General features: G+C 45.7%; 29 protein-coding genes, 2 long non-coding RNA genes, 1 other non-coding gene and 4 pseudogenes across 68 annotated transcripts; 5 read left to right on the top strand and 31 right to left on the bottom strand.

Moving 5' to 3' along the window:
- The first annotated feature begins 25,676 nt into the window (after positions 1-25,676).
- Positions 25,677-123,721, top strand: ARK2N (arkadia (RNF111) N-terminal like PKA signaling regulator 2N). Of its 3 annotated transcripts, none has more exons than XM_011772263.3 (5): positions 25,677-25,868; positions 71,715-72,499; positions 96,244-96,426; positions 110,187-110,313; positions 119,730-123,721. In XM_011772263.3, exons 2-5 carry the CDS (start codon positions 71,785-71,787, stop codon positions 119,917-119,919), a joined length of 1,215 nt encoding a protein of 404 aa, XP_011770565.1. In that variant the 5' UTR covers positions 25,677-25,868; positions 71,715-71,784; the 3' UTR covers positions 119,920-123,721. The 3 variants fall into 3 exon arrangements, with proteins under 3 accessions (XP_011770565.1, XP_011770554.1, XP_011770584.1); XM_011772252.2 differs by lacking the exon at positions 25,677-25,868 and adding an exon at positions 26,194-26,485; XM_011772282.3 differs by lacking the exons at positions 25,677-25,868; positions 96,244-96,426 and adding an exon at positions 26,199-26,485.
- A 69,441-nt stretch (positions 123,722-193,162) lies between these two features.
- LOC105499614 (uncharacterized) lies at positions 193,163-202,783 on the bottom strand. The gene is made up of 3 exons (XR_011616896.1): positions 202,708-202,783; positions 197,908-197,960; positions 193,163-193,356 (listed from the first exon to the last, which is right to left on the bottom strand). It is a non-coding gene; the product is annotated as an uncharacterized lncRNA (long non-coding RNA).
- ARK2C (arkadia (RNF111) C-terminal like ring finger ubiquitin ligase 2C) lies at positions 201,398-329,813 on the top strand. Of its 3 annotated transcripts, none has more exons than XM_011772296.2 (8): positions 201,398-201,551; positions 300,364-300,679; positions 302,430-302,537; positions 314,114-314,243; positions 316,753-316,857; positions 317,163-317,258; positions 322,677-322,783; positions 323,222-329,813. In XM_011772296.2, the coding sequence occupies exons 1-8, from the start codon at positions 201,491-201,493 to the stop codon at positions 323,337-323,339; spliced, it is 1,041 nt and encodes a 346-aa protein (XP_011770598.1). In that variant the 5' UTR covers positions 201,398-201,490; the 3' UTR covers positions 323,340-329,813. The 3 variants fall into 3 exon arrangements, with proteins under 3 accessions (XP_011770598.1, XP_011770607.1, XP_011770616.1); XM_011772305.3 differs by lacking the exon at positions 201,398-201,551 and adding an exon at positions 243,087-243,244; XM_011772314.3 differs by lacking the exon at positions 201,398-201,551 and adding an exon at positions 299,298-299,397.
- Positions 329,814-342,373: 12,560 nt separating this feature from the next.
- On the bottom strand, positions 342,374-526,154 carry LOC105499623 (lipoxygenase homology PLAT domains 1). 13 transcript variants are annotated; one of them, XM_011772341.3, is made up of 41 exons: positions 525,840-526,153; positions 517,746-517,860; positions 510,593-510,673; positions 508,264-508,448; positions 486,520-486,618; positions 479,254-479,402; positions 474,410-474,533; positions 471,511-471,761; positions 462,612-462,747; positions 461,880-462,040; positions 460,775-460,861; positions 460,210-460,345; positions 447,405-447,559; positions 445,460-445,620; positions 440,178-440,254; positions 438,310-438,506; positions 435,124-435,316; positions 431,561-431,721; positions 428,564-429,038; positions 427,931-428,085; positions 425,843-425,976; positions 415,938-416,101; positions 414,515-414,619; positions 411,925-412,053; positions 410,986-411,150; positions 407,373-407,554; positions 403,582-403,698; positions 402,406-402,568; positions 398,444-398,598; positions 393,982-394,191; positions 393,740-393,875; positions 391,396-391,604; positions 390,394-390,579; positions 387,432-387,559; positions 378,741-378,858; positions 376,627-376,801; positions 374,917-375,102; positions 357,321-357,491; positions 351,604-351,736; positions 350,214-350,372; positions 342,400-344,350 (listed from the first exon to the last, which is right to left on the bottom strand). In XM_011772341.3, exons 1-41 carry the CDS (start codon positions 525,967-525,969, stop codon positions 343,870-343,872), a joined length of 6,834 nt encoding a protein of 2,277 aa, XP_011770643.2. In that variant the 5' UTR covers positions 525,970-526,153; the 3' UTR covers positions 342,400-343,869. The 13 variants fall into 13 exon arrangements, with proteins under 13 accessions (XP_011770692.2, XP_011770688.2, XP_011770685.2 ...); XM_011772351.3 differs by lacking the exons at positions 427,931-428,085; positions 428,564-429,038 and having other exon boundaries at positions 342,396-344,350; positions 525,840-526,154; XM_071085420.1 differs by lacking the exons at positions 411,925-412,053; positions 474,410-474,533; positions 479,254-479,402; ... (3 more) ...; positions 517,746-517,860; positions 525,840-526,153 and having other exon boundaries at positions 342,384-344,350; positions 471,511-471,795.
- Positions 425,942-426,553, top strand: LOC139360024 (uncharacterized). Its single transcript, XR_011616895.1, has 3 exons — positions 425,942-426,080; positions 426,176-426,344; positions 426,460-426,553. It is a non-coding gene; the product is annotated as an uncharacterized lncRNA (long non-coding RNA).
- Positions 526,155-545,156: 19,002 nt separating the features above from the next.
- Positions 545,157-641,322, bottom strand: LOC105499667 (ST8 alpha-N-acetyl-neuraminide alpha-2,8-sialyltransferase 5). 3 transcript variants are annotated; one of them, XM_011772401.2, is made up of 8 exons: positions 640,897-641,322; positions 599,849-599,956; positions 577,107-577,199; positions 565,115-565,201; positions 561,782-561,926; positions 559,191-559,303; positions 548,863-548,955; positions 545,157-547,012 (listed from the first exon to the last, which is right to left on the bottom strand). In XM_011772401.2, exons 1-8 carry the CDS (start codon positions 641,025-641,027, stop codon positions 546,544-546,546), a joined length of 1,239 nt encoding a protein of 412 aa, XP_011770703.1. In that variant the 5' UTR covers positions 641,028-641,322; the 3' UTR covers positions 545,157-546,543. The 3 variants fall into 3 exon arrangements, with proteins under 3 accessions (XP_011770703.1, XP_011770708.1, XP_011770719.1); XM_011772406.2 differs by lacking the exon at positions 599,849-599,956 and having other exon boundaries at positions 640,897-641,319; XM_011772417.2 differs by lacking the exons at positions 577,107-577,199; positions 599,849-599,956.
- Positions 641,323-654,937: 13,615 nt separating this feature from the next.
- LOC105499676 (protein inhibitor of activated STAT 2) lies at positions 654,938-820,209 on the bottom strand. 14 transcript variants are annotated; one of them, XM_024786845.2, is made up of 16 exons: positions 820,040-820,176; positions 808,546-808,634; positions 805,841-805,949; positions 792,540-793,014; positions 767,528-767,612; positions 759,499-759,549; positions 759,278-759,368; positions 750,603-750,737; positions 748,636-748,741; positions 747,963-748,036; positions 740,393-740,553; positions 733,972-734,105; positions 732,204-732,375; positions 724,899-725,038; positions 719,243-719,280; positions 712,484-716,664 (listed from the first exon to the last, which is right to left on the bottom strand). In XM_024786845.2, exons 4-16 carry the CDS (start codon positions 793,009-793,011, stop codon positions 716,482-716,484), a joined length of 1,842 nt encoding a protein of 613 aa, XP_024642613.1. In that variant the 5' UTR covers positions 793,012-793,014; positions 805,841-805,949; positions 808,546-808,634; positions 820,040-820,176; the 3' UTR covers positions 712,484-716,481. The 14 variants fall into 14 exon arrangements, 13 of the variants coding, with proteins under 13 accessions (XP_070941513.1, XP_070941514.1, XP_024642613.1 ...); XM_024786866.2 differs by lacking the exon at positions 808,546-808,634 and having other exon boundaries at positions 820,040-820,177; XM_011772491.3 differs by lacking the exons at positions 805,841-805,949; positions 808,546-808,634 and adding an exon at positions 793,592-793,664.
- A 280-nt stretch (positions 820,210-820,489) lies between these two features.
- LOC105489360 (katanin catalytic subunit A1 like 2) lies at positions 820,490-1,097,511 on the top strand. 6 transcript variants are annotated; one of them, XM_071085415.1, is made up of 17 exons: positions 820,490-820,627; positions 843,697-844,513; positions 1,037,370-1,037,440; positions 1,046,047-1,046,213; positions 1,047,562-1,047,604; positions 1,051,401-1,051,518; positions 1,052,717-1,052,815; positions 1,056,114-1,056,212; positions 1,056,426-1,056,503; positions 1,060,023-1,060,121; positions 1,062,210-1,062,273; positions 1,062,475-1,062,593; positions 1,068,919-1,069,010; positions 1,071,013-1,071,123; positions 1,094,523-1,094,685; positions 1,095,538-1,095,640; positions 1,096,152-1,097,511. In XM_071085415.1, the coding sequence occupies exons 2-17, from the start codon at positions 844,463-844,465 to the stop codon at positions 1,096,289-1,096,291; spliced, it is 1,617 nt and encodes a 538-aa protein (XP_070941516.1). In that variant the 5' UTR covers positions 820,490-820,627; positions 843,697-844,462; the 3' UTR covers positions 1,096,292-1,097,511. The 6 variants fall into 6 exon arrangements, with proteins under 6 accessions (XP_070941516.1, XP_070941517.1, XP_070941518.1 ...); XM_071085416.1 differs by having other exon boundaries at positions 1,047,565-1,047,604; positions 1,096,152-1,096,664; XM_071085417.1 differs by lacking the exon at positions 1,037,370-1,037,440.
- On the bottom strand, positions 860,875-862,936 carry LOC105499774 (elongin-A3-like; annotated as a pseudogene).
- LOC139360152 (elongin-A3-like) lies at positions 864,091-865,977 on the bottom strand. Its single transcript, XM_071085868.1, has 2 exons — positions 864,451-865,977; positions 864,091-864,273 (listed from the first exon to the last, which is right to left on the bottom strand). The coding sequence occupies exons 1-2, from the start codon at positions 865,975-865,977 to the stop codon at positions 864,136-864,138; spliced, it is 1,665 nt and encodes a 554-aa protein (XP_070941969.1). The 3' UTR covers positions 864,091-864,135.
- On the bottom strand, positions 870,495-872,366 carry LOC139360151 (elongin-A3-like). Its single transcript, XM_071085867.1, has 2 exons — positions 870,827-872,366; positions 870,495-870,658 (listed from the first exon to the last, which is right to left on the bottom strand). Exons 1-2 carry the CDS (start codon positions 872,364-872,366, stop codon positions 870,540-870,542), a joined length of 1,659 nt encoding a protein of 552 aa, XP_070941968.1. The 3' UTR covers positions 870,495-870,539.
- LOC139360150 (elongin-A3-like) lies at positions 876,886-878,748 on the bottom strand. Its single transcript, XM_071085866.1, has 2 exons — positions 877,209-878,748; positions 876,886-877,049 (listed from the first exon to the last, which is right to left on the bottom strand). Exons 1-2 carry the CDS (start codon positions 878,746-878,748, stop codon positions 876,931-876,933), a joined length of 1,659 nt encoding a protein of 552 aa, XP_070941967.1. The 3' UTR covers positions 876,886-876,930.
- LOC139360149 (elongin-A3-like) lies at positions 883,261-885,132 on the bottom strand. The gene is made up of 2 exons (XM_071085865.1): positions 883,593-885,132; positions 883,261-883,424 (listed from the first exon to the last, which is right to left on the bottom strand). Exons 1-2 carry the CDS (start codon positions 885,130-885,132, stop codon positions 883,306-883,308), a joined length of 1,659 nt encoding a protein of 552 aa, XP_070941966.1. The 3' UTR covers positions 883,261-883,305.
- Positions 889,648-891,534, bottom strand: LOC139360148 (elongin-A3-like). Its single transcript, XM_071085864.1, has 2 exons — positions 890,008-891,534; positions 889,648-889,830 (listed from the first exon to the last, which is right to left on the bottom strand). Exons 1-2 carry the CDS (start codon positions 891,532-891,534, stop codon positions 889,693-889,695), a joined length of 1,665 nt encoding a protein of 554 aa, XP_070941965.1. The 3' UTR covers positions 889,648-889,692.
- On the bottom strand, positions 896,040-897,911 carry LOC139360147 (elongin-A3-like). Its single transcript, XM_071085863.1, has 2 exons — positions 896,372-897,911; positions 896,040-896,203 (listed from the first exon to the last, which is right to left on the bottom strand). Exons 1-2 carry the CDS (start codon positions 897,909-897,911, stop codon positions 896,085-896,087), a joined length of 1,659 nt encoding a protein of 552 aa, XP_070941964.1. The 3' UTR covers positions 896,040-896,084.
- On the bottom strand, positions 902,417-904,303 carry LOC139360146 (elongin-A3-like). Its single transcript, XM_071085862.1, has 2 exons — positions 902,777-904,303; positions 902,417-902,599 (listed from the first exon to the last, which is right to left on the bottom strand). Exons 1-2 carry the CDS (start codon positions 904,301-904,303, stop codon positions 902,462-902,464), a joined length of 1,665 nt encoding a protein of 554 aa, XP_070941963.1. The 3' UTR covers positions 902,417-902,461.
- LOC139360145 (elongin-A3-like) lies at positions 908,807-910,678 on the bottom strand. Its single transcript, XM_071085861.1, has 2 exons — positions 909,139-910,678; positions 908,807-908,970 (listed from the first exon to the last, which is right to left on the bottom strand). The coding sequence occupies exons 1-2, from the start codon at positions 910,676-910,678 to the stop codon at positions 908,852-908,854; spliced, it is 1,659 nt and encodes a 552-aa protein (XP_070941962.1). The 3' UTR covers positions 908,807-908,851.
- On the bottom strand, positions 915,194-917,080 carry LOC139360144 (elongin-A3-like). Its single transcript, XM_071085860.1, has 2 exons — positions 915,554-917,080; positions 915,194-915,376 (listed from the first exon to the last, which is right to left on the bottom strand). The coding sequence occupies exons 1-2, from the start codon at positions 917,078-917,080 to the stop codon at positions 915,239-915,241; spliced, it is 1,665 nt and encodes a 554-aa protein (XP_070941961.1). The 3' UTR covers positions 915,194-915,238.
- On the bottom strand, positions 921,590-923,476 carry LOC139360143 (elongin-A3-like). The gene is made up of 2 exons (XM_071085859.1): positions 921,950-923,476; positions 921,590-921,772 (listed from the first exon to the last, which is right to left on the bottom strand). Exons 1-2 carry the CDS (start codon positions 923,474-923,476, stop codon positions 921,635-921,637), a joined length of 1,665 nt encoding a protein of 554 aa, XP_070941960.1. The 3' UTR covers positions 921,590-921,634.
- LOC139360142 (elongin-A3-like) lies at positions 927,976-929,844 on the bottom strand. Its single transcript, XM_071085858.1, has 2 exons — positions 928,318-929,844; positions 927,976-928,158 (listed from the first exon to the last, which is right to left on the bottom strand). The coding sequence occupies exons 1-2, from the start codon at positions 929,842-929,844 to the stop codon at positions 928,021-928,023; spliced, it is 1,665 nt and encodes a 554-aa protein (XP_070941959.1). The 3' UTR covers positions 927,976-928,020.
- On the bottom strand, positions 934,357-936,228 carry LOC139360141 (elongin-A3-like). The gene is made up of 2 exons (XM_071085857.1): positions 934,689-936,228; positions 934,357-934,520 (listed from the first exon to the last, which is right to left on the bottom strand). The coding sequence occupies exons 1-2, from the start codon at positions 936,226-936,228 to the stop codon at positions 934,402-934,404; spliced, it is 1,659 nt and encodes a 552-aa protein (XP_070941958.1). The 3' UTR covers positions 934,357-934,401.
- Positions 940,737-942,605, bottom strand: LOC139360140 (elongin-A3-like). The gene is made up of 2 exons (XM_071085856.1): positions 941,079-942,605; positions 940,737-940,919 (listed from the first exon to the last, which is right to left on the bottom strand). Exons 1-2 carry the CDS (start codon positions 942,603-942,605, stop codon positions 940,782-940,784), a joined length of 1,665 nt encoding a protein of 554 aa, XP_070941957.1. The 3' UTR covers positions 940,737-940,781.
- Positions 947,113-948,984, bottom strand: LOC139360139 (elongin-A3-like). Its single transcript, XM_071085855.1, has 2 exons — positions 947,445-948,984; positions 947,113-947,276 (listed from the first exon to the last, which is right to left on the bottom strand). The coding sequence occupies exons 1-2, from the start codon at positions 948,982-948,984 to the stop codon at positions 947,158-947,160; spliced, it is 1,659 nt and encodes a 552-aa protein (XP_070941956.1). The 3' UTR covers positions 947,113-947,157.
- On the bottom strand, positions 953,494-955,362 carry LOC139360138 (elongin-A3-like). The gene is made up of 2 exons (XM_071085854.1): positions 953,836-955,362; positions 953,494-953,676 (listed from the first exon to the last, which is right to left on the bottom strand). Exons 1-2 carry the CDS (start codon positions 955,360-955,362, stop codon positions 953,539-953,541), a joined length of 1,665 nt encoding a protein of 554 aa, XP_070941955.1. The 3' UTR covers positions 953,494-953,538.
- On the bottom strand, positions 959,876-961,747 carry LOC139360137 (elongin-A3-like). Its single transcript, XM_071085853.1, has 2 exons — positions 960,208-961,747; positions 959,876-960,039 (listed from the first exon to the last, which is right to left on the bottom strand). Exons 1-2 carry the CDS (start codon positions 961,745-961,747, stop codon positions 959,921-959,923), a joined length of 1,659 nt encoding a protein of 552 aa, XP_070941954.1. The 3' UTR covers positions 959,876-959,920.
- LOC139360136 (elongin-A3-like) lies at positions 966,261-968,131 on the bottom strand (annotated as a pseudogene).
- LOC139360135 (elongin-A3-like) lies at positions 972,645-974,516 on the bottom strand. Its single transcript, XM_071085852.1, has 2 exons — positions 972,990-974,516; positions 972,645-972,827 (listed from the first exon to the last, which is right to left on the bottom strand). The coding sequence occupies exons 1-2, from the start codon at positions 974,514-974,516 to the stop codon at positions 972,690-972,692; spliced, it is 1,665 nt and encodes a 554-aa protein (XP_070941953.1). The 3' UTR covers positions 972,645-972,689.
- On the bottom strand, positions 979,036-980,907 carry LOC139360134 (elongin-A3-like). Its single transcript, XM_071085851.1, has 2 exons — positions 979,381-980,907; positions 979,036-979,218 (listed from the first exon to the last, which is right to left on the bottom strand). The coding sequence occupies exons 1-2, from the start codon at positions 980,905-980,907 to the stop codon at positions 979,081-979,083; spliced, it is 1,665 nt and encodes a 554-aa protein (XP_070941952.1). The 3' UTR covers positions 979,036-979,080.
- LOC139360133 (elongin-A3-like) lies at positions 985,421-987,286 on the bottom strand (annotated as a pseudogene).
- LOC139360132 (elongin-A3-like) lies at positions 991,801-993,672 on the bottom strand. The gene is made up of 2 exons (XM_071085850.1): positions 992,146-993,672; positions 991,801-991,983 (listed from the first exon to the last, which is right to left on the bottom strand). The coding sequence occupies exons 1-2, from the start codon at positions 993,670-993,672 to the stop codon at positions 991,846-991,848; spliced, it is 1,665 nt and encodes a 554-aa protein (XP_070941951.1). The 3' UTR covers positions 991,801-991,845.
- Positions 998,189-1,000,054, bottom strand: LOC139360131 (elongin-A3-like; annotated as a pseudogene).
- LOC139360130 (elongin-A3-like) lies at positions 1,004,558-1,006,429 on the bottom strand. Its single transcript, XM_071085849.1, has 2 exons — positions 1,004,903-1,006,429; positions 1,004,558-1,004,740 (listed from the first exon to the last, which is right to left on the bottom strand). Exons 1-2 carry the CDS (start codon positions 1,006,427-1,006,429, stop codon positions 1,004,603-1,004,605), a joined length of 1,665 nt encoding a protein of 554 aa, XP_070941950.1. The 3' UTR covers positions 1,004,558-1,004,602.
- Positions 1,010,940-1,012,811, bottom strand: LOC105499780 (elongin-A3-like). The gene is made up of 2 exons (XM_071085848.1): positions 1,011,285-1,012,811; positions 1,010,940-1,011,122 (listed from the first exon to the last, which is right to left on the bottom strand). Exons 1-2 carry the CDS (start codon positions 1,012,809-1,012,811, stop codon positions 1,010,985-1,010,987), a joined length of 1,665 nt encoding a protein of 554 aa, XP_070941949.1. The 3' UTR covers positions 1,010,940-1,010,984.
- ELOA2 (elongin A2) lies at positions 1,022,199-1,025,112 on the bottom strand. Its single transcript, XM_071085410.1, has one exon. It carries the CDS (start codon positions 1,024,683-1,024,685, stop codon positions 1,022,418-1,022,420), a length of 2,268 nt encoding a protein of 755 aa, XP_070941511.1. The 5' UTR covers positions 1,024,686-1,025,112; the 3' UTR covers positions 1,022,199-1,022,417.
- A 5,120-nt stretch (positions 1,097,512-1,102,631) lies between the features above and the next one.
- LOC105489366 (haloacid dehalogenase like hydrolase domain containing 2) lies at positions 1,102,632-1,130,372 on the bottom strand. Its single transcript, XM_011754114.3, has 6 exons — positions 1,130,266-1,130,372; positions 1,128,717-1,128,925; positions 1,125,271-1,125,355; positions 1,110,366-1,110,582; positions 1,108,214-1,108,277; positions 1,102,632-1,104,015 (listed from the first exon to the last, which is right to left on the bottom strand). The coding sequence occupies exons 1-6, from the start codon at positions 1,130,364-1,130,366 to the stop codon at positions 1,103,912-1,103,914; spliced, it is 780 nt and encodes a 259-aa protein (XP_011752416.1). The 5' UTR covers positions 1,130,367-1,130,372; the 3' UTR covers positions 1,102,632-1,103,911.
- Positions 1,130,373-1,140,789: 10,417 nt separating this feature from the next.
- LOC112427976 (small nucleolar RNA SNORA44) lies at positions 1,140,790-1,140,921 on the top strand. The gene has a single exon (XR_003019768.1). It is a non-coding gene; the product is annotated as a small nucleolar RNA SNORA44 (small nucleolar RNA).
- Positions 1,140,922-1,148,602: the final 7,681 nt, after the last annotated feature.

Raw genomic sequence — 1,148,602 nt, 5'->3', positions numbered from 1 at the left:
GGCCCCCTGTCTCCCAGTCGCTGTGGAAGGGCAGAATCCCTAACTCACATAATTGCCAGCTAGCAGACACAGCTGGCCTAATTGCATTTATACTGACCAACCCTTTGCAGTTTTTCCCCTCGCTGACTTTACTGGGACCTCACTTGTCTCCTCTGTCATTCTGTCTTTCGAAGACCCAGTCAACTCAGCACAAATCAGAAAGGAGCTTGGGCTTCTCGGCCTTTGAGATCACGTGCAGAATGCAGTTTGGCTCTTTCTTCTGTCAGCAGTTGCCGAATAAAACCCGAGTTTTGTGTTTTTGTTTTTCTTGTAGAGACAGGGGTCTCACTGTGTTGCCCAGGTTGGTCTCAAACTCCTGGCCTCAAGCACTCCTCCTGTCTCAGCCTCCCAAGGTGCCAGGATTACAGGCATGAGCCAAGGCCCTTGGCCAATAAAATCTGTTTTCACCACTTTCACTACTGTGCAGCTGTGTTTGTCTTTAACAGGTAATACCAGTGCGGTGATGGTGGTGATAAGTGTTTTAGTCATTACTGCTGTATAACAAGCTACTTGAAAACTGGAATAAAACAATCACACCTTCGTGGGTGAGAAGTTTTGACAGAGTATAGTGGACATGGCTTATCTTTGCTCCTTACTATCTGGGGCCTCAAGTTAGCAATATTTAAAGAATCATCCATTCCATAGCTGAGGAGTAGAATCACCTGGAGATGTCTTCGCTCATGTCTGTATGCTGGCCGAGATCTCAGCCTCTGGCTGAAACACTTATACATGACCTCTCTGAGTGATGTATGTGATGGCTAGTTTGAGTTTCTTTTTGACATTATTGCTGGTTTTTAAGGGTAGATGTCTCAACAAAGTATATGGCACTTTTATGACCTAACCTTGGGAGTCACAAAGGATTACTTCCACCATGCAATATCAATCAAGGCAGTCACAGTAGTCCACCCAGAGTCAAAGGATTACTTCCGCCATACATATCAATCAAGGCAGTCATAGTAGTCCACCCAGAGTCTAAGGATTATTTCCACCATATATATCAATCAAGGCAGTCATCATAGTCCACCCAGAGTCAAGGGAAGGGGACACAGACTCCCCACAATGGGGGGAGTGTTAGGATTACATCATGAGAAAAGCACAAAACCACCTTCGGAAAACAGTCTGCCAGAAAGAACAACCTTGTTGTGCTCCTGAGTTGAATGGAAATTCTTCTACTAAAGGGGTTTTGCCTTTAAGCTTGGGTTCAGATTTATTTATTTATCATGTCAAGGAAATTCTTTTAGTACAATTTTATTTGGTTTTTATTATTATTTTTAATCTATATATTTTTATTTTAAGCTGCACCGCCCTTGGCCCCAGGACCCAGGGAGGCTGGTTTTTTTTTTGAGACAGGGTCTCACTCTGTTATCCAGGCTGGAGTGCAGTGGCGTCATCTCTGCTCATTGCAGCCTTGACCCCCAGGGGTCAAGGGATCAGACTCCTGAGTAGCCTCAGACTCCTGAGTAGCTGGGACCACAGGCGTGCACCACCATGCCCAGCTAATTTTGTTTTTACTTTTTGTAGAGACGAAATCTCATTATGTTGCCCAGGCAGGTCTCGAACTCCTGGGCTCAAGTGATCTGTCTACCTTGGCTTCCCAAAGTGCTAGGATCACAGGTGTGAACCACTGCACCTGGCCTTGTTGGTTTTTTTTTTTTTTTTTAACAGGTAGTGAATTTTTTCAAATGCCTTTGTATCATCGATGAAAAGGCAGCAAAGTGAGGTAATAATGAATGAGGTTGTGGTTGCTCCCTTTGAGGGAGCAGTTTCTTCATTCAATAAGCATTTTTGAGCAGGTATGGTGTGCCCAGCGCTCTGCTAGGCACTAGATAAAACATTGAACCAAACTGAAGTAGTTCCCTGCCCTCAAGAACTTTACACCCAAAATGACCCAGATCCTGTAAACTACCAGAAGTCTGGCATTTATGCCAGTAAACACAGAGAGAAGTGTTATGGCCTGCTCTCTCACCTCTGATACCAAACAAAACCAATAACCTAACCCTGCAGCTCTCTCCTTCCTAGGACACGGAATCACTTGTTTGAAGGGCAAGGGGGGGGCCGTTGACATATATAATTTTAGCCACCAGAGGGCAGTCACATCTTTAAGATACTTTCAAAGTTAAGGAAAAAAGGACAAACCCAGTCCTTGAAAGGCTATTGGGTGGTCCTGGGGCGAAAGTCAAATCACATGGTAAGATTCGTTCCCAAAACGACAAGCCCAGCGCTCAAACCACTCTCCTACTTCGGGCCTGGGGATTGCACCCATTTAGCATGAGGCTCTGGTTCCTTGAGGGGAGGATGATGCATGAAATCTGACAGAGGGTCACCGGGTGCAGTGGCTCACACCTGTAATCCCAGCACTTTGGGAGGCCAAGGTGGGCGGATCACCTGAGGTCAGGAGTTCGAGACCAGCCAGCAGTCTCTACTAAAAATACAAAATTAGCCAGGCGTGGTGGTGGATGCCTGTAATCCCAGCTATTTCGGAGGCTGAGGCAGGGAGAATTGCTTGAACCTGGGAGGCAGAGCTTGCAGTGAGCCGAGATAGCACCTTTGCACTCCACCCTGGGCGACAGAGCGAGACTCCATCTCAAAAAAACAAACAAACAAAAACAAAACAAAAAACACACAAACAGAGGGTCTCCTAACCAAAGCAAATACTTCAGAGGATGTTAACTACATAGGAAGTCCTAGATGGAGGGGCCTAGGGACCCACAGTACTCACTGAAGAGAGTCCCTCAATGAGCATATTTTATTTTATTTTATTTTATGAGACAAGGTCTCACTCTTTTGTCCAGGCTAGAGTGTGTGAGTGTGTGACCATGGCTCACTGCAGCCCAGGCTCAAGCGATCCTCCCACCTCAGCCTCTTGAGTAGCTGGGATTATAGGTTATTGCCACCGTGCCCCACTACTTTTTGTACTTTTTGCAGAAATGGGGTTTCGCCGTGTTCCCCAGGCTGGTCTCAAATTCCTGGGCTCAAGCGATCCACCCACCTCGGCCTCCCACGGCACCCAGCCCTAAAGGAGCATTTATTGAGCAATATCTATTCAACAATAAGTTCTGTACTTGGGCTAGAGAGAAATAGACTTGCTCTGGCGCAAAGAGAAGACTCACTTACACAACATTATGAGAAAGAAAATCAAAGACAATCCTGAGCCAAGCAGTGTCTAGCCAGGATGTCCCTTCCCTCCATTCCCGGGGAAGCACACGGAGAAGCACCCGGGATGCCAGTTGTTTAGACACAGCATGCAGCCTTCACCCTGGGAGTACTGCCAGCTTGGGAATGCTGCCAGAAGGCCCCAGCCCATCCCCTTCCTCTACCTAGCCTGGTGTGAGGGATCTATTTCCAGTCTTTGGTGTTTGCTTTGTGTTTCTTACTTATTTATGTATTTATTTTCTTGTCGGAAGTGTTTTATCAAAGGCCCACATTTCCTCCCCAATCTGAGGCTTGAGCAGCTTTGTCAAAATATAAGCAAGACAGACTTTCAGGCTCTACCCAGCCTCCTCCCACCTCCACATCAACGAATGCAGAGCCCACATGAAAGAGAAGAAGGGAAGGGAAGGAGATCTAGGAAGGAAAATGGTTTAAAAATCACAAAAATGGCCAGGCACGGTGGCTCATGCCTGTAATCCCAGCACTTTGGGAGGCCAAGGCAGGCAGATCACGAGGTCAAGGGTTCAAGACAGCCTGACCCATATGGTGAAACCCTGTCTGTACTAAAAATACAAAAATTAGCCAAGCGTGGTGGTACAAGCCTCTAGTCCCAGCTACTCGGGAGGTTGAGGCAAGAGAATTGCTTGAACCCAGGAGGCAGAGGTTGCAGTGAGCTGAGATCACGCCATTGCACTCCAGCCTGGATTACAGAGCAAGACTCCATCTCAAAAATAAAATAAAATAAAAAATCTCGAAAACCTGCTTCTCCCACAGGGCTGTGAGAATGCATATCCTTAGCCCAAATCTGGCATATGGTCAGAACTCAATGAGTGTCAATTACGGGCTCACAATCCCTTACTGGAATTTCCAAAGCCCCCAAAGCTCTAAAACTCAAAGGTTTTTCATAATTCATTTGGCAAAACCTGATCTGACCTGAATTCATTTGGCAGCAGAACCTCGCCTGAACCCCCATTTTGGTCAACTGCAGAACTCTAAGGCCTGTGACTCCTGGGTGCTCCTTCAGGCGCTACTGGGGGAATTATGTTTATGGTATAAGCATCTGATTACCTATCTGAAATCTGGAACATTCTGAATTCTGAAATGTAACTGGCCCCAGGGACCTGTTTCTATAGGAAACCTAGGTTCTAGATCTTGTTTCTGCTGTTACCTAGCTGTGTGACATTAGATGTGGTAGACAGACAGACCCTAGAGTGGCCCTAAAATTTCCCATCTGCTGCTGTTCACTTTATTTATCTACTTACTTATTTCTGATATGGAGTCTAGCTCTGTTGCCCAGGCTGGAGTGCAGTAGCGTGATTTTGGCTCACTGCCACCTCTGCCTCCCAAGTTCAAGCAATTCTCCTGTCTCAGCCTCCCGAGTAGCTGGGATTACAGGCATGTGCCGCCACACTCAGCTAATTTTTGTATTTTTAGTAGAGACGGGGTTTCACTGTGTTGGCCAGGCTGGTCTCGAACTCCTGACCTCGTGATCCACCCACCTCAGCTTCCCAAAGTGCATGAGCCACCACGCCTGGCCTATTTATTTATTTTTCAAGACAGAGCCTTGCTCTGTCGCCCAGGCCAGAGTGCAGTGGCGCGATCTCAGCTCACTGCAACCTCCACCTCCTGGGTTCAAGAATCTTCCTGCCTCAGTCTCCCAAGTAGCTGGGATGTGATCCCCTCCCTTTGAATGTGGGTGGGACACATTCAAACTTTGTGTGACTTGATTCTCACAAACAGAATATGGCAAAGGTAAAGAAATCTGGAAGATGTAATTAGGGTCTCAAATCTGTTGATTTTATTTCATCAAAAGGGAGATCATCTGGGTGGGCCTGACTCAATCAGTTAAAAGCCTTAAAAGGCTTTTAAGGACTGGCCCCTCTCTGAGGTTGGAGACTCTCTCTCGGTTATTGGCTTTGAAGAAATTGACCTGGTATGAGAAGACCTATGGAGAGAGCCACTTGGCAGGGAAGAGTGGGCAGCATTTAGTTGCGAGAGCATTCGGCTGACCACCAGCAAGAAAATGGGTACTTTGGTCCTACAGCTGCAAGAAGATGGATTCTGCTAACAGCCTGAGGGAGCCTGGAAGCAGGTCTTTCCCTACTTGAGCCTCTGATGAGACTCCAGCCCCAGCTGACACCTTGATTTCAGCCTGGGGAAACGCTGGAGCAGAGGAGGCAGCTAAGCTGAGCTCAGGCTCCTGACCCATAGAAATGATGCTAAGTATGTGTTATTTTAATCTGCTATATGACAATCATTTTTAGGTGATTTGTGGGCAACACAGAAAGCCAGTACATTAGGGAAGTCTCTTAACCTCCCTGGGTCCCAGTTGCGCATCTGTGAATTAGGGAAATGGTTGAAGCGGGTCACACCTAGGAGTCTCTCAGGCTCTAGCTTTTGGAGACTCTGTATGGGCAGATGCTGAGTGCTGCACCGTTGTGAGAAGGAAGAATTGTTCTCTAATGGGTGAGCAGGCTAGTGCTCTAATGTGGGGGGCTGTGGGTGCCAAGGAGGTGTGTTGTTGAGGTGGCTGCTGCAAAATGCAGACAGCTGAGGACTCACCCTGAGTCCTCGATGACCCATCTGCCAGGCTGGACACTGACCACAGCTGGCACCACGCCTGGCTGCAGAGGCGATCAGCTTTCAAGAGCAGGAAAAACAAACATCCTCTTTCCCCTGCTCTGTAAGGGAAGCACAACCATGCTGGGCATCCATCCCCACCTCTGTTAATTTAGTAGCGGGGCAAAGGGTCCACTCTGCAGTCTTCCTCCCATGACACCTAAAACTCTTGGGCTGTGACCTCTAGGACTGCCCTGAGGAGCTCTTGGGAAGCTGAGTCAGGAAGGGCATCAGGTTTCCTGTTAGCTCTTGGCACACTTCTGAAGTAGGTGAGCTTGTGCTTCTGTGCTGTCCCACCCAGCCGGTCTGCCAGGTCTCTCTGCTTCCCACACCCACTGCCGCCTGTCCCGGGGCCCAGACCACCAACACACGCCAGAGGTGGGGCACCCACTGTCTGCCTTCCCTCCCCCAATACTCCCTCACACACAGCTGACACGCTCATCTGACTGGCTAAAGGGATTGTCCCTTATTAAATTCCTTGGGGGATGATCTCATTAAGCCTTGTTATGGGTCACTGCTATTTCAGGGAGAATAAATTTGCTGCAATCTATGGGCAGCTAGCTAATTGAAACCTGAGGAAGGGGCTGGGGGAGGGGAGGGTACGGGTGAGGGAGTGGAGGGAGCCTGAAAGTGTGGGGAGTCCCTGGCCTGGTGAGAGCTGGGAGCTGGCTGGGAGGAGGCTGAAGGTGCACATGAGAGTAGCCGATAAGGAGGAAACCACAGGCTGTGGAGGGGGAGGGGAGACAAAAGCAGGTGTCAGCTGCCTCCTGATGCAGGGAGATAGCCTCCTAACTGCCTCCCAGGCCTCTGCGCTCAGCCCGGCCCCAACACATGAGTCCAGGCCAGCACAAAGTGATAAGCACCTAGGCCAGGATGTGGCAACAGAGATGGAAAAGAAGGAGATATGAGAGAACTTGGAAACAAATTCGATACAGGGATGAAGGAGAGGAAAAAACCCAAGATGACCTTTAAAGATGCCTGGAGAATGGGGAGAGGCGCCAGCCGGAGCACAAGCCCAGCAGAGGCCCCCGAGCAACGCCAAGTTCACTGCTCTGCTGTTTCAAGAATCCTTCTTCACCCATTTCCGAAAAAACGTTTCCTAGCTCCAGTTTTCTGCCCCTTCAGCCTTTCATTTATTCATGCAAGCATTCATTCGGTTCGTCGGAATGGAGACCTTTCACAGCACTCTATCAGCCCCTCTGCTGAATACCGGCAATGCAAATATAAACAAATACATTTTATAGGCCAAGCGTCTTGGGTCCACCCAGAGCAGTAGCTGCTCCCAGGAGCTCTTTTCCTTCCATTCCCTCTTTTCCAACACTTGTGTTGATTTTCAGGATAGCTGCTGCAGAGAAGAGAATGCAAAGATGGAGGAAGGTTTTGTGTTGGGGATCTAAAGACAAAGGAACTTGTGACTTTTGGTCATGCTGGGAGACAGGTGACCACTAATTGTGTGGCCCTTGGCTGGTCTCTGTTTTTTTGAGACTGAGTTTTGCTCTTGTTGCCCAGGCTGCGGTGCAGTGGCACGATCTCAGCTGCAAGCTCTGCCTCCCAGTTTCAAGCGATTCTCCTGCCTCAGCCTCCCGAGTAGCTGGGATTACAGGCATCCATCGCCATATTGACCAAGCTGGTCTCGAGTTCCTGACCTCAGGTGATCCACTTTGGCTGGTCTCTTAATGCTCACAGCCTGAATTTTATCACCTGTAAAAGGAGAAATAGGCTTAGGTGATTTTAGAAACCTCTTCTACTTTCTTTCTATGCTCTTGTTTTATGAATGCGAAAGTACTCTGAAAAGTTTGATTTCTACACAGATGTAAGGTAGTTCTTTATTTCAGAAAGCGATAATAATGCGAGTGCCCACAGGGTGGATGTGGGTTGTGAAATGGAAACTCCATCCCCCACTTCTTCCTTCCCTGCGGAGGGGTCGCCATTGGAGCCACATTCCTGGAGTCTCTCTCGTCTGACTCTCCCGGCAAGAAGAATGGTTCCCATGCAGTAATATTTTCTCCATCCAATATTTTGTCTGAAATGTCATCAGGAAACATTAATCCCCATGGATCACATGTCAGCTGCACTCCTTTATATTTCAAGACCATTGTGGGAGGTAGAGCATGAAACCAATTCACCGTCTGGTGTGAAGGTTTCAAGGGAGAAGTTGAGCCTGCGAAGCCTCACCAGGTGCTCTCTTTAGGACCTGCCTGAGGGTAGATTCTGAGCTGCTCAGACAGGGCTGAGCTTATCCAGCACTCCTGTGACTGGTTGAACAGTCTGTCTACATTCACTGTGACAGGAATGTGATAGGAAGTCCATGGGGGCTGCTCATTTGCACTATGTCCTCCAATCCAGCTTTGATCTGCCACAAAGTTGACATTTAAGTGTTCACGTGTTTCCTGCATCTTATTTTTTAGTTGGTTCCAAACTTGAGGAGACAAAGAGAGAGAGCGTTGTTTATTACACAGGCCCCAACCCTAGCAAGAGAAAACAGAACAAAAAACCATCACAGTACACATTATAAGTCTTCCTTGGGGATTTTGTTCTTTTTTTCTTTTTTTGAGACAGGGTCTCACTCTGTCATCCACACTGGAGTGCAGCTACATGATCTGAGCTCACTGCAGCCTCCACCTCCCAGGTTCAAGCAATTCTCCTGCCTCAGCCTCCCGAGTATCTGGGATTACAGGTGCCCACCACCATGCCCAGCTAATTTTCGTATTTTTAGTACAGATGGGGTTTTGCAGTGTTGACCAGGTTGGTCTCAAACTCCTGACCTCAAGTGATCCACCTGCCTTGATCTCCCAAAATGCTGGGATTACAGGAGTGCGCCACCACACCCGGCTAATTTTTGTATCTTTAGTAGAGACAGGGTTTCACCATGTTGGCCAGACTGGTCTCAAAGGAGATTTTGTTCTTTTTTCTAAACTTCTCTCTTACCCTTGCCTTCCCCACACCAAAATGAGTATCAGCCTCCGGGCACTCATTCCCAGAATGACCCGGTCCTTTCATTCCACTGTGACATCTTTCCAGAATGCTTTTCTTCTTCTCTACGAGGCAAAATTCTTGTCGTTCTTAAAGTCATGGCTCAGAGTTCTCCTCCTCGGTGAGTCAATCCTTCTCAAGGAGCTCAGGCTGAGTCTGCAGCTTCCTTGTCTCAGTTCCTAGGACTCTATTCTATTATGCTATCACTAGTCCTAATGGGAGGAGACCTCATGTCTGTCTTGCCCAATAGAGCAGACTAGGTTGAGTGCTACACCTGGAAGGACTTCCTCTGGCCACATCTGTGTCTTCTTAGAACTATTGTGTCTGGAGTTTCCTGGGTGGGGAAGGGAAATGAAACCTCAGCAATGACTGGCATGAATTCTCCTGCCAGGTGGGGGCCTTAAAGTAGAAATCGAATTGATTTCTAGGAAATGAAGAAAGTGATGTTTCTTGCATACTTGAGTTGGAGGGCTAGAGTATTATTTACTATAAATAAATTCTGACCTTGTTTATTCCTGAAATGTTGCTCTCCTCATTCTTCCATCCTAGAAATTTTGTCAAGGCTTGAATCAGTCCAGAATTTACTCTCTTGTTCCCTTACCTGTTGCTTGGAATGTGACCGTTTGGGGAGTGTGTTTTGTTTTGTTTTGCTTTGTTTTGTTTTGCGACAGAGTCTTTCTCTGTTGCTCAGGCTGCAGTGCAGTGGTGCGATCTTGGCTCACTGCAACTCTGCTTCCTGGGTTCAAGCGATTTCCTGCTTACTTTGTTTTTTTGTATTTTTAGTAGAAATAGCATTTCACCATATTGGCCAGGCTGGTCCCGAACTCCTGACCTCAAGTGATCTGGCTGGCCTTGGCCTCCCAAAGTGCTAGGATTACAGGCATGAGCCACCACACCTGGCATGGGGAGTGTTTTACCATTCCTGAGACTAGATGGTGACAGGTCCTTCCAACAGCCTGAGCCAAGCCTGACACAGATGGGAACCCCTTCAGTGGATGAGTCCTTCCTGCCACAGACTAGATGTAAATAAAGTCCTTCTACTGTGTCTTCAGTGAGGACAGGAGAACAGAGGGCTGCTCAAGGTCAAGTTGTACACTCAGAGGCTGGAGAAGAAGCCCCACCCAGAGAAAGCCCAGGTGAGCTGTTCAGGACAGGAAGGATCCTCCGAGACCTGCAGATCATGCCACCAACCAGCATCAGGCCTACCTCCAAGGAGCACAGGGTATCCAGGAAGAACATCAGGCCGCACTCACTTTCGGGCTAGACCAGTCCCCTCTATTCCAAAGAAGACTTTTTAGGACTGGAAGCATCCCTCTCGCCTCCTTAGCCCCTCTCTTGTCCTTGCTGCCCTCCTTGACCTTGGTTCCCTTTGTTTCCAGTGAGCCAAGTGGAGGTATACTCTCCCACCTCGTCACGTGCAGCCTGCCTGGGAACACAGTGTCTCCGAGGCTGACTGAGGAGAACAGACCTTGAGGAGAAAAACAGCAGCACAGAGAAGGAAAAACAGAGGGAGGCCTGGGGAGAAAGGAGAGCTGTCAGCTGGGGTTTCCCACAGAAGCAGAGTCTGAGACAAGAGCTGGCACACAGGTCATTTATTTTGGGAATTACCCCAGAACAGGAGTGAGGAACTGGGGAGAGTGACCTGAGGAAGGAGGGAGAGCCATTCCAGTGTGTGCTGCCTTATCAAGCTTGTCTCCGAGGAGGCCGCCTGGGCTTGGTCCACCTGTTTGCCCCTAAAGGGAACCAAAGAACGAGCTTCAAAATTGTTCATCTGAGGGAAATAATAGAGAACGTTTATCCACCAGTTCTGGCTCCCTCGGGACAAGGTTGCCCCATAGGATGTTAACTCCTTCTCTCGTCTAGGTTTGTCCATATGCAATCCAGAGTGTCCCAGGAGGGAAACCCTGGGGCAGGTGACACCCACAGGCAACTACAACAGTGACTGGAGGGTAAATGTGAACCAAGGTGTGAGCTGGGGCACCATACAAAAGAGAAGAGTGAGGCCGGGCGCGGTGGCTCAAGCCTGTAATCCCAGCACTTTGAGAGGCCGAGATGGGCGGATCACGAGGTCAGGAGATCGAGACCATCCTGGCTAACACGGTGAAACCCCGTCTCTACTAAGAAATACAAAAAATAGCCGGGCGAGGTGGCAGCTCGCCTGTAGTCCCAGCTACTCGGGAGGCTGAGGCCGGAGAATGGCGTGAACCCGGGAGGCGGAGCTTGCAGTGAGCTGAGATCCGGCCACTGCCCTCCAGCCTGGGCGACAGAGCGAGACTCCGTCTCAAAAAAAAAAAAAAAAAAGAGAAGAGTGAGGACGAAGCTGCAGCACAAAATGGAGATTAGAAGGAAAAGCGAGGGCAGTGGAGCCATCGTTGTCTGCTTGCCTGATGCACACAGCAAGTCAATATGCCGAGACACCGGGCTGCCCAGTGAAAGAGGTTTAACTGTAGGGTCACTGAATGAGGAGATGGGAGAAAACCTCCTCTCTATCTCTCCAGGGAATTTGGGGTTAGGGTTCTCAAGGGTTTTGGAGTGGGCAGAAGTGCGGAGATCGTTGATTGGTGGAAGAGTGCAGGCTGAAGTCCTGGGTCAGGGAGAGGAAAAATCAGTATTCTCACATGGATCCTGTTCCTCTGTGGGGGTCTTCAGACTGGGTGCTGGAATTGGGGGGTCTGAAAAACCTTTTAGGTCGGGCGCAGTGGTGCACACCTGTAATCCCAGCACTTTGAGGGCCGAGGCACGTGGATCACTTGAGGTCAGGAGTTGGAAACCAGCTTAGCCATCATGGTGAAAACCTGTCTCTACTAAAAATACAAAAAATTAGCCGGGTGTGGTGGCGCATGCCTGTAATGCCAGCTACTCAGGAGGCTGAGGCAGGAGAATCGCTTGAACCCAGGAGGCGGAGGTTGCAGTGAGCTGAGATAGGGTAGTGCCACTGCGCTCCAGCCAGGAACCATGGGGATGCAAATCAATTATTAGTCTTATGACCCTAATGTCAGAGATCCTACCTGTAGGCAAAAAGGCAGTGCAAATGGTCAGGAACTAGTGACTTTTAGCAACAAGAAAGTGGGCAGAGTGCAGCCTTATTAATTAGTGTTTAATTACAGCTCTATTTCTGTCCAGAACCCAGCATACAATTCTTGTCAGCCCTCTGGGGGCAGTCCCAGGAGGACAACTGAGGAGAAGACAAAGCAACAACAAACAGTCCTTGTTTCAGGGAGAGATGTGAGCAGGGCAGAGGCAGCCTTTCAGCAGCCGGGGCCTCTGCCGAGCTCCTAGAACTGGTTGGGGTGAGCCATGAGTGGTACAGAGTTCTTGCTGCTACAAAACTCTGGCAGGCCCACTGGCAGGGATGAGTGGCCTTGGCAGTGACTGTATATTCCCACCCCCTTGTAGCCAGGGGCAATCTCTTTTGGGCCTTGCATGATAATAAGCTGTGTCCTGAGCGTTCCTGACTCTTCCAGTTCAACAATACCAATTTAGAGTTTTTAGCTGAGAACACACCTCTCTCAAAGGACAGGCTGAAGGAACAGGATTATAAAAGGATCATGACCTGCTAGAATGGAAACAAGTTTCCTACAGTTCTTGTGGCAGTGCCCCCCCCCCACCCCCAGTTAGGGTTATGGTCACTCCCTGCCATCAGTATAACCCCAAAGGTTGGATGGATTTGAGGAGATAGATTCTAGAAGCTTCTGAAATTAAGTGGAAATCTTTGGAAAAGTAAGAAAAGAGTTCCAGGGGAACCTTTTCACTACCCTTTGGAAAGGCCTGGAACATTCCATACTTGTATTCTATCTACACTTTAGACTCAGTCTATCCCACAATAGTGTGGGACTCTTTCCATACTATGAGTCCATTGTGGACTCATTTCCACAATGACATTTTCCCTCTGTGAATTAATATAGCTCTAACAATATCAATAGCACAGATTTAGCTTTAGCTCTCAACGGTCCTTTTTTTAAAAATTTTAATTTTTTTTATGTTTATGTTTTCGAGATGATGTCTTGCTCTGTCATCCAGAACTAGAGTGCAGTGGAGCAATCATAGCTCACTGTAGCCTCAAACTCCTGGCCTCACATGATCCTCCTGCCTCAGCCTCCAGAGTAGCTAAGATAATAGGTGTGGACCACTGTACCCAGCTCAATTGTCTTCTTATTGTTCTTTTCCTTTGAGTTATTCTTGTCTTTTTGTATTATAAATTCTAGAGTTAAATTAGCTGGGTGTGGGAGTGTATGTCTATAGTTCCAGCTCCTCATGAGGCTGAGGTAGGAGAATCATTTGTATCCAGGAAGCGGAGGTTGCAGTGAGCTGAGATTGCGCCACTGCATTCCAGCCTGGGTGACAGAGTAAGACTCAAACATTTTTTAAAAATTAAAAAATAATAATAATAAATAAATAAATTATAGAGCTTTGTATTTTCCTGGTTCCTGGTACACCAGGACTAGAAAATAGTTGGATTTGTGAATCAGTAAGAATCCACAAGCGTGGGTGTGTTAGACTGGCCTTCTTAGGCCACCAGAATGTTATGATTTGAGGATTCTATAAAACCTGGCTTGGATGCCGGGTGCGGTGGCTGACACCTGTAATCCCAGCACTTTGGGAGGCCAAGGTGGGTGGGTCATCAGAGGTCAGGAGTTTGAGACCAGCCTGACCTATATGGTGAAACCCTGTCTTTACTAAAAATACAAAAGTTAGTCGGACATGATGGTGTGTGCCTGTAGTCCCAGCTACTAGGGAGGCTGAGACAGGAGAATTCTTTGAGCGTGGGAGGCAGAGGTTGCAGTGAGGAAAAAACAAAACAAAAAACCTGGTTTGGGAAGTCGAGACTGAGGTGAGCTGTGATCGCCACTGCACTCCAGCCTGGGCAACAGAGTGAGACCTTCTTCAAAAATAAAACCCAAACCAAAACAAAACAAAACAAAAAACGTGACTCAACAAAAAGATCTCCCTCTCCCGAGCTGACCTGCCTTACTCTTTGAAATTCCTACCCTGTGTGTCACTCCTTGACTGCTTCTAGAGAAGTGTTTGTTTTAGATGGACAGAAGTGTTTTGTCACCTGGGAAGGGCAATATTAGTCAGCTACCACTCTAGTAAGAATTAGTTTCTGTAATTAATTGTTGTTAAGACATGGGGTATGGAAGCCTTAGAGATTGAATCCTAGGCCAGGAAGGTGTGGTTATTGGAAGTCAGGAGCGGCAAAGAGGGCTGAGGTCCTGGGGCCTTGAATGATGAGAGAAGGCACTGGCTGGGTTTAAGAGGTCATGAGCATAGCAGGGAAGGACACACCGAAGGTAAACTTTGGGTTCATATTTTTGCCTTAGGTAAGGCTTCCTGTAGTGAAGGCAACTCATTCAGGAACTGCTCTGTTTGCTTCTTTTTTCGTTTTTTTGAAACAGGGTCTTACTGTGTTACTCAGGCTTAGTGCAATGGTGAGATCATGGCTCACTGCAGCCCCGACCTTCCAGGCCCAAGTGATCCTCACATCTCAGCCTCCAGAGTAGCTGGGACTACAGGCACATGTCACCACGCCCAGCTGATTTTTTTTTTTTTTTTTTTGGTAGAGACGACAGTGTCTCCCTATGTTGCCCAGACTGGTCTTGAACTCCTGGGCTCAAGCAATCCTTCCACCTCAGCCTCCCAAAGTGCTAGGATTACAGGTGTGAGCCACCTTGCTTGGCCTCTGATTATTTCACTAACAGGTCTTGTTACCGGAAAGGGGTCCCAATCCAGACCCGAAGAGAGGGTTCTTGGATCTTGCGCAAGAAAGAACTCCAGGTGAATCCATACAGTAAAGTGAAAGCAAGTTTATTAAGAAAGTAAAGGAACAGGCCGGGCGCAGTGGCTCACGCCTGTAATCTCAGCACTTTGGGAGGCTGAGGTTGGTGGATCACCCGAGGCTAGGAGTTCAAGACCAGCCTGGCCAACATGGTGAAACCCTGTCTCTACTAAAAATACAAAAAACTAGCCAGGTGTGGTGGTGGGCACCTGTAGTCCCAGCTACTTGGGAGGCTGAGGCAGGAGAATCACTTGAACCTGGGAGGTGGAGGTTGCAGCGAGCTGAGATTGTACCATTGTACTCCAGCCTGGGCAACAAGAGTGAAGCTTTATCTCAAAAAAAAAAAAAAAAAAAGAAAGAAAAGAAAGGAATAAAACAATGGCTGCTCTATAGGCAGAGCAGCCTTGAGGGCTGCTGGTTGGCTATTTTATGGTTATTTCTTGATGGTATGCTAAACAAGGGATGGATTATTCATGAGTTTTCCTAGAAAAGGATGGGTAATTACCCTGGAACTGAGGGTTCCTCCCCTTTTAGACCATATAGAGTAACTTCCTGATGTTGCCATGGCATTCGTAAACTGTCATGGCCCTGCTGGGAGTGTCTCTTAGCATGCTAATGTATTATAATTAGCTTATAATGAGCAGTGAGGACAACCAGAGGTCAATTCCGTCACCATCTTGGTTTTGGTAGGATTTGGTCAGCTTCTTTACTGCGTGCTGTTTTATCAGTAAGATCTTTGTGACCTGTGTCTGTGGCGACCTCCTATCTTATCCTGTGACTTAGAATGCCTAACTTCCTGGGAATGGAGCCAGTAGCTCTCACCCTTATTTTACTCTGCCCTTATTCAAGATGGAGTCGCTCTGGTTCAAACACCTCTGACAGTCTTAGTTGTCTGCAGGCAGAGACTGGCCGTATGTACCTTATATACCCCCCAGTCTGACCCAAAGTGCATGTGTGTGTGTGCTCTCTCAGATTAAAGGGATGGGGCCAGATTTGCAGCTCACCCTCCAGCTTTGCAGGCATCCTGGACTTGTGGTGGGCCTGGCTTCACTCAGTCAGGCCTCCCTGATATCCCAGGGACAGATTTAGGTATGCCTCCCTGCAGAGCTGGCCTTCTGCCCTTCTGATGACTCGAAGAACTAATGAAAGAAATCACCAGCAGAATTAAAAAGCTAGAACAGTTGTACTATGCACTTTAAGGACACATTTCTTCAAAAAGTGAAGTTAGTACAGAGATGCCATTATGTTGGGACTCTTTATTTTTTTTACTTTATTGATTTATTTTGAGACGGAGTCTTGGTCTGTCACCCAGGCTGGAGTGCAGTGGTACGATCACGGCTCACTACAAGCTCCCCCTCCCGGGTTCACGCCATTCTCCTGCCTCAGCCTCTGGCGTAGCTGGGATTACAGGCGACTGCCACCACGCCCAGCTAATTTTTTGTATTTTTAGTAGAGATGGCATTTCACTGTGTTAGCCAGGATGGTCTCGATCTCCTGACCTTGTGATCTGCCTGCCTCAGCCTCCTGAAGTGCTAGGATTACAGGCGTGAGCCACTACGCCCAGCCCGGAGTGTTTAAAATATGGTAGTGATCTCTGAGGTCCCTTCTAGGCTGGTGCTTACTCGTGTTTACCAGTAAATTACAGCTACTCATGAATTGTGGAGGCTTTTGAAAACTACCCAGAGGTCTGTGGTCCTGGGGGTTTGTCGCCTGGCTGGTGGGGGCCCTCCTAGTCTGCTGTCCCCAGCCCCCAACCAGGTTCTGTAAATCTCTGCTTTGTCTTTCTCCTAGGGAGTCCCAGTCTATTTCCCCAAGGCCTGGTGCCTTTGCACCAGACTCCTCAAGAGAAGACTCACATGAGATACTCTGCTTCATTTAATTTTAGGTTATTGTTGCTGCTGTCAGTCTATTGAAGTATTTCAATGAATGCTTGTATTGTTCTCCTGCCCAGAGTTTTTTCAGATGATCAGCACATTATAAAACACAATAATGAGTCTAATTCCCCACCCCCAATACACACACACAATGGCACTGCTAAGTCCCACAGATATGTACAGTAGTGAAAAGAGTTTGGGATTTGAAGGCAGCAGAATGACGTTTAGTCCCTATTTTCCCATTTAGTGCTGGTGGCCTTGGGCAACTCATTCATTCATTCATTCATTCATTCAATAGGCATTTATTTGAAATCTTTTGGTGTCAGTTGTATAAGCGCTGCAAAATGGTAGCAGTATCCACCTACCCTAACTACCTTTCAGGGCTGTTTAGAGGAGCTAATGAAATCCTACTTATACGACGGTTCAAGTTAAGCTCTATACAAATGTACATTCTTGGCATGAATAAGCAAAAAGACAAAAACGAAATTGGAGGGGAGGGGGATAAGGGCCCAAACCATAACCCTTAAATATCATTTGTATGAAAGACACACCTGTTTTGGAGTCTGGCTGTGCCCTGCACTTTCCTGATGCCAGCCTTCCCTTATGCCAGACTTTGCCCGGGATACCTTTCTCTTCATCTCCATCCGTGGAAGCTTTGCTCTTTCTCCAAGGCCCTAGTCAAAAGCTGCCTCTTCCAAGAAGTCCTTGGTGCTCTTGGGAATTAATTTCTCCCTGCGACATGTCCCTATACTGCATCAACCCCCTCTGCTATTGCGATGTGTTTCTAGGTTGAGCCCTGTTCTTAGACAGACAGCAGTCATCTTGAGGGAGGTGACCACGTTCTCTTCCAGGAATCCTGATTCCCTCCCTGCCCTTTAGCCCATGTGACTTGCTTAGGTGAACTGTCTTCTCTGAGCCTCAGTTTCCTTCTCTGTAAAACCTACCTGTCCTGCTCATTGTCATGAGGATTATATGAAAAGAGCCTAACAATGTGCCTTGTGTGGTTAGTGGGCAGGCTTCCAATGAATACCTTTAGAGTAAAATCGAACAACATGCATCATTTGGCTTAATACTCACCTAGAGAAGACGGGCGTGTAATCACGTGTGCACACAAGGAATGTTGGGATGGTCCTCACCTGGTAATATTTTCCCCACCCACTAATCTACCTGAAATTTCACCAGGAAAGATGAATTCCCATGGATTCCACCTCAGAGGCACTCCTTTATAATTCAAGACCCCTGGGAGAGGCAGAGCATGAAACCAACTCACCTTCTGGTGTCTGGGGGAATGACCGCTTTGACTGCCACCTAAATAAAAGGTAGAGAGGGTCACATGGAAGGAAGGCAAGGAATCCTCTCGAGTTTTGGCCTAGGACTGGTCTTGCTTAATATAACATATTTAGTTCAAACCAAATATAACATATTTATTTAAAGTCAGGCCAGCCACAGTGGCTAATGCCTATAATCCCAGCTCTTTGGGAGGCCATGGCAGGAGGATCGTTTGAGGCCAGGAGCTCCAGACCAGCCTGGACAACAGAGTGAGACCTGTCTCTAAAAAAAAAAAGAAAAATTTAGCTGGCCATGGTGATATGTGCCTCTAGTCCTAGCTACTTAGGAGGCTGAGGTGGGAGGATTGCTTATGCCCAGGAGTCCAAAGTTACAGTGAGCTATGATCATGCCATGGTACTCCAGCCTGGGTAATATAGAGAGACCCTGTCTCTAAAAACAATTTAAAAATAAAAATAAATAGGCCAGGCACAGCGGCTCACACCTGTAATCCCAACACTTTGGGAGGCCAAGGCAGGCAGACCACCTGAGGTCAGGAGTTCAAGATAAGCCTGGCCAACATGGTGACACCCCATCTGTACTAAAAATACAAAAATTAGTCGGGCATGGGGGCACGTGCCTGTAGTCCCAGCTACTCGGGAGGCTGAGGCAGGAGAATCACTTGAACCCAAGAGGCAGAGGTTGCAGTGAGCCAAGATGGCGCCACTGCACTCCAGCCTGGGTGACACAGTGAGACTCCGTCTCAAAAAAATAAAATAAAGTAAATATAATAAAATAAATAGGCCAGGCACGGTGGCTCACACCTGTAATCCTAACACTTTGGGAGGCTTAGGCAGGTGGATCACCTGAGGTTGGGAGTTCGAGACCAGCCCGACCAACATGGAGAAACCCCGTCTCTACTAAAAATACAAAAAATTAGCCGGGCATGGTGGTACATGCCTGTAAATTCCAGCTACTCGGGAGGCTGAGGTAGGAGAATCACTTGAATCCGGGAGGCAGAGGCTGCGGTGAGCCGAGATTGCGCCATTATACTCCAGCCTGGGCAACAAGAGTGAAACTCTGTCTCAAAAAAAATAAAAATAAAAATAAAAAATAAATAAAAATGAAGTCAAAGTTTTAGAATCCTGTATTTTTTATTTTTATTTTTTTGTCTGGTACTAGTTTTCTAATTCTCTGACAGCAAGTGAGTATCCAAACAATTCAATGCAATTCTGACACTAACCACCGAGAGTTATTTCAAACCCCACAGGATAAGGGCCCAGTACCACAAGGCTGCCCCCACTTCAGATGCTAGCCAGAACTGAGGTGCCTGGGCTACCCACATTTACATCTAGCAGATTGTGAATTTGGGGGTTCCCATGACCTCTCCCCCCTTAAATTCAATAATTCACTAGCAGGGCTCACAGAACTGTGGAAAGCACTTTCCTTACTAATACCAGCTTATTATAAAGGATTCAACTCAGGAATCTAAATGGGAGGTCCCGAGTTGGATCCTTTATAATATCCTTCCTTACCTTAGGCAAGGAAGAAAGGCAGATTATAGCTTTGAGCTTCCATGCCCTCTCCAGTGGGCCATCCTCCCAGCACCAACTGGAAACTCTCTGATACGTGGTTTTGGGGATTTTACTGAAGTTTCCTTAGACTTTGGTGATTGAACTCAATCTCCAACCCCTCTTCCATCCTGGGAGGTTGTGGGTGGGGAGGGGGCTGAATGTTCCAACCCTCTCTCTAATCATATGATTGGTTCCTGTGGTGACCAGCCCTCATCCAGAAGCTATCTAGGGACTCTCCAAGAGCCACACTCAGGTGTGGCTGAAAGGGGCTCATCCTGAATAACAAAGGACATTCCTACCATTCAGGAGATCCTGAGGCACTTAAGAGCTTTGTGCCAGGAACTGGGGCAAAGACCAAATGTGTATTTTTTATTCTACCACATAGAATAATTTTGTCTTTACTTAAATACTGTAGTTTTTGGGAGCTGGGGAGAGGAAGATGAAGACAGTCTCCATAAAGCTGATGTTACAAGGGCTTTGAAGTTTTACCAAGCCCTTTCTTCCAAAGCAGCCTGTCAGCCAGTCGCAGTGACGCATGCCTGTGATCCCAACACTTTGGGAGGACAACGAGGGCGATCACCTGAAGTCAGGAGTTTAAGACCAGCCTGGCCAACATGGTGAAACCTGTCTCTGCTAAAAATACAAAAATTAGCTGGGCGTGCTGGCAGGCACCTGTAGTTTCAGCTACTTGAGAGGCTTAAGGGAGGCGAATCACTTGAACCAAGGAGGCGGAGGTTTCAGCGAGCCGAGATTGTGCCACTGCACTACTCTGGTCCAGGCGACCAAGTGAAACTCTGTCTCAAAATAAAATAAAATTAAACACAATTAAAAATAAAAATAAAGAATAAATCCCAGGCTTCTTACACTCTCATTCAGTCCCCCAACTTCCCTTGAAGTCTTCTCTCTCCTCACTCCTCTGCTGTCCAGCCGCAGGCATCTGGCCCTTGGGTAGTTGTCCTCCAAATATCCCAGGGGCTTTTCTACCTCTTACCCACCCCTCCCACAAAGTCAGTTTCTCTGCACACTTGTCCTTTCAATCACACAAACTCTTTTTGGCTGTCCCATCTGCCAGGCTCTATACTGGACACCAAGGGGGCAGTGAAGAAGGATGACCTGGCTCTGCTCTCAAGGCACTGAGTCTTCCTCCTTTGTTTTTTTTTTTTTGTTTTGAGATGGAGTTTCGCTCTTGTTGCTCAAGCTGGAGTGCAATGGCATGATCTTGGCTCACTACAACCTCCGCCTCCCGGGTTCAAGTGATTCTTCTGCCTCAGCCTCCAGAGTAACCGGGATTACAGGCATGCGCCACCACGCCCGGCTAATTTTTGCATTTTTAGTAGAGACGGGGTTTCACCGTGTTAGCCAGGATGGTCTGGATCTCCTGACCTCGTGATCCACCCGTCTCGGCCTCCCAAAGTGCTGGGGAGTCTTCCTCCTTTTTAACCACCTGTAGGCAGGTTTCAGACCCTCCCTGAGGCATTCCCCTGTTGCCTTGTCTGCAGGGGTCTCTCCTTCCTCCTGACTTCTCACCCACTTGGCACCTGGCACCACTTCCTTGTTTTGACATCCTTGTAGGTTTTGGAATCTTAGGTCTACTTCCTCCATTCACTACACTTGCACTGAGTGTGTCTGGGGTCTCTGCATGAGGCTCTGAGCATGGTCAGACAGCAAGGACCCTACCCCCTGGCCGCTCTTCTCTCTGGTGTGTCCGATGGAAGTGAAAAAGAGCATGCAAAGCAGGAACACATGAGGGCATGTGTTAAGAAGAAGACGGGTGCAGTCACGGGGAGTGCAGGTGCTAGTTCAGATGGGGTGTCAGAAGAGCCTCTGCCCCACCCAGGAGGTCCCCCAAGGTCAGGCACCATGTCATACAGGATAATTCCTTTTCATTAAAAAATAAGAGGCTTATACATACTTGTTAAATCCCAACACTGGGAGGACGAGGCAGGAAGATGTCTTGAGTCCAGGAGTTCAAGACCAGCCTGGGCAACATAGTGAGACCCTGTTTCTACGAACATTTTTATTTTATTATTATTACTATTTTTAGAGGGAGTTCCACTCTTGTTGCCCAAGCTGGAGTGCAATGGCGCGATCTCGGCTCATCATAACCTCTGCCTCCTGGGTTCAAGCGATTCTCCTGCCTCAGCCTCCTGAGTAGCTGGGATTATAAGGATGCACCACCACACCCAGCTAATTTTTTTTTTTTTTTTTGAGACGGAGTCTCGCTCTGTCGCCCAGGCTGGAGTGCAGTGGCGCGATCTCGGCTCACTGCAAGCTCCGCCTCCTGGGTTTACGCCATTCTCCTGCCTCAGCCTCCTGAGTAGCTGGGACTACAGGCGCCCGCCACCGCGCCCGGCTAATTTTTTGTATTTTTAGTAGAGACGGGGTTTCACCGTGGTCTCGATCTCCTGACCTTGTGATCCGCCCGCCTCGGCCTCCCAAAGTGCTGGGATTACAGGCGTGAGCCACCGCGCCCGGCTAATTTTGTATTTTTAGTAGAGACGGGGTTTCTCCACGTTGGTCAGGCTGGTCTTGAACTCCCAACCTCAGGTGATCTGCCCGCCTTGGCCTCCCAAAGTGCTGGGATTACAGGCGTGAGCCACCGTGCCCGACTACAAAATTTTAAAAAATTGCTTGTGGTCCCAGGTACTTGGGAGGCTCAAGTGGGAGGATTGCTTGAGTCCGGGAAGTTGAGGCTGCAGTGAGCTGTGATTGTGCCATTGCATTCCAGCCTGGGAGACAGAGTGAGACTCGGTCTCAAAAAAACAAACAAACAAAACAAACAAACAAAAAACCAACAACAAAAAAACAATGAAACAAAAAAATGAAACTGTCCTTTGCATTTATTTTCACTTTTTTTTTTTTTTCCTTTTTCAGAACTTACAGACTTTCTAAATAGATGGAGTTTCTGGGGGATCACCTGGTTGGAAAGAGAGATTTGGAGCTGGGTTTCAGAGTACTTTATCCAAGACAGATGAGTCTTAATTGACCAGCCCAGAGAACCAGGGTGGGGAGCTGGAAGTTTGTGGGGGAAAGGGGCCCCCCTCCCAGTCACCCTTGGCTCCATTTTCATGGTATCCTTCTGCACTGTTCCATTCTGGTTCCACGTGAACCTGCTGCTCTGGAAAAATGAGTCTGTTGAGATGGAAATTTCACTTGTATTTGACCACTGAGAGTCTGTGGCCTAGAAGGTGCTGGCCTGGAGTGCTGCCATCAGAGCGGCAGCCTCGTTCTAGAGCATTCTGCCTGAGCCCAGCATGGAGCAGAGAGCTGAAATCATGAGTCATTCTACTGTCACTCCTCCAGAGCCTGCAAGGGAGTACTGGGGGGTCATCCATGTCTGACAGGCGAGGACAATGGGGCTCAGTGAGGTTACATAACTGCCTGAGGGTCACTCTGCTAGAGAGAGGCAGAACTCGGTCCAACATCAGGTCTGTCAAACCCCAGAGCCCCCGGTCCTGACAACTGTCTGATCTTCCACTACTTAGAGTCCTTAGAATGCTTCTGGATGTCCTTGTGTTGGAGGAAGCCATTTAATCCCATGGAATGACGCTGTGAGGCAGAGCGCGTCATGTTAACCCTGGAAGCGGTGACTTGTCTGAGGTTCTGTGGCTACTATTGTGCAGAAGGTCAGCATTTCCCCGGAGGCCACTGGCAATCCTAGTGGCTGCTGGCTATGGTAGGGGTGGGTGGTTATGTTGAGGGAGGCCAGGTTGCCCCCCTTTTTTTTTTTTGAGTCAGAGTCTCGCTGGAGTGCAGTGGCACAATCTCAGCTCACTGCAACCTCTGCCTCCCAGGTTCAAGCAATTCTCCTGCCTCAGCCTCCCAAGTAGCTGGGACTATAGGAGAGTGCCACTACAGGAGTGTGCCACCACACCTGGCTTTTTTTTTTTTTTGAGACAGATCTCACTCTGTCACCCAGGCTGGAGTGCAGTGGCATAGTCTTGGCTCACTGCAACCTCCATCTCCAGGATTCAAGTGATTCTCCTGTCTCAGCCTCCAGAGTAGCTGGGACTACAGGTGTGTGCCACCACGCCTGGTTAATTTTTTGTATTTTTAGTAGAGACGGGGTTTCACCATGTTGGCCAGGCTGGTCTTGAACTCCCGACCTAAAGTGATCTGCCTGCCTTGGCCTCCCAGAGTGCTAGGATTACAGGCCTGAGCCACCACGCCTGGCCTTAGGTTGCCCAATTCTTAGTACTCTGAGATGGAAGGGAGGGGGCAGCCCAGAGCCCAAAAATGAGGGTTCCTCCCCTCGTCTCCCCTACTTTCATCATCTGTAGGGTGGTTCTCAAAATCATGTCCATTTTACAGGGCAAATGGTAGAAGTAACCTGCTCAGTCAGGATAGATCAGATTACAGTCAGAGCCAGACCAGCCACACCCTGATGCTACTGTCCAGGCCACTACGGCTGGCAGGTACCTGCTGCAGGCTTAGCCCCAGGCTAGGTGGTATATCAGGTGCAAAAAATGATGGTGAAGAGTGATTCTGACAGGCTTGGCTCTGGACTCTAGGGCTATGACAGAAATTGAGAGGATGACAAATATGACTTAGTAGTAACCCTACAGATAGGCCAAGGGCAGACATGTTTGTAGGAGCGTGTGTGTGAGCAGGGCAGTCTTGACCCACAGCCGGAGGCCGGGATAGAGTGGGTAGTGAGGGTAGTGGTGATGGGGGTTGTGTCTGGGCTGAGCTGGTTTTGTGGGGGAGATGGCATTTCAGGAGCTTGTAGAGCTAAGTATTGGATACACAGAAGACTTTGAGGCAGAAGTAGGGTCCCTTCTGCTCCTACAGAAGAAGAGGAAGAAGCAAGTAACTGTCCCATTTAATAATGGAAATACAGTAGTAATAAAAATATTAGTAATTAGGATATCAAATACCCTAGCCTCCAAAAATATGCAAAGGCCATTCGCTGCAGGAAACTGACTTATTGGTATTAAACAGGAGAAGGGGCTGGGTGTGGTGGCTTACACTTGTAATCCTAGCACTTTGGGAGGCTGAGGCGGGTGGAGAACCTGAGGTCAGGAGTTCGAGACTAGCCTGGCCAACATGGTGAAACCCTGTCTCTACTAAAAAATATTAAAAATTAGCCGGGCGTGGTGGCATGCGCCTGTAATCCCAGCTACTCGGGAGGCTGAGGCAGGAGAATCGCTTGAACTGGGGGGGGCAGAGGTTGCAGTGAGCCAAGATGGCGCCACTACACTCCAGTCTGGGTGACAGAGCAAGACTCTGTCTCAAGAAAAAAACAAAACAAAACAGAACAAAAAACAAAGAAACAACAATAACAACAAAAAACAGGAGAAGGATCCAAGATGGTATCTCAGTAGTCAGGGCCCTACTTCAGTATTCCCACAGCATTGGTTAGATCAGACTGTCATGGAATCTTTTAAAAACTCAGTGTATTAGTCCACATTCACTCATTCATTTTCGGACAGTTGTGATCTTAGTAGTGATTTTTTCTTTTCTTTTCTTTTTTTCCTGCAAGAGGCTGGGCTCTTGTCACTACCCCACAACCTTTCAAATCCCTTGAGGACTCAGGTAGCAGAAAGTAAATACATGAATGAACGAGTGAAATAACATATACAGATAAACTACTTAGCTAGCACACACTACGTTCTCAGTGATTCTCAATGAGGCAGTGGTGGCTGTGGTTAAGAAGTAAGCTCTGCCTGTGTTGTAATCCAACACTGCCACTTACTTGGATGTGTCATCTTGGGCAGGTCACTCTGTGCCTCAGTTTCCACCTTTGCAACTTGGGGCTAGTAATGCCATCCAACTCATAGGGTTGTTATGAGTTGTAAAGAGGATTCAATGAATTTAACCCATTTAAATGCAAAGTGCCTGGTATGTAATAGGCATTCAATAAAAGTTATTTTCTTTTCATAATTATTCTTGTAGTTAGGGATGAAAAACTCGCACTCCTGTAGGCAGTCAGAAAAAATGAGTGAAGTGGGGGAACTAATGGGCCTGGTCTGAAGGGGGATACTGATGTTTAGGGGAGTACGGACTCAGTAGTGTAAGATTTTCAGAATCTCCTCTTGACGGGTCTCATCCGAGGTTCCAGCACAGCTCTGTAAAGGTGAAAGCTTTATTATCATTATTTTTCTTCTCAAAACACTGCAGTGCTTTGGGTGAGCGCGGGTCCTTGGCCAGATCTTGAGTCGTGAGATGCGTCTTCAGCATCTCCTGCTTCTCCTTGGGAAGCCCTCTACCCGCCAGTTGGCCCGCGCCTCCTCCCCTTTCTCGGGGTTCGATCCACCTCCTTTCCCCTACCCTCCTAAGGGCTGACTGCAAATCGGAGGGCGACTGCAGAGGCGGAATTCGGGGCAGAGCGGCGTCTCCCCTGCGGGCCCCGTCCCACCAGCAGGTGGCGGTCGATCTGCAAGGCCTGCAAGGTGCCCCGGCAGAAACTTGAGCAGATGTTGGTGCCGCTGCCCAAGAAGACCTCAGCCTAGTCTCCCCGAGCCCGGCTGAGTCTCCGCGAGCCCAGCTGTCCGCATTCGCGAAAAAGCGGGGAGAGAAGGGCGCGGGCCCTCCGGAGGCTGGAGCGACTCAAAGATTCAGACACCGCGAGCTGCTTCGGAAGGGCTTCAGGAGGGGGTGAGTACTGAGCAGCGCACAGAAAAGGGAGCGCTGTCCTTTGTTGAAGGCATTGTCCTTGTCTTGCATTGAGTGGCTTTCACACACCCCGGGAAAGACATTTCTGGAAGGAGACAGTCTCCACAGAAGGAGGGAGCGCGGGAAAGAAGCCCGGGGAGCTGGCGCCTTCACGCCCCGCGGTCTGCAGCGGGAGGAGCGCGGGTTCCATCGCGCCAGATGGCGCTGTCTGGCTTTTCTCGGGCCTCGGGCGCCAGTCTCCAGAGGTCCCCGGCGCAGCAGCCTCTCTAGCCGGCCGACGCAGGCTCTGTGTTTCCGGGCGGAAGTGAGGCGCCGAGCGGAACGGCCTCTGGTGACATTTTCTTGGGGGCGGCGCGGACGACTGAAGGGACTTGGTGGTAGAGGCTGCGGAGGCGGCGAGGTTCACTTTGGTCCCGGCAGGGGCTCTGACCGCGACCCTCTGCTCGCCGCCGGCGCTTGTTCCGAGGAGGAGAAGGCGGCGGTGGCCGTCGCGTCCTGAGTCACCGCAGCGGGGAGAGTCCCAGCCGGGGGGTCGGTGCGTGCCCCGACGGGGCGCGCGCGGAGCGAGCGAGGAGGCACGGAGTCGCAGCGGAGCGCAGGTGAGGCGGGAAGGGGCGCAGGGCCGCGGCCTGGCTACTGGTTGAGTTGCGGAGCCCGGGCTGCGTCCCAGGGATGGGTCGGGGCGAGTCGGAGGGCTGCGGGCCGCGGTGAGGGCTCTGCGGCGTCCGGACGCTGGGATCCTGGCGGGCCCGGCTGGTGGGCGCCGGGAACTCGCAGCCTGGACTGGCGTCTGACGCGGGGGCATCGCACCGCTCCAACCTCCTTGCTCGTCAGCCGCTGGTGACCCTAGCGTCCTCCCGGCCCGGCGGAGTTGGCTACGGCACCCCAAGCCCCCAGACGCTGGGGCCGGGTCGAGGCAAGTCCTTTTCCGTGGGTTACTAAGGAGAGGCTGGAGGTGCCGCAGTCCCCGGGCTGCGGGGGGAAGCGGCTTCACGGCCTTGGAGTTGTCTTCACGCAACTTTCTGGCTCCTAGGCCCGCCTGGGAAACAGTGGCGGCAACTCCGCCAGCTCCGCGAGCCGGGGGTCTGGCGCCGATACCTGCCCCTGCAGTGGAGAGCTCCAGGGCTGCGCCCGCAGTGGCCTTGGAGGAGGGAGAAAAGGCTTTCTTAGGCTTGGCGCCGCCTGCCTCTCGGCGTTTCCACTACCTTCGGTCGGCAGGCACCTCCGGTCAATGGGAGAGATGTGTCAGTCTCCAAAATTGACCGCTTCTGGGGAGTTCGTCAACTTTATTTCAAAACCGGCGAGGATGTACACTGACGAACCCGGCTTAAAGACTACCGCCTTTAGGCAAGCCATTCATTCTCACTTTTAAATTGTCCGCCTACCCCCCGCCCCACTCCGTCCCCGGCAGCCCCCATCACAAAATTGATGTTCGAAGGTTGAAGTAGAGAACATCGGTAGGAGCCCTCCCAGATAGATCCTTGAGCAGTTTCGGCTTGGATGGGTTTTTCGTTTTTTGCCTGACCTTTTGCTTTTTGAATCCTCCCACCCAGTAAAATTAAAATCCCACTGATAATACTTCGTCAAGGTTGGACTTCTTAATTACAAATACATCTGCCAATTTTGCTTAGGCTATTATTGTGTAGTATTGGGTACATGCTAACAGTTTGAATCACTCCCTTTCTTCTCTTGGGATATTTTAAGGATGGAAGCTATTAACTTTCTAATGTAGTTTTGCTGATCCTGGCAATCTAGATTCCTCCAGTAATCAGAGCATTGCCTTTTGGTTTAACAAGCATTTTTAGAGGCCTGCAATTGATAGTTACTACCTGATGTCCTGAGGAGTCACATCGCTATTTTATTTATTTATTTATTTATTTATTTATTTATTTGAGACGGAGTCTGCTCTGTAGCCCAGGCTGGAGTTCAGTGGTGTGATCTCTGCTCACTGCAACCTCCGCCTCCCGGGTCCTGGTTCAAGCAATTATCCTGCCTCAGCCTCCTGAGTAGCTGGGATTACGGACACGAGCCACGCCCAGCTAATTTTTGTATTTTTAGTAGAGACGGGGTTTCACCATGTTGGCCAGGCTGCTCTTGAACTCCTGACCTCGTGATCCGCCCTCCTCAGCTTCCCAAAGTGCTGGAATTACAGGCGTGAGCCACCGCGCCCGGCCTGAATCAGATTTCTTAATGGGAAAAATTTTTTTTCTGACACATTTTTGGGAAATTTTTTTTTTCTGACACCTTTTTGTGAAAAATGAGATGGACTGGACATTGGAGCTGGAAACTTTCCCCATTGTTAGAATAAGTTCACAGTGTAGTTGTTACTTACTCACTTTATATTACTTTAACATGCATCTATTTGAGAGTAGCTGTCATAATCTTTGTTTTATGGTTATCATGATTAATTCAAAACCCATATAGTAAAGATAAATTCAGCTTTAGGTTCTAATTTAATGCAGTTCCTTTAGAACTGAGGGCTAATGCGTGTCCTTCAAAGGTTTCTTGCTCCTAATGTTAATAGTGACATTGGTACTTTCAGTCTTTTTATTGTATGACTAGTAAATTCTGTGCGCTTGTGTAGTTACTCATTATACAAGAAGTTGTTTTGTTGGGATTCCCAGTCTTACGGCTTTTGTTGACACGTGCATGAACAGACTTGATAGATAGGCAGTTTCAGTATTCTTTTTAAAGTTTGGAATTCGTGTACACTAGAGACCCAAACCTTACTTTGGTAAATCATCTTAGATCTTCCTTATTTTCCTGCACGTAACTGAGGATGTGGCAATAACATGTATTCATGTTTACTGAATTGACAGTTCTTGAGAAAAACCTGTAAAAGGTGAAAAATGTTGTGTGTGTGTGCTTTTTTTTTTTTTTAAAAGACACTCTTACTCTGTCACCCAGGCTGGAGTGCAGTGGCATGATCACAGCTCACTGCAGCCTCAACCTCCCAAGCTCAAGCAATCCTCCCACCTCAGCCTCCCAAGTAGCTGGGACCACAGGCTCATGCCATCACACTCAGCTCATTTTTTAATTTTTTTTTTTTTTTTTTTTTTTTGAGACAGAGTTTCACTCTTGTTGCCCAGTCTGGAGTGCAATGGCATGATCACGGCTCACTGCAATCTCCGCCTCCCGGGTTCAAGTGATTCTCCTGCCTCAGCCTACCAATTAGCTGGGATTACAGGCATGTGCCACCACGCCTGGCTAATTTTGTATTTTTAGTAGAGATGGGGTTTCTCCATGTTGGTCAGGCTGGTCTTGAACTCCTGACCTTCGGCGATCTGCCCGCCTCAGCCTCCCAAAGTGCTGGGATTACAGGCATGAGCCACCATGCTTGGCTAATTTTTAAATTTTTTGTAGAGATGGAGTCTCCCTATGTTGCCCAGACTTGTCTTGAACTCTTGGGCTCAGGCAGTCCTCCTGCCTTGGCCTCCCAAAGTGTTGGGATTACAGTTGTGAGCAACTGCACCCAGCCTAAATGTTGTATTTTCAATGTGTTCCTTTAAGGAATACTGATTTCGGTATCTTTTGTTATTTTAGGAAAGAGTTTGGGACCAAATAAAGTTTCTTGGGTTACTGTAATTCTGTAGGCAAAATGAAATACACGTGATAATTTGAATAAAAAGTTGTGAGACTATAAAAGGGGAGAGCTATATAGAAGGGGGATAGAAAAGAGTGGATAAAATATTTGTGAGGGGCTGGGTGCAGTGGCTCACACCTCTAATCCCAGCATTTTGGGTGGCTGAGACAGGAGGATCAATTGAGCTCAGGAGTTTGAGACTAGCCTGGGCAACACAGTGAGAGCCTCTTTCTCTCTCTTTCTTTCCTTTTTTTTTTTTTTTTTTTTTTTTTTGATGGAGTCTTGCTCTGTCGCCCAGGCTGGAGTGCAGTGGCGCAATCTTGGCTCACTGCAACCTCTGCCTCCTGGGTTCAAAGGATTCTCCCACCTCAGGCTCGCTAGTAGTTAAAACAGGCGACTGCCACCAGGCCCGACTAATTTTTGTTTTTTCAGTAGAGATGGGGTTTCACCATGTTGGCCAGGTTGGTCTCAAACTCTTGACCTCAAGTGATCTCCTGCCTCTGCCTCCCAAAGTGCTGGAATTACAGGTGTGAGCTACCACGCCCGGCTTTGAGAGCCCATTTCTATAAAAAATAAAAAAACTTAGCTGGGTGGGGTGGTGTGCATCTTTAGTCCCTGCTACTTGTGGGGCTGAGGTGGAAGGATCGCCCAGGAGGTTGAGGCTGCAGTGAGCTGTGACTGTGCCACTGCACTCCAGCCTGGGCAACAAAGTGAGACCTTGTCTCAAAATAATAATAATAATTCAGTTATGATAATAATAAAAACCTCTTTATTCTCACAACACTAATTTATTGAGTGTTTACTGTGTGCCAGCAGTGCTGTAGTTGCAGGAACTGTAGTGGTGAATAAGACCAACAAGGCCTCCTGGTGCTTAAGGAGCTTAGACATTTAAACCTGAGGTTTGAGTTGGATTTCCAGGTGAGCATGCCAGGCTAGGGCAGCCTAACCAAAGTCATGATTGTCAGTGCACTTGAATGGTTAAGTGGGGCCAGTGCCTTGAGTTTTCTTTTTTTTTTTTTTTTTTGAGACGGAGTCTCACACTGTTGCCCAGGCTGGAGTGCAGTGGCGCGATCTCGGCTCACTGCAAGCTCCGCCTCCCGGGTTCCCCATTCTCCTGCCTCAGCCTCCTGAGTAGCTGGGACTACAGGCGCCCGCCACCGCGCCCGGCTAATTTTTTGTATTTTTAGTAGAGACAGGGTTTCACTGTGGTCTCGATCTCCTGACCTTGTGATCCGCCCGCCTCGGCCTCCCAAAGTGCTGGGATTACAGGCTTGAGCCACCGCGCCCGGCCAAGGAATGGGTAGGGCAGATGGAGATAGGGCCAAGTTGCAAAGGTACCTTATTAGTCCGCTAATGGGTTGGGAATTTTCTTCTTTTTGGAGGAAAGAATTCCAGGTAGAATATGAAGAATGTGATAGGCATTCCTTTTATTTTTATTTTTATTTATTTGTTTATTTTGAGACAGAGTCTCACTGCAGTGCCCAGGCTGGAGTGCAGTGGCACAATCTCTGCTCACTGCAACCTCTACCTCCTGGGTTCAGACGATTTTCCTGCCTCAGCCTCTTGAGTAGTTGGGATTACAGGCATGTGCCATCATGCCCGGTTAATTTTTGTATTTTAGTAGAGATAGGGTTTCACTATGTTGGCCAGGCTGGTCTCAAACTCCTGACCTCGGGTGATCCGCCTGCTTTGGCCTCCCAAAGTGCTGAGATTACAGGCGGGAGCCACCATGCCTGGCCCCGACATTCCTTTTTAAAGATTTTTCTGGGGCTGGGTGCAGTGGCTCATGCCTGTAATCCCAGCATGCTGGGAGGCCGAGGCTGGTGGATTGCTTGAGCCCAGGAGACTAGCCTGGGCAACATGGCAAAACCCTGTCTCTACAGAAAAATTAAAAGATTATCTGGGTGTGGTGGCATGCACCCGTAGTCTCAGCTACTCAGGAGGCTGAAATGGGAGCAGCAATTGAGCCCAGGAGTTGGTGGCTGCAGCGAGTGGTGATCACGCCACTGCGTGAGACTCTTTCTCAAAAAAAAGAACAAAAATATATATTTTTATTATCCTTATGTTGAGTGAATATAAATTTTTTTTTGAGATGGCATCTTGCTCTTTCACCCAGGCTGAAGTGCAGTGTCAGGATCTCGGCTTGCCACAACCTCCACCTCCTGGGTTCAAGTGATTCTCCTGACTCAGCCTCCTGAGTAGCTGGGATTACAGGCACGTGCCACCACACCCAGCTAATTTTTTATATTTTTGGTAGAGACGAAGTTTCACCCTGTTGGTCAGGCTGGTCTTGAACTCCTGACCTCAAGTGTTCCGCTCACCTTGGCCTCCCAAAGTGCTAGGATTACAGGGGTGAGCCACTGTGCCTGGCCTAGTGAATATAAATTTTATTGGTTTTATTTATTTTGGTTTGGTTTATTTATTTTGATTTCTTGGTCATGAGATTAAAGAAATCTGATATTTTTCTTTAGTTGTCAAATTCCGGTCTTGGTTTTGAGTTTGACTGTTGTCATGATACTTTTCTAAATCCTTTTAGCCTTTATCTTTGCTTGTACCTCCTTTCCTTACTTTTTCAGGACTCTTATGATTCCACTTAAAGAAGCAGTGTTTTCTGCTTCTGTGTGGGCAGCTTCTCTCAGCAGAAGTGGGATTGATGTTCAGTCAGTCAGTTTTCACACTCAGCCTACAGGGCCTTGTAAAAGTAAGGAGCAGGGTGAAACTAAAAAGTATCTTGCTTTTTTAAAGTTACCTTTTTTTTTTTTTTTGAGACAGAGTTTCTCTGTTGTTGCCTATGCTGGAGTGCAATGGCGCAATCTCCGCTCACTGCAACCTCCGCCTCCCGGGTTCAAGTGATTCTCCTGCCTCAGCCTCCCAAGTAGCTGGGATTACAGGCATGGGCCACCACACCCGGCTAATTTTGTATTTTTAGTAGAGACGGGGTTTCTCCATGTTGGTGGGGCTGATCTCAAACTCCCGACCTCAGGTGATCCACCTGCCTCGGCCTCCCAAAGTGCTGGGATTACTGGCGTCAGCCACCGCGCCTGGCCTATAGTTCTTTTCTATATTCCTGAACTGCTAGGAGAGGAAACTGTGTGATCTATGTATTATACAGATTTATCAGAACATATTTGTAGCAGCTGATAATAGTAAATGTGATTTTAAAATACTTTAAAGTAGCCAGTATAATTGAGATTTGATAAGTTGTTTGCTTAGTAGTTAGGATTTTTGGCTTTAATATACAGTGTTTTAAGTTTTGTTTCTGTTCTCTTTCATGTCTATTCAAAATAAGGGACCTCATTCCTCTTTGCTCAGACTCTGCCACTTAATAGGTAAATGGTATAAATTCCTAAATTATTAACTTTAAGTAATTTTAAAACCTACCTACATGAGTATTTTCTAGTTAAGTGACAATTTAAAGTGGAAATCTATCAGCAGGGACTTAATGCATATGTGGTATTTATACCTGGTTAAATTAAAAACCCATTTACTGAACATTTACGTGCCAGGTGGTAATGGGCACATGAAATAAGCAGTTTGGGGCGGGGCACAGTGGCTCACGCCTGTAATCTCAGCACTTGGGGAGGCCGAGGTGGGCGGATCACCTGAAGTTGGGAGTTCGAGACCAGCCTGACCAACTTGGAGAAACCCCATCTCTACTAAAAATAAAAAATTAGCTGGGCATGGTGATGCATGCCTGTAATCCCAGCTACTCGGGAGGCTGAGGCAGGAGAATCTCTTGAACCTGGGAGACGGTTGCGGTGAGCCAACATTGTGCCATTGCACTCCACCCTGGCCAACAAGAGGGAAACTGTCTCAAAAAGAAAAAAAAAAAAAAAAGCAATCTCTGCCCAGGGAACTCAACTAGTGAACCAGATGATTTCTAAGTTTCCTTCCTGCTCTAAAATATGAAGGGAGGCCGGGCGCGGTGGCTCACGCCTGTAATCCCAGCACTTTGGGAGGCCGAGGCGGGCGGATCACAAGGTCAGGAGATCGAGACCACGGTGAAACCCCGTCTCTACTAAAAATACAAAAAATTAGCCGGGCGCGGTGGCGGGCGCCTGTAGTCCCAGCTACTCAGGAGGCTGAGGCAGGAGAATGGCGTAAACCCAGGAGGCGGAGCTTGCAGTGAGCCGAGATCGCGCCACTGCACTCCAGCCTGGGCGACAGAGCGAGACTCCGTCTCAAAAAAAAACAAAAAAACAAAAACAAAAAAAAATAAAAATAAAATATGAAGAAGGGAAAGTAGATTGTAAGGGAAAAAAGTACTGCATAACAAAACAACTGTAGTATGGAACTGGTGTTTTCTTTTATAAATTCATTTTAAATAAGGTATTAGAAAATAGCATTTTTCTTAGTATCTCTAAGCTTGAAAGGCTGGAAACTTAAATGCCATTTTTTGGGCTGGGCATGGTGACTCATGCCTGTAATCCTAGCGCTTTGGGAAGCCAAGGCAGATGGATCATGAGGTCAGAAGTTTGAGACCAGCCTGGCCAACATGATAAAACCCTGTCTCTACTAAAAGTACAAAAATTAACTGGGTGTAGTGGTGCACGCCTGTAATCCCACCTGCTTGGGAGGCTGAGGCAGGAAAATTGCTTGAACCTGCGAGGCAGAGGTTGCAGTGAGCCGGGATCATGCTATTGTACTCCAGATCTGGGCAACAGAGCAAGATCGGGAGGTGTCGTTTTTTTGTAATGCCTGTTCGTTTGTAAAATACATTTTTTCTGTGCTTGTAATTCAAGTCCATGTATTCTGATTGTTGTTCAAAGAGAAACAACATTAAATTGTTAAAACTTACTTAGAGCAGCCATTCCTAAGAATGTATATAAACTAGAATTGTGCTTAGGTAGTCTAGAAATTAAGTTTATTTTTACTGATTGATTGATTGATTGATTGAGATGGGGTCTTACTGTGCTGGCCAGGCTGGTCTCCAACTCCTGGGCTCAAGTAATCCTCCCATTTCGACCTTTCATAGTGCTAAGATTATAGATGTGAGCCACTGTGCCTGGCTGAAGGTAAGTTTTTATTAGCATAGTTAGCATTAGAGAAACAAAATACTGACCAAAGTGACCAGTAGAAGTTATTTTTTCACTGAGTTGACTGGTTTAAAAAAATGACCTTTACGATGATGTCTGGAGTCTGCATTTTGTTAGGTGCCTTATAATTAGCGAAAGGTATTGTCGGGGATAGGAAAGTTGGGTGTGGACTAAAACTTAAGGAAAACAGGATTGTTTTTCTTTCTGTATTAAGAACAAAAACTTCATGTGGTTAAAATTTTAAGCAGTATTCTGTCTGCTTTAGTTTTAACCTAGCGTAGAAACATAGCTTGTAGCTTATTCTTAAATCAACAATTTATTATCAAAGGTTTCTTACTATTTTTCTCACTGAAATCAACTAAGCACTTTGCAGTGAGCCTGCGGGTGTGTATAGTGGAGAGAGTTTCGGCAGCTTTTATCTTGGGACCTCGGTTCCTGGCATGTAGTGATCCATCTTTATGTGAATTGTCTTCTGAAGGACATAGAAAATGACTAGGGCAGAAATCTTGGAGAAAATTTAGAATCTTTGTTTTAGGGCCAGGCATGGTAGCTCACATCTGTAATCTCAGCACTTTGGGAGGCAGAGGTGGGAGGACAGCTTGAGCCCAGGAGTCTTAGACCAGCTGGGGCAACAAACTGAGACCCCGTCTCTATTAAAAAATTATTTTTACAAATTAAAAGAACCTCTGTTTTAAATTATTCTTGATTTACACTGATGGTGCTTTTGAGTACTTTAGAAAATCTCTCATTAGCCACAGTGGTTTTTTTTTTTTTTTGCATTTGGTAACTTCCTTGGCTTCTTACTTGATGCTAGTTTATTCACAGCCCTGGTGCAGGTCCAGGTACATGCCAGAAGTAGTAATATCTGCAATATGAAGTGATTTGAGCAGCCATTATCACTCTTGGCCTATTTATAGAGCTTATATCAGTGGAGAAAAGGTTGGCTGGCAAGCAAGCAAAGCTGATCTCTGGTGGTTGCAATCTCACAATTTATATTTAAGTTCTGGATAGGCCAAATTCAGCACATTATGGACAGATCCATTCAGCTGTATTAATATTAGTGTTCCCTTTCTCTACTCTAACTTTTTAGAACTCCAGTTTCCCAGTCAGCTTCACTGTTAAAGGAAAGAAAACCGAAAAACTTACCACACTAAAAAGGAATAATTCCTTAATGTCATATGATAGTGTTCAGATTTTTCTGTTATCTCATAAATGTGTCAGATCAAGAGCCAGATAAGTTCCCTGCATTGTTTTGTAATCTGTAGGTTCGCCCTCCATTTCTTTTCCCTAGCAAATTATTAGTTACAAAAGAAGTTTTCCCAGTCTGGATTTAGCAGTTACATTCCTCTGGATTCCTGTGGTGGTGGTGGTAAATGTTTTTCTCTGACCCCTGGGTTTCTTGTTAATTGGTATTAGATTTAGAAGCTTGATCAGATTGTTTCTATAATATGTATTCTCTCTCTTGCTTCTTTTGCAGGGGATGAAGGGGAATACTTTATAGATGGTACTTGCATCTGTAGATGCATAATACTTGGTTCCCTGTGATGTTAGTAGCTTTTGGTGATCATTGCCCAGTTCTGTTAATTAATTGCTCGTAATTCCTCACTCTGAATGGGGCATCCTCTCATCATACCCAGCTTGAGTCTTTTATGCTTGTTTATAGCTTCTTCAAACTTTTCTTTCTTTTGAGGAGTAAGGGAAGGGATAAGTTGCTGTGGAGAAAAGGGCTCTTTCTACTATATTGTATTTCTGTAAGTGTTTTTTATTTTAGTCCTAATCTTTGGTTCTTGCACTGTCTACATTGTCTATGCTGCACCTTCTTGGTGGGAAAACTGACTCGAAATCCCAGCAAATAATTGAAAGAAGTCCTTCAAAACCAAATTTAAAAAAATTTTTTTTCTGAGACGGAGTCTTGCTCTGTCGCCCAGGCTAGAGTGCAGTGGCACGATCTCAGCTGACTGCAACTTCTGCCTCCCGGGTTCAAGCGATTCTCCTGCCTCAGCCTCCTGAGTTGCTAGAATTACAGATGTGTGCCACCACGCCTGGTTAATTTTTGTATTTTATTTTTGAGACGGAGCCTCGCACTGTCACCCGGGATGCTGTGCATTGGCATGATCTCAGCTACTTGCAACCTCTGCCTCCTGGGTTCAAGCGATTATTCTGCCTCAGCCTCCTGAGTAGCTAGGATTACAGGTGCCCACCACCATGCCCAGCTAATGTTTTTTGTATTTTTAGTAGAGACGGAGTTTCACTATGTTGGCCAGGCTGGTCTTGAACTTCTGACCTCGTGATCTGCCTGCTTTGGCCTCTCAAAGTCCTGAGATTACAGGCGTAAGCCACTGCGTCCAGCAATTTTTGTATTTTTAATAGAGACGGGGTTTCAGCATATTGGCCAGGCTGGTCTCGAATTCCTGACCTTGTGATCTGCCTGCCTCGGCCTCCCAAAGTGCTGGGATGACAGGCATGAGCTACCGTGCCCGGCCTCAAAAACCAAAATTTATGGCCAGTGGTTGTGGCTCACACCTGTCATCTTAGCGCTTTGGGAGGCCAAGGTGGGCAGATGGCTTAAACACAGGAGTTCGAGACCAGCCTGGGCAACATGGTGAAACTCCATCTCTCCTAAGAATACACAAATTAACTGGGCGTGGTGGCATGCGGCTGTAGTCCCAGCTACTCAGGAGGCTGAGGTGGGAGAATCACCTGAGCCTAGGAAGGTAAGGCTGCAGTGATCTGTGATTGTGCCACTACACTCCAGCCTGAGTGATGGAAGTGAGACCCTGTCATAACAACAACAATAACAACAACAACAACAACAAAAGATTTAGGAAGATTAGTATTATGAATGCAATGGAGTCTCTTCCTAGAATTAAATGTGTGAGGCAAGGGGCCTTCATTTGAATTTTAGTAAGATATTGCTTTCTACCTCATTTTGTGGTTATGTAGCTAAAGATAATTAGTTTCATAGTGCCTCATTCTTGCATATTTATGTATAGACACACAATCACTTTATATACAGTATTCTAAATGTAAGGAAACAGCTTTTTTAGGCTGTTAGCAGTTGAGTCAGTTTTCGTCTTAGGTTTTATGTAGAAAGAGAAAAGGGAAGTTACTCTGTGAGAAATGATTCTATGTAATGGAATATATTTTCATGTACAAATGAATAGTACTTTTAAGCAAACAAGTTGTTTTCATTAGTGGTCTTGGTTTAAAAGATTGAGTTCATCAATTCAACAAATATTTATCAGATATTGATTATGTGTTAGGAACTGTGAGTGAACTGATGCTGAGCACGATCCCTGTTTTCATGGGAGATTGCAGCATAGAGGGCTGAGGGGGTAAGTAAAAATATTTACGCATGTAATTTGTTTCTTTTCAATTGTGTTTCTCATAGTGTGCTGTTTATTATTCTCCTCCCTCATGTATAAAGTTAACTCTTAATTTCTTGGGCTTATATTTCCTCTGATTGCTCCATGTGCGCGCGTGTGCCACAGTCGGAAAAATCAGGTAATAATTGTTAGGTGTTAATTTTCTTGGATGATTACTAGTATTGTGATTGTCTTCCACCATTGTCACAGCACTCTACTGTGCTAGCCAACTTGTCTAACTGAAATAACTTTTAAGTCTTTTTGTGACAATTGCTAAAGCCAGCAGGAAATAGGCACACAATACTGTTTGAAAGCCCTGCTTCATTCTAGTTTTATCTTCATGCATTGCTGTTTGTGTCTTGTTGTCCAGTCTGCATATTCCCTATCCTCAATTCTTGTTTTTATTTAAAAAACCAGGCAAGGCCGGGTGTGGTGCCTCATGCCTGTAATCCCAGTACTTTGTGAGGCCTAGGCGGGCAGATCACTTGAGGTCGGGAGTTGGAGACCAGCCTGGCCAACATGATGAAACCCCGACTCTACTAAAAATACAAAAATTAGCTGGGCGTGCTGGCATACGCTGGTAATCTCAACTCCCCAGGAGCCTGAGGAAGGAGAATCGCTTGAACCCAGGAGGGGAAGGTTGCTGTGAGCTGAGATCGTGCCACTGCACTGCATGCAGCCTGGGCGGCCAAGTGAGACCCTATCTCAAAGAATAGAAATAAAAAAACAGGCAAAACTTCGAAAATACCAAAAGTTGGGCATTTTGGACAGGGAGGGGGGCATTTTTAAGTGTTTAGGTGTAGAGTAGGTAAACTTTCACAAAGAGCTAAGAGAGTGTTTTTATTTTATTATTTTTATTGATTTTAATTTTTTTTTTTCTTTTTTGAGACGGAGTCTTGCTTTGTTGCCCAAGCTGGAGTGTAGTGGCACAATCTTGGCTCACTGCAACCTCCACCTCCCGGGTTCAAGCAGTTCTCCTGCCTTAGCCTCCTGAGTAGCTGAGATTACAGGTACATGCCACCACACCTGGATAATTTTTGTATTTTTAGTAGACACGGGGTTTCACCATGCTGGTCAGGCTGGTCTCGAACTCCTGATCTCAGGTGATTCGCCCACCTTGGCCTCCCAAAGTGCTGGGATTATAGGTGTGAGCCACTGCCCCTGGCCAGTAACTGCCTTAAAGGCAGAAATTTCTATTTTCTTGGAGTTATCTATGTTCTTGTTGGTGGTCTCTTGACTTCGGTTTATTTAAAGTTTCATTCATATGAGAAGTGCCCAATTTCCTTGATTTTTGGTGCCAGGATGGTACATAATTTTTGAATAATAGATTCAGTAATAAACATACATGGTTTAATATTTAAACTATAAGCCAGCTGACAGTTTTTGGATTTTCAAGCTAAGCCTATTAAAAAATAACTTAAAAAATTTGTTTAGACTAAACTGCTGTGAGGCTAAACTGTAACTCCCTTGCTAAGTAACTCCCTCCCTCGCTTAATAACTCCCTCTCCCCTCCCTGTATGGCATAGTTTTTCTTTTATTGATTAACCATTTGGCATGCATTGAGCATAATTTTAAGTAAGCACAGTATGGAAATACACTATGTGTTTTTCTTGAGATATAATACTGAAGATAATAAAGGAATAGTGGTTGTGTGGTTTCTGTAAAATAACACAGTGGATGTTTTGTTTTTAGGGAAAGTTATCAAATCAACAGCACTTAAATTTTATATGAAGTAGCTTAGTATTTGTGATGGAAACAGTAGTTTATACTAATTAAGCTATAGATCTGAGCAAGGATATAATATACTGATTGCATTTCATGTGCATGTGCGTGTGGTTTTTTTTTTTTTGAGACAGAGTCTCACTCTGTTGCTTAGACTGGAGTGCAGTGGCGCAATCTTGGCTCACTGCAACCTTTGCCTCCCAGGTTCAAGCGATTCTTCTGCCTCAGCCTCCTGAATAGCTGGGACTACAGGCATGTGCCACCATGCCCAGCTAATTTTTGTATTTGTAGTAGAGATGGGGTTTCACTATATTGGCCAGGCTGGTCTTAAACTCCTGACCTCGTGATCTAGCTGCCTTGGCCTCCCAAAGTGCTGGGATTACAGGTGTGAGCCACTGTGCCCAGGTATGGGCCTGCTTTTTTGAAAAAATAATTCATTTGTAAGCCTAGTATTATTATGTCTATTCGAAGGGCACATATTATTTTTATGATGCCTTGGCAGGTAACGTCAGGCAGAAGTAACTGAGGTAAAGAGTAACTGTCCACTTGTGCAGATTTTGTCCTTTAAAATCATATATATTTGAGATGGAGTTTCGTTCTTTTTGCCCAGGTTGGAGTGCAATGATGCGATCTTGGCTTACTGCGACCTCTGCCTCCCCGGTTCAAGTGATTCTCCTGTCTCAGCCTCCTGAGCAGCCGGGATTACAAGTGCCTGCCACTACGCCCGGCCAAGTTTTGTTTTTTAAATAGAGACGAGGCTTCACTGTGTTGGCCAGGTTGGTCTCGGAACTCCTGCCCTCAGGTGATCCACCTGCATCGGCCTCCCAAAGTGCTAGGATTACAGGCGTGAGCCCCCGCGCCCGGCCACAATCATATATATATATATATATGTATGTATAGTTTTTTTGAGACAGAGTCTCGCTCTGTCACCGGGGCTGGAGTGCACTGGTGTCATCTCAGCTCAGTGTAACCTCCTCCTCCCAGGTTTGAGTGATTCTCCTGCCTCAGCCTCTTGAGTAGCTGGGGCTACAGGCGCCTGCCAACCATGCCCAGCTCATTTTTTGTAGTTTTAATAGAGACGGGGTTTCAACACGTTAGCCAGAATGGTCTTGATCTCCTGACCTCATGATCTGCCCGCCTTGGCCTCCCAAAGTGTTGGGATTACAGGCATGAGCCACCATACCCCAGCCCCTAAAATCTTTTTTTTTTTTGAGACGAAGTCTCACTCTCGTTGCCTACGCTGGAGCTCAGTGGCGTGATCTTGGCTCACTGCAACCTCCTCTTCCTGGGTTCAAGTGATTCTCCTGCCTCAGGCTCCTGAGTAGTTGAGATTACAGGTGTGCGCCACCACGCCTGGCTAACTTTTGTATTTGTAGTAGAGACTGGGTTTCACCATGCTGGCCAGGCTGGTCTCGAACTCCTGACCTTAGGTGATCCCCTGGCCTCAGCCTCCCAACGTGCTGGGATTACAGGCATGAGCCACCGTGCCCAGCCTAAAATCATATTTTTTAAATAAAAAAAAATACATATTTTGAGACAGGATCTCACTCTGTTGCCCAGGCTTGGGTGCGGTGGTGTAATCATGGCTCCGTGCAGCAGCGACCTCCCTGGCTCAGGTGATCCTCCTGTCTCAGCCTTCTGAGTAGCTGAGACTACAGGTATTGCACCATGAGGCCCAGCTTGTTTTTCTTTTTTCTTTTTTTTTTGGAGACGGAGTCTCACCCTATCGCCCAGGCTTGAGTACAGTGGCACCATCTCGGCTCACTGCAACCTCTGCCTGCCAGGTTCAAGTGATTCTCCTGTCTCAGCCTCCCAAGTAGCTGGGACTACAGGCGCACACCATCACGCCTGGCTAGTTTATTGTATTTTTAGTTGAGATGGGGTTTCACCATGTTGGCTGCCTGATCTCGAACTCCTGACCTCATGATCCTCCTGCCTCGGCCTTCCAAAGTGCTGGGATTACAGGTGTGAGCCACCATGCTTGGCGGCCCAGCTTATTTTTCTTATTTTTAGTAGGGACGAGGTCTCACTATGTTGCCTAGGCTGGTCTCGAACACCTGAGCTCAAGCAGTCCTCCTACCTTGACCTCCCAAAGTGCTGGAGATTACAGGTGTGAGCCACCATGCCTGGCAAAAATTTTAAATGTTTGGGGAATTATTAACGTAGAAATACAAGATTTTGAAATGTCAACTTAACCTTTTAAGAAATCAAAATGGTAGCTGGGCGCAGTGGTTCATGCCTGTAGTTCTAGCACTTTGGGAGGCTGAGGCAGGGGGATCACTTGAGCCCAGGAATTCAAGATCCTGAGTCAGAAAAGATCTTGGTATGTTGAAAGATCTGGAGCCTAATGAGGGCAAATGATGCTTATGATGATATTTGAGTGACACGTATCTGGGATTTAAAAAAAAATCAAAGTTGACCGGGTACGGGGTGGCTCATGCCTGTAATCCCAGCACTTTGGGAGGCCGAGGCGGGTAGATCACCTGAGGTCAGGAGTTCGAGACCATCCTGGACTAAATGGTGAAGCCCCGTCACTATTAAAAATATAAAAATTAGCCAGGCGTGGTGGCTGGTGCCTCTAATCCCAGCTACTCAGGAAGCTGAGGCAGGAGAATCACCGCAACCTGGGAGGCGGAGGTTGCCGTGAGCCAAGATCACGCCACTGCACTCCAGCCTGGGTGACAGAGCAAGACTCTGTCTCAAAAAAAAAAAAAAAAAAAAAAAAAATCAAAGTTTATTCTAATTGGAAGGAAACATGTAGGGAAAGTATAGGTCAAGGCAAGGAGCTGTCTTGTTCTCCTTCTTTTTTTTTTTTTTTTTTTTTTGAGACGGAGTCTCGCGCTGTCACCCAGGCTGGAGTGCAGTGGCCGGATCTCAGCTCACTGCAAGCTCCGCCTCCCGGGTTCACGCCATTCTCCTGCCTCCGCCTCCCGAGTAGCTGGGACTACAGGCGTCCGCCACCTCGGCCGGCTATTTTTTTGTATTTTTTTTTAGTAGAGACGGGGTTTCACCATGTTAACCAGGATGGTCTTGATATCCTGACCTCGTGATCCGCCCGTCTTGGCCTCCCAAAGTGCTGGGATTACAGGCTTGAGCCACCGCGCCCGGCCTTGTTCTCCTTCTTAAGTGTGAAATGTAGATGTGCTTTTATTTACACAAAAGGTGTATTCTTGTATATTTGTGGGTAACCAAATTCTAAATAGCAACCTTCAAATACATTGAGAAAACTTACTTTAAAGGAGTCTGTATTAAAACATTTTTTTAAAAAAATTTATTTAAAGAGATGGGGTCTCATTATGTTACCCAGGCTGGCCTTAAATTTCTTGGGCTCAAGTGATCCTCTGCCTTAAGCTCCGGAAAAGTTCGTACTGCAGACACATGCTGTGGTGCCCAGATAAAACCTTATCTTTGACCAGGTGTGGTGGCTCATGTCTGTAATCCCTGCAGTTTACAAGACCAGGGTGGGTAGATTGCTTGAGTCCAGGAGTTTGATACCAGCCTGGGCAACATAGTGAAATCCCTATTTCTATAAAAAATTAGTGGGGCTTGGTGGCGTGTGCCTGTAGTCCCAGCTACTTGGGACACTAAGGTGGGCGAATCACTTGAGTCTTAGGATTTGACGGAGCAGTGAGTGATGATCATGCCCCTGCCCTCTAGCCTGCGTGACACAGTGAGATACTGTCTCAAAAAAAAAAAAAAAAAGAAAAGAAAACCTTATATTTTAAATGTGTATAACCTAATTTATCTTTTGTAATGATATAGACATTCAGAACTTTCATGTTTGGTTGAAGAAGGCTACTTGTGTAGCAGGATCTAGTTTTATCGTAAGAGGCAGGCTGGAAATTCAGAAACTCTTCTAAATATATCTATCTAAAGATATCTTGGCCATTGACCTACATATTCTTTTCTTAGGAATCAGGATTATGCATTTTAGGTTAGCTATGAGCAATAATTAATGAAAATAATTAAAATGTTCTGAAAACCTAAATAGAATTTTTTAGAGATAGTTGTCAATATGGAAAGGCCATTTATCCTGTGTAGTGTTTTTAAATTACAGCTTTTCAGGCTGGGCGCGGTGGCTCACACTTGTAATCCCACACTTTGGGAGGCCGAGGAGGGTGGATCACCTGAGGTTGGGGGGTTCAAGACCAGCCTGACCAACATGGAGAAATGCCGTCTCTACTAAAAACACAAAAATTAGCTGGGCATGGTGGCTCATGCCCGTTAGTCCCAGCTACTCTGGAGGCTGAGGCAGGAGAATCGCTTGAACCCGGGAGGCAGAGGTTGCGGTGAGCTGAGATCGCACCATTGCACTCCAGCCTGGGCAACAAGAGCGAAACTATCTCAAAAAACAAACAAACAAACAAAAAAATTACAGCTTTTCAAAAAACCTACAAATATGCAGTAAAACATTCACCATTTTAAAAAACTCATTAGTGTCTAGAGCATTCTTTGGATGGGTTTTTGAAATGAAATTACGTCTTTTAAAAAAAATTCTTGAAACTTTGAAAACATTGAGATCTCAGCTAATTCATGGTAAGATTATGCTGTGTCTTAAATTTACCAGCAGCCCCAGTGACACCCTTGTAGTGCAGCATGGAGGCACTAGTTTTAATGCTAAGAAGCAAAGGCCAAGGTAGTACAGATTGCTCCCATATTGCCTTTTCCAAGTCTGTGTGTAGACCCATTAACTGCACTGGTTTTCTGTATGCTATGACCCTAGCTCCTATGAAAGATGTTTTTGCAGAAGATGGCTATAATGTGTGTTTATGCATCATCTGTGTTTTTTTTTAAAGCAAAAATGAGATTTAATAGATTCATTTAACTCTGATAAATCCAGTGTGCAACTGGTCTCTGGCCCAGTTGGATCCAGGGCTCATTTGATATTATCTCGGCACTGTTTTTCTCTCTTTGTGTACTGGCTCTGTGTACTACTTTTGGTCTTTATTTTCAGCCAGGCTTTCCTCTCATGAGGGCAGAGTTGGCCCCCAGTAGCTCTCAACTAACTCATTTCCTCAGTATTGAGAAAAAAAAATTAATAGACTTTATTTTTTAGGTCAGTTTTAGGTTTGCAGAAAAATTTAACAAAAAGTACAGAGGGTCCTCAACCCATTTTGTCCTGTTATTAACATATTGCATTAGTCTGGTATATTTGTTACAACTGACAAGCTAATATTGATACATTATTATTTGTCATTTATTTAATTTAATTTTTTTTTTTTTTTTGTAGAGATGGAGTCTCTACAAAACTTCATCTTGCGTTGCCCAAAACTTCATCTTGCCACCATGCCTGGCCTGATACATTATTAAAGTTCATAGTTTACATTAGGGTTCACTCTTTTTGTATTGATTAACACAGGGATTCTATGTTGAATAAAACTAAGTAACAGTTCCAGTCTCGCCAACATGGTGAAACTGGGCATGGTGGCACGTTCCTGTAGTCCCAGCTACTTGGGAGGCTGTGGCAGGAGAATTGCTTGAACTTGGGCAGTGGAAGTTGCAAGTGAGCTGAGATTGTGCCACTGCACTCTAGCCTGGGTAACAAAGTGAGACTGTCTCAAAAAAAAAAAAAAAAAAAAAAAAAAAAAGTCAGAATGTGGACTCTGGAATGACTTTATTTAAAATCCTGACTCTACAGTACTGCCTACAGTATTGGCAGTATAGGTTCTGTGAATTCATGCACATTCCCTTTTTTTTTTTTTTGAGAGATGGAGTTTCGCTCTTGTTGCCCAGGCTGTAGTGCAATGGTGTGATCTCGGCTCACTGCAACCTCTGCTTCCAGGGTTCAAGTGATTCACTTGCCTCAGCCTCCCAAGTAGCTGGGATTACAGGTGTGTGCCACCATGCTCAGCTAATTTTGTATTTTTAGTAGAGACAGGGTTTCACCATGTTGGTCAGGCTGGTCTTGAACTCCTGACCTCAAGTGATCCACCCACCTCGGCCTCCCAAAGTGCTGGAATTACAGGTGTGAACCATTGCGCCCAGTCGGTTTTGTTTTGTTTTTTGTTTTGTTTTGTTTTTGTTTTTTAATGACAAAGTCTCACTCTGTTGCTGGGTTCAAGCTGTTCTTGTGTCTCAGTCTCCTGAGTAGCTGGGATTACAAGTGCACGCCAACACACCTGGCCGATTTTGATATTTTTTGTAGAAATGGGGTTTCACCATTTTGGCCAGGCTGGTCTTGAACTCCTGGCCTCAGGTGATCTGCCCACCTTGGTCTCCCAAAGTGCTGGGATTACATGCGTGAACCACTGTGCCGGGCCCCTAACCTTACATTGTAGTGGATGTTTACACACCTTTAAGTTAGCTCAAATGTAACTTTGAAATCTCTTCTTGGGTTTTAAGTTCAGTGCCCCTAACTTTTCTTGTTTTTTTCCTAAAAGACAGTGTTGCTCAGTTGCCCAGGCCAGAGTGAAAGGCTCACTGCCACATCCAACTCCTGGGCTCAAGTAGTCCTTCTACATGCCTGGCTAATTTTTAAATTTTTTGTATAGATGGGGTCTGGCTATGTTTCCCAGGCTGGTCCCAAACTCCTTGCCTTAAGCAGTCCTCTTGTGTTGGCCTCCCAAAGTGCTGGGATTACAGGTGTTCACCACCATGTCTGCCCTCTGGTTTGTTTTTATTTTTCCCTATGTCTGTCTTATTATGAAGGGGAGGTTTAAGATTCTGTAACAGGCTGGGTGCGGAATCTCATGCCTGTAATCCCAGCACTTTGGGAGGTGGAGGCGGGCGGACCATGAGGTCAGGAGTTGAAGACCAGCCTGACCAACATGGTGGAACCCCGTCTCTGCTAAAAGGGGCTACTACAGAATTTTTTTTTGTTTTTTGAGACGGAGTCTCAGTTTGTCGTGCAGGCTGGAGTGCAATGGCGTGGTCTCGGCTCACTGCAACCTCCACCTCCCGGGTTCAAGCGATTCTCCCACCTCAGCCTCCCGAGTAACTGGGACTATAGGCGTGTGCCACCATGCCTGGCTAATTTTTTTGTATTTTTAGTAGAGATGGGGTTCCACCATGTTGACCAGGCTGGTCTCGTACTCCTGACCTTGTGATCCGCCCGCCTTGGCCTCCCAAAGTGCTGGGATTACAGGCGTGAGCCACCGTGCCTGGCCTCTTGTTTTAATTTAAATTTAAATTTAATTAATTAATTTTTTTTTTTTTTTGAGATGGAGTCTCATTCTGTGGTCCAGGCTGTAGTACAGTGGTGTGGTCTTGACTCACTGCAACCTCTGCCTCCCGTGTTCAAGCGATTCTGCCTCAGCCACCCGAGTACCTGGGACTACAGGTGTGTGCTCCCACGCCTGGCTAATTTTTTGTATTTTTAGTAGTGACTGGTTTTCGTCATGTTGGCTAGGCTGGTCTCGAACTCCTGACCTCAAGTGATTGAAGTGCCTTGGCCTCCCAAAGTACTGTATTTACAGGCATGAGCCACCATGCCTGGCCTTAAATATATTTTCAAAGACTTTAAAATATACACAGAGATGTGTAATAATGATTCCCCGTGTACCTACTTATTACACAGTTTCAATGATTATCCACATTTTGCCATTTGTTTTTAGTTATGCTTTCTGCTTTCATTAATTTTTTCCTAAAGTTTTTTATTTAACCTTTTTTTTTTTTTTTTTTTGAGATAGAACCTCACTCAGTTGCCCAGGCTGGAGTGCAGTGTTTTGATTGTAGTTTGCTACAGCCTGGAATTTCTGGGATCAAGCAATTCTCCTTCCTCGGTCTCCCAAGTAGCAAGGACCATAGGTGTGCACTGTCATTCCCATTGTAGAGATGGGGCCTCATGATGTTACCCAGACTGGTCTCAAACTCCTGGGCTTAAGCAATCTTCCTGCCTTGGCCTCCCAAAGTGCTGGAATTACAGCTTGAGCCACTATGCCTGGCATCTCACATAAACTTTTTTTTTTGAGGGGGAGTCTTGCTCTGTCACCCACGCTGGAGTGTAATGGCACGATCTCAACTCACTGCAGCCTGTGCCTCCTGGGTTCAAGCAGTCCTCCTCCTTAGCCTTCAGAGTAGCTGGGATTACAAGTGTGTGCCACCACACCTGACTAATTTTTGTATTTTTAGTAGAGACAGGGTTTCGCCATGTTGGCCAAGCTGGTCTCGAACTCCTGACCTCAAGTGATCTACCTGCTTCAGCCTCCCAAAGTGCTGGTATTACAGGCATGAGCCACTGTGCCTGGCCCAGATAAACTTTTGAAGAAACCCAACCATTATACCATTGTCATCTGTAACAATTAATAATAATATAAAATAATTTACTGTCTGATCTGTGTTTACTTTTTCTTGATTGCCTCAAAAATGTCATTTTTAAGTTGGTTTGTATGATACTGATCTTTCTTTTTTTTTTTTTTGAGATGGAGTCTCACTCTGTCGCCCAGTCTAGAGCGCAGTGGCGTGATCTCGGCTCACCGCAAGCTCTGCCTCTCGGGTTCACATCCTTGTCCTGCCTCAGCCTTCTGAGTAGCTGGGACTACAGGCGCCCACCACCACGTCCGGCTAATTTTTTGCATTTTTAGTAGAGACGGGGTTTCACCGTGTTAGCCAGGGTGGTCTCTATCTCCTGACCTTGTGATCCACCCGCCTTGGCCTCCCAAAGTTCTGGGATTACAGGCATGAGCCACTGCACCTGGCCCAAAACTGATCTTTCTAACTAATATTTTTATTAAATTGCAGTGAGATATATATGTTACTCTTTATGGTGGTCTTATCCAAACCCTTTTTGGGTACAGTTTGAGCATTTTTATTCCAAAATGTTTGGGAGCAGAAGTGTTTCGAGTTCTGGATTTTTTAAAAAAAATATGCATTATACTTACAAGTTGAGCATTCCTGATCTGAAAAATTCAGAATTTGAAATGCTCTAATGAACATTTCTTTTGAGTGTCATGTCGGCCGTCAGAAAGTTTTTGATTTTGGAGTATTTTGGATTTGGGGATTTTTAGATTAGGGATATTATGTGTATTATATCTAAAAATTTTATGAACTCAGTATATTGTTACAGTCACTACTTCATACAATCTTATGCCTCATAAAGAAGCTAGGAGAAGGTCAGCGTGGTGGCTCACACCTGTAATCCCAGTGCTTTGGGAGGCTGAGGCGGGCGGATCATGAGGTCAGGAGTTTGATACCAGCCTGGCCAACATGGTAAAACCCCATCTCTACTAAAAATAGAAAAAATTTGCCGGGTGTGGTGGCAGGCTTCTGTAATCCCAGCTACTCAGGAGGCTGAGGCAGGAGAATCGTTTGAACCGGGGAGGCAGAGGTTGCAGTGAGCTGAGACCGCACCACAGCACTCCAGCCTGGGAAACAGTGAGACTCCGTCTCAAAAAATGGAACAAAACAAGGCTAGGCACATTGGCTCATGCCTGTAATCCCAGCACTTTGGGAGGCCAAGACGGGTGGATCACGAGGTCAGGAGATCGAGACCATCCTGGCTAACACAGTGAAACCCTGTCTTTACTAAAAATACAAAAAAATTAGCTGGGTGTAGTGGCGGGCACCTGTAGTCCCAGCTACTCGGGAGGCTGAGGCAGGAGAATGGCGTGAACCTGGGAGGCGGAGCTTGCAGTGAGCCAAGATCACGCCACTGCACTCCAGCCTGCGCGACTGAATGAGATTCCGTTTCCAAAACCAAAACAAAACATAAAGAAGCTAGGAGAAGAGTAGAGACTGAATATAGTTATAGTTTTTATTATATTAATCAGCTGTATTTGTCATTTCTGGTTTTTTTCATTTGCTCCTGTGAATTCAGGATACCATCTGCAGTCAATTTTTTTTTTTTTGAAATGGAGTCTTGCTTTGTCACCCAGGCTGGAGTGCATTGTCGTGATATCAGCTCACTGCAAGCCCTACCTCCCGGGTTTAAGCGATTATGCCACCTCAGCCTCCTGAGTAGCTGGGATTACAGGTGCGCATCACTACGCCCAGCTAATTTTTGTATTTTTAGTAGACAAGGAGTTTCACTATGTTGGTCAGGCTGGTCTCAAACTCCTGACCTCATGATCCGCCTGCCTCGGCCTCCCAAAGTGCTGGGATTACAGGCATGAGCCACCATGCCTGGCCTACTGTCATTTTCTTAGCCCAATACAGCTTTGCTTTCACTTACCTCCTTTGTGCTTTTTTTTTTTTTTTTTTTTTTTTTGAGACAGAGTCTCGCTCTTTGCCCAGGCTGGAATGCAATTGCACAGTCTCGGCTCACTTCAACCTCTGCCTCCTGAGTTCAAGTGATTCTCCTGCCTCAGCCTCCCAAGTAGCTGGGATTACAGGTGCTCATCACCACACCCAGCTATATTTTTTTTGTATTTTTAGTAGAGACGGGGTTTCACCATGTTGGCCAGGTTGGTCTTGAACTCCTGACCTCAGGTGATCCACCTGCCTCAGTTTCCCAAAGTGCTGGGATTACAGGTGTGAACCAATGTGCCCGGCCTCCTTTACACTTTTATTGGCAAATATATATTACATTTTTATATCTTGTAGGCCTAACAATACATTTACATACATACTGCTTTATATAGCAGTTGCCTTTTAAGTCAGTTAAGAGGGGGAAAAAAAAACAGAAATAGGCATTTGTATTCTCCTTTTTGGGGGACAGGGTCTTGCTCTGTTGCCCAGGCTGGAGTGCAGTGGTACAGTCTCAGCTCACTATAGCCTCGACCTCCTGGGCTTAATCCATCCTCCTACCTCAGCCTCTCAAGTAGCTAGGAACCATAGGTATGAGCCACTATGCCCAGCTAATTTTTGTATTTTTTATAGAGATGGGTTTCGCCATGTTTCCCAGGCTGGTCTCAAACTCCTGAGCTCAAGTGATCTGCCCACCTCAGCCTCCCAGAATGGTTTGATTACAGGCTTGAGCCACTATGCCTGGCCCATTTGTAGTGTTCTGAAAAATAATTGCATAATTACTTTTATGCAGTTATTTAATGTTTTTTGTTTATTTGTATGACTTTTGATTACTATCTAGGGTCACTTGCTTTTAGTCTGAAGAGATTTTTTTAGTATTTCTTGTAAGCTGGATTCACTGGCAACAAATTCTCTGTGTCTCGGAAGGTTTATTTCACCTTCATTTTTAGAAGGTAGCTTTGTTGGATATAGGATTTTTGAAAAACGTTTTTTCTTCCCTTGAGCACTTTGAATATGCTATCCACTGCCTTCGGGCTTTCATTGTTTCTATTGGAAACTCAGCTGTTAATGTTGAGTTTTCCTTGTGAGTAATAAGTCATTTTGCCCTTTCAAGATTTTTTTTTTTTTTTGGGTTTTAGCATTTTTATTGTGATGTGTCTCATTGTGGCTCTCTTTGCATTTATCCTACTTGGAGTTTATTGAGCTTCCTTAATGTGTAGATTCATGTTTTAAAAATAAATATGGGAAATGGTGCCAGGACATGGGTGATCATAGACACACTCTTTTCACTGTTGCTGTGCCCAACGTGGAGCCTCTGTTCTCCCAAGTGGGGGATGTTAAGAAGGAAGTCCATTCCTCTGGCAGTACTTGCCAGAACTTAGGCTCAGCGACAGGTAGCTGGGGGCAGGATGAGAAATGTTGTCCTGCTTCTCATTGGAAGGTAGCCCAGGAGTTTAACACCACAACCCTGGCAACATGGCAAGACCCTGTCTCTACAAAGAAAAAAACATTTTTTAAATTAATGAGGTATGGTGACACATGCCTGTGGTCTCAGTTACTTGGGAGGCTGAAGCAGAAAGATCACTTGAGCCCAGGACCTTAAGGCTGCTCTGAGCCATGTTTATGCCACTGTACGCTAGCCTGGGTAATAGAGTAAGGTGGTCTCCAAAAAAAAGTGGTTAAAAAAATGTAAACTTACCATCATTACATACATCGTTTTAAGTATGCAGTACAATAGTGTTAACTATATGCATATTGTTGCGCAACAGCTCTCTACATCTCTTTCCATCTCACAGGATTGCTCTGCATTCTTTTTAGTTTTTATTTGTTGAGACAAGGCTTCACTCCGTTGCCTAGGCTGGAGCGCAGTGATGCTGTCATAGTTCACTGAGTGTTGCTTTTTAAGTTTCATTTTCTAATTGGTAATATATGGAATTATGGTTTATGTATATATATACACACATATATATATATATGCTTTTTTTTTTTTCCCTGAGATGGAGTCTTGCTGTGTTCCTCAGGCTGGAGTGCAGTGGCACAATCTCTGCTCACTGCAACCTCTGCCTCCTGGGTTCAAGTGATGTGATTTTTCTGCCTCAGCCTCCCAAGTACTCAGTCCCTCCTGGGACTACAGGCGTGCGCCACCACGCCTGACTAATTTTTGTATTTTTAGTAGAGACAGAGTTTCACCATATTGGCCAGGCTGGTCTTGAGCTCCTGACCTTGTGATCTGCCTGCCTCGGCCTCCCAAAGTATAGGGATTACAGGCCTGTATGTTTTCTTAATATGGAGAATTACAGTGATTGAGGTTTAAATTTTTTTTTTTTTTTGAGACGGAGTTTCGCTCGTGTCACCCAGGCTGGAGTGCAATAGTACAGTCTTGGCTCACTACTACCTCTGCCTCCCAGGTTCAAGTGATTCTCCTGCTACAGCATCCTGAGAAGCTGGGATTACAGGCGTGTGCCACCATGCCCGGCCAATTTTTGTATTTTTAGTAGAGATGGGGTTTCACTGTGTTCACCAGGCTGGTCTTGAATTCCTGACCTTGTGATCCGCCCACCTCAGCCTCCGGAAGTGCTGGGATTACAGACGTGAGCCACCTCGCCTGGCCGAGTTGTAAATGTTAAGCCTATTTTGCCTTTGTAAGATAATACCACTTGTATTTTTGTACCTATTGTTGCATAAAAATTGTCCCAAAATTTAGTGGGGTGATATTAGCAATAAACATTTATCATTTCAGCATCTGAGAGTCAGATATTTAGGAGCAACTAACTAGTTGGTCAGTTTTGACTATGAGATTGCAGTCAGGTTGTCAGCTTGAGGCTTCGGTTATTTGTAGGCCTGATGGGCTGGAGTATCAGTTTGCAAAGTGACTCTCTCACATGGCTGGCAAGATAGTGTTGGCTTTTAGTGGAAACCTCAGATTCTTTCCATTTGTACCTCTCCAAAAGTGCCCTCATGGAATGGTGGCTGGGGTCTCCTAGAGGAAGCAATCCTAGGGAGAGAAGTGAGAATAAAGAGAGCAAAGCATGCCAGGTGGTAACTGTCTTCTTTATAACCTCATCTTGGAAATCATAGAACATTACTTCTACCATCTTCTGTTATTAGAAGCAAGCCACCAAGTCCAGCCTGCATTCAAGGGAGGAGAATTAAGGTCACCCTTTTGAAGGGAGGAACATCAAAGAATTTGTGAACATATAAAAAAAAGACTTTAATTCCTGTTTTGTGGCCATGAGTTATTTACAGTTTTCCACATGCCGGATATACTTACCTTCCAAGATTGCCCAAAAGTCATATCCCTTTCTTTTTCTTTTCTTTTTTTTTTTTTTTTGAGGCAGAGTCTCGCTCTATTGCCCAGGCTGGAGTGCAGTGGTGCAATCATGGCTCACTGCAACCTCTGCCTTCTGGGTTCAAGTGATTCTCCTGCCTTAGCCTCCCTAGTAGCTGGGATTACAGGCGCCCACCACTACGCCAGCTAATTTTTGTATTTTTAGTAGAGACGTGGTTTCACTGTGTTGGCCAGGTTGGTCTCTAATTCCTGACCTCAAGTGATCCGCCCACCTTGGCCTCCCAAAGTGCTGAGATTGCAGGCGTGAGCCACTGCGTCTGGCCAAAGTCTTATCTTTTTACAGCATTTAATTAAGTCCAACTTTGGCTGAAGCTTCTCCAGTGAGGTTCCTTGAATGTAGTTCCTTGAATACAGTTTCATTTGATCTGAAAACTTATGAACTAAAGAGAGAACTTACCTGTTCCTGTACATATACCCAACATATAATAGCGGGTTAGTCATTGGATAACATCTGTAGACTCTCTTTTCAAAAAGGGGGAAACAGGAAGTACACTGGGGTCACTGATCTGTAGCATTTCTGAAATCCAGGAGGACATGTGTTGGTAGTTCCTTGATTAGGACTTAAAGCCTACTTATGATTCTGCATGATATACTTTCCATTTCATTTTTTTGTATGCCATTGTGGGTATTTTCTTCAAATCTGTCTTTTAGTTTGCTAGTTTTCTCTTTAGCTGTGTGTATTCTGTTACTTAACCTGCCCAGTTTTTCCTATGATATTTCCATTTTTGAAAATTCTGGGCCAGATGTGGTGGCTCATGCCTGTAATCCCAGCACTGTGGGAGGCTGAGGTGGGTGGATCACTTGAGGTCAGGAGTTCAAAACCAGCCTGACCAACATGGTGAAACACCGTCTCTACTAAAAATACAAAAGTTAGCCAGGTGTGGTGGCAGAGCCTGTAGTCCCAGTTACTTGGGACGCTGAGGTACGAGAATCACTTGAACCCAGGAGGTGGAGGTTGTAGTGAGCCGAAGTTGCGCTACTGCACTCCAGAATGAACGAGACTGCATCTCAAAAAAAAAAAAGAATGGTTTGGTTCTTTTTTAAATTTAATTTTTTTTTTTTTTTTTTTTTTTTTTTTGAGACGGAGTCTCGCTCTGTCGCCCAGGCTGGAGTGCAGTGGCCGGGTCTCAGCTCACTGCAAGCTCCGCCTCCCGGGTTCACGCCATTCTCCTGCCTCAGCCTCCGGAGTAGCTGGGACTACAGGCGCCCGCCACCTCGCCCGGCTAGTTTTTTGTATTTTTAGTAGAGACGGGGTTTCACCATGTTAGCCAGGATGGTCTCGATCTCCTGACCTTGTGATCCGCCCGTCTCGGCCTCCCAAAGTGCTGGGATTACAGGCTTGAGCCACCGCGCCCGGCTAAATTTAATTTTTAATAGTTACATTGTAATGCAGTTTTGAAAGATTAATTTTTACATTGGTCCATAAAATGAAGAACTATGAGATAATATAATAAAAAGTTGATTCTCCCATTTTGATTCTCTGTCTACCTTTCACCTTCCTACTTTTCACAAGTAACAATTACTAATTTCCTGTTTCCTTATGGATTTTTAAAGTATACAAATGTAGGTAGATTTTCTTCTCTCATGTTTTATACAAATACCATATTGTACACACTCATCTTTTTTTTGAGATGGAGTTTTGGTCTGTTGCCACCTCCTGGGTTCAAGCAATTCTTCTGCCTCAGCCTCCTGAGTAGCAGGGACTACAGGCGTGCGCCACCATGCCCTGCTAATATTTGTATTTTTAGTAGAGATGGGGTTTCACCATTTTGGCCAGGCTGGTCTCGAACTCCTGACCTTGTGATTTGCCTGCCTTGGCCTCCCAAAGTGCTGTGATTAAAGGTGTGAGCCACCGTGCCCAGCCTTTGTCTCTCTTAGAAATGGACCTTAGAGATCCTTTCTAATATAGAAAAGAGTTCTTCATTTGTAGTCGTTTTGTAGCTTAGTTTTCTCATATAATCATAAACTTAATCTGTAGTCCAGCTAGAATTGGAAGATGAAATGGGAAATATGGAACCCATAGAATTGCAGTAAATGAGCACACAAAGATTATGGATTTGAAAGCAGTCTGGGAGTAAATGAGATAAAAGAAAATTAAATTTGAGAGTTGCCCTCAGTCAATATTTAAGACCTTCTTGCTTGTTTTGCACCTCTAGACCCTAAACCTTTCTTTGCTTTCACAGTATTCTTGCCATCTTTTACCTTTCTATGGTGGGCTTACATGTCATCCCAGTTAGGCTGAACTGCATTTCCTGGAAACCCCTTTCCTGTATCTTTCTTTTTAAATTTTTAAAATTATTATTATTCTTTTGAGATGGAATCTCTCTCTCTGTTGCCCATGCTGGAGTGCAGTGGCGTAATCTTGGCTCACTGCAACCTCCGCCTTCTGGGTTCAAGCGATTCTCTTGACTCAGCCTCCTCAGTAGCTAGGATTACAAGCACGCACCACCACGCCTGGCTAATTTTTGTATTTTTAGTAGAGATGAGGTTTCACTGTGTTGGTCAGGCTGGTCTCGGACTCCTGACCTTGTGATCCGCCCGCCTCAGCCTCCCAAAGTGCTGAGATTACAGGTGTGAGCCACCGCACCTGGCCAGGATGGGATTTTTATGGTTGGGCTTTGGCACAGCTAGGGCAGTTGAAGTCTGGCTGTAGGTAGCAGTATACATGAAGTGGCTTCTTCTTCATTACTACAGCTGCAAAGCATTGCATTGGACCTCTGAATATTTTTTAGCATCTGTTGTCATTGTCCCTGCTTATTTTGATTACATCATTTTTTTTTTTTGAGACAGTGACACTGATGCAGCAGTTATTTGAGAATATCTTATTTCATCCTTAACTAAAGTGCCTAGCTCGTGCTAGCTACACACAAATAAATGCCTTTTCTATGTTGAATGCCTTTTGTATGCTACAAGTACATGGGTGCCAGTAGAGCACTACTACTATTTTGATTACATCATTTTCTTTTTTTGTTTTTTTTGGAGACAGGGTCTTGCTTTGTCACCCAGGCTGGAGTGCAGTGGTGTGATCACAGCTCACTGCATCCTCAACCTCCTGGGTTCAAGCGATCCTCCCACCTCAGCCTCCCGAATAGCTGGGACCACAGGTGCATGCCGCCGTCTTGCTAATTTTCAAATTTTTTTTTGTAGAGGTAGGATCTCCTTATATTGCCCAAGCTGGTCTTGAACTCTTGAGCTCAAGAGATCTTTCCTTACCTTGGCCTCCCAAAGTGCTAGGATTGCAAATGTGATCTACTATGCCTGACCTTGTTTTTTTAATTTATTTTTGTTTTATTTTTTTAAATTTTGAAATACTTTTCATATAGACTTTCAAAAAATATGTGTAGGATGATTCCTTGTGGGTTTGAATATGTGTTTGTAGTTTCAACAGACTCTGTGAAGTAGACTTGTTTTTTGGTCCATTTTGGACTTTTTTTGTCCTATAAACTCTATTTGGTTAAATTTATGTGATGGGGATTCTGAGATCCTAGGGTGACAATGCTTTCCTTCATTGCGGATTTCTTTGCTTTTTCAGGGTTTCTTGACCACGTGGACAATGTAAATTTGAATTCTAGATCCCAGTAATAATAAGGAAGTGGTATCAAATTCTCCGAGTTCTGATCTCCCAGCATTGGCCTTGTAAGCCAATTTCTTGTAAGCCCTCTGTTGGCAGGTGTTTTTTTTCCCCCTAGATCTCCTTTTCACTAGTGGTATAAGCTCCTGTGAGGGTCCCAACTCATGGCAGGAATATCAGATCTAGTTTTCTTCTTTTTTTGAGACCGAGTCTCACTCTGTTACCCAGGCTGGAGTGCAGTGGAGTGATCTTGGCTCACTGCAACCTCTGCCTCCTGGGTTCAAGTGATTCTCCTCCTTCAGCCCCCTGAGTAGCTGGGATTACAGGCGCACGCCACTACGCCTGGCTAATTTTTGTATTTTTAGTAGAGACGGGGTTTCGCCATGTTGGCCAAGATGGTCTCGAACTTCTGACCTCAGGTGATCCACCTTCCTCAGCCTCCAAGAGTGCTGGGATTACAGGTGTGAGCCACAGTGCCTGGCCTAGATCTAGTTTTCTTAACTTTGCCCTGGACTAAAGCTTAATCTCTGTTCTCAAACTAGTATGGTATTTGCTCCCAGGACAACTCTAGTATTTCCAGGTTGTTTTATGTCCAGTTTTTAGCTCACTGTTGTGTCTGTGTTGGGAGGCACACTTTGAAGTTTTTCTTACTTTGTTGATAGTTCGCAAAATATTAAAAATGTTGTAATTTCCTCAGGATCTAGTTGCCCTTTTTGGGTAGCATGCACGCTAGCTGATAAGTGCCCTACTAGCACCCGTGTACTTGTAGTATAGAAAAGGCATTCAACATAGAAAAGGCATTTATTTGTGTGTAGTTAGCATGAACTCAGCACTTTAGTTAAGGATGAAATAAGATATTCTCAAATAACTGCTGCATTAATGTCATTGGAGGGATTATAGAGAAGGAAGAGACTATATTTGTTTGGAGAGATTGTGTGGACTATATTTGTGTGGAGAGGCTGAGGAAGTTGGATCACCTGAGGTCAGGAGTTTTGAGACCAGCCTGACCAACATGGCGAAACCCCGTATCTACTAAAAATACAAAAATTAGCTGGGCGTAGTGGCGGGTGCCTATAATCTCGGCTACTCAGAAGGTTAAAGGAGGAGAATTGCTTGAACCTGGGAGGCAGAGGTTGCAGTGAACCGAGATCGCTCCACTGAATTCCAGCCTGGGCAACAGAGTGAGACTTGGTCTCAAAAAATAAAACTAGATCTGATATTCCTGCCATTTTCGTTACTGTTGGAGAATGAAATAGAAATATGTAGATCATGTGTCTTCTAGATATGAAGGACTTGGAGGGAATACTGTTTTACTTCCACCAGAATGACTAAAATAAATGCCTGAAACAAACAAAAAACCAACAATGCTAGTGCTGGTAAAGTGTGAAAAAAACAGAGACTCTCAGACATTGTTGGCAGGAGGACAAATTGATGGAAGCATTTGGGAAAACCTTCTAGTAAAGCTGAACATAAGCATATTCTATGACTTAATTTAGGAGTTGTATTAACTCCTGGGTATATATACAACAGAAACATGTGCAAACGTGCACCAGAAGACATGTATGAAACTTTTCATGAATGCATTGCTCATGATGTCCCAAACCGGAAAAAATCACAAATGTCTATCAAGAGTAGAATGGATAGATAAATTGTGATATAGTTATACAGTGGAATACTTTGCAGTAATGAAAATAAGCTGCTGTTGCATACTGTTGCATGGATAAGCTTCAGAGACATTGTTGAACTAAAGAAACTTGACACAAAAATAAAAGAGCAGGCAAAATGATTTGTGATAAATGTCAAATAGTGGTTACTTTTTAGGGTGGATAGTGACTAGAGGGGACACGAGGGATGCTTCTGGGGTGTTGGGAATGTTCTGTATGTGGTCATTATATAGATAAGTTCATTTTATATGAATGTGTCAAGATGCACACTTAATGATGTGCATTTCTTTTTTTTTTTTGAGACGGAGTCTCGCTCTGTCGCCCAGGCTGGAGTGCAGTGGCCGGATCTCAGCTCACTGCAAGCTCTGCCTTCCGGGTTTACGCTATTCTCCTGCCGCAGCCTCCCGAGTAGCTGGGACTACAGGCGCCCACCAACATGCCTGGCTAGTTTTTTGTATTTTTTAGCAGAGATGGGGTTTCACCATGTTAGCCAGGATGGTCTCGATCTCCTGACCTCGTGATCTGCCCGTCTCGGCCTCGCAAAGTGCTGGGACTACAGGCTTGAGCCACGGCGCCCAGCCACGATGTGCATTTCTTTGTGGTAATATTACAATAAAATTTTTCTTAAGGTTTTTTTTGTTGTTTTTTTTGAGACAGTCTCACTCTGTCGTCCAGGCTGGAGTGCAAGGACACAATCTCAGCCTCCACCTCCGCCTCCCAGGTTCAAGTGATTCTTGTGCCTCAGCTTCCTGAGTAGCTGGGATTATAGGCATGCACTACCATGCCCAACTAATTTTTGTATTTTCAGTAGAGATGGGGTTTTGCCATGTTGCCCAGGCTGGTCTTGAACTCCTGGGCTCAAGTGATCCACCTGCCTCGGCCTCCCAAAGTACTGGGATTACAGGTGGGAGCCACCACACCCCCAAAAATGTTTAAGGAGTCTGATTTGATTTAAAGAGCAGAGAACTCAGCCCCTAGTTTGTTTTTGAGTGGGCTCATATTCCTTTTGAGAATTTGTGGGCATAGATTGAGTTTTTACGGGAAGAGAAGTGGGTAGGAATTTAAATATTGAAGGTAAGAATAGACCTGCATGGAAAGTTGATCTGTAGTATGTGTCTTACAGACTTGTTTTTATGTTCTTTTTTTTTTTTTTTGGTCACAGTTACAGAATTTTAATATCAGTTTTATATAAACTGAAAGACTGCAGTAATCTTAGAAAAAATTGTGGTAAATTCTATTCAGAATACCTTGTTCTCTCATTCTCTCAAGGGAGATTGGTATACACCCTATCCACTTGATGTTGAAGCTAAATTAGATAAGCAGCAGAAGGTGTCCTGCTAGGCCCAGTCCTAGATTGCAAATGAATCAACAGGATCGATCACCTGTTAGGCTTTCTTTTTCTTTTTTTGTAAGCCTGAATTTCTGTGACAGGAAAAGTACTATAGCCTCTTGTATGCAAAGGCTTTGTTTTGTTAGCAAAACATTGACTTTCTTTAAAGTTGCCTTTCTTTTTTGGTCTAAGTAGAAAGCATTATTTAGTTCAGAGTATTGTTTTGTAAAATAAACATCAAATTCATGAATTACCTAATATTAATACTTTTGCATGTGGAGCAGCAATATAAGTTAACTGGTTTATGTAGACCATGTTTGAGGTATTAGCTGCTTGTGTTTCTTACAGTTCTAGGTTGGTAATGTAAAATAAATAGATGCAAGAATGCTAGCAATTAGAATACCCTATTTTACATGAGTGTAGAGGAAAATCTTACTTAGAAACTATCATTTAACGGGCTATGCTTTTGTCAGTTTATGGTGTCAACTTGTGGTTTCAACTGAAAAGGAAAAGGGCCTGTGGCAACAATAAACTTGTAACAGCAGATGACTTTTTGCGTTCCTTACATTAGGAAGGAGGATACAGTTTTAGTTTATTCGTTTTTTTCCCCCTTCTTTTTTTTTTTCTGGAGATGAGTCTCACTCTGTCGCCCAGGCTGGAGTGCAGTGGTACGATCTTGGCTCACTGAAACTTCTGCCTCCTGGGTTCAAGTTACTCTCCTGCCTCAGGCTGCTGAGTAGCTGGGACTACAGGAGCCCACTACCATGCCTGGCTAATTTTTTGTATTTTAGTAGAGATGGGGTTTCACCATGTTGCCCAGTCTGGTCTCGAACTCCTGAGCTCAAGCAATCTGCCCGCCTTGGCCTCCCAGAGTGCTAGGATTGTAGGAGTGAGTCACCATACCTGGCCTATTTGTTTGTTTTAATGGGAGCATTATGTCATTTTAGTGATGTTAAAGGATGGTTAATGATGGTTGTTCACAGGTAATATGGAAAGGGGTAAAAAACAAGTCTTAGCTTATTGAGTGCTTAATGATTTTATACAATGCTGTGTCTAAATCTTCAGGAGGATTTCTGGTAGTGCTTGATCTTTGGTAAGATTCCATTAATCGTGGTCCTTTCTTACAATCTAAGTCTACAGGAAGTTGTTAACAATCTAAGAGGAGCATTTCGAGAAGGAATGTTTTCTCTGTGTTTTATGGGTGTGTCTTATTTCCCTCCAAAAATAATTCCTTGCCTGTCAGTTTATATATGAAAACAATTGATTCACATCTTTTGAACTTTAATTTATGTTAAAGTCTCTTCTGTGTTCACTGTGGTTTTTCCCTGGATGAAATGATGTATTTAGCCATCACCTGTCCTTATATCAATGATGTCAAAATCTGTATTTCTATATTTTTGAGACCTGTGGATTGTTTTGTTTTGTATTTTCAAGACAGGGTCTCACTCTGTTGCCCAGGTGGGCATTATTTAATTCAGTGCTGCAGTCCCAGCTCACTGCAGCCTTGACCTCGTGGGCTTACACCATCCTCCCACCTTAGCCTCCCTAGTAGCTGGTACTACAGGTGCGTGCTACCGTGCTCGGCTAATTTTTTAATATTTTTTTCTATAGGTGGGTTTTTTTTTTGTTTTGTTTTTTTGAGATAGAGTCTCGCTCTGTCGCCCAGTCTGGAGTGCAGTGGCGTAATCTCAGCTCGCTGCAAGCTCCGCCTCTCAGGTTCACGCCATTCTCCTGCCTCAGCCTCCTGAGTAGCTGGGACTACAGGCGTCCGCCACCACGTCTGGCTAATTTTTTGTATTTTTAGTAGAAACAGGGTTTCACTGTGTTAGCCCGGATGGTCTCGATCTCCCTACCTCGTGATTGACCCGCCTCGGCCTCCCAAAGTTCTGGGATTACAGGTGTGAGCCACCGCGCCCGGCTGTAGGTGGGGTTTTGCCATGTTTCCCAGGCTGGTTTTTAACTCCTGGACTGAAGCGATCCTCCCATCTCTGCCTCCCAAAGTGCTGGGATTACAGGCATGAGCCACTGCCCCCAGTAGAGACCTGTGTTATGAGGATTATCCAGTCCAAATCCAGGTTGATTATTTCTCTACCACCAAGCTTTTTTTTTTTTCTTTGCTCTGTCTCCTAGGCTGGAGTGCAGTGCCATGATCATGGCTCACTGTAGCTTCAATCTCCAAGGCTCAAGTGATCCTCCCACCTCAGCTCCCTGAGTAGCTGAGACTACAAGCATGCACCATTACACACGGCTAATTTTTTAATTTTTTGTAGATACGGAGTCTCACTGTGTTGCCCAGGCTGGTCTGGAACTCCTGGCCTTAAGAGATCCTCCCACCCCTGCCTCCCAAAGTGCCGGGATTATAGGGCTGAGCCACTGCTTGGCCTCTACCACCAAACTTTTTACTTTTCCTGTAGTCTACCTGTAGTCACCCAAAGAGTGGTCTTCAGCCCCATTTTTTCTCTTTTAGAGAACTTCCCTGATCTGTGATGAAACCTTGTCTCCTCTCTCTTTAAAATATCTTCTCTCAAATCTGACTTTACTGATACTGTTAGATCTCATTTATGGATAATTTAAATAATATTTTCATTTCAGACATTAAACACTATCTCTTTGAGAATCACTCAGCTGAGTTATTGGGGATACTTAAAACACAGTCCTTGTTTTGTTTTCTCTGCCCTGCTATCAAACATTGAATTTATTCCTTTTATCTTAATGTATGTTTGTACCTTTTAACCCACTTCTCTTCATTCTCCTCCTCTCTCTGCCATAGCCCTTTTTTTATTTTTATTTTTTTTTTTGAGACAGGGCCTCACTCTGTCACCCAGGCTGGAGTGCAGTGGCATAATCACAGCTCACTGCAGCCTTGACCTCCCAGGCTCAAGCCATCTTCCCACCTCAGCCTCCCAAGTAGCTGGGCTACAGGCATGCACCACTATGCCCAACTAATTTTTAAATTTTTAATAGAGACAGGGTCTCACTGTGTTGCTCAGGCTGGTCTTGAACTCTTGGGTTCAAGCGATCCTCCCACTTTGATTTCCCAAAGTGCTGGGATTACAGTTGTGAGCCACTGCACCTGGTCAGTTCTTACTGATTTCAGTGTACACATAAGTGATCCTTCTGACACTACTCAGTAAGTTCTGTGAGGAACTCTCTTGTAAGATTTTGTCTACCACCTTACCTCAGTCACCTACTTCCATGGTTGTACCCTAACTAGGGCTTCTTGAACTATCCATTGTGAAGGACCAGCATATTTTTATTTCTAGTCCACTGTGGATTGATTATTTTGTAACATATGATAAAAATCGATTACTAGGAAGTTGAAATACTGATTTCGATTGTCGTAACAATATAAAGTTGTTACAAGTTTCTCAGTAATTACTCAGTTTCTATACTTTTTGTTTTTCTTTTTGAGATGGAATCTCGCTCTGTCACCCAGGCTGGAGTGCAGTGGTGTGGTCTCGGCTCACTGCAACTTCTGCCTCCCGGGTTCAAGCCATTCTCCTGCCTCAGCCTCCCGAGTAGCTGGGGTTACAGGCGCATGCCACCGTGCCCGGCTAATTTTTGTATTTTCCGTGGAGACGGTTTCACCATGTTGGCTAGGCTGGTCTTGAACTCCTGACTTCATGATCCACCAGCCTTGGCCTCCCAAAATGCTGGGATTACAGGTGTGAGTCACGGCGCCCTGCCTTCTATATTTCTTTCACTGCAGGTGTACATTGATTTACAGACAACACTTTTAGTAGCATTGTTTTAGATCCTGTCAGTTATCAATAACTGTAACCCTTCCATAATCTGTTTCATTCACAGCACTCTTGGATTCTATCTTTCCAGCTCATTCTTTATAGTACCCTGATTTCAATATTTTTTGGCTCTGTTGGGATGTCCATTCCATCGGCCTATCCCATTTTTAGTGCTCTGTACCTTCTTGATGTGATCATTAGAATGATTTCCTTGCATACCCTCTTGCTTCTTTCTTGCTTCGTTCTACTTGTTGGGCAAAACTAAAATTCTGGTTAAATCCAAGATTTACCTTGTTGCACTTGGATTTATGCAGCTGAACTTGAATGGAGAAAAACATATACATATATACCAGTCTTTAAGTTCATGGCTACAGTCCTTAGAGTGGGCCCTTACTATTGCCTGGAAATTATATTATAGTATATTGTACTTCCCTGGTTCCTTCACTTTCCTAGTAGTGTTTCACACCTAGTCCTCTGATCAACTTCAGCACTACCTCATTCATCCTCACCTTAACTGATGACCTTGCTTTATACCTTAAGAAATTTGCAATCCAAAGAAAACATACACAGATTCTTATAATGTTTATCATTAGTCCATGCAAAATTAGAATGATGCCTTTTTTCTTGATAATACCTTTTGTGTTAAGGTCTGTTTTGCTTATTGCAGATAAAGATGAATCAGCTGGGATGGTAGTTGATTATATGATTTTCTGTTCTTAAATCTTTTTTTTTCTTTTCTTTTTTCTTTTTTTTTTTTTTGGAGATGAAGTCTCGCTCTGTCGCCAGGCCAGAGTGTAGCAGCTTGATCTCAGCTCACTGCAGCCTCTGCCTCCCAGGTTCAAGCGGTTCTCTTGCTTCAGCCCAACAGTAGCTGGAATTACAGGCATGTGCCACCATGCCCAGCTAATTTTTGTATTTTTAGTAGAGACGAGGTTTCACCATGTTGGCCAGGATGGTCTCGATCTCTTGATCTTGTGATCCACCCAACTCGGCCTTCCAAATGCTGGGATTACAGGTGTGAGCCACCGTGCCTGGCTCTGTTCTTAAATTTTTTATGTGTCCTTATATATGTGAAGTAGACATCAGCCAGTTACAGTATACAGTTACTTAACTACAATTGTGCAAAGTACTGTGAAGGAGGATAATGTGGGTAATATGCATTTCCTAGGGGTAATATTAGTATGTAATTTTATCAAAGGCTAAAAATATTAGCCTGTATTATTACCAAAGGATTATTCTGATTTCTGAAGGGTAGCCAGCAAGAGGATAGGCACAAAATGAAAATGACTGTGAAAGGCCAGAGATCTGGAAAAAACTCTTTTTATGTGACATTCTTGGTAGTTGGAGGGAGCTAGAGTGTGAGTGGCCCAAGATGAAAACTAGAAAGGTGGGCAGGGGTTTTGAGCAGGGGAAAGCAATCACATTTTTCCTCTTAAGTTTGTGTTAATGGTCCCATAATTTGGAAATTGAGCATTGTGAATTGTTCTGACTGTATGAACTATTGTACTCAGCAGTTTTAATCTCTGTCAGATTCTCCGTAGCAGATGTTATAACACTTCTTCATTTTTTTTTTTTTTTTTAACAAACCCCCAAGCCTGCCTTCTTTTTCACTTTGTATTAAGCTTTGCTGACCAAGAAGGAGGTCTGATAAGAACTTCCTCAACTTTTCTCTTCCAGATTTTCACAAGTAGCCTTATTCAGCTTTATACTTTACACTCCCTGTCTCCTGTTTGAGCACTGTATACTGCTTAAATTCCATGGTTTAACTCTGAACTGTACGCATCTTTTGTTGTCTTAGTTTCTTAAAGAGTACAAGGACTAAAAAGTGAATTCATTTTCATTGTCCATAATTAACAACCTTTTTTTTTTTTTTTTTTTTTTTTTGAGACGGAGTCTTGCTCTGTGCCCCAGGCTAGAGTGCAGTGGCGCGATCTCGGCTCACTGCAAGCTCCGCCCCCCCTGGGTTCACGCCATTCTCCTGCCTCAGCCTCCAGAGTAGCTGGGACTACAGGCGCCCGCCACCTCGCCCGGCTAATTTTCTTGTATTTTTAGTAGAGACGGGGTTTCACCGTATTCTCCAGGATGGTCTCGATCTCCTGACCTCGTGATCCGCCCGTCTCGGCCTCCCAAAGTGCTGGGATTACAGGCTTGAGCCACCGCGCCCGGCCTTTTTTTTTTTTTTTTTTTTTTAAAAGATGGAGTCTCGCTCTGTCACTCAGGCTGGAGCGTAATGGCCTGGTCTTGACTCACTGCAACCTCCGCCTCCTGGGTTCAAGCGATTCTCCCGCCTCAGCCTCCCGAATAGCTTGGACTACAGGCGTCCGCCACCACACCTGGCTAATTTTTGTATTTTTAGTAGAGATGGGGTTTCACTATGTTGGCCAGGCTGTTCTCGAACCCCTGACCTTGTGATCCATCTGCCTGGGCCTCCCAAAGTGCTGGGATTACAGGCGTGAGCCATCATGCCTGGCCAACAACGTGTTTTTTCAGATTGTTGCATATAATCTATTTTCCTCCACGTTCACCACTGATCAGAAAGCAATATATAATCCCTTTTTAAAGGGAGAGAAAAACATCAGATAAATCTCAACTTGCCTTTACCTATCCTCCTCTACCCTATCTTCTAGAACTTTAAAAATTACTTTCTCTCATAAAGATAACATATTTACCTTGTAGAAATATTGCTCTGCCTACTGTATGGAAAACAGGTTGGTGCATAGGAGAAAGACTGAGTCTGAAGAGAGACAGTGATGGTAGTCAGTACTGTTGAAAATAAATGATGGAGGTTGTGTCTAGAGTGGTGACAGCGGAGATAGAGAATAGTGGACAGACTAGAAAACTGTTAAGGAGGTGGGATTGATAGGAGTTAGTGAATGATGGAAGTGGTGAATGATGGGATGCAGTGAGTAAAGAACAAGGCATCGTCAAAGATAACTCAGGTTTTTGACATGAGCAACTGAGATAATAGCAATAATGCTATATACTGAGCTAGAGAAAGCCAGAGAAGGAGCAGAGTGGGGTAGATCAGAGATGATCTGGATTTGGATATGATGTGATTATGGTACCTTTCCAAAATCTAAAGATCTCAACTGGGTATTTGGGTGGACTGGTATAGAGTTCAGAGATCTGAGCTGGAGAAATAAAATTACTAGTCTAGGGATGGTGTTGGAAAATATGGGTTTAGAAGAGCTCACTTTGGGCCAGGCATGGTGGCTCACCTGTAATCCTAGCACTTTGGGAGGCCGAGGTGGGTCGATCACTTGAACTCAGGAGTCTGTAACCAGCGTGGGCAACATGGTGAAACCCCGTCTCTACAAAAAATATAAAAATTAGCCAGGCATGGTGGCTTGCACCTGTAGTCTCAGCTACTTCAGGGGGCTGAGGCAGGAGCGGGGGTGGGAATAATTGGGCCAAGGAGACAGAGGTTACAGTGAGCCAAGATGGCGCCCCTGCACTCCAGCTGGGGTGACAGAGTGAGACCCTGTCTTTAAAAAAAAAAAAAAAAGAAGAAGAGCTCATGTTGGTGGATGGGCAAAACACCTAGACCTAGGACTAAATCCTGAGATTTGGTAGAGGAAGTTAAGCCTACAGAGTAGACTGGGAAGGACCAGCCAGAAGAATAGAGAAACCTTGAAGCCAAAGAAAAGCATTAATTGGTTTAAAGAACAGAGTAGTCAGGCATAAAATGCTGCTTAAATATTAAGTAAGATTAGGGCCAAAATATGTTGGATTTAGAGATAGGGAGGTCATTAATGACCCTGGTAATAACTGTTCCACTGGTTTTTTTGTTTTTATTTTTTGAGACAGGGTCTTGCTCTGTCACCCAGCCTGGAGCGTACTGGTGCAAACACGGCTCATGGCAGCCCTGACTCCCTGGGCTCAAGGCATCCTCCTTGCTCAGTCTCCCCAGTAGCTGGAACCACAGCATGTGCCACATGCCCAGCTAATTTTTTTTTTTTTTTTTTTTTTTGAGATGGAGTCTTGCTCTGTCGCCCAGGCTGGGGTGCAGTGGCCGGATCTCAGCTCACTGCAAGCTCCGCCTCCCGGGTTCACACCATTCTCCTGCCTCAGCCTCCCGAGTAGCTGGGACTACAGGTGCCCGCCACCTCGCCCGGCTAGTTTTCTGTATTTTTTAGTAGAGACGGGGTTTCACCGTGTTAGCCAGGATGGTCTCAATCTCCTGACCTCGTGATCCGCCCGTCTCGGCCTCCCAAAGTGCTGGGATTACAGGCTTGAGCCACCGCGCCCAGCACCCAGCTAATTTTTAAATATTTTGTAGAGATGGGGTCTTGCCATGTTTGCCTAGGCTTGTTCCTCTGGTTTGATAGGAGGAGGTGTCAGGTTGGATTGGGTTGCAGAAGGGAGTGTGAGAGTTAAGGAAATAGAAGTTTATACAGCTGTCATAATAAGATCGACTGTGAAAGAAGAGCATGATACCTAGAGAAGGAGATGTGAGATTGAAGGTGATAGGTCGAAGGAGGATTTCAAAAATGAATGAATGAATGTTCCAGTTGGATGTGACAGGTGGACGAGAGCCAAGGAATAATCAATAATGTAAGGTTCTAGGGAGATGAGAGGGGGATGAGCTCTAGTACTCATGTAGAGGAGGTTGCGTTTAGATTGGAGGGAAGAACAGCATGGGGGAAAGTGCTGTTCTAATAGGAAAAATGTTGTATATTTATTACGTCACTGAATGTAAATTTACTGTCAACGTTAACCCAGAGGGTTGATAACCTTTTATGCCATTTATGTGATGCAATTCCTATTTGACAATTATATCATTTTATACTGCTAGCTACTTGACTGTTCCTACCAGAAAAACCTATTTTTTTTCCCTTGACCAAAAACAATATATGCAGTAAATAATCTGGTCATTTGGAAATATTACTCTTTATGTATGATATCATTTCCCCCTGTGGTTAGCACACTTTGTTTTTATTCCACTGCAGGGAGTTTACTCAGAGCTTATGTTTTCACTTTCTGTGACTTTTTTCTCTTGTATTTAATTAATTATAGCAAAATTCCACTATAGGGAGAAAGCATAGTAGAATTTATTGACTAAACTTGACCTAAGAAAAAGTCTCCTTTTTCTTCAGAAGACTTTCATGTCAGAGTGGATTTTTGAATAGATAATGCTTGTATACGTTACAAATTCAAGAGATACAAAACTGCATACTGCACTGTCTTCTCTTGTTCCCTTATTCACCTGCTTTCCTTCCCAGTTGGTATTACTATTTTCTTAAGTGTCTTTCCAAAGTCTGTGCATCTACAGGTAAACTCATGTAAATATAGTTTTGTTATTTATTTACATAAATGCTATAATGTATCTTTTTTCATTAAAATTGCTTGAGAGCTGTTTCTTATCTCTCTGTATAAAATGCTTTTTCTTTTTTAATGGCCACATTGTATGAACATACCATGATGAGCTAACTTGTGTCCTATTTATGGTCACTACTAGTCTTTTGTGATTGATTTGAGCATATTTAAGTGGTTTTATCTGCAATACCAGTTACTAATTTAGGTAGTAGAAATTAAATCTCAGTTAACACTCAAATTTAAGGAACTTGAAAGATAATCATTAAATTGAATGATGTGCCATATTGTCATTTTTTTTTTAACAGGGAAAACAATCTAGATTTGCTTGTGTTATCCACACAACTTATTTCTTGAAGAAACAAGAGTTGTATGGTCATTTCAACAAATTTACTTTTCAGTCTGATGCTTTATTATGTACTTTGAAAATATCCAGTGCTGCCTTCTTTCACAAATTGAGACTTTGATGCTTGTCCTATATAGCTGACATTAATTTCATCTGAGTATATTTTCTCAGATATTTTAACCTTAAGAAGAATTTTTTTTGTTTTTTTTTTTTTTGAGACAGAGTCTCACTTTGTCGCCCAGGCTGGAGTGCAGTGGCGCGACCTCGGCTCACTGCAAGCTCCGCCTCCTGGGTTCAAGTGATTCTCCTGCTTCAGCCTCCTAAGTAGCTGAGATTACAGGTCCCTGCCACCATGCCCAGCTAATTTTTGTAGTTTTAGTAGAGATGGGGTTTCACTATCTTGGCCAGGCTGGTCTTGAGCTCCTGATCTTGTGATCCACCCGCCTCGGCCTCCCAAAGTGCTGGGAATACAAGTGTGAGTCACCGTGCCCGACCTTGAGAAGAATCTTTATTCCAGAATATACAACTTGAATCTCCATAATATAATTAACTCTCATTTTTATTCAGTTAGAAAATCTTGGTCCCCTCCACTGCTAAATTTGGCTTAAAAAAAAGAACTTGGATTTATTCCTCATACCTGGGGGTATTTTGTATCTATGAATATTTTATTTCATGTTTGTATTGACAGCATGCTTTATTTATAACGGTCTCCATTGGTTTAACTGTTACTCCCTCTGTTGGCTTTCAGAGGTGTTACATTTTTTTGTGATGGTGTCAGAAAAAATATTTATGCTGATTTTCACTTAGCTCCAACATTAGTACTATAATTGATACAAATATGTGAAGTAGGCTGCACACAATATTGTTTTATTTATTTTTGATTTATTTTATTTGTTTTTGAGATGGAGTCTTGCTCTGTCACCCAGGCTGGAGGGCAGTGGCGTTATCTTGGCTCACTGCAACCTCCGCCTCCCAGGTTCAAGCGGTTCTTTTGCCTCAGCCTCCCGAGTAACGGACTACAGGTGCTCACCACCGTGCCTGGCCAGTTTTTGTGTTTTTAGTAGAGACGGGGTTTCACCATGTTGGCCAGACTGGTCTCGAACTCCCGACCTCAGGTGATCCACCTGCCTCTGCCTCCCAAAGTGCTGGGATATAACAGGTGTGAGCCACCACTCCTGGCCTAGGATTGTTTTAAATTAACAAATGTTTCAGTGGCCATGAATGTTCTGGTTTCCATGAATGTGTTAAGGAAACTTAATCAGAATGCCTGTTTTATCAACAGCTGAGAACAGGGCTATGAAAAACAAAACAGGTATACAGAATGTTTGTATTAAGCAAAAAGTGGACTTGGCCTGTTAGATCTGTTTTAAAGGATTTTTCAAGTATTTCCTAGTTTTTGTCTACTATAGATTGAACTATCAAGTTAACTTGATGGAGTGAGATGCTGGAGATGCCATATTGCACCTAACTAGCATACCATATAGATTAATGGTTGTGTGTGTCTGTGACCTATGGACATGATAGTTGCTTTCTGTAATGTAACACTTACAGGGCAAGTTATTTACTTGCTTTCTATATTTAGCATCCTCTTTAAAAACCACCAGATTTTCAATAGGTTCTTGGAAACCACAACTTTAAATGGAACAAGATACTGCTGGTCTTTGAATGATGTCCTTTAGTTATAACGTTAATGAAAAAATTGGTTTTGTTAAACGTCATTTCACTTAAAGTCTCAGTTTCCAAGAACCTATTGACGATGTTAAGTAAGGACTTAACTGTATAGGTCATAAGCTTTTGAGGTTAAATATTATGTCCTGTACGGTTAATTGGAGTTAACCGTACAGGTTAAATATTATGTCCTGTATGGTTAATTGGAGTTGTATCACTCACAGTGGTGGTAGAGTGTTAGGTTTTAAATTTAGCATCCAAAGTGTAAAATGGGTGTAGAGTATTTTCTCTTAAATCCTTAATTCATTCATAGAATATACTAGGCTTTCTGGGTTCTGTATTTAGTGACCATTGTTGATAAAACATGTCACTAAACTAAAACTAGTTTAAACACTAGCCTCACATTCAGCATGATGAGGTACATGGGAGCTAGGTAGGATTGAGGAAGCATCAAATTCTGGCCTTTCATCTTAATGCTTCACTAGAGCAACTCCTATTAAGGGGACTGCAGACAAGTTTGATGCATAGTATTTGGTTGCTCATTTGCCAAATGCATGTAATTGGATTGTGCATGTGTTTTTGTTTTTTTTTAAACATAAGTGTAGGGGCCAGGTGAGGTGGCTTACTCCTATAATCTCAGCAGTTTGGGAGGCCACAGTGGGTGGATCACTTGAGCTCAGGAGTTCGAGACCAGCCTGGTTATATCAGAGTTTTGAAGATTTCTTTCTAGAACACTTTAAATAAAATTGTAAACTGGAAAATGTTCGTTACATGTTGGCCTTGCAAGTTCAGTAATAGTGATTAATATTATGGCATTTTTAGTAGCTCAGTATGCTTAGATTTTGATGGTATTAGTCCTTTGAATTTGACTTTTGATCAGAGAAGCAGATAATAATATGTATATATTTTAAAGGCCTGTGTAATGGTAAGTTTTGCCCCACCGACTTATAAAGGTAGGCATGTTGTGTTGACCAAATAATCTGGCATTCTGTTTATTGACTTTGTGTGTTTTTGTACAGGTTGCTTTCCTGTTGCATCTTTGATATCATTTCCTAGACTCTACTCCATGATTTAACTTGAAATTCTGAAATGAAGATGGAGGAGGCAGTGGGAAAAGTCGAAGAACTCATTGAGTCCGAAGCCCCACCAAAAGCATCTGAACAAGAGACAGCCAAGGAGGAAGATGGATCTGTAGAACTGGAATCTCAAGTTCAGAAAGATGGTGTAGCGGATTCTACAGTGATTTCTTCAATGCCCTGCTTGTTGATGGAACTGAGAAGGGACTCTTCTGAGTCTCAGTTAGCATCCACGGAGAGTGACAAGCCTACAACTGGCCGAGTTTATGAGAGTGACTCCTCTAATCACTGCATGCTTTCCCCTTCCTCTAGTGGTCACCTGGCTGATTCAGATACATTGTCTTCCGTAGAAGAAAATGAACCCTCTCAGGCAGAAACAGCGGTAGAAGGAGACCCTTCAGGAGTGTCTGGTGCCACAGTTGGGCGCAAGTCTAGGCGGTCCCGATCAGAAAGTGAAACATCCACTATGGCTGCCAAGAAAAACCGGCAATCCAGTGATAAACAGAATGGCCGAGTCGCCAAGGTTAAAGGTCATCGGAGCCAAAAGCACAAGGAGAGGATCAGGCTACTGAGGCAGAAACGGGAGGCTGCTGCAAGGAAGAAATACAACCTGCTGCAGGACAGTAGTACCAGTGATAGTGACCTGACTTGTGACTCAAGCACGAGCTCATCGGATGATGATGAAGAGGTTTCAGGGAGCAGCAAGACAATCACTGCAGAGATACCAGGTAGAGGATGTTTTTTAAACTGACTGTAAAGTACCTGATGGCATTCTCAGCTGTCAGGCTCAGTTAGATGAGTGACACTTGAAAAAATCCAGGAGACCTGCAGCTCTGTGTAAATTTGAAGACTGCAGTCTATTACAAGACATGGCCAATTTATAAAACCTGTTCTGAGGTTTCCAGTGCACTTTAGCACATCAGGAAAAAAAAAATTAAATGGTTAATGATAGGGACAAGATTATTTTTAAGTAATGGAATTTCTCACAAGTCTCTCTGTAACACATTACCTGAACTCCCATCGTTGCCTTTTTAGCACTGCTTAGGTTTAATACTCACTGTTCAGCATCATTACTGAGTACATTCTCCTCAGGAATAGGCACCTTGCTTTATTATATAGCCACTGCACTCGAGCTTATAGTGTTTGAAATAACACATTCTATCTTTTGTTAAAGTTTTCTAATAATTTTTCCTCCAAAAACAGTAGTTTTATGTGTTTTACCCCATATTCAGTGCATGATAAGCTAATTATCCTTGTTACAAATCTTTCTATCTTAAGTTGTCACTCACATTGAAAAGAATGTCTTTCTGAAAAATTTTCCATTAGTTTCCCAAGCTTTAAAAAAGTTTGTTAGAAATCTGCTTGTTCTAGCTCTCATTGGTATAAGGGTCTGTAATTTATTACATATTTGGTAAATCTGCTTTCCCCATATTATTCCATCTGGTACTGTGTACTATAATACAAAGGCAGTCTTGAGATTTCATAGTGGAAGAAAGATGTATCTGAATGGCTCTTAAGTAGTGAATTCTTATTATCCAAGAGATCCTTACAATATGATCGGGAACATTTTGTAAACTATATGACGTTGAATAGGTCATGGCAGTATTGTTTATTGCCACATTGAAGAGGGGCAAGTTCTGATTTTCTAAAGTTTTACGAGTGACTATGTTTTTTTTTTCTCTCTGGTTTTCTGAAAGCTTTCTGTATCTACATGTGAAGACAGCATATTGCTGATATACAAAGAATATTTGAAGAAAAATCATATTGGTTAATGAAATCTATAGCTTCCCAAAGTTATATAAATTCAGTAACAAGAATGATTGGTTTTAAAGCACTTTATAGATGTTGAAGTTCTGATAATAAGTCTCGTTCATATAATATAAATATGAATCTCAAACAATCTTTAGAAATGCTTTTTACTGTTTTAATATCTCTGTTGAATTCCTTTGCTATCGTTCCTTGTAATAAAACTACCGGGAAGGGGATTTCAATGGAGCTCATCAGTTAAATGCATGAGAGAAACAGACTTTGGGGTTGTTCTAAGGCAGGTTTTAGGTATGTATTTTAGTTTTACATGTAATAATATTTTTAAGAGAACCTTATTAATACCTGTAAAATTGTGCATTCCTATATCTTGTTCTAACCTCCTAATCAAGACCTTGATGGATCTCTTAATACAATACTTAATCCAACTTACTAAACAGGATCTTAGGTAACTACCCCAATACTTTGCCTTTTTATGGAAAGGAAGAAGGTGGGTAAACAAAAATCTCTCTGAAGACAGAACCCCATTGTAAGGTGGCTTGAGAAATGTCTTCATAGGCACTTTCCCTGTTTTGCTTAAATAGGTTAGCTGTGCTTTGTTCATATTTTCCTAATCTTCTTTCTAATTGAGTATCTTGATTACTGCTTAAAACTTAAAACACCAGTGGTCTATTTCTTGTCTCTTCTGAATTGTGTACTAACTGAACACCAAAGTAAATTAATTTAAATCTATAGTTTGGTTTCTCTTATTCACACCATTTAGTAAGCTTGTGGCTTTTGAAATATAGTTTTCTAAGGTAATCCTGGAGAATCAAATGGTAGATTGAGGTATAGGACCACTGTATATGACTGCCTGGGTGTGTGCTGGCAGTTTTGGGAGGTGCTATTCCCATAAGACAGGTATGAATGATCTTTACTGGAATTAGGCAAAGCAGCAAAGACGGAACAACCTAGAATTCAAATATTAGGAATTTCATTTCAATTGTCCATATTGTTGTCTCTTGAAAAATTGTGACATTGTGAATTTTTAATGTAACAGTGATGTATCTTTCAGTTTCCTGAGTCACCTTATGACTTTGGGGAAGAGAGGAGGCACACTCAACCTTATAGTAAGAGCAGTTGTCGAAAAGTTGCATAAATTGTAAAGGTAGGATAAATTATGAACTGACTTGAGTTCAACAACATGGACATTCAGGTGAACTTAAGCTGGATGGGCCTAACAGAATCTCTTGGATGTCGGAACGTTAATTCAGCTGTTTACACAGAATGGAAACCAAGTGGAAAAGTAAAAACCAATTATTGCCATCCTCTTTCATTAAGGTGCAACCCATTTGGTAATTCAGAAAATACTCTATAAGCTTTTGTTTGGGCTCAGCTTAGAAGTTGAAGGCGTTATCTTAAATAATTCCTATTAGGATATCCTAATACCTTAATCCTAAATGTTATGTCAAAGAATTGTAACTGTTAATGCATTTTCTCTTTTAGAGAGTGCAAGTAATTAATAATGCAGACCAGTATAGTGCACGATCATACTTTGAGTTTGATATCTGGGCAACAGATGTTTATGATGATTTTTAAAGTCAGCAGTTAATTAACTGACAGGCAGCTTAGTGTCGGCGCTAGATCATCTATCCTTAAAGGTTTTGGAAGTATATTGATGTTTTAAGGATCTGTTTGGAGGTATCATATCAAAATAATGCTGGCAGTATTTTCATTTGGGAGACTTAGAGATGAGTAAAGGGCATTTTATAGTAAATTTGTAATATTTTATGGTGAATTCATGTAAAAGTACTATGTGATGGTTATCTTGAATATCAAGACTTTTATCAAGTGATTTCTTTCTTTTTTTTTGAGACCGAGTCTTGCTCTGTCGCCGGGCTGGAGTGCAGTGGTGCGATCTCTGCTCACTGCAACCTCCGCCTCCCAGGTTCAAATGATTCTCCTGCCTCAGCCTCCCTAGTAGCTGGAACTACAGGCGTGTGCCACCATGCCCAGCTAATTTTTGTGTATTTTTAGTAGAGATGGGGTTTCACCATGTTGGCCAGGATGGTCTTGATCTCCTGACCTCATGATCCGCTTGCCTTGGCCTCCCAAAGTGCTGTGATTACAGGCGTGAGCCACTGCGCCCAGCCATTATCAAGTGGTTTCTTTATGCATTATCTTTTTGTGCTTTGATCGTTCTCTGCAATTTTATGATTAGAGCATTACTTTTGATGGGGGGGCAGTTTCTCTGTAAAATCAGTTTTGAGACTAGCTCTATAAAATCTGTAGTTGGAGGGATTTTGATTTTAATGTAAATGATGGACATTAGCCCTCATTCAGTTTGAAAAATTTAATTTTCTGAACATACTAACATACATGCATGGGTATACATGGTCAGTGGGGAAAAGTTTTTCCAGTAACTGTTTTTCATAAATATTTAGCAGAGTGGACCTCCATACAGGGTACCTTTATCTTGTCTTTAATGACCTGCTTTGTGGTTAAATGCCTATTCACATTGAGGTTCCAAAAATAATACACCCCATGGTAGGTAAGAGTGAGTTGTCTTGGTTGGTTTGCCTTTGAAAATCTGATTTCTTTTGGAGAATGTCGTTGAGGGTACTGAGGACAGCTGTCTAAGTTTACTTGAATTCTCAATCCATGCAGCCAGGCTAGACCAGCTCAGCCCCACTTTAAGACAGGATCTCAGCACTCATTACTCACCATACATATTTAATGCAGTGAGCTGCATCATGACAAGCTGTCATCTTAACTCATAGTTTTTCTCTGGTAGAGATAATTATACTTATTATACTTGATCAGTTAACTCTTGCTTAAAAATTAAAAAAATATTTTTAAGTGACAAATTATTTGTAGAAATTTTTGAAAATAAAAAAATGTGAAGTAGAAAATTAAAATCACCCATAATTCTGCTTTTGTTAACATTTGAATATGTTGTCTTCCATGATATATAACAAAATTTGTCTGGATATTGTGTATGTCATCCTTTCCTTCTTAGCATTGCGTTTTGAGTGTTTAACTAGAGCACTAAATATTCTCCCTAGAACATACGGATTTTGAATAATTTAGCTAATCATAAAAATAACTTCCCTAATGTTGGTCCTTTGGGCTCTTTTAAGTTTTTGCTGTTATGAGTTAAGGGTATGAACACTTAAGGCTCTTGACCACATACTGCCATACTGCTTTTAAAAAATAATTAAGTTGAGTGCGATGGCTCACGCCTATAATCCCAGCACTCTGGGAGGCTGAGACAGGTGGTTCACTTGAGGCAAGGAATTCGAGACCAGCCTGGTGAATATAGTGAAACCCCATCTCTACTAGAAATAACAAAAGTTAGCTGGGCATAGCAGCACGTGCCTGTAGTCCCAGCTGCTCCAGAGGCTGATGTGGGACGATTGCTTGAGCCCAGGAGGCAGAGGCTGTAGTGAACTGTGATTGAGCCTCTGCACTCCAGCCTGGGTGACAGATCAAGACTCTGTCTCAAAAAAATCCAAATAAAAACAAAAATAAGTTTATTTCACCCAGGAGCTTGAGTGTTCATGCATTGTATTCTTGCTATGGAATATTAATTTTTTTAGAAAGCTTGCTGATTTGATAGAAGAGTGATATCTTGCCGATGTGGTGTCTCACGCCTGTAATCCCAGCACTTTGGGAGGCTGAGGCAGATGAATTACCTGAGGTCAGGAGTTTGAGACCAGCCTGGTCAACATGGTGAAACCCCATCTCTATAGGGAGAAAAAAAAAAAAAAAAAAAAAAAAAAAATTGGCCAGGTGTGGTGGCGTGTGTCTGTAATCCCAGCTACTCGGGAGACTGAGACAGGAGAATTGATTGAACCTGGGAGGTAGATGTTGCGGTGAGCTGAGGTCACGCCACTGCACTCCAGCCTGGGTGACAGCAAGACTCTATTAAAAAAAAAAATGGTATTTTGATGTTAATTTGCATTTCTTTGATCACTACTGAAGTTGAAAAATGTTTAGCAATTTGTATTCGTTTGGTAAAGTCTGTTCATATTCTTTGCACATTTTTCTTCTGACGTGTTTTTTCTTACTAATTTTTGAGGCCTTTTAACCTTTTGGGGATTTAATTGCTTGGCAAATTTTAAATATAAGGCAGTGAGGAGGATTCATGGTTGAAAATCCCAAACCCACATAGTGAATCCATGAAGCACAGTAATTGATCTTTTTCCTAGATTGAATATCAAATGATTTCAGTGGCTAAAAGCCCCATGTCCCTATTTTAAGCCTTTTGTAATCTGGTTGTAGTTTGGTAGCTATTTAAGAGACTCACAAAATACATTGATAACAAAACACTGACACGAAATAATCAGGTAAAAACTGTCTATTTTCAGCTTGGTAAATGCAAATCAGGTGGGTAAAATACATAGGGTTTTCAATCTGGCTATGTATTAGAATCAGCTGGGTGGCATTTACAACGTCTGATGCCCAGACCCCATTTTAGCCCCATTCAATCAGAGTCTTTGGAGTCTGACCCCAGGCATCAGCTTTAAAACTGATGACATTTATACGATCAGCCTTAGGTGATGACACTGAGTAGCCAGGGCTCAGAACCGCTCAGTTAAGCAATGATATGTTAAGTCTCCTATATCTGAAAATCACTGTGAAACTGGTAGTCTGATTCAATTAAGTTCTCTTACTGCTAATGGTTATCAAGTTCTAAACAGTGGAGTCTGGTTTTTTTGAAATTACATTAGTTATAAATTACAGCACAGTTCTATATTAACAAGCATTAAGTGCCCTCTTTTACTTCATTTAAGCGATTATTTGAAAAGCATGCAATGTCTAAATGTGGTTTTCTATATGCTACAAGGTCTGGATGATGTTAACTTAATTAAAAAGCTTTAAAGTCTTACTGGTGGGTATCCTTTGGCAATTTCTCGTGTTAAAGCACCAAGATACTATTTTTGGCCTGCTTTTCTTATTTCCTAAAGTGAGTGCCTATATTAACTTTGTAAAAGGAAAAGCATAAAGTCTTTTTCTCAAAATAAGGTATATCTTAGTGTTAATAAAAGCATGTGTGTGTTTAAGGTGAGAATGTGGTCCCTTTTTTTTGTCATTGTTTTTTAATAGATTTTGCTTTTAGAGCAGTTTTAAGTTCACAGCAAAATCGAGCAGAGGAGACAGAGAGTTCCCATGTACCCCCTTCTCCCATATAGCCATGGCCTCCCCTACTATCAACATCCTGCACTAGAATGGACATTTGTTACAACGATGAACCTATATTGACACATCATTATCACCCAACGTCTGTAGTTTACTGTTAGGGTTCACTCTTGGTGGTGTTAAGTTTTGTGGGCTTTGATAAATGCATCATTGGTCCCTGTTTTTAAGGCCTCAGAATGTCTTGCTTATCAGTGATTATTGCTTGTAAGAATCTTTATGAGGCTACAACTTACCTCACTGCCCCCAGCATAAATGTTCTTATATCATTTTCAGCTTTTAAATACTCATTTTTAGTATTCATTGAGAAATAAATAATGCGAGAATCTAAAGCAGATCAAAGGAGGCATCTGATTTCCTGTCCTGTGCTTCAGTTTGCCCAGCACTTATAATGGGGCTTAAAGGAAGTTAAGCTTTAAATTTCATTTAGTCTTTTTTCCCATAAGCTAAACATACTAACCTTTGGGGAAAGTCATGTCCTTCTTGAGGGAGTTTTCATATAAACAAAACTTTTTTAAAAAGTGAGGACAGCATAGGGCATGGAGTAATCAGAGGAAAAGGAATAATATGAAATTAGAGGTTGGTGACCGATTTCATGAGGTTTTTATTTGCTAGGTAGAACTGGGCTAAATGTTTGTCTCACAGCCTTTTAGGCATTGAAAATAGGTGGCCTGACTGAATTAAAAATTCTTTTTTATCTAGGAGAAGCATAGTTGTATTTGATAGTGAGACATGGGAAACTTCTCTTTGCATCTTCATAAAAGGTCACTTTGTGATAAAGCAAACCATGTTTTCACAAATTAGTTTAACAAACGCTCAGTAGAGCATTCCATAAGAGCATTATTTATAAGACTCTCGATGTAGGTTGATGGTATAAGGCCAAGATTGATTGATTCCATCAATCATTCTTTTATTCAGCAAGTATCTGAGCACCTAGTCCATGGCTTTGGGGATACTACAGTGAGAGAAGTCTCTGTTGTCATGGAACTTAATCTTTCATGAGGAGACAATAAATGAATTCATCATATGCTATCAGGTAGGGATATGTGATGTGAATAATAAGCAGGATATAAGAGATAAAGATTGACTAGGAATGGGGTAGAAAAGCTATTTTAGTTAGTGTAGTCAAGAATGATCTGAGGAAGTAACATTTTTATTAGATCCCTTAGAATGAAGAGTTCAGTATAGTTTTATTAGAGACCTAAACTATAGGGGACCCAAACCAAAGATGATCTAGCCTAGTTCAAGGATGAAATTATATATGTATGGGACCATATCCTAAACTGGACCACTGTGCTACTGGGTATTAATAGTTGTACACATGTTCAGATGTTTGGAAAGTGCTGGATTATGTGTTAACAGATGTCATTTGTTTTAAACCTCAGGGCGCTTCAGCCATTAATGAAGGTGCTCTCCAGTGGGAAGGATGTGATTTGTAGTATATCCCAAACTTAACTACATTTTGTTTTGTGTGTGCATTTTAACACTTTACACAGACCAGTTTGTAAAAGCTGACCCAGAGGTACTCTGTATCATCTCCTTCATGTGGTTTTCCATAAGAATTAAAAAAAAAAATTAAAACAGATCTTTTGTGTGGTAAGAATCATCACCTGAGAGTGATTGTATAATGATTGAGTATGGGCCAGCTGACAAAACAACTTTTTAGAATTTTAAAGTGAAAGGAGTTAAAATACTCAAGAATGCAGTAGTTCTCAACTAAGGATGTACATTAAAATCACCTGGGGAGCTTAAACCGAAACAAATCTTAGGTGCCTTGGAGCCACCCTAGGTTTTGGTATTTAAGCCTCTCCAGTTCTTATTGTTCAGCAAAGGTTGGAAACTACTGTTACAGATTCAGTCAGTTGTATTCAGCCTGTGTAGTAACAGAATACATGCTGCCAGGTAGATATATTAAAGATATGAAAAATAATATTATTTCGTTATTTTTTTGGAATTAGTGGCTTTGATTAATGAATTTAATCACTACCTATGAATGCTAGATCTATCAGGCTCTCCTTAGCAATGCTTATGTCATTTTCCTGAGTAAGTGTGTCTTAATAAAAATACAATTTCTGAAGCAATAATGTTTTATGAAATGGCCTCAGTGTCTTTAAAGGTGCCTTCGGTCATGCTGGGGGATCTGAAGGAGCGCCCAGGGAAGTTACAGGATTACTTGACAGGGGTGCTGTGTGATAGGAACTGCACAGGCAGTGTCCTAGAAGAGGCCAGGAGCTGTTTTTCCAAGATGCAGAGGCAGACAGAGAAGTTCCACATGTGGATGGAAAAGGTAACTTACCCTGACACTGGCAAAGAGAACAAGCAGCTACTCGAACCCAGGGGACCTAAATGCAACTAGTTGGCCAAAGAATTTTCCCTGTCACCCATCAAGTGCTTACATGGCAGATGCCTGATTTCCAAGTACTGCCACAGCAGCCCTTTGGTTCTTACATGACTTGTCCAAATATTGACAGTATGTCAGAGTTCCCAAAGATGTATAATTGCAATTTTCTAGTTAACGTTGCTGGAAATGGGAATATTACCTAACAGCCTTTGAATCTATCACAAAATGAATTGTATTGACAATCTGCATTTTGGATTGTGTGAGAAATAATATGCTTTTGCCCATTGTAAGTTTCTTTTGATGATGTTGCTGGGTTTTTTTTGAGACAGAGTCTCGCTTTGTTGCACAGGCTGGAGTGTAATGGCGCGATCTCGGCCCACTGGCCCACTGCCACCTCCGCCTCCTGGGTTTAAGCGATTCGCCTGTCTCAGCCTCCCGAGTATCTGGGATTACAGGAGCCCGCCACCATGCCTGGCTAATTTTCTTTGTATTTTTAGTAGAGACAGGGTTTCACTATGTTGGCCAGGCTGACCTCGTGATCTTGAACTCCTGAGCTCGTGATCAGCCCACCTTGGCCTCCCAAAGTGCTGGAATTACAGGCGTGAGCCACCAAGCCCAGCCCTGATGATGTTTTAAAAGCTGCAGTAAAAAACAGCTTCCTTTTTAAAAATTAGGTATTTGCGACAGAAAGCCCCAGAATTGGATACATTTTAGCTTGAGTTTTGTTATGTATGGTTGGAACATAGAACCATATTTATACAATAGTAGGAGCCATCCTCTTCCTTGCTTTTTACCAAAAATAGAAATAAAACAAAAACCTGGAAATTTTAGTGAACCTAAATAGGTAGATGGTTAATTCCTTGAGAATCTCTTAGCACTTACTCTGTACAGACGCTGTTGACTTCTGCTTCTAATTGGGGGACCTCATAGTTAACTGTGAGGATCGTAGTTAACTGTGAATGTACTCCATGAACATTTTTATGTAATTATTCCACATGTCATTTAATAATCTAATTTGTTGCTAGTTTTTCATGAATTATATTCAGTATCACTTGTATGCAGAAGAACACAATACGGTTTTGAGCAAATATTTGCTATGTACCTACTATTCAAGATAATGTAGGGAAAACAGATTAGACTGCAGCTTGATTTCATGCATGAGAAAAATAGTATTTTTCATTGACATGGAGATGGATTTTTATTTTGAGCTTTAATTTAAAGCTCAGTGCCCAGGGTGGTAATCTGGTAGGCATCAGCCAGTGGAATTTCTGGTACCCTGATGTAAAGGGTACCTGTAGAGGATAAAGATAAAATGGTCACTATATCAAGGGTATGTATTGGGTGGGGTTTTAAATTGCTAGTGACTAAGTTTATTAGTGAATGTACTACCAGTTTAATTTTGTTTTCAGTCCTCGAATTAAAAATAAATGGACCTTAGTTATGTTAAATAACTCATAGAGCGTGTCAAAAGATAGGAAATATCACAGGATTGAAGGTCTTGCAACATGATAGATGTTTTTATGTGCAGCCTGGGATTGGTAAATGCTGGCATTTTATCTTTTAAAGATTTCTAGTAATAATGTGAGACACAGCTAAATTAGGATGACGGTCTTCAATAGGAATATGTAAGTTTGCTGATACTAAGTGGTTTTTTAAAATTGGGTTTTCCACTGGATTTACTTTTTTTTTTTTTTTTTCCTGAGATGGAGTTTCGCTCTTGTTGCCCAGGCTGGAGTGCAATGGTGTGGTCTTGGCCCACTGCAGCCTTTGCCTCCTGGGTTCAAGCAGTTCTCCTGCCTCAGCCCCCCAAGTAGCTGGGATTACAGGCACCCACCACCATGCCCAGCTAATTTTTGTATTTTAAGTAGAGACAGGGGTTTCACCATGTTGACCAGGCTGATCTCAACCTCCTGACTTCAGGTGATCCACCTGCCTCCGCCTCCCAAAGTGTTGGGATTACAGGCATGAGCCACTGCGCCTGGCCTGGATTTATTTTTGAGAGGAAATTAGTCTTTCACATTTATAATAACATCAATATGAAAAAGGTTCATTTTATTTAATGAAGTTGCCACTTAGGAAAAAAAACCGAATTCTGCTTGTGGTTTTTTTTTTTTTTTGAGACGGAGTCTCGCTCTGTCGCCCAGGCTGGAGTGCAGTGGCCGGATCTCAGCTCACTGCAAGCTCCGCCTCCCGGGTTCATGCCATTCTCTTGCCTCAGCCTCCCGAGTAGCTGGGACTACAGGCGTCCGCCACATCGCCCGGCTAGTTTTTTGTATTTTTTAGTAGAGACGGGGTTTCACCATGTTAGCCAGGATAGTCTCGATCTCCTGACCTCGTGATCCACCCGTCTCGGCCTCCCAAAGTGCTGGGTTACAGGCTTGAGCCACCGCGCCCGGCCGTCTGCTTGTGTTTTTTAAGAGGAAATATAGGTGGTATATTTAGAGTCTCATATAAACAATCAAGATCTTCGATATGTCTCTCAATATTTGTTAGTAACGTTACTCAGAAAATATGTCACCACTTTGTTTTGATTCAGTTCTATATCCACATATTTGTAACTTGTAAATTACCAGTAATAGACTGAACCAGGTTTTTTCCTTTTCTGGTTTTGAATTGAAAAATTGAAAATTGCTGCTTTATTTGTTTTTTTCATTTTAGAACTGGTTTTATGAGAATTGGAAGTTAACTTTGGGGATGACTTATTTCTGTGTTCAGTTTTTGTTTAAGGATATATACATCCTTGTACAAAGATGTATATAGTATATATGACTAGCAGTCTCTCCCTTTTTTTTTTTTTTTCATTTTTTGAGATGAAGTTTCGCTCTCATTGCCCAGGCTGGAATGCAATGGCGTGAACCCAGCTCACCGCAACCTCCGCCTCCTGGGTTCAAGTGATTCTCCTGCCTCAGCCTCCTGAGTAGTTGGGATTACAGGCATGCGCCACCATGCCTGGCTAATTTTTGTGTTTGTAGTAGAGATGGGGTTTTTCCATATTGGTCAGGCTGGTCTTGAACTCCCAACCTCAGGTGAACCGCCTGCCTCGGCCTCCCAAAGTGCTAGGATTATAGGCATGAGCCACTGTGCCTGGTCGATCTCTTCTTTTTTTGTGTAATGATTTTTAGATTTTCTGAACTTAATATTTGACCAGTAGAGGTAAGGTTTGAACACCGGGAGCAACTTACAATAAATAATGTTAGTATGATTTTTCACTGTAAAATATATAAGAGTTTGTTATAACTGATGGGTTTCTCTCTGAAATGATAGTGCAACATTGGTTAACTATTTCCCCAAACAGATTTTTTTAAAATTAAGTTTTACATCAATAGGAAGAACATACTGGTTTTGGATGACTGAATGAATTTTAATGAATCTACAGTCTTTACTTGAAGTTTAGGTATTTTCAGGGAAGTTCTGTTTTCACCTTCTTCCTGGAATCCCAGATTTTTATTAGACATAGATTTTTAGATGTAAGAAAATATTAATTTAATTTCATCATGTTAAAGACTACTTTTCTATGCATGTGTAAACTGCTTCAAGCACTTAACAGGCTTCTTTTTTGTTTTATGATATAATACTTAATATATTAAGCATGCTTTGAAATGCATTTTAAGATAGAAAAGGTTAATTTTTTAAAGAATAACATAGACAACTTATTGCTAGTGTTGTATTGACTGGATCCATTCTAATTTTTATTGTTATTGGATAATCAGGCAAGAGCTCTGTAGATTTTTTTTGCCTTTAAGAAAAAAATTGCAGTGGAATGGAATTAACAAACATAGGTAGGTTTTTTTTTTTGGGGGGGTTGGGGAGATAGGGTCTCACTCTGTCATCTAGGCTGGAGTGCAGAAAGGTGCCGTCTTGTCTCACTGTAACCTCTGCCTCCCAGGCTCAAGCAATCCTCCCACCTCAGCCTCCCAAATAGCTAGGACTACCGCCTGGCTAATTTTTGTATATTTTGTAGAGACAGTGTTCTGATACATTGTTCAGGCTGGCCTCAGACTCCTGGGCTTAAGTGATCTGCACACCTTGGCCTCTCAAAGTGCTGGGATTCTGTGGGATTCGCATCTGGCCTAAAACATAGGTATTAATAGTTGATATTCAAGGTAAGAATAATATTTTGAATATTTGAAAACTAATAATTTTGGAAAGCCTTTTCTACAAAATTTTGAGTAAAGGAAGAAAAAGAGGTTTTGGCAGAAAGATAAGGAATGCCAGAATACACTGATTTAATTCTTAGAACCTATACCAAAATATTAAAAATTTATCCTAAAGTAAAATTTAACATCCCGTGGTTTGGAGAGTTTAGGAATAATTTATAACAGAAACATATATAGGAAAATTTTTATCTTGATTTTCAGTTTTTGCAGAGTGCTTTGAAGGTAATACATCTCTGTCTTAAGGAGTGTTGTTTTGAAAAACAATAGATTTTGCTTTATAATGGTTACACCTTTTCCAGGTAGAGCGATTAAAAAATTCCCCTTTCAACATACTTTGTTTTTATATTACAGACATTTAAAGAAGTGTCAATATGGGAAGTACTTGTTGTTTTTCGAGACGAAGTCTCGCTGTGTCGCCCAGGCTGGAGTGCAATGGCGCTATCTCAGCTCACTGCAAGTTCCACCTCCCAGGTTCACACCATTCTCCTGCCTCAGCCTCCTGAGTAGCTGGGACTATAGGCGCCTGCCACCACGCCAGGCTAATTTTTTGGTATTTTTAGTTGAGATGGGGTTTCACTGTAGCCAGGATGGTCTCGATCTCCTGACCTCATGATCCGCCTACCTTGGCCTCCCAAAGTGCTGGGGTTGTTTTTCATTTTTTCCAGATGGGGCGTCGCTCTGTTGCCCAGGCTGGAGTGCAGTGGCACGGTCAAGGCTCACTGCAGCCTCAACCTCCCAGGCTCAAGTGATCTTCCCAAGTAGCTGGGACCACAAGTGTGTGCCACCATGTCTGGCTAATTTTCTTATTTTTTGCAAAGGTGGGGTCTTGCTGTGTTGACCAGGCTGGTCTTAAACTCCTAAGCTCAAGGGATCCCCCAGCCTCGGCCTCCCAAAGTGCTGGGATTACAGGTACGAGCCACCACGCCTTGCCTTATGAAGTAGGGTTTTTTTTTTGTTTTTTTGTTTTTTTTTTTTGAGTTGGAGTCTCGCTTTGTCGCCCAGGCTATAGTGCAATGGCGCGATCTTGACTCACTGCAACCACCACTTCTTGGGTTCAAGCGATTCTCTTGCCTCAGCCTACTGAGTAGCTGGGATTACAGGTGCCTACCACTGGCCCAGCTAATTTTTGTGTTTTTAGTAGAGATGGGGTTTCACCATGTTGGCCAGACTGGTTTCAAACTCCTGACCTCAGTTGATCTGCCTGCCTTGGCCTCCCAAAGTGCTGAGATTACAGGCATGAGGCACTGTGCCTGGCCTGTGAAGTAGTTTTAATATATATATATTTTTACTTGACTAGTGTAGGTTATTGCATTCTCTTTTCCTGAGGCAGCGTGTATTCTCAAGATTACATGTATAGTACTCATAATACTAGTAAGTAGGAATTACTTTTGGATTATGTGACATCATTTTTATGTAGCTATTGTTTAAGTCCCTAGTGGTCCTCTCTTCATTTCCTCTGAATTCCCTTAATTTTCCTAGCATTTTAAGAAGGTTAAGGACTGTGTCCTGTTTGTATTTATTTGTAGTCTATAAAAGGTTAATGCTGGAAAGAAATCTCTTTCAGCCTACAACACTAATCCAGAAATGGTTGAAATGCTTTTTTATTTAAGAATAAAATCCCATGTCTGGACTGTTGCATCTCTCTAATATGTGCATATGGAATTTTCCCTTTGTCTAATCCATCAGATAATTTTTTTTCTCTTGTTTTCATGGGAGAGAATTAAAAGGAATAAGCTGCAGACTTTTAAAAAATGTTTCATTTAAAAAATCACCAAACATTGTAAAAAAAAGTAACGAGAAATGTTAGGAAACAAATTATAGTTTTAACTACCACAATTATAATTTTCTTACTGGTTGTTACATGTTGATACTTCCTTTTAGTATTTCTCTTTAGTTGGCATTTAAGAGGCCATTATCCTCTCACTAAAGGTAAATGTGGTTTTTGATAATCTAGCTACAGCCTGCTTTCTGCCTAGTTTGTGCTAGCTCAGTCCTAGGACATTAGATACCTAATCATCTTAAGAGAATTTAACCAGCAGATTAGAGTGATCTGGTTATTTGAGCCACTTATTAGACAATAGTAACTCTCTTAATCATATTGATCTGTACTTTTTGTGCATTATTAAAATCGAGCATAGTTTTTAAAGCCCACATACAATTTTAATTTCGAGCACAACAAGGTCAAGTTAAAATCTTAAGGCTTAATATTTTACATGAAGTTTTACTTTTTTTAAAATTAGAAGTAGCATAGAGATTGTTATTTGGAAAGCTCCAAGGGAAAGCATTATCAGTTTTTTGTTTGTTTGGATTTTTACTAAGAGAAATGAGTCTAGTTTCAGGGATGTGTGTATGCATGTTTGTACCCATCTTCAGAATTCTGAAATAACTGAATTTCATTAATGTTAGACTTGTCAAGTGGCTGGAGGCAGATAACTGTACAGTTGCTACAGTGATTTCTAATGGATTCAGATTATTAATATAATACCTGTTTATTGCTTCCTAACAGTATGTAAGAAAATAAAAGTTGCCTACATATAAACCTAGTTATGGTAATTAAGCTTGATAAAAAATGTCTTTTTAAGATTAAAGGTTTGGGGCTTTTATTTTTGTTTTTTGAATCTCACTAGTAGACCGAGTAAAAGAATATACAGTAACTAATTTATTTTGAGTATTGCTTTTGTCATTCCCTGCTGTTACTAAGATTTAACAGCAAGAGTCCCTGGGTCTAGGTATATCTCAGTTTACATAAGATTTCTTTCTTTTTTTTTGTTTTTTGTTTTTTTTGTTTTTTGAGACAGAGTTTCACTCTCGTTGCCCAGGCTGGATGGAGTGCAATGGCGCGATCTCGGCTCACTGCAACCTCCACCTCCCAGGTTCAAGCGATTCTCCTGCCTCAGCTCCCCAAGTAGCTGGGATTACAGGCGCCTGCCACCATGCCCAGCTAATTTTCTGTATTTTTAGTAAAGACAGGGTTTCACCATGTTGGCCAGGCTGGTCTCGAGCTCCTGACCTCAGGTAGTCCACCTGCCTCAGCCCCTGAAAGTGCTGGGATTACAGGCGTGAGCCACAGTGCTCAGTCTGATTTATTTCTTAAAAGTTGTATGCAGAATGATTTAAAGTGTATTAAGTCTGTTTGTTAATGAAAGAAACAATATAGTGAATTCTTTTTTAAGCAAAGTACCGTAAATTGATATTACTGGTAATTTTTATTTTTAACATATAGCTGACTTTGCATAAAGATATACAGTTACATGAATGTTATAAGAAAGATGGCAAACAGGCTTTGTGTTATCATTTGTTTAAAATAGCAAATTATGGGCAAGTTATCTTACACAAAGGTAGCCTTTTAAATTAATTGTATCTTTTATATTTTATTTAGCTTATATTGATTTTCATCTCCCCTTTAAAAACATTATTTAAATAGTACAGTGAGGGTACAATGAAAAAAATTTCATGGAATGCCACGTCAGAAAATACAGTGTCAAAACAATTTCAGTAAATTTTTTTCTCAAAATCCTCTTCAGAAATAACATATGCCCTTAATCCTAGTACAGATAAAAAACATGTCATTTTAATTTGTTTAGAAGTTACGAGATTGTGAATTGTAAGTAACATGGAATAACTTCCAAGTTTCTATACTCATTTTTTCCCCCCTGGTTTCTATTTTTATTTCCTCTGAAGTTTATGAAAGTTAGTAGAAATTGCAACCAAACTGTTAGTTTGCTAGTATTGAGTAGATATTCTCATGTTATGTTAGATTACCATAGTGTAAAATAGAAGACATCATAAAAAGTGAAGGAATAATCCAGAAAGAAGTGTATTCTTTGGCTATTAAGTCTTATTCATAATATAACTTTAAGATTTGGGAAGAATGTTATGAAATTACTGTTTTTATTTTATTGCATTTTCTTAATATCCTTTACCTCACTGTGCATTTGACATGTAACCTAGATGAATAAAAATTTTGAAAAAGAAATGTTTCCTGTTACTCTGTTGAGGATGGTGTTATGTGGTTCCCTACCAGTTAATTCATATTAGGTGTTTCTGAATCAAGAAACTTGCTTTTCTGTAATGAAATAAATGATATTAGTTTCTAGTTAATATAACAATAGATTTTATGTATTTGGGGGATTATTTTTAGGTTTTTTGGTAGTTGAGAAAAGAATACCACTGTGAACATAAAAAGTCAAGATTTTTTTTCTTTAAACTGTATGTCCTACTAAACTATCCTATTAAAAATTGATGAATATTTGAAAAAATAGCAAAATTTAGACTGATTCAAGGAGAAATCAAAAGGCTAGAATGTGGAATGAATGACTCTTTAGCAGGGTACGTAGACATAGGGATGTGGCTAATATATCTAAATTTTGTGCTCTTTCTCGCTGTATGTAGTACAGATATTTTAGTTTTTTTTCTCTACGGATCTAAATCCTCAAAGCAGTAGGTCATGGATTTGTCCCTGAAACAGATAAATTGAAAGATGGTGACCTCTTCAGGTGCCTTACTTCTGTATTTATAGCTTTTCTTAAATATCCAGATGAATTACCTGAGTTATCTTTCGAATAATCCCACTTGAATCAGAGACTTCACAACTTTATAGTTAGTGGTGACACATTAAGTTGTTTTTTCTTTTGATCAGCTTTTCCATTACTCTGATAATCTTGGATCTTTGCTTTTACCTCTTTTGATCATTTCAAAATGGTAAACCCTTCATCAATATCATAAATAACTTTCCTGGGTGGACAAAATGATGCAACGTTTATCAGTATAAGGACAAATTTAATCCTTAAAATCTTATTTTCATCTTGGAAACTTTATAACAAAAAGTTTAAATTTTTAATAATTGAGTATAATGGAAAAAGTACAAAATACGTTCATTTGGTTTTATTTTAAAAATGACTTAACTCCTAAACATAAAGTTTCAGTGCATATTGCTGCATTTCATTTCCATGTAGCCCTATCTTAGACATTTTTCCTTTTACTAAAATAATTTTCTGATATTATTCTGAAGAAAATAATACATATATAGTTTTTGGTATTTAAGGCTTTTTTCTGGACATGGCCCTTTATAGATTTTTATCTTTTGTTGATGAAATTCTTCTTTTCTAAGAGATGTTTTGAAAATGACTGCTCTCTTTTCAAATTATTCTGCATGTATTTTCTATTTTTTGATTGATATTTTTACACTTGATCTTAGTCAAAAGGCCAAGAAGCGATGATTGGCATTTTTATTACTGTTTTTTCTCTTTCTTTTTTGAGATGGAGTCTCACTCTGTTGCCCAGGTTGGAGTGCAGTGGCGTGATCTTGGCTTACTGCCACGTCTGTCTCCCAGGTTCAAGTGATTCTCCTGCCTCAGCCTCCCGAGTAGCTGGGACTACAGGCGTGTGCTACTCTGCTGGGCTAATTTCGGTATTTTTAGTAGAGATGGGGGTTTCACTATGTTGCCCAGGCTGGTCTCAAACTCCAGACCTGAAGTGATCCACCCACCTCAGTCTCCCAAAGTGCTGGATTACAGGCGTGAACCACTGTGCCTAGCCTCATTTGTAAATATACATTTTCATCTTGGTAAATATTCTAATGTGTAATGAAACTGCTTTTTTTTTTTTTCTTGAGTAGGTTCTATTAAAATGCAAATTTCCTTCTGTAGCTCTTGAGGTTTGCCTCTTTCCCTCAGTCCCTCATGCCCACACCTTATTCCCAGTATTTAGATTCCTTGGCTAGATAAGGTGTAAGATTTTTTGCTTTTCACTATCTGGATTGAGGCTAAGTATGATGTTTACCCCCTCCTTTCTCTTGGTGTTGTGTGGAAAACAGAACCGGGCCTAGGCCATCAAAAGGCCTAGGGTCCTTTGATGGCATAGGGTCCTTTGACAGCAACAAGACAGATTTTTTTTCTTCTTTTAGTGAGGAGATTGGAGAGATTGGGTATGGCAAAGAGGAAGAAGGGAATTTCTTCTCGGCTTTATTGTATATTACTATGGCTGCATAGACATTGAAATGGGGGTCAAAGGGGCCAACCATGTGTTTGTCCATTGCCCCACCTTTCCTTGTGCCTTAGACTTAGCAATAGAAAGGGAAGGGGGAATGATATTCCCATGTGTATCTGGGTTACAAGAATTATTCATGTTTCCTAGATTTAGTTAGCGTTCATAATGAGAGAGTGACAACACTTGTGTTAGTGGAGGTGCTCTTGTAGGCAAGATGATGCTAAATGTAGATTAATCCTGAGCAATTTCCATTTGGCTTTGAAACATTTTTCTATGAATACATGTAAGCTGACATTTCACTTCAAACAAAAATACGAAAGTCATGTTTGTGATGACCTTATTCAACTATGAATCCTAGCCAAAGCATTTACTTACCGAGTTGGGTTCATCTATGACCAACATCAGGCACTGGCATAGGCACTGATGTTCCTCAGAGCTTCTTGCATGCCGGTGGTATACACAGAGTATACATGCAAAGGTAAGCAAACAAACAACAAAATAGGGCAGGTGCTAAGTATAATGGAAAGGCAGGGCAGTGGACCAATATTTAAATTCCTTTTGTGTTTTTTTGTTAACGTTGTCTTTAACCCTCACCATAACTCCGTGAAGACACTGATTAGTGAAATAGTTTACCAGGGTCATGTAGCTAAGAGGAAGTAGGCAGGGCTTTAACTTGTGTCTGCTGCCAAAAATCTATAGTTCCTGTGCTGGGAGCACCAGTCTCATCCTGTATATTCTTCTTTCCTTCAGCAGTGAGAACAATTATAGTCTATTGTGGTTTCACCTAATTAGGATTCAAATTTTCATCTGTAAAATGAGAGTAGTGTTTGTTTAGTTTTAAAATCCTGTGCTTCTGATTATCAAACCTGGAAAGGGGAATTTGTCATGGGATGAACATAGTAAAGGAAAAGTTAGGTTTTCTTTTGATTTGTTTTTGTGATTCAGATTTTCTAATGAGATTTAGAACATACTTGAAAAGGAAACTAATTCATAAAATTAAACATTTGATGGCAACAGTGCAGAAGGCTTTAAGGTCATCAGGGGGTAGACCTCACTGTATCAGGAATATGTGACAACACAGATATATCTATATTTTGGTATTTGAAAAGTTAGAACCTATTTAGTGTAGGATAGAAGCTTAGTGAGACAGTACAAACCCATTTCTAGCATAAAATGGATGAGTTAATGTTTTTAAATAAAAAGTAGTTGGTAGATTTTTTAAAAATTCTAAAATATTATTATAATTTTTAAATAATAGAGATGGAGTCTTGCTATGTTGCCCAGGCTAGTCTCGAACTCCTGGGCTCAAGTAGTCCTCCTGCCTTGTCCTCCCACCTCGTCCTCCCAAAGTGCTGGGATTATAGACATGAGGCACTGTGCCCAGCCGTTGGTGGGTTTTTGACCTTTAACTTTCCCTGTGTTGTCATTATAACAGCAAACATTTCAAAATAATTTGATCAGGAGGAGAAATAGCACCTGAGTTACCCACAGATTGAATGGTTATTAATTAACACAGATGTGTTACATTTACCTCTATAGAAAGATGCTTTTAATGATTATAGAAAAACCAGTAAGTTCAATATTAGAAATTTATGTTTTAAGATTGTGACAGACATCAGAGCTGGCAGATGGGAGAATGTGCAGCTTGGATAACTTAAATGTTGTAAGCATGGAATGTGCCTATGTTAATGACTGAATCTTAAATTGGAAATGTTTTCATGTATAACTTTACTTAAAGTAATTACTTTTATATTTTTGAAAATCAAAACAGTCTCTTTGTAGCAATGCAGTTGTTTTAGTAGCATAGAGGAATAATCATGTGAGAGCAAGGGCAGTATCCCCATGTTTATTCTATCCTATAATGAACTGATAGAGTCAAATAGATAGCAGCTTCTGTTTTTTTTTTTTTTTTTTGAGATGGAATCTTGCTCTGTTGCCCAAACTGGAGTGTAGTGGTGTGATCTCAGCTCACTGCAACCTCTGTCTCCTGGGTTCAAGCGATTCTCCTGCCTCACTTAGCCTCCCAAGTAGCTGGGATTACAGGCATGAACCACACACCCGGCTAATTTTTGTAATTTTAGTAGAGACGGGTTTTCACCGTGTTGGCCAGGCTGGTCTCAAACTCCTGACCTCAAGTGGTTTGCCTGCATCAGCCTCCCAAAGTGCTGGGGTTACAGGTGTCAGCCACCATGTCCGGTCAGCTTCTGTTATTAATGTGCTGAATTTTCCTAGCTCCTCCCCAGCGATTTTTTTTCCCCTTCAAGAGATATTTCTTTTTAAAAGCAGATAAAATAACTGCAGAATCTTACAATCTTACCTGTCATTTACTTCTGTATAGCAAGAATCACATTTTAAAAGAATGTCACGAATTGTTACCATAAGTTAGCTAATATTTGTATAGTAACTCAGAGTACAAATCCTGACGCCTAGTGCTTTTTTTTTTGAGACAGAGCCTTGCTCTGTTCCCCAGGCTGCAGTTTAGTGGCATGATCTCGGCTCACTGCAACCTCTGCCTCCCAGGTTCAAGCGATTCTTGTGCCTCAGCCTCCCGAGTAGCTGGAATTATAGGCGTGCACGCCACCACACTCAGCTAATTTTTTGTATTTTTAGTAGAGACGGGGTTTCACTATGATGGCCAGGCTGGTCTCAAACTCCAGATCTCAAGTGATCCACCTGCCTTGGCCTCTTAAGTACTTGGATTACAGGCGTGAGCCACCACACCTGGCCCCAAGTGCTTTAAACAAATCTTATTTAAGTTTGATTTCCTAATGATAGTGTAAAATGACCTTGGAACACAAGATCCTTAATTGTGGTTTCTTGTTAGAAGACAAAGTTGGAAAGACAACCATTTCATTATTTTATTGAAGTTTATATAGTATTGACTTGTCATTGTTTGAATATATTGGAAATGAAAAATGACAGTGATCATAATTTATTTTCAATTTTAAGTGTAATATATGAAAATATTGCTGTCTCTGTTTATGATGAATACTAAATTTAAGCTAAGTTATAAGGTATGCTGTTTGGAAATATGGAAGATACAAGAATGAAGCCAGATAACAAGTTTATGCTTGTATTTCCTACTGATGAAGACTTTCAGACGAGTTATTTTCATGGGTAGGTGATGTCACTCTGCATGTATACACTTATACTTTTTTGCATGATTATACATGTAGGAGTGGTACAATTTTGACTTGACTATTGACCTGTTGCCTCAATTTGGGGATGGGGTGGAGAATATGAGGGCAAGATGCTCTGAATGGTATTAGTCATATAAATTTTAAAATAACTCACTAAAATAACTTACTACAAACACCTAAAAAAAAAGCCCTTAAAAAATAGAACATATGGTCAAATAGTCAATATTGTACTTGGCCCTCATATCTTCTGCACCCAAGTATTTGGACATCACACAGTATCTTGATTCCATAATAATCATTTTGAACTCTGACGAGAACGCCATAGAATATTGCAACTTTCTTTTCTTTTTTTTAGAAAAGAAAAACCTCAAACACGAATCAGTTTCTTGATATTTAAACTAAAATCAATTACCAACTGATACCAAGGCCACACTGTTGAATTTTTTGGTCATTGAACTTGATTTACCCCTTAAGGGGATCTGGAAATTATTTTTAAGTGGTCAACTACAGTTGTCCTGATCGTCAGAATTTCATATTGTGACATGTCTGTTCTTTATACAGTGGCACCTAACAACTCATTTGCTTTTATGTTTGGTCATTTTGTATTTAAAAAATATTACTACATAAACTTGTGGTTTGGTAGTTTAGTTTTAAGGGGTCACTACCCAAAGTGTGTTTTTGTTCAGTGACAGTTGACACAATGGATATTTGTATTAAAATAGTAATACTTCATTGTGTTACATTTTTATGATTCATTGACATATATGCATTCCTTCATAGAGTTTCATAAAATAGGTGTGTTTAATATTCATTTGTTGGATGATATTTTAAAAACCTTAATGGAAATAAATAGTTTGCTTGCGCTTCATAAATAGCCTTTGGGGGAGAAAACAACATTCCTTTATTTCTGCTTTATATTAAAATAGGGGTAGTAGAGGAATTTCTTACTTGAAGGGAAACTTTATGTTTGCTTTTTGCTGTTAATGTTTTTCTTAAAAAAGGGGTAGAATTAGCATTTTAAAGCATGTATCTATTCTACAAGCATGAATTTTGACTTATTTTAGCATGAATTGCTGCAGTGTAATAAATTTACTTTGAAACTCAGCTGCCTTTTTCAGCCAGTTAGGGGGATTTGAGGGTGGAAGGGACCTCTTCCAGTAAGAACTTTAATATCTTCTTGTAAAATCACCCCATAAGATTGCATATCATTTAGTTGTAGTATGAGCTGGTTGTCTTTCTTAGGGAAAAGGAAATAGAAATATCCCTCATAAGATATCCAAAGCAAAATCCTGAAAATGGATTTTGTTGTGTTGTCTTTTAATAGAACGTCATAAAGTATATAACATCCCTGTTATTATAAAAGGACTTTACTGGAAATAGATGCATTAGTCAAAGAGCTCTAGTGTTAACTTTATTTCTTTAGGACATAGCAAAATATATTTGATTTTCTTTTCTGAATCTACTAGAGACTTTTTATATTACCCAGTAAGAGAGAGAACTAGATTCATTCTTTTAAAAAATATAAATTGGGTTTTAATAATTTGCATCAGTTTTTTCCTTTAAGAAATCAGTTCCCCTTTCTCTGTGGAGTCATCCTTTTTTTCTTAATCTTGCTCTTTAAAAGTATGACAGGAATTCAGTGTAACATTGTTGAGTATAGTCTTGTCTTCTGTTCTTCATAGTAACACTCCTTTTCCTCCTTCCAAAATGTGTCCATCATCTTTGTAAGCTTGGATTATCTTTTTCACTTTCACATTTTGTACAAAATACTAGATCTATAAAGTGCAGCTTTTCTGATCAAATAGAATAACGAAGGCAACTGACATTAGAGGGCTCTTACTAGTTTCAGAAGTATTTTTCACCCCGCACGTTAGATACAAGTATACATTTTCTTTCCTCCCTAGATGGACCTCCAGTTGTAGCTCATTATGATATGTCTGACACCAACTCTGAGCCAGAAGTGGTAAATGTGGACAATTTATTGGCGGCTGCAGTAGTTCAAGAGCACAATAATTCTGTAGGCGGCCAGGACACAGGAGCTACCTGGAGGACCACCGGGCTTCTAGAGGAGCTGAATGCAGAGGCAGGTTGGTCTTCCCCATTCCCCTTCTCTAATGGTGTAATATGCATGTGTCCTGGCAGCTGTTTTCCTTGTAGTGGACCCTGATGAGGAGAACAGGTCATACCAGAGACATCTGGCACTGAATGATTGATTGTGACTATCCAGGCTGCCATTTATACCCGAAACAATTTGGATAGCTTGTCATTCATCTTTCCTACTCAGAAGGAATACAAATAAGAGCATTTAAGACATTAATTGTAGGTATTGGTAGGTTTCAGTAGGCATATTTCTTGGATTAAAAATGCCCAATATATGCAAAAATGACCCAGATATGCTCATATTCTTTGGCCAGTTCTTTCTCTCACTTTAATTCTGGGTAGTGACCTTGCAGCTTGGATAGGGAATCGTTGAATCTCTCTCCCTGTGGGGCTGGCTGTTCATACACAGCGCTGCCACTGTTTCTTGTGCTTCTTGCTGTGGAGTGAGCCTGTTAATTGCTCTTCAGTAAGTTCTCATTTGTCTTTTCTAACCCCTTTCTTTTAGTTTCTGTCTCTGTTAGCTCAGGAAAAAAAATCTCTGTCCCTGTCTTACATTTTTTTAGTTTTGTGATTATTCTTTAAAGTGGTATTTATTCACTAAAAAATCCACTGCTATTACCTTTGAAAAACTTTCACGATACCTCCAAGTCTCCTTCAGTATTTTCCTCAACACTTTCAGCATTCTAATTTAAACCTTTTTGTTGTTGTTGTTGTGAAAGTACTAGCACTGAACATTTAAGAAGAGAAGAAGGGGATTGAGAGACTGCTTATGTAGTGTATAATTTCTTTAGTGTTGCTGAAAGATTATAGTTTTCTAGTTAATTTATAAATGCATTGGTTTTATGAGTTATCTAATAGTTTAATCACTACCTAAAGTTACTTTTATGAAAAATGAGTTTTATAAAAAATTGAGTTATGGTTTAGAACTTTTTATATTGAGACAGAACTCCACTGATTGTTGTTGTCTTTTTTTTTTTTTTTTGAGATGGAGCCTTGCTCTGTCGCCCAGGCTGGAGTGCAGTGGCACGATCTCGGCTCACTGCAAACTCCGCCTCCCGGGTTCACGCCATTCTCCTGCCTCAGCCTCCCGAGTACCTGGGACTACAGGCGCCTGCCACCATGCCTGGCTAATTTTTTGTATTTTCGGTAGAGACGGGGTTTCACCGTGTTAGCCAGGATGGTCTCCATCTCCTGACCTTGTGATCCGCCCGCCTTGGCCTCCCAAAGTGCTGGGATTACAGGCGTGAGCCACCACGCCCGGACTGTTGTTGTCTTAAATGATTCCTTTCATAATCTTCGATTGGAACTACAGAAAAATCACTTGTTTGTTGATCTGATTGATTTACTGTAGCTAATTTTGGAACAGAACCTGGATTTAGTTTTGATTTTTTTTTTTTTTTTTTTTGACTGGTAACTGCCTGTTTGTCCTTGGACCAGTTGTTTCTCCTCTGGACTTCAGTTTTTATATATATAAATACTTGTTTTGCCCAACAAGTGTCTTTTAAGGATTTATTAATACATATTAATACAAATACTTTGCAAAGAAGTAATAATGCTTCTGGGCACAGTGGCTCACGCCTGTAATCCCAGCACTTTGGGAGGCTGAGGTAGGAGGATCACTTGAGGTCAGGAGTTCAAGACCAGCCTGACCAACATGGTGAAACTCCATCTCTACTAAAAATACAAAAATTAGCTGGTCGTGTTGGGTGTGGTGGTGGACGCAGTGGTGGGCGTGGTGGTGGGCGCCTGTAATCTCAGCTGTAGAATTGCTTGAACCTGGGAGGCAGAGGTTGCAGTGAACTGAGATTGTGCCACTGCACTGCAGCCTGGGTGACAAAACTAGACTGGGTCTCAAAAAAAAAAAAGGAAGTAATAATGCTTTATATCAGTAGAAAGTAGTTTGGCCACATTTTGTACAGTGTGTGTTTCTAAATTACTTTATTTATTTATTTATTTGAGATGGCGTTTTGCTCTTGTTGCCCAAGCCAGAGTGCAATGGTGCGATCTTGGCTCACTGCAACCTCGGCCTCCTGGGTTCAAGTGATTCTCTGGCCTCCGACTCCTGAGTAGCTGGGATCACAGGTGCGCACCACTGCGCCCGGCTAATTTTTTGTAGAAATGATGTTTCACCATGTTAGCCAGGCTGCTCTCGAACTCCTGACCTCAGATCATCTGCCCACCTTGGCCTCCCAAAGTGCTGGGATTACAGGTGTGAGCCATCACACCCAGTCTTGTAATTTGTATATTAGATGGTTTATCTTTGTTTTTCATCCTTTGACAATTAAGTCATCCATTCCACTTCAGTTTTATTTCCCTGTTTTCTTAGTCTTGCTATTAAATACAGACCATTTTATAGTAAAGTTTTGGATTAAAAAATGAATGATTACCAACGTTTTGCTCTTCATATGCAGAATTCTTAATATTAGGTTGAACCATATGGAATTGTTAATATTTGATTTTTTGACCTGCCACAAATCCAGCCATTTCATATGACTTAACTGAATAGTGCAAAGTTCGAGGTTTTAAAATATCATTAAAGTTTAGCTTTTGGGATAGCATTCACATTTTCAGATTCAAGTAATTGTTAACCTGATTATTTAAAAAGCACTCTTAGGAAACTCCTACCATTCTTTTTAAGAAAGAAAGCATGGTAAAAGTATGTGAGGAGGAAAACAACTGTGGCTTCAGATGTTTTCCTTCCGTTTGCCCTTCCCATGCCAAAACTATCCTAAATTTGATATTTAATGTGTGGTATTCCTATGTATTTCTTTATATATTTGTACTATATTTGTTATGTATCTAAATAAGCATGTTTTTAAAACTAATTGGTATCACATTGAAGGTAATCATTTGAAATGTGCTTTTTTAGTTAAACATTTTATGAGTTTTGTTGTTGTTATGTATGGCTCTAGTTCATTCATTTTCCACTGCTATTTAGTATTCCACTATATGAATATGTCACAATTTACCCATTCTCTTGTTGGACATTTTGGATGCTATCTTAAGTGATACTGCTCTTAACATTTCTTTATGTGTTTTTTGGTAGAGCATTTGTGCATATTGGACTATAAATTTTGTGTAGGTTTCTGTATATCATAGGATGCAGTCACCACTGCTCGGCAGATCCCCATGACATTTTGTTATGAAGCTTATTGGCTCTTTCAAAGGCATTTTTTTTTCTCAAGTCAGACAATACTGGTATGTGGGTAATAAATAAAAATAATACTATAGTCTTGATGTGATTATCATAGTGGAACCCATCTTGTGAAGATACCTGAATGTGCTTATGGTGTCTCAATAAAATATTAATAGAATTTATGCTTAGGAGCCAGTTAATAGTTTTGAGACTTGGACTATTAGTCAGATGGTCATTCTTATGGTGTGAGTGTAAGTTAAAATTTTAATAGTTAATTTGGGATCTCTCTTTCCCCTTTACAACAAAATAAAAGCCTAGTTATTGAACAGAGTATTCAGGGGTTCACTTTAATCAACAGCAGCATCTCAACGCAGGTCCACAGCCTCATGGATCGCATCGGTACGCACTAAAGATAGAGTAGTTTGCCTACTTCCAAGCAATTAGATGATTATCTTGCGTCCAAAATATATATTTAGTTTTAGTTTTAACCTAGGCAAAATACTTGAATCACATGCAGGCGTTAAAAAGTAGGTTGAAATTAGAGAAGCTGCTGATCAACAAAAGACCTAAATTTTCAATTTCAGCTCCTGCCATGTGTTTGCTTTTTTTAAATTGATGATGGAATTGAACACTGTAGTGGGTGGTTTTGAACCAGTAGCCACTTAGAAACCACATGCCCTCAGGTAAATTATATAAAGCCCCAGTTTTCCCTATGTACAAAACTGGGACACAGCCAGTTATAGTATCTACTCCAAAAGGTTATTGTTACCACTAAGTGAAATACAATGTGTTTACTATGGAGGACAGCACATAGTAGGCCCTCAGAAATGCTAACCAGCATTATGTTAATATGCTGAAGTAGACTGAATAAGGAAGTGATTAATGTATCAATCACTGAATTTCTAATTACTCTCTTGTGTTGCAGCGAGTTGCTCTTGCTATAAGTACTTCTTAAATTTTGCCAGAGCGTAGAAATTACTCAGTGTGCTTATAAATATTCACACTCCTAGGTTTCTCCCGGATGATTCTGTCAATAAATCTGAAATGGTTTCTGGGAATCTCTTTTTAATAATAACCTCAGGTAACTCTTGTATCCAGCACGTTTAGAAAACTGTATTAATGTATCTGAAAATGGCTTCATTTTTATTGCTAGTAAGGGCTCACTGCAAATATAAATGTAGCTGGGGCAAAAAGAAGCAGAAGCCTTGGTGAGGAAGGCTTATAAATGTGGTAAACTGAACTTATTTAGGATTTTTTCCCTGGGAAGTTAAAACTTTAAATACCTTATCTTTTCCATCAGCCTTCTTGTCTAGAAGGTAGGCTCTGAGCATTTTCCCCATGTTTACAATAGGGATGGTAATCTTGATTTGTCCCTAACATGGTGGCAGTACAGAGAAATGAATCCTGGGTGTCCTGTTCCTAGTGTAGGGTTTTTAATAATCAGACCAGAATGGCCATGTTTCTGAATCAGTATTGTGAAGGAGATGAAGTATGGTCATGTTCTTCACGTTTATCTGCATCAAATTGATGGTAAGATTTTATATATATATATATATTTTGAGGGAGTCTCCAGTCACCCAGGCTGGAGTATAGTGGCACATTCTGGGCTCACTGCAACCTCTGCCTCCTGGATTCAAGTAATTCTCCTGCCTCAGCCTCCCAAGTAGCTGGAATTACAGGTGTGTGCCACCGCGCCCGGCTAATTTTTGTATTTTTAGTAGAGACAGGGTTTTACCGTGTTGGCCAGACTGGTCCCGAACTCCTGACCTCCAGTGATCCGCCTGTCTTGGCCTCCCAAAGTGCTAAGATTACAGGGATGAGCCACCATGCCCAGCCAGATTTTAGATTTTTGACCTCTTCCTTCACTTTTTTTTTTTTTGTGGGGGGACAGATTCTAACTCTGTTGCTCAGGCTGGATGCCGTGGCAATCTCGGCTCATTGCAGCCTACGCCTCCTTGTTCAAGTGATTCTCCTGCCTCACCCTATCCAGTAGCTGGGATTACAGATACCCTTCACCACGCCCAGTTAATTTTTTTGTATTTTTAGTAGAGACCGGGTTTCACCATGATGGCCAGGCTGGTCTCGCCCTCCTGATCTCAAGTGATCCACCCGCCTCTGCATCTCAAAGTACTGGAATTTCAGGTGTGAGTTACTGTGCCTGGCCCTCTTCCTTCACTTTTTTTTTTTTTTTTTTTTTTTTTTTTTTTTGAGACAGAGTCTCGCTTAGTCGCCCAGGCTGGAGTGCAATGGCGCGATCTCGGCTCACTGCAAGCTCCGCCTCCCAGGTTCACGCCATTCTCCTGCCTCAGCCTCCCGAGTAGCTGGGACTACAGGCGCCCGCCGCCTCGCCCGGCTAATTTTTTGCATTTTTAGTAGAGACGGGGTTTCACCGTGTTAGCCAGGATGGTCTCGATCTCCTGACCTCGTGATCCGCCCGCCTCGGCCTCCCAAAGTGCTGGGATTACAGGCGTGAGCCACCGCGCCCGGCCTCTTCCTTCACTTTTTAAGGTTGTCTTTAACATTCTCTTTAAAGAGCTAAAAGTAGGCCGGGTACTGTGGCTCATACCTATAATCCTGGCATTTTGGGAGGCTGAGGCGGGTAGATCACAAGGTCAGGAGTTGGAGACCAGCCTGTCCAATATGGTGAAACCCTGTCTGTACTAAAAAAAAAATACAAAAATTAGCTAGGCATGGTGGTGTGGGTTCCTGTAATCCCAGCTACTCGGGAGGCCGAGGCAGGAGAATTGCTTGATCCCGGCAGGTGGAGGTTGCAGTGAGCCGAGATTGCGCCACTGCGCTCCAGCCTGGGTGACAGAATGAGACTCCGTCTCAATTAAAAAAAAAAAAAAAAAAAAAAAAAAAACCTAAAACTAGTAATTTGCTTGTTTTTAAAGCTAGATGAGTAGTGACTTAAGATGTTATTATTATTTTTTTTTAAATGCCTAGTATGCGACTGTCATACAGTGTGTAATATTACTTTCTCTTCAGTTTGCTGCAAAGCTCAGGCCTAGTTCTGACCCAGTGGATTTACAGTTTAAAAGGTAGCTGGATTATTTCCTTTAAAGACAGAAAGAAACTGTTTTCCATGATAATTTAGTTACTACTTTTTCTATGCTTCTTTTTCTTACCCTTTCTTGGTAACTACCTTATCCTGGTAACTTTTTCTTACTCTATCTTGTTGAAAAGGTCTGCAGTGGGAGGACAAAATTCAGAATTTTCTCATATAGTGAAAGAAGTTATCTTTCCAAAGACCTACACAGGCAGAGACCTACACAGAGACAGCCAGCTGTCACAATAGCTAAATATAAGTGCTCTGCTTTATTTTCAGTTTAATATATGGTAATTGTGGTATTTACATTTTTCTCTACAGGGCTTGTTCTTGTCTTAGAACTGGAAAAGATTACTACCACTGACAGTATTTGAAGAACCTCATAGCATCTTTGGCTCACTTTTGTGTATGCTTTAGGCACTGTTCTGCCATTGGAATCCTGTGAGGTCCTCCTTGGGGGGTGGGGCGGGTTGGGGAGGGGCAGAACAGAAAAGGCCCAAAGGCCAGAGAATGTCAGGTTCTGTACTGGAGCTCCCAAAGGGAATGTGTGGCATGCTGAAGAGGGTTACAGTGACAGAAAAGGACTAATGGTCCTGGCTCTGAAATAGAAGAAGGAAGAGGCAGAGGCATCCCAGAATGCCTTTGGTGTCCCCATCTCATTGTCCTAGCTGATTTGTTTTCTCCGTGGCACAATTTATCTAAGGCTCTGACAGGAAATTTGGCAAATGTCTCACACTATTAGTCTAGGAGTTCTTAACATTTACCAGGCAGTCTATATTTAGCACCCCCATCACTTTCTCATGCCTCTTATTTTATCTTGTACTAGTATTTTGACCAAGCAATACAGATAAGAGCAGACCCCCGGCCACAGTCTATAAGAGCAGACCCTAAGCCAGGCGTGGAGGCTCACGCCTGTAATCCCAACACTTTAGGAGGCCAAGGCGGGTGGATTACCTGAGGTCAGAAGTTCGAGACCAGCCTTACCAACATGGCCAAAACCCATCTGTACTAAAATACAAAATTAGCCTGGTGTGGTGGTGCATGCCTGTAATCCCAACTACTCAGGAGGCTGAGGTGGGAGAATCGCTTGAACCTGGGAGGTGGAGGTTGCAGTGAGCTGAGATCACGTTGTTGCACTCCAGCCTGGGCAACAAGATCAAAACTCCATCTCAAAAAAAAAAAAAAAAAAAAAGCAGACCCCAATTTAAAGTGACCAGTTTTAGCATATTGTTTGGGTTTTATAACCATGTTAAATACCAGCAGGTTTGGATTGCAATTTTTACGGCAGAAATTGCACTGCCAGAATTGTTTGGATTATCTAACAGTGTGGAAGGAATATTACTAGTTTTTAGATCCATAATGAATGAATAAAGTTAGAAGAATCTGAAATGTTGGTGATGGTACCTTGTTTTGTTTTTTTAAGACAGTACAAAATTAACAAAAGTAACATAGTAACTTTTCATTTCATAAAAAATAAAGTGATGATATTTCTAGCTCTGGAGTAAGGCTATTGGAGGTGGTAAGGTGAGGTTGGCGGGGTCCTAGTCAGTGAAGAGTGGTTATTCAGAAATATTGATGATGGATGTTTCACAAAACATTCCTACTAGAGACGGTAGAATTATAAATTAAAACTCTGGTTATGGGAACTGGGCAAAGAGATACTAAGAATTAACTAATTATGTCATATTCTTGTTGTATTTTCTTAATTACCGTTGTTTAAAAGCATTGAGTGATCAAGGAAGAAGAGTTTGGTTATGGTGACCCTGCCTGTCCACAGTCTGCCTTTTTAATTTGGTTTAATTCATTTCATTTATTTATTTTTAGGATCCCAACAGGCTGAACCCCTTACTGTGAGTCTATCACAAGTGGCTTTTAGTACCTCTTGGAGCTCAGCCCATTGCTTGCTTGCTTATTGATTGATTAAGACGGCTTCTCGCTCGGTCATCCAGGCTGGAGTGCAGTGGTATAATTCAGCTCACTGCAATCTCTGCCTCTTGGGTTCAAGCAATTCTTCTGCCTCAGCTTTCTGAGTAGCTGGGACTACAGGGGCATACCACCATACCTACCTGATTTTTGTATTTTTAATAGAGACAGTTTTGCTATGTTGGCCAGGCTTGGTCTCAAACACCTGACCTCAAGTGATCTGCCTGCCTTGGCCTCCCAAAGTGCTGGGATTACAGGTGTGAGCCATGTAGCCCAGCCCAGCTTCTTACTTCTTAGTGAGTAGGCACAGACAGTTTTGAGGTGGTTTTTTCACATAAATAATTAGTATTCATGATAGCAGGACTTGTAAGTAGAGAGAGACTAAGACACGTGCCAGGACTGTTTCATGAATGAGTAACTGTCCTGGAGTCAGTACATGGCAGTGAAATGGTAACCTCCTGGAAGGCACTGCCTGCTGGTGTTGGTACAAGAGGATGGAGATGAGTAATTTATAAGTGGTCTGCATCCCAGCATTGGGGGTTAAGAGCAGCTTCCTCTTCAGAAGACTTCAGGGGAGACAACGTCTTCAGGAAGGTCAGTCAGGTTTCCACAAGGAGGTGGAGAGAAAGTTCAGTGTATTTTACCATGAAGTTGGCGTTCCAGAAAGCAGTGGTAAAGTTGTAGGAGGGTGAGCAGTGGGTGACTGGAGCAAAGGAAAACAACAGAGTTTGGGATAAGATGGCAAAAAATGGATGATCCCTGGTGCTTGTATTCTGTGGGTAGCTAAGAGGGAGAAAGTATAGTGTTTTACTTCTTGTAATCGCTGGTTTTCCTTCTACCCTTCGTTACTGCTTTTTCCTTTTCTACTCTGTAGGCTTTTCTACACTCTTTTTTTTTTGGAGACAGAGTCTTGCTCTGTCGCTGGGCTGGAGTGCAGTGGCGCGATCTTGGCTCATTACTGAAACCTCCGCTTTCTGGATTCAAGCAATTCTCCTGCCTCAGCCTCCTGAGTAGCTGGGACTACAGACGCACACCACTACACCCAGCTAATTTTTGTATTTTTAGTAGAGATGGGGTTTTACCATGTTGGCTAGGATGGTCTCCATCTCTTGACCTCGTGATCTGCCTGCCTTGGCCTCCCAAAGTGGTGGGATTACAGGTGTGAGCCACTGCACCTGGCCTCTATTCTCTTATGTAGCTACTTCTACCACACTACTTTTCTACGTCGTTGGACCAATCACCCATCCCTTTATCAGTCCTCTCCCAGCTTCATGTCCTTCCCTATCAAGCCTATATAGGCCCAGCTGTCCTTTGCCAAATGTCACTTGGCAGTCTGATCACTGGATGCACACTTTGAGCCTTTATCTACCTGCTAAGCATAGCTGGAGAAAATCACTTTGTTACAGAGTTAAAGCTTGCCTTAATTTCCTAGTCTGTGGCCTCATTCAGGCTCTCAGTGCTTCCCATAAATCCCGCCTTTTCCTTACGCAGGATTCTTTCTTCATAGTGGCTACTTGGCTTTTCTGCATCTGCCCACACCTACACTCTGCAGATGGCCTTGCCACATTCTTCAAAATCCAGATTACCTCAGCTTTCTGCTGTCAAACCTATTCTCTGCCCTTTTGGAATATGAACAGGTCTCTCTCATTGTTAAAAACTACACATACATACATACGTACATACATACATGCATACACCCCTCCCTCAAGCCCATATTCCTTACTCAGTATCATCCTATCTCCTTTTCTTCTATAGCCAAACTTCTTAAATTGTGTTTACTCTTCCTTCCCTTTCATTATTCTTCAGATTGCTTTGCTATATTGGCTTTCTCCCAGGCTGGAGTGCAGTGATGCAATCATGGCACACTGCAGCCTTAACCCCCTGGGCTCAAGCAATCCTGTCGCAGTTTCCCGAGTTGCTGAGTCTATAGTTACATACCACCAAGCCTAATTCCCCGCCCCACCGCACCACCCTGTCTCTTAATTATTTATGTTCATCAATACTTGGGTTGTGTTCTATAGACCACTTTTACTTTTCTGGATGATCTGTATTCTCTCACTTATTGCAGAGGATTTAACAAGTCTGTATTTCCTCTTTAGATCTCTGACCTGAGCTTTAGAACAGTACCGATTGTACCATTGACTGTCATCTACTGACTTTATGATAGTTTCACTCATTTTTGAAACATTCCTGGCACCTGTCTTAGTCTGTCTCTGCTTGCAAGTCCTGCTATTATGAACACTCACTATTTATGTGAAAACTTAAGTTATGTGAACTGCTTATTGTATATATTAAAGGCACATTATCATCATGCCCTAAGCAACCACCCTCAGCTTTTATTAGTGCACTGAATGGCCCTGTAACTCTATCCCTTTACCTAAGTCGGAAACCTAAGCATCATTTTTGACTTTCTGTGTTTTTTCATTTGCCTAATTCCCAACGTCACTAACTCCATTCGTACACACACACGGAGTATTTTCCGTTGTTTTTTTTCCTAGTTCAGTCGCAGTCATTTCTCACCCAGGAAGCTGCAGCAGTCTAACTGATTTTGTTGCCTCCAGTATTTCCTGTCCTGCTTGCTATCAGTTTCATTTCTATACTCTGAAAAGAAATTCTTTAAAATGCAAAACCAGATGACGTCACTCCTCTGCTTAAATCGTTAAGTGGCTTCCTACTTCTCGAAGTTAAATCCAGACAGCTTATCATGATCTGACCTGCTGACTTTGGTAGCCTTGTTTCTTATTACTCTTTTGACTGTTACCCCAAAATCTCACCAAACTTTTATACCTTAAAGGACAACAGAATGTTCCGTATGCCACTTCCCCTCACCTGTGCCTACTCTTCCTTTAGAACTCAGCTACCCTGATTGCCCTCAAGTCTGGTGAATGTTCCCTATCAGAGCAGTTTTCAAGCGATGGTGCAATAGACTGCTTTTTATTATCTCTGCATATATTGCAGGTTCATTGAGGGTAGAGACTATGCCTGCCTTGTTCCCCATAGTATTTCTAGCACTTAGCACAGTGCATAGCATGTCACAAGTATTTATTGCAGGTACAAACAAATAAACAGTAAAGACTGTTTGAATTATTGAGAGAGTCTGTGATTTTGTATTCTTCCCTAGCGGTACAGTTGGAACAGTGTGCATGAGGATAGCCATGACTAAAACATTGAAGTAGAAATTGGATGAAGACTTGGCCACAACAAGGTATTAGGGATCAGAACAAGAATCTAGGTTTACCAAAGCAAGGCTTAACCAATTCTATTTAAGCAGCCTCCCTAGATTTAATAAAACAGGGTTTTATCTGGTGAATGCCACCTTTTGTGTACTTACAGGGTCCAGATATGTGCCCACTGCCAGTGCTACATGATCTGGATTACAAACCCATGCAGACTGTGATATATAATCTCAATCACTTGTTTAGCTAGGAGCCATTCTAAGCATTAAAAATTTTTCACATATATGCATCCTTTTCAGTCGAAGGATAAAAGATAAAAATAGTACTAAAGAATTATGAAAAAGACCCACAATCATATTCAAACTTGATTATTTTTCACAGCTTTACCCAGAATCTACATATTTTTATAGTGGTATATGTAATACTTTATATGTTAGTATACATTTTTCCAAGTTGCTACATAGCACCGTAATGAATATCTTTGGATATAACATTTTGCTTATTTAAAGGCTAAAGAGTAAATTATTAGGGATGGGTTTACAGGGTCAGAAGGTATAAAAATTGTAAGCCTTGCTTTGTGACTGTCTGTAGCTTTCCAAAAGGTTTACACTCAAGGGTGACAGGAGTATGAAAATTCAAGATTTGGCCAGGTGCAGTGGCTCACACTTGTAATCCCTGCACTTTGGGGAGGCCAAGGTGGGCGGATCACCTGGGGCCAGGAGTTTGAGACCAGCCTGACCAACATGGCGAAACCCCATCTCTACTAACATTACAAAAAATTAGCTGGATGTGGTAGCGGGCGCTTGTAATCCCAGCTACTTGGGAGGCTGAGGCAGGAGAATTGCTTGAACCCGGGAGGCAGAGGTTGCAGTGAGCCGAGATTGCACCATTGTACTCTAGCCTGGGTAACAGAGCGAGACTCCATCTCAAAAAAAAAAAAAAAAAAGTACAAGATTTCTCAATAACCTTGAAGCATTGGGTTGAGTGAAGGGAGAAGAGAGTTGTATGTAAAATTTTCTGTGCTTTCCTTTTTTTTTTTTTAAGACGGAATCTCCCTCTGTTGCCTGGCTGGAGTGCAGTGGCGCGATCTCGGCTCACTGAAACCTCCGCTTCCTGGGTTCAAGCAATTCTCTATCCTCAGCCTCCTGAGTAGCTGGGACTACAGGCATGCGCCACCATGCCCAGCTAATTTTTGTATTTTTAGTAGAGACAGGGATTCAACCATGTTGGCCAGGATGGTCTCGATCTCTTGACCTTGTGATCCGCCCGCCTTGGCCTCCCAAAGTGCTGGGATTACAGGCGTAAGCCAAAATTTTATTTTCTTTACATTGGTTTAGTTTAGGTTAGGTGTCATGTAGACTTTTTTTTTTTTAAATATGGGAAATAATTTTGTATCAGATCATAATATATTTAAATAAAAATACCCTTTAGAGAGTAAATGGGAATTTGTACTCATTGCAACTCTGTTTATTCTGTGTTAACTCCTAGGTATTCTAAAATTCACCCTTTTAAATCAGAATATTTAAGAGCTGGTACACATAGGCCAATTTATTTTAGCTGTTGCTAGAATTGTTTTTAGAGCCACGTACTTTGATGCCATGCCATTAGCCATTATTGAGAGTTCTGTGAAGCTCGTGTTTTCTGTGATGTTGGAGAATGTGTTTTATTGCATCATATAATACATGCTTTGGGAAGACTCTTACAGAAGAAGTCCTTACATGCCCCAGTGCCACAAACTGTTATGTTTTTCCAGAGTTTGTGGTTTGTTTCTAAGGAGAACTCTCAGCAATGTGCAAGTTACATTTCAGTTGCTCAGAGCCAAAATTGTGATTTACCTCCAGTCTTTCTTTTTAGATGTAGTTTTGGGTCAGATTTTGTCAAATCTATGTTTCTTTAGAGAGAACATATGCTAAATCTTTCACAAAGCATCCCAGTATAAATATGGTATTAGAGATTACTTCTGTTATTGTTCCATATGTGCCTTTGGGCTTTTCCGGTTTAGAGTTTGGCTCTATTAAAATGATAAGCAGTAGAGATCCCCACTGCCTTCTAGGTGGTTATGCAGGTCGTTTAAAAACTGACTGGAGTTGAATGCAGAAAGCATTACAGCATAAAATATATAGAGTTTATTATGGTTTAGGTAGACAGATATAGGTATTTACCAAAGCATTTAAATTATTTATCCTAAGGAGGTAGCGAGTGAGAGACTTTGAGTTCATACTTTTATGTACTGCCATGTTGTTTGAATATACATCATGAGCATGTATTCTGTTTATTTTTTTAAAACCAATGTTTGAACAAAGAACACTGCCCCAGCTTATTTGACAGTTTTGCTGTGGCAAGCTCTCACAGGGTGATTCTGTTTCCGTGACTAAACCTAGATGACAAATCTGTCAATGAGTTGTTTCCACTGTTTATGAGAAATAAAATTATAGTGCTTTTTTCTCTCCCCTTCTCTCTCAGGTCATTTGGATCCAGGATTCCTAGCAAGTGACAAAACATCTGCTGGCAATGCACCACTCAATGAAGAAATTAACATTGCCTCTTCAGATAGTGAAGTAGAGATTGTGGGAGTTCAGGAACATGCAAGGTAGGATACTAATTGGAGTAGTCTGATATTTTAAGTTATAAATTCTATTTTAACCAGAAAACAAGTTAAAAGAAAATGGTAGTAGACTTTATGGCATTGCCGGCATGAATGAATGATGGGAGCTCTCGCTTTTGTTTGGCTTAAGAAATACTTTTTCTTTAGACATGATATGAGCCTTAGAGTGTGTTATATATTGTCTCATATCAAGAACATTTCAACCATACATGTCTGTGAACTAGAGCTGATGGTTTTTTCTTTTAAGCAAATGTTTAGTTAGCTTGACAGACTTCTCATTTAAGGCAGAAGTATCACTACTTTTTTCTCTCACGTTCGTACTTTCTTGCCTTTCACTTTACCTTGAAATATACTGGGAGCAAACAGTTGGGAAACATGCATCTGACATCATGCCTCTTTGACTGGTTTCCTAGAGCACCTCTCCTTGTCTCTCATTAAAAGCAAACTTTTAAGTTATTTTGGTCTGTTTTTACAGAGTATATTTCTAGTAATGTTCATATAACTAAGGGAGTCTTGTTTCTTGGGATTAAAAAAAACCCCACAAGACATCAAGTTGGTATGTAGCATTATAAACATAATTTTATGAAGTTTGGCATTCGTTAAGGTAGGGGTCAGCAAACTGTGGCCCATAGGCTAGTTCTGGCCTGCTGCCTGTTTTTGTCTGGGCTGTGAGCTAAGAATGATTTTTACCTTTTTAGATGGCTGGTGGAAAAAAAAAAAATCAAATGAAGAATGATACTTTGTGACATGTGAAAATTACAGGAATTAAAATTTTAGTCTATAAATAAAGTTTTATTTTAACAACCGTGCTTGTTCATTTTGTATGTAATCATCTATGTCTGTTTATGCACTCCATTGGCAAAGTTGAATCATTTCAACAGAGATTATATGTCCTCCCCAAAGCCTAAGATATGTACTGTCTGAAAAGTCAATACCTTTGCAGAATACATTTGCTGACTCCTGCTTTAAGGTATGTTCATAATGATCGGTTCCAGCCCTTTCAGCGATATTCTTCTGAAACATTCTGGAACATCCTCTTCTCCCCACCTCCCCCACCGCACGTGCACACACCCACCCACCCCCCAAACTTCAGACTTTAGAGCTTGTGTGTTTTGTATAAAGCAAACAACTTTTCTCCCATGCCACAAGAGTGAAGTTGTGATTTTCTGATAAATAGGTATATAACATAGTGTATTTATTACTTGGCTCTTTGATCTGATTTTACTCTGGTTACCCAGGTAATAAAGCACATTTGCCAGCATTTCTTCTGTCTTTTATATAAAAGACGAACTTAGAAGTGTAGAGTGGAGATGAAATACAGATGCATGTATGTTAAGGGTACCTTTTCTAGTGAGATCTAAGTATACTTTGAGAGCATTTTTCAGTCAAATAATTGGAACCTTAAGGATGTAGAGTTAATTTGTAGTTTAACGTGCCATCTCCTCAAAAATGGCCAATTCTGACTTTTTGAGAACTAGTCTTGTCCTAGAACTTCATCTTCTATTCTGTATTTATGCCTTCTGTATTTATTGTGTTTTATTCTGTAAGTATGTCTGTAAGGCTGCTTCATTTTTTCTTTTTCTTTTTTTTTTGAGATGGAGTTTCACTCTTGTTGCCCAGGCTGGAGTGCAATGACACAATCTAGGCTCACTGCAATCTCCACCTCCTGGGTTCAAGCGATTCTCCTGCCTCAGGCTCCCGAGTAGCTGGGATTACAGGCATGCGCCACCACGCTTGGCTAATTTTGTATTTTTAGTAGAGACGGGGTTTCTCCATGTTGGTCAGGCTGGTCTCAAACTCCTGACCTCAGGTGATCCGCCCACCTTGGCCTCCCAAAGTGCTGGGATTACAGGCATGAACTACCGTGCCCTGCCTCTTTTTCTTTCTTTCTTTCTTTTTTTAATGATTATTTTCCTTATTCTGGTGGGAAAGAATTTTTATTTTTCAGTCTTTCCTCTTTTTTTTCTGCCTTAATTACAAATTTTTTCCTATTAAATTCTCTTCCATTTTTCTGTTTAGGCCGACTTACCCACCAGATGAGAAAGCTAGAACTACTGATTTCTTCCTTTACATCAGCAAATTTTTGCCTTTGGTTTATTTCACCATTGTTTCTTATGATATAAGTTATCCTTTTAAGCCATGTGTCAGGATCTTTCTAGACTATTGTATTTTTAAATTTTAGGGTTCCTACTATGATACCCTGCCCACTGACAGGTTGATGTGTGTGAATTATCTTCAGATGTGCCAGGGACATATTATTCATTCACCAACTTCCTTTTGAGTTACATTTCAAATGTTAATTCATTGGACTTACGGGTTCCAACTTAAATAGGGAAGGAATAGGTAGAAACCTGTATTGTTTATCTAGTCTCTTACTCTGTGCTAAGACATATCACTTGGTCAGGTTCTCTATTAATTTCTAACTCGTCTCCCTTTTTATTGTTTCCTTATGCCTAGAAATGTTACAGCATGAACCACACTTATTTTTAGCTTCTTTGTTCAATGTTTCTTCATCATTAAATGTTTATCTTCTTTTTTTAAAAAAAACAACATTTTTATATCTGGAGTTACAATTATCATTATCTTTCTATTAAAACCTGGAAATTTAAATTCTCAGTTCTCCCCACCCCAACACACAATCCCTATTCTACACTTGAACAAAGTGACTTTGTCTACATTTTAAATAACATTACATTATTTTCAAGGATTTTTTCTTACAGGCTCTGAAGCATAAAGCTGTGTTTTATTCTTATTCATTGGTTGAATCCTGGGAAATCATATCTTGTAGGTGACATCCATTTTAAAACCTCACTGGTGGTTAAAATTGTCCATATAATGGAATGTAGAGTTTACAGGTTCTTTGGAGTATTTTTAACTGACTCCTTTGTTATTTTGTGAGGGTGTCTTTTATATTGATCTTGGGTCTAGGACTGAGTCTTTCCAACATTTTTTTCCCCCAGCAGCTTCTGTATCAGTAGCCTGATAATCTTTCAGACATTGAGATTAAAAAGCTGAGAAGCAAGTAGGAGAAGAGGCGTTCTTGTTGGTTGCTTCAGAGTTGCCCCTTGGCTGCCTGTATCTCATCTGGAATTTATTTCTTTTACAGGTATAGGGTTGCAGTTATGAAGTATTGATGTGTTTCTGGCAGGGTTATCACTTGGAAAAAGGTTTTAGGTTTTGATCCACATCTTTTTGTTCTCATTTGATTTACATGTATAGAGTAGATGTTTTGTTTGGATTTAGTTGTCCTGTTCTTTTTTTTTCTTTTCATATTCTACATTGTTGTTGGATTTTTAAGAGTTTTTAAGAACTCAGATTTGGTCCTTGAGTTGTTCTCTGGAATTGTGGCTGCCCTGACTTGTTTTGGGTGCCATTTTTCCATATTGGAAGCATTTTGTTTGGCCTTTGCACTGAGTAATTCTAGTTGTGATATGCCTCCCCGCCCCCACCTTTTTTGATAGTTATTTTTCTTTTCTTGAATGCTAATATCTTCCCCTATTCTTTTATTTTAGAGTTTGATGTATTCGTTTCTCTTTTGTGTATCCCCTAGTCCTAGACTAGAAAACATGCTTTCTGAACTAATGGTTGAACGCATATTTTATGATTGCCTTGTATTGCTGTGTTGAACTCTTGGTGTTACCTAAATGTTATTTCCAGATGTTAATTTTTGGACAGTCCAGTTTCACAGATGCTCTTTTCTAGTGAGATGGAGACTTTCCCAGCATCTCTAGTTCTTCTGTGCCCACTTAATTTTGCCAAAACTCTTAATTTACGAACTTCAGGCCAGTAAGTTTTTTTCTCCTTGGTCCTGTTATTGTTTCCTTCTACCGACCTCATTGATAATTGCTCTAGGAAGATGAATACATATAGCCCAGATCTGTATGTTTTGGAACTGTGTTGAAACAGTTCTTTTGATACCTGTTCTGAGGACCTCATTCTAGTCTGTTAATCCTGTGATCATTGGTGTTAATATTGGGTTGTTCCTCAGCAAAATAATTGGTGTAGGAAGCTGTATTTGAGACTCATTGCTTCATAGGACCAGTTGCTAACTTTTTTTTTTTTTTTTGAGATGGAGTCTCACTCTATTGGGTCATTCCTCAGCAAAATAATTGGTGTAGGAAGCTGTATTTGAGACTCATTGCTTCATAGGACCAGTTGCTAACTTTTTTTTTTTTTTTTTTGAGATGGAGTCTCACTCTGTTGTCCAGGCTGGAGTACAGTGGTGTGATCTTGGCTCACAGAAAGCTCCACCTCCCGAGTTCAAGCAGTTCTCCTGCCTTAGCCTCCTGGGTAGCTGGGACTACAGGAGCATGCCGCCATGCCCGGCTAATTTTTTGTATTTTAGTAGAGACAGCGTTTCACCATGTTGCCCAGGCTGGTCGCGAACTCCTGAGCTCAGGCAGTCTGCCCGCCTCGGCCTCCCAAAGTGCTGGGATTACAGACTTGAGCCACCGTGCCCGGCCCTGTTGCTAACATTAACTCCAAAAAAACTAGGGAGACAAATGAGTGTTTCCCTACAATCACAAGGATTCATTTCCTCTTCAGTTAGGAAAAAGAAGTAGAAATGTTATCTAAGAGGTCACCTTCAGGCTGTCTATAAATGAGAGTAAAAATGATTAATTTTTAATGTTGTTTTCCTGGAATAGTAAGCTAACTATATCAAAAGTTGATCATCAGAGCCTTCTCTGTGTGTGTGTGTGTGTGCACGCGCACACTTCATTTCCACTGTGCAGCCTTTCTATTGATATTAGTGTATGAAGAACAGGAAATTATTCTGTCAAACCATATTGTTTATAATGTATTTTCCCCAACATTTTGGGAAGCGAGACCCAAGCATTTTCTTGGTTATAAAATGCAAAATATGGCTCTAGGTTGTGTTTCATACCTGTCACCAATTGTATGCAGATTAAACACTTTGTGAGAACAAAGCCTATATCTGCACTAATACAGATTAGTAATACAATTGATTGGACTAATTGAAAATCAGTTGAGTATGTTCCTACCTCATATCTTTCATGATACAGAAAAAGCATATGTGATAATACATGAAACTCTTTATTTTTTATGTTGTCTCACAAAATTTAGAGCCTCTTAACATCTGTTATAGGACCACTCCAGAGGCTTAACAACCATTGTGCTCCCTCTTTCTCCTGGAATTTTTTCCCTATCTGGTATATATTTTTGTGTAATGTATACTGTCTTATAAAATAGTTGAAATATTTCTCTAGCACCCTTCTGTTTACTAGATGGACTGTTTTTTCCCTCTGTGGTTTAAAAAAAATGTGTTAAAAGCCTTGTTCTGTCCTCATCCATCTCCTAACTCCCATTTTATTCAGTGTGTTTGAGATCATTAAAGTAAATGATTTTTGTGAATATTTTATTGGCTAATAACACGTATAGGTAACTAATAATGTATCTTTAATTTTTGCAAACTCCTTATACCCAAGTAACAAGCACTCAGATCAAAACACAGAAGTCATGCTGTGCTTTCTTTTTTGAGACGGAGTCTCCTTCTGTCACCCAGGCTGGAGTACAGTGGCGCGATCTCAGCTCCCTGCAGCCTCCGCCTCCTGGGTTCAAGCGATTCTCCTGCCTTAACCTCCGGAGTAGCTGGGACTACAGGTGCATGCCACCACGCCTGGCTCATTTTTTGTATTTTTAGTGGAGACAGGGTTTCACCATGTTAGCCAGACTGGTCTTGATCTCCTGACCTTGTGAATCCACCTGCCTTGGCCTCCCAAAGTGCTGAGATTACAGGCGTGAGCCACCACGCTCAGCCACTCTGCACTACTTTCTAATTACAACCTCCCCCTTCTCTTTTCCCCTGTGACTACTATCTTGACTTTTTCTTTTTTTTTTTTGAGACAAAGCTCAGCCACCCAGGCTGGAGTGCAGTGGCATGATTTCTGTTCACGGCAGCTTTGACCGCCAAGGCTCAAGCCATCCTCCCACCTCAGCCTTCCGAGTAGCTGGGAGTACGGGTGCCTACTACCACACCCAGCTAATTTTGTGTTTGTGTGTGTGTGTGTGTGTGTGTGTGTTTGATAGAGATGGGGTTTCACCATGGTGCCCATGCTGGTCTCGAACTTGTGAGCTCAGGCGATCCTCCCATCTCACCCTCTCAAAGTACTGGGATTAGAGTCACGAGCCACCGTGCCAGCCTATTCTGACTTTTAATGATTGTTTTGCCTGTTTTTGAACAAATGTTAAAGTCACTGTTGACCTTGGAGGGCATCTTAAAATCTTCCTTAACATTCCTGACAGATGCCTCAGCAATTACTTGAGTGCTTAAAAGGCAATTCATTCTATTTGTTAGTGGCTTTGTTCTATAGCAATGATTATCTGAAACTTGCCTTCTAAAAACTGATTCACGGTTCTTAGCATGCTCTCAGTAGTTTTACCTTGAGCATGAAATAGTACCTTTCATGGTGGCTTCCGCCTCACAGTGATTCTCCCGTCTTTGGGAATTCCATGTACAACTATTAATAATTAGAGTTAGGAAAGCTTTTGACCAAAGGTAGTATCATCACATTCTCCAGATAATCTAAAATTTTGAAGTAGGAGAAATAGAGAGGGTTAGGGGTTGTTCCGTCATCTTAGGCTCTTTGAGGTGCCCAGTGTCCTTCTAATAAATTCTCTTTATTATTTAAAGTAGCCTAAGCTGGTTTTTGGTAACTGGAACCATTTGTAACATAACTACAGAAGTGATCTATTTTTAGATAGTTGAAGTGCCCTGTCTCCTATTCTGTCTCCTTCAGCCATTCCTCAGTAGGAGATATGGTCTCTAAACCTCTTACTCTCCCAGTTCTTTTCCTATGCCAGACACTTTCTAGACTCTTCTTTGCTGCTTATTGAATGGCCCTGGGAACCAGGCAGTGCTTCTCTCAGTCAAACATGCTATAGTAACTTCAGGTGTAGCCTGAAGAAGGCATTCTTATTCAGTGGAAAATAAACCATTGAGTGGAGACCTGATTTTATTCCAGTTCTATACTTAACTTGTTTAAGAGCCTAGGTGGTTGTCTTTTGGCCTAGGTTTTTTCTTCTGTATAATAAACAGATTAGATCAGATTTTTTAAAAAGCCATTGCCTGATGTTACATTGTATGATTACTTAGTGAGCAGTACAGATAAACAATTGGGACAATACAGTTCTTTTACTTCGAAGATATTTTTAGAAATTCTGCCAAAGATTACATTGACTCTCTCTGCCACTCATTCATTGCCTGAATTCTTACCAGGTTTCTAGCCAGCTTGACTTCAATTAGTGCTTGTACAGGTGAGCTTTTGAATTGTCAAGTAACTTTATACTTCTAAATTGTTTGGGCCTATCTTTGTATTCTGATGGTTTTAGCTGTGTTTTGCCACACCCAATTTGATACACATATCTGTAAAGCAGCAACATGATATGGAAAGCATTGGACCCAAAATCCGACCTGTCTTCCTTGGCCTATCACTTTCAAGCATTGTGAGTCTGAGCAAATCATGTAACCTGTTTAAGCCTCAGTTTCCCTCTCTGTAGAGTGAGGATAGTAAATTCCATGCTTACCTCATAGGTCTGTCGGAATTGTCCAATGAGATAATATATGTGAAACCGCTTAGTAAACGTAGTGTTTCATTGGCCTTCAGTCCTCAAAACCATTTCTATAAATGTTGAATGGACTCCTTTGGCTGACATTTTTCCATGACTACATGGTCATTTAATATGAATTTATTTATTTATTTATTTATTTATTTATTTATTTATTTAGAGACGGAGTCTCGCTCTGTCGCCCAGGCTGGAGTGCAGTGGCGCGATCTCGGCTCACTGCAAGCTCCGCCTCCCGGGTTCACGCCATTCTCCTGCCTCAGCCTCCCGAGTAGCTGGGACTACAGGCGCCCACAACCGCGCCCGGCTAATTTTTTGTATTTTTTTTAGTAGAGACGGGGTTTCACCGTGGTCTCGATCTCCTGACCTTGTGATCCGCCCGCCTCGGCCTCCCAAAGTGCTGGGATTACAGGCGTGAGCCACCGCGCCCGGCCTAATATGAATTTATATAATGGGTTGAACAGATATGAATTAGACATTGGGCTTTATGTCCCTTATTTTAATGTTCCTATTTATTTCGCTAGCTAATCTTTGAAAAGGTAGTAGCCTCTGGGTTAGTAACTACTTAGCCCATCTCTGGACAGATGACGGGCTTCTGGTACTGTAACAAATTTGCATTCTGCCCTCTGCTCTGGCCCTGAGAGTTCTGTTCTTAGGAACTTTTCTTAGTAAGGGAGAAGTTACCAGGTTAAGCCTTTGTAGGAGTAGGGCATGTTTGCAGGAGCTTAAGGGTCCTTGGGGTAGTTTTGCAACTGAATCTTGTCCATTATTACCTGAATGTTCTTTTGAACCTGGGAGTTTAGGTAGCATTAAATCAAAGCCGAAATTCTCAAGTGGCCCAGCATTATTTGTTGCTTACAGATTGTCAGACAGCTGCTCAGGAGCCACTGTGGTAATTTAGTGACTGGACTCATGCCACTTGTTACTTCTCACGTACGCTACCTAAGGTCTGCTCAGGAAGTTTAGATGAGAGGACATAGCATTGGTCTCATGAGTTGCCTGCCTTCCTCTCATTTGAGTCAGAACTTAGTGTTTTGGCCTGGAGGTTCACAATTCTATCATTTGACTGGAATGTGGAATTCAAACTGTCAGTGTTTCTGAAACAATTTTATTTCAGTGAACTCTTGGTATGACTTGCTAACAAGGCAGTTCTGTCCCTCTGATAGAACCCTTTTAGTGGATCTAAACTGAAGATTCAGCTGTGTTACTTTCACGGAACCAAATTGTAAGCGATTCTGTTGAATGAACCAAGTGCTTCTGTTGTGACCTTCAGGACAAGGGAAATTGATCCTTTATTCATGATCTGTTACTGACAGACTTTTAGAAATTTAATCTATAAAAGGGTATTACTGTCACTGTCTTTGAAGGCATTATTACCAATTATAAAGCTTATTTTAAGAACAAGTTTTAACTATTTTTCTTACTGTTTGGTTTGTTCAGACTAAGATTGTTTGGGCCTCTTTGTTCTGGATTTATGTGTTGCCCTGTCATGAAAATCCCAGAGGTGTAAATGAGTCCAGAGAAACATCCTCTCACCCATGGTCAGTGACTAATTTAGACACAGCTCAGGAGTTTCCGGCTGAGATAAGACCCTTGGCCTTTCTAAGGCTAAATTGAGAGAGGGACCAAGTGGAGTGTCGTGGGGTGGGGAGAGAGGGAGACAGAAATGGAGGGAAGGATATTGATTGTGGGTTTTATGAACTTGCATACTAGGTTTATCTTAGTAAAAATGTTGATCAGTACAACTGAGGTCATATCGTCTTCTGTTTTTCCTGTGGTGGAATTAACCATGCTTTTGTTCTTCATCTCGATTGCAGGTGTGTTCATCCTCGAGGTGGTGTGATTCAGAGTGTTTCTTCATGGAAGCATGGCTCGGGCACACAGTATGTTAGCACCAGGCAAACACAGTCATGGACTGCTGTGACTCCCCAGCAGACTTGGGCTTCACCAGCAGAAGTTGTTGACCTTACCTTGGATGAGGATAGCAGGCGTAAATACCTACTGTAATACAATGTCACTGTGTTTCCTCTGCACTGTTCCCTTCCACTTCCTCATCCTTTGTGACATGGAAGTTCATTGTCATAGCTTCAGCTTCAGAAGCTGTTTGTGGCATTTGTAGGATTCAAACTCATGGAAAATTCCCTCCTCTTCCCCTTTTTTTAATTAAAAGAAGTCACTTAGGAAAATAACTTATCATAGAGAAAAGAATTTCTTCCTTCACTCAGTAGGAATATGAGAATGATGAATTTTATTAGACAGCTTTATTTTACTTGGTGACTTTTAATCTTAGGAAACTCTGCCTTCCTTTTAGAATAATATTTTAATTGCCAGGCAAAATGGGTTTCAGTTTTTGAATCTTGTATTTATTTTTCTGTATAATGAAATTAATATCTAGACTTGACCACTATCTGCCCACCCCATTGGCACTTCCATCTTAGGGCATTCGCACACATATCAGTCAGGTCCTTATTGGCACCTAGTAGGGCATGTGCATTTAAAAACCTGTCCTTAAAAATAGAAGACAGAAGTATTAAAAGTATTTTTTCTTTATTTTAAGTAAGTCTTCTGCCTTCTTTCCTGAGTTTGCTCCTGTTGACTTCCCACAGCACAGATAATTGACATGTCCCTTTGTGTTTATCAGTACTACTAAGGTGACTTAGTTGGTCTCCTTGTTGCAATAATTAATAACTCTTTGCAAAATGTCTCCTTGGAGACAGAGGCATTTCAGATAGATACCCACCATGAGGTTTTCTGGGCATCTGAAAGTATTAAGAGTTCAGTGGGAAAAATCTCTCTCCCTCGGCTTTTTTTTCTGGTTTAGTCAAATAATGGGTGAACATAGAAACCTGTTGGGAAGAATATGAAAAGTTACGTGGCCTCTGAGGCTACAGGCACTTGCAAATCTGAGAGGAAAGTGCTGTCTTTTATAGCTGGTCTCTATATAAAGAGGATGTAGCAACAACTGTTTAACATTCGAGATGAAGTGGACCTGATGTTGTATTTGGGTATTTTTCTCCTCTATCTTCTAAGAAAAAAAAATACCATAAGAAGAATCAGAATGTACCATAAGAAGTCAGATGCAAAGCACGTTAATTGGTAAGTTTTACAGTATCTAAAAGGATTAGCAAAGGGTAGTAGGAGCTTCAGGGAATTCAGGAAATGCCAGCATTGGAATTTTGTGGCATTAGTTACTACCTTCTTTCTTATAATATGTTGTAGTTACTAGTGAATTCTTTTAAAAGCAATACCTAGAGTTAGAACACTATTCTGCACAGGGGGAGTGAAGTAATATTGGTTTAGAAGACTTCACTTTTTGTTTTTCATGGTTTTTGTTTGCTTTTTTTGTGTGTGTTTGTTTCCATTGTTACCATTACTATGGCCCTTTGCCTCTCTCTCCAAATCCCCTGGTGGCTCTTCTTATCATAAGAGTATGAGAACTACCATTTTCAGTTTTCATTCAGCAAACAAATTTACCAAGTGCCTGCTCTGCATAAGGCACTGTGAGGGGTGGGTGCTCTGGGGGCTGCTGAGATGAATGACACACACCCCACATAAGCACGCATCAGAGTCTGCCTGCCTCCACCTGCCTGGCCTGTTCTTCTTCTTCTTTTTTTTTGTTTTGTAAAGACAAATTTATTCCTTTACCCTTCTTGTTGCATTAGTTCTCCTATATATTCCTTCTTCTTTGATCTTCTCTGATAACATCTCATTTGATCTGGCCTCTGTCCTTCATCGTTTTGTTTTTTTTTTTTTTTTTTCTGCTTTTATTAGATCAGGCTTTTAAGATCATGAACCTCCAATTTTAGCAAATCAATCTCTCACATGGCCACAATTCTAGACAAAAACCAAAGACCCAGAGGCCAGAGCAAAGTAGGACCGTCTGAAGATTCACTACTGGTGTATCTTTGGACCTTCACATTTTACTTTAGGATTAATTTATTGAATTTTACTGTTACACATAGTTTTTGACTTGAATTAAAATACTAGACAAAGCAGAAATGTACAATTTCTGGTCTGTGTTTTCCAGGAAAATCATAGAGAAGAGAGTAGAGTGGATTATGTGACTTGAAGTTTTTGCAGCTTATTTTTTTCCCCCACTATCAGGGCAGAGGCCCATTTTAATGAATGTTTTTGCATGACCTGTTCTTATGTTAACCACATATTTTTTTTCCCGAATTCCACACAGCAGGTGATTTCCCGTGACATATTTTCTTCATAGTCCCTAATAGTCATCCTCTACAGAGTTGGTGTGCTGTGTGCGCTGTGGATAAGGAACAGAGTGGAGCTGTAACCAGTCTCTTCTCTGGCCCTTTGCGTTTATGTCAGCTTGCACTTTTCCCTCACTTATTCCTAGTCCAGCTCCCAACTGCCTGACTTAATGGACCAGAACAGAGATTTGGATATTAAGATGAAGAGGGGAGGGGAAGGGATGGTGGAGATAGACAGCTCTCCCCTACTAGGTCGGGACATTTCCCTAATAACTGTAGAGAGACTGTTTCAACTCTCTTTTCATTGCTGTTTTCAGAAGAGTGGAGAGTGTGGTTTCAGGCAAGGTATTAATGATACAATTCCGTGGTATACAACTCCTGTGACATTTGAAGTTTATTTTAAAGGGATTTTTCTTAATCAGAGTTTTACGTTTGGTAGCATAAGTAGTTCTTTATGCTTCATAGGACATTGTCTTCAGAGTAATCTCTCTGCTAAAATGGTACACATGGGTCACAGATTGGTTTATGCCACTGACTTGGGAAAGTTTCCATTCCCTCCGATTTGTGAAAAACAGAGCAGTGACCTAGCTGTTTTATCATCATGACTGCCATGTAACCTATAATTGCTGCTCTCCAGTAATTGTCTTTTCATTTTGATGGTAGGGGCCAGACTGAATGAATAATGCATTCTTTTTTATTCAGTTTATTTCATTCAGTTTATTTTTGGCAAACATCCCATAAACTTTGCTTTTATTATCAATTATCAATATGAATCGTCTGGTTTACTAATTTAGTAATTTGTTCATCTTTACTTTTAGTAGATTAGCACCATAACTAACTTAAGATAAGTTTGTTACCTGCTTTTCATACTGTCACAAAGGTTTTTGAAAAAGCTGGGGACACTATTTTGTCTTTTAAACTTTTTTTTTTAAGGCAAAGCAAGCACCCCAATCCCTGTTCTCCAATATGTGTATGATGTGACTTCCATGTAGATATAAAAATGATTGTGCCCTAACCAAACTTCCTCAGATTGTGCACTGTTTGTTTAAAATAATCACGTATTTTAGTCTGATGCTGTTGTATTTTTTCATTTTATTTAAAACACTACTTACTTCTTATTCTCTTAACAAATTTTAAAAGGTAGTGATCTTACAAAAAAATCACTGGATAACTAGGAAATATTTTTGTTGTTGTTTTGTTTTTTAAAGAGTACAGAGGCCATTGAAGCCTTTTGCTCCTCTTACCGTGAAAATGAAATGTTAGCCATTGTATGGCTAGGAACCAATGCACTTGGCAGTTAATGGATCTGCTGTTGCTGGAGTGTGAGTGTGGACTTGATGCAGTGACGACAAATCATTGCTTAGAATTAATGTTTTCAAATGTGCAACTCTAGTTTTTAAAACAAAAATTGGTTCTTTACATTCATTATTTAGGTTTTGTTTCCCTTTAGTATTTAATGGTCTTTGGAGAAAAAATAATAAAACAGAGTGTTATATATATATTTTTTGGTGCAAGATAAGATTTTCTGTTTTTTGAAATAAGTCTGTAGCATAAAGGTTAAACTATTTTAAGACAAAATAAAATAGAGTGTATTTAAACAATGATATCTTCTGAGGTTTTTTAATTTTTTTTATTTTTTATTTTTTTCCTATCTGCTTCAGTTAACTAAGTGGTACCTGGAGCAGTTTCCAGGTTACCTTTTGAATGTGAAAGATTCTATTTTGTTAACAGGTCTTATCTTTATAAGATGTCTGAGTTTCAAAGCAAGAGCTGTATCCTTGCAAGGTTACTTGCAAAACTACTCCCAAGAAGTAGTTTTCCTCAAGAATTTTTAGTTCTGCTTGTACTGGAAAATGATCTATTAACAATTAGGAAACACAATATTAACAAGTAGGAAATATCTTTAGATTTTTGAAATGGTTCTTTTATACCACCCTGTATCTAAGACGTAGACATATTCATACCTATAAGAAACTCTGGCTGGGTGCGGTGGCTCACACACCTGTAATCCCAGCACTTTGGGAGGCCAAGGTGGGCGGATCACCTGAGGTCAGGAGTTTGACACCAGCCTGGCCAACATGGCAAAACCCCGTCTCTTCTAAAAATACAAAAATTAGCTGGGTGTGGTGGTGGGGGCCTGTAATCTCAGCTACTCAGGAGGCTGAAGCAGGAGAATCGCTTGAACCCGAGAGGCAGAGGTTGCAGCGAGCCAAGATCGTGCCACTGCACTCTAGCCTGGGCAACAAGAGCAAGACTCTGTCTCAAAAAAAAAAAAAAAAAAAAAAAAAAGGAAAACTCTTCTTTGACTCTAGAAGGAAATAGTTTACCTAGGATCTCACGTTTGAACCCTTTTGCCCTTGGATGCTGCTTTTTGAAGAAGAAACTAGGCACAAGTAAGTAATATAATCTGTAGCTAGTGCTTTATCTCATTTGGACTGCTTCTTTCTGTTCTTTTGCAGGCATTTGGCCTTTCCTTCCCTTATTGGTTTGTTTTTTCAGAGTAGATGCCAGCTATTTATAATTATAGTCTAATCAGAAAAATTACAGATAAAGAGTCTTTACCAAATATATATATATCTCTTCAGCTCCATTTTTGCAGCCAAAGTAAAGTGAATTTCTTCTAGGTTTTGTTTTAACCGCACTTGGAACCAAGTGCTCTATGAAAGAGCGATCCTCCTAGGTCATTGGTAGGTACTATTTTATTTTATTATTTTTTTAATGATTCCATGATTGAAAGCACTGATTCATAGAATTAAAGAAGTTCTGGGCTACAGTGGAACTTTAGCTGGGAGAATCTGCCTGGAGCAGAAGAAAGCAACAGTAAGTAGTGGTAGGAGCAGTGAGCTCAGAAAAAGATGCAAGTAATGATCATGAGTGTCAGAAATTGGGAAAGAGCACCCATTCACTTGATACTCTCTGTTGGTTTAATCCATGTACTGCTCCACACGTGACATGCCTTCTAGGTGGAAATGGCTTTAGGCAGGGATCCCTCTGTGTGATGAAGATTCCCTGCCAAGCCTTGAGGACCCATTTGGTAGAGTAGGGTGAATGATGGGAGTGCGTGCTGGCAGCAAAGTCAGCCCTCAGAAAGGAAGTGTGGCAGCAGCAGGTGGTATAATCTGTTCATAGACCCTGGCCTGCTGTTGGGAACACACCTTGGTTGTAAATTATATCTGTCTAACTTCTTACTCTTTAGTGAAGGAAGCTATTTGGTGCCAGCTTTTTCTTTTTTATTAAATTTTTTTTTCCCCATTGGCCTTGCTGAAGCTTTTAGAAGACACCAGCTTTTTCTTTTGTGCTTTGGTAATTGACATATCAGAGTCACATCTGTTCCTCTTTCATGATTGCTCCATACTGAGAGTGGAAAGGTAAAGTGTAGTGGACTGTTCAGCCCGCACTTTTGTGACTGATCCTAAAGCGAGCAAATCTGACTTGAGGCTGGATCTTGAATTCTGCAGCATGAGAGGGTTAGACCAGAGGCCAGGTGAGTGACTTTAGGCCTGACCCAGGGAACAGGAGATCCCAGAAAGGCCAAGTGACTGCTAAAGGATTTGGTTTCTGCACCTGTAAAATGAAGAATGTCTCAGGTTTATTTTTTGAAAGTAAAAGGCTGTGCGATTTTAGGGGATGATTCATTGTTCTGCAGAGCCATCAGGCTTTTCAAACAGTAACTCAAGAGAGCTGCTTACTCCAAAAAACTGCTCAAAGGACTATAGTTCTATCATCTCACTTAAACCTTGGGAAGGCATTGGATGACTAACACCCACAGAACCTTGAATTTCTACAAGCTATTTTCAAAGTTTTAAAAGAATGTTTATTTCAAAAATTACACATGGGGTAAGAAGTACAGATTATCCTAATTTTACAGATGGGAAAACTGATAGAAGAATAACTGTGTATTTGGATTTACATAGGTAGACTTTGGGAGAGTAGATTTTTCAAAAAAAATGGTTCAAATTAGAACCTTTTAACTGTTCAGAAAAACAAAACCTCCATTTTCTGGTTTTCCTGCCCATTTTCTCTGCTTCACTTAGGGCAGAGAAAAAGCAAGTTGCAGAATGTGCACTACATGCTATTTGTTTGAAATTTAAAAAGACAGTATAATACTGCATACTGATAAAGGATACATATGTAGTAAGAGTATAAACATGCATGAGAATAATAAACACCAAATTCAGGGTAATAGTTGCCTCTGGAAGGGGGGAACGGAGGGGTCACAGAGGACTTCAGCTTTATCGGTAAAATTTCATAAGTTGGGTAGCAAAGACACAAATGTATGTTATTCATTGTACCTGTTTGTATATCTTAAATATTTCTTAATCAAATTAATTTTTTTCCTGAGAATGAAAACTCTTTTGTGGCTTTCCCAGTGTTAGTGGAAACAAGATCTGAAGCTGATTCCTTTTAGAAGCTCTCAACACTTCTTAGCTATGTCACCAAATGCATGAGCAACAACAAAAAACAAATTTGATAAATTAGACTTATCAAAAAAAGCTTTTGTACCTCAAAGGACGCCATCAAGAAAGTAAAAAGACAACCCACAGAATGGGAGAAAATATTTGGAAATACTAAATCTGATAAGAGACTTGTATCTGGAATATATAAAAAACTCTTACAACTCAATACTAAAAAAAAAAAAAAAAGAAGAAAAAATCCAATTAAAAAATCAGCAAAGGATCTAAATAGACTCTTCTCCAAGGAAAATATACAGTGGTCAATAAGCACATGAAAAGATGCTTAACATTTCCATCAGAGAGCTGCCAAGATAAACCACAATGAGATACGACTTCACACCCACTGGGATAACTAGAATAAGAAAGATAGGTATTGGTGAGGAAGTGGAGAAATCAGAACCATCGTACATTGCTGGTGGGAATATAAAACGGTGAGTCACTTTTGAGTTTGGCTGTCCTTCAAAGGTTAAACCTAAGAGTTGCCATGAATGTTTATAGCAGCATTATTCATAATAGCCAAAATGAGAAAGAACCCAAATGTCTATCAACCAATGAGTGGATAAACAAAATACGATGTAGCCTTGTAAATGAATGTTATCCGGCTGTAAGTAGGAATGAAATGCCAATACATTCTACAACATTGATAATCCTTGAAATCACAATGTTAGCCGGGCACGGTGGCTCAAGCCTGTAATCCCAGCACTTTGGGAGGCCGAGATGGGCGGATCATGAGGTCAGGAGATTGAGACCATCCTGGCTAACACGTTGAAACCCCGTCTCTACTTAAAAAAATACAAAAAGCTAGCCGGGTGAGGTGGTGGGCGCCTGTAGTCCCAGCTACTCGGGAGGCTGAGGCAGGAGAATGGCATAAACCCGGGAGGCAGAGCTTGCAGTGAGCTGAGATCCGGCCACTGCACTCCAGCCTGGGCGACAGAGCGAGACTCTGTCTCAAAAAAAAAAAAAAAAATCACAATGTTAAATGAAAGGAACCAGGTACCAAAGACCACATATTATTCCATTTACAGGAAATATCCAGAATAGATAAATCTATAGAAGTAAAGTAGATTAGTGGTTGCCAGAGGCTGAAGGAGGTAGAAATAGGGAGTGACTGCTCATAGGTAAGGGGATTCTTTTTGGGGTCTTGAAAATACTCTAAAATTAGAGTGGTAGTAGTTGCACCTCTGAACATTCAGTAGCCCACCCTTATCCATGGTTTTGCTTTCTGTGGTTTCAGTAACCTGTCTATTGCAGTCTGAAAATATTAAATGGAAAATTTCAGAAATAAACAATTCATAAGTTTTAAGTTTCACACTCTTCTGAGTAGCATGATGAAATCTTGCACCGTACCTCTCTGTCCCACCTGGGTCATGAATTATCCGTTTGTCGAGCGCATCCATACTGTATATACTGTCTGCTCATGCAGATACTTAGTAGCTGTCTTGTTTATAAGATTGATCACAAGAAGGGTGAGTGTAGTACAGTCAGATTTGAGAGAGACAACATTCATATAACTTATTACTGTATATTAAAATTCTGTTTTGTTGGTACGTTGCCTCATTTATAAATTAAAGTTTAGGTATATATGAATAGGAAAAAACACTGTATTAATAGGGTTCAGTACTATTCATGGTTTCAGGCATCCACTAAGGGTCTTGGAATCTATCTCTGGCAAATAAGGGGACTGTTGTTCTAATCAGCCTTGAATTATACACTTTAAAAGGGTGAATTTTATGGTATGCGAATTATATCTCAATAAAGCTGTTATATGAAAATACACATAACCTTTGGAATTGAGAGTGTAGTGCCTTAAGCTGTTAATACCATGTTATGAATAGGTACCACACTTCAGAAAGTGAGTTGAGATAGTGAAGGTAGGAAGGATAGTAGGCAGGTACAGCTCAGCTACAGGGGACCCCAAAGACCAAGATGGCAGTCACTGAAGGTGAGCATGACCAACTTTCTCCCTGGCTGCAGGCTTCCCTGACCCCGAGATGTGCCTTTAGTAGGAGACCTATCCCCTGTGAAGAGAAATGTGGCTTGCTGAGGTTTCTGTGACATCCAAACCTGCCACCGAAGGATAAAGATTATTCAGAAAGAAACTAACCTTTATTCCCTGCTGAAATTTGAGTGCTTATCAACTGCCAGGGAGCATTCCACAGACAGGCTTTTGGGAGGTGGGGTAAAGGGTGTGTTATGCCCAGACTGTTTGTTCCCCAAAGAAGACCACCAGAGTCCAGAGTCAAAGCCAAGCGGCAAGGATCTTTACTACAAGTTCGAACTTGGTCCCTCCTTTACACAGTATACAAGAGGGCCCCGAACAATGCGAGCGTTTGCTTTTTATAGCCCGAAAGTTGTAGGGGAACAAAGAAATTCCTGCGCTTTCAGTAACCTTGAACGGCTGTCTCCTTATCGGAGACTTTCCAGGTGGTGTTTGTACTGAGCTCAGGGAGTTTGAGAGATATATGGTGGTGGGATGGGAGGATGGGATGTGTTTGTGCTAGGCTCAGGGAGTTTTGAGCCCGGGGCTGAGGAATGTGCCCAGCTCCTTTCATTCCCCCCTTCTTTTCAGGCATCTCTAGAGCCAATCTTGGGTCTTATAAGTCTGATTCTGTTTCAGCGTTTACAGGTTGGTATTGGGCTCTGAGGACCATGAGTTGTACGGTGTCAAATCTCTCCCTAATAAATTGTAAAATTCTGTTAACAACACAAGGTCCTACGGTAAGCAGAAATAGTAGACTTAGCAGGGGTCCAAGGAAGGGGGCTAACAGAGAAAACATAGAGGAATTCCACCATTGGTCTGCAGCTGAAGCAAACTGCCGTGTTTTTACTTCAGTGCTTAACTTGCGTAACTGTTGGACCCGGTCCTCTACAAGTCCTGATTCATTTATGTAGAAACAACAGTCTTCTTTTAGAAATATACATGTACCACCTTTTTCTGCAGTGAGTAGGTCTAGGGCCCTCCAGTTTTGCAAGGTTACCTGAGCTAGGGACGTGAGCTGCCGCTGAAGGGAGGCAAGGGACTCAGCCGACTCCTCCATAGCAACGGCAAATTGTTGGTATAACCTGTTACTTTCTATGAGGGTGTGACCTAGGGCTCCCCCCGCCAGTCCGGCCGCAATGAAGGATGCGGTGAGGGAGATTCCTGCAATGAGGGGGAGAAATATGGCTCGTGCAGGTCTTGGTCTAGGGTCTGGGTGAATAACAGCACTAGTCCAGTTACCGGTATACCCTAAGAACTCGCCAGCAGTTAGTAGAGTCAACCGGGGAACTAATGTGACAGGGAGACATAGTAGGTTATTAACAGAAGGACTAGGTAGGTTCTTAGATAAGGTTCCATTACACCAGAAGAATATGCCTGATGGAGCTCTTAAGGTAATATTAGGGGGCGTTGCAGTGATGCTGCAGAGGCTGGAATTGGTTCCTGAGAAACAGTAGGGAAACTTCTCCTGACTGGGGTTTAGGTATAGGGGCACGTTCAGGATAGGAGCATACGAGTGGTTTCGGAGGTTGTTAGCTTGGGCAAAGGTAGAGGGTCCCCATGGCAGAGGGACAGCTGTTAGCGGTGGACGCCCTAGAGTGGCGCACAGGAAGCAGCCAGACAGGCTATGAAGTCCTGTAAGGTTAGCAAGTTCTAGTCCTTCTTGTAATAACTTTAACCAGGAGAAAGGACGTAAGTCTTGTGTTAGTCTGTTTTCCTGTCGTTGGATATTCCCGTGGACCAGGGGCAGTACTTGCACTAGGCCTCGCCACAGATAGAGGTGACTGCTAGGCCATGTGGAGGAGGGGGAGTAGTATACAGCCCCATGTTGAGGTGTGGTCCAGCGGGAGTTCCAGGGGTCTCTAACTATCCATGTATATGGAAAGTCTTTATCCCGTCTACGATAGAAGGGCCATTTAGGGTCTAACTGTTTTCTCTCTCCCCAATAACGGGGCCTGTGGATGTTACAATAGTTATAAGGACAGCCAGCATTTTGGTGCCACCAATAGTGTTTACAATTGTATTTAGTCTGATCAAACTCAAAGCATATTATTGGTGTCATAGGTTTGGCTATTTGAAAACCGGTAAAATTTAGTAGAATTGGGCTGTTGCACCCTGAGGAAGGGCAATCAGCACTGGCCAATAATTTTCCGGGCTTATGAGGTTGCCCAGGGTGGGTTCGGTTTTCATAAAGCCAGAATCTCCAGACAAAGGGATTATGAGCTGGTTTTGTGATTTCTCCAGCGGCCACTAGGGCGACTAACATTAGGGTTAGACTATCTAACTGCATGTTTGCAGTGAGCTATGTTGTCGGCGCAGGGTGAGTTTTAAGGGGTTGTTCTTAGCTCTGTCCACAGTCCACGTGTCCGGTGCTTCAGCCGCCGCCGTGATTGGTCCCAGAAGATCAGAGGTTGGGTCCACTGGCTTGACGTGGGTGTAGTGGATCCACGATGCGATGCCTTCTACCTTCAGGGCGGTGGGTATGGTTAGGAGTACCTGGAGTGGTCCTTTCCACCTGGGTTCTAGGGTCTCTTGTCGGTGTCGCTTGACCAGGACCCAGTCTCCCGGCTGGTACGGATGGGGTGTCGGCGGGGGACCGGTCTCATATAGTTCTTTCAGCTTGGGCCAGATTTCTTGATGAATTTTCTGCAAGGCTTGTAGGGAAAACAAGAGTTCAGAGACATTTTCTGTTTCGGACTTGAGCAGATCATCTTTTAGGCCGGGAACTAAGGGTGGGGGTCTGCCATACATAATTTCATAAGGAGTAAGGCCTAGTCTGTAAGGGGTGTTACGGGCCCGGAACAGAGCGTAGGGGAGAAGGACCACCCAATTAGCGCCAGTCTCCATAGTCAATTTAGTTAAGGTCTCTTTTAAGGTCCGATTCATTCTCTCTACCTGTCCTGAACTCTGGGGCCTGTAAGCGCAATGTAGTTTCCAATTTGCCCCAAGGATGGAAGCCAAATCCTGACTTACCTTAGCGACGAAGGCCGGCCCATTATCTGACCCTATCTGGACGGGGAAGCCATACCTGGGGAGGATATCTTCCAGGATTTTCTTTGCTACAACCTGAGCAGTCTCTTTCTTGGTGGGGAATGCTTCAGTCCACCCTGAAAAAGTGTCTACAAAGACAAGTAAGTACCGATACCCGTATTTTCCTGGCTTTATCTCAGTAAAATCTACTTCCCAGTAGATACCGGGCCTGGTTCCCCTGAGCCTTGTTCCCGTTGCAGCCTGGGATTGGGGGTAGGCGTTGTTAAGCTGGCAGACTTTGCAACTTGTCACGATGTTGCTGGCCATCTCGGCTGTATGTCTGAATTTGAGCTTAGAGCGTCTGATCAGGTCTATCATCCGCCGAGCACCCAGGTGGGTGGTTCGGTGGATGTGTTCTAACACTTGTTGTCCTAATTTTTCTGGTAGGATGGTTTGGTCATTAGTATCAGTCCACCACCCATTCTGGATCTGTTTCAGGGGAAGCTTGTCAATCCACTGGAGATCTTGTTCTGAATAATCAGGGAAATATGGCAAGTCCCGGGGGCCCGGGTCAGGGAGCTGGAGTGCAAGGAGTTGGCTGGGAGCCTTCGCCACCTTTCTTGCAGTTTGGTCCGCTAGAAAGTTGCCTTGAGCAGTTGGAGTAGTTAGTTTCTGATGCCCTGGGCAATGCACAATGGCTAACTTTTCTGGCCTCCATAGGGCTGTTAGCAGGGCTAGGATTTCTTGCTTGTTTTTTATTTCTTTTCCTTCAGCCGTTAGTAACCCCCGCTCCCTGTAAATGGCCCCATGTATATGCGCTGTTGCAAAAGCATATCGGCTGTCTGTATATACCGTCAGCTTTTTCCCCGCCCCTAAGGTAAGAGCTTGGGTGAGCGCTATTAATTCGGCCTTCTGGGCCGATGTCCCCGGGGGCAGGGGTTCCGCCCAGATTACCTTAGTCTCTGAAGTCACTGCCGCTCCAGCGTACCTCTGGCCCTGATGCATGAAGCTGCTCCCATCAGTGAACCAGACGAGGTCGGCGTCAGGAAGTGGGCGATCCTGCAGGTCTTCTCGAACTCCGTGCACCTGAGCTAGTATCTCGGTGCAGTCATGGAGTGGGGCGTCCAGGTCCGGGTTGGGCAGCAGCGAGGCAGGGTTTAAGGTCGTTGGGGGCAGGAAAGTTATCCTGAGAGGATTTAGTAGTAATCCTTGGTAGTGGGTGAGTCGGGCGTTACTCATCCATCGATTGGGTGGCTGTTTGAGTACACCTTCGATGGCATGTGGGGTAACGACCCGCAATTCTTGCCCCATGACAAGCTTATCAGCATCCTGCACCATCAGAGCCGTGGCTGCAATCATTCGGAGACAAGGGGGCCACCCGGCAGCCACTGGGTCTAACTTCTTTGACAGGTAGGCAACTGGCCTCCGCCAGGGGCCTAAGTTTTGAGTTATTACTGCCTTAGCGATACCTTTATTTTCATCTATGTATAAGTGGAAGGGCTTGGTAACATCAGGTAGTCCCAGTGCAGGCGCGGAGAGTAGGGCAGTTTTAATCTGTTGGAAAGCCGACTCGGCTTCGTCTGTCCACTTAAATGGCTGCTGCCCCCGTGTTGCCTGATATAGGGGTTTAGCCAGTTCTGCGAACCCAAGTATCCATAGTCTGCAAAACCCCGCTGACCCCAGGAATTCCCTCACTTGTCGGGTGGATTGCGGCCTGGGGATCTGCAGAACAGTTTGTTTTCGGGCGTCTGTTAACCAGCGCTGCCCTTCTTTAAGCAGGTATCCTAGGTATGTTACCTCTGATTTACAGATTTGAGCTTTCTTTGCTGAGGCTCGGTATCCTAGATTTCCCAGAGCTTGTAAGAGACCTTTGGTCCCTTGGATGCAAGCTTCTTGGGTCTCAGCAGCAATCAGGAGGTCATCAACATACTGTAGTAAGGTTATTTCAGAGTGTTTGCGTCGGTACTCACCCAGGTCTTCATGGAGGGCCTCATCGAACAGGGTAGGAGAGTTTTTGAATCCTTGCGGCAGTCTGGTCCATGTCAGTTGGCCACTTATGCCTCTATCAGGGTCATTCCACTCGAAGGCGAAGAGCTTTTGGCTCTGAGGGGCTAAAGGCAAACTGAAGAAAGCATCTTTTAAATCTAAAACAGTGTACCATTGATGTTTAGGGTTTAGGGTGCTTAGGAGGGTATATGGGTTAGGCACAGTTGGGTGTATGTCCACAACTCTCTTATTGATTTCTCTTAAGTCTTGTACAGGTCTGTATTCTCCACTATTAGGTTTTCGTACCGGCAACAATGGAGTATTCCAGGGTGAGTGACATGAGCAGAGGATTCCTTGGTCAAGGAGCCGGCGGATATGCGGGGCAATTCCTTTCTTGGCCTCTAGGGGCATCGGGTATTGGCGTACCCGCACGGGGTCTGCCCCAGGTTTAAGTTCAACAAATAAAGCAGGACGGTGTTTTGCTAGTCCTAAGCCCCCCGTTTCCGCCCAAGCTTCTGGATATTGCTGGAGCCAGGTTGCTATGTCCTGGTCAGGGGCCGGTTGCTCCTGGTGGAGCCGGTACTCATCTTCTAGGGTTATAGTTAGGACGGACACGGGTTGATTGTGGGAGTTGGTCACGATGGGCCCCTCAGGGAGGAAGTGGATCTGTGCTCCCATTTTAGTTAGCAGGTCTCTCCCTAATAGGGGACAGGGGCTCTCAGGGATAACCAGGAAAGAATGGGTTACATTCTTGGCTCCGAGGTTTACTGTTCTTTGTGTTGTCCATGGGTATTTCTTAACTCCTGTGGCCCCTTGTACCCACGAGGACTTGGAGGATAATTTTCCATTAGTTTTAACTAAGACTGAGTGCTGTGCTCCCGTATCGACCAAGAACTGGACTGGGGACCCCTCCACTTGCAAAGTTACCCTAGGTTCGGGGAGGGGATCCGAACCCCGTCTTCCCTAGTCTTCATTTTGAGTGACTAGTACGGGTGTAGACCTAGGGGGTCCCTGTCCTCGTTGTTTCTTTTTGGGGCAGTCTCTTACCCAGTGGCCAGCCTCCTTGCAGTAGGCACATTGGTCTTTTTTCAGATTATCATGCCTGGGGGGCCGCCTGGGTTGGGTGTACTCTGGCTGTAGATGCTCTTTCTGTACTACTGCTGCCAGGACCTTGGTCATTTTTTCAGTGGCCTTAAATTGCCTTTCTTCTGGAGTATCTCTGTTATTGTAAACCCGCTGGGCTATCTGAAGGAGGTCCTGAATCCGCTTTCCTTCCAAGTCTTCTAATTTCTGGAGTTTTCTTTTAATATCTGGGGCTGCCTGATTTACGAATGACATTACAATAGCTGCCTGACTTCCTGGAGCCTCTGGATCTATGGGGGTGTACTGTCTAAAAGCTTCCATTAATCTTTCTAAGTAGGTGGCTGGGCTCTCTGTCTTTTCTTGCAGAATAGAATATACTTTAGCCAAATTAGTGGGCTTGCGAGCAGCTGCCCGGAGACCTGCCATTAGAGTCTGGCGATAAAGGCGTAGCCGTCCCCTACCTTCTGCCGTATTGTAGTCCCATGCCGGCCTGGTCAGAGGAAAGGTCGCGTTTATGAGGTCGGGGTTGGCAGTCGGTTGACCGTCGTCCCCCGGGACCAGCTTTCTAGCTTCTACCTGTATTCTCTCTCGCTCTTCCGTGGTAAACAAGATTCGGAGGAGCTGCTGACAATCGTCCCAAGTGGGCTGGTGGGTGAACATGACACTATCCAGTAAAGACAGTAAATCTTTGGGGTTGTCTGAAAACCGAGCACTCTGAGTCTTCCAGTTATACAGATCACTGGTGGAGAATGGCCAGTACTGGAGCCTGGGGTTTCCTGTGTCATCTGGGGGTCCTATTTCCCGGAGGGGTAAAGCCACCGTGGAGTCAGGCGGCTGGGGGGGGCTAGTCCGCAAAGTGCGCCCTCGCGTCTGCCCCGCCGGCCCCTCGAAGTTACTTTCTCTTTCAGCAGGCCCGTGAGTGGCGGCCGCCTCCTCTCCGCCTGCTCTCTCCCGCGACTCAGCCCGAGGGGCCGGAACCTGGGGCCCGGAGGGGTACGGAGGGGGTTCTGTGAACAGTGGGTCCCCGCTATCAGGTAGAACAGGATGGGAGGGGGCAGTTGGTTGCTTGGTTTTTAGTGGTCGAGCAACCAGTGCCTTAGAGGGTTCAGAGGCTAATTGGAAAGGGGACAGCCAAGGAGGCGGGTTTTCAACAAGGTCCTGCCATATGAGGATGTATGGGATTTGGTCTAAGTGGCCCGCATGTCCAGGTAGGAAAATCTTGGATTTTACCCTAGTGATGACAGCAAGTCGGAAGGTCCCTTCGGGTGGCCACCCCACATCAAAGGCAGGCCACTCGGAGCGACACAGAGTAATTAGCTTTCCTTTCCTGATTTCCATACCAAGATCATGGCCCCTTGCTCTAACTTCTTTGAAATTATTTGTAAGGAGAGATAGAGGAGTACTCTGGGTATTGCCCATCCTGTAACGATTTGTAGTCCTTTCCTGTAAAGGAATGTGGGTTAGAATCCCAATAGAGGAAATCTGATCTGACTTATTACTGATAGCTAGCCGGGAGTGCGGCGCCGGAAGCCGGGAGCCGGGGGACCGGGGCCGGAAGTGTGGCGCCGGAAGCCGGGGAGCCCCGGGACCGGGGCCGGAAGTGTGGCACCGGAAGCCGGGAGCCCGGGGACCGGGGCCGGAAGTGTGGCGCCGGAAGCCGGGAGCCCGGGGACCGGGGCCGGAAGTGTGGCGCCGGAAGCCGGGAGCCCGGGGACCGGGCCGGAAGTGTGGCGCCGGAAGCCGGGAGCCCGGGGACCGGGCCGGGAGCGCGCCGGAAGCCGGGAACCTGGGGACCGGGGCGCGAGCGCGCGCCGGAAGCCGGGAGCCCGGGGACCGGGGCCGCGAGCGCGCGCCGGAAGCCGGGAGCCCGGGGACCGGGGCCGCGAGCGTGCGCCGGAAGCCGGGAGCCCGGGGACCGGGGCAATTCAGACAGCAGGCGCGCACCCGGGGACCGGGGCAATTCAGACAGCAGGCGCGCACCCGGGGACCGGGGCAATTCAGACAGCAGGCGCGCACCCGGGGACCGGGGCAATTCAGACAGCAGGCGCGCACCCGGGGACCGGGGCAATTCAGACAGCAGGCGCGCACCCGGGGACCGGGGCAATTCAGACAGCAGGCGCGCACCCGGGGACCGGGGCAATTCAGACAGCAGGCGCGCACCCGGGGACCGGGGCAATTCAGACTGTTGCCCGGATCGCGAACCCGCTCCGGCAACTCAGATCGCAATTTAAATCAGAAGAGAGCCAGGGGACGTCTCCCACCGGTCTCCACTGGCTGTCCTATAGCGCGTCCGCCAGGACTGTGCCAGCCTCAGTTTCAGACCTCGCGAGTCAGAGATTCAGATTCAGAACAGACACACAGACACAGACAGACAAACGGAGACGAGCCAGCTCACCTATCAGTAGATCGATCCTAGCAGATCCGTTGACCAGGGGTCTGGTGGGCTTGGGGAATCCCGGACGAGCCCCCAGATGTTATGCCCAGACTGTTTGTTCCCCAAAGAAGACCACCAGAGTCCAGAGTCAAAGCCAAGCGGCAAGGATCTTTACTACAAGTTCGAACTTGGTCCCTCCTTTACACAGTATACAAGAGGGCCCCGAACAATGCGAGCGTTTGCTTTTTATAGCCCGAAAGTTGTAGGGGAACAAAGAAATTCCTGCGCTTTCAGTAACCTTGAACGGCTGTCTCCTTATTGGAGACTTTCCAGGTGGTGTTTGTACTGAGCTCAGGGAGTTTGAGAGGTATATGGTGGTGGGATGGGAGGATGGGATGTGTTTGTGCTAGGCTCAGGGAGTTTTGAGCCCGGGGCTGAGGAATGTGCCCAGCTCCTTTCAGGTGCAGGCATTTTTCCCCTCTGGGCAAGAACATCACCATAGCTTGTGAGCTCCTGGGCCTGCCCCTGGCTTTTGCCCAGAAAGTTTTGCAGTCACTCTGACATCCTACCAGAGAGGCTGTAACTCCATCCTTTGGGCACTGAGGTGGGGATGGGGATGCTTTCTCGTTATACATGCCCTTTCCTTCTGAGATGCTGCTTCCATGATTCCCATTCCCTCTCTTGGTTGCAAGCCCTGAGAGTCACTGCTGTAACTGCTGAAATTTCATGGCATTCCTTAGGGGTGTGAAGGCAGAAAACATGTTGGGACCTTGACTTTAGTCAGTGCTGGGCACATCTCTTTGGTTCATTTAATGGTCTACATCTCCTCAAGTCTTGGCTAAATTCTTGCTGATTAGTTTGGGCTCTTGGTAGAGTGGATTATTTGCCATTACGTTAAAAGTGGCTATCTTAAGAATGCAAACCTTTTATTCAGGTGAAATATTCAAAAAATTTTCAGCATCCTTTCAGGCACCAACCAGTTAGAATTAACACTGGAGGTGTGGCTGCCACAAGTTCCTGGAACTGCAGTCTGTGGCAGATATGGAATTAACCCTAACACTGCTAGACTGTGTGAATCCTCGGGCGCTGCCAGGGTGGGGAAGAAGGCACTCAAGCAGTTCAGGGCAGGGGCCCTTTACCGGCTGGAACTGAAGTATGTCATTGTTTTAATAGCCAATAGAACCAAAGAATGCATTTGCTTAACCTCTCCGGACCTCAGCCTCTTCACTCATAAAATGGGGATAATAGTTCCTACCTTACAGGATTGTCATAAAGAGTTAATGAGTGGAGGTCTAGTTCGCTCCATCCATCTTGTCAGCCCTACACTGATCCTTATTTGGCTAGCTCAGCTGAGAAGTGTGTATAACAAAATCTGTCTGTAGGCCTGCTGACTATTTCACAGGAACACCGTTAAAGCATTACGTGCATCCTTGAGACATAAACGAAGTACTTTAGAGAAAGGAGCAAGCAACAGTTGGGTATATGATAACTGGCATGGGGTGGCAAAAAATCACAAGTCCCAAGATCTAGGTTTGGGTCATGTCTTCATTGCTAACAAGCTGTGTGACCTATGAGGCCAGCTACCTCTGGTTCTTACCTTCTTCATCTCTAAAAGGGAGGATAGTTGTATGCCTACCACCATCCCTAGATTTGCTGTGAGGGATCAAATAAGACAACAGGACAGCAGTTTGGAATTTGCAGATTCAGATGACTATAGAAGCAACGCTGTTAATGGAAATAATTCGTTGGTCCAGATAAAAGTCAAATGGGGAGTGTGGCAAACTGGATAGAATATATGCTAATATAAAGTAGGAAGTTGCAACTGTTATGAGAGTAAATGTTCAATGTTGCCATATCTATGGATTTTTCAAGAGAAAATGGAAATCTGGATTTTAAAAATGTAGATGTGGAGTTTCTGATTTGTAAATGTTCGTGTGTGGCCATGGTCAGGTCTGCTGAATATATAGTTTGAAAAGACCTGTTGGTTCAGGAAGGAAGAAAAATTGGGTGGGCTGTCACCGATGTGCCACCTTCCCCACTCCACACTGTGAGCCTCCCTGGCCTGGGATAAAAAACAGTGAGCCTAGGGTGGTTCTGGTGCTCTGAACCCCATTTTTGTGCAGACTACTGAGACCTGGAGTTACAATTGAGGTACTGCTGTAAGGGACTGAGTGCACCCAGGGAGCTGTGGTCACTTGCGTCCTTGGTCTGATGTTTCCTGTGTACCTCTCTGGCTGGCTAGACAGGTAACCAAAGAGAATGGAGGTCAGCTCTGGGTCATCAGTCTTGAAAGTCTTAACCTGGATCAATCCTGTTTGTCCTCTCAGCCAGGAACTGTGTGGGCCAAACAATACTTGTCTAGAGGACTGGTTTAGCTTGAGGGCTGGGGGTTTACTCCTTCTGGAATATGCACATTTCACTGATTGAGCCAGCGCTTAGTATTTGCTATGTGCTAGGCACTCGGCCAGACCCTGGGGCCAATCCTCACCCTCAAGTAGCTGGCTCTGTCTGGTATAACAAACTATTGTCACAAAACCTGACAAATGCTGCTAAGATTAGCACTCAATGCAGGGTGCTTTGGGAACAAAAAGACTCCCTAAACTAGCTGGTGGGATGGAATGAATGAATGATGGAGGAGCTCTTGCAGAAGGCAATAGTTCAGCTGAGTTTGAAGGATGAGTAGGAATTAATGAAATCCAGGGAGGTAAAGAGTGGAGGGTGTGGGTAGGAGTCATTCAGATACAAAGCTCAGGCATGGCATGGAGGTGAGAGAGAGCACGTCTCAGTAGAGGGACTGGTAGTTGGGAGAAAGCAGGAGTGATAGGGAGCAAGCTGGAGACGTAAGAGCTATATGGCAATGGACCTTGAATGCCTCACTAACATTCCACAGACATGCCACCTCTGGAAACCAATAGAACATGTTTATTACCTACAAAAAGCCTACTGTTGGAGGTAGAAAGCGGGCATCTGGATACATAAATGCAACAAAGATGTACCTCCGAAATGATGGGGAACAATGTAAGTATTGTATAGAAGGGAGGAATAAGAGCCACTCTCCCTGGAACTAGAGTGAGTTAGAGGAGAATTGATATTGGAAGTAGGGAATTTTATTAGGAAGCTTCTGCAGGAATCGAAACAGATAAATGATGAAGGCTGAATCAAGGCAGTGGGAGGGGAAATGGAAAAGAGAGGTCAGAATGAAGAAAGTTTGAATCTGTGGGACTTGTTGATGCAGTGTTGGCGGGGGTGAGGGATGAGGTGAAGAGCCCATGGGTGAGGAAGAAAGGCTGCCAGATGTTGCATTCGCTAAGTAGGAAATACAGACAAGGCATCAGGTTTGGAGAGTGCAGCAGGTGCTTTTGGGTCACGTGTGCCCTCTGAGGTGAGGATAAGTTAATTGCCTTTTGTATGCTCTACCACAGTGGTCCCCAACCTTTTTGGCAGCAGGGACCCATTTTGTGGAAGAAAGTTTTACTGGGGACTGAGGGGGGAAATGGTTTCAGGATGAAACTGCTCCACCTCAGATCATCAGGCATTAGTTAGATTCTCATAAGGAGCATGCAGCCTAGATCTCTCACATTTGCAGTTCACAGTAGCATTTGTGCCCCTATGAGAATCTAATGCCACAGCTGATCTGACAGGAGGCGGAGCTCAGGTGGTAATGCTTGCTCACCAGCTGCTCACCTCCTGCTGTGCGGCCCAGTTACTAACAGCCACAGACGGGTACTGGTCTGTGACCAGGGGGTTGGGGACCCCTGCTCTGGCATTACGAAGAACACATGGTGCTCTTTGGCTTTGGAACGCAACACATACCATATTTAGAAATACTGCTCCAACCCATTCATTGCATGACTTGAAGCAAGGAAAGGCTCTGCAGCACAAGCCAGGCTACAGTGCTAGCTGCCCTGTCACTTGGACCATATGACCCAGCAAATCCACGATGCCAGAAGTATTCCCAGTAGAACATGAAGTGTGGAGTCTCTGGCAAGCTGCAGTAGGAGAGGTGTATTATAGATTCCTAAGGATTTTGGAGCAAGGCTATGCCTTCTGCAGCAGAGAACTATAAACATTTTGAAAGTCAGATCCCAATGTATGTTGGGTCCTGGTAGAGACAGAGCATCTGACCACTGGACATAATTAATCAAGACATCAGAGATGTTTATCATGAGCTGGGTTTTGTGCCACTCAGGTCATAAATTCAAGCAGGCAAACAGCAATTCATTCTAAGATGGAAGGTGTACATCTCAGGGATCAGGCATGAACAGGGCCAGAGGGTAAAAGTAAGCAGCACATGCCTCTTCCTCAGGCCCCCAAGGCCGGCACCCTGTTGCGTTAATGACTCCTTCACTTCACACCAAGGGTTTTCTTGTGACTAGTCTAGAATAATCCTAGGCCTAGTTCATTGTGTTCGTGTTAGCCAAAATGGACTGCTGTTTCTATTTAAAGCTCCAGTTAAGGTAACCCTGAAAGACAGTGGGTAGGGGAAATTCTTGCAGTGGGCAGAGCTTCAAGCCTCTTCATGTACACCTGCTCACCAACTTAGAAAAGAGGGAAAGGTGGTATGCAGGTTCACACAGAACTGTCTGTCACAGTTGCAGCTGAAATCAGAGGTTGAAGAAGGGAATGTGATGAAATTTCTGATTTGTAAATGTTCGTTTGTGGCCATGGCCAGTCCTGCTGAATATGCAGCTTGAAAAGACCTATTGGTGCAGGAAGAAATAAAAATAGGGTGGACTGGAAGTGCCACCTTCCCCACTGCACACTCTCTGAGCCTCCCTGGCATGGGATAAATCTACCACTCCAAGCCACTTATGCCCCACATTAAGACTGTCTTGTCACTGAGTCTTCAAGGTGGCAGCCAGTCATCTAGTAAAAATACTTTGTACAGGAAAGTAGAACAGGCTACAGCCTTGCTCACTGTTGCAGCAGATCTGGAGGCTGAAATTGCTGTTCATTATCTTCCTTCTTTCTATTCTAGATTGTCCTCATTGCAGTACATAGGAGTGTATGTATTTCTGTTGCTTGAACTGTATGACTTAGGATTCCATAAGAATACATATGGAATCTTGGGCAGCAAGCGGCTTGGCTGATTGGTCAGTCACGGGCCTCAAAGGAAAAGGATGAGAAGGGAGACAAGGAGGCCTGTGGATGATCCCATGGGAGTGGGCACAAATGCTTCCCAGAGAGCATCCACCATGGGAAGGGTGCTGAACAGCAAGGTGGATGACGTGACTCACCCTGTAGAGGCCAGCTTCGTCCCCAGGGCTTGCACAGTAAGCCTGTGAATGGAGTAGCCATGGTGACCAGGATGGAGGCGAGGCGTGGGCCCACGGAGATAGCTACTGCCACTGCTGACTGGTGATCTGTCAGTGCAGAGACAGGCCCTGAGCCTTTGGTCAGCCAGCCACTTGAGGCATCTTGACTACATCAGGCCCCTTCCACCTTGGAAAGGGCAGCAAATCCTTTTTCCTGGGGTTGCTACCTCTGGTGTTAAGCTGAGGGTTTCTGGAGTGCCTGATTTATCTACATATGATGCCTCATCACATCACTGTAGATTAAGGGGCCCATGTTACGGCAAATTAAGTGCAATAAGGGTTGCATGACCGGGGGTTCACTGATCTGGTATATACCACAACTAGAGGAGGCCATGGACCTAATAGAATGATGGGATTGCTCATTAAAAACTCAGTTTCCCAGAGTCAAACCATAAAGGTAAAAGATATATGTATATTAAAAGACTCAGTTAAGGTTCCCAACTCAAGGATGATACACTGGGGTTGGCTATTGTCATCCAGGATATAGCTGATATGTGGTACTGTGTCTCCAGTTGCTAGAACACACAGATTCAGGAATCAGGGGTAGATACAGGATTGGTCCCTCTCACCATCACTCTCAGTGATCCACTAGCACCAAGGTGAAAGAATGTCTAGCATTCAAAAAATATACTCAAGAATAGATCTGAAATCCAGGAGAATGTCTCTTGGTGCCATGGGCCCTTGTAGCAAGCATGGCCTGAAAAGGCCAAGTCACCTGAGGGCTCAGACCCCCAGGGATGTCAGTAACTGTCAACCCATCAGGCAAGCAACCTAGACCAGCTCAAGTGCTGACAATGAGGGCAATCCTGAATAGAGGCTGGAGAAGGAAGACAATGAACAGCAACGTCAGCCCCTGGATTTACGGCAGCAGGGAGCGGGGTTGTAGCTCCTCCTGTTAACTTTCTTGTATGAAATATTTTTGCTAGTTGCCTGGCTACCACCTTGAAGACCCAGTAACAGAATGGACTTAATGAATGTGGGGCATGAGTGGATCAGAGTGGTGCAAGCCGGGAGTAGACCACTTTCCATGTCCTGCATCACATCCCCTTTCTTGGCCTCTGACCAGCTGCAGCTGTGGTAGGCAGTTCTGTGTGAGCTTGGACTCATGCTGACAGCACCCCAATTCCATCACACGGAGTGCATCATTCTGATTTCTATTTCAGCTCCTACTCCAAAGTCTCAGGAGTCTGTTTGGCTTGTGTGACTCAAGCAGAGCCCAGAAATTAGGGGAGTTAATGGCCCTGGGACAACCCTCACCAATGGAGGATGGGAGCCGGTAGACAAATGCCCCAGCCTCTTTGAGTTGGATAGTTCTGGGAAGCATTCTGTATGCTTTTCAGGAGATCCCAGCACAATTGAGCCCCCGTTGCTCATGGCAGTGACTTTGATGATGGACTTTATATTGGCTTTTCCTCCTCACTCTCACTTTTTCACTCTCCTCAATTCCTCACTCCTATGTCCTGAGATCAACTCCCAGTTAAACCACCTGCATCTAAATCCTTGTCTCAATCTCTGCTCCTAGGAGAATTCAAACTAAGACAGGAAGGAAAAGGTCAAGTTCACTCTGAGCTTGAGGTGCTGAAGAGACATCCAGTGGAAATGTGCAGCAAGGCAGCGGCCACGTGACTTTTGGAGATGCTGATTTATGTATCAGCATGTGGTGACAGATAAAAGCACAGGCTAGAGAAAATGCATTCCTAAGAGGCCAGTGCTGAAGCATCCTTCCAAGGCAGGGGTTCTCAACCAGGAGCCATTTTACCCGCTAGCAAACATTTGGCAATGCCCGAGGACATTTTTGGTTGTCACAACAGGAACAGGAACCTGCTACTGGCATCTAATGAGTAGAGGTGAGGGATGCTGCTGAACATCCTACAGTGCACAGGCCAGAACCCCATCATAAAGAATGATCCAGCCCAAAATGTCACTAGTGCTGAGGTGGAGAAACCTGTTCTAAGGGCATTGCATAGCTGCTGCGAGAGTGATGCTGTGAAAGCTGGAGTTTCACGTAGCCAGAGGGGCCAGCAGGCAGTGCTGCAGGGGCCATGGGAAGTAAGAACCAATTATTGCCCATTGAGTTCAGCAACTGCCAAAACAATTTTATCAGCACCATGGGGCAGAAGCCAGTGCCTTGAAGGCAGTTAATGAAGATGAGTACAGATTCTTTCCATGAGCTTTGAGGGGAAGGAAAAGAACAAGTGTTTGGGCTTAGCCAGAAGGAGCTGTAGAGTCAAGGAAGAGTTCTAAAAGATACTGGAATGATAAACATCCTGTATATGCTGATGACAGAGCACCAGTGGGGACACCAGAAAGGGATGATTGATGGAAGAGAGAGAGCCCAGGGACATAATGTGGTACTCAAAGACAGATGAACTAACTTGGATCAGGTAAGGAAAACCTTCCCTGGAAGTTGGAAGGAGGCAAGGGTGGGCATAGTTATACCTACAGTTGTCAGGGAGGAAGGGTAGACTGTTGAGAGAGTTAATCTATAAGCCTTTTTTTTCTTTGCTTGTTTTGCAGGCTGTAAGTACAGAAGTGATAAGGTAAGAGGCCTGGTATTAATACCTACTTGTTGATTCATTACATATGGCGGTTTACTGCAGTTTGCATTGCTCTGCTTTCCCGAGGGTCTCCTTGGGAAGTTTGTCCTTCTTGCCTGGTGTGTTTCAGAGGTAAACACAGGGCAATCCCAGAAACTCGGGTTTTTCTTGAGATGCCAGCTGAGACTCCCTTTCTCTGTGGAATGCCCTGTGGAAACTCAAAGTTCACTCCAAGATGTTTGTGGACTTGGGGTGTAGGTTCTTGGTGTTACCTCTGCCTCTTGGTTCCTGTGTCTGCACGTGCTCCCTCTATTCTGCCATGGACTTAAAACTTGGACATGAAACCCTTCTGTTACTCCACAGAACTGCCCAGGCCCAAGCATTTGGGTGTGGGCTGGGTCTGCTTTAGATCTTGTAGTACCCTCGTGCCATTTTGTGAGCATGTTGGCGATCCTCGTTTCTTCACTGCTCCTCATCTGTTACCCTGCAAATTCCCCCCATCTTCAAATCTCTCTTCTACTATTTACCCAACTGTCCTGAGCTCCCCACCCCGAAACAGGCTTAGCTCAAATTATCATGGTGCACAGTAGACAAGAAAGCCTCCTCTTAGTCCGATTCATCCTCCAATAGAAGGCTGTTATCATGAAAAATAGTGAAAATGTGCTTTCTGTCTGTAAGGCCACAAATTCAGTAGTTAGGGTTTGGGAACCTCAAAGAGGTCTAAACTAGGAAGGCCCCACTCTTCAAAGACCATAGTCTCATCTGTAAGGGATTAGCTTTGCCAGGGACCTTGTAGGGAGAAGTTGAAAGGCACAGCAAAGCTAGAGGCAAATGAAAGGCCCAGGTGGGAAGAGGGTCCTGGCCAACCCTGCCCCCCTCTGCTTGTCTCCAGAGGACTGGCCTGGAGGTCCAGAGGCCTGGCTTCTGGAACTTGCTACTCTACTCATCAGTCTATAATCTTAGGCCTTGGTACTCTCATCTGTAAAGTGAGCATAGTAAGGTGGGAACAAAGATTTGGTGATGTAGGATATATGCTTACCTGCCTCAGTAGCTACTTAATATGTTTTATTTTCTTTTTTTGAGATAGGGTCTCGTCGCCGCCACCCAGGCTGGAGTGCAGTGGTGCCATCATGGCTCACTGCAACCTCTCCCTCTGGTCTCAAGCGATCCCCACCACCTCAGCATCCTGAATAGCGGGTGCAAACTACCACACTCAGCTATTTAAAACAACTTTTTGGTAGGGGGTCCAGTGGTCGGGGAGAGCTTTGGGGGGGTCACTTGATAAAGGGCCTTCCAGCACAATGGTTACTCCACCCCTTTGTGTTCAGGTTTCCTCGAGGGTCTTTGAAACGGAATGGTAGTAGCACCTACTTGTAGAGTGCTTATGCTTGTGAGTGCTTGCACAGGCTGGTCTCAAACTCCTGGCCACAAGTGATCCTCCTGCTTTGACCTCCCAAAGTGCTGGGATTACAGGTGTGAGCCACTGTGACCGGTCAGCTACTTAATATATTTTACACACTATATCCCCTCTTTGATTTTGCAGCAAGAGAAAGGCCCAGGCCTTAATATTTCTTGCTTGGATATTCAGAATCATAAACTAAATGGTTCTACATAATGAGCTAAATGATTCAACAGCTTCCTTCTTTCATGCTGGCCAGTCAGCCAGCCACAGTGGTCTGGAGACACAAATGTCTCCAGTGGAGACACAAATCCCTGGTGCCCCTCCGGAGCCTCTGCTCTACCTGAGAAGATGAAATGATTACAGACAAAGCCATCAACCACAGCGGAGACACTGTGGGACTGATGGCCAGGGAAGAATTTATTTTGGAAATAAAAATGAATTAATATTTTATTTTATTTATTTGATTATTATTATTATTTTGTATTTCGAAATTGGAACTCCCTCTGCACAGCTGCACAGTCAGAGCAGAGCCCTCCCGCCTAGCCGCACTTTACCAGGCTCCTGATGCAGTCCCGGCAGCGCCCAGCAGAGGCCGACCTAGCTCTTCCCTAGCTCCGGCTCTGGCAGAACGAGGGGGGTGAGTGGGTGCGGGGGGTGGGGACGCGCTTGGAGATTTGGAGGCTGTTTCTCTAAGCCAATGTTTTGAAAACTTTGTTGACTATGATTCACAGTCAAACATAGATTTTATATCACGAGCCAGTATAGGCTTACGCACATGGATGTTTTGCTGAACAATACTTACTGTCACTACCTGAGTGCATTCTTGTCTATTTCTGTTCAGGTCTGCCAGATTGGGTCATTTAAAAGATGCTGCTTACACCCACTGGCTGATCTCACAACCCACCAATAGATGGAGACTTGTACTCAGAAACCTACTGGGAGTCTAGACTGGGTGTGGGGGTCCAGTGGTTGGGGAGAGCTTTGGGGTCACTTGATAAAGGGCCTTGCAGCACAATGGTTACTCCACCCCTTTGTGTTCAGGTTTCCTCGAGGGTCTTTGAAACGGAATGGTAGTAGCACCTACTTGTAGAGTGCTCGTGAGGCGCTTAGGACAGTGCTTGCCCCCAGGAGGCGCTCAGAAAAAGCAACTCTTTTTCCAGTTAGAAACAAGGATTGCTGTGGAGTGCGCAGCCTGCCTGGGTGTCTTGTGGATTCATTGACCCAACCTCTGTTGACACTGGTTACCAAAGATAAACAGTAGATGTGACAAGGGCTTAGGTGGCGATGACCACCGGGTGCTCTGGGAGCATATGGGCACCTGGAGGACTCCTTAGCTCAGTGGCTCTCCCAGTGTGGTTTCTGGACCCACAGCAGTAGCAGTCTCACCTGGGAACTTGCTAGAAATGCACATTTTCAGACCTAAACCCAGATGTATAGAATCAAAGTCTGGGGCCGTGCCCAGCAATCTGTTTTCATCAGCCTTCCTGGTGATTCTGATGCCTGCTCCAATTTTAGAATGACTGTCCATCGTTACCAGACTCACTACAAGTTACAGTCATCTGCAGGGCTTTTGTCTAGGGTGCACCCTGTACTGGTTTAATTGCAATGTCTAGGAGTGGGAGTCAGGTAGCAGGATTTTTACGAAGATTCCCAGGTGATTCCAGTGTGCATCAAAGTAGGGGAACTGCTACCCTAACCCAAACCTGGGCAGTGGGGCACCAGAGAAAGCTTCCTGGAGGGGTGTTAGATAAGCAGAAACCTTAAATGCAGTTGGGGCTTGATAGTGAACATGTGTTGGAGGGGAATGTGGAGGGGCTAGGAGGCCACTGGTGTCCATAGACATTTCTGAAGACACTATAATCTAGCGTTAAGAAGCTGGGGTACACGAGTTCAGTGTTCCAATGAGCTATGATCATGCCCCTGTACTCTGGGCTGGGTGACAGAGCAAGGCCTTGTGTCTAAAAATAAAGAAGCTGGGCTATGGGGATAAGCCGCCTGGGTGCGAATCCTGCTCCGCCCTTACCAGCTGTGTGACCATAGAAAGTCACTTAACCTCTCTGTTCCTCTTCCACACGGGGTTCCCATTCAGCACATATAGAAGGTGCTGGTGGGATGGGCATTATAATCATAAATTGAGCGAAAGGCCCAGAACTAAACCAGAATGTTTTGGGGAGCTTTGAGTGGCAAGAGATGGCACCAGCCAGATGAGAGGACAAAGCCACAAAAGGCTCTGGACCTAAAGGCACTAGGAAGCCATGGAAAGTGGCATGCATGGGGGAGCCACATGGAGATATGTGTGGATGTGCCAGAGAGCAACAAGGTGGAGGAGAGCAATCAGGGAGGGGCTTGTCCCCAAGAGACAGGGGAGATGTGGTGGTGCCTGCCTGCCAGAGAGATGACTGAAGAGCTGAGATGGTGAAATAGGCAGGACTTGGAGACAAATTAGATTAGGTGGGAGTGGGAGAGGAGATGAAGAAATGTCCCTATTTCTGGGCTGGATGAATGAGGTGGTTGTGTCCTGATTTGGGGCACCCCTGCACACCCAGTCCCAGCACCAGGCTCTCTCTGTTCTGTAGACCGAGTCTGGGCCATAGGCATAGTGAGAGGAGCCTGCTGACTCACACTTCCCCCCACCTGACTTCCCAGGAACAATTTGAATGTTTTGGAGTCATTCGTCATCCCTCGGTTGAAGACAGTGAAGGCCCATCCAGGCAGACTGACTTCTTGTTACTGAATGTGTCATGCATGTTCCCACCTCCAGGCCTTTGCCCACACCTCCACCTTTCCTCCCTGTCTACCAGAACCCAGCTGTCCATCATCCTCTCCTTCACAACACACCGCTCCTTTAAGGCTCACCACTTTGAGCCCTCCTGACCTCAGCGATTGTCCTGGAAGTGGGTAGCAGTCGTGGATTGCTGCTCAATCGTATGTCAGTCTGTGCACCTGTGGCAACTGAAATATAAGCTCCTGGAGGCTGAAAAGGGCCTCCCAGGTCTCTGCCCCTCCCAAGATGCCTGGCTTAGTGTTTTGTCAAACAGATGTAGGATGAGGGCCCTGATTAGACTGGGAAGAAAACACAATTCAATTACCAGCCCGGAAGGACTTGTTGAGAATTGGATTATCAGCCTCTGGGGGCTCAGTGGGAGAGAACAAAGGGTGGGAACTTCTCACAGGATTGCCCTCCCTGGGTCTCCGGAATTGGGTATATCAGTTTCTGTAATGTGGTGCCTCTCCCATCCGGCAAGAGAGGTGGAGACAGCTGGGCTGAGCCCTCTTTGGCCTGTGCCAACTCCCTTCCAATCCGCTTCTCCCGGTGCCTGGAGGTGGAGGTGAAAGATGCCACCAGCACGCGCAAGAGGCAGGACCACGGCCAGTGTTCTAGAAAAACCACTTGGCCCCTAAGGACTCCCTTACTGTGTGCCTATGGCCATGTTAGGTGCTGCACAGGACGTGCCAGAACTACTCAGACAGAAGCCTCAGAAATAACAGCCCCAGAAACAATGCCAGGGTAGAGGAAGTGAGAACTTGGACTTTGGACCCAGATAAACCCAGGTTTGGACCTGCAATTGTTCACAGTCTAAGGGTCAGTGCAGGAGCCTGAACCTTTCTGAATCAGTTTCTTCATCTGCTAAATGGTCATAATAGCAACTGTTATTCAAGTTATTAAAACTTTACACACACAGACATATATATATTCAAAAGTATGATACAGTGCTAAGTGATACACACGATGAAGTATTGTGGTCTTTGGCATGGTGTCTGGCATAGAGCAAGCTCCCAGTATGTGGCAGCTGTTGCTCCTGCTGTTGTTTCATTCTGGTTCTGAATAATTACCGGATTTGCAGGAAGGGAGAGTCCACCGAGAATGGTCCTGAATGGCCGGAGAAGGAGACAGGACTTTTAGGATGAGTTCGGAAAGAGAGGAAGGACCAACCAGCCAGTAGGAGCAAAATGTCCCGATTTCCAAAAAGTGAAGAATATGATTCCTGGGATGTAAGCTTAATGACACTCAGTAGCATTCTAGAATTATTGAACAGGTGGTCTGGGAGTGTTTTGCAAAGAACCATGCCTATCCTGGAATTAACTCATTAAAATCGTGTCAAATCAAACTCCCAGGGACTTGTGTTATCAAATAATTTTTTTTCTTTTTCTTTTCTTTTCTTCCTTTGTTTTTTTTTTTCTTTTCTTTTTTGAGATAGGGTCTCACTCTGTCACATAGACTGGAGTGCAGTGGCACAATCATGGCTTACTGCAGCCTTGCCTTCTTGAGCTCAAGCAGTCCAGGCTGGTCTCAAACTCCTGGGCTCAAGTGACCCACTTGTCTTGTCCTCTCAGTGTGTTGGGATTACAGGCATGAGCCACCGTGCTCAGCCAAGAATTTTTTTTCATTCATGTCACATATTTATTGTCAGCATCATAGGAAATGCCAGGGGCATTTTGGCAAGGCACTGAACGAAGTCTCCCATGCTCTCTGTGTGGTCATGAGAAAGCGATGTGTGAAGAGGAGGTGAAGTCCGTGACAGTGGAAGCTATGGGGCTCTAGTCCAGTCACTGGAGGGTCAGAGGAGCACCCTGACCCTCTCTCTGATGGGGAGGGATGGCACATTAGAGAACGTGAGTGGCTCTGGAGGCGCCTGCCATTTAAGCGTGAAAAGCAATAGCAGGACAACAGAGAAGTAACATTATACATGAAATTATTCTTTGTAGTAATGGCAGTAATATACATTCATGGTACAAAATTGGGAAAATACAGAAGATCATAAAGAAGTAACTAAAAGACACCTGCGAGTCTACCTGAATGGCACGATTTAATAACATGGCTGACAAGAATTACTGGGAGAGTGGAATTTAGGTAATACAGAAGATGGCAAGGGGTTCAGGATTGTTGAGCCAAGAAAAGGGGTCATGCTGTCAGTTTTTGAGGAGTTGACAGGCTGTCAGGAAGAATCTATAGGCTATCGGGTACCATTCGAGAGGGCAGGAGTAGATCACAGAGGCTCAGAGAGGCCAGTTTCAGCTCATGGACAACAGGAAGAGCGTTGCAGGCAGGAATTCTCCCCCAAGGGGTCAGGCTGCCTTGGGAGGGAGGGGGGTGCGCATTCCTGGGAGTATTCAGTGGAAGCTGGTTCTTTGTCACTTTCTCTGAATGTTACCAAAGATTTCCTGCCCTTCTCTGGCTCCTTTCAATGCTAAGATTGTGTATCTATAGGTGAAGACATGGAGGCAGAAAGAAATGTGTTTAGTTATCGCTCAGGGAAATCAACATGATGCAAAACAGTGTGCTCTCAGTTTTATTGGAAGAATATAGTTAAATATATATTCATTGAAAAGACATGGCAAGGAAGTGAATATTAATGCTTGGACTGTGGGAGATGTTTTCACCTTTGGACTGTTTTGATTTTTCCAATTTTTCTACAGTTGACTTATTTTAAAACCCAGTAATGTATCTGCTACATGTGTGAGGATACTTTCTCTACTGAAACAATAGATTAGGGCAGGGGCAGGAGGGAGCTTTTTTCTAGGTATGTACATAGGGTGGGATGGATTGCAGAGGGCCTCAAAAATCAGGCAGGACTGTTTAGATTTGAAGGTCACTATAGTGGCAATGAAAATGACTTTATTTGCTGAACCAAACTCAGGACTGATAATCTAACAAACAATAGCATGCTAATGGGGATAAGAGGACAGAATACAGTATTCGAAATTGCAAAAGTCTCTGAAAAAATCATGTCTTAGCTTGGGCTGCCATAGCAGAATACCATAGATCGGGTAGCTTAAATAAAAGAAATTAATTTTCTCGCAGTTCTGGAGGCTGGAAAGTCAAGATCAAAGTCCATCAGAGTTCAGGTTCTGGTGAGAGCTCTCTTCCTGGGCTGCAGACGACTACCTTTCCATTGTGTCCCGACTGGCAAAGAGAGGGAACACCGTACTCTCTTCCTTTCTTATAAGGACACCAGTTTCATCATAGGGTCCCCACCCTCATGACCCCGTCTAAACCTAATTGCCTCTGAAAGTCCCCGTCTCTAAATACTATCACCTTGGGGGTTAGGGCTTCAACATATGAATTTCAGGAAGACACAGACATTCTGTCCATAATGATCAGTATTACAATTGGGAGCCTTGTGGGATTCTTAAGATAGTGACATTCATTTGCTTATTCATTCATTTAGCTTAGTAACATTTATGAAGCCCTAGCTATGTGCTAGACACTGATGTGCATATGATGTAATTAGGTCTTGTGGGAGCTGAGATGGGACACACTGGAAGATGAAAGTTAAATTCATCAGGTCAGTTAGCAGATCCCTGAAAATCTAGGTGAGGGATTCTAAGTCTCAGGAATAGGAGTGGTGAGGATAGGAATTCTGGTGATATTTAAAGAAAGCCTTTGCTTGCTTCACAGTTGCGCTAAGGGTTCTTTTCATTACCCTGAATGGGGTAGAGTAAACAGTAGGCACTCAACGTACATTAGGTAAGTAATGGGAATGTTTCTGTGGGTAGAAGGGCTTGAACTGAACCTCAAATGAAGAATAATTATTAATCAACACTTTGTTGCAATATACTTACCCTGAATTCTTACCGCGTGCCAGCTATATTGCTTATTGCTAAAGCTACAAGGAAGAGACGTAGCCATCACCCCAAAGGCATCCACCAAATGACAGTCTGAGAGGAGAGACACAAATGTAAGCAATGAAAAGCACTTATAACAGACTAATGTAATGTGAACTAAGGTGAGCCCAGATAGAGGTACAAATATTCTAATCTGTAGGGGTCAAGGAAGACACCAGAGAGAAGGTGACATCTGAGTTGGGCACACGGAGTTCTCTGGGATGGTCCATGGGTGGGATGAGCGGTGGAAGTCATTCCCAGTAGATGGAAAAATAAGGTATACGGTATGGTGGGGGAATGATGGCGTGGTCCCTCTCAGTCTGCTTTGTGTGTGCATTTATTTCCAGCATTCCTTAAAAGCTGGCTGCGGGCTGGGTACCTGTAATCCCAGCTCCTTGGGAGGCTAAGGCAGGAGGATTGCTTGAGCCCAGGAGTTTGAGACCATTCTTGGCAACACAGGGAGACCTCATTTTTACAAAAAATAAAAAATTAGCCAGGGCATATACTTGTGGCACATACTTGTGTTCCCAGCTACTCAGGAGGTTGAGGTGGGAGGATGGCTTGAGCCTGGAAGGTTAAGGCTGCAGTGAGCCGTGATCATGCCACTGCACTCCAGCCTTGGCGACAGAGCGAGACTCCATCTCAAAAAAATCCAACCAAATGAACAAACAAAAAATGCTGGTTGCACATCTGTAGGGCTGTCAGCCCAACCAACCTTTATCCTTTCTGAAAACTGCTCCATCCCATTCTACATAATTACAGCAAGAAGAGTTATGAGGATATACGTGTCTGTCAGACCAGAGTTGATTGGTCCGGGGATGGAATCCTGACCAAACTGGGATGTTCAGAGTCCTTCCAGGGAATTTGGAACTGGGACACTAGATCCTAGCATCAGCCTCAGTGATCTCTTGCAGTTACTGTAAATTTGAGAGCTGTGTGTCTAATATCCTATCTTGCGAATTGGGTATCAAAGAGGGCCAGGTCCTGGTGAGGTAGAAATGATATAGGTACGCCAAGAAGGACCAAGATGAGACATACTTGGGAGAGGACTGTCTGCATGTCCTCCAGTGGTCTAGCCCCTGGCTGCAGCCCACTTCTGAAGTCCTGTTGTGGGGTCCGTGGGAGATGGACCAAGCAAAAGTGAGGTGAAGGGTAACACGCATTCTCACATCCTGGAGGGGCCGGCAGTCCCTTCTCTGTGGTGGTACAGACATCGCTGAAACTGTGGCTCTTTTCAGACTCAGGCTATGTACCCACCCGGAGTTAGGGAATTTAACAGTGAAAGAGCACTATGTTTTACATCAGTGTATTTCAGAGAAATACACTATATGAGCGTATTTCTAATGGGTGTAGGTGTTAAAAGGTGTAGATAAAAACTTTAACCCACGGCAGAAAGTAGATAGAGAATAATAAATATTCCATGATGTAATGAATCCTTTCTGCTGAAAACCACTGATCTGAGATGGCTGAAGGATCAGAAATCCATTTGCCTTGATCAATTACAGAAGCAAAATTCTGACACAGCCCATTTCTCTCTGTCTCTTTTTTTTTTCTTTAAGGGGTGGGATCTTGCTCTGTTGCCCTGGCTGGAGTGCAGTGGTGCGATCATAGCTCAGTGCAGCCTTGTAATCCTGGGCCCAGGAGATCTTCTTGCCTCAGCCTCCCCAGGAAACACGACAACAGATGCTTACTACTGTGCCTGGCTAATTTTTTTTTTAATTTTTAATTCAGATGGGGATCTCACTGTGTTGCCCAGGCTGGTCTCAAACTCTTGGCCTCAAGCAATCCTCCTGCCTCAGCTTCTCAAAGTGCTGGGATGAGCCACTATGCCTGGCCTCGTTTCTAAATCTGATTTTAGTTTGTGGGTTATGACTCCTGGTTGACTGGAATGGGGATATCAGGGAAGAGTGAGAGGTATCGGGAAAACAGATCTCTAGAGCCCTCCCAAATATTTCTTGCTATGCAGCCGCTGTCTTTGCTATCGCCAGGAAAGGTTGTGATGCCTCTCAAGGCACAGCCAGATAACTGGAAGAGAGTCCTGGCATAGGGTTCCTACTCCCCTCCCCACAGCCTAAGAGTTCTGTCTACATACTCCTAGAGCACGGTCCTTTCTGGGTCATGGAGTTTATTTCACTGTGGTGTCAATTTACTTGTCTGTTCCCTTCACACACTCTGGCCAGAGCTGTACCCAGTGAAAAATGTAGTGCCCAGTACATAACAGGACTTGGTAAGTATTTGTCAGATGAATGAATGCACAGCAGATTAGTGGGGAGAGAGCGTGGAGTCAAGACAGTCAAGTGAGAAGGCAGATGTAGTAATCTTAGAGATCATAGGAGTGTTTAGTGGGTGGGGACAGAATGGAAGGAGCACACTTCTACTGCGTAGGTGGCCCTTGAGGCTGCCTGAGTAGGGGCTCACACACCACTCAGTGCCACTGACCACTGAGGAACAGCAGGAAGCAAGTGGCCCAGACACTGACCTGACACCTTCCCCAGCTGCCTGACCTGTAGACCAGGACAGACACTTTGGGACATTTTTCATTCCTTCTGATCAGAAGACTTCTTGAGAGTCATTTAGCAAGAACAGGCCACCCCTGGCTCCCATTGTACCCACTGGCTGATTTGCAGTGTTGCTTTTCTCAGGGAGTCACTCCCCACATCTCCAGGACCCCTCTTTGCTGGGGGCATTCAGAACCTGCCTCTCCGGCTGGGTGCAATGGTTCATGCCTGTAATCCCAACACTTTGGAAGGCTGAGGTGGGAGGACTGCTTGAGGCCAAGAGTTCAAGACCAGCATGGGTGACATAGTGAGACCTTCTCTCTACAAAAAATAAAAAATAAAAAGATGGGTGTGATGGCACATGCCTGTAGTCCTAGCTACTTGGGAGGCTGAGGCAGGAGGATCCCTTGAGCCCAGGAGTTCAAGTTTACATTGGGCTATGATTGCACCTTTGCACTCCAGCCTGGGCAATAGAGCCAGATCCCATCTCTATGAAAAAGCAAAAGAACCTGCCTCTCTTCTCCCAGTCTCCCTCAGAGGCAGCCAGCGGGGGGCCTGCACTGGCACACAGAGTCTTCTGCCCGGAGTACCCTCTCCTGGCTGCTCTGAGCCACACCCACCGACTCTTCTCACCGTTGGTGCCTGCACAGGGATCTGCAGCTCACAGTGTGCTTTCCCAGCCGCTCTCAGAAAAGGTCTCCTCCATGCTCATTTCGTAGCACAGCACACGGGTCCGGGGAGGTTATGTGGCAGAGCTGGACCAGAACCCAGGACTCCTGAAGCCAACTTCTTTGAACTTTCCACCCTTAGCACCTTGCTGGACACACTCATCCCCTCCACTAAGTAAGAAACACCTAACGGTGGAGCCTGGGTATTAGTTTCTTAGTCCTTCCTCCACACCACACCCAGGGTGATATTTTGTGCCAGGTGGGTCAGGTGGTCAGAATGTTTGCTGAATTGAAGGTGGGAGGCAGAGGTTAAACCCACCTTGGACTGAAGGCTTCACTACCTGGAAAGGTTGCACCGGGAGAGGCCCTAGCACGCACGGTGTGTACATGGCCATCTGGTTTTGTAAATTTGACTAAAGTAAGATAGTTTTAAATGGCACTGGTTAAGTCCATTGTCCCTTTCCTCTGCTGCCCCCTGTCACACTTCCTCTCCTGACAGATGGTGTTGGGGTGGCTCTGGGCATTTGGGGATCTAGCTAAGGGGAAGTTGAGTTGGAGGAACATTGAGTTAGGGTTAAGTGGGGTTCACTTACATGGCTCACAGCCACTTCCATGTATATATTGCTTCTTGCTAGTCATCCTAGTGTAGAAATGGCTTCTGGGGTGACTCCTGCAGCTCACTACTGACTCTTCCAATGCCATGACATGAAGGCTTAGGGCCAGCAGCTGTTGGCAATATGAGTGTGTCTGGTGAGGCTGGACTGTGGTATATGTGGGTAGTGTTGGAGAAGTAAGGTTTGAAATGAAAGAGCCAGAAACTGGTCTGGGGAACATTCTTCTGACCATCGAATGCATAACATCAGAAGCTTGGGCTCATCTCAATGGCAGTACAATCCTATAATGCATACTATACTTTTTTTTGAGAGAGAGAGAAAGAGTTTCACTCTTGTTGCCCAGGTTGGAGTGCAGTGGCACGATCTTGGCTCAGTGCAACCTCCGCCTCCCAGATTCAAGTGATTCTCTTGCCTCAGCCTCCCAAGTAGATGGGATTATAGGCACCTGCTACCACACTTGGCTAATTTTTAATATTTAGTACAGACAAGTACTGGCTGGTCTCGAACTCCTGACCTCAGGTGATTCACCCACCTCAACCTCCCAAAGTGCTAGGATTACAGGCGTGAGCCACCTTGCCTGGTCACAATACTTTTTTTTTTAAGTGGGAATCATGTGTAATAGAATGTATTTCTATTCTGTAATAGAATCAGATTTTTTGGTGTGCAAATTTCTGACTGATTTGAACAAGGAAACTTGAAATGCCCTGAAATCTTATAGCTCATGTCCAAAAACTGATAGGGGTTTCCCCAACTTTAGCAACAACCCTCAACAGTTACATGACAATACCAATAATAATTTGTGAATGTGAATTTTCTCAGCTGTCCATAATCAAAACCAAATTTGGATTAACTATGTTAGAGAAAACACTGAAATATCTTTCTATTTTCTCCATGGAGAAAAACATTACAAAATTGTCCCAAGAAAAGCTAATCAAAAAGTATGCAGCCCCCCAAATAATATACAGGAAAATTTTAATAGAGGCAGATTGGGCTGTTAACTAATAAAAATGTTGTGTTATTTTTCTGTGTTTTGTGATTTTGTGGTAGTTCTCCACTTTTTAACACTTGTAATTTGTTATGCTTTCTTTTCTCGTTCTACATAATTGTCATGTTTGTGCTAATTTTGTATTTGTTATTTGGTGTTATTTTTCTTTTCTTTTCTTTTCTTTTTGAGACGGAGTTTCCCTCTTGTTGCCCAGGCTGGAGTGCAATGGTGCGATCTCAGCTCACTGCAACCTCCATCTCCCAGGTTCAAGCGATTCTCCTGCCTCAGCCTCCCAAGTAGCTGGGATTATGCTCATGTGCCACCATGCCCGGCTAATTTTTTGTATTTTTAGCAGAGACGGGGTTTTTCAATGTTGGTCAGGCTGGTCTCGAACTCCTGACCTCAGATGATCCGCCTGCCTCGGTCTCCCAAAGTGCTGGGATTATAGGCGTGAGTCACCGTGCCCGGCCTTGGTGTTATTTTTCTTACCTAACCTCCCCCGCCACCCCCAGTAAACTGCAGACCCATGACTCGGTCACTCTCTTTGGGCCTTGTGTCCTTCCATCTAGGCAGGGATGGGGCCCTGACCTTGCCTCGAACCCTCTTCCAGAGAGAATTAAGAGATGATCCTGTTAATTGTTCAGTCATCCCTCACACGTGCAGAGGCAAAAGCACATGACTTTATTTGATCCTTACTGCAAACCATTAGGGAAAAACTCCATGTTTTCATTGTGGCAGTGTTTGAATGTACGCAAAAGGAGGTGAACACGCGCGATGCATGGTGCAGGATGGGCTTGGTGACGTTCCCTGACACTGGGTTCTGGAATGGCAGGGCCAGACGCATGATCTCTGCAGTTTGACTCCTCTCTCCATGCTGCTCCCACACTTTATGGCACATGACATATGTAATTATGTGGTCACATCTGCATCCTTCCACCTGGCTTGGAAACAGGCAGCACCTCTGATCCTCAGGGTGGGGGCAGGAATCCAGTGGCAGCTGGGGGGCTGTCTACAGCTGAGCTAACGGGATACTTCTGAGCATGGAGAGGACTGAGTCTGTGTCTCCCTGGGGTCTGATGGGCACAGATCTCTGGACAGCATATCTCTGGGCAAGGGAACAGCATCAGAATCATTTGGAGAGCTTTTCTTATATATGTGTTGTGTGCCTTATCCCAACCTATTCTAATACCAGCAGGGATAGGGAGAAGACAGGTGCATTTTGGAAAATTTCCCAGGCAAATCTTATACCCATCCATTCTCAGAGTGAGAACCATGGCCCAAGGGGCTCATGGGAGTAAGAAGTCCATGGGGACCCAGATCTACTCACGGCTGAATGTAGCCACCTGCTCCTAGGGGAGCGTGGAGTCAGGGCTGTGTATACAGCCGGAGCTGGGAAGTCAGACTTGCCTGGTCCACCTCCTCAGGAGCTATTTGACCTTGGGCAAGTCACTTGACCCTGAAGTCCTCTGCCTGCTTATCTACAAAATGGAAATCATCGAAGCCCTTACCTCAGGTGAGATAACGCTCTTAGCACAGAATCTGACACACCACACTCAAGAATGTTAGCCACTCTGTTATTTCCAATGGTGACATCAGACAAGGGTGAAGGGGAAGGAATGTTCTCTGTTCTGGGGCCCAAGTGAGCTGCAGACTCTTCTCCCTCCTTCACAGGCAAGATGCCAATGGCTAGAGGCTCCTCCGGAAATCCAGCCCAGCCAGATCTCCTTTCAGGCTGGAGCTGGGACCACCCTCCTTTGTCTGGAGCTGGGGAAACTGGTTTGGGGAACTGGAGAGTTTCTGGTGTCACCCGCACCCTTTCTCTTCTGGGTGCTGTTCTCAGCAAGGGGAGAGCCATGCAGACAGGCGTTCCTTTTCAGCATGAACAGGTGGGAAGCCTGGAACCAGAGAAGGATGCTGGGAGGCTGGGGGTGGGCAAGGAGTGCTGGCGCCGGCGGGGAGGCTTTGACAGGGCTGTGAAGGAGGTACATTCACAGACTCCCCAGAATCCCCTCTTCCCTCTTTTTTGGCAGCCCTGATCCCCAAGGTGTCACACTACCAAAGCACCCTCCATGCAGGGGAAGGGGGCTCAGTCAACTAACACCCATTAAGTGTCGTATTTAAGATGGGGCAATACCTTGTAGTGATTTTGCAACTGGCACCAGAGCCCTTTCTTCAAATGTTCCTTACTCAAGTGCTCAGACTGGAGAGAGACTGGGGGCTTGGCATCGTCCCTGCCACACACACAGCAGTCCCAGGGGTACCCCTTGGGTCCCTGGGGCTGGGGAAGCATGACCAAACAGCAAAGGAGAGATGATTGCCAGGGAGTCTCAGCCACGAGAGCCTCTGAGGCCCATCCACTCCCTGTCCCCTTCCCCTGTGAGCTGCCCACTCCTGCCCCGGCCCCCCCCCCCCCCCCCCGCCACTCCTGGAGCCAGGAAGGGCAGAGTCAGCACTTGAACTCAGAACCCTGTAGTCAGATTCCTGCTCGGCCCTTGGTGGTGGGGACTGACGGGGAGCCTTCTCATCTGCCCATCCTGCCAGACTGGCTCCAGGCCTGCAGGACCCACTCCGATATTTGGGCATGGACCCTGTGCCAGACCCTTCCTGCCCGAAACCTGAGGTCTCCAGCCCTTGTCTGAGGGTTTTCTGTTTCCTGGTCCTGGGAGCTTGCAGGGAGGGGACAAAAATGAAGATCTAACCCCACTTATTGCCAACACTCTTGCCTCCCTGTGCCAGGGATTAGGGATGAGAGTGCTTTTGAGGCAGGGTCCCCACAGCCCAGGTGGGCTGATGAGATGAGCTGTCACCCCATATTATCCCTCCTGTCCCTACCATCACTCCCTCCTGTACCCTGAAATGCCACTGGAGGGAGGTCCCACACTTTCTGCTGTGTGTGCCCAGCTGCCACCCCCAACAAACAAATTCCTCTGAAATTGATCCAGCCAGGCTACTGGGCAGCTCCTGGCTGGACACATGAGAACGACAGCATGCATTTTATAAATGTGACCAAGGAGGGAGGCCCTGCTGGAGCAGGACAGAAGGGGCTCTAGTGTTGAAGGCGTACTGGTGCTGCCCTTTGAGTTAACTCATCCCCCTAGGTCTTCACACATCCCGTGTCCTGGACACCAGCCTCCCTCTTCTATCCTCGGATCCATCTGATGCCAAAGCCAGTGTTCCTTCCTCCCCACACACAGCAGTCAGAAGTAACAGATTTGATGCATACACGGCCAAATGGAGGAGCTTAAAACAGAGCCGAGAGAAGAAAGTCAGAGCGTGAGATGCACAACACAACCCATTTACATTAATTAAAATAGATGTGCCCCAAACGAAGATGTGCATGTATAAAAACATGAAGTCTGTTAGCAAGGTGCCCCATGGAGCAGACAGGAAGAGAGTAGGGAGTGGGGTCAACAAGAAATCAGAGAACAAAGAGAGAGAGAGTGAGAGAGAGAGGGAGAGGAAAAAGGAAGAAAAATGAAGCAAGCAAACTCTTTAAGCCACTTCTGAATGTTTCTTCTGGGAATAAAATTTGGATTTATTTAACATATATATTTTTTCACATAAAATAAAGCCTGTACAATTTTCAAAAATGGAAAGTTGTTTTGATCAGTATTTTATTATTATTATTATTGTTATTATTATTTGAGATAGGGTCTCACTCTGTTGGTCAGGCTGGAGTGCAGTTACCCAATCACAACTCAATGCAACCTCAAACTCGTGGGCTCAAGCGATCCTCTCGCCCCGCTTCTGGAGTTGCTGGGACTACAGGCATGCGCCACCACGTTCAGCTAATATTTTATATTTTTGTAGAGTTGGGGGTCTTGTTATGTTGCCCAGGTTGGTCTCAAACTCCTGGCCTCAAGTGATTCTTCTGCCTCGGCCTACCAAAGCTCTGGGACTACAGGCATGAGCCATACTGCACCAGGTCTTGGTTAGACATTTTTTAAAAGCAGACTTTGTGTGTGTGTGTGTGTGTGTGTGTGTGTGTGTGTGTGTGTGTGTGTGTTTCTTTTTCCTGAAGGCTGTTTCATGGCTTACAGGGCAAAGGGTAAAGGACCGATACAATGTTCTCTTTAAAACGTTGTAGAAACAAAGAAGAGAAGTCCCTTTCTCTGCATAGGAAGGGACAGGTGTGTCTGAGCTGATCCCACGCCATGACAGTGGCTGCATTGCCCCTGTATCAAGGCCACCTGCAAGTGCAATCAGAGAGAGTCAGACTTTGACCGTGTGAAGATACAAGACGATTCCAGGGTGAGACATGAACTAGAAAAAGAAAAAAACGAGGATGGAGAATTACGCACACTCTGTACTGGAGAGTTACTCTCCAATGACGAAGAGGAGCCCTGTAGACTAAATGACTCCAGAACTTTTCACAGAGCAAACACGAACCAAATAAATGAGCCCTCACTGAGATATTGCATGGTGGGTTGTGGTCAGAGTGCCAATCCAGGAGGCTTCCTGAAGGAGGCGAGCACCAGAAGCCAGAAGCACCAAGCCAGAGGCTGAGCAGGCTGGGCAGGAGCTATTGCTGTGTACTCTGGAAGCAGGGGTAGCTGGTTTGGACCCCTTCATCTGTAAGAGGACACGCTAGACCTCCTGCGTGCACTCCTTTGATTGGCCTCTCTCAGTACCTTTGAAAGGGGCGTGGGTCTGAACCTGGAGCTGGGCATTGTTCTTCATGCCCTGTGGAGGAGGCTCCTCTAGGGGCGAGTGTGGAGGGCAGGCTGGAGTCTTCTCCTGAGCAGGTCGGTTCTCGTGTGTGTGTGTGTGTGTGTGTGTGCATGCACAGGCAAGCACCTGTGTGCACGTAGGCATGAGGGAAGGGGTGGTTAGGGCCCAAATTTACCCAGTGAAGAGAGCCCAAAGTTGCAGTTTTTGTCACCAGGAAGTACGGAGGTACAGGCCAGCAAACCTCTTGGAGGGCCCAAGAGAGCAAGCTCAGGTTTATAGAAGCTATCGTCAGCAGGGGAGGGGCCTGAGGCCTGTCACTTGGCAGGACCCATTAAAGAGAAAAGGGCTCAAGGTCCCAAGTACGTAGAAGAGTGGCCACCCCCTCCAGGAGCATGAGTGGAAATGATGTGTGTCCCTGGTGGGAATTTGTGGGCTGGGTTTTATTATTGACAAATAAAAATTGCATAGATTTGGCCGGGCGCGGTGGCTCAAGCCTGTAATCCCAGTACTTTGGGAGGCCGAGGCGGGTGGATCACGAAGTCAGGAGATCGAGACCATCCTGGCTAACATGGTGAAACCCCGTCTCTACTAAAAATACAAAAAACTAGCCGGGCATGGTGGCGGGCGCCTGTAGTCCCAGCTACTCGGAGGCTGAGGCAGGAGAATGGCGTAAACCCGGGAGGCGGAGCTTGCAGTGAGCCGAGATCCGGCCACTGCACTCCAGCCTGGGTGACACAGCGAGACTCTGTCTCAAAAAAAAAAAAAAAAAAAAAAAATTGCATAGATTTATGCTATACAGCATGATGTTTTGAAATATGTAAACATTGTGGAATGGCTAAATCACACTAATTAATATATGTATTACCACATACACTTATCATTTTTGTGTGTGTGGTGAGAACACTTAAAATTTACTTCCTTAGCAATTTTCAAGTGTCCAGCATTGTTATTAACTATAGTCACCATGTTGTACAATAGCTCTCTTGAATGTATTTCTCCTCCTAACTGAAATTTCATATCCTTTGATCGACATCTCTCTAATCCCACCCCCTCCCCAACCCAGGCTGGCGCCTTTAAGCAGTGGGTGTGCCTCCTCTAAGTTTTCTTTCCACTGCACAGTTGCAGACCGCAAGGCCTTAGGCCAGGGTTGGTGGAACCACAGAAGAGAATGAGCTTGGGTGCCTGAATCACCACAAGGAAGACAGCTGCCCCCTGACGGGACTTGGACTGTGCCTTGGACTCAGACAGGAGAAATAGATTTCTACTGTGTTCAAGCCTGTCTGCATCTAGGGCCTGGTTATCTCAGCTGTTTACCTGCCCTAATACTCAACATTCCCAGGCTTGTACGTGCATGCATCATTACCCCTGTTGAGTCTGTCCCTGCTTAGGCCTCCATAGTTGCTGGATTCCTCCATCCATCCACCCATCTACCCATTCATCCTACAAATGCTATTGACTTTTTTGGATGTGTACACTGTGCCGGGTGCAGGACTCATGTCTTACTGTGTTGCTCACACTCTTCACTGCCTCTCCAGCTTCTCTGAATCCCATTCGATTTTCCCAGTCTACTTCAGACCCGCTGCCTGCTCAGAAGCCCTTCCTGACCGCTGCAGGCCAGGCCTTTGACAACTCAATCCCTCACAACTAGCCAGTCCACGAACCCATTCCTGGATTCTTTTCTGGGGGGCAAAACGGGGGAGACAGGGATGTGAATCCTCCCAGACTGGGATAGTAAAAGTCTCAGGTGGCAGAGAGAAGGTGAAAGCTAATTTTAGCTATAAACCCACAGATGTCAGGCATGTGGAGGAAACAGGACCTCTTGATAATGGATGACATTTCTCCTGCGTATGAGCCTCTAATGTCCTCTCTCACTCTTCTCTTGGACACACGTACGCCTTCAGACCCACAAACAAGACAGCGGGGCAGTTGTGCCTGAAACAACTGAGAAGTTGGGTCCTCGCCCACATGGGTGAGAGTTGCTGCGGCAGCTGGCAGACCTTGGTGGGCCACATGCCAGGCAGAGCTGGGACTCCAAGGAAGGATACTGGGGTGACCCTGGAGGAGGTCTAGGTGGGAGGGTCTGAGCTCAGTTCCAAGCCTGGGTGTCAAAGGTGCTAGAGAGAGTCATGGAGCAGGGCTCTGGCCTTTCCCCACTGGGTCTATTTGCCTTTCCATATTTTATAGTTTTGATAGTTAGCTTTCTAGAGGTCACCTCCTCCGTGAAGCCTTCCTGAGTTCTATCAGGCAGAGAATTCCCTCCCACCTTTTTCATGCGCCTGTTAGAACCCTGAGGTCGTGGTGTCATCGTTTATCTTTCTTTCTAAACTATGGCTATCCCAGACCCAGGACTGCTAGTATCCAGTACGGCACCCGGCACAGAGAAGGCACGCAATACACAGTAATAATAACAGAGCTGTCCCTAACAGATGAAGAATATGGACAAACTGAAGGAAAAGAGACTTAAAATCCTATAAGAAAATGTAAAAAGATAGGAACAGACAATTCACACACATAAAAGATATAAAAATAGCCCTTAAACAAAGAAGAAGATGTTCAGCTTCACTCATATTAAGAGAAATGCTAATTAAAAGTCACTCATCAGCCAGGCAGAAACGCAATCGCTTGACAATCCGCGCTGCTGAGGGCGGTGGGGAGACAGGTCCTCTTAGACATTCGTTGCTGGTGGAAATGCAAAATGGCAAAATCCCATGAAAGATAATTTGTCGACATCTGAGAAAACTACATAGACATTTACCTTTCCACTCAGTAACCCCCTTCTAGGAATTTACCCTGAAGACACATCTTAACAGTATGAAAATACATAAGTACACACACTCGTGGCAGCATTATTTGTAATGGCAAAAATATAGGAAATTACCTAAATGTCAGAGCATAAGAGATGAGTCGAATAAACTAGGAGACAGCCACACAGTGGGGTGCTGCCCAGCCATAAGAATGACCCGGCAAGATCTCTGAACAGATACGGAGTGATTTTCAGGAAATGTTACGTGAAAACAGCAAAATGCAAAGAGAATATGTAGTATACTGTCTTTTATGTAAGGAATAAAGGAAATAAGAAAAAGTGTATGTATCAGCTAATTTCTTTTCCAAAAAGAAGCATAGGAAAGATAAACTAGAAATGAATAAAATTGATTATCTTTGAAGGGTGAGGTGAGGGACGAAGACTGGAGAGGAGTTTGTGACAGTGATGCTTCTCTTTCATTTTCAGAATTATATAAATATTATATGTATTAAAAAACTAATAGTAAATCAACAAGGATGTGGCAAACCCTAAAATTGAGTTTAAATGGAAACAGATGAATCCAAGTGTATTTCAAATTACTAAAATAACCACACTAAAGGGGAAAAAAAGGAAACTAAGTATGTTTGGTTTTTGTTGTTTTTTGTTTGTCTCACTCACTCTATCACCCAGGCTGGAAGGCAATGGCACGATCTCGGCTCACTGCAACCTCTGCCTCCCAGGCTCAAGTGATTCTCCTACCTCGGCCCACCAAGTAGTTGGGACTACAGGTGTGCACCACCATACCCAGCTAACTTTTTGTATTTTTTTTGTAGAGATGGGGTTGCACCACGTTGTCCAGGCTGGTCTCGAACTCCTGGGCTCAAGCAATCCTCCTGCCTCGGCCTTCCAAAGGGTTGGGATTACAGGCATGAACCATTGCACCCAGCTCCAAGTAATTTTTGAACACAGTACTTTGACCATATCCCCTCAGTCTACAGAAAAACAGAGTTAAAAGTAAGTCTTGATCTCTTAGGCGGCTTGTTTTTTGCAGTATAATAAGAACATTATTGGGATAATTGACAAAACTGGAATATGGACTTCAGATTAGGAAAAAATAATTGTATCAATATGACAAATGTAAATTATGTTTATAGTATATTAAACACTGTGGTTATGCAGAAGAATATTCTTGTTCTTAGGAAATACATGCTAAAGTATTAGTGCTACTTTTCTGTTTGAAATTATTTCAAAATAAAAGTTAAAAAAAAAGAGCCCTCATGTATTGTGCACTTACTGTGCATTGGACATTGCCAGTACCCCTCATCTGTTGTCTCCTTTAGTCCTGACAACACTCTGAAACCAGAATTTTACCATTCCCATTTTACTAATGAGGAAACTGAGGCTCAGTGAGGGTAATTACTGGAGGTATCTGCTAGTGATCTTGGGATAATTTGAAGCCAGGTCTGCCTGACTCTAAAATCTCCCAAACATTGAATGAATGAATGAATGAATGAATGAATGACTAAGGGTCCCAAATAGCACTTTGTTGTTTCTCCCTAGCCATGCATGGGACTTTCTCTTCTCTGTGCCTTGGTTTCGTATCTTTACAATAACTTCCTGCCTCACCAATGTGCGTGCCATCTGTTAGTGCAGTGATGGTGGTGAGTGTGGCTTGGCAAACAGGAGAGCTGTTCTCCACGCATTCCAGGGGCTGTAGCTTGGCCAGGGGGAGGGCATGAGGGAGGCTGCAGACAGAACGAGGACTTTCACCAGGAGTGGGGAGTGGCAGGAGATGCCGCCCGCGCACAAAGTGGCAAGTGGGGCTCACTCACCCCGGCCAGCAGGTGTGTGGGGGAGACAGGGGACAGGACAACATTGAAGAAGTGACTGGGTTGCTGTTGAGCAGAGGGGGATACTCTTACTATAACTCCTGACCTCCCTCAGGTGCCCGCAAGGAGATGTCAATCCTGTTCAGGGAGAAACTATCTCCATGTGTCCTGATTGCTTTATTTCTTCTTGGAGCCAGATGCGGGCAGGAATCGTTCAGCTCATTCCTCGGCGGAATGAAAGAGACAGGTGGGCTGGTCCCAGGTGCTCAGATACCTTCCAGTACACCTAGGAGACTGTAGGCCAAGTGCCCTGTGGGGGAGAGCAGGTGGGGCTCATGTCCAAACCCAGGGATGTTTGCGTGATGTTGTATCTGCAGAAGCCCCATCAGCAAAACAATAAAGAAAAGGTGCTCTGATCTAAGCCTTGGGAGAGGGAGGTTGGACGCCTCCCCATCCCCTGCCCCCTGAAGGGCGGCTGCTCAGCCCAGAAGAGCAGAATGAAAACCATGTCCCAGTCGGCCAATAAAAGCCTTCCTTCTCCCCTGCTGCCTCCCAGCTGCTCCACCCACCATGAGGCTGGCCCAGGCATTAAATTAGTTTGGTTTCCCCTCTACCACCACAACAGTAGAGCGATTGGTCATGCATCCTAATATTTGCCCCAGTGTATCATCTCTGCAACTAGACTTGGGGGCTTCCTCCTGAAAGATGCCAGGAGATGACAGGGAGGGGTTGAGGGAGACCCCCACCGATGATCTATGATCCGGGGAAGATTGTCTGTAGTCGTCCTGAGATGGAGGTGGACTACCTAGCTGACCAGAAACAGGTCCACCCGCCAGACCTCTTGCAGACCCCCCTTCAGCCAGCACGGGGCAAAAGAGCATGTTGCTTGCTCTCCACTCTCTGTGGAGGGGGTAGAAGGTGAGGCAGCTGCATGGGGAGGGTACATTGAGATCCTGAGTATGGTCCATGAGTGATTCCCATCCTGTTCCCTCAGGTCCGGTCCTGACCCATCCCATCCCCTCCCATTCATTCCACCCCATCCCACCCTGCCCCGCCCCACTCCGCCCCATCCCATTCCCATCCCACCCCATCATTTTTAGCTCCCCAGGAGCACTTCCACTAACTTTTTCAGCTTCTTCAATCCCCACCCTCTAAGGAAACCAAACCTGGATTGAAACTAAGACGAAACTTAACAAAAGTTTGCAAAAGAGAAAGGCAGCCTCTGAGAGCTGAGCTGGCCGGCCCTCTTCCTTGAACAGAAACAATGACAAAAAGCAACCATGTCACACAAGGCTGCTTTGTGACCGTCACAGACCACGACAGAAATAAGACCCCTCCACATGAGCACAGACAAAAACAAGAATACCAGCCGAACCACAAAAATAAACCAACATCTGCCTCCCCCAGCCGATGGGAGTGGCTGTGGCTTCTTTACCAAATATAGGGTCAGCACTGTTTCATTCCTCCGCTTCTAGGTCAGAATCCTAAAGATACTCTAAAGTCCTCGGCCATAGAATTCTGCTGCTCCCTGACTGCACCCAGTGGAGAGGAAATCCCCACTTCTCCGAACCCTTCCCAAAGTCACTGAAGAAACACAAACCCTGCAACTTCCTTCTAACACAACCCTCCAACCGGGACGCCGCGGCTCCTCAGGGGTGTGGTCTCCCCGTCACAGCTGCATCAATAGATGGAGCTCTGGTTGGCTGCAGGTGTCTTTCCAGCAGTCCCTGACTGATGGCATCAGCTGGCTCAAGGGTGCTCATCATGAGAGCAAGTGTCTTTCATACAGTGCACCAAGTCAGGAGCCCTTCCTTCCAGCTCCCACTCATGTCTCTGCCACCAGCTACATGACCTTGAGCAGGTCCTTAACCTGGGAGTCTCGGCGTCCCTGGCTGCAAAATGGAGCAGGACTTGCCTTGCTACCACTCCCGGAAAGGGAGGATGGAGAGAGACACTGTAAAGGTGGCTGGGAGTAGTCTGACCCTTGCACAAGGTCACCATGGAATTTATTTTCAACTTCTGAGGGTGAAAAGGGACATTATTGGTAACTACACTGAGGCACAGGTATAAACCAGGCCTCTCCCCAGCAAAAGGGGAGGAAAGGTGACCTGCCTCAGAGGAGCTATGGGAAATGAAGACAGAGAGGGTGTGAGGTGCCTCTGGGAGTTGATGAGTGTAGTGGGGTGAAGGAGGGCCCCCCAGAAGACATACACATGTCCTAACCCTCAGAACCTATGAATGTGACCTTATCTGAAAAAAGGGTCTTTCCAGATGTAATTAAATTAAGGATCTTGAGATGAGTCATCCTGGATTACCTGGATGGTCCCTGAATCCAATGACAAGTGTCTTTATGGAAACAGAAGAGGAGAGAAGACCCAGGGCACAGATAAGCCATGGGAAGATGGAGGCAGGCACTGGAGCACTGTGGTCACAAGCCAAGGAAGCTTGGAGCCACCAGGAGCTGGAAGAGATGGTGCCTCTGGGAGTTGATGAGTGTAGTGGGGTGAAGGAGGGCCCCCCAGAAGATCCTTTGGAGGAAGTCCAGTCCTGCTGACATCCTGATTCTGGACTTCTGTCTTCCAGAATTGTGAGAGGATAACTTTCTGTTGTTTTAAACATCAAGTTTGTGGTGATTTGTTATGGCAGCCCTGGAAAACAAAACCAGTGGTTAGGGGGGCCTTTAAGGACACTCTCCCTGGATGCTCTGTCCCTCCCAGGGATTCTCTCTGGAATTATTCAGTTGCAACAGAGGTCACCCTCCAACTCCCACCTCCTGGCCCAGGTTTCAGCCTTGCCCAGGGAGGAGGTAGGGCTCCAGGCCTGCAAGCGTCTCTCCTGGAGTGCTGAGCCCTAGACGCACACCTTGCCCCAGCTATGGGGAGGGGGCAGCTGTCTAAGCAGCTGAGGATCTGAGGATTGCTCTAGTGTGGCAGAAAAAGAGCCTAATCCATTCTGTTTTAGGGGCATCTGGCCAGGCCCTGGCCCAGGACTGAAGAAGCTGTGGGAAGTAGGTCTGTAGGCCTGCCCAGGAGCCAAATAAAACCCGGGGTCAGGGGAAGGAGCAGCAGAAGATGAAGTCAGAGGCCTGTAACCTCCCCTTCCTTTCTTTCTTTCTTTCTCTCTCTCTCTCTCTCTCTCTCTCTCTCTCTCTCTCTCTCTCTCTCTCTCTCTTTCTTTTCTTTCTTTCTTTCTTTCTTTCTTTCTTTCTTTCTTTCTTTCTTTCTTTCTTTCTTTCTTTCTTTCTTTCTGTCTCTCTCTCTCTCTCTCTCTCTCTCTCTCTCTCTCTCTCTCTCTCTCTCTCTCTCTTTCTTTCTTTCTTTCTTTTTCTTTTTCTTTTCTGAGACAGGGTCTCTGTCACCCAGGCTGGAAGGCAGTGGCGCAATCTCAGCCCACTGCAATCTCCGCCTCCTGGGCTCAAGCAATCCTCCCACCTCAGCCTCCTGAGTAACTGGGACTACAGGCGCCTGCCACCATGCCCGGCTAATTTTTGTATTTTTTGTAGAGATGGGGTTTTGCCATGTTGGCCAGGCTGGTCTCAAACGCCTGAACTCAAGCAATCTAACTGCCTTGGCCTCCCAAAGAGTTGGGATTATAGGTGTGAGCCATTGCGTCCGGCCACCTCCCCTATTATCACTTTTAAGAGGATCTGATAAACTGGCTCGTGCCTAGACCTGAGTATGGCGCTTCCTCTCCCTGGGGATGGGGGCAGAAGGCAATGCTGGAAAGGATGCCTCAGATTCAGGGAGGAATGTTGGGTATTGTGCAGTGTTCCTCCCTCCCCTTTCCCCATCATACTCCCCATCACTCTCATCACACTTTTGAACTAAGGTCCCAAATTCCTTCATGGATCCAGATAAGATCTGACATACCCTGCAATATCTTTTAATATGCAAATCCCTGCGATAGAAGCAACTGAGGCCCCTGTATTGATTCCCTGACGGAGGCAGAAGGTCCCTGTAAGGGAGAGATGGGAAAAGAGAGAAGACATCCAAAGGGAAATTCCATTTTCTTCCGTATTTCGACCTGGGCCATGCCTGGTGCCAAGGCTGCAGGAAAAGTTAGCAATGATGGGAAATGTTGGGATTTGCATTTCCATTTCTAGTGGTTTCCTCCTTTCTCCACCCATTTTCCAGTCTTGCTTTTCTAAATTACCTCCTGCTTTCCCCAGAGCTAGAGCTCTGGAGCTGGGCTGCTCAGGGAATGTCATGGTCTCCATTTTGAGGAGATTTATAACAGGAAAGGCTAGAAGGAAACATTTAATTTAAAAAACTTTTACATATAAGCATTTACTCTTTGTGATGTATAGTTTTAAGGGTTTTGGCCAGTGCATACAGTCATATACTTACCACCAGTGGCCCGACATAGTTCCATCACCCCAAAATTCCATGTGCTGCCCTTTATTTTACTTTATTTTATTTTATTTTATTTTTGAGCCAGAGTCTGGCTCTGTCGCCCAGGCTGAAGCGCAGTGGCACTGTCTCAGCTCACTGCAACCTCCGCCTCCCGAGTTCAAGCCATGCTCCTGCCTCAGGAGGAAAAAGTAATCAGCTTGTTTATCTCTACAAAAAATTCCCATTGGGTTTTAATTGAGATTGTGTTGAATCTATAGATCGATCTGGGCATAGCTGACATTTTAACAATATTGAGTGTTTTTTTCCATGAATGCTCTGTGTCTATCCACTTATCTTTGATTTCCTTCAGTAGTATTTTATAGTTTTTGGCAGACAGATCCTACATATATATTATTAGATTTATACTCAAGAATTTCATTTTTGGGTGCTATAGTAAATAGTACCTTAAATTTTTTTTTGAATTGTAATTTTGCATATTGTTCAGAGCAGGGGTACTTAAAATGCAATTGATTTTTTTTTTTTAGAGTCAGAATCTCATTTTATCACCCAGGCTATAGTGCCATGGTGTGATCGTAGCTCACTGCAACCTTGAACTCTTGAACTCCTGGGCCCAAGTAATCTTCCCACCTCAGCCTCCCAAGTAGTTAGGACTATAGGCATGCATCACCGTGCCTGACTAATTTTTTATTTTCATTTTTTGTGGAGGTGGGGGTCTCACTATGTTGTCCAAGCTGGTCTTGAACTCCTGGCCTCAAGTGACCCTCCTACCTCGGCCTCCCAAAGTGCTACAATTAGAGGCATGAGCCACGATGCTCATCCTACAATTGATTTTTGTATGTTTTTCTTGTATCCTGCAAACTTGCTAAACTTACTTTTGAATTCTAGGGGCATTTTGTAGATTCTTTGGGATTTCCCACAAAGATAATCATGTTACTTGTGAGTGGAGACCATTTTATTTATTTATTTCCAGTCTATATGCCTTTCATTTCTTTGCCTTGCCTATTGTATTGAGTAGAAATTCCAGGGCAATGTTGAATAAGAGAGGTGAGAAAGGACAGCCTTCTCTTATTCTTGATGTTAGGAGGAAAGCATTTAGTGTGTCACCATTAAGTATGCTGTTAGCTGTAGGGTTTTTTGTTGTTGTTGTTGCTTTGTTTTGTTTTGTTTTTTCCTGAGACAGAGTCTCGCTCTGTTGCCCAGGCTGGAGTGCAATGGTGCGATCTCAGCTCACTGCAACCTCTGCCTCCTGGGTTCCAGCGATTCTCCTGCCTCCACCTCCTGAGTAGCTGGGATTACAGGTGTGCACCACCATGCCCGGCTAATTTTTGTATATTTAGTAGAGACAGGGTCTCACCTTGTTGGCCAGGCTGGTCTTAAATTCCTGACCTCGTGATCTGCCTGCCTTCACCTCCCAAAGTGCTGGGATTACAGGCCTAAGTCTCTGTGCTTGGCCTGTAGGGTTTCTACGATGCTCTTTATCAAGTTAAGGAAGTTTCTTCCATACCTAGTATGCTGAGAGTTTTTGTTATGAAGGCATGTTGAATCTCGTCAAATGCCTTTTTGTATCTAATAAAATAATCACATTGCTTTTCTTTATTACTTTGTCAATATAGTGAATTACATTGATTTTCAAATGTTGAACCAGTCTCAAATTTCTAGAATAAGACTCACTTGGTCTTAGTACATTATCTTTTTGTTTTTAATTGCTGAATTCATTTTTCTATTTTGTTAAGGATTTTTGCATCTATGTTCATGAGGGATAGATATTGGTTTTTACTTTATTTTTCTTGTAATATCGTTGTCTGGTTTTGTCATTAGGGTAATTCTGGCTTGGTAAAATGAGTTGGAGAGTATTTCTTCCTCTTACTTTTGGAAGATATTGTGTAGAATTGGTATTATTTTTTCCTTAAATGTTTGATAGAATGGGAAGCCCTGGAGTTATCTTTATTGAAAGGTATTAAACCATGGATTCAATTTATTTAATGGATATACAACTATTTAGGTTATCTGCTGCTTTTTGAGTAAATTTGGTTGTTTGTGTAAGAAATTACCTACATTCTCTTATTATCCTCTTAATGTCTGTGAAGTCTGTAGTGCTGTCTCCTCTTTCAATTCTCATCTTGGTAATTTGTGTCTTCTCTTTCTCTCTCTCTTTCTCTCTCTCTCTCTCTCTCTCCTAGTATGGATGGCTAGATGTTTATAAGTTCTATTAATTTTTTCAAAGAACCAGCTTTGGTTCCATTGATTTTGTTCGTTGTTTTTCTGTTCTTTATGCCTCTCCTTCTGCTTGCTTTGGGTTAATTTACTTTTCTTTTTCTAGTTTGTTCAGGTGGAAGCTTATTTTACTATTTGAGATCTTTCTTTTTTTCTAATAAAAACATTTAGTGTTATAAACTTCCCTCAAAGCACTACCTTACCTGCATTATACAGACTTTGATATGTTGTAGGAGAAAGCCACTTTAAATGGCAATAAAATATTTAACTAGTAGCTGGGTATGGGAAATTGAAAATAAAGGGCTTAGACACAAAATTAGAAGGTTTCATTGGAAGCTAAGACTACTAGCAGTTGGGAATGAGCAGGCAAGGCTTTATAAATGAAGTGAGATTTGAACTCAGCTTTAGAGATGGCATAGTGAAGGCTGAAGGTTGCCTAGCCAATATCCATTGCACTCTTCTTCCCTAGTAATAGAACCCTGTGCTCAGTTGAGAAGAGTTGCCTAGCCTCCCTTATAGTTAGATGTGGACATGAGCCTGGGTTCTGTGGATGCGATGCAGCCGAGGTGGTGTGTGCGACTTTGAGGAAGTCTGCTTCAAAAGAAGTGGCTCACAGGGGAGACGTGCGTTCATTGTTGTTCTCTCTGTCCTCCTTTTTGCTTCCTGGCAGACATCTTGGTCTGCAAGGCATACTTGGGGTATGGAGTGGGTGTATGGGGATGCCAGAGCAAAAAGACAGAAGCAGCCTGGGTTCCTGACAATTTTATGGAGTTTCCACACCAGCCCTGGATTGCTCACCCCTGGACTTACTCTACCCAGATATTATAGAATATACCATTGGATGTTTGAGCCACTTTTACTGGGGGAGGAGGGATTCATTTATCTGCAGCTGAGGGCAGTCTTGATCCCGATGAGGAGGATTAGGAATGTAGAGGGGAGAAGAAAGGGCATTTAGCAGAGGGATGAGGAGCAATGCTGGAGGAAAGCCTGGGGAAGATGAAACTGGTGGAGTGGAGACCAATTTGTCTGTGTAGGGCAGTAGTGGGAAGTGGGGTTGGTAGGAGCCAAACACTAGAAGGCCTTAAAGGAATCTAAATGCTACTAACCTGCTGGAAACTTTGGTAAATTGGTTTCATTTTCCTGGCCTGCTTCCTCATCCATAAAACCTGGGGATTTACTTGGATTAGAAGCTTTCAACCTGAAGTTCATGCACAGATTTCATGGGAGTCTAAGAACCTCTTGCCAAATCACATACATTTTGCATCTATGTGTACTTTTCTGGAGAGAGGCCCACAATTATAATCAGATTCTCTGAAAGGTCTGCAGCTCCCAAATAGTTAAAAATCACTAACCCAGATGCTTCCCGCATGAAAGGTCTCTCACTGACTTTATTATATGGGCTAGAAGGAGCCTTTGATGTTTTCTAGGGAGCAGGGAAGTGAACATGGTAAAATTAAGGTTTTGGGTGCCTATGAAACATTGTTAATCTGATAACAAATACCTGTATAAAATGTGTTTTTAAAAGTTACAATGCAAGAAAAAGAAAATTAAAACTTTCCTGTAATTACTCCACCCTACGAACACCATGGTAGCTTCTTATTTTCAGAGAGATACATATATTTATTTATTTATTTGTTTGTTTTTTATTTATTCACTTTTTGTTTTCAGGCAGAGTCTTGCTCTGTCACCCAGGCCAGAGTACAGTGGCATGATCTGGGCTCACAGCAACCTCTGCCTCCTGGGTTCAAGCAATTCTCGTGCCTCAGCCTCCCGAGTAGCTGGGACTAGAGGTGTGCCACCATGCACAGGTAGTTTTTGTATTTTTAGTGGAGATGGGGTTTTGTCATGTTGGCCAGGCTGGTCTCCATGTTGGCCAGGCTGGTCTTGAACTCCTGACCTCAGGTGATCTGCCCACTCGCCCTCCCAAAGTGCTGGGACTCTAAGTGTGAGCCACCATGCCCAGCCTATACATATATTTAAAAAATAAAACTTAGATCACCTAAATGTACTGCTTTGTAACCTGCCCTTTCACTCAGCAACATACAGTGAACATTTCTCCATGCTATGAAGTGTTTTTCTACGATACCCATTTTCTATGGCTAGGAAATATTACACACAGGAATTTCTGGGTGTTTTTGTGCTATGGGAGGCAAAGGGTTTTGAGAGTAGGTGCAGCGGGGGCACCAAATTAGCAAGAATCCGACACTGTGCAAAATGCCAGGAGGCTGCGATCAGCATCCCCAGGCAGCCTGGGGGTATGAGATAGAAATGATGAAATTCCCCCCACCCTTGAACTACTCCATAGAATGGGATTGGGGGTGCACACAGAGCACAAGGAGTAAACTGCAGGATCCAGAACAGGCATAGAACTAAAAGCCAGAAATAAACCCCAGAGAAAATCACATGGGAAAATGAAAACTTTCCTGCACAGGTGGGAGTGGATTACAGACACAATGGAGCAGGTGGTCTTACCTGGAAACCCAACTTGCTTTAAAGCTCTGTGAAGGGCTCTGTGCCCTCCCATGCTCCCACCAAAGCCTTCTGGAATCCAGATCGTATTTATCAGGACAAGCCCTGCCATGACTTTACCTTGAGAGAAGGCACTAGAGATTTGAATCCTTTTGAGGGCAGGGATTCAGGAGCTCATGTCTGGCTCTGTCCCCTAGGTGAAGGGAGTGGGCGCACACTCCCAGGAGGTCCTGGCATTTGCTGGGCACTGCGCCTCTCACAACAGTCTGAGTTGTAGGAATGATGATCCCATTACCTGGATGAGGAAATGCAGGCGCTGAGAGGTCAGGTGACTTGCCATGGTCCCCTAACCAAAGGGTCATGTGAAGAGACCTGAAGTAGGCAGGGAGAATAGGGGCCCCTGGAGGAAGTTTCCCGAGGGATAGGCCGGCAACTGCGCATCTGTGTCATGAGCACCCTGGGGTGGGGCACGAAGACTGTGAGGGTTGGGGGTGGATGATGTGCAGGTAGGTCCAGGCCTGTGCATGTGGAGTAGGTGAAAGAGTGAATAACATGCAGATTTCAGAGGGGAAGATTACAGCTGGGAGCTACTTACTGAGCAGGAGCTGATGAAAAATTCCCTGGCTCCAGATGCCACTGCAGGCCCCTGAATGGGGAGGATGGCAGGGCTGGGCCAGGGCCTCTCCTTCAGCAAGGGTCCCTGCTTTGAAGTGCTGAGAGCAGGGGGAGGGTGATGCTGGGGTCTTTCCACCAGGAGACTCAGCTTGGAGATGGGGACAGAGGCGAGAGTGTCTATTGCATTTCAAATCAGAGGTGAAACTCAAGTCACCCTCCTCCCTGAAGCCCCCACCCACCTGGGACACTTTGTCCTCTCCCTGTTTGGACTCTGTCTGTGCCCCTAATCTGTGTCACTCAGTACACACTGGTCCCATTGCTGGGGAGCTTTTATCTTCTGTCACGCTCTCCTTCAGAGGGCAGGGGCATGCTGCCTATCCTCCAGGCACCTGTCCCCTCCGCCCACCCGAGGCCTGAGTCCTTATGAGAGGCTTGTTGCCCAAAGCTCTTCCTCTTCCTGATGGCGGGGACTTGTCCAGGGGATGAGGGACTTGTGCAGGGCACCCTGAAATTAAGGGTGTGGTAAGCCAAGGAAGGGAGCAACTGGAAGATGCTGGAAGCCAGACTAAGGATAGAGTGGCCATGGAGTGACAGCTGGGAGCTGCAGCCTTTACAGAGCTAGAGACCAGATAGCTTTCTTGGGTCCATGTGACAAAGTTGCAACTACAGGGCACATAAAAAGGGGGGCTCTAATCTCATATCTTCCTATCGTGTATATTTTAATATCTTAGTAGCCTCTTAAGACCTCAGAGCCTCACTTTTCTCACCTGCTGCTAGACTGATCTTTCTAACAGGCAAATCAGATCATGCTGCCCATTGTTCAGAGCTCTTGGGGGAGGTGACAAAGAAAATCCCAGGCCTGGCCCCTAAATGCTTTCCTGCCTACTCTGCTTTCACTGTCTCAGCCTAAGCCCATATCTGTCCCCCAACCTAACAGTGGGGCCCACACTCCTCCAGTGTCCTTCCCCAGCCCTGGTCTCTCAGCCACCCAGGGACCACTGGTTGGAAAGGAGGAACCTTGTGGGTGGGTGAAGGGCCTTGGATCTGGAGCTGGTCTGGACCCTGCTGTGGGATGTGGCTTAGGAGGAGGAGGAGGAGGAGCAGGAGGAAGGGGCTAGAGGCTGGCATTTGCTGCAGGTCCCTGCAGAAAAGCCCACTGGGGTCTTTGGCCCAGGTTGGCCTCCCCTCTCCTGTCTCCGAGCCTCTTGGCTGCAAAGAGCAGAAGTTGGGTGTGGGGTGAGGGGGTGCTCGGGCACAGCTGCTGTGCCACACTCTGGCAACAGGTGGCTGACAGGGGTGCACCCAGGTGGTGGTGAGGAGAGCCCACAGCCCTTAGACCCACACGGCCCCATGAATGCTGCTTTCTCACCTGGGAAGCGAGGCACCCAGACCATCATCCAAGTTAGGGTTCAGGCTTCCTTAATTTCTAGGAGAGCCTTTCCTTTCCTCCCCAGCCCTGAAGAAGCCACTAGTCTTCATGCTCCCTCCCCTCTCCTCCTTCTCTTGAATGGAAGAGTGCTGTATGTCTTTACAATAAATACAGTGCACAAGACTGAAGACCTCTTACGTGTCCCAAGCAGGGCAGTTTGTTCCAGTATACTCCAGCTCTGAGCTGGAGTGTGCGCGTTTGCAGCCCAGCTCCTCCACATCCTGGTTCTGACGTTGGACAAGTCACTTAACTTCAGGGCCTCAACGTCCCTATCTGTAATATAGTGCATGGCAATAGAACTCAATCCTAGGGTGAAAGAGGGCTAATAGAGTTAACAGTGTCAAGTTCTCAGGACAAAACCAGGCACACCCTGAATGCCTGCCAAATATGAGTGATGATCGTCACTTTTCCATGTGACTAGTTCTTGCCAATGACACTGAGTAGTAATGCTGGGTCACTTCCAAGATAAGATATGTTGGCTGTTGAGAAGCAGGTATGCCTTCTCTCTGTTCTCCTTCCCACCTGCCCAGGGGAGGCTGGCAGGTTGACTGGACCTGAGGACCCTAACTCACCAGATGGGAAATGCTGCTTGCCTGCCAGCCAGGAATATCCAATATTTAATAAGGAGATCTAATTTGAAACATTTGTGACTTGTCTGTTACGGCAGCTGAAGGGCTTCACAGAGAATGTTTGAGCAAGGTTTGAAGGGTGAAATTGGGGTAGGGGGTGTTAGAAAGAGAAGTGTAGATTTCAGCCCAGTAGAGAAAGAATTGTTGGATTGTGACAGGTGGCCCCATAATCTCCGTGAGGCAGCGAGGCCCTTGGGCTTGGAAGCGTATGAGTAGAGTCAGTCAGGAATGTTATCCTGGAGAGCTAGGTGGCCTTTGGTGTCCCCCTCAGCTCCGAGGCCACTTCCAGCTTCCAGAAGGAAGGAGTAGAGTACTCCACGAGGTTGCCTGGAGTATCCCACACCTTTCTTCAGGGCTCGCCAAGCCTGGAGCGAGAGCTCACCGTTAGCTGCCTACAATGACCATGTTAATTGGGTATACTGAGAAGCCACCTACAGTTCCCAACGTGGCGACCAGGCTGTGTTCCAGAAATCTCTATGTGAGCCAGTTGTTTGGAACTCAGAATGCATTTCCCCATAGAAACCAAGTTATAAATGGTGGTTGGTTTTTCAGGCCAGTCCACAAATTCCTATTTAACTCATAATGTTCCTGGAGTTAGCAATGCAACGTTAACTGTGCTTGGTCACCATTTAGAGCATGGTGTATGTGGGAAAATGCATGTCAGGTTCCAGTTTGGAGTGCAGGCATACATCTCACTTCTAAGTGGCATTAGGGGGTTGGGGATGTCGTGGGGAGCCTGAAGGAAGGGCAAGTACCTTTGGGTATCAGGAACCCCCACTGCAGATGGAGAGCTCCATGTCCCCAAGATTCTGAATTGAGGAACAACAGGCAAAGACCCACAGTGAGATGGGGCAGGGGCAGGAATCTAGACACGAATGCCTCTCCCCCACCTCATTGGGCAGATCGGCCATGGTGCCTGCACAAACTCCATGACCGTGGGTGTGACTGAACTTTGGCCCAACCAGGCTCCCAGCTGCAGGTGGCCCATGTGCGGGCCACTTAGTGACCACCTGGCTGGAAGAACACTGCTGTCTGGGGAAATGGAGGTGGGTAAAGCCAATCCACTGTGGAAAATGGACTGCAGAATAGAGAGAGGCCAAGTCAGCTGGTAGCCAGGAAGGACTGCAATGCAGAAACACATTCACCAGCCAGGGTTCCAGGAGGCAAGCGACAGGCATTGACTCTAGTTTAATGAATGGAAAAGAAGGTTCTGCAAAGGGCTCTGGGCTACGCACTGGAGAAGGCCCTGTTAGTGCTGTGGCCAGAGCCCTTGCATTCACGCCACACCCTGAAGTCAGCTTACTGTGACAATGCACAGCTTGCTGGCTGTGGGGAACATACTTGGCCTGTGTGTGGGGCAAACTGGAAGTGCTGGGGCTAATGCCGGTGGAGCAGCTCTCAACCAATGATGGGTGGGGAGGTGGTGAATAAGTACCCCAGCTCTCCCTTCCTTTGATCAAGGTAACACTGAGGCCTGGTCTACACTGTCTCCCAGAGTTCCCCTGCAGGATTGAGCTCTGGTTACCCTCAGTGGTAACTGGTTTAAAATAACAGTTATCTTTTGCTATGGAACACATCATCCTAAAATGCTGTGGCCTAAAGCAATAATGATGAATTGTTTCCCATGATTGTCTGGGTTAGCTGGTGGGTCTTCTGCTGGGTTTGCCCAGGCTCATGCTTGCAGCTGTGTTCAGCTGGAGGCTGGCCAGGGCAGAAGGCCCAAGACGGGCTCACTCACACATCTGGCGGGTGGCTGGGTGCCTTGGTTCCCCTCAACGTGATCTCCCATCCTTCAGGAGGCTAGACCGGCTTCCTTATAAGATGGTCTCAGGGCAGCATTCAGAGAGGGCCCAGGCAAAAGTGGCCGGACGTCTTTAGGCCTAGGTTCCAGAACCCACTCAATGCCAAGTCTACCATATTCTATTAGCCAAAACAAGTCTCAAGACTGGCCAGATTCAAGGGGGTGGAGAAATATACTCCACCTCTGGATAGGAAGGGTGATCAAGTTCTTTAACAAGAATTGAGGATACTGCAATGGGAGAAGTCACATCCATGAAACAATCTGCCACATTTGATAACTTTATTAGCTTCCTTCCCTTCTCCTACCTTCCCTTCCTTCCCTTGTCTCGTACCATTGTCTTCCGGCATCCCCTCTCAAATAAATCCTTATACTTGAATACCTGAATCAGTGTCTGCTGCTGGGAGAACCTAAACCAAGATCCACACAGAATCATTTGGCAGGCTGGGAGTCAGGCTGCAGGCTCAGCTACCAGGCAGGATAGCCCACACCATGCCACAGAGGAAGCCAGGGCCACTGTCCCAGGCTGGTACCTCTGCCCTGTGGTACTTTCTTTTTCAGGTGCCCATGTTTGATCAAAGCCTGTTGGTCAAATGGTGCAATCTAGGTCACCTGTGTGGGGCGTTGTTGCAAGGAGGCTGCAGAGATGAGGTTTCTGAGCTCAGCAGTGGGGAGGAGGGACCCATACGGCTGGAAATTCCCCCAGGCAGAGCAAGGCTGTTCAGCACTGTCCACTTCCCCTAAGGAAGCAGAGAAGAGCATTCAGGAAGGCATGACCCCAGAGGGGGTAGGTCCCCAGGGAGGCCTGGAGTGGCTTTCCCAGTCTGTCCTGTCCTGCCCAGTTTCCTGCCCAGCACTTCCACCTTTCTTAAGGTGGTCTAGGTAAGGCTTGGTTTCTTTCTACCAAAGAAGTCCAACTAACCAAGATCAAGGTCCTATAAACACAGGGATCTGTGCTGTGGTGTTAGTTGTGCCCTGTTCTGGAATTGGAACCACAAGACCTCCTAGAGAGAAAAGGGACTTCCTGGGCCCCACCATCCGCTACAGAGAGCCCACTGGATCTTGGGCAGCATCGCCTGCCTTGGTCCCTGTGATGGTTAATTTCAGGTGTCAACTTGACTAGGCTAAGTGCTGCCCAAGTAGCTGGTGAACATTATTTCTAGGTGCCTCTGTGAGGCTGTTTCCAGAAGGGGTTGCCATTTGAGTCAGTGGATGGAGTAGAGAACACCCTCGCCACATGGAAGGGCATCGTCCGATCGGCTGAGGGGCTGAATAGAATGAGAAGGCACAGGAAGGGCATACTCGCTCTCTCTTCTCTTCCTGGGATGCTCATCTTCTCCCGCCCTTGGGCATCAGAACTCCAGGTTCTCAGACCTTCAGACCCTGGCACTTCCCAGAGCCCAAATTCTTAGGCCTTTGGCCTAGAACTGAAAGTGATACCATCAGTTCCCCAGGTTCTCCAGATTGTGGACTCCAGTGGAATTCCAGCACCAGCTTCCCTGTTCTCTATCTTGTAGATGGTAGATCGTGGGGCTTCTCGGCTTCCATAACCACGTGAACCAATTTCCATAATAAATCCCCTCCGATATATCTCTCTCTATCCTAGTGGTTGCTTTTCTCTGGAGAACCCTGACTAACACAAGTCCCTAAGAGATGGCTTCTGTCCGCACGACACCAATGCCTACTGGGTTCTTATAAGTACATTCTACTTTCTTAAGGTGGTCTAGTTAAGCCTTGTTTCTTTCTACCAAAGAAGTCCAACTAACCAAGATCAAGGCCCTATACACACAGGCACTTGTGCCATGGTGCTAGTTGTCCCCTATTCTGGAATTGGGACCACAAGACCTCCTAGAGAGAAAGGGGACTTCCTGAGTTCCACTATAATGTACCATAAGTACATTATGCTTAGACTTTGGTGGTTGTAGCTTGTTGGTTCATCTGTTGATTCATTACTTCAGTCCACAAATGCTTATTGTGTATCTTGGAAGTATTCACCCCTCTAGGGAGAATCACAGACCTAAAGCTCTGAAGTAAGAGCAAATTCGTAAGTCTTTGTACAGTGCTCATCAGTCAATCAAATCAGACATTGAAAAAATTTCAGTCATTGCCTTTCAATATTGCTGTACTTTATTTAGTTAATTATAAAAATCAGGATGATATATACGCCCATTTAAAAAATCCAAACAGGCTGGGTACAGTGGCTCACACCTGTAATCCCAGTACTTTGTGAGGCCGAGGTGAGAGGATCGCTTAAGCCCAGGAGTTCAAGGCCAGCCTGGGCAACATAGTGAGACCCCTATGCACCTGTGGTCCCAGCTGCTTGGGAGGCTGACGTGGAAGGATCACCTGAGCCCAGGAGACTGAGGCTTCAGTGAGCCATGATTGTGCCACTGCACTGCAGCCTAGAAAACACAGGAGATCCTGTCTCTAAAAAACAAAAAACAAATGAAAAAGCCAAGTAGTACTAAGCAGCTTATGATATAATGTGACAGTTCCTGGCACCACTCTTCCCAACTATACCACTTCTTCCTTAAAGGCAAGTACTAAACTCCATTGTTTCTCCCGGAAATTACTCACTTCTATATGTTTGAAGAATATGCCTATGCTGCTATCTTTCGATTCCTTAATCATAGGTCTTACCTATTGATTTCTTATTATAATAGATTAGGTTTAGTGGTCTTACAAAAAAATCTTCTCTCTCCTCTCTCCTTCCTCTCACCCATCCTTCCGATATAGCTATTTTACAATTTTTGCTTAAATCAACATTCGGTCTAGGCTATTATGCCTTTGCAAAATTTATTCACAGCTGTGTATTGTAATACATGTTGTTTTCTTTTTTTTGCTTTTGTTTTTCCCAAAGTTAATAATTTCTTTGTTGTTTTCATTTGCTTAGCTTTCTTTGTACCCATTGCATATTCTTCCCACCATATACTTTTCCATAAAGTCAATTATAGAAAGTAACTTGTTATTTCCAGTTTTTTTCCTTGGAGTTGTCCCTACTGGAGACTTTATTTTCCACCAATCTGAATTTGCTCTTCTCTAGGCCTGCCATCCAGTTGTCAACCTGTGACTTCCTTTTGCTGTCACTCTTTTTTTCTTTTCTTTTCTTTTCTTTTCTTTTTTTTTTTTTTTTTTTGAGATGGAGTCTTGCACTGTCGCCCAGGCTGGAGTGCAGTGGCGCAATCTAGGCTCACTGCAAGCTCCGCCTTCCATTCTCCTGCCCCAGCATCCCGAGTAGCTGGGACTACAGGCACCCACCACCACGCCTGGCTAATTTTTTGTACTTTTAGTAGAGACATGGTTTCACTGTGTTAGTCAGGATGGTCTCCTGACCTTGTGATCTGCCCTGCCTCAGCCTCCCAAAGTTCTGGGATTACAGGCATGAGCCACTGCACCCAGCCACTGTCACTCTTAAAATGCCCTTTGCCTTTCCTCTGAGTTGGAGCCTGTGTGTCCTGGATCTCATGGCATTCTCTTCCTTGGTTTACTTTCTTGCGTTGGAAGTGTATCATCTGTCTAGCACTGTGGCATAGCAGCAGAGTCGTGATAATGACTGCACTGGTCTGGACTGGCTGCCCACTGCCCCTTTTAAGTGTCCCTGTACTACCCTCCTGGAAATTATCTTGGCTCTTCTTTAATGTGTATTTTGTTCCTTGCATTCTCTTCCTTGGTTTTAATGGTGAACAACTTCTAGTAGCTCTCTAAGAAAGGATTGGGGTGACAATTTTTGGAGACTTTGCATGGCTGAACAACATCTTCTCCCACCTGACTGATAATTTGCGTGGATATAGAATTCTGGGGTGGAAATTAAGTTTCTTTAGACTATTGAGGGTCTTGCTTCATCCTCTTCTCTGCCAGTATGGAGGATGAGACATTGAAGTCCGTTGGCATCACTGACCCCTCATATATAACCTGTACTTTTCTCCCTGGAAGTTGGTAGGATCTTCTCCTTGTCCTTGGTGCGTTCCGAAAATTCCCAGTGGTCGTCATTGGAGTGGAACTGTTTTCAGCCACGGTGCTGGAAGCTCAGTGGGCCACTTAGTGTTCATGGTGCAGAGAGCAGAATTATTAAAAAGACCCTCGAGCCTGTTCTGGGCTGCCTAGACATAAGCTGGCTGCACTTCGGATCCGCATCTCTCAGTAGGAGGAGCTAAGCTCTACTTCCTACAGGACCAACATCTTCCTTCCCCAAACTTGTCCCCCAATGGGATCCTGGGCCTACAAGCTCCCACAGACTCCAAGGCCTCCAGATGCTGGGCAGCTGGTTACCAACAACGACAAACATCAGGTACCCTGGATCCAGACTGCCCGATGCCCAGAAGTCCATTATTACTCCCAAGACAAGGCAATTTTATTACAGTTCCTGTAAAGGGGGATATAAAAGTGAAATCCACAGTGAAGATGGGGTCCTTTCCTAGAACCAGAAGCACACTGCACCCCAGCAGCACCCTCTGTGGAATGAGGGAAACCTCAGGGGTTCCCATCCCTTGTCTTCATGGCTTTTCCTACAACCCTTGGCCTTGTCTTCTCTTTCTCCAGTAAAGACCATTTCTTACTGCTTAATGTGGGATGCTGTGAAATTCTCCTTGAATCCTGGTGCATGCAAGAGATGAAGACCCCGAAGAACCCATTTTCACAACAGTTCTGAAACTCATATTCTTCCAGATCAGGAAATATTCTGGAAGTATTTTGAGAAGGATTTCATCATCTCTGTTTTGTGTGTTCTCCTCTTGCTCTCTCCTGTTTCTCCTGCTAGAACTCCTCGTTTTCCATGTCTTTGACTCTTTGCTCTACTTTCTGGGAGATTTCCCCAAGTTAATCTTCCACCTCTTCTATTGAATTTCATGTGCCTGCTCTCATGTTTTTGATTTCCAAGAACTCTTTTTTTTTTGTTCTCTCAATGTTCTTCTTAAAATAACATTCTGTTCTTGATACGTGACATCTTCTCTTATTTCTCTGGAGATATTAATGATCTTTAAGCATTTTTTTCTTCTTCTTCCTGCTTCGTCTCTGCTGCCTCCAAGTTGTGTGATCTCTGTCTTCCTTATTAGAGGCTTTTCTAGGAAGTCCGATAACCCTTGGTCATCTCCTTGTAATTAAACATAGTGGTGGATGGGAAGGAACCAAAATGCAAATTGGAGACTCTGAGTAGGTGAGCAGGGCACATCAACTTTGAGCTTCAGTGTAAGGTGATCCCGGTGGGCCCTTTTTTGGGAAACTCCTGGGTCGATGTCTTCAGGTTTTTCCTTTTGGGTGGTGAAATGCCTGGGGAATTATCTTCTGATGTCCTGTCTGAAGGATAAAAATATGGTGCCAGTCTTTTGAAGGCTGAGTTACGGAGGACTTGGTGGGGGTTAGGGCACTGATTCATTCTCTGCTTTATCTTCTGCAGAGAAGAGCCCTCCAGACCCCCACTGGCATGAGTATGTCACCCACGTCTGGCCAATAGGATATGCCTATAGGCTAGGGAATGGTGTGGTGTGTGCTGCAATTTCTAGGGGAAATTTTCCTTTCTGATAAAAAAGAGAGACACACAGAAGCCTTTCCTCTCTTCCTTTCCCTCTTGCCGATCACTATGATGTGAGGGTATGGATTCATGAGCTGGGCAACCATCTTGCAGCAACAATGCAATAAACTAGAAAATGGAAGCCCGTATACTGTGGTTTGAGGAGTGAAAAAATGAAAAGACCATGGAGCCTTGATTACATTGTTGAGCCTCTAAACTCATCGAATATCATACCTACTCCAAATGCAGGACATGCCAAGTCAATAATAAACGAACTCGTGGTTTAAGCCTTCATTAATAATATTTTCTCTTCATTACAGGTGAAAACAGCCTGACTAATAACACTCCCAGAACATGTTACTGGTCTCAAATTGTTCTGGCTACTGGAAAGAAAGCTATGGCTCACTGGAGTTGACGATAAACTAGCAATTTATTCATTCAATATTTATTGAGTACCTACTGTGTGCCAGGTACTGACTTAGGTTCTGGATTTGAAATCCAAAATCTAACTAGGAAGATGTGGGAGGCATCAACCAGAAAGAGATTAAGCAGGATTCTCCTGATGCTCTGACTGCTAGTTAACACGTGTGGAGCATTGCTGTGGCCGAGCACTGTGTTAAGCACTTAACACTTCACCTGCACACCAGCCTTCTGCTGTAGGTCATATTATTAACCCCACTGTGCAGATGAAGACACTGAGGCTCTGAGAGCTTAGAAAACTTTCCCATGGCAACATGGCTAGTGAGTATCAAATCCTTTACCCCACACTTAAGCACTTCACAGGTAGACAGGTCATGAGCACCCCTTTTGCAGCCAAGAAGAAAAGGGCATAATTTGGCAGAGAACAGGGAGAAGTGCTGTATTAGTTTAGCCAGTTGGTCAATCAGTTAAGTAGTGAGTGAGTGAGCAACAGATCACCCATTCAAACGAATGTGGGTTCATGTCATCATTTATGGGGCCTATCATGAGCAACCACTGCACTAGGCTCTGGGATGCGAGACCAGACAAGACGCTATCCCTGCCTCCAGGGCCCTTGTAGCATGGACACCAGTAAGCAGATGACCAGAGACCAAGTGATAGGAGCTGTATTCATCATGCACACAGGTGGCCTTGGAGCACAGAGGAGGGCTAGATGGATTTTGACTTAGGAGAAGGGGAGAGAGCTGGGGACTAAACGCTTCACAATGGGGCTAATATTTTACCTGGATTTAAGAGCAAGGCTCAGGAAAACTGTTTGGTTTCTCAAAAAGTTAAACATATGACCCAGCAATTCCTCTCTTAGACATATAGCCAAAAGAACAGGATACTGGGACTCAAACAGATATTTGTACCTCAGTTATTATGTAGTACTATTCACAATAGCCAAAAGGTAGAAACACCTTGAGTGTTCATCAGTGGATGAATAAACCAAGTGGGTATATACACACAACGGGATGATATTCTCGAGTGTTCATCAGTGGATGAATGAATGGTTAGACCAAGTGGGTATATACACACAATGGGATGATATTCAGCCATTAAAAAGGAATGAAATTCTGACACATGCTACGACGTGGATGAACTTTGAAGACATCATGCCAAGTGAAATCAACCAGACATAAAACTACAAATATTTTATGACTCCACTTATAGGAAGTACCTAGAACAGGCACATTGATAGAAAGTAGATTAGAGGTTACCAGGCACTGGGGGAGTGGAGAATGGGGTGCTTCATGGATTGGGGGTTTCTGTTTGGGGGGATGAAAGTTCTGGAAATTGTGGTGATGGTTATGCAACATTGCTAATGTACTTAATGTGAATGTCCTTGATGTGACTGTACACTTAAAATGGTTAAAATGATAGATTTTATGTTATGTGTGTTTTGTATTTATCAATAAAACAAAACGAGGTAGTCAGGCTCAAATTTTGCCCAGGTTGAGATGTGGCACCTTCCATCAGGCATTGTAGAACCTGGGCCTCCAGGAAGCAGGACAGATGAAGGGATCTAAGAAACCATGCCAGCCGGGTGCGGTGGCTCTCGCCTGGAATCCCAGCACTTTGGGTGGCGGAGGCAAGGGATCACCTGAGGTCAGGAGATCCAAACCAGCTTGGCCAACATGGTGAAACTCCATCTTTACTAAAAATACAAAAATTAGCCAGGCATATTGGCGTGCGCCTATAGTCCCAGCTACTTGGGAGGCTGAGGCAGGAGAATCGCTTGAACCCGGGAGACGGAGGTTGCAGTGAGCCGAGATCGTGCCACTGTACTACAGCCTGGGTGACAGAGTGAGACTGTGTCTCAAAAACAAACAAACATACAAAAAACAAACAAACAAACAAACAAAAAACCATGCGAAATCATAACCATGGCGAGCTTAGTCTCATGCTGGGAGCCAGGAGGGTGGGTGAGCCCAGGGTGAGCAGGGGTCAAGCCATGGGCAGTGCTAAGCTGGAGGGGTGTCCTGGTACAGGGGCGAACAGGCAGGAAGGGCAAATTCAGATGCCTTCAGGTGCGGGTGAGTAATGGGATCTGTGAGCCTCAGAGGGGAGTATGACCATAGGGAGTGGGGTCACCGTGGTGAAAGGAGAACTTTCAAATAAAAGGCACACCAGACAAGTGCTCTGCTGGACAATCACACCCACAAAGCCCCACCTCTGCTGCCCTGTCTATCCTGGGGCTGCCAGACTGTGCCCCATGTGCAGTCTGCAAGGAAATGACTGCTTGTCCCCTGCTTGCTGTCGTCTCAGGTCATCTCCAGGTGTCTCCTGATCTTCTGACCCCCTTGGCCTGTGCAGGGATTCAGGACTCACGAGCAAAACCTTGTTTAGAAGCATCCAGGAGGAATTCCCCACCTATCAACCTTTGACAAGGCACTTCAGACTGTCCCTTTAGCCATGACTGTCGTAACTACAGTTAAGGTCCTCTGGGTGAAAGAATCTAAGGGTCAGAGACTGGGAGCAGGCAGGGACGGTCTGGAGAAAGCCCTGAATTTACAGGTGGAGAGGTGGGACCCAGAAAGGCAGCCATGAGTAGGGAGCCCTTTGCCACTGGAAGGCTTGCAAAGGCTGAATAATCCCTTGGGGGTGATGCTTCTATCAGGATTCTCTTCCTGAGTCAGCGGATGGACTGGACTTTGTAAATAGTCCCTTCTGGTTCTGAAAGTCCCTGATCCAAGGCCCCCCATGAAGCTGCTGTCAGCTCATTTCCCTCCTCATTAAATTCATTCCCCATCTGGCTTTGCTTTGGAGAGGTTATTATTGGTAATCAACCATCAATTCATCTCTAATGATGCAGCCTGAACACATTGTTGGCTGAAGCCTGGACCACATCTGCCTTGCAGGGTGACATCCCTAGGAGGTCTGGCTGACCTCTGACCTCTCCCCACCCCTCTTTGGACCCATAGAGGCCCCACTTCTGCCCTCAGCCTCTCTCCCTCAAGTCCCCAGGACCAGCCTTATAAATCAGCAGTGGCCTTCCCTGGGACTCTGAAGGCCTCTCAAATCTACCCCTTCTGCCTGGCCCAAACCTGAAACTCTATCTGCAGAGTCTGTGGTGTTTGACCCAAGGCACTGTGACTACCCAGAGAGGCACACTCTCAGATTTCACTGGAGGGCAGGGGACCCAGGAGGGGAGAGAGGGACAAAAGGGAGGGAAATTCAGCGCCTCAGTACCTATGCTAAGGAGGGCTGTGCCTGTGTTTCCTGAGCTGTGAGAAGACTCAGTTTCCAGAGGGCGGACAGGTCAGACAGGTGCTTCTGCGTAAATTTACATGAAAGCTTATTGCTTTTCCTAAGGGCACATTTTAAACAATACCTTAACCCAAAGGATGGGGATGGTGGCATTTTAAGGCACTGTGCCTGATTTGGGGAGACTGCTGAGGACATCAGTGGGAATCCCGGGCCACTCAAATTCCACTAGAAGGTGAGGCCCATACCTCTAGCTAGGTGTGTGGCCAGCCTCGCTTCTGGGGGTTGGGACAAAAAGCAACACTATGCAAACAATGTGCATCACATCTCTCCTAACGGAGCCACCAGGGCTGGGAGGCACACCCGGGTGTGTGCCCAAATGCCAACTTTGCAGCCTCAACTTGGATAAAGTATCCCAACCTCTTGGAGCCTCAGTTTCCTCAACAGTGAGAGGAGGACAAGCTGAGCTGCTGTGCTGCCGCAGGGAGGGTTGGTGAGCAGCAGGTGAGGAAGCACGAAGACATGGGACAGAGCGGTGCTGGTGTGGAGCTCTGCAAGGGCCCTCCCCCCAGGTCTCAGGCCAACATCTCAGGACCTGTCTCCAAAAGAACGAGTCACCTAATACTAAGCACAGAGTTCACTGCAGGAGTCAGACACCAGCTGCAAAGTCAGAAAGGAGGCTAAGCCACAACACTATCAAAATGCTGGCCTGAGAACCTGATTTTTTTTTTGAAAAAGAAAATCCTCAGTTCTCATAGGATTAGACATTTCTTTTGTTCTCCCTCAGCAGGCTCCAGGGCAGCAGAACTGGGAGAAGTGGAAGCGTTCTTTAGGTCACACTTTTGCTCAAGAACGCACAGTGGCTCCTCGGTGCTAATAGAGGGGCAGTGAGCAGCCCCTGGTCAGCAGCATGCAGGGCGCCGGGTGTTCAGTGGAGAGCAAAGCAAGCATAGGGCCACCCAGCCTCAGGGGCTGGCCAGCTAGATCTCAGAGCCATGTTTTTCAAAGAGGGGCCTCCGACCACCTGCATGAGATTCACTTGCCAAGAGGTCATCCTTGCTTAAATGCAGGTTCCTCAGCCCTGCCCTTGGCCTCTCTGGGTCAGAATCTCAGGGACTGGGACCTGGGGGATCTACCTTTTATTTATTTTTATTTTTTGTCTTTGAGACAGGGTCTCGCTCTGTCACTCTGCCCAGGCTGAAGTGCAGTGGTGCAATCACAGCTCATTGCAGCCTCAAACTCCTGGGCTCAGGCAATCCTCCCACCTCAGCCTCCCAAGTAGCTGAGACTACAGACATGCATCACTACACCTGGCTAATTTTTTACTTTTGTAGAGATGAGGTCTTGCTACATTGCTCAGGCTGGTCTTGAATTCCTGGTCTCAAGCCTTCCTCCCACCTGGGTCCCCCAAAGTTCCGGGGTTACAGGCACCAGCCACTGCACACAGCCAGGATCTATCTTTTAAACAAGTTCTCCATAGGATTCTTAGGCACACTGAAGTGTGAGAACCAGCCCCGTAAGGACCTGCATCCAGGGACTGCCCTGCACTCTTGGTGGATTTTTTTTTTCTTTTTTGAGATGGAATTTTGCTCCTGTTGCCCAGGCTGGGGTGCAATGGTGCGATCTCGGCTCACCGCAACCTCCACCTCCCAGGTTCAAGCGATTCTCCTGCCTCAGCATCCCGAGTAGCTGGGATTACAGGCATGTGCCGCCATGCCCTGCTAATTTTGTATTTTTAGTAGAGATGGGGTTTCTCCATGTTGGTCAGGCTGGTCTCAAACTCCCGACCTCAGGTAATTCTCCCGCCTAGGCCTCCCAAAGTGCCCGGATTATAGGCATGAGCTACTGTGCCCGGCTCTCTCTGTGGATTTCTACACTTCACCTGCCTCCCCCACCAAGGAGGGAGTCACTGAGGGAAAATGAAGAAATAAGGAATGAAGCGAGGTCATGATGTCTCCCTTGCCTGCAGGGAAAGCCTAAACCACCACATCTGTCACACCTGGTTTCTTCAGCTGCTCTTAGCATTCAGTGAACACATTGGGGCCACTTCCCCCTGCTTCCTCTTCCTGCTTGCCTCTCCTTGTGCATTAAAGCGGTGCTTCTTCTTATGCACACAACTTACCCAATTCCGTAAACCTGAACAAAATCTTGCATCACAACCAAAACATGTCATCTCTGTCTTTGCCCGCCTGGGGAGTAATCAGTGGTCATGTGATGATTTTACACCTGACTGCAAGTAGGAGAGAGTGAGAAAAAGTTGCAAAATAACAACAGCTTCAGTGAGACTGCCATCTAATTCTTTCCCATTTCAAAGAAGTCATAAGGAGGCTGTCTGGGGCTGGTAGAGTGGCTTCATGAAATCATCCAGTAACCAGCCTCTCTCAAAGGAGCTTCCTGACCATCTTCAGGGTGTACTTTCCTCCAGTCCTACATGGCTGTTCCAGTCCAGCCCTGCAATCCATCTTCCAGTTAGTACAAATGATAAAGAGGTGGAGAAAGGCACACCTCTTTGCATTAAAGAACACTTCCTGGGAATCACACATGAACTTCTGCTTACATCCCATTGCTCAGAATTAATCACGTCTGACTGCAAAGGAATCTGGGAAATGTAGTCTTCAATCCAGGTGGCCATATGCTGAACTAAAAGTCAGAGACTGTATTATCCAGAAAGAAGTGAGGAATAGATAACGGGGCCTGCTAGCACTCCCTGAGACACCTTGGCAGCATTCCCCAATTGCAGGTTTACCGTGGTGAGCCCTATATTTGAGTTGATTTATGAATATATGAAACTGTCTCATGTCCAATAAGAGCAAAATCAGAGAGCATGTGGAAAAGTCAGTAGAAGTTAGAATCAGATAACTACAAAAGGATTAAGAGGAAAGTTTAGCTTTTCAGAGATGAGTATATGTGATTCCTTTGAATGGCGTCGATTTGGATTTAAGAACAACTGGATTAGAGACCACCACTGAAATCTTAACGTCATCATAAGGAGAAGAGTGCCTGTAGAACATTCTTTTCCCTGGTTAAAAAGGTCAGGTGTTGATTGAATGTGGTGGCTCATGTCTGTAATCTCAGTACTTCAGGAGGCCGAGGTGGAAGGATTACTTGAGGCCAGGAGTTGGAGAACAGCCTGGGCAACATAGTGAGACCCTATCTCTACAATACAAAAGAATTTTTTTTTTTTTAATTAGCTGGGCGCTGTGGTGCACCTGTATAGTTCCAATTACGTAGGAGACTGAAGTGGGAGGATCACTTGAGGCTGGGAGATTGAGGCTGCAGTGAACCATGATCAAGCCACTGCAGTCCAGCCTGGGTGACAGAACGAGACTCTGTCTCTAAAACAAAGCAGCAGAACAAAAACAAAAAACAGAACAGGCATGTCATCGGTTCCTCCTTGGCCCTGCATTCAGGATCAATGTGCCATTCCTAAGCCTGACTTTCAATCCCATCTGATTTCCCACCCCTAGAATCTACTGCCACCTTTGTTCATGGTGTGCTTACACGGTAGATTACTTTCCCTGACGCTTCACTCTGATGCTCAAAACCCCCCGGTGCTCCCCACTGCGTACCAAAGAACCTTCTGGTTTCTTCACCAGGCATGCCCACACACACTCTCTGTTCCCATCACATTAATCCACTCATGTTTCCTTAACTCACCGTGGGTCTCCGTGTGCGCTGTCCCTTTGGGCATGTCCAAAGAGGCTTTGCAGGTGTCCACTTGCCACTGCAGGAGAAGGACATGTCCTGGCCGGCGGAAAAAGGATGAAAGACGTGGACCAGAACCACGCGGCAATGCACAGATGCCATGAGAAACAACAGCCGTAGCCGCCTCGGAGCTGGCCAGCCTGCAACTCAGGGAGAATAAATGCTTACTGTTGTGTGCCACTGCCACTTGATAATTATTAATGATGTAATAGGTTGGTCGCAATCGCTAATGCATCCATCTGACTAGACATGCTCTATCCTTGTCTAATCCGCTCTGCAGTATTTTCCTTTTCTTTTTCTTTTCCTTTTTTCTTTTTTTTTTTTTTTTGAGACGGAGTCTTGCCCTTGCCCTGTCGCCCAAGCTGGAGTGCAATGGTGCTATCTTGGCTCACTGCAAGCTCTGCCTCCCAAGTTCATGCCGTTCTCCTGCCTCAGCCTCCCAAGTAGCTGGGACTACAGGCGCCCGCCACCATACCCAGCTAATTTTTTGTATTTTTAGTTGAGACGGCGTTTCACTGTGTTAGCCAGGATGGTCTCGATCTCCTGACCTTGTGATCTGCCTGCCTCGGCCTCCCAAAGTGCTGGGATTACAGGCGTGAGCCACCACGCCCGAACTGCAGTATTTTCAATGACTTGTTTTAGGGTACAAATGACGTCTACCTTCAGTTAGGATTAGATTTGGCCATGAACACAGAGACCCAAGTCTCAGTAGCTTAAACAAGGCAGGAGTTTATTTTTCTTGCATCGAGTTTGTGAAGGGGATACACTGTCCACCACAGTCATGTGTGGTGAGTGGGAGCCGTCTATGTTCCTGAGGACTTTAGTGGCAGAGGGGAGACCATCCAAGGAGGGCTTCAGTGGCAAAGGGGAGACCGTCCAAGGGAGTGAGTGGGGACTAGAATCTAGCCTGAACTCCTGGCCTATGTCTGTGTCAAATGTGAGAAAGAGCACTGCTTCCTAACTTACCCACCCAGGGATAACATATTTTTGTGTGCCTGCAGAATGCAAGGATATGTGCTAGCTTTTTTACTTTTTTTTTTTTCCTTTCTTTTACTTTTTTTTTTTTTTTTTTTTTTTGAGACAGAGTCTCGCTCTGCTGCCCAGGCTAGAGTGTAATGGCACAGTCTCGGCTCACTGCAGCCTCTGCCTCCCAGGTTCAAGCGATTCCCGAGCCTCAGCCTCTCAAGTAGCTGGGATTACAGGTGTGCGCCACCACACCGGCTAATTTTTGTATGTTTAGTAGAGACGGGATTTCACCATGTTGGCCAGGCTGGTCTCAAACTCCTGCCCTGAAGTGATCTGCCCACCTCGGCCTCCTGAAGTGCTGGGATTACAGGCGCGAGCCACCACACCTGGCCTGTTTTACTTTTATTTTTGGAAAAAATTGCAAATATAATCAAAAGTAGAGAGAATAATGCAATGAACTATCTCATGTATTCTTCATCTAGTTTCCACAGTTATCAACACAATGCCAATCTATTTTCATTGCTACAGCTTCTCACTGACCCCTCCCCTTTTTCAAAGAGAGAAGAACCATCCAGATGTCATTTAATATAATCTGTAAAGCATCTGTAAATACAGTCATCTCTCAGTATCTGTGGAGGAATTGGTTCCAGGACCCCTGCAGATACCAGAATCCAAGGATGTTCAAGTCCCTTACATAAAATCACGTATCTGTTTATCACCTACGCACACCTCCCTGTATACTTTAAATCCTCTCTATAGTCATGAGACCTAATGCAATGCAAATGTTATGAAAATAGTTGTGACACTAATTTAAAATTTGTATTAATTTTATTGTTGTATTGTTATTTGTATATATATATTTTTTCAAATATTTTCAACCGTTAAGTTGGTTGAATCTTTAGATGTGGAACCTGGAGGTAAAGAGAACTGACTGTGTAAGGGTTTTTTGTGTGAACATCACCATAATATCATTATACCACCTAAAAATACCCCAATAATTCCTTAATATCGTTAATATCCAGTCAGTGTGCATTTCCTCAATTACTATTTATTTATTTGGAGTGTAGTGAAGCGAGCATGGCTCACTACAGCCTCGGCCTCCTGGGCTCAGGTGCCTCGGCCTCCTGGGTAGCTGGCCACATTCAGAATGGTTTTTTTGTATTTTTTGTAGAGATGGGATTCCATCATGTTGCCCAGTCTGGCTTCGAACTCCTAGGCTCGAGCAATCTCCTGCCTTGACCTCCCAAAGTGCTGTGATTATAGGCTTGAACCACCACACCTGGCCCCCAATTATTTTTATTGTTTACTTGTTCTAATCCCATCTCATGAAAATCTAAACACTGCATTTGGTTGATAGATCCCTTATGTCTCTGTAGGCTCCCCCTCCATCTCCTTTTCGCACCTGTTAATCTGGTTTTTGAAGAAAATGGTTGGTTTGTCCTGTAGAGTTTCCTCAATCTGAATTTTGCAGATTACATTCCAGTGGTATCTTTTACTACATTTCTTTGTTTCCTGTGCTTCCTAACAGTTGGAAATTAGATCTGGAGCTTTCATCAGGCTCAGGTTTCATTTTCTGGAAAGACCACCACATGGGTGGTGGTGTGTTCTATCAGAAACGCATCATGGCCCATTGTCTCTCTTTTGCTGATATTAGCAGCCATTAATGGTCATTGCCTAGAACTTGTATTTCATCAAGATGACATACTCATGATATCATTTTTTATTTATTTGCCAATACTTCTATAAAAAGAAATTTCTCTCATTAAACATTTCATTATCTTAAAATAATAGAGCTTGTATGGGAAAGACAGGACACATGCTTGATTCTTTCTCTTTATTTACCAATTTCTAGCATCCTCCAAGCGAACTTTATCTTCTATGAAAGCCATCCCACAATGTTCCTGTCTTCATTCCTGTCCCCAGGACTTAATCATGTAACGCCCCCTCACTGCCAGGGAGTCTGGGATCTTCAGCTGGGATTTAACCTGGGCAGCCGGGTGCTCAGATAATTTCCCAATTACATTGGAGAAGGGGATTGTGGACCCCGGTACCTGCTTCATTTCCTGTTGGCCCATACTGTTTGAGGGTTGAAGTGGTTTCATTCATCTTATCTTGTATCCCTTGCACTTCCTGATGCAGAGGGCTCTGTTCAGTGACTGTGCAGTGAACATGTGAGTAAATGGTGCAGTCCTCACTGTTCCCACACTTTCCATGACCCAGGTTCCCAATTCGGCACAAGTACATTGAGCTCCTTCCTATATAGCACATTCATTCCAAGGTGCTGCTTCTCTTCTCTCTCTCTCTCTTTCTCCTATTCTCCTCCTCCTTCTCTTCCCCTTCCCCTCCACTTCCACCTTTTCCAGTTCCTTTTCCTTCTTTTTCTTTTTTTTTTGAGATGGAGTCTCACTCTGTTGCCCAGACTGGAGTACAGTAGTACCATCTTGGCTCACTGCAACCTCCGCTTCCCGGGTACAGGCAATTCTCCTGCCTCGGCCTCCCCACCAGCTGAGATTACAGGCATGCGCCACCACACCTGGCTAATTTTTGTATTTTTAGTAGAGTCGGGGTTTCACCATGTTGGCCAGGCTGGTCTCAAACTCCTGACCTCACGTGATCCGCCCGCCTCGGCCTCCCAAAGTGTTGGGATTACAGGCATGAGGCACCACGCCTGGATCCAGTTCCTTCTCTTTCTCCTTCTGCTTTTAATTCTGGGCCTTTGTTCATATTTTGCCTCCTTGACTCAATGCCACTCCCATTTTCTTAGCCTGTTCAAAATAGACCCACACTTTAGGATTCTCACCTCCCCTGATCCATCCAAAGGATTTCCTGAGTATTCAGGCCTACCTTGACTTCTGTCTGACTCACCATCATCTTTGGTTATGGGCAGCCCGACCTGATTACTCTTTACTTTCTTGTGTTTATGCCCTGGCTCCCCAGCAGCCATCAGTGCCTGAGGCCATGCCTCTTTTTGCAGCAGGCTGCATCTAGAATCCCTGCCACATTCAACACAGGGCTGTCATGACACCAGTCCCAGGGGGTTCACTGATTGACGCATAGCTGTTTTGCACAGCTTTTGAAAGCTGTGTCAACTTGATGTCAACACAACATGGAGAAGAGCAGGAATGCTGTCATCATTCTTGAACATTTTTGTTATCTACATGACTGATGTGGTGAGTTTGTTTCATTTGTTGACTAAAGGACAATGTGGTCATAACCTACATGTAATGTTGAGCTCCAAAAGAGCTGTTCTTAAAACAGATACTTCTGGGCCCCAGAAACATGATGATCTATAGAAATCTTTTTGAAGGTGGCCATAGTGGAGCCAAAAGAGAGTGGGGATTCGAAGTGTGGGTCAGAGACCAAAGTGACAGCGCTTTCTCCATCCTCTAAGGCCATGTTTTTCCATTTTGGATTAGGAATTATAGATCAACCTTCACTTTCATTTTTTTATACTTCTTGAGCCTTACATGCTATGCCACAAACATGCACTAGGTATTGATTTTGGCGGGGATTGACGGGGTGCGGAACATACAAAGGAAAAAAACCCCGAAGAATGGAATATTTCTACAAATCTTTCTACTCCAGAAATCTGCTTTATTGTACTTCTATGGACTTTAGCTAATGGGAGGGAGAGTGGAAAACAGTCATCCCAGCCTGATGGAAACAGAAAGTAGAAGCAAGACTAGGCTATGTGCTAGGAAATATGGATTCAAGTTTTAGCTCACCCATTGAGTGTCTGTGACCTTGTTTACAACCTTCTGAGCTTTAGCTTCCTCATCTGAAAAACAAGAGATGGGTAAGACAATAATCGACTTTCATTCTGGAGACATCACTGTATTTACGTGTCTAGAATTCTGTTTGTGTGTGTGTGTGTGTGTGTGTTTTTTCAGATTCTTTACCTACTTTCTCACTGAATCCTCAAAATAAACCTATAAGGTAGGTCTGGCAGGGGTTGTGCTAATCCCCATTACACAGTTGGGTGTATTGGGGCTGAGAAATGTTAGGTAGTTGACAAGGTTTCATTGAAAATGAAATTCCTCCTCCTAATCCACAAAAATTCCTTCTTAGCAGGAGGCTCATGCCTGTGTTTGTATGTTGGTGTACTGACAAATGCAGGCATCTGTCTGTCACGTTTCTCTGATGTGCGAATGTGAAGGATGCAATTATTAGGTGGACTCATAGATTTCCCTTGGTTTGCATTGCTGGTCTGTTCTTTGATGATTGCCTTTGCCTGAGGGATGTTCCATGCTATAGCATAATTTACACTAACTGCATTAACTAGGCAATCATAAATAGCAATTGGATAGCAAGAGGTGGTGAGCAAGGAGAGATGGTGAAGTGAAGGGAGACAACGAAGAGCCGAACAGCCAGGCCCGATTCTGTGTACTCTACAAATATTAACTCATCTGGTTCTCACAAGAACCCCACCAAGAAGGTTGCTATCATCAAGCCCATTTTACAGATGTTGAAACCAAGGCCTAGAGGGGTTAAATAATTTGCCTGAGCCACTAAGTGTCAGAGGCAGAATGTGAAGTCAGGCAATCTGATTCCAGAGCTTGAACCCTACCCACCTTCCTGTCAACGTCAGATTGGGTAATCATAAGCTTTTGCAAGCTGCTCTGGTACGAAGTAAGATTTTTAGAAAAGAATGCCCACCCAAAACTAGCAAGGTTGCACAGAGAAATTGGCATACCATATACATACTGCTGATAGTACTGACAATGAGTTTTAACTTTTTACAAAGCAATTTGTGGCAAAAGCCATAAAGTTTTCCATATTTGTCAATTCATGAATGTCAATCCTAGAAGTTTATTCTACATTTATAGTTCAACCAAAATGAGATGCCATATGCATGAAGTTTATTGTATGATCTGTAATAATGGAACACTGGGAGCAAATTAAGTGCCCTAGAATAAGGTATGATTAAGTAATTTCATTCACTTGTTGGAATATATAAAAACATTTGAAGTGATAATTACAATGGCTACGTAAAAGGACAGGAAAATGTTTCTGATAAAATGTTAAGTTTAAAAAGCAGGATGAAAAATATGTAGATTATGATGACAACTATGATATATATGCATATTGGCCAAGCCTGAAATAGAACAGGAAAATATTCGAGTAGTTAGGTGCTTGTTAAAGTCCTTTCATTTTTTTTCAGATTTCAATTAGTGGTGGCATTGTGTTTATTTATCAGATAATGAAAAAAGGAAAGAGCTGGTGGCAGAAGTGGGTTGAAAAAAATTGCCTAGGGTGAGACTTGGACTGTTGCTGGGAGACTTGCCACTGGCTGTCTTCATCCCTGAGTTCTCTAGGGGCAGCCAGAGTTTAGGGTGGGAAAGAGAGCTCAGGCCTGAGGGATCCAGGTGCTTGTGGGAGAGAGAATGGTGCACCCTGGGTTCTGCCCTTGCCACTGAGAATGTGGTAGCTGTCTCGGTAAAGCCAGGCTGTGGTTTTCCCTTTGCTGTCCTGTCCATTGCCTCATCTCACTTATCCCATTCCTTATTCTTCAAGTCTCAAAAGCCTTAGAAGTCACTTTCCTGGAGTCAACTTCAACTCCTCCCCCTGCCACCCACTGGGCTGGGTGCCCCTCCAAGGTGCCCTGTTTGTCCAGCTTCCCATACTACCCACTTCTGCATGGACCAGGCTCTATGGTGATTGCCCATTTGCATCTCTGAGGCCCTCTCTGGCCTCCAAGAGTTGGGATCTTGGGCAGATCTGGATCACCCTGGATCCCTATGCCCTTACTTAACACAGCATGGATTAAACGAATGACCCTCCTTTTCCAAGGTGAGGGCAGGTTGGGGTTGTATTAGATTCTTTCCAGCTCCACATATTGTGATTTTTACCATCTCCTATTTATCATACTCATTAAATAAAGAAGCCACTGGGTTTTGAAGACAAGTCCCGATGTAGGGAATGTCCTCTGTCTTTTTGCCCGTGGGTGGGCCACTGAAGCATTGTCTAGCTTTAGTGTGTGGACTGTGAGCCGGATGGGAGGCGTAGGGTTGCCTTGGGAGTTTTCACAGAAGGTTGGCTGAGCTTGCAAGAACACCGCCTCAGTCGTCCTCCTGGCAACAAGGCTTGCGGTGAAGGCTCTTTGATTGGGTCTTGCTTGTCCCCAGCTGGACTGTCACAGGGCACATGTGACACGGTGGCCGTGCCTCCACGTGTGAATTTGCAAGAGCCGCAGAGCCTGATGTTACATATCTGCCGGCTGACTGTGGAAGTGGGCGTGTCTGTGCACATGGCTGGGTGTACCTGTCTCAGATCAGGGCAAAAGGTAGATGAGTGGCCCTGGGTTTTCTGGGCAGTGTGCCTCTGTGTAGACTGTTGGCAAAGACCTCAGTCAATGAGTGAATTTCAATTCAGCAAATAATTATTGTGAGCTTTGTGCTCTCCAAGAGCAACGACGCGGTGCGCCAGGCAGAGAACCTGGGGACCGTGTATGTCTAACCTGTGTCTGCATCCTGTGTCCCCTCTGTGTGTCTCTGAGAATGCGTTCTTGGCACGTGTCCTGCGTTAACAAGGCGTTTGGTGTGTGCATATCTGTGTGACAGTGCCTGGGTCCTGTTTGCGGCTGCTTGTTCGCATTCCAGCTTCCCTTGTGCCCGCAGTCAGGCTCTACACGTGCGCCAGCCTCCGAGCGCACGTCCCCGAGTGACCCGTGCGCGGTGTGCAGGGACCTCAGGGTCGTGTGCACTAAGGGCGCTCGTGCCCGTGTCTCTGCACTAACGAACGCACCTCCACATGTCTGAGTGCACGTCCCTCTCCATGTGTGCACGTTCCGTGTTCACGCCGCCCATGTCTGTGCAGGGGCGCTTCACGCGCGCGCGCTCCGGCCCGCGGGAGGCCAGGCACCCGCGCTGGGCTCCACGCGTCCCGTGGGGCTGACCCCTCCCTCTCGCCCCGCAGCGGGCCGCGGCGATTGGCCGCCCGCCCCCTTCCAGCCGTCACCGCTCCCTCCCCCCGCCACCCGCGCGCCCGCGGTCCCCGCTGTCCCCCGCGGTTCCGGCGAGGCCGCGCCGCGCTGCGCTCCGCTCCCATTGGCTGCGCGCGCCTTTGTGTGGCGGCAGCTGCGGCCCCAGCGCCTTTGAATGTCGAGAGGGGCCGGGAAGGGAGTCTTTCCATGGGCCATCTGTCTCCCCGCCAGCCGCCGCCCCACCGCCGCCCGCGCCCCGCGCTCCGCCTCCCGCCCCGGCGGCTCCCGCAGCCCCGCCGCCGCCCGCGCCCGCGCCCCGGAGCCGCGCCACAAAGGGCCCGCGCGCAGCCGCCGCCGCCGCCGCCGCCGCCGCGCGAGGAGCCAGGATGGTCCTGGTCCACGTCGGCTATCTCGTGCTTCCAGTGTTTGGCTCTGTGCGAAACAGAGGTATCGCTTTTTCTTTTCGGGGTCTGCTTCGGAGCGTGTATCGCCGCAGGCACCGGGGCGGGGGCGGGCGCCGCGGGCGGCCGGGGGCTCAGGGCACACCCGCGAGGACGCAGGGCGAGCGGTGGCTTCCCCCCACCCCCTTTTAGGGGGACCCCCGAGGGTGGGGGCGGCCGCCCTCGTGGGAGCTTTTGTAGTGAAGTTAGGGTTTGGCGAATTTGGGTCCCTTCCTCCCCAGCCCCATTTTTTATTCTTTGCGGCGGACGTGGTTCCCCCAAATCACAGCCCCTTCCCCTAATACCTAGCCCTGTATGATCGAAAGGAGAAAGATACATGACCGTGTGTGTGTGTGTGTGTGTGTGTGTGTGTGTGTGTGTGTGTATGAGAGAGAGCGGGCGCGAGAGCATGCTTGGTTTTCAGTGGTTTGCTTTTTTTGAGGTATATGTGTGTTTTGTGTTATGTGTGTTTGGTAATTTTTTGGTAATTAGTACCGATGGCTGGCTAGCTGGGACCTGGGTCTCTGCCCTATCCCATACCCCAGCCCCCCACCCTCTCCTGGGCACTTGCACGATTTTCCATCCCATCCTTTTTTCCCCTTTAACCCTTTTTGTGTATCGCCCTTGTGCTATTGCCCTGCTCACCCCGCCCCCCGCAACTATCTTTGTATGACAGTTGCATCCACGGGTTCAAGATGCTTGGGCGTGTGTGTGTGTGTGTGTGTGTATGTATGTGAGTGTGTGTACATGTGTGCGAGTGTGTGTGCGCGCGCCTCGGAGAGTCAGACCTGCGCTGCTGTGCCCCTCTGGGCCCGGCCGGAGCGGGGCGTCCGGCCCTTGGGTGTTGCGCTGTGTGTGAGGATGAGGTGGGAAGCTGCCCCCACGCCAGGCCTTTGCCCCGGGCAGCGGTTGACAAAGCAGCGGGCCGGCGCGGGCTTTGTTTTTAACTGTGATAAATGGGGTGTGTTTGCACGGTCCCCTTTCCCCACATCCCCTCTCCCTCACATTCTGCTACAACAATAGCTTGATTTTCCCCTCTTCTCCCCACCTCCACTCCACATTTCTTTCATTTTCTTTTAATAAAAAATTCCCACCTCCCAAGCAAATCCGAGATGCATTTAGATTCATTTTTTTTCTTTTTTGTATTCTGCCTCTGGACTCACATTTCTCGTCTTGGAAATGTTTCTTCTATCCTCTCCCACTCCACGTCTGCTTAAATCCCTGCTGGCTCAGGCCCTCCTCCCCCTCTCCCCACTCCCTCACACACAGAATGATGTCTTCCCTTGGCCGACCAGGGCTCCTCTACCAAGTCGGGGTGGGGGGTGGGGTCGCAGGGCCAGCGCTTTAGTGCGCCCCAGGGGCCCGATTGGGCAAGAAAAGGAAAGCCCAGCCCTATTTTATCCAGCCCAGCTGTCCCCAGCCCCGCGCCTCTCCCCAGAACCTAAAAGGCAAGCTTGGCCCCCTTAGGCCTGTTTGAACCGCAGTTTTTTGTGTGATGATAGAATGATGACATTCTGCATTTATCAAATCTTTTTTTTTCTTCATTGTGTAGCTCAGTGAATGGTCAACTCGCTGCTGTGTGCGCTGTGACCCTTCTGCCTCCGCATTTAGCTGTATTGTGACACCCTCTTAACCATTTCCTGTCTCCATCTGAGGAAGGCATTGCTATTTAAGCGGCAGTATCCCCTATCTCAGGCCAGCCTAGCCATGGGGGTGAGGGGGAGTGGGTGTGTGAGGAAGAAAGAGGGGGGCTGGATGCGATCTCCTTGAAATGCCACCCCCTCCCTCAATACACAATTATCTCTTATTACTTGGCATTTCCTCTTAAAACGGGTGTGGAACATTACACTAGGCAGAAATTCAAAAATGATTAAGAAGGATGTTGAGCCTGAAAGTATAATTATCCTGATTAAATCATTACCATCCTCATTAATACCACCAATCTCTAAATACCATTGCAGGATGCTGATTCCGTGTTTTGAAATTCAAATTGCTCAGCTGCCTTTAAATTTTATTTTTAATACTACTTTCTCCCTCACCACCCCTCCCCCCTCAAAAAAAAATCCAACAACACAAATTCTGCCCATCAGTTAAAGTTTACTTTCGTGGCAAACACGCCCACAGGAAATTCAAGGGCTGAGGGGTGAGTTGGTCTGTGGGTAAAATTTAGCACAATGTGATAAGAGTTCATGACCTTCCGATAGAGGATACTAATGCTTAACTCAACAAGGTCCTAAACCACAATCTTCTTGTAAAACTATTAGAGAGTCTGCCAGCTTAAATCTGTTCTTTTTAGTTTCCATTGTAGTAGTGTAGGATGTAGGCCATTTCAGAATAGATGTAGAGAAATAACCATTTTTGTATCTTCATCTTGTTTAGCCGAGTACATTGCACTGTAAATCCCTGTTAAGTGGATTCCTTTTGCCTTGGCTTAGAGGCTGCAGCACCCCATTTTTCAGTTATCTGGGTGGCTGTCAGTTAGCTTCTTGGCAGCGCCCAGGCATAACTGAGGATTGCACTTAGTTGGAGGCAAAAAATATTAAACATGTGTATTAAAAAAATCTTTGATGAAATGACAGTTGCTGCTATACCATAGCCTCTGAAAACTTGGTGCACCAAGGTCCCTGGCTTAAATGGGAGCCGTGGCCATAGTGTCTTAATTGTTTAATTGTACAATGTCAAGAGCATCTTTGGACATCCGCCCCGGCCCTCAGAGCTGCCCCTTTAACAGCCGGCTCCCTTCTGCTGCTCGCCAGCCAGACCTGCTTGAAAACTGAAACAAAACAGCAGCAATAATGAAAGAATAAGGCCCCTACTTTGAGGGCCCTTCCAAAATAAAGTCCCAAATAGCCTCCCCAGACTGCCATTTGGCAATCTGAAAAGAAAGAGAAAAAGAAAAGAAAAGAAAAAAGAATCCCAGCAAAATGGTTTTCCATTAAACAGGGGTAGCGTGTTCTGCTGTGCTGAATTACTTCCTGTTCTTATTTTGTGGGTAATTTTTTCTGTATCAAATATCCTTTTGGTTGTGTATCTTTTTCACCTTTTCTTGTACTAAAACTAAAGCATGATCTGTATTTTTTTACATCCCCCAGTTGACAATGTACAGCGCTCGGTTAGAGATGTTACCCTGCTGAAACGTACTGTGGTCGTGTAGCCCGGGCCATCTGCTCATTGTACGCTGCTTTTGTTCTGTTGCCCTTCCGAAGCATGGTGGGCCCAGCCTTTTTTTTTGTATCGTGTGCATGACGACATTGTTACACACAGAATCCACTAATACTAATATACAATCTCTCAATAAAGAACTAGTTTTCCTATATTAACCTAGTGTGCTTTTTCTCTTGCTGTTTTCCCATTTATTGTCGTATCCTGCTGTTTAGATTTTCCCCCTTGCTTTTCTATCCCCACCCTCACCCACCCACCACTCCCACCTCCCATTGTAAGATTTGAGTGAATGCCTTTTCTTTTTACTTTACTTTTTTTTTTTTTTTTTTTTTTTTGTGGTACAGATATGGTGACTTTAATCTCATTAGTCCATATCTTTTCACAATAGATGTCTGGGGCGATAGGAGGGGCCAGTTGTCCTGTTACACTGAAACAGTTCACCTGCCTAGAGAGAACCCCTACCTTTGGCCACCTGTGTACTCAATAGCCTCCACATTTCATCTTAGTTTTCAAGATACATGGGCACTGGGTTTATGATGCTGGTGAAGAGAAGGGGATATAACACTTAGGTTGAGAAAAGGGATACTGTTCTTAACTAGCAATCTTGTAGCATTTCAGACTCGCCTAAAAACCCATTTTGAGTTGTGTTTTAACTTTTCTGTTTGCTGTCTCATTGATTTACTGTCCTTATAAATCATGCTGGGGGTGACATGTTACATGTAGCTGAAGCCATGATCTGGAATTTTAAAGTACCCTCTTCTATGTGCATATTTAAATTTTTAGGACTTGCAATGTAAGTTTTGCATTGAGATCCTGGATAAGGAAGATGTTTGAAACAGAAACTGACTCAGACCACTCCCACCCCTGTCCCAGGGCCAACAGTGGACCTGTTACTGTAGGAATAAGGGGGTCTGTGCCCTCTGCAGGCTGTGAGCCAGTTAAAGCTGATTATAGCCTAGTTTCCTGACAGCTGCTTCATCTATGGCCCTAGGGCCTCTCTTCAGAGAAAGACAGCTAAGATCTCAGCCATTGTCTAAGTGTGTGTTGAGGTGGGGAAGGGGGAGGGGGAGATCAGGAGCAAAGTCAGGACCTAACCCAAAATTGAGTTGGAAAAAGAACCCTTAAAACGTCTTTTTTCCATAATTACATTGGAGAAGCCAGTGGAGAGGTATTTTTTTCCCCCTTGGAGTGGAACCCAAATTCAGCCATTTGTCAATTACACCTATTCAATTTCAGCCCAGAAGGAGCCTTGCTAAATGAGGCATTCTAGACACTGAGGAAAAGAGTTGATTAAAGAAATTCCCGATTATTTCAAAGGGTCATCATTTTGGAGCTGCTCCTCTTTTGGCCAATGTGCCTTGTCCTTGCTCCCCTGGGCTGACTGACTCCCGGGCTCACCCTGCTCCTCGCTGACGGGCGCACCCCTGCCTGACCACAGCGCTTCCTTGCCTTCTTTGTGGCTTCATGCAACTCTCCTCTCCCCCCATGGCTGCCCTCTCTGCTCTGGCCCTTTGTTCTCGCGCTCTTCCCAGCCCGGGTGGGAAAGCTGAGCTGATTTACTGTGACACATGGACACACATGGATGTTCCCAGTGGAGGCCCTGCTGTAGTTTGTGAGAGAGGAGAGGTACAGGTCTACAAGGCTAGTCCTCTGAAGATTTTGCTTGTTTCTTCTTCTTCTTTTTAAATTTTCATTTACACGAGACTTAGAAAGCAAAGCAAACCACTCCAATCCAACCTCAACAATAGTAAAACTACCCTGAATTGAATGATCACTCTCATATTTGCCCTAGAGAACAGTGGCTCGTTAGATCAATCTTAACCAATTCCAAGATTTCATTTTTCTAAATTTTTGTTAAGTATGTCAGAATTGTTTGAGAATACCTTTTGAGGATGGCTAGTAACCTAGTAATAATATAGCAAGCTATGGGTTAATGGGAAATCACGTTTTAGCAATGGATCCAGTGCATTTAATGTTTGAACCAGATTGTCTGAACTAAACACTTACATATTAAGGAGACTTTCCTGGTGACTGGACGATTCAGGAACTACAAAGCCATTGTTCTTTATATTTATTCTCTCAACCACCTGACACATACCTGTTTTAGCACCTTGACTTCAGGATTTTGGAAAACCCATCAGTTCAGGGAATCCTATGTCATAGGCTTTGAAGTAAGATGGAACACAGTCTTCTTTCTGAACAAGAGAACTTCTCTTGAAACTAGCATCAGAAAGACCCACTAAGTTAATGAGTTTTCTTTAATAATAATTTTCCACAAACCAGCAAATACTATTAATCACTCAAATTCAGGGAAAAGACCACCAAGAGTGTTGAGGCCCTAAAGTGCAGATGACAGAGCCTGGACCACCCGCCTTCCTTTTGTAGTTTTCTCATCTGCTGCCCCACCCTGTTCTTCCCATCTTTAAGTAAGTATCCTGCAGTGGCACATTAGAAGATTTAATGGTTTTCTAGGCTACTGAAGCGATAGTTCTGTGCAGGATCCAAGGGCAGCAGGGACCCCTTATCTGAAACAAAGGGCAGGAAACAACAGGTCCTTGACTCCAATTCAGGGTGTGACTTTGGTTCCCTCAATCCTACTCCACAATTGTCACACAAATCTCCAAGACACTTGTGCCCCAGTTTCTCTATGGATCTAAACAGCTTTGTAAAAATTCCCGCCTTAACACTGTATGAATATGAATTAGTATTTATTAGTTTCCGGTATGGTTTAGCCACAGATCAACCAATATATTTCCAAGAGAATTGGGGGCTTATCTTGGAAAGACTCAGAGTTTCAGGATGATTTAAGAACCAAAAGCAAACACTTATAACCGCATAGCCAAACCACATGCAATGCCTGTACTCCATGTGTCTAGTTGTTCATTCATTCACCTACTCACCTGTTTGTTCATTCAGTTAATGAGTGTTCTTTGAATACTTACTTGGGGCCAAACACTGCGCTAAGGGGGATACAGAAGAAATGGAGACCCGAGTGCCTCCCTCCTGGGGCTTATGCTGAGGTTGAGGGATGAATGCTTAGGAAACCAGATACTGTCTAAGATGTTCTGGGCCAAAATGTCCACATGAGTGGCAGAATGTCCTGACTGGTGAGATAAAAGAGCATGGAACAGTCCAGGGTTTGAGTCCTAGCCCAGTCTTGACCTGAAAGGGTGAACTTAGGCCACTGCTTTGAGCATCCTCTGAACAATGACTGATGACTGCCATGAAACCTACCTGATAGGCTGTGTCTACGCTATTAGAAGATACCTCGCACACAGCAGGTGCCTAGGATGTGCCAGACAGCTGCCCCTTCCCTTCACAACTGTAGGTGTTTACTGGCCAGGGGATCAAATAAGGTCAGAGGTGAGCTTACTGCAGAGGCAGGTTTGCGATGTGCCTTAGAGGGCGGTATGTATACAGAAGGGAGGAGGAGGAAGAGGAGAGAGCACCCCAGGTGGAGGGAATGAGTGATTTTGGCCAAGGCCAGTGGCTCTGCTGATTTGGCAAGAACAGAGAGTGCATAGCAGGAGGGAGGAGTGTGTGTTGATTGGGGGGCACGTGTGCAGGCCTACAGGGAGCACCAGGATCATTGTCCTGTCTTTGAATGGCTCTCCTCAGAGCACAACTCCAGGAGTTAAGCAGCACGAGGTCTGGAGAATGTGGGAGAAAAGGCTTGAAGAGGTTTTGAAGCTAGTTTCTGAAGGCCTCTGGAAGAGTTTGGACTGGCTCCTTTGGCCTTTGGGAGCTCTGAGGGGAGAGGGCTGTTTAAACAGTTTATTCTGCAGCTGATGACAGAGGGATGGGGCTAGAGGCTGAGGTCAGGGAGGAGGTGGGGCAGGCTTGGGGGGTGGGGAGGGGAAGAAGGCTCACATCAGGGGCTTTACTGTAAGGTGTAGTAAACAGGATTGAGTCCATGTGGAAGGGGCTGAGGGACAGGAGGTCTTTGGGGTGCTTTGGAGAATATAAGACCATGAAGACAAATGGGGAAGATGAGAGGAACAGTCCATTTTGGGGAGAATTGAATTTAGTGTACAGATAAGCACACAGAACTTCAGACGCCAGAGTGGCAGATGGAAGGGAATTGTGGCAACGTCTGGGAGTTGAGACTTCTAGTCCTTTTCATACAGATTCCTGGTGGGGGTAGGAAATGAACTTCAACAATAAAAATTCCTCATACTCACATGACTTGTCCCCCACAAACTCTCTGTTCATGCCTGAAACTCTTATGAGGTTATTCGCATGTGTCTTTACCGGCTTAGGTTACCCCTTGAGCAAGCTTTCCTACCATATGAACTCCTCCCGGAGCTGTACCAATCAGTGTCCCGAAATCTCAGTTGGAACAAGTTTTATCAAACTCTGCCTTTCTTGAAAAGACAGACCCCAAGGTGGGCAAGTGCCAGGACTCCACTACTTTGCAAAAGGCTATCCCTACACATGGGAGCAGGGGGAACTGGAGGGAGCCCACCCAGTGGTGTATTGGGAGAGGAGACGGCAGGGAGTGGGGACTGAGGACAAGGACAGGGACTCTGATCTCAAGTTTGGTCCTGTCTGCAAGGAGGGTTTTTTTCCCAATTCAAAGCTCTCTCTTCCGTTATCTCATTTCCTCCTTGGCACAGCCCAAGAGGAGTTAATTAGGAATCAGAGGAGGAAGCTGAGACCACGAGTGGTGAAAGACTTTGCCACCCTTCCTGACTAGCTAGTAAATGGCTAAGCCAGAAGGGAAGCCCAGGTGATTGGACACTTGACTATGGCCCCCTGCACCGCCCGCCATGGCCTGCATGTGGCGAGGAGCCTCGTCAAGACCAAGGCAAGAATGAGAAAGGAATCCCTGCTTTCCTGCCATAGTCAGTGGGACCGATTCTGAATGCTAGGCTCTTTGTCCACAGTGGAAGAGGCTCTTTCCAGCTAATGGCCTGCCAAGCTTCAAGGGGGTCTAGGCCCCCAAACCTGAGCCTTGCAAGTCCCAAAAGGGGACTTTGAGAGACAGGGAGGGTGCACGGTGGACCGGAAACTCTCCAGAGTAGGAAGTGAACAGGGCATTGGAACCCAGGGTGGAGAGTCCTGTCACCCTCAGATGCCGTCTCAGAGCAGGCCTGGCCGGCTTGCTGGGGGAACTCCAGGGAGGTGGAGCCTGTGCCCTGATTTCCACAGAAATAACAGGTATCCCCTTCCTGAGGCTTTGATCCCCGAAGTGAGGGCATGTTTTGCATTTTTTCTTAGATTATCTTGAAGCCTTAACAAATTGTATCTATGTTGTTTCATGGAGATGATAGAATCACGTTCTGGAAAGTTTAGAAAATAAACCAAAGGAAAAAAAAAATCTCATAGGAGTCCATCCCTCTGCAATCATGTTAGTGAAATGCCTTCATGTTTTTGTTCATGTATTTGTTGTCTTTTTTGGGGGGGAGGGGGTGGAGCTGTAAACACAATATATGTATACTTTTTACATTCTCTATTTCCTATTTTACATTAATGTCACAGACATTTTCACATTCTGCTTTGCTGTTTTCACAAGCACCGCTTTTAATGGCTACATAATATTCCACTTGAATAGTGGCTCAACAGCCAAGTTTGCTGGCTTCGCATGCCATAGGTTCTAGGCCTCTTGGTGCTGCTCTAACCCACCTCCCTTGGACTGCTGTCCAGCCACGTGGGGAGGAGGGATCAGGTGTGACAACTCACTCCTCTCTGCCCACCAGCAGCCCCTTCTATCGAGAGGCCCAAATAAGTGGAGGGAAGGCAGATAAGAGAGGGCTGGGGAAAGGAATATGACTTGGATAAACCATTCTGAGACTGAGATTCTGGTCCACAAACTTCCACTGTGATCTTGAACAGGTCAGTTTCCTTCCATCAATTCTCAGTTTTCCCATCAGTCAAATGGGTACATCTTATGGCTTGTGCCTTACTGGACTTGTCACATGAAGTAATGCGTAGGAAACAAGTCGAGAAGCCAGCCAAAGGCGACAGTGAAGATCATCACTGGTATTCTTCACAGTGGTGGTGCTCAGACAGGCCATGTGGGACAGTGGAGATAGTCCTGGCTTCATGGCCTCTCTGCCAGTAACTACTCATGTGAGGTCTTGGCCAAGCCTGAGTACTCTGCGACTTCACTGCCTATCTGCCAAGGGAGAGAATTAGCTGAATTGCCCCTGCCTGCTCTAAAACACTGCCTTCCTCGTGATGAGAAGAGCTTCTATTCCTGTCACCTTTTTGCTTTTTCATTGGGAGAGTAGCCACATGAGCTTTAGGACTCAGTAGGCACGTGAACTTCCACTGGCCAGGTCACACTGTGCAGTAGGTGGGAAGGGAGCAGTAATTGCCCCTGCCTGGCTAGTAGCCCATCCAGGGCATGGGCTAAACGTGGAAGCACAGACACAAGGCTCCTTGACCCCGAGCTCAGGGCTGGCATAAGCCTGGTGCCGCTGCTCTTGTTGGGTCAGTGAGCGGGACATTCCCCCGGACGCTGCTGCTTCCTTCTGCTGTCCTTTCCTTGAAACATGCCCCTGGGGTGTGCCACTGTGCGCAGCGGAGCCCTCCAGGAAGTCCTCCCTGCCAGCAAGGGAGGGGGACGGTCACCCACGTTGGCCTCCCCTGATGACGCTGTATCCCTCAGATCTAAGTGCTGGCCTCACTGCACCTAGGAAAGGAAGCTGTGGCTGCTGACTCAGCACCAGCCTGCAGGTGGAGAGGGGGTGGAGGAGCTCTCTGAGGCTGGGAGGAAGTGAGAATTCAGTGGACACCTGTCTCAAGGAAGGGCAGGAAGCATTGGAACAGCTGCTGTGCCCCCTCTAAAGCTGAGTGGGAGGGAAGGGATGGAGGCGCTCTCCATGTCTTCCCCCTTCTCCCTCCACCCCCAGCCAGCTTGCTTAGCTCCAGCCTTTCTCTCCCATGCCACCCCCTACTCAAAAGCTCAGGGGGCCCCTCTGGGCTGCCTGTGCCCGAGGACCACCCATCTCCTGCAACACCTGCTTCTACTCCTCAAATTCCCTGGAGCTAATGGGAGAATGTGCTCACTCCCACCCCCAGCGTGGAGACACTGGCCTTCCTTAAGCCAAAGGATGGCCCTTCCCCGGGGGATCTTGGCCTCCACGGGGGACCTTGGCCTCCACGGGGGACCTCAGCCTCCACAGTGGGCTCATTCCCTGGAAGGGACAGGCATGGACTCAGGGGAAGGGACCATACCTGCCCCCTCTGCCTATGATGTCCCCCCAAGTCCTTTTCAGGACTTCTGACCAGAACTGAAAAGCCAGATTCTGGGAAGGTGAGGGAGTGACAGTGGGGGACTTGGGCCCAAAGAACAGGTCCTTGCATGGCCCAGAGGTGTGTGTGTCCCCAGCTCTGTGCTGAGGATGGAGACAGCAGAGGCAGCTGGGCCAGAGCCTTGGCTTGGTTCTGTCAGCACCCTCCAGAGCTCCTCATCTTGGACACCAGGGTGGTGGGCTGTGGCCTAGGCCTCCCCTCTGGTGGGCTCATGTCCCTCGGGGCGGATTGGGACATCAGACCTGTCTCCCTCTCTAAGGGCTGTGTCGGGAGGGAAGCTGAGCTTGGGAGGCAGCTCCTGCCTCACTCCTTCTGGCCAAGCTGATGCTGAGGCTGTTCTGGGGCAGGGGTGCCTGGGATGCAGGGGTGCCTGGGATGCAGGGGTTCCTGGGATGCAGGGCTGCTGGCTGCCACCTGCCATGGAACCAGAGGGACAGGGCAGCAAGGGACAACTGGAAGGAAGGTTGGGCCCGCTGGAACCAGAAGAGTCCAGCGCTCTCCCTGCCAGGAGGAAAGGAACTAAGGGAGGGGGTGAGGGAAGAGAGGTCATGTGGGGTGAGGGGGCAGCAGCCAGACCCCAGCTTGGTCTTCCCCGGGCAGGTGCGGTGAGAGTGTGATTGAGAAGGTGGGAGAGGAGTCCAGATGCCAACCTGAGATGGCACAGTCCCATCCTGAAGGTGTCTGACAAGTCTCAGTTTCCCCCAGCGGAGAAGTGGTGGGAAGGAGGAGGGAGGCGTCAGGTTCCCGCCTTCTCAGCTGGTGTCTCTCAGCCATCTCCTGGGTATTCCCTAAGTCAGGGCCCATCCCTGCACAGGTGCACCTGGGGAGCATCTGGCTGGAGGGTGGACTAGATGTGTGTGCAGAAGAGAGCAGAATCTTGACTCCGAGGGCAAAACAGGGCCTGGGCCTGCTGCAGGATAGACACGGTTTCTAGTTTTATGTCTCAATTTGGGGAAAACATGAAGCTTATATTAAACTAAACAAGCAACTCTTCTACCTCCAATTGCAAATTTTACATAAACTTTCGAATGAAAATACAGAATTTTCAAAATACAGTGATGTTTCATTCAGGCATGCCAGTCCGGGCTGTGCCTTGACTCCCGGGGTGGCTATACACTCCTCTGGCATTTGGGTCCTTCTCGGGGTGAGTGACTCTGAGGGCTAGTGGGCATTTCGGGTTTTGGCTCAATGCCATTTGTAAGTGGCACAAGCTATGGCAGCTATGGGGTGCTTTGTGGGAGGCATGACTGGGTGAGGCTTGAGGACAGCTTGGGTTTAACTGGTCATAGAGAAAAGGGATAGCATTTCAACATGTTGGCATATCCTCACGTGTGCCAGGCCTGGGAACCAGAGCCTGAGAGGGGAGGCCAGGAGACAAAGAGAACCCCACCGATGGGTGCGAAGGAGATCTTCTGAGGGGGGTACAGGACTCTTTTTATTGTAGTAAAACATATACAGCATAAAGTCTGCTGTTTCAACCATTTAAAGTGTACTGCAATTCAGTGGCATTACATACATTCACAGTGCTGTGCGAACATCACTGCTTTCTATTTCCAAAACTTTTAAATCACCCGGAACAGAAACTAAGAGCTCCCTTGGGTTTAGGGCCTCGTCCCAGGCAGGTCAAGGGCTGTGTTTGCTGGGTCTCCTTGAGGAAAGATTGGGGGCCGAGGGGATGGGAAACTAAGCCGTAGCAAAGAATACACAGATTTTGCCATCAGGCAGCCTTTAGCTTGACCACCTATCAGCTGCAGGACTTTGGCCCTCTCTGAGCCTCAGTCTCTTAAAAAAATGGAAATAGTTGATGTAAATACCAGTGTCACAGAGAGGTGAGGATGAAAGGGAGTTCTCATGCTCATAAAGTACGAGACACCCCAAATCCTGGGAAGTATTTAGCAAAAGATGGCCATTTCCCAACTCCCACCACACACCCCACTTCCCCAGTGCAAACACACCTCTGCTTGTTCAGGCCTGGGACAGTCTAAGGGGACTTAGGCGAGTGCAAAGCAGGCCCTTGGGCAGTCAGGGAAGGGCTGGGCATGTTTCAGCTTAATTGTGAAAGCAGTACTGAGAACCTGCTTTGGCACAGACAGCCTGTGACCTGTAGCCTAAGTGGGGAGACCCCCGAACACTCCTGATGTGGGTGGAGAACGGGTAACAAGAATGGCCAAACAGTGGTCATGCTGGCCAGAAAGTGTGGCCCAGCAGGGAGGTATCTTAGTGCACGGGACGGGGAGAGGTCACTGAGGCCTGCAGAAAATCAGGAGGGCCTCCCAGAGGAGGCAAGACTGGAACTGTTCCCCGAGGACGAAGAACTGTAGCTCTGCTGCCTTGGGGAGTGATCAGGTCAGCCCTGCTCCCTGCCCCTCTCCCATGTAGGCCCAGATCTGATCCAAGAGGTGAATGTCAGAGTCCTGTGGCTGTCACCCTCGTCTGAATTTTCTTTTTCTTTTCTGGAGCATCGGGCCCTCTCATTTCATTGTCATCCCTTCCATTCCAGTCCCCATCCTCCCTGCCATTCCCTGGCCCTGGCCATCCTGCTGATGTTCTCTGCCTCCTCTCCTGCCCCTCTGCCCAGCCGAGCTGCCTGAGCGCTCCAATGGGTCACCGTGCCACCCCTTGAAAGAAAGTCACGTGGAGGGGTTGCTGCTCGAGCGAGCTGGGGGCTTCGTGTCCTCCCTCTGAAGTGGGCAACCCTCTTGGGACATTGGTTCTGCTCTTTGCAGAAAAGGGTACTCATTCTTACCTGCCAGGTTGAGTGAGGATTAAATGAGATGTAATGTACCCACCATGAATGCTTCCTGGCACAGAGTAGGGGCTATCCTTACTGTTCTATATGGCTACCTGCTAGGGAGTTGCCATGCACAGAGTCCCCCTGCCTGCTCCTAGGAGGCACATTGAATTTTGTAAGGGAAATAAAGGGCAGGGGGCAAACTGAGCCTCAGTGTTCTTATCTGTAAAATGGGAACAATTATAGCAAGTCCCCCAGCAGGGTGATAGTGAGGCTCAAATTTGATCATGGTTTTGTTCAGCTCATCTAACGCATACGCACTGAGCACCTGTGTTGGACCAGGCCCCGCGCAGGCATGGAGGACACAAGGATAATAATAATAACCATAAGAGCAGTAGCAGATGCACACGTAGCACTTACTCTGTGCCAGGCACCCTCCTAAGTACTTTGCCTGCCCTAAAAATACTGAGCCTCGTGGGAAACAGACAGACACAGGAAGATCATGGCCCTAAGGTATGTGCTGGGTGTTCTCTTAGCCTGCGGGAAACATCTTGGGGAGGGCAATGCCTGGGGTAGCTGATGCTTGGGTGAGTCGTAAAGGATCTTGTTGCCCAGGAAGAGGTGGGGTGAGGGTGTTGTGGGCTAAGGGATTGCGGGGGTGAGGGGAGGGGAAGGGCAGGCTGAGAAGGAGAGTCATGCAGAGGGGTCACCGGGACAGGGAGCTGGGGGGCTGAGGGACTGCAGGGAAGCTGGGGCTTTGTCGGCCCTCCTTTTCAACATGGCAGCTTTGCCTATTGGCCAGCGTTGCTGGTGGTTGATTGTCTTTTGTCAAGAATAAAGTGCACATAGTCTATTCAGAACCTCTGTATGTCCTGAGCTAAGGGCTGAGGCTGCAAGAAAGCGAGGCAGGAGTTTCAACAGTCTCTGGTGAAGCAATGCTGGGACAGTTACCTCCAAAGGAAGAGGTGCCATGGGCTACTGTTGGGAGGGTGGGAACCTTCAGAGAAAAGAGCAGAGTGGTGTGGTATCTGGGAGACCTCCTGGAAGACACAGGGGTGGGACCGACCCTTGAAGTAGGGGCTTAGGGCAGCATTTTCCACACTGTCCAAGCAAGCATCAGGGCCTCTTGAGCTGTTAAAAGTTGTTTATGCAGAAAGGTTACATATTCCAACAGTTTGGAAACACTACACACTATATCCCAGTTTTGGAGAGTCCCAGTGTGTATTAGCAAATTAAAGTCCCTGATAAGTCCTGCAACCAAGAGAGCCCTTTGGTTTTGCTTTAGCAGCATTTCCCAAAGCTATCTGACCACAGAACTCTCTCTCTCTCTCTCTGTGTGTGTGTGTGTGTGTGTGTATGTGTGTGTGATTTCTAGAAGCATACCTTGAACTTGGTTGCATGGAACACAGTTTGGGAATGCTGGCCTGGGAACTGGGTCATCTAGCTCAAGACCGGCCAGAAGGAACTCCCTTATACTGCAGAGGTAGGGAGACTGAGAAAGGGCCATAAAAGGGAACTCATGGATGGTGACTGCCTGAATTACTTCCCACCATAGTCTTCCTCCCAGAGTGCCATCTTTACCCAGTATCTTAGTACATTGGAACTGCAATAAGAAAATGCCATAGACTGGGTGGCTTACAAATAACAGAAGTTTGTTTCCCAGTGTACTGGAGGCTGGGAATCCAAGCTCAAGGTGCCAGCAGGTTTGTTGCGGGTGAGAGTCCGCCTCCTAGATGGCTGTCTTTTTGCTGTAACCTTGCGTGGCAGATGGTGAGAGGGACTCCTCCGGGGCCTCTCTTATAACGGCACTAATTCCATTCATGAGCACTTCACCCTTAGAATCGAGCCACTTCCCGAAGGCCCCATCTTTTAACACCATCACGTTGGGGGTTAAGATTCAACATATGAATTTTGAGAGGACACAAACATTCAAGTCGTAGCACCTACTCTAGAGAAGACTCTAGAGGGAGGTCAGCGGTGAGCCGGCCTCTCATTCCCAGTGGTATTGTTGCCGGCCAGCCAGGGGAAGCTGCCAGTGGTCATAGCTCTGGAGAGGGCTCTCTGCCACTGAGGGCACCTGCCCTGTGCCAAAGCCCTATTCAGCTTAGGGCTTTCCTTCCCACCTTCTATCTTACATTTATGACCTTGTCCAGATTCCTCGAAGTGGAGTTTCTTGCCTATCTAGTTGGGCACCCCTTGCCCAGTAACCCACAGCTACATGTGATGCGCTGCCCACGATCCACCAGCACCTGACGCTCACATCATCGTGCACCCAGATGGTCACCCTGACACATGCCCATCCCACTGTGGGCCCCATGCAATATGCATTTACACGTTCATCCACAGTTCACATACCGTTATAACAGCAGCATGCATTCATTTACACATACGCATCTGTATTAGATGAGAATACACAGTACATATACACACCCACATTCCACATGCCAATACGCGCACAGACTCGTACCACTCACCACTCACATACGTGTACACACATGCACACCCCATGATACATAGCCACAGAAATACAGGCTTAAATGTTTCCAGAAGGGACTCCTTTCCCCTTCTTTTCTCTGACATGTCACCTGTGCCCCTATGAAGCCCCTACCCCACCATCGCTGAATTCAAACAATATTTCAACAGGAGATGGAGGCCTTATCCAGAAAAACACCATGTGTATGAGTGTGTCCACATGTGCAGGCCAGCTGCAGAGCCTGGGTCTGTGGTACCAGGCCACAGCTGATTTGGTGTGCTCCCCATTATGATGGAGAAAACAAGTGTCACAAAGCTCTGTTTGGATGCCGTGTGGCCTAGGAGGGCTTCCTGGAGGAGTTGAGTCTTCAGCTGGGATGGAAGCGTGAGGTCCATGTCAGTAGAGCATGAGAGAAGGGAGCGCTGAGGTATGGGGGTCACACAAGGGGCGTCAAGAGGGGCGAGCATGGCCGGGAGCAACCCCAACCCCAAGAACCCCGGCAGCAGTTACAGGAACAGTTTGGGCAGAGGTGGAGGAAGAAGCAGCAGGGCCAGGAAATGGCCAGCAGCTCTCTCTGCTGGCGTTCCTCCTGCCACCCTCGCTGGTGGCACTGACACCTGGCCGAGGTCATCAGTAGCTGAGAGACTCCTTAGCTAGTGCTCAGCTGTCACACTGGGGGAATGAAAGAGACCATATGATACTGATATCGCTGTCCTGCTTTATAAAGTGTCCTAACAAGCTGGCGAGCCAGGCACACTCAGTCTTATTTACGGCCGCTATTATTTCTCTGACATCAAGATTAATTTGACGATAGCTGTTTGTAAGCTCTTTCATCATCAGATGGGCCCATTACCTGGGAGGAGAGGAGGGCCGGATTTAATTTGTGAACAGTGTGCCGAGTCCCTCTGCCCCCGGTGTGTGTGCAGGAGGTGCAGCCATAAATCATGGCAGATGCCAGCAGCGCTGAGACCAGAGGGCCGGGAGCTCCCCGAGCAGGCAGACCCCAGAGCTCACGTGCGGCAGAGGGGCTGCCTGGCAGGCGTGCCAGTCCGCAGAGCCGGGGAGGGAGGCAGGGATGCACAATCTTCTCTGCTGGGGGGAGGCCCCAGAAGATCTCCCTGCCAAGGAGCTTCCCACTGGAGTGGACACTGAGTTAGAATCATCTGGAAGCTTGTTAAAATACAGATGACCTAGCCCTACAGAGTCACCGCCTCTGTGAGTGGAGCTTGGGACTTCCCTCCAGTCTGGAGTTTGAGGCCTGGGGGCAAGGATGGGCTGTGAGATGGGCTGGAGCAGTTCCCTTCAGATGCACCCAGTTCCAAGCAAAGGTGCCCCTTCCCTGGATATCTGAGCAGAAAAAGACAAGAGGAAGAGCTGGCAAATAATAGACCCGAGCGAAAAGCTAAAGAGATTGGGTCCTTGAGCCACATGGTAAGCTTTGCCAAGGCTGTCTCCTTGCACCTGCAGAGCCGCCCTGCCGTTGTCCTCCCTCAGCCGCCCAGCCCCTTCCTGCTAAGCAGGACAGAAACATCAGCTCATGAGGGATACATCGGGGGCTTTACAGGCATCATCTCTTTGTCCTCTGACGTTGATCTTTGAGTTATTTTTTTATTAAACCCAACTGAAAGATAACTTAGGCAGTTCTCAGTTACATGGCCTGGAAACAGAGGCCTAGGTTTAAGTCCAGCTTGGACCCCAAGCTCATGCTCTTTCCATGACCTGAGGCAGAGTCCCAGCGTGGGGGCAGGGCCTGGTTACCTGAATCCACTGCACACAAACATTGCAGCCTCAGCAAATGGTAAATCTATCGGTCTGTGTTGGGATGCAGTACCCAAGAATACGAGGTGATGAAGAGGTCCGCCTTACTGTGCACCCAGGCAGTTTTTCTCCTAAGGGTGGGTATATTTCCTGGGAGCCTCCGGAGTGAATAGCCTTCAGAATGCAACGGAGTCTTTCTGCCCTAGTGGCCTGGCAGACCCTGTCACTCCCAGGATGGTAGCCCTGTCCTCTGCCTCCCAGGCCTTGGCCTTCCCTTCCCCACCATTGGTTCTTGACAGCCTTTGCAGGGCTCTGCTGGAGACATTTGGGAACCCTCCAGGCCCCCCTTCTCCTCAGGGGCCTTGGATCCTATCCAGGAGGCTTACCTTGATGAACTCCACCTGGTCAAAGCCCATAAAATGGGAAGGCAGTCAGTATGGATTCCATTAGACTCTTTCCCCACCTAGAAGCTACAGTTTTGTTAATGTAGCCTCAGTTTGCATTGGCTATTTTGGGTACACATCATCCCGTCCCAATCTTAATTTATGTGGACCAGAGCTCCCATATCTGATAACACCTGCTATGGAGACTATCATGTCCCAGCCTAGTGGAGTAGGTTTATTGGGTCAGATGTAAGTTTGGCTGTGGTAATAGAGATGCAAAATAAAGGTGACTTAAAGGGATAGCAACTCTCAGAACAGCCTAGAGCGGTGCTCAATGTCAAGGACTCAGGTGCCTCCTCTCTTGTTGCTCCACCCTCCCTAGGGTGTGGCTCTTTTCTGCCTGGTCCAGGATGGTTCACACCTTTGTCCACTTTCCAAGCATCAAGATGGAGGAAGAAGGGAAAGGTCAGAAAGAGCGTGATACAGCTTGCACAAGTCACCCCAACTCATACCCCATTGGCTAAACTGGGTCATGTAACCACCCTTAGCTGTAAAGGAGGCTGAGAAGTCTTATATACTGAAGGCCATGTGCTCAGCTAAATTCAGGGGTTGTATTACCGCAGAAGGAGAGAACAGATAATGGGGGAGCCCTCAGTAGGTCATCTCTGCCTCAGTTGGTGCTTAGAACCCACATGTCAGGTCTTACATTGATTCTGGGTGAAGCTCCTCCTTTGTCTATCCTTCTTGCATAAGTGGCACTGTGAGTGGGACTAGCATGCCCTCCATGGCTTCACCCACATAGACAAAGACATCCCCAAGGTAGGAAGTGAGAAGCCATCCTCCAAGTTGGTGTCAAACTGCCGGCCTGTGGTGATTGGATGTGATTACTCATCTCATTACAAATCTTCCTGTCTCGTGACTAGCCTGCGTTTTCCATCTTTATCCAAAAGACTATAGTGGAATGTTAGATCTAAAAATGAGATGATGTCTGTGAAGTGCTCAGTCCAGGGTGTGCTGAACAGTAGACACTGAATGAAAGCTGCACATCCTTGGGCAAGATATTTAACCTCTTGGTGCCTCGCTTTTCTCATCTGAGAGATGGGGATGTCATCGTGACCTCCTCCATGGATTGTTGGGGAGATTCGGCCAGAGTCCATGGAAAGCACCAGGTGCGATGTCTGGGCCGTGAGTCAGGCTGCTGGGTGAGAGCAAGGGTCTGTGACCTCCTGACAGGGTTGCTGTGGGAGTGAAGAGATCTGTGTAGCTTTTAGCACAGGTGCCTGGCAGGTCGTAGGCACTCAATGAATGATAGTTTGCTCCCCGTCCGCTACCCCACTGTCACTGGTAAGGGATGTTACCTAAAAACCCTTAATCCCACTCCATCCCTCTACAAATGGAAGCATGTGGGAGGACTCTGAAAGTCAGAGAGTGGGAGTGACGGGGCCCCGGAGACGCATGCTGCTGGCAGGCAGGGGACCAGGACTCTGGCTCCTTCCCACAGCATTGTGGCCCCCTCCCATGCTGCTGCCTCGGGTCCTTGCTCTGAGAAGGGAAAGGAAACAGGCCCTCCAGAAGAGATAACCAGATACAGACAGCCCATGTCGAGGACCCAGAGACCTGGGGTTGGGAGATGGAGTAGCAGGGGCTTGCGGTGGGGTGGCCTGGCTGGGCCCTAGGTGACTCTGCCTCCCGTTCACCAAGACCCAGCTCTCAGGGTTTTATTGGAAGCCTGGAAGGGACCTCAAAGATATTTAGCCCACCCCCTCATTTTACAGGGAGAGGAAGGGACTTGGCCAAGATCACTCAGCGGGGGAGAAGACAAGCTCCCCACATCTCAGTCTCTACTCTCACTCTAAACCAGGAAGGCAGGAGCCACAGTGTTCACCAGGCTCCCCACTTCTCTCTTCCTTTTGCCCAAATTTATGAATTGTTTCATTTCTTCCCACACCGTAGTCACTATGTCCAGCGAAGGTCCAGGGAAGGGCATGTATGTTAGCAGAGACGCCAGCACCAGAGACACGGGACACCTCTTGAAGGAGGTAGCTATGATGTAGGGGAGTTTTGCTGGGCCAGGGATTGGGGGTCTGGCCTCACATGCCAGCTCTACAAGTGTGGGCAGAATTGGACACACCTCCCAGCGTTAGAGTGATTAACTGATGCAAGTTTGTACACTGCCAGGGCCCATGCACACACTCAGGCTATAATGATGGGGGGGTCCTCATGCACGAAGCACAGATCGGAAGACACAGGATCAAGGCCCATAGGCGCCCAAACCCAACAGTGCTGCTGACAAGATGGAGTTCTCAGCTCCCTTAGAGGCCGAACTTGAGAAACCTTTACAAGAGACTTGAGAGCTGGTTAGAATATCTCCAGGGTCTCTGCCTGATCCTCTCTAGGGTTTTCAAAGACTGTACCATCCCTGTCAGCCACAGCATCAGCACCATTCTAAGATGTATGCGCTTTCACATTTCACATCTTGGAAACTGGGATGCGCCTTATAAATGACAGTTTGTCCTAGTTTAATTGCCTCTTAAAAATCTTTTAGTGGTTCATAAAGTGATGGTCTGCTGTGCAATAGGTGGCCTCTAAGGGCTGCTGACATTTGGCATTAATTTTGTGTGTGCTCCATATACAAAGCTTTGGGGCCTATAAGTAAATCTATTGACTCCTTAAAGACACACATCAGTGCCAAGTTTGTGATTTATGAGACCTAGGTTTCTTTTTCACCATAGACATCCTCCTTCATCTTGCTTTATATATATATATATATATATGTGTGTGTGTGTGTATATATATATATATATATTTTTTTTTTTTTTTTGAGACTGAGTCTCACTCTATCGCCCGGGCTGGAGTGCAGTGGTGCAATCTCGACTCACTGAAACCTCCACCTCCCAGGTTCAAGTGATTCTCTTGCCTCAGCCTCCTGAGTAGCTATGAATACAGGCACCTGCCACCACTCCTGGCTAATTTTTGTATTTTTAGTAGAGATGGGGTTTCACCATGTTGGCCAGGCTGGTCTGGAACTCCTGACCTCAGGTAATCTACCCACTTTGGCCTCCCAAAGTGCTTTGATTACAGGCATGAGCCACCAGGCCCGGGCTGCCTTTAATATTTTTTAACACGGTGGCTCACACCCAAGAAGTCAGGATGAACACGTCTGAGGGGATCAGAAGTCCCGAGGTCCCTCTAAGGAGGACCAGCCTGGTTCTCCTCTCTTGGGGCTTCGGGCTCCTCACTGGTTCTATGGGATGAAGATTCTCCTTCAGCCTCGTTCTCTGGACTCTGGTGAGGATCACAGGAGATACTTGCTGTCTGAAAGCCTTAGAAAGGACAGAAGTGCCCCAGTCTAATATTCTAGAAAAAACACTGACTTTCTCAACGTTCCTTCCCTCCCCAAACCAGCGGTCCCAGCTCCCATCTGTGCCTATCTGAGGACCGCCTATTTTTCCAGACACTTGGGAACCTCCAGGAATGCTGGCCTCTCCTTCTCTTCTTGCTCCTCCAGCAGCCACAATCTCTAAGTGCCCTGGGCTGCCTCCGAACTCAGTGCCCGCCTGGCTTTCTGGCAGAGCTCTGGCTCCTCTCCATCTCTCCACCTGTCATGTGCACACATGCCCCTCAAGACCTTCTCCAAACCCAGCTTTGCACATGATCCAAAGCCTCATATGGTGCCCCTGTGCCTGCAGGGCTCTTAAATATCCAGTATGGCCCTGCCACATTGGGTATGTGACTGCCGTGGATGATGATGACGACAATGGTGATGATGACGCTGATGCAGACGGGCCTCTGTAGTGGGTGGAGGCATGGCTGAGGGATGGGGCTGCTGGGCCAAGGCACCGGTCTGCTCCTTGGCAGCATTCCCATGGCCCTCGGCCCTTGGCCAGGACAAACTTGGCTCCATGCAGGCCCCTGGCCCAAACCTCCACCTTTCTTCCCTTATTCTCTCCTTTATTGACTACTGAAGTATTAATTAAGCCCTTACTCTGTGCTATGCAGAAGCTGGAAAAGAAATTGCCCTATTGTCCATTCATTCATTCATTCTGCAAATGTCAATCTAGTGACCAGCCAACTCTGTTCCAGGTGTGTTCTAGGCGCTGGGGATGCAGCATTGAACAATCACCTCATTTTATGAAGCTTGCATTCTAGTGGGGAAGGCAGACAGCAAAGAAGCAGGCCAATAGGTAGCACATCAGAGGTGACATGTGCCATGCTGCAAAATAGCGCAGGGTAAAAGGGTGGTGATGCTGGAGTGGGGGTGGGGAGGTGCATTTTATGCCTGGCACTCAGAAAGAGCCTTGCTGTCAGCGTGATATTTACCAGAGCCCTGAGCCTGAGGGCAGAGAGAGAGAGAGCCCCGCAGATCCCAGCAGTTGATTCTTGCCTCCGTTGTCCTGGGCAGGCGCCGTGTGGATACTTCTTGCCTCCAGATCAAAGTACTCACTCTGAACACACAAAAGGGAGTATTCAGATTCCATCATGGGTTCCCACATGTCCATCCCCAGACACAGGCAGCTGAAGGTTGAGAGGGTGCCTGGGGCTTAGCACCCTCTTCCAGGACTCCACCTCCCCAAAGCCCTTCTGATGGCATTGTCATCTGCTCCTCCCACCATGTCACTTCTTCTCCCTGTGACTTCCTGTCTCAATTCTAGATGTTGGTCTCACTCAGGCATGGTGCAAGAGACAGAGGCATTACATTCAGGGAAAACAGAAACTCCAGAGGTTAAAGAGGCTTCCTTTGGAGTCAGATGGAGCCCCAGCTGGAAAGGCATGGTGTGTACCCTGCATTGTAGTGCTGAGTTCAGGTGTGGGACAAGTGGCATCGTCCAACTCCCCCACCTGTCATTTGGGCTACCTGGGGAGCTTGCAAAATCCACATTCCCAGGCCCTACACCAGATCTACCTTTCTGAGGTAGGAATCTGTATTTTTATGTATTTGTGAATTTCAAGTATGAACTGGTTATTTTATCATTACAGAGGAAAAAATGCACATAGGAAAAATATAAACAATATGAAGGACTCCTCGCTGAATAGTAAATTTCTCTCCTGTTCCTCCCACCTCACCCTCGCGCCCCAGGTCTCTTCCCCAGTGGTAACCATGGTCAGTACCCAGCATTTATTAAGTACCAAGCACTGCTCCAGCCATGCCTAGACTGTAGTGAACAGAGCCCAGGTGGTCCCTGCCTTTGTGGAGCTTAGAATCTAGTGGAGGTAACTGAGAGTAAGCAAATGATCCACAAGTCAATATGAAATCGTGAAAAGTGCTGAGGATCAGAAATAAAGAACAGGGTGTCAGGCAAGAGAACAGCAGTGTGGCCTGATTTGGGTGAGCTGTGCTGGCAGAAGTGGCGGTGGGATGAGAATTTCTTGATCTCCTTTGCAGAATCCCGGGTGATTGTGAAGGAACCACTGGGGGTCTCAGGGCCCTTGGTCAGGCCACCAGTCCATCTCTATCACCTCTTACTGTGGGGCACTGGGCTCGAGGCCTGGGGCGCAGAGGATAGCGGGATGCCTCCAGATGCCTGGGAGTCACCCTCCAGTTAGGGAGGCAGGAATTGCCTCTGATGAGGGGTCTGTTGGCTTCTGTGGCTGCTGTGACAAAATAGCACACGCTGGGTGGCTTTATACAACAGATGTGTTCTCTCACGGTGCTGGAGGCTAGGAGGCTGCAATCAAGCTGTCCGCGGGGCCAGCTGTCTCTTCTGAAGGCTCCAGGGAAGATTCCTTCCGTCTCTCCTCTCTTCTGGGGGTTGCTGGCAGTCACAGTCCTTGGGGCTCCCTGGCTTGCAGCCGCATTACTCCTGTCTCTGCCTCTGTTGTCACAGTGTCTCAGTGTCTCTACATGGCCTATCATGACATTGTATTAGGGCCACCCTCATCCAGTATGACCTCATCTGAACTTGATCACATCTTCAAAGACCCTATTTCCAAATAAAGTCACACTCACAGGTACTGGGGATTAGGACATCAACCTATCTTTTCAGGGTGCACAACTCAAACCACAGCTAGGATGAGTCATGCAGGCCCCAGGAGCGGGACCCCCTGTGAGGGCTGCAAGCGTCCAGGGAAAGGGGCATGTTTTGCTCAGGCTGGGATGGACAGGGCAGCGGACTCCAGGAAGGGGAGGCCTCCCTGTCTGAGAGGATCCGGGTACATGGGGAGCAGGACCTAGTGTGAGCAAGTGAATGAGTGAAGGATGGCAGAGGCAGGAACGCACATAGCACACCCAGCCACAGGATGGGCTCTGCGGACCTCAGAGCTGCCCTCCAGGAATGGGAATCACGTAAAATGAGGCCACGGCAATTACGAAGCCTGAAGCGGATCCGAAAGGTAACCCACTCGCTCCTCCCCTGAAGAAAGCTGTGGAGCTCTGGAGTGACCTCAGCCTCCCTCTCTGACCTTCCTCAACTCCTGCAGCTCTGGCCTCCAGGTGCGGTGGCTGCAGAGAAAGGAGAGGTCATTGTCACCTGGGCCCATAGAATGAGCTCACCCCTCTCCCCAAAGCCCAGAGCCTCTGGCCCTTACCGACTGGTTCCAGACCCCCAGGAACACCCCTTCCTCTCCTTCTTGTCCGTACCCTGACCAGCTCCTCACCCCTTCCTTCTCACACGCTCAGGGAGAAACCCATGGGCAGAGTGACACATGCCTTGGTTATCACTGTGTCCCGGTGCCTAGAGGAGGGTCTGCTCAGAGCAGCTTCACAAGAAATGTGCTTTTGACTTAAAGAAAGACCACAGTGAGAGGAGAGACTCTCTCAGTCACACCTCCAGACTCTCGTCCCCACAGAGCCCCAGGTCTTCTACCCCTTTGTCCGTGCCGCTGTGTGGGTCAAGAGAGCTAGGCTCTAGTCCTGGCACTGAGCAGACACAAAGCTCGGGCAAGTCACTTCCCCTTCCCAGGATTTGGTTGTCCTCCCTGTAAAAAGAGAGGCAGTAGCATCCACTTCCTTCACAGGGCTCCCATGAGAGGAAGATGTTAGAAGCTAGAACAATGCAATTCAATTCAGTCTGACAATCTGAGCTTCCACATGGCAGTTTCTGCGTGATGCCAGGCCCAGGGATTCCGGGTGGACCAGGTGGGCTGTTCTCTGCCTGTGGGGTTATGGTCTGTCTGCTGGGAGAGAGGGATCTTATGTAAGCAGTTCACAAAACGATGAATACGACAAAGGGGGTGTGTAGGCAGCTGTGGGAAGGCACAGGTGGGATTTCAGCTGGTTCCAGGGTCAGGCAAAGGCCTCCTGAGCAGGTGGCACATGAAGGGGACCTAACCACTGATGAGGAGTTAGCCAGGTAGAGTGAGAGAAGGAGAGAGTAGCATCTTAGAGGCCAGGGCTCATGGCTTGTGCTGGGAATAGCGAGCTGACTGGTGGAGTTGGAGATAGAGAGCCAAGAGAATGTGAGAACTGAAGCCTGAGAGCCACGGACTCCATCTGAAAGCCCAAGTATGAGCTAGGATTCTGTTTTGTTTAAAATCTGCAGTTTATTTCTCTCACATGTTCAGGAAGAGGTCTGGAGGTAGCAATCCAGGGATGGTGTGGTGCCCCTTAGTGGCAAGGACCCAGGCTCCTTCTACTTACTGTTCTGCCATTCATGACTTCCCTTTTCAAAGTCATACATGGCCCAAGATGGCTGCTGACTCTCCAGCTCTTATGTCTGCATTCCAGCCAAAAGAGGATGGGATGGGGATGCCTTGTGAAATGAAGGCACTTCCTAGAAATTGCATGTGACATTTTCACTTAAATCTGAATGGACAGATTTTAGTCACAGGGTCACACTTAGCTGCAAGGGAAGCTGGAAAAGGATCTTTATTCCAAATATCCATGTACCAGCTAAGAATGAGAGGAAGAAGGATATTGGGAGACATCTCAAGGTCTCTACCATAGTCATCATGTCCAGCGTTTCAGTTGAGGAGCACTCTAGGTCCAGAATACCCTGAGATGCATCACAAGTCCATGCAATGGGCCCATTGAAGGCCTTCCTGCTCATTCCTCCAAACAGAGCTGTCCTCTCTCCTGGCAGTGTGGTTCATTCAAGGGCTTCCTCCTCTCCCGCACAGAGTCCTCAGTCTCCACCAAGGGTGCCGAGGGTGTTGGAGGTCTTCACTCCTGCTGCTGGGCACAGAGGAGGGAGATCATGTGTTTGTGGCCAGCCATAGAGGAACACAGAGGGTGCTCCCCTGCAACAGTGCTCAAAATTGGAGGCTAGGCCCTGCTGGACAAGCAGTTTTACTGCCTCTGTGGGCTATCCTGGGAACTCAGGGTTCCTGAGGAAAATGCAATTGGAATTCCATACACCTCATTTACAAACAGACCCTGGAGGCCCAGGTTGCTTGTGTCCTTTGCTGAAAGACATTTCCATGGCAACCCCTGTCTTCCAGACTGCCCCTCCCTCTTCTCCTCTCCTCTCTTTTGGGGCTGAAGCACCAGGGAGCCCCAGGCAAAAGACCCCCGCATTAGTAAATCAGTCAACTCTTCCCTGGGGGCCAGGGGGTGGGGTGCTATGGTGGGGTCCCTGGTCTGCCTTCACCACTTCCCTCCCACAGGCCCCCCTGCCCTCTAGTATGCCTGGGCACACAAGGCAGGTGTGTGGAGTCCTGCCTGTTCCGCCTTGGGGTGTTCAGCAGAGGGCCTCCTGGGGACGACAGAGCTGTGGAGGAGCTGTGGCCCAGAGGCCGGGCGTCAGCCCCACAGCAAGCGACTTTCCATAGCTTTCCCAAGCTTTCCAAATGGACGTCCACAGAACACTGCACTTGAAGGAACTAGAATATTACATTTTCTACAACTAGAAAAGGTTTAAGACTCCAGCTAACTTCTCAGTGAGCAGCTGGGAACTTGCCCAAGATCATGTTGCTAGCTGGGTTGTGAGCACATTTTTCCTGATGCCCAGTGTAAAAAAAATTTTTTTTTTTTTTTTTTTTTAGCTCCTTGACACCATACCGACTCTTTTCTAGTAATACCTTTTGAAACTCCTTAGAGCCTTTGGGTGCTCTAAGCTGGGCTTCACCCCAGCTCCAGATGGGAAAACGAAAGACAAAGATGAACTCTCAACCTTACTCTCCAAAGTGAAATTTCAACTGAATCCGTGTAGCCTTGCTCTTCCAAAAAAGAACATACTCATTCCATATGTTTATAATAATATAGAAATCATTACATATGTCTGTGTTTATATCTGTGTCAATCTATTATACATATGCATCATATATGTACATTGATATTTAACTGAGTGTGGCAGGCACATGATTCAGTGTCCAAAAAATGGTGGACAGTGGCCACAGTGCAAAGCAAGGCTTCCTCCCCTCCTGTGCCTGGCTACACGGTTCTTCTCCACAGTTTCTTTTGGATGCTTTCAAAGATGGTCATGCTCATTCCATTTGGTCCTCTTGATCTCTGTTAATGTTCTTCTCAGTACTGTCATTCAATATACATGATTATGGCAGGACCATGAAGCAAGCTGGCCATCTGGGGAAGAGCCTACCCCACTCAGGGTGCAGGGCACTGGCCTGGGTGCCAAGTCCTGTCTCCTCCCCAGGTGGGAACCAGCAGCTGCTGCAGGTCACCACCCATTGCTGCTGGCTGTGCGCTCCTGAGTGAGTGGGTCTCTGATCCCCCCTGACCTTAGCTTCCTGCACTAGCAAATCAGGGGGTTGGGCGATATGCTCTGGAAGATCCCTTTCAGATCAAATTTCCATGATCCTATTATCTACTTCATGCCCCGTTTCCCCACTTACAGAAATTAAGAAATAGGGCAGCATTGAAGATAATAGCTCATTTATGTCCTCTGAGGATTTCAAAGGCATTTACATATGGCAAGCAAAATGGAGCTCGAATTGGGCTGGAGCTGGCCTGCTAAAGGCCTCCTGCCACAAGCCCCACTCATATGGGAGTGTAATGGGGTGCCCAGGCTCTGGGCTTAGGGGCAAGCCCAAGGTGACAACTGGTTCAAGGGGCAGTCGCTGATTCAAGGTCAATCTTTTCTCCACCAGGCCATGAGGTGGGCCCTGGCAGGCCTTTGGAATGGATTCTCGGGGAGGCAGGGCTTTCCCTTCAGGGTTTTTGCAAGAAAGCTGGTTTCTAACTGAAATTTCTTAGGCCTCGGTTTACTGTCTCAGGTCCTCCTAGGTGAGTGTTTCAGGACGCCCCTAAAAGGAATAACAGACTTTTGATAAGATGCCTGCTTTATCCCAGTTGAGGGGAGAGCGTGTTGAGGGGAGGTGTGTGTGCACACTTCAAGGGGTTTGGCTCACTCATTAGCAAAGCCAAGAATTTCATCCTGGAAGCCCTCTCTGGGCCTCAAGAGTTTTCTGTTTCTGAAAACCCTGAAGAACAGCATAGAAACCACCCAAATAGTGGCACGGCCAAGCCTCACTTGTTTTGACTAATGAGAGCCTCAAAGCTTTGCTATTTCCAGATGTACGGTATCTTGGCCTTAGCCAATGAAACTTTGGGAACTTGCTTCAGTGAACAAAGAATAATGCCCTGCGATAACCACATCAGTTGAATGGCACTTAAGTATACGTGCTCCAAGTGCTTGACAAGTTTCTCTTTTCTGCACTTCCCTCTAGTCCTGTTCCTTAAATTCTAGAAGCACAACATACGAGAGCCAAGAGGAACCTTAGAGGTGTGTTCACTCAGTCCTTCCATTTTCAGATATGGAAACTGAGTTCCAAAGGGGAGAAAAAATCACAAGGAGGGATAGTGGCAAAGAATCAGACAGACCCCGGGGCTCTTGTGTGGAGTCCACAGAGATCTTTCCACGCCCACAGAAACAGTGTAGAGTTAGAGCCAGACCAGCCTCTGCTGCTACCAGAATGGAAGCTCTCAATGGCATGAGTTTTGCCTGATTTGTTCACTGCTATATCCCCAGTGTCTGGCCCAGTGCTGAACTTAATAAGTGCTCAATAAGTACTTGCAGACTGAATAAATGGGAATGACAACACAGCCTAAATCACTGGAGTCTAAATGAATGTGGCTTTACTGTGTTGTCAGCCAAGAACATCCCTCCTTCTCTGGGCTTTGAACGTAGCCCTGAAAATGAGCAGCACTCTTAATTCTTCTACCTCCTTTGGCTGCAGAGGAAGCAACACACCACAGTGCCCCCAGCCAGAGCTGCTGTTGTTTGCAGTTCTCCAACCATCAGGGGCATATGCCTGCCTGGGGACTGTGCCCTTTCTTGACTTCTCCAGGGCTTCAGGGCTACTTCACTTGAGACATCCACAAATCAGGATGCACCCTGTGGTCTCTGGATCCCTGATTCACTCCTGCAAACCTCCCACCTCCCTCCTGTGTGCTGGTTGATGTCCACTCAGTGTACAGCTCTGTCATGGGCCCAGGGGAGGGGACACGGAGGAGAGCAGTTGTCAAGTCACAGCCCTGCCCATGGGAGACTTGTGGGCTGCTTGAGGAGCTAAGATTCTCACTGTCATAGTGAGCTGGACTTGTAGTCCCAGCTGACTATAAGCTCCTTGAGGGCAGGAAACATACTTTTTTTAGGTTGGGTCTCCTTGGACCTTCTGAGCAGAATTGAGGTGGTCACATGAATTTGTAGGGGCCACCGTTGACGGTGTGACCTCCAGAGTCACCTTTCAGTGGGTCTGAGGCCCTGACTCTGCTTCCTCCTGACCTCGCTTTTCTTTCTTTTTTTTTCTTTCTTTCTTTCTTTTGTTTTGTTTTGTTTTAGAGAGAGAGAGTCTCTCTGTGCCCTCCAGGCTGGAGTGCAGTCACGCAATCTCGGTTCACTGCAACCTCTGCTTCCTGGGTTCAGTCAGTTCTCATGCGTCAGCCTCCTGAGTAGCTGGGGTTATAGGCAGGGATTACCATGCCCGGCTAATTTTTGTATTTTTAGTAGAGCTGGGATTTCTGCATGTTGGCCAGGCTGGTCTCGAACTCCTGACTTCAAGTGATCTGCCCACCTCAGCCTCCCAAAATGCTGGGATTACAGCCGTGAGCCACTGTGCCGGGCTCCTGACCTGCTTTTCTGAGGACAGAGGTCTTCTGGGGTCTCCCTGCCCTCCCCACCTCCACCCATGCACTTTTTACCAACCAAAAGTTTGCTTGGGTCAAAAATTCACGAAAGTTAACAACATTAAACAAAACATGTTTTGGTGTGGTCTAACAAGCTTCAAAAAAAAAAAAAAGCTCTGAAGTCATAGAACACGCATTCTAAAGTATCTGGAGAGGGGCTCATTTTGTGGGCTCCCCAGAGGATCCTTCGCGATGCTGAACGTGCACAGGTGAGGTGACTACCGGACATGTCGTTTCAGGCCACCACCCCTCTAACTGGAAAAGCCCTCACATCTATTGCCTGATGCCTAGATTTTAGGATTGGTTTATAGCTGGATTTTGTTTTCTTCAGATGTGGCCAAAAGCGAGGCTGGAGGCACCGCAGCCTCTCCTTCGGTGATTCACATGGCTGCTCAGGACACTCCTGTCCTGAGGCTCTCTCTGCCCATCTGTGCTCACATACTGATGAAGGGTGGCCTTTTCTGAGGACCGCACGGCCACCGAGGGCATAGAACCTCCAGAAGAGTCAGGTCCACTGGATCTCTGGGCTCCTGCTCTCTGGGCAGGAGGCTTGGGGCCTCAGCAGGCAGCTGACTCTGCCCAGCTTTACTGGAACTTCAGGGTAGAAAACAGCCCTGGTCCAGGACTCAGGAGAGCGGGCCCTCTGGTCCCAGCTGGGTCTCTCCTAGACTCTCAGGGCTCTGTTTCTTCCTCTGTGACAGGAGAAACAGAACTCTGGGAGTTCCCTTGCTTCTAATTCCCTATAAGTCTCTGGTTCTCCCGATATTCCTGCTTGATCACCGTTTCCTGTGTCTCTGCCATGTCCTCTCCAGGCAGCATGCTGCCTTCTTGTTAGAGGAGGGAGAGTAGAGTTGCTCTTTGGAACTTGACCTGGCTGAAGGGGAGGGGGTGTGGATGGCAGGGAGTGGCCTAAGCTCAGACCTTGAGGCTCCCATGTGGGCTCTTCAGAGACCCAAGCCCCCAGTCAGTGGTCCCCACCCCACACTCCCTGACTCAGGGTCACGCAGGGTCAAGAGTCCAGGAGGTCTGTTTTGGGATGACCTATGTCTGTCTCTAGGAGTCTCTGGACGAGCCTCTTCTCCACTAATGAACAGATGTACCTATGTCTTCACAAGAATCTGGCTCTTTTTTTTTTTTTTTCTTGTTTTGAGATGGAGTCACAGGCTGGAGTGCAGTGGCGCGATCTTGGTTCACTGCAAGCTCTGGTTCCCGGGTCACACCATTCGCCTGCTTCAGCCTCCCAAGTAGCTGGGACTACAGGCGCCCACCACCACGCCCGGCTAATTTTTTGTATTTTTTAGTAGAGACAGGGTTTCACCATGTTAGTAGCCAGGATGGTCTCAATCTCCTGACCTCGCGATCTGCCCACCTTGGCCTCCCAAAGTGCTGGGATTACAGGCATGAGTCACCGTGCCTGGCCTCGAAGAATCTGGCTCTTGATATGCAGAGCCCCAAGTCTGAGGTCTGGCTGGGTGACTTTCTCATTTTGTGATCTTGGACATCTCACTGTTTTTCTTTTTTTTTTTTTTTTTTGAGACCAAGTCTTGTTTTGTTGCCCAGCCTGGAGTGCAGTGCTGTGATCTTGGCTCACTGCAACCTCTGCCTCCTGGGTTCAGGCGATTCTCATGACTCAGCTTCTCCAGTAGCTGGGATTACAGACACACGCCACCATGCCCAGCTAATTTTTATATTTTTTAGTAGAGATGGGGTTTCACAATGTTGGCCAGGATGGTCTTGAACTCCTGACTTCATGATCTGCCTGCCTCGGCCTCCCAAAGTGGGACATCTCACTTTGCTGCTGGGTTTCCACATCCTCATTCAGTAGGGAAGCTCCAGGTTTGTGGCTAGATTTGCATGAGAGTGAGGGTGTGGGCAAGGGTAGGAATGACTGCAGAGGAGATGGAAACATGGGGGTCACTCAGAAGGAAGTTCAAATCCCGAGAAGGAAAAGCCACATCTTGTGAACAGACAATGGAGGATCAGCGCAAAGTGGGGTCTAATTAAGAGATAACTCTTGGCCAGGTGTGGTGGCTCACACTTGTAATCCCAGCACTTTGGGAGGCCGAGGCAGGCAGATCACCTGAGGTCGGGAGTGTGAGACCAGCCTGACCAACACGGAGAAACTGCATCTCTACTAAAAATACAAAATTAGCCGGGCATGGTGGCACATGTCTGTAATCCCAGCTACTCGGGAGGCTGAGGCAGGAGAATCGCTTGAACCCAGGAGGCGGAGGTTGCAGTGAGCGGAGATCGCGCCATTGCACTCCAGTCTGGGCAACAAGAGAGAAACTCCATCTCAAACAAAAAAAAAAAAAGAGAGAGAGAGAGAGAGAGATAACTCTTGTGATATAGGCTTAAGCCCTCTGGCAGATTAGGGGGAGACAGCTGGGAACAGCTGACCATATGACCTTTCCCTTCTCCACAAGCCCAGCCCAGCCCCCACAGAGGACTTCTCATTCTCCCAAATAACCCCACTCAGATACTCATTTTATGATGAGGCCCAGACAACTTGGTGAGGAGTCATGGAGAGTTGCTCACTGGTTTTCTTCTGCCCTTAGTAAATGGCAGTGCCTAGCAGTGCAGAATTTCTAGAACTTCTTCACAGCGCAGTGGTCCTTAAAGACGAGAGTCATGGCTGAGAGGAATAGTAGAATTTCTGAAAAGTTTTAAACTTGGGAGCAAGGTGTTTCTTTTGAGGAAGGCTTAAATGTAGCTCCGCCACGAAAGCTTTTTCTCTGACCTTCCTAGTCCTGAGATTAGGTGCATTCTTTTATTCATTCACATGCTCATTCATCTATTTACTCAACACGTACATGTGGACTGCCTGCCATAAGTCCGGCGCTGTGCTAGGTACTAGGGAAACCACAGCAAACAAAACAGTCTTGAGCAAAAATCCAAGTCTAGCGAAAGGTCTTCTGTGTCTTGCTGGAAGGAACAGATTTTCTAACACTGGCTTAGGGCCCAGTCATCCTGTTGGACTCCTGAGATTCATAAGAGGAAATTCATCGTGTACTTAGTTTCCAAGAAAAAAAAATCACAAAGCAAAATAACGTTATGGACCTCATAAAGCAAACACAACAGGAAGACACTGGAGTTGGGTGGATGAAAAGCTCCTACCGGCTGCCCATCTGCTGGGGGATGTGGGATCTCTTCTTACAGATGAAGAGTTTTGGGGGTTTTCCAAGAGCCTTGTGAAATATTTAGCTTCTTATTTAACTGGTTCAATTCTGCTCCCCCTCCCATCCTGGCTGTCATACCTGGCTCTCCAGGTATAGGGTAGACCAGATGACCTCTGAGGTTTCCATCTGCTTTAAAAGTCAATAGTTCAGCGATTTTTAGAATAATCTGAGCACAAATTGGAGGACTGCATTCATGTTCAGTGTGGGAGGTAGGAAACAATTTGTCCATGGTAGTGACCTGAAAAAGAAGCTGTCTCCTTCTTGGAAAAGAAGTGGCTCTGGTTCTGTTCATTTGTGCCAAAGCCTTGCATTGACGTTCTTTGAGGCAGGGTAGAATTGGTTATTGAACGATAGGTGGGTCTACTGGACCCATTGCCTTGTGCCCTCATAATCAGGCTGTCTCGGTGAAGAGGTGGACTATAACCTGGGTCTTAAAACCCACATTGCCTAAAGCTTCTGGCATGAAACAAGTTGTATTTATATGACTTTTGGCAACGTACTCTACCAAACTGGCTTTGGTGTCCCCACCAGCAGCCTGTGACTTTGTGCTTCAGTCAAGACCAGAGCCCAGATCCCTTGAATGTTAGGTTAGAGGTATGGTTCTCAAGCCTTCTTGAGTGTCAGAATCACTTCAGTGCTTGAGACAATTCAAATTTCTCTGCTCTGCTTTTGGATATTCATTGCAGTTGGTGTGGGGTGGTGCAGGCATTTGTACTTTGAACCACCTTCCTCCGTTGATTCTGATTGCCCAGTTACGGTTGAGAATCATCTGAGGCCAGTGAGTCTCCAAGTGTGGTGGCCTAGGCAGCACCCCCAGCTGGGAGGGGCTTGTTAAACATGCAGATTCCTGGGCCTGGCCCCAGAACCATGGATTAGAATCTCGGATTGGGTTTGAGACTTTACATGGGTAATTGTGATGCATACAGATGGTGGAAAACTACAGCTCTAGACCTCATCTGCTTCCTTGGACCTCCATGAGACTTTGTGCTTGAGCGAAAACATCCTTTCCAGGCTAAGCTTATTGGAAGTTCACTAAATGCGTTCATCCTGGAAGCGTAGTTTAGGCCTGCCTGGTGTTAGCTAAGATTGGCTTGGGACATGGAGGCCTAAATAAAGAATAAAATATGTGGGTTTAAGCACTCGCTCTTCCCCCATTGCCTCCCTTTCTGCCTCCACCCCCTGCTCATATGATCACCCTAAACCCCCAGGATGATTGGGTGGGAAACGAAGACTTCCAGAATAGTGCCTGGTCATGAGATAGAGGAGCTGGAAGAAGCCCATGAGTACTCCACTTCCCTGTGGGTCTGTGTGTGCCCAGGTCACCTTGGTCAAAGCTTGGCCTGGGTTTTGTGTTCCCAATCCCACTGACCATTTAGGGAAAGCCAGCCGGATCTTCTGAGGCAATTCAACTCTGTTCTTTTCAGGACAGCTCTGTGGAGTTGAGTCTTAGTCAGTTGTGCAAGGCATCATGAAGTGCTTACTGTGTACCTAAGCCTGGCTGAGAATCAAAACATAAGCAGCACACACTGAAAGTTTAGCACAATGGTCAGGGTTAGAGCCTAGAGCAAGAATGCCTGGGTTCAAACCCCAGCCTTGCCGTTCACTTGCTGTGGGACCTTGGGGAAGTCATTGAACGTCTTTGAACCTCCATATCCTCATGTTTCAAATGCATGATGACAGTGTCTACCTGATAGGGTGGTTGGGGGAATTTAGATGAGTTAGTACACATTGTGTTTAGAACAGTGCATGGCACACAGTAATTGCTTAGTGAATGTTTACTGTCATCATTTCTATGTGCCAGGCACTATGGTACTTACTTGGATTTCATGTGGTTTAAGTGTTACTATACAGAGATTAAGGATTCACGATCCTGAGAAATTAATCTATGTGCCTAAGTTTACTCAACCAATAAATGGTAGGCCAGGATTTGAATCTGATCCTCTCTGATCTGAAAGGCCATGTTTTTGTTTTCCACTGTGTGGATGCTCTGTGGACAAGAAGCTTGTTGTATCTAGAAGAAACTGGTTGTTTCCAGATACCCAGCAGCCAATTGAAGGATGGTTCAAGATGGCAGCATCCATCATCAAGATGGGCTGGCTGAGGCAGGGTGGCCTGAGCTGGGATTTGCTGGAGGAGCAGGGGGATAAGGCTGAGCAGAGGGTGTTGTAGAATCCTGGTGTGTGTGTGCTGGGGTGGTGGGGAGGTGGGAGAGGACGGGACAGGGAGGAAGCTGATTGACTTGGGAAGAAGAGGTGAGACAGGCCAGCTTCTGGGAAATGTTGAAGGCCTGGTTGTGAAGTGAAGGGAGTCAGGGGACGAGAAATGCCTCAGAATCCGTCTGCTGGTCAGTGAGGTGTTGCTTTAGGTTTGCAGGGCAGGATTCTCCATTCCCACTCCCTAACACACAATGTAGCCAGAAAACTTTGGCCTGGGGACAGCTCCTTGTTGGAGGTGGGGGCACTTTTCTAGCCTATCTCATTTAGTTCTACTTTGCTTTAGGTGGGCTAGAAACTCCAAAGGTAACTCATAAACAGAGGGCTCCTTATTCCTCTCATCCCATACACCCTTTTCCCATTTCTAATAGACAAAATAAGACTTTGCATGCACATTTCAAGAGGTTGAGAGAGCCATTGCTTGCTTTTCCTCTTGAGATCTTGGTATTAGGGTAGAGCCCAGGGCCCATTGAGCACATCTGCTATAAATTAACACCAAGAAACCACTCTTGGGAGAGCTGCTGGCCCTCCACACACCACACACACACATGCACACATGCACACACACACACCCTGGACTTGGTGATGATTCTGGTGGGGACTCTGGGGGCCAGAAGAGCTTCTTGCTGCCTGTGGACCCCTCAAGGTGAAGGAGCTGAGAAAGGCCTTGCTGCTCCTCTTCCCTCTGAGCATCTCTTTCCAGGCTCATCTACCAATCTGGCTCCCCACTTCCTTCCCTGCTTTGATAGAAGGAATATATAGAATAGAAATTACCATTTGTGAGGACTGTACTGGACCAGGCCCATCTAAGGTGTTCATGTGATATCCTTACCATCATCTCTATAGGCAGGGGAGGGGAAACATCGTTATTTTCAACTTACAGATGAGAAAACTGAGGCCTTGAAGGGCTAATCATTTTGTCCAAGGTAAGGCTAATAAGGTGCTGAACCAAAATTAGAAGCAGAGAAATCAGTCTGCAGAGCTATGTCCTCAACCAATTCTTTACACAAGTCTAGTTCCCATGAGCTGAGGTGGAAGGAGAAGGAGGTTTGGGGAGACCCTGCTCCCCAGTCAGGGTCTGTGATGAATAGGAATGATGTTTCCATCCTTGGCTATAGGGAAAACGTGTTCAGACTCAGGATCCAAGAGTGTGTCTGGTCCCAGGTGGCAGTCATCACTATTTGCCACCCTTCTCACGTCTGATCTTAAACTTACCAGCCTCCCCAGACTGCCCCATGCCAAATGCTAAGGGGATCAAGGAATAGAATAAGATACCATCTCTGTCCTCATTCTCTTGAGCCACTCTCGGGGTGGCAAGACCCAATGGACATTTGTGATGTGACAGAGGTTGAGAGGAGGCAGAAGGCCATCCCAGAGAGATTTTGAAGGCCAAGATCCCACCAGCTGTTGGAGCTCAGGGAGTGTGACGTCAGCATGAGCTTTGGAAGCCAATGGGAATCAGGTACAGGAAAAGGAGGATGGGCACATTGTGGGGGAGAGGAGTTGTATTAGTCTGTTCTCACACTGCTAATAAAGACGTCCCTGACACTGGGTAATTTATAAAGAAAAAGAGCCACAGTTCCACATGGCTGGGGAGGCCTCACAATCATTACAGAAGGCAAAGGAGGAGCAAAGGCACATCTTACATGGCGGCAGGCAAGAGAGTGTGTGCAGAGGAACTCCTATTTATAAAACCATCGGATCTCATGAGTCTTATTCACCACCATGAAAACAGTATAGGGAAAACAGCTCCCATGATTCAATTATCTCCACCTGGTCCTGCTCTTGACATGTCAGGATTATTGCAATTCAAGATGAGATTTGCATGGGGACACAGCCAAACCCTCTCAGCAGGTCATGGGAGACAGGAGCCCAGCATGCCCCTGGCCAACGAGATGGCTCACTGCAAGGAGGGTCACGGGGCCTGATGAGGAGGAAGGGCAGCCTAGGCCAGCAAGGAGGCTCTGACAATGCAACCCAATCACAGGGATGACCCAGGCCTTGACTGGATTCTCAGTCATCTCAGAGAGACTCAGTGAGGTTCTCTGGTTAAGGGAGAAGTTAAAGGAGATTGGACATTTTAAAAGCATTTCTGACTAAAAGAGGATTTTGAGCAAACAAGATCTTTATGAAGGTTGGATGCTATCCTAGGCATGAAGCCCCCACCTGGGCACCTGGTACCCAGCAGACAGCAGCTGTTAGTATTGATGATAAGCCTCTCTGGGAAATAAGAGCTGAAACAATGGTTTGAGAACCCTTCTGAGAAGCACTGGTGTTTCCCAGCTTCAGGTGGACTTTCTTCCCAGTGATACAGATGAGGAGACCAAGGACCAAAGAGACCAGTGATTGGGTCAAAGTCAAACAGTGACAAAGTGGCAGGTAGAGTTTGCCTGTGTCCGAGGCCCTTTCTATTGTACTGCAGCATCCTCGCTGCTCAGAGAGACTTACAGATAGGCTGGGACACCCACGGATTTGTTGTTTACTCTTATTCATTCAACCAACAGCTGTTTATTAAATACTGACTCCCAACATACTAGACTTGGTCCCATGTCACTTCTGAGAGTTGACTATAGGGTCCTGGATGGGCCACATCAGGAGATGTCCTGAAGATGAGGCCCACAGTTCCTTTAGGGTAGAAGAAAGGGACTGGCATCCACACAGACATGAACCCTGATGACAGTGCTGGTGGCTGGAGGTTGGCTGCAAGGCCTCAGGAACTAGATGGGGCTATAACTCAATACTGCCAAGGTCAGAGGCACTCAAGGGTCCTCCATGGGGCCCTCCTGAGGATGCTATCAGGGTGGCAGCATAGTATTCTGGAGAGAGCCCGGTTTGAGATGTGGTGGTAAGTTGTTGCACTCATCCGGCCACCCACTTGCTGTGCATCCTGAGGCAAGTCACTTCACTCTTCCTGCCTCGGTCCCACCAGTGCTCAGCTGAGAGTAGTAAACCCACCGCTACCCCTCCCAGAGGCTGCATGAGGACCCAGTGAAATAGTGCCTAGGGCAGCCTGAAAATAGTGACATAAAGTGCATCATTGTCATCTCAATGAACTCCACGTGAGGCCACCTTAGTAAGCCCCCTTCCAGTTCACCCTACATTCTAGCTTGTTGCAGGCCTGGAAGGCAGTGACACCGTGTGAGGACACACGACCATGGTCACAGGCAGGTGTCTGGGTTCCAATGAGAGGGGCTGACCTGAGGGGTTGGGGGTTTCCTGTTAGACTTGGGGGGCAGAGACGCAGGAGGAGGGAGCTGAGCCTTCTCGGGCTCTGGCTAATAGGAAAAAAAGCTTCTGTTGCCTGTGGCCAGGCTGTTTTATCCTTACTTGTTAAACCCCATACATTTTGAGAGCGCCAAAATCCATACATTTCCTTTATTCTAACCACACTGCGGTGCTATTATGTAAGGGTTGTGTGGTGTCCGGGAAGCCTCCTGGGGCACAGGAACAATGAGCTTGCTCACCACTGGGGCCTCCACTTCTCCCTTCTTTTCCCACAGCCTCCTAATAGCACCATCATCAGCCTCACTCGGGAAGGGGGACCCTCCTGCTGGGAAACCGGAAGCTCTGTGTGTGTGTGCGAGTGTGTGTGTGAGGGCGAGTGGGTGTGTGTGCACAAGTGGGTGTGTGTGCATGTATGTGCGCGTGTGCATGTGCACACATTGGAGGACATGTCAAAGGGTAGGCTAGAAACTCCAAAGGTAACTGGTAAACAGAGGGCTCCCTCATCCCTCTCATCACACACCCAGGTAAGCAGAAGGGCCTCCTGCCCCATTCTCTAGGCCCTGCCAGAGTGTCACCTCCTTCATGGACTTCTGGGGCCTTGAGCTTGATCCCTGGGTCTTGGACTGGCAAGGCTAATGCCCAGCCAAAGGCCAGAGAGAGAGTAACACTGTGCATTTCCACAGAGCTTGCCCAGTGCTTTCTAAGATTCCATTCCTGCCCTTCATCTTGACAGTCATCTGGAAGGCGGCTGGCCTGCCAGGTACAAGAGGAACTGGGCAAGAGTCACCCGGTGAGTCGTGGGGTCTCTCCAAGACTCTTGACAGTGCCCCACAGTGTCCTGCTGTGGAAGGACTGACCTGCCTGGGTGCATCCCGGGGAGCAGGTCACTGCAATGATGTCTCTGGCTGTTGATGACCCAGTTGAAAGTGACAGCACAGTGCCTGGACACTGAGGGCTTTAGAGATCCCCAGTGACCTTGAGGCTGAGAGCTGAGTGCCCCCACACTGGCTCCTCGAGCTCCAGGGGTAGCCCACCAGAGGCTCACAGGTGTGTAAATGGCACTTTATGACTCTTAGGACAGGGCGTTCCCCAGGATCTCTACAGGCTATGGGGGAATTGTTATCTGAATCTTACACGTGGGGAAGCAGAGTTCAGATAGGCTCAGTGCCTAGGCCAGATCGTGCAGCCCGAGAAAGGCAGAGCTGGGGCTCGCTAGCCCTCAGACCCCCCTGCTACCCTCCACGCCAGACCCCGTGCCCCTGAGCCCTTCTGGCAGCTGCCTGTTTTCCCAGAAGCAGATGGACAGTTGCTCCGACAAAGGGGCTGTGTGGCGCCCATGCTGTGGTTCCCATGGTAAACCCAGGCCCCTCATGTTTCTAATTACTCCTGGTGTTCTTTTCTTCCTGCGGCAGGAGCAGGGCCAGGCTGGGGCATTCTTGTCATCCCTGTCCCCCACCTCCCCTCCCCACCAGGGGTCCCCTTATGGAAACTTCTCACACATAAGAAGACCGGGGCCCAGGCAGCTTGAACGAGTCCAGAGAAACTCAGGGGCCAGCAAGGAAGGCTTTTTTTTTTTTTTTTTTACCAAAATAGTTTTTTTTTTTTTCAATTATTTAATTAATGAATTTTTATGGTGGGAAAATATGCATAATGTATGATTTGCCATTTTAACCATTAAGTGCCACAGTTTAGTGGCATTAGCTGCATTCACATTGCTGTGCTATTATCTTCACCATCCATCTCCAGAACTTTCTCATCTACCCCAATGAAAACTCTGTCCCCATTAGACGCGAACTCCCCATTCCCCTCCCGCCAGCCCCTGGCAGCCTTTATTCCACTTTTCTCGATGAATTGGACCACTCAAGGCCCCTCATGTCAGTGGAATCACACAGTGCTTGCCCGTCTGTGTCTGGGTTATTTCATTCGGGAACGTCTTCAGGGTTCACCTGTGCTGCACCCTGCATCAGGATTTCACCCCAGCCAGGTGGCTTTATGCCTTCTCTTTTGCTCTAATTCTTTGGTTTTTAAACTTAAAAAAAAAAAAGCAATGGAATCCTTCCCCATCTTTTCCCCCTTCAAACAGAGTCTCATATGGAGGTGTAGTAAATAGAGCACACAAAAACAGCAAGGCTTTGGCTGAATTGGGGAGGCTAGAGACCCTTCACCCTAACCCTGGCATTCCTGGAGACCCTTCCCGGGGATGGAAGGGCCTGCATGCCCAGAGAGAGGGGGCGATTTGATTGATGTGGGTCATGAATGAGAAGCCCCTTGAGTCCGACATCTGGCCCTGAGGGCCTCCCCAGTTGCCGCCCTTCCCTACTGCCCTCCTGGCTTCCCTCCTAAATGTCCTCTTTAGGTCTTGGGCCCCAGCCAGGCCCCAGGCCCTTTTAACACAGGTGGAGGACCAGAGAGAAGCACAAGCATGCTTTGCTGGGGGATTTGGGGTTTCTTCCCGCAAACCTCGCCCAGGCAGGCTTTATCTGCATCTTCCTGAGTCTCTTCTGGCCCCCTCCCAACTCCCCCTGCCCTCAGAGGCCCCAGGCTCCTTCCAGGCCGCCCTGGCATCATTCTCTTGTGCTGTCACTGGCCACATCGATATATTGACTCTGGACAGTTCCTTTCCCTTTCATCAAAAATACTTGTCCTGGCTGGATACAGTGGCTCACACCTGTCATCCCAGCACTTTGGGAGGCCGAAGTGGTTGGATCACTCGAGTCCAGGAGTTCAAGACCAGCCTGGGCAACAAGGGCAAAATCCTGTCTCTACTAAAAATACCAAAATTAGCTGGGCATGGTGGCACACACCTGTAATCCCAGCTACTTGGGAGGCTGAGGCAGGAGAATTGCTTGAACTCGGCAGGTGGAGGTTGCAGTGAGCTGAGATTGTGCCACTGCACTCCAGCCTGGGTGACAGAGTGAGACTCTGTCTCAAATAATAATAATAATAATAATAATAATAATAATTGTCCTGGCTTCCATTTCCTTAGCTCCTTGTATGAATTGCACCGTTATATGAGCTGCTGCATGGGTTTATGCATCCTGGGAGTTCTCTTCTTCCCAGCAATTTTATGTTAAGGTGAGACCCCATGACAGGAAAAGTGGGGGCAATATTTTGAGATGGGAGCAGCACATAGGGCAGAAGCCCTCTTGAGTGTCCCTCCAATCCCTCCTGGCAACCATGGACTGTGCTTACATCAAACAATTGAAGGTTGATCAGAGTTCCAGGCCCTGGGCTAAGGGCTGGGGAAATAGCAAAATAGGCTCAGTCCCTGCCTTTGATGAAACTGTACAATTTTGGGTGAGTGACTTCATCTTCTTTTGCCTCCATTTTCTTATCTATGAAGTGGATGATAATAGCTCAGGCGGTGGCCTGAGGGTGAGATGAGGCAGTGAGTGTGAAGGGCTCAGAACAGAGCTGGGCCTGGGGTCATCACAGCAAGCCTCAGCTGCTCTGAGTGTCACCCTCACCTGTGACTGAGGGGCCCATGGGCTCCTCTTGGCACCTGTTATTAGGCCCCTGGCTTCTTCAGAGCCTTGGCAGCAAAACGGTCACCTCTCCTTCCTGTTCACTTTCAGTTCTCTCTAAAATCAACACAGTGTGCAAGGGCCTGACATTAGTTGGGTACTTTCTCTGTGTCAAGAATCTCTGTGAGGTAAATGTTAGGATGCCCACTTAATGGACGGGAAAACTGAGGTTCCATGTGGTTAAGGAGCATGGCCGGGACAACAGTCAGGATGTGGTAGAGGCCATGGTGTGGCCCTGGACTGCCTAGTTTTGAACTTTGTTCTTGGCAGGTGGAGAGGAGAAGCACAAGCATAAAGGAAACAGAAGATGCAGCCTCTTGTGGAGATATTTTTGTCAGGGATGTTTGGAAGCCCCCCTGATGGGACTCAGACCCCACCTGTGCTCTGGACTATTAGACCAGATTTTGTGGGATGTTGTAAAATTATGCTCCTGTGACTTGAAAATAAATTTCTTTGGGGGCCTCAGTTCAGTTTATTTGAAGTTAGTTTAATAATCTTTTATTTATTTATTTATTTATTTATTTATTTATTTATTTATTTTTTGAGATGGAGTCTCACGCTGTTGCCCAGGCTGGAGTGCAGTGGCGCGATCTCGGCTCACTGCAAGCTCCGCCTCCTGGGTTCACGCCATTCTCCTGCCTCAGCCTCCTGAGTAGCTAGGACTACAGGCGCCCGCCACCGCGCCTGGCTAATTTTTTGTATTTTTAGTAGAGACGGGGAGTTTAATAATCTTATTTAAAATTATTTTTATTTTTTTAGATAGAGTCTCGCTCTGATGCCCAGGCTGGAGTGCAGTGGTGCAATCTCAGCCACTGCAATCTCTGCCTCCCAGGTTCAAGCGATTCCCCTGCCTCAGCCTCCCAAGTAGCTGGGACTACAGGCACACACCACCGGGCCTGGCTAATTTTTGTATTTTTAGCAGAGATGGAGTTTCACCATGTTGGCCAGGCTGGTCTTGATTTCCTGATCTTGTGATCCGCTTGCCTCGGCCTCCCAAAGTGTGGGGATTACAGGCGTGAGCCACCGCACCTGGCCAAGAATCTTTTATGTGCAGGGATTGTGAGAGAGTCAAAGATGCAAAACCCAGCCCCTGCCTCAGGGCATGGCCAGGCACCTAGGAGGAGGCAGCAATGCATCTTACATGTACTAGGAGAGGTTTGAATACGGTGACTGCATCGGAACTCCGATCAGCACATGGCCTGACCATGGATTATTTGAATTGCAAATATATTCATATGAAATATCTGAAGAAGGTATATAATGTACCCCTTTTAAATTCACATCTTTAGCAAATAGCCTTTAATGAAAAGAAGTTGCATAAAGCTGAGATGGGAAACTTGAGATTGACAGTTCGTGTCATCCTCTTTCTCTCCCTTCCTTCAACAAGTATTTATGGGAACTCGCTATGTGTCAGGCATTGCGCTAGACACACAATGATGTGTGTCCTTCAGTGAGGCCAGGAGAACAGATGAATAAAAAGCAGTAACAGCTCCCTAATGGCTCTGTGTGGAGCATCCTGAGAACCCATAGGAGGGTGTTTCATAGGAGGGGCAACAAACGGCTGGAGGGGGTTTTCCGGGAGGAAGCAGTGTGGGAGACATGCCCTGAAGGACAGAAGTATTTTGTTAGATGAAGGAGTGGAGGTTGAGCTAGGGAGCCAGGGAGAGAGTATCAGGTAAAGCGAGAGGCACATATGAAGGCTCTATGAACCAATGTATGGGAGATCAGAGGAGGGTGTCATAAATTTTGCCTAAGGGCAAAGACAGGAGAGATCAATAAGGGCTTCAGGGAGGAGTTGCTATGCGATGGGGCATCGTGAGATGAATAGGAGTTTGATAAACAAAGGTTGAAAGCACTCTGGGCAGAGGGAGTGGGTGGAATCCATAAATGCCTGGTCTATTTAGCATGTGATGTTCAGGCCACCATGTCTAGAGCAAAGGGTACAGGAGGGTGGGACTTGGCCTTACCAAACATCCAAGAAGAAGTTCTGGGGCAGGAAGCCTGCTATGGATGGTGGGTGGACTGCACAACAGAGGTGGTGCATGATGGAGAGGAGGGGCGGGTTTAAGAGGCATTTGGGAAGAGGGTGAGGGGTCTTGACAACTGCTGAGTTGCAGATGTTGAGAGATGAGGCCAGTGGAAGATGGCCTTGAGATTGCATTTGAGCTAACTGCTCTTCCAGATCTAATGCAGGTTGCATTAATGCTCCAAGGCACATCTCCCGCATCAAACCATTTATTAATTTATATTGGGGGAGCAAGTTTGAGGTTGTGGTTTCCAAAAGCAAGGCAAGGTCCCTGCACATTCCCTTGGGTGCCCTAGCTCTAGTTTACACACACCATAGTTTTTCCCTTTGCCCATACTACAGATGGGAAAACCGAGGCTGGGTGGCTGCTGAAGGCCACATAGCAGTTTGAGTCAGTACCAGGGACAGAATCCAGGCTCCTGGACTTTTCAGCCTGGGGCATGTCCTCTAGCACATTCATTCCCCTGAACACTGTGGAGGGGCAGCGTCAGAAGTGGTGGGCTTTTGCACTGCTTTCTATAAGTCACCACCCAAACTGGAAAGGCTTCGGGGAGTTTGGAGAAAGCTCTGAGGTGTCAAATGATCCCTCCATTTGACATATGGTCCAATTGTTCCAGTTTCATTTAAGATGAGGCCAGCAAGCAGGGCCGCTGTTTATGAAATAGGAGTTTGATAAACAAAGGTTGAGAGCATTCTGGGCAGAGGGAGTGGCAGGAACCCATAAATGCATGTTCTACTTAGGGTGTGATGCTCAGGCCACCATATCTAGGGCAAAGGGTGCCAGAGGGTGGGACTTGGCATCATAAAGCATCCAAGAGGAAGTTCTGGGGCAGGAGGGCTGCTATGGATGGTGGGGGCTACACAAGAGAGGGGGTGCAGGATAGAGAGGTGCCCCTCCTATGAAGTACCCTCCTACGCTCCTGTCTAACCCACCTTCCACTCTTCCTCCCCAGTGTGGCTCCGATGAATAAGCAGCTGAAACAAACCATATGTCAAATGAAGGGACCTCACTGTCTCCAGGGCTCACCTGCTCCTAATTAGGCCTGGAGTAGGGAGGGAGGGAGGCACCAGAGGGCATCAGCCAGCATCCGTTCCCCAGGTTGTGTGGGTGTTGGGGGCAATGAAGAAAAGGGAAGGCTTGGGGGCCTCATTGTCCCTGCCGGGAGCCCCCAGGCCCCCCCAACACTCTGATTTTACCCCGTAATATAAAAGTTGCTGGAAACGCTATCATTCTGGCAAATCACTCAGTCAAGGAAAACCTCTTTAATCTCTTTTGGGGTGCATCTAGTCCACAGGTTTTTAAGCTTGTTGACCATACTTGTCTCCACTTTGACAAACACAAAACCCTCTCCTTAAACTTAACTTGAAATTTAAAAGAACAAATCAATCTCATGAGACAAAGTGCTGGTTTCTTTTCAGGGCTTGTATCTTATTCTTCCAGATTCTAAAGGCCTCTACTTACCCTCACACCCACTTTCCCTCCCCTAGTCCATTTTACAGATGAGGGAATAAGTCCAAAGAAGTTAAGTGACCTACCTGAGGTCACACAGTGACGGCTTCTGGGCCTGGCCAACAGCACCGCCCTCATTTCTTTCTCTTGACCCCTTCTCATCCCACCAGCCTCACAGGGCAAAGTTGCTCTTTGAAGCCACCTTCAGAATTCTTCTCCTTGCTCCCTGAGGCCCTCCCCACCAACTGTGAAAGTGTGGCCTTTCCAGAGGTGGTCAGTTCAGTCAGCCATCCTGGGGAGCTAATGTACTTTCTGAATCTAAAGTGACATGCGACTTCAGGACCACAGACAGGGGAAGAGGAGTTTGGTACAAGGGATCTGTTTTAGGGTCCCTTCAAGAGATGCCTAGGGGCAGTCCTGAGAGGGCACCCTTGCTAAACTCTTACCTTCAGAAGCCATCTGCATGGCTGTCCTGTCCCCAGGGTCCTTGGCCCACTGGGACTTTGCTGCCAGCGGCCCTGCTTGCTGGTTTCATCTTAAATGGAACTGGAACGTGAGAGAAGAGATGAGGCTCCAAAGGCCACCTCACCTCCAAATGCCTCCCGACTACTGGCCTCACAGTTTCCCCATCCATGAGCTGTGCTGTCGGGTTAAACTTTTTAGAAACTGCCCACCCAGTGGAGGCAGAGTGCAGGGGCCTTGAACCTCTGCCTTCCTCTCTACCTCCGTGTCTCTGCCTTGGTTTCTTCTGCTATAAAATGGAAGACTGGATGGTCTTTCTGCTGCCTTTTGGCTGTGCCAATCTCCTCTCCTGTGGCATCTGGCACAACTGGTGCAGAACCTGGGCTGGGGCCTGGAAGGCCATCCTGGAAGATGGTGCCCACGGGGGCTGTCGGCCTTTTCCTCTGGCAACTGGGGAAGTGTGTGCAAGGGACATCCAGTGGGCTGAAGGAGGCCCCGAGGAACTTGCTTAAGGTTGCTTTGAGAAGGAAGTGACAGTAATAATGGCAATAACAACATCAAGAACAAAGTAGGAATAGTTTTGGTGGATGCTTGCACAGTGCTTGTGGTGTGCCAGGCATCGTTCTCAGGGCTTTACCTGTGTGAACTCTGACCCAGCCGCTTGCATTTCTTCAGGTCCTAGTGCTTCATCCTTCAGAAGCCGCTGCCTTAGGGAGTTGCTGTGCTCATCGCTGGGGGGCTGGAGAATCTCCTATGGCTGGGAGCTGGGAGCAGGGACTTCTGAGGTCTCCAGCCCCCAGTATCTGAGACTCTGGAGCCCCGAACCCAGCCTGCATGACCTGGGCTGTCTGCTTGTGAGTGGCCTGCTAGCTAAGGACAAAGAGGGGTTGCAAGGCTAGTGCTCCCCCCAGCCCCCAGGGCTAGGACAAGGTGCCCTTCCTCCAGGTCCCCATCACACTCGCCCCAGCTCTCCTTCCCAAGTCTCAGCCCTGCAGTGGAGAAGGAAGGCCAGGGACAGAGGAAGGCTACACAGAGCAAACCCAGCCCAGCTCCAGTTTCTTCTCTCAGAAGCACATTTGTCATAGAGAGCACCTTTGACTCCAGGGTAGGAAAGCATGCCTCATACCCTCCGGCCATGTGTGGGAGTGTGGGGGAAGCCCTGGGCATGCCACTCTACTGCGCCTCAGTTTTTCTGTCTGTAAAATGGGGACAAGGTTATCACTCTGCCCTCCCCGTGGAGTGAGACGGCAACGCTGTTCTGAAGCGAGGAGGCATTGCTGTTTTTGTCAGCCAGGCATGGAGTTAAGGCCAGGCACTGCCTTTGTCTTCTGTGGCCAAAGCCCGGTTTCCCTCCGGACTTGCTGTCCCCTCCATGGTCCTTGAGGAGTCAGGTTCTGCCATCTGGGGCCACAAGAGCAGGTTCAGCCCCAAGAAACAGTGACCCATGCCAAGAGAATTTGGTGCTTCTCTGCTCCCTCCCCGCTTCTTGGGCCTCACCTCTGCAGTCAGAGCCCGTGTCTGTCCCAGTTGGCTACCGTCTACTGCTCACCCAGTGCTCTCAGGGACATCCATTGAGTCCCTTTGTTGTCCTTCTCACGGTCCTTCTATTTCCAGAGAAGTCTCCGGGAGGGAAAAACATCCTTCCAGCCTCTCAGGCGGCCTGGGCAGAGGCTCACACCTGTAGTGCCAACATTTTGGGAGGCTGAGGTGGGAGGATTGCTAGAGCCCAGGAACTCAAGACCAACCTGGGCAACAATAGTGAGACCCTGTCACTACCAAAAATAAAAAAAGTTAGCTGGGCGTAATAGCAAGTGCTTGTAGTCCCAGCTACATGGGAGGCTGAGGTGGGAGAATCGCTTGAGCCCAGGATATTGAAGCTACAGTGAGCTAAGATTCCACCACTGCACCCTAGTCTGGGTGACAGAGCAAGACCCCGTCTCAAAAAAAAAAAAAAAAGGATGCTCAGGAATAGGACTCCAAAGGTGGGTTTTCAGGCACCACCGGCAAGCAGGTGTCTTTGGAGAGATGTGCGTCTCCCTTGCTCTCTGGCCCAGGCTTTGGCTTAGGCACCCGCAGAACCTCCCTTCCCTTAGGTCTCAGGGGTGAGATGCTCTGCAGGAGCCCCGCAGGAGCCCCACAGCAGTGCTGGGAGACGAACTTTGCAGATGGCGCATGCTCTCTTCCCTCCTGCCTCACCCTGGGCATCTGTAGAACCAGGTTGGCTTTGGGGGCTGGGCTCTTAAATTAGAGGCTATGAGGGTTTCAAACATGGCAAGGTCTGGTATCTGAGCAGCTTGGTTGCTGGTAGCACCCATCCCTCCTGGACCATCTGTCATCCTCCCCTCCTGCTGAGAAGGACAGGTCCCATGGAGGCAGGGGTTGCTTAGGCCAGCATCTGGGGAGGAAATCAGGCAGTGAGGAAACCCGTGCCTGGCCCATGCTGTCAGATCCTCATGGCCCACAGGCTCTGTCCAGCTTGAGATTTACTACACAGCTCAGAGCCCTGGGTTGGTCCTGGCTGGGTCTGAGTCTGCAAACCTGTGGTTTTCAGAGATGAGTTGTTTACCGTTTTCTTTTCATCACAAAGAGGAATCCCTCCCCTTGTATGCAATGAATGTTCTGAAAATCAATACATTCACCAAGTGTTAGTCTCTTATTTTCTCACTGCTTATTTTACTTACTACTGAGAGTAAAACCCTGCCTGCCCCATGAATCCCAGCAGGCTTGGTTAGCCTTGCATGACTTAAGTTTCCCATTTTCCCAACCAGCCTCTGTCTATTGTCCATCTCCTCTGATGTCCACTACAGCCCCCTGAAGTTATACAGGTGTGATTTCCTGTGTGCAGGGAAAGACAGGCTCATGGAGTGCCTCTCTGGGTGAAGAGGCAGCAGACTGAGGGCCAAGCCTAGCCCCAATTTAAGTTCTTAAATTAGAGGCTATATGGGTTTCAAACATGGCAAGGTCTGGCATCAGAGCAGCTTGGTCACTGGCAGCACCCATCCCTCCTGGACCGCCAGAGCCTTGAGACTGCCAGACACCACCATGAGGTCATGTAGCCCTATCCCCTTATTTTATGAAGACAGCATCACAGTCTTCTTGGCACATATTAATACTCACTCCCCCCACCCCCGGGTCTGGAACCTCAGGCACCCCCTAGCCTGCTGAGCCAGCTTGGCCAGATCATGGCATCCATCTCGTGTCTGCCTTCTTCTCAGCATGCTGGGCCAGGAGCAGGCCAAGGGCCTAGCCTAGGCTGGGGTAGGTGCTGGTTGGATCAGGGGGACATGGCCAGATGATGGCTTCCAAAAAGGGAGATACCATCAGACCCCTCCCACCCAGGGGAGGCAGTGGGTGTTGGGGGATGAAGACAGAGAGGGTCAGTCTAAGATGGCATCAAGTCAAAATTTCAAAATGTGAAAAATATAATTTTTCTACAAATATATAGTGATTCATTTAAGTTGCTAACAAGGGAACCAGCAGGATGATGCGCCTGGTTCAAAAGGGGATGTAAGGAAAAATATGTATATATAAAATATATATACACATATACATGTTAATGGGAAAAATAATGCTGCTAAATTAGACAAAAGACAAGTTAATGTCTAGCAGGACAGTAAAACTATAACCTTTGGTATTATATTCTCCATTGGACAAAAATCCTTGGCACCATGTTGGTTTTCTTTTTCTGTTTCTTTTCTTTACTTTTTTTTTTTTTTTTTGAGACAGAGTCTCGCTCTGTCACCCAGGCTGGAGTACAGTGGCGCGATCTCAGCTCACTGCAAGCTCCGCCTCCCGGGTTCACGCCGTTCTCCTACCTCAGCCTCCCAAGTAGCTGGGACTACAGATGCCTGCCACCATGCCCGGCTAATTTTTTGTATGTTTAGTAGAGACGGGGTTTCACCGTGTTAGCCAGGATGGTTTCAATCTCCCGATCTCGTGATCCGCCCACCTCGGCCTCCCAAAGTGCTGGGATTACAGGCATGAGCCACCGCACCTGGCCACCGTGTTGGTTTTCTAAGGATAACAACTAACTTTACAGAGTCCAGGCTCTGCTCAGTAGTCAGTCCAATGAAGTTATATGTTGCCGTGGAAGGTCAGTGACTCTCAGGGAGGTCTGTCAGACAATGCTGTAACGTGACTTTAAAAGGACACACAGTCCTCTTTCTGTCTTATTTCAAAGTTTTGGATATTTTTTCTTAACAGCAGACAGAGGCAGTCAGGGGGTGAAACAGTGGGATTCTAGCCAGAGAACTCAAGACAGAGATGGTGAAGACAGAGTTGGTACAGTAGGGCTTTTACTGTCGAAGACCACTGCCCCTGGCCTTGCTTCCAGCCCAACCTCATCTACTTGGCCAACCCCTCCCTCCACCTAGAATTCCACTCTGGTTATTAAGACGACCTGGGCACTGGAGTCCCAGAGGGCTGGGATGCCCAAGGCCTCATCTGGTGCTCCCCGTAGTGTGCAGTCTTCCCAGGGACACACAGGCTGGTGTGTACGTGTGTGTGTGTGTGTGTGTGTGTTGGGGGATTCTTGATACCTCTTCCTTTTTATCACAGAGATGCTCTTCTTCAGAGCTCTGCCCCTAGCTGGGGCTTGGGAGGTCCCTCTTTCTTAAAATACATCTGGTGGCGACTTTCTATCTTCCCCTGAATCCCTTGCCCTTTCCTTGAATATTTCCCATGGATACACACCCCATGGATACACACTCCACTTCCACCCCTGCCATATAGACATACACATAATGTCTCCTGTATACCCAAACCTACTCAGATTCCCTGGAGAAGCAGCAAAGCCTCCCAACAGAGAAGGGACTCATTCCCTACCTCCCACCTCTTTCCGCTTGGGACCGTGGCCAACGCATTCTGCACTCTTGCATGAATTAGAAAATGTCCCCTTATGGCCAAGCACAGTGGCTCACGCCTGTAATCCCAGTGCTTTGGGAAGTGGGAGGATTGCTTGAGGCCAGGAGTTCGAGACCAGCCTGGGCAAAATAGCAAGACTGTCTCTACAAAAATAAAATAAAACAAAATTAAATATAAAATAAAATAAGAACATTGCCTGCCTTTTCCCTGGTAGATACAGCCGAGAGCCAGGGCACACACACAGCTGGTTCAGCTCCACTCACATCTTGATGGTCACCTTTGTGCCTGTCACAGGCAGTATCTCTGTTCCCTCCCTCTCAAATATTTCCAGAGTGGTGTGCAGGACTCCCTCTCAGTTGGCAAACCTTTCAACATCTCCATGGGAGATGGTTCAGCCAACTCCGGCGTATATTCTCAGAGATCCTGCTTACCACACTGGTGCCAGCTCTTGTATATTGGGTTAGAGAATATATTTGGTTGGGTGGTGTGATGTCAGGGGCCAGGGGAATCTTGTCCTGCCTCACCAATTACAGGGCTGTTTCCTGGGCCTCAAATCTAATTGCACAGAGATGAGAGGTACATTGTAAGCTCTCCTGGGAGATGAAAGTGGTGGTTTGTGAGGACAAGTGGGTGTAAATGACTGATACGGATTGTTTTGTCTGGAGGGCTGTGGGCACTAGAAGGACTCACATGTGCCTGTGCATGTGTGTGTGAGTGTGCGTGTGCATATGTGTGCAGGGAGGGATTCTGAAGAGGAACGTGTTGCACAAGAGTGTCGAGGTTGAATCCCGGGAGTTTTTCCAGGGTGGCTCTGCTGACTCTAGTGGACAGAGAACAGGCTCTGGAGTTCCAAATCCCCCAGATTCTGCTCCTGCCTGCTGATAGGTAGAAGCAGGAACAAGATTTACTTTGAAATGCACAGACAGAAAATCTTAACACAAGCCCCACAGCTCCTGATCTAGAAGTGTCAGCTGTCACCCTGTGGATCGAACTGAGCCCTCACCAGCTCCTCCCAGAGCTTCTCTGTCCCTCCCCAGCCTCTCGCTCTGAGCCTGCACTTTTGGCAGGACCCCCTCGAGGCAATTAATTAATAAATCAGTGTTTGCCTTTATATTGGAAAAGAGATTTTTTCCCCCCTCTGTAAGTAATAAGTGTTTCAACTGAGCCTGGTGAGGTATCAGGCTGGAAGAGTTGCTTTTATTAATACATGCCAAGAAGACTGTAATGCTGTCTTTATAAAACAAGGGCATGGGGCTAGGTGACCTCATGGTGGTGTCTGGTGGTCCTGATGCTCTGGCTCCATGAACCCCTTGTCTCCAGAAGGGAGTTGCTTCCAGCCATCTGGGCCTCTTTCTCAGCTGTTTTGCCAAAAATAAAGTGTTGGGGTTCACCCTCAGTATTGTGAGGCCTTATCAGCAAATGCCAAGGCCCATCAGTCCAGGGCCCATGTTCTCAGGGGAACGCTGTCAGCTACCCACCATGCCAGGATTTCTCTTCCTTTGGCTGCCTCGTTGCTTACATTGGCGAGAAGTGAATGAAAGCCTTCTCTGCACATATAAAGATCTGTAGACTGTCCAACACCCAGCTACTCTTCAATCATCAGCATTGTCATTGTCACCTTCATCTCCGACATTTGTACACATCTAATGGTTTATCAGGTACCATCAAATAGATAGTCATTTCATTTGAGACACAAACTCACTCCCCTTGTGGTGGAATTGGGGCCGGTGTAAACTTCATTGTTTTATAGGAAGCAGAGGCAGAGGGGTTAATATCAATTTTTTTTTTTTCTTAAGGCATGGTAACGACTGGGGCCAGAACTAGAATCCAGGTCTTTTGCTAAGCTATCTTATGTCTTGACCCCACGTCTGTCCATCCATCCATCCATCCATCCATCCATCCATTCACCCACCCATCCACCCATCCACCCACCCATTCACCCATCCACCCATCATTCCATCTGGCAGATAATTATTAAGTGCTCATTTCATTCCAACCATGTAGATAGCTATAGAGTAGTGAACAAAACAGGACCTTTTCCTTGTCCCTGGCAGCTGTCCTTTCAGTGGAGATTCTCTTTTCGGAACACGGTGCTGTCTTTACAGGTAGGAAGAACTGGGGAGCTGGACATGCAGCTCTCAGAGGAACATTTTGTTTTCACTTCTCGTCACTTCCTCCTTCCTTCTGCCCACAGCAGACAGGATTTTAGGTCATTTTGGGAGTCCCCCACTTTCTGATTTCTAGCACCTTTGGCATGATGGGCAGTGTTTGGGTGGCAGAGGAGCAGTTACTCCTTTTGGCGGGGGACACTGACATTCCTGGGCACTGCTGCGTGCTGCTGCTGAACCAGGCACTTGGCCAACACTCCCATCTAATTCATTCCTCACACAGTTCTGAGGGGCAGTAGACAGGCTGGGTAAAGAGGCTGGGGAGAGCGTGCCAAGCCAGGGAAGCTGTGATTTTTGGTGGTCTCACAGCAGTGACACTCTGACATGGCTTGTCAGCAGAGGGCCACAGTCTGTCCAGCTTAGCAGACAAGTTTCTTCATGACTTGTTCTCCAACTTCAGTGTCCAACTGAGGCATGCATGAAAAAAAAGATAACCAGGCCCCACCTCCAGAGAGTCCCATTCAGTAAGTGGGCGAAGGGGGTGGGGATCTGCACTAAAACAAGTCCCCATCCTCCGTGATCCAATGCAGAGCTTGGGGAACCACTCTGAAGTAAGGAAGGCAGCTTTTCCTTTGGACAGTGCAGGCCTTTGGGAGTGAATCCAGTACAAAAACAGCATTAGCTCAGAGGATAAGAAATGTGTACAGAACTTGCAATATTCCAGGACTAGGGGAGAAACTTGTCCCAACTTTAGTGCCAAATTCCCCTCCAGGCTGTGCAAAACGTGGAAGTCCCTGTGCTTCCCGGCACCACCTGGGTGTAACTCTGTAGGGCAGGAAGCAAGAAAAACATCCCCCACTTGTAGGAAGTCCAGAGCTGGGCATAAAGACCCATGGAGGGCGCAAGGGCCCCTGAATGGGAACAGACCAGAAATTGTAGACAATTCGGTTTGGAAGCCAAACGCTGGGAGGGGAGAAGCTTCCAGTCTTCATCATCGAGGATTGCTGAAATCCCAAGGTCAGCTCAGGGATCTGTGTGCACCCAAAGCAGCCTCTTGAAGCAGAAGGTGACCTTAGGGGTTATTTAGTTACGGGGACAGCCAATGCGGGGCCACGCAGGCTGCCAGTCCAGCTCTTGGGACTGGGGCAGTCACGCCTAATCAACCGTGGCAGCTGTTCCTTCAAGCCTACAGGCAGCATCAGAATTCCTCTGAACAATCCCCACAGGCTGGGGATTTCCAAGATTCAAGCTGGCACTTGCGTTCCAAGCAGGCCTCTTTGGCATTCCCCATCTAGATGAACACCCTCATTTGACATACAAAGAGTATAATGCTGAGAGAGAGAAAGTGGCTTACTGAAGGTTACATATTTATTTGGGATTACAGCCAGGAGGTGAAGGGAGATAGCTACATAGTAAGGTGGCATTTTCAAGGGGTGCTTGGGTTCCCTGGCTAAGTAAGTTTGAGAAATCCTGTACGTAATACCACCTCTAACTTGAAGATTTACCACTCATATAGTATGCTAAAGATTTGGAAAAGTTGCAAACCTGGAGAAGTTGGCAGGAATCAAAACGAAACAAAACAAAAACCCTGTTTAACTTTTTCAACTTTATAATGTTTCCAAGCACTTCTTAGATGCACCTGATCCTGGGACCCGTCAATGACCTAGCAGCTGCTCAGTCCTGAGGAACAATTTGTTCCTGAAACACATGTTGGGACCTGCACGTTTAGCAGGAGATCAGGCTGCAAGACACACACAACTCTGTTTTTGTGGTGCACGTTGGCCATGATCAAGGGCACAGGAAGCACACATGGTTGGCACTGAATGAAGCTGCCCTCAATTGGGATCTGGAAAACGATGGACCTCTATGACTTCTTTTCACTCAGGTGGTTTAGGCTCCTCAAGTCACGAAGAAGGGGCTTGGGGCTGGGCATGGGTTTACTTACCAATCCTAGACAACAGGAAAAAGCAGCTTTTTCAGAAGGTGGGCCCAGGAGAAATCAAAGCAAGTTCCATTTCCCAAGTGAGGCATAAACGTAGTGAACTCAGAGGTGTGTTTTTGTGGAGAGGTGGGTGTGGGTGAAAATTTCACACCCCACTTAGGGGTGGTTAAAAACAGACCTAAGAATGCAAAGATAAAGAAAAAAAAAAGACACGAAACATTGAAGCAATTGTCATGAAGCTCCTGTACTTAACTCTGTGGCTGCTTATTGGATTTCTGTAATAGCTTATTGACTCTTGGTTCACGAGGAATTCTACCAGAATCAGGGTCCTATCTTGGCTCAAGGTCCACAACAGATTGGGAACAACCAGTGGAGGGGGAAGACAGGCCTAGGGACCACAGAGTTGACAGCTGAGAGGAGTGGGCACATACCTATCTTGTCTCATAAGTCACCATCAGGCAGTGAGGACCCCAAGGAAACAGGGAAACAGCCATTGTATTTAGTCACCGCTAAAGGAACCAGGAAAGTTAAGTGCATGAGCATTTAGGAAAGGTTTCCAAACTGAAGGATAGAGATTCAATGGGTAAATTTCCGTTATAGGGAAAACTCACTTATGTGCATCTTTCCCAACAATGCTGATAAATAAAACATCACTGTAAGTTCTAAACACACTGGATAAAGTCCCATTGGACAGACTCACACTGTTATAGGAAACAAAGAGTGTCAAGTCATCTGGTTCAATCCTTTCGTTTTGTAGGCACAGAAGTATATGTAAGAGTGAAAGGGACCTCTGGCTCAAGGCCCACAGCTGATGAGGGCAGAGACAGTCTCCCACCCCGGTCTAGAGTTTGCTGTTGTCAGGGGCAACTGTGGGGGTGGATTATTACGCTTGCCCCAGCCCATCCCTCATCACTTCTCCAAACCTAGACTTCCAGACTTCACAGACTTGGACCCACCTGGGAGCCTTCTTAGGCCCCTCCTAGATTTTATTCAAGCCAGAGCAGCTCTCTCCAAGAAGTGAAATGGTCCTTTCTTTCCTTTTTTTTTTTTTTTTTCCTTTTAGGAAAGGTCTCACACTGTCACCCAGGCTACAGTACAGTGGTGCAATCTTGGCTCTCTGCAGCCTTGACTGCCCAGTTTCAGGTGATCCTCCCACCTCAGCCTCCCCGGTAGTTGGGACTAGAGGCATGTGCCACCATGCCCAGCTAAGTTTTGTGTTTTTTTTTTTGTGGAAACAGGGTTTTGCCATGTTGCCCAGGCTGGTCTTAAACTCCTGAGCTCAACTGATCTGCCACCTTGGCCTCCCAAAGTGCTCAGATTACAGGTGTGAGCCACCATGAAATGGTCATTTCTAACCAGTGACCAGAGGCTCTGTTCCCCAATTTTTCCCCTGGGTCTTCAGAGTCACTCTGGCTTCCTTGCCCTCTGCAAAGATGCTCCTCTGCCTCTTCCTGACCTCTCCCAGCCCCCAACCCCTGTGGGATGAGCCAGGCTGGCAAGTCAGGTGGGAGCTGGGCCGATTCCTGCTAAGACCCTCACCTAGGATGTCCTGTTCCTCCTTCCCATCACTGTCTAAATCACCCCATCTTTCCAGGTGGCGAAGAAGCCTCGCAGCCATCCCCAGCATCTCCAGACCCTGTGACTCTTCCTGCCCGCTGGGTGTTGGTGCAGGAGTGGGGCATTGTGGAGATTAAGCCAGAGCTGGGGGCTTGAAGGAAACTTTGCTGACTTCATCAGCCATCCTTGGCCTGACAGCCAATGACAGTGTTTGAAGACGGGTCACTGCTTCTGTGTCTTCGGGTAGTGTGACTCATTTCTCGAAGATGGGCGTATATATTCTATCTATTTTCAGTGGAACTCACATTTAAAGCTTGTGGAGTTCCAGCTTTGTGTGAAACAAAACACTAACCCTTCTCGGAGTGATAGAAATAAGCCATTTTCTCTTTTCCTTGCTCTGTAGGACAGTTAGTCCATCAGTCCCCATTCCGCAGCATTTACAGGGTGTGGAATATCAGGCTAAGGAGATATGAAGGAAATGTGGGAAGGCGGTGGCTCAGAATCCTACACTGGGCTGGGCTCAGGTTCCAGTTGCACCACTTCTGAGTCGGGCACCCTTGTTCTTGATGCTTCATTCTCTCATCTGTAAAATGGGGATATTAATTCCTTATGGGGTGTGAGGATCAGATAAAACAATGGATAAATCACTTGAGGAAGCACTCAGAAAACGGGAGCGACTATTCTACCAAATGGGACATATATTGACCTGCACCTCTACCATCTATAAACGGGTGGTCACTGGAATTCTTGAAAACAGCAAGTGAAATGGAAATTCTTTACATTTAATAATGATGTAAAAGTCTGCCCTTGGGTCTGAATTGAACTCTGCTTTTGCTAGCTGGGTGGTTGTGGAGAGAGTTCCTACACCACGGGTCTGAGGACAAAATGACACCAATCGCCTCCATAAACAGGGTTCGCTACTTCCTGATTCATCACTTCCAGTTTGCGGGTCACAGAGCACTTGCTGGTGGGCTACATTTCACATACGTGATCTTGCTTAGTCTTGAGGTGGGAGGCTGGGGTTCTAGACTCAGTGCCGTCACCTGCAGTGGGTGACCTGGGGTAAGCACCTGAACCACTTTGTCCCATGGGCTCTCTGTTGGTCAAATGGGACGACATTTTAGCTCTTTCAGGTTGTCCTGGGAATCAGAGGCAAGGCCTAGTACGGGGCTGGGCTCACCATGAGCTCTCATATCAAGGGAAAGGACACCACAGTTGTGGTTGCTGCTAGTCCACCCTCCGTGTCCTCATCCGTCATGTGTGTTGAACCCACTCTGTACAGCCCCATGAGCTCTGGGAGGCCTGGGGCTCCTGAGGCCTCTGTGGGGCAGGCCCTGGTCGGGCAGGGCAGTTTGAACTGCCAGGCTCTCCCACCTTCCCTCACCCTGAGCTGTTCTGTTTGGTTTGGTGACATGTTAAAATGTTTGTACACCACTTACCTGGTGTACAGGGCTTGGGACATGTCAATCTCCAGTCAGCATCCTCTGCTCACTCACCCTTCCCAAGCCCTGTGCCCCGCCCCCCGCCACATACTATACAACACATCCATGCACATAACACACAACCACAACACACATATAACACATGTACAGACCACATACCCTGCACAATACACCCCCCATTCACAACCCATACACACAGCACACCCACATACCACACACACCAACACACATATACACATATACCATGCACACAACACACACGTGCACACAACACAATACACACCATACAAAACACACCACCTATACACATACCACACACATGCACACAACACACACACCATATACAACACCACACATAATATATACAACACACACACCACACACAATATACACAACACACAACATACATACACACCACGCATACATGCACTGTACCCAGCACACACAATATACACAACAAACACACATGCACACCACACATGCGTACCACACACATGCACACACACTGCGGTCATCTTTGCCTCCAACTCGTCCCCATCCTGTTCCCCTCTCACCTGGTCACCTTACCTGCCCTTCACCTTAGATCCACCTCTTGCCCAAAGACACCTGGATGCCTCCCGCTCATGTCGACCCCTCTCCCTGAATGCTTGAAGGAATATTTAATTATATTCAGCTCAGCGCTCCCTGCTGTGTGGATTGTCCTGGTGTCTGCCCTGTAAGCTCCCCCAGGCTAAGGCCCTCAGTGCCCTCTTTTGGTGGCTTGCTGACCACATTTGGCAGGAATGGACAAGAACTCCGTATTTTATTGTTTGCCAGCTCTCAGAGCCACTCCAGGAATCTGTGAAGGTTCCCTGTGGCCAGAGCCCCTGTCCTGCCAGGTCAGTGGACCCGGCTCAGGAGGAGATGCTCTGGGGAGCCCTTGTCCAGGGTGATGGGTCAGTTCATGGGGAAGACCCACAGAGTGAGGTCAAGGCTGGGGGACGCTGGGCCAGCCTCAGGAGCAGGTACGCAGTGGCACCACTCTTACACCCAGGAGTTAAACACGCCTGGGTGGAGTTGGACCCCCCAGTGAGATGACTTCCTGGTCTTTGGGGAGTGACTCCTCATCCTGCTTCCCTCTGGGTTCCAGCTCTAGAAACCCAAGACACATCACCCTGGGAGGGAGATCAGAGCCACTAAGACAGCCTCCTCACCTTATTTTGCAGAGACCTAGAGGGGCCTGGGGACTTGCTCACAGACACACAGCTATTTAGTGGCAGGACGAGTCCTTCGAAACGTGAGGAGTCACGTCCTGCTGCCTGAGCTTCACAAATCCAGACTTTTTCTCATCCGATTTACTGACATCGTGGGTCTGCTTTTAAAAGCAACACCAAGAAAGGCCATTGTGATATGAATTCTAACTTCGCCGAGAGGATATGTCCCCTGGTTTCATCCTGACAACATCCAGTTAAGTTTGCGGAAAACTTTATGGGGCGACTGTTCCCAGCTCTTGTTCTGGGCCAGTGGAGAGCAGCCTCGAGATTCAGGGTGCATCTGACCAGGCCCTGCCTGACAGGCAGACACCTTCCCCCTGACAACGAGCTCTCTGTAGGAGGCAGGCCAGAGGGCAGACACCAGAAGGGTGCACTGTTTCCCCTTCTTGCCCAGGGCTTTGGAAATGGGTCTGGGAGGCTTCCTTCTCTTTCTGCCAGAGCTTCACACCCTGTCTGGACGCCCCCGGCCCCCATCCCACCCCGTCTATGTAGGACTGGAGCTGGCCCTTATGCTGTTAAATCAGCAAAGTGTGAGGTCTCTGACCACTAAAGTCTAAGGTCACCCCACCCCCAGTTCTTTTCAAACCTTGATGTATCTTCCACATGCCTGAAACCTTCCATCCAGGGAAGCCATTTCCCAGTGCTCAAGGACATTGGCTGCTCTGCAGGCCAGTGGGGAGAGAGGCCAGTAAGTAGACAGATGGTGGACTCACCTTTTGGAGAGCCTGGCAGGTCATGAGCGCTGGTCTTGCTCTGCTGGGCTCTGGAGTCTGACAGACCTGGGTTCAAAGCTTGCCCCTGCCACTTCATGGCTCTGTGATTACTCAATCCTTCTGAATATTAGTTGATGTGAGGCTTAGAATAGTGCCTACTGCCTGATGGGGATCCTGCGGGATTCCAGAGGGAGGATGCAATAGGGCTGGCCCCGGCATCATGGGAAGCAGGTGCAGCTCGCCTTAGGTAACCCCAACCTTCCCTGTTAGCTTCCTGCTGCCCTCGGGTACTGGAAATCCTGCCACACACCAGACTCTAATTTCCTCCCTCCAGAGCCTTTTCACTTGGATGCAAGTGACTAGGGATGATGAGACAGATGGGGGTCCCCTGCAGAGGGACAGACTATACAGGGCAAAAACAAGGGCCTGAAGGCACAAGGTGCCTGCCTTGATTTCACCATGGCAGAGGAATCCTTCTGGGGCAAAAGCGAGAGCGCTGGCCTGGGAATCTGTAGTTGTATCCCAGCTCACTGGTCACACCCTCTGCCCAAGACTGAGAGAGCTCCCTCCTCCTAGCTTGCCAGGTGTCCCCGAAATGTGATTGTGACGGGGTTCACTCTTGGAGATGACACGGCTCTCCCCCTCCTCCTGAACTGTCTGCTGCCTGATGCCTAAGGCATCTCTGGAGATGTGCAGCTCTGCGGGTCACGAATCTCCATCCTCCACCTTCCCCTCAGCCAGGCCAAGTGCCCAGACTCATTCAGCACTCAGTTAATCTCTGCTCACATAGCCACAGAGGGGAAGTTTCTGCTGAGGCCCAGATTGGGCAAATGGAAAAGTTTCCCCTGGTTGGAAATACATTCATAACAAACTAACGACCCCAGCAAGGTTACTTCTAAATTGGCTCTGATAGACTCTTCCAAACAAGCAGGAAACCCACAGCTTCCCTTCATGTCCCCACCACTGTTCAAGGACAACTGTGGATCCTAATCATGGCCTCAAGGGTGTTTCTGCAGGAACCAAAGGCTTCCTGAATAAACAAAGGAAGGTTGCAGGTATTTTATTACAGGCTAGTTCTTTGAAAATAGATGCCCTGGTAGAGGATGCAGAACAACTCTGCAAACCTGTAGCATTTGACTAACATGAACTTTCACATATGTGGGGCTTTGCTCTGAATGTGCTACAATGTCCATGCAAAGCCTCATGCAGCTTGTGGAGACAGCTTCTTTTGGACCAAGAATCTGCCAGAAACTCAGAAGTGTCATACAGGCAACCCCCTCCTCGCTGGAACTCAAGCTTATGCCTGAAGTCAATCAATGCTGACTAGCTGGACTCCCATTTTACGGAGCTATGGGGTGGAGGGATTAAAAGACGGAAGTTGAACCAGTTATTTCCAGTACCACTTTTGCTATTAGTACTTTCCCTTGGATTTCCCAGGAAGGGTGCAGGGGTCCTTGAGCCCACATCTCCAGGGGACTGGGTGACCATCTCCATGGCTGCTTACCATAGTGCCAGGGACTGGCCCAGAGACCAGGTTTCTTTACTTTGGCACTACTGACATTTTGAGCAGGATGATTCTTTGTTGCAGGGGCTGTCCCATGCTTTGTAGGGTGTTTGGCAGCATTCCTGGCCCCTCTCCACTAGATGCTGGTAGCATCCTCGCCCTGGTTGTTGAGAACTACTTCCGTGCGTATATCATCACACGTAATCTTCATGGCAGCCCTTAGAAGAATCAGCTTTATTGTCATCCCCGCTTTAAGGATGAGTTTGCTGGGGCTGAGTGAAGTTAAGTAACTCATCTGCAGTTGCTGGGACTCAAACCTGAGTCTGTATGGCCCCAAAGTCCAGGATTTTCCATAATTCCTGCTGCAGGGGATAAGATCTCATTCACTGTCTGGAGCTCCAAGGAGCCCAGGATCTCAGCTGGTGTTCACCTGGGAAAATGCCTAAGCTTGGGTTTGGGAGAAGTGAACTAATAGTCATGCCCAATGCAACGGTCTCAACCTAAGAATTCTCTTACTTCCAGAGCTTTCTGGGGCCAGGTGGTGATGGGAGGAAGGAGTTGAGTAGTGAAACACAATCACTTATTTTTGCTCACCATTCTATGGGAAAACCCAGTAGTTCTTCCGATCTCATTTAGGCTCATTGGGGCTCACTCAGGCACGTGTGGCTTGCTGCTCTTGGCTGGGCTCTGTCACATGGCCTTGGCTGGGATGACCAGGCTGACTTGGCATTGTTCCACGTGTTCTCTCATCATCCAGCAGGTTAGCTCAGCTTGCTCACATAGCAAAGGCAGGAATCTCAGAGACAGAGAGGCCAAGAGAAATATGCAAGACCCTTTGGGGCTTAGACTTGGAGCTAGAACAGTCACTTCCACCTTCTTCTATTGGCCAAAGCAAGTCACAAAGTCAGCCCACATTCAAGGATGGGGAAATAGACTCTACCTCTTGACTGAGGGAGCTGCAGAGTCACATCGCAAGGGAGCAGAAACGAAGAGGAGGGAATGGAGGCCATTTTTGTAGCTGTTGTCTCATAGTCCTCATCTGGTCTTCTGGCTCAGTTCCTGGAAGCTCACGGCCCATCAGTGAGAGACAGAAGGAAGTGTTAGTGGGATCAGGCTCTTGCAGAGACATTCTACCTCCCCAGACACAGAGCAGGTCTCCTGTCACCTCTCAGGATGGTGAACTCCATGACAGTATGGGCCTTATTCATCCCTGAGTCCCACGACCTAGCAGGTGCCTGGCACACAGTAGTTTTTCAGCTAATAGTTGCTAAATGTGAAATTATTTCAATTTGTTTTCTTGAGCTCAATTCAGTGTAACTTGATTTCAGTGGTCTTTGGTAAGTATCTACTGTCCACTGAACTCAGCCCTATTGAATCCAAGGGAGTCAGAGATTTTGTTCACTTCTCAGCCTGGCTGTCAGGACCATGAACCAAAGCTTAGGCACAATTGATAGGGGACTGCAGAGAAGGGACACCAGCAGCCTTCATGGTGCTGGCCATGCATACCACACCTATGCTGGGACAGCTCAGGGCATCCAAGGCAGGACGTGGTGGGGCCCTGTCTCTGGAAACTCTTCCCAAGTTCTTCACGTGACGTGAGTTGGATGGACTTTCTGCTGATTGTCCAACTGGCTCAGTTCAGCCACATCCAGCAGTGTCTGGGCAGCCTGGGGGGTTCCCCTTTCCTTTGGAAGCCCAGTTGCTCTGGAAGGGTGGCCTAAGGCTATGCTTGAGACTCATCGCAGTGCTGGCTGTGGGAGGGTGGCCCAGATTCTTAGAAGCAGGAAGCTGCCTTCTGCCAGGAGTCAGTGAGGTTGGCTTCCCCGGGGCCTGGCCTGGAACCCAGGCTTGGTGTTGGCTGGGAGGGCCCTGCCAGAGGCATCCCCTCTTTCTGCGCTCCAGCTTGGAGGAGGAGGGTTGGCCTTAGGAAGATGTCATGCCTCTCTCTCATCCCTCCTTCAGCCTTTCCTAGGGTCAGGAGTGGGGACTGGGGGTGGGAAGGGAAGTGAGATTCCTTCCAGATCAGGAAATACAAGACCAGTGTGTGTGGTTTCTCAGTGGGTGACAGAGCGGAGATTATATCAGTCACTAGGAACAGGGAGGGTGTCGGTGTGTGTGTAGTCATGCTGAAGTGTGAGGGTGTGTGTGCATGTGGTGTGTGTCTGTGTGTGTGTGGTCATGTTGGGGTGTGAGGGTGTGTGTGTGCATGTGGTGTGTGTGTGAGATCATGCTGGGGTGTGAGGGTGTGCATGTGGTGTGTGTGTGTGAGATCATGCTGAGGTGTGAGGGTGTGTGTGCACGTGGTGTGTGTGTGAGATCATGCTGGGGTATGAGGGTGTGTGTGCATGTGGTGTGTGTGTGTGAGATCATGCTGAGGTGTGAGGGTGTGTGTGCATGTGGTGTATGTGTGTGAGATCATGCTGGGGTGTGAGGGTGTGTATTCATGTGGGGTGTGTGTGTGTGGTCATGCTGAGGTGTGAGGGTGTGTGTGCATGTGGTGTGTGTGTGTGAGATCATGCTGGGGTGTGAGGGTATGTATTCATGTGGGGGGTGTGTGTGTGGTCATGCTGAGATGTGAGGGTGTGTGTGCATGTAGTGTGTGTGTGTGTGTATGTGTGGTCACAGGGAGGCTGCAGGGCAGGAAGAAGGAAGCAGGTAGGGAGGAGGAGCGACACCAGGCGAGCAGGTGTTGGATGGCAAGTGAAGTGTGTATCAGGTGCCGAGCCTTCATCAGGGCTGTGGAGGGTCTGGCAGAAGAAACCCAGCCCCTTGCCCCCAAGGTGCTTGCTGGTGGGGACAGGAAATTGATACAGGTGAGACAATTGGCTAGCAAATCTGGACAGTGTCCGGTGAGGCATCAGAGCGTGTGGCCGGGACTTTAGTGCTGGAGGAACCCATGGGAGGCAGGCCAGGGAGAGTGGGAAGAGAAGGGCTGGGGCTGGGCTGACACCGTGGGTTGGTGGGTCTGAATTGCAGGGGTCCATGCTGCCGAACTGAGAGCACACGGTCTAGCCTCACAGGCTCTGTGAGATCAGTGCCCTTAAAGCTCTTGGCACCTGTGACAGGAGGGGCCAGATACCCAAATACCTGGACTCTTCCCTTGCGGCTCAGTGCTCCTGGTGGGGCGTGGTTACTGTCCTTTGACCTGCTGGCTTCTGCCCTCTCTCGTCTGGTCCTTATCTCAAATGAGACACGTCGCCAACATCTAGTCACCGTCTCGGATGCACATGTAGGGCAGTGGTTCTGAAACCTCACTGCCGAAGAATCCCCAGGGAGCTCTTATTAAAGGGCAGGCTCCTGGGTGTGGCCGCCAGAGATCCTGATTCTGTGAGTTACTGCGATACCCGGGAGTCTGTAGTTCAACATGGTCCCAGGAGGTCAGGAGAAACTGTTGTTTTTCTATGACTGACAAGATACCTTCAACTATAGTGTCTCCTCAGAATTTGCTGCTGCCCACGAGGTTGGCCAAGCAGAGGTAGCTGTGCTTATCTTTTGGGTGAGGACAGTGAAGCCTTCGAGGAGAAGGTCTCCTTAGGGTCACACAGGTGGTGGGGGTGGGACTGGGACTCTGGACGTCAAGGGCAGTGCTCTGGCAGCTTGGGCAAAAGGCCAAAGCGTGGACGTGGGTTGCACTTGCATGGGGATCGCGCACGCATCAAAAGATGCTGGGCTGCTGGCCCCTTCCCTCCATCATGTGTCCCCCACCCTCGCTTTTAGGCTGGGCCAGGCGGTGGGGCCTCCAGGGAATGTGTGCATTTGTACTGGGTCTTGGCACGTGACCTCCTGTGAGGGGGCTGTTTTATGGAATTTGCTCACGTTGTTGTGGTTACTGACGTGGTGGAGAACAGAGTCAGGGGGCTGGGGCAGGATAAGTGGGCTTTGATGGGAAAACGGTGAGGCGATGATGGGAGGGTGGGCTGGCGATGAGTGTCCAGTGCTGCCCGACCAGGCCTATCCTCTTACTGCTGGGGCCACCAGCGCTCTAGGAGCTGTGGACTATAGCAATGGCAGGCATCTCATCTCACAGGTGAGGAACTGAGAGGCAGAGGGGCACAGTGTCCAGCCCGAGCTGCCCTTTCTTCAGAGCAGACTCAGAGTCTGTGCCATCCTCCTCCCCTCACCAGGCCCTGCTCTTGTTCTTCTCTTTCAGGTCTGGCTGTTTCTCTGATTTTCTCTTTAATTCCCTGAGGGTGGCCCCTCACAACCCACATGGCAGGGGCTTTTCCAAAGCACCTCAGTGTGCATGTTCACATGTGACCATGAAACCCTGCAAGGTGATCAGGGCAAGTGGCCTACCTCCGTTCTACAGAGGAAGAAACTGAGGCTCAGGGTTAGCGAGGCCCAAGCTGGGACCACACCCCAGGTGTTCTGATCTTCAGCCTCTGGGCCCCTGGGGTGCTGGGCACTCTGGTCCCTGGAGCACCAGGGCCCCCATGGTCCCTCTTATCCATCACTTGCATCACTTGGCTTCATTTCTCCTGGCTGGGGTGTCCTGCTCCTCCAGCTCCAGCCCGTGGGTTGGATATTCCTGACTCTCATGCTGGTCACCCCTCTCATGGACTCTGCTCTTATGCCTTCCTCTGAGCCTTTCACCCTGGCCATGTGTGTAGGCCCGGGGGACTCTCTTTACTTGGGCTTGGCCAGTGTCCTGCAGTGATGACAGGAACCCGATTGTTCATTTCTGTGTCCCCCAGAACAGGCATTGGACACCCGGTAGGTTCCCAGTGCATAGACATGGCTTTAAGAGCTCCGATGTCTCCCTCCTGGCCGTTGGGAGAGTGCCTTTATGGCCCGTGTCACCTCTTCAACTCAGATCCAGTGGGGACCCTCAGTCTGTAATGGGCAGTTCGTAAGACTGTGTGACCTGCCTCCATCCTGTGTTAAGTGCTTTGGGGAACAGAGAAGGAAAAGAGAAACAGGGAACACCCGCACCTATTTAGGGTGGTTTCTAGGCAGTCAGAAATCCCCCGCTCACAGGTCTCCATCTGTTCAGGATGTTCCCGGCTGTGTCAGCGTGTCTCTCAGCGTGGCAGGCTCAGACTCAGATAGCCTGTCGGGAAGGCTCTGTTGTCTCCCTAGGTCTGAATAGCCTAAATTGTGTCAGCTTTCAGTAGCCCCGTCACTGTGCTCCTAACGGCAAAATCCTGCCACTCCACCATTTGAATCTTCCCCCTTGGTCTTCTGTTAGAATGAAATATCCTGGTAAGGCCTCAGGATCAGGTCTTGTGCAGGTGTTTACCACTCACCCCCTCCAGGTGTACTGGGCTTTGACTGGGCAGGTGGAAGGGGTAGGAGATGGGATACAGGGAAGATGAAGATGCTGGAGGCAGAGATGGCCTCCCGCAAAGCTGAGCCTGGAACTGGAAATGCTGGGGAGGCCAGACCCCCTCCCCATAAGGGAGCAAGGGGCACACTGTGCCTGACTGAGAGACACAGGGAAGTGGGACACAAGCTTGGAACCTAGGAGGAGGTGAGGGCACAGGAAGACTGTGACCTGGGTCCCCAGGGGCCTACTTGGTCCTCACTCACAGCTGTTCCTCCCAGGGCTGTCCGTGAGTGAGGACTTGGGGACTGTGGGCCCATTTCCCAGGAGCTGTTACACTGGCCACACCATCCCAGGCATGGCCACACCAAATTCCAGCTGATGGCAGAGGGGATCTGGTATGCTTCACCCCGCCCCCCATTTCTCCCATCACCAACATCAAATGTTGGTCAAGGACATTTTTTTCTTGTGCAATTTTTCAAATCTCTCAGTGTCATTCAATTAAAAATGGAGGTTCCTTGTATTTAAGCTCTTCAATGGATTCAAGAGCATGAGAGCACAAAAGGACCTTAGCAATTCTTCATCCTCTTCTGGAGAGGTGAAGTGATTTGCCCATGATCACCCTGCTACTCAGGGCCTGGTGGTGCCAAGACCGCACCTGGGTCAGAGGGCAGAGCAAAGGAACACACAAATGAAGCCGGGTCTCACGCTCTCCTGTGATCTTCCCACTGAGCCCTCTTGAACAAATTTCAGCATGCTTCAGGGCTGCTCGTTAAGTGAATGCAAATCCTCAAGTCAGCCTTGTGAGGTTCAGGCTTCTCCACGGAGCTTCCTGGAGTCATGGGACTTTAAAGTTGAGGAGGCCTTGGAGAGGATCTCCTTCTGTGGTTTCCAAATAGGGCAGGAAGGCACCTCTGGTGACCACACGTAGCTCCGGTTGAAGGGTCGGAGGCTTCACACGGGGAGGGATCATCAGCTTGCATCTGCTTTACAGAGTGGCGCTTTCAGGAAGGTTTATTTACACAGAAAAAAAAATTGAACACTACAAATCTGATGTGAATTCAGAAAACCTCTCCTCACCATTTTCACAAGGGGTTGGACTGAACTTTCCCTGGGAGCCATCTCTCACAGTTTATGAGGCAGTCACTCCACTGTTTCGTGAGGCAATCCACCCTCCTTTAAAAAAAATTGATTGAAGGCCGGGCGCCGTGGCTCACGCCTGTAATCCCAGCACTTTGGGAGGCCGAGGTGGGCGGATCATGAGGTCAGGAGATCGAGAACATCCTGACTAACATGGTGGAACTCCGTCTCTACTAAAAAATATACAAAAAATTAGCAAGGCGTGGTGGCAGGCGCCTGTAGTCCCAGCTACTCGGGAGGCTGAGGCAGGAGAATGGCGTGAATCCGGGAGGCGGGGCTTGCAGTGAGCTGAGATCCTCGCGCCACTGCATTCCAGCCTGGGTGACAGAGCGAGATTCCATCTCAAAAAAAATAAAAAAATAAAAAAAAAGAGGAAAAGAAATCTCAGATTGGTGCTCAAATTTTGCAGTAATAAAATTAATCTTGATATTAAAAAAGAATTGATTGAGGTATAGCTGATGCTCAATAAACTGCATGTATTTAAAGTGTATATTTGGTGAGTTCTGACATGTGTATATACCTATGAAAGCATCTATTCCCTGTTGGTTAACTCTTCTTGCACATCTATTAATTCATTGATTAGATCAGCTACTTACTGAGCAGGTATTATATACTATGTGCTAGAATCTGTTAAAAACTTGTATTTAGTTAAAACCTCTTTCCCTCTAAATCCGATTCTCTAAATCCAGCTCCATGGAGTTGCTAGATAAAATACAGGATGCCCAGTTACATTTTAATATCAGATAAAATCAACATATTTTTGATGTAAGTATATCTCAATATTGCATGGAACATGCTTATACTGAAAAATTGTTTCTTGTGTAAAATTCCACTTTAACTGGGCATTCCGTGTGTATGTGTTTGTGTGTTTTTTTTTCTTTTTGAAAGAATCTCTCTCTGTCGCCTACACTGGAGTGTGTGACTCACTGAAGGCTTGACCTCCCAGGCTTAAGTGATCTTCCCATCAGCAACCTCCCAAGTTGCTGGGACCACAGGCATGCACCACCATGCCCGGCTAATTTTTAATTTTTTTTTGTAGAGACAAGGTTTTGCCATGTTGCCCAGGCTGATCTCAAACTCCTGGGCTCAAATGATCCTCTGGTCTTGGCCTCCCAAAGTACTGGGATTGCCGGCATGAGCAACCATGCCTGGCCCCATTCTGTTTTTATTTGCGAACTCTGGCAATCTCGAAGTCACCCCTCTTGAGCTGTATAGAGTCAGGTCTCAGTACTCTAGTATTCTGAACCTTCCTGGTGTCTCAGGACACTAGACAGTGCTTCCTCTGGTCTCAATACCATGGATTTAATTAGTGATGTCATGATTGCGTTAGTCTTTCTGAGCCACGTTTGTGGCTTCTGTTGAGCTTGTTGCTCTCAGAACATGAGACTCACTTTCCTTTCAGCTGCTCTCAGGCAGGCTGCCCCCCCAGCCCTTAGGCAGCCTCAGGCAGAGGGTTTGCATGAAAACTTGGCCTCTCCATCCAGGCCTGTGATAGTCCATCTTGTTGGTCTGTCTGTGCTTCCAGGCCATTGGAATCTTGTGAATTCCAGAGTGTGCCAGAGTCTGGCACCTGGCAAAATGTCCATCTCTCCCAGACTCGAATCTATTCTAACCTGATAAGCATGACTTTTAGATCATCAGTTAAGTAACTGACGGAAATGGAGAACACATCAAGGCTAAGCACAGAAGCCTGTGGTGTGATCCTAGAGACAGCCCTCCCTGCCCCCTCTCCTTCTAGGTTGACATCAACCCATACTCACTGGGCCAACTCACCTAAGTGGAGTATCCATTACCTAGCCTACATTTCTTATTTCTATCCACAGGCATTTCATAACAGTCTTCAATTTCTTGACTTGTTCATTTCTTTTTTTTTTTTTTTCTTTTTTTTTTTTTTTGAGACAGAGTCTTGCTCTGTCGCCCAGGCTGGAGTGCAGTGGCCAGATCTCAGCTCACTGCAAGCTCCGCCTCCTGGGTGCCCGCCATTCTCCTGCCTCAGCCTCCCGAGCAGCTGGGACCACAGGCGCCGCCACCTCGCCCGGCTAATTTTTTGTGTTTTTAGTAGAGACGGGGTTTCGCCGTGTTAGCCAGGATGGTCTCAATCTCCTGACCTTGTGATCCGCCCGTCTCGGCCTCCCAAAGTGCTGGGATTACAGGCTTGAGCCACCGCGCCCGGCCGACTTGTTCATTTCAATGACTACTTATTGAATGCTTCCATATGCAATGTGCCAGATGCCTCATGAAAATCAGATCCGGCTGGGTGCAGTGGCTCACAACTGTAATCCCAGCACTTTGAGAGGCCGAGGCAAGTAGATCACTTGAGGTCAGGAGTTTGAGACCAGTCTGGCCAACATGGTGAAACCCCATCTCAACTAAAAATATAAGAATTAGCCAGGCGTGGAGGCGGGCACCTGTAATCCCAGCTACTTGGGAGGCTGAGGCAGGAGAATTGCTTGAACCTGGAAGGTGGAGGTTGCAGTGAGCTGAGATCACACCACTGCACTCCAGCCTGGCAACAGAGTGAGATTCTGTGTCAAAAAAAAAAAAAAAAAAAAAATTCAGATCCATTGCACTCTGGTGTTTTCCATCTACCAACTTGGGTGCTTGGGTGACCCCATCATAGAAGCTCATTCTTCAGGGGATTCTACTGCCCTCAGTGATTAACAATTCCCTTTTTCTCCTCTTTCTCTTTTTAACTGATCACAAACCACTTCAAAATCCATTACAGATTTGTCAAGGTGTTTTTACATTCCCATGGAAAGTTTCAGGATTTCATCTTTTTTCTTTGTGCAAAAATTTAAATATGATTTACAGTCTGAAACCCCTCAGCTATGATTCTTGATTTCTTGACAACTGCTCAGTGGTTCTGGGGTCACACCTGTGAGTTCTTTCCTGGTGCCATGTTACAGTATAGCACTGTTGGAAGATGTGGGTGCGATGAGTATGCTGGATGGCTCGCTTCCTCTCTTAAGCTAATGAATTATTCCCAAGTAATTTTGATGGATGTAGGTCAAGGACAGGAGGAAGGATGACAGAAAGACATGAGCAGGTGTTAAGCACTTGTTTCGTGTGATACATGCAACGCACTCCGTCTTCATTGTATCATTTCACTCTCATTAAAACTCAACGAAGTACTGACCAGGCGTGGTGGCTCACGTCTGTAATCCCAGGATTTTGGGAGGCCAAGGCAGGTGGATCACTTGAGGTCAGGAGTTCGAGACCAGCCTGACCAACATGGTGAAACCTCTCTGCTAAAAATACAAAAATTAGCTGGTCATGGTGGTGTAATCACTTGTTATGCCAACTACTCGCGAGGCTAAGGCAGGAGAATCGCTTGAACCTGGGAGGCCGAGGTTGCAGTGAGCCGAGATTGCACCACTGTACTCCAACCTGGGGCACAGAGCAAGACTCCATCTCAAAACACACACACACACACACACGCACACGCACACACAGACACACACACACACACCCCAACCTCCCTGCCAAAACAAACAAACAAACAAACAACTCAATGAAGTAGGGATTATTAGTTCCACTTTAGAGTTGGAGAAACAGAGGCACAGGAAGTTTCAGAGAAGTTACATGAGATGCTCAAGGTCACACAGCTGGTATATATGATGTATGCAGAATTCACATTCAGCTCTGTTTGGCTCCAAAGCCTCTGTTCTTTCCACTGGACCACAGAGCTCAGCTTGGCAACTATGATATGGCAAAACCCCACCAATTTTTTTTTTTGGTAAGGCTCATCGTAGAACCCCTTTTATATAGGAACTGATTCATAAAATGGCAGTTTATTGTTTTCAACACGTCTATTGTGTACAGTGTGGCATAGTGGCAGCATTGCTCTCTGGGACACAGGGAGGTCAAGTGACTTGGAGAGTATCCCATAGTAAAATGTGTAGCTCAGAGGTCAGTAATTCATCAGCTCTGAGGGCTCCCCAGAAATAGTAGGGCCTCTGAGAGGTGCCCGTGGTCAGACTTGTCCCTGCCACTGCTGGGAGCCAGGGGAGCTCTGCAGATCCACAGGGTTGGCACTCAGAAGGGGGCCTGGCTGGAGTGTGCCAGGCAGCATAGGCCAGACAGAAGGTGGGGACAGTGAGGGGCTACAGCAGTGGCCCAGGCAGGGACAGGAGAGCTGCAGACACAGCTGAGGCAATGGGATGGAGAGGTGGGTGGGAGTGGATGTTGGTGATGTGGAAACAGCAAAAGTGGGTGAAGGGTTGGAAAGAGAGGTTGAAAGAGAGAGAGCAAGAGGAAAAATGCTAAGAAGGTTCCTGGGATGCTGACCTGGGCCCCTGGGGCCAGGAGGCTTCTATATAGCTTGAGGGGTAGGTTTGGGGAGGAGCAGGGGCCGGGGAAATGGATTTGATTAGGATGGTTTGAGTCTGATGTGTATTTGGGCCATCCAGGATGGGTTGAGTCTGATGTCTATGTGAGTCATCCAGGCAAAGAATTTCTTAAGGTCTGGGGATAGTGAGAGGGCTTTGGGGTTACTGCTGTGAGGGGCACTATTTTCTAGAGTCACTGACCGGGAAGCCCCCCCCTGTATCAACCTTCCTGCAGGACCCACACTCCTTTTGTCCACCCGGCGTGGGATTCTGCCTGGGCATGTGCATACATGCGTAAACCCTACACACTCGCCCACACATGCCACCCACTCCCCTCAAACACACACTCGCATACATACCCATGCATGTGTGTACACCCTTACACACCCACATATGCACTCCTCCCGCATACACACTCACACGTTGACCTTGTGTACACTCATATCCACTCCCACACTCCCCTCATAGACACACACTTACCCCCAACACACATGCAGACACTCACCCCACGTGCATCCCCCAACACACCTGCATCCAGACTCATCACAAACTCCCACTCCCAATAGCTCTTGCTGCATTGAACTCCGCTCTCAGCCTCCCCAGAGAGTGGCCAGGGGACTGGATGCCCCGGGCAGGCGTGGGAGCTGCAGCAGAGTGACAGCCAGGCAGCCCACACTTGGGATGGCTCCAGCGTCTTTTACTGCCATTGCCCTGTGGGTGCTGGCTGGGGCTGGTCAGCTGGAATCCAGCCTCTGAAGGACTGGAAGCCCTTCTGGTCTTCTTAATCCCAGGCTTCCGGAAAACCCAAGAGCAGGAGGTCCTGGGAGTGGAACACAGGTGGGAACTGGGAGAGTTTCTAGAGCGCTCTCATCTGGCTCGTGCAGATGAGGAAACCAAGGCTAGAGAGGGACTGGCTTGCCCAGGATCTCCCTGTCAGGAGGTGGCAGGCTGGGTCCCCAGGCTGATTCTACCTGACCCGGATGCTCTCAGTGTGCCGTGGCTGACAAGTTTGACCACAGAGGGATCAGATGTGGGCTCAGGGTGTGCAGGTTGGGCACAGGGCCCGCCACCGGTAATACAGCCAGGTGTTGGGCTATGGGGCTGGTTCTACTCCTCGTCCTGTCCCACAGGGACCTGCCTCCCTGGCGCTGGGCCTGGCAGGTGACTGGGAGTGGATGGCGAGGGCAGATGTCAGGCAGCTCCAAGTTCTGGCCCCTCTAGCCCAGAATCCTTACCCTGATGGGACACATAAGGATAGGGTAGGCAAAAGGCTGCTGTCTTTCCTGAAATCACTCTCATCACGTCCCTGAACAGCCTAGTTTCCCTTTAAAAATCACTATTTATGGAGCTTTTATTTAAGAATTATCTAAAACCTTCTTGAACTTGACTTTTGCCTCGGCCTCTACCACCTCTTGGAGGGAAATGAGTACTATAAATTGCATCCTACCACACAAAGTTGGGCTACCTTTGATTTGCCTTGAATTCCCCTGAGTTTGAGATCTATTTGAGGCACTGGGATCAGTGGCCAGGGCTTCTGCTCCCCTTTCTGGAGCCTGTGCAGTTTTCACCCCACAGCATGGGAGACCAGCTTCAGCTTGAGAGTCCAGCTTCAAACCTACCTAGTCTTTTGGGGTAAGATTCTTCTCCTCCTCCTAACCAGTCTCCTCACACCCCACCGAGCACTGCTGTCCATGGATAGCATGGGGATTGGCCCTTTCTTGCTTGTTCACGTGTTGTCTTTTTCTTTGGGACATATTGTCATCATCATCATTATTATTATGTGGCTTTATTTTTCTCCCCAAATATCATTTCTTATCCTATCACCTGACAGGACAGTGTTAGCCTGTTGATATTCTTCCTTCTAGATTTTCTCCTAGGCAGAGGTCTTATTTAGTGTTTTCCTGTTTTGTTTTGTTTTGTTTTGTTTTTGAAGTTGGAGGCTAATCCCTTCTAATTCAGAGGGCATTTCCAGACCTGAGGCTCCAGCCATGGCTTGCATGGGAAAAATGAGTCACAGTTGCTATTCATAGTTGGAATTTAAAAATTAAGAGCAGGGCAGTACATGCTGGGAGCTGGTGCTGGGCTCAATGCCTTGAGACATATCTGGAGAATCCTATGTTTAGAGAACTTACATTCTAGTTGGAGTGATGAGATCCGCCCATATGAAAAGTTGGGTGACACCACAGGCATTACATCATCACAAATGCCACAAAGCTGCTTGGAGAACTTGGCATATTGAGAAGCACAGAGATTGGTGGTGTCTTCAGGAATTCACAGGGGCAAAGATCCAGTGAGGTGGTCAGGGAAGCCTTCCTGGGGGAGGTGGCATAGCAGCTGAGCTTTGAAGTCTGAGTCAATTTGGACATCATGGATGGCGTGGGAGGGATTGGAGAAGAAACCTAGGGAGATATTTGGAGGTGGGGAAGCTCCAGGATGTCTGGAGGCCTGGAAATAGCTCAGGTAGGTCGGGGCAGTGGATTGGAGTCGGGAATGACCCCTTGGTTGAGGAGTCTGCCCTGGAGGAAGCAGGGAATTGTGGGGGCTGATAAAGAGGCTGTGATGGAGGTTACTGATTCAGGGGAAGGTCAGCAGAAGGTATCTTAGGTCTGCTTTAAGAAACCATGAAGGGGCTACTGAGAAGATGGGCATCTGCCAAGGAGTCAGCCTTGTCCTATCATCTCTTGGTCCCACCTCCCTTATACCCAGAGCCAGAGTTGGCCTTAGACTGATGTGACTGGTGTGAGCCTAGCATATGCACCCGTGATGACAATCTGGAGGCAGCAGAATGTCCATAGAGGTTGAAGAGCACACAGAGCCTTCAAATTCCAGGTCAAACCCATTAAAACCCACCAGGAGAGGGCCACAAGGAACTTACCAGTAGTCAGACAGGGTTAGGGTTATCAGCCCACTGCAGGGAGGGAGAGAGCACATCATGGGAACTGTGGGGCATCGTAAAGGGGGAGTTGTAGGAGGGACACTTAACAGAGTTTGGGGGCTGGAGTTAATTAGAGCATCGTCTTGGTCAGAATTTGAAGGGTTGCTGGAACAGTCCGAGGTCACATCCTTAGAACACACCAGCCATTAGGGAATTACTGTCAGATCAGTTTGTCTGTGGTCTTATCTTGGAACAGATGGTTGTGAATGAGCTGGTGTCAAAAGACTTTGAGCTTAGATAGTCTATGATGAGCCTTCATCCCAGTGGAACGGTTATCTGTTTTCTGAGTCATCACACAGGCCTTTCTGCAAGTTGTGACTTTTGTTCCAAGTCTCAGTTTCCTGTTCATTGCCTAGTTGCCCACAGGACCATCTTCTACTTCAAGTTTGTCCTTGGGCAAGTTACTTGACCTCTCTGAGCCTTGGTCCCCTCAGTGATTAAGTGGAGATAATAACAGTAGCTACGCCATGGAGTTCTGAGGATTAAATGAGTTAATATATGTGGAGCACCTAACACTGCCTGGCATACAGGGGGTGCAATGGAAATGTCAGCCATTATTACAACTGCAAGCCTTCAAGATCCAGGAAAAGAATGTTGATGTCTCAAAAGAAAGGATAGTCTGCAAGTTTATTTTGCACTTCAGGAGAAAAAAGGGGAACAGCAATATGAGATACCTTTGCCAGGACAGACACTGTCCTGGGAGCAGCCATCGTGGTCTAGAACAAACAAGTCCGGTGAGACTGATGTGATCTTCCAAGAAAGAGAGAAGGAAGGAGCTCAAGGGATCCTTTGAGGTTTGGCCCATCTGCAGATAAACGGTGGTGGCGATGCACTCTTCCTTAGTTTAGCTGAAGACAGGGCAGGAGGAAATGAAGTGAGGCAATAACTCTGAGAATTTGGATTTGACAGTAGAAGAGGCGTCTGACTCTGAGTTGCTGAGTATTGGGATTGGGGGAGGCTAAGAGACGATGGGCTCCTGGCCACATCTAACTAGAGTGGAAGTTGTAGTGCAGAGGAGGGACCTTTGGTCTGGAGGTCAGGCAGTCTCAGTCCTGGTATTGAACCTGCCTCTGAGTAGCAGGGGCATGGCTTTCTGCCACTCAATCCTCACTCTGGGCCTTAGGCTCCCCTTTTGTAAAAGGGAGGATTCCGGGTAGATGGGCCCTTCAGGCCTCTGGCTTTCTTGGGTTCAAGGTGTCCTGGAGATTACTATCATTCTTTCTCATAACTGCACAATATTCCCCAATAATGCATGTTTCCCTATTGATAGATGTTTCGTTGTTTCCAGTCTTTTGTACTTACCAGCCATAGAGCACATTTGGTTTGTGTATCTGCATGGAGTTATATGCATTTTATCTTTAAGATGCCAAGTGGAATTGCGGTAGACAGGATTTGAGCATTTGTGATTTTCATGGTCATTGCCAAATCACTGTCCTTAGAGGTTGCACCAAATTATAATCTTACTGCCAACTGTGGGCCCTGCTGTTTTACTTATGTGGTGAGGAGTAGTGGGTGGGAGGTCTTGGTGATCAAGCGATCAATACATCTTCCACTTCTAAGGTTACATGACCTCAGGGCCCTGCTCTGGTCAGATCCCATTTCTTAAGACCCCTAGTGCTTAGCCAAGCTTGGCTTTTTGCACCTCAGTTCTGCTGCTTCCTCTCACCTTGGCTTTTCTGCTCTCCAGCTACCATTAATAAGAGAGAGAGAAAGCGAGAGACAGAGAATGTGTTCCGGGTGCTCAGTGTCTTACTGGTGCTGTGCCTGCAACTATCATCATTCCAGCTTCTGTGAACACACACCTGGATTCCCACAGTTAAAGTGGAGGAGGAGGAGCCAGCCAGCTGTGTGTGCAATAGTGAAGGGCTGAACCTGCAGGCTGTGAGACGGAGGGGCAAACTCACCATCCAGGGTTGCACTGAGCCTCGGCTGAAGGCTCACCCTTAATGAGCTGAACAAACCTTCTGACACTTGCTGTCAGTTTCACCCCAGGAAGATGCTGGCAAGGCCTAAACCTTGGTTATGACCTGGAGCCATGCCCAGAAACACTCAAATCTATCACCAATAATTGTCCACGGGCCTGGCTGAGGGGGACCCTCCCTGACAAACAAACAAGTGGAAATCTGTCACAAAGGAAGCAAACACGCCCCGTGACCAGGAGTGCCACTTGTTCCTCCCGTTCTCATTGGTTTGGCTGCCGCATGGTAAACTCACTTTAAGCATCGTTTCTTCAATTGTCCAGGCTCATGAAAATGGTCAGCAAGTCATCCTTAAACTCTACACATACTTTTGTAATGTCTACGGGAGCTCCTGCCTCACCCTCAGTTATTTATTCATCAAACATCTCCTGAGCACCAGTGTGTGTCAGGTGCTGGCTGTGCATGGGTGGCAGATGCCCAAGGCTCTGTCTCCACTCTGGGGAAGTTGCTGAGATGAAGCTCCCAAAGTGAAAAGTGACAGGTGTCATAGACCAGGCAGGTAAGACATGCCTGATGGATTCAGACACCCCCTAATGACAGCTCTCTTTGTTGGCATTCCCTTAGCACCTGATAATTTTCAGAGTTGAATGAAGGGAGAGAACCAGGGTAGAAAGGAGAGGGCAGCCCCTTGGGGAAGGCAGGTTGACGTCTTTGCAGGAGAGAGCTTAGCTCTTGGCATTTGCTGGTTTAACAGGGTCACTGGCGAGTAGCTTTGGGTTGGGTGAGTTTGCTGAAAGATAATTATGGTGGCATTGGTTGGAGAAAGGAAAGAGATTTCCTAGGGGCCTCTGTACTTGGCCTTTGCAGATGAGATGACACTATTGACTATCCTTAATAGGACGTGTGCTCTGAGTCAGCTGATTAATTTTCACTCTTGCAGTTGAGCAAGGATTTGCATGGAGCCTTTGCATTTTCTCACCAAGTCCCCTTTGCTATCGATTGATTCATTTCAACATACATTTGGTAAGTTCCTACTATGTGCCAGCAGGGAGCTGGAGAGCTAAGGTTCTACCTCATGGAGTTGACATTCTATATATGTACTAGTTTCCTGTCCCCAGCTGTGACGAGAGCCCATCCCAGGGAGGGGCACTTGGATCTTAATAGGATACCTTGAAAAAGTCTTCATGTTCCAAAGGGGTGAGGCCCTACTGAAGGAATCTCAGGTATGGGTCAGATATTTGGGACTGCTTACCCAATGTGAACAAAAGGGGGACCCCAGCAAGCCAGATTCAGTCAAGTAGCTGGACATGCAGGAATCACAGCCTGGGACTGAGCCGTGTGTGTGTGATCTGTACACCTCCCTGGGCCCCTTTCTCCTGCACCCATGGATGCCCAGTGAGAGCAGGAAGGGCAGGGGCACCGTGGAGCCCAGATCCCTGGAGTAGGGTCGATGATGCCAGGCTCCCTGGGCTAAAAGCCTCTTGTCAGCAGAGTAATTGGATCTGACTTGCAGCAGGCAGGGAGCAGAGGTATTCAAGTCAGTTGGTGCTATTTTTAAACGCCCTCTCTTCCCCGAGTGCAGAGCTCAGCTCAGCAGGAGAGAACGGCTCATCTCAGAGCCCTGGGAATCAAAGCACAGACCCCTCCCCTCAAGGTTTAAGTCCTCCCAACCCCATCCTTCAAAATCAGATCCCAAATTGGGCAACTGCCCACAAATCCTGCCATGATAATATGTCCACTTTGGGGAAGGATGAACTCCTGGGGCCATGGGGTCGAGGGCTGGTTTGGGTTGGTTGCCCAGTTGGCCAGAAGCAGACCCACAGCCTTGGTCTCTTTGTTGCCTGGCAGCCCCAGAGGCTCATCACTAAGCCTGCAGGCAAACATGTCCCTGCCCGTCTGCTGCTGTCTTGACCTTTGGTAGCAGCTCACAGCTGCCTGTCAGGCTCTGAAAACAGCAGAAAGCAGCCACCCTCCTGCCAAATGTCCCGCTAGGAGCTGAGCCTCATACTGAGTGCTGCCCAGGGTAGCGGGACGGGATCAGGGAGGCCGATGTCCAGTCATGCTGCTGATGAAGCTGCCTAGCTGGTCAGTTTCTTCTCACTTGTCACACTTCCTCTCCCTTTCCTACTCCAGTAGCTGGCTATAAAATCCTCTCCCTCCAGAGGATGTGGTCTGGCCAGAAGGGAATTGCTGGTGATCCTGACTACCCCCATCTCTCCCAACTCTTAGGAAAGGACAAGGCCACCTCAGGCAGGTGCGGAGATGCTGCTAACAGCCAACGCGGAGTGACCACCCTTCATGCTCCAGACGGCACACCTGTGGGCCAGGGGCTGCCATATCTTGTTATAGATAAGGACCAAGACCCAAAGGGGAGCCCTCTGTCAAGGTCACTAGCAGATCCTTCCTCTCTCCCTGACTAGGACTCTCAAAAATCCCCCAGAATTCCTGGGGTCTCTGGATGCAAAGAATGAGGGATGCTTCCACGTCAAACAACACAGCCCGCTCTCCGAGAAGCTGGAGGAGTTCCAGGAGTCTTCCCGCCTTAGCTGGGGGAAGGGGGAGCTCAACTCTGTGGCACTCTGTTCAAGTTTGTTGCTTTGGGTGACAGATCTTGAACTCGGTTTTGAAAATTGTTTGGTTAAAACATTGCAAGCTGGGAACCCTGCCAGGACCTCTTCTCTCTCTAGTGGAATTAGAATAAGGCAGGCTGCCCTGACCAGTTTCAAGGGTACTGATGCTCAAGTTTTATAAAGCAGCATCGCTCAAGCCCAGCCCTATCCAGAAGTGGATCATGCGGTGACGTCCCAGGGACCCTGGGAAGACACTCCCATCCCAAAATCTATCTGCACGAGCCTGTCCCACGGTGCCCAAACCCGCAGCCTTGTAGGGCTTTCCTTGAGCTTTATAGTCAGTTCCGAGTGGGGTAGCCAAGCGCTCCCTGGGTTTGGAGTCCTACAGAGCTCTGCAGGCTCTGTGGAAACCACATCTGCCTTGTTTTGTTGGCCCTGCGACCTGGGCTATGGGATAGCAAGTTGTTTACTTTCTTTGAGTATCGGTTTACTTATCTCTTACCTGGGGAGGGAAGGAGAGCTGACATCTGGGGAGAGGAGTTGGGAGATAGTTGTTTGAGGCCCTGGGAACCCAGGGCAAAGGGGTGGGAGATGAGAAAGGTCAGGAGAGCAGCGCCTTTTCCATTCTGCTCTACTCACATTTAAAAATCATTTTACTCTTAAAAACTGCTCTGTGTGTTTTAAAAAGCACATTACATATGCACATGGTAAGAATTCCTATGGTGCAAAAGGATGTACATACAGAGAAAAACACTCCTGCCCCTGCCCCAGCTGCCCAGGTTCTCTCCTCATGGGGAGCCCCTGTTGTTATGTCTCATGGATCCTTCCAGAAATCATCTGCATGTTTACTTTTCTGCACATACACTGTAATCTAAACCACATAATTTAATTCAAAGTCATGCAGCATGCTCAGGTTCCTCTCTTAAAAATGTTTGTTATAACATCCTTAATACCAGCCTCATTTGTGTAGGGTGCTCTACAATTTTCGAAGCACCGTCCCCCAGCAGTTCTCATCTAAATCCATGGCCTTCTGGAGGTAGAGACGGCAATATCGTTATGCTCATTTTGCAGGTCAGGAAGCTGAGGCTCAGAGAGGCTAGGCTGCTTGCCTGAGGCCACATAGTGAGTGACTGATTAAGATGGGACCTGAACACAACCTGCCTGACTCTCTGGGAAGATGTGTCCAGTGCTTCCTTAAGGGAAACTGCTTTAATCCCCCTATGCTGTGTTGGTAAAGAGCAGATGTTTATAAATAATCATTAGCCTTGCAAACCAGGGCTGTGTGGGTGCTGCTTACAGGCAGGCCTGACTAACCCCAGCAGGCCATGGGGCAGGTGGTGGAGACTCAGACCACAGCTGACTTCTATGTGTGCACACACATGTACACACATACGTACACACACACACCACAGGTGCTACAACATGCATGTACATTCACACATCCATGAATAGACATAAACCTGCACATGAACACATACACGTTCACACAAATTCCATAGACAGATGCTCACACATGCCCATATCCATACCTACACCATGCACACACACATGCTTATACATTCATGCTCATGCCATATACTACACAATACTACATACACACACACAGGTGCACACTCACAGACACATGCACAGACACACTGCCTTGAGACTCCAAAAGGGCAAACACAGCACGTGGAATCCTGGTCCTCAGGGCCTCCTTTGCCCCAGTGTGGAGGGCAGGTTGCACAGGCCTCTGGGAAAGGCCATATGAGTGGCTGTGTTAGGTTCATTGGGAGCCATTTCGCCCCCAGGAAACATTTTCATTTTGTGCCATCACAGCCTTGCGAATGGGGAGCGTGCACTTCCACCCGGGGCTGCAAGAGGATGTGTGAGGGAGCAGGGGCTGAGCTGAGCCGCAGTCCTGCTGGGCCTTTATTCTCAGCTCATGGACACCCCACCAGCTTCAGATAACATCTGGAGCCAAAACCCAGGAAATGGGCAGGGGAAGGAGCGGAAGCCAAGTCAGCCTGTGTGTTGCCGCAGTTTCAGGGCCTGGTGGAGTCCCTGTGTCAATCCAGAGTGTCCCCTCCCCAGGCCTACATGACCTCTGCCAGAGTTTGACTGACACTCATTGAAATGTGAATACCCACGTGAGCCCCAAGGCAGTGACCTTACCAGTAAGTTGCTGAAGGAGCCCCTCCCTGATGCACTTGGCCCTTTATTGAGAACGTGTTTTGATGGTGCTGAGAGTGATAGAAAGACAGGCTTGGAATCAAACAGGCTCCAGATTCCCCAGCTAGGCCAAGTGATGCTGAGCAAGTCTTTCTAACCCTCGAGTCTCAGTTTCTTCATCTCTAAAATGGGAATAATGTCCATAATGCATTGCACTGGATGGTTGTGGGGCTGAATTTGGGAAAAGCTTTGTGACAGGTGAAGTGATAACGCTGATATGACTGCGATCATCACAGAGGGACTGAAGCAGAGTTCATGAGGGACCTGGAGTGCCAGGTGGAAGGAGGGGTAAGCAGGGAGGCAGGAAATAGTGGCTGAAACCTTGAAAATGGAAACCAATTTGGACACCCTGTGCTGCACCAGCTGGCCACTCAGGGCTGGGGTTTGTCCTCAGCCTTCCTGACTTTGCTGCTGGCATTTTCATGGCTAATTAACATGTCATGGGGGTGGGGAGGAAGAAAAACTCAAAACAATTGATTTGTCTATTTGCCAGCACATCTGGGAAAAGGCTGAGTGTGGGAGGTCAAAATCAAGGCTAAAAATCAGTGGTTTACGTTCTCAAGAAAACACAGGGATCCGCAGGAAAGCTCTAGGAAATCAAAGTTCAACTATAAACTCTTGAGAGAGCAGTGGGCATGGAGGGAGGAGGCATTTAAAGCTCTTCTGGCTTTGCGAGGAGAAGGGTGACACAGAAACCTGGCTCATGGATAAGGAAGCCAAAGGAAGTCAATGAAGAAGTCATCATCCATCCTTCCCTCCCTCCGTCCATAAGCATCCGCCAAGCACCCAGATTGCATCCAGCCCTGTCCTAAGGGTGCTCTGGGTGTCACAGGGAGACAATACAGGGACTTTGCTCTCTAAGCATTCAGATCCGCATTCAAAACAATGAAAGTGCAACTCAAAATTGAGTCCCTACCTCAATAAATGGCAACGCCATCTGTATCAGTTAGCTTTCTCTGTGTAACAATCACTCCAAAATTTGGCCTTAAAACAACAACCATTTATGTAGCTCACAATTCAGTGGGTTGGTAATTTGAGTTGGGCTCAACTGGGAAGTCCTTTTGGTCTTCTTGGGTTCACTCACATGGCTGCGGTCAGCTGGGACGGATGAGTCTAGGACAGTTTATTTGTGCATCACATGGTCTTTCATTCTCCATCAGGTTAGCCTGGGCTTGTTCTTATGGTAGAGGCCAGAGACCAAGAGAAAGTGGAAATTGCAAGGTATCTTGAGGCCTGGGCTCAGAATTGGCATGATGTCACTTCTGCCACATTCTATTGGCCTAAGTCAGTCACATGGCCATGCCCAGATGCAAGGGGTGGGAAAGTAGATTCTGCCTTTAATGGGAGGAACTTGTATGGGAGAGTGAGCATACAGGGAGGGGAGAAATTGAGGCCATTTTTGCAAACTATCAGCCATACCAGTCTTCTAGTTGCTTAGCAAGCAAGATACGGAGTCCATCTTGTCCTCTGTCTCTCAGATTTTACATCTAATCCATGAACAAATCTTGTCACCTGTACCCTTGAAATGAAATATATTTTGGATCCGACCATTCCTTTCACCTTCCCCCGATTGCCACCCTGGTCCAAGAAACCGTCATCTCTTCCCTGGTTCCTGCTTCTTGCCTTTGCCTTCTGCAGCCTATTCTATTCAGCAGCCAGAGAGTCAAGACCTGTCACTTCTCTGCTCAGATACACTCCTCAGAGTCAAAAGCAACATCCTATAATGACCAGTGAGGTACTGCACCATCTGTCTCCCCAGCCCCCAAGATCAGTATCACCTAAACTCCTACCACTCAAGCCTCTTGATGTTGCTAAAAATGCAGGCTTGCCCTCACCACAGGGCCTTTGTGTGTGCAGTTCTGTCTGTCCAGAAAGCACTTTGCCTGGATATCTACCTGCGCAGTCCTTCACCTTCTTCAGCTCTTTACGCAACTGTTACCTTCTCAGTGAAGGTTCTCTTGGCAGTCATATTTAAAATGGAAACCCCCTCAACCTTTTCTTCTTCCCTGCTTCATGTTTTTCCATAGCTCTATCATCATCAATACGTGTCATATTTTCTTATATGTCTACTTATTGGATAGGCCAGTGCTGTCCAATAGAAGTATAATGTGAGGCCAGGCACAGTGGCTCACACCTGTAATCCCAGCACTTTGGGAGGCCGAGGTGGGTGGATCACATGAGGTCAGGAGTTCGAGACCAGCCTGGCCAACAAGGTGAAACCCCATTTCTACTAAAAATACAAAAATTAGCCGGCCATGGTGGCGGGCGCCTATAATCCCAGCTACTCAGGAGGCTGAGGCGGGAGAATCGCTTGAACCTGGGAGGAGGAGGTTGCAGTGAGCCGAGATCACGCCATTGCACTCCAGCCTGGGCGACAGAGCAAGACTCCGTCTCATAAAATAAATAAATAAAATAAAAATAAAAATTTTTTAAAAGTATAATGTAAGACACATATATAATTTAATTTTTCTAGCAGCCACATTACAAAAGTGAAAACAGGCTAAGCATGGTGGCTTATGCCTATAATCTTAGCACCTGAAGGCAGGAGGATCACCTGAGGCTAGGAGTTTGCGACCAGCCTGGGCAACATAGTGAGACCCCATCTCTACAAAAAATAAAAAAATTAGCTTGGCTTGGTGGCACATGCCTGTACTGCCAGCTACTTAGGAGACTCAGGTGGGAGGATCGCTTAAGCCCAGGAGATAGAAGCGGCAGTGAGCCGTGATCATGCCACTGCACTCCAGCCTGGGGGACAAGGCAAGACACTGTCTCAAAAAAAAATAAAAATACAAAAGTGAAAATGAGAAATTAATTATAATAATATGCATTGTTCAATTAACTACATCCAAAATATTATCAGTATTTAATTAACTTTAAAAGTTACTAATTTTTAAAATTATTTTGTTTGTACTCAGTCTCTGAAGTCTTGTGTCTATTTTACATAAGACAGCACACGTGAATTTGAACTAGCCACATTTCACATTTGGGAACCACACTGGACAGGACAGAACTAGATTGCAGTTCCACAAGGGCAAGGATTTTTAACTTCTTTGTCACGACTACGTCCCTAGTACCTAGAACAATGTCTCACATGTAGAAGGCATGCAATAAATATTTGGTGATTGAATAAGTCAAGTTCTGAATCAAATGCAATTATGTGGAAAGATAGTTACAGACCCAGAAAAGAGCTATCAACTGGCTATGTCCATGCTCTGGGCTGTGAGGGCAGGACTCTGAAGAGGAGAAGGTAGTTTTTCTCTCCCAGTCTTGCCAACTCATTCAGCACCTCCGTGGTTTTCCATTTTCTCTGGACAGACAGAAAATCTTGCAAGTTCATCTACGTTAGGAAACATTAGCAAGTTAATATGTTGCCCTCTTTTGGGCATTTGCACTTTGAAAGTAGAAGTGAGAGAGAGAGAGCAATGCTTAATTCAAAGCAATGATTCCCTCCTGGAGAATTTTTGGCTCTAGTGGGAACGCTATTACTGGACCATGAATCTTTCTGATGTCCCCGAGTTCACCCCAGAAGTAGGCTGTCAGCCAGGGTGCTTCTGTTGACAGGCTGCCCTTGGGTGGCCTGTTGCTGGGTGCTCTGGCTACTCTCCCCTGCCTGGTATTTTACTACAGACGGTGCTGGAGCTCGATGGGGAGAGGGGGACTTGGGAGGCGCAAGTGCTCGCAGAGTCCGGAATATCTCCAATTCAAGGAAATCACTGAGCCATCTTCTGCAGCCAGCCCTAGGCCAGGCCTTGGGAAGGGTGAAAAGCCTCTATACTTATAAGACGCTTTCACTGGGGGAAGGAGTTGGAGGGCTTCATAGCATTCTCCCTGCTAGGTGGGCAAGCAAGACACAACACGCTCATTTTGCAGATTGGAAAGCTGAACTCCAGAGACAGGAAGTGGGTACCCGAGTCACTCCCCTGAGACCCTGCCGGGACTCTCTTCTAGGGAAGCGGGCACAATCTCAGCCTGAGGGGTCCTTTGGGTCTAGCTGGAGTGACTGGGTCGAAGGGCTGCTGGCCTGAAATAACTGCATGATATTAAGCAATGAGCGGAGTGGGCAGCGCACAGCTGGACCAGGCCTCCTGGGGAAGGCCGACAGGGATGGGGACAGGGCAGTCACAAGGCAGGGGCAGCCAAGGGGCTGATGGAGCCCCTCCAGGTAACTGGAGACGGATAGGCCTCTGTTGCTTGTTAGGCATATGGGATCTGCCAGCTCCAAGAAACCTACAGCTCTGCCTTTCCCAGGCATCTCCTCCCTCCCCTCTTCCTCTTTGCAACCTTTTGTTATCTCTCTTCCCCTGCTCTCCTCTGAACTCTCTTTCCTGTCTTCCTTTCTCATGTATTTCCACGGACGTCCACCTACTCTCTCTCATGCACACCTCCCCTCCCCAACACCCCAGAGTGCTAGACAGGGCTGCCCCATGAGTGGTGATGGTCGGGAATCTAATTTTACTGACTCCGGCTCCCTCCAAAAGCAAGCAGATATCCACTTACTGATGTGATCTGATTTCAGGGGCGCGTGGAGGTCAGGAACTCCCATGGTGCTTCCACTCACTGGCTGCTGTCTGAAATCCCACCATTAGAACTTCATAGCACCAGCTCCTTAAAATGTAACCGCTCCTGAGAAAAGCCACGATCCAAGCTCTTCTCCTAAACTCTTCCCCATCATCGCACATCAGAATGAATGGCTTTGGGAGCCAGGCTTGGGGCGGAACAGAGGAGGCCACAGGACAAAGGGGCATCAGATGAAACAATTTTCCCAGGAGAAATGGGAGGCAGAGGAATAAAACTACTCTCTGTCCTGTCCACCATAGTCACAGGGCCAGGCTTGTGTAAGCATAGTGTGTGTTCTGCACACCTCAATAGGAAGGGGCCCCATCGAAGTGGCTTTCTGACCTGGGTCCCCTCCTTTGGGCACCAGACAATGCTAATGTGGTCCAGATAGCCACCCTAGCATGTCTTGGAAGTTATTGGGGTTTGGGCCAGATGTGGTGGCTCACACCTGTAATCCCAGCACTTTGGGAGGCCGAAGAGGGCAGATCACCTGAGGTCAGGAGTTCGAGACCAGCCTGGTCAACATGGTGAAATCTTGTCTCTACTGAAAATACAAAAATTAGCCAGGTGTGGTGGTGTGTGCCTGCAATCCCAGTTACTTGGGAGGCTGAGGCAGGAGAATTGCTTGAACCCAGGAGGTGGAGTCTGCAGTGAGCCAAGATTGCATCATTGCACTCTAGCCTGGGCAACAAGAGCAGGACTCCATCTTAAAAAAAAAAAAAAGAAAAAGTTATTGGGGTTTGGAGATTTGCTTTTTTGTTTTTAATTTACTTGAGTATTTGCTAAAAATATAATAGTAGGAGAATATCTGAACTCATGACCTAAGAGGAACTCCACATAGTTTGCAAAAGTCACCCGATGCCATCCACAGTGCAGACCCCTCCTTCCCTGGCCAGGAATGGCAGGATGAGGACTGCTGTTTTGAGTCTGAAATCGCTTCTTCTTCTGTTAATTGATTGTGATACACACTGACCACCTCCGTGCTGGGTCTCCCCAGTTCGTGTTGGACCCACAACTGGGCCCCTATACTCATTGCAAAGAATTCCCAGTCTTTCTGTCTGCAATTCTTCAAAGCTAGTCTTTCTACCTTGCACTTTATCTGCTTTAGTTTTCTCTCTCTGACACCATGAAATTCCATGCAGTTCTAAAATGCTGCAAGGCAGCTGCTTGCACATGATCAAGGTTTTTGGCAAGATGATGCTTCCTCCATGCTCACCTGTTCAGGATCATTCATTCATTCATTCAACGAGTTCTCACTGTGTATTAGGATCTGTGCCAGGCAGTAGGGGTAGCGGTGAATGAGACAGACCTAGGCTCTGCCTTCATGGAGTGTACAGTCTTCTGACCACAGATGCTTTCCACAAAATGCCTTGTTAGGATTGTGGCAGGAATGTGTCCATACACTTTGTTGGTTTAGAAGGGGATAAGTATCTCCTTGGATGGATCATGCCCGGAATATTGTCCCATTATGCACAGAGGTTTTCTTCTGTAATTGTATCCTGTCTCTAACCAACCCTTCTAGGCTTCTTTCCCTTACTCCTGGTCCATGATGGCAACTGGAGCTAAAAACTGGTCCTTTGCTGCTTGTTGGAAGCTTGCTGCTTAATTGTCTCAGACCCATGGGCAAGTAGGGTTCCTTAGGATGCAAAGTCCCCTCCCATCAGTGCTTTGAGAGCAGGAATTCAGTTCCTTGGAAGAAGCTGAGCTTTTCATTAGAGATCAAAGCCTGGCCCTGGGGAAGCATCACAAAGCAGCTTTTGGCTGTAAAGAATCCCTTTGGGCATATCACTTTCTTTCTAGGCCCTTGGCATCCTCCATTGGACCGGGAACCAATAGACAGAGAGGGAGGAAAGTAGACCCATGGCAGACCTGGGGGCTAAGCCAAGCAATAGGCCTCTTGGGGTTGATCAGACTGGAGCAAAAGTGGTTAAACTGATATACCTGGAGTAGGTAAGGAACCCGGGAAGAAAGGCCTTTGAAGCTGGCTTCTGGGCAGATGGCCCACTTTCGTTTTCTTCATCTCTGATTTATCTGGTATGTAGTCAAGTAGTTAGCTCATGAAGTGTGCCCCAGACTCCCAGTATCCCCAGACTCTCAGTTCTGCCATTCAAGGTTCCCCACAATTTCCCCCCACCCTCATTTTTCCTGTATCACTTTCCCAAGCACCCTGCATCTGAGTGAGTCACAAAGGGTGCATTACCTAGTTGCACGAAATCCGAATTTCTCCCAGGCTGGAAAAGTTAATGTGGGCTATTGAGAGCCTCAGAAGATACAGGAAACAAGATTCTGAGCTGTATCGATGCAGAGGGGAGAGGAGACTCCCTGCGGGTCGTGTTGAGTAGAACGTGAAGTCTGTCTTTGAACGTGGGCCTCTTCTGGACTTACGTCTCCTTCCACGTGGGCGCAGGTCCCCCAGCTTGCTCCCTGAGGATCCAAGACTTGCTCTCTCCTTACTGCCATGCTTCTTCCCCCCGCACCGAGGTCTGGCTCTCTGCGCCTTCACAGATGGTGACTGTGATCATGCCAAAAGGAGGGTAGATGTTGCAGGGAATTTGCATCATCACCTGGTGGGCCAAAAAGAGCCCTGGAAGTACTCCAGGTCACACCCCAGCCCTTTGCTCGTGTTCACGCTCCTCTTCTGAGCAGTTAGTTGGCCTCTGTGTGGACATCTGCAGTGATGAGGAACTTTGGGAGACAAAATAAATTCTGAGAAATGTCTTCCTTATGTTGACTCAAATCTGCCTACCAGAAAGACCTTCACCCTTTGACTACAGCTATTACCTGGCCCAGAGTTTCCTCTTCCCTGCTCATGCCCAGATTCTCCAACTGTTCCTAGTGTCAGATGACTCAGGTCCCTTCACAACCCTGCTGTCCATCATCAGAGTCCAGTTTATCAATGTCCATTTTAATGTGAGTTTCCCAAAATCAGTTCCAGTACCCAGGAGTTTCCTTCAACCTTTCCATCAGTTAAACCCTGTGAAATGCAAGGCCTAATGCCTTTCCTTTGGGGGATGTCCAAAGGCCCTGGGATTTGTCTTGCTACAGAAGCACCCAAGGGCCTGGAAACATTTGGCCTGCTCTATAGAGCCAGGGCTTGTCCTTGGCATTTACTGAGTCCAGGGAGGAGGCCTGGGGCTATTGGCCAAGCAGACTGCAATGTACCTGAGCAGTCTTGCTCACCTCAGCCATTCCTCAGCATCTCCCGCAGAAGAGATTCAAGCCTATTCCCCATGGAGGCCAGGAGCTGGTGCTCTGTATCTTGGTTACGGTCGTAGGCAGGAACAGGCTTATTCCTAGGGGAACTCAGGAGAGAGAGAGGATGGGGAGGAGAGATGGGACCACCAGGACCATGGCATGCTATTTCCATTCGGCGAACCCCCAGGCAGGTGGGTTCCTCTCTGGGAGTACCATGTGGAGACATGTATGGGTGTATCAGGACCCACGTGCTGGAGGGCGGTGACTGATGTGGCAGAGCAGGGGGATCGCACTGCAGCACTGGAACTCAGAAGGCCTGGACGGCAGCCCCAACTTGGCCATGACTACCCTAGAGCCCTCAGACATGCCACCCCAGATTTCCTGGCCTCCAGATCTTCATCTGTAGAATGAGGGCTGCGTGATCTCTGAACTTCATTTAGCTAGGATATTGCAGGACTCCATGAAGAACTATGCTTCTTTACTAGCTAATAACTTCATCCTTACCGGTTCTAAGATAAAGAACTCTTTCTTCCTCTTTTCCCTGCTTCTTCCTTCTTCACTCTCCTCTCTCCACCTCCTTCTATCTTTCTTTTCCTCTTTTCTCCAGTATTTCATTCTCCTCCCCTCTCAGAATATTTCTAATAATATTCCCTTCTAAGAACAAAGGGCATTTACTGCATGGTACCTGCTCTGAAAACCCTCACTTCACAACTTATTATTGGAGATAAAATTCATACACAGACAAAATGTCAAGTATACTGGCCTAAATGCCACAAGTCAGATGGAGAGGAGAATTTCATCCACCTGGGAAGGTCTTGGAAGGCTCCCAGGGGAGTTAACATCTGCCCAGGATAGTCAAGGTTGGACAGGATGCAATGATCTGACAAAGCAGGGTGGTAGTGCCAGCGGACAGAGAATGGCTGTCGAGGACCCAGAGGCAGCAAGGCACCTGGGGGTCTGGGAGAGATGAGGAAGGTCAGATACAGCAGTGAGAGAGAGCAAGGCTGGGAGAGGGGGTTTGGGCAGGGAATGGAATGCTCAGAATTGTGCTTTAAGAAAGTTAACGTGGCAGCCATTTATTTGGAAGAGGGATTTCGAAGGTCAGTGCTGGTCCTTGTCTCTCCCTGCTTCCAGCCCACTTCAAATGCTGGGCATCACATCACAGCTCTGACGTGCCCATCTCAGGTCTGCTCTGTCCAGCTCTAGGACCCTGGCGGTGGTCACAACACTCTGAACACAAACATCTTCCCTGTGCTTTCTACTTTCTACTTAGCCTCCCCGTGAATAAGATGAGAGGCCTGGTCAGAAGCTGTCTGAGGCCGCTGCCAGCAAAGAGATTTCAGCAGGTGTGTGGAATCAGCAGCATCACTGCAGGCCACGAGTCCAGGAAACTAGGGCCTGGAGAAGTCCATGGGCCCGTTGAGGTCTGACTGTGAGGGGAAGTGCCCTGGCCTTTGGGACAGAGACCTTATACTGGGTGACCCTGCCTGGCTTTGAAGACTTCTTGGTAGTGATGCGCTCCCCACTGGCCTCTGCGGGCAGAGACCTGCTTTTCAAAAGGCCGGCTTTATTTGCTGCTTGTGTGGGCTTTTCAAAAAGGAGCCAGCGCTGAACCCCGGCTGAAGAGGCTGAGCCTTTCCAGCTCTGTGGCCAGCTGACCTGTCTTATTTCTCCATGCCCCTCCCTGGTGCCTTTGGAGAGGGAGTCTCTGGCCTTCCCCTCCTTTCTGACCATCAGGGCCCTGCCTCCAGTGTCCCCTCCCTGTTCTGCCCCAACTCTGGGGAAGAGTGAGGCTGACTCAGCTGAGCACGGCGGGAAACCTGACACCTGAGAGCTGGCCTCCGGGGAGCCCCAGAGAAGCCCAAGAGGGTTTGGATCCCATCCTACTCTCCCAGGATCCCACAGCCCTGGAGCAGGGACAGCTGGTTCTGGTCAGCTGGGGGGCCTGCAACAGGGACCCTGAACAGAACTGTGCTTTAAGTGCCCACCAGCAGAAGGCCATTGTCACTGGGGTGGCCCCGGGTGGGTGGCAGGCCAGGCCGAGATGTCAGGTGCCCTGTGGGGCCATTCAGGCTGCCTGTTCTTCCCCTCCTTCAGCCCCCTTTTCCTTGGAGTACTGGAAGGCAGTGCCTCTCAGCCCTGGAGTCTTGAGCTCCACTTTTCTCCAGAGCAAGTCGTGGGGCTGGAGCATCAGGACCTCCAGCTCAGGATCGGCCTTCCCTGAAGAAGCCTTTGCTGCCTTCCGTGGTCCCCGGCATCTGACTTCTTGGCCTGGGGCTTTACTCCTGCCCAGGCCCAACCCTCACTCCACTCCCCTCATCTGCTGGCCAGAGGAGCCCCCCGACTGCACCCAGTGTGTCCACTTGGTGTCCTGGCCCTATTTCTGCACTGTCTTCCTCCCTGGGAGGCCCCCTGTCTTAGTCTGTTTTGGATGCTCTAACAGAAGGCCATAGGTTGGGAGCTTATGAACAACAGAAATGTACCACTCTCAATTCTGGAGGCTGGGCAGTCCAAGATCAAGGTGCTGGCAGATCTGGGGTCTGGTGAGGGCCCGCCTCCTCATAGATGGCTTCTTTCCTCTGTGTTCTCACTGGTGGAAGCAGCAAGCCAGCTCTTTGGGGCCTCTTTTATAAGGGCACTAATCCTATTCATTGGGTTATATCCCCACGACCTAATCACCTCCCAAAGGCCCTGCCTCCTAAATCCATCACCTTGGCAGTTAGGATTTGAACTTGTGACTTTGGGGTGACACCAACATTCAGACCACAGCACTCTCTCACTGCTACCTTGTTTCATCAAGCTTCCTAACTCCCTGTGCTCTGTCCCCTTCTGCCACATTTGACTTTCAGGAAACATCTTGGTTCAAATTTCTACTTTGTCACTTAACAGATGAGTGTCCCAGGCAAGACAGTGAGCCTTTTAGAGACTGGGGGACTTTGTCACTGTTATTGCCACCCACCTTCCCCACTGCTCTCTGCTTCTCCCTTTCCTTTCCCTCCTCCATGGGTTCTTCTGTCCTTTTATCCACCCACTATCCAGCAGCCAGCAGTCCACAGGCATTTGTGGGTCACCTGTAGTGTGTACCGTGTGTGCCAGGTGGGTGTCAGGTGAGCCCAGCACCTGTGGGTTCCCCCTGTCCCAGCTGTGCAAGGCTATCCTCAGCCCTGCACCCACCTCGCTTAGGCCCCCACCCTCTGCTTTATGGTACAGCTCCCGGCCAATTCTCAGGTGTGCTCACTGTCCGTATCAACTCCAGAATTCTAAGATGCACATTTTTCTTCTGAAATGAATATGTGTCTTACCACTGATGTGCTTATTTAATGTGGTGTTTGTCTGTTTCTAGGAGACCCTTCTTTCTCCCTACTCCCTAAAAATATTAATTAGCTCATAAAGGATCTTTCGACTGATGGCATTTTAGCCTGGGGAAATACGACAAATGCATAACGTAATCAGGGACATCTGGAGATTATTTTTTAACTTGAAGGAGTAACTCTAATGGGAAAAATTGCAGGTTTTCTACTAATGGGGTATTTGGGATGTCTGTTTTTCAGACATCACTGATCATTGACTTGTCATGGGCCTAGATATTCTATCCTGAGAGCTTCACTCCTTTGGTCTTAGGGACCAAACAGAGCAGCTGCTGCCTCGTACTGTTACAGATCCCACATGATTTAGGGCTGAGGAGAGGCCCCCGAGGGCAAGGTGATGTTTCCACTTTCAGTTCCCTTCTCAGCAGGGTGTTGAGACCAAGAACCACTCTGGAGATGGAGACGGTGGAGGGAAGAAGCACAGCCTCCCAGAAGGGAAGTCAAAGGACCTTGCAGGTAGAAATGGCCTGGAATGTTACAGACAGCCAGATACCTGTGTCCACCTTCCTCTGGCTGCCACCTGGAGAGAAGGCATCTGCTCTCACTTCCCGGTGTGTCCGCTTGTAGGATGGTAGAAACCTCCCCAGGCTGGGGCAGTTGGTGCTCCTCCTCGTGAGCCTCCAGAGAATCCTGAAGGCTCCTTGGACAGAGTGGGTATCCTCGTGGCAGGAGGGGCTGCTGTGAGAGAGGCAGCTGCACGTTCGTGGCAGTGGGGGAGGCTCCACCAGGGCCCACCCGGGAGGGTGCTGGCCAGCCCCGCCTGACCTGGCCCTGCCATGCCACAGCATCAAAACCCAGAGCCTACCTGGCCCCACTTGTCATTCTCTTTCCCATTCCATTTCAAACCCGTCTGCCTTCAACCAGCCTCAAACCCACAGTCCCTTCGAGCCACGGCACTTCCCTCACTCCCCACAACAATCCGTCAGACAAGCAGGTATTTACTGGGTGCCAGCACCAAGCCAGGTGCGTGGGGATCCAGAAACAGCAAAGACATGAAGCCCAGCCGGGTGGGGGCGGCCAGTGTGAAGAGACAGCTCAAGGTAGCCACTGCCATGTGCCAAAGGAGTGGGAGAGAAGGGAGTTCTCAGAGCTCAGAGGAGGAAGGCATCCCTGGGGCTGGTGGGCAGGGTGGCATTTCTGGAGGAACTGAGAGGAGACACGGACCTTTTGAGATGGGAAAAGCAGCCAGGGAGATGGGAGCACAAGCTCTCCAGTGGGAATGTGCGAGAAGTGGTCCTCCTAATAAGTCTCCAGAGAAGGCTGAAGGCTCCTTGGTAGACTAGTGTGGACGGCTGGGGGAGGGCTTGGAGGGGTCTGTGGGAAACATGGAGAATGGAGCTTTAATACTAGGCCAAGGGGAAGCCAGGCGCAGTGGCTCACGCCTGTAATCCCAGCACTTTGGGAGGCTGAGGTGGGTGGATCATGAGGTCAGGAGATCGACACCATCCTGGCCAACAGGGTGACACCCCGTCTCTACTAAGAATACAGAAATTAGCTGGGTGTGGTGGCGTTTGCCTGTAATCCCAGCTGCTCGGGAGGCTGAGGCAGGAGAATGGCTTGAACCCGGGAGGCGGAGATTGCAGTGAGCTGAGATCATGCCACTGCAGTTCAGCCTGGTGACAGAGTGAGACTCCATCTCAAACAAAAACAAAAACAAACAAAACCAGGCCAAGGGGTTTGGATTTCACCAGGAAGCAGTGGTCGCTGCTCCACTCTATCAGTTAGGAAACTTGGCTGAAGTGCTTTGCTCTGTGTACGGAGCTGGCTTTTTTCCTACAGAGTTGCACTGTCCAAAATGAAAGTCACTCACCTCCAGTTGCTACTGGGCACTTGGAATGAGGCTAGGGCGAACTGACATGTGTTGTAACTACAAAATAGCCACCAGATTTTGAAGACATAGTATGAAAAGAAAAGAATGTAAAAAAGCTAAATAATGTTTTACATAGAATACATATTGAAATAACATTTCGGATATGATGAATTACAGAAACATATATTATTCAAATTAATTTCAACTGTTTCTTTTTACTTTTTAAAAGGTGACTACTAGGAAATGTAAAATTCCCTACGTGGCCCACATTATAATTCTGTTGGACAGTGCTGGATGAGAGTCTTGACAATACCCATTTTCACCCCATTCTTTTCCTTTATAGTCATGCTTATCTTCTACTTCTCTTCTTTATCCCTCTGCAGTCCTCCCTTTTCTTGCCTCCCTTCCCTCTGTCACACTGGCAGTCTCCTTCCCTTTGTCCTGTGTCATGGTAGACCACGGAATGAGGGGAAGGGGGTCTGGCGCCGCTTGCTCTTGCTGCAGCTCCCGAACTCAGCAAAGCCAGAATCTATAAGGCAGAGAGGCCCTACTTATGGAAATGCTTGTGGGAATTAAAGTTCTAGATAATTCTTTTCTGGCTCACTTGCAGTGAAGCAGAAATTCTTTGGATTTTCATTTCTTTTCGCAAAGATTTATCTTAAAAAATTGATCAGTGGCATGCACATAATCTACAAGGCTGAATAGACTAGTATAAGACACATTGAGTCAAGCAGCTTCAGTCTGCCCTTTGCCCTCCACACCAGAGGCAAAATCCCTCAACTGCAGCTCACTTTTAACTCTTCTTCAGGCATTTCTTTCCTAAAGGACATAAATTACCAATCAAATTTACAACCAAAGATTAGATTTCTATTTGTCGATTTTTAAATTTCTAATATTGCCTATGTTATTCATATTGTGGAAGAAATGTCTTTTTCTGTTCTAATATAGCTTATTATTTGTTTTATTGTTAATATAGAAATGTTGTTTACTGTTGAGCCAAGTATAACATCATACAGGTAGTTACACTTTCTTACACAACTTTTTCTTTTCTTGGTCATAATAATTGCCTCATTTTCTTTTGATTGTTTTGTTTTCTATAGTATTTTTACAAATTCTTACCAAATTCTCTATCACATTGTAAAATTCCTTCAAATACTATTTTTTAAAATACTCTTTTTTTCCTTTTTTTTTTTTATTGAGATGGGGTCTTGCTATCTTGTCCAGGCTGGTCTTGAACCCCTGACCTCAAGTGGTCCTCCCGCCTCAGCCTCCTAAGTAATCCCAAAGTGTTGGGATTATGGGTGTGAGCCACTGTGCAGTAATACTATTTTCCTGTGGCCATATTTGTCAGCAGTCGCATTGTTTCCAGTCCCCTCTCCTCTCCTCCAGATCCCCTCCCAGAGTCCCTCCTATTCCCCTGTGGAATGGCTGCAGAGGTCCCTGCGCAGCTGTGTGCTTGGGAAGCCTTCCACCTCTGTCGAGTGCAGCCCTGTTTTGTTGTTCCTCTTTCTTGGTTTATGTTAGTACCTTTTTGAGGAGTGTTGAGAAGCTTAATTTTTTTTTAGCTTATATATGTTTGAAAATGGCTTTATTCTATTCTCATACTTGATTAATGGTTTGGCTGGGCAGATAATTCTAGATTGGAAATCATTCTTCCCCCTCAATACCTTGAAGGCAGCTGCTCTATTGTTTTCAAGCTTCTGGATTCATTCATTCTTGAAAAATCTCAAGCTATTCTGATTTCTGACCTTCATGGGACCTGTTTGATTTTTCTCTGGAAGGCTTCAGAACCACCTCTTTGCTCCCGTTGTTTGGATACTTCATGGGGAGATGTCTTTCGGGCGGGTTCTTTCCCCCATCTATTTTGCTGGGCACTCAGAGGCCCTTTTCTATCTAGGAATGCAGACTTTCAGTTCTAGGAAACAGGCTTCGTAATTTTTTTCCTAATTTTCTCCCTATCATTTCCTCCATTCTTTCTCTCTTTCTAGTGAAATGTGGAATTTCTGACTGGTTCCTTCAACGTTTGCATCTTTTTTCCTCCCATTCCCCACTTCTTTGTCTTCTCATTCTGGTTTCTTGGAGTCCTCAGCTTTGTCTTCCAGTTGCCCTGTTGAATTTTATTTCATCTCATACATTTCTAATTTCCAAGAGATCTTTTTCTCGTTTTCTCATTGATCCTTCTACAAGAGCTTCTTGTTGTTGCATGGATCCAACATCTTATTTTCCTGAGTGTATGGATTATATTGTTTTGAAGTTAATTTTTTTTCTAGCCCTTGTATTAACTCTGTTCCTCTAGTTCATTTTTTAAAAATTATACTTTAAGTTCTGGGATACATGTGCAGAACGTGCAGGTTTGTTACATAGGTATATATGTGCCATGGTGGTTTGCTGCACCCATCAATCCATCATCTACATTAGGTATTTCTCCTAATGCTCTCCCTCCTCTTGTCCCCTACCCCTTGACAGGCCGCGGTGTGTGATGTTCCCCTCCCTGTGTCCATGTGTTCTCATTGTTCAACTCCCACTTATGAGTGAGAATATGTGGTGTTTGGTTTTCTGTTCCTGTGTTGGTTTGCTGAGAATGACGGTTTCCAGTTTCATCCATGTCCCTGCAAAGGACATGATACTCTGAGTTCATTTTTAAAAATTTGGTAGGTTCTCTTTCTCTTTTCACTTTGTAATCAAAAGGCTGATCACTCTTAGGCTATCTGTTCATGCCAAACAGTAGGTCACTAAAGCTGTCTAGAATGCCTGTGTGCCTTGAGGGTGAGAATGGACTTTTCAATGAATGGGCTTCATTATAGAGTGGCCAGTTGGGGACCCAGTGATTTAACTGGGGTGCTCTCAACCAGAAGTATCTGCAGAGCTCTTCCTGGGACCAATGATTTTCTTTAGAGAAGCATCCCCCAGTTTCACCCTCGGGCTGTGGAGGGTGCAGGGGAGGGGCACACGCTTGGGTAACAGTGTTTTTTGCACCAAGTAGTGGAAGAAGACAGGGATTCCAAAGTTTCATATACAGACTTTCACTTAATTCTGCTGTGTTTGTTAGCATGGTGCTGCACCCCTCCCCTCTTCTGCCTCGGGTCAATCCCCACTCCTACTGGAGCCTCTCTGGGAAGGAAATTCACTGCCCTGCATGAGAACGGGGAGGTGCCCTGGGCAGAACTGCTCCTTACACAGATTGCAATCAGTCTCCCTGTTCTCAGTTCTGCCCTTTCTCCTGCCTTCCAAAGTAGTCACTGCCTCCAATTCCTGACCCTTCCGGCACTGTGCGGCAAGACTTGTCCATTTCTTCTTGACCACTCCTTTGGTAGGTGCTTGGTCTTCAATTTCTCAGCTCTGCTAATTCCTCCATCTGCTTTCTTTTTCTTCCAAAAATTTGTTGACATCTGTTGCCTGCTGATGTCACCTCTCCTATTCTCTGTCCTTGTCTGTTTATTGTCTCTTTATTCCTTTGTTCTCATTTTAGTGGGTATTAGGAGGAGCAGACATGTACTGAATCTGCCATGGTTAGCAGGAAGTTTTCTGTAAATCTTTCTGAAATGCCGGGTCTACTTCTTGGCCTCATTAAAGGCCTTCTTTGCCACCTACAGCTGGATTTTCGCTTAGAATTTGTAAGGTTTTCTTGTCATCAGGCTCAATTTTATTTAGAAAAGGACTAGAGCTCAAATTGAATGTAGCCTGAACCCAGCTTATACCTGGACACATTTGCTTTTAAATAAATGACAATGTTATAATAAATTATTTAGCTATTACTTAAATAAAAAAACTCTTTCGTGTGATCTGAGTCTTTTCTTTCCTTAAAACTGTATGCAAAACAACTTCTGGTTGTTTTTTCTCTGGGAATTAGGGCTCCATACGGATTGAGTCCTGGCTGGCCAGGCTTCAGTGAAGTTCAGAGCTTGGCTAAGCTGGACTAACTTTTCTCCATGTGGCATCTTTAAAAAGGCAGTAGGGTCAGTGAGCTTGCATAGGAGTCTAATTGAAAAGGCCAAGCTTTAGGAACCTTAAAACTTCTAAACAAGTACGTTAATTATAAAAAGGATGCTTATGTATTCATTAAAGACACACTTCCCCCCTCCAACAGGTACACACACACAGCTTTTACCTGGCTGGGTTAAAGATGACCACATGCCTCTAACAGTGATGACCCTGCTGTGTCCTAATGCAGGTCTAGAGCTTCATCAGCCCCAGGCTGCCCCTGGTGGGCACAAGAGTCAGTGTGGTGACTGCTCGTGCTGGTCGTCATGGAGACGTCTCTGTCCTTGCCTTCCAGGTGCCCCCTTTCAAAGGTCTCAGCATCCTCACGCTACCTCCTGCCGCCACTTCCACCTGGGCCCCCCGCAGCCGCAGCAGCTCGCTCCCGACTTCCCGCTGGCCCACCCCGTGCAGTCGCAGCCAGGCCTCAGCGCCCACATGGCCCCGGCCCACCAGCACAGCGGCGCCCTGCACCAGTCGCTGACCCCGCTGCCCACCCTGCAGTTCCAGGACGTCACAGGTCCCTCCTTCCTACCTCAGGCCCTGCACCAGCAATACCTCCTGCAGCAGCAGCTCCTGGAAGCCCAGCACCGCAGGCTCGTCTCGCACCCCAGGTTGGTGCTGCCTGGGGCGGAGGTGGGGACCCGGGTGGGGCTCGGTGAGAGGGCAGGGCGAGGGCGTGGGCGTGGCCCGGTGTGGCAGAGACGGGGGCGGGGCTACAGGCTGCTGGACTCCTGGCTTCTCTCCCTGGTTTGGCTGACAGTCACCAAGTGGGTCTCTGTAGGAAGTAGCTGTTGTTTCAGAGGCGTTCATTTCAGGCAGTGAGCACTGTCCTGACCTGACATGGGCTCCCTCAGAAGCCAGTGTGCGTCCCCATTGCGTCACCCAGGTGCAGGGTCGGGGACTGGGTAACTGGTGGTCCATGATCCTCACAGTGGACGCCTGCATGGTATGGGAGGAAATTTGTCTAGGGAACTGCTCATGTCCCCTCCAGCTTTATGACTGCCTGATTCTAACACCCAAGAACCCTAAAGGATACCAAAAGGAAATGACTGGTTCCAGGAATGGCTGGTTCCCGCCCTCAAGAGCTCTCAAGAACCCACGGTCTAGATAGAGTCTGGCTACATATTAATACCTAGGAAACAAGCAGGGAGTCAAATTAGACAATCCTCATCAAATAGGTCTGGAGTAGCTGTGGGGCCCTGGGTGAGTCACTGTGCGTCTCTGAGTCCCAACTGTCAGGAGAAAGAGTTGGATAGTCAGTGGATCTCAAACTTTTTGGTCTCAGGACTCTTTTCCACTCTTGCAAATTAATGAAGACTACAAAGAGCTTCTGTTTATGTGGGTTTTGACTACTGATGTTTACCATATTAAAAATGAAAACTAAAAAGTTTTAAATATTTATTAATTCTCTTAAAAATAACAAATTCATGTTATATTTTATATATGTTATATTATATATCTATTTTAAATATCATAATATATTTTTATGAAAAATAACCACTATATATAAATTTAGTGAGAAGAATGACTTTTTAAAAACATATTTGCAAATCTCTTTAATGTGTGGCTTAATAGAAGGCAGCTGTGTTCTTATGTCTGCTTCTGCATTCAATCTTGCAGAATCTGTGTCATGTAGTATCTGCAAAACTTCTCTGTTCATTTGTGACAGAATGAGAGTGAAAAGGCAAATAGCCTTATAGTATTATTAGGAAAATAGTTTTGACCTCTTGAGCCACCTGAAAGGGTTGCAGGGACTCCCAAGGATGCTCGGAGTACACTTTGAGAAATGCTGGACTAGATCATCTCTAAGGCCCTAGGATGCTTGAGATAGAAGGTGAGTGTTGTAGGAGATCAGAAGGAGAAGAGGTCACCATGATCTGGGATGTTCAAGGAGGCCTTCCTGGAGGAGGAAGGCTTTGACCTGTGCCATGAAAGCTGGGAAGAGTGTTGAAAAAGGGTTGAGGAGAGGAGAAGAGCATGATGGGAGTAGAGGGGTGCATCGAGCCTGCAGGAGGCAAGTCTGTGTGTCTTGAAGATGGCCCACCAAGGACAGTGAAAAGGAGAAGGGCGAAGAGGCAGAGAGCGTGGGTGGAGGCAGGTAGTCTGCCGCAGACACACCAAGGGAGAGACCTCCACACAGCGGGCAGCCTGGAGACAGCCAGAGTTCCTGAGGTGCAGCCTGCTGTTCATCTGGGAAGCTTCCTTGGAGTTTGCCAAGAGTGGTGAAGCTCAGTGCTTGCTAGACTGTGGGTGCTGAGCGGGGCTGCAAGAGTGGGGCAACCTGAGGGTTTCTCAGAGCTCCTGAGAACTAGTGGCCTGGGTAGCCCCTGACGCCAGGGCTCTCCATCCCTTCTGGTGCAGGCGGAGTCAGGAGCGTGTATCTGTCCACCCCCACCGCCTCCACCCCAGCTTCGACTTCGGCCAACTGCAGACACCTCAGCCCAGGTATTTGGCTGAGGGCACTGACTGGTGAGTCTTCAGGGCCCCTGGGGGAGGCAGGGAGGAAGGGAGGAAGGAGGGAGGAGGGAGGAGGGAGGAGGGAGGAGGGAGGTCTTGCCAGGTCCATGGAGTTGCTGTTTTCATTCACTTTGAGTGGTGCGGGAGGCCTAGTTCTCAGGCCCCAGCCTTTGCCTCTGCTCCCAGCCACCCTCTGGGCCAGATGGTCCCACATGGGCCTGGTTCTAGCAATTAGCTTAGATGTTACTGGGTACTATTATGGACTCAGCGTTCAGCATAGGACTCAGTGTTCACGGTCCTGCAGTGGGGGAGGCGGGACAGGGATAGAAAACATTTCCCAGGCTCAATGAGGGATATGAACCAGTGGTCCCTTGGAGGAGAGCAGAAAGGAGAATTCCGAGGAACTGGGTGGTCAGGAAGTCTTCCTGGAGGAGGTGTGTCTCAAGGGATCCACAGAGAAGTGCCAGGGTATGCCAGCAAGGCAGTGCTGGGTGGGGTGGCTGTGTAAACACAGGCTTACATTGCATCTTGAAGGATGGAGACAAAGCCAGCCAGGTCAGAGGTCAGGACTGAGGAGGGGAGCTGGGGAGAGAGGTTGAGGGTGGTGTTGTTGCTGAGTCTTTGCAGATAGTGGGCCCCTGAGAGACCTGCCCATAATTTCCCTCACTCAGGACAGACGTCTTTGTTGTCCCGAGATGAAGGGTCGCTTGGTTTTGGATCCTGGGTCCCACCCAACTCTGGTTCTAGCTCAGAAGAGAGCCGATATTAACTAGAGTTGGATCGGAACCCTTGAAAACTTAAAAAGATGTGCAGTTCACTGAATATTTAAAGGTAAAAGGCATCATGCCTGCAAAGAGTTCAGGGAAAAAAAAATCTAATCTATCATCTATCTTCACAGAGGATTGTGTGTGGATATATGTGTGTGTGTGTGTGTGTGTGTGTGTGTAAGTGTGTTATATACATTGGGGGGAGAGAGAAAGGGAGACAGAGAGAGAAGGAAATAGAAATGCAGTAAAATGGTGACATTTGGGGAATCTGGGTGAAGGGTATACAGGAATTCTTTATGCTGTTCTTGCAACTTTTAGGTCAAAAATGTTTTTTGTTTTGTTTTGTTTTAGAGTGTAAAATAATCTATCAATGGAAAAGCATGAATTATCTTAAAGATTGATGTGCTGTTGTGTCATTTTTTAGCCATTTGTCAGGCTTAGTCCAGGGTTGCTTTGGGAGCCCTTCCCATGCACACCCAGGAATGATTCCAGAGAATAGTTCTAGTCAATTGAATGCTAAGGGTGCTTCTAGGTGCAGGAAATCGTGGCTTTCACATGTTCCATTTTCTTCAGCCCTTTGCTCATTCTCAGGTACACTTTCCGTTAAATTGAACAATTCCATAAAAGATAGATTGCACTGCAGCCAACTTCTGCCCAGCCTTTTCCAATTAGCAGATTCAAATTAGGAAGATTTAATTGCAGTTTGGATTGAATTCTGTCCCTCAGCAGTCAAGTCAACTTCATTTAATTCAATTCAGCACACATGGAGCATTCAGGGCCCTTGCATATGGCTGAGTGATTGGAACTTGCACAGGGGCCTACAGGCAAGTGGGACAGAACAGGTGACATAGGTGGGACTCATCCTGGGGAGATGGCAGAAGGGGCAGTGCAGGTGCTGGCCCTGTCCTCAGCTTTCTTTACAGAGCCAAACCTCCTTATCTTTCTTATTTAAACCAGTCTGCATTCCTGGCTCCTACCTGCCTGGAGAAACAGAAAGAAGGAGGCTCTGGGAGGCTGGTCCCTGCCCTAGCAGGGGATGCTGGGAGGCCCTGCCTGGAGGCCCGTCTGGTCCACCCTTGGGCTCTTTCTGCCTGTTCTGTTCCCACTTCCCAAGTAGGATGCTGATTCTCCTCCCTTATAATTAGCTCTGCTCCAGTGGGGGGCCAGCCTAGTGGCGCCGAGGGGTTTTGTGATTGATTGTGCTAACTGCATCCCAGTCCACTTTTCTAGAGAGCTGCTTCTGCCAGGAGATAGGCAGCCTGGTAATTGGATGACAGGAAATGCATTATATCTCTACTCTCACCCTCTGCAAGGAGCCCCTGAGGGCCGGGAGAGTGTGTCTGTTGCATCCCCCATCCCCTTTAGAGAACCATCAGAGACCACTGACTTCTGCCCTAGGTCATTCCAGAAACTGGGCTGCAAGCCCATGTCCATCCCCAAGGTCGTCCAGCCCCTGAGGTTACCCTGGCCTTTTTTCCTACTTTGGGATATCTTAACCCAACCCAAGCAGCTTCTCTCAGCTGGGAAGCCTGGCCTGAGAGTGTGTGGAAGCAGCAGGCCTTGGGGGATACATCCTAAACCCCTCTCTTTCTCGCCCATGCCTAATAACTTTATCCTGACTTTTAGTCACAACCCAGTGCCTCCATCCTTTTCATGCTCCTTCTTGGACTCAGTCCTGACTTCTCAGTTCTAACTCTGCTCCCCAGTGTGGACTGTACCCTGCTGTGTCACAGCTGTAGCCCTGCCCAGGCCGAGGTCTGTAAGTACCTGGGACCTGTGGGCAGAGAGTGGGTGGAGGGTGAGCACCTCTAATTGTCCTTTCCCCTCCAGGCAACCTTGCCTCAGCAAAGCCCCCAAAGCTCCCTGAGCCTGGAGTCACCCATAGGATGGTGCTGGCACTCGTGGTGCCAAATTCTAGGAAGAACTTTGGGTCTGCACAGCAACCAGACCACACCATGTTCAAGAACACTGAAAGTGGAGAATAAAGTTCAGTGTGATGTTGAGATACAAACCCCAAAAATGATACATTGGCACAAGAAATCTCCAAAACACAGTTCTGGGTTAACCCTGTGGCTTTAGGTCTGTGGGATATTCCTGCAACCCATTTAGAAACTTAGCAAGCTCTTACAGGCTGGTGGCAACAGCAAAGGCTGGAGACACTGCTGCTTTAGGGGCTAATTTCTCTTTGAGGCAGGTCCTGGTCCAGACTTCTTTAGGGTTCGAGGAACCACATCCCCTGTTGGGGTAACCTGGGTCCAGGAAGGAATTTCTGATGAGATGATAAGAGGGGCATCATGAGAGCCCACCCAGGCCCACCCAGGGCAGATCATCCCACCCATTTGAGGGGCAAGTGCCTCTTGCTTTTACAGTTAGCATTCTTGGGATTGGGGTGACTGGGTTCCAAGTTCCTCGGGACTTTGCTTTGGTAGAATTCCTTGAACATTTGTTTTGAATTTGTTGGGTTTCCTGAGACTTCTGGGTAAATGCTAAAAATCAGAGCTTCTGCCATGTGAGGCAGTGCAATGGAATGAGCCCAGGCAAAGGTGTGAAACCCTGATGGTCCCAACTGGCCAGCCAAGGTCTGTGAATAAGGCACTGTCCTACTTCAGGCCTCAGATGGAGGGCTGGCCTAGTGGATTTCTAAGTTTGCATCCAACTGGCTCCAAGAGTTTAGCTCATGTCCCAAGTGACGGGCTCATCATGAGTTGTTCCAGGGATTCGGCCTGATAATGGCTCTTTGCATCTTTATAGTGCTCTACAAAGAACTTTTACCTGCATTTTCTCATTTGATGCTCCAGCATTACCATGAGGAGCTACTGTTATCATCATCTTAGAGATGAGACTCAAAGAGGTGAATTAGCTACAGAGGGTCTCACAGCTAAGAAGGGATAGGCCTGGGACAAGGACCTGGGTCTTCTGACAGCTGCTGCTGTTCAGGCTGTGGTGTGCGTGGAGCCTGTGAGAGTGACTGGCAGTCCTTCCTGCCCATAGCAGCTAGACCTGGGCTGTGCAAAGAGGAGGATGGGGCCAGATGCCAGGGACCATCAGAGACCATCAGAGAGCTCCTGCCAGCTCTCCAGGGCTCATACGCTCATGAGCGTAACCCAGGGAACAGGGATCAGACTCCCTTGAAGGCTGATGGCTTTGTTGGGTTTTTCCCTTAGAACTATCTCAGATTACATTGCAGGGCAATGTGTAGCCAAACTCAGGCTGTGTGAGATCCAGGCTCAGTAGCAGCAGGCACAGTGGAAGCATAGAAAGTTAGTGGTCAGGGCCTGCTCGCGGCAAGATGAGGAGGGGAAGTCTCAGAGTCCCATGCCTCCTGCCATCTCGCTCCTGTAGGATCTGAGATTGAACCTTCTGAGGCCCTGGCATTCCTCTCAACGGTGCTTTTAGGGCCTAGCTGCACTTTCCCAAAGGGAAGCTGTGTCCTAATTACCAGGGACCACTTCAATGTACACAGCACACTGCAAGAAACGACTGCTCGCAGCATATTTTCTCTAATAAATGCCACAAGTTTCCATGAATGTGTTTGGTATTTCTGAAGTTGGTGCCCATAGAGATAAAACTTGGAGTTAGTGGATGTTACCTTTGCACAATAGAGAAACTTCTTAATTAAAAAAACCCTTTTTATTATAGAAAATATCAAACAATAAAAAAATAAGAGAATAGTATAATTAATTCACACACATATGTCATCCAGCTTTGACATCAACTCACGGCCAGTTTTTTTTTTTTTTTTAAGACAGAGTCTCACTCTGTGCCACCAGGCTGGAGTGCAGTGGTGTGATCTTGGTTCACTGTCACCTCTGCTTCCCGGGTTCAAGCAATTCTCCTGCCTCAGTCTTCCGACTGAGTGTGCGCCACCACACCCAGCTAATTTTTGTATTTTTAGTAGACACAGGGTTTCACCATGTTGGCCAGGATGGTCTCGATCTCTTGACTTCATGATCTGCCTGCCTCAGCCTCCCAAAGTGCTGGGATTACAGGCGTGAGCCACCGCGCCCAGATCTCATGGCCAGTTTTACTCATCTTTGTTCCCTGATGTTATAGTCATCTCCGTTACCTGTGGTTTCGCTTTCCAGGGTTTCAGTTACCCATGTAAACCATGGTCTGAAAATATTACAGCATTTTGAGAGATTGAAAAAGAGAGAGAGAGAGACCATATTCACATAACGTTTTTCGCAGTATATTGTTATAATTGTTCTATTTTATTATTGGTTATTGTTGTTAGTCTCTTACTGTGCCTAATTTATAAATTAAGCTTTATCATTGGCATGAATATATAGTATAGGAAGAAACATAGTATATATAAGATTCAGTATTATCTGCATTTTCAGGCAGCCACTGCTGTCCTGGAACATATCCCTCACAGAAAAGGAGAAACTGCTGTATTTGGAAACAAATCCAGGCATCATATTATTTCATCTGTAAATATTTCACTAAGTATCTCGAGAGATAATGACTCTGCTTTTTCACATCCTTACTTTGATACCACTATTAACATAAAGAAATGTAATAATAATTTTTACTATAATCAAATGTCTAGCCAGTATTAAAATTTCTCTGTTATACTTTGTATCAATCAGGATCCAGATAAGTTTTATACATTGTGATTGGTTGATATGTCACATAAGTCTCATTTAATCTACCTCTTGCTGGATTCAAATTGCTAAAATTTTGTTAAGTAACTTTTACATCTTTTTTCATGAGATTGGTTTATAGGGTTTTTTTTCCTTGAAATGTCTTTGTCTGATTTTTGTATCAGTGCACTGCTTGCCTCATTGAATGGTTTGGGAAGTGTTTCCTCATCTACTTTCTGAAAGAGGTTGTGTAGGATTGGTATTATTATTTTTAGTTAACTAATTAATTAATTTTTAGATGCAGGGTCTTGCTCTGTCACCCAGGCTGGAGTGCACTTTGGCTCACTGTAGCCTCGATCTCCTGGGCTCAAGCGATCTTCCTGCCTCAGCCTCCCCAGTAGCTGGGACTACAGGTGTGCACCATTGTACCCAGCTAACTTTTTGTTTTTTAAATTTTTGTAGAGACAGTGTCTTGCTATGTTGGCTAGGCTGATCCTGAACTTCTGGGCTCAAGCGGTCCTCCCACCTCAACCTCCCAAAGTGCTGGGATTACAGGTGTGAGCCACTGTGCCCAGTTGCAGGCTGGTCTTAAATGCCTAGGCCCAAGGGATTCTCCCGCCTCAGCCTCCCAGGTAGCTGGGATTACAGGTGTGTGCCACTGCATCTGGTAATTTTGGTAATTTGTCTTTCAATAAATTTTCTCTTTTCATTGGATGTACTGGCATAAGGCTATTCATAATATTTTCTTATCGTTTGAACATCTGCAATCTGTTATAATGCTCCCTCTTTCATTCCTCATATGAGCAATTTGTATATTCTCTCTTTTGTTCTTGATCAATCTAGATAGAAATTTAATCATTTGTACTGCTCTTTAGAAAATAGCCTTTGATCCCATTGTTTGTTTTTTATTTCACTGATTTCTGATCTTGATTTTATTATTTCCTCCTTTCTACTCATTTTGGGCTCTAGCTTCTTAAGGTGGAAACTTAGATCATGACTTTGGGTTTTCTTTTCTAATATAAGCATATAAAACTGAATTTTTCTTTAAGGACTACAAACTTTCTAATTAGTGCTATGAATTCTTTTTGACCCTGGGTAATTTAGAAGTTTATTATTAAATTTTGAAAATTTGGGATTTTGCAGAAATTTTTGTTGTTGTTGATTTCTAATTTAATACCAATGTGATCGGAAAACATACTCTGTGTAATTCTAATCCTTTTAAATTTATTGAGACTTGTTTTATGGTCCAGCATTTATTCTATCTTAGTAAATGTTCTATATGTATTTTTTAAAAGTGTATATTCTACTCTTATTGGATGGAGTATTCTGTAAATTTCAGTTAGATCAAGTTGGTCAATAGTATTGTTCAGGTCTTTTATATTCTTACTGATTTTTTTTTCATGAATTATTCCATGAATTATAAAGGAGGAGGGTGGATGTCTACAACTCTAATTATGAATTTGTTTTTTCAGTTCTGTCAGTTTTTGCTTCACTTATTTTGACTTATATATATCAGGATATTAAAAGGATTGTCATTTTTCAAGACGAATTGACCCCTTTATCATTATGAAACATCCTTCCTTATCCTTGGTAATATCCCTTGGTTCAAAGTCTACCTTGTCTGATATTAACATAGCCATTCCAGCTTTCTTCCAGTTAACGCTTACAGGGTGTATCTCTTTCCTCCTTTTACTTTTAACCTAGTATCTACATCTTTATATCTTGAATGGACAGCATGTAGTTGGTGATTGTTTTGCAGTTGACAATCTCTGTCTGTTAACTGGGGTGTTTAGACCATTTGCATTTAATGCAATTGTCTACATGGTTGGAATTAAATCTGCCATCTTGCTATTTGTTTTCTTTTTCTTCCATCAGTTTTGTTGTTGTTGTCATTTCATTGTTTTTCTTTTAAAAGTTTTGTCTGTTTTTTGCCTTCTTTTGGATCAGTTGAGAATTTTTAATATTAAATATTGGTTTAAGAGTCATACCACTTTATTTTATTTTATTTTGGGAATTCACTAGGTTTATAATATGCCTATTTAGCATATCACACCCTAAAATAGAATTATACCATTTTGTGTGTAATGCAAAACTCTTACGACAGTATACTGCCATTACCCCTTCCCATCCTTTGCTACTCATTTGGTAGGTTTTATCTCTATGTATGCATAATCACCAAAATACATTGTTATCATTTTTGCTTAAACCAGTGGTTGGCAAATTATGGCCTGTGAATCAAATCTTGCCTGCTCTCTGTTCTTGTAAATAAAGTTTTATTGGAACACAGACACATCTATTTGTTCACCTATTGTTTATGGCTGCTTTTGCACTACAGTGGATGCTTGAGTAGTTGTGACAGAGACTGTATGACTTTTGAAGCCCCAAATAATTACTATTTATGATCCTTTACAGAAAAATGTTTGCCAGTCTCTGCTTTAAACTGTCAACCTTTACAGACAATTTTTAATAGGAAAACAATTTTTTATATGTCCCACATAATTATCATTTCTGGCACTCTTTATTCCTTTGTAGAGATCTAAGTTTCTGCCTGGTGTTAGTTTTCTTTAGCATGAAGAAGTTTTTAAAACATTTCTTGTAGTAACAGTCTCCTGGCAGTGCACTCTCTCAACTTTTTGAAAACGTCTTTATTTCACTCTCATTTAAAAATATACTTTTGCTAGGTATATATTTCTAAGTTTGCAGTTTTTTTCCCTTCAGCAGTGCAAAGATGCCATTCCTTTGTCTTCTGACTTGCTTTGTTGTCGATGGGAAGTCTACGATCGTTCTTACCTACGTTCTTCTATGTCAAATGGGTCTTTTGTTCTTTCACTACTTTTAAGATCCTGTCTTTATTACTATTTTTCAGGAATTAGATTATTATGTCCCTTGGAGTGGTTTTCTTTGTGTTATCCTGCTTAAAGTTTATTGAACTTTTTGGATCTGTGAATTTACAGTTTTTATTAAATTTGGAAATATTTAAGCCATTTTTTCCCTAAAATATTTTTTCTGTCATCTACTCTCCATCCTCTCTTTTTGAGTCTTTACTTACCGATATGGCTGACTGCTTGATATTTTTACTGAGACTCTGTTAATTTTTTCGTCTTTTTCTGATGGTGTGCTTCATTTTGGATTATTATTATTCTTCTTATTATTCAAGAGTTCATTCTGTCACCTAGGCAGAAGTGCAGTAGTGGCATCACAGCTCATTGTAGCCTCAACTTCCTGGGCTCAAGTGATCCTTCCACCTCAGCCTCCTGAGTAGCTGGGACCAGAGGACACACCACTATACTCAGCTAATTTACACCTTTTTTTTTTTTTTTTTGGTAGACGTGGTGTCCCACTATGTTGCCCAGGCTGGCCTCAAACTTCTGGGCTAAAGTGATCCTCCTGCCTTGGCCTCCCAAATTGCTGGGATTAGAGGCATGAGCCACTGCACCTGGCTCATTTTGGATTACTGTTGTTGTTATGTCTTAAAGTCACGAATCTTTTCTTTTGTAGTGTCTAATCTACTGTTAATCTAACCCAGTGAATTTTCTATTTCAGACACTGGATTTTTCATCTCTAGAAGTTCCACTGACATCATTAAAATATGTCCTCTTCTATATGTTTTACTTTTCTCTGTTTTTATGCTTTCTTTTGTATGTTTGAATATGATTATAATAGCTATTTTAGCATCCTTGTTATTTCTGTTTCATAGTTATTTCAATGGATTGATTTTTCACCTGATTCTGGGATATATTATCATTTTTTGGCATGTCTAGTAATTTTTTATTGAATGACAAACATCATTTATGAATAATTGTGGATTATACATTGTTAAGTAGTTACGTTTGTTTTATTCATTTAGAGTGTTAGGCTTCGTTCTGGTAAGCAACACTTGTAGTTCAGTTTCATCCTTTTGAGGCTTACTTTTAAGTCTTCTTCCAGCAGGACTGGAGTACCCCTAGAGAAGAGACTACTCTAGATCTGCCCTAATAAGACACATAAATAAGTCTCGAAAGGCTCTTCTGGGGTCTCTATTGTGTGTCCAAGTACTCTCTGCTCTGGCTGACTGGAATATGAATCTTTCCCAGCACTGTCTAATCTCTGGGAACCCACTATACCTTGGATGCTCTTTGTTCAACCTGGTAAAATTTCACCCCATGTATGCAGATCTTAGTATTCAGTAAAGACTCAAGGGGATCTCCGTGCAGATTTCTGGAGCTCTCCTTCTGCCTAGCTGCCTCTTCTCTCCAAATCATGGCACCACAACTTTCAGAGACCTCAGTCTCCTGGAAATAAGATATCTGAATCCTCAACTCATTAAGATTATCATGCTCTTCTTAGTTCTCTCCCTGCTCATGGTCTGGAATATGCCTTCATGAAAAAAACTAGGGAGGTTGCAGGGCTCACCTCATGTGTTGTCCTTCTGTTGATAGCAGTCTACATTGCTTGTCATATAATGTCTGAAAACAGAGATTTCATATATTCCGTTCAACTTTCTAGGGGTTTAAAGTGGAAAGGTACATTTAACTCCTGTTAAACTATCATCAGTAGAAGCAGCAATTCCTTTAATTTTCCTCCATATCCTTTTTTTTTTTTCCTCCAATGTGTTTGTTGAAGAAATCAGACTGTTTTTCCTATAGTTTCCTCTTATCTGGATTTTGCTGGTTGCATTCTGGTGTTGTCACTTAAGATGTTCCTTAGTTTCTTGTATTCTCTGGACCTTGGCACCAGGATTAAGGCTTCGGTAGATTCAGGTTCAACTCTTATTTCTTGGCAAAAATACTTCATAGGTGATATTGTATTCTTCCACCAGAAAGCACTTACTGTCTGGTTGTTGCTTCTTTTGTGATGTTAGCAACAATCAATGATCTTTGCTTAGATCCTTTATTTCTTTAGGGGAGGCAAAATAGTGACAAAAATTCAACAAAAATTCAGTCATCCCTTAATCATTTATTAGCTGAAAAACTTTTATAAACAGAAATTTCCACTCATCAAATGTTTGATTACCTGGAAATACAGTAAGAAAATAAAGGCTTCTTTTCATTTATTTACTAGTTTTCAAAATGAAGAGTTGGCTGGGTGCAGTGGCTCATGCCTGTAATCTCAGCACTTTGGGACCCCGAGATAGGTGGGTGGGTCACTTGAAGTTAGGAGATCGAGACCAGCCTGGCCAACATGGTGAAACCCCCATCTCTACTAAAAATACAAAAGTTATCCAGGCGTGGTGTGGCATGCCTGTACTCCCAGCTACTCAGGAGGCTGAGGCAGGAGAATTGCTTGAACCCGGAAGGTGGAGGCTGCAGTGAGCCGAGATCACACCACTGCACTCCAGCCTGGGTGACAGACCAAGACTCCATCTCAAAAAAAAAAAAAAAAAAAAAAAAAAAAATGGAAAAAAAAAAAAGAAAAGAAAAGAAGAGTTTGTTCTCCAGCATCCTTTGAAGGGGACCAGTTTTCTAGCATCATTTCACGTGCTCGGATTTAAACAATTTTTATTTATTTCCATTTCTTCTGCAGTTATGCTTGTCAACCTGCACATTGTCCTAACTCTGGCCAGTGGAAGCCTCTTCAGGACGGCTTCCGAGCCCTTTTGCCATCATCCTAGTAGTGTTTTGATAGCTCTCTTGTTTCCAGTTATGACAAGATGTTTCCATCTTATCTTGCACATTTTCTCTCCAGATCTGAAATTGGCCATTTTCCAAATTAGCCATTGGTTCATCCTCTGTGTAATTCATCAATTAATTTGTTTTTAAGCAAAATGAATTTTCCTATATTTTTAGGAGTGGGATGCAGTGGGCTAGGACAAGCTGTCTAGCCTGTAGGTCTAGGTGTAGAGGTCTCTCTCGTTTTTCAAAGTGGTAAAAATACAGCCTCGGCTCCCTCCTCCACTTTTATCTGAACCTTGTCTTTCCCACTCGGTGCCTCTGGCTTGCTCGATTTAGATTTTTCTTTCCGCATTCCTCTCAGAGATGGACTTTGTCTTGGGAGGGAGCTTTGGTCCCCTAGTTTAAAGAAGTCTTATAGAGCCTGGATTGCTCTAGCTCCTTCAGACCTTGCAGAGTCCCTTCCTTCTCTGGGTCTCCGTTTCCTTCCCTCTAAAGAGAGAGGAAAGGCTGGGAGACGTAAAGTCCCTTGCAGCTCTGGCAGGGTGTCACTCCGATTCTCCTCCATAGGCTTGATGTCTGAGGTCCCTTCTGTAACCTGATGGCTAAATCACACCACCCTATGGTTCACTGAGGCTGTTTCCCTGCAGGGATCTCAGTGTGGACGCTGGCTTGAGTCCTGCTCAGTTCCAGGTGCGGCCCATCCCTCAGCACTATCAGCATTACCTAGCGACTCCTCGAATGCACCACTTTCCCAGAAACTCCTCCTCCACGCAGATGGTAAGTGAAAGAAAATGGACTCCCTTGTGCCTATTGAGTGCCAGTGGTGGTCTGAGGCCTGCGCTCCCCTGTGCCCCGGCTCCTACATGACCCAGGTCCCCTATGTATCAACCCCCTATCCCCTGACTCCCCTGTGCCCTGGCCCCCTTGTATCCTGGCTCCCCTGTGCCCCAGCTTCCATATGACCCAGCTCCCCTGTGTATTAAGCTCCTATACCCTGACTCTTCGGTACTCTGACCCCCTTATATCCTGGCTGCCCTGCAGTCCGGATTCCATATGACATGGCTTCCCTGTGTATCAATCCCCTATGCCCTGACTCCCTTGTGCCCTGGTCCCCTTATATCCTGGCTCCCCTGTGCCCCAGCTCCTACATGACCTGGCTCCCCTGTGTATCAACCCCTATACCCTGACTCCCCTGTGCCCTGGCCCCCTTATATCCCGGCTTCCACATGACCCAGCTCACCTGTGTATCAACTCCCCATGCCCTGACTCCCTTGTGCCCTGGCCTTCTTGTATCCTGGCTCCCTGGCAGACCAACAGCTCCCCTCTCTTCCCAGCTCCTATTCGCACTCTGGCTTGATGGGGAATGAAAGGGGACCTGTTGGACCAGAAGCTGGTTCTGCTGAGGGGAGTAGGAGTGGGCACTGGAGGAGTGGAAAGGGACAGCATGGCAAGGTGTGGTCTGTGGGTAAAAGGCTCAGGGCTAAGATCAGGCAGAGTAGACCTCGCACCTCATATGGCCTCATTTAGTTTCCTGTGGTCAGTACCTCCCTGGGCTTTGGCTTCACTAATCTGTGAAATGGAAATGAAGATGCCTGCCTCGCCCATCTCACAGGGTTGGTGTGAGGATCAAAAGAGATCCCAGCAGGAGCTCTTGGGCCTAGCCTGCAGATCCAGTTCTGCCTTTTTCAGAGGGCAGACCTTCTTGTGGCTGCAGAGTGCTGAATCATGGGTCAGGCTGGGCTTGGGGCCTTTGGGCTCCTGACATTGCAAGCTGCATGGAATTAAAATGAAGATATTCCATGAAAGCAGCAAAAGCTTGATTGAAAATCTTATTTCCAGGCAGCTTCACTTTGCTGCCCTAAAGCATAATTCCACCTTCCAACCCTTGTCTCTGTCACTAACCACTCAGTTCCTCAGTCTGCTTTTTGTATAATAAGGAGCTTGCATGAGTAATTTTTGGAGTCCTTGTAAGCTCTGAAGGTCCATGCTTTGTGTATGAAGCGCCATCTCTTAAGAATAAAGAAGCAAACATTTATTGAGCACTTACTACATGCCAGGCACTGTTATAAGCACTTCATATAAATTATCCCATTAATCCTCTCAAAAATTCCCACAAAAGAGTATCATCCTGATTTTAAAGATTGGAAAACTGAGGAAGAGAGAGGCTAAGTAACTGGCCCTGGGACATACAGTGAGAAAGTGGAGGAGCTGTGATGGAAACTCCTCTCTGACTCATAGCCAGGGTAAGGGAGGGGTGAGTGAGGCAGGCCATGCAAGAACAGAGTCAGACTCTCTTAATTTAAAATACTGACATTTTGCTCAGCATGGAGGTTTTTTGCATTTATTTGACTTTAAAAAACATTACATTGAAATATTATTGATCTTGATTACTGAGGCTTTTGGTGGCCCTTTTAATTTTGTGCCCCCACTTTGGTGCCGACACTAACCCTAGCCTTTAACTATCAAGCTGCTCTTGGAGGCAGTGCAGAGTAGGGGTGATATGGTTTGGCTCTGTATCCCCGCCCAAATCTCACCTTGAATTGTAATAATCCCCACATGTCAAGGGCAGGACCAGGTGGAGATAAATGAATCATGTGGGGGCAGTTTCCTACATGCTTTTCTCGTGATAGTGAGTGAGCTCTCATGAGATCTGACGGTTTTATAAGGGACCTCCCCATTCGCTTGGCCCTCATTCTGTCTCCTGCTGCCCTGTGAAGAGGTGCTTTCCACCATGACTGTAGGTTTCCTGAGGCCCTCCAACCATGTGGAACTGTGAGTCAATTAAACCTCCTTTCTTTGTAAATTACCCATTCTTGGGTATTTCTTCATAGCAGCGTGAGAATGAACTAAAACAAAAGGTGAAGGGAATGGACTCTGCCACCCAACTGCCTGGGTTTGAAATCCTGGTTCTGTCCCTTGGTTGCATAACTTGAGCCAATTACAAAATCTATTGTACCTCATTTACCCCATCAATAAAATGGGGATAGTAATAGCACCCACATTATAGATTAGGTGAGATAATTCAATTAGTCATGTAAAGTGCTTAGAATAGTGCCTGCCATGAAGGTTAGTTGTCACTTTATTAATTCTGTTATTACTTCTGGGGCTTGTCCAGGCAAAGCTTGGTTCTTGGTGAGAGAAAAGGGACGTAAGAGCAGGAAAGACAATACTTCTGCCCACAGCATCTCAGGGTGTACTGAGTGGGTTACAGGCAGAGAAGTTGCATGCTGGGCTTATGGAGAAACCTTGAATCCTCGCTCTATCCAAGGCATTTTCTCCCCAACAGGTCGTCCATGAAATCCGAAACTACCCTTATCCTCAGCTTCACTTCCTTGCTCTCCAGGGACTAAATCCCAGCAGACACACCTCCGCCGTACGGGAGAGCTATGAGGTATGTTGCTCTGTCTGGTACCAACTGGGCTGGTGGAGATGCCATTATTGTTTATCATCCCTTTTCCCTCCCCACCTCTGCTGGTGAGTAGGGTATGGGTGTCAGGAAGCTTCAGGGTTAAGAGTAAGAGAGAGAAGAAGGGAAAACCAGTAGAGATATTGCAGTCTTTCAGCATCAGATGAGTTCTTCCTGATAGCTATGTGAATGCTTCCTGCTCATGTCTTCCAGCTCCCCAATCCATATCCTGTGTGCATGTGGGCATTTATACATGCTGAGCACACATGTGCACATTTTTCTCTTTCCAGGAGCTGCTGCAGCTCGAGGACAGGTTGGGTAATGTGACTCGGGGAGCTGTACAGAACACCATTGAGAGGTTCACCTTCCCCCACAAGTATAAGAAGGTGGGTCTGCCAGCAGGCCAGCCTGCATAGTCAGGGAATGGGACAGGGGTGTTGTCTAATTGACTCTGATCTGGTTGTTCACAGAGGGATGCAGTCCAGAATCTAGAAACCTTTGCTCTGGTTAGATGTTCTAAAGCTGTGATAACCTCCCAGGGTCATGTTACTTTTTTGTGCCGGGTGTGGCCAGGAGGGAAGATGGGAGGCCTCTCAGTAAAGGAGGAGACCTGGGTATGCGTGTGTGCATGTGGACTTGCCATTGGGTATATTACACATGTATACATTTATAGGTGTCAGGCACATAAATACTTGTCTCTAAATGAGATGGGCCAAGGGAATACCTGCACAGAAGGCTAATATTTGTCTTAGAAGATAATTCCATGTCCAATCTCACATGTGAACAAATGAGAAACTAAGGCTTCCAAGCAGAGGTTTTCAAATCTGACTGAGTGTCAGAATCACCTGGGGAGCTTTTAAAGCCACAGAGTCACAGGTTTTATCCTTAGTCCATAGAGGTAGAATCTCCAGGGTTAAGAACTAAGAATCTAGGACATGATTAAAGCTCAGAAACCTGAGTTTAAATTTTTTTAAATTAAAATAAATGAAAAATTTTGGAAGCAACCAAGATGTCCTTCAATAGGTGAAAGATAGATAAACATACAGTGGCACATCCAGATAATGGAATATTATTCTGCAATAAAAAGAAATAAGGACTAGGCACAGTGACTCACACCTGTAATCTCAGTGCTTTGGAAGGCTAAGGATGAAGGATCACTTCAAGCCAGGAATTTAAGACCAACCTGAGCAAAATAGTGAGACTTCATCTCTACGAAAATTTTAAAAAGTTAACTGGGCTGGTGGTATGAACTTGTAGTCCTAGTTACTTGGGAGGCTGAGGCAAGAGAATTACTTGAGCACAGGAGTTCAAGGCTGCAGTGAGCTATGATTGCACCACTGCATTCTAGCCTGGACAACAGAGCAAGACCCTGTATCAAAAAAAGAAAAAGTATAAGCTATTGAGCCATGAAAAGACATGCTGGAACCAGAAATGCACTGAGGAATTCTTAAGTAAAAGTAGTTAGCCCAAAAAGGCTGTGTACTGTATGTTTCCAAATATATAACATTCTGGAAAAGGGAAAACTATGGAGACAATAAAAAGATCAGTGGTTGCCAGTGGTGGGGGAGGGAGGAATGAATGGGTAGAGCATAGGGGAGTCTCAGGGCAGTGAAAGTATTTGGTATCATACTCTAACAGTGGATACATGACATTATGCATTTGTCAAAACTGATAGGATGGTACAACACAGAGCAAACCCTAATGTAAACTAATGAACCTCAGTTAATAGTCTATTGATACTGGTTCATCGATCATAACAAGGGTGCCACACTAATGCAAGATGTTAATAATAGAAACTGTGTGTGTTGGGAGTATAGGGTATATGGGAAAACACTGTACTTTTTGCTTATTATTTTTATTTTTTTGAGACAGAGTCTTGCTCTGTTGCCCAGGCTGAAGTGCAGTGGCACGATCTTGACTTACTGCAAACTCTGCCTCCTGGGTTCAAGCAGTTCTCTCACGTCAGCCTCCCAAGTAGCTGGGATTACAAGCATGTGCCACTACACCTGGCTAATTTTTATATTTTTAGTAGAGACGCGATTTCACCGTGTCGCCCAGGCTGGTCTTGAACTCCTAACCTTAAGTGATCTACCTGCCTTGGCCTCCAAAAGTGTTGAGATTACAGGCATGAGCCACCGTGCCCAGTCTGTTTTTGCTTAATTTTATGTAAACTAGAACTGCTCTACAAAATAACATTTATTATAAATAAAAATAAATAAATAAATATTAATACATTTTTAAAACCTTCATCCTTCCCAGGGGAAATTAAAAGCTTGACAAATGTTAAGAATCTTAGAGCAGGACTGTCCTCATCATGGTCAAGCCAGAGACCATCCTGAGACCCTAGGGTGCATTGGTTGAGAGCACTCTTAGAGTTAGAGCCAATTTTGACTCTCCATTCTACCCCTTATAGCTCCGTTACTTTGGACAACTTACTTGGCTTTTCTGGCCCCTCCCTGTCCACTTCCCCCTTTAAAAATGTGAAATGGGAGTAATCTCATTAGTAGCTACCACACAGGGTGCTGTGGGGATTCAATGGGATGATGCACCTGAACAGCTTGGCACAGTGCCTGGTACCTACTAAGTGCCCAGGAATGGTAAGCTGCTGCTACCTTGATGCTTTCTCCTAGGCTTTCCCCTAGCCCATGTGCTAGTGGTGTCAATGTCAAAGACCATGAATCAGTATAGGCAGCTCCTCTCAAGGCACTGGATTTATTCATAAATGATTTTGACTGCAGTTATTGGGTACCTACCATGTATCAGACCTTGGCTAGTGTGCTAATAGAGGAAATGGCAGCATTTCAGTAAATAAGGATGTCATCTACATGGGGAAAATGATCATTCTCTGGAGAGAGAGAGAGTTTTAAGCTATTGGAGAAGAACATAGAAGGAAATGAGTGTTGTATTTGAGTCCAGGAGCAGCACCTGTGTCCCGGACCAGGGGGTTTTTACTCCTACCAAGGATGCACACCTCACCTGCTGTCACTTCAACAGGCACAAGGAAATTGTGAAGAGAACCAATGCTAAGAATGAAAAGGGGAAATGGACTGAATCAAGTAGATAAAGGGCTCAGGTAAAAAGGAGAATGAAAAGAAGGGAATAAAAATATTATTAAAAAGAAAAAAATGAATTAAAAATAAGAAATGACAAAAGTTAGGAACCAAATAAAATGTGGAAAGAAACCCTTAAAAATTATACACAAGTGAAAAAGACAATAAAGAAGAAAAAACACTTTAAAAATTTAAATTGAGAGTGTAATTATATATAATAAAAATATACTTTAAAATAATGATGTAAGAATAAAAATATAGAAAATACTGAGTCAAAATAGAAAAATATGCAAAGAATAAGAACTAGAAAGAGACATGAAAGCGACACATAAAATTAACATCAATAATATCATAGTTAAAAGGGGGCTGGGCGCACTGGCTCATGCACTTTGGGAGGCTGTGGCAGGAGGATAGATTGAGCCCAGGAGTTTGAGACCAGCCTGGCCATCACAGAGAGATTTTGTCTCTACAATAAAAAGAAAAATTAGCAGTCATGATGGTGTGCACCTGTAGTCTCAACCACTAAGGAGGCTGAGGTGGGAGGATTGCTTGAGCCTGGGAGGTCAAGCCTGCAGTGAGCCGTGATTACACCATTGCACTCCAGCCTGGGCAAGAGTGCAAGGCCGTCTCAAAAAAAAAAAAAAAAAAAAAAAAAGTTAAAGAGAAGGTTAATGACATGAGAAGATATATAGATTAGACAGCAAGACAGGGTAATATTAAGCTAAAATTACTAACTATAAAAGGAAAATCATGAATAATGATGGCAAAAAATAATAGAAAGTAGACAAATAGGTGACTCTTACCAATACGTTTTATTGGACCTCCCTTTTCTAGCAGGGCCAGCTAAATGAAGGCCACTCTTCCAGCAAACACAGCTGGACTCTTAAGCAGGCAGATCATCATGACTCTATTCATACTCAAAAGCCACGACAATTATACGGAACTATGGGTGTAATTCTGATTTTCTGGATTCTAGATAAGGGAAAACTTATTACAGAAGCCTAGCAGGGTTTGCAGTGGAGTATATAGGGCACAGCGAGGCAGAGAGCAGAACAAATAGATTTTCTTGTGTGTTCCAGTGAGGTTACAGTATTCCCCAGACTAAATCAGACTCAGGATCTCCAGAGTTTAGGACCAGGGGCCAGAGAAGGGAGACTTGGCATCTGGGCCTTGCCCCGCAGTCATTCTCTGGGTCGTCTCCATCTTGTGACTCTTCAGATTTTTCTCTTTGCAAAATGACCTTGAAGTCGGCCTGCCTCTGGAGAGGGACCGAATGGGTAATTTTCCTCTTATGGTTATTGTTAGACTGTTTCATGGCACAGTGGGAAGATGTGAACATGAAAAGTGGGCTGATTTCACTCACTGATTAGATTTCTTCTTCCCAAAATATTTACCAAGTACTAATACGCTTTGTAAGTGACCAAGTATGGGGCGGTACTTAAAGAAGGGTAAGCCATGAGTCCATGCCATCTGAACTTGAGACTTTACATAATGGTAAACTACATAATGATTCTACATATGGCTTCTGCATAATGGTAAACTATTTTCAAATAATTAGCATAAAATTAAAAACAGTACAAGGGAAGTCAACAAGTATAAACAGTGTTTCATGATTGCTTTACGATAGTGCCTATCTTAAGTGAACTTGATAAATCCCACAATATAAATAGTTTATAAAAATGGCTACAGTTTGTAAGAGTTGATGTCTTCAAGTAGTTATCAGTGAATACATGAGTCAACAGTGGTTGACTGAAAGAATAAATGAAGCCTGCTGGGCCTGAAAGTGGAGGGAGAAACCTGAAGGCAGGAATCTAGGTTGTAAAGGGTGTTGAGGGGGAGTGGATGGTGTGAAGGGACCAGAAAAGGGAAACTGCACAGTCATAGCTTTGCAAAGGATCGATTCGTTAGGAACTCAATTTCTTTCTAAGCTCTGTATCCCTAGAAAGTGCCTGGGACAGCAAAAATGATGTCCACTTGACCTCTTCCTACTCCCCTTGCTGCAGAAGAGTAGGCGGGAAGGAGTTCTGGGTATTACTTAAGAACTTTGGCCGGGGGCAGTGGCTCACGCCTGTAATCCCAGCACTTTGGGAGGCCGAGGTGGGCGGATCACAAGGTCAGGAGATCGAGACCACCCTGGCTAAAACGGTGAAACCCCGTCTCTACTAAAAATACAAAAAAATTAGCCAGGCGAGGTGGCGGGCTCCTGTAGTCCCAGCTACTCGGGAGGCTGAGGCAGGAGAATGGCGTGAACCCGTGAGGCGGAGCTTGCAGTGAGCCGAGATTGCGCCACTGCACTCCAGCCTGGGCGGCAGAGTGAGACTCCGTCTCAAAAAAAAAAAAAAAAAAGAACTTTATGGCCAGGCATGGTGGCTCACACCTGTAATCCCAGCACTTTGGAAGGCCAAGGCAGGCAGACCACCTGAGCTCAGGAATTCAAGACCTGACCAACATGGTGAAACCCTGTCTCTACAAAAATACAAAAATTAGCCAGGCATGATGGCAGGTGCCTGTAATCCCAGCTACTTGGGAGGCTGAGGTGGGAGAATCGCTTGAACCCAGGAGGTGGAAGTTGCAGTGAGCCAAGATCATGCTGTTGCACTCCAGCCTGGGCAACACAGCAAGAATCCGTTTCAAAAACAAAAACAAACTTTAAAAAACCTGACTCCCAGGGGAAAAGCAGCCTGTGGGTGAAAGCCAACAGCCACCAGGTGAGTCTGCCCAGGTAATGAATACTCCTCTCTCTGCTTCTCATAGCGAAGACCCCAGGATGGCAAGGGCAAGAAGGATGAGGGGGAGGAGTCAGACACAGATGAGAAATGCACAATTTGTCTGTCTATGCTGGAAGATGGAGAAGATGTGAGGTAGGAGACCGCCATTTTGATTCCCTTTCCCCTCTCTTACAGGTATTGGTGACCAATCACTGCGCCGTGTGTCTGGGAGTTGGGGTGCTTGTTTGCTTGTGCACGTGTGTGCCAAGTGTGCTATAATGTGCTTCATGGTTGCCCTGGGAAGGTAGGGTATGAAATGTTCTAGATGTGTGATGACCGGGTATGGACGCGAGGATGAAAAGTGTAAGAGAACAGTGTGATGTTCTGTCTGAATGAGTCTGAGACAAAATTGTGGCTTTGTTTCAGGCTCATCTGAAAGCGCTTTCTGGCGGAGGCTTCATGGTTTCCCATCTCAGCCATAGCCTCCCTCCATAGCCGGGCAGTTCCCAGGGGTCCTAGGTGTGTGTCTCCTGGTCTGCCCAGTGTCCCTCAGCTCCTGCAGGGCCCCTGACTCTCCCTCCTCTCTTCCAGACGCCTACCCTGTATGCATCTCTTTCACCAACTGTGCGTGGACCAGTGGCTCGCCATGAGCAAGAAATGCCCCATCTGCCGAGTGGACATTGAGACACAACTGGGAGCCGACAGCTGAGGGAGGAATTAGCCAGTGGACACCCCATTTCCTTCACCAGGTCCCCCCACGGCCATAGCCCTTGCAGCCAAACTTTGCCTTCTGAGCCATTTGACGTAGAGGAAAAGCCTGCAAGCACATTTTGTGGAAAGAGGAGTTGGTGGTATCGGTGTCGAGGGAGAGGAGGGGGTGGGGGAGGACCCACCTCTCCAGAATGGTGACTGTCCCCATCCGCCCAGCTGAGCAGGAGAGAGGGAGCTGGCCGTGCCCAGCGCAAGGGCGGGAAGGAGGGGCCCAGGATGCGGAGAACCCAGGTGGGATCCTGAAGGCACTAGCTGACAGACGGGCCCCTCAATCCTGTCCTCTGAAGGATTGTATATATACCTCTCGACCATGTAGGAACCATGTAGGGGTCTCTAGCTATTTCTGTGGATGGCAGCCAGAGCATGTTAGCTTAAGAAAAATGTTGTGTGTGGTGCTCTAGTCATCTTGTGGTGGACATGTCGCTATTACCGAATTCGCACCAAATATTTCTCATTGAGTTTCTTGTTTTGGTGCCTGACCGAACCAACGACAGCCCCAATCTTCCCGTCTTTATGAGAGAAAAGGAAAAAGGAATCAAAGGTAGAAGAAAAAAAAGCCAAATTCTGTTTAGGGTGAAAAAGGATTTTGTTTTTCACCCAATTTGGGAGGCGGGAGGGGGGTTCTCGTTTCGTTTTTGTTTTTGTTTTTACCTTGGCTTTTGTTTTTCTCATGTTTACAGTGCACGGAGTGTGGAAGGGAGTCTGGGAGAGGGAGAGCTGGAAAAGGAGCTGATGGGGTCTTATTCCAGCCTCTGAGGGTTCAGCCGAGGTGAGGGAAGGCAGCAGAGCTCCAGTAGGTGAAGGGAGAGTTCAGCTAGGCGGGGCTCCCCAGGCCCAGGGCTCAACTGCATGACCCCAGTTATAACCCCCACCCAGTTCCACACTAAACCAGGGAGGGCTCAGCCCTCAGCTACAGCTTCTCGCTGTGTTACTGGGAGTGGAGAGGCCCATGCTCACTCCAACTCCTTCCTTTAGGTTGTGCTCTTGCCTGTCACAAAGAGGCAACATAGCCACTGCCTCCCTATGCAAAAAATTAACCAGATGATGCGGATAAGACAGCATAGGTGATGGCCGCTTTGTCTTGGCCACAGTGCTCTCAGACAGCACTCAGGGCTGAGGTCAATACCGCGGACCTTGGGGAGGAAGCTGAGCATCCCCTGGGATGTCTCCAGTTCTGATACAGTCCCTCAGAGATGGCCCTGACTCTGAGGCCACATCAGCTGGGTTTGGGAGGCCCCTCAACTTGGTTTGGGAGGCCCCATGTCCCTGGTCTCTGGCTCCTTCTCCGACTCTTTGATAATCTTGGGCAAGTCCCTTTCTTTCTCTGTGCCTCAGTTTCCTTCTCCTTTGAGTGGGGAGAGATAACAGTGCAAACCCATTTCTGGTCCTGCTACCTCACCTAGATGTTGTGAGGATTCGTATTCTCTGTTCAGTGTGTTCTATGCTCTCTTCTGAGAAGCTCGTGGGGTGTCGGGAGGGGGGTACTGGGAGACACAGACCTGATACAGTGTGTCTTTCTGCACCACCTCACAATTTTCCTGAACCCCAAAGGGAGCAGAGAGATAAGAGGACAGAAGAATGGAGATGGGAAAATCCACCAAATTCCAATCCAAACCCAACTTTCTTTCTCCCTATGTGGAAGACACCAGATTAGCTGGAATTCTGCCACCTTCCTTTGTGCCCCACCCCGCACCGTTCCCCCATTTGCACTGCTCTCTAAGTCTCCCCCTCACCTCCATCCCTAACCCAGTCTCAATGCCCTCATATCAGTAAGACCCGGGTGAGGGGGACAGGATACTTGTCACGTATTTGAAGAAATTCCATACAGTGAAGGAAATTTGAGTCTATATTGCTGCTACAAGGGTAAAACCAGTACCAATGGGTAAAAGTAACAGGCGGGCAGATCTTAGCTTGAGGAAGAGCTTCTAGCACGATAGGTTCATGCGGGAATGGCTGCTCTGGCCACCTGCAGGGAGAGAGTTGGGGAAGTGGCTCCTGGTAGGAGGTTTCTCCCAGCACTAATATCTTGGTGTTCTATAAAATCTTTATTGAGTGCCTACTGGTGCAGGCGCTGGGAGAGACAGTAGCTTTGAGGAGCTCGCAATCTAGCTGAGGAGATGAGACACATCCAATGCTGCCAAAATGGTGAATAACCTGATTCAGTGTTAGCAGCAATGAGCATCACAGTGTCCAACTCAGTAGCTCCAGTGCATGAAAATGTCTCCAGAGCTGAAGGCTGGAGATCCCACCAGTGGGGAAAGTACATCTGAGTCAGGATTTTGGGGGAAAGCTAGTTACTGATAGCCACAGGAAGTTGAGAATTCTGCCCCATCCTCTCCAATGGCTGGGTGAAAACCAAGAATTCATCGGAAGATGGCTTTGGCCTGGAGGTAGCTAGGGTGGTCTAGGAAGGTCATTCCCCTCTTAATCTCAGTATTTCATTCTTTCTGCTGAGACTGGCCTGAAAGGCTGGCAAGTGGGAGGGAGTCAATGGAGAGGCCAGGATAGAACTAGAGCTGGTGTCCCAGGTTCCAGTCTAGGCTCTTCACTGACAAAGTGGGCAACACTAGAAACTTCCCTTTGTCTCTCTGGGCCTCAGTTTCCTCAGTTACAACCTAAGGAGGTTGGATTGGATGCTTGCTAATTTTCTTCTGACACTCACACTTTGTGATCCTCCCTAACATCAACGCATCTTCTTCAAGGTGGCAGAGCTGTGTGCCCACCCAACTGTTGAAAAGGACTTTCTGTGGGCACACACTCTGTTTCAGACTGGGCTGGGGGCACACATACTGAGTGAGACAGTGGGCCCTGGTCCCCTCCCCCTCCCAATTCTCTGCCCCAGGCTAATATTAGGGACTGGGGAGGGGACCACCAGAAGTAAGAGGGAAGCTGCTTACTTTGGGGTTAGACCCTGAAGCCCCCGCTTCTTCCCATCTCTGGGGACCTTGTCCACTGCAGGTGGGGACAGGAGGTGATGGGGCACTCAGAACCCTGCAGCTCCCACTTCTTTAGCCTGGCAGCTGTTTGGGGGAGAAGAGAGGGCTGGGGTCTGTGCTTCTGCTCCTGGCACTGGTCAGGGAGTCTGGGAAGAGTGGAGATGAGGCAGGGTCAGGCCTCAGCATCTCACATCCACCACCTCCAGGAGGGGAGACCACTGGTAAGTCCTCCTCCTGCTCAACTCAAGGGACTCAGACCCTTTCTTGACTGAGACGCATGAGTGCCTTCTGGGGTGAGAGCAGCCCCAGGGTTTAAGTTGGGCGTCCTAGCCGCTGCTGCAGCTGTGCCGCCGCGGGTCCACCGAGGATGCCAATCAATCAACCCAACACCACAAGCCTGGCTGGGTGCAAGCAGAGGGTGAGCAGGGGCTGCCCCTCCACCTGGCCAGGACCCCCTTCGGCCCCCTGTCGCCCTTGGCCACCACCTGTGGCAGGACTCAAGCTCCTCTTCTGCAAATGTTCCCAGCCTCCGTGCAAGTATTCTTAACTCTTTACGCCTAACGAACAAGCACAGTTTTTTCAATGGTGAAGAAAAAAGCACCAGACTTTTTTTCTTTTTTTCCTAAAGAAATCCCCTAAGCCCCCCGCCTGCCGGTGGGACAAACACTCCCTGCGTGGGGCTGTAGCAACGTCCGTCAGGCCCCCTTGTGTTTCATCTCCTGCGCGCGTAGAGCAAATGCTAGAGCGATTTCAGCTGATAGAAAAACAAAAATGAAAAAAAAATACAAAAAACAAAAAACATGGCACGTTGCTAGTTTACAGGGTTTTGTGAGTTTAAATGCCTTATATTTAACAATCATAATTTATGACTAACTTGTAGATATCGTGGGTTCTTATTTAATTATTTTTATAGTTGTTTTGCATTTTTAATTATAATTTATTTATTTAGAAAGGATACTAATTTTTTTTATTACTCCTATTACCTCATTTTGGCGTTGTTTCTGGGAGTGGAATGCTTTGCATGCATTGGTACGATGACAAACAACTACGAATACAAAAAAAAATTTAAATAAAATTCTGCAAACTTTATTTCGTCCAAACTATCAGGGTGTGTGATTGCAAGCTGTCCTACCGTGGTGCTGGCCTCTTTGGATACATTCCATACGAAATGCAAACCTTTGATTCTGTATGCTGTGATCTAGTGAAAAACTCCAATATAGTGACTGTATTTAGCACATATATAAATATAATTTGCACTTGTCAGCAGACTGGGGTAATCCTTTCACTTGCTATCCTTGGCACCCCCCTCTCCCCACAACCCCACCTCTCCAGCATGAACCTGCCTTTCCTACTCCCTCGCTCCTCCCACAACCTCAGCCCACCCAGCCGCTATCCTCTGAGGAAAGTCTTGGGGCATAGGGGTCACTCTCTCCACCTGGCCTCCAACTCCAGAATTGGAGTCCTCCAGACCTTACAAGAGGAATATCAGAGAGCCAAAAAGCCTGGTTTCTTAGAACGAGCCCTGGACTGGGGAGCTGAGAGGCTCAGGTTTTCAGATCTGCTCCATGATAGACTTCCCAGTGACCCTGAGCAAGTCCCTTGGCCCCTGAGTCTCAGTTTTCTGGGTGGGGTGAGTGAGGAGAACTGGGAGATCTTTAGGGTCCCTTGGATTCAAGTAGAATATGACAGAGATCCCGTGGGAAACCACTGTGCTGTGCTGTCTCACCTTCTCAGGAGAGAAGAAAGAGGGAGAAAAGGCTGGGCGCGGTGGCTCACACCTGTAATCCCAGCAATTTGTGAGGCTGAGGTGGGCAGATCACTTGAGGTCAGGAGATTGAGACCAGCCTGGCCAACATGGTGAAACCCTGTCTCTACTAAAAAGGCAAAAATTAGCTGGGTGTGGTGGTGGGCGCCTGTAATCCCAGCTACTCGGGAGGCTAAGGCGGGACACTCCAGCCCGGGTGACAAGAGTGAAACTCGGTCTCAAAAAAAAAAAAAAAAAAAAAAAAAAGAGAGAGAGAAAGGATTGGGAGGAGAAAAGGAGAAGAAGGAAGAGAAAAATAGAGAGAGTGAGCTGAGAATTTATCTGAGCTTACTCAGAGTTGATTTCTGGGAGGGTTTCTGTCCTGTTATATGTGGTATCCTGTGGGTGACAGGGAGGTGAGTTAGGTGAACATGCATGGGACATGCCCTTTCACAAGGCTTGGGCAGTCATTTGGAGAGTGAGCTGAAATCCATGTCTTGTTAGACACAGGGATGGGGTAGGCAGAAAGGAGCCCCAATCTATGGGTTTGGGACTGGCACCCCCATCCTGTCATCTCCCAGAGCCTTCATTGTTGAGATACTTCCCATGGAAAACAGATTGGGACATAGATTTTGGAATCAAGGTCTCTGCTCCCAGCATTTCCTCTGTCCGTCTCCCTCTGTCTTTGCTCCCTGGGGGCTGTGGGCAGGAGGAGCTTCTATGGAGGACTGGGAGTGGGCCTCCAGTCCCCCTGCCCCTGTAGAGGAATAATGGGGGAGGACGTGGAGAAGCCACCGTCAAAGGCTGGCACAGCTGTGAGCCTGATACCTCTGAGCCAAAAGGAGAGAGAGGGAGTTCACGCCACTGAGAGTAGCCCCCTGAGTCAGCTGGGACCTGGCCTGTCTGCTTTTCTGCTGCTGCTTCTCCCTCCCCTCCTTCCCAGCTTATCCTCCTTCTTGCCTCTTTACATCATTGCCTTTACCTGGTGGGGATAAGGCCCCATGGGGAAGGTGCTGATGTGGAGGGAGGAAGTGGAGACCGAGATTTGCCATACTGCCCAGCGAGGCTGTGTGAGCACCGGGCTGTGTATGGTCCCCAAAGCCTCAACTCTGCCCTAGCTGAGCGATGGATGCCCCTCTGGGCTTCCTGCCTAGCTTCCCCTTTTGCCTCCAGCCTGGAGCCTTGCTTTCCCTGGAGACAGCCCATGGAGTCCCCCACCACACTGGAGGGAGCATGACCACCACACTGCTGGGCCTGGCAGACACCACGTCCTTGGCAGGGCTCCTGGACGGGCATGCCTTATGCTGCTCTGCAGGGTCAGAGAGGAAAGGGGCCCTTTGCCCTGGCTGGCCTGTGCCCTCACCTTTGAGCCTCTGCTCCCACTCCACTCCTGGCCTCGGATGCGGCTCATTTCTCAGCCATGGAGCCAGCCGCACCAGCCCTTGAGGGGGTAATTTGGTTGCCACTGGTAAGTGAAAGGATTATCCTCAGTGTTGATTGTCCTTTTTTGTAATCCTCCTGCTGTTCTGTTCTGTTGTGCTGTGCAACATTTTGCTACATAGACTATTTTATAGCAGAAAGCTAGAAGAATATTTATTATGAATATTAAAGCAATAGTGCATCAATGAAAAGGCGGAGACATTAGGAATTGTGTAAATGCTTAGATTCACTTTTGGTGGATTTTTTGTACTTTATTTATAACTAATAAAAATGAACTGCATTGCTAACTACACCTTACTCGTGCTGGGTGTTTATTTTGGTGCATACCCAGGGCATATCAGAGGAAGCCTCTCCAGGCCTCTGTCTTTGTACAAGATAGGAGACACTATCAGTTATCTATCTAGCTCTCACCAACTTGCCTCGTTCTCTCTCCTTTTTCTCTTATTTTCCTCTTCCCTTTCTACCCTTCTTTCACCCTTTTCTTCCCCCCTCCCACGCCTTCTTTTCTCTTATCTATTTCTTTCTTTTACCTTTTTGTCTCTTAAAGAATCTGTTCTCTGACTGTGGACCAACCATCTAATTGACGTATTTCCTTTAGTTATGAATTGTAAAGGGGATTTTTTTTTTTTCTTGAGTGTAGTGGCACAATCATGGTTCACTGCAGCCTCAACCTCCTGGACCCAAGCCATCCTTTCACGTCAGCCTTCCAAGTAGCTGGGACCACAGGTGTGTGTGCCATGATGCCTGGCTAATTTTTTTATTTTTTTATTTTTTGTAGCAACAGGGTTTTGTTATATTGCCCAGGCTGGTCTCGATCTCCTGAGCTCAAGTTATCCTCCCAGTTTAATCCCAAAGTGCTGGGATTACAGATGTGAGCCACTATGCCTGGTCAACAGTTCCCATTTTTGATCAATCTTCAGATGAGTGTTTGAACTGGAGGGCTACTTCGATTCTCTGTAAAAGAGAAGGAACTTGATTTTCAACGGGTGGTTGGTTTTCTATTCCCTTATAAGAGCCCATGCTCACATGCTCTTTGCATTGTCTAGAATCTGCCCTCCAAAAAGTGTGGGGTCAGTGAATGAAAAACTGCAAACAGAACCGACATTAATGAACTTTGGAAAAAAAGTAATATATTTTATTTTGTAGGGCAGTTTTACGTTTACAGAAAATGAGCATAAAATACAAAGATTTCCATCTACCCTGTCATCTCCACACCAGTTTGTCCCATTATTAACATCTTGCATTGATGTGGAGCATTTGTTACAATTGATGGGCCAATATTGATGCATTAAGTAAAGGCCATAGTTTACATAAGGTTAATGAATGTTTAGATTCTTAGTTTTTGTTCAAGTGAGATGAACCTAAGTCTGTAGTTTTCCATACCTTTCTCTCTATATCTCTTTTGATCCATGTCCTCACCCCGGCCAGTCCTGTGAATGTGGCATGACATTGCTCTTCTCTGGCTCTGCTGGTGTGGATGGTAGCCTAAGCTCCTTTCAGCTCTAAAATGCCACAAGCCTCTATTTCAAGTTCCTACCTCTCTCTATTATCCGTTTGTCTGTTTAATCTGTTAACATTTACGATGGAGGTGATCCTGGGAGGAAAGGTCTGGGCTGCTTTTGGGGTGAAGGGAGAGGGATTCGAGAAGAGCAGTTCTCTTTCCTTGGATTTTGTGTCCATTCAACACATGAAAATTTATTCAGTCTTCATAGACTCTGTCCCCGCCCCTTTCCCATTGCAGCACCCAGGAGAGAGGTTCTCAGAAAACATCCACGTATGTGCCCTGTGACTTCCTGTCACCATAATGACCCCTCAGGTTAAGGAAGAGTGAAATCTGTCTTCATCTCACTCCCAGACACTCTCGGGTGCCTCCCAGCCAGTACTTTTCTCCCTACAGCTCCCCCAATCCTCACCATCACCTGCAACCTCACACCTGGCTCCTTCCTCTCTCTCCTCCCCAGTGCTCTGCAGGCCATGGGAAGCTCCTCCCACTTCTGGGAAGTGGGAAACAAGATCCTTCTCTTGCAGGCATTGTCCTGTCCTCACTCCCTTTGGCCCTCAGTTACATGCCCTATTCAGCAGTCTTCAACCTGGCAAATAACATGTCTCTACCCACACTTAACCACCACTGAGTGGCCTGGGATTTCCACCCTGGTCCCGCAACCAGTCAGAGCAGCTACTCTTTGGTCTGTTTTAAATATGGAGCTTCGGTTGAACATATCGTCTGATGAAAAGCCTACTCTTGAGCTTCCTGCGCTAGCTGCTTGCTGTGTGACTTTGGGCAAGTTACTTAAACTCTCTGTGCTTTGGCTCCTTCATCTATAAAATGGGGATAATAATGGTATCTGCCGCATAGGCTTTTATGAGAATTTGATGAGCATAATATATGAAGCACTTAACATGTGTCTCAAATATAGTGAGCATTATATAAATATTAGCTATTAAGATGATGACAATATTATTTGTTTTAAACCCTGCCTTCTGTTGGCTTTCTCTTTGATCCTCTTGGCTCTCCTCCCTCTCCTATTCCTAGATGGTTTCCCAGACCTTATCAATATCTACCGTTCTCCTCTGGCCACTTCCTGCCATGGTCAACCACCAGCAGTCCCTGTCCAGCAGGGGGCTAGTGGGTGAGGTCTCAGCACCAAGACTTCTCAAATCACTGATAAAACAATTTTTTTCTGCATTCAGTTGGAAACTCTAGAAGAAAAGGCACATTGAGGCCACTAGGCTAGAAGTACAGACCCATCTTCCCTCCTGTTCATAAGCAACCTCCCCCGCAACACCATTCAGGTGCCCCTACCAAAACTACCTCTTCTACCTTCTAAATTTAGGACTAAAGTGTACTTTTCTCTCCAGGTCCTTCTGTCCAAAACCTCCTTTCTTAGAGACTCTATTTACTCCCTTTGTCCAAGGCTGAGATGGCCCTATCTGTTCCCTGAAACTCCCTTATCTTAACCTTGCTCAGGGCATTTGGGGATGTCTGTGGGTGGTTGATCCCTGGTGCCAGGCTCTGAAAAGGGGCTGGGAGTAATGGGAGTGCCTGTTCAGGATGGACACACCAAGGGTCCTCAGGAAGTAGGGCACCCATAGCCCTGTCCAAACTCATCCATTTGTACTCCACAAATCAATATCCAGAAAGGATGTACCTGGACTGAGCTGAGTTTGCTTGTACCAAAATTTTGGATGTAAAGGATTGTTTAGCCAAAGAACCAAGAAAACAACATTAGAAGGCTTTTGTTTAACCTACTTAAAAGCGAGAGTGTTTTTTAGACTTCGGTGCAACCGTTTGTATGTAAATAGCTTGTGCTAATTGCAAATAAGTCTTATCTCTTCTTTAAAGTAGACCCTGAGGGATTTTTATCTGGAAATACTTTGTTAGCAGTTACTCCAAAGCAATATAATTACTGTTCTCTCCAAACATTCTTTAATACAGACTGTGTCTGAATCAGGGGAGGAAAGAAGGAGCTGATATAAAACCTTGTCACTCACAAAGCCATCCTTATAAGGAAGAACTTTCGAGCCATGTGAGCCATCAATACCCAAGGGGGTGTGGGGAGGGAATGAGCTGCTCTTGCAAGGACTGCAGGAAAAGAAAAGGAGGTGCTGGGGGGACGGAACCCTCCCCTTCCTTTGTTTTCTTCACCCTGAGCCCTAATGAGGGGCTTGGCCAGAGAGAGGTGGCATTTCAGCACAAACTGTCTATAATGGACCACAGGATGTTAGCAGAAGAGGTATTGGGGTGAGAGGTTGAGGGAGGCCCTTTTCCAGAAAAGGAGCTGTACACACTCACCATGCTGGCTGCCTGGTCTCAGCCTCAGGATTAGGACTGTGGGGATACAGAGTTCTGGGGCAGCTATAGGTAGAAGAATAGCTTTCTGCTGGGGCCAGGACAGGAGGAGTTCACTCTCAGGTGCCAGCCCTGCACTTGCATGAGCTTGAGGTTGGGTGCCTTCTTACGTTTTGCACCCTGGGCCTTTCCTTGCCTCACCTCAGTCCTGGCCCTGCTTTCTGCCCTGCCACGAGTATGAAGACTTATTGAAACGCAAAACCTGTCCAGGTGTAGTGTAATCTCAGCACTCATGCCTGTGACCCCAGGACTTTGAGAGGCTGCTGGAAGAACACTTGAGGCTAGGAGCTTGAGACTAGCCTGGGCAACACAGTAAGACCCCTGACTCTACTTATTTTTTTTAAAAAAATCAGCCGGTCATAGTGGTGTACACCTGTAGTCCTAGCTACTTGGGAGGCTGAGGCAGGAGGACTGCTCGAACCCAGGAGTTCAAGGTTGCAGTGAGCTATGATGGTGCCACCGCACTCCAACCTGGGCGGCAGAGGAGACCTTGCCTCAAAAAAAGAAAAAAAAAAGGCTGGGCGCGGTGGCTCATGCCTGTAATCCCAGCACTTCAGGAGGCCGAAACGGGTGGATCATGAGGTCAGGAGTTCAAGACCAGCCTGGTCAAGATGCTGAAACCCCGTCTCTACTAAAAATACAAAAATTAGCTGGGCGTGGTGGCACGTTTCTATAATCCCAGCTACTTGGGAGGGTGAGGCAGGAGAATCGCTTGAACCTGGGTGGCAGAGGTTGCAGTGAGCCAATATCACTGCACTCTAGCCTGGGCGACAGAGCAAGACTCTGTCCCGAAAAAAAAAAAAAAAGAAAAAGAAAAAGAAAAAGAAAGCAAAGTTCAGGCCAGGGTAGGATGGGGTAAGACTTGGAGGGAGTCACCCTCCTGGAGGCTTCTCATAGGCACCCATCATTCCTTCCTCACAGTAGACAGCAGGGATGAGGGCAGTAGCCAGGCTGGGCACAGCAATCAGGAGAGAGAATGCGGCAGGAAGGCCGCCTTTCCAGACCCTTCTCCCCAGGCCCTTGTAAGGGGGTTTCCCCTCTCCTTCACCTGCAGTCTCAGCATGGCCTGGGAGGCAGAGGGCCGACTGGAATGCATCAAGCAACAGAGCTTGCCCAGGGCCCCAGCATCCCCTAGGGAAAATCAGTGCCCAGCCCAAAGAAGCCATCTCATCCTATAAAAGTACGGAGCTGGGATCTGGCTGATGAATTTGGCAAGACTCCCAGCCCCCTCCCTCTCCCTCTCCCCAACCACACACCTGCTCCCACTTCCTCTACTGCTGCCCCAAGGCCTGCTCCCGAGGGGTCCCATCCGGGCACCCAGGGTGTGGAGGGCCCCCATCAGACAGCCAGGATCAAGCCCGGCCTTGCCCCGTGTGACCCTCAGTGAGTCAGAGGCCCTCTCTGGTTCTCCGTCCTTGCTCCTGTAACGCAGAAAGGCTGCACTGGCGCGGGGCCTCATCCCACCCTCTTTATTCCCCCTGTATCTCCATAAACAGCATGGCTGCCTCTGGTTTCAGGAGGCTCCTGTTGGGTGAAGAGTAGTCTCTGCTTTCTCGCTGCTACCTGAAACTCATTATTACATTCTATTTCCTTTGAATACACCAGTAGCAACTGTTTTGTTAAAAATGGAAGATGTGTCAGACGTGTGTTTTTAGGTACATGTTTCCAAATCTGTGGCTGTAAGGGTTTGAGGTAGCTATGATAATACATAAAGTATCCTTATACACACATTTGTAGTTATTTATTTATCTAAAGCCAGGACGTAGGAACTAAAAACTGGAGATGGCTCCATTTAAATTCAGAGATTAAACTCATTTGTTCTGGAAGCTCCTCTTAAAGAACCACAAAAGAATCAGAAACACTTAAATCCACTGGGCCTAGGTGATGAGCGATGTCAACAAAGTGTTGCAAGATGAAAGAGGATGGATGAGATGAAACCGATTAGCAGAGAGAAGAAAACTGACACCTCTTAGCCTGCGGCTGAGAAGCCATGGTGAAGGAAGTTTCTTAAGAATTGGAAGTGCCAGAAATCTCTAAAGGGTGGAGGACAATGAAGAAGCTGAAAACAGGAAGATGGGTTGAAAGTTTAAGGAGCAGTTAAAGACTGGGATTCCTTTCCCACCCTCAACCAGGAACCTACTTACCTACTCCCATACCCCATATTCCAGAGACATTTACTCTCTGGAGAACTGGATCTGAGGCCCTGGGCCTGAGGACAGTAGGCTCAGGGGAAGACGGCAGTGTGGGGCTGCACAGCTGGCAGTGGACGTGAAAGTCCTCACTCCGCGTCTCAGGCCACAGCACACACCCTGCTCCACACTTGCTTCCCAGATGTTGAAAACGTGTCTGGACTTCCATAAAGACATCTCTGTATGGGTCTTCATCTGGGGGTGGGAGGCACTGGCCTCTCCTAAGAGGCCTGCGAGGCCATTTTCCCTGGTGCCCTTTGGCATGGACTAGGCATATGGCTTTGGGGACAGAGGGTGGGGCAATTCCGCAGGAGGCCAGAGCAGTGGCGTCAAAGCACTCAGCTCTCTGGGGGCAGAGTCCCACCTGTGAATGACCTAGAACTGGAGGAGTGCCCTCAAGCTCTCTTGCGCATATACTGGTAGCCTCATACTGGTAGCTGCTGGATCAAAACCCAGCAGCCCAGGATGAGCTTTCAGTGCAGATACTCAGTTGTGAGTAAGGGTATTTGCACGATGAGCTGGAAACATTAAGGCACACACACAGGGTTTTTCCAGAAGAGATAGGAAGAAGGATGAATTCAGTCTCTCCAGTTACTAGAGTCATCTCCCTGGACTGGGGAGCCTCCTAGGGAGCCTTCTGCCTTGGGCAGGCTGCACGGTCAAAAGCCCAGAGCTTTGGGAGGGCTGGAGGCATCAGGAAAGACAAGGTTAAGGTATGGGGGGAGGGGAAGTAGGGCCCTGGCTGGAATACCAGGGAAGAGGAAACAGGGGATGCTGGAGTAGTGTTTACCTTTATTATCTAGACCTGGGGCAGCCCTGTTTCATCAGCTTGTTTCTGAGGCTGAAGTTTTCTTGGCAATAGCCTGGCAGTCTCTCTGTCTAGAGTGCTGAGCTGGTTCCAAAAGACAGCAGGATCTCTTGGAGAGGAGAAAGTCTCAGGTTTCAGATTTTTGTCTTTGTTAGAGTCATAGTGGGACAGAACAAGAAAAATAATGAGAGTGCATCTAGTTACTAGAGTTACAAACCTAATAAGTAGTAGGGCTGAAACTGATAATGACCATTAACACTTCCTAAGCCCTTACTGGGTGCCAGACACTGTGTTAAGCTGGTTACGTGAACTGCCTCATTCAGCCTTATAATAATTCCATGACATTGGGATCATCTCCAATTTTCAGGGGAAAGGGAGGCAGAGGGTAGTTCTATAACTTGCCCAAAGTACACTGCCAGGAAGTGAGGCTGGGATTTGAACCCAGACTCCAGAACACTCAACTCTTACCCTAGGCTGCTCCCCTAGGCCCCAGGTCTCTGAATCACAGTTCTTGGCCTTTGGCTTTACTCCAGGGGTGTCCAGGGATGCACAGAGGGATGCAGGGAACTACAGTCAGTCCTCCATATCCTTGGGGAATTGGTTCCAGTACTCCTGCATATATCAAAATCCACGGATGCCTAAGTCCCTGAGTAAAGCCCTCAATCACAGGCTTTGCCTCTATGGATATAGAGGATCTCTGCACTTTCACTTCTACCAACCTGGTCTAGACCACTCTCATCTCATGCTAGGGCTATCGCAGTAGCCTTCCAGCAGATTTCCTGCTTCTACCCTATAATCGATCCTCAATACAGCAACCGCAGTGATCTAGTTAAAATGTAAGTTAGACGATGTCATTCTCTGCTCATCCAATAGCTATTCTCTGCTCATCCAATAGCTACCCATCTCTTTCAGAGTACATGCCAGAGACCTTCAAGTACCTTCAAGGTTCCATAGGACTCATCACTGCTCTGGCTTTATCTCCTACTGGCTTGCTTGACCTCATGCTGCTTCTGCTACAGTGGCCTCCCTGAAGTTTCAACAACATTCCAACATTATCTTTGCTGTTCCATTTACTTGGAGTGCTTTCCTCTCAGATGTCTACATGGCATCATCTCATATGCATTAGGGATTTATTTATTCAATGTCAAGTTTTTACCACCCTATTTAAAGTTGCAAATATCCCCCATGTTTCTCTTCCCTAGTTTATTTTCCTTCATTATGGGTTTCCATATGACATATCATACAGTTTATTTGTTTGCTTACATCTGTTTCCCCCAGTTAGAATATAAGCTCTGTGAATTCCAGGATTTTCATCTCTTTTGCTTGCCACTTTTTCCCCAGCACTGACATGTGAATGAATGACCAGGGGTAACTTCTACTGAATGGCTCTAGGCTGGACCAGGACTCCTGGTGTTGTCCTTCCTCAGCCCCAACAATACATAGAAGCTCCCTGAGGCAAAGGGTTCCACGGATCCCCTGAACAATCTTCTCTTCTATCCACCCCAGGGGTGAGCCCAGGGCCACTGTCGCTCAATACACAATGTGCATGCCCCAAGAAGGGTTTGAAATCTGAAGTTCCCAAACTTGGGAATTCCATTAAAGGGAGAGCTGGGCTGCCAGAAGGTTAGGCAATAGGTCTTTGGAGAAATGATTCAGACTGGCTAAGGGGCTCTTGGGCAATAGTTGAGGGATAAGAAGAGTATCCTGATCACAGATGATTAGGTTGGGCTTCCTCAAGTCCTTGAGCTGGGATGAGTCTCATCATAGAAATTTTTCTAAGCCATGAAATAGACTCATTTACCTACACACATCCATCCACCCACCAGCTCTCCATCTGTCCATCCACCCATCCACTCATTCATCCACCCTCTCACCCATCTATCCATTTATCCATTCATGCATCCAGCCAACCAGTCAGCCAATAAGCCAGCCAGCCCCCCAGCCACCCATTCACTCACCCATCCACCCATTCACCCATTTACCCATCCATCCATCCACTCACCCACCCATCTATCTACCCATCCACCCATTTATCCATCCACGCACCCACCCCTTCATCTATCCATCCACCCATCCACCCACCCATCCATCCACCCATCCAACCATCCACCCATCCATCTATCCATCCACCCATCCAACCACCCACCTACCCATGTATCCATCCATCCACCCATCCAACCATCCATTCATCCATTCATCCACACACCCATCTATCTACCCTTTCACTCATCCACCCACTCATCCATCCATTCATCCACCCACCCACCCATTCATCTATCCATCCACCCATCCACCCACCCATTCACCAATCTATCTACCCATCCACCCATCCATCTATCCATCTACCCATCCAACCACCCACCTACTCATCTATCCATCCATCCACCCATCCAACCATCCAATCATCCATTCATCCACACACCCATCTATCTACCCTTTCACCCATCCATCCATCCACCCACCCACACACCCATCTATCCACCCATCCCCCCATCCACCCACCTACCCATCCAATCATCTATCTATCCATCCATTCACCACACATGCACTTAGTACCCACACTATGCCCTGGGCCTTGTGCTAAGTGCTGGGGTTACAGAGATGAGTGAGACCTAGCTTTTCTCCTTAAGGACTCACAATCCAGTTAGGAAGACACATGAGGAGACACACAATTCCAACATACCTCTCATAGATGTGGGTGGGCTTCTAGTTTTGTCTTGGGGGAGGGGTAATGGAAATGTTTCCTGGAGTGATTGGAGGCCTTAAGTTGAGATGTAAAGAATGTGATGCATAGGGAAGGAGCTTCCAGAAGGCTGACTAGAGGGGCCCAGAACTCACCCCCTCCACCAAGAACAACCAAAACAGCGAGTAGATAACCACATATCAAATAGAGCTTCCAAGAGAGAACACTAGAATTCAACAAGGAAGTGACAGGGAACTTCTAAAGCATGGAAGGAGAGGGCTGGGATTGGCTCAGAGCCAGGAGGGGAAAAGGTAAGCAAGAGATCCCCAGTGGTCCACATTACACTGCAGTCCTCATCATGGCAGAGTGCTTCAGCCCTCATGGGCCCTGAGACAAGTATGAAGAACTGCCTGGAGCCCACGCAACTGCATTGCTCCAGAGATCGTGTTCATACCAGGTCCACACACCCCCGAGACCAAAGCAGCTGCAGCACAGCACCATCTTAAGAACCCAGCCAGCATCAGACTACATCCTGCCCCCGGAGTCCAACAACCCCTGCATCTCCACATCCCTGGATACCCACCCACAACCCCCACATCTACCCAGAGGGCTGCAGCATTGCAACACTGGCTGGACCCAGGAGTGTGACCAGGTCCCCAGCACTCTAGCCCACGTAGTATCCTATATCTTGGGGAATGGGTGATGCAGCATGCCAAGGAGTCTCCCCTAGGGACAAAGGGACCTGAAGTGTGTGCTCCCCAGAGCCTGAGGGCCACCTGCCCTGGACTGCTGCCACTGCCCTTCAGCAGCAGAGCAGCAGGTCATGATCTCACTCAGAAGTGGGAGATAAAAAAGTTGTTCTCTAGGAGGTAGAGAGTAGAATGATAGTTATCAGAAGTTGGGAACGGGGTTGGGAGGAATACAGAGAGGCTGGTTCATGGGTACAAACATGCAGTTAGATAGGAGGAATATGTTCTAGAGTTTTATAGCACAGTAGGGTGACTCTAGTTAACAGTAATTTATTGTATATTTCAAATTAGCTGGAAGAGGAGATTTGAAATGTTCCCAACACAAGGAAATGATAAATGTTCGAGGTGATGGATATGCCAATTACCCTGCTTTAATCATTACAGATTGTATACATATATCAAAATACCATATGTACCCCATAGATGTGTATAATTATTGTGCACCAATTAAAAATAAAGAATGTGGGCAGGGAGTGGTGGCTTATGTCTGTAATCTCAGCACTTTGCGAGGTGGGTAGATCACCTGAGGTCAGGAATTTGAGAACAGCCTGGCCAACATGGTGAAACCTTATCTCAACTAAAAATACAAAAATTAGCCGAGTATGGTCGCCTGTGCCTGTAATCCTAGCTGTTTGGGAGGCAGAGGCATGAGAATCACTTGAACTCGGGAAGTGGAGGTTGCAGTGAGCTGAGATCGTGCCACTGCACGCCAGCCTGGGTGGCAGAGTGAGACACTTCTCGAAAAAACAAAACAAATAATAACAAAAAAGAATGTGAAGCGCAGTGCCTGGTAGAGTGGAGGAGTGGATGGGTGGCAAGGAGACTTCAGGCAAAGGTCAGCCCTGGCAGAGGACAGCAGAGAGGACAGTGTGTATGGCATTGCTGGGGGCCACCCTGCTGGGCACAGAGCTGTGGGCGACTTGCCCAGATGGAGATAGCCCAGGTCCAGGGACTTGGAGGACCAGGTAGGGGGCAGGGGCTGGGGAGGCCTGTGGGTAAGAAAGTGCCCCGGAATGGACCAAAAGTATTAATGAGTTTAATGGAGCTCTCGAAGCAATTATTTCCTCAGATCTCAACAAATCCTCTGAAGAAAGCCGAGCCGGTAGGGCAGGTAAAGGATGACCAGAAAGCTGGCTAAGGTCCTGGGGTATGTTGTTGAGCCAGGCCAACACTACCCCGTCGATGGTAAGCCAACATTAATAGGACACGCCAGCAGCAGGATGGTAACAGGTTCCTCCTGTACCAGCGGCGGCCGAGTCACCCACAGATGCCACACTCTGCAGTGAGAGCCCCATGTATCGTATCTCTTGCCAGAAGCACAGGGCAGAGAACCAGTTTAGACTCTGGGCCGCACACATCCCTCCAGGTCCTGTCAGAGAATGGGAAGGCTGAGAGGAAGCAGTGGATTCAAGGGCAGGACATCCTGAGAGGCCTCCTGTGGGGCTGAGTGTGCGCCCTGCCTCCTGGCTGCCCTTGAATCAGAGGCAAGCAACTGGGGCTCCAGCAGGGCTATGTGAGAGGGGATGTGTCCGCATATGGCAGACAAGCTGCCTGCCCCTTCTGGAGATGTGGCTGGGGTGAGATGAGCTGGCCCTGGTCACAGAGAGGTGAGTGGCCTGAACGGCTGGAGTGTGTCAGAGCGAAGGGTGCCCGAGAGCCTCTTGTGGAGTGTCTCAGATCCTAAATAAGAGGACAGAGTGGAGGGTGAACCCACACAAGCGCTTGTGAAAGTCTAAACACCTGTCAGGTCTGGAAACAAAGACACCAGCCATAATAGCAGCCCTCGGACAGGAAGCTGCCTGCTGCCTTCACTACTCCTCCTCCCGCAGTAGTCTGAAATCCTGGCGCACCAACAGGCAGGAGGAGGAGGGACAGGGCAAGGCAGGGGAAGAGAGGGGAGGTTGACTCACACACACACATATGCACGCACACACGACACCCACATTCATGTACACACAGATTCACATGCATGTGCAGCACAACCACACACTCATATACACACACACGCACACAGATTCACATGCATGCACACACCACACTGCACTCATGTGTTCTCACACACACGCCTTCACACGCCCAGATACACATGCATGCACACTCCGCACCCACACTTGTGTACACACACACATATTCACATGCACGCACACACACCTGCACACTCATGTGCATGCACACACATGCTCTCACACATATTCACAGGCACACATACACCCCCCACACACCCATGCTCATGTATGCACACATGCATAGAGATTCACATACAGGCACACACCATGCACTAATGTGTACACCTACACAAACACCATACTTGCACACTACATAATACACTCACTGCACACACACACATGCACACACACTCACACCCCTCCCTCACTGTGGGGCCCACCTGTGATGGGACTGAGCCAGGAGATGGCAGGAAGCTCAATTTTAAGTTTGATGTCTTTATCTTTATATTGGGGCTGGACATTTAAATTACAGAATGGAGATGGATTTCATGACTTAAAGTGTTTGTTGGACTTTTTATTACCTACTGGAGTCCACAGGAGTTGTGAGGCTTGTCTAAATTTTCATCTAGGGACAGGGGGAGAACCAGTTCCACAGAAAGAGATGGAAACAAAGCTGTTTAATGATGCCATCTTCCCCTTCCCACACACCCCAGTCCTGCGTGTTCAGCATGGTGGATATACTCATTATCTGGTGTAGGCACTGAATTAAAACTACATACACATGAACTCATTTAGTCCTCATCATAATTTACAAGGTGGGCATTATTATCATTCCCCCTGTCTTACAGATAAGGAAACTGAGGCCCAAAGAGAGAAAATAATGTGCCCAAGTTCTCACAGTTGCGAAGAGGCAGAATGGGGATTTAAATCCAGGCTGGTTGCCCCAGAGTCAGTGCATTTAACCTCTCTCCAAGAGATCTCTGAGAGGGGTCTGAACTTGCCTCAGGGTCCTGAAGCCTCACTGCGAGTTTAGACCTTTCTGGGACAGAGGGTGCAGGGACAGCAAAGCGGCAGAAACACTGGTCCTGGGGTGCCCTCCTATAGGGATATTTTCCAGCCTGACCCACCTTGTTGCTGTCCTTTTCTCTGCAGGAAAATCAGAAGTTAGGTGCTGATCTCTGCGAAGTCTTGCTGTGACTTCGTGACTGCCGATCAGGGAGAGTGTGTGTGCATGTGCGAATCTGTGTGGGTACTCAAATGTACGGTTCGCCTGCTGCCTCTCCAGCAAGGTCACATTCCCCTTGAGGGTAGAGACCAGGTCTTCACTTTGTTCCCAAGCCCCTCTCAGCTCTCAGTCCAAATCCTGCCCACAGAGAGCCACAGATTATAATCACCAAATAACCAGAATGACCCTGCTTTCTCTCCCGGCCTTAGAGTGCCAGTGACGAGGCTGTTGCAGGTGCTATCCCTATCACCTTTGTGTCCAGTCCTGACTGTGTTAGCACAGGCTGGGATAACCAGCAGGAACCTGCCAATGCGTTCTCTGTAAAGTGATGGAAAGAATTATCTACTCTTCACAGGCTTATAAATCCCCCAGCAAAACACTTCCTCCTGATGTTTTTCTCCATTTGCCACTGGATTTATTGAAACTGGGGAAAATCATACACTTCTTAGCAAGCAGACGCTAAGATGAATTCTTTATAGGATATGGTTGGTAATAATTTAATTAGCCCAGCTTTTTTGGGGAAAAGTGTTAATTAGTTTTTGCTTAAAATACACCATCTCGATGCCCTCTCCTTCTCCACTTCTATCCCCTGGGTGAAGACTCAATTTCTCATCCACACTCGACAGCAAGTCCCAGCCTGATCACTACTGTTATTACAGAAAAAGGAAATACAAAAAGCTATTTTTGGGCTGCCACAGATTATGACACAAGCTAATTATGATCACTGTAGGTTCAATAAACTGGGGGTAGGGTGGGGAGCAGGACCCCATGAAGTTCTCAGCGGCCTGCTGGCCCCCAGTGCCAACTCCAGAGGCTTTGGAGGGCTGCTGACCACCAAGATGGAGGGCAGAAATGTGAGATGGGGGCATCTCAGTGAGAGGGTGGGGGCTGTAGCCCCTCAGACAGAAGGGAAGAGGTCTCTCCAGGTGAGCCCATCCCCCTGCTTCTTGTCCAGCCACCTGCCGCAGTTGAAGATGGTGGCCACACCGGTGCTGGTGTTGGTGACCTCCACCTTCTCCACCAGCCAGCCTGAGCAGTAGCCGCTGCTGTCGTGCTCCAGGCGCACCTTGCGCAGCTCGCCCAGCTCCAGCGTCTCCAGGAAGAAGCGGTCTGTGCTGCCTCGCTCGAAGAGGTTGCGCATTTTCTGCTTCAGCTCCCGCTTGCCTGTGTCTCCGTTGGCCCCAAAGATGGTCACGAAGACGTTGGCGTCGGTGCCTGCCCCTGGCTCATAGCCTGTCGTCACGATGACTTCGTACTTGACGGGCACCAGGCTCTGGACCTTGCTGGCAAAGCTCTCCGTCGTCTTGGTAACTTCGAATACCTTGAAGTACTTCCTTTTCCTCTTGAGCGGGATGAGGCAGTCGCAGTTAAAGAAGTACCTGGCAGAGACGTGGGAGAGAGGAGGGGGAGGGGCTAAGCAGACCCCAGCCAAGGCTGCTCCCTCCCCGGATCCCCTTGCTCATCCATAAATGGTCCCTTCCCAGGGTAATGGGATATTGGAGCTGGAAATGTTGGGTTAAACTGTGAGTATGGATTCTTGTTTAACTTAAAATTCGCCATGGACAGGCATCTCCATTCTTCCAGTTGCTTCTTGATTCTTCTACTTGGTTTTTCTTTTCTTTTTCTTTTTTTTTTTTTTTTTTTTTTGAGACGGAGTCTCCTTCTCTCTCCCAGGCTGGAGTGCAGTGGTGCAAGCTCCGCCTCCCAGGTTCACACCATTCTCCTGCCTCAGCCTCCCAAGTAGCTGGGACTACAGGCGCCCGCCACCATGCCCGGCTATTTTTTTTTTTTTTTTGTATTTTTAGTAGAGATGGGGTTTCACTGTGTTAGCCAGGATGGTCTTGATCTCCTGACCTCGTGATCCGCCCACCCCGGACTCCCAAAGTGTTGGGATTACAGGCGTGAGCCAGATTCTTCTACTTCTTTTTTGCCCCTCATACTCCATATATAATCCATAAGCAAATCCTGTTGACTCTAATTTTTTTTTTCACCATCTTGGCCAGGCTAGTCTGGAACTCCTGACCTCATGATTCACCTGCTTCAGGCTCCCAAAATGTTGGGATTACAGGCGTGAGCTACTGTGCCCAGCCGACCCTATTTTTAAGATAAATCCAGAACCAGCCCACTTGAAAACTATCCAGTATCTATCTGCCCTGCTGCTACTTGTGTCTAAGTCAACATCATCTCCTATTTGGAAATTATCAAGAGCCTCCTAACTGGTCTTCTAGCTTTTTGCTACCTGTGGTCAATTCTGTATGCAGCAGCCATGTGATCCTGTTGAGATGTAAGTGCAAGTATGACCTTCCCCTGTTCAGAACCCTCCAGTAGCTTCCCATGTCAAGTAAAAGCCAAAGACTTTACAATGGTCTGCAAAACTCCTCGTGATCTGACTCTTCTCTCCCTTGTGTTTTCCTTTTTTTTTTTTTAATGTATTTTTAATTTTTATTTTCTTTAGAGACAGGGTATCAGTTTGCTACCCAGGTTGAACTGCAGTGGTGTGATCACAGCTCACTATAACCTTGAACTCCTGGGCTCAAGTCATCCTCCTGCCTCAGCCTCCTGAGTAGCTGGGAATATGAGCATGCACTATCATGCCCAGCTAATTAAAAAATATATATTTTTGTAGAGATAGGGTCTCACCATGTTTCCCAGGCTAATCTTAAACTTCCGGCCTCAAGCAATCCTCCTGCGCTGGCCTCCCAAAGCACTAGGATTACAGGTGTGAGTCACTGCACACAGCTGTGCTTTCCTTTCTCACCTGTCACCTGCTCTTTTCCAAGCTCACTCCCATCTGCAGATGCTCTTGCTCCCTCAAAGGGACTGGTTAATGTTTGTACCTGGTGGTGTCACCTTTAGAGGAAGTTGCTGAATCCAGAGTGACAATTTTACGCAAAACCAAGTGGAAATATGACTATTAAATTTGTGCTCCCAAATTCCTTACACTTGACTGAGTTGAACTAAGAGTTTGTGTATATATGCATATGTGTGTGTGTGTGTGTGTGTGTCTATGTGTTCACAGACTGCAGAGTACAAGGGGAAAGAGAAAGTCCTCTACCAAAGAAGCCATCACAAGCAGAAGCAAGTCTGGAGCCAAGAGAATTGTCTTGGACCAAGAAGTCCTCCCAAACCTTCTCTTGAACATCCCCAATTTTAGACTCTGGGTAATGACAGTGGGTTCAGGAATTATAAAGGAAAAAGTCAGACAGCATGGTGGGAAAATGCTGCACATGATGTGAGAGGGCATGGTTTGCCCCAGCCCTGCCACCTACCACCTGCGTGACCTTGGACAAGTCACATCTCCTACCCAGATCTTGATTTTCCCATTGGCAAAGCTGGAGGTTTGTACTGAACAATTGCTATGGTTTCTTCCCACTCCAAATTGCTAATATGCTAACACCTTTGAAAACAAGCAGTCTTGGTGCTGGCTAACAACTTCAGGAATGCAACACTGAAAAGGTGTGCCCAATGGTGCAAAATCAAACCCTATTTTAGATGAACATTCTTAACAGAAAAAACAAAAAAACAACAACAACAAAAAAACACCTTTGGTTTTTTGCCTGCTTACGCAACTCCAGGACTTTGCATTCTTGAATCTCATTAGCTCCCACAACAACCCTGGGCATCATCCTCCCATTTCATAGGAGGAGGAACTGAGACTTGGAGAAGAAAAGTCACTGCTTAAGGTGACCCAGAGTCAAAGCCTGCCTGGCCCTGAAGAATAAGCCATTTAAAGACATTTGCAGGAAATCCTTATTCTGTTTTGAGATTGTCTTCCCCCAATTTATCACTTGATAAATTTGGATTGTTGTTACATACTACAATTTCTTAGAGGAGGATATATGTGCATTGTTTTAAAATTCTCTTAAAATGCATTTCTTTATGCATATGCCCACTAATATGCATAATTCTATATAAATACAAAAATCATCTGATCCTATACATACTTTTCTAAATGTACTTTTTTTTTTTGCTCCCTTTTTGCTTGGCTCTCTCTCTTCTTCCTCTCACTTCAGCATCCCTTCTCCTCAGATAACCCATGTAACAGTTGAGGGTGTAGCCTGCCAAATTTCCCTCCGTTTCACCCAACCCTGCACAGACCCACGTGTACATAGACATATGGGGATGTCAGTGTTCCCTTTACAAAACGGCATCACATAAGACATGTTTTCCTGTGTCTCGATTTTCTCACTCAATAATACTTCCTGGGAATTGCTCCAAGTCATCTGGTATGTATTTAATTCATTATTTTTGATGGCTGAAAAATATTCCCTGGTGTAGATATAAGGAAATGTTTTCTGATAGACATAATTATAGGATCACCAAAATGTGGGCCCTACAGACTTACACAAAGCTCTGGCTTTGGAAGGACACGCAGCGGGCTGCTCCTGCTAGAAAGGGGGGAAGGTGTCCAGCCAGAGTAAAGGCAAAAGCAGAGAAAAATGAGCAGAAAGAACTGATGCATATTCAAAACTATGTATAAGTGCACATCTGTGAACACTGTGTATCAGAAAAATGCCACAGAGAATGGGGTCACCAAAATGCTCATCACGGTGGCCACCTCTGATGGGCAGGGCTGTAGGGAATTTTTACTTTCTTTTACATACGTTTCTGTATTATTTGAATTTTTATGGTTGTGTATTAGATATGCTACTGGGATAAACAATAAAGGTGTTTTCAGTTAAAAAATAAAGGTCTTTTTGTATTACTTTTCACACAAATCCTGAGGCTATTAGTGATGAATGAGAACTGGTCAGGAAGGTCAACAGCACATGCAAAAGAGGGGTCAGAATGGAAATAGCTGGGAGATGGACATTTGGAGTTATTGCGTATATGAGAGATTGAGATTAAATTCATTTGTAATTCATGGAACTCCACATACGGCTAATGTGGTGGCAGGAAAGGAATTGTGGATGTTACACACAGTGTTAAGCAAGTGGTTTTATAATACAGAATGTAGGTGCCTTCTAGAATGAGACCATGTGAATTGTCACCACAATTAAACATGCCTACAAAGTCCCCCTTCTGGACGAAAGTGATATTTCTGCAGGAGACAGGTTTTCATCCAGCAGAGACCACAGGCTTGAGAACTGCAGGCAGGCAGGGGTGAGCTAGGGCATGACTTCAGAGAGCTCCTAGGCTGACACCCCTGCCATCGTTCCTCTACCCTAGACCCTATAGAGCATCCAGCTCTCCTCCCAAAGGGCAACGTGAAGCACAAGGAGGAGAAGGGTAACTGCTGGAGGCCACACAGTTGACCAGGAGACAGTGCTAGTATCCAGGGGCCTGGAACCCCTGCAACCCCGTCACTTCAGGAAGAGCCCCTTCCCCACAGATATCTCTTCCTCCCCCTCCAGCTCTGGTGACAGCCAACGACAGGCTGCATTCCTGAGGCTGGAGGGAAAGATACTTCAATTAGGAGAGGTTTCTTCTTCCACAGGATGGAAAATTCTACAACTTGAGCCCAGGACCGTGGGACGGGAAGCTTACAGTTGGGCCTTTGCCTTCCTTTCCTCCTAAGACAGGAAAGCGCCAGGTGGTGCTGAGAACTCTCTCTCTTGGCCAACATTGTGGGATTAAGGGTAATGTGAGGGTGACTATTTTATTTTGTTTTGTTTATTTTGGGAGGTTTGCAGAGGAGCAGTATCAGCAGACACAATCCCTGTGAATGGGAGGTAGTACTGAGCCGTGGAAAGGGCTTAGGCCTGGCCCTGACTTGCTCAGTGAGTCATTCACTTTTCTGGGATAGTCTCCCAACTGTCAAATTCTCATCAGTACTGGTCCTAGCAGGCACATAGAGCAACTCCTACAGGATTGATTGTACTTGAGCTGAGCTTTCTCTAAAAGAGCAGCAAATAATGCCATAGCTCAAGAGGGAAGTTGCTATGAACAGAGTTGTATCTCCCCAAATTTATACGTTGAAGCTGGAACCCCCAATGCAATGGTATTTGCAGATGGGGGACTTTGAGAGATAATTAGGTTTAGATAAGGTCATGAGGGTGGGGCTCTTATGATGGAATTAGTTCCCTTACATGAAGAGGAAGAGAAACCAGATCTCTCTCTCCACCACGTGAGGACACAGAGAGAAGGCGGCCATATGCAGGCCAGAAAGACAGTCCTCCGAGAACTTCACCATGCTAGAACCCTGATCTCAGACTTCCAGCCTCCAAAGCTGTGAGAAATAGCTTTCTGTTGTTTAAGCCACCCACTGTCTGTTATTTTGTTATGGCAGTCTGCCAAATTCCCAAGGAGTTGCTTGGTCTGGGGGAGCCAAATCCAGGGAGCTGCAGGTTGGACGAATGTGGCTTTGAGAAGCTTGGGCTCCTGAGGGCCAGAGCCCGTAGCTGAGGGCTCTGCCTGGGTCCAGCCTGGCTACTGCAGACAGAGGTTACCTGTGCAGACAGAGGTTACCTTTCCTTGTACAGGGAAGGCTTTAGGGTGTGGTATGAGCAGGGCCAGCCCCAGGGAGAGATGCAGATGTGGAGGGTCCATGGTGGTTCTGGCCCTGTGAGCTGTGTACTCAGCTTTCACTTACTCTTTGGCAAGCCTTGACCTTGGATTCCCCTTTCCAACCTACCCTGCCTCCTTCTCAGCACCTTTCCTGCCTTCCAGAGCCTCAGGGTTCTTTCTGGCTTCCAGTTTGGCTACCAAGGGGTTTTAATTAGACAAATTGATGACTGTGACTATGTTGCCCAGGTAACTAAGACCCTTAATCTTCCAGAAATGCCTGAGTCTCCAGAAGGTTCCAATGGGAGAATGCAAAGCCCCTTATCTGGGGTACTGTGAGGCAGATGGACCATTGGATTACCCTACCTTGTCTCTGGTCCCTACTCTGCCCACATGGATGGTGGGTTTTCACTATGACCGTGTAAACAGCAGGCTTCAAAGCTGTGTTTCTTTGTTATTTTAGATTGAGGGAAGGGGAAGGCAAGGGAAGTCTCTGCTCTCTGGCACTGTTTGACTTTCTCAGTATTCTTCCAAGGAAGCATCCCTGGATTCAAAGACTAGATGCACCCAAGGTCATCTGGCCTACTCCCCTGCCTCTGACAGTAGATGCATAATCCAGATAGCTTCAGAACCATACAGGTGTCTCTTCCCTTCCTGCCTTCTAGGCCTCCTGAATGGGGTAATCTTGACCTTGAAGAATATACCTCCTCACACCCTGCTCTCTTGCCCACGTTCCAGCTCAGTCCCTGCCCTATGCTGAGGGAGGGGCACTTCCTCGGGGAAAGGCTCAGTACATACACATTGCCATACTCCATCTCGGTGATGGTGATGGTCTTGATATGCCAGACAAGCTCCCTCTTGGGGATGAACCGGTCTTCCCTGGCGAGGTGGCCCACGCAGAGGGAGGCAATGTCCCCCAAGTAGACGCTGTCAAACTCAAATGTGTCTGTGGTCCCCCTGCAGGAAACAAAGGTGTGGTCTTTGCCCACTGGAGCAGGTAAGCATTTGTTGGGGGCTTGCTGCATTCCAAGCACTGGGCCAGGAACAGGGATGGGATGGCAAGCAGGACCTCACGGCAGTCCTGGGGGCTTTGAGGGGTTCAGTTCAGTTTGGGACCAAGACAATCACAATGAAAAAGCCCCACTAGCTGCCTGGTCCAAGCACCAAAGAATGGTGACAACGTTATGCAGGATGGAGATGGTGAGGGTGGTGAGACTTGGAGAGCAGAGGGAGGAGGGGAAGGGAAGAGTCCCCTGAAACAGACATGTCTTAGCAAAGTCATGGGTGGGAATAGTGGGGTATGGAGGTACAGATATTTCTGGGGGAATGCTGGCTTGGATGGAGTTTGGGTTCAGAGAGGGAAAAGCTAATGGAGAAGGTAGGGGTGCAGGCGGTCTGCTGGGGTCTGTAAGTGCCAGTCTAAGGAGTCCAGACTTCATCCTGATGTGGAGATTTGAAGAAAAGGTTGTTATAAATGGAACATCTGTGCCCCAGCTCCCCCAAATTTATATGTTGAAACCTATTCTCCAGTATGATGGTATTTGGAGGTGGGGCCTTTGAGAGGTGATGGGGTCATGATAGCTGAGCCCTCATGAATGAGATTCATGCCCTTATAAAAGGGGCCCCAGAGAGCTCCCTCCCCCTTCTGCCATGTGAGGACACAGTGAGAAGATGGCTGGCTGTGTACCAGGAGGCGGGCCCTCACCAGACACCAGATTTGCTGGTGCCTTGCTCCTGGACTCCCGGCCTCTAGAACTGTGAGAAATACATTTCTGTTGTTTCTAAGCTACCAGTCTAATGGACCAAGAGAAAGATGTAGCAGAGTTAAGGGGGAGGTAGAGGCTGTCTCAGCAGTCCTGGAAGGAGTGAGGAGATGAAGTGGGCATCTGAGCAGTTCAGAAGTGGCTCTGATGGAAGGTCCTTGTCTCTGTAGACATGAGGCAATGTTTGCAGTGAGTAGCACTGTCCAGCCACAGGGTAGGCTCCCATTAAGTGCAGTCCCATGCTTTCCCTTTCACCATTGCCTATTTAGCCCCTGGGCACTTGCACAGGATCAGCACACTGCTCAGTAAGTACTTGCTGGTTAGGCCCATTTGTGTACCTATGGCTCCCACCCAAGAGGGAGATTCTTGGGGTCCTCCCTTACCTACCCACCCCCCACCACTTCCCATGGGCCTCCCCTTCCTACTTCCTAAAGGCGCGCTGCCTAGAAGAATTTTCCACGAGAAACTCTTTGGATCGGTTCTTCCTGCCCTCCAGGATGAGCCAGACGTTCTCCCTGGTTTCGCCTCCGTTGCCCGTTTCTATGACGATCTCGTAGGCTGTAATGGAGGAGGTGGGGGAGGGTCAGCACAGGGGAGGCCGTGCCCATCATCAGGGCGGGAGCAATAGGGCCACAGCCTCTGGTCCTTCATTTGGTCTTAGGCTACAGCCTGGGGGTGGGGGAGGCAGGTTAAAATCACCACGATTGAGATGTTGTAGGTAGAACCTGCCCAGATTCTGGGGTTACAGTGAATGCTCTCATTTATTTATAGTAGCAACCTCTTTGCAGGCAAATATGGGAGCCACTGGGAATGCAGCAGGAGGTGGGGGTGAACACTCAGCTACAGGGCTGAGATGCAAAATGGAGATGGGTGCTGAGAAGGGAGAAGAAGGGGGGCCCAGTGCAAAAGCAAAGGGGAAAGACCCAGGCGGTCAAAGCACCCTGAAGACCCTTGCACTTGCTCCAGCAAGCAGTCTCGCTCGTAGCTTGTCTCGGTGCCATTCCATCTCACCCTGCTGTTCCCTCAATCGTGTCTGCACAGGCATGCACTCCTGCAACATTGGTTAAGTAGGTGCTAAGTGCCAGGACTGGACTAGACCCTGGGTGACACTAGAACTCAATCTGTAGCCCCAGACACAAACACTGACTGTACCATATAGCAGAATGTGACAGATAACCCTGCAAAAAAGAGCCAAAGTACCGTGGGGTAAGAGGAAAACCTGGTTCCCCATTTCCTCTCCCACTTCATGTCCTAGTACTTTCTCTCTTTCTCACTCCAGCCTCTCTGCCTCCTAGCTGCACCCAGAGCACTTAGGTATGCTCCACCCTAGAGCTCTGCAATGCTGTCCTGCCTGGAGTCCTTCCCTCTTTCCTTCTCCCTCCCCCACCCATAGTGGCTTGGCTCACTGGCTCAGCTTCTCGTCCTTACTCAAAAGTCATGTCTCAGAGATGTCTATCCAACCACCCTAATTAAAATTGCAACCTGATCCCCCTAAGCTGAGATACTGAGGGTGTGTGGCACGTGATCCAGGCTCACTCCCCAGGGACCAGGCCAGGGATGGAACTGGCACCCTGGACGACACAGTAAGTATCTGGCTTGAGTGTCTCCAGACATAGACCCCTTGCTGCAGTACCTGAATGACTGGCGGTCTGGGATTCTGGATCCAAAGGGGTAGCTCTGTTTCTGTGCCTTTATCTCAGAGACATGATACAAATAAAGAAGAGGAGAGATGGCCATGCCTGTGGCTCAATGTAGCACCAATCCCAGCCCCCCAGCCACCCTTTTGCAACTTTTCTCAAGGAGAAATCTCTGCTACCTGAAACAAGTAGAGTGAATCTAGGCAAAGAGACAGGCAGACTCTGATGGAGGAAGAGATCCACAGAGAGTGCATCCTTTCTGCAGTAGGGAAGGGTTCTGCAGCCCAGGACAGATTCCAGCCCAGGAACCCAAAGCCATCCCAGCAAGGGAATCACATTGTTCAGTGGTTCAAACCACTGCCTTCTGCTTTCCCATGGGAGGCAATGGTTTGTTCCGCAAACAGGTACTGGTGAATTCAAAGGGAGATCCTGGGTGTGGTTAGGGAAATGGTTTGTCAGCATCAGCGAGGGAGGCAGGGAGCACTGGGAACCTGCATATCACCGCGATGGACTCAAGTAGGAAGTGTGAGAGATGATGTGGGTGGCCTGTCCTACATGGATTGAAATGAATTCTTTCCTAATGGTCCTAAGGATAAGGTAGAGAAGGTTTGTAAGCAAGGACATTTAGGTAGATTAGAAACAAATGTTGCTAGTCGCATCGGTGGTCTTTCGAAAGGAAGTTTCAATCAGCATATTTTCATCTTGCTTTCTTTCCCAGATGAAGTGACTTGATAAAAATGTAGAAGGCATGATTCTCAACTTTTTTCACAGGTTGCTGGGAAGGAGCAGATGAAAGAGGATCAGGAGCTTGAACATTCAGGGCAGGTAGAAGTGATGAACCCCATCTAACAGAGATCTCCCGTGGGGCCAGCACACCCAAGGACAAGCCCCACTGGAGGAAGGCTCTTGGCAGTCATGCAAAGGAAGAAGCACATGGAAGTCACTAGCATAAAGAGGCCACCAGCAAAGCTACTGTGAGCTTAGGGGGCATGTGTCATAGTTTGAAAGGCAAGACAGGAGAGGAGCGAGCAGATCCCCCTTGAAATCTTGCCTTCATCCTGGGCATGGCATCTGCAGAGGGCAACGAATGAGCGACACAGGTTGTACCGAAAGGGGAAGGGGCAGGATGCAGGGAAGATTCAATGTCACATTGTTCAAGGAGCTGCATAATAAACAGATGTTTAGTCTCGAGACAAGAACTACAGGGGCATGTAATGGCCATGGATGAATGCTAGGAGCATAGTTGGGCTTCCAGTGGGCATTTGGATTTCACTGTCTCATGTTTCAGGACCATTGTTTATGTTGGGGAGCTCCTACCATGTGGGTTGGATGGGGCTGAGAGTCCTGGACCTGGCCAATAAGAATCCTCCCCAGGGAGATGCTCTCTTCCCTTCCATGGAAGCTATTAAGCTGGAACAGTATGGGATTGGAGCTGCGAGCAGCCAACTTCCACAATGTACTAAAACAAAGTTGACACATGGGAGGAAACAGAGCTGAGAGGAGAAGAAAGAGACATACTGAGATCACTGGAGCCTCTGGAGACAGCCAAGTCTCGGCTAGAGCCACCCAAGACTTCCAAGTTCTGGGAGCCAATATATTCCCTTTTGCTGGAGCCAGCTTAGGATTGGGTTTCAGGTACATACAACCAAGAGTCCTGACCACTCCTGAAACTTTCTGTTTGACTCCATTGGGACTACCAAAGGATGGATGCTTCAATAACATAAATATGAAGATGGATTTTCTAGCTGAACTGTCTGGTGAAGCAAGCAGTGAACGTTCCATCCCTGGGGAGCTGACCTGCAAGCTGGACTGTATTTTGGCTGGAAATGTTGCAGGTAAGGCTGACTGGGCAACCTTAAAAGGCTTTGAGTGGGAGCACAGGGAGTGGGAGGGGCTGCAGAGAGGAAGACATTGGCCCTGCCAGAGGATGTCCCAGCGAGAGATGTTTTTGTCCTTCCAGGTGTGTGTGTGTGTGTGTGTGTGCATGTGCACGTGCATGTGCATGTGTATACAAGCATGCATGTAAACACATGTGCATATGATCTTACTGTCCTGGCCTTTTTTCTGACCCTGGATCAATTACAATAGAATCTCTGGGAGTGGGACCCAGACGTTAGTATTATTTAAAGATTGCCAATGGTTTTCAGCTTTGGCTGCACATTGGAACCATCTGCAGAGGCAGATGCTCGGAGAGGGCAAGGAGCAGCTTCTAGAATTGCCAACAAGAGTTGGGGATAAAGGTAGAGAACAGGAAGCTAAATGAGATGGAGCAATCACTTAATCTGGAGTACCAGCCAGGCCTAATAAGGACAAGACATCCTGGGGCGGTGCAGCGGGCCTTCAACGTGTCACTTAACTTTTCTGGGTTTTTGTTTGCCTTATCCATGATACAGAGTTGTGAATTTGCACCCCCTCTATTTCACGGGGTGGGAGTAGGATTGCAAAGATCTATTGAGAACATGGATGTGGAATGCTTTCAGCCCCATAAAGCTCTGTTCAAGTACAAGAGAGTATTTGTCCTCACACACTGAGTGTCCAGAGATGCCTTGGGGTCAGTGATGTCAGCATGTAAGTGCCATGAGAGCAGAGTCTCTGTTTCATTGATTAGTGTGTCCCCAGAAGTCAGATTAGGGCCTGGCCCTTGTGGGTACTCAGTAAGAGTTTGTCACATGGTTAAATGAAGGTAGCTGAGGGTTGGCATGCTTGCCTCAAGCTGCATCCACGACTGCCTCCAGGCTGAACCTCTATCTGAGGACACAGGTGTGGCTGCCTGTCCCCTCATGGGCAGCCCAGATGGCATCGCTTTGCTCTATGCAACCTCCCAGTAAAGAGGGATTGATTCAGGCCCTCTCCTGGCTATGCGTCCTTGCCCTCTGGTCTCCAGCATGCACACATCCTTCTGGAACCAACAGAAGGGTCACTTACCCTCTACAATCTCCCTGTCAATCTCACAGATTTTAGCAGAGGTTTGGCAGGGAATTTGTGAAGGAGACTCAGTGATTATGCTCCAAGCCTTACAACTCTCTACTTTCCTGGACACCAATAGCCTGAGGAACCTCTATTGCTTATCATGGCACTTGTGTAAGGTGCGTAAAGTTTCCCTCGAACTAGATTGTGAGACTCTAAGGACAAGGACTATATTTTCTTCCATTCACTGAGCACCAATTGAGCACCTACTGATCCCCAAGGCCTGCAGAGCTGCAGAGGGCTACATACATGAGTGATGCTATCCCTAACCTGTGGGAGCTTTTGGATGTATTGAGAGACTAATGCATGTGCAAAGGACAATACAAATAAACTAGAGGTCACAAAGCCATATGCATCATTCATAGCATCTAAAATAAAACTGGGCACCCATAACTTCTCAGGAGTGCAATAACACAAGTTGGGAGTCTACCTTCTGAATTAGGGCAGGAATCCTCATACAGGAATTCTGGATAAATGGGTGCTTGGCCCTTGTTTGAATACTCCCAGGGACATAGTGCTCACTACCTCTCAAGGCAGCTAATCTCATCATTGAGCAGTTTGGATGGCATGGTAGAGATGAGTGTGGGTTGGTGGCCTCCTTTCCATAGCCTACAGTAGTCCCCTGGAAGGGGCTGCCCAGCCAGGGACTACATTTCCCAAGTGCCCTTGCATCTGGTGGTACCACATGACTAGTTTTCACTAACAGGATGTGAGTTCTATTAGGGGAGTGTGCCTTCTCCATGCTCTTTTCCCATTTGCAAGAAATATGGAAGCCACACATTAGAAATGATTGAGATACAGATAGAAGGAGCTTAGGTCCCTAAATCACTCCATGGAAGACCTCCCACTAAACACACATACTGGACTGGGTATAAAAGGAGTGAAAAGTGTTTTGTTGTGTGAAGACACTGAGATTTAGGGGTTTGCCTCTTACTGAAGCTAGTGCTGCCTTAATAACTAAGATTGGAAAAATCCATTTCTTATATCAGGCTCTGCCTTTGATAAGCCTCTTCCAATCTGTTGGGCCCAGATCCTGGCATCTGTGAGAGGCACATCTCCCTAGGCTTTGATGGCCATCCCCTCAGGATCAATTACTCTTCCCCTTTAAATATCCCCTGAGGAAGGGACAAAAGGAAAGCCGCTGCTGGAGATACTGGCTTCCCCTGCATTCTGTTTCTAGGAAGTGTTGATTAGGCAGCTGTTGCCACAGGCATCAGTTGGATGATGTCCATGTTATAAAAATAAACCAGAGAGGACTCCACACCAAACCACCCAGCTCAGCCTTCAGGTCAGGGTCAGCTTGTCCCCAGTGGGTTTTCCTGCTACCTAATTAGTCCCTGTGATTCTGAGCCATGAGCTGGCATCAGTGTTTCTTAGCAGTTCCAGTTTCACCAAACAGCAGTTAGGATGTTTCCTAATGCATCTCTCCATATTATTCCCTGCATCGGGCATCTGACGCCCCTCCAGCTGGAACAGTGTCTTCTTATTCCAGCACCCTTCCCTGCCTCCCTCCTGAGCCAATGCTCTCCCCCACATACTGGTCTCTTCCAGCTCATCATGGATCTTGTTGTTGGCACAGGCAAAGTCGCGGACCGTCTGCCCGTCACCCTCACTCTTGGAGAGCCAGCAGTCGCACTGGAAGCGGAAGGTCTCGTCGCGGGAGTTGTCCTTCACATCAACATAGCTCAGATGCCAGCCAGGAAATATCCCTGTGGAAAAGATACCATGGGGACTGGAATGTGGACGTGCCTTCCCTCCCCTTTCAGACTTCTACATCCCCACAACCCACTGGCTGTGTGGCCCTGAACAAGTTATCTGTCCTCTTTGGCCTTGTTCTCCTTGTTGATAAAGTGAGGGGTTGGGTTAGGTGGTCTCAGAGGGTTCCTCCAGCACAGAGGATATAATTTTCTGCAAAGCCCTTAACTTGGGGTTCATGAACCCTAGAGGATCTGTGTATGGAACTTAAGCAGTCCATGACCCCAAGAAATTGTGCTGTAATTATACATGAACATTTTACCAGGGGGAGAGCTCATAGCTTTCATTAGATTCATAATTGAGATCTCTGACCCAAAATAGAATTTTCTGGAGCTCACTAAGATGAAGGATGACTTCTGTTACTTCCTGACACCAGTATTTACCTAGTCCATGCCCATTATCTTTCCAGAATCAGTTTAGGTGTCAACTCCTCCAGGAAGCCTTCCCTGATGTCCCCTGACCACCCACTAGGCCTGCATCAGGTGTTCTCCATGCTCCTATAGACCCCTGCATCTGCCGTGGCCACACCCTGACCACCTTATGTTGTCAGTATTTACATGTGTCTCGTCCTCCAGGCCATGAGCTCTTGAAGGCAGTGAGTAGGTTTTACTTGTTTTCGTTTCTCTCATGCCTAGTGTAACGACTGGCAAGTAGCAGTTGCTCAATGAATGCTGAATGAATGAATGTGTCATGACTTGGCTAAGCTGTTCAACAATCGTAGAACAAATCCAAAGCTGCTATTTCTTTTGGGTATGTTGCTAATATTGAACACATAGCTGCCCTTGTTATAATTGGCAGGGCTTCCCTCGGAAGTGTGCCCACCATAGCACAGCTATCAAATATGAATTGATGTGCACTTGCCTGCACGGTGTAAATAGCATGCATGTGACAGCTGCATGCTCTTTATACTATGCACTGGTTCAGTTACTCTCTTCTCTTCAAAGTCCTTGAGAACCCTTAGAACCAAAGGACCCCATGCAGGAGGAAATCCCCGTGGTTTGGCAGGTTACTTGCTGCTCATTATATGTCCACAAGGAAACTCCAAGAGTCTTAAAGCACAACGAGGCACAAAAAGATAGACGACACTTGCAGTCACCCAAATCACAGGGGACACATGTTAAGGCTCAGCAGGGAATACACATTGGTGGTCCTAGTATAGCATCATTCCAGGTTGAAAAAGTACTTATGTTTTATAAACACAGGTCTTCACCGAAGTGGAAAACAGCACCAATAGAGTTAAGCTAAATTTTAAAACACTTCTGTTGAGTTAAACAGTGGTCAGTTATTTATTTATCTATCTATTTATTTATTTATGAGACGGAGTTTTACCCTTGTTGCCCAGGCTGGAGTGCAATGGTGTGATCTCGGCTCACTGCAACTTCCGCTTCCCAGGTTCAAGCAATTCTCCTACCTCAGCCTCCCGAGTAGCTGGGATTACAGGCATGCACCACCACACCTGGCTAATCTTGTATTTTTATTAGGGACGGGGTTTCTCCATGTTGGTCAGGCTGGTCTCAAACTCCTGAACTCAGGTGATCCACCCACCTCAGCTTCCCAAAGTGCTGGGATTACAGGCATGAGCCACCACACCCAGCAGTAAGTTATTTTAACGATAAATTTGTTTTTTAACTCAATTAATCTTTCAATTTTTCTACATTAGGGCCAATTCCACCTGTAAGTTTGCAAAGTGGCTGCTTTCTGAGATGCTTCCTGATAGTGTCATGAAGATGAGACCTTCTGCTTCCAGTGCGACTGCTAGCTCTCCAAGATTAAACTACTTAGCAAGCCTCAATGCATGCAGTCTGGAAATGAGGCAGAGAAGACCTGCTGAAGCAGTGCTCAAACACTTCTGGAGTGGAATATAGGAAGGAAGAGACAGGTAAAGAAGAAGGCAGAGAAAAAGGTGGTAAGTTGTTGATTCTATTGGAAGGTGTCCAGGTGAAAGAGTTTTTGTCCTCCCACCGTTCATCCTCACTGTGTGTGTGTGTGTGTGTGTGTGTGACAGAAGACACACATACACACACACACAGATTCTACTATCCAGCTCTTACACAGTTTGATTGCTACAGACCTCTGGAGTGGGACCTAGGCATCAGTAGTCATTAAGGCTCTCCAGGTGATCCCAATGTGTAACCAAGACTGAGAACCTGGGCCTGTATCACAATCACCTGGAGGGTTTGTTAAACTATAGATTATTGAGCCCTACTCCCAGAGTTTCTGATTCAGTAGGTTTGTGGTGGGGTTCAAGAATGCCCAGCTCTAACTAGCTCCCAGGTGAGGTCAATGCTGCTGGTCCTAAAGCGACACCTTGAGAACTACTGATTCAATGTATCAGGACCAGAGTCAGGGAGGTCTTTCTACAGAATCATGGCAATAGGAAATCAATGGGAAGTTTGAACATGTGATTGCATGCGTAAGTGTGTGCATGAGTACGCTAGTGGAGGAGGATGGCATTACCTGGAGACATGGGCCATCACGAGATTGTTTCTGTTGCTGGAGTGCACCATTTGTTGTGCTCTATACCCCACATGGTTTTCACTACAGAATTATACTTTCTGGGCTCCAGCCAGAATGGTGACAGAGAAAATCAGTGAGCTAAGGGGAAGGGTGGATTCTGGGATGGCTTTACCTTTATCCACATATAATTCGTTGCCCCCACTGCATGGATAAAGACAACCAAAGTAGGAGCCCGTCTGGCCTGGGTTGCCCTGGTGCTCAGTGGCAGGCTACCTCTCTTCCCATTGTGGTCCCCTTTCCCCGTCCTCTCAAAAACTGGCATTGTCTGACCCCATCCACAATTTTCAAATTAGAACTCTTCAGAGAAACTCCTTCCATGAGCTTTGTGCTTGCTGCTCACTTAATCGCCTTGTTTTGGAAATTTTGGGTGTGATTGACAGGGATCTTACCATGACTTTCTCCCACTAAGAACCTATCAAACATGCAACTGGGAACAGGTGGCTCTGGCAGGCTGATGTCATGTGTCTGGTTTTTGCTAGTGATGACAGCAGGATAGTAGATGGGTAGATGGAGTCACAGGTACAGCAATGGCTAAGCAGACGTATTAGTCTGTTCTCATGCTGCTGTGAAGAAATACCTGAGACTGGGTAATTTATAAAGAAAAGAGGTTTAATTGACTCATGGTTCTGCATGGTGGGGGAGGCTGCAGGAAACTTACAATTATGGCAGAAGGCAACTCTTCACAGGGTGGCAGGAGAGAGAATGATGGCCAAGCAAAGGGGGAAGCCCCTAATGAAACCATCAGCTCTTGTGAGAACTCACTCACTATCGCGAGAACAGCATGGGGGAACCACGCCCACAATTCAATTATCTCCACCTGGTCCTGCCTTTAACACCTGGAGATTATTACAATTTAAGGTGAGATTTGGATGGGGACACAGAGCCAAGCCATATCAGTGGACCAAGAAGGAAACATCTGAAATTGACAAATAATCCATTGCTTTACAAAGTCTTCTTTTTTGGGGTTCTACTTTATTTTTTTACACAAAAGTAAGAAACACTCCACACTATTTGACACCTTTTACTCACAAACTATATCAAAATATAAATACTGACATTCTTTTTCATATTTTCCTGGTATTTCATTGAATGCACATGCCACCAAATTATTTATCTTGTCCTTGTTGATGGTTAGTTAGTTGGTATCCAGACTTGTACTTCTATACACAATGCTATAATTAATATCTTTCCACACGCATTATAGTCATCTTTTAAAATGATAAATCAGATTTTTTCACTTCTCCATATAAAACCCCCCAATGGCTTCTCATCACTGTCAGAATAAAATGCAAACTGCTCACCAAGGACTATTAGGATTGACATGATCTGGTCCTTTTCCACTCCTCTGATTTTATTTCATAGTACTCACAACTTCACTTACTCTGTTCCACCTACACTGGCCTCCTTTTTATCCCTTGATATATGAAGCCCTCTCTTTTCTTAGAAACTTTGCATCTGCCATTTGGTCTGTTTGGAACTATATTCCCCAGGCTCTGAATGTCAACACCATCTCATCACTGAGGTGTCAGATCAAATATTCTGTCTTTGAGAAAGACTTTGTTAACAACCCTATTTGCAGAAGCTTCCTAATCCCCAATTACTTGCTGTCAATCATGACATGCCCACTTCACAATCTGAAATAAGTTTGCTTTTGTTTTCTCATATATTGTATAGTTTGTCTTCTTCCACTAGGTTGTAAGTCCCTCGAGAACAGGATCCTTTTGTAACCTATCCATCTCTATGTTTCAATGCCTAGAACAGTGCTTGGCATATTATTAAATAAGTGTTTATTGCATGCATGGGTGTGCACTATTATTGAATAGGGAAGAATGGCTCTAATGGTGAAGTTTTAAGAGTGGATGGGAAAAAGAATTCAAAGCCCTAGCAGTGAGTGGTGGCTGGCCTGTTCTAGTAGAATTGATTATTTTATCCCACATTTTTCAAAGTTTTCTTTAAGAAAAAGGCCTAGAAACTCTGAACCAGTGTGAGGTCCCATCTTTTCAGGCAAGAGATGGCAGGCTCTGGATGGCAGCGAGACTGGCAGCTGCTCCCTAGAGTTCATCACACCTTCTCCTGCCTGTGGTTCCCCAGTGGCTTTCCACATCTGATGGGACAAAAGGGCCCAACTCTGTGTTTACATATTTAGGGCCTTCTTCAGCCTGACTCCAATCACCTCATCAAGGAAGAGCCCTTTTACAAATCCCTTATTGCAGTGAGATGGATTTAAGCATCCCTTTGGCATTTCCTCTCTTCTCATTATGGCACCCAGCTTTCCCTTGCTTTAAATACCTGCCTATTGTCCTCTGGAAAACTTAGACCTCATTTCCTCTGCAAGGTCCTCCAAAATCCCCAGGCTTTCAGTATTTTTTGCTTGTCCATTCTCTTGGCCATGAGCACAGACATCTTGAGAAATCTCTGCTATTCAGGTCATGACTATGCCCTAACTTTTGTGGCTGGTATTATGTGTATGCCTGACTTCTCTAGTGAGATTTTAGGGGAGGAGAATCATATCTTAGGAGCTCTTAATTGTATCACAGTGGTATGGACTTAGCATTCAATAAACATAGAATTGATCAATGATTTTTACTTTCTAAAGTGAACTGTCAATTCTTTGCTCCAGCACAAACCACTAAAAATTCTTCTCAGGTAGGGAGATAATTTTCTTCACCAAGCAACTCCATTCTTGAAAATAATCTTTGGCAAGCTAAGGATTCATCTAGGCAACTCACATTTCTTTAGTAAGATCAATAAATGGTGTGAAGTAAGATATGGAACCATCACAGAGCCCTAGCTGTGTATGAATATGAGAGTCTAGCTATTATTTTTCCACAAATACTTTTTCACATACATTATCTAAGAGGTCACCTAGAGCAACACTCTGGAATCTGGCAGATCAGGTTGCAGTCTCAGCATATCCACCGAACTGAACACATTATAATATCCCCATGCCTCAGTATCCCTACTTGTACAATGTGGGGATTGAAATAGATGACTTCTGAGGTTCTTTATATTAGGCTGGTGCAAAAGTCACTGTGGTTTTGGCAAAAACTGCAATTACTTTTGCACCAACCTAATATTTCTATGAATTTATATTTTTCAAAAGAAAACACATAAATTCTTTCTTTCCTCAGAGCCTTAATTTAACCAAAGAAGGCATGAAGAACAAGATAATTTAGAAAATAAATACTCTGGTTATAATTTGTTCAGTATTACAAAAGCTATGTGGGTAATTAGAATTATGGAGAATTAATCACTTGTCTTGATTTTCCTCTATGAACTATATTTTATGGTAATCAAATAGCCTGAGAGATTTTTTAACAGAAAAATTCTAGCTACTAAATGAATAAGAAATGAAAGAATTAGAAAATCACCATTTGTAACCCTAATTGATCATCACTGGATGAGTCTACTAGATGAAGAGTTATGAGGAAACTTTATAGTGGAGTAGTCAGGCTGGCAGTCCCTATATCCACTGTTCAATGTTAGCACCAATAATAATGGGACTTCTGTGTACTTCATATTACATCAATAAACAGTATTTCCTCAATACATTGTATTCCTCACAAACTTACTCGTATACAGTACTGAGGAAATTTACTTATTTTCCATATATTCCATACACAATATTAAGAAAATTTATATATTACATAGTATTGGGAAAATTCGTCATGGAGTGGAAATTGAACAATACAAATAAATCATTGTTAAGTATGATAATGGTGGTGTAATTTTGTAAGAAAATGTTCATTTTAAAAAGAGACCAGCCTGACCAACATGGTGAAACCCTGTCTCTACTAAAAATACAAAAATTAGCCAGATGTGGTGGTGCGCACCTGTAATCCCAGCTACTCAGGAGGCTAAGGCAGGAGAATCGCTTGAACCCAGGAGGTGGAGGTTGCAGTGAGCCAAGATGGCACTACTGCACTCCAGCCTAGGTGACAGAGTGAGACTCCATAAATAAATAAATAAATAAATAAATAAATAAATAAATAAATACACACTATGTTTGGGGTGACATGACATGAAGTTTAGGATTTGATTTTATATCCCCCAGCAACCAAAAAGAATAAATAAAAGTATGAAAAATGAAGCTGATGTGACAAATTTCAATAGTTCAAATTTAAATCAATAATTCATAATTCTTGAACTTGGGTGATGGCTATGTGGAAGTTTATTACACTATTCCCTTCATTTTTGTGCATGTTTAAAATTTTTCACTAAAAAAGAACTATTGAATAGACAAAAATGGTTGAAAGGTAGATTCAGAGAAAGAGAAGATTGCTATGCTTTAAGTTAACTAAGCATTTGTCATCTGATTTATATGGTATTTGTTCAGAAATCCCCATCTTTATTGTAGAAGACTCTCAAACAAAATATATTTTTCCTCATAAATGTCTATGCAAGGGAAGTATAAGGTATCTGGAAAAAAATTTTAAATAAACATAAAAAGTGTGGCATAGAGAGAGGCTAAGGACATGTTTAGCCATCTTTGTATTAACATTTAAGCTTCCATCCCTGGAGGAGAAAGTTATCATTAAAAGGAAGTTGGACACAAAATCTGTCTGTCCTCTCTGTCCCTCCCCTAAACCTAGTATTTCAACCACATGGGCTCAATAAGGATACAGAAAGGCCAGTCACTGTGGCTCATGCCTGTAATCCCAGCACTTTGGGAGGCTGAGGCAGGTGGATCACTTGAGGTCAGGAGTTTGAGACCAGCCTGGCCAAAATGATGAAGCCCCGCCTCTACTAAAAATACAAAAATTAGCTGGGTATGGTGGCACACACCTGTAATCCCAGCTATTCGGGAGACTGAGACAGAAGAATCACTTGAACCTGGGAGGTGGAGGTTGCAGTGAGCAGAGATGGCCCCACCGCATTCCAGCCTGGGCAACGGGGTGAGACTCTGTCTCAAAAATAAAATAAAAAAATAAGGATACAGAAATCTTCCTTTTCTTGATGAACCTGAAAACCTACCAGTGATATTATCCTGGTTTCAGACCCAATGTCTGTTGAAGGGGAGGAGGGCCACTTCTTTGACTACAAGGAGAAGAGGATCGCATCAACCACTCAGGATTTCTTTAAATCCAAGAGCCATTATGGGTCCAAGGCAATCAAATAGTCTTTTGCTATTCAAAGTGGTGGTGGGGTGGGGTGCCAAGCTCTTTGGAAAGGCTGGCATCTGAGTAACAATAGTAACTAGTCACAAGGTTGGAGTGGTTTAGAACTGTCCACGGTGCTGAACCCGCCTCTTTCATATTTTGACCGTGACGAGATGGAAGGAATTGGCTGATTGGAGTCACGTTTCTGCATGGTAGAAAAATGCATCAAGAAAACTGAGAAAGTCTGGATATGTGTGCAATTAGTGTCTGGGAGGAGGGGCAGCTGGCATTGGAGGACTTAGTCATGAGTCTGAGTTTCATGGCCAGGACTCAACTTTTTTAAAAAGCACTAAGGCACAAGGAACACTGATTCTGGGGAAAACTGAGTTCCCTATAACTGAAGCATGAAAAGACAGGGAAGGGTCTGAAAGAGAAGTATAAGTATAATTAAATTATACAAAAATATGTTATGTCCTTATTATATTATAGGCAATGTGATAGGCATTAGGGAAAGAACATGAACAAGACGATGGTACCTGTGGAGTGAACGCTCAAGTAAAAGAGACAGAATACACATGTAGTTTCAGATATGTCGACTGTTCTGGGAGTGGGCTCAAGCAAGGCAGGGCAATAGGAAGAACTTTCAGTGAGGAAGTGAGGACATAAGAGAGCTTCTAAACCACAGACAGGCAGATATAATCATGGCAGAATGCACGGTGGGAGTTAGGTCACAAGGCAGAGGTCTCCGTGGCTGGAATTAAATGACAATTGCAGAGTGGGATCAGAAAATAATCTACAATGCCTTTCAGGTCTGGGTTTCCTCTCTTTTTCATGCCTAGGGGAATAATTGGTTTCTGTGCCCCAGTTATTACCAAACTAATTTCAGGGCTGTGGAGACACCAGTTGTAAAAGTTAGGAGCAATGGTCTTGCTAAACAGATCACTACTTGACACCAACTTTAGTGTTAGGACTCTGGGCCACCCAGCCTTGCTATGCCTTAAGCTACTGCAATTAAACCCTGCTGACTCTAGGCTCTCAGATGGGACCGCACTCTGATTTGGTGAGTTTTATCTTGGTCCAGTGGCCTTGACATTTTCCACCCAGTAGCAAATCCTGAGGCAGATTGTTCATATTGAGACCCTAGGAAAGTCTTTACTCTTCCCCAGAAGGTTTTACCTACCATATTATTTTCCTAGGCCATCCAAAAAATTACCACAAGCTTGGTGGCTTAAAATAACAGAAATTTATTCTTTCAGAGTTCTGGAGCCCAGGAGTCTGAAGTCAAGGTGTCAGCAGGTCAATTCTCTCTCTGAATGCTCTAGAGAAGAATCCTTCCTTTTATCTTCCTAGCTTTGGTGGCTCCCAGCAATCCTTGGTGCTCCTCAGCTTGTTACTGCTATCTCCAGCTCCAATCTCTGCCTCCATCTTCATATGCTCTTGTTTTGGCATCTTTCCATGTTCTCTCATATTTTTATAAAGACACAAGTCATCATTGATTTAGGGCCCATTCTAAATCCATGGTGATCTCATCTCAAGATTCTTAATTAAGTCTATCTGCAAAGATCGTATTTCCAAATATTATCACATTCTGAGGTTCTTGGTGAAGAAGAAATTGGTGGATGGGGAACACTATTTCACCCATAACACCTACCCTTGGATAATTACAAATGCTTTAACAAGTGTGTCTGATATAATTGCTGCATCTAGAAACCCCTCAATCACCTACAGGGGAGAAAGATATATATGTGGAAGTCTAGAAAAGGACAGAATTCTGGAGCCATCTATTTAGGATTCAGAAACTGCTACAAACTGATGTTCAACATCAATTTATTTATTTAGTACATAATTGTTAAATACCTACTAAATGCCAGTCTTTCGGCATACAAATGTGAATCAAAGTTTCTACCCCTGAGAGACTCAAAAGTCTGCCAATTATGACTAGCAAGACAATTACAATTCAGCATTGTGAGTGCTAGATATAGAGGTATGAGCAGAGAAGTTTAGGAGCACAGGGTAGGAGCATCTAACTTCATTTGGGATAATCAGGGAGCTTCATGGAGAAGGTGATATTAATCTGGATTTTGAAGGATGCGTAAGAATTTAGCGGGGGAAGGGAATTGCAGGTGCAAAGTTATCTCTTGGGTATCTGTGAATGTCTGTTAGCTTGGGCAAAAGATGTAAGTTACTTCATGCAAGGTGAAATTTAAATAAGGGCTGGAATGAAAGTTTAGAGATCTAGGAAAAAAGAAGAGAGAGAATAACAAAGAAAACTTTTTGAATGAAAATAGCTAATCTTAGAGAGACCCTAGTTTTTGAAAGCTTGAATGTACCATGCCATTCTTTGGATGGGTCAGAATAGTCAGGAATAAAGACAATTCCACATTACAAAAAGGACCAGAGAGCAGAGAGAGTGAGGCTAGGTGAAAAAGATTTCCTGACTTTGTGTGTGTGTGTGTGTGTGTGTGTGTGTGTGTGTGTGTGTGTGTGTGTGTCAGGGGGAGGAAGCAATGAGGAACATTTTTGTCTAATAAACATAAATCCACAAATTACAGAAAGCTGTTCATCACCCCTTCCTTTCTCCCGGTTACATACAGTGGCTTAAATATTTGGCTGTATAATGACATTTTTAAGCAAAGGATTCTAGAAATTTGCTAGGGAGAAATAAACATTTTAAATATTTTGAATTGCTTTGCTATTTGGAGGCAAATGAGGCCTCATGTTTCCTCTATTAAATTTATGCCCAGGAAACTATGGAGTAGGGAACTGACACACCGCATCTTGGGATTTCATGGCCAGTGAACAATTTTCAGCATTACAGAGTTCCCCAGATGTCAGTTTCCTCCCCAGGCACATCCCACTTTGGAAGTACAAAAGACGGAGGTAATTCCTTCTCCTCCTTTCTTCCTCCCCCTCCTCTTCCTTTTTTTTCCATCGTCTCACCTCAAATGTTGAAATTCTCAGGAATCTGTTCTATACCACCCTTGCTTTCCTCAAGCTTCACTTTCTCCATAGACTCTCTTATTCACTCTTTATTGATGACTTCACTACTCTCTCTGCACTAACACCTTTTAGATTACTATCTCAGATCAGTCTCCCAACTAGCTTTCCTCCTGAGGTCCAGACCCCACTGTTACTGGACATCACCCCTTAGATGTCACTCAGGCCTTCAAATTAAACTCATCAGGATGAAGAAAGTTCTCCAGCATCCTCACCATTCTTGTTCAAGTCTTCTCAGGCAAACCTTTAACAAGTCCTCTGCCTTAAATATTTCTCAGATCTGTCTGCTTTTTCTCCATCCCCACTGCCATCATCATATTGCAAGACATTCTCCCACCAATTTCCTAATCATCTTTTGAAACTTATTTTCTTCTCCATCTAACCTATCTCCCACAGACACTAGAATGATCTTCTCTGAGTGATTCCTGCTCTTGAGATGCCTTGATGGCTTCTCAGTACAGTCAGGATAAAAACCCAATCCTTGATATGGCTTATAACATTATGCATGGCCTGGTTCCTATCTATATTGTAGCTCCCACCCCTATTCCCTATTTTGTAGTCATTCTGGATTTTTCTTTAGTTTCTGGCACATATCAAGATTTTTTCCCCTATTTTAGGGCTTTTATATCTACCTCACATGTGTTCCTTCATTTTTAGCAAACACCACACTTCACCTAATAGCTCCTCCTATTCATTCCTGAGGTTTCAGCTTAAATATCCCGTCTTCAGGGGGGTTTTCTCTGAGTCCTCGGACTAGCATCCTGTGGACCTCCATTTTAGAGGCATATCATTTTTTAAATTAATTACTTGTTTAATACATGTAATTTTTGCTAGAAGGTCATCCTGATGACTGGAATCTTGTCTGCTGCTCCCTACTCTGCCCCTAGCACTGAACACGATGCCTGACAGTAAGTACTCAATAGATATATAGTTAATACTCATTATTCACATGTTCCATCTTTGTGGATTTGGCTATTTGCCAAATTTTATTTGTAACCCTAAATTAATACTCATGTGGTCATTTGTGGACATATGCAGAGTGGCAAAAAATTTTAGTTGCCAAATGCACATGTTCTCAGCTGAGGCTGAACAAGGCAACACTGCCTTCTTGTTTCATCTTTCATGCCATAAACAATTGTCCTGTTCATGGTCTATTTAGTGCCATGTTTTCACATTTTTGTGCTATTTATTAGTGAGTTTATTGTTTTAAAATGGCCCTCAAACATAGTGCTTGATACTCAAGCTGAAGTGCTATTTAGTGTTTCTAAATGCAAGAAGGCTGGAGTGTGCCTTCCAGAAACGATACATGTTAGATAAGCTTCACTCAGGCATGAGTTATAGTGCTGTTGGTCATGAGTTCAATGTTAATGAATAAACAGTAAATACTAAGGTGTCTTTAAACAGAAATACACATAAAACAAGGTTATCTATTTTTTTTATTTTTTTAAACATTTTTTTATTATACTTTAAGTTCTAGGGTACATGTGGATAACGTGCAGGTTTGTGACATATGTATACCTGTGCCATGTTGGCGTGCTGCACCCATCAACTCGTCAGCACCCATCAACTCGTCATTTACATCAGGTATAACTCCCAATGCAATCCCTCCCCCCTCCCCCCTCCCGGTGATAGGCCCCGGTGTGTGATGTTCCCCTTCCCGAGTCCAAGTGATCTCATTGTTCAGTTCCCCCCTATGAGTGAGAACATGCGGTGTTTGGTTTTCTGTTCTTGCGATAGTTTGCTGAGAATGATGGTTTCCAGCTGCATCCATGTCCCTACAAAGGACACAAACTCATCCTTTTTTATGGCTGCATAGTATTCCATGGTGTATATGTGCCACATTTTCTTAATCCAGTCTGTCACTGATGGACATTTGGGTTGATTCCAAGTCTTTGCTATTGTGAATAGTGCCGCAATAAACATACATGTGCATGTGTCTTTATAGCAGCATGATTTATAATCCTTTGGGTATATACCCAGTAATGGGATGGCTGGGTCATATGGTACTTCTAGTTCTAGATCCTTGAGGAATCGCCATACTGTTTTCCATAATGGTTGAACTAGTTTACAATCCCAGCAACAGTGTAAAAGTGTTCCTATTTCTCCACATCCTCTCCAGCACCTGTTGTTTCCTGACTTTTTAATGATTGCCATTCTAACTGGTGTGAGATGGTATCTCATTGTGGTTTTGATTTGCATTTCTCTGATGGCCAGTGATGATGAGCATTTTTTCATGTGTCTGTTGGCTGTATGAATGTCTTCTTTTGAGAACTGTCTGTTCATATCCTTTGCCCACTTTTCAATGAGGTTGTTTGTTTTTTTCTTGTAAATTTGTTTGAGTTCTTTGTAGAACTCAAAGAACTCATATCAAAGGATATTAGCCCTTTGTCAGATGAGTAGATTGCAAAAATTTTCTCCCATTCTGTAGGTTGCCTGTTCACTCTGATGGTAGTTTCTTTTGCTGTGCAGAAGCTCTTTAGTTTAATGAGATCCCATTTGTCAATTTTGGCTTTTGTTGCCGTTGCTTTTGGTGTTTTAGACATGAAGTCCTTGCCCATGCCTATGTCCTGAATGGTATTACCTAGGTTTTCTTCTAGGGTTTTTATGGTATTAGGTCTAACATTTAAGTCTCTAATCCATCTTGAATTAATTTTCATATAAAAAGTAAGGAAAGGATCCAGTTTCAGCTTTCTACTTATGGCTAGCCAATTTTCCCAGTACCATTTATTAAATAGGGAATCCTTTCCCCATTTCTAAAACAAGATTATCTATTGATCAGTTGGTGAAAATGTTGTGATCAGAGGCTCACAGGAACCTAACCCTGCGCTTCCTGCAGAAGCAATGGTTCAATGTTTGCCTATTCAGAGTTCACAGCAACATTATAGGGCATAACTACTGTGAATAGTGAGAGCCAGCTGTAATTGGTTTGTTAACTGAAATAAATATGAAAACTGAGGGAACTGTTAGGCCTGCAAAGGACCTGGACTGCTCATTTTGTCTCTGGAGAGGACATGTCAGGTAGGAGGATGAAAACAAGAAAGGGGGAAACTTGCATGTCACTGAATACAATCATTATTCCGGACTCCTGAAGTGTAATTACATGACTTTTTAAACCTTCTTCTCAAATATATGAGCCTTTACTTTCCTAGATGGTTTGGAAAGAAGGGTACAACATGCAGGCAGGAATGGCTGAAAGGACTCCGGAAGGTTCATCCTAAAGAAACAGGCTGAGACAGAAGGTATAGCAGCAACAGGGGAAGCCATCCAGGGAAGAAAGGGGTTAATCAGGTGGAGTTCAGATTTGGATAAGATGGAGTTGCAGACAGGAAGCAGAGATGAGCTCTGATCTTGGATCTGCAACTCTCTACCTTTTATTGCTGTGAACTGGGGGTGGAATGCATGGTAATCTGGAGCATCTTGTCAAGCATCTGGATATTTGTAGCAGGCCAGGTTGAAAATAGTCACCAAGGGAAGAACCTGGATCAGCTTGTGGAGTCCAGAGTTGAGACAAGCCAGAGGAGTCAGAACCGTGGACAGCTCCTCTTGCCTCTGCCTGTGCCCCAAGACTGCTGAGTGATTTCTACAGAGTATGGTCCTTAACACAGCATCCTCAGTCCTTCTGGCTATATTCTCCACTCTCACCCCTCATGAATAAAATGCCCATATTGTAAATGGCCCTGGCATGGAAAAGTGGGGTCATCGTAGTCTACATGAAATTCTTCCTTCTCCAGTTTTCTGGGCTGACTGGGAAGATGTTAGGGAACCCCATGCTTCTGGTCTCATAGTGAGCCTTAGAGGAAGGGCTCAGGCTCCTGGGGGATACCACTTCTTCCTTCTCAGCGTTCTAATTCCTTTGGTGTCTCTGCTATTTCTGAGATAGAGGTTATGGCAGAACAGGATTAAAAGACCTGGTATTTCTCAGCTCTCGGGGGGAGTCTCAATTAAACTAACATTTATTAAGTCCTCACTATGCTCCAGGCGCTGTTATAGGCAGTTTTGAAGATAGAGATGAATAAGGCATGATTCCTATCCTCAACGGCAATGACATCTTGCCCGTGTGTGCTGGTAGCCAGACAGAGAGTTGGAAGCCCACAGACATAATGTGATTCTTTCTGATTAAGGCAGGGACATAGTTTCTGGGAACATACTTCCTAAACAATGGTTTAGGCACTTTAACAGGAGGGACTGTAGACAAGCAAGTTAGGGTAGACAGACCTTGTCCCCACCTTCCACACCCCCATGCCTGCCACCCTTACTAATCTGATCTGTCAAATCCCTCTAATTAGGCCTGTGAAGATACACAGAATGTGGTTCAATGCTTTCACACTTGTCTTGACTTCATGATCACTGTTGAGTGTCATGGGAAGATCTCATCCAGATCTTGTGAAGTGTCTGGGGCAGGAGATGGTCCTAATGATTATGGCTACCGTTATTCAACCAGACTTGGGAAACCTGCGGCTAGTCCTAAGACAATCAGAATGGATGATGAGAGGGAGGGAAAAAAACTCAGGGGTCTTTGCTTTGTTTTCATCTTGGGAAAGAGGAGAGGTGAATTAAGGATGTTTGAGCATGATTTGAAAGTATGTTTCTTTCCACAGACTCATAATGCCACTTGAATGATCAAGTGAGGAAGAAGAGTTCCCTTCCACTGCATGCTTTTCTGGACTAGACTACCTCGGATACACCCTGATATTGAGGGGTGTAGCAAACAGAGATAAAGAGGCTGCCTTTCATCACCTCATTTCTTTTTGACCACCTGACACAGCGGCTGGTGAGGGTGCAGAATGGTGGCTGGCAAGATGGGCTGGCACACAGAATGGTGGATTAGAACAGGCATCAGAAGTCCTGGGTTTGGGTGATGGCTGTTTCCCTTCCTTGCTGTGTGGTTCCAAGTAAGACATTCAAACCTCACTGGGTCTCAATATTACTTGGTTGTAAAAAGAGGAGCAATAAAGTGCTTTTGCTGCAGTAATTCAAAAAGGTTTCTATTTGTTTGTTTTTTATTGTTTTGTTTTGTTTTGTTTTTGAGACAGGGTCTCACTGTTACCCAGGCTGGAGTGCAGTGATGCAATCACAGCTCACTGCAGCCTTGACCTCAAGTGATCCTCCCATCTCAGTCTCCTCAGTAGCTGGGACTACAGGCATGAGCCACCACACTTGGCTATTTTTTGCATTTTTGGTAGAGATGGAGTTTTGCCATGTTGCCCAGGCTAGTCTCAAATTCCTGGGCTCAAGTGATCTGCCTACCTCAGCCTCCCAAAGTGCTGGGATAGCAGGTGTGAGCCACAGCACCTGGCCTCACAAAGTACTTTTGAGGATCAAATGTTTGTATCTTTAATACCGAACAGAGTCCCAGACATGTCATGAATACTGTATATGTTCTGTATATAATGTTCATCATATAAATGACTGGTGGGATACACTGAAATTTGAAAACTGTGCAGCGCTGTGTAAGTATTTTTTATTTTATTGCTTTGAAAACTATTTTATTAATGCCTAGTCTGAGCTTATTCTGTGTTATGGAAAAAATTTTAACTGTTTAATCCATGTTAAAGTAAAATAGTTTAGCTCCTATAGAAGAGAGGTTGCAAACTGCTGAGTTGGGTTTCATCAGTGACCATGAGAGATAGGCTAGTCCTCAGCGGGGGTTTCGAAGAAGTGAGGAGCAACACAACATTCAGGACAGCTCTGGGTAGCCATTTGGGAGACCCAGCAAAGGCTAGAGAAGGCTTTGAGCAGATAGCTTTGCAGAGACATGTTTCTACAGAAGATAAAAGAGGTGAATGAAGAAAGCAGTATGCATCAAGGAGGTGGAATTTAATATTTAACAACTCTATTATAATCATACCAAATAGAACTTATAGGCCCAAAGCCAGAGAAAATAAAGAGTGGCTTACAGACAGCAAAATGATAACCAAAGAAATGTTAAGAACATGAACGTCATCACAGTTATAGAAATGACAAACCATTCCTTAGGCACTGCGTAGTTAAAAATAAGTTTCTCACTTGGTTTATATCCTATTTCATAGTTTATATTTATAAGTGAATTCAACTACTTTAGGATTACTATTATAAACAAGCATAATCCTTTTTCTATTTTTTTATTTTTATTTTTATTTATTTATTTTTTTTGTTGAGACAGGGTCTCACTCTGTCATCCAGGCTGGAATGCAGTGGCACAATCGTAGCTCACTGCAGCCTTGACCTCCTGGGCTCAGGCAATCCTCCCATCTCAGCCTCCCAAGTAGATGGGGCCACAGGTGCATGCCACCATGCCCAGCTATTTTTTAAAATAATTTGTAGAGATGGGATCTCACAATGTTGCTTAGGCTGGTCTCGAACTCCTGGGGCTCAAGCAATCCTCCCACCATGGCCTCCCAAAGTTCTGGGATTATAGGCATGAGCCACTGCACTCGGCACAAACATAATAGTTTATAGAAAATCCATGGGAAATGAATTTAGCTTTTTTTCCCTTAATTTTTATGTCTGAACTAAGTCAAATTAATGGCCTGAAATCACAAACAATGGAGAACCACTAATCACCCAGGGAGAAAGCAGGAGGAACTAAGCTTCATCTCTAAAAATATTTGCCCAGAAATACTGTCTCTTTAGTACTGATGGAAGCATCAATGTGGTGGTCATCAACTGTTCGGTTGCCTGCCACCCTGGGGTAATCAGAGTCAATATGATGCCAAGGAGGGAGGAAGGGCTCAGGAGGGGAGCTGAGGGCCGCCCTCCCACCAACCTGGCCTTGAGTGGGAGCTACCTTTGTTGTCGTGCCAGACCCTCAGCTTGCAGAGGTGGCCCAAGCTCAGCATGTCGGGGAAGTTGAATGTGTCCGTGTTGTTCCGCTCAAACTTATTCCAGTTTGCCGACTGCTTCAGGGCCAGTGTCCCACTGTCCCCATTCTCCCCGAAGATGATGATGAACACATTGGCATCAGTGCCTGCTCCTGGGGGGTACACAAGGTGAGGCTTAGGGTGCCAGCCTCTTTGACACACAGCCCTCTTGCTCTGGCCTTGATCCCGGACTCCTCAGAGGAGCCAGGGGTACAGGTGGACAGAGTACAGACTCAAGAAGGCCAGGGGTGAGGTTGGAAAGGGTCAATTAATGTCCTAGGTCTCCAATTCTCTTCTTCATCTTACCTTTGTGCCTTACAAAAGCTTTTGGTCTAACTGGAGTTGTGGTCAGCAAGTGTGAATGGTTTAGTACAAAACTCATCTATTTCTGGGGAAATACACCCAAACTTAAAAGGCGTGTCATATAGGCTGTCTTTACAATTTAGAAACATAGGCTACCTCCTGCACAGTGTGGGTTCAGAAGGAAGCAGGGAAGTTCTATGCTCCCTAAATCTGTCTCTGATTGACATTCTACACTAGAGCTTCATTTCATTTGCTTAAGCCAAATACAGGTATTGGCCCAAATCAAAAGCAAATGCTTCTGGAAGGGGTGAACCAGTGAAACTTTTCTGACACACATCTGTGGTTATCAATGAATTTATTATTTTCTGAGTGCATCATAAAGGGATGGAGGGGCCTGAAAACTTGGGGACACTTGGAACTTTAAGCAATAGGGGTGAAAATTCCATTGTGAGAATAGGAAGAAAGGAGGTACCCCCAACAAAATTTACTAGCTTTATTGACCTATCATTCATGCCTGAGATTCTACCATGAGAGCTTCATTTCTTTGGCAAGAGGCTACTCTGTTGAAAATGTAAGCTACCATGGCCAACAAGTTAATCCTTCATTCACCATTTATAATTAATGTGATGAGCTTGCCAGATTCTTTGTAATGGCTCCTAGAGAGCAGACTTGGGATAGGGGAGTGTAGGTAGCATGTCCCCCATGCCTAGACGACAGTGTGTTCCCTCTCAGCTCCTGGCCTTTGACATGCTAGTACTTTTGATTAGAAGGCCCTTCCTCTGGGTTCCCTGTCTGCCTGGCTTCTGTGTTTGTGTTTCTGGACTTGACTTTGGCATTGCATCCATCAGAGCATCACCACACTGCACTGTGGTTGCTCCAATGAAGGTCAGACCTGCAAGGGCCTGGGCAGCACATCTGTATCCTAAGACCCACAGCCAAAGCCAGCACATGGTAGATGGCCACCAAGCACACGGGTCCGAGCATGCCTGAGGTGCATGGCGCTTGGGTGAGCGGTGCCAGGCAGCAGAAGGAAGATGGGAAGGCTCTGCGTCAAGCCAGAGCCATTGGAAATGTACCATTTCCAAAAGTGCTGACCATACTCCCCAGTCATGTTCTCCCCTATTTCCCCAAGGAAGGAGGGAGGGAACCAGTCACTCACTGGGAGGAAATGTTTTGTCCAGACAGAAAGTGACACACTGTAGAGAAGACTTGGATTGACTAGATTTTGGAAGGCCATATAAAGAAAAACGCCCTGACAAGAAACCAGGGCCTCAGCCCGAATTTGAGGGTTGGAGGGGCAAGGGAGCAGGAGGTGTGAGGGACCCCCAACCCACCCAGGATGTTGCTGGTCTTAACTGCGACGGTGTAGGAGGTCCACTCCATCATTTCTTCCTCATCGATAACGGCACACATTTCACACACCAGGGTCTTCTTGCCCTTCCGCTGGGACAGCCAGTCTCCATAGTAGAACATAGTCAGGTCTCCAGTGTTCATGTTCTTCAGTAGGATCTGGGGGAAAGGGAGCCACCGTGGGAATGCCCTGCCCTCCCTCACCTCCACCAGCACCCACTGGCCCATGCAGCCCCTCCCCAGATCCCAACCCTGGAGATCCCAGACCTGAGACAAGCACTTGCGACTGAGACCCAGGGGGTGTGGAAAGGGCCCTTTCCAGGACAAAGGCCCTGTCCTGTGTGCTTGCCATGGGGTCTGAAGTCCTCACAAGGACTGCCCTAGCTTGGGATTTGGGAATGGGCAATTCACCTAAAACTATCCTCAGAGGTACCTGTCACTGTGCACAAGAGATGTTTGCTGAATGAGTGACAGAAAAACAGACCACCTGGGAGCAGAGTGCTGACATCTGCAGGATAGTCCTTGGTGTGGGCCCCATATTTTTGACTCAAGAAAATCTGCTAATGGCTGAACAGGGGAGGAGGAGCCTGAGGCAATGCAGGACAGCTGGCCTCTGGTAGATGAGGATGCATGGGCTGACTTAGGCAGGGGACTGCAGGGCTTTGTGTTATGGGTGAAATTGTATTCCCCCAGAGTTCATATGTTGAATTCTTAACCCACAGTCCCTCAGAATGTGACCTTATTCAAAAGGGGATTGTTATAGGTGTAATCAGTTCAGATGAGGTCATTACACTGGGCCCTAGTCCAATCTTCTACCACCCAGACAAGCACCCAGAACACCATGCAAAGACTGGCAAGATGCTGCCCTGAGCCAGGGAACTGCCAGAAGCCAGGAGAGTAGCCCAGAACAGATGCTTCCCTAGAGGGAGTGTGGCCCTGCCGACACCTTCACCTTGGACTTCTGCCTCTATGACAGTGAGGGGGTAATAAATGTGTGTTGTTCCAAACCTCTAGTCCGTGATGTTTTTTTATGCTACCTGATTCTAACACACACTATGTAGGGAGGACACCACACACATATTGGTGTGCCTAGGACCTCGTGTGACACGGAGGCTGCAGGAAGGTGATCTTCGTCAGCATAGTCATTGCCTTTGTGAGTGTGGGGCTGCAGGTGAGGCTCCTCCTGGCTGCCAGGGGCCTCCAGTTTTGGAGCCACTCAGCATGGAAAGCCGTTGGACTCCTAACATCATGGGGTTCTCATCAAAATAAGTGAAGCTTAGCCCTATGCCCTGGATGCTCTTCTCTCTGCCCCGGAGCAGCAAGTGTTAATGACTCTCCTCTGGGCAGCCTGGAGGCACAGAGCCGCACAGCCTGGGGAAGGTGAGGAAGTGATGAGAGGTCCTGAGAAGGAGCAGCTGCCTTCCTTTCTTGGTGGAAACTGAGTCTGTGGCCATGTGCATGTGTGTGTGTGCACATGTGCCCGTGCATAGGTATGCTGGGAAGAGTGGGAGGATGGAGGCAGAACTAAGAAATCCCGTGCTGCTGTTGCTCCTTGAAGATCCCAGCATTGCATCCCCAAGGCTGGCTTCAGCCCAACTGAGAGCCCAAGGATCCAGGATCCTCAGGCAGGGTGCTGATGACCAAGCTCAGACTCAGAGGGCCACAGTGGAAAAAGAGGCAGCTACCTAACTCCATGATCGCAGAGGCCCCAGTAAGCTTTCTGCCATCCTGCCTGAAGTTCCCACCATGGCAGCCTCTCTCTGCCCCAGGCCTTGCTCCTCCTCTCTCAACCCACCCAGCTGCTGTCCTGAAGGAAGCCCACACCACCCCTCCCCTTCCTCGGGTCTCTGTCCACGTAAAGTTGACAGCTCAAGTTGAATTACCTGACAGTTGCTTCAGTTCTCACTGGACACAAATAAATAAAACGACATTCTCGGATTAATTCATGCCAAAGGGCGTGCTGAATCATATGGGCTGGGTTCATGTAATGATCCTCTATGGTGACATTTGTTTTAGCAAGGTCCATTGACAAGCCAGAGGAATAGGGGGAAGGGGTGGGTGGTGGCTGGAAGGAAGAGTGAGGGTCTAGACATTTTACCCTCTCCAGGAACCACTCTGGCCGGCTGCCCAAGCCATCAATCCGGATCCGCATCTTGGTGAATGGAGCAATGTCTAGGATCTCCATGATGAAGGTGTCATTCTGCTCCCGCTCAAACCTGGGTGTGGAGAGGAGGGGCATGAAGAAGGGAAACTGGCCATTGGGGAGGGCTGGGCCAGGCCAGAGGCCAGGTTTGGGGTGAGGGAGAAGATTAGGCCTTTACTCAGCAGCCCCTCTGCTCTCAGCAACTCTCCACCAGCCCATCTCTTACATCCCAGCTGTGTTTCTGAAAGACTGGGTTAAGTGGGTTTGGCTAGTAGAAATGGCCCTGAATTAAGAGCTACCAGTGCTGGGTTCTAATCTCATTCTACCAGTCACCTAGAATAGTCCCAGTTCCTTTCTAGAACTTGGTTTTCTTACCTGTGGTCTGGAGAATAACACTAGCCCTGCAATCTCACAAAACTGTGATGAAGACCAAATGGATGTGAAATGAATTTAAAATGGAAAAAGAATTCCATGCCTGAAAAGCTTTAAATGAGGTTCTGTGCATGACAGGGCCATTGCAAATGGTGGGGCAGGTGGTGCACCGCACAACTCTAGATGGCATCATTCGCATTTTTCTATTTGCCATCTGCAAAACTGAACACAGTGCCCTGAATTGGGTAATGCTACTGCCAACTGTAAAGCAGTAGGCAAATAGAAGGTAATGCTGCTTTTGTTGCTATTATTATTTTCCTGCTGAATGACCTCATCATCTCAGAGATGCTCTATCTTTATTCCTTACTGCTCTTCCCACAGTGCCGCATGTACAATTCGACCTTCAATGCTGACTGATTGCTTGACTGCTGACTGATTCCAGATGATACTGCTGATAAGGCCCTGGAGTAATGCAGGTGGCACTGGAGATGTGGCTCTGCATGGCAATCATCATGCTTCCTTGAATACAAGACATATTTTTATGTATTTTAAAAACAGAGGCCATAGCCAATGGGGGCTGAGACTTAAATATTGCAAATTGAGAACTACTGCTAGTCTTAAAGGTGGTGATGAAACAGAGACAATTTCTTCTGATAACTTGCTCTGTGTGCATTTTACAATTATTAGAAATGAAAAAGTTATCCCAAAGTCAGCCCCATATCCCTCCTCCTCTAATTGAAGCCCCATCTGTCCCTCTGGGCATAATGGAAACTGTAAGGGGGTGCTCATGTCACATTCATGTCACACACTGAGATTTTCTCAAATAATCTTTCAATTCCTTATTCTTGCCAGCAGCACGATTTTGCAGATCAAAAGAGCTTTAGAATTCTTTGCTTTGCATGTCTCTTTAATTTTCACTCTTTGAATTTAGCCAAGTGTCTTCATTTTATGGAGATTTTATGGTGGGACAGGTGTAAGGAAAAGGGGAGGAGAAACAAGCTTTTCTTCTGGAAGACTGCAAGGAGATTACATTTACCCCCTCACCCTTCATTCCAGGCTGAACCCCAATTAACCTGGATGGACTTCCTCTGTTTGGTGTAAAAGCATCTAAAGTGAAGGCCCTTATTTGTCCTTCAGTCTTCCCAACTCACTAGCCACATCCTTCCAAGTGCCCTGGACCCCCTCCAGACACCTCAGTTGACACAGTAGGATTCTCACCCTTTGGAGAGGTGCCTGCCTTTGAGCTCAGGATTCCCACTCTTTGGAGAGGTGCCCGCCTTTGAGCTCACAGGGACAGGGCTGTTGCGTGACCCAGGATTTTTGCTGCTCATCTACTCAAAGGAGCCTCTACTCAGCAGCTGAGGGAGTGGTGTCTGGGAAGGGCCCCCTTTGGCTGCCCCTCACGTCCTTCCTATTCTTGTTTCCTTCTGTTCCTGCCTGTTGTAAAAGGGTGTCCTTAGGGAAGAGCCCAGCAACTACTCCCTCACTGGGCTCCATGACTGAGCACAGCCTGAAGGCTAAACAGGGCCAAAGGCTTAGGCTGGAAGGGCAACTATTTCATGGGAGAATTTTTGGCATTGCTACAAAACCAAAAGGGAAAGGTTATGGTTAGGGACCCTGGGAAAGGGCTGGCTAGCAGATGGATATGGATGACGTGGGGTCTAAAGTCCATCAGGCTGAGCAGCTGCTCAGGCAGTTTGTGACATCTTAGGGGCATAGCTGGGGCTCTTAGGATTGGCCAGGGTGAGAGTGCCAGCCTTAGCTTTGCTCTAGACCACTCTCCTTCCAGTCTGAAGTTCTCCATACCCAAGGCCATTGAGCTTATGCTTGAAATCGCCTTTGAAAAAATTGTTAACAGTGAGAAAATTTTGGCAGTGAAAGAGATCTGATTTAACCAACCCCCATCTTGCCTTTAGCCTTCAAACTTCCCTTGATTCTTCCTGGGTTTGGGTCAAGCTAACTTTGGGAGATATTTAGTGTATGGTTTAAATGATAATAGCCCTTCCATAAAGTTAAGGGGAGACCACCAGCCTCGGAGGACAAGAGAAGCCTGAATTCTGCTAAAACATAGACGTAAACATTGCCAGCCATTACTCCAGAGGTCACAAGATATGCACTTCCCCAATTACCCCTGCAGATAACAACATCACCATTGTAAACAGAAGACTGGCCTTTTGAGATGTCTTTTCAGTTTTTTTGCATGTCTGAGGACCAATGGCTCCACCTGGACCTGCCAACTCTTGTGGCCCCACCCAGAAATGACTCAGCATGCAATGAGGACCATTTCCCAAACCCCTATGATTGTACTCCCAAACCAATCAGCAGCAAGCACCCATTGCCTAGCCACCCCCACTTCTCCCAAACTCTCCTGGAAAAACCCTAGTCTCTGAATTTTCAGGGAGGCAGATTTGAGTAATAATATAATTCCGGTCTCCCATTTAGCCAGCTCCACATGTGTAAAACTCTTTCTCTATTGCAATTCCCCTGCTTTGATAAATCAGTTATCTCTGGGCTGCGGGCAAAGTGAAACTCCTGGGTGGTTCCATGCTTAGACAGCTCTACTGATGAGGCCCCATGGCCAAACTTGCAGCTCTTTTCCTTTTAGGACAGCCATGGCCAACCTTTAGTAAGTTTTGTTACATTGAGTTCTGCCACCAGAACAAATTGTTGAATTGTCAACATCTGACCAACCTCAATGCCTCTACTCTCTTCCCTCTCTATCCCTTTGAAACAAGCCACTGGACTTCTCCCTTCTCCAGGCTCCTCAGTGGAATACTATGCAGCAACAAAAATGAGCAAAATCACAATCACACTCAACAGCTCAGGAAAATATGAAAAACCTGACGCTGAGTGAAAGAACTAAGACACAAAATAAGATATATGGCCTGATTCTATTTATGTACCATTCAAATCCAGGTGATATAAAAGCCTATTGTTAGGGATGAAATCCAGGTGATATGAAAGCATAGACCCATGAGATGGAGACCAAAAAAGAAAGGAAACAAGGAAATGTTGACCTTAAAAACTGAGAACTGGCAAGATTTAACTTCTCGGCCTGAAGGCAGTGTGGAGGGTTTACACAAGTTTTTGCTTTATAAGTATAATAATGTATGTACTTATAGATAGATAGATAGATAGATAGATGTATGTTTACGATAAAATGTTTAAAAATGTACATGTCTCTAGAACCTTTGACTGTTCTTCATGTGGCAGAATTTTCAGATCCATGCTCTGTGGCTTGTAGCCCTTGTGGCAGGCTGAAAAAAGATATCCATGTTATAAATCTTGGAATCCATGTATATAACTGTATGGTAAAAAGAAAAGGGAGGTCTTTGCAGATGTAATTAAGTTAAGAGGCTTAAGATGGGGAGATTATCCTGGATTATTCCAGTGACCCCTTAATGTAATCCTAAGAGTCCTTATAAGAAGGCAGAGAGAGAGAGATCAACACATACACAAAGGAGGTGGGATGTGAAGATGGGGCAGAGATGGGAAGACCTGGCCTTGAAGGCTGGAGTGATGCGGCACAAGCCAAGGACTGCTGGCAGCCACCAGAAGCTGCAAGGAGTGGATTCTCCTCCCAGAGCCCACAGGGTACATGGCAGTGCTGACACCTTGATTTCCACCCACAGATTCTGATTTCAGATTTCTGGCCTCTGAATAAATGAGAGAATAAATTTCTGTTGTTTTAATTACCATATATTTGTGGTAATTTTGTATCACAACCTCAGGAAATTAATACAGCCCCAAGTGGTGTGAATGGAGAACTTTGGGACCAGAAAGCAGGTAGACAAGGGGAGGCTGCCCTGGAACTCACACAGAGAAAATTCCAAGCCTGGGATCAGTGAGTAGCAGGGAGGTTGGCTTCAGTGACGATGTAAATGTCCATGGGTGCTGAAGTAACTGGCACACAAAAGACAGAGCCTCCAGTCCCAGGCTCTGCCGATCTGGGCTCCTCAGAGACCACTGGGAAAACTGGACCTTGTGTATCCCCCATTAGACATACGAGGTGATGGGGAGCTGCATACCTATCTCATGGGCATCTTTGCTGTAGTTTGAGAGTAGAACAAGGCCAAATCTCAAACAGATTCTAAGTCTATTCTTGAATGCCATGATCAGACCTAGTACATATCTGCCAGTCTCCTCTTAAAGAGCAGCCCTTGAGCTACAGATGATGCTTTGAGAGGGGTGCCCAGCAGTGAGTGCTGGAACCTTTCAATTGCCTGACCTGGGTGCCCCTGGAAGGCAGCAGTTCCTGGAACTCAGCTTTCCTTCCTCTTCTCTCAGACCACCGTCATTCATGCTGTCCCCTGGGACTCACCTCCAACCTCCTTGAGAAAGACTCAACCTTCCCACCCAAGTCTTTTGCCCATGGAGTCCCCAAAGATAAGACCTTTCCAGTCTCAGAACTTTATTGCTAACCAGACTAAGATTCAAGTGATAAACATGTGGAAGAGAGAGTCAAAACTTACAAGCTTACTACAACCCTGGACATGGTCACAACCAAATATTTCCTGATCTTCTCCTGAAAGGACAACTGGAATCCTATTTGACTGTCTGTCCTCTGTTTCCATTCCCTTGAGCTCAGCCTCTTTCCATGCTTTTTGCAGTAAGGGTTAGTGAAAGCAACAGGCCATCCTGAGGGGTAAACCCAATAGAACTCTTTTGTGACACAAAAAGGGACCCAAAATCTTTTTTGTGTCCAGTCCAAGGAAGTTTCCATTTCACTAGGTCTCTACTGGGCCTAGGCATGATCCCTCACAGGCATTTACTTCTCACTATAGAAATAACACAACTCTTTGTCTAAAAATAGCTTCTACACCCACTGGACACCAATCACCTCAAATCCCTCTGTTAGAGACTCATCTCCTGAAAGTACGCATTACCTTTTAGGGCATCATTTTTTCTGAATGCCATATTAATTCACAAGCATCTCGGTGGGAGTTAATTTACCAGAACCATTTTCTCTGAAGTGGTAAGATGAGAAGTTACGAAATTTAGCTGGGGAGTGGGATAGAGTGAATTGCTATTGGCTGTTGTAAGCTTTGGCCCCTGGGTACAGCATCTGACTGCAGGAGCGTTGCAGCAGGCAGAAGCCTCGTGATACCTTCTGTGTGAATGCATGCATGTCTCAGCCTCATTCTGGTCACACACCATTTCTTGGGGAAAGTATCACCTTGCACAGTACCAAGCTGTGCCCACGACACATGCCCAGTGGGTCTTTCTGTCTACGTTCCCTAGTCAAGATGCAGACGTTCTTAACAAGGACTTCAGGACACAGGTGAAACATCAGGCCACATGCAAATGAAAATATCAAAACATGTCTCGGGTAACAACTCTGAGCTTGCAAACCAGGGTTATTAAGAAATGATGGCTCTCCTCACAAAATAAATTTTTATTCAGAAAAAAAAAAAATCCTTCAACTAGCAACATGCCTCAAAGCATTTACAATATGGTTGTATTTATAATAATGTGATTTTCAAGCAACATTTTTGGAATTTAGATACTTCCAGAAACCAGATGTCTCTTCTACCAGCAATTAAGCCTTGTACATCTGGAAAACAAGGTGGAATGTAGGTGTAGGATAATTAATCAGAAAAAATCCAGGAATATGGGGTTGGGTAATGATTGGAGTCAGAGTAGAGAAGTAAAGACTATAGGAGGCTGAATATGCAAACAATAGTAGCCAGACCATGTGTGATAACAGAACTCTGAGCTACCTTCCCTGCAGCGACCATCCCAAGAAACCACGGTCTCTACAGAAATTGGCCCAGAATGATCAGGACTTGAGCAATGGCCCCCAGCTTCCCTATTTTGTCCCTGCTCCCAACTCAGGACTAACCAGACGGACGGACCAAATCCAAATATGGTCCCTAATACAATCATGTATGAAACCCCGATTCTAGCTACCCAACCTCCAGCTCTACCATGCCAAAAATAATGCTTCATTACAAAGCTCCTCCTCCTCCCACAGCATTCAAATCTCTACCAAACCAAGTGATGGTGGCTGAGTCTCTTGTTATAGCAAGCTCTAAGTAGAGAGTTTCTGTTCTCATTTGGTCTTCCTTTATTTCTAGAATTAAGTTCAAATCCCAGTTCCCCTACTTACTTGCTGTATAACTTTGGGCAAGTTATTTCACCTCTATGTGTTTCAGGCATCTTATTAGTAATGTGGAGATAATAAGAGGGCAAAGAGTGATAAGAGGGGTGTTGTGAGTTAATATATGTTAAAAAGCACTTGCAACAGTGTCTGGCATGGAATAAATGTTCAATGTATGTTAGCCATTATTATTATCACCATTGCTGTTGATATGGGAAGAATTCAAGGAGGAAATGGGAGTTGCAAAATGAGAGAGCAGGAGTGCTAAGAGAAGACAGGCAAAAACTTTCCCATCAGACCCCCAGGGATGAGCTGCATAGGGCCCATAGGATGGGCAAAGCTCCAGCTTGCACGAGCTGCTTTGTCCACATAAAGAAATGCTGCCTGGTCCCCAAAAGCTTCAGTAGCCACATCCTCATCATCACCAACAGCACCATCATCACAATTATTATCCCTACCATCATCACCTTCATCTCTATCACCACTGCCACCACCATCATCATCATCATCACCATCACAATTATCATCCCTACCATCATTACCTTCCTCCCTATCACCACCATCATCATCATAATCACCATCATCACCATCATTATCATCATCACCATCATCACAATTATCATTCCTACCATCACTTTCACCCCATCATCACCACCATCATCATCATCCCTATCATCACCACCACCATCATCATCCCTATCATCATCACCTTCATCCCTATCACACTGCCACCACCATCATCATCATCATCATCACAATGATCATCCCTACCATCATTACCTTCCTCCCTATCACCACCATCATCATCATAATTACCGTCATCACCATCATTATCATCATCACCATCATCACAATTATCATTCCTACCATCACTTTCACCCCATCATCACCACCATCATCATCATCCCTATCATCACCTTCATCCCTATCACCATCCTCATCATCACTACCACCATCACAGTCATCATCCCTACCATTCAGCACCATCAATATCACCAACCTCACTATCATCCACAATGTCCTCATCACCACCCCAATCCAGAAGTACTGAGTGCCTACTACAAGCAAGGCAAGAGCTAGGAGGTATGAGGGGCTCAAAAAGGAAGCCACCTGGGTCCTGCCCTCCAGCTAAGGGAAGGAGTGCTGTGTGTTCAGAGGCAAGTTGCTGTGGGTGGGATTTTAAAATGCTAAGCTTAGGCTCTGAGTCTGTCATCTCTGGTTCTTAAGATGTCAGGGGCCAGGGATGTTTGGGGGACAGCAGCTGAACATGGCAAACCAGCCCAAACCCAGGACTGTCTAAACTGGGAATCCAAGGGAGGGCACGGACAGTGAGTACTATAGGAAGGTCATCTTTAATGTCATTACGAATCACTAATGAGTGCTTAGGACTGGGGGCCATCTGGGTGTAGTTTGCAGTGCCACAGCTTAATGGCCATGGGACTTTGAGGATATGACTTTACCTTTCCATGCCTCAGTTTCTCACCTGTAAAATGGGGATGATAATAATTGGGTTATTATTATAGGGTTGTGGAAAAGATTAAGTGTATCAATACATGGCTTATTAGAGAACAATGCTTGGCACAAAACAAGCTCCTATAAATGTTAGTGTTGCTGTTATTGCTCTCCTTAGGTTAAGCTCTGTTAAGTTCAAGGACCTTTGTCTTCTTGGTTATATCATCTCTTCAGTGCCTGAGTCAGTGCCTGGCATATACTAGGTGTTCAATCTTTTTTTTAATGTTCTGAAAATTGACTGCATTTTATTTTGTAATCATTGAGACTTACAGAAAAGTTTCAAAAAAAGAACAGAGCTTCTGTGCCCCTTTCACCTAGCTCTCCTTAATGTCAACATCTTATATTGCCATAGTACAATTAATGAAACTAAGACATTAACCATCAACTAATCTACCAACCTTACAATAAGCAATTCTGAGTACCAAATGAAAGAAAGAAGAAATGTTATGGGTAGAGGTGATCAAGGAATACTTCCTGGGGGAGGTAGATTTGAGCTGGCCCTTGAAAAAGAAAGGTATTGAGACAGAATAGACAAAGACAGAGGATAGAAGGCCTCATGATCTGCAGTGGGCATGTGAGAATCAGCCTGGCTGAAGGTAGGGTAGGGCAGAGGGGGAGAGTTGAATGTGGGAGGGGTGGGGGCAGGGGCCACCTCCAGGTACCTGGCTTTCTTTTTGTCCAGCTGCATCTCCTCCGTGCTCCCGTTGATGCCATAGAGGGTCATGAAGATGTTGGAGTCAGTGCCCCCGCCAACCACATCGCCTGTCCACACCGTCATTTCATAGAGAACCTGCCATGAGAGGAATGCGGGTGCTGAGTCTCAGCCTCACCCTCCAACCCCACCTGACCTGCCTCAGTCTCACCAGAGAAAGAGACACGCTGTCCAAGTTCCACGGCTCTGGAAAGAGCCCTTCCTCGAATCAACTGTAAATGCCTGGACAGCAAGAGGCAGCCTTGTCACTCTCTTATGTCCCCCACTGTGCTCAGTCCCACCCTAGAAAGGAGTCCTGACAGAGAGCCCTTCTGCAATAGAAACATGATGGAAAGCCTGGCATTAACTGACTCTTTGTCAGTTGAATCCCAACCTAAGTTCAGTGTGCCAGCAGCGCATGGTGGCAAGACAGTGGCCTTTGGAGCCCTCCAGAGCTCCATGTGAATCCGAGATCTGTCACCTGCTGGCTGTTAGACCCAGGCAGATGCCTGACCTCACCAGCCTCTGCTCCCCTGTGGTAAAATAGGGATAAGCTCCCTTGCAGAGTGAGAGCTGCTGACAATTTGCATGGCACCTGGTGCTGAGCCTGTCACCTGTGTGGCCCCAAGCAGCAGCCAAAGCTCTGGGTGTCAGTTCCCCTTCATGCCACAGCCTACACATGCCCTGCGGCTGTGAATGAGGGATGCCATCAGGAGTGATGTTTACAGAGGGAGTGCTGCCTCAATCCACTTGAGAAGTGGGACAATCCCCTACTTCCACGATGTTCACTTGAGATTGGGGTATTGCCATTTAGCCTGAGGTGTGTGCCAAAGAGAATGTCTGCCCTCTGTCTCCACTGGAGGGTGAGGTGCAGCCTGCTCTTCCTGGTGTGCCTCCACCAAGCCCCCACCACGGTTCTTCCTCTGTGAGGCAGCCTCGTGGCAAGAGAAAGCACTTACACTGTTCTAGAATGTTCTTTGATCCCGGATTCTTACTCCCTTCCTTCTCACCAAGTGCCCCTGGACTCACAGTGAAGTCTGAAGGTTCAGGAGAGGCTCAAACTTACGGTCGGGGAAGGGCCATCTTGACCGTCTCCTTTGAATGTACCTGGCCCAGTGTGTCCCTTTTCTAGAGGCTGCTACATTCCTCTATCACCTGTGCAGGGGCCTGGTCCCCATTATCCAGAAGCCTGGACCTCCAAACCCGAGCTATTAATCATGGTGGTCATGTCCCCATCATTGTGCCTGGAGGGGGCTGCATGCTTTTCCGGCAGCATCTAGAATCTCTGCCAGGACACTGTGAGGTTTGAAGTATTCTGCGCAGGCCTGGCCCGCAGGAGAAATTCAGGACATGTTTGCTGAGGGAACGGATGAAGAGCCTCTTACTTTACCAAGAAAATCCCCTTAGACCACCCAGCAAGGGCATTCATGATGGTCAGGAGGAGCCACTGGGAACAAAAGTGGGAGCCTAACACTTTTTTGCTCTTATCCAGGCAGGCATAAAAAATAGAATGATCAAAATGAGTGCTTTAGCAGCCCCGTGGAGACTGGCCCCTGAGAGCTGGTCCATCCAACTCTTGTGTTCTCTGCATCCATCTTTCTCTCCTTTACACAGACACATCTCTTTTTATGTAATAAGTGTGTTTCCAAAAAGAGACAGAAACAGTGCTCTTGTAATTCTAGTCTGATATCAGGTGTCCTGGAGAGATGGCCAGCCCAAAGAACCCTGCAGCTCTTTGTAAAGTGACAAACCTATGTTCCTTTGTGCCGTGGATAACGGGTGTAGGTCTGGATTTTCCTGGACTAAAGGGCTCCAAGGGAGCTGCAGCTGCACTGCGTGGGGTGTGCATGTGTGCTGGGCGGTGGCACAGAGACACACACAGGCTGGGAAGTGGGTCAGGCGGAGGTCCCTGGATGAACTGTGTGCTCACCCACACCATCCGTCTGGCCACAGACAGAGATGTCTGGGGGGTGGGGGAAGGATGTGAGATATAGAAAGTGCTACTCTCTGACTCTCCAGCAGGCGGGAAGCAGGAGACTGGCAGGCACCACACTCCTGCCTGTCAAGGTTTCAGAACCCCACTTCTGTTTCCATATACAATGTAGGCAGAGCACACTCAGGTCCAGGTGATTTCTTCTCACCTTTGTGGGACAGCTTCTGACCTGGTCCAAGAAGCCCACAGGTTTTGATTCAGGACCAGAGCAAAGGGCTGGGGCCTTCTGTTGACCCCATAGCCATGAGACAAAAAGAGAAACCAACAGGGTCAGGTGAAACAGAGGCTTCTGGGCCACCAAATGGCTGTGTGTCCTCGGATCTTAGCACCAGGCATCTGCCTCCTGCCTGGTCTGACCTGTGTGTTTATATAACTTATCCCAGGCCATTTGGCCAGTTACAGGTGGAGCCAGGACCGAAGCTCAGACCTCTTGCCCTCCAGGCTTTTCCAGTTAAGGAGGGTATTGTGTGGACACCACTGGCTGCATCGTGAGACTCAGAGGTTCACAGTATCCCAGATGCCATCTTTCCTATCACCACCCTACTGCTGTTGATGGTGGATCCTTTGGTGAATAATGACCCTCCCTGTCTACATAGAGCTGCTTCCTCACAAAGCTCTTCATGAACTGTGATCTCATTAATTCTCACCAAGATCCTACATGGAACAGGCCATGAGTAGCAGGGATGCATTATTTCCAAGCAGTGTATGGGAAGACCAAGGCCCAGAGAAATGAGATGACTTGCCCAAGGTCACACAGACCAGAAGAGAGTTCAGTCTGTGGCTCCTAGCAAAGCACATCTGGCTAGCACACCAGGCTGCAGCCCCTGCAGATACCCCAGTGATGAGTCTCCTACTTCTTCCACTTCTGTCTCCCCTGCTGCTCCCCACCTCAACCTGCACTGCCCTGGCCATGCATTGTACACTCACAGTGCCCCCCTACCTTCACCCCGATGTTCACCACCATGGCATCCAGGAGGTCGAAGACACGAGAGGTGATGCCATCGCCTCTGTCCTTGGCAAGCCAGCAGTTACAGTTCAACATGTACTTAGTGCCCTGGGTAGGCACTGCCAAACACAACTCTTCCACCAGCCAGCAGCTCTCAGGGGAGGCCCCATCATGGCCCAGCTAGGAGGAGACACACCTGATCTGTGATGATCTGGGCACAACTGGGAAGGAAGTGCTCCCTGCCCAGCCCCCTCCCTCAGTGCTTCTTCCCAATGTGCTGTGCACTTGCTGGCCCAGGTCCCTCCCATAAAAGTGAAGAGATTTTGCAGATATAATTACAGTCTCTAATTAGGTGACTTTGAGTAGGTTGAACCTAATCAGGTGAGCCCTTAAAAAAGCATGTCTAGATGTCAGAGGTGAAGAAGTTGGAGATATTTGAAGCAGAAGAGATTGTCTCCTATTGAACAAGAAAAGAGCCAGGTTTTGGAGATGGTCCCATGGTGGGGAATGGTGGGCCTCTATGAGATGAAGGCCTCAGTCCTACACCCCAAGAAAATGAATTCTGCCAACAACCAGTGAGCTTGGAAGAGGACCCCAAGCCTCGGATAAAATCGCAGCCCTGGCTGCAACTTGATTTCAGCCCACTGAGATCTTGAAGATGGACCCCCGCTAACTCACACCTAGACTTCTGATCCATGAAACTGTGAGATAATACATTTGTGTTGCTTTAAGGCACTAAGTTTGTGATACTCTGTTACACAGCCATAAAAACTAATACACAGAACATTCCCACTGGGTGGGTGGAAGACAGACACACAGAGGGGCAGGTGGCTCACCCAAATCACCTGGCTAGTTGGTTCTCCTCTGCTACCTGCTCTAAGGGGTGCTTCAGGTAGGCTGCTCTTCCCAGCCTGCACTCCCCTGCCCACCCAGGTACTGGTCAGCTCCGTCTGTCCCTATGGTGGTCACGATTATGGGGCCCCAAGAAGCCAGCACCTCTATTTTCTTGATGACGCCCACATCCAAGCCGGCAACGTAGAACTCCTCCACAGAGCCACGGCTGAAGCCCCTCTTCCCTCGGGGGTAGTCCAACCAGATGCGCTTACTACGTTCATCATCCTCTCCGATGAGGAAGATGAAGGCTCGGCTGTCAGTGGCTGCATCCTTGTGCTTCCCAGTGGTGACCGACACATAGTAGGGAATAACTGCAAGAGATCACGGGGCCCAGCCTCACAACAGACCAGGTGGACAAGGCACTGTCTCATAGGCTCACAGATTTGGAAGTGACCTCTGAGGGCACTGATCTCAGCTCCTTGCTCAGAGACGAAGTGCAATGAGCCCTTCAGACTGGTAAGTTATCTGTGGTGTGTGTCTCCTCTCCAAGTTGCTAACTCCCAACGTACAGACAAAAAACAGCATTCTTGTCACTTGTTTGGAGTGTCAAGCTTCTAAAAGCTCTTTTGGCCAATTATCCTACTTGAACCTAGCACTATTATGTGAAGGAGGGTAAGAAAAATAACCTCTCAACACATATAGGCATTATATGCCCCAAAAGCTCACTATGGTCAACAAAAATGCTGTTGGCAAAAGCAAGGTCTCACAGAAAGAAGGAATTTGAAGAACAATAAAAATGTATCATATATGCAACATAGTGAATGGAAGTCCTAGAAGACAGCAATTTCCAAAACACACCAGATTAATTAGCATAAAACTTGCTCAGGTAGTGTCCATAGAGTCGCAGTTTCCATTCTTCCAACTATCCATTCTTCTTGCAGCAGGGGTGGTTATGATACATAAGGAGACATTGTTGGGCAGGTTTCTGGGGAAATCTTTTTTTTTTTTTTCTTTTTTTGAGACGGAGTTTCACTCTTGTTGCCCAGGCTGGAGTGCAATGGCATGATCTCGGTTCACTGCAACCTCCGCCTCCCAGATTCAAGTGATTCTCCTGCCTCAGCTTCCTGAGTAGCTGGGATTACAGGTATGCACCACCATGCCTGGCTAATTTTGTATTTTTAGTAGAGACAGGGTTTCTCCATGTTGGTTAGGCTGGTCTCAAACTCCCAACCTCATGTGATCCATCCACCTCAGCCTCCCAAAGTAATGGAATTACAGGCACAAGCCACCACGCCTGGTTGGGAAATCTCTTTTAAAAGGTCTGACTCAACTGGGAGGAGTACTCTTTTTTTCCTTACCCTTCCATTCATTCTGCTTGGAGTATGGATATGATGGCTGGAGCTCCGACATTCATCTTGGAACTATGGGCAACATTTAGGTCATTTATAAGGTTGCCAGAGTGACCAGGTTAAAGGAACCTAGGTCCTTGATTGCACTGGAACTGCTGTATTAGTCCCAGGTGGCCTACCTTTGGGCTTTCATGTGAGTGAAAACAAAAATTCCTAATTTGTTTGTGACCATTTCCAGGTCTCTGTCATTTGCAGTTACTAATTGATACAAGCTGGAAACCCTTCTCCTGGTTCATCTTCCTCAATAGCTTGGGAGACACTACCCTGGTATAGTGGATTTTAGGTTATACAATCTGTTATCTCTTTGAAAAGTTTCCAAACTGTCTCTTCCTGGCTGGAATTACCTGCACATGGCTTTATTTTATCTTTACAGTCGAGGCTTTTCACAGGTGATCACAGTGCTTAAGGAAAGGCACTTTCTTGGGGGTCCTATCACTCATTTACAGAGTGAGAAGGTAAAGTGTAAGCAGACTGGCTTTCTCTGCCTGACTCCACAGACCCACCATGTGGCCTCCTGGAGGGGGCTAACATGGTTGCCACACTCTTATGTTTAAGAGAACTGACTAGGAAGGTAGTGCATTCAAATGTTCAATCAACAATTATAGAACTGCCTTATCTCAAAAATCTGGTTGGCAAAATGAACTTGCTGGGGAATTATGATATTGTTTTATGGAGGAGGAAAAAACTGAAGCCAAGAGACTGACTTGTCCAAGGCCACACATTTTACTGTCAGAACCAGAAATGGAACTTCAGTCCCCAAACAACCATCTCAGGACTTCTTCCCCTGCCTTCACCACCACATCATGCCTTAAGTTTGCATGGCTGAGTGCTTTGTGTGATGTTCTAGTGACATGTAAGGGATGTTCATTCTCACCCTAACCTCCTTTAACCTTTGTTTCCCCATCTGCAAAGGGGGCTTAGCCCTGCCCTCTCACTTTGCAGGGCTGTTCTGGGGATAAAACAGGCAATACGTGTGAAAACTATGTAAATGACTAAGCGTTAGATATGTCATCAGCTCAAGAATGGCTCATCCAAGAATTGCTTTAAAAATTTCCATGTGCCTGGTCCCCATCTAAAGAGCTCCCTGGTTGGCTTACTTGGGCCCTCCTGAACGTAGTCAGCCATGGGCCCGGTCACTGTGTTGATGTCGACATTGGCCATCTTGGAACTCAGGGCGATCTCCCAGAAGTCAGCAGGGCTGCTGCAGTTGCTGCTGCGGTCCCCAGTGTACTCCTGTGTGGGAGAGCAGGACTGGCAGTTGCAACTCCAGCACCTCCACGCCAAGGGACCTCCCCTAGGCATGAGGATGGCCACAGGCCCTGTAGGCCCCTTGCCTCACCTTCTCGTAAAAGAGCCTCTCGAGTCGCCCATCCTCCTTCTTTAGGGACAGCCAGCGCCCGCACAGGAACAGGAACTCATCCTCATTGGTGTCATTCCAGATCTCCACCTTCTCCACGTACCAGTCTGCGCACCACTTGGAGTTGTCGTGGCGGAGCTTGATCTTGTAGATGACGCCTAGGTCAGCGGCCTCAATGATGAAGGTGTCAGCCTGGGGAGCCCAGATGTGGGGACTCAGATGGTGGGGGGTGGACCCCACTCAACCCACTCCAGCCCAACCCTCTAGGACCTTCCATCCCACTCAGTTGCTGTGCTGAACAGACCTTCCTTGCCGGGGTGCCCCCCCAGACCCAAATCCCCAACACTGAGCCTGTGTGGTCCAAGGCCTCATATCCACAGTGGTCCCATCTTGCAGTCCACTTATATGTGTGGTGCCATGGAGAAAACTGCCTTCACTACATTCCTCTTGGGAGAAGCCTGTGGGTGTTTGGAAGCCTCCTCTGTGTAAGGGGGGTGGGGCCTGAAGGCCATGGGTAGAGGCAGAGAAGGGGTGGTCAGCCGGTCCTGTTCCTGGATTCCTTAGCTATGCTGAGCATTGGGGATGAGTCCAGCTGTGGCAGCCAGAGGGCAAAAGCTCTTCTAGAGATGAACTTCTGAGTAACGGGAAGGTGTTTGAAATTCCCTGGGAGATGCTGAGAGGGAGTTTGATGAACCAGTAAGGTGGGGCTACAGGAGAGGAGGCAGTAGAGGTGAGGCTCTGGGGGAGGCAAGGCTGTGGAGGGACTCAGGGACAAACATCTGGAACGCAGGCTCAAGAGGGTTTTGTGGGGGTTGTGATACAAGGCCCTCATCTGTGCCCCTGACTCTATCTTCAGTCAAGTGGACACTCCACTCTTGTGTGCTGATTCTTTGAGGGGAGCTCAGTGAGGTGTGGATCCCAGGCTTTGAATGAGATGGGGCCAAGACAGAGTTTGAATGTGGGAGGCAGAAGTCAGGATGGGAGCCTGAGGAGGGTGAGAGGGGACAGGCGACACTGAGTGACACCTACTTTCCTTCCGAAAGATTTGCTGAGCACAGGTGCCATGTGAGTCACTGTGCTGACCCGTAGGAAACCAGAGACGAATAGAATAGGATGCCCTCTGTCCCCAGGACCCCACAGTCCAGTGCAGCGAGAGGAGGGGATGGGTAATTCCAGCTCAGATGACCACCTGTGTGAGGACTAGAGCCAGGCCTAGGAAGACAGACTTCTCCAGGTGTCAGCATTAAGCTGCCGCTGCGGGGCTGGGTTTTCCAGGCAGCTCAGGTGGGGACAGCCCATGGCCAAGGCAGCTGCAGGTAAATAGCAGCTAGTGGTGTGTGACTGAAAGCAGATGTGGATGGGAGCAGTCCTGGGGTGCTGGCAATCCACTGGGTTCACCAGAGTAAGAATGGGCCCACCCTGAGATACAACAATTCCACTTGTTTGCATCTGTCCTGGGGGAAGACCTTCACATTGCACAAGGATGTTTATTACAGATAATTTTTACAGAGGAAAATTGGAAGCCATCTGGGGTCCCGTGCTTGGGGAGTGGCTACATAACTGGCAAAGCCTTTCCTGAAGAATGTTGTGTGTGCAGTGGTTATAGAGAAGAGTCACCTCCATCTATGTTTGAATACCGGGGCAGAGAGAGATTTCCAAGGCAGCCATGCATGCCAAGGGCAAGTTAAAGAAGTGTTTATATAGCATGATGCCTTTTATGTAAAAAAGTAATACCATGGAATGGCTTACCTATTTTCTATGGGTGCATGCACACGTAAGCAGAGAAAATGTTTGGAAAGATGCTGAGGCAGGAGAGAGGGTGGGGTATTCTGGAAACTGCACTCAGTGGTCCACAGAGGGCACTCTGAACAGGCCAGTGCGGGTAGGCTGTGAAGGTCTGCAAATCCCGTGGAGGACTCAGGGTAGATCTGGGATCCATGGGGAGCCTCTGCAGGCTTGAAGTGAGATAGTGACTGGTCAGCTTTGGACAGGTTAACTGAGGAAGCTGGAGGGTGGGTTGGATGGCAGGGCCTTGAGCAGAGAGACCACGCTGGCTCAGTGAGTGAGCTGAAATGAGGCAGGGCTGAGTGAATACAGGGCAGACTTGGCTGATTTGAGGTTATTTAGAAGGAAGACTCTGGAACCTGGTGATTGATTGGATGTGGGTGGGGAGGGGTTTCCAACAGGGAGAAGGATGTCCAAGATGACTTCCATATTCTGGAGTGATCAGAGAAATGGAAGCTTCTAGATGTTGTGCAGTAAACTTAAGGTCACATGGTTAGTAACTGAGCCAGAAGTCGCACCAGCACCCCTGATGGCGTGTCAAAACTGGAGGAAAAGAGAAGAAAGTGATGGGGCAGAATGGGCCAAAGATTTTTTCTTGTGACATAACAATTTGCTGAGAGAGAAGAAAAAAAAAATGGAATCTGAACACAGAGGGGAATGGCTTGCATCACCTTCATTTATTTACTTAATCCACATTTACTGAATGCCTACTCTTTGCCAGAGTCTGTAAATGAAGCCATGCATAAAAATGGACTTCTCAGCTGTATGTTGTACATTGCTGCTTTTACAATGCATTTACCAGGCATCGATACCAGGCATCAACTAGGGCAGGGGGCAGGTGAGCTTTCCCAAGGCTTGACAACATCCAGCACAGACAAAGAGCTACCTGCCTGCCAGACATGGTTCTAGACGCTTTGCATTTTTAATTCAGCTGGCCTTCACAATAACTCAAAATTAACTCTTTCTTAGGGTGGAGGAAAAGGAGGCACAGAGATGTTAAGTAACTTGTCTAAGATCACACAGCTAGTGTCAGAGCCAGGATCTGAGCTCAGGTGACCTGCCCCTAGCATCTGGGGCCCTGATAAATAATATCCCTAGTGTAGAGTCAGGGACAATCACATAAATTGCTTGACCTTTTTGGTATTCCATTTTTGCAAGATGGAAAGAGGAGGATAGGACTCCTCCTACCTACTTTATAAGGGCAGTGAACAATTATATCTCTTGTGGAACATGAATGTGTATGTTTTAGATTATTTCTTCCTGGTACAACATGCTCTTACATCTTGTCCTGTTTTTCAGCCCAGAGGTCTAATTAGCAATCATATTGCTATTTCTGCTTCAAATGCAGTAAACTGAAGTTAAAGGTAAATGGTTTCTATCTGGATGATGAACCAATGAATGGGAGTGCTAGGGTCTGACTCCTGGAGACCTGGCAGCCAGGCTGGGTCTCCTTCCACACTGTCTGACTCATAGGGTCACCAGCCAGCTGCAGACCCACTTAGATGACACCCACCTTTCTAGTCCCAGGGCTAATATCCTCCTTACTAGTAGAGTGGTTCAATGCTAAGGGATAAGGCTGGCTGAGGGTGAGGTTTAAGGAGACCCTTGATAAATACCCGTTGGCTGATGTACGAAATCCCCAGACATGCACAGCCACGGGCAAGAGCATAGATTGAGTTGGGAGCCAATCCCCTTAACCTGATCTCCCTGTGGAGATAGCCTGGCCTGTGGGGATTTCAGGCAGATTTCAGTGTGTGGAGAGGAGAAGGAAAGGAGACTAAGGAGCAAGTGCGGGCAGAGGCGGGGGGCATGCCAGAAAGGGCACGGAGTGGAGGAGTAGAGGCAGGGAGAGGGGAGCCAAGCTTGCGAGAAGGGAAGTTTCACAAAACCCACCCTTAGAGACCCCTGTGGTTTTGTAAAATCAGTGTGTCAGAGCTGGAAGGGCCTTATACATCACCCAGTCATGTGGTTTTCAAGCCTTTTTATAGTCACAGAACCCTTTTCTTAACAGAGGGCTTGCTTGGCACTGTGATCAACAGGCCAGGTCAAAGTGGATCCACCTGGGAGGGAGTAGGGTGTCCAGCTGCACCTGTCTCCACCACCCCCAAGGCTCCCAAGGCCCTTGGAGCCACCTGTGGCTCTATACAACACAATTTAGCCAATTCATATCTGACTCTTCAATTTACAGATGAGGAAACTGAGGCCAGAGAATTTGAAGCAGATAAGGAGCTGATAGCAGAACCAGGCCTCCAGATCCCCTCTCCACCCCACAGTTCAAGTCTCTGTCAGTGTCAGCACAGCCCCTGTCATTCTGCAGTGTTCACCTCCACATTCATGAACCATGCACAGTGAACTGGATTTTCTGAAGACGACCCAGCCCCATGCAACCAACAACCTGGAGCTCCAGCAGGCCGCCTGCTTGCCCAAGGCTGGCCTTCTGCTCCACCTCATCCCCTATGCAGGACCCAGGGTGGGTGCATCAGCTAGGAGAGGGGAACAAGGAGCACTTGCAGGGGAAGGGCAAGAGCAGAGGCCCAAATGAGTGTGCACGATGCCCCATGGAGTTCCTGGATGTCCCCGGGAACCAAGAAGAACTGGCACTTAGATTGCTGGGCCTGGGGAGGAGGGAAGGAGGGTAAACTCCATGTGCCCCTCATACCGTTCCTCTCTCGAACTTGTTGGTCCGGTTCTCTGACTTGCCAAGGTATCGCTCCCCGGTGTCCCCGAGGTCTCCATAGATGGTGATGTACACCCTGGCGTCCGTCCCTGCCCCGGGAATGTTCCCTGTGAAGATCTGCACCGAGTACAGCACAACTGGCCAGGTGGTGGGACAGACAAACAGACAAAGGGAAGAAAAGGGTGACAGCACTTTAGGTCTTGGGGAACTGGATTTTTAGAAGGTGCTAAGCTTCTGGCCTAGGACTTGAGGGGTTAGCCTTCTGTTTGCTCAATTATGCATATTCAGCTTCAAATCCATGTGGATTCTCCAGTGGGAAGTGTGCTCATCTGATCTAGACCCAGGTAGGCTCTATGAGACCCCAAAACAGAAACTTTTTAAAGTACCCCTCAAACATCTATCTGCCCATATAGCTGCCTGCACTGCACAGGGAGAAAGACTCAGAAACTACCTGAGATGTGTCCACGCCATGGTTGCTAAATCTGCCTGCCATGATACATGGCAATAAAATGCCTTCCGATTTGAGGGTGACCAGTGTCAACACCAGATCCTTCTAAATGGTTCACAGAAAAAAACAATATTGTTTAAAGAACAGTTTCCCCTCTGTTCATTTCCTCATGTTCATTTATTCTCCAACCCACTGCCACCCTCCCCTGCCCCAGCGCCCCAGGCCAACTCCTCACCAAAGCCACTGTGACTGCTACCCTCTTCTTGGTCTCCCATGGCCCATAGGGAGGGCTCAACAAACATTGGTGTGACAATTATTAAAAATTCCTATGAAAAATAAAAATGCATGGTATCTTGCTTTTGTTCTGCTGTTTTTATTTAAGGAAAAATAAAAGATCTCCTTTTCCAACCTTCTCCTTAGCAGAGAGACTCAAGTCTTGCATTTTTATGAAGGCTAAAAATTGGTTGGCCCCTCTCTGTATCCTCTGTCTTTGGAGATTTTGAGTTTCAGGCCAGGGAAGAGGGGACTTGGCTGGATTATCCCCAAGGTGAGAAATAGAAGCTGAAAGGCAGAGGTGGCCAAAGTGGGAGAAAGGTTAACTTCCCTTCCCCTGGGAGGGAGTGAGGATTCAGGAGTATTCATGGGCCTCAAGGACCCCTCACCTGCACACAGGGATCCTATGGGGAAGTGACTGCTGGGCTTCTTTGGGGACTTGAAGCTTTGGGGCCTCAAGGGTGGAACAGAGAGTCTTTTGACAAAGCCAGATTCATGCAGGAGTGTTTCTGGTCACCCAGAGAAATGATACTTGTGTGTTGGTGGAGAGCCAGTAGTGACACTGTGTGACAGTGAGCACAGCTGGGAGTGGCACTCACCCTGGACTGAGGGCCAGGTCTCTTCTGTGAGCCTCAGGATTCCTAGAAGACCCTCAAAAAGGGGATTCCCCTCCCTGTCGTGAACAAGATGGACTTTCTTATCAGTCCTTGCAAGTGGGCTCAGAACCACATTTAATTAAATTTAGAAAAGTAAAGTGATGTGAGTTGCTTGTCCTGATGGCTGTGGAACACATTCACACCCACAGCAGGGTTCCCATGATTTTCTCATTTTCCACTGGGTTCTGCAGCATTATTCCCTCCTGCTCTCCTGTGTGGCTGGACACTCCTTCTTGGGTAGCTTTATGGTTTCCTAATCTTCCACCTGTGCCTTGGATGCCAAGGCCTCCCAGGTTCCATCCACATTCCTCAGCTCTCATCTTGTACTTTCTTGAATTTTCTGAGTCTGTGCCTCCAACCTAGGTCCTTCCTTTGCTTCGGATACACACACTTACTACCTAGAGGGCGTCTCCACCTTGACCAGACCCCAACATCACAAACTCACATGTTCAAACCTAAACTCTACCCTCTCCTGCAACCCCTGCCCCCTTTTCAAACCTTCTCCCCAACCATCTTCCTTGTTTCAGCGGCCCTGCCCAAGCCGCTACCATCCAAAGCTCCTGGGTGCATTGTGAGAGGTGACCTGCAGAGGCTGGTCAGACACACCGCCAGGGGCAGAAACCAGGGACCAGCCACACTTGCTCCTACCCCACCCTGCCCCACTCAGCTCAGTGCAGAAACCTGTCAGCATTTCACACACTGAAAATCCTCTCTTTATTGTCTAAATGTTACCTAAGCTTGTCTTGCTAATACTGACCTGCAGTGACATTAGGAAACTTGCCATAGTTTAGACACAACAGTCGACGGTCCTCCCCCTCATTTTCCTCCCCATCCATTTTCTAGCTGTGCATTTGGGCCTGCTCCATATGTGAGCTAATCACAGGTGGCATGGGCCTATAGGGACACTTTTTCTAGGAGCCTGTGTCCCAGAGCAGGATGCAGTGTCCCCAGGGGCTGGGATGAAATGGCCTTCTCACTCCCCCTTCATTTGCTGCTGTCTCCAGTCCTCTGGGAATTAGGAAAACTGATTCAGCTTCTGGGTGCTGAGTAATGCGGTAGTGCAGTCAGAGCCAGCTATTTCTGGATCCTCCTCCCTCCCTGTCCCACCCAGGCCACCCGGCGCATCCGTGGAGAGATGTTTCCCTAGAAACATCACCGAGCTCAGAGTGAGTTTTGTGGTATGTTATCCACACAGAACAGCCCAAGTGCTCTCCTGGGACAGCTTTCCAGGGCATCCTCTGGGGTCCAAGTAGAGAAGGATTTAATAGCAAAGACTATGTGGAGAGAAGGATAGGAGTAGGGGTGTCACACTATTGAGGCAACACTTGTTTTTATTTCTGGGCAACAATTCAGGTTAAAGGAAAGGCAGAGCTATAGCTGTTTTACTTCCGGTGACAACAAAGGAAGACGGTGTTTGTCTTTTGTCTTTTGGATGTCTTATCCACTTGGTGGGCAGAAAGACCTGTCTTCCTGGCTCCATAAGGGGCCCAAAATTTTTAATTTTACTCCAGTTTTTCCAAGAAGACAACACAACAAATGTAAAGTGGATTTTCAAACTCTTGGAGCTTCTCTGATCTGTGTAGGCTACCCTGCTAGAGAGATCCACTGTATTCTTTGTCTATCATCAGGGGTAGAAAGTCTGTTTTTTTGCAAATGAATTTGGCTTTGAAATAGCTCAAGATAATTCAGAGCTGAATGGCTGGTGAATAACCTGGGGATTGACATGGACGATGCCATTGCTGGTCAAAACAGAGGTATGACTCTGTCCATGTGTTCTGGGAAGAGCGTGTGCGTGTGTGTGTGTGTGTGTGTACGCATACACAGTGTAGAAAGAGAGGAGAAGAGAAGGTTGAGGACTGAGCCTTGAGGAATACTACCTAGCATGAGAAAAGAAACCAGCACTCTAAATACTTCAGTGAGTTAGGAAGAGAACTAGAATATGGTGGGGTCACCAAAAGCAAAGGAGGAGGAAGTACAAGAAGTGGGTGGCCAGTCTGATGCAAATCCTTTAGAGAAAACCACACTGATGAAGAGTGGACAAGTTAACCAGCCCATCCAGAAAAGAAGCTCATCACCTTGAACTTTCTCGAGCCATGCCAAACTACTGAGAACAAATACAAATATGGTTCCAGTTACATATAATTCAAGAAGGTTTCTTAATTCATACTAAGTAGGGACAGCTAAGTCCAGCAAGAGCAGAGAGGCCCAAGCCATAGTGATTGGTAGCAAACAAATGAAGAGTAGGGAGAAAATAGGGACCAGGATAAGCCAGGAATAGGATTCCCCTTATCTGGATGTATTATCCCAATGTCAGACCAGGAAAGAATTTCAGCACAAACCTTGGAGCGAGACAGCTGAGACTTTGAAGACTAGCTCAGTCATCTATTAGCTGTGTGCAGATTATGGAAGCTCTGTGAGCCTCAGTGGCCCTCTCTACAGAGTGGAGGTAACAACAGACCCTCCTCCTGGGTGAAGAGGCTCAGCCTGGCACAGGGCATGTGCTCCACAGGGAGGACCAGGGTCCTGGAGCCTGCCCACAGTGATAAGGGTGGCCACACCACACTTACTGTCCAGAGGCTCTTCTACTTCCTTGTAGACTTGCCGTAAGGACCCATCTTTCATGTATTTCTCAGTGAAGATGTCATAAGGAACCAGTTCTCGAATGGTCTTTTTGTCATCCTCAGAGGAGGCAAGCCACCGATCACATGGGAAAGTCAAGGTCTCTGCACCCTGGGGTGAGGCAGAAAAAGAAAAATTAGCCCTTAATGTGAAAGCTGCCAACTTCAGGGATTCATCGGCATCTCAGTACTCATGGAGACCAAGGACGAGGATCATGGGGCCCCATAAATAATGTAAAAGCCACGGGGAGCCCCTTCCCCACATTTCAGTAGACCCAGTCTTAAAGACTTGCACAACCACATCAGAGTTTGGCTCTGAAAGGCTGGGGTTCCCAGGGTCACTTAATAATAGGTATCTGAACTCCATCCTGGAGACTCAGACTCAGTGGGTAAAGGGAGGCGGGTGCTCTGTATTTAAAAATTGCTCCCTCTGGCCAGGCACCGTGGCTCATGCCTGTAATCCCAGCACTTTGGGAGGCCAAGGCGGGTGGATCACCTGAGGTCAGGATTTCAAGACCAGCCTGGTCAACATGGTGAAATCCAGTCTCTACTAACAAAATACAAAAATTAGTCGGGTGTGGTGGTGCATGCCTGTAGTCCTAGCTACTTGGGTGGCTGAAGCGGGAGAATCGCTTGAACCCAGAAGGCAGAGTGCTGTTGCACTCCAGCCTGAGTGACAGAGCAAGATTCCGTCTCAAAAAAATAAAAAAATAAAAATTGCTCCCTCTTCATTCATATCCATAGCTGTGACTGAGATCCATCTCCCAGGTTTATACTTTTGTGGTTTCAGAATGTTTTTAAAGTTGTCTGAGGTAGATTTTCTTCTGTGAATTTACCTTGAGTTACAGGAAAGGCACTCTGGTCACTCACTAGTAATATGGCCTTGGAGGTGGGGAGCAGAGACATGCACAGACCCTCCTCCTTGACCCCTAAACCAGGTTCTAGAAAATTCTACTTGGGACCAGAGCTTGTTTCTGCACTCTGAGTGAACTGGGTGAATTTTCATTATGAGATTTTTATCTCAATAAGGCTGATCTAGCCAGCAGGTCCTTACAGGGAATTCGCCTTGAATCTGCTCTGGAAAGGGACAAAAGAAACAGCAGGACAGACCAGTCAAAAACTCACATCTTTATCCGGGAGGAGCCTGCGGATGTCCACGTGAGAGCAGTGCCACCCAGGATTCATGCCTGTGTTATTATGGCCAATCCGAATTTTTTCAATGATTTCTCCCACATCTTCTAACTTTGGAAAGGAGATAAGGCACCAGATGTTAGCTGAAAGATCCAGGAAAGTATGGCCTTGGCAACATCCTGCTTCTCCAGGGCATCCACCTTGAGTCCCTTTGTGCTTCCTCCTGATACGTCCCCACTGTCCAGCCAGGCCAACTCCCACTGACCTTGACACACATGCCATGCCCATGCCTCATGTCCCCTCTCTTAAAGTCAGCCTTGACTCCAGAACTTGGTTCAATCTACCTTCTCTGGGAGGGGGACCCCTTTTCAGCATGGAACCCAGCTCCCCATCTTCCACTGCTCGCTGTTGTAGCAACTCATCCCTTGTGTGAGAACTGAATTGGGTAGCAAAAGATGAGTCCTGGCTGTGCCATGCTCCTGTCTTGCTAAGTTGACTTATTCAAGGCCCCAGACCTCTAAGAGTCCCCCACCTTCCAGCCACTCCTTTTCTGAGCTCCCACGTAGAAATGCCAGTCCCTCAAACTCCACATTCCTTGTCACAGGGCCTTTGCACATGCTTTGCTTGCCTCTCTGTCTTCCTCTTCTTTACCTAATGCCATGCCTGCTCAACCTCGTAATCCAGGTCTCAATGATCACTTCCTCAGGAAAGCCCTTGACCTCCCCAAAAAAGTGAACTCTCTTCATGACAGACTCTTGTTGCATAGTGGAGCCCCTCCTTGGAGCACTTCTCATAGTTGTAAGTTTTCATTTATTTTGCTCTGCATTGTATCCTGAAAACCTAGAACAGTGCCCATGACCTAGGCACTCAATAAGTGTTGGTTGCAAGGACGAAAGAGTGTTTCCTTAGCTGCAAAATGGGTATGATAAAATCAGCCAGGCCTTCTCATAATGCGGTGGTGAGCCTTAACCACGATGGTGTGCATGAAAGTCCCTTGAAAGAAAAAGCTGATACATGTGTGCCGGGTGAGCCCCTGAACTGGGTGGGGGATGGGGCAGCTACAACATCTTCTCTCTTCCACCTGGAGCATACAGGTATGGGATGCAGAGGAGAATCTCTGGCTTCTGTGACCTTAATCCTCTAAGCCCTAAGTTGCATGGGACAGGATGGCTGCCTCAGGTTTTTTCTGTTTGTTTGTTTGTTTGTTTGTTTGTTTGTTTTGAGATGGAGTTTCGCTGTTGTCGCCCAGGCTGGAATGCAGTGGTGAAACCTCAACTCATGGCAACCTCCACCTCCTAGGTTCAAGCGATTCTCCTGCCTCAGCCTCTGGAGTAGCTGGGATTACAGGCACCTGCCACCATGCCCAGCTAAATTTTATATTTTTTAGTAGAGACGGGGTTTTACCATGTTGGCCAGACTGGTCTCCAACTCCTAACCTCAGGTGATCCACCCACCTTGTCCTCCCAAAATGCTGGGATTACAGGCATGAGCCACCGTGCCCAGCTGCCGTCTCAGTTCTAACCCCTCAGAGAGCAAGGCGGCCTTTAGGGGACAGCTAGTCATGGTTGGTGGGCCTCAGAGAAAGAGTCAGAGGACATCAGCATCAAGAGGGACCCTAGTATTCTGGAAGGTGAAAGAATTAGGCAGAGAAGTCTCTGAAACTGAACTGCTTGAGTCTAGATCCTAGCTCTGCTGTTTTAAGACACCTTGAGTAAGTCTGCTTAACCTTTCTGTGCTTTATTTCCTCATCTGTAAAATGGGATGATCATACTACTGATGTCGTGGAAATGTTATGAAGATTAAATGAGTTGATACACATCAGGTCCTTAGAACTGTGCTGGCCCTTGGATGTTCTCAATAACTCTTAGCTATTATTGTTCTTTTTCTGGTCAATCCCTTTTCTTAGGAAGGGGCCACAGAGAGAGGAAGTGGCTTCCTCATGAGTTAGTGGCTGAGCCAGAGTCAGATCCAGGGTTATGGACTCTGCAATCCAGCGTTTTACCTCCTACCTGAAAATCAATCAGAAAAGGGAAGTGCAGAGAGAGGGGCACAGGTGGGCAGAGAGACAGAGGCCAGGAGACAAAGCGCTTTCATTTGTTTCCCAGCTCACACACTGCCCCCAAATCCAGAGACATTTGAAAAGAAAAAAACATAGCAACAAAATTACTGGCAAATTATAGCTGTCTATTAGTGGGGACTTCATTGATAAAAACTCCCCGGAAGTCATGCTGAGGTGTGATCACAGCCTCAGCCGCTGACGGCATCAGGCCTGGATGACTCACGCACCACGACATCTTGGGTGGATGAGACGTTAGCTTTGTGTGGATTAATGAATCACCCTTACATTTTCTTGTTAAAAGACTCAACAAAGGTGACAGACCTTCCCACAAGTGCTGACTGCTCCAGAGAAGGTGGGAAGAGAGCAGGGCGTCCCCCGGGATAGAGACTGGCCCAGGAAGAAGGAAGGTGCCCTGGGCTTTGTTTCCTATCAGAAAATAAGGGGTACATCTCCAAAGATCCCACTGCCCGGAGGGCCCAGGCTTCTGAGGCTCCTGGCTCTTCTCCTTCAGGGTCTCCTGCGCTTCCCCTCTAAGTCTTGCTTCATTACTGCCGTCCATCCAAGTCACATCACACTCCTCCCATGACTTCTAGCCAAACCTCAAGCCACACGCTTATTTCCACCTCTGAGCTGCTGGCTATGCTGTTCCCTTTGCTAGAAATGCCTTTCCTCCTTGTCTCTGCCACTGGCCCCTTTCAGATCCAACTCAAAGCCATCTCTTCCAAGGAGCCTTCTCCCTTCTCTAAACAATGATAGTAAGCTCAGTCCATTTGCTTGTCTACTGCAGTAGCTAAGAGCCAGTCCTCCTGGGTTTCAATCCTGCTCTCACTAGATCCTAGCTGTGTGGTTTTAGGGAAGCAACTGAACCTCTGTGCCCCAGTTTCCCCGTATTTACCTGGGGACAATTGCAGTACAGAATTTTTATGACAATTAAGTGAGTTAGCATAGATAAAGCCTATGACAGTGCCCTCTGACCCACAGGGTCAGTGACAATGACCATCACCAGACTCTCTCATTACCTTTGTGGGGAGGACTGGGGTCCCCAATTTGACTGTAAGCCCCTCTCAGGCAGTATCTGTGCTCTCCCCTTCTCTTGTGTCTCCCACCCAACCTGGCGCACAGCTGAGCACACTGGGCAGGCACAGTGCATATGCACTAAATTGAAGTATATGGATTCCAAGGCGCTATGACCTACAGGCACAGTAAACACTGAACAACAGCACCCCCATTGTCAAGATCTGATGGGAAGCCATGGAACATACATAATGTTCTTCTCTATTAAATTGTTTGACCATAGCTTGAGAGCTGAGCAGGAGACCCTATCCCCACATGACCACTGGTGGTGGGATTTCCACCTCTCCCTGGCTAGCAGTATCAGCAGAACCCCACAACCAGCGAGTCTGGGAGCCATGTTCCCCCTGTGGGTAAGTGTCTATTGTTGGAAGCTCTAGAGAGTCTGTTGACGTTATGCCTCTAGTGTTTCCAAGTCCTGTCTCTCATCATTGCCTTTGATCCTGACATCAGTCCAGGAGGCACAGGTTGAGCTTCACCATTCCCCTGGTTGCTTGGATGTACTGAGGACAGGAAGGTAGGATGAGCTTCCCACCTTCCTCTCTAATAGCAGCGCATCAGGATGAAGGGCATGTGTTCTGCCCTGAATGTAGGGCTTCTCCTCTCCCTCTGTCTGACCTACCCCATCCCTGGACAGCCTGCTGAGCCCAAGTACCTCCACAATGAAGCGTGAGGCAGACTTCCTCTCAAAGAACTGCTTCTGTTCCCTCTTGTTGGTGCACAGATACTTCTGCTGGGTGCACACGGCATCGCAGCCATAGATGATGATGAAGATGTTGGCATCTGTCCCAGCAGCAAAGACATCACTGGTGTAGAGGGTGATCTCGTAAGGAACAACTGAGGGTGGTGGTCAGAGAACAAAGCCAGAGGGGATGAGAGAACAGAAAACAAACATGGTGAGAGCCAGTTCTTCAGCAGCACCACCAGCCCGGACCCTTGCACTGGGGATCTGCTGCCCAGGGACCTGGACCTTCACAAAGTTGCCTAGCAACTGCAGTTGGGGTCTGGTCCTGCCCAGCCACCATGGAAAACCCTCACCCCCTCATACCAGGTTGTGTGAGCCTCTCACATCCCAGAGTGCATGTACCAGACTGGTTGAAAGCACAGGCTTTGGAATTTGACAAGCCCACGTTGGAAACCTGGCTCTGTCTTGACCATTGGTGTTATCTGGGCAAGTTACTTCTGAGCCTCAGTGTCCACTGTCTGTAAAGTGCCCTCCACATGGTGCTTGGCTGAAGAGACTCCATAAACAAGAGCACTAGATTTCAGGGGGCAACATGCTGATTGGATCAGCTAGTCTACAGTAGTGAGCATTCTTTCTCTCCTCTCCCTATTCCCTGCTCCCAGGCCCTCCCTTGCTCCCAGATGGCCTGCCTTCCCCAACCCATCCACCTCACACCCAGTCCCTCATTCAGGTTCCCTCACATTACAGAGGTCTTTTATAGGGGAGGGGATAGCAGGAGGCAAGGGCTGCCACCAGGGTTTACTTGGTCCCACCAGGGACAATCTGTCCTCAAAAGAGGGTTGACAAATCAGTGCTGTCAGCAAGCAGCTTCCTGGTGGGCAGCCACCAGTGTGAATAGAGACCAGTATGTCTCTATGCATGGGTGGAAGACCCTTTGCTTCAGAAACTTTTGGGGATGCTTGTTAAAAATACAGATTTGCAGGCCAGGTGTGGTGGCTCATGACTGTAATCCCAGCACTTTGGGAGGCCGAGGTGGGCGAATCACTTGAGGTCAGGAGTTTGAGACCAGCCCAGCCAACATGGTGAAACCCTGTCTCTACTAAAAACATAAAAGGTAGCTGGGCGTGGTAGTAGGCACCTGTAGTCCCAGCTACTTGGGAGGCTGAGGCAGGAGAATTGCTTGAGCCCGGGAGGTGGAGGTTGCAATAAGCTGAGATCACGCCACTGCACTTCAGCCTGGGTAACAGAATGAAACTCTCTCTCAAAAAAATAAAATAAAATAAAATAAAAATAAAATATAGATTTGAAAACCCTGCCTTAGCTTCTCTGTGGGATGGGTATAGGAATCTAAATATTTAACTCATAGTTTATACTAAAGTTGGAGAGCGCCTAAAACAATGTATTGCTATAGGAACTATAGGTTAGTTCATTAGCAGGTTGTGAAATGGGTTTAGTAGGTTGTCAACAGTATTTTTAAAAATATGTGGAATTGAAAAAAATTTAACAGAAAAATATCACTGTATATCACACGTAACAAGGGTACAATATTTTGTGACATTTTTATTTTTTGCATATGTGTATAAATGTGTACACTTACTCTGGGTCACAGTAACTAAAAAAAATTAAGAAAAAGAAAAGAAGAATATTGAAAACCCAGAGAAACAGTTCAAGTGGATGTCTACTCTATCCTGTAATCTTGGCCCTTGAAAGAAGTCACAATAGAAGCTTCCTGCTCTCTTGTGGCCCTTACCTTCTCCAGATGAGGATGTTGCTTTCATTTATCATCATGGCTACTTTGCTGTAGGGCTGTAGTAGTGATACCCGCAGTAATAATAGTAATCACTTATTAAGTACTTCCTATATGTCAGACTCTGTACTGAGTATGCTGTGGTCCTTATCTCCTTTAACCCTCACAATGACCCAAAGGAGTAGGCATTATTACACTCCATGTTACAGATGAGAAAACCAAGGCTCAGAGAGGTGAAGTAACTTGCCCAAAGTCACATGGTAGAACTTGAACTCAAACCCAGGCTTGTCTGACCTTAAAGCCTGTATGGTCAGCCTCTAGGAATCCTGTTGCTGTGAACTAGAGATAAGTACTACTGCTTAGCCACAGGCCACAGAAAGGGATAGCATGGAGGTGACCACTACTCCACAATGGCTTGAAAAGTCCCTCACCGATAGGTTGAAGGGAAACAGCCTCGACCCTGCCAGGTGTTCAAGCAATAACAGAGGTGTCATCTCTGCAGCATACAGCCCTTTCCTCTGAGCCTCTGGGTTTTCTCCCTGCCCCAAGACTTGGAAAGCCTTGAACAGAAAAGCTGGCAACAGAATCTGAGCTTTCCTGAGACTGGCCAGCAGTAGGAGAACCCCTGGAAGTTTCTGGGCAGGAACAGCTCACCCTTTAGGTTAGTTTTAATATCAGGCTGGAACTGAGCATGTTCAAAGTCAAGCCATACAAACTCTTTATCTTTTCTTTTCTTTTTCTTTTCTTTTTTGGTATGGTGTATCCTAGGTCATGTAGGGAGAAATGGATGCGTTTGTCCTCAAGGGTTCCAACCAGTGCCGCTGCCAGCCCCATGCACATCTTTCAGGCCAGAGTCTGTCCTCACCTGCAGGTGACTCCTGGGAACAGAGGCTGGATCCAGGGCTGGTTTTGGGCATGCCCAGCCAGAGAAATGTCACTTCATTTTAGACTTTGGATCAGAAGATATTTTGATGATCTGTTTATTGCTCTAGGCAAAAAATTGTTCATCACTGATCCATGCTATTAAGTATGAGTTGTTTGGGGGAAATCTTGTGGTACAGTTTATTCTTTAGTTAGAAAAAATTATATGCTCTGGATTTTATTCAGATTTTACCAAATTTAGATAGACTTTTAGAGTTTAATTTCAGTTTGATTCCCAGTACCTAGTACTACATACTTACATGTCTATAAACATTTAATACATTCTTTCTGATGATGACATTGGAAAGGAAGTGTTAAAACTTCACTAAATTACTCCCTTCCCTTCTTCCCCTTAGCTAGAAAATGGAATTACATTCACCTTCTTTTTGAATTCTGGATCTGGCAGGGTCCAGGCTGTGTTTCCCTTCAACCCATAAGTGAGGGCCCTTTCAAGCCATTGTGGGGCTGGCAGTCACGTATACCACCTGAGAAAATCTTATACTGTTGATTTATTTGGCATGTTAATGACCGGAGTAAGGACTGGTGACAGGGCTGATAATGATTCCTCAGTTAGATGTTTATCTTTCTTCCTTTTGGATATTGCTATCATCCTGCATTATTATCTCTATGCTGCAGATGAGGAATCTGAACCCTAGAGAGGTTAGACTCTCTACATGTTGTCACCAGCTAACTTGGAGTGGAGTTTAGAATAAATCTCATATTTTCATTCCCTGGGTCCTGAACTCTGCCCACAGCCCCCACAGAGCTCAGGAAATTCAAGACAGGGATGAGAGACCAAAATCTTCAAGGTGGGCCTGGCCCACAGTCAATGCTGAAGGAGGAACTGGGGCTGAATTGGGGTAGCTGGTGATGGGGCCCCAGAGAAGGGCCGGCCTTGCCGTGTGTGGTTCCTACATGGCGTGTACAGCCTCGTCTGAAGCTCTGTGTGGAAGAGGTCTCTGACGATGGACCCGTCGTCTTCATTTTTGGCCAGCCAGCGGCCACAGGGAAACATCATGCACTTCCCAAGAGATGGGGCATCCACCTCTACCCAGTCTACAAACCAGCCTGGGGCCTTGCCTAGAAAGAGAGAAGACACAGAACCCATCAAGGATCTGAGCAGAGATGATTTCCTGTGGGTAACTTCAGGGACTCCTGACATCCTTCCTTATTTGGTGGCTGGCCGATACCATTAACATGACATCCCTTTTGCTTGCAGCATTGCTATTAAAATGTGCACCCAGATGTTGAAGCTGGATCACACTCCAGGCTACTGTCAGTGAAATTAGTAAGAGTAAAAGAACATCAATAGGAGATGACAGAAGAGTAGGGGGAGGCTGAGGTGGGAGGGCACTGAGAGGAAGCAAGGATGCTGTTCTTCCTTGAAAAAGGGGCTTCAAAAAGAACTCAGGGATGCCAGAAAGAGCCTATTTACAAAAGCTTTATAATCTTACCCAATGATAGGAATGATGCAATTGAATCAAAGGCTCTGGGGGTGGAGCCAAGAAATCTGTGAGTTAACCCCCAAGGTGATTCTGTTGCACACTCAAAGAACTACTGAGTTAGATTGGGGATTTTCATATCTGGCTGTGCATTAAAATTACCGACACTGGGGGATAGAGAAAGGCTTTAAAAATCACCAGTGTCCAGGTACACCGCTAGACTAATTAGGCCAGAAACTCTGTGTGCAGCTGAGGACTCTCTGGGCTCTGCTGGGCTAAAGGGATTGAGGAAGCTGTGTCATTACAGAAGACAGATGGCATTCCAATTTCCAGAGTCTTTCCCAGAGGCCCACAAGGACCTGTCCATGGTCCTTAAAGTCTTAACAGGGAGCAGAGGGGAGGAAAGCCACACCTGTGTTGTCATGGCCAAGTCGAACTTTCCACAGGTCTCCCAGATCCAGCGTCTCCACCGTGAAGATTTCAATGCTGTCCCTCTCAAACTTATTGCTGTTTGTCTTGGAGGACTTCAGGAGGGTCATTCCTGTCGATCGGATGACCCCAGCATGACTGGCTGGACCTGAGGCCTTTCAATCCTAGTCAGACCCAAACCTTTAATCCCTTTTCAAAATGACCAAATTTCTGAACTTCCACCAAATTTAGGCTGTGCAATTATCATCCACTGGCTACCTTTGCACAGTGGGCATTTAAAAAATTTTTTATTTCAATAGCTTTTGGGGTACAGGTGGTTTTTGGTTACATGGATGAGTTAGTAGTGAATTCTGAGATTTTGGTGCACCACCACCTGAGCAGTGTACTCTGTACTCAATCTTGTCTTTTATCGCTCACCCCTTTCCCAACCTTCCTGCAATGAGTCCCCACAGTCCATTATATCATTTTGTATGTTTTTGCACCCTCATAGCTTAGCTCTCTCCTATAAGTGAGAACATTCAGTATTTGGTTTCTCCATTCCTGAGTTACTTCACTTAGAATAATGGGCTCCAGCTCCATCCAAGTTGCTGTATAAGACATTATTTCATTCCTTTTTATGGCTGAGTAGTATTCCATGGTGTATATATACACCACATTGTCTTTTTATCTTTTTTTAAAAAATTTTGTTATACTTTAAGTTCTGGGGTACACGTACAGAATGTGAAGTTTTGTTACATAGGAATACACGTGCCATGGTGGTTTGCTGCACCCATCAACCTGTCATCTACATTAGGTGTTTCTCCTAATGCTATCCCTCCCGTAAGCCCCCGCCCCCTGACAGACCTCAGTGTGTGATGTTCCCCTCCCTGTGTCCACGTGCTCTCACTATTCAACTCACAGTGGGCACTTTTTTGTGTGTGTTCTTTCAATGAGTTTTACAATAACCCTTTAGGGTGTGCATTTTTATTTCCAGTTTATGTCGAAAGAGATACCTTACTCAAAATCATCCAGGAGACAGTTGTGGAGCTCTAAGTCAATGCTGCACCACTTCCATACCCTCACAACTCTCTACATGGGGAGGGAGCCAATGACAAAGCCACACTCCCTATGTTCCCTGGGGAAACATGGGGTTTCCTTCAGGGATGGGACATGTGGGAATTTCTGGAGCATCTTCTCTGGATGACAGAGGAGGGATGAATTTGAATGCCTCCCCCACCCTCAGCTATTTCACATATAAAATCGTCCTGAGACTGGCTGCAGTGTCAGTCTGAAACTGAGGTGATCTCAGAGTCATCACCGTGTCCTCCTGCCTCAGCATGCACTGCATTGCCTTTAAGTCTCTGTACCCTGATAAGTCCCAGCTCTGGGCCCACCTCATGTAGAAAGTCTTCCGCTATTCCTAGACTCACTACAGACTGGTTTAAGTATACAGAGAGACAGACAGACCTTGGTCCAATCCCTAGCTCTGCCACATACCACTGGGTGGCCTTGGGAAACTTATGTAATATTTCTGAGACTTGGTTTTCCAAATGTCAAAAAGGAGAGGTCTTAGTCCCTTCGTAGGGCTGTTGTGAGGATTTAATGAGTCGATGACTGTTGGATGCTCAAGAATGTGTCTAACACATGGAAAGACCTCAGTTAATAAAAGCAGTTGCCAAGGCCCATTAATTTCTTTGATCATGGTTCAGGAAGGATTGTAATCACATACATTTGTAGGTTATGACCGAATTATATCATTATATATTATCTGCTTTATCCAACCTATTAAATAATTGATGTTAATTAATGTTTATTGAGTGCCACTTTTGTCCCAAATGTTGTACGTGTTCAACTTCATTAGACCTTCAACTCTATAAGGCACATACTAATTTTATCCTCATTTTATAAATAGAGGAAACTAAGGCACAGAGGGGTTAAGCAACTTGCCCAATGTCACACAGCTCATAAATGGTGGAGTGGAGGTTTGAACCAATCAGACAAGCTTCAGAGTCCACGCTCTCTACCAGCACATTGTTGTAGTAGATATGAGCACCCCATGGTCAAAGGTTAGGTCCATTTATTCTTCAATAATGCTTGGCACTAGGCTCTGGACCTGCAGGATTTTGAGCAAATACATGATGACTACTTGAGGGACTGACTCCTCTCTAAACTCAACAGAATGACTGGACAGTGGTGTGAGCAGATGGCTGGACCCAACACGAAATACCACCTTCTCTGAGTACCTGGGCAAAGGCTCCTAAACAACTCTACGATGCCTGGAGTGCCTCATACTGAGAGTACCATGGCTGAATTTCATTGGAAGTTGCGCAAAGCCACCTTGTCCCAGATTGTTGTTAGGTGGAGTCAGGGCTACCTCCACCATTGGAACAGAAAAAGAAAGCTGGCTCAGAGAAGAAGAAAATTTTTAGAAAAAAAGGAACTTTTTTGATGGGGCCTTTCTTGATGGGGCTAATTGCTTGCATACTATTGAGAGACAGAAGCATAATTGGGATTCCTTTGGAAATTTCTGCTGAGTCTTCTGGTCTCCCTGGGGAAGAATGTGTGTGAACCTTGGCCCTGCACTGCTTTCTTACCAGTGTCATCTTGTGTGCCAAAGAGTGTGATGAAGACATTAGCATCTGTGCCTGCATTCTTCTTAACCCCAGTCTTTATGGTCACTGAGAATGTGGTAGATTTATCTGCCAAGAGAATAGTATAGAGCAATGAATTGTAGATTGTTCCTCTCATGAAAGGAGCAAAGAGGACAACCACCTCCTCTAGGAGGGCTTCCTTGATTCACTCCCTCTAGCCCCATCACTCCAATTTTTCTCTTGCCCCTTCAATCCTATATCTGTGAGCCCAGTGATTAGTAATAAGTATGTTTCTACGTTCCTCTTGGCCATTTCTAGGAATCATTTTTTTTAGCATGTGTTGTTCTGCAGTCACCATTATTCTGGAAACTTCCAGAGGATAGAGAGGTGAGTCCTCTGCCTCTAGCTTATACAGGAAGCCTTCAATCAGTAGAGTTGATAGGATGGTTAGGGGAGTCTTGGAGTGACTTTGAGGGTCAGAGGTTCAGCAACCAGGAGCCCCATTCTAACTCCTCCTGTCTGGGAGGAGTTTTAGGGATGCATGTTTCAGGGGAGTATCATAGAACTCTTGAAGGTTACTGTTCATTCTTTCCCTTGACAAAAATGCATTGAGCGCCTATAGGGGAGGGCAAAAGACTGAATCAGAAGTGGCTACACTCATTCCATTCTACTCCACTCTACTCCAGTCCATTCTACTCCACTCCACTCCACTCCATTCCATTCCATTCCATACCAATACATTACATTCCAACCCATCCCATTCCATTCCATTCCAATCCACTCCACTCCATTCTACTCCACTCCACTCCATTCCACTTCAATGCATTCTGTTCCATTTCAATACATTCCATTCCATTCCATTCCATTCCATTCCATTCCATTCCATCCCACTCCACTCCACTCCATTCCATTCCACTCTACTCCATTCCATTCAATTCCACCCCAATACATTACATTCCAACCCATCCCATTCCATTCCATTCCAATCCACTCCACTCCATTCTACTCCACTCCACTCCATTCCACTTCAATGCATTCCGTTCCATTTCAATACATTCCATTCCATTCCATTCCAACCCATCACATTCCATTCCATCCCACTCCACTCCATTCCATTCCACTCTACTCCATTCCATTCCATTCCATTCCAATCCATCCCATACCATTCAATTTCATTCCAATCTATTCCATTCCAATCATCCCATTTCAGTCCATTCCACTCCATTCCAATTCGTTCAATTTGATTCCAATCCATTCAATTTCATTTCTGACAATAACTCGGTCCTAAGCTGTGTGCTTTATACTGCCTTGTCAGGGAGGAAGTGCCCAGAGCCCACTGGGAAGGGAAGGAAGATGGAGACTTAGGGTTAGGGAGAGGCAGAGGGAAGGGGTACTGGAGAAAGAAATCAGCTCTAGTTTAGAAAACCTTTCTGCTCCAGGGCCAGGTTGTCGAGGGGGTTGTTGTCACCGCCTCCCCCACCCTCCTCGCTCTGTGGCAGCACATAGGACTCATCCACTGGCAACAGCTCCCTGGACAGCTGACCATCATCCTCCTCCACTGCCAGCCAACGTTGGCATGGAAAGTAGTACCTGTAGGGGTGGACAGGGAAAGATTGGAATGTCCTCTTAGAAAGGTCTCGTCTAGCAGCAGTCATGGGCTGAGAATGAGAGGCCCTCTATGGGGTCCCAAACTCTCCCCTGTCTGCCCCTGACAGCATTGCCCTGCTATTCTACCCAGTCTAGGAATCGTTCCATTAGTCATTTGCCTGGGGTAGAGAACAAACATGGGGACACTGTCTCCAGACATCCCATTGAAAATGGTTATGTGACCTGCCTGGAGCACACAGAGCCTCAATCAGGGTCATATTAGATGGAAGTATCTAGAAGGAGAGGGACATATGGGGACTGTTCCAACCCTTTCCAGAATGAATCTACTAGCCAGGGCTATTTTAGTAGACCGAGTTGTATGTAGTCAGCGCACAATATGTAAGTGTTGAACTAATGGATTTTAATGGAATGAGCTAGTTATGTATGCTTTTGGAAGGTACACAGAGTGTGGCTGAGGAGTTGGCATAGCAGACTGCTGAGTCCATCTAGGAAAGGGAGGTCTGAGTCAGACCCCTCAGCGTGGAGGTAACACCCAGCACAAGGGAGGTAACACCCACCGCAAGGGTGAAGGTAGGGCCAGGGATGGGAGGCACAGGGGCGTAATTAAGGACTTTCCCCTGGATCAGACTGTCCAAGTTTAAATTCTGGCTCTACCACTAATAGTTGTGCAACCTTAAGTAAGTGTCCTTATCTCTGTGTGCTAGAGCTGCCAGATTTAGCCAATAGAATTACAAAATCCCTATTAAATTTGGATTTTAGATAAACAATGCATAATGTTTTAAGTGTGTTCTATCTAACATTTGGGTCACGCTTATACAAAAACATTATTCATTGCTTATCTGAAATTCAAATTTGACTGGCAACCCTACTCTGTGCCTCAGTGTACCATAAAATAAGCATAATAATGTCTGTTTCATCAGGTGTTGTGAGGATTACATGTGTTAACCTTATAAAGTACTTATAAAAAAGCCTGGCTCAACATAGGCTTTCAGTAAGCATTGCTACTGCTATTGTTGCTCTTGTGACTTCCCTTCCCTTTCATTCTCCTTGGCCCATACCTGGGGCTTCTGGACGCTGTGGTCTGGGAAGCTCCTCTCTGGCCGCTAAGCTCCCAGGATAAAACAAAAGGTCTGAGAATTCAGCCTATCTCTAAGTTGGGGGCCATTCCAACTTATGCCCCTTCCCCACCCCTGCCCTGATGCACAAGGGCCACTCAGGGACTGCTCAAAGTCTGGAGAGGTGGGAGCACCTTAGGCCAAAGATCCCATCCCTGTCTGAGTCCCCACATTTTCCTAGAGTCTTCATTGCCTCCAAGTATCAAAATGTTAGAGGAGCAGAACCAGAGGGCGAAATCTCAGTCAATGGGCTCAGATGGGGTGGGGAGGGGGGCAATGTTATATTGATGGCATGGATTTAAAGGAGCTCAACCTGGGGCAATATGAAGTAAACTACCATTAAATTAGTGTTTAAGAGAAAAATGCATACTGTTCTGCTTCTTAACCTTTAAATGTATGAATAGAAGAGTTAACATTTTATCCAATCAAATAACTTATGAATAATAGACTATAGTTATAAATTATGGCCAATTAAGGAAGAGAGATAGAAATAAAGAGAGAGGTGGGGTCAGAGCAGAGGTGGAGATAGAGCGTGTAGGAAGTTGGCGGAGGACAAGGACAGAGCGAGACACACACACAAAGAAAAAGCCAGGGAGGGACAGGAAAAAAGTCAAAGACAGAAAGAAAAGATACAAGCCCTCCCATGCATACAAAGAGAAAATGCACAGAGAGTCTGGATTTCCTGGAGCAAAATCTCCATTGTCCCTGAGATACCTGCATCGTGACTTTAAAGCCCCTCAGCATGCTCACTACTGTAGAGAGCAGCACATCTCCTCTCAGAACCTGCTCCCTGTACCAACAGAACCAAAGCAGGAGTCAGGTATGGCCTGAGTGCTGGGCATTCAGCTTCTATCCCCACAGTGCCAACAAGCACACATGAAGATTTAGGACACCAGGCCTACTGACTCCTACCTCTTCCTCCTCCAGGAATACATCCTGCTCAACCAGGCTTCTGGATACTGGGAGGGGACCAGACAGGGGATTTTTAGTGAACAAAGGAGATGAGAGGAATGCAGGTGTTCTGAGCCAGATAAGCTCTCCACACTCCTAAACAAGGATGATGGAAGGAAAGAGTAAGGGCTTCAGTAAGCAGGAGGTTGAAACTGAGCATTGAACCAAAAGCTTGAAACTGTTAAAAGTATAAACTCCACTTGAAAGTAAAAAATTGAACGAGGAGATTGCAAATTTGAGTGTCGTACAATATAAATAATTTCATACAGAATTGCCCATTTTGTTTATAAGCTAAAGTCTGGACAACATCAACTGTGAGTAAATCCTGGCTGAGTGGTGTACTGAGAAAAGCATGGATCTGGAACTCAGGAATTCCGGATTTGTTTCCCTCCTCTGCCCCTAACAAGCTGTGAGATCTTAGGGATTAAACTGTACCACCCAGAAGGCTGGGTGAGATGACCTGGAAGGTCTTTTCTGTCTCAACATTCCGGGACCTCTAGGATCCCTGGAGGAATGGGAGATTCCAGAGGACAATTTTTGTTTGATAAAATTTAAGGGAAAAAACTTTAACAACTTTTTGTTCAATCCTTTCCGGAAATCCCACCCAACATATTTGCCACATAAAACAACATTCAAGAATGGCATCTATCTTTAATTATTAAGTATCTTATAGGACTCCCCCAGGCCGTCAATTAAAACATAAATCTTTGTTTCAGGGCTGGGAACAGAGGTAGAGAAAACATAGAATATCACATCAAATGTAGATGAAACTCAGGACACTAAACATATTTCCAGCCTTTTTTTTTTTTTGGCATTTGCCTCTTTGTCTTTGAAACTGCGTGCATTAGACTTTATTATAGATCTTAAAAATGCAGCTAGCTAGAGTATTGAAAGAAAAAGGAAAGAAGGACAATCTCATTTAATCAACAAGCCAATAAATTTGGACAGGGTGATAAAGTAGCAGAGCCAATGATTAAGCAACTTAACAAAGATGCCCTAATTCAAGACAACATACTCCCAAATATCCCACCATTTCTGTCATGTATCCTGAAACCCAAACATTAGAGGCTCATAGCTTTTGATGCTGAAGGACGCTGAATTTTTAGGTTATTCGTTAATATATATGGAATCCCTGGGCTGTAAGGGATTTTTCAGAGTCAGTGTGTGATCTGCCAAATCAGTTTTCCACTATAAGGATGATTACAGAAGCATATGTTGAGGAAAAGCTTCCATCAACCAGGGTCCCTGAGTGAACATGCTGAGCAAAGTCCCCTGATACCCTACATCAGACATATAAGTGAGAAATAAATTTTTGTTGTGTTAGGCCACTGACATTTTAGGCCTGTTTGTTACTTAGCAGAACTTAGCCTATTCTGACTGATACAACTTCAGCATTAGTCTCAAATAAGTGGTAATCGAATTGATAAGGATGGAAAAGGTTGCTCAGGGAGTATATTTGTCTGTTCCTCCTACTGGGAAAACTATGACCCCATGAATGCAGAGTTTGCTTACTCATTGTTATATCCATAGCCCCTGGCATACAAGGCACTCATAATATCAATAGAATTGAAAGGCATTGTGTCCTCTGGGGGTAAATCTTTCTCATCACCTTTTTCAAATTTCCTGAGATAACTCCTAAGTTTCTCAATTAGCCACCACTCTTTCCTTGAAGATGCACTTTCTTTATTCTAGTATTCTTTTGCCTAAGGTGGTGCCAAACCTTAGACTCCAGGAATTGTCTGAGCAGCACAAAGGAGGGAAGGAAAGACTAGCCTCTTCTTATTCTAAATGTGACATCACTATTATTAAAAAATATCAATCTAGTGCCTTTGTAAACTGTCATTTTTTTTCAGAGTGGCCAAGGAACAGGGCCTCTCAGGCTAGAGAAGGCAGGAGGAGTTCAAACATAAAATTTCCTGATTTCATAATCTTGTAAAAAGCCTGGACCAGTGTAGTCCTTTACCAAAGGGACATGAGGCTGTGGGCAGATCCCAGGTTGACCCAAGGGAGACCTCAGATCCCGGGACACGCCATTCAAATCCATCTAAAAAGGTTACGGTACATACATATAATGAAATATAATTCAGCCTTGAAAAGGAAGGAAATCCTGTCACGTGCTACAACATGGATGAAGCTTGAGGACATCACGCTGAGTGAAACAAGCCAGATACAAAAAGACAAATTCTGTAGGATTCCATTTCTATGAGGTCCCTAGAGTACTCAAAGTCACAGAGACAAAAAGTGAAATGGTGGTTACCAGGGGCTGAGGGGAGGTGGAAAAGGGGAATAATTGTTTAATGGGTATAGTTTAAGTCATGCAAGATGAAAAAAATCTGGAGATCTGACACACAACAATGTGAATACACTTAACACTATTGAACTGTACACTTAAAAATGGTTAAGGTAATAAATTGTATGTTATGTGTTTTCTAACACAAATTAAAAAAAAAAAATCCAACTCACTTGAGGCATAAAAACAAAAACAAACGAACGAACAAAAAAACCATTCACAGCCCACAGTTGCAAACCAGCACTAAACAGGCTTTCTCATATAATCTTGATCACTTTTTGCCAGCCTAGGACTCCTATAAAGGACCTCAAATATCTTCCATTTAGAAATAAGAACATTTTCTTTTTGGCAATTGAACTGCAGATCAATAAACTTGTACCCCTAACCCCCTCCTCCCTGTGTTTTGACCATCTTAGGCTCCTCTGCTCTCCAAACAGCCTCTGAGGTCAGGTGGGCTAGGAGCGGTTCTGCTGAGACCCAGACTGCAGTCATCTCCCACCTGGACAGCACAGCCCCTGGACCACACGGAGCTCTCCCTTGGCGTGACTCTGCAGGAAGCCAAGGCCTCCATGGCTTTATATCTTCTCCCAATCCCTTCTGCTCAGGCCAGCATCTCCCACCAGTGCCTGATCCCAGTTGGCATTCTCCTGCTTCTGGCTTCCTCTTTGTGAAATCTGGCCAACCAAAAGCCTGGGTGTGTTTTCAAGCTCCTCCGCACGGCTTTGAATGCCCTCATCTGCTCCTCTCCAGCCTCCCTTTCCATTTTTTCCTGTTTCCCACCCCTTCACGTCCCTTATGTACCAGACAAATAGAATTACTAATTCCTTTCTGTGTGTGCCCCTCAATTGCCCAATTCTGTGCCACCTGCATCACATTTTTTTTCAACCATTTCTAATGTTCTTTTTCCCAAGCACCAAACATCCAAGGCTGCTGTTCATGAAGGCCCATCTCAGATGCCATCTTGTCCCGAAGATGCCCCCACCCATGACTCCCTCCTCTCCCTGAGGTCACCCCTGAGACAACCACCACTGTCACTGTGCCTTATAGTCACCTGTGTTTTATCTCCTTCACTTGGTAACAGTGCTAGCTCCTTAAGAATAATCCCACATTCCTGCAGCCTTTCCCAGCTGTCAAGCCACTTTTCCATGTTAACTAATTGGACTCTCATTGCCAAGGGGAAAGAAGCACTGCTGTGTGGCACTGGGATCAGGCAGGATGCTGGGCCCCTAAACACATTTTCTCATCTAGTCCTCATGATGATTTTGTGGGTGAGGTTTATTATGCCCATTGTATGAATGGAAGGCCTGAGGCTCAGAGGACTTCCATAGGCCACTTAAAAGTGGAAGAGAAAGTACTTAAACCTAAATCATCAGCTTCCTAGACCATCACAGTTCCTTTCTTCAAAAACAGAGTCATATCTGAGGAGCTATTTAACCCCCAGCACTTAGCATGGCATGTGTTTGTCAAATTAATGAATCAACCAACAAATTAACCATCATTTTTATTCATTAGTGTATTTAATAAGTATTTATGGTATGCCTGTAGTATGCCAGACACTCTTCTAGGTACTGGAGTGGACACAGCAGTAAATGAAACAAATGAGGTCATTAACGACATGGAACTTACATTCTATTGTGGGGAGATGAGCAGCGCCTAAATACACCAGCTCATAGTAGGTCAGATGATAAGCTGATATAAAGAAAAATAAACAGAGAAAAAGAAATGAGGGGAAGGGGGTATGCTAGGCCTCACTGAGAAGGTGACATTTGAGCAGAGGCCTGCCTGAAGAAAGCATGACAGGGAGCCACTGGGGGAAGGACTGCTAGGGAGTGTGGACAGCAAATGCAAAGGCCTTGAGGTGGGACCATGTCTGTTGGGTTCAAGGAACAGCAAGGAGTGAGCAAGGGGGAACCAGAATAGAGAGATGAGGGGGGCATACAGCAGACCTGCAGGCCGAGCAGGCCACCAAACATGCTTTGGCTTTGACTCTGAGTGACAAGGAGCTTCTGTAGGATTTGGAGCAGAGGAGCAGTGTGATCCTGGTCACTGGGCTGCTGTAGTCAATAGAAGGGCCTTGGGCAAGCAGGGCACAGGTCAGGAAGCTTCGATGGGGGGGGCGGGGGATGGTGAAGATAGAGGGGATGAGGTCGGACTCCTGCTCTTCTGATGGAAGGCCCAACAGGTTAAAGCCAATGGACTGGGGACAGGGCATGAGTGGCAGAGAGGCATCCAAGAGGTCTAGTCTGCATGCAGGATGTTGACTGGACATGTCAACAGTAAGGGAGATGTGAGTGTTCTCAAATCCTTTTGGCTGCAAAAGCTTTATTTCTGAGCTCATAAAGGTCATGGAGAGCCTGGGGAAGGCCCTAGGTATTGACAGAAAAGGTGGTGTCTCTCCAAGAAAGGGGAGATTCACTATTCTGATTTGGTTTCCTCTGAACTTCTATAATTTTTTGTCTAGCTCCCACAGTAGGCTTTGCGTAGAGCTGCTCTTGGCTTGAAGATTATTAAGGCCAGCTCATCACAGAGCTCTGACGGACTGCTACTTCAATAGCAAAGGAAGCAAAGGACTTTCAACTAGCCATGCCAACAGAAAGGGATGGGGAGAGAAGAGGAGGAGATGAGGGAAGGGGAGAGTAAAGGGAGGAAGGAAGAATACAAAGGGAGGGGGGAAAAGAAGAGTAATGAGAAGACTCTATTCGCAAGAGCAATAAAATATAATATACCTGAGCATAAACTTAACAAGAATGTGTAGCAGTTATGTGTAGGAAATTGTAAAGCATTACTGAGGTACATAAACAGCTGGATAAATGGAAAAGTGTACCAGGGGGTAGCACTTATTCTAAATATGCAATTCTCTACACATACACTTAATGGCATAACAATCAAAATTCCAAGAGGATGTTTTTTTTCAAATCACTTAATGTCTTGATTTGAAAAAGGCAAGAATAGCTAATATTTTTAAAGAATAATGAAGGGGGACAAGTACTGACAGGCATTACAATAGATTATAAAGCTATAATCATGTTTAAATTGTTGGGCTAGCCCAGAAATGCCAAATCAGTGGCAGAGAATTGCTAACCCTGATGGAGCTGCAAGAAGAAGCCGGGGATGTTCAGTTTGTCCCCAGCCTCACGGTTCTGCGGCACCTTTTCCTTTCCAAGCTTAAATGCCTTGGATTTTCAGAACATCTTAAGAAGTTAGGCTGGCAACATGAAGCCCATTTATCAGAAGAGGAAACAAAAGCCCATAAAGATGGCATGACTTGTCCAGGGTGACCTGACAAGTTTCTGGCAGAGGTCAGACCCCAGGTCAGGACCCTGGCTCCCAGCCACGGGGCTGTCCTACAGCCTTCATGTGGTGTCACAATGATCTCACAAAAAACCATGACAATGGGCTGTCTGTGAGCTGTACCTCAGTGTTCCCTCGGGCTGGTAGAGTAGGATGGGGTGGGAGATGGGAGAACCCTGTCACCCCCTGTCCTGCACAGAGGGGAGCCCAACAAGACTATGGGCTGGGAAGTTGATTTAATTCAAGCAAGGTTATCGGCTGGGAAGTTGATTTAATTCAACAAATATTTGTTACAGGGTACTCACTAAATTCTAGGCACTGGCAGGCCCTCAGCAGCCCCCAAACCCACTCAGGATCACTCATGCTTTCTTCTCTGTCCCACCCCACTCATACAAGGGGACTTCTCTCCTTTCTCTTGCCCCTGGGCCCCTTATACCCAAGGGGCAATGTGGCCTAATGGAAAACACGTCCAATTCAACATGGATGGTCTGGAGTTCTGGTCCTGACCGTGGCACTGACTGATTTTGGGGCTGTGACTTCACCTCCCTGGGGTGTGGCTCTATGGGAAGATATAACACTCTCTTCCCAACCCAGCACATGTGGCAGCTGTGAACCTCCAGCAGGGGTCAGCAAACCATGGACTTCAGGCCTAATTAGGCCTACGCTGCTTGTGAACATCCATAAGCTATGCATGAATTTACATTTTTAAATGGCTGGAGGAAAAATCTAAGGAAGGATAATATTTTTAGACATGTGAAAATTATATGAATTTCAAATTTCAGTGTCCATAACGTTTTATTGGACACTGATATTTGAAATTCATATAATTTTCACGTGTCAAAATAACACGGCCATGTCCAATCATTTAGGTATCATCTATGACTGCTTTTGTGTTACACCAGCAAAGCTGTTGTTCCAGAGACAAAATGCCTGCAAAACCTAAAATATTTACTATCTGGTCTTTACATAAAATGTTTGCTGACCCCTGGTATACAATATTAAAAGAATGTACTAGAAGTTGCTTTATACGTGGAGAGGCTTGTGGGTGAGCTATGCCTGGGCATGGAGACTGGACCAAGGAGGGTCTGGTAGGGATTAGAAATCCTGTATCTCTGAGCAGATGGACCTCAAGAGTTGCTGGTCTGGGAGATCTACCGGACTGTCATCTCACAGGGCAGGTGATACTGGGGGCTGCCAATGAGAGAAGAGGGAGAGAGGCAATGCCCATCCAACCTGCAACATGGGCAAACCTGCTCTGGTGGCCATGACAGGCGACACAGCCAGCCTACCCTCACCCTCAGATGTCACCCAGCCCACCCTCAGCCTCAGACATCACAGCCAGCCCACCCTCAACCTCACACCTGGCCACCTTCATTCTCAGATGTCACCCAGTCCACCCTCACCCTCTGACGTCACAGCCAGCCTACCCTCACCCTCAGATGTCACCCAGCCCACCCTCACCCTCTGACGTCACAGCCAGCCCATCCTCACCCTCCATTGTCACAGCCAGCCCACCCTCAGCTTCAGACATCACAGCCAGCCCACCCTCACCCTCATACCTGCCCACCCTCATTCTCAGATGTCACCCAGTCCACCCTCACCCTCTGATGTCACAGCCAGTCCACTCTGACCTTCTAGTGTCACAGCCAGCCCACCCTCACCTTCCGACGTCACCCAGCTCACTCTCAGCTTCAGACATCACCACCAGCCCACGCTCACCTTCATAACCACCCACCTTCATTTTCAGATGTCACCCAGTCCACCCTTACTTTTCAATGTCACAGACAGTCCACCCTCACCCTCTGATGTCACAGCCAATCCACCTCACTCTCCAATGTCACACCCAGCCCGCCCACACCCTCAGGCATAACCCAGCTCACCCTCAGCCTCAGACATCACCCCCAGCCCACCCTCACCCTCACACCCACCCACCCTCACTCTCAGGTGTCACCCAGCCCACCCTCACCCCCCGCCATCACAGCCGGCCCACCCCCAGTCTTCTTCCAGGACTACCTCAGACAGGCAGACATGGTCTCCCTCAGAGCAAGACCCCTCCCCGACCCCCGCCCCACTCACGTGATCTCGTTGTTCATGTCAGTAATATCTATTCTGTCCAGGAACCAGCCTGCTCTGTTGCCTGTGTTGTCGTGGCGAATCCGAATCTTGGTCAGGGCCCCCAGGTCAATGGCATAGATGGTGAAGGTGTCTGTCTGTGAAGGGCCAGGGAACACTCAGTGGGGTAAGACCTACCCCTCCCCACCTGTCCATCAGCTCCACCCTCCCAAGGACCACAGCAGCCAGGCAGAGGCCAATGGTGAGACCCAAAGCGACCGTGGGGATGATGGAAAATGTCACTTAGTAGTCTGGTGTTTGGCCTGCACGATTGTTTCCCTAACTTGTCCCTGCCAGGGGATCTTCTCACTCTCATTATGTCCAGGAGGATGGAAGTAGGAAAGGAAGAGTGAAGGTGACCTTGAGAAGCAGAAGAGAAGATAGGTTGGCTGGATGCCCACATTTGTGGTGGGTGTTCTGTGTGCAGGAGAGGGGGGTGCACTGAAACCCTCTGCTATGTGTACAGGTGTGTGCATAATCTGCTTCAATCACATATTTGTATTAAGTACCTGCTATGAGCTGGTGCTGTGCAAATCCAAAGTGATTGACAGAAACTGAAGACGGATTTGCCCACCGTTTAGGCGTGAAGAGGGCCATGTGGATCACACCGTGTGAATGCACACACTATTCTATGCACAGGAGGAAGCAGACCACACCAGGACCCTACAAGTAAATGGGGTCTTCTTGGATATAACTTTTTTGACTCTTAATTTTGAAAAAGATTTTAAATCTACAGAAAACTTTCAGAAATAGTATGATGAAAGTTCATATACCTTCATTTAAATTCTGCACTTATTTGTAACATTTGCTTTCTCACTCTATGTCATCTCTCTTGCACTCTCTCTCTTGCTCTGTGTTTTTCTAAATCATTTGAAAGTAAGTGGCAGATACCATGATTCTTCTTCCCTAAATTCTTCAACCTGGATTTCCTAAGAACAAGGATATTCTCATATAATCACACTAGAATGATCCAATTCAGAAAACTTAACATCAACACAATGCTATTATCTAATATACAGTCCGTGTTCAAATTTTATCAGTTGTACCAGTTATGTAGTCCTCTATAGAAATTTTTTCCTAATCCAGAAATGCATGGCTATAATTTTTAGAGGAAAACACTGAAACGCAGAAATAAACTACATCCTCAAGTCATGGGGAAGATTCTTTAAAGAAAAAGCAGGGGGCCCCTGAAATAAATCAAGCAATGAGCCCAGAAATATGTTAATTAATTTATTTCATTTTTAAAAATCTGTGTTAATGAGAGAACTTGGCTTTGGGTAGAGGCAGGAATGGGAAGGGTGAGATAAGAGATAGTTTTCTAGCCAGGGGATATTATAAAATCTTGAAGGACAAAGATGATGGCTTTATTTTTCATGATTTTCCCACTACACCTGGAAGAGTAAGGTATGTGAATTTTTTTCATGAATTCCCACCACATTAGGATACAGTTCTGGCTTCTCAGCCTGTCTCTTAAGCCTCTCATGACCCCACCCACCCCCTACCCTAAATTGGTCTTATCCAAGCTTATCCACTGGGGCTCAGCACTGACCACAGCTCAGCTAAAAGATGCACTGTCCCAAACTGGCCTTCCCCATTTCCACCTCCATATCTTTGCTCATGTGGTTCCACCTTCTGAGAACATCTTCCACTGTCGCCTTTATATGTCTACACCATGCTCACCTGCCAAGGCCCAGTTTAGGTTGCTCCTTCCCCCCGGTTTTCCCCAAGACACCATCTTGCGGCGAGGACTTCCTCTTGGACCCCCGCATCCCTACCAAGTGCCCCAGCATCTGCCACACAATGCCATTACCTGTTTGTTCCTGTGGGTCAGCTGGCCTGTGGGCTCTATGTGCTGGGACCCTGCCTGCAATTCTCTCATAACCCCCCACAAAATATCAGCGTTACTGAAGAGGTACTGCCATGAAACCTGGTGGGATGAACAAGTCACACTGCCAGACACAGCAGCCACTGTGCTAGGATGGGCTGCCATGGGAATCTCAGAGGGCACCACACCCACAGCACCCACCCAGGGGCCAGAGACCCTTACCCTACCTGCCCCTGCTCAAATTTGTTGGACTTGTCTGACTTCTTCAGGGGTCGTTCACCTGTGTCCCCATACTCCTCGCCGTAGATAGTTAGGTAGACGTTGGCATCAGTGCCAGCCTTGGGCACATTCCCGGTGATCACCTGGACCTCATAGATGTTCGCTGGAGACACAGAAAGATGCAGTGTGGAGGGCCTCGGGGCCATGGGGTGAATGGACCTGAGGCATAGCCTCTCAGATCCAGCCAGATCCCAGAACAGGAGGGATCTTCAGATGCCTCTACGCTAACCTGGGACTGAAACTGCCCCCAATCCCAACCCCAGACTCCTTCACCATGAAGCCAGCAGACAGCCCTCTTACTTCATGTCCCCTCAGTCAATTGTATTGAGTCATATCAGGGCTCTTCCCAAAGTCACCAATTCCTCCTGAGAACCTCAGGAAAAGTGCCATGCTTATCCCCAAACAGCAGTGTAAATGGTGGCATTTCACACGCAGGTCAAGAGAGTTATTTGGGAACCATGATGGGTGCCTACCTATTTGGCCTCCATGTGAGGGGGATCTAGGCCCCCTGCCCCCAGTGGCCCCCCTTTAGGGGAACTGTCTGACCACTGCCCCACCCCCCGACCCCACCCCCTGCTTACGCTCAGGACCCGGCTTGCCAGCTGGCACCAACTCCACGACAAGTTCGTTGTCCTCCTTGCCCCGGGCCAGCCAGCGGTGGGCTTCGAACTTGTGCTGCTCAATCACCTCCTGCATCCCCGGCCCAAACTCCTCCTCTTCCTCCTCTTCTTCGGTCTCCTCCTCCTCCTCCTCCTCTGATGAGGACTCCTCTGATGAGGACGACTCCTCCTCCTCCCCCTCCTCCTCTTCATCGCTGCCCTTCCTCTTCTTCTTCTTCTTCCTCTGCAGCTTAGCCTTCAGTCGCTCCTTCTTGAGCAGCTGCCGCAGCTTGTCCTTCTCCTTCTTCTTCCGGGCCTGCTCCTCCGGCGTGAGGTCCACCTCCCGCACCACCAGGTGCCGCAGCCACACGGTGTCCACGAACCAGCTGGGCCCGAAGCCCTCGCCTGTGTGCCCGAGCCGGAGCTTGTAGACCTCGCCCACGTCGGCTGCCTCCAGCTGTTCAAAGAGCAGGGCAGTGGCTGTTGTGGCCCCAGCATCCTCCTCCCAGCCCCCATTCCCACCCCTAAAGAGCCAAGCTCAAGGCCTGTTTGCTGAGCTGCAGGATGGAGAGGGCTGGGGCCTCTGTGCTCAGATCCTTCCACCAGCTCCCTCTGTCTGGCTATACCTGTCTTGGTTCCGCTGGGATCAACTGGCCCCACCGCAATCAAGTTTATTTCTTCCAACCTCTGTGGTGGCCAAGCTAGTCTCCCTCTTCTTCTCTCTTAAACATACATGCCTGCATGTACACACACACACACACACACACACACACACACACACACACACACGCCCACGCGACTCATTCCTATGATTTCTATGTCCCTATTATGGCTCATATAGTTTCCTTACTTAGCCTGCCTTTATCCCCTCCTCTACTTGTAGCTAAAATCTATTCATTCAGGTTCCTGTGTTTCATTACTTTTTTTTAACTTTGTGCCTCTGTGTTCTCTTTACAAAAATTTTCAGTGTTAACCATATATAACTTTCATAATAAGCAAAAAACAAAAGTACTCTTTTTCAAAAACAAAAATTTCACCCACACCCACAGAGGCCCAAGCTCCTTCCTCCCCCAACCCTGAGCACATGGCCTCAGCCTGACTGCATCTTCCCCAAGAGCACAGAGGGGGTCCAGGGTTTAGCTCTGGTGCTGGTCTGTCCTGGATGCCCTCTTCATCCTCACGAGCTGGTCTTTGCCCTCTTGATTATGAGTTCCTTAAGGGCAGAGACCATCATTTTCAGTCTCTACCAGGATGGGCATAGCACACGACTGGCCCAAAGGGCAGTGATGATGGCATCATCAACTCTAGATCATGAGGCCTGAGCTCAGTCCTGAGCCCCAGGCTCTGAGGAAGGACCCACATGGAGGTGGGGTCTGGCCTGTCCCCTGCAGCACTCAGGGGAGGGCTCACATGGGGGTTGTTGCTAGTCAGTGTCCTCCCAGGCTTCCTGATGCTGATGAGCCCCTGTCTGGGGTTTGACCCTTCTCAAAGCCTGGTCCCACCAGTTCTTCCACTGAGTGCCAGGGCGAACTGAGGCCAAGGCTGTCCCATGAGTTACACAGTGTCCTACAATTCAAGTCCAGACCTAGATGAGAACTCAGGCCTTCTGGCCCCCTGTTCATGAGTCCACAATGTAGCCAATAAACCACCTTTGCCAGAAAATTACCAATCATGGCAGAGCCCAGGGCCCCTGGGAGAGTGGAATTTATCCTTCTCAGCTACTTAGGGGAAAGGCTCTGGACCTTCTTCAGTGCATTAGCTCTCCTCTTCAGCATTTCCCAGATTACAGCACCCCTGCAATCAACCTTGCCAAGGAGGCCGGCTTGCTGCACCCCTGGCCTCCCTCACATCTGTCTGCCCAGCCGTGCCTTCATCCACCACCACATCCAGTAAATTGGCATCCAGAAGACATGCTATCCGGTTCCATCTCCATAACTGGGCACTCCTTCCCAAGTGCATTCCCTGACGTTGACTCTTGATCATTATAGGGACTGTGAAGCCAGCCAGGCAGGTATTATAAAGCTAGGTTTTAACTGATGAGGAAGTGAAGGCTCAGAGAGCTAAAATACTTGGGCCTCTGCCTCCTCAGCAGTGTATGAGGGCGTCTGGCTCAATGAGGCTCCCTCCAGCTCTGATGTTCCAGACACCTATGACAGTCCCAGTTCAGCCAGGACTGTCTTCCCTGGGCACTGGGTAAGATTCTTTGCTGAAGGCTAAGGTGCTCCTGGCATGAGGAAACACAGGGCACCCAACATGAACATGCTGCCTGCACATATACATCTGCACATGCACACACACTGTCATATCTATAATTAAACATTCCTGTTTCCCCTAAGGGGCACCACCCTTGCATCCTCCTCTCTTGCCAACAACACGCCCACATTCTCATCTCTTTTTTCCTTCTATTGAAAGACTTGGAAAGGAAGAACGGAGACCCGGGACACTCAGGAAACAGCCATAAAATTCCAAGTCTCCCAGTGTCCTGGCTGGGAAGCATTTTCTTGTTATCAGGCTTGAGAGAACTGTAGACTCAGAGGCCACAGGACCGGGAATGAGTGGAGGAACCACAGCCTTAGTGCCATCTTTTGGCAGATTAGAATTACCTGCCCCCATGGTTCTCAGGGATGGCAGCATGTTAGTAATCCCTGGAGGAGCTTTTAAAAGTACACCCAGAAAATATATCCCATCCCCAGAGGTTCTGATTTGTCTGGTGTGGGGTGTGCACCAGGCAGCACTTTTTTCTTAAAGCTACCCAGGTGATTGTAACATGAGGCCAGGGGTGGGAACCACTGATCTAGTCCAATCCCCTCATTTTAGGCCAAAAGCTCAGGTGTGGAGAGAGGAAGCATCTTCCACCCAGCTGGAGGGAGGCAGCCCATTCTCAGGTGAGTATTGACTGAGGAAATTAGTACACCCAGGGAAGCATCTTGGTGTCCACTGGGACTGCTGTTGGCACCCCCGCTCCTCGACCCCACATACCTGGAATGTGTCCTTGGATGCCCGTTCAAAAACTTTTGAGCGGCTGGAGAGGAAGAGCACTTCTGTCTTGCCTTTCTCTCCATAGATCTGCATGTAGACTCGGGCACTGGTGCCTGCGCCACCCACATCTCCTGTCCAAATCTCAACCTCATAGTGGACCACTGGGTGGGCACATGCAGGAGAAGTGGAACATTTAGTAATAATAATGACAACAATGATAGTAACAAAACAAGCCTTTCCTTAGCCTGTTCCAGGTGCCTGGTGCTTCACAGCCATTCGCTTATCTAATCCACTCCTCAACACCCTGAGTAAGCACAATCATTCCTATTTTGCAGGTAAACAAACTGAGGCTTAGAGGAGAATAGGTGGTGGAAATGCCAAATCTAAGCAATCAGACACACATCCCAGTCATCCTCTGCACCACATGCACCAGGAAGGAGGAGGAGTCACATACCAGCTGGCGATCCCTGCTGTGTGCCTGCCTGCTACGGTTTGCATGTTTGTCTTCTCCAAAACTCATGCTGAAATGTCATTGCCATTGTAACCATATTAAGAGGTGGGACCTTTAAGGAATGATTAGGCCCCCCCAAAATGCTTACGTTGAAGCACTAACCCCAGGACCTCCGAATGTAACTATATCTGGAGATAAGAGTCTTTAAAGAGGTGACTAGTTTAAATGAGATCCCCAAGGGCAGGCCCTAATCCAAGCTGATTGGCATCCTTATAAGAAAAGGAAGTTGTGGCACACAGGGAAACACCAGGGATGCAGAGAGACACCAGGGATGCGAAGAGACCAAGTGAGGCCACAGTGACGAGGCAGTCCTAACCTAACACAGTAATGCAGAGAGCAGTGAGCGCAGAGAGAGCAATCCATCAAAAAAGGAGACTCACTCTAGAAAAAACAATAAGCTCTACGAAAGATGAAAAGCAATTATCATAAGGTAGGTGACTCAGCAGTGAATAATATTGACATACTTATAATAATATAAAAATTGAACACTGATTTAGCTGTTTTGAAGGCTGGAAGGACGGGGAGAGAGAGATACAGTGAGTATGTGTGTGTGTGTGTGCACGCGCGCACGCACATGAGGGCCCATACAAGTGCCTGTGTATGTTAAAAGAACTAAATCCTCCTCTTTCATAGTAGGAAGTCAATAGATAATGTCTAAGACTGTAAAATTTAAAAACTGAGGCCAGGCGCGGTGGTTCAGGCCTATAATTCCGCTGCTTTGGGAGGCAGAAGGATTGCTTGAGGCCAGGAGTTCGAGATCAGCCTGGGCAACACAACAAGATCCCCATCTATACAAAAATAAAATAAAAATAAAAATAAAAATTGAGGGGTATGGTGGCATGTGCCTGTAGTCCCAGCTACCCAAGAGGCTGAGGCAGGGGAATCGCTTGAGCCCGGGAGTTAAGGGTGCAATGAGTTGTGATTGTGTCACTGCACTCCAGCCTGGGTGCCAGAGCAACGTCCTGTCTCTAAAAAGTAAATAAGTAAAAATTGATAGATATATTGTTTAAAAATATGGAGCTAAACTTCAGAGGAAAAATCTAAAGTAAGGTTGTTGTCATTGAAGAAGAGGGGTGGGGTAAGGGGAAGAGGTGGGTAAGGGAACTATTGCTTTTTTATCTTCATCTTTATCTTTATCGTCTTGATTAATATCTATACTACTCTGATGGAATTCCAGTGTTGATTTATAAAATGAGGGAAGGAGTTGATTCTCAGACTGGCAAGTGCCATTACAAAGCATGTGTATATGACAGCCCTAAAGGAACTTGCAGGTTGCTTGGGGAGATTAGACACACATATGAAAAGATATTCAAACAGTTCTGGGAGCGAGAGAGGTGATTTCATACTGGGGTTCCCTCTCAGGGAAGCTGCTGTGGAAGTGAGCCTTGGGCAGTTGCTTTCAGGACCAATGTAGAAATGCAGAGGTGAGGCCAGCATGGTGGCTCACGTCTGTAACACTAGCACTTTGGGAGCCCAAGGCAGATGGATCACTAGGGTTCAGGAGTTTGAGACCAGCCTGGACAACATGGTGAAACCCTGTCTCTACTAAAACTACAAAAATTAGCCAGGCGTGGGGACGCACACCTGTAGTCCCAGGTACTCAGGAGGCTGAGGCAGGAGAATTGCTTGAATCCGGGAGGAGGTTGCAGTGAGCTGAGATTATGCCACTGCACTCCAGCCTGGGTGACAGAGTAAGGCTCTGTCTCAAAAAAAAAAAAAAAAAAAAAAGCAAGAAAGGTAGAGGTGAGAAGGGACAGTCTCCGTGCCTGGCTTTGGTCCCACTGTCTTCCTCCTCAGAAATGTCACCATCCTATCCAAAGAGGCCCTTCACCCACACCAATGCTAACCCTTTATCCTGTTTCATGTTCCTCCTGGTTGTTCACTGGCATTATCCTATTATTGTCTGTCTCCCCTGTGGAATATAAAGCATTCGAGAGAAAGGGTTTCATTCGTTTTGCTCACAGCTGCCTCCACAAAGCTCAGAGCAGTGCTGGCAGAGAGAAACCCTCAAGAGACAGTCATTCCTCAGTATCTGCAGGGACGGGTTCTAGAACCCCCAAGCATACCCAAATCTGAGGATACTCAAGTCTCTCATATAAAATGGCATAGTATTTGCATATAACCTACACACATCCTCCTATATACTTTAAATATCTCTAGGTTACTTATAATACCTAATACAAGGTAAATGCTATATAAATAGTTGTTATATGGTACTGTTAGGGAATAATGACAAGGAAAAAAGTCTGTATATGTTCAGTACAGATGCAATTTTTTTCCAAATGTTTTGTTTTGTTTTTTTTTGTTTGTTTTGTTTTGTTTTGAGCGGAGTCTCGCTCTGTCGCCCAGGCTGGAGTGCAGTAGTGCAATCTCAGCTCACTGCAAGCTCCGCCTCCCGGGTTCACACCATTCTCCTGCCTCAGCCTCCCATGTAGTTGGGACTGCAGGCGCCCGTCGTCATGCCTGGCTAATTTTTTTGTATTTATTTAGTAGAGATGAGGTTTCAGCATGTTAGCCAGGATGGTCTCCATCTCCTGACCTCGTGATCCGCCCACCTCGGCCTCCCAAAGTGCTGGGATTACAGGCGTGAGCCACCGTGCCTGGCCTCCAAATGTTTTTGATCCTTGGTTGAATCCACCGATGCAGAACCCACGGATTTGGAGGGCTGACTGTGTATTTTTTTGAATAAATGAATGAATAAACAGTTTTATCACCTTAGCCAGTCTTCATAGCAGAAGACATGAACTAGGTCTCAAACTCCTACACAGGGTTGAGAGTGCGCATTTCCTAATAAAGTCATCTGCTGCCTTTAGTCCAGAAAAAAGTGTTTCATCCTTTGGGTCCTCAGTTTCCTCATCTATAAAATGAGCCCTTCTTTCCTACGAGAACCATGGTACCAGAGGCAGTGAAAGCCCCCATGTTCCTCCCTGCAGGACCGTACCAGCAGCACTTGTCAGCAAGACCCACTTTGCTCCATGGTCCCTCCTCCTTCCCCTCAGCCCCATCCCCCCATGGGAAACAATGGGTGGTCCCACCACAGCCTCCTCCATACATTTCTGGATCTCCACCACCTCACTGGGATACAGCTCCACCTCCAGACGCCCATCAGCCTGGTTCTTGTCCAGCCAGCGGTTGGCGGGAAAGGTGTACTGCTTGCCTTGACGGGGCACACGGATCTGAACGCTGCCCAGGAACCAGCTGGCATGCATGCCGGTGCTATCATGCCCAATCACCAGCCGGTTGATCTGAAGGAAACCCGAGTGAGGGTGAGCAAGGAGCCAGTGTGTAGAAACCTCCATGCCCCCATCCCTACCTCCCAAACACCAGCAAAAACAGCACTACTCAACCCAGGTCTCCAGTCCCCAGGAGAGGGAAGATCCATGGAAGAGTTGGGGTCCCATTCCTGCCCCACCATCAGCCAGCTGGGGGGCCAGGGCATCACCTCACCTGCCTGGAGCCACCATTCTCTCCTCCTAAGCCCAGCACACCTCCCAGGGCCGTGGTGAGAAACAAGAGGGGAGTGGAGGTGACAAGAACTTTGAAAGCTCCACTAGTACTTAATCACATTAGGTCATGGCCACATGAGAAAGCAAATGTTTAAAATGTTTGCCATCACCTTACAATCACTGTGTTATTGATTTGGTTTGGTTTTGAACAATACACAGTTGTATATATTTCTGCATTTCTTCAACATACCCATCCTGAAGGTGACAGACTATGCAGGCAACCTCTCAGTACTCTGTGGTTCTGTAACCAATTCCTCTCACTCTTGGACCCAAGGAACACTTTTCTTTTTCCAATAACACTCTATAATTGCTTTGTGATTTTGCATTTTAACATCTTTGCCCCCATGGGCAACATAGAGGGGAGCACAGATGATCATATCACCATCCTTATATGTACTTGGTTTTTCAATGTTTGGATTGCTTTTATGTTTTTTTCTTTTTGAAATGCTGTATACAGAGCAGTTTTAACATCAGATGGAATTATCAGATGGCCTTTGAGAACCCTTGCAGCCCTCAGATTCTCTCTGTGATGGTTTGAAGAGGTGACGTTAGCCGTGAGTCTGGTGCCAAAAGGCCAGATTTAGAAAACTGTCCATGCAGGCCTGCTATTGCTCTTCTGAGTCCTAAGTGCCTCTTTGCAGCTGGTAATGGCAACAATGTCAGAGTTAAGTGCATGCATCCCAGTCCCATGGAATTGTCAGAAGAAAACCAGCTAAGCTTACAAAGCCTGAGAGCCCTCTGGGTGCATGTCAAGGGACAGGGAAGAGTTTTGTTGTTCTTCTGTGGTGCCAGGACTGTGAAAGTCCCAGGAAGGGATTGGCTGAAAGAGTAAAGACAGGGTAGGTGTCTCATATAACTGGATGCTCCCTAAGGGCAGGCACTAGTTCAGTTCTACAGCACTTCACACCTGACATAGACTAATTGTCCAGTAGCATTTACTGAGCACTTAGTATGAGCATGTGGGTGTTATTCACATATTTAATGCTAATAACAACCCCATTAGGATCCCATGTTGTTATGAACGAGAAAATAGAGGCAAACAGAGGTTTAATAACTTACACATGGCAGGTAAGTGGAAATGGGTCTCAAATATGCAGTTGGCAGCCAGAGCCCGTGCTCTCAACCTCTTGGCCACACTGCTTGTTGAGGGGATTTCAGAAACTCAGGAAGAAGCTTAAATGCCCCCCCACTGCCGCCCTACTCTTTCTAGAGGTCTCATTTACACGCCAGCTGCTGCCCAAAATCCTTTAGTAAAGGGAACAGCATTTTCACTCTGCAATTATTGATTAAGCTTAAAATGTAAATACATTTTGATAAACGAAAACACTGATTTAAGTTCATTAACCTCAAGGTATAAATGACTGACATGAGATCTTTCCCTTGAGTGAGTTTTGATGGGAGAAGAGATTCCTAGGACCTGAAATAGGGTTGGACTCCCTGAGATGGAAGGGGCAGGAAAGATGAGGTTCCAGGTAGAGGGCTTTTTACCATCTCCATTTCCACCAAGCCACACCCTGGGAGCAGCAGGTAGTAATGCAAATCCCAGCTCAGTCATTTCTAGAGACATCCTCAATCCTCAAGTCTAAGATTTAGAACTGTGTTTCTCCAGGCGATGTCAAGGAAGATTCTTACCTTGGCCAAACTCTAGCCAGGCTCCTGAACCCTTTCTCAACTGAGCCTCAATCTTGGCCTATAAAGACTTGAACAAAACACTAACATAGTTTCTAACAGCTCAAGGTCACATCCCTAGGGTGACCCTAATCCCCCTTACTGTACCTGCCTTAGAAAACTCAAGGCTGTCAAAATAATTTACGTTGGTTCCAGCCAGCACCTGAGGGTAGGGCTTCTGTCTGCCAGACTCTTGTAGGATAGGACCCTCATACCATAAAGCATCAGTTAGCAAACCCAGACGGGTTCCACAACCCACATGGGCTGACCTCCCCATTACTGCTTTTTGTGTTTTTCCCCTGACTCTACTGAGCCCCTGATTACCCTCCCCCTATTCCCTCATCCTCCCTTTAAAGAGGCTTGCAAACCTCTGCACAAACCTAAGTTGGGTTCAGTTCACACTGGCCTCTTTTCCTGATTGCGGTGGTAGATTACTGATTAAAGTTTGTCCTTGCTGCTTTACTGTTCAGCTTTCTCTTTGATGAAGTGCTTAGACCTCTTGCAGCAGAGATAACTGGAGCCTTGATCTGGAGGCTCTTGGGTTCCATCTCCCAAGGCAGAATCTCTCAGGTGTGGACCAAAAGTATGCACTGAAACAAGCTTCCTGGACCCAATTCTGATGCACATTCAAGTTTGAAATTAGGAAGTATTTTTAGCCCCTTTTCTTAGTCCTCCCTTCTCTTTTCCTTCCCTGCATTCAGTGTCTCCTTCTCCAGTGTCTGTGACCCAGGTACATTGGTCCTGGATATGTAGGTAAATAAAATGTTGAGGTAACGCCACTAAAAATACACATTCCAGCCCCAAAAAGGCTCTGGAAGCATCACCACTGTTTACATATCTTCAGCTGCTCTAGGTCACAGCTGAAAAACAACATACCTCACTCATTATTCCCAAATGGGCTTTTTTTCTTCAAAACATGTTTACCCCTATGTACATGAGTGTGTGTGTGTCTGTGTGTGGACATATGTGTGGACACGTGTGTGGACATATGTGTGGACACATGTGTGAATGTGTGTTGGGGAATGGGTGGGATGATGTCACATGGTCTTGGGAAGGAGACTTACAGTTCCAATGTTCAGGGTCTCAAGGGTGAATTCGTCCACCCGGCCACATTCAAAGTAGTCTTTGAGGTTGTTGTCAGAGACAAGAAGAACTTGCTTGATGGTGTCAGATTTATCCCCATAGAGCTTGATGTAGACTCTAGAATCCGTGCTGGCCCCAGAGACATCCCCAGTCTTCAAGCTGATGTGATAGCGAAAGTCTGAACAGCCCAAAGCAGAGGGAGGAAGGGAAGGGGTTAGTGCAGGGGGTGACAGGAAGCAGGATGCCTGTATAGGAGGGCAGCCTGGAGCTGGAAGCTTGTGGGGAACACAGGCTGGGAATTGAGAATCCAGGCTCCTGCTCTAAGCAGCCCTGCAACTTGGGGCAGGGGTTCCTTCCATCTCTGTGAGGTCTCCTCAACCACAAAAGCAGAATTCTAGTAGGTTCTCTGTCTGCTCCAGAAGGTGTGAATGGGCTGAGAGCAGGAAAGTGTGTAAATCACAAGCAAGAACATCAAAATGTAAGAGCCTGAAAGGATCTCCCACAATCATCTGATCTAGCTTCTCTGACAGTGGACAAGGAAACTGAGACAAAGGAAGGATCGATCTTTCCAGACATTGTCTAGAGTATTATACACACAGTATTATTGCTAAGGATTCTGACCTCAGTTTCACAAGCAAGGAATCTGAGCCTCAGAAGGTCATGTGTTTGGTGTAAGATGGCAACAGTGAAGAGGTCGCCAGCCAGGAGTGAAGCCCTCTTGAAGCCCCCTGCTTTTCACTGGGCTACCACAAGGGTGTCACTCCATTTTATCAGCCAGGAAGGTCTGCATTATCTGTCTTCAGGGATAAAAACACCCGAGGAAAAGGTGAGTCCTGAAATAATACAAGGCAAGCCCCCAAGTCCTCCAGGCTTGTCCCTGGGTGTGTGTGTATCTTGGGCAAAGAGGAGGAAGCACTGGAAAGGTGAGTGATGCTCACTCCCAGGCCTGCCACTCACTGCCTCCGTAGGGTCCTCCCACTAGGAAGAAGGATTTGGAGAAAGTCAGCTGCGCACACCCTGCCTGGGGTCCAGCCCTGGAACTAGATCAGCTTCATTAGTTCCACCCAAGGGCACTTGAGGAAATGGCTTCTCTTCTTGCTGAAAGATATAGTAGCAGAAACTGGGAAGGAGACCTCTTTCTTATACTATTTTCCAGCTAAACCAGGGATGCCCAATCTTTTGGTTTCCCTGGCCACATTGGAAGAAGAAGAATTGTCTTGGGCCACACAAAAAATGTGCTAATACAAATGATAGCTGATGAGTTAAAAAAAAATTGCAAAAAAAGCTTTATGTTTTAAGAAAGTTTACAAATTTGTGTTGGACCGCATTTGAAGCCATCGTGGGCCACACGTGTGCAGGCTGTGGATTGGACAAGCTTGATCTAAATGCTTTCAGAGGCTCTGACTGAGGAAGCAGGGGGTCAGGAGGTCCTGTCCACATGGTGAAATCGGGGCTTGCTGGAGTGGGAAGGACAGTGACATAGACAGAGATACCCTGGGTACTGGTTCCAGCTCCATCACTGACTACACAACTGGGTTTGCTGGGGTTGTGGAGGGGGAAGAGGGGTCCCCTTACCACAGGCATGGGTCATCTCCTCTCCTGGGTTCCTTCCCGGATCTTAAATTCTGTAACTCTGAGACCAGAAATGGGACACTCTGGTTCAAACTCTGCAGTCTAACCTTAGAAAAGGTCAGATATATATATCTTTAGCTGCTGGGTGTCGTGGCTCATGCCTCTAATCCCAGCACTTTGGATGGCCAAGGTGGGTGTTTTCTTGAAGGGCTTAGCTGAGGGAAGACCCCTGTCTCACCAAGGGCACACCCAGCACCTAGTCATCAGGACAACTCACTCTTCAGTGTCGCATTGCTGTCACTGGGTAGCAACTCTCGGACCAGCTGCCCATCGTCCTTATCCTTGTCCAACCACCTGGTGGGCAAATGGGGGGATGTTAGCTCTTTGGGTGGTGCAGGCAGACGATCAAAGCTTCACCCATTCATGCAGAGTCACTAGGGAGACCTAGAGCTTTGACTTTAGCAAAGTAAAATGATTCTATGGGAGCATCTAGCAAAGCATCCTAGCCTGGAGTGGGAAAGGAGGACTTCCCAGAGGCGGTGGTGTTTGGCTGAGATTGGAAGGAGGGCAGGGAACTCCTTGGGGAATGGGTGGAGATGATGTCACATGGTCTTTGGAAGGAGACCAGGAGAAAAGGGAAGAGTATCCCAGAGGAAACAACATATCCTGGGATGGAATACAGCCTCCAGGAGTTGAGATAAGATCATGTGGATGGATGCAGTGAGAGCTCGCAGAGGAGGCTGGAGAGGGGACAGGTCACATGATGTAGGGCCTTGGCAATCACTGTCAAAAGTCTGTCCTGAAAGCCATCATTAGCATAGAAATCAAACATCTCTTTTTCTAAAGGCTTTCCATCCTCACGGCACCGTACTGAGGGCTCTGGGGTGGGGACATGGAAGAGAAGATATGCTAGGATACATAAGGCCCAGTCCAGGCTGTCGGCAGCCTACTTAAGAAGACAAGATAGACCAGCTGAGGCACTGAAGACCAAGACAAGGATAGGTATTGGACCAGAGTAAGTTGAGGGAAATGAGAAGGGATCAGTGATCTGAGTCCTCAGGGATAAATGAGAATTGCCTTCCAGGAGAAGCTGGAGTTGTACCCTGCAGGGCTGCAGATTGATAGCTGTGACTCTTCAACATGTTGGAGTGAGCCACGGTCCCATCTCTCTGCTGGTCATCCACCAGGGGGAAAGGTATGGGGCAATTTACCTGAAAAGCACCTACACACTGGGCATAGAGACTCAGCCTGAGAAATCAATCATGCAAGCATGAGTTTTCTAAGCTTCAGCACTCAGGATGGTTTATGATGGGGCCCATGGCAGAATAGACACTGTTCATTGTTCCCCAGGATATTGAGGAAAACAAGACATTTGCCTCTCAACCAAACCACCTCCCATTTGTCTGTGTCTTGGTGCTGGTCTTTGCAGCCCACTCCATTACCCTACTGAGAGGGAGGCAACTCCCTGGCTACAGAGCCCGTAAAAGCCAAGGCACTAATTCCTCCATAGTCTCCCTGGCATGGAGCTCAGGCCTCCCCAAACTGCAGTACTCTCTGCTAATAGACCACTCCTCTCCCCAAGGCTGACAGAGGAAATGCTGTGGTCTCTCCCAAACCTTCTCTTTCACCCTCCTTCCCAAAACACAAGATCCGACATTCCCAGGAGACCTTGCTGTCAGTTGGCTATTAGCTAACACTAAAATATAAGCCGACAACTAGGCTGTTACTTTTCCCAAGGGCTTTGGTGCTGTGAATCTAGAACGCAAGAAAACCATTGGAGACTCCAAGACATGAGGATACAATGGTGAAATCCTGGGCATTGATGACAGGGGAATTTGGGAACTCAGGGCTTCTAGAGTCCCTGAAATCAACCAATTAAGAGCCTCCCATTCTGTCTGCCTGGCTGAGGTCACCCTGGCATGGAGACTGCAGAGGAGAAGGTTGTGAAGCAGGCCTGGGCACGCATTCACAGGGCGGGGAAGTGTGGAGAGTCAGCAAGCCCTCAGCCATCTGAAAATTCTACCTGCGCTCCCCTCATTCTCCATCACTTATCCACCCCCAGCCCCTCCCCAGCAGCAAAAGGAAACCATGACTTGTCATTTTGTTTCTACCTAAATACTTTCAGGGTATTAATAGATATTTCCAAATATAGCCAGTTTCTTTCAGCTTCAAACACTTCAGCCCAGTTTCAGAGTGAGATGTTGCTAAAAGGATAAGTCAGTCTGGTGGTGATTTTATTACTCTTTCTCTGAGCTCATAGGCATGTGTGTGTGTGTACACACACACATACACACACACCTGATCCGAGCAGAAATTCTGATAAACAGACCTAGTTTGTCCTGCTCTCCAACAGAGTTAAAATAACAGCTCAGGTGAAGAAAGAAGCAGTGTGCATGCTCAGGCTCCAGTTCCTGATTTTTCCAAGTCCCCTGGGTCCTGAGTTGGCAAATGTCATCACTACATGTGTCAGCAAGACATAAGAACCCATTTTCTTAAAAAATGCATGCACTGTTAAGTGTTTGGGGGCAGGGAGGACTCCGGGGTGTTTGAGGCCTCTGCTCCTCTCCCGCCCAGCCATCAGCATCATCGGTATCACTGTGTCTTTAATGGGCTCCTTTCGAACTGCAATACCCTCAACCTCACCATAAGATACATGCCGGCCAGGAAGGTGCAGAAGAGCAGACAAGGGATTGGGTCAAAGTCACACAGCAGGTGGGCAGCTAGACTTCTGGTTCTGAGCTCCCCCAGCACCATGTACGTGACAATGCAGTGTGCACACACCAACTTCTTCCTCTTCCCCTTTCCGGGCTCCCTCTCCTGGCCTGCCCCAGAGCTCCGCCCGCTGCTCTCTTTATACATGCTCTCCCTAAAGGATCCCCTGCAGTTCCCCAGCTTTAAATTTTAGCTCTATGCTCTCATTCTCTGAATTCATTTCTCAAGGCCCAACTCTGTATTGAAAACCGAACACATCCCAACTAGACCTCCAGAGTCCAACCTTGTCCCCACCCCTCAGTTCTCCCTCCCCAGGATCCCCATTTCAGTAAACGGCATGACCTTCAACCCACCTATCAAAGGCAAAAGTCTGGGGCTTTCAGTTCTAGCTCTTTCTCTGTCTCTTATGGGCAAGGCCCATGAACTGTCCCTCCAGGGTCCTCTCTGGTGTACAATAAGCCCCTTCTCACCACCTTCACTGCCACCACGAAGGGCCAAGCTGCCATGTGGTGAACTGAATTGTGTCCCCCCACCCCACCCTACCCCATTCATACATTTAAGTCCTAACCTCCAGTACCTCAGAATGTGACCTTATTTGGAAACAGGGTCATTGCAAACGTAACCAAATTAAAATAAGGTAATTAGGGTGACTCCTCATCTAATCTGACTGGTATCCTCATGAAAAGGGAAAATTTGGACACAGATACATAGAGAGGAAGATGCTGTGAGGAGGCACAGAGAGAAGGTGGCCAATCACAAGCCAGGGAACTCCCAAGGCTGCCAGGGGCGAGGACAGAGGGCTGAGTCAGATCCTTCCCTAGCGCCTTCAGAGGGGCGCAGCCTGACTGACACCTTGATTTTGGACTTCTGACCTCCGAAACTGTGAGACTTTATGTTTCTGCCATTTAAGCCACCCAGTCTGTGTGCTTTGTTACAGCCCTGGAACATGAACAAATGCCGTCATCAACTCCCCAAAACCTCCTGCTGGTCTCCCCTCCTCCTCCCTGGGCCCTGTCCTAACCCCAGAGGCCAGACGGCCTTCCTCACATGTAAGAGGCTGCCTCGCCCTGTTGGACAGTGGCCTCTGTCTACCTGCCTGTCTTGCTGGACTCCAGAACACTCTAGTCCTTTCCCCTGGTGCTCTCCTCTTCATTCCATGGGAGGCCGGCCTCAACGTTCCTCTGCAGACAGGCCTTCCCCATCTCTAGTCCCCACTCCAGCCCCTGCACCGTTGTGTGTTTCCACCACGCCACTCTTCACAGTGTGTCATTCTGGCTTTATTCACTTGCTTTTTGTCTAGTTTCCCTGTAGACTATAAACTCCATGAGGACAGGGAGTAAATATATAGTAGGTGCTTAATAAATATATTTTGAGTGGATAGGAATAAAACAATGCAAGCTCTTCCATCTGGCATCCAGCCAGTTAGCCTCCGATCCAGGATGGGGGTGAAAATGCGGGTGATGACTTGAAACGAGGCTGTACTCTTCCCCCACATCCCACTTCCCCTATGGCTTAGGAGACTGAGGGTTCACACTCCATCCTCTCCCACCCCAGCCTTCTCACTCCTTCCCCACATGCCAGGCACCCCTTGCCAACCTCTGGATGAGCCACCCCCTCAGCCCCTTACTCATGCCTCATGCCATTTCTTCAGCCTAGGTGGCCCACCCTCCCTTTTCCTCTCCCTCTGTCCACTCTCTGATCTCCCTTCCAGGCCCAGGTGCAGTTCCATCCCTTCCTGGAAGCCTGCCTGGCTTGCTCTCTGTTAGTGCCACTCACTTGGAGTTGCCTACATTACTTACCTTTTCAGTGTAATTCCTTGTAATATGAACAGTGGCTATATGTAGAAGACTGTAGCGCCCTTTGTCATTGACAAAATCTGTTTCGCAATCATTGACCTATGGAGCCCTCCCAGCGGCCCTCCATGACTGGGAAACTACTGGGCCTAGGTTGGTGCAGTGGTAAGTAATTCAGCTGCAGCAGATGTGCGCCTGTGTGTGTGCACCTGTATGCACAGGCATGCACGTGAGTACATCTGTGTTCATGGTAAAAGGAAGAGCAACACACTCATTGCTGGGCAGCTGTGCAACTCACTCTCATCCACTCAAAGGAGGGCTGTCCTCAGTGTAGCTACCCTCGAAGAGCCCTGGACCAGCCCTAATAAAGTGGACACATAGCAACTCATCTCTACATATAGAACTTAGCCCTAGAACTAAGATTTGCAGAACCAGGTCAGTCCAAGGCCCCAAATCAATCATACAGTGTGCATCCTCCAGATGTTGCCACGTAAAATGTGGAGGGCCACCAGGATGACATGAAAAACACTGGTATTGCTCATTCTAAAATCTCTCTATCAGGAACTTCTTTAAGTCAATGGGAACCCAAATGCTTAAGCAAAAAGAGAAAGGAAACTTTATCTCACGAGTAAATTGCAGAAAGGAAAACAAAGTAAGATACCTTGAAAAGAAGTTAACAGGGGAGAGGTATGGTCAGAAAGCTATTTAAATTAAAAACTATTAAAAAAAAACCCTTTTGATTTAAAAGTTTAATTCAATCTGCAACTAACTCTCTGAAGTAACTTACACTTAAATTCAGGAATTGCCAAATTTTATCATGAACAAGCACCCACATTTTGGTGCTTAAATAGAGGAAACTAGCAGCACTGTAAGGGGTGAGGGGGTAATGTGAGGCTCAGGTCTAAGCACCACCAGCAAGGCCACCTCTTTCTTCCACCAGCTATAGCCTTAAGCCACTGTTTTGCTTGCTGGTCGTGGTAGTAGAACTGGGTCTTCCCAAAATGCAGGGACCATAACCTAAGCTGGAGAAAAGACCAGGAGGCAGAACGCGTACCTGAGACAGGGGAACTCCACGTTGTCGCTCTCAGGCTGCCCTTCCTCTCTCACCAGCACTCTGTCCAGGTACCAGCCACTGCCAGAGCCTTTGCCATCGTGTCTGATCCTCACCCGCCTCACATTCCGCATGGTAACGGACTCAATAGTGAACTCGTCAGCCTTGTTGGGGGAAACCACAATGACAGTTGGATGGTGGCTACCCCAGGACCCAAACACCAAGGAAAGACATAAGCTCAGATATCAGCTGATGGGTTAGGCAACTCATCTTTCACACATGGGACAGGAGCTACCTATAAAGAACAGGTCACACCCACCCCCAATTTCTCCCACTGGAATATCATCCAATGTCAAGTTTCCAGCAACTGAGAGCTGCACTTTTTGGTGAAACAATGGCTCTTCTCTGTGATCTCCTTTCAAAAGGCAGCTCCCTCTGGGAAAATAAACAAGCTGTTATCAGTCACCAATCATTTGTCGTGAGCTAATTCCTTGGCGAATCTCCTCTGGCTCCTTGCTCTAGAGTGATACTGGGCCCCTTCCAAGGAGGGAAATGATTAGAATTGATTACAGGGACTAAGTGGTCTTGCTAATTGTGTAGTTTTGCCCACCACTGAGGCAGCATAACTGCGGTAGGGGCAACAGAGTTTCCAAGTGTACATGAGCACACCTGGGAGCCTTCAGGGACAGAAACACTGAAGGTGGGATTGATGGACAAAGGCGTCAGAAGATGTAGGAGGAAAGAGTAGGGAAGGCTGAAGAGAAAGGTGGGTGGGTGGGAAGGAGAGAGGAAATTTAAAGTTATGTGAAGTAAAGGCATCGCTACCTCCTCTCCTCAAATGAACCTGAGTCCACCCACAACATCCTGCTCAGATTATTTTTGCCACTGCAGCCTCCAAATGGCCATGATCCCAAGAATCGAGCCAGCCTGGATTGGCCTCAGAGAGAGGCCTTCACTGGAATTCCAGGGCTTTCCCTGACCTCACCAAGGAAGAGGTGGCAGAGGAAGGAGACAGAGCAGTCATCTGCAAATCTCTTCACCCTGGTGAGCTCCCTTGGCCTCACTTTACTGCAACAACAACTCTGTACTTAGCATCCACTGTGTGCTGTGGGCCAGGTCTGACCTCAGAGATGGTACATCCACTGCCCCTAATACTCACAACAGCCAGCCACAGATAGGCATCCTTTCCCTATTTCAGGCATGAGGAAACTGAGGCTCAGGAGAATGAAGCAGATAGCCCAAGGCTGGGTTTGCCTCAAACTTGCCTAGCTCTTTCCCCACTGCTTCCACAGCCTCCCCAGAACACCCATGTGATGGTTGGGGAAACAGGGGGAACACCCAACACAACTGCAATGAGGCTAGCAACAGAAGCAAGCTCTCCCACCCCATCTTTAGGGTCTTTCTTGATTTCTCTTTCCTAAAGGTCATGAACAAGATGCCTGAAGTGGTCATGCCATGGGGGAGAATGCCAAGTTCCCACATTGGCCCCTGGGGGCCCAGCCTTTCTCCAGCCTGGGTCCTCTAGTCCACAGTGCCCAGCATCCTTCCCTCTCTGCCCACCCCTGAGGTAAGAAAGATGCTGCTGCTGCTTCCCAGTGTCTTTCTGTTCTGCTCTCTTCTCAAAGCTCAAGGGTGGGGGAGGACCATAATCCCTCCAAGGTGGCTCTTCAACTCCCTGCTGTACAGTCCCAGGAGTCTAACAGGTGTCCATGCATGTTAGTGAATGAGGATGGGCCAGATACTCAGGAACCAAATACACTAGGCATTGCTGTGCCCTCCCAGTGGCTCTGCTGGGATTCCCCGGTCCCCCGCCCCCTTACCCAGAGTGAGGCTCCTGATGGCTGAGGCCCCAGGACCAGCATCAGCTCAACTTTAACAGGGCAGGGAAGACAAGGGAACATGGGAACTGGGAGGGCAGGGATGAGTGGGGCACATTGCTGTAACTTACATTGCCCTTTTCAAACAGGTCTGTGTTATTCCTGCAGTTGTAGAGCAGCCGTTCCCCTGTGTCCCCCACGTCACCAAAAAGGCAGAGATAGACGTTGGCATCGGTCCCAGCACCTTCAAGTTCACCTGTGCACACAGTCACACGGTACCGGGCCACTGGCAGGCAGAGAGAGGGACACCATTGCTGACAGCCCCCTGCTTCCTATCCCTAGCCCTGCGGCTCCCACTTCTAAGCTTTGATTCCTCCTCTCCTTCTAGTTCTTATCTGGGCTGACCTTCCCTCTTCCTCCCAACTATCTAAATCCTACCACACACCAATCAAGAGCTGAGTCATCCCCAAGTCTCTTGGCCTAGGCCCTTGGTCCTTATAGGTATATGGATTCCATTTAAAGCCATGGGATCAAATGAGACAGACAAGAGTTTCCCAATCCTGTCAATTATCAGTATCCTCTGGGAAACTTTTAGAAGAATTCAGATTCCTGAGCCTAGCTTCAGACTTCTTAAATCTGAATTTCCAGAGCTCAGTCTACTAAACTTGAATTGCTTCCAAGTTTTCCTGGAGAACTTTGATGGAGCTGGCCAGTTTGCCCTCAATTCCATCCATCCCAGTAAACCCTTTTGCCTTAGGCTGTTCTCCAACTTCTATGTGTTCTCAAGAAAGATAACTTTTCTCCATGAACAAGAATTGTGTCTTCTTCTTTTCAGAACTCCCACTGATAATGACATGCCATGAAGCAGAGAGAAAGGCATGAAATGCAGTCACTGTGGGAAGGACAGCAGCTTTTTCCCATGTTGAAAATGTACTGTGGAGGGGGCAGACCTGCATCCCTTCACGCCCAGCCCTCCTTCTCACTTAAAATAAGCTGAAAAGTAAAATGCATCCATTCATTCACTTATTCACCCCAAATCGGTTTAATGTTAATGGTACCCCAAAACAAATCGGTTTACTGAAGCCTAGTAGGTGTCAGGCACCATTAACAGTACAGGAATTCCGATATTAGAGTTAAGAGTAAAAGTAGAGAGGAGCAACGGAAAGTAAAATCACAAATTATGAACAAGAAAATGTTTTTGTTATATCTGTAACTAAGATAATACAGTGGAGGGACGTCTTGGAGTGGTAAGGAGTGGAGTGAGGGAATATAAATTATTTAGAGATGCAGAAAAGGTGACTGCAAGGAGGTAATGTGTGACCTATAAAGTTAGAGAATTCTGGCAAGTGCAAAGGCCCCTGTGTGGACATGCCCAGTGTATGTTCCAGGAACAGGGAGAAGGCCAATATGGCTGGAGTAGAAGGAATGGGAAGGTATATGAGATGAGGCCCAGAGGTGGACAGGAGCTGGATACATGGGGTGTAGCAGGTCAAGGTAAGAAGTGTGGCTTCCTTTTTATTTTTAATTTTAATTTCTGTACAGCGGAAAGCCATTGGAGTGCTTCAAGCAAGGAAGTAACTTGATCTGGTCTATGTTTTAAAGAGTACTCTAGCTGCCAAGAAGAACTGATTATACAGAAAGAAGGAGTAGAATCAAAGAGGTCAGTTAGCAGAATAATTATAGTAGTCTAGAAGAGAGGATACTAGAATTATAGTAGTCTAGACGCCTAGGACTGGAGGTGCAACAGAAGTGGAGAAAAGTCAACAGATTAGCAATATAGTTTGGATGCTAAGTCTAAAATATACTATTTTGGACACAATAGTTCTTGGTGATGGATCAGATAGGTAATTGCGGAAAAGAGAGAAGTTGTAGGTGACTCCTAGGTTTTTGGCTTGGGCAATTAGGTGGATAGAGTTGCCACTAAGGATTAGGGGAGTCTTGGGAGAAGGACAGGTTTGGAAATGGAAATCAATGGTTCTCTTCTGTTCATTATACATTTGAGCTGTCTATTAGATGTTCAAAAACAGAGGTCAAGATGGCAGCTGAATATGTCTGGAGGGTCAGGATTGGTGACATGACTTTGGTCATCATAGGTATATGGAGTCCATTTAAAGCTATGGGATCAAATGAAATATCCTATGGTGAAGATATAGACAAGGACTGAAAGACTATTTGAGGAAATAATGGCCAAAACTTCCCAAATTTGATTTTAAAAGCATTAATATACATATTCAACATGTTCAACAAACTCCAAGTTATGATAAATGCAGAGATCTACACCTAGACATATTATAGTCAAACTGTTGAGAGCCAAAGACGAAGAGAGAATCTTGAAAAGAGTAGCACAAAAGTAACTCATCACCTATAATGGAAGCTCAATACAATAACAGCTGACTTCTCATCAGAAACTATAGAGGCCAGAAGGCAGTGGGATGATATATTCAGTGTGCAGATCATTAACCAAGAATTTTAAATCCACAAAAACTACCTTTCAAGGATTAAGAAGAAATTAGGGCATTCCCAGAATATAAAACACTACAAGAATTAATCACTAGCAGATCTGCCAAGAAATATTAAAGAAACCTTCATGTTAGACATTAAACAGTAACTCGAAATCACCTCATAGAATAAATAGTACCAGAAAAAGCAGTGACATAAGGAAATACATAGAAAATGTGCAAATATTTTTTGTTTGTCAATCTTTTCTTCTCATATCTCATATAAATGACAACTGCATAAAGCAGTAAATATAGAGCTGCACCACTAGTGAGCTTATAATATGTAAAGATGCAATTTATATTACAATAATAGCATGAAGGAAGGGGAAGAGCACAAACCTATATTGGAACAAAGTTTTTGTATACTACTGAAATTAAGTTAATATTAATCTGAACTAGATTATTTTAAATTAAAATGGTAATTGTAATTTTCTGGGCAACCACTAAGAAAATCACCCCAAAAATATGATAAAAGAAAACAATGAGGGAACAAAAATGTAAAATATATAAAAGCAGTAAAGAAAGCAGTGAGAATATAAAAATATGTAAGACATATAAGCAGTAAGAAACAAAAAAGATATCACATACAAAATATAGTTAGCAAAATGGCAAATGTCAATCTGAACATATCAGTAATTGCTTTAAATGTATTACATTAAATCTAATTAGTCTAAACATTTCCATCAAAAGCCAGAGTGTGGTGGCCACTCTGCAGAAACAGGGTGAATCCACCCACCCCAAATTTGCTCAGATATCAAGGCTGATGATACTACACATGCACCAAGAGCAAGATTCTATTATTTACATAATGAGGAGTTATTTGGAGAGATTGGTGGGCTCTTGAGCAGGTCCAGTAATAGCCTGGGACAGCAGGGAGATTAGGATTTTATGGTAGTTAGGGAGTGAGACTGAGGTGGTGGTTCCTTTGAATGGTCAGGGCTTGTATGGCTTAAACTTTCCACCAGTGTTAAGGAAGGATGATGAGGCTTTCTTATCAGCTGGCCTATATATGAGGCAAAAAGGAAGAGGGGAGTGGTGTAGTTTGAAACCTGCCAGTAGTCAAACATGAAAAAGAAATCAGACTCTATTACACAGAGATTGGCAAAATGGATAATGGATCTAACTATCTTCTATCAACAAAATACACATTTTTCTATTCAAAGACATAAATAGGTTAAAAATAAAAAGGTTACCAATAAAATTGGCTCAAGAAAAAATATACAATCTAAATAGACATATAAAAAGTGAAAAGATTGATTAAACTGCTAGAAGAAAACAGGAAATTCTTCACAATGTTAGGCTGGGCAAGAATTGTTTAAATAAGACTTCAAAAGCATAGGCAGAAAAAGCAAAAACAGACAAATAATATTACATCAAACTTTTGCCCAAACAAAAAATTTTGCACAGCAAAGAAAACTATTAGTAGAACAAAGATACAACATACATAATAGAAGAAAATATTTGCAAATTATACATCTGACAAGAGGTTAATATTCAAATATATAAGAAAAACAACTCAACAGCAAAAACAAACAAGCAAACAAATAACTCGATTAAGAAATTGGCTAACTACCTTAACAGACATTTCTCAAAAGAAGACACAAATGGTTTAACAGATAGATGAAAAAACAGTTCAACATCACTAATCATCAGGGAAATGCAAATCAAAACCAAAATGAAACATACCATCTTTCTCTAGTTAGAATGGCTATCATCAAAAACACAAAAGAAGTGTTGGCAAGGATGCAGAGAAAAGGGAACACTTGCACACTATGGGTAAGAATGTGAACTAGTATGGCCATTATGAAAAACAGTATGGAGGTTCCTCAAAAAAGTTAAAAATAGAAGAACCATATGATCAATAATACCATTACTGGGTATATATCCAAAAGACATGAAATCAGTATGTTGACGAGATATCTGTACTCTCATGTTTATTGCATCATCCCTACTTACAATAGCCAAGATATAGAATCAACCTAAGTGTCCAATAATGGATGAATGGATAAAGAAAATAGGTATACATACACAATGCAATACGATTCAGCCACGAAAAAGAGGAATAAAATCCTGTCACTTGCAACAACATAGACCAACCTGGAGGACATCATGTTAAGTGAAATAAGTCCGATGCAGAAAGACCAATACCACGTGATTTCACCCATGTGGAATATTAAAAAAAAAAAAGAGAGAGAGAGAAGTTGACGTCTTAGAGGCAGGGAATCGAATAATATTTTTACCAGAGTAGTTACAAGAGACTGGGGAAAGGATGGGGAGGAGAGGATGGGGAGAAGTTGATCAATGGGTACAAAGTTACAATTAAATGAGAGGAATAAGTTCTGATGTTCTATTATACAGTATAATGACCATAGTTAACAATAAAGACTTGTATATAACAAAATAGCTAGAAGAAATGCTTTTGAACATTCTCACCATAAAGAAATGACAAATGCATGAGGTGATGGATAGGCAAAAAACCCTGATTGGATCATGATACAACATATATTTGTTTCAAAACATTAAATTGTACCCCATAAATACATACAATTACAATATGCCCATTAAAAATAAAATTCCAAATATTTTAAGTGAAAAGATGAATTCATAATTAAAAACACCTAGCCACAAAGAAAAGCCTATGCCCAGATGTTTTTACTAGTGAATTATACCAAACACTCAGAGAAGAAATAATACTAATACTTCTCCAACTCTTCCAAAAATAGAAGAGGAGGGAACACTTCTCAACTCATTTTCTGAGGCCAGCATTACCCTGGTACCAAAACTGACAAAATCATAAGAAAACTACAGACCAATATCTCTTACGAATATGAATACAAAAATATTCAACAAAGTATTCACAAAAAGAATTCAGTGACATATCAAAAGAATTATACAACATGACAATGTAGGATTTATCCCAGAGATACAAATTGGTTTAACTGCTGAAAATCAATTAATGTAATTTATCAAATTAATTGAATAAAAAGCAAAAATCACATGATTATCTCAATAAATGTAGAAAAAGCATTTGACAAAATCTAACACCCTTTCATGATTTAAAAAAAACCATCAACAAACTAGGAATGAAAGGGAAATTTGTCAACCCATAAATGTTATCTATAAAACACCTACAGCTAACATCATAGTCAATCATGAAAGACTGGTCTGGACACTTTCCCCTTAAGATCAGAAACAAGTCATCTCTTCTATTCAATGTGGTGCTGGAGATTTCAGCCAAGGCAAGTAGGCAAGCAAATATATAAAAAGATCTAAATTGGAAAGGAAGAAGTATCTTATTTATGGGTGACATAGCCATGTATTTATAAAATCATAAGGAATTCACTAAAAAACTATTAGAATAAATGACTTCAGCAAAGTTGTAGAGTACAAGATCAATATACCAAAATTGATTATATTTCTATCCTTTTGCAATGAATAGTCTGAAAGTGAAATTAAGAAAACAGTTATATTTGCAATAGCATCAAAAAGAATAAAATATTTAGAAGTAAATTTAAGAAAATAAGTGAAAAACATACACTCTGAAAACCACAAAATATTTTTTAAAGAAAATAAAGATCTAAATAAATGGAAAAACATCTCATGTTCATGAATTGGAAGACCTAACATTATTAAGATGGCAATACTCCCCAAACTGGTCTGTAGATTCGACGCAGCCCCTAACAGAACTCAGCTGACTTATTTGTAGAAATTGACAATCTGATTCTAAAATTCATGTGGGACTGCAAGGGACCCAGAATAGCCAAAACAACCCTGAGAATGAATAATCAAGGAGAAGAACAAGTGTTGACAAGGATGTAGAAAAATTGGAACTCTCATACATTACTAATAAGAATTTAAAATGGTACAGCTATTTTGATAAATAGTTTGGCAGTTTCTCAAAAAGTTAACCAAAGAGCTACCAAATGACCCAGCAAATTCACTCTTAGGTGTATGCCCAAGAGAATTAAAAATATGTCTGCATAAAAACTTGTACATGGATGTTTATGGCAGCATTATTTATAATAACTGAAAAATAGAAACAATATAAATGCTCTTTAACAGTTGAATTTGGTACATCCATACAATGGACTATGATTCAGCAATAAAAAGAACAGAGTATTGATACATGCTACTATATGGACGAATCTTGAAAACACTGTGTTAATTGAAATAAACTAAATTTAAAAGGCCATGTATTGTATGACTCTCTATATACGAAATATCCAGATTAGGCCAATCTATGGAGACAAAAAGTAGATTAGTGGTTGTCAGAGGCGGAGGGGTAAAGCGGGGAAATGGGTATGACTGCTGACAGGTATAGGGTTTCTTTTTGGGGGAGATGAAAATCTTCTGGAATTTGATAGTGGTGAGGGATGCATGATTTTATTAATATATTAAAAACCATTGACTTGTACACTTTAAATGGGTAAATTGTATGGCACATGAATCATATCTCAATATAGCTGTTGTTTTTTGTTTTTGTTGTTTGTTTCTGAGAAGGAGTTTCATTCTTGTTGCCCAGGCTGGGGTGCAATGGCGTGATCTCGGCTCACTGCAACCTGTGCCTCCTGGGTTCAAGCAACTCTCTTGCCTCAGCCTCCCGAGTAACTGGGATTACAGGTACCTGCGACCATGCCCGACTAATTTTTTTGTATTTTTAGTAGAGACGGGGTTTCACCATGTTGGCCAGACTGGTCTTGAACTCCTGACCTCAGGTGATCCACCCATCTCGGACTCCCAAAGTGCTGGGATTACAGGCATGAGCTACCGTGTCCCACCATAGCTGTTGTTTTTAAAAATGGACATGATTCATTTGTAGTTCATCTAAAATGAAGACAGAGTATACCTAGAATGAGACAAATCACCAGGGAGTTGAATTCAGTGTACAAATTATTTTTTCAGTAATATGACCATTTCATTTGGAGATATGCAGACATCTGAAAAATTAATTTGACCATGAAACATATGAGTACACGAAGATAGAGTGTCTGTTGCAAAAACACTTGTTAGAAGAACAGTCAAAGAACAACTGATGGTACATAGAGGCCTGCCTTGAGCAAAGCTGGGATAGGTAGACATTTAAACCAAGAGTTAAGATTGAGGAGAAATCTCCTGCCTACCAATATTGTCTCCTAGTAGGGCCACAGCACCTGAAATTTAACCATCATTGTCTTCTCTAATCAACTCTTTTAAAATTCAAATGCTAAATGCTTTCAATCTTCAGCCTTTGTATAAATGAAGTTGGTTCTTTTGTGTGAAGCTCTCAATGGTCCAATGTGTCAACAGTGAGAGGAATGAACAGCTGAAGACTGAAGGTGGAAACATGACACAGCAGGGAAGGAAAGCTCTCAACACCACGCTGGGGCTGGCTTCACTCTTAATTATGATGAAGGCCAGTTCCGCCTTTTTAGCTATAACTTTTAGGCAATTTCCAGAAGCAAAGTAATAAGGGAATTTAGAAATCCTTTTGCCTGGGAATTCCTATCCCTTTGGTTCTGAGCTCTGAGGTCCCTTTGGTAGGAAGTTCTCAAGGGTCTTGATTTTTCTCTAGTCACCCCTCTGAAACACCCTAGCCATGGATGTCCCAAGCTCCTTCCTGGCAAGAAGTCTGTGGACAATTAAAAAGAGTTATATTGTTAGACACTAGTAGTGAAAGACTTTAAAGAGATGGGTAAGTACAGAGCCTCTGGTACTTTAATTTAAAAATTACAGCTCTTATTAATGAGAAGCTATGATTTTCTGCACTCGAGTCCAGTGGCCTCTTGCCCACTCATCACTGGTGTGTAATCACTTCTCTCGGAAGTATAGTGGAGAACACGGATCTCATTTATTTTACTCTCATGTAGCTCCTGAGGGACAGCCAAGGTGGAGATAAATTGTGAGCTGGCATGTGTATTGTCCATATCTCCCAGTCTGTGCTAATCAGAACAATCACTCCCAAAAGCCTCTTGGCTCTCAGACATGGCATTAATTGCTTATTTGACTGGCCCTTAATTTGTAAGTAAACCAGAGATACACAACTTCAAACTCAGAGAATTGATTTTAAATTGGTATTTACTCATTTTACATGAGTCCAACACTCTCCTCTTAAGGGACTTCCAGGACATCTTCACACATTACACATTTCACACTGGTATCAGCTGGGAAAATGAAGCATTGTCACCAGCTCTATTTACTGTTACAAAGCATTCCAACCAGAAAAGGAGATATGAGAACTTGTAGAGGTCAGTGAGGACACAGGGGTGTTCCAAGCATAAGATAAATGTTTGTGGGCCATAAAGAGCAGTTGAGAGAAAGAAATTCAAGTTTGTTTGGGCTCTGAAATACAGCCAGGGACCACCAGAAGACATCAAACTGCCTTATAGCCAAACAGACCGCCCTTCAATCCATACTATCCATATCCATACTATCACCAGAATTATTTTTCTCCTTGAAATGGTTTTTTTAATAGCATCATGGAAGACAACAAAAAAATACCAGCTAGGATAGCCCCACAACTGTACACTGTTAAAAATGTTTACAAGCACATTTTATACATGTAAACTGTAGAGATGCTCTTCCTTGCCATCTCCTCCACCTCCTGACATGGTCTCTCCTTGTCTGTCAAATCCCTCCACATAGAAGACCTAGCTCAAATGTCACTTCATCTGCAAAGTTTGTCCCAACTTTCTGGACAGGAAGCTTATCTCACCACTGTGTTTCCACAGCATTCACATTTCAAGACCTGCCAGTTCCACCTTCAAAATATTTCTTGAATTTATCTTCTACTCTCTGGTCTCCTCTCTCTATCTGATTTCAGAACCTCTTTTCTTCCCCACTGGAGGTCTGATTGTAGGTTTGTCCCTCTGATCCATCCTCCACCCATCTATGTCAGCCCCTGACAGACCAGGAAAAATGTGGGGGGTGGGGGAAGAAGTGACAGGTCGAGGGTGAGGTGAAGTGTACCAAGGTCACAAAAGTGCTGGGAGTGCAGGAGCTTGAGTCAGAGGGTGGGGCATGGGTTCAAAGAAGGGGCAGTTTCATGGGATGATTCCAAATTAGGTGGCAGGGAAGGGCTGGCTAAGTGGGGTGGGCACAGGCCAACAAAGTGGATGAGTGTTGGAGGCTGAAAGAATGACGGTCATGATCCACTCAGTATACCACTGGAGGCTATATGAGCAAACAGCAAACTGTTATGAATGCAGGTTGTTGGTAAACTGACAAACTGTGTCTGCCACCCAGAAGGAATGCTGAGGGCAGTCACACCCCAGGAGCGTGACTTGTGATTAGGCACATCTGAAGCCTGTTAGCAATAATGTGAACCTGCGATCAATCAAGCGGCAGACCAATTGTTACCTCCTCCTCCCTGCTCTTTTTACCCAATAAATACGAAGGGCTGTGGAAGCTCAAGGCCCTTACTTGACAGAAGCAAGGAGTCTCCAGGCCCCTTCTTTAAAACAGATTCTTTTGTTTTTTGTTTTCATTTATCGTTCATCCCCCTTCGTTCAGTCCTGTAGTACCCATCACAGGTGAGCACCAGGATGCAGGTGAGTGGGTGTTCTACACAGACACTGAAAGAAGTAGACAAAGCCTCCTAAGGTTTAGTATGCATACAAATTACTTGGCATGCTTGACAAAATGCATATTACCAGGAATAGCCCTCAAAGTCTCTAATCAGCATAGCTGGTGGTGGGCCTAGGAATCTGTATTTTGATAAACACTTCAGGTAGTTTTGATACAGATGGACGCTTGACTGTACTTTAGGAGATGTTGTTGGTTATAAGCTGAATTGTGCCCATAACCCCAATTTTATTTATTGAAGTCCTAACTCCCCAATAACTCAGAATGTATTTGGAGATAGGGCCTTTAAAGGAGTAATTAAAGTAAAAAGAGGTCATATGGGTGGGGCCTAATCCATTATGACTGGTGTCCTTATGAGAAGAGGGGGTTAGGACCCAGACATGTATACACACAGAGGAAAGAGGACATAAGAAGATGACTGTCTGCAAGTCAAGGAGAGAGGCCTCAGAAGAAAGCAAACCTGCCAACACCTTCATCTTGGACTTCTAGCTTCCAGACTGTGAGACAATAAATGTCTGTTATTTAAGCCACCCTGTCTGTGGGACTTTGTTTCAGCAACCCTAGCAAACTAATGCACTGTCCCAGGATTATGGCAGGGCATGGTGTCTAGACACTAACCAAGGGATGCATGACACCATCTTTTGTGAAAGAGGGGAAGGGCCAGAGACCAACAGAAATGGCACTGGGCTGGGGTAGAAGGTAATACTGGGAAGAAGTGTGGTGCACGCAAGGATCTGAACATGCAGAGGGAGTCAGGAGAACACCCCCTTCCATGTGGCCCACAGTTCATGAGGAGGGAAAATAAGGTTCTTAGGGGAAAGTCATGCTTTACTCAAGGCAAAGAGGGGGTGGAAGTAAAGAACATTCCAGACATTACAAATTAAAATAGATTTCTCTTTAGAAAACCTTATCAAAATGGCAATCTACAGGTTGTTTTAAAAATTTAACTAAACAAAAAAGGTTTCACCAACTAGGGGAAGGGGACAAGTGTAGAGAACACAACACAATTTTGGAAGCTGGAGAGCAGTTAGAAAAGTGGTAAATGCATTGACACAGTGGTTCTCAGTGTGGCTCCCCAACAGCAGCGTGGATATTACCTGTAAATGTGTTAGACAAGCAGATCCTTGGGTCCCACTCCAGACTAACTGAATTAGAAACTCTGCAAGTGGAACCCAGCAATCTGTATTTTAACAAGCCCTCCTGGGGATGATGCATGCTGAGGTTTGAGAATCACTGACTTACCATACCAGAGAGGATTGATCAGAGCTGTCAGTCACAAAATTCAAAAAGGAATGCTACCAAAAGGCTCAAGAGTGACAGTGCCAGATAATGTAGCAATAGAGACTGAGAATCTAAAATCACGAGAGTTAGTTAGAAGGGTTTCAAAAGCAGTTAGGGCCCAAGACCTCTCCCCAGTTCTTTATACCTACAGGCTCAATTCTAGCATGCAAAGCAAACAGATCAGGTCTAAGAACAGGTGTATTTCTGCCTTGGTGGACTACACATTAGGTTAGTGCAAAAGCAATTGCAATTTTTGCCGTTATCTTTAATATTATATTAAGTTCCAATTTTGGGAATGGGTTATATGTTATCATGATATTTAGAGAGATGATTGCCTTGTTCCCAAAGCAGTTATTACTGAATGCAAAAAGGCAGGGTGATGTTTTGGTATAGCCACTGAAGCAGGAAGCAAGAGACCTTATTCTAGATTTAACTCTGTCTGTAACTAACTGTGTAACCATGGCAAGAACGTCCTCAGCTCCTTATCTGCATCAGGATATTTTAAGGGCCTTTGCACACAAATATTCTACAGTCATATATTTAATTAAGAATGAAGGAGAACCATAAAATAAAAGAAACATGATGCTAATTACAAGCATTGCCTAATTAAACTAACAGACGGAATGATCTCTTTTTAGATACTTGCTGTTTGACGTTTCTATGTTTATGAGTATTTAACTCTGATCAAACTATTTCAACAAATATATACAGAGTTTCTACTGGGTGTGCAAATGCAGTGTTTATAAATATCACACAATCACCTGTGAAATGACATTATGGAGATATTTAGAAGGTCTACTGGAACTATGGGTGACATTGTTTTCTACATATTTTTACATTTTTGTAATTTTGCAATACTATTTTCCTGCTTAAAATTTAAGGACTGCCACAAGGATAGCAAATGGGTTAAGTATCTTAAGTGCCAATTCTGATCAATTGTTAATGTCTGTTTGGAATTCTTTATTGAGGGCTACAAAGCTCATTTCAGACTCATGGGAGAGAATGTTTTGATCACTTAGTAATGTCTGCCACGTGAAAAAGACAAGGCATGTGCTCTGTATTTGGCAGTACTGTGCTTCTATAACCTAGAGGCAAAATGACTTCTTCCCTTTGGCTATTTGAATGTGGCTCCTGGATTCCACATTTAAAGCTTAGTCCTTCTCCTACTATCCTTAATTAGAGACAGAATACTTATTAGCTATCAGCCAACTGTGGCTACAGGAACCCAGATCTAGCTTTTCTTTTGGGGAACATTTCATGCACCATTTGAGGGGAGCAAGAGGATATCTCCTTTCAAGGAGGCTGTGGAGAAGTATTTTTCAGGACAGATGCTTCTCATCCCCTCAGAGCCAATAAGAAGACCCATACATCTTCCCTCCCTCCCCACCACACCAATCACGGTAGAGCTCTGGTATCATGACTTGGAGATGACTTTTCCAAGCCAGTCTTGAGTCAAGGACCTTCCAAATCCACTCTGGCACTCTAAGGGGCCTGAAGATGCATAGCAGACAAGACTCTCAGCTCATTGGTCAGGCCCACTGGGACACCAAGCAGGAGTTCCATTGCCTCCCAGGATGGAGAGCCCATCAGTACTTACTGCCCATGATCCTGCGCACTGTTGGGCCTTCTGCAGTCATTTCCCTCACTATCTCATTGTCATCCTCATTGGCATCCAGCCAGCGGTTGCAATTAAAGTTATACTTGTCCTTGTTCAGAGTGTTCATCAGGGTCATCTGGAATGAAGTTCTGGGGTGAGCAAGTGGGTGCACCAGGGATGTTCACCGATGCCCTGGAGTCCCCATTCTGCTATCTCATTGCAGAGAAGCCAAGACTATTTCCTGGAGAAAATCCTTATGGCAGGCAGAGGGCTGGATTAGTATTTGTTCGTGGTTTCCTGGATACCCACACTTGCCTAGCAACCAGATGACTAGGGCAGAATGCAAGCCCCCGCAAACACCTGAGTGTTTTCTTAATCTACTTTGGAAGTCCCTCCCCATCAGGAAGTCCCTGGGGCCTGTATCCAAATTCAGGTCTCGCCGTAACACTTTTCAGTCCCCATTCACAATTAATACAGAGGCAAATTTATGTGACAGGGTCATTGAAAGGGACCATCCTTGTTCCTTTCCCAACAACCCCCCAAACCCCAAGATGGTGCATCTCACCCTTTCTAAATGCCATCCAGAACCAGAACTCCTTTTATCATGCCATACTCGAATCTTATAAAACCTGCCAACATCCGGGAGCTCAATCTATGGTGAGAAATAAAAACATTTGAGTGGGCATAACTGAAAAAACATGTTTATTCTTATAGCTGACCCACTCTCAGGAGGGAACCTGCTTTGGGCTCTTTCTTCAGCAGTGAGGATGGGTTTGCTTTAATCAAGCCACCCTCACATACTTTATCTTCTTATGACCCTTGTAACCAGGAGCACGTGAGGGCAGGACAGCCACATACAGCAAGGGTTCAGTCTGGGCCAGTGAAACTGAACAAAAATAACTGCCCCACAGTGGGATTCAGACTAAAGAAGATCCTCCAAGCAATAAACTTCCAGTAACAAAATCTATAGGGCAGCCCTGCAAATTAGCACAGGCCCACAGCCCCAGGACTCTACTGGGCAGTGAAACAGACAAAAAGATCAATAAGAAGTTGTGCCCTTTCTCTGGGGGCTCACAGTCTAGCAGAAAAGATAAATACATAAAGAGCAATGAACTGAGTGGTGTAACAGGGGTACAAATGGGGTGCTGAGAGGAGAGCCTCAAATTACAAATTATTCCTACCTAAAGGTTGAAATAGCAATTCTATTAGGGTAAAAAAAATCCTTGCTCTAGTTTTATGCATAATAGAAAGTTTTAAAGCTGAATTTTTTAAAAAAGTTCTAAAATTCACACTTTTGATTAAATTTGATCCTTACTCTCTCAATCAGTCCATATTGGGCAGTCTGACACTAAGCATGCTCAGGGTCTCTGTTCTGCAGTGATTCTCCAACTCCTGAATGGCTTAAACCATTCCATACTTGCTTCTTTGCCCAGCCTTGGTTCTGGACTGTTGGATTCAGATGAATGGGCCAGATCGATATTGTACCCCATTCGATACATTGCTTATAAATCATCAAATTTGTCTCCCTTGCAGGGACCTAAAATCTCCATTGTACCTTTTTGCCTTCAAACTTGGTCCAAAACCTGGCTTAGAGAACCAGAATCCCCAGGACAAATGCCCTACATCCTTTCCTCCTTTCTCCCTCCCACCCCATCACACTCCTCTCCTACCCTAAACTTCTCAATTATGCCAGGTTTGAACCACTTGTTGTTGGGATTCAGGAGAATCTCATCTGTCCGTCCTTTCTGCCCATAAATCTGGATGAAGATGGGAGAGTTGGTACCAGCTTTCTTTAGGTCAGTCGTCCAGACCCACAGGGACCAAGGGAATTCTGCAAGACAGATCAAGTTGCACCATAAACTTCAGGAAGTGAAGAGATTTTCATATTACCACAGGGAAGAAGGAAAAATCCAAAATGATCAGGACTGAAGGGCAGGGTATACACAGATGTGTCCCATTCTCAAAAACCCATTATAGCCAAGTTTAGAAAGCTAAGGATTCATTACTATTAAAAATAAGGTGCCATAATGTTCTTTTTAGTGGCTAAAGTGTATTCGTGTGTTTTAAATCGGGGGACAAGTTGACTCCACTCACCCTATGTCCAGCACTTTCAGAGTGCACTGTAGTGAACGATTCAGGTTAACACCTAGCTCATCACAGCAGCTTATTCCATTTGGTGACACTGGAGTCAGCCTTGGTGCCAGGGGTGTGACTCTATATGGCCTGTACTTTGGAGAGTGGAGCTGCTTGGCAGGGTTGGGGGAGCTTTTTCCTTCCTTTCTAGAGGAGACTTAAGAAGCAGGAATGGACTGCCCTCACAGCTTTTGCCCACAGCTTTTGACATTCTGGCCTTTGCTGGCCCTGGCTGAGAGGCCTCCAGGTTCTGGGTCTCTTTCACTTACTTTTCAGCCGCTTCTTCCTGAGAGACACCATTTCGTAGAGCTGCCTCTCAATCAGCCCGTCCGCTCTCTTCTCATCCAGCCAGTTGCTGCAAGGGAAGGTCTGCTGGATGCCAGTGAAGGGGCACAGAATTACCACCTGGGGAGAGTGGAGCACAGTGAATGTCTCCTGCGTTGAGTCCCCAGTAGGGACCTCTTCACCATGTTCAGCAGCCTCCCAGTGCCACATTTAGAGACATCTGTATTAGGACTCTCAATGAATGGCACCTTTTCTGTAGTCTATCTCATTAAATCTTAAATCAAGAAATGCAACCTCCAAAGAGTCTTCCAAAGTAGGTATCACCCGTCTTCCAATTTGCTATTCAAATCTCAAACTTTTCCTCTATACACAACACACTCTTTGAATACCATATTTCTTTAAGCACATCATAAAACCTCAGTTAATCTGAACCAAATGAACTAGACTACTAGGTTAATTCCCTATAATGATCTTGTAGGAAAAAGGTAAGTCCCGTGTCAGCTAATTAATATCTGGAATGTAGTATAAAAACCAACTTCTCTCTTTTAGGCTTGATCCTCACTCAGCCTTCTCTCTTATACCTTCTCTATCTCTACCAAGTTCTGAACCCATGGATTTCGAACACTCACATTATAAATGTTGAAAGGATTGCTCCTGGCACACTACAGAATCCTCTATCAGTAAAGAAATTTTGACTCTCACATTACTGGTTTCTAAGCTTTACCTTCTTAACTTGAAAACAAATCTTTTTAACTTACAAACTAATCTGACCCTCCTATTGGTCAAGGTTTTGACCAACTATTGTCTTACTGGGTATTTGTTGTCTACTGTTCATAGTGACAAAAATTGACTGTAACTTCCTTAACTTGAATTATTGCCCTTAGATATTCCCAGGTAATACTCACCTCATACTCATTATTAACCATTGTGATAAACGTTAACTTTTAAACAGCACCAGGGGAAGGATGCTAAGAGATGGTGGGAGGGGATTATGTACCCCTTCAAACTCCCAGAGAAATGCTCCTCCCTAGAGATAAATGATGGCTCAGGACCATGGGCAGCAGCCCCCTCAAACATTTAGTTATCTGACACAAATATATTGGCAATTAATGTAGTTCACCCCACCTGCATTCAATAGATGGGAAACCTGAGGTCTAGAAAGGAGAATAAAGTCCCCAAGTTAGCACCTTTAGTTAGTGGCAGAATCAGGAATGTAAGTATTCCTGACACTAATTGTCAGTTTGGGATCTTTTCTACTCATCAGGAAGAACCTCAGAATTTCTATTTATGGCTGACGTCCACTGGGATCTATTGTTGCACTCCATTTTTTATGCTGAAGATTTCATGTGGCCACGTATTTAGAAGTGGACCTATACATAGGCAAAGTTGGAGGGCATCCGTGACAAATTGAGGGCATAGGAGGGTATAATCACCAGCAATTTATTTAGAAGTCTGTCTTTCCTCTCAACAAATCCTGCAGATGCAGATGTTTTCTCGTTACTCTTGAGTTGTTCTCTCATTGTTAACTGTGTATTGGTTAGTTTTGTCTTTTTAAGAAGTAGCAAAATCCTAAAAGTTTGAGGTTGTGTGTTTTCTCACCCCTGTGGGTCCCCTGAACATAGTTCTAAACATATAGTAAGTGCTTAAAAATCGATGATAAAAGTTCTGGTTCTGGAAGGTTAAAGGTTAGGTAAGCAACTAAATATAGTATTGTTACCATAGCTTCTGGTTTTTATCTCAGGATTTTCTTTCTTTTATTGTTTTGTTAAATATAACTATCCTGAGGGTATTATATTCTGTTATTTAAAAACTACTTTGTCATTCTCTTTAAAAATAAATTAGTGTAATTCATACATTAAAAATGTTTGCTTCTGGACTAGGTAGTCCAGAAACTAGGTAGTCTGAAAAGCCTTTTATCACCACAAAATAGTCATATGTTACATAAACCACAGGAAGTATCACTTTATATACATTGCTGAGCTGCCAGGGGGTTACAGAGAAACCATAAGAACCAGCAAAATTCAGAGTAAGCAGAAACCCAGAGAGTGGGCAAATGTGAATGCTAAAGTTGGTGCTGCACTGCAGCAAAAGACAATCCCAGGCACTCAGAGACCAGGAAATTAATAGCCACTTGAGGATGTGGGAAACTAGGCCATGGGCTTTACAAAATGGAGATTCCAAACTGGAAACACTGAATAAGCAGAAATATTTGAAGGACTGCTCCTTTAGACAAAAGGTAGATAGGGAAAAATCTGCAAAGAGAAGCCTACCTTTTTTTGTCTTTGCTCTAGACAGAAAATAATAATAGTTTTACCTAAGAAATAGTTACCATAAGCTTGGTCACAGTCAGGATAAATAGTAATAAATGCACACATAGACATATTGAGGAGAAGCAGGGAATACCAAAACCAAGATCTTAAGAGCATCTGGATAGAAAAAACAGATAGTGGCAATTAGACTAACAGAAGCCAGAAGATATTGCGGAGGAAAACTCAATATAGAATTCAGTATCCTAAAATTATTTTTCAAGAATGAGAGTGATATAAAAACATTTTTCAAATGAATAAAATCAGAGTTTACCAACAATAGACCTTTACCAAATAAACTTCTAAAGGGTGTTCTTCAGGAAGAAGAAAATTGACACCAGAAATAAGGTCTTAGATGCAAGATGAAGTGACAAGCAAACAAACTGGGAAACTTGTAGGTAAACCTGAACAAACAACTCTATAAAACAATGATATCTAATGTGTATATTTTAAAAGAATTTAAAATGGAGCTAAAATACTAGGCAAAAAATAGCATGCAGAATTATTACTATTCGCGATTTCTAAGGTTCTTGCATTTGCCAAAAAAGAGTAGAGGTATCAATTATATTTAGGGTTTCCCATACTAAGTATGTACAGTAAAATAACTATAAAGGGAAAAAAGAAATAGGGAAAAACAGTCAACCCAAAATAATTTTAAAAGAAGAAAAAAGAAACAGTAAAAGCAGAACAGATATATCAGTAATTACAATAAACATAAACAGACTAAATTTGCCAGTTCAGAGATAAATAGTATCAGATTGGATAATGATAAAGATTGAATTCATTAGGAAGTTACAATAATTCTATGCTTAGTAACATAGCCTCAAACTACATAAAGCAAAAATTGTTAGTTCTACAATAAGAAATATCTACCACCTTAGTGGTAAATATTTCAATAGTGGTAGAGATTACACACACACACACACACACACACACAAGTAGATATTTTAACACATATTTATTAGTAATTAACAGACCAAACAGAAAAAATGATAGTAAGGAAACAAGACTCAAATAACAAAAGTAACAAACTGAATTTAATAAATAAAATTAAATGTTTAAATTCAGCTCTTGGAGCAATACACAAATTGAACATGCATTGTAAATTGCAATGCATTTTTTAAAATGGCATTATATAGGCTGTGTTTTCTGAATAAAATGATATTAAATTAAAAATAAATTAAATATAAGACAACATGCATTTGGAAACTAAAAGTCATACTTCAAAATAATGAGTCACAAAATAACTAATGAGTCACAAAGAATTTTTAGTGTAATAATAAATAAGAACCCAAACAAGCACAAACTATTTTTTAAAAATTGATAAATTGCCTTTCAACAATATTAAAAGCTTCTGCTTTTCAATAAACATTGTTAAGAAAATGAAAAGGCAAGCTACACAGTGGGAGATTATTCATACATACACACACAGATATGGAAATACAGATATATCGATGTATTTAACAAAAAAGTTGTTGTATCGAGAATATGTAAAGAATTCTTACAATTTAATAAGATTTAAAAACGTAAAATAAGCAAAGGCAACTAGAATAAGAATATATACAAATGATCAATAAGCACATTTTTAACAGTTCAACATAATTAGTCATCGGAGGCAATGTAAATTAAAACCACAATTAGACACCCATGAGCATATCTAAAAATAGAAAGATTGACAATGCCAAGTGATGGTAAGGATATGGAAGAACTGGAATTCTCATATATTGTTGGCAGGCATACAAAACAATGTAGCCACTTTGAAAACAGTTTGGAGGAATTTTTTAAAAGTTAAGCATATCTTTACCATGGATCCAGAAATTCTATTATTAGGTATTTATCCAACAAAATTGAAACACATGTCCATTCAAAGACTTGTACATGAATATTCATAGCAGCTTTATTCATAGTAACCCCCAAAATTGAAATGACCCAAATGTTCATCAACGATTAAATGGATAAACAAATTGCTACATATCCGAAGAATGGAATACTACTTAGCAATAAAAACTAAGTTACTAATACATGAAACAACATTATGAATCCCAAAAACATTACTCTGAGTGAAATGTCAGACACAAACACACATAAAGTACATGCTAAATGATTTCATTTATATTAAATGTTAGAAAAGACTAACCTAATCTTTAGTGACTAAAATCAGATTAGTGATTAGAGTGGTGGATATTGGCTGTGAAGGAGCACAAGGAAACATTTTGGGGTGATGGAAACATTCTATATATTGGTTCTAGTCATGGTTACACAGGTGTGTACATTTATCAAAACTCACAGAACTGTATGCTTTAGAAGAGTGTGTATTTTATTTCATGTTAATTATACTTTAACAAAGCTGCTTTTTAAAATGAAACAATACAATTAAACTGAATAAAAATATTTTATAAAATATACGAAATGCAGCTAAAGCACTACTTTGAGAGAAAATCATAGTATCAAATGTTTGTACGAGAAAAAAAGGAGGCTAAAACTTAATGAGCTAAGAATCCAATTTAAGAATTTAGAAAAAGAACAACAAAAGAAACTCAGAGAAATTAAACAGAGATAAAGTTAAGAATACAAGTCAGTAAAGCAGAGAATAGAATTAAAACAGCGTACACAAAGCAAAACTTGGTTATTTGAAAGAGCTAAATAAACTTTTTGTAAGAGTCATATTTTTTAAAAAACAACAAGTCATGAATAAATAATACATAAAGAGTGTTCATAATTATATCAGAGGATAAAAGATGCATCCGTTGTTAAAAAATAAGAGAACACTGGATGTGTATAAATTTATGTCAATACATTTGATAACTTACAAATATACAAATTCCCAAAAAAAGCTCATTAAAACAGATTGAATAAGAAATAAAGAGCCTGAATATTCCTATAAACAGCAAAGAAAAACAAAACAAAACCCTGCTCTTTAAAATCCATAACTTTACACACACACACACATACACCCAAACACACACACCCCTACCTATACAATTTTGCAGGAGACTGCAACCAAACATTTGGGAAACATCACTGCAATTTTATACACCCTCTTTTAGGAAAGGACATACTTCTCATTTCATTCTAGAATCACAACCAATCAACAATTATATAAGAAAGGAATAAGGGGCCAATGCTACTCATGAACATAGATATAAAAATTCTTTTTTTTTTTTTTTTTTTTTGAGATGGAGTCTCAATCTGTCACCCAGGCTGGAGTGCAGTGGCGCAATCTTGGCTCACTGGAAGCTTGGCCTCCTGGGTTCATGCCATCCTCCTGCCTCAGCCTCCCAAGTAGCTGGGACAGGCGCCCTCTACCACGCCCGGCTAATATTTTGTATTTTTTTTTTAGTAGAGACGGGGTTTCACCATGTTAGCCAAGCCTGTCTCAATCTCCTGACCTCACGATGCGCCCGCCTTGGCCTCCCAAAGTGCTGGGATTACAGGCTTGAGTCACCACGCCTGGCCAGAAAAATTCCATGTTAAATGTTAACAACTCTAAAAACATGTAAAACAATCTATTATTACCAAGTTTGACTTATAAAAAAGCAGTTAGTTTGCCATTTGTAAATGCACTCATATTAGTGCACCAACTTAATGAATAAAAAAGAAAGACCATACAACGATCTCACTAAGTGCAGAAAAGCATTAGATAAAATTTAACAACAATTCATCATGAAAACTCCTTACAATATAGAAATAGAAGGGAATTTTACAGATCTAATCTAAGAATGTCTACCATAAACTTGCAAAAAAAAAAATCAACCAAACAAAATATTAGAAGTAGCTCCTTTAAAATCAGAAACAAAATAAAGATATCCACTATTAATCCTACTACTCAGTATTGTACTGTAGGTCTTAGGCCATGTGGTCAAATAAACAAAAAAGAAAAAAGACCTACAAGCTTTGAAAATTAAAAAAACTTATAATTTATAATTTGACTTCCTACAGAAAAAAAACAAATAATTATTGAGACATTATCAGAATTAACAATAGAGTTTAGCAAAATGGCCTTATGTAAACTAAATGTCCAGAAAATACTTCCATTTCTATATCAGCAACAAATTGTTAGAAAATATAATTTTTAAAGAGATACCATTTATAATAGTAACAAAAGTTATAAGGTCTCTTAAACATACCTAACAGACATGCAATTCCTTTATCAAAAACATAAAACTATATTGAAAACTATTAAAGAAGACATAAATTTTAAGAAGTATACCATATCCGTAGATAGGGAAAGTCAATACAGTAAAGATGTCAGTTCTTTCAAATGAATCTATAGGTCCAAATGAATTCTGTTCAACACTGTTCTTCATGGGATTTGGCAAAATAAATAAATAAAGATTTCTTTGGAAGGGTAAGTGGTTATGAATAGTCAAAACATTCTGGAGGAAGAATAACAAGGTGAACAAATTTCCCCAGCAGATACTAAGACAGTACAGAGGTAAAAATGAAGATAGTGAGTGTTATATTAGTGCAGAAATAAACTAAATAAATGGAACAGACTAGAAAACTCAGGGGCAAAGCCATGCATTTTGTGAATTTTATGTGTGATAGAAATGTCTTTTCAGAACAGTGGGAAAAGAATTACTATTTAGTAAATCAGTGCTTCCAAAACTTTCTCAATGATAAAAATTATCTAACCACTTGCTAAATATCCAGATTACCTGTAAATTCTGACTCATTTGCTCTGAATTAGAGCCTAGGAATCTATTTTTAATAAGAATTCCAGGTGATTCTTAACCTTGGTCAAGTTTTAAAAGCTCTTCAATAAATGTTGCTGGAACATTTGCATATCTACATGGAAAAAAATAATATTGAATTTCTCCCTCACAAAATTCAATTCCTAGTATTTTAAAAACATAAATGGAAAAATTAAAACAACAGTTTTTAGAAAAGGATATAGGAGAATGTCTTCATACCTCTGAAATAAGTAGATTTCTTTCAATAATACCAAATACATTAGTCATAAACGAAAAGATTGATAAACTAAATACTTTTAAATCTTACTCAATGAACATCACAAACTATGAGAAAATATTTGAACATATATTATCAACAAAGGATTAATATCCAGATTAAATTTTAAAATTCCTAAAAATAAATCCAAAGATAGATTGGTCAATAGGAAAATCAGTAAAAGACATGAACAGACATTTTACATAAAAAGAAACATGAATGGCCAATAAAGAAAAAAACACACATTCAACCTTGGTAGTAATCATAAAAATAAGAATTAAAACCACAACAGGATCATTTTACAACCTCCAAAATGGTGAAAATTAAAAATTCATTTACAAGAATGTATAAAACAAAATATCTCTTACACATGGCTAACAGGAGAGTAAAATGGTGCAACTATTTTGGAAAACAATCTGGAATACTTTGGAAGTAACAGTTATCCTATAAAGCTGAAGATTCGCTTGCCCTGTGACCTAGCACTTTCATTCTGAGAAGCTCTTGCACACTTCTACAAAGATACATGTACAAGAACTTCATGGCAAGATTGCTCATAGTAGTAAAAATCAAGAAATCACTCCAAAATACCAATCAACAGAAGAATGGACAAATAAATACTTTGCAGCAGGGAAATGGATGAACTACAGCTTCTGTTACCATTTGGACAAATCTCTAAAACATAATGCTAAGAGAAAATTGACAGTTATGGCCAGGTGCGGTGGCTCACTCCTGTAATCCCAGCACTTTGGGAGGCCGAGGCAGGCAGATCACCTGAGGTCAGGAGTTCAAGACCAGCCTGGCCAACATGGTGAAACCCCATCTCTACCAAAAATACAAAATTAGCCAGGCATGGTGGTGCATGCCTGTAATCCCAGCTACTTGGGAGGCTGAGGCAGGAGAATCACTTGAACCTAGGAGGTGGAGGTTGCAGTGAGCTGAGATCGTGCCATTGCCCTCCAGCCTGGGTGACAGAAGTGAAACTCTGTCCAAAAATAAAACAAAAAGAAGGAAGGAAAGAAGGAAGGAAGGGAGGGAGGGAGGGAGGGAGGGATAAAAATTGCCGGTTACAAACAATACAAGTTTATACATAGACAAAATTCAAAATAGTATGTGCCCTTTGAGGGAAAGAGGACTATATGACTGTGGAAGGACACAGAGGAGTTTCAAAAGCATCTCGAATGTTCTCTCTCTTAAGCTGTGTGATAGACAAAATTGAGGTTTGCTTTTTAACATTCCCTATGAAAGACAGTTATTAATATATAATTCTTTAAAGTATAAGTATCCCACAATAAAAACATATACTTTAAAATACTTATTGATTGAAAGATTTATAAGCTGAGTGAAACACTACACCAGGAATCAGGATAATCATAACCACCAACTGAACACCTCTGGATAACCTGTCCTGCTTGGCCCTTGGATGCATGTACAGAACAGCCCCTGTTCCTGACCACCCTTGAGGCAAGATAGATGGACACATAACCACCCAAAATGCCCAGTGAAAAAGATTGCCCATGCACTCTGTAACTAGTTCAGAGGAAGTAGGATTCAGGTTAAAGTTTTTACTTGCAAGTTAAAGAGGAGAGGGGTTGAATCAGGGAAGGCTGTCTTCAGGGGCATCCCTTACCTTCTCACAGTACCAGCCTCTGTTGACGCCCACATTGCCATGCCCGATGGAGACCCGACTCAGGGGGCTAAGGAGGACAGCCAGCTCGATGTGGAAGATGTCCGTGCGGCCTCGGTCAAACACGCCGCCCTCCAGGAAGATTTTCCCACTGTTCTTATTCCCTCTGGCCCCATACATGACCAAGTAGATTTTGGATTTGGTACCAGCCCCCCGGACATCCCCAGTGAAGACGGTGACAATATACGTAATAGCTGGTGTGGAAACAACAGGAAAGAGAGTGTTCAATGTGAGCTGCATCATAATATCCCACCCCTTCCTCCCCTTCCTGGTTACGACACCCCCAAAGCCCTCCTCCTCCACACATCCTCTTTCCCCATCATGTCCTATTCCTCCAGATGCCACCTAATGTCCCTCTCGACTTCATTTCATCTTTTCCAGAGTTTGTGTGTCCAATGCATCTGAGTTTGAGAATAAACTGCACATATTATTACAGGAAGCTGTCAGTGCTGATTACAGGAAACTAACAAAGAGAAGGAGGAACTCGGGTTGGCTAAGAATAGTACTTATTATTAATGATAATTACCATGCCTACATTATTAATAGCTGCCAGATGAATTCTGTTATGTCTAATCTAATTATAATAGTCAACTCCATTAATGGAAATTTATATTCAGGGCTATCTGATTCATTTCACTTGCTCTTTTGCTGATAACTTAAAAACATAACTTTTAATAGAGGACATTAATGTCCTCCTTTGCTGCCTGATGTGGTAGGGTGAGGGAGGACTGAGGGAGAGAGAAAACATTGTTGGTTGGGCCATTTGAGGTTATGGTCTATCAGGAGGCAATATGAGGACATAGAATTCTGAGGAAGAACTAGCAAAGGGAGATTAAACTCTGAGACAGGGTGAAGTAAAAGAAAATACCAAAGGCAAACATTTGGACAGGCAATTCTGCTAAGAACTGGCCTAGATTTTCTTTTCTTTTCTTTTTTTTTTTTTTTTTTTGAGACAGAGTCTCACTCTGTCACCCAGGCTGGAGTCTAGTGGTGCGATCTCAGTTCCCTGCAACCTCTACTTCCCAGGCTCAAGCGATTCTCGTGTCTCAGCCTCCTGAGTGGGATTACAGACGTGTGCCACCAACTTGGTTAATTTTTGTATTTTTAGTAGAGACAGCGTTTCGCCATGTTGGCCAGGCTGGTCTCGAACTCCTGGTCTCAAGTGATCCACCTACCTCGGCCTCCCAAAGTGGTGGGATTACAGGCGTGAGCCACCACACCTGGCCTACATTCTTTAATTCTGTCCTGGGGTCTAAGGCAGTTGTCACTTTAAGCCTTGTTAATTCCCCCACCCATCCCTCACCCTACCGTATGTCACACTCTTATCCCATAACCTCAGAGAAATAAAAATCCCAAATTTCTTTGAGTGATAATACATGCAACTATATGGGTGCATCATTCATTCTTAAACTTACATTTTCTTTTGTTCAGCATTTATTGAGTGCTTACTAGATGCCAGGCCTTTGGGGAGTAAATAAATAAAAAGAAATGGCCACTGCTCTAGGGAAAAAAAAAAAAGTCTCGAGCTTTATTTCTCTAAGATGCATGGAGAAATGGTGTCCCCACATCAGACATACTTCTATGGTTTAGGATATAATCAATTCCCAGCTGTTATCATTTCTGCTCTTCTTCTATCACTAGGAGACATATAATATTCACACATTCAATAGGATTATATTAATTCTATTCGAGCATGTTTTTAAGTAAACTGCAAACTTTCATCTGTAGATGACTTGTACCACACCTCACAATGATCAGGTCACAATGCTGAGGTTGAAAAGCACTGGAGTAGAGGAGCATTTAGTCTTCTAAACAGCAGCAATAAAGGTCTGCCAAGGATGCATAGAGCCAAAGAAGGGAGAAGTTACCCAGGCCAGAGAAGGTCAGGGAAGGCTCAGAGGAAGTGACTGGGATCAGGAATTTGAGAGGCAGAAAGAAGAGAAAAGGCCTTGCAGGATGAGGAGAAGGCAGGTTCCAAGGATACAGAGAGAGAAAGAGCAAGGCAAGCAGGGAGTTGAGAGGAGAGGGAAGGCATGGAAACAAGATGGAGGGGAGAAAGGAAGGTGTGAATGTGCAGTGGGAGAGAGGGTGTGGGAATACTCTGTAGGTAGGATAAATGGAGCCAAATTGTGGAGAAATTTGTACATTATGCTACAGAACATGGATTTTCTCCCATGGTGAGTCATGGGAGGTTCTGCAGCAGAGAATATTCTCAGATGTTCACAATATCAACGCTGATTTTCTAGAACATCCATGACCATGACTGCCATGTTGGGCATTGGAAGTTTTTTGTGGAATTCATAGAGGTTAGGGCTTTAGGAAGCAGACCAAATCCTGAATCTATCACTTGCCTGCTGTGTGCCCTTGGACAAGGCTCTTCCATGTGCCTTAGTTTCCTCATCTGTGAGATGGAAACAGTAACAGTTCCTACTTTATTGGGTGGCTGTGAGGATTGAAGGACACCATGCGGGTCAGGTATCTATCTAGAAGAAGACCTGGCATATACTAAGCACTCAATATCAGGAAGAGTTCAGAGTCAATCAATGTCCTGGGAAACATCCATGCTTGTCAGAAATTCACATTCTGGCTTCATCCTATGGATACCTTCCTTTGCCCTGGGCAGTTGGTATCTGCTTAGCAGCATCCCCCAGACTCTCTGGCAACAACAGAGCCCCAGGCTGCAACCCAGTGGGACAGAACAGTTTCAGGAGCAGGAGGAATGCTGTCTACAGACCCAGCTGGCTCCTGTTTGATCACAGGCCTCCAGCCCCACAGATGCCAACACCAATCCTTAGGCAGAAAGTAAAATACCTAAAAGAGCCTCCCCTTTCTTCAAATCTACCTGTGGTCTCAGCTCCGCCCACTAAGATATCCCTTTGGATTTTGCCATCGTCTTCGTCCAAGGCCAGCCAGCGGTTAAGGGGGAAGTCATATTTTCTTTTGTTCCCAATATCTTCAATGACAATCTGGGAAGGAGAAGCGGGGACAGGGATGTAGATAAGCGTTGTTGAGGGTGCACCTGGAGATCTAATCCAATCTTCCAATCACTTGAGTCTACTTTAAGAATATAACAGTATCAGCTTCATGGCCCAAGGAAAACTTATCACAAGGACACAACTGTGTCCAGGATACCTGGTAAAGCCTAGAATCACACAGGAATGACTGGCAATTACCTTCTGACTTGAATTACTGAGACAGTGCTCCCTCCACTGCTGCAGGTCATTTTTTAAATTGAAGCAAACAATTTGGCAGCATGTGAACTGTGAGACTGGTCACAAGAACTGGAAGTCTGGATTTACAAACTATGACAAAATCATCACTATCCTCACAGGCTGAAGGTTGGGGCGGGCAGATCATGAGGTCAGGAGATCAAGACCATCCTGGCTAACACGGTGAAACCCCGTTTCTGCTAAAAATACAAAAAAATTAGCCAGGCATGGTGGCGGGCACCTGTAGTCCCAGCTACTCGGGAGGCTGAGGCAGGCGAATGGTGCAAACCCAGGAGGCAGAGCTTGCAGTGAGCCAAGATCATGCCACTGCACTCCAGTCAGGGCGACAGAATGAGACTCCATCTCAAAAGAATAGATAGGTAGGTAGGTAGGTAGGTAGGTAGGTAGGTAGGTAGGTAGATAGATAGATAAATAGATAGATAGATAGATAGATAGATAGATAGATAGATAGATAGATAGATTGATTGATTGATTGATTTTTAGGAATGCATCTCTTGCATAAAATGCAACCAACTTTTATCAAAGACTCAGGCAATAGGAATAAGAAAAGAAAAGATCAACACATCAGGGCAGAGCTATACCAGGACAGTACCATCCAGGATCTAAGAATTGGACTAAGAGCCTCCAATCAACCCTGGATGTGAGATGGGAGTTTGGTTATTACCCAACTGGAGCCAAGAATGAAAATAGAAGTGGGAGGAAGAAGAGGAGAGGAGGAGTAGGAAGATGGGAGATTTAATAAGCATGCCCTATGTTTCAGGGGCAGCTTGACTATTGTCAGATACCATGTGTGAACAAGACCCACCTCATCTGAGGTTGGGTAAAGGGAATACACCAACTTAAGGCCTTGCAAATTCTTGAATCAAAGACAGAGATCATTCCAAAGAATCAGAGGAAGGGCAGAACTCTGGAAAGAACCTAATATGGGACACACCAAAAGAACTCACACCATTCAACTAATGTGCTTAAGAGAATATAAGAAGATTTAGTCTTTATGAAATAGGAGTAAATATCTTTAAAGACAGATGAGACTACCATAAAAAGGCAATCAGATGAGATTAAAAAATAACTAAGAAAGGGAATCAAGAAAAATAAAACTATACAGCAGCAAATAGTTCAAAGTTCTCAAAATTCTGCCTGTTCTTTCACCAACTCCTGAGAATTTACTGTAAGAAATAATCATAGATTTACAAAAAGATAAGGCAAGAATGTTTGTCACAGCACTATTTATAGTATAATAGTATACTGTATATATATACACACAGGTTGAACATCCCTAATCTGAAACCCGAAATCCAAAATGCTCCAAAGTCCAAAAGTTTTTGAGTGCTGACAACACACCAAAAGTGGAAAATTCCACACCAGACCTTATATGAGGGGTCACAGTCCAAACACAGTCAGAACTCTGCTTCATGTAACAAAGTATTAACAAATATTATGTTGAATTACCTTCAGGCTATTTGCATAAGGTGTATATGAAACAAATGGATTTCATGTTTAGACTTGGGTCCCATCCCAAGATATCTCATTATGTATATGCAAATATTCCAAATTCAAAAAGACCTGAAATCTGAAACACTTCTGGTCCCAAGCATTTACAATAAGATATATTCAACCTGTACAGCATAATATACATTTTATATATTACATAATATACAGTATATAGCATAATTATACAATAATTTTGAGGAAAAAATAGAAACATTTGACAAAAGGAGACTGATTCAATAAGTCATGGTAGATCTAAAACACTTATTTCAGTCGTTAAAAATTACATTGTAGCCAGGCGCAGTGGCTCACACCTGTAAACCTAGCACTTTCAGAGGTTGAGGCGGGCATATCACTTAAGGTCAGGAGTTCGAGACCAGCCTGGTCAACATGGTGAAACCCTGTCTCTACTAAAACTACAAAAATTAGCCATGCATAGTGGTGGGCACCTGTAATCCCAGCTACTTGGGAGCTGAGGCAGGAGAATTGCTTGAACCTGGGAGGCAGAGACTGCAGTAAGCCGAGATTGCACCACTGCACTCCAGTCTCAGTGACAAAGCAACACTCCATCTCAAAAAATATATATATATATTGTAAAATTATATTGTAAAATAACCAGGTTATTATATTTAAATAACATGGGGACATATGCATGCTATATTTAAAAATGAAAACAAGTTTGTAAAATATTGTATTCATTATGACCCTATATTTTAAAAAGTGATATATATATTAATATATCTATTAATAGAAAAATGGCTAGAGGATATTCATCAAAATATTAACTGGTTATGTTTGGGTGGTAAAATTATGAGTGGTTTTTTTGTTGTTTATTTGTATTTCCTAAATGTTTTATGATGGACGTGTATTCATTTTGTAAGAAAAAAATAATTAAAAGAAATACATTCAGAATTGAAATACACATTGACAGGAGAAAGAAGTGGAACTCAGTGTGGAACAGCAAATCAATGATGTGGTGGGAATTTGACAAGTTCTCAAGGAATGAAAAAAAGTAGAGATGACAGCAGTAAAGGGGAGTAAAGGGGAAGATGCCAGTTTTGAAAGATAGAGAATGGAAATCCAATAGGCAGGCAATTGGCTGTCCTGAGGAAGAGACCAGAACAAATGCCACCCAAGCAAGAATCTAACATACAATAAGAAATCTCTTTTCTGACCTATAAATAAATTAATTATAAATAATAAATGAATAACAAATAGCCTGCCCATCAGATAGAAAACACATACTGTGTTCCAGAGAAATTAAAAACAAACATGGGAGGAAGGAAGGAAGGAAGGAAAGAAGGAAGGAAGGAAAGAAGGGAGGGAGGAAGGAAGGAAGGAAGGGAGGGAGGGAGGGAGGAAGGAAGGAAGGAAGGAAGGAAGGAAGGAAGGAAGGAAGGGCTAACATAGGCCCCACTCCTGGATGCTGTCTGGCAAGACTTTGGAATTAATATAAAGAAAAACATCTGCAAGCATCTGGCAGGAAAAAAAAATTAGGTTACCCAGAAAGAAACGAAAGTCTACTTGGCCTCAATATCAAATTTCAGAATTTAATGGAATAGAATCCACAAAGTTTTAAAGGAAAAAAAGTGTTTTCACCCATAGATTTCACACCTTGCCAAGCTGCCCTTTGAGACTGAAGGCAACAAAGAAACAAAGAAGCACATCTTGGCATGTGAACCTGCCTCCTTGGAAAACTTTCCTGAGAGCACAATGCACCCATGTGACCAAGAAGGAACCTGAGTTCAAGAGGGTGAAACTGTTCACCCTTCAAAGCTGCATCCACTAAAGCTTGTGTTTTCACTCTACTGTCTTCCTTTTCAGAATGAAGGAAGTGGACTTCAAGGTACCTGTTCTGTGGCCCACCCTGGCTGAGGTCATAAAATGTACAGGCCTCCTCTCCCCACTTTGCCCAGCTAAATAGAAAACCACTTGAAAACACACTGGTGTATCGGCTATTTGGATTCTGGACTCCCGCCCTATTTCTTCTCCAATCCAAGCAGCAGTTCCACTTAGTCTCCTGGTACCCTGTTCAGTACCAGGTTTGCTGCTCTTAGGATCAGGCAAGCCCTTCCTTTCCAAAGGAATTTGGGCATTTCCTCCTTTGTTGATTCAATGCCCAGTCCCATGCCAAGAGCTAGGGAGGTGCCTCAAGGAACTTTCAGACTAATTATGAAAAGAAGTGTGGCCATCACTAGGATGCTCACTCAACACCCTTTCCAATCACCTTCTTCCTAGTCCACTTCTATTCTACAGGCTGAAAGCTAACCACCTGATTTCCCAGTTTTCACTGCCGCTAGGGTGTCCACCTGATACATATTTGGCCAGTGAAATGTAGCCAGAAGTTCCAATGAATAGGCCCTGGCTAGGTTCAGATGAAAGTACTGGGCTTCCTATAGAAAAGGATGAGTTCATGTCTTTTGCATGGACATGTATGAAGCTGGAGACTGTCATTCTCAGCAAACTATCACAAGGACGGAAAACCAAACACCACATGTTCTCACTCATAGGTGGGAATTGAACAATGAGATCACTTGGACACAGGGAGGGGAACATCACACACCAGGGCTTGTCAGGGGGTGGGGTGTTGGGGAAGGGATAGCATTAGGAGAAATACCTAATGTAAATGACAAGTTGATGGGTGCAGCAAACCAACATGGCACACATATACCTAGTATATCTATGTAACAAACCTGCACATTGTGCACATGTACCCTAAAAAAAAAGAGAGAGAGAGAGAGAGAGAGAGAAAGAAAGAAAGAAATTACTGGGCTTCGTATGAAGATGATAACATGGGTGAAGTCTTAGAGACCATAAGGAGGACAGAATGACTGGCCATCTGGCTTAGGTAGAAGAGTGAATGCAGATGGACCTAGAGAGGGAAGTTGGGGCTGAGATACAACCCTCTGAAGAACAAGAAGCCCCCCTTCCAAGGCCACAGGGACCACAGAGAAGCAGCTGAACTCACCTTGGACAGGAACCAACCTGCAGATCCCCCCTTATTGTTGTGGCCAACATTGATCTTCATCAGTTGCCCCAAATCTGGGGCATCCAGGATGAACCTGTCTTCAGCTCCCTTTTCAAAGTTGTCCTTTTCATTTTCTAGCCTACGCTCCCCTGTATGCGCAGACACACAAAAGAAATTACAAAAAGACCAGAAGAAAAGAATTTCCAAGCCTTCATGGTCCGCCCACTGAAAGATGCTCTTCCAAAGTCAACAAGGGCAACTTCCTCCTGAGATCTAAGGGCTCCTTACATCCCTCCAGTCTCTGAACAAGGCAGATGTTTGCTTCATGTGTGGCTTGTGCCCAGGTCCTATAACTGAGCTTTTGATTTCTCCCTTACTCTGGAGTCCCGATCCTACTAAACCGATTTGTACCCCCATCTCTAGATCTAGGACCCTGCCTTGCTTTTGCCAGTTGCTTGTCCTGAATTGGAACAATAGCCACGGCAGTTGGTAAAGGGGCTGTTGGTATTCAGCCTACAGATTTCCTTAGATCTGACTCCTTTTCTGGAAAATAGTGCTGGTAAGTATTAATACTATCAGATGCTGCTGGTTGTTTAACATAGTTTTGGTTTTTACTTTCATTTATTCCTCAACACAATTCAAGAAGGAGATATTATTAACTCTGTCTTGCAGATGAAGAAGCAGAGACTTAGAGAAGTTAAATAACTTGCCAAAAGTCACACAGGTTATAAGCACATAGTTAGGACTCAAATTTTAACTTGTTCTTTCTGCTCTGCAACTTTCCATTATTGTGTATCTACAAGTCTTACGTAGGCACCAGTTTTTGCTTAAACCGTCCTGTGTTTTTTCTTTTCAATTTTTTTATTTTAAATTGTGACAAAACATACATAAAATAATATAAGACATTCATGTACCCACCATCCAGATTTAAGAGAGATAACAGATATTAACATTTTGTCCAGTTTTCTCCAGACCTTTCTCATTTCTTAAGGATTTAAAACATGAGAGATATGTCTAAGGCCTCACTGTCTATCTCTTCCCTTCTACTCCTTTCCCAAAATAAATATTATCTTCAACTTGGTATATATCATTCCCAAGAATTTTTGTTTGCATATGTATCTATAAAGAAGATATACTATTTATGCATGTTTTAGAATTTTACATAAATAGTATCATAGTATACACTTCTTTACCTCAAATTATTCATCTGTACAACGGATGAATGCATGGAGATAATAACAGTATAACGGATGAATGTATGGAGATAATAACAGTGCCTCCCTCACAGGATTTTGCTGTGAGATTGGCTCAGTTAATACACAAACAGCACTTAGGATGGCTCCTGAAGTGTGGTAGTCACTATTGTATTACCATTGCTGCTGAGGTGGTTGCTATTGTTCCTGTTATCATTGTCACATACCCTTATGCTACTTGCTTTTTCTCGGTTAATGTTATCCTTTTGAGAGTACCTTGATGATTGTCATAACTTTAGTTTATTCATCTGACTGCTATATAATAGTCATTGAATGAAGGAAATGCTGTTGTCTATGCATTCTTCTCCTGATGGACATTTAGGTTACTTCTAATTTTTTACTATTGCAAACAGCACTGAAATGGACTCTTCTGTACCCATCTCCTACTGCACATTTGTAAGAGCAGCTCTGAATAGACACCTCCAGTTTCTGGACCTGAAGGTGTGCTCATCTTCAGTTTATTAGATGTTGCAAAATTTACCTCCAAAAATGGTTGTACCACATTAATTACCACCAGTAGTGTATGAAGATTCCTATTCCCCACAATTATTATTAACATATATTTTTTAAAATTTTTATTCAGTGTGTACCCAATAGTATCTTGTTGTGGTTTTAATTTGCATTCCCCTATTTATTTGGGGAGATTGAGAATATGTTCATGAATATATTTTGGCCATTTAGGCTTTGCTCTTCTGTAATTTTTCTGTTTATATCTTTTATTCCATTTTTCTCTTGTCTTGTTTGCCTATGTTCATCATACATTTTTCTTGTTTTAATAGACCTCAATTTATCAATATTTTCCTTTGCTGCTTGGGCTTTTAATGAATTGTTTATGAAATCCCATCTCTAAATTGAGATTTAAAAGAGTTTTTAAGAGTTTCTTCTAAAAAATTTTATATTTTTGCTTTTTCACATTTAAGTCTTTAGCCCATCTATAAGTTATTTTATGCATGATAAAAGGCAGGAATTTAATTTTATCATTTTTCATATGGTTAGACAATTGTTCAAACACCAGTAATTGAACATTTCATCTTTTCCTTCTGATTTATAATGCCAACTCTATGTGTGCTTCTAGCCTCTTCTGTTTCATTGCTCTATTTTGTTTATCCATCTAGCAAAAGCACACTGTTTTACTTTTTAGAGACCTAAAATGTCTTAATATCTGGCAGGGCAAATATTCCCATTATTAATATTGTTAGCATTATTTTCATTATTCAAAATTGTCTTGATAATATTTAGCTCTTTATGGCTTAGCCCTACATGAATTTTAGTAGCAGTGTAAGCAGTGGGGTATTGCCTTTTAAGATTTTGACTGAAATTGCATTGCATTTATAAAACAACCTGGGAAGATCTGGCATCCTAATGAATTTGAGTCTTTTCTCATCCTTGAACATATTTCTCAATTTATTTACATATTCTTGTATATCCTTCAATAAAAATTTGTGGTTTTCCCAAAAGGCTCTTTTTAATATGTATTCTTAGGTAGCTTGTAATTGCTAATGTAAATAATGTATTTTTAAATTAAATATTTGCATTGCTTATTTTTATTAATTTTTGTATAGTAATCTTATATTCAGCAACTTTAATAACTTTCTCTTTCATTGGTTCTAATGGTTTATAAATTCTCATGGATTTTGTAGATGATCATTATTTTTTACAAAAGTGAAAGTTTGTTATTTCATTTTCAACCATTATAGCTTTTATTTCTTTTACTTGCCCTTTTTTTCTGGCCCTAGGACCTCTAGTACTATGAAGAATAGAAATAATGAGTAGTGGACTATTTCTTTTGTTCCTGGCTTTAAAAAGAGTTCTTTTAAGTTTTTAAAATTAAGCATATTTGTGCATATTTTGGTAGATATCCTCATATTTTTCAAAAAAATCTATTTCTAGTTTTCTATGGGTTTTTATAAAGTAAATAATGTAAATTTCCCTGCATCTATCAAGATAATTCTCTCTTTAATCTGTTACTATGATAAATTATATAAATAGGTTGACTATTGTTAAATTATCATTAAATCCCTGGAATAAACCTTACAGAGTAGAAATTATTTGTCATATATCTATATTTTTGTTTAAGAATTTGGTGTGCTACATATACACCATGGAATACTATGCAGCCATAAAAAAGGATGAGTTTGTGTCCTTTGTAGGGACATGGATGCAGCTGGAAACCATCATTCTTAGCAAAGTATCACAAGAACAGAAAACCAAACACCGCATGTTCTCACTCATAGGTGGGAACTGAACAATGAGATCACTTGGACTCGGGAAGGGGAACATCACACACCGGGGCCTATCATGGGGAGGAGGGAGGGGGGAGGGATTGCAATGGGAGTTATACCTGATGTAAATGACGAGTTGATGTGTGCTGATGAGTTGATGGCTGCAGCACACCAACATGGCACAAGTATACATATGTAACAAACCTGCACATTATGTACATGTACCCTAGAACTCAAAGTATAAAAAAAAAAAAAAAAAAATCCCTTGGGTTCTAAAAAAAAAAAAGGAATTTGGTGTACTAATATTTTATTTAAGATTTTTAGGTCTTTATTCATAAATAAGACTAATCTATACATTTCTTTTTGTTAATTTATCAGCCTGATTTTGGTATCAAAAATCATAAAATAAACTAGGACACAGTACATCTTTCCCTGTTCTTTGAAACAGTTTATATAAGATGGAGATTCATAATTTCTTAAATATTTGGTAGATTTTGCCTGAACAATCTTCTTGGTCTGATGTCTTGAGTGAATTTTAATTGCTGCTCTAATTTCTTTAATGATTACAGATCTCCTTGGAAATTGGCTACAGCATGTTCTTAAGATAATCTTTTTAGGATGCTCAGATGAAAGATCAGGCTACATCATATAGTGGCAATCATAAGGCTTGGACCCCAGCCTCTTTACTATGCTAGAGGAGACCCTCATGTTCCCTCAAGCATAAAAGATAATGTTGCAGAAGAGGACCAAAGGCCAAGATTCTCCCATGTCATATTGCTACGAGACCCCAGCCCCAGGAAAGAGGCTAGCTTTCTCCAATAATGTAACTTAGGCCTCACAGCCCAACGGCCAATGTCTCTCTCCCAGGTCTGCAGTCTTGCCCTGCAAGATCCTCCTGAAATGACCCAGTATGTGATGGGTAACAGGGACCTGCATAGTTGCTATTGCTACTGTCTCCTCTAGTTTCTGCGAATAAATTCTGTTCTGGGTGGTGGTGGTGGTGGTGGTGGTGGTGGTAGTGTGATGTTGATACAACATGTGCTATCAGATTATTCACATTATAATTTATTATTTAATTACTTAGAAATATGCTTTTTAATTTTTAAATTAGGTGAGATGTGGATATTTCTTCTAATTTTATTGCCTTATGGTCAAAGAATGTTGTCTCTATACTATTAATTCATTTAAGTTAAGGCTTGCTTTGTGATTTTGTATATGGTCATTATATGCTTGATAAGAATGTGTATTCTCTACCAGTTAGATGCAGTAATCTATATACTCCCTTTAGATCAAGCTTATTAACTGTGTAGTTAAAATCTTTTCCACTCATACTAAATTTGTATGCATTTGGCCTATCCATTATTGAGAGTATTGTATTAAAATCTCCCAGTATGATTCTGTATTTGCCAAATTCCTCCAAGAATTTTGTTAATTTTTGCTTCACATATTTTGGGCATATGTCCTTAAATTTACACAAGTTCAAAATTATTGTATCATTCTTTTTGTCATTATTCCTTTTGTCATTGTCTAATATATTTTTATTTAAACAAAATTGTTTGCCTTAAGGTTTCATTTGACAGATATTAATATAGCTGTGCCAGAATCTTTGCTGTTTGTTAATGTTTTCCTGGTATATTTTATTTCATCCCATTTATTCTCAGACTTTCTGTATCATATACTGTATTTAAGCTGGATTTTAGAATTTTCATCTAACAGAATATCCATCTTTTAAATGATGACTTTGTTCTATTTATTAATACATTTGTTTTACTTTTTGCTATTAGCCATGTTTTTTCTTTGCTTCCCTTTCTTCATTTCCTTCCTTGTATTGGATTGATTATTTATTCCCTTTTATTTCTTCCTTTGGTTTTCAAATTATACATTTCTGTTTTTGGGTGATTACTTTTACAATTTTGATATGCATACTTATTAAAATCTACAGTTAATCATTATCCCTACTCTCCTGGGAATGGAGAGATCAGCAAGGGCCAAGACCCTTGCTATGTTTTAACTCTCATCATCCACTTTCCTTCTCAAATTTTATTGATTTTAATTGTTTGGGGTTCACATTTCCTCATGCACTGATGTTAGTCATCATTATTGTTTTGTATAGTCAATGCTTGCTTAGATTCATTACATAGTTATCCATTTTTGCTCACCTTTGTTTCTTGTATCTCATTCCTTTCTTCTGCATACAATTTCCTTTTTCTTGAAGTATATCCTTTAGTGGTTGTTTAAGCATATGAATGGTAAACTCTATTTATCTTTGTTTGCATGGAAATTTGCTAACGTAGCCCTCACTCTGGAATGATAACCTAGCTGATATAGAATTATAGGATGATATATATCATTGCTTAGAATAGTGAAGATACTATTCCACGTACTTAGGACCTACATAGGTTGCTGATAGGAATTTTCTATCAATCTAATTATTGTTTTTATAGAAAGTAATCTGCCAAATTTGCTTCCTTTAAAAATATTTCCCTTTGCCTTTAGTTTCACCACAATATATCTAATTATCTGAAATTCTTGAGGATTTAATCTTATTGTGTGTTGTGTTGATTAATGCTTAGTTACGATGAATTATATGCTTGAGTGTTTTGTAGTTTTGGAAAGTGAACACATCTTCAGTATTTTATCTGTGGAAATTTCAGGCAGTCTTGCAAATGCTTTTGCCAAATATGAAAGGTATTAATGGCAGGAAACCAATTTTCTGTACTTGAGGGAGAGGGGCTCCCAAATCACACTTGTAGTGTAAAATCAGACCTCAAGCCCACATGCAGTGCAGGCCTAAGGTATCAATTTCTCAGCATTTTTTTTTTTTTTTGAATTTAGAGCTCTTGCCAAGAAACGTTTACTGTACTGATGAGCAAATTTTTTCCTGGTCTATTTTTTCACTAAAGATGCTCCTCTGAACCATCAGGGTTTCTGGCTTTATATTCAGTTTTAATTTCAAATCTCTTGACTCATGCAGGGCCAAGGTCTCATTTCCTGACCCCACATGGGTATGAAAGCTCATCCTCTAGACTGTTGAGCATGAAAGCTCTCTCCTTCCAGGAGCCACCACATCTATTCATAGTTAACACTTTGGTTTTGAATTCCCTCTTCAATTCCAGCACTGGCACCTGGAGATTTCTCTTTATTTTTTCCTCATAAGCTCAGCAATGCATTTTGAATTCTTTAGTATATTGTTACAAAATTCACATGTCTTTGTAGCTTTTCCAACTCCTATGTAATTCTGCTAAATTGGCAGAAGCAGAAGAGAACCACCTGTCTCATTCTTCTGACCTGAACTTCCTCTCAACACCTACAGCTGTGTCTGAGTTCTCAGTTCTTGCTTTCCCTGTGAGGCCAACTCAAATTCTTTTCCCAGCCTCATTCTGTTCTGCCCCAAACCACTGCATTGAATCAGGCCACAGCCAGCAACATCCCAAAGTATAATTCAAGATGGGCATGGAGCTTAGGAGGATAGAGTAAGCGAGAATGAGTTTCCTAGAGATGTGAAGCTTGGGAGTGTCCATGGTCTGAGATGCAGGACAATTGCAATCAACCCACAAACCAGCCGTACTGTAATCAGAAAACCCATCACACACATAAACTTTATAACACAAACTGAACACCCTGCTGCCCAGGACACGTCATTCCAAGCCACATCACAAGAAGAGAGATGCTCAATAGAGGAGCCCAAAGGGGAGCTCAAGCTGCCTTCCTCTGCCAGGATTGTGGGAAGAATCCCATCTACAAAACAGTCCTGGGCTTGGCTTGTGAAAAAAAGAATTCCAACCCATTACCTGTGTCTCCATACTCTCCAAAAATATTGATGAAGACATCAGCATCTGTCCCTGCACCAATTATATCACCAGTGTACACCTTGACTTCATACTTATTACCTAGGAACAAGGAGAGAGAAAAACCTTAGCTCATCAGGATCCTGAGAAGAGAATAGAGGCCCCAAAGTAGCTATCACACCATCTACACTTACCCCCAGCAATGCATAAATTGTCACCATTACTGTCAATAACAGAGCAAAACAACAAGTCAGTCCACATTGGTTCCAAACGGTCATTGGATGTATGACCATTACTGTATGTGATGAATAAATCAGAGGCAGAGAAGACCTTCTGTTTTTTCTACTAATATGTTGACTTGAAACACAGGGATCAGCCCAGACCCAAGGTGCCACCCTGAACCAACCCTCACCATATCTCCCCTGAACTGTTGAAATGTCTCTAACTAGGCCCTCTGTATCTCCTCTGCCTTTCCCAATTCGTTTTCCACATTACACCACAGCATAGAAATTCACTGGGAAAACTGGATTCTGCAGATGAAAATCAAATTTATATGTAAATTGTCAAGGCCATAACCAATGCAAAGACAAGAGGCACCAATAGTGGCTGGTATGCTTAGGGCTCTTTGAAAGACCTGTATCTGCTTCCTGTATCTTTGCTCCATTCATTGAACAAAACTTAATTCCCTGTAACCTCCAAATGCCTTAGCTTCAGCCTCAGCCACAGCCTTGATGGGAGACGAGGCTCAAAGTAAACTTGACAACATGATGAGACCTGCCCAGGTCTCCCCAGCTGCAGCCTGCCTTAGAGTGAGGAGTAAAGCTCAGGGGTTGGTATGTGTGGTCAAGGGAAGGGGACTCCTCCAGCTTTTCACTGGGTGCCAACAATTCCAAGGGCTGAGACCACCCCCCTTCCCCTTTTCCTTTCCTACAGTGGCTTCCTATTTTTTATGTAGCAGAATCCCTTTTTATAGGTGTCTTTTGCCCAATACATGAAGCTGGTAAAAACTAGAGCTGTTCTAATCAAGGTTCAGAGTCCCAGCCCCTCTGCCCACCTGTTCCCTAGTGCCTTCTCTGAGCCCTGTCCCTAGCCCATAGAGGTTTTTCTCTTCTGTATTCCTCAGCTCTGCTATGTTGCCTGTGACAATGATTTTTGAGTTTTGCCATTTACTGTCTTGTGGTGTTTGCTACTTCCTGCAGGTAAGCCTTCGAATTTCAAGTATTTATAGGAGGGCTGGGAGCAGGACTTCCTTCTCCTAGATAATCTCTCCCACATACCCTAGCACAGTGCTGGGCATGTACATTACAGTCTCATTAAGTACGTTGGGAAGTAAATTGAATCAAATTTCCTAAAATTCAAAGTTCCCAGGAAGTTGCTCAGGGCAAAGGACTGAGGTTGGAGAGATGAGGAGAAAACTTAATTTCATCCCTTCTAGAGGTGACACAGTGCAGGATCCTGCAGGAGCCCTGCAGAGGACAGCCCGCACACAGCCCCTGAAAGTTGTCCTTGACCTGGTGAGAACACTGAGGCAGGAGCAGCCGGTGCCCTCCCTTTCTCTCCTCAATCCTCACTTAGGGAAACCCATCAATGGGGTAGGAAAGAATCCTGCAATCCTTGTCCCTAACTGAGAGCTCCAGGAGGAGCAACCACTCTCAGACTCCCACACCCCTTGCTTTACAGTGAAGATCCTCTGAGACCGCAGCCAGAACCAGAGGTCTGGGAAGAGGCCAGGTCCAGGGAACTCTGAGGTGAGCAGCTTGAAACTTGGGCCACACTCAGGTTACCTGGCAGTAACACCTGGCAGGTGTTAAATGGGCAGATTCCAGGTTTCCCTCCCAGAGCTTCTGAGTCATGCAGTTTGTAAGGACCAGGGAGGCCTCGACCATGGCTAGCTAATTCTGCTGTTACCATCTTCCATATTCCAGAGGCTGCCCCCTAGGCTTGGTTCTCTCCTCCCTGGCTGGCAGCACCTCTGAGAACATTCATTTTGGCTCACAACCTTTCCCAACTCCAGTCCAGGGCTCACTTCACACAGAGGCGAGACCCCTCTTCAGGGTGGCACGATGCCCAGGGCCCCTTGGCTGGTGAACCCAGGGAGAGTGGGGGCCGGGGAAGGTTCTGAAGGTTGCCACTGAGCATCAGTCCATTGGAAGGGGCAGCAGGGCTCCAGGGGAAACTGCACACAGTGAAGCAGGAGAAAGGATGAGAGGGGCTGGGAAGCATTTATCAAAGGAATCGCCAATATTCTGAATCATTCCAGAAGGCAGAATTCTAATTAACGAGTTGAGTTATAAAGCAGATTTTCGCTCACCAAAGGAAAGATTTTGTAGCATCTAAGGCTATTCAACAAAGGAATGGATGCCCTTGGATGAGGGAGGGAGTTTCCCCTCCCTAGAGACACCTGACAGCATGTGCCAAGCACATTGGTGGAGAGTCACCTGCCAGGGATGCTGCACAGAAAATGCCATAGGTGAGAGGATGTGGAAACACTAAAGGTCCTTTTTAATCTGAAATTCCCTGACACTTGACCAGGGACGACAGACTCTGGAGGGAAGCCAAGGGATCAAGGAGACATCTCAGAAGATAGGGGAAGCACCCTAAATCAGGAAAAGTGAGGCCTGGGCAGCACGAACCCACATAGGACTTTGGGAACACACAGCATCTATGCTCTGGGAAAGTCTGGAGAAGCAGACCACGAACCCAAAGCAAGGCAATGTGGGGAGACAGACCAAGAGTCAGAGATCAGGAGACCAGGGCTGAGGTGGAAAGGAGCTTCTAGGCCTTTCCAGCTGAGGTGGACAAGGGACCCAAGCCAAGATATCAGGAAGTCAGGTGGAGAGAGGTCAGGAGGAAGCTGATTCTAGAACAAGAAGACTGTCCTCTAGCCTCTGCAGAACTTTCTACGGCAGATGGGGCCCTGAGTCCATATGCAATTGGCTGGGTGGAGAATAGGATCCCTGTGTGACAGGTGACTGCCAATCACACTGAGTGAGAAGAAAGAGCTGCAGCAGGGATGGACAGATGTACCTCATGAAACCATTTTTTAGAAGGCTCCATACATGGACGCTGAGGTTTATTACATCACTTTTCTATCTCCTTTATTTCATATTCCCTCTTCAGGCAGAACCCCAGACTATCTACTTTGCCATTTTCCAAAACAAGGACCAGGGCCCAATGCCAGTCCTGACCTGTGCTTAGGTGCATCTGCCAATGAGAGAGCAAGGCTGAGTAAAAGTAGGGCTCCATTCTCTCACTGTTGGCAAATGTCAGCTCAGGGCATCGAGCCTTCCTAACAGTCAGACAAGTGCCCCCAATTTCCTGTGACTAGAGTTTCAGTGAGTGCAGACTTGCTGTTCTGGTCTCAAGCGGGTTTTTGCTTGTTCAGCTCACCCCTTGGATCTTGTAATCTGTGAGAACAAAATGCCCACATATGAGATAGGGCTGCTGCCCTGGCAACTGGGCACTGACCAGAGAGAAAGGTGAAAGACTGATTAAAGAAAGAAAATTCCTGCCCAAAGGCCAGCAGGAAGCAGGGAAATAGGGAGAAAGATGATGGTAAGAAAGAATTCCCATGTGAGCCAAAAGGTCACCTTTCATCTCTGAAAATGACATGGTGGATTCATCTTCCAAGGGCTAATAATACTAAATATTCACAAAGGCATTTGCAGCTAACAAGCCACTTGCATATCCTAGATGTCATTTGACCCACACAATGACTGCATGTGACAGGCAGAGCAGGTGCTGTTGACATTCTCATTTACAGATAAGAAAACTGAAGCTAGAGGGCAAGGTGACTCGCCCCAGGACAGGTAGTTGCTAAATGATGCAAGAAGGGCTCAAAGCAAGGTCTCTGGTCTTTGAATCCAGGGCTCTTCCCAGGATACCTCAGGCCTCCCAGGTCCTACGCCAGGGTCGGCAAACTTTTTCTGTAAAGTACCAGATAGGAAATATTTTAGGATTTGCAGGCCATTCGGTCTCTGTCACATCAACTGTTCAACTCTGCTATTGTGGCACGAAAGCAACAATAGACAATATCACATAAACAAATGGTATGTGGCTATGTTCTAGTAAGACTTTATTTATGGACACTGCCATGTGAATTTCATATAATTTTTACGTTCCCCAAAATATTACTTTTTTAAAAAATTCTTTTCAACTGTTTAAAAAACATAGAAACCATTCTTAGCTTGGGGTCAACACAAAAACAGGTGGCAGGCTGGGATTGGGCCACCCATGAGAGTTAGGATATGTCTTGCACTCTCAGGCACTGTTCTGCCTGTCTCTAGGCAGGGGGTGGTGGGCAGATCTGCTCTCTGTGGCCTGGAATGGGAGCAAAGCTGCCTGGACCAGGGTGGTCAGCTGCTGGCTATAGGATAATGGCAGCATATCCAGACCATTAGCTGAGCATCTCAAGGCTCTGAAGACTGGGGAAGGAGTGCCCTCTCTCTGTTGCAGTGGAGCATGTCCTATGCCCATTGTGAATGAGCAGAGCCAACTTTCCCTGCCCCTACAATGCCATGGGGCTGGGCTGAGCCTGGCGGTCCACTGATAGAGGCGGCGGCCTGGTCTAGGGTTTCCTAAAGGTGGGGACAGAGGGCAGCACCACTTCTGCAACCTTAGTCTTAAGTATTTTGTTCATAGCCTGATTGAGAGTGAGTAAGGAGCAGAAATGGAAAGAAATGTGAAGGCCAAGTTGGAGGAGAGGCTAGCACTGAGTGCACCCGTCTTCCTGATCAAGCTTGGGAGAGACAGGGCTTAGTGATGGATTATGGAAATCGTCACCCAAGCCAGCTCTAGAGCTGGCCTGTGATTTACCCATTTAGTGTATTATCTGTTGTTCAATTGTCCCTAGATTTGATTTCTCTCTGGCCTTTTAGCAGGGCTACCATCAGCCTATACAGGGCATTTGTGCAAATTAGGCAAAAAGAACCCCTTTCTCAAGACACTTTACTGCCATCTGTTGGATAACTCTCATAATAAACACACAAATCTACAAGCTCTCTGATATGAATTGTGTCTCCTTACATAGTCGCACTTGTGCAGTGTGTGACCTGCACATCTGAGCCCAGTAACCCTACCTTTCAGGTAGTCACCTCCTTCCACTAAAGGTCAACATGAGCTCATGGAAGTCAAACTAATTTGAGCATTGATCTGAAGAATATACCGGGAGGGTTGTAGACCAGGGATTAAGCTAAACACATGGTACCTTCCAAAGCCAACCAGAATTGAGCTGGGGTCCTGTGCAGGTGGGATTAGCTGCAGCCTAAAGATAGAGTGCCCACACAAGGCCACAACAGAGGGTTGTCTGTGCCCCCCTTGCCCTGCTCAGTGGATACACATGCCCCGATGTGTCCTGTTTTTCCTCTGCAGGACCTGTGGCAGGGACACAAGGCTACTCCCTCTAAACAGGAAATCCGTCCCTTGCCGGCTGGCCGGAAGCTGCCTGTGTGGGCTTCCAGAAAAGGCAGACACTGGCAGGCCCGAGCTGCCTGCCTGTGCCTGGTGCACCAGCCACCCCCACAGTGCTCTGTCTGGAACAGTCAGCACACAGCAGCGACAGAACACATCTCCAGAGAGCTACCCCAGGCCACGTGGAGAGGCAGAGCCATGAGGGGGCCGGGCCCCCAAATCCAGTGCTGCATGCACAGTGGACCCTGGTGGGGCTGCTTGCCACATTCCTGACCACAGAAGTCAAGCATATGCCCTGTAACTAAGCCCCCATCTCATCAGATTGCACTGGTGCAATCTGAGCCTCAGGGAAGCTCACGTGGTCCAGGCTTTCTTAGGAAGCAGAGAATCATGAATGAACTGGTGGAGTTTCTTTTCCTTGCCTTTCGCCCATCCGCACATCCTGTTTAAATAGAACGTGGCTTTAGCTATTTTAGCAGGTGAGGGTGAGGAGGGGGTTGGAAGGAGGATGATTGGGCCTGATTTTACCCCACCCGCAAGTGAATCTGCAATGGCTCACACCCTGACACCCCTCACTTCCGCTCACTGAGAGCCAAGATGCTAGAAGTGAGATATCACAGGCGCTGTGTAGGAGGAGATGAAAATGGCAAGAGAGAGATTCAGCGGGGGCTGCCCTGGGGGTGGGAGATGAGGGGGAATGTTCTCTCCCAGCCAGGGAAGGCCCCCTCACTACTCAAGCCCACACAGATGTGGGGAGGGGTTGGTCCGCAGAACCCAAGGATGAGCAGGGGGGCAATGCCAGGTGCCAGAAGCTGGCTCATGGCCACCGACCAATGGATTCCCTCCCAGGAGTGTGGACTCCAGTTCTTTCTCCCATGCTACCCCCAAAAGGTTTCCTCTTCCTTCATCAGGCCTGGAGACCCATTGCCTCTCAGCCAGGCTCTCATCTACTGTCTCTTCCTCATTCTCCAGAGTCTTCCACCTCCATTACCTCCAATCCACCCTCCCATCATCACTTTGTACCAACACTTCCATGGCCTCCGCGAGATGCTCTCTGCTCCTGGGACCACACACAAGGCACTGGGACGATGGATGACAGGCTCTCTTCCTTTGCTTTCCTCCTGTAACTTCCTTCCTTAGTCTTTTCTCCCTCTCACTGTCTTACAAATAAAACTGGAACTTTTCTCCTTAGAACACCCTCCACCATGCTTTCCTTGCAGACACACTTCTTACCAAAATCATAAGCACCTCTGATGCTCCGAGAAATTGCAATGAGCCAGTCACTTCTACCACATCGTTTAATCCTCACAGTGATGGACCCTATGGCTACTAGCGTCACCACTTTTAATAATGAGGCAATGGAAGCAGGAGCTTAAGAAGCTTGATGGTATTCAGACAATTAGAAAGGGTACAGCCTAGATTTGGACTCGGGGCATCTAGACAAGAAAATTCCCTCTTGGCTGTCATTGCCCCCATCCTGCCAGCTTTCAAACCTCAGGTTCTCTCAAACCTCAGGTTCAAACCTCAGGTTCTCTCAAAAGTTCCCACCTCCCAAACCCACATTGCTCCACTCCTGGTGCATGCTGTGTTCCTTTAGCAACTAACGTGCTCAAATACAGTCTGTGCATTTGACCTCAGCCAAGCCTAGTTATGCACTGACATGAAAACATCACTTGGTCCTTAAAAGTTGCTCATGGGCAGAAATCAAGAAATAATATTCTACAGCAGTGGCATCCAGTCTTTTGGCTTCCCTGGGGCCACATTGGAAGGAGAATTCCCTTGGGCCACACACAAAATATATTAACACTAACGATAGCTGATGAGCTAAAAAAAAAAAAAAAAAAAAAAAAATTGCAAAAAAATCTCATGTTTTAAGAAAGTTTATGAATTTTTGTTGGGCCATATTCAAAGCTGTCCTGGGCCACATGCAGCCTGTGGGTGGTGGGTTGGACAAGCTGGCCCTATACCATTCATTCCCCTCAAGTAAATATACAGCTGGTACATTTTTCTAGGGAACTGTTCAATGTAAGTCTGATACTATCAGGTGTGAAACATAGGAGGGAGTAGATCAGCCTCCACTCTTTTAGCTTATCCTGCTGGTTCCTTTTCCAGCCACTGCCCAGTCCTGAAGAGCTATTTCTACCTGCCCTGCAGTCACTCGTCCTCCTTTGCTTCCTTTCCTGCCTCTCTACGGAAGACTCCTCCCATCCACCTGCACATTTCTGTAACCTTGGCTCCATTACTTCCCTTTCCAACCCAGACTCTAGTAGACTGCTAGTATTATCTTCCCAGAGCGCCAGAACACCAGCACTTTTCATATACTACTGGAATGTCACCCAACCTTCCTGGAGGGCAGGTAAGTGATATATGTCAAAAGTCTTAACATTCTGCAAATCTCTTGAACCAACCATTCAAGCACTATGCATTAGTTTATACTGCGGGAGTAGTTATATTAATTGATCACCTATAAGGATGTCTATCACAGCATCGTTAATACTGACAAAAAATTGAGATCAACCTAAAAATATCCAAAATAGGAGATTTGGGGGGTGAAATATTATATTCTCCCATTCATGGACTTCTATGCAGCCACTTAAAATAACAGAAGATGGGCTGGGCACAGTGGCTCACACCTGTAATCCCAACACTTTGGGAGGCCGAGGCGGGCAGATCACTTGAGGTCAGAAGTTTGAAATCAGCCCAGCCAACACGGTAAAACCCTGTCTCTAATAAAAATACAAAAATTAGCCAGGTGTGGTGGTGCATGCCTGTAATCCCAGCTACTCGGGAGGCTGAGGCAGGAGAGTCACCTGAACCCAGGAGGCAGAGGTTGCAGTGAGTCAATATCGTGCTACTGCACTCCAGCCTGGGCAACAGAGTGAGACTCCGTCTCAAAAAATAAATAAATATAAAATAAAATATCAGAAGATGATTTGAGTCTATAATGTAGTATTAAGTGAAACAACATGGTTATAAAATTGAGTATAATGCAATACCATTTTAATATGTAGGGTTTAATATGTTCATAAACAAAAATTTAAAGAATGGGAAGGAAATTCACCAAAATGTTAACAGCGGTGTCTCCAAGGCAATTGTACTCAGTACTTAAGATCAAGCCTCTGGATTTGCTCCTAGTTCCATCCTTATAGACAAATGATTTCACCTCTCCCTTCCTCAGTTTTCTTCATCTGTAAGATGGGGATAACAGTAAACCTCCCTTGCAGCATTGTGAAAATTAAATGGATGTTTAGATAGATAGGTGGATGGATAGATTAGATTAATAGTTTGTTGAGTAAGTGCCGGATAAAAATCAGCTATTATCATCTTTGAGTGACTGGATTATGGACGATTTTAGTATTCTTCTGTTGCTTATTTGTACTTTTGAATTTTTACAATGGCCATATTTTTTCTGTGATTGAAAACTGAAGTCACCTAATGTCAATACTTCAGTAGGTCATGTCCTCTGTATTTCAGAAGAAACCGTTGAAAGTTCCTGCCAATTTATTATACCCTCAAGCTGGCTTTGTCACACAAATGCCTTGAGCCAGTCTGAGTAGCAGTGAGGCTGGAGGGAAGATTGAGAACTGGATGGCCAGTGAGAGAGAATAGACACGAAGGCCACCAGCAGAGACCCAACCCCAGGCAGGTGGGAACCCTTTCTCTGACTCTTGCTGGGCTCACACTGGCGGCTCAAGGGAGGGTTTCAGCAGGAAGCCATTGGTGCTGGAATGGACACTGACAGCTGGATCCGGGCCAAGACACTGTCTGTGTCATCAGTTCAGATTTTCATGCGTACAAAATGCAACATCGAGAAAGTGCTAGTTCTACAAACAGAAAAAAAAAGGCTATTTTAAACACCTATTTAAAGATCAAAATAACCAAGTTTGAAGCAAGTACACAATGCCATGCATTCTCCAAATGTTCTGGCTGCTGGATTGAAGGAGAATGTGGCTGGTGGTGGTTCTGGGAGGGTGGAGGCCACAGTGAAAATATGAGGTGGAGGATCCCTTCCCAGCTGTGTGAGCGACACTGGGCCATCAAAGCTCATTTGCCCAAGTACCCTCATTTCATTTAAAATCCTAGAAAACTCCTCACCCATGAAGTCTCAGTTTGAGCATCAACTCCTCTATAAAGCCCTCCTGATTCCTTCTTCCCCTATGCTTCCATTGTCCTGGGCCATACCCCACTTAGAATATTCTATCCCTGTGCACTGTGATTGTTTATTGGCTTGATTCTCTCCCCTCTAGACTCTGAGCTCCCAGAGAGAAGGGCCTGTATGTATTCACCCTGAGCGCGGGCTCTGGTGCATGGAAGGCTCCCCTGCAAAATGCCCGTTGAATCACTGAATGAATGCGCTTAACAGGAGGAAAGACAGGAGGATGAGCTGGCACCAAAAGCCCAAGACTGCAGCTCTGCCCTACAGTTATGCTGTGTGACCAAGAGCAAGCAGTTTAATTTCCTTGGGCTTCCATTTTCTCCTCTGAAATGGAGGAAGAGTAGATAAAGTCCCTTTTGGTCCTTAAATTCTGTGATGTGCCACACTGGGGCCTCACTCAGAGTGGTTCTCTTCTTCCCACTCTTTCCGGAGATGATTTTCTGCAGTGCTAGGTGGGAGCAGATGGGGTGGGCGGGGAGCTGCTGTGAGCTTCAGTGGAGGAAAGTGCTGCAGGGCTGGCTCAGCCCTCCCTACCCTTGAGCCCTTGCCCCTGTCTGGAAATTCCTCTATGGAGTTCAAAGGAACAATGATCCCCAAGCAGCACCCACAGCAAATAGGCTCAGAGAGCCCTGGAGAATGTGTAAGGCTCCGTGAAGGAAAATGACAAAGCATCAGAAAAAGAGGCTCTCCCTCCTGGCTTTAACTGCAGTCAAGGTCATGAGTCTCTTCCCAGTTGTGTGCTTGAACCTGCCTGGATTCCAGAGGGGAACCAGGCACTGAGTAGCTCCAGAGTCCTCTCTAAGAGGTTTGAATCTTAAGCCTGTGCATCTCAGAATCAGAAAAAGCCTGGATGTGGGGGAAGAAGAAAAGGAAACATCAGGAGCTTAACCACAAGGACAAGCACCACGCTATTGTGTCATTTACTGAGCATTGATTCTGTGCCTCTGCACTAAGTCCTGAGTGCTCATTTCCCCAGATAACCTTATCAGGTAGAAATTAATGTTATCTCCACTTTACAGATGAGAAAATGGAGGCACAGAGCTTAAGGCATCTGCTCATGCTAGCATAAGTGGCAAAATGGCAGAGCTAGCTTTTGACCATGGAGAAGGGGAGTCCAGAGACTGAGCCCATGGTGGGGGACTATCTTGAAGATGGGAAGTATAGGGGGATGAAATAGGGGAGAAAGATCCACAGCAGAAAGGAAGCCACCAAAGGCCAGTCTCCTTTTGCCCCCGTGAAGGACGGCTGGCCTTGGACCTCTCCACTTCTCTTTGGTTATGAAGGTGGACACTCTAGTGCCCTGAAAAGACTCCAAGAGACCCCCTAGCCCAGGCACTCTACAAAGGAAGAAACTGAGGATGGGAGGGGAACTGAGATCTGCCCCAGGTCTCATTGCTATTGGGTGGCAAAGCCAGAACCAGAACTCAGGATGTATAGTCCCATGTGCTTTCTGATCCAGAGAGTTACTTTAACATTGATGATTTAGGCCAGGCGCGGTGGCTCATGCCTGTAATCCCAGCGCTTTGGGAGGCCAAGGTAGGCGGACCATGAGGTCAGGAGATTGAGACCATCCTAGCTAACACGGTGAAATCCTGTCTCTACTAAAAATACAAAACAATTAGCCAGGCATGGTAGTGGGCACCTGTAGTCCCAGCTTCTTGGGAGGCTGAGGCAGAAGAATGGCATGAACCCAGGAGGTGGTGGAGCTCACAGTGAGCGGAGATTGTGCCACTGCACTCCAGCCTGGGCAACAGGGCAAGACTCCGTCTCAAAAAAAAAAAAAAAAAAAAAAAAAGGATTGATGATTTAATTACTCTATGGTAATATCCTATAGAATCTGGGAATAAGTCGGGGCTTCTGGCTTCTTGACAGAGCCTTTGTGATGGGTGTTTTATGCTCCAATCATGCAGGGTGCTTTCATTTTGCATTTGCTTTTGCACTATGCAGTCCTCTGGCAGGTCCATGATCCTCTGCAGGGCAGTACAATTTGCACATGCCCCTAATACGTTAATCAAAATCCCTTTCTTATCCCATTCTCCCCTCAAATGCACCCTGGGCACTGTGCCCAACATGGTCATGTCAAGACTGGGTACACATCTGGAGCTGTGTGATAATCATTGTGTGGCACTGCATGGGCTGGAATAAAACTATAACCCATTTACCTGATGAAACAGCCAGGAATGGAAACAGTGATTATGCTGAAAACAAACACAATTCCATTTCTACCCATTCCCAAGTGCTGTGCAGCTTTCAGCCCCCAGCTCTAGTTTTCTCACTGGGCATAAGAAAAAAAAAAAAAAAAGAAAGAAAGAAAGAAAGGAAAAGAAAAGAAAAGAAAAGAAGGAAATTCATTTGCTCCAGACTGGGAGTCCAGATGTAAATGTCATTCACCCCTCCCACCACCTGCATGAGCCCAGCCCACCTGCCCAAGTTGTTGTTTCTTCTTATGGGTTCTCTTTCATGTAATCATCAGCCTCTCTTCTCTTTGAAGTATACAACAAAACTGGTTGCAACCATATTTGTTATTAATCTACCCAAGAAGATTACATGCCCCCTAGATGGTGGCTTGTCCTTCCCAAAACCTAGAGAACAAGTCCCAGCCAAGAGCAGGTGTGGGATCAGGACCTGCCTCCACACTGGGCCCTCTAAATGCGAGGGGCCTCTCTGCTTCTGCCAAGACCTGAGTCTGAAGCATTTCTGAACTGTTGTGCTGGGTTCTGACAGTCCTGGGGTGTGAGCAGCCCCCAGGCCAGCTGCAACGCAGCTCTTGGCTTCAGAGGCCTGTCTCATGGCCAAGTTGGTGGAGCCTTCCCCAAGCAGTGTGGTGTGGGCTCAGTATTAATCTAAGCCACATGACCATCTCAGTGCTTTTCAAAGTGAGAGGGTTTGTGGGTTGGCACTGGGCTGTGGGTAATTACTTGGCCAGAAGGCAGGAAATGACGTCATATTGGCGGTGAGAAGGCCAAGCAGGATCTGCCTTAAACAGATTTTGCTCATGCTTCCCTACCGGGTGACAGTCTCCCAGCCCAAGCTCCTTCAAGACCCAACATGAGGTCATCCCAAATCTACCTGGAGAGCACACGCCATCTTATCAGGCCTTGCCTAACTCAGATGTCTCGCCCAACCTCATCCTTCAATACTGCCCCATAGAGAAGGCAGGGATGTGCCCTGAGCTTCCCTGAAGTCAGAGAGGACTGAGTAGCCCTGCATTCTCAGACTGGGTAACTCTGCAGTGAGCTTATGACTTGCACCTGGGCACTGTGCCCTGTGAATGTCTCACCAAAAGGGACAACATCAAAGTGGGTATGGGGGAGTATGAAATCAGTGGGTGGGAGACACCTGGAGGCAAGCAAGAAAGAAGGTTCTTAGCTAGCACACTGCCAGAGAAAGAAGTGCTACAGGGACCTCAGAGAACATCTCATGCAACCTAGTAAGAAGATGAGGAAACAGAGACCTAGAGAGGATGAGCAACTTGCCCAGAGTCACATAATTACCAAAATGTGAGGCTAGGACTCAGGTCTCTGCCCCTTTGGAAAGCTGTTTCCACCTATCTCTGTGGCTTGTCTTGATAACCAGGTGTATCTATACACGACCTCCCGTTACCATATGTGCACACAAACTGTTCCTTACCAACGTTCATACAAGTCCCTAAGTCCCAGTGGCCAAGGTAGCAACTGTGAGTAAAAGCCATCACCAGGTAGGTAGGAGGAGACCACAGTGTTACCCTCAGAGAAACCTGAGCTTCACTGGAGAAACCCGAGAGATACATATTAGGTAGTTAGAACCCTGAAATATGGTATTTCATGGCAATGTATACATCTCATAATACCTGACAGCTACACCGCTCCCACCACCATCAGTCTTGGTGGCTCATCTTGGTGGTGATTCTGCGAGAGCACATGTGAACCACAGGGAGTAGGTTGAGAAGGTCCTCCTCCCTGCCTGTGAGATTCCTTACATATCCCTGATTGCAGAATCACTGCACAGGAGTGTGTGGCACAGAACTTTCCTCGCAGAGTTTAGAGAGGAAGGGGACACCTGAGGCAGAGGAAGTAGGTAATGCCATCCAGAGAGGCTGAGACTTCCCATCCAGTGGGGTCGGGGTGACATGCAAAAAAGAGGAGCGTAAAAGAGAGGAGGTGAGGGGCAAGGGGCCTTGACAGTTCCTCTGGCCCTGGCACATGTTTCAACAGAAGATCCACAGGTTCCTATATCACCAACTGGAAACAGAACTCTGGGAACAAGGAGCCACTCAATTAGCAAATAGGGCAGGCCCCAGGGCTCCAGAAATAGTTGCTCCACTGGGTCCATGCAAGGCTCGATAAGATAGGGCCTGAATCCCAAAAACGGCTGTTGGTGGTCTGGTTTCCGCTTCACAATCTCCGAACAGATTGGCACAGGGTGTCTAATACTGCCCTCAGGCCTCAGTTCCACTTCCAGTGGGGGCCTTGAAACCTCCTCAGGGTTAATGAATGCTGGAGAGAACAGCTTTCAGAGCCACTGTCTACCAGACCCAGGAGCCAACACAATCTGAGCAAACAGGTTGAGAAACGGGAGCTGCTAGCTCTAGACCAAGAAACAGAAGAGGTGGTGGGGAGGCACTCTGTGCTGCTTGCCTTGACCTTTGTCCCATGTGCAATATGGGGATAATAATAGCCCCTACTTCTCAGAGTTTTAAAAAGATACTACTTGTAAAATGTATGCACACAAAGACACAAGGCTACAGAAATATTTTGTCTCAAAGTCATATAGCTAGGAGGTGGTAGAGGTGAGATTTGAACTCAGGACTCCATGATTTGAGGTCTGGCACTCTGAGCCATGATGCTCTACAGTCTCCTTGTGAGCACTTTGTATGATGGAAATCTGTGTCCTCCACTGGACTGTGAGCACCTTGAGGGCGGGGACTATGTCCTTATGCATAGGCTCAGCATCTTAGAGCAGCTCAAGAGGGCATTGCCGACGGCAGCTGCTAAGGATGATGCTGCACCTGTAGGCAGGGGAGATGGTGCTTAGCTTCCAGCCAGGGGCTGCCATCAGTGTGGAGATGTTAATGCAACTACTCTGCCTCCTGGGTTCTGAGTTATCAAGAGGGTGAGCCATTCCTGGCAGGGTGGAAGAAATCCACCAGGAAGAGAGTCACACACATCCATGGCAATAGAAGGGATGCCAACAAGCAGATGGCAGGAGGGAAAATTCACTACACTTCTGGAGCAATTTGATAGCCAAGACTCTGTTCCCAGGGATAATAAATGCAGATATGCTGGAAAAGTGGTTGCCAGCCTTCCATAGGCCCCAGAAGGTGCCAGGACCCCTGACGCCCACTCTTAGAGTCAGACAAGCCTAGAGATGGCTGCTAGTTCCCTGTGCCAGCTCTGTGTATGTCTGAAATGCTTATTCAGGTGTGATGTCTGACTGAACCATTCCATTGACAGGTTGAGGGCAGCCAGCCAAGACTGGGACGCCCACTCCTACTGATTCATATGGGGATGAGTCAGGATAATCCAGGAGGTTTCTCTAGGAGCCTTGAAGTCTTGGGCAAGAACTGAGGAGTTGGGGTGAAGGCATTTTCCTCTTTTCTTCCAGATGAACAGAAGCTTTTTGACTGAAAGTCAATATGGTCTATGGTCACTGTTAAAATGACTTAATGAACATTTTGAATGCATTAAAAGAAGTGACATATCAAGGGATCCTGAATAGCCAAAATAATCTTGAAAAAGAACAAAAGTTTGAGGTCTCACACTTCCTGATTTTAAAACTTACCACAAAGCTACAGTAATCAAACCAGTGTGGTAGTGTCATAAAGACAGACATATAGACCAGAGAACAGAACAGAGAACCCAGAAATAAACTATCATATATATGGTCAAATAATTTTCAACAGAGGTGCCAAGTGCCAAGACTATTCAACAAGGAAGGGACAATCTTTTCAACAAATAGTGCTGGGAAAACTGAATATCCACATGCAAAAGAATGAAGTTGGACCTTGATTTGTATCATCTGCAAAATTTAACTCAAAATGGACCAAAGACCTAAATGTAACAACTAAAACTATAACACTTTTAGAAGAAAACACAGGGGAAAAATCTTCATGACACTGACCTTGGCAATTTTTAAGATATGACATCAAAAGCATAGGCAACAAAAGAAAAAATAGATTAATTGGTTTCATAAAATTAAAACTATTGGGCATCAGTGGACACTATCAACAGAGTAGAAAGACAACTCATCTAATGGGAGAAAAATATTTGTAAATTATATATCTGAAAGGGGGTTAATACCCAGTATGTGTAAGAGAGGCCTACAATTCAACAATAAAAGGATAAAACAACTTAATTTAAAAATGGATGAAGGATATGAATGGTTATTCTCCAAAGAAGATATGCAAATAACCAGTAAGCACATGAAGAGATGCTCAATATCACTAATCATTAGGGACATAATTTCACATTCATTAGGAGGGCTATTGTTTAAAAAAAAAAACACACACACACACAGAAAATAGCGAGTATTGGTCAGGATCTGGAGAAATTAGAACTCTGTGCATTGCTGGTAGGAATGTAAAATGGTACAACCACTGTAGAAAACAGTATGGTGGTTACTCAAAATTACATATATGACCCAGCAAATCTGTGTGTATATGCCCAAAAGAATTGAAAACAGGGACTCGAACAAATATTTGTACACCCATGTTCATAGCAGCATTAATCACAATAGCTAAAAGGTGGAAACAGTCCAATGTCTATCAACAGAATAGATCAAATAAGTTGTGGTGTACCCATACAATGGGATGCTACTCAGCCTTAAAAAGGAACGAAGTTCTGACACGTGCTATAGCATGGGTGAAATCTGAAGACATTATGCTAAGTGAAATGAGCTAGATGCAAAAGGACAAATATTGTATGATTCCACTTATACAGTTAGGGTATCACTAACACAGAAATCCAAAATCTGAAATGCTCCAAAATCCAACACTTTTTGAACACTGACACAATGCCATGAGTGGAAAATTACACCGCCTGATCTCATGTGACAGGTCACAGATGAAATGCTGTAAAACTTTTGCTTCCAGCACAAAATTTTCAGAAATGTTGTATAAAATTCAGTCTACATGTATAAGGTATATATGAAATAAATGAATTTCATGGATAGACTTGGCTTCCATCCCCAAAATATCTCAGTAGGCATATGCAAGTATTCCAAAATCTGGAGGAAAAAAAAAATCCCAAATCCAAAACACTTCTGGTCCCAAGCATTCTGGACTAGACTCACCATGTATAAGATTCCTGGATTAGCCAAATTTACAGAGACAGAAACTAGAATAGAGTTTACCAGGATCTCAGGGGTGGGGAACAATGGAGAGTTAGTGTTCAATGGGCACAGAGTTTCAGGGTGACAAGATGAGAAAGTTTTAGAGATGGATGATGACGGTTGCACAACAATGTGAATGTGCTTAATGCCACTGAACTGTCCATTTAAAAATGGTGAAGGTGGCAAATTTTATGTTATGCATATTTTACCACAACTTTTTTTTTAAAAAGCAGCAGGATAACAGAGTCAGGGAGGCCCCTTCCTCTGTGCTAATGGTCCCCTCTCTGGAACACAGGGCTCTAGACTAGTAGGTACTTTCTTGGGAAGGGACTACAAAAAGAGAGGTCAAGGATCCTGGGGTTGCGTTCCTGAGAGGACAGAACCCTGTCTTCTGGCAGCTGAAGGGCTGACACCTAGATAGACACTGTGTTGTGTCGGAAACACTGGAACAGACAAGCAGAAGCCTCAGGGAGACTAGGGGGTTTAATTCCAGGAAGGCTGGACTCAAACCAAAGCTGGAGAAGCAATTGGTGGGGGTGATGTAGAAGGGGTTCTTGTGACAGTAGGAGGTTGGCCCAACTAATGCTCACAATCCCCACAATCACAGGCTCTGACCTCTTAGGTGCCAGGCTAATTGCCCTTGGTCATGCCCTACTCAAGGGGCAGGTGGAAAGCAATTGAACTGAGAATAGGGAGACCCACAGTCTAGTCCTAGCTCCATCAGCAAATTGGCCATTTGACCTTGGATGGATCCCCATGTCCCTGGGCCTCTGTGCACTCATCTCTGTAATCAACACTCTGCCTCCCGTTCCTCTCAGATCAAGGCTGGTATTCTTTACCCGGGTACAATCTGCATACCACTAGTGGGACATAAGATGCTAGCAATGGTATATGATTTATCTAATGTTATAAATTTATGTTAATATGTACTACTGTATGCCTGACATTTATAGCAAATGATAACAGCTTTTTATGATAGTAATATCAACTTTATTATTAAAATAAATTTGTAAGTTAATGTAAGTTGTAAAAAGTGACTTAAAGACATAGTAGTAATTAATAATGCAAACAGTACTTGAATCAGGCAAAACTCTTGAAGATGGAATGTGAGTTACTGGAGTTTCAGAACCCCCCAGATGGATTGAGGGAGCACAAACAACCTGCCTCTTCAGACCTCAGCAACAGATCCCTGAGTCCTGGAGATCAGACACAGAAAACCAAAAGCCACAGTCATTTGGTTGGTCGTGCTTTGTTTCTTTAAGGTACCAGATGTAGTGATTTTTGCCAACAAATTGAGAAGAACTAAGAAACTGAACTTGGTTCCAGGATCTTCTATCCACAAAACTGTGAGGCTGGTCAGCTTCTGCCTCCTTCCTTTGAAACCTCCTGTCTGTTTTTCCTCATCTCTACCTTCTACCCAATGGACTCCATTAAGAAGAGGGCAGTTCTAAAGATGCCATTCCCTTTAAGGGGTTAGAGGTTGGGTACTTCCCCAGGAAGTGCATTTAAAGAAGAGCCCAGAGAAGAAACAGTCATCTCCAGCAAATGTCAGGCACCGTACTGTGCAACAGTCCTGGTGCCCCAGAGCTCACCCTCTGTGCCTACAAGTAGGGCAGGCTCCCTCATGCCTGTCTTGACACATGAAATGCAAGATTCCCATTAGAGGAACACCTGGAAACCTGATCAAGGTCCAGTTCCCTCCACTCAACGATGATCCGCCAATCACCTCTGTCAGAGGGTCAGTTGGTCAACCTAGAACGCCTCCCTTCCCTGAAGAGCAGGAATGAGAGAAGGTTCCAGTGATTACCAGCCAGAACTTTGGGAACTGGCCCTTGAGGGTGGAAAGAGAGGACCAGGTTCCCTAACAGTCTGTCCCACTTTGGGGGCTGGTGGTACAAACACACTGAACATGCCCCCCTTTCCTCTCTCCTCCTATTACTGTCCATATTGCATGTTTTGAAATATTTTACCTACCAAACTTCACGGATGAAATAATAGACCCCATTTTTATCATCGAAGTAGCAGCCAAATACCAAGTTGACACAATTTCAGGTGAAAAGCAAAGAAATTTAACTTTTTCTTTACCAATGCAGTCATTGGAATATTTGAAGGTCAGGTGCAGTGGTTCACACCTGTAATCCCAGCACTTTGGGAGGCTGAGGCAGGCGAATCACCTGAGGTTGGGAGTTCCAGACTAGCCTGGCCAACATGAAGAAACCCATCTCTACTAAAAATACAAAAATTAGCTGGGCGTGGTGGTGCACACCTGTAGTCCCAGCTACTCAGGAGGCTGAGGCAGGAGAATTGCTTGAACCCAAGAGGTGGAGGGTGAAGTGGGCCGAGATCTTGCCATTGCACTCCAGCCTGGGCAACAAGAGGGGAATTCTGCCTCAAAACAGAAACAGAAAACAAACAAACAGAAAAAAACCACTGTAATATTCAAAGATCCCCTTTTTCATTCCATTCTCTGGAATCCAGCCTGGAAATACTAAAAACCTAATGCCCTCCAGCCCATGAAGGGGCTGGGGGCCCAGGAAGCCTCATAAAAAGACTGGGTTGGGGGTGTCTACCCTGAGGATTCTTATGGAACCCTGAAGAACCACTGAGCTACCTGAATTGTTTCTCATGATGACTTTTCAGAAGCTCTTCTCCTGACAGTGGAACCCTGGATTTTTGAGGGACCAAAGCAGGTCAGATGAGCTGAAAAGTGGCAAGTTTGACAGTGTGCTAAAGATTGATCCTAGTAGAGGTTGGATAAAGAATTAAAGATGCTTAATGTTTATGGGAGAATCTATGAAATTCACCCCAATTGAAAAAACAGGTGAAGGGCCCAGGCAAAAATTCTTTCTTTCTCTCTCTCTCATACACACACACACACACACACACACACACACACACACACATTGCCAATAAATATATGAAAAATGTTCAACCTCACCAGTAATCAAAGAAAGAACATCAAAAATCCTCTTTAATTATCCAACTGGAAAATCAAACAATACAACCAAATGTTGGCAAGGGCGAGAGACATGGGCACCCTTACACAGCTGGTAATACTGTGCACAGATACACCCTATCTAGAGCAATTCAGAAATGTCCCTCAAAAGCTTTAAGCATGTACATTCCACTTGACTTAGACGTTCCACTTAGGAATTTGTCTTAAAGAATCATAAACCTGTGCAAAGATTTAGGTGCAGTATTTATAATAGTATTGTTATAATAGCAAAAATTGTTTAGAGGGGGAACACAATACAAATGTACAATGATAAGGGATCTGGTGAATAAATGATGGTATCTCCATGCTCCAGGGCACCACAGACTCATTCCAAGGAGGGGTGTTGAGCAATGTTTAATGGCACAGAAGTAGTCATGCTGTGAAACAGGGGGTGTTGCACCAGCCCATTCATTTAAACTATGTATGCATCGAAAAGACTAGAAATGAAGACACAAAAACATCACCAGTGTTGTTTTTTCAAGTAATGGAATTACAAGTATTCTTTATGTTTGCATATCTCTATTTTCTAAATTTTCTGCAATAATCAAATTTTGTTTCTATAATCAGAGAAAGATCAATAATGTGTTTTAAAAAGAATTAATGGCCAGGTGCAGTGGCTCATGCCTGTAATCCCAACAATTTGGGAGGGGGAGGTGGGTGGATCACCTGAGGTCAGGAGTTTGAGACCAGCCTGGCCAACTGGTCTCAAGTGAAACCCTGTCTCTACTGAAAATACAAAAAATTACTCGGGTATGGTGGTGGGCGCCTGTAATCCCAGCTACTCAGGAGACTGAGGCAGAAGAATTGCTTGAACCCGGGAGGCAGAGATTACAGTGAGCCAAGATGGCGCCATTTCACTTCAGCCTGGGCAACAAGAGTGAAACTCCATCTCAAAAATACATAAATAAACAAATAAAATAAAAATAAAAAAGAATCAATGAAGTCGCAAGTTATGATGATAGGAATCACAGAGGAACAAGTCAAGTGTCAAGTTGAACTGGGAGGTAGATAATTGAAGATACAAAAATTGAGAGCTAAAACCCATCAAGACAATGGACAGAGGGTGGAGCTTGGAGTACAGGCTGGAAGGCAGACTCCAACAAGTGTGTTGGCCTTCTGTTGTTCAACTGAGTGACTGTGGGAAGCCACTTCTCATCTCCTGGCTCCCAAGTCCCTTCCCCTTTCAAGGTCCATGACTCTATGAAAGCAGGGTATTCTGGTGATGGTGCCTGCAATGTAATACCCCCCTTTTTGGAAAAGCAAATATGTTCTGTGATGGGGTGAGATGAGGCCAGAACTTTGGGGGACAAAAGTATCTGCCTACCATTATTCCTGTAAAATTAAAATGATTGAATTTAAGGCCTTTGTCCAGAGATGTCACTTGAAATAAATTGTTCCACTCCTCATAAAATCAGGAGGAGTCAGAAGGCAGCATGACAAGCTCTGGCAGCTGCAAGCTCTGATTCCTACCCACCATGCCTTGGCTGTAACTCACCTGCCTTGGGCATCATAAGGAAAGAAAAAAGATAGGAAAATGGGGAAGGCTGCTTTGATCTCAAAAGTGACTTCCAATAGACACCCCATCAACAAGAATCATTGAGAACACAGGATATGCTCAGGCCTGCGCCCATCCTTCCATCACGCCTCCAAGTCCTCTTGTATTTCCCACCTCCTTGAACCCCTAGAGCATAAAAGTTTGCCCACAGGAAGGCCGCAGGAAGATATGGGACTTCCCCTTGGCCCTAACCAACAGGAAGGCCCTGGAGGATGCCAAGATAAGGTAGGTGAGACTGCCCAGAGCAAGACAGGCATGATTCTTTCCTGGGTGAGCCCAGCCCAGGCAGGGAGGGATGGCAGGCAGGCCAGCCTAGGCACTGACCTCTTGGCATGTCCATGGGGTTGAAGCTGGCCAGCAGGTCACGGCACCACTGGCGGTCACCTTCCACCTTGCTCAGCCAGTTGTTGCAGTTGAAGTAGTAACGGAGATGAGGCCTCTTCATGTCGGTCACGATCACGTTGTCCAGGTACCAGCTGGCATTCAAGCCCGTGTTGTCATGCTCAATCCTGAGGCAGAAGCCAAGGCCCACACCATCACTGGCAGAACTGAAACAGCACCCCTTCCATACTGGAATACCCAGATGTTTACTCCAAAGAGAGGTCCAATTATTCTGTTGTTGTTGTTACTTTATCTCTTGAACCTCGGTTTCCTCATCTATACAATGGGGATACCTTGCAAGGTGGATGTGCACATTACTGAATGTTACATTGTTACGTTGCATGAAAGGAAATATTAACTGTCACCTTTCACAGAAAATCCAAGATCCCTCAGGTTTGCCGTGGGACCATCTTGATTTTCCCCTTTGAGGTCCTGGCTATTCAGTGCCGTTGCCTTACCCTGGCCTTTGGAAGCAGTAAGCCTCTCCCACTCTGGCCCAAGCATGTATACACACAACACTTCTTGGCATCCAGCTGAGTCAAGGTCAAACAGGACAGTAAAGGGAAAAGATGATGACGGAATACCCAGAAGGCAGAAGCCAACTAGACCACCTGATTTACAGGACACAGTTCATACCCTGGGGCTCAACGGCCCCTCCGATTGCTGTGAGATGATTAAGTGTGTCCCTCTCTTCATCATGACTCCCGGACGTGGACAATAAGCAGATACTCCCCTTAGTCCTACAATCCAGAGGACCCCTATGACCATCTAGACCAGGGTGGTCCCATAGACATAACATGAGTCACACATGTGAGCCACATATGCAATTTAAAAATTTTCCTAATAGCCACATGTAAAAAAATCCAAAGAAACTGGTAGAATTTTAATAATGTTTCATTTAATTCCACTTACCATATCAACATATAATTACGTAAAAATGTATTAATGAGCTATTTTTTCATTCTTTTTCTTGTACTAAGGCTTCAAAAATCTGATGTGTATTTTTTACAGACAGCACACCTCAATTTGGATTAGCCTCATTTCAAGTGTAATAGCCACATGTGGCCACGGGCTGCTGCACTGGGCAGCATAGATTCTGACTCTTCAAAATCTGTCCCCTAAAATCTTCTTACACTTCCCATAGCCCCCTCTATCTCCTCTCCAAGGTCCAGTTTCTTAATCCCTGGGCCTCACTTTGCATCAAACATCTTATCCCTATGAGGCTTTATCCTTGCAGGTATTAACAGGACAACCACAGCTCAATACAGCACACAACCCCAACAGACAAATAAAACCCATGATATACCAGGCCCCTCCCTTAGAAGGATGTATGCCTCTGTCTGGCATAAAGCCTAGCACATAGTAGGACCTCAGCTAGCGGTTGCCTTTACTCACACAATGATACCCCCTTCCCAATCTCCCCTGCAAGAGCCCTTTCCCTGCTCGTTACCTCCTTCCCTGCACTTAACCGATACCCAAGATATTAATGTACCCATTATTTCCCCAGGAAAGAGAGTTCATGATCCTGTATTTTCTAGTGGAAGGGAAAAAAAATCAGGACTAAACTGAGGCTGCATTTGACCTCCGTCCAGCCTTAGTCTGGGTGCAATCAGACCACAGATGAACATCTGACAATGGGCATGAACTTGAATGGGGGTGGATGGCAGGGACAATGAAGGAAAAGGGGGGCGATTGAAGGCTCTTCCTCTGCCACTGGACTAGTAGAGTTATCTCTCCTTATACCTTCACAAGAACCCCCCAGAGAGAGCAAGACTGGGGATGCTCTCTGTCCAAAAACATGCGGCAACAGGACTTGGTATCTCTACTACTTGCTGAGTGTTTACTGTGTGCCAGTTACTGTTTCAAGCACTAACTCATTGAGTCCTAGGGTTATCACAGATGAGGCACCATTGCTACAGAGGAGGAAACTGAGGTTTGGAGAGATAACCTGTCCAAAGTGGCACAGCTAGTAAATAACAGAACAGACACTTGAACCCAGGCACTCTGGACTCAGAGTCTCTGCCCCTAATCACTGTGCTACAATGTCTCTCACAGCATATTCTCAAGTTTGTAAAAATTTGTCTTGAATTGTCTTAACCAGAAAAAATGAATGTCCAGTGGGGAAGTTCAGGATGGGAGGGAAAGATTTGGGCCTTCGGTAGCCCCTCAAATAACAGCTGGGAAGTAATTAATACCCAGAAAGTGTCAATAGCGAAGCTGATCCCTCACTTTCATCTCCACCCTCAACCCTAGTCAGGAGCCAGCTTCTCACCTGACTTTGTAGATGAGGCCCACATTGTTGGTTCTCACCCGGAACACATCGACGTTGCCCTTCTCAAAGGCAGACTCGCTCCTGCAATGAACACGTGCACAGTTAGTGCAGATCAGCTGTTGGCTCACAGGCCTGGGAGGAGAGCCAAGGGCTGGCGTTCCGCTTCTTCCTCCATCATCCCACTCCTGGGGAGAACTATAAGCAACCAGATCCCATTCCAAGATTCCCTTCTGACATCGTTCCAGGGGGAGGGCAGGGACTGCTAGCATCATTCCATGCCCTCACACCCAGGTTCTCATTTGATCCTTGCTATGAGTCACTAAAACAAGCACACAGGCAATACCAGCCCCATTTTACAAACTGCTAGTTGGTAGCAGAACTGGGACCAGAACCTGGCTCTCCCAGTCATGAACCCATGCCCTTTGGCTGCTCTGGGTTGGGAGGATGGAGGAGGAAGGAAGGAATAAATGCCTTTGGGCTCTTGGGCCTTCTTGCCACTCCCCCTCACTGGCCTTGCTCTTGCTGGGAAAAGTTGCAATGGCAGCCCCAAGTAGATGCAGACCTTGGGTGGCAGTCCATGGTCCTGCCATTCCAACAAGAAAGAAAACACTCAACCCCAAACCAGCAGCCAGGGAAGCAGGGCAGTGAGGGAAGTGCATATCTGGCATCTTGCAAACAGTGTGAACAGAAGAAAGTACACCTGAGACATCAGCCATGAGGCAGCCAGGCAAGTCCAGATTCAGGGGCATCCTAAGTACAGTGAGCGTAGACACAGGAGGGCTGCAGCAGCCTCGCCACAGAATCCTCTGGGAGCAGAAGCCCGGAGCTCATGCCAACAGCTGTTCCATCTTGTGTGCAGGGCCGGGGACCCTGTCGTTCGAGCCCAGGCCTGCCAGCAGCTCTTGCTGTCCCCAGTTTAGCCCACTGGGCTGAGAGCTGCAGGCCTCACTCAGCGCTCTCAGCCAGGACTCTCAGGAACAGCACGCAGCTCATGGGAAAGGAAAATTGCAGATGTGTGCCATCACAGAAGATTTATCCACCATTGATGTCTTTTTAAAAAAGTGGAAGGGGAAGGGCCTTCTCCCCAAGGCATCAGGCTCAGACTCTCTTGGTAATAGAAGGCTTTTAAGGTTCTACAGAACCCAGAAGCAGTGATTCTGTGAATGGACTCATGGTGTCGAACATTCTGCCCTGGGGAGAAGTTTCCTTAACTCCAGACAACAATGTACATGGAGGCAGCCTTGGCAGGGAAACGAGACCCCTGCAGTATGCAGCCTGGGTGCAAAGGATGATGAGGAGAGAGGCACAGAACCTTCTGAGTTTGCTGGAGTGAAAGGGATGACGCCCAGGCTTGCTGTAGGCACCTGAGGAAGGGAGGGAAGAGGCAGGGCAAGGTGCCTCCACCATTGGCAAAATAAAGACAGAGAATGTCGACTGTTAACTCTTGATGAAGAGCAAGGAAAATACAAAGTTTTCTCCTTGAAGCACCAGTAAATCCTCCCGCCCAGGAAAATAACTTACCAGACCAAGCATTTAAAGGGAACTAAACCAAACTAGCAATCGTGAGGGTCTGGCTGATGTGGGAATTTCACTTTCAAAGGAGAATAACAACACATCCCATGCTTTGGTTCAGAGTCACAGCAGCTGTCAATGACTTGGAGAACGTGTGGACATTGTTTCTGCACATCAGGATTATATGAATGGGAAACAAAAAAAAGGAATAAGAGGTATTTTCTCTCCTAATATATAAGACAAGGCAAGTGAACTCTAGAGTAAATAGACAAGAGCCTCTCCATCAAATAAATACCCTAAGAAACAGTCACCCTGGGAAGCTATATAATGAAATGCTTTGCAACCACTAAAAATCCTATTGTAAAAAAAAATACTTAATGAAACACAGACAGGTTTATAACATAGGCTTAAAAGAAAAAGTAGGTTAAGACAAGAATGTGCAAACAGAATAATCAATACAAACGGGATACCATCTTCATTTAAAAACAATGGAGTGCGAAGATTTATTTTTAAAAAATCATGTCTAGATGGTGAGGCCATTATGAAGTGTTGGCTCCTTGTTCTTGTCTATATACATTTCTAACTTTCCAAAAGGAACACATATTGTTTCTGTAATTATGAAAAAAGCACAATCCCATGTTTTGGCAACTCCCCCATCCCCAGCCCAGCCTGCAGACTACCTGGATTGAATTCTTTGGAAGCAGTTTGGGAATTACTGGGCTTTATCTTCTGATGGTGCCCGAAATTTTAGAAACAGCCATTGCCAGTAAATAGGGAGAAAGGAGGGGAAGTAACCCCATTATTAGCCAAAGACAAGGTGTGACTTGGAAGGAAAGCAGCTGGCTTTCTGAGGTGCTACTGATGAAAGTTCCAGAAAAGAAGCTCCAACAGTTGCATTCAGTAAAGGAAAGCTCCAGAAAGGCCCTGCACCCATGACGGTATCATTTAAGAACGTGGTGGGTGCAATGGCTTATGCCTATTATCACAGTGTCTTGAGAGGCCGAGGCAGGAGGATCATTTGAGGCCGGGAGTTGAAGACCAGCCTGGCCAACGTAGCAAGAGATACGTCTACAAAAAAATTTAAAAATTGGCTGGGCCTGCTGGCAGGCACCTGTAGTCTCAGCTACTCTGGAGGCTGAGGCAGGAGAATCACTTGAGCCCAGGATTTTGAGGTTGCAGTGAGCGAGCCATGATCTTGCCACAGGACTCTAGCCTGGGTGACAGAGTGAGACCCTGTCTCTAAAAAAGAGAAAAGAAAAACAAAAAAGAATGTGAGTTACCTCCATTACCTTCCAGCAACCAGGCTGAACATGAATACACACGTTCCAGAGCATTTGTGAAATAATCCACCATGGCGCGGCGCTTTATATCACTTGCCGGGGGGTGGGGAGGAGCATATATGGAAGCAGGGACACCAGGGAGAAGATCTACCAGGATAGACAGAGCAAGAGCAAAGGGAGTGCTCCACGCTGTCTCAGGACTACGCTGGAATATTTCTGGGTTCCACAGTGCTTATGAGATGAACACCAGTCTCTTTTTGGAAGACAAGGGGAAGGCTTTCCATGTCACAAGAGGAGGAGGAAAGAGTGGCAGTGACAGGGCTCTTCTGATTGCCTTCACTCAGGGTCAGGGCTGGGATCATTCCAAATAAGCCCCCAACTCAGGATTAGCTTCTGAAATCCTCACTTCTGGATTGCAAATGCCTGTGGGTTTCAGAAAACTGGAAGTAGGAAAGAAATAGCAAAGGAGAGAGGGTTTCGGGTCAAAGGAAATCTTAGAAATCTTCTTGTTTCCTTACGGAAGGCTGGAGCCTCACCAAGGCCACTGGTCAATTCTCAGATAAAGGCTAAGGCAGTGCACAGTCCCTGCCATTCAGCAGGAACCCCCACACGGAGATCCTTTACAGGCTGCACGGGGCATTTTAGCCATCAGCCAGGCAGAGCCATCAGGCTAAAATGCCAGGCATTCTCTGACATGCTCAGATGGTGAATTTTCAACCAAATAACCATGTTCCAGATGATACATGAGATCCCATCCTTTTGCCATATTCCGAACACATGACTCAGGGCTGGAGGTGGCCCTGGTTAATGGGGAAGGGTGCCAGGAAACCCAGAAGATGGCGCCTTCCTCTGGCAGCCACTGCTGTGGGTACTTAACTGGGGTGGGGTCAGGGTAGAGTTTCACTAATGGAGGAATCTAAGTCCAGTGGGTACCAAGGAATGCAGACGCCAGGCCACAAGGGCGAAAACAATCAGCACTGGTACTAAGTTCCTCTTGGAGAAGGAGTTATTTTGTACTGGGGAAAAAAAAAATCCTAATACAGCATTTGGGAGTGAAAGTGAAGTCCTGAGGCACGGAAGGAAAGGCACAAGAATGACAAGAATTGAAGGGTGAGAAAGAAGAGAGAGAATGTGGGAGAAACAGGAGGGAGAGGTGGGATGACACATGGCGAGAGGCCACAAAAGACAGGTCAGGAGAAACTCCACGAAAGAGGATGGCCAAGTTGTAAGACTGAGGTTCTATTATTCCTTTTTAAGTTGTTTGCATTGCTGCAATGTGAACTCTGTCTGGTGCCAGGACCTATCAGTGAAGTTCGTTACATGCAAATATGCATGTGTGTGTGTGTATTATGGGTGTGCAAGGAAAAGGCAGTTGGTTCTAGCTGTAGGTTTGGGTTTGGATAGCTCAGTGTGGAGAGGACAGAAGGGCAGCAGACAGTGAGGTGCGAGGAGACTGTGGGAAGTGGACATTCTCAGCCAGATCCCAGGATGGGGTGGGGCAGCCGATGGCCTGAGCTAACTGCATCTAAACCTCATGGAACAAGGGAACCTCAGCTGCCATATGTTCTGGGTTGCAAGGGCAGCCCAGAATTCCTCAGAAAGCAATGCCCCTCCCAAACCTGCAGTTTCCATCTCGAATGGAAAGATCTTAGATAGCAAGGACCATGTCTTCAATGCTCTTTGAAGGCCTTTTCTCAGTTCTTGTCATAGACAGACTCTGGCCTCCTCCTTCCCCACTCCTCCTGCTCACTATGCTCAGATGATCTCTGTTGATACAGTAAGTTGAACCTCCACTAGTCAGCTTTCCGGCAAGGCCTTCTTCAGCCTGACCTTCCAGACCTTTCTGACTTTCCCCCTCCCTGCCCATCAACATGGTCCCACATTCCCAGTCACAGGCCTCCTCTGCCCCCATCAGCCCGCAGGGCTCGTCGCTGCCTCCAGACTTAGGCAATCTGTTTCCCTTAGTCTAAAGGACGCTCTTTCTTCCTCTCTCTCTCATCTGAGTTATTTTCACCACTTAAGACCCAGATTAAGTGTCTGTTCCTTTAAAGTCTCACTCTAGCCACACTGATACCACTGGCCTTTGCTGAGCTCTGACTATATACACAGAACTGGGAGAGATGCTGGCAGCGCAGAGCAGACCTTCCCCCGGCCCATCCTCCAGCTCCCTCCATCCCTCCTCAAAGTCCCTCTCCAGCCTCTCCAGCCCCACAGCTGGGACTCCGAACTGTGTCCCCGTCACTGAGACCACCCAGTCTGCTCTAGAGCACTCCTGATCAGCTGGACTGGGGCCTTGGCCAGACCTATGCTCTTGCTGCCCGACCTGGAACATGGCCCAGATATAGACAGAGACTACCACCAGTCTCTGGGGCCAACCCCTGGGGTAATTGGGGAGGGTTGATTCCCATCCCCAGGGCTGCCCCATGGGATCTCAGCAAAGCCAGGAGGTCCCAGCCCTGCCAGCTCATTCATGTCCTAGATCCCCTTCGGGCCCCATGAGAGGGAAGGCTGGAACCCAGACTCCTGGGAATGGAGGTTCAGTGGAAATCCATGCCATGTTATAAAGGGTGGCTCAGGGGCCCTTCCTGAGAAGACGTTTTGGCAAATGAAAAAGGGGAAGAATCTGAGGATACTGAATGTGTGAAAGGAGGGAAGGCAGTGAAGACCACCATCAAAGGAGAAAAGGATTAATTTGGTTTTAAAAGGAAAAGCTGGGAACTTCAGAAACCAACCGGGCAACTCCCTAGTGTTTGTGGCTTCTCCCTACAGCTGTGTACCCTGGGAGCACATGGCAAAGAGGATGGAGGTTTCATGTATTCTCTTTACCGTGCCCACATCATCGGATGGAAAGACTTCCACAAGCGAGTCAAGCTGCAGTGTAAGCGGTACAAGAAGGCAGGTACCCTGTTCTGCAGAAATGGATAAAATGGGACATTACACCTGCCTCAATGCAGCAGCACAGATGCTATAGCCCATGTCACATGGGGCCTGGCCAGCCTGCAAGATACAGGGTGCAGGGATCTCCTGGCCTCTACAGTTTCCTCTGCCAGCCCTGGAAGTGCCAGGCCATTTACTCCAGAGTCACAATCTGGAGCACCAGGATGTCTTAAGGAGCGTCTTCCTCACACCCCCTGGGACCATAGGGCCATGTGGTCAAGGGAATTGTCTACATCAAGAATGGAGGTTTGAAGGCCAGGCACAGTGGCTCACACCTGTAATCCCAACACTTTGGGAGGCTGAAACGGGCAGATAACTTAAAGCCAGGAGTTCAAGACCAGCCTTGCCAACATGGTGAAACCCCATCTCTACTAAAAATACAAAAAATTAGCCAGTTATTGTGGCACACGCCTGTAGTCCCAGCTACTCTGGAGGTTGAGTCAGGAGAATCGCTTGAACTTGGGAGGCAGAGGTTGCAGTCAGTCGAGATTGCATCACTACACTCCAGCCTGGGCAACAGAGCGAGACTCTAGCTCAAAAAATAAAAAAATAAAAAATAAATAAATAAATAAATGTGGGGTTTAAGGACCAGCTTCACCACTGAAAGCCTCCATGACTCTGAGCTACTCACGCCTTTCTAGGCTTCGGTTTCTCCGTGAGCAGATTAGAATACAGCTGCAGTTTTCAAATGTTTCATGGCCCCAGAACCAGCTGATCAATTCTGTTCCATTCAGCACATTTTGAAAGCCAGCTGAGCAGACCACTCCTGAGGCCCTAAACGTCTCTGAAATCCCATTCGTCTGCTAACATGTTCTCAGGTTTTGTGTGTTCTTTGGTGTATGCGTGCGTGCAGTGGGGGAAAGGATCCAAAGGAGACAACAGTCCTAACTCTCACTAGTTATAATAAAACAGAGCACACAAAGCATACACACACACAAGCACAGACACAAGCAATCCCTACGGCGAGCTGGGTGTGCGTTGGCTGGCAGGCAGGTTTAACAAAACACTGGTCCCTGGTGAGACCTCGGTGCAGAGTAGTCTGTGCTCACAGCTCCCTCACATACATGGTCTTCCCGATATCTGTGTGATGATATATGAGGAAACCAAGGCCCTGGGTGCAGAGAGACTGGGCCAAAGTCACATGGAACTAAGGGACAGCTAATATGGATTCTTGGCAATTCTGAGATCCATAGGAGGCATTACTGTTCACAAAAATCAAGAGAGGAGCTGGGGGAGGTGCACAGGAGGTCACCGGGAGATCCCCGGCTGGTACACGGTCTGTCATTAGCAGAGGCTTCATACCACTTAATACACCTGTGGTCAGATGTGCCTTCTCCTCAGAGAAGCAGGCCACCCTTGGGTTCCAGAACTTAATCTACAAGACTAATGGCCCAGGATCCCACCAAGGCCAAGTGCGTACTCACTTGCTGGTGAGCTGGAGTTTGGGAGAGAGCCCATTCTCTCCAAAAAGCGTGATGAAGACATTGGCATCCGTCCCTGCACCGCGAACATCCCCCGTGGCTGTGACCACTTCGTACACTGGAGGAGGAGAGGAGGAAACAGATTGCAGGCTCAGAAAAAAACCGGAATCCTGTGTGGGCCTGGAGAAGCCAGCCCTTGCTGGGGAGGCCCAAGCACAAAGGACTCTGGGAATCCCTGCTGCATCCTGTAGGCCTCTGAGCCATGGTGAGACCCACAATATGTCCTGCTGCAAGACCGAAACTTCACACTCAAACCATGCACTCATTTTGCACACGAGGAGGCTGAGGGCAAGGGGGCAGGCCCTGCACAGTATCAACACCAGAGCCCAGCCCAAAGCCTCCAGATGCCCATTCCGTAATCTTTCCAGCACAACACACTGATACCCTCCTAGACATGGCCTTCTTCGGAGCCTGCACCCAGCTCCCAGCTTCCTCTCTGCCCTCTACACAAGGTGACTGTGGCCAGCTCTCACCTCCCATGACCTCCTGGGCACTGACATTTCAGTCTCAGAATAAGCTGTCCCAGGGCTGGGTGTGCAGAGCTTTGCAGGGAGTCCTTCTTTGTCAGGGGCTCTGATTTCTCTCTCCTCAACCCCTTGAAGCTTATTCTGTTTACTATCAACACCTTTCTTATTCAGGGCATCAGTACAATTGGAGCCCTATCCACTTCCTGGAGAGAGAAGGCAAGAATGCATCTGGATTCTTAGAGACAGCAGAATCTACTCCAGCCAAGTGAAGCAAGCAGGATGCAATAGGGATATTAGAAGGCTTACAGAAGTTTTGGAAAGGCTGGAGGCACGTGCCCTTTACCTATTTCCAGAAGCAACTCCTGGAATCACAGCACAGAACCTGGGGAAGTTTGCTGCTACCAGCCACCCCAGAGCCACATCACCTCTGCCAAGAGCAGAACGCAGCCCACCATCACCTCCCCGTCCTTCTGCTACTCATGTCTCAAAAATAATTCCTTGTCCCCAGCTCATTCCATTATGATGCTCACTTCTGAATCAAAATCTTGCACTGGAACAGACAGTTCTGGAAATCTAAGGTACATATCTGCACCACAGAAGGCTGAGAAAAATCATAATTCCACGTTGGGAAGATGGAATTTACAATGTGAAGAGTCAGCAAAATTTGGGGAGGGTGTTTTAAATATTTGGGGCATATGATCAATGCCCACCACATCACTGGATTGTATTAATACCAGTACTTAATAATTGTAGTAATAAACAACACTGAGTGGTTGCTTACTATATGCCCTGAGCTAAGGGCTTACGTATATGATTGTACCTGATTTTTACGGCAAACCTATTATTATTTCTACTTCCGGTCGTCTCAGAGCAGATCCCCAACCGGATGCTGAGTATATTTGAGCTGCCCCAAAGATGCCAGGCTGGTTAGGAGGACATTTTGAAGTTAGACATTCATTATTTAGACCTGTCAATTCAGAGCCCATTCCACAGAGGGCACAAGTGGCAAGTGCGAGGGGGAATCAGGGAGGAAGGAGAAATATAAATAACGTGGAGTGTGCTGTTGTGTGCTAGGCACCTTGGCAGGTACTTTACAGATATCCTTCATACTTCAGCATGCCCAGAGCCAGTGTGGGCTGGTAGAAAGTGCCGGACTCTAGTGCCACAGAGACCTGGATGCAGCCACTGGCTCCTCCACTTTGAGCAAGGTGACCCTGGACAAGTGCCAGCCTCTCTGTAACACCTGGACGATCTTACCTGGTTTGCAGGGCATTCTGGGGATTAGAGATGATGCATGGAAAGCCTCTGGCACATAGAAGAAACTCAACAAATAGTAGCCTGGTTTTAAAACTATTGTTCATACTGAAAAGCCCATTTCAACTCTGAGAGCTAAGAGTTTGTTCTTTTGGCAGATTAGATGTAGCTCAACTAACAAGCACACGATCCACTGCTATTCCAGGAGCCTTCAGGACACCTCTCATTCTCATGTGGTCCTTACAGGCCTGGGAGGCACCAGGAGCAGGAGTGTTTTGGGGTGAGTGGACCTTTTGATGTCCTTGGTTCTGATGAAGTTCCCATCAAGGCACCTTTAGGGAGAGAAAAGCAGCCATATATTTGCACAACTCCTTGTCTCTTGTGATAAGCAAAGCCTTAATTCTTAATAGTCTATACCACAAGAGCCTGATCAGCCCCTGGAGCTCACTCCTGACTCCTCTCAGCAGACCTGGGACCTGACGAGTTGCCCACACAGCTTGTACATAAAGGCATTCCCAAACCAAATGCCTGCAGGAGAATGACCAGCCTGGTGGGAATTCTAGAACCACACCACATGAGAGAAGACGTAGACACAGGAAAATGCTTAGTTTGGAGAAAAGGAGAGGAGCATTGGAGAGGCATAGGAGAGGAATGAAAAACTAGGTCAATAGTTGATTCTGGGATACACAGCTACTTCTTAAACAGGACACAAGGCCGGGCATGGTGGATCACACCTGTAATCCTAGCACTTTGGGAGGCCGAGTCGGGCGGATCACGAGATCAGGAGATCGGGACCATCCTGGCTGACATGGTGAAACCCCGTCTCTACTAAAAATACAAAAAAATTAGCCAGGCATGGTGGCGGGCACCTGTAGTCCCAGCTACTCGGGAAGCTGAGGCAGGAGAATGGGGTGAACCCAGGAGGCGGAGCTTGCAGTGAGCTGAAATCACACCACTGCACTCCAGCCTGGGCAGCAGAGCGAGACTCTGTCTCAAAAAAAAAAAAAAAAACAGGACACAAACCATTAAAAAAACGGACAAACTGGACTTCATTAAAATTGAGACCATCGAGAGAAAGGCAAGCCACAAACTAGGAGAAGGTATTTGGAATGCATATATCCAACAAAGTACTCAGAGCCAGAAGATACCAAAAATTCACATCAATCAATAAGAAAAAGAGGAAACCACACTACTTTTTCAATGGGCAACAAGTTTTTAAGAAGATAAGTGTACACTTAATACCCAGAAATTTCACTTTTAAGTCTTTACCCAAGAGAAATGAAAGCATGTCCCCACAAAGAACTGCACACAAATGTTCATAACAGCTTTATTCCTAATAGACCCAAACTGGAAACACCCTAAACGTCCATCAACAGGGGCATAGATAAATGAACTGTGGTACATCCGTACAACGGACTACTACTCAGCAATAAAACAGAATGAACTCCTGATGTACAATACAGATGACTCTCACGTGCGTTCTATGCAGAAGTCAGACCCAAAACACGACATACTTTATCATGTCATTTATATGAAACTCTAGAAGAGACCAATCTAATCCATTGTAGCAAGAAGCAGAAAAGTGGTTGCCTGGGGTCAGAAGTAAGGGGAATTGACTGGGAAGGAACACAGGGAATCCCTGAGGGCCAATTTAAATGGTCCATATATTGATTTCCTAGTGGATGCAAGAATGTAGCACTCATCAAACAGAACATTTAAAATAGATGCATTTTATTATAAGTAAATTATACCTCAATAAAGTTGAAAAATGGACAAAAGACTTAAACAGGCATGCCACAAAAGAGGATAGCCACATAGACAATAGACATATGGAAAAGTTCTCAGCCTATTTATCAGGGAAATGCAAATTAAAACTACAATGAGATACTGCCATGTACCCACCAGAATGGCTAAAAATAAGAAGACTGACAATACCAAGTATGGGCAAGAATGTGGAGTCATTGTCACTCTCATACATGTAAATTGATCCAAGCACTGGTAACTAAATATATGCTCACTTGTGACCCAACAATTCCACTTCCAATTATAAATCTAAGAGAAACAAGAACATGTGTTCATCAGAATATGTGTACCAGATTTGTAGTAGCTTTACTTGTAATAGCAAAAAACAAAAAACAAACAAACAAAAAAACCCCAGAAATAACCCAAATGTTCATTGACAATGGGATGGCTAAACAGACAGTGGTGTATGTATCAAATGCAATAGTAATCAGCAATAAAAAAAGAACAAACTATATAATGTGTCACACATGGATAAATCAGATATGATGCTGAAAAAAAAGCTAGACCCACACAAATGTGTACACTGTATGATTCCATTTAAAAGTTCAAGAACAGGCCAGGAGCGGTGGCTCACACCTGTAATCCCAGCACTTTGGGAGGCCGAGGCAGGCGGATCACGAGGTCAGTAGTTCAAGACCAGCCTGACCAACATGGTCAAACCCCGTGTTTACTAAAAATACAAAAATTAGCTGGGCATGGTGGCACGCACCTGTAATCCCAGATACTCAGGAGGTTGAGGCAGGAGAATTCCTTGAACCTGGGAGGTGGAGTTTGCACTGAGCTAAGATCGCACCACTGCACTCCAGCCTGGGTGACAGAGTGAGACTCCATCTCCAAAAAAAAAAAAGTTTAAGAACAAGAAAAAGACTAATCTATGATGACAGAATCGGGAGATTTGTTGCCTCTGAGAAGGGGTGTGAAGGAGCATTCTGGGGGCTGGAAATGTTTCATATTCTGATCTGAATAGTGGTTGCACAAGTGTATGCATATGTAAAAATGTGTTACTGTACCTTCATAAGTTTTGTACTGTATATACATTATTGCTCAATTTTAAAATTATAATTTAAAGAAAAACTCAATTCAAATAACTGAAGAACTATCTTTAGAAAACAGATACCTTGTAGAGGACACAGAATTCTGTTGGACTCCAGATGGGAAGACCCCCTCTAATAAAGTCTCCTAGTCAGTTTGAATTGTCAATTGCAACAGAATGTTGCTCTTAGCAACAGCCCAGCACAAGAGAGGTACTCAAATAATTACCTGGATGAATGAATGATCATATGAATGAATGAAACAATCAATGAATGAATAGGGAACAAAACTGACCAGGATTTGAAGCCCAGTTCTACCATTACTGGCTATGTGATTTCAAGCAAATGGTTTACTAAGCTTCAATTTCCTCATCTCTGAAGTGGGAATAAATTCCTCCTTGAAGGACTGTGATAAGGATTAAGTAAAATAGCTTTCAATGCTTAAACTCATTGACCTAGAATTTACATTTCTGGGAATTTACCTTATAGACATTCTTCCACAGTTGCATGAAAAGATAGGCATTTCATAAGTGGTTACTATCATCATCATCACCATTACTATAGTGTGAATGTGTCCTCTCCAAAATTCAGGTGTTGCTATTGTGATAGTATTAAGGGGTGGTGCCTTTAAGAGGTGATTAGGCCATGAGAGCTTCCCCCTCATGAAAGGGATTAGGTGCCCTTATAAAGGGGCTTGTCCTTCTGCCTATTGCCACGTGGGAACACAGCAAGAAAGTTCTCACCAGATACTGGCACCTTGATCACAGACTTCTCAGCCTCCAGAACTTTTGAGGAAGAAAAAAAATATGTATGTTCTTTATAAATCACCCAGTCTCAGGTATTCTGATATAGCAACAACAATGGACTAAGAGAAATCATTGCTATCATTTCCATTGACAACATCCCCAAGGAAGCTGCCTTGCAAAATTTATATCCCAACAGATGCTGGGGGACTCTGTCTAGGATGCAGGAGAGGAGATGCCTCCGGGGCTGGAAGCCTGTGCGGGATGGCCTCTGAGGCCCCTTCTACTCTCCAGTTCTGGAATGGGTTGTTCTTCCCATCATGGGCCCTGTCTTAGGAGACAGAGCAATGTGCCTGGTTCAGCCTGCCCTCAAAGCACTGAGGGAGCTGCTCTCCTCCCTCTGGTTACTGGGGAACCCCAGGGTAGCCAGAAGGCAGCCTAAGGAAGAGAGAAGGAACACCTAGGCTTTTCTTCCCTCCTTCTTCCTCCCCATCACACTCATCAAGACTCTCCATCTAACACCAGAACCCAGAGTTCAAAGGAAGTAGGGGACCCGTTGTTCTAGCACTGAGGATGACGATGACAGCACAGCTGGAGCTCAGCATGTGACCACCATTAGCATCATCCACATTTATAGGCAGTACCCTGCAACAGACAGGACAGTCCATGGTTCCCTTAGAAATGTCAGCGTGGCACCCACCTCCACTTGCTCTTCTCCAGCTATTTTTACTGCAGTCAAAATTGGGCAGTACAAGAGCAAGGACCAGCCAGATCAGCCGGATTCAAATCCTAACTCTGCTATTTACTAGCTGTGTGATCTTGAGCAAGTTACTTAACCTCTCTGTGCTTCAGATTCCTCAACTGAAAAAAAAAAAAAAAAGATATAACACATCTGCCTCAATGTGTCATCGTGAAGATGAAATTGGTTAACATGAATAAAGTGCTTAGCTCAGTGCCTGGCGCATGGTGCATGATCCTATTTGGCAGAATCATGAGATGAAATGGGGCACTTGCCTGGAAAAAGATATTTGAGGTCCTTGTGGTCCATCCTGTTTGTGACCTTGCTCAAGTCACTTAATGTCTCAGGGCTTCACTCTTTTAACTTGTGAAGTATACTAATCTGCCTGCCTTGACTGTGCTCAGGGATCTTAAGGATCAAACATGAGAACATTAGTAAAAGGGCTTCGGAAAGGATAAAAAGAAGGATCACTGTGGCCACGCTGAGGCATGCAGAGCCTATAAACAAAAGTCTATAGTGTGCTGGCTGTGAGAGGTTCTAGAATGATCTCACCAGCAGTCACGGTGGCTGGGGAGAGTCACCTGGGAAGCCAAGCACATATGGTGGGGATGCCTCCCCGATGTTTCACCTCCCAGCCCCTCTCCTCACAAGAGGGTCAGAGCTTGAGGCATGTGTGCTGTTAGAAGGTGGCCAATGCTTCCTTTGTCCTGGGCCCACTTCCGTCTACTACAGCCCCCACTTCTATCCCTGGAGATGCCCAGGATCCTGTAACTGGAAAGGGGCCACAGCCTTCCTGACCCCAGCTGAGACCACCTCCTCTGAGCCCAGGTCTGCGCAGGGGCTGAACAAAGAGGACTAAAGACAAGTACAGCAAGGCCCCGCCCTCACAGAGTTTAGGGTGTCTGTGGCTGCAAGCCAGACACGCCAGCTTTGCAGGAAACAATGGAACAATTATGAATTGGGTATAATCAGGGAACTCGTGGTGGACTGGAATCAAGGAGGGCTTCATGGAAGAGATGGGATCTGAGCTGGGCTTTCAAAGTGAGGACAGGAAGAGGGAGAAAGGGAAGGACAAACAAGGCCATGGGCAGGCACAGGGCACACATTCAATAAATACTTGTTGAATGAATGAGTGAGTGAATGCATGGATGAATATGGTGCTTGCAGGGACTAGCGAGCCACTTTGGAGTCAGCACTGAGAATTTAAGTGGCTTCAGAGACCAGGCAGGCAGCACCAATGAGTAAACCAGACCTAGTATGAGATGACAGGGAGTGGTGGAGACTGTGATAAACTGGATGTCCACAGCCTATCGGCATTCACAGACAAAAAGATTTCAAAACACAGGAAAGGAAAAAAACAACTTAAACTTTGCAGGCCAAAACCAGCTCCAGGGTCACAGTTGACCTCTTCTTTGGTTTACCTGGCAAGGAGTTAGAGCAATTTCAAGCAGATCTCGTGTGGCCCAGGGAAAGATGGGACTAGAAGGACAAGGCCCTGGGGTCCAGAGCACCGGCTGCCCTCTACATATGGGACGGACATCTCCTTGCAAAGTCCCAAGCTCCCCGTCTCCATCAACCACCGTGGGCGTAGGATGAGGGGTCAGGCTTCCTCCCCAAGACATCCCTTCATGCCCCCGGCAGTTCAGGGTGCTCTGCCTGATGCAGACCACATTCTCGGGGACTAGACTGGAATGTGGCTTTGGGGACGTTCAGGAGCTGGAGAACATGGGGCCGTGGGGCACTGCGGCTCTAGTCTATTCTGTTCCACTGAGAATCGGGGGCTAAAGGCAAGTAGCTCCACCTGTATGCACAACAGGGACCCCACCACCCCGCATAATGCCTGCCTTCTTACTCCTAGGGGATGTGGGATAGACACATGGGATAATCAGTGAGAAAGGGCTTGCTCCAAAATCTTAGAATGATTCCCCCACAGCCAGGAACAGACCCCCGCCCACCGCAGCCAGCTGCACCACCCACGCCCCCAGGCTGGGACCCCGCACCTTTGGCCTTGTAGTACTCGTGTTCCAGCTCCCCCTCGTCGTCCTCTGAGGCGTAGTTCAGCAGCTCTGCTTCGTACAGGGCCAGGAAGTCGATGTCCTTCTTCCTCCGCTTTTTCTTCTGGGGCATCATTCTGTCAGCTGCCTTTTCCCAGCGCTCGCGGGCTCACTGTGCCGCCTCCTCACACCTGCGGGAACCTGAGACCTCCTCCCTGGGCTCTGGCGCCCACGGCCCTCCTGTAGCTCAGGCCTGGGTGGGCCAGAGTACCCCCTTTTCTTGGTTTCCCCGTGCCCAAGAGGCTGTTCCCTCTGCCCTCTCTGGCTCCTGAGCTGAACCTCAGTGCCTTATCTCTGAACCTCCTGTGCCTGTCCCCTCCCACCACCCTCTGGTGAGCCACCTCCTCCTCTGTACCTGTCCTGGGGCTTCTCCTTGGGCCTCATCACTTATTCATGGCGTTCAGGGCAGGCTGGCCTCCTTCCCCTCTCCCCTCCCCACAGCCCCCTCTCCTCCCCATGGAGAATCAGGTGACACGGAGCCCTTGGCGTCCACTTCCCACCTGGCCTGACAGCCAGGGGGCCACCTGGGATCCCTCCAGGCCACCCCAGGGACAGGTGAGGGCTCCTCACCCAGGAGATCTCCCAAGCCTCACAGCCCACACGGGACCCTCCTGAGGAAGGCGGGGTCCCGGAATCAGCCAGGCTCCCAGGACTCAGAGGCCCCCGTTTCTCTCCATTATTCATGACGTCTGATCGCCTTACGGAGCAGGCGGGGTTCTCACTGGATCCTTCTCGTTCTCTCTCTCTGCTTCCATCTCCTCAAGACTGCGGGCTTCCAGAAGTGGCCGCTGGGCACGAGGAAAGCTAGGGCACCTCTCACAGACACTCAGACAACTCTCCCCACTGCCCCTGCCAGGTGAGCTTTATATGCACTAAAGTTTAAACATCATCTTAGCTGATGCCTTCCCAGGTGAACTCACGAACTCGATCAGCTCACCTGGACTCACAGGAGAGTCTCAGCAAGCTCCTATCCCAGGTCGCACAGCCCTGGCTGCACACCAGAATCCCCCGGAGAGGTGTTGAATACTAATGCGTGGGTCCCACCCCCAAAGATTCTGATTTGCTTGGTTTGGGACGCAGCCTGGGCTCCAGTTTGCAAAGCTCCTGGTGACTTTCATGTGCAGCTATGTTGAGGGGCCCTGCATTGCTTCCCAGGTATGTTAGGTGTGCTGACAGGAGCCCTCTACAAGCAACACGTGTGATTTTGTCCTCTAAGCCAAAGTAGTGACTCTAAAGGGGAATTTCAGGTGGAGAGGAGGAGAGGACTTGGAGGGGAAGCCTGAGCAGCAGTCTGCACTCACATGCCTACCCGGCAGCCTGGGGCAGTTTTGGTCCTGCCCTGCTGTTTGGAGCCATTCAAATCTTCCACTGGGGGAGGCATCTCTAACCCCGAACGTTCCCACCCAGGAAAGATCAATCTCCCCTCCTTCCCTATTCAGCTGAGGGGCCGCCCTTGAGGCAACTCAAAGTCCGCTGAGGACCAGGAGTGAAGTTTAATGGTGGGTGACGCGCGCCCCCTTCTGGCAATACGTGGTTTGACCGCTGCTGTTTACACACCTGGATTCTTTAGGAAGAGTCCTTCCTTTAAGGATCACTAGGAATCTACTGAGAAAACTCATTTTACACGAGTACCCATTCAGGGAAAAGACAACAAAACGTTTCTTAGAATTCTTTTTTGAGACAGAGTCTCGCTTTGTCGCCTAGGCTGGAGTGCAGCGGTGTGATCTCAGCTCACTGCAACCTCTGCCTCCCGGGTTCAAGTGATTCTCCTGCCTCAGCCTCCTGAGTAGCTGGAATTACAAACACGCGCCACCACGCCCAGCTAATTTTTGTATTTTTACTAGAGACAGGGTTTCGCCATGTTAGTCAGGCTGGTCTCGAACTCCTAAACTTGTGATCTGCCGGCCTCGGCCTCGCAAAGTGCTGGGATTACAGGCATGAGCCACTGCACCCGGCTGTTTCTTAGAATTTTAAAAGCTGAAATCAAAATATTTTTAGAGAATCCCATGGTACTGGAACACACTGGCTAGGAGGTCAGGGAAATAATTCCATATTATTTCTATATTATTTCAAGGTTCTCCAGAGTGACAGAACCACTAGGGTAGACAGATCAATAGATATATGAAAGAAGGCTTACTAGGGGCATTAACCCATGGGATTATGGATGCTGAGAAGTCCCACAACAGGCAGTCTGCATGCTGGAGACGTAGGAAGGCTGGTAGTGTGGTGGGTCCAAGTCAGAAGGCTTGGGAACCTGGGAAACCCATGGTGTAGTTCTCAGTCCCAGGCCCACAACCTGAGAATCTGGTGGTGAGGGGGTGCTGGGGCAAGTCCCAGAGTCCAAAGACTGGAGAACCTAGAGTTCTGATGCCCAAGGACAGGAGAAGAAGGGTGTCCCAGCTCCAGGAGAGAGAGAAAACATTCACCTTTCCTTTGCCTCTTTGCTCTGTCGGGGCCCCAGTGGATTGCATGGTGCCCACCCACATTGAGGGCACATGTTCCCCACTCAGTTCACTGACTCACATGCCAATCTCCTCTAGAAACACCCTCACGGACACACCCAGAAATCATGCCTTACCAGCTCTCTAGGTATCCTTAATCCAGTCCTGTTGACACCAAAAATTAACCATCACAAATACCAAGAGTTGATAGGGACATGAGCAGCCAGAACTCTCACACTGCTAGTTGGAGTGTAAAATGGTACAGCCACTTTGGAAAATAAAGCAAAGCAAATACTACCCATGCAACCCAGAAATCCCACTCCTTGGTATTTACCTAAGAGAAATGAAAAAGGATGTCCACACAAGATCTGTGTGTAAATGTTCATAGAAGCTTTATTCATAACCAAAAACTGGACAAACTCAGGCGTTCATCACCTGGCCAGTGGGTAAACAAACTGAGGTACATCTGTACAGGCAATAATACTCAACAATAGGAAGGAAGGGAGTAGGGAAACATGCTACAACATGGATGCATCTGGAAAGCACTATACTAAGTGCAGAAAAGTGGTCAGAAAAAATACATGTTGTGTGATTACATTGATGTAACATTCTCTAAAAGGTAAAACTGTAGGATCAGAAAACAGGCCTGATGGGTGCAGTGGCTCACACCCGTAAACCCAGCACTTTGGAAGGCCAAGGCAGGAGGATCGCTTGAGCCGAGGAGTTTGGGACTAGCAGCAACGTTTAGTTACATCACATCTGCTGACACCCTTTGGATAACAAATCAACACATATCTAAGCCCAGAGTCAAGAGGCAAGGAAGTGCTCTCGATTTTGGGGGCTGTAAAGTTACATGGGAGGGGGTGTGGATACAGTGAGGGGTGAAGTATTGAGACCAATGATTCACTCTATCCCAACTGCCTATTTTTTCCCTCAGACTTCAGTTTTTCTAAGCAAGTCCTGTGTGCCTCCAGTGCCTAGCAGAAAAGGAACATGACCTTTGAAAGTAAATGAATGAGTGAATTACAAATATGTAGTGGGAAGGTGGTGATAGTGAGCATACATTGATGCAAATAACATACACACATGTCCGGGCAGCTCCGGCTCCCACCACAGCTCCCCACCGACTACATGCCCCTTATTTCTCAAGGTAACCAGCTAATCTGAAGTCTCAAAATGAGGCATCTCCTCCCCTAGGAGCAGGAGAGTGAGGCAGTGTTGTGAGGTTGGTGGTTTTCTGGTTCTCTGAAATGTTAGTTCCCACAGCCACTTTGGGCAAGCCTTCTCCCTGGATTCAGCTACTCAGAGCGTTGGAACACTGAGCCTTCAACCACTTCTGCTCCCCTCCAACCCAGTCTGCTCAAAGCAGATTTTATTAAAAATAAATCAGATCAAGTCTCTCCCCAGCTTATGTGCTCCAGTGGCTTTCGCTGACCTTAGGACAAAACCGTAACCTGTCTCCAAGGCCTGCAGGCTCTCACCTCCTTACCCCATTCTCCAACCACACTGGTTCCAACCTGCCCCATTTCCACCAACCCCACTCCTCTTCTGATGGCCTCACTGTCACGATCAAAAGCACACCCAGTCCCCTCATTGTCAATGGCAGACAGACCCCATTTTTGGAATCAGACCTCTCCTCTCTCTTTCCAGTGCCACTGCCTTAGTCCTCTCCTCCCACCTCTCTCACTGGGATCACACCCCTACTGGCCACCCAGCAAATTACTCCCACCTCACTCAGGCTGGAATTCCTACAGTTCACCTGCAAGAATCATTTCTTCAGAAAATTGATGTGAGGACACATTATTTCCTTGTTACCTTCTCTTCCAGGAAACAAATGACCAATTCCTTAGCCCTGTTTGCAAAGTCCCCCCGAAGTCTAGTGCTGCCTCTGTCCTCTGCACCCCACCCCACCCTGTGTGACCACAGGCAAACTCATTTCTTGCTGACCTTCAGATTCAGATCCATCTGCTTGTAATGCCTTGCCTTCCCTCAGTGGCAAGTTCCAACATGCAATCCAAGGCCCAGTCTGCAGTCACTTTTGTAAAACCTTCCTCCAGCTCCTCAAGTTCCTCTCTCCTTTGCTCATACCTCAGTTGTTGCACACAGCTCATCATTTTGTAATTACTTCGGTACCCAGTACCTCTAAGAAGCAGGACTCCCAGACACGACAAAAAGCACATTTATTTTTGCTTAGTGAGAACCGTCCTTCCCTTGGTCTGTGACAGTTTGGTGGATCACTTTCAGATCTTTTAAAAGTTTTACAGACCCTAAAAGTGATAAACATTGTCTCAAGTCAACAATTAGAGCTGTATAGAGCCCGTAGGAGCCCACACTGGATGTTCATGAAACTCGGCCTTTTCCATGTCTCTTCCTCAGCCAGGCCTGGCAGCTCAGCTGCTGTCCAGGGAAGGGGCCAGTCACCTCCTGTTCTGCTGACCTCCTCCTGCTCTTGGTAGTTGCGGGTTCTGACATATGCCCCAGCCACCCCCACCACAGGGTTGGGTCACTCTCATGAGAGGACTCTACGTATTCCTGCGGTCCTCACGGATGTTTAAAGCCAACTCTTCTGTGGGAAGGCTTGTGGGTTTATTTCCAGGCTCCCCTCTGACCAGGATCCCCTGACATGGGCCTCTCCTGATCCCACCTCCACTTCTGCTCCAGAACTACACCCCACAGCCTCCCACTGCCAAGGTCCCCTTACCCTTTCCAAAGACCTCTAGCTGACTTTTGAGCACACATCCCCACCACCAGGACTGATCCCAGTTTGACCCTCTATCAGCCCAACTCCGCTGCTCTGGGCCCCTTCAGCTTCCTCAGGCTATAGTGGGGTGCCAGCTCCAGTGCTCTGGGACCCACCTGGGGGAATCCACAGCAAACTCTCTGGGTGGCCCTGTGAGAGCCCTTCTCACTAAGCCTGGAGTCAGGAGGAAGCACTGACCCCCCAACCTCTACCTTGGGGATGGGGTTCCTAGCCCAGTTTTCTCCATGAAATCCTTCTAAAAAATCAATGCGGATCAGGTGTGGTGGCTCACACCTATAATCCCAGCACTTTGGGAGGCTGAAGAGGAAGGATCACTTGAGCCCAAGAGTTCCAGACCAACCTGAGAAACATACTAAGGCCCTATCTTTACAAAAAATAAAAAAATTAGCCAAGCTACTCAGGAGGCTGAGGTGGGAGACTCTCATGAGACTGGGAGGTCAAGGCTACTGTAAGCCATGATGGTGCCACGGCACTTCAGCCTGAGTGACAGAGCAAGACCCTGTCTCAAACAAAACAAAACAAAACAAAACAAAAAATCAATGATTCTATCAGCGTTCTGTCATCCTTTTTATACCTTTAATCTTTGAGAAGGGCCCAAGAACAGTTTAACTGGTTTTCAGCTGGTTTGTATGAAAGCTCTGTACGTGGTCTAGGGCCTCCTTACAGAGTGGCAGTATCGTAGCTTGATGCCTTGGTTGAAACTCCCCACTTCGTATCTAGTTACACTTGCTGATCTCTCTCCTGTAAGCAATCCCATTCTCAAGTGGGACTGATGTCTTAGACTTCCGTGTCCCTGCTGAGAAGCGTCATCCGTGACACAGCCCTTTCCTCCCCCACCCCCCTCATCATCTGTCACTGGCCTGCTTATCCATCTGGCTCCTTGGGAGCTCTCAGCCCTATCCCCTTCGCTCCATCCTACATCACCCATCGCCCTGGTCCTCACCACCAGCAGCAGCCTCCTAAATGACCTCCTTTCAAGCACTCTGGGCCCCAGCAGTTTCACATTTCACACTGCAGCCAGGGTGAGCTTTTTCAGTGTCAGTCTGATCATGTCCTCTTCCTCCTTATGACCCTTCAAGGACTAGCTGATTCTCTTAAAATCAAAATCAGTATCGGTTATAGGGCCACCTTTCCCCACAGGGTCTCACCTCTGTCCAGCTCTCCAACTTTATCTCCCACCATGTCCCCCTCCTTTTCCGGGTAGGAGCGCGCTGGCCTTCCATGAGCGTCCTAAGCTCTCTCCTGCCTGGAACTGCATCCCCCACAACTCCACCTAGCTAACCCTCTCTCCTGGGAAGCCCCCCTTGGTGCTCAATCCCAGTTCAGGGCTACCTGTCTGAGCCTCTCATAGCACTTGCATGTTCCTTTGTAGCATGGTTTATAACAAAACATTTAGCAATGAGGTTTTTTTGATTACCTGTATTTCTGTGGTCGGACACTATGTTCCATGAACGCAGTGATTGAATGTGCATTTGCAAACTCTTGTATTCTCAAATACTCAAGTAGCTTGACCTAAAGCAGGGGTTCAAAACATATTTGTTGAATGACTGAAGTGACAAATAATGTGTATTTGATAAATATTTATTAAACTATAATCACCTTTAATCTTCAGCTCGTTCATACATTCATTCATTCAAAAATATGTATTGAAGTTCCACTTCCCTGTTTGTCAGCTCTTTTTCTTACTATGATAGACAGAAGACAGGCCAGGTGCAGTGGCTCATGCCTATAATCCCAGCACTTTGGGAGGCCAAGGCGGGAGGATGGCTTGAGCCCAAGAGTTTGAGACCAGCCTGGGCAACATGGCAAAATCTCATCTCTAATAAAAATAGAAAAATTAGCTGGGCATGGTGGTGCACACCTATGGTCCCAGCTACTTAGGAGGTTGAGGTGGGAGGATCACCTGAGCCCAGTAGGCGGAGGTTGCAGTAAGCCAAGATTGTCCCACTGCATTCCAGCTTCAGTATCAGAACGAGACCCTATCTAAAAAAAAAAGGCAATGCCCAGGTCTCAGAGATGACCCTCCAATAGTATCCTTAGGTTCCGTCATTGCTTGCTTGAGTGTCTGACATTTTACAGTTGTCATAATGAAACATTTGAACATTTGAACATCTTACAGCTGTCACCAAAATTCATCTTAGACAGGAAATGCTCTTCTTTGAGAACATATCTTTGGAAGGTGGAAGGTGAGCAGAGACCCAGGCTCAGCAGGAGACCAAGCAAACAGAGAATGATTCAATAGCTCCAAAGAGAGAAATGCGGAGATGGAGAGATAAGAAAAGGAAGGCCAAGAGGGAAGAGGTGGAAGAGAGAGGCCAGAGAGGTAGGGTAAGGCCAAGGTCATGAGGAGTGTCCACACCAAAAACTTGGCCAACAGCTGGGCTGTCTCCTTTTCAGGATGTTTGAAGCGGTCTCGATCCTGTTCCCACTGCTTCCCACCACACTCTGGGACACACTACACCATCACAGATATTAAGGAAAGGGTGGCATCTAATATCTGGTTGGTCAACAATACAAAACAGAAACATGCCCAAAAGCAGGAGTCTGAAGGCAGTGGGGTCGTGGAAACACCAATCCCTGGGAATTTGCAGAAATCATGGGGAAGGCTTTGGGCTTTTCCAAGACGCAGATCTGGGGACTCCAAGCAATGTTAACTACATTTCATGGGGCAAACAGGCTCAAACTAGGTATTTTGCACATAAATGCAAAAAACTTTTGATATAATTCTGTCTTAAATACACTCAAGGAGATTGGCATTGAACGAAGTTTTTTTTTTGTTTGTTTTGTTTTGTTTTGTTTTCTCTCTCTCTACAAATGGGTAATTAGTGCTCAGATGCCCTTAGTGTGACTTTGGACCTCGATAGAGCTGCTTTGCTTAGAGAAAGGTAGGTCTGCATAGCCATGGGATCTGCTTCCAGTTACGAGTGCATCTCCAACTCACCTGCCCCAGGCAGCTCCAGCCCTCAAGGCAGGTAACTCCAGCCCTCAAGGGCCCTCCCTCCTCCTGCAGAAGCTCCAGAATCCTCTCTCCGTGTCGTTGTACACCTTTGTACACTGTCAATTTAGCATGCCACTCAACTTGATCTTGATCTTGATCTGGGCTCTAAGCCCCTACTGTGAGCCCACCTACTCCCTGGGTCAGATGGCTACTCCTGCCAGCTACCCACAGGTCTCCTGATTCTCATCCGCCCCCAACACTGCCCAAAAGTGTGCCCAGGGTGGCCATGGGCTCTTCACAATACCTGGCAGCTCCCCACATTGGGCTGTGCTGCTGTCAGCCCAGTGCAGCCCAATCCCCATAAACACACAAAAACACACATGCATACCCACAGACACACACACACACACACACACATGGCCACAGCCAGAGTCTTTGCTAGATGAACCATTTGACTGGTTTTATTAGATAGAAACTGAGAGCCATTCAAACACAGTGACAGATACAAAGTACCCTGATGATGTTTTTAGGTGTAGCATCACAGTCATCACTTCAGAATCACTACTCAAAGACAGCCACACACAAGCTGGAATTATGCTACAGGAGTTTGTATAAACCACTGCTCCCAGAACAAAATTTGCATTAAAATAAGATCAGGCCTGCAGCCCCCATGTCCCCAAACTGTCTTTGAATGGCACAGCCTTTCTCTCCAGGGCCAGGGGAGAGAGAAAATCAGAAGAGCAAGCAAGGGGCTTTTCATATAGATGGTGTTTCTCCACATCCCAGCAAAGGACATCTGGGGCCTCCCTTCTCTTTTCCATCGGGAAAGGCTGCACGGAGCGTGGTGCAGTGTGACTCGGCTCATTGAGAGGAAAGCAAGGGAGGGAAGGGGTTGAGGAAGGGAGGGATGCCACTTGGCCACTTTTTCTTCACATGCAGGAGGCCACTCAGAAATGAGCCCGTGCACCAGCCACTCAGGGAAAGATCCGGTTGCCTTCATGCGGGCTCCAGGGCAGTGCTGCCAGGAAACTGACACCAAGCCTGGGCTGAAGCCATACCCAGGCACAGCCACAGGCACCTGGCTCCAGGGCAAAAGGTTTCCACAGCTTCCGTGCTGACTCCAGCGTCTGTCCTGACTTTATTTGGGGAGGGAAGTGGCAGGGGATTGGCTCCAAACTGTACCATTGAACAATCCATTGTATGCTTATTGAGATAAAGTGTTAATTTTTAAGAAAATACATAGACAAATGCATATATTTCAAAGTTCAAACAACACTGTATTGAAGAAGAGTTATGGCTCTCTAATGGGAGGCTAGTCGGGTCCAGAAAGGGAAGCTATAGGCCACCAAGACCCTGCCAGGTCCCTAAATTGTATGTGCAGAGTGTGGGAGCCCCGGGGGGACCAGCTGCCCCACAAAGTGATCTTGAGCAGAGGGACTTGCCCAGAAGCCAGCCACAGTGAGGGCCAGATGTCCCACTGGAGAAGAGTACAGGAGAACGGGCTCAGGAGTCCAGGGTAGGCTGGCAGGAGCTGCCACTTGGGAACCCCCAGCTTCCTCCCACATGGCCAGAGCAGCAGGGGGCCAGCACCACGGTCCCTGACCACAGCTTGCCCCACCCTCCTGCTTTGCTTAGGCCTGTGGCCTTGGGTAACTCTGCCAGATACAACTGCCTCCTTCTGTCCCACTGGGTTCAGCCACCCAAGGCTGCTGGTTCGGGTGCCCTGAGCTTGGCCCCCAAACAGGAATGAATATGAACAGTTCCCTCCACACAGGTGCTGGGCAGGGCACGAGGCCAGGGTGAAGCCCGGGCCTGGAGCAGACTCCAGATCAGCCTAACAACTTCAGAGGGGAGAAAAAGGTGCCTTAGAGGGCTAGAGCGGGACATTGGCCGCCATCCCCTGCCCTCCAGTCCCTCCCACCTTGAGGAAGCCTGGGCACCCAAGAGGAGACGTCCGCCACCCACCACAGGTGCCCTGGGCATACCATGCTATCTTTCTGGGCCTCGGCAAGGAGGGTTGCTACTCTCTGCCCTGTCCTCCTTGCAGGACTGCAGCCAAGTCCAGTAAGAAAATGGATGGTGAAAGTGTGGAGAGAGTAGAAGTGTCACTTTCCCCCCAAAAATGGTCATATTCTTAAATTCACCAAAAAACACCCAGGCCTGAGTCACTGTAGAGCCTGCACAGCCCTAGCTGAAGTCCTGACCATCCTGCCCCACACAACAAGGACAACACAAGCAGAATCAGAGGTGCAGAAAGAGGATGACCAGCCACACAATCACCCACACTGCAAAGTCCCTTGGAGGTGGCAAGGTGGAAGGGGCTTGTCCCCCCGCCACCCGTCCTCACCACTGTCCTTTTTTCGTAGGAGAGAGGTAGCAGAAGAGTCTCCAATGTCACGGGGAAAATGTTAAGTTCAAAAGAGTGAGTTTGGCTGGGCGCGGTGGCCCACACCTATAATCCCAGCACTTTGGGAGGCCGAGGTGGGCGAATCACGAGGTCAGGAGTTCACAACCAGCCTGGCAAAAATGGTGGCCCTTTCTCTACTAAAAGTACAAAAAATTAGCTGGGCATAATGGCGGGCACCTATAATCCCAGCTACTTGGGAGGCTGAGGCAGGAGAATCACTTGAACCTGAGAGACAGAGGTTGCAGTGAGCTGAGATCACGCCACTGCATTCCAGCCTGGGAGACAGAGTGAGACTCCGTCTTTAAAAAAAAAAAAAAAAAAGAAAGAGTCAGTTTACGCATCTCACCTATCTTGCATCATCAGATCATGAACTGTTTCATTTATGTGAACTTCCAGGTCACGGAGGGTTTATCTTTTAAGCACCAAGCCTTTTGTGAATGCATTTTAAGTGTTTGGGGATGGAAATAATTCAAAAGTGGATAAAACGCTGCCCTGCCTTCTTTGACAGTGTATTGAGCATTGTTGGAACGTTTTTATTTTTTATTTTTTTACCTCTGCATGTCCTGGATGTCACAGGGTGAACCGAGCTGAAATGCTATGTTTCTCTCGGGGTTATTATAACATGTCCTCCCTTTCTTCCCCACTAAACGACCAATGACCTCAGGCTACTTGATGGTTTCTGAGATATGTATTTAGTTTTGGTATTTTTAAATTATTATTTTGAGACAGGGTCTGGCTCTGTCACCCAGGCTGGAGTGCAGTGGTGTGATCTCAGCTCACTGCAACCTCTGCCTCCTGGGCTCAAGCCAGTCTCCCACCTCAGCCTCTTGAGTAGCTGGGACTGACTATAGGTGTACTTTTGTATTCTTTGTTGAGACAGGGTTTCGCCATGTTGCCCAGGCTGGTCGTCAACTCTTGAGTTCAAGTGCTCTCCCACCTCGGCCTCCCAAAATGCTAGGATTACAGATGTGAGCCATCATGCTTGGCTATATTTTCTTATCCTTAATGTAGTGGTATTTTTGTTGTTGTTGTTGTTGTTTTTAAAGACAAGCTGTCATTGAACAAGCTAGTTTTGGTCTTCTTAATGCCATCACAATTTAGGCTATTAGCTGCCACTTCTTGCTTTATCTAGCACCTGTCATCATTCTCTTAGTTTGCTTTGTCACTAGAAACCAGTACCAAGTTCACTAGAACTGAATTTAAAATCAAAGCGAATGCCATGAGATATATGATGTTAGCGAAATGGTTGGCCCTTGATACACAGCTTTATAGCTTCTATTTCAGGGGCTCAAAATTATTTTCCTTCAACTGAGTCCTCGGTTACCTTGGGGCTGAGTGAATTTGCTGGGTTTGATCCTAAGAAGTGAGTTGTGTTTTCACCCTGCTTCGGTAAAACAGTAACCATTTCCACCTTTAATAAGTCTTTCAGCTCTCCAGAGGTTCTTGTCAACTTTGTGGCTGAATGTGGAATTCTGAGCTCTCATGGGGGCTGAAGTTGCCCACGTTGCTGGGGGCATCTTTGGAGGAGGGAGAATAGACTGAGGCAGAAACCAGGTACTAACTCTCTGGTTTCAGCTCAAGCCTGTTCCAAAGTATGATAGAAAAGGAAATGCATAAAGAAGTGAGGCTTGAACCCTAGCTCCTGGGCTTACGGCAGGCCTGGTGCTGTGGTATGTTTCCTCATTGCTACCTTCCGTGTTTGTGCACAGATATGGAGGTGGGCAGAGGTCTGGGTCTGCGTCAGAAAGCCAGGCTTTCACCCAGGTGGGCCAGACAGGTCCTCCCTCTGCTAGAGGGTCAAGTGTGGCACTCAGATCCTACCCAGCACCGGTCACAAGGCGACCCTCACCCAGGCACAGGCTGAACCCATTGCTCCAGACCTACCAATCCCTTAGCTCAGATCACACAATGAATCCTAATCTTAGGCACAGATAAATTTTTAATTCAGGCAGACTCTGAGGCTCCTAGGCCTGGGAGAAGAAATCTATGTTACTTTGCTTTAAAAATATGTCATAGTATTTATCTGAATGCTAAAATGTTCAGAAAAAGAAAAGCTGATACCTTTAAGAAGTCTCAGGCCTGAATCAGACTTGGGGAAGGAAGGGTCCACCAACCCCCAACCAGGAAAAAGAACAGGGCAGCAGAACAGCGCCAACCTCGGTAAAGGTTCATCTAGAGCCAGGAGCCTCCAAGAGCAGTTCCTGGAGCGGCATCAGCATCACTTGGGAACTTGTTAGAGAGGCTCCACCCTGGCCTTACCAAAGGAGACCCTGGGGCGGGGCCCATAATCAAGGAGCTCTCCAAGAGATTCTGAGGCAGGCTCCAATTTGAGAACTGCTGACCTAGAATAGTGGTTCTCAAGGCTGGCTGCGCATTAGAAACATCTGGAGAATTTGTGAAATCCTAATACTCAGGTCACATCTCAGGCCACCTGACTCAGAATGTCAAGGGGTGGGGTCCCATGAGTGTTTCTTAAAGCTCTTCAGACGACTACAGCGTGCACCAAGGCATAGACCGCGTGCCTTAGGGTAATGATTCCCAACCATGTGAGACAGAACCACTTAATGAGATCTTTGAAAATAAGGACACCAGGCCCTATCCCCAGGCCTGCTGAATCAGATTCTCCAGGAAGCTGAGGACCTGGCTTGGGGATTGTTTTATAAAGACTTCCAGGTGATTCCTATGTGCACACAAGGTTGCAAATGGCAATTCTAGAGAAAACAGAACTTTTACCCCAAAGCTGAGCAGATCATTTAGTTGAAAGAAATGAGAGATTTGTTGCCACGGGAACCATCTTCGACTGAAGAGAGAGTCACTGATTTCTGGCTATTGTGGTCAATAGCTAAGTCATGGAAGTGTATGTTTTTGGTTTTGGTTTTTTTCCTTTGAAATAAAAAAAAGAAAGAAAGGTTCTCAGAAAAGACTGTGCAGGGGAAAATATCTAAAGACTTCTAAATGATCGACAAGGCTATTGTCTCTCAGGACATGCTGGCCAGGATAGTGGAGCCCAGGTGGCAGAGCAAGGCCAGGTCTGCACTCTTCCTCAGCAAAGAGGCCAAGGTCTCAGGAAGCCAGGGCCCAACCACCAGCCCAGGACAACTGCCCAAGGCAAAAACAAAAACAAAAATCAGATTTCTGCTTTAGGGACACCCAGAACAGTTCATGTCATTTGAGAACTGCTTGCACTTAAGTGATTCTTTATACTTAAGAAGTCTTTGGTATACTATGCTAAGTGAAATAAGCCAGTCATCAGCAAGACAAATATTATATGATTCTACTTATATGAGGGACCTAGAGCAGTAAAATTCATAGAGAAAGAAAGTAGAATTGTGATTGCCAGGGGCTGGGGAAGGGGGAAGTGAAGACTTGTCATTTAATGGGTTTAAAGTTTTCATTTTGCAAGACGAGAAGAGTTCCAGAGACAGAATATACAACAATGTGAAAGTACTTACCATTACTGAACTGTATACTTAAAAATGGTTAAGATGATACATTTTATGTTATGTGTATTTATCATAATTACAAATGAAAAAGAAATCTTTGTTCGTGTTAAAGCAAAACCAGTTTTGTAAATTTTATAGATTCCCGAGCACTTGATTTTTGTTGCTAGGTTCATAGCGGGTTATATATTATATTTGTATGTACAGAAAAGGCAGAAGTTGGGTTGTGTGCCGAATTCTTCCTTTCATTCTTTTCCTACTCAAGGCTCTAGTCTGAATTTCAAGCAATACATGGCCACTCAACTGGTGGCAACTTCTGAACCACAAGCAGTTGTATGCTCAGGGAACAGATAGGGGCCTCACACATGCTGATTCCTAGGCACCACCTCTCCCCCAGGTTATCAGTTCAGTTTTAACAAGCACCCAGGTGATTCTGATGCAGTCCATCAGAAGGCCATCCTACTGTAGTCTACCCTTTGACGATCACACGGGTTTATTAGGATGCCCTGTAGGATAGAATCAGCCTCCACAGACTGGCCTCGTTTGACTAGACCTCTAAACAATAGCACAAGGCACACCCTGGCCACCGGTGCACCCCTCGCCTGGCCTCACCTGACCGCTGAGCCACAGTTAGCCTCTTCCCGGAGGGTGCCCTGGTTACAGGGAGGAGACTAGGTCAGGGCGTGTGTTGAGCTCAGAGCAGCAGCACCTTTTCTCCCCTGGGAAACAACAACATGCTCATGGCCTTCCCCTGGGCATCCAGAGCAGACATCCTGCAAAGCTCAGCTCACCTGTTTCCCAGCCAAAGCATTCAGCATGCTCCTCTAGTTTTTGAAACACCGTTGATAAATTCCTCTTACATTGCTTCCCAGGCTGCGCCTCAGCCACAGGGATGTAAGATCCTGACATGTTTGTGTGGCTTTGAGGAAGGGAAGAAGTAGAGAAGAAACAAAGAAAACATCTCTCCCTTCTTTCATTTAAACTAGAGGAGAAAGGATTGGCGAGCCAGCAAAAAGCAGATGAGCAGGATTATAATGAGGGAAAACAAGAGGCTAGCCGAGCCCACAAGCCCCCACTAGACAGACACTTCAGCCTCCTGAGCCTCAAGCTCCCCTGGACAGGCAGGAGGAGTCTCTGCCTTCTGGGATGTGCTAGGTAAAAAAATCAATAGAGGACTCTCCTCAGCCGACAATTTCCCCAAGGTGTTACTCGGTTTATTAGCGGGGTCTCCTGAACTGCTGGAGTTCCCCCAGGAACCAGAGACCTCATTAGTAAACACGTGTTGAGTGGCCACGGCATGTGCTTCCCTGCCAGTGCCGGCAGTATAAAATGAGCTTAGATATCGTGTATTCCCTTGGGGAGAAGGCAAACCTTCTATCAAGGACACAGGGGCCCTTATGCTGTGTGCTATGAGGATGTCCTAACGGAGTCGGTGACGGTTGCAGCAGAAGCACAGAGGAGAGAGTGCCCAGCCCAGGTCTCTAGAGGGGAGGATGCAGGGGGCCATTACCTGACTTCTGCAAAAGTGGTCAGATAAAAGGAAGGAGAGAGGAACTTAGGAGTGTGAGGGCCATTCCAAGTGTTTCAACAGAGTGTGCAAAGGCACCTGGAATAGTATGGGATAGGGCAGGGAGATGGCAGGAAGATCTCTGGGAAGGTGAGTAAGCCAGCTTGGGACACTGCCTGCATGACTTGGTAAAGAACTTGAAGTTTATGGTACAGGCAGGCAATGGGCCCCACAAAAGGTATTTTTGGAAGGTTATTCTCTGAAAGCAGAAAGATCCATCAGAAGGGTCTGGGTTAGGGCAGTAGCAGAGGGGATGCAAGGAGGGAATGACTTAAAGGGATGTTTATGAATTGGAATTGACAAGATATGGTGAACAAATACACATAAAGAGTGAAGGAGAAGGAAGAGGCAAGGGTGATCCAAGTTTTGGGCCAAGGCAACCTCTGCTTGCTTAGTGTCTAGTTTGTGCTGGGCACTGTGCTAGTCATTGTACGACACTATTTCACTTAGCTTTGCAACAGCTGTTGAGGTTGGTATCCTGTCCTCATTTCAGATGATGAGTCCAGGGTCTCCGGGGCCTTCCGGAGCTCCCCCAAGTTCACACAGCTACAAAGTAGTGGGAGGAGACTCTGAGTTCAGATTGTTCTTTTAACTATACCAGTTGAGGACATGTTGAGGTCTGAGATGCTGTGCAGACACAGACATGCAGGAGGCCACAGTGAGCATGCTTCCAATGCTCCTGGGGAGGACTGGCCTGCAGGTAGAGGGGTTAAGATGCCAGGGCAGGAGATACTTAAGGCTGTGAATAGATGAGATTTCTGCAGGAATGCTCCTAGGAAGAGAAGAGAACCCTGAGGAAGCTTCACGGAAGATGAATCCACAAAGGAACCTGAGAAGGAGCATTCAGCGAGACAGGAGGAAAGTCAGGGAGGAATAGTTAGAAAACAGAAGAGGAGAGGACTTTAGAAAGACCAGAGAGACTGGGCACAGTGGCTCACACCTGTAATCCCAGCACTTTGGGAGGCCAAGGCAGGAGGATTGCTTGAGCTCAGGAGTTTGAGACTAGCCTCATCAACATAGCAAAACTGTTTCTACAAAAAAAAAAAAAAAAAAATTAAAAATTAGCTGGGAGTAATGGCACGTGCCTGTGGTCCTAGCTACTTGGGAGGCTGAGGTGGGAGGATCATTTGAACCCAGGTGTTGAGGCTGCAGTGAGCCATATTTACATCACCACACTCTAGCCTGGTTGACAGAGGGAGACTGTGTCTCAAACAAACAAAAAAGACCAGAGAGGCCAACCTTGTCAAATGTTACACAGATGTCAAGGACGATATCTGAGAAGTATCTGCTGCTTTGCTGGTTACACTTTTTATGCTGCCAACCTTCAGAATTCGGAATTGACCTTGGTTATCCCCTCCTCCTCCCCTCCCAGATATAACTGTCCCTGAGACTGGATTTGACAATGTTCAGCACAACCAGCTCCCACGTATGTTTGTGGGATTCTTCATTTAACATCTGTACATACACACACACCAGACCACAAACTCCCAGAGGGCAGGGAGGACGTTGTGTTCATCACTAGTTCCCCGGCACCTGGCACCATGCCTGGCACAACATAAGCACTCAATAAATATAATTTATTCACCAATTCACTCACTAAATTGGCGAATGACTGTCTGAAGCCAGCACTCTACTCTGCCTCAATTGTTTCTAAGCACTGCTCTGTTTCCTCCCTGCTCTCAACAAAGTCAAGGGCGATGAGCACATGCTGTCTCTGGGCACCCGGTGATTAGTGGGCAGAGCTGCCGCAGCAGCGTTGCTGAAATGGTCTCAGAGGCTGCCTCTGACCTTGAGCCACCTTTCTTTGTGCTTGGCTAAGCACTGAGTCATTTACTTGTTTTTGCTGCCTTTCAAGTCTGGAGCAGTGGGTTTAGCACAAAGGAAGCCATGATGGTTGTTTTGTTTACAGGGAATCGACTTCCCTTAAATAATGATTCAATGGGTAGTCTGCACTGCATGGTGGCGTGGTGACAGGGCTGTGGCGGAACATGGCAGAAGGCTTCCAGAGTCAACACCAGGCTCTCTGAGCCTTTGAAAAAATGTTTTTCTTATAAACACTGGCCATGTAGCCCTAGGCAAATCATTCGTGTTGTCACTTAACATGTGCTATTTCTGGGCATCTTTCCTCACCTTAAAAATGTGACGATGGTCTCAGTTCCCCTCCAATGCCACTGTGGGTAAGTCACTACTGCTGTAGAGGGTAGGGTTAGGGAGAGGTACCTAGAAGCACAGATTGCTTCCCGGACAATGACAGCCTCCCAGAGGAGGCTGTCCCTGGAGGAGGGCTCCGTACTATCCTGCACAGGGCATCTTGGTCAGGATCCCTCATGTTCTGGTGTCACTGACTGGGAAGCTAAGACAGAGGTTTGGAGCACAGATTTCGGGGCTCTACAGATGTGGGTGCAGTTTCCTCCATTGGGTGCCTGACCAAGGGCAAGTCCCAGAATTGCCCTGAGCCTCGGTCTCCTCATCTGTACAATGGAAGCTTCCTTACCCAAAGGGGTCTCATGATGATTACAGGAGATAATATAGGGAAAGTGCTTAACGGAGGGCCTGGCACAGAATGAGAGCATGGTAAATGCTAGCTATTATAAAAAGAAATATTACTTATTACTTAGATCCATTCATCATGAATGTCCCCCCAAAATAAAGAGATTGTACAGACCCTGAAGATTTTTACAAAGCTTCTAGTTGTAGAGATGAGGCAACTGAGACATTGAGGGAGAGGAAGGACTGGCCCTAAGACCCACAGGCAGGAATACGGCCAGCAGCCAGGTGTCCCAACTCCTCTGTGGGCTGGATCCCGATGCTCCAATCCCCAGCTCCTACGAGGTCCCTGGCTGGGGAAGATTCCAATTTGCAGCACCCTCGGCTGTGGGAATCCTGATGTCTGTGTCACCAGGGAGCCTCCCCCAAAACACTGCCCATCTGGAACATAAGTAGTACCCAGAGGGCTTCCAGTAGAGGGCTCTGTCCGCAACAGGCACTCAGTAAAGCCCCAGGCGTGACTTGACCCAGGTCACATATTTGCTCTGGGCCTGCTTCCTTAAGTGGAACACAATGGTCTTTAAGAACCTTCTAGTTTTTATATGCCATGGTTTCAAGAACTGGGTTCAATTAACCATGTAGTGGCTAGAAATCTCAGTTAACTGGAATCTTTCCCAGAAATTCCCTCCCTGGGAGAAATAGGCAGAGCTCAAGAAAGTTAATAACCATCCACTGTCCTTTGCAGTTCTTCCTGGTTTAGCAGGTGTTTGGGCTCATTTCATCCCCTTGGCTAAACAGACTGAGGCTCGGAGCCACCTGAGGTTTTCCCAACCAGGACCAGAGCTCAGAATGCAGGTGAGAGTCAGCATTGAGAACAGTGTTGTGTACAGGGCACAGGCTCCACAACAACCCACCACAGGAAGCACAAGCCAAGACACAAAGGTTTGGCCAAGAATGGAGCCCTGGATCAGGAGCCTGGAAGCCTGGGGTAAAGCTTGTGCTCTCCTCATCCCTGACTGGCTCAGCCAAGGGGCCTGTCAAATGAGGTGACTGGATAGCAGATGCCACTCCCTGCTATATTCTCACAGCTCCTAACCCTCCCAGAGCACCCAGCACGTGGGACTGGGCCTATAGTCTCTGGGCCCTGCATCCCCAGAAGATACAGATAATGCCTTTGTTTATCCTCATGTCTTCCTAAGTCCCACCACAGACCAAAGCAGAATAGGCTTTCCAGAAATGTTTAAGGGGAGGAAGAAAAGAGGAAGTGAGGGAGGTAGAAAGGAAGGAGGGAGGGAGACAGGTAGCCAGGCAGGTGGGCTGAAGTCCTCCTCCCAGCACTCACATCCTATGGTTCCACAAAGCTAAGTTCTAAGGCAGTTCACCAAGTGTCTCTTAGACACCGTCCCATTTATGGTGGAAACACCATAGGGAGAAGCAAAGGGAATTAATTTCAGGTGTGAAATGACATGTGAACCCCTCTCTGCCTAAGCCTGACTGACTGCCCCAAGCCCAGGCTTGGCTGTGAGAAGTCCCGTCTTCCCAGCAGAAGCCTCAGTGATGCTGGTGTCGGAGGCCACAACTCGCTTCTCTCTGCTAAGCTCACCACCTGACATGTCAGTGCTTTCCAGCCCAGAGCCTATGGTTCCGACTGAGGAACACGATACAGCAGGATTCTGCAGGATTCAGAGACATGAGAGGAAGAGGTCTTTATAAATAACTCCTGGTTTAAATGGAGCTGAAAATAGGGAGACAGAAGAGGAAGTCAATCGCTAAGCACTTATTGAGTCAATAACATTGGCTTGGAAGCCATGGTGCAAGTGGCTGGTTTGGTTTATTTCCTTCTCATCAAAAGAACGAACGTAGGATTGAACCTGGGGGCACCAAGACTGCGTGTGTGTCCGAGGATGTGTCTGAAAGGATGTGGTGCTTCTCAGGTGATGTCTCAACCAAGACATAACCCAGGCCTTGCGTTAGATCTCTGTGTGTCATGGAAGAACGTGTCGGGTGGTGTGGCTTGGCTGTTAAGTCCCTGGACCTCTTGAGATCACTTTCTTCACTGGAAGGTCTAGTCACTGGGTTGGCCTCTAAGCTCTGAGATTTAGATAGCAATTCATAGCTGAGTCCTCGATATAAAACTCAGGAACCAAAAGTGTGAATAAAATCTTCACTGTGCTCAAGTGTCCTGTGAAGTGTCCTGTCTCTGCCCTTGATTCCATTCTCTGTAGGGCCTTCCTTTAGCTGCAACAAGGGTCTGCAGTTTGTGCTCTCTCTCGGATGACAAAATTGGGTGGAAATGTGCTTTATTCACTTGCAGTCCCCAGGGCCCCTGATCTTGGGGTGTGGTCCAGCAGCATGCTAGCCGGGGCAGGTGGAGGCACTGGGCAGATGCACCGGTGGGGGCCAGGCCAGGAGGCTCAGCACAGAGCTGATTCTGCCCCGGTTCCCAAACCTGCCTCCCCACCCCAGTATCCAAGTACAGAACTGAACTACGGAGGGAGAGGCAGTCTGAACGCCAGGTCCCCACGCTGCCCGGTTCAGGACTCCCAGTTCAACCGGTAGGGACAGCAGGAGAGAATGCACCGCTTGCCGGACAGCCTGGTGAGCCGCCATCAGCAGCAGCTGCAGGTGCCCGTGTGCACGCGGAGGATGCCTCGGCTGTGCAAGTGCAGGAAGTTGAAGATCTCGGAGGGCATGGCGTGGAAGCCAGGACGCGGCTTGACGTTGTCATAGTAGTGGTGAGTGATGTAGAGGCCCGAGGGGTTCATGGGGAAGGCCCAGAAGCCGAAGAGGTGCACCTCCTCACAGAGCTCCAGCGCCGCAGTGGCCAGAATGAGGCCAGTGCTGATGCGCTTGGCTCGCACGCCCAGGCTGAGCCAGTAGCGCGACACGTTGACCAGGTACTGTGGGTGGAAGTAGTAGACAGCCTGCGGCGACTCGAAGTCGTCCAGCACGTACTTGACGCGGATGGACACGTCGGTGTTGCGCGTGTTGTAGAAGGCGGGCAGCAGCACCGACGCGTTCTCATATACCTGCAGCACGCGGTAGAACGGCCGCCGCCACTTCTCCAGCTTGTGGAACCTGCGCAGGGCGCGAGTGAGAGGTGAGCGCCCACTCCTCTGTGCCCCGACGCCCCTCGCTTCCCCACCCCTTGCACCCTGGGGCTTTACAAAGGACGGAAGGGACTTATCAGGCCACCTGCCTCCTGACACCTCACGCACCTGTGCAGATGAAGATGAGACCTCTCTCATGGGCAGCTGAGTTTCTGTAAGTGGGTGCAGGAGAGGGCAGTTGGGATCCAAAGGGACAGATATCCAGGGTGTGGCTGCAGGGGGCAGGGCAATGCTGAACCCAAAAGGATGAGGGTGGCCCAAGGGAGGCTCATCAGGGAAGTGGTTGCCGGAGTGGAGGCTTGCTCTAGAGGCCTCACTCCATTCACCTGTACTGTCATCCTCAAGATCCCCAGGAACGAATCCCATATGCAGCTGCCTGTCCTGGCTCAGAAGCTTCTTCTCCTGCAGCCTCCGTTTCTCTCTCACACACTAGTGTGTTGTTTTTAGACACAGGGTCTTGCTCTGTCATGCAGGCTGGAGTGCAGTGGTGCAATCATAGCTCATTGCAGCCTCGAAATCCTGGGCTCAAACAATCCCCCCACCTCAGCCTCCTGAGTAGCTGAGACTACAGGTGTGCATCACAATACTTGGCTATTTTTTTTTTATTTTAATTTTTTGTAGAGACCAGGGACTTGCGATGTTGCCCAAGCTAGTCTCCAACTCCTGGCCGCAAGCCACACTCCGGCCTCAGCCTCCCAAAGCGCTGTGGTTATAGGCATGAGACACCATGCCTGGCCCCATTTCTTTACATTAAGCAGCCTCCCCTCTTGGGCCCTCTCTCTCGTCTCTGAGCACTCCTTCACTCGGTGACTTTTCTGTCTCTTCTCGCCCCTTAATAGCTGTTCCCTGGGCATCTGATCCAATTCAATGACCCCCTCCTCTCATCTCCCACTGTCCCCTCCTCTTACATGTCCTCTGACCTGGTTGGTGTGACTATGCCCAGGGCTAGAGTTTCAACAATTCCCCTAAAACCGTCCAGATGAACCCCATAGAGCTCCAGTGCCGCGGTGGCCACAGTGAGGACAGTGCTGATGTGCTTGGTTCACACCCCCAGGCTGAGCCAGTAGCGCGACACACTGACCAGGTACTGCGGGTGGAAGTCGTAGACAGCTTGGGTGACTCAAAGTCATCCAGCACGTACTTGACACGGATGGACACATCCGTGTTGCGCGTGTTGTAGAAGGTGGGCAGCAGCATCGATGCATTCTCGTACACCTGCAGCATGCAGTTCCTCTGTGAAAGTTCATCCGGAAGGTTTTAGGGGAAGTGTTGAAACCCTAGCCCTGGGCATAGTCACACCAACCAAGTCAGAGGACATATAAGAGGAGGGGACAGTGGGAGATGAGAGGAGGGGAGCCAGGAGGGGAGCTGAGATCTCAGTGTGAGCTTCTCCCCAGTACCACCTGGACACAGCCAGGTAGGGAGCTGCCTGCCCTGGTCACACCCTGGAAAGCTCTCCCGCCCATCTCTAGGTGAAGGTGGTGTAGACCAGCACTGTCCAAAAGAAATAATGCAGGCCACATATGGAATTTAACCATGTCCGAGTAAGCACATGTGAAAAAATAGAAATGGGTGAAGTTTTTATATTTTCTTTAACCCACTATTTCGAAAATACTATTACTTCAACATGTAATTAATATAACAAGTTAATTAGACGTTATCCTGCTTTTGTATTAAGTCTTTGAAACCCAGTGTGTGTTTTACACTCACAGCCAGCACATCTCCATCTGGACTAGCCACACTTCCAGTGCCCAGTAGCTGCATGTGACTACTGGCTAACATTTTGGACAGTGCAGCTCTAGAAAGAGGGCCACTGACCTCTCTGTGATGATGCTGGGGTTCACAGTGACCACATCCGTCTTCACCCCCACGTCCATGGTATACTTCTCTGAGATGGGGGGCAGGTTGCACCTGCAGAAGAGAAGAGGCAGCCCAAGGTGGTCAGTCATTCAATAGGTCAGGCTGGGGAAGGCGCAAGGGGAGGGGAGGGATGGTGATCATGTGGGCAGAGGGATGCAACAGCAACCAGCTAGGCAGGTTCTCTGTGGCCAGGTGGTAAGACAGTCGTTCTTCTGCTCCTTATCAGGCACTGGGACAGCCAACAGGCCTTGCTGAAGTTCCAGACACATGGGGCAGATAAACCACCAGATGTAAAATGCAGTTATAAGCTTGGATAGTCCCTGGACCTCTGGAGGATGGGATTATGGCTTTCAGAGGACAGGTGGCAGGGGAGCATCTCCTTTTCTAGAGAGCCAAGGCTTCCCTGAGGAAGCAATGCTTGAGCTGAGGTCTGAAGGAGGAAGTGAGCAAAAGTCCTGTGGCAGGAGAAAGGCTAAATAAACATGGGATATATTCAAAGATGCATCTTAGAAATGCAACACATATTGCATGCAAAAGCAAGTCACCACCATTTGTAGAAAGCCCCATAGTAGGAAGAGTAATAGCCCCCAAAGGTGTCCACGTCCTAATCCCTGGAACCTGTGACTATGCAGCCTTATGTGGCAGAAGGGACTCTGCAGCTGCAATTAAGTTTAGGATCTTGAGATGGAGTCATTGCCCTGAGTTATCTGGGGGAGTCCAGTGTCATCACAAGTGTCTTTATAAGAGGTGATATGACAACCAGGGAGAAGAAGAAAATACGTGGCAACAGAATTGGAGTCAAAGAAAGAGACTGGAAGATACTCCACTGTGGGCTCTGCCATGAGCCAAGGACTACAAGGAGCTTCTAGGAGCTGAAAAAGGAAACGAATTCTCCCTGAGAGCCCCCAGAAGGGAATGCAGTTCTGCAGACACCTTGATTTTAGTCCAGTGAGACTTCTGACCTCCAAGACTGTAAGATAATAAAATCTGTGTTGTTTAAACCACTAATTTGGTAGTATTTTTTTTATAGCAGCAATAGGAAACGAATACAGCCCCAAACAAACATAGTTTAACAATACATTGTCAGGGGTAAATCTACATATGACAAAACAATTTTTAACAATGAGAGAATGATTAAGTACTCAATTCAGGGTAGCGACACCTCTTGGGGGAAACAGAGGTAGAATGGGAAGGAGCACATCAGTTGATACAAAGGCTCGATACAAACATTCAACTTCTTAAATCAAGTGGTTGTTCTACAAATATTCATTTTATTGTTTTGCTTCATACTTAGGTGGTGCAAATATTCTTCATATCAAATACTACATAATGAATGGATGAATAATAAATTTTGAAATAAGCAGGTGTTAGCTGGGTGAACATGGAACTCATGAGCATTCCAGACACAGGTCCTGTGCAAAGGTCCTGTGGTAGATGAGAACATGAAGCACCCAGGAGTGACTGTGGCCTGGTGACTGGAGCACAGGCAAGGTGGGAATGGTACAAGCTGAGGGCAGAGACGGAAGAAGGGGCCAGACTATAAGGGACGGTGGGCCATGTGAAGAATGTGGCCCTTCGTCAAGGGAAAGCCATGGGTTTAAGGAATAACTGTGCAGAAGAACCCTCTATAACAGGACTATGACTTTCACCTACTTTATGATCCAACCACACCCCTGTCTATCAGACCACTATGAAAGGCAGGTTTTATATTATCGTTAAAGACTGAGCGGGGGAGTCGGGGGTGTCTACAGTCAATTGCCATTTTTTTTGAGCATCTGTGGCATGCCAGGAACTTTCACAGGATTATATGAGCCATCAATAACCTCGGGTGGCAGATATTAGGCTCCCTGTGTTGCAAATGAGAAACTAGGCATTCAGAGGGTCAAGGCAGGGCGGAGGACGGGCCTGACTCCAAGCCCAGGTCTCGTTCCCAGTACAATAGCATCTAGTGTGGACATGCCTAGAACAGGATGGAGTCTCAGGGCATCTTGGCATGCACATACAAGCACCCAGCAAGGCTTTGCTGCTGCCGCACTGCTCTGACGATGATGACGATGAGAACGGAAGGGCCCACAGCATTTCCAAAACTAGCAAACACAGCTGTGTGCTCTCACAGATCTTAGCAGATTTTAGGTGGTGGGACAAGAGACTAGCCCCTTTGAGGGAGACGCTTACTGTCATATGATCAAGCTAGGGAAATGATGTGATATCACAGAAAGAATGCAAGACCAGAACTATATCCCATTTCTGACTATGACTAGCCCCCATGACCCTAGCAAGGAATATCATCCCCTCCCAAAAAATTGTTTTTCATCTGTAAAATGAGAGGAATATTTTAAAATAACATTTTCATTATAATAAAACTTAGTATGTGTCCCGCATTGTTTGAAGATTTTAAACATTAATTCATTTATTCCTCATACTGACCCCAACGGGTAGGTACTATTATCATCCTCATCTTTCATTTTAGGAGATAAAGGTGTAGTGGCTAGGTAACTTATGCAAAGTAACACAGCTTTTTCTAACTCAAACCAGGCTCCCCAGCTTCAGAGCCTGTGGACAGAACCACTATACGCTCCACTTCTTAGCCCTGAAAATCACTTAAGTCCATTCTTTCATTCACGCCTTCATTCCTTCATTGAAGACTCATTTTTCTGAGTAGTTATGTTGTGCCAATTATATCAGTTACTGTAAACAGAAGTTCTCTGTGTGTTTCCAATCTGCAAGAGTGAGACCACTTAGCGGGTCCCTGGTTATAGGGCTGGGTGTTAAAGGCCGCATGAGAGGTGGACACCAGGTTCCGTGGGAGCCCAGAAAAGAGTGCAAGTGGGTTTAGCCAGGGAAGGAGTGGGTGATTCTTGAGCTAAGCTTGGAAGGACAAGCGGCAGTTGGCAAAGCAGGATGCAGGGGCTGGGGAGACAGCATTCCAGCCAGAGGGAACAGGACCTGGGGGGCAGTTGCTGGCATTAACTGGGCTCTAATGGTGTGTCCAGTGCTGGAGGTACTAAGAGTTATACAATCATTATGTCATTTAATCCCAAAACTGATGGAGCTGCTATCCTTACCCCCATTTTGCAGATGAGGAAAACAAGGCCCAGAAGGATGACATGACATTCCTGAGGTCATATGCCTAGCAATGCTGGAGCCTGGATCAAAGTTCAGGGAGACCCCATAGACCTTGGCTTCTCCTCAAAAGACCATCTTGAAAGAGGCTTTCCGTGGGCGGAGCAAGATGGCCGAATAGGAACAGCTCTAGTCTCCAACTCCCAGCGCGAGCGACACAGAACACCAGTGATTTCTGCATTTTCAACTGAGGTACTGGGTTCATCTCACTGGGGAGTGCCGGAGGATCGGTGCTGGTCAGCTGCTGCAGCCCGACCAGCGAGAGCTGAAGCAGGGCGAGGCATTGCCTCACCTGGGAAGCGCAAGGGGGAAGGGAATCCCTTTTCCTAGCCAGGGGAACTGAGACACACAACACCTGGAAAATCGGGTAACTCCCACCCCAATACTGCGCTTTAAGCAAACAGGCACACCAGGAGATCATATCCCACACCTGGCCGGGAGGGTCCCACACCCACGGAGCCTCCCTCATTGCTAGCACAGCAGTCTGTGATCTACCGGCAAGGCAGCAGCGAGGCTCGGGGAGGGGCGCCCGCCATTGCTGAGGCTTAAGTAGGTAAACAAAGCTGCTGGGAAGCTCGAACTGGGTGGAGCTCACAGCAGCTCAAGGAAACCTGCCTGTCTCTGTAGACTCCACCTCTGGGGACAGGGCAATACCAAACGCAGCCGAAACCTCTGCAGACGCAAACGACTCTGTCTGACAGCTTTGAAGAGAGCAGTGGATCTCCCAACACGGAGGTTGAGATCTGAGAAGGGACAGACTCCCTGCTCAAGTGGGTCCCTGACCCCTGAGTAGCCTAACTGGGAGACATCCCCCACTAGGGGCAGTCTGACACCCCACACCTCACAGGGTGGAGTACACCCCTGAGAGGAAGCTTCCAAAGCAAGAATCGGACAGGTACACTCGCTGTTCAGAAATATTCTATCTTCTGCAGCCTCTGCTGCTGATACCCAGGCAAACAGCGTCTGGAGTGGACCTCAAGCAATCTCCAACAGACATACAGCTGAGGGTCCTGACTGTTAGAAGGAAAACTATCAAACAGGAAGGACACCTACACCAAAACCCCATCAGTACATCACCATCATCAAAGACCAGAGGCAGATAAAACCACAAAGATGGGGAAAAAGCAGGGCAGAAAAGCTGGAAATTCAAAAAATAAGAGCGCATCTCCCCCGGCAAAGGAGCGCAGCTCATCGCCAGCAACGGATCAAAGCTGGACGGAGAATGACTTTGATGAGATGAGAGAAGAAAGCTTCAGTCCATCAAATTTCTCAGAGCTAAAGGAGGAATTACGTACCCAGCGCAAAGAAACTAAAAATCTTGAAAAAAAAGTGGAAGAATTGATGGCTAGAGTAATTAATGCAGAGAAGGTCATAAACAAAATGAAAGAGATGAAAACCATGACACGAGAAATACGTGACAAATGCACAAGCTTCAGTAACCGACTCGATCAACTGGAAGAAAGAGTATCAGCGATTGAGGATCAAATGAATGAAATGAAGCGAGAAGAGAAACCAAAAGAAAAAAGAAGAAAAAGAAATGAACAAAGCCTGCAAGAAGTATGGGATTATGTAAAAAGACCAAATCTACGTCTGATTGGGGTGCCTGAAAGTGAGGGGGAAAATGGAACCAAGTTGGAAAACACTCTTCAGGATATCATCCAGGAGAACTTCCCCAACCTAGTAGGGCAGGCCAACATTCAAATCCAGGAAATACAGAGAATGCCACAAAGATACTCCTCGAGAAGAGCAACTCCAAGACACATAATTGCCAGATTCACCAAAGTTGAAATGAAGGAAAAAATCTTAAGGGCAGCCAGAGAGAAAGGTCGGGTTACCCACAAAGGGAAGCCCATCAGACTAACAGCAGATCTCTCGGCAGAAACTCTCCAAGCCAGAAGAGAGTGGGGGCCAATATTCAACATTCTTAAAGAAAAGAATTTTCAACCCAGAATTTCATATCCAGCCAAACTAAGTTTCATAAGTGAAGGAGAAATAAAATCCTTTACAGATAAGCAAATGCTTAGAGATTTTGTCACCACTAGGCCTGCCTTACAAGAGACCCTGAAGGAAGCACTAAACATGGAAAGGAACAACCGGTACCAGCCATTGCAAAAACATGCCAAAATGTAAAGACCATCGAGGCTAGGAAGAAACTGCATCAACTAACGAGCAAAATAACCAGCTAGTATCATAATGGCAGGATCAAGTTAACACATAACAATCTTAACCTTAAATGTAAATGGACTAAATGCTCCAATTAAAAGACACAGACTGGCAAACTGGATGAAGAGTCAAGACCCATCAGTCTGCTGTATTCAGGAGACCCATCTCACACGCAGAGACATACATAGGCTCAAAATAAAGGGATGGAGGAAGATTTACCAAGCAAATGGAGAACAAAAAAAAGCGGGGGTTGCAATCCTAGTCTCTGATAAAACAGACTTTAAACCATCAAAGATCAAAAGAGACAAAGAAGGCCATTACATAATGGTAAAGGGATCAATTCAACAGGAAGAGCTAACTATCCTAAATATATATGCACCCAATACAGGAGCACCCAGATTCATAAAGCAAGTCCTTAGAGACTTACAAAGAGACTTAGACTCCCATACAATAATAATGGGAGACTTCAACACTCCACTGTCAACATTAGACAGATCAACGAGACAGAAAGTTAACAAGGATATCCAGGAATTGAACTCAACTCTGCACCAAGGGGACCTAATAGACATCTATAGAACTCTCCACCCCAAATCAACAGAATATACATTCTTCTCAGCACCACATCGTACTTACTCCAAAATCGACCACGTAATTGGAAGTAAAGCACTCCTCAGCAAATGTACAAGAACAGAAATTATAACAAACTGTCTCTCAGACCACAGTACAATCAAACTAGAACTCAGGACTAAGAAACTCAATCAAAACCGCTCAACTACATGGAAACTGAACAACCTGCTCCTGAATGACTACTGGGTACATAACGAAATGAAGGCAGAAATAAAGATGTTCTTTGAAACCAATGAGAACAAAGATACAACATACCAGAATCTCTGGGACACATTTAAAGCAGTGTGTAGAGGGAAATTTATAGCACTAAATGCCCACAAGAGAAAGCAGGAAAGATCTAAAATTGACACTCTAACATCACAATTAAAAGAACTAGAGAAGCAAGAGCAAACACATTTGAAAGCTAGCAGAAGGCAAGAAATAACTAAGATCAGAGCAGAACTGAAGGAGATAGAGACACAAAAAACTCTCCAAAAAATCAATGAATCCAGGAGTTGGTTTTTTGAAAAGATCAACAAAATTGACAGACCACTAGCAAGACTAATAAAGAAGAAAAGAGAGAAGAATCAAATCGACGCAATTAAAAATGATAAAGGGGATATCACCACCGACCCCACAGAAATACAAACTACCATCAGAGAATACTATAAACACCTCTACGCAAATAAACTGGAAAATCTAGAAGAAATGGATAATTTCCTGGACACTTACACTCTTCCAAGACTAAACCAGGAAGAAGTTGAATCCCTGAATAGACCAATAGTAGGCTCTGAAATTGAGGCAATAATTAATAGCCTACCAACCAAAAAAAGTCCAGGACCAGATGGATTCACAGCTGAATTCTACCAGAGGTACAAGGAGGAGTTGGTACCATTCCTTCTGAAACTATTCCAATCAATAGAAAGAGGGAATCCTCCCTAACTCATTTTATGAGGCCAACATCATCCTGATACCAAAGCCTGGCAGAGACACAACAAAAAAAGAGAATTTTAGACCAATATCCCTGATGAACATCGATGCAAAAATCCTCAATAAAATACTGGCAAACTGGATTCAGCAACACATCAAAAAGCTTATCCACCATGATCAAGTGGGCTTCATCCCTGGGATGCAAGGCTGGTTCAACATTCACAAATCAATAAACATAATCCAGCATATAAACAGAACCAAAGACAAGAACCACATGATTATCTCAATAGATGCAGAAAAGGCTTTTGACAAAATTCAACAGCCCTTCATGCTAAAAACGCTCAAGAAATTCGGTATTGATGGAACGTACCTCAAAATCATGAGAGCTATGTATGACAAACCCACAGCCAATATCATACTGAATGGGCAAAAACTGGAAAAATTCCCTTTGAAAACTGGCACAAGACAGGGATGCCCTCTCTCACCACTCCTATTCAACATAGTGTTGGAAGTTCTGGCTAGGGCAATTAGGCAAGAGAAAGAAATCAAGGGTATTCAGTTAGGAAAAGAAGAAGTCAAATTGTCCCTGTTTGCAGATGACATGATTGTATATTTAGAAAACCCCATTGTCTCAGCCCAAAATCTCCTTAAGCTGATAAGCAACTTCAGCAAAGTCTCAGGATACAAAATTAATGTGCAAAAATCACAAGCATTCTTATACACCAGTAACAGACAAACAGAGAGCCAAATCAGGAATGAACTTCCATTCACAATTGCTTCAAAGAGAATCAAATACCTAGGAATCCAACTTACAAGGGATGTAAAGGACCTCTTCAAGGAGAACTACAAACCACTGCTCAGTGAAATAAAAGAGGACACAAACAAATGGAAGAACATACCATGCTCATGGATAGGAAGAATCAATATCGTGAAAATGGCCATACTGCCCAAGGTAATTTATAGATTCAATGCCATCCCCATCAAGCTACCAATGAGTTTCTTCACAGAATTGGAAAAAACTGCTTTAAAGTTCATATGGAACCAAAAAAGGGCCCGCATCTCCAAGACAATCCTAAGTCAAAAGAACAAGCTGGAGGCATCACGCTACCTGACTTCAAACTATACTACAAGGCTACAGTAACCAAAACAGCATGGTACTGGTACCAAAACAGAGATATAGACCAATGGAACAGAACAGAGTCCTCAGAAATAATACCACACATCTATAGCCATCTGATCTTTGACAAACCTGAGAGAAACAAGAAATGGGGAAAGGATTCCCTATTTAATAAATGGTGCTGGGAAAATTGGCTAGCCATAAGTAGAAAGCTGAAACTGGATCCTTTCCTTACTCCTTATACGAAAATTAATTCAAGATGGATTAGAGACTTAAATGTTAGACCTAATACCATAAAAATCCTAGAGGAAAACCTAGGTAGTACCATCCAGGACATAGGCATGGGCAAAGACTTCATGTCTAAAACACCAAAAGCAACAGCAGCAAAAGCCAAAATTGACAAATGGGATCTCATTAAACTAAAGAGCTTCTGCACAGCAAGAAACTACCATCAGAGTGAACAGGCAACCTACAGAATGGGAGAAAATTTTTGCAATCTACTCATCTGACAAAGGGCTAATATCCAGAACCTACAAAGAACTCAAACAAATTTACAAGAAAAAAACAACCCCATCAAAAAGTGGGCACAGGATATGAACAGACATTTCTCAAAAGAAGACATTCATACAGCCAACAGACACATGAAAAAATGCTCATCATCACTGGCCATCAGAGAAATGCAAATCAAAACCACAATGAGATACCATCTCATACCGGTTAGAATGGCGATCATTAAAAAGTCAGGAAACAACAGGTGCTGGAGAGGATGTGGAGAAATAGGAACACTTTTACACTGTTGGTGGGATTGTAAACTAGTTCAACCATTATGGAAAACAGTATGGCGATTCCTCAAGGATCTAGAACTAGATGTACCATATGACCCAGCCATCCCATTACTGGGTATATACCCAAAGGATTATAAATTATGCTGCTATAAAGACATATGCACACGTATGTTTCTTGCAGCACTATTCACAATAGCAAAGACTTGGAATCAACCCAAATGTCCATCAGTGACAGATTGGATTAAGAAAATGTGGCACATATACACCATGGAATACTATGCAGCCATCAAAAAGGATGAGTTTGTGTCCTTTGTAGGGACATGGACGCAGCTGGAAACCATCATTCTTAGCAAACTATCACAAGAACAGAAAACCAAACACCGCATGTTCTCACTCATAGGTGGGAACTGAACAATGAGATCACTTGGACTCAGGAAGGAGAACATCACACACCGGGGCCAATCATGGGGAGGGGGGAGGGGGGGAGGGGGGAGGGATTGCATTGGGAGTTATACCTGATGTAAATGACGAGTTGATGGGTGCAGCACACCAACATGGCACAAGTATACATATGTAACAAACCTACACGTTATGCACATGTACCCTACAACTTAAAGTATAATAATAATAAATAAAAAAAAAAAAAAAAAGAAAGAGGCTTTCCCTGCCTCCCCTGGCAGGAATGTGGCTGGGCTAAGGATTCAGTGAGGGCCAGAGATTTCGGTGTTGGAGGAAGCTTAACCTTCAAAGCTGGACTCGACTAGGCATCCACAGGGAGCACGTGGGCAGACTCTAGATCACAGAGAGGTGTGTCTCTCACACTCCGTCTGCGACAGCAGGTGACACAGGGTGCCCAAGTCTTCCTTCTTCTAGAGATAGAGGCTGGGGTTGGACATCCAAGAACCCAAAATATGCAGAAGTCCCTTTATTTTAGGACCTCAAATCACACCAAACCTGCTCTACCCTCCCCAACCTGACACGTAATGAGTGGCCCAATGATTGTGGATCCATGCTTCCTGCGACCCCACTGCAGACTCAACCCAAGTCTGTTTGCTTTAAGCTCTTATTTTCAACCCACCTTCTTCACCCAGGCTAAAGATATACATGAAGATTCACTAAGAGATAAGAGTGGGGCTTTATGTAAGGAAGAAGTGCAAGGACCAGTCTCTGGTTTAGTTGAAGCCAATATTGGTGTCTGCCACAAGGGTGCCCTGGTTCCACCAGTGCTTCTGGAAGGGTAGCACCCACCCAAGATGATGGCGCCCAGACGACCTCCCGACACAGCTGCAAACTCCTGAGTCCTCAGTGCCTTCAAATCTGTGATGCCCTTTGCTCTTAACATAGCTCCCATTGTGCAGATGTGGACACTGAGGACCTGGGAGTTTAACGACTTCCCCAAAGGGTTGGGGCTGGAGAGAAGAAGGGATATCCCAGACCTGAGGGTCTGCAGGGGTGGGGAGTGGGGATTACTTGCTTAAAGGGTAGCATTAGGGCACCGGGGAAGAATATGGAGGAGGAGGGCCACGGGGTAGTGGCAAGGGCAGTGCCAGGGTTTCTTTTACCGGAAGACGAAGTCGGCGCTGTTGATCTCCCTCCCGCAGCGGCTGTTCTTCAGGATGCCTCCGTTGCCCACCACAGCACACTTCTTAAACTGGGATCGGTAGTAGGGCATGTCCTGGGGGAGGCAAAGGCAAAGCTGTCAGAGCCAAGCCACCCCCTGCCTCCACCTGCGACTCTCACCTCTGCAAGCACACCTACCCCTGTTAGCTCCTGGCCCCAAGAGGCAGCCTTGTGGGGAATGTGGGAGGAAAGCGGCTTTCCACTTTACAGATGGGAAGAGTGATCAAGAGTCTTGTTACTATTAGATGGCCCCAAAGGCCACTCCCATCCCTGATGCCCAGGGCCTGCTGGGCAGCTTTCCTCCTGGCACACAGCAACTGGCAGTCCTGCACGAAATGGGCCAGGCCTGTAGCCTGTGCTTCAGGTGGGACCAGCAGCCAGGCGGGGTCTCGTGGAGAATCACGCTGCCCTGGGACCATCAGGAATCAAGCTAAAATTAAGGGGGACTTCTGTGGGAGACTGTCCTTATTCATGGTCCATTTTCTCTGGATGGACAGGCCCAGTGAGCCAAGAAAGGGAAACCAGGGGCATCTCACAGCCAGTGGGTGAGTAAACTGCACTATTAGACTTGTACGAGAGAGGAAAAAAAAAAAAAAGTCATGTTCAGAAAAATCATCAAAAGTTTATTATGTTCTATATGGGTGTTTCCTAAACTTCTGTAAGTTAAGAACTACCTGGGATACTTTCTGAAAATATAAATTTCTGGGCTCCATCCCAGCACCACAGAATCACAGTCTCACAGATCGGAGGCTGGGAAGCTGAATTTTTTACAAACACAAAGAGACACTTATATTTAGGGAAGTTCAGGAAATGTGATTCTATGTCACATTGCTTTAATTCAGGGACAAGCGAACTACATACAGCCCATGGGCCACATCTGGCTTACCGTCTGTTTTTGTGTAACTTGCAAGCCAGGAATGGATTTTATATTTTTAAGTGGTTGGAAACAACCCAAAGAAGAAACGATTTTGTGATACATGAAAACTATGTAAAATTCCAATTTCGGCATCTAATAAGATTGAAAGTGTTACTGGAACATAGCTACTCTCATTTGTTTACTCATGTCTGTGGCTGCTTTGTGCTAGAATGACAGAGGTGAGTAGCAGTGACAGAGAGACTATGAACTGCAAATCCTAAAACAGTTACTGCCTGGTGCGTTCTGGAGAATGTCTGGTGAGCACTGCTGTCTGTCCCTGGGCTTCAGTGGTCCATACCCCGCTCTCCTTGGATCTGTATGTCATACTAAGTTGTGTTACACCCACTGGCATTACCTTCGTGAGATGCAAGTCACCTGCTGTCACCAGCCTCATGTTCCAGGCCTTGTAAGACCCACCTTGTAAAGGTTGCTCAATACCATCCTCCCTTAGGGCCACAGTGAGTGAGAACACATTTGACACTGCTCACCTTCAGCTCTTCCCCCACATCCCCAGAATGCATGAGTCTTACCTATACACTCTGGTACCAGTCACAGAATGCAGGGAACTCTGGGCTTTGTTTCACACTCAGCCAAGAAGCAAGGCAGCCAAGGCCTTCAGATTTCATCCAAAAAGACCTCCACATGCCCCCACTCAGAATTTCTATAAACTACATTCACTAAGTGCTGTCCCGGGCCCAGAGCTCTCCTGGATGTGATTATGAACACACCCATGCAACCTTCCTCCTCTTCAGAGTCCATACGCCACCACACCTGGGTAATTGCCACAACTGGCTGAAAGTGCAGGTTCCAGCGCCCCTTCTCTGAGACTAGTGCAGTGAGTCTGCACCAACAGTCAGCCCAGGTGATTGCAGGTGCACAGCATCAGTGATCTGAACATTTCACGTCTGTGGCTCACTCACTGCAGTTCTCAGTGGCCAAGGTCAGTGAATTAAACCATTCAGGTCTGTGGCTCACTCATTTTGTGGTCCTCCATGACCAGGGAGCCACCGTGCCAGCCCTGCACCGCCTACCTCCAGAACTCTTTTATGTGAAAGGAAAAAAATAAATATCTATCTTGATTAAGTCTCTGATATTTTAGATGTTCTGTTATAATCAGCCAAATCTATTCATAGTTCAAACCCCGGTGTTACAAATAAGAAGACTGAGGTTTTGAAAGACAAAATATCTGCCCATGGTCATCCAGGGAGCTGAACATTTCAGAGTCTAGATCTGCACGGGGTGGTTCATTCTTGTGCTCACAACCTCTGCATGTGTTTTCGCTCGTGTGCCTACCTCAGGTGGGGGACAAATGTGTCGTCATTCTCTCCCATATCTGCAGGATATCCTCTGCAAGTAATGCAATACTCAGAATTTTCTAGTCACTTTCTCGCCAAAAGTCACTCAAATCATAGCCAGTTGGCATTCATGGTTCTCAGAACCCCCAAAGAAACCCAGAGGGTGGGCTACTGCACCTCAGACAACTGGTCAACCAGGACCAAGACGACTGAGTCCAGAGGACAGTGAGTGAACCATGAAAAACCCCAGGGACATTGCCACGGAGGGCTACAGGGCCCGGCTCCCTCGCCTCACCCAGACCGCCCCTGCCCAAAGCAGCACCTTGGGAAACATGCGGAAAATCTCCTGGTTGATGTGATAGATGCCGCTGGTGTCCACCTCATACTTGAGCTTTGTCCCCAGGGGAGTGTTCTTCTGGGTGGTGAAGAGAAAGGCAGGGGCGTTGCAGCACCTGGACAGAGTGGACCTGCCAGGCAGGGAGACAGGCAGGAAAGACATGATGCAGGGCAGAGCACAGCCTCAAGAAGAATAGAGGGGTGAAGCCGAGGCCTCTCCTGCCCACCCATCTCCACGCTCACCCCCACCGTGCATGGAGCCAAGGCCTCTCCTGCCCACTCATTCCCAGGCTCGCACCCACCCTGCACCTCTGCTCATGCTGTCCCCTCCCTTTTCAACGCCTCTCCCAAGGCCCCTGCCTTCTGCCACTCATTCAGGGCCCAGGCCAGGTTTCTTTCCATGAAGCCCCACCCAGCTGCCCCTGTCTGCACTGACAGAACTCCTCCATGGAGCCCAAGTCCTGGCCACTAACAGAGGGTGAGGAGGAGCTTTCCGAAGAGCTCCAAGCCAGGCCTGGCACGGAAACTTGGGTTGCAGTCCTGGTGTCAAGAGGCCCGGATTCTCGCTTCTGCTCTGCCCCGACCAGTTGTGAGGCTACTGGAAGGTGTCTCTCTCTCTGGGCCCTACTTTCTTCATGCAGGCTTGGCTCTTCTACCTCTGATCCTCTGTAACTTGTGATTGCAGCTTGCCAAAGCCAGGAAGGTTTTATAATCTTTTTTTTTTTTTTTTTTTTTTGAGACAGGGTCTTACTCTGTTGCCCAGGTTGGAGTGCAATGGTGCAATCTCTGCTCACTGCAATCTCCGCCTTCCGGGTTCAAGCGATTCTCCTGCCACAGCCTCCCAAGTAGCTGGGATTACAGGCATGCACCACCATGCCCAGCTAATTTTTTTTTTTTTTTTTTTTTTAAGTAAAGTCAGGGTTTCTCCATGTTGGCCAGGCTGGTCTCGAACTCCTAACCTCAGGTGATCCACCTGCTTCAGCCTCTCAGCCTCCCAAAGTGCTGGGATTACAGGTGTGAGCCACCATGCCCAGCCTATAATTTTTTTTTTATTATTATTTCATCTCTTGCAGGTACTTCACTGGGAAGCCCAGCTGGCTCCCAGTCACAGAGAGCAGAATTTCCTATAGAGAGCTGGGTTTCAGAATGTAACTTAAGGCTTCCTAGAGAGGAGGCCAAAGGCCTGGCAAGGCAGGGCCATGGGTTGGCATTACAAACCAGCATCTGGGCCTTTTAGCTTTGCTAGTTCAGAAGCTCAGTCTTGTCAGCCCACTGGAGAGCACTCCTATTGAGGGAGACTGACTCACACTAACCAAGCTCATGAGCGACTGATATACAAACCAGAATGTCAGCGTGCCTATTTGTAGGCAGCAGGGTGGGAGAAGGCCTCAGTTACAGGATTCCTTTCCTGTAACTGGAATGCTCATGCCTGCCTTCTAACACCCACCTGCCACTCCCTCATGGCACCAGGTTCCTGCCAGCCTGAATGAAGCATCTCATCATTGTTTCATGAGCTTGAAATGAGAGCAAAGGGAGGCAATGACCAGCCTGGAAGGTTTTCTCACTGAGAGCATGGCAAAGCCTGATGTCACTGCCTTTTCTCACACCTGAAACTGCTCCACACCCCTCATGCCCAGAGCTCCACCCCTGCACTGTGCTGTCTTGTCCCTGCCAAAGGCTCCCACACTCATCCCTGTTTTCCTCTTGCCACATGATTTCCCTGTTGCTTCATGTTTCCTGAGATATGTGAGTCCCACTGCTGAGACTTTTTTTTTTTTTTTTTGAAATGGAGTCTCGCTCTGTTGCCCAGGCTGGAGTGCATTGGCGTGATCTCCGCTCACTGCAACCTCCACCTCCTGGGTTCAAGCAATTCTCCTGCCTCAGCCTCCCAAGTAGCTGGGACTATAGGCATGCACCAACAGGTCTGGCTAATTTCTTTGTATTTTTAGTACAGACAGGGTTTCACCATGTTGGCCAGGCTGATCTCGAACTCCTGACCTCGTGATCCGCCCACCTTGGCCTCCCAAAGTGCTGGGATTATAGGCGTGAGCCACCACGCCTGGTCCATTGCTGAGACTTCTATTCTGTCCTAAGCCTGGACAACAGGCTTTTGCTTCTCACTGACCTGGTCCAGACTGAGTGTTTTATCAGCCATACTCTCAGTGTGCCAGGTCTCACTCGCCCCCAGGGGCACCTCTGTGCAGTGTGCATGGTAACGTTTCTAAGGGGCCAATTGGCAGCACAGATTATGGATCTATTCTCTACTCTCCCAGCACTTTGCTCAAGCTCATGTTCTGTTTTTTATGATAGGTGAGTCTCTGCAAACTACTGTCAGGCCTTTGCTGGGTCTTTGTAGTCTCTCAGAGGCCTCTGGCACCGGATCTTGAAGTGTTATCACTTTAAACATTCACATTTCTGAAAATGTGCCTCTTAAAACTACTACTCTACCTCTAGATTTCGTCTGGAGCTGCAGCAAATTGGAACAAACGATTTATAAAGAAAAAGCTTAGTCATCTTTGCTTTTCACAATCTCTCGTGCAGGACTCCTTCATGCTTAGAGCTCCTCAGTACATTTAAACTTGGACCTGAGTGCTGAAATCCAGCATAGACACAAATTGCCAGATCACATCAACTCCATAAAATAAAGTCTACCTGCACTAAAATAATCCCATAAGCTCACAGAATTTTAGAGATAGAGAAGACCCTAAAGTTTACTATCCATCAAAAAGAATTTTTGGACATCTGTTATGTGCTGAGTTCCCACAGGAGAACTTTAAGATCCAGCTCTTACCTCTCTGGGAGTTTATAATCTGCTCATTTTGGTTAGACAGCATTTATAAAATAATCTGCAGCAGGGCTCAAATGTCTCGTGGAGGCTGGAAGAACTCAAGCGCTCTGAGAAGGAGAGAAGTCACTGGGCCAGAGTGGCTGCCCCAGGACAGGGGAGGTGAGGACTAGGAGGCCATAGAGAATGCATAATGCGCCTTCACACAGGCCTGCCAGAGACCACTGGCACATGCTTCCCTGCTAATAGCCTCAGTGAACCTCAGCTGTGTACTGGAGATGGCACCACCAACCTCGCAAGGCTGCTGCAAGGACTGAGGGAGAGAAGGTGGAAGACGGCACCTGGGCAAGGTGCCCGCCTCAGCCTGCATGTTGAATCAGTCCCCCACACTGCTCAGATTCCTCAGCCCAGTCAGGGCCTGCTCTAGGGAAGATGCCCACTGAGAGCTGGGCCTTGCAGGACGACGGAGACTGGAAGAGGTGGCAGTGAGGAGAACTATACAAGGAGAAGGGAGGACAGACGAATCATAGATACTTGAACTGGTTGGCCTCAGAGATGTTCATCGCCCATTTGCACATCTGGAGGCTCTTCCACCTGTCGAACAGCTCTGACTGCTTCACCCTTGGGAGTAGAGGACAGAAGAGCACATGAGCGGGGCAGGTAGGACAGAGTGCGATCATTCCCAGAAACGCTCCCTCCTGATCTCCCACAGCCGAGTCCAGTTCCAGGGCTGGCCCTTGGCATTGACCATGTTTTCTTTTCTTTTCTTTTCTTTTCTTTTCTTTTCTTTTCTTTTCTTTTTTTTTTTTTTTTTTTTTTTTGAGACAGGGTCTCACTCTGTCATTCAGGCCAGAGTGCAATCATGCATTCTCAGCTCACTGCAACCTCCACCTCTGGGGTTCAAGTGATTCTCATGCCTCAGCCTACCAAGTAGCTGGGACTACAGGTGCGCCACCATGCCTATCTAATTTTTGTACTTTCTGGTAGCAATGGGGTTTCACCATGTTGGCCTGGCTGGTTTCGAACTCCTGACCTCAAGAGATCCTCCCGCCTCAGTCTCCCAAAGTGCTGGGATTACAGGTGTGAGCCACCGTGCCCAGCTGGTATTTTCTTATTTTCTGTATTTCTGATGCTCTGGCACCTGGTGCCTTGCTAATACCTAGTCAGCAAACAACTGTCCTGCAAGCATGCCTTTCATGTGCAAACCAACCAATCAGAGCCCACACCCTCAACCACCTCCTCATTGACAGGACACCATCCCCCTCCTCCCACCCCCTACCCTAACCATCCCAGGGCCAGGTATCAGAAAACCAGAGGCAGTCCCTATGCCTCAGAGCCTGCCAGAATTATTCACACTAGCCAATCCTAAACCTGGCTACCCTGCCGACACTGCCTTGTCCATTCCTTCCCGCGGAAACCTCAATAGTCTCACCCACGCTTTCCCCTCACTGCTGCCTCCTGACTGGCCCTGGGGCTGCCCTGCAGGGCGTGCCTCCTGTTTCTATGGCTCTGTGAGTATAACGTCTTACTTCATGATGGTCATTTTCATATCCGCGTGTCCTACCATACCTGATTAAAACAAATCCCAGAAACACTTTGAAACCTTCTTCCTCACATGCCCACCCCCGAGGGCCTGCATAGTTCTCTTGAGAACATCTGTCTATAAAGGGAGTCAGACCCCAGTGGAACACCCATCAAACACCCACACAGTTCAGCACCCAGTAGGGCTCATGAGCAGGGTATGCCCTTCTCTTTCTCCCTTCTCAAGGGCAGATCACGGTTTCCAAATGACAGAAAAGATGAGATGAGAAACCTGAGACTGCCCCTTCTCCCTGAACAACCCTCCACCAGGCTTTATGCTGATTGGCACTTAAACATCTCAGCATCATGACATTCTAAAGCACTCTCAGGAAAGGGAATGTCTAAACCACATAGCATTCTCCCTTTGACCGAAACCTGCAAAAAGAACTCATTTTTAACTTACACATTTACATTGACTTATTTATAATTATGCATACATATAATTGTTTCAGTGCTGTATCCCCAGCTTCTAGAACAGTGCTTAGCAAAATATAGATACTCGATAAATATTTATTAAGTGAACAACTGAGCCAAATCAAAAATACAAATTTCCACAAACACTGAGCAACCAATATGAGATCCTCATGCACATTAACCTCAAATAGTCGCTCACCCTTCTCGTCGGTTTCTCTCCTCTTTCAGCAGTGCCTAATCTCAGAGCCATGTCCACATTCCCAAGCCCTCTCTGCCACAGATACGCTTTAGCATCTCTGTTACCTACCCCTATCTTTAGTTACCCCTTCCCCATTTCAGTTAAGGAATTGTTCCTTGCATCCTACCCAATTCCTTCCTCCTTTAACTCACTGTTGGTTTCGCGGGTAATTCTCCTATTCTACAGAAATGTCCAGAATTCTCTAGGATCCCTGCCATTGAAGATTCCAGTGAGGCTCTGGCCTGGTGAGAGTCATGAGATCCAGAAAGATCCAGGAGGCTCCCCAAGCCAGGCCAGCACCCACTCCTTCTTAAGTAATTGATCACAAGACCCATTATACAACTGGGCGAGCCCTTCCTGATGAACTCTAGATCTTCGGCAAAGAATTATGCACCTTTTTTTTTTTTAAGGGGATCCTATGGTCAAATACAGTTGGGGAAAGCTGAGCTAAATAAAGTTAAATGCTTTTCTTTACTGCAAGACATCTCAGATACCTTAATATGTTCTCATATATTGTGAATTTCCAAGAAAAGTATTGGATCATGGGATCCTTTTTCCATTGAGTAGTTCGAAAGATTGTAATTCCACAGTAAAACTGTGAAAAGTAGACAGATCATACACTCCTTAAAGACAGCACCATGATTTAGCTCTCTTGATCATGCACAGTCCCCACTTCAGGGCCAGGCATTCTGTAGTTGTTTGGGGTCACCTGGCTGTGGACCACTAAGAAGCTCGTTAGTCTTGGGTGCTGGTGCAGAGAGGAGCCCTTCAAAGGAAGCTGTCCTGGTTTGATCATAAATGGGAACACTCAGTCTTTAGGAGCTGAGTGTTACCAAGAAACTACTATCACTATGGCTCTTACCCTGGGGTGCAATGAAGGGCTAAAGGAAGTGCCTGTACCCTCTGATTTTGTTATAGGCAAAATCCATGTCTATCCACCCATGTGCATATCTTTGGGGAGAATCTGAAGCTTTCTTCAGGTTCCTACAGGGGTCCATTATTTTAAAAAAAAAAAAAAAAAAAAGCAAATACCCACTTTAAAAACCCTTTTTAGGCTGGGAGCAGTGGCTCACACCTGTAATCCCAGCATTTTGGGGGGCCAAGGCAGGCAGATCACCTGAGGTCAGGAGTTTGAGACTAGCCTGGCCAACATGGTGAAACCCTGTCTCCACTAAAAATACAAAAATTAGCCGGGCATGGCGGTGCGCGCCTGTAATCCCAGCTAGTCAGGAGGCTGAGGCAGGAGAATCGCTTGAACCCAGAAGGCGGAAGTTGCAGTGAGCTGAGATTGTGCTATTGCACTCCAGCCTGGGTGACAGAGCAAGACTCCATCTCAAAAGAAAAAAAAAAAAAAAACCCTTTTTAAAAAAGGGTTCATTTTGCAGAGGCGAGTCCCTGTGTTTAATCAGAGGTGTCTTCAAACAAGGCAAGCCTCCCCTATGGGAAGAATACATGGCTGGTGGGGCAGGGGTGATTGCAGGAAAAGTCGTGGAAAATAGTAACTAAATACATGGATTTTGGAACTAGTGGGACTTGGGCTAAGACCCAAGTCTTAGTTCCGATACCTGCTAACTATGAGGCCTCAGGCTGGTTATTTAACCTCTCTGAGCCTCAGTTTTCTCATTTATAAAATGGGTGTAATAATAGTCTCTTGCCCTCCCAGATTTGTTAAAATAATGAAATAAGATGATGTGATAAAAGACTAGGCACGGCACCTGACACACAGAAACATCCAGTAAGTATAAGTTATTATTATTGTTAAACTGAACTGCCTTGACTATGCTCACTCACAGCCCCCTATACTTTCCACTTTTGTAAAATCCATGAACTATCATGACTGCTGATCTTCCCCACTAGACAGTAAATACCATGGGGGCAGGGGATCAAGCCTGCACTCATCACTGTAACTCAAGTGCTAAGGCACATAGCAGATGCATGGTAAATATTTGTTGAGTATACCACTAAGTTAATGAATTGATTGAAACATCTGAGTTCAAATCAAGTCTCACTATTTGTTGAGTATCTCAATATGGCAGGAACTAGAAATACAGTAGCGAACAAAACAGCCCCTTGGTTCCATGGAGCTTACATACCAGTTGGGGAGGAAAATGGAAAATAAATAAATAATGCCTTGCCAAGAAGTGGCAAGCACTGGGAAGGAAAGTGAAGCAAGGTAAATGGACGGGGAAGTGACTGTTTCAGATTGAGTGATCAGGGAAGGCTTTCCTGAGGAGGAGAACCTTGCACAGAGACCTGAAATGACACAGGAGCGAGCTGTGCAAATATCTGGGAAAAGTGTATTCCAGGCAGAGAGAAGAGTGAGTGCAAAGGCCCTGTTACAGGAACCAGCTTGGCAGCGTTCCTCCTCCCACCCTGGCTGACAGAAGGGAAACCTTCCTTCCAGCTTTCCCAAACCTCCCCTCTCAGGAGCTCACAGGGTATGAGGGAGTGGTGCCATCATACAGCAACACCCTGGCTCACCCACTGCCCCCTGCCCCTCCCCACTCTCTGCAACCCACAGGCCCCTAGAGCAGCCCCCTATATGGCCACTGCTTCAAATGCCTTCTGGAAACACAGCCCTGGCAACACTCTAGGTGGGGTTCCAAGTTTTACTGTTACCAGTGTCTGGGCCCTACTCTCTCTGCCTCCAATGCCCTCATCACACCCTGGACCAAGGTCAGGGCCTGGACACCCAGTCTTGAATCCTGGCTCCATCCCAATCTTGCAATGTAACCTCGGGCAAGTCATTTAATTTCTCTGAGACTCAGCTGCTTTTTCTGTAAGATGGATATAACGGCTGGCTGCTGCCCTTCCAATCTCAAAGGTTGTCAGAGAGCTCAAATGGAATAATACGTGTAAAAAGATTTTACAAATTGCTTTACAAATGCAGAGATCATCTTTACTTTAAAGATGAAGGGTTGACCCTAGGCACTTCTTTCCTTTCTCCCAAGACACCACTAACATTCCAGAAGAGGAATAAAAAAAGGTACAAGCCCATAGATGACTAGAATGACAGGGAAGGGCATCTCAGTGGAAGAGAAATTTCAACAAGTGTATGGAAGTACGAGGGAGTGGCACAAGGATAGGATGACACAGCCCAAAGTACCTAGAGCCAATCTGCACATGGAAAATTCTAAGAGGTGGGTGGAGGATGGGGAGGGAGCATAGCCCTAAAAATGAGACTCAGTTGTGAGTCTGTAAGCAGAGCCATCAAGCCTACACTCCCCCTACCCCACCAAAAACCATGGTAGCCAAATGCTTAATGTCCAGCAGAGGAGGAGGAGAGATGGAATCAGACTATGAGATCCTCTGTTAAAAGAAAAAAAAAAAGTTATCATTTGCAGTTAAAAGATCTGGCTGTTCTAGCAACAAAAGGGCCAGGAGCATTGTGAACAACTTCAGACACAGAACTCCTATCAGTTTTCATTTCAAGGTTAAATATGGATAGATAGCCAAGGGTCACCTGGTCAACCTGAAGTGAGACCAAGATAATCCATCAGATAAAATGACCACAAAGACAACTATTGGAGGAACAAAACAGAACTTAAAAATATTCTACTTAGGTACAAAGAAAGAACTCTTGTGGGGGAGGGGTTCACCAGAAGAGCTGAAAGATGAAGTCAAGGGATTTTCCTAGTATGTGGAAGCAAAAAGAGGAGTGAAAAAAGATAAAATTAAAAGATATGACCAGCCTGAGCAATGTAACAAGATCTTATCTCTACAAACAAATGTTTGAAAAACATTAGCCAGGTGTGGCTTCATGTGCCTATAGTCCCAGCTACTCAGGAGGCTGAGGCAGGAGGATTGCTTGAGGCCAGGTGTTCAAAGCTGCAGTGAGCTATGATCACACCACTGCACTCCAGCCTGGTTGACAGAGCAAGACCTTATCTCAACAACAATAAAAAGATATGAGTACTAGAGATACAGTCCAGAAGTATAGGATTCTTAGATTGTAGAGAAAAATAGAGAAGAAGGAATATAAAAAGATTTGAGAGAAAGTTGAAGAGTCTGGACACAAACTCCAAATGAAAAGGTTCCACATTTCAGAACTGTAAAGATTCCAGAGCAAAAAAACCAGATACTTCCGAAGAAACAACCATTCTCATGCTTCTCATGTATCCCTGGATACTAAAAGATGGTAGTGAAGGTCTTCAACATCCTAAGGGAAAATGATTTTCACCTAAAATACCAACCCACCAGACCAGCAATCAAACCAACAATCCCACAACTCAACACACCAACAATCAAACCAACAATCCCACAACCCACCACACCAACAATCAAAACAATAATCCAATAACTCATCACACCAACAATCAAAACAACAACCCAACAATAAACAACACAAATCAAACCAACAACCCAACAACCCACCACATCAACAATCAAAACAACCCAACAATCCACCACACCAACAATGAAAACAATAATCCAATAACTCATCACACCAACAATCAAAAACAACCCAACAACCCACCACACCAACAATCCAAACAACAACCCAACAATACATAACACCAATCAAACCAACAACCCAACAATCCACCGCACCAACAACCCAAAACCCACTACAACTATGATCAAAACAACAACAATCCCACAACCCACCACACCAACAATTAAACCAATGATCCAACAACCCACCACACCAACAAGCCAAACAACCCAACAACCCAACACACCAAAAATCAAACCAACAACTCAACAACCCACCACACCAACAATCCAAACAACCTAACAACCCAACACACCAACAATCAGGTAAAAGGGAAGAATCCAGTCATTCAGACACAAAAGAACTCAAAACCTTACCTCCCACCTGTCACTTCTTGGTATTTACTTGAGAATGGGTGGAAGTAAAAGGAAGAAGTAAACACAAAAGAAGCTATAGGTTCTAAGCAAAGGTGAATCCAACCTCAGAAGGCAAAGAAAGGAAGCCCCAAAACAGCAGCCACATGACCCAGCAAGAGGGTCATGAAAGTTGATGGAGGCCTGGTGCCTCCCTGGCCTTCAGTGAACAATATCTACATCATCCCAGTAATGGAAAACACTATTTGCTATTCTTCAAATTTTAGAGTCAACCTCTAGAAAAAGCCTCAAAAAGGGCTTGGTATGGTTACAAATAGAAGACAAATGTTATCGGCTTTGTCATTTTAAAAGTCAACCCATGGATGAGTGAAGCCATAGGCTGGAGGGGGAACTGTAGAGTAGGAATAATTTAAATATCCTTATCTTACACAGTGCAGGATCAAGAAATACTGTTGATATTTGGTAGAACAAGAAATTGATTACTTAGATAATCTACAGACAGACTAAAAATAGTAATACCCTTCAACTAGGGAAATGTGGGAGGGAGCTGGGCACTAATCGTAATGAAATGAGAGTGATTCTTTCTTTAGTCTTCTTTCTCCCTCTTTTCTTCCATGGCCTCCTGTTTGCACCCGGGTTTCACCCACTCCCTCTGTCCACTCATTCATTTAACATGTGAGTACTGAGCTGGCACAGGGCCAGACTCAGAGATGCCTAAGCCTGGGTCTTGGCCCTCCAGGAACCTCCGCCTGGCAGAGGACACAGACTTGTGAACACTGCAGTGGCACAAAAGGGACTCCCAGTCCAGAGAGTGGGCATTTGCCCAGCTGGCCTTTGCTCCCAGCTTCTTCCTTGGTCTCAGTACTGGGCTCAGCACAGAGCTCCCAGTGGCAGAAAAATGGGGAAGGGTGATAGGAGACGCTGGCCTGGGGAATTATCCTGCACGACCCCCATCTGGGTGTGAGCACAGGCAGCAACTGAAGATTCTTATTTTAAAATAAAGGAGCTCTAGATGACAGGTGTAAATAATTTTAGTAAGAATTAGTGACAATGCGTTTTCATAACAAATCATCATGGAGTCGTTCTTCATGTATCTGACATGGTCAGGGAGGGAAGAATTTTCCATGTGGGGATTTTCTGGCTGACTGATTTTTACCACTGATTTCAGCAATTGTGGATCAGAATCGTTCCCAGATGAATCACACACCTCCTTGTCTCCTCAAACAAAACACCAGCTGACATTCTGCGGGCCCAAAGGACAGAGCGCATCCATCAGACCCTCCATTCACAGGTGGGCTTTAACCTCTTCCCGAGGACTCAGGGTCAGACCCTCTGTGAGTCCTTCTCATGGCGCTGGACTGGAACACAGTGAAGCCCCCAGGTGCCCAGATAATGTCAGAATCACTCGGATCAGAGGCGGGCCTCTGCAACTCTCTGATTTCAGCCCTGGAGGACCTACTGACCCTCAGCCTAGACTCAGGAAAGGAGGCACACACACTCATGCCCCATGAACAGCCCAGCCTCTCTTTCCCTCTCAGATCCCCAGGGCTTGGGGCCGCAGAGGGGCAACTGCTGTAGAAGAGGCAGGGCATGCAAAGTCCAGCTCAGCCAGGAGCCCCAGCTAGGATGGCTGCTCACCCCAGGAGCCCAGCCCCTGGGGACGGAGAGAGTGCCCCGAGGCAGAGATGAGAACCAAAGCCAAATGTGGAGAGGCCCAAACACCACCAATGGGAGTCCATAACAGGGACAAGGGATGGCAAGTGGAATCAATGGAAGGTGACTGTCTCTCATGTTCCTCTCTAAAGAGAGTGCAGTCGGACCTTGGGGACATATGAGGTTGTCCATTACACTGAACAGTGTTTGTGTTTTGAGCTCAAAACAATGGCCCTGGGTAATTTCTAATCTAGCCCTAAATGGAAGCTGTGACAGGGGCTGTTGTGGGCTGAACTGTGTCTCCCCAAAATTCATATGCTGAGGTCCTAACCGCCAGGACCATAGAATGAAACCGTATTTGGAGATAGGGCCTTTTTTTTGTTTGTTTATTTTTGAGATGGAGTCTTGCTCTGTCACCTAGGCTGGAGTGCAATGGCACAATCTCGGCTCACTGCAACCTCCACTTCCTGGGTTCAAGCAATTCTCCTGCCTCAGCCTCCCGAGTAGCTGGGATTACAGGTGCGTGCAATCATGCCCAGTTAATTTTTGTATTTTTAGTAGAGATGGGGTTTCACCATGTTGGTCAGGCTGGTCTCAAACTCCTGACCTCAGGTGATCCACCCGCCTCAGCCTCCCAAAGTGCTTGGATTACAGGCATGGGCTACTGTGGGCATAGGGCCTTTAAAGAGGTAATGAAGTTAAAATGAGGCCATTAGAGTGAGCCCTGATCCAATATGACCGATGCCCTTACAAAGAGAGATTAGGGCATAGGCAAGACTCAGACCAGGGGCAACCATATAGGGACGCAGCGAGAAGAAGGCCATTGGCAAGCCAAGGAGAGAGGCCTCAGAAGAAGCCAACCCTGCAGTATCTTCATTTCAGACCCCTGGCCTCCAGAATTGTGGAAGAATTAAGTTTTGTGTACCTTGTTACAGCAAACTGATATAGGACCTAACACCAGCATACAGAAAATACACACGTAGAGGGATGGGAAGTTCCCCAGAAGGATGACCCATTCACAGGATTTCTTAAATCTTCCTGTCCAGACCTTGAAGTAACCATGAAGAAACTATACATTTTATAATTTAAAGAAATTAGTCAGCTGGGCGTGGTGGCTCACACCTGTAATCCCAACACTTTGGGAGGCCAAGGCGGGTGGATCATGAGGTCAGGAGTTCAAGACCAGCCTGACCAAGATGGTGAAACCCCGAATTTACTAAAAATATAAAAATTAGCCTGGCACGGTGGCAGGCACCTGTAATCCCAGCTACTCGGGAGGCTGAGGCAGGAGAATTGCTTGAACCCGGGCGACAGAGGTTGCAGTGAGCCAAGATTGCGCCACTGCATTCCAGCCTGGGTGACAGAGTGAGACTCTGTCTCAAAAAAAAAAAAAAAAAGAAAAAAGAAAAGAAAAGAAATGAGTCATTTATTCTGTGAAATCTTGAAGGTGTGCTCTCAACCACAGTGCTCTGGATTTGCACAGTAAAACACGGAAGGGTCTGAAAGCTTTGAATTCTGAGAAGACAGACTCTCTGCTACCGGCTTCTGAACTTGGCTCTGACAGCCATTTTTGCCACTAAATCAAAACTCCTTGGAGGCATGTTTAAAATATCAACCAGCTCACATGCCCCAGGCCCTGCTTAAAACCTTTCCTGTGGCTCTCAAGGCCCTTGGATAAAGGTAAAACCCAAACCTGGATCTGTACCATGAAGCTCCATATGGTCTGGCCCTACCTGACCCTCTAGCAATGCAGCTTCTGTGTCTTCCCCTCACGCCGGCATTCGAGCTGCCTCATCCTTCAGAGTCCAGGACACAGCCAGCTCCTTCCTGGCACAGGGCCTTTCTACAAACTGTTCCCTCCACCTGGAGCCCTCTTGGCCTAGTTAGCTCCTGTCACCCTTCAGACTGGAGCTCTAGTGTCCCTTCCTCAGGGAAGCGTTGCCTGACAACCTCCCCCTAGCCCCAGCCTGGGTCGGGTTCCCAGTCACTACCCTGGCTTCTTGTGGTAACTGGTTATTTAATGTCTGTCCCCCTCAGTGGCTGTGAGTTCCACAACGGCGGGCACCACAGTGGTATGTGTTCAGCCCAGGGCTCAGTGAAACTGATGAGTGGCGTCTGTATCCCACCTTCTCTAGAGAGGGTACAGAGACCATGGGTTAGGACAGGGGCCATAAACAATGCAGCTAATCCCAGCTGGATGCTGGTCTCACCCTTGGAGCTTTCCAGGAACTGCTGAGCTATGGAGTCTGTGAATGACAGCCCAGAAAAGCTGCTGCTACTAGTTCCAAAAAGGAAAGGAAGGAAGGAAAGAGAGAGATGGGTGCTGACATTTATTGAACACCTATGATGTGTGCTACTGAGCATGCAGGCTGCTGGGCTATCTACTTTCTTTTTTTATTTTATTTATTTATTTATTTATTTTGAAAAGGAGTCTCACTCTGTTGCTCAAGGTGGAGGGCAGTGACGTGATCTCGGCTCACTGCAAGCTCCGTCTCCCGGGTTCACACCATTCTCCTGCCTCAGCCTCCAGAGTAGCTGGGAATACAGGCGCCCGCCACCACACCCGGCTAACTTTTTGTATTTTTTTAGTGGAGACGGGGTTTCACCATGTTAGCCAGGATGGCCTCGATCTCCTGACCTCGTGATCCTGGGCTATCTACTTTCACATGCCTTATTTCAGCTAGTCTATAGCAACCCTTAAAGGGTAGGTAATAGTGTCCCCATTTTCATAGGTAAGGAAAGGCTCAGAGAAGTTAAGCCATTTGCAGAAAGATTGAGATCTGCTAAGGCCCAGAGTCAGCTTTGGATCTCAGGTCGGCCCACCCCAAGACCCATGCTCTCCCCCTGATGCACACTAGCTGGAATCACGTTAGATGGGTAAAGGAACAACGGTCCCTGCCTGAGGGCCAGGGACCCCAGATGCCCTGGGGGTTATGTCAGGGGCCCGTGAGTCCATCTGAGCACCCAACATTGCCTGCCTCTGAATAAACTATATTTTTTCCACATCCAGATATAACGGTTTCCAAATAAATACAGATTCTGTCATGACTAATATAGTACCAATTCCTCTAAATGGGTTTGCTGAATTCATGGCAGTTCTGTGAAGGGCGGAAACCCAGGTGGGCACATGCATGCTAAAACGTTCAGTATGTAATGTGTTTTCCCTCCTGTGGGTTGAAGAGTCATAGGTGATGTACTGTTAAGCGGGGAGTGGGGAGCATAGCTCTTTTACCATTTATGCAAAAAAAAAAAACTTTTAAAATCTCCATACACAGATTCTTACTCATGCATTGATTCTGCAAGGATACCCAAAGTCACATCGTCACCCCTGGGGAGAACTCGGTGGCTCTTCATTGAATAACCATCTGTACCGCACAAATTTTGTATCATTTAAATAATTTAAAAATCAAAACTTTTAATAAAATTAAAATCATCAAAGGTGATAGCAAGAGGGCAACGCTTAACCCTGCGGTGCAACGTACTGAATTTCAGGCAAGAAAGTCCTGTGCCCTCTTCAGTTTCTACACAAGAGGAGCCAGCGATGATAATCAAAGAGACCGGTAACTGAGGCGGGGACTTTAACACCGAGTCACCAGAGGTGACCTTGCAAACTTGGCCTTTTGTCATAAAACAGGCACAATCATCACTGTGTTCCAGCCCTTCAGGGTTTTCCAAATGCCAGTGGCTCTGGGGAAGGAGACCTACTTTACGCTCTATAGGAACCTACCACGTGTTTCCTGTTTCTTTCCATGCTTGCCCCCCCTCACCCACCCCTAAACCCTGCCCCACCTCCACATGCCCCCTGCACCCACCACAAATGGCCACACTCACATGGACAGCACCTTCACTTCCAATATTTCGTGCCTCAGCTCCAGGCATCTTGTGGAGTTATATTCAAAAGGCCCCTCGTAAAATTCAAAGTACCTGGGGACCAACAGAGACAGGTTAAACAGAGAAGCAGGTCAGGATGTCCAGGGCCTGCAGGAGCTCTTGTTGCAGGGTGGAGTGTCTGTCCCAGTGAAATAAATAAAGCCAACCAGCCCCATCCCAGCAGATGACCCATTAGGGGCTTCAGGCAGACCACGGGGTCCTCTGGCTTGATCACTGGGTGGTCAGTTACTCTCAGCGCCCCACTCCCCTGGGAGTGTAAGCATTTACAGAAGCATAAACCGATTTCAGCAAACAGGGAAGTTCAGAAACAGGTTTGGTTCCAAGTTTGTGGCTGGGAAGGAGAGGGAAGGAAGAGGGATGCTGTGTATACTGTGATCAGAGAAAGCAGAGAGACCAGAGTCATTCTGGCACAGCACTGGGAGTCCGACAGTGAGCCTTCAGGCCTCCAGCTTGCCCTTCCATTCCCTGCCCCTTGCCCACTTGATCCTCATGCCCATACTGTGACATAACTGAGACTGATGTGCCTTTCTCCCCATTTGGCAGCTGAGAATACTGAGGCTAATCAGACAGAGCTCCAGGTCACACTCTCCGTATAGGGCAGGACCAGGGCTTGGTCTAGGTCTACCTGCAGAAGAGACCAAGCCCCTTCCAGCACCAGCTGGCTCCAGGCATGTCACAGCCACCTCAGGGTCCCTCTGCCAGCTTCATGCAGAATATCAATGCCAATTTCAGCCAACATTTACTAAGCCCTTACTATAGGCTAAGCGCCAGGCCAAGTATTTGATGTGGATGGATGCATTCACTTTTAATCTTTCTAATCAGCCTATGAGGAAAGTGACACAAGCATCCTGAATAGGCTCTGGGAATTAACTAAGGTGCCAGACCCCCGGAGCTGGAAGGTGGCAGAGCCAAGGTGGGAACCTGCATGCTGACTCAAGGCTGCTCTTTCTGCCACTTGGCTATGAGCATGGCTGGTGTCCCCTGGAAAGGGCCCTCGGGCCTCCTGTGGCAGAGGCCCAGTGAGCTCTCTCCTCATGGCCCCTCTCTTCTGGCGGTTGTTCAGAGGCAGGGGTGGATGGAGCTGGGAGGGTTGGATCCCAGGACAGCTTTAACATCATGAATCCAGAAGCCTGCAAGGCCAAACCACTGTAAATATGGGATCAGTGGCCTTGCAACAGGTAGTCTGCAAGAATCAGACGTGAGAGCGGCTCCCCAGGGCCAAGCATTGGAAATCAGGCATCGCTCAAGCATCTCCCAGAAACCACTACACGCAGCAGTGGTCATTTCCCACATACCCTTACACACTGGACAAACTTATGTACGTGCTGCTTTAGAAATGCTGAAACATTTTACCCAATATATTGGTTTCTTTTACAAATATTGGTAGTTTTATTATTATCATTGTATTTGTATTGTCATTTTGTCATTAAAATAATACTGTGATACTTTAAAAGTTATATTTATAAATATTTGTCCTTAATAATTTAAATATAATTTAATAGTTTTAAGTACTATAATTACATATTTAAATAATTTTACATAATATTTTAAGATATTAAAATATTTTCCACAACAAATTGGTCCCTATTTACAAAATAAATTGGCTCTTTGTTCTCATGTCATAAAAAAATTCAGGCCAAGTTAATAAGAAGTAGGTACTGAAGATCCCCAAAATATCAGACACCTTTGTGTCTTACAACTCCTTTTCTGTCTTTCTCATCTGGCAAACTCAAATGGATTTTTCAGTACCCGGCTCGAGTAACCACGCTGCTGGGAAGCCTCCTCTGATCCCGATCCTGGACTCCCCCTGCTCACTGTCTCTTAGTCAGAGCAAATAACATTGTATTGGGTTGGTGCAAAAGCAATTGCAGTTTTTGCCTTTTTTTTTTTTTTTTAATGTAATGGCAAAAACCGCAATTACTTTTGCACCTACATAATAGTACAATTGTGTGTTTATGTGATTGCGTTTCTTTCCAAACCACGAGCATCTCAAACACAGAGACAGTGTCTCTGTTATCTCTATATCTTCTGTACTACAGAGGCAGGAAAGCTAAAAATGACATTTCCCAGACTCCTTTGCAGGTAGGGTTCTGGATGCAATTTAGGTTCAGCCAGTTAGAAGCATTTGCATGAGACGGATTCAGACCTGTTATAGGGGAAGAATGGCAAGGCTCAAGGCACGGTTTTGCTGGTGCAGAATGTGGCAGAGGTGTCATGGCTCTTGGAAACTGCAGTAGTGGTAACACCTTCATGATTGTATCAGAGGCAGCAGCTTTCACGGTGGCCCCATTTCACTGCAGTTTGGGGAGGAATTCCTGGGAGTTCAGCCATTTCTTCAGCTTTCCCCACGAATCTGAGCTAGCTGTGCCCTTAATAAATCCTTTTCTTCTTTAACTAGCTAATGTAGATTCTGTTATCTGCAAATAAGAACAAGGGGTCAGCCTGGGGCCACAAAACAAGCCCATGACCTTGGCTCTGACTCACCTAATTTTCCAGTCACACAACAGTAAGCTCTGGTGTCCTATCACAAAGATCACTGTTTGCAACCTGAGCCGGTGTAACTAAGCCCTTTGGAATCCACTGAGTCAGGTAAAGCCGTGGTCCTAGGTTGTTGATAAGAAAAGGTCCAGATTCAAATGATGCAGGAAATCATTAGGTTGAGACTTATCCTAGAGTTCTTGGGAAATTGGAGACTTGCGGACACATCTCAGATACGGCTACAAACCAGCTGTGTGACTTTGGGTAAAACACTTCCCCTCTCTGCATCTCTTTGTTGTCCTCTTTAAAACAATCGGTTTGAACTAGGGTAGCATCTTCTCTTCAATCAGCCAGCCCTACCATTTCCTTGACAAAGCCATTCCTGCCTTGCCTCTTCCTTGGTTCCTTTTTCTCCTGCATCCTCAACATCACTCGTATACCCAACTAGGCAGCACCATGATTCCAAATGACCTTGTGCTGTGGGCTTGGTGATACTTAGAGAGGCTTTCAGAACTGGGTTCACACCCCTCCACCCCTCATTGGCCTCTGTATGGTCTGAAGGTTTGTGTCACCCCCATGGTTCATATGTTGAGATCCTAACCTGCAAGGTAATGGTATTAGGAGGTGGGGCCTCTGGGAGGTACTGCAGGCACAGCCCTCATGAATGGGATTATTGCCCTTATAAAGAGGCCCAAGAGAGACGCCTCTTCCCTTTTACTATGTAAGGATACAGCAAGGAGCACTGTTGATGAACCAGGAAGTGGGTCCTCACCTGAAACTTAATCTGCCTTGATCTTGGACTTCTCAGCCTCCAGAACTGTGAGCAATACATTTCTGTTGTTTATAAGCTAAGTCACTCAGTCTATGGTATTCTGACAGCCACATTAGGCCTGGCACTTTTCTGCTCCTTTGTTTTCTTATCTGCAAATCAGCAAAAACAATGCAGCGCATGTGCGACAGGGCTGAGAAAAAAACACTGATGAGCATTTCATGGAAACCACTAGCACACAGGAACTACCCCAAAAATGCTCATTCCCCTCTGTCCCCTTTGTCCCACCACTAAAGAGCACGTGATACCAGTGGATGCCACAGGGAGTCAGAGACAGTCTCTGACCATAAGCTGGTTGATGGCAGGGCTGAGTCAGGGATGAACAACTCGAAGCTTCTCACTGTGTGCACTGGTGACATTCTCCTTCTGCTGTGATTAGTAAACCTCTCCCCTGCCACCCTGTGGATAAAGCCCACACTAAGTCCTGCTTGGACACGGACCTGCTTGATCACCTCATCTCTGCTGGAGGCTCCACTCATTAACCATGTGCTTCTGATGCTTTGACACCTGGGGCCTTGCTGACCTTGGAGGGACTGCCTCTTCTAGGGCTAGCCAATTCCTGGAGATAGTGAAGGACTAGCCTGTGAGTGCACCTTTCATTTGCAAACCAATCCAGATCCCATGCCCCTATCAGGCTCCCATATTCTTGGACACTGGAATAGCTCCTGCCCCACTCACCCCAGGGCCAGGTCCCAGGCAACTGGGGATAGCCCCTACACCCCAGAACCCACTGAAATTACTCAGATCAACCAATCCTATACCTGCAAACCCTGCCTCACCAGTTCCTTTCCATGGAAATCCCAATGATGGTTCTTGCCCACACTTCCCCCTCGCTGCCTCTGCCTCCTTACTGATCCAGGCGCTTCTTCCCATGGTCTTGCAGGGCCTCCTGTTTCTAGGGATCTGTGAGTATCAAAACCTCTTCCTTCATGACAGTCATTTCCATATTTTCGTGTCTTACCATATCCGATTAAAACAAATCCCAGGCAGGTACCCTGAAAACACTCCATGTAGTACCTCAGCCAAGTCATCAAAACTATTCCATGCCTGAGTCTAAAGCCTCAGTTTTCCCAACTGGAAAATGTAGCTAATAGCCCTGGCTTCTTTCTCTATCCTACCTGGGCTTTGCTTTTTTGGTCCGTACTGCTCTAGCTCAGTCTCTAAAGATGATTGACTTGAGGTTGCTATGGTCTAAATGTCTGTATCCCCAATACAAACATTAAGTTTCGTGTTTAAACTTAATCCCCAATGTGATGATATTAAGAGGCTGGGCCTTTGGGGGGTGATTATGTTATGACGTCTCTGACCTCAAGGATGGGATTAGGCCCTGATAAAAGAGGCTTCAAAGAGCCTTTTGCCTTTCCACCATGTGAGGATGCAGCAAGAAGCTGCCATCTATGAGGAACAGGCCCTCACCAGACACCAAATCTTCCGCCACGTTGATCTTGGACTTCCCAGCCCACAGAACTGTGAGAAATAAATTTCTCCTGTTACAATTATAAATGACCCAGTCTAAGCTATTTTGTTATGGCAGCCCAAAAGAACTAAGATAGGAATAAGATTTTGAAAAGCACTGCCCCATATTCTGCTTCTAACAGGATGCTCAAGGACTGCATTTTAGAGGGTGTCATGGAAATTCATGAAAATTCCCATTTGGTCTGGATACAGATATACAGACATCAAAAATGTTGCTTAAATTTTTTTGTCTAATGACATAAGAAGATGCTCACATAACAACGTTGGGTAAAAAAATGCAAGTTACAAAACTATGGTCTCCAAAAAGAATTATATATACGTATGTGTATGCGTAGGCAAAGGGAAGAATTGTAACACAATATTAATAGGGATAAATCAGAATAAATGGGATGATGGGTTATTTTTAAAAACTTTTCTGTGTTTTTACAAGTTTTCTGCAATGGGGTTATGATTCTTTTATTATTGGAGATCACTAATAAATGCCTTTTTAAGTCCCAGACCTTTTTCTAAATATCTCGAGCTTCCCCTTACCCTGTTAGAAGATTGAGGGAAGCACTTTCTCCAACCTTCTTAAACTCCACTAGCCTCTCAAAGTGACTTCATCACTGTCTCTTCTTTCAATGCTAGAAAGACTATCTTTACCCGCCTCAAAGGGGAGGGGACCCTGGCACCATGTAGGGCATCTCACAGGTATAAATAGTCCCAGCGGGTCATATCAGGAGCCCAACTCCTCTCAAATGCCACCCAGCTTCCAGCAGCCAAATATGATGCTGGCGCCAGGCTGCATCTGCTCTGCCCCATCTCTCTGCCCTCCGCTAAGTGAGAAGACAAATGCAGAAGGCCAGAAAGAGGTGAACACAGTGGCCCTGGACATGAGTTCTCCTCCCTCTGCCCAGATTGGGCTGCAGCTTTGTGGGCTAAGGAGCTAAGGAGACCTCCTTTCTTTCTTTCTTTCCTTTTTTTTTTTTTTTTTAGACGGAGTCTCGCTCTGTCGCCCAGGCTGGAGTGCAGTGGCACAATCTCGGCCCACTGCAACCTCTGCCTCCCGGGTTCAAGCGATTCTCCTGAGGAGGCCTCCTTTCAGCATGCCCAGGGTCTGGCCCTCTGAGAGTCTAGGTCTGTAATTCCTTTGAGCCTTTCCCCAAGAGCCTGCCCCACAGAGGCTCCCCTGTTGGCCTGATTCCCTCTCCAGAGCTTCTCCAGGGCCATGGTTCCTTTCTTGGGGGCCAAAGTACTCTGGGTCCCAGCAACCACCGGCTGCTACAAGATGAGGTCCATGCATTCAGCTTTCTATCTAATACTTCCCATCCCCACCCCCAGACACCGATGGTATTCCAGAGAATAGGAACCCAGGGGGGTCCCTGTGTCATGCACAAACACCTGTTAAACCTCCACTAGCCCTAGGTGAACAGGGAAGCTACCCCAGCTCAGTAATCTGAACACCTAGACTCCTGTCGAGCTCGGTGCAGAGTCTCAGAGAACCATGGAGTTGTTTACTTATTCCACACTGGTTAGAGACACCACTAGCCCATATGGCACCTCTGTGCAAATCACGAAAAAGCACCATTTTCTTCAGACAAATTAAGCCACATGCACCAGGTGCATGGCTGGTCAAGTGAGAGTAAGCTGTACTTCAGCCCCACTTGACTCCTTGCCTGAGCATCTTTGTGCAGTGCCCACCTTGCACAACTGTGCAGCCTGATACCAGACTCTTTAACTTGGTCTCATTTAATCCTCCCAATAACCCTATGAGGCAAGCATAATTTCCCCCATTTTATATCTGAGACTCGAACTACAAGAGGTAAAGTAATTTGCCCAAGGTCATTCAGCTAGTAAATGGTGGCACTGGAAAAAAACCTGAGGACTGTGAGAGCCTGGAACCCCTGCTCTTAATAATGTCACTGCACTTCTTCTCCCTCTGACAGCCACTGTTCTCTGGGGGTTTTCTCAGTCAGCAGCCCTTCCCCCTCCCAAGGGCAACAGCCCTTCAGTGAGCTCAGCACTATTTCTAGAGCCAGAACAGCTGCTGTCTCGAGATAGCACACGACCCGTCACAGCAAACGCACAGAAATCAGAGTCTCAAAATTGCAGCCTGACAATTCAAAGGACTGAAGTGTCTTCCCAGAGAGGTAGGAGAGGGGCAAGAAAGGCTCAGCTGTTAACAACTGCAGGTCACAACTATCAGGAGACACTCTATGGCAGTGGAGAGCCCTGGCTCCAACCCCTGGCTGGTCCACAGGCCAGCTCAGCAGCCTTGAACCTCACCTGCCCTCTTTGGGCCACAGTTCACTCATCTGTCCCCAGAAATTATCAGAGCTGTTTTGAGATATCAGAACTGGATGCTAAAAAGCCTGATGTTCTCAGTGCAACCCGAAATAGTCCTGGGATTAATCTTCCCCAGGTGTGCACCTCACACCAAGCCTGAGGGTCATTTCTGGCACAGGGTAGGCGTTGGGGATATCGGGGCAAAGCCTGGTGTCTAGATTCATTCCTCCTTCCCCACCCAGGAGTTCTGCAGGGCCCCAGATCCATTGTCTAGCACATTCCCTGTGAGAGTATGTATGTGATGACCTTATTTTCCAGGCCAGACTAGGGGGCCCCGAAAGGCTTCCCTTTGTAAAATTCAGCTCAACAGCCAGGAACGCCTCAGTGTGTGAATGCTAGCACTGGCCAGTATCCCTACTGCTGCTGGTGGACTTTGACCACCATGCCCACAGGTGCCCTAGCCAAGAGCTACATCCTAGCTGCCTCCTTCTCCTTCCTTCATCTTCCACCAACTCTCACCACTTCTCCTACCTGAGTAGTCCTTGTCTCCACCCCAGTGCCAGGGACAGGATTCGGTCTTCTCCCTGCTGGAGGAGTCCCTCTGTCTGGAATAACCTTTGTTGTTGTCTTGCTAGTCCCTCCCTACTCATCCAGCAGAATCAGCCCAGGGGTCAGCTTCCACTGGCTCCATTCGTGGCCCTCCCTCCTCTGCGCCTGCAGCCCCTGGGCACCCCTCCAGTCCAGCTCTTATTATGCGGAATTACACACAGCTCCTCCATGGCCTGTCTGTACTGTTGATGTGTGAGAAGGGCTTTTCTCCTCTTTTACTCAATGAAGATTTATGGACCCTCTACTGTGTGCCAGGCACTGTTTCAGGCCAGAATGCACTAATGAACTAGCCAGAGTCCCTGCCCTTATGGCATTTCCATAGGGGTGACAATAAATGATTCATTCAATATAATGCCAAGTAGCCGTAACTCTTCCAAAAAAAAGTAGGACAAGGAATTGGAGGGTTCCTGGAAGGATAGTGGGGGGCCCAGGAAGGCCACTCTGGACAGGGGACATGAATAGAGGTATGGAGCCCTATGTGGATGTGGGGGAAGAGCTTCCCAGAGAAGGAGCAGTGAGTAAATACAATCACTTGCTTTGCAGCAGCAGCTGCCAATGTGGCTAGGCAGGGCTGTGGAGGTCAGACAGGTGAGCAGAGCCAGGTCTAGCTGGGCCTGTGGGCCACCCAGTATCATGGGGACTCGGCAGAGGAACAACATGATCTGATGTGGGGATAAGGGATTGTAAAAGGAGAGAGGGCAGGCTATTGCAGCATGAGAAGACAGTTGATTGCACCAAGGGATGGCAAAGGAAGTGGGGAGAAGGAGACAGACCCAAAAAATAGTTTAGGAATGAAACCAGCAGGATGTGCTGATAATTTAGAAAGTGAAGAAATGTCCCTGTCTGACAGCTTTGAAGAGAGTAGTGGTTCTCCCAGCATGGAGTTTGAGATCTCAGAACCGACAGACTGCCTCCTCAAGTGGGTCCCTGACCCCCGAGTAGCCTAACTGGGAGGCACCCCTCAGTAGGGGCAGACTGACACCTCGCACAGCCGGGTACACCTCTGAGACGAAGCTTCCAGAGGAACAATCAGGCAGCAATATTTGCTGTTCAGCAATATTTGCTGTTCAGCAATATTCACTGTTCTGCAGCCTCTGCTGCTGATACCCAGGCAAACAGGGTCTGGAGTAGACCTCCAGTAAACTCCAATAGACCTGCAGCTGAGGGTTCCGACTGTTAGAAGGAAAATTAACAAACAGAAAGGTCATCCACACCAAAACTCCATCTGTACATCACCATCATCAAAGACCAAAGGTAGATAAAACCACAAAGATGGGGAAAAAACAGATCAGAAAAGCTGAAAATTCTAAAAATCAGAGCACCTTTCCCCGTCCAAAGGAACACAGCTCCTCACCAGCAATGGAACAAAACTGGATGGAGAATGACTTTGATGAGTTGAGAGAAGAAGGCTTCAGATGATCAAACTTCTCCGAGCTAAAGGAGGAAGTTTGAACCCATCGCAAAGAAGCTAAAAACCTTGAAAAAAGATTAGACAAATGGCTAACTAGAATAATCAGTGTAGAGAAGTCCTTAAATGATCTGCTGGAGCTGAAAACCATGGCACGAGAACTACGTGACAAATGCACAAGCTTCAGTAGCCAATTCAATCAACTGGAAGAAAGGATATCAGTGATTGAAGATCAAATGAATGAAATGAAGTGAGAAGAGAAGTTTAGAGAAAAAAAGAGTAAAAAGAAGTGAACAAAGCCTCCAAGAAATATGGGACTATGTGAAAAGACCAAATCTACGTCTGATTGGTATACCCGAAAGTGACAGGGAGAATGGAACCAAGTTGGAAAACACTCTGCAGGATATTATCCAGGAGAACTTCCCCAACCTAGTAAGGCAGGACAACATTCAAATTCAGGAAATACAGAGAACACCACAAAGATACTCCTCGAGAAGAGCAACTCCAAGACACATAATTGTCAGATTCACCAAAGTTGAAATGAAGGAAAAAATGTTAAGGGCAGCCAGAGAGAAAGGTCAGTTACCCACAAAGGGAAGCCCATCAGTCTAACAGCAAATCTCTCGGCAGAAACTCTACAAGTCAGAAGAGAGTGGGGGCCAATATTCAACATTCTTAAAGAAAAGAATTTTCAATGCAGAATTTCATATGCAGCCAAACTAAGCTTCATAAGTGAAGGAGAAATAAAATCCTTTGCAGACAAGCAAATGCTGACAGATTTTGTCACCACCAGGCCTGCCCTACAACAGCTCCTGAAGGAAGCACTAAACATGGAAAGGAACAACCGGTACCAGCCACTGCAAAAACATGCCAAATTGTAAAGACCATCAACACTAGGAAGAAACTGCATCAACTAATGAGCAAAATAACCAGCTAACATCATAATGACAGGATCAAATTCACACATAACAATAATAATAAATGTAAATGGGCTAAATGCTCCAATTAAAAGACACAGATTGGCAAATTGGATAAAGAGTCAAGACCCCTCAGTGTGCTGTATTCAGGAGACCCTCACATGCAGAGACACACATAGGCTCAAAATAAAGGGATGGAGGAAGATCTACCAAGCAAATGGTAAGCAAAAAAAAGGCAGGAGTTGCAATCCTAGTCTCTGAAAAAACAAACTTTAAACCAACAAAGGTCAAAAGAGACAAGGAAAGCCATTACATAAAGGTAAAGGGGGCCGGGCACGGTGGCTCAAGCCTGTAATCCCAGCACTTTGGGAGGCCGAGGTGGGCGGATCACAAGGTCAGGAGATCGAGACCATCCTGGCTAACACAGTGAAACCCTGTCTCTACTAAAAAATACAAAAAATTAGCCGGGCGAGGTGGCGGGCGCCTGTAGTCCCAGCTACTCCGGAGGCTGAGGCAGGAGAATGGCATAAACCCGGGAGGCAGAGCTTGCAGTGAGCCGAGATCGCGTCACTGCACTCCAGCCTGGGCGACAGAGCGAGACTCCGTCTCAAAAAAAAAAAAAAAGGTAAAGGGATCAATTCAACAAGAAGAGCTAACTATCCTAAATATATATGCACCCAATACAGGAGCACCCAGATTCATAAAGTAAGTCCTTAGAGACCTACAAAGAGACTTAGACTCCCACACAATAATAATGGGAGACTTTAATACCCCACTATCAACATTAGACAAATCAATGAGACAGAAAGGTAACTAGGATATCCAGGAATTGAACTCAGCTCTGCACCAAGGAGACCTAATAGACATCTACAGAACTCTCCACCCCAAATCAATAGAATATACATTCTTCTCAGCACCGCAACGCACTTATTCCAAAATTGACCACATAGTTGGAAGTAAAGCATACCTCAGCAAATGTAAAAGAACAGAAATTATAACAAACTGTCTCTCAGACCATAGTGCAATTAAACTAGAACTCAGGATTAAGAAACTCACTCAGAACTGCACAACTACATGGCAGAAATAAAGATGTTCTTTATTTTCACGATATTGAAGGCAGAAATAAAGATGTTCTTTGAAACCAATGAGAACAAAGATACAACATACCAGAATCTCTGGGACATATTTAAAGCAGTGTGTAGAGGGAAATTTATAGCACTAAATGCCTACAAGAGAAAGCAGGAAAGATCTAAAATTGACACCCTAACATCACAACTAAAAGAACTAGAGAAGCAAGAGCAAACACATTCAAAAGCTAGCAGAAGGCAAGAAATAACTGAGATCAGAGCAGAACTGAAGGAGATAGAGACACAAAAAACCCTTCAAAAAATCAATAAATCCAGGAGCTGGTTTTTTGAAAAGATCAACAAAACTGATAGACTGCTAACAAGACTAATAAAGAAGAAAAGAGAGAAGAATCAAATAGATGCAATAAAAAATGATAAAGGGGATATCACCACCAATCCCACAGAAATACAAACTACCATCAGAGAATACTATAAACACCTCTATGTAAATAAACTAGAAAATCTAGAAGAAATGGATAAATTCCTAGACACATACACCCTCCCAAGACTAAATCAGTAAGAAGTTGAATCCCTGGATAGACCAATAACAGGCTCTGAAATTGAGGCAATAATTAATAGCCTACAACCGAAAAAAGTCCAGGGCCACATGGATTCACAGCTGAATTCTACCAGAGGTATAAGGAGGAGCTGCTACCATTCATTCTGAAACTATTCCAATCAATAGAAAAAGAGGGAATCCTCCCTAACTCATTTTATGAGACCAGCATCATCCTGATACCAAAGCCTGGCAGAGATACAACAAAAAAGAGAGAATTTTAGACCAATATCCCTGATGAACATCAGTGCAAAAGTCCTCAATGAAATACTGGCAAACCGAATCCAGCAGCACATCAAAAAGATTATCTACCATGATCAAGTGGGCTTTATCCCTGGGATGCAAGGCTGGTTCAACATATGCAATTCAATAAACATAATCCAGCATATAAACAGAACCAAAGACAAAAACCTCATGATTATCTCAATAGATGCAGAAAAGGCCTCTGACAAAATTCAACAGCCCTTCATGCTAAAAACTCTCAATAAATTCGGTATTGATTGGATGTATCTCAAAATAATAAGACCTATTTATGACAAACCCACAGCCAATATCATACTGAATGGGCAAAAACTGGAAGCATTCCCTTTGAAAACTGGCACAAGACAGGGATGCCCTCTCTCACCACTCCTGTTCAACACAGTGTTGGAAGTTCTGGCCAGGGCAATCAGGCAAGAGAAAGAAATAAAGGGTATTCAGTTAGGAAAAGAGGAAGTCAAATTGATCCTGTTTGCATGTGACATGATTGCATATTTGGAAAACCCCATCATCTCAGCCCAAAATCTCCTTAAGCTGATAAGCAACTTCAGCAAAGTCTCAGGATACAAAATCAATGGGCAAAAATCACAAGCATTCTTATACACCAATAACAGACAAACAGAGAGCCAAATCACGAGTGAACTCCCATTCACGATTGCTTCAAAAAGAATAATATACCTAGGAATCCAACTTACAAGGGACGTGAACGACCTCTTCAAGGAGAACTACAAACCACTGCTCAACAAAATAAGAGGACACAAACAAATGGAAGAACATTCCATGCTCATGGATAGGAAGAATCAATATCATGAAAATGGCCATATTGCCCGAAGTAATTTATAGATTCAATGCCATCCCCATCAAGCTACCAAAGACTTTCTTCACAGAACTGGAAAAAACGACTTTAAAGTTCATATGGAACCAAAAAAGAGCCTACATTGCCAAGACAATCCTAAGCCAAAAGAACAAAGCTGGAGGCATCATGCTACCTGACTTCAAACTATACTACAAGGCTACAGTAACCAAAACAGCATGGTACTGGTACCAAAACAGAGACATAAACCAATGGAACAGAACAGAGTCCTCAGAAATAATACCACACATCTACAGCCATCTAATCTTTGACAAACCTGACAAAAACAAGAAATCGGGAAAGGATTCCCTATTTAATAAATGGTGCTGGGAAAAGTGGCCAGCCATATGTAAAAAGCTGAAACCAGATCCCTTTCTTACACCTTATACAAAAATTAATTCAAGATGGATTAAAGACTTAAAAGTTAGACCTGAAACCATAAAAACCCTAGAAGAAAACCTAGGCAATACCATTCAGGACATAGTCATGGGCAAGAACTTCATGTTTAAAACACCAAAAGCAATGGCAACAAAAGTCAAAATTGACAAATGGAATCCAATTAAACTAAAGAGCTTCTGCACAGCAAAAGAAACTATCATCAGAGTGAACAGGCAACCTACAGAATCGGAGAAAATTTTTGCAATCTACTCATCTGACAAAAGGGCTAATATCCAGAATCTACAAAGAACTCAAACAAATTTACAAGAAAAAAACAAACAACCCCATCAAAAAGTGGGCAAAGGATATGAACAGACAATTCTCAAAAGAAGACAGTTATGCAGCCAACAGGCACATGAAAACATGCTCATCATCACTGGCCATCAGAGAAATGCAAATCAAAACCACAATGAGATACCATCTCACACCAGTTAGAATGGTGATCATTAAAAAGTCAGGCAACAGGCCGGGCACAGTGGCTTATGCCTGTAATCCCAGCACTTTGGGAGGCCAAGACGGACGGATCATGAGGTCAGGAGATCGAGACCATCCTGGCTAACACAGTGAAACCGCGTCACTACTAAAAATACAAAAAATTAGCCGGGCGTGGTGGTAGGTGCCTGTAGTCCCAGCTACTCAGGAGGCTGAGGCAGGAGAATGGTGTGAACCCGGGAGGCAGAGCTTGCAGTGAGCCGAGATTGCACCACTGCACTCCAGCCTGGGCAACAGAGTGAGACTCTGTCAGGAAACAATAGGTGCTGGAGAGGATGTAGAGAAATAGGAAAACTTTTACACTGTTGGTGAGACTGTAAACTAGTTCAACCATTGTGGAAGACAATGTGGCGATTCCTCAAGGATCTAGAACTAGAAATACCATTTGCCCAGCCATCCCATTACTGGGTATATACCCAAAGGATTATAAATCATGCTGCTAATAAAGACACATGTACACATATGTTTATTGTGACACTATTCATGATAGCAAAGACTTGGAACCAACCCAAGGTCCATCAATGATAGACTGGATTAGGAAAATGTGGCACATATACACCATGGAATATACACTATGCAGCCATAAAATATACACTATGCAGCCATAAAAAAAGATGAGTTCATGTCCTTTGTAGGGACATGGATGAAGCTGGAAACCATCATTCTCAGCAAACTATCGCAAGGACAAAAAACCAAACACCGCATGTTCTCACTTATAGGTGGGAATTGAACAATGAGAACACTTGGACACAGGGTGGGGAACATCACACACCAGGGCCTGTCGTGGCATGGGGGGAGGGGGGAGGGATACCATTAGGAGATATACCTAATGTAAATGATGAGTTAATGGGTGCAGCACACCAACATGGCACATGTATACATATGTAACAAACCTGCACATTGTGCACATGTACCCTAGAACTTAAAGTACAAAAAAAAAAAAAAATTAGAAAGTGAAAGAGAGAGATAAATCAATAGTAACTCCTAGGACTTGAACAACTAGTGGGAGGGATGACGTAGCCATTTAAGGGTTAGAGAGATGAACAGGTTTGGGGTGTGGATGGAAAGATTCTTGGGCTATGTAAAGCTTGCTGTGCCCTCAGACATCTAGAGGAGATCACAGGTAGGCAGTCAGATGCACATGGCTGAGGCCCAGTGCAGAGGTCAGGGCTGGGGATGCACATTCCAGAGTCAAAGGACAGGGGACTTGAGGAGACACTGGGAGAGAGCGCAGAGAGAAGAAGGCAGAGAGCCAAGGCCAGGCCTGAGGTTAGCTCCCACATTCAGATGGCAGCAAAGGACGCTGAGAAGGAAGGTCTGCAGGTGGAAGAAAACCCAGACACAGAGCTCAGGGACATGGAAGCTAAGAGGAGAGAGCATTTCGAGGACAGATGGTCAACTCCAGTATTGACCCATCTGTCCTGGAAATGGGGGTCAAAGAAGAGGAGGACAGAGAAGGCACCACTGATCTAGCAACCAGGAGGTCATCAATGACCTTGACAAGAGAAGATTCAAGGGAGCAGGGAACAGATCCCCCTCTGGCATAGGTAGAAGCAAGGCCAGGAGTGGGAGATGTTGGAGACGGTGCCATGGAAGTCTGCAGGTGAAGGAGAGCTGAGTGAGTGTCTAAAGACCTGGTCCTGGGGCAAGTGGAGAGGATGGGATGTCTCCCAAAGTGTGAAGGGATGGCTGGAGGAAGAAAAGACAGACTTCAGTGTTCTGTGAGCCTCCAAAAGGCAAGCCTAAGAGCCCCCACTGAGACTTAGGGAGGAAAGGTTTACAATCAGCCAGAGGAAGGACTTCAAACCAGAAGGTTCGCATGGGGAAGGATAGCCTCTTTGCGAGCTTCATGACCTGCCATCACTTACTAGCTCAACAAGGTCTTGGTGGCCATCAAGTCAGGGGGATGCCAGGCTATAAATGGCGACGTGCGGTGGAAAGCTGGAAGAGCCTCTAGCTGCCTTAACCTTGTGAGCATTCCCTAATCTAATGGGTGGGTGGATCCTTGGTCCTTCCAGCCCGACCCCAACTCCCCTTTCTTTCCTTCCTTCCCATTCTCATGCCTTCCCCTAGCCTCCTGCCTTTGCCAAGTGATTGGCATAAAATTCTGAAAGATGGTCTACAAGGGAGGAAGCATAGGAGCGTGAAGAAGGAGAAGAGGGAGAATGGGTGGTGGAAGCTGAAGGGAGGAACAGAGTTTGGGGAGCTGACCTGGGGTGAAGAAGGGGTGAGACCCTGACAGGCACTGCACCCATCTGATCCGGCCTCTTCAGCTTACAGGGAAGCAGACAAGGCCCAGGGAGGGAGTGCTATCCCCCCATGGAAGTGCTGTGAGTCTGGGCGAACCTGAGAGGGGAAGAGACCCCCTTACTCCACCTCCACGGAGCCCTACAGGGACCTGTGAGGTGCTTTAACCTTGGAGCACTCAGGGAGTTACAGAGCCCATGACCTCCTTTGTATCACCCCGAGTTGGGTTAATGACCTCAGTTTTGCAGATGGTGTAATTGAGGCACAGAAATATTCATGTAAGTGGTTATTTGCCCAGGAGACTCCACAGACTCAAAAGCCACAAAGCTTTGGGTTCAGAGCACTCCTGGAGCAACCCTGACTTGAGGAGGAGGAGTCTCCCAGTGCCAACCAACTCCACTTCCACCAGCAGCCTCAGCTGGCCGCAGCCTGGGTTCTGCCAGGCCCCAAGAAGCCCACATCAGGTATGTGGGACCAACGGGAGAAGCTGCCATGTTTGTTTTGCTTTGTGTTTTTCCAGCACCCAGTCCAGAACATTCTGCCAAACCTGCATCTCCCAAATCCTTCCTAGTTGGGTGAAGCCCAAGAGCTCCGGCCCTTTTTCCCTCCTTTTCTGCAGAAGAGAACATTGACCAGGAAGGCTTAAGCGAGCCAGCTGCACCTGCCATGCAGGAATGTGCTTCCTCCGCTGTCCTGCCCTCAGATGGCCACGATGGCATTCGGGACTGCAGAGGTCACTCTGCCCCCAAGGGCTCCTCTTTGAAATGTATAATTGCCGGGAGCAGGTGGAGGGACGCATTTTTCAGAGGCAACAATCAGAAAAACACTAAGTACACTTGGGAAGGTGGCAGGGAGGAGGACACAGAAGATAGAAGGTGGAAGAGACAGGGAAGGAGGAGATGAGAGACCCTAAAGATCATCTTGTCTGAGATCAACCCTGCAGCTTTGACAACAGTTGCAAAGAAGTGATCTACTATTTTTTCTTTTTTTTTTTTTTTTTTTGACATACGGTCCTACTCTGTCACCCAGGCTGGAGTGCAGAGGCATGATCTTAGCTCACTGCAGCCTCGAACTTCTGGGCTCAAGTGATCTTCTGACCTCAGCCTCCTAAGTAGCTAGGACTACAAGTGTGCACCATCATGTCTAGCTTTTTTTTTTTTTTTTTAAATTTTTGGTAGAGATGGGGTCTTGTTATGTAGACCAGGCTGGTCTTGAACTCCTAGCCTCAAGTGATCCTCCCACCTCAGCCTCTTAAAAGTTCTGGGATTATAGGCATGAGCAACTGTGCCTGACCAGAAGTAATCTACTTAAATCAATATGGCCTTTTTTTTATTATCTAACAGGCAGGAGCTGAAGGCAGAAATAGAAGACCTGAGAGGACTTGGAAAGAAAAGACAAGGATACTCACCCAGCCCTGCATGAGCTGTCCACAGCCCAGAAGGAAGAACCCCTCTAACCCCTCCCATGAGTGCTGGGACTCTATAGTCACACAGGAGATACATATATATATATATATGGTGCTCCAGCTCCACCCACCACCTGGAAGTGACCTAACCTTTGGTGACTCAGTTTCCTCATCTGTAAAATGGAGGGTAATGAATATACCCACCTCAAAGGTTTGAGGGTAAGGACTCAATGGGTTAATACATGTAAGGCACCCAGCATAGTGCCTGACCCCAGACACTCACTTGGCTCACTTTTCTGCCAAGAGGGCCCTCTTGTGTCATCTATTTGGGGCTTGCTCTTTTTTCCTATAGCTGGTGCTACCCTGGCCTTGGGAAGTCTTCCACACTCCATCCCAGAAGCCCAGGAAGAGGGGTGCAGGGAGAAGGCTGTCCCACCCACAGGCAGCCTGGGCCAGCCCTGCTCCGGACCTCAGAGACAAGTGTCTCCTGAGTTGCCTTCCACACCTCCTCTTTGCCAGCCCATTACAGTGGTAAGATCAGGAGGGCCAAGACTGGTGTGGAGTATGGAAAGGGGGCCGGTGAGGCCAGCCAAGGAGCCTGTGGCTGTGCCTGGATCTAGAGGATCCAGAGGGCCCTGGAGATGCTCACACAGGTGGTCCAGCCCAGTTCTCCAAAGCCAGAGGCTCCGCGGGATTTGGGGAATATGTGAGCAAACACAGAAGGATTATGTGCACTTGCCAGAGGGTCCTCTGTGTGTGCAATGACAGAAGTTGCCCTGGGGGCAGACGTATCTACAGAAGGCAGAGTTAAAGGGGTTTCGATTGGGCTGGGGCTAGCAGGGAAGGCTTCAAGGAGGAAGTGGATACTGGCAGGAGTACAAGGACTTGGAATGTGGAGCCAGACCCAGTTGGCAGAAACTGAGTGAAGCCCTTTGTGCTGTGGCCATGGGCCAGTCTGACAGTCAACTCTGCTGGGACAGTGCCTGGCGGACTCCTGCCTCAGTTGTCCTCTGTCCCTGTGACTGAACCGGGGATGTTTTCCTGAGGCAGTGCATGCAACACTGCCCACCTTGCAGGACAGAGGCCATGACCATGGGGGCACCGCTGCCTCCCCCTGCTCTCTGAGCAGTTGCCAGGCAGACAGGTAGCTAGGCCAGTCCAGAGGGATCAGGGTTGGAGCTGACCGTGGAGGACAAGTACCCCCTATCCTCCTCCACCTCCCCAGAGGGACCATGCTCGGTGAGGGGTGTTCAGGAAGAGGTCTAGTCAGCACAGGAGTATGTCATCTGCCTTCACTGCCCCCTCTCTACTTTTTTTTTTTTTTAGATGGAATTTTGCTCTTGTTGCCCAGGCTGGAGTGCAATGGCACGATCTCAGCTCACCACAATCTCCGCCTCCTGAGTTCAAGCGATTCTCCTGTCTCAGCCTCCCGAGTAGCTGGGATTACAGATATGTGCCATCACGCCTGGCTAATTTTGTATTTTTAGTAGAGACAGGGCTTCTCCACCCTCTCTACTTTTTATACCCCACCACCACCAACTGTCAGTCTTCCTTTTCCCACCCAGAAGCCCACAAATGTCAGCCTGCCCTACTATCAGCTCTTTTCAAGAGCGAAATCTCTGGCAATTCCAGCCTGTGAATGAGTTTCTGATTCTAATGTGTTTCCAGAAAGGAGACAACGTTTCAAAGGCAATGGCAGGAGACAAGGTTGAATCCAAAGGAATAAATCTCTAAGGGAAGACTCAGGAACACTGAAATCAAAGTTTGCTTTCTTACCAATAGCCTTTACTATTTCCTTGTGTAATTCATTTTTTTTTTACACAATTCACATTTATTGAGCACCTACTACATAACAGGTGCCACACTAGGTGCTGGGAATTCAAAACTGAAGATGCACAACCACTGTCTTGCTGAGAAGATGGAAGCACAAACACATGAGCAAGGTCTTCACAGGCCTTCCTACTTGTGCAAAACACCCACTTAAATAGAAACATTTGCTGATTGAAAATTATTCCAGCTGGGTGCCATGGCTTACACCTGTAATCCCAGCACTTTGGGAGGCCGAGGCAGGTGGATCACTTGAGGTCAGGAGTTCAAGACCCAGCCTGGCCAACATAGTGAAACCCTGTCTCTACTAAAAGATACAAAAGTTAGCCAGCCCTGGTGGCAGATGCCTGTAGTCCCAGCTACTCAGTAGGCTGAGGGAGGAGAATTGCTTGCACCCGGGAGGCGGAGGTTGCAGTGAATCAAGATTGCACCACTGCATTCCAGCCTGAGCGATGGAGTGAAACTCTGTCTCAAAAAAAAAAAAGAAAGAAAAAGAAAAAGAAAATTATTCCTATATGCTCATTAAATCAGTTCCCCTAAGGATGCTTATTGGACAACACATTATAGACCTAGACTTGAAATTAATAAAGCTATATGTCAATGTATATCTTATAGCTCACACCTTTCTAATTCAGCCTGGACTTCCCCCAGCCTGTGACCAATAAGAAGATCTGACCACAGCCTTTTATGAGCACTATCTGGCTTGAATTTGCTTTGTGGTGCTGTTTGGAGTTTTCCAGACTAATCATTTGGACTAGCTCCTTCTCCTTGTGGCTCCTGCTTGAGTATATACAATGTATGAGTCATTTGCTTTTTTGCCCCTCTTCATCCTCTGGTTATATTTGGTACTTCCTGACTTCCTTTCCAAACTGTTAATAATAAATAACAGGTTGTACCACACTTCAACACCACACAACTATAGATAGCAAAACATGGCATGCACTGAATTATTCAATAGGTGAATAATACCATGAAGCTCATCCCATCTTCCAGATTTGGAGAGTTGTTAATTGGGACAATGTACATGGTGTCCTCGTTAGGTCCTCCCCCAAGCTCTGCACATCTGCTGCCAGGAGCTGTCCTGCCCATTTTAAAGAAGGCAGAAGCTGCTCACACACCAGGGTAAAAACTCTTCAATATCCAGTTCCATTCTAACTACGTTAACCACTATTTCCCACATGTGGGGACCCTCATACTGCAGTCCTTCAACTAAGTGGGTACTTTGGGGTCAACTAGAAATGGATATTTGAAATTGGAATTGTCCAGGAAAATGTGGAAGGTGTGGTCACGCCATTTATTCTGTGACTACGGAAATTCTTGCTCAGATGGGAGCGCTCCAGAAGCAAGTCAACTCAGCTGGTAATAATGTTGCATCAAAGGCACCTGAATTCCAAAACCAACTTGACAGAGGTCAGCTGTGTTTCTGGCCCTGCTGGCTCCCAGCTGATAGGAAAAAGGAAGCTGGCCCAGATCATGAAGAGAAGGGCAGAGAAAATAAAGGGCAAGGGGAGTAAGAAAGGCAGTAGGGAAGCAAGGACGTGGAGGAGAGAGGGAGGCAATGGGGAGGGAGAAAGGAAGGAGGGCCAAGAACAGCTAACAGGAAGAAAGGCAGAGGAGAATACAGGTGCAGTGAGGGGTAAGAGAAGTTACAGGTGAAACCGTGGAAAGAGGAAGGAAAGACAAAAGATGCTGGCAGCAGGAAAAGTTAGGAATGGAGCCCACGCAATGGCAATGGTTTCAGCCACTGCCTGGAGACATCTGCCCAGAAACAGCTTCCCAGGGGCCCATCTGTCTGTCTTGCTCACTTGACTCGCTTTTCTTTTCTTTTCTCTCTTCTCTTCTCTTCTTTCTTTCTTTCTCTTTCTTTCTTTCTTTCTCTTTCTTTCTTTCTTTCTCTTTCTTTCTTTCTTTCTCTTTCTCTTTTCTCTTTCTTTCTTTTCCTTCCTTCCTCCCTCCCTCCCTCTCCCTCTCTCTTTCTTTCTTTCTTTCTTTCTTGACAGGGTTTCACTGTCACTCAGGCTGGAGTGCAGTGGCACAATCTCAGCTCACTGCAGCCTCCGCCTCCCAGGTTCAAGCTATTCTCCCGCCTCAGCCTCCCAAGTAGCTAGGATTATAGGCATGTGCCACCACACCCAGCTAATTTTTGTATTTTTAGTGGAAATGGGGTTTATCATGTTGGCCAGGCTGGTCTCGAACTCCTGACCTCAAGTGATACGCCTGCCTTGACCTCCCAAAGTGCTGGGATTACAGGCATGAGCCACCATGCCTCGTCTTGACTAGCATTTTCTACCCCAAACCTCTTGAAGAACTCTTCCAGGAGTTCAGTAGGGAGGTACACACTTGCTGACTTACCTAGACTGCTCACCACCTGGGAGGCAGGGCCACTCAGCAGACAGGCCAGCATGGGAGGCTCAGCTTCCCAGGACAAGCATGGGCCCCCACCTCACCTGTGATGTCCAGAGCTCCCTCTGCACTTCCATGGAAAGAACTGTGGTCCCAAAGGCCAGCATAAGACCCTCCAGCCCAGGACACCATGTGTGGCCATCCCCACACCCTCAGGCACGTCTGTGGACATTTGCTCAACTGTTTTCTGACACCAGAGCCTCATCTTTCTCAAAGCATTGAATAAAAACATACATATCAGGGGTCCTTGAAAAACCCATTACTTCTCCTCTGCAGGGTCAATTTAAAGTTTGTGTGTCAAAATCACCAGCAACAAAAATGTAAGCCTCTCTCTCAGGGAAACGTACGTGAGAGTTACCCCCTCCTTAGAAATACAAAAATTAAGAAACCAAACAGCTTAATCAGCCCCTGGGAATGCTTAGCTGGCAGGTTCCAGTCACACCCAGCTCCCAGCAGAGACAGTATCCTGCCTCATCTGCAAAAATTCTCCACAATACCCTCCCTGCAATGAGTGTGCCCAGCCTCAGAATATTCCATTTTTATTCATTCAACAAATATTACTGACCAAGAGGAAATAGCCACATGATAGGGCGCATAGCAAATCTCAGCACCATCTTGATGGAAATGGTTCTGCTCCAGCCAAGGGCAATCTCCCCTGTGGGCAGGGCAGGGAGTACCTGGGCAGGGGACTTCAGAGAAGCAGGGAACACCCACCTGACACCCGCTTCTTGATGCCACCCACCCACACACACCTACACACACTTGCTGGCTGATATCTGAAATCCCTGCAGCAGGGACAGAGCTTCGGCCCCCACCCCTAAATGGAGGTTTGAGACCAAGACTCCCCACCCTACCCCCCGGATAGAAGGGGCCAGTGAATCCCTGCTCGGTTGTGGTTGGGTCCTGTGCCTCATCCTTCAAACTCATTCACCCCCAGGTTAAAGGAACCAGGTGGGATACCAAAGTGCAGGGAGTTTTGAGCCACCGGAACGAGCCTGCTTCTTCCATCCTAGGAAGTGGACAATGTGGCAGGGGCTGCAGGGTCACCCCGGGTCAGGCTTCCCCCCTCCCTGGCCTTTTGCCGGGGTCTGTACCTGGAGCTGGAGTCACTGCCGCTCTGCACTGCTGGATCATCCGTGACATTAAAGAGCCCCGTCCAATTGGACAGCTGGTCACCACTCTGCCAACCAAACTGGAGGCCTCTGGCAAGAAAACGAGGCAGTTGGTACTCATGCTCATTTGCTGGGTTAAGCCTGCCTACCAGAGAGCCACATTCTGTCGCTGTGCCCAAGTGACACATCGCCTTGGTCACACAGTTAAAGGAAGCAATGGTACTGACTCCAACCATGAGGACGGCGATCATAAACCACAGCACTCTGCAGTGCTCTCTGCTGTTCCGCACCCATCCCCTCATTCCATCTGTACCAGCAGGGCTGAGAGCACGCATTTCATACACAGGGACATTGAGACTTCGCGAGACAAAGGTCACAGAGCTCTTCTACCTCCTATACCGTGCCATCCCTCAATTCCTGCCTCCAGTTAAACCAAAAGAGTGCCAGCACCAGCACCAGCATTTTGTCCTCCTCAAAAGCCAGACACACTTCAGAGCTTTTAATAAAATCTACAGTATTCCAGCACACAAGGATACCATTTTTGGTTCAAGATGTGCACTCAACACATGTTTATCTCCACTCCTTCCCCAACGCTCACTAAAATGACAGCAAAGGGATAAATACAGACATGCATGTGGGGAGAAGGCCATAGAAGGGGCCAGCAATAACATGCTGGATGATGAAAAGCACAAGGTCACGGACCTCACCAGAGAGTGGACACCTGACTGCCTGCAAAAAGCAGATCTACTCGCAGTGAACAACTCAGGAAGGCTTAGGAATGGAAGGTCCCCAGGCCAGCAAAGGTGGGAGTGCAAAATGGAGCTAAGAGCAGGATTGTTTGAAGTCCACACAAAAAGCAGTTAGACAACCCTCTCCCCAATGCCCTGTGAATTCCCATACCAGGCCCTCTTCCCAAGCCCAGGCAGCCTGGCCACTCTACCTGCCCACCTCACAGATGTCAGGAGATTGCTTTCTGGGGAAACTGACTCACAGAAGTTCTGCGCTGTTTTCTTATATCAGAGACTCTGCACTGAAAACAGCGGGTGTGCCTGAAAGTCTGCTTACTGAGTGCACCTGGCTTCTGAATGCTTGGGCCATACACCTGCCTTCCAGGTTTGTTGAGGGATGGGTTTCTCAGGAGGGAAACTGACCTGCTCAAAAGAAACAGATATGGAGGAAAGGGTTGGTGCCTGCTTAATCGCCCCAGGGCAGGCTTTCTCAGCCTGGCACTATGGCATCTGGGGCTGGCTACTTCTTTGTTGTGGGACTGTCCTGTGCATTATAGGATGCTGAGCAACATCCCTGCTCTCTACCACTAGACGCCAGCAGCATTGTACCCCGGACCCTTCTGTTGCGGCAATCAAAAATGTCTCCAGACATTGCCAGTGTCTCCTGGGGGCAAAATTGCCCCAATTGAGAATCGCTGTCTATAACAATCCACAGAGCTTCCAAGAAACCTTCTAGTGACTGGCTGGCCCTTAAATATAAACAGGCTATTAGGACCATCAGCATGTGAAGAAAACGGTAACTGTCAGAGAACAAAACAAAACAAAACAGCTTTCTCTGCTCATGCCCAGTGTGGTCTCAATATGCAGAACGATGCCAGTGAACTCATAAACCTGTACTTCCCAAGGAAATGCTACACCAGCAACCATGTCATCAGTGCCAAGGACCATGTGTCCACGCAAAAGGACACGGGCGAAATTGACAAGGTTACGGGCAGGTTTAATGACCAGTTTAAAACCTGTTATCCAGAGGGCCATTTGCAGGATGGGTGAGTCAGATGATTCCATTCTCCGACTGGCCAAAGCCAATAGCATCGCCTCAGAAAGAACTTTTGACTGGACAGAATCATGGATGTGAAATAGTTCTGTAAATAAATAGTGAAGCCAGGCTTGTTGGCTCATGCCTATAATCCCAGCACTTCGGGAGGCCGAGGTGAGTGGATCACCTGAGCTCAGGAGTTTGAGACCAGACTAGACAACATGGTGAAACCCCATCTCTACAAAAAATACAAAAATTAGCTGGGCATGGTGGCACTCGCTTTGGGAGGCTAAGGCAGGAGAATCCCTTGATCCTGGGAGGTGGAGGTTGAAGTGAGCCGAGATCACACCACTGCACTCCAGCCTGAGCAAGAGAGTGAGACCCTGTCTTGAACGAATGAATGAATGAATGAATACATAAATAAGTAAATAGTGAAACACTTATAAAAAGAATGCAGGGGGAAAAAGACAAATGAAAAAAGAGGAAGGCCGAGCGTAGTGGCTCACGCCTGTAATCCCAGCACTTTGGAAGGCCGAAGCAGGCGGATTGCCTGAGGTCAGGAGTTCGAGACCAGCCTGGCCAGCATGGTGAAACCCTGTCTCTACTAAAAATACAAAAATTAGCTGGGCATGGTGGCAGGTGCCTGTAATCACAGCTACTCGGGAGGCTGAGGCAGGAGAATCGCTTGAACCTGGGAGGTGGAGGTTGCAGTGAGCTGAGATCATGCCATTGCACTCCAGCCTGGGTGACAAGAGTGAAACTCCATCTCAAAAAAAAAAAAAAAAAAAAAAAAGGAAATTTTTTTTTCAATAAAACCCTTAATAATAAATAGCCTCTAAGCTAAGGGAATGGGGAAGCAGATGGTCACTGGAGCTGGGAACTGATCCATCCATATCTCCAATAACAGGCTGAGTGCCTGAGTCTCTGCACCTCTTGAGGCCTCTTTAAAGATAACTGTCTCAGTTGCCTTCAAAGTCCTTGACTGCAAGTATCACAGATCTGAGCCTTCTTCTATGATGCCCATGCATGCCCCTCTTCAGAAGTCTAGCTCACCTCCCAAGCGTGTTTCAGCTTGGTCTCTCAGCCAGACCCTAGGCTGAGGAGGCTCCTTGGGGCCCTGCTAGCAGAGAGCTGCACACAATGAGGTGCTCCAGCGATGCTTTGCTGAGTGACAGTAGACCCCGTTCTCATACACTCCAGGCTCCACAGCAATGGGGAGCTCAGAGCAAAAGGTACAACTCACAGGACAGAGGCCAAAGCCAAACAAAATGCTTGTCCAGTTCTTAGTCCATTCAAAAAACAGAAGTGCTCCGGTCTGGTTCTGATTCAATAGTTATTCATTTATCCACTTGTTTATTTATTGAAGTGGTTGTTTCCTTTCAAAGAGATCACCAAGGTATTTCTTGGAGAAAATTTGGGCTTGGTTTATTCGGAAGAGAGACACTTTGAGCACCTATTACGAACCCAGCCCTTTACATAAATGGTCTCAATTCCTACAAACGCCTCACACAGAAAATCTCATGATAGGGCCACGCATGGTGGCTCACACCTGTAATCCCAGAACTTTGGGAAACCGAGACGGGTGGATCACTTGAGGTCAGGAGTTCGAGAACAGCCTAGCCAACATGGTGAAACCCCGTGCCTACTAAATATACAAAAATTAGCTGGGTGTGGTGGCACATGCCTGTAATCACGGCTACTCTGGGAGGCTGAGGCATGAGAATCACTTGAACCCGGGAGGCTGAGGTTGCAGTGAGGAGAGATCATGTCACTGCACTCCAGCCTGGGTGACAGAGCAAGATGAAAGAAAGAAAGAGAGGAAGAGAGGAAGAGAGGAAGAGAGGAAGAGAGGAAGGAAGGAAGGAAGGAAGGAAGGAAGGAAGGAAGGAAGGAAGGAAGGAAGGAAGGAAGGAAGGAAGGAAGGAAGGAAGGAAGGAAAAGAGAGAGAGAGAAAGGAAGGAAGGAAGAAGGAAAATCTCATTATCTCCATTTACAGCTGATGAAATACGCAGCTCAGAGAGGTTTAGCAGCTTGCCCAAGTAACAAGTAGCCAAGCTAAGATTTAAACCAAGGGCTAACTCTAAATGCTTCTACTCCTAAAAGCCTTTACCAAACAGCCTAGAGGCCAAGAAAACAGTAATATTTCCACCCGAGATTTTGCAAACTAGCTAGTTCACAAACATATCAAATCAACGTCCAGCCCAGGAGTCTGCTATGAGACTCACGGGTCCTTAAAAATAGTCTAACCAGCTAGACTTCTTCCCACAGAATGCATGAATGGTCAGCTAGCCAACCACACTGTCGTCCTCCTACCCATGGTGAGACCCCAAGTCCCTTCACATGGCAGTCCCCTCCCAGGACTATAGAAGTGAGGGACTACTGAGCAGAAAATATGATGACTTAGAAAGACACTCATTATTAAATGGGGGGAAAAAACAAGCTACAAAAGGAGATACACAGTAGTAGTTCCATTTATGTAAGGTTTTATACCAGAAAGCTGGTTACTTTTGTAGCTGAAATTAAAGTTTATTCTTTCTTTTGGTTTAGCAATGTTTACTCATTTATCTCAAAAAAACCTAATTGCATAATTTTCAAAACCAATGTATTATATAATTTAAATTCCATTCCTGAACTAAGGATAGGATCTATTATTAGTCAAAGAAACCCAATGAGGAAGGTGTGTGGAGGTATAAAGGAAGATGACAAAAGGAAAAACATTTCATGGCTGGGCACGGTGGCTCACGCCTGTAATGCCAGTACTTTGGGAGGCCATGGTGGGAGGATCACTTGAGGTCAGGAGTTTGAGACCAGCCTGACCAACATGGTGAAACCCTGTCTCTACTTAAAAAAAAAAAAAAAAAATTTATCCAAGCATGGTGGTGCGTACCTGTAGTCCCAGCTACTTGGGAGGCTGAGGCAGGAGAATTGCTTGAACCTGGGAGGCAGAGGCTGCAGTGAGCTGAGGTTGCGCCACTGCACTCCAGTCTGGGTGACCGAGTGAGACTCTGTCTCAAAAATAATAATTAAATAAAACAAATTTGTAAAAAACGTTAAAAAACAAAACATTTTATTCACTCATTCATTTATACAACATTTATTGAGCATCTACTATGCATCAGGAACTGGTAGTTGCTGGGCCAAGTAACAGCAAAGAGCAAACTCTTGTTTCCAAAATGCTCACCATAAAATTGAGATAAGTACACTAACACACATGGAAATATTAGCAAACAAGAGAGGACAAAATCAAGTGCTTAAATGGAATGCTGTAACTGGTTTTTTATGTCTAATTTATTTTTTCAGAAGGAAAATATTTGAAGTGAATATGACAGGATGTTAACATTTGTTAACACTGCTAATTCTCAGTCATGACTGCATGAATGTTTGTTATATTGTTCTCCATATTCCTTTGTAGTCTATATTTCTACAATAAAACTACATGTTAAAATAAGTTTTAAGTCCAGGCACGGTGGCTCGTGCCTGTAATCCCAGCACTTTGGGAGGCCAAGGTAGGGGAATCATGAGGTCAGGAGTTCAAGACCAACCTGGCCAAGATGGTGGAACCCCGTCTCTACTAAAAATACAAAAAAATTAGCCGGATGTGGTGGCGCACGCCTGTAATCTCAGCTACTAGGGAGGCTGAGGCAGAGAATTGCTTGAACCCGGGAGGCGGAGGTTGCATTGAGTCAAGATGACGCCACTGCATTCCAGCCTGGGTGACACAGCGAGACTTCATCTCAAAAAACAAACAAACAAACGACAACAACAAAAAAACAAGTGCTTAACTGTGCTAAACTGGTAATCACTAACAAGGCCTTAGAGTAGCCAAGGTCAGCTTCCTGGACTCAGTCAGCCTTGCAGAATCTTTGCACCTTGCACGTTAAGCTAGGATTGAACACAGCCTTGAACCTAAGGAAATAGAACATATAAAGAATTATGTAAACTGATTTATTCAAGACTGAATTCAGATATTTAGAGGCCCCAAGCACTGAAAAGTGTGTGGTGCCACCTCACGCCCATACTTACTCAAAAGTTATGTGCCTGTTAAAATAAAAATAGCTCTGTCTGGATTTTCTGATTATGAAATCCGGGATATGTTTATGGAGGCTCAGCTTTTCTCTGTCGTGTGGTTATTGCTGACAACCTGGCTCAGCCAGGTCCCCGGTTGTGTAACCCACAGCCATGTAACTTAGCCCCTTGCTCTCGTGGCAATGAATCCTACAGCCATCAGAGGGTGGGGAAAGCTGCCCATGCTTCCCTGAGCCAACTACCAGGGGAATTTCAGGACAGAAGGCAAAAATCACATCTTGGGGAAGCAATTTAAAAACAGGTAGAATTACCTCCATTAATAATACCCTCCAAAAATTGTAAGACATTATCTTATTAAAATTTTTGCCAATGGATTAAAATATATATATGTTCCAGGCACTGTGACAGATTTACAGTTATTTCAAATCCTCCCAAAAGCCTATAGGTGGGCATTAGTATGCCATTTCATAGATGAGGAAACTGAACCTAGGGAGATTAGAGTTACAACCTGCCCAGATACTGTGAAGAACAGAGAAAGTATTCAAGCCCAAGCCCAACGCCAGGGCCCATGTTTCCTCCTTCTCTCCTTTAACCCCATGTTCTCATGCTCTTTTTTGGGGGTAAAAAGACTTTTCCATTGTCCGGTATTTTTAATATTGTTCGAGCTGCTGCCATTGCTGTGGACTGTTTAATGATGAAGTCTATATAAAACAAACCATGGCTAGGCGTGGTGGCTCACGCCTGTAATCCCAGCATTTTGGGAGGCTGAGGCAGGCAGATAACAAGTTCAAGAGGTCAACATGGTGAAACCCTGTCTCTACTAAAAACACCAAAATTAGCTGGGCGTGGTGGCATGCACCTGTAGTTCCAGCTACTCGGGAGGCTGAGGCAGGAGAATCGCTTGAACCTGGGAGCGGAGGTTGCAGTGAGCTGAGATCGCACCACTGCACTCCAGCCTGGTGATGGAGTGAGACTCTGTCTCAAAAATAATAATAATAATAATAATAACCATAGAATATTGTAAAATGAAGAGGCTGAACTAAGTCATCTCTGAGATCCTTTTCCATTTTGATTGAAGAGCCAAAGTCACAGAATTTCTGGCACTAGAGGAGGCCAGTGGAGGCAATTTTGTGGGGGACACAGGAAGGGGAGGAAGTGGCACATGTGTAGCTCTCCATTCATAGTGTGTGGGCTCCTGTACAATCTGCCTTTGCATATGGTAGGCCTGGGGCCAAGCGTGTGCGAGTGCCCACTCAGATGCTGGAATCTCCAGGGTGGCTGAACAAAAAGAGGATGAATCTATGGGGCACAGGGCACTTGGCACCATGGACTTGGGTTCTCCACAGAAGCCCCACCCCTGACGCTAGAGCCCAGGACCCCATGTGCTGACTGCTCAACCCAGTGGGGCACAGCGTGCAGCCCAGGTCACCAAAAGACTGGTCATGTGCTCAAGACAAAATGCAACCGAACCCATCCTTGCAAACCACCTCCAATAGCCTCCTGCTTCAGGTTGAGGCCCCCACAGGCTCTGGAGGGTGAAACTGAAGCCACTGTCATTGCTATGCTCTGTTTTTCAGGTCAGTAGAGGACAGGAAGGCAGCTGCTTCTTAGATGGTCTCCTAGGTCTTCATACCTTCCCTGCCCAATGTCCTAAACACTGCCATCAGAGTGAGCTTCCTAAGGAGTATCCCAATAGCACCACTTGTCTGTTCCAGAACCTTCCAAGACTCCCCACGACGCAAAGGACAGGATTCCAGACCCTAAACTCAGTTCCCCAGCAGTGGTGCTGCAGTTTCACTTGCACCCCTCTGCAAACCTCATCTTTTTAAGCCACCATTGTGCTCCCACACTCATCCTGCGCCCCACCTGCCTCAATGTCCCTCAACCTTCAATGTCTAGCTGAAGCACCACCACTTCCCTGAGGCCCTTCTTGACCACTCCGGCCCAGCCTACCGGGCCATCCCACCTTGGAACCAAGTCAGCACTTACTCTCAAACCCCCTACATCTTCTCATCCTGCCTGACTCAGCAGTCACTTCTGCCTGTCTATCTCTGAGTTCTGTCACCCCTACATAATTATGGTCCTTCCTAGGGAAGAAACTAGACTTTATATCTAAACCTGAGCCACAAATTGTCTTTTTCAAGGTCCTTAAGCAATCAGAGTGGGGAAAGGGGGCTAGGGGTGGGTGCCTTGAGGTTCTAGACCTATGGGATCCTAAACCGGGGGGTGGGTGCCTTGAGGTTCTAGAACTATGAGATCCTGAGCTCCACCCTCCCCAGAGGCCCCTTTAAAGAAAATTGGAACAGGAGAGTCTTACCAGTCCTGGGAAAGAGGAAGAAACAGAGGGAGGGGAGGCCAGCCAAAAACACATGCCAGACTGCTTGTTGAGTTCAGCCCTCCAGGGGCAGGCAAAGGGGCTGCAGCCATAGAGATGTTAGAGGTGCCACCAGGCAAACTTCCACCCAAGAGACAAGGTGTACAGTGGATCATCCAGAGCTAGTAAGGGGCACCAGGCAGGGAGGGGTGTGAGTTGAAGGGCCACAGGGGCTGTCCCCTGTCCCTAAAGTATCTTACCCATTAACCTGTCACTCAGACTCCAAAAGAATGACAGTGTTGCGGCCTACAATTACAAATGGACTTCTTCAATGTTAGGAGATACTGCTGCTGACCTCAAGAACTGACAGTCTGGTTTTAACCATTAATTGGGAAATGACCACCTTGCACAGGTGGGGTCCTGGGAAGAGTCCAGAGGTTGGGGGGTAGCGAGAGGACAGAAAAAGCAGCGAGCTGGAGAAGGCCAGGCCAGGGCTCTGCTAAGAACTGCAGCACTAATCCCAGAAACTGCTAGTTCTCAGTGAGGGGCAAATAGCTCCAATTGCTAAACAGCCTTTCGCAGGATTTTAGGCAGAAGTGCCAATTTGATGAGGAAGAAGGCTCTGGATAAGAAGGTGTTATCAGTGCCTCTCCATCACTCACACACCTGCAGCTGCCATGTTCCTTTAAAGGTGTTAACACCAGCCCCATAGGTGGCACTTTCTTCAGAGCTTCAATAGCCATCCAAACAGATGACTCACCTCTGGGCAATGCCTGCCTCTAGAGATTCTTGGATAGAGGGGTTCACATTCCACCATTCACCAGCACTGTGATTCTCAGCACTGAAACTCTCAGCACTGAACCTCTTTAAGTCTCAGTTTTCTCATCTGTCAAAGAGGATGAATAATCCTCAACCTAAGGATATAAACAGTCTACAAAAGCAGACATATAAACGCTAACATGCATATAAAGGCTTCTATATCTAATAATGCACAATTAAAATGTATTTAACCCAATGTTTGCATCCAGAAAAGATAACGGAGTGGTTGATGGACAAGGTGAGAAATCTTCCTTTCCATTTGTACACACTTTTGTAACTTTTGATTTTATACATGCTTGCATTACTTTTTCAAAAAATAAATAAAAGTAGGCCTGGCACTTTGAGAGGCCAAGGGAGGGGGATAGCTTGAACTCAGGAGTTTGAGACCAGCCTGGGCAACATAGTGAGACTCTGTCTCTACCAAAAAAAAAAATCAAAAAATTAGAGCTTGGGAGGCTGTGGCAGGAAGATCTTTTGAGCACAGGAGGTTGAGGCTGCAACTAGTCATGATCATACCACTGCACTCCAGCCTGGGTGACGGGGCAAGATGCTGTCTCAAAAAATAAAAATAAAAGTAAATAAGCAAAAGTAGGCTGGGCACAGTGGCTAATGCCTGTACTTCCAGTGCTTTGGGAGGCTGAAGTGGGAGGAGAGACCCGGAGTTCAAGGCTGCACTGAGCTATGATTGTGCTACTGCACTACAGCCTGGATGACAGAGCAACACCCTGCGTCTAAAAAAGAAAAAAGAAACAACAACAAATATTTACAAAAAATAAACAAAATTAAATTTTGGTGTGTGTTTAATCTGACTAGTAACCAAAGACATGCAAATGAAAATAATACAATCTTATTTTTAACCTATCAAATTGGTAAAATATATGTAATGTTAATACTCAAGGCTGGTCTTTGGTATCAACTTTCTGAAAGATGATTTGGAAATATCTATCAAAAGGTTTAATAATGCTTATACCTTTGGTCCCAGTGATACCCCTTTCAGGATTTTATCCTCAGGAAATTATCAAAATCACAAAGAGGGTTTGAACCAGACAGACTGTTGTCTCAAGTCTTATTAATCAGGCAACCTAAACAGGCACCATTAGGAAAAGGCTGGGGACTGCAGTGCTTCAGAATGATGGGAGGGCTGGCACGGTGGCTCACACTTGTAATCCCAGCACTTTGGGAGGATGAGGCAGGAGAATTGCTTGAGCCCAGGAGTTCTAGACCAGCTTGGGCAATATAGTGAGACCCCATCTCTACTAATTTTTTTGTAATTGGCCGCGCATAGTGGCACACACCTATAGTCCCAGCTATTTGGCAGGCTGAGGCAGGAGGATCACTTGAGCTTGGGAGAGTGAGGCTACAGTGAGACCTGACTGTGCCACTGCACTCCAGGCAGACCCTGTCTCAAAAAAAACAAAGAAAAAAAAACCACATGGATGGCCATGTAACCACCAAAACATCATATATATAAAGATGTTTTAAATGACATAGGGAAACCATTAAATTTAAGCAAAAAAAGTCAGAATATATGTGTAAATTCACTATTATTTCATACATCTTTTTAAAAAGTGCTTAGTGGAAAACCTGAAAGAAAACAAATCAAAAAGTTCTGATGTCTCTGAGTGGTAGGATAATGTGAAATTTTTTTTTCCTGCTTCTTCCTACTTTTTGGCTCTGAAAGCTTTACGATGAACAATGTATTATTTTTATAACCACATTAAAAAGTGGGAACAATGTAAACTCAAAACAATAATAGTAATAATAAAATAATAATCCTAGACAACTTTCTAGGTTGCTTAGAGGCACACAGTAGGTCCTCAATAAATTCTTCTGGGACTGTCTCAAATAAGAGAAGAAGCCTTCTTTTTATTCCTCTCCTTTTTCTTAGAGTATTACGTTAGCAAACTTGTAAGTACTTTCTCTTCTTTAAAATGTGTAGATAAATCATTTTCAAAATTAAACAGGTTTGTGGCCGGGCGTGGTGGCTCACGCCTGCAATCCCAGCACTTTGGGAGGTCAAGGTGGGTGGATCACAAAGTCAGGAGTTCGAGACCAGCTTGGCCGATATGATGAAACCCCATCCCTACTAAAAATACAAAAAAATTAGCCAGGCGTGGTGGCACAAGCCTGTAATCCCAGCTACTCAGGAGGCTGAGGCAGGAGAATTGCTTGAATCCGGGAGGCGGAGGTTGCAGTGAACCGAGATCACGCCACTGCACTCCAGCCTGGGTGACAGAGTGAGACTCTGTCTCAAAAAGAAAAATTAAACAGGTTTTTCTTCAGTTTTATGACCCAGGGCCTTCCTTCTCAAAAATCTGGGAGCTATCTCTTTGAAATGTAAAAATCAAGGAAGACAGTACTCCTATTTCCAAGTTTCTGCAGGAAGGTAGGAATCTCACTTCAGTGGGTGTCTTGCTCCGGCTTGCAAAACTATCTCCTATCTCCTGTCATAAAGATATGAGAAGTTTGTTTCTCCTCTGGATAAAGCCAATTAGCTAACACAGATGGTCACCCCAACTACCAGGTGAAGTGAAGATGAACTCTGTGTGACAAATGGCTCTGTCAACTACAGGAGGGCTAGTTGTTTATCCGGAGAAGATGCGGGTAGCGGTTGTAGCTGCCTGGCTATGTCAAGGGGGAGATTTCTTTCTGTCTTTGCAGTCTCTTAGCAGATTGCTTGTGATGAGCACTACATTCTGATTTAACGCTTATTCAATAATAAAAATATTTTCTTTCTCTACCAAAAGAAAAAGAAAAAGGCCTTTTGGTAACTCTTTCGGCGTTGCACAAACAGGAGGAATGGTAATGACGATGATGGCTGGTATTAACACAAAAATGAAAAATGACGAAAACAAAACAGGGACAGTTGTTTCATGCTGAAAATGTCATGCCTTTCTCCTGAGTAACTGCTACTACCCATACCCGTCGGGGAACTAGAGGTCACCCACCGATCACCGGGCTCAGGGCCCCCTTCACCTCCCTCTTGCCCCAGCAGGAAAGCCCAGGCCCCTGTGGAAAGCGAGGACCCCAAGGATCAGCAGCCAGAGTGGCTGGAGCCACTGATCTGAAAGCCCTTCCTGACCCAAGTCTTGACCAAGAACAAAGCCAAATCTGCTTCTCCTTCAAGACAACTCAGTCTCAAGCCAGCAGCCACCCCAGAACAGATGCCCTTACCTTCCTGATGGATCCCATCCTGGCCAGGGGAGGACCCTGCTCATCCTATGACCGTCATCTCTAAAGTTAGGGATGGCACCATAACATTCACACTTTTGCTCAAGAAGCTCTCCTTAGAGAGCTCATCTGTGCTCTTCTTGGACCTTTTAGAGTATCACGCACCCTGGGTAAAACAGCCAATAAAAGTAAAACTGCACATTAATCATTTATATTTCCACAAAGTGCTTCACTTCTACCAGGGAGCAAATTCAAACCTGGGCATGAGGGGGCTGGACAGAGAACGAGCAAAGTGAAGGCAACAAGAACGGGGAAGGGTGTCTGCGCTGCCTGAGATATGAGAAGACAGGCCTCGGGTTGCCACTTTGCTTATTTGTCCAAGAGGTGCAGGAAGTCCAGGCTTTTATTTTTCATTTCCCAGTTCTTAAAGGTTGCCAATGAATCCAAACTTGAAACACTGTGCAGACCAAATACGACACGCTGTAGGCTGTGGACCGTGACAGCCCCTAAGTTGCGGCATCTTGCTCTATCCCGACCCCAGTCCTGTGAGGGAGGGAGGCAGAGTACACCGTCAGCCATCACAGCTGAGGAAATGGGCATAGAGTGGAAAGTTAGCTCAAGCCACCTGGGGGCAAAGATAGGCCTGGAACCCAGGAGTCCTGACTCCTAGTTCAGTCCTCTCAGCACCCAAGGTCTGGATCCTGTCCTGGGAGTCAGTTGCACACAGCATACCTTGGGGTCTTCCCATATTGGGGTGCTGGGTCAGTGACCTCAGCCTTCTGGCCTCATGCACAACACACCTGTTCCCCTTTGCTACCATCCTCACACTGGCCCAGGTGAGCGCATTCCAGGGCCCTGCCTGTCACTACCCCCGCCCTCTTTACAGGCATACAATAGGAATGAGAATGACTGTACTCCCTATCATTACAGGGATAACCTTGAGTAGGTGCTATTCGTTAAAAAAACAATAAAAGAAGTATATCATTCACAAACGTTGCTATTTAACTTTTGTGGGAGGATAATCTACTGAATTATTCATTTGTATTTTCCTTCCTCCATTCTAGAAAGGTAGCTTGGTTTTTTCATCTTCAACCCAGGGCCAACTGGGTTGTGGGGGCTGAAAGGTTTCAGTGCTCAAGAAATTGTGCTGTGAAGAAACTGTGTAAGAGAGTCCTGGGGGAGGAGGGGGGCCAGTGCCTCTGGGTCTGGGGAGGGCTGTGGTGGAAGTGGTGAGACCATGGCCCAAACCAGGAAGCCCGTGCTAGCAGCTTAAGGTCCCTCTCTCCACATCCCTCACAAGGGATAGTAGGACCTCAGAAAGGGGCAGCTTGGGAGGCTGGACCCAGGGCTTCAGAAGCCTCCAGAAAGCAGTGAGCAGATCAGCAAGGCCAGCACAGCCCAGGGGGCCCACGGCATTGTTCTGTTCCACACAAGACCCCCAGGGTCTTCACACAATCCTAGGAGGGGGAAGACCCCGAAGGCACCTCAACACTGGTGGATTCAATTTCTCATAAACTGGTGGGTAAGGTTTAGTCATGTTTTTAATGAAAAGAGAATTTAAAAATGAGCCATTTCTTTCACACCAAGCCAAGCTTGTGAAATAAAATGTGTAATTGCTTTCCTATTGTTAATTAGCAAATCACTTGCATTGGACCTCACAGTGTATTGAGGGTACCTTTCTTTTCCCATTCATTCTATTTTTATCTTGTTATATATGTATAATATTTATTTTATTATATTATCCTATATTGGTCCAACAGCCATCCCAGACCACATACTGAGGCTCAACAGCAAGCAAGCCACCAAAGCCTTGCCCCAGCAACTCTTAATTTTCACCAGAGGGAGACAGAGATGATGACAGTAAACTAATAGGCGACAAAATGCGCCATATGCTAAAGGGTGAAAGGTGTTGTGGAAGAAATAAAGGGAAGAAAGGGGGATAAGGGGCTTGGGGTCAGGGAGGAATGTTATTCCACACAGGGCAGTCGGGGAGGCCTCTCTGGGAAGGGGACACGTGAGCAGGACAGGAAGTGGGTGATGAGGGGCCAGCCCAGGTGGATGCGCTAGATGAGGCCTGTCCCCTGCAGACGCAGAAGCGAGGGGAGGATGAGCTTTCACTGGGGCTGAGTGAGCCAGGGGCAGGATGGCCAGTGATGGGGCATCAGTTCATGGAAGAAAGGAACACCACCTTTCTGGGGTCCCTCAAAGCCATGTGAGAGGAAGGTGGGCCCAATTTCATCTCTGGAGGAGCCAAGAACTCAGCCAGGAGTCTCTATGGGATGGGCCCAGAATGTAGGCCTCTCCCTGCCCCTAGGGGGCTCTGACTGCCCTTTCCCCACCCGCCCCCCAAAGCCCTCCACCATCCCCAGGTCTAAGTAAGGAGATAGGCCTCTCAGAGAAGGTGCTAGGACCTTCCCACCTAGATCAAAGTGGAGATGCTGCCGGTTGCGCAGCGTTCTCAGCGGGATGAACAGAAGCAATGACCAGGATCTGCGCTCCCTTGCCTGTCCATGCTCCTGACTCACTCTGTGACTCATGTTACTTTCCTGTGATTCTCCAGAGGGTAACAATTCCCTCATCAGAAAAAGGAAGGGGTTTCATTCACCAGGGTCCACCTGGGGGGCCTTTCATTGGTGGCACAAGAAAAGATGCTGCAGGGCAGGAGTGTCTGGAAAGAGGAGAGGAACGGAGAGACCCCCAACCCCTAGGCCGTCCCCCCACATTCCCCCAATCTCCACCCTAGAAGGGAAAGGAGGAAAGTGGTGAGGCTATGACAGACACTGGGGCAGATGGGGCTCTGCAGGTGGCAGCAGGAAGGCCTCCTTGGGACCCTTGGTCCTGTGTCCTGGGGTCCTGATGAGCAGGCGAGCATCCTGGATTCTAAAGCCATCAAGGCTCTGCAGGCCCAGGGGAGTGCAAGCACTTATAGTGCCAAGGCAAGGGGAGCGGGGAGTGCACACCAGGGCACCCAGCCATGGGAGGGGTCCGGAGAGGGACAGAACAAGCTCCAGGTAGAGCCCTGGGACGGCCTCCAGTCTTCATGCTGCAATGGCCTGAGCCTAGGCCCCCAAGGCCAACCTCAGTGCGTTTCTGCTCCCCAGCCTAGTGTCCCAGGCCCCCACTGTCAGCCCACCCCCTCCCAGATTGTCTCCACTGCTCACCTCAGGAAGAGACCGACACAAGCGGGCACCTGGGGCCATCCAACAATGTCATGCCCCTTCCAACTGCTCTTTGTCAGATATTTCATTTAAAGGAAGGGCTCCTACAAGAGGTAAACAGGCGGGGGGAAGGGGTGTGCACCAGTCTTGCAGCTCTCCTCTGCATTCAGGCCCTAAACGCACGCCACAGTGAGTACACTGCAGACCCCTCCCTTCTCCTTGGGGGTCCAAGGAGAGATGTGGACATGGTGGGTGACGGTCCCCTCAAACGCTCAACCAAGCATTCATCCCAACCACTCTGTCTGTCAAGAGCTCCCACAAATAATGTTTTATTCATCGTATGACATGCCTGGATTCCCCGTGTGCACACGTGTGCATGCATGTGTGTGTGCACCTGTGTGTGTGCAAGCCTCCGAGGTTAGCGCCTATACTCTCTCCCAAGCCTATGGAACCCAGTCCCACTGAACCTAACCAACCATTTCATTCCTGCACCTGGCTGTTTGCTTCTACAAGTTTCCTTGTTATGGGTTGGATTGTGTCCCCCCAGAATTCATAGCTGAAGTCCTACCCACACCCAACCCCAGCACCGGTGATTTTGACCTTAGCTGGAAACGGGGTCCTTGCAGATGCAATTAGTTCAGCAAGATGATGTCATACTGGAGTAGGGTTGGCCCTAATCCAATATGACTGGTGTCCTTTTGAAAAGGGGAAATTTGGTCATAGAGACCACAAAGGAGACCACTAGGTGAAGATGAAGGCAGAGATCTACAAGCCAAGGAGCACTGAAGATTACCTGCAAACCACCAGAAGTAGGGAAGAGGCAAAGAATAGATTCTTCCTCGCAGCCTTGGAAGGAACTGCTGCTGATATCTTGATATCAGACTTCCAGCCTCCAGAACTGTGGGACAGTAACTCTCTGTGGTTTCAGCCCTCCAGTGTGTGGTCCTTGGTACAGCAACCCTGGTAGTATACCTGGGGTTGCCTCTCTAATCCTTTGGGCAGAAATCTTACTCTTCCTTTTCCAGGCTCCACTCAGAGCCTGAATCTTGTCCAGTGGTTCCCAAATTGACTCTGTGGAACACTGGGACACCCTTTGAGCCTCTGCAGAGGAGAGGAGGGAAAATGGTGGAGGCAGGGTTGGGAACGAGTGAACTAGGTGGGCAGGACTGGAGCCCCCATCCTGTTTCAAGCAGAGCATCCTTCCTTCTAAGGTGAGCATGGACTCCTACACAGTCCTTGGCCAGAGGGGTCTCTCTGCTCTCTGATTCCAGCAGCAATGAACAAGAGTTTGCACCATCCACTTGGCACTTAGCATATAAGATAGTTGTAAACTCTTCATGTGCGTTTGAGCCCTCCCTGCCCTACCCCAGGAGAGTACCCTGTTTTATCCATCTTGTTTAAGTGTGATAGTTAAAGTGTCAACTTGATTAGATTGAGGGATACAAAATATTGTTCCTGAGTGTGTCTGTGAGGGTGTTGCCAAAGGAGATGAACATTTGAGTCAGTGGACTGGGAGAGGCAGACCCACCCTCAATGTGGGTGGGCACCGTCTAATCAACTGCCAATGTGGCTAGAATAAAACAGGCTTACTGAGTCTCCTGGCCTTCATCTTTCTCCGTGCTGGATGCTTCCTGCCCTGGAACATCAGACTCCAAGTTCTTCAGCTTTTGGACTCTTGGACTTAACACCAGTGGTTTGCCATGGGCTGTCAGGTCTTCGGCCACAGACTGAGGACTGCTCTGTTGGCTTCCCTACTTTTGAGGTTTCGGGAATTGGACTGGCTTCCTTGCTCCTCAGCTTGTAGACGGCCTATTGTGGGACTTTGCTTTGTGATCATGTGAGTCAATACTCCTTAATAAACTGCTCTTTATATATTAGTTCTGTGCCTCTAGAGAACCCTGACTAATACAGTAACCAATGTCTATAGCAGCACCAATAGAAATATACCAGGAGTCACATATATAATTTTAAATTTTCTGGTAGCCACATTATAAAAAAGTAAAAATTCATGTAATAAAATTGCTTAGAACTAAATACACAGACTTACAAATGAGTGCATACAAAATTGGCGAAGTGAGAATTGACGGATTGTATCAATGTGAATTTCCTGGTTGTGATATTGTACTATATTGTTTGGGGTGTTTTGTTTTTTGAGATAGGGTCTTGCTCTGTTACCCAGGCTGGAATGTAGTGGTGCTGTCATAGCTGACTGCAGCCTCAACTTCCTGGGTCCAAGCAATCCTCCCACGTCAGCCTCCTGAGTAGCCAGGACTACAGGCATGCACCACCACACCTGGATATATATATATATATATATATATATATATATATATATATATATATTTTTTTTTTTTTTTGTAGACACAGGGTATCACTCTGTTGCCCAAGCTAGTCTCAAACTCCTGGGGTCAAGTGATCTACCACCTCGGCTCCCAAAGTGTTAGGATTACAGACATGAGCCACCATGTCTGGTCATGATATTGTACTATTTTGAAAGATGTTATCTTTGGAGGAAATTAGGGGAAGTAGATACAGGTTCTCTCTGTGTTATTTGTTACAGCTGTGTATGAATCTACAATTCCCAAAAAGATTTTTTGAAAGTGAAAAGAAACAGGTAAAATTAATTTCAATTACATACTTAATTTAACCTAATGTATCTGAATATTATCACTTCAACACACAAACAATATAAAAAAGTTAAGGAGATATGTCACATCCCTTTTTTGTATTATGTCTTTGAAATCTAACGTGTATTGTATATGTACAGACAGCATGTCTCAAGTCAGACCACACTTCCAGTGCTCAGTAGTCACATGGGGCTAGTGGCTAGTGGACAGTGCAGGGCTAGTACACAAAGGGCACTCAATGGATGCTTTCCACATGAATGATGAATGAACCAATTAACCAACCTGAACTAAGAGGGGCCTGAAACTGGGCCTGCAGAATAGCACCTCACCAGCAGAAGGGCAATGGGTGGGGGTAGGGGCACATAGGTGTGGGGACATTGGCTCTGCAGGCACTGCTGGGTGGAAAGAGAACCCCCAAAAATGAACTAGGATTAGAAGGAGGACAACAGCCCAGCCTACCATGGAAGAAAGAGAAAGCACTTGGGAATTCTTGCCTCCTTTTGGAAGTTGTGGGTGTGGCAATGGTGGTCTTAGGAAGTATTGACCCTTTCATCTGCTGAGGAAGAATGGGGAGTTGGCAAGCTGGAGGAGTGAGGGGAGGGAGGTTTGGCCTTCCTTTGCCCAGAGACTCGGCAAATGCAGCACAAAATCAGATGGGATCTCAGGCTGGAGTGAGCGTGGATGCATTTTATTCTCCCAGGACCTGCCCCTCTGCCCCTCAGTGTGGCATTAAACCCCCAGAACCCACAGTGCAGCATCCCACACACATATCCTGGCTTGCCTGCCTTATTTCCATTCCCTCCACCCAGCCAGTCCAGGGGCTCTGCAGGACCTGTGGGCCCCCTAGAAGGAGCCGGCAAAGCCCAGCCTGAGCCGTTCTTCTGAAAGACCAGTCCCTTGTGCCCCACGTCACCAGAGCTGGAAGACAGGAAGCCATCTTGTCCACCCACTCACACTGCATGAGGCTAAACAGAGACCAGACAGGCCGTCAGTCAGCTTCACAGAGCACTGGTGTCTAAAAAGAAACTTTCAAATCTTTGATAGCTTCCATCACCCGCTCCTCCTACCTCAACACCTCAGCCTGTCCCCAGATCCCCCCACATCCAGTCTCTGAGACCCATCAGTTCTTCAAAGCCTCTGTCAGGTCCCACCAGGCTACTCCCACCACCCTCGTTGCTGTCTCCTCTGAAACCTACAAGATTTATAGTCTATGCCACAAAACTGCAAGTTTATTTATACACTGTCTTACATAATTTTTCATGTTTGTCTCTTTAAGTGTTCTGTAAGTTTCTTAAGGACATGAATCATACCAAATAATTCTTTAGTAGCATCCCCTCTCCCCAGTGCAAAGCTGAGGGGGTGTTTAATGCATGTTTCTTGATTGTTAGGATAAAGTTTCAGGATTCCCTTTGTATGAATCCATCCATTGAACAATTAGTGTCAGGCACTGTGCTACGGCTTGAGAATTCAGAGGTGAACAAAGCATCTCTTACAAGGGTCTTACCACCTGTGTGACTTTACACATGTTACCTCCCCTCTCTGCATGAATATGAAATAAGGAAAACTATCTATTTAATAGGACTATGGAGAGGATTAAATGAAATAATCCTCATTTAGGATTAGCTTCTTAGGTTAGAACCTGCCTCATGATCCCTTAGTGAATGTTAATAATTAGTTTTTTTTTTCTTTTGAGACAGAGTCTCACTCTGTTGCCCAGGCTGGAGTGCAGTGGCATAATCTTGGCTCACTACAACCTCCACCTCCCAGGTTCAAGCGATTCTCCTGCCTCAGCCTCCTGAGGAACTGGAATTACAGGCATGCACCACCACGCCCAACAAATTTTTGTATTTTTAGTAGAGATGGGATTTCGCCACACTGGCCAGGCTGGTCTCAAACTCCTGACCTCAGGTAATCTGCCCACCTCAACCTCTCAAAGTGCTGGGATTACAGGTGTGAGACAAACTCCTGGCCAATAGTTAATATTATTACCTGATGAATCCTTCACCTGTGGGGAGGAGGGGTGTCCCTAGGATAATAGGTATGGTTAAGAGCTAAATTAAGAGAATTATTAGATAAGAAGTGAATGACCTGGATACATCAAAAAGGAGAAATTAAATCCTCTAAGTGGTAAATCACTGGAAAATAGAAATGTCAAAAAAAAAAAAAAAAAGGTAGGGGGAGGCAATGAAGAAGAGACGGAATCCGGGAGTGAGAGGGTATCGCTGTGCTCCTGAGGGATATCTGAGGAAGGTGCAGGAAACTCACATCCAGCACCTGGTGCAGGGCTGGGCATATGGCAGGTCAGAGCCAGGATTAGACGAAAGCCAGCAGGGCACCCAGTACAGAACATTTAAAGAGGTCCTCATTCTCAGGATCATGTAAGTACAATGCTGACACCTGAGAGTAGGGGCCACCTTAAATTTTGTTCCCTGGATCACTTGCTGGCCTCACCTCATCTCAGTTTTGCAGCAAGTGCTCAAGAGAAACTTGCTCTGACCAGTAAAACTGGAAAGTCACTCTGCTGACCCACTGCACACCCAGGCTGCAGTCAGAGCAGCATCCCTTCTTTCTAGGGCACCCTCCCCCTCGAGAACCACACTCCAGATAGATCCTCCAGTCCCTATGGTACCAATCTCCTGGGGCTGTGCCTGCTTCTCGGGGCAGTCAAACAGAAGGCTTTGTCCCCTGGGTCGGGGGAGAGTTGGCTCAGTGATGAGGGCCTTCGAATATACACATGTAGGCAGCACAAAGTCAGGTTGTACTTCTCCTTGACCCAGTTTCACATCCTCAAGTCTCAGGCCTGCACCAGCCACATGCAGGCAGCCCAGCTTTGTGCTCTGAAGGTGCAGGAGAGAGGAAGGCTGGAGGTAAGACAAAGCATAGGAGGGTCCTCTGTATTTGAGACAGGACAAAACTCCTGGCCTCAGTTCCATTGCACAATCACATAGGAAAGCAATGGGACAGTGCTGAGCAGGATGTGCTAAGTAGAGACACCATGATGCTGTGAATTCAAAGGAGAGAAAGAACACCGTGGGCTGAGACCAGAAAGAGAAGCAGGATTTGGACTGAAAGACAGCTGGGAGGGGACAGCAGGTGGGGAGGCAGCGTGGGTGAAGGCCCAGAGTTAGGACAGATGTGACACGCGTAAAAGACCCTTTGCTGGTCAGGCGCGGTGGCTCATGCCTGTAATCCCAGCACTTTGGGAGGCTGAGGCAGGTGGATCACCTGAGGTCAGGAGTTCAAGACCAGCCTAGCCAACATAGCGAAACCCTGTCTCTACTAAAAATACAAAAATTAGCTGGGCGTGGTGGCACAAGCCTGTAATCCCAGCTACTCAGGAAGCTAAGACAGAAGAATTGATTGAACCTGGGAGGCGGAGGTTGCAGTGAGCTGAGATCGCACCACTATACTCCAGCATGAGTAACAGAGCGAGACTCCATCCCAAAAAAATAGATCCTTGGCTGACAGGGGAGAAGCATTCAACTTCCAGAGTGGGCTTCAGCACAGACTGACAATTAGGGGTGAGATTTTTGTTTGGGGAACAGAGACATTCGAAGACTTCTATTTCTAACAAAATGGCCGACTGAGAAGCCCTCTGGGGCAGGTGCTGTGACATACCCCCCCACATCACCATCAGGAATGAAGGACTTCTCCCCACCTGTTGGGGGTGCCATGAGCCAATAGCCCTCAGCTCTCATTCCTCTTTGAGAATTGCCGCAGGTGAGCGGAGCCAACTTACTCAAGGTTATGTCCTCTTCCAGGTCATATATCTCTTCCAGGTATAAAGGTCAGGCACCCTCACCCCAACTCTGGGCAAGTCTTAAGAGACAGCCCAGCTCCAGGGCTGCCTATGGGGTCCACTGAGGCTTTCTCTGGAACTCTATTGCTGCTCAATTTCTCCCTGTGACCAGTCATATTTCCTTCTCTCTTTCTCAGATATTGATCCCAAGAGCTCTTCTCAATAAACATCCTACACTCTAATCTCTGGCTCAGAGTCTGCTTTCCAGGGAAGCCAATCTGCAACATCCTCCCACTACAAAACACTAAAATAACAATTAAAATGTATTTTAAATGCCTTATTAAATGGATGAATAGTCTGGCAAGAAAAGAAGTAGTAGACGCATTCCTCAGTCAATCTCAGTGATTCATGCTTCCCTTGTAATGGCCAAAGGGCCCTCCCAAGGCACAGGTCACACTAGGAACCTCCTCCTAAAGCCAAGAAAACACAAATTATGCAAAAGAAAAGAAGGGAGAAAAGGCAAGGTATGCAAAACACAAAAAATATGATGGCAGAAATAAATCCTTAGTCATTAGTAATCACAATAAATGTAAATATACTAAACTTTCTAGGCAGAAGACAGAATTTGTCAGACTAGGTATTAAAAACTGTAAGTATGTGCTAGTTACAATAGACAGAATGAAAGACATGCAAATTTTTTTTAAAAAGGAATCAACATGATAAATATCATGTTCTCTCACCATAATACCTTTGAGTTAAAAAAATAAAAAAGATAAGGAAAAACTTGAAGTCTCTGGACATTTAAAGCACTTCTAACTTCATGAGTGAGTAAATTATTATAGAAATTAGAAAATAATTGCAATTCAAGATAATGAAAATACCTCTGGTATTTACTAGCTGTATGACCATGAACAAATTACTTAACCTCACTGTGGCTGTTTCCTCAACTATAAAATAAGCATGGTAACAGTATCTATTACTTGTGTTATATGGATTCAGTATGTTAACATATAAAGCACTTGGGCTAGTATCTAGAACATAGTAAATGCAATGCCATTCTGAGTTCTTGTTATCATCATCATCCCCAAATTGAAGGAATTTAATAAAAGAAATATTTAGAGGAAATTTTATAACTTCAAAAGTTTACATTAGAAAATAGAAAGATGGATAATTGAAGATATAAGCACCCAACTTAGGAAGTTAGAAAAATGACAGAATAAAATCAAAGCATAAAAATTAATAAGATAGCAAATATCCAAGAGAAAATCAGCAACACCAAAATCTGATCATTTTACAGAGACAATGTAAAAAATAGAAAAAGAAACAAGCAAATGCTGTTAAGAATAAAAAGGGGCAAAATGATGGATACGACAGAGATGAAATACAGCATATTATAAATTTTGCCAATAAACTTGATTTTTTTAATTCCTAGAAAAATATAATTTACCAAAATTGAAGAAATAGAAAACTTAAATACTCTTACAGTCACTAAAGAAATGGATGAGTAACTTGATTAGTAAGTCTTAATTAGTAAGACTTAATGGATTAGTAAAGTCTTCCCATATGGAAAACATGAGGTGCAGATGGTTATACAGGTGAGGTCTACCAAACATTTAAAGAACAGATGAATCTCAAAAACGTGCATAAGTCATTACACAGAATTAAGTATTAACATTCTTAACTCATTTGCAAGACTGATTTTAAAACCAGGCAGACAGTACGATAAGAGAAAATTACATGCCAATAGCATTCAAGAAAAGGAACAGATCATCCTAAATAAAAATAACAGCAAACAAAATCTCACATCATATAAAACAAATAATAGACCATAAACAAGCTGGGTTTACCCCTAAAATTATAACTTGAACATCTATTAATGTAACTTACCACATCAAAAGATTAAAGGGGAAAAACTACACACCGTTCAATAGATGCAGAAAAAGTACTTATAAAATTAATATCTAAATACAATTTTTGGCTGGATGCAGTGGCTCACACCTGTAATCCCAGCACTATGGGAGGCTAAGGAGGATGAATCATCTGAGATCAGGAGTTCCAGACTAGCCTGAGCAACATCATGAAATGCCATTTCTACTAAAAACACAAAAAGTAGCTGGGCATGGTGGTGCATGCCTGTAATCCCAGCTTCTTGGGAGGCTGAGGCACGAGAATTGCTTGAATCCAGGAGGCGGAGGTTGCAGTGAGCTGAGATCGAGCCACTGCATTCCAGCCTGGGCGCCAGAGCAAGACTCCATGTCAAAAATAAATAAATAAATAAATAAAATTTTCAAAATAAAAAAAACCAAAACTTTTAACACATTCTACAAATGTATGGAACTTTACCTATTAGAAGATATCTTAAAAAAATAAGCAAACATATTCAATGATGACACTTTTTTAACATTCCCTTTACAATTAGGATTAATCATAGCATATGCAAAAATTAACTAAAAATGGGTCAAAGATCTCAATGGCAGAGCTAAAACTATATAACACTTAGAAAAAGTTTAAGTGTAAATCTTTGTGATGTTGGATTAGGCAATGGCTCCTTAGATATGACACCTAAAGCACAAGTAATCAACAATAACAACAAAAAGAAAAATTGGACTTCATCAAAATGTAAAACTTTTGTGCTTCAAAGGACCACCAAAAAAGTAAAAAGATATGTTTTGCAAATCACGTACCTGATAAGTGACTTATACTTGAAATAAATAAAGAACTCTTACAATTCAATAAGAAAAAGCAAAATAATCCACTTTAAAAAAAGGCAAAGGGACCTCTGTGGGCAGGGCATAGCTGAAAAAAGGCAGCAGAAACTTCTGCAGACTTAAACGTCTCTGTTTGACAACTCTGAAGAGAGCAGTGGTTCTCCCAGCACGGTCTTTGATCTCTGAGAATGGACAGACAGCCTCCTCAAGCAGGTCCCTGACTCCCATGTAGCCTGACTGGGAGACACCTACCAGTATGGGCCGACAGACCCCTCATACAGGCAGGTGCCCCTCTGGGACGAAGCTTCCAGAGAAAGGATCAGGCAGCAATATTTGCTGTTCTGCAGCCTCTGCTGGTGATACCCAGGCAAACAGTGTCTGGAGTGGACCTCCAGCAAACTCCAATAGACCTGCAGCTGAGGGACCCGTGAGAAGGAAAACTAACAAACAGATAGGAATAGCATCAACATCAACAAAAGGGACATCTTCACCCATCTGAAGGTCACCAACATCAAAGACCAAAGGTAGATAAAACCACAAAGAAGGAGAGAAGCCAGAGCAGAAAAGCTGAAAATTCTAAAAACCAGAGCGCCTCTTCTCCTCCAAAGGATCATAGCTCCTTGCCAGCAACAGAACAAAGCTGGATGGAGAATGACTTCGATGAGTTGACAGAAGTAGGCTTTGGAAGGTTGGTAATAACAAACTTCTCCAAGCTAAAGGAGCATGTTCTAACCCATCGCAAGGAAGCTAAAACCTTGAAAAAAGGTTAGACAAATGGCTAACTAGAATAAACAGTGTAGAGAGATCTTAAATGACCTGATGGAGCTGAAAACCATGGTACGAGAACTTCGTGACACATGCACAAACTTCAATAGTCAATTCGATCAAGTGGAAGAAAAGGTATCAGTGATTGAAGATCAAATTAATGAAATAAAGCGAGAAGACAAGTTTAGAGAAAAAAGAGTAAAAAGAAATGAACAAAGCCTCCAAGAAATATGGGACTATGTGAAAAGACCAAATCTACATCTGACTGGTGTACCTGAAAGTGAGGGGGAGAATGGAACCAAGCTGGAAAATACTCTGCAGTATATTATCCAGGAGAACTTCCCCAACCTAGCAAGGCAGGCCAACATTCAAATTCAGGAAATACAGAGAACACCAAAGAGATACTCCTCGAGAAGAGCAACCCCAAGACACATAATTGTCAGATTCACCAAGGTTGAAATGAAGGGAAAAAGGTGAAGGGCAGCCAGAGAGAAAGGTCAGGTTACCCACAAAGGGAAGCCCATCAGACTAACAGCAGACCTCTCAGTAGAAACCCTACAAGCAAGCCAGAAGAGAGTTGGGGCCAATATTCAACATTCTTAAAGAAAAGAATTTTCAATCCAGAATTTCATATCCAGCCAAACTAAGCTTCATAAGTGAAGGAGAAATAAAATCCTTTGCAGACAAGCAAATGCTGAGAGATTTTGTCACCACCAGGCCTGCCTTACAAGAGCTCCTGAAGGGAGCACTGAACATGGAAAGAAACAACTGGTACCAGTCACTGCAAAAACATGCCAAATTGTAAAGACCACTGATGCTAGGAAGAAACTGCATCAATTAACAGGCAAAATAACCACCTAACATCATAATGACAGGATCACATTCACACATAACAATATTAACCTTAAATGTAAATGGACTAAATGTGCCAATTAAAAGACATAGACTGGCAAATTGGATAGAGTCAAGACCCATCAGTGTGCTGTATTCAGGAGACCCATCTCACATGCAGAAACACACATAGGCTCAAAATAAAGGGATGAAGGAAGATCTACCAAGCAAATAGAAAGAAAAAAAAAAAAAAAGGCAGGGGTTGCAATCCTAGTTTCTGATAAAACAGACTTTAAACCATCAAAGATCAAAAGAGACAAAGAAGGCCATTACATAATGGTAAAGGGATCAATTCAACAAGAAGAGCTAACTATCCTAAATATATATGCACCCAATACAGGAGCACCCAGATTCATAAAGCAAGTCCTTAGAGACCTACAAAGAGCTTAGACTCCCACACAATAATAATGGGAGACTTTAACACCCCACTGTCAATATTAGACAAATCAACAAGACAGAAGGTTAACAAGGATATCCAGGAATTGAACTCAGCTCTGCACCAAGCAGACCTAATAGACATCCACAGAACTCTCCACCCCAAATCAACAGAATATACATTTTTCTCAGCACCACATTGCACTTATTCTAAAATTGACCACATAGTTGAAAGTAAAGTGCTCCTCAGCAAATGTAAAAGAACAGAAATCACAACCGTCTCTCAGACCGCAGTGCAATCAAATTAGAACTCAGGATTAAGAAACTCACCCAAAACTGTACAACTACATGGAAACTGAACAATCTGCACCTGAATTACGACTGGGTAAATAATGAAATGAAGGCAGAAATAAAGATGTTCTTTGAAACCAATGAGAACAAAGACACAATGTAATAGAATCTCTGGGATACATTTAAAGCAAAGTGTAGAAGGAAATTTATAGCACTAAATACCTACAAGAGACAGCAGGAAAGATATAAAATTGACACCCTAACATCACAATTAAAAGAACTAGAGAAGTAAGAGCAAACACATTCAAAAGCTAGCAGAAGGCAAGAAATAACTAAGATCAGAGCAGAACTGAAGGAGACAGAGACATAAAAAACCCTTCAAAAAATCAATGAATCCAGGAGCTGGTTTTTTGAAAAGATCAACAAAATTGATAGACAGCTAGCAAGACTAATAAAGAAAAAAAGAGAGAAGAATCAAATAGATGCAACAAAAAATGATAAAGGGGATATCATCACCAATCCCACAGAAATACAAACTACCATCAGACAATACTATAAATACCTCTACGCAAATAAACTAGAAAATCTAGAAGAAATGAAAAAATTCCTGGACACATACACCCTCCCAAGACTAAACCAGGAAGAAGCTGAATCTCTGAATAGACCAATAACAGGCTCTGAAATTGAGGAAATAATTAATAGCCTACCAACCAAAAAAAGTCCAGGACCAGACAGATTCACAGCCAAATTCTTCCAGAGGTAGAAGGGGGAGCTGGTACCATTCCTTCTGAAACTACTCCAATCAATAGAAAAAGAGAGAATCCTCCCTAACTCATTTTATGAGGCCAGCATCATCCTGATAGAGACAAGCCTGGCAGAGACACAACAAACAAAAAGAATTTTAGACCAATATCCCTGATGAACATCGATGCAAAAATCCTCAATAAAATACTGGCAAACCAAATCCAGCAGCACATCAAAAAGCTTATCCACTGTGATCAAGTGGGCATCATCCCTGGGATGCAAGGCTGGTTCAACATATGCAAATCAATAAACATAATCCATCACATAAACAGAACCAAAGACAAATCCCACATGATTATCTCAATAGATGCAGAAAAGGCCTTTGACAAAATTCAACAGCTTTTCATGCCAAAAATTCTCAATAAACCAGGTATTGATGGAACATATCTCACAATAATAAGAGCTATTTATGACAAACCCACAGCCAATATCATACTGAATGGGCAAAAACTGGAAGCATTGTTGGGGGCAAGCCTCCCAAAATCTGGCCATAAACTGGCCCCAAAACTGGCCATAAATAAAATCTCTGCACTGTGATATGCCCATATTGGCCCTAAAGCCCAAGCTGGAAGGCTGTGGGTTTACAGGAATGAGGGCAAGGAACGCCTGGCCCGCCCAGGGTGGAAAACTGCTTAAAAGCATTCTTAAGCCACAAACAATTAGCATGAGCGATCTGTGTCTTAAGGGCATGTTCCTGCTGCAGTTAATTCGGCCATTCCCTTTGTTTCCCACAAAGGATACTTTTAGTTAACTTAATATCAGTAGAAACAATGCTAATGACTGGTTTGCTGTTAATCAATATGTGGGTAAATCTCTGTACCGGGCTCTCAGCTCTGAAGGCTGCGAGACCCCTGATTCCCCACTTCACACCTCTATATTTCTGTGTGTGTGTCTTTAATTCCTCTAGCACCACTGGGTTAGGGTCACCCCAACCGAGCTGGTCTCAGCAAGTGGCACCCAATGTGGGGCTCGAATCCAGGTCGAAGGGTCACTGGAGCAACTGTTGGAACAGAAAACTAGCTGGAGGACACTTGAGTACTCTTAAAGCAATCCCCGTGGTGAGTAAGAAGGGTAGCTCAGAAGCATCAGGGTAACAATGGGGCAAGTTTGGGGTCTGGTTCGTTTCACCTTGGAACTTTTTCAAACTGATGAAGAGGAACAAGAGTATAGCGAAGTTAACAGAAGAGGTTACAGAGCATGTTTATTTGCCAGCTGAAGCTAAAGCGGCAAAGGAAGGAGAGGTTCATCCCTACCCTGCTGCACCCCCTTATTATTATTTTGAAGAAAATGACCCCCAGATCTTTCTTTTCCAGAGGACACTGGGCAAAAAGTAGTTGCCACAGTGACTGTTCAAGCAGCGCCTCGAGCAACTGCTCTTAGTTCTATTCAGGCAGGAATTCAGCAAGCTAGATGAGAAGGTAATTTAGAGGCTTGGCAGTTCCCTATTAGAATACACCCCCCAGATCAAGAAGGAAATATTACAGCTACATTTGAGCCTTTTCCTTTTAAATTACTCAAAGAATTAAAACAAGCTACAAATGAGTATGGACCAGGTTCTCCTTTTGTAATGAGATGGTTAAAGAATGTTACTGTTTCCAGTCGAATGATACCTACTGACTGGGACACTCTTACTCTAGCTTGTCTAACTCCTGCTCAGTTCTTACAATTTAAAACTTGGTGGGTAGATGAAGCTTCCATTCAGGCTGCTGGCAATGCCAAGGCCCAACCTCAAATTAATATAACTGCAGACCAACTTTTGGGGGTTGGCAGCTGGGATGGTTTAGATGCACAACTGGTCACGCAGGATGATGCCATAGAACAGCTTAGAGGAGTATGCATTACAGCTTGGGAAAAAAATCACTTCAGGTGGGGAACAATACCCTTCCTTTAGTGCTATAAAACAGGATTGGACCCAGTTAGAAAAAATCAACGTACTTGTTTAACAAGATTGCATTGCAGAACAGGCAGAGGTGCTGCACGATTTCTATGGTATCATTATTAATTGGTCCCCTAGGAGGATGTTTAGCTTGAATTGCACCTCTCAGTTTGCGTGCCATGGCCACACTATGTTCAGATGATCTGAAAAAAATGGTCAGATAGTAAAAATGATAAGAAGTATGGCAAAAGTTCCTATTATCTGGAATCATGGCAGTATAGTGGCACCTCAACCTCAAATGATATGGCCCACTCTAGAAGCTAAACATAAAGATTTGTGGAAACTATTAAATGCTCTTAAAAAGATATAAATTTAGGAAAAAATAAAAAAGCATCTAGAAGGACACTCTACAAACTTGTTTTAGAATACAGCAAAATTAAAAGAACAAATATTTAAAGCATCCCAGGCACACCTGACCTTAATGCCAGAAACTGAAGTGCTTAAAGGAGCTGCAGACAAATTAGCAGCTAGTAACCCATTTAAATGGATAAAAACACTTAGAAGCTCTGTGATTTCATTGACGATTGTGCTTTTAATCTATGTTGTTTGTCTTTATATACTCTGCAGATGCGGATCCCGACTCCTGCAAGAAGTAGCTCACTGTGACAAAGCTGCCTTTGCTTTTATCTCTTTGCAAATCAAAGAAGGGAGACATGTTGGGAGCAAGCCTTCCAAAATCTGGCCATAAACTGGCCCCAAAACTGGCCATAAATAAAATCTCTGCAGCACTGTGATATGTCCATAATGGCCCTAACGCCCAAGCTGGAAGGTTGTGGATTCACAGGAGTGAGGGCAAGGAACACCTGGCTCGCCCAGGGTGGAAAACCACTTAAAGGTATTCTTAAGCCATAAACAATTAGGATGAGAGATCTGTGTCTTAAGGGCATGTTCCTGCTACAGTTAATTCGGCCCATCCCTTGGTTTCCCATAAAGGATACTTTTAGTTAATTTAGTATCAGTAGAAACAATGCTAATGACTGGTTTGCTGTTAATCAATATGTGGGTAAATCTCTGTTCGGGGCTCTCAGCTCTGAAGGCTGTGAGACCCCTGATTCCCCACTTCACACCTCTATATTTCTGTGTGTGTGTCTTTAATTCCTCTAGTGCCGCTAGGTTAAGGTCTCCCTGACCGAGCTGGTCTCGGCAAAGCATTCCCTTTGAAAATCAGCACAAGATAAGGATGCCCTCTCTCACCACTCCTGTTCAACATAGTGTTGGAAATTCTGGCCAGGTCATTCAGGCAAGAGAAAGAAATAAAGCGTATTCAATTAGGAAAAGAGGAAGTCAAATTTTCCCGGTTTGCAGATGACATGATTGTATATTTAGAAAACACCATCGTCTCAGCCCAAAATCTCCTTAAGCTGATAAGCAACTTCAGCAAAGTCTCAGGATACAAAATCAATGGGCAAAAATCACAGGCATTCTTATACACCAATAACAGACAAACAGAGAGCCAAATCACGAGTGAACTCTCATTCACGATTGCTTCAAAGAGAATAAAATACCTAGGAATCCAACTTACAAGGGACGTGAAGGACCTCTTCAAGGAGAACTACAAACCACTGTTCAACAAAATAAAAGAGGACACAAACAAATGGAAGAACATTCCATGCTCATGGCTAGGAAGAATCAATATCATGAAAATGGCCATACTGTCCGAAGTAATTTATAGATTCAATGCCATCCCCATCAAGCTACCAAAGTCTTTCTTCACAGAATTGGAAAAAATGACTTTAAAGTTCATATGGAACCAAAAAAGAGCCTGCATTGCCAAGGCAATCCTAAGACAAAAGAACAAAGCTGGAGGCACTATGCCACCTGACTTCAAACTATACTACAAGGCTACAGTAACCAAAACAGCATGGTACCAAAACAGATATATAAACCAACGGAACAGAACAGAGGCCTCAGAAATAACACCACACATCTACAACCATCTAATCTTTGACAAACCTGACAAAAACAAGAAATCGGGAAAGGATTCCCTATTTAATAAATCGTGCTGGGAAAACTGGCTAGGCATATGTAGGAAACTGAAACTGGATCCCTTCCTTACACCTTATACAAAAATTAATTCAAGATGGATTAAAGACTTAAATGTTAGGCCTAAAACCATACAACCCCTAGAAGAAAACCTAGGCAATACTATTCAGGACATAGGCATGGGCAAGGACTGCATGACTAAAACACCAAAAGCAATGGCAACAAAAGCCAAAATAGACAAATGGTATCTAATTAAACTAAAGAGCTTCTGCACGGCAAAATAAACTACCATCAGAGTGCACAAGCAACCTACAGAACGGGAGAAAATTTTTGCAATCTACCATCTGACAAAGGGCTAATATCCAGAATCTACAAAGCACTTAAACAAATTTACAAGAAAAAAACAAACAATCCCATCAAAAAGTGGGCAAAGGATATGAACAGACACTTCTCAAAAGAAGACATTTATGCAGCCAACAGGCACATGAAAAAATGCTCATCATCACTGGTCATCAGAGAAATCCAGATCAAGGGCCAGGCGCGGTGGCTCACACCTATAATCCCAGCACTTTGGGAGTCCAAGGCAGGCGGATCATGAGGTCAGGAGATCAAGACCATCCTGGCTAACATGGTGAAACCCCATCTCTACTAAAAATACAAAAAATTAGCCAGGTGTGGCGGCAGGCGCCTGTAGTCCCAGCTACTTGGGAGGCTGAGGCAGGAGAATGGTGTGAACCTGGGAGGCGGAGCTTGTAGTGAGCTGAGAGTATGCCACTGCTCTCCAGCCTGGGCGACACAGCGAGACTCCATCTCAAACAAAAAAAAGAAATCCGGATCAAAACCACAATGAGATACCATCTCACACCAGTTAGAACGGCGATCATTAAAAAGTCAGGAAACAACAGACACTGGAGAGGATGTGGAGAAATAGGAACACTTTTACACTGTTGGTGGGAGTGTAAATTAGTTCAGCCATTGTGGAAGACAGTTTGGTGATTCCTCAAGGATCTAGAACTAGAAATACCATTTGACCCAGCGATCCCATTACTGAGTATATACCCAAAGGATTATAAATCATGCTACTATAAAGACACATGCACACGTATGTTTATTGTGGCACTATTCACAGTAGCAAAGACTTGGAACCAACCCAAATGTCCATCAATGATAGACTGGATTAAGAAATTGTGGCACATATACACCATAGAATACTATGCAGCCATAAAAAAGGATGAATTCATGTCCTTTGCAGGGACATGGATGAAGCTGGAAACCATCATTCTAAGCAAACTATCACAAGGACAGAAAACCAAACACCACATGTTCTCATTCATAGGTGGGAATTGATCAGTGAGAACACCTGGATACAGGGCAGGGACCATCACACACCGGGACCTGTCAGGGGGTTAGTGGGGCTGGGGGAGGGATAGCATTAGGAGAAATACCTAAAGTAAATGATGAGTTGATGGGTGCAGCAAACCAACATGGCACATGTATACCTATGTAACAAACCTGCATGTTATGCACATGTACCCTAGAACTTAAAAGTATAATTTATAAATAAATAAATAAAAATAAAAATAGGCAACAGGGCTGGGCACGGTGGCTGACTGGGCGTGGTGGCTCATTCCTGTAATCCCAGCACTTTGGGAGGCCGGGAAGGGCAGATCACCTGAGATTAGGAGTTTGAGACCAGCCTGGCCAACATGGTGAAACCCTGTCTCTACTAAAAATACAAAAATTAGCCAGGCATGGTGGTGCATGCCTGTAATCCCAGCTACTCAGGAGGCTGAGGTGGGAGAATCATTTGAAATCGGGAGGCAGAGGTTGCAGTGAGCTGAGATCGCGCCATTGCACTCCAGCCTGGGCAAAACTAGCTCTAAAAAAAAAAAAAAAAAAAAAAAAAAGGCAAAGAATCTAAATAGATATTTCTCCAAAGAAGATATACAAATAGCTAATAAGCACATAAAAAGATGCTCCACATCATTAGTCATCAGAGAAATGCAAAATCAAAACCACAGTGAGACATCACCTCAAAACCACTGAGATGGCTATAATCCAAAAAAAGATAATAAAAGTGTTGCCAAGGATGTAGAGAAATTGGAACCCTCATACAATGCTGAAGAAAATGTAAAATGATACAGCCACCTCAGAGAACCCCGGCATTTCATCAAATGGCAAACACAGAGTTACTGTATATTTTACTCACAGGTATAAACCCAAGAGAAATGAAAATCTATGTCCACACAAAAACTTAACATAATGGTGAAAACAATTCAAATGTCTATGAGTTGAAGAACAGAGAAACAGAATTTAGTCTATCCATACAATGAAATATTATTCTGCGATAAGAAAAAATGAAGTACTGATACATGATATGACATGGATGAACCCTGAAAACATTCTGCTTAGTGCAAGATGTCAATCACATAGGACAACGTAGCATATGATTCCATTTATATTAAATGCTCAAAATAGGAAAATCTAGAGACAGAAAACAGGTTAGTGTGTTTGTTCATTCCTAGGACCAGGAGGGATGGGGGTCTGGGAAGTGATGGGTAAGGGGTACAGGATTTCTTTTTTAGGGTAATGAAAACGTCCTAAAATTGACTGTGGTGGTAGATGTGCAACTGTATGAATATATTAAAAGCCATTTAACTGTACACTTTAAGTGAGTATATTTTATTTCAATAAAGCTGTCAAAAAAAGAAAGAAGAAAACGGTGAGGACTAAGACGAGGATGTTCACTATGACACTTTTATTGAATATTATGTCGAAGGTCCTAGCCACTACAGTAAAACAAGAACTATATATTAAGGTATAATGGTAGTAATGAAAGAAAGAAAAATGTCTACATAGAAATCCCCAGATAATCTACAGACAAACTATTATCAGTATGTGCATAATCAAAGTTACTGATTATAAAATTAATACACAAAAATCAAATTTATTTCTATATACCAGCTATAAACGGTTAGAAAATATAACATTTTTAAAGATAACCTGTACAATAGTAAACATTTTATATAGTTTTTAAATAGTTAAAAACCATGTAGCTAGACATGAATTGTTATGGACTAAATAATTGTTTGTGTCCCCCCAAAATTCCTATGTTGAAATCGAATCCCAAGGCAATGGTATTTGGAGGTGGAGTTTTGGGGTGATGATTAGGTCAGAGAGTGGAGCAGTCACAAATGGGATTGGTGTGCACCTAAGACAAGGCCAGAGACTTAGCTCCCTCTCTTTCATCCCCACATGAGGAAACAAGAAGTCTGCAACCTGCGGGAGGGCCCTCACCAGAACCCAGCCATGCTAGCACCTTGATCTTGAACTTTTAGCCTCTTGAACAGTGAGAAACAAACATTTGTTGCTTAAGCTACCCAATCTATGGTAATTTGTTATAGAAGCCCAAACAAAGTAAGACATAAATCTAACAGAAAACATTCAAACTCTTTATGGAGAATTATAAAACTCCACTGAAAGACACGGGAAGACATTCAAGGCCCATGGTTATCTGGTTTTCCTGAGATTAAGTTTAAAAGATGGGCTGAGACCAGATTATTAAAATCTACCATGTCCTTTCTTTCTACTTTTAAATAAACATTGCCCTTTACTGTCCCTTTGTTAAAAACACCCGAAGTCATAATACTCTAGGGCTGTGAAGCTTATATGAAGCTTATATGAAGATTTCAGCACTAACAAAGGGGACTGGGGTCAGTGGGGTACTTAAAAGAAGAAAGGACAATTTCCATGCCCCTCATTGTGGAAAATCTTTCTTTTAACACTTTCTGTTCTCAGCATTGACACCTAGAAAGGGTAATCTGCACTCCCTGTCTCTACATTCTCTTTCCCCACTCACTCCCTGCCCACTGAAACAGGATCCTGTCCCCACTCTTCTCTCCCAAACTGTCTTTGCCTCTACTGCCAACCCAGTGGACATCTCAATCCTATCCCACCCAAGCCCTCTTCCCGGCATGCCACAGCTGGCCACTCTCACTCTGACGCCCTCATCCCTTGGTTTCCTTAACACCTCCCTCTCCTCATTCCCTTCCACCTCTCTCCAGCCTTGGTTTCCAGAGCCAGCTGTCCTCTCTCAACCCCTTATAGGTGGAGACATCCTTCAAAGCTCTCCTTTGCACCCAGACCCATTGTCACTTTCCACTCTGCTCTGTTTTTGGTGACTCATTCAATCCCAGTGCTCACACCAGTGTTTTTCTAATTAAGGGTTTCAACCCAATGGATTGTAAAATACACAATAACAAAATTTACCATTTTAACCATTTTTAAGTCTACAGTTGAATGTAATTAAGTACATTCATCTTGTTGTGCTACCATCACCACCATCCATCTCCAATACTTTCTAATCTTTCCAAACTGAAACTCCATACCCATTAAAAGATGACTCCCCATTCCACACCCAGACCCCAGGAACCACCATTCTACTTTCTGTCTTTATGAATTTGACTACTCTAGGTCTCTCATATAATTGGAATCATAGAGTATTTGTCCTTTTGTGCCTGGTTTATTTCACTCAACACAAGGTCTTCAAGGTTCATTCATGTTGTAGCACATTTCAGAACTTCCTTTCTTTTTAAGGCCAATATTCCATTGTATTTTTTAACGAAATAGAATGGATTTATTTTATTTTATTTTATTTTATTTTATTTTATTTTATTTTATTTATGTTTTTGAGACAGAGTCTCGCTCTGTCGCCCAGGCTAGAGTGCAATGGTGCCATCTCGGCTCAATGCAACCTCCACCTCCCAGTTTCAAGTGATTCTTGTGCCTCACCTCCTGAGTAGCTGGGATTACAGGTGCATGCCACCACACCCAGCTAATTTTTATATTTTTAGTAGAGACAGGGTTTCACCATGTTGGTCAGGCTGGCCTCAAACTCCTGACCTCGTGATCCGCCCGCCTAGTCCTCTCAAAGTGCTGGGATTACAGGCGTGAGCCACCGCACATGGCGAATGGATTTTTTAAATGAAGTAAAATAGAAAACATTAGAGTGCATTTCTCGTAATAAGGCCAAGTATTGTTTCGCAAAATGTTTCAGTTGAATGTGTACATAGCTGTGTTCAAGGTCCCCAGCTGTAACATATACCATACTGTGCTTTCCAATCATAAAAGTTTGAAAAACACTGATGTCAGTGGTTGGTGACTCCAAATCTACATTACGAGTCTGGCTCTTCCCTGCGCAGTTCTGGGTAGCTCCACGCACGCACGAGGATCCAGACCCACAGCTGTCACCCTCCCCGCTCCCTCCCCGAGACACGCCCTCCTCAGAGGGTCCCTACTTTCTTCTCAGGAATTGGGCCCTTGCCTGCCTCACTCTGCCCCCAGCAATATAGCTCTAACCCCTGAGTCATGCAGATTCACTCAACTCTTGCCAGCACTTGTCAATCCTTGCTCAAACTCGATTTCATTCCCCTTCCTTTCACCTCTGCCTGTGCCTGTGGATCACTCCCCTTTCTTGAAGACCCCTTCAAATGCCTCCATGTACCTTGAAACACAGTGATTTGCTCTGGCTCCCTCTTCCTTGGTTTTAGAGTCCCTCGTCCATTCCTCTAGGCATGGCTCATGTATCAGTTGCATGCCTTTCTGTCTTCCCAATGCCATGGGCTCCTTGGAGACCCAGGACTGTGCCTGACTTGCACACCATTGTATCCTCAGCACTTAAAGAGTAAATCTGCATGAAGTATTTGTTCAATCAATCAAAAACAGACATGGAGAACCCAAGAGCATCAAGGGGAATGTTCTCAACTTTGTTTCTTGTCTTTTTCTCCTCATTCACATAGTGCATGTTTTCTCCATTAGAGACACTGAGCCCACTAAGCCCCCTGCACTGCCCCGCCTTCTCCCTTCCTGACCAAGGTAGGTGCTGCAAATGGACCCCCAGAGTTCTGACTGCTCTCAGTAGGGTCCTCCCAAAAGCTCCCGTTGCAGAGCACAGGGAGCACCCAGGGTCCAAAGAAGTAAGCACACATCGACTCACAGCCCCGCTGCCATTTGCTGTGGGCTGTCACTGAATTCTCCCTGGAAGAGCCTGCCATTGCTGTATCCCTGAACTCTTTGTGAGGTGGCATTGCACCAGCTTAGCACAGAAGCAAACAATGGCAGCCTTCAGGAATCCCCTGCCTCTGAAGTGGACCTGCTCCCTGTAACAAGTTCTTCTCCCTTTCACTGGGCTATGACAGTACCTCCACCTCCCAGCCTTTCCACCTCTTTTCCTGTAGAAGGCCCAGCTAATGTCCTTCCTAGGGACTTTTATCCTGCCATTACCCTACTCGAGGGCCAAACACTGCTCCCAATGGCCCAATGAACCAAATGCAAATTGTTCTTCTCAATCTTCAAAACACTTTGCTGAGGCTAGTGACCCACTGTTACATCTGCCCCCTTCATCCCTTCCTTCCCTCACATCAGTTGTATCCATTTCTTCATTGTGTCTCTTCCAGTTACAATCCCTGTGTACACACACATAGTCCTACCTTCAATTATTTATTCATTATCCAATATTTATTGAGAACTTCTTACGTGCTGGACACATTTGGTGTTCACAGTGCAGCTGGGAACAAAACAGAGCAAATTGGCTGGGCGCAGTGGCTCACGCCTGTAATCCCAGCATTTTGGGAGGCCGAGGCAGGTGGATCACGAGGTCAGGAAATCCAGACCATCATGGCTAACAAGATGAAACCCTGTCTCTACTAAAAAAATACAAATAAATTAGCCGGGCGTGGTGGCGGGCGCCTGTAGTCCCAGCTACTGGCAAGACTGAGGCAGGAGAATGGTGTGAACCAGGGAGGCGGAGCTTGCAGTAAGCGGAAATCACTGCAATCCAGCCTGGGTGACACAGAGAAACTCCGTCTCAAAAACAAAAACAAAAGAGCAAATCCCCACCTCATGGAGCTTTCGGTCTGGAGCAGAGTTTCTCAACCTCAGCTACTACTGAGGTTTGGGGCTGGAAAATTCTTTGTTGTGGGGGGCAAACTATGCATTATAGGATCTCTACAACATCTTTGGTCTCATCCCAGTGCATGCAGCAGCACTCTCCTCTCCCCAGTGTGAACACCACAGAAGTCTCCAAACATTGCTGTGGAGAATAGGGAATTGAGAACCACTGGTCTAGAGCAGCAGGAGGAGCTTGTTGCAGCTTGCAGATTGCCTGGGGAGCTTGCTACAAAGGCAGGTTAGTAGATCCCTCCCCCAGACAGTCAGATTCAGGGCCTCAGGAGTCTGCATTTCAGTGGTCCTCCAGTTGGTTCTGATTCAGGCCCTCCGAGATCTTCTACTTGAAGAACACTGGTTAAGTGTTTGTAGACAGGAGACAGGCTGCTGATAATCACATCAGGCCGGTTCATTACAATCATTATATATGGAGGAAACAAGATAGGTGAGCAGGTGCTAGGGGTGACACTGATGTGGCAGCCACACCCAATTCAAGATCAGGACTAATCAATGATTAAGTCAAGTGCTGCAGTGTAGGTAGGGCCAGGTGTGGGAGAGACGGGAGGAAATTGTGACACACTTGCATCTCTGCATCTTTGTTCCTGCCCACTTTTTGGATGTGCATGCCCCCTGCCCCCACCCTCAAATCTTACCCTTCCTTCAAGGCCCACTCAAGTTCAACTTCCTCTGGGCACAGTCTTGCCTAACTTCTCCAGCCTATCAGTGCCTCTCTTCTCAGACAGTTTAACATTCACTTTCTATTTCATTTGTGGCTATTTTGTTGCCCCAAATAGACTTCGAGTCCTCTGAGCACCAAGACCACATCATCTCCTTCTTTACAGACCCTTATCTAGAGGCACGCTTCCAGGATCAGGCCTATACAGGTTTTGCTTGGTTGATTGGGTTGAGTCTCTAGAATGAGGCCTGCAAGATAGCATCTATGCAATTTAGGGGGTCAGGGTCTCTGTGAGGGAGGAAGGGAAGCACCTTGTGTGCCTGCTGAACTCCTGGCAGCTAGCCCACCCACCCAAGACCAGGGAGGACTTGCCAGAGCAAGCAGGTAGTAGTTTGGTTGGCATTGCCATAGGCGGTTATACTTTCCCCCCGTTGACAGGGCAGAAGGAATCCCAGCAGCCCCAGCAACTTTGGGGAGGTGCCGGCAGAGGGCAGGAATCCAGAGCTGCCCTGCTGAAGAGCAAGGGCCAAGATGGCAGCAGCCAATCGGCCTGCAGGGCTGCAGCAAGCCGTGGGGGACCCAGTTGTCCTTGCATAGGATCATCTCAGGGGCAGCAGTAACCGAAAGAAGAGGCAGGCCCAATCAGATCCAAGAAGCCAGGAGGCTCCGAAGATGGCCTTTAAAGCCACCAGTGCCAGACAGCACTCAGGAGCTGCCACCAACCAGGGAACGCTCCCTGGGAAGGTTCGGAGTCAGCCACTGGCTGTAAACAAATGTTCAGAACAAGGTGCCTCATTACTCCCCAGCTCTGGGGGAGTTACGAGGAGGGGAAACAGCCTAAGTGCTCAGCTTTTCCACTGTAGAGCCACACCCAGCAGCGATCCTCACCTTCCCATCCTCGTGGGCATCCCAGATTGGGAGTACCCATACCTGATGTAGAACCCAAAGGATGAGAAGAGGGCTGTTTTGTTATGGGGAAGTTTAGAGAAGAAGGTGGGATGCTTACTTAGCTAGAGAGACATTTATTTTCCTATCAACCTGGGGGATGGGCGGTGTGAGTAGGGAGGCACTAGCAGCAAAGAAAAAAACACCCCAGCAGCTGGGAGAGAGGGCTCTTTCCAAGAGAGGCTCTGATATGGGTGTATCCTAGAGCAGGAACCTCCCCTAATCCCCCAAACCAGGCAGAGAAACCCCAAGTGTTTCCCTTAAGCCAGAAGAGCCGGCAGAAGGAAGTGGCTGGCATTTCAGTGTATCTTCTGCAAACAGAGAGACTGAGGCTGTGCCCGAATTGAATTTCTGAGTAACACCTCCTGCTGCTCTTTCTCTTGGAGTTTAACTGTGGATTGGGGTGGAGTAGGGGGAGAGCCCAATGAGGGGTTAACTTCTACTGCAGCTCTGACCTTTTGCGCTGAGGATGAGAAAAAAAAAGCCATCTGTTTCAGAAGGAATCACGTTGTTGAGTTTCACAGATCCAGTGGCTATGGGATTATAAGACTTCATTATCACTATCCCTGTCGCATCGCCACAGCCCACTACCACCCCCACCTAACCCGAAGCTCCTGGAGGGGAAAATGCTTTTTTTTCCCAAGGGTCCTTACGAAAGTTCAGGACTCGCGAGGTAATAAATAAATAAATAAATAAATAAATAATCTATACAATTTTGAGCCCTCCGACCCCGGAGTCCAAACAAATGGCCATAGAACTGTGGGTTTGGAGGACACCCGCTCTGATCCATGCGGTCTCTCCGGTATTAAATGGATTTATCGTCAGCCTGGTTGCCTGGAATTCTATCCTGTCCTTCATTTTTCATAGTGGAACAAAGTTGTCTGGGCCCTCCAGCTAGCGCTGGGCAGGGAGCTGGGAGCAAGGATGCTCTTGGAAACGCGGTGACCCAAGCTTAAGCGGCCATGCTCGGGGCTAGGAGCGGACCCCACGGTCACTCACCCCGGGGCGCTGTGACGGAAGCTGCCGCTGCCACTGGCACTCGGGGGCTCGCCGCCTGGCTCCGTGCATCCCGCCCTCTCTTGGACTTTCTTACCTCTTAATGTAGTTCCTGCCATACAGGATCTGTTGCAGCAAGGTCACCAAGGCGAAGGCGCAGATGAAGATGAAGAGCAAAGTTCGGTTCCCCAGCAAATCCCGGTTGGCCGAGGGGTCCGCGTAGCGCATCCTGGCGACCGGGCGCCGCGGGCGCGGGGTACGGGGCGGCCAGGCAATGACTCGCGGGGTTCCGGAGCCCCGGAGGGCGCGCGGCCGACGTGGCGCCTCACGGTGAGGTCAGGCAGGCGGGGGACTTCGCGGGGCAAAGTTTCTGGCTGGCGCGGCCGGACCTGGGGGCATCCAAGCTTCGCAGGCGCTGGGGCGGCAAGCAGGACAGGGCCAGTGGCAGGGAGCTTTGCAGCGGCCCGGGGCCTTCCCCCCCCCGGGGTACCTTTACCTCCAGGCGCCCATGCCCGGCAGCCGCCGATTTCCCCGCGGAGGGGCGACGCCAGGTGCCACGAGCCGGAGGAGGCCCCTCCCGCCGAGGTGGCGGCCAATGGGGAGCGGGGCCCGGGCTCCGTACCCTGTGAGCCCTAGCGCACCGCGCACCGCCCCCTCCAGTCCGGCTCCGGATCGCGGTTGCCCAGCGCGCGGTGCCCTGCCGGGGGCGGGCCACATCTGATCCCCCGGCCCGCAGCGAGGGATCGCGAAGGTGGGCCTTCGGTTCTGCCGATAGGGACGGGGGAGGGAGGGTACAAAACACCCGTGCAGTCTGGCTAATGATAGGCGGGCCGTGGGGAGGGGGAGGGGCGGAGCGGAAAACGCCGGGTTTGAATCTTGGAATTAAAAAGAGGCCAGGGGCTGGGCGCGGTGGCTCACTCCTGTAAGCCCAGCACTTTGGAAGGCCGAGGCGGGCGGATCACAAGGTCAGGAGTTCGAGACCAGCCTGGCCAAATGGCGAAACCCCGTCTCTACTAAAAATACAAAAAACAAAATTAGCCGGGCGTGGTGGCACGCGCCTGTAGTCCCAGCTACTGCGGAGGCTGAGGCAGAAGAATCGCTTGAACCGGGAGGCGGAGGTTGCCGTGAGCCGGGATCGCGCCACTGCACTCCAGCCTGGGCGACAGAGCGAGACTCCGTCTCAAAAAAAATAAATAAATAAATAAATAAATAGAAAAAGAGGGCAGGAAGAGGAAACAGCCGCTGCGGAGCTGGACTTGATAGAAGGGAGCATTTGCGTGCGGCGCGCAGGGCACTGAGTCACCGCCGTGGCCGCGTCCTCGCGCTCTTCTAGCGATTTCTCCGGAGAAAGCGGAGCAAGGTCAGCCGGGCAGCCCTTCAAGGACGGCGCTCGCCGCTCCTGCATGCTGATGGCCTGCGGGGCTGCCTGCCCGCGCCCCGGCGCCCAACTCCTGCAGAAGAAATTCAGGCTGCCCGACCCCGCCACGGGCCTCTTCCCCCTCCCCAGCCGTAACTCGGCGGCCGTTCGTCAAAGACCCTGTTGTCACCGAGAAACTGGGACCCTGTCTCATCCTCGAAACCACTCGTAAATCTTAGGTCAGGCAGCCGGCAGCCTTTGGGGACCACAGTCCCCCCAAAGCTTTAGGAAGTCAGTTACTACATCCGGAAAGATTCGTGCTTCAGAATGCAAGTCAGGGAGAATAATCACGGAAACGCAATGCGAACGTCGTGCCTCTTCAGAAATTCTTAGCCTGAAATACCGTCCCCACCCCCCAACCCGGCCAGGCGACAGTCCTGGCATCCTGACACCGCAGAGGCTCCAAGCGCTGGGAGTCGCGTGCCCGCAGCGCTCGCCACTGAGGCCGGTTGGAAGATTCTAGGGTGCCCCTTCCCAGGCTCCAGCAGGCACTCCGGGAGGTTCTAGAGTCAGATCAGGGATTCAACCGGGAACCTGACCGAAACTCAAACCTCAGCACAAGAACTTCGATGGGGGAAGTGCCCAGACTCCAATACCCTCTAGACCTTGGCATTTAGTAGTTTCTTCTTTGAACTGGTAAGATCAAGGAATGCACAGTAAAATCTCATGATAAGGCTACCACCAAGAATTCGGGATTTTTGTTAGTTCATAAGGCAGAAGTGGCCCCTGTGCTATCCATGAAGAGTTTCTGTATTTCTCTGCAAGGTCACAGGTAGGCTTTTTAACCAATTAAAGAAAAACTCCGACATTTAGAGGGCCCCATTATTATTATAATTCCTGTATTTGTTTGCTTTCTGGCACATAAAAACGTGCTTCACTTGCATGTATTAATGAATTTTCACCTCCTAGCCCCTGGCTAACCAATTTTACAGCTGAAGGGGCTAAAGCAATAGTTGCCCAAAGTAACTCACCTAGCAACAAGTCTTGGGATTCTGAGATGAGGCTCTTTCTCCCACACACACAGGCAGGCTGGCTTCTTGGGAGTGGGACTTGTTCATTTGTCCCCACCACAACCATTGATTTTGACTGAATGCTCCACTCTTGCTGTCTTCCAATTTTTGAACAAGGGGGTTTGCATTTCACTTTGCACTGGGCCAAATTATGAGGTAGGTCATACACACAGGCTCCAAGTTGACAGTACTAATTTTTCACTACTTGGTGCTCAAGTGTAGAGTTTGAGGGGTACTATCATCTCCACTCCAGGCAAGGCACTGTCGTTTCCTTTGTATTCCTACTTATTCTCCACCCCATCAGGTGCTCGCTCTGATGCCTGTCTTTGAGTGCATGTTTTCTTGGAAAAACGAAACAAATCTATTATCAAGTAATGAATCCAAATTATCCTAAGAACCTTTTAATTGCAATATAATGCATTTACAGAAAAGTACACAAATCATAAATGTTCAGCTCACTGGGTTTTCACAAGCTGAACACACCCCTGTAACCAGCACACAGATCAATTATCAGCCTCCAGGAATCCCCACATGTTCCTTTTCAGTTACTATGTACTCAAGAGTAACCACTGTTCTGACTCCTAACCCCAAAGATCAGTGCTTCCTATTCTTGTGTTTTATATAAATACAACTATACATTATGTATTATTTTGTGTCTGCCTTCTTTTGCTTAACGTTACTATGAGATTTATCCATGTTGTTGCATGTGGTGGGCAGAATTACAAGATGACCCCCAAGATTCCTCACCCCTTCTTGTACACACATTCCCCTAGGTATTGATCTAGACACTGCTGTGAAGGGAATTTGCAGATGTAGTTGGCCTAAATCAGTTGGCTGTAATATCAGGAAATTGTCCTCAGTGGGCATGGCCATATGGAGCCCTTACAAGGGACTGGGCTCTTCCTGGTGAAAGAGATTTGAATCACGAGAGTGGCTGATACGAAGGAAATTCTTTGCTGTCTCCTTCAAAGACAGAAGGGGTCCACAAGGCAAAGGATGCAGACAGCCTCTAGGAGCTGCGACTGGCTCCTGGTTGACAGCCAGCAAGGAAATGGGGACCTCAGTCCTCCAATCACGAAGCAGACACTGCCTTCTGCTAACAACCTGAATATATTTCAAGGAGGATTCTAAGCTCCAGCCACCTTGATTTCAGCTGTTGGGACCCTCAGCAGAGAACCCAGCTATGCTGTGCCCAGATTTAAGACCTATACAACTGTGAGCTTGTAAGTGTGTGTTGCTTTAAGCCGTTAAGTTTGTGGTAAAATGTTTCAGTTCAATATAAAACTAATACTTTTGTGTGCAGTTATAGTTTGTTCAATCTTATTGCTATATAGTATGCCATCAAATGACTGTGGCACAACTTATCCATTCTACAGCTGATGGACATCTGAGTAGTTGCTGCCATCAGCCTTCAGGTGCATGGTTTTTTGGGTGAAAACATGCATGCATATCTGCTGGTATCTACTTCTAGAAGTAAAATTGCAAGGTCAGAGAGTGTACATATGTTCAGCTTTAGCAATTACTGCCAAAGTTTTTCCAGAGGATAAATTATTTTTTAGTAGGTATTTTATGCGGATTTGCCATGACCTAACAAGGAATTTGTCCCCACACTAAAACTAACTGGCTAACCTAATAGCAAAAAGCCCACCCAGCCAAGAGCCAAGATAGTTGAAGGACAACAACAGGTCCAAAGGCATCCACTCTCCCTTGAGGAGGTAGTCAACAGCTAGGCTACAGTTAGGCCTCCTGCATGAATTAGCAGTGAATGAGATTGATGCTGGCATTCGGAATGGCTAGAACTTTGCAGCAAGACTCTATGTAGAATAGATTTTGGTCACTTGATCCTCTGCACATGATCAGCAATAGTCCAGTGGTTTCTGCTGACACTGCTCTTCTAATCCTAATGGCATTTTAATTCTGACTATCTTCATATCAGAGGTATCTTTAACACACACACAAACACCTCACAAGCATCTGTAGTGGAGCTGGAGGCCTAAGATCTCAAAACATGGAGATCTGAAGTCCCTTTTGTTCCTATCAGTATGGAGCTAGGTTCCATTTTAAGCCGAATTTATATTCTGATTGTAGAATTGCAGCAAACACTCAGAAGGCCTTGCAAACAAAAGAGTAAACACATGGATAAATGATCACTATGCCAGATTCAGTGAACACCATTTTTATATTCTAATTGCCAGGAATGGGGACAGCTGCATCATTGTTTAAAACACACACTCAGGCACAATTAAGCCAGAACAAATGTCAACACTGGCACCATCTGCTAAATTACTGATAACTGATGGGCATTACTCATGCTGGGAGCATTGTCTCCAATATAAAATGGAAAGACTTTTTCAAAAAGTTAGAGGTTTCTACCAGTTTTAAAAAGCCAGTTTTTATATCATACAGCACAACTGCAACCTGTCAGATTATGTAAGTGACATTTCACCCATGTGTTCGAGGAGTATGTGATAAGTACATGCTGTTTTTGTGCCTCTTTACATTTATGTTAACAAGCCAGGCCTTCAAGAGGCTGATTCCTGGCTCTGGGACACTTTGTCTCTGATGAGGGTATCTTGCTGCCAGGTGTGCAGAAATGCCCCAGTTATAACCTTGTAATCAGAGAGCCAGGGTTTTGCCATTACATGGTCAACTGCAGACACAAGACTCTACTTCATCAGTCTTGTTTATAATAAATTATATAACAGAACAATGATTTAAACCCCTTGTTCTGTCCCCTTATGAAGTACGAATTGTATCCAATATAATTTATAAAAAATCATTTATAATCTTGAACCTGGAGATGAAGCCACCTTTCAGCCTTCATATCTCCAAGCTGAGAAGCATCCTCCTGCTGTCTCAGCATCACTCCCAGATATTCTTCTCTTGCACTTGTTCCAGTTTGTTTCAAAGGGTAGAGATATTATTATTATTAATCCATAAACCACCTGATGCATCATAATACAGAAAGATTCTGTTGTACCTCAGGCACGTCACACTCCTACAGTATGTTTCTGTACTTGCCAGAAACAGCATCACTGGAATAAGGTCACTCAGATCACATTCAGATGACATGCTGGACACAATGGACTTAGAATCTCCTTTTCTTACCTTAAAGGCTGGGCTGTGGGGTAGAAACACTTGTGTCAGGTTCTGCCCTTTGATGAATTCAGCTAAGAAAATGTATTTTTTAATTTCCAAGCCAGTGCAGGCCCCTAGACGCGTTTTGTTGGTGGTCTGTATAATGCTGAGACTTTCAAAGGAATGCCCTATAAATACAGCTGCTTAGAAATGTTTAATGTTCCTTGGGTACCTGAGAAGAGAAAAGGGATGAGTGTTCCACTGTGATCATCTACTTCTGAAGCACCAAGGGATGTTTCAAATCCTAACACCATGACCACAGCAAAGTATGTGTCATTTAACCACCATCCTAAATTCTAAAAGTTCCATGCATTGGATAGACATTGCTAGAATGGACACTATGTGCTAGACATTGTGTGACACGCTAGGGAAACAAGAACCAGTCATTCACAGTCTGTGCCTAGAAAGGAGTTTAAATTCCCATGAGGAAGACAGACAGTGCCCTATAGTAGGATAAAGATCTGTCTAACCCAAATTGATAGTGACAGAGAGGGCAGTGGGCAAGAGGCAGAATGGCAAGGAAGGTTTCCAGAGGAGGTAGTGTTTGACCTGAATTGTGATGGGTGAGGACGTTCAGCCAGGTAAAGAAGGTGGGACGAGGTACTGTAGGTGGAGGCTGGCAGTGGGTGATGGGGTACAGTCGGCTCAACACGGTTGGAGAGATTAGGCTGGGTGGGTGAGTGGGAGACAGAGCACAGAGAGTTGGGATTTTATCCATGAAACCACTGCAAGATTTTAAGTAGGGGAATGATACCAGATTTGCATTTTAGATAATCAAGCTGCAGGCTAGTGGAGCACAGTTTGAAGGTGCAAAGACTGAAAAGGCATGGAGATGCCGGCTTGTTTTTGTTTTCCCTGATTAGACCAGACCCCTTCCCTTGGCCTCCCCTTCCCACCACATACCTCATTGGCAGGCAGCCCTACTATCGAGCTCACATTATTGTACCAGCTTGAGAATTAGTTCTCTGCCTCCTTCCAGGGTAGCAGGAAAAGAGTAGAGAAACATGATTACTGCTTTATAGAAGTTGTCACTATATTAAGTGCTTCATCATTCAATTCACCTGAGATGCATGGAAATAGGTCAAGCTTGGTTGAGGCCGGTCCACTGCAAAACTGTGCAGTTAGCAGAGTTTGTTTTTGATACATATACCCTTTTGTTACTCTGCAGCCTCCTCTGCTCCATAGGTTCCTGGTATAATAACACTCTCTTCCCCTCCCTTTTGGAACCTCTGCTCTTGGGAAAGGCTTTGATAGCTTTCTCTTAAATACTAGTGTTCCTGATGGGAGAAATTTAACCTGAAGCATCCTCTCTGACTGTAATAAAGGTGATGTCCTGTTAGAACTGCACTCAGAGCACTGTAAGGAATTATATAAGTAGCCATCACCTTAACCACATCCTCAAACGTTTTCAACACAATCTAGTAGAGAATGATTTTCTGAAATAATACATATCTGATTTTATAACAGAAATAAATGTAAATATGATTTGTTTTATAGAAAATGTCTTGCCCTCTATTAATATGTCAATATTTATATATGAACTACAACAAGAACAGCTACAACAAGATTGATGTATACCGCCTGAAAGCCCTGAAAACAGATCATTGTCCACAAGTGTAGTTACCAATATAACAGCCTAGTCTTGCTGTGCTGTGAGTTTGCCTGGATTGCCATAACTTACAGGCCACATAGACCATGGTGAATCCCAGAAACTAGCCAACTTTTTCTGAAAGAGCCAGATGATAAATATCATAAACTTTGTGGCCCAGACAGGTTCTGTTGCAACTCCCAACTCTACCACTGTAGTGTGAAAACATAGTCAATTGAGAATGAATGTGAATGGCCAGAGTTGCTCCACAGGCTTGCTAACACCTGCCCCACATTTTGTGATATGCAGAGCCCATGCAAGAAGTCCCACCTCATTGCCCTGAAGAGTCACCATAAAAGGCATTCCATGTTTAGATGTCATATTTACAAAGGCCTAATAAATAATAACATGTTAATCTATTATCCACCATCAACATGTTAGCACAGTTTTATTTATCCTTGAAGTGAACCTGGAGATCACAGGATGACCTTTCTATGCATACACTCTACTCTAACTTTGACCGGCAGTCTCATAAATACACGTCCCGGGTCACCATGGACAACTGAACAAATATATGGGTTGCTTGGTGAGGTTTCACCTCCACTTATGAAGACAATAAATTCTTGTGTCCTAAAAGTCAGCGTGTCAGTTAAGGTCTTTTCATGAAAGTAACGGGAACCATAGAGAAATTTATTATCTCATGTATCAGGAAATCTAGAGGAGGGGTGGGCTCCACAACTGACTGATCAGTATCCTATGACCCCAGCTTCTTTCCTTCCTTTGCTCTACCATCTACAATATAGGCTTCTGCCTAAGAGGAGCTGTCCTCATGGTCAGGGGATAGAGGCCAGCTGTAACTGGGACAATAGCAGGAGAGAGGAGAGAGAAGAGAGCGGAGGGGAGGGGAGGAGAGGGGAGGGAAGATTCTCCTCCAGCCTGAGACCAATAATAATCACCAGAGGGATGCCATGCAGTGGTTGGCTTATGCCTCGGTTCCTGAACCAATCACTGACAAGGGGATGATAGCATCATGGTTGGCTTAGTTGGCTAAGAGCCCTCCCCAGGAGCTGGGGTCAAGTCCAGAACCACAGTGCTGCTACTTGGACGGAGATGCAATGGATGTTGGAGTCAACCCGCATGTCCTCTATGATCCAGAACAGCACTTTCTTCTACTTATTTTCCCCTTTCCTCCTTTCAATGGAACACGGTTGCTGTGATTAAGAGTAGTGTTGATGGCAGAAAAACAAGAGGATGGTGACATGTCCTCCTCCAACATCCCAGAAATGTTGTTTTGGAATCATATGCAGAATTGTGGCAGTCTCCTGCCCATCCCCCCAACACACACACACACACACACACACACACACACACACACACACACTCTCTCTCTCTCTCTCTCTCTCTCTCTCTTTACTGGTGCTAGCACCTATAACTACAATCGTGAAGCTCATAGGAAAAGAAGAAGCCAGGCAACAGGTCAGCCAACTTACAAGTGTGAAAACAGATTATGTTTGTTGCCTAAATATCTTGGTGTTCACCTGCAAGGAGGTGAGAAGGCTGGAGAAAATGGCTGGCAATGTCCTAGAATGTGAGAGGTGCTGTAGGATGGGGGAAAGAGTTCAGAATGAGGTGTCAGGAGCAGACATGCTTTATGTCACAACTCTGTGAGCTCAGGAAAGACACTTACCTTCCCTAATGCACTGTTTTTTTTCACCTGTAAACTGGAAAAATAATACCTATCCCTCAAAGTAGGAGTTTGTGAAGGTCAAAGTAAAAATGTAGGGGCATTTTGAAAACTGTGAAGCTACGCAGTCCTAAGGTAAACAGCATTATTACTATGACATTAGATAGATGAAATTTCACAAATGTTGAGTCTCAACAAATTTGTTAATTTGGTCAGGTATCTTCAGTGGTCTCCCTTTCCTCACCTCAACACTTGACTAGTCCAAGTACCCAGCATTGTCTGATGACCATGACTCTCCCCACTGAAGCCCAGACCAGGATCCGCCCCCTACACTCTCTGCCCACCAAGACTCACCTGTTCGGAGTCTCACTATTTCATCTCCTTAATACAGGTCTGAAACGAATGCTAAGGAAGCCTGGGATTGTGGAAAGAGCACAGGCCCAAAAGTCAGAAACCTGAATTCTAGGTCTGGCTCTGCCACTAACTGGCTGTCTGAATTCAGGCTTCATTAACCTATTGGCAACCTTGGATTTTCAGCCTATAAAATAAATAAGAGCTAGTTTCTAAAACTTTGTAACACTAAAATATTGGCCTCAAACCCCGACTCTGTGACCTTCCTCTTGCCCTCATTCCCTTTCTCATAAATGGCAGCCCCGGGGGTACCATCAAAGAATGCAAGGGCTTGCTGCAGCAAAGTTTGAAAACAACTAGGCTAAATGGTCCCCCAAGTTCTCATTCATCTAGAAAATGTTCTTAGTCTCTCATTCTAAGAGAAATGGCTTCATGCTAATGTGAGAGGTGATGATATAGTATCTCTACCTAGAATCACTTGTATGTGAGTAGGAATCCTCACAGTTGCATAATCTTATCAGTTAATATATAAAGATGGAATTTTGGGTGCCATGTATGTCAAAGAGGTAGTTGGGAGACTCCCTGGGTTTCCTAAAATCATACCACTTGGGTTATCTGCCAATCATATAGGGCTTAATCGCTTGAGGTGGTGAATGGCATTTTCAGGGTGGTGAATGACCTCCTGGTTTCCCAATATTGGGCACATCAACGGGTTTCCCAATATTGGACACATCAACGAGTAGGTGCCTATCAGATCCTTGGTTGACCATGTGGCCCAAGGAGGTCAAGGAAAGGCTTTTATGTCTTTCATGGGGCATGCATGAGCTAAAATCAGGTTCAGCTTTGAGGGACAGAAATCTCCAAAATGACAAGACTTAATATAAAGATACACATGTATTGTTGTTTTTTCTTTACCACGTGACAGGTGTTCAGGGGTAAGAAATCCAAGGCTGGGAGAGAGGCTCCATTTAAAAAGTCTTTGATGATCCAGGCCCGTTTAGCTCACTAATATCCCAAAGATGTATCCCTGTCCTCATGTTCCAAGGTGGACACTAAAGCTGTAGCCATCACATCCAAGGTCCTGCAGTGGGATAATTTAGGAATCAGAGAGACTGAGGGGTTAAGGAGGATACTTATTATTTATTATTTAGGTGCACCAGCCCAGTCAGATTAACATCTAAAGGACTGAGCCCTGAACAAAGAGTCAGGTTACCTTTTAAGCATTTCGTGGGGCGGGGGGAGATCTCTGCAGGAGGAAGCATATTACAGAATCGAGAAACAAAGACAGTTATTCAATTGAGACATGCATTACATTATTTCTTACTTTTCAAGGAAAAACATGTTTTATGACTTGAGTTTGTCTGTCTAGTGACCTTGCAACTGCACAGCTAGAGAAACAGGGTCTTCACAATGCCTGGAAAGGGAGAGATAAGGCTCACTAGCCACAGACAGAAAAACAGGCAGTTAATTTTTAAAGGACTCCACCTCTTTTCCTCAGGGGGAATGAGGTTTTTTACATACAACTGAGTTTTTGCTTCCACATTTTTAAATTTCTTTTAATTCCTGTTTTAGTCTAGTTAACAAGATGAAGGAAGAGATAAAGAAGGACATTCCCCAAAGTCTCACATAACTCCTCTGCTCACATCTCATTGGCTAACATGAGTCAGGTGGTCAGCCTGGGTGCAGGGAGACTGAAGAAGACAGTCATCTTGCTGGGCAGGAGAAGGAAAGGAAGGAGGACCTATGGACAGTGGCGGGTTCCATGCCAGGGGCTTGCCAGCCACAAGGAAAGGTCAGAAATTCCCAGAATTTCAGTTCTGAAATCTGTCTGTTGACCTAGCCTCTTGGGAATTTTACCTGGATATTTTCAGATTCTTAAACAGAATTTTTAATGTCATTTGAATGGATGCAGAGGAGAGCTGTATAAGTAATTGAGTATGAACTTTAAAAATACATTAGGATTCAAAACCGCATGCTACAAAATCACCATCTTTTTAACCTTTTCAAAAAGGTATAACATATGTACAGAAAAGTGCTCAAATCATAACGTACAGCTCTCCATAAATTATCACAGAGTGAAGACACCCATGTAATTACCACTAAGAAAAAAGAGAAACCATCATACCCCAGAACCCACCCTGTGCTCCTCCCAGTTTCATGTGCCCATCCGGAATGCTTTCCTTTTCTCTGCTTTTCTCCTCAGGTCTGTCTTTGCCCCCTCTTCTCTTCTGCCCACTTCGCTTCCCAGGCCTCCCTGATACACCGGGCAGAGGTGGGCTTTGTTGAGGCTGGTTTGCCTTTTGGCGCAGTGGAAATAGCACGTGCTCTGGAGCCAGGCTCTCCAAGATCTAGATCTCAGCCCACCTACTCACTAGGTTTGTGAATCCAAGCAAGAGACCTAACCCCTCTCAGCTCCCTAGGCCCTGTCCTGGGATCACAGGTGCTGACTGGGTACTTCCCAGAGTGCCTACAGAGTGTCTGCTGCTCAATATGGGGCTCAAATACACCCATCGCATTTTCATTTCTATGCCTTTGCTTGGGTCTCTGAAAGCTCCCAAGGGATGCTCATTGTTTCCGTTTCACAGATTGGCACAATGATGCCTGCAGAGGTGAAATGACTTGCCCAGCATCACACAGTGGGGCAAGGGCAGAGCAAAGCCTGGACCCTGGGCTCTGAGGCTGCAGCAGCACAGGACCCTCCGGACCCAGACCTGCCACAGTCCTGTGGGTGTTTAGACTCCTGTTTGGCCCAGGGGTGCATGGTTCTCTAAAAGATTCACTGTTGTCCTCACCAATATTTATTTCAGCCTTCCCAGAATGTTTCCTAAACAGACGCACAAATGCCAACTTTATGACACTTGCTAATAAAAATAAACCCCTTCGGTAGGACTGGTTTCCTGTGGTGCCTAATAATAGCTACAGAAGTGAATGAGTAAATAGCTGCCCACACAAAGAGTGTGTGGGACCCTCCAGAGCCAGATAGAATGTGGAGTAGTTAGTGCCAAAGGCAGCGTCTGCACCCAGGGCCTAGGGACAGTGACGGGGCACCTGGCAGGACAAGGAGAGCAGGCCCCATCCTGGCAACGTAAGCAAAGCTGAGGCAGTCCATGCCATCAACTAACAAGTACTGCGGGACAGTGAACCTAGTGTGGGTGCTGGGTGATATGTGGGCATGTGGAGTTTGGGGGTTCAGAGGAAAACTCATCTTTCCCAAGATGTTCAGACATTTATCTAGAAGGGACAGAGCCTTTCCTTACATTGGAAACATAAGACTACCATGCAAATAATCCTAGGAGAGGAGGCCAAGGGCCTGTCCAGAGTGACGTACAGAAGTCAGAGCCTTCCTTGATAGGGACTTTGGCTACAGGAAGAGAGGCACAGCCTGTGGTCTCTCCTGGTCCACTCAGAGCCTCCCCTCATTGTCTGTCCTCACCATGTTCCACCCTGTCCCTGCTCCTCATGTTCTCCACAAAGCTCTGAAAAGCAACAACAGCTACAACAGCATCACTGGGTTCTTGTTGGGTGCTAGGCACTGTTGTAAGTGCTTCCCTGGTGTTAGTGCATTTAGTCTTCATGATCTTATGAGGTAGGAACTATTATGATGCCCATACACATGAGGAAACTGAGGCACAAAAGGTTAAGTAACTGTCCAAGGTGACACAGCCAGGAGGAGGTGGAAATGGGACCCGAACCCAGGCTGTCTGTTCCCACAGCCCACCCTTCTTTTGCTTCCATCAAAATTATCAGTGCAGGGTGTTGGTTCCCTAGACTCCTGCTGACACTTCCAAGCCCTCAGAACCCCAGGGCCAGAGGCAGGGTGGGTGCACTCCTGGGGGCCAGATCTCTGCTCTTTCATGTCCTGTCAAGGCTCTGGTCACCCAGCTGCACCATGCCATTCCTTGCCCTGGCCTGTATCCTCAATGTCTGGTATAACTTGCCACCTCACCTCCTGCGCCCATTCTGGGGATTTGAACATCTATCCAGAGCTGTGGCCAGCAGCCAGCCTCACAGGCCTCCACCTCCTCTGACCTTGCTTGCTGCCCACTCTCCTGTCCACCGGGCAGTCCCCAGGGAGGTACAGGGCAGAGGAGCGGGTGTAGTTAAGAGCTTGGGCTCTGGAGTCACACTGCTGGGGTTCCAATGCCAACCCAATGCCAGTTTTGTCCCCTCAGATAGGTTTCTTGACCTCCGTGAGCCTCAGTTTCCCTATTTATGAGATAGGCCAATAAAAAAGAAACAACTACCTTCAGAGTTATACCAGGAGATTAGGCCTGCCAATTACTTCAAACGGAGCTGGCTGCATAGGAAGTATTTGGGGAATATTAGCACTTATCTAATATTCCACATCTAGTCAAATGTCTGAAATCGTAAAATCAGATATTCCACCTTCTAACCACAACTTCCTGTTCTCCACTTTTCAAGACCTTCTACCCCTACTAGCTACTCTGCTGCATTAGTAGCCCAAGGTCTGGGTCTCCATTCTCCAGCATTTCGGCCATCTCCTGGTTTTTCATCCTTTCTCCTTTGCTAAGACCCCACGGTCAATCACTTAACTTACTTTCATATAATACCCACAGTTCCCTCACATGTGGTCTGTTTCTATTAGGATTAGGTTCATGACATATGACAGAAAACCCAAAATAACAGTTCTTAAAATCATGACTGTTTATTTCTCTCTCAAAGAAATCCAGAGGTGGTTAGCCCAGAGATAACAGAGAGACTCTGTGTGCCTGAGGAACCCTTGCTCCTCCTCTCTCACTGTTTGCCCATTCTTAGCACCCTGTCTTGTAGTCCAAGATGGCTGCTTGAGCTCCTGCCATGATGTCCACATTCCAGACAGCACAACGAGGAAGCAAGAGGAAGAACAAAATGGAGTGCCCCTGCAGTCTATCCTTCTCCGGAGCCTTTTCATCCTGTGCCCTCCTCTCATATCTCCTTGGCGAGAACTCAGTTCCATAGCCACACCTAGTTGCTGCTTACTTGCTGTCCCAAATAAAAGGAGAAAAGGGAAGGTTGGTTCTACTGCTGTACCTGCTTCCTGGTCAATCTACAGCCAGTGATGACTTCGTCATCCACTTCTGCTTCCAAGCTGTCCCCAGTACTGGAGAAAATAACATAATTGAGCTGACAGGCAGCACTACAGACTCCTGGCTTCCAGCCCAACCAAGCCCCCCACACTCCTAGAAAAAGCCATTTTCCTCTCTTTTGCATGCCTCATGGCAATTATTCCAAGTATTCAATCACTTTCCTGAATCCCTCTTCCCACCCCTTGCTCTTGGCAGGAGTCTTGCCTCCATCCTCCCTCTCATCAGCCTTCAGACATCCCTTTCATTCCTCTGAAGCTGCTCCAGCTCCACCCAGGGGGTGACTTCCTCCCTGGCAAGAGTGGGCCTTCTCTTCCCCCCGAACCAAATGGTGAGATTTAGCACAGAGCTGAACATACAATCAACAGAAACAAACTGATGAGAGCTGAGGTGTGAATAACTAAACGACTTAATCTGTACGCTCTCCCACGATGATCTGGTTTTTAACCAGAGCCTTCAGTGCTCCACTCCAAAGGAGGCACCTCAGGGGGAATCAAGGGGCCCAAGCAGGCTGACTTGGGGTTATTTTAGGGACCGTGGTCCCCTGCCCCTAGCAGCCCTCAAACCCTTCCTCACAGCAGCAGATGGAACTCCAAATGGAAAACAGTTCCCCCCGAAAAAAGCCCACAATCATGTGACACCATCATCCCTTCCCCTCTATGACTTCAGCCAGTCCCCATCCTCAGGCCCTACCAGCACATGGGCACCGGGCATACTGTCCACCTCCAAAAAGAGGAAAAATGACTCAGGAGAGAATGCCAGTATTGTCCCATGTTAAAGAGAAAGTGTCCATATTCTTACAGAAAGCATCTCCTTTGCAACCAGGCTGCTTTCCTAGGAACAGCCTGGGTACAGATGTCCTGGGTTTCGGGACTGACTGAGGTCAGCCACAACATCCTTCAGTAAAGGGAGGGGAAGCAGAAGCCAGAGAAGAGCGGGAATTCTCAGCCCACCAAACCCCGTCTGCAGAAAGCCTCCGATTCCTGCCACACTTGGAGAACCTGGAGGACTGGGGTGGGGGACTCTTTTCTAGGGACTCACATTGGCTCTCAGGGCCCTGGCCCCCTCCATCCTGCTCTGCTCCCACTGAGCTAATGAGGGCTTGGGTCAGGAAATTGCTCAGGAACTAAAGGGTTCCTACTTAAGTGTGAAAAGTCGAACTTAGAGGTTGCTATAAAAAGGAGCAAAAATAACAGATGTGCCTCTTCGTCTGTCTTTATGTTCCCTGTTTCATTTGTCACACACATCTTGCAATAGCTACTCATTTTCACATTTTCCTCAGTCACTTCCTCCCTCCAACGTGAATTACTTAAAATAACAACTACCTCTTGGGGTCAGCCTCACAGCCATGCATAGCAGGCAGCAGCTCCAGGACAAGGACTGAGCCCAGAAGGAGCTTCAGGTGAGGCTTAATCACTGTCCTGACTCTCAGGACTCTTAACAATAGTCAGAGGTGCCGCTGTGTGAGGACCCTACCTGGATAACACTGGTAACTCCAAGGACAAGCTTGGCTAGGAGAGCAAGAGAGAGCACAGGCCATCTGGCATGAAAAGAGCATGTGACCAGAGACAGGACCTTGATTTTTGGTTCAGTGTACACTGTCAGCATGCTGTGTGGCCATGAACAAGTTGCTTCCCCTCTCTGGGTCTCAGACTCATCTGTAAAATAAGGGTGTAAGAAGGCCCTTCCAGTGCTGTGTCCATGCCTGGAGCCTCTCCCACATTCGGTCCCACCTCCTAGATCTCCCTCCTCTCCATCTCTCACCAGTTAGGCTCTCCAGTGCCTTAGTTCGCTGCCTATTTATGAACACGTCTGGTCTAATGTAGTAGACTCTGGACTGTTCTTCCAGCCTCCAGGGTTAACCTCCTGCGATTTGTTTTCCACCCTGCCCCTGGACCACTCCTCAATGCTGATCTCATGTTCTGTTTAAAATCTATTTGTTGCTTTCCATTGCATCCAACCTCTCAGCCACCATCTCACTCTACCTCTCTTATTATAGCTTCTGACTTCATTCACGAGTATTTATTGAGCACCTCCTATGTGTCAAGCACTGTTCTAGGAGTTCAGGATACATCAATAAGCCTTCAAGACTCAGTTCAATTGTCACCTCTCCTAGAAAGCCTTCTTTCACTTCACTCCGTTATGCATTCCTGCGGGGCAAGATCCTGCCTCCCCGGTATGCAATCTGCTACACCTGACCAGATTGTAACACAGCAGAAGCAGGAACCTTTCCCTCCTTCCCTGCTGTCTCATCAATGGACACACCTAGGGAAGGTGGCTTCAGTTTATGTTTGCTGAGTAGAATGGTTAATTTTACATGTCAGTTTGGCTGGGCCAAGGTACCTCAATATTTGGTTATACACTATTCTAGATCTTTCGGTGAAGATATTTTTTAGATGAGGTTAACATTAACATTTAAATCAGTAGATTTTGAGTAAAGCAGATTACCCTTCAAAATGTGGGTAGGCCTCATCCAATCAGTAGAAGGTCTTAAGACAAAAAAAATGACTGAGGTCCCCAAAGGAAGAGGGAATTCTGCCTCCAGGATGCCTTCAGACTTCAACTGCAACATCAACTCTTCTCTCGAGCTCCAGTATGCCAGCTGTACCCTACAGATCTTGGACTTGCTAGCCTCCACAATCATATGAGCCAATTCTCTAAAATAAATAATCTCTTCCTCCCTCTGTCTACACACACAGACACAGACACACACACACCCCTATTGGTTCCATGTTTCTGGAGAAACCCAACTAATACACTAAGTAATTCAATCCTTCCCCCTCTCTTCACCCTCCCCCCAACACTTATCTGATACCTGTGGCTAAAGAAGGTGTAGGAGGAAGAGAAGTGGATAGCTTTTTCATATGCTTATTAACCTTTTTTTTTTTTTTTTTTTTTTTTTGAGACGGAGTCTCGCTCTGTCACCCAGGCTGGAGTGCAGTGGCCGGATCTCAGCTCACTGCAAGCTCCGCCTCCCGGGTTCACGCCATTCTCCTGCCTCAGCCTCCCGAGTAGCTGGGACTACAGGCGCCTGCCACCTCGCCCGGCTAAGTTTTTGTATTTTTAGTAGAGACGGGGTTTCACTGTGTTACCCAGGATGGTCTCGATCTCCTGACCTCGTGATCCGCCCGTCTCGGCCTCCCAAAGTGCTGGGATTACAGGCTTGAGCCACCGCGCCCAGCCTTATTAACCATTTTTATACCTTCCTCTGTGAAGAGCCTTCCTTTGTGAAGAGCCATAATGCTGCTTTTTCTCTCTTATTATTGATTTGTAGGAGATCTATCTCTGTCTCTATATGTTGTGAACATTTCCCCCCGACAATGTGGCCTGTGTTCTCATTTCTTAACATTGTCATTTGCCGCAGAAAGTTTTGATTTTGGTGAAGCCAAATTTATTATTTTTTTTTATGCTTAGGGATTTTTGTGTCCTAAGAAATCTTTTCCTACCCCAAAGTTGAAAAGATATTTTCCTGTGTTTTCTTTTTTTTTTTGAAATGGAGTCTCACTCTGTCACCCAGGCTGGAGTGCAATGGTGTGGTCTCTGCTCACTGCAACCTCCCCCTCCCGGGTTCAAGAGATTCTCCCGCCTCAGCTTCCCGAGTAGCTGGGACTACAGGTGCATGCCACCACACCTGACTAATTTTTGTATTTTTAGTAAGGTTTCAGTATGTTGGCCAGGCTGGTCTCGAACTCCTGACCTCGTGATCCGCCCGCCTTGGCTTCCCAAAGGGCTAGGATTACAGGCATGAGCCACCATGCCTGGCCTGTTTTCTTCTGAAAGACTTTTAGACTTACCTTTCAAGTTTAAATTTGTGATCCATCTCAAATTAATTTTTGTGTATGCTATGAAGTAGAGGTAGAGGTCCTTTTCTGTTTCATAAGGACATTCAGTTATTCCAGTACCACTTACAGAAAAGATTCCTTTCCCCCATTGAAAGGCACTGGTGTTTTTGTTGAAAATCAAGTTACAAAATATGTATCAGTTTACTTCTGAACTTGATATTCTATTCCATTGATCTATCTAATTATCCATATGCAATAACATATTGTCTTAACTATTATAGCTTTATAGTATATCCTGAAATCTGACAGTATAAATCATCCAACCTCAATCTTTGAGATTGTTTTGCTTATTCTAGGTCCTTCTGAAATTTCATACAAATTTTAGAATTAGCTTATCAATTTTTACAAAAAGTCTGATGGGATTAAAACTGGGATGTCATTTAACAATATTACATCTTAACTACATCAACTCTTCCAGTCTATGAACACAGATCTACATTTATTTATATCTTCTTGAGTTTCTCCCAGCAGTGTTTTATAGTTTCAGCATAGCAGCCTTCCACATCTTTTGTTATATTTCTTCCTATTTCATGCTTTTTGATGCTCTGTAAATGGTATTTTTAAAATAAACTCTATTTTTTAGAATAATTTTAAAGAAAAATTGTAAGGAACAGAGTTCCCACTTACTCCAAAGTCAGTTTCCCCTATTGTCAACAACTTATATTATAATGTATGGTACATTTGTCACAATTAATGAACCAATATTGATACATTATTACTCACCAGACACCAGAGTTGATTCAGATTTCCTTAGTTTTTACCCACAGTCCTTTCTCTGTCCTAGGATCCCATCCAGGATATCACATTATTTTTAGTCATCATGTCTCCCTAGGTTCCTCTTGACTGTGACAGTTTCTCAAACTTTTCTTGTTTGTGATGATCTTGGCAGGTGAGAGAAGTACTGGTAAGGTATTATGTAGAATGTCCCTCAATTGGGAACTGTTTTTCTCATGATAAGACTGGGGTTATGGGTTTTTGGCAGGGAGACCACAGAAATAAATTGCCATTTTCATCATATCAAGGGTACTGCTATGATTTGAATGTCACCTCCAAAACTCATGTTGAAATTTAATTGCCAATGTAATGATATTGGGTAGTGGTGCCTTTAAGAGGTGATTAGGTTATAAGGGCTCTGCCCTAATGAATGGATTAATGTCATTATCACAGGAGTAGGTTCCTGAAAAAAAGGATGAGTTTGGTCAGATTTCCTCTATCTGTCTCTTGTTCTTCCATCATGGGAAAATGCAGCACAAGGCTTTTGCCAGATGCTAGCACCATGCTCTTGGATTTTCCAGCCTCCAGCACTGTGAAGAATAAATTTCTTTTCTTTGTAAATTACCCTGCCTGTGGTATTCTGTTATAGCACAAAAAAGACTAAGACAAGGGCCGGGCACCGTGGCTCACGTCTGTAATCCTAGCACTTTGGGAGGCCGAGGTGGGCAGATCACCTGAGGTCAGGAGTTCAAGACCAGCCTGGCCAACGTGGTGAAACCCCGTCCCTACTAAAAATCCAAAAAAATTAGCCAAGCATGGTGGTGGGCACCTGTAATCCCAGCTACTGGGAGGCTGAGGCAGAAGAATCACTTGAACCTAGGAGGCAGAGGTTGCAGAGAGCCAAGACAACGCCATTGCACTCCAGCCTGGGCAACAAGAGTGAAACTCCATCTCAAAATAATAATAATAATAATAATAATAAATTTTAAAAAGACTAATACAGGGACATACTATCAACATGAGTTATCACTGTTGATTTTGACGTTGATTATCTGGCTGAGGCAGTGTTTGTCAGGTTTTCCACTGTAAAGTTACTTTGTTTCCCCTTTCCCTACTATACTCATTGGAATCAAGTCACTATGCATAGCCACACTTAAGCAGTACAGTTATGCTTCATTTCTTCTAGGGTAGTGTATCTACATAAATTATTTGTAATTCTTCTGCATAGAATTTTCTCTTATTCACGAATTTATTTATTCAATCATTTGTTTATATCAGTATGGACACTTGGATATTTGCCATAAATCTGGGTTATAGTCATACTATTTTGTTGCACAAATTTTTCCAACTTTGGTCTTTAGGACATCTTTCAGTAGGCTTCTGTGTCACTCTGACATACCTCCATCAGTGATTTTTTCTTTTGTTTGTTTCTTTATCACTCCCTAACATTCTGACACTACAAGATGCTCCAGGCTCATCTATGTTATGCCCCAGTCTTAGAATCAACCATATCTCCAAGGAGCCTTAGTTCCTTTTGTTTGAGAATAGTTTTGGAAACCAAGATCTGGCAACTAGGTATGCTCATTGCTACTGAGGAGTTGCTGCATAAAAATGACATTTTAAAATATTTTTCATTTTTTAATTTTTATTTTATAGACAAGGTCTCCTTCTGTCACCCAGGCTGGAGTGCACTAGCACAATAACAGCTCACTGCAACCTCAAACTTCTAGGCTCAAGTGATCCTCAAGCCTTAGCCTTCTGAGTAGCTACAATGACAGGAGAGTGCCACTACACCTGGCTATTTTTTTTTTTTTTTGTAGAGGTGGGTCTTGCTATGTTGCCAAGGCTAATGTCAAACCACTGGCCTCAAGCAATTCTCCTGTCTCAGACTCCCAAGGTGCTGGCATTATAGGCATGAGCCACCACACCTGGCCTAGCATCTTTTAAATCTCATTTTCCAAATGTTTGTCACTAGCATATAGAAATAGAAATAATTTTTAAACATTTACCTCTGTGATGGTTAATACTGAGTGTCAACTTGATTGGATTCAAGGATACAAAGTATTGATCCTGGGTGTGTGTGTGAGGGTTTTGCCAAAGGAGATTAACACTTGAGTCAGTGGGCTGGGAAAGGGAAACCCACCCTTAATTGGGTGGCACCATCTAATCAGCTGCCAGCAAATATAAAGCAGGCAGAAAAGTGTGAAAAGTTGAGACTGGCCCAGCCCACCAGCCTATATCTTTCTCCCATGCTGGACATGTCCTGCCCTCAAACATTGGACTCCAAGTTCTACAGTTTTGAGACTGGGACTGACTCTCCTTGTTCCTCAAGCTTGCAGACAGCCTATTGTAGGAACTTGTGATCATGTAAGTTAATACTTAATAAACTCCTCTTTATATATATATAAAGGCTATCCTATTAGTTCTATCCTATTAGTTCTGTCCCTCTAGAGAACCCTGACTAATAAAGATTTTGGCACCAGGAGTGGTTCTAGAAGAGCAGAATATTAAGGATGGAGTTCTTTCGTTGGTTTTGGGGTTTCTGGAGTTGGTGGCTTAACATGATTAGACCCCAAAATGCTGAGGACTCTACTTCTAATAGTATGGAGAACACTGACAGTCCTTAGCACAAACTGTTTAAGAGAGTTATGCAAAATAAATGCATTTGACACTTCTGAGTCATCGCTCATGAGAGGCAAGGAGTTTAGTGACTCTATACATAAATACCTTTGACCATATGTGGAGAACCAAGGAACATAATGAAGCTCGTTGGTTGCTCCTAAGTTCATTGCACAAAATGATGAAATAAAATGATGAACTCAGGGATTCTGTCTCCTGGATTCAGAAGCAGACACTGAGCCTCAAATCTGCCAAGACTGCCCTGAGTAAGAGTCTTATCTCCTGTAGAGAAAGAGCTGAAATTGTGGAAAAACAGACACAAGCTCTTATCATGTGAGTGGCTGACCTGCAATAAAAGGTGCATGCACAGCCTCACCACAGATGTCTACTGTTCCTTTTTTTTTGAGATGGAGTCTTCCTTTATTGCCCAGGCTGGAGTTCATGACATGATCTCAGCTCACTGCAACCTCTGCCTCCTGGGTTCAAGTGATTCTCCTACCTCAGCCTCCCAAGTAGCTGGGATTACAGACGTGCACCACCGTGCTCAGCTAATGTTTGTATTTTTAGTAGAGACAGGGTTTCACCACATTGACCAGGTTGGTCTTGAACTCCTGACCTCATGGTCTGCCCACCTCGGCCCCCCAAAGTGTTGGGATTACAGGCGTGAGCCACTGCACCCAGCCATCTACTGTTAAAGTGAGGACATTGATTGGAAAAGAATGGGACCCTGCAACTTGGAATGGGGACATGTGGGAGGACCTTGATGAAGCTGGGGACACTGGGTTTGTAAACTTTGATAAAACTTTTTTACCAGAAGGAACAACTTCCCCACCCCCAGGAGTGACAACATCCCCTCCCAGACCCATGCTGCCATCAGCCTTTCCACCTTTGACTGAGGAGATAAACTCTGTGCCGCCTGAGGCAACAGTGATGGCCTCCTCTGAGGCAGTTGCTAGGTAAAATAATGTTGACTCTCCTCAGGACACACCCCCAATACCCCTGTTTGCTTCTAGACCTGTAACTGAAGTCCCAGCGGGCCCCTAGAGGTGAGGTTGAGAGTATGACCCATAAGAAGGTGCACTACACTCGAAAAGAACTGTTTGGGTTCTCTAATGTATATAAAGAGAAATCTGGAGAACAGGCATGGGAATGGATATTAAGGGTATGGGATAATGGTGGGAGGAATATAGTGTTGGATCAGGCTCAATTTATTGATTTGGGTCCACTAAGTAGGGACTCTGCTTTTAATGTTGCAGCTCTGGGAGTTTAAAAAGGTTCTAATAGTTTATTTGCTTAGTTAGCTGAAAATATGGATTAAAATATAGCCCACTGTGAGAGAGCTGGAAATTCCTGATCTCCCTTGCTTTAATGTAGAGGAAGGGATCCAACGGCTTAGGGAGATTGGGATGGTGGAGTGGATTAGTCACTTCAGACCTACTCATCCTAGCTGGGAGGATCCAGAAGATATACCCTTGACCACTGCCTTGTGAAATAGATTTGTGAGGGCAGCACCTGCATTTTTGGAGAGCCCTGTAAGTGCTCTTCTCTGCATGCCAGACCTAAGGGAGGGAATCGCAGTCACTCAACTATAAACCTTAAATAAAACGGAAATAGTTGGATCCCGAGGTGGCAGGGGCCAAGTGGTGGCACTCAATCATCAAAGGCAAGGTGGGCATAGCTAGTGTAATGAACAAGAGAGGCAAAGCAGCAATCAGAATACCCTGACTCATGTAGAGCTCTGGCATTGGCTAATAAGTCATGGTGTTCCTAGAACTGAAGTTGATAGGAAGCCTACTGCATTCCTGCTTAATTTATATAAGCAGAAAACCTCCAGGTCAAATGGATAGAAGACTAATTTGAATTACAAAAACAGAAAATCATGGCCTGTCAATCAATTTCCAGACTTAAGCCAATTTACAGACCCAAAACCCCTTGAAAGAAGGGGAGGCCAGGTCCCCTTGAGGAAGGACCCCACTACACTACCGATAATTTATGCAGTGAATCTTTCTCCCATCCTTCCCTAAAGAGACCTCTAGTCTTTAACCAGGATAACTGTGTGCTGGAGAAAGGGAAATGATCAGATATTTCCAGGACCACTGGACACTGGCTCTGAGCTGACGCTGATTCCAGAAGACCCAAAACATCATTGTGGTCCTCCACTAAAGTAGGGGCTTATGGAGGTCAGGTAATCAATGGAGTTTTAGCTCAGGTCCAACTTACAGTGAGTCCAGTGGGTCCCCAGGCTCATGCTGTGGTCACGTCCCCAGTGTCAGAATGCATAATTGGCATAAATATACCTAGCAGCTGGCAGAAACCCCACACTGGCTACCTGACTGGTAAGGTGAGGACCCTTATGGTAGGAAAGGCCAAGTGGAAGCCATTAGAGATGCCTCTACCTAGAAAAATAGTAAATCAAAAACAATACTGCATCCCTGGAGGGATTGTGGAGATGACTGCCAACATCAAAGACTTGAAGGACACAGGGGTGGTGATTCACACCACATCCCCATTCAGCTCTCCCATTTGGCCTGTGCAGAAGACAGGTGGATCTTGAAGAATGACACTGGATTCTCGTAAGCTTAACCAAGTGGTGACTCCAGTTGCAGCTGCTATACCAGATGTGGTTTCATTGCTTGAGCAAATTAACACATCTCCTGGTACCTGGTATGCAGCTATTTACTAGGCAAATGCCTTTTTCTCCATTTCTGTCCATAAGGCCCACAAGAAACAATTTATCTTCAGCTGGCAAGGCCAGCAATATACCTTTACTGTGCTACCTCAAGGGTATATCAACTCTCCAGGTTTGCATCATAATCTTATTCGGAGAGATCTTGATTGTTTTTCGCTTCCACAAGATATCACACTGGTCCATTACATTGATGACATTATGCTGATTGGATCCAGTGGGCAAGAAGTAGCAAACACACTGGACTTATTGGTAAGACATTTGTGTGCCAGGGGATGGGAAATAAATACAACTAAAATTCAGGGACCTTCTACCTCAGTAAAATTTCTAGGGGTCCAGTGGTGTGGAGACTGTCAAGATACTCCTTCTAAGGTGAAGGATAAATTGCTGCATTTGGTCCATCCTACAACCAAGAAAGGCACAACGCCTAACGGACCTATTTGGATTTCAGAGGCAACACATTTCCCATTTGGGTGTGTTATTCTGGCCCATGTGGAGTCCAGGCAGCTGTGCAAGCTGCTCTGCCACTTAGGCCATGTGACCCAGCAGATCCAACAGTGCTTGAGGTGTCAGTGGCAGAGAGGAATGCTGTTTGGAGCCTTTTGCAGGCCCCCACAGGCGAATCACAGCAGAAGTGTCTAGGATTTTGGAGCAAGGCCCTGCCATCTTCTCCAGATAACTACTCTCCTTTTGAGAGACAGCTCTTGACCTGTTACTGGGCTTTGGTGGAAACTGAACGTTTGACTATGGGTCATCAAGTCACTATGCGACTTAAACTGCCGATCACGAACTGGGTGCTTTCTGGCTCATCTAGCCATATAGTGGGTTGTGCAAAGCAGCATTCCATCATCAAATGGAAGTGGTATATATGTGATCAGGCTCAAGTAGGTCCTGAAGGCACAAGTAAGTTATGTGAGGAAGTGGCTCAAATACCCACGGTCTCCACTCCTGCCACCCTGCCTTCTCTCCCTCAGCCTGCACTGATGGCCTCATGGACAGTTCCCTATGAACAGCTGACAGGAAGAGAAGGCTAGGACTTGGTTCACAGATGGTTCTGCACGATATGCAGGCACCATCCAAAAGTGGACAGCAGTAGCACTACAGCCACTTTCTAGGACATCCCTGAAGGATAGTGGTGAAGGGAAATCTTCCCAGTGGGCAGAACTTTGAGCAGTGCACCTGGTTGTGCACTTTGCATGGAAGGAGAAATGGCCAGATGTGTGATTATACACTCATTCATGGGCTGTAGCCAATGGTTTGGCTGGATGGTCAGGGACTTAGAAGAAGCATGATTGGAAAACTGGTGACAACGAAATCTGGGGAAGAGGTATGTGGATGGACTCTCTGAGTTGTCAAAAACTGTGAAGATATTTGTATCCCATGTGAGTGCTCACCAATGGGTGACTTCAGCAGAGGAGGATTTTAATAATCAAGTGGATAGCATGACCCGTTCTGTGGACACCACTCAGCCTCTTTCCTCAGCCACCCCTGTTATTGCCCAATGGGCTCATGAACAAAGTGGCCATGGTAGCAGGGATGGAGGTTACGTATGGGCTCAGCAAAATGAACTTCCACTCACCAAGGCTGACCTGGCTGTGGCCACTGCTGAATGACCAGTTTGCCAGCAGCAGAGACCAACACTGAGCCCTTGATATGGCAGCATTTCTCAGGGTGATCAGCCAGCTACCTGGTGGCAGGTTGATTATATTGGACCTCTTTCATTATGGAAAGGGCAGAGGTTTGTCCCCACTGGAATAGACACTTATTCTGGATATGAGTTTGCCTACCCTGCATGCAATGCTTCTGCCAAGACTACTATCCATGGACTCACGGAATGCCTTATCCACCGCCATGGTGTTCCACATTAGCATTGCCTCTGACCAAGGCACTCACTCTATGGCTAAGGAAGTGCAGCAGTGGGCTCATGCTCATGGAATTCACTGGTCTTACCATGATCCCCATCATCCTGAAGCAGCTGGAATGATAGAACAGTGGAATAGTCTTTTTAAGTCACAATTACAATGCCACCTAGGTAACAATACATGCCAGGGCCTGCAGAAGGCCATGTATGAATCAGCATCCAATATATGGTACTGTTTCTCCCATAGCCAGGATTCACAGGTCCAGGAATCAAGGGGTGAAAGTGGGAGTAGCACCACTCATCACCCCTAGTGATACACTAACAAAATTTTTGCTTCCTGTTCCCGTGACATTACATTCTTCTGGCCTAGAGGTCTTAGTTCGAGAGGGAGGGACATTGCCACCAGAAGACACAACAATCCCATTAAACTGGAGGTTAAGATTGCCACCTGGACACTTTGGGTTCCTCCTGCCTTTAACTCAACAGGCTAAGAAGGGAGTTAGTGTTGGTTGGGGTGACTGACCCGGACTATCAAGATGAAAGCAGTCCACTACTCCACAATGGAGGCAAGGAATAGTATGCATGGAATATAGGAGATCCATTAGGGCGTCTCTTACTACTACCATGCCCTGTAATTAAGGTCAATGGGAAACTACAACAGCCCAATCCAGTCAGGACTACAAATGGCCCAGACCCTTCAGGAATGAAGGTTTGAGTCACTCCACCAGGAAACAAACCATGACCTGCTGAGGTGCTGGCTAAAGACAAAGGGAATACAGAATGGGTAATAGAGAAGTTAGTCATCAATACCAGCTATGACCATGTGACCAGCTGCAGAACCAGGGACTGTAATTGTCACGAGTATTTCTTCCTTCTGTTAAAAACATGTTTGTGCATGTATACACTTGTAGTAAGAAAATATCTTCATTTTATTTCCTTTTTCCTTTACCATGTGATATAAGATTTATTGACTTGATATCAGCATTTAAGTATTGTTAACTTTATGTAATAGTATTTGGGTTGGGGATTGGTGCGTTTCTGGTTATATGAAGAATAGTTGTATTATGTTAGGTATAATTATGACCTTATTATTGTTTATCTGAAGATTATGTATGATCTCAGGAGATGTGTATGGGTTCAAGTTGACAAAGAGTGGACTTGTGATGGCTAATATTGTCAACTTGATTGGACTGAAGGATACAAAGTACTGATCCTGGGTGTGTCTGTGAGGGTTTTGCCAAAGGAGATTAACATTTGACTCAGTGGGCTGGGAAAGGCAGACCCTCCCTTAATTGGGTGGGCACCATCTAATCAACTTCTAGCAAGTATAAAGCAGGCAGAAAAACATGAAAAGTTGAGACTGGCCTAGCTTCTCAGCCCATATCTTTCTCTGGTGCTGGACGCTTCCTGCCCTCAAACACTGCACTCCAAGTTCTACAGTTTTGAGACTGGGACTGGCTCTCCTTGTTCCTCAAGCTTGCAGACAGCCTATTGTGGGATCTTGTGATCATGTAAGTTAATACTTAATAAACTCCACTTTATATATATATATATCTCCTATTAGTTGTGTCCCTCTAGAGAACCCTAATACAACCTTGTATCCCATAGTGTGAATCACTTATTAGTTCTAGACATTTCTTCCTAGATTCCTTTGGTTTTTTTGCATACATAATCATTTTGTCTGTGCATACACAGTTATTTATTTTTCTTTTGTAAATCTATTATTTTATCTTATATTTGCTAGGGCCTCCATAACAATATTGAATAGAAATGGAGAAAGTGGCCATTCTTGCTTTGTTATTAACATTTTAAAGGAAAAGTGCCTATCTCACCATTAATAATGATACTATCTATAAATTTTTCATAGGTATGCTTTATCAAGTTGAGGAAAATCCCTTCCATTCCTAGTTTGTCAAGAGCACTTATGAATGGGTGTTGATATTATTTTTATTTATTTTTGTTATGATTTTTTAACAAGCTTTTCAAATGCATTTTTCTGAATCCATTGAGATGATTACGTTATTTTTCTCCTTTATTTATTTATTTTTTTGAGACGGAGTCTTGCTCTGTCACCCAGACAGGAGTCCAGTGGCGCGAACTCGGCTCACTGCAAGCTCTGCCTCCCGGGTTCACGCCATTCTCCTGCCTCGGCCTCCCGAGTAGCTGGGACTACAGGCGCCTGCCATCATGCCTCAGCCTCCTGAGTAACTGGGATTACAGGCACACACAACCATACCTGGCTAATTTTTGTATTTTTTAGTAGAGACAGGGTTTCACCATGTTGGCCAGGCTGGTCTCGAACTCCTGACCTCAGGTGATCCACCTGCCTCGGCCTCCTAAAGTGCTGGGATTACAGGCATGAGCCACTGCGCCGGGTCTGTGTATCTTTTTAAAGATGGATGTTTATGGGGGTAATCTAAGCAACCTTTGCCTAACACAAGAGCATAAAGATGTTTTCCTGTTTTCTTCTATATTTCTCAGTTTTAGGAATTATTTTTGGCATATAATCTAGTTTTTCTTAATCAATAATGCCTTCATTTAGAGTCAACTCACTGTTAATTATTGACATCTTTTATGCAATTTTTAAGCAAATGAAGTTTACAAACTGTTTGCTTGTGTACACTTTTTTTTAAAAAGATAGACTTTAGTTTTTTACACCAGTTTTAGGTTCTTAGCAAATTGTGGGGAAAGTATAGAGAGTTCCCATACACCTCCTACACCCACACATGCACAACCTCTGCCACTGTCAACATCCCACACCAGAGTGGCACATTTGTTAATTGTCAATGAACTTACATTGAAAAAATATTATGACCTGAAGTTCATAGTTTATGCTAGGGCTCACTCTTTGTGTTATACATTTTATGGGTTTTGACAAATTTATAATGAAATGCCTCCATCATCATTTAGAATAGTTTAACTGCTGTAAAGATCCTGTGCCTTGCCTGTTCATCCCTCCTTCTTCCCTAACCCCTGGAACCACTGATCTTTTTACTTTTTTTACTTCTTCCTGAATGTCATATAGTTGAAATAATGCATTATATAGCCTTTTCAGATTGGCTTCCTTAATAACATGCATCTAATGTTCCTTCAGGTCTTTTCATGGTTGATAGCTCATTTCTTTCTTTCTTTCTTTCTTTCTTTCTTTCTTTTTTTTTTCCTGAGATGGAGTTTCACTCTTATTGCCCAGGCTGGAGTGCAATGGCGTGATCTCTGCTCACTGCAACCTGCACCTCCCGGGTTCAAGCGATTCTCCTGCCTCAGCCTCCTGAGTAGCTGGGACTACAGGCACCCACCACCACGCCCAGATAGTTTTTGTATTTTTAGTAGAGACGGGGTTTCACCATGTTGGTCAGGCTGGTCTCAAACTCCTGGCCTTAGGCAATCCACCCACCTTGGACTCCCAAAGTGCTGGGATTACAGGCGTGAGCCACCGTGCCTGGCCTGCTTATTTCTTTTTAACACTGAAAAATATTCCACTGTCTGGATATACCACAGTTTATTTTTCCATTCACCTATTGAAAGACATCTTGGTTGCTTTCAAATTTTGGCAATTATGAATGAAACTCCTAAAAATATCCAGGTGCAGGTTCATTTTTTGTGTGTGTGTGTTAAGTTTTCAACTCATTTGGGTAAATACCAAGGAGTATCATTACTGGATCATATGGTAAGACTACATTCAGTTTTAAGAGAAACTTCCGTACTGTCTTCCAAAGTGGCTGATATGATTTGGATCTGTCTCCACCAAAATCTCATGTTTAATTGTCACCCTCAGTGTTGGGGGTTGGGCCTGGTGGGAGGTGATTTAATCATGGGGGTGGACTTTCCCCTTGGTACTGTGTGGCAATATTGAGTCTATTCTTGTGAGATTTGGTCGTTTAAACGTGTGTAGCACCTCCTCTCCTTGCTCTCTCCCTGCTCTATGTGAATATGCCTGCTCCCATTTTGCCTTCTGCCATGAGTAAAATCTCCCTGAAGTCTTCCCAGAAGTGGATGCTGCTATGCTTCCTGTACAGCCTGCAGAACAATGAGCCAATTACACCTCTTTTCTTTATAAATTACCCAGTCTCAGGTATTTCTCTGTAGCAGTGTGAGAACGAACTAATATAGTGGCTGTACCATTTTGCATTACCATCAGCAATGAATGAGTGTTCCCGTTGCTCCACATCCTCACAAGTATTTGTTGCTGTCAGTCTTTAGGACTGTGGCCATTCTAATAGGTGTGTATCTCACTGGTGTTTTCATTTACAATTCCATGATGACATATGATAAACCTCGCCATATTTTTTTCTTTTCTTTTTTTTTTCTTTTTTCTTTTTTTTTAATTCAGTCTCCTTGGGTGGCTCATGCCTGTAATCCCTGCATTTTGAAAGGCTGAGGTGGGCAGATCATTTGAGGTCAGGAGTTGGAAACCAGCCTGGCCAACATGGTGAAACCCCATCTCTCCTAAATAAAAAAATTAGCCAGGTGTGGTGGCACATGCCTGTAATCCTAGCTACTTAGGAGGCTGAGGCAGGGAGAATTGTTTGAACCCAGTAGATGGAGGTTGCAGTGAGCCAAGACTGCACAACTGCACTCCAACCTGGGCAACAGACCGAGACTCTGTCTCAAAAAAAAAAAAAAACCAAAAAAACAAAAAATTATTTTAGGTTTGAAGGCACATGTGAAGGTTTGTTACATAGATAAACACGTGTCATGGGGGTTTCTTGCACATATTATGACATCACCCAAGTATTAAGCTCAGTATCCAATAGTCATCTTTTCTGCTCCTCTCCCTCCTCCCACCCTCCCCCTTCAAGTAGACCCCAGTATCTGTGTTTCATTCTTAGTGTTCCTAAGTTCTTATCATTTAGCTTCCACTTATATGTCAGAACATGCAGAATTTGGTTTTCTGTTCCTGCATTAGTTTGCTAAGGGTGATAGCCTCCAGCTTCATTCATGTTCCCATAAAAGGCATGATCTTGTTCCTTTTTATGGCTGCATAATATTCCACAGTGTATATGTACCACATTTTCTTTATCTAGTCTGTCAGTGATGGGCATTTAAGTTGATTCCAAGTCTGTGCTATCGTGAATGGTGCTGCAAACAACAATCATGTGCATGTGTCTTTAGGGTAGAATGCTTTATACTCCTCTGGGTATATACCCAGTAATGGGATTGCTGAGATGAAAGGTAGTTCTGCTTTTAGTTGCCATACTGCCTCCCACAAGGGTTGAACTAATTTACACTCTCACCAACAATGTATAAGGGTTCCCTTTGCTCCACAATCTTGCCAGTATGTGTTTTTGTTTGTTTGTTTGTCTGTTTGTTTTAGGGGGGGATGCTTTTTAATAATAGTCATTCTGACTGGTGTGAGATGATATCTCATTGTAGTTTTGATTTGCATTTGTCTAATGAACAGGATGAACCTCTTCTCATGTTTATTTGCCATCTGTACATCTCCTCTGGTAAGGTGTCTGTTCGTGCCTTTTGCCCATTTTAAAATCAGGTTGTTCCAAAACAGCATAGTACTGGTACAAAAACAGACACATAGACCAATGGAACAGAATAGAGATCTCAGAAATAAGATGGCACATCTATAACCATCTGATCTTTGACAAACCTGACAAAAACAAGCGATGTGGAAAGGATTCCCTATTTAATAAATGGTGCTCAGAAAACTGGCTGGCCATATGCAGAAAATTGAAACTGAACCCCTTCCTTACACCTTATACAAAAATTAACTCAAGATGGATTAAAGACTTAAATGTAAAGCCCAAAACTATAAAAACCTTAGAAGAAACTTTAGGCAATACCATTCAGGATATAGGCACAGGCAGAGATATCATGACAAAAACACCAAAAGCAATGGTAGCAAAATTAAAAATTGACAAATGGGATCTAATTAAAGTAAAGAGCATCTGCACAGTAAAAGAAACTATCATCAGAGTGAACAGATAATGGGAGAAAATTTTTGCAATCTAACCATCTGACAAAGGGCTAATATCCAGAATGTACATGGAACTTGTATTTACAAGAAAAAACAAACGAACGAACAGCCCATTAAAAAGTGGGCAAAGGACATGAACAGACGCTTCTCAAAAGACATTTATGAAGCCAACAAACATATGAAAAAAAGCTCAACATCACTGATAGAGAAATGCAAATCAAAAACATAATGAGACACCATCTCACCCAAGTCAGAATGGTGATTATTAAAAGGTCAAGAAACAACAGATGTTGGTGAGACTGTGGGGAAATAGGAACACTTTTACAATGTTGGTAGGAATGTAAATTAGGTCAACCATTGTGGTAGACAGTATGGCGATTCCTCAAAGACCTAGAACCAGAAATACCATTTGACCCAGCAATCTGATTACTGGGTATATACCCAAAGGAATATAAATTACTCTATTATAAAGATACATGCATACATATATTCATTGCACTATTCACAATAACAAAGACATGGAATCAACCCGAATACCCATCAATAATAGACTGGATAAAGAAAATGTGGTACATATACACTGTGGAATACTATGCAGCCATAAAAAGGAATGAGATCATGTCCTTTGCAGGGACATGGATGGAGCTGGAAGCTATTATCCTCAGCAAACTAACACAGAAACAGAAAACCAAACACTGCATATTCTCACTTATAAGTGGGAGCTGAACAAGAACACACGGACACAGGGAGGGGAACAAAACACAGTGGGGCCTGTTGGGGGGAGATCAGGGGGAGGGAGAGCATCAGGATTATCAGGAAATAATTAATGCACACAGGCTTAATACCTAGGTGACGGGTTGATAGACGCAGTGAACCACCATGGCACACATTTACTTATGTAACAAACCTGCACATCTAGCACATGTATCCCAGAACTTAAATACAAAATATAAAAAATAAATCTAAATTTCAAAAAATCAAGTCATTCATTTCCCTATTGAGTTTTAACAGTTCTTTATATATTTTGGACATTTCTTTTTTTTTTTTTTTAGATGGAGTCTTGCTCGTCACCCAGGCTGGAGTGCAATGGCACGATCTCGGCTCACTGCAACCTCCGCCTCCCAGGTTCAAGCAATTCTCCTGCCTCAGCCTCTCGAGTAGCTAGGATTATAGGCACCCACCACCACGCCTGGCTAATTTTTGTATTTTTTAGTAGAGACAGGGTTTCGCCCTGTTGGCCAGGCTAGTCTCGAACTCCTGGCCTCATGATCCACCTGCCTTGGCCTCCCAAAGTGCTGGGATTACAAGCGTGAGCCACTGTGCCCAGCCTGGACCATAGTCCTTTATCAGATATGTCATTAGCAAATATTTTATCCCAATCTGGTTTGTCTTCTCATTCTCTTGGCAGTCTCTTTCACAGAGCATACGTTTTTCTTTTATTTTAATGAATCCATCTTATCCTTTCATTCATGAATCATGCCTTTACTGTTGTATATAAAAAGCCATACCTATACCCAAGGTCATTTAGATTTTCACCTATATTAGCTTCTAGGAGTTTTATAGTTTTGTGTTTTACATTTCAATCTATGGTCCATTTTGACTTTTTTTTGTGAAAGATGTAAAGTCTGTTTTTTGTTTTTTCATGTGGATGTCATTTTTCCAGCACTATTTGGTGAAAAAACATATTTTCTCCATTGCATTGTCTTTGTTCCTTAGTCAAAGACAGCTGACTCTATTTATGTAAGCTTATTTCTGGGATCTATTCTGTTCCATTAATCTACTTGTCTATCCTTTTGACAATATCACATTGTCTTGATTATTGTAGCCTTATAGTAACTTTTTTTTTTCTTTTTGAGATGGAGTTTCACTCTTGTTGCTCAGGCTGGAGTGCAATGGTACAGTCTCGGCTCACTGCAACCTCTGCCTCCCAAGTTCAAGTGATTCTCCTGCCTCAGCCTCCCAAGTAGCTGGGATTACAGGCACCTGCCACCATGGCCGGCTAATTTTTTGTATTTTTAGTAGAGACAGGGTTTTGCCTTGTTGGTCAGGCTGGTCTTGAACTCCTGATCTCAGGTGATCCACCTGCCTTGGCCTCCCAAAGTGTTGGGATTACAGACGTGAGCCACCATGCCTGGCCTTTAGTAACTCTTGAAGTCAGAAAGAATCAGTCCTCGCACGTTGCTTGTCTTCTTTTTTTTTATTTTATTTATTTATTTATTATTATTATACTTTAAGTTGTAGGGTACATGTGCATAACGTGCAGGTTTGTTACATATGTATACTTGTGCCATGTTGGTGTGCTGCACCCATCAACTCATCATTTACATCAGGAATAACTCCCAATGCAATCCCTCCCCCCTCCCCCCTCCCCATGATAGGCCCGTGTGTGTGATGTTCCCCTTCCAGAGTCCAAGTGATCTCACTGTTCAGTTCCCACCTATGAGTGAGAACATGCGGTGTTTGGTTTTCTGTTCTTGTGATAGTTTGCTAAGAATGATGGTTTCCAGCTGCATCCATGTCCCTACAAAGGATGCAAACTCATCCTTTTTGATGGCTGCATAATATTCCATGGTATATATGTGCCACATTTTCTTAATCCAATCTGTCACTGATGGACATTTGGGTTGATTCCAAGTCTTTGCTATTGTGAATAGTGCTGCAATAAACATATGTGTGCATGTGTCTTTATAGCAGCATAATTTATAATCCTTTGGGTTTACCCAGTAATGGGATGGCTGGGTCATATGGTACTTCTAGTTCTAGATCCTTGAGGAATCACCATACTGTTTTCCATAATGGTTGAACTAATTTACAATCCCACCAACAGTGTAAAAGTGTTCCTATTTCTCCACATCCTCTCCAGCACCTGTTGTTTCCTGACTTTTTAATGATCGCCATTCTAACCGGTGTGAGATGGTATCTCATTGTGGTTTTGATTTGCATTTCTCTGATGGCCAGTGATGATGACCATTTTTTCATGTGTCTGTTGGCTGTATGAATGTCTTCTTTTGAGAAATGCCTGTTCATATCCTTTGCCCACTTTTTGATGGGGTTGTTTGTTTTTTTCTTGTAAATTTGTTTGAGTTCTTTGTAGGTTCTGGATATTAGCCCTTTGTCAGATGAGTAGATTGCAAAAATTTTCTCCCATTCTGTAGGTTGCCTGTTCACTCTGATGGTAGTTTCTTTTGCTGTGCAGAAGCTCTTTAATTTAATGAGATCCCATTTGTCAATTTTGGCTTTTGCTGCCGTTGCTTTTGGTGTTTTAGACATGAAGTCTTTGCCCATGCCTATGTCCTGAATGGTACTACCTAGGTTTTCCTCTAGGATTTTTATGGTATTAGGTCTAACATTTAAGTCTCTAATCCATCTTGAATTAATTTTCGTATAAGGAGTAAGGAAAGGATCCAGTTTCAGCTTTCTACTTATGGCTAGCCAATTTTCCCAGCACCATTTATTAAATAGGGAATCCTTTCCCCATTTCTTGTTTCTCTCAGGTTTGTCAAAGATCAGATGGCTGTAGATGTGTGGTATTATTTCTGAGGACTCTGTTCTGTTCCATTGGTCTATATCTCTGTTTTGGTACCAGTACCATGCTGTTTTGGTTACTGTAGCCTTGTAGTATAGTTTGAAGTCAGGTAGCGTGATGCCTCCAGCTTTGTTCTTTTGACTTAGGATTGTCTTGGAGATGCGGGCTCTTTTTTGGTTCCATATGAACTTTAAAGCAGTTTTTTCCAATTCTGCGAAGAAACTCATTGGTAGCTTGATGGGGATGGCATTGAATCTATAAATTACCTTGGGCAGTATGGCCATTTTCACGATATTGATTCTTCCTATCTATGAGCATGGTATGTTGTTCCATTTGTTTGTGTCCTCTTTTATTTCACTGAGCAGTGGTTTGTAGTTCTCCTTGAAGAGGTCCTTTACATCCCTTGTAAGTTGGATTCCTAGGTATTTGATTCTCTTTGAAGCAATTGTGAATGGAAGTTCATTCCTGATTTGGCTCTCTGTTTGTCTGTTACTGGTGTATAAGAATGCTTGTGATTTTTGCACATTAATTTTGTATCCTGAGACTTTGCTGAAGTTGCTTATCAGCTTAAGGAGATTTTGGGCTGAGACAATGGGGTTTTCTAAATATACAATCATGTCATCTGCAAACAGGGACAATTTGACTTCTTCTTTTCCTAACTGAATACCCTTGATTTCTTTCTCTTGCCTAATTGCCCTAGCCAGAACTTCCAACACTATGTTGAATAGGAGTGGTGAGAGAGGGTATCCCTGTCTTGTGCCAGTTTTCAAAGGGAATTTTTCCAGTTTTTGCCCATTCAGTATGATATTGGCTGTGGGTTTGTCATAAATAGCTCTTATGATTTTGAGGTACGTTCCATCAATACCGAATTTCTTGAGCGTTTTTAGCATGAAGGGCTGTTGAATTTTGTCAAAAGCCTTTTCTGCATCTATTGAGATAATCATGTGGTTCTTGTCTTTGGTTCTGTTTATATGCTGGATTATGTTTATTGATTTGCGAATGTTGAACCAGCCTTGCATCCCAGGGATGAAGCCCACTTGATCATGGTGGATAAGCTTTTTGATGTGCTGCTGAATCCGGTTTGCCAGTATTTTATTGAGGATTTTTGCATCGATGTTCATCAGGGATATTGGTCTAAAATTCTCTTTTTTTGTTGTGTCTCTGCCAGGCTTTGGTATCAGGATGATGTTGGCCTCATAAAATGAGTTAGGGAGGATTCCCTCTTTTTCTATTGATTGGAATAGTTTCAGAAGGAATGGTACCAACTCCTCCTTGTACCTCTGGTAGAATTCAGCTGTGAATCCATCTGGTCCTGGACTTTTTTTGGTTGGTAGGCTATTAATTATTGCCTCAATTTCAGAGCCTGCTATTGGTCTATTCAGGGATTCAACTTCTTCCTGGTTTAGTCTTGGAAGTGTGTAAGTGTCCAGGAAATTATCCATTTCTTCTAGATTTTCCAGTTTATTTGCGTAGAGGTGTTTATAATATTCTCTGATGGTAGTTTGTATTTCTGTGGGGTCGGTGGTGATATCCCCTTTATCATTTTTAATTGCGTTGATTTGATTCTTCTCTCTTTTCTTCTTTATTAGTCTTGCTAGTGGTCTGTCAATTTTGTTGATCTTTTCAAAAAACCAACTCCTGGATTCATTGATTTTTTGGAGACTTTTTTGTGTCTCTATCTCCTTCAGTTCTGCTCTGATCTTAGTTATTTCTAGCCTTCTGCTAGCTTTCGAATGTGTTTGCTCTTGCTTCTCTAGTTCTTTTAATTGTGATGTTAGAGTGTCAATTTTAGATCTTTCCTGCTTTCTCTTGTGGGCATTTAGTGCTATAAATTTCCCTCTACACACTGCTTTAAATGTGTCCCAGAGATTCTGGTATGTTGTATCTTTGTTCTCATTGGTTTCAAAGAACATCTTTATTTCTGCCTTCATTTCGTTATGTACCCAGTAGTCATTCAGGAGCAGGTTGTTCAGTTTCCATGTAGTTGAGCGGTTTTGATTGAGTTTCTTAGTCCTGAGTTCTAGTTTGATTGCACTGTGGTCTGAGAGACAGTTTGTTATAATTTCTGTTCTTGTACATTTGCTGAGGAGTGCTTTACTTCCAATTACGTGGTCGATTTTGGAGTAAGTACGATGTGGTGCTGAGAAGAATGTATATTCTGTTGATTTGGGGTGGAGAGTTCTATAGATGTCTATTAGGTCTGCTTGCTGCAGAGATGAGTTCAATTCCTGGATATCCTTGTTAACTTTCTGTCTCGTTGATCTGTCTAATGTTGACAGTGGAGTGTTGAAGTCTCCTATTATTATTGTATGGGAGTCTAAGTCTCTTTGTAAGTCTCTAAGGACTTGCTTTATGAATCTGGGTGCTCCTGTATTGGGTGCATATATATTTAGGATAGTTAGCTCTTCCTGTTGAATTGATCCCTTTACCATTATGTAATGGCCTTCTTTGTCTCTTTTGATCTTTGATGGTTTAAAGTCTGTTTTATCAGAGACTAGTATTGCAACCCCCGCTTTTTTTTGTTCTCCATTTGCTTGGTAAATCTTCCTCCATCCCTTTATTTTGAGCCTATGTATGTCTCTGCGTGTGAGATGGGTCTCCTGAATACAGCAGACTGATGGGTCTTGACTCTTGATCCAGTTTGCCAGTCTGTGTCTTTTAATTGGAGCATTTAGTCCATTTACATTTAAGGTTAATATTGTTATGTGTGAACTTGATCCTGTCATTGTGATATTAGCTGGTTATTTTGCTCATTAGTTGATGCAGTTTCTTCCTAGCCTCGATGGTCTTTACATTTTGGCATGTTTTTGCAATGGCTGGTACCGGTTGTTCCTTTCCATGTTTAGTGCTTCCTTCAGGGTCTCTTGTAAGGCAGGCCTAGTGGTGACAAAATCTCTAAGCATTTGCTTATCTGTAAAGGATTTTATTTCTCCTTCACTTGTGAAACTTAGTTTGGCTGGATATGAAATTCTGGGTTGAAAATTCTTTTCTTTAAGAATGTTGAATATTGGCCCCCACTCTCTTCTGGCTTGGAGAGTTTCTGCCGAGAGATCTGCTGTTAGTCTGATGGGCTTCTCTTTGTGGGTAACCCGACCTTTCTCTCTGGCTGCCCTTAAGATTTTTCCCTTCATTTCAACTTTGGTGAATCTGGCAATTATGTGTCTTGGAGTTGCTCTTCTCGAGGAGTATCTTTGTGGCGTTCTCTGTATTTCCTGGATTTGAATGTTGGCCTGCCCTACTAGGTTGGGGAAGTTCTCCTGGATGATATCCTGAAGAGTGTTTTCCAACTTGGTTCCATTTTCCCCCTCACTTTCAGGCACCCCAATCAGACGTAGATTTGGTCTTTTTACATAATCCCATACTTCTTGCAGGCTTTGTTCATTTCTTTTTCTTCTTTTTTCTTTTGGTTTCTCTTCTCGCTTCATTTCATTCATTTGATCCTCAATCGCTGATACTCTTTCTTCCAGTTGATCGAGTCGGTTACTGAAGCTTGTGCATTTGTCACGTATTTCTCGTGTCATGGTTTTCATCTCTTTCATTTCGTTTATGACCTTCTCTGCATTAATTACTCTAGCCATCAATTCTTCCACTTTTTTTTCAAGATTTTTAGTTTCTTTGCGCTGGGTACGTAATTCCTCCTTTAGCTCTGAGAAATTTGATGGACTGAAGCCTTCTTCTCTCATCTCGTCAAAGTCATTCTCCGTCCAGCTTTGATCCGTTGCTGGCGATGAGCTGCGCTCCTTTGCCGGGGGAGATGCGCTCTTATTTTTTGAATTTCCAGCTTTTCTGCCCTGCTTTTTCCCCATCTTTGTGGTTTTATCTGCCTCTGGTCTTTGATGATGGTGATGTACTGATGGGGTTTTGGTGTAGGTGTCCTTCCTGTTTGATAGTTTTCCTTCTAACAGTCAGGACCCTCAGCTGTAGGTCTGTTGGAGATTGCTTGAGGTCCACTCCAGACCCTGTTTGCCTGGGTATCAGCAGCAGAGGCTGCAGAAGATAGAATATTTCTGAACAGCGAGTGTACCTGTCTGGTTCTTGCTTTGGAAGCTTCCTCTCAGGGGTGTACTCCACCCTGTGAGGTGTGGGGTGTCAGACTGCCCCTAGTGGGGGATGTCTCCCAGTTAGGCTACTCAGGGGTCAGGGACCCACTTGAGCAGGGAGTCTGTCCCTTCTCAGATCTCAACCTCCATGTTGGGAGATCCACTGCTCTCTTCAAAGCTGTCAGAGTCGTTTGCGTCTGCAGAGGTTTCGGCTGCGTTATTGTTTACTGTGCCCTGTCCCCAGAGGTGGAGTCTACAGAGACAGGCAGGTTTCCTTGAGCTGCTGTGAGCTCCACCCAGTTCGAGCTTCCCAGCAGCTTTGTTTACCTACTTAAGCCTCAGCAATGGCGGGTGCCCCTCCCCCAGCCTCGCTGCTGCCTTGCCGGTAGATCACAGACTGCTGTGCTAGCAATGAGGGAGGCTCCGTGGGTGTGGGACCCTCCCGGCCAGGTGTGGGATATGATCTCCTGGTGTGCCTGTTTGCTTAAAGCGCAGTATTGGGGTGGGAGTTACCCGATTTTCCAGGTGTTGTGTGTCTCAGTTCCCCTGGCTAGGAAAAGGGATTCCCTTCCCCCTTGCGCTTCCCAGGTGAGGCAATGCCTCGCCCTGCTTCAGCTCTCGCTGGTCGGGCTGCAGCAGCTGACCAGCACCGATCGTCCGGCACTCCCCAGTGAGATGAACCCAGTACCTCAGTTGAAAATGCAGAAATCACCGGTGTTCTGTGTCGCTCGCGCTGGGAGTTGGAGACTGGAGCTCTGCTTGTCTTCAATATTTCATTGGCTATTCTCTGTCTTTTGTCTCTCCATATAAATTTAAAAATCATTTTGTTGATATCCCCAAAATAACTACCTGGGGTTTTTCATTAGCATTGTGTTGAATCCATAGACCAAGCTGGGAAGAATTAGCATCTTGACAATGTTGAGTCTTGCTATCCATGAACATGGAATATCCCTCCATTTATTTAGTCCTTTGATTTCATTCATCAGTCTCGTTTTCCTCAAACAGGTCTTGTACATATTTTGTTAGATTTATACATGATAATTTCATTTTGGGGAGTGCTAATGTAAATGGTATTGTATTTACAGTTTCAAATTCCATTTGTTCAGGGTTAATATATAGAAAAGTGAGAAATTTTGTATATTAACCTTGCATCCTGCAACCTTCCTATAATTGCTTATTAGTTCTAAGAGTTTTCTGTCAATTATTTTGGATCTTCTACTTAAACAATGTCATCTGTGAACAAAGGAAGTTTTTTTTCCTTTCTAATCTATGTATCGTTTTCCTTGATGTTCTATATCAAGTTCCCCTCTCTTCCTAGTTTGCTAAGAGTTCTTATAATGAATTGGTGTTGAATTTAGAAAAGTGCCTTTTCTGCATCTGTTGATATGATCATGTGATTTTTGTTAGCTACTTGATGTGATGGGTTACATTAACTGATTTTCAATTGTCCCAGCCTTACCTGGGATAAATCCTACATAGTCATAGCATATAATTCTTTTTATACACCTTTGAATTCAATATGCTAATATCTTGTTGAGGATTTTTACACCAACGTTTAGGAGAGATATTATAGTTTTCTTTGTAGTCTTTGCCTGGCTTTGGTATTATGGTAATGCTGGCTTAATGAAATGTGTTAGAATATATTCCCTCTGCTTATAATTTCTTCCTTAAATGTTTGGAAGAATACACCAGTGAGCCCCTCTGGGCCTAGTGCTTTCTGTTTTGGAGTGTTATTAATTATTGATTCAATTTATTTAACAAATATAGGCCTCTTCAGATTGTCTATGATCCATTTTAGTTCATTTTTAAATACACTGAGGGATATGGGTCAATAATCATTTTTTTTCCCATATGGAAGTCCAACTATTCAAGTACCATTTCTTTTTTTAAGCTTTTCTTTTTTATTATTATTTTTTAAGACAGGGTCTCTCTATGTTGCTCAGGCTGGCCTTGAACTCCTGGGCTCAAGGAATCCTCCAATCTCAGCCTCACAAATAGCTGAGATTACAAGCATTCACCATTTATGCCTGACTTCAATTACCATTTCTTGAAAATACCATCCATTTTCCATTGAAACGCCTCTGCACCTTTGTAAAAACTCCAAATGCCCATATATATTTGTTAATATGGTTTTAATGTTAAACTAAGTATACATTCTTGGGAGAAATCCCACGTGGTCATACTGTACTATTTTTAAAAATACATACTGCTAGATCCAACTTGCTTTGCTTTGTTTTTGTTTTTTGAGAAAGGGTCTCACTCTGTTGCCCAGGCTAGAGTGCAGAGGCATGATTTAGGCTCACTGCAACCTCTGCCTCCTGCCTCCTGGGCTCAAGTAATCCTCCCACCTCAGCCTTCAGAGTAGCCAGAACTACAGGCATACACCACCATGCTTGCCTAATATTTTAATTTTTTTGTAAAGTCGAGGTCTCACGACATTGCCCAGCATGGTCTTGAACTTGTGGACTCAAGGGACCCTCCTATAGTGCTGGGATCACAGGCATGAGCCTCTGTGCCCAGTCAACTTGCCGAATTTTGTTAAGAATGTTTGCATCAATGTTCATGAGAAATACTGGTAATTTTATTTATTTATTTTGAGATGGAGTTTTGCTCGTTGCCCAGGCTGGAGTGCAATGGCATGATCTCAGCTCACTGCGACCTCCACCTCCCAGGTTCAAGTGATTCTCCTGCCTCAGCCTCCCGAGTAGCTGTGATTACAGGTGCTCGCCACCTCGTCTGGCTAATTTTTGTATTTTTAGTAGAGACGGGGTTTCACCAGGTTGGCCAGGCTGTTCTCAAACTCCTGACCTCAGGTGATCCGCCTACCTCGGCCTCCCAAAGTGCTGGGATTAGAGGCATGAGCCACCGTGCCCAGCCCAAGAAATATTGGTAATTTTCTTGTAATGTTTTGATATGGTTTTAAAATTAGGGGCATGGCAACCTTATAAAATGAATTGAAATATATTTTTTCTCTTCTGTTTTCTGAAAGAATTTGTGTAGTATTGGTATTATTCCTCCCTAAATGTTTGGTAGACTTTGCCAGTGAAGACTTTGAGGTCTGATGCTCTACGTGAAAGTTTTAAACTGCGAATTCAATTTCTTAAAATGACTTTGGGATATTAGTATCTTTTACTTCTCCCCTTATCAACTTTGGCAATACACTTGTCTTTTTTTCAGTTGTCAAATTTATTGGCATAATGTTGTCCATAATGTATTTATTTGCTAACTTACTATCTGCAATGATAAGCTTTTTTTTTTTTTTTTTTTTGAGACGGAGCTTTGCTCTTATTGCCCGCCCAGCCTAGAGAGCATTGGCGTGATTTCGGCTCACCGCAACCTCTGCCTCCTGGGTTCAAGCAATTCTCCTGCCTTAGCCTCCCAAGTAGCTAGATTACAGGAGTGCACCACGACGCCCGGCTGATTTTGTATTTTTATCAGAGACAGGGTTTTACCATGTTGGTCAGGCTGGTCTCAAACTCCTGACCTCAAGTGATTCACTCACCTCAGTCTCCCAAAGTGCTGGGATTACAGGCATGAGCCACCGCATCCGGCCCTCTTTAATTTCTAATATTAGTAATTTGTGTTTTCTTTTTTCCTGATCAGCTTCCTAGGAGCTTAGTAAAATTGATTAATCAATTTTATTAATCATTTTAAACAAGAAACTTTTGTCCTTTTCTCTATTGCTTATCTGCTTTCAATTTTATTGAATGTTGCTCTTATGTTTATTACTTTCCTCTATTTCCTTTGCATTTCATTTGCTTTTTCTAGTTTCTTGAGATGAAAGCTTATTCACTATTTTAAGCCTTTCACCTTTTTAAATACATGTGTTTAAAGATATACTTTTTAATCTAAGCCCTGTTTTATTTGCATCTGACAAATTTTCACATACTGTGTTTTCATTACAATTATTTTTGAGTATCCACTGTGATTTTTAAAATATATATTTTGCCAATTATTTTAAATGTGCATGTCTGACTTTTATGGACAGAAAACACTTTTTCTCTCACTCTTACAAATAAGGTCTTGATGTATTGCCCAGGTTGGCCTCAAACTACTGGGCTCAGGCAATCCTCCTGCCTCAGTCTCCCAAGTAGCTGGAACTAGAGATGCATGCCTCCACACCCAGCTTTGTGACTTTTTTTGACCCAAACGTACTTGCAAACTGTGTTGATTTATAATATTGGGAGTTTCTAGTTATACTACTATTGATTTTTAAATTTAATTCCATTGTGATAAAAACTCTGGGTGAAATCAAGCTTTTGAAATGTACTAAGAATTGTTTTGTAGCCCAGTATAGGATCTATATTGGTAAATATTTCATATTTATTTGAAAATAATGTATATTCTGCAGTTGTTGGTTGTAAGATCCCATAAATGTAGATTACATTTTTACTATTATTGTCCAAATTTTATGTTATTTTTTGAATGACAATTCAGTATGAAAATCTTTTTCCCCTTTTTGCTTGTTTTGATAATTTCAATCTATCTCTGAATCTACTAATCCTTTTTCTGCTATATCTAGCTTTTTGTTAAGTCCATCCAACGAATTATTTCTATATTTTAGTTCTAAAATTTCCATTTAGTGTTTTGAGTTTCAAGTATTTTGCTGAAATTCTCCACTGTTTCATTGATTTTGTTTATCTTTCCTTCTAAATTCTTTGACACATTTATAACGTGTTCTTAAAGTTTTTGTTTACTAAAATACTAGTATCTGGGTTATCTGTGATCTGCTTCTATTGACTTTGTCATGTAAGGATCACATTTTCCTGCTTCTTCCATTATGTTTTTTATATCAGACATCTGTGTACAAAAGATCAACAGAGCCTAAATAATTTTCTCAGAAAGAACATGCCCTTTTCCTCTGTCTTGCAGCAAGAATGAGGGTCTGAGTTATTTTATTTATTACAGATTTGCCTGCAAGGGTTCTGAGTTGCTACTTCTGTTAGTTTTGCATTACCTCTAGCATCAAAGTTTGAAAGAGGGATCAAGCTCCTTTCTCGAGTCAGGTTTTGTGATTTCATCACCATGAGGCTACAAGACTTTGCTTGGTTTCACAGCCCAGCCCCTAGCTTCCTATGCCATTGCTTATTCAGAAAAGTTCCACTGAAAAGAAACTAATGTGTGGGGAAAATTAATTCTGTATTTGGGACTCATCCAGGCCCCAAATGCCAAGATACTTCTTGTGTAGCTGTTACTACAAAATTTTCTCCCCTATAACAGGCTATTTCCATTCCAAAATGACCGCAGTCATTAGTCAATTCAACTAAGAATATTCCTTTCCTCCTTAAACGTGTCAACAGTTCTCCAATGACTTTCAAGTCAAATATGGTCTTTTAATTTATCCAGTATTTTTTCATTATTATGGCAGAAGTAATGGTCTTCAGCAACTTTCTGTAGCTAACCAAAAGTGGAACTTCTGCTTTATTTCTAGCTTGATGCCACGTTATTAGGTACATGTAAATTTATGATTGTTATATCTTCCTTACATCATTTTTGAAATGTCCCTTTTTTTGTAATAATGCTTTTTGTCTCAAAGCCTACTTTGGAATTTTACTTTCAACTGTTTTCCTGTCCTTATATTTAGAGTGGTTTTTGAAAAGCAGTATATTGTTTTTTTCCAGTGTGACAATATTTTAGTTGAATTGCTTAGTCCTTTTATATTTAAAGTAGGTATAGTTTATTAGCTTTTTAGTTACACATTTTTAGTGCTTACCTTTGATACTGTAATATATATCCTTAGTTTACTAAAATATAACCAGTAATTTTATATCTTCTCTGCTACCTGCAAATTCCAGTAGCAACTGAAACTCAGCTTCAGTAGTGAGCTTCTCATTCACTTCTATCTTGGTGATGTTGTTGTCTATTTCCACATGAGATTATAAAAACTGAAACATCTTTTTAAAATCTATTACGCTACAGCACCTTACATACAATAGAGGTACAGTAAAATGGTGGCTGAGGCTGGGTGCAGTGGCTCATGCCTGTAATCCCAGCACTTTGGGAGGCCAAGGCGGGTAGATGACTTGAGGTAAGGAGTTCGAAACAAGCCTAGCCAACATGATGAAACCCCGTCTCTACTTAAAAAAAAAAAAAAAGCACAAAATCAGCTGGGTGTGGCGGTACATGCCTGTAAACCCAGCTACCTGGGAGGCAGAGGCAGGAGAATTGCTTGAGCCCAGGAGGTGGAGGTTGCAGCAAGCTGAGATCATGCCACTGCACTCGAGCCTGGGCAACAAGAGTGAAACTCCATCTCAAAAAAAAAAAAAAAAAAAAAAAAAAAAAAAAAGGCTGAACAGGCCAGTTTACCCATTAAAAAAAAAAAAAAAAAAAGAAAGAAAATTCCATGATCAGAGGCTATACTACACTTTCGGGCCCCAGCTCACTTTGGCCCACAGTTCTCCCCATACACACACAGGGAGAAAGATACTGATAACAAGACCACTACAAAACTGTGAACTCCGCAGTCTTCCATATACCCACTCTTACTTTCCTCTGACTTTGACCCCTTCAGTGACCTTTGTTTCCTCATATTTTTGGTTGGTAGCTGTCTATAGAAAAAAGGATTCATATATGCTTGGTGTAAAGCTTATTTACACTATAGTTGGCCCATTTCTTACTATGTCATGAAAGAACTTTTCTCCTGTAAAGGAAGTGAGGGGCATTAGTAAGTATATGGGGAAGGTCTTAAAGGGATCTTGCTCTTTTTAAAATCATGCCATGCCTAACACTAGGCACTCTGGGAGCATGGGGCAAGGTTTGGGTCTGTTCCCTGATGGGTATGTGTGTGTGACACAGAGAGAGACATCAAGAAATTAGAGAAACGTCAGGAAGGAATTACTATTAAGACTCAACAGGGTGGCCAGGTGTGGTGGCTCATGCCTGTAATCCCAGCACTTTGAGAGGCAAAGGTGGGCAGATCACTTGAGGCCAGGAGTTTGAGACCAGCCTGGCCAATATGGCAAAACCCCGTCTCTACTAAAAAATACAAAAATTATCCTGGTGTGGTGGCACGGCACCTGTGATCCCAGCTACATGGGGGGCTGAGGTGGGAGGATCGCTTGAGCGCAGGAGGCGGAGGTTGCAGTGACCCTTATTCCACTGTACTCTAGCCTGGGCGACAGAAGGAGAGCATGTCTCAAAAAAAAAAGTCAATAGAGGCCAGGTGGAGTAGCTCATGCCTGTAATCCCAGCACTTTGGGAGACCACAGCAGGAGGATTACTTGAGCTCAGGAGTTCAAGACCAGCCTGGGCAACCAGGAAGTCGAGGCTGCAGTGAGCCATGATCGCACCACTGCACTCCAGCCGGGGTGACAGAGCAAGACTTTGTCTCAACAACAACAACAAGAGTGTCTACAAAGTGAGAAGAGTAAACAATTTAATGAGATGTCCATATGAAAATATTAATTGCAGTTATTAAAAACTGCTTGCCATTTCAAGCAAATTAGCATGCAACAAAATAAGTATGTGCATCAATGACTTTCAGACCTTTCTTCATAACCATAGGTTTCTATGGCAATGCTTCAGGTGACAGGCTCCAGAACCCCACTTCCTTTCACCTAGGCCACTCCTCTCCATCTACTCATAAGATCTTATATGAAAGAAAAAATTTCACCAAAGATGATTTTAAAAGAATAGGAACCAGAGGCAAGGAGGAAAATAATTTGTATATTGTTTACATGAAGGATTAACTAAAATCAAATTTGTGATTTTATTAAATATTTTTCAACTCTGAAAAAAGTAGCACAGTAAGGGACACAGCTTGACCAGTTATCAAAACACAGTATAAAGCCTCCATAATTAAAATAGCATGGTATTGACACTTAAATGGACAGATTACTAATAGAACAGAATAGAAAGCACAGAAGTAGATATAATTACACACAGGAATGGGGGTTTTAAAAGTGCCTTATAAAAGTAAAAGAGCTGAATTATGAAATGATCCTTTACAGACAGAAAAATGAGAAAGCCCCCAAATTCTTGGAGGAGGAAGGCTCTGAATGGAATCTTTACTTTCCCTCTTTCTATCCATGGTGTTGGATTTGCCCGAGCTAAAATAAAATGCACTCACTGTAACTTTGTGTTCCTTTCTAAATTCAAGTAATTTGGGGCAGCCGGACAGCAGTAGAGTTTCTGCTTCATTAAGCCTCCATTCACCACCAAGCTCTTCAAAGCACCCCCTCCTCCCCAGGTCTGGCCCTCAGCCTCAGGCTCTGCATCTCTCCTGCTGTGGGCCAGTTGTTCCTGGACTGTAATGTAAAGGCTCTTCAGAGGCCACAGGCTCTTCCCAACCCTCACCAAGGCCTAAGTCCAGATATATATGAAAGCAGAAAGCTGCTCTATGTGTGGCTAGCACTCCACCTGGATTTAAGCCCCAGAATTCGGATTGTTCTGAGGGCGGTGTGGTTATCACAGAATTTTAAAACTCACCAGGTTGTTCTAATATGTAGCTAAGATTGAGAGCAGCCACTTTACATTTTTAGCTCTTTCTCTCCATGAATTTTGGTAAATCATTCTCTGATGATGTGTGAATAAAAGAATGTTAAGTAAAAGCATTTATAAGCTACAGTGTTATGTATTAATATCACAACCTTCAGAGTGGGGAGAACACAGGGTGAATTTGAGGAGGGATGCTCACATTTTAGCTGCTAATCAGCAGCACATTTGTGCTAGGAACACAGTGAGGCCTTTTGTTACAAATGTTGATTTCAGATCCATCTATCTCCTTTCATGTTTCTTCTAACAGCTCTATTGTGGCAAATTACAGAAAGTGCTGATGGTCTCTCACTGGTATTCTTAGGTGAGCACGTTTCATAAGGAAGTATCCCTGTTAGCCAGCCGGAGTTGGAGGGCTTCCCCTCCACAACCCTCTCCCGCAAGAAAGCACAAAAAGATACTCTTTTTGAGCAGCCATGCATTCTGTTTCTGTATCTTAACGTAAAAGCATGCTAACCTGTCCACAATCCCTTGGGGGTCACCTTTTAAAAGTATTTTTGTAGTTAACTTTGTAATATTTTTAAATTTCTACACTTTGTATTTAACTTTTAATTTAAACTTCAGTTATTTAAAAATATGTTACACTTATTTTAATTCATCAGTTCACATCAGTGGTTTTTAAGTTACCTGTACTAGCCTTTAGTATCCAGTTTCATTTACACATTAAAAAATAATATACACTGAATTTTATAAATTTCTATCTTGCTTAGTACAAAGTTTTATTTAAAAACTATCATGTGCTGCAGAAGAAGGAATTCAGGTTTGAGTTTTACAAAATTTATTCTAGTAGTAAGAAAAGCTCCTGATTTATAGATTTCAGTTATCCTCTAATTTGCCTTCAAATCCTAAAGGATTAGAAGAGGAAATGGGGCAAGGGACCTCAAGAGGAAAGTTTTGCAGACCTCTTAGGTTCTCCCAGGGTCTAGAAGTCCATTTTGAGGTCATATATATGTATTTTACTTGTGCAATTTTATATTTTGTTTCTCCCTGACAGGACTACGTACACTTATAAGCAGGGATCGGTACAGTTCTTAGATGCTCCCATAAAAATTCAGCACCATGCTAAGTACAGGGTAGGGTATTAGTAAATAATTCTTGCAGGCCAGGCGCAGTGGCTCACACCTGTAATCCCAGCACTTTGGGAGGCCGAGGTGGGTGGATCACAAGGTCAGGAGTTCAAGACCAGACTGACCAACATGGTGAAACCCTATCTCAACGAAAAATACAAAAATTAGCCGGGCCTGGTGGCACACACCTGTAGTCCCAGCTACTTGGGAGGCTGAGGCAGGAGGATTGCTTGAACTCAGGACGTGGGGGTTGCAGTGAGCTGAGATCGAGCTACTGCACTCCAGCCTGGGCAACACAGCAAGACTCCATCTTGAAGAAAAAAAAAAAAATTCTTCAACTCAGACGAGGCTTTACCATTAAGTTGAAGAAGTCCAAGCTCTACAGCCCCTTCAAAGGCCCCAGGAAAACTCTAGCAATGTATTTACCTGGTCATGTGTATACAAATACAGATAATTGTAGAAAATGCAGCATATACAATTATAAACAAATGCACTATTATTTTTTCATAGGAATTGTGAAAAACAATTTATCGGAATGCCTGTGTTTTCCAGGCACAAACCTGTAGTGGTATTGAGGTAGGAGAATGGGGTCTGGAGGCAGGGAACATAAGGCCAATTCATGCTGACTTCCTAGAACTAAATCAAATGGAAACACTTCAGCTATGACAGGAAATAGCCTCTCCATTTACATAGGGCATACACTAAACAAATGACTCTGTCATCTTCATTTACATAGTGTGTACACCAAGTAACCAATGGAAACCTCTAGAGGGTATTTAAACCCCAGACAATTCTGTAACGGGGCTCTTGAGACCCTATGCCTGGGCCCGCTCCCACCCCGTGGTGTGTACTTTCATTTTCAATAAATCTCTGCTTTTGTTGCTTCATTCTTTCCTTGCTTTCTGTATTTTGTCCAATTCTTTCTTCAAGATGCCAGCAACCTGGACACCCTCCACTGGTAACAGTACTACAAACAGCAGATTTGTGAAACTGCATGCTCTTTAAGTTCTTATCAACTGTTCTAGAAAAATGAATTATCTTTTGTTGTCACTATAGAAAATATTTCAAAATATGAAGACACACTCAAGAAATGCAATAATACAAACAGTACATTTGAATACCTTTACCTCTCTTTAGAGCTTAAAACACTATCCCCTTTCAGCTCTTAGACCTTCAAAGGAAATAAATTGGTGATGGTATTGCCAAGTTAATAAGAGCAATTAAAATGTAACCTGGCAGTGCAGTTACTGTTCTTCCAAGAGATGGCAGGGCCTGATGGGAAACGTCTTGGGTTGAGTCAGTTTGGAGTCTTAATTATTCGATTTTTAGTGAACAGTATGTGGCCTGATTTCCCTTTAAAAAATAACAAGTTAGGAGGTGAAAAGATTTCTGCCCTGTATTCCTCAGGGGATTCTGGAGTGTAGCTTTTTGGGGGAAAAAGTTACATAAAAGACGTTTTAATATCCCTAAAAAAGTCAGCACCCTAATACAAACAGTACGTTTGAATACCTTTACCTCTCTTTAGAGCTTAAAACACTACCCCCTTTCAGCTCTGAGACCTTCAAAGGAAATAAATTGGTGATGGTATTGCCAAGTTAATAAGAGCAATTAAAATGTAACCTGGCACTAGTCACAAAATAAGTAAAATGTAGTAAGTTTATCATACACAAAATACATTCAATTACAAAATATACTAATGAGCAGTTTAAAACCAGGTTGATTTCAAACTAGAAATTCAAACCGAGTGAAATGTATGAATGAGCTCATGCTGGCAAATACTTCGACGCCGTTGGTCTCATAATTTTATCAGCTTGCATTGTTTCACTGCTTTTTACATTTTTAGTTGCATTCATGGTCCTACTGAGGAGGCGAAATGTTCGTATTTGGGCTTAAGTAGGGGCTAGGAAAGTGAGAACCATTTATGTCAACCTAAGATTTAATAATTAGATAATTTCTATCCATTTCCATTAATTAAAAGGTAGTATAATAGCACTTAGTAAGTGCTCAGTATTGCTCTGATAGCTTTACAGATATTCTAATCCTTAAAACTGACAAACCCAAAAGGAAAGCACTCCAATTAAACTCATTTTACACAATAGGAAACTGGAATACAGAATAATTAGGTAACTTTGCCAAGATCATACAAGCAACAGAGAAGGCGGCAGAATTCAAACTCAGGCAGTCTGGCACGGAGCCCATGCTCTTAACAATGACCTCACTATCCTGGCTAGACCCTGCTCAAAAATCTTAATTTCAATTCCAAGTGAGGTGGAACATCTGGTTCAGCTTCCATTCTATTCTCCTTCCAGAAACATCATCCCAAACCATAGAACACTTGGCTTTCCTTGCACTTCTGTCAGTATCAAAGGAGAATATCGTCCTCCATCTGGTGAGCATATTAACTGATCCTGTTTACATTTGCTTCTAAGAGTTGGAGGCGTTCCATGTATTAGATTAATCCAATCAACAAATATTGAGCACCTATCAAAACACTGAGGTAAAGGAGCGAAGAATCCAAAGTCCTTCCTTGCCCAGAGAAGGTTTATCGCCTAGTGAAGGAGACAGATAAGCTACCTCTGCCAGGCAGTGAGATAACTGCTACAGTGGAGGGAAGCACATGCTACTAAGATAGCTCCTGACAGAGGAAAGGACCCGGAGCTGGGGAGGGCAGGACTGATGGGAAAGTGTTCCTGGAGAGGTGGCTCTTAACCTTGGCCATGTATTAGAAACATTTGGAGAGACTTTAAAAGATTGCCAACCCCAGAACACAAACCAGTCTTATTACGTTAGAACTTCTCATGCCCTAAAGCAGTGATCCCCGAAGAGCAGCATTAGCACCCCCTGGGAATCTGTTAGAAATCCCATGCCATATCTACTAAACCAGCCCTCAAGGGAATTTCAATGCAAACTAAAGTCTGAGCAGTGGTTCTGAAGCTTAAACAGGCATCAGAATCCTTTTAGGGTTGCTTAAAATACAGATCGTTGTATATAAAGTGTACTGAGACCCAGACTGCTAGGTCACCCCCAGAGGTTCTAGTTCCGTAGGTCTGCGGTGGGGACCAAAAATATGCATTTCTGACTGGTTGCCAGGGTGCACAATTAATGAGAACCACTGTCCTAGAGGAAAGGATAGCCAAATTGGAATCTGAAAGGTAAGAGGTGGCAAGCTGAAGGATGTGGATAATGGGATGAAAACATATTCAATGATACTCAAGCACCAGCTACATGCCAGGCGCTGCTCTAGATGCTAGGACTCCTGGAAGGAACACAGCAAAGTCCCTCTCTCAGCTTACCTGTCCAGCAACACAGACAATAGACATTGTCTGAAAGTGACAAATTCAATGAAGAGCCTCCTACACTCTTTTCCCCCCTCACACTTTCCCCCCCCAGTGTGAGGGGGGGGGAAAAGGAGTGTAGGAGGCTCTTTGAGTCAGGCAAGAGCTCTCTGTGAAGACAACTATGGCAGACTGATGTTTGTCCTACAATATCCCTTTTTCCCATCTTACAAAGCAGAATGTGAGCAGGGCACATGGCAACCCAGAATTAGACTACATCTCCCAGCCTCCCTTACAGTTCTGAGACCACAGGGCTGTTACTACCAATGAGATGTAGGCATTAATTTGGAACTTACAGGAACCTTTCTGAGGACGATTAGCCCTTTGTCCCTCCTTTTCCTCCCTTCCTCCATCCTGCTGCTTGGTTTGTGAATGCTGCTAACTTAGACCGTAAGGACAAAGAACATGTCCCGGGACTGGCAGAGCAGTAAGCCAAAAGGAACCATGGTCCCGTAAGACAATGGAGCAGAGCCTGTTTACCAGTCCTGGATAGCAAATACATGTCTCGATTATTTAAGCCACTGACAACTTGGGTTGTCTTGGTATTTGTGGCGGAACCTAATACTAGTTCAATGGCTTTTAAGTAGAGCCCTAAAAGAAATAAGGGAGCAAAGCATGTAGATATCTGGAGGAAAAAGCATTCCAGGAGGAAAAAACAACAAGGGTAAAAGCTCCTGATGTGTGGTCATACTCAAGAGTATTTGAGGAACAGCAAGGAAGCTAGGGTGCCTGGAATAAAGGGAGAATGTTAAAGACGAGGACAAGGAGGTATTGATGGAGGGTTCAGATGACAATAGGGTTATTTTTAAAGTAAATAGTCGTTCATTCATATAAAATATGTACATAACCATGTACATTTTGAAGAATAAGGAAAACATCTTTGTAATCACCACCAAGGTAAGGAGAATGTTGCCAGGACCTGGAAGTCTTCCTCTGTGGCTCCTCTTCCCTGCCCCAGAAGCAACCACTATCTCCAATTTTTTTATAATCAGCACGTAGCTTTATTTTATAGATGCAAAACCTATATCTATTTCTCCTGATGAAACCGCTGGGTCTACTGGGTGTGCACATGCATAAATTTACTAGATCATGCCAAACTTTTCCAGAATAGCTTATTCTACCATAGTGAATTAAAGTTCCCTTTGCCCCGCATTCTCAGTGCTTTTATATTTCAATTAAAAGTGTGTAATGACTGAAATGTACACTTTAAAATGGCTGGTGGTAAATTTTATGTGTCGTACAATTCAGACATAAAAGTGTGGAATGGCATCTGTTTTTCCCTGATTACTGAGATTAAACACTGTTTTACGTTTATGAAAATTTTCAGATACCTCCTATGTGAACTGCCTATTCAGTCTTTCATCCATTTAACATTTCACAGCCCAGCTGGGTGCAGTGGCTCACTCCTGTAATCCCAGCACTTTGGGAATCTGAGGTGGGCAGATCGCTTGAGCTCAGGAGTTTGAGGCCAGCCTGGGCAACACGGTGAAACTCTGTCTCTACTAAAAATACAAAAACTTAGCCAGGTGTGCTGGTGCATGTCTGTGGCCTGAGTTACTTGGGGGGCTGAGGTGGGAGGCTGCAGTGAGCCGAGATTGTGACACTGCACTCCAGCCTGGGTGACAATGAGACTCCATCTCAAAAATATATATATTAAAAAATTTTTATAGTCTGTCTCTTAATTCACAGGAAAATTTTGCATTTTCTGAATTCTAGTCCTTTGTATGATGAATGTTGCCAAGTATCTCCTCACAGCATATTATAAGCCTTTTCACTCTTTATGGTATCTTTAGAGGAAACTTTTTTTTTTTTTTTTTTTTAAACAGTCTCCCTGTCAACCAGGCTGGAGTGCAGTGGCCTGATCACAGCTCACTGCAGCCTCGACTTCCCCAGCCCAAGTGATCCTCCCACCTCAGCCTCCCAAGTAGCTGGGACCACAGGCATATGCCATCATGCCCAGCTAATTTTTAAACTTTGTAGAGACAGGGTGTCCCTATGTTACCCAGGCTAGTCTCAAACTCCTGGATTCAAGCGATCCTCTTGCCTTGGCCTCTCAAAATGCTGGGATTACAGGTGTGAGCTACCTTACCCAAAGTAGGAGGCAGTCTTTAACAGAGTAAAATCATAAAATTAATGCAGAAAAAGCATTTGATATAATTTAGCATCCATTTTCCTACGAATAGGAGTGAATCGTCTTACCTGATGAGGGTTATCTCTTAACTACATTAATCTGTTAACAAAACATTGCATTCACAGTTATTTTAATTTATTTATTTATTTTTTGGAGACAGGCCATGATGTCCAGCCTGCAGTTTTTCTGATGTAAAACCATCATTAAATTCCTGGGATAAATCCAACAAATCAATATTTTGTTATCCTTTTTAAAACTTCATGTTCAGTTTGCAAGTATTTCAAATTTTTATAACTGTAATATCAGTGATACTAGCTTACATTTTTTCTTTTTCATACTATCCTTGTTGAGTTTGGCATCAAGGTTATGAGCTGGAGAGCATTCCATTTTTTCCTTCTTCTTAAAATGAGCGAGGGAGTATTCCCCACCCTCCTCCCCTGAACCACCTCCCCACTCACAAACGGCTTTCGGTTAAACAGCAGTTACTCTCTTTGAATGTATGAAGAACTCACTGGTGAAGTAAGCTGAGCCTGGAGCTCTCCTTGTGGGCAGAGTTGTCCATTCATTCAATTGCTTTACATGACTATAAGACATTTAGATTTTCAATCTCGAGTCAATTTTGGGTAAATTATACTTTTCTATTACATTCACTCCAACTACATTTTCGACTTTATTGGCATAAACTTGTACATATCTTTATGTCTTTAATGGCTACAGCATCTCTAATTATGTTTCGGTTTTGATTACTGATGGTTAATATTTGTTCCTTCTTTTTCTTGATCAGTTTCACCAGTTTGTATTTTTATTAATCTTTCCAAATAACCACTTTTAAGTATTATTTGTTTCATTTATTCATACTCTTATTTTTTCATTTTTAAAACTTACCATGGTACTCTTACTCTAGCAATACAGATGTTTGTCTCATCCATTTTCAGCCTAGCTTTTCTAACACATATTAATACACTTGAGGTTATGAACTTCCCTCTAAATAATACTCTAGTTGCCCCCCCACCAAAGTTTTGATACATCGTGTTTTCATTGTCATTCAATTATAAATACTTTCCATTTCCAATATATCTTCCTCTTAAGGTTATGAGTTACTTAGAACCACGTTCCTTAAGTTCCAGACATGACATTTTTCAAATGATCATTTTACCACTGAACTTTAGCTTAATTCCACTGTGGTGAGAGAACATGCTTCTGTATTTCCAGTCTCTGAAATCTGAAATTTACGGCCTAGTATTTAATAAATGTCCCACCTGTACTCAAAATGTATATTCTACAGTTGTTCGATATAATGTTCCACATGTTCACTAAATCAAGCTTGATAATGTTCAATTCATCTATACATTAATTTTTTTCTATCTATTGCAACGGGAAGTGTGTTACTATTTCCTGCAATGACTGGAATTTTTATTCTCCATGCAGTTCTGACATTTTCTACACTATGTCTTTTGGGATATTATTACTAGGTGTGTATAATATTTTATTTATTTATTTTGAGACACAGTCTGGCTCTGTCACCCAGGCTGCAGTGAAGTGGCACAATCTAGCTCACTGCAACCTCCCACCTCAGCCTCCTGAGTAGCTGGGACTACAGGCACATGCCACCACACCCGGCTAATTTTTGCATTGTTTTGTAGACAGGGTTTAGCCATGTTGCCCAGGCTGGTCTCAAACTTTAAGATAGTTTTATCTAGTAATAATTCTGTGGCTGTTTTGTTTGATACTAATATAACTGCATCAGAATTCTCTAGGTTACAATTTGCTCAGTGTAGCTTTTGCTATCTTTTAAATTTCAACATTTATTACTCTTATGTTTTATGTCTTTTATAAACAGCATATTATTTAATATTTGATCATCTTTGTCTCATAACTGGAGCATTTAGTCTATTTTCACTTAGTGTAAAAGTGAAACATGCAAGGACAGATGAAAACTAGAAAAGAGTCAAAGGCAAAAGCTAGAAATCAAAACACCATCACAGAAACGAAGAATCCCATTAATGAGCTCAACAGACTGGACCCAGCTGAGTAAAGAGCTGATGGACTTGAAGAAATGTCAGTAAAAACCGTTAAAACTGAAATGCAAAGAGGAAAAATGAAAAAATGCACAACAAAATATTCAAGAGCTATGGGACAGTTACAAAAGGTGTAATTCACAAATGGGAATACTAGAGGGAGAAGAAAGGGAACAGAAGAAATATGTGAAATAATAACAGAGAATTTCCCAACATTAGTGATAGACAGCACACCACAGATCCCAGAAATTCTGAGAACACCAAAAAGGGTAAATACCAAAAAAGTCTACACTTAGGCATATGATATTCAAACTGCAAAAAAATCAAAGAGAAAATCTTCAAAGAATCCAGAAGAACAAAACACTCTACCTATACAGGGGCATAAATAAAAATTACTTTGTACTTCTTTTCAGAAACCACGTAAGCAATAAAAAAGGAGTAACATATTTAAACATCATACCAGAAGTCTTAGCTAATGCAGTAAGATAAGACAAGGTATGCAGACTGGGAAGAAAGAAAACTTTCTTTACAGATGGGATGATTATTATGATTATGAAGAAAATCCAAAATAATTGATGGGGAAACTTCTGGAACTGATAAATGATTACAGCAAAGTTGGAGAATACAAAGCTGATATACAGAAGTCCATTGCTTTCTTATATATAAGAAATGAACAGTTGGAATTTGAAATAAAAACACAGTATCATTCACAATGGCCTAATTTACATTAGTATTTCATTACCAAATGCAATACTTAAGTATAAACCTAACACAATATATACAAGATCTACATGAGGAAAATTATAAGACCCCAATGAAAGAAATCAAAGGACTAAATAAGTAGAGAGATATTCCATGTCTATGAATAAGAAGACAGTATCATCAAGATGTCAGTTCTTCCCAACTTTATCTACAGAATCAACACAGTTCCAGTCAAAATCTCAGCAAGTGATTTTGTGGATTCCAACAAACACAACAATGACGAACAATGTCTGAGGACTGACTCTACGTGACTTCATGACTAACCATAAAGCTATAGTAATCAAAACAGTGTAGTATTGGCAAAAGGAGAGACAAACAGATCAATGGAAAAGAAAAGAGAGCTCAGAAATAGACCCCCATAAATACAGTCAACTAGTTTTGTTTTTGCTTTTTTTTTTTTGAGATGGAGTCTCGCTCTGTTGCCCAGGCTGGAGTGCAGGGGCATGATCTTGAGTCACTGCAATCTCCACCTCCCAGGTTCAAGTGATTCTCCTGCCTCTGCCTCCTGAGTAACTGGGACTGCAGGCACGCACATCACCACACCTGGCTAATTTTTGTATTTTTAATAGGGACGGGGTTTCACCATGTTGGCCAGGCTGGTCTCGAACTACTGATGTCAAGTGATGAGCCCACATCAGCCTAAGGTTCTGGGATTGCAGGCACGAGCCACTGTGCCCGGCCCTGATTTTTGACTAAGGAATAAGGCAATAGTAAAAAGATATCTTTTCTCCACATGCTGCTGGAACTGGAAATCCATATGTAAAAAAATAAATCTACAAACAGACTTCATACTCTACACAAAAATTAACTCATATTGGATCAAAGTCCTAAATGTAAGAGTTAAAAACGATAAAACTCTTGGAAGAAAAAATGAGGGTAAGTCTTCATGACCTCGAATTTGGTTGGCAGTGGATTTTTAGATATAAAACCAAAAGCATGAACAACAAAGAAAAAGGCAGATTTGGAGACTTCATCAAAATTTATCTGTGCTTCAAAGGATAGTATCAAGAAAGTGAAAAGACGATCCACAAAATGGGAGAAAATGTTTGCAACTTCATATTTCTTAATGAAGGCCTTTATCTACAATATATGAAATACTCTTACAACTAATAAAGTCAGATAGCCCAATTAAAACACAGGCAAAGGATCTGAATAGATATTTCTCCAAAGAAATACACAAATGACCAGACCGGGCACAGTGGCTCACACCCGTAATCCCAGCACTTTTGGAGGCTGAGATGGGCGGATCACTTGAGCCCAGGAGTTTGAGGCCATCCTGGGCAACCATCTGTACCAAAAAATAAAAAAAAAAAAAATTAGCTGGGCATGGTGGAAAAAAAAAATTAGCCAGGTGTGGTGGTGTGCACCTGTAGTTCCATCTACTCAGGAGGCTGAGGTGGGAGGATCACTTGAACTCAGGAGGTGGAGGTTACAGTGATTGAGATCATGCAACTGCACTCCAGGCTGGGTGAAAGAATGAGACCCAGCCGGGCGCGGTGGCTCAAGCCTGTAATCCCAGCACTTTGGGAGGCCGAGGCGGGTGGATCACGAGGTCAGGAGATCGAGACCATCCTGGCTAACACGGTGAAACCCCGTCTCTACTAAAAATACAAAAAGAAATTAGCCGGGCGTGGTGGCGGGCGCCTGTAGTCCCAGCTACTCCGGAGGCTGAGGCAGGAGAATGGCGTGAACCCGGGAGGCGGAGCTTGCAGTGAGCCGAGATCGCGCCACTGCACTCCAGTCTGGGCGACAGAGCGAGACTCCGTCTCAAAAAAAAAAAAAAAAAAAAGAATGAAACCCTGTCTCTAAAAAAAGAAAGAAAAAATACAAATGATCAATAAACATATGAAAAAAAATTTCAACATCATTTGATAAATGATCATTAGAGAAACACAAATCAAAACCATAATCAGATAATACTTCCAACCCACTAGGCTGGCTGTAATAGAAAATGGTAATAACAAATGGTGAGAATTGAAGAAATTGGAACCATCACACATTGCAGGGGAGAATTTACAACGGTGAACAGTCACTTTGGAAAAGCCTGGCAGTTCCTCAAAATGTTAAACATGGAATATATACAACCCAACAATTCTACTCCTAGGTATATACCCTACAGAAATGAAAACCTATGGATACAAGCACATGTAAAAGCACATGTATATGAATGTTCACAGCAGCATCACTTATCATAGCCAAACTGTGGAAACAATCCAAAAGTCTATCAACTAGTCAATGAATAAACAAAGCATGGTATATTCATTCAATGTTGTTGTTATTCGGCCATAAAATGGAATAAAACACTGATAGATCTACAGCATGGATAAATTTTGAAAACATTAGGCTAACTGAATAAAGCCAGTCACAAGATCACATATATGATTCCATATGAAGTGTTCAGAACAAGCAAATACCTAGAAACAGAAAGTAGATTAGTGGTTGCCTAGTGTTGGGAAGTGTAGTTCAATGAATGGGAAGTGACTGCTAATGGGTATGTAGTTTCTTTTTAGGGTAAGAATAATGAACTAAAACTTATCAGGGTGATGATTACACAATGCTGTGAAAAATACTACAAAAGCAATAAACCGTACACTTTATTTTTATTTATTTATTTATTATACTTTAAGTTCTAGGGTACACGTGCACAATGTGCAGGTTTGTCACATATATATAATTGTGCCATGTTGGTGTGCTGCACCCACCAACTCGTCAGCACTCATCAACTCGTCATTTACATCAGGTATAACTCCCAATGCCATCCCTGCCCCCTCCCCCCTCCCCCCTCCCCATAATAGGCCCCGGTGTGTGATGTTCCCCTTCCAGAGTCCAAGTGATCTCATTGTTCAATTCCCACCAATGAATGAGAACATGCGGTGTTTGGTTTTCTGTTCTTGTGATAGTTTGCTGAGAATGATAGTTTCCAGCTGCATCCATGTCCCTACAAAGGACATGAACTCATCCTTTCTTATGGCTGCATAGTATTCCATGGTGTATATGTGCCATATTTTCTTAATCCAGTCTGTCACTGATGGACATCTAGGTTGATTTCAAGTCTTTGCTATTGTGAATAGTGAGCAATAAACATACGTGTGCATGTGTCTTTACAGCAGCATGATTTATAATCCTTTGGGTATATACCCAGTAATGGGATGGCTGGGTCATATGGTATTTCTAGTTCTAGGTCCTTGAGGAATAGCCATACCGTTTTCCACAATGGTTGAACTAGTTTACAATCCCACCAACAGTGTAGAAGTTGTTCCTATTTCTCCACATCCTCTCCAGCACCTGTTGTTTCCTGACTTTTTGATGATCACGATTTGAACTGGTGTGAGATGGTATCTCATTGTGGTTTTGATTTGCATTTCTCTGATGGCCAGTGATGATGAGCATTTTTTCATGTATCTGTTGGCTGTATGCATGTCTTCTTTTGAGAAATGTCTGTACATATCCTTTGCCCACTTTTTGATGGGGTTGTTTTTTTCTCATAAATTTGTTTGAGTTCTTTGTAGGTTCTGGATATTAGCCCTTTGTCAGATGAGTAGATTGCAAAAATGTTCTCCAATTCTGTAGGTTGCCTGTTCACTCTGATGGTAGTTTCTTTTGCTGTGCAGAAGCTCCTTAGTTTAATTACATCCCATTTGTCAATTTTGGCTTTTGTTGCCGTTGCTTTTGGTGTTTTAGACATGAAGTCCTTGCCCACGCCGATCTCCTGAATGGTATTATCTAGGTTTTCTTCTGGGGTTTTTATGGTTTTAGGTCTAACATTTAAGTCTCTAATCCATCTTGAATTAATTTTCATGTAAGGAGTAAGGCAAGGATCCAGTTTCAGCTTTCTACTTATGGCTAGCCAATTTTCCCAGCACCATTTATTAAACAGGGAATCCTTTCCCCATTTCTTGTTTTTCTCAGGTTCGTCAAAGATCAGATGGCTGTAGATGTGTGGTGTAGATGTGTATTATTTCTGAGGGCTCTGTTCTGTTCCATTGGTCTATATCTCTGTTTTGGTACCAGTACCATGCTGTTTTGGTTACTGTAGCCTTGTAGTATAGTTTGAAGTCAGGTAGCGTGATGCCTCCAGCTTTGTTCTTTTGACTTACCTGTCTTGGCAATGCGGGCTCTTTTTTGGTTCCCTATGAACTTTAAAGCAGTTTTTTCCAATTCTGTGAAGAAAGTCATTCGTAGCTTGATGGGAATGGCATTGAATCTATAAAATTACTTTAGGCAGTATGGCCATTTTCATGATATTGATTCTTCCTATCCATGAACATGGTATGTTCTTCTATTTGTTTGTGTCCTCTTTTATTTCACTGAGCAGTGGTTTGTAGTTCTCCTTGAAGAGGTCCTTTAGATTCCTTGTAAGTTGGATTCCTAGGTATTTGATTCTCTTTGAAGCAATTGTGAATGGGAGTTCATTCATGATTTGGCTGTTTGTCTGTTACTGGTGTATAAGAATGCTTGTGATTTTTGCACATTAATTTCGTATCCTGATACTTTGCTGAAGTTGCTTATCAGCTTAAGGAGATTTCAGGCTGAGATGATGGGGTTTTCTAAATATATAATCATGTTATCTGCAAACAGGGACAATCTGACTTCTTCTTTTCCTAACTGAATACCCTTTATTCCTTTCTCTTGCCTGATTGCCCTAGCCAGAACTTCCAACACTATGTTGAACAGGAGTGGTGAGAGAGGGCATCCCTGTCTTGTGCCAGTTTTCAAAGGGAATGCTTCCAGTTTTTGCCCATTCAGTATGATATTGGCTGTGGGTTTGTCATAAACAGTTCTTATTATTTTGAGATACGTTCCATCAATACCGAATTTACTGAGAGTTTTTAGCATGAAGGGCTGTTGAATTTTGTCAAAGGCCTTTTCTGCATCTATTGAGATAATCATGAGGTTTTTGTCTTTGGTTGTGTTTATATGCTGGATTGTGTTTATTGATCTGCGTATGTTGAATCAGCCTTGCATCCCAGGGATGAAGCCCACTTGATCATGGTGGATAAGCTTTTTGATGTGCTGCTGGATTCGGTATGCCAGTATTTTGTTGAGGATTTTTGCATCGATGTTCATCAGGGATATTGGTCTAAAATTCTCTTTTTTTGTTGTGTCTCTGGCAGGCTTGGGTATCAGGATGATGCTGGCTTCAAAAAATGAGTTAGGGAGAATTCCCTCTTTTTCTATTGATTGGAATAGTTTCAGAAGGAATGATACCAGCTCCTCCTTGTACCTCTGGTAGAATTCGGCTGTGAATCCGTCTGGTCCTGGACTTTTTTTGGTTGGTAGGCTATTAATTATTGCCTCAATTTCAGAACCTGCTATTGGTGTATTCAGGGATTCAACTTCTTCCTGGTTTAGTCTTGGGAAAGTGTAAGTGTCCAGGAAATTATCCATTTCTTCTAGGTTTTCTAGTTTATTTGCATAGAGGTGTTTATAGTATTCTCTGATGGTAGTTTGTATTTCTGTGGGGTTGGTGGTGATATCCCCTTTATCTTATTGTGTCTATTTGGTTCTTCTCTCTTTTCTTCTTTATTAGTTTTGCTAGCGGTCTAACAATTTTGTTGATCTTTTCAAAAAACCAGCTCCTGGATTCACTGATTTTTTGGAGGGTTTTTTGTGTCTCTATCTCCTTCAGTTCTGCTCCAATCTTAGTTACTTCTTGCCTTCTGCTAGCTTTTGAATGTGTTTGCTCCTGCTTCTCTAGTTCTTTTAATTGTGATGTTAGGGTGTCAATTTTAGATCTTTCCAGCTTTCTCTTGTGGGCCTTTAGTGCTATAAATTTCCCTCTACACACTGTTTTAAATGTGTCCCAGAGATTCTGATATGTTGTATCTTTGTTCTCATTGGTTTCAAAGAACATCTTTATTTCTGCCTTCATTTCGTTATGTACCCAGTAGTCATTCAGGAGCAGGTTGCTCACTTTCCATGTGGTTGAGCGGTTTTGATTGATTTTCTTAGTCCTGAGTTCTAGTTTGATTGCACTGTGGTCTGAGAGACAGTTTGCTATAATTTCTGTTCTTTTACATTTGCTGAGGAGTGCTTTACTTCCAACTATGTGGTCAATTTTGGAGTAAGTGTGATGTGGTGCTGAGAAGAATGTATATTCTGTTGATTTGGGGTGGGGACTTCTGTAGATGTCTATTAGGTCCCCTTGGTGCAGAGTTGAGTTCAATTCCTGGATATCCTTGTTAACTTTCTGTCTCGTTGATCTGTCTAATGTTGACAGTGGGGTGTTGAAGTCTCCCATTATTATTGTATGGGAGTCTAAGTCTCTTTGTAAGTCTCTAAGGACTTGCTTTATGAATCTGGGTGCTCCTGTATTGGGTGTATATTTAGGATAGTTATCTCTTCCTGTTGAATTGATCCCTTTACCATTATGTAATGGCCTTCTGTGTGTCTTTTGATCTCTGATGGTTTAAAGTTTTATCAGAGACTAGGATTGCAACCCCTGCTTTTTTTTGTTCTCCATTTGCTTGGTAGATCTTCCTCCATCCCTTTAATATGAGCCTATGTGTGTCTCTGCATGTGAGATGGGTCTCCTGAATACAGCAAACTGATGGGTCTTGACTGTTTATCCAATTTGCCAGTCTGTGTCTTTTAATTGGACCATTTAGTCCATTTACATTTAAGGTTAATATTGTTATGTGTGAACTTGATCCTGTCATTGTGATATTAGCTGGTTATTTTGCTCGTTAGTTGATGCAGTTTCTTCCTAGCATTGATGGTCTTTACATTTTGGCATGTTTTTGCAATGGTTGGTACCGGCTGTTCCTTTCCATGTTTAGTGCTTCCTTCAGGATCTCTCGTAGGGCAGGCCTGGTGGTGACAAAATCTCTAAGCATTTGCTTGTCTGTAAAGGATTTTATTTCTCCTTCACTGATGAAACTTAGTTTGGCTGGATATGAAACTGTGGGTTGAAAATTCTTTTCTTTAAGAATGCTGAATATTGGCCCCCACTCTCTTCTGGCTTGTAGAGCTTCTGCTGAGAGATCTGCTGTTAGTCTGATGGGCTTCCCTTTGTGGGTAACCTGACCTTTCTCTCTGGCTGCCCTGAACATTTTTTCCTTCATTTCAACTTTGGTGAATCTGACAATTATGTGTCTTGGAGTTGCTCTTCTCGAGGAGTATCTTTGTGGCGTTCTTTGTATTTCCTAAATTTGAATGTTGGCCTGCCTTACTAGGTTGGGGAAGTTCTCCTGGATGATATCCTGAAGAGTGTTTTCCAACTTGGTTCCATTTTTCCCCTCACTTTCAGGCACACCAATCAGACACAGATTTGGTCTTTTCACATAATCCCATATTTCTTGGAGGCTTTGTTCATTTCTTTTTCCTTTTTTTTCTCTAGCCTTCTCTTCTCACTTCATTTCACTCATTTCATCTTCAATCATTGATACTCTTTCTTCCAGTTGATCAAGTTGGTTACTGAAGCTTGTGCATTTGTCACGTATCTCTTGTGTCATGGTTTTTATCTCTGTCAGTTCGTTTATGGCCTTCTCTGCATTGATTATTTTAGTTATCCATTCTTCCATTCTTTTTTCAAGATTTTTAGTTGTTTTGCACTGGGTACATAGTTCCTCCTTTAGCTCTGAGAAGTTTGATCGACTGAAGCCTTCTCCTCTCAACTCATTAAAGTCATTCTCCATCCAGCTTTGATCTGCTGCTGGTGATGAGCTGCGTTCCTTTGTAGGGGGAGATGTGCTCTTATTTTTTGAATTTTCAGCTTTTCTGCCCTGCTTTTTCCCCATCTTTGTGGTTTTATCTGCCTTTGGTCTTTGATGCTGGTGACGTACTGATGGGGTTTTGGTGTGGGTGTCCTTTCTGTTAGTTTTCCTTCTAACAGTCAGCTGTAGGTCTGTTGGAGATTGCTTGAGGTTCACTCCAGGCCCTGTTTTCCTGGGTATCAGCAGCAGAGGCTGCAGAAGATAGAATATTGCTGAACAGCGAGTGCTGCTGTCTGATTCTTGTTCTGGAAGCTTCATCTCAGGGGTGTACCCTGCCGTGTAAGGTGTGAGGTGTGGGTCTGCACCTCAGTTGAAATGCAGAAATCACCCGTCTTCTGTGTCACTCGCGCTGGGAGCTGGAGGCTGGAGCTGTTCCTATTCAGGCATCTTGCTCCCGACTCTAAACCGTACACTTTAAATGGGTAAACTTTATCTGTGTTAGGGAGTTGAAATGTGTCACACCATTAGGGGGAAAAATATATATACATATATATGTATGTATGTTGGAATCCCGACCCTTCATTCCTCAGAATGTGACCTTACTTGGCAATAAGGTCTTCATAGGGGTAATTTAATTAAATGAGGTCATTAAGGTGGATCCTAATCCAATATGCCTCTTGCCCTAACAAATAGGGGAAATTTGGACACAGACAAACATGCATAGAAGGAAGACTATATAAAGAGACACAAGGAGAAGACTGCCACCTACAAGCCAGTGAGAAAACCTGGAACACATTCTTCCCTACGAGTCCTTAGAAGGAAACAACCCTGCTGACACTTTCATTTCAGACTTGTAGCCTGCAGATCCTGAGACAACACATTTCTGTTAAGACACCCTATTTGTGGAGCTTTGTAAAGGCAGCCCCAGCATATATGTAAAGCTATATATGTAAAGCTTTACGTGTGTATATATACACACACACACAGCAATCCACATACTGTGTGTATATATACATATATACATGTATACATATGTACGTATAGCTATACACAAATGTACTTTACATATATATGTATAATCACACAAAGGAACATGAATATATACATATACACACACATAAACAACTTATAAGAAAGTCACTTCAAATACAATGGAATAGTTAAATTGCAAGTAAAAACTGTTCCAGACACCTGATTAGCAAAACAAAAAATCATGGCTAGTGGAATATTAATAGTTGAGCATATCAAGCAATGTAGGTCAAGTGGCTGGGGGAAATGCCACTGACCGGCAAGATTACACCTACATTTCCAGGGTAGAGAGAAGAAAATGAGTTCCCAAAGGTAGAAAAAGACATGTTGGCACAATAACCAAGAAATGGAAGAGACTGTGTCAACTGCAGATGTTGAAGCTAGTAAACATCAAGCCCAAGAGACCTGGCAATTAGGAGCACATTTGACTTCAACAAAAATTAATTCCAGGAGTGTGAGGGCAGCTGAGATTCTAGCAAGTAAACTACCTGCCAGCAACTTCAGGAGATTACCCCTGCCACTCTGTGGCACCAATGTGACAAAACCCCAACCTTGAATAAATCCAGCCTCTGACTTCTTCCACAACTATGGCTTCGACAATGGGCATTACTGAAGAAAGCTCTGCCATTTAGCTATCACTGCAAGTCTACAGTGTCCAACTCACCTCTAGTCCATTCTCTGATTCTCCAGGATTGCTATTTGAAACTGGCTGTTATCCTCATACATCATCCTTACCTCCTCCTTGCTTCTGGAACCAATCACGTCAATCACATGGTTCTCAAAGACATCAAAGTCAAACCACTAAGTAACTCTTTTAACTCTCTGCTGTTCAAATGACACACATGCCTATGTCCATACCCATCCCTTCATCTGCCTTTGATCTGGATACCACTGAAATTGTTCTTGATGAAATTACCAGATACGGCCTGGTTAAGAAAGCCAAAGGAAGACAAAAATTATCATAATTCCTCACTTATAAGATGCATATTCATCCCTCCTCAACATTTTAATAGGATACATATTGAAGTACTTTCATTGACCATGAAAGCAATGGGTCATAGTTTAGCGTTTTTCTTTAATGTCTTACAATCAGGCACTTAGATTCAATCAAATATGGTGTTGTTTTAAATGAAAGCTTTTTTAAAAAATGGATACTTACCTTTTTAGGTTGTATCAGCAGCTTTTAACTCCAGTAACCACTTGCTTCTTGAAATACTCTATTTTTTGGCCTCTGTAATACATTATTTTCCTTCAGTCTCAGCTGATCCTTCTTGATCTCCTTGTGTTCCTTTTCCAGTCTTTTTTTCTCACTCATCAACTCCTCTGGATGAATTCATCCACTTTGATAGTTTCAGTGCTACTACCCATCAATTGTGGGGTATGTCTATAGTTTGTCAAATAGCAGGTGGGCATGTCTTTCAGAAATCAGGTCAACTGATTTTTGTTCCAGTTCCAAAGTATTGAGTCTAATAATGATTTGGGTCAGGTGGCTAGCCATAAGAGACCGAGGATAAATTATATTTACAATTATATTGTATCAGTGTGGTGTACCTGACCCAGATAAGGTGGTCCTCAATACTTAACCTAGAGTAGATCATATGAAGAATTTCTCCAGCCTTTTATACACAGTAGGGTGGGTCTACAAGGAGTTGCTTACACTTTCAGGTTTAATACAACACCTATTCCCACATTATTATCCCCACTGTGCACTGTTCTACCCACCCCTTGTTAATGGCCCTTGCCCCTGTAAGTTTTTGGAGTTCAGAAGGTGAGTACGCTGCCTTCCAACACCTCAGTATCCATCTCCTGTACCAATCACCCTAAACATGCACCTCCTTCTGTTTTCTTCTCTTGGTGAATGCTTACCGCTGAGGCATTATATATTCCAAAGGTATTGAATTTCCAGTCATCATAAGTCAAGTGCAAATGGTTATCCACTATTTCTTCATCCACCAATATTTACTGGGTACCTTCTATGTACCACATATCATGTTAGGCTCTGGGATGCAAGTTAAAAGTTATCACCCCTGCCCTCATGGAGCTTACAATCTAGCAGGGGATACAGACAATATGCAGGGATTATTTTACATATTAATAGTGTATGAACAGGGTACTGTGATAATAGTTAGGAAATACTTGCTTTTTAGATAGAATGATCAAGAAAGGCCTTTGAGAAAGTAGTTAAAAACTGGATTTGAAGCCTGACTCCTCAATTACCAGCTGCACGACCTTGGACAAGTAAGTCACTCATCTGCTCAGAATCTGTTTCCACATTTGTAATATGGAGATAATCATACCATACTCAACAAATTATCATTACTACTAATGATCATGAAAACTCTTCAATGCCTCATCACTGTTTTACAAGGCCCTTCACGATCTATCTATGCATATTTCTCAATATTCCTTAGCAAACTTTCAGCAATTCTAAACATTTTCAACCCTCTTTTTGGACAAGCTTTTAATCAATTCACATTTCTCTATATTACTTCTATCAAATCATTGAGGTGCCTCATTTACATGCTCTTGTAGCACCCTATACTTTGCCTTTTACCATTAACATTGTAATCTCCCTATTTCACATCTCTGTTGATGCTACTGGAGCACAACTTTGGTGGGGACAGGAACCTGTCTTGTGTTTCAAGTGCCTGATACAATGCCTGGCACCTAATATAATCTCAAATACTTGATGACTGAGACCATCTGTAAGCCAAGAAAAGCAGCAGTAGAGAGGTGAGAGACATGGAGATAAGAGAGGGGAAGTCTGACAGGGTAAGGTCCTGAAGATGAGAGGAGGAGACCAGAGTCAAATGCCCATGTGGCTGAGTTGACCTTAAAGGCCTACTTCATTCTCTGAGACTGGAAATAAAAAAGGACGGAGGTGGTCATAGGTGGGGAAGAAATCATGCTGATGGACTGTCCCTTCTGTTTGAATTAAGCAGCAAAGCCATCTTCTGAGAAGGAAGTGGTCTGAAAAGAGAGCAATAACATTTGTTATAACTGATGAGCATGGGCAAAGGAACTATGCTAAGTCATGTCAGAGGATGGATAGGTGACTGAGATTTGTTCAAGGCTGCAATAATGAAAGAGCAGTCCAAGCTGGACAAGTAGCAAAGAGGAAAACAGAAGGTGTGATTCAGCAGAAGAAAATGTTGGAGGTAAAGTAACCAAAACCTCACAGACCAACTTGGATAAATCACCTATAGAATGCTGAAGATAATGAGAATGACCAGAATCAAGGATGGCAAGGAACCCTGTGAGCCAAAGAGTCCAGCAAATCAAGGGGAATGATTAGGCAGTTATAAGACTAGACGCAGCTGATAGTGTAACCTCTTAGCATGAGCCTCAGAGGCAGAGATTTTTGAGAGGCATTAACGATGGAGTAGGGGGAAGGACAGCAACCACTGTATCTTGAGATATGTAGAATGTGAACACAGCCCACGCTGGTGTGAGCTGTAGGGGATGGCAGGTGGCAGCCAAATTTGTTATGGGCAAGGCAGTGAAGAGAAAAATCAAAAGAAAAGGCTAAGATGTAGCCAAGAATGGCCTAGGAAGGGATCAGTAACTAGAATATAATACAGAATGGAGATAAGTGAAGACAAAAATGGATGACAAGGGAGGTTTGTACTTTTATTTAAAAGACTGCAGAAAGACCAGGAATGAGCCTCACGGATGCTTCCTTTCTGAAATCCCATGCTTACCATTCAATTCATCACTGTCTCCCATACGTGATTCATCTTCACTCTAAACTGCCTCCTGTCTCTGTAAATAGTGCCATTAACATCCAAGTTACCCAGGCTTGAAAAATGGATAAAAAATGGACTCAATCCTTACTCATATATCCAGTCACTGAATCTTGAGTCTTCCTCTGAAGTGGCTTCAGCATCCACTCCTTCCTTATTACTCTGGCCATCCTCTGAAACCAGTTCTCATGATTTTAAGTCTAGATTCCCATACCAGTCTCCTAGGCAGCAGAGCTAATTAATGTCACTTCAGTTCAGGCAGAGAGCTTTTGGGGTAAGTCTGGGTCAGACTCCCAAGTCCACTACTCATTCACTGTGAGCTTGGAAAACCTATCTAAACCTGTTTTATTTGTAAAATGGGGAATAACACCACTTTCCTCTGAGGAGCTATTCCAAGAATAAGACATTCTTTTACCCTGTTTTATAACAGGGTAACACTCTTTGTCATTTAAAAGAATTACGCTTTGAGAACACAAACTAAAGTTTTTAAAAGCCATTCAGAAATAGGAAGGTTTGGGAAATGATTGGCATTTGCCAATCAAGAAAATGTTGTACCTCAAACATCTGAAGATAGCAATCTGTTTTTCCTTTCCCCGCAGCTACCATTATTGGAAACATAAGGGAATAGAAAGTGAAAATAGGCATGTTTGCCTGTTTTTATAGTTTTTAGCCTTACCACTTTTCAGTTTGGGGACTGAATGCCTTTGACTCAGTAGATTCTACTGGCTTTGGGGAGCTCAGAAAGGCCATAATTGGGCCTACAGGAAGAGGAAAAAGAGAGCTGACCTCTAAGGGCAGGCCTTAGGTACAAGCGGCTTTTTAAAAAAAGTGACAACACTTTTGAACTAAAAATGGAAAATGTAGTCTGACAAAGAATATTTGTGCAACTTTACAGTGCAAGTAAAATCACGTGAAAAGCTTGGATAGCCATATGCAGGTGTTTCTGGAACATGTCAGATTGTGTGTGTGTGTGTGTATAATTTTTTTTGGAGACAGAGTCTTGCTTTGTAAGTGTAGTGGCACAATCTCAGATCACCGAAATCTCTGCCTCCCAGGTTCAAGCGATTCTCCTGCCTCGGTATCCCAAATAGCTGGGACTACAGGCGCCCTGCCACCACACCCAGCTAATTTATGTATTTTTGCTAGAGATGGGGTTTCACCATGTTAGCCAGGCTGGTCTCCAACTCCTGACTTCAGGTGATCCGCTCGCCTCGGCCTCCCAAAGTGCTGGGATTATAGGCGTGAGCCTCCGCGCCCGGCCCATGTCAGATATATTTAAAACTAAGAAAGCCTGGGAAAATCTCTGCCAAAGATCTCCAAGTCAGTTAACCCTGTTCCACAGGGTCAGAAGGGCAGAGTGTCTTAGTGCAGATGCCTGCATAAAGATAAAATATTTCATGTTCTTGGAAAATATGGCTAGACCACTCTTCTCATACCATCCAGCTGCAGTATAAATTAGCATACCCATGTGGAAAAGTGATATGAATCAACAACTACAAAAGTGTTCATATACCCTTGACCAGAAATTCTACTTCCAGTATCTATCCTAAGAAAATAATTTATGCACAAAGACATTCACCATGGCATTATGAGATACAATCTAAACTGTTCAAAATAAGGACAGGTTTTATGAATCATGGCACATCCATAACAACGGAGTACCATAAAATTAATAATAGTTGACACAGTTTTTAATGACATGGAATAATGCTTGTAGATTGAGGGGAAAAACCCCAAGATACAAATTACACTGAGAATGATGAAACTATGTAAAAATATACAGAAGTAGCAAAGACACTGGCAATGAATATGCAAAAATATCAAGTGATTTTTTTTCTGGTGACAGAATTATAGGCAATTGTTATACTTTTCTGTATTGTCTAAATTTTCCGCAATAAGCATGTACTACTTACATAAACAGAAAAAACAAACATTATTCAACCAGGCAAGCATTAACGAATGGACATTGTATACAGCTTTATTTCTTTCTTTTAGGAATTGCAGGTTCCTAACAAAGTGGGGGTGAGGGGGGTGTTACAAACCAGTCACTTGGCAGGAACATTAGACTCCAAAAGCAGAGAAATGCTTAATTTTCTTCTACCTGTTTCACCACATTCATGTAGAATTGTAGTAAAAAAGATGGTGAGTCAGGTTGAATCATCAATCTAAATGACAACTTAAAGCTCCCAAATCACATGAACCCAGGACCACTAAATCTAATGTCAGACATGTTTAAATGGTGCACTGCTCTACATTTTTCTATGATGAAAAGAGCTAGAAAATAATGGTAATGTCATTATGACATTCCATGAAAATGGAGGAAATCTTGCAGGAAAAATTAATAAAAATGTTTACTAAAGAAAGAATGGTCTGGCTAAGTGCTTTTTTTTTTTTTTTTAAACCAACTGAAGGCCAGAGAAATGAAAGGCATACCTATGAATTAAATTAATGTTTAAAAAAAATTGACTTTACTTAAAATACAAACAAATGTCAACTAATGAATACTTTATTGGCAGAAAAAAAAAGACAACTTGGCTGGAAATGGTGAGTGTCTTGGACTGGTCTAAAGGAAGAACGTCTGAAAGGTCTGAATGTCAAAGTCAGAACAGTCTCTGGTCAATCCTACTTTGCCTAAAATCCAACATTTTACCTTTCTTCAAATTCCTCAAGACTAAGGAAAACTTGCTTTTATACCAAGAATTATGAATCAACCTATACTTGCCATCCCTTACATCGTATTTTCATTCTAGCTTTTCTGAAACACATTACCATATAAATGCCATATAACCTAAATTTACCTCAATGCTTTCATTTTGCCTTTACAATTATCTAAGGACAGATGCCAAGTTTTTATAACTTCAGGCTAGAAAATCCTGAAGTGGCTCACCTAATGGTCAGAAAGTGAGTGAGTGAAAACAGACCTCAGGCACAAAGCTATTTTCAGCACCAATTACACTGTGGGGGATTACCAGAGCAAGAAAAGCCCTTCATAGTTCTAAGTGAAGAAAGATAAAAACATTTTATTTTGGCCGGGCATGGTGGCTCATGCTTGTAAATCCCAGCACTTCGGGAGGCCAAGGCAGGCGGATCACCTGAGGTCGGGAGTTCGAGACCAGCCTGACCAAAATGGAGAAACCCCGTCTCTACTAAAAATACAAAATTAGCTGGGCGTGGTGGTTCATGCCTGTAATCCCAGCTACTTGGGAGGCTGAAGCAGGAGAATCACTTGAACCCTGGAGGCGGAGGTTGCGATGAGCCAAGATTGTGCCATTATACTCCACCCTGGGCAACAAGAGCAAGATTCAGCCTCAAAAAAAAAAAAAAAAAAAAAAATTTGATTTTAGGAGACTGACAATTACAGTTCATTTCCTAAGATAATCTAGGTAACAGCTAAGACAACCCCTCTGAAACTCCCTTATATCTGGTTAAGCAGAAATCTGGGGTAGCAAAATAAACTACTAGAAAGTTAGGGTCTGGATAAGAAACAGTGACCATATTAAAGTCTGATGGCTCAGTAATCATGATGCTGCCATAAGGCCAAAATCATAAAGTACTAATGCTCAAAGACAGATACACAATGTAAGCCCCAACTTCAAGATGATAAACTTCAAAGTGTATTTTTTAAAATGCAAATTGCCTGTATGAAATAAATTAAAAATTTATATGTAATTTCAGTGTAAAACACCAAACTGAACATTAAAACTGTTCACAGAAAACAGGAAAAAAAAAAAAATCACAATTACAAAAGCACAGAGGTATCAGTTATAAGAACCAAGTAAATAAACTAATTTCTGTTAATATTTTCATTTACTTTATAAAACTTTGTTGATTAAATTGGGGAGTCTCTGACAATCTAAAGGGTAACAAAATAACAAATATACATCATTTCTTTATTAATTATGCCACACAAATCAAGTTAAATTTTTTCTATCTGATTACAGAGTCAATAAAAATTGCATCTGTATTTAGAGCAGCAACATAAAACTTTATGAGAAAGAAATATTATATCTGGACCAAAAAACTACAACGTGGGTTGGAAATCTAATGACTAAGAAAGTAAAACTGGCAACTATGTGCAACTACTGCTCGTAGATTCGGGTTTTTCCCCCCCACATCTTTAAAATAAGCAGCCCCCACAAAGGGATAATCCCTTGAATAAGGAGACGATGTAGCCAAAGAAGGGATGATATGGGAAACCACATGAAATTAAATCAACATAAAAAGAATACACAAAGACCATGGAAACTTGAGAAGGTTAAAACTAAAACAAACAAACAAAAAAAAAAAAACAAGAAAAACAAAACCCAAGCAAGGACAAGTAAACTCCTTGGAGCTGAACCAACTCTTAAGTAGTACGCCCCTATTCTAACTGAAATTGATGAGTCCTCACCTGGGCACTTCAGTTTGAGAAATCAATTGGCTGGATTGGCCATTAAAACAAGGACTTCGTTTTTAAGGTAAACCTTAGAGAGAGAAAGCTAAACAGAAAAGTACTAAATCCTTGTGAACTCAAAAATGATTTAGGAAGTCAAATGAAGCAAACTATAAAACTTGGATGAAAATGTTTCTCTAAGAGTAAAATCCAGTTTTCTGTGTGATTTAAAATCAAACCAACACATTACAGAAGAAAATTTTCAAAGTGCACCCAATACAACCTCAGAGATTCCCTGAAGTGTTTGGGGTAGCATGGATTGAGACAGGAAGTGGGTTCAGGCCCATCTTCCCCAACGCTTCTTCACTTTAATTCAAACATTTATAATTCTCTTTTGTCTTTTGTAGTTTCAGGTAAGATTTCGTTTTTAAAAAAGGAAAAAAAAAATCTGATGCTGTCCCTTTTTCTAAGTTTGAAAATCACTGCTGAGACTGAAATTACATTGGTGAGAAATATGATCATCATAAATCTAAAACACATTTTCTATGTCAGTGCTACCAAAATACAAAGTTTCATCAAGTATTTCACTACTATTCTGTAAAATAAATGAGAAAATTAAGTTCTTGGGAAGAAATTAAATTTTGTTATTACCACCTCCCAAAATTTGCTCTTCTGCTGGCTCCAAGATATCAATATTTGATAGTGTGAACAAATTTCTAACAAACATTTCAGTCACACCGTACCCCAAAGACATTTCATTCAATGGCTGCATAGGGTTTCTTGTTTGAGAAGACAAGCCTCAAATTTATAGAAAACTCTAGAATGAAGAATGTACAATTACTAAAAACATAGTAACACACATTATGTCAAGGGCAGAATCTGTATAGTGCTCTTAAACATAATCTCCAATGAAGAGTAGCCAAATCCCAGAACTTCACACAGCATTCATTAGCAAACAACGTCAAAGTGTAAATGATAAGCAGGAAAAAAGCCAAGTAACATAAATGCCGTTTTTCTTTGATGGGATCATGAAGAAAAGTGGAACTGCAGGACGAAGAGTGGAATCCAAGCTTTGGCCACGTACTGAAACTTCATTACTTCAATGAAACAGAACAAATCTCCATGGAAAGGACTCTTTCAGCAAACATTAATTTCTTTCCATTTTTTTTCCTTCACGTAGGTTAAACAGAAGTTGCTGTCATTCTAGAATCACTGATTACAATTTTTTTTAATTAGAAAAAAAGGTTACTTGAATATTTACATAATTTTATTGCTCTTTAACAAAAACTTTTTTCATTGATTTGTAGACTCCATCCATTAATGTATGAAAGTGAAATCCATCTCTCAGGAAGTTAGAGTTATGGCTGAATGTATCTGATGCTGAGAGTACAGCATAATTAAGCAAAATCCTTGCATGTCATTTGGTTCTTGTTGCAGTCTTCTGTGTTCACCTCTCAGAAAGCAAAAGAATCCATCTGACTTTCAATAAATACCAAATTGTTTAAAAAAAAAAAAAAGTTTCCACAGATTAGAGATCCAAGAAAAAGCAGTTCTGATGAATGATTCCCAGAATCAAGTGAGTCCTCCTTTAGTCCAATGAGATGATGTCAGGAATGTTACTTCCACTGCTGGTTATGACCCCTGTCTCACTCCTGCTGCTGGATGAACTAACATGAGTACTGCTTTCATGGGAGCTGGTGGTGGTGACAGACGTACTGCTTGCTGTTAAGGGTGAGGTGAGACTATCCAAAAACATAGGAGGACAGTACTGCTTGAAACAAACAATGATGCCAATGAGGAAGAGGCTACTTGATTTTAAATAAAGAGACTAGAAATTATTAGATATGCATAAGCAATATTCACATATTTAAATCCCGTTGGGATTTAAAAATTGCTCAAAACTTCACATCTTTGGGTGGAAGGTGGCATGAATTCAGCTATTTTACATTATTTAGAGAATGCAGCATATATTCTTGATTCTCTCTAAACTTGTGGAACTTGTTTGCTGACTGCATACAAAGGTAAAAGTATAATGTCAACAATAACTGAAGTCATTTAATACTAAATATTGGCCCTCCAATGACAACTCATACTTAATCTCAAAAAGAATTTGCTCCCTAACTGTATTTAGTTGGGTGTCAATTTCTAAAGAACTGTTGAGCTTACACTGGCATTTTTGCTTAATAACATTTTAAAAAGTATTTGTTAGCCTTTCCCGGTGTGAATTAAGTATCAAACAGACCCTTTATGAAGGTTAAGGCTGACCAGCTGAATGATGGCATTGGACTCCTTTGTACATAAACATAAAATACCTGTGTCATCAGAATGACAACATTCATTCTAAAACACAGACTAGATGGTAGCTAACTATCACAGGATCCTCAGGACAGAAAATTATCTCAGGTAATCACAAAGTTTTGCAATAAATGTTAAAGAAGATCTAATCTAATATTCTCGTGATGCCTGTTTAACACCCCTTTCCTAGTGCTCATATTTCACAAGTTCCCTTACAATCCTGGTTACTGATCCCATCACTGATCCAAACAAGTACAAACCTGAGTGTACTACTCTAATATTAACAGAGGAGTGAAGACAGATGAGCCAAAAGCATTGTATCTGTATAAAATATTTTATGTGAGAAACGACTGCACTGACTTTAGCAAAACAGGAGGTCTTAGTGATATCCTGCAAGAGATGTTTTAAGTTTGTCATTAGTTCAACTGTATGAAAGATCAGTAAGGATATCTGACTCACATTCCCCATTCTCAAGATTATGTAGCTTATCATTAGAGACACTGGATTACGGGAACAGGAATTTAAAAGTCAAGTTGTTTAGACTACATGATTTCCAAGGCTGGTGAATAAAACAGAAACAACAGTCCCAGGTTTAAGTTGCCAGTCAGAGGGACAGCAACAACTAAAATTCAGACTGCCCTTCAAAAGAACAAGTTATTCAACGCTTTGAATAGATAACTGTTTTGGTTCATCAATAAAATGAATGCCACACACAGAGTCAAGGGACATTAGTTACAGGGAGAAGAACAGTTCTTAAAGAGCTTCCAAGGAGCTCTAAAGATAGTTGAATTGTCAGGTATTAAAACTCTTTTCTAAAATCAAATCAATTTCTAACTTTCCATTAAAATTGGGGGGTAAATCTAGAATAAAGCCAAGAAACTTACATTTCATTCCTGCTACCTCTCAGGCAGTTTTTGATTGCCTCATAGGAAAAAGATACTCATTTATGAAAGTAGTCCTAGATGCTACAGTCCTGCCATCAACAGGCTCTGCACTGAATTCTTAGAAGTATTCAGATTGCAGCCACTTAAGTTCTAACCCTGCAACCCTTATTGTAGATACAATGACAAGAATTAAGGGATAATATGGAGGTCAGGTAGTAAAACCTAAGGATTCTATGGCAAACTGTAAGGCCCCACCTCACCCTTCTACTACGGAGTCACCAAATAAGTTAGACCACTGCTAAATATACAAAATAGAGCTATGAAATAAAAACCTCTAGGTTCCAAGATAATTTTTTGTAAAAGAACTGGTCACATAAAAATTAGTAATCCCTTACATCTGAAGAATCCATTTCCTAGAAAAATACAGATACCTTTGCTAGGTACCTTTGTTATATATACTGCTAGAAGGAGGTCAACACCGAATGACAAGAAATTCCTCAGTCTGCACAGAAATTTCTGGCGCTGTTCATGTAATCTGATACAGAGTACTGAAACAGGAGGCTGATACAGGACCTCTCCTCCTCTGCTCTGACTCTGCTATAAGCCTGTCTGTGCAATCCATGCTCACTGTAAGGTCTTCACATTGGGGCTCTGGGCTACTAGGGTTTCTCATCTTTGACAGAGAAAACAGGGATGATTGACATATAGCAACTTTAAACTGGGGCCTCCCCAAAGTCCAAATTTGAATGTCTTTAAAAACAATGAAGAATCAAGCTAATGAGTCAAGTCTGTCTAATCAGGTTTAGCTACTGATTTTCTATGTACAGAATGTTTTAGCTAAAAAATAAAACTGTATTTGTAAAATTTTAACTTGCAGCCACCCAGAACTCCTTCCATTCATTCTAATCATTCAAATGCTTGTAAGAGATGCCAACTGATTAAGCTAAATAAAACAGAATTTAAAATTTAGATATTAAAGACAAAAATCATAAACTGAAAACAACTTTATTCCTTCAAATAAATTGTGAAATATTTGCACAGTACTTCCTTTCCATCAATGTAAGTAATTCAGAGTTGACTGTCCTGATTTTATGCAACTGGTCATTTTTAGTTACTATGACATAACCAACAATCAAATACAAATTAGTTGCTTAAATTCAGGATACATACCTGGGGATCAACTGGAATAAGGGAAAGAAAATCCAAACCTAAAACAAAAATGCTTTGTTAATAGTTGTCTCATATTTTAGGAGACCAGAATTATTTCCCTAAATCATTTTTATCACAAATCACAAAACATTTGTGGTAAGTGCTTACCACTCTGCCACAGGGAAGTTCTATACCATGATTAGTGATATTTGAAGTGTTTAAAACCCAAAGATGAATATATTCTCTGATAAAACAACTGGAAAAACTAGCTCCCAGAGACTCAAAGAAGTACAAAACTTTTCAGAGAAGGACTAGTCAGAACAAATGTTTCCCCCTTTGCAGCTTAACAGAATGAGAAGCAATAAAAATGATGAGCTAATGATCTGGATTTGAACCTTCAAAAATAAAAAAAACAAAAAAACATACTTAAGCTCTTAAGATATTTCACATTTATTTTTCAGAAATACAGAGGTTCATCTAAGTATCACCTCTTAAACAGATGTCTATTTCAATGATAGCTCTCTGTTCCAGCCGTCCCCACATCAAGAGCAGTACATAGTCCAACGCTCTGCACAAAGCACACACTCAGGAACTGCTGCGCTAACACGGTTAAGTTATTAAGGGTTACTGGGTTCTGAGCTAATGTAATTTTCTGAACCAGAGAACTGTAATTGTTCAATTAGGTTTTAGAAAGAGGAATGTGTAGAAGATTGTCCAGTAATATAATTTTGACATATTCAAATAATAATAATAAATACAATTTTTAGGTCTGAGAAGTCTAGTAATAAACTTCAATGTCTGTTCACCTAGACCTCCCTGTGTGACTTAATTCTCTTTAATTATTTCAAAACATTAAAAAAGAAACCATACGTCATTAAGACAGGCCAATTTCTATTCAATTCCACGATTTTTATGCTGGCATTCAGAGACACTCTGAATATAACCACCACACAGAGAAAGTCTGACATTATGCTTTTATGCAAAATAGACAATATCAGTGGGGACATTTAAAATATTTACTAACCAGTATGAATTTATAACTCAAAAAATTTAAAAATATTTATTATCTTATAATCTCCAAATAATGGTATTACAAAAATGCTTATCAAGTGATACAAGCTATAGCACCAATCATTTGAAAGAAATCATTCCAACGATTTCTAAAGTCTTTTTGAAAATTGTTGCTACAGATTTTTTTTTTCCTTTTTTGGGAGACACTGAGTCTGCTTTGTTGCCCAGGCTGGGATGCAGAGGTACAATCATAGGTCACTGCAGCCTTTACCTCCTGGCCTCAGCCTCACAAAAAGCAGGGGCTACAGGCGTGTGTCACCATGCTCAGCTAATTATTATTATTATTATTATTTTTGTTTTTAGAGAGAGGGTCTCGCTATGTTGCCCAGGTTGGTTTTGAACTCCAGAGCTCAAGCGATCCTCCCACCTCAGCCTCACCAAGTACTGGGATTACAGACACAAGCCACCACACCCAGCTTGCTGTAATTTTTCATTTCATATGTCTGTCACTAGCTATATGATACGATGGTTTGAGCCAATACTAAACCAAAGAGAATTACAACAAACTTTTCCAATGACTTCTCTATTAAAATAATAGGTGAGATATCTCAATAAGCAGACTTTGTCTTCATATTGATACTATTCAGTAAATCATCTCTCTGCTTCTGCCAAAGAACTCAAAATTTGTCTAGACCTTGTAATACCTTCAGAGTTTTACATTTTCAATTTCTATTATTAAGTAAAAAAAGTTTATTGGAATGTTATTTATTTTGTTCTGCTTCAAATGGTATAACCGTTTTTTCTTTACAGTACCTTCTATCTTTTCAGTTTTTCGGTTTTCTTCATATTTTTAATAGTTTCTACCTTTTTATAGTTTTTCAGTTTCATACACTCAATCACCTTTAATATTTGTTGTATCTCTCAGTTCATGTTAGTAACTGAAACCTTTTTATAACACTAAAGTATCGATGATGGTGTTGGAATATTGTGTACCGATGCCAAGCCACTCAAAAATGCTCATTTTCTAAATGTTCAACTATTTCCATTTCATAATTTCAGTTAAAATAAATATGCAAGCTTGATATAAAACAGTTTGAAAATCATATCAAGCCTGTGTATTATTTTAATTGAAATTAAAAATTGAAGCTGCATCACCAGAGAATGCCCACTGAGGACCCTATTTTCATTATTTCCATTCCAGTTCTTCAGATGTACTGTAATTCTCTTTGATGATTTCATGTGTGCAGTAAATACAAAGTTTATTTAGAAAAGAATTAAGAGATTTACTTATCTGTATCTTGATACCTCATCCACGGAAAATTGAATGTGGTGACTTATACAACACCATAATAAAATATCTAGAAATTTTTCTAAAATTTTGGTTGGAATTCTGGTTGGAATTCTAGATTGTTTACCAAGCATTACAAGGGTGCTGTCTATATAAAATCTGTTTAATGTAAATATCTCTCTCACTGAAACGATTTTTTTCTCAAGTACTAACAGTGAAGTTTGGTATCGTATTTTAGATGCTATTCTTCCTAAGAAAAAAACGAAATCATCCAAGTCTTCTTGCATTTTACATTTTAAGCAGAATATTAAAACTCTTATATGAAATAAAGTTTCATCAGTAGTGATTAAAATTTTACTGCCTTGTTTCATAAGTTTATTAGCAAAATGCAGTTTCTTATTTCACCGTAAGTTTCAATTGCAGCATGCCATACTGATACATTTTTATGCCCTCCTAAGTATTTCACGGTTGAAGATGGTCAATCACTTTTAACTAAAAAGCAGGTAGTGTTAACACTATTTTATCAACACTGATAAAATTTTAATTTTAAAATTTTAAGTGCTTCACTGTGAAATTGACTCATTAAGACTTTTTTCCTTATTGATGACAACACATTTTCTTTGAGTCATAAACTTTAACAAAACATAACTGCTACATGATTAAATATGTAAATGTTTAGCACTTTCAAATTTTAATGATACAACTTTTGAGCACCATTCGCACCTGACAATATGGCACTAGCAATAATAAGGCAGTCATATTTTTCCTTGAAATAATCAAGCTGTTTTCCACTCCATAAATACAAATTATTTGTTTTATTTTGTATTCACTGTTGCACAGTATCAGAAGATGTTCCAAGCTTCAGTTCATTATTAATATCATTTCTTCTTTGTTCTCCTGCAGATTCAGAAGATTCATGTTTATGTTTAAAAGGAATGTTAAGAAATGTATTAAAACTTTGTTATCTCTCCATTCTTGGTGTTCTATTTAATATTTTATTATAAATTATTAAGTTTATCAATACTAAAATTCTTCACAGTATGACTAATTACATAAAAATTATGCATAAAAATAAAACCAAATTACTAATCACAAAAGAGCACATTAACAATAAAATCAAAGTAAAACTAAACTATTTAGATATAGTAATTGCTACATAATTAATACATGATGATAAACTAGCAATTCTTCTAAAGAACAATAGATCCTATTCTATTCAGTTATCAATTGGTAAGAAAGCTTTTCAATAACAACCACCAGTATCACCATAATTGTTAATATTGGCTAAATATGAGCCTTGGATATTAGTCTTGTTTGCTCAATACCAGCTTGAAATGCATTTTTACCAAATACCCAGTTCAGACATATTTTACTGCATTTTTCTCAAGTTTGCACATTCCTAAAAAGAAATAAAGTCTTACTTTATGCCCAAATTTTGAAATAATGTAAATTTCCCCCAATTAAAAATTAATCCAGGTTCACAGAATTGAAAAACAGGGCAAGGGATTTGTAAATTGTGTCTATACTATTGCTAAACGGTAGGATCACTTTAATGAACAGAAATGCTCATTATCTTTTTTCAGGATTAATTTTTAATTCAAGGTCTTTAGGAAACAAATCCTTTTGGAATGCTTGCTTATAACACATACTGAGATGACATGTAGACACTCTTCCAACTAGCCAATGTTACAGCCATAAAAGGCAGTTAGGAATTAAGAATCTCTGAATTTCCATCTTTGTCCCCGACATGAAACCTCACCTGTACCTTAGCATCAGACTTTGTATATACTTTACAAATACTTTACACAATTTGTGCTAGCTGGGTCTACAAAGAACTTCTTAAAATACCAACTCCCAAATTACATATGGAGTAAATATATTTAAGAAGCAAAAAATAACTTTAAAAGCCATTTTTTTCAATGGGTACTATAAAATGTCTATTCTTTTCCACTAAATTTTATTCACATAATCTAAACAAATTTCAAGAAGCAAAATCATACTGAGCCAATTATCAATTGTTTCAGTAACACAAATTTTCACCCAGAGGATAAGCATTGTGCTTAAAAATAAAGATCTCACTAAGGGGAGAAAAAAAATAAATCATAGGTCAAAATTAACTTCATAAATCTAGAGAAGAAAATTAGTAACAGGAGAGAATTGTTTTCCACTAAAAGGGCCTTCAGAGAGAAGGGAAGTCATGAATGTACTGGTTCTAACTTGCTCAAATATAACTGACAGAAATGTCTGCAAAAGCAATGGCTATGGAGACAGGGAAGAAGAGTAAAGGAGGGAAGTTTAAATTTTGTAATACAGCCTTGGCTGCAGAAGTCCTGATACTAAGGTAATTCAAGCAACCTTGATATTTTACAGTAGATTCCCCCTTATGTTTTGCCTTCTGTGATTGCAGTTACCTGTGGTCAACTGCAGTCAGAAAGTATCACATGGAAAATTCCAGAAATAAACAATTCTTAGGTTTTAAATTATACACTGCTCTGAATAGTCTGATGAAATCTCATGCTGTTCTGGCTCCATCATGCTCCATCCCACTCAGGACATGAACCATTCCTCTGTCCAGTGGCTCCCAGCTTTGTCACTCAGTAGCCATCTAAGTTATCAGATTAACTATCTCAGTACATAGTGCTTATGTTCAAGTAACCTTATTTTAACTTAATAATGGCAACCAAGTGCAAGAGTAGTGATGCTAGCATATTGTTATAATTGTTCTATTAGTTATTGCTGTTCATCTCTTACTATGCCTAATTTAAAAATTCAACTTTATCATGAATATGTCTTTATAGAAAAGAACAGTATATATAGGGTTCTGTAATATCTGTGGTTTCAGATATTTACTGGGGGTCCTGGAACTTATCCCCCATGGATAAGGGGAAACTACTGTACATATAAAAGATATCCCAATTATTAAGCCCCGCTTTAGGGAAACAGATGGTAGACCCTATCTTTGTAAGGAGAATAAAATCCACAGCTCATAGGAAAAATCAGCCCCAAACAACATCAGTATATTAGTTCTAATGAGCTACCAAGAAGAGTATGAGAAAATATGCTTCCTTCACCTGTGAGGTTCTACAATAGGTAAACGAAGAAAAAGTCTCTAAGTACAAATTCTCCAAAAGGGAGAATAAAATCTCTAACATTTACTATTCTACTATATTTCTTATCACCAGGAATCTATAGATTGCTCTGTAGTTAAAATAACAACTGGATGTAGTATATAAAAACAGGTAAGACCTTTACATGAAGCCTTCAAATTTCCTTAGCACTTCTATTGAAAATTTCAAAACTATATTGGCTTCACAGATTAAGATTAAAAATAATAAACTTTGATTAAAAAACAAAAGAAAACAAAAACACTCCACATACCTGGCAAATCTGATGACATGCTTGATATTGGCGTGTGGTGGAATGGTACTGAGTAGTCTGTTAATGAAGGCGGAATAGCAGCAGGATCAACCGAAGTCACACTGGGCACCCTTACAGAAGATGGCTGATACATGAGAACCCTGTTTTAAATAGCATGGGAAATTACAAACAATCTGGCTGTTAGTTCACAGGAGAGAAGAGCTGCACCACTGGGCATTCTCAGTTGTTTGTTCACTAGTTTCAGCACAACTACATGGCAGCTACTCACTACACAGCACTCCACTCTCCTCTCCTCTCCCACAAGAGTCTTCATTTTAACATGAACGTACCTTGGCTCTCAACAGCAACTGCGACATAAGAGCAAGTTGACATTCAAACACAATGTACAGTGCTGGAGTGAGATATAACACTTTCATCCACAAACAGAAACAGACATCACTTTTATTAATGTGTATGTAATAAGTATATGGGTACCAGTGATTTTATCTTTAAAGAAATTTAAAACTAACATAGAAGATCCCTAAGGTTTGATTTAAATCAGGGAACCTTTAGAAGTGAAGCTACTTACTATAGCACAACCCAAATTTCTTCAAGTCTAACTTGAATTGTATTAATTATTTGCAATCTTTTCTGGGAATCATCTGAGAAAAATTACCCAGTCTTGCGGCCAGCCAACTTGATGGCAACAGGCCACAATCAGAAATGAGGATGAGTATTCAGGATTTAAAATATAATATCCAGAAATAAAAATGCTGGCTACCATGATACCACCTACCAGGTAGGTGAAATCCCAAGATAATTTATGATTTTAAAATTAGCTGTTCATGCTACCAAAAATACAAATTAAACATGTAATAAATACTTCACAATTGATATTATATAAAAAAATATATATACACTATAGAATTACTTTATAATTTCAAGAAGCAGTATAACTAAACATATTTTGAAAAAGTTCAAGCTTAAACAGAGATTTTTTTGCATTCTTCCTATTTAACCTGCATTTTCTCTTAGCCCAGGGTAAACAACTACAACTTCACAAGAAAGACATCCTTGAACGTATGTAGGAAACTGAGCATCATTACTGGTCTTATGGTTGATAGTAGGAACCTTGCAAACAAGGGGTAAAACATTAAGGTTAGTATCCCAAAGCACTGCCAGTCAACTACTGTAAGCTTAATGACGAAGATACAGAATTCTGTAGCTGGAAAAGGCCATTATGAAGATGAAGAAAACGTCTCAAAAACTTAAAGTAGAACCATGGTCACAGAGCTAGACTGGGATAACCTCTGGGCATCCTTTCCCTTTCCTGTTATTGCTGATTATTAAATATCAGTAATAAGAAATGACAAATTGCATGACATTCTTTGTACTCTGACAAACTATTTCATAACCTCAATTTAAATGTCAAACCACTTAAATATGGATATCACTACAAACGTGGAAAACAGTCATCTTGAGGGTACATATATGGTTGAGTGTGCAACTATGTTAGTCTCAGAAAAGTGAATAAATAACACAGGTCAGAGTTCAGAAATCTTTAAAAACTGATCCATTTAGGAAGCTTATGACATATAATATTCTTGAGGCAATAACATAGCCTGGTATTTGAAAATACATTTTCCTGAGGTAGATAAAGATAGAAGGAAGTTATCATCCAAAATTCAATCACGTGTCTGTAGGTTAGAATCTGGAGATTTCTTGGCCTCCAGTGCTATTCGAAGACCTAAAACCACAAGCAGTATGTGAGCTATGTTAGAAAAGGCAGACTCTGGAGGAAAAAGAGAAGTTGGGAGGAGATAAAATAAGTTACATTGTATCTAAAGCTCGTCTTTTTTGGAGGTTTGAAAACAGTGGTCCTTCACAGGGATCAAAGGAGAAGAACAGGACATCATCACAAGTTTTTCAAATAACATGACACCACCTCTCACACACAAGAGTTTTTATGAGAAATTGGAGGAATGACACAGTGGGTAAGGAGGAGAGAGAGACTGGAGTATATATGAGTGCTGGGGAGGGGACTAAAGAAGTGGCTCTGATTATTCTGGCTGTCTCAAAGTATTAATATCTTATTGTTAAAATATTAACAGGCAGGCTTTTGAAGACCAAATATATATAAAGTTTCATTTAATTTAAAAACTTTCTACTTAAAAGTACATTTAGAGCCAGGCAAGGCGGTTCACACCTGTAATCTCAGGACTTTGGGAGGCCAAGGCAGGAGGATTGCTTGAGCCAGAAGTTTGAGACCAGACTAGGCAACACAGGGAGACCTTGTATCTACAAAAAATTAAAAAAAAAAAAAAAAAAAAAAAAAAGCCACACGTACTGAAGCATGCCTAAGGTCCTAGCTACTTGGAAGGCTGAGGCTGAGACTGCTTGAGTGCAGGCGGTAGAGGCTGCAGTGAGCCATGAATGCTCCACTGCACTCTAGCCTAGACAACAGAGCAAGACCCTGTCTCAAAAAAAAAGTACATTTAACCTATCATGGTTTTTTTTTTCTCTGCCACTGAAAGAAACTAAAAGACTTTCTGGTACAAGAAAAAGACAATGAACGTTAGAAAAGAATGTTAGAAAAGGCAGACTCTGGAGGAAAAAGAGAAGTTGGGAGGAGATAAAATAAGTTATATTGTACCTAAAGCTCATCTTTTTTGGAGGTCTGAAAACAGTGAAACATTCTCCCACTCCCCCTTCTCATCCTTTGCTATTTCACACTGGAGATTCTTTTGTTTTGATCCTGATTGACCCTTTAACTTGAAATAGACTTACATGTAACAACAATAACAGAGCTCCCTTTCCTTCTCGGACCCCTTGACTTACATCTACAGAGGAGTCTAGTGAATGTCCCTATACACCTGTCTGTCACCACAGTAACACCTAATAACTGTACATGTCCTGTCACTTAGCAACATGAAACTTTACATGATTAAATAGCTACTCCTTACTTAGGCAATACCAAAAGGTTGACTGTCAAAACATGTGAAATGTGAAAATCCAATGGGGGTAAAAATTAGTAAATCAACATCTAAAACCTCAGCAAACACATGAAAAGCTAACAATTTAGTGTTGGTTAATTCCCATCACCTGAATGTTGCAAACATTAATACAAATTCAACTTTACATAGAATGGCTTAAAGTAGTCATTAGTTAGGATTATCAAATTACATACTGGTAGCAGGTTTTTGTTATCAGAATCTTCACAAGGACCACATTCAGAAACAAAATGATTCTAAAGCCTATGCAAAAAACAGAAATGAGTAACAGATTCCATGAAAAAATGTAAATGGCTATGGATGGTGAAATGATGGATGTAAAGATGTGATGCTATATAAAAAGATTTAAAGCTTCTAAAATTTGTTACTGCCTCTTCATAGGATTGGTAAACACACACAGATATGTGTATACATTATGCAAGTGTACATTTATATTTTAAACATTTGTAACTTTATCCATAATATCACAGCACAAAAGTGAATTGCTAGAATGCTGCTATACAGCAAATATTAGTATTTTGGATTATATGCTGGATCAGAGAATTGCATGAAACTCACATTTGGCTCAGACTTGGATGTCTGAAAATAGGTTGACAATTTTTATTTATAACCCTTAAGTTCACTGTATGCTCCCACTTTATGATCATAAAAGTATAAAAAAGATTCAATTTTGCTACCAATTCCTAACGATTATTAATCTGGAGACATACCAATTTATCCTTTTTTTGTCTCCTGTCTTTAGAATACCTTCTTATTAAGGCAAAGCAACCACTCATTTTCCAGAAGGGGCATAATATGCAAAATTATCTTTTAATATGGAAAAACATCAGAGATTTTCTAAAGGTCTTAAGATTAACATACAAGTTTCTTCTGACAGGTATTATAAGACTGCATTCAAAGACTCCAGTTGGTATGCAGAGAAAGGGAATAGGACTGCCATCAAAATAGCAATGATTCTCTCTAGGTGAGATACTTTTTGCTTTCTTCTTGGTGCTTTGTAAAATTGTTTATAAGAATAATTTTTACTAAAACAATATACCTCTTAAAAGATAGCTGCTCATAGGCAGGTGTGCTGGCTTACGCACTTTGTAATCCTAGCACTTTGGGAGGCCAAGACAAGTGGATGGCTTGAGCTCAGGAGTTTGAGAGCAGCCTGGGCAACATGGTGAAACCCCATGTTTACAAAAAAAAACCAAAAAAATTAGCTGGGGGTGGTAGTTCCAGCTAATTGGAGGGCTGAGGCAGGAGGATCGCTTGAACACAGGAGGTCAAGACTGCAATGAGCTGGGATCACATCACAGCAATCTAGCCTGGGTCACAAACTGAGACCCTGCCTCAAAAAAATTAAAAAAAAAAAAAAAAGAAAGAAAAAGAAAAAATAGCTGCTCACATAATTTCGGGGCTGTGAATTAGAGTTAAGTTTTCCCGATTTCTCATTCTCTATTCTTTCTCATTTGCTTACTATCTTTGACGGCCAAAAAATCCTATGACAAACTTACACAGCATAGGAAAACCATAAAAACTCTATAGATACTGAACTACAAGAAAGGATATGAAAAGGACAACCAAGAACAAAGCCACAAAGGTCTAAGAGTAGGAGGGAATCACAGAGATGATATAACCATAGCATGAGCCTCCACTATGACACTGTGACAGGCGGCAGCCACTCTAAAACAGAAAATATGATTTCGGGACAAAAGATTAAATTTCCTAGTACTCAGAAAGCTCCAACAGAAAGTCTGTCCATGTATCTTTAGTTCACTGGACCTAAATCTGGTAATAAATCACAAATTTAATCCAGCTAGTCAATGTCTCCCTTTTAAGAACTACAAGGTGGCTGTCACATAATCTCTTCTCCTGGTTTAACAGCTTCAGTCCTTAAGACCCAGTCATCCATCTTGCTCCAGATTCCACTATTCACTTTCCTGTTCCCCTGCTCTGGTCATACTTATTTGTTAATACCATTCTTAATGATCAGCACTGACTGAAATGCTCTGAGAGTCGTATAGCCTAAAATGGAACAAAACTGGCATGGTATGGATCCTGGATACTATGCTTATTTTATTAATGCTAAGAACAAACTGGTTTTAGTGGTGAACCCTTCAAACCATTAATTGAAACCTGACATTTGAAGAGTTTCTATCAGAAATGGCAATTAATTTACTGAAGGCCTTTCCAACATCTATGAAGATGACTACATAGTTGTCCTTATGACAAGATACATCTTATCAATGTATTTCCTAATATTAAAGCACTCCTAGGATAAACTACTTTGTCACATATGTCATTTTAATATATAATTAAATGATTTCCTAAGACTGAATTCAGAATTTTCATTTATCTTTCTACGTGAGTCTGTTTCTTAAGAGTTCTTCCGTGTAAGTATTAATGTGTATGTATGTCTAGCTTGGGTATTAAGGGCTACATCAGCTTCATGGAATGAACTAGGTAGCTGCACTTTATACAGACTTCTAAAATAAACTTTCAAGTGTTGCTGGTTTAGTTACAAATTTCTACCTTATACTTACCAATGTTAGTTTTGTTTTCTTTTCAGCCTAGATGAGAAACCTTAACATTTATCTCTATAGTAGCTGACCACAGATGTAAACTATCCTTATTCCTCTGCATACTGAGGTCATTTCAGATTTTGTCACCCACTGTGTATGTGCCATCCCTCCTGTTTCATGGACTCATCAAACATAGATAAAAATGTGGTAAAGGACAGAGGGTAGACCCTTGTGGCATGCTACCAGAGACATGCTCCAAGATCACGACGACTCATGAGTCAGCATCACTAGGCATGACCTCTCAACCTGGCATGAATTCAGCCAACTACAGTACTTGCAACTCATGTTTTTCCACTATATTCTAAAGGATATCATTACAGAGTAAAATCCAGAAACATCACATCTAAGCATTCATTCCCCTGATACTCCACCCCAGTAACCATTTCAAAATTATATCTTCATTTTTTGTGTATTATTTAAATTAAGATGTACCAGTCAATTTGTCTCAAAGGAGCAATAAATGATTGGCACAACAGGAAAAAATCGACTTGAAACACTTCCTCATTTTGTTCCACACACACAAAAACCCCACCTCATTCTAATTAAATAGGTAGAAGTAAATATATGCCCTTAATATATGTGTAAATTATATCTGGAAATATTAAGTATTTTAACAGTAAAGAAGGCAGCTGAAAAGGTTTAATTCTTAAAATTATAAAAATAAACAATGTTGCAAAAGGAGGTATTTTATATAAAATGTCTAGAACAGGCACTACAGAGACAAAAAAATGACTGCCTAGATTTGGGGTGTAACTAGAAATAAACTACAAAAGAACATGAAGAAAGTTTTTTTGGGTGTTGAAAATATTCTACTACTGAATCATGGTAATGATTGCACAGCTCTATGTATTTTCTAAAATATCGCTGAATTGTGCAGTTACATACTTAAGATGGGTACATTTTATGCTATGTAAATTATACCTCAGTAAAGCTGTTAGAAAACAAAGTGGACCGAGAGGCCAAAAAGATGACACTAGCACTCCCAAGTCTGAAAGAATGTGTTTGTGAACTGTCAGGAGAACTCTCCTGTTATCTCCTTGTATGATCCAAAACCTCTCTGAAAAAGCAACTATTGCTAAATACCCAAACCTGATTTTAAATGCAGGCCAGTAATGGCTTCTGCCAGATAACTTATAGAGAATCCATGCTAAAATTCAGGTAGAATGCCATCTTACCCATCCACAGTTCGCCCTGGAGAGGTTTAGAAGGGAAAGAAATCAATTTTTATTGAGAAATTACCACATGCCTGACACTGAGGCTTTCTTTCATCTCATTAAAACCTGAAAATAATCCTGTAATATAGGCATTATTTAGCTCCATTTAACAGAACACAAAAAAGAGGCTCAATCAAATTAAGTATTTCATCTAAGATCACAGAACAAGTAAGCGATGGTGTGCCATAATTGGAATCCATACTTGTCAGATTCCCAGTTCCACACCCCATTACACCAGACTTTCTCATTTGGTCTGAGATGCCAAATTTCCTTACAAACAGGTTCAAGAAAATAACAAAAAGTCTCAGGTAGGAAATAAATACCTCACACGCTCACTTTCCAAAGACGTAAATATTTTCTCCATCAAAATGTGCTTCCTACAATGTGCTTACTTGAAAATGTTCCAACTCAACAAAGGCAAATTAAAATAGCCTTCTACAGTTACACCATTTCCCAAAGAGACATTTATAAATCTACCCCAAGAGCAATTAGTTGCGAGTGTAATGAACAATAGTGAACTATAAATTAACAAACCCTTTGGTTGGGCTGCTTTGTGTTTCTGACATAAAGATGCATTTCCTTTTGGCAGGAGGGTCTTCTTCTTCATCAGAAGAGCTTTCTATTGTAAGATCAATAACATCTACTTTCTTCTTGCTTGCCTCACTGGCTACAGTCACTGAACAAGGCTTACTGAGGACGCTTGAACCTGCATGTAAGGAAACAAAAGGAAAAAAAAAATCAAAGGTATAACACAAATAAACTCTAGTGGTAGAGTCTAGTATATTCAGTATAGTATATTCCTGACAACACATAGCGCCAGTGGAGCCACCTACTCCAAACCATGGACAGGTACCAACTCCCTAACTCCAGACCTCTGTCTGTAAAATGGTTGTTCACCTAGGGAGACAGGTGAGCACTATTCCTTGACAGAAGGTCAGAACTCTCAAACTTTCATTCAGACAGAATGTTCTTAGTTATGCCTCCAATACCACTGAAGGATTTGTGCAGCTCCTAATGCTCCTCCTGTCTCTGCAGGTCAGCAGTCGTTTTACAGAAAGACACGGAGAGTTAGGGAACTGGTCTCAGGCCATGGGACAAAAATAGGTGAGTTCACCAGCTATGTATTCTCACAGACACGTTGCATAGTTAGCTCAGAACCAGATATTTCCATTCTAGCAATCATGCTCATATCAAAGAAAGTACAAACTTTTCACCATAAGCCAGAACTGATAAAAACTTTCACCTTGATAAGCTGAAAAAACCCAAACCTCTCAAGTTACTCACACATTTAAACTTTTCTTATGAATTATCTACGAATCACATAGGTCCATAGACTACCCACAAAGATAGTCTCACATACCATATATGTTAACTCAACATTTTCATAGAAAAGTATATTATCTGAATGTATTTAGTTAAAAATGAAAGACAGTTGATAATGGAAAAGCAATAGAAATTTATCAACTAAATCACTCCCCATTTTTCTCAAAGATGACAGAAACCTTGGTCACTGCACTCAGGTTCAGTATCAATCACAGAGGAATAATTAATAATGGCATAAATTCTTTTTTTCCCCTTTCTTCTTACTCCATTCATTACACTGTTTGTTAGAACTTCAAATGTAATCAGAACAAAACTGAAATGCAGTGAATAGACTTAGATAAAAAGAAACTCTAAGTTCACGTGTGGGTTTCAAATTGTTAGGTAAAAAGAAACTCTAAGTTCCCTTGTGGGTTTCAATTACTCAAAATGCCCTCAGTTTCCCTACTTAGTGTGGATAGATGCAGGCAGTTGATGGATAAGTACACATTCTAGGTAATCAAGGCAATGTTAATATTCCTCCCCACAAAGAAATGGAAGGAAACAATTTGTTTACTTTCTGAGCAATTAACCTGTGACCATCCCCAAACCAACAAGACCATTAATCAATGATGCAGCCCTCTAACCTCACCTCCACTCAGGGTTCCACCTACAGATACTCTAAAAACAATTGTGAAAAACTGTCCACATAAATTCATTTGTGACTTTTCGTTTTGTAACAAACATCGTATTTTAAAATGATTTTAGATGAATGTTTCCTTTATTCTACATACGAAAAATATACTTTGAAACAGTTGATAAGATAGTATAAACTTCAGCACATTTCTTCAGGAAAGAATAAAAATCATTTGGGGGAAATTATATATAATCAAAAGATTGAGTCAACAAGCTGAATTCCAAACGTATAGTTCTAGGGGCCAAGATTAATGATAATGTTACATGAGTCTCACTGCTTTGCTCTCTGCTGCTGTTCTACACATACTTTCTATTTTTGTACACGGTTGGCTGGATACTTTCATAGCTTCTTTCTTCGGTCTCATTGGACACCAAGAACCATCTTCCTGGAATTTGATCTCATCCACATCAGAACAGTCATTGAGAATTTCCATAAAAAGCCTAAAAACAATTAAGAAGTATATACATGTAATCAACAGCTTTGCCTAAAGGGGAAATAAGAAAGTAACACACATTACCTTGAAAACATAAGTAATGCTAGCTGACCCCCTTTTCTTTTGGTATTGCAATACTTTTATACTTTACAACAATTACTACACCCCCTTTGTCCTGTTTTAAATCTGTAACAGGCGACATAATAGTTAAGTAACTTACTGAGCATCACCTGTGTAACTCAGTGAGTATCAACGGCTAGAGCTTGGTAGATACCTGCAGCCTCCTAGCTGAGGCTGGCAGTAAGAACAGCCTCTAACACAGCACGCAAAACAAACACAAGCAGACAAAGGTTACTATATAGTAAAATAATTTATAAACTTTAACTTTGAGAAAAAAGGATAATGGGGTAGGGGAAGGAGGGAAGAATAGGTAAATAAAAGAAGTCTCAATAAATTTAAAATAAGCAAAGCATATCTGAATTATGTTCAAATTAAGTCAGTACCAGAAAAATGTGAAAAATTCATAAGTATTTGGAAACTAAAGAAACATGAGTCAAAGACAAAAATAAGATTTTGAACTGAATGAAAATAAAAATGTAATAAAATTTGTGGACTGTAGCTAAAGTAGTATTTAAAGTAAATAATCTTCCCTAATTAGAAAATAGTCTCAAATCAGTAACTTTATGAAACTAGAAAAAAAAGCAAATTATAGTAAAAGCAAGAAAAAGAGAAATAAAGAAAAAAACAACCAAATAGAAAAAAACAACCAAATAGAAAAAAAGAAAAACAGAAAAATCAGCTTCTAGTCAAACTTATTTACACTCACTCCAAAAGAAACAGATAACCTAAGAAGCCCTATGCCTGAAGTTGGATCTGTAGTTAAAAACTTCACCAAAAAAAAAAAAAAAAATCCCAGGCCCAAAGTCTTCTCTAGGGAATTCTACCAAATATTTGAGGAGAAATAATACCACTACTTCCAACTCATTGTACAAGGTCAGCATTACTCTGATAATAAAACCAGGTAGGCAAACTAAACTAAATACCAACATCCCCCATGAACTTTGCAAAACAAATCCAACAACGAATACACACAGGATAACAAATCATGACCAAATGGGGTTCACTCCCACAATACAAGATTAGTTTAATATCCACAAGTCAATCAACATAATGCACCATATTACCAGACTACTCAATGCAACGTGGCAGGAAAACAAAAGGCAGCCACGTTAGAAAGAAGTAAAACTGTCTTTATTTAAAAAACATTACTGACTATATAGAAAATCCTATGTAATCTATAATAAAGCCACTAGAACTACTAAGGGATGGGAATAACATATCTTGATATGAAAGCAATATACAAAGGTCAACTATATTTCTATATATTAGCCATAATCACAAAAAATTTTTACATACCACAGAAATATGAAATATTTAGGAATAAACTTGACAGGAGATGTACAAGACACATTGAAAACTGTAAAACACTGCTGAGACAAATACATAGAAATACATCCTGTTCATAAATCAGAAGACTCAATATTGTTATGTCACCAGACTTATCTACAGAGTCAATGAAAAACAAATCAAAATCCCAGCAGGTTTTTTTCCCTAGTTGACAAGCTGATTCCAAAATTTGTATGAAAATGCAAAGAATCTACAATAGCCAAGACAACTTTGAAAAAGAAGAACAAAGTTGGAAGATTCACACTACCTGACTTTCAGCGAATGCAGTATTGACACAACTACAGACAAATAAATCAATATAACAGTCCGGAGATCCACACATATAGTCAATTAATTTTTGTAAAAAGTGCAAAAGCAATTCAATGAGGAAAAACTAATCTTAACAAATGATGGTGCACCAATCACATGGCCATATACCAAACAAAAACAAAAATCCTGTTATCTTACACCATACATAAAAATTAACTTGATAGAAATAATAAACCTAAGTGTAAAAGTAAATTATGAAACTCCTACAGGAAGCTCAGAAAAAATATTTGTGACCTTGAGTTAGGGGAAATGTCTTAAAATAATACCAAAAGCACAATCTTTCATAAAAGAAAAACTTGGTAAACTAGCTTTCATTCAAATTAGACACTTCTGCTATTTGAAACACACTGTTAAAAGACTGAAAAGATAAAATGACAGAAAACATTTAAAAGTCATACACCTGGTAAGACGTTTGTATCCAGAATACATAAAGAACCACCAACATTCAATAATATGAAAACAAAACCCAATTAAAAAGTGGGCAATAGGCCGGGGCACGGTGGCTCACGCCTGTAATCCCAGCACTTTGGGAGGCCGAGGCGGGCGGATCATGAGGTGAGGAGATCGAGACCACCCTGGCTAACATGGTGAAACCCCGTCTCTACTAAAAATACAAAAAATTAGCCAGGTGTGGTGGCAGGCACCTGTAGTCCCAGCTATTCGGGAGGCTGAGGCAGGAGAATGGCGTGAACCCAGGAGGCAGAGCTAGCAGTGAGCCGAGATCGCTCCACTGCACTCTAGCCTGGGCGACAGAGCGAGACTCTGCGCTCACTCCCCTCCCCACAAAAAAAGAGAAACCATACCAAATGTTAATGAGAATGAGGAGCAATCAAAACTCTCCATATACTGCTTGTGGAAATATAAAATAGTACAACTGCTTTGGAAAAGTCTGACAGTTTCTTGCAGTTAAGCACACACCAGGCATGTGCCCAGGCATTCCACTCCTAAGTATTTACCCAAGATAAATGAAAACAGTCCACACAAAGACTTGGGCATGAATGTTCACAGTAGCTGTATTTCCAACAGCCCAAAACCAGAACAAACCCATCAACGCATGAACTGACAAACTGTGGGTGAGAATGCAACTCAGCAATTAAAATGAAATATTGGTATATGCAACATAAATGTATCTCAAACAAGTATGTTGAGAAAAAGAAGTTAGACAAAGGAAGCACACAGTTTACGATTCCATTCACATAAAAGTCTAGAAAATTCAAACTAATCTATAGAAACAGAAAGCATATCAGTGTTTGCTTGAGGACTGAGAGGGAGAGATTGAAAACATACATGAGAAAACTTTGGGTGTGATGGGTGTGTTCATTATCTTGACTGGGATAATGATTTCACAGGTATATAATAGGTCAAAATTTATCAAATTGTACATTGTACACGAGTTCTTATGCCAAAAATGCCTACTTCATGAGAAGAGGTTTATTTTTCTCAACTATACTGAAAACTCAGCATAATGTAAATGAAAACCCAAAAAGGTTCTGTGTAATTTCAGAATGCTTTTATTCAAGTGAATATCGCAGAATGTACTGTGACACTAGTCAAAAAAATTCTGAAAAGAAACGGCCTAAGAAATACTACCACATAATAGAAATCTAATAAAAATAGTTTCGTACTGGCCTACTAATACTTTGATCAATGGAACAAATAGAAGTTCAGAAGTTAACACTAGTATTTACAAGAAATGTATCAGATAATGCAAGTAGTATCTCAAATCTGTGGGAGAGATTATTCAAGTAAATGTGGTTGAGAATAATCTGGGTGCTAGGGTGAGGTGATCCCTACCTTAATGGGAAGTTCATTCCCCATCCCCAGTTTTCCTCCCATAGTGTCATTCCTTATCTTCATAGCACTTTACACTTCATATGCTTTCTATTTTACTGTCTCCCATACTAAAAGTGCTCTGCTCATCATTTTTAGACCTAGTGTCTGACATATGATAGGTATTTAGTAAGTACTGTGTTGAATGAATTCATGAAGCAATGTATGATGGAACAACTGCACAACTGGAAAAAGGAATCATAAATGTGTCTGATGAAAACAAGCAAATGCTCATATAAAATCTCTACAACTTTCTAAACATTTTCAAGACAGAAGTTCAAAACGGAAAAGACAAGACTTGATGAAAAAAAATGTAAAGCTTCTGAATGGAAAACAAAGGTCACAATAAATACAAATAAAAGGCAAACTGGGAAAACACATTTGGCACATGCGGACAGAGAAATTAATATCCTCAATCTATAATGACTATTTATAGACCAGTAAGAAAAAGATGCGCAAGCCCATAGCAAAATCTTTTTTAAAAAAGGAACATTAAGAGGCAATTTGTAAAAGATATTACAATTACCAATATATGGAATTAAAGAAATATCTGATAACTCTTATAATAAAAAAATTAAAAGTCAAAATGATTAGCTATCTTTTAAATTAGGAAACTGGTAGACATTTTTATTTGTTGTTCTGTTTTGTTTTGTTTACTTCTGAAACAGAGTCTTGCTCTGTCACCCAGGCTGGAGTGCAATGGCATGACCATTGCTCACTGCAGCCTCAAACTCCTGGCCTCAGACAATCGTCCTGCCTTGGCCTTCCAAAATGCTGGGATGACACGTGTGAGCCACCACACCCAAGAGTAGACATTTTTAAAGTAAGATTTAATATGTAAGGCTGCTAAGAGAGCTGAGAAGTGGACAGTGTTATGCCTGTTGGCATGAGAGTGAAATGATTTACTAGGAGAGAAAAATAGCTTACTCCTCCTGGGAGGCATCTTGATAATAAATACTAAAAGTCTTAAAGTTATACATTCCGTTTGAGTATTTCTAAGAACTTGAAGAAAACTCCACAGACATATACAAAATGCCATCTTCAAAAATGTTAACATCACAAGGCAATTTTACATTGAAAAAGTAGAAACAAATATGGAATATTGAGAATTTAGCAAACACATCACAAAATACTAATGTGCAAAGAAGCATGACATGTAACTCTCAAATGGTTCAAAAGAATTCTAAAAATAGTAATAATCATCTCTCTCTACATTCGCAAATGCATACACCAAAAATGTGTATATGCACACATATTAAGGGAGAAAGTGATACAACAACTGCAGTAGATTGTTAACAACTGAAGCTTCTGGGTCAAGGTTACATGGGAGGTTCTTTGTGCTACTATTCCAACACCTCTGTAGGGTTGAAATTTTTTCAAAATAAGCTAAAAATAAAAACTCAGCAAACAAAAACGTTCAGAAAGGAATGCTAAAGTCCCATTCACTCTTCATTCCCCATTCCCCTCCACAGATAATACTCTTGTAAAACTTTTGTTGTTTATTTTAGAGATGCAACTCACTATGTTGCCCAGGCTCACCTTGAACTCCTGGGCTCAAGTGATCCTCCCACCTCACTTTCCTGTGTAGCTGGAACTACAGGCATGTACCACTGTGCCTGGCTTAAAACATTTTCAAGTTGCACAAGTATCTTTAAAAATCTAGGATACTTTTCACTATATATTGAGTAAAAATCATATGTATATATTAATATAAATCATTACATAAAGTATCATTTCAGTCTTTTTTAATATGTCAATAACAAAGTCATCACCATAGGATGGTCCTGCTAATTTTATTTTCATCTTTCCATTAACTGTATTTTCTAAATCTTACATGGTGTATGGATGACATGTGCAATTTTAAAAAAAGTATTATTTGAAAAAAGGTACTAAAAATTAGTTCATGCCATTTTCCAAATTCTGACATGCAATATAATATGAGAGATGATGCTTAGAGTTTGGACTCCAGAGTCAGAAATACCTGGGTATGAATTCCAGTTTTGAACTTAAGAGCTATATAATGTGTCTGTATTTACCCTATCACTTCCTCTGGCTTTTTGCATAGACCCTAACTGCTACTTCAAGAAATTCTAGGTAAGGAAAATGACATCACAAAGCAAACTTTTCCCTATTTCCTGTAGGTTTTATAAAATATAATCTTGGAAAGCAAAAACATTGCCCTCAACACAAATCATATTATAGAGATAAAAATGCCACTAACCAGCCGGGCGCGGTGGCTCAGGCCTGCAATCCCAGCACTTTAGGAGGCTGAGGCGGGCGGATCATGAGGTCAGGAGATCGAGACCACGGTGAAACCCCGTCTCTACTAAAAATACAAAACTTAGCCGGGTGCGGTGGTGGGCGCCTGTAGTCCCAGCTACTTGGGAGGCTGAGGCAGTAGAATGGCATGAACCTGGGAGGCGGAGCTTGCAGTGAGCCGAGATCAAGCCATGGCACTTCAGCCTGGGCGACAGAGACTCTGTCTCAAAAAAAAAAAAAAAGCCACTAACCACAGTATAAAAAATAAGATTGAGTGTAATTATGTATAAGACAGAAAACATACAAACATCTGGATTTATGCTAGAGTAGAATTTATTTAGAATTTAGTTCAGTAAGCTGTACTGAACAAAGACATTGCCAACAGCTGTTGTATTAGTCCATATCAGCTGTTAAAAGGGATATACTTACCCATCTAATATTAGACTTTCATAGGCAGCTTTTTTGTCACACACAGGACAAATCCAGGTGGGCTTCTTCTCATTCATTTGTAGATAAAGGGCAGCATCAAAACACTGCAGATGTGTACAAGTCACTGCACGGCATGGGATTGTCAGTCTCATTTTTCCTAACTACAGGACAGGAAACACAAGGAAAACTAGTTCAGAAAGGAGAACGAGCTCAGAGGGAACGTGGTCAGTTGTAAAAGTCTGAAGATGTCATACAAGAAGATGACAAAAATGAAAAAGAAATCCAAACCAGAATGTATTCCCAGGGAGATCAGAATATATTTTTATTCACTGATTGCCCTATGATTTTTGAAAAACCATTTCACTTTTTCAAAACAGGTAACATGTAAATCCAGATTCATATACGCTGAAAATATGACTCCTCCTTACCTGGTCCCCAGTTTCCCTATTTAGAGAACCACTGTTATCCATCTCTTGCATGTCCTTTCATAGATGTTCTAAGCATAAACCAAGTGTGTATTTAAAGTATGTTCCCAGGAATTATAGGATACAATACACACGGTTTTCCAACTCACTTCTGTCATATAACTTGGTGACTACTGCACACAAATTGGTATATAAAAAACTACCATTATATGAAGGTATCATAATTTATTTAACCAGTACACTAATGACTGACATTTAAATTGTTTCCAATCTTTTATCACTACAATGCTGTAATGAGTATTTCTAAGATTCCTATATTTATAATATTTATAATTTCTAGAAGTGAAACTTCTGGGTGGAAAGAAAAGGACATTTGTAATTTTTGTCACATTAACACATTATCTTCCACAAAAAGTACCTACTGGGTTATGTATACAAGTGTATTAACGTGCTTTGTTCCACTCAACCTTTCCAATATAGTGTTATTAAATTCTTTGATCTCTGCCAATCTGGAAGGTGACAAATATCCCATTATAGTTGTGAACTACATTTCTCTTATTATTGGTAGTTGAGCCTCTTCTTTTACTTCTAAGAGTCATTTGAGTTTCTAAGAACTTTCTACCTATAACCTTCTCTCATTTCCCATCTGGTTATTAATCTTTTTCTATTTGTAGGCACTCTTTATATAAGAAATCAGCCATGTGTGTAATATGAACTGCAAATATATTTTTCATTTATGAAAATTTATTTTTATATAATCAACTGTGTTAATTTTTCAATATACTTTTGATTAACTCTAGTGCTGTTAAATTCGTATTGCAACTAGTAGTGGTCCATCAGCACCAAGACGTATACAACACCCAGATTTGGTCAGACCAGGTTTTCCTACATAATCCTTCAAACCTCCCCACATATTTCCCTTACAGAAAATATCACTATTTATAACCAGTCCTGCTATTTTGATTGAAAATCTGTTTCTCCCACTAGATCTTAAGCTCCAAAAAGATGGTCTAGATCTCTGCTCACCACTGAATCCCACTGTCCTAGCACAATACTAGCTCATAGTATGTGCTCAGTATTTGTTGACCAGATAGGAGAATGAATGGAGATGGACCAGAAATGGGGAAAAGAACAAACAGGAAACGAAGAAGATGGACCTCCTTTTATGCTATAAAGTTTGAAAGAATTCATGGCAAAATTAAAACATTCTTAGTTCTGCCTGAGAGGCAGGCTTTTTAGGATGTTCTTTTTCTTTTGGTTCATCTGTAATTTCTAATCCTCTAAAATGAACACCTGGTAATGTGGTAATTTAAAAAGAAAATAATTTAGCTGAATCATCAACACAGAAGTAACATTTATATAGTTCCACCTACGTGCAAGGTACAGTGTTGACTACTTCACATTAATCTCAAAAACACTTTTACAATTACATAACAATTATACTAAAAGGATGGTATCATTATCATCCCCATTTTATAAATAAGGAAACTAAGGTACAAAGAAGCTAAGTAACCTAACACTACAAAGTTAGAAAATGGCAGAGCAGGTCTGACCTGGGAAGCTCCAGCCCTGCAGAGTCCACACTCTCATCACTGCTATACTGTCTCTACCTAAGTGTCTAACCAGAGTTCTAAAAGGGATCTTCGAAATTTCTGTGATTTGATCAAGGTATGTGGCACAATATAACTCATCACTTAGAACAGAAAAAGGTCGGAATAAAACCTGAGGCAGTTTCTCTTCTTATCATACATCTTTCTATATTTTTCCTGCCTTTAAAAACAAATTATTTCTTAAACAGACTCTTACAGTATGCCCAAGGCTTTTATATAAATCTCATAAAATCTTCATAACTCTATGACTCCAGAAAAGCTGGTATCTACATTTCTATTTCTGAAATGAAGATGCTGAAGCTACAAAAGGTTAAAACCACACACTCACTGAGACACAGCTGATAGAGCTATATCACAAATGGTCCTCACATTCCAGAGACATCCCAGTTTTATAACATTACAAATGGTGTTAGTTTTTTAATTTAATTACCCTCCTTTTCCTCTTTTGCTAAGTTTTTGTTCTATTAAAAATGAATGTTGACTAAATACCTATTCAGCACCCAATGAGATAACAGGTTTTTTAAATCCTTTCAATGATAAGATGAATAATTTTAATAGATTTTCCTATTATCCTTTTTTTAAATCACATGTTATTCTTTTTAAATAGTACCAACATAAACATTGGCTGGTTATTTAGAAAGTTTCCACCAATGTAAGTGAGTTGGCTTTTTTGCACAATCACTGTGTGGAAACAACTCAATCACTGAACTCGTTATTAAATTACACTATGCCTACTCAACAAAATGCCCACAATGATTAAAATAAGACCAATCTACATATATTAATATACTTAAGATACACTGTTAATTAAAAAACAGCAAGCCATAGGACAGTATATATTTTCCAATAAACATACAGATAATTATATAGAGAATTACATCTAGAAAAATCTATCATGCTACTAGTAATGTTACTTCTGAATGATAGACCTTGCAAATTTAAAATTATCATTTTTACTTTTCGGCTCTATTTGAATAATTTAAAAGTATTATTTGTCAATTTTTATAATTTTTTCTTTAAAATAACGTTCTAACTCAGCCTACCACGGTTTTAACAGTTATCTGTTCTCATTTGGTTTCAAAACCCCTTTGGATTCGTAAAAATTAAGACCTTGGCCAGGCACAGTGGCTCACCCCTGTAATCCTAGCACTGTGGTAGGCCGAAGCGGGTGGATCACCTCAGGTCAGGAGCTCGAGACCAGCCCAGTCAACATGGTGAAACTCAATCTTTACTAAAAATACAAAAATTAGCTGGGCGTGGTGGTGGGCCCCTGTAATCCCAGCTACTTGGGAGACTGAGGCAGGAGAATTGCTTGAACCTGGGAGGCAGACGTTGCAGTAAGCCGAGATCACGCCACTGCACTCCAGCCTGGGCGACAAGAGCGAAACTCTGTATCAAAAAAAAAAAAAACAAAAAAGGCCGGGCGCAGGCGTTCACGCCTGTAATTCCAGCATTTTGGGAAGCCGAAGAGGGTGGATCACGAGGTCAAAAGTTCGAGACCAGCCTGGCCAACATGGTGAAACCCCGTCTCTACTAACAATACAAAAATTAGCCAAGCATGGTGGCAGGCGCCTGTAATCTCAGCTACCTGGGAGGCTGAGGCAGGAGAACTGCTTAAACCCGGGAGGTGGAAGTTGCAGTGAGCTGAGATGGTGCCACTGCACTTCAGCCTGGGCAACAGAGCAAGACTCTGTCTCAAAAAAAAAAAAAAAAGAAAAGAAAGAGAAAGAAAAAAAAAATTAAGACATCAAAGACGTTTTATGTATGTGGGCTATAGTTATCAATATCTGTATATTAGAAATTAAAACATATTTTTAAAAGACAAGAGTACACAAGTAAAACATACCATTAGCCATCAGAGCAACGACATCATCATCATCTATCAGCTAACCCACATTAAACATCATTTTATGCTCATAAGAGAGAAAGAACACAAAAAGCCAAAATTATGTGTCAATATTATTATAAAAAGTTTTAACTTTGTAGTCCTCTTCAAAGAGTGTCAGGGACCTTCAGGTATCCATGGGCCACATTTTGCAAACTGCTGCTTAGGGACTGTTTTTGTCGTTTTCTTCTGTGCCGTTTCCATCTCTCCTGTCAGCCTTAAAATTTCCACAGCATACAGAAATGAGAATATCCAGGACTATAAAAGTTGTTGACCCTAAATTTAATCCTACTCTAGTTGTCTTATAAGAACTAATGAGCATTTCCTAAGAAGGCATTTGTTACTAGCTAGCAAAATTTTGTCAATTTCCTAGTGACTATGGAATGTTACTAAAAAGGACCTGAATGTGCCATCAAAATAAATTCTAATTCTAATTTAACCAGATGAAGGTGCTTTTTTGAAATTTATTATTTTTATGAATGAAGTGGTATCTAAGTAATGCAACACTTTTTTCCTATAAAATGTTAAGCTGGCATTATCCAAATTCTATTCACTGTAGAGTAATTACTACCAATCTAAAGTAAGAGAGTTTTCAAGTTGAAAAGGCCCAAACTGGTGGTTTCCAACTATTTTCAGCAGGACTTTTTTTTTTTTTAAACATATTAGAATCTCAAGAGATAAAATCAAACCTAGCTTGCTTTCTTTTTCTCTCTCTCAGCTACTCAGCCCACCTCCGCAGGACAGACAGAAAATCACTAGCTGAAATCACCAAAGTGAAACTCCTATGTAAAATTCAGATATTGTGTTCAGAAATATAATTATGCACACTCAATTAGATCCTCTTCAATAACTACTGTGACATTACCTTACTTTAGTCCCAAGGACAGAGGTTTTAGAATTCGCTCCCACTATTCAGGACTCACTTCTACTGCAAATCACCTTACGAAAATATTGTGAAATGTAATAAACATTTATTCTATAACCCTACATTATTATTTTCTCTTGTTTTTGCCAAATAACCCAGGGTTCACTTCTTATCCAAGTGCCTGGGGTTTATTTTTTTCCTTCTCCATTTCCCATTACTGCACCAGATCCCATGTTATCTCCATTGTTAGCCAGCTGGACTCCATTCTGCTTTTTCCAACTAATAATAGGACTGACTCTCTCAAACACTGCTTTCATCATCTAACTTCTGTCATCCATCCACCAAATCTAATCAACACACTTGTGTCTGGTAGTCTAATTAATATATACCACATATTACAGTTTAGCTACCCAACTTTATGTTAATACTACTACTATAGCCCAAAGAGTACCATTTATTCTTTTCTTAGAAAGTGCTCTGAAAAGATCGACGAACCCCGAGGAAAAGCTCAAAAGACAGTCTCACAAATAGACCTGCTGTCACTTCTGAGCAGAGAGAAAAAAACACTTAAGAAACTTAAAACAAGATTTCAAAAACCTATTTGATCTGTTACTTCATTTCTTCAAGTAACTGAAAAGTTAATTTTCTTAAAATTGGTAATGTTTGAAAGGAACTGCTCTCTATTCTTACACAGAAGGAATCCTAACCTCTCTGATATGCTGCTTTCACTATTATTGAAAGTTTGGCTCATGAGATGGCCTTTGCCTGTAATCCCAGCACTTTGGGAGGTCATGGTGGGCAGATCACTTGAGGTCAGGAGTTTGAGACCAGCCTGAGCAACATGGTGAAAGATCTCTACAAAAGACACCAAAATTAGCCAGGTGTGGTGGTATGTGACGGTAGTCCCTGGTACTCAGGAGGATGAGATGGGAAGATCACTTGAACCCAGGAGGTCAAAGCTGCAGTGAGCCGTGATCATGCCACTATGTTCTAGCATGGGTGACAGAGAGAGACCCTGTGTCAAAAACATTTAAAAAGTCTGAGAATCCGTTAGTATGTTTAGCCATTGCATTTGGTTTTGGTTGCTCTCATGTAGAATGGCAGTCTGTATGAAAAAAAAAAAAAATTAAAAGATTCTAAGAAAATGGCACTGCATAACTGTAAAACTCCTTAGGTAAGTTGTGTAGAAGACTTTCTTCCTGATACAATAGTTTGACATCTAAAACATAATGGTGACATGAGTTTCCTCCCCATATGGTGACTGTATGTGGAATACAGCTGGCAATTAATGTTTGCTGAATATACTAGGGTTACATAATAAAAAAGGGTCAATATCCAACCATTTTTTAACCAACAAAAAGGTAATTTCACTTCTTTCAATCTACTATTAATTTTAATTTTAACATGAGAGCATAGAAAAAGAGAATAACCTGAAGACACTGAAAAGAACTCAAGCCTGAAGGTTTGCATAGAACTTGCGCTCAGAGGAAGTCGTGGGTCCTTCCGCATGCCTCCTAGAGCCTCTGCCACCACCTTCAGGGCTTTCAGGTCCTACCCTACTGGAACTGCACACCTCTTGCCTGCGTTTGACAAGAGCACATTCCCAGTATCCAAGCAATCCTGATATCAAAAAATTCTATTTCAATGAAGGCAAGCTCATATTTTTAAGTTAATGAAGATTAAAAGAGTGATGCTTCAAAAAAAGATTTGCATATACCACTTTCCAGAATAAAAGAGACGTACTTGTAATCAGGACATGTATATTTTAGCCCAATCTGGCAGCATGGTATATTGGAAAGAGAACAGGAATGTCAGAACAGAATCTTTATCCTTGTTCTACCACTAACTGTAATTTGGGTTAGCCAACCTCGCTCAGTCTCAGTTTCTTCATCTACAAAATGAAGACAACTCCTCCACACAGGTTTGCTAAGATAGTTAAATAAAGAACATACAGTAGAAACTCAACAAATTATTCTCTTTTCTTTCTGACACAATTTCTCCCCATTTAAAAAACTGTACATTTCTCAGAATGGTGGGTAGTCATCAAACGCCCACAAAATTACATTATAAATTCCTGATTCCGTGACTTTTCTCACCAAGTTCTTCTTAACTGGAAAGGGTTCCCCTCCAATTCATTCAATGTTCCTGATCCTCCCATCTCCTCTTGGTAGTATAACAGCCTAACTGTAAGTGAAGTCTGCTCCATTTTTATGGGAGTTGGTTTTATTTTTCAAACTCAATTATTAACATTCTAAGCAAGCCTCAATATTTTCTCCCACAATTAGCTCAGTGGCAAGTAAACAGGACGATGTGAGAGTTGCTAACTGATTTCTCCCTCATACTTTCTATGTAAGGAGATATAAAAGAAAAATTATTGTGCAATTTAAAAGACCATTACAAAGACATCCTACGCATCCTAACTCACTAAACCAAGAGCATCAATTAGCATTTATCAGGCCCCAGTCACTTTATTTTTCAGTATCATTTATATTCTTATAAAAGGAGTCAGCTCTTAAAATATTTTTATTTATAGCTGTGTATTATCTACAACATTAATTACAACAGATTATTCTAAGCCTAAAGCTATCTTCCCTCTTCTTTGTATTCTTTGCATGCCCAAATAATACAAAGCATTGTGACTTAATCATGAAGATTCCTTAATGGGAAAAGACAAAAGTTCAGAATTCTATCATAATATATCATTCATTCCCACACTTACTTTTATAGGAAAGTTAATCATTTATAAAAAGTCAAATTCCCTAGAATGTTTTGTTGCTTTACTTACAGGGCACATCAAGGATACCCGAAGGCTAGTTGTAGCAATTTCACTATCAGGATCTGCAGTAAGTTTTTCTTTAACTTTAAAGAGAAGAGAAAAAAAATAAAATTAAAAAAAATTAAGGGTGGCAAAGAAATGGAATTGTAGAAATATATAGCATCTTAAAACAAAATGTTAAATATTAATGTATTGAAAACACAATCACACTCCCAATGTAAGTTAAATAATTATGAACATGCAAATTCTTTGTTTAAGTTCTTAAAATTTCTTTTTAAAACTGCTGGTAAGCAAGACTTTCAAAATAGAAAGCTGTGTAAGACTTAAGAACAAAACAACAATTAGGAGAGGAAGCTGGAATGCAGCAGTACCCTGAACTTCAAAGCTTTTCCAACACACATTCATCACAGTTTTTATTATGCACTATTGTTTGTTTCCAACAATTACTAAATTTGTAAACAGAAAATATAAAAATATTCTTATACTTCCTTTGATAATTAAAAACTACTATGTGGTAATATCTATAATTTTACTCACCAGTAATGTATATAAATTAGTATATACACAAGCTAACAAATATATATTGATGTGATCAATATTTAAAGCATTAAAGCATCTCATATGCTCAATCTTTTTTTTTTTCTTTTTTTTTTAAATGCTTGGTCTTATAAACATTACTTACTTAGTGCTCTGGAATGATCAGGGTTTCTAATACCTTTCATTTTTAATCTCTGTAATAACATGGCTGATGTAAGCTGCCGTACAAGATATACAGACATGGAGTAATTCTACAAACAAACAAAAAAAACCCTGCATTAAAGATGAGAGATAATATTCTCTTTGTTTACATGACATACTTATTTAAGAAACTCTGGTTTCTAAAAATAACATTCAAAATAACTTCTATGGAATGGTCAATGACTGCAAAGGGACAAAATTCACCAAGCTATTTCAGCGAAAATAAAAGCTCAATCATTTAAAACTATTTCTTGATCATTTATCACTTTAAAACATTCGCTGCTATAGGAACATAGGTTGGGTCAGTGGTTTCCAAACTATGGTTCTTACTTAGCAAAACTGGTACCTTAGGGGACACCCTGAAAATGTACCCTCCTATGACTAACCAGAATCTTGCTAACCAAAATCATTCTGCTTTTATTGACTTTATGTAATGGGGCTCTCATATTTTCACTTAAAAGAGGAGTTCCACTGCAGAAACAAATTTCAAATGCCAGTGGTCTGAATTAACACTGCAAACCCAGAGTTCCAAAGTTCTAATTCTGGCAGAAGAGACCACCTGCTACATGGCCTTTGAGTAAATCACTCAAATGAACCAGGCAGCAGCTTTCTTCTGAGAAAAGCTTTGATAAATTAACTCCTGTACCCCAAATGGGTATTTTACTGACAAACAGCAGCTACTATAATATGTAAGACACATGAAGATATGATAAAAATTAAAAAGTCAAGGCCAGAAAACAAGTGTCCAATCCCATACCTGTTAGATCTGGCACAAAGGAACCTTCATTAGCTATTTATAGAGCTATGAAGAGATAAAATTTAATTTCACATAAATGCTAAAAAATCCCCTATCTTCCCATTTTATTAAATATATTCATTCAATTGTTTCTACAATAAATGTAATACTTTCAATAGTTGCCAAACCAAGTATTTTAAATATTTTTTAATGTTCTTTTAAATATCTAAATACCCAATTTATGGTGTAAATTTTAGGTCAATTAATCATTTTAATTATAAGGAAAGAGTATTATCCCCATTACATGGCAAAAGTTTTCAATGTCTACAATCATTTATTCCAATGTCTGTAAAGTTACTCCCAGCTCTGCAATTACCTTGGTGGCAAAACAAAAAATTCCTGCTATAAATAATGCCTCAATTTCTCCATCCATAAAACAGGAGTATTATTCTGTTTAGGAACATGTAATAGGAACACTGAAATTGATGCTTCATGTAATATTAACACTGAAGCTGATGGTCAGAAATTAACTGAAATCTCCTTTCCATTCATTATTTCAGTTATATAAACAAGTAATTCTAAAATGTAAATTCCTTGTTGTATTAACTGCTATCTCATAATTGACATAATTCATTATAAGACCAAAAATCAGCCGAAAGTCAAGTTCATCAACTTGAAGGTGTAGAGAAAATATTATAATTCTAAATAAATCTTTTTATACAAATGCTCACAGATTATCTGAAATATCAGTTGTTTATATAAAGGTTAGAACAGATTATTTCTAATCACAACATGTGTACATTTAACCATTTCTCCCCCAAACTGATAAAACTTTCCTTGTTCCTCTTCACAAATATTTATCATCCAAAGCTTCTAGTTTATTAAAATACTCAACACAACATTACATACAATTGCGGTTAAACCATTACCTTAAGAAATATAAATATGCATATTTTCTTTCCAGGAAAATAAAGAGACGATATTCAAGAAAACTCAGAGCTAAAGTTTTTAACTTTAAGAATCTCCATACTGCCGCCTCTGAACTGAAAATTACTGCTTTTTAGAGATTACAATCCACAAACAAAAAGAGCTGAAGCCAACAGCTTAAGAAAAAACACAGTAAGTCAACCCCCAGTGGGGTCACTGTCCTGCTACCCAAAATGGAGAGCTTTTACCTTCCCAATTTCTGATGCCCAAGAAATGGATATTTGGTTTGGCACAGCTGAAGATAACCTAACTAAAGATGTAATATTCAAGGGGCGTCCAGGGCGCTTCTGTTCAATCCCATTTTTAGGCGGTGGTGCGTAGCCCTATAACCATAAGAAAGAAAAATTATTTCAAATTATCTGCAGGAAGATTAAACATTTTCTCCAAGATAGATACAGGATCCTGCCCAATTTCAGTTACACTATTTTTATTTTAGCCTAAAAATCATATAGCCCTTATTATCATTATCAACCCAAAACAGGAAAACAACCTTTGAAAAAAAGTTACAAAATATTTCACAAGTCCAGAAAGGTAGGAAAAAAATCCATGTCCCATCATTAAAATTAAAGATGCTGACATCTTGCCACATTGGCTATGAATCGTTTTCCTTTTTCATAGGACACCAAGCTTTACAGATAAAGTCACAACTTTTTATAATGATTCATCCTTAGCAATCCCCATTTCAAATACATGCATATATTCGGGGTGGGAAAGAAAGAAAGCAAACTGGGAATTGAGGGGAAAGAAAGAACAAACTAACGAATTTCATTTTTAAAATTTGGTGAGTGATAAAAATATTTTCCACTGCATTTTCTCTGGGTGGAACAGAAATGGTAATCTTTTAACCCAGGTCAAGTTAACAAATAAGGATAATCAGCATTTCAACTGTCATTAAATGAGCTTGATGGCTATCAGATAATACTGCTATTTATGCTTTAATCTACTTTTATCTAGTCATCAACCATTTGTTTTAAATAGCAAGTATACTCATTTCTGATTCGCAGTGTATCCAATTCCCAATTACCACAAGACTTCACTCTGATTTTTCGGAGCCAAAATAATGTATTTTTTAGAAAATTAAAATGTCTTAGCTGCAAAAAATCTACATATTGAAAAGTAGATACCATATTTCACTGACGCTAGGATGTCATTGATGTAATTTAATTATGTACTATTGAGAAAGAAAATACTATGTATATATGGCAAAGAAACGGAAGCAAAATGAATTAACATATTCCCTTTTGGACATAAGAATCTTCTGAATCACTTTTCACTCCATCATTAATCCATACATTTTTCCACATAACACTCCCCTATGCACAAGCAGGAATTTCAGAGAAAAAAGTATCTTTTAAAACTGTATTTCATTCCACTAATGTCTCAGATTTCTCTGCAAGTCACTGACACCATTAACTGGATGTGTTAATGGGGATACAATCTGGATCTTATGAGAATCCATCAGTGAAAAGTTTTCAGACAACAGCCAGCATTCATGCTTCTTTCTCAAAATGTCCTTAAATTATTTGTTAACTGAAAAGCCAGGAGTACAGCTAACTAGTCACGCCATGGCAATAACACCAAAGTTGTACAAGTGCAGACAATGATAATACATCACAGCTGACACCTGGTCACCAGCAATTTTAAGACACTTCTGGATTTCAGCAATGCTAAAATATGCACCTTAGGACCAATGAAAACTAGTACTGGTAGTATCACATGGCAAAGAGGACCACACCCTGTCTACCACAACTTGGGAACTGTCTCATAAGGGGCAGGACAGTAATTATTAAATGGTAGTCCACATGATAATGTGTAATCTATAACTTGCAAAAAATTTTGAAAGTAATTAAAAACGTTTGAGCAGGGGAGTAAAAGACAAAGAGAAGAACTTAAATAACTTGCACTAGAATACAGAAATGAAAGAGAGAGAGACAGTGTGTGTGAGTGTGTGTGTGTGTGAGAGAGAGTGTGTGTGTGTATGAAGGTTATGCCCATCTTAAGTTGCTCAAGCGAAAAAAAAAAAAAAAGTTGCTCAGAAAAAGAAAAAAAAAAACAACTCCTAAGAAAAGTCCTCTTAAAAAGACTCAAGAAGTTGATTCAATGAGCAACAAGTACAAGGAATATCAACACCAGTATCTAGGTAATTCTGAACGAAACTTTTGTTTTGCCTGTTTTGGGCCTGGAAGATAATTCTGTCTGCTGGTATGTCCACTAGTAGGTTAACCAAATAAAAATGATACAGGGTCTGTCAGGAGGATAAAAATAACTCATGAACTAAAATGTGCACTCTGGAAATTAGAATTTAAGACATAACACAGCCTGACACAGTAGAAAAGGGCAACAGAAGCAGGGAGAGTGACACTCATGTAAGAATGAAGTGTCAGCAAACTCAGAATCATGTTAGTCTCACTCAGTGTAAAGCGTTTTCAATCTATTCTATATCCCATTTGAGTAGTGTGACTTTACTGGTAATTCTGAGTTATCTGATAACCTGTATTCTACCTCTAACCATCAGCACCACCCCTACCCAACCATCAATTTCCTGGTTATTGAGAATATATTAATAGTTGGAATTTTATAAAATATAAAGTTTAGCCTTCACACATATTTCTAACAGTTTTCCATATTTAAAGCAAAAATAAAGTCAAGTTCATGTGACAGGGAACCAGTGGGGCAAATCTGCAAGCTTTCTAAGCAAAGGCTGCTGGACAGCACCAGCGGAAGACTTTGTGGTGGTCCTGTGACACACTCAAATAATTTTTTATATTTCATGCTCTGATGACACCCTACCCTACTTGCAACTGTGACAAAAGTTGTCCACAATTATTCTACTTTAACGTTTTCCTCCAAATTTTCTAATTATCACTACTACTTGAATACTTCTAACACAGATTTACTTTTTAACTTTATGGAAATTTTCAAACATACACAAGAAAGGTACAAACAGCAGGGACCCACCAACCAGGTTCAATAATTATCCACATTGCCAATCTTGTTTCAAATGCTTTTGGCCCCAAAGCCAATCTGCCCTAAAACACACACGCCACAAAAATACACATTTCTTTTTGCCCTTGAGTATTTAAACTCAAATTCTAGACATGCCATTTAACCCAGATATTCAACATGGATCTCTAATAAGACTTTAAAAACCTACAGTATTACAACCCCACAAAAATAACCAGTTTTAAAAAATCACCTAATACCTTGTCTTTCGATTCAGATTTCCCAGGTGCCTCAAAATTTATTTTCCTTTCATCCTTTTATTATTGAAAATTTTAAACATATACAAAAATAGAGAAAAAAGTATAACACGTATATATCTATCAGTTCAGTAATTTACTTACCCATGAACAATCTTTACCTACTCTACCCAACCCCCACTCCAGATTATTTTAAAGCAAATCTCAGATATATTTTCTATTTTCTCCATATGTAGTTTAGTATAGTCCTTTTACGGCTTGAATCAGAATTAAAAACTAGAGCCCCACACCACACTTAGTTATGTCTCTGAAGTCTCCTTTATTCTATAAACACAACCCCTGCCGTCTCCAAACACACACTTTTTCCCCAATGCTGTTGTTCTACTGGAGAAACCAGGACTTTCGACCTGAAGAACGACTTCGCATTTTAGATTAGGTATTTTGCTTCCTCGAAGTATGAGATTTGTTGCTCTATCTCCCTTATATTTTTAAAACCACTAATTAGTTGTATAAGCTTGATTAAACTTGGGGTCAAAATTTTAGAAACAAAAAACTTCAGAGAAAATGTTGCATACTTCATATGGTACCACATCATAATGCACAGAAGGTTGTTTGCCCTGTTTTCAGTGGTGTCAAGACTGATTAGGAGTTCAGGGGATGTCAGCCTGATCCCTCCACTATAAAGTTCCCCGTCAGGTTTTGGCATCCATTGATGATAGCTACCTAGACCCATTATATGATTATGAATTGTGGAATAATGATTTTCTAATTCTATTACCCTTTTGATTGTATTAGCCAAAATGTTTCCATAAAGAGCTTGACCAAATCAACAGCCGGTCACCTTGAAATAAATGATTCTCTTCCTTAATCTTCAGAGCAGTTGTTAGTGCAACCTCCAGTGGCTTATTTTAGTATAATTATTATAAACACACTTACATATTTGATAGTTTTGAGTCTACTATAATCATTACTCTTTCAGATGTCAAAATTATCACTTCTCAGGTAAGGAGGTGCCTCTTCAAATTGGGGTGAGTGCACACAAGTATGTGTTTTAAAAGAAGAAATGTTGAGTTTACGTCAGTCCTGATTCACTGTGAGGCAGGCCATCAGGGTGACTAACACACAGCATCAGGAAACATAAATCCATGAGCTCAGAAATAGAATTTATAAGAAGGGGGCCAGTACTGATAAGTCTTCTGGCTGCACCAAAAGGAACTACTTGGAGATTGTTGCCAGCTGAATTACAGCACATATCCTCTCTACACTCTTTGGGTCTTTCAAAGAAATATTCTTGTCAACCCTTCTTCCTTCCTTCAACTTTAGAGCTACACAAGTTTTATAGACATTTCTCACAAATTGTTTAGAAGAAAAATAATTCAGCTTCTTAAAATAACTCCTAAGCAAAAAGGGCCTTTTTCTTTCTTCTGCCCATTAAAAACATGGAATGTTCTCATCTGGCTGTCAGTCTGTAGAATGGCAGCCCTTGGAGTCAAAGATGGGAGATGGTCTCTGCAGCAGGTTCTTGTCTGTCCACACTGCATGTCACCATCCCACAAGCCCTACTATGAGCTGCTGTCTTCCTTGCACCAAGGGAACCTGGAAAATGAATGTATGAAGGTGTTTTGTAAAAGCATCTTGATGTAGGTTAAAAAGCACATATGCTGCTTGTATTACTATTTGATCCTTAACAGTCTAGGGACACGCTGCCATTTTCAAAGTAATACCATTTCCCATTCCTATGTTTACTTTGTACATGCAGTACAGTGGTCAACTGCCACGGGTCCATAAAGACTGGATGTTACCGTAAGATCATACACATAAGGACTTCCTCCAGGACATAGACAAATGCAACCATATTCAGGGCTCTAATGGGCAATTCATGACTGTCTCAAGCTTTTTCCTCCAGGATTCGTGGTTCAATACACCAGGATCATGGGCAAGGACCACCTATCAAACTTCTTTTGTGGCTTGTTGATGCTTCTTAAAACTGGAACAAAGTCCCTGAGGCTCTCCATGGTGCAAGAGCTCAATATAACTCCTATAGGGCCACAGCAGCTTTCTTCTTCTGAGGCTGCAGCATACTCAAGTAATTCTTAAAAACTGCAGAATCTTGTTTTACATTAAAAAAGACTCCATATTTCATTATCCCAATCAATAGCAATTGTGGATCAAGTGGTGGTTTAAGATGTTTTCCATCAGATGCGAATTTCTGTCAGTTGTTCTACAGGACTTTACGGAGCTAGGGTAAAAAGACTCTTTGGGAAAGGCAGGCATTTCATTTTCTTTGGGATGGCCCTACAAGGGTCAGGCAAGTCCTCCCCATTGCCTTCTGTTTTTGAGATATATCTTTGCTGTTCTCTCAATGCTCCATTTCTTCTCTTCTTTCACAACTGCCCATGGAGCTGCTGCAGGCCCCTGGCTCCAGGCATGACAGACTCATTAGACAAAGGGTGTTTTCTGTAGTAGTCAATATGTTCATAAATAGGCTAATACAAGTAATCAAGGGTTAGTGGGTGCTTTGGGGCAGAAATCAGCAGTAATTAAGCAACAATGTCCCAGAGGAAGTACTCAACTGCCTAATTTCTTCTCACTCTAAAGAACTGGAAGTAACAAACTCTAAGCCATCCTCAGTGGTGCTGTAGACCTACAGAAAGGTATCATCCCAAAATGTGACAATGACTGGTCCATTTGGAAATTCTGGTAACTTCTATGTTTACACATCTGTAGCCACCATATTTTCCATAGCAATGCCAGAGTTTCAGATGCAGCTCCCATCACTGGCACAGTCACATGATGATACAGGGTAAGTCTTTAAGGTGAGTCCAAAGATACCAAGAAGCCCTCCGTTGTCTTATTTTTCATCATCGATAATGGGAGGGGCAAATAGCAATGAGAGTCAAAGGTCAAAGAAATCTTAGCAGCCAAGCGCAGTGGCTCACACCTGTAATCCCAACACCTTGGGAGGCCAACACAGGTGGATCGCTTGAGCCCAGGAGTTCAAGACCAGCCTGGGAAACATGGCGAAGCCCTGTCTCTACAAAAAATACAAAAATTTGCCAGGCATGGTGGCACATGCTTGTAGTCCCAGCTACTAAGGAGAGTGAGATGGGAGAATCGCTTGAGCCTCTAGGAGGCTGAGAGTACAGAGTGAGCCGAGACTACACTAATGCACTCCAGACTGGGCAACAGACCTGAGAGCCTTCCTTTTTTTTTTTTTTTTTTTTAATTAAAGAAAAGAAAAAATGAAATCTTAGCACATCCAAGGCAAAGAAAAATGGATATGAAAAGGCCATGGAACAGGTGCACAGGGATGTGTTTTAATCTGTTTTGCCAGGCTTTCTTTGCCACACATGCAGTATCTTTTTTTTTTCATTTCATTTTTTTCACATAATTTTTTAAAATTATACTTTATGTTCTAGGGTACATGTGCACAACGTGCAGGTTTGTTACATATGTATACATGTGCCATGTTGGTGTGCTGCACCCATTAACTCGTCATCCATTTACATTAGGTATATCTCCTAATGCTATCCCTCCCCTCTCCCGCTACCCCACAACAGGCCCTGGTGTGTGATGTTCCCCTTCCTGTGTCCAAGTGTTCTCATTGTTCAATTCTCACCTATGAGTGAGAACATGCGGTGTTTGGTTTTCTGTTCTTGCGATAGTTTGCTGAGAATGATGGTTTCCAGTTGCATCCATGTCCCTACAAAGGACATGAACTCATCCTTTTTTATGGCTGCATAGTATTCCATGGTGTATATGTGCCACATTTTCTTTCAGCTCTAAGTAGAGCTGCTTCTTCCCTTGGTTCAGATCTTTGTGCAAACTAGCCAAATAAAAGATAATGGCCAGGCACGGTGGCTCATGCCTCTAATCCCAGCACTTTGGGAGGCCGAGGCAGGTAGATCACAAGGTCAGGAGTTCGAGACCAGCCAGCCAACATGGTGAAACCCTGTCTCTACTAAAATTACAAAAATCAGCCAGGTGTGGTGGTGGGCACCTGTAATCCCAGCTACTCGGAAGGCTAAGGCTGGAGAACTGCCTGAACCCGGGAGGCAGAGGTTGCAGTGAGCTGAGATTACACCACTGCACTCCAGCATGGGTGACACAGCAAGACTCTTACCTTCGGTGGGGGTGGGAGGTGAGCGGAAAAAAAAGATAGCTTCTGAGAATCTGGTTGCTAGTAGCCGGAAACCTGACAAAATAAATGTCCCACCTGGGGAAACATATATGGGCCACGTAAGCAATCCTCCCTGACCATACCTACTCAGCCTCTGCAATCCCCCTTCACTCCCGCGACTGTCTCAATGGATTTGTTTCATATGCATCTTTCAAAAAGAGTCAGTCAGTGATGCAGTGTTGCTTAAGCCCTTCAAAATTCACAAAACAAGTATTTCTCAGGTCTCTAAGTCCACAGGCTGTGTATGTGACAAATGAGCCTCCTGACAACCAAGAGAAGTCAGATGCCTCTGTCTACAAGACCAGGATCAGTTTCAGTCATGGACTTTCTTCACTTTGGGGCTCAACTCTTAGCACTTGGCTCTGTAGAGCCCAGAGTCCTAGATCATATTGTCTGACTTGCTTGGCTACTCATGAGTATTGCTCATATATTTAGTCTAGAGCCCAGTCTCGTGTTTAGCAGGGATATTACACAGCTTCCCCATTTCCTCAATAGTTGCAGAGTGTCAGCTCTGGTGAAATGACAACTGGGGCTAGTCATGAGTCACTGCTCTCTTAGGGATTCACTTACAGTAAACACACCTCCAATTTTGTAATGCTTGACAAACATGCCATGTTGTACTATTTTTTTGATTATGGTTTTGCTGGCCTTCCTAAGGAATGGTACCAATTTAGTAATGTATCCAAAATGGAAACCAATACATAGTCCAGTTCTACGTTTTTTATTTTATTATTTTAAGACTTGACTATCAGGATTTGAACAGTTAAAAGCCATCTATTAGGCCAGAGACAGGCTGTATGCATTTACATTGTATACATCCTAGGTGCTGAAGCCCACGTACTCTCTCACTGCTTAAATGTGTTGTCACCCAACAATCATTGCACCCACCCACCACAAGCGAATGCATCATCAAGGCCCAAGCTGGGAATTCTTGATCTCTGTAGTTAGCCACTCTCAGCAGCCTCTGCTTTTCCAAAAGCCATCCACAGGCAGGCCCATCTAATCTAGACATCCCACACATGCTGTCCTATACATGAAAATGCCCAAGTCCTTCCCTTCAACTATGCTGTTTGATATAATCCCAAGAGTATTTCACAGCATCCTTGATTTCTTAAGTAGGATGCTCCAGGCTCTAGTCAGGAGCAATGGTGCACAAGTGTAGTCCCCACTACTTAGGAGGCTGAGGTGGGAGGACTGCTGGAGCCTATGAGTTCAAGTCAAGCCTGGGGAACATAGCAGAACCCTGTCTCTATAAAAAAAAAAAAAAAAAAAAAGATATTCCAGGCTCATCTTTTCCATCTCCTTCAGACCTGAATAAGCCATTTATTATTTATCCAAGAAGGCAATGGGTTACTCTAGTGGAAAATAGTATTTAATCTAGATGCTAAAACTGTTCACTTGTATTCAGTTGTCACTGTTTCTAGGCCTTGTCAGTGTTTATATTAAACTTATATGCAAATCTGGTGAATAAAAAGCAACTTACAGGCAAAGGAAATAGCTTCCCATTTACTTTTATACATAGACTATTTGGATAGTTATCTTCTTGAGGGCAACTTGTCTCTGCCAGGCAAAGTCTGCATTAATAAAAGAAAAAAAGTATTCTTAAATAGCGTGCTCAAACATTCTCATATGTTTTAAAACTCAGAACTACATGCATATAGTAAGCAAGTATAAAACTAAGGTAACAGAAAATTTCAAACTCACCTCAACTGAACTTGGACTGTATAATCTCTCCTACCACCTGGCAAAAAATCCCTGTTAGAAAGAGAAAGAAAATGGGTTAAAAAAGCACAGTAAGAATTCTCAGAACAGTCTCACCAGGAGGAAAAAAAGGAAAAGCATTATTTGTATTTTTCTTATTCCCTGAAAGGTGAACAATAGACTGCCAATAATACAAGCCTTAATCAAAACATTGTAATGATGATCAACCTGATTGGCTTAACTTCTAGCCATGTCTTTATGGCAATTTTAAATTAGTTTCAATGCACAGGAACTTTGATGATGCAAAATTTATTTCAATAGACATCAAACTTGGTAACATGCAAGGAAGCAGACTAAGTTCAGAAAGAGTTTTAATCAACAAATCTATTTGCTTAGAGCATTCTAATCACTTGAAGACTTTTTTCTTTTTCTTTTTTTTTGAGACAGAGTCTCGCCCTGTCACCCAGGCTGGAGTGCAGTGGTGCAATCTCAGCTCACTGCAAGCTCCGCCTCCCAGGTTCACGCCATTCTCCTGCCTCAGCCTCCCGAGTAGCTGGGACTAAAATGCCTGCCACCACGCCCAGCTAATTTTTTTGTATATTTTTAGTAGAGACAGGGTTTCACTGTGTTAGCCAGGATGGTCTCGATCTCCTGACCTTGTGATCCGCCTGCCTCGGCCTCCCAAAGCGCTGGGATTACAGACGTGAGCCATCGCGCCCAGCCGAAGACTTTTTTTAAAATATAAAGACGTATTCACTGGATATTCTTATTGATGTCAAGTACAGCCTAAGCATTAGTTTTTATAGTTACTAGGGGGATACTAATACAAGACCCAGGATAAAGAATTAGTGCCTAGAGTCTCAGCATCTCCATACCATGCAACTTCATAATTACGTATCCAATTAAAGATACAGAACCTCTTACAATTTCTAGATGAGAATCTAATGGTCCCATGTAAAATATATTTCATACTGAACCCTCCAAACTCTTGCCACGCAACATGGAGTCCACGGGGAAGCAGCACTGTTATTCCTTAGGAGCTTGTTGGAAATGCAGACTCTGAGGCCCCATCCTAGACCTATAGAATTAGAATCTGCATGTTAACAAGATCCTCAGGTGACATGCATACACATTACAGTTTTAAGAAGTATTATCCTCAGCCATTGTCATAAATCTTGGACTCTGTCAGAGAGAAGATCACTAGAATTTAGTCGTTTCTTGAGAAGACTGGAGTACACTGAGCCCTCATGGTGCTCTAACTGGGCCAGTCTTCTGTTTCCAATCCTCGAGCTCCACTGGAAGGCATTAAAGCACAGCAGTGACAACCACCTTAAGTTCTACAGTCCCAAGCTGCACAACATCGTGCAAATCACTTAACCATTCTGTGCCTCAGTTTCTATATCTGTTAAAGATGGAAAATTACTGCACCAACCTCATCAAGTTGCTGTGACAATTAAACATGCTAACAACACATGTCAAGTGCCTAAATATAAGACGTGCTCAACACATGGAAGCAGCTGGCTGCTGTGACTGTTTCCACTGCTCCCACTGTTCTTACCAAGAGCAGCTTTCTCAAATGGCTATTCAAAACATCCCCATATCCTTGACAATACTGACCTCTTCTGAGCAACCCATATCACTCCACTCATGCAAATCAAGAAACATTTCATATTCTGGGCGCTGGAGCTTCAAAGACAAATATAACACAGTATTTGCTTCAAAGGATTTATATGCTAAGCAGGTAACAGACATACAACACGTAAAGTAAAATATAGTAGTGGTACAGTACATTATGAAAAAGTAAGTGCTATAGAAAAAGGGAAAATTTTTGTCTTGAAAGTTCAAGGTCGTTATCATAATTAGTCCAATCTAACTAGAAAACAGGGTTTTTTCAGCAGTGGTTCTACCTACTTCTGCTTAGTGGCTCCACTAGGAACATGAGTAACTGTGGGTATCTAGTACAGTAATTTCCAGCAAAAAAGAAAGGCCAGAGATACAGATCAGAAAAGATGGGAAACATGATGTGAAGAAAGAGAAATGACAAGAGATGAGCCTAGAAAGATGGATGGAAGCATAAAGGGTTTTGAACAGCTCACTAAGGAGTTATACTTTATTCTGGCAAGGGAAATTAACAAAAACTGGAAAATACAATGTGCTAAATATCTTCACAAACATTATGAGTAATGACCAAGGCATTTTCTGACATTCATTTTCTGCCCATCATTGTTCTAGGAACTTTTACATATTGGTCCATCAGATATAAAAGAAGCATTTACTATATGCTAAGTACTGTAATGGGTTTTGAGATGATAAAAATGAGTAAAAGATGCTGCTTTCATTAAGAAGGTTGCAAATGCAAGCAGTGAAATAAATGCAATGATGCCTTAACAGAAAATAAGTACATGGCAAAGTGAGAAACAAAGGAAACTTTAAAGCAAATCTGGAAAGGCACCACAGGGGACGTATGACCTGAAGTGGCCCTTGAAACAAGGCTCAAGAGGTTTGTCAGGCAGAGTACAGAGAGAGAAGACGGCAAAAGTGCAAAGATGTGAACACCACGGTTAACCTAGGAAACACATGGGAAAGCCTAGTCCGAGCACAGGTTGTTAGAAAAGAGTAACAGGAGATAAGATGATTTAAAAAACAAAACAAAACAAAACAAAAAAGCAGAGCAAGATGTTGAAAACAACTGCCAGGCAATGGAGTGTGGATTTTATGAGGTACCATTAGAGTGTGTTTAAAGCATCAAAGAGAAAAAAACTGAAGGGGCTTTAGAAAGATCATACGTAGGAGCCTTCTAATAGAAAGATCTCATAATTAGGAAACCATTACAATTGAAGAGGCAAAAACAAAGGCTTGAAGCTGGGTGCAGTGGCTCACGCCTGTAATCCCAACATTTAGGAAGGCTGAGGTAGGTGGAGTACAGGACCAGCCTAGGCAACATAGCAAGATCCCGTCTAAACAAAAAATAGAAAAATTAGCCAGACGTGGTGGCACGTGTCTACAGTCCCAGGTAGTTGGGAGGCTAAGGTGGGAGGATCAATTGAGCCCAGACATAAAAGGCTGCAGTGAGCCTTGATTGTGGCACTGCACTTTCAGCCTGGGTGACACAGCAAGACCCTGGCTCAAAAAATAATAGTAATTTCAAATGGGGGTCTGAAAACTATTAAACATAAATATCACTGAGTGATATTTACACATAAAAAATGGTAAGACTTGGCCAGGCACGGTGGCTCATGCCTGTAATTCCAGCACTTGGGGAGGCCGAGGCGGGCGGATCACAGGGTCAGGAGATCGAGATCATCCTGGCTAACACGGTGAAACCTCGTCTCTACTAAAGATACAAAAAATTAGCCGGGCATGGTGGTGGGCGCCTGTAGTCCCAGCTACTCGGGAGGCTAAGGCAGGAGAATGGCGAGAACCTGGGAGGCGGAGCTTGCAGTGAGCCGAGATCGCGCCACTGCACTCCAGCCTGGGCCACAGAGCAAGACTCCGTCTCAAAAACAAACAAACAAAAAAAAAAAATGGTAAGACTTGATGAATGACTAGATGTGAGAAGGCAGGATAAAGGAAGGGAAGTTTCTAGGAGGGTATCCAGGTTTTGGAATGCTGCAACTGAAGAGATGGCCATGCTACTCAACAGGACAAGAAGAGGCAGAGCAAGTTACAGCATCAATCTTCCAAACCACCCAGAGAGGTGGTGATCATTATTCCAATTTTACATGCTGAGAAAGTGAGGTTTAGTCACCTGTTTAGGGGCATACAGACCTAAGTGGTTGGCTCAGAATTCACTCTCTACTTAGTATTACTCTAAAGACCATACTAGCTCCCTCAAAGGCAGAGTTGCCTTGCTGAGTTTTAAAGATTCAGAAGGACATAAAAGAATCAATGAAGGGCTGGGCGCAGTGAGGCCGGTGGATCACGAGGTCAGGAGATCAAGAACATCCTGGCTAACACGGTGAAACCCTGTCTCTACTAAAAATATAAAAAATTAGCCAGGCGTGGTGGCAGGTGCCTGTAGTCCCAGCTATGCGGCAGGAGAATGGTGTGAGCCTGGGAGGCGGAGCTTGCAGTGAGCCGAGATCGCGACACCGCACTCCAGCCTGGGCCACAGCGCGAGACTCCGTCTCAAAAAAAAAAAAAAAAATTAGTGAAGTGCAGCAAACTGAGAGGATGCTGTAAATGAAGAGTGGCCTATCACAAAGAGGCCTCTGTCCAGGCAGATTCAAATGCCATTAATGAAACGAGTAATGCAGAAGGAAATACACTAAGCAAAAATCTCCATGAGGCCAGTTTGTTTTTCAACTTTGCGTCTTTGGTGCCTGGAATATTGTCTGGTCCATGGCGGACAATTAATAAATGTGTGCTGAATGAATGAATAAAAGAACAAAAGACAAGCAGGTTTGATGGAAGGCTAGTTCAATTTTAGATGTGTTGTGCTTGATGTCCTTGTAGGTCAAAGGAGAGGCACTGAAAAAGGTGTCTGGAGGGAAGTGTTGGTAATTTCGCAGCCACCAATATAAAAATAATAAAGCACATTAATGAATATTATCATAGAGTAGCAAGAAGAGAATCCCAGATTGATTCCTGAAAATGGGTACAAGAAGCCAGTGTGAGGAACTGAGAGAGCATGGTTAAAAATATACTAGCACCAAATGGAAGGAGCAGCGCTAAAGCCAAGAAGAGAACTGAATCCAATGTTCAATCTTCGCAAGATGTAACAGAAAGAAAAAACCTGGACAAGAACGTATTCAAGCCTCTAGTCTAGATCTTACTACCACTACAGGCAAAGGGGAAGGAGCCAGAAACACAGCTGTGGTTTTCAAGTTGGCTGCATACCGGAAACCTGGGAAACTTTAAAACCCCTGATGTTTGGGTTCAATCTTGAGATTCTAATTTAACTGATGTGGGATAAAACCTGACTATGTGAATTTCCTAAATCTCCCCAGCTGATGCTAATATGCAGCAAAGTTTGAGAAACATGCGGAGAGAAGTAGTTAAATGACACAAGAAGCAATCATCCGAATCCAGAATGTACAATATGCTAGAGACAAATAAATCACTTTTTCTGGAAAGTAGTGTTATAAAATAAAGTCTAATGAGAGAAACCAGGGCTCCTTGGAGAACTGATCAATTCCACAGTTGCGGCAGAGAAAATACAAGATAAGCCTGGAGCATTTTTGGTGCAAGAAATTAAAGAGTGCTCAAAGTGGGTTTCAGGGAGAAAGGTATGCCAACAGGGCATAGGAGCCAACTTGAAAGAACTTCTAATAGACAAAGATAGAACAATTTGAGCAATATAAATTATTGTAACATTGGAATATAACCCATAGAGCACCCATGAGTCCACACTGTTATAAATGAATAAATGGGCTAGGAATGGTGGCTCACATCTGTAAACCCACACCTGTAAACCCAATAGTTGGGGAGACAGAGGAGGGAAGCTCACTTGAGCACAGGTGTCTGAGACTAGCCTGTGCAATACAGTGAGACCTCATCCCTACAAAAAACATAAAAATTAGCCAAGTGTGGTGTTGTGTACCTGTTGCCTGATATGGTACCCTGAGAAGGGCACATAACTTGAGGTATTCTTGCCAAAAATGCACAACCTCCATCTAATCGTGATAAAATATCAGTCATATCCCCAAATGAGAAAGAATCTACAAAACACCTGACCAGTTGTGAAAGACAGAACAAAACAAAACAAAACTAAGAAACTGTAACAGATTGAAGTAGAGTAGGATGACTCAACAATTAAACGTGATTTGGTATTGTATCTAGGAACAGAAGATGTTCATTGGCCAAAAAACTGGTGAAATCTGAATAAAGTCTGTAGTTAATAGTACTGTACCAATGTTGATTTCTTGGTTTTGATCATTGTACTATGGTGATATAAGATTTAATATTAAGGGAAACTGGGATAAAGAATATATGTCCTATTTATGTAATTTTTATCTAAATAAAAATTACTACAAAATGTAAAGTTTTTATGCTGGGCATGGTGGCTCACGCCTGTAATCCCAGCACTTTGGGAGGCCGAGACAGGTGGATCACTTGGGACCAGGAGTTCAAGACCACCCTGACCAACATGGCGAAACCCCACCTCTACTAAAAACACAAAACTTAGCCAGGTATGGTGGCGCCTGCCTGTAGTCACAGCTACTCAAGAGGCTGAGACAGGAGAATCGCTTGAACCCAGGAGGCAGAGACTGCAATGAGCCGAGATCACGCTACTACACTCACTCCAGCCTGGATGACAGGGCGAGACTCTGTCTCAAAAAAAAAAATTATGTAATTAAGCACAGAATTTCCCAAACTTACTTAACTGAAACAATCTTATTTTTGAAAAACTCTTATTATCATCTCAAAGAGTGTTCTAATGAATAGTTGAAAAGGAAGTAAACAACTCTACTCAATTTCTTGTTCTGCTTTTAACATTACAGTCCCAAAAAATCATTAACCTCCAGAAGCCTTAGTTTCATTATGCTGAATCTTTTAAGAAAGCAACTTTAAAGAGTCATATAAATAATATTTTGTTAACACTAAAGGGGTGTGTGTGTGTGTGTGTGTGTGTATGTGTGTGTATATATATATATATACACTTTTTTTGAGACAGAGTTTCGCTCTTGTTGCCTAGGCTGGAGTGCAGTGGCACGATCTCGGCTCATTGCAACCTCTGCCTCCTAGGTTAATGTGATTTTCCTACCTCAGCTTCCTGAGTAGCAAGGATTACAGGCGCCCACCACCATGCCCGGCTAATTTATTGTATTTTTAGTAGAGACGGGTTTCGTCATGTTGGCCAGGCTGGTCTTGAACTCCTGAACTCAGATAATCCACCCACCTCAGCTTCCCAAAGTGCTGGGATTACAAGCATGAGCCACCGTGCCCGGCCTTTTAAAAAATATTTTTAATTGGAAAATTAAATGCTACAGATTTCCTTTTCTTTCTTCTTAAATCTCTTAGTTCATCTGCTCTTTACAAATGGGTCTACCAATACTTTTCATATATCTAGTAATTTTTTGGTCAGGATGACTATACAGCTCACTTTATCCATAACTGCCTCAGTTTATGTTCTTATCTCAGAATAATTATTAGTAATGTTTACTTTCACTCTCAAAAATGCCCCAGTTTGGAATGATAAAGCTTATGGTCACCCTGTCTTTGGGCTATTATAAATTCTTTTTATATTGTTTTTCCTAATTTTTTTTTTTCAGTCGGGGTCTCACTTTGTTGCCCAGTCTGGAGTGCTGTAGCACGATCACAACAGCTCACTGCAGCCTCGACCTCCCAGGCTCAAGTGATTCTCCCACCTCAGCTTCCTGAATAGGTGATGCTAATTTCTGTATTTCTTGTAGAGACAGGGTTTCACCATGTTGCCCAAGCTAGTCTGAACTCCTGGGCTCAAGTGATACTGCCACCTCCCAAAGTGCTAGGATTACAGGCGTGAGCCACCATGTCCAGCCTGGGAATAAATTTTTCATTTAAAAAATTATTGTCAAATAGAACAAAAAGCAATCTAAAAGACATTGAGGTTTTATTCAAAGGTTAAAAATTTTTTCTAATACACAGTATTTACTTAATATTTGGCTGACTTTAGTCAAAGTATACTACCCTTTCATAAAAGAAACAGGTCAACTGTTATGGATTGAATTGTGTATCCCCAAACATATGTTGAAGTCTTAACCCCCCAATGTGACTGTATTTGGAGACAAGGCCTTTAAGGAGGAAATTAAGGTTAAATAAAGCCACAGGGTAGGTCCCTAATCCAATATGAATGTGTCCTTACAAGAAAAGAAAGACATCAGGGATGCACTAGTACAGAGAAAAGGCCATCTGAGATGTGCAAGCCAAGGAGAAAGGCTTCAGGAGATATCAAACCTGCCAAAACCTTGATCTTGGACAGAAGCCTCCAGGATTTTGAGAAATAAGTTTGTTGCTTACGCTGTTCTCAGTCTGTGAAATTTTGTTATGGCAGCCCTACAGGTGAATAAACCAATATTCATGAGAAATACATTCCAAATATTCCTCTTACCTGGATATGCATATCTCTCTAACTTGTTGAGGTGTCAAAGCAAAAATAAAAAACTTCTCTTGAAATCGCTGAATACTGCTTTGAACTGGGAAGAAAAAAAAAGAAAGATAATATTTCAATAACAAATCCAACACTACAACCATCTGCAATAACCAGGCATTTTTTTAATGAAGTACCTGCCTAATTCTGAAACGTTATGGTTAAAATACTCCAAAATCAAAAAGTACTAAACTGCATTCATCTTGGAATCATGAGTAAAGTCACTACAAAGGGATTTCTTTAACGTTAAGTATGTAACCTCATTCTTTACTCTAAAATACTAATGCAGGCTGGGCGCAGTGGCTTATGCCTGTAATCCCAGCACTTTGGAAAGCCGAGGTGGGTGGATCACCTGAGGTCAGGAGTTCAAGACCAGCCTGACCAACGTGGAGAAACCCCGTCTCTACTAAAATTATAAAATTAGCTGGACCTGGTGGTGTGTGCCTGTAATCCCAGCTACATGGGAGGCTGAGGCAGGAGAATCGCTTGAACCCAGGAGGCGGAGGTTGCAGTGAGCCAAGATTGCACCATTGCACTCCAGTCTAGGCAACAAGAGTGAAACTCCATCTCAAAAAAAAAAAAACAAAAAAAAACTAATGTACAGTAAAAATGTAACAAAACCCTTCAATATTACATTTCATTCTTAACTATAATATTATCTAATTAAAGGAAGTCAAAATGCTCCCCAGGAGAACTCTATCCAAGAATTAAATGCTTTTTATTTTTCTTTGTTGTATTTTGCTTTTGGTGCCCTATATTTATTACACAAAACACTCATATGAGAAAATTTTGAATGTCAAAACTTTTAAGTTTTGAAGTTAAGATACATAATAATTTGCATATGAAAGTCTGCCCAGTTAAAAAATATTACTTAATGAAGTCATCCTTATGTATATTATTACCTGAAATGTATTTATGACTTCACAAAAGCCTGTAATAGGTTAATAATGAATTATTCAATAATGTTCTAGTGTCCATTAAAACAAACATAAAAGTTAATACATATATAGAGGCCTCAAGTCTTCTGCTTCCTAACAATTGCAACATCACCCACATAAAGGCAAAATGGGGACAGGCACAGTGGCTCACGCCTGTAATCCCAGCACTTTGGGAGGCCAAGGCACACGGATCACCTGAGGTCAAGTGTTCAAGACCAGTCTGGCTAACACGGTGAAACCCCATCTCTACTAAAAACACAAAAATTAGCCAGGCATGGTGGCATGTGCCTGTAATCCCAGCTACTCCAGAGGCTGAGGCAGGAGAATCACTTCAACCTGGGAGGCAGAGGTTGCAGTGAGCTGAGATCGCACCATTGCACTCTAGCCTGGGTGATGAGGGAGACCCTGTCTTCAAAAAAAAAAAAAAGGTAAAATGGTCCTTGTGTATAATACTGTCTAGTTTTCCTGCTATATGAATATAAAAAAGATGCCAATTGAATATCCAATGTCAGAGAGGTTCAACCACAAGTCACATCAAGTCAGAAAAATATTAATTCCTTAGCTAAGATATTCTTTTCTTTAAGCACAGGCAGTTTATTATATCAATTATTCTCCTAGAAATCATGTCACAAAATGGTTCATATTTTTTCAGAACACTTTAAAAAGGAGGGAAGAGGGAGATGCCGTTTATGATGAAGGCCAAAAAGTAAAATAAAACTCTGGATTATAAACATAATTATGGAGCATCAAACACAGAAACATAAGTAAGCCTCTTCATTTCTCCAGTTTCTATTTACTCCTCAACCCTTTTTTTCTTGTTCGGACTCCACTTTTCATTCTCTATCTGTGGCTAAGGTCACCAATGACCTCTTAACTGTCAAATGTAACAACCTGTATTTTGAGATTACAAGTAAACTTGCTGCATTTTAATCTTAACTAATTAATGACATGAGCATCCAGTCTCTTGAGCCAGAAACCTCAAAAGGTCTAACATAAGTACAAATGGAGAATTAAAAGAAGAGAGTGTAAAATGAGGCATTAAAAAGTAAAACTACTTGCAGAAATAATGAGTCAATAATCCTACCTTTGATGGAGGTGAAAAAAGGATTTACAAATCAAATTCCATGTAAAATAATACAAAGAACTACCTAGTCACATCATAATCAAACTATTGAAAACCAACAACTATAAAATCTTGAAAGCAACGAAAGAAAAAAGAAACAAGGGAACAATACAAACCAAGGCCACTTCTCATCAGAAGCAATATAGGCCAGAAGGTATCTTTAAAGTGGTGAAAGAACAAACTCAACTGAAAATTCAATACCCCTCAAAAGCAGAGTGGAAGAATAACTTTTCAGATAAACAGAAGACATAAGAATTTGTTGACAGCAGACATGCATTACAAGAAATGTAAAACAAAATTACCAGGATTATTTAAAAACATATAAATTCAAAACTGGATCTCTGGGAATGAAAATCTTATAGTAAATAAGTGTAAATGTAAAACAGTATGCTGTATTTTCTTCTTGTAATTTCCTTCAAAAGACTATTGAAAGCTAAAGTGATGGCATTGAAAGGCAGTATTTCTAACACAGGGAGGAAATACGAGAACAGCAAAAAGAATGGAGGGGGTAGATAAAGGAAATTATCTCCCCAACAACTGTATTTCCTGCTTTTTTCTGATAAACCTGATTACCTAAATCTCCCTAAAGACCAATCCACTCTTAGCGTGCCAAAAGCAGCAGGTATCTACACCTGTAAAGTTGGGCACAAGACCCTCTGTGAATTCACCAGGATAAATGCCAGTATTTGAGGTTCTGTCTGAATGACTGGAGTCAACCTATCCTTAAAAGTTTCCAAAAACCACAAACCTTAACATTTGGAATGAGAATGGTTCCATAGTCATGTTGTACATGTATGCTCGACATGTACTTTTATATCAAATTGTACTTACATGTTGCACATATGCAATATATACGTACAATTTATAGAACTGGCAGGTTAATGTTAGTAGTCTGTGTCATAGTAGACATATTCTTGGTGTGCCTTTTATTTTTCTGACATATCTTTGACTTTACCTATATCTGCTGTCGAATTTTCAATCCAGATTATAATCTCAAATAACTACCCTGTATCTACAGAAAAATGGATTTGTGTCATTGCTATATACTATAACTAGACTCCAGGAACTTATAGCAACAAAAAATAGCGCATATGCTAATACAAATCTAATGTGTATTAACATTGACAGTTTTTAGATAAGTCAATTTTATGATAGAACAGCAGCCAAAAGCATACCAAACTTTCCATAAAGTAAATTTGCTAGCTGAATGGTCATTTTAACATAAATCATGAGAAAGAATGCAGGATGCAAAGTAAAGTATGCAGGTTTTGCAGTTTATTTTCTCCCCATTGTCTACAATTTGGGAATCAGAAAACCAATTCTGCAGAGATTCCATGAATGCCTTTAGGTTAAGAGCAAATGAAAGGAAAAAAGATCACGGCTCAAGGGCATGAATTAAATATGGCTTTATTCAAAACCTTTCCTTTTGCAACAACTCTTCATAATGTAGATTCTATTTTCCAAATATAACCACATTATCTCCCATGGTGTCCTCCTTTTTATGTAAACTTGACACTCTTCCAGTTGAGTAGTGGGGTCTTTATCACCCTCCTTTTGAATCTGAATGGCCTTTTGTAACAGCATCAACCAACAGTGTACAGTTTAAGTGATGCTATACAGCTCCAAGCCTGAACCATAAAAATACCACGCACATCTTCCTTGCTCTGTGGGGACACTCATTCTTGGAACCTAGCTCTCATGCTATAAAGTAGCCCAAATTAGACCACATGAAGAAGCCACATACGGGTATTCCAGCCAACAGCCAAGTTAAGTCCAAGTCATCAGGTGGCATAGCTGCCAAAGATGTCAGGGAAGATGCCTCCAAGTGATGTGAGCTTCTAGCCAAGTGCACCTCAAGCATATGTCTTCTCAGCTAAGACCCCACACATCTTGGGATAAGAAACAAGCCACCCACACACTGCCCTTCCAAATTACTGACCTAAGGAATCCATGAGCATGTCAGATACAGTAAGTTCCTCTTCAAAGGTTTAATTTCTGACTTCCTTATTCTTTGTTCTTGAGCTCTACTTCCTTGTCTCTTCTCCTAAGCTATCTGCTCTGTAAACAACTTCTCCTGCCAGTGCCAATCTGTAACTCACTTCTCTTCCTTATTTGGAAAGAGTCCTCTTTAATCCTGGCTACCCATTTTGTCAGCAACCCCTACTGCTGAAATAGCTCTCCCTGTTAAAAACTACCCTTCCCACCTTTGCTGCACCCTGACATGCCCAAACATGCGATGTACTGTAACAGACAGCCTCTCCCCGCCTAATTAGCCATATTCAATTTTAAATGGTAGCCAATAGGGTCAGTGTAGATTGTGCAGTCTGACTCTAGCCAATGGGGACAGGACACAGAACCAGAGATTAACCGTGTTAGGGATAAAAACCCCTTCCCTTCTTTGTTTGGTGTGCTCTTACAGCACGGCCAGAAGTGCAACCAGCACCCTTCTGCAGAAGTAAATTTGCTTTGCTGAGAAATGCTTCGTTTGGGTGCTTGTTTTCCTTGTCACTCCAAGCCCTTGTTTCTAACAACTTGGGGGCTCATCCGTGATTGCCTTTCTCATCCGGGAAGAGGTCCCTGACCATCTCTCATGAGGAGATGTATCCCACTGTCTCGCTGCGGTGTCCTCAGGGAGGAGGGATCAGGACCTCCCCCAGCATGACAAATAAACCTGGACTCTCAGCAACGCAGGTGAAAAGGATCCTCACATACCATGGTGACCAGGTAACTCTGTGCACAAACCAAGGTAAGAAAAGTCACAGGGGCAACAAAGTATTTCCTTGGTAGTTGGTACATCTTGGAGGTTGAATGTGTGTGAATGAGATGTATAATTAAGCACAAAGCAAGTGTGGAGTCCGGATCTGCAGTTCCGTGGTCACCTCATACGGCTTATGGCAGATTCCTGTTGTGGGGCTTATACCAACACACTGATGCTAAGAGGGACTTAAATTCCCATGAAGGAAGCAGCCAGAGAAGGCCAAAGCGAAAGGAGAGGAGTGCAAGACACCTCCAGTTGTAGGCGTGGGGGGATTAAGCCTCTAGAGAAAGGAAGGCAAGAAATCTCCAATATGAGGAGGAATTGAGCCTCAGCAAATCTCTAGAGAAGGGGAGGCAAGAAATCTCTAATATGAGGGATTGAGCCTCAGCAAGCCTCTAGAGAAGGGAAGGCAAGAAATCTCTAATAGGAGAGACAGCCTCAGTAAACCTCTAGAGAAGAGAAGGCAAGAAATCTCTAACACGAGGCATTGAGCCTCACACCAAACCTCCAGGATGGGAAACACCCCAAGTAAGACAAGAAATAAAAGAGATAAAGCTAGTGATGAAAATAACATTCCCTCTGGTAGTCCCTTAGGTCTCATGTTAAAATATTGGAGGGATAGTGAAAGGACTAAACATAAGAAAAAACAACAAATGATAAAATGTTGTTGTTTCATTTGGACCACAGAGCTCATCCTCAAACCCTCAGCTTTCTGGCCAAAGTTTCAGTCAAATGATTGGATTTGTCATGTTCTAATAGAGTATGTCAATGACAAGAGTCCCATCTCCCAGGAGGAAACAGATTATGCCCTGTGTTGGCAGCAGGGACCCATCCTTCTTTACCTCCTAAAAGCTATAGGAAGTAAGCCAGAAATCACTTCCTTTGAGGAAAGTAAGACCTCTACCTCAAAACAATCCACCAATGCATGAGACCCACTAGACCACCTGCTTCCACCAAATCCCCCACCCCAAGCGGGTGCACAGGACCCCCTTCACTCAATTCCTCCTCCGTATAACCCTGAGTCAATGTCTGCCCCAATGCCCCATGCCCTCCCTAACCACACATCTGAGTCTACGCCTCCTCCAGGAAGGCTCTAGTGTGAGGCAGAACAGTGTAAAAAGGATATTCAGAACTTCCCTTTCCCCTCTACCTCTAAGGAATCAGCCCCAACTCTTTTCCCCTTAAGGGAAGTGCCCCTTGAAGGAGAAGGAATCAGCTTCGTAAATGCTCCCTTAACTAGCTCAGAAGTTCGAAATTTAAAAAAGGAACTCAAGTCATTATTAGACGACCCATGTCGGGTAGCAGATCAAATTGATCAATTCTTAGGGCCACAGCTGTATAGTTGGGAGGAGTTAATGACCATCCTGGGCATCCTCTTTTCAGGGGAAGAAAGAGGCATGATCCATAGGGCTGCTATGGTAGTCTGGGAACGTGAACATCCTCCTGGCCAAAACGTTCCTATGGCAGACCAAAAATTTCCAGCCCAAGACCCTCGATGGGACAATAACAATGCAGCTCACCAAGAGAATATGAAAGACCTCAGGGAAGTGGTAATAAAAGGAATTTGGGAATCAGTACCTAGGACCCAAAATATTTCCTGAGCATTCAATATACAACAAAGAAAGGATGAAGGACCTATGGAATTCCTAGAGAGGCTGAAAGAGCAAATGAGACAATATGCAGGCCTAGATTTAGAAGACCCTCTTGGGCAGGGAATACTCAGGTTACGTTTTGTTATAAACGGCCAGATATTGCTAAGAAATTACAAAAGATAGAGAATTGGAAAGACCGGACTATCGAAGAGCTTTTAAGAGAAGCTCAAAAAGTATATGTGAGAAGAGATGAAGAAAAGCAGAAACAAAAAGGAAAAATTATGTTACCCACCTTCCAACAGCGGTTCCAAAAGACAAGGCCCACCAATACTACTCTCTGTTACCTAGGGATCCCACCCTAAACAAGGCCTACAGGGAGCCAAAACTTACAAAGGGTTTAAGTCCTCACATGCTAAACCATATAAAGGACATAGAGAGTCGAGACCAGGTAACCTTGGAACAGGAAGGGAGGGAGGACAAAATACATGCTTCAAACGTGGAGGAGTAGTCATTTTAAGAGAGAATGTCCTGAATGGGAGAAGGAGAAAGCAATCATTCCATTTAAGGCCTTTGAAGAAGAACAGGGAGTCAGGGGCTGTATTCTTTTTATCTTGAATCCTACCAAGAGCCCTTAATAAATTTAGAGGTGGGACCCAAACATGAAAAGTTTATAACCCTTTTAACAGATTTAGGAGCAGCTTGCCCCTGTTTGTTTCCCTTTATTTAATGTCCCTTGCTCCTCAGAAGAACTTTTTGTCTTGGGGGTCAAAGGAGAAAGGTTTAAAGCAAGAATCTTAGAAGACACAGAGGTCAAATATAAAAACTGATCAGTTCACGTTCCATTTCTGTTAATCCCTAAGGCAGGAACTAACCTATTAGGAAGAGATTTAATGCGAAAAGTAGGTATAGACCTACATGTCAGTCCAAACAGATTTCTCACCTCATTAAATCTACTTACCACTGCAAATGAAAAATATATTCATCCTGATGTATGGGCGAGAGAAGGAAATCGAGGAAGACTTCAAGCCGCTCCAATACATATAAAGTTAAAATCCCCAGGGGAAATAGTAAGAAGAAAGCAATATCCCATTCCCCTAGAGGGCAGGATAGGCCTAAAACCTGTAGTTGAAGGTCTCATTCAAGATAAGCTCCTTGAACCCTGTACGTCTCCTTATAACACTTCAATATAGCCTGTAAAGAAATCAGACGGGTCATACTGACTAGTGCAAAGCCTCAGAGCTATTAACCAAATAGTCCAGACTACCCACCCTGTTGTTCCCAACCCTTAGACTACACTTAGCAGAATACCATATGACCATCAATGGTTTACAGAGATAGACTTAAAAGACACCTTCTGGGCATGCCCCTTGGCTGAGGACAGCAGGGACATATTTGCTTTCGAATGGGAAGATCCTCATTCTGGGCAAAAGCAATAATACCAATGGACAGTCTTGCCCCAAGGGTTTACAGATTCACCTAACCTCTTTGGTCAAGTCCTAGAACAGATTCGAGAACAAATTTGTACCCCAAAACACATATGCTTGCTCCAATACGTGGATGACCTGCTTATATCTGGTGAAGCTATAGAACAGGTGGCTGTCTTCTCCACACACCTTCTTAACTATTTACAAGGGAAGGGGTTACGAGTTTCAAAAGGAAAGCTCCAATCTGTGGAACCCAAGGTTAAATATTCAGGACACTTAATAAGTAAAGGCAAGTCAAAGATAAGGCCCAAACGGGTCGAAGGAATCACATCCTTACCTTTGCCTAAAACCAAGCAAGAGCTCAGAAAATTTTGGGGATTAGTTGGGTATTGCTGACTATGGATTAATATGCCCTAAAGATGAAACCCTTATATGTGAACCTCACCCAGGAAAAGCCTGACCTTCTCCTATGGACTTCTGATGAAATCCACCAGGTTGAGGAGCTAAAACACCTACCATTACTGCCCCTGTCTTAGCCCTTCCTTTCCTAGAAAAACCATTTCACCTTTTCATTAACACAAACAACAAGGGGATAGCTTTAGGGGTGCTTACTCAAGAGCATGTGGGCCACTGACAACCTGTGGCCTTTCTATCAAAAGTTTTAGACCCAGTAACCTGTGGGTGGCCCAAATGTATTCAATTTATCACGGCTACCATCTTATTAACTAAAGAAAGCAGAAAGCTAACCTTTGGGGGAAACTTGGTGGTGACCACACCCCATCAGGTTAGGACAATCTTAAAAGGCAGGAAGATGGCTTACCGACTCAAGGATTTTAAAGTATGATGCTATCTTACTAGAAATAGATGACTTAATATTAACCACTGATAATTCACTTAACCCAGCAGGTTTCCTGACAGGGAACCCAAATCTAAAAGGACCTGAGCATAAATGTTTAGATTTAATTGATTATCACACAAAAGTCAAGGCCGATTTAAGAGAGACCCTTTTCAAAACAGGACATCTGTTCATAGATGGCCCCTCTAGGGTAACTGGGGGACAAAGGCATAACGGGTATGCGGTGGTTGATGGAGAAGTTCTTGCAGAAGTAGAGTCAGGAAGATTGCCCAATAACTGGTCGGATCAAACATGTGAATTGTTTGCATTAAATCAGGCTTTAAAACATTTACAAAACCAAGAAGGGACTATTTATACTGATTCTAAATATGTCTTCGGGGTAGCCCATACCTTTGGAAAAATTTGGACTCAACAAGGTCTCATTAATAGCAAAGACCAAGACCTTGCCCACAAAGAATTAATTACCCAGGCATTAGATAACCTTCAGTTGCCAGAAGAAATAGCTATTGTCCATGTTCCAGGACACCAGAAAAATCTTTCTTTTGAAAGCCAAGGGAATAACCTTCAGACCAAATAGCCAAACAAGCTGCGGTTTCCTCTGAAACACCCGTTTTTCACCTCACTCCTTGCCTTTCTCCCCCTACCGCCATTCCCATTTTCTCCCCTGCTGAAAAGGAGAAATTAATAAAAATAGGAGCCAAGGAAAACTTAGAAGGGAAATGGGTGTTACCAGATCAAAGAGAAATGCTATCTAAATCTCTCATGAGGGAGGTTTTATCTCAGTTGCATTAGGGAACCCATTGGGGACCTTAAGCTATGTGTGATGCAGTTCTTGGAGTCTATGGATGTACAGGAATTTAGCAAAACAAGTTACAGATAATTGTCTAATATGCAAAAAAAACTAATAAGCAAACCCTAAGAAAACCCCTCGGAGGAAGAAACTCTGGTTTAGGGCCATTCCAAAGCATCCAAATAGATTACACCGAAATGCCCCCAATAGGTCGCCTAAAGTATCTACTAGTAATACTGGATCACCTTACTCACTGGGTAGAAGCTATTCCCTTTTCAAGTGCAGCCACCAGTAATGTAGTTAAGGCATTAATCAAAAATATTATACCTAGGTTTGGATTACTAGAAAATATTGATTCAGATAATAGAACCCATTTGACTGCACATGTCATTAACAAGCTAGCCCAGGTATTAGAAATAAGATGGGAATACCATACCCCCTGGCACTCACCTTCATTAGGAAAAGTAGAAAGAATAAACCAAACCCTAAAAACCCACCTAACCAAATTAACTTTAGAGACTCGACTACCATGGACCAAATGCCTTCCTATTGCCCTACCTAGGGTCCAAATTGCCCCTCAGAAAGATATTGGCTTATCTTCTTATGAAATGCTATATGGGTTGCCTTATTTACACTCCACTGCTGACACTCCTACGTTTGAAACTAAAGATCCATTTTTCAGGAGCTATATACTTGGTCTGTCTTCCACTTTCTCTTCCCTCAAAACTAAAGGCCTTTTGCAGAGATGCCACCCTTGGAGTTCCCAGGATGTCAGCGTCAGCCTGGGGATCACGTTCTCATCAAAAGCTGGAAGAAAGAAAACACGAACCAGCTTGGGAAGGACCCTATCTAGTGCTTCTAACTACAGAAACCACTATCTCCATGGCCAAAAGGGGATGGACACACCACATGCGAGTGAAAGGAATGGCTTCCACAGCCAGAGAAAAATGAGCTGTCAGCCCAGGGCCCACCCCCACCAAATTAACTCTAAAAAGGGCTTAATATTATTTTCCCTTTTCTTTCCAACAGGAGGTTACCTTGTCATCTACGTGACTCAAACTAACCATCCCTTAACCCTTCAGTTCGACCCTTGTTCAGTCATCTCGTGGAGATGAACGAGCTCAAAGGCAGCTATCAAATGTAGGTAAGTATCTATGTCCATACTGTAGTGAGTCAACAAAGTATAAGTATGGATCCTTAAAAAGTTCCTGTGGTGACTGGACAAATGTTTGGTGGACCATCCAACATGGAGGATGGACAGCCAGGCCCCTTCTTCAAATAAGTTGCAAGGACTGAAACAGAAACTCCAACTTATTCGTGGTCCCACCCCACCAAATTGTAAGTCACTGCAGTGTAACCCCTTATTGCTAATTATAGATAATCCCCAAACAGTGGCCCAAGAACCTTCCATATTCTAATGATATGGGTTAGGAGCAGATGTTACAGGACAGGACCCTGTAGGAATCTTCTCTCTGAGGCTGGCTAGACCATCAGTTAAAAACAATAAAGAAATCCAGACCCAGAGTCCGGGGAATGTATGGGATCTAACACTTTCCCCAAACATATCATGCCCAGCATTCTCCTCCCATCTCCAGAACCACCCAACTAAGGTAACGGCTGTGGAGGTAAAAGACTTAAGGCAGAATATAGCTCTAGAGACGGGATACAAAGACGCAAATACCTGGCTGACATGGATTAAATATTCCATCCACACTCTAAACAAAAGAGATTGTTATGCTTGTGCGCACCGCAGGCCAGAGGCCCAGATTATCCCCTTTCCACTCGGATGGTCCTGCAGCCGACCAGGCATGAACTGTAAGGTAGCTCTCTTCCAATGCCCCACAGCCTGGGGTAATGAGTTATGCCGAGCTCTCTCTCGGCTATTCCCTAAATTCGGCACCCTATGGGTCAGCCCCTGAGGGCCATTCAGCTTCTGTCTCCCCATGTCAATTTTACCTCATGTCTCTCACAACAAAGAGAAAACTTAGCATTTCTTGGAGACCTAAAGAGATGCAGTGAGCTTAAGCCATTCCAAGAGCTGACCCATCAGTCTGCCCTGATCCATCCCCAAGTGAATGTATGGTGGTATTGTGGCAGTCACTCTGCCAAGTAACTAGAGTGGCACTTGTGCTCTGATCCAATTGGCCATCCCGTTCACCCTAGAATTTCAACAACCAAAAAGGATAAAGACAAAGCATCATAAAACAAGAAATGGCCCTCATGGGTCCTTTGACTCTCATGTTAACATAGATGCCACATGAGTCCCGAGAGGAGTGCCAGATGAATTTAAGGTGTAAAATCAGATAGCACAGGGTTTGAGTCCATACTATTCTGGTGGTTAACTGTAAATAAAAATGTAGATTGGATAAATTACATCTATTACAACCAGCAACGATTTGTTAACTGTACTAGAGATGCTATTAAAGGGATAGCTAAACACCAGCCAAATGGCTTGGGAAAACAGAATAGCATTAGACATGACACTAGCAGAGAAAGGTGGAGTTTGCATCATCATTGGAACTCAATGTTGTGCTTTTATACCTAATAATACTGCTCCTGATGGAACCATAACAAAAGCATTACAAGGTCTTACTGCTTTATCCAATGAACTAGCTAAAAATTCAGGAATAAACGATCCCTTCACTCATTTTTTTTTTTTTTTTTTTGTGACGGAGTCTTGCTCTGTTGCCCAGCCTGGAGTGCAGTGGTGCTATCTCGGTTCACTGCAAGCTGTGCCTCCTGGGTTCACGCTATTCTCCTGCCTCAGCCTCCCGAGTAGCTGAGACTACAGGCGACTGCCACCAAGCCCAGCTAATTTTTTTTTTTTGTATTTTTAGTAGAGCGGGGTTTCACCGTGTTAGCCAGGATGGTCTCAATCTCCTGACCTCGTGATCTGCCTGCCTCGGCCTCCCAAAGTGCTGGGATTACAGGCGTGAACCACAGCGCCCGGCCCCCTTCACTAATTTAATGGAAAACTGGTTCGGCAAATGGAAAGGATTTATGTCCTCAATCCTTACTTCTCTTGCCATTGTAATAGGTGTGCTTATTCTTGTAGGATGTTATATCATACCCTGTGCCCAAAGCCTAGCACAAAGGCTTATTGAAACAACTCTCACTAAAACCTTTTTCAATCCCCCCACCACCTTATTCAGATAAGCTCTTACTTTTAGAAAACCAGACAGAACAACAGAGTCAAGAAATGTTAAAAATATTTGAAGAGGAAGAAATATAAAAATCAAAAGAAGATAACTGTCAAGTACGGTTAAGTTGCTCTTCAAAGGTTTAATTTGTGACTTCCTTTTTCTTTGTTCTCGAGATCAACTTCCTTGTCTCTTCTCCTAAACTATCTGCTCTGTTAACAACTTCTCCCGCCAGTCCCAATCTGTAACTGACATCTCTTCCTTATTTGGAAAGCATCCTCTTCACTCCTGGCTACCTATTCTGTAAACTGCCCCTACCACAGAAACAGATCTCCCCATCAGAACTACCCTTCCCGCCTTTGCCACGCCCTGACATGCCCAAACATGCCTTGTACTGTAACAAACAGCCTCTCCCTTCCCACCTAATTAGCCATATTCAATTTTAAACAGCAGCCAATCGGGTCAGTGTAGATTGTGCGGTCTGACTCCAGCTAATGGGGACAGGACACAGAACCAGGGATTAACCGTGTTAGGGATAAAAACCCCTTCCCTCCTTTGTTTGGTGTGCTCTCGCAGTGGCCAGATGTGCAAGCAGCATCCTTTTGCAGAAGTAAATTTGCCTTGCTGAGAAATCCTTTGTTTGCGTGCTCATTTTCCTTGTGACTCCAAGTTCTTGTTTCTAAGAAGCATAATAAAATACCTGCTTTCACCACTATGTTTTGGAAGAGTATATTATATAGCAACAGTAAATGAAATAATGCCACAATTTCATGAATTTTGGCATAATCTTATCAATTCCAAATATTATATTCAGATTCATTTAATTTATAATTACTAAATGAGTAGGCTACTAGTATGATATAATAGTTATGACTGCTCTAAATCTATGGATCCTTTTTCCCGCTTTATAAATTTTTTAACTTAACTAGACCAGAATGTAACAGTCCTATATCCTAGCCTTACCCCTACTGGTTACTATCCAAGTTATTTAGGAAATTTACAAGTCTCTCTACTCCTCATTTCAAATGGGAGTAACACTTTTCTCACCTGCCTTAAGATTGTTTTGTGGACTCAAATGCAGTAACATGTGAAGGCATTCTGAAAACAGTTAAGATACTACACATGTAATATATTTTCACTTCTGGAAGTCCTCATCAAAAGTCTATGCTTTTTAAAAGATACCAAAATTTCAGGAAAAAAACAAGCAGTTCAACAGATATATTTTGTTACCTATTTCATAACAATGACTTTATCTTGATAAGACATTTAGGTCAAAAATTAATATTTTAATGCACCTAAATGTTAAATATACTTAATATAAAACCTGCCAAGTCATCCCCCACCATCACCCCCTGCAAGTACTATATTGACACCTTTTAATAAACTGGTTTATATTTCAGTAAAAATGCTTCCTAGGCTAGGTGCAGCGGGTCACTCCTGTAATCCCAGCACTTTGGAAGGTCAAGGTGGGAGGATCACCTGACGTCAGGAGTTCGGACCAGCCTAGCCAACATAGTGAAACCCCGTCTCTACTAAAAATACAAAATTAGCCAGATATGGTGGCCCATGCCTGTAAGCCCAGCTACTCAGGAGACTGAGGTAGCAGAATCACTACAACTCGGGAGGTGGAGTTTGCAGTGAGCCGAGATCACACTACCGCACTCCAGCCTGGGCGACCAGAGCAAGACTCCGTTTATAAAAAACAAAACAAAAATAAAAACAAGAATGCTTCCTAGCAGTTACTGCCCAGGTTAATAGGGGCTCATAATATGGCTAACACAGGGAAAAGATAAACCAAGAGGTTTTATAGGTAGCTTTGTGGATTAAAATGGCTCAGTCTAGCCAATCGAACAGTAAAATAATTCAAAGTAACAATGAATGAATCAGTTTAATTACTCTGCATTTCCTAAGGTCCTGAGCTATCTGGTTCTCATCACCTACCAGCTACTGTATCATCACCAACAAAAGAATGTCTTCTACCACTGCAATGCTGCACTAAAATAAAAGGGGGTAGGGTAGGAGCAGGACTTCTAAAACTCAACAACTGAAAACAACTCAGTTCAAAAAGGGACAAAGGACTTGGACAGACATTTCTCCAAGTACATACAAATGGCAAATATGCACATGAAAACATGCTCAACACCACTAATCGTTAGAGAAATGCAAATCAAAACTACAATGCGATGCCACCTCACACCCATTAGGATGGCCACTATCAAAAAAAAAAAAAAAGTGCTGAGGACAGGGAGAAACTGGAACCCCTGTGCACTGCTGGTGGGGAATGTAAAATGGTGCAGCTGCTGTGGAAAACAGTTTAGTGGTTCCTCAAATAATTAAAAATAGAATTACCATATGATCACATACTCCACTTCTGGGTATATACTCATAAGAATTAAAAAACAGAATCTTGAAGAGGTTTGTATACCCACAGTCATAGCAGTATCATTCACAATAGCTAAAATGTGGAAGCAACCCAAGGGTCCATTGGAGAATAAATGAATAAAACATGGTATACACATACAATAGAATATTACTATGCCTTAAAAAGGAAAAAAAAAATCTGACATAACATGGACAAACCTTGAGGACATTACATTTAGTGAAATAAGCCAGTCAGAAGAAGACAAATAATATGACATGTAAATCAAATAAGAAGACATATAAGTATGATTCTACTTATATGAGAAATCTAGAGTAGTCAGAATCTTAGAAAGCAGGATGGTGGTTGCCAGGAGCTGGGGAAGAGGGAATACTGAATTACTGTTAAATGGGTATAGAGTTTCAGTTTTGCAAGATGAAAAGGGTTCTAGAGATAGATGGCAGGGATGGTTGCACAATATTAATATACTTCATGCCACTGGATTTTAAAATGGTCAAGACAGTATGTACTTTACCACAGTAAAAAAAAAAAAAAAAAAAAATGGGAATGGGCACGATGGTTCATGCCTATAATCCTAGCACTTTGGAAGGCTGAGAAGGGATGATCACTTGAGCGCAGGAGTTCGAGACCAGCCTAGGGAACATGGCAAGACCTGGTCTCTACGAAAAAAATGTAAAAATTAGCTGGCTATGGTGGTGCACACCTGTGGTCCCAGCTACTTGGGAGGATCACTTCAGCACAGGTTAGGCTACAGTGAGCTGTGATCTCACAACTGTACCCTGCCTGGGTGAGAGACAGAGAGACCCTGTCTCAACAAAACAAAACAAAACAACACAACTGGGCAGGGCAGGGCACAGTGACACACACCTACAGTGACACACACCTATAGTCCCAGCTACTCAGGAGGCTGAGGCAGGAGGTTCACTTGAGGTCAAGAGTTTAAGGATGCAGTGCACAATAATCATGCCTGTGAATAACCACTGCACTCCAGCCTGGGCAACAGTGAGACCCCCGTCTACCAAAAAAGTAAAAAATAATTTTTAAAACTTGGGACAAAAAATTTAAATTCGTTTAAAAATAAAGAGGGGCTGACCCTCAAATATGTAGAAATAAAAATACACAAAAAGAACATTATCATACAGTTGTAACAGAAGAAATATATAGTCAATATAGGCTCTCTTCTATATTAGCAAACTAGCTCATTTTTGATAACATGTTTCTTAACATGTTGGAACTAACAGGCACACACAATGCTTTCAAGAAACACTTTACAACTGCATCTATATAGCAATATTCAACTGTTTACAAACACAGTTTTCACTGAACACTGCTTTAAATTATAATCCCATTATATACACCAAAGTTTTTCGAATTTAACCAGATTTAAATAGAACACAGCAAACCTTAGTTATTTGTAGGTGATTTATCTATACAGAAATTATCATTTTATTAATAATCACCAGTGATGCTTCCCCTCCATTTTCACTACCACCACGCTACTGAAAGCCTATTATAACCTTCTACAAATGAAACAGCAGCCCCAACTCCTGCCAGACTCCCACCAGAGTGGAGTCAGTCCACCTTATCACTTTCAACCCGCTTCCTCTGCCCAAAAACACTTACCAGCCTCCGATCTCTGAGCGACCCCAGGCTCTTTCCTAGCAAAGCTACATTTCCTCAAGCCTCCTCCAGGGCTTCCTCGGTTCAAAGGGCTTACTTTACCTGTGGGTGTGTACCACTTTATTTTCTATTTTATTCTGATTAAATAATTAAATCTGATTAAATTAGAAAAATTTTGATGTAATGGGATTATAATTTAAAGCAGTGTTCAGTGAACACTGTATTTGTAAACAATTGAATATTGCTATATAGATGCAATTGTATTTTATTCTATTTATTTCTAAAATAAACCATTTTATTTTCTATTTCTGTGACCACTCACAGTTCTCCCCTTTCTTGGCATTTCTTCTCCTATAAACTCTGCCAATCCAAAGTAGGTGCATTCATCCTTCAAAGCTCCCTCAAGTCTCATTACAAGCAGCCTTGACTGAATTCTCCATTCATTAGGCCAATGCAGTAACTGACCTTTAGATGTACAACTGATAGTGCTTTATCATGCAAACACATATCTACTTGCTACTTATTTTGAATGTGAACATTACCTCCCTAACTGGGTAACAAACACCTTAAAGCCTATCTCACACTTCTGGCTTCTCCACAATTAAGACTACATAACTGCTGGGCACGGTGGCTCACGCCTGTAATCCCAGCACTTTGGGAGTTCAAGGCGGGCGGATCATGAGGTCAAGAGTTCGAGACTAGCCTGGCCAACATGGTGAAACCCTGTCTCTACTAAGAAGACAAAAATTAGCTGGGCTTGGTGGCACATGCCTGTAATCCCAGCTACTCGGGAGGCTGAGGCAGGATAATCGCTTGAACTGAGAAGGCGGAGGTTGCAGTGAGCCAAGATCCCACCACTGCACTCCAGCCTGGGCGACAGAATGAGACTCTGTCTCAGTGGAGAGGGGGAAGACTACCTAGCCATATCCAAATTAAGTCCTTATTATATACGTGTTAACTGAGTTAATACAAATAATATATAAAGTAAATTAGAATATTCTATTTTAATGGCTTTAACATTAATGTGCATATCATTTGAATCCTGTTTAATCATATCCAGAAGTTTAACAAGTGTGTCCTAATGTTCAGGAATTTAAGGATAAAAACAGATTGATCCTCATTAATTTTTCACCTTTCAGATTAGCAAAAATTAAAAGACCAACAATTCAATGCTGATGAGGGTACAGGGAAAACAGTACCTCCACACAACCAAATGGAGTACAAATTGGTGCAATGCTGTGGAAGCTACTGTCGAATTTCTCTCTAAAGGTGAATATCAAAATATTAAATATTCATATTTTGACCCAACAACTTCACATCCGGGCATTTATCCTTTATATATATGTGTAAGTATTCAGAAATATATGCAAAAGTTGTTCATAGCTGCAATGACTGTAAAACTGCAAGAACAGTGCCTGATACATGCTATACACAAAAACACTTCTGAATGAATAATTTAAACAGTGAAAGCCATTGAAGATGTACATCAAAAAAGTACTGGGTAAGTTATGGTACATCTATAAGATAATAGAACTACTACAATAAATCTGCTGTAATAAATTTTCAGGAAATACTGTTAAGAAAGATTGTCATGGTGCAAAACTCTAGGGAATACTATTCACAGATACTACAAACAGAACAGTGTCCCCACTCCCTCAACCAGACTCTGTGCAGTTGGAAAAGGTTTTAAAATGAAAGAGAAGAAACCAGCCTGGCCAACATGGTGAAACCCTGTCTCCACTAAAAATACAAAAATTAGCCAGGCGTGGTGGCACATGCCTATAATCCCAGCTACTCGGGAGGCTGAGGCAGGAGAATCGCTTGAACCCGGGAGGCAGAGGTTGCGGTGAGCCAAGACCGTGCCATTGCACTCCAGCCTGGGCAACAAGAGCAACTCTCTGTCTCAAAAAACAAAACAAAACAAAACAAAACAAAAACAAAAAACCTTAAAAAATTGAAGAGGAAAACAAGACTGCCCATGAGAGCACATCAGGATAGTTAATTAAGGAAAGAAAATGGAGATTTTTGCTAGTTTGTTTTTAGATTAGGGGATTATCCATTTTGTTAACAGTAGAACCTTAGCTACAGAGTACTTTGTTTAGTATTATTGTATACACTCATGTTTTCAAGAAACCACAATTTTTCACTTCAAGTGATAAAAATTTTTTTATATCAATCCTTTTGAATAGAAATAATCCCAAGCTGTAAAATTATATACTAACGTATCTTAAATAGAATATACTCATTATGGGCCACGGGCAGTGGCTCATGCCAGTAATCCCAGCAGTCTGGGAGGCTGAGGCGGGCAGATCATGAGGTCAAGAGTTCGAGATGAGTCTGGGCAACATAGTGAAACCCTGTCTCCACTAAAAATACAAAAAAAAATAGCTGGGCGTGGTGGCGGGTGCCTGTAATCCCAGCTACTTGAGAGGATGAGGTAAGGAGAATTGCTTGAATTTGGGAGGCAGAGGTTGCAGCGAGCCAAGATCAAGCCACTGCACTCCAGCCCAGGTGACAGTGCAAGACTCCATCTCCAAAAAAAAAAAAAAAGGGCACATAGTCATTACGCTTTTTTGACATAGGGCTACTGGTTTCAAAATCCCAAGAAGTTCTGGAATGACATTTTTGACCTCATGTCTGTTTTTCCTACCATAGCTCTTCCAGTCTCTCCCTTGTTAACTAATTTCTACTCAACAATATGTTGATTGCTTAAAAATCATTTAATCAACTGTGTATAAATTAAAATACACAGCCTTGCCTTAGAACATCAGGAATATGTGGTCTGATACATAGACATGACTGTATCTCTTTTGACTTCTGACGATTTTTAATTCTCAGTTCCCAAAAGTAAATAAGTTTCTCCATAGCATTATTCTAAATATGTGATATTCACTAAACTTTTATTGTTCTAAGTAGTTTCATCATAAAACCTAATCATTCAAAAATTAACCAACTTCTGAAAGCAATTCCATTGCCCTAGATGCTGTGGCTCTAAAAATATTCAATTAAAGGTCATCATGAGAAATGATTAAATTTTTTCCACTTTTATTTGGCAAACTATATGGTATTTTACTGACATTGTAACTTTCTACCTAAAGTCTATGAGATAATTTATTATATCCAATTGTTTCATCAATCTGACATCTTAAAGATTATACCTTATGAAAATCACTTTTTTTCTCTTTTGGGAAGACAAGATAAGGCAACGTTTATAAAGACAGTAATAGGGGACGGGCGCGGTGACTCACGCCTGTAATAATCCCAGCAGTTTGGGAGGCCGAGGCGGGTGCATTATGAGGTCAGGAGATCGAGACAATCCGGGCTAATATGGTGAAACCCCGTCTCTACTAAAAATACAAAAAATTAGCCAGGCATGGTGGCGGGCGCCTGTAGTCCCAGTTACTTGGGAGGCTGAGGCAGGAGAATGGCGTGAACCTGCAAGGCGGAGCTTGCAGTGAGCCAAGATCATGCCACTGCACTCCAGCCTGGGTGGCAGAGAGAGACTCCATCTCAAAAAAAACAAAAACAAAAACAAAAACACAGTGATAGGTAGGATTCATGAAAAACATTATTAGTTTTTATTAAAAGGGTAGAAAGTGTATAAGCCATGAGGCTACGTGTATTTCTGGCATTCTAGCTGAAGCTATAAGTAAAATGCAGGGAGTTTAGTTACTCTTCAAAACAAAATATCTCTGGCATTATTTTATCTAAGCCAAATGAGACAGTTTTGAACACCAAATATGGAAAGTTTTATTTTAGTAAATTTATAATGAGCATACTATTTAATTTTACTGAGGTTAATAAAAGAGAAACTCTGTGATGAACAGAGCAAAGTAAGAAAATTTCTATTTCTATTTGTGAACAAAGTAGGAAGGCAAGGAAAGAGAAAAGGACAAGGCCTCTCCCGTGTCTCCCTCTTGGAGTACCACGGAGCAAAAGCCTACTGCAAGCATCTTCACTTAGTCCCCAGTCTTCTGTCCATGTCTCTAAAACACATTCCACTGTAACCACTACCCTACAGACCCTCTTATCCTCTCTGTCCTGTGCTTAGCCATATTCCTGAGGGGCCTCATGAAGTAGGGCTACTTAAGCATATCACTAGTCTGAATCTTTCTCAGAATAATAGAAAGTAATAAATTTGCTAGTCCTTCAACATAAATAAGGAAAAAAAATTTTTTTAAGTAATAAATTTACAATAACTGCTGGGGCAGAACATATAAATGAGCCACAATATTGTGCATGATACTGTCCAAATACCATGATAAAGGAGGAATTACAAAACAAATTACGGAAATATTTTAACTAGATAAATCAACTCTTTAAAAACAAGGCTAAAGATGAAAGTAAAATCATAAAAGACAAACAACTGGATAATAAGCATTTAAAATACTTGCTCTTGTTGGCCAGGTATGGTGGCTCATGCCTGTAATCCCAGCACCTTGGGAGGCCAAGGCGGGTGGATCACCTGAGGTCAAGAGTTCGAGACCAGTCTGGCCAACATGGTGAAACCCCCATCTCTACTAAAAATACAAAATTAACTGGGTGTGGTGGCACATGCCTGCAGCCTCAGCTACTCAGGAGGCTGATCGGGAGAACTGCTTGAACCTGGGAAGTGGAGGCTGCAGTGAGCTGAGACGGCGCCAATGCCCTTCAGCCTGGGCGACAGAACAAGACTTTGTCTCCAAAAAATAAATAAATAAATAAATAATAAAAAATAAATAAAAATTTAAGCAAGATACAAGTTTTCATCTAAAAATCACAAAGATCTGTTTTTAATAGCACCCAATAAAGGCAAAAAGTAACGAGATACGACAGGCATTATCTCACTTTGCTTGTGGAATTTAAACTGGCACTAAAATAATTTGGCAATATGTTTTCAAGAGTCTAAAATGTTATTACTTGATCCAATAATTCTACTCACAGGACTTTGTACAAATAATAAAATGTGAACAAACACTCAATCCTTATTTCAAAGTGAATGTAATAAAGAGATAAAATGCAATACTCCACTTGCTTGGATCACCAGTTTTGCTAAAACACAAATAAAGCAAAAAGCAAAAAACTGAAAAAAAAAAAAAAAAAATAGCCACCTTGCCTGCCCCTAGTCAGGCCATACTAACCCATTTACTAGCTCTACCCCTCACGACCTTCTGACTTAACCAAGACAGACTGCAGTACAATCCTGTAAGAAAGGGAAAAAACACACTGATACGTTTAAGAGTTTTCACATGACTGAAAATAAAAAGGGTTTTCCCAAGAAAGAAAAGAAAGTAATCTTCCAGATCGACTATGAAATATTACTTCCCCATTTATTTCATAAAGAAATCCAAATATATCTGTAAATAATTTCATTAGGCAGTAAGAATTATAACACAGCAAAGCAAAAATTTATTAGTCACATTGTAAGCAATTGATGGGCATTAAATAAAAGCTAAAACAACACATGTCAAACTCCCTGTGCCACTTTAGAAATAAAATTAAATATAAAAGGTTTATTTCTTAGAAAATCAGTTTAAAAGCTACATTAAATGGAAAATAAATCCCCTTATAAAAATATGAAAAGTATCAAAACACAAAATCAGTATCAATAAATAAGACATGTGTCTATTCCCATTCACAGAGAAGCCACCTGAGTTCTACATCATAAGAATGCTTGAGGTAAGTTCCAGCCAGAGCAACTAAGAAAGAAAAGGAAATAAAAGGCATACAAACAGAAAAGAAAGAAGTGAAATTATTCCTGTTAACAGATGGTAGGCTCTTAAACACAGTAAACCTTAAAGATTCCACACAAAAAACATATCAGAATAAATGAATTCAGTAAAGTAGCAAAATACAAAGTCAACATGCAAAAATCAATTGCATTTTTATAAACTAATAATAAATACGATGAAAAGGAAATTATGCAGTTTTTACAATAGCATCAAAAAGAAAAATATTTCAAAATTAACCAAGAAAATGAAAACCTGTACAATAAAAACTACAAAACATTGCTGAAAGATATCAAAGAACACATAAATAAATAGAAACACAGCTCATTTTCATGTACTGGAAGACTTAACTTTTTTTTCCCCATCAGTCTGTGTGGGAAAAGAAAGACTTAATATTGCTAAGATATCAATATCACCCAAACCAATTTACAGATTCACTGCAATTCCTCAGAAATAGAAAAACTCATTCTAAAATTCATGTGGAATCTCCAGGGTCCCAAACACCCAAAACAATCTTACAAAATAATTAAAGCTGGAGAACTCACTCTTCCTGATTCCAAGACATATTACATAGCTACTGTAATCAAAATTGTGGTACTGGCATAAAGGCAGACATCTAGACCAGTGGAATAAATCAACAGTCCAAAACCTTTTTGGCACCAGGACCAGTTTCATGGCAGACAGTTTTCCCACAGACCAGGGAAATGGTCTCTGGATGAAACTGTTTCACCTCAGATCATAAGGCATTAGGCTCTCATAAGGAGCATGCAATTTAGATCCCTTACACAAACAGTTCACAATAGGGTTCCTGAACCTATGAGAATCTAATGCCGCTGCTGATCTGACAGGAGGTGGAGCCCAGGCTGTAATGCTCATTCTCCTGCTGTTCACCTCCTGCTGCTCACCTCCTGCTGTGCGACCTGGTTTCTAACAGGCTGTGGACTGGTGCCAGTCCATGGCCTGAGGGTGGGGACCTTGGAACAGCTAACCTGGAAATAAAACTTCACATACACAAATACTTTTTGACAAGTGAGGGAAAGGACAGGCTTTTCAACAAATGGTGGGGAAAAACTGGATATCCACAAACAAAAGAACAAAGCTGGACACTCACCTAATACCATATACAAAAATTAACTCAAAAGAGATCAGGCTTAAATGTAAGACCTAAAACTATAAAACTCTTAGAGGAAAACACAGCGCAAAACCTTCACAGCATGAAGTTTAGCAATGATTTCTTGGATATGACACCAAAGGCATTGGAAACAACAATAAAAAATAAACAAATTGGAATTTCATGAAAAAATTTTAAGTTGTACATCAAAAGACACTATCAACAGAGTAAAAACAGCAAGCCACAGAATGGGAGAAAATATTTGCAAATTCATATATCTGATAAGGGATTATATCCATAATATATAAAGAACTCCTAAAACTCAACAACAATAAAACAAACCAATTCAAAAATGGGCCAGAGACTTGGCTATACATTTCTTGAAAGATACATAAATGGCCAAAAAGCACATGAAAATGTACAACATCACCATCTTTACAGAAATGCAAATCATAGCTACAATAAGATACCACCTGACACTCATTAGAATGGCCACTATTTTTTTTTTAAAAAAAAAAAAAAAAGGAAAATAAAAGTGTTGTTAAGGATGTGGAGAAATTGGAACCCTTGTGCACTGTTGAAGGGAATGTAAAATGGTGCAGCTGCCATGGAAAACAGTACAGTGATACCTCAAAATACTAAAAACAGAATGACCGTGATCCAGCAATTCCACTTGTGGGTATACAGCCAGAAGAATTGAAAAGCAGGGTCTCAAAGAGATACTTGTATACTCATGTCCACAGAATTATTCACAATAGCTAAGACGTGGAAGCAACAACCCAAGTGTCCATCAATGGATAAGCAAAATGTGGTATCCTATAACACAGAAATACAGAAGTAAAACCAGAAGAAACGGCTAAAATAATTAAGGTTGTTGCCTCTTGAAAGTGAGACTGAGGGGTGAAGTGAGTAAAAGATTACTATTTTTCTTTAAAAATGTATACCATCGTATTATTTAGTCTTTAAAGGGCAGAAAATTCTAACATAAACTACAGCATGTTAGAACCTTGAGGACATTAAGTTTAGTGAAATAAGCCAGTCACAAGAGAAATACTGTATGATTCCAATGATATGAGGTACCTGGAATAGTCAAAATCACAGACAGTGGAAGCAGAATAGTAACTGCCAGGGGCTAGTGGGAGGAGAGGAAAGGAAAGCTATTGTTTAATGGGTACAGAGTTTCAGTTTCAGAAGATGAAAAGAGTTCTGGAGATGGATGGCAGTGATGGCTGCACAACATTACCAACATATTTAACACCACTCAACTGTACACTTTAAAATGATGAAGATGATAGATTTTATATTATGTGTATTTTATCACAATAAAAGAATTGGAAAAGAAGAAAGCTCAAATGATATGAAATAAATTTTTTGTTAGATTTCAGTCATGGTTGCAGAATTTTTATCTGTATATTCAAACATTGGGCATTGATGTCTCAATTTTATTATATTAACAGTACATCATTAATAGTTGAAGGTCTCTCATTTCATTTACTCTCTTGTTCAGAAGAAACTGAATTCTCTAACACTTACCTAAACTTGTGGGCTTGATGAGAACATCAAGGACATCATAAAAGGGCAGGTTTTTTAACTGCACATCAGGATGGACAGGAGGAATTGGGGGAGATGGCTGCTGCATCTCAAATGTGGGCTTAGTATCTTGAAGCAGCACAGAACCAACAGGAGAGGATGGTGAGTGAGGTGTAACTGAAGTGGAAGGCAAAGAGTGGATTCCAGCCACGGCCAAGTCAGGTTCTACAGGTGATGAGCTACCATCCAAACTGAAAACCGATGATTTGATTGTGGATAAATCAGAAAGTCCTTCAAGAGTTCGTGGATATCGGCGTCTATACAATTCTCGGATTTTAATCTGAACCGCAGGGCTGCAGCCGCTCTTCAATAAATGCAGCGCCCTCATCAGGAGGTCATGCTTGCGTCCACTTTTATTCCGTCCAGCAAAGCCTAGTAATACTTGTAGTTCAGAAACCCTAAAACTAGAAACCATATTCTAAAAGGAAAGAAAAAAAACATAAGCCAAGTCACCCTCAAGCATACAAAAATCCTATCTAAAATATAATGTAAAATGTGATTTTTCCAGCATTCTATCAACTGGCATGTGCTAGTAACAGCATTTCACATACCACTTAGAATCATTACCATTCATAAGATAATCCCGTAAAAATTACATTCAAGTTATGGTGTTAATTATATTTTGTTGTATGAGATCTTAATTTTGTAATCTATAGTCTATTGTTTTCTACTAACCACTTCATTATCTGATTATGCTCTAATGTAAACAGATATTTGCTTTATGATTATAAAATCTATCACCAATGAATATACTCATTTTCAAAACCAACCCCTCTCAATATGCAATGTAATGTGTAATGTTTGTTACAGAATTATCACCAATGAAAAATCAAAATGTTAGATGTATAACTTTTGATGCTGAGTAGTAAATCTATAAAAATCAAGTCAGAACTCTGATCCAAAATGCAATGAATTTTTTACCCCAACTCAAACATTAAGGAACAAACAACATCATAAAGATATTTTAAAAAATATTAAAGCTAAAAATCACATACATCTTATTTAGCAGTCAGTCAAACTTCTAAAACGATTGAAATTCCCAGCTGGGTATCCAAATGACAAAAAGACCTTTGAAGAGCAAGGAAATGAGCAGTCATCAATCTTAAAGGGCAACATTTCCTCCACGCTACTCTACTGGCTTGTGCTTGGGTGTAAAACAAAAGGTTATAAGCAGTTTCAGCTTCACATCACACCTTCTATTTTTTCAGCAAAACTTAATGAATATTTTTAACCCCTTGCAGCCTCAGGAATCCACCTACTTAGTGATTTCCAGTCAATTCTGAACTCAGAGGCAAATCACACTTGGGTCAGATACCACACATGCACCATCTAGCAAGAAAGAGGAAGAACACCTGGAGCTGACCAAAGCCCTGTCAGAAACGTACCCAGGAGACCTACCTGTGGTTTGGTGTCCCATCCCACCCTCATCACTCCTCCAACCCAGCCCGTGCTACACACTCCACAGTCACTTAGGATTCCTTTTCAACCTGCTTGTCTCATCAGTATAGTGGAAATGTGGGGCAGTTTCTCTGTACTTTTAAGTCTCAGGGATGGCCCAGAAGCAATTGTTTAAAACTCTATATGGTTTTTAAATACTTGTTGGTATAAATACTTGCTAGTTTACTAAAATGCAAACAGATTTAAATATACCAAAGTCATCCATATACACTGTCATAACTGTACTTTGTGTACTATATATGTCTCCATATTTCATATTGTACAAGTGAGAGGATATTAAATTGTAATCCTGGCAGGCCATTTTATACTTTAATTCAGTGCTGTCCAACACAAATTAATAGAAGACACACATTAAACCTTCTAGTAGTCACATTAAAAAAACTGAGCCCAGAACAGTGGCTCATACCTATAATCCCAGTGCCTTTGGAGGACAACACAAGAGAATCACTTGAGCCCAGGAGTTCGAGACCACACTGGACAACATGGTAACATACTGTCTCTACAAAAATTTAAAAATTAGCCAGTCGTGGTGGTCAGTGTGCCTGTGGTCCGAGCCACTCAGGAGACTGAGGTGAGAGGATCACTTGAACCCAGGAATTCAAGGCTACAGTGAACTGTGATCACGCCACCATACTCCAGCCTGCGCAACATTAAGACTGTCTCAAAAATAATAATGATAATTTACATTAACATAGTTAACCCAATGTATCAAAACTATCTTTTCATCTCAACATGCAATCAATTTTTGTAATTTAAAAATAATCATTTTTTAAAGTGTCAGTGGGATATTTTTTCATACTAAGTCTTCAATATCTGGTGTATATTTTACACTGACAATACATCTCAATTTGGATTAACCACACTTCGAGTGCTTAAGAGCCACATGTGGCCACAAGCTACCAAACACTGGACAATGCAGCTCTAAATCATACTCTAAATAGCAACACATACCACAATGCCATGGTCACTGTATTTCAATTTGCTTTATTTCCTCCACATGCAAGATGAAGATTTTATTCATCTTACCTCTCTAGTGCAGACAACAAAGAAGGAAAACAAGAAAACTTTTGGCCTATCTCATAACAAACCAGTCACAGCTTACTCAACATCTCATGCATTAAATGGAAGACAACAGCTTCTTGGGAAGGGTTTACCCAAGCGAGTAATACGATGCATCTTTCCCTCAATCTTAGTAAATACTTCAACTGACTGTGGAACACTAACACTAAAAAAGGCAATCACACAGATACAATATAACTATGATTTTTTCTAATTCAGAATTCATTACTTTGCTTCACTCCTTATACTTACTGTCAGATACTCTTCATTTTAAGAATGTTTTACAGAAATGACAAAGCACAAAGTCACCCTACCTAAGCTTGACTCTCACAAGGAATTTCTAGGAGGTCTCATATCTCATATTTCCAGTGATAACATTATTTGACAAAGGATGTTAATGCAACTGGCTCTATCGACTGTTGTAAACAGACAAAAAGTAAGACATAAGGGCTTAGACTATGAATATGGAATCACAGAATTCTGAACAGCAGAGGGACAGTCTTTGCATTACAAAATGCTGCAAAGATAAAGTACTGCTGGAGACACAGCCAAAGGTAATGAAGTCAACAGGACCCTGTGAAAAACTTCAAGCCAGCAATCAGCAGTTGTTGTTCAAGCCCAAATACCAAGACTTTGGACCCTGGGAAAGTCATTTCCTCCCTCTGGTCATCAATTTCTATTTTAAAATAACCAGCATCCAAAAAAAATCTCTCTCCTTGGCCAGGCATGGTGACTCACACCTATAATCTCAGCACTCTGGGAGGCAAGGTGGGTGGATCATTTGAGGTCAGGAGTTCAAGACCAATCTGGCCAATATGGTGAAACCCCGTCTCTACTAAAAATACAAAAATTAGCCAGGCATGGTGGTATATGCCTGTAGTCCCTGCTACTCGGGAGGCTGAGGCAGGAGAATTTCTCGGACCAGGGAGGTGGAGGTTGCAGTGAGCCAAGATGGAGCCACTGCACTCCATCCTGAACGACAGAATGAGACCCCATCTCAAAAAACAAAATACAAAAAACAAAAATCCCTCTCCTTTATTTAGCACTTACTGATAAAATAATCTCAAAGCAGCTTACCAAGTAAAATTCTATGAATATGTTGTTTGGCAAACCTTACCGGATCCCACTTCCTCTAGAAGCAATACCTATTTTTTCTTAACTTAGTCTTCCACCAAGTTTCGGGCCCTTCCTCCAGTGAGTGGGTGTGGTGAGTAGAGAGGGTTGCCAGAGCCCTCATGGGGGTTAAGGTTAGCCTGCTGACACTACCAAGAACGGATTTCAGTTGTTTTTCTCCATCAACCTCTGATGTCAGTATCTTTAGTCTAATTTTTTCCAAGTGGTTTTTCCACTCCACTGTGCTGCCTCTCAAAGGCTCCCGAGTCAGCCCACTTCAGTTAAAACTGCTATGTGTTCTACACAGGAATTTCCCTACAGAGAAATGTGTTGGCATAATGAATTGTGTAAAAAGATACATAATCTAAATTCCAAACAAAAACTAACATAAATTAAGACCAGAGTTTTATATCAACCTTGTTCCTTTATCAAATGAAAATAAACACAAAATTATTAAAAATTTTAAAACTGGGATATTATATAATTGAAACACTACACAAGCTGAAGGTGCTACCTCATTAGGTAGAAAATACTCATTAAGCTGGGCACGGTGGCTCATACCTGTAATCCCAGCACTTTGGGAGGCCAAAGTGGGTGGATCACTTGAGGTCAGAAGTTTGAGACCAGCCTGACCAACATGGTGAAACCCCATCTCTACTGAAAATACAAAAAAATTAGCCAGGCGTGGTGGCAGGTGCCTGTAATCCCAGCTACCCAAGAACATGAGGCAGGAGAATCGCTTGAAACCGGGAGGTGGAGGTTGCAGTGAGTCGAGACCATGCCATTGCACTCCAGCCTAGGCAGCAAGAGGGAAAGTCCATCTCGGAAAAAAAAAAAAAAAAAAAAAAAAAAAAAAAAAGAACCTCATCAAACAGGTATACATGATAGTTACATGTAATCACCAGTGAATAAAAATATTTCCCTGAGATTGCTCTTCAATTCTAAAACATGAGATAGAAACTGCAAAAACAGCCTAGAATTTGGGGAAGTGCTAATAAGGTTAGAAATCACGGTAAAGGTCAATATAAGCTATGCAGATTCCCCATCTGCTATGATGTATATAATACAGGAGGAGACGAGAAGCCGCTGAGGGCAACTGACAAACTGTATTATTAATACTGCCTACTCCAGTTACAATATTAAAATAATCTACTTCAGGCCGGACACAGTGGCTCACACCTGTAATCCCAGCACTTTGGGAGGCTGAATGGGGTGGATCATCTGAGGTCAGGAGTTCAAGAACAGCCTGGCCAACATGGCAAAACCCCGTCTCTACTAAAAACACAAAAATTAGCCGGGCGTGGTGGCTCGCACCTGTAGTCCCAGCTACTAGAGAGGCTGAGGCAGGAGAAATGCTTGAACCTGGGAGGTGGAGGTTGCAGTGAGCGGAGATCACACTACTGTACTGCAGACTGGGTGACAGAGCAAGACTCCATCTCAAAAAATAATCATCATCTACGTCTTCATTTATAAGTAAGAATAAAGAAAAACTACCAGATTAACATAATCCCTCAAAAAAGAGTGACCAAGCTAATGCCATACGTAAGAGGAACTATGTGGCAAGCCAGAAAGATACCTCAGTTCCTAACTACTTACTCTTTTCAAAGGTCACTGCAGGCCCCAGTTCCTGGTCCTGTATTCCTGGTGAAATCATGTAATGCCTATAATTAAATCCACTTTTATTTGAGAGACTAATGGATTTCTCCCTTACAAGACAATGATTACAGTAACACCTAGGGTAAAGAAATCAAATTGAGAATCAACTATTAAAAGAAATAAAGAAAATGCTACATTCCAAATTCAGGGAAAACATCTCCCTAAATGTTCCTATTATTATACAACAAACATTTAAAATAGTCAATTAAGGAAGCAAAAAAGTAACAATAAAATAAACCAAAAAGGCTGGGGAACAGTTACAGGGTAAAAACAAAAACAAAAACAAAAATTAATTAGAAAACAAAATGCAGTGAAGTCAGACGCACAAAACGGAAAGTAAACAAATGTATGGTCTTATAAATGAAAAAAAAAAAAAAACAAAAGACCAAAAAACTAAGCAAATTTCTTTAAACCAAGAAAACAGCACATGCAAGTATATATTCTAACAACTTAAATACAGACAAAAGTGGTTTCCTAGAAAAATATAAATTACTCCATCTGATTCAAGAAGAGGTATATTGTCTTGCCCTCCCTCCACATCCAAATGCATCTACCCAAACAAGACAGCTTCATGAATAAATTCCACAAAGCTTTCAAGGAAAGGACAGAATTCTGTTCCTTAAACTGTTCAAGAGAATAAAAGCCAGGGAGTCAAATACATACATGTTAGAAGACAAATATAGAAAAATGCTGAACACAAAACACAAAATTCAAAAAACATGCAAATTATTGGTTTTCAAACTTCAGCAGAAGACCACCCTATCCAACCAAACTTTTAGGCAAAAACCTATTAAACGGTGGGCCTAGTATACCATCCATTCTTTCTCATTTCTCAACGTGGACCAGAAGAAGTCTTTGTGTAACACAATTTATAAATCAATATTAACACATCAATATTTCCTGTGAGTGTAGGCACAAAAGTCCTCAATGTACCCAATACAGTTTAATCTACCAATATAAGAATGGTTTAATATAAATTAAGTAAATTACTTGGTTAAGATGATTTCTATCCTTACAGTCACAAGATTGAATATTTATGTATAAAATTATACAATATATGGAGTTTCCTTTCAAATAATTTGGGGAAAGTAGGTGGGGACATATATGACAAAAGATTGGAGTTGATAACTTCTGAAGCTTTGTACTGGGGACACGAAGAATTTTTATCATTGTAAATTTAAGAATGTTCCGATAACTTAAAAGTTTGCTTGAACAGGGGAAACTGGGTGTGGGGCACGTGCGGACTCTACTATCTTCCTAAGTTTTCTATAAATCTAAAAGTACTCTGGATTTCATTAAACAAAAACTGTTAAGTCTGTTTAAAGGTAAGGTAAAAAAGTGATTATGGTATAAATACTATTTTCCATAAAAGGAACCCAGACTCCTTGGGGAATTGGGTGATTGCAGGTCTGGGGAAGAAAATGCACAAGATGAGCCTAGAACATTTTATCGCACCAGAAAACAGAGAAGCTATCAAAGACCACAGGGGACTTGTCAGAAGGGCAAAGAAAGCATCCAGAATGGGCTCCTAGTAGCCTAAGATGAGAAAATTTGAGCACCAAAAAGAGTAACAACTGCACTGGATTCAAACCGATTAAATATAGTAATGTTTCATTTTATTCATAATAATACTTTAAAAATCACTGATCTCCTTTAAAGGATGTTAAGGGAAAAATTCATCATTATTCTGAAAACTGATAGACACAATGCAAAAAGATTTTTGGTTTGAGTAGAAAAGCCATATGATTAATGGGCTAAATGCTAGAAGAGCATTTGATAAAATTCTATTCATTCCTGATGAACTCTCTCAATAAACAAGAATAGAAGGAAATTCTGTTATCACAATAACTGGTATCTGTCAGAAAGCAATAGCTAATATGCTAAAAATGAAACACTAAATCACAAAGCTAAGACTTCTAAAATGTATACTATGTTCTGTCATTTGACAGTATTCCAAAAATTCTAGATAATACAAGGCAATATAATTTGAGGGGGTTTTTTTGAGACAGGATCTCACTTTATTGCCCAAGCTGGAGTTTAGCGACACAACCTTGGCTCTCTGCAGCCTCAACCTCCCAGGCTCAAGTGATTCTCCCACCTCAGCCTCCACAGTAGCTGGGAGGCCAGGAGTCTCCCTATGTTGTGCAGGCTGGTCTTAAACTTCTGGGTCCAAGTGATCCTTCCACCTTGACCTCCCAAAGTGCTGGAATTATAGGTGTGAGCTAATATACCAAGGCAATGTAATTTTTTTTTTTTTTTGAGAGAGAATCTCACTCTGTCACCCAGGCTGGAGTTGCAGTGGCACCATCTTGGCTCACTGCAACCTCTGCCTCTGGGATTCTTGTGCCTCAGCCTCCCAAATAGTTGGGATTACAGGCACAGACCACCACACCCGACTAAATTTTGTATTTTTAGTAGAGACAGGGTTTGCCAAGTTGGTCTTAAACTCCTGGCCTCAAGTGATTCACCCACCTCAGCTTCCCAAAGTGCTGGGATTACAGGCGTGAGCCACTATGCCCAGCAAGGCAATATAAATTTTTTAAAAGTAACATTTACTATTCACAAATGACAAGATTCTCTATATTAGAAATATAAGAGAATCCACTGAAAAATTTAACCCAATAATATCAAGGCAAAACATTGAATTTTCCGTATATCAAATACATTTTCAAGTGACTGAAAAAGACTATTTAAAAAACCTAAGTAACACAAAAACATAAAATGTAAAAGAATAAATTTTTTAATTTTGCAAGAGGTACATTAAACTACAGAATAAAAGAAGCTTTGAGGCCGGGTGCGTTGGCTCACGCCTGTAATCTCTTTGGGAGGCTGAGGCAGGTGGATCACCTGAGGTCAGAAGTTCAAGACCAGCCTGGACAACACAGTGAAACCCCGTCTCTACTAAAAATACAAATATTAGCCAGGCATGGTGGGAGGGTGCCTGTAATCCCAGCTACTTGGGAGGCTGAGGCAGGAGAATCGCTTGTATCTGGGAGGCGGAGGTTGCAGTTAGCCGAGATTGCACCACTGCTCTCCAGCCTGGGTGACAGAGTGAGACTCCATCTCAAAAAAAAAAGAAAAAAAAAGCTTTGAATAAATTAAAGAGACTGCATCACACATGTTACTAAAAATACTCAACACTGAAAAGGTATCAATTGTTTCCAAGTTAAAAATATAAAAAAACTCCAATGACTGGTTAATGAGTTGGAGAGTTTAACAGACCAAAACCTTAATAAAGAATTAAATAAAACATATAATATGGCAGGTCACGATGAATAAAATGAACAAAAACAAAGGAGTAAGGGAAACAAAAAGTGAAGAAATAGAGGATTTGCCATTTTAAAGGGGGAAGGTCTCACTGAAATAGTAATTGAATAAGTAACTGAAGCAAGAGGAAAGCACTCTACGGATATCCGAAGAAAAGCATTCCAAGGCATTCCATAGCAAATGCAGAAGTCCTGAAGACAAAAGCAGGCCTGACACATTCAATGAAAGTGAACTGCAAAAAGCGCACCACTGCTGAACCAGAGTAATCTCGAGGAATGAGCATCTGTCGTTATTTGAGACAGGGTCTTGGCTCAGCTGCCCAGAGTGCAGTGGTGCAAACACTGCTCACTGCAGCCTCAACCTCCTGAGCTCAAGTGATCTTCCTGCCTCAGCCTCCAGCGTGACTGGGACTACAAGCACACACCACCATGCCTGTTAATTTTTTTATTTTTAGTAAAGATGAGATTTCATTATGTTTTGCACACTGGTCTCAAACTCCTGGGCTCAAGTGATGCTTCTGCCTTGGCCTCCTAAAGTGCATAAGCCACCATGCTGGTGCCCAGAATGAGTATTAAGACCACAGAATGATGTTCGTTTTTCACACAAAACAAATGTGGGGAGGGATGTAGTCAACTAAACAAACCTTTACTATATGAAATAACAGTATCAAATTTGTGAGATTAAGAAAACACAGATCTCATCCTGAGAGCATCAGGAAAAATATAAAAATAAATAAGACGGAATGAAAACGCTGAGCAATTAAGGCATATAAATTGGCAGTAGGGTGCAAGGGTGCACTTTGGGAGGCCAAGTGGACAGATCACTTGAAGTCAGAAGTTTGAGATCAGTCTGGTCAACATGGTCCAACACCACTTCTACTAAAAAATACAAAAATTGGGGGGGCATGGTGGCTCACGCCTGAAATCCCAGCACTTTGGAAGGCTGAGGCAGGCGGATCACTTGAGGTCAGGAGTTTGTGACCAGCCTGGCCAACACGGTAAAACACAGTCTCTACAAAAAATACAAAAATTAGTTGGGTGTGGTGGTGGGAGCCTGTAATCCCAGCTACTTGGAGGCTGAGACACGAGAATCGCTTGAACCCAGGAGGTGGAGGTTGCAGTGAGCTGAGATCCGGCCACTGCACTCCAGCCTGGGTGACAGAGCGAGACTCCGTCTCAAAAAAAAAAAAAAAAAAAAAAAAAAAAGATAATATAGGCAAGGCACAGTAGCTCCAACCTGGTAATCTCAGCTATTTGGGAGGCTGCGGTAGGAGGATCACTTGGGCCAGGAGTTCAAGACCAGCCTGGGCAACAAAGTGAGACCCAGCTTCTGCCAAAACAAACAAACAAAAAAATGTTTTTAATTACCACGGCTTGGTGGTGCTCACCTGTAGTCTTGATTATTTAGGAGGCTGAGACAGGAGGATACCCTGGGTCCAGGAGTTTGAGGCTGCGGTGAGCTATAATCATACCAGTGTTCCCAGCCTGGGTGACAGAGTAAGACCTCATCTAAAAAAAATACATAATAGAGGCTGGGCACAGTGGCTCACACCTGTAATCCCAGCACTTTGGGAGGCCAAGGCGGGTGAATCGTGAGGTCAGAAGTTCGAGACCAGCCTAGCCAAGATGGTGAAACTCCATCTCTACTAAAAATACAAAAATTAGCTGGGCCTGGTGGCAGGCGCCTGCAATCCCAGCTGCTCAGGAGGCTGAGGCAGAAGAACTGCTTGAATCTTAAAGGCGGAGGCTGCGGTGAGCCGAGGTCACACCATTGTACTCCAGCCTGGGTGATAAGAACAAAACTCTGTCTTAAATAATATAAAAAAAATAAAAATAAAGAAAAACTAACAACAATTCAATATAATTTCTTCCAGAAAACAGAAGATGAGAGAACATTCCCAAATTCATTTTATGAAACTAATATTACCATGATACCAAAACAAAGACACACAAAAAATTAAACTACAGGCTGGGTGCAGTGGCTCATGCCTGTAATTCCAGCACTTTGGGAGGCTGAGGTGGGAGAATCACCTGCGGTCAGGAGTTTGAGGTCAGCCTGACCAACATGGAGAACCCCATCCCTAAGAAAAATACAAAATTAGCCGTGGCACATGCTTGTACTCCCAGCTACTCGGGAGGCTGAGGCAGGAGAATCGCTTGAACCTGGGAGGCAGAGGTTGTGGTGAGCCGAGATCATGCCATCGCACTCCAGCCTGGGCAACAAGAGTGAAACTGTCTCAAAAAAAAAAAAAAAAAAAATTAAAACTACAGATCAATATTCATCATGAATATAGATGTTAAAATCCTTAACAGGCCGGGCGCGGTGGCTCAAGCCTGTAATCCTAGCACTTTGGGAGGCCGAGACGGGCGGATCACGAGGTCAGGAGATCGAGACCATCCTGGCTAACACGGTGAAACCCCGTCTCTACTGAAAATACAAGAAAATTAGCTGGGCGAGGTGGCAGGCGCCTGTAGTCCCAGCTACTCAGGAGGCTGAGGCAGGAGAATGGCGTGAACCCGGGGAGGCGGAGCTTGCAGTGAGCCGAGATCGCGCCACTGCACTCCAGCCTGGGGCACAGAGCAAGACTCCGTCTCAAAAAAAAAAAAAAAAAAAAAAAAAAATCCTTAACAAAATATGAGCCAATAAAATTCAGCAACATATAAAAAGAATTAAATACCATGGTCATTATGCACCATGACCAAGTGGAGTTTATTCCAGTATGCAAGGCTGGTTCATTATATGCCACTGCTGCTCAGCATTTTCGCTGTGTCTTATCTGTGTATTTGTTTTGAGATCTATAGAATACATCATATTAACAGTTATAAAAAAAATCATATTATCAAATCAATCAATGTGAAAAAAGCATTTCACAAATTCAACACCTGCTCATGATTTAAAAACCCGCAAAAACAAGAACAGAGGAGAGCTTCCTCAATTTGATAAACAGGTCTACCAAAAAAAAAAAATTAAGCCAATATTATACTCAGGGGTGAAAGATTGCTTTCCCTCTAATAATTGGAACTGAGGCAAAGATGCCTACTATCACCACTCATTCAACATAGTACTAAAAGTTCTAGCTAGCAGAATAAGACAAGAAATGGAAATAAAAGGAATGAGTTGAAATAAAAAATAAAACTATATTTGTAGGTGGAATGATTGTTTACATAGAAAATTTCAACAAATTTACAAAACAACTCCTAGAACTTGTGAGTTCAGCAAGGTCCCAGGATATAACATTAACACACAAAAACCAATCCCATTTTTATACACTAAAAATCAACATGTGAAAACAAGTTAAAAACATCACCATTTATAACACTCCAAAGAAAATTAAAATACATATGTAAAAATGTAACAAACATGTACAGGACTTATATGCTGAAAACTACAAAACACTGAATTTTTTAAAAATCTAAGAAAATCTAAAAGCCGGGCACGATGGCTCACGCCTGTAATCCCAGCAGCACTTTGGGAGGCTGAGGTGGGCGGATCACTGAGGCCGGGAGTTCCAGACCTGTCTGACCAACATGGAGAAACCCCACCTCTACCAAAGACACACAAAAAAATTAGCCGTGCATGGTGGCACATGCCTGTAATCCCAGCTACTCGGGAGGCTGAGGTAGGAGAATCGCTTGAACCTGGGAGGCAGAGGTTGCAGTGAGCCGAGATCGTGCCATTGCACTCCAGCTTGGGCAACAAAAGTGAAACTCTGTCTCAAAACAAAAAAAAAGAGAGAGAAAAGAAAATCTAAATAAATAAATTCTTCACAGATTTGGAAAACTCAACATAGTAAAGACATCAACTTTCCCCAAACCGATATATAGGTTTAATATAATTAGTATCCAAATTCCAGCAAGATTTTTGTAGATATAGATGACCTTATTCTAAAATGTGTATGAAAAGGCAAAAGAAATAATCATAGAAGAGCCAAAACAATTTTTAAAAAGGACAGAGGGAGAGGAATCAATCTATTCCATGTTACAACTTAGCTAGGACTGACAGACTGCGTGGTTATTAGTGGGCAGGTAGACACACAGATGAAGCGAACAGAATACAGAACCCAGAAATAGACATATACATATACATCCAAATAATTGTTGATAAAAGTGTAAAATTAACTCAGTGGAAGAAAGACAGTCTTTCAATATATGGTGCTGGATCAACTGGACACCCATAGACAGAAAAATGAACTTCCACTTAAGTCTCATACCTTATACAAAAGTAACTCCAAATGGATCAGAGTCTAATGTAAAAATAAAACTACAAAACTTTTTTTTAATAAGCAGGAAAATCTTCAGGATCTAAGACTAGGCAGAGTTCTTAGATTTGAAACTAAAAGCAAGATCCATAAAAGGAAATATGACACATCAGACTTCACGCAAACTAAAACTTGTGCTACTCAAAAGACTCCTTTAAAAGGATAAAAAGACAATCAACAGATGCAAAGAAAATATTAACATTTGCAAACACATATCTGACAAAGGACTACTATCCAGGATATACTTAGAACTCTCAAAACGCAACAGGAAAAGAAAAATAATTCAATTAGAAAAAGGACAAAAGACACAAAGAGACATGTCATGGATGGTGATATTACAGATGGCAAATAAGCACACAAAAATATGTTTAGCATCATTAGCCATTGGGGAAATGCAAATAAAAACCTCACTGAGATATCACTAGATACCTACCAGAATGGCTAAAATGAAAAACACTGATAACACCAAATGCTGGCGAGGATGCAGAGAAACTGGATCACTCCATACATTGCTGGTAGGGATGTAAAATGGTACAGCCACTCTGGAAAACAGTTTAGCAAGTTCTTTAAAAACTATACATACAATGACCACACAACCCAGCAACTGCACTCCTGGGCATTTATCTCCGAGAAAGATGTGTGCATAAGTTTACCAAAAAAACCTATGCACAAATCTTTATAGCAGTTTTATTCATAATTATCAAAAAACTGTAAACAACCCAGATGTCCCTCAACAGGTGAATGGTTAAACAAACTATAGTGAAATCATATCGTGGAAAGCTATTCAGCAACAAAAAGGGATGAGCTGTTTATACACAACAACTTGGATGAACTTCCAGAATTATGTTGAATGAAAAAGCCAGACCCAAAAGGTTACATACTGTGTGATTCTATTTATGTAATATTTTTGAAAAGATAAAAATCACAGAAATGAAAAAGATGAGTGGGCCCCAGAGAGTGAGGGAACTGGATGAGACAGGAACAAGTGTGACTATAAAATGACAATACTTTGGAGGGAGGAATCCTTGTGGTGAAAAAATGGTCTATATCTTGATTGTGTTAATGTCAATATCCTGGTTGTGATACTGTACTAAGGTCTTTAAGATGTTAACTCTGAAAAAAACTAGAGAAAGAGTACACGGAATGTCTCTGTATTATTTCCTAGAAATGCAAGTGAATTGGCAATCATCTTCATTAAAAGTTTAATTTAAAAACTACAAAGAGTAAGACTATCAGACTAGATTTTTAATTTTCTTAAAATTCAATGGCATTATATTCGAAAGAGATAAAACTGAAATAAAAGGACACAAAAATGTAAGAGTGAGGCAAAATTTTTTAAATTAGGCAAAACTGACAAAAACAAAAATAATCTAGAAGGCCGGACGCAGTGGCTCACGCCTGTAATCCCAGCACTTAGGGAGGCTGAGGTGGGCAGATCACCTGAGATCAGGAGTTCAAGACCAGCCTGACCAACATGATGAAACCCCATCTATACTAAAAATACAAAAATTAGCCGGGCATGGTGGCGGGCACCTGTAGTCCCAGCTACTCAGGAGGCTGAGACAGGAGAATCGCTTGAACCCGGAAGGCGGAGGTTGCCGTGAGTCGAGATTGTGCCATTGCACTCCAGCCTGGGTGACAGAGCAAGACTCTGTCCGTCTCAAAAAAAAAAAAGAGATGGGGGTCTCACTACGGTACTCAGGCTGGTCTCAAACTCTCGGGCTCAAGTGATGCTCCCACCTCAACCTCCCAAGGTGCTAAGATTACAGGATTACGGTTCTTTCATGTGCTAGTAATAATGTTAAAAATATGGTTTAAAAATCAATAGAACTACAAAGAAAAATGAAAAATAAAACAAAATTCTAGTAAAAAATTAACTCTGCTCTTAATAAAAAATAAAGATATGAGATTTGAACAACATAATTAACAAGCCTACATACTGGACATATATAAAACTGTACCAAAAACCAGGCAATATTCTCTTCATGTACAAATAAAAATTATTAAAATGGATCACATTTTTAATAGTCTAAACATATTTCAAAGAATTGGCATTATACACACCAACTGGCATCACACACAAACATGCTGCCTAACCAAAATGCAATTACAAATCAATAGCCAAATCAACTAGAGGAACTCTCATATGTTTGGAAATTAAATTTTTAAATAGTTCGTAAGTTAAAGAATTCACAGTGGAAAACAGAAAAACACAAGTAAAAATAACGGAAATATTACACATCAAAACACATAACAAGGAGGCAATACGCAGACATTTTATGATCTTAAATAACTAGGTTAAAATGCTGAAAATTAATGACAGGCATCCAACTTAAGAAATTAGAATAAAAGAACAGAACTCCAAAGGAAATACAAGAAAAGAAAAGAAGAGCAAAAATTAATGAAACAGGGGAAGGATACACTAAAGAGCATAAACAATATCAAAAACTTGATTCTCTGAAAAATCTTTAAAAACTGGCAAACTTTTAGCCAAAAATTATCAAGAAAAAAAGAAGGCATTTGAAAAAAAGACAAGGGGATATTAACTACAAGTACCTGAAAATAAGAGATTAACATCTAAATGCTACAATTCAAGGATGTGGACGAAATGAACAACTTGCTATAAAAGTATGAACTACTAAAACAGGTCTGAAACTTGAAAATATGAACAGTCCTACAACCAAAGCAATTGAAGCATTCCTCAAAGAAAAAAATAGTAATAATTTTATGAGCAAGTTCTACTAAATATTTAAGAAACAGACCTTTCTAATGTTACATAAACTCTTCCAGAAGAGGAAAGGTATATTTTTTAATTATAGGCTAGTTGTACTCATTATGAGAGACAAAAATCCTAAATTAAATATCTCCAAACTGAGTCCAATGAAAAAAAGGAACAGATAGATCAGGGTTGAATTTATATCTGCAACACAAAGTTTGTTTAAATATTGGGAAAAAATTAATATAACTCAGCATGTTAACAGATTACAAAAGAGAAATACATAATTTTCTCAAAAGATGCAGAAAAAGCTCCTGATAAAATTCATTCATGATTTTTTTAAATTAGCAAACTAAGAAAGGGAACATCCTTAACCTGAAAAGATTATCTATAATACACCTACAGCAAGCATTATACTTAACTGTGAAACTTTGAAAGCATTCCCTTTAAAATCAGGAACAAGATCAGGATACCCCCATCACAGCTTCTATTCAACATTGTACTGGAGATCCTAGCCAGCACATTAAGACAAGAAAAAGAAAGAAAAAAAAAAAGCATAAGAATTGGAAAGGAGGAAACAAAGAGGTCATTATTCACAGATAGGACTGTCTGCATAGAAAAATCCAAAAGAAATCTAAAGATAATTTATCACAATTAGGAGTATAGCAAGGTTGTTATACGAAGCCAAACTGTACTTCTATACACAGCAAAGTATAATTATAAAAAGTTAGTATTTGATTTGCTATAAAAATAATGTTGTCAGAAATAAATCTAACAAAATATTTGCAGTACTTTAACTGAAAATAACAAAACTTTACTGAAAGACGTTGTAAAAAACCTTAAAGAAATGGAGATTACAATGATCCCAGTTAAGAAAACTTAGCAGCAAAATGTAATTCTCTCCAAACTAATGTGCAGATTCAATATATTTCCCATCAAACTACCAACAAGACGTATGTGTATGGGAGGGAGGTGTATAACATGAAAATGAGATTCTAAAATTATGTGGAGAAGCAAACAATCAAGAAGTTCCTTGAACAACCACAAGCCAGGAGGACTTATGCTACTTCTGTGTCCCTCAATGACTGACTAGACTGTTTCAGACGAGCTCTTCCTGTGAGAGCTTAACAACCAAATATAATATTAAAAAACAAAAATCTGTTTGAATGCAGGAAGCACTACAAAGGCAGTAAGGACCTGAGACACCAAGACTCTGAAAAGAAGGAGAGACCGCAAAGCTGAGTTTCCTGATGCCTTCCCCAGAGATATTTGCCAATGGGAAAGGGCAATGGAGAGGTTAAAAGTCCAGCAGAACTCTGAAAAGACTCGTAAGGCAGGGGAAAAAAGAGAAGGTATTTACAAAACATAACCAGCAAGAGATGGTTTCCAGGATGTATAATGAACTCCTATGAATCAGTATGGAAAAGACAGATGTCCCAATATAAAAATGAGTAAAAGACTTGGCAAGCCACTATACAAAAGAAATCCAAATGGCCAATGAGCACATTCAAAGGAGCTTGACATCATTACTTATTAGGGAGATGCAAATTAAAACCACTACACATTCACCACAGTGTCTAAAATCAAAAGGGTAGACAAGGATATGGAGCAACTGGAACTCTACTATATCACTAGCAAAAGGGAATGAACTAACTACAACTACAGACAACACTAGGGATGAATCTCGCAAACAAAACAGGAAAAAAAGGCAGAAACAACAGAATACATATACAGAAACAGAATACAGTTGACCTTTGACCATTATCCAATAACAATAACCTGTGTTATTCAAGGGTCAACTGTATCCTGTCAACTGGTTTGAACTGTGCAGGTCCACCTATACACATTTTTTTTTCAACCAAATGCAGATCAAAAACACAGTATTTGCAGGATGTGAAACCCACATATACAGAGGGCCCACTTTTCCTATACATGGGTTCTGCAGTGCCAACTTCAGGACTTGAGTACACATGATTTTAGTATTGGGAGGGTGGGTCCTAGAACCAATCCCCCAGGTATACCAAGGGGCGACTGTATATATACTATACAGGTTCCATTTATATAAAGTTCAAAAACAGGCAATACTAATCTGTTCAAGTTAGGATAGTAGGTCGTTTTTGGAAGAATGAGGTTAGCTACTGGGGAGGGGAATATTTAGAGTGCTGGTAATGTTCTATTTCTTGACCTGCCTGATGATTATTTTGAGAAATTTCATCCAGTTATAATTTCATGATCTGCGTACTTTCTATGTGTATGCTATATATCAAAAGAAGTTTGGCTTTTTATTATAAAAAATATTATCTTACACAGAGATGGGGTCTCACCATGTTGCCCAGGCTGGTCTTGAACTCCCGGCTCAAGTGATGCTCCCACCATGGCCTCCCAAAGTTCTGGGATTACAGCCTTGAGCCACCTCACCAGGCAAGAAGTTTGTTTGTGCTAGCAGCATAATCATCTTGTTTTAGTTACTGTAACTTTTTAACAATTTCTATAAAAACAGACTAATGGCCCAGAGTCCAGAACCCAAGCAGAGATGAATGATGGCATCCAAACCAGCGAAGAAAAAAATTTGCATGAAAGGTGATGGAACAATTTATCATTCTTTGAAGAAAAACCATGCATCTTGGTCACCACTTCACACTGTATACAAAATCAACTCCAGGTGTATTAAAACCTTAAATGAGAAAAGGTAAAAAAACAAAAAAACTATGTCTTACACTTTTACAATAACGGAAAATATCTTCAAGAACTCTGTTGAAAAATTTCTTCAATAAGGTTCAAAAGCATTATCCATAAAGAAAAGCCTGATAAATGCAATCACATAAAAATTAAGAACTTCTACTCATCAAAAAATGCATAAAGCTGGGTGCAGTGGCTCACGTCTGTAATCCCAGCACTTTGGGAGGCTGAGGCGGGTGGATCACCTGAGGTCAGGAGTTCGAGACCAGCCTAACCAACATGGTGAAACACCGTCTCTACTAAAATTACAAAAATTAGCCAGGCATGGTGGCAGGTACCTGTAATCCCAGCTACCCAGGAGTCTGAGACAGGAGACTCTCTTGAACATTGGGGGCGGAAGGTGCAGTAAGCTGAGATCACACCGCTTCTCTCCAGCCAGGGAAACAGAGTGAGACCCCATCTCAAAAAATAAAAATAAAAATAAAAATTATTTAAAAGTGAGCCCAATTGAAAGGAGAAACTTGCACCACATACATCCAACTATTAATAAAACTATTAATAGTTTTAATAAAACTGTTAACAATAATTAATAATTAATTAATAAAAACTATTAATAATAAATAATTAAATATAATTAAAAATAAATAATAAAACTATTAAAAATAGTTTAATAAAACTATTAAAAATCAGTAAGAAATAATCTTTTTAAAAAATCTAGTACAAACATGGGCAAAAGACATGAATAGGAATCTGAGAAAAGGGAAGAATGGCTAATCAGTATAGTAAAAGATGCTCAAACTATTAGCAAAAGAAAATGAAAACTAAAAGGTGGTATTTTATACTTACGGGTTAAAACTTTTTTTTTTGAGACAGGGTCTCACTCTGTTGCCTAGGCTGGTGTGCAATAGCATGATCACAGCTCACTGAAGCCTTGACTTCCTAGCTTCAGGTGATCCCACCTCAGCGTGCCAAGTAGCTGGGACTACAGGTGTGGGTCACTATGCCCAGCTAATTTTGTTTTATTTTGTTTTGTTAGAAATGGGGTTTCACCATTTTACCCAGGCTGGTCTCAAACTCCAGGTCTCAAGCCATCCACCCACCATGGCCTCCCAAAGTGCTAGGATTACAGGCGTGAGCTACCATGCCCAGCCAAAAAAACCTTTTGAAGTGTGACAAAAGTAGATGTTAGCAAGAAAGCTGAGTAATGAAACCTTCTGCATTGCTGGAGAGAACGAACACTGACACCACCTTCTTTGGAAGATAATCTGACATTATCCAATACTGGTGAATATGCACATATTCTTATTAAATACCAGCAATTCTATTCCTATAATCTCTACAGTGAAACATACAAATATTCACATTAAGTGAGATCAACAAAGATTACAATATCAGTGCAGGTCAAGGTTTTTCTGCAAGATAAGTTTGGTGAAAATTTACAATTATTTTTTCTTCATTTTCAAACATTTGGATTTAAGAAATATGGATGGCCGGGCATGGTGGCTCACACCTGTAATCCCAGCACTTTGGGAGGCCGAGGCGGATAGATCACCTGAAGTCAGGAGTTCAAGACCAGCCTGGCCAACATGGTGAAAACCCATCTCTACTAATAATACAAAAAAATTAGCCAGCCATGGTGGTGCACGCCTGTAATTCCAGCTACTTGGCAGGCTGAGGCAGTAAAATTGCTTGAACCCGGGAGAAAGAGGTTGCGGTGAGTCAAGATCACGCCATTGCACTCCAGCCTGGGTAAGAAGAGCGAAACTCCATCTCAAAAAATAAATAAATAAATAAATAAATAAATTTTACATATGCATATATATTAAAAGTATAAAGACAGACAAGGAATGACGAATCCAAAATTCAGCACAGTAGCTACTCTCATTGGTGAAGGCGGGCATGGCTGCAGTGGATACAATCAGGAAAGGGCATTCTGCTAAAGTTACACTAATGAATTAGTAAACTGGCTGGTAATTACATGTATGTTTGTTTACAGACACCTTACCTGTTATAAACTTTTGTACTTATCAAATAACTTAAATATTTAAAAGACGAAAATTAGTATAGTATACCTAAATACAAACCCACTATTAGAGTCACCAATTCAGAGAAATGTCTCAAGAACTCTAGAAAAATTAGCATCAGAGAAACTCAAGGTATTTTCCCATAAATCAAGGACAGGGGGCTATTTAAAAAGAAAAATGAAAAAGATGATAGAAGAGCTCTTATAAATTAAAGATAACTACTGAAATAAATTGTATAGAAAAGTTCAAAGACAAAATCAAAGAAACCTTCCAGAATGTAAACAAATGCCATAGATTGTAGACTACAATTGTAGATTACAATCTTCTACAAGAGAATAACCATCCGATCTGCAATGGACCTCTCATTAGCACACCAAGTATTTTAAATTTCCACAGCAAAGCTTTCAAAGCTCTGAGAAATTTATAATTACACATGTAAACTTTCAATCAGGAACAAAGACAAGCCATTTTCAACATTCAAGAACTTAGAAAGTTTATCACCAGCATATCCTTCCAGAAACAACTATTGAAGACTGTATTCCTGTAAAATAAAAAAGGTATCTAAAAGAGAAAAACATGGGATCCAAATAACAATAGATCTAACCCAGGAGAACACTGTGAAGTAATCCCTGGATGACAGCTGGGTAACAAGTCTACAAAGCTTCCAAAATTAGAAAAGGCAAGCCAAGACTCCAGAAAGTCTACCAAGAAAAGTTGAATGGTTACAAGACGAGAATCCATTATAATATCAAATTTAAAAAAAAACTTCAGTGAGCCTTCCTCATTCAAGCAGGACTTTGTTATATTTCTTTTTTTTTTTTTTTTTTGAGACGAAGCCTCTCTCTGTCGCCCAGGCTAGAGTGCAGTGGCATGATCTTGGCTCACTGCAACCTCCGCCTCCCTGGTTCAAGCAGTTCTCCTGCCTCAGCCTCCTGAGTAGCTGGGACTGCAGGTGCCCACCACCACGTCTGGCTAATTTTTGCATTTTTAGTAGAGACGGGGTTTCACCACGTTGGCCAGGCTGATCTCGAACTCCTGACCTCAGGTGATCCGCCCACCTCGGCCTCCCAAAGTGCTGGGATTACAGACGTGAGCCACTGTGCCTGGCTGACTTTGTTATATTTATTTTTTAAGGATCACAGGTTTAACAGAAGTAAAGTTCCTCTATGGCTCCACAGTACTTAGTTCTACAGTAACTAATACTCATGTCAACATACATATTTAAGAGTGGCTATTAGTACTCAATTTCTAGAATTTTCCTATAGAAGGACAGAAAATTTTAGAAGAGTTATAAAACATTATATAAACGCTGTAAATCTTGACAATGTAATAGTACTAACAAAAAACAAAGGCTGGGGCCAGGCACAGTGGCTGATGCCTGTAATCCCATCACTTTGGGAAGCCAAGGGGGGTGGATCACCTGAGGTCAGGAGTTTGAGACTAGCCTGACCAATATGGTGAAACCCTGTCTCTATTAAAAATACAAAAATTAGCCAGGCATGGTTGCAGGCACCTGTAATCCCAGCTAATCACGAAGCTGAGGCAGGAGAACCGCTTGAACCCAGGAGGCGGAGGTTGCAGTGAGTCAAGATGGCGCCACTGCACTCCAGCTTGGGCAACAAAAGCAAAATCCCATCTCAAGAAAAAGGAAAAAAGAAAACAAAGGCTAGGAGGGGAGGAGGGAAAAACAAAGGCAAGATTTGGCTTTTAAATCCCAAAAGGAAAGGGATGGGTGTTATATCCTTTTCTGAAAGACCAGGAAGTGAGGAAATATAGTTGTCTCTCAGTATCTATAGGGGGTTGGTACCAGGGTTCCCTGCAGATACCAAAATCCAAGAATGCTTAAATCTCTTATATAAAATAGCATAGTATTTGCATATAACCTATACACATACTCCTATGTACTTTAAATCATTTCTAGATTACTTACAATACCTAATATATTGCAAATGCTATGAAATAGTTGTTATACTATAATGCTAGGGAAATACTGACAGGGAAAAAAGTCTGTACATGTTCAGTACAGATGTAACCATCCGTTTTTCCTGAATATTTTTGATCCAAGGTTGGTTGAAACCAAAGATAAGTCATCCACAGACATGAAGGGCCAAATGTACTGTCTAAAAGTGATAGGTCAATAAACAGAAATTTATAATAAAAAGTTAGAAACAACAGCAAAATTAGGAACAAAAATGTAACTGGTAGAAATCAAAGTCTAGGACAGGTGGAAAAATGACCTAAATTTCTTATCTACCAAAGAGTTAAGAAACATTTTTTTTGAGCTGAAAAAAATATAGTGAGAAAGGCATGGTATAATATTTTTAGACTTTTGGAACAACAACAATAAAATCCTAAAAACAAACAAAAAATGATTAAAAGCATAACAGGAGTGGAACTTAATGAAAAAGGGAAGACCTTCACTATTTTGAATTTTTTCAGTACTGTCTGCACAAATATTGCTTTCATTTAAAAAACATGAGAAATGGAAATGAGAGAATAAAAAATGTGACATCAGGTGATCCACCCGCCTCAGCCTCCCCAAATGCTGGGATTACAGCCTTGAGCCACTGTGCCCAGCCTATTTCACTTTAAATTAAATATATTTTGTTTCGAACGTGCTTTCATTGACATGATCTCAGGGGAAGCCTTGGAAATTTTAGTTGCGTCCCATAATAGCTTTGAATCATATGGAAGATTCTGTTATATCTATCATATCTACTAGTTTATATCCCTGCCCAATAAATGGGGAGAGGAGTATGATGAGGACCTCTAACCTCAAATCCCCCATTAACTTCCCATTCTCCCTCTGCATCCTAACAGCACTTGAAGTTATCAGGATGGTGGCTCCTGGTAGGTGTAAGGAAACCAAACATTTAAGCCTTCTAGACAGAAAACCTTCTGTTACAGAATTACTTAAGCTTCTTAGCATGAAAGACCCAAATCTGATCTTCAAATTATGACACAAAAAAATTTACCCAGTTTGGTAAATGCTCTGGTTTACCCAGTATCTATTGATAAAGTCATCGCTGGCTCTCAGGCCAAATGCACAACTAGATTCTCACATGCACATTCACTCTCATTCTGAGACACACACAGAATAAATTCTCAATGCATGAAAAGAAGGGGATGAAGAATACAGAAGGGAGATCCTTTAAAAAAAAAATTCACTACAATAGATCCCCCTCCTCCCCACTGAGTGATGATAAGTAGGGAAAGTAGATTAACCAGGTTAAAGTGTAGCAGGGACCTTTTTGTGAATGACTGCCAACAGCAGATCACAGTGTTGGAAATATGCAACTGGAAGGGAAATATAAGGGTAAAGAAAAAGCTGCTCTGGTTAAAGAAGAGTTAAGTGATTCCAGAAACTCAACTCCTGCTCTCCTCCATCCCTGTGCTTAGCTCTTTTACAGACTTGTTTGAGACAGGGTCTCCCTCTGTCGCTGAGGCTGGAGTGCAGAGGCAGGATCAGACCTAGCTGTAACCCAGAACTCCTGGCCTCAAGCCATCATCCTGCCTCCCAAAGCGCTGAAATTACAGGTGTGAGCTACCACGCCCTGCCCTCCAGACCATTTTTGAGGAAGCAAGGCGGCAGTGACAGAAGTTCAGGCCTCAAATCTTATGATCTTGTCCCATATTAATTCACAACTCATTAATTCAAAATCTGTTCATTCACAAACTAATCACTCCTTCAACTCCTAACAACATAGACGCCATAAAAAAGCAACTGGCGAACTAATTTTTTTTTTTTTTTTTGAGACGGAGTCTCGCTGTCGCCCAGGCTGGAGTGCAGTGGTGCAATCTCCGCTCATTGCAAGTTCCACCTACCCGGTTTATGTCGTTCTCCTGCCTCAGCCTCCCGAGTAGGTGGGACTACAGGCACCCGCCACCCCACCCGGCTAATTTTTTGTATTTTTAGTAGAGACGGGTTTCACCATGTTGGCCAGGATGGTCTTGATCTCCTGACCTCGTGATCCACCTGCCTCGGCCTCCAAAAGTGCTGGGATTACAGGCAAGAGCCACCGCGCCCAGCCGAATTGAGTAATTTCTTCTCTGGTACCTTGAAAGCTTCTAATATATAACACATTATTGTAATCATCTTCAAGTACACAGGCCATATTTTCCCTTTTCAGAGAACTTCCCCACTTCCTTTCCTTCAATCCATCAGGATAATCTGTTGATTAGGTTTATGTGCTTTGACTCTAAGTCCTTGGCTATAGATGATTAGAACAGAAGTAGAGCTTGACCTAAACTCAGCCAATCAGATTCTCTCTCCCAGAACTGGAAGAGAGGTAGGCTGGTATTCTGGTCACCTGGACTGAAAGGCAACAAGGTATAGAGCTGCCATATTCTGCTATGACCAGCCAAGATCTCTGGTACCGGCTCACATAGCAGTCTCCAAAACAGAAATGGTCAGGCAACCCCTTAACAGTTGCCTCATCTAATAACCAACCCACCCCCACCCCTGCCACACACACACATACAAGTCTAAAAAGCAAAGGCACAAGGGTCACCAAACCACACTGAGGATGACCTTTCCCAAAATTTCCTACCTCCAGTATAGATGCAGCACTAGCCAGGATGTGAACTGCTCTGATTATACTTGTCCAAAATGAGTGGTTTTGGAAGGGTAATGGAAATCTTCTCTGTGGCTTATCAGCAGCCAAGTATGTGGCATCCAGATCGGCTGACCAATTTCTCTACTGCCAAGAAGTTAGCCAACAAACTAATGCCCATAATTTTTCCTGGTCCTATAATTTACTTGACCATCACTCTGACCATCACAATATATTTTGAACCAAGGACCATCATTTTGAGAATCCAAGATTTCTTCCCCTTTTCGTTCTATTCAGTTTTTCATTCTGTTTTTCTTCCTTTATTATAACGTCACACAAGAAGGATGTTACCAATCATTTAATTTAGGATCAATCACAGGATGATGGCTAGAAGCTCCACCTAGACCCCAAGGTACCAGAACAAAGCAGTGAAGCTCAGGCTCTGAAAAGCCCAGACTCTAAAGCTACATGTCTAAGATTAAAAATCTCAGCTTTTCAAGTCTCAAGCTGTGTGATTTAGGTCAGGTTAACCTCTCTGTGCTTCGTTTTCTTCAAAAAATTGTGAGAATTAAGTATAGAAAAAATGCTTAGACCAAAACCAGGCATGGAATAACCACTGTATTAAAATGGGTATATACCATCATCATCATTATGGTCTGTAATGGGATGTAGGGGCGGGATACAGTTCATATTCAAGTGTAGGGTAACATGGGTCTGCACAGAGCAGTTAAGGCAAAGAAAAGCAGATGATGCTTACTGCATGTGCCCAGTCTGTACCCCTCCCTCCCCTGAAAATTCTCCCGTTAGTCTGTTGGGCACTTCATATGAATTGTGGGAGAGGGGCCATATTCTAACAAATGCAAGAAGTAAAGACAGCTGATTTACAGGAAGAGAGGATGATGCTGATCCACAAAACAAAAGAGAGGAAGACAGAAAGGAAGAGAAAAAAGGCTTCTTTGGTTTCTACCACTTTCCAGTTGCTAGTTGCACTCCAATCTGAGCACTGACTGCTTTTACTCTGCTCTATAAGAGCGAGTAAATTCTCCGCTTTACATTAAGCTTTGGCCAATAACATTCACAAAAGTCTAACAAAAATACTGGAAAGTTTTCATTAACAACGAAAAAAAAACTTAGAAAACTTGTATACATCTGTTACTACACAAAAATTAAAACTAGATGGCAGGTAAAAATAAATATAACTTCAGAGTTCAGTCTTCTCAACCCATCCTAAATCTAACGCATGAATTTACAGAGGTGAGGTTCAGGGTTCCTTGTTTCAAAAGCTCCACAGGTGTTAAAAGCTCTACAGCTGGGGCTCTGAGCCACTAAAACCCTTACACTTACCAAGTATGAACACTCTTTACCTAAACATGGTTATCTGCATAAACTACTACGGGGCATAACATGTATTAATATGTGTTTACTGGGAACTTAATAATTATTTTTGAAATAGGAGGGAATATGGCAGGCACTGTGCAAACTCCAACAATCTCTGTTTACAGCAGAACATACATTCTTTTGCTCATGTCCACTAAGCAGGTAACCAGCCAACATCCTTCCCCCATCCCATCCCTTGCGGAACACAATAAATATACAAAACTGAACCTTTTACCGGATTCCTCTTCCTTATTTGAAAAAGAAATCGTAACATCATAAGTGTTACACAAACGAGTTGCAGTAAATTTAATTTCAAGTTTACACTCATCTCTACTGTAAAATACATTTAAAAATAGAAAAATCAGGGTTTCCGTCTGTAAACATCTCATTTAATGTCGCCAGTAATTCAGCGATACACACAAAATAAATCCATCCCATTCGTCACACTTAGTTTTGTTTTAGTTAAGGACTTTGAAGGTTATCAGTCTGGGGGGGAAGTCTTTTCTGTTCTACCCCCGTCACAGCCCTGTTCCAAACCTCTGCTATACAAAGGTATCAACAATAAAGTTATTTTGTTTTAAGGCTAAGAAGAAAAAAATATTTCCTCAAGAGTAAAAGGGGTGCACAAACCTCACAACACAGACTTTGCAGATTTCTTGCTACAGCACTAAGAAAACATCGAGGTTTAAGGCCGATTATTGAAGGCAGGATTCCTCAAACACCAGGCTCCTCTCGAAGATGTTAGGAGGCATGGGTGGGAGAAGGGGCCTTTTCTCGTGACAGACCTGACTAAACAGTAGCATCACCCATAAGAAGAGAGATTCCTAAACGCAACTTTACCTTTCAGAAAACAGTCCTCCACCAACTGAGTAGCATGCAGACTTGCGAATCGCCACAGACACGTACACCCCGGTGAAGGTGGGAGATCAAACGTTGCTTCCCACCTCGGCCCTCACTGCTAACGGGGATGTCGGGTCCCCATGTGACCCTCCCGGAGGGCTCCCCGGCCCCCCGCGCCAGGTGTGCGGACCACCGGCAGCACTCAGGGGCCGGCTCGCCGCGGCCCAGGCCCGCCGCCCCCGCACCGCCCGCGTGCCCTCCGCCGGACCGCTCCCCTCCCCCGCGCGCTCGGCGCCCGTTCGTCCGCGGGCCGGGGCTCAGGGCTCCGCCAACCGGCCCCAGAGGCACGAGCAGGCTGCGGCCAGCGACGTTGCGGTTTCCCCACCTTCTCTCCCATCCCCTCCCCCGCGGCCTCCGCTCTCCACTCCCGCGCCCCCGCTTACCCTCAACTCTTCGAAATCCGCCATTTTATACCACCCGCGGGCGCCGCCGCCGCTGCCGCCGCACCCACTCCCGCTGCCTCCAACGACGCCGCCGCCACCACGGCCGCCGCCGCCTCCAGCACCATCCTGCACTGGGCGCCGCTTAAGACGCCGCGGCCGCCGCCGCTACCGCCGGGCCCGTCACGTGAACGGCGCGGGAGCCCCGCCCCCGACGCGCCGAAGCCCCGCCCCCAGCGGTGCCCCCTGCCCACCCGCGCGACCGCCTTCCGCCCGCGCCTTGCGTCCGCCCGGCGACGGCGCCCGCCCGCAGCTACCCCGGCGTGCTACACAGCGGCCTGGCGCCGCGTCGTGCCTTCCGTCCCCGGCGGAGGCCCCTGCGGACTTGCCTAGAGCTGGGTCGCAACTGAGGCGTTATCCGCGGGCCTGGCCTGGGGAAGTGGCGGGGAGGAAGAAGAGGCGGCCGGGACGCGTGTCAGGAGCATTCGGGAAGATTCTTACGTTGCCCTTCACGCGGTAGCTATGGACGGAAAAGCCGCCTCAAATAAAACCATCCCCCAGAGTAGTTATGGCGGAATTATCTAAATATGGGTAAGCTATTGTTCCCATCTAATGGTGAGGTTGTGTGACACCTTTTTGAATTGCTAATGTCCTCCAAGTACCAACCTTGCCGAGTTTTTCTGACTTTCAAGGGCACCTGAAGGTCACGGACTGCAGAGTTGCGAGAGTTAGGGTTGGAGGAGAAGTGAAATAAGAGCGCTCAGAAGGGCCATGCTAAAAAGTCAGGGAAATCTGATAGCTAGGAAGGAGTCAAACACCAAGGCAGAGTAAGTAGATAGAAGCTTGATGCCCCCCCACACACACGTAATGTGCTGATAAAGGATGAAGGAAGATGCTGATTCAAGACTGTCAGAAAACTCGCTGGATGGTGTCCAGGGTTCAATTTCCTTGAAGAATTGGGTAGAACCCACCCACGAAAGGTCTTTAAAACAATGTAACTTTTAAGGCCCTATTTAATCAGCTTCCTACCTACTGCCTCTTCCCACTACCCCTCATTTCATCCGCACTGCACTTCCAGGTCTTCCTTCCACTCCCCTGCCCCCGCACCCCGCAAGTTGGTTTTGTTTTTTTGAGACGGAATTTTGCTCTTATTGCCCAGGCTGGAGTGCAATGGCACGATCTTGGCGCAATGTCTGCCTCCCGGGTTCAAGCGATTCTCCTACCTCAGCCTCCCGAGTAGCTGGGATTGTACTTTTGGTAGAAATGGGGTTTCTCCTTGTTAGTCAGGCTGGTCTCGAACTCCCGACCTCAGGTGATCCACCCGCCTTGGCCTCCCAAAGTGCTCGAATTACAGGCGTGAGCCACCGCACCCGGCCTCCCGTTAAGTTTTAAGGCCTCTAAATGTTGATTCTTGAACCAAGAATAATTTCCCACTCTCTTTGTTCCTAACTCCTGTTCATCCTTCAGGTTTCACTTTAAGTGCCACTTCCTCAGGAAGACCATCCTCACTCACATCCCACATTTTAATTCAGAGTCCCCTGTTATGACCTCTCCTAGGAACCTGAACTTCTTCTTCCTGAGATGTCTCCATGGTAATTATGTAGGTATTTGTGTGATTGTTTATTTGATATACATATGTGTGTATATACACACACACACACATATTGTTTTGGCCGGGTGCAGTGGCTCATGCCTGTAATCCCAGCAGTTTAGGAAGCCGAGGCAGGTGGATCACTTGAGGTCAGGAGTTCGAGACCAGCCTGGCCAACATGGTGAAACCCCCGTCTCTACTAAAAATGCAAAAATTAGGCCAGGAGCTGTGGCTCGCCCGAAATTCCAGCACTTTGGGAGGCCGAGGCGGGCGGATCACCTGAGGTCAGGAGTTGGAGACCAACCTGACCAACATGGATAAACCCGATCTCCACTAAAAATACAAAATTAGCCAGGTGTAGTGGTGCTTGCCTGTGATCCAGCTACTCAGGAGGCTAAGGCAGGAGAATTGCTTCAACCCGGGAGGCACAGGTTGCAGGGAGCGGAGATAGCGCCATTGCACTCCAGCCTGGACAACAAGAGCGAAACTCCATCTCAAAAAAAAAAAAAAATTAGCCGGGTGTGGTGGCACATGCCTATAATCCCAGCTACTCGGGAGGCTGAGACGAGAGAATTGCTTGAACCCAGGAGGCGGAGGTTGCAGTTAGCTGAGATGGCGCCATTGCTCTCCAGCCTGGGCAACAAGAGTGAAACTTTGTCTCAAAAAATAAAGATAAATAATTGTTTTAAAATTTTTTATTAAAAAATTGTAAACCCACTAGACTATAATGGCTGATAAATGCCTAACAAATAGTTGGCCTTGTATTTGTTTAATGAATAAAGGAAGGAATGAACGATGTCCAGGTTCTAAATCTGTCCACCATTAACTTTGTGAGCTTAGCTTGGCTTATTCTTACTCTTGATTTATTCGTCGTAGACCTTGATTTACACCTCAGTAGAATTTAACATTGTTTAGTAGACATTAAGTGAATGTCACTGTGCAAGGAGTTTTCAGGGAATAGATGAATAGAGTACAATACGGCCCTGCCACGGAGGAGCTTACACCCAGAAAGGGGACCAACATAAACACAAAACAGTAAGAGAAGCAAAGCAAAGCCCCACTGAAACTTACCTTCAGTGTTCGTTGTAGTTGCTTCTCAGCATTCATTCTGCCCCTTCCTCAATGTGTAGCAGCTCCTGGGTGGGTTGGGTAGGTTTGACTGCAAAGAGTTCTAGGTGCTGCCCTAGACTGGCCTGAGCCATTAAGGACTGTTAAAGTCATTCTGGCCACAGTATTAGATCACACCTGGGCATATAAATCTAATTAGTACTGAGCATTTATAGGCTTTGCCAAGTAGATCAAGTGTGGACCCATGCCCTAAGGTAGGCCAATCAGAGGGAAGCCTAGGACATTTATTCACTGATTAAAGATAAGACTTTCTGGCATGTGGAACACTCGCCATTTTGCTACAGTGAAGAGCCAACCTGAGAACCATCCCTTCTTGTGAGCAGAAAGATCACACACACAAAATCTCAGCATTGACTTTGATACTCACCCTTCCTCTGTACTGGCCAGTTTTCTTGAGCCAATGCCTTTCTTGTAAGGTTTTAGGTTGTTTGACTTGAGATTTCTATTAGTTGCAATGGAAATAATTCTGAAATAGGGTGCTACTTTGTCTTACCAGACCAGATTATTAATTTGGCATTTTTTCTAATCTATACTCCCTAATAATCATTCAATATATGTTCAAAGGAATGGCTGAGTGGTAAAGGGTAGAAAGGGCATGTCTCTCTTCACTGTTGTGATCATTTCTGCTCTGGTCTAGCTTTATATATCCTCATTAAAAAGAAATCCCTGCACTTACTTGAATCCAACTTCCTTATAACGTGGTAATGTTGTATACCCTTAGAGGGGAGTGGAGAAGGAGGGAGGTGCAGTAATCACTCACAAAAGGCCACATATCAAAGTACCAGTTCCAGCCACATGCTGAACTCTTCTACCAGAGGAATTCTATTAAATATATCTTTTTTCTTTATTACATTCCCAATGAAAAATGTTTTAGTGCTCTTTATGAACTCATATACCTGATAGATCAGGTATATGAGTGTACTTTGTAAACTCATAAAGTGAAAGATGGTAAATTTTTTGTATCTAAACAGCTGACTAAGCTGATTTTGAATCTAAACAGCTGATAAACACATAACCCCCCCAAAAACAGCACTTCATTAAGAAACATAATTAAGAACCATATGATATATCCTAGTAATTTTAGCAAAGAGTATTCCAACCTGGTTGGACCAACCTTGTAACCAATTTGAGTTTAGTTCCAAGCACCTGTCTTCTTAATCCTTTCGCATCCTGTCTCTGAACCCATTACCAATTTTAATATCTTTACCAATTTTAATACCTTTCTTTTCCTTCCAACTGATTACATCCTCTCTCCCTGTGACAGTGCTCAGGCCTCCCAGATGTTTTCCAAGCCACTTTTCTTCTTTTGCTAAGCATATATCTATTTATATCACATTATCTAACTCCTATACACTTTGCCAATACTGTCTTAGTCTTAGACTTTACTAAAACTAATACCAAGGAAAGTGAACAAGGAATTTAAAAAAATTTTTTTCCTCGCCTTTTTTTTTTTTTTTTTTTTTTGAGACAGGGTCTCACTGTGTTGCCCAGACTAGTAGAGTTCAGTGGCATGATCACAGCTCACTGCAACCTTCACCTCCCAGCCCAAACAATCTTCCTACCTCAGCCTCCCAAGTAGCTAGGACCATGGGCACACCACTACCCCTGGCTAATTTTTGTATCTTTTGTAGAGACAGGGTTTCACCATGTTGCCCAGGCTGTTTCAAACTCCTGGATTTAAGTGATCCTCCTACCTTGGCCTCCCAAAGTGTTAGGATTACTGGTGTGAGCCACCGCTCCCGGCCTCAACTTTTTATTCTGAAAACCTTAATCACAAATTTGTTTCTTCTCCACTTTCACTGCATCACTTGACTAGCCTTTAAAAAAATAATAATAATAATTAAAAAATAAAAAGTGGAGGCTGGGCATGGTGGCTCGCGCCTATATTCCCAGCACTTTGGGAAGCTGAGGTGGGTGGATCACCCGAGGTCAGGAGTTTGAGACCGGCCTGATCAGCATGGTGAAACCCCATCTCTACTAAAGAAACAAAATGAACCAGGTGTGGTAGCACATGCCTGTAATCCTAGCAACTTGGGAGGCTGAAGCAGGAGAATCGCTTGAACTCAGGAGGCAGAGGTTGCAATGAGTGGAGATCACGCCATTGCATTCCAGCGTGGGCAAGAAAAGTGAAACTCCATCTCAAAAATAAATAAATAATAAAAAGTTGAAACATAAACTTCGAAAGCATAGCAGAATGGTCACCTGTATAAAATTTATAATTTACGTATAGTTAAATCCTTATGTCTGAAGTAAACACTTCAATCCATATAAAAAAATTCTTATCAAGATACAGAACATTTTCATCAATCCCCAGAAAGATCCCTATTCCCCCTTCCCAGTCAAACCTCCCACCAGAAACAACTTTTGATCTGATTTCTTTCTTTTTTTTTTTTTTTTTTGAGATAGAGTCTCACTCTGTTGCCCAGGCTGGAGTGCAATGGCACAATCTCGGCTCACTGCAACCTCCACCTCCTCGGTTCAAGCAATTCTTCTGCCTCAGCCTCCCGAGTAGCTGAGATTACAGGCATGTGCCACCACGCCTGGCTAATTTTTTTTGTACTTTCAGTAGGCACGGGGTTTCACCATGTTGGCCAGGCTGGTCTCGAACTCCTGACCTTGTGATTCACCCACCTCAGCCTCCCAAAGTGCTGGCATTACAGGCGTGAGACACTGTGCCCGGCCTTGATCAGATTTCTAATACTAAAATTTAGTTTTTTATATTTTAACATTACATATAAGTGGAATCATACAGTGTATGCTCTTCTGCTTGGCTTTTTAAATTCAGCATAAATTATATGAGGTTGACATGTTGCATATTTCAATTCTTTTTTTTTTTTTTTGAGACAGAGTCTCACTCTGTTGCCCAGGCTGGAGTGCAATGGCGTGACCTCAGCTCACTGCAACCTCCGCCTTCCGGGTTCAAGCGATTCTCCTGCCTCAGCCTCCCAAGTAGCTGGGCCTACAGGTGTGTGCCACCATGCCCAGCTAATTGTTGTATTTTTAGTAGAGATGTAGTTTCACCATGTTGGCCAGGCTGGTCTCAAAATCCTGGCCTCAGGTGATCCACCTGCCTCAGCCTCCCCAAGTGCTGGGATTATAGGCGTGGGCTATCACACTTGGCCACAATTCATTTCTTTTTATTGCTGAGTGGTAGTCCATTGTATGAATAGACCCCAACTTATCCTTTCTCTTGTTGATGGGCATTTATGTTGTTTCCAGGTTTTGATTATTGTAAATAAATGCTATCAACTTTCTTATACGGCACATTTTATAGATAAATGATTGTATTTATCTAAAATAAATATTTAAGAATGGAATTGCTGGAACATAGAGAAGATGTATGTTTAACTTTTTAGAGTTTCAGTCTTATCACCCAGGCTAGAGTACAGTGATGCGATCTCAGCTTATTGCAACCTCCGCCTCCCAGGTTTGAGTGATTCTCCTGTCTCAGTCTCCCGAGTAGGTCAGATTACAGGTGCATGCCACCACGCCCGGCTAATTTTTGTAGTTTTAATAGAGACAGTGTTTCACCGTGTTGGCCAGGCTGGTCTCAAACTCCTGACCTCAGGTGATCTGCCCTTGTCGACCCCCAAAGTGCTGGGATTACAGGCAGGAGTCACCGCACCTGGTCCTTGACTTTTTACTAAACTGTCAAATATTTATCCAACTTTTCATATTCTCACCAGCAATGTATGTGGTTAATAACTTTTCAATGATCAAATATATTTTTGCTTAACATTTTCTTTAACCTTGAAATTATTTGATAATATTGAATATCAGCCTTTCTTTGAAATGCCTCTTCTTGATTTCATGATAGAACACTTTTGTCTTCTATTTTGCCAAATTATCTCTATATGCCTCTTTTTACATATCACTTATGTTTTCAGTTTCAAATATCTTCTATTCTCATAATTTGTCACTACTATTAAAATTTATAGACTATGAGTTAAATGACCTAGATTCCAGAACAGAACCTTCTTCAAGATACCTTTTTGACGTAGATTCATAACATACACTAGTAGGATGAAGATAAATCTGCTTTTAGAGGAAAGTTATGTCCGGTGAATGAAGTTAGAAAAAGAAAAGCAGGCCAGGTACAATGGCTCACATCTGTAATCCCAGCGTTATGGGAGGCTGAGGCGGGCAGATCTCCTGAGGTCAGGAGTTCGAGACCAGCCTGGCCAACAGGGTGAAAGCCTGTCTCTACTAAAAACACAAAAATTAGCGGGACATGGTAGCACGTACCTGTAATCGCAGTTACTCAGGAGGCTGAGGCAGGAGAATCGCTTGAACCTGGAAGACAGAGGTTGCAGTGAGCTGAGATCGTGCCATTGCAGTCCAGCCTGGGCAACAGAGCAAGACTCCATCTCAAAACAAACAAACAAACAAAAAAACTACCTTTGCCTGGTTCTAGCATCAAAGTTATAACAGTCTTGTGAAATGAGTGAAGAATGCTTTTTTTTTTTTTTTTTTTTTTTTTGAGACAGAGTCTTGCTCTGTTGCCCAAGCTAGAGTGCAGTGGCGCGATCTCGGCTCACCGCAACCTCTGCCTCCTGGGTTCAAGTGATTCTCATGCCTCAGCCTCCTGAGTGGTGGTGCATACAGGCGTGCACCACCATGCCCAATTAGTTTTTGTATTTTTATTACAGACAGTGTTTCACCACATTGGCCAGGCTGGTCTCAAACTCCTGACCTCAGGTAATCCACCCTCCTTGGCCTCCTAAAGTGCTGGAATTATAGGTGTGAGCCACCTTGCCCAGCCCTTTCATTTTTTAATTTATTTTAGTAGTTCGTATACATTTCTTCTGTGTTCTCATATTTATTGGGAGGAAACTATTCTTTTATTTTAAAATTTCTGCAGAATCTATAATTATGGTGGGCTCCTAAATGTACATTTTGTTCTTGTCTTCTAATGTTTTTCTTGAAAATTCTTGCTAGAGATTTGTCTGTTTTATAATTGCTTTCAAAGAGCAACATTTTAACTATGTTTTTCTCTATTTTATTGTTTTTTCCATTTAATTATTTTCTACTGCTATCTTTATTTCTTTTATTCTACCTTTATTCCCTCCCTCCCTCCCTTCCTTCCTCCCTCCCTTCCTTCCTCCCTCCCTCCCTCCCTTGCCTCCCTCTCTCCCTCTCTCTCTCTCTCTTTCTTTCTTTCTTTCTTGACAAAGTCTTGCTCTGTTACCCAGGCTGGAGTGCAGTGGTATGATTTTGACTCACTGCAAGAGTTCAGGTGATTCTCCTGCCTCAGCCTCCTGTGTAGCTTTGACCACAGGTATGCACGACCACACCCAGCTAATTTTTGGTATTTTTAGTAGGTAGGGGGTTTCACCGTGTTGGCGAGGCTGGTCTTGAACTCCTGACCTCAGGTGATCCGCCCACCTCGGCCTCCCGAAGTGCTAGGATTACAGGTGTGAGCCACCACACCCTGCCTTTTTAAATTTTGAATTATATTTATTTTTTAAAAATGTTTATTTTATTTTGATTTGTTTTTTAATTTATTTTGAGATGGAATCTCACTCTGTTGCCCAGGCTGGAGTGCAGTGGTGCGATCTTGGCTTAGTGCAACCTCTGCTTCCTGGGTTCAAACGATTCTTCTGCCTCAGCCTCCCAAGTAGCTAAGACTACAGGTGCATGTCACCATGCCTGGCTAATTTATTTATTTATTTATTTTTTAATTATTATTATTATTATTTTTTTTTTCTGAGATGGAGTATCTGTTGCCAAGGCTGGAGTGGCATGATCTCAGCTCACTGAAACCTCCACATCCCGGGTTCAAGCAATTCTACCTCAACCTCTCAAGCAGCTGGGATTACAAGTGCCTGCCACCACACCCACTAATTTTTGTATTTTCAGTAGAGACCAGGTTTCACCATGTTGGCCAGGCTGGTCTTGAACTCCTGACCTCAGGGGATCTGTCCGCCTTGGCCTCCCAAAGTGCTGGGATTACAGGCGTTAGCCACTGCGCCAAGCCAAGGTAGTTTTTAAAATCTCACTTATAAACTGCAAAGTTACCTCAGGTATGCAAGGATGATCTCATGTTAACATATATGTTATATAACTTGGTAATTTGATCCAACTCACCATCTGAGGACGACCAAAAAAGCTGGATTAAAAAAAAATAGAAGCAAATATCTAATATAAGGAATTATCTGGCCAAAATCTAGATTATGATATTCAAGGAAGTTGAGCTAAGCATTTTTTCTGAAGGAATTTACCAATGCAAAGGCAAAATTGATAAACTGAGTTGTGATTTTTGCAAGATTATGGGGCAAGAGAAAAAGAAATCTAAATCTAGTGCCCATAGGAGATGAAGAGGTTAATAAACGTGCTTCATATTTAATATGAGGCCCCATAGGGTAAAAGTAAATCAGAGGTAAATCAGCACTTTCACAAATTGCAGTCTGGTTTTATACCAATCAGGAAATCTGAAACCCAGAATGTTGAATAAACTGGTCCTAGACTGGCAATCCATAGGTACTGGGCATAAACAAACAAAAATTATCTCCATAAGAAGGTATCATCAGCCTAAATGTCAAAATAACTTATAAATAATTTGCTCAAAAAATGACCAGTATTTAGTAAAAAGTTAGCAGACCATACATGGAAACAAACATTTTGAGTGAGAACTAATAGAAATATCAAACAAAAAGAAATCTACCAGAGCAACCAGAAAAAGATCGCAATGAGAGCATGCTGACACATGCGCATGCTTGAAAAAAATAACCTAATAGAAACTCTAGAATTAATAGGTTTAAGAACTCAGTGTGTAGATTTAATAGCATATAGCACACAGTTTAAGATCATTAGTAACCAGAATACATGCTACAAGACTACTTAGGGCCACAACACCCACTGACTCCCTGTCACGTAGGAGGAGAGATGAAGACACAGGAAGCCCAGCAGGAAATAAGCCTTGCAGCCATGTTTTCCTGAGGAAGCTGCTGACAAGGTGGCCCAGCCAGCACAAGTATTTTGAAGAGCTGCCGCCACCTCTTTGGGGCAGCGAAAATATATCTTCTGGAGCCTTCGAAGGCTAAATGGACTATATTGTCCAAGCCGGACTCAAACTCCTGGGCTCAAGCAAGACTTCTGCCACAGCCTCCAGAGTAACTCGTACTACAGGCATTTGCCACTGCAACAGGCTAGTTTTATGTATTTAAATAAATTTACATTGAAAAAGGAAAAAAAGAGGCCGGGCACGGTGGCTCACACCTGTAATCTCAGCACTTTGGGAGACCGAGGCAGGTGGATCACAAAGTCAGCAGTTCGAAGCCAGCCTGACCAACATGGTGAAACCCCATCTCTACTAAAAATATAAAAATTAGCCAGGCATGGTGGTGTGTGTCTGTCATCCCAGCTACTCAGGAGGCTGAGGCAGGAGAATCGCTTGAAGCCGGGAGGCAGAGGTTGCAGTGAGCCAAGATCGCACCACTGCACTCCAGCCTGGGCAACAGAGCAAGATTCCGTCTCAAAATTAAAAAAAAAAAAAAAGACCCTCTGGACCAGGAGGAACTATAAATGAACTATAAATATCTGTTGAGGATGCCATAGTTGATACTTCTTCCTTGAGTGACTTAAATTTACCAGTAAAATATAACAATTTCAAGTTTGTATGCACCTAATAACATGGCGTCAGTGTATCATACAGAACCACAATGAGAAACAGACAAAATCCACTTTTCTATGGTGGAACATTTTACCATACCTAGCTCAGTAACTGAGCCCCAAAAGCAACATCATTAAAGATATAGATTTTTGAAATAACATGATTAACAAACGTAACCCAATTTATATATTAATGTTCACAAATGTGTTATTTCAAACGCACATGGACTATTTGTAAAAGTTGAATATACTCTGACAATAGAGCAAGTGCCCATAAATTTTAAAGAATCAAAATCATACAGAGTATGGTCTGTGTACAATTAAGCTAGAAATCAATAATGAATAATTACCAGAAAATCTTAATTTTTATATTTAAAAATTAAGAAATACTTTTCTACATAACCTAGGGGTGTTGGGCATGGTGGTATGCACCTTATTCTTAGCTATTCAAGAGGCTTAGGTAGGGAGATCAATTAAGCCCATAAGTTTGAGACCAGCTTGGGCAACACAGTGAGATTCCATCTCAAATAAATAAATAATCTAGGGGTCAAAAGAGAAATCACAATGAAAAATTTAAAACTGTTTACCTGAATGATGATGAAAATACTACGTATCCAAATTTATGGGCCAGACATGGTGTCATGCCTGTAATCCCAGCACTTTGGGAGGCCAAGGCGGGTGGATCACTTGAGGTGAGGAGTTTGAGACCAGCCTGGCCAACATGGTGAAACCCCATCTCTACTAAAAATATTTTAAAAATTAGCTGGGTGTGGTGGCGGGTGCCTGTAATCCCAGCTACTCAGGAGGCTTAGGCAGGAGATTCGCTTGAACCTGGTAGGCAGAGGTGCAGTGAGACGAGATCATGCCATTCTACTCCAGCCTGGGCAACAGAGCAAAAATTCTTCTAAAAAAAAATTACTAGGTATGCCGTAAAACAATATTGACTATAAACCAATGTGGGAGGTTTGTGAGGAACTGCTAAAAATCTGTTTTTCACTCACCTCTCTATCAGAAAGGCTGTCCTGAGGCAGTTTTCATCACTTTCCAGGTTCTGATGAGGTGTGAGAAGCCACTATAAGAGTATGAACTCCGGATATGGTCTGATGAGAATGGTACTTTACTTCTGTGATCTTCCTAAATCACATAACCCCAGTTTTTCTGAGAAAAACGTAGACAAATTTCAATTGAGAGGCATTCTGCAAAATACCTGCCCAGTACTCCTAAAAGTGTAAAGGTCATCAAAAACAAAGTCAGAGAAACTGTCACAGCCTAGAGGACACTAAGGAGATATAATAGCTAAATGTTTTTTGTTTTTTTTAATTTTTATTTTTATTATTTTCTATTTATTTTTATTTTTTATTAGCTAAATGTTGTATGGTATCCTGGCTGGGATCCTGAAACAGAAAAGAACACTAGGTACAAACTAAAGAAATCTGAATAAAGTATGGGCTTTAGTTAATAATAATGTATCAATGTTTGTGTGATCTTTTTCACCAAGCCGCATATATAGATGCTTCTAGATTCCCTCCAGCTTACCAATGTAACACAAATTTTATCATTTCTGAGTTCTATGACCTGAAAAAGTTTAGGAAGCACTAACCTAGAGAAACTCCTATACATGTACATGTGCACTAGGAGACATGTACAAGGATATTTATTGTGTCACCGTAATCATGAAAAAATGATAACTTGTCCATCAACGTGACAGTAGATACTGTGATATATTCCTGCAAAAGAATGCTATGTGGGCCAGACTTGGTGGCTTGCACCTGTAATCCTAGCACTCTGGGAAGCCGAGGCCAGGAGGGTCACTTGAGCCCAAGAGTTAGAAACCAGCTGGGGCAACATAGGGAGACCCTGCTTCATACAAAAATTAGCTGTGCATGGTGGTGCACACCTGTAGTCCCAGGTAATTGGGAGGCTGAGGTGGGAGGATCACTTGGGCCTGGAAAGTTGAGGCTGCAGTGAGCCATGTTTGTGTCACTGCACTCCTGGGTGACAGAGCAAGACTCTGTCTCAAAAAATTTATAAAAATGCTTTGTGTAGAATAAGAAAAAAATGAATAAACTAGAGCTACATATAAAAGCATGGGCAATCTCAAAAACAATGTTAAATGAAAAGATCAAGTTGGAAAAAGTTATCTACTCTTTGGCCGGGCGCGGTGGCTCAAGCCTGTAATCCCAGCACTTTGGGAGGCCGAGACGGGTGGATCATGAGGTCAGGAGATCGAGACCATCCTGGCTAACACGGTGAAACCCCGTCTCTACTAAAAAATACAAAAAAAAAAACTAGCCGGGCGAGGTGGCGGGCGCCTGTAGTCCCAGCTACTCGGGAGGCTGAGGCAGGAGAATGGCGTAAACCCGGGAGGTGGAGCTTGCAGTGAGCCGAGATCTGGCCACTGCACTCCAGCCTGGGTGACAGAGCGAGACTCCGTCTCAAAAAAAAAAAAAAAAGTTATCTACTCTTTATATACATTTTTCAAAAAACCTAAATGCTGTATATTCATGGATATATACATATGCGATAAAAATTCAAAACCTTACATGTGAATGGTGACTATCAAAACCAGGACAGCTGGTACCTCTGGGGGATGGGAGTAGGATCTGTAAAGGCTATTTTGGGGATTCCGCTATACTTACAGTTTTCTTCCTTTAAAAAAGAAAAGATCTGAAGCAAATATGGCAAAATGTTAGGATTTGATAGACCTGGAAGGTGAATATACCAATGTATTATTCTCTACACTTGTATGCTTAAGATATTTTATAACAAAATAGATACAAAATATATCCTAACTCTGATCATTCTTTAGTACTTCCACTGCTGCTGCCACCGTTTGACCTGGATAACTTGCAGTACCTATCTATCTTATCTCCTTGCTTTCTCATTCCATATAGCATCCAGAATAATATTTTATAAATATAAATTAGATCTCACCATCCTCCTATTCACAACCTTTCAATGGGTTTACATTACTCTAAAAATAAGAATCAAATGCCTTATCACATTTTGCAGTCCCTTGTTTCAACTCCCTTTGTCCCTGGTTCACTTAGTATCACTATCCTTCCTCCAGTATCATTATCTGTCCTCTCAAACTGCTTGACTTTCTTTATGGAATATGTCACTACCTCAAATGATATTAATTCATGTATTATGGGGATGATAAATTCCTGCACCCCCAGTCCTTTACTAGCATATAAGTTCCATGAAGACAGGGACTTTATTCTCTACTCTATCCCCATTGCCAAGAACATTGTTTGACTCACATCAAGTATGAAATAAGTATTTTCTTTTTTTTTTTTTTTTTTTTTTTGAGACGGAGTCTCACGCTGTTGCCCAGGCTGGAGTGCAGTGGCGCGATCTCGGCTCACTGCAAGCTCCGCCTCCCGGGTTCCTGCCATTCTCCTGCCTCAGCCTCCTGAGTAGCTGGGACTACAGGCGCCCGCCACCGCGCCCGGCTAATTTTTTGTATTTTTAGTAGAGACGGGGTTTCACTGTGGTCTCGATCTCCTGACCTTGTGATCCGCCCGCCTCGGCCTCCCAAAGTGCTGGGATTACAGGCTTGAGCCACCGCGCCCGGCCGAAATAAGTATTTTCAGAACAAATGAAGAAATGAGGCCAGGCGTGGTGGCTCATGCCTGTAATCCCAGCACTTTGGGAGGCCGAGGCAGGTGGATCACAAGGTCAGGAGATCAAAACCATCCTGGCCAACATGGTGAAGCCTTGTCTCTACTAGAAAGACAAAAATTAGCCCGGTGTGGTGGCTCGCACCTGTACTCCCAGCTCCTTGGGAGGCTGAGGCAGGAGAATTGTTGAACCCGGGAGGCAGAGGTTGCAGTGAGCCAAGATTGCGCCACTGCACTCCAGCCTGGGTGGCAGAATGAGACTCCGTTAAAAAAAAAAAAAAAAGGAAAAAGATTTATTTTCATTCAAAAAGAGAAGGGATGTCATCTCAGTGGTAAAATATGGCAGAATCAAATGTATAGAGGCTGAAAATTACAGGGTATTCTATCAACAGTAACAACACTAATAGCCAAAACCCATAAAGTATTCATCATGTGCCAGGTATTTCCAAGCACTGGAATCACATACTTTTTGGAGTGCATATCAACTTCATTTTCCTTCCTATAGGCCCTGCGGACCTATTCATATCTGAGATCCTACATGCTAGCCACAATTGATATGGTTTGAAAGCAACACTGATTGAGAAAAGTCCATCCATTAGCCAGAGACAGCATTCTTTTCCTTGCAAGTTTGAGCTGATTGATGTGTAGGCTAAAGAAGTTTGAAGATGAGTCATACTAATGGCAGGACACTTTTGAGTGAAGGGAACAGCTGCTGAGGCCCCTGAAGCTACACTAGTCTCTGCCCTTTCTGAAGCTTGTTGCTCAATGTTTCCTTGGCTTAATGACATAGGTTACCTTGCTATCCTTCCAGTGAAATACACCCCCTTCATTTTTAAAACTAACAGAGCTAAGTCTCTTTGTTTTGTTGGTTATTCATTCTCTTAAAAACAAAAAAAGCAAACAATCTCTAAATCAAGGAAACTTGAGTAAGGCAGTCCTTTCCACTCATTGTCTCATTTAATCCCTACCACATTATGAGAGATTATTACTGTTCCCATTTTGCATATGAAGAAACAAGGTTTGAACAGGTCCAATACCTTTCCTAAAATCAGGAGTTAGTGATGGGGCAAGATTCCAGCCCTGGCCTGTATGACTTCAGAGCAGAGCTCTGAACTGTTATGTGGGGCTACAGGAAGGCCGGTAATAGGACTGCAGTGGAGATGAAATTGGGAAGACAGGGCCAACATTGTGATACCATTCACGGTAAATTAGAAAATAACACAGTGATGGGGCAAAAACCAGATTTCACTCTATCTGTGGATAAGATCCAATAAAAGCTCTTTAGTCTTACATTCCAACAGTCTTTGGCAGAGAGGATATATACCAACACAGAATGTTGGTGTGATTAAAACGCTCTCTCTCTCTTTGACAGAGTTGACAGTGTTTAAAGAATGACAGGATACATTTTTTAGAAACATTTAAAAAATGGACTTTTAACAATATATATTCAGAGACGGCTTGTAGTTGAGTATCACAAGGTTTGCAGTTAGGCAGGCACATTTCTTGTCATTCTTGAAAACTCCCTCTCATTCTTGCATGCCTAGAGAAGCTCTGCTGAAGACAGTTTGACATAAATGAGGCTGTGAATACAGAATTCCAAGGTAGGGAGGGGACGAGGAGAGAAAGGGTTTGATGAATTAACATATAATTTGAAGAGAGTTAATAAAACAAAAAACTTATGATTAGCCATAATCCCAGCATTTTGGGAGGCCGAGTTGGGACAATCACTTGAGGCCAGGAGTTTGAGACCAGCCTGGCTAACATAGCTGGACTCCTGCTCTACCAAAAAATTTTAAAATTACATGTGTATGGTGGCACGCTCCTATAGTCCCAGAAAGTTGGGAGGCTGAGGTGGGAGGATCACTTGAACCCAGGAGTTCCAGGCTGCAATGAGCTATTATGATGGTGCTACTGTACTCCAGCCTGAGAGAGCAAGACCTTGTCTCCAAAAACAAACAAACAAAGTTATTTAAAAACACTCAGAATTCCAGCATTTTGGGATGCAAGGTAGGTGGATCACCTGAAGTCAGGAGTCTGAAACCAGCCTGGCCAACATGGCGAAACCTCATCTCTAATAAAAATACAAAAATTAGCCAGGTGTGGTGGCAAGCACCTGTAAACCCAGCTACTAAGGGTAGGAATGGGGGGTCTACTGAGGCAGGAGGATCGCTTGATCCCGGGAGGTGGGGGTTGCATGAGCCGAGATTGTGCCACTGCACTCCAGCCTGAGCAACAAAGCCAGATTCCATCTCAAAACAACAACAACAACAATGACAACAACAACACCCATTCAGAAATCACCTTACAAAACATCCTTGCTGTCACAGAAATAATAAGTGGAATAATTGGTTTTCTCCAACTAAAATTGGATTGTATTTTTTCAATACTTTAAAAAATAATGTGCCTTGGAGGTGGGGAAGGGTGGGGAGGAAAAGCAAAAAATGAAAATAAAAATAATGTGCCTTGGGAAACAAATGATAGGCTTGAGCTCTATTTTCATATCCACCAAATAGTATAATTTTCTTTTTTTTTTTTTTTTTTTTTGAGACAAATCTCACTCCTATTGAGTTGTTGCGACTACAGGTGTGTAAATAATTTCTTCAAAAAAAGTTCTGCTTTCTTCCATTTTGGAGTCAATTTTGCACACATTAGAATGCCTAATGTTACCCTAAAAAGACACTGTTTATTTTTGTTTTCCAGCTGTCACATCTAGTTTTGGTGTGGCAAAAGGAATAGCACTCGAATATAAAATTTTCTTTTTAATTCTCAGCAAGTCAAGTTACTTCTATAGAAGAGTGCCTACCCTTACAGGTGGAGCAATGGTGAGCGCACACTTGGACAAGGGAGGGGAAGGGGTTCTTATACCAGACCCACGTGACCCCTGCTGCTGTGTCCTTCCGCTATTGTCTTGGGTTAGACCGCACAGGCTAAACTAATTCCGATTGGCTAATTTAAAGAGAATGACAGGGTGAGTCATTTGGCGGGAGTCAGGGCAGAGCAGGTAGCCGGTAATCGGAAAGAGTTAGGGTGGAGTAGGTAATTGAAAAACACTGCTTTACGAGGAAGTTAAGTTTAAAAGTAGAAGGCAAACAATTGAACATACTAACATATTCTTTGAAAAGAAATTTAGAACTCATATCTAACACACCCTTTTGTTCTCCATGTATTTCATCTTGGATAGTTTCTACTGTTACATCACCAAGTTCACTGATCCTTTTTCTGCAATTCTAATCTGCTATTAAGCTCACCCAGTAAATTTTTAATTTCAGAAGTTCATTTTGGGTTGGGCACGGTGGCTCACACCTGTAATCCCAACACTCTGGGAGGCCAAGGCGGGCGGATCACGAGGTCAGGAGATTGAGAGCATCTTGGCCAACGTGGTGAGGTGGCGTGTGCCTGTAATCCCAGCTACTTGGGAGGCTGAGGCAGGGGAATCGCTTAAACCCGGGAGGTGGAGGTTGCAGTGAGCTGAGATTGCACCACTGCACTCCAGACTCCAGCCTGGTGACAGAGCAGGACACCGTCTCAAACAAAGAAGTTAATTTTGTTCCATTATAATATCTTCTATGTCTCTCATTATGCTCATAGTTTTCCTTTCTTGACCACAATAATAGTTATTTTAAAGTCCTTGTCTGCTATTCTATCACCTCTGTAATTCCTGGATATGTTTCTAATGATTTATTTTTCTCCTGTTCATTGGTTGGATACTGTTGGATGTTGGATATTGTGAATAAGGTGTTGTTGAGTACCTAAATTTTGTTTTCTTCCTTTAAAGAATGCTGGGTTTTCTTTTGTTAGGCAGATAAGTTACTTGCAGATCAACTCTATCCTTTTGAGGCTTGTTTTAAACCTTGTCAGGGTTTGGTCAAAAGGGTTTGGAATAGTACTCTGACTACTCCAACTATGAATTTCTCTCAGGCCTGTGTGAGTAATGCTAATTTTTCTACTTTCAGCTCTCTGGAAGTTGTTCTTTCCACGTTTTTTGATGTGTATGGTGTCATGGACTCTCATCCTTTGCACACACAAGTTAGAGTTCATCCAAAGACCCAAGGAGACTGCTATACAAATTTCTAGAAGTCTTTTTCTGTGTACTCATTCTTTTCCGGTAATTTTGTCAGGCATTTGAACTACAGCAACTCAATCTTGAATAGGAGCTGGGTAAAATGAGGCTGAGATCTACTGGGCTGCATTACCAGAGGGTTAAGGCATTCTAAGTCACAGGATGAGATAGGAGGTCAGCACAAGATACAGGTCATAAAGACCTTGCTGATAAAACAGGTTGCAGTAGAGAAGCTGGCCAAAATCCACCAAAACAAAGATGGCAATGAGAGTGACCCCTGGTCGTCCTCACTGCTACACTCCCACCAGCACCATGACAGTTTACAAGTGCCATGGCAATGTTAGGAAGTTACCCTATATGGTCTAAAAAGGGGAGGCAAGAATAATCCACTCCTTGTTTAGCATATAATCAATAAATAACCAAAAAAATGGGCAACCAGCAGCCCTCAGGGCTGCCTTGCCTATGGAGGAGCCATTCCTTTACTTTCCTAATAAACTTGCTTTCACTTTATGGAGTCACCCTGAATGTTTTCTTGTGCAAGATTTAAGAACCCTCTTTTGGGGTCTGTATCAGGACTGCTTTCTGTTAACAATTTGTCCTGCAAGTTTAACCTGATTCAGCATCCCCAAACTTCTATCTCTCAACTTAGTGAAGCTAACATGCTCTATTTTTGTTCCTTCCTCCTATACTAAAGTCTAAAAAGTACTTCCACACAGAAATCTACCATGATTGCAGGGCTCACCTTAATTTTTTTTCTTCCTTCTTGTATCTCATTTGTGTGATGCCTATTGTCTTATTTGTGAAAACTATTTCTCTATCTTGTTTAGTTTGTTGTGTAATGGTCTAGTTTTCTAGTTGTTTTGAGTAGCAGATCTAGTCCAGTACTAGTTATTTGATATGGCCAGAGGAAGAAGCTCTTTGAAAACATTTCTGTAGCAAATTTCTTTCTTCAAAATGAAATCTTACAGAATAAGGAGTGAAAAAGAGAATCAGTTTTTTGTTCAATAAATATTTCCTGATTCCATTAGCTATACTAAGCATGATGAAATAGTAAGTTTTTAAAAAGTGCCCTTAAGGAATTTTCAGTCTAGTACTATGTTTTTCAAACTTCAGTTTGTGAACACTAGAGGATTATTACATAACAATGAGCATTTTAAAGAAGAGAAGCAGAGAATATCAAAGGGCATTACAATAGTAAGCGTAAGTATTTCAATAAACTTGAGTTCAATTTGTTATATACCTTTATCGTAGGTCCTCATGTAAAATGTATTTCCTTTTTTTTTTTTTTTTTTTTTTTTGAGACAGAGTCTCGCTCTGTTGCTCAGGCTGGAGTGCAGTGTCATGATCTCGGCTCATTGCAACCTCCGCACCTCCGGTTCAAGTGATTCTTCTGCCTCAGCCTCCCGAGTAGCTGGGACTACAGGTTAATACCACCACACCTGGCTAATTTTTGTATTTTTAGTAGAGATGGGATTTCACTATATCGGCCAGCATGGTCTCGAACTCCTGACCTCTTGATCTGCCTGTCTGCCTTCCTCAGCCTCCCAGAGTGCTGGGATTACAGGCATGAGCCACCGTGCCCAGCCGTAAAATGTATTTCTTATTGTCTTACTTTTTTTTTTTTTTTAATTGAAACAGAGTCTCACTCTGTCACCCAGGCTGGGCTACAGTGGTGCGATCTCAGCTCACCGCAACCTCTGCCTCCCATGTTCAAGACATCCTCTTGCCTTAGCCTGCCGAGTAGCAGGTAATACAGGCATGTGCCATCACCCCTGGTTAATTTTTGTATTTCCAGTAGAGATGAGGTTTCACCATGTTGGCCAGGCTGGTCTTAAACTCTTGACCTAAAGTGATCTGCTTGTCTTGGCCTCTCAAAGGGCTGAGATTATAGGTGTGAGCCACCCTGCCTGGCTTTGTTTTGTTTTGTTTTGTTTTTTGTTTGTTTGTTTTTGAGACAGGGTCTTGCTGTGTCACCCAGGCTGGAGTGCGGCGGCATGACCACGGCTCACTGTAGCCTTGTCCTCTGGCGCTCAAGTGATCCTTCCACCTCAGCCTTCCAAGTAACTGAGACTACAGGCGTGCCACCATGCCTGGCTGATTTTTTTAATTTTAGTAGAGACAGGGATAAACCCTACACATACTGTTGGGTAGTATGACAAAAACTACAACATACTGTTGTCCTGGCTGATCTCAAATTCCTGGGCTGAAGTGATCCTCCTGCCTCAGCCTTCTAAATTGCTGGGATTACAGGTGTGAGCCACCGCACCTGGCTAAAATATATTTCTTAATATACTTCTTGCTTAGAAAAGTTTGAAAGCTAATGATCACATGGAGGAGATTCTCTAGAAAAACTATCTTAAATTTGGAAATAAGGCAAAAAGGAATACAGTATGTTTCTTCAATGTTTTACTGTTTAGGAAGCCCAATCAAGGATCAAGCATCATTTAAGAGTTCCAGTCACCGGGCGCGGTGGCTCACGCCTGTTATCCCAACACTTGGGAGGCTGAGGCAGGTGGATCACCTGAGGTCAGGAGTTCAAGACCAGCATGGCCAACATGGTGAAACCCCGTCTCTACTAAAAATACAAACATTAGCCAGGCGTGGTGGTGGACGCCTGTAATCCCAGATACTCGGGAGGCTGAGGCAGAGAATTGCTTGAACCCGGAAGGTGGAGGTTGCAGTGAGCCAAGATCGCGCCATGGCACTCCAGCCTGGGCGAGAAGACTCCATCTCAAAAAAAAAAAAAAAAAGTTCCAATCAAGTATTATTTGATTATCTACAGCACCACCATCCAATAGGACTTGCAGTGATGGAAATGTTTTATATCTGTGCTGTTCAATACAGTAGCACTAGATACATGTGACAATTGAATACTTGAAATGTGTCTAAGGTAACGGAGGAATTTGATTTTTAATTGTATTTAATTTGTTAAAATTTAAATGAAAGTGGCCAAAAGTAGAGGAATGTATCTTTATTTGACTTCGAGACTTACTCTTAATTAAGGACTCTGACTTAGTCGAATAATGTTGACTAACAGATTTGTGTCCCTCAGAAAAGACAATTTCAAAGGTTATAGTTTCATTGCCTTGTAAGACATTAACAGGTTTTGTATCTAACCTAGCAGTCTTATAAAGTTGGCCCTCTGTATCCACGGGTTTGGCATCTAGGGATTCAACCAACTAATAATTGAAAATATTAATATAAAAATAAATAGTACAACAATAAAAATTAATACAAATAAAAATGTAGTATAGTTGGCCGGGCGCGGTGGCTCAAGCCTGTAATCCCAGCACTTTGGGAGGCCAAGACGGGTGGATCACGAGGTCAGGAGATCGAGACCATCCTGGCTAACACGGTGAAACCCCGTCTCTACTAAAAAAATACAAAAAACTAGCCGGGCGCGGTGGCGGGCGCCTGTAGTCCCAGCTACTCGGGAGGCTGAGGCAGGAGAATGGCGTGAACCCGGGAGGCGGAGCTTGCAGTGAGCTGAGATCCGGCCACTGCACTCCAGCCTGGGCGACAGAGCAAGACTCCGTCTCAAAAAAAAAAAAAAAAAAAAATGTAGTATAGTGACTATTAACACAGAATTTATGTTGTATTAAGTATTAAGTAATCTAGAGATGTTTTCAAGTATACGGGATGGGTTGGAAGCAGTGGTTCACACCTGTAATCCCAGCACTTTGGGAGGTCAAGGGGGGGGTGGATCACTTGAGGTCAGGAGTTCGAGACCACCCTGGCCAACATGGTGAAACCCCATCTGTACTAAAAATACAACAATTAGCTGGATGTGGTGGTGGGTGCCTGTAATCCCAGCTACTCAGGAGGCTGAGGCAGGAGAATCACTTGAACTAGGAAGGCAGAGGTTGCAGTGAGCTGAGATCGCGCCACTGCACTCCAGGCTGAGCAACAGAGTGAGACTTTGTCTCAAAATACATAAATAAATAAAAATAAAAAATAAAGTATATGGAAATTAGCTGGGCCTGGTGGCATGCACCTGTAACCTCAGCTACTCAGGAGACTGACACAGGAGAATTGCTTGAACCCAGGAGGCGGAGGTTGTAGTGAACCAAGATTGTGCCACTACACTCCAGCCTGGGTGACAGAGCAAGACTCTGTCTCAAAAAAATAAAAAATAAAAAATACATAGATACATAAAGTATACAGGAAGATGTGCGTACTTATATGCAAGTAGTATGACATTTCATATAAGGAACATAAGCATCCCCAATTTTGGTATCAGTGGGAACCATAGAACCAGTTTCTAGTAGATGCTAAGGGATACTATACTAACATTGTTTTCTAAAAATGTCTGTAAATATTCAGTTCCTTATAATGTTCTTTAAACCAGCTTTACCATCTTATTGGCTCCCTCATTAATGAGTTAGGCAAAATCATTCACAGGTGTTCATTCATATCAAAGAATCACATTTTTAACTTTTTGAAAGCCATATGTCAAAAAACAATGTGATAAGTGCAGTGTGAGAGTATGTTGTGGAATCAGGAACTAATTTGTTCTCTGCCTAAGCTTCACCTAAGATAAGTATAGTTGATTGCTAGGAGAAAATGCCATTGAATTGTCCTAGAAGGTGATTTTTGAACTGTCTTAGCAGGCAATACAGACTTTTTCTTTTTCTTTTCTTTTCTTTTCTTTTTTTTTTTTTTTTGAGACAGTCTTGCTCTGTCGCACAGGCTGGAGTGCAGTGGCGAGATCTCGGCTCACTGCAAGCTCCACCTCCTCGATTCACGCCATTCTCCTGCCTCAGCCTCCCGAGTAGCTGGTACTACAGGTGTCTGCCACCACGCCCCGGCTAATTTTGTGTGTGTGTGTGTGTGTGTATTTTTTAGTAGAGACGGGGTTTCACCATGTTAACCAGGATGGTCTCGATCTCCTGACCTTGTGATCCGCCCGCCTCGGCCTCCCAAAGTGCTGGGCTTACAGGCGTAAGCCACCACGCCCAGCCAATATAGACTTTTTCTTATGCAGCAGGGATGAGAGTGGTCCTCCAAGCCAAAGAACTACTCATCAGTCATTCACAAGCATTGTAAGCAGTTCGCTTGTGTTAGAGTGGGGTTGCCTGTATCCAGGTGGGAATTAGAGGTGAGCCTAGACAGGAAGGGTAGAAGCAAGGCATAGTGAAAAGAGCACTGGCTTCAGTCAGGAAACAGATTTGCATCCTAACTCTACCTAGAGCTACTTATTAATAATTTGGCTTTTTGAGCCTGTTTGCATAACTGTAAATTGGGGCATTAATAACTTATCCATGTTGTGTTAGGATTATATTAGATAGCCAAGTAAATCACATAGTACATTGGTGCTGTAGATGTTTAATAAATTACAGTTATAATTATTAATTAGAAAGTGGTCAACAATTTCACATGGTGCCATGTTGGAATAAGATAAATAATATTAAATAATCTGTAATCGGATTTCCCAATCAGGAGGTTATTGACGACTCTGGCAAGAACTGCTTCAAAGGAGCAGGACCAGAATGTGTTGAGAAATGGATGGAAGGTGAGGAAATGAGGAAGGGGATAGCTAGTCCTTTCAGAAACCTTGCCCTGAATGGGAGAGAGGTGATTCAGTTCAACACTTATGAGAATCTTTTTTTGTAGATTGAGGAGACTTGAATATTTTTGTATCCTGCAGGGAGAAATGGATGAAGAAGACCGAAGATAATGATGAAGGGATGATTTGGAATAGGATTCACAGCAAGAGAGACAGAAGGGAAAGACATTGAAGAAACAGACTAGTTAACACATGAAGAAAATGGAGCAGAGGAAAACACGTCCATGTGTTTCAACTCTAATGAGAGCAGGTCTGATGTGAAGGGAGTTGGAGAAGAAGGGAAAGTTTGATGATGCACAGTTTGCATCCCAGAAGGCTCTTGACAACCAAAGTGTCCACAGCAGATTCGTCCAGTCTAGATAGACCATGCACAGAGAATTTCAAAGAAAAGCAGAAGGGATTTCCAAACCTTTACCCTAATCCAGGGAGGAGAAGACGGGACGTCAAAATATGGTCTTGAGTATGGAAGCATGGGGTCGCAAAGGCCTGAACAACTGCTGATATCAAGGACAAATATTATGGTATATAGCCCTGGGTCAACTTGTATTTTAGAAACGAATTAAGAAAACCAAAACAATTGCAAAGCCCGCCCCATGCTCTACCAGTCTTTCCTCCTCGATCTCTTCATTGGCCAGTGTCACGCAAACACTCTGGATTAAACATGCATGGTCTAACACTGATTGGCATGTTGAAGAATCCGTCTGTGGCCAGCGATTGGCGGGCGTGTCTAGGCTCTAGCCAATCCGGAAAGGGGCGGGCTGGTTAAGCGTCAGGTTCCTTAGATCCACGGGTCAGCCCAGTAACTGACTCCTCTTCTCCCTTCTCTCGGGTCCTAGCACAGCGTCAAATGGAGCTTTCCTACCAGACCCTCAAATTCACTCATCAGGCACGGGAAGCGGTAAGGAACGCATATATAAAAAATAATTATATCAAGAACACCTCTCCTACTGTTGCTGCAGGCCGATTCCGAGTCTCCGGTTGCTATGGCGACAGAGTCTGCTACTAGAGCAGCGCAAACGCAGTGAGAGGCACTCAGCCCCTGTGGTTAAATCCCGGGTTTGCAGCTGTGATGGGGGGAAAATAAATGAGACGCAGGCGGGTTTGGGGGTGACAACGGGTCGGATGAAAGGGACGACAGGGTCGGTTCCTGATTGAGGAAATGAGGTATTGGGTGTTATTAGACGCTGGATCTTGATTGGGTGAATGGATTTGGGAAGTGGTCAAAATTAGATTGTTGAAAGACAGTAAAACATTGACCTGGGAGTTAGTTAGAATATTGGCTTCTGATCTTGATTTACCATTACTAAGGCGAGAGATCTTAGGCATTTAATTCCCTTCTTGGGCTTCAGTTTCTCCATTTGAAAGTCAGGGAATTGGACTGTAATCTTTTTCACACGAAGATTATATGAGTTCTAAAATACATTAAGTGGTTTCCCGTGGTCTGTATCATCTGCTACTGGCCAGCAATTCTTTCCACAGCGATGAACATGAATTGAGGACACACTTGTCTGCCAGGCATTGGGGAGATAAAAACAATGTTGGGGCGGAGGGAAGGAAAAATAAAATTAAAGTTAAAAAATACATCTACCTGGATCTCATTCCCAGAGGTTCAGAATTACTGGCTTGGGATGAGTCCTATGCGTCAGTATTTTTTAGAAAGCTCAACAGGTGATTACAGTGTGTAGCCAAGGTTATGAACCAGAGCTCTAGTATCTCCTACCTTTTAAAAACTAGTAATACACAAAAAGGTAACCCTCTGTTTGGCTTCATACCCCTCTACAGTTACCAACCTCTGTTTATTTCTCTCCATCTTCTAGAAAGGGTTGGCTACACATGTTGTTGCTACTTCCTTACCTCCGGATTGTACTTAAGCCTATTTCAATCTGAGCATGAAATATCTCCCTCAGAATCTTCTGGGTTACCCTTTATTAGAGCAGATTCTTGGGCCTCACCAAGACACTGAATCAGAAACCCCCGGGATGGTTTCTTGAAACTTGCACTTTAAGCACGAACTGCACGTTTGAAAAACACAGCCGTAGACTTTCTCATATTTTCACGACTTCTAGTACTATCTTTTATAAATTTATCTTTTTGGAGACAGAGTCTTGCCAGGCTGGAGTGCAGTAGCATGATCTCAGCTCACTGCAGCCTCCACCTCCCGGGTTCAAGTGATTCTCCTGCCTCAGCTTCCCGAGTAGCTGGGACTACAGGTACATGCCACCATGCCCGGCTAATTTTTTGTATTTTTAGTAGAGACGGGGTTTTACCATGTTGCCCAGGTTGGTCTCGAAATGTTGAGCTCAGGCAATCTGCCCCCCTTGGCCTCCCAAAGTGCTAGGATTTCAGGCATGAGCCACCATGCCTGGCCAACTTCCTCCTCCTCCTCCTCCTCCTCCTCCTCTCTCTTCTTCTTCTTCTTCTTCTTCTTCTTCTTCTTCTTCTTCTTCTTCTTCTTCTTCTTCTTCTTCTTCTTCTTCTTCTTCTTCTTCTTCTTCCTCCTCCTCCTCCTCTTCTTCATCTTCTTCCCCTTCTTCTTCCTCTTCTTCTTCTTTTTTTTTTTTTTGACAGACTTTTGCTTTTGTTGCCCAGGCTGGAGTGCAATGGTGTGATCTCGGCTCACTGCAACCTCTGCCTCCCGGGTTCAAGCGATTCTCCTGCCTCAGCCTCCCAGCTGAGATTACAGGCATGTGCTACCACACCCAGCTAATTTTTTTGTTGTTTGTTTGTTTGTTTGTTTGTTTTAGTAGAAATGGGGTTTCTCCACGTTGGTCAGGCAGGTCTCGAACTCCTGACCTCAGATGATCCACCTGCCTTGGCCTCCCAAAGTGCTGGGATTACAAGCGTGAGCCACCGTGCTCGCCCAAACTTCTAATACTATCTATATGCCAAAAACTCCGCCAAACTACCTCGACTGGACTTCTTCGTTAAGCCCCAGACCCATGACCCAGAAGATAAAATGTGGAGAGGACAATGGATCAACTGATTACTTGACATATCCACTGGGGTGTTGCAAGTATCTGCATTGTCTGCAACTGATTACTTGACATATCCACTGGGGTGTTGCAAGTATCTGCATTGTCTGCACTGTGTGTGTGTGTGTGTGTGTGTGTGTATGTGTGTGAGACAGGGTTTTACTCTTTCACTCAGGCTGGAGTGCAGTGGTGCGGTCACAGCTCACTGCAGTCTCAACCTGCTCAAGGAATCTTCCTGCCCCAGCCTTTCAAGTAGCAGGAACTACAGGCATGCACCACCATGCCCAGCTAATTTTTCTGTATATTTAGTAGAGATGGGTTTTGCCATGTTGCCTAGGCTGATCTTGAACTCCTAGGCTCAAGTGATCCTCCTACCTCGGCCTCCCAAAGTGCTGGAATTAATAGGCATGAGCCACTATGCCTTGCATCTTAACTTGTTTAATGACTACTTCTTCTCCTCCTTCTCCTTTTCCTTTTCTCCTTCTCCTTTTTCTTCTTTTCTTCAACAGGGTCTCATTCTGTCACCTAGGCTGGAATGCAGTGGTGTGATCTCAGCTCACTGCAACCTCTGTCTCCCGGGCTCAAGTGATTCCCCCACCTCAACTTCCCAAGAAGCTGGAACCACAGGCATGTACCACCACACTCGGTTAAATTTTGTATTTTTTGTAGAGAGTTTCACCATGTTGCCTGGGCTGGTCTCAAACTCCTGGACTCAAGTGATCCACCTGCCTTGGCCTCCCAAAGTGCTGGGATTACAGGCATGAGCCATTGTGTCTGGCTTAATGCTTCACTTTTTACTGTCCTCTCTAAAACCTGTACCTTTCCCAGTCTTTCTCCATTGGGGAAACCACCCCAATGAAACCACCATTCATCTGATTGCTGAAATCAGAATTCTGGGGGTCATCCTTAGCTCTTTCTTTCTCCTAGTCCCTCCTCTCTGTCCTCTACGAGAGGAAGACATCAGCAAATTTTATTGATTCTACTTCTATAATGTATCTTTAATAATCCATATCTTCACATCCACCTCCTGATCTGAACCTCCATACACTCTCACTGGAACCACATTAATAGCATCTTAGCTATTTCTCGTTGGTTTTTGCCTCTCTCCAGTCCATTCTTCATCCAACAATCAGGGTGATTTCCTTAAAATAGTGCCACTCTTTTAATGGGGTCCTTTTAATGACTTTCCATTACACTTGGGATAAACCCTCCAAATCTTGACAAGACCTACAAAGCACTGCAATAAAGCCCAACCTCTGCCTCCATGCTCTTCCTCTCCATTTTCTGTGTTGCCTCTCAGTGCTCCAGCCACATTCTCCCTAATCTGACATCTCACAACTCCATATAGTCTATACCATATATTTAGTATTTAATTGGATTAATTATATTGTTATCTGTTGCTTGCATGTAATAGATAATACAAATTTCTTGAAACTTGAAAGCAAGACAGGAACCCAAGCCTTATTTTTTGTTTTCGTCCCTAGATGGTGCTAAGAACAATATTTAGGTATGCACACTGATGGTTTGATCTCTTGGGGTCTATGTGCAAGGAACTGTGCTGAGTAGGGATCTGGAGAAGCTGGAGGAGGGGATGTGATCCAGTGTGTTAGGTATAAAGAGGGCTGCATGTCCACAAGACACTCTGATTACCTACATCATCTACTGTATTGAGATTTTCAGAATATTTTCTTTGTATTTGGTTTATTTTCGTTGTTTCAAATTATTTATTTACACATATATTTTTTTTACACATATATTTTCAATTTTTAATTTTTAACAAAGTTAAACACATCATTTAAAATTATAATAGTTCAACAAAATTTGAAAAAAGAGTCTCCTGCTTCACCTCACCTGGCGCTTAATTAATTACTGCTCCCCAGAAGCAACTACTTCGACTTCTAGCAGCTTCTTCAAAATAACATGTTTATACTCTTTTTTTTGAGATGGATCTTTGCTCTTGATGCCCAGGCTAGAGTGCAATGGTATGATCTTGGCTCACCACAACCTCCGCCTCCTGGGTTCAAGTGAATCTCCTGCCTCAGCCTCCTGAGTAGCTGGAACTACAGGCGCCCGCCACCACGCCCGGCTAATTTTGTATTTTTAGTACAGATGGGGTTTCTCCATTTTGGCCAGGCTGGTCTTGAACTCCCAACCTCAGTTGATCTACCTGCCTTGGCCTCCCAAAGTGCTGGGATTACAGGCATGAGCCCCCACCCCAGGCCCCAGTTACTTTCTTTCTTTCTTTTTTAGAAACTGACAGTCTCTCCCAGGCTGGAGTGCACTGGCATGATTTAGCTCATTGCAGCCTTGAATTCTTGGGCATAAATGATCCTCCCACCTCAGCCTCACAAGTTGCTGGGACTGCAAGTGTGCACCACCGCACCTGGTTAAACTTTTTATTTTTTGTAGAGACAGATCTCACTATGTTGCACAGGCTGGTTTCAAACCCCTGGCCTCAAGTGATCTTTCCCCATCCACCACCTTGGCCTTCTAAAGTGCTGGGATTATAGGCATGGGCCATGGCACTCAGCCTGCAGGTATGGTTTTTTTTTTTTTGTTAGATGAAGTCTCACTCTGTCACCCAGGCTGGAGTGCAATGGTGCGATCTTGGCTCACTGCAACCTCTGCCTCCCGGTTTCAGCGATTCTCCTGCCTCAGCCTCCCGAGTAGCTGGGACTCTAGGCGCATGCCACCATGCCCGGCTAATTTTTGTATTTTTAGTAGAGATGGAGGTTTAACCATGTTGGTCAGGCTGATCTCGAACTCTTGACTCATGATCCACCTGCCCGGGCCTCCCGAGGTGTTGGGATTACAGGTGTGAGCCACCGCCCCCATCCCAGGTATGTTTTTTATTAATGGCTGAATGTTCCTTTTTCACTGTATCTTGTTCTTGCAAGATGTCATGGTTTCTTTCGTCTCTCTGAGGAGATTTTCCTTTCCTTCCTGCCTGCCTGCCTTTCTTTTTCTTTCTTTCTCTCCCTTTTTCTTTCTTTTGTTTCTTTCCTCCCTTCTCTTTGTTTCCTTCCTCCCTTCTCTTTGTTTCCTTCCCTCCCTCCCTGCTTCCTTCCTTCCTTTCTTCTTCTTCTTCCTTTTTTTTTTTTTTTTTTTTTTTTTTTGAGACAGAGTCTCCCTCTGTCGCCCAGGCTGGAGTGCAGTGGTGCGATCTCTGCTCACTGTAACCTCCGACCCTCCAGGTTTAAGCAATTGTCTGCCTCAGCCTCCAGAGTAGCTGGGATTACAGGTGCGTGCCACCACGCCCGGCTAATTTTTTTGTATTTTCACCATCTTGGCCAGGCTGGTCTTGAACTCCTGACCTCATGATGCACCTGCCTCGGCTTTCCAAAGTGCTAGAATTACAGGCATGAGCCACTGCGCCTGACCTCTTTTTCTTTCTTCTAACATTTTGTCTGTTTCCCCTTATGTTCCTTTTTGTATTTTTTAATTTGTGGTTTTGTCTTTCATGTGGGATATTTTCCTCAAAAGTCAGTGATACATGGTTGTCCATTTATTTTTAAGAATGAGACACCTAGGCTGGGCATGGTGGCTCACACCTCTAATGCCAACACTTTGGGAGGCGGAGGCAGATGGAGTGCTTGAGGCCAGAGGTCGAGACCAGCCAGGGCAATGTGGTGAAACCCTGTGTCTACTAAAAATACAAAGTTAGCTGGGCATGGTGGCACCACCCCTGTGTCAGAGGTGGGAGGGTCGCTTAAGTCCAGGAGTTTGAGATCAGCCTGGGCAACATAGTAAGACCTCATCTCAACAAAAAATAAGCAAAATGAACTGGGCATGGTGGCAAGTGCCGGTGGTCCCAGCTACCTGGGGAGCTAAAGTGGGAAGATCACTTGGGACCGGCAGGTTGAGGCTGCAGTGAGCCATGATCACACCACTGCACTCCAACCTAGGCAACACATGGAGACCCTGTCTTAAAAAAAAAAAAAAAAAAAAAATGAGACACCTAAAAGTTAATTAGAATTTTTGTGTTTTAGCAGAGACTTGTCTCATAACGACAGTTTTTCTGTAGGATGATCAGCTACCAGGGCCCTTTTCATTGGGTGATGCCAAATGTCAGTTATGTGTAGGTCTTTTTTCTGAGGCCTTCAATTTCTATGCTCTCCTTCAGGGAATAAGGGCAAAATAAGTTTGGATGCCAGCAATGTTGGAGGGAACAGAGGAAGACTTTGTGGGGATGAAGGCAGGGAATGGAAGGTGGGGCTTCACCTCTCTCTTTAGTATATAGGCTTCCACTGAATTATCCCTTTCTTCAGGTAGTCCTGGTAGTCCTGGTAGTCCAGTCTTCTGCCTGGGCAGGGGAGGAATTGTAACTTAATTGGAGAAGGGGAGGGAATCTGAAATACTCTGTTCAGCATCCTCTTTATACCTCACTTCTGCCCTTGGAGGTGCCTGATGACTGCAGAGGAACCTGGTGTCCTCATTTTTGTAACTTTCTAAGGTTCTGCCATAGATATATGTTTTCTCCTTTTCCTTCTTCTTTTCTTTTTCTTTCTTTCTTTTTTTTTTTTTCCTGAGATGGAGTTTTCTCTGTCACCAGGTGGGAGTACAGTGGCGTGATCTCGGCTCACTGCAACCTCTGCCTCCTGGGTTCAAGCGATTCTCGTGTCTAAGTCTCCCGAGTAGCTAGGACTACAGGCATGCGCCACCATGCCAAGCTAATTTTTCTATTTTTAGTACAGACAGGGTTTCACCATGTTGGCCAGGATGGTTTGATCTCTTGACCGTGTGATCTGCCCACCTTGGCTTCCCAAAGTGCTGGGATTACAGGCGTTAGTCCCTGCGCCTGGCCCGTTCTTTTGTTTTTTGGTTTTCTTTTGAGACAAAAGAAGTCTGACTTGACTGTCACCCAGTCTGGAGTACAGTGGCACAATTTCAGCTCACTGCAACCTCCGCCTCCTGGGTTCAACCAATTCTCCCACCACAGCCTCCTGAGTAGCTGGGACTACAGGGATATGCCACCACACCCAGTTAATTTTTGTATTTTATTTTTATTTTTGGTAGAGACAGGGTTTCACCATGTTGGCCAGGCTGGTCTTGAACTTCTGACCTCAAGTGATCCACCTGCCTCAGCCTCCCAAAGTGCTGGGATTATAGGCGTGAGCCACTGTGCCTGGCCTCTGCTTCTTATTGACTTCTTTCCCTGTAGGTGTTGGTTTTCTTTATTTTTGGTTTTCTTTGCTTTTGGCTTTCTTTGCTTTAAGTCAACTAGTGTTTATCCATTTGCTTCCCATGTGTCCATTCCCTTCCTTCCTTCCTTCCTTCCTTCCTTCCTTCCTTCCTTCCTTCCTTCCTTCTTTCCTTCCTTCCCTCCTCCTTCCTTCCTTTCTTTCTTTTGTTCTTTTTCTTTCTTTCCCTTCCTCCCTTCCTTCCTTCCTTCCTCCCTCCTTCTTCTCTTTCTTTCTTTCGTTCGTTCTTTTTCTTTCCTTCCCTCCCTCCCTTCCTTCCTTCCTCCTTCCCTCCCTCCCTCCCTCCTTTCCTTCCTTCCTTCCTTCCTTCCTTCCTTCCTTCCTTCCTTCCTTCCTTCCTTCCTTCCTTCCTTCCTTCTTTTCTCTTTCTTTCTCTCTCTCTCTCTTTCTGTCTCTCTTTCTTTCTTTTTTTTGAGACAGAGCTTCACTCTTGTTACCCAGGCTAGGGTGCAATGGCACAATCTCAGTTCACCACAACCTCCGCCTCCCAAGTTCAAGTGATTCTCCTGCCTCAGCCTCCCGAGTAGCTGGAATTACAGGCATGCGCCTCCATGCCTGGCTAATTTTGTATCTTTTTTTTTTTTTAAGTAGAAACGGGGTTTCTCCATGTTGGTCGGGCTGGTCTTGAGCTCCTGACCTCAAGTGATCCGCCTGCCTTGGCCTCCCAAAGTGCTGGGATTACAGGCGTGAGCTACCGCGCCTGGCTCACTCGGTCTTTTCTTTTCTTTTCTTTTCTTTTCTTTTCTTTTCTTTTCTTTTCTTTTCTTTTCTTTTCTTTTCTTTCTATGTTTGTTTGGAAACAGGGTCTCACCCTTTTGCCCAGGCTGGAATGCGTTGGTGCCATCCAAGCTCACTGCAGCCCTGACCTCTTGGGCTCAATCAATCCTCCTGCTTCAGCCTCTGGAGTAGCTGGGACCACAGGCATGCACCACCATTCCCGGCTAATTTTAAAATTTTTTAGTAGAGATGGGGGTCTCCTTACGTTGCTCAGGCCAGTCTCGAACTCCTGTCCTCACACAAGCCTCCCACTTCAGCCTTCCACAGTGCTGGGATTACAGGTGTGAGCCATCTTGCCTGGTTTGGGTCATAGATTTTTATTCCCTTACCATCATTTTAATAAGGCTTTGGGAGGGAGCAGAGAGAAGTGGTCTCAAGAACACTTTTTATTTAGATATTTATTGAGTGCCTACTGGGTATAAAGAATCCTACTAGTTGCTATTGCAGAGGGTAGTTTCAGAGAAGTGAATATTTAAAAAATTTGCTAACTTATGATTCATGCCTAAAATACTTTTTAAATTGATTTCAAGCTAGGCATTTGTCACATGTTTATATATTCAAATTTAGTTTTCAATATGGTTATTTCTTTCAATATTGTAGGGTCTGGTGGCTGAGCATGAGAATGGGTATTAGATGCTTTTGAATTTATATCTTGGTTTTCACCTGATTAACAGTAAGGCAAATGTGCATTTATTCATTAACTCATACCATAAACGCAATTTAGTGCCTGCTTTCTGTAAAACATGGTACAGGTGTTTTGAGATATGCCTAAATGGGTTTAGTGACACTAACACTACTGATTATTTTTAGAAAGGCCATCTTCTCTTGGTTTTCATGATACTACCATCTCTTTGTTTCCTACATTTCTTTCTGGTCTCCTTGATGAGCTGCTCTTTCTCTGCCCCTTAAATTCTTTTTCTTTAGGATCTAAATTTGTCTTTTCTGATCAGCCCCTTTACCAATTTAATAAAGTGTCCCTTCTTGATTCAGGGAGTAGATATCACCATACCATTCTTATCCCAGGAAATGATATTTGAATGTTTACTGGTTGCTTTCTTCCCCCTATCCCACTAGACGGTAGGCTCCTTAAGAGCAAGAACTCTGGCAAGTTTCTTTTCTGACTAGCAAATAGATCATGCTTTTGCAGAGCTTCTCAGTTTTCAGTGTGCACATTAAACACCTGGGAGGTTTTGAAAATTCATATGCTGAGGCCAGGCATGGCAGCTTATGCCTGTAATCCCAGCACTTTGGGAGGCCGAGGTGGGCAGATCACCTGAGGTCAGGAGTTCCAGACCAGCCTGACCAATATGATGAAACCCCATCTCTACTAAAAATACAAAAATTAGCTGGGTGTGGTGGCATGCACCTGTAATCCTAGCTACTTGGGAGGCTGAGACAAGAGAATTGCTTGAACCTGGAGGTGGAGGTTGCGGTGAACTGAGATTGTGCCATTCAGTCTGGGAAAAAAGAGTGAAACTCAGTCTCAAAAAAAAAAAAAAAAAAAAAAAAAAAAATTCATATCCTGATCCAGAAGTTTTGGAGTGGGAATGCTGTGCCAGTTAATTTTATGTGTGAACCTGACTGCATGACGGGGTGCCCAGGCATTTGGTCAACATTATCCTTGACTGTCTGTGAAGGTGTTTCTGCGGGAGACTAACTTTTGAATCAGTAGATTGAGAAAAGCAGATTGCCCTCTTCTTTTTTTTTTTGGGGGGGGGGGGGACGGATTTTAGCTTTTTTTTTTTTTTTTTTTTGAGACGGAGTCTCGCTCTGTCACCCGGGCTGGAGTGCAGTGGCCGGATCTCAGCTCACTGCAAGCTCCGCCTCCCGGGTTTACGCCATTCTCCTGCCTCAGCCTCCCGAGTAGCTGGGACTACAGGCGCCGGCCACCTCGCCCTAGTTTTTTGTATTTTTTAGTAGAGACGGGGTTTCACCGTGTTAGCCAGATGGTCTCGATCTCCTGACCTCGTGATCCGCCCGCCTCGGCCTCCCAAAGTGCTGGGATTACAGGCTTGAGCCACCGCGCCCGGCCAAGTTGTTGCCCGGGCTGGAGTGCAATGGCGTGATCTCGGCTCACTGAAACCTCTGCCTCCCAGGTTCAAGCGATTCTCTTGCCTCAGCCTCCCAAGTATCTGGGATTACAGGCATGCGCCATCACTCCTGGCTAATTTTGTCTTTTTAGTAGAGACGGGGTTTCTCCATATTGGTCAGGCTGGTCTCAAACTCCCGACTTCAGGTGATCCGCCCACCTCGGCCTCCCAATATGCTGAGAATACAGGCATGAGCCACCACGCCCGACTTAATTATTGTATTTTTAGTAGAGACGGGGTTTCACCATGTTGACCAGGATGGTCTCCATCTCCTGACCTCGTGATCCACCTGCTTCAGCCTCCCAAAGTACTGGGATTACAGGCGTGAGCCACCACACCCGGCCAGATTGCCCTCTTTAATGTGGATTGGCCTCATCCAATCAGTCAAAGGTCTGAGTAGAATAAAAGGCTGATCCTCCCACATGTAAGAGGGAGTTCCTTCCTCCTGACTGTCTTTAAACTGGGACAGTGTTTTTTGTTTTTGTTTTTGTTTTTGTTTTTCTGCATTTGAACTCAAACTGAAATATTGGCTTTTCCTGAGTCTTGAGTCTGGCTGCTTTTAGATTAGAACCACACCACCTACTCTCCTGGTTCAGGGGCCTTCAGACTTGGACTGAAACTATATCATTGGCTTTTCAGGGTGTCCAGCTTGTTGACTGCAGATCCTGGGACTTGTTAGCTTCTATAATCACATGAGCATTATAATAATAAATCCTTATAATAATCAATTCCCTATATTAAATCTAGTAAATAATAATCTAGTAAAAGTAATAATCTAGGTGGGGCACGGTGGCTCAAGCCTGTAATCCCAGCACTTTGGGAGGCCGAGATGGGCGGATCACGAGGTCAGGAGATCGAGACCATCCTGGCTAACACGGTGAAACCCTGTCTCTACTAAAAAATACAAAAAACTAGCCGGGCGAGGTGGCAGGCGCCTGTAGTCCCAGCTACTCGGGAGGCTGAGGCAGGAGAATGGCGTGAACCCGGGAGGCAGAGCTTGCAGTGAGCTGAGATCTGGCCACTGCACTCCAGCCTGGGCGACAGAGCGACACTCTGTCTCAAAAAAAAAAAAAAAAAAAAAAAAAAGTAATAATCTAGTAAACAATAAATCTAGTAAATATATATATACACACGTATATTTATACACACATGTGCATGCATGTGTGTGTGTGTGTGTGCATGTTTGTATTATTGGTTCTGCCTCTTTGGAAAGCTGTGACTAATACAGATTTATATCACAAGCTTCTGTTTTACTTCTGATGCTGCTGGTGATCTTTGGGTAGCAAAGGTATGAAATAGAGAATTTTCTCCTACTCCATTTTAAATTTAGTGTTTAATGCAAATAAGACTATACGTAATCTGTATACCTCTGCCACTTTCTTTTTCTTAACCTGAATGTAAGAATCCTCTATAATGCTCTAAGGCCAAAGAATTATGTCATTGTTTTTAATCTGACCACACAATTTAAAACAAACAAATAATGATTGGAGTCAATGCGTGATAATGGTTTTTGGAAAACTGGAATTGATCCACACATTCATGTGAATGCACAAAATAATCCTGAAACAAAGTCATGTTTGTTTATTCTCATGTATCATTATATATACTTTTCAAAAGTTGCTACTCTGCGTAGGTGAACCTTTTATATTACAAAATATCTGCTGCATTAGCTAATTAATGAGGTCATTGACTAATTTTCAAAATGAGTCTTATTAAAATGCCTTAGTTTTTATTAATTGCCTGGGCTCCTAAAAAAAGAGTAATTGAAAATTTAAGGCCGGGCGCGGTGGCTCAAGCCTGTAATCCCGGCACTTTGGGAGGCCGAGATGGGCGGATCACGAGGTCAGGAGATCGAGACCATCCTGGCTAACACGGTGAAACCCCGTCTCTGCTAAAAAAATACAAAAAACTAGCCGGGCGCGGTGGCGGGCACCTGTAGTCCCAACTACTCGGGAGGCTGAGGCAGGAGAATGGCGTGAACCCGGGAGGCGGAGCTTGCAGTGAGCTGAGATCTGGCCACTGCACTCCAGCCTGGGCGGCAGAGCCAGACTCTGTCTCAAAAAAAAAAAAAAAAAGAAAATTTAATTACGTCAGTGCTTTTCTTCAAATAACTGAAGCTTATTGAACTTTAAATGTTCAAACATTTAAGCATCCATTGAAATAGCAATAGCTATAAACAATGTGCAGTTCTAAATACTAATTAAACAAACTCTAAATCACCATAAAACTAAGCTGAATTTTAAGTAACTCTTATGTTGTAAGTGCTCTGTTCCGCTCATATACAAGGAAGATTAACCCCTTCAATTCTGACCACTTCTGCAGCCTTGTGGGCATCTCTCAAAATGCTGTGGCTGCTGTTGAACCACTTTCTTCTTATACTTGGACCAAAAAAGAGAGACTAATTAGACAACCTGGAACACGTTGCTAATGCCACATTAGTACTCTTGGAACCTTTTTTTTAAAAAAAAACTGAGAATAGCCGGGCGCGGTGGCTCAAGCCTGTAATCCCGGCACTTTGGGAGGCCGAGACGGGTGGATCACAAGGTCAGGAGATCGAGACCATCCTGACTAACACAGTGAAACCCCGTCTCTACTAAAAAATACAAAAAACTAGCCGGGCGAGCTGGCGGGTGCCTGTGGTCCCAGCTACTCGGGAGGCTGAGGCAGGAGAATGGCGTGAACCCGGGAGGCGGAGCTTGCAGTGAGCTGAGATCAGGCCACTGCACTCCAGCCTGGGCGACAGAGCGAGACTCCGTCTCAAAAAAAAAAAAAAAAAAAAAAAAACTGAGAATATACAGACATAAATTTGTAGATTTTATGTTTTGTGTCAAAACATACTTGCTTTCTTTTGTAAAAATAATGTTTGTTAGGTTTTACTTTTAATTTAATATTTTTGGAGATAGAGTCTCTCTTTGTTGCCCAGGCAGGAGTGCAGTGGCACAACCTTGGCTCACTGCAACCTCCGCCTCCCAGGTTCAAGCTTTTCTCCTGTCTCAGCTTCCTAAGTAGCTGGCATAACAGGTATCCACCACCATGCCTGGCTAATTTTTGTATTTTTTGGTAGAGATGGGGTTTCACCATGTTGACCAGGCTGGTCTCAAACTCCTGACCTCAAGTGATCTGCCCGCCTCAGCCTCCCAAAGTGCTGAGATTACAGGTGTAAGCCACCACACCTGGCTAGGTTTTAATTTTAAATACCCAAAGTATAAATTTCACCAACCAAATACATCCTATAAACATTTTAAAAAATTGATATGGTTCAATACTAGCCTGACCAACATGGAGAAACTCTGTCTCTACTAAAAATACAAAATTAGCTGGGCATGGTGGCACATGCCTGCCATCCCAGCTACTCGGGAGGCTGAGCCAGGAGAATCACTTGAACCCAGGAGGCAGAGGTTGCTGTGAGCAGAGATTGCACCATTGCACTGAAGCCTGGACAACAAGAGCGAAACTCTGTGTCAAAAAAAAAAAAAAAAAAAATTGATATAACCTTCTACTTTCAACTGAGATAGCATAATTGACACCAGACCGGGTCTCCTGTAAGAAACCAGAAAACCGGACTAAATATATGAGTAAACTGTTTTCAAGCATTGGATTATGTGATTTTAGACAATGTAATTATGAGAGAAGTCTTTCTATTTTGAAGCAGTAACTAGATTCTGGTTCTGGAAGGAGAACCTAAAAAAAGTAGCTGGGCACTGCAGCTCCCACCTGTAATCCCAGCACTTTGGGAGGCCCAGGCAGGTGGATCACCTGAAGGTCAGGCGTTCGAGACTAATCTGGCCAACATGGTGAAACCCTGTCTCTACTAAAAATATTAAAAAATTCGCTGGGCGTGGTGGTGGGCACCTGTAATGCCAGCTACTTGGGAGGCAAATTGCTTGAACTGGGGAGGCAGAGGTTGTGATGAACCGAGATTGCTCCATTGTACTCCAGCCTGGGCAAAACAAGAGTGAAACTTCAAAAAAAAAAAAAAAAAATGCACAGCAGTTTTGCTGAGATGAAGCAATAGAGATTGGAGTTTGGAGGTGGTTAGAACTGGGAGGGAAGAGTTTCAGAGAGGAGGAGCTATGCAAAGAAAGAGCTCCATAATTCTTGATTTTTGACTGAATACTGGGCTGCACATACATAAAGGATAAACCTATGAAGCTGCTCTCATAACATTTAGAGACATTTGCATTCTGACCAACTTAAGTGGAGAAATCTTGTGGGACAATAGAGCATTTAGTAGAGCTCCAAGAAAGGCTATGCATAAGAATAAGCAAAGCCAGGCACAGCCTAGAATAAAGGCTACTTTAGATATCACTTACCTGACGAAGCTTAACAACAAGCTCTGATATGATGAAACTGATCTGCAAGTAACTAAACTGTAGAAGGACGATATGCAGACAAAATCACGCAGACACTGGGTTAAAGAAGGAAGTGGCTTTATTTGGCTGGGAGCGTCGGCAGACTTGCGTCTTAAGAACCGAGCTCCCTAAAAAAGAAGTTCTTGGCCCTTTTAAGGGCTTACAACACTAAGGGGTCCATGTGAAAGGGTCATGATAGATCAAGCAAATGTGGGAGACGTAACTAGGAGCTACATGCGTTAGATAACAGAACAGAAAGTTTTGCGATGCTTCCTCATACAATGTCTGGAATTTACAGATAACACAAGTAGTTTAGGTCAGGGTTTGATTTTGTAAATATATTCTTTAACTACTAGGCCCAGGTGGTGGCTTCAGGCCATCTGGCTGTTTATCTGATTTTTGTTTCTTTTTAACTTTTTGCTTTCTTCCTTTCTTCACCTCTTATAAACTAGGCAAGGCTGGGGGGTGGGGGAAGCGGGAGAAGTGGTGGTCTCCTACCTCATTTCCCCCCTTTGAGACTCTCACTTATTAGGGGGAGTTCTCACTTTCATCTTCACTTTTTCAGTGTCTCTGCAAGACACAGTGATAGTGATTCATGTAATACACTAGTGTTGAAGTTTTCTGAGGAACCAAAGTAGCAACAAAAGCTTTTATCATTTGTAGGAGCAAGGGTAAAACACAAGGGAGCAGCAAGCAAGTTCTTATTACTAGCAATAAACTTACAGTGAGGGTTTTCAATTCTCCCATAGCTGGAAACCATTTTTCAAATAAAGACTTACGATTAAACCTGTGCCAAACCTGAACAGACACGTGTGCCAACTTTAGCATGTCCCTGATTATATTATGACCACCTGTCCTTGTCCTTTATCATCTATTTTCAGACAGCAATTGGTTAAGTTGTATTTTCCACAGACCCCTTATTCAACTGAGAGCAAATAGTCCAATGCAAGTCTATTTTGATACATGGCATTTTTTTACTTGGGCTTTCTGCTAGGCAAAAAGAGTCGAACCTGGGCCAGGTTTATTAGTGATTATTTTTAAGACAGCCTGAAACCACATGATCCGATTGAGCACGTATATGAGGGTTTGGTTCCCAAAACTAGAAGTTTTTAAGAGCTAGACAATTGAAATTGTGGGAGACTGTTGGGGAAAAGAGATAAAGTTATCTTGAGGCGTGAACATTTTGCTTCCTAACTCTACTAGCCTCTTATGTTAGTCCTTCCAAAAACATAACATGAGGAAATGCATAGGCTGCTGACAAAGTTTTCAGCAAGCTGAGTAAATAGGTTTTTGGCTCAGCCCATTAAGAAGCTGGGACCACAAGGACTGTGCCACCACGCCAGGCTAATTTTGGTATCATTTGTGGAGATGGGGTTTCTCCATTTAGCCCAGGCTCGTCTCCACCTCCTGGATTTGAGCGATCTGCTCTCCTCGGCCTACCGAAGGAGGATGGCTCACGATCACAGGATCATGCCCAGCCCTTTCTTTAAAACAAAACAACAGCAAACACAACCACAAACATTTTAAGGAGTCGCAGTTATCAGTGTCAGCTAACAGATTGACAGTTTGTGTCTAAGAAGTCCTTATGTACTCCATGATTTCAAAAGAAAGAAAAAAAGGGAATCTCACATCCTATACCTTATTTATGATTGCAACTAGGGCGTTATTTAAAAAACCATCAGTGAACAACCAAACAAGAGTTGATCCAAATGTTTTCCAATCTTCCGAATTCTGAGGTGGCCTCCAAGCAGGGAGGCAGTGGCTGGGTGTGGGAAGCAAAATCACAGGGCCAGCACTTGACACCTGCAGAATGCAGAGGCTCAACTTTGCACCAAGCCAAAGGTTCTGGTGTCCACTGGAAGTTTCGTTCCCCAACGTACATTGACTATGCACTGGTCCTCCTCCCCACAGATTTTATCCCTAAGGCAAGTCCTGAGTTGATCGTTGGGACAATCTCCTCTTGTAGTCTGGAATTGCCTTGGCCATCAGTGGGGCCACTTTCTTGGCAGCCCGTTTCTGGGTTTTAGCGGGCGCCTGAGCTCATTGCTGCTGCTCAGGCAGCGGTTGGTCCTCTTCTCATGGACCCGGTGAAGGACTCTGCTGCTCCTGCTGCTCGTGCTGCTACTGCCACTACCACTGAGGGCCGACCCCTCAGGCTGACACCGCCCCTATCACCACGGCCCACACAACCCCGGCTAGAGGGAACGTGGCTGCTTCCTGCGAGCTTGGGGGCTGGCTTGATGTCTCCCTCTTCGGGGTCAGCGGCTCCTGCAGACTTCTCTTGCCTCCTTGAAGCATCATAAGGCGTCTTGGCCCCAGAGTTGAAACAGATCATCTTTGTCTGTCGGCGGATGGGTTTGTTTTCACGTGCAGATCGGATTTTCGTGGTGACTGCTCGCAGCCGCTGCTCTCGGGAGTCCCGAAGCCGCAGATACAGCTCCCGCCAAGACTCGTGTTCCTGTGGCTTTTCTTCCTTGAAGTCCTGGAGACAATGAGTCCTCCATAATTCATCTGTGTCCCCAGCGAGTGCGTGATTGTATTTCTCTCTGCGATACAGCTGATCAGGCGTCCACCCTTCCGGAAGGGGTTCAAGAACCGAGTAGGGGACCCCTCCCACGTCGCCGAGGGCGTCCGGATTGTGTCTAAGCCCCCGGATGCACTGCTGGCGCAGCGTCAGCACCTGGGGCTGGCAGGCAGGCCTGGAGCCCGAGTACACCTGCATCTTTGCATTCACTCTGTGTCCAGTGAAGGCGGCTTCCTCTGGAACGTTGGTGCGAAGAGTGCTTCTGGCTTTTCCTGGGAGGTCATGGCCTCAAAAGCGGAAAGTAGATCGTAGTTAGCCTGCATCCAGGCCGCTGAGGGGTCCCAGAGCTCTGACAAGGCATGGCTGGGCACCGTTTTCGGCCCCGCGGAATCAGCGCCGGCCACCTGCAGCCTCTCTGACTGGCTTTCCTGGACAGGAGGCAATTTCTGCGCGGAAGCCCAGCGGGACGATTTGTGCCCCTTGCTGTGGCTCACAAGGGCTTCCCCCTGGGGTTGGTCCTGGCAGCCCTGACCCAGCGGAGGCTCGCCCTGAGCGGCGTGAGCATGGCCTCTTCCGGGTTGCTTCCCGGGCACAGCCGGCTCAGGGCCCTCGGGCGTCGGGAGGGGAGCGGTGTGCAATGGAGGGGCCCGATGGGGGCCTGAATCAGCTGGGGCCCTTCTGGGGCGCTTTCTCTGGGCTCTGTGCTCGCGACTGGGAGACCTTCGGTGAGGTCTCCGGAGCCCCGGAGGTGTTCTGTGTGCTGTCCGTCTGTGCTCAGGACTGTCAGGTGGGCTCCTGGGGACCGTCCCGTTCTCTGGGAAGCCCCAGGCCTTTTCCTGGTCCTGAAGAGCCTCCCCATAGCGCTTTCGGGAAGCGCGCTCCTCGGGGTCCTGTGCATCAGGCCCGGTGTTTGGGTCCACAAGCACCAGCTTCTTCCACCGGGCCGCTAAGTCTCTGGCAAAGTCGCCCACGTGCTGGTGCTTCCGCAGGCGCTTCACCGTCTTTCTGATTCCAGTCTCCGCCAGGATGTCTGCCGTCATGGGCAAGGCGGAGAGTTTCTGCAAATATTTCTCTAGCTTTTTCGGGTCCGTCTTAGTGGCCAGCCGCACCTGCAGCTTCTCCACTGCGTGCAGCGTGTGTGGGGGGCGTGGGTGCGTGTGTGCGTGTGTGTGCGCTCGCGTGTGTCATATCTGGCACGGGGACCTGTGATTACCAGCCCGCGTGAGGCCAAGAAATGCCCTGAGTTGGAATGCAAACCTTCCCCGAAGCTTGCAGAAGCTCCTATGAGGTGAACTCGAGGTTGTTAACCTGGTCATCTCATGGTAATTAGAAAGTCTGATTGGCAGCTTTAGACTTCTTGATTCAGAACCTCAATAAGCTGGTTAAGGTGTCGCCAACCTTTCATAGGGGCTCTGGGTGAAAAGATTGGGAATGATTGTATGCGGTGCTTAGTGAAACTATTTTGACTTCGCCATCGTACCAGTTATTAGCATTTATTCATGAAATCCGATAGTTCCTTTCTTCAAAGAAATAGCGGTTTTCTTTGAGACGTGCTCTGGTTCTGTCACCCAGGCTGGAGTGCAGTGGAATGAGGAAAGGTCACGGCAACCTCCGCTCGCCCAGCTCAGTCAATCCTGCCACCTCAGTCCTTTAAGAAGCTGGGACCAGAGGACCACAGGGGCCATGCCACCACGCCAGGCTAATTGTGGTATCATTTGTGGAGACGGGGTTTCTCCATTTGGCCCAGGCTGGTCTCCACCCTGTGGGCTCAAGCCATCTGCCCTCCTCGGCCTCCCAAAGGAGGATGGCTCACGATTACAGGATCATGCCCGGCCGTTTCTTTAAAACAAAACAACAGCAACGACAACCACAAAACATTTTATGGAGTGGCAGTTATCAGTGCCAACTAACAGATTGAGAGTTTGTGTCTAAGAAGTCCTCATGTACTCGCTGATTTCAAAAGAAAGGAAAAACGGAAATCTCACATGTGGTACCTAGTTTATGATTGCAACTAGGTCGTTAATTAGAAAAAGATCAGTGGCCGGGCGCGCTGGCTCACGCCTGTAATCCCAGCACCTTGGGAGGCCGAGGCGGGCGGATCACGAGGTCAGGAGATCGAGACCATCCTGGCTCACACGGTGAAACCCCGTCTCTACTAAAAAATACAAAAACTTCGCGGGGCGTGGTGGTGCACGCCTGTAGTCCCAGCTACGGGGAGGCTGAGGCAGGGGAATGGCGTGAACCCGGGAGGCAGAGCTTGCAGTGAGCTGAGACGGCACCACTGTACTCCAGCCTGGGCGACAGAGCGAGACTCCGTCTCAAAACAACAAAAAACAAAAAACGATCAGTGAACAGCCAAAGTAGAGTTGACCCGAATGCGTTCCCATCTTCTGAATTCTGAGGTGGCCTCCAAGCAGGGAGGCAGTGGCTGGGTGTGGGAGGCAAAATCACAGGGCCAGCACTTGACACCTGCAGAATGCAGAGGCTCAACTTTGCACCAAGCCAAAGGTTCTGGTGTCCACTGGAAGTTTCTTTCCCCAACCCGCATTGACTTTGCATTGTTCCTCCTCCCCCCAGATTTTAACCCTAAGGCAAGTCCTGAGTTTATCTTCGGGAGAATCTCCTCTTGTAGTCTCGAATTGCCTTGGCCATCAGCGGGGCCACTTTCTTGGCAGCCGGTTTCCGGGTTTTGGCGGCGGGCGCCGGGCGCTCATTGCTGCTGCTCAGGCAGGGGTTGGCCCTCTTCTCAGGGAGCCGGTGAAGGACGCTGCTGCTGCTGCTGCTGCTGCTGCTCGTGCTGCTGCTGCTCGTGCTGCTGCTGCTCGTGCTGCTGCTGCTGCTGCTGCTGCTGCTGCTGCTGCTGCTGCTCGTGCTGCTGCTGCCACTGCTGCCGCCGTGGCCGCCGTCCCCGCCGCCCACCAGGCCGCCACCGCCCCTATCGCCACCGCCCACGCTGCCCCGGCTGGAGGGAACGTGGCTGCTGCCCGCGGCTTTGGGGGCTGGCTTGATCTCTCCCTCTTCGGGGTCAGCGGCTCCTGCAGACTTCTCTTGCCTCCTTGAAGCATCATAAGGCGTCTTGGCCCCAGAGTTGAAACAGATCATCTTTGTCTGTCGGCGGATGGGTTTGTTTTCAAGTGCAGATCGGATTTTCGTGGTGACTGCTCGCAGCCGCTGCTCTCGGGAGTCCCGAAGCCGCAGATACAGCTCCCGCCAAGACTCGTGCTCCTGTGGCTTTTCTTCCTTGAAGTCCTGGAGACAATGAATCCTCCATAATTCATCTGTGTCCCCAGCGAGTGCGTGATTGTATTTCTCTCTGCGATACAGCTGATCAGGCGTCCACCCTTCCGGAAGGGGTTCAAGAACCGAGTAGGGGACCCCTCCCACGTCGCCGAGGGCGTCCGGATTGTGTCTAAGCCCCCGGATGCACTGCTGGCGCAGCGTCAGCACCTGGGGCTGGCAGGCAGGCCTGGAGCCCGAGTACACCTGCATCTTTGCATTCACTCTGTGTCCAGTGAAGGCGGCTTCCTCCTGGAACGTTGGTGCGGAGAGTGCTTCTGGCTTTTCCTGGGAGGTCATGGCCTCAAAAGCGGAAAGTAGATCGTAGTTGGCCTGCATCCAGGCCGCTGAGGGGTCCCAGAGCTCTGACAAGGCATGGCTGGGCACCGTTTTCGGCCCCGCGGAATCAGCGCCGGCCACCTGCAGCCTCTCTGACTGGCTTTCCTGGACAGGAGGCAATTTCTGCGCGGAAGCCCAGCGGGACGATTTGTGCCCCTTGCTGTGGCTCACAAGCGCTTCCCCCTGGGGTTGGCCCTGGCAGCCCTGACCCAGCGGAGGCCCGCCCTGAGCGGCGTGAGCGTGGCCTCTTCCGGGTTGCTTCCCGGGCACAGCCGGCTCAGGGCCCTCGGGCGTCGGGAGGGGAGCGGTGTGCAATGGAGGGGCCCGATGGGGGCCTGAATCAGCTGGGGCCCTTCTGGGGCGCTTTCTCTGGGCTCTGTGCTCGCGACTGGGAGACCTTCGGTGAGGTCTCCGGAGCCCCGGAGGTGTTCTGTGTGCTGTCCGTCTGTGCTCAGGACTGTCAGGTGGGCTCCTGGGGACCGTCCCGTTCTCTGGGAAGCCCCAGGCCTTTTCCTGGTCCTGAAGAGCCTCCCCATAGCGCTTTCGGGAAGCGCTCTCCTCGGGGTCCTGTGCATCAGGCCCGGTGTTTGGGTCCACAAGCACCAGCTTCTTCCACCGGGCCGCTAAGTCTCTGGCAAAGTCGCCCACGTGCTGGTGCTTCCGCAGGCGCTTCACCGTCTTTCTGATTCCAGTCTCCGCCAGGATGTCTGCCGTCATGGGCAAGGCGGAGAGTTTCTGCAAATATTTCTCTAGCTTTTTCGGGTCCGTCTTAGTGGCCAGCCGCACCTGCAGCTTCTCCACTGCGTGCAGCGTAGTGGAGCCTGCCGCCATCTCAGCAGAGCTGTGCAGGCCTGGCTGTCCCGGCGGTCGCGGCTCTGTCCTGGGGGCGGCAGGACACGAAGTCTGGGGTCGCGGGTCCTCGCTGCCCGGTTCGGGATGTGGAGTCGCAGCCTGGAGGGAGCTCGGTCCTCGGAGCAGCGGGCCACTGGTTCTGGGGCGCTGGTCCTCGCAGACCGCAGGCCTCGGGCGTGGAGTCACGGCAACCTGGAGCAAGCTCAGTCCTCGGTGCAGCCGGCCACTTGGTCTGGAGCGCCGGTCCTTGCAGACAGCTGAGCAGGCCCGCTTCTGGTCCTCGGGATGTGGAGCCACAGCCTGGAGTGACCTCTGCGGTGCGCCGTCCAAGGCCGAGTGGAGCTCCCGTGCCAGAGCCCGGCCTTATATAGCCAGCCCCAGGCCCACCCAGGGCTGAAGCCCTGACCGCCCTTGGCCCCTGGGCTACCCCGCCCCGATACGTAATCATTGCGTCAGCAAAATGCGGCCAATCAGGACGGTCCACGTCAGGTGGCCTGCTGTGCCCCACAAGTTGTTTAGGTTAATTTCAGCCTGGACACACCCCACTGAGTTCTACCGTTGGCCCTCCGTGTTCGCAGGTTCCACGTCTGTGGATTCCAAAAGACACATGACTGAATCTTCTTGCGAGTAAAACCGAAAATGACAACACCGCAAGACAAAATGGTAGAAAGAAGAACCCACAGAGGATAACAACCCTTTACCTAGGATTGACGTGGCGTGAGGGGACTTGCCAACATTCGTAGAAAAGTGGGATTAAGAGAGAAAAATGAAAAAGGTGTATTTTACTTCTCAACATCGGCTCCATCAAGTTCAATGCGCTTTTGGAAGCAGTGTCTTTTCCCCGCCCTCTAGCCCATCCCTCTAAAACCCCCAGGGTCCTGGGAATGTGACGATTTCCATGAAATCTTTTTTCCATCGTTAACTGAAGAAAACTGGGCGCTTTTTACAGATTTTCTAAGTCTAGGAAACAAAAAGAAGTCAGCAGGCGCCAAATCAGGACTGTAAGGTGGACGCCTCATGATTTCCCGCGGCAAGTCTTGCCCAGCTGCCCTTGTTGGGTGAAAGGCATGAGCAGGAACATTGTCGTGGTGGAGAAGAACTCTCTGGTGAGGACTGTTCTCGCTCCAGCTTTGGCGGCCGACTTTCTGAAAGCGCTCTCCTAGTGAGCAGATGTGATCACGGTTTGGCCCTCCAGAAAGTCAACCAGCCGAATCCCTCTGGCATCCCCCCCAAACGGTGGCCATGACCTCTGCTCTTGACTGCTCCTCTGTGGCTTTGAATGGAGCGCTGCCACCTCTTGGTAGCCACGGCCTCGTGCTTGGTCTTCAGGATCCTGCCGGCAGAGCCACGTTTCATCTCCTGTTAGCAGTCTTGGAAGAAACGCTTCAGGATCTTGCTCCCACCGGCTGTTTAAAATCTCCTCAGAAAGGCTTGCTCTGGCCTGCAGGTGATGTTGGTGCCACGGTTTGGGCAGCCGAATTCCACTCTAATCTTTCAGTCAGAATGAGGCAAACAGAACCATTTGAAATGTCTATGATGTCAGCTATTGTTTCTGCTGTCCATGGCGGTTTGGCTTACTTTTTAAATTCTCACATGACTTTTCTGTCTCTCTCTCTCTCTCTGTGTGTGTGTGAGAGTGTGTGTGTGTGTGTGTGTGTGTGTGTGTGTGTGTGTGTGTGTTACCCCTCCGTGGTATGTAGAGAAAGAGGGAAATGTGCTTGCCGTGTTTCCAGTCTTCCAGCTCCCTCACGAAGAGGACCCCAGCGCAATACTGGCAAGGCTTCCAGAGCTCCCAGAATGAGGATTAGTTTGTAAATAGGTCGGAAGGGAATTGAACTACCCTGGGTCAGTGTAGTAATATACCAGCAGGATCCTTCGGTGGATTCTGAATTCTGTTTGGGGTAGGTTTATAGTTTGTGTGGGGTTTGTTTCCTTTGTGTCTTTTTGAGAGCGAGTGTCGCGGTGGGAGCAGTGATCTGCTACGGTTTGTCACGGTCTCCAGTCATGAATGAGTTTAGTGGGTGCGGCCGCTGTTTTCAGCAGTAGCGTGATTGTGGGGGCATCGAGGAGCTACGAGGGGCTAGAACTTGCTCCAATTGTTTCCTTGTGTTTTGAGTTGTATTTGCTTGTATCATGTTTGTTTTCCATCTTGGCAGGGGAAACGTTTTCCAGGAAGAAAGGTTGTTGCCAGTGGATTTGATTGCGAGGGACTGGGGTTTCTCGGTGGGAGTGGGGAGGGGCTGCAGGGTGATCGGTGGCTACTCCACCTCCAGAAAGAGCATGTGGCTTCTCCGCCTTGGGGAGGATGTTCTGCTGTCTTGTGAGGTTTGCAGGCCGCCTGAGATTCTCTCTTGAATTGCTGTCGAGAAATAGAGACTGGCATTGTCTCCGGCCCTTGCTGGGGGAGCTTTTCCGAGTTTTTGTTTTTAATTTTGAGACGGAGTTTTGCTTTTGTTGTCCAGGCTGGAGTGCAATGGTGGGATCTGGGCTCACTGCAGACTCCGCCTCCCGGGTTCAAGTGATTCTCCTGTCTCAGCCTCCTGAGTAGCTGGGATTACAGGCGCTCGCCGGCAAGCCTGAGCGCGTTTGGTATTTTTAGTAGAGACGGGATTTCCTCATATTGGTCAGGCTGGTCTCCAACTCCTGACCTCAGGTGACCCGCTGGCCCCGACCTCCCAAAGCGATGGGATTACAGGCGTGGGTCACCGTGCCCGGACTTGTCTGAGTTTTACACCGTCGCTGATTGGATCATGTCCCCTTCCCCGGAACGAATGCTTTTCTGTCTTCCTTAAGGGCAGTGTCTCTGTGGCTCCCTGTCCTGTCTCCATACGTGTCCTTCAGGCTTGAAGGCCTCTTCTCACTTGCACCTGCATCCACTCAGGTGCCTGCTTCCAGAAGCTAGCTTCCCAGCACCCATTCTGCTGACAGCCCAGGGCACAGGACTTTGATCTCTTGGACTGCCCTTGCTCGGTTTTGCCTTGCGGCTTAGGTCTTTGTGTCTTTCTCTCTGCCCCTCACTATTGGTACACCCATAAGAATGAGATATACGCAAGGGGGTCTGTGTGTGTGTGTGTGGGGGGGGGCGTGTGTGCGTGTGTGCGTGTGTGTGCGCTCGCGTGTGTCATATCTGGCACGCGGACCTGTGATTACCAGCCCGCGTGAGGCCAAGAAATGCCCTGAGTTGGAATGCAAACCTTCCCCGAAGCTTGCAGAAGCTCCTATGAGGTGAACTCGAGGTTGTTAACCTGGTCATCTCATGGTAATTAGAAAGTCTGATTGGCAGCTTTAGACTTCTTGATTCAGAACCTCAATAAGCTGGTTAAGGTGTCGCCAACCTTTCATAGGGGCTCTGGGTGAAAAGATTGGGAATGATTGTATGCGGTGCTTAGTGAAACTATTTTGACTTCGCCATCGTACCAGTTATTAGCATTTATTCATGAAATCCGATAGTTCCTTTCTTCAAAGAAATAGCGGTTTTCTTTGAGACGTGCTCTGGTTCTGTCACCCAGGCTGGAGTGCAGTGGAATGAGGAAAGGTCACGGCAACCTCCGCTCGCCCAGCTCAGTCAATCCTGCCACCTCAGTCCTTTAAGAAGCTGGGACCAGAGGACCACAGGGGCCGTGCCACCACGCCAGGCTAATTGTGGTATCATTTGTGGAGACGGGGTTTCTCCATTTGGCCCAGGCTGGTCTCCACCCTGTGGGCTCAAGCCATCTGCCCTCCTCGGCCTCCCAAAGGAGGATGGCTCACGATTACAGGATCATGCCCGGCCGTTTCTTTAAAACAAAACAACAGCAACGACAACCACAAAACATTTTATGGAGTGGCAGTTATCAGTGCCAACTAACAGATTGAGAGTTTGTGTCTAAGAAGTCCTCATGTACTCGCTGATTTCAAAAGAAAGGAAAAACGGAAATCTCACATGTGGTACCTAGTTTATGATTGCAACTAGGTCGTTAATTAGAAAAAGATCAGTGGCCGGGCGCGCTGGCTCACGCCTGTAATCCCAGCACCTTGGGAGGCCGAGGCGGGCGGATCACGAGGTCAGGAGATCGAGACCATCCTGGCTCACACGGTGAAACCCCGTCTCTACTAAAAAATACAAAAACTTCGCGGGGCGTGGTGGTGCACGCCTGTAGTCCCAGCTACGGGGAGGCTGAGGCAGGGGAATGGCGTGAACCCGGGAGGCAGAGCTTGCAGTGAGCTGAGACGGCACCACTGTACTCCAGCCTGGGCGACAGAGCGAGACTCCGTCTCAAAACAACAAAAAACAAAAAACGATCAGTGAACAGCCAAAGTAGAGTTGACCCGAATGCGTTCCCATCTTCTGAATTCTGAGGTGGCCTCCAAGCAGGGAGGCAGTGGCTGGGTGTGGGAGGCAAAATCACAGGGCCAGCACTTGACACCTGCAGAATGCAGAGGCTCAACTTTGCACCAAGCCAAAGGTTCTGGTGTCCACTGGAAGTTTCTTTCCCCAACCCGCATTGACTTTGCATTGTTCCTCCTCCCCCCAGATTTTAACCCTAAGGCAAGTCCTGAGTTTATCTTCGGGAGAATCTCCTCTTGTAGTCTCGAATTGCCTTGGCCATCAGCGGGGCCACTTTCTTGGCAGCCGGTTTCCGGGTTTTGGCGGCGGGCGCCGGGCGCTCATTGCTGCTGCTCAGGCAGGGGTTGGCCCTCTTCTCAGGGAGCCGGTGAAGGACGCTGCTGCTGCTGCTGCTGCTGCTGCTCGTGCTGCTGCTGCTCGTGCTGCTGCTGCTGCTGCTGCTGCTGCTGCTGCTGCTGCTGCTCGTGCTGCTGCTGCCACTGCTGCCGCCGTGGCCGCCGTCCCCGCCGCCCACCAGGCCGCCACCGCCCCTATCGCCACCGCCCACGCCGCCCCGGCTGGAGGGAACGTGGCTGCTGCCCGCGGCTTTGGGGGCTGGCTTGATCTCTCCCTCTTCGGGGTCAGCGGCTCCTGCAGACTTCTCTTGCCTCCTTGAAGCATCATAAGGCGTCTTGGCCCCAGAGTTGAAACAGATCATCTTTGTCTGTCGGCGGATGGGTTTGTTTTCACGTGCAGATCGGATTTTCGTGGTGACTGCTCGCAGCCGCTGCTCTCGGGAGTCCCGAAGCCGCAGATACAGCTCCCGCCAAGACTCGTGCTCCTGTGGCTTTTCTTCCTTGAAGTCCTGGAGACAATGAATCCTCCATAATTCATCTGTGTCCCCAGCGAGTGCGTGATTGTATTCCTCTCTGCGATACAGCTGATCAGGCTTCCACCCTTCCGGAAGGGGTTCAAGAACCGAGTAGGGGACCCCTCCCACGTCGCCGAGGGCGTCCGGATTGTGTCTAAGCCCCCGGATGCACTGCTGGCGCAGCGTCAGCACCTGGGGCTGGCAGGCAGGCCTGGAGCCCGAGTACACCTGCATCTTTGCATTCACTCTGTGTCCAGTGAAGGCGGCTTCCTCCTGGAACGTTGGTGCGGAGAGTGCTTCTGGCTTTTCCTGGGAGGTCATGGCCTCAAAAGCGGAAAGTAGATCGTAGTTGGCCTGCATCCAGGCCGCTGAGGGGTCCCAGAGCTCTGACAAGGCATGGCTGGGCACCGTTTTCGGCCCCGCGGAATCAGCGCCGGCCACCTGCAGCCTCTCTGACTGGCTTTCCTGGACAGGAGGCAATTTCTGCGCGGAAGCCCAGCGGGACGATTTGTGCCCCTTGCTGTGGCTCACAAGCGCTTCCCCCTGGGGTTGGCCCTGGCAGCCCTGACCCAGCGGAGGCCCGCCCTGAGCGGCGTGAGCGTGGCCTCTTCCGGGTTGCTTCCCGGGCACAGCCGGCTCAGGGCCCTCGGGCGTCGGGAGGGGAGCGGTGTGCAATGGAGGGGCCCGATGGGGGCCTGAATCAGCTGGGGCCCTTCTGGGGCGCTTTCTCTGGGCTCTGTGCTCGCGACTGGGAGACCTTCGGTGAGGTCTCCGGAGCCCCGGAGGTGTTCTGTGTGCTGTCCGTCTGTGCTCAGGACTGTCAGGTGGGCTCCTGGGGACCGTCCCGTTCTCTGGGAAGCCCCAGGCCTTTTCCTGGTCCTGAAGAGCCTCCCCATAGCGCTTTCGGGAAGCGCTCTCCTCGGGGTCCTGTGCATCAGGCCCGGTGTTTGGGTCCACAAGCACCAGCTTCTTCCACCGGGCCGCTAAGTCTCTGGCAAAGTCGCCCACGTGCTGGTGCTTCCGCAGGCGCTTCACCGTCTTTCTGATTCCAGTCTCCGCCAGGATGTCTGCCGTCATGGGCAAGGCGGAGAGTTTCTGCAAATATTTCTCTAGCTTTTTCGGGTCCGTCTTAGTGGCCAGCCGCACCTGCAGCTTCTCCACTGCGTGCAGCGTAGTGGAGCCTGCCGCCATCTCAGCAGAGCTGTGCAGGCCTGGCTGTCCCGGCGGTCGCGGCTCTGTCCTGGGGGCGGCAGGACACGAAGTCTGGGGTCGCGGGTCCTCGCTGCCCGGTTCGGGATGTGGAGTCGCAGCCTGGAGGGAGCTCGGTCCTCGGAGCAGCGGGCCACTGGTTCTGGGGCGCTGGTCCTCGCAGACCGCAGGCCTCGGGCGTGGAGTCACGGCAACCTGGAGCAAGCTCAGTCCTCGGTGCAGCCGGCCACTTGGTCTGGAGCGCCGGTCCTTGCAGACAGCTGAGCAGGCCCGCTTCTGGTCCTCGGGATGTGGAGCCACAGCCTGGAGTGACCTCTGCGGTGCGCCGTCCAAGGCCGAGTGGAGCTCCCGTGCCAGAGCCCGGCCTTATATAGCCAGCCCCAGGCCCACCCAGGGCTGAAGCCCTGACCGCCCTTGGCCCCTGGGCTACCCCGCCCCGATACGTAATCATTGCGTCAGCAAAATGCGGCCAATCAGGACGGTCCACGTCAGGTGGCCTGCTGTGCCCCACAAGTTGTTTAGGTTAATTTCAGCCTGGACACACCCCACTGAGTTCTACCGTTGGCCCTCCGTGTTCGCAGGTTCCACGTCTGTGGATTCCAAAAGACACATGACTGAATCTTCTTGCGAGTAAAACCGAAAATGACAACACCGCAAGACAAAATGGTAGAAAGAAGAACCCACAGAGGATAACAACCCTTTACCTAGGATTGACGTGGCGTGAGGGGACTTGCCAACATTCGTAGAAAAGTGGGATTAAGAGAGAAAAATGAAAAAGGTGTATTTTACTTCTCAACATCGGCTCCATCAAGTTCAATGCGCTTTTGGAAGCAGTGTCTTTTCCCCGCCCTCTAGCCCATCCCTCTAAAACCCCCAGGGTCCTGGGAATGTGACGATTTCCATGAAATCTTTTTTCCATCGTTAACTGAAGAAAACTGGGCGCTTTTTACAGATTTTCTAAGTCTAGGAAACAAAAAGAAGTCAGCAGGCGCCAAATCAGGACTGTAAGGTGGACGCCTCATGATTTCCCGCGGCAAGTCTTGCCCAGCTGCCCTTGTTGGGTGAAAGGCATGAGCAGGAACATTGTCGTGGTGGAGAAGAACTCTCTGGTGAGGACTGTTCTCGCTCCAGCTTTGGCGGCCGACTTTCTGAAAGCGCTCTCCTAGTGAGCAGATGTGATCACGGTTTGGCCCTCCAGAAAGTCAACCAGCCGAATCCCTCTGGCATCCCCCCCAAACGGTGGCCATGACCTCTGCTCTTGACTGCTCCTCTGTGGCTTTGAATGGAGCGCTGCCACCTCTTGGTAGCCACGGCCTCGTGCTTGGTCTTCAGGATCCTGCCGGCAGAGCCACGTTTCATCTCCTGTTAGCAGTCTTGGAAGAAACGCTTCAGGATCTTGCTCCCACCGGCTGTTTAAAATCTCCTCAGAAAGGCTTGCTCTGGCCTGCAGGTGATGTTGGTGCCACGGTTTGGGCAGCCGAATTCCACTCTAATCTTTCAGTCAGAATGAGGCAAACAGAACCATTTGAAATGTCTATGATGTCAGCTATTGTTTCTGCTGTCCATGGCGGTTTGGCTTACTTTTTAAATTCTCACATGACTTTTCTGTCTCTCTCTCTCTCTCTGTGTGTGTGTGAGAGTGTGTGTGTGTGTGTGTGTGTGTGTGTGTGTGTGTGTGTGTGTGTTACCCCTCCGTGGTATGTAGAGAAAGAGGGAAATGTGCTTGCCGTGTTTCCAGTCTTCCAGCTCCCTCACGAAGAGGACCCCAGCGCAATACTGGCAACGCTTCCAGAGCTCCCAGAATGAGGATTAGTTTGTAAATAGGTCGGAAGGGAATTGAACTACCCTGGGTCAGTGTAGTAATATACCAGCAGGATCCTTCGGTGGATTCTGAATTCTGTTTGGGGTAGGTTTATAGTTTGTGTGGGGTTTGTTTCCTTTGTGTCTTTTTGAGAGCGAGTGTCGCGGTGGGAGCAGTGATCTGCTACGGTTTGTCACGGTCTCCAGTCATGAATGAGTTTAGTGGGTGCGGCCGCTGTTTTCAGCAGTAGCGTGATTGTGGGGGCATCGAGGAGCTACGAGGGGCTAGAACTTGCTCCAATTGTTTCCTTGTGTTTTGAGTTGTATTTGCTTGTATCATGTTTGTTTTCCATCTTGGCAGGGGAAACGTTTTCCAGGAAGAAAGGTTGTTGCCAGTGGATTTGATTGCGAGGGACTGGGGTTTCTCGGTGGGAGTGGGGAGGGGCTGCAGGGTGATCGGTGGCTACTCCACCTCCAGAAAGAGCATGTGGCTTCTCCGCCTTGGGGAGGATGTTCTGCTGTCTTGTGAGGTTTGCAGGCCGCCTGAGATTCTCTCTTGAATTGCTGTCGAGAAATAGAGACTGGCGTTGTCTCCGGCCCTTGCTGGGGGAGCTTTTCCGAGTTTTTGTTTTTAATTTTGAGACGGAGTTTTGCTTTTGTTGTCCAGGCTGGAGTGCAATGGTGGGATCTGGGCTCACTGCAGACTCCGCCTCCCGGGTTCAAGTGATTCTCCTGTCTCAGCCTCCTGAGTAGCTGGGATTACAGGCGCTCGCCGGCAAGCCTGAGCGCGTTTGGTATTTTTAGTAGAGACGGGATTTCCTCATATTGGTCAGGCTGGTCTCCAACTCCTGACCTCAGGTGACCCGCTGGCCCCGACCTCCCAAAGCGATGGGATTACAGGCGTGGGTCACCGTGCCCGGACTTGTCTGAGTTTTACACCGTCGCTGATTGGATCATGTCCCCTTCCCCGGAACGAATGCTTTTCTGTCTTCCTTAAGGGCAGTGTCTCTGTGGCTCCCTGTCCTGTCTCCATACGTGTCCTTCAGGCTTGAAGGCCTCTTCTCACTTGCACCTGCATCCACTCAGGTGCCTGCTTCCAGAAGCTAGCTTCCCAGCACCCATTCTGCTGACAGCCCAGGGCACAGGACTTTGATCTCTTGGACTGCCCTTGCTCGGTTTTGCCTTGCGGCTTAGGTCTTTGTGTCTTTCTCTCTGCCCCTCACTATTGGTACACCCATAAGAATGAGATATACGCAAGGGGGTCTGTGTGTGTGTGTGTGGGGGGGGGCGTGTGTGCGTGTGTGCGTGTGTGTGCGCTCGCGTGTGTCATATCTGGCACGCGGACCTGTGATTACCAGCCCGCGTGAGGCCAAGAAATGCCCTGAGTTGGAATGCAAACCTTCCCCGAAGCTTGCAGAAGCTCCTATGAGGTGAACTCGAGGTTGTTAACCTGGTCATCTCATGGTAATTAGAAAGTCTGATTGGCAGCTTTAGACTTCTTGATTCAGAACCTCAATAAGCTGGTTAAGGTGTCGCCAACCTTTCATAGGGGCTCTGGGTGAAAAGATTGGGAATGATTGTATGCGGTGCTTAGTGAAACTATTTTGACTTCGCCATCGTACCAGTTATTAGCATTTATTCATGAAATCCGATAGTTCCTTTCTTCAAAGAAATAGCGGTTTTCTTTGAGACGTGCTCTGGTTCTGTCACCCAGGCTGGAGTGCAGTGGAATGAGGAAAGGTCACGGCAACCTCCGCTCGCCCAGCTCAGTCAATCCTGCCACCTCAGTCCTTTAAGAAGCTGGGACCAGAGGACCACAGGGGCCGTGCCACCACGCCAGGCTAATTGTGGTATCATTTGTGGAGACGGGGTTTCTCCATTTGGCCCAGGCTGGTCTCCACCCTGTGGGCTCAAGCCATCTGCCCTCCTCGGCCTCCCAAAGGAGGATGGCTCACGATTACAGGATCATGCCCGGCCGTTTCTTTAAAACAAAACAACAGCAACGACAACCACAAAACATTTTATGGAGTGGCAGTTATCAGTGCCAACTAACAGATTGAGAGTTTGTGTCTAAGAAGTCCTCATGTACTCGCTGATTTCAAAAGAAAGGAAAAACGGAAATCTCACATGTGGTACCTAGTTTATGATTGCAACTAGGTCGTTAATTAGAAAAAGATCAGTGGCCGGGCGCGCTGGCTCACGCCTGTAATCCCAGCACCTTGGGAGGCCGAGGCGGGCGGATCACGAGGTCAGGAGATCGAGACCATCCTGGCTCACACGGTGAAACCCCGTCTCTACTAAAAAATACAAAAACTTCGCGGGGCGTGGTGGTGCACGCCTGTAGTCCCAGCTACGGGGAGGCTGAGGCAGGGGAATGGCGTGAACCCGGGAGGCAGAGCTTGCAGTGAGCTGAGACGGCACCACTGTACTCCAGCCTGGGCGACAGAGCCAGACTCCGTCTCAAAACAACAAAAAACAAAAAACGATCAGTGAACAGCCAAAGTAGAGTTGACCCGAATGCGTTCCCATCTTCTGAATTCTGAGGTGGCCTCCAAGCAGGGAGGCAGTGGCTGGGTGTGGGAGGCAAAATCACAGGGCCAGCACTTGACACCTGCAGAATGCAGAGGCTCAACTTTGCACCAAGCCAAAGGTTCTGGTGTCCACTGGAAGTTTCTTTCCCCAACCCGCATTGACTTTGCATTGTTCCTCCTCCCCCCAGATTTTAACCCTAAGGCAAGTCCTGAGTTTATCTTCGGGAGAATCTCCTCTTGTAGTCTCGAATTGCCTTGGCCATCAGCGGGGCCACTTTCTTGGCAGCCGGTTTCCGGGTTTTGGCGGCGGGCGCCGGGCGCTCATTGCTGCTGCTCAGGCAGGGGTTGGCCCTCTTCTCAGGGAGCCGGTGAAGGACGCTGCTGCTGCTGCTGCTGCTGCTGCTCGTGCTGCTGCTGCTCGTGCTGCTGCTGCTGCTGCTGCTGCTGCTGCTGCTCGTGCTGCTGCTGCCACTGCTGCCGCCGTGGCCGCCGTCCCCGCCGCCCACCAGGCCGCCACCGCCCCTATCGCCACCGCCCACGCCGCCCCGGCTGGAGGGAACGTGGCTGCTGCCCGCGGCTTTGGAGGCTGGCTTGATCTCTCCCTCTTCGGGGTCAGCGGCTCCTGCAGACTTCTCTTGCCTCCTTGAAGCATCATAAGGCGTCTTGGCCCCAGAGTTGAAACAGATCATCTTTGTCTGTCGGCGGATGGGTTTGTTTTCAAGTGCAGATCGGATTTTCGTGGTGACTGCTCGCAGCCGCTGCTCTCGGGAGTCCCGAAGCCGCAGATACAGCTCCCGCCAAGACTCGTGCTCCTGTGGCTTTTCTTCCTTGAAGTCCTGGAGACAATGAATCCTCCATAATTCATCTGTGTCCCCAGCGAGTGCGTGATTGTATTTCTCTCTGCGATACAGCTGATCAGGCGTCCACCCTTCCGGAAGGGGTTCAAGAACCGAGTAGGGGACCCCTCCCACGTCGCCGAGGGCGTCCGGATTGTGTCTAAGCCCCCGGATGCACTGCTGGCGCAGCGTCAGCACCTGGGGCTGGCAGGCAGGCCTGGAGCCCGAGTACACCTGCATCTTTGCATTCACTCTGTGTCCAGTGAAGGCGGCTTCCTCCTGGAACGTTGGTGCGGAGAGTGCTTCTGGCTTTTCCTGGGAGGTCATGGCCTCAAAAGCGGAAAGTAGATCGTAGTTGGCCTGCATCCAGGCCGCTGAGGGGTCCCAGAGCTCTGACAAGGCATGGCTGGGCACCGTTTTCGGCCCCGCGGAATCAGCGCCGGCCACCTGCAGCCTCTCTGACTGGCTTTCCTGGACAGGAGGCAATTTCTGCGCGGAAGCCCAGCGGGACGATTTGTGCCCCTTGCTGTGGCTCACAAGCGCTTCCCCCTGGGGTTGGCCCTGGCAGCCCTGACCCAGCGGAGGACCGCCCTGAGCGGCGTGAGCGTGGCCTCTTCCGGGTTGCTTCCCGGGCACAGCCGGCTCAGGGCCCTCGGGCGTCGGGAGGGGAGCGGTGTGCAATGGAGGGGCCCGATGGGGGCCTGAATCAGCTGGGGCCCTTCTGGGGCGCTTTCTCTGGGCTCTGTGCTCGCGACTGGGAGACCTTCGGTGAGGTCTCCGGAGCCCCGGAGGTGTTCTGTGTGCTGTCCGTCTGTGCTCAGGACTGTCAGGTGGGCTCCTGGGGACCGTCCCGTTCTCTGGGAAGCCCCAGGCCTTTTCCTGGTCCTGAAGAGCCTCCCCATAGCGCTTTCGGGAAGCGCTCTCCTCGGGGTCCTGTGCATCAGGCCCGGTGTTTGGGTCCACAAGCACCAGCTTCTTCCACCGGGCCGCTAAGTCTCTGGCAAAGTCGCCCACGTGCTGGTGCTTCCGCAGGCGCTTCACCGTCTTTCTGATTCCAGTCTCCGCCAGGATGTCTGCCGTCATGGGCAAGGCGGAGAGTTTCTGCAAATATTTCTCTAGCTTTTTCGGGTCCGTCTTAGTGGCCAGCCGCACCTGCAGCTTCTCCACTGCGTGCAGCGTAGTGGAGCCTGCCGCCATCTCAGCAGAGCTGTGCAGGCCTGGCTGTCCCGGCGGTCGCGGCTCTGTCCTGGGGGCGGCAGGACACGAAGTCTGGGGTCGCGGGTCCTCGCTGCCCGGTTCGGGATGTGGAGTCGCAGCCTGGAGGGAGCTCGGTCCTCGGAGCAGCGGGCCACTGGTTCTGGGGCGCTGGTCCTCGCAGACCGCAGGCCTCGGGCGTGGAGTCACGGCAACCTGGAGCAAGCTCAGTCCTCGGTGCAGCCGGCCACTTGGTCTGGAGCGCCGGTCCTTGCAGACAGCTGAGCAGGCCCGCTTCTGGTCCTCGGGATGTGGAGCCACAGCCTGGAGTGACCTCTGCGGTGCGCCGTCCAAGGCCGAGTGGAGCTCCCGTGCCAGAGCCCGGCCTTATATAGCCAGCCCCAGGCCCACCCAGGGCTGAAGCCCTGACCGCCCTTGGCCCCTGGGCTACCCCGCCCCGATACGTAATCATTGCGTCAGCAAAATGCGGCCAATCAGGACGGTCCACGTCAGGTGGCCTGCTGTGCCCCACAAGTTGTTTAGGTTAATTTCAGCCTGGACACACCCCACTGAGTTCTACCGTTGGCCCTCCGTGTTCGCAGGTTCCACGTCTGTGGATTCCAAAAGACACATGACTGAATCTTCTTGGGAGTAAAACCGAAAATGACAACACCGCAAGACAAAATGGTAGAAAGAAGAACCCACAGAGGATAACAACCCTTTACCTAGGATTGACGTGGCGTGAGGGGACTTGCCAACATTCGTAGAAAAGTGGGATTAAGAGAGAAAAATGAAAAAGGTGTATTTTACTTCTCAACATCGGCTCCATCAAGTTCAATGCGCTTTTGGAAGCAGTGTCTTTTCCCCGCCCTCTAGCCCATCCCTCTAAAACCCCCAGGGTCCTGGGAATGTGACGATTTCCATGAAATCTTTTTTCCATCGTTAACTGAAGAAAACTGGGCGCTTTTTACAGATTTTCTAAGTCTAGGAAACAAAAAGAAGTCAGCAGGCGCCAAATCAGGACTGTAAGGTGGACGCCTCATGATTTCCCGCGGCAAGTCTTGCCCAGCTGCCCTTGTTGGGTGAAAGGCATGAGCAGGAACATTGTCGTGGTGGAGAAGAACTCTCTGGTGAGGACTGTTCTCGCTCCAGCTTTGGCGGCCGACTTTCTGAAAGCGCTCTCCTAGTGAGCAGATGTGATCACGGTTTGGCCCTCCAGAAAGTCAACCAGCCGAATCCCTCTGGCATCCCCCCCAAACGGTGGCCATGACCTCTGCTCTTGACTGCTCCTCTGTGGCTTTGAATGGAGCGCTGCCACCTCTTGGTAGCCACGGCCTCGTGCTTGGTCTTCAGGATCCTGCCGGCAGAGCCACGTTTCATCTCCTGTTAGCAGTCTTGGAAGAAACGCTTCAGGATCTTGCTCCCACCGGCTGTTTAAAATCTCCTCAGAAAGGCTTGCTCTGGCCTGCAGGTGATGTTGGTGCCACGGTTTGGGCAGCCGAATTCCACTCTAATCTTTCAGTCAGAATGAGGCAAACAGAACCATTTGAAATGTCTATGATGTCAGCTATTGTTTCTGCTGTCCATGGCGGTTTGGCTTACTTTTTAAATTCTCACATGACTTTTCTGTCTCTCTCTCTCTCTCTGTGTGTGTGTGAGAGTGTGTGTGTGTGTGTGTGTGTGTGTGTGTGTGTGTGTGTTACCCCTCCGTGGTATGTAGAGAAAGAGGGAAATGTGCTTGCCGTGTTTCCAGTCTTCCAGCTCCCTCACGAAGAGGACCCCAGCGCAATACTGGCAACGCTTCCAGAGCTCCCAGAATGAGGATTAGTTTGTAAATAGGTCGGAAGGGAATTGAACTACCCTGGGTCAGTGTAGTAATATACCAGCAGGATCCTTCGGTGGATTCTGAATTCTGTTTGGGGTAGGTTTATAGTTTGTGTGGGGTTTGTTTCCTTTGTGTCTTTTTGAGAGCGAGTGTCGCGGTGGGAGCAGTGATCTGCTACGGTTTGTCACGGTCTCCAGTCATGAATGAGTTTAGTGGGTGCGGCCGCTGTTTTCAGCAGTAGCGTGATTGTGGGGGCATCGAGGAGCTACGAGGGGCTAGAACTTGCTCCAATTGTTTCCTTGTGTTTTGAGTTGTATTTGCTTGTATCATGTTTGTTTTCCATCTTGGCAGGGGAAACGTTTTCCAGGAAGAAAGGTTGTTGCCAGTGGATTTGATTGCGAGGGACTGGGGTTTCTCGGTGGGAGTGGGGAGGGGCTGCAGGGTGATCGGTGGCTACTCCACCTCCAGAAAGAGCATGTGGCTTCTCCGCCTTGGGGAGGATGTTCTGCTGTCTTGTGAGGTTTGCAGGCCGCCTGAGATTCTCTCTTGAATTGCTGTCGAGAAATAGAGACTGGCATTGTCTCCGGCCCTTGCTGGGGGAGCTTTTCCGAGTTTTTGTTTTTAATTTTGAGACGGAGTTTTGCTTTTGTTGTCCAGGCTGGAGTGCAATGGTGGGATCTGGGCTCACTGCAGACTCCGCCTCCCGGGTTCAAGTGATTCTCCTGTCTCAGCCTCCTGAGTAGCTGGGATTACAGGCGCTCGCCGGCAAGCCTGAGCGCGTTTGGTATTTTTAGTAGAGACGGGATTTCCTCATATTGGTCAGGCTGGTCTCCAACTCCTGACCTCAGGTGACCCGCTGGCCCCGACCTCCCAAAGCGATGGGATTACAGGCGTGGGTCACCGTGCCCGGACTTGTCTGAGTTTTACACCGTCGCTGATTGGATCATGTCCCCTTCCCCGGAACGAATGCTTTTCTGTCTTCCTTAAGGGCAGTGTCTCTGTGGCTCCCTGTCCTGTCTCCATACGTGTCCTTCAGGCTTGAAGGCCTCTTCTCACTTGCACCTGCATCCACTCAGGTGCCTGCTTCCAGAAGCTAGCTTCCCAGCACCCATTCTGCTGACAGCCCAGGGCACAGGACTTTGATCTCTTGGACTGCCCTTGCTCGGTTTTGCCTTGCGGCTTAGGTCTTTGTGTCTTTCTCTCTGCCCCTCACTATTGGTACACCCATAAGAATGAGATATACGCAAGGGGGTCTGTGTGTGTGTGTGTGGGGGGGGCGTGTGTGCGTGTGTGCGTGTGTGTGCGCTCGCGTGTGTCATATCTGGCACGCGGACCTGTGATTACCAGCCCGCGTGAGGCCAAGAAATGCCCTGAGTTGGAATGCAAACCTTCCCCGAAGCTTGCAGAAGCTCCTATGAGGTGAACTCGAGGTTGTTAACCTGGTCATCTCATGGTAATTAGAAAGTCTGATTGGCAGCTTTAGACTTCTTGATTCAGAACCTCAATAAGCTGGTTAAGGTGTCGCCAACCTTTCGTAGGGGCTCTGGGTGAAAAGATTGGGAATGATTGTATGCGGTGCTTAGTGAAACTATTTTGACTTCGCCATCGTACCAGTTATTAGCATTTATTCATGAAATCCGATAGTTCCTTTCTTCAAAGAAATAGCGGTTTTCTTTGAGACGTGCTCTGGTTCTGTCACCCAGGCTGGAGTGCAGTGGAATGAGGAAAGGTCACGGCAACCTCCGCTCGCCCAGCTCAGTCAATCCTGCCACCTCAGTCCTTTAAGAAGCTGGGACCAGAGGACCACAGGGGCCGTGCCACCACGCCAGGCTAATTGTGGTATCATTTGTGGAGACGGGGTTTCTCCATTTGGCCCAGGCTGGTCTCCACCCTGTGGGCTCAAGCCATCTGCCCTCCTCGGCCTCCCAAAGGAGGATGGCTCACGATTACAGGATCATGCCCGGCCGTTTCTTTAAAACAAAACAACAGCAACGACAACCACAAAACATTTTATGGAGTGGCAGTTATCAGTGCCAACTAACAGATTGAGAGTTTGTGTCTAAGAAGTCCTCATGTACTCGCTGATTTCAAAAGAAAGGAAAAACGGAAATCTCACATGTGGTACCTAGTTTATGATTGCAACTAGGTCGTTAATTAGAAAAAGATCAGTGGCCGGGCGCGCTGGCTCACGCCTGTAATCCCAGCACCTTGGGAGGCCGAGGCGGGCGGATCACGAGGTCAGGAGATCGAGACCATCCTGGCTCACACGGTGAAACCCCGTCTCTACTAAAAAATACAAAAACTTCGCGGGGCGTGGTGGTGCACGCCTGTAGTCCCAGCTACGGGGAGGCTGAGGCAGGGGAATGGCGTGAACCCGGGAGGCAGAGCTTGCAGTGAGCTGAGACGGCACCACTGTACTCCAGCCTTGGCGACAGAGCGAGACTCCGTCTCAAAACAACAAAAAACAAAAAACGATCAGTGAACAGCCAAAGTAGAGTTGACCCGAATGCGTTCCCATCTTCTGAATTCTGAGGTGGCCTCCAAGCAGGGAGGCAGTGGCTGGGTGTGGGAGGCAAAATCACAGGGCCAGCACTTGACACCTGCAGAATGCAGAGGCTCAACTTTGCACCAAGCCAAAGGTTCTGGTGTCCACTGGAAGTTTCTTTCCCCAACCCGCATTGACTTTGCATTGTTCCTCCTCCCCCCAGATTTTAACCCTAAGGCAAGTCCTGAGTTTATCTTCGGGAGAATCTCCTCTTGTAGTCTCGAATTGCCTTGGCCATCAGCGGGGCCACTTTCTTGGCAGCCGGTTTCCGGGTTTTGGCGGCGGGCGCCGGGCGCTCATTGCTGCTGCTCAGGCAGGGGTTGGCCCTCTTCTCAGGGAGCCGGTGAAGGACGCTGCTGCTGCTGCTGCTGCTGCTGCTCGTGCTGCTGCTGCTCGTGCTGCTGCTGCTGCTGCTGCTGCTGCTGCTGCTGCTGCTGCTCGTGCTGCTGCTGCCACTGCTGCCGCCGTGGCCGCCGTCCCCGCCGCCCACCAGGCCGCCACCGCCCCTATCGCCACCGCCCACGCCGCCCCGGCTGGAGGGAACGTGGCTGCTGCCCGCGGCTTTGGAGGCTGGCTTGATCTCTCCCTCTTCGGGGTCAGCGGCTCCTGCAGACTTCTCTTGCCTCCTTGAAGCATCATAAGGCGTCTTGGCCCCAGAGTTGAAACAGATCATCTTTGTCTGTCGGCGGATGGGTTTGTTTTCAAGTGCAGATCGGATTTTCGTGGTGACTGCTCGCAGCCGCTGCTCTCGGGAGTCCCGAAGCCGCAGATACAGCTCCCGCCAAGACTCGTGCTCCTGTGGCTTTTCTTCCTTGAAGTCCTGGAGACAATGAATCCTCCATAATTCATCTGTGTCCCCAGCGAGTGCGTGATTGTATTTCTCTCTGCGATACAGCTGATCAGGCGTCCACCCTTCCGGAAGGGGTTCAAGAACCGAGTAGGGGACCCCTCCCACGTCGCCGAGGGCGTCCGGATTGTGTCTAAGCCCCCGGATGCACTGCTGGCGCAGCGTCAGCACCTGGGGCTGGCAGGCAGGCCTGGAGCCCGAGTACACCTGCATCTTTGCATTCACTCTGTGTCCAGTGAAGGCGGCTTCCTCCTGGAACGTTGGTGCGGAGAGTGCTTCTGGCTTTTCCTGGGAGGTCATGGCCTCAAAAGCGGAAAGTAGATCGTAGTTGGCCTGCATCCAGGCCGCTGAGGGGTCCCAGAGCTCTGACAAGGCATGGCTGGGCACCGTTTTCGGCCCCGCGGAATCAGCGCCGGCCACCTGCAGCCTCTCTGACTGGCTTTCCTGGACAGGAGGCAATTTCTGCGCGGAAGCCCAGCGGGACGATTTGTGCCCCTTGCTGTGGCTCACAAGCGCTTCCCCCTGGGGTTGGCCCTGGCAGCCCTGACCCAGCGGAGGCCCGCCCTGAGCGGCGTGAGCGTGGCCTCTTCCGGGTTGCTTCCCGGGCACAGCCGGCTCAGGGCCCTCGGGCGTCGGGAGGGGAGCGGTGTGCAATGGAGGGGCCCGATGGGGGCCTGAATCAGCTGGGGCCCTTCTGGGGCGCTTTCTCTGGGCTCTGTGCTCGCGACTGGGAGACCTTCGGTGAGGTCTCCGGAGCCCCGGAGGTGTTCTGTGTGCTGTCCGTCTGTGCTCAGGACTGTCAGGTGGGCTCCTGGGGACCGTCCCGTTCTCTGGGAAGCCCCAGGCCTTTTCCTGGTCCTGAAGAGCCTCCCCATAGCGCTTTCGGGAAGCGCTCTCCTCGGGGTCCTGTGCATCAGGCCCGGTGTTTGGGTCCACAAGCACCAGCTTCTTCCACCGGGCCGCTAAGTCTCTGGCAAAGTCGCCCACGTGCTGGTGCTTCCGCAGGCGCTTCACCGTCTTTCTGATTCCAGTCTCCGCCAGGATGTCTGCCGTCATGGGCAAGGCGGAGAGTTTCTGCAAATATTTCTCTAGCTTTTTCGGGTCCGTCTTAGTGGCCAGCCGCACCTGCAGCTTCTCCACTGCGTGCAGCGTAGTGGAGCCTGCCGCCATCTCAGCAGAGCTGTGCAGGCCTGGCTGTCCCGGCGGTCGCGGCTCTGTCCTGGGGGCGGCAGGACACGAAGTCTGGGGTCGCGGGTCCTCGCTGCCCGGTTCGGGATGTGGAGTCGCAGCCTGGAGGGAGCTCGGTCCTCGGAGCAGCGGGCCACTGGTTCTGGGGCGCTGGTCCTCGCAGACCGCAGGCCTCGGGCGTGGAGTCACGGCAACCTGGAGCAAGCTCAGTCCTCGGTGCAGCCGGCCACTTGGTCTGGAGCGCCGGTCCTTGCAGACAGCTGAGCAGGCCCGCTTCTGGTCCTCGGGATGTGGAGCCACAGCCTGGAGTGACCTCTGCGGTGCGCCGTCCAAGGCCGAGTGGAGCTCCCGTGCCAGAGCCCGGCCTTATATAGCCAGCCCCAGGCCCACCCAGGGCTGAAGCCCTGACCGCCCTTGGCCCCTGGGCTACCCCGCCCCGATACGTAATCATTGCGTCAGCAAAATGCGGCCAATCAGGACGGTCCACGTCAGGTGGCCTGCTGTGCCCCACAAGTTGTTTAGGTTAATTTCAGCCTGGACACACCCCACTGAGTTCTACCGTTGGCCCTCCGTGTTCGCAGGTTCCACGTCTGTGGATTCCAAAAGACACATGACTGAATCTTCTTGGGAGTAAAACCGAAAATGACAACACCGCAAGACAAAATGGTAGAAAGAAGAACCCACAGAGGATAACAACCCTTTACCTAGGATTGACGTGGCGTGAGGGGACTTGCCAACATTCGTAGAAAAGTGGGATTAAGAGAGAAAAATGAAAAAGGTGTATTTTACTTCTCAACATCGGCTCCATCAAGTTCAATGCGCTTTTGGAAGCAGTGTCTTTTCCCCGCCCTCTAGCCCATCCCTCTAAAACCCCCAGGGTCCTGGGAATGTGACGATTTCCATGAAATCTTTTTTCCATCGTTAACTGAAGAAAACTGGGCGCTTTTTACAGATTTTCTAAGTCTAGGAAACAAAAAGAAGTCAGCAGGCGCCAAATCAGGACTGTAAGGTGGACGCCTCATGATTTCCCGCGGCAAGTCTTGCCCAGCTGCCCTTGTTGGGTGAAAGGCATGAGCAGGAACATTGTCGTGGTGGAGAAGAACTCTCTGGTGAGGACTGTTCTCGCTCCAGCTTTGGCGGCCGACTTTCTGAAAGCGCTCTCCTAGTGAGCAGATGTGATCACGGTTTGGCCCTCCAGAAAGTCAACCAGCCGAATCCCTCTGGCATCCCCCCCAAACGGTGGCCATGACCTCTGCTCTTGACTGCTCCTCTGTGGCTTTGAATGGAGCGCTGCCACCTCTTGGTAGCCACGGCCTCGTGCTTGGTCTTCAGGATCCTGCCGGCAGAGCCACGTTTCATCTCCTGTTAGCAGTCTTGGAAGAAACGCTTCAGGATCTTGCTCCCACCGGCTGTTTAAAATCTCCTCAGAAAGGCTTGCTCTGGCCTGCAGGTGATGTTGGTGCCACGGTTTGGGCAGCCGAATTCCACTCTAATCTTTCAGTCAGAATGAGGCAAACAGAACCATTTGAAATGTCTATGATGTCAGCTATTGTTTCTGCTGTCCATGGCGGTTTGGCTTACTTTTTAAATTCTCACATGACTTTTCTGTCTCTCTCTCTCTCTGTGTGTGTGTGTGAGAGTGTGTGTGTGTGTGTGTGTGTGTGTGTGTGTGTGTGTGTTACCCCTCCGTGGTATGTAGAGAAAGAGGGAAATGTGCTTGCCGTGTTTCCAGTCTTCCAGCTCCCTCACGAAGAGGACCCCAGCGCAATACTGGCAACGCTTCCAGAGCTCCCAGAATGAGGATTAGTTTGTAAATAGGTCGGAAGGGAATTGAACTACCCTGGGTCAGTGTAGTAATATACCAGCAGGATCCTTCGGTGGATTCTGAATTCTGTTTGGGGTAGGTTTATAGTTTGTGTGGGGTTTGTTTCCTTTGTGTCTTTTTGAGAGCGAGTGTCGCGGTGGGAGCAGTGATCTGCTACGGTTTGTCACGGTCTCCAGTCATGAATGAGTTTAGTGGGTGCGGCCGCTGTTTTCAGCAGTAGCGTGATTGTGGGGGCATCGAGGAGCTACGAGGGGCTAGAACTTGCTCCAATTGTTTCCTTGTGTTTTGAGTTGTATTTGCTTGTATCATGTTTGTTTTCCATCTTGGCAGGGGAAACGTTTTCCAGGAAGAAAGGTTGTTGCCAGTGGATTTGATTGCGAGGGACTGGGGTTTCTCGGTGGGAGTGGGGAGGGGCTGCAGGGTGATCGGTGGCTACTCCACCTCCAGAAAGAGCATGTGGCTTCTCCGCCTTGGGGAGGATGTTCTGCTGTCTTGTGAGGTTTGCAGGCCGCCTGAGATTCTCTCTTGAATTGCTGTCGAGAAATAGAGACTGGCATTGTCTCCGGCCCTTGCTGGGGGAGCTTTTCCGAGTTTTTGTTTTTAATTTTGAGACGGAGTTTTGCTTTTGTTGTCCAGGCTGGAGTGCAATGGTGGGATCTGGGCTCACTGCAGACTCCGCCTCCCGGGTTCAAGTGATTCTCCTGTCTCAGCCTCCTGAGTAGCTGGGATTACAGGCGCTCGCCGGCAAGCCTGAGCGCGTTTGGTATTTTTAGTAGAGACGGGATTTCCTCATATTGGTCAGGCTGGTCTCCAACTCCTGACCTCAGGTGACCCGCTGGCCCCGACCTCCCAAAGCGATGGGATTACAGGCGTGGGTCACCGTGCCCGGACTTGTCTGAGTTTTACACCGTCGCTGATTGGATCATGTCCCCTTCCCCGGAACGAATGCTTTTCTGTCTTCCTTAAGGGCAGTGTCTCTGTGGCTCCCTGTCCTGTCTCCATACGTGTCCTTCAGGCTTGAAGGCCTCTTCTCACTTGCACCTGCATCCACTCAGGTGCCTGCTTCCAGAAGCTAGCTTCCCAGCACCCATTCTGCTGACAGCCCAGGGCACAGGACTTTGATCTCTTGGACTGCCCTTGCTCGGTTTTGCCTTGCGGCTTAGGTCTTTGTGTCTTTCTCTCTGCCCCTCACTATTGGTACACCCATAAGAATGAGATATACGCAAGGGGGTCTGTGTGTGTGTTTGTGTGGGGGGGGGCGTGTGTGCGTGTGTGCGTGTGTGTGCGCTCGCGTGTGTCATATCTGGCACGCGGACCTGTGATTACCAGCCCGCGTGAGGCCAAGAAATGCCCTGAGTTGGAATGCAAACCTTCCCCGAAGCTTGCAGAAGCTCCTATGAGGTGAACTCGAGGTTGTTAACCTGGTCATCTCATGGTAATTAGAAAGTCTGATTGGCAGCTTTAGACTTCTTGATTCAGAACCTCAATAAGCTGGTTAAGGTGTCGCCAACCTTTCATAGGGGCTCTGGGTGAAAAGATTGGGAATGATTGTATGCGGTGCTTAGTGAAACTATTTTGACTTCGCCATCGTACCAGTTATTAGCATTTATTCATGAAATCCGATAGTTCCTTTCTTCAAAGAAATAGCGGTTTTCTTTGAGACGTGCTCTGGTTCTGTCACCCAGGCTGGAGTGCAGTGGAATGAGGAAAGGTCACGGCAACCTCCGCTCGCCCAGCTCAGTCAATCCTGCCACCTCAGTCCTTTAAGAAGCTGGGACCAGAGGACCACAGGGGCCGTGCCACCACGCCAGGCTAATTGTGGTATCATTTGTGGAGACGGGGTTTCTCCATTTGGCCCAGGCTGGTCTCCACCCTGTGGGCTCAAGCCATCTGCCCTCCTCGGCCTCCCAAAGGAGGATGGCTCACGATTACAGGATCATGCCCGGCCGTTTCTTTAAAACAAAACAACAGCAACGACAACCACAAAACATTTTATGGAGTGGCAGTTATCAGTGCCAACTAACAGATTGAGAGTTTGTGTCTAAGAAGTCCTCATGTACTCGCTGATTTCAAAAGAAAGGAAAAACGGAAATCTCACATGTGGTACCTAGTTTATGATTGCAACTAGGTCGTTAATTAGAAAAAGATCAGTGGCCGGGCGCGCTGGCTCACGCCTGTAATCCCAGCACCTTGGGAGGCCGAGGCGGGCGGATCACGAGGTCAGGAGATCGAGACCATCCTGGCTCACACGGTGAAACCCCGTCTCTACTAAAAAATACAAAAACTTCGCGGGGCGTGGTGGTGCACGCCTGTAGTCCCAGCTACGGGGAGGCTGAGGCAGGGGAATGGCGTGAACCCGGGAGGCAGAGCTTGCAGTGAGCTGAGACGGCACCACTGTACTCCAGCCTGGGCGACAGAGCCAGACTCCGTCTCAAAACAACAAAAAACAAAAAACGATCAGTGAACAGCCAAAGTAGAGTTGACCCGAATGCGTTCCCATCTTCTGAATTCTGAGGTGGCCTCCAAGCAGGGAGGCAGTGGCTGGGTGTGGGAGGCAAAATCACAGGGCCAGCACTTGACACCTGCAGAATGCAGAGGCTCAACTTTGCACCAAGCCAAAGGTTCTGGTGTCCACTGGAAGTTTCTTTCCCCAACCCGCATTGACTTTGCATTGTTCCTCCTCCCCCCAGATTTTAACCCTAAGGCAAGTCCTGAGTTTATCTTCGGGAGAATCTCCTCTTGTAGTCTCGAATTGCCTTGGCCATCAGCGGGGCCACTTTCTTGGCAGCCGGTTTCCGGGTTTTGGCGGCGGGCGCCGGGCGCTCATTGCTGCTGCTCAGGCAGGGGTTGGCCCTCTTCTCAGGGAGCCGGTGAAGGACGCTGCTGCTGCTGCTGCTGCTGCTGCTCGTGCTGCTGCTGCTCGTGCTGCTGCTGCTGCTGCTGCTGCTGCTGCTCGTGCTGCTGCTGCTGCTGCTGCTGCTCGTGCTGCTGCTGCCACTGCTGCCGCCGTGGCCGCCGTCCCCGCCGCCCACCAGGCCGCCACCGCCCCTATCGCCACCGCCCACGCTGCCCCGGCTGGAGGGAACGTGGCTGCTGCCCGCGGCTTTGGGGGCTGGCTTGATCTCTCCCTCTTCGGGGTCAGCGGCTCCTGCAGACTTCTCTTGCCTCCTTGAAGCATCATAAGGCGTCTTGGCCCCAGAGTTGAAACAGATCATCTTTGTCTGTCGGCGGATGGGTTTGTTTTCAAGTGCAGATCGGATTTTCGTGGTGACTGCTCGCAGCCGCTGCTCTCGGGAGTCCCGAAGCCGCAGATACAGCTCCCGCCAAGACTCGTGCTCCTGTGGCTTTTCTTCCTTGAAGTCCTGGAGACAATGAATCCTCCATAATTCATCTGTGTCCCCAGCGAGTGCGTGATTGTATTTCTCTCTGCGATACAGCTGATCAGGCGTCCACCCTTCCGGAAGGGGTTCAAGAACCGAGTAGGGGACCCCTCCCACGTCGCCGAGGGCGTCCGGATTGTGTCTAAGCCCCCGGATGCACTGCTGGCGCAGCGTCAGCACCTGGGGCTGGCAGGCAGGCCTGGAGCCCGAGTACACCTGCATCTTTGCATTCACTCTGTGTCCAGTGAAGGCGGCTTCCTCCTGGAACGTTGGTGCGGAGAGTGCTTCTGGCTTTTCCTGGGAGGTCATGGCCTCAAAAGCGGAAAGTAGATCGTAGTTGGCCTGCATCCAGGCCGCTGAGGGGTCCCAGAGCTCTGACAAGGCATGGCTGGGCACCGTTTTCGGCCCCGCGGAATCAGCACCGGCCACCTGCAGCCTCTCTGACTGGCTTTCCTGGACAGGAGGCAATTTCTGCGCGGAAGCCCAGCGGGACGATTTGTGCCCCTTGCTGTGGCTCACAAGCGCTTCCCCCTGGGGTTGGCCCTGGCAGCCCTGACCCAGCGGAGGCCCGCCCTGAGCGGCGTGAGCGTGGCCTCTTCCGGGTTGCTTCCCGGGCACAGCCGGCTCAGGGCCCTCGGGCGTCGGGAGGGGAGCGGTGTGCAATGGAGGGGCCCGATGGGGGCCTGAATCAGCTGGGGCCCTTCTGGGGCGCTTTCTCTGGGCTCTGTGCTCGCGACTGGGAGACCTTCGGTGAGGTCTCCGGAGCCCCGGAGGTGTTCTGTGTGCTGTCCGTCTGTGCTCAGGACTGTCAGGTGGGCTCCTGGGGACCGTCCCGTTCTCTGGGAAGCCCCAGGCCTTTTCCTGGTCCTGAAGAGCCTCCCCATAGCGCTTTCGGGAAGCGCTCTCCTCGGGGTCCTGTGCATCAGGCCCGGTGTTTGGGTCCACAAGCACCAGCTTCTTCCACCGGGCCGCTAAGTCTCTGGCAAAGTCGCCCACGTGCTGGTGCTTCCGCAGGCGCTTCACCGTCTTTCTGATTCCAGTCTCCGCCAGGATGTCTGCCGTCATGGGCAAGGCGGAGAGTTTCTGCAAATATTTCTCTAGCTTTTTCGGGTCCGTCTTAGTGGCCAGCCGCACCTGCAGCTTCTCCACTGCGTGCAGCATAGTGGAGCCTGCCGCCATCTCAGCAGAGCTGTGCAGGCCTGGCTGTCCCGGCGGTCGCGGCTCTGTCCTGGGGGCGGCAGGACACGAAGTCTGGGGTCGCGGGTCCTCGCTGCCCGGTTCGGGATGTGGAGTCGCAGCCTGGAGGGAGCTCGGTCCTCGGAGCAGCGGGCCACTGGTTCTGGGGCGCTGGTCCTCGCAGACCGCAGGCCTCGGGCGTGGAGTCACGGCAACCTGGAGCAAGCTCAGTCCTCGGTGCAGCCGGCCACTTGGTCTGGAGCGCCGGTCCTTGCAGACAGCTGAGCAGGCCCGCTTCTGGTCCTCGGGATGTGGAGCCACAGCCTGGAGTGACCTCTGCGGTGCGCCGTCCAAGGCCGAGTGGAGCTCCCGTGCCAGAGCCCGGCCTTATATAGCCAGCCCCAGGCCCACCCAGGGCTGAAGCCCTGACCGCCCTTGGCCCCTGGGCTACCCCGCCCCGATACGTAATCATTGCGTCAGCAAAATGCGGCCAATCAGGACGGTCCACGTCAGGTGGCCTGCTGTGCCCCACAAGTTGTTTAGGTTAATTTCAGCCTGGACACACCCCACTGAGTTCTACCGTTGGCCCTCCGTGTTCGCAGGTTCCACGTCTGTGGATTCCAAAAGACACATGACTGAATCTTCTTGCGAGTAAAACCGAAAATGACAACACCGCAAGACAAAATGGTAGAAAGAAGAACCCACAGAGGATAACAACCCTTTACCTAGGATTGACGTGGCGTGAGGGGACTTGCCAACATTCGTAGAAAAGTGGGATTAAGAGAGAAAAATAAAAAAGGTGTATTTTACTTCTCAACATCGGCTCCATCAAGTTCAATGCGCTTTTGGAAGCAGTGTCTTTTCCCCGCCCTCTAGCCCATCCCTCTAAAACCCCCAGGGTCCTGGGAATGTGACGATTTCCATGAAATCTTTTTTCCATCGTTAACTGAAGAAAACTGGGCGCTTTTTACAGATTTTCTAAGTCTAGGAAACAAAAAGAAGTCAGCAGGCGCCAAATCAGGACTGTAAGGTGGACGCCTCATGATTTCCCGCGGCAAGTCTTGCCCAGCTGCCCTTGTTGGGTGAAAGGCATGAGCAGGAACATTGTCGTGGTGGAGAAGAACTCTCTGGTGAGGACTGTTCTCGCTCCAGCTTTGGCGGCCGACTTTCTGAAAGCGCTCTCCTAGTGAGCAGATGTGATCACGGTTTGGCCCTCCAGAAAGTCAACCAGCCGAATCCCTCTGGCATCCCCCCCAAACGGTGGCCATGACCTCTGCTCTTGACTGCTCCTCTGTGGCTTTGAATGGAGCGCTGCCACCTCTTGGTAGCCACGGCCTCGTGCTTGGTCTTCAGGATCCTGCCGGCAGAGCCACGTTTCATCTCCTGTTAGCAGTCTTGGAAGAAACGCTTCAGGATCTTGCTCCCACCGGCTGTTTAAAATCTCCTCAGAAAGGCTTGCTCTGGCCTGCAGGTGATGTTGGTGCCACGGTTTGGGCAGCCGAATTCCACTCTAATCTTTCAGTCAGAATGAGGCAAACAGAACCATTTGAAATGTCTATGATGTCAGCTATTGTTTCTGCTGTCCATGGCGGTTTGGCTTACTTTTTAAATTCTCACATGACTTTTCTGTCTCTCTCTCTCTCTGTGTGTGTGTGTGAGAGTGTGTGTGTGTGTGTGTGTGTGTGTGTGTGTGTGTGTGTGTTACCCCTCCGTGGTATGTAGAGAAAGAGGGAAATGTGCTTGCCGTGTTTCCAGTCTTCCAGCTCCCTCACGAAGAGGACCCCAGCGCAATACTGGCAACGCTTCCAGAGCTCCCAGAATGAGGATTAGTTTGTAAATAGGTCGGAAGGGAATTGAACTACCCTGGGTCAGTGTAGTAATATACCAGCAGGATCCTTCGGTGGATTCTGAATTCTGTTTGGGGTAGGTTTATAGTTTGTGTGGGGTTTGTTTCCTTTGTGTCTTTTTGAGAGCGAGTGTCGCGGTGGGAGCAGTGATCTGCTACGGTTTGTCACGGTCTCCAGTCATGAATGAGTTTAGTGGGTGCGGCCGCTGTTTTCAGCAGTAGCGTGATTGTGGGGGCATCGAGGAGCTACGAGGGGCTAGAACTTGCTCCAATTGTTTCCTTGTGTTTTGAGTTGTATTTGCTTGTATCATGTTTGTTTTCCATCTTGGCAGGGGAAACGTTTTCCAGGAAGAAAGGTTGTTGCCAGTGGATTTGATTGCGAGGGACTGGGGTTTCTCGGTGGGAGTGGGGAGGGGCTGCAGGGTGATCGGTGGCTACTCCACCTCCAGAAAGAGCATGTGGCTTCTCCGCCTTGGGGAGGATGTTCTGCTGTCTTGTGAGGTTTGCAGGCCGCCTGAGATTCTCTCTTGAATTGCTGTCGAGAAATAGAGACTGGCATTGTCTCCGGCCCTTGCTGGGGGAGCTTTTCCGAGTTTTTGTTTTTAATTTTGAGACGGAGTTTTGCTTTTGTTGTCCAGGCTGGAGTGCAATGGTGGGATCTGGGCTCACTGCAGACTCCGCCTCCCGGGTTCAAGTGATTCTCCTGTCTCAGCCTCCTGAGTAGCTGGGATTACAGGCGCTCGCCGGCAAGCCTGAGCGCGTTTGGTATTTTTAGTAGAGACGGGATTTCCTCATATTGGTCAGGCTGGTCTCCAACTCCTGACCTCAGGTGACCCGCTGGCCCCGACCTCCCAAAGCGATGGGATTACAGGCGTGGGTCACCGTGCCCGGACTTGTCTGAGTTTTACACCGTCGCTGATTGGATCATGTCCCCTTCCCCGGAACGAATGCTTTTCTGTCTTCCTTAAGGGCAGTGTCTCTGTGGCTCCCTGTCCTGTCTCCATACGTGTCCTTCAGGCTTGAAGGCCTCTTCTCACTTGCACCTGCATCCACTCAGGTGCCTGCTTCCAGAAGCTAGCTTCCCAGCACCCATTCTGCTGACAGCCCAGGGCACAGGACTTTGATCTCTTGGACTGCCCTTGCTCGGTTTTGCCTTGCGGCTTAGGTCTTTGTGTCTTTCTCTCTGCCCCTCACTATTGGTACACCCATAAGAATGAGATATACGCAAGGGGGTCTGTGTGTGTGTGTGTGGGGGGGCGTGTGTGCGTGTGTGTGCGCTCGCGTGTGTCATATCTGGCACGCGGACCTGTGATTACCAGCCCGCGTGAGGCCAAGAAATGCCCTGAGTTGGAATGCAAACCTTCCCCGAAGCTTGCAGAAGCTCCTATGAGGTGAACTCGAGGTTGTTAACCTGGTCATCTCATGGTAATTAGAAAGTCTGATTGGCAGCTTTAGACTTCTTGATTCAGAACCTCAATAAGCTGGTTAAGGTGTCGCCAACCTTTCGTAGGGGCTCTGGGTGAAAAGATTGGGAATGATTGTATGCGGTGCTTAGTGAAACTATTTTGACTTCGCCATCGTACCAGTTATTAGCATTTATTCATGAAATCCGATAGTTCCTTTCTTCAAAGAAATAGCGGTTTTCTTTGAGACGTGCTCTGGTTCTGTCACCCAGGCTGGAGTGCAGTGGAATGAGGAAAGGTCACGGCAACCTCCGCTCGCCCAGCTCAGTCAATCCTGCCACCTCAGTCCTTTAAGAAGCTGGGACCAGAGGACCACAGGGGCCGTGCCACCACGCCAGGCTAATTGTGGTATCATTTGTGGAGACGGGGTTTCTCCATTTGGCCCAGGCTGGTCTCCACCCTGTGGGCTCAAGCCATCTGCCCTCCTCGGCCTCCCAAAGGAGGATGGCTCACGATTACAGGATCATGCCCGGCCGTTTCTTTAAAACAAAACAACAGCAACGACAACCACAAAACATTTTATGGAGTGGCAGTTATCAGTGCCAACTAACAGATTGAGAGTTTGTGTCTAAGAAGTCCTCATGTACTCGCTGATTTCAAAAGAAAGGAAAAACGGAAATCTCACATGTGGTACCTAGTTTATGATTGCAACTAGGTCGTTAATTAGAAAAAGATCAGTGGCCGGGCGCGCTGGCTCACGCCTGTAATCCCAGCACCTTGGGAGGCCGAGGCGGGCGGATCACGAGGTCAGGAGATCGAGACCATCCTGGCTCACACGGTGAAACCCCGTCTCTACTAAAAAATACAAAAACTTCGCGGGGCGTGGTGGTGCACGCCTGTAGTCCCAGCTACGGGGAGGCTGAGGCAGGGGAATGGCGTGAACCCGGGAGGCAGAGCTTGCAGTGAGCTGAGACGGCACCACTGTACTCCAGCCTGGGCGACAGAGCCAGACTCCGTCTCAAAACAACAAAAAACAAAAAACGATCAGTGAACAGCCAAAGTAGAGTTGACCCGAATGCGTTCCCATCTTCTGAATTCTGAGGTGGCCTCCAAGCAGGGAGGCAGTGGCTGGGTGTGGGAGGCAAAATCACAGGGCCAGCACTTGACACCTGCAGAATGCAGAGGCTCAACTTTGCACCAAGCCAAAGGTTCTGGTGTCCACTGGAAGTTTCTTTCCCCAACCCGCATTGACTTTGCATTGTTCCTCCTCCCCCCAGATTTTAACCCTAAGGCAAGTCCTGAGTTTATCTTCGGGAGAATCTCCTCTTGTAGTCTCGAATTGCCTTGGCCATCAGCGGGGCCACTTTCTTGGCAGCCGGTTTCCGGGTTTTGGCGGCGGGCGCCGGGCGCTCATTGCTGCTGCTCAGGCAGGGGTTGGCCCTCTTCTCAGGGAGCCGGTGAAGGACGCTGCTGCTGCTGCTGCTGCTGCTGCTCGTGCTGCTGCTGCTCGTGCTGCTGCTGCTGCTGCTGCTGCTGCTGCTGCTGCTGCTGCTCGTGCTGCTGCTGCCACTGCTGCCGCCGTGGCCGCCGTCCCCGCCGCCCACCAGGCCGCCACCGCCCCTATCGCCACCGCCCACGCCGCCCCGGCTGGAGGGAACGTGGCTGCTGCCCGCGGCTTTGGAGGCTGGCTTGATCTCTCCCTCTTCGGGGTCAGCGGCTCCTGCAGACTTCTCTTGCCTCCTTGAAGCATCATAAGGCGTCTTGGCCCCAGAGTTGAAACAGATCATCTTTGTCTGTCGGCGGATGGGTTTGTTTTCAAGTGCAGATCGGATTTTCGTGGTGACTGCTCGCAGCCGCTGCTCTCGGGAGTCCCGAAGCCGCAGATACAGCTCCCGCCAAGACTCGTGCTCCTGTGGCTTTTCTTCCTTGAAGTCCTGGAGACAATGAATCCTCCATAATTCATCTGTGTCCCCAGCGAGTGCGTGATTGTATTTCTCTCTGCGATACAGCTGATCAGGCGTCCACCCTTCCGGAAGGGGTTCAAGAACCGAGTAGGGGACCCCTCCCACGTCGCCGAGGGCGTCCGGATTGTGTCTAAGCCCCCGGATGCACTGCTGGCGCAGCGTCAGCACCTGGGGCTGGCAGGCAGGCCTGGAGCCCGAGTACACCTGCATCTTTGCATTCACTCTGTGTCCAGTGAAGGCGGCTTCCTCCTGGAACGTTGGTGCGGAGAGTGCTTCTGGCTTTTCCTGGGAGGTCATGGCCTCAAAAGCGGAAAGTAGATCGTAGTTGGCCTGCATCCAGGCCGCTGAGGGGTCCCAGAGCTCTGACAAGGCATGGCTGGGCACCGTTTTCGGCCCCGCGGAATCAGCGCCGGCCACCTGCAGCCTCTCTGACTGGCTTTCCTGGACAGGAGGCAATTTCTGCGCGGAAGCCCAGCGGGACGATTTGTGCCCCTTGCTGTGGCTCACAAGCGCTTCCCCCTGGGGTTGGCCCTGGCAGCCCTGACCCAGCGGAGGCCCGCCCTGAGCGGCGTGAGCGTGGCCTCTTCCGGGTTGCTTCCCGGGCACAGCCGGCTCAGGGCCCTCGGGCGTCGGGAGGGGAGCGGTGTGCAATGGAGGGGCCCGATGGGGGCCTGAATCAGCTGGGGCCCTTCTGGGGCGCTTTCTCTGGGCTCTGTGCTCGCGACTGGGAGACCTTCGGTGAGGTCTCCGGAGCCCCGGAGGTGTTCTGTGTGCTGTCCGTCTGTGCTCAGGACTGTCAGGTGGGCTCCTGGGGACCGTCCCGTTCTCTGGGAAGCCCCAGGCCTTTTCCTGGTCCTGAAGAGCCTCCCCATAGCGCTTTCGGGAAGCGCTCTCCTCGGGGTCCTGTGCATCAGGCCCGGTGTTTGGGTCCACAAGCACCAGCTTCTTCCACCGGGCCGCTAAGTCTCTGGCAAAGTCGCCCACGTGCTGGTGCTTCCGCAGGCGCTTCACCGTCTTTCTGATTCCAGTCTCCGCCAGGATGTCTGCCGTCATGGGCAAGGCGGAGAGTTTCTGCAAATATTTCTCTAGCTTTTTCGGGTCCGTCTTAGTGGCCAGCCGCACCTGCAGCTTCTCCACTGCGTGCAGCGTAGTGGAGCCTGCCGCCATCTCAGCAGAGCTGTGCAGGCCTGGCTGTCCCGGCGGTCGCGGCTCTGTCCTGGGGGCGGCAGGACACGAAGTCTGGGGTCGCGGGTCCTCGCTGCCCGGTTCGGGATGTGGAGTCGCAGCCTGGAGGGAGCTCGGTCCTCGGAGCAGCGGGCCACTGGTTCTGGGGCGCTGGTCCTCGCAGACCGCAGGCCTCGGGCGTGGAGTCACGGCAACCTGGAGCAAGCTCAGTCCTCGGTGCAGCCGGCCACTTGGTCTGGAGCGCCGGTCCTTGCAGACAGCTGAGCAGGCCCGCTTCTGGTCCTCGGGATGTGGAGCCACAGCCTGGAGTGACCTCTGCGGTGCGCCGTCCAAGGCCGAGTGGAGCTCCCGTGCCAGAGCCCGGCCTTATATAGCCAGCCCCAGGCCCACCCAGGGCTGAAGCCCTGACCGCCCTTGGCCCCTGGGCTACCCCGCCCCGATACGTAATCATTGCGTCAGCAAAATGCGGCCAATCAGGACGGTCCACGTCAGGTGGCCTGCTGTGCCCCACAAGTTGTTTAGGTTAATTTCAGCCTGGACACACCCCACTGAGTTCTACCGTTGGCCCTCCGTGTTCGCAGGTTCCACGTCTGTGGATTCCAAAAGACACATGACTGAATCTTCTTGGGAGTAAAACCGAAAATGACAACACCGCAAGACAAAATGGTAGAAAGAAGAACCCACAGAGGATAACAACCCTTTACCTAGGATTGACGTGGCGTGAGGGGACTTGCCAACATTCGTAGAAAAGTGGGATTAAGAGAGAAAAATGAAAAAGGTGTATTTTACTTCTCAACATCGGCTCCATCAAGTTCAATGCGCTTTTGGAAGCAGTGTCTTTTCCCCGCCCTCTAGCCCATCCCTCTAAAACCCCCAGGGTCCTGGGAATGTGACGATTTCCATGAAATCTTTTTTCCATCGTTAACTGAAGAAAACTGGGCGCTTTTTACAGATTTTCTAAGTCTAGGAAACAAAAAGAAGTCAGCAGGCGCCAAATCAGGACTGTAAGGTGGACGCCTCATGATTTCCCGCGGCAAGTCTTGCCCAGCTGCCCTTGTTGGGTGAAAGGCATGAGCAGGAACATTGTCGTGGTGGAGAAGAACTCTCTGGTGAGGACTGTTCTCGCTCCAGCTTTGGCGGCCGACTTTCTGAAAGCGCTCTCCTAGTGAGCAGATGTGATCACGGTTTGGCCCTCCAGAAAGTCAACCAGCCGAATCCCTCTGGCATCCCCCCCAAACGGTGGCCATGACCTCTGCTCTTGACTGCTCCTCTGTGGCTTTGAATGGAGCGCTGCCACCTCTTGGTAGCCACGGCCTCGTGCTTGGTCTTCAGGATCCTGCCGGCAGAGCCACGTTTCATCTCCTGTTAGCAGTCTTGGAAGAAACGCTTCAGGATCTTGCTCCCACCGGCTGTTTAAAATCTCCTCAGAAAGGCTTGCTCTGGCCTGCAGGTGATGTTGGTGCCACGGTTTGGGCAGCCGAATTCCACTCTAATCTTTCAGTCAGAATGAGGCAAACAGAACCATTTGAAATGTCTATGATGTCAGCTATTGTTTCTGCTGTCCATGGCGGTTTGGCTTACTTTTTAAATTCTCACATGACTTTTCTGTCTCTCTCTCTCTCTGTGTGTGTGTGTGAGAGTGTGTGTGTGTGTGTGTGTGTGTGTGTGTGTGTGTTACCCCTCCGTGGTATGTAGAGAAAGAGGGAAATGTGCTTGCCGTGTTTCCAGTCTTCCAGCTCCCTCACGAAGAGGACCCCAGCGCAATACTGGCAACGCTTCCAGAGCTCCCAGAATGAGGATTAGTTTGTAAATAGGTCGGAAGGGAATTGAACTACCCTGGGTCAGTGTAGTAATATACCAGCAGGATCCTTCGGTGATTCTGAATTCTGTTTGGGGTAGGTTTATAGTTTGTGTGGGTTTGTTTCCTTTGTGTCTTTTTGAGAGCGAGTGTCGCGGTGGGAGCAGTGATCTGCTACGGTTTGTCACGGTCTCCAGTCATGAATGAGTTTAGTGGGTGCGGCCGCTGTTTTCAGCAGTAGCGTGATTGTGGGGGCATCGAGGAGCTACGAGGGGCTAGAACTTGCTCCAATTGTTTCCTTGTGTTTGAGTTGTATTTGCTTGTATCATGTTTGTTTTCATCTTGGCAGGGGGAAACGTTTTCCAGGAAGAAAGGTTGTTGCCAGTGGATTTGATTGCGAGGGACTGGGGTTTCTCGGTGGGGAGTGGGGAGGGGCTGCAGGGTGATCGGTGGCTACTCCACCTCCAGAAAGAGCATGTGGCTTCTCCGCCTTGGGGAGGATGTTCTGCTGTCTTGTGAGGTTTGCAGGCCGCTGAGATTCTCTCTTGAATTGCTGTCGAGAAATAGAGACTGGCATTGTCTCCGGCCCTTGCTGGGGAGCTTTTCCGAGTTTTTGTTTTTAATTTTGAGACGGAGTTTTGCTTTTGTTGTCCAGGCTGAGTGCAATGGTGGGATCTGGGCTCACTGCAGACTCCGCCTCCCGGGTTCAAGTGATTCTCCTGTCTCAGCCTCCTGATAGCTGGATTACAGGCGCTCGCCGGCAAGCCTGAGCGCGTTTGGTATTTTTAGTAGAGACGGGATTTCCTCATATTGGTCAGGCTGGTCTCCAACTCCTGACCTCAGGTGACCCGCTGGCCCCGACCATCCCAAAGCGATGGGATTACAGGCGTGGGTCACCGTGCCCGGACTTGTCTGAGTTTTACACCGTCGCTGATTGGATCATGTCCCCCTTCCCCGGAACGAATGCTTTTCTGTCTTCCTTAAGGGCAGTGTCTCTGTGGCTCCCTGTCCTGTCTCCATACGTGTCCTTCAGGCTTGAAGGCCTCTTCTCACTTGCACCTGCATCACTCAGGTGCCTGCTTCCAGAAGCTAGCTTCCCAGCACCCATTCTGCTGACAGCCCAGGGCACAGGACTTTGATCTCTTGGACTGCCCTTGCTCGGTTTTGCCTTGCGGCTTAGGTCTTTGTGTCTTTCTCTCTGCCCCTCACTATTGGTACACCCATAAGAATGAGATATACGCAAGGGGGTCTGTGTGTGTGTTTGTGTGGGGGGGGGCGTGTGTGCGTGTGTGCGTGTGTGTGCGCTCGCGTGTGTCATATCTGGCACGCGGACCTGTGATTACCAGCCCGCGTGAGGCAAGAAATGCCCTGAGTTGGAATGCAAACCTTCCCCGAAGCTTGCAGAAGCTCCTATGAGGTGAACTCGTGGTTGTTAACCTGGTCATCTCATGGTAATTAAGAAAGTCTGATTGGCAGCTTTAGACTTCTTGATTCAGAACCTCAAGAAGCTGGTTAAGTGTCGCCAACCTTTCATAGGAGGCTCTGGGTGAAAAGATTGGGAATGATTGTATGCGGTGCTTAGTGAAACTATTTTGACTTCGCCATCGTACCAGTTATTAGCATTTATTCATGAAATCCGATAGTTCCTTTCTTCAAAGAAATAGCGGTTTTCTTTGAGACGTGCTCTGGTTCTGTCACCCAGGCTGGAGTGCAGTGGAATGAGGAAAGGTCACGGCAACCTCCGCTCGCCCAGCTCAGTCAATCCTGCCACCTCAGTCCTTTAAGAAGCTGGGACCAGAGGACCACAGGGGCCGTGCCACCACGCCAGGCTAATTGTGGTATCATTTGTGGAGACGGGGTTTCTCCATTTGGCCCAGGCTGGTCTCCACCCTGTGGGCTCAAGCCATCTGCCCTCCTCGGCCTCCCAAAGGAGGATGGCTCACGATTACAGGATCATGCCCGGCCGTTTCTTTAAAACAAAACAACAGCAACGACAACCACAAAACATTTTATGGAGTGGCAGTTATCAGTGCCAACTAACAGATTGAGAGTTTGTGTCTAAGAAGTCCTCATGTACTCGCTGATTTCAAAAGAAAGGAAAAACGGAAATCTCACATGTGGTACCTAGTTTATGATTGCAACTAGGTCGTTAATTAGAAAAAGATCAGTGGCCGGGCGCGCTGGCTCACGCCTGTAATCCCAGCACCTTGGGAGGCCGAGGCGGGCGGATCACGAGGTCAGGAGATCGAGACCATCCTGGCTCACACGGTGAAACCCCGTCTCTACTAAAAAATACAAAAACTTCGCGGGGCGTGGTGGTGCACGCCTGTAGTCCCAGCTACGGGGAGGCTGAGGCAGGGGAATGGCGTGAACCCGGGAGGCAGAGCTTGCAGTGAGCTGAGACGGCACCACTGTACTCCAGCCTGGGCGACAGAGCCAGACTCCGTCTCAAAACAACAAAAAACAAAAAACGATCAGTGAACAGCCAAAGTAGAGTTGACCCGAATGCGTTCCCATCTTCTGAATTCTGAGGTGGCCTCCAAGCAGGGAGGCAGTGGCTGGGTGTGGGAGGCAAAATCACAGGGCCAGCACTTGACACCTGCAGAATGCAGAGGCTCAACTTTGCACCAAGCCAAAGGTTCTGGTGTCCACTGGAAGTTTCTTTCCCCAACCCGCATTGACTTTGCATTGTTCCTCCTCCCCCCAGATTTTAACCCTAAGGCAAGTCCTGAGTTTATCTTCGGGAGAATCTCCTCTTGTAGTCTCGAATTGCCTTGGCCATCAGCGGGGCCACTTTCTTGGCAGCCGGTTTCCGGGTTTTGGCGGCGGGCGCCGGGCGCTCATTGCTGCTGCTCAGGCAGGGGTTGGCCCTCTTCTCAGGGAGCCGGTGAAGGACGCTGCTGCTGCTGCTGCTGCTGCTGCTCGTGCTGCTGCTGCTCGTGCTGCTGCTGCTGCTGCTGCTGCTGCTGCTCGTGCTGCTGCTGCTGCTGCTGCTGCTCGTGCTGCTGCTGCCACTGCTGCCGCCGTGGCCGCCGTCCCCGCCGCCCACCAGGCCGCCACCGCCCCTATCGCCACCGCCCACGCTGCCCCGGCTGGAGGGAACGTGGCTGCTGCCCGCGGCTTTGGGGGCTGGCTTGATCTCTCCCTCTTCGGGGTCAGCGGCTCCTGCAGACTTCTCTTGCCTCCTTGAAGCATCATAAGGCGTCTTGGCCCCAGAGTTGAAACAGATCATCTTTGTCTGTCGGCGGATGGGTTTGTTTTCAAGTGCAGATCGGATTTTCGTGGTGACTGCTCGCAGCCGCTGCTCTCGGGAGTCCCGAAGCCGCAGATACAGCTCCCGCCAAGACTCGTGCTCCTGTGGCTTTTCTTCCTTGAAGTCCTGGAGACAATGAATCCTCCATAATTCATCTGTGTCCCCAGCGAGTGCGTGATTGTATTTCTCTCTGCGATACAGCTGATCAGGCGTCCACCCTTCCGGAAGGGGTTCAAGAACCGAGTAGGGGACCCCTCCCACGTCGCCGAGGGCGTCCGGATTGTGTCTAAGCCCCCGGATGCACTGCTGGCGCAGCGTCAGCACCTGGGGCTGGCAGGCAGGCCTGGAGCCCGAGTACACCTGCATCTTTGCATTCACTCTGTGTCCAGTGAAGGCGGCTTCCTCCTGGAACGTTGGTGCGGAGAGTGCTTCTGGCTTTTCCTGGGAGGTCATGGCCTCAAAAGCGGAAAGTAGATCGTAGTTGGCCTGCATCCAGGCCGCTGAGGGGTCCCAGAGCTCTGACAAGGCATGGCTGGGCACCGTTTTCGGCCCCGCGGAATCAGCACCGGCCACCTGCAGCCTCTCTGACTGGCTTTCCTGGACAGGAGGCAATTTCTGCGCGGAAGCCCAGCGGGACGATTTGTGCCCCTTGCTGTGGCTCACAAGCGCTTCCCCCTGGGGTTGGCCCTGGCAGCCCTGACCCAGCGGAGGCCCGCCCTGAGCGGCGTGAGCGTGGCCTCTTCCGGGTTGCTTCCCGGGCACAGCCGGCTCAGGGCCCTCGGGCGTCGGGAGGGGAGCGGTGTGCAATGGAGGGGCCCGATGGGGGCCTGAATCAGCTGGGGCCCTTCTGGGGCGCTTTCTCTGGGCTCTGTGCTCGCGACTGGGAGACCTTCGGTGAGGTCTCCGGAGCCCCGGAGGTGTTCTGTGTGCTGTCCGTCTGTGCTCAGGACTGTCAGGTGGGCTCCTGGGGACCGTCCCGTTCTCTGGGAAGCCCCAGGCCTTTTCCTGGTCCTGAAGAGCCTCCCCATAGCGCTTTCGGGAAGCGCTCTCCTCGGGGTCCTGTGCATCAGGCCCGGTGTTTGGGTCCACAAGCACCAGCTTCTTCCACCGGGCCGCTAAGTCTCTGGCAAAGTCGCCCACGTGCTGGTGCTTCCGCAGGCGCTTCACCGTCTTTCTGATTCCAGTCTCCGCCAGGATGTCTGCCGTCATGGGCAAGGCGGAGAGTTTCTGCAAATATTTCTCTAGCTTTTTCGGGTCCGTCTTAGTGGCCAGCCGCACCTGCAGCTTCTCCACTGCGTGCAGCATAGTGGAGCCTGCCGCCATCTCAGCAGAGCTGTGCAGGCCTGGCTGTCCCGGCGGTCGCGGCTCTGTCCTGGGGGCGGCAGGACACGAAGTCTGGGGTCGCGGGTCCTCGCTGCCCGGTTCGGGATGTGGAGTCGCAGCCTGGAGGGAGCTCGGTCCTCGGAGCAGCGGGCCACTGGTTCTGGGGCGCTGGTCCTCGCAGACCGCAGGCCTCGGGCGTGGAGTCACGGCAACCTGGAGCAAGCTCAGTCCTCGGTGCAGCCGGCCACTTGGTCTGGAGCGCCGGTCCTTGCAGACAGCTGAGCAGGCCCGCTTCTGGTCCTCGGGATGTGGAGCCACAGCCTGGAGTGACCTCTGCGGTGCGCCGTCCAAGGCCGAGTGGAGCTCCCGTGCCAGAGCCCGGCCTTATATAGCCAGCCCCAGGCCCACCCAGGGCTGAAGCCCTGACCGCCCTTGGCCCCTGGGCTACCCCGCCCCGATACGTAATCATTGCGTCAGCAAAATGCGGCCAATCAGGACGGTCCACGTCAGGTGGCCTGCTGTGCCCCACAAGTTGTTTAGGTTAATTTCAGCCTGGACACACCCCACTGAGTTCTACCGTTGGCCCTCCGTGTTCGCAGGTTCCACGTCTGTGGATTCCAAAAGACACATGACTGAATCTTCTTGGGAGTAAAACCGAAAATGACAACACCGCAAGACAAAATGGTAGAAAGAAGAACCCACAGAGGATAACAACCCTTTACCTAGGATTGACGTGGCGTGAGGGGACTTGCCAACATTCGTAGAAAAGTGGGATTAAGAGAGAAAAATGAAAAAGGTGTATTTTACTTCTCAACATCGGCTCCATCAAGTTCAATGCGCTTTTGGAAGCAGTGTCTTTTCCCCGCCCTCTAGCCCATCCCTCTAAAACCCCCAGGGTCCTGGGAATGTGACGATTTCCATGAAATCTTTTTTCCATCGTTAACTGAAGAAAACTGGGCGCTTTTTACAGATTTTCTAAGTCTAGGAAACAAAAAGAAGTCAGCAGGCGCCAAATCAGGACTGTAAGGTGGACGCCTCATGATTTCCCGCGGCAAGTCTTGCCCAGCTGCCCTTGTTGGGTGAAAGGCATGAGCAGGAACATTGTCGTGGTGGAGAAGAACTCTCTGGTGAGGACTGTTCTCGCTCCAGCTTTGGCGGCCGACTTTCTGAAAGCGCTCTCCTAGTGAGCAGATGTGATCACGGTTTGGCCCTCCAGAAAGTCAACCAGCCGAATCCCTCTGGCATCCCCCCCAAACGGTGGCCATGACCTCTGCTCTTGACTGCTCCTCTGTGGCTTTGAATGGAGCGCTGCCACCTCTTGGTAGCCACGGCCTCGTGCTTGGTCTTCAGGATCCTGCCGGCAGAGCCACGTTTCATCTCCTGTTAGCAGTCTTGGAAGAAACGCTTCAGGATCTTGCTCCCACCGGCTGTTTAAAATCTCCTCAGAAAGGCTTGCTCTGGCCTGCAGGTGATGTTGGTGCCACGGTTTGGGCAGCCGAATTCCACTCTAATCTTTCAGTCAGAATGAGGCAAACAGAACCATTTGAAATGTCTATGATGTCAGCTATTGTTTCTGCTGTCCATGGCGGTTTGGCTTACTTTTTAAATTCTCACATGACTTTTCTGTCTCTCTCTCTCTCTGTGTGTGTGTGTGAGAGTGTGTGTGTGTGTGTGTGTGTGTGTGTGTGTGTGTGTGTTACCCCTCCGTGGTATGTAGAGAAAGAGGGAAATGTGCTTGCCGTGTTTCCAGTCTTCCAGCTCCCTCACGAAGAGGACCCCAGCGCAATACTGGCAACGCTTCCAGAGCTCCCAGAATGAGGATTAGTTTGTAAATAGGTCGGAAGGGAATTGAACTACCCTGGGTCAGTGTAGTAATATACCAGCAGGATCCTTCGGTGGATTCTGAATTCTGTTTGGGGTAGGTTTATAGTTTGTGTGGGGTTTGTTTCCTTTGTGTCTTTTTGAGAGCGAGTGTCGCGGTGGGAGCAGTGATCTGCTACGGTTTGTCACGGTCTCCAGTCATGAATGAGTTTAGTGGGTGCGGCCGCTGTTTTCAGCAGTAGCGTGATTGTGGGGGCATCGAGGAGCTACGAGGGGCTAGAACTTGCTCCAATTGTTTCCTTGTGTTTTGAGTTGTATTTGCTTGTATCATGTTTGTTTTCCATCTTGGCAGGGGAAACGTTTTCCAGGAAGAAAGGTTGTTGCCAGTGGATTTGATTGCGAGGGACTGGGGTTTCTCGGTGGGAGTGGGGAGGGGCTGCAGGGTGATCGGTGGCTACTCCACCTCCAGAAAGAGCATGTGGCTTCTCCGCCTTGGGGAGGATGTTCTGCTGTCTTGTGAGGTTTGCAGGCCGCCTGAGATTCTCTCTTGAATTGCTGTCGAGAAATAGAGACTGGCATTGTCTCCGGCCCTTGCTGGGGGAGCTTTTCCGAGTTTTTGTTTTTAATTTTGAGACGGAGTTTTGCTTTTGTTGTCCAGGCTGGAGTGCAATGGTGGGATCTGGGCTCACTGCAGACTCCGCCTCCCGGGTTCAAGTGATTCTCCTGTCTCAGCCTCCTGAGTAGCTGGGATTACAGGCGCTCGCCGGCAAGCCTGAGCGCGTTTGGTATTTTTAGTAGAGACGGGATTTCCTCATATTGGTCAGGCTGGTCTCCAACTCCTGACCTCAGGTGACCCGCTGGCCCCGACCTCCCAAAGCGATGGGATTACAGGCGTGGGTCACCGTGCCCGGACTTGTCTGAGTTTTACACCGTCGCTGATTGGATCATGTCCCCTTCCCCGGAACGAATGCTTTTCTGTCTTCCTTAAGGGCAGTGTCTCTGTGGCTCCCTGTCCTGTCTCCATACGTGTCCTTCAGGCTTGAAGGCCTCTTCTCACTTGCACCTGCATCCACTCAGGTGCCTGCTTCCAGAAGCTAGCTTCCCAGCACCCATTCTGCTGACAGCCCAGGGCACAGGACTTTGATCTCTTGGACTGCCCTTGCTCGGTTTTGCCTTGCGGCTTAGGTCTTTGTGTCTTTCTCTCTGCCCCTCACTATTGGTACACCCATAAGAATGAGATATACGCAAGGGGGTCTGTGTGTGTGTGTGGGGGGGGGCGTGTGTGCGTGTGTGTGCGCTCGCGTGTGTCATATCTGGCACGCGGACCTGTGATTACCAGCCCGCGTGAGGCCAAGAAATGCCCTGAGTTGGAATGCAAACCTTCCCCGAAGCTTGCAGAAGCTCCTATGAGGTGAACTCGAGGTTGTTAACCTGGTCATCTCATGGTAATTAGAAAGTCTGATTGGCAGCTTTAGACTTCTTGATTCAGAACCTCAATAAGCTGGTTAAGGTGTCGCCAACCTTTCGTAGGGGCTCTGGGTGAAAAGATTGGGAATGATTGTATGCGGTGCTTAGTGAAACTATTTTGACTTCGCCATCGTACCAGTTATTAGCATTTATTCATGAAATCCGATAGTTCCTTTCTTCAAAGAAATAGCGGTTTTCTTTGAGACGTGCTCTGGTTCTGTCACCCAGGCTGGAGTGCAGTGGAATGAGGAAAGGTCACGGCAACCTCCGCTCGCCCAGCTCAGTCAATCCTGCCACCTCAGTCCTTTAAGAAGCTGGGACCAGAGGACCACAGGGGCCGTGCCACCACGCCAGGCTAATTGTGGTATCATTTGTGGAGACGGGGTTTCTCCATTTGGCCCAGGCTGGTCTCCACCCTGTGGGCTCAAGCCATCTGCCCTCCTCGGCCTCCCAAAGGAGGATGGCTCACGATTACAGGATCATGCCCGGCCGTTTCTTTAAAACAAAACAACAGCAACGACAACCACAAAACATTTTATGGAGTGGCAGTTATCAGTGCCAACTAACAGATTGAGAGTTTGTGTCTAAGAAGTCCTCATGTACTCGCTGATTTCAAAAGAAAGGAAAAACGGAAATCTCACATGTGGTACCTAGTTTATGATTGCAACTAGGTCGTTAATTAGAAAAAGATCAGTGGCCGGGCGCGCTGGCTCACGCCTGTAATCCCAGCACCTTGGGAGGCCGAGGCGGGCGGATCACGAGGTCAGGAGATCGAGACCATCCTGGCTCACACGGTGAAACCCCGTCTCTACTAAAAAATACAAAAACTTCGCGGGGCGTGGTGGTGCACGCCTGTAGTCCCAGCTACGGGGAGGCTGAGGCAGGGGAATGGCGTGAACCCGGGAGGCAGAGCTTGCAGTGAGCTGAGACGGCACCACTGTACTCCAGCCTGGGCGACAGAGCGAGACTCCGTCTCAAAACAACAAAAAACAAAAAACGATCAGTGAACAGCCAAAGTAGAGTTGACCCGAATGCGTTCCCATCTTCTGAATTCTGAGGTGGCCTCCAAGCAGGGAGGCAGTGGCTGGGTGTGGGAGGCAAAATCACAGGGCCAGCACTTGACACCTGCAGAATGCAGAGGCTCAACTTTGCACCAAGCCAAAGGTTCTGGTGTCCACTGGAAGTTTCTTTCCCCAACCCGCATTGACTTTGCATTGTTCCTCCTCCCCCCAGATTTTAACCCTAAGGCAAGTCCTGAGTTTATCTTCGGGAGAATCTCCTCTTGTAGTCTCGAATTGCCTTGGCCATCAGCGGGGCCACTTTCTTGGCAGCCGGTTTCCGGGTTTTGGCGGCGGGCGCCGGGCGCTCATTGCTGCTGCTCAGGCAGGGGTTGGCCCTCTTCTCAGGGAGCCGGTGAAGGACGCTGCTGCTGCTGCTGCTGCTGCTGCTCGTGCTGCTGCTGCTCGTGCTGCTGCTGCTGCTGCTGCTGCTGCTGCTGCTGCTGCTGCTCGTGCTGCTGCTGCCACTGCTGCCGCCGTGGCCGCCGTCCCCGCCGCCCACCAGGCCGCCACCGCCCCTATCGCCACCGCCCACGCCGCCCCGGCTGGAGGGAACGTGGCTGCTGCCCGCGGCTTTGGAGGCTGGCTTGATCTCTCCCTCTTCGGGGTCAGCGGCTCCTGCAGACTTCTCTTGCCTCCTTGAAGCATCATAAGGCGTCTTGGCCCCAGAGTTGAAACAGATCATCTTTGTCTGTCGGCGGATGGGTTTGTTTTCAAGTGCAGATCGGATTTTCGTGGTGACTGCTCGCAGCCGCTGCTCTCGGGAGTCCCGAAGCCGCAGATACAGCTCCCGCCAAGACTCGTGCTCCTGTGGCTTTTCTTCCTTGAAGTCCTGGAGACAATGAATCCTCCATAATTCATCTGTGTCCCCAGCGAGTGCGTGATTGTATTTCTCTCTGCGATACAGCTGATCAGGCGTCCACCCTTCCGGAAGGGGTTCAAGAACCGAGTAGGGGACCCCTCCCACGTCGCCGAGGGCGTCCGGATTGTGTCTAAGCCCCCGGATGCACTGCTGGCGCAGCGTCAGCACCTGGGGCTGGCAGGCAGGCCTGGAGCCCGAGTACACCTGCATCTTTGCATTCACTCTGTGTCCAGTGAAGGCGGCTTCCTCCTGGAACGTTGGTGCGGAGAGTGCTTCTGGCTTTTCCTGGGAGGTCATGGCCTCAAAAGCGGAAAGTAGATCGTAGTTGGCCTGCATCCAGGCCGCTGAGGGGTCCCAGAGCTCTGACAAGGCATGGCTGGGCACCGTTTTCGGCCCCGCGGAATCAGCGCCGGCCACCTGCAGCCTCTCTGACTGGCTTTCCTGGACAGGAGGCAATTTCTGCGCGGAAGCCCAGCGGGACGATTTGTGCCCCTTGCTGTGGCTCACAAGCGCTTCCCCCTGGGGTTGGCCCTGGCAGCCCTGACCCAGCGGAGGCCCGCCCTGAGCGGCGTGAGCGTGGCCTCTTCCGGGTTGCTTCCCGGGCACAGCCGGCTCAGGGCCCTCGGGCGTCGGGAGGGGAGCGGTGTGCAATGGAGGGGCCCGATGGGGGCCTGAATCAGCTGGGGCCCTTCTGGGGCGCTTTCTCTGGGCTCTGTGCTCGCGACTGGGAGACCTTCGGTGAGGTCTCCGGAGCCCCGGAGGTGTTCTGTGTGCTGTCCGTCTGTGCTCAGGACTGTCAGGTGGGCTCCTGGGGACCGTCCCGTTCTCTGGGAAGCCCCAGGCCTTTTCCTGGTCCTGAAGAGCCTCCCCATAGCGCTTTCGGGAAGCGCTCTCCTCGGGGTCCTGTGCATCAGGCCCGGTGTTTGGGTCCACAAGCACCAGCTTCTTCCACCGGGCCGCTAAGTCTCTGGCAAAGTCGCCCACGTGCTGGTGCTTCCGCAGGCGCTTCACCGTCTTTCTGATTCCAGTCTCCGCCAGGATGTCTGCCGTCATGGGCAAGGCGGAGAGTTTCTGCAAATATTTCTCTAGCTTTTTCGGGTCCGTCTTAGTGGCCAGCCGCACCTGCAGCTTCTCCACTGCGTGCAGCGTAGTGGAGCCTGCCGCCATCTCAGCAGAGCTGTGCAGGCCTGGCTGTCCCGGCGGTCGCGGCTCTGTCCTGGGGGCGGCAGGACACGAAGTCTGGGGTCGCGGGTCCTCGCTGCCCGGTTCGGGATGTGGAGTCGCAGCCTGGAGGGAGCTCGGTCCTCGGAGCAGCGGGCCACTGGTTCTGGGGCGCTGGTCCTCGCAGACCGCAGGCCTCGGGCGTGGAGTCACGGCAACCTGGAGCAAGCTCAGTCCTCGGTGCAGCCGGCCACTTGGTCTGGAGCGCCGGTCCTTGCAGACAGCTGAGCAGGCCCGCTTCTGGTCCTCGGGATGTGGAGCCACAGCCTGGAGTGACCTCTGCGGTGCGCCGTCCAAGGCCGAGTGGAGCTCCCGTGCCAGAGCCCGGCCTTATATAGCCAGCCCCAGGCCCACCCAGGGCTGAAGCCCTGACCGCCCTTGGCCCCTGGGCTACCCCGCCCCGATACGTAATCATTGCGTCAGCAAAATGCGGCCAATCAGGACGGTCCACGTCAGGTGGCCTGCTGTGCCCCACAAGTTGTTTAGGTTAATTTCAGCCTGGACACACCCCACTGAGTTCTACCGTTGGCCCTCCGTGTTCGCAGGTTCCACGTCTGTGGATTCCAAAAGACACATGACTGAATCTTCTTGGGAGTAAAACCGAAAATGACAACACCGCAAGACAAAATGGTAGAAAGAAGAACCCACAGAGGATAACAACCCTTTACCTAGGATTGACGTGGCGTGAGGGGACTTGCCAACATTCGTAGAAAAGTGGGATTAAGAGAGAAAAATGAAAAAGGTGTATTTTACTTCTCAACATCGGCTCCATCAAGTTCAATGCGCTTTTGGAAGCAGTGTCTTTTCCCCGCCCTCTAGCCCATCCCTCTAAAACCCCCAGGGTCCTGGGAATGTGACGATTTCCATGAAATCTTTTTTCCATCGTTAACTGAAGAAAACTGGGCGCTTTTTACAGATTTTCTAAGTCTAGGAAACAAAAAGAAGTCAGCAGGCGCCAAATCAGGACTGTAAGGTGGACGCCTCATGATTTCCCGCGGCAAGTCTTGCCCAGCTGCCCTTGTTGGGTGAAAGGCATGAGCAGGAACATTGTCGTGGTGGAGAAGAACTCTCTGGTGAGGACTGTTCTCGCTCCAGCTTTGGCGGCCGACTTTCTGAAAGCGCTCTCCTAGTGAGCAGATGTGATCACGGTTTGGCCCTCCAGAAAGTCAACCAGCCGAATCCCTCTGGCATCCCCCCCAAACGGTGGCCATGACCTCTGCTCTTGACTGCTCCTCTGTGGCTTTGAATGGAGCGCTGCCACCTCTTGGTAGCCACGGCCTCGTGCTTGGTCTTCAGGATCCTGCCGGCAGAGCCACGTTTCATCTCCTGTTAGCAGTCTTGGAAGAAACGCTTCAGGATCTTGCTCCCACCGGCTGTTTAAAATCTCCTCAGAAAGGCTTGCTCTGGCCTGCAGGTGATGTTGGTGCCACGGTTTGGGCAGCCGAATTCCACTCTAATCTTTCAGTCAGAATGAGGCAAACAGAACCATTTGAAATGTCTATGATGTCAGCTATTGTTTCTGCTGTCCATGGCGGTTTGGCTTACTTTTTAAATTCTCACATGACTTTTCTGTCTCTCTCTCTCTCTGTGTGTGTGTGTGAGAGTGTGTGTGTGTGTGTGTGTGTGTGTGTGTGTGTGTGTGTTACCCCTCCGTGGTATGTAGAGAAAGAGGGAAATGTGCTTGCCGTGTTTCCAGTCTTCCAGCTCCCTCACGAAGAGGACCCCAGCGCAATACTGGCAACGCTTCCAGAGCTCCCAGAATGAGGATTAGTTTGTAAATAGGTCGGAAGGGAATTGAACTACCCTGGGTCAGTGTAGTAATATACCAGCAGGATCCTTCGGTGGATTCTGAATTCTGTTTGGGGTAGGTTTATAGTTTGTGTGGGGTTTGTTTCCTTTGTGTCTTTTTGAGAGCGAGTGTCGCGGTGGGAGCAGTGATCTGCTACGGTTTGTCACGGTCTCCAGTCATGAATGAGTTTAGTGGGTGCGGCCGCTGTTTTCAGCAGTAGCGTGATTGTGGGGGCATCGAGGAGCTACGAGGGGCTAGAACTTGCTCCAATTGTTTCCTTGTGTTTTGAGTTGTATTTGCTTGTATCATGTTTGTTTTCCATCTTGGCAGGGGAAACGTTTTCCAGGAAGAAAGGTTGTTGCCAGTGGATTTGATTGCGAGGGACTGGGGTTTCTCGGTGGGAGTGGGGAGGGGCTGCAGGGTGATCGGTGGCTACTCCACCTCCAGAAAGAGCATGTGGCTTCTCCGCCTTGGGGAGGATGTTCTGCTGTCTTGTGAGGTTTGCAGGCCGCCTGAGATTCTCTCTTGAATTGCTGTCGAGAAATAGAGACTGGCATTGTCTCCGGCCCTTGCTGGGGGAGCTTTTCCGAGTTTTTGTTTTTAATTTTGAGACGGAGTTTTGCTTTTGTTGTCCAGGCTGGAGTGCAATGGTGGGATCTGGGCTCACTGCAGACTCCGCCTCCCGGGTTCAAGTGATTCTCCTGTCTCAGCCTCCTGAGTAGCTGGGATTACAGGCGCTCGCCGGCAAGCCTGAGCGCGTTTGGTATTTTTAGTAGAGACGGGATTTCCTCATATTGGTCAGGCTGGTCTCCAACTCCTGACCTCAGGTGACCCGCTGGCCCCGACCTCCCAAAGCGATGGGATTACAGGCGTGGGTCACCGTGCCCGGACTTGTCTGAGTTTTACACCGTCGCTGATTGGATCATGTCCCCTTCCCCGGAACGAATGCTTTTCTGTCTTCCTTAAGGGCAGTGTCTCTGTGGCTCCCTGTCCTGTCTCCATACGTGTCCTTCAGGCTTGAAGGCCTCTTCTCACTTGCACCTGCATCCACTCAGGTGCCTGCTTCCAGAAGCTAGCTTCCCAGCACCCATTCTGCTGACAGCCCAGGGCACAGGACTTTGATCTCTTGGACTGCCCTTGCTCGGTTTTGCCTTGCGGCTTAGGTCTTTGTGTCTTTCTCTCTGCCCCTCACTATTGGTACACCCATAAGAATGAGATATACGCAAGGGGGTCTGTGTGTGTGTTTGTGTGGGGGGGGGCGTGTGTGCGTGTGTGCGTGTGTGTGCGCTCGCGTGTGTCATATCTGGCACGCGGACCTGTGATTACCAGCCCGCGTGAGGCCAAGAAATGCCCTGAGTTGGAATGCAAACCTTCCCCGAAGCTTGCAGAAGCTCCTATGAGGTGAACTCGAGGTTGTTAACCTGGTCATCTCATGGTAATTAGAAAGTCTGATTGGCAGCTTTAGACTTCTTGATTCAGAACCTCAATAAGCTGGTTAAGGTGTCGCCAACCTTTCATAGGGGCTCTGGGTGAAAAGATTGGGAATGATTGTATGCGGTGCTTAGTGAAACTATTTTGACTTCGCCATCGTACCAGTTATTAGCATTTATTCATGAAATCCGATAGTTCCTTTCTTCAAAGAAATAGCGGTTTTCTTTGAGACGTGCTCTGGTTCTGTCACCCAGGCTGGAGTGCAGTGGAATGAGGAAAGGTCACGGCAACCTCCGCTCGCCCAGCTCAGTCAATCCTGCCACCTCAGTCCTTTAAGAAGCTGGGACCAGAGGACCACAGGGGCCGTGCCACCACGCCAGGCTAATTGTGGTATCATTTGTGGAGACGGGGTTTCTCCATTTGGCCCAGGCTGGTCTCCACCCTGTGGGCTCAAGCCATCTGCCCTCCTCGGCCTCCCAAAGGAGGATGGCTCACGATTACAGGATCATGCCCGGCCGTTTCTTTAAAACAAAACAACAGCAACGACAACCACAAAACATTTTATGGAGTGGCAGTTATCAGTGCCAACTAACAGATTGAGAGTTTGTGTCTAAGAAGTCCTCATGTACTCGCTGATTTCAAAAGAAAGGAAAAACGGAAATCTCACATGTGGTACCTAGTTTATGATTGCAACTAGGTCGTTAATTAGAAAAAGATCAGTGGCCGGGCGCGCTGGCTCACGCCTGTAATCCCAGCACCTTGGGAGGCCGAGGCGGGCGGATCACGAGGTCAGGAGATCGAGACCATCCTGGCTCACACGGTGAAACCCCGTCTCTACTAAAAAATACAAAAACTTCGCGGGGCGTGGTGGTGCACGCCTGTAGTCCCAGCTACGGGGAGGCTGAGGCAGGGGAATGGCGTGAACCCGGGAGGCAGAGCTTGCAGTGAGCTGAGACGGCACCACTGTACTCCAGCCTGGGCGACAGAGCCAGACTCCGTCTCAAAACAACAAAAAACAAAAAACGATCAGTGAACAGCCAAAGTAGAGTTGACCCGAATGCGTTCCCATCTTCTGAATTCTGAGGTGGCCTCCAAGCAGGGAGGCAGTGGCTGGGTGTGGGAGGCAAAATCACAGGGCCAGCACTTGACACCTGCAGAATGCAGAGGCTCAACTTTGCACCAAGCCAAAGGTTCTGGTGTCCACTGGAAGTTTCTTTCCCCAACCCGCATTGACTTTGCATTGTTCCTCCTCCCCCCAGATTTTAACCCTAAGGCAAGTCCTGAGTTTATCTTCGGGAGAATCTCCTCTTGTAGTCTCGAATTGCCTTGGCCATCAGCGGGGCCACTTTCTTGGCAGCCGGTTTCCGGGTTTTGGCGGCGGGCGCCGGGCGCTCATTGCTGCTGCTCAGGCAGGGGTTGGCCCTCTTCTCAGGGAGCCGGTGAAGGACGCTGCTGCTGCTGCTGCTGCTGCTGCTCGTGCTGCTGCTGCTCGTGCTGCTGCTGCTGCTGCTGCTGCTGCTGCTCGTGCTGCTGCTGCTGCTGCTGCTGCTCGTGCTGCTGCTGCCACTGCTGCCGCCGTGGCCGCCGTCCCCGCCGCCCACCAGGCCGCCACCGCCCCTATCGCCACCGCCCACGCTGCCCCGGCTGGAGGGAACGTGGCTGCTGCCCGCGGCTTTGGGGGCTGGCTTGATCTCTCCCTCTTCGGGGTCAGCGGCTCCTGCAGACTTCTCTTGCCTCCTTGAAGCATCATAAGGCGTCTTGGCCCCAGAGTTGAAACAGATCATCTTTGTCTGTCGGCGGATGGGTTTGTTTTCAAGTGCAGATCGGATTTTCGTGGTGACTGCTCGCAGCCGCTGCTCTCGGGAGTCCCGAAGCCGCAGATACAGCTCCCGCCAAGACTCGTGCTCCTGTGGCTTTTCTTCCTTGAAGTCCTGGAGACAATGAATCCTCCATAATTCATCTGTGTCCCCAGCGAGTGCGTGATTGTATTTCTCTCTGCGATACAGCTGATCAGGCGTCCACCCTTCCGGAAGGGGTTCAAGAACCGAGTAGGGGACCCCTCCCACGTCGCCGAGGGCGTCCGGATTGTGTCTAAGCCCCCGGATGCACTGCTGGCGCAGCGTCAGCACCTGGGGCTGGCAGGCAGGCCTGGAGCCCGAGTACACCTGCATCTTTGCATTCACTCTGTGTCCAGTGAAGGCGGCTTCCTCCTGGAACGTTGGTGCGGAGAGTGCTTCTGGCTTTTCCTGGGAGGTCATGGCCTCAAAAGCGGAAAGTAGATCGTAGTTGGCCTGCATCCAGGCCGCTGAGGGGTCCCAGAGCTCTGACAAGGCATGGCTGGGCACCGTTTTCGGCCCCGCGGAATCAGCACCGGCCACCTGCAGCCTCTCTGACTGGCTTTCCTGGACAGGAGGCAATTTCTGCGCGGAAGCCCAGCGGGACGATTTGTGCCCCTTGCTGTGGCTCACAAGCGCTTCCCCCTGGGGTTGGCCCTGGCAGCCCTGACCCAGCGGAGGCCCGCCCTGAGCGGCGTGAGCGTGGCCTCTTCCGGGTTGCTTCCCGGGCACAGCCGGCTCAGGGCCCTCGGGCGTCGGGAGGGGAGCGGTGTGCAATGGAGGGGCCCGATGGGGGCCTGAATCAGCTGGGGCCCTTCTGGGGCGCTTTCTCTGGGCTCTGTGCTCGCGACTGGGAGACCTTCGGTGAGGTCTCCGGAGCCCCGGAGGTGTTCTGTGTGCTGTCCGTCTGTGCTCAGGACTGTCAGGTGGGCTCCTGGGGACCGTCCCGTTCTCTGGGAAGCCCCAGGCCTTTTCCTGGTCCTGAAGAGCCTCCCCATAGCGCTTTCGGGAAGCGCTCTCCTCGGGGTCCTGTGCATCAGGCCCGGTGTTTGGGTCCACAAGCACCAGCTTCTTCCACCGGGCCGCTAAGTCTCTGGCAAAGTCGCCCACGTGCTGGTGCTTCCGCAGGCGCTTCACCGTCTTTCTGATTCCAGTCTCCGCCAGGATGTCTGCCGTCATGGGCAAGGCGGAGAGTTTCTGCAAATATTTCTCTAGCTTTTTCGGGTCCGTCTTAGTGGCCAGCCGCACCTGCAGCTTCTCCACTGCGTGCAGCATAGTGGAGCCTGCCGCCATCTCAGCAGAGCTGTGCAGGCCTGGCTGTCCCGGCGGTCGCGGCTCTGTCCTGGGGGCGGCAGGACACGAAGTCTGGGGTCGCGGGTCCTCGCTGCCCGGTTCGGGATGTGGAGTCGCAGCCTGGAGGGAGCTCGGTCCTCGGAGCAGCGGGCCACTGGTTCTGGGGCGCTGGTCCTCGCAGACCGCAGGCCTCGGGCGTGGAGTCACGGCAACCTGGAGCAAGCTCAGTCCTCGGTGCAGCCGGCCACTTGGTCTGGAGCGCCGGTCCTTGCAGACAGCTGAGCAGGCCCGCTTCTGGTCCTCGGGATGTGGAGCCACAGCCTGGAGTGACCTCTGCGGTGCGCCGTCCAAGGCCGAGTGGAGCTCCCGTGCCAGAGCCCGGCCTTATATAGCCAGCCCCAGGCCCACCCAGGGCTGAAGCCCTGACCGCCCTTGGCCCCTGGGCTACCCCGCCCCGATACGTAATCATTGCGTCAGCAAAATGCGGCCAATCAGGACGGTCCACGTCAGGTGGCCTGCTGTGCCCCACAAGTTGTTTAGGTTAATTTCAGCCTGGACACACCCCACTGAGTTCTACCGTTGGCCCTCCGTGTTCGCAGGTTCCACGTCTGTGGATTCCAAAAGACACATGACTGAATCTTCTTGCGAGTAAAACCGAAAATGACAACACCGCAAGACAAAATGGTAGAAAGAAGAACCCACAGAGGATAACAACCCTTTACCTAGGATTGACGTGGCGTGAGGGGACTTGCCAACATTCGTAGAAAAGTGGGATTAAGAGAGAAAAATGAAAAAGGTGTATTTTACTTCTCAACATCGGCTCCATCAAGTTCAATGCGCTTTTGGAAGCAGTGTCTTTTCCCCGCCCTCTAGCCCATCCCTCTAAAACCCCCAGGGTCCTGGGAATGTGACGATTTCCATGAAATCTTTTTTCCATCGTTAACTGAAGAAAACTGGGCGCTTTTTACAGATTTTCTAAGTCTAGGAAACAAAAAGAAGTCAGCAGGCGCCAAATCAGGACTGTAAGGTGGACGCCTCATGATTTCCCGCGGCAAGTCTTGCCCAGCTGCCCTTGTTGGGTGAAAGGCATGAGCAGGAACATTGTCGTGGTGGAGAAGAACTCTCTGGTGAGGACTGTTCTCGCTCCAGCTTTGGCGGCCGACTTTCTGAAAGCGCTCTCCTAGTGAGCAGATGTGATCACGGTTTGGCCCTCCAGAAAGTCAACCAGCCGAATCCCTCTGGCATCCCCCCCAAACGGTGGCCATGACCTCTGCTCTTGACTGCTCCTCTGTGGCTTTGAATGGAGCGCTGCCACCTCTTGGTAGCCACGGCCTCGTGCTTGGTCTTCAGGATCCTGCCGGCAGAGCCACGTTTCATCTCCTGTTAGCAGTCTTGGAAGAAACGCTTCAGGATCTTGCTCCCACCGGCTGTTTAAAATCTCCTCAGAAAGGCTTGCTCTGGCCTGCAGGTGATGTTGGTGCCACGGTTTGGGCAGCCGAATTCCACTCTAATCTTTCAGTCAGAATGAGGCAAACAGAACCATTTGAAATGTCTATGATGTCAGCTATTGTTTCTGCTGTCCATGGCGGTTTGGCTTACTTTTTAAATTCTCACATGACTTTTCTGTCTCTCTCTCTCTCTCTGTGTGTGTGTGAGAGAGTGTGTGTGTGTGTGTGTGTGTGTGTGTGTGTGTTACCCCTCCGTGGTATGTAGAGAAAGAGGGAAATGTGCTTGCCGTGTTTCCAGTCTTCCAGCTCCCTCACGAAGAGGACCCCAGCGCAATACTGGCAACGCTTCCAGAGCTCCCAGAATGAGGATTAGTTTGTAAATAGGTCGGAAGGGAATTGAACTACCCTGGGTCAGTGTAGTAATATACCAGCAGGATCCTTCGGTGGATTCTGAATTCTGTTTGGGGTAGGTTTATAGTTTGTGTGGGGTTTGTTTCCTTTGTGTCTTTTTGAGAGCGAGTGTCGCGGTGGGAGCAGTGATCTGCTACGGTTTGTCACGGTCTCCAGTCATGAATGAGTTTAGTGGGTGCGGCCGCTGTTTTCAGCAGTAGCGTGATTGTGGGGGCATCGAGGAGCTACGAGGGGCTAGAACTTGCTCCAATTGTTTCCTTGTGTTTTGAGTTGTATTTGCTTGTATCATGTTTGTTTTCCATCTTGGCAGGGGAAACGTTTTCCAGGAAGAAAGGTTGTTGCCAGTGGATTTGATTGCGAGGGACTGGGGTTTCTCGGTGGGAGTGGGGAGGGGCTGCAGGGTGATCGGTGGCTACTCCACCTCCAGAAAGAGCATGTGGCTTCTCCGCCTTGGGGAGGATGTTCTGCTGTCTTGTGAGGTTTGCAGGCCGCCTGAGATTCTCTCTTGAATTGCTGTCGAGAAATAGAGACTGGCATTGTCTCCGGCCCTTGCTGGGGGAGCTTTTCCGAGTTTTTGTTTTTAATTTTGAGACGGAGTTTTGCTTTTGTTGTCCAGGCTGGAGTGCAATGGTGGGATCTGGGCTCACTGCAGACTCCGCCTCCCGGGTTCAAGTGATTCTCCTGTCTCAGCCTCCTGAGTAGCTGGGATTACAGGCGCTCGCCGGCAAGCCTGAGCGCGTTTGGTATTTTTAGTAGAGACGGGATTTCCTCATATTGGTCAGGCTGGTCTCCAACTCCTGACCTCAGGTGACCCGCTGGCCCCGACCTCCCAAAGCGATGGGATTACAGGCGTGGGTCACCGTGCCCGGACTTGTCTGAGTTTTACACCGTCGCTGATTGGATCATGTCCCCTTCCCCGGAACGAATGCTTTTCTGTCTTCCTTAAGGGCAGTGTCTCTGTGGCTCCCTGTCCTGTCTCCATACGTGTCCTTCAGGCTTGAAGGCCTCTTCTCACTTGCACCTGCATCCACTCAGGTGCCTGCTTCCAGAAGCTAGCTTCCCAGCACCCATTCTGCTGACAGCCCAGGGCACAGGACTTTGATCTCTTGGACTGCCCTTGCTCGGTTTTGCCTTGCGGCTTAGGTCTTTGTGTCTTTCTCTCTGCCCCTCACTATTGGTACACCCATAAGAATGAGATATACGCAAGGGGGTCTGTGTGTGTGTTTGTGTGGGGGGGGGCGTGTGTGCGTGTGTGCGTGTGTGTGCGCTCGCGTGTGTCATATCTGGCACGCGGACCTGTGATTACCAGCCCGCGTGAGGCCAAGAAATGCCCTGAGTTGGAATGCAAACCTTCCCCGAAGCTTGCAGAAGCTCCTATGAGGTGAACTCGAGGTTGTTAACCTGGTCATCTCATGGTAATTAGAAAGTCTGATTGGCAGCTTTAGACTTCTTGATTCAGAACCTCAATAAGCTGGTTAAGGTGTCGCCAACCTTTCATAGGGGCTCTGGGTGAAAAGATTGGGAATGATTGTATGCGGTGCTTAGTGAAACTATTTTGACTTCGCCATCGTACCAGTTATTAGCATTTATTCATGAAATCCGATAGTTCCTTTCTTCAAAGAAATAGCGGTTTTCTTTGAGACGTGCTCTGGTTCTGTCACCCAGGCTGGAGTGCAGTGGAATGAGGAAAGGTCACGGCAACCTCCGCTCGCCCAGCTCAGTCAATCCTGCCACCTCAGTCCTTTAAGAAGCTGGGACCAGAGGACCACAGGGGCCGTGCCACCACGCCAGGCTAATTGTGGTATCATTTGTGGAGACGGGGTTTCTCCATTTGGCCCAGGCTGGTCTCCACCCTGTGGGCTCAAGCCATCTGCCCTCCTCGGCCTCCCAAAGGAGGATGGCTCACGATTACAGGATCATGCCCGGCCGTTTCTTTAAAACAAAACAACAGCAACGACAACCACAAAACATTTTATGGAGTGGCAGTTATCAGTGCCAACTAACAGATTGAGAGTTTGTGTCTAAGAAGTCCTCATGTACTCGCTGATTCAAAAGAAAGGAAAAACGGAAATCTCACATGTGGTACTAGTTTATGATTGCAACTAGGTCGTTAATTAGAAAAAGATCAGTGGCCGGGCGCGCTGGCTCACGCCTGTAATCCCAGCACCTTGGGAGGGCCGAGGCGGGCGGATCACGAGGTCAGGAGATCGAGACCATCCTGGCTCACACGGGTGAACCCGTCTCTACTAAAAAATACAAAAACTTCGCGGGGCGTGGTGGTGCACGCCTGTAGTCCCAGCTACGGGGAGGCTGAGGCAGGGGAATGGCGTGAACCCGGGAGGCAGAGCTTGCAGTGAGCTGAGACGGCACCACTGTACTCCAGCCTGGGCGACAGAGCCAGACTCCGTCTCAAAACAACAAAAAACAAAAAACGATCAGTGAACAGCCAAAGTAGAGTTGACCCGAATGCGTTCCCATCTTCTGAATTCTGAGGTGGCCTCCAAGCAGGGAGGCAGTGGCTGGGTGTGGGAGGCAAAATCACAGGGCCAGCACTTGACACCTGCAGAATGCAGAGGCTCAACTTTGCACCAAGCCAAAGGTTCTGGTGTCCACTGGAAGTTTCTTTCCCCAACCCGCATTGACTTTGCATTGTTCCTCCTCCCCCCAGATTTTAACCCTAAGGCAAGTCCTGAGTTTATCTTCGGGAGAATCTCCTCTTGTAGTCTCGAATTGCCTTGGCCATCAGCGGGGCCACTTTCTTGGCAGCCGGTTTCCGGGTTTTGGCGGCGGGCGCCGGGCGCTCATTGCTGCTGCTCAGGCAGGGGTTGGCCCTCTTCTCAGGGAGCCGGTGAAGGACGCTGCTGCTGCTGCTGCTGCTGCTGCTCGTGCTGCTGCTGCTCGTGCTGCTGCTGCTGCTGCTGCTGCTGCTGCTCGTGCTGCTGCTGCTGCTGCTGCTGCTCGTGCTGCTGCTGCCACTGCTGCCGCCGTGGCCGCCGTCCCCGCCGCCCACCAGGCCGCCACCGCCCCTATCGCCACCGCCCACGCTGCCCCGGCTGGAGGGAACGTGGCTGCTGCCCGCGGCTTTGGGGGCTGGCTTGATCTCTCCCTCTTCGGGGTCAGCGGCTCCTGCAGACTTCTCTTGCCTCCTTGAAGCATCATAAGGCGTCTTGGCCCCAGAGTTGAAACAGATCATCTTTGTCTGTCGGCGGATGGGTTTGTTTTCAAGTGCAGATCGGATTTTCGTGGTGACTGCTCGCAGCCGCTGCTCTCGGGAGTCCCGAAGCCGCAGATACAGCTCCCGCCAAGACTCGTGCTCCTGTGGCTTTTCTTCCTTGAAGTCCTGGAGACAATGAATCCTCCATAATTCATCTGTGTCCCCAGCGAGTGCGTGATTGTATTTCTCTCTGCGATACAGCTGATCAGGCGTCCACCCTTCCGGAAGGGGTTCAAGAACCGAGTAGGGGACCCCTCCCACGTCGCCGAGGGCGTCCGGATTGTGTCTAAGCCCCCGGATGCACTGCTGGCGCAGCGTCAGCACCTGGGGCTGGCAGGCAGGCCTGGAGCCCGAGTACACCTGCATCTTTGCATTCACTCTGTGTCCAGTGAAGGCGGCTTCCTCCTGGAACGTTGGTGCGGAGAGTGCTTCTGGCTTTTCCTGGGAGGTCATGGCCTCAAAAGCGGAAAGTAGATCGTAGTTGGCCTGCATCCAGGCCGCTGAGGGGTCCCAGAGCTCTGACAAGGCATGGCTGGGCACCGTTTTCGGCCCCGCGGAATCAGCACCGGCCACCTGCAGCCTCTCTGACTGGCTTTCCTGGACAGGAGGCAATTTCTGCGCGGAAGCCCAGCGGGACGATTTGTGCCCCTTGCTGTGGCTCACAAGCGCTTCCCCCTGGGGTTGGCCCTGGCAGCCCTGACCCAGCGGAGGCCCGCCCTGAGCGGCGTGAGCGTGGCCTCTTCCGGGTTGCTTCCCGGGCACAGCCGGCTCAGGGCCCTCGGGCGTCGGGAGGGGAGCGGTGTGCAATGGAGGGGCCCGATGGGGGCCTGAATCAGCTGGGGCCCTTCTGGGGCGCTTTCTCTGGGCTCTGTGCTCGCGACTGGGAGACCTTCGGTGAGGTCTCCGGAGCCCCGGAGGTGTTCTGTGTGCTGTCCGTCTGTGCTCAGGACTGTCAGGTGGGCTCCTGGGGACCGTCCCGTTCTCTGGGAAGCCCCAGGCCTTTTCCTGGTCCTGAAGAGCCTCCCCATAGCGCTTTCGGGAAGCGCTCTCCTCGGGGTCCTGTGCATCAGGCCCGGTGTTTGGGTCCACAAGCACCAGCTTCTTCCACCGGGCCGCTAAGTCTCTGGCAAAGTCGCCCACGTGCTGGTGCTTCCGCAGGCGCTTCACCGTCTTTCTGATTCCAGTCTCCGCCAGGATGTCTGCCGTCATGGGCAAGGCGGAGAGTTTCTGCAAATATTTCTCTAGCTTTTTCGGGTCCGTCTTAGTGGCCAGCCGCACCTGCAGCTTCTCCACTGCGTGCAGCATAGTGGAGCCTGCCGCCATCTCAGCAGAGCTGTGCAGGCCTGGCTGTCCCGGCGGTCGCGGCTCTGTCCTGGGGGCGGCAGGACACGAAGTCTGGGGTCGCGGGTCCTCGCTGCCCGGTTCGGGATGTGGAGTCGCAGCCTGGAGGGAGCTCGGTCCTCGGAGCAGCGGGCCACTGGTTCTGGGGCGCTGGTCCTCGCAGACCGCAGGCCTCTGGCGTGGAGTCACGGCAACCTGGAGCAAGCTCAGTCCTCGGTGCAGCCGGCCACTTGGTCTGGAGCGCCGGTCCTTGCAGACAGCTGAGCAGGCCCGCTTCTGGTCCTCGGGATGTGGAGCCACAGCCTGGAGTGACCTCTGCGGTGCGCCGTCCAAGGCCGAGTGGAGCTCCCGTGCCAGAGCCCGGCCTTATATAGCCAGCCCCAGGCCCACCCAGGGCTGAAGCCCTGACCGCCCTTGGCCCCTGGGCTACCCCGCCCCGATACGTAATCATTGCGTCAGCAAAATGCGGCCAATCAGGACGGTCCACGTCAGGTGGCCTGCTGTGCCCCACAAGTTGTTTAGGTTAATTTCAGCCTGGACACACCCCACTGAGTTCTACCGTTGGCCCTCCGTGTTCGCAGGTTCCACGTCTGTGGATTCCAAAAGACACATGACTGAATCTTCTTGCGAGTAAAACCGAAAATGACAACACCGCAAGACAAAATGGTAGAAAGAAGAACCCACAGAGGATAACAACCCTTTACCTAGGATTGACGTGGCGTGAGGGGACTTGCCAACATTCGTAGAAAAGTGGGATTAAGAGAGAAAAATGAAAAAGGTGTATTTTACTTCTCAACATCGGCTCCATCAAGTTCAATGCGCTTTTGGAAGCAGTGTCTTTTCCCCGCCCTCTAGCCCATCCCTCTAAAACCCCCAGGGTCCTGGGAATGTGACGATTTCCATGAAATCTTTTTTCCATCGTTAACTGAAGAAAACTGGGCGCTTTTTACAGATTTTCTAAGTCTAGGAAACAAAAAGAAGTCAGCAGGCGCCAAATCAGGACTGTAAGGTGGACGCCTCATGATTTCCCGCGGCAAGTCTTGCCCAGCTGCCCTTGTTGGGTGAAAGGCATGAGCAGGAACATTGTCGTGGTGGAGAAGAACTCTCTGGTGAGGACTGTTCTCGCTCCAGCTTTGGCGGCCGACTTTCTGAAAGCGCTCTCCTAGTGAGCAGATGTGATCACGGTTTGGCCCTCCAGAAAGTCAACCAGCCGAATCCCTCTGGCATCCCCCCCAAACGGTGGCCATGACCTCTGCTCTTGACTGCTCCTCTGTGGCTTTGAATGGAGCGCTGCCACCTCTTGGTAGCCACGGCCTCGTGCTTGGTCTTCAGGATCCTGCCGGCAGAGCCACGTTTCATCTCCTGTTAGCAGTCTTGGAAGAAACGCTTCAGGATCTTGCTCCCACCGGCTGTTTAAAATCTCCTCAGAAAGGCTTGCTCTGGCCTGCAGGTGATGTTGGTGCCACGGTTTGGGCAGCCGAATTCCACTCTAATCTTTCAGTCAGAATGAGGCAAACAGAACCATTTGAAATGTCTATGATGTCAGCTATTGTTTCTGCTGTCCATGGCGGTTTGGCTTACTTTTTAAATTCTCACATGACTTTTCTGTCTCTCTCTCTCTCTCTGTGTGTGTGTGAGAGAGTGTGTGTGTGTGTGTGTGTGTGTGTGTGTGTGTTACCCCTCCGTGGTATGTAGAGAAAGAGGGAAATGTGCTTGCCGTGTTTCCAGTCTTCCAGCTCCCTCACGAAGAGGACCCCAGCGCAATACTGGCAACGCTTCCAGAGCTCCCAGAATGAGGATTAGTTTGTAAATAGGTCGGAAGGGAATTGAACTACCCTGGGTCAGTGTAGTAATATACCAGCAGGATCCTTCGGTGGATTCTGAATTCTGTTTGGGGTAGGTTTATAGTTTGTGTGGGGTTTGTTTCCTTTGTGTCTTTTTGAGAGCGAGTGTCGCGGTGGGAGCAGTGATCTGCTACGGTTTGTCACGGTCTCCAGTCATGAATGAGTTTAGTGGGTGCGGCCGCTGTTTTCAGCAGTAGCGTGATTGTGGGGGCATCGAGGAGCTACGAGGGGCTAGAACTTGCTCCAATTGTTTCCTTGTGTTTTGAGTTGTATTTGCTTGTATCATGTTTGTTTTCCATCTTGGCAGGGGAAACGTTTTCCAGGAAGAAAGGTTGTTGCCAGTGGATTTGATTGCGAGGGACTGGGGTTTCTCGGTGGGAGTGGGGAGGGGCTGCAGGGTGATCGGTGGCTACTCCACCTCCAGAAAGAGCATGTGGCTTCTCCGCCTTGGGGAGGATGTTCTGCTGTCTTGTGAGGTTTGCAGGCCGCCTGAGATTCTCTCTTGAATTGCTGTCGAGAAATAGAGACTGGCATTGTCTCCGGCCCTTGCTGGGGGAGCTTTTCCGAGTTTTTGTTTTTAATTTTGAGACGGAGTTTTGCTTTTGTTGTCCAGGCTGGAGTGCAATGGTGGGATCTGGGCTCACTGCAGACTCCGCCTCCCGGGTTCAAGTGATTCTCCTGTCTCAGCCTCCTGAGTAGCTGGGATTACAGGCGCTCGCCGGCAAGCCTGAGCGCGTTTGGTATTTTTAGTAGAGACGGGATTTCCTCATATTGGTCAGGCTGGTCTCCAACTCCTGACCTCAGGTGACCCGCTGGCCCCGACCTCCCAAAGCGATGGGATTACAGGCGTGGGTCACCGTGCCCGGACTTGTCTGAGTTTTACACCGTCGCTGATTGGATCATGTCCCCTTCCCCGGAACGAATGCTTTTCTGTCTTCCTTAAGGGCAGTGTCTCTGTGGCTCCCTGTCCTGTCTCCATACGTGTCCTTCAGGCTTGAAGGCCTCTTCTCACTTGCACCTGCATCCACTCAGGTGCCTGCTTCCAGAAGCTAGCTTCCCAGCACCCATTCTGCTGACAGCCCAGGGCACAGGACTTTGATCTCTTGGACTGCCCTTGCTCGGTTTTGCCTTGCGGCTTAGGTCTTTGTGTCTTTCTCTCTGCCCCTCACTATTGGTACACCCATAAGAATGAGATATACGCAAGGGGGTCTGTGTGTGTGTGTGGGGGGGGGCGTGTGTGCGTGTGTGTGCGCTCGCGTGTGTCATATCTGGCACGCGGACCTGTGATTACCAGCCCGCGTGAGGCCAAGAAATGCCCTGAGTTGGAATGCAAACCTTCCCCGAAGCTTGCAGAAGCTCCTATGAGGTGAACTCGAGGTTGTTAACCTGGTCATCTCATGGTAATTAGAAAGTCTGATTGGCAGCTTTAGACTTCTTGATTCAGAACCTCAATAAGCTGGTTAAGGTGTCGCCAACCTTTCATAGGGGCTCTGGGTGAAAAGATTGGGAATGATTGTATGCGGTGCTTAGTGAAACTATTTTGACTTCGCCATCGTACCAGTTATTAGCATTTATTCATGAAATCCGATAGTTCCTTTCTTCAAAGAAATAGCGGTTTTCTTTGAGACGTGCTCTGGTTCTGTCACCCAGGCTGGAGTGCAGTGGAATGAGGAAAGGTCACGGCAACCTCCGCTCGCCCAGCTCAGTCAATCCTGCCACCTCAGTCCTTTAAGAAGCTGGGACCAGAGGACCACAGGGGCCGTGCCACCACGCCAGGCTAATTGTGGTATCATTTGTGGAGACGGGGTTTCTCCATTTGGCCCAGGCTGGTCTCCACCCTGTGGGCTCAAGCCATCTGCCCTCCTCGGCCTCCCAAAGGAGGATGGCTCACGATTACAGGATCATGCCCGGCCGTTTCTTTAAAACAAAACAACAGCAACGACAACCACAAAACATTTTATGGAGTGGCAGTTATCAGTGCCAACTAACAGATTGAGAGTTTGTGTCTAAGAAGTCCTCATGTACTCGCTGATTTCAAAAGAAAGGAAAAACGGAAATCTCACATGTGGTACCTAGTTTATGATTGCAACTAGGTCGTTAATTAGAAAAAGATCAGTGGCCGGGCGCGCTGGCTCACGCCTGTAATCCCAGCACCTTGGGAGGCCGAGGCGGGCGGATCACGAGGTCAGGAGATCGAGACCATCCTGGCTCACACGGTGAAACCCCGTCTCTACTAAAAAATACAAAAACTTCGCGGGGCGTGGTGGTGCACGCCTGTAGTCCCAGCTACAGGGAGGCTGAGGCAGGGGAATGGCGTGAACCCGGGAGGCAGAGCTTGCAGTGAGCTGAGACGGCACCACTGTACTCCAGCCTGGGCGACAGAGCGAGACTCCGTCTCAAAACAACAAAAAACAAAAAACGATCAGTGAACAGCCAAAGTAGAGTTGACCCGAATGCGTTCCCATCTTCTGAATTCTGAGGTGGCCTCCAAGCAGGGAGGCAGTGGCTGGGTGTGGGAGGCAAAATCACAGGGCCAGCACTTGACACCTGCAGAATGCAGAGGCTCAACTTTGCACCAAGCCAAAGGTTCTGGTGTCCACTGGAAGTTTCTTTCCCCAACCCGCATTGACTTTGCATTGTTCCTCCTCCCCCCAGATTTTAACCCTAAGGCAAGTCCTGAGTTTATCTTCGGGAGAATCTCCTCTTGTAGTCTCGAATTGCCTTGGCCATCAGCGGGGCCACTTTCTTGGCAGCCGGTTTCCGGGTTTTGGCGGCGGGCGCCGGGCGCTCATTGCTGCTGCTCAGGCAGGGGTTGGCCCTCTTCTCAGGGAGCCGGTGAAGGACGCTGCTGCTGCTGCTGCTGCTGCTGCTCGTGCTGCTGCTGCTCGTGCTGCTGCTGCTGCTGCTGCTGCTGCTGCTGCTGCTGCTCGTGCTGCTGCTGCCACTGCTGCCGCCGTGGCCGCCGTCCCCGCCGCCCACCAGGCCGCCACCGCCCCTATCGCCACCGCCCACGCTGCCCCGGCTGGAGGGAACGTGGCTGCTGCCCGCGGCTTTGGGGGCTGGCTTGATCTCTCCCTCTTCGGGGTCAGCGGCTCCTGCAGACTTCTCTTGCCTCCTTGAAGCATCATAAGGCGTCTTGGCCCCAGAGTTGAAACAGATCATCTTTGTCTGTCGGCGGATGGGTTTGTTTTCAAGTGCAGATCGGATTTTCGTGGTGACTGCTCGCAGCCGCTGCTCTCGGGAGTCCCGAAGCCGCAGATACAGCTCCCGCCAAGACTCGTGCTCCTGTGGCTTTTCTTCCTTGAAGTCCTGGAGACAATGAATCCTCCATAATTCATCTGTGTCCCCAGCGAGTGCGTGATTGTATTTCTCTCTGCGATACAGCTGATCAGGCGTCCACCCTTCCGGAAGGGGTTCAAGAACCGAGTAGGGGACCCCTCCCACGTCGCCGAGGGCGTCCGGATTGTGTCTAAGCCCCCGAATGCACTGCTGGCGCAGCGTCAGCACCTGGGGCTGGCAGGCAGGCCTGGAGCCCGAGTACACCTGCATCTTTGCATTCACTCTGTGTCCAGTGAAGGCGGCTTCCTCCTGGAACGTTGGTGCGGAGAGTGCTTCTGGCTTTTCCTGGGAGGTCATGGCCTCAAAAGCGGAAAGTAGATCGTAGTTGGCCTGCATCCAGGCCGCTGAGGGGTCCCAGAGCTCTGACAAGGCATGGCTGGGCACCGTTTTCGGCCCCGCGGAATCAGCGCCGGCCACCTGCAGCCTCTCTGACTGGCTTTCCTGGACAGGAGGCAATTTCTGCGCGGAAGCCCAGCGGGACGATTTGTGCCCCTTGCTGTGGCTCACAAGCGCTTCCTCCTGGGGTTGGCCCTGGCAGCCCTGACCCAGCGGAGGCCCGCCCTGAGCGGCGTGAGCGTGGCCTCTTCCGGGTTGCTTCCCGGGCACAGCCGGCTCAGGGCCCTCGGGCGTCGGGAGGGGAGCGGTGTGCAATGGAGGGGCCCGATGGGGGCCTGAATCAGCTGGGGCCCTTCTGGGGCGCTTTCTCTGGGCTCTGTGCTCGCGACTGGGAGACCTTCGGTGAGGTCTCCGGAGCCCCGGAGGTGTTCTGTGTGCTGTCCGTCTGTGCTCAGGACTGTCAGGTGGGCTCCTGGGGACCGTCCCGTTCTCTGGGAAGCCCCAGGCCTTTTCCTGGTCCTGAAGAGCCTCCCCATAGCGCTTTCGGGAAGCGCTCTCCTCGGGGTCCTGTGCATCAGGCCCGGTGTTTGGGTCCACAAGCACCAGCTTCTTCCACCGGGCCGCTAAGTCTCTGGCAAAGTCGCCCACGTGCTGGTGCTTCCGCAGGCGCTTCACCGTCTTTCTGATTCCAGTCTCCGCCAGGATGTCTGCCGTCATGGGCAAGGCGGAGAGTTTCTGCAAATATTTCTCTAGCTTTTTCGGGTCCGTCTTAGTGGCCAGCCGCACCTGCAGCTTCTCCACTGCGTGCAGCGTAGTGGAGCCTGCCGCCATCTCAGCAGAGCTGTGCAGGCCTGGCTGTCCCGGCGGTCGCGGCTCTGTCCTGGGGGCGGCAGGACACGAAGTCTGGGGTCGCGGGTCCTCGCTGCCCGGTTCGGGATGTGGAGTCGCAGCCTGGAGGGAGCTCGGTCCTCGGAGCAGCGGGCCACTGGTTCTGGGGCGCTGGTCCTCGCAGACCGCAGGCCTCGGGCGTGGAGTCACGGCAACCTGGAGCAAGCTCAGTCCTCGGTGCAGCCGGCCACTTGGTCTGGAGCGCCGGTCCTTGCAGACAGCTGAGCAGGCCCGCTTCTGGTCCTCGGGATGTGGAGCCACAGCCTGGAGTGACCTCTGCGGTGCGCCGTCCAAGGCCGAGTGGAGCTCCCGTGCCAGAGCCCGGCCTTATATAGCCAGCCCCAGGCCCACCCAGGGCTGAAGCCCTGACCGCCCTTGGCCCCTGGGCTACCCCGCCCCGATACGTAATCATTGCGTCAGCAAAATGCGGCCAATCAGGACGGTCCACGTCAGGTGGCCTGCTGTGCCCCACAAGTTGTTTAGGTTAATTTCAGCCTGGACACACCCCACTGAGTTCTACCGTTGGCCCTCCGTGTTCGCAGGTTCCACGTCTGTGGATTCCAAAAGACACATGACTGAATCTTCTTGGGAGTAAAACCGAAAATGACAACACCGCAAGACAAAATGGTAGAAAGAAGAACCCACAGAGGATAACAACCCTTTACCTAGGATTGACGTGGCGTGAGGGGACTTGCCAACATTCGTAGAAAAGTGGGATTAAGAGAGAAAAATGAAAAAGGTGTATTTTACTTCTCAACATCGGCTCCATCAAGTTCAATGCGCTTTTGGAAGCAGTGTCTTTTCCCCGCCCTCTAGCCCATCCCTCTAAAACCCCCAGGGTCCTGGGAATGTGACGATTTCCATGAAATCTTTTTTCCATCGTTAACTGAAGAAAACTGGGCGCTTTTTACAGATTTTCTAAGTCTAGGAAACAAAAAGAAGTCAGCAGGCGCCAAATCAGGACTGTAAGGTGGACGCCTCGTGATTTCCCGCGGCAAGTCTTGCCCAGCTGCCCTTGTTGGGTGAAAGGCATGAGCAGGAACATTGTCGTGGTGGAGAAGAACTCTCTGGTGAGGACTGTTCTCGCTCCAGCTTTGGCGGCCGACTTTCTGAAAGCGCTCTCCTAGTGAGCAGATGTGATCACGGTTTGGCCCTCCAGAAAGTCAACCAGCCGAATCCCTCTGGCATCCCCCCCAAACGGTGGCCATGACCTCTGCTCTTGACTGCTCCTCTGTGGCTTTGAATGGAGCGCTGCCACCTCTTGGTAGCCACGGCCTCGTGCTTGGTCTTCAGGATCCTGCCGGCAGAGCCACGTTTCATCTCCTGTTAGCAGTCTTGGAAGAAACGCTTCAGGATCTTGCTCCCACCGGCTGTTTAAAATCTCCTCAGAAAGGCTTGCTCTGGCCTGCAGGTGATGTTGGTGCCACGGTTTGGGCAGCCGAATTCCACTCTAATCTTTCAGTCAGAATGAGGCAAACAGAACCATTTGAAATGTCTATGATGTCAGCTATTGTTTCTGCTGTCCATGGCGGTTTGGCTTACTTTTTAAATTCTCACATGACTTTTCTGTCTCTCTCTCTCTCTCTGTGTGTGTGTGAGAGTGTGTGTGTGTGTGTGTGTGTGTGTGTGTGTGTGTGTGTTACCCCTCCGTGGTATGTAGAGAAAGAGGGAAATGTGCTTGCCGTGTTTCCAGTCTTCCAGCTCCCTCACGAAGAGGACCCCAGCGCAATACTGGCAACGCTTCCAGAGCTCCCAGAATGAGGATTAGTTTGTAAATAGGTCGGAAGGGAATTGAACTACCCTGGGTCAGTGTAGTAATATACCAGCAGGATCCTTCGGTGGATTCTGAATTCTGTTTGGGGTAGGTTTATAGTTTGTGTGGGGTTTGTTTCCTTTGTGTCTTTTTGAGAGCGAGTGTCGCGGTGGGAGCAGTGATCTGCTACGGTTTGTCACGGTCTCCAGTCATGAATGAGTTTAGTGGGTGCGGCCGCTGTTTTCAGCAGTAGCGTGATTGTGGGGGCATCGAGGAGCTACGAGGGGCTAGAACTTGCTCCAATTGTTTCCTTGTGTTTTGAGTTGTATTTGCTTGTATCATGTTTGTTTTCCATCTTGGCAGGGGAAACGTTTTCCAGGAAGAAAGGTTGTTGCCAGTGGATTTGATTGCGAGGGACTGGGGTTTCTCGGTGGGAGTGGGGAGGGGCTGCAGGGTGATCGGTGGCTACTCCACCTCCAGAAAGAGCATGTGGCTTCTCCGCCTTGGGGAGGATGTTCTGCTGTCTTGTGAGGTTTGCAGGCCGCCTGAGATTCTCTCTTGAATTGCTGTCGAGAAATAGAGACTGGCATTGTCTCCGGCCCTTGCTGGGGGAGCTTTTCCGAGTTTTTGTTTTTAATTTTGAGACGGAGTTTTGCTTTTGTTGTCCAGGCTGGAGTGCAATGGTGGGATCTGGGCTCACTGCAGACTCCGCCTCCCGGGTTCAAGTGATTCTCCTGTCTCAGCCTCCTGAGTAGCTGGGATTACAGGCGCTCGCCGGCAAGCCTGAGCGCGTTTGGTATTTTTAGTAGAGACGGGATTTCCTCATATTGGTCAGGCTGGTCTCCAACTCCTGACCTCAGGTGACCCGCTGGCCCCGACCTCCCAAAGCGATGGGATTACAGGCGTGGGTCACCGTGCCCGGACTTGTCTGAGTTTTACACCGTCGCTGATTGGATCATGTCCCCTTCCCCGGAACGAATGCTTTTCTGTCTTCCTTAAGGGCAGTGTCTCTGTGGCTCCCTGTCCTGTCTCCATACGTGTCCTTCAGGCTTGAAGGCCTCTTCTCACTTGCACCTGCATCCACTCAGGTGCCTGCTTCCAGAAGCTAGCTTCCCAGCACCCATTCTGCTGACAGCCCAGGGCACAGGACTTTGATCTCTTGGACTGCCCTTGCTCGGTTTTGCCTTGCGGCTTAGGTCTTTGTGTCTTTCTCTCTGCCCCTCACTATTGGTACACCCATAAGAATGAGATATACGCAAGGGGGTCTGTGTGTGTGTGTGTGGGGGGGGCGTGTGTGCGTGTGTGTGTGTGTGTGCGCTCGCGTGTGTCATATCTGGCACGCGGACCTGTGATTACCAGCCCGCGTGAGGCCAAGAAATGCCCTGAGTTGGAATGCAAACCTTCCCCGAAGCTTGCAGAAGCTCCTATGAGGTGAACTCGAGGTTGTTAACCTGGTCATCTCATGGTAATTAGAAAGTCTGATTGGCAGCTTTAGACTTCTTGATTCAGAACCTCAATAAGCTGGTTAAGGTGTCGCCAACCTTTCGTAGGGGCTCTGGGTGAAAAGATTGGGAATGATTGTATGTGGTGCTTAGTGAAACTATTTTGACTTCGCCATCGTACCAGTTATTAGCATTTATTCATGAAATCCGATAGTTCCTTTCTTCAAAGAAATAGCGGTTTTCTTTGAGACGTGCTCTGGTTCTGTCACCCAGGCTGGAGTGCAGTGGAATGAGGAAAGGTCACGGCAACCTCCGCTCGCCCAGCTCAGTCAATCCTGCCACCTCAGTCCTTTAAGAAGCTGGGACCAGAGGACCACAGGGGCCGTGCCACCACGCCAGGCTAATTGTGGTATCATTTGTGGAGACGGGGTTTCTCCATTTGGCCCAGGCTGGTCTCCACCCTGTGGGCTCAAGCCATCTGCCCTCCTCGGCCTCCCAAAGGAGGATGGCTCACGATTACAGGATCATGCCCGGCCGTTTCTTTAAAACAAAACAACAGCAACGACAACCACAAAACATTTTATGGAGTGGCAGTTATCAGTGCCAACTAACAGATTGAGAGTTTGTGTCTAAGAAGTCCTCATGTACTCGCTGATTTCAAAAGAAAGGAAAAACGGAAATCTCACATGTGGTACCTAGTTTATGATTGCAACTAGGTCGTTAATTAGAAAAAGATCAGTGGCCGGGCGCGCTGGCTCACGCCTGTAATCCCAGCACCTTGGGAGGCCGAGGCGGGCGGATCACGAGGTCAGGAGATCGAGACCATCCTGGCTCACACGGTGAAACCCCGTCTCTACTAAAAAATACAAAAACTTCGCGGGGCGTGGTGGTGCACGCCTGTAGTCCCAGCTACGGGGAGGCTGAGGCAGGGGAATGGCGTGAACCCGGGAGGCAGAGCTTGCAGTGAGCTGAGACGGCACCACTGTACTCCAGCCTGGGCGACAGAGCGAGACTCCGTCTCAAAACAACAAAAAACAAAAAACGATCAGTGAACAGCCAAAGTAGAGTTGACCCGAATGCGTTCCCATCTTCTGAATTCTGAGGTGGCCTCCAAGCAGGGAGGCAGTGGCTGGGTGTGGGAGGCAAAATCACAGGGCCAGCACTTGACACCTGCAGAATGCAGAGGCTCAACTTTGCACCAAGCCAAAGGTTCTGGTGTCCACTGGAAGTTTCTTTCCCCAACCCGCATTGACTTTGCATTGTTCCTCCTCCCCCCAGATTTTAACCCTAAGGCAAGTCCTGAGTTTATCTTCGGGAGAATCTCCTCTTGTAGTCTCGAATTGCCTTGGCCATCAGCGGGGCCACTTTCTTGGCAGCCGGTTTCCGGGTTTTGGCGGCGGGCGCGGGGCGCTCATTGCTGCTGCTCAGGCAGGGGTTGGCCCTCTTCTCAGGGAGCCGGTGAAGGACGCTGCTGCTGCTGCTGCTGCTGCTGCTCGTGCTGCTGCTGCTCGTGCTGCTGCTGCTGCTGCTGCTGCTGCTGCTGCTGCTGCTGCTCGTGCTGCTGCTGCCACTGCTGCCGCCGTGGCCGCCGTCCCCGCCGCCCACCAGGCCGCCACCGCCCCTATCGCCACCGCCCACGCCGCCCCGGCTGGAGGGAACGTGGCTGCTGCCCGCGGCTTTGGAGGCTGGCTTGATCTCTCCCTCTTCGGGGTCAGCGGCTCCTGCAGACTTCTCTTGCCTCCTTGAAGCATCATAAGGCGTCTTGGCCCCAGAGTTGAAACAGATCATCTTTGTCTGTCGGCGGATGGGTTTGTTTTCAAGTGCAGATCGGATTTTCGTGGTGACTGCTCGCAGCCGCTGCTCTCGGGAGTCCCGAAGCCGCAGATACAGCTCCCGCCAAGACTCGTGCTCCTGTGGCTTTTCTTCCTTGAAGTCCTGGAGACAATGAATCCTCCATAATTCATCTGTGTCCCCAGCGAGTGCGTGATTGTATTTCTCTCTGCGATACAGCTGATCAGGCGTCCACCCTTCCGGAAGGGGTTCAAGAACCGAGTAGGGGACCCCTCCCACGTCGCCGAGGGCGTCCGGATTGTGTCTAAGCCCCCGGATGCACTGCTGGCGCAGCGTCAGCACCTGGGGCTGGCAGGCAGGCCTGGAGCCCGAGTACACCTGCATCTTTGCATTCACTCTGTGTCCAGTGAAGGCGGCTTCCTCCTGGAACGTTGGTGCGGAGAGTGCTTCTGGCTTTTCCTGGGAGGTCATGGCCTCAAAAGCGGAAAGTAGATCGTAGTTGGCCTGCATCCAGGCCGCTGAGGGGTCCCAGAGCTCTGACAAGGCATGGCTGGGCACCGTTTTCGGCCCCGCGGAATCAGCGCCGGCCACCTGCAGCCTCTCTGACTGGCTTTCCTGGACAGGAGGCAATTTCTGCGCGGAAGCCCAGCGGGACGATTTGTGCCCCTTGCTGTGGCTCACAAGCGCTTCCCCCTGGGGTTGGCCCTGGCAGCCCTGACCCAGCGGAGGCCCGCCCTGAGCGGCGTGAGCGTGGCCTCTTCCGGGTTGCTTCCCGGGCACAGCCGGCTCAGGGCCCTCGGGCGTCGGGAGGGGAGCGGTGTGCAATGGAGGGGCCCGATGGGGGCCTGAATCAGCTGGGGCCCTTCTGGGGCGCTTTCTCTGGGCTCTGTGCTCGCGACTGGGAGACCTTCGGTGAGGTCTCCGGAGCCCCGGAGGTGTTCTGTGTGCTGTCCGTCTGTGCTCAGGACTGTCAGGTGGGCTCCTGGGGACCGTCCCGTTCTCTGGGAAGCCCCAGGCCTTTTCCTGGTCCTGAAGAGCCTCCCCATAGCGCTTTCGGGAAGCGCTCTCCTCGGGGTCCTGTGCATCAGGCCCGGTGTTTGGGTCCACAAGCACCAGCTTCTTCCACCGGGCCGCTAAGTCTCTGGCAAAGTCGCCCACGTGCTGGTGCTTCCGCAGGCGCTTCACCGTCTTTCTGATTCCAGTCTCCGCCAGGATGTCTGCCGTCATGGGCAAGGCGGAGAGTTTCTGCAAATATTTCTCTAGCTTTTTCGGGTCCGTCTTAGTGGCCAGCCGCACCTGCAGCTTCTCCACTGCGTGCAGCGTAGTGGAGCCTGCCGCCATCTCAGCAGAGCTGTGCAGGCCTGGCTGTCCCGGCGGTCGCGGCTCTGTCCTGGGGGCGGCAGGACACGAAGTCTGGGGTCGCGGGTCCTCGCTGCCCGGTTCGGGATGTGGAGTCGCAGCCTGGAGGGAGCTCGGTCCTCGGAGCAGCGGGCCACTGGTTCTGGGGCGCTGGTCCTCGCAGACCGCAGGCCTCGGGCGTGGAGTCACGGCAACCTGGAGCAAGCTCAGTCCTCGGTGCAGCCGGCCACTTGGTCTGGAGCGCCGGTCCTTGCAGACAGCTGAGCAGGCCCGCTTCTGGTCCTCGGGATGTGGAGCCACAGCCTGGAGTGACCTCTGCGGTGCGCCGTCCAAGGCCGAGTGGAGCTCCCGTGCCAGAGCCCGGCCTTATATAGCCAGCCCCAGGCCCACCCAGGGCTGAAGCCCTGACCGCCCTTGGCCCCTGGGCTACCCCGCCCCGATACGTAATCATTGCGTCAGCAAAATGCGGCCAATCAGGACGGTCCACGTCAGGTGGCCTGCTGTGCCCCACAAGTTGTTTAGGTTAATTTCAGCCTGGACACACCCCACTGAGTTCTACCGTTGGCCCTCCGTGTTCGCAGGTTCCACGTCTGTGGATTCCAAAAGACACATGACTGAATCTTCTTGCGAGTAAAACCGAAAATGACAACACCGCAAGACAAAATGGTAGAAAGAAGAACCCACAGAGGATAACAACCCTTTACCTAGGATTGACGTGGCGTGAGGGGACTTGCCAACATTCGTAGAAAAGTGGGATTAAGAGAGAAAAATGAAAAAGGTGTATTTTACTTCTCAACATCGGCTCCATCAAGTTCAATGCGCTTTTGGAAGCAGTGTCTTTTCCCCGCCCTCTAGCCCATCCCTCTAAAACCCCCAGGGTCCTGGGAATGTGACGATTTCCATGAAATCTTTTTTCCATCGTTAACTGAAGAAAACTGGGCGCTTTTTACAGATTTTCTAAGTCTAGGAAACAAAAAGAAGTCAGCAGGCGCCAAATCAGGACTGTAAGGTGGACGCCTCATGATTTCCCGCGGCAAGTCTTGCCCAGCTGCCCTTGTTGGGTGAAAGGCATGAGCAGGAACATTGTCGTGGTGGAGAAGAACTCTCTGGTGAGGACTGTTCTCGCTCCAGCTTTGGCGGCCGACTTTCTGAAAGCGCTCTCCTAGTGAGCAGATGTGATCACGGTTTGGCCCTCCAGAAAGTCAACCAGCCGAATCCCTCTGGCATCCCCCCCAAACGGTGGCCATGACCTCTGCTCTTGACTGCTCCTCTGTGGCTTTGAATGGAGCGCTGCCACCTCTTGGTAGCCACGGCCTCGTGCTTGGTCTTCAGGATCCTGCCGGCAGAGCCACGTTTCATCTCCTGTTAGCAGTCTTGGAAGAAACGCTTCAGGATCTTGCTCCCACCGGCTGTTTAAAATCTCCTCAGAAAGGCTTGCTCTGGCCTGCAGGTGATGTTGGTGCCACGGTTTGGGCAGCCGAATTCCACTCTAATCTTTCAGTCAGAATGAGGCAAACAGAACCATTTGAAATGTCTATGATGTCAGCTATTGTTTCTGCTGTCCATGGCGGTTTGGCTTACTTTTTAAATTCTCACATGACTTTTCTGTCTCTCTCTCTCTCTCTGTGTGTGTGTGAGAGAGAGTGTGTGTGTGTGTGTGTGTGTGTGTGTGTGTTACCCCTCCGTGGTATGTAGAGAAAGAGGGAAATGTGCTTGCCGTGTTTCCAGTCTTCCAGCTCCCTCACGAAGAGGACCCCAGCGCAATACTGGCAACGCTTCCAGAGCTCCCAGAATGAGGATTAGTTTGTAAATAGGTCGGAAGGGAATTGAACTACCCTGGGTCAGTGTAGTAATATACCAGCAGGATCCTTCGGTGGATTCTGAATTCTGTTTGGGGTAGGTTTATAGTTTGTGTGGGGTTTGTTTCCTTTGTGTCTTTTTGAGAGCGAGTGTCGCGGTGGGAGCAGTGATCTGCTACGGTTTGTCACGGTCTCCAGTCATGAATGAGTTTAGTGGGTGCGGCCGCTGTTTTCAGCAGTAGCGTGATTGTGGGGGCATCGAGGAGCTACGAGGGGCTAGAACTTGCTCCAATTGTTTCCTTGTGTTTTGAGTTGTATTTGCTTGTATCATGTTTGTTTTCCATCTTGGCAGGGGAAACGTTTTCCAGGAAGAAAGGTTGTTGCCAGTGGATTTGATTGCGAGGGACTGGGGTTTCTCGGTGGGAGTGGGGAGGGGCTGCAGGGTGATCGGTGGCTACTCCACCTCCAGAAAGAGCATGTGGCTTCTCCGCCTTGGGGAGGATGTTCTGCTGTCTTGTGAGGTTTGCAGGCCGCCTGAGATTCTCTCTTGAATTGCTGTCGAGAAATAGAGACTGGCATTGTCTCCGGCCCTTGCTGGGGGAGCTTTTCCGAGTTTTTGTTTTTAATTTTGAGACGGAGTTTTGCTTTTGTTGTCCAGGCTGGAGTGCAATGGTGGGATCTGGGCTCACTGCAGACTCCGCCTCCCGGGTTCAAGTGATTCTCCTGTCTCAGCCTCCTGAGTAGCTGGGATTACAGGCGCTCGCCGGCAAGCCTGAGCGCGTTTGGTATTTTTAGTAGAGACGGGATTTCCTCATATTGGTCAGGCTGGTCTCCAACTCCTGACCTCAGGTGACCCGCTGGCCCCGACCTCCCAAAGCGATGGGATTACAGGCGTGGGTCACCGTGCCCGGACTTGTCTGAGTTTTACACCGTCGCTGATTGGATCATGTCCCCTTCCCCGGAACGAATGCTTTTCTGTCTTCCTTAAGGGCAGTGTCTCTGTGGCTCCCTGTCCTGTCTCCATACGTGTCCTTCAGGCTTGAAGGCCTCTTCTCACTTGCACCTGCATCCACTCAGGTGCCTGCTTCCAGAAGCTAGCTTCCCAGCACCCATTCTGCTGACAGCCCAGGGCACAGGACTTTGATCTCTTGGACTGCCCTTGCTCGGTTTTGCCTTGTGGCTTAGGTCTTTGTGTCTTTCTCTCTGCCCCTCACTATTGGTACACCCATAAGAATGAGATATACGCAAGGGGGTCTGTGTGTGTGTGTGTGGGGGGGGCGTGTGTGCGTGTGTGCGTGTGTGTGCGCTCGCGTGTGTCATATCTGGCACGCGGACCTGTGATTACCAGCCCGCGTGAGGCCAAGAAATGCCCTGAGTTGGAATGCAAACCTTCCCCGAAGCTTGCAGAAGCTCCTATGAGGTGAACTCGAGGTTGTTAACCTGGTCATCTCATGGTAATTAGAAAGTCTGATTGGCAGCTTTAGACTTCTTGATTCAGAACCTCAATAAGCTGGTTAAGGTGTCGCCAACCTTTCATAGGGGCTCTGGGTGAAAAGATTGGGAATGATTGTATGCGGTGCTTAGTGAAACTATTTTGACTTCGCCATCGTACCAGTTATTAGCATTTATTCATGAAATCCGATAGTTCCTTTCTTCAAAGAAATAGCGGTTTTCTTTGAGACGTGCTCTGGTTCTGTCACCCAGGCTGGAGTGCAGTGGAATGAGGAAAGGTCACGGCAACCTCCGCTCGCCCAGCTCAGTCAATCCTGCCACCTCAGTCCTTTAAGAAGCTGGGACCAGAGGACCACAGGGGCCGTGCCACCACGCCAGGCTAATTGTGGTATCATTTGTGGAGACGGGGTTTCTCCATTTGGCCCAGGCTGGTCTCCACCCTGTGGGCTCAAGCCATCTGCCCTCCTCGGCCTCCCAAAGGAGGATGGCTCACGATTACAGGATCATGCCCGGCCGTTTCTTTAAAACAAAACAACAGCAACGACAACCACAAAACATTTTATGGAGTGGCAGTTATCAGTGCCAACTAACAGATTGAGAGTTTGTGTCTAAGAAGTCCTCATGTACTCGCTGATTTCAAAAGAAAGGAAAAACGGAAATCTCACATGTGGTACCTAGTTTATGATTGCAACTAGGTCGTTAATTAGAAAAAGATCAGTGGCCGGGCGCGCTGGCTCACGCCTGTAATCCCAGCACCTTGGGAGGCCGAGGCGGGCGGATCACGAGGTCAGGAGATCGAGACCATCCTGGCTCACACGGTGAAACCCCGTCTCTACTAAAAAATACAAAAACTTCGCGGGGCGTGGTGGTGCACGCCTGTAGTCCCAGCTACGGGGAGGCTGAGGCAGGGGAATGGCGTGAACCCGGGAGGCAGAGCTTGCAGTGAGCTGAGACGGCACCACTGTACTCCAGCCTGGGCGACAGAGCGAGACTCCGTCTCAAAACAACAAAAAACAAAAAACGATCAGTGAACAGCCAAAGTAGAGTTGACCCGAATGCGTTCCCATCTTCTGAATTCTGAGGTGGCCTCCAAGCAGGGAGGCAGTGGCTGGGTGTGGGAGGCAAAATCACAGGGCCAGCACTTGACACCTGCAGAATGCAGAGGCTCAACTTTGCACCAAGCCAAAGGTTCTGGTGTCCACTGGAAGTTTCTTTCCCCAACCCGCATTGACTTTGCATTGTTCCTCCTCCCCCCAGATTTTAACCCTAAGGCAAGTCCTGAGTTTATCTTCGGGAGAATCTCCTCTTGTAGTCTCGAATTGCCTTGGCCATCAGCGGGGCCACTTTCTTGGCAGCCGGTTTCCGGGTTTTGGCGGCGGGCGCCGGGCGCTCATTGCTGCTGCTCAGGCAGGGGTTGGCCCTCTTCTCAGGGAGCCGGTGAAGGATGCTGCTGCTGCTGCTGCTGCTGCTGCTCGTGCTGCTGCTGCTCGTGCTGCTGCTGCTGCTGCTGCTGCTGCTGCTGCTGCTGCTCGTGCTGCTGCTGCCACTGCTGCCGCCGTGGCCGCCGTCCCCGCCGCCCACCAGGCCGCCACCGCCCCTATCGCCACCGCCCACGCTGCCCCGGCTGGAGGGAACGTGGCTGCTGCCCGCGGCTTTGGGGGCTGGCTTGATCTCTCCCTCTTCGGGGTCAGCGGCTCCTGCAGACTTCTCTTGCCTCCTTGAAGCATCATAAGGCGTCTTGGCCCCAGAGTTGAAACAGATCATCTTTGTCTGTCGGCGGATGGGTTTGTTTTCAAGTGCAGATCGGATTTTCGTGGTGACTGCTCGCAGCCGCTGCTCTCGGGAGTCCCGAAGCCGCAGATACAGCTCCCGCCAAGACTCGTGCTCCTGTGGCTTTTCTTCCTTGAAGTCCTGGAGACAATGAATCCTCCATAATTCATCTGTGTCCCCAGCGAGTGCGTGATTGTATTTCTCTCTGCGATACAGCTGATCAGGCATCCACCCTTCCGGAAGGGGTTCAAGAACCGAGTAGGGGACCCCTCCCACGTCGCCGAGGGCGTCCGGATTGTGTCTAAGCCCCCGGATGCACTGCTGGCGCAGCGTCAGCACCTGGGGCTGGCAGGCAGGCCTGGAGCCCGAGTACACCTGCATCTTTGCATTCACTCTGTGTCCAGTGAAGGCGGCTTCCTCCTGGAACGTTGGTGCGGAGAGTGCTTCTGGCTTTTCCTGGGAGGTCATGGCCTCAAAAGCGGAAAGTAGATCGTAGTTGGCCTGCATCCAGGCCGCTGAGGGGTCCCAGAGCTCTGACAAGGCATGGCTGGGCACCGTTTTCGGCCCCGCGGAATCAGCGCCGGCCACCTGCAGCCTCTCTGACTGGCTTTCCTGGACAGGAGGCAATTTCTGCGCGGAAGCCCAGCGGGACGATTTGTGCCCCTTGCTGTGGCTCACAAGCGCTTCCCCCTGGGGTTGGCCCTGGCAGCCCTGACCCAGCGGAGGCCCGCCCTGAGCGGCGTGAGCGTGGCCTCTTCCGGGTTGCTTCCCGGGCACAGCCGGCTCAGGGCCCTCGGGCGTCGGGAGGGGAGCGGTGTGCAATGGAGGGGCCCGATGGGGGCCTGAATCAGCTGGGGCCCTTCTGGGGCGCTTTCTCTGGGCTCTGTGCTCGCGACTGGGAGACCTTCGGTGAGGTCTCCGGAGCCCCGGAGGTGTTCTGTGTGCTGTCCGTCTGTGCTCAGGACTGTCAGGTGGGCTCCTGGGGACCGTCCCGTTCTCTGGGAAGCCCCAGGCCTTTTCCTGGTCCTGAAGAGCCTCCCCATAGCGCTTTCGGGAAGCGCTCTCCTCGGGGTCCTGTGCATCAGGCCCGGTGTTTGGGTCCACAAGCACCAGCTTCTTCCACCGGGCCGCTAAGTCTCTGGCAAAGTCGCCCACGTGCTGGTGCTTCCGCAGGCGCTTCACCGTCTTTCTGATTCCAGTCTCCGCCAGGATGTCTGCCGTCATGGGCAAGGCGGAGAGTTTCTGCAAATATTTCTCTAGCTTTTTCGGGTCCGTCTTAGTGGCCAGCCGCACCTGCAGCTTCTCCACTGCGTGCAGCGTAGTGGAGCCTGCCGCCATCTCAGCAGAGCTGTGCAGGCCTGGCTGTCCCGGCGGTCGCGGCTCTGTCCTGGGGGCGGCAGGACACGAAGTCTGGGGTCGCGGGTCCTCGCTGCCCGGTTCGGGATGTGGAGTCGCAGCCTGGAGGGAGCTCGGTCCTCGGAGCAGCGGGCCACTGGTTCTGGGGCGCTGGTCCTCGCAGACCGCAGGCCTCGGGCGTGGAGTCACGGCAACCTGGAGCAAGCTCAGTCCTCGGTGCAGCCGGCCACTTGGTCTGGAGCGCCGGTCCTTGCAGACAGCTGAGCAGGCCCGCTTCTGGTCCTCGGGATGTGGAGCCACAGCCTGGAGTGACCTCTGCGGTGCGCCGTCCAAGGCCGAGTGGAGCTCCCGTGCCAGAGCCCGGCCTTATATAGCCAGCCCCAGGCCCACCCAGGGCTGAAGCCCTGACCGCCCTTGGCCCCTGGGCTACCCCGCCCCGATACGTAATCATTGCGTCAGCAAAATGCGGCCAATCAGGACGGTCCACGTCAGGTGGCCTGCTGTGCCCCACAAGTTGTTTAGGTTAATTTCAGCCTGGACACACCCCACTGAGTTCTACCGTTGGCCCTCCGTGTTCGCAGGTTCCACGTCTGTGGATTCCAAAAGACACATGACTGAATCTTCTTGGGAGTAAAACCGAAAATGACAACACCGCAAGACAAAATGGTAGAAAGAAGAACCCACAGAGGATAACAACCCTTTACCTAGGATTGACGTGGCGTGAGGGGACTTGCCAACATTCGTAGAAAAGTGGGATTAAGAGAGAAAAATGAAAAAGGTGTATTTTACTTCTCAACATCGGCTCCATCAAGTTCAATGCGCTTTTGGAAGCAGTGTCTTTTCCCCGCCCTCTAGCCCATCCCTCTAAAACCCCCAGGGTCCTGGGAATGTGACGATTTCCATGAAATCTTTTTTCCATCGTTAACTGAAGAAAACTGGGCGCTTTTTACAGATTTTCTAAGTCTAGGAAACAAAAAGAAGTCAGCAGGCGCCAAATCAGGACTGTAAGGTGGACGCCTCGTGATTTCCCGCGGCAAGTCTTGCCCAGCTGCCCTTGTTGGGTGAAAGGCATGAGCAGGAACATTGTCGTGGTGGAGAAGAACTCTCTGGTGAGGACTGTTCTCGCTCCAGCTTTGGCGGCCGACTTTCTGAAAGCGCTCTCCTAGTGAGCAGATGTGATCACGGTTTGGCCCTCCAGAAAGTCAACCAGCCGAATCCCTCTGGCATCCCCCCCAAACGGTGGCCATGACCTCTGCTCTTGACTGCTCCTCTGTGGCTTTGAATGGAGCGCTGCCACCTCTTGGTAGCCACGGCCTCGTGCTTGGTCTTCAGGATCCTGCCGGCAGAGCCACGTTTCATCTCCTGTTAGCAGTCTTGGAAGAAACGCTTCAGGATCTTGCTCCCACCGGCTGTTTAAAATCTCCTCAGAAAGGCTTGCTCTGGCCTGCAGGTGATGTTGGTGCCACGGTTTGGGCAGCCGAATTCCACTCTAATCTTTCAGTCAGAATGAGGCAAACAGAACCATTTGAAATGTCTATGATGTCAGCTATTGTTTCTGCTGTCCATGGCGGTTTGGCTTACTTTTTAAATTCTCACATGACTTTTCTGTCTCTCTCTCTCTCTCTGTGTGTGTGTGAGAGTGTGTGTGTGTGTGTGTGTGTGTGTGTGTGTGTGTGTGTTACCCCTCCGTGGTATGTAGAGAAAGAGGGAAATGTGCTTGCCGTGTTTCCAGTCTTCCAGCTCCCTCACGAAGAGGACCCCAGCGCAATACTGGCAACGCTTCCAGAGCTCCCAGAATGAGGATTAGTTTGTAAATAGGTCGGAAGGGAATTGAACTACCCTGGGTCAGTGTAGTAATATACCAGCAGGATCCTTCGGTGGATTCTGAATTCTGTTTGGGGTAGGTTTATAGTTTGTGTGGGGTTTGTTTCCTTTGTGTCTTTTTGAGAGCGAGTGTCGCGGTGGGAGCAGTGATCTGCTACGGTTTGTCACGGTCTCCAGTCATGAATGAGTTTAGTGGGTGCGGCCGCTGTTTTCAGCAGTAGCGTGATTGTGGGGGCATCGAGGAGCTACGAGGGGCTAGAACTTGCTCCAATTGTTTCCTTGTGTTTTGAGTTGTATTTGCTTGTATCATGTTTGTTTTCCATCTTGGCAGGGGAAACGTTTTCCAGGAAGAAAGGTTGTTGCCAGTGGATTTGATTGCGAGGGACTGGGGTTTCTCGGTGGGAGTGGGGAGGGGCTGCAGGGTGATCGGTGGCTACTCCACCTCCAGAAAGAGCATGTGGCTTCTCCGCCTTGGGGAGGATGTTCTGCTGTCTTGTGAGGTTTGCAGGCCGCCTGAGATTCTCTCTTGAATTGCTGTCGAGAAATAGAGACTGGCATTGTCTCCGGCCCTTGCTGGGGGAGCTTTTCCGAGTTTTTGTTTTTAATTTTGAGACGGAGTTTTGCTTTTGTTGTCCAGGCTGGAGTGCAATGGTGGGATCTGGGCTCACTGCAGACTCCGCCTCCCGGGTTCAAGTGATTCTCCTGTCTCAGCCTCCTGAGTAGCTGGGATTACAGGCGCTCGCCGGCAAGCCTGAGCGCGTTTGGTATTTTTAGTAGAGACGGGATTTCCTCATATTGGTCAGGCTGGTCTCCAACTCCTGACCTCAGGTGACCCGCTGGCCCCGACCTCCCAAAGCGATGGGATTACAGGCGTGGGTCACCGTGCCCGGACTTGTCTGAGTTTTACACCGTCGCTGATTGGATCATGTCCCCTTCCCCGGAACGAATGCTTTTCTGTCTTCCTTAAGGGCAGTGTCTCTGTGGCTCCCTGTCCTGTCTCCATACGTGTCCTTCAGGCTTGAAGGCCTCTTCTCACTTGCACCTGCATCCACTCAGGTGCCTGCTTCCAGAAGCTAGCTTCCCAGCACCCATTCTGCTGACAGCCCAGGGCACAGGACTTTGATCTCTTGGACTGCCCTTGCTCGGTTTTGCCTTGCGGCTTAGGTCTTTGTGTCTTTCTCTCTGCCCCTCACTATTGGTACACCCATAAGAATGAGATATACGCAAGGGGGTCTGTGTGTGTGTTTGTGTGGGGGGGGGCGTGTGTGCGTGTGTGTGCGCTCGCGTGTGTCATATCTGGCACGCGGACCTGTGATTACCAGCCCGCGTGAGGCCAAGAAATGCCCTGAGTTGGAATGCAAACCTTCCCCGAAGCTTGCAGAAGCTCCTATGAGGTGAACTCGAGGTTGTTAACCTGGTCATCTCATGGTAATTAGAAAGTCTGATTGGCAGCTTTAGACTTCTTGATTCAGAACCTCAATAAGCTGGTTAAGGTGTCGCCAACCTTTCATAGGGGCTCTGGGTGAAAAGATTGGGAATGATTGTATGCGGTGCTTAGTGAAACTATTTTGACTTCGCCATCGTACCAGTTATTAGCATTTATTCATGAAATCCGATAGTTCCTTTCTTCAAAGAAATAGCGGTTTTCTTTGAGACGTGCTCTGGTTCTGTCACCCAGGCTGGAGTGCAGTGGAATGAGGAAAGGTCACGGCAACCTCCGCTCGCCCAGCTCAGTCAATCCTGCCACCTCAGTCCTTTAAGAAGCTGGGACCAGAGGACCACAGGGGCCGTGCCACCACGCCAGGCTAATTGTGGTATCATTTGTGGAGACGGGGTTTCTCCATTTGGCCCAGGCTGGTCTCCACCCTGTGGGCTCAAGCCATCTGCCCTCCTCGGCCTCCCAAAGGAGGATGGCTCACGATTACAGGATCATGCCCGGCCGTTTCTTTAAAACAAAACAACAGCAACGACAACCACAAAACATTTTATGGAGTGGCAGTTATCAGTGCCAACTAACAGATTGAGAGTTTGTGTCTAAGAAGTCCTCATGTACTCGCTGATTTCAAAAGAAAGGAAAAACGGAAATCTCACATGTGGTACCTAGTTTATGATTGCAACTAGGTCGTTAATTAGAAAAAGATCAGTGGCCGGGCGCGCTGGCTCACGCCTGTAATCCCAGCACCTTGGGAGGCCGAGGCGGGCGGATCACGAGGTCAGGAGATCGAGACCATCCTGGCTCACACGGTGAAACCCCGTCTCTACTAAAAAATACAAAAACTTCGCGGGGCGTGGTGGTGCACGCCTGTAGTCCCAGCTACGGGGAGGCTGAGGCAGGGGAATGGCGTGAACCCGGGAGGCAGAGCTTGCAGTGAGCTGAGACGGCACCACTGTACTCCAGCCTGGGCGACAGAGCGAGACTCCGTCTCAAAACAACAAAAAACAAAAAACGATCAGTGAACAGCCAAAGTAGAGTTGACCCGAATGCGTTCCCATCTTCTGAATTCTGAGGTGGCCTCCAAGCAGGGAGGCAGTGGCTGGGTGTGGGAGGCAAAATCACAGGGCCAGCACTTGACACCTGCAGAATGCAGAGGCTCAACTTTGCACCAAGCCAAAGGTTCTGGTGTCCACTGGAAGTTTCTTTCCCCAACCCGCATTGACTTTGCATTGTTCCTCCTCCCCCCAGATTTTAACCCTAAGGCAAGTCCTGAGTTTATCTTCGGGAGAATCTCCTCTTGTAGTCTCGAATTGCCTTGGCCATCAGCGGGGCCACTTTCTTGGCAGCCGGTTTCCGGGTTTTGGCGGCGGGCGCGGGGCGCTCATTGCTGCTGCTCAGGCAGGGGTTGGCCCTCTTCTCAGGGAGCCGGTGAAGGACGCTGCTGCTGCTGCTGCTGCTGCTGCTCGTGCTGCTGCTGCTCGTGCTGCTGCTGCTGCTGCTGCTGCTGCTGCTGCTGCTGCTGCTCGTGCTGCTGCTGCCACTGCTGCCGCCGTGGCCGCCGTCCCCGCCGCCCACCAGGCCGCCACCGCCCCTATCGCCACCGCCCACGCCGCCCCGGCTGGAGGGAACGTGGCTGCTGCCCGCGGCTTTGGAGGCTGGCTTGATCTCTCCCTCTTCGGGGTCAGCGGCTCCTGCAGACTTCTCTTGCCTCCTTGAAGCATCATAAGGCGTCTTGGCCCCAGAGTTGAAACAGATCATCTTTGTCTGTCGGCGGATGGGTTTGTTTTCAAGTGCAGATCGGATTTTCGTGGTGACTGCTCGCAGCCGCTGCTCTCGGGAGTCCCGAAGCCGCAGATACAGCTCCCGCCAAGACTCGTGCTCCTGTGGCTTTTCTTCCTTGAAGTCCTGGAGACAATGAATCCTCCATAATTCATCTGTGTCCCCAGCGAGTGCGTGATTGTATTTCTCTCTGCGATACAGCTGATCAGGCGTCCACCCTTCCGGAAGGGGTTCAAGAACCGAGTAGGGGACCCCTCCCACGTCGCCGAGGGCGTCCGGATTGTGTCTAAGCCCCCGGATGCACTGCTGGCGCAGCGTCAGCACCTGGGGCTGGCAGGCAGGCCTGGAGCCCGAGTACACCTGCATCTTTGCATTCACTCTGTGTCCAGTGAAGGCGGCTTCCTCCTGGAACGTTGGTGCGGAGAGTGCTTCTGGCTTTTCCTGGGAGGTCATGGCCTCAAAAGCGGAAAGTAGATCGTAGTTGGCCTGCATCCAGGCCGCTGAGGGGTCCCAGAGCTCTGACAAGGCATGGCTGGGCACCGTTTTCGGCCCCGCGGAATCAGCGCCGGCCACCTGCAGCCTCTCTGACTGGCTTTCCTGGACAGGAGGCAATTTCTGCGCGGAAGCCCAGCGGGACGATTTGTGCCCCTTGCTGTGGCTCACAAGCGCTTCCCCCTGGGGTTGGCCCTGGCAGCCCTGACCCAGCGGAGGCCCGCCCTGAGCGGCGTGAGCGTGGCCTCTTCCGGGTTGCTTCCCGGGCACAGCCGGCTCAGGGCCCTCGGGCGTCGGGAGGGGAGCGGTGTGCAATGGAGGGGCCCGATGGGGGCCTGAATCAGCTGGGGCCCTTCTGGGGCGCTTTCTCTGGGCTCTGTGCTCGCGACTGGGAGACCTTCGGTGAGGTCTCCGGAGCCCCGGAGGTGTTCTGTGTGCTGTCCGTCTGTGCTCAGGACTGTCAGGTGGGCTCCTGGGGACCGTCCCGTTCTCTGGGAAGCCCCAGGCCTTTTCCTGGTCCTGAAGAGCCTCCCCATAGCGCTTTCGGGAAGCGCTCTCCTCGGGGTCCTGTGCATCAGGCCCGGTGTTTGGGTCCACAAGCACCAGCTTCTTCCACCGGGCCGCTAAGTCTCTGGCAAAGTCGCCCACGTGCTGGTGCTTCCGCAGGCGCTTCACCGTCTTTCTGATTCCAGTCTCCGCCAGGATGTCTGCCGTCATGGGCAAGGCGGAGAGTTTCTGCAAATATTTCTCTAGCTTTTTCGGGTCCGTCTTAGTGGCCAGCCGCACCTGCAGCTTCTCCACTGCGTGCAGCGTAGTGGAGCCTGCCGCCATCTCAGCAGAGCTGTGCAGGCCTGGCTGTCCCGGCGGTCGCGGCTCTGTCCTGGGGGCGGCAGGACACGAAGTCTGGGGTCGCGGGTCCTCGCTGCCCGGTTCGGGATGTGGAGTCGCAGCCTGGAGGGAGCTCGGTCCTCGGAGCAGCGGGCCACTGGTTCTGGGGCGCTGGTCCTCGCAGACCGCAGGCCTCGGGCGTGGAGTCACGGCAACCTGGAGCAAGCTCAGTCCTCGGTGCAGCCGGCCACTTGGTCTGGAGCGCCGGTCCTTGCAGACAGCTGAGCAGGCCCGCTTCTGGTCCTCGGGATGTGGAGCCACAGCCTGGAGTGACCTCTGCGGTGCGCCGTCCAAGGCCGAGTGGAGCTCCCGTGCCAGAGCCCGGCCTTATATAGCCAGCCCCAGGCCCACCCAGGGCTGAAGCCCTGACCGCCCTTGGCCCCTGGGCTACCCCGCCCCGATACGTAATCATTGCGTCAGCAAAATGCGGCCAATCAGGACGGTCCACGTCAGGTGGCCTGCTGTGCCCCACAAGTTGTTTAGGTTAATTTCAGCCTGGACACACCCCACTGAGTTCTACCGTTGGCCCTCCGTGTTCGCAGGTTCCACGTCTGTGGATTCCAAAAGACACATGACTGAATCTTCTTGCGAGTAAAACCGAAAATGACAACACCGCAAGACAAAATGGTAGAAAGAAGAACCCACAGAGGATAACAACCCTTTACCTAGGATTGACGTGGCGTGAGGGGACTTGCCAACATTCGTAGAAAAGTGGGATTAAGAGAGAAAAATGAAAAAGGTGTATTTTACTTCTCAACATCGGCTCCATCAAGTTCAATGCGCTTTTGGAAGCAGTGTCTTTTCCCCGCCCTCTAGCCCATCCCTCTAAAACCCCCAGGGTCCTGGGAATGTGACGATTTCCATGAAATCTTTTTTCCATCGTTAACTGAAGAAAACTGGGCGCTTTTTACAGATTTTCTAAGTCTAGGAAACAAAAAGAAGTCAGCAGGCGCCAAATCAGGACTGTAAGGTGGACGCCTCATGATTTCCCGCGGCAAGTCTTGCCCAGCTGCCCTTGTTGGGTGAAAGGCATGAGCAGGAACATTGTCGTGGTGGAGAAGAACTCTCTGGTGAGGACTGTTCTCGCTCCAGCTTTGGCGGCCGACTTTCTGAAAGCGCTCTCCTAGTGAGCAGATGTGATCACGGTTTGGCCCTCCAGAAAGTCAACCAGCCGAATCCCTCTGGCATCCCCCCCAAACGGTGGCCATGACCTCTGCTCTTGACTGCTCCTCTGTGGCTTTGAATGGAGCGCTGCCACCTCTTGGTAGCCACGGCCTCGTGCTTGGTCTTCAGGATCCTGCCGGCAGAGCCACGTTTCATCTCCTGTTAGCAGTCTTGGAAGAAACGCTTCAGGATCTTGCTCCCACCGGCTGTTTAAAATCTCCTCAGAAAGGCTTGCTCTGGCCTGCAGGTGATGTTGGTGCCACGGTTTGGGCAGCCGAATTCCACTCTAATCTTTCAGTCAGAATGAGGCAAACAGAACCATTTGAAATGTCTATGATGTCAGCTATTGTTTCTGCTGTCCATGGCGGTTTGGCTTACTTTTTAAATTCTCACATGACTTTTCTGTCTCTCTCTCTCTCTCTGTGTGTGTGTGAGAGAGAGTGTGTGTGTGTGTGTGTGTGTGTGTGTGTGTTACCCCTCCGTGGTATGTAGAGAAAGAGGGAAATGTGCTTGCCGTGTTTCCAGTCTTCCAGCTCCCTCACGAAGAGGACCCCAGCGCAATACTGGCAACGCTTCCAGAGCTCCCAGAATGAGGATTAGTTTGTAAATAGGTCGGAAGGGAATTGAACTACCCTGGGTCAGTGTAGTAATATACCAGCAGGATCCTTCGGTGGATTCTGAATTCTGTTTGGGGTAGGTTTATAGTTTGTGTGGGGTTTGTTTCCTTTGTGTCTTTTTGAGAGCGAGTGTCGCGGTGGGAGCAGTGATCTGCTACGGTTTGTCACGGTCTCCAGTCATGAATGAGTTTAGTGGGTGCGGCCGCTGTTTTCAGCAGTAGCGTGATTGTGGGGGCATCGAGGAGCTACGAGGGGCTAGAACTTGCTCCAATTGTTTCCTTGTGTTTTGAGTTGTATTTGCTTGTATCATGTTTGTTTTCCATCTTGGCAGGGGAAACGTTTTCCAGGAAGAAAGGTTGTTGCCAGTGGATTTGATTGCGAGGGACTGGGGTTTCTCGGTGGGAGTGGGGAGGGGCTGCAGGGTGATCGGTGGCTACTCCACCTCCAGAAAGAGCATGTGGCTTCTCCGCCTTGGGGAGGATGTTCTGCTGTCTTGTGAGGTTTGCAGGCCGCCTGAGATTCTCTCTTGAATTGCTGTCGAGAAATAGAGACTGGCATTGTCTCCGGCCCTTGCTGGGGGAGCTTTTCCGAGTTTTTGTTTTTAATTTTGAGACGGAGTTTTGCTTTTGTTGTCCAGGCTGGAGTGCAATGGTGGGATCTGGGCTCACTGCAGACTCCGCCTCCCGGGTTCAAGTGATTCTCCTGTCTCAGCCTCCTGAGTAGCTGGGATTACAGGCGCTCGCCGGCAAGCCTGAGCGCGTTTGGTATTTTTAGTAGAGACGGGATTTCCTCATATTGGTCAGGCTGGTCTCCAACTCCTGACCTCAGGTGACCCGCTGGCCCCGACCTCCCAAAGCGATGGGATTACAGGCGTGGGTCACCGTGCCCGGACTTGTCTGAGTTTTACACCGTCGCTGATTGGATCATGTCCCCTTCCCCGGAACGAATGCTTTTCTGTCTTCCTTAAGGGCAGTGTCTCTGTGGCTCCCTGTCCTGTCTCCATACGTGTCCTTCAGGCTTGAAGGCCTCTTCTCACTTGCACCTGCATCCACTCAGGTGCCTGCTTCCAGAAGCTAGCTTCCCAGCACCCATTCTGCTGACAGCCCAGGGCACAGGACTTTGATCTCTTGGACTGCCCTTGCTCGGTTTTGCCTTGTGGCTTAGGTCTTTGTGTCTTTCTCTCTGCCCCTCACTATTGGTACACCCATAAGAATGAGATATACGCAAGGGGGTCTGTGTGTGTGTGTGGGGGGGGGGGCGTGTGTGCGTGTGTGCGTGTGTGTGCGCTCGCGTGTGTCATATCTGGCACGCGGACCTGTGATTACCAGCCCGCGTGAGGCCAAGAAATGCCCTGAGTTGGAATGCAAACCTTCCCCGAAGCTTGCAGAAGCTCCTATGAGGTGAACTCGAGGTTGTTAACCTGGTCATCTCATGGTAATTAGAAAGTCTGATTGGCAGCTTTAGACTTCTTGATTCAGAACCTCAATAAGCTGGTTAAGGTGTCGCCAACCTTTCATAGGGGCTCTGGGTGAAAAGATTGGGAATGATTGTATGCGGTGCTTAGTGAAACTATTTTGACTTCGCCATCGTACCAGTTATTAGCATTTATTCATGAAATCCGATAGTTCCTTTCTTCAAAGAAATAGCGGTTTTCTTTGAGACGTGCTCTGGTTCTGTCACCCAGGCTGGAGTGCAGTGGAATGAGGAAAGGTCACGGCAACCTCCGCTCGCCCAGCTCAGTCAATCCTGCCACCTCAGTCCTTTAAGAAGCTGGGACCAGAGGACCACAGGGGCCGTGCCACCACGCCAGGCTAATTGTGGTATCATTTGTGGAGACGGGGTTTCTCCATTTGGCCCAGGCTGGTCTCCACCCTGTGGGCTCAAGCCATCTGCCCTCCTCGGCCTCCCAAAGGAGGATGGCTCACGATTACAGGATCATGCCCGGCCGTTTCTTTAAAACAAAACAACAGCAACGACAACCACAAAACATTTTATGGAGTGGCAGTTATCAGTGCCAACTAACAGATTGAGAGTTTGTGTCTAAGAAGTCCTCATGTACTCGCTGATTTCAAAAGAAAGGAAAAACGGAAATCTCACATGTGGTACCTAGTTTATGATTGCAACTAGGTCGTTAATTAGAAAAAGATCAGTGGCCGGGCGCGCTGGCTCACGCCTGTAATCCCAGCACCTTGGGAGGCCGAGGCGGGCGGATCACGAGGTCAGGAGATCGAGACCATCCTGGCTCACACGGTGAAACCCCGTCTCTACTAAAAAATACAAAAACTTCGCGGGGCGTGGTGGTGCACGCCTGTAGTCCCAGCTACGGGGAGGCTGAGGCAGGGGAATGGCGTGAACCCGGGAGGCAGAGCTTGCAGTGAGCTGAGACGGCACCACTGTACTCCAGCCTGGGCGACAGAGCGAGACTCCGTCTCAAAACAACAAAAAACAAAAAACGATCAGTGAACAGCCAAAGTAGAGTTGACCCGAATGCGTTCCCATCTTCTGAATTCTGAGGTGGCCTCCAAGCAGGGAGGCAGTGGCTGGGTGTGGGAGGCAAAATCACAGGGCCAGCACTTGACACCTGCAGAATGCAGAGGCTCAACTTTGCACCAAGCCAAAGGTTCTGGTGTCCACTGGAAGTTTCTTTCCCCAACCCGCATTGACTTTGCATTGTTCCTCCTCCCCCCAGATTTTAACCCTAAGGCAAGTCCTGAGTTTATCTTCGGGAGAATCTCCTCTTGTAGTCTCGAATTGCCTTGGCCATCAGCGGGGCCACTTTCTTGGCAGCCGGTTTCCGGGTTTTGGCGGCGGGCGCCGGGCGCTCATTGCTGCTGCTCAGGCAGGGGTTGGCCCTCTTCTCAGGGAGCCGGTGAAGGATGCTGCTGCTGCTGCTGCTGCTGCTGCTCGTGCTGCTGCTGCTCGTGCTGCTGCTGCTGCTGCTGCTGCTGCTGCTGCTGCTGCTCGTGCTGCTGCTGCCACTGCTGCCGCCGTGGCCGCCGTCCCCGCCGCCCACCAGGCCGCCACCGCCCCTATCGCCACCGCCCACGCTGCCCCGGCTGGAGGGAACGTGGCTGCTGCCCGCGGCTTTGGGGGCTGGCTTGATCTCTCCCTCTTCGGGGTCAGCGGCTCCTGCAGACTTCTCTTGCCTCCTTGAAGCATCATAAGGCGTCTTGGCCCCAGAGTTGAAACAGATCATCTTTGTCTGTCGGCGGATGGGTTTGTTTTCAAGTGCAGATCGGATTTTCGTGGTGACTGCTCGCAGCCGCTGCTCTCGGGAGTCCCGAAGCCGCAGATACAGCTCCCGCCAAGACTCGTGCTCCTGTGGCTTTTCTTCCTTGAAGTCCTGGAGACAATGAATCCTCCATAATTCATCTGTGTCCCCAGCGAGTGCGTGATTGTATTTCTCTCTGCGATACAGCTGATCAGGCATCCACCCTTCCGGAAGGGGTTCAAGAACCGAGTAGGGGACCCCTCCCACGTCGCCGAGGGCGTCCGGATTGTGTCTAAGCCCCCGGATGCACTGCTGGCGCAGCGTCAGCACCTGGGGCTGGCAGGCAGGCCTGGAGCCCGAGTACACCTGCATCTTTGCATTCACTCTGTGTCCAGTGAAGGCGGCTTCCTCCTGGAACGTTGGTGCGGAGAGTGCTTCTGGCTTTTCCTGGGAGGTCATGGCCTCAAAAGCGGAAAGTAGATCGTAGTTGGCCTGCATCCAGGCCGCTGAGGGGTCCCAGAGCTCTGACAAGGCATGGCTGGGCACCGTTTTCGGCCCCGCGGAATCAGCGCCGGCCACCTGCAGCCTCTCTGACTGGCTTTCCTGGACAGGAGGCAATTTCTGCGCGGAAGCCCAGCGGGACGATTTGTGCCCCTTGCTGTGGCTCACAAGCGCTTCCCCCTGGGGTTGGCCCTGGCAGCCCTGACCCAGCGGAGGCCCGCCCTGAGCGGCGTGAGCGTGGCCTCTTCCGGGTTGCTTCCCGGGCACAGCCGGCTCAGGGCCCTCGGGCGTCGGGAGGGGAGCGGTGTGCAATGGAGGGGCCCGATGGGGGCCTGAATCAGCTGGGGCCCTTCTGGGGCGCTTTCTCTGGGCTCTGTGCTCGCGACTGGGAGACCTTCGGTGAGGTCTCCGGAGCCCCGGAGGTGTTCTGTGTGCTGTCCGTCTGTGCTCAGGACTGTCAGGTGGGCTCCTGGGGACCGTCCCGTTCTCTGGGAAGCCCCAGGCCTTTTCCTGGTCCTGAAGAGCCTCCCCATAGCGCTTTCGGGAAGCGCTCTCCTCGGGGTCCTGTGCATCAGGCCCGGTGTTTGGGTCCACAAGCACCAGCTTCTTCCACCGGGCCGCTAAGTCTCTGGCAAAGTCGCCCACGTGCTGGTGCTTCCGCAGGCGCTTCACCGTCTTTCTGATTCCAGTCTCCGCCAGGATGTCTGCCGTCATGGGCAAGGCGGAGAGTTTCTGCAAATATTTCTCTAGCTTTTTCGGGTCCGTCTTAGTGGCCAGCCGCACCTGCAGCTTCTCCACTGCGTGCAGCGTAGTGGAGCCTGCCGCCATCTCAGCAGAGCTGTGCAGGCCTGGCTGTCCCGGCGGTCGCGGCTCTGTCCTGGGGGCGGCAGGACACGAAGTCTGGGGTCGCGGGTCCTCGCTGCCCGGTTCGGGATGTGGAGTCGCAGCCTGGAGGGAGCTCGGTCCTCGGAGCAGCGGGCCACTGGTTCTGGGGCGCTGGTCCTCGCAGACCGCAGGCCTCGGGCGTGGAGTCACGGCAACCTGGAGCAAGCTCAGTCCTCGGTGCAGCCGGCCACTTGGTCTGGAGCGCCGGTCCTTGCAGACAGCTGAGCAGGCCCGCTTCTGGTCCTCGGGATGTGGAGCCACAGCCTGGAGTGACCTCTGCGGTGCGCCGTCCAAGGCCGAGTGGAGCTCCCGTGCCAGAGCCCGGCCTTATATAGCCAGCCCCAGGCCCACCCAGGGCTGAAGCCCTGACCGCCCTTGGCCCCTGGGCTACCCCGCCCCGATACGTAATCATTGCGTCAGCAAAATGCGGCCAATCAGGACGGTCCACGTCAGGTGGCCTGCTGTGCCCCACAAGTTGTTTAGGTTAATTTCAGCCTGGACACACCCCACTGAGTTCTACCGTTGGCCCTCCGTGTTCGCAGGTTCCACGTCTGTGGATTCCAAAAGACACATGACTGAATCTTCTTGCGAGTAAAACCGAAAATGACAACACCGCAAGACAAAATGGTAGAAAGAAGAACCCACAGAGGATAACAACCCTTTACCTAGGATTGACGTGGCGTGAGGGGACTTGCCAACATTCGTAGAAAAGTGGGATTAAGAGAGAAAAATGAAAAAGGTGTATTTTACTTCTCAACATCGGCTCCATCAAGTTCAATGCGCTTTTGGAAGCAGTGTCTTTTCCCCGCCCTCTAGCCCATCCCTCTAAAACCCCCAGGGTCCTGGGAATGTGACGATTTCCATGAAATCTTTTTTCCATCGTTAACTGAAGAAAACTGGGCGCTTTTTACAGATTTTCTAAGTCTAGGAAACAAAAAGAAGTCAGCAGGCGCCAAATCAGGACTGTAAGGTGGACGCCTCATGATTTCCCGCGGCAAGTCTTGCCCAGCTGCCCTTGTTGGGTGAAAGGCATGAGCAGGAACATTGTCGTGGTGGAGAAGAACTCTCTGGTGAGGACTGTTCTCGCTCCAGCTTTGGCGGCCGACTTTCTGAAAGCGCTCTCCTAGTGAGCAGATGTGATCACGGTTTGGCCCTCCAGAAAGTCAACCAGCCGAATCCCTCTGGCATCCCCCCCAAACGGTGGCCATGACCTCTGCTCTTGACTGCTCCTCTGTGGCTTTGAATGGAGCGCTGCCACCTCTTGGTAGCCACGGCCTCGTGCTTGGTCTTCAGGATCCTGCCGGCAGAGCCACGTTTCATCTCCTGTTAGCAGTCTTGGAAGAAACGCTTCAGGATCTTGCTCCCACCGGCTGTTTAAAATCTCCTCAGAAAGGCTTGCTCTGGCCTGCAGGTGATGTTGGTGCCACGGTTTGGGCAGCCGAATTCCACTGTAATCTTTCAGTCAGAATGAGGCAAACAGAACCATTTGAAATGTCTATGATGTCAGCTATTGTTTCTGCTGTCCATGGCGGTTTGGCTTACTTTTTAAATTCTCACATGACTTTTCTGTCTCTCTCTCTCTCTCTGTGTGTGTGTGAGAGAGTGTGTGTGTGTGTGTGTGTGTGTGTGTGTGTGTGTGTGTGTGTTACCCCTCCGTGGTATGTAGAGAAAGAGGGAAATGTGCTTGCCGTGTTTCCAGTCTTCCAGCTCCCTCACGAAGAGGACCCCAGCGCAATACTGGCAACGCTTCCAGAGCTCCCAGAATGAGGATTAGTTTGTAAATAGGTCGGAAGGGAATTGAACTACCCTGGGTCAGTGTAGTAATATACCAGCAGGATCCTTCGGTGGATTCTGAATTCTGTTTGGGGTAGGTTTATAGTTTGTGTGGGGTTTGTTTCCTTTGTGTCTTTTTGAGAGCGAGTGTCGCGGTGGGAGCAGTGATCTGCTACGGTTTGTCACGGTCTCCAGTCATGAATGAGTTTAGTGGGTGCGGCCGCTGTTTTCAGCAGTAGCGTGATTGTGGGGGCATCGAGGAGCTACGAGGGGCTAGAACTTGCTCCAATTGTTTCCTTGTGTTTTGAGTTGTATTTGCTTGTATCATGTTTGTTTTCCATCTTGGCAGGGGAAACGTTTTCCAGGAAGAAAGGTTGTTGCCAGTGGATTTGATTGCGAGGGACTGGGGTTTCTCGGTGGGAGTGGGGAGGGGCTGCAGGGTGATCGGTGGCTACTCCACCTCCAGAAAGAGCATGTGGCTTCTCCGCCTTGGGGAGGATGTTCTGCTGTCTTGTGAGGTTTGCAGGCCGCCTGAGATTCTCTCTTGAATTGCTGTCGAGAAATAGAGACTGGCATTGTCTCCGGCCCTTGCTGGGGGAGCTTTTCCGAGTTTTTGTTTTTAATTTTGAGACGGAGTTTTGCTTTTGTTGTCCAGGCTGGAGTGCAATGGTGGGATCTGGGCTCACTGCAGACTCCGCCTCCCGGGTTCAAGTGATTCTCCTGTCTCAGCCTCCTGAGTAGCTGGGATTACAGGCGCTCGCCGGCAAGCCTGAGCGCGTTTGGTATTTTTAGTAGAGACGGGATTTCCTCATATTGGTCAGGCTGGTCTCCAACTCCTGACCTCAGGTGACCCGCTGGCCCCGACCTCCCAAAGCGATGGGATTACAGGCGTGGGTCACCGTGCCCGGACTTGTCTGAGTTTTACACCGTCGCTGATTGGATCATGTCCCCTTCCCCGGAACGAATGCTTTTCTGTCTTCCTTAAGGGCAGTGTCTCTGTGGCTCCCTGTCCTGTCTCCATACGTGTCCTTCAGGCTTGAAGGCCTCTTCTCACTTGCACCTGCATCCACTCAGGTGCCTGCTTCCAGAAGCTAGCTTCCCAGCACCCATTCTGCTGACAGCCCAGGGCACAGGACTTTGATCTCTTGGACTGCCCTTGCTCGGTTTTGCCTTGCGGCTTAGGTCTTTGTGTCTTTCTCTCTGCCCCTCACTATTGGTACACCCATAAGAATGAGATATACGCAAGGGGGTCTGTGTGTGTGTTTGTGTGGGGGGGGGCGTGTGTGCGTGTGTGTGCGCTCGCGTGTGTCATATCTGGCACGCGGACCTGTGATTACCAGCCCGCGTGAGGCCAAGAAATGCCCTGAGTTGGAATGCAAACCTTCCCCGAAGCTTGCAGAAGCTCCTATGAGGTGAACTCGAGGTTGTTAACCTGGTCATCTCATGGTAATTAGAAAGTCTGATTGGCAGCTTTAGACTTCTTGATTCAGAACCTCAATAAGCTGGTTAAGGTGTCGCCAACCTTTCATAGGGGCTCTGGGTGAAAAGATTGGGAATGATTGTATGCGGTGCTTAGTGAAACTATTTTGACTTCGCCATCGTACCAGTTATTAGCATTTATTCATGAAATCCGATAGTTCCTTTCTTCAAAGAAATAGCGGTTTTCTTTGAGACGTGCTCTGGTTCTGTCACCCAGGCTGGAGTGCAGTGGAATGAGGAAAGGTCACGGCAACCTCCGCTCGCCCAGCTCAGTCAATCCTGCCACCTCAGTCCTTTAAGAAGCTGGGACCAGAGGACCACAGGGGCCGTGCCACCACGCCAGGCTAATTGTGGTATCATTTGTGGAGACGGGGTTTCTCCATTTGGCCCAGGCTGGTCTCCACCCTGTGGGCTCAAGCCATCTGCCCTCCTCGGCCTCCCAAAGGAGGATGGCTCACGATTACAGGATCATGCCCGGCCGTTTCTTTAAAACAAAACAACAGCAACGACAACCACAAAACATTTTATGGAGTGGCAGTTATCAGTGCCAACTAACAGATTGAGAGTTTGTGTCTAAGAAGTCCTCATGTACTCGCTGATTTCAAAAGAAAGGAAAAACGGAAATCTCACATGTGGTACCTAGTTTATGATTGCAACTAGGTCGTTAATTAGAAAAAGATCAGTGGCCGGGCGCGCTGGCTCACGCCTGTAATCCCAGCACCTTGGGAGGCCGAGGCGGGCGGATCACGAGGTCAGGAGATCGAGACCATCCTGGCTCACACGGTGAAACCCCGTCTCTACTAAAAAATACAAAAACTTCGCGGGGCGTGGTGGTGCACGCCTGTAGTCCCAGCTACGGGGAGGCTGAGGCAGGGGAATGGCGTGAACCCGGGAGGCAGAGCTTGCAGTGAGCTGAGACGGCACCACTGTACTCCAGCCTGGGCGACAGAGCGAGACTCCGTCTCAAAACAACAAAAAACAAAAAACGATCAGTGAACAGCCAAAGTAGAGTTGACCCGAATGCGTTCCCATCTTCTGAATTCTGAGGTGGCCTCCAAGCAGGGAGGCAGTGGCTGGGTGTGGGAGGCAAAATCACAGGGCCAGCACTTGACACCTGCAGAATGCAGAGGCTCAACTTTGCACCAAGCCAAAGGTTCTGGTGTCCACTGGAAGTTTCTTTCCCCAACCCGCATTGACTTTGCATTGTTCCTCCTCCCCCCAGATTTTAACCCTAAGGCAAGTCCTGAGTTTATCTTCGGGAGAATCTCCTCTTGTAGTCTCGAATTGCCTTGGCCATCAGCGGGGCCACTTTCTTGGCAGCCGGTTTCCGGGTTTTGGCGGCGGGCGCCGGGCGCTCATTGCTGCTGCTCAGGCAGGGGTTGGCCCTCTTCTCAGGGAGCCGGTGAAGGACGCTGCTGCTGCTGCTGCTGCTGCTGCTCGTGCTGCTGCTGCTCGTGCTGCTGCTGCTGCTGCTGCTGCTGCTGCTGCTGCTGCTGCTCGTGCTGCTGCTGCCACTGCTGCCGCCGTGGCCGCCGTCCCCGCCGCCCACCAGGCCGCCACCGCCCCTATCGCCACCGCCCACGCCGCCCCGGCTGGAGGGAACGTGGCTGCTGCCCGCGGCTTTGGAGGCTGGCTTGATCTCTCCCTCTTCGGGGTCAGCGGCTCCTGCAGACTTCTCTTGCCTCCTTGAAGCATCATAAGGCGTCTTGGCCCCAGAGTTGAAACAGATCATCTTTGTCTGTCGGCGGATGGGTTTGTTTTCAAGTGCAGATCGGATTTTCGTGGTGACTGCTCGCAGCCGCTGCTCTCGGGAGTCCCGAAGCCGCAGATACAGCTCCCGCCAAGACTCGTGCTCCTGTGGCTTTTCTTCCTTGAAGTCCTGGAGACAATGAATCCTCCATAATTCATCTGTGTCCCCAGCGAGTGCGTGATTGTATTTCTCTCTGCGATACAGCTGATCAGGCGTCCACCCTTCCGGAAGGGGTTCAAGAACCGAGTAGGGGACCCCTCCCACGTCGCCGAGGGCGTCCGGATTGTGTCTAAGCCCCCGGATGCACTGCTGGCGCAGCGTCAGCACCTGGGGCTGGCAGGCAGGCCTGGAGCCCGAGTACACCTGCATCTTTGCATTCACTCTGTGTCCAGTGAAGGCGGCTTCCTCCTGGAACGTTGGTGCGGAGAGTGCTTCTGGCTTTTCCTGGGAGGTCATGGCCTCAAAAGCGGAAAGTAGATCGTAGTTGGCCTGCATCCAGGCCGCTGAGGGGTCCCAGAGCTCTGACAAGGCATGGCTGGGCACCGTTTTCGGCCCCGCGGAATCAGCGCCGGCCACCTGCAGCCTCTCTGACTGGCTTTCCTGGACAGGAGGCAATTTCTGCGCGGAAGCCCAGCGGGACGATTTGTGCCCCTTGCTGTGGCTCACAAGCGCTTCCCCCTGGGGTTGGCCCTGGCAGCCCTGACCCAGCGGAGGCCCGCCCTGAGCGGCGTGAGCGTGGCCTCTTCCGGGTTGCTTCCCGGGCACAGCCGGCTCAGGGCCCTCGGGCGTCGGGAGGGGAGCGGTGTGCAATGGAGGGGCCCGATGGGGGCCTGAATCAGCTGGGGCCCTTCTGGGGCGCTTTCTCTGGGCTCTGTGCTCGCGACTGGGAGACCTTCGGTGAGGTCTCCGGAGCCCCGGAGGTGTTCTGTGTGCTGTCCGTCTGTGCTCAGGACTGTCAGGTGGGCTCCTGGGGACCGTCCCGTTCTCTGGGAAGCCCCAGGCCTTTTCCTGGTCCTGAAGAGCCTCCCCATAGCGCTTTCGGGAAGCGCTCTCCTCGGGGTCCTGTGCATCAGGCCCGGTGTTTGGGTCCACAAGCACCAGCTTCTTCCACCGGGCCGCTAAGTCTCTGGCAAAGTCGCCCACGTGCTGGTGCTTCCGCAGGCGCTTCACCGTCTTTCTGATTCCAGTCTCCGCCAGGATGTCTGCCGTCATGGGCAAGGCGGAGAGTTTCTGCAAATATTTCTCTAGCTTTTTCGGGTCCGTCTTAGTGGCCAGCCGCACCTGCAGCTTCTCCACTGCGTGCAGCGTAGTGGAGCCTGCCGCCATCTCAGCAGAGCTGTGCAGGCCTGGCTGTCCCGGCGGTCGCGGCTCTGTCCTGGGGGCGGCAGGACACGAAGTCTGGGGTCGCGGGTCCTCGCTGCCCGGTTCGGGATGTGGAGTCGCAGCCTGGAGGGAGCTCGGTCCTCGGAGCAGCGGGCCACTGGTTCTGGGGCGCTGGTCCTCGCAGACCGCAGGCCTCGGGCGTGGAGTCACGGCAACCTGGAGCAAGCTCAGTCCTCGGTGCAGCCGGCCACTTGGTCTGGAGCGCCGGTCCTTGCAGACAGCTGAGCAGGCCCGCTTCTGGTCCTCGGGATGTGGAGCCACAGCCTGGAGTGACCTCTGCGGTGCGCCGTCCAAGGCCGAGTGGAGCTCCCGTGCCAGAGCCCGGCCTTATATAGCCAGCCCCAGGCCCACCCAGGGCTGAAGCCCTGACCGCCCTTGGCCCCTGGGCTACCCCGCCCCGATACGTAATCATTGCGTCAGCAAAATGCGGCCAATCAGGACGGTCCACGTCAGGTGGCCTGCTGTGCCCCACAAGTTGTTTAGGTTAATTTCAGCCTGGACACACCCCACTGAGTTCTACCGTTGGCCCTCCGTGTTCGCAGGTTCCACGTCTGTGGATTCCAAAAGACACATGACTGAATCTTCTTGCGAGTAAAACCGAAAATGACAACACCGCAAGACAAAATGGTAGAAAGAAGAACCCACAGAGGATAACAACCCTTTACCTAGGATTGACGTGGCGTGAGGGGACTTGCCAACATTCGTAGAAAAGTGGGATTAAGAGAGAAAAATGAAAAAGGTGTATTTTACTTCTCAACATCGGCTCCATCAAGTTCAATGCGCTTTTGGAAGCAGTGTCTTTTCCCCGCCCTCTAGCCCATCCCTCTAAAACCCCCAGGGTCCTGGGAATGTGACGATTTCCATGAAATCTTTTTTCCATCGTTAACTGAAGAAAACTGGGCGCTTTTTACAGATTTTCTAAGTCTAGGAAACAAAAAGAAGTCAGCAGGCGCCAAATCAGGACTGTAAGGTGGACGCCTCATGATTTCCCGCGGCAAGTCTTGCCCAGCTGCCCTTGTTGGGTGAAAGGCATGAGCAGGAACATTGTCGTGGTGGAGAAGAACTCTCTGGTGAGGACTGTTCTCGCTCCAGCTTTGGCGGCCGACTTTCTGAAAGCGCTCTCCTAGTGAGCAGATGTGATCACGGTTTGGCCCTCCAGAAAGTCAACCAGCCGAATCCCTCTGGCATCCCCCCCAAACGGTGGCCATGACCTCTGCTCTTGACTGCTCCTCTGTGGCTTTGAATGGAGCGCTGCCACCTCTTGGTAGCCACGGCCTCGTGCTTGGTCTTCAGGATCCTGCCGGCAGAGCCACGTTTCATCTCCTGTTAGCAGTCTTGGAAGAAACGCTTCAGGATCTTGCTCCCACCGGCTGTTTAAAATCTCCTCAGAAAGGCTTGCTCTGGCCTGCAGGTGATGTTGGTGCCACGGTTTGGGCAGCCGAATTCCACTCTAATCTTTCAGTCAGAATGAGGCAAACAGAACCATTTGAAATGTCTATGATGTCAGCTATTGTTTCTGCTGTCCATGGCGGTTTGGCTTACTTTTTAAATTCTCACATGACTTTTCTGTCTCTCTCTCTCTCTCTGTGTGTGTGTGAGAGAGTGTGTGTGTGTGTGTGTGTGTGTGTGTGTGTGTGTGTTACCCCTCCGTGGTATGTAGAGAAAGAGGGAAATGTGCTTGCCGTGTTTCCAGTCTTCCAGCTCCCTCACGAAGAGGACCCCAGCGCAATACTGGCAACGCTTCCAGAGCTCCCAGAATGAGGATTAGTTTGTAAATAGGTCGGAAGGGAATTGAACTACCCTGGGTCAGTGTAGTAATATACCAGCAGGATCCTTCGGTGGATTCTGAATTCTGTTTGGGGTAGGTTTATAGTTTGTGTGGGGTTTGTTTCCTTTGTGTCTTTTTGAGAGCGAGTGTCGCGGTGGGAGCAGTGATCTGCTACGGTTTGTCACGGTCTCCAGTCATGAATGAGTTTAGTGGGTGCGGCCGCTGTTTTCAGCAGTAGCGTGATTGTGGGGGCATCGAGGAGCTACGAGGGGCTAGAACTTGCTCCAATTGTTTCCTTGTGTTTTGAGTTGTATTTGCTTGTATCATGTTTGTTTTCCATCTTGGCAGGGGAAACGTTTTCCAGGAAGAAAGGTTGTTGCCAGTGGATTTGATTGCGAGGGACTGGGGTTTCTCGGTGGGAGTGGGGAGGGGCTGCAGGGTGATCGGTGGCTACTCCACCTCCAGAAAGAGCATGTGGCTTCTCCGCCTTGGGGAGGATGTTCTGCTGTCTTGTGAGGTTTGCAGGCCGCCTGAGATTCTCTCTTGAATTGCTGTCGAGAAATAGAGACTGGCATTGTCTCCGGCCCTTGCTGGGGGAGCTTTTCCGAGTTTTTGTTTTTAATTTTGAGACGGAGTTTTGCTTTTGTTGTCCAGGCTGGAGTGCAATGGTGGGATCTGGGCTCACTGCAGACTCCGCCTCCCGGGTTCAAGTGATTCTCCTGTCTCAGCCTCCTGAGTAGCTGGGATTACAGGCGCTCGCCGGCAAGCCTGAGCGCGTTTGGTATTTTTAGTAGAGACGGGATTTCCTCATATTGGTCAGGCTGGTCTCCAACTCCTGACCTCAGGTGACCCGCTGGCCCCGACCTCCCAAAGCGATGGGATTACAGGCGTGGGTCACCGTGCCCGGACTTGTCTGAGTTTTACACCGTCGCTGATTGGATCATGTCCCCTTCCCCGGAACGAATGCTTTTCTGTCTTCCTTAAGGGCAGTGTCTCTGTGGCTCCCTGTCCTGTCTCCATACGTGTCCTTCAGGCTTGAAGGCCTCTTCTCACTTGCACCTGCATCCACTCAGGTGCCTGCTTCCAGAAGCTAGCTTCCCAGCACCCATTCTGCTGACAGCCCAGGGCACAGGACTTTGATCTCTTGGACTGCCCTTGCTCGGTTTTGCCTTGCGGCTTAGGTCTTTGTGTCTTTCTCTCTGCCCCTCACTATTGGTACACCCATAAGAATGAGATATACGCAAGGGGGTCTGTGTGTGTGTGTGTGGGGGGGGGCGTGTGTGCGTGTGTGCGTGTGTGTGCGCTCGCGTGTGTCATATCTGGCACGCGGACCTGTGATTACCAGCCCGCGTGAGGCCAAGAAATGCCCTGAGTTGGAATGCAAACCTTCCCCGAAGCTTGCAGAAGCTCCTATGAGGTGAACTCGAGGTTGTTAACCTGGTCATCTCATGGTAATTAGAAAGTCTGATTGGCAGCTTTAGACTTCTTGATTCAGAACCTCAATAAGCTGGTTAAGGTGTCGCCAACCTTTCATAGGGGCTCTGGGTGAAAAGATTGGGAATGATTGTATGCGGTGCTTAGTGAAACTATTTTGACTTCGCCATCGTACCAGTTATTAGCATTTATTCATGAAATCCGATAGTTCCTTTCTTCAAAGAAATAGCGGTTTTCTTTGAGACGTGCTCTGGTTCTGTCACCCAGGCTGGAGTGCAGTGGAATGAGGAAAGGTCACGGCAACCTCCGCTCGCCCAGCTCAGTCAATCCTGCCACCTCAGTCCTTTAAGAAGCTGGGACCAGAGGACCACAGGGGCCGTGCCACCACGCCAGGCTAATTGTGGTATCATTTGTGGAGACGGGGTTTCTCCATTTGGCCCAGGCTGGTCTCCACCCTGTGGGCTCAAGCCATCTGCCCTCCTCGGCCTCCCAAAGGAGGATGGCTCACGATTACAGGATCATGCCCGGCCGTTTCTTTAAAACAAAACAACAGCAACGACAACCACAAAACATTTTATGGAGTGGCAGTTATCAGTGCCAACTAACAGATTGAGAGTTTGTGTCTAAGAAGTCCTCATGTACTCGCTGATTTCAAAAGAAAGGAAAAACGGAAATCTCACATGTGGTACCTAGTTTATGATTGCAACTAGGTCGTTAATTAGAAAAAGATCAGTGGCCGGGCGCGCTGGCTCACGCCTGTAATCCCAGCACCTTGGGAGGCCGAGGCGGGCGGATCACGAGGTCAGGAGATCGAGACCATCCTGGCTCACACGGTGAAACCCCGTCTCTACTAAAAAATACAAAAACTTCGCGGGGCGTGGTGGTGCACGCCTGTAGTCCCAGCTACGGGGAGGCTGAGGCAGGGGAATGGCGTGAACCCGGGAGGCAGAGCTTGCAGTGAGCTGAGACGGCACCACTGTACTCCAGCCTTGGCGACACAGCGAGACTCCGTCTCAAAACAACAAAAAACAAAAAACGATCAGTGAACAGCCAAAGTAGAGTTGACCCGAATGCGTTCCCATCTTCTGAATTCTGAGGTGGCCTCCAAGCAGGGAGGCAGTGGCTGGGTGTGGGAGGCAAAATCACAGGGCCAGCACTTGACACCTGCAGAATGCAGAGGCTCAACTTTGCACCAAGCCAAAGGTTCTGGTGTCCACTGGAAGTTTCTTTCCCCAACCCGCATTGACTTTGCATTGTTCCTCCTCCCCCCAGATTTTAACCCTAAGGCAAGTCCTGAGTTTATCTTCGGGAGAATCTCCTCTTGTAGTCTCGAATTGCCTTGGCCATCAGCGGGGCCACTTTCTTGGCAGCCGGTTTCCGGGTTTTGGCGGCGGGCGCCGGGCGCTCATTGCTGCTGCTCAGGCAGGGGTTGGCCCTCTTCTCAGGGAGCCGGTGAAGGACGCTGCTGCTGCTGCTGCTGCTGCTGCTCGTGCTGCTGCTGCTCGTGCTGCTGCTGCTGCTGCTGCTGCTGCTGCTGCTGCTGCTGCTCGTGCTGCTGCTGCCACTGCTGCCGCCGTGGCCGCCGTCCCCGCCGCCCACCAGGCCGCCACCGCCCCTATCGCCACCGCCCACGCCGCCCCGGCTGGAGGGAACGTGGCTGCTGCCCGCGGCTTTGGAGGCTGGCTTGATCTCTCCCTCTTCGGGGTCAGCGGCTCCTGCAGACTTCTCTTGCCTCCTTGAAGCATCATAAGGCGTCTTGGCCCCAGAGTTGAAACAGATCATCTTTGTCTGTCGGCGGATGGGTTTGTTTTCAAGTGCAGATCGGATTTTCGTGGTGACTGCTCGCAGCCGCTGCTCTCGGGAGTCCCGAAGCCGCAGATACAGCTCCCGCCAAGACTCGTGCTCCTGTGGCTTTTCTTCCTTGAAGTCCTGGAGACAATGAATCCTCCATAATTCATCTGTGTCCCCAGCGAGTGCGTGATTGTATTTCTCTCTGCGATACAGCTGATCAGGCATCCACCCTTCGGAAGGGGTTCAAGAACCGAGTAGGGGACCCCTCCCACGTCGCCGAGGGCGTCCGGATTGTGTCTAAGCCCCCGAATGCACTGCTGGCGCAGCGTCAGCACCTGGGGCTGGCAGGCAGGCCTGGAGCCCGAGTACACCTGCATCTTTGCATTCACTCTGTGTCCAGTGAAGGCGGCTTCCTCCTGGAACGTTGGTGCGGAGAGTGCTTCTGGCTTTTCCTGGGAGGTCATGGCCTCAAAAGCGGAAAGTAGATCGTAGTTGGCCTGCATCCAGGCCGCTGAGGGGTCCCAGAGCTCTGACAAGGCATGGCTGGGCACCGTTTTCGGCCCCGCGGAATCAGCGCCGGCCACCTGCAGCCTCTCTGACTGGCTTTCCTGGACAGGAGGCAATTTCTGCGCGGAAGCCCAGCGGGACGATTTGTGCCCCTTGCTGTGGCTCACAAGCGCTTCCCCCTGGGGTTGGCCCTGGCAGCCCTGACCCAGCGGAGGCCCGCCCTGAGCGGCGTGAGCGTGGCCTCTTCCGGGTTGCTTCCCGGGCACAGCCGGCTCAGGGCCCTCGGGCGTCGGGAGGGGAGCGGTGTGCAATGGAGGGGCCCGATGGGGGCCTGAATCAGCTGGGGCCCTTCTGGGGCGCTTTCTCTGGGCTCTGTGCTCGCGACTGGGAGACCTTCGGTGAGGTCTCCGGAGCCCCGGAGGTGTTCTGTGTGCTGTCCGTCTGTGCTCAGGACTGTCAGGTGGGCTCCTGGGGACCGTCCCGTTCTCTGGGAAGCCCCAGGCCTTTTCCTGGTCCTGAAGAGCCTCCCCATAGCGCTTTCGGGAAGCGCTCTCCTCGGGGTCCTGTGCATCAGGCCCGGTGTTTGGGTCCACAAGCACCAGCTTCTTCCACCGGGCCGCTAAGTCTCTGGCAAAGTCGCCCACGTGCTGGTGCTTCCGCAGGCGCTTCACCGTCTTTCTGATTCCAGTCTCCGCCAGGATGTCTGCCGTCATGGGCAAGGCGGAGAGTTTCTGCAAATATTTCTCTAGCTTTTTCGGGTCCGTCTTAGTGGCCAGCCGCACCTGCAGCTTCTCCACTGCGTGCAGCGTAGTGGAGCCTGCCGCCATCTCAGCAGAGCTGTGCAGGCCTGGCTGTCCCGGCGGTCGCGGCTCTGTCCTGGGGGCGGCAGGACACGAAGTCTGGGGTCGCGGGTCCTCGCTGCCCGGTTCGGGATGTGGAGTCGCAGCCTGGAGGGAGCTCGGTCCTCGGAGCAGCGGGCCACTGGTTCTGGGGCGCTGGTCCTCGCAGACCGCAGGCCTCGGGCGTGGAGTCACGGCAACCTGGAGCAAGCTCAGTCCTCGGTGCAGCCGGCCACTTGGTCTGGAGCGCCGGTCCTTGCAGACAGCTGAGCAGGCCCGCTTCTGGTCCTCGGGATGTGGAGCCACAGCCTGGAGTGACCTCTGCGGTGCGCCGTCCAAGGCCGAGTGGAGCTCCCGTGCCAGAGCCCGGCCTTATATAGCCAGCCCCAGGCCCACCCAGGGCTGAAGCCCTGACCGCCCTTGGCCCCTGGGCTACCCCGCCCCGATACGTAATCATTGCGTCAGCAAAATGCGGCCAATCAGGACGGTCCACGTCAGGTGGCCTGCTGTGCCCCACAAGTTGTTTAGGTTAATTTCAGCCTGGACACACCCCACTGAGTTCTACCGTTGGCCCTCCGTGTTCGCAGGTTCCACGTCTGTGGATTCCAAAAGACACATGACTGAATCTTCTTGCGAGTAAAACCGAAAATGACAACACCGCAAGACAAAATGGTAGAAAGAAGAACCCACAGAGGATAACAACCCTTTACCTAGGATTGACGTGGCGTGAGGGGACTTGCCAACATTCGTAGAAAAGTGGGATTAAGAGAGAAAAATGAAAAAGGTGTATTTTACTTCTCAACATCGGCTCCATCAAGTTCAATGCGCTTTTGGAAGCAGTGTCTTTTCCCCGCCCTCTAGCCCATCCCTCTAAAACCCCCAGGGTCCTGGGAATGTGACGATTTCCATGAAATCTTTTTTCCATCGTTAACTGAAGAAAACTGGGCGCTTTTTACAGATTTTCTAAGTCTAGGAAACAAAAAGAAGTCAGCAGGCGCCAAATCAGGACTGTAAGGTGGACGCCTCATGATTTCCCGCGGCAAGTCTTGCCCAGCTGCCCTTGTTGGGTGAAAGGCATGAGCAGGAACATTGTCGTGGTGGAGAAGAACTCTCTGGTGAGGACTGTTCTCGCTCCAGCTTTGGCGGCCGACTTTCTGAAAGCGCTCTCCTAGTGAGCAGATGTGATCACGGTTTGGCCCTCCAGAAAGTCAACCAGCCGAATCCCTCTGGCATCCCCCCCAAACGGTGGCCATGACCTCTGCTCTTGACTGCTCCTCTGTGGCTTTGAATGGAGCGCTGCCACCTCTTGGTAGCCACGGCCTCGTGCTTGGTCTTCAGGATCCTGCCGGCAGAGCCACGTTTCATCTCCTGTTAGCAGTCTTGGAAGAAACGCTTCAGGATCTTGCTCCCACCGGCTGTTTAAAATCTCCTCAGAAAGGCTTGCTCTGGCCTGCAGGTGATGTTGGTGCCACGGTTTGGGCAGCCGAATTCCACTCTAATCTTTCAGTCAGAATGAGGCAAACAGAACCATTTGAAATGTCTATGATGTCAGCTATTGTTTCTGCTGTCCATGGCGGTTTGGCTTACTTTTTAAATTCTCACATGACTTTTCTGTCTCTCTCTCTCTCTCTGTGTGTGTGTGAGTGTGTGTGTGTGTGTGTGTGTGTGTGTGTGTGTGTGTGTGTTACCCCTCCGTGGTATGTAGAGAAAGAGGGAAATGTGCTTGCCGTGTTTCCAGTCTTCCAGCTCCCTCACGAAGAGGACCCCAGCGCAATACTGGCAACGCTTCCAGAGCTCCCAGAATGAGGATTAGTTTGTAAATAGGTCGGAAGGGAATTGAACTACCCTGGGTCAGTGTAGTAATATACCAGCAGGATCCTTCGGTGGATTCTGAATTCTGTTTGGGGTAGGTTTATAGTTTGTGTGGGGTTTGTTTCCTTTGTGTCTTTTTGAGAGCGAGTGTCGCGGTGGGAGCAGTGATCTGCTACGGTTTGTCACGGTCTCCAGTCATGAATGAGTTTAGTGGGTGCGGCCGCTGTTTTCAGCAGTAGCGTGATTGTGGGGGCATCGAGGAGCTACGAGGGGCTAGAACTTGCTCCAATTGTTTCCTTGTGTTTTGAGTTGTATTTGCTTGTATCATGTTTGTTTTCCATCTTGGCAGGGGAAACGTTTTCCAGGAAGAAAGGTTGTTGCCAGTGGATTTGATTGCGAGGGACTGGGGTTTCTCGGTGGGAGTGGGGAGGGGCTGCAGGGTGATCGGTGGCTACTCCACCTCCAGAAAGAGCATGTGGCTTCTCCGCCTTGGGGAGGATGTTCTGCTGTCTTGTGAGGTTTGCAGGCCGCCTGAGATTCTCTCTTGAATTGCTGTCGAGAAATAGAGACTGGCATTGTCTCCGGCCCTTGCTGGGGGAGCTTTTCCGAGTTTTTGTTTTTAATTTTGAGACGGAGTTTTGCTTTTGTTGTCCAGGCTGGAGTGCAATGGTGGGATCTGGGCTCACTGCAGACTCCGCCTCCCGGGTTCAAGTGATTCTCCTGTCTCAGCCTCCTGAGTAGCTGGGATTACAGGCGCTCGCCGGCAAGCCTGAGCGCGTTTGGTATTTTTAGTAGAGACGGGATTTCCTCATATTGGTCAGGCTGGTCTCCAACTCCTGACCTCAGGTGACCCGCTGGCCCCGACCTCCCAAAGCGATGGGATTACAGGCGTGGGTCACCGTGCCCGGACTTGTCTGAGTTTTACACCGTCGCTGATTGGATCATGTCCCCTTCCCCGGAACGAATGCTTTTCTGTCTTCCTTAAGGGCAGTGTCTCTGTGGCTCCCTGTCCTGTCTCCATACGTGTCCTTCAGGCTTGAAGGCCTCTTCTCACTTGCACCTGCATCCACTCAGGTGCCTGCTTCCAGAAGCTAGCTTCCCAGCACCCATTCTGCTGACAGCCCAGGGCACAGGACTTTGATCTCTTGGACTGCCCTTGCTCGGTTTTGCCTTGCGGCTTAGGTCTTTGTGTCTTTCTCTCTGCCCCTCACTATTGGTACACCCATAAGAATGAGATATACGCAAGGGGGTCTGTGTGTGTGTGTGTGGGGGGGGGCGTGTGTGCGTGTGTGCGTGTGTGTGCGCTCGCGTGTGTCATATCTGGCACGCGGACCTGTGATTACCAGCCCGCGTGAGGCCAAGAAATGCCCTGAGTTGGAATGCAAACCTTCCCCGAAGCTTGCAGAAGCTCCTATGAGGTGAACTCGAGGTTGTTAACCTGGTCATCTCATGGTAATTAGAAAGTCTGATTGGCAGCTTTAGACTTCTTGATTCAGAACCTCAATAAGCTGGTTAAGGTGTCGCCAACCTTTCATAGGGGCTCTGGGTGAAAAGATTGGGAATGATTGTATGCGGTGCTTAGTGAAACTATTTTGACTTCGCCATCGTACCAGTTATTAGCATTTATTCATGAAATCCGATAGTTCCTTTCTTCAAAGAAATAGCGGTTTTCTTTGAGACGTGCTCTGGTTCTGTCACCCAGGCTGGAGTGCAGTGGAATGAGGAAAGGTCACGGCAACCTCCGCTCGCCCAGCTCAGTCAATCCTGCCACCTCAGTCCTTTAAGAAGCTGGGACCAGAGGACCACAGGGGCCGTGCCACCACGCCAGGCTAATTGTGGTATCATTTGTGGAGACGGGGTTTCTCCATTTGGCCCAGGCTGGTCTCCACCCTGTGGGCTCAAGCCATCTGCCCTCCTCGGCCTCCCAAAGGAGGATGGCTCACGATTACAGGATCATGCCCGGCCGTTTCTTTAAAACAAAACAACAGCAACGACAACCACAAAACATTTTATGGAGTGGCAGTTATCAGTGCCAACTAACAGATTGAGAGTTTGTGTCTAAGAAGTCCTCATGTACTCGCTGATTTCAAAAGAAAGGAAAAACGGAAATCTCACATGTGGTACCTAGTTTATGATTGCAACTAGGTCGTTAATTAGAAAAAGATCAGTGGCCGGGCGCGCTGGCTCACGCCTGTAATCCCAGCACCTTGGGAGGCCGAGGCGGGCGGATCACGAGGTCAGGAGATCGAGACCATCCTGGCTCACACGGTGAAACCCCGTCTCTACTAAAAAATACAAAAACTTCGCGGGGCGTGGTGGTGCACGCCTGTAGTCCCAGCTACGGGGAGGCTGAGGCAGGGGAATGGCGTGAACCCGGGAGGCAGAGCTTGCAGTGAGCTGAGACGGCACCACTGTACTCCAGCCTGGGCGACAGAGCGAGACTCCCTCTCAAAACAACAAAAAACAAAAAACGATCAGTGAACAGCCAAAGTAGAGTTGACCCGAATGCGTTCCCATCTTCTGAATTCTGAGGTGGCCTCCAAGCAGGGAGGCAGTGGCTGGGTGTGGGAGGCAAAATCACAGGGCCAGCACTTGACACCTGCAGAATGCAGAGGCTCAACTTTGCACCAAGCCAAAGGTTCTGGTGTCCACTGGAAGTTTCTTTCCCCAACCCGCATTGACTTTGCATTGTTCCTCCTCCCCCCAGATTTTAACCCTAAGGCAAGTCCTGAGTTTATCTTCGGGAGAATCTCCTCTTGTAGTCTCGAATTGCCTTGGCCATCAGCGGGGCCACTTTCTTGGCAGCCGGTTTCCGGGTTTTGGCGGCGGGCGCCGGGCGCTCATTGCTGCTGCTCAGGCAGGGGTTGGCCCTCTTCTCAGGGAGCCGGTGAAGGACGCTGCTGCTGCTGCTGCTGCTGCTGCTCGTGCTGCTGCTGCTCGTGCTGCTGCTGCTGCTGCTGCTGCTGCTGCTGCTGCTGCTGCTCGTGCTGCTGCTGCCACTGCTGCCGCCGTGGCCGCCGTCCCCGCCGCCCACCAGGCCGCCACCGCCCCTATCGCCACCGCCCACGCTGCCCCGGCTGGAGGGAACGTGGCTGCTGCCCGCGGCTTTGGGGGCTGGCTTGATCTCTCCCTCTTCGGGGTCAGCGGCTCCTGCAGACTTCTCTTGCCTCCTTGAAGCATCATAAGGCGTCTTGGCCCCAGAGTTGAAACAGATCATCTTTGTCTGTCGGCGGATGGGTTTGTTTTCACGTGCAGATCGGATTTTCGTGGTGACTGCTCGCAGCCGCTGCTCTCGGGAGTCCCGAAGCCGCAGATACAGCTCCCGCCAAGACTCGTGCTCCTGTGGCTTTTCTTCCTTGAAGTCCTGGAGACAATGAATCCTCCATAATTCATCTGTGTCCCCAGCGAGTGCGTGATTGTATTCCTCTCTGCGATACAGCTGATCAGGCTTCCACCCTTCCGGAAGGGGTTCAAGAACCGAGTAGGGGACCCCTCCCACGTCGCCGAGGGCGTCCGGATTGTGTCTAAGCCCCCGGATGCACTGCTGGCGCAGCGTCAGCACCTGGGGCTGGCAGGCAGGCCTGGAGCCCGAGTACACCTGCATCTTTGCATTCACTCTGTGTCCAGTGAAGGCGGCTTCCTCCTGGAACGTTGGTGCGGAGAGTGCTTCTGGCTTTTCCTGGGAGGTCATGGCCTCAAAAGCGGAAAGTAGATCGTAGTTGGCCTGCATCCAGGCCGCTGAGGGGTCCCAGAGCTCTGACAAGGCATGGCTGGGCACCGTTTTCGGCCCCGCGGAATCAGCGCCGGCCACCTGCAGCCTCTCTGACTGGCTTTCCTGGACAGGAGGCAATTTCTGCGCGGAAGCCCAGCGGGACGATTTGTGCCCCTTGCTGTGGCTCACAAGCGCTTCCCCCTGGGGTTGGCCCTGGCAGCCCTGACCCAGCGGAGGCCCGCCCTGAGCGGCGTGAGCGTGGCCTCTTCCGGGTTGCTTCCCGGGCACAGCCGGCTCAGGGCCCTCGGGCGTCGGGAGGGGAGCGGTGTGCAATGGAGGGGCCCGATGGGGGCCTGAATCAGCTGGGGCCCTTCTGGGGCGCTTTCTCTGGGCTCTGTGCTCGCGACTGGGAGACCTTCGGTGAGGTCTCCGGAGCCCCGGAGGTGTTCTGTGTGCTGTCCGTCTGTGCTCAGGACTGTCAGGTGGGCTCCTGGGGACCGTCCCGTTCTCTGGGAAGCCCCAGGCCTTTTCCTGGTCCTGAAGAGCCTCCCCATAGCGCTTTCGGGAAGCGCTCTCCTCGGGGTCCTGTGCATCAGGCCCGGTGTTTGGGTCCACAAGCACCAGCTTCTTCCACCGGGCCGCTAAGTCTCTGGCAAAGTCGCCCACGTGCTGGTGCTTCCGCAGGCGCTTCACCGTCTTTCTGATTCCAGTCTCCGCCAGGATGTCTGCCGTCATGGGCAAGGCGGAGAGTTTCTGCAAATATTTCTCTAGCTTTTTCGGGTCCGTCTTAGTGGCCAGCCGCACCTGCAGCTTCTCCACTGCGTGCAGCGTAGTGGAGCCTGCCGCCATCTCAGCAGAGCTGTGCAGGCCTGGCTGTCCCGGCGGTCGCGGCTCTGTCCTGGGGGCGGCAGGACACGAAGTCTGGGGTCGCGGGTCCTCGCTGCCCGGTTCGGGATGTGGAGTCGCAGCCTGGAGGGAGCTCGGTCCTCGGAGCAGCGGGCCACTGGTTCTGGGGCGCTGGTCCTCGCAGACCGCAGGCCTCGGGCGTGGAGTCACGGCAACCTGGAGCAAGCTCAGTCCTCGGTGCAGCCGGCCACTTGGTCTGGAGCGCCGGTCCTTGCAGACAGCTGAGCAGGCCCGCTTCTGGTCCTCGGGATGTGGAGCCACAGCCTGGAGTGACCTCTGCGGTGCGCCGTCCAAGGCCGAGTGGAGCTCCCGTGCCAGAGCCCGGCCTTATATAGCCAGCCCCAGGCCCACCCAGGGCTGAAGCCCTGACCGCCCTTGGCCCCTGGGCTACCCCGCCCCGATACGTAATCATTGCGTCAGCAAAATGCGGCCAATCAGGACGGTCCACGTCAGGTGGCCTGCTGTGCCCCACAAGTTGTTTAGGTTAATTTCAGCCTGGACACACCCCACTGAGTTCTACCGTTGGCCCTCCGTGTTCGCAGGTTCCACGTCTGTGGATTCCAAAAGACACATGACTGAATCTTCTTGGGAGTAAAACCGAAAATGACAACACCGCAAGACAAAATGGTAGAAAGAAGAACCCACAGAGGATAACAACCCTTTACCTAGGATTGACGTGGCGTGAGGGGACTTGCCAACATTCGTAGAAAAGTGGGATTAAGAGAGAAAAATGAAAAAGGTGTATTTTACTTCTCAACATCGGCTCCATCAAGTTCAATGCGCTTTTGGAAGCAGTGTCTTTTCCCCGCCCTCTAGCCCATCCCTCTAAAACCCCCAGGGTCCTGGGAATGTGACGATTTCCATGAAATCTTTTTTCCATCGTTAACTGAAGAAAACTGGGTGCTTTTTACAGATTTTCTAAGTCTAGGAAACAAAAAGAAGTCAGCAGGCGCCAAATCAGGACTGTAAGGTGGACGCCTCATGATTTCCCGCGGCAAGTCTTGCCCAGCTGCCCTTGTTGGGTGAAAGGCATGAGCAGGAACATTGTCGTGGTGGAGAAGAACTCTCTGGTGAGGACTGTTCTCGCTCCAGCTTTGGCGGCCGACTTTCTGAAAGTGCTCTCCTAGTGAGCAGATGTGATCACGGTTTGGCCCTCCAGAAGGTCAACCAGCCGAATCCCTCTGGCATCCCCCCCAAACGGTGGCCATGACCTCTGCTCTTGACTGCTCCTCTGTGGCTTTGAATGGAGCGCTGCCACCTCTTGGTAGCCACGGCCTCGTGCTTGGTCTTCAGGATCCTGCCGGCAGAGCCACGTTTCATCTCCTGTTAGCAGTCTTGGAAGAAACCCTTCAGGATCTTGCTCCCACCGGCTGTTTAAAATCTCCTCAGAAAGGCTTGCTCTGGCCTGCAGGTGATGTTGGTGCCACGGTTTGGGCAGCCGAATTCCACTCAATCTTTCAGTCAGAATGAGGCAAACAGAACCATTTGAAATGTCTATGATGTCAGCTATTGTTTCTGCTGTCCATGGCGGTTTGGCTTACTTTTTAAATTCTCACATGACTTTTCTGTCTCTCTCTCTCTCTCTGTGTGTGTGTGAGAGTGTGTGTGTGTGTGTGTGTGTGTGTGTGTGTGTGTGTGTGTGTGTTACCCCTCCGTGGTATGTAGAGAAAGAGGGAAATGTGCTTGCCGTGTTTCCAGTCTTCCAGCTCCCTCACGAAGAGGACCCCAGCGCAATACTGGCAACGCTTCCAGAGCTCCCAGAATGAGGATTAGTTTGTAAATAGGTCGGAAGGGAATTGAACTACCCTGGGTCAGTGTAGTAATATACCAGCAGGATCCTTCGGTGGATTCTGAATTCTGTTTGGGGTAGGTTTATAGTTTGTGTGGGGTTTGTTTCCTTTGTGTCTTTTTGAGAGCGAGTGTCGCGGTGGGAGCAGTGATCTGCTACGGTTTGTCACGGTCTCCAGTCATGAATGAGTTTAGTGGGTGCGGCCGCTGTTTTCAGCAGTAGCGTGATTGTGGGGGCATCGAGGAGCTACGAGGGGCTAGAACTTGCTCCAATTGTTTCCTTGTGTTTTGAGTTGTATTTGCTTGTATCATGTTTGTTTTCCATCTTGGCAGGGGAAACGTTTTCCAGGAAGAAAGGTTGTTGCCAGTGGATTTGATTGCGAGGGACTGGGGTTTCTCGGTGGGAGTGGGGAGGGGCTGCAGGGTGATCGGTGGCTACTCCACCTCCAGAAAGAGCATGTGGCTTCTCCGCCTTGGGGAGGATGTTCTGCTGTCTTGTGAGGTTTGCAGGCCGCCTGAGATTCTCTCTTGAATTGCTGTCGAGAAATAGAGACTGGCATTGTCTCCGGCCCTTGCTGGGGGAGCTTTTCCGAGTTTTTGTTTTTAATTTTGAGACGGAGTTTTGCTTTTGTTGTCCAGGCTGGAGTGCAATGGTGGGATCTGGGCTCACTGCAGACTCCGCCTCCCGGGTTCAAGTGATTCTCCTGTCTCAGCCTCCTGAGTAGCTGGGATTACAGGCGCTCGCCGGCAAGCCTGAGCGCGTTTGGTATTTTTAGTAGAGACGGGATTTCCTCATATTGGTCAGGCTGGTCTCCAACTCCTGACCTCAGGTGACCCGCTGGCCCCGACCTCCCAAAGCGATGGGATTACAGGCGTGGGTCACCGTGCCCGGACTTGTCTGAGTTTTACACCGTCGCTGATTGGATCATGTCCCCTTCCCCGGAACGAATGCTTTTCTGTCTTCCTTAAGGGCAGTGTCTCTGTGGCTCCCTGTCCTGTCTCCATACGTGTCCTTCAGGCTTGAAGGCCTCTTCTCACTTGCACCTGCATCCACTCAGGTGCCTGCTTCCAGAAGCTAGCTTCCCAGCACCCATTCTGCTGACAGCCCAGGGCACAGGACTTTGATCTCTTGGACTGCCCTTGCTCGGTTTTGCCTTGCGGCTTAGGTCTTTGTGTCTTTCTCTCTGCCCCTCACTATTGGTACACCCATAAGAATGAGATATACGCAAGGGAGTCTGTGTGTGTGTGTGTGGGGGGGGGGCGTGTGTGCGTGTGTGCGTGTGTGTGCGCTCGCGTGTGTCATATCTGGCACGCGGACCTGTGATTACCAGCCCGCGTGAGGCCAAGAAATGCCCTGAGTTGGAATGCAAACCTTCCCCGAAGCTTGCAGAAGCTCCTATGAGGTGAACTCGAGGTTGTTAACCTGGTCATCTCATGGTAATTAGAAAGTCTGATTGGCAGCTTTAGACTTCTTGATTCAGAACCTCAATAAGCTGGTTAAGGTGTCGCCAACCTTTCATAGGGGCTCTGGGTGAAAAGATTGGGAATGATTGTATGCGGTGCTTAGTGAAACTATTTTGACTTCGCCATCGTACCAGTTATTAGCATTTATTCATGAAATCCGATAGTTCCTTTCTTCAAAGAAATAGCGGTTTTCTTTGAGACGTGCTCTGGTTCTGTCACCCAGGCTGGAGTGCAGTGGAATGAGGAAAGGTCACGGCAACCTCCGCTCGCCCAGCTCAGTCAATCCTGCCACCTCAGTCCTTTAAGAAGCTGGGACCAGAGGACCACAGGGGCCGTGCCACCACGCCAGGCTAATTGTGGTATCATTTGTGGAGACGGGGTTTCTCCATTTGGCCCAGGCTGGTCTCCACCCTGTGGGCTCAAGCCATCTGCCCTCCTCGGCCTCCCAAAGGAGGATGGCTCACGATTACAGGATCATGCCCGGCCGTTTCTTTAAAACAAAACAACAGCAACGACAACCACAAAACATTTTATGGAGTGGCAGTTATCAGTGCCAACTAACAGATTGAGAGTTTGTGTCTAAGAAGTCCTCATGTACTCGCTGATTTCAAAAGAAAGGAAAAACGGAAATCTCACATGTGGTACCTAGTTTATGATTGCAACTAGGTCGTTAATTAGAAAAAGATCAGTGGCCGGGCGCGCTGGCTCACGCCTGTAATCCCAGCACCTTGGGAGGCCGAGGCGGGCGGATCACGAGGTCAGGAGATCGAGACCATCCTGGCTCACACGGTGAAACCCCGTCTCTACTAAAAAATACAAAAACTTCGCGGGGCGTGGTGGTGCACGCCTGTAGTCCCAGCTACGGGGAGGCTGAGGCAGGGGAATGGCGTGAACCCGGGAGGCAGAGCTTGCAGTGAGCTGAGACGGCACCACTGTACTCCAGCCTGGGCGACAGAGCGAGACTCCGTCTCAAAACAACAAAAAACAAAAAACGATCAGTGAACAGCCAAAGTAGAGTTGACCCGAATGCGTTCCCATCTTCTGAATTCTGAGGTGGCCTCCAAACAGGGAGGCAGTGGCTGGGTGTGGGAGGCAAAATCACAGGGCCAGCACTTGACACCTGCAGAATGCAGAGGCTCAACTTTGCACCAAGCCAAAGGTTCTGGTGTCCACTGGAAGTTTCTTTCCCCAACCCGCATTGACTTTGCATTGTTCCTCCTCCCCCCAGATTTTAACCCTAAGGCAAGTCCTGAGTTTATCTTCGGGAGAATCTCCTCTTGTAGTCTCGAATTGCCTTGGCCATCAGCGGGGCCACTTTCTTGGCAGCCGGTTTCCGGGTTTTGGCGGCGGGCGCCGGGCGCTCATTGCTGCTGCTCAGGCAGGGGTTGGCCCTCTTCTCAGGGAGCCGGTGAAGGACGCTGCTGCTGCTGCTGCTGCTGCTGCTCGTGCTGCTGCTGCTCGTGCTGCTGCTGCTGCTGCTGCTGCTGCTGCTGCTGCTGCTGCTCGTGCTGCTGCTGCCACTGCTGCCGCCGTGGCCGCCGTCCCCGCCGCCCACCAGGCCGCCACCGCCCCTATCGCCACCGCCCACGCTGCCCCGGCTGGAGGGAACGTGGCTGCTGCCCGCGGCTTTGGGGGCTGGCTTGATCTCTCCCTCTTCGGGGTCAGCGGCTCCTGCAGACTTCTCTTGCCTCCTTGAAGCATCATAAGGCGTCTTGGCCCCAGAGTTGAAACAGATCATCTTTGTCTGTCGGCGGATGGGTTTGTTTTCAAGTGCAGATCGGATTTTCGTGGTGACTGCTCGCAGCCGCTGCTCTCGGGAGTCCCGAAGCCGCAGATACAGCTCCCGCCAAGACTCGTGCTCCTGTGGCTTTTCTTCCTTGAAGTCCTGGAGACAATGAATCCTCCATAATTCATCTGTGTCCCCAGCGAGTGCGTGATTGTATTTCTCTCTGCGATACAGCTGATCAGGCGTCCACCCTTCCGGAAGGGGTTCAAGAACCGAGTAGGGGACCCCTCCCACGTCGCCGAGGGCGTCCGGATTGTGTCTAAGCCCCCGGATGCACTGCTGGCGCAGCGTCAGCACCTGGGGCTGGCAGGCAGGCCTGGAGCCCGAGTACACCTGCATCTTTGCATTCACTCTGTGTCCAGTGAAGGCGGCTTCCTCCTGGAACGTTGGTGCGGAGAGTGCTTCTGGCTTTTCCTGGGAGGTCATGGCCTCAAAAGCGGAAAGTAGATCGTAGTTGGCCTGCATCCAGGCCGCTGAGGGGTCCCAGAGCTCTGACAAGGCATGGCTGGGCACCGTTTTCGGCCCCGCGGAATCAGCGCCGGCCACCTGCAGCCTCTCTGACTGGCTTTCCTGGACAGGAGGCAATTTCTGCGCGGAAGCCCAGCGGGACGATTTGTGCCCCTTGCTGTGGCTCACAAGCGCTTCCCCCTGGGGTTGGCCCTGGCAGCCCTGACCCAGCGGAGGCCCGCCCTGAGCGGCGTGAGCGTGGCCTCTTCCGGGTTGCTTCCCGGGCACAGCCGGCTCAGGGCCCTCGGGCGTCGGGAGGGGAGCGGTGTGCAATGGAGGGGCCCGATGGGGGCCTGAATCAGCTGGGGCCCTTCTGGGGCGCTTTCTCTGGGCTCTGTGCTCGCGACTGGGAGACCTTCGGTGAGGTCTCCGGAGCCCCGGAGGTGTTCTGTGTGCTGTCCGTCTGTGCTCAGGACTGTCAGGTGGGCTCCTGGGGACCGTCCCGTTCTCTGGGAAGCCCCAGGCCTTTTCCTGGTCCTGAAGAGCCTCCCCATAGCGCTTTCGGGAAGCGCTCTCCTCGGGGTCCTGTGCATCAGGCCCGGTGTTTGGGTCCACAAGCACCAGCTTCTTCCACCGGGCCGCTAAGTCTCTGGCAAAGTCGCCCACGTGCTGGTGCTTCCGCAGGCGCTTCACCGTCTTTCTGATTCCAGTCTCCGCCAGGATGTCTGCCGTCATGGGCAAGGCGGAGAGTTTCTGCAAATATTTCTCTAGCTTTTTCGGGTCCGTCTTAGTGGCCAGCCGCACCTGCAGCTTCTCCACTGCGTGCAGCGTAGTGGAGCCTGCCGCCATCTCAGCAGAGCTGTGCAGGCCTGGCTGTCCCGGCGGTCGCGGCTCTGTCCTGGGGGCGGCAGGACACGAAGTCTGGGGTCGCGGGTCCTCGCTGCCCGGTTCGGGATGTGGAGTCGCAGCCTGGAGGGAGCTCGGTCCTCGGAGCAGCGGGCCACTGGTTCTGGGGCGCTGGTCCTCGCAGACCGCAGGCCTCGGGCGTGGAGTCACGGCAACCTGGAGCAAGCTCAGTCCTCGGTGCAGCCGGCCACTTGGTCTGGAGCGCCGGTCCTTGCAGACAGCTGAGCAGGCCCGCTTCTGGTCCTCGGGATGTGGAGCCACAGCCTGGAGTGACCTCTGCGGTGCGCCGTCCAAGGCCGAGTGGAGCTCCCGTGCCAGAGCCCGGCCTTATATAGCCAGCCCCAGGCCCACCCAGGGCTGAAGCCCTGACCGCCCTTGGCCCCTGGGCTACCCCGCCCCGATACGTAATCATTGCGTCAGCAAAATGCGGCCAATCAGGACGGTCCACGTCAGGTGGCCTGCTGTGCCCCACAAGTTGTTTAGGTTAATTTCAGCCTGGACACACCCCACTGAGTTCTACCGTTGGCCCTCCGTGTTCGCAGGTTCCACGTCTGTGGATTCCAAAAGACACATGACTGAATCTTCTTGCGAGTAAAACCGAAAATGACAACACCGCAAGACAAAATGGTAGAAAGAAGAACCCACAGAGGATAACAACCCTTTACCTAGGATTGACGTGGCGTGAGGGGACTTGCCAACATTCGTAGAAAAGTGGGATTAAGAGAGAAAAATGAAAAAGGTGTATTTTACTTCTCAACATCGGCTCCATCAAGTTCAATGCGCTTTTGGAAGCAGTGTCTTTTCCCCGCCCTCTAGCCCATCCCTCTAAAACCCCCAGGGTCCTGGGAATGTGACGATTTCCATGAAATCTTTTTTCCATCGTTAACTGAAGAAAACTGGGTGCTTTTTACAGATTTTCTAAGTCTAGGAAACAAAAAGAAGTCAGCAGGCGCCAAATCAGGACTGTAAGGTGGACGCCTCATGATTTCCCGCGGCAAGTCTTGCCCAGCTGCCCTTGTTGGGTGAAAGGCATGAGCAGGAACATTGTCGTGGTGGAGAAGAACTCTCTGGTGAGGACTGTTCTCGCTCCAGCTTTGGCGGCCGACTTTCTGAAAGCGCTCTCCTAGTGAGCAGATGTGATCACGGTTTGGCCCTCCAGAAAGTCAACCAGCCGAATCCCTCTGGCATCCCCCCCAAACGGTGGCCATGACCTCTGCTCTTGACTGCTCCTCTGTGGCTTTGAATGGAGCGCTGCCACCTCTTGGTAGCCACGGCCTCGTGCTTGGTCTTCAGGATCCTGCCGGCAGAGCCACGTTTCATCTCCTGTTAGCAGTCTTGGAAGAAACCCTTCAGGATATTGCTCCCACCGGCTGTTTAAAATCTCCTCAGAAAGGCTTGCTCTGGCCTGCAGGTGATGTTGGTGCCACGGTTTGGGCAGCCGAATTCCACTCTAATCTTTCAGTCAGAATGAGGCAAACAGAACCATTTGAAATGTCTATGATGTCAGCTATTGTTTCTGCTGTCCATGGCGGTTTGGCTTACTTTTTAAATTCTCACATGACTTTTCTGTCTCTCTCTCTCTCTCTGTGTGTGTGTGAGAGTGTGTGTGTGTGTGTGTGTGTGTGTGTGTGTGTGTGTGTTACCCCTCCGTGGTATGTAGAGAAAGAGGGAAATGTGCTTGCCGTGTTTCCAGTCTTCCAGCTCCCTCACGAAGAGGACCCCAGCGCAATACTGGCAACGCTTCCAGAGCTCCCAGAATGAGGATTAGTTTGTAAATAGGTCGGAAGGGAATTGAACTACCCTGGGTCAGTGTAGTAATATACCAGCAGGATCCTTCGGTGGATTCTGAATTCTGTTTGGGGTAGGTTTATAGTTTGTGTGGGGTTTGTTTCCTTTGTGTCTTTTTGAGAGCGAGTGTCGCGGTGGGAGCAGTGATCTGCTACGGTTTGTCACGGTCTCCAGTCATGAATGAGTTTAGTGGGTGCGGCCGCTGTTTTCAGCAGTAGCGTGATTGTGGGGGCATCGAGGAGCTACGAGGGGCTAGAACTTGCTCCAATTGTTTCCTTGTGTTTTGAGTTGTATTTGCTTGTATCATGTTTGTTTTCCATCTTGGCAGGGGAAACGTTTTCCAGGAAGAAAGGTTGTTGCCAGTGGATTTGATTGCGAGGGACTGGGGTTTCTCGGTGGGAGTGGGGAGGGGCTGCAGGGTGATCGGTGGCTACTCCACCTCCAGAAAGAGCATGTGGCTTCTCCGCCTTGGGGAGGATGTTCTGCTGTCTTGTGAGGTTTGCAGGCCGCCTGAGATTCTCTCTTGAATTGCTGTCGAGAAATAGAGACTGGCATTGTCTCCGGCCCTTGCTGGGGGAGCTTTTCCGAGTTTTTGTTTTTAATTTTGAGACGGAGTTTTGCTTTTGTTGTCCAGGCTGGAGTGCAATGGTGGGATCTGGGCTCACTGCAGACTCCGCCTCCCGGGTTCAAGTGATTCTCCTGTCTCAGCCTCCTGAGTAGCTGGGATTACAGGCGCTCGCCGGCAAGCCTGAGCGCGTTTGGTATTTTTAGTAGAGACGGGATTTCCTCATATTGGTCAGGCTGGTCTCCAACTCCTGACCTCAGGTGACCCGCTGGCCCCGACCTCCCAAAGCGATGGGATTACAGGCGTGGGTCACCGTGCCCGGACTTGTCTGAGTTTTACACCGTCGCTGATTGGATCATGTCCCCTTCCCCGGAACGAATGCTTTTCTGTCTTCCTTAAGGGCAGTGTCTCTGTGGCTCCCTGTCCTGTCTCCATACGTGTCCTTCAGGCTTGAAGGCCTCTTCTCACTTGCACCTGCATCCACTCAGGTGCCTGCTTCCAGAAGCTAGCTTCCCAGCACCCATTCTGCTGACAGCCCAGGGCACAGGACTTTGATCTCTTGGACTGCCCTTGCTCGGTTTTGCCTTGCGGCTTAGGTCTTTGTGTCTTTCTCTCTGCCCCTCACTATTGGTACACCCATAAGAATGAGATATACGCAAGGGGGTCTGTGTGTGTGTGTGTGGGGGGGGGCGTGTGTGCGTGTGTGCGTGTGTGTGCGCTCGCGTGTGTCATATCTGGCACGCGGACCTGTGATTACCAGCCCGCGTGAGGCCAAGAAATGCCCTGAGTTGGAAAGCAAACCTTCCCCGAAGCTTGCAGAAGCTCCTATGAGGTGAACTCGAGGTTGTTAACCTGGTCATCTCATGGTAATTAGAAAGTCTGATTGGCAGCTTTAGACTTCTTGATTCAGAACCTCAATAAGCTGGTTAAGGTGTCGCCAACCTTTCATAGGGGCTCTGGGTGAAAAGATTGGGAATGATTGTATGCGGTGCTTAGTGAAACTATTTTGACTTCGCCATCGTACCAGTTATTAGCATTTATTCATGAAATCCGATAATTCCTTTCTTCAAAGAAATAGCGGTTTTCTTTGAGACGTGCTCTGGTTCTGTCACCCAGGCTGGAGTGCAGTGGAATGAGGAAAGGTCACGGCAACCTCCGCTCGCCCAGCTCAGTCAATCCTGCCACCTCAGTCCTTTAAGAAGCTGGGACCAGAGGACCACAGGGGCCGTGCCACCACGCCAGGCTAATTGTGGTATCATTTGTGGAGACGGGGTTTCTCCATTTGGCCCAGGCTGGTCTCCACCCTGTGGGCTCAAGCCATCTGCCCTCCTCGGCCTCCCAAAGGAGGATGGCTCACGATTACAGGATCATGCCCGGCCGTTTCTTTAAAACAAAACAACAGCAACGACAACCACAAAACATTTTATGGAGTGGCAGTTATCAGTGCCAACTAACAGATTGAGAGTTTGTGTCTAAGAAGTCCTCATGTACTCGCTGATTTCAAAAGAAAGGAAAAACGGAAATCTCACATGTGGTACCTAGTTTATGATTGCAACTAGGTCGTTAATTAGAAAAAGATCAGTGGCCGGGCGCGCTGGCTCACGCCTGTAATCCCAGCACCTTGGGAGGCCGAGGCGGGCGGATCACGAGGTCAGGAGATCGAGACCATCCTGGCTCACACGGTGAAACCCCGTCTCTACTAAAAAATACAAAAACTTCGCGGGGCGTGGTGGTGCACGCCTGTAGTCCCAGCTACGGGGAGGCTGAGGCAGGGGAATGGCGTGAACCCGGGAGGCAGAGCTTGCAGTGAGCTGAGACGGCACCACTGTACTCCAGCCTGGGCGACAGAGCGAGACTCCCTCTCAAAACAACAAAAAACAAAAAACGATCAGTGAACAGCCAAAGTAGAGTTGACCCGAATGCGTTCCCATCTTCTGAATTCTGAGGTGGCCTCCAAGCAGGGAGGCAGTGGCTGGGTGTGGGAGGCAAAATCACAGGGCCAGCACTTGACACCTGCAGAATGCAGAGGCTCAACTTTGCACCAAGCCAAAGGTTCTGGTGTCCACTGGAAGTTTCTTTCCCCAACCCGCATTGACTTTGCATTGTTCCTCCTCCCCCCAGATTTTAACCCTAAGGCAAGTCCTGAGTTTATCTTCGGGAGAATCTCCTCTTGTAGTCTCGAATTGCCTTGGCCATCAGCGGGGCCACTTTCTTGGCAGCCGGTTTCCGGGTTTTGGCGGCGGGCGCCGGGCGCTCATTGCTGCTGCTCAGGCAGGGGTTGGCCCTCTTCTCAGGGAGCCGGTGAAGGACGCTGCTGCTGCTGCTGCTGCTGCTGCTCGTGCTGCTGCTGCTCGTGCTGCTGCTGCTGCTGCTGCTGCTGCTGCTGCTGCTCGTGCTGCTGCTGCCACTGCTGCCGCCGTGGCCGCCGTCCCCGCCGCCCACCAGGCCGCCACCGCCCCTATCGCCACCGCCCACGCTGCCCCGGCTGGAGGGAACGTGGCTGCTGCCCGCGGCTTTGGGGGCTGGCTTGATCTCTCCCTCTTCGGGGTCAGCGGCTCCTGCAGACTTCTCTTGCCTCCTTGAAGCATCATAAGGCGTCTTGGCCCCAGAGTTGAAACAGATCATCTTTGTCTGTCGGCGGATGGGTTTGTTTTCAAGTGCAGATCGGATTTTCGTGGTGACTGCTCGCAGCCGCTGCTCTCGGGAGTCCCGAAGCCGCAGATACAGCTCCCGCCAAGACTCGTGCTCCTGTGGCTTTTCTTCCTTGAAGTCCTGGAGACAATGAATCCTCCATAATTCATCTGTGTCCCCAGCGAGTGCGTGATTGTATTTCTCTCTGCGATACAGCTGATCAGGCGTCCACCCTTCCGGAAGGGGTTCAAGAACCGAGTAGGGGACCCCTCCCACGTCGCCGAGGGCGTCCGGATTGTGTCTAAGCCCCCGGATGCACTGCTGGCGCAGCGTCAGCACCTAGGGCTGGCAGGCAGGCCTGGAGCCCGAGTACACCTGCATCTTTGCATTCACTCTGTGTCCAGTGAAGGCGGCTTCCTCCTGGAACGTTGGTGCGGAGAGTGCTTCTGGCTTTTCCTGGGAGGTCATGGCCTCAAAAGCGGAAAGTAGATCGTAGTTGGCCTGCATCCAGGCCGCTGAGGGGTCCCAGAGCTCTGACAAGGCATGGCTGGGCACCGTTTTCGGCCCCGCGGAATCAGCGCCGGCCACCTGCAGCCTCTCTGACTGGCTTTCCTGGACAGGAGGCAATTTCTGCGCGGAAGCCCAGCGGGACGATTTGTGCCCCTTGCTGTGGCTCACAAGCGCTTCCCCCTGGGGTTGGCCCTGGCAGCCCTGACCCAGCGGAGGCCCGCCCTGAGCGGCGTGAGCGTGGCCTCTTCCGGGTTGCTTCCCGGGCACAGCCGGCTCAGGGCCCTCGGGCGTCGGGAGGGGAGCGGTGTGCAATGGAGGGGCCCGATGGGGGCCTGAATCAGCTGGGGCCCTTCTGGGGCGCTTTCTCTGGGCTCTGTGCTCGCGACTGGGAGACCTTCGGTGAGGTCTCCGGAGCCCCGGAGGTGTTCTGTGTGCTGTCCGTCTGTGCTCAGGACTGTCAGGTGGGCTCCTGGGGACCGTCCCGTTCTCTGGGAAGCCCCAGGCCTTTTCCTGGTCCTGAAGAGCCTCCCCATAGCGCTTTCGGGAAGCGCTCTCCTCGGGGTCCTGTGCATCAGGCCCGGTGTTTGGGTCCACAAGCACCAGCTTCTTCCACCGGGCCGCTAAGTCTCTGGCAAAGTCGCCCACGTGCTGGTGCTTCCGCAGGCGCTTCACCGTCTTTCTGATTCCAGTCTCCGCCAGGATGTCTGCCGTCATGGGCAAGGCGGAGAGTTTCTGCAAATATTTCTCTAGCTTTTTCGGGTCCGTCTTAGTGGCCAGCCGCACCTGCAGCTTCTCCACTGCGTGCAGCGTAGTGGAGCCTGCCGCCATCTCAGCAGAGCTGTGCAGGCCTGGCTGTCCCGGCGGTCGCGGCTCTGTCCTGGGGGCGGCAGGACACGAAGTCTGGGGTCGCGGGTCCTCGCTGCCCGGTTCGGGATGTGGAGTCGCAGCCTGGAGGGAGCTCGTTCCTCGGAGCAGCGGGCCACTGGTTCCGGGGCGCTGGTCCTCGCAGACCGCAGGCCTCGGGCGTGGAGTCACGGCAACCTGGAGCAAGCTCAGTCCTCGGTGCAGCCGGCCACTTGGTCTGGAGCGCCGGTCCTTGCAGACAGCTGAGCAGGCCCGCTTCTGGTCCTCGGGATGTGGAGCCACAGCCTGGAGTGACCTCTGCGGTGCGCCGTCCAAGGCCGAGTGGAGCTCCCGTGCCAGAGCCCGGCCTTATATAGCCAGCCCCAGGCCCACCCAGGGCTGAAGCCCTGACCGCCCTTGGCCCCTGGGCTACCCCGCCCCGATACGTAATCATTGCGTCAGCAAAATGCGGCCAATCAGGACGGTCCACGTCAGGTGGCCTGCTGTGCCCCACAAGTTGTTTAGGTTAATTTCAGCCTGGACACACCCCACTGAGTTCTACCGTTGGCCCTCCGTGTTCGCAGGTTCCACGTCTGTGGATTCCAAAAGACACATGACTGAATCTTCTTGCGAGTAAAACCGAAAATGACAACACCGCAAGACAAAATGGTAGAAAGAAGAACCCACAGAGGATAACAACCCTTTACCTAGGATTGACGTGGCGTGAGGGGACTTGCCAACATTCGTAGAAAAGTGGGATTAAGAGAGAAAAATGAAAAAGGTGTATTTTACTTCTCAACATCGGCTCCATCAAGTTCAATGCGCTTTTGGAAGCAGTGTCTTTTCCCCGCCCTCTAGCCCATCCCTCTAAAACCCCCAGGGTCCTGGGAATGTGACGATTTCCATGAAATCTTTTTTCCATCGTTAACTGAAGAAAACTGGGCGCTTTTTACAGATTTTCTAAGTCTAGGAAACAAAAAGAAGTCAGCAGGCGCCAAATCAGGACTGTAAGGTGGACGCCTCATGATTTCCCGCGGCAAGTCTTGCCCAGCTGCCCTTGTTGGGTGAAAGGCATGAGCAGGAACATTGTCGTGGTGGAGAAGAACTCTCTGGTGAGGACTGTTCTCGCTCCAGCTTTGGCGGCCGACTTTCTGAAAGCGCTCTCCTAGTGAGCAGATGTGATCACGGTTTGGCCCTCCAGAAAGTCAACCAGCCGAATCCCTCTGGCATCCCCCCCAAACGGTGGCCATGACCTCTGCTCTTGACTGCTCCTCTGTGGCTTTGAATGGAGCGCTGCCACCTCTTGGTAGCCACGGCCTCGTGCTTGGTCTTCAGGATCCTGCCGGCAGAGCCACGTTTCATCTCCTGTTAGCAGTCTTGGAAGAAACGCTTCAGGATCTTGCTCCCACCGGCTGTTTAAAATCTCCTCAGAAAGGCTTGCTCTGGCCTGCAGGTGATGTTGGTGCCACGGTTTGGGCAGCCGAATTCCACTCTAATCTTTCAGTCAGAATGAGGCAAACAGAACCATTTGAAATGTCTATGATGTCAGCTATTGTTTCTGCTGTCCATGGCGGTTTGGCTTACTTTTTAAATTCTCACATGACTTTTCTGTCTCTCTCTCTCTCTCTGTGTGTGTGTGAGAGTGTGTGTGTGTGTGTGTGTGTGTGTGTGTGTGTGTGTGTGTTACCCCTCCGTGGTATGTAGAGAAAGAGGGAAATGTGCTTGCCGTGTTTCCAGTCTTCCAGCTCCCTCACGAAGAGGACCCCAGCGCAATACTGGCAACGCTTCCAGAGCTCCCAGAATGAGGATTAGTTTGTAAATAGGTCGGAAGGGAATTGAACTACCCTGGGTCAGTGTAGTAATATACCAGCAGGATCCTTCGGTGGATTCTGAATTCTGTTTGGGGTAGGTTTATAGTTTGTGTGGGGTTTGTTTCCTTTGTGTCTTTTTGAGAGCGAGTGTCGCGGTGGGAGCAGTGATCTGCTACGGTTTGTCACGGTCTCCAGTCATGAATGAGTTTAGTGGGTGCGGCCGCTGTTTTCAGCAGTAGCGTGATTGTGGGGGCATCGAGGAGCTACGAGGGGCTAGAACTTGCTCCAATTGTTTCCTTGTGTTTTGAGTTGTATTTGCTTGTATCATGTTTGTTTTCCATCTTGGCAGGGGAAACGTTTTCCAGGAAGAAAGGTTGTTGCCAGTGGATTTGATTGCGAGGGACTGGGGTTTCTCGGTGGGAGTGGGGAGGGGCTGCAGGGTGATCGGTGGCTACTCCACCTCCAGAAAGAGCATGTGGCTTCTCCGCCTTGGGGAGGATGTTCTGCTGTCTTGTGAGGTTTGCAGGCCGCCTGAGATTCTCTCTTGAATTGCTGTCGAGAAATAGAGACTGGCATTGTCTCCGGCCCTTGCTGGGGGAGCTTTTCCGAGTTTTTGTTTTTAATTTTGAGACGGAGTTTTGCTTTTGTTGTCCAGGCTGGAGTGCAATGGTGGGATCTGGGCTCACTGCAGACTCCGCCTCCCGGGTTCAAGTGATTCTCCTGTCTCAGCCTCCTGAGTAGCTGGGATTACAGGCGCTCGCCGGCAAGCCTGAGCGCGTTTGGTATTTTTAGTAGAGACGGGATTTCCTCATATTGGTCAGGCTGGTCTCCAACTCCTGACCTCAGGTGACCCGCTGGCCCCGACCTCCCAAAGCGATGGGATTACAGGCGTGGGTCACCGTGCCCGGACTTGTCTGAGTTTTACACCGTCGCTGATTGGATCATGTCCCCTTCCCCGGAACGAATGCTTTTCTGTCTTCCTTAAGGGCAGTGTCTCTGTGGCTCCCTGTCCTGTCTCCATACGTGTCCTTCAGGCTTGAAGGCCTCTTCTCACTTGCACCTGCATCCACTCAGGTGCCTGCTTCCAGAAGCTAGCTTCCCAGCACCCATTCTGCTGACAGCCCAGGGCACAGGACTTTGATCTCTTGGACTGCCCTTGCTCGGTTTTGCCTTGCGGCTTAGGTCTTTGTGTCTTTCTCTCTGCCCCTCACTATTGGTACACCCATAAGAATGAGATATACGCAAGGGGGTCTGTGTGTGTGTGAGTGTGTGGGGCGTGTGTGCGTGTGTGCGTGTGTGTGCGCTCGCGTGTGTCATATCTGGCACGCGGACCTGTGATTACCAGCCCGCGTGAGGCCAAGAAATGCCCTGAGTTGGAATGCAAACCTTCCCCGAAGCTTGCAGAAGCTCCTATGAGGTGAACTCGAGGTTGTTAACCTGGTCATCTCATGGTAATTAGAAAGTCTGATTGGCAGCTTTAGACTTCTTGATTCAGAACCTCAATAAGCTGGTTAAGGTGTCGCCAACCTTTCATAGGGGCTCTGGGTGAAAAGATTGGGAATGATTGTATGCGGTGCTTAGTGAAACTATTTTGACTTCGCCATCGTACCAGTTATTAGCATTTATTCATGAAATCCGATAGTTCCTTTCTTCAAAGAAATAGCGGTTTTCTTTGAGACGTGCTCTGGTTCTGTCACCCAGGCTGGAGTGCAGTGGAATGAGGAAAGGTCACGGCAACCTCCGCTCGCCCAGCTCAGTCAATCCTGCCACCTCAGTCCTTTAAGAAGCTGGGACCAGAGGACCACAGGGGCCGTGCCACCACGCCAGGCTAATTGTGGTATCATTTGTGGAGACGGGGTTTCTCCATTTGGCCCAGGCTGGTCTCCACCCTGTGGGCTCAAGCCATCTGCCCTCCTCGGCCTCCCAAAGGAGGATGGCTCACGATTACAGGATCATGCCCGGCCGTTTCTTTAAAACAAAACAACAGCAACGACAACCACAAAACATTTTATGGAGTGGCAGTTATCAGTGCCAACTAACAGATTGAGAGTTTGTGTCTAAGAAGTCCTCATGTACTCGCTGATTTCAAAAGAAAGGAAAAACGGAAATCTCACATGTGGTACCTAGTTTATGATTGCAACTAGGTCGTTAATTAGAAAAAGATCAGTGGCCGGGCGCGCTGGCTCACGCCTGTAATCCCAGCACCTTGGGAGGCCGAGGCGGGCGGATCACGAGGTCAGGAGATCGAGACCATCCTGGCTCACACGGTGAAACCCCGTCTCTACTAAAAAATACAAAAACTTCGTGGGGCGTGGTGGTGCACGCCTGTAGTCCCAGCTACGGGGAGGCTGAGGCAGGGGAATGGCGTGAACCCGGGAGGCAGAGCTTGCAGTGAGCTGAGACGGCACCACTGTACTCCAGCCTGGGCGACAGAGCAAGACTCCGTCTCAAAACAACAAAAAACAAAAAACGATCAGTGAACAGCCAAAGTAGAGTTGACCCGAATGCGTTCCCATCTTCTGAATTCTGAGGTGGCCTCCAAGCAGGGAGGCAGTGGCTGGGTGTGGGAGGCAAAATCACAGGGCCAGCACTTGACACCTGCAGAATGCAGAGGCTCAACTTTGCACCAAGCCAAAGGTTCTGGTGTCCACTGGAAGTTTCTTTCCCCAACCCGCATTGACTTTGCATTGTTCCTCCTCCCCCCAGATTTTAACCCTAAGGCAAGTCCTGAGTTTATCTTCGGGAGAATCTCCTCTTGTAGTCTCGAATTGCCTTGGCCATCAGCGGGGCCACTTTCTTGGCAGCCGGTTTCCGGGTTTTGGCGGCGGGCGCCGGGCGCTCATTGCTGCTGCTCAGGCAGGGGTTGGCCCTCTTCTCAGGGAGCCGGTGAAGGACGCTGCTGCTGCTGCTGCTGCTGCTGCTCGTGCTGCTGCTGCTCGTGCTGCTGCTGCTGCTGCTGCTGCTGCTGCTGCTGCTGCTGCTCGTGCTGCTGCTGCCACTGCTGCCGCCGTGGCCGCCGTCCCCGCCGCCCACCAGGCCGCCACCGCCCCTATCGCCACCGCCCACGCTGCCCCGGCTGGAGGGAACGTGGCTGCTGCCCGCGGCTTTGGGGGCTGGCTTGATCTCTCCCTCTTCGGGGTCAGCGGCTCCTGCAGACTTCTCTTGCCTCCTTGAAGCATCATAAGGCGTCTTGGCCCCAGAGTTGAAACAGATCATCTTTGTCTGTCGGCGGATGGGTTTGTTTTCAAGTGCAGATCGGATTTTCGTGGTGACTGCTCGCAGCCGCTGCTCTCGGGAGTCCCGAAGCCGCAGATACAGCTCCCGCCAAGACTCGTGCTCCTGTGGCTTTTCTTCCTTGAAGTCCTGGAGACAATGAATCCTCCATAATTCATCTGTGTCCCCAGCGAGTGCGTGATTGTATTTCTCTCTGCGATACAGCTGATCAGGCGTCCACCCTTCCGGAAGGGGTTCAAGAACCGAGTAGGGGACCCCTCCCACGTCGCCGAGGGCGTCCGGATTGTGTCTAAGCCCCCGGATGCACTGCTGGCGCAGCGTCAGCACCTGGGGCTGGCAGGCAGGCCTGGAGCCCGAGTACACCTGCATCTTTGCATTCACTCTGTGTCCAGTGAAGGCGGCTTCCTCCTGGAACGTTGGTGCGGAGAGTGCTTCTGGCTTTTCCTGGGAGGTCATGGCCTCAAAAGCGGAAAGTAGATCGTAGTTGGCCTGCATCCAGGCCGCTGAGGGGTCCCAGAGCTCTGACAAGGCATGGCTGGGCACCGTTTTCGGCCCCGCGGAATCAGCGCCGGCCACCTGCAGCCTCTCTGACTGGCTTTCCTGGACAGGAGGCAATTTCTGCGCGGAAGCCCAGCGGGACGATTTGTGCCCCTTGCTGTGGCTCACAAGCGCTTCCCCCTGGGGTTGGCCCTGGCAGCCCTGACCCAGCGGAGGCCCGCCCTGAGCGGCGTGAGCGTGGCCTCTTCCGGGTTGCTTCCCGGGCACAGCCGGCTCAGGGCCCTCGGGCGTCGGGAGGGGAGCGGTGTGCAATGGAGGGGCCCGATGGGGGCCTGAATCAGCTGGGGCCCTTCTGGGGCGCTTTCTCTGGGCTCTGTGCTCGCGACTGGGAGACCTTCGGTGAGGTCTCCGGAGCCCCGGAGGTGTTCTGTGTGCTGTCCGTCTGTGCTCAGGACTGTCAGGTGGGCTCCTGGGGACCGTCCCGTTCTCTGGGAAGCCCCAGGCCTTTTCCTGGTCCTGAAGAGCCTCCCCATAGCGCTTTCGGGAAGCGCTCTCCTCGGGGTCCTGTGCATCAGGCCCGGTGTTTGGGTCCACAAGCACCAGCTTCTTCCACCGGGCAGCTAAGTCTCTGGCAAAGTCGCCCACGTGCTGGTGCTTCCGCAGGCGCTTCACCGTCTTTCTGATTCCAGTCTCCGCCAGGATGTCTGCCGTCATGGGCAAGGCGGAGAGTTTCTGCAAATATTTCTCTAGCTTTTTCGGGTCCGTCTTAGTGGCCAGCCGCACCTGCAGCTTCTCCACTGCGTGCAGCGTAGTGGAGCCTGCCGCCATCTCAGCAGAGCTGTGCAGGCCTGGCTGTCCCGGCGGTCGCGGCTCTGTCCTGGGGGCGGCAGGACACGAAGTCTGGGGTCGCGGGTCCTCGCTGCCCGGTTCGGGATGTGGAGTCGCAGCCTGGAGGGAGCTCGGTCCTCGGAGCAGCGGGCCACTGGTTCTGGGGCGCTGGTCCTCGCAGACCGCAGGCCTCGGGCGTGGAGTCACGGCAACCTGGAGCAAGCTCAGTCCTCGGTGCAGCCGGCCACTTGGTCTGGAGCGCCGGTCCTTGCAGACAGCTGAGCAGGCCCGCTTCTGGTCCTCGGGATGTGGAGCCACAGCCTGGAGTGACCTCTGCGGTGCGCCGTCCAAGGCCGAGTGGAGCTCCCGTGCCAGAGCCCGGCCTTATATAGCCAGCCCCAGGCCCACCCAGGGCTGAAGCCCTGACCGCCCTTGGCCCCTGGGCTACCCCGCCCCGATACGTAATCATTGCGTCAGCAAAATGCGGCCAATCAGGACGGTCCACGTCAGGTGGCCTGCTGTGCCCCACAAGTTGTTTAGGTTAATTTCAGCCTGGACACACCCCACTGAGTTCTACCGTTGGCCCTCCGTGTTCGCAGGTTCCACGTCTGTGGATTCCAAAAGACACATGACTGAATCTTCTTGCGAGTAAAACCGAAAATGACAACACCGCAAGACAAAATGGTAGAAAGAAGAACCCACAGAGGATAACAACCCTTTACCTAGGATTGACGTGGCGTGAGGGGACTTGCCAACATTCGTAGAAAAGTGGGATTAAGAGAGAAAAATGAAAAAGGTGTATTTTACTTCTCAACATCGGCTCCATCAAGTTCAATGCGCTTTTGGAAGCAGTGTCTTTTCCCCGCCCTCTAGCCCATCCCTCTAAAACCCCCAGGGTCCTGGGAATGTGACGATTTCCATGAAATCTTTTTTCCATCGTTAACTGAAGAAAACTGGGTGCTTTTTACAGATTTTCTAAGTCTAGGAAACAAAAAGAAGTCAGCAGGCGCCAAATCAGGACTGTAAGGTGGACGCCTCATGATTTCCCGCGGCAAGTCTTGCCCAGCTGCCCTTGTTGGGTGAAAGGCATGAGCAGGAACATTGTCGTGGTGGAGAAGAACTCTCTGGTGAGGACTGTTCTCGCTCCAGCTTTGGCGGCCGACTTTCTGAAAGCGCTCTCCTAGTGAGCAGATGTGATCACGGTTTGGCCCTCCAGAAAGTCAACCAGCCGAATCCCTCTGGCATCCCCCCCAAACGGTGGCCATGACCTCTGCTCTTGACTGCTCCTCTGTGGCTTTGAATGGAGCGCTGCCACCTCTTGGTAGCCACGGCCTCGTGCTTGGTCTTCAGGATCCTGCCGGCAGAGCCACGTTTCATCTCCTGTTAGCAGTCTTGGAAGAAACCCTTCAGGATCTTGCTCCCACCGGCTGTTTAAAATCTCCTCAGAAAGGCTTGCTCTGGCCTGCAGGTGATGTTGGTGCCACGGTTTGGGCAGCCGAATTCCACTCTAATCTTTCAGTCAGAATGAGGCAAACAGAACCATTTGAAATGTCTATGATGTCAGCTATTGTTTCTGCTGTCCATGGCGGTTTGGCTTACTTTTTAAATTCTCACATGACTTTTCTGTCTCTCTCTCTCTCTCTGTGTGTGTGTGAGAGTGTGTGTGTGTGTGTGTGTGTGTGTGTGTGTGTGTGTGTGTGTTACCCCTCCGTGGTATGTAGAGAAAGAGGGAAATGTGCTTGCCGTGTTTCCAGTCTTCCAGCTCCCTCACGAAGAGGACCCCAGCGCAATACTGGCAACGCTTCCAGAGCTCCCAGAATGAGGATTAGTTTGTAAATAGGTCGGAAGGGAATTGAACTACCCTGGGTCAGTGTAGTAATATACCAGCAGGATCCTTCGGTGGATTCTGAATTCTGTTTGGGGTAGGTTTATAGTTTGTGTGGGGTTTGTTTCCTTTGTGTCTTTTTGAGAGCGAGTGTCGCGGTGGGAGCAGTGATCTGCTACGGTTTGTCACGGTCTCCAGTCATGAATGAGTTTAGTGGGTGTGGCCGCTGTTTTCAGCAGTAGCGTGATTGTGGGGGCATCGAGGAGCTACGAGGGGCTAGAACTTGCTCCAATTGTTTCCTTGTGTTTTGAGTTGTATTTGCTTGTATCATGTTTGTTTTCCATCTTGGCAGGGGAAACGTTTTCCAGGAAGAAAGGTTGTTGCCAGTGGATTTGATTGCGAGGGACTGGGGTTTCTCGGTGGGAGTGGGGAGGGGCTGCAGGGTGATCGGTGGCTACTCCACCTCCAGAAAGAGCATGTGGCTTCTCCGCCTTGGGGAGGATGTTCTGCTGTCTTGTGAGGTTTGCAGGCCGCCTGAGATTCTCTCTTGAATTGCTGTCGAGAAATAGAGACTGGCATTGTCTCCGGCCCTTGCTGGGGGAGCTTTTCCGAGTTTTTGTTTTTAATTTTGAGACGGAGTTTTGCTTTTGTTGTCCAGGCTGGAGTGCAATGGTGGGATCTGGGCTCACTGCAGACTCCGCCTCCCGGGTTCAAGTGATTCTCCTGTCTCAGCCTCCTGAGTAGCTGGGATTACAGGCGCTCGCCGGCAAGCCTGAGCGCGTTTGGTATTTTTAGTAGAGACGGGATTTCCTCATATTGGTCAGGCTGGTCTCCAACTCCTGACCTCAGGTGACCCGCTGGCCCCGACCTCCCAAAGCGATGGGATTACAGGCGTGGGTCACCGTGCCCGGACTTGTCTGAGTTTTACACCGTCGCTGATTGGATCATGTCCCCTTCCCCGGAACGAATGCTTTTCTGTCTTCCTTAAGGGCAGTGTCTCTGTGGCTCCCTGTCCTGTCTCCATACGTGTCCTTCAGGCTTGAAGGCCTCTTCTCACTTGCACCTGCATCCACTCAGGTGCCTGCTTCCAGAAGCTAGCTTCCCAGCACCCATTCTGCTGACAGCCCAGGGCACAGGACTTTGATCTCTTGGACTGCCCTTGCTCGGTTTTGCCTTGCGGCTTAGGTCTTTGTGTCTTTCTCTCTGCCCCTCACTATTGGTACACCCATAAGAATGAGATATACGCAAGGGGGTCTGTGTGTGTGTGTGTGGGGGGGGCGTGTGTGCGTGTGTGTGTGTGTGTGCGCTCGCGTGTGTCATATCTGGCACGCGGACCTGTGATTACCAGCCCGCGTGAGGCCAAGAAATGCCCTGAGTTGGAATGCAAACCTTCCCCGAAGCTTGCAGAAGCTCCTATGAGGTGAACTCGAGGTTGTTAACCTGGTCATCTCATGGTAATTAGAAAGTCTGATTGGCAGCTTTAGACTTCTTGATTCAGAACCTCAATAAGCTGGTTAAGGTGTCGCCAACCTTTCATAGGGGCTCTGGGTGAAAAGATTGGGAATGATTGTATGCGGTGCTTAGTGAAACTATTTTGACTTCGCCATCGTACCAGTTATTAGCATTTATTCATGAAATCCGATAGTTCCTTTCTTCAAAGAAATAGCGGTTTTCTTTGAGACGTGCTCTGGTTCTGTCACCCAGGCTGGAGTGCAGTGGAATGAGGAAAGGTCACGGCAACCTCCGCTCGCCCAGCTCAGTCAATCCTGCCACCTCAGTCCTTTAAGAAGCTGGGACCAGAGGACCACAGGGGCCGTGCCACCACGCCAGGCTAATTGTGGTATCATTTGTGGAGACGGGGTTTCTCCATTTGGCCCAGGCTGGTCTCCACCCTGTGGGCTCAAGCCATCTGCCCTCCTCGGCCTCCCAAAGGAGGATGGCTCACGATTACAGGATCATGCCCGGCCGTTTCTTTAAAACAAAACAACAGCAACGACAACCACAAAACATTTTATGGAGTGGCAGTTATCAGTGCCAACTAACAGATTGAGAGTTTGTGTCTAAGAAGTCCTCATGTACTCGCTGATTTCAAAAGAAAGGAAAAACGGAAATCTCACATGTGGTACCTAGTTTATGATTGCAACTAGGTCGTTAATTAGAAAAAGATCAGTGGCCGGGCGCGCTGGCTCACGCCTGTAATCCCAGCACCTTGGGAGGCCGAGGCGGGCGGATCACGAGGTCAGGAGATCGAGACCATCCTGGCTCACACGGTGAAACCCCGTCTCTACTAAAAAATACAAAAACTTCGTGGGGCGTGGTGGTGCACGCCTGTAGTCCCAGCTACGGGGAGGCTGAGGCAGGGGAATGGCGTGAACCCGGGAGGCAGAGCTTGCAGTGAGCTGAGACGGCACCACTGTACTCCAGCCTGGGCGACAGAGCGAGACTCCCTCTCAAAACAACAAAAAACAAAAAACGATCAGTGAACAGCCAAAGTAGAGTTGACCCGAATGCGTTCCCATCTTCTGAATTCTGAGGTGGCCTCCAAGCAGGGAGGCAGTGGCTGGGTGTGGGAGGCAAAATCACAGGGCCAGCACTTGACACCTGCAGAATGCAGAGGCTCAACTTTGCACCAAGCCAAAGGTTCTGGTGTCCACTGGAAGTTTCTTTCCCCAACCCGCATTGACTTTGCATTGTTCCTCCTCCCCCCAGATTTTAACCCTAAGGCAAGTCCTGAGTTTATCTTCGGGAGAATCTCCTCTTGTAGTCTCGAATTGCCTTGGCCATCAGCGGGGCCACTTTCTTGGCAGCCGGTTTCCGGGTTTTGGCGGCGGGCGCCGGGCGCTCATTGCTGCTGCTCAGGCAGGGGTTGGCCCTCTTCTCAGGGAGCCGGTGAAGGACGCTGCTGCTGCTGCTGCTGCTGCTGCTCGTGCTGCTGCTGCTCGTGCTGCTGCTGCTGCTGCTGCTGCTGCTGCTGCTGCTCGTGCTGCTGCTGCCACTGCTGCCGCCGTGGCCGCCGTCCCCGCCGCCCACCAGGCCGCCACCGCCCCTATCGCCACCGCCCACGCTGCCCCGGCTGGAGGGAACGTGGCTGCTGCCCGCGGCTTTGGGGGCTGGCTTGATCTCTCCCTCTTCGGGGTCAGCGGCTCCTGCAGACTTCTCTTGCCTCCTTGAAGCATCATAAGGCGTCTTGGCCCCAGAGTTGAAACAGATCATCTTTGTCTGTCGGCGGATGGGTTTGTTTTCAAGTGCAGATCGGATTTTCGTGGTGACTGCTCGCAGCCGCTGCTCTCGGGAGTCCCGAAGCCGCAGATACAGCTCCCGCCAAGACTCGTGCTCCTGTGGCTTTTCTTCCTTGAAGTCCTGGAGACAATGAATCCTCCATAATTCATCTGTGTCCCCAGCGAGTGCGTGATTGTATTTCTCTCTGCGATACAGCTGATCAGGCGTCCACCCTTCCGGAAGGGGTTCAAGAACCGAGTAGGGGACCCCTCCCACGTCGCCGAGGGCGTCCGGATTGTGTCTAAGCCCCCGGATGCACTGCTGGCGCAGCGTCAGCACCTAGGGCTGGCAGGCAGGCCTGGAGCCCGAGTACACCTGCATCTTTGCATTCACTCTGTGTCCAGTGAAGGCGGCTTCCTCCTGGAACGTTGGTGCGGAGAGTGCTTCTGGCTTTTCCTGGGAGGTCATGGCCTCAAAAGCGGAAAGTAGATCGTAGTTGGCCTGCATCCAGGCCGCTGAGGGGTCCCAGAGCTCTGACAAGGCATGGCTGGGCACCGTTTTCGGCCCCGCGGAATCAGCGCCGGCCACCTGCAGCCTCTCTGACTGGCTTTCCTGGACAGGAGGCAATTTCTGCGCGGAAGCCCAGCGGGACGATTTGTGCCCCTTGCTGTGGCTCACAAGCGCTTCCCCCTGGGGTTGGCCCTGGCAGCCCTGACCCAGCGGAGGCCCGCCCTGAGCGGCGTGAGCGTGGCCTCTTCCGGGTTGCTTCCCGGGCACAGCCGGCTCAGGGCCCTCGGGCGTCGGGAGGGGAGCGGTGTGCAATGGAGGGGCCCGATGGGGGCCTGAATCAGCTGGGGCCCTTCTGGGGCGCTTTCTCTGGGCTCTGTGCTCGCGACTGGGAGACCTTCGGTGAGGTCTCCGGAGCCCCGGAGGTGTTCTGTGTGCTGTCCGTCTGTGCTCAGGACTGTCAGGTGGGCTCCTGGGGACCGTCCCGTTCTCTGGGAAGCCCCAGGCCTTTTCCTGGTCCTGAAGAGCCTCCCCATAGCGCTTTCGGGAAGCGCTCTCCTCGGGGTCCTGTGCATCAGGCCCGGTGTTTGGGTCCACAAGCACCAGCTTCTTCCACCGGGCCGCTAAGTCTCTGGCAAAGTCGCCCACGTGCTGGTGCTTCCGCAGGCGCTTCACCGTCTTTCTGATTCCAGTCTCCGCCAGGATGTCTGCCGTCATGGGCAAGGCGGAGAGTTTCTGCAAATATTTCTCTAGCTTTTTCGGGTCCGTCTTAGTGGCCAGCCGCACCTGCAGCTTCTCCACTGCGTGCAGCGTAGTGGAGCCTGCCGCCATCTCAGCAGAGCTGTGCAGGCCTGGCTGTCCCGGCGGTCGCGGCTCTGTCCTGGGGGCGGCAGGACACGAAGTCTGGGGTCGCGGGTCCTCGCTGCCCGGTTCGGGATGTGGAGTCGCAGCCTGGAGGGAGCTCGTTCCTCGGAGCAGCGGGCCACTGGTTCCGGGGCGCTGGTCCTCGCAGACCGCAGGCCTCGGGCGTGGAGTCACGGCAACCTGGAGCAAGCTCAGTCCTCGGTGCAGCCGGCCACTTGGTCTGGAGCGCCGGTCCTTGCAGACAGCTGAGCAGGCCCGCTTCTGGTCCTCGGGATGTGGAGCCACAGCCTGGAGTGACCTCTGCGGTGCGCCGTCCAAGGCCGAGTGGAGCTCCCGTGCCAGAGCCCGGCCTTATATAGCCAGCCCCAGGCCCACCCAGGGCTGAAGCCCTGACCGCCCTTGGCCCCTGGGCTACCCCGCCCCGATACGTAATCATTGCGTCAGCAAAATGCGGCCAATCAGGACGGTCCACGTCAGGTGGCCTGCTGTGCCCCACAAGTTGTTTAGGTTAATTTCAGCCTGGACACACCCCACTGAGTTCTACCGTTGGCCCTCCGTGTTCGCAGGTTCCACGTCTGTGGATTCCAAAAGACACATGACTGAATCTTCTTGCGAGTAAAACCGAAAATGACAACACCGCAAGACAAAATGGTAGAAAGAAGAACCCACAGAGGATAACAACCCTTTACCTAGGATTGACGTGGCGTGAGGGGACTTGCCAACATTCGTAGAAAAGTGGGATTAAGAGAGAAAAATGAAAAAGGTGTATTTTACTTCTCAACATCGGCTCCATCAAGTTCAATGCGCTTTTGGAAGCAGTGTCTTTTCCCCGCCCTCTAGCCCATCCCTCTAAAACCCCCAGGGTCCTGGGAATGTGACGATTTCCATGAAATCTTTTTTCCATCGTTAACTGAAGAAAACTGGGCGGTTTTTACAGATTTTCTAAGTCTAGGAAACAAAAAGAAGTCAGCAGGCGCCAAATCAGGACTGTAAGGTGGACGCCTCATGATTTCCCGCGGCAAGTCTTGCCCAGCTGCCCTTGTTGGGTGAAAGGCATGAGCAGGAACATTGTCGTGGTGGAGAAGAACTCTCTGGTGAGGACTGTTCTCGCTCCAGCTTTGGCGGCCGACTTTCTGAAAGCGCTCTCCTAGTGAGCAGATGTGATCACGGTTTGGCCCTCCAGAAAGTCAACCAGCCGAATCCCTCTGGCATCCCCCCCAAACGGTGGCCATGACCTCTGCTCTTGACTGCTCCTCTGTGGCTTTGAATGGAGCGCTGCCACCTCTTGGTAGCCACGGCCTCGTGCTTGGTCTTCAGGATCCTGCCGGCAGAGCCACGTTTCATCTCCTGTTAGCAGTCTTGGAAGAAACGCTTCAGGATCTTGCTCCCACCGGCTGTTTAAAATCTCCTCAGAAAGGCTTGCTCTGGCCTGCAGGTGATGTTGGTGCCACGGTTTGGGCAGCCGAATTCCACTCTAATCTTTCAGTCAGAATGAGGCAAACAGAACCATTTGAAATGTCTATGATGTCAGCTATTGTTTCTGCTGTCCATGGCGGTTTGGCTTACTTTTTAAATTCTCACATGACTTTTCTGTCTCTCTCTCTCTCTCTGTGTGTGTGTGAGAGTGTGTGTGTGTGTGTGTGTGTGTGTGTGTGTGTGTGTTACCCCTCCGTGGTATGTAGAGAAAGAGGGAAATGTGCTTGCCGTGTTTCCAGTCTTCCAGCTCCCTCACGAAGAGGACCCCAGCGCAATACTGGCAACGCTTCCAGAGCTCCCAGAATGAGGATTAGTTTGTAAATAGGTCGGAAGGGAATTGAACTACCCTGGGTCAGTGTAGTAATATACCAGCAGGATCCTTCGGTGGATTCTGAATTCTGTTTGGGGTAGGTTTATAGTTTGTGTGGGGTTTGTTTCCTTTGTGTCTTTTTGAGAGCGAGTGTCGCGGTGGGAGCAGTGATCTGCTACGGTTTGTCACGGTCTCCAGTCATGAATGAGTTTGGTGGGTGCGGCCGCTGTTTTCAGCAGTAGCGTGATTGTGGGGGCATCGAGGAGCTACGAGGGGCTAGAACTTGCTCCAATTGTTTCCTTGTGTTTTGAGTTGTATTTGCTTGTATCATGTTTGTTTTCCATCTTGGCAGGGGAAACGTTTTCCAGGAAGAAAGGTTGTTGCCAGTGGATTTGATTGCGAGGGACTGGGGTTTCTCGGTGGGAGTGGGGAGGGGCTGCAGGGTGATCGGTGGCTACTCCACCTCCAGAAAGAGCATGTGGCTTCTCCGCCTTGGGGAGGATGTTCTGCTGTCTTGTGAGGTTTGCAGGCCGCCTGAGATTCTCTCTTGAATTGCTGTCGAGAAATAGAGACTGGCATTGTCTCCGGCCCTTGCTGGGGGAGCTTTTCCGAGTTTTTGTTTTTAATTTTGAGACGGAGTTTTGCTTTTGTTGTCCAGGCTGGAGTGCAATGGTGGGATCTGGGCTCACTGCAGACTCCGCCTCCCGGGTTCAAGTGATTCTCCTGTCTCAGCCTCCTGAGTAGCTGGGATTACAGGCGCTCGCCGGCAAGCCTGAGCGCGTTTGGTATTTTTAGTAGAGACGGGATTTCCTCATATTGGTCAGGCTGGTCTCCAACTCCTGACCTCAGGTGACCCGCTGGCCCCGACCTCCCAAAGCGATGGGATTACAGGCGTGGGTCACCGTGCCCGGACTTGTCTGAGTTTTACACCGTCGCTGATTGGATCATGTCCCCTTCCCCGGAACGAATGCTTTTCTGTCTTCCTTAAGGGCAGTGTCTCTGTGGCTCCCTGTCCTGTCTCCATACGTGTCCTTCAGGCTTGAAGGCCTCTTCTCACTTGCACCTGCATCCACTCAGGTGCCTGCTTCCAGAAGCTAGCTTCCCAGCACCCATTCTGCTGACAGCCCAGGGCACAGGACTTTGATCTCTTGGACTGCCCTTGCTCGGTTTTGCCTTGCGGCTTAGGTCTTTGTGTCTTTCTCTCTGCCCCTCACTATTGGTACACCCATAAGAATGAGATATACGCAAGGGGGTCTGTGTGTGTGTGTGTGTGGGGGGGCGTGTGTGCGTGTGTGTGCGCTCGCGTGTGTCATATCTGGCACGCGGACCTGTGATTACCAGCCCGCGTGAGGCCAAGAAATGCCCTGAGTTGGAATGCAAACCTTCCCCGAAGCTTGCAGAAGCTCCTATGAGGTGAACTCGAGGTTGTTAACCTGGTCATCTCATGGTAATTAGAAAGTCTGATTGGCAGCTTTAGACTTCTTGATTCAGAACCTCAATAAGCTGGTTAAGGTGTCGCCAACCTTTCATAGGGGCTCTGGGTGAAAAGATTGGGAATGATTGTATGCGGTGCTTAGTGAAACTATTTTGACTTCGCCATCGTACCAGTTATTAGCATTTATTCATGAAATCCGATAGTTCCTTTCTTCAAAGAAATAGCGGTTTTCTTTGAGACGTGCTCTGGTTCTGTCACCCAGGCTGGAGTGCAGTGGAATGAGGAAAGGTCACGGCAACCTCCGCTCGCCCAGCTCAGTCAATCCTGCCACCTCAGTCCTTTAAGAAGCTGGGACCAGAGGACCACAGGGGCCGTGCCACCACGCCAGGCTAATTGTGGTATCATTTGTGGAGACGGGGTTTCTCCATTTGGCCCAGGCTGGTCTCCACCCTGTGGGCTCAAGCCATCTGCCCTCCTCGGCCTCCCAAAGGAGGATGGCTCACGATTACAGGATCATGCCCGGCCGTTTCTTTAAAACAAAACAACAGCAACGACAACCACAAAACATTTTATGGAGTGGCAGTTATCAGTGCCAACTAACAGATTGAGAGTTTGTGTCTAAGAAGTCCTCATGTACTCGCTGATTTCAAAAGAAAGGAAAAACGGAAATCTCACATGTGGTACCTAGTTTATGATTGCAACTAGGTCGTTAATTAGAAAAAGATCAGTGGCCGGGCGCGCTGGCTCACGCCTGTAATCCCAGCACCTTGGGAGGCCGAGGCGGGCGGATCACGAGGTCAGGAGATCGAGACCATCCTGGCTCACACGGTGAAACCCCGTCTCTACTAAAAAATACAAAAACTTCGCGGGGCGTGGTGGTGCACGCCTGTAGTCCCAGCTACGGGGAGGCTGAGGCAGGGGAATGGCGTGAACCCGGGAGGCAGAGCTTGCAGTGAGCTGAGACGGCACCACTGTACTCCAGCCTGGGCGACAGAGCGAGACTCCGTCTCAAAACAACAAAAAACAAAAAACGATCAGTGAACAGCCAAAGTAGAGTTGACCCGAATGCGTTCCCATCTTCTGAATTCTGAGGTGGCCTCCAAGCAGGGAGGCAGTGGCTGGGTGTGGGAGGCAAAATCACAGGGCCAGCACTTGACACCTGCAGAATGCAGAGGCTCAACTTTGCACCAAGCCAAAGGTTCTGGTGTCCACTGGAAGTTTCTTTCCCCAACCCGCATTGACTTTGCATTGTTCCTCCTCCCCCCAGATTTTAACCCTAAGGCAAGTCCTGAGTTTATCTTCGGGAGAATCTCCTCTTGTAGTCTCGAATTGCCTTGGCCATCAGCGGGGCCACTTTCTTGGCAGCCGGTTTCCGGGTTTTGGCGGCGGGCGCCGGGCGCTCATTGCTGCTGCTCAGGCAGGGGTTGGCCCTCTTCTCAGGGAGCCGGTGAAGGACGCTGCTGCTGCTGCTGCTGCTGCTGCTCGTGCTGCTGCTGCTCGTGCTGCTGCTGCTGCTGCTGCTGCTGCTGCTGCTGCTGCTGCTCGTGCTGCTGCTGCCACTGCTGCCGCCGTGGCCGCCGTCCCCGCCGCCCACCAGGCCGCCACCGCCCCTATCGCCACCGCCCACGCTGCCCCGGCTGGAGGGAACGTGGCTGCTGCCCGCGGCTTTGGGGGCTGGCTTGATCTCTCCCTCTTCGGGGTCAGCGGCTCCTGCAGACTTCTCTTGCCTCCTTGAAGCATCATAAGGCGTCTTGGCCCCAGAGTTGAAACAGATCATCTTTGTCTGTCGGCGGATGGGTTTGTTTTCAAGTGCAGATCGGATTTTCGTGGTGACTGCTCGCAGCCGCTGCTCTCGGGAGTCCCGAAGCCGCAGATACAGCTCCCGCCAAGACTCGTGCTCCTGTGGCTTTTCTTCCTTGAAGTCCTGGAGACAATGAATCCTCCATAATTCATCTGTGTCCCCAGCGAGTGCGTGATTGTATTTCTCTCTGCGATACAGCTGATCAGGCGTCCACCCTTCCGGAAGGGGTTCAAGAACCGAGTAGGGGACCCCTCCCACGTCGCCGAGGGCGTCCGGATTGTGTCTAAGCCCCCGGATGCACTGCTGGCGCAGCGTCAGCACCTGGGGCTGGCAGGCAGGCCTGGAGCCCGAGTACACCTGCATCTTTGCATTCACTCTGTGTCCAGTGAAGGCGGCTTCCTCCTGGAACGTTGGTGCGGAGAGTGCTTCTGGCTTTTCCTGGGAGGTCATGGCCTCAAAAGCGGAAAGTAGATCGTAGTTGGCCTGCATCCAGGCCGCTGAGGGGTCCCAGAGCTCTGACAAGGCATGGCTGGGCACCGTTTTCGGCCCCGCGGAATCAGCGCCGGCCACCTGCAGCCTCTCTGACTGGCTTTCCTGGACAGGAGGCAATTTCTGCGCGGAAGCCCAGCGGGACGATTTGTGCCCCTTGCTGTGGCTCACAAGCGCTTCCCCCTGGGGTTGGCCCTGGCAGCCCTGACCCAGCGGAGGCCCGCCCTGAGCGGCGTGAGCGTGGCCTCTTCCGGGTTGCTTCCCGGGCACAGCCGGCTCAGGGCCCTCGGGCGTCGGGAGGGGAGCGGTGTGCAATGGAGGGGCCCGATGGGGGCCTGAATCAGCTGGGGCCCTTCTGGGGCGCTTTCTCTGGGCTCTGTGCTCGCGACTGGGAGACCTTCGGTGAGGTCTCCGGAGCCCCGGAGGTGTTCTGTGTGCTGTCCGTCTGTGCTCAGGACTGTCAGGTGGGCTCCTGGGGACCGTCCCGTTCTCTGGGAAGCCCCAGGCCTTTTCCTGGTCCTGAAGAGCCTCCCCATAGCGCTTTCGGGAAGCGCTCTCCTCGGGGTCCTGTGCATCAGGCCCGGTGTTTGGGTCCACAAGCACCAGCTTCTTCCACCGGGCCGCTAAGTCTCTGGCAAAGTCGCCCACGTGCTGGTGCTTCCGCAGGCGCTTCACCGTCTTTCTGATTCCAGTCTCCGCCAGGATGTCTGCCGTCATGGGCAAGGCGGAGAGTTTCTGCAAATATTTCTCTAGCTTTTTCGGGTCCGTCTTAGTGGCCAGCCGCACCTGCAGCTTCTCCACTGCGTGCAGCGTAGTGGAGCCTGCCGCCATCTCAGCAGAGCTGTGCAGGCCTGGCTGTCCCGGCGGTCGCGGCTCTGTCCTGGGGGCGGCAGGACACGAAGTCTGGGGTCGCGGGTCCTCGCTGCCCGGTTCGGGATGTGGAGTCGCAGCCTGGAGGGAGCTCGGTCCTCGGAGCAGCGGGCCACTGGTTCCGGGGCGCTGGTCCTCGCAGACCGCAGGCCTCGGGCGTGGAGTCACGGCAACCTGGAGCAAGCTCAGTCCTCGGTGCAGCCGGCCACTTGGTCTGGAGCGCCGGTCCTTGCAGACAGCTGAGCAGGCCCGCTTCTGGTCCTCGGGATGTGGAGCCACAGCCTGGAGTGACCTCTGCGGTGCGCCGTCCAAGGCCGAGTGGAGCTCCCGTGCCAGAGCCCGGCCTTATATAGCCAGCCCCAGGCCCACCCAGGGCTGAAGCCCTGACCGCCCTTGGCCCCTGGGCTACCCCGCCCCGATACGTAATCATTGCGTCAGCAAAATGCGGCCAATCAGGACGGTCCACGTCAGGTGGCCTGCTGTGCCCCACAAGTTGTTTAGGTTAATTTCAGCCTGGACACACCCCACTGAGTTCTACCGTTGGCCCTCCGTGTTCGCAGGTTCCACGTCTGTGGATTCCAAAAGACACATGACTGAATCTTCTTGCGAGTAAAACCGAAAATGACAACACCGCAAGACAAAATGGTAGAAAGAAGAACCCACAGAGGATAACAACCCTTTACCTAGGATTGACGTGGCGTGAGGGGACTTGCCAACATTCGTAGAAAAGTGGGATTAAGAGAGAAAAATGAAAAAGGTGTATTTTACTTCTCAACATCGGCTCCATCAAGTTCAATGCGCTTTTGGAAGCAGTGTCTTTTCCCCGCCCTCTAGCCCATCCCTCTAAAACCCCCAGGGTCCTGGGAATGTGACGATTTCCATGAAATCTTTTTTCCATCGTTAACTGAAGAAAACTGGGCGCTTTTTACAGATTTTCTAAGTCTAGGAAACAAAAAGAAGTCAGCAGGCGCCAAATCAGGACTGTAAGGTGGACGCCTCATGATTTCCCGCGGCAAGTCTTGCCCAGCTGCCCTTGTTGGGTGAAAGGCATGAGCAGGAACATTGTCGTGGTGGAGAAGAACTCTCTGGTGAGGACTGTTCTCGCTCCAGCTTTGGCGGCCGACTTTCTGAAAGCGCTCTCCTAGTGAGCAGATGTGATCACGGTTTGGCCCTCCAGAAAGTCAACCAGCCGAATACCTCTGGCATCCCCCCCAAACGGTGGCCATGACCTCTGCTCTTGACTGCTCCTCTGTGGCTTTGAATGGAGCGCTGCCACCTCTTGGTAGCCACGGCCTCGTGCTTGGTCTTCAGGATCCTGCCGGCAGAGCCACGTTTCATCTCCTGTTAGCAGTCTTGGAAGAAACGCTTCAGGATCTTGCTCCCACCGGCTGTTTAAAATCTCCTCAGAAAGGCTTGCTCTGGCCTGCAGGTGATGTTGGTGCCACGGTTTGGGCAGCCGAATTCCACTCTAATCTTTCAGTCAGAATGAGGCAAACAGAACCATTTGAAATGTCTATGATGTCAGCTATTGTTTCTGCTGTCCATGGCGGTTTGGCTTACTTTTTAAATTCTCACATGACTTTTCTGTCTCTCTCTCTCTCTCTGTGTGTGTGTGAGAGTGTGTGTGTGTGTGTGTGTGTGTGTGTGTGTGTGTGTTACCCCTCCGTGGTATGTAGAGAAAGAGGGAAATGTGCTTGCCGTGTTTCCAGTCTTCCAGCTCCCTCACGAAGAGGACCCCAGCGCAATACTGGCAACGCTTCCAGAGCTCCCAGAATGAGGATTAGTTTGTAAATAGGTCGGAAGGGAATTGAACTACCCTGGGTCAGTGTAGTAATATACCAGCAGGATCCTTCGGTGGATTCTGAATTCTGTTTGGGGTAGGTTTATAGTTTGTGTGGGGTTTGTTTCCTTTGTGTCTTTTTGAGAGCGAGTGTCGCGGTGGGAGCAGTGATCTGCTACGGTTTGTCACGGTCTCCAGTCATGAATGAGTTTAGTGGGTGCGGCCGCTGTTTTCAGCAGTAGCGTGATTGTGGGGGCATCGAGGAGCTACGAGGGGCTAGAACTTGCTCCAATTGTTTCCTTGTGTTTTGAGTTGTATTTGCTTGTATCATGTTTGTTTTCCATCTTGGCAGGGGAAACGTTTTCCAGGAAGAAAGGTTGTTGCCAGTGGATTTGATTGCGAGGGACTGGGGTTTCTCGGTGGGAGTGGGGAGGGGCTGCAGGGTGATCGGTGGCTACTCCACCTCCAGAAAGAGCATGTGGCTTCTCCACCTTGGGGAGGATGTTCTGCTGTCTTGTGAGGTTTGCAGGCCGCCTGAGATTCTCTCTTGAATTGCTGTCGAGAAATAGAGACTGGCATTGTCTCCGGCCCTTGCTGGGGGAGCTTTTCCGAGTTTTTGTTTTTAATTTTGAGACGGAGTTTTGCTTTTGTTGTCCAGGCTGGAGTGCAATGGTGGGATCTGGGCTCACTGCAGACTCCGCCTCCCGGGTTCAAGTGATTCTCCTGTCTCAGCCTCCTGAGTAGCTGGGATTACAGGCGCTCGCCGGCAAGCCTGAGCGCGTTTGGTATTTTTAGTAGAGACGGGATTTCCTCATATTGGTCAGGCTGGTCTCCAACTCCTGACCTCAGGTGACCCGCTGGCCCCGACCTCCCAAAGCGATGGGATTACAGGCGTGGGTCACCGTGCCCGGACTTGTCTGAGTTTTACACCGTCGCTGATTGGATCATGTCCCCTTCCCCGGAACGAATGCTTTTCTGTCTTCCTTAAGGGCAGTGTCTCTGTGGCTCCCTGTCCTGTCTCCATACGTGTCCTTCAGGCTTGAAGGCCTCTTCTCACTTGCACCTGCATCCACTCAGGTGCCTGCTTCCAGAAGCTAGCTTCCTAGCACCCATTCTGCTGACAGCCCAGGGCACAGGACTTTGATCTCTTGGACTGCCCTTGCTCGGTTTTGCCTTGCGGCTTAGGTCTTTGTGTCTTTCTCTCTGCCCCTCACTATTGGTACACCCATAAGAATGAGATATACGCAAGGGGGTCTGTGTGTGTGTGTGTGTGTGGGGCGTGTGTGCGTGTGTGCGTGTGTGTGCGCTCGCGTGTGTCATATCTGGCACGCGGACCTGTGATTACCAGCCCGCGTGAGGCCAAGAAATGCCCTGAGTTGGAATGCAAACCTTCCCCGAAGCTTGCAGAAGCTCCTATGAGGTGAACTCGAGGTTGTTAACCTGGTCATCTCATGGTAATTAGAAAGTCTGATTGGCAGCTTTAGACTTCTTGATTCAGAACCTCAATAAGCTGGTTAAGGTGTCGCCAACCTTTCATAGGGGCTCTGGGTGAAAAGATTGGGAATGATTGTATGCGGTGCTTAGTGAAACTATTTTGACTTCGCCATCGTACCAGTTATTAGCATTTATTCATGAAATCCGATAGTTCCTTTCTTCAAAGAAATAGCGGTTTTCTTTGAGACGTGCTCTGGTTCTGTCACCCAGGCTGGAGTGCAGTGGAATGAGGAAAGGTCACGGCAACCTCCGCTCGCCCAGCTCAGTCAATCCTGCCACCTCAGTCCTTTAAGAAGCTGGGACCAGAGGACCACAGGGGCCGTGCCACCACGCCAGGCTAATTGTGGTATCATTTGTGGAGACGGGGTTTCTCCATTTGGCCCAGGCTGGTCTCCACCCTGTGGGCTCAAGCCATCTGCCCTCCTCGGCCTCCCAAAGGAGGATGGCTCACGATTACAGGATCATGCCCGGCCGTTTCTTTAAAACAAAACAACAGCAACGACAACCACAAAACATTTTATGGAGTGGCAGTTATCAGTGCCAACTAACAGATTGAGAGTTTGTGTCTAAGAAGTCCTCATGTACTCGCTGATTTCAAAAGAAAGGAAAAACGGAAATCTCACATGTGGTACCTAGTTTATGATTGCAACTAGGTCGTTAATTAGAAAAAGATCAGTGGCCGGGCGCGCTGGCTCACGCCTGTAATCCCAGCACCTTGGGAGGCCGAGGCGGGCGGATCACGAGGTCAGGAGATCGAGACCATCCTGGCTCACACGGTGAAACCCCGTCTCTACTAAAAAATACAAAAACTTCGCGGGGCGTGGTGGTGCACGCCTGTAGTCCCAGCTACGGGGAGGCTGAGGCAGGGGAATGGCGTGAACCCGGGAGGCAGAGCTTGCAGTGAGCTGAGACGGCACCACTGTACTCCAGCCTGGGCGACAGAGCCAGACTCCGTCTCAAAACAACAAAAAACAAAAAACGATCAGTGAACAGCCAAAGTAGAGTTGACCCGAATGCGTTCCCATCTTCTGAATTCTGAGGTGGCCTCCAAGCAGGGAGGCAGTGGCTGGGTGTGGGAGGCAAAATCACAGGGCCAGCACTTGACACCTGCAGAATGCAGAGGCTCAACTTTGCACCAAGCCAAAGGTTCTGGTGTCCACTGGAAGTTTCTTTCCCCAACCCGCATTGACTTTGCATTGTTCCTCCTCCCCCCAGATTTTAACCCTAAGGCAAGTCCTGAGTTTATCTTCGGGAGAATCTCCTCTTGTAGTCTCGAATTGCCTTGGCCATCAGCGGGGCCACTTTCTTGGCAGCCGGTTTCCGGGTTTTGGCGGCGGGCGCCGGGCGCTCATTGCTGCTGCTCAGGCAGGGGTTGGCCCTCTTCTCAGGGAGCCGGTGAAGGACGCTGCTGCTGCTGCTGCTGCTGCTGCTCGTGCTGCTGCTGCTCGTGCTGCTGCTGCTGCTGCTGCTGCTGCTGCTGCTGCTGCTGCTCGTGCTGCTGCTGCCACTGCTGCCGCCGTGGCCGCCGTCCCCGCCGCCCACCAGGCCGCCACCGCCCCTATCGCCACCGCCCACGCTGCCCCGGCTGGAGGGAACGTGGCTGCTGCCCGCGGCTTTGGGGGCTGGCTTGATCTCTCCCTCTTCGGGGTCAGCGGCTCCTGCAGACTTCTCTTGCCTCCTTGAAGCATCATAAGGCGTCTTGGCCCCAGAGTTGAAACAGATCATCTTTGTCTGTCGGCGGATGGGTTTGTTTTCAAGTGCAGATCGGATTTTCGTGGTGACTGCTCGCAGCCGCTGCTCTCGGGAGTCCCGAAGCCGCAGATACAGCTCCCGCCAAGACTCGTGCTCCTGTGGCTTTTCTTCCTTGAAGTCCTGGAGACAATGAATCCTCCATAATTCATCTGTGTCCCCAGCGAGTGCGTGATTGTATTTCTCTCTGCGATACAGCTGATCAGGCGTCCACCCTTCCGGAAGGGGTTCAAGAACCGAGTAGGGGACCCCTCCCACGTCGCCGAGGGCGTCCGGATTGTGTCTAAGCCCCCGGATGCACTGCTGGCGCAGCGTCAGCACCTGGGGCTGGCAGGCAGGCCTGGAGCCCGAGTACACCTGCATCTTTGCATTCACTCTGTGTCCAGTGAAGGCGGCTTCCTCCTGGAACGTTGGTGCGGAGAGTGCTTCTGGCTTTTCCTGGGAGGTCATGGCCTCAAAAGCGGAAAGTAGATCGTAGTTGGCCTGCATCCAGGCCGCTGAGGGGTCCCAGAGCTCTGACAAGGCATGGCTGGGCACCGTTTTCGGCCCCGCGGAATCAGCGCCGGCCACCTGCAGCCTCTCTGACTGGCTTTCCTGGACAGGAGGCAATTTCTGCGCGGAAGCCCAGCGGGACGATTTGTGCCCCTTGCTGTGGCTCACAAGCGCTTCCCCCTGGGGTTGGCCCTGGCAGCCCTGACCCAGCGGAGGCCCGCCCTGAGCGGCGTGAGCGTGGCCTCTTCCGGGTTGCTTCCCGGGCACAGCCGGCTCAGGGCCCTCGGGCGTCGGGAGGGGAGCGGTGTGCAATGGAGGGGCCCGATGGGGGCCTGAATCAGCTGGGGCCCTTCTGGGGCGCTTTCTCTGGGCTCTGTGCTCGCGACTGGGAGACCTTCGGTGAGGTCTCCGGAGCCCCGGAGGTGTTCTGTGTGCTGTCCGTCTGTGCTCAGGACTGTCAGGTGGGCTCCTGGGGACCGTCCCGTTCTCTGGGAAGCCCCAGGCCTTTTCCTGGTCCTGAAGAGCCTCCCCATAGCGCTTTCGGGAAGCGCTCTCCTCGGGGTCCTGTGCATCAGGCCCGGTGTTTGGGTCCACAAGCACCAGCTTCTTCCACCGGGCCGCTAAGTCTCTGGCAAAGTCGCCCACGTGCTGGTGCTTCCGCAGGCGCTTCACCGTCTTTCTGATTCCAGTCTCCGCCAGGATGTCTGCCGTCATGGGCAAGGCGGAGAGTTTCTGCAAATATTTCTCTAGCTTTTTCGGGTCCGTCTTAGTGGCCAGCCGCACCTGCAGCTTCTCCACTGCGTGCAGCGTAGTGGAGCCTGCCGCCATCTCAGCAGAGCTGTGCAGGCCTGGCTGTCCCGGCGGTCGCGGCTCTGTCCTGGGGGCGGCAGGACACGAAGTCTGGGGTCGCGGGTCCTCGCTGCCCGGTTCGGGATGTGGAGTCGCAGCCTGGAGGGAGCTCGGTCCTCGGAGCAGCGGGCCACTGGTTCCGGGGCGCTGGTCCTCGCAGACCGCAGGCCTCGGGCGTGGAGTCACGGCAACCTGGAGCAAGCTCAGTCCTCGGTGCAGCCGGCCACTTGGTCTGGAGCGCCGGTCCTTGCAGACAGCTGAGCAGGCCCGCTTCTGGTCCTCGGGATGTGGAGCCACAGCCTGGAGTGACCTCTGCGGTGCGCCGTCCAAGGCCGAGTGGAGCTCCCGTGCCAGAGCCCGGCCTTATATAGCCAGCCCCAGGCCCACCCAGGGCTGAAGCCCTGACCGCCCTTGGCCCCTGGGCTACCCCGCCCCGATACGTAATCATTGCGTCAGCAAAATGCGGCCAATCAGGACGGTCCACGTCAGGTGGCCTGCTGTGCCCCACAAGTTGTTTAGGTTAATTTCAGCCTGGACACACCCCACTGAGTTCTACCGTTGGCCCTCCGTGTTCGCAGGTTCCACGTCTGTGGATTCCAAAAGACACATGACTGAATCTTCTTGCGAGTAAAACCGAAAATGACAACACCGCAAGACAAAATGGTAGAAAGAAGAACCCACAGAGGATAACAACCCTTTACCTAGGATTGACGTGGCGTGAGGGGACTTGCCAACATTCGTAGAAAAGTGGGATTAAGAGAGAAAAATGAAAAAGGTGTATTTTACTTCTCAACATCGGCTCCATCAAGTTCAATGCGCTTTTGGAAGCAGTGTCTTTTCCCCGCCCTCTAGCCCATCCCTCTAAAACCCCCAGGGTCCTGGGAATGTGACGATTTCCATGAAATCTTTTTTCCATCGTTAACTGAAGAAAACTGGGCGCTTTTTACAGATTTTCTAAGTCTAGGAAACAAAAAGAAGTCAGCAGGCGCCAAATCAGGACTGTAAGGTGGACGCCTCATGATTTCCCGCGGCAAGTCTTGCCCAGCTGCCCTTGTTGGGTGAAAGGCATGAGCAGGAACATTGTCGTGGTGGAGAAGAACTCTCTGGTGAGGACTGTTCTCGCTCCAGCTTTGGCGGCCGACTTTCTGAAAGTGCTCTCCTAGTGAGCAGATGTGATCACGGTTTGGCCCTCCAGAAAGTCAACCAGCCGAATCCCTCTGGCATCCCCCCCAAACGGTGGCCATGACCTCTGCTCTTGACTGCTCCTCTGTGGCTTTGAATGGAGCGCTGCCACCTCTTGGTAGCCACGGCCTCGTGCTTGGTCTTCAGGATCCTGCCGGCAGAGCCACGTTTCATCTCCTGTTAGCAGTCTTGGAAGAAACGCTTCAGGATCTTGCTCCCACCGGCTGTTTAAAATCTCCTCAGAAAGGCTTGCTCTGGCCTGCAGGTGATGTTGGTGCCACGGTTTGGGCAGCCGAATTCCACTCTAATCTTTCAGTCAGAATGAGGCAAACAGAACCATTTGAAATGTCTATGATGTCAGCTATTGTTTCTGCTGTCCATGGCGGTTTGGCTTACTTTTTAAATTCTCACATGACTTTTCTGTCTCTCTCTCTCTCTCTGTGTGTGTGTGAGAGTGTGTGTGTGTGTGTGTGTGTGTGTGTGTGTGTGTGTTACCCCTCCGTGGTATGTAGAGAAAGAGGGAAATGTGCTTGCCGTGTTTCCAGTCTTCCAGCTCCCTCACGAAGAGGACCCCAGCGCAATACTGGCAACGCTTCCAGAGCTCCCAGAATGAGGATTAGTTTGTAAATAGGTCGGAAGGGAATTGAACTACCCTGGGTCAGTGTAGTAATATACCAGCAGGATCCTTCGGTGGATTCTGAATTCTGTTTGGGGTAGGTTTATAGTTTGTGTGGGGTTTGTTTCCTTTGTGTCTTTTTGAGAGCGAGTGTCGCGGTGGGAGCAGTGATCTGCTACGGTTTGTCACGGTCTCCAGTCATGAATGAGTTTAGTGGGTGCGGCCGCTGTTTTCAGCAGTAGCGTGATTGTGGGGGCATCGAGGAGCTACGAGGGGCTAGAACTTGCTCCAATTGTTTCCTTGTGTTTTGAGTTGTATTTGCTTGTATCATGTTTGTTTTCCATCTTGGCAGGGGAAACGTTTTCCAGGAAGAAAGGTTGTTGCCAGTGGATTTGATTGCGAGGGACTGGGGTTTCTCGGTGGGAGTGGGGAGGGGCTGCAGGGTGATCGGTGGCTACTCCACCTCCAGAAAGAGCATGTGGCTTCTCCACCTTGGGGAGGATGTTCTGCTGTCTTGTGAGGTTTGCAGGCCGCCTGAGATTCTCTCTTGAATTGCTGTCGAGAAATAGAGACTGGCATTGTCTCCGGCCCTTGCTGGGGGAGCTTTTCCGAGTTTTTGTTTTTAATTTTGAGACGGAGTTTTGCTTTTGTTGTCCAGGCTGGAGTGCAATGGTGGGATCTGGGCTCACTGCAGACTCCGCCTCCCGGGTTCAAGTGATTCTCCTGTCTCAGCCTCCTGAGTGGCTGGGATTACAGGCGCTCGCCGGCAAGCCTGAGCGCGTTTGGTATTTTTAGTAGAGACGGGATTTCCTCATATTGGTCAGGCTGGTCTCCAACTCCTGACCTCAGGTGACCCGCTGGCCCCGACCTCCCAAAGCGATGGGATTACAGGCGTGGGTCACCGTGCCCGGACTTGTCTGAGTTTTACACCGTCGCTGATTGGATCATGTCCCCTTCCCCGGAACGAATGCTTTTCTGTCTTCCTTAAGGGCAGTGTCTCTGTGGCTCCCTGTCCTGTCTCCATACGTGTCCTTCAGGCTTGAAGGCCTCTTCTCACTTGCACCTGCATCCACTCAGGTGCCTGCTTCCAGAAGCTAGCTTCCTAGCACCCATTCTGCTGACAGCCCAGGGCACAGGACTTTGATCTCTTGGACTGCCCTTGCTCGGTTTTGCCTTGTGGCTTAGGTCTTTGTGTCTTTCTCTCTGCCCCTCACTATTGGTACACCCATAAGAATGAGATATACGCAAGGGGGTCTGTGTGTGTGTGTGTGTGTGGGGCGTGTGTGCGTGTGTGCGTGTGTGTGCGCTCGCGTGTGTCATATCTGGCACGCGGACCTGTGATTACCAGCCCGCGTGAGGCCAAGAAATGCCCTGAGTTGGAATGCAAACCTTCCCCGAAGCTTGCAGAAGCTCCTATGAGGTGAACTCGAGGTTGTTAACCTGGTCATCTCATGGTAATTAGAAAGTCTGATTGGCAGCTTTAGACTTCTTGATTCAGAACCTCAATAAGCTGGTTAAGGTGTCGCCAACCTTTCATAGGGGCTCTGGGTGAAAAGATTGGGAATGATTGTATGCGGTGCTTAGTGAAACTATTTTGACTTCGCCATCGTACCAGTTATTAGCATTTATTCATGAAATCCGATAGTTCCTTTCTTCAAAGAAATAGCGGTTTTCTTTGAGACGTGCTCTGGTTCTGTCACCCAGGCTGGAGTGCAGTGGAATGAGGAAAGGTCACGGCAACCTCCGCTCGCCCAGCTCAGTCAATCCTGCCACCTCAGTCCTTTAAGAAGCTGGGACCAGAGGACCACAGGGGCCGTGCCACCACGCCAGGCTAATTGTGGTATCATTTGTGGAGACGGGGTTTCTCCATTTGGCCCAGGCTGGTCTCCACCCTGTGGGCTCAAGCCATCTGCCCTCCTCGGCCTCCCAAAGGAGGATGGCTCACGATTACAGGATCATGCCCGGCCGTTTCTTTAAAACAAAACAACAGCAACGACAACCACAAAACATTTTATGGAGTGGCAGTTATCAGTGCCAACTAACAGATTGAGAGTTTGTGTCTAAGAAGTCCTCATGTACTCGCTGATTTCAAAAGAAAGGAAAAACGGAAATCTCACATGTGGTACCTAGTTTATGATTGCAACTAGGTCGTTAATTAGAAAAAGATCAGTGGCCGGGCGCGCTGGCTCACGCCTGTAATCCCAGCACCTTGGGAGGCCGAGGCGGGCGGATCACGAGGTCAGGAGATCGAGACCATCCTGGCTCACACGGTGAAACCCCGTCTCTACTAAAAAATACAAAAACTTCGCGGGGCGTGGTGGTGCACGCCTGTAGTCCCAGCTACGGGGAGGCTGAGGCAGGGGAATGGCGTGAACCCGGGAGGCAGAGCTTGCAGTGAGCTGAGACGGCACCACTGTACTCCAGCCTGGGCGACAGAGCCAGACTCCGTCTCAAAACAACAAAAAACAAAAAACGATCAGTGAACAGCCAAAGTAGAGTTGACCCGAATGCGTTCCCATCTTCTGAATTCTGAGGTGGCCTCCAAGCAGGGAGGCAGTGGCTGGGTGTGGGAGGCAAAATCACAGGGCCAGCACTTGACACCTGCAGAATGCAGAGGCTCAACTTTGCACCAAGCCAAAGGTTCTGGTGTCCACTGGAAGTTTCTTTCCCCAACCCGCATTGACTTTGCATTGTTCCTCCTCCCCCCAGATTTTAACCCTAAGGCAAGTCCTGAGTTTATCTTCGGGAGAATCTCCTCTTGTAGTCTCGAATTGCCTTGGCCATCAGCGGGGCCACTTTCTTGGCAGCCGGTTTCCGGGTTTTGGCGGCGGGCGCCGGGCGCTCATTGCTGCTGCTCAGGCAGGGGTTGGCCCTCTTCTCAGGGAGCCGGTGAAGGACGCTGCTGCTGCTGCTGCTGCTGCTGCTCGTGCTGCTGCTGCTCGTGCTGCTGCTGCTGCTGCTGCTGCTGCTGCTGCTGCTGCTGCTCGTGCTGCTGCTGCCACTGCTGCCGCCGTGGCCGCCGTCCCCGCCGCCCACCAGGCCGCCACCGCCCCTATCGCCACCGCCCACGCTGCCCCGGCTGGAGGGAACGTGGCTGCTGCCCGCGGCTTTGGGGGCTGGCTTGATCTCTCCCTCTTCGGGGTCAGCGGCTCCTGCAGACTTCTCTTGCCTCCTTGAAGCATCATAAGGCGTCTTGGCCCCAGAGTTGAAACAGATCATCTTTGTCTGTCAGCGGATGGGTTTGTTTTCAAGTGCAGATCGGATTTTCGTGGTGACTGCTCGCAGCCGCTGCTCTCGGGAGTCCCGAAGCCGCAGATACAGCTCCCGCCAAGACTCGTGCTCCTGTGGCTTTTCTTCCTTGAAGTCCTGGAGACAATGAATCCTCCATAATTCATCTGTGTCCCCAGCGAGTGCGTGATTGTATTTCTCTCTGCGATACAGCTGATCAGGCGTCCACCCTTCCGGAAGGGGTTCAAGAACCGAGTAGGGGACCCCTCCCACGTCGCCGAGGGCGTCCGGATTGTGTCTAAGCCCCCGGATGCACTGCTGGCGCAGCGTCAGCACCTGGGGCTGGCAGGCAGGCCTGGAGCCCGAGTACACCTGCATCTTTGCATTCACTCTGTGTCCAGTGAAGGCGGCTTCCTCCTGGAACGTTGGTGCGGAGAGTGCTTCTGGCTTTTCCTGGGAGGTCATGGCCTCAAAAGCGGAAAGTAGATCGTAGTTGGCCTGCATCCAGGCCGCTGAGGGGTCCCAGAGCTCTGACAAGGCATGGCTGGGCACCGTTTTCGGCCCCGCGGAATCAGCGCCGGCCACCTGCAGCCTCTCTGACTGGCTTTCCTGGACAGGAGGCAATTTCTGCGCGGAAGCCCAGCGGGACGATTTGTGCCCCTTGCTGTGGCTCACAAGCGCTTCCCCCTGGGGTTGGCCCTGGCAGCCCTGACCCAGCGGAGGCCCGCCCTGAGCGGCGTGAGCGTGGCCTCTTCCGGGTTGCTTCCCGGGCACAGCCGGCTCAGGGCCCTCGGGCGTCGGGAGGGGAGCGGTGTGCAATGGAGGGGCCCGATGGGGGCCTGAATCAGCTGGGGCCCTTCTGGGGCGCTTTCTCTGGGCTCTGTGCTCGCGACTGGGAGACCTTCGGTGAGGTCTCCGGAGCCCCGGAGGTGTTCTGTGTGCTGTCCGTCTGTGCTCAGGACTGTCAGGTGGGCTCCTGGGGACCGTCCCGTTCTCTGGGAAGCCCCAGGCCTTTTCCTGGTCCTGAAGAGCCTCCCCATAGCGCTTTCGGGAAGCGCTCTCCTCGGGGTCCTGTGCATCAGGCCCGGTGTTTGGGTCCACAAGCACCAGCTTCTTCCACCGGGCCGCTAAGTCTCTGGCAAAGTCGCCCACGTGCTGGTGCTTCCGCAGGCGCTTCACCGTCTTTCTGATTCCAGTCTCCGCCAGGATGTCTGCCGTCATGGGCAAGGCGGAGAGTTTCTGCAAATATTTCTCTAGCTTTTTCGGGTCCGTCTTAGTGGCCAGCCGCACCTGCAGCTTCTCCACTGCGTGCAGCGTAGTGGAGCCTGCCGCCATCTCAGCAGAGCTGTGCAGGCCTGGCTGTCCCGGCGGTCGCGGCTCTGTCCTGGGGGCGGCAGGACACGAAGTCTGGGGTCGCGGGTCCTCGCTGCCCGGTTCGGGATGTGGAGTCGCAGCCTGGAGGGAGCTCGGTCCTCGGAGCAGCGGGCCACTGGTTCTGGGGCGCTGGTCCTCGCAGACCGCAGGCCTCGGGCGTGGAGTCACGGCAACCTGGAGCAAGCTCAGTCCTCGGTGCAGCCGGCCACTTGGTCTGGAGCGCCGGTCCTTGCAGACAGCTGAGCAGGCCCGCTTCTGGTCCTCGGGATGTGGAGCCACAGCCTGGAGTGACCTCTGCGGTGCGCCGTCCAAGGCCGAGTGGAGCTCCCGTGCCAGAGCCCGGCCTTATATAGCCAGCCCCAGGCCCACCCAGGGCTGAAGCCCTGACCGCCCTTGGCCCCTGGGCTACCCCGCCCCGATACGTAATCATTGCGTCAGCAAAATGCGGCCAATCAGGACGGTCCACGTCAGGTGGCCTGCTGTGCCCCACAAGTTGTTTAGGTTAATTTCAGCCTGGACACACCCCACTGAGTTCTACCGTTGGCCCTCCGTGTTCGCAGGTTCCACGTCTGTGGATTCCAAAAGACACATGACTGAATCTTCTTGCGAGTAAAACCGAAAATGACAACACCGCAAGACAAAATGGTAGAAAGAAGAACCCACAGAGGATAACAACCCTTTACCTAGGATTGACGTGGCGTGAGGGGACTTGCCAACATTCGTAGAAAAGTGGGATTAAGAGAGAAAAATGAAAAAGGTGTATTTTACTTCTCAACATCGGCTCCATCAAGTTCAATGCGCTTTTGGAAGCAGTGTCTTTTCCCCGCCCTCTAGCCCATCCCTCTAAAACCCCCAGGGTCCTGGGAATGTGACGATTTCCATGAAATCTTTTTTCCATCGTTAACTGAAGAAAACTGGGCGCTTTTTACAGATTTTCTAAGTCTAGGAAACAAAAAGAAGTCAGCAGGCGCCAAATCAGGACTGTAAGGTGGACGCCTCATGATTTCCCGCGGCAAGTCTTGCCCAGCTGCCCTTGTTGGGTGAAAGGCATGAGCAGGAACATTGTCGTGGTGGAGAAGAACTCTCTGGTGAGGACTGTTCTCGCTCCTGCTTTGGCGGCTGACTTTCTGAAAGCGCTCTCCTAGTGAGCAGATGTGATCACGGTTTGGCCCTCCAGAAAGTCAACCAGCCGAATCCCTCTGGCATTCCCCCCAAACGGTGGCCATGACCTCTGCTCTTGACTGCTCCTCTGTGGCTTTGAATGGAGCGCTGCCACCTCTTGGTAGCCACGGCCTCGTGCTTGGTCTTCAGGATCCTGCCGGCAGAGCCACGTTTCATCTCCTGTTAGCAGTCTTGGAAGAAACGCTTCAGGATCTTGCTCCCACCGGCTGTTTAAAATCTCCTCAGAAAGGCTTGCTCTGGCCTGCAGGTGATGTTGGTGCCACGGTTTGGGCAGCCGAATTCCACTCTAATCTTTCAGTCAGAAGGAGGCAAACAGAACCATTTGAAATGTCTATGATGTCAGCTATTGTTTCTGCTGTCCATGGCGGTTTGGCTTACTTTTTAAATTCTCACATGACTTTTCTGTCTCTCTCTCTCTGTGTGAGAGAGGGAGTTTGTGTGTGTGTGTGTGTGTGTGTGTTTCTTCTAAGAAGGAAAATGATTATAGCCTGAGAATTGGGGGATGAGGATTCAGGTGTTAAGGCTTTTTTGAGAATTACCCCTCCTCGGTGTGTGGCCAAATATGTAAATGTGCTGTGTTTCCAGTCTTCCTGCTCGCTCACAAAGGGGACCCTAGTGCAATACTGGCAAAGCTGCCAATCTCCTAGAATTAGGATTATTTTAGTAGAGTTGGGATTTTTTCATATTGTTCGTCGTGGTCTTGAACTCCTGACCTCATGTGATCCACCAGCCTCAACCTCCCAAAGTGCTGGGATAGAGGTGTGAAGCTCCCCACCCGGCCTTCTTTGAGTTTTGTATGGTCACTGATAGGATCAACTCCCTTTCCCTAGAACGAATGCTTCCCTGTCTTCCTTAAATGCAGTTTACTTGTTTCTCTGTTTCCTGGCTTTTTATCTGTGTGTGTGTATCATAGCTGGCACACATTCTTTTGATTATCAGCCTGCGTGAGGCCAACAAATGCCCTCTGTTAAAATGTAAAGGTTCAATATAGCTTGCAGAAGCCCCTGTGATCTGAACTGCAGGTTGTTAACCTGGTCATCTCATGGTAATCAGAAAGTCTTATTGGCAGCTTTAGACTTTTTGATTCAGAACCTAAATAAACTGATTAAGGTGTTTCCATTCCTTCATAGGGCTTATGGGTGAAAAGATTGTGAATTATTCTATGTGTTACTTCAGGAAACTATTTTCGCTTGACAAATTTACCAGTGATTACCATTCATTTATGAAATCTGATAGTTCCTTTTTCTAAGTAATAGCAGTTTTATTTGAGCCATGCTCTGGTTCGGTCTCCCAGTCTGGAGTGCAGTGGAATGATGAAAGGTCACTGCAACCTCTGCTTGCCCAGCTCAGGTGATCCTGCCACCTCAGCCCTTTAAGAAGCTGGGTCCACAGGTGTGTGCCACAATGCCAGGCTAATTTTGATATCCTTTTCAGAGGTGGGGTTTCCCTGTTTTGCCCAGGCTGGTCTTCACCTACTAGGATCAAGCGATTTGCTTTCTTTGGCCTCCCAAAGGAGGATGGGTCATGAATACAGGATCATGCCCAGCGTTTTATTAAAACAACAACAACAACGACAATAAAGAGTTTATGTATTTGGAGTTATCAGTGTCACCTAATGGCTTGTGAATTTTTGTCTAATAAGTTCTTATCTACTTGATGATTTCCAAAAAAAGAAAGGAAAAAGGGAATCTCACATCTTTTTCCTTATTTATGATTACAACTAGGGTGTTATTTTAAAAACGATCAGTGAACAACCAAAAGATAATTGTTCCGAATGTGTTCATATCTTCTGAATTCTGAGGTGTCCTCCAGGCTGGGAGGTAGTGGTTGGGTGTGGGAGGTAAAATCACAGGTCCAGCATGTGACACCTACAGAATTCAAAGGCTCAACTTTGCACCAAGCTAAAGGTTCTGGTGTCCATTGGAAGTTTCATTCCCCAACCCGCATTGACTTTGCATTGGTCCTCCTCCCTCCAGATTTTACCTGCAAGGCAAGTCCTGAGTTTATCGTGGGGAGAATCTTTTCTTGTAGTCTCGAATTGCCTTGGCCATCAGCGGGGCCACTTTCTTGGCAGCCTGTTTCCGGGTTTTGGCCGCGAGCATCGCGCGCTCATTGCTGCTGCTTAGGCAGGGGTTGGCCCTCTTCTCAGGGAGCTGGTGAAGGACATTGCTGCTGCTGCTGTCTCTGCCACCACTGTCACTGCCCCTGCTGGAGGGAACGTGGCTGCTTACCGCAGGCTTTGGGGCTAGCTTGAGCTCTCCATTTTCAGGTTCAGCAGCTCCTGCAGACTTATCTTGCCTCCTTGAAGCATCATAAGGCGTCTTGGCCACAGAGTTGAAATAGATCATCTTTGCCTCTCTGCTGTTGGGGTTGTTTTCACGTGCAGATCGGATATTTGCTGTCAGTACTCTTAGTCGCTGCTCTCGGGTGTCCTGAAGCCGCAGGCACAGCTCCCGCCAAGACTCTTGCTCCTGTGGCTTTCCTTCCTTGAAGTCCTGGAGACAATGAATCCTCCATAATTCATCTGTGTCCCCAGCGAGTGCGTGATTGTATTTCTCTCTGCGATACAGCTGATCAGGTGTCCACCCTTCCAGAACGGGTTCAAGATACGAGTAGGGGATCCCTTCCACATCGCTGAGGGTGTCGGGATTGTTTCTAAGGACCCGGATGCACTGCTGGCGCAGCGTCAGCACCTGGGGTTGACAGGCAGGCCTGGAGCCCGAGTACACCTGCATCTTAGCATTCACTCTGCCTCCAGTGAAAGCAGTTTCCTCCTGGAAGGTTGGTGCAGTGAGTGCTTCTGGCTTTGCCTGGGAGGTCATGGAGTCAGAATCCAATAGCGAATGGTAGTTGGCCTGCATCCAGGCCTCTGAGGGGTCCCAGAGCTCTGAGAAGGCATGGCTGGGCACCGTTTTCAGCCCTGCAGAATCAGCACCGGCTGCCTGCAGCCTCTCTGACTGGCTTTCCTCGAAAGGAAGCAATTTCTTAGCTGAATCCCAGGACACACGAGTGCCCTTTGAATCGTTTGCTTTCCTTTGTTTATCTCCAAGTGCAGTGGTGGAAGATTCCCCAGTCTTTTTCCTTTGCTTCTGCAACTGGTCGTAAGTGTGGTATTTTTCAAATGACAGAGTGGGCTGCTCGAATTCCTCAGCCATATCTACCTCCTCCACCTCAGAGAGGGAGCTCATGGACCTTCTGCCCACATGAGCCGTTGGTGGCTTCCCCTCTTGAGTCTTTTGGTCGTTGGAAAGCTGCTGTTTCTCCTCAGAGGACAGGCGGTGTGTCCCATTTCCTGGGTACGGGCCATCTAGACTGGGCATCTTCTTGTTCAAGTGTCTGTGATGAGGCCTATTTGGGTGACCGTCTGGAGCCACCACCAAGGCGGGGACATGCTGGCTGCTGCCAGCTCGTCCCCCTTCCTTGTCCTTCTTGGCGTCACCCGAGGACGGCCTGTCCCTGGCACTTTCCCGGAAGGGCATCCTTGGGGTTTCCTCTCTTAAGCGGGCCCAGGATGATTTCTCCCTGATCAAAGTAGGGGAGTGCCAATCGCCCTGGGCACACAAGGGGCATTTTTCCTGGTGGAACGATTTGTGTCCCTTGCTGTGGCTTACAAGCACTTCCCCCTGGGGTTGGCCCTGGCAGCCCTGACCCAGCGGAGGCCCGCCCTGAGCGGCGTGAGCGTGGCCTCTTCCGGGTTGCTTCCCGGGCACAGCCGGCTCAGGGCCCTCGGGCGTCGGGAGGGGAGCGGTGTGCAATGGAGGGGCCCGATGGGGGCCTGAATCAGCTGGGGCCCTTCTGGGGCGCTTTCTCTGGGCTCTGTGCTCGCGACTGGGAGACCTTCGGTGAGGTCTCTGGAGCCCCGGAGGTGTTCTGTGTGCTGTCCGTCTGTGCTCAGGACTGTCAGGTGGGCTCCTGGGGACCGTCCCGTTCTCTGGGAAGCCCCAGGCCTTTTCCTGGTCCTGAAGAGCCTCCCTATAGCGCTTTCGGGAAGCGCTCTCCTCGGGATCCTGTGCATCAGGCCCGGTGTTTGGGTCCACAAGCACCAGCTTCTTCCACCGGGCCGCTAAGTCTCTGGCAAAGTCGCCCACGTGCTGGTGCTTCCGCAGGCGCTTCACCGTCTTTCTGATTCCAGTCTCCGCCAGGATGTCTGCCGTCATGGGCAAGGCGGAGAGTTTCTGCAAATATTTCTCTAGCTTTTTCGGGTCCGTCTTAGTGGTCAGATACACCTGCAGCTTCTCCACTGCGTGCAGCGTAATGGATCCTGCTGCCATCTCAGCAGAGCTGTGCAGGCGTCACTGTCCTGGAGGTCTCGGCTCTTTCCTCGGGGCGGCGGGACACGAAGCCAGGCAGCGACCTCGGGATGTGGAGTCACAGCCTGGAGCGAGCTCGGTCCTCGAAGCAGCGGACCACTGGTTCCGGGGCGCTGGTCCTTGCAGACCGTAGGCCTCATGACGTGGAGTCACCACAGCCTGGAGCAAGCTCAGTCCTCAGTGCAGCGGGCCACTTGGTCTGGAAGGCCGGTCCTTGCAGACCGCTGAGCAAGCCTGCTTCTAGTCCTCGGGATGTGGAGCCATAGCTGGAGTGACCTCTGCGGTTTGCAGTCCTACACGGAATGCAGCTCTGGTGCCAGAGCTGGGCCTTATATGGCCCACGGCAGGCCCACACTCACGGCTCTAGCCCTGACCCTCTTAGCTCCTGGGCTGCCCCGCCCCAATACGTACTCATGCCGTCAGCACAATGCAGACAATCGGGACGGTCCACGCCAGGTGGACTGCTGTGCTCCAGAGGTTGATTAGGTGAATTTCAGCCTCCACACACCCCACTGAGTTCTACCGTTGGCCTTCCATTATATCAGTTTCCGTATCTGTGGATTCAAAAAAAAACGCAGACTGAGTCTTCTTGGGAGTAAAACAGAAAATAACACAGCAAGATAAAATCACAGAAAGAAGAACCAATACAGGATAACAACTCTTTACCTAGGACTGATGTTTTGTGAGGGGACTTTCAAACATTTGTCAAAACTGGGATTAAAAGACCAAAATAAAACCGTTTGATTTTATTTCTTAACATCTGCTCCATCAATTTGAAGACAGTTTTCAAGCACTGTCTTGCCCCCACCTTGTCCCTCAAGCCCTGATGGTTCTGGGAACTTAACAATTTACATGAAATCTTCTTTTCCATTATTAACTGAAGAAAACTGGGTGCCGTTTGCAGAATTTTTAATACTAGGAAAGAAATAGAAGTCAGCAGGTTCCACATCATGACTGTAAGGTGGACGCCTCATGATTTCCCATTGAAACTTTTGCCAAACTGCCCTTTGTTCAGTGAAATGCAACAGCAAGAACTTTTTCATGATTAGGTAGAACTCTCTGATAATGGTTTTTCTGCTCATGCTTTGGCTAATTTTCTCAAAAATTCTGTTAGTAAGCCCATTTAATGATGGTTTGGCCCTTCAAAAAGTCATTTAGTCGTATCTTTTGAGCATTCCCCAAAACTGTTACCATGACCTCTTCCCTTGACTGGTCCTCTCTGTCTTTGACTGGAGTGCTGCCACCTTTTGGTAGCCATTGTTTTGTGCTCTTTCTTCAGGATCATCCAGTGTAGCCATGTTTTATCCCCTCTTACAAATCTTGGAATAAATATTTCTGGATCTTCTTCCACCTGTTTTAAAACTTTAAAGAAATTTTTACTCTTGTCTCTAGCTATTATTGTTGAAACAGATTTGGTATCTGGATCGGACTTTCGTTTTTCAGTGACAATTATTAAAACAGGATCATTTGAAATATAGTATCTATGTTTTTTTCTCTTCTGTTGTTACTTATTTGTCCTCTCAAATTAGGGAACACTTGGTCCTATGTTTCTGAGCATAGTTGACCAATTCTGACATTGTATGAAATTCAGCAAATGTCTTTTCTGGATCTGTAGACACTTCTTTTGAGATTTCTAGTATTTTGTTGGATTGTACAGCATTTGAAATTTAGGAAGTTTCCTGGCAGAGCCAGGAGATAATCAGGAAACAAACAAAAAACAAATTAGAATGTACAGGTATATATAGTCAAGCTTTTAGGTGAATATTAGATGCAGAGACTGTAAAAGAGAAGTATAGAAAAAACATTTAAAATAAGATAATAAGAGATGTGTCCTTTTTAACTGTTTGTTTTTGAGATGGAAAGCTTAATGCAAAATTTGGATCTTATTACTGAAATTGAAATGAGCTCATGCAAATTAATCTCCATAGCACCCGTAAAAAGGAAATTAAAAGCACTAATGTTGCATGTGGTGTATATACTGTAACATTTCCTAAATATCTTCTCAGTCTAAAACTGGGAATGATATTCAATGCTTCCTTTTCCTCAGGCTATGGTATCATAGGATTCAATTTTGAATTTGATAATGGAGGTATATTTGTGGCACAATAGCCCACAAAGGAAATGAAAGAAGAAGAAAACCGCCAGATTATTGAAACATACAAATGAGACACCTAGATTAGATGTTCACTTCTGGGCCTCCTTTCTTTGTACACAGAAATTAATGGGCATGTACTTGTGTCCATTTCAGGGGCACACCATCTCTTACAGTTTAAATAGAACTTTTTTGGGGGGAGTGGCTCATTCTTAGTTTTTTTTAATTCAGAAGATAATTTTCTATGTTAATTTGAATGGCCTGGGCAGAAAGATGTAGATCTGGCCAACTTTATACCTTTAATTAAGAAATTTGTAAGACTGCATTTTGTGTTTTCAGTAACAGAAGCTCATCTTAAATATTTAACACTACATTTTGAATAGTGTTTTTAAAACTCTCTTTCCCTATTTTACTCGTACTGAATTCTGAATTTTTATCAATCTTATCTCAAAATAAAAATCATATTATTATTTTAAGACCTGGTCACCACAAGTAAAAGCTGCTTCACAGTCCACATAGTAGGAAAGCCTTTTTTTTTTTTTTTTTTTTTTTTTTTTTTTTTTTTTTTTTTTAATTGGAGATGGGAGTCTCCCTGTGTTGCCCAGGCTGCTCTCATCCTGGGCTCAAGTGATCCTCCCACCTTGGCCTCCCAAATTGCTGGGATTACAGGAGTGAGTCATGGTGCCCGACCATGGAAAGCCATTTTTGATGCAGCCTCATTACCAGACAGGGTTCTAAAGGACTCAAGTCAATCCCCATTATAGAGATAGACTGTTTTGCAAACTGAGATTCTAATAAAAAAAGAAAGTGGAAATTATTTTGATTGGAGTTGAAGTAGCTACCATTTTGCAGAAATGTAATCAAAACCCTAAGCAAGCCTCTCTGATAGGCTATTCTTTCAAAAGTATGATCAACATTGCTCAGATTTGTTTAGGATTAAGAATTAGACTTCTGTCTCAAGAATTAGAGCTTTTGCTTTCTTATTTATCCTGATCAACTGTGTTAATTAGGTCAGTGGATTACTGTTTAAATGATTCTCCAGGGATTCTAAAAAGGAGTTTGAAGGAAATAATTCTGACAAATGTTCCAACTTGCTTTTATTAGGGTTGCTATGAAACTCACTATCCTATCCATGGGTAGTAGAAAATAAACTGTATTTTTCTGTGTCTGTGTATGTGCATGTATGTGCACACATGGAGTATTTCTGTAATACAGTGTAATTGATCCTCTAGAGTATAAACTGCTGAGTGATATCGCTGGGCCAACAGGTATGTGCATTTTTCTTTTTGATAGATTTTGTCAATTTGCTCTGCAAACGGGTTGTACCAAGTTACATTCCCACCAATTGTATCTGAAATACAATATTCTTTCAATACCTTACCAAATCTGGATGTAAAAATGTAAAAAAATAGCTGCACTTTAAAAAATTTGAGATTCTTATTGAAAGAAGCTTATTTTTGTACCAATAAGCTGAAGAAGTATGGACAATACTTAAGGTGGTTTCTTCAACTTTTATATGCATTGCAAATTATTATAAAACCCAAAAGAAAAATGGTAAAGAGAAATGTCTGCTGTAAATGAACATGTGAAGATTCTGAACACAGAAATGCCTGTGTTACTCTTCTGTTCAGTAAGTCTACTCCTGTAGTCACACTGGTGCAGCAAGGTTGGGTAGTAATAAGGTGTCATTGCTACTCTCCAAAGCAGAAACAGGCTCTGTCTGGGGGCTGGCAAAGCAGGCCCTCACAGTGCTATGTGTGATAACCAGTTCTTTTACCCCATCATTTCCATCTTGAATAGCTTCAAAATATTGCCTAGAAAGATTTAAATTTTCAGTTAGACTATTTATTTTATATATCAAGGCACAATTTTATGTAGATTATTTATATTTATTTAAGACTTCTTTTATCTGCCCCCTCCCACCTTTTGCATTTTAAAACATCTTTATTCATATACCGTACAACTCACCATTTAACATGTACAATTCCATGACTTTCAGGATATTCACAGAGACATACTTCCATTGCCTTGATCAATTTTAGAACGTTTTCATTAGCCCAAAGAGAAATTCTGTACCCTTTACCTGCCATCCCCTCCACCCCCAGCCCCCTGCAGTTCTCCCATCCTCCCAGTCCTCTCCTCCCCACTGTTAAACGTCTCTTCCGGGATCTTTTTTTCTGTTCCTCTAATAAATCTACTGAGTTTTCCCTAATGAGTTTTTCATCCCACTAATGAGGGCCTTCCTCTGGGTATATGCGTGTCTGTGCACACATGGAGTATTTCTACAGTATAGTGTAATTGACCCTCCTCATCTTTAAGAAATTCAGCCAAACCCAGTGCAGTGGATCCAGTACTGAGGAGCACACAGAGGACACTAGCTACTTTTTCTCAGTGACCTAGTCATAGAAAATATTTGCACAAGTACATGTTTCAATTAGGAAGAAGCAAATGCTTCTAGAGTGAAGGATAGAGAGACTCTGAAATGCATGAGCAAAGCAACTAACAGCTGTTGGGCACCCAGCAATTACTATCCCTAATATTGACTTAGCACCCCCACAGTTTTCAAAGCACTTCCCAGGCTTTATTTCGTGTGATGTACAGGACACTGCATTAGAACCTCTAATATGGAGGGATATGGACCTTGTTAGAAATGGGACCAGTCAGTGTCCAATACAGTCTCTAGGAAAATGTAGATTACTTTCATGGCTCTTTAAGCCAATTTCCATCTTTGCATTCTCAAAGACTTTTACATGCATATAAAATAGATTAGCTTTATTGCAACTATTCAGCAATTAAAAGACATAATCTCTTGTAAGACATACTACTCCTGGTGCAGCAGGGTGACTAACCTTTTGAAGGAGGTCTAGCCAGTAACAGCTTTGAAATGGTCACTAATATTGTGGGAAATTAAGCTTGAGAAATTGTAAAAGACATCATTCATTTGTTACTGAGTTAGGTCAACCAGGAAAGAATGGCTGGTAGCCATAGTTGTTTGTTTCTGGCAAGTTTGGCACGCAGGTTTTGGTAAATTAAAATAGTGGTTGTGCAGGGTATGAATCTTAGGAAATAATATTAAAGTAGTGGATTATCTCTGGTCTGGAGTGAATATAAATGGGTGGGAGAATGATGAGGAGGAGTTGATAAAGGGAGGAGCATTGACCCAGAAGCCAAGATTCTGCTTTCAACTATTTGGGCTTTTCAGCAAATCCTTAATTCTTATAGATCTCAGGTTCCTGAGATTCAGATGATCTCCAGGGCCCCCTGAGATTCAGTAATTTCCAGGTACCTTTTAGACTTAAAATTCTGGACCAAAACTCCAAACATAGGTTTGAGACTATATAAATTTACAAACATACCCCATCTATCCTATTTCTGCCTATTTAATATGCAGTTATAATTTTATTTTGCAAACTTGATATGGACTGAATTCTATGATGGTTATCATTTTTATTATGCAAACAATGGTCACCTCGGAATGACCTCAATTTCATGAAGAGCTCCCCCTCCTAATACACTAGATGGCACTGTAGGTGAGGCAAAGTTAATTACAAAAAAAAAGGAGGGAAAAACTGTGATGGCCAATGTTAATTTTGGCAAATTAGAAAGGGTTCAGTCTTCACCAAGAGCTGTCATGTCAACATCTTCAGAAAGATGAGTGGAAACTACAAATGTCAGATATCTTTAATATCAAAATACTATCATTTTGTATAGTGGCTTTCAAACTTTTTTTTACTGTGACCAACTGTAAGACATCTTAGACTGAAATTCAAAATTATCTCCCTCACATATACCTACACACAAATGCAACAAAAGTTTCCTGACTCAATACTAAGCCTTCTTACCTGTTATGCATTCTGCAATAATTCTATTTTATTCAACTATGCTTCTTATAACTGATTAAGTTGACTTTATGACCTATAGTTAGAAAAAAAGTGATCTAGTAAACCTATCAAGAAATATCAATCTTCTTACCACAAAATCGTATGTGAATAAATATAAACAATTTTTATTATTTAATTATACCTTAATAAAGCTGAGGGGGAGGGAAGAAAATAGAATGAGAAGAAAATTAAATCAACATTTAATGGGAAACATAAATACAGAAATAGTCTCTACTTGGCATTTGTCACCATGCCAGGTGCTGTGGGCAACTGGAAGTATTTAATGCTATTTCTGTTTTCTGGGAAAAAGAAGTTACTTTAAGAGACATTAGAGAAGAAACCTGTAAGGCACTTTGAAATTGTGCCCAGATAGACCAGAAAACCATAGAAAACCAAATTTTCATTTACATGAAAATTTCATGGAATAGCTGGAAAATTTCTAACTCTCTACTTTAATATGGGGAAAATTACATACTGTTGGATAAAAGTAGTCACCAAAAATAGATGTGTATTTCGTTCATATAAAGTTCAAAAATGAGAAAAGTGAACAAAGGTATTTTTTAAGAATACAGACATAGTTGGTAAAAATCAGAAAGAAAAAGTGACTGATAAGCACAAAATTCAGGCTGGTCATTATCTCAGGGGGAAGGGAGGGGAACCATCTGCAGGGAACACCCAAGGGGGCTTCTAAGATATTGAAGGTGCTCTGGGTCATAATCTGGGTGGTGTTTGTTTATTATTAAAAATGAATGGATGTGTTATACACTCATATAAATCATATATATATATATCTCACAATAACAGAAAATATAGCAAAGAAGACTACTGTAATTGCCTTCTTGATTCTTTCTCTCTTGGTAATTTGTTTTTGGGTTTGTTAACCATTCCCCCCATCACCGCTGTCTTCAAGGACAGAGATAGAAATGTTCCCAGTGACATTGTTTCAGAGCAGACTGTTGTATGCTTTTAAAGCTCTCCTTAATGTTATCAGATCTGTCATTGAGGATTAATTTGGATTTTAGAAATAGCCAAATCTCCTAATAGTATTTGTAAATTGGAAGAGACATACATTTACATAACAATAGAAGATTGATTAAGTTATGGTACATTCTCTGCATACATTAAAAATCAAGTATCATAAAAACATTTAATGCCTTGGAAAAACATTTATAAAATATTATTTTAAAAAACAAGTTATCAAATCACATGAGAGTACCACTTTGTAAGAAGACTTAAAAAAATATAGGCTGGGTGGAATGGTGCACACTTGTAGTCCCAACTACTTGGGAGGCTGAGGTAGGAGGATCACTTCAGCCCAGGAGTTCAGGGCCAGCCTGGTAACATGGTGAGATCCCTATCTCTAAACAAATAAAATTAAACTTTAAGAAAGAATGTGACCAAAATGTGTTTTTTTTCTCATGGTTTTACACATTGGACCAGTTTTCTACCATGATTATTTTTGTAAATGCAGCTTGGGGAAAGACTGTGGTCATTAATCTATAATGAATACAATTTTATAATAAGAGTTTCAGAAATTTTTTGGGCAATGGAATAAGAATCTGATCTGCCAAGGAACTAATTTGAAACCATAAACATCCATTTAAATACAGTAGTACTGACATGTATGTTTAAAAATTAGTCACTGTTTTTTAAAAAATAGAATTTATTTTTTAGCACAGTTTTAGATTCACAACCAAATTGAACAAAGTATAGCGAATTCCCACGTACCTCCCCTCTCCACATGCTCACCTTCCCCCACTGTCAACATCCCAAAATACAATTACATGTTGTTAAATCGATGGATCTACACTGGCATCATTATCAACCAAAGTCCATTTTACATGAGGGGTCATGCTTGCTGCTGTATATTCTGTGGGTTTGGACAAATGTATAATGGTGCATATCTGTCACTACAGTATATCATATAGAATGGTTTCGCTGCCCTAGAAATCTTGTACTCTACCTGTTCATCCCTTCCTCCCCACAACCCCTAGCAATCACTTATCCTTTTACTGTCTCTATAGTTTTGCCTTTTCCAGCATGTTATATATTTGGAATCATACAGTATATAGGCTTTTCAATTGGCTTCTTCCACTTAGTGATATGCATCTAAATTTCCTTCATGTTCTTTCATGGTTTGATAGCTCATTTATTTTAGCTCTGAATAATATTCCATTGTCTGAGTATACCACAATTTATCTATCCATTCACCTACTGAACGACATCTTGGTTGCTTCTAAGTTTTGGCAATTATGAATAAAGTTGCCATAAACATCCCTGTGCCAGTTTCTCTGTGAGCATAAGTTTTCAACTCATTTGGGTAAATACCAAGGAGTGCAATTGTTGGGTCAGAGTAATTGCTAAGAGTATGGTTAGTCTTTACTTTAAAAAAACCTGCCAAAGTGTCTTTCAAAGTGTTTGTACTGTTTTGCATCCCACCAGCAATCAATGAGTTTCTGTTGCTCTACATCCTTGCCAGCATTTGGTATTTTGGATTTTCACCATCCCAGTAAGTGTGTAGTGGTATTTCACTGTTGTTTTAACTTTCCATTCCTTGATGACGTAATGTTATCTTTTCATATGTTTGGTTACCATCTCTATATCTTCTTCTGTGAAGTGTCAGTTCATTGTTTTGCCTGTTTTTAAGTGGATTTTTTTTTTTAGTGTTGAGTTTTAAGAGGGTTTTTCTGTGTTTGTGTATTTTGGATACCAGTCCTTTATCAGATACATCCTTTGCAACTATTTATCTCATTCTGAATCACTACATTTTATGTCATCTATTTTACAGGTTCGAGGATTATATTTTTAAATATCTTTTTCTTTTGGACTTCTGAGAGCCCTGAGTTTTATTTATTTTAGACTAAATTCAAAGCAACAACTAGCTTTTGAATGGCAGAGAGCAAAATCCGTCAAACAAATGGTAGTTACTATGCTCCCTTCACAAACATTTTGAAACACAGGTTGCCTTATTTGTTGTGTTTTCTAGCACACTGAATAAGGGATTATCATCTTAAGCAACAAAACTTTCTATTTGAATTCTTTTGGATGGATATGTTTATAAAATAGGTTACCTGCCTACTTACATTGCAAATACTGAGCATAACTGAACCTCTTCATTATGACTTTAAATCATAAGATAAGAGAATACTCTAAAAAACAAGAATAAGATGCTATGAAAAAAGAAAGAATCAGAGAATAAGAAGAAGCTCCTGGAAATTAAAAATGTTATTATAAATAAATTCTGCTAAATAATACTTCTGCTAAAAAATAAGGTCAAGGAAATTGCTCAGAATATAGAACAAAAGAGACAAAGGAATGGAACACTGTGGAAAAAAAAACTTTAAAAATCTATTCAGGATATCTCCTATCCAATTAATAGGTATTCATAAAATTAAACCAGAGAAAACACAGGGAAATAATTTACCAAAGAAATAATAAAGAAGCTTTCAAAAAATGAGAATATGAGGATTTCTAGCTTGACAATGGCTAGGCAGTGAACAGAAAATGATCCACACCAAAGAAATTGTGTAATTTTAGAACCCTAGGTTTAAAAATGAGATCCTAAAAGTTTCCTGGGAAGAAAAATTACATTGCATGCAAAGGATCAGGAATCATAATGGTAATGTTATACCTTTTCAGGCTGTCAAGCTTGAAGTAAAATAAAGACACTTTCAGGCATACAAATTCTTCCATTTATCTCCCATACACCTTTACTCAAGAGAATGTGTGCTATTAAAACAAGACAGGGACCAGAAGAGAAAGACTCAGTTTCTAGGGGATCCAATGCAAGAAAATGTCAAAGGGAAATCCCAGAAACAGCATCTATTGCAGGTCTAAGAGTCATTCTCTAGAGCAGAATGGGAGGATAGAGGCTCCAAGAGGGAAGGAAGAGGTGAGTGAGTAGAAAGGACACAAAATCTATGTATTTGATGGCATGGAAAGTGATATGAGATGTGTTAGTGTTTTAATTATTAATAATAGGTATGTTGGAAAGTAACCTAATAAAAATGGGGTGGTTATTCATTTCAAAAAAATGTACAGAAATGGAAAAGTAACCATGGTATTTTTGGCTCCACTGTGAACAACTTTTACATGGTCCTAATAATGTAATCAGCAAATACTGATCCAATTGTAGGGAAGGATAGTTTGAAAAGGGTGTAAGACAGCTTAGTTCTCATCTATCTTAAAGGAAGTGAATAGTTAATGCCTAACACACATATCATGAAACACTGATGTATTATTTAGAAACATGGTAAAAATAATTAAGGTTGTTCCCTCTAGGGCAAGGGTGTCCAAACTTTTGCTTTCCCTGGGCCACTGTGGAAGAAGAATTCCCTTGGGCCACACATAAACTACACTAACACTAACGGATAGCTGATGAGCTAAAAAAAAAAAAAAAAAAACTCATAATGTTTTAACAAAATTTACAAATTTGTGTTGGGCCACATTCAAAGCTATCCTGGGCCACAGACAAAAAAGTAGAGAGGTGATTGCCAGGGGCTGGGGGCAGGGGAGACGTGGAGTTACTCTTTAATGGGAATGAAGTTTCAATTGGGGAAGATGAAAAATTTCTGGAGATGGATGGTGGTGATGGTTGTACAGCAATGCGAATGTATTTAATGACACTGAAATGTACACTTAAAAATGGTTAAAATGATGGCCAGGTGCAGTGGTTCACACCTGTAATTCCAGCACTTTGGGAGGCTGCAGCGGGTGGATCACCTAAGGTCAGGAGTTCGAGACCAACCTGGCAAACATGGCAAAACCCTATCTCTACTAATAAAGTACAAAAATTAGCCAGGCATGGTGGCAGGCGTCTGTAATCCCAGCTACTCAAGAGGCTGAGGCAGGAGTAATTGCTTGAATCTGGGAGGCGGAGTTTGCAGTGATCAGAGATCACACCACTGCATTCCAACGTGGGTGATAAGAACAAGACTCCTTCTCAAAAAAAATAAAAATAAAAATAAAAAAATAAAAAAATAAAAAAAATTTTAAAATGGGCCGGGTGTGGTGGCTCATGCCTGTAATCCCAGCACTTTGAAAGGCCAAAGTAGGAAGATTGCTTGAGGCCAGGAGTTTCAGAACAGCTTGGCCAACATTGTAAGACTCCCATCTCTACAAAAAATATAGAAATCGGCCAGATTAGTTTTATTTAAGTGGTAGTGTGCACCTGTAGTCCCAGCTACTGGGAGGCTGAGGCAGAAGGATCACCTGAGCCTGGTAAGTGCAGGGCTGCCATGATCCCTGATCACACCACTGTACTCCAGCCTGGGCCACAGAGTGAGACCCTGTCTCAAAAAAAAATTTAAAAAGAAAAAAATGGTCAAAATGGTAAATTTTATATTACGTATATTTTACCACAATAAATAAAGCAATATTAGAAAAAAATTTAATAATTATTTGATTTTCAAGTAATTATATGCATATTTTAATTTCATTACAACATTAATTTTTAGAAAGCTCTGCATGAAAGCCTGAAAAGTGTTTTTTGGTTTTTGGTTTGCTTGTTTTTCTTTTTCCTTTTCTGTTTTTTTTTTTTTTTTTTTTTTTTTTTTTTTTGAGACAGAGTCTCACTCTGTCACACAGCCTGGAGTGCAGTGGCAAGATCTTGGCTTGCTGCAACCTCCACCTCCCAGGTTCAAGAGATTCTCATGCCTCAGCCTCTTGAGCAGCTGGAATTACAGGTGCATGCCACCACCACTGGCTAATTCTTGTATTTTTTGTAGAGATGGGGTTTTACCATGTTGGCCAGGCTGGTCTCGAATTCCTGACCTCAAGTGATCCGTCCACCTTGGTCTCCCAGATTGCTGGGATTATAGGTGTGAGCCACTGCACCCAGCCACTGTAAATTGTTTGTATGTGTCATGAATATAAGTGTCCACAGATTTTATGATATAATTTAGGCCACACAAAGACCTTTTATGGCTTTTGTCTAGTTCTTACCCATATTCTCCTTAGATAAAGATAGATAAGTTATTTTCAAATAAGGGAAGTATTACTGAACATGATTATTTTGTGAATACATTTCGGGGCAATGTGAGATACCAGATTCCTAAATGTAGCACATTAACACTGTGAATAAATGCATGGATTCATCTAGTTTGAGCAAAGACCTTATTATACAGGAGTTGTCCTTTTATGGCCTCTGCTATTCTCAATGGCTATTCTAAATGCTTGCCTGTGCAGTCACCCCTGAATGGTTTGTGGGAACTCATCTCTGCATTTGGCAGGGACTGGGTGGGGCTCTGAGTGAACTAGAGATATAGTAGCAGGTAAGTGCCTGTGTTGTCACAGATGATCTGGCTCGCAGCTGATTATCTTTTTCTAATCACTTTCCTTAACCTGGTCCCAATAGTAGTAGATGTGCATTTGTTTCCTCACGATTATAAGCAATAAAAGGCCGATTGGCTCGGCAGGAAGAAGTTCAAGTGGTAAAGAGCAATCCTAATTCAAATCATTGTCCCTTAAGTTTACAATTGAGAAGGCAGCTGTAAGAAGAAAATAATGATGAAAAACAACTTTATGTGTCCTTAGAGACTTCAAACTGCTTTCCAGCCTTTAAGTCATGCTGCTTGGTTTTGACAGGTTACATTTACCTTCCAGGGTTTATTGCTGTAAAAGCAGTGTTATTTTTTGTTGTCATCCTACCTAAATTTTCCTCTTTGTTCACAGTGCGAGATGAGGACAGAAGCACGACGAAAAAATCTTCTCATTTTGATTTCACATTATTTAACACAAGAAGGGTATGTTACATTCCAAACATTTATAGAGATGTTTCCTCTTTCTCTGCTCTCTACTTTTCCAGATACATACTTTTAAATACAATACACTTTCTTGTTTTGAGCAGTTCTATATTTACAAAAAATCAAGCAGAAAGTACAGGGTTCCGTACGCCCCTTCCCTTTTCCAGTTTCCCCTCCCAGTGACATCTGTATTGATGTGGTATATTATTACAGTTGACGGGCCGATACATTATTAACTGAAGTCCATAGTTTACATTAGGGCATACTCTGCGTTATATTGTGCTGTGAGTTTTGACAAATGCATAATGGCCATGTATCTGCCAATATGGTACCATACAGAATCGTTTCGCCATCCTAAAAATCCCCTATGTGCCACCAATTCCTCCTCCTGCCCCAGCAACCCAGACATACACTTTTTCTTTTTTGAGATGGGGTTTCATTCTGTTGTCCAGGCTGGAGTGTAATCATGGCTCACTGCAGCCTCTAACCACATCCCCCTGCTCCCAGCCTCTCCAGTAGCTGGGACTGCTGGTGTGCACCATCATGCCTGGCTAATTTTTGTATTTTTTGTAGAGACAGGGTCTCACCATGTTTTCCAGGCTGGTCTCGAATTCCTGAGCTCAAATGATCAGCCCACCTCAGCCTCCCAAAGTTCTGGGATTACAGGTGTGAGCCAGTGCCTCTGGCCTCAGATGTATGCTTTTATTGCCTCATTTACTTAGGTATTTTTCACATTAGATATTGAAAACTTTTTCAACAGGTCTATCCAGTACATAAAGTACTTTTCCCTTCCTCTACACATTTGAAGATAGGACAGAAATGAGGTTTTTCTGTAGTCTCACTGCTGGCTATGTACACAAGATAACTTTCTTAATCAGTTTTCCTTTCCTGAAAATAAAGGTATTGCATTTACTTGGACAGCCTAAGCCCAGCTCTCTTCTTCCTCGCAATACCCATTCTATAACTGGCAGGGTGAGGAAATTTAAAAACTTTTGGGTTTGGCCACCTACCTCATTGAAAACACACAAGCAGTTACAGTGTTGGATGGTATAAGAGGAAGAGAGCTGCTCCACAAAGTGTTTGAAGGGCACTATCTACTTTATATTCACTTTTCTTTTCAAATTTCAGTCAGGAAGAAAACATGTAGGTTTCAGACTAAGAGCTTACAAACTTTTTTTTTTTTTTTTTAACAGATGGGGGTCTCACTCTGTTGCCCGGGCTGCATGATCATAGTTCACTGCAACCTCTAACTCCTAGGTTCAAGGAATCCTCTCAGCTCAGCCTCCTGAGTAGCTGGGACTACAGGCACATGCCACCATGTCCAGTTAATATTTAAATTGTTTTTAGAGACAGGATCTTGCTGGTGCTCAGGCTGGTCTTGAACTACTGGCTTCAAGTGATCCTCCTGCCTCAACCTCCCAGTCACTGAGATTAGGGCTTTAAAACTTTTGAGTTAGAGCAGTGGTTCTCAATTAGGGTGATTTTGTCCCTTGGGGGATACTTGGCAATGCTTAGAGTTCTTTTTGGCTGTCGCACTGGCATCTAGTGGGTAGAGGCCAAGGATACTGCCAAATGCCATCTGACGCACAGGACAGCCCCTACGACAAATAATTATCTGGCGTTCAATGTCAACAGCGCCAAGATGGAGAAATCTGGAGTTAGAGCAAGAAAAACCAATCAATTTTTGATATTTTCCCAAAAAGTCTGATAAGCATCTTTTCCTCCATTAAACAAGGGAGCTACTGGAACTAAAAGTCAGTTTTGAGGTTCCAGTGACCCTAGTCCTGGAGAGGCACAAAGGAAAAAAGTGAGGAGGGCAGGAGGCAGTTGACAAGGAACTGAGAGTTCCCATTGTTTCTCTTACCCATGCCAGCAACCACTGCTTTCAATAAACCTATTGCCCCCTAGAAGGGATGACCATTTTAGAGACTTTGAGGAATTTTTCTCCACATTTTATAGTAGATATTGGGGTATCTATTTTATACTTGAAGAAATTCAGGCTTAGAATAGTCAAAGATTGTGTCAGGAGGTCACCTGGGTCTAAGTGGGAGAACTTTCCAGGCCTATCCTGACCCAAAAGACTTCCAGGTCCTTATTTTTTTGCTCCAATGTTGAAGATTGCTTTTGCTTGAGGATCACATCAGAAAAATCATAATGCGGGTGGGCTGTGTTTTTTGAGGTTTTTGTTTTGAATGATGATTTTTTTTTTTTTTGAGGCAGAGTCTCGCTCTGTTGCCCAGGCTGAACTGCTGTGGCACGATCTCAGCTGGCTGCAACCTCTGCCTCCCAAGTTCAAGTGATTCTCCTGCCTCAGCCTCCTGAGTAGCTGGAATTATAGGCGGCTGCCACCATGCCCGACTAATTAATTTTAGTAGAGACGTGGCTTCACCATGTCGGCCAGGCTGGTCTCAAACTCCTGACCTCAGGTGATCCATTCACCTCAGCCTCCTAAACTGCTGGGATTATAGGTGTGAGCCACCACATGCAACCTAGAATCACGATCTTTTGGTCTTTTTTTTTTTTTTTTTTAATTTCGATGACACAGCCCTTAAGAGATCCTGAGAACATGTGCCCTTAAAGTCTTTTAAAGAAAATGAAATCTCTGCAATTGTACTTAAGCATTTTAAAAATCATTTGTGTCATTAAAGGATCTGGGGTTCTTGTTTTTTGCGTATTTTTCCCCCAAAATTTCAGATATATGCATTTGGTAGTTTCTTTCAGCACTCCGTACCATCCTGAGTAGCAAACAAATCACGTTGTAGCTAGATTTCTGAATGGAAATGAGAAATTGAATTCTCTAGGGACTTTTAGTTTTATGGGGGAGTTTTGGTTGTGTTTCTTGATTTTATTTCAGCCAAACATGTCTGCTTTTGATTTTTTTTAAAAAGTAAAATTGGTCTATATATATGTTCACCTTTTAAATGTAAACGTTTAAAAGTAAGCATTTATGTGTTTCCATAACTGACATCTGATGCAGACCTCATTCTCTCCTCCTCTTCTACCCTCCTCTTTTCCCTCTTTTCATACCCTTGTACTGGTTCTAATAAATGGTTACTTTTCAAAAAAAGTTAGATATATGCACTTGATAGTCAATTATAACACTGTACCTTTGAACAAACTTTGTTACTGAGTAATCTGATTTATTTTCTCCCCTTGGCTGACCATGTAAGCTGCTTAATTGCAAAAAGTAGCCTTTCTCATCACACTTAGTATCAGAATTTTGAGAATGACTTTTTTCTTATGGTAAATATAATGAATTGCAACATCTTTAATACAAAAACTTTTCTTACTCACCTTGAAACACATGATTTTATCAGACACTTCTCTTTCTGGTGTTAGGGAGATATATTTTATTGAGAAAATAGCTCATTCTTCCCACATCCCCACCACCCACTCTCAGACTAGAGAAATGAGTGCCCCCATCCCATGGTTAGCAGGCAGGCAGGCCATCAGTCACTTCTCAACATAGGCTCATACTCTGTATCTCCATATAGCAGTGGGGTGGAATTGAGCCCCCGAGCAGGGCAGGGCTGACTTTGGTCTTTTCTGTGCCTCTGTTTCTCCATCTGGACTATAAGAGTGTTCCTGAAATTGACAAGCCAGACAGTCTGCATGCAGGTAGTGGGCTGCTCCGCTCTATTCAACGCACTTAAGAAAAGTAACCCCAAGGGTAGCATATGAGAAAGCGCCAAGTGTCCAATCTATGACAGAGCTGTGGGGCTTGTTGTCATAGGGACAGCTTCCAGGATATGCAGATAGACTTAGGAGCCATTGGGAGCCAGACTATTCTCTTTTCTTTTCTTTCCTTTTCTTTTTTTTCTTTTTGAGATGGAGTCTTACTCTGTCTCCCAGGCTGGAGTGCAGTGATGCGATCTTGGCTCACTGTAAGCTCCTCCTCCCGAGTTCAGGCCTTTCTCCTGCCTCAGCTTCCCGAGTAGCTGGAACTATAGGCGCCCGCCACCGCGCCTGGCTAATTTTTTTGTATTTTTAGTAGAGACGGGGTTTCACCGTGTTAGCCAGGATGGTCTCGATCTCCTGACCTCGTGATCCTCTCTCCTCGGCCTCCCAAAGTGCTGGGATTACAGGCATGAGCCACCGCACCCGGCCCAGACTATTTTCTTTCAAGTGCCTGCTCTTCTCTTTGCTAATCTGTGATCTTGGACAAATTACTTATTCTCTTTGTGCTTATTCTCTTTGTGCTTCAGTTCCCTCATCTATAAAGTGGAGTAATGGGGTATAGCTAAGTATCAGGTAGATGCAGTTATTACGAGGATTAAATATGCAACATGCTTAGAATCATGCCTGACAATTACACTTATACTTCTATTATTGATAGGATTTGGGTTTTATTCTCTTAATACTCAACTTGGTTCAGCAAAGGACTTAAAGAAACTGGAGGCCGGGTGCGGTGGCTCAAGCCTGTAATCCCAGCACTTTGGGAGGCCGAGACGGGCGGATCACGAGGTCAGGAAGTCGAGACCATCCTGGCTAACACGGTGAAACCCCGTCTCTATTAAAAAATATAAAAAACTAGCCAGGCGAGGTGGCGGGCGCCTGTAGTCCCAGCTACTCGGGAGGCTGAGGCAGGAGAATGGTGTAAACCCGGGAGGCGGAGCTTGCAGTGAGCTGAGATGCGGCTACTGCACCCCAGCCTGGGCGACAGAGCGAGACTCTGTCTCAAAAAAAAAAAAAAAAAGAAACTGGAATGTGGGCTTGGCCATTTTATATCATCTTTTGATGGAATCTCAGCTCTATCCAAAGAACCCTGAGTTAAAATACTTCAAGGTGCTTTTCTAAGTATGTGAAACACTTGAAAGGGTAGTTATACAGAATGGTAATAGATGTGAAAGAGTTTCGTGGTCAGGTACGCTTGGCAGATATTGTGTTAAACTAAACAAGGTCCCTTATTTCAGGACTTCTCAGACCATCTAATTTACTATGTGCAATGAGAATATCATAATAAAGTCACAGTATTCAAGGTTTTGCAAACCAATTTAGCCAAGGTTTTTCTGGGGTTTTCTTATTGTGGTGGTGGTGGTGGTGGTGGTTGTTTTGAAGACAGAGTCTTGCTTATCATCCAGGCTGAAGTATAGTTGCCCAGTCATGGCTCACTGCAGCCTCAAATTCCTGGGTTCAAGTGATCCTCTCACTTCAACCTCCTGTGTAGCTGAAACTACAGGTGTGTGCCACCACACTCAGTTTATTTATTTATTTATGGTAGAGATGGAATCTTGCTATGTAGACAGCTGGTCTTGAACTTGTGGTCTCACGCAATCCTCCCACCTCAGCCTCCCAATTAGCTCGACTGCAGGTGCGCACCACCATGGCTACTTTTTGTTTTGTTGTTTTGTTTCGTTTTTTTGGTAGAGATGAGATTTAGCCATATTGCCCAGGCTGGTCTGGAACTCCTGGGCTCAATTGATCCACCTGCCTTGGCTTCTAGAGTGCTGAGATTACTGGAGTGAATCACTATGCCTGGCCTAAGAAACTCTTTTTTTTTTTCCTCAGATCATCTTTAGAGACTGGTTTTCCACAGATAACTTTGAGAATGCTATCTTCCGAGATTAGCTGACTCTTATAAAACTTAAACTCAAGATGCCAGGCCCCAGCACTGTGAACATAGTAACAGAATCTCAGTAAATGTTACTTGCATAGCTATTGAGGAACTTACTAGAATGTAGATGGGTAGAATAATTAGAAACCAAGACAAAGCCATTTTCACAAATAATCCCTGATTTTTTCTTACAATGTATTTTTTGTTCCACAAATTGTATCAGAAAGAAGAACTGTAAAAACAAAAAGACAAAAATAAAAGTCAGATGTAGTTGTTAAGGCCGAGTTTGCTGCTTACAAAGCGTGCATTTTTCCTTTCTGCCACGAGGTGGCTCTTTGTATCTGGAATCAACGAAAGTTCTCCCAGAACTGATCATTTTCCCGAAACCTGCTGGAAAAGGGACAAATGAGTGGATTATCAAAATGAAAATGAACTATAGATAATTTTAAGGACATATAAGCATCAGTAAAAGAGATCTAATGACGTTCTACAAATTCAGCAAAGAGGATAGATTACTGTGGATTAAAATAAACAATCAGGGAAAGATTTGTAGAGAGGGTGGTATGAGCTGGACTTAAAAGATGTATAGAATATGAATAGACCGATGTGATGGTAAGGCCATTCCTGGCAGAGGCACAGAGGACGAAGGGGCACAGCCTAAGTGGAACAATTAAGTAAACAGGAAGACCAGAGTTTGAATGCGTGAGTGAGAATTGGTGACAGCAGACAATGGAGGGTCATGGATTCTGGTTCTTCTACTAATAGTCCTCCATATCCATCTTCTCGGGCTTAGGTAATATTAGTAGCCTCCCCATCTCTCTCTTGTGTCTTGTTATTACGGCCCAGTATTGCACACTACTTGCTGAACACTACTCTTCTTAAAGTCCCGTCCTGTCATTCTGTTGGTTAAGAACCTCTAGCGGCTCCTCCTTCCAACCACGTCAAATTCAAACTTCATTCAAGCTCAGTGCAACAGGAAAACACAGGCAGTTTTGTTCTTCTGACCAATTAGTTTAGGAAACATGGGGCCTGCCATCATTTATTCTTGTAATTTTTGTTCAAGCTAAGACTCTATGATCTTGGAAAGAGTTCAGAATATAATGTTATGTCAGTAAAGGTTACAAGCCATCTGTGGTGCATGTTTCCATCTTCCATCTTCTTTCTTTCCATCCTTCCTTTATCTCCCTTTCTCTCTTTTTGTTTTTGTTTTAGAAGTGCATATGTATAAGTATACGTATGTATTTCGTTGTTTTAAAAGTTTGGGCCAGGTGTAGTGGCTCAGGTCTGTAATCCCAGCACTTTGGGAGGCCAAGAGGGAGAATCACTTGAGACCAGAAGTTCGAGACCAGCCTGGGCAGTATGGCAAGATCCTGTCTCTACAATAAAATAAAATAAAATAAAATAAAATAAATAGCTGGGCGTGGCAGTGCACACCTGTAGTCCAAGGTACTCGAAAGGCTGAGGTGGGAGGATTACTTGAGTCCAGGAGTTCCAGGCTGCAGTGAGCCAAGATTGTGCCACTGCACTCCAGCTTAGGTGACAGAGCAAGGCCCTGTCTCTAAAAAGAAAAAAAAAAAGTTTAAAAAAAGTTTGTAAAAACAGAGGAAATGTTAGTCATTTTCTCTGAGGGGCAGAACTTTCTTTTGATTTACCAGTATTTTCTTGTTTTTTGTTAAGTGAATATGTATTACTCCATACTAAAGTTATTAATAAAAAACTGATTTAGTTTTTCTCTCTGTCAAATGAGGATTAAGACATGGTATAGAAGCATAGTGAGACATGAAAAAGTATAGAAACTGATTGACTAGAGTCAACAGACTGTGGTTTGCAACTTCTTTAAAATTAGCTTAGGAGAGATACATACATTTCAAGGTCATTGAAAATAATCATGGCAACCTCTTTCAAGAAAGTTCAGTCTAGGCATAATGGCTCACACCTGTAATCCCAACACTTTGGGAGGCCAAGAAGGGAATCGCTTGAGGCCAGGCATTTGAGACCAGCCTGGGCAACATAAGGAGATCTCGTCTGAAAGAAAGAGAGAGAGAGAGAGAGAGAGAGACAGAGAGAGAGAGAGGAGGGCTAATAAAAAAGAAAGTTTTCTCTTTCTACTTTCCTGGATCTAGATTCAAATGAAACAGAAAGAACTCCAACCTGCAGCAGAAATCTGAATCTGGGGTCCTTGGATGAGCTGAATCTGGGGTCCTTGGATGAGCTCCTGAAATTATATGCTAATTTGCACATGTGCACACTTTTCAGGAGAAAATTGTTGGTTTTAAAAGAAGTTAAGAACTAAAATTTAAGACCTGCAGAGTCTTTCTTCTTTCAGAGGATTTTGAGACAGAGCCCTTGCTTCTAGTGCTAAGGCCACTTAAATTGGACAGTTTTACAACTGAACAAGTTAAAAATGACAGTGAGGAACCAAGGTCAAGGTGCTACTTTTATACAGAAACACCCTGAAGTGCAATGTGTGACTGATTAAAAAATTACCAGAAACAAATCATACATTCAAAGTGGATGTTATCTTAAATGAAAGTTCTTTGATGATCTGGATTGGTAGATCTTTGGAATTTCCTTCAGTGCTCAAGACCTGTTCATTTGAATTACTTCAATGATGGCAAATTTGGGTTGAATTTGGGTTTTATCATTTTGCCAAATGTTACCTAAAATGAATACCTGTGAATAGAGAGGTAACCAAGTTTGGGCAAATACCCATTTTAGGCTGCAAATGAGTAAAGACAAATAGCAAGATATTTCTTGGTTGATTTACTTATTTGACTTTTAAGCACTTCCAAAAACATCCTGAACAATGGTAACATCACCAGAACAATAATGTAACTTTCAAAGGCAACTGCTTTGAAAGATAATAGTTAAATATACTTAACAAATATGGGGCTCTGTATAGGCAAACCTCCTATGCACATACTAGTTTTCATCTAATGTGCTATATATAGGCTTACTTTTTGTATTGCATCCCTTTAGACTTGTAATGCCTGTTAGCCATTATTCTTTTCATCTGAGTTAATTTCTTCTTTTTCTTCTGTGAAACTGCCAGATATATCGATACAGCAAATGCTTTGGAGCAAGAAACTAAACTGGGGTTACGACGCTTTGAAGTTTGTGACAACATTGATCTTGAAACTATTTTGATGGAGTATGAGAGTTATTATTTTGTAAAATTTCAGAAATACCCCAAAATTGTCAAAAAGTCATCAGACACAGGTACATGGCTATTTTCTAGAGATAAGGCTTTATCTCATCTGTAAAATGAGGGTATCTTTCTCATCATATTCCCAGATAGATGGAGACCCTCACCTTGAACCAAAAGAGTAGGCCAGGAGGATTGTGTAGCCATTCTCATGTCCAGCACGGACAACTGAAATATGATTATCTGGACATTGACATCCCTTTAGTCATGTTGGCATTTGTTTGAGAAAATGTGTTTTCAGGCAATGAAAGCAAAACCCCAGTGTATCATAGGTACTTTTCAGATGATTAACATTACTTTAATTTCTTTAGAGATGAAAAGAGCTGTTGGAAGAGGAAAAATGACAGAAGACTTTTTTTGTTGTTAGGAGACCTATTATCTGTCTTGAAAATAACTACGAAAATGAATATTGGGGAAGCTAATAGCTCATGTATAGATAATGAAAAGCTTTTGAAAGCCATCAATCCAGATAATGATCAATATAATACAAAAACCCAGTATAGGTTAGCAGTCAACGAGGCTGGCTGGAGGAAAGATCTAAAGTGGGGGCCCTGTGCTTTGTAGTAACATTGACTGAGAAGTCTGTAAGTGGGGGAAGTAATTATAAACCAAGGGAGATCATTGTCCTGTTTACAAGGCACTTGTTAAGCCACAGACTTTAACATTTCATGTAGGGACCGGGAAACCAAGAGGAACATCAGTTTAAAATAGCCAGGGCCAGATCTCAGAGCTAGAAAAGGTCGAAGAGGTATTTTATCTGAGCTCCCTTCCAATGCAGCATTCAGAGCTTGACTTCCTTGGCAGGTGGTTAGACATGGGTCTTGAAGAGACAGCTCAGACTCCTAACTACAGGGTGATCAGCACTGTTAGGGACATGATCTCACTTCCAGTTGGCTAGTTCCCATATAGCATGATACCCAAATTCTCCTATGATATTGGACACATTGTTTTTATTTTAACTTGCAGAGCATGACTTAAGTCTTCCCTGCCAGATTCATGCAATCAACCTGGTGTCCCATGTAACACAGCAAAATGGTGTCAAGTTCATGAAAGCATAACAAAATGGTAGTTGTAAAGCTAGCCTATATTGGAGTTGCCACCAGGTCCATAATCTCTGACACGTTTAATATCTGAGCCCTTTGCAATCTTTCTCTGTGAGGAGATGCTGGAGAAGCTCGGGCCCCTTTCTCTTCGCTGGTAATTTCAGTTCTCTCTAGATGAGAATAGCTTAAAGTCTCTAGATTCCAAAAGGTTATAGCATAGATTTTAAGAACAATGCAAAAAGGGGAAACATACCTGAAAAAATCACTTTGTCACTCTTAAAATTATTTTCTTTCCCACCCAATGTCTGTTTTGTCACAGCAGAAAATAATTTACCACAAAGAAGTGGAGGGAAGACCAGAAGGTAAAGTGAATGGTAATTCATTTTAATCAACTCGGCTCGAGGAGCTTGTGGGATCCCTTTCCAGAAGCTTTGCCAGCACAGCTCCGTGACTGTCTCCCAGCAAGACTGACTGCAGTCACGTGACCTGGCCCAGCCCAGGACTTCTCTCATTATGGCTGCTCCAGATTTGGGCCAATGTCTGTCTACTCTCCTGGTTTTACTGTAAATAAGTGCATCCCATGATGCTCTGTCTTTCCAGGCCATGTGATATGAAAAGTCTGAACCTCAGAGGTTAAAAGACCCATGTTCAACTCCTGGCTCTGCTATTTACAAGCATGGAGCAAGTCTCGGACACATAGTGAGTTCCTGGCACACAGTGAGCACCCAAGAAATATTATTTTCCCTCTTTTCATCATTTAGTCAATTTCAAGCACTCCCAGATCAGATGTCCTCACCTGTCTGAAGATCAACAATGAGCCAGGAGGTGCCTTACACTTCTGCCTTCGCCAGTCCTGGCCTGCGGGAACCCATTCTTCTCTTGCTTTTCCCTCCTGTTCACAGCTCATCTTGCATTCCTTTCTCCAGCTTCTCAAGTCCAAATCTCATCTGGGACTTGTAGCCTCTGATGGGAGCCCCTCTGTCTCTGGACCTTTCTGGGTACACACTTTCTCTCACAAGGCCCCCTACTCTTGCCAGTGTCCTTCCCATTCCTCTCTCCCCACTCCCACAGACCCCTCCACTGTCAGGGCTGTTCAGAAATACCCAGGGGATCAAGGGTGCTGCTGCCAGGTGCCAGTGAGGGCCAGCTGTGGGGCATCACAACCTGTGGGCTGTTGCTTTTACAGTAGAGCCAAAACCTCATGGGAAGATGCAGCCATCCAGGCAGTGAACAAAGTGTGTAAAATCTTAAAATGCTCTTGGAAAAAGAAAAGTTAGATTGTAATCACATGCAACTTATTAGGCCCTCAGGAGGTATGGATTCTGTTATGCCCCTGCTACATTCCCTGCCCCTGCGACTCCAGTTCCCTTGTTCCAGCCTCAGAAAGAAAGGCCTAGGACACCTCACAGGGCTGGTGGGCACAGCTTACAAAAATGGCCGTGGAGCCCACGCATGCTCCACGATCCGACTCGTCGTAATAATCGGCCTCGGGCTACCTTTGCTTTGTGCTATTCTGTAGGAGGAGTTTTATTGCTTTGACAAAAGTGTTATTCTTTTATTTATAGTTTCCACAAAGCTAGTCAGACGCTGGTAATACATGGTAACTGCTTATGCATAGAAATCGTGAGGAGCATTTGTGGCCAGCTTCAGAAGGCTTTTGGATTCTGATTATCTTTCTGGAACCTTCTCAGCATTCTTCCCTGGCAAATGCTTTGTGAGTGAATGGTGTCAGAGTGCTTTGTTCCCTTTAGGGATGGAGCACAGTGGCCCATTTGACAGCGTGGGGGCTCCTCAGCTCCTCTCTGAGTAGATGTTTGTATGTGGCAAGTGTAAAGATTGAATAGCAAATGGTTAGAATCAGGAGGAATAACTAGGAAAATAATGAATGATGTTTCTGTGGACAATTTTATACTCAAATATAGTTACTGAAGTGAGACATGTCATGAGACTGGCTATTAGCAAATCAAAGTGTCTTTTTCTAATCTTGGAAAAGATTTATAATCCCCGCTTAAAGACTTGCTGATGAACCAAAGGAGGAAAGGTTATCTAATGTGATGGATGACAGAACTGGGATCCCAAAAGGTCTTGGCAATTCTGGAGATGGGTTCAAAGTAACAAGATGAAATTTAATAAAATAAGGTTTAAGCTCTAACAAGAATTACAACAAATAGCTCCTCCATTATAAAATCAGAGAGCTGGAAATCTCAGTTTACCTGGGCCAACAGTGAGACACGAGTGCTACTGTGGTCCCAGCCCCATCAATAGAAATACAATGTCCAAAAAGTAGGAGGTCACACTATTCTGGAAGGTGACCAGTTTGAGGAAGAATCTGGGAGCCAGGTAACTTTAGGAATGACTGGAGCAACTGGAGATGTTGAGCTTGAACAGAGGGTTGGTGGAGGGGGGCTCCTTAGAACATTGCAGGAACAGGCTTCAGTTCACCCTCCAAAGGGCAATTGGGCCTTTTCTGCCAAATTCCACAGGGTGCACCTAGGACCAATGGTTAAAGTCAAAGCAGAGTGAATTTGGTTCCATGTTCAGAGGAATTTTACAATCCTCAGAGCCAATTGAAAATGAATTGCATTGCTTTATACATTAGAGCTCTTGTATTTTGGTCGTGTTAAAGCAGACCTTGGGGATCAGTTGCATCCAATGGGAAATCAAAGTGGGAAAATAGAGTCCCTGTTTCCTGCCAGCTCCACAAGGATGGGGAGGCAAGTTTAAATACAGACACACACACACACAAACACATAAACACACACATACACTTCCACACACACATATAAATAACTTCTCTTAAGTCAATACTATTAATATAAGTTTGCATTTGTGAAATGCTTGGTTTTCATTTCATAGTTATTTCATTTTTGTGCCAGCAAAAGGGCGGAGAAAGACATTCTTATTCCTAGTTTAAAGATAGAAAAAGAACCCCCAAGAACTGTTAGTGTCCACCTCTCATGACGCTCTCCCCAGTGAGACCAACACTCACAGATGTGTCACCATGTGGACATTGGTGGTATTGTCGACATGGGTGGTCTTACTGGCTAAATAGCTGTGCATTTATATTAGACACGAACATTTATTATCCCCATAAAGAAAGGAAGTTGAAATAGCAGCTCTCTGAGATCATTCGGAACACGGAGAGACTTGCTTCTAACGAACCTTCTGCAAATGGCATCTCACATATAGCGACAAAAGGGCTAGGAGAACTAAGAAACAATGTGGGAGTTCATATTCTGCCCCCAAAGCTAGTCCTGTCTCTCTCTGGTGGCATCTTCTACAGAAACATATGGATATTCAAATACTGAATTTTATATCTAATTATACGAATGTAGTGAAAAAAGTGATTTGATCTTTCTATGGTTATATAACATATATACAGTCATACTACATATATAACTATGTATACAGTAAATGCATATACTCTTGTAACCACAGTTACAGCCACCGGCAGTCTACCTTTGCCCCTTCTCAGTCAAATTCTCCCCATCTCCATCAGAGTTAGCTACTCTTCTGACTTCCAGCCCCATCAGTTTGTTTTGTCTGAAGTAAACAATTGTTGATGAAAATTTGTTTGGTAAATATGATTGGTCTGGGACAACATTGATGAGAGGAAGTTTGTTTTCCTTCCATAATCCCCTTTTGATGTTTATTACTCATAACATGCTGAGATGTATTTTAAGTAGACAGGGTACATCCAGGGCACTGCATTAAAACCATGGGCCAATCCCTGAATTTCCTACTGTTTCTTAGTTTGAATGGGAGGACTCCTTTCTCTCACACACCTTTCTCCTGGTCTAATGCTGCTTTTAAGGAAGGTAGAAGGAACAACGGAAAAATACTTGTAAAGCAATGTGTTCTTAAGAACTAAAGCTATTTGCAGAAGGGCCGAAGCTATGTGGTGTGAAAGGGAAATGAAGAGGGTGAGTTGGGGGGCTCCAGGAGGGGATCTTAGAAGAACCCCATGAGTAGCCTGGAGGGAGTTAGGGCCAGGATGAACCTAGTGGGTGGATCGCATAGGTGGAAGGGCCCTATAGTGTCCACCTGCATATCTTTCAATAGCTTTCTTAAATGTGCTATTCTTAAGAATAGGTGCTTAACTACCTCAAATTAAGTGGCTAGAATAATTTCTTCCAAGGTCTTTGTTCCCTTCCTTAGGGTGATGAACGACAGTTGCCAAAATCTTCCCAAGATCAATCAGCAGAGGCCCCGGTCCAAAACCACGGTGGGGAAGACAGGGGACACCAAATCTCTCAATAAGGAGCATCCTAATCAGGTCAGGATGGCTTGGCTTGACTTTGTGAATAGCACACTTGGCTGAAAAATAGCCCTACGAAAAAAGTCACATTTATTTATTTTTTGAGGACCTACGCTTTTAAAATTGCTGTGTGATCTAATTGAATTGTAGGTTTTCTTCTAGTACACTGGACTCAAACCATGGACAAATCCCTGGATTTCCTAATGTTTCTGAACATGGGCAGGAGACTTTTTTCTCCTCCAAGTCTTTCCCCTGATCTGGGTGCTGGGCGATGGGCCAGGGTGGGGCCAGGGCCCAGTCAGAGCAGGAGGGCCTGGTTACTGTGGAGCGTGATCTTCCCATCTGAGGTTACTGTTACCTGAGGTAACTGAGCTAACCAAGATGGCAGATCTTCTTGTCCCAGAGCACATTGCTGGGTTCCTAAGTGTAGGCCAGGCATAGCCTATGCTACACTTCAGGTGTGGCTGGGTCTGAAGGTCTCCTACTGGACTTCTCCAAATCGCACATGGTCAGCCCTCACCCCAGACCTTCACCCTGGACTTTCTGGGGGCCAAGAAGGGCAGCAAGGAGAGAACCCAGCAAGTGAGTGAAGTAAATGGCTCCTGACTCACGAGACTCATGTCCAGAACCTTCTTAGTTAGGACAAAACATCCCAGGTTTCAAAGGAAAGAGGACCAATGGAAACTGAGAAAAGGAATTTAAAAAATTAATGTCAAATAATGGAAAGGAATAATCACAATACCTGATTGGTCAAAAGGATTCTCTCCCCCTCTCTACAGTTCTGGCCGCTACAGCCTGATTCAGGTGGAAGAGAGGTGAAGATGGGGCAGGATGAGTCCCATGGGAGGCTGGTTGACTCTGCTGTATCTCCAAACTCAGTCACTCCTGGCCAAAAACACCCCTGATCACAGGAGAAAAGACGAGCCAGCAAAAGGGGATGGGTTGAGGCACAACTGTTTCCTCCATTTGGAAAAGCTGCTCAGGGCCCATGGCCTGGCATCTTCTCGGTTTTCCAGGGACAACTCCTTCCACATAGTGCAGGCAGACAGCTAACTCATCTTCCTGGGTCTGCACAAAAGTGGCTAAACTACATGTGCACGTCGCATTTACAGAATTGCTCTCCAGCATTGGACTTTGCATGATGGAGTGGGCAGGTACAGCCAGCATCTCTCCATGGCTGCTCACAGCCAATGTGTCCTTGTCTCTCTTTCTTCAGGAGGTAGTTAATAACACTCGCCTGGAGAGTGCCAACTTCGGCCTAAATATATCAAGAATCGGTAAAGACAGTGGAGAGGAAAATGCCCACCCACGAAGAGTAAGTGAAACTCACGAACCTAACACTGAAAGGGGTAATTTCTTTTTCCTTTTAAACATGAAAACAAAAAAACATTATTTTTGTCAAACAGGAAAGTTAAGACGTGATTTTTGAAGGTTGGTTGTGAGGTAAATGGAGAAGAGGGTCAGAAAATGGGTTCTTCTTTGGAATCTCCTTTCTGAATGAATGGGCTGGCATGAACTGCCCCATCTCTAAGGAACTCAGTTTCCACATTTGTAAATTGAAGGGCTCGGAAGAGATTGTCTTTAGTGTTCCCATCAGCTTAAAAATTCTGTAATAACAATGACAAACATTGGCATGATCCTCCTGCGTCGTTCTTATCATTTATTTATTTTAAGAGACAGGGCTTGCTCTGTCACCCAGGCTGGAGTGCAATGGTGCAATCATGGCTTACTGCAGCCCAGAACTCCTGGGCTCAACGAATCCTCTTGCCTCAGCCTCCCAAGTAGCTAGTACTACAGGCATACACCACAACATCTAGCTAATTTTTTAAATTCGTCTAGAGATGGGGTCTCATTATGTTACCCAGGCTGGTTTCAAACTTCTAGCCTCAAGCAATCCTCCTGTCTGGACCTCCCAAAGCGCTAAGACATCTGCGTTATTTAGTGAGTTGGAAACACATACTCATTCTGCTCTGCCCTGTCCGTGGCATTTGATTAGTGGTGGCATCTTTCTCCTTGGAGGGATGGCTTCTGATCTAAACGTAATTTCATGTGGACTATGAAACCTCAGTTGATATAGGGTTGATTTTGTCCTTGATAGATATTTCTACCTTTTTCATAATGAATCTCATGTCTGGATTTTAAATAATAATGTCTTAAGCAGAAAAGACCCAGATTGGGTGGATGTAGTCAAAAGGTAGATTAAAATATGTAATTGGGAAATGAACAGCACCATATTGCTCTTGGTCATACTCTCCAAGGGTGTAGTTCTTTAAGCTTCTTCTTTCTTTCTTCAGCCAAGTGCTCAAACCTCTGGAGTGCTGACTTAGTTCCGGCCAGCTCTTAGAAAAACTGAACTCTGTGTGTGAATTTAGAGGGGTGACTGGAACATCTCCCTGAAAATGAAGGGCAGTGACCTCACTGGCCTGAACTGACTCCCTGTAAGGGCCTAACTTACATGGTAATTGCTGGAGATGATATCATGGGAATCAACGCCTCCCTTGGAAAAATGTCTCCTTGTTCACCTTCACTGCTTCTGTTGTGTTTTCAGTCACTTTGCCTAGCTATTTTGTGGCAACATTGAAATGAATGGATGTTTTTGATTGGCTCACAAGGAAGGGACCATTTAACCCAGCACTTAACCTTTGAAGTAGTCTGACTATAAATCCTCTTACCAGCAGAAATGTCCTCAGGGCACAATGTAGATGGCTTTCTCCCTAGCATTTCATATGTCCATAGGTTGCCTGAGGGTATATGGCCTGGGGCCAATCTCAGAAAACCCCAGGTCTGTCATTTCCATGTTAGTACCTGTGTTTGTCTGTTTTGCATTGCTGTAAAGGAATACCTGAGGCTGAGTAGTTTATAAAGAAGAGAGATTTATTTGACTCATAGTTCTATTCGGCACTGGGATCTGCTTAGCTTCTGGTGAGGCCTCAGGAAGCTTTTACTCATGGCGGAAGGCAAGGGGACCTGGCATGTCACATGGCAAGAGAGGGAACAAGAAGGGAGGGAGATGACCGGCTCTTTTAAACAACCAGGTCCCTCGTGAACTAATAGAATGAGAACTCACTAGTTACAGTGGTTAGAGCACCAAGCCTTTCATGAGAGTTCCTCCCCAATGACCCAAACACCTCCCACCAGGCCCACCTCCAACACTGGGGATCACATTTCAATATGAGATTTGGAGGGGGCACACATCCTTACTATATCAGAATCCAAGCTTTAGGACACTCTCCCTACAAATTTAGTAGGTATGTTGTTCTTGAGGGCATAAGCTTCAGAGTCAGCCTGTCTAGATTCAAAACCCGGCTCAGATGCTCCCCCACTGTGTAACTTTGGGCAAATTGTTTTATAATCTCTCCAAGCCTCATTTCTCTCAGCTGTAAGATGGAAATAATCGCAGTGCCCACTGTAAGTCTCATGATGAAAGGAGAGACTTGGCACAGTGCCTAGCACATAATAAACACTCCATAAATGTTAACTACTATTATTGTTTTATTTTTTGGTGCATCCTTGCTTTTTCCTTCCTAGCTCTAGGGGGGACAAGGTGATATTGGAAGGATCGTGGGTTGGGAGACAGATTAAGTGAGTTTAAATCCTGGCCTTAAGCCATTTATTAGCGCTGTGGCTCTGGGCAAATCACTTAACCTCTCTGGACTTACTCTCACATCTATGAAGCCAGGATGTCACTCCTGACTAACAGAAGTGTTATAAGAATTAGAAATAGGCTGGGTATGCTGGCTCACACCTGTAATCCCAGCCCTTTGGGAGGCTAAGGTGGGAGGATAACTTGAGGTCAGGAGTTGGAAACCAGCCTGGGCAACATAACAGGACCCCATTTTTACAAAAAAAAAGTAATAGTAATAATTAAAAATTAGCCAAGAGTAGTGGTGCACACCTGTAGTCCCAGCTCTTCGGGATCCTCCTCTGAGGTGGGAGGATCCCTTGAGCCCAGAAGTTTAAGGCTGCAGTGAGCTCTGATTATGCCACTGCATGATGGAGTGAGATCCTGTCTGTCTCTTAAAGGAAAAAAAAAAAAAAAGGATTAGAAATAATCCTCACAGGATATGGAGAAAAGGGAACTCATACATTGTTGGTGGAAATTAAATTAATTCCACTTATAGCCAATAAATTTATACAAATTATATACAAAAATAACAAAAAAGAAATTGTTCTCACAAAGAACCTTGCACACTTATTTTGTACAGCACTCTATTGAGTGGTGAACGTGTATCACAATTCATAGACAGGAACTCTCATTACTGTTGTGCCAATGAGTTGTTTCTGTGTGTGTAATATTTTAATAGGATAAGACCATACAGGGGAAGTTAACACATAAGGAAGGAAGCAGATGGTGTGTGTCAGGAACTGAGAAATACTCATGAATTTTTATTCAAATCCACTTCATTCTGGAAAATGTACTTACAATTTTTTAAGGTGCTCCAACTTGAGGAAATCATCATGTTTAATACTAGTGCTGGTTCTTTTTAAAGTTTCACTTGAAGTTTGCCCTAATACCAGGGTATATAAATGTGTCTTGGTTTAATGAAACTGAGTTATTAAGAAGAGTCTTCTCTTATGCTCTCATGGCATAAATAACCTTTCCTCCCTTTCAGGGCCAAATCATTGACTTCCGAGGGCTGCTCACAGATGCCATCAAGGGAGCGACCAGTGAACTTGCCTTGAACACCTTCGACCATAATCCAGACCCCTCAGTAAGTGGTGAAGATGTGACATTCATCTTTCAAATTGCCAACATCCAGATGAACTCTGGAAATATAATTTTGAGTACAGTGAAACCTTGAGATCAAGTCAAAGGCCGTAGCCACCTGCCATCGTTTGTTTCACCAAGACCTGTGCGTGCCCAGGGTTTCTTCCTAAATTATGAAGCAATATTGTAATGTGAGCCTTTCCACTCCTCTCATCAGGAACGACTGCTGAAACCTCTGAGTGCATTTATTGGCATGAACAGTGAGATGCGAGAATTGGCAGCGGTGGTGAGCCGGGTAAGATCTGATATTCAATTCACAAATTTACGGAGGCGGGCTGGGGCTTGTGGAGCTTTGTGGGCTGCTTCTTTTATTAATAACAATAAATATGATAATTTATTTATAAAGTGCCCCCACTTGCGAAGGCACTCATATTGTTTAGAGGCACAATAATGCATGATAAATAAATTATAGAATCATAAAATTACAATATAAAAAGCCCACCATCTCATGATAGAGGCCAAGAAAACCGAGAGAGAAAAAGACTTAGGAATGAAGGGACAGGTGAAAGGTTTAATAGCAGAGCCAAGAGTCAAGGAAAGAAAGCCTCTTAAAGAAGAAAAAAGTATGTCTGCATCTGGTTTAAAAAGTCAGAGCCTAGAAATAGAGATGTCGGAAGTCTGATGATATCATCATTGAAAATCTCCATGAAAAACACAATTAGCAGGAAAGACTTTACCATCCAGACTACGGACTTTTCCAGCTTGCACTATGGAACTAGAAGGCAGGAAGAATAGGCTTTGGAATTAACCGACCTGCCTTTGATTTCTAGATCCTTCTCTTGCTAGCTGTGTGACGTTGGGCAAGTTCCTAGAAAATAAAATAGACCCCTGAGTTACAGGATATTTTTCTAATTTGTAATGCTTCATATTTAATTGAAGACTGAAACCTAGGCAGGCTCAGAGGGGTGTTTAAAATGATCCCAAAAATTCACAGCTCCTCTGAAAAGCTAAGGGCTCCTGAGCTGTCTCTGTTCAGCTCAGCAGTTGTTTCCTGTACGCCTCTTATGTGTCAGGTATGTGCTGCGGGCTGGAGACACAAAGGTGAATGAGTCAGAGCACAGTCCTTGCCCTCACGAGTTTCTCGTCCCAGCGGCAAGGTGCACTTTGAGAGCATGAAGGAGGGAGGGGTGGGGAAAGTGTTAGGAAAGAAGATAGGAAATCGCTAAGGGAAAAAGTGAAAGAGGGAGGCTAGGAGCTATTCTGGGCATAGGCACATCCATGAGAAATTGCAGGTTGTGCACATTTCCCATGGGCCACCTAAGAAGCAGGGAGTGGTGGGGAACCGGTAGAGAGAGGCAGGGCTCCTGAGGAAGGGTACGGTGAGCAGTACCCAGGGCTGAAAACACACCTATAGAAGAGGGGACGTTAGAAAGGCATCCATCAGAGGATGGGATCATCCCATGTGCTTGTGGATGGCTTGTTCTATGACAGGGAGGTAAATGAATAGCAAAGAAAAGGAGATGGGGTGACCATCTATGAGGTTTTTACCAGTGAGAGGGGATGAGGGACTAAGCCAGGCTGCAATAACCCTAAATTAGTAGTCTCATTACCATTTTTGCAAAAGGCTAACATGACTATGAGGATAGAACTATAGAGTGGAAGTGGCCTGAGATGATTCCATCTGGAATCCTTTCTATAGTAGCATGGGAGGTAGAAAACCTGCTCCTGCCTGAATGCTTACAGTGATAGAGAGCTCACCACCTCATGAGGTAGTCCTGTTGAATTCTGACTGATAACTTTGGATTGATATAAGGAGAAACTGTCAGTTGGGAAATTAAACATTACCTTGTGGAACTCAACTCTAGAAGAGGGCAAGAAATACTGCTGTTATCTATGGATGCCTTGAATACCTAGGTAACTGAATTTTCCTTGTGTTCCAAGATTTCCCTAAGAAAGGACGGTAATAAGAATGTGAATGGCTGGTGGATCTGCATATAGATCCAGGCTCTAAAGGCAGAGTAAGGAAGACTGAGTCCTTTCACTATCATTCCATCCAATAATGGATTATATATATCATGCATGACCAAAGCACTTGTATAAATACTTTCTCTAGACAAGGTGCAGTAGCTGGCACCTATAATCCTAGCACTTTGGGAGACTGAGGCAGGTAGATCACTTGAGGTCAGGAGTTTGAGACCAGCCTGGCCAACATGGCAAAAACCCATCTCTGCTGAAAATACAGAACATTAGCTGGGCATGGTGGCGCTTGCTGGTAGTCCTAGCTACCTGGGAGGCTGAGGCATGAGAATTGCTTGAACCTGGGAGGCAGAGGTTGCTGCACTGTAGCCTGGATGACAGAGCGAGAATCCATCTCAGAAAAAACAAACAAACAAACAAACAAGAAATTTCTCTAATAAAAGTGAAAGTTGGCTGGGTGCAGTGGCTCACACCTGTAATCTCCTGTAACACTTCGGGAGGCCGAGGCAGAAGGATCACTAGTCCTTGCCCTCAAGAGTTTCTCATCCCAGGGGCAAGGTGCACTTTGAGAACATGAAGGAGGGAGGGGTGGGGAAAGTGTTAGTAAAGAAGATAGGAAATCGCTAAGGGAAAAAGTGGAAGTTTGGATTATCTCCATAATCCAAACATAAAGTGGAATGACATTATTGGACTTGATGCAGCCAAGCAGTTAGTCAAAGAAGCTGTTGTGTTGAGGCTGAGGTGGGAGGATTACTTGAGCCCGGTAGGTTGAGGCTGCAGTGAGTGGTGATCATGCCACTGCCCTCCAGCCTGGGCTACAGAACGAGACCCTGTTTGAAGAAAAATTAAAAATAAAAATGAACTTCCTATGGTGGAGGGAACTGGATGGGTGGAGAGCCGGAGTAGGCACAAACATCTCACCAGCATTTAAAAAATGTATTTGTATTTTTGGACCATGAGCACATATTACTTATTAAAAATTACATAAATATAAGAATAGATTCAGATTTTTTCTGTAGTCACTCAGAATGACTTTGGAAAGAAGGTTTTTCGGGCTTTTTTGATGAAACACTCTAGATATTCAGTTTGCCTGAAACAGCTCCTACTGAGAAAGGCCCCTTAGCGACTGCTCTGAGGCGTCTGGTGAAATTGAAGTTTGGAAACTGTAAATTAGTTATCAGTAAAAGCTACCGTAATTGATTACCCTAGATGGTTGCTACAGGGCTCTACTATAAGAGGGGAAAACTGCAGTTTCACCCAGTTGTTGGCTTCCTTGAATTTTGTAGAAGCAATTGCTCCTGCTGGAAGTAGGGAATGATCGCTAGGGAAAAAAGAGAAATTGGTTTCAGAGGAGCATTATCTCTTTTATGCGACAGATTAAGAAAGTGTTTGTGAGATCAAGGAACAAGAACAAGGCCAGGCACTGGCTAGGAACTATGTTGCACAGTAAAACCTAATGTAAGTTGAAGGCATATTCTGTAGCTTCTTTAATTATGGTTATAAATCGGTATGGTTTGCTATTGACTCAAAACAGGTAGAGTCCATTGTTAGGATATTTTTTTTTCTCCCTGAAAAGTACCATACTGTGTTATCAATGTCTTCTTCAGGGAAAATCATTGAATATTTTCACGGCATGCCTTTGGCGAACTAACCCAAAATTACAAAGTGTGTGTGTGTGTGTGTGTGTGTGTGTGTGTGTGTGTGTATAAAATATGAACAGTTTTAATCACCAGCACTTTATATCCTATTGTAAGTCAAGTATTCTGCTGCTCCCAAAGTTATTACAGCTGTAGAGGACAACATCAGTTTTAACAAAATGATCAAATGTGCATTGCAGGACATTTATCTCCATAATCCAAACATAAAGTGGAATGACATTATTGGACTTGATGCAGCCAAGCAGTTAGTCAAAGAAGCTGTTGTGTATCCTATAAGGGTAAGGACGGGAAGCCTCTTGGGGGTTATTTCTGTTCACTATCCATTGGACAAGCTGTATGTCACACACCTATCAGAAAGGGAAGGGCAGGATGATTTTCTGTCCACACGTTAACATTTTGCTTGTGTCACAACACTTTCTCAACCCTGGAGCACCAAAGCCTGGTCCATTCTAGATCATTTAAAATCATGTTACATATTAGTTCAAGACAGGTGTCTGAGCTAAGTGAAACTTTAAGATCTAAGACTATAGTATACATAATTTGTCAGATTGATTCAAATTAGCCTGCTCCCTTAAAAATATTCTTATTGTTGTAGAAATACCTCTGGTAGGGGAGAATCTCTCACTTTGTTTCCACAGATCCTTCCTTTACACTCCCCCCCTCCACCTACCCTCCCCAAGATCATCTGGGGCTTTGCTTCTGGCTGGTTGTGAAGACTGAACAGCCCCTTCCAGGGCAGTGACCAGCAAAGCCAGCCTGTTGTGCTCATTACTTATTACTGACAAATCTCTGTGCAGTTTACAAACTGGGTAGAAAAATAGAAAAACAATACTCTCCATGTTTGATTTACAAATGGGGTGATGAAGAGGTAAGTGAAAACTTAGCTTTTGTTGTATAACAGACCACCCCACAACTTAGTGCCTTAAGACAACAATTTATTTGTTTGTAATTCTGTGGGTAGGCAGTTGGAGCTGGGCTCAGCTGGGCTGGCTCATCTCTTTTCCATGTGGTATTCTTAACTGGGCTCAATCACAGGTCTGAGCCATCAGCCAGAGTAGCAGAAAAGATGGAGAGACTGAAAAGGCTGGGACAAGCAGTACAGCCAAGGTGTCTCTCCATGTGACCTCTCATCCTCTAGCAGGAAAGCCCAGTCCTGTTCACATGGTGGCAGCGGGTTCCCAGAAAGAGGCAAGAAAGGGAAAGTTCTAATTCACAAGCATCTTTCATGCCTCGTATATTTTTCTGCTAGTCTTATATTTTCAAATCTCTTACATTTGCTAATGTCCCACTGGCCAAAGTCACAAGACCAGGCCCAGATTCAAATGTTGGAGAAATAGGCTCCACTCCTTGATGAAAGGAGCTACAAATAATTTATGGCCATTTTTTGTAATTTCCTGCTGTCAGGATTATGAATTTATTTTACTGAATAACCTATTTAGTCTTACCACTGAGCCCATGTGGCCCCTGATTTTTGGATGCTTTCCTCTAACGAGACAAAAATCAATACATTTAGATTCTCTTTTCGCCCTCTTTCTTTCTGTGTTCAGACTTAGGAGTAAGAAATACACTGGTGTTTAGAATTAATAGAAGTTTACTCACCTTTTCCTCTAAGTGGAACTATAGCATAAAACTTTTAAAAAGGATAGAACATCTCATTGAAATTCCCTGGATTTGTTCTCTCCATGGCATTACAAGCTCCAAATGCGTTGAGATTTGACGTCAGGATTAGCAAGAAACTAATAGCTAGCTTTAATTTTACTAATATTCCTTGCCACACCCCTCTCCCGCATTCTTTACCAACCCTTGCCACCACCTTCCCCAGATTGTTTGAATTTGAACTAATAGGCGAGACTTCCTTGAAGGCTACGCATGTCCTGTTCAGAGTTGGTGTCTCTTAATGCGTTTGCCCCTGAATATTCTCAACTTCCAAAACAGGTTTCACCATAGCTCTGTACTTTATTCAAATAAACCTTTACTAATTGGTTCTAGTATGTATTTTAAAGTTCATACCTGCTTTACAACATTCAAAAGATTGCCAAATGCTCTCCATATAGAAGTTTGGGGAAAACGATGTTATGCATGTAAGAGATAACTGTTTAACAGAGAGGAAGAGTACCTACATATACCTTTCCTTTCCCTAAAAAATTGCTCTTTTAAAAAGCCACAAAAATTAAGTCAGGCATTCTAATCGAGCATGAAAATAAAATTGGGATGAATAAGATCTGTTTATTTAGGTCAGAAGCAGACGACCTTAAGCAAAAAAAGGAGACCTGAATCTCACTCCAGCTTTCCTGGCTTGTCTGTGCTGAGAGTATGCAAGCTGATGTGTCAGCACCAAACCTCATCCTTGTTCCTTGTTTCCATAGTATCCACAGCTATTTACAGGAATTCTTTCCCCCTGGAAAGGACTACTGCTGTACGGCCCTCCAGGTAAACACAGCATCCTATTTTGATGTTGGTGTTAAGTGTGTGTGCAGAGGATGAGTTGTCCCTTCTGTCCTCACTTCAGGACCGGGGCACATGAGAGCTGAGCAGTCACTTCCTTCCTTATGTGTGAAACTGACTTCTGTCTATAAGCAGGGGGATGATGGAGTTGAAATACCTGCTCATCTTTTACGTGTCTCTCTTTAGGTACAGGAAAGACTTTACTGGCCAAAGCTGTGGCCACTGAATGTAAAACAACCTTCTTTAACATTTCTGCATCCACCATTGTCAGCAAATGGAGAGGGGATTCAGAAAAACTTGTTCGGGTAGGAATTCTTAATTTTGTTTTTAAAAATAAGTTCTAGTGTAATACGGTGGTACAAAATGATGTCAGAGTTTCTTTGCTTTTAGGTGATTTTATGTTAGATTCAATCCTGGATCTTGATTACCAGTAGCTTGGGAAATGGATTGACTATTATCTGTGGAAGTTAATTGTGCCCCCATCAGCAAAACATGATCTCCCTTCCTTTGGGAATTTGATCAACAGCTCTTTTTTGATTCATGCAATTTAGGCATGAAGGCTGGGGAAAAAAATCTCTGACTTGGCATATTTTTTCTTCATTCAAGAAGCATTTATTATTTAACATGTACACTATATTTGGTTAACATTTATTGAGAGGCTACTACTGTATGTTAGTCCCTATGCTAGATACTCTAAGAAAGAATCAATAAACTTTAACCTTCATTATTCTTTTTTTTTTTTTTTTTTTTTTTTTTTGAGACGGAGTCTCGCTCTGTCACCCAGGCTGGAGTGCTGTGGCCGGATCTCAGCTCACTGCAAGCTTCGCCTCCCGGGTTCACGCCATTCTCCTGCCTCAGCCTCCTGAGTAGCTGGGACTACAGGCGCCCGCCACCTCACCTGGCTAGTTTTTTTGTATTTTTTAGTAGAGACAGGGTTTCACCGTGTTAGCCAGGATGGTCTCGATCTCCTGACCGCGTGATCCGCCCGTCTCGGCCTCCCAAAGTGCTGGGATTACAGGCTTGAGCCACCGCGCCCGGCCAACCTTCATTATTCTTTCAGATGTTCTGAGCACCTTTGCTTCCATAGTGCCCATAGCCTGTAAGATTTTTTGCTTTCTTTCTTTTTTTTTTTTTCAGAGGAAGTCTCGCTCTTGTCCCCCAGGCTGGAGTGCAATGGTGCCATCTCGGCTCACTGCAACCTCCGCCTTCCAGGTTCAAGCGATTCTCCTGCCTCAGCCTCCCAAGTAGCTGGGATTATAGGTGCCTGCCACCATGCCCAGCTAATCTTTTTTGTATTTTTAGTAGAGACAGGGTTTCACCATGTTGGCCAGGCTGGTCTCAAACTCCTGACCTCAGGTGATCCGCCCACCTCAGCCTCCCAAAGTGCTGGGATTACAGGCATGAGCCACTGCGCCCAGCAATTTTTTGCTTTCTTTCAGAGGTTGTTTCCATCTTTACAATATCACATTTATAGTTGATGTTATATTTTATGTTAGAAAATTGTACTGAATCTTCCAGTGACATTAAGAGCACTTCCATTTATGGTTTAGGTCCTAGTGTAAGAAAGGTCCTTCTTTGAAAACCTGTTAAACTATCACACTCTGTAGAATGGCAGATATGTACTCAATATAAGTGAATATAAAATATTAAATGTTTTCTGAAAAGTGATTAACAAGTTATGCTTAAATTACATTCCCTTAGATGACTCTTTCAAAATATGATGGCCTATTTGGAAATCATAATAGAATATGTTTAAAGGATTGACTTACCTAAAATAACCTATTATCTATTACATTGATATAATTTTCAAGTTGCTGCAAATATGTAAGCTTATATAAATTCTTGTTACCCATTCAAGATGGTAATTTGTGGAAACCTACGTTGATATCTTCTATTTCTTTGTTCTTCATCTTGCGTATAACTCAGTGCCAGTTCCTAAGTGGGGCTTGAATTTAGCTACACTTACAGTTATGGCTCCATGTGCTTTTAGTTAGCTGGAGGTTCAGTTACAGTTGGCCCTTGAACAACAGTTGGCCCTTCAACTGCATGGGTCTACTTATATGGGGAATTTTTTTCGACAAAATACAGTATTCACAGGATGCAAAACCCGAGTATATGTGGGTTTCCCAGGATAGACTGTGGGACTCCCCAGTAGCTGAGACTATAGGCACACACCATCAAGCCCAGCTAATTTCTGTATTTTTTGTAGAAACCAGGTTTCACCATGTTGCCCAGGCTCCTCTTGAACTCTTGGGCTCAAGCAATCCTCCTGCCTCGGGCTCCCAAAATGCTGGAATTACAGGCATGAGCCACCATGCCTAGCTTCTCCCTGCCTTTCTAAATACAAGTAGGAACATACTATATGTTCCCTTTTGTACCTGGCTTTTCCCCAAGTTAATATGCACAGATTTTGGTACAGGGAAGGGTGTCGGGAGGAAGAGGGAGAGGATCTGCAACCAATCTCTTCCATATGCCTAGAGATGACTGTAGCTGAAATTCATCTAACTAGAATTCTTATCACCCTGAAGTCTTTTTTTTTTAACGTGTCATTTCTATATGCTGAATAACAACAAACTCTTAAAAGATACCACTCAGAATTAGTTTAGGTTCATCTTCTGTCATGAAAAGCGGTGTTTAGAACCACGAGCACAAGACACTGCAGGGTGCGCGAAGGAGGGTGACATACTCTCAGGACAGGACTTACCTAGGCAGAAGAAGAAACTCAAAAAGTTTATAGTATTCCTAACAAAGACTGAAGTTACATGAATTTTCTGGTTTAATGTCGAATAACCAGAAAAGTCAATTAACAAGAATTCTCCATCCTGTGTGAGCATTGTATTCACTTAAAGTTTTCCTCTGGTTCAGTATTATTTTGTTAGGATTCTAAGAGTGAAGAAAAATCCCAGTGGAGTGGGAGCAAAAAAAATAAATTAAAAAAAAAGGAGTGAGGAAACAATTCCTCTCCCAATTCCTTCCTTCCTACCTGCCTTTCTCTCTCTTTCTTTCTTTCTTTTTCTTTTTCTTTCTTTCTTTTTCTTTCTTTCTTTCCTTCCTGCTTGCTTGCTTGCTTTTTCTTTCTTTCTTTCTTTCTTTCTTTCTTTCTTTCTTTTTCTTTCTTTCTTTTCTTTCTTTCTTTTTTCTTTCCTTCTTTCTTTCTTTCTTTCTTTCTTTCTTTTTCTTTCTTTTTCTTTCTTCTTTCTTTCTCTCTTTGTCTTTCTTTCTCTCTCTTTCTTTCTTTCTTTCTTTCTTTCTTTCTTTCTTTCTTTCTTTCTTTCTTTCTTTCTTTCTTTCTTTCTTTCTTTCTTTCTTTCTTTCTTTCTTTCTTTCTTGTCTTGCTCAGTCGCTCAGGCTGGAGTGCAGTGGTGCATCCTCGGCTAACTGCAACCTCTGTCTCCTGGGTTCAAGCGATTCTCCTACCTCAGCCTCCCGAGTAGCTGGGACTATACACACCCCCACCACGCCTGGCTTTTTTGTATTTTTAGTAGAGACAGGGTTTCATCATATTAGCCAGGCTGATCTCAAACTCCTGACCTTGTGATCTGCCCACCTCGGCCTCCCAAAGTGCTGGGATTACAGGCGTGACCACCATGCTCGGCCTCTTCCTTTCTTTTACTATATATTTTAAAAGTAACTAGCCTTAAAAAAAAAAAAAAAAAGAGTATAAGAGGATGTACAGACTCCTCAGCCCTCTCCCCAGAGGCAACTACTATTAACAGTTGCTACAGCAGCCCTGCAGAACATTTATCTATTATCTACATTAACATCAACAACTGTTTCTTTTGGGTGTTCTGTTTTGTTTTGAGGCAGGGTCTTGCTCTGTCACCGAGGCACCAAAGCCAAAGTGCAGTGACATTATCAGAGCCGACTGCAGCCTCGACCTCCTGGGCTCAAGTAATCTTCCCACCTCAGCCTCCCCAGTAGCTGAGACTATAGGTGCACACCACCAAGCCCAGCTAATTTTTGTATTTTTTGTGGAAACCAGGTTTCACCATGTTGCCCAGGCTCCTCTTGAACTCTTGGGCTCAAGCAATCCTCCCACCTCGGGCTCCCAAAATGCTGGGATTACAGGCATAAGCCACCATGCCTAGCTTCTCCCTGCCTTTCTAAATGCAAGTAGGAACATACTCTATATTTCCTTTTGTACCCAGTTTTTCCCCAACTTAATATATATAACTTGGATATTGTTCCACACTATTATAGATAAAGCATGTTCTTTTATGTCTATATGGTAGTTCGTTGCATAAATGTACCAAAACGTATTTAACCAGTCTTTTCTTGATGGGCCTTTAGGTTGTTTCTAGTCTCTTGCTGTTGTGAACAAAGCTAGAGTGGGCAGTCTTATATGTACACATGTTTTTGCCTATATAGTGTAGGACAATTTCTATGAAGTAGAATTGCCAAGTCAAAGGGAACAGACATCACCGACTGCCAGATTGCTTTTTGCCAACAGGGTTGTACCCTCTTAGAGTCCCATCAATGCTTCCTGAGTGCATTTGCTTCTCCACACCCTGACCAACACACCAGTATCTTTTACAAAATAAACATTTGTCAATCTAATAGTAAAAAGTAATAGTGTATTTCAGTGATTAAACGTGCATTTCAATATTTCAGTGCTTGAATGTGTATTTCTTTGATTCTGAATGAACTTGAACAACTTTTGAAAGTTTTAGAAAATATTTATATCTTTTTGTGACATGCATTTTTATTTTGGATAATTTAAAAAATAATGCAAGAAGAAACAGATAACCTCTGCTAACCTCAAAGGAGCTCATCTCATTTCCTTTCAGAAATTACATCATTTTCTCTTTATTTTTCGAGCTTTTCGGAAGATCCTCAGCTGGACAATCTTTGTCATGCTGTCAGGCTCCTTACTGTGAAGCTTTCAAAGAAAGCAAACCCTTCAGGACCTTCCCCTAAAGCAGAGAAGCTTTTTCTACCATTTGTTTCTCTTTCTATTCCAATTAAAGAGTTATTTATAGGGAACCATTGGGTTATGTTCCTCCCTCCCCTACTAATGTTCGTGCCTTTTAGGAGCTGATCGCTACGGAATAGTTGAGTGGTCTCTTTAGCAAATGCATACATCTGTTGATGCTTACATCTTTCAATGCACCGCCCCCCAGTTGTATGATCTAACTTCCTCCAGGTTCCTCTGAAAATTTTAGACTAATGCTTCCAGAAACACTTACCCATGATTCTGTATATTCCCTGCAAGTGGAATGAGCAATGCAGTGGGCAGTATGAATGCCTAGACTCCAGGCGTGGTTCTCCTTCCAACTGGGTGTGTGGTCTAGCAGAGGTTCTTGGTCTCTTTTCTGCCTTTAGCGAGCACCTTAAAAACATGTATGGGTTTTATATTCTAATATTTCATTTTTCATTGGGTAGACTGCCACTGTTGTAGTCACCCTTATATCAGGTATATTTGGGCTTCTTTGTGTGTGTGTGACAAGGACAGAAAGTTATTTGCCCTGAATTAGGTGGTCTCCATTGTATCTGGAAGGCATTGTGATGAATGCCCTGGCATTGCCATTGTTCTCTCAGTTCATTAAACTCAGTCAATTGTTCCAATAAAACAGGATTCTGTAAAAGGGAGATGCTGGTGCATGTGCTTGAATGTACCCATGAGCAGTGGGGAAGGTGAGGTATTTCCCATTCGGTGACAGGGAGACCTGTAAGGGATGAGCTGCTGCTGCTCGTGAAAACCACAACCTGACTTTTTCAGAACCCTTTCCCTCTGATTCTGTGATGGTTTGCTAGTGCTAAGTGACATGGAGAATAAATCCCCCATGCCTATTAAAGAATTTCTATTCTTTTCTAAATCTCCACTGTTTTTTCCCATCAACCGGTGAAGGATTGTATATGATGCTCAAGAGATCAGTTTCAGGGTTAAAAAAAAAAGGTTTAGGTTGTTATATTCTATTCATCACCACCACATCTCCCTTTAGAGCTCTTTATTTTGTTTTTATATGTCTGTTCTTTTGCTGGTTGCTTTCCTGTTCTTGTTCAGTCTATAATATTTTATTTTATTCTCAAATAGAACATCGTATTCAGTCGAGAATTGCCTTCTAGTACCTGAGCCTACCAAGCAGCCTTGTTGAGGTAGTGTGGGAAGGCTATGGAGTAATTTGAGGAACACAAAGGGGCTAAATTTGTCAGCCTTGTTACCCATGACAGGAACTCAATCCTTCCCCTGAAATATTTTCTTCTGAGAATAACCTCCTGTTGTTCCCAAAGATTAAGGGAAGAATTATCAAATGATTATACATGTTCCAAGGCTCTTGTGTCCACATGGAACATATTATTGGTAGGGTGTTTCAGGGGTTAACTAGCCGACTGCAAGCTTGGGAACCAAATTTTATCTGAAGCTCTCATATTTATGATTAGTAACCCTGGAGTAACCACCTACTCTCTGCCTCTAATTTTATCAAGTTATAAATGGAAATAATTGGACCATCCAACCCCATGGGGTGGAGGTAGGGAGAAATAATTGCAATGATTATAAAGTTATTGTGAAATAACAGAGTGCAGCATAAATGCTTATTATTACAGTCATTCTAAGTTTTTATTCTCTGGGAGCATCTGAGGACTTTAAGTCTATGAGCTTGAATACTTGCTTGCTTTTCCCCCACCCAGGTGTTATTTGAACTTGCCCGCTACCACGCCCCATCCACGATCTTCCTGGACGAGCTGGAGTCGGTGATGAGTCAGAGAGGCACAGCTCCTGGGTAACAGACAGGGTTGGGGTTTTTGTTGTTATTGTTGTTGCTTTTTTTTTTTTTTTTTTGTCATCCCTTCTCCCCTCTTGTAAGTGTGTTTGATGGTCGGAAGCCCATCGACATTTACTAGCAGAATAAGCCTATTAATAAGCCCACAAATTTTCTGCAGACACATGGAAAGGTCTTTAAATTAGATCCTGTTAACTGAATAGCTGATTTAAGTAGTTTTTATAACCGGAGGAAATGCCATCCTCCCTTCCCCCGTTCCCCACAGAGTGGTTTTCAGGCCTGAAGATCCTCTAGCCTCAGGATCCCAGGCTGCCGTATCAGTCCTGCTGGCTGAAAATAGCCACTGTGATGGCCTCCTCTGGAGCCAGAGGGGCTGCCCCTGGGGAATGAGGCTTGCCCACTCAGCCACTGTGCAGGGCCACGTCTGTACTTCACTCCCGAGAGGCAGTCCTCGGTGTGCGAAGCCTGGGAAAACACCACTTCTCTGTGGCATCAGGTTATGGCTCAGCAGGGCTGACTTTAAATATGTCACATATATTATCTGTAAAGATTGAGTGTCACCGAATGTCCTCAGCAGGAAGGAACACTTCTCAGACTGTAATAAGCCTTCTGTTTGTGCTTCCAAAAGCCTGAGTAGTGTTGTGCTTTTTGTTTATTTGTTTTTAAGATCAGCTTTCTGTCTTGATCAGAGGTATTTTCCACTGAAGCTTTTTACTAAATCTGGCACCCCTGGCTTGAAAAAACAGATCTCTGGGAAATCTCAACACAGCTGCATTTATTAATGACCTTTAATAGTCTATCATCAAGGCAGAAGTAATAGTAATAAAACACAATTAATTAGCTTGTTGGAAGTATAAGTAGAATATAATTTATGAAATTTTACTCATTGGAAGCCATTTACCCGGCAGGGAAAAGCAACCATAAAGATGTACCCAAGTAATCTACGGGATTCATGTAATTGATTGAAACGGGACATTTTCCATGGCTTAACTGGAGCTGGTGCTTGTCAGCCCCAGGCTGGAGCACTCTGCTTTCTATACTAGGCCTGACAGGAGCAGGCAACTGCACAGGCACCCAGATGGGAATGCACCAGCCGACCCTCATAGTCACTCTGCAAAGACCAGGTCTCCGTATGCACTTGTTGTTACACGTGCTTTGTTGATCTCTATCCCCAGTTTCCCACAGCCCTCATCGGGCTAATGTGAAAACGCTTCATCTGTGTGTGCTCCAGGTTCTGCCCTGAATTTCCATTTCCTTCTCTGGGATCAAAGACTCTAAAATTAGAGTCTTCAAAGGGTCAGGAAATAAGGATGGGTGCTCTGAAGACTTCTTGGATCATGTTATGTTAAAGGAATTATAGTTATGGGCAAACAATAATTAAACATGTAGCAAATATATGGGCAAATGCTAATTATATATTCTGCTTATAATATACAATAAACTATACACACACACACACACACACACACACACATATATACATACTGAGAGAGGGTCTTCTCTCTTAGGAAAAGGTAGTTGAGTATTAAGGGGCATAGATACTAAAAAACTTACACCTAGCCAGGCAGCGGTCTTGCGCCTGAGGTCCCAGCTACTCAGGAGGCTGAGGGTGTGAAAGTACTTTCCTGTGTGCTATGTAAGTGAAAGGGATTAGCCTCCATTATGTCATTTTTAAAGAGGTAAATAATGCTGCAGGTAGACACAGTTGGGCTGCATTTAATCTACCAGTGGGACTGTGGACCCTTCAGTTATTTTCTCCAGCTCACTGCCTGCCTTTGGTTTTCTTTCAAATACCATCATTATATTCATTTATTTGCTTTCTATCATGCTCTATGTGAAAATAATAGCGAATTGCTCATTTTCTCTAATTCTAGTATGAATGGCTCCACTGGCCATCAGAACAGAAACTGTTCTACAGTCACAGGGACATTGCTGTGAATGCTGCTCTTGTCATGAGGGCGAAGGCTCTGACACGGGAGAATCATGTCTTCTCTCTCTGTAGGGGAGAACATGAAGGAAGCTTGCGGATGAAGACAGAGTTACTGGTGCAGATGGATGGGCTGGCGCACTCAGAAGATCTTGTGTTTGTTTTAGCAGCTTCTAACCTGCCGTGGTAAGAGACCAAGAGAGTACATTTTGAATACATTTTCAGGAGTCACTAAGTACAAATAACAATTTTATATTGACCACTCCAGGCAAAGCCGTGTTGTTTGGCTGCAGCCCTGGAAGATTAATGTGAAGGCTTTAGTGTTCAGGTCCCCAATCCTTGCCGTCTGTACCATGAAAGATCTGCCTTAACAGAGGGAACGCCGGCCAGGGCAACCACTAACAATATTTAAAATGGACATTTCGAGATTAAAGTCAAATTACATAGTATGTTTAAATTAAGTAGGACTTTGGCATAGAACTACAAAATGCTTAAAATCTCCAGGACTCAAATAATATGTTTGAATTTTATAGTATTAAAATTAAGCTTTTTTAAGTTAGGAGGAAAATCTTCTCTTTGATGCTGCACAGTAAATAGAAAGGTAAATAATCTCTAGTGGAAAATATAATCTATTTTCAGAGTCTTATTTAAACCATGTCCCAGAGTGGTTTAAGAACAATTCTAGATGTGGAATTGGGAAATAAGAGATGTTGATTAGGGAAAAACAATATCTACTTGGAGAATATATTTAAAAAATAAGTATAAGCCCTTTATAGTTCTGAGAATGTTTTCACATACATTATTTCTTTCAAACTTCAGGCGAAGCAGGAGATAGATAAAGGGAATGCTGTTCTTCCCATTCTCAGAGGGGCACCAAGGTCAAGAGAGGGCAATCCACCAACATCAACAACTCTTGTAGCCCAGCTGGGACTTGTGACCTCACGCCCCTCACACCCATCCCTTGCTCTACATTCAAAGATGAAAAGAGAAACTCTTCTGTAGTGCATGTTAATGATCTGGGACTCCCAAACCAGAAGTCATTGAAAAAAAAAATCATAATGTTCATTTGTAATCTGTTATTTTAAATATACTCATAATTTAAACCTAGCTCCACCTCCCCTTGAATCTAGAATACTTTACTTGCTCAGGTGATCAGCATTTTACAATTTAAAGATATAGGAGCTATATACAATAATGTCAAAGTGGAGTCCAAAGAGAGAACCGTCATTGAAATGTGATCATGGAAACTTTTAGGGAAGCAATCTTCTTTTCTTCATCAGTTTAAAACAAGATTGATCATAACCACTGGGGGTGAACATTAGAGTCAGCTGGGGAGGGAGAAAAACTGTAAGTCTTTAGGCATGAATGTGAGAAGGTCTGTGCCCTGGGGAGACCTACATATTTTCTGGATGAATAGAGGACCTTCTACCCCCAGTGAATACCTAGGAATTTGTTGAGAAAGTTATTGTGCTGCTTCAATTTTCCTAAGCCCAAATAAAATGCTTCACAGAGGTCAAAAAACCAGAAACAAAGCAAAAAACAAATAAAAACTGAATAAGCTTAGAAGGGCTTTTCCAAAAATTTGCTTCTCAATGTGTCATTGGCAAATACACATGTGCTTTTGAGCTTATGTTCCTTATATCATCGATTGCATCATTATAATGTGCCTTAAAACCAGTATGTTCTAACTCATATATCCTGAGCATTGTTAGGATTTAAAAAAATGTTTTATTATAAAAAATTCCAAAAAACACTAAGGAAAGGAAAAAAGCAGAATAAACCCACCATCTCCCCGTTTTAATAACTAACACCATCTTGCTCAATTTACTTCATCTATTCCAGCACCACCCCCTGCCACTTCTTTGCTGCAATATCTTAAATCATATTCAACTATAATGTTATTTCTCAAGTGTACATGTCGAAGAAAAATAAGGACTTTTTTTTTTACATTACTACAAAGTCATTATCACCCTAACATAATTAACAGTCTTTACTCTTTATATTCAGATTTCCCAATTTGTTTCAAAACTCTCTTTACCATTGACTTACTGAACTGGTATCCAAACAAGGTTTGTACTGTGTAACTGGTCATTCCCTTAAGTTGTTTTTAATCTAGAACAGACTGCCTCTTTTTTTTCTTTTTCTTTTTCTTTTTGAGATGGAGTCTTGCTCTGTCATCCAGGCTGGAGTGCAGCGGCGCGATCTCGGCTCACCGCAACCTCTGCCTCCCGGGTTCAAGCCATTCTCCTGCCTCAGCCTCCCAGGTAGCTGGGACTACAGGCACCCACCACCATGCCCGGCTAATTTTTTTGTATTTTTAGTACAGATGGGGTTTCACCATGCTGGCCAGGCTAGTCTCGAACTTCTGACCTCAAATCAGAACATCCGCCCGCCTCAGTCTCTTTTTTTTTTTCTTTTCCTCCACTTGCCATTGACTTATTGCCTGCCAGAGGGATTGCCTTGCAGGATGTCCACACTTTGTGGATTAGGCTCGTTGTATCCTCATGGTAGTAGGGTTGTTCTTACTCCTGTAATTAGACTAAAGGTTTGATTATTTATATTCAGGGTCAATAGAATTTTTTGGCAAACATACTTCATAGGCGATGCTGTGCACATCACGTTGCATTATACCTAGACGTATGTGATGTCTTGTTGCTCCACTTTTAGTGATGCTAAGATTGACCGTTGGGTTCAGGTGTGTCAGCCTGGTTCCTTGCCTGCACAGCTCCCATCAATGGTGTTAGCATCCACTGATGACCTCTGCCTGAATCAGTTATTTCACCAGGGGTACAAGTCTATCATTTCTTCTGATCAACAGCTGGAAGTATTCTTGATAACAGAACTTTCTCTCTTCCAGTAAGGTTATTTGGTAACCCTGAAATGTAGTTCATACTAGAAAAGCAGGATTTTTTCTCTGTTTTAGTCATGGGTTGATGCCACAGCGACCTTCAGTGGCGACCAATGAGTCAGCCATCAGCTTCTTTCTCTCTTTCACTACAAGCTCATGACTTGTTTGGTACAACCCCATTAGTTTTGTTTTTTCCCCCCTAAAATTTTATTGAGATATAACTCACATACCACCCAATTCACCCATTTAGAGTATACGATTCAATGGTTTTGAGTATATTTAGGGTTGTGCAACTACCACCACAATCCATTTTAGAACATTTTTCTTTACCCCAAAAAGAAACCCTGTACTTGTTAGCAACCATCCCATTTCCCCTATGCCCACCTCAGCATTAGGCAATCACTGATCTGCTTTATGTTCTTGTAGATTTGCCTGTTCTTATACCTATGAGTAGAATTATTGGGTCATACGGCCACTCTACGTTTGATTATTTGAGGAACGGCCCAACTGTTTTCCAAAGATGTTGCACCATTTCACATGAAGCAAATTCACATTTCACAAGCAAAGGATGAGAGTTCCGATTTCTCCACAACCTTGTCAACACTTGTTATTATATGTCTCTTTTATTGTAGCCATCTGAGTGGATGAGAAATGGTTTTGATTTGCATTTCTCTGACAGATGATACTGTGCATCTTTTCATGTCCTTATTGGCCAGTTGCATATCTTCTTGGGAGAACTGTCTTTTCAAATCCTTTGTTCACTTAAAAATTTTTCTTTTTATTATTGAGTTATAAGACTTTTAAAATATATTCCAGATACATGCCCTCTATTGGATATATGATTTGTAAATGATTTCTCCCATTCTGTAGCCCGCCCTTCCTCCTTCCCTCCTTCCCTCCTTCCCTCCTTCCTTCTTTCCTTCCTTCCTTCCTTCCTTCCTTCCTTCCTTCCTTCCTTCCTTCCTTCCTTCCTTCCTTCCTTCCTTCCTTCCTTCCTCTTCTTTCTTTTCCTCCTTCCCTCCATCACTTTATCCCTCCCTCTTCCTCTCTATCCGTCACTTTCTTTCTCTCTTCCTTCCTTTCTGAACTTTTTTATTCCTTTTTTTTCTCTCTGCCTTGCTAAACTTCCCATGTGTGTCCCATTTCCCAAACCTGGGGACCTTTCAGAAGACCCTGTACCTGGTTATTCGACAGTGGCACTGTCTAATAGAAATATAATAGAAATGTATTGTGAGGCACATGCATACTTTTAGGTTTTCTAGTAGCCACATTTTTTTTAAAAAAGTAAAAAGAAATAGGTGAAATTAATGCTAATAACATGTTTTACTTAACACAGTATTTTCAAAACATTATTTTAATATCAGTATAAAAATTATCGTGATATTGTAGTTTCTTTTTTCATACTAAATTGGAGAAATCCAGCATATATTTTACACTTACATCACACCTTAATTTGGAATAACTGAGTTTCAGTACCCAAAAGCCACATGTGGCTGGTGCTACCATATGAGAGAGTACAGATCCAGAGACTCATTTGTCTCCCTCATGCTGCTATGGCAGAAATGGACAATTGCCTCCCAACATTTATTTCACCCTTGGAATTTAAGAATAGAACTTCAACTTGGGGGTTCTGTTCCTTAGTCTTCCCCTACTGTTAGGCGTGGTCAAGGCCAGGTTTCCTTCTTATTTGTGCAGGATAACTCAGGTCCATTATGTACATTTTGCTTCTGGAATCAGCCATTTATTCGTGAAGCCCTGGTGTCTTTAGTGGGAAATGATATTAATATTCAGAGATCACAGTCTCACAACTAGGCCTTTTGATACAGAGCTAGGAAATACATATCCTTAACAAGAGGCAAATAATGAGTCCATGTTAGTATTTCCCATTCAAATTTAGGATTAATATATTTGATTTTATATTTGTATCTTTTCTCTAATTGTGAAAATCTCAGTTCTTAGCATTAATATAATTAATATTCACTTTATCCCAATATGTACAAATACTGCATATGTGTATATATCAGAGTTTCTCAGTAATAGCACCAATACTATCTTGACAGTGACATTCTGACATAGAAAACGGTACTGACCTGGCCTAACTAAGATGAAAGAGCTAATGTGGGATTTCTCAACCTCAGAGCTACTGACATTTTCAGGCCAGATAATTCTTTGTGGTGGGACTGTCCTGTGCATTGATGATGTTTAGCAGCATCTCTGGCCCACTATCCACTAGATGCCAATAGCACCTCCTCCCCAGCAGTTGTGACAACCAAAATATGTCTTTAGACATTGCCATATGTTTCCTTGTAGACAAAATCACCCCCAATTGAGGACCACTGGACTCATCTAAGGATTTGATAAACATCACATAGAGACAAGCTGACACATATTCCACAGCTAAACTTACAAGGTTTTTTTTAAAAAACAAAAAACAAAAAACATAAAATAACTGAACTTGGTTTTCTTACACAAAGCATAGCTTATTACATAAATTTTTCTTTGTCTTGATTTTATCTTAACAAAATATCCTGCCAATCTTTCCAAATAAGTACATGAAGTTCTTCCTTGCTCTCTTTATAGCTGCGCAGGACTCCATTTTGTGTATATAATAATTTATCCCACTAGCCACCTAATGATAGCCATTTGGGTTAATCTTACTCTTTAGCTATTAAAAAGAATGCTGCAGTGAGCAGCAGTGTGGAGACCACACTTTGTGTATTTGCTAGTGTATCTTTGGGGCAGGTTCCTTGAAGTAGATTTTGCTGGGTCAAAGGGCTAATGTGCATGAAAGTATGGTAGAGCCTGCCAAGTTTCCCCCCCGCAGAGGTTGTACCACTTTGTATTCCCACTAGTGTCCTGCTTTCATTACTTAACACGACAGTAAGAACATTTCTAATGTCATTAAATCATCCTTGAAAGTTAGATTTTGTAATGGCTGACCAAAATTCTCACACACGAATATACCATCATTTCATTAATAATTCCTTCCCTGTTGAACATACATGGTGATCTCAAACTTTCTCTGTTAGAAATAACACTGAAATGAATTTCCTCGCCAAAAAATCTTTGACTAAAGTTCTGGTTGTTTCCTTAGAACAGATTTCTGGAAATCAGGTTACTGTAGCAGAGGGTTTAGACATTTCTTTTTTTTTTTTTTTTTTTTTAGCTTTCAATTATTATTTCTTTTTTTTTTTTAAATTTATTTATTATTATTATACTTTAAGTTGTAGGGTACATGTGCATAACGTGCAGGTTTGTTACATATGTATACTTGTGCCATGTTGGTGTGCTGCACCCATCAACTCATCATTTACATCAGGTATAACTCCCAACGCAATCTCTTCCCCCTCCCCCCTCCCCCCTCCCCATGATAGGCCCCTGTGTGTGATGTTCCCCTTCCTGAGTCCAAGTGATCTTATTGTTCAGTTCCCACCTATGAGTGAGAACATGCGGTGTTTGGTTTTTTTTTTTTTTTTTTTTTGAGACGGAGTCTTGCTCTGTAGCCCGGGCTGGAGTGCAGTGGCCGGATCTCAGCTCACTGCAAGCTCCGCCATTCTCCTGCCTCAGCCTCCGGAGTAGCTGGGACTACAGGCGCCCGCCACCTCGCCCGGCTAGTTTTTTGTATTTTTAGTAGAGACGGGGTTTCACGGTGTTAGCCAGGATGGTCTCGATCTCCTGACCTCGTGATCCGCCCGTCTCGGCCTCCCAAAGTGCTGGGATTACAGGCTTGAGCCACCGCGCCCGGCCGGGTTTAGACATTTCTTAAGTCCCTTGTGACATACTGCTGAAGTCCTTCTATGAGAAAATAGTGTATTTTTTAGCAAGAATGTTGGGACAGATCTTTTTCTTGGCTTCAGGGTCTTAGATGAGGGAATAGACTTATCTGATTCAAGCAGTCTGTCCTTCTAGGGGAAATAACTAAATCATACCAAGTGATGTAAAGACCCAGTCTTAAAATCCCCAAAGAAATTCCTTACAGTTAGTGGCAGTTCTCATCTGTTGCATCTTCTGGGGCACTAGGCTATTCTTTACTGCTGGTTAATTTACCACCATTTTCTCTAGACACATCGATTCTGTCTCAAAGGGGCAATCATTTTCTCCCTTCCCAGCAGTGACAGGTGTGCAGCCTTTGTTTACTCAGTGCTTCTCCTCCAAACAGCACCTTCCCTAGTCTAGTCACAGACAGGACCAGAAGAAAGAACAGCTCATGTGTGTCAATTGATGTATAAACAAGCAAGAAGAGGAATAACAAATGCTGCAGCTTTAATATTACCGCTTAAAATAATAGCCATGTAAGAAATGTAGTAAACACAGTTAGGACTAATTTGACGTGCCTTGATTGTTGAGTATTCACAAACTCAAGCCTAAGAGTCAGGAAACAAAATACTAAACAGGCGCATTAAGGCAAATGTCATCTTTAAATGCCTCTATAACTCTCTGGGAGCTTGTACAAATAAGGTGTGAGGACTGAATGTATGAAGCATGCTGAAACTCGTGTTCTCCTTGTTGTTTGTAAAAGGGCTGTAAATCCCAGCAACTCTCTTAAAAATCAAATAGCTGGTATACCAAGCTCTGGATTTAAAAATCCCTAACATTTAGAAGAAAACTTAAGATCTAAGAGATGATTGCATTTGGAATAAAATGGTCCTGATTCACTTGCAGGGAAAATCAGCAAGGAAAAGAGCTGTCAGTCAGCAGTGGCTCACCTGTGCCATCGCCTGGTGACTTCAACTTATTTTTTCAGCCAAATTTGAAACCTGTCGGGGCAATTGCTAACAGGGATGTCTTTCTGTTATCTATGTTAACCTACTTCTTCCCATATGAAGCCTCTCCTGCTGCTGTAACATTGCTATAGCAATGCACGCATGTGATTGGAGGGATCAGGAGATGTAACCTTTGTTCTTTCCATAGTAACCACATTCATTTCTGGGCTTCAGGGAGAAGCTGTCCTCCCTGCCTTCTAGCCTTGATTGTGCCTTGACTAGATCAACATTTTCCCAAAAGCAGTCTGCCACAGGTCAGCAAGCATTGTGCAAAAAACGAGATCTAGTGGCCTGGTATGTTCAGGAGATGCCAAGTTAAAGATAGTTCAACTGGTTTTCCCCAGCAGCATTGCTCAGTGTCTTTAAAATACGATTGTGGGCCAGGTGCAGTGGCTCATGCCTGTAATCCCAGCACTTTGGGAGGCTGAGGTAGGCAGATCACTTGAGGTCAGGTGTTCAAGACCTGCCTGGTCAACATGGTGAAACCCCACCTCTACTAAAAATACAAAAATTACCCAGGCATGGTGGCGCGTGCCTGTAATCCCAGCTACTCAGGAGGCTGAGGCAGGAGAATGGCTTGAACCCGGGAGGTGGAGGTTGCAGTGAGTTTAGATTGCACCACTGCACTCCAGCCTGGGCAAAAAAGCAAGACTCTGTCTCAAAAAAACAAAAACAAAAACAAACAAACAAACAAATACTATTGTGGCTCTGCCTCTGGGCTTTTGCACTCACTCTTAGACCTGAGTCCACAATCTGGAATGCAGTGGCACCCCCACCACCATCCCGCTCCCCTTCAGATACCTGCAGGGCTCTGTCGGTCACCTTCAGGTGCCTGCTCTGATGCCATCCACTCAGCATCCTACCAACATGGCACAAGTATACATATGTAACAAACCTGCACGTTATGCACATGTACCCTAGAACTTAAAGTATAATAATAATTAAAAAAAAAGAATTGCAGCCCCAGCCCCAGCTCCCTATGCTGTGTTCTTGCTTTGTGTTTCCTCTGTGCTTTCACCAGAAGTGATACTAATTTGGAATTAATGGCGCTTAAGCTTTACAGCCCCTTGATTTCCTGGGACTCTTCCTTGGCTCATGGAGAGTCCCCAGCAATGTCCTCATAGTCCTTTGTTTTTGTAAAATTTGTGAAATTTTATTGCTGGAACCGCTTTTGCAAAAATTTTATAACAGTGAGAAGATTATGGCAGTGAAAGAGATCTGATCTAACCTCCATCTTGCCTTTAATCATTCCTGGGCTCAAGCCAAGCTAACTTTGGGAGACATTTATTTATAGTTTCAATGATCATAACCCTTTTTGAAAACTATATGGCCTTCCTAAAGCCTGGAAGACCACCAGGTTAGGAGGATGAGAGAAGTCTGAAGTCGGTTAAGTTGTTACCAGCCATTATTCTGGAGGTCACAAAATCTTCAACTTCCCCAGTTACTCCTGCAGATAACATCACTATTGTAGAACCTAACTAAGGTTGGCCTTTAGCGATGTCTTTTAAAGTTTTTGCATTTCTGATGACGTATGGCTCCACCTGAACCCACCAACCAGTCCTGTGGCCACCCCCAGAAGAAGACCACTTTCCATACTCCCATTCACTTGCCCACCAAACTATCCTTGGAAAAGCCTAGCCTCCAAAATTTGGGGGAGATTGATTTGAGTAATGACTCCATTTCCCATGTGGCTTGTGTTTATTCAACTCTTTTTGTATTGCAAAACATAAATAAATAAACAAATAAATAAATAAATAAAAGATACTATTTGCAGGCTTGGCATGGTGGCTCATGCTTGTAATCCCAGTGTTTTGTGAGACCGAGGCAGGAGGATTGCTTGAGGCCAGCATGGACAACATAGCAAGACCTTGTTTCTACAACAAAAATTGTTAAAAAATCAGCCAGGCGTGGTTGTGTATGCCTGTAGTCCCAGCCACTCAAGAGGCTGAGGCAGGAGAATTGCTTGAGCCCAGAAGTTTGAGGCTGAAGTGATCTATGATCACACCACTGCACTCCAGCCTGGGCAACAGAGCTGCAACACCCTGTCTCTGAAACAAACAAACAAACAAACAAACAAACCATGCTATTGTGCTTTGTGACTCCTATGAAAGATAAGATAAAGCAGTACTTTCCACACTTATCTGATCCCACTCCTTTCCTCAAGGAGCATCTCATAAGACCAGTGTTCCATCTGAAAACCTTTTGGAAGACATTAGTTTATATTACCTCACCCTGATCTGATGAATGCATTTTTCATTGCAATTGCATTCAGTCCTGCCTGTAGGTTTTTTTTGTTTTTTGTTTTTTGTTTTTTTTGGAGACGGAGTCTTGCTCTGTCCCCCAGGCTGGAGTGCCACGATCTCAGCTCACTGTAATCTCTGCTTCCCGGATTCAAGCAATTCTCTTCCTCAGCCTCCCAAGTAGCTGGGATTACAGGTGCCCACCACCATGCCCAGCTAATTTTTTGTATTTTTAGTAAAGGCAGGGTTTCACCATCTTGGCCAGGCTGGTCTTGAACTCCTGACCTCGTGATCCACCTGCCTCGGCCTCCCAAAGTGCTGGGATTACAGGCGTGAGCCACTGCGCTCCACCTGCTTTTCACCTTTAGTAGTATTTTTTGTGCCTACTAGTGGTCAAATCATTTTGCTTGGAATTACTTATGTACAAAACTTCACTATCCCATGCAATAATATCAAGCCCATGATCTTCCATGTGTGTTTTATGGGTGAAACCCATATGACCAGGAAAGAAGTACACTGTGCGGGATTTGGTAAGTCTAGTGGGGCAGGCACATGATGACTAGCAGGAGGTTACTAAGCAGTAACCTTGCTCTTACTTCGTTCACACCTTACTGTTTGTTTGATCTCATCAGACAAAAACAACTTTCTACCTGGTTATTCTGGCATTACCTTTTCTTCTTAACAGGGTGTAGGTTGACATGCGAATCATACATTTCAAACCAAATTTAAAGCATTATAAAATTATTATAACAGCCGGGCGCGGTGGCTCAAGCCTGTAATCCTAGCACTTTGGGAGGCCGAGATGGGCGGATCACGAGGTCAGGAGATCGAGACCATCCTGGCTAACACGGTGAAACCCCGTCTCTACTAAGAAATACAAAAAATAGCCGGGCGAGGTGGCAGCGCCTGTAGTCCCAGCTACTCGGGAGGCTGAGGCCGGAGAATGGCGTGAACCCGGGAGGCGGAGCTTGCAGTGAGCTGAGATCCGGCCATTGCACTCCAGCCTGGGCTACAGAGCGAGACTCCGTCTCAAAAAAAAAAAAAAAAAAAAAAAAAAAAAAAAAAATTATTATAACCATTTTGTAGAAAATCTGAGAACTAGAAAAAAATACTTCTGATTTCACCACTGTGACTCAAGTATTACCATCTTTGTATCTACCCTTCTGGGGAAAATGGTTTAGTTATTTATCATCTTTTGCTTCCATATCCTTCTCTAGTAATTTTTTTTGTTCCCAAGAGAAAAACGGTTTTTACTCTTTTGGTTGTTTAGAAAAGTAATACTTGTTTATTATAAAAATCATAATTTATATGCTTTATTATTGTTTGAAAGCGAATAGTCTTCACAATAGCAAAGACATGGAATCAACCTAAATGCCCATCAATGATAGACTGGATAAAGAAAATGTGGTACATATACACCATGGAATACTATGCAGCCATAAAAAGAACGAGATCATGTCTTTTGCAGGAACATGGATGAAGCCGAAGGCCATCATCCATAGCAAACTAACACAGGAACAGAAAACTAAATACCTCATGTTCTCACTTGTAAGTGAGAGCTAAATGATGAGAACTCATGGACATAAGGAGGGGAACAACAGACACTGAGGCCTACCTGAGGGTGGAGGGTGGGAGGTGGGAGAGGAGCAGAAAATAATAGTTATTGGGTACTGGGCTTTGTACCTGAGTGATGAAATAATCTGTACAGCAAACCTCCGTGACATAAGTTTACCTATATAACAAACCTGTACATGTACCCCTGAACCTAAAATAAAAGTTTAAAAAAGTGAATAGTCCCCTGTAACTATACCCTGGAAAATGATGTAAGCCTCTCCAGACTCTTTTACGTATGTGTGTGTAGAGCACATACACGGAGCAACAAAAATGTGTTGTCCTGTAGATACAAGTCATATTTGTTCTATGGCCTGTTTTCTTTCCTTCATTTAATCTATTGTGGACAACTTTGAAAACCTGCCTAATCCCACATAAAACTCCATTGTATGTGTGTACCATAATGTATTTGACTTTTCTTTTTCTTGAGCATTTTTAATCTGGTACCAGCCTGTTGAACCACACCTTTTCCCACTATCATGACTCAGTGCCCTGCTGGGTCCGACGGACACTCTAAGGTTGGGGGGGCAGTTATTCCTCCGGTGTTTAGCTGGAGTAGGGCACGTATTATCAAAAAGGTTTTCTGTTCTGGTAGACCACCTCTCCTCAGTCCTTTGGCTAGTGAGAACAGGCTTGTCGTAGGGTGTTTGTATCTGTGTATGTTAGCAGTTCTGAATTGCAGGCTTCTCCTGCATTCTATTGGGATATATGGGAAGTAAAGAGAAAACCCAGAGAACTCACTGCCACGCCATTCCTCAAGTCCCAGGGTCCCTAGCTAGCCAGTCCTCATCTTTCCACCATTCAAGGTCTCTCCATGTTTATTTCTTGTATTATATCCGGGGATTTTTAGTTGTAAGAGGGTGAACGAGAGAAGAATGGGCTACTTCGTCTTGGCCAAAGGGAAAGTCTTGTTCATATTTTTGTTCATAAACATAATTTATTTTACACTCTGTCGGTGGAGTCTATTTCTGTTGTTAGTTTTTTTTTCTGCCAGCTCTCATTTATGATGGTTTATTATGTGTTTTGTAATTTTATATTAATTAATTTGTTCATTCATTTTTGAGAGGGGGTCTCATTCATTGTTGAGAGGGGGTCTAACTCCAGGCTGGAGTGCAGTGACACAGTCTCAGCTCACTGCAACCTCTGCCTCCCAGGCTCAAGCGATCCTCCCACCTCAGGGACCACCGACGTGCACCACCACACCCGGCTAGTGTTTTGTAACTGTAGATTGTGAGCTTACATTAATGAAGTGCTCTCTGTGGGATTCTTGCATGGGTTCCTCCAGAGAATGTTTTACTGTGTCAGTCTTTATGCCACTTTTAGCTAATTTCTCTGTTCAGAATTTTTTGGACCATGCCAGTAAGAGGAGATCTGTAGTCCTAACTTATCAGTGAACACTTTCTCCCACCCCAAAGTGCAAGGCAGACAAATTTCCCTGGTGTCTTTCATTGCTAGTGGGGAGATTTCCTAATCAACCCTTTCACAGTAGGCATGCACCCTTCAGCAATACTGAGTCTTTATGTGGTGGGCCTTGACACCACCTCCCATCTTGAATGGGTCCAGGACCTTCTATGCCATTCCACATGTAGCCTTTAAAACTCAAACCTTTTCGTAACCAAGAGACAAACACCCCTAATCGGCCATAGCTTCAACTGCCCAGCTTTCATTTTCAGCTTCCTCTTTATTTTTGGCCCTTGAGAATTTTGGCCCTGTCTCCTTGAGGGCTCAATTGTGCATTCAAAAGGTATTTCCTATAATTAATTGAGCTTTTTAAGGGACTGTATAACAAGAGAAGCTAGTTTATCTTTTTGCTGGAAACAGAGCCAGCCTTCCCATTCTTTTCCTCTCAATTTTGGTAATATATTTTCTGGCAAGAGTAATTGAGGAATATATCTTCTTTGTTGATATTGTAGCAATTAGAAGTAATTTTCATTCTTCATTATAAAGAAATGATGCTCTCAACCCAAACATCAGTAGGACATAAACTGAACTGATAGCTGCAGAGTCTCCTGCAGGATCCTCCGGCCTCATGCTTCCAAACTCACTGCTCAGAATGAGAAGTGGGGTCTCTGGAGTCCACATCTGTCAGCTGATTTTCAAAAGTACTGCCTAGCCATGTGGGTTCAATGAATCATCCCCTAAACTCACTGTTTCCATTATTTTCACTAAATATTAAAATATAACATCTTATTTCCATTGCCCAAGTTGATGCAGCTTTTCTCTATTGATTAGAACTAATGATGATTATAAAATGCTAAAATTTTCAACAAAGCAGATTCACCTTCATAAATAATTCCTGGATGTTAAGGAAGCAGGCTATTTAACATGAAGTCAGTAGCCCTACACCTAAAGGTTACTCATGTGTCCAAGTAGTATTTCTTTTTAGAAAATATCTATTTATTCTGAGACTAGGTTATAAGACTGGCTAATTTTTGTATTTTTGGTAGAGCTGGGCTTTCACCATGTTGCCAAGGCTAGTCTCAAACTCCTGGACTCAAGTGATTCACCTGCCTCAGCCTCCCAAAGTGCTGGGATTACAGGCGTGAGCCACCATGCCCAGATGAAGTAGTATTTCTTTTTTTTTTTTTTTTTTTTTTTGAGACAGAGTATCATTCTGTCCCCCAGGTTGGAGTACAGTGGCACGATCTTGGCTCACTGCAACCTTCGCCTTCCAGGTTCAAGCAATTTTCCTGCCTCAGCCTCCTGAGTAGCTGGGATTACAGTTGCCCACTACCATGCCTGGCTCATTTTTGTATTATTAGTAGAGACAGGGTTTCACCATGTTAGTTAGACTGGTGTCAAACTCCTGACTTCAGGTGATCTGCCCACCTCAGCCTCCCTAAGTGCTGGGATTACAGGCATGGGTCACCGTGCCCAGCCAGAAATATTATTTCTTGAGCACCTGTTGGGTATTTATTCTGCATGATGGAGGGAGGGGGAATCCACGTCATATGGCCCATAATCTTTGGCCTCTGGAAACTGGCAGTCTGATTGAACAATCAATGGGATAAAAATAAATAACTATAAGATGGAGATACAGCCAGCACTGTGTGACTGGTACAGACAATAATAAGTAGAATAAAAATATACAAGGGAAAGAGGCAATTTCTGATGACATATAGTTTTAAAAGCATTTATGAGGTAGAGAGCACTTGATCTGGGTCTATAAACATGACTCAACTTTTGATAGACAAAGTGAAAGTTCCACATAAGGAAAATGGCCTGAGTAGAAACTCAGAACCAGGATGGCAAAAAGTAGATTCTGAGAATGGCAAGCAGACCAGTTTGGCCCAAGTGGGAATTGTAGGTTGGGGACAGCTGGTGCTGGGCTCACTGTGGAAGACAAAGTACCCAATGCTTAGTCACTGGTTCCCTATTATCAACCACAGAATGTTAATAAACATTAATTTCCAGAGTTGTCCTGACCACTCACTTCATGGTGTTACATAGACATACTGCAAATACTTCACTTTTAAAACTGAAGGTTGGTTTTTCTTATCATGCTGATAATTTAAACTTAATACATTTTAACTAGTGAAGGAATAAACTAGAATTATGGTGCTTCCACATTCTGTAAAATTTGGAATCATCTCTGTCCCCGGAACCCTGCTTTAACAGAAGAGACAGGACAAGGGACTTAGGTAGGTACCTGAGGGTTGGCACAGGTGCTCAGGTGATCGGGCGCAAGGCCTTGGAGCCCAGTGTAAACCATGGAAGTGGCCAGTGGGTGCTGCACCTTTTATCCAGCAGTGGGCCTGGGTCCAGTGGACCAGACTCTGAGGTCTGTGAGTCTTCGCTGCACTTCACACTTGCTGTACACCAGCAGCTCACACTTGCTGGTGGTTTTGACATTTGAGGTGATAGAAGTACCAGAAAAACAAAAGAAAGGAGACATTAAAACAGAGTAACTTGGTTCAAAATTCAAAGTGCAGGAACTAAGGGGAGTGCTTTCTGGTTGCCACAGGTTAAATTTTTTTATATAAATATATTGGCATAAAGAATGATTCCTGGGTACATTCCATTTGTCCTTCGTTTCCTCCCTTGTATGATTATATGATTATTGATGTCATGAAAAGTACATTCATCAGGCCTGGCTGTCACAGAGTTGCACTTATTTTGCGCCCACAAGCAGTTTTGAGGTAAATCTCTTGCTTTAAGGCATTAGCTGATCAATACAGACATTTGTAGTGAGGGATTGTTTTCCACACCATCTGCATGACTCCATTTTCCTAGGGCATTCTGGAGGGTTCTGGACTTCCTTTACACAGGAAGTCACTCTGGATGGGATGGGGACAGCAGGAAGGAGCCCCTATGAAAGAATCTTTCTTCTTTAGCAGCTTGTCTCTTTGAAGCGAGCAGATCCAAAGTAAAGGCCTTGAAAGAAAATATAGCAACTACTCATCACCCCGTGCTCTGCCATTTGTAGGGGCTTATTTTCTCTTCCCTTGGGGTTTTTGGTCTGATATCACCTCTTATTTTGTCTTTGAAATTTACAGGATCAATGATCCCACAGGCCATGGCCCAATCCTCCATATTACTGCCTTTAGTTACATATAAGGAAGAAAGCGTCTTGTTTGTTTCTGTATATTGGAGGCATAGCAGTGACAATACACATGGCAGGTGGTAAATACTGCTGAACGGCACTGAATTCGTAAGGTATAAATGTAATGATTTAGCTTCCCTGTTAAAAGATCTCCTGGCCGAGTGCAGTGGATCACGCCTGTAATCCCAGCACATTGGGAGGCTGAGGTGGGCAGATCATCTGAGGTCTGGAGTTTGAGACCAGCCTGGCCAACATGGCGAAATCCCGTTTCCACTAAAAATACAAAAAATTAGCCCAGCATGGTGGCACATGCCTGTAATCTCAGCTACTCAGGAGGCCGAGGTGGGAGAATTGCTTGAACCTGGGAGGTAGAGGTTGCAGTGAGCCGAGATCACGCCATTGCACTCCAGGTTGGGTGACAGAGTGAGACTCCGTCTCAAAAAAAAAAAAAAATCTCCCTTTTCTCCTTTTTTCTTTTCTCCCCCATCACTTCCCCTTTTTCTCCCATAATTCAGTCACAACTCTGTTAACTGTCTAGATGGACTCTTGATACATTGGGACATGCCAGGCATTCTATGAGTTTCATCTCCTTTTTTTTTTTTTGAGACGGAGTCTCGCTCTGTCGCCCAGGCTGGAGTGCAGTGGCCGGATCTCGGCTCACTGCAAGCTCCGCCTCCCAGGTTTACGCCATTCTCCTGCCTCAGCCTCCCGAGTAGCTGGGACTACAGGCGCCCGCCACCTCACCCGGCTAGTTTTTTTTTGTATTTTTTAGTAGAGACTGGGTTTCACCGTGTTAGCCAGGATGGTCTCGATCTCCTGACCTCGTGATCCGCCCGTCTCGGCCTCCCAAAGTGCTGGGATTACAGGCTTGAGCCACCGCGCCCGGCCGGTAACAGCCTTCTTCTCAGCTCCAGGCTGACCTGCTTGTCCTGCACCCAGTTTATAGAGGAAACCCTGGGATTCCCCATCGTCCTCCTGGAGGGTCCTTCACTCTCTGCATCACAGCCTCTGTTTCTTGAATCCCTTATAGTCCTTTGGTTTGGTTTTCTCTCCTCCTTTGGAGAGAATCCTCCAACGTTTTCCTGATAAAGGGTACATAGGAGGTAATTATTTTTTAGGCCTTGCATGTTGAAAATATCTTTATTCTATCCCCCAACTTAATTGATGTCTTCATCAAGAGATAGGTTTCTATGCTAGAAATTATTTCTCATCTGAATTCTGAAGGCAGTGTTCTCTTTTCTTTTAATGTCTCACATTGCTGTTGAGAAGTCTTATTGATCCATTGTACATAATCTGTCTTTTTCTCTCTGGAGGCTTTTATGATCCTTTCTTTGTTCTCCACCTTCTGAAATTTCACCACAATCTGACTTGGGAGTCCACTAGCAGTTAATTGAGGCATAGGTTCAGGGACTCACTGAGTTAAATCTTCATGCCTGCCTCACAGGGTTGTGAGAATTAAATGAATTAATGTCTGTAAAATGCTTGAGATACTGCCTGCCACTTAGTTAAGTACTAGTTAAGCATTTGCTTTTATTAATATTTCACATACAGGAAATTATTTCCTAGAATCTGGAAAGTTTTCTTGAATTATTTCTTTCATATTTTCCCTTCTGTTTTCTCTGCATTCCCCTTTTGTTTTTTTTTGATCTCCTATTGTCTGTTGGCTCTCCTGTAATAATGTTCTCATTTAAAAAACCATCTCTTTCTCATTTTGAACTTTTTTTTGTGTGTGTATTTATGTGTGTGTTTGTGTGTGTGTGTCTTTTTTTTTTTTTTGAGACAGGGCCTGGCTCTGTCACCAAGGTTGGAGTGCAGTGGCGTGCCCACAGCTCCCTGCAGCCTCAACTTCTTGGGGTCAAGTGATCCTCCCACCTCGCAAGTAGCTGGGACTACAGGCATATGCCTGGCTAATTTCTTTGTAGAGATGGGATCTCACTGTGTTGCCCAGGCTGGTTTTGAACTCCTGGGCTCAAGTGATCCTCCTACCTTGGCCTCCCAACATATTGGAATTACACGCATGGGCCACCATGCCTGGCCTTGTGTGTCTTTCTTGTCCTACTCTGTGAGAGATTTCTCCAGCTTTATCTTCTCAGCTTTCCATTGTGTTTTTAATTTCTTCTATCATATTTTGTAATCTCAAGTTACCGCATTTTGTTGTTTTTCTCTGAATGTTCTTTTTAAATGGCATCCTTTTTGCTGTAGTCTGAATGTGTTCCTCAAAATTCATGTGTTGGAAACTTAATCCCCAATGCAACAGGGTTGGGTGGTATAGAGTCCTGTAGGAAGTGTTTAGGTCATCAGGGCTCCACCGTCATGAGCAGAATAATGTCATTATAAAAAGGCACAATGGAGGCAGTTTGGTCTCTTTTTTGCCTTCCACTTGCCATCATGTGAAGACACATTGTTTCCCCCTCTTGAGGATGTGCCATCTTGGAAGCAGAGACCAGGCTCTCACCAGACACTAAACCTGCTGGTGCCTGGATCTTGGTCTCCCACCCTCCAAAATGACAAATTATGAAACGTCCGTTCTTTATAAATTACCCAGTTTCAGGTATTTTGTTATAGCAGTTCAAAATGGACTAAGACACTCTTCTTGTTTCATGGCAATATTTTCTTACATCTCTCTGAGAATACTAATTTTTGAAGTTTCATTTCCCTGAAGAATTCTGTTTTCTCCAAGATTCTCTTAATTTTCCCCCATTTATTTGTGTTGGGTTCTGTCTTCAAGTTAGAGGAGTTCCACAGATGTAGGTCTTCTTGGCTGCCTAATGTTTATGAGAGGGGCACATTAACAAAACCCACAGGGAGCTCTGTGCACATGGGAAAGGCTTGCCAGCTGTGGGCTCCATGTGCTGAGATTTGACTGGGTTATTGTTCGGGAACTCCTAATATCAGTTTCCTTAGGGTCTTTCTCTTTGGCTGGTCAGATTGCCAAGTGACGATTTTTGCAATCTCCTGCCTGGAGGGCAAAAGTTTGGCTGCTAATAGTCTAGGGATAGTCAGTATCTCCTTGTTTCAATACAGTACACTGTTTTCAGCTGAGCCTGGTGTTTCCCAGCTTGGAGACCCTCCATTTTACCCTCTGCCAAGGTATGGGAGAGGCAGTTCCCCTACTATTGGAGGGGGAGAAAATCTGTGATCTAACTTTTTTTAATATACAAATTGGCAATCAAACCCCCTATTTTCAACCCACCCTCACCTTCACCTCTAAAGGTAGAAGATACTGCCACATCTCTTGGGGTTTCTGTGACTCAGATTATTTCCTGACATCCTTTACTGCTGATTTAGAAAGCAGCTTCTCAGTTCTACTGTTTCTTTTACTCGTCATTATGCTTCCCAGCGTTCATATCTTTGCTTCAATCAGTTCTCCAATTCTGTTTGCTTTTGTGAGTTTATGCCATTCAAAAACTCTTTCAGTGGTGTTTAGTAGGAGGAAGCAGAAGTGATTCTGTTTATCCCCAAATTTAAGTGCAGTCTTAGTTAAAGTTCATCAACAATGAAGTGTAATATGGTTTGGCTGGTCCCCACCCAAAATTCATCTTCAATTATAATCCTCATAATCCCCACCTGTCAAGGGCGGAACCAGGTGGAGATAATTGAATCATGGGGGTGGTTTCCCTCATGCTGTTGTCATGAGATCTCACTGCACCTTGATGGTTTTATAAGTGCTCACTCTGTCCTGCCACCCTGTAAAGAAGATGCCTGCTTCTCTCCTTTGCCTTCCACCACGATTGTCAGTTTCTTGAGGCCTCCCCAGTCATGTGGAACTGTGAGTCAATTAAACCCCTTTCCTTATAAATTACCCAGTCCCAAATATTTCTTCATAGCATTGTGAGAATGGACTAATACAGTGTTTTTATTTCAACCTTAGTAGCACAGACAGCCTTCTGATGGAACATCCTTGGGTATGAAGGATAACATATTTTTGTGGCTTATATGCAGGGGTGATATTAAAAATATTAAACAACTGGTGTGGTGTGGGTGCTTACCAATCAAGAAAAACAGCATCATTCTTGCTGCCTGCTGGCTGCATATTATTGCTGAGTATGAACAAGGAAGAAACCATTTGAAGCAAAGATGAGCACATCCTCAACTGGAGTGCTAGGCAAAGTTCTGCTGTGAAGCGCGGTTTTTTTCTTTTCCTTGACCCTGTGCCTTGAATATAAATGTGCCTTGGGAGGGGGAATAATTGTGCAAGGGAAGAGGTGGCTGAGTCTCTGATGTGAGATGAATGTCAACAGGGTGAGACTGATAGAAGAACAAAGCAAATGCAAAAAAGAAATAGGTCATTGTTACTGTCAGTAAGGCACCCCTGGACTATGGATTCTCAGTTCAGGGTTAGACAAACAACAGGAGAGGCAAAGGCACACTCCTTAAAGAAATCTGGTTGCTGTGATTTAGGATTCAGATATATTCCCTGGAAGTGTTTTCAATTTAAAAGGAAACAATGTAACATAGATTCAGAATGAGAATAAGAAAAAATGGGAAGACAGTTTAGAAATTCTCAGTGTTTTTATGAATGAGAAATACCTGGTGATGTTTTCATTGTTACTCTTTTTAAAAAAATATTTAAAATTTTATTTTATTTTTTAAAAAATTATTTCTGTCACTCAGGCTGGAGTGCAGTAGTGTGATCTCAGCTCACTACAGCCTCGGCTTCCTGGGCTCAGGTGACTCTCCTACCTCAGCCTCCCAAGTAGCTGAGACTACAGGCGTGCATCACCACACCCAGCTAATTTTATTTATATTGTGCAGAGACAGGCTGTCACTATGTTGCCCAGCATAGTCAGCAAATCTTCTACCTCAGCTTCCCCAAGGGCTGGGATTACAGGCATTAGCCAACACACCCAGCTCGTTGTTACTCTTTATCAATGGTTAGGCTAAGGCTAACATACAGGAATTTCCTCATTTCTATCCTAGAAAATCAAATAAACACTTCACAGACACACACTCAAGATGATCTATTGATAACAGGACTGGTAATTTAGAGTAACCAAATAGTCTCAGCTGATGAGGGAAAGCTCTGCTTTACATAATAGTGCTATGTAACTTCATAATAACTCCAAATAACGTATTTGGAATGAAAAATCCAGACCGGGCATGGTGGCTCACACCTGTAATCCTAGCACTTTGGGAGGCTGAGGCGGGTGGACTGTTTGAGCTCAGTAGTTCAAGACCAGCCTGGCTAACATGGTGAAACTGCGTCCAAAAAATACAAAAATTAGCCGGGCTCGCACCTGTAGTCCCAGCTACTTGGGGGGCTGAGACAGAAGGATCGCTTGAGTCCAAGAGGTGGAGGAGGCAGTGAGCTGAGAGGGCACCACTGCACTCCAGCCTGGGCGACAGAGGAAGACCCTGGCTAAGAAGAAAAAAAAAAAAATCTAACTGTGTGTGTGTATGTGGGTGTGTGTTTAATCAGCATTTGCAACCTCTAGTGAAATAGCTGATTCACACAAAGATCATCAACAGATGCTAAAACCATTAGTTGAAAGGGTATAAGGAATTGGGCATTCCTATGGTGTCAAAGTATTGTACACAGAATACTTACTACTTGCTGAGAAAAGGTATTTTTCTTTACAATGGAGAGTTCCATGGCCACCAGAAAATCAAACACCACACTGACAGTGAGACACACAGACGTGTGGATCCTGATGAATATGAAAACACAACATCATCTATGTAATATGCTTGCCAAAAAATATTTACCCTAAATCTCATTAAGCTTTTAGAACTAACTTCCCTCTTAGAGACAGGGAATAGAGGAACCAGTTTCATGATATCACAAGGAAAGCATCAGACAAATTCAGAATGTGGGACATTCTCCAGCTGGCCCTGTTTTTTCAAAAAGGGTCTAGGGCAAGCAGGCTGACCTAGATTAAAAGAGATTTAAGAGACATAACCATACATAATGCATATTTCTTCACTGGCTTTTGTCAGAAAATGATGGAAGATAATTGGGGGATGGTTGGAGAAATGTTTTTAACTTTTATTTAAGCTCAGGGGTACATGTGCAGGTTTGTTGTATAGGTGAACTTGTGTCATGGGGGTTTGTTGTACAGATTATTTCATCACTCAGATATTAAGCCTAGTACCCATTAGTTGTTTTTCCTGATCCTCTCCCTCCTCCCACCCTCCACCCTGATTGGAGAAATCTGAATATAGACTGAGCATTAGACACATTACAGAATCAGTTTTGCCAGGTGTCATAGTGATATTGTGGCTATGTAAGCAAATGCCTTTCTTTGGAAATGCATGCTAAAAATACTTAGGGATGAGGTGTCACGATATAAATTACTTTGAAATAATTTAGCAAGAATAGGTAGATAAAGAGATACGAAGCAGATATGGCAGAATACTGGTGTCGAATCAAGATGGTATGTATATGGATGTTCAATTGTTTTATTCTACTTTTATATTAGTTTGAAAGCCATTGCACTCCAGCCTGGCGACAGAGCGAGACTCTGTCTCAAAAAATAATAATAAAAAAAATAAAAAAAGAAGTGTGTTAGTCCATTTTCATGCTGCTGGTGAAGACATACCCAAGACTGGGAAGAAAAAAATTAATTGGACTTACAGTTTCACATGGATGGGGAGCCTCAGAATCACGGCAGGGGGCAAAAGGCACTTCTTACATGGTGGCAGCAAGAAAACTGAGGAAGATGCAAAAAGCGGAAACCCCTGATAAAACCATCAGATCTCGTGAGACTTATTCACTACCATGAGAAGAGCATGCATGGGGGAAATTGCCCCCATGATTCAAATTATCTCCCACTGGGTCCCTCCCACAACATGTGAGAACTATGCGATTACAATTTAAAATGAGATTTGGGTGGGGACACAGAACCAAACCATATCAAGAAGTTTAAGGATATGGCCTGCAGATGCAAAATCACATAAACTTGGCCTGACAGTTTGGGGAGTACTAAAAGTGAGTGTCTGAAAGGGCTGTATTTGCATTGGGCACCCAGGAAGGGCCACTGGTGCTAAGTTCACCAATATAATGAAGTGAGAGGGTCATTCACGCCAGAAGGACTGAGAATTTTGGAAGAATTAATGTATTTAGAGTGCCCAAGTTATCGTCAGCAATAATTTACTCACTGGCAAGATCGGATTGAATAATTCATGTTACAACTGCGATGAGAATACTCATGATTGCTGGTTGTTAGTTGGTTTTTGTACCCCAAATTAAGTCACCTAAAATTATTTCCTTTTCATTAGGAGTTCTGAGGATGTGTTCTTTTTCTTTTCTTCCATTTATCCTTCTTTCCTTCCTTCCTTCCTTCTTTCTTTTCCTTCCTTTCTGCTTTCCTCCCTCTCTTCCATTCCTTCCTGCTCTTTCTTCTCCTTCCTTTCCGCTTTCCTCCCTCTCTTCCCTTCCTTCCCTCCCTCACTTCTCTCTCTCACCAATTCTTTCTCCAAATAATATTAAGTAATTGTCCCATCCACTCAAGGCATAGATGTAGAGTGAGAGTTAAAATGCAGAATTGCTTCCTGCAATGCTAAATTGTTCTTAAAGTACAGTTGTTGTTCAGGAAGTGTGTTTGCAGCCCTGTCCAGCTCCATTTCTGGTGTGATTTTAGGGAGCTGGACTGTGCCATGTTACGCCGCCTGGAGAAGAGGATTCTGGTCGATCTCCCCAGCCGGGAGGCCAGGCAGGCCATGATCTACCACTGGCTGCCTCCTGTGAGCAAGAGCAGGGCCTTGGAGCTGCGCACAGAGCTGGAGTACAGTGTGCTGAGCCAGGTCAGCTGCCCTAGAGAGGGGCACATGTAGGTCAAGGGCTCACCACATGGCCATCTTGTAGACCAGGTCTTACCATGAGCTGACAGAAGCTTAAGACACTTAGAATAAGATCAAAGCTGCCCCTATAATGCAATGGGCATCTTCACAGAAGAATAAGCTCCTTGTCACTTAAAAATATTCAGAGAGGGAGAAACAGTGTGAGGCAGTGGAAACAGCATAGGGTTTAGACTCAGAAAACCTATGGTCAAATCCTGGCCCTGCTGCTTGTTAGCTGTGTGACCTCAGGGAAGTCACTTACTCTTTAAGCCTCAGTTTCTTCATCTGTAAAATGGGTAGCAGATGAGCCACAAAGAATGACTGTGATGATTACATAACAGAAAAGCTCCAGGTACATGTCTATTATGCACATTATCACTGGTGTCCATTCTCAGGGTGTTGTAGAAATGTTGCCTGCTTTTGGTGAACATTTGAACACAATGTTCTCTGAGGCTCCTAAATGGCAGGTATGATCTTATTTACAAGAATAAATGTGCCTACCAAATTTGAACATCCTTGGATTTGAGCACAGGGACCCCGATAGCCCAACTTGGGTGTTCTGGTCCTTTACTGGCATCTTACAGCATATTTTGATAGTGTTAGAAAGCCCTTCTAGCCCAGCTGCTTAGGTTATCCCAGCATGCTAGCAGGGTCTCTGCCTCAAGCACTGTTTATCTGGGAATCTTTTTAGGGTGTTCATGGGTGACAGATACAGAATCTACACAGGACTTCTGATACTGGGTCCTGCCTATAACAATGTAATGGCCAGGGGCATTCTGTCCACTGACCAATGGCTGTTTTTTGTGGCTGTTTCAGGAGACTGAGGGCTACTCAGGCTCAGACATTAAGCTTGTCTGCAGGGAAGCAGCCATGCGGCCCGTGAGGAAGATCTTTGATGCACTTGAAAATCACCAGTCAGGTATGGGTTGGATCACTGTGAAGGTGTTCTGGGAAATTTGTGTAAAAATCCCTCTCACCAGCAGATGGAGCCTGGTGCCTGTTCTTGGTGCCACTTTACACTTGCAACACGTTTTTTGGTCAAATCATCCCTCACTCAACTCATTCCTGTGTGGGTGTTCTGATTCAGATCGACTTTGCTCACAGAAGATAAACTCCTTAGGGCTCAGGCTTTTATTTCTCTGGCACACTCTGATGTTGGGCTGGATCCATTTGAGGCACTATATAAATATTAAATAATACTTGGTAACAATACATTTAAGTCACATTTTTTTTTGTCTAGGCCTTAGGGGCTAACTCAGTTGCACATTAAAGAATTTTTCCCCAGCCCTCTTTAGTCTTGCCTTTTGCTGCATTAACAATTAAGAATGCTGCATTATGCATTGTCTTGAAAGAAGGTCTATTAGCGTTTCAAGAGCATTGATCACCAAGAGGTCGAGTGTTGTGCTGTTACTGTTGTGTTCTTATCCTAGAAAGCAGCGACTTACCGGGGATCCAGTTGGATACAGTAACCACTGCCGACTTTCTGGATGTGCTAACTCATACCAAGCCCTCCGCAAAGAATCTGGCTCAGAGATACTCAGCCTGGCAAAGAGAGTTCGAGTCTGTTTGAAACCACAATTACCCTGACCCGGCCACAAAGGCCTCCTAGTTTATTAGTGTCCGTGGGAGAAGAACAAAATGATTGGAATGGAAAAGAGAAAATTATTCTTGAAGACTGGATTAACTTGAGCCACTGTATTGTTTGGATAGCTGAGATATATTTATTAACTTATCATTACTGATGTCAGCAAAATATTGAGGGTTTCAGTTACATACATATATGTGCTATTAGGTCATACAATGGAGATTTTTCTGACAATTAGACTCCATAAAATTTTAATAAACAATTTAATGTTACTCATTTGTAAACTTTTGAAGAAAAAGATGTACTTAGAAAAGTTGTGTTGGCCAGGCACAGGATGACCCTGAGTTGGGGCAGCCAAGTAGAAGCTAAGCTTGACAGGCACTGCCCAGCGGACAGTCCCAGGGTGAAGAAGGATGAAGGCAGGGAAGGCAATGCAGTTTCTCATTCTGGACAATATTCTGTATCTCATCAGCTCTCCCTAATTCTGACTCCATCCAGCTTTGTCAGCAGCAAACCCCTCCCAAACTAAGCCCCACTCAGAAATGTCACTGAGCATTCTGATCCTAGAGCTAATAGCTGGGGTGACTAGCATACCATCACCATCAGCTGCCAGTATGACTGTTTTGGGTTCTGGCCCCCAATAACATCTTTTAACTCTTCACATCTCACATCCGGTGTGCTCTGCCCTTCTCTTTCCATTGCCACAGCTTCTTATCAGAACCAAAGCTTAGGATGGGGCACCTGAGCTTAGAGAATATTCGTTCCAAGTCTTCCCTGCTCTTAAGCTCTTCCCCCTCTCCTTAAGGGGTTACAAACAGCTAGAAGCATCTCTCTCAGAAACTCACAATCCGAGGCATCTACTTTGAACCCTTGATAAATTTTGAAGGCTTCCACTAAGTAATGCGACTTCTTTTCCCCCACTAGAACTTACCTATGGGAAATTACCTTCTTTTCTCTTCCTTGCCTTGTTTTCATCATCCCTGCAGACAGACTCTTCAAGAGGAAAAACTTCCAAAAAGAGACACTTTGGATAGCTAAGTATCCCAAAGGATTTTTACCCTTTTAAACAAAACTAAAGCATGTTTTGGGGTATTGATTATTTTGAGATTATTCTCAAACGCCTCTTTAAACATCATTTCATGGAAAATATCAAATTGAAAATATATCTTATTTAACAAATTGAAAATAAAAAAGATTTCATCTCAGTACATGCTTAAACTTCTTCATGAGCATCAGGCACTACACTATGCCAGCACCAGTGATACAAAGCATAGAGTCCCCAGCCCCCGGGCCATGGACCCGTAGTACCCTCTCGTTGCTTGTTAGAAACAGGGTTGCACAGCAGCTAAGAGGCAGGTGAGCATTACTGCCTGAGCTCCACCTCCTGTCACATCAGTGACAATATTAGATTCTCATAGGAGTGTGAACTCTATTGTGAACTGTGCATGCGAGGGATCTAGGTTATGCACTCCTTATGAGAATCTAAGTAATGCCTGATGATCTGAGGTGAAACAGTTTCATCCCAAAACCATCCATCCCCCACCCCCCAGCCAGGCTCAGTCCGTGGAAAAATTGTCTTCCATGAAATCAGTCCCCGGTGCCAAAAAGCCTGGGGACCACTGATATAAAGGACTCTACATTGAATGGCCTAAGACTGATGTAAGGCCCAAGTTCCGATGTCTGCTTTATGGTTTTGGGGGATTCTTCTTGTCAGGCCATCAGCTGACATTTCTTGTAGCTGCTAGTCCATTCGCTTCTGGCCACTACCATAATTTCTAATTTTATAAAATCTCAACTGCTGTTGCAAATTTGCTGCAGTGGGAAAGCTGGTGCTGTACGTGTACCCAAGAGTGACTGGGTAAGGGGGCAGGGGAAGTGCTCCTGTGGACAGCATGCTTTGTGACAATACATTTGGGTCCTTTCTGCTTACTGCCCGCTCCTGAATGCATTCAGGATAAGTGCAGTTCTGCTATCACAGCGAATACACTTAACCTTCTTCCACTTCCAAAACCCCATATGCAGCCTGTGTGCCTGCTGCATCTCCACATCCTCCGTTCCCTTTAAATATCGCCTCGTCCATGTTTTTAACACTTCCACCTCTATTCAATCACATATTCAGTCCTCCTCTTTTTTCCTAAGAAAATTTGTCTTCAAATACTTCGGCATGTGGATGTTTTTCTGTCACACATTTACTTTGGTGGCTTCTTCTTGATGTTTTATACATTTATTCCTGCTTTGGATGAAATGAAGTGTAGCTCTTTCATCTCTCTGCCCTTTCCTTACCACGTATACGTGTCTTTCTCCATCATTCCAAAAGTTGTATTATGATTTTAAATTAACTCAATAGCCAGTATTTTTATGAGAAATGTACATTGTTAACTGCAGAGCCAGCTAGTGAATTAGAATTACATTTGCTTTCTTGTTTTGTCTTCCCTAGAATTAACAACTGCCTCATTTTTCTATTTGCTTAATTTTCTAAGTATCTTTTTTTTTTTGGCAACACATTCTCGGACCTGTCAGGTGCCCATCAATATTCTTTTCCAAATGACCAAACATACCAGATAAACTTTCCACTCCCTTCCCACCCGCTCTGGTCCTGGTGTTCTAAGGGAAAGGGGAGCAGAGGACCATGGCAGAATAAGCAATTTGTACCTAATCCATTTCCAGCCCTGCATCTCACCCTGGCCCTACACCATGCCCACTGTTCCCATGGCCTTAATTTCCATGGTTCCATTTTTCCAGAGAATAATGGAAAACTTCCATTCTCCTGCCTTGGCTAGGGGTTGGCATCTGACTGCTCAGGATGGGTAAGTTTCCTGAGGCTCCAACTTTTAACCAATTCCTCACTTTCAATCCTGTCTTGTACCTCACTTCCTCCCTACCTGTTGTCTGCAAGCTTGAGTCTTTGAAGTTGTTCTCCAGGATGAATTTTGGCTGTATTTTCTTTGCACTGATTTTGTTTATCAAAATTCCAACCAGTTTCCACCTTTCAGATTACTGTACCTTTTCATCCACTGATGCCTCCTCTACCTTCTCTTGTGGGCTGACCCTGTGGGTTTACAATTATTCCTTTTACTCTTATTTTGGTACAGCTTTGAGAAAAAGAGAAAAAGAGACCAACACATACGACTTAATATAATGTTAAGAGTCTCCATGATTATTTTTTAAAGTAGTTTAGAAGTATATATCTAAGTTTACATAGGAGATTGGCCTGATAGCTGTTGGAGGAAAGTTTAATATATTTTCTTCCAAAGTAGAGGTCACAGCCCAAAGACCTACAGAAACATGGAATGTAGTGGCAAATGAGGAGTAAGATGGGTGTTAGGCAAAGCAGAGGTGGAGATGGTGGTGAGCTAGAGAGGGCCAGGGACTCTCTGAAAGACACAGTAATGACTCTGCTCCAATTGGCCATGGAAATTTGGATCTAACATAAACAGTTCTTCTCATCTTCCTAGAAAACCCAGTAGTTGATTTGCATTAGAATCTCCTGGTGTTCAGATGTTGGCAATCAAGGTTAACTATACACCTGTAGAATTCTCACGGCCTGCTCCCACTCACTTTTAAAAGCCTTCCTTGGTGGACCATACTTACCTAAAGTAACCGCATTCCTGTTGGCCTTCTTCATCATTCATCAATCTCTCATCGTATTAGGTAGCTATGTATACATGCATATGTTTCATCATTTGTTTGCCCCCTCCAAATGTTACGCTCCATGCCTGGAGTACTTTTTTTTCACTGCCATTGAATGAAAGATTATTTAAATTGGTGTACGCCAAAGGTTATCTGAGCACTGTCTGTGACTATTACTCCCATGCATTTTGCTCACTGCTTGTGATCTTAGAGGACTTACACAACCATTCTGAACGTGTCAGAGCCCTTGGTGTTGTTATTCATTTTTATATGTATTAATTTCCCAACTAAAAGACACGCATCTTAGAAGCCACAGCTGTATTCTCTCCATCTCCCTTATGCTTTACTCACAGAAAACATTAAATATCAGTTTTTTCAGGAAGATCAGCCAGTGAAGCAAACAGGAGTTGAGCACTGGAAAAAGCATTCAAACTGTTTGAAACAAATGATTTCTGGGACTTTGGCACCCTCATTACTGCTCCTTAAAGATAGCAACATGATTTGGGACAGGAGGTCTTGATGGCTGGTTTAATACGGAAGTCACCAAAAGTCTTGTGCATTTAGGCTGAAAAAAGCTTTTGTGACTTATGTCAAATAAACATGATAATGCAAACACAGCCCTCTGCAAACAACTGCTAATATGACAAAGGGATTCTACTGCTCGAGGCAGTGTTTTAATGCAATAGGTTAGTGTCATTTAAAAAATTCTCTACTACAGGTACCCAAGGACTTCAGTTTTATCCTGCATGAACACACATTGGTCCAAAACCCAACTGAACACAATCAGTGTAGGTGTTTTTAACTTCCCTGTCCAACACACTACTGTAAGTTCTAAAACATGGGATTATGTGTGAATTGACATATATTATTCCACCGGAATTTCTGACATTATGGCTACAGGTAAAGTTTGATGGAATTGTCACTTAGAGTGAGGTAGGTTATCCTTTTCCTTTCCTAGGCATTACGATTAGCTCTCACTGATACAGAACTCATGGTAGGCAGAGCTACTGCAACCTGTGGCTGACTCTGGAGTTGTGGGTGGAGGGGGTGGAACGACCGTCTGTCCTCCCCTGGACTGGAGCTCTGCTCTGTTCCACACTCCTGGCTCACAGCAGATGTGGGACACTCAACTCCTAACAATGGATGTTTTCTAATAACCTTTCCAGTCCCAAGGTGTCACATGGTCCCTTTTCTGGCCAAGGACAGGATTATAATAAAACTGATACAAACACCATCCTTGAGATTAATACCAGATAGCCCTTCAAATGGGACAGCCAGTAAATGAAGCCTTTTAGAAACTTCAGTTACTAAACTTCCTCCATGAGGCCCAAGGCAGACTAACCAGCTGACACTAACATGGATTGGAATGTTTATAAATAAGATTTTTAGTTATTCTCATGAACCTTACCGTGGGCCGGTCAGTTAGCAAGGCCTATATAATGCTTGTTAAATATCTCAAACTAAGATTTTCAGGGCTCACAGGGATAAAGTGGAATGGAGGAAAGGAGAGAAGCCATTTCTTCTGGCTCGGTCCACCATGCTCAGGAGACCTTTATCCTCTTCACTTCCTAACCCATCAATGATGTTCCCTTCTTGGTTTTAGCTCTAACCTGTCTCCAGAGCATCTGATCCATTACTTCCAAGTGTTTATTTAATGAACATTTTCTCCTGCCCACTCAAAGCTATGCTTTCTAGCATTACATTCCTATGATAGTTTTTATTGGTTCAGTACCCATTTGAATGCTTACCTGGGTTGCAGCAGATATAGCAAAGAATGATGAAACTCAAATTTAACTGGGTAGCAAAATTAAAATTAAAAAAAAAATGAGATGCAGTCCTGTCTAGTGGGGAGAAGAGCATGTGAAGACATAAGTACACTCTTAAAGTGCCACATGGACATGAAGGAGGGGACACCTTGCCCCATCCTGAAGTCAGGGACGACATCAGAGAAGGGGAACGCCGAGTTGGATCTTTAGTGTTCTTGAGTAATGTGTATTCTTCTCCTTAGCTCTTTAACTGGAAAGGATCATTGAGGCAAAATCTTTTTCTTAATATGCTTATTTCCCACCATAATCAGGGCACTCAGCGCATAGCAACTAGCAAACACTTGATAATACTTGAGCCAAGGCATCACTGACCCAGGAGCCCAAGCAACAGGGCAAAATTGAAGGCAGCCCACCCACCAGGTACCACGCAGAGCTCTCTACTCGCAGGCTGAGCTCTCTCTGTGTGCAGCTTTACTCTGAGGAAGTCTAAATGTAGTACAGAATTTCTTTTTTTAAATCCTCAGGAAGACTTTCTCCACTGAGATAAATGCAAAGATAAATTCTACCAACATTTTTCAGATGGTTAAATGTCGAGAGTCCTGCTTCATCATCATCACAAACGCACAGCATTTACCATTTGCCCAATGATATTCTAAGTACTTAATATATAGTTCATGCACATAATGCTCACACCAACCGTATGTGGTGGGCATTATCATTATCCCCATTTTATAGATAAGGAAAGAAGGCATGAGAGAGGTGAGGTGACTTCCCCAAGGCCAGAGAGCTAATTTTGTGTTACCAGGATCCAGAGTATGCTCTTAGCCACTCTGCTCATCCTTCTGATTTGGGGTGGTAGTCATATCACATCTGTCTTTTGCACTCTGGGATATATAAATACTAAGACGAGGTATTTGCAAAAACAAAAACACAGTGCTCACCAAACTATTTATTTAGCTTTGTTCCCTCCCATCCAAGACTGCTGATCTCTAAACAAGCATCAAAACCCCAAGCTCATTAACATCAGAGTGAGCTTCAATAAGGTGAACACTACAGTGATGTACAATTACATCCTAATAATTCAATGCCCAAGAGCCCTGTAAAACTATTGCAAGGCCCGGGATTGTCACAATATGCAAATGCACTAGGAAAATCATTACCTATTTAGTCCCCTTCATTTTGGTGAGTTTAACATGAGAAGAATAATCCATGCTACAAGACGAGATTTCATTTTACAGCTGTAGTAACCAAGTACATAAAAGCTTGAATCTGTCCCAATAGCTTCTAAAAAATTTTTCCCATAGTGTCAGAGGCAAAAATAATGAAATCTTGCAAATGTACAGTTAATAGGACCCTAGTGGACACTAACTTCAAAAATGCATGGTCTATAAGACATTACAAGGCTTGATTCTAGTTTCTGCACTGTTCCTGTTAATAACAATGTCTAATTAAAACATCTGTAAAATACTGATAGTTTTAATTTTACATAAAATTTCCAAAACAACTGTTACACAGTATAATAGGTATCTGCAATGAATAGGTTATTAATGGAAGTATTATTTTAAATTAAAATCTGGTTCTAAATTTAAATTAGTCATCTCTGGCTAATGAAGAGAAAAAGAAGTCACCCATGCTGAGAATACAGTAGAAAATTTAGTTTTCAACATCTATTAAAGCAAATTCACTGTATCACTTGGGCTAAAGGACAATTCTCTTTGTTACTTTCTCTTTTCTCCATTTGGCACATCTGATGGATTTCACAGTTGAACTCAATATTAGAACTACAGCCTAATACACCTTTTAATACATTACTTTATAATTTAAAAACCACCATTCAACTTTCTTCACAGTCTGAAATCCCCCCTCCCTGTTTTCCAGTGAGGAGACAGCAGAGAACACTCTTCCCTGTGGTAGCTTCTCCCTCCCAGCCCTACCTAACCTGATGAATTTTTAAAAGGAATGGCCCAAAATCTCAGCTTTCCCTTTCTTTGGGTCTCATCTTCAGTTACAAAATAGAAGAGATTCGCAAAGCTTACTGGCTGGCCGCAATTCAATACCTTTCTTTCTAATTAATGCACAACAAAAGAGGGTTAAAAAGCGATCAGCACTGACTGGTGTGTGTCTACCGATGCTGGCACTGAGTTGGTCAGGGAATCATTCCAGACAGTAAGAAGCTGCGTTTCAAGTTGCTTCAGACGCACACATTGCTTCACAACAGGTGCTGCAGAATGTGGTCCACAGCATGAGGGAAACTCTCACAAGTTAAGTAAGGAGGTGGATTAATTTTTTCTTCATCTGATGCTCGGTATTTCCCTGAAATGAAAGCAAAGCCAGTAAACACAGGCTGCCACCAGAATGCTAAATTAATCATACCCCATGAGCACCTGGGTCATCACAGAACCACCCTTACAGTTTTGAGAGAATCAGGGGCCGCACATCTCCCAAATCACCTTTTATTGAGGCTTCAGGATGTAAACGAGGCAATTCAAAGAAATGTCACATTCAGCCTTTCCCCAGGCCCTCTGGTCGTTCACAATGGATAGGACACAGGTATTGGGTCGCCTGACAGCTAAGATTCTCTTCACATATTCACAGCTGATGAAATCATTTTCTTTCCCCTACCCTCAGCCCTAAAGATAGGTTGGTGATTAAATTAATTCTTCAAAGTGGAAGCCCAGATCCCAGAGGGCAGAGGACTCATCCGCTCCCAATGGCGACCGGGAACAGGATGTGCTGCTGACACGCAGGGATCCAGGCAGCCCGGGAGCCTGGCAGATGAGAAGGCCCTGGGTTGGGGAGGGAAAGACTGATGGATGCTCGCAGGCCTGGGGCCAGGCAGGACAGGCCACTTGGCATCAAGCAGCAGGCTCACTGCCTGACTCTCCCAACCCTGGAATTCAAGATGGCCTGCTGTTCTAGCACCTGACACACAATTTAACACCTCAACACAGCAGAGGAACCATTCCACAGTGGTCACAAAGAGCTTTTGCAAGTCAGAAGGTGCATGGTCCCTATTTAAAGACTCTTTAATGGGTCCCAGTGCCGTTCAGAAAGAATCTAAAATCTCTACTGCTGCTTGCCAAGCCCTTTGTCATACAGTCCCAGCGACCCTCTCACCTAAACATGTGCTACTGGCTCACCAGGCCGCAGTTCCAGACTGGACTTGGCTTTTCTGAGGGCCTTCATACCTGCCATTTCCTTGTCATTCCATTCTTCTCACCTGACTACCTCCTTCATGCTTCAGGTCAGACCCCATCTTCCCATCCAAATTAAAACCCCTCCCTTGTCATTCACCTTGTTCTTTGCCTCCAGAACATTTACAACAATTTGTAATCATGCATTTATTTGTTTAACATGTCTTACATTTAAGAAGACTAAGTTATTTGAGAGCAGGGACTATATCTGTTATATGTCCCAGTGTATTCCAAGTACCTAACGTAGCGACTAGCACATAGTAACCACCCTGTAAATATCTTTTTAAAGACTGAATGGAGGGAAGAGAGGGGAGGGAGGGAGGAAATGCAGAATGCAGCTCCTGCCCTGTAGCCACCAGGGCTGCCTCTGCCCTTCACCTTTCTCCTTGCTCTCTCATCCCTCTGTGGTCTCTGTTATTGATTCTTCTGCTCTTCCCAGTTTTCTATGCCTAAACTCAGCTCTTTCAACAACAGACATGCTGTTTTCTACAACTACTTCTTTAAGAGGCTTTGCCAGACAAACACAAAGCCTGAAAAACTCTCTTTTCCACATCTTTGCATCATGGTGGAGAAGATGCTTCCTGTCTTATCTTACTGATTGTAACTTCTTACAGGAAGGCAGCCAGCATCAAATGTACAAAGGTAATTAATTAATATATACCTCACTCTCGTTAGCACCCTGAAGGCACCTGTCCGTAGTATGGTCCCTGCAGCAAGCTCTACTGCCAGTTTTCTTCCCAAGCTTAAATATGATTAAGTATAAACTCCTTCACAAGGTTTCTATTTGATCTTACAAGTAAGTAATGACTAAATATTACTATATTACCTACTTTCTGGATCCAGTGGTCTAAGGGACAAAGAAATAAGCTTCTTAGCCATGGAGTTAAAGGCTTTTGCTTAGTGTGGCTCTGCAAGTGGGGTTTCTACAAAGTACAAATTGACAAAAGTGGTTTAGGTGTATGTTCTATTTCTAGCACCTAGCACTGTGCCTGGCACACAGCAGGGGCTCAATAACATTCACGAGTGAATGAAGCTCCCTGCATTGCTCATGGCTGACTCACTCACTGCTGCAACCTGTGCTTTCATGGATGGATAAATGATGAACGGGGGGAGAAAACAGGATGCTATGTTGATGATATATGAAGTCAAAGAAGGATCCTTTTTTTTTTTTTCTAGATGACTGTTTCACATGCTAAACAAATTCTGGTTAGGACTAGTCAGAAATATTTAACAAATAACTGATCAAATTATATTGAGCATCTACCTTGTGCTACCCCTTGAGAAACAAAATTGCTCAAGATGATCCACAAAAAGCACTTGTTATTGAATATTAATTAAAATACGGTTATTTTCAACATTGGGAAGCCTAGCACTTGTCCACTGCACTGAGTTAAAATTTATCAATGGAGCTGGCTGTTCCACGTTTTTAGAACAGTAGGGTTATTCATGATTTTTCTGACCAAAAATCAATGGTATAAATATGCCTGTTTTCAAGAGCTGTACTTAGTTGATTTACTAATTACACATTTTGGACTTGATTGTGTTATGCTGATGGCTTCTCAGAGACTAAACTGATGCCTGTGAAAGGCTGGTCACAACCAAATGACAGTCAGAAAAGATGACAGAGCCAGTGGAGACCAGCCGGGAGAGCTGGGCCCATCAAGACACTGGCAGAGGTACCATTTTGAAGCTCACTGTAAATCCTTAATTACATGAGCTAAAAAAAAAAAAACAAAAACACTCATGGGAATAATACACAAGAGCAAAAATAGTTATCTCAGGATTTCTTCAATAATGAGAAAATAAAACAGCAAAAGGCAGAAATCTGAAAAGAAAGATACATGGAGGCTGGTGAGTGTGGCTACTTTTCCATATTTTATTTCATTCTTCCTCTTTTCTGCTTACATCACAGGGCTGTTATGTTCCTGGGAAGGTGATCATTTTGACTGAGACATTTGAAAAAACCCACTGTGTTAATTCTGGAGTGACTGGTGTTAATATCTGCAAGGCTCCAATGGTTCAATTCAGGCCTCAGGCACAAGCAGACAGTGTTTTCACTCTTTGTACAGACCTTCACCACATACTTCTTATTCAATTGTAGCTCCATCTACATTTCTTGTTTCTATTTGAAATTCAAAACAGATTTTAAGCAACCACATTTTCTTGAACAAACATCATAGTCAATTTTTCTAAAAAATTTCCCAGTGGTCACTCTTCTTTGACTTTATGTTTAAATATTCCCTTCTGTAAACAGCCTATTAAATAGTTTTACTACTATGATATGAAACCAGGCAAATGAGCTCACAGAGACATCTATGGAACCACTTATCTGCTATTTGATTTATAAGAGTCTGATGATATTTCTTAGACAAGATTTCTGGCTGTCATGTGCTGTTAATTCCAAATGCAGCAGGTGCCATTTGGGGGCAGCACGCAGGGGAAGAAGGGCTTTTCATTTTAACGGTAACAGCACATTAAGTTCCCAATGCAATAATATTCGGCCCCACTCACAGATCTTATGCCTGTTCTTTCCTTACCTCGAAAGGACTTTATCAGTCCCACTCTACATAGGATCATAAACTATGAGGGTGAGATGGGACCAGTCCAATCCCATCATTCTAACAGGGCCTGAAAAGGGGAAGAACCTTGACCCGTGTCTCACACAGCTAGTTAGTGCAGAGCTGAGACCAGGACCCAAGGCACTTAACCAGTCTATGGTGTTCATAATACTCTATTAGTGAATCCTCCCCACTAAGGTCTTTCCTTTTTCCTAAATTTATTTGAGATACCATATAAAGTAAACCTAATAGTGCCGGAAATACTTCTTAACCTTTTGCCCACCACAAACAGTAAGTAAAGAGAAAAAAAGAGTTTTTCAAATATTTTTGTAAAAGTTCAAACATTAACACGAAGAATCAGATCACTTAGCTGGCCAGTTCCTAAAGAAATCGGTATCACAGTCGTATAGCCAGCAGAAAAATAAAAGGTATTTTCACAGAGCACTACCATTCATGGTCCTTTGCTTCATCCCTCTGTGGTGAACTGTACATCCAGGAAATAATATAAATGCTGTCAATCAGGAATGGTTATCTCTGGGAAAGTGTTAAAATACCTCTGAGCCCTCGTCTTCCTAGCTTTGTACAGCACGGGCCCTTCCCAATTGTTTCCTATAATCCTATGCCGTTTTACTTTTGCTTTGTGGCAGAAAGAGAATAAAAATGCCCAGGGCTCTGCCACTTCTGCAAAGATTGTTCTTTAAGCCAACTGTGTATTCTACTATTCTGTTTTAGAAAATGCTTTATACAGAAGATACATACCAGTCTTTACTAAGATGCCCAGCATGCCAACATCCTGAGCCCCACCAACATCATCCCTGCAATCCTAGAAAAGCATAAAGAAAGCATTTAGTGCAGTGTCTTCAGTAAGCTAGCCAACAAACCTTACCAACTGTTTATTAGGCTAGGGTGTCCAACTGTAATGCCATGTTTTTTATTGAAACAGAAAAGAGAAGATGTAAAAGGTGAATCCACATGTAATACTCTGAGGAAGCATTCCAAGTTTGGAAAGGGAAGTATCTCAGAGGTGGAAGGTATACAACAGAGTAGTAATCTTGGTAACCAAACACAGACAGCAGAGTTACAATTACAATTCTCTATGTTTTGCCACACCTACATCTGTTTATCTCCCCATTAAACAGATCATGGAAAAATGCATTCTATCCATTTGGTAGCAAATAATCCAGCTGCAGACAGTGAATGAGCTAGATTCAGAAGATAGCTTTTCTGTGGACCACGTAGTATGCTATCCTTACTTTCCATCCCATTGTCCTAACAGATAGAATCAAGTTAAATCCAGATACTCAAACAGACTCTGACTGTCTGATGTTCACTTCACACTTGGGAATAACAAATCATTCTGAAAAAGAAGCCCCTTTTCCTAATCATTATTCAAGACAAGGATAAATATACTTGGTTAAATTCAATGATGATGAATGCAAGGTAATTAAAATCCCAAAGACTGAAAGAAAAATCAAAAAAATTAATCTTGCCCCCTCATGTCAATAAGCAGGATTGATTCAGACCATGCCTGAAGAAAGTTTTTTTTTTCCTTAAAAACCATTAATATTGTTCAACAACAGCCCCTGAAAATGAGTTTCAGAATGTCAAAATCCTTATTCAAGGTCCAACTTCAAACCTTTTCTGTTACAGCTAAACTTGCCCTGTTGAAGAGTGGAGATGGGAGAGAAGAGACAGGGAGGTGGGAAAAAGTGAATGTGGACAAGGAGAAGGGGGGAACCACCACTTTCCTGGATAACCAACAACCCTCCATGCAGCTGAACACAGCTATTGCATCCCTTCCCATCTCTCATCCTGTCCCAGGGCCAGCATCTCCTGGGATAAAGAATTCTGAAGCCTCCAGCTCGGATAACCACTTCTTCAGACGCATTTGTCTAGGAAAGGCAGCTAAAGGCTTGCCAAGAGGAACAGGTGTGACTCAAAAGATGGTTTCTCAAAATATTATTGAGCTCAGGGTTTATCCTATTCAATTTTAGGTGAATGATTATAGAAACAGAAGATAAAATCAGGAGGACTGTGATATACATTTCCACCATCACAAGTTAAAACAGCTAGGGAGGGAGTCCTGAGCTCAAGTTCTACTGCCAGCTGTGCTACTAATTAGCTATAGGAATTCAGGCTTGGACATTCACCTCTTCGGGCTTCAGTTTCCCAGTCTATAAACTGAGGAGTTTTGGACCAGACATTTGTGATGATCCCTCCCAGCTTGACAATTTATTATTTAAAAATTGAAATATAATCCTGGCCACTAACTTATCGTGTGGCAGTGTGCTTTCCAGCTCTTTTCCCATCGAGACACACACAGGAAATAACATTTGCCTAGTACACTGGGGGAAACTGACAAGATGCTCATGGCCACAGGTGACCAGCCAGGGCCTCCAATCATCCCAGGCTCAGCCCTGCCACTCAAAGGGCTAAGGTGATCCATATCTTTAGCTATTTGTGGCACACAAAGAAGTTCTTCCATAAAGCATATGCTAAGAAAAAAAAACAATAGTGGTAGAATTCTTTGGTATAGGTTCTCATTTGTGTAGTGGTGTTCCTCAAAAAGACATTTAAAGCATTCAACTAACTTGCAATATAAATGGCTTTTGAACTATGTATATAATATATAAACATACATATATATATATATTATAGGCGTTAACTACATATATATGTACTGTAACACACAAATCTCCCATTACGCTATGGAGAAATGTCAGAAATAATAAAAATTTCAGTTATTTAGAAAAATACCACTAAATACTGACAGGAAACCTTGTTTTATAGGTAGCCACTTATATACTTATGCACAGTAAGAGAATGTCCCATTTCCTAAAGCAGTGTTTCCAAGCTGGCTCTCCCAGCACGACAGGTGAGCTGGGAGCACCTCCTGGGTTCTTCTACTTACATCTCCTATCATGACAGCCTCCTCAGGTTCACAGCCAGTGCCTCGCAATGCTTCCAAAAAGAACGTCTTCTCTGGTTTCCCCACGACTGTGGCTTTGGTATCTGTGGCATACTCTAAAGCAGTCACAAATGGTCCAGGCCCCAGGGCTAAGCCATCTTTCCTCTTGTAATACCTGGCTTTGTGGATTGCTATCAGAGGTGCTCCATCCAGGAGTAACCTAGAGAGAACAACAACAAAAAAGAAATTGACTAAAAGCAAGGCTTTTATGACTGGGAAAGAATGTCAGACTTACAAAGTGGCTTTATTCACATCCACAGAAACAAATAGTTTCTTATTAACTTTTAATGACTTGCTGTCTTCTAATGAATTCACAAAGAAGTGCTGGGAATTACACTCAGATACACTAAAGAAAGGTGATAGATTATTAAATTTGGGATTGCTTCAACCTTTTACCTTTAGTGGTTTCAGACACTTTACCCAAATCACCAGGGAAAGAGAATTAAGAGAACTAAAGCTAAATAAGACACTCCAGGGAAGAAGCTTAACTTAATGAGACAAGTTGTTTCAACCTTCCCCAATGGTAAGCAGGAGGCTCCTGAGCCTTTTACAATACTACACAATTGTTGCTGCAGTGACATATTAAGTTAACTCCTAAAATATCTGAACTCCTGTTTCCTCTACTCCAAAATGTAAGTTTCTTTTTAATTCAGAAATTTTTAATAAAGTGTTTTACAAAGAGTTTCTGCTTGCACTTTTACCTCTTATACCTTTTGACTGCTTTCAACATTATTTTGCAAATCAGGCCATCTTTCCTGAAGAAAAAGATTTACGGGAGACCCTTCCCTGTCAGGTCCCTTCCTTTGTCCTGATACAGGACAAACAATACTCTCACATCAGACAAAAGGACATAAAGAGTTTTCCCATTATTTTGATAAGCAAATTCTACCTATAGCTAAGAATCCTCATTAGATAAGCAAATTCTACCTACAGCAAAACAACAAAACAGGTCGAAAAGTCCCCAGAAATTTAATACTCATTTTCCAACACCCAACCTAAAACAACTGCCATCCATCACAATAATACAGCCTTTAGTCACATGGCAGAAGTACTCATGCACATATTATCATCTAATGGCATGTGGGACATGATATATTTCTTAAACCGCTTTTAACCAATGTAATAAATGATCTCACTAGCTTAATTTACTTTAAGTCATCTACTTGGTTAAAATATTTAGTATGTCCATCAAGGAAGAATTCATCATATCTTACCCTTCACAATTATGAGTAATTAAGCGCTCAACTATGACACTGCTAAATTATTTTTGTCAGTGGGCATGGAAATGCCTTCCTGTGGGAGACGCAGAATTCAGACATTTATGATTAAATATTTTATTAAGTAAAAACCAACACTATTACAGGGCCTTACTGTTAGTTACTACAGATTGCTCACAGCACTGGACAGATCCTTCAAATTTATTCACTAATATTAACACAAATTTATTTCTTAAAGCTGCTCTTGAAATACAACTATTAGGAAACCTGGCAAAGCCACTCTGTTGGCCTTAAAGACCTACAGCTGACAGCAATGAGTTACTAATGGGTGACTTATCTATCTCCTCTCCTGTCACCCCACCCCCAAGTCCACTTATTTGCTACTCTACCACGGAACTAGAATTCTTTATGCAACAGACCTCAAAATTGCTTTCCACTTATATAGCTAAACTGAAAACTCATTTGATTTAGCTTTGTTAATATTTTATTATATATTAACTGGGGATAAGACTTATCAGCTTGATTGATGTATGCACTTAATTCCCATGCAGTACTTTAATGCCTTCCCTGGAACAGCTGAAACTGTGGGTTCCTCTACACTTCTCTAAATGGGAATTGGTTCTACACCAGGCTGGAGAAGTATTATACATCTCTCAGGGAAGCAGTTCTCCTTCTACTGTTCTCTGCACAGTATAAGCTTTACTGAATCTTTGAAGAGTCAAGGCATACTGAGGATGGACTGAAAAGTAAACGTTTTCTAGGACGTGGATTAAAAGATCTTTTATAGTTAAACATTTTTTAAAATATCAGAGCCACCCCAATACTTGGAGTATTTTTATACTTACTAGACAGGGCAACAAGAGGTTGGCTGTGACTATGGCTTGTCCCCCCAAAATTCACGTGTTGGGATATTAATTCCCAATGCAACAGTGTTGAGACAGGGGCCTTTAAGTGGTGACTAGGTCATGAGAGCTCCACTGTTATTGAGGAAGTAGGTTAGTTATTGTAGGCATGGGTTCCTGATCAAAAGGATGAGTTTGGCCCCCTTCACACTCTTGCATGCGTGCTCTCTTGACCTTCTGCCTTCTACCACAGGATGATGTGGCAAAAAGGCTTTCACCTGGTGCAGGCCCTTCAATCTTGAACTTCCCAGCCTCCAGAACTGTAAGAAATAACTCTGTTCTTTATAAATTACCTAGTCTCAGGTATTGTTATAGAAGCACAAAATTTTAAAAGATAGTTGTTTTTAATACAGAGACAATATATCAGCAGAAAATCTGAAAATTTTTTGTCTAACTATAAGACTACTGGAGGCCAGGCACGGTGGCTCACACCTGTAATCCCAGCACTTTGGGAGACCAAGGTGGGAGGCTCACTTGAGGCCAGGATTCCAGACCAGCCAGAGAAACTCCATCTCCAAAAATAATATATATGTAATTATTATAAGAATTATGTGACTTGCTTTATTGTGATACTCACTTTATTGCAGTGATCTGCAACCAAATTCAAAATATCTCATAGACATGCCTGCATTTGGAAGAATACTAGATTGGTTTTTGGGTTCTGGGTTTTTTGCTTCTGCAGTAAAGCAAGTCACGTAATTATTTCTTATAATAATTACATATCTATAATTATAATTTTTTAAAAGGCACAAAGAAGGTCTAATTCAAAAATTTCTGGTTATAAATTCCATGTAGGTGAATAAATAAAGTGTAAAAAATCCTAGCCCAGGGAGCAGGGCTACCATATAAAAATCTCAGGCACAGCAGCAAGAGAAAGCTGAAGGGGTGATTTAAATTTAGAGCCACACAATTCCTCGAAGCCCTAGAACCAGAAATATCATTTGACCCAGTAATCCCAAAGGAATATAGATCATTCTATTATAAAGATATATGCACGCATATGTTCACTGCAGCACTAGTCACAAAAGCAAAGACATGAAATCAACCCAAATGCCCATCAATGATAGACTGGATAAGAAAATGTGGTACATATACACCATGGAATACTATGCAGCCATAAAAAGGAATGAGGTCATGCCCTTTGCAGGGACATGGATGGAGCTGGAAGCCACTATCCTCAGCAAACTAACACAGGAACAAAAGACCAAACACTACATGTTCTCACTTATAAGTGGGAGCTGAACAACGAGAAGACATGGACACAGGGAGGGAAACAACAAACACTCGGGCCAGTCGGGAGTGCCGGGGAGGGAGAGCATCAGGAAAAATAACTAATGCCTACTGGGCTTAATACCTAGGTGATGGGTTGATAGATGCAACAAATCATCATGGCACACATTTACCTATGTAACAAATCTGCACATCCTGTACTTGTACCCCGGAATTTAAAATAGAATACATAAATTTAGAGCCACAGAATATTACTGAAAGAGACCCAGAGAAACATCAAGTCCAACATGACCTATTTTACAGATGAGATCATCTGAGATGCTGGCACCAATCAAGAAGAGCTAGAACCAGTGCTGGAACCCGGAACCTGAAAACCAATCTGGGATTCTCCCAAACACTGGGATGTCTATAAGATATTTTGGATTTAGCTGCAGACCACTGCAATACAGCAAGTATCACAATAAAGCAAGTCACAGAAATTTTGGTTTTCCATAGTCTATTAAGTGTGCAACAGCACTGTGTACAAAAAAAAAATGTACGTATGTTAATTTAAAAATACTTTATTGCTGAAAAATGCTAACAATCATCTGAGCCTTCAGGGAGTCGTAATCTTTTTGCGGGCAGGTCTTGCCTCGATGTTGATGGCTGCTGATGGATCAGGGTGGTAGTCATTGAAGGTTGAGTCACTGCAGCAATGTCTCAAAATCAGACAACAATGAAGCTTGCTGCATCAATTTTAATCTTCCTTTCATGAAAGAATTCTCTGTAGTATGTGATGCTGTTTCACAGTATTTTACTCACAAAAGAAACTCTTTCAAAATTGTGAATCAATCCTCTCAAGCCCTTCTGCTGCTCTATCAGTTAAGTTCATGTAATATTCTAAATCTTGTGTTGTTATTTCAATAATGTTCGAAGCATCTTCACCAGGAGTAGATTCCATCTTAAGAAACCACTTTCTTTGCTCATTCAAAAGAAGCAAGTCCTCATCCATTCAAGTTTTATCATAAGATTGCAACAATTCAGTCACATCTTCAGGCGTCACTTCTAATTCTAGTTATTTTGCTATTTCCACCACACTTGCAGTTACTTCCTTCACTGAAGTCTTGAACCCCTCAAAGTCATCCATGAGGGTTAAAATCAACTTCTTCCAAACTCCCATTGATGTTGACATTTTGAGCTTTCATGAATCACAAATCTTCTTAATGGCATCTAGAATGCTGAATCCTTTCCAGAAGTTTTTCAATTTTCTTTGCCTAGATCCATCAGAGGAAATCATTGTCTATGGCAGCTATGGCCTTACAAAACGTATCTTTTAAATAGTAAGACTTCAAAGTCAAAATGACTGCCTGATCCGTGGATGGCAGAATGAGTGTTGTGTTAACAGGCATGAAAACAACATTGATCTCCTGGTACATCTCCAGCAGAGCTCTTGGGTGACCAGTTGCTTTGTCCATGAGCAGTAATATACTGATGGGAATCTATTTTTCTGATCAGTAGGTCTCAATAGTGGGCTTGGAACATTCAGTAAACCATGCCATAAACAGATGTGTTGTCATTCAGGCTTTGTTATTCTATTTACAGAGCACAGGTTTTAACTTAAGTCACCGGCTGCATTAGCCCCTATCAAGAGAGACTGCCTGTCCTTTGAAGCTTTAAAGCCAGGCATTGACTTCTCCTCTCTAGCTATGAAAGTCCTAGGCAGCGTATTTTTCCAATGTAAGACTGTTTCATCTACATTGAAAATCTCTTGTTTAGTGTAGACGCCTTCATCAATGATCTTAGTTAGATCTCTGGATAACATGCTGTAGCTTCTACATCAGCACTTGCTGCTTCATCTTGCACTTTAATGCAAGTTCATGGAGACAGCTTCTTTCCTTAAACCTCATGAACCATCCTCTGCTAGCTTCAAACTTTTCTTCTGTAGCTTCCTCACCTCTCTTAGTCTTCACAGAATTGAAGAGAGTTAGGGCTTTGTCTTAAGGGAATGTTGTGGCTGGTTTGAGCTTCTATCTAGACCACTAAAACTTTCTCCATATTAGTGATAAGGCTGTTTTGCTTTCTTATCATTTGTGTGCTCACTGGAGTAGCACTTTTAATTTCCTTCAAGAACTTTCCTTTGCATTCAAAACTTGACTATTTGGCACAAGAGGCCTAGCTTTCAGTCTATCTCAGCTTTCGACATGCCTAACTAACCTTACTCATTTCTAGCTTTTGATTTTAAGTAAGAGATGTATGACTCCTCCTTTCACTTAAGACACTCAGAGACCACTGTAGGGTTATCAACTGGCCTAATCTCAGTATCATTGTGTCTCAGGGAATAGGGAGGCCAGAGGAGAGGAAAGAGATAGAAAAACTGGCTGGTGGAGCAGTCAGAACACACACAACATTAAATTTGCCATCTTACATGGGCAAGGTTTGTGGCTCCCCAAAACAATTACAATAGTAACATCAAAGATCACTGATCACCATAACACATAATGATAATGAAAAGTCTGAAATATTGACAAGAATTACCAAAATGTGACACAGAGACACAAAGTAAGCACATGCTGTTGGAAATATGGTGCCGATGACTTGCTCAATGTAGGGTTATTGCAAAATCAGTTTGTTTAAAAAAAAGTGCAGTATCTGTGAAGCGCAATAATGCAAAGTGCGATAAAAGGAGGTATGCCTGAACACTACGCTGTCTTTCTAAATAACTTAACCATTTCCCCTGAAGATGAAGCATGTGGAAATGAAATTATACTGCAGTTTAAGTACTGGTCAAACACCTACCATATGTCCAACATCAAACTGGTAAGTCCCTCTCACCGCACTCCCCAAAAGTGTTCCTTCCCCAATCTTTCCCATCTCAATAATTTCTCCCAGTTACTCAAGCCAGAACCCTACCAGTCATCCTTGATTTCTCAATTTCTCCCACCACCTCCACATCCCTATTCAGTAGGAAATCCAGTAATTTCCAATTTTGAAGCAAAAAATATCTCAAAACTGTCTTACTCTTTCACTTGAATTGTAATAGCCTTACAACTGGTCTTCCTGCATTTTTCTCTATTATTCCAATCCATTGAATAAGCAACAGTGGGAGTTTTCAAAAGTCCAAATAGATGTGATCATGTCCCTTCCCTGCTCAAAAGTCTTTAATAGCTTCTCATAGCAACTAGCATAAAATCCAAAGTCCTTAGCACAGTCTCGAAAGCCTTGCCCTATCTACCCCCAACCCACATCTCCACTCTCATCTCAAGTTACCTTTCCCATTATTGACTGAGCTCCTGCCACAATAGTTTTTTCTCATTTCCTCAAAACATGTCAAACTCTTCCTGCTTCAGCCCCCATATGGTGCCCCCTCCTCCTGAAACGGTTCCCCATACTTTCCACATAGATTTCTTCCACTCATTTGTCAGGTTTCAGTTTAAATGTCGGCAAATCAAAGAAGTCATTTTTAATCTCTCTTTAAATAAAGTGGACTCCCTCCTCACATTTGGTAACTATTTCAACCCCTTTTTTCCTTCATATATCACTTGGCACAATTGGTAATCCTTATCCTGTTGTGCTTGGTCTGTCTTCCTCACTAGAATACACTCTCCATAATGCCCATCAGTTGTACTCATCACTGTATTTCCTACTTAAAAAAAAGAAGGCCTGGTACCTTTTGCTAAATGTTTATTCAATAAACTAAATCATGGATGAACCTCTGCATGCCTCAGTGTCCCGACCTATGACAACTATTTTTATTAATAAATGTAGGAAGTATAGTAACTATACTAAAAATAAATAATGGAGAGTCACTTCACATTTGTGGGCTTCAGTTTCAAATGAAGCACTAAATTAGATCAGGGCTTTTCAGCCCTACTATTTTAGGCCAGAAAATGCCTGTTGTGGGGGCTGACCTATGTATAATAGGATGTTCAGCAGCATTCCTGGCCTCTACCCATCATATGCCAGTACCACCCCTCTCCCTCAGTTATGACAACCAAAAATGTCTCCAAACCTTACCAAATATTCCTTAGGGGGCAAAACTGTCCCTGGTTGAGAATCGCTGAACTAAAGTAATGCCAAAGTGTTAACATTCAACACACTTAAAAGTAATACCAATCAACTCGACAGACATGAACTATCAAAGTTCAAATTAAAACTAGTGAATCATGAAAAACACCAAAGGAAAATACCACTAACATTTAATTAATTGAAACCCCCCAAATACCTCCAATGTCACACTGACACAGTAATTCTCTCATTAATTACTGAAAAAAATGTAATGAGTTTGTAGAGACTCAATGTTCTACATAAAATAAAAATCTAAGAATACTATACATCCAAAGTGACAGATGAAATGAAAAATTAAAATAGAAAATCTAAGACAACTTCAGCACTGCTATTTCTAGTTATAATCAGAATTAAAAAAAAAAAAAAAGGTTTGAAGTCTTTGGGATTAAAAACAAACAAACATAGCTTATTGACCTAGTAAGAAATACTTGAAGAGGTGAAATACTGAAAGTTCTACCCCTGAATTCAGAAGTAAGATCAGGCTATCTACTATCATCACGTGTATCAGTACTGCACTAGGAGTCCCAGACAGTGTAATATAGCAAGAAAATAAAAAGAATTTTAACACTGGAAGGAGCGATAATTAAAACTGTCATTACTGTCTACAATTGTCTATGTAGAAATGCAATCCAAAAGATTCTACTAATACAAACATTTATTAGAATTAGCAAGTAAATGGAAGAAGACTGCTGGATACAAGATTAATATATGAAAACCCTATTAGCTTTCTATGTATTAGCAATAAGCAAATAAATATGAAATTTAGCAAAATACAAGGCTGGGCACGGTGGCTCAAACCTGTAATCCCAGCACTTTGGGAGGCCAAGGTGGGTGGATTGCCTGAGGTCAGGAGTTTGAGACTACCCTGGACAACATGGCAAAACCCCATCTCTACTAAAAATACAAGAATTAGCCAGGCATGGTGGTGCATGCTTATACTCCCAGCTACTGGGAGGATGAGGCAGGAGAATCACTTGAACCTGGGAGGCAGAGGTTGCAGTGAGCTGATAGCGTTCAATGCACTCCAGCCTGGGCAACAAGGGCAAAACTCTGTTTCGGAAAAACAAAAACAAAGACAAAATACAATTTACAATAGCATCAAACAATATGAAAGACAAGAATAATTTAACAAAATGTCTAAGACCCACATTCTAAAAACTATAAAACACTGATGAGAACAAATGTAAAAAAACAAACAACAAAACAAAAAAACACCCTAAATAAATGGAGATACATTTGATTTTCACAGACTGTAAGATATATTATTGTACAGATGTAATTACTACCCAAATCCATAGATTTAATGAAGTATCAAACTCCCAGCAGGCTTTGTTTGTGAAAGTTAACACGTTGATTTCAAAATCTGTGTGGAAATCCAAAGGAGGTAGAATAGCCACGACAATCTTAAATAATAAAGTTGGAGGATGTACACTACCAGATATTGAGGCTTATTATGAGGCTACAATAATCAAGACAGTATGGAATGGCAAAAGTATAGATAAATAATCTAGTCATTTGATTTATGTCAAAAGCACAACTGCAATTCAATGAGGGAAGAATGGGTCTTTGCAATACATGTTGCTGGAACAACTGAGTATCCATACATAAAAATGAATTTCTATTTCACACAATTCACAACAATTAATTCAAAACAGATTCTACACCTAATTGCTAAAAGTAAAACGATAAAGCTTACAGAAGAAAACACAGGAAAATATCTTCATGACCTTGGGGTAGGCAAAGATTTCTTAAACAAAACAGAAGAAAATACTGACAAATTGAACTACATCAAAATTAAGAACCTGATGTTCTCATACTATTAAGAGAGTGAAAAGGCAAATCAAAGACAGGGATATCTGCGATACATACATCCAACCAAAGTCTCGTAAGATATAACACTTTAAGAATTCTGAGGGTGCAGTAGTTCTCACCTGTAATCCCAGCACTTTGGGAGGCTGAGGCGGGTGGCTCTCCTGAGGTCGGGAGTTCGAGATCAGCCTGACCAACATGGAGAAACCCCGTTTCTACTAAAAATACAAAATTAGCCGGGCGTGGTGGTGCATGCCTGTAATCCCAGCTACTCGGGAGGCTGAGGCAGGATAATTGCTTAAACCCACAAGGCAGAGGTTGCAGTGAGCCGAGATTGTGCCATTACACTCCAACCTGGGCAACAAGAGTGAAACTCTGTCTCAAAAAAAAAAAAGAACTCTGACAAATCAGTGAGAGAAAGACAACCCAATAGGAAAACGTAAAAGATTTGAATGGGTGCATCACAACAAAAGATATCCAAATGGCTAATAAGCATATGAAAAGGTTTCAACAACATTACTCATCAGAGAAATACAAATTGAAACTGAGGCTGGATGCAGTAGCTCACGCCTGTAATCCCAGCACTTTGAGGGACTGGGGCGGGATGATCACTTGAGGTCAGGCATTTGAGAACAGCCAGCAACACAGCAAAATCCCACTACAAAGACAAATTAAAATTAGCCAGGTGTGGTGGCACATACCTGTAGTCCTAGCTACTTGGGAGGCTAAGGCAGAAGGACCTCTTGAGTCCAGGAGTTTGAGGCTACAGTCAGCTATGATAGTGCCACTGCACTCTAGCCTGGGTAACAGAGCAAGACCCTGTCTTTGAAAAACAGTAACAACAACAACAAAAAAAAACAAATAGAAACTCAGTAAAGGTACCACCATATACACCAAACAGAATAGCTACTATTAAATAGAGAATATGGAGCATTGGAACTCTCATTTGTAGCTAGCAAGAATGTATGACTTCGTACAATCACTGTGGAAAACTGTTTGGCGATATTTACTAAAACTAAACAATTACCTATCCTACTATCTAGCAATTTCACTTCTAGATACGTACCCAAGAGAACTGAATGCACATGTCCCCCAAAAGACATATACAAGAATGTTCACAGCAGTTTTATTCATAACAGCCCAAACTGGAAGCAACCCATGTCCATTAACAGCAGAATGAATAAATAAATTGTGGAATATTCATATAATAGACTACTACTATACAAAACAACAACAACAAAGAAGCAAAATAAAAACCAAAGTACTGGTACATGCAAAAACTTGGATAAATCTCAAAAGCAGACCAAAAAATGCTATAATTCTATTATTTCATTCATATGAAGATTAAGAAATGGCAATAATTACAGAAGTCAGAACAGTGGTTATCTGGCGGAAGGAGTGGTACTGACTGGGAAAGGGAGACACCAAGGATGCTGAAAATGTTCTAATCTTGATCACCAAGTGGGGGTTATATAGGCATACCTATGTGTAAAATTGTATTGAGTTGTATACCTAAAATCTGTATAACTTACTGTGCATGTTTACCTCAATGGAAGAATCAGTAACAGAATATATTTTTATGGTTTGTTCATGTAAACAAATCCTATTTAGAGTAGCAGGAGTTGCCTGCTAAATATATCCTCAAACTACAAAATAAGAGCAGTGATTCTGATACTCAACTGGATTCTGTATTCTATGATTTTCAGATCTGCATATAAACTTCTCCTACATACACTAATGAAATGCTTTAAACATCTCAAGTTCTGAAGTCTTAAACAATTTCTCACCACCAAAGTAATATTTTACAGTCTGGACTTTAATTATGAACACTGCACAGGAGTCATCCCTTTCAAAAATGGGAAAAGCCCATAGATATATTGCTAATTTGAGCCCTGCTGCTACTCTGTTCTGAGATTCCTCATACTCAGGGCTCTAAGTACTTAGAAAAGATTCAGGAGTTAGTGTACAAACGCAGTACTGACGCCATTACTGTTTGTTTGTGTTTCTTTCTTTTCTTCCCTTTACTAAGGATTGAATATACTGGAGTAATTAAACTTATAATTTTTCCTTAAGAAGGAGATGGGGGAAAGCAAGCAATCCAACAGTCAACAAAGACCACTTATAGTGGTAAGAAGCTCATCCTGAAAAATTAAAAAAAAAAATTCCTGTACATCTCTAAGACTTTTGGAGGACTCTCAAACTCTACAGCAATTATGGGAAGAATGTCATTAACAAAACTTCAAATACATTATTCTTAAAAAGGCTTCATCTATAAATTTAAACGTGAAAGTTGTGATGCCATTTCTCTTTAGGTATATAACATTTTAATAAGCTCCTCTACGAGCTGGAGAACAGTTGCTTAATTTAGGGAAAAAAGGCCTCAAACTTTTCCTAGGCTAAGTAATTCCATGTAGTTTTTTCCCCAAAATTCCTTTGCCTGGCAACTATACTTCTGAAAAAAAAAAATCATAAAAAAAGCATAAATACTGCTCAACAAACATGTTCTCAGGAGTTTTTTAAAATGAATTTCAAAAACCTGGAATGCCAACAGTAATAGGAACTCATGGCAAAGCAATTCACTGTGCTTCTTAAAATAGAGTATACTGTAGGAATCAAATAGGTTTTAGAATGATATTTAGGAATATGACAAAGCATGCACAATACGTTAGGTTTTTAAAAGCATGTTACTACATAGTATATATACACATTCTAAATTTTGTGTAAACACGTATGTGTATAGAAACAAAGTAACTGTGCTAAAATGTAAACTGTGGTTCTCTTTAGGTGGCAGGGTTATAGGTAATTTTTAATTTATTCTTTCTTGAGCATTTAAACTTAATTTATATTGATTTTGTGATTAGATATTTTTTAGTCTTGTTAATACTAAGTTTAGGTTGGATTGTAAGTGACCTGTTTGTCTTCCTCCTAACAGTAATCATCAAGTTCAATTATAATTGGTCCATTACTTAAATGCTCAAACTTTGGGTTTTTTTGTTTTGTTTTTTTGAGATAAGCCGAGATCACACCACTGTACTCCAGCCTGGACGACAGAGTGAGACTTGGTCTCAAAAAAACAACAAACAAACAAACAAATAATTCTCAATTCCATTCAGGCATTTAAAAGGTATTTGTAGAAAGGCTGTACTATGCGTTTTTGTGGGGGGGGCTATCCATTAAAAACACAATAAATAAGATGCAGTGTAATGTGAAGGTTGATGTATCTGCCTTGATGTAACATGCCTCTGAAGCTGGCATGCAATGGGCTTTAAAATACAATGTTTACTGTCATTATCAGCCTAAACAGTAATTTAACTAATCGGTGGTTCATTTGAGATGTCTGTATTTGCCACACACAATCCAAATAGCTGCAGTCATTGGTTGGAAGGTAGTCCCTATGGAAACATCAATATGCAAAGAAGGGCACGACCTGAAATCCTTCTGTTAACTCTCCACCCAGCTGTTAAGTGCATTTGTGAAATGAGAGTTGACCTATAAGTGCACTGTAATGTTTTAAAATGTAGTGTTTATAAAAAATCAATATGGTTAGGAAAGTGTACTAATTAGACAGCATCCGAGCAATTACAAAGTCAGTATTATGTCAATATACATTTTTATTACCCTGAGTCTAGTATTCATCTAAGACACAGACCTCTCAATTTCCTATTAAACATGTCCTTCCCAAATTGCCAGCTTAAATCAATCAATATCTTCTCCTTGAATTCTGTGGTTAAATAAATGAGTGAAAGGTAGTAGGAGTAAATTCAGAAGAAAAATAATAGATTCTGTTTCAAATGAAAACCGATATTGGTACAGTTGTAGAACTTAATTAAGGAGCACATGGCATAGTCTCTCCCTCCTCAACTAAAAGTCAAAGTAGGATAATTGAAAAGGCAGGGGAAGCAAAAGTAATTTTAATACCATATACACTGAAGTACATCTCCAGGTGATCTGACATAACAGTGGATGTCCAGGAAATAATTACAGTAAATAGATACTGACCAACTATAAAAAGTAAGTTTGCTCCCTTTAAACAAGGGCTTGACTATCACAGTGACTACGGTCACAAATAAAAGTACATTAAGTAGTTGTGGTTTCCATTAACCAAGAATCTAAAATTAATGTGCACACAGGGTAAAAGATGGCTGTTCTCAAAGTGCTATTTCTGGCCACATAGATTTTACATGAGGACAGCCATTTTCAAGATCAACAGCAAATAATGTGCCCAAATGTGTGAACCTGGCTGGTGAGTTTTCTAGTTTCCTATAAACATTCTAATTCTGTAGTATATACATGAAGAAATGAATTCTACATAATGTAGAAGTTAGAATGGTTCTTATAGATCCTTGCACTGGTAAGAAAATTCTGGGCTTTTTGTTTTGTTTTTTTTTGTTTTTTTGTTTTTTTTTTTATAGCATTCTTGCAGTTAAACACAAAAACTTTGCCAGGCTATTCAAGAAAAATTTTCTAAGCTAGTCCAACATATCTCTATGCAACATTTTGAACTATATACTTGACATATATTCAAAGGTAAATTATACTGTTTAATGGTTTGACCAGAAATAAAAGGCAAGACATGAAAAATTACAAAATCCAAAGGAAAAGTCACAATCTCATTCTACAGCAGATCTGCAGGTAAATTCTGATCCAATTTATCTTGGGAACTACAAGAACAAGTATGCAGCCTTCCTTCTAGAAGTAGCAGCAAAAAGTTCATTTAAGTGAAATGCACACATTAACTGAAGATTTATAACATCTTATGTACTAGTTCTACTTCTACCCATAGCCACTGATGACTCTCGCTTGGATATCCCATAGGCCAAACCTAAACTCATCACCTTTTAAATCCCAAACCAAGGGTTCTCTATCTTACTTGGTCAGGTTAGAAATCTCAATGTATCCTTGACTCACTCTTCGACTTTACTGACTAAACTCAAAAGTAAGACATGTTGATGGTATCTGAATCTGTTTTTCTTCATCTCCACTGCCACTATTCAGTTCACTGTATCATCATCACTCATCAAATAATTTCTTTTGAAGTGTGGTCAAATGTGTCAACTCTTTTCCATAGCCTGGATTCTCACTGGAGGTAAAATCACATTTATTGTTTTTGGTGGATTAGCCTGGATACTGTTTTCCCTTGGAGATTAGCATAGTCAGTGAAGAATCATAGGAGTAATAATAAAAGATCAAACCGCTGCTCAGGCATGCTGCCACACACTTGTAATCCCAGCACTCTGAGAGGCTGAGGTGGGTAGATCGCTTGAGCCCACGAGTTGGAGACCACCCTGGGTAACATGGCGAAACCCCGTCTCTACTAAAAATACAAAAACTGAGATGGGAGGAGCACCTAAGTCTGAGCCTGGGGAGACTGAGGCTGTGGTGAGCCGTGATGATGTCACTGCACTCCAGCCTGGGTGACAGAGTGAGACCCTGTCTCAAAAACAAAATAAAAACAAAAAACATATTATACACATGAAAAAGATTGTAATACATATTATTTGATGTTGATCTTGAAGATGTCTGTCCTAATGTACAATTTAGGTGGCCATATATAAAGTAAAACACATAAACCCATTCATGACAATGACAAAGGAGAGGAAGAAGGGAAGTGTTATGATCAGACGAAAAATAAATAGCTAGGTTTACCGGAATGCTTGATTCAGAATTTGATAATGAAAATGTTCTGGTGCCAATCCTATGACCACAGCATTAGGATCACTTGTTTGTATTCCTGGGAAGGGAAAAAAATAAAAAAAGGTTTGTTGAAAATGCAATTAAAAGCAATGCCACATTTAAAACACAGCAGTTTTAGTCAATCAAGTGCAAACTTTTGCTATAGCCATAATCTAAAATTTAATAGATTATCCTGCCCAGTGTACTTTGGAAGTATAAGAGAGAGTACACAGAAGGAGGGAGAGGGAGAAGAGGGTTGGGAGGGAAAAAGAGAGAAAATCTAACATTTTTCCTCCTTCCTTGTGCATAGTCTTAAGGGTACTCAGTAACCAGAAGATCTGAATTGAAAATTGTAACCTGATGTCCTCAAACAAATGACAATTTCTTACTTCAAAATGCTTTGCTGATTACAATCAACAAGAACTGCCATGAGTTTCCTATGAACTATCAGATCAATAGCAACTGATTACGGACTGAGAATCTAAGAGGCAAGGGAAATTAGACTTTCTAATTGACACAACTGAGGTTAACACATTCATGATTAATATGAAATGCACTGCAGAGTCTACAATTTTCTACATAATGCCTTATCTACTTTTAGTTTCAGAAATATTATTTTAAAATTAAAGTATGTTTTAAGGCCTTGGCATCTTAGAACTTCAGACATGACAATCAAACAAGTACATTCTCCATTACAACTTTATTTATTTATTTTTGAGACGGAGTTTTGCTCTTGTTGTCCAGGCTGGAGTGCAATGGTGTGATCTTGGATCACCGCAACCTCCGCCACCCAGGTTCAAGCAATTCTCCTGCCTCAACCTCCCAAGTAGCTGAGATTACAGGCATGTGCCAACCACACCCAGCTAATTTTGTATCTTTAGTAGAGACGAGGTTTCTCCATGTTGGTCAGGCTGGTCTCGAACTCCCGACCTCAGGTGATCCGCCCGCCTCAGCTTCCCAAAGTGCTGAGATTACAGATTTGAGCCATCACGCTTGGCCTCTCCATTATAATTATTAAAAGTCTGATTAAAGGTTCCATGGATTATCCATATGCCAATTCCTATTTGCCTCTCTTATTGGCTGCAGATATCCAGGCTTTCCAACTTCCTCCTTACCAGTAGCCACGAGTATTCTCCAGTAGTTTCTTTGCTGACACAATAAGCTATTCCAGACTTATCTGATACCTGTCCAGATCTGCAATCAGTAATTTCTCCAAAGAACTACAGTGGGAATTGACACAGATACCAGTCTGAGCACTGGGTTGTCATTACTTTAGGCTTTTCCAGCAGAAGATTACACAATATGTATTATTTAAGAGAAAAAGGAGTTGGTAACTATATTTTCTATTCAAAAGTAGTAATACACAACTTTTACTTAACTAACTTGATTTTTATTATTTGCATCTCTTTTCACTGACACTAAAATCTAATAGTTACTACTTTGCTTTGTCCTATATATACCTTTAATTAAAAAAAAAAACAAAACAGTATTACTAAAAACAATAAGACTCCTGAATGCAGTTTAAGATCTCTTTGTAGGCCGGGCGCGGTGGCTCAAGCCTGTAATCCCAGCACTTTGGGAGGCCGAGACGGGCGGATCAAGAGGTCAAGAGATCGAGACCATCCTGGCTAACACGGTGAAACCCCGTCTCTACTAAAAAAAATACAAAAAACTAGCCGGGCGAGGTGGCAGGCGCCTGGAGTCCCAGCTACTCGGGAGGCTGAGGCAGGAGAATGGCGTGAACCCAGGAGGCGGAGCTTGCAGTGAGCTGAGATCCGGCCACTGCACTCCAGCCTGGGCGACAGAGCGAGACTCCGTCTCAAAAAAAAAAAAAAAAAAAAAAAAAAAAAAAAGATCTCTTTGTAGTTCTTTTGTCCTTAGAATTTATCCCGCTATGAATGAACAGGTGAAAATACTGTACTTTAAAGTCATTTGAAGTAATTATTTTCTCTGAGTGGTTATGTCACCAACCTGATACAGAGTTAAGTTCATTTCTATTTGGAGGCTGGTTTTTCACTTAATTGTCTTTTCATTGTATACAATATTCACACAATTCCAAAGTCAAAACTATGTAATGGGGACTTTTTTAAAAGCCTCCTCTCTTAGTCCATCCCCCTCCTCCCTTGCTTCCCCTTTAGGTAACCATTTTTATTAGTTTTTCATTTATCCTTCTTTGGCTTCCTTTTACAAATATAAGACAAATATGTATGTATATCCATTTTCTTTTCATTTTCCTACACAGAAAATGTATAAAGATTTCTACACCTTACTTTTTTCGTTTAATATATCCTATGCAGAGCACTCCTTATCAAGAGATAGAACTCTTCATCATTATTTAATTTTCAGCTACAAAGCATTCCATTTTGTGAATATATCACAGTTTATTCAATCAGTCCCTTCTGATGAATATTTGGGTTGTTTCCAATCTTTTGTTATTACAAATAAGGTAGTAATGAATAACCTTGTTCATATGTCATTGTGTATTTTTGTATCTATATTTTAGAGAGAGATTCTTACAAGTGCTGCTTCATATGTAATTTTGCCAGCTACTGCCAAATTCCTCTCCATAGGCTTTGTGTCACTTTATATTCCTGTCAGCACTCAGATGCTTTTAATAAATTTATTTTCTGTTTAATTCAGCAAAGTTGGTTTCTGTTTCTTGCAAACAATAATTCTGATTGATACATTGGCATATTTCCTATTAGTACTAGTTTTGAGGTCTGCCCAACTCTATAGCCATGTTGAACTTATACTCCATTTTCTATATTGTGCTACTGCACTCCGAGTATCCTCAGAAAAGAAGTAATGTGGCAAAGCTTCATAAAACTATGATATTCTTCCAGAATCTGTTGACTTTTCCAAAGAGAAACACTTTCCTCTTGATTGAAAAATATTTCATATTCAATGTAAAAACTTCACACTATCCAGAATAACATTAAACAAAGAGATCCTGGTATATCTCATTTAATCAAGTTAATATAGTGGCTCCTGCATTGAGGATTAGCTTATAATACTCAAAGTAATTTTGACCTGTGTTTTTTCAAACCATGGGTCATGAGCTATTATTAGATTGTAAAACTAATTTGGAGGGCTCTAAGCATCATCATAATCAAACAAAAAAATCAAACCAAAAAGAAAATAGAATACATGTTATACAGCAAGAGTAAGTATTGCTTAACTTACACAAAGACACACACACAGATACATATTAGGTTACTATGTAATGTGTTTCACTTACTATGGATTACAGTCAAAAAAGGTTTGGGAAATGCCAAACCTTAGATCCAAAATATCAGTATTATCAAATGTTTCAATAATAACGGGGAAATCAGAATAAACATGTCTAAACATCCAGTTTTAAAAATGATTTGTAAGTACATATAAATATCCAGTCTTTAAACTTTCCAAATTTCCCCTACCTTTGAAATCAGGTAGTGCCCGATCATCAACTAGCAGCATGGGTCTGACTTGTTTCTGCTCTAGTAAACTCCTGGCTGCAGTCAGAGATGTGAATATTTCATTTTCAGAGATATCAAATTCCAATTTTCTCAACCTTTCCAACAGGTCTTGCTTGCTCTCTTTGGTCGTATTGGTCACAAACCTAACGATTACAGAAGCACCACGTAACCTGGAGAGGGCAAAATTCAGATGTCAAAAGGCAGCTTTTACATTCCGGCCCTATAGAATCTCCTTATTTGTTAAAACTGTGCCAAATGTTTTTATGGCCAGCAACATGACAATGTCTAGCCTCTTGCCCCTCCAGAATGGCAGCTTTATAGTTTACATAGCTACTTACAGATGTCAATGTTCACCAGATGTAAAAAGATTTTTCTTTCAATCTACAGTAGAAAGCTCATCTTTAAAGTAGTAAAAGCTCTGTCCAACAGGAGCACACTGATTAACAGACATCCATTCCCCTAAAAAAGGCTAACTCAGACAGAAACCATGTCAAGGAGTCAAGATAAAGTCCAACTATGCAATAGATTTTTTTTTTACTTTAAACAACACGTTGTCCACTAAGCTTCTCCACCTATACAATGAACATCATGACTCCTAACTAAATTGATAACCCCCAACTGATGCCTGCCAGATAGATAAGTATGTATTTCTTGATTCCCCAAACGAAAGGTAAGCTCCTTGAAAGAAGGTGAGGTTTGTGTCAATCTTTTGCCCTAATACCTGGCACTGTGATATGAGTCACTAGATTTTCTGATTAACACCATCCTATGAACATTTTAAGGTTGGAAAAAACGTACCACATACTAAATATTGCTGATTTTGAAAACTTCTCTAAATTATTTTAGGATAAAGATCCTTAATATACGTTATTAGTTCTGTTGTGATGAGTTGATTTTTTTTTCAGGACACCCAGAAGCAAACATTCACATTCCTCTTACTTTAACACACCTTTACTGGGTATCTCATTTGTATCCAGACTTCTGTTTAGTACTGTGGTTGGTAGATGAGAAATATAAGACAGTCCTTAACCTTTAAAAGCGTTTAGTTGATGGAAATAATTTAAAAACTTCAAGTTCTTTAGCTAAACTTCATTTGAGGAGCTGCACAATCAATGTTAGACCTTAGGTAAAACAAGAGAAAGCAGCACTATGCCTGTCTGTGTGTGCTTTATTTTGTGATTCCAAGATTCATTTGTGATTTTTTCCAATGGTATTTATTCCATATTGTAGAATCTTGAGTTGTCATTCCCACACTTACATTACTGACTTAGAAAATGACATACACATAGAACAAAAAGACTAGAACAAAAGGCCAAACCTAATAAAGCCTTAGAAAACAATGTTTGGAGGAAATTATAATGCATACATCCTCAAGCTAAACCCAAGGCAGTTCCTATATATGGTAAGTTGGTAAAATGCCATCTTAAGGCCATCCATTTAGCTAATGATCTGCCGTGGTAAAATGGCACTTACAAACATATTTGTCAGCTGAACCTGGAGGATAGCTTGCCTTTTAAGAGCTTCCTGTGCGCCTGGCACAGCTGCATCTTCAATGTGAAGTGTGCCACTGAGATCTACCAAAACAGCTTTTAATGCACGGCGTGCTGCCATCCTTCATTCCCTAGGAGAGAGCAAATGAAATTAAAAATACAGTTTAGGAAACAATGGACAATTAAAAACTGCTAAGTCTTCAAAAATATCACTCATATCCAGAAAGATCCTGCTTAGTGTTAAGCCGCTTCCATTTTGGAGAAAACTGGTTTTAAAAATTACAAATCCAAAATTTGATCCATAAAACTTTTACAATACTTAGGTTTAAAAAAAAAAAAAAACACTTGAATGAAAACTATAGGAAGGAAAACGCTTACAGAGATATCATTATTTACTTTCAGGTTTTTAAAAAGAACTCTGGTGAACCATTCATTTATTTTTAAACATGAGAATAATGTACTCTAAAGAATGGGTAGATGAAAGGACTAAATCATTAGCATAGTCGTCTTCATCTTTGGTAATGTATAATGAAAATATTCTAATCGCCCTTCTTTGCTCCTGTAACCTGAAACAGAATACATGGCTCTCCCTCGTCTACCACTACCAACTCCTTCTTCTGCCACTCCTGGTGCATACAAGGTACCTCTTTTGTGAAGCAGCAGCTGAGGAGACTCTGGCAGTCACTACGGCCAACAAAAAGCCCAAGGAAGAAGTCAAAACTGAGAACAATGATCACATTAATTTGAAGGTGGCCGGGCAGGATGGTTCTGTGGTGCAGTTTAAGATTAAGAGGCATATGCCACTTGGTAAACTAATGAAAGACTAATGTGAATGACAGGCATTGTCAATGAGGCAGATGAGATTCCAATTTGATGGGCAATCAATCAATGAAACAGACACACCTGCACATTTGGAAACAGAAGATGAAGATACAATGGATGTGTTGTGTTCCAGTAGCAGACAGGAGGTGTCTAGCGAAAAGGGAACCTGCTTCTTTACTCCAGAATTCTGTTCTTACAGACGAAGATTACATTCTCAATCAAAAAATGGCAATTTGATTCCACCACATCCTGATGACTACAGTAGTTTTCTCTATTCTTTCATTTCCTCCTTCCCCATTCCTTTATGGTAGCTAAAGTAGCTGGTATATGTGCACAAGCATATTGCATTTTTTAAACTAAATAGCCAGTGGTATGTTCTAACTGACATCAAGTGGAGATGGGATGGGGAAAATCACTGATTCTGTGAAAATACCCTTTCTCCATTAGTGGCATATTCATTCAGCTATCTTTACATTTCAGTAAGTTATTTTGCTCTGTTTTAACACCACCACCAAAAACCCCATAAAAATCCCTGCATATCTTGTTCAATTAGAGAATTTTAAGGTTTTTCATTTATCAATGTAAAACCAAAGACAATTTTATAACTTTTCCTGCGTAGCTGTTACATACAGGGCAATCTGTCTTTAAGTAGGGATAAATTACTCAAAAAAAAAAAAAATTCTAGTTTTCCCTTCAAGTCAAGCATCTTGGTGTTTACATAAACTTCTTGTTTAAAAAAAAAAAAAATCAAGCCTGTAATCCCAGCACTTTGGGAGGCCGAGACGGGCGAATCACGAGTTCAGGAGATCAAGACCATCCTGGCTAACATGGTGAAACCCCGTCTCTACTAAAATACAAAAAAAATTAGACGGGCGAGGTGGCGGGTGCCTGTACTCCCAGCTACTCGGGAGGCTGAGGCAGGAGAATGGCGTGAACCCGGGAGGCGGGGCTTGCAGTGAGCTGAGATCCGGCCAATGCACTCCAGCCTGGGCAACAGAGCCAGACTCCGTCTCAAAAAAAAAAAAAAAAAAAAAAAAAAAAGAATAGGGCTGGGCGCAGTGGTTCAGCACTTTTGGGGAGGCCGAGGCGGGCAGATCACTTGAGGTCAGGAGTTCAAAACCAGCCTGGTAAAACCACATCTCTGCATCTCTACTAAAAATACAAAAATTAGCTGGGCATGGTGGCAGGTGCCTGTAATGCCAGCTATTAGGGAGGCTGAGGGACAAGAATGAGGCAGGAGAATCACTTGAACCTGGGAGGCGGAGGTTGTAGTGAGCCAAGATCGCACCACTGCACTCCATGCACTCCAGCCTGGGCAACAGTGGGAGACTCTGTCTCAGAAAAAAAAAAACAAAAACAAAAAAAAAGGTTCCTTTACAGTGGAAAAACCTGCCAGATAAACTTTAAATCAAATGATCAAATTAACACCAGTAAATGGGACAAAACAACATCATGTGCTTCCTGAGAGAGACAACATCACCTGTGTAGGATTCCTAGTTAAATGTTCAACCCAACTTGAATCACAAGGAAAAAGTCAGGCAATTCAAATTAAAGAAAATTGTACGAAACAACTGACTGGGTAAGGAACTGTATCAATTAAAGGAGTCTGAAAAGACACGGCAACTAAATGCAATGAATGAGAGTAATATAAAGCCAATGGAGCAAGGATTAACAATTAGTGACTTTAGGTGAACAATATATGGTTTTTACTGCACTATTACAAACTTTCAACATAAAAAGTTTGAGAAAAATGCTAGATCTCTTATCAAAGTGGGCAAAAGAATGATGTTTTCATACCTAATAACAGTGTGATATATAACTATACAAAGTGTTTTTGTCCACGATTCCTGGCTCATAACTCCCATACCCTTGGTTGAAGTGAACAGAATCTCTGACCTTCTCCTGTCCGCTTTTCACCTGCCCAAGGCAGAACTCTCATCTGATTGTGGGTCAAAAGACCCTCATTCCAGAGAGGTTCTGTCTCATACCCTGGAGAAAGGAATGCTGCAGAGGGATCAATAATAATCTAAACAGGCCTTACTGGGTTTAGATCATGCCCTTTACATTCAATCACATTTTCACACAGTTGCGCATACTTCAATCATACCTATCCAATGAAGTCTCCATTGATAGGGCTCCATGGAGGCTTTTGGGGAGCTGATCACATGGAGGCTGACAGGAGGGTGAACAAGAATGCCCCTTCGTGCTGTGAGGGTGGCACACCCCAACTCCATGGGGACAGAAGCTCTCAGTGGGGACCCTTCCAGACCTTGCCCTATGTATCTCTTCATTTTGGCTGTTAATTTGTATCCTTTAATAAATCCTTTGTAATAAATTGATAAATGTAAGTGTTTCCCTAAATTTGGTGAGCTGTGCTAGCAAATTAATCAAACCCAAAGTGGGACGTGTGAAAACCTCAACTTGAAGCCAGTCGGTAAGAAGTTCCACAGGCCAGGACTCATGACTGGTGTCTGAAAATGGAGAAGGCAGTCTTGGAGACTAAGCCCTCAACCTGTGGGATTTGACACTACCTCCAGGCAGACAGTGTTGGAACTGGAGGACTCCCAACTGGTATCTGCAGCAGAACTGATTGCTTGCTTGCTGATGGGGAAAAATCTCCACATATTTTGGGGTCACAGAAGTCTTCTGTATTGACCGTTGTTGTGCTGGTGTGACAGCAGAGGAAAAACAGTTTGAATGTTTTCTTCAAGAATGATAATAGTTACACAAAATGAAATTCCATGTATCTACCTCATCCCCAACTTAAGAATAGAACTAACGGCAATATTGCTGAAGCCTCCTGTAAGAATCTGGTCAGTTAAATTTCCTGGAAGTAACTGGTACAATTAATTTGTGATAATAATTTTGTTTCTTTCCTTCATATTTTTTACCAGTTGCTTAGTTTTACCATTTTCTTAGTTTTACCATTTTAGAATGTTATAAAAATGAAATCACAATGTACACATTCTTTCACAATTTTCATGATTTGTTTTGCTCAACATTGTATTTCTGAGATTCAGCCATGTTGGTGCCTTTTATACTCTACCAAAAGCAAAACCAAGATCCACCCTTTGGGATTATGACTAGAACTGCATTTAATCTGCAGGGCAGTATCAGGATAACTTATTTTTAAAGGAAATAAGATCATTATTATATTGCCATCCTATCCATCAACATACTGTATCTCTCCATTCACATAAGTTTTTTAGTTTTATAAATATCTACATAAATGGCTTGCATACATTTGTAGACACAACTCTATCATTGCTATAGTATTTTATATTACCTTTTCTAACAGTTTGGTGTTGCTGTATTAAAATACATTTTTTGGTGGTGGTTGTTGTCTTATATCCTTTAACCATTCCAAACTTTTTTTTTTTTTTTTTTTTGAGACAGGGCCTTGTTCTGTCACCCAAGCTGGAGTGCAGCTGCATGATCACAGCTCACTACCGCCTCAACTGCCCATGCTCAAGCAATCCTCTCACATCAGCCACCCAAGTAGCTGTTACCACAGGCATGCACCACCACGCCTGGCTAATTTATTTTTTCTGTAAAGATGGGGTCTTCCTATGTCTCTTAGGCTGGTCTCCAACTCCTAAGCTCAAGTGATCCTCCCACCCTGGCCTTCCCAAGTGCTGGGATTACAGGTGTGAGGCACCACACCTGGCCCCAAACTTTAATTCTAAAATAAGAAAAAAAGAAAACTGTCACTTGTAGTTGGTAATTATTATCTACATAGAAAATTATTGTCTACATAGAGAATTTTCTATGTAGTCAATAATTACCAACCACAAGTGATAATTTTTTTCTATTTTTCTTATTTTCTATTATTCTAATTAGGAACTCCATAATTGAATAGAAGTAGTGATAGCATGCATCCTTATTATATTCTTGATTTTTTAAAGGAATATTTTTAGTATTCATACATTAAGTAAGCTTGCTGTAGGACTCTGCTGATATTTTAGCCATTTAAGAAAGTTCCCTTCTACTCCCTGTTGCTAAGAATTTTTGTCATAAATGGCTATTGGATTTTACCTACTACTTTTTCTGTATGCAATGAGATGATCACATTTTTTCCCCTTAAGTGTCAATGAGGTCAATTAATATTAAGTAAATCCTGCACAAATCCAATGCAGTCCTGATATATTATCTTTTTTTACTTACTGCTAGATTCAAATACTAAAAGATTAGAAACAACCTAAATGACCATCAACAGAAGGCTAGTTTAATAAATTATGGTATTTGTCAGGTTTTTCCACATTCAGTATTTTTCCCTTTCACATTTTATTCTTTGGGGCTGAGTCATTAAAGAGGGTAGGGAGGAACTAAACTCTACCTTCTAAAAACAGGAATATCCTCATATATTATTTCAAATTCTTCAGTGAGAAAGACTTGTTCTCTATTGATTTACTCAATCATTTATTTATGTAATCTGTATGGGCTCACAGATATTTATTCTGTTCTTTGTGCCATAAGCTAATACTATGTCACTTATTTTGTTGCTGAAATTGTTTTAGCTTTGGTCACTGAGAGCTCTCTCAGGTTGGCTCCTGTGCTTCCATCCTTTTGTTTTTTGAGCACTTCTTTGCTTTTGGAACTACATGATGCTCCAGACTCACCTTGTCTTTTCCTGTAAGCTGATAATTGATTACATTTTGATATGGTTTGGCTGTGTTCCCACTCAAATCTCATCTTGAATTGCAGCTCCCATAATCCCCACGTTGTGGGAGGGACCCAGTGGGAGGTAATTGAATCATGTGGGCAGGTTCTCCCGTGCTGTTCTCGTGACAGTGAGTAAGCCTCACAAGATCTGATGGTTTAATAAAGTGCAGTTCCCCACACACGCTCTCTTGCCTGCCACCATGTAAGATGTGCCTTTGTTACTCCTTTGCCTTATGCCATGATTGTGAGGCCTCCCCAGTAATGTGGAATTGTGAGTCCATTAAACCTCTTTCCTGTATAAATTACGCAGTCTTGGGTATGTCCTTATAGCAGCATGAGAATGAACTAGTACAGATTTTTAGATGATTGGGAAAGAAAAGAATAATATTTTATGACACATTAAAATAATATGAAATTAAAGTTTTAGTTCCATAAATGCTTTTCATTTCATAAAAAAAAAAAGTTTGTAGAAAAAAATTTTCTTTCCTGTTACCTAGATATCTACCTAACATTCTCAATTTTACTTTTTGGCCTGCAAAGCCTTACTATCTGGCCCTTTACAGAAAAAGTTTATTGACCCTGTGCTAGGGGAGGAGATTCCTACTGGTGAAGAGTGGCAAAAAAACACACACAAAAAAACTAAAACCAGCAAGCTAAACACCCTTAATTCCACTTACAGAGACATACACATAACACTATGCCCTATATGGTCACAGAAAGTGAGTACATATGTTCTCATAAAGAAAAAACTCGTATATGCTTCCATTTAGAAGTGTGAGGGCAAAAGTGGGCTCTGACGAGAAAGAAAAATAATGAGGAAAATACATGTGATTATATGAGAATAAGAGAACAGACCATAAATAAGTATTTAAGTAATGAACAAAAAGAACATTACAGCTACACGGGATCTTCAAGATTATCTGCTCTCGAATCACCCCTCACCCCTCTTTCTATACACACTGGTTTTACACCTTGGTTGGGAAAACCAAGGTCCAGATAATGTCTACACAGATACTACCTTCTCTTGAAGATGATGGTGCTCAGATGAAGAAATTACTAACAAAGATTTGTTACTAAATTTGCCTTCTAACTTTTTCTAAAGGTTCAATGCACCCGACAAACTATTCTTAAATGAAACAGAATTTACCTCCCTACAGAGAATATACCAGACATACCACACAAATATTAAATAGATCTTTGGCATATTATTTATAAAATACCTATTACATTAATGCAAAGAATGTTATTAATAATGTATAAAATTAGATATACAAAAGGAATACAAATTTAATGAAAAAATTTGAAAGCACGTGTCCAAGAAGCTATTTTTCTCTTTTAAAAGAAGATTGTTGGCCAGGTACAGTGGCTCGCACCTGTAATCCCAGCACTTACGGTGGCTGAGGCAGGAAGATTGCTTGAATTCAGGAGTTCGAGACCAGTGTGGGCCACAAAGTGAGACCCCCATCTCTATAAAAAATAAACAAAAAGTAGCCAAGCATGGTGGTGTGTGCCTGTAGTCCCAGTTACTGGGATTGCGTAAGCCCAGGAGTGTGGGGCTGCAGTGAGTTATGACTGTGCAGGCAGGGCAACACAGTGAGACTATATCCCTAAAACACACACACACACACATACACACACACACACACACATATACACACAATTTGTATTTTACTAATATTTCCTCATCACAATAAAGACACAACTACTCATGATGCTTAAGAAATAATGCAGTGTGCTAGTAGAGTTATTTGTCTAGTTAACTGAAGGTAACTAGAAATGATAAATGTTTATTTCAAATAACTATTACTCAAAACATTTTGGGATTTTTCTTTAGGAATTACCATCAATGTTAGCATATGTGTCACACATGAAAATCAGCTTCATTAACCAATGGCTCCATTTTATTTTTAACTCCAAGTGGCATTACCATCCTTGACTACCCATCTCATTCAGCAGGCTTTATTCTGAAACTTTCAAAATTAAATCCATCTTTAAAGCATACAAAGTGTAACCAATAAAAATATCCCAAAGAATATGTACTAGCTCTGAAAGCAATTCCAAAATAGGAATCCAAAAATATCTTGAGCAATGTAGAAGCTTATCGTTTTCCACCCTGACTACTTTGATAGGGTAAACATTTATTGAATAAACTCTGGTATGCTTATTTTTAAAAATCGCTTTAAACTTGGACTTCCATAATACAGCAGGCTAAGAATCAAATTAACTCTCCAAATAAAACCTAACAATACTAGATCAAAAACTTATACACGTGTCTGTGCGCGTGTGTGCATGTATGTGTGTGTGTAAGCCACAAGGTGCAAGGAAAAAAGGAATTGTTAGATCTGAATAAAAGCAAGAACTCAGGAGATGAGCAGAACACTGGCCTGTTTTGGCTCCAAAGGTATCTGTCACACTATGTGACCTTGAGTTATCTTTTTTCCCCATGAGCCTCTTCAGGGAATAAAATATAAACTCAGAGCCCATCTGAAGAGACAGATCCTCTGACCTAAAAACCAAGACCTCACTGTAAGGGTGAGCCAGAAATAAACCTATCCCAGGCACTCCCTCCCTACCTTGTCTCAGTTGACTACAAGAAAATCAACTGCTTTGAAACGTGGCCCAAAGGGGTGGGAGGTAGAAAGTGCTGCAGAGAATTTGGAACCATAAACCAGTGCTGGGCTCAATTTGCAGACCAAATTCACATCACCTAAGATAAGCCTCAGAAAAACTTCAAGATTTTAATTAGTGTGACCTTGACTAGCAGGTGCCTGGCTATAGCAAATATAAACCCTCCCTCAAAATACTAGTTTTCAGCCCAAACAGCAAAGAAATCCCATAAATAAAATCAAAGAGCCAAGCATGGTAGCATAGGCCTGTAGTCCTAGCTACTTGGGAGGCTAAGGTGGGAGGACTGCTTGGCCTCAGGAGTTCAAGGCCGCAGCGAACTATGATAGCATCACAGAGCAAGACCCTGTCTCAAAAAAAAAAAAAAATCAAATCAAATTCTAACAATGATGAGCCAGTAACCTAAGGAAACAAGTCACGGTAAGGGAGCACCTACAGAAACAACAGACTGCATAAGCAGCCCTATAAGGGCTTCTTATTCTTCTAATGTAATTATCATAATGCCTACATGTTTAAAAAACAAAAGATGCCAGGCGCGGTGGCTCACGCCTGTAATCCCAGCACTTTGGGAGGCCGAAGCGGGCGGATCACGAGGTCAGGAGATTGAGACCATCCTGGCTAACACGGTGAAACCCCGTCTCTATTAAAAATACAAAAAATTAGCCGGGCGTGGTGGCAGGCACCTGTAGTCCCAGCTGCTTGGGAGGCTGAGGCAGGACAATGGCATGAAACCGGGAGGCGAAGCTTGCAGTGAGCTGAGATCGTGCCACTGCACTCTAGCCTGGGCGACAGAACGAGACTCCGTCTCAAAAAAAAAAAAAAAAAAAGGGGGCAAGATAAAAAATATGAGGAGAAAACACATGAAAGACTATCAATGTACAGATTCATTCAGAAGGCCCAATGAATTCTAAGCAAGATAAATGAAAATAAATCCACATCTAAACCCTCGCTATACGCCAATGGCAAAGAGAAGATCTTGAAAGCAGCCAAGGGAAAAGACAAATTACTTTCAAAGGAGCAACAGTTAAGACTCAGATTCAAAGCAACTCCAATCAATATCCCAAAAAGTGTCTTGTGGAATTTGATAAGCTGATGCTAAAATGGTTACACCAGTACAAATGGCCAAGTATAGCCCAGACACTTCAGCCAAGACCGAACAAGAAAAAGAAAGCAGGCCTTGCTTTACCTAATATCCAGACTTACCTAATGAGGTCCTGTAATTAATTAAAATGGTGTGGTATTAGTACATATGGAGACAAACTCACCAATGGAACAGAAAATGCAGAAAAAGATCCCAATATGTGTAGAAACTTCATATATGATAAAAGTAGTGTCTCCGATTAGTAAAGAAAAAATAAAATGATCAATAATATGGTGTTGGAACCATGGAATATCCGTATGAGAAAAAATGAAATTGGACTCCCACATCACACCATACACAACAATTTCTTTTTCCAAGGAGATTAAACAACCACATGTTTAAGGCAAAACTGTAAAACTTTTAGATAGGAGAGTATCTTCATGACTTGAGGACAGAAAAGGTTTTCTAAAACGAGACATGAAAAGCACAAACCATTGAAGAAAATACAGATAAATTCAACTGTATTTCAAAAGTACCATAAAGAGAGTGAAAATATAGAAAAAGAACTTATTTTTCTAACACATGTAGGAAAAGACAAGATTCCAGGAAGTATAAAGTATAAATAGTAAGAAAAAGATGAATGACCCAATAGAAAAACTGCATAAGATCTTAACATATCCTTTACAAAAGAGCAAATCTGGCCGGACGCGGTGGCTCACACCTATAATCCCAGCACTTTGGGAGGCCAAGGTGGGCGGATGACCCTAGGTTAGGCATTCAAGACCAGCCTAGCCAACAAGGTGAAACCGTGTCTCTACAAATACTGAAATTATCTGAATCCCAGCTACTCGTGAGGCTGAGGAGGGAGAATTGCTTAAACCTGGGAGGCGGAGGTTGCAGTGAGGCCGAGATCACGCCATTGCACTTCAGCCTGGGCGACAGAGCGAGACTGTGCCTCAAAAAAAAAAAAAGGGGGGGGGGGGCAAATCTGACCAGCAAATAAATGAAAATGAAGATACTCAAAGCTCACTGGTAATCAGGAAAATACAAATTTCACGCACAGTGAGATCAATGCACCAACCTACAGATGCGCAAAATTTAAGACTGCAAACACCAAAGGCTGTCAACAGGAATTCCCATATGCTGCTGGTGAAAAAATATACTTGTACAAGCATTTTGGAATTAGTCTGGCATCACCATACCCTATGATCTGGCAATTCCACTTCCAAGTATACCTTTGAGAGATTATTTCACAGTGTACCATGATACATGAACAAAGACGTCTATAACAGCACCACTTGTAACAGCCAGAAAATGGAAACAATATAAATGTCCATCAACAACAGAATGGATACAGCATGTTTCCAAGGGCTGTGGCTGGTGGTAGCCATGGGATCTCCAACTGCATGCAAGAGCAACCTGGAAAGACTTTGACAGCGCAGGTCAGTACAATACCTGCAAGCTGCAACTCAGCTTTCCTATAATGTTTCAGGACCAGGGCTGGAAGCGCCTTCCATGTGTCAACTTCCAATGTAGATGGGTGTTTTGTTTTGTTTTGTTTGAGACGGAGTCTCACTCTGTCACCCAAGTGGAGTGCAGTGGCATGATCTTGGCTCACGGCAACCTCCACCTCCCGGGTTCAAGCGATTCTCCTGCCTCAACCTCCCGAGTATCTGGGATTACAGGTGCCCGCCATCACACCCAGCTAATTTTCTTGTATTTTTAGTATAGATGGGTTTCACCATGTTGGCTAGATTAGTCTCGAACTCCTGACCTCAGGTGATTCGCCCCCTTGGCCTCCCCTCCCAAAGTGCTGAGATTAGAGGCATGAGCCACTGCTCCTGGCCAGTTTAGCTTTCACACTAAGCTTTTTGTTCTGCAGGTTGCCCCCAAGTTTCCTGGCAGTGTGTGATCTTGAGGAGGTGAGCTTGTTTCTGGAGCTGTGCTTTAAGATTCATGTTACATGCAAAGCTGTCCTCGTGTGTGACTATGGACCTATGGATTTGGGAGAATCTCTATGGGAAGCAGAAGGCAAGACCCCAGTCGTTTTAGGTAGAAATAACAGCATGCTGTACATGCAGATCAATTAAAGATTAATAAAGACTGATAAAAGTAAAAACAACAACAACAACAAAAACCAGAATGGATAAATAAGTTTTGGTATATTTATACACAGAAAAAAAAGGCAGCAGAAAGAACTTACATTCAAATCGCTTTACATAACTCTCAGAAATCTCCTAGAGGGTGAAAAAAGCAAGTCAAAAAAGAATATGTATAGTATGGTTTAATATTATAGTACTCAAAAATACAGATGCATACATAGGTGATAAAACCGTAAAGAGAAGCAAGGGAATGATTATCACAACAGTGGGGATACTAATTACCCTCCAGAGGGCAGGAAGCAGATGCAAACCAAGAGGAGCACAAAGGGAGCCTCTAAGGTATGGCAATACTCTACTTCTTAACCTAGACAATGAGAATATGGGTGCTTTTAATTTTACTATAATTATTTTAAACATATATGTTTTACATACTCTTATACAGATGATATATTGCACAATAAAAAATGAGTCTTCTTATATTTTAGTCAGTTATTTCTCATACATTTAATAGTTATAAAAAGCTAAATTAGTCCAGTAGTCCAGACAATTACTATACACTCAGCATAAAAGCCTCCACCTCTAAGGCATTTTGAATTTTAAGTAAATCCCCAATTCTGTTTGTCTTTCATAATGTATCTGATGAAAGAGGGAAAAAGAAGACTGCAGAGGTTAAAAAATATATTAATAGCTGTGGTTAATCAAGTTGCAACTGCAAAATCCTCCCTTCTGTAAAAGTCCACATGTTGGGGGAGGGATTGCATTGGGAGTTATACCTGATGTAAATGACGAGTTGATGGGTGCTGACGAGTTGATGGGTGCAGCACACCAACATGGCACAAGAATACATATGTAACAAACTTGCACATTATGCACATGTACCCTAGAACTTAAAGTATAATAATAATAAATAAATTAAAATAAATAAATAAATTAATTAATTAATTTAAAAAAAAAAGTCCACGTTATTCTATTTCTGATCTTTACTGTGACCTTGAATTGAAGGGTTATATAAGCAATAGCATCAACTATTACCTCCCTGAGAGGGAAAACAGCTTGTTCATCAAAAGACTAGACCATTCCTAGGGATTGTATTTGGATGCGTTAACAGTTAAAAAATTCTTTGAAGTACACTAACTGCCCCACAAAAGGATGGACCAAAAAGAGGCATTTTCTTTTCATATATACAGAGGAATCTAAAATTGCTTCTCCCAAAATCCAACTTTTACAGGAGACATCTAATATTCAATAAAAAGTGTTACCTCTGAAGGTGATTAAAGAACAAAATACGAACAAGACTAGAAAAACAATGAAAGTAAGAATTGTACTATTTACTTGGAGCCAGAGAACTATCATAATAAATATCTATCATTTTAATCCTAATTGAAGCATCCACACAGGCTTAATGTTACCAAAACATTTTAAAAGCCTATATTCTTTGCTATCATCAGTTCCACAGAACATACCTTTTAAACTCTAAAATGCTCATCTGGAGCACCACATATTTGAGAGTGACTGACTAAGGCCTAGAATAAAATTGAGATGCCCCATTCATACCTCAAAATATACTTACTTCTTCAGTTAGTCCCAGTAACTTGATCACTTTGACCTCTCTTCTTGTCCAAACCTTTTTTCTTTTCTTTTCTTTCTTTTTTTTCTTTTTCTTTTTTTTTTTTTTTTTTTTTTGGAGAGAAGATCTGACTCTATCTCCTAGGCTGGAGTGCAGTGGCACAATCTCTCAGCTCACTGTAACCTCTGCCTCCCCGCAGTGGCACAATCTCTCAGCTCACTGCAACCTCTGCTTCCCCGGCTCAAGCCATCCTCTCACCTCCGCCTCCCAAGTAGCTGGAACCACAGGTGTGCACCACCACGTCCAGCTAATTTTTGTACTTTTAGTAGAGACGGGTTTCACCACATTGCCTAGGATGGTCTCGAACTGGTGAGTTCAAGCGATCTATCCGCCCTGGGCTCCCAAAGTGCTGGGATTACAGGCATGAGCCACCAAGCCTTGTCTGAACCTGTATAATACTCGTTACCTGAACTACAAGCCGGTATTTGATAAAATATAATTGTAAAATACTAATATAACCCTCAAAATAACTATAAAGGCTTCAAAGGTAGTGCCTGATTTTGTTTATCTTGGGTCCATACCCACAATCTCTCATAATCGGAACAAATTACATGGGAGACCCCTTAGAAGAGCCATAAACCACTGACAGTGGTACATATTCAATGCAAAGAAGAAAAGCAAATTCTCTCATTCCAAGAGGAGAACTTCAGATACTTCAGAGGACATCCGGGCTTGAATATCTCAGGGACATCTCAATCCAAGTCCTTTCACCCTCAAAGGTGCTCTTTCCCAGCCATCCCTATGAGTGGTTGGCAGCACCATCAATCCAGATGCCAAATTATGTCAGCAGTTCTACTTCCTTTACGATCTCAGATCCACTTACCTTCATCATTTTTAAAACTACCTTTTTGAAATTTGAAATCAATTCTCATCTAGACTATTTCAACAACATCTTTTTTTTTTTTTTTTTTTTTGAGACGGAGACTCGCTCTGTCACCCAGCCTGGAGTGCAGTGGTGTGATCTCGGCTCACTGCAAGCTCTGACTCCTGGGTTCAGGCCGGTCTCCTGCCTCAGCCTCCCAAGCAGCTGGGACTACAGGTGCCTGCCACCACGCCCAGCTAATTATTTGTATTTTTAGTAGAGACGGGGTTTCACCACGTTAGCCAGGATGGTCTCAATCTCCTGACCTCATGATCCACCCACCTCGGCCTCCCAAAGTGTTGGGATTACAGGTGTGAGCCACCACACCCAGCGACAACAACTTCTTAATTGTCCTCTCTGCTTTGCATCTCCTATTACCAGTCCTAAATTATGCCCTAAAATGCAACCGTGGCAGTGGTTAAGGACAAGAAGAAAGGAGTGGTATAAATTTATAGACTGGGTATACATCTCCACTCACCAGCTAGGTGAACCTGGGCAACTTTCTTAACCTTTCTGCCTCAGTTTCCTCACTGGTAACGTAGAATAACACAACTCTAATGGTTCATAAGAGGATTAAAGAAAGTAATACCTGAAGATGGCCGAACAGGAACAGCTCCAGGCTACAGCTCCCAGCATGAGCAACACAGAAGACGGGTGATTTCTGCATTTCAGGGTACCGGGTTCATCTCACTGGGGCATATCGGACAGTGGGTGCAGGATGGTGGGTGCAGCCCACCGAGCAAGAGCCAAAGCAAGGTGAGGCATCACCTCACCTGGGAAGTACAAGGGAGAAGGGAATTCCCCTTCCTAGCCAAGAGAAACCGTGACACACAGCACCTGGAAAATCGGGTCACTCCCACCCTAATACTGTGCTTTTGCAAGGGTCTTAGCAAACAGCACAATAGGAGATTATATCCCATGCCTGGCTCAGAGGGTCCCAGGCCCTCGGGGCCTCCCTCATTGCTAGTGCAGCAGTCTGAGATCTAACTGCAAGGCAGCAGCAAGGCTGGGGAGGGGCGCCCACCGCTGCTGAGGTTTGAGTAGGTAAACAAAGTGACCAGGAAGCTCCAACTGGGTGAAGCCCACTGCAACTCAAGGAGGCCTGCCTGCCTCTGTAGACTCCAACTCTGGGGACAGGACATAGCCAAACAAAAGGCAGCAGAAACCTCTGCAGATTTAAATATTCTTGTCTGATAGCTTTAAAGAGAGTAGTGGTTCTCCCAGCACAGAGTCTGAGATCTGAGAACAGAAAGACTGCCTCCTCAAGTGGGCCCCTGACCCGCGAGTAGCCTAACTGGGAGACACCCCCAAGTAGGGGCAGACTGACACCTCACACGACTGGGTACACCTCTGAGACAAAGCTTCCAGAGGAACGATCAGGCAGCAACATTTGCTGTTCAGCAATATTCACTCTTCTGCAGCTTCCGCTGCTGATACCCAGGCAAATGGGGTCTGGAGTGGATCTCGAGCAAACTCCAACAGACCTGCAGCTAAGGGTCCTGACTGTTAGAAGAAAAACTAACAAACAGACAGGACATCCACACCAAAACCCCATCTGTACGTCACCATCATCAAAGACCAAAGATAGATAAAACCACAAAGATGGGGAAAAAACAGAGCAGAAAAGTTGAAAATCCTAAAAATCAGAGCGCGTCTCCCCCTCCAAAGAAACACAGCTCCTAACCAGCAACAGAAGAAAGCTGGACAGAGAATGACGTTGACGAGTTGAGAGAAAAAGGCTTCAGACGATCAAACTTCTCCAAGCTACAGGAGGAAGTTCGAACCCACTGCAAAGCTAAAAACCCTGAAAAAAGATAAGATGAATGTCTAACTAGAATACCCAATGTAGAGAAGTCCTTAAATGACCTGAAAAAGCTGAAAACCATGGAACAAGAACTACGTGACAAATACACAAGCTTCAGTAACCAATTCAATCAACTGGAAGAAAGGGTATCAGTGATTGAAGATCAAATGGATGAAATGAAGCGAGAAGAGAAGTTTAGAGGAAAAAGAGTAAAAAGAAATGAACAAAGCCTCCAAGAAATACGAGACTATGTGAAAAAACCAAATCTATGTCTGACTGGTGTACCTGAAAGTGACAGGGAGAATGGAACCAAGTTGGAAAAGACTCTGCAGGATATTATCCAAGAGAACTTCCCCAACCTAGCAAGGCAGGCCAACATTCAAAATCAGGAAATACAGAGAACGCCACAAAGATACTCCTCGAGAAGAGCAACTCCAAGACATATAACTGTCAGATCCACCAAAGTTGAAATGAAGGAAAAAATGTTAAGGGCAGCCAGAGAAAAAGGTCGGGTTACCCACAAAGGGAAGCCCATCAGACTAACAGCGGGTCTCTCGGCAGAAACTCTACAAGCCAGAAGACAGTGGGGGCCAATATTCAACATTCTTAAAGAAAAGAACTTTCAACCCAGAATTTCATATCCAGCCAAACTAAGTTTCATAAGTGAAGGGGAAATAAAATCCTTTGCAGAGAAGCAAATGCTGAGAGAGTTTGTCACCACCAGGCCTGCCCTACAACAGCTCCTGAAGGAAGCACTAAACATGGAAAGGAAAAACTGCTACCAGCCACTGCAAAAACAAGTCAAAATTTAAAGACCATCAATGCTAGGAATAAACTGCATCAACTAACGAGCAAAATAACCAGCTAACATCATAATGACAGAATCAAATTCACACATAACAATATTAACCTTAAATGTAAATAAGCTAAATGCTCCAATTAAAAGACACAGACTGGCAAATTGGATAAAGGTCAAGACCTATCAGTGTGCTGTATTCAGGAGACCCATCTCACGTGCAGAGACACACATAGGCTGAAAATAAAGAGATGGAGGAAGATCTACCAAGCAAAAGGAAAACAAAAAAAGGCATGCGTTGCAATCTTAGTCTCTGATAAAACAGACTTTAAACCATCAAAGATCAAAAGAGACAAAGAAGGCCATTATATAACGGTAAAGGGATCAATTCAACAGGAAGAGTTAACTATCCTAAATACATATGCACCCAATACAGGAGCACCCAGATTCATAAAGCAAGTCCTCAGAGACTTACAAAGAGACTTAGATGCCCATACAATAATAATGGGAGACATTAACACCCCACTGTCAACATTAGACAGATCAATGAGACAGAAAGTTAACAAGGATATCCAGGAATTGAACTCAGCTCTGCACCAAGCGGACCTAATAGACATCTACAGAACTCTCCACCCCAAATCAACAGAATATACATTCTTCTCAGCACCGCATCACACTTATTCCAAAATTGACCACATAGTTGGAAGTAAAGCACTCCTCAGCAAATGTAAAAGAACAGAAATTATAACAAACTGTCTCTCAGACCACAGTGCAATCAAACTAGAACTCAGGATTAAGAAACTCACTCAAAACCACTCAACTACACGGAAACTGAACAACCTCATCCTGAATGACTACTGGGTACATAACGAAATGAAGGCAGAAATAAAGATGTTCTTTGAAACCAATGAGAACAAAAAGACAACATACCAGAATCTCTGGGACACATTTAAAGCAGTGTGTAGAGGGAAATTTATAGCACTAAATGCCCACAAGAGAAAGCAGGAAAGATCTAAAATTGACACCCTAACATCACAATTAAAAGAACTAGAGAAGCAAGAGCAAACACATTCAAAAGCTAGCAGAAGGCAAGAAATAACTAAGATCAGAGCAGAACTGAAGGAGATAGAGACACAAAAAACCCTCCAAAAAAAATCAATGAATCCAGGAGCTGGTTTTGTGAAAAGATCAACAAAATTGATAGACTGCTAGCAAGACTAATAAAGAAGAAAAGAGAGAAGAATCAAATAGATGCAATAAAAAAGGATAAAGGGGATATCACCACTGACCCCACAGAAATACAAGCTACCATCAGAGAATACTGTAAGCACCTCTACGCAAATAAACTAGAAAACCTAGAGGAAACAGATAAATTCCTGGACACATACACTCTCCCAAGAGTAAACCAGGAAGAAGTTGAATCCCTGAATAGACCAATAACAAGCTCTGAAATTGAGGCAATAATTAATAGCCTACCAACCAAAAAAAGTCCAGGACCAGACGGATTCACAGCCAAATTCTACCAGAGGTACAAGGAGGAGCTGGTATCATTCCTTCTGAAAATACTCCAATCAACAGAAAAAGAGGGAACCCTCCCTAACTCATTTTTGAGGCCAGCATCATCCTGATACCCAAGCCTGGCAGAGACACAACAAAAAAAGAGAATTTTCGACCAATATTCCTGATGAACATTGATGCAAAAATCCTCAATAAAATACTGGCAAACCGAATCCAGCAGCACATCAAAAAGCTTATCCACCATGATCAAGTGGGCTTCATCCCTGGGAGGCAAGGTTGGTTCAACATACGTAAATCAATAAATGTAATCCAGCATATAAACAGAACCAAAGACAAATCCCACATGATTATCTCAATAGATGCGGAAAAGGCCTTTGACAAAATTCACAGCCCTTCATGCTAAAAACTCTTAATAAATTTGGTACTGATGGAACGTATCTCAAAATCATAAGAGTTAT

The sequence above is a fragment of the Macaca nemestrina genome, chromosome 19 (assembly GCF_043159975.1).
Source record: "Macaca nemestrina isolate mMacNem1 chromosome 19, mMacNem.hap1, whole genome shotgun sequence".
Classification (NCBI taxonomy): Eukaryota; Metazoa; Chordata; class Mammalia; order Primates; family Cercopithecidae; genus Macaca; species Macaca nemestrina.
The sequence above is the reverse complement of the archived record's forward strand: the minus strand, read 5'-3'. Positions and strand labels throughout refer to the sequence as shown.

Excerpts from the sequence above, each read along its gene's own strand:
- LOC139360147 (XM_071085863.1), bottom strand. The coding sequence starts at position 897,911 with ATGGCGGCAGGCTCCACTACGCTGCACGCAGTGGAGAAGCTGCAGGTG. Across the intron at positions 896,204-896,371 it reads CGGCCTGGTGGGCGGCGGGG|GCAGCAGCAATGAGCGCCCG; the intron begins ACGGCGGCCACG and ends ACCCCTGCCTGA.
- LOC139360149 (XM_071085865.1), bottom strand. The coding sequence starts at position 885,132 with ATGGCGGCAGGCTCCACTACGCTGCACGCAGTGGAGAAGCTGCAGGTG. Across the intron at positions 883,425-883,592 it reads CGGCCTGGTGGGCGGCGGGG|GCAGCAGCAATGAGCGCCCG; the intron begins ACGGCGGCCACG and ends ACCCCTGCCTGA.
- LOC139360130 (XM_071085849.1), bottom strand. The coding sequence starts at position 1,006,429 with ATGGCGGCAGGCTCCACTACGCTGCACGCAGTGGAGAAGCTGCAGGTG. Across the intron at positions 1,004,741-1,004,902 it reads ATAGGGGCGGTGGCGGCCTG|AGGGCCAACCCCTGCCTGAG; the intron begins GTGGGCGGCGGG and ends CTCCCTGAGAAG.
- LOC139360132 (XM_071085850.1), bottom strand. The coding sequence starts at position 993,672 with ATGGCGGCAGGCTCCACTACGCTGCACGCAGTGGAGAAGCTGCAGGTG. Across the intron at positions 991,984-992,145 it reads ATAGGGGCGGTGGCGGCCTG|AGGGCCAACCCCTGCCTGAG; the intron begins GTGGGCGGCGGG and ends CTCCCTGAGAAG.
- ELOA2 (XM_071085410.1), bottom strand. The coding sequence starts at position 1,024,685 with ATGGCAGCAGGATCCATTACGCTGCACGCAGTGGAGAAGCTGCAGGTG.
- LOC105499676 (XM_011772466.3), bottom strand. The coding sequence starts at position 820,063 with ATGGCGGATTTCGAAGAGTTGAGG. Across the intron at positions 759,550-767,527 it reads AGAGAGATATGCATATCCAG|GGATTTTTTGCCAGGTGGTA; the intron begins GTAAGAGGAATA and ends TCTTTCTAACAG. Across the intron at positions 748,742-750,602 it reads GGGCATCAGAAATTGGGAAG|AATTACTCCATGTCTGTATA; the intron begins GTAAAAGCTCTC and ends GTTTGTTTGTAG.
- LOC105499623 (XM_011772341.3), bottom strand. The coding sequence starts at position 525,969 with ATGATGCCCCAGAAGAAAAAGCGGAGGAAGAAGGACATCGACTTCCTG. Across the intron at positions 471,762-474,409 it reads GGGCGGAGCTGAGACCACAG|CTATTACGTATATTGTCACC; the intron begins GTAGATTTGAAG and ends TTTCCACACCAG. Across the intron at positions 344,351-350,213 it reads GAGATGGAGTATGGCAATGT|GTACTTCTTTAACTGCGACT; the intron begins GTATGTACTGAG and ends CGTCTCTGCCAG.
- LOC139360143 (XM_071085859.1), bottom strand. The coding sequence starts at position 923,476 with ATGGCGGCAGGCTCCACTATGCTGCACGCAGTGGAGAAGCTGCAGGTG. Across the intron at positions 921,773-921,949 it reads ATAGGGGCGGTGGCGGCCTG|AGGGCCAACCCCTGCCTGAG; the intron begins GTGGGCGGCGGG and ends CTCCCTGAGAAG.
- LOC139360145 (XM_071085861.1), bottom strand. The coding sequence starts at position 910,678 with ATGGCGGCAGGCTCCACTACGCTGCACGCAGTGGAGAAGCTGCAGGTG. Across the intron at positions 908,971-909,138 it reads CGGCCTGGTGGGCGGCGGGG|GCAGCAGCAATGAGCGCCCG; the intron begins ACGGCGGCCACG and ends ACCCCTGCCTGA.
- LOC139360150 (XM_071085866.1), bottom strand. The coding sequence starts at position 878,748 with ATGGCGGCAGGCTCCACTACGCTGCACGCAGTGGAGAAGCTGCAGGTG. Across the intron at positions 877,050-877,208 it reads CGGCCTGGTGGGCGGCGGGG|GCAGCAGCAATGAGCGCCCG; the intron begins ACGGCGGCCACG and ends ACCCCTGCCTGA.
- LOC139360148 (XM_071085864.1), bottom strand. The coding sequence starts at position 891,534 with ATGGCGGCAGGCTCCACTATGCTGCACGCAGTGGAGAAGCTGCAGGTG. Across the intron at positions 889,831-890,007 it reads ATAGGGGCGGTGGCGGCCTG|AGGGCCAACCCCTGCCTGAG; the intron begins GTGGGCGGCGGG and ends CTCCCTGAGAAG.
- LOC105489366 (XM_011754114.3), bottom strand. The coding sequence starts at position 1,130,366 with ATGGCAGCACGCCGTGCATTAAAAGCTGTTTTGGTAGATCTCAGTGGC. Across the intron at positions 1,125,356-1,128,716 it reads GGCACTACCTGATTTCAAAG|GAATACAAACAAGTGATCCT; the intron begins GTAGGGGAAATT and ends TTCCCTTCCCAG. Across the intron at positions 1,110,583-1,125,270 it reads ATTCTGAATCAAGCATTCCG|GTTACTCCTGGATGGAGCAC; the intron begins GTAAACCTAGCT and ends TGTTCTCTCTAG.
- LOC105499667 (XM_011772401.2), bottom strand. The coding sequence starts at position 641,027 with ATGCGCTACGCGGACCCCTCGGCCAACCGGGATTTGCTGGGGAACCGA. Across the intron at positions 577,200-599,848 it reads GGCAGTGACTCCAGCTCCAG|GTACTTTGAATTTTACGAGG; the intron begins GTACAGACCCCG and ends GTTGGTCCCCAG. Across the intron at positions 547,013-548,862 it reads CCCAGCATCATCACAGAGAG|GTTCCACAAGCTGGAGAAGT; the intron begins GTCAGTGGCCCT and ends CGCCCTGCGCAG.
- LOC139360134 (XM_071085851.1), bottom strand. The coding sequence starts at position 980,907 with ATGGCGGCAGGCTCCACTACGCTGCACGCAGTGGAGAAGCTGCAGGTG. Across the intron at positions 979,219-979,380 it reads ATAGGGGCGGTGGCGGCCTG|AGGGCCAACCCCTGCCTGAG; the intron begins GTGGGCGGCGGG and ends CTCCCTGAGAAG.
- LOC139360138 (XM_071085854.1), bottom strand. The coding sequence starts at position 955,362 with ATGGCGGCAGGCTCCACTACGCTGCACGCAGTGGAGAAGCTGCAGGTG. Across the intron at positions 953,677-953,835 it reads ATAGGGGCGGTGGCGGCCTG|AGGGCCAACCCCTGCCTGAG; the intron begins GTGGGCGGCGGG and ends CTCCCTGAGAAG.
- LOC139360151 (XM_071085867.1), bottom strand. The coding sequence starts at position 872,366 with ATGGCGGCAGGCTCCACTACGCTGCACGCAGTGGAGAAGCTGCAGGTG. Across the intron at positions 870,659-870,826 it reads CGGCCTGGTGGGCGGCGGGG|GCAGCAGCAATGAGCGCCCG; the intron begins ACGGCGGCCACG and ends ACCCCTGCCTGA.
- LOC139360146 (XM_071085862.1), bottom strand. The coding sequence starts at position 904,303 with ATGGCGGCAGGCTCCACTATGCTGCACGCAGTGGAGAAGCTGCAGGTG. Across the intron at positions 902,600-902,776 it reads ATAGGGGCGGTGGCGGCCTG|AGGGCCAACCCCTGCCTGAG; the intron begins GTGGGCGGCGGG and ends CTCCCTGAGAAG.
- LOC139360142 (XM_071085858.1), bottom strand. The coding sequence starts at position 929,844 with ATGGCGGCAGGCTCCACTACGCTGCACGCAGTGGAGAAGCTGCAGGTG. Across the intron at positions 928,159-928,317 it reads ATAGGGGCGGTGGCGGCCTG|AGGGCCAACCCCTGCCTGAG; the intron begins GTGGGCGGCGGG and ends CTCCCTGAGAAG.
- ARK2N (XM_011772263.3), top strand. The coding sequence starts at position 71,785 with ATGAAGATGGAGGAGGCAGTGGGAAAAGTCGAAGAACTCATTGAGTCC. Across the intron at positions 96,427-110,186 it reads GGAGCTGAATGCAGAGGCAG|GTCATTTGGATCCAGGATTC; the intron begins GTTGGTCTTCCC and ends CTTCTCTCTCAG. Across the intron at positions 110,314-119,729 it reads GGAGTTCAGGAACATGCAAG|GTGTGTTCATCCTCGAGGTG; the intron begins GTAGGATACTAA and ends TCTCGATTGCAG.
- LOC139360144 (XM_071085860.1), bottom strand. The coding sequence starts at position 917,080 with ATGGCGGCAGGCTCCACTATGCTGCACGCAGTGGAGAAGCTGCAGGTG. Across the intron at positions 915,377-915,553 it reads ATAGGGGCGGTGGCGGCCTG|AGGGCCAACCCCTGCCTGAG; the intron begins GTGGGCGGCGGG and ends CTCCCTGAGAAG.
- LOC139360139 (XM_071085855.1), bottom strand. The coding sequence starts at position 948,984 with ATGGCGGCAGGCTCCACTACGCTGCACGCAGTGGAGAAGCTGCAGGTG. Across the intron at positions 947,277-947,444 it reads CGGCCTGGTGGGCGGCGGGG|GCAGCAGCAATGAGCGCCCC; the intron begins ACGGCGGCCACG and ends ACCCCTGCCTGA.
- LOC105499780 (XM_071085848.1), bottom strand. The coding sequence starts at position 1,012,811 with ATGGCGGCAGGCTCCACTACGCTGCACGCAGTGGAGAAGCTGCAGGTG. Across the intron at positions 1,011,123-1,011,284 it reads ATAGGGGCGGTGGCGGCCTG|AGGGCCAACCCCTGCCTGAG; the intron begins GTGGGCGGCGGG and ends CTCCCTGAGAAG.
- LOC139360137 (XM_071085853.1), bottom strand. The coding sequence starts at position 961,747 with ATGGCGGCAGGCTCCACTACGCTGCACGCAGTGGAGAAGCTGCAGGTG. Across the intron at positions 960,040-960,207 it reads CGGCCTGGTGGGCGGCGGGG|GCAGCAGCAATGAGCGCCCG; the intron begins ACGGCGGCCACG and ends ACCCCTGCCTGA.
- ARK2C (XM_011772296.2), top strand. The coding sequence starts at position 201,491 with ATGGTCCTGGTCCACGTCGGCTATCTCGTGCTTCCAGTGTTTGGCTCT. Across the intron at positions 302,538-314,113 it reads TTGGCTGAGGGCACTGACTG|GGATCTCAGTGTGGACGCTG; the intron begins GTGAGTCTTCAG and ends GTTTCCCTGCAG. Across the intron at positions 317,259-322,676 it reads TCCCCCACAAGTATAAGAAG|CGAAGACCCCAGGATGGCAA; the intron begins GTGGGTCTGCCA and ends TGCTTCTCATAG.
- LOC139360135 (XM_071085852.1), bottom strand. The coding sequence starts at position 974,516 with ATGGCGGCAGGCTCCACTACGCTGCACGCAGTGGAGAAGCTGCAGGTG. Across the intron at positions 972,828-972,989 it reads ATAGGGGCGGTGGCGGCCTG|AGGGCCAACCCCTGCCTGAG; the intron begins GTGGGCGGCGGG and ends CTCCCTGAGAAG.
- LOC139360140 (XM_071085856.1), bottom strand. The coding sequence starts at position 942,605 with ATGGCGGCAGGCTCCACTACGCTGCACGCAGTGGAGAAGCTGCAGGTG. Across the intron at positions 940,920-941,078 it reads ATAGGGGCGGTGGCGGCCTG|AGGGCCAACCCCTGCCTGAG; the intron begins GTGGGCGGCGGG and ends CTCCCTGAGAAG.
- LOC139360141 (XM_071085857.1), bottom strand. The coding sequence starts at position 936,228 with ATGGCGGCAGGCTCCACTACGCTGCACGCAGTGGAGAAGCTGCAGGTG. Across the intron at positions 934,521-934,688 it reads CGGCCTGGTGGGCGGCGGGG|GCAGCAGCAATGAGCGCCCC; the intron begins ACGGCGGCCACG and ends ACCCCTGCCTGA.
- LOC105489360 (XM_071085415.1), top strand. The coding sequence starts at position 844,463 with ATGGAGCTTTCCTACCAGACCCTCAAATTCACTCATCAGGCACGGGAA. Across the intron at positions 1,052,816-1,056,113 it reads AAAATGCCCACCCACGAAGA|GGCCAAATCATTGACTTCCG; the intron begins GTAAGTGAAACT and ends CCTCCCTTTCAG. Across the intron at positions 1,095,641-1,096,151 it reads ACTTGAAAATCACCAGTCAG|AAAGCAGCGACTTACCGGGG; the intron begins GTATGGGTTGGA and ends TTCTTATCCTAG.
- LOC139360152 (XM_071085868.1), bottom strand. The coding sequence starts at position 865,977 with ATGGCGGCAGGCTCCACTACGCTGCACGCAGTGGAGAAGCTGCAGGTG. Across the intron at positions 864,274-864,450 it reads ATAGGGGCGGTGGCGGCCTG|AGGGCCAACCCCTGCCTGAG; the intron begins GTGGGCGGCGGG and ends CTCCCTGAGAAG.